Genomic DNA, 1,153,433 nt, shown 5'->3' on the forward strand with positions numbered 1-1,153,433 from the left:
GAGAGCAACACTGCCTCGGATACATCAGCAGTTACTGCCCAATGTACTGAAGTTTGTAAGGGACTCATAGAAGGGAAGTCCTGCTCAAAAATCTGCTTAGTCTGGGTTTATCCAGAGGCTAATAGAGAGAAAGCAATTAAAGTTTACGCAATCCTGGATGACCAAAGCAATAAGTCCTTAGCTAAATCAACCTTTTTTGACATGTTCAACATTGAGGGTCCTAGTTCCCCCTACTCTCTAAAGACTTGTGCAGGCACATCGAAGACGGCGGGGAGGAGAGCCACTGGTTACCTAGTTGAGTCCATGGACAATAAGACATGCTTATACTTGTCAACTTTAATTGAGTGTAACCAGATCCCTGACAACAGGTCAGAAATACCCACACCGGAAGCAGCAGTACACCAACCCCACTTGAAATGTATTGCCCACCGCATACCAAAACTTGACACCCAAGCTCAAATCATCTTGCTCCTTGGGAGAGACTTGATACAAGTACACAAATCAAGAGAACAGATTAATGGCCCTCACAATGCTCCATATGCACAGAGGCTTGACCTAGGGTGGGTCATAATAGGAGATGTCTGCATAGGAAGTGTACACAGACCCACTTCTGTGAATAGCATGCTCACTTGCATGTTACAAAATGGACGTCCTTCTTTATTCCATCCTTGCCACAATCATTTCCTGGTTAAAGAACTGCCTTACAGCACCAATCTGCCCTGTCCTGCCATTTGCTCTTCCTGCGACAACCACATAGCTGACAGTGACCAAAACCATCTAGGGTGCACTGTTTTCCAGAGAACACCACAAGACAATCAGGTGACAACATCTCATGAGGACAGATTGTTTTTTAATTTAATGGAACAGGGAATGGTTAAAGACAAATCCAATAGTTGGGTCGCACCTCTTCCCTTTAGACCACAAAGAAAACGTCTGCCTAATAACAGGGAACAAGCCTATAAACGCTTCACCTCCCTTAGACACAACTTTCAGAGAAAACCAGAGATGAGAGTTCACTTTAACTTTATGGAAGATTTTCCCTCTCAAGACCACTCAAATGATCTAAAAGACTTTGACTTAACAACTGACACTATTCCAGTACAACGTAGTCTCGGACTACTATGGGACCTAATGTCAGACACCTTTACTTTCCAAGTCAAGAATGAAGAAAAGGCCTTCACCCGTGATGGTTTACTATCTACCGTAAACAGCCTTAGCCTGTATGGTCATCTAGAATTTGCATCCCCTGTTACTATCCAAGGCAAAGCATTACTCAGAGACCTAGGCTGTAAAACTTTAGACTGGAATGTTCCACTTCCCCCCGAACAAAGAGACTCATGGGTAGAGTGGAGAAACTCCTTACCAGCTTTATGTGATCTTCATATTGCACGCCCATATGCCCCTGTACCCTCTACAGAAATCCAAATGCAAAGACTTTGTGTTTTCTCTGATGCATCTGTGAAAGTGATTGCCGCAGTAGCTTACCTTAAAATGATAGGCATAGCCCGCAGAATTCTCAACTCCATCTTCTTACAAGCAGGTACCGCCAAGCTTACGCATGAGTGCCTAACTACCTTTATGGCAGAAGTCTCAGCCATCATGAATGCCAGACCTCTAACTCCAGTCTCAAGCGACCCTCATGATCCAGTGATCCTTACTCCTTCTATGCTGCTTACCCAGAAGACTGACATTGTTGGTGTTCCTACTGGAGAATTTACTACTAAAGACCTTTACAAACGTCAGTGGAGGCAAGTACAATGCCTTGCAAATACCTTCTGGGACAAGTGGAAGAACCAATACATTTCCACTCTGCAACCAAGAAAAAAGTGGCAAACTATCAAACCTAATCTCAAGCCTGGTGATGTTGTGCTTGTGAGAGATTGCCAGACATCTAGAAATGATTGGCCTTTGGGCCTTGTTACAAAAACCTTTCAGAGTGAAGATAACAATGTCCGCAAAGTTGAAGTCAAAATACAACGACAAAAGGAAACCAGATTATTCCTCAGACCAGTAACTGAACTGATCTTACTGTTTTCTTCTGGAGACTCTAGTAATTAGTGGCATCAGTAAATGCCAGACGGGGAGTGTTCTGCCCCAAGGACAAAGTTCAGAAATTAAGAGTAAAATGTTCTGCAAAGATGTAATGTGAGTTATTGACATATATGAAAATACTATATATCCTGCATGTATGTTTAGAGTTGATGGTTATAGAGTTATAGCTCACCGAGCCCCCTAGTGGTCAGTCTTTATAATATTAGTAAACTGCAAGGGTTCTTGGGATAGAAAGTTGAATGGCATTGTGGGATTGATTCCACCATTTTAGAACCCTGTCTGTGAACTGTGAGGAAGCACTATCCACCATCTCTTCTCTTGTGGCAACATTCTTGGTGAGTGACTTATTGTTTCTCACACCTAGTTATTGCTACAGCATCTACTCATAACAGAGACACTCTGTAGTATGTTTCTGCATTGTTAGATTACTCTGTGCTGTGTTCTTATACTGTCTGTCAGGAGCCTAAATGAGCACATGTATAATGCTAAACTGCAATATTGTTTATTAATGCATTGATTGTTGTAATCATATCTACTATGAGAGCCTTATTATACATTCATCTGTTTTCTAGTTTCACCGCCTGTGATTTCAATAAATACAAGACTACTTCAATCAGTCTCACTTATTGGGAGCCAGGAAGGTTTAGCTGCATGTCTTAGCTACACATAGGTCACATGTGTGGGGACAGAGTACTGTTAACCGTACTCATAAGTTAAGTGTAGTGGAATCTTGTGGCCAAAAAGTAAAATAGACTCAAACACACACATAATCCCCCTAACACACTTAATATATAAAAATAAATATTTTTTTTTATTAAATTATAGCCCCTTACACCCTACCCTATAGTTACCAAAATAAAACGCTTGTAAAGAAAATTAAAGAAAATGACGCCATTTAAAAAAAATGTAGTTATTGTAATAAATAGCGGAACCGCCGCCAGAACGCACATGGCGGCGGTTCCGCATCACAAGCGGGAGCCTTCGCTTCTCGGCCGGCGGGCGGAGTAGGGCAGGCGGCGGAGTCCGTGAGCTCGGCGGACTCCGCCGCATGGTCACTGCCTGGGGGGTCATCCGCTCCGTCGCCGGCTCACTGTCTCCGCCTTACGCGCGCACGCGCGAGGAGACAGGAACTTTATGCATCCAGCTGACTTCAGCAGCTCCTTGGATTGGCTGGGACTCTGGGGCGGCGCTGGGCAGCTCTTTGGCAACATATAGGACTTGCTTGTCAGTAGCAAGTTGTCTGCTGTCGTGAATACTTCTGTGTTAGTGCTCAGACCTTAGGCTAGATCCCAGGTGTCGAAATCAAGGACTTCACACCTCAGATTAGGATTGTGTTGTATTGTCTACCTGTGTATGACTCTGGCTATCCCTGACTATCCTTAACTCTAATTGTTATTGTACTTCTGCCTATCTGATTCAAGTTGCCAACCCTTCCTGTTTACCGACTCTGAATCAGCCTTCTGTTTCTGTACCTTGCCAGCCCGCTCCATTACCGACTATTGGCTTGGTTTCTGACTATCCTCTCGTCTCACGTCTCTGTACCGCTGCTGCCCGTACTGTTGCCGAACCTCTGCCTGTCTGACCTTTCTCCATTCAGTGGAATGTCTCCCACTGTAGGGCTCTCTCTGAGGTTTGCCTCTCCGACACGCTTGCCCTAGCAGACCGTTACTGCTAGAGGCCGAGAATCTCCCTCTGCCTTATTGGAGGATCTCACACTCGGGGTTCCCATTCAGAGGTAACCACACCTCTGAGGAATCGCCGGGTGGTGGATATTTCCACTACGTTGTGTATTGTTACTGCATTGATTATTATCACATTTATTCGTGTGTCGATTACCCTATTTTGAACAGCCCGCATTATAAGCAATTCCGCAGATTGCTATATAATGGGATCTGTTCTTGTATTATTGGTGATTCTGCGGATCCCCAATAATCAAGGTGCTGGGTGTGACACTGATCCCGTCTGATCGTTTCAGGCGCTACATCTGTAGTGAGCCTCCTGCTTATTTACCATCAGGAAGATACTGATTACTTTGCTCCTATATCTGCAGTAGTGGTTACTGCAGATAACCACGTAATCAGATCCCCGTGCTCTAGCTGACAGATTGTCACAGAACAGCAGACCAGACATTATGGACGCATTGCGCAGCCAGGTTGAAGCTTTAACCACCTCTGTAAACAACCTCATTGAGGTGGTTAATACTCAACAGACCCAGATCACTCAACTATCTGGGTCTGTGCAGGTCCTCCAAACGGCTGTTAACGCAAAACAATCCCCTTCTGTCACAGATCTTCGTATGTCAGTACCTGAGAAATTTTCAGGGCATAGGGCGGACTTTTAGAACTTTCGCAACCGAGTGTTGTCCTATTTTGAATTGAGACCTACCTTATCAGGTTCCGAGCAACAAAGGGTGACTTTTATAAAGACCCTATTGTCAGGGGACTCACAGACCTGGGCATATAGTCTCCCACCTGAAGATGAGGCCTTATCTTCAGTTTAGGGATTTTTCAAGGCAATGGCCATAATATATGATGATCCGGATATTTCGATCACTGCTGAGAGGAAACTCAAAACTCTCAAGCAGGGTCGGAATTCAGTGGAGGTCTATGCAGCAGAATTTAGAAAGTGGGCTGTGTCGGCTAGGTGGGGGTCATACGCGTTGTTGGATTGCTTCCTTTCAGGCCTGTCAGATGCAGTCTCCAAATTGATGTTAGGACATCCGGAGCCAAAGTCAATTGATGTTGCTATTGAGCTGGCCGTGCGAGTGGACCGCCGGTTACGCTATCAGCGTCAATCACGTGGGAAGCAGAGAAGGAACGCAGAAGGGCTGAGAGGCTGTGTCTGTATTGTGCTGAGGAGGGTCACATGGTAAACAAAATTGCCCCAAGAAGTCGAGAAACGCTACCGCCTAGGTGTAGTTAGGGGTAATACCCTAGGCGAGCAGATTCTACATCTAAATAATAATCGTTTACTTCTTCCTTGTTCTATTTCCTGGGGAGATCAGACCACATGCACTGAGGCCTTCATAGACTCGGGTTCTGCGGCCAACTTTATAGACTCCGAGTTTGTGAAAGGGCTGGGAATTCCATTACACTTTTTAGATCAAATGCAGCAAGCAAGCGGGAGAGACCGGCACTGCGAAAAAGCTGTGTTTATTCTAGACTTCTTGTATAAAAAGATGCACACATAAGCGGAAAAAGCAAATCTGACTTGCACATTGAATGCATACAAGTAGATGTGGGGTACCTGGAGGTGCGGTGGGTGCTGGGTGGTCAAGCCTGACGGCCGTTTCGCGCACGTCTGCGCATCTACGGAGGCTGCAAAGCGGAGAGGATAGATTGCCGGCATTTGTAGCCGAATGCGCATGGCGGAAGTGCATCGCCCCTTTCTCTCCGCCTCTACGTGAACCTTCACACTATGACAGACGGCTGAGACGCATAGCTTGTCAGCAGCGTCTGACGTCATGGCGGATAGAGACGCTGAAACTATTGAACAGCGTAGCGTAGCTTACGCATGCACGCCTGTGACGAAAGATGGGCTGGTCTAGCGCCACCCTGTGACACAAATTGAGAAGGCATCCACAGCATAACTTCAGGTTAAAGGAAAGTGATGAAAAATAAAAAAAACATATAATAGTATTGAGTGGGAAGGAAAGAGAAAACTAAGGAAAAAAACTATTAGAGTGACATGAAAGAAGAAAATAGTGCCTGTGTTATCTGCTGTAAGATGCTGTCTCAGCAGCATGGGTGTACTTAATAATTTAATAGCACAGCTAATAGTGTTACTCTAGTAATGAGAGGTGAAAAAAAAAGTGACGTAGTTAAAATCAATATGGAATCGGTCATCCTGCAGAAAAATCCCCTTGGGGTGAGACCCCATTCGTTGGGCTAGCTGACAGGGTGATCGATCCATCCAGGGGGGCATAGAAAGTTGGGAGGAATTGAATGGACACCTAACTGCTACATAGTACTAATGGATAGAACGTTCAATTCTAGAGGGGACATGAAAAAGGTCAAAACTCTAGCATATCGTATCATATCATGTTCACAGGGATTAAGGGTCCTGAAAGCAGGAGAGGTCGGTGTAGTCATTTAGGCCTAGGGGGCCCATAGCGTTGGTCCTTAAGATTAACAGGACCTCTTCACGTTTTAGTTTCCTTTCACGATTGCCACCCCTGGTGAGGGGTGGGACCTGGAGTACACCGGCAAAGGTAAGTTTGTCTGGATCTCCTCTATGTTCATTTCTCATATGTTCCACTACTCTGGGGGATCCTTTTCCGGAGCCTATAGAATTATAGTGCTCCCTGAACCTTTCGCCCAATGTTCTAGTGGTCTCGCCGATATAAAACCTCCCACTGGGGCACCACAGGGCGTATACCACGAATTTGGTTTTACAGGTAATAAATGCACGTACGCTCCGTCGTACGGGCCCAATTTGTAAATTTGGGCCTGTGACCATTTGTCTACATGACTTACACCGACCGCATCTGTGATTGCCCTGTGGTTGGCTCCTGCGTAGCCAGTCACTTCCATCTGGAGAATAGAATTCACTCCTACTGATTAAGGACCCGATGGTTGGGGATCTTCTAAATGAAAATAGGGGACCCTCCTCTACCATTGGTTTTAAGCTCGCATCTTTCATTAGGATGTCCCAATGTCTAATTACTGAGTTCTTGATAACGTCTGACATTGTACTGAATTCAAAGGAAAAAGGAGTTCTTTTATCTCTGATTTTCCTGGTTCCTTTCCTTTGAAGGAGGGTTTGCCTACTTTGAGAACAAGCTCTATTAAAGGCCTCTCGAATTGAGTGTTCTTCATAGCCTCTGGCAGCTAGCCTACATCCCAGCTCCTCAGCCTGGCGGCGGAATTCTGTATCACTAGCATTATTTCTGCGAAGCCTGAGGAACTGGCTGTAGGGCAGCGCCCTAGTCACGTGCTCGGGGTGGAAACTTGCCCTGTGAAGTATGGAATTAGACGCTGTAGGTTTCCTGTATCCCTTTGGTATCAGCTTTTTGTTCTTAATTTCTAATTCCAGGTCTAGAAAAGCGACCTTATCATGGCTGATAGTGGCCGTAAAGGCCATATTGCAGTTATTGTGATTGATGTATTCCAGGAACATGGAAAAAGATTCACAAGTCCCGGACCAGAATACAAGGTTGTCGTCCACATACCTGGACCACATCCTAAGTTGCTGTTTGAAAGGATTGCAGGCGGAGTGAATGTACAGCTCCTCCCACCACGCCAAGAATAGATTGGCGTAGGTACAGGATACAGCTGTACCCATAGCAGTTCCAGATGTCTGCCAGTACCATTTCCTGTCAAACACAAAGGCGTTGTGAGTTAAAACGAACTGAAGACACTCACAAATGAAGGTCTTGTATGTTTCGCTTTTGTCTGTCCTGTCCAAGAAGAGTCTTACAGCCTGTACCCCCAAGTCGTGGGGTATGCGGCTGTATAAGCTTTCGACGTCGATCGTCGCCAGGAGATCACCTTCGCACCAGTCGAGGTCTTCAAGGCCCCTTAAGACATCAACTGTGTCAGAGAAGTGAGAAGGAATTCCCTCTAATAAAGGCCTCAGGATGTGGTCCAAGTACCTGGACAACCGCTCCGTCGTCGACCCAATGCCAGAGACAATGGGCCGACCCGGAGGGCTAGTCCGGGACTTGTGAATCTTTGGAATATGATACCAAATTGGCTTAATTGGATCAGTGGGCAACAGCCCACTAGCCAAAGTGGGGGTTAATACCCCCAGTTCCACTCCTTTCTTTAAAAGGGACCTTAAAGAGTTCTGATAATGAGAAGTGGGATCTCCAGTCAAGGGTTGGTAGGTGTTCTTGTCTTGCAGTTGCCTAAGAGCTTCATTCCTGTATTGCTCCGTGGACATGACCACGATCATTCCTCCCTTATCTGCCCTTTTTATTAATAGGTCAGGTCTTTTACGTAACCACTTTAGTGCACGTTGTTCTTTTTCGGATAGGTTTCTAGTGGCCTTTGGATAGATTTCTGCCTTTAGATCTCTTTCTACCATCTTTTGAAAGACATCCAGGCATGATCCTGGTTGGACTGGGAATGGGGAAATGGATTTGCACGGTCTGAAGGAAGAAATTTCACCACAACTGAGTGTTGTCATGTCTTCTGGTGGTGCCTGACTATTGTCCATTGTAGTATCTAATTCCTTCATAATCTCTACGTTAGCCAAATCTTGATCATCCCACTCTATTTTGGGGCTAAAACCTAAAGGACTCACTTTTGCATTTCCCCATATAGTACTAGCTTTCATTGGAGCTTCCTTTCTTTTAGCGAAATGCCATCTAATGTTTAGACGTCTAATATTTTTATACATTTCTATTTTAAATTTCGCAAAGTCAAAGTCTGCCGCTAGTGAAAAATGTAGGCCTTTTTGCAGTAAAGACTCCGTTCCCTCTGGTAAATTTTGGGTGGAAAGGTTTAAAATCTCCAATGGTTGTGGTATTTCTCCTTTTAATGATAATTCTTCTTCCGCTTGCGATCTTTCTTGTCCTCCCATGATAGTCGTTTGTTGTTATTTCTTGGCTTTATTTTTTCCTCTCCCCCTCCGCGTGCTCCTCCTAAAGGGCGTACAGGAGTCTTAGGGTCACTGCCACTCTGCTGTCCTCGTGTGGCTGGATTTTTTACGTCCACTTTAGCCTCATCCTCACTGGATTCGGTATCTGTGGTCCTGTAGCCTTTCCCTTTTTTCAAAGGTTTTGCTCTTCCTCCTCTTTGCCAGGAGAAGTATCTTTTGAGGAGATGATCTTCCTTATCTCTCTGGAATTTTTTCAATTTCCTTTCTTTGATGCTATCTTGTACCACTGTGAGCTTATGGTCGATCTTTTTCAAAGTTTTTGAGTATTGCTTCTTCTCCACCATACTCTGATATTGGCTCTTTACAGTCTCTATCTCTTTAAGAGTTTTCACATGTTCCTCCTTTGTTCGTTCCAGAACTATGTCTTGCAGATTAGCAGCATGTATTAGATAAGCATTTTTCCATTTTTTGACGAAAGCTTCATCATTCTGATATTCAGATGGCTCTACATAGCGTCTAAAGCCTCGTGCCACTATTTTGTCTTCTTTATATTGCTGCAAGGTAGTGACTGTCCAAAACAATTTCACCTCCTTTTCACTAAGCCTCTCTAGATTGATTTCTGTGACCCGTGCACCCACCGTTTTGTTCGATGCTGTAGATGTTGCCAAGTTTTTGAAAAAACTTATTACATCGCATCGTCCACTGGCTACTGCAGCTCCTTCTTGCTCATCTTCACGCGATGAACTGTCGTCTTCTGACTCAATTGGTACATCGTAGTGGTGACTGGATGTGGTCGACATATCCATGTGCTCTAACTTAAAATGGAACAATGTAACAGCAATGTGGGGAGGAAGGAGCGAGTTGGCACTGTGGTACGGCAAGTGTGCTTGAGTAGTCAGTTAACAGGTACCCCTTGCTAAACAGCTAAGCGTGCTCTGGTAGATGGGCAAACATGGTAGCAAATGAAGCAAGCAAGTGGGAGAGACCGGCACTGCGAAAAAGCTGTGTTTATTCTAGACTTCTTGTATAAAAAGATGCACACATAAGCGGAAAAAGCAAAGCTGACTTGCACATTGAATGCATACAAGTAGATGTGGGGTACCTGGAGGTGCGGTGGGTGCAGGTTGATCAAGCCTGACGGCCGTTTCGCGCACATCTGCGCATCTACGGAGGCTGCAAAGCGGAGAGGATAGATTGCCGGCATTTGTAGCCGAATGCGCATGGCGGAAGTGCACCGCCCCTTTCTCTCCACCTCTACGTGGACCTTCACACTATGACAGACGGCTGAGACGCATAGCGTGTCAGCAGCGTCTGACATCATGCCAGCTAGAGACGCTGAAACTATTGAACAGCGTAGCGTAGCTTACGCATGCACGCCTGTGACGAAAGATGGGCTGGTCTAGCGCCACCCTGTGACACAAATTGAGAAGGCATCCACAGCATAACATCAGGTTAAAGGAAAGTGATGAAAAATAAAAAAAAACATATAATAGTGTTGAGTGGGAAGGAAAGAGAAAAATAAGGAAAAAACTATTAGAGTGACATGAAAGAAGAAAATAGTGCCTGTGTTATCTGCTGTAAGATGCTGTCTCAGCAGCATTGGTGTACTTAATAATTTAATAGCACAGCTACTAGTGTTACTCTAGTAATGAGAGGTGAAAAAGATGTGACGTAGTTAAAATCAATATGGAATCGGTCATCCTGCAGAAAAATCCCCTTGGGGTGAGACCCCATTCGTTGGGCTAGCTGACAGGGTGATCGATCCATCCAGGGGGGCATAGAAAGTTGGGAGGAATTGAATGGACACCTAACTGCTACATAGTACTAATGGATAGAACGTTCAATTCTAGAGGGGATACCGAATCCAGTGAGGATGAGGCTAAAGTGGACGTAAAAAATCCAGCCACTCGAGGACAGCAGAGTGGCAGTGACCCTAAGACTCCAGTACGCCCTTTAGGAGGAGCACGCGGAGGGGGAGAGGAAAAAATAAAGCCAAGAAAGAACAACAAACGACTATCATGGGAGGACAAGAAAGATTGCAAGCGGAAGAAGAATTATCATTAAAAGGAGAAATACCACAACCATTGGAGATTTTAAACCTTTCCACCCAAAATTTACCAGAGGGAACGGAGTCTTTACTGCAAAAAGGCCTACATTTTTCACTAGCGGCAGACTTTGACTTTGCAAAATTTAAAATAGAAATGTATAAAAATATTAGACGTCTAAACATTAGATGGCATTTCGCTAAAAGAGAGGAAGCTCCAATGAAAGCTAGTACTATATGGGGAAATGCAAAAGTGAGTCCTTTAAGTTTTAGCCCCAAAATACAGTGGAATGATCAAGATTTGGCTAACCTAGTGATTATGAAGGAATTAGATACTACAATGGACAATAGTCAGGCACCACCAGAAGACATGACAACACTCAGTTGTGGTGAAGTTTCTTCCTTCAGACCGTGCAAATCCATTTCCCCATTCCCAGTCCAACCAGGATCATGCCTGGATGTCTTTCAAAAGATGGTAGAAAGAGATCTAAAGGCAGAAATCTATCCAAAGGCCACTAGAAACCTATCCGAAAAAGAACAACGTGCACTAAAGTGGTTACGTAAAAGACCTGACCTATTAATAAAAAGGGCAAATAAGGGAGGAATGATATGGAAGTGACTGGCTACGCAGGAGCCAACCACAGGGCAATCTCAGATGCGGTCGGTGTAAGTCATGTAGACAAATGGTCACAGGCCCAAATTTACAAATTGGGCCCGTACGACGGAGCGTACGTACATTTATTACCTGTAAAACCAAATTCGTGGTATACGCCCTGTGGTGCCCCAGTGGGAGGTTTTATATCGGCGAGACCACTAGAACATTGGGCGAAAGGTTCAGGGAGCACTATATATAATTCTATAGGCTCCGTAAAAGGATCCCCCAGAGTAGTGGAACATATGAGAAATGAACATAGAGGAGATCCAGACAAACTTACCTTTGCCGGTGTACTCCAGGTCCCACCAGGGGTGGCAATCGTGAAAGGAAACTAAAACGTGAAGAGGTCCTGTTAATCTTAAGGACCAACGCTATGGGCCCCCTAGGCCTAAATGACTACACCGACCTCTCCTGCTTTCTGGACCCTTAATCCCTTAATCCCTGTGAACATGATATGATACGATATGCTAGAGTTTTGACCTTTTCCATGTCCCCTCTAGAATTGAACGTTCTATCCATTAGTACTATGTAGTAGTTAGGTGTCCATTCAATTCCTCCCAACTTTCTATGCCCCCCTGGATGGATCGATCACCCTGTCAGCTAGCCCCACGAATGGGGTCTCACCCCAAGGGAATTTTTCTGCAGGATGACCGATTCCATATTGATTTTAACTACGTCACATCTTTTTCACCTCTCATTACTAGAGTAACACTATTAGCTGTGCTATTAAATTATTAAGTACACCCATGCTGCTGAGACAGCATCTTACAGCAGATAACACAGGCACTATTTTCTTCTTTCATGTCACTCTAATAGTTTTTTTCCTTATTTTTCTCTTTCCTTCCCACTCAACACTATTATATGTTTTTTTATTTTTCATCACTTTCCTTTAACCTGATGTTATGCTGTGGATGCCTTTTCAATTTGTGTCACAGGGTGGCGCTAGACCAGCCCATCTTTCGTCACAGGCGTGCATGCGTAAGCTACGCTACGCTGTTCAATAGTATCAGCGTCTCTAGCCGCCATGACGTCAGACGCTGCTGACACGCTATGCGTCTCAGCCGTCTGTCATAGTGTGAAGGTCCACGTAGAGGCGGAGAGAAAGGGGCGGTGCACTTCCGCCATGCGCATTCGGCTACAAATGCCGGCAATCTATCCTCTCCGCTTTGCAGCCTCCGTAGATGCGCAGACGTGCGCGAAACGGCCGTCAGGCTTGATCACCCAGCACCCACCGCACCTCCAGGTACCCCACATCTACTTGTATGCATTCAATGTGCAAGTCAGCTTTGCTTTTTCCGCTTATGTGTGCATCTTTTTATACAAGAAGTCTAGAATAAACACAGCTTTTTCGCAGTGCCGGTCTCTCCCGCTTGCTTGCTTCATTTGCTACCATGTTTGCCTATCTACCAGAGCACGCTTAGCTGTTTAGCAAGGGGTACCTGTTAACTGACTACTCAAGCACACTTGCCGTACCACAGTGCCAACTCGCTCCTTCCTCCCCACATTGCTGTTACACTTTTTAGATCGACAAGTAGTGGTCACCGCAGTTGATGAGTCCCCATTACAATACAGACAACCCCTCTCTCAGACCCCGATGTTGTCATGCACGATAGGGGTTTTACACAAAGAAAGTCTACAGTTTCTTGTACTGCGCATGGCAACCTCTACCATTATTCTTGGAATGCCCTGGTTGCAATTGCACTCCCCACAGATAGACTGGGCTTCAGGTCAGCTACAGAGTTGGTCACCTTACTGTCATCGTCATTGTTTGGGAAAAGTTGCTATTTGCGCCACTAAGGTAGAGGTTAAAGGGGTGCCGGTACAATACGCTGAATTTGCTGACGTGTTCTGTCCTAAGTCCGCTGATAAACTCCCACCTCATCGGAGTTTCGACTGTCCCATAGATTTGAGATCTGGTTGTATGCCCCCTAGAGGGCATCTCTATAATTTGTCCGGGCCTGGGCGGGGTTTTTTTTTTGTACAAAAGAAAGACGGTGGTTTTAGGCCTTGTATTCATTACCAAGGTCTAAATAAGATCACCGTAAAGAATCGCTATCAGTTGCCTCTGATAGACGATCTTTTTGCTCAGGTTACCAATGCCAGTATCTCTTCAAAATTTGACTTACGTGGGGCACACAACCTGATACGCATCAGGAACGGTGACGAATAGATGACGGCCTTCAACACGCCCGACGGGCATTACGAATATCTAGTTATGCCCTTCGGGTTGTGTAACGCCCCTGCCGTCTTCCAGGAGTTGATCAACGAGGTCTTTAGGGAGGTGCTGGGGAAATTTGTACTAGTTTATCTAGATGATATACTGATTTTTTCCCCAAACCTTACCGAACATCGTAAACATGTCAAGTTTGTGTTGAAGAAGTTAAGACAGATTTCACTGTATGCAAAATTAGAGAAGTGCCTCTTTGAAGTCACTAAGATTCCTTTTCTGGGATACATTATTTCCACTTCAGGTCTCTCTATGGACCCAGAAAAGGTCTCCGCTGTCCTGGAATGGCCTCAACCGGTTGGCTTAAAGGCACGTCAGAGATTCCTTGGCTTTGCCAACTACTACAGGAAATTCATCAAGGGGTTTTCCTCAGTAGTGGCCCCCCTTACCAGTCTTACCAAGAAAGGGGCTGATCCTTATCATTGGACGTCAGAGGCCCAGGCAGCCTTCGATACCCTGAAGAAATGATTCTGCTCCGCACCCATTCTGAGACACGTAGATGTAACTCTTCCTTTCATTCTGGAAGTAGGTGCATCAGAAGTTGGGGTGGGAGCTGTGCTGTCTCAGCGTTCAGGGCCTCAGGGTAAACTGCACCCATGTGCCTTCTTTTCCCGTAGATTCTCTCCTGCTGAGAGAAACTACGATATTGGTAATCGGGAGTTGTTGGCCATTAAGTTGGCCTTTGAGGAGTGGCACCATTGGCTGGAGGGGGCAGAGCACACTATTACAGTCTACACAGACCACAAGAACTTGGAGTAGTATATTGAAGGAGCCAAGAGGCTCAGCCCCCGACAAGCTCGTTGGTCTTTATTTTTTTCTAGGTTCAGATTTGTGATTACGTTTACACCGGGTAGTAAAAATGCCAAGGCTGATGTGCTCTCCAGGTGCTTTGAACCTGAAACAGTCCAAAGGTCGGTTCCGGAGACCATATTACCACAGAAAATAGTTTTGGCAGCTACTGACTCATGGGAGAACTGGGCTGTTACGCTGGGTGCCTATCAGCAGGACATTCCTGAGGGGAAACCTGAAGGGGTTATGTTTGTTCCACTTCCTTTCCGCCTCCAACTATTACAATTATTTCACTGTCATAAGAATGCTGGGCATCCTGAGGCAGCTCGAACTCAGGATTTACTAGCCCGATGTGTATGGTGGCCTTCTTTGGCACTGGACTGTAAGGAGTTTGTCAGGGAGTGCTCTGTCTGTGCCAAGAGCAAGCCCTCCCGCCAGGCACCTGTGGGTACGTTGCAACCCCTAACAGTACCAAACAAACCTTGGACCCACTTGTCCATGGATTTTGTGGGTGAACTTCCCAGGTCAGAAGGAAAAACGGGTGGTAGTCGATAGGTTCAGCAAGATGGCTCATTTTGTCCCACTGAAAGGACTCCCCTCGGCCCAAAAGTTAGCGGATCTCTTTATTCAAAACGTTTTCCGGCTGCATGGATGGCATTCCGGAGAATGTGGTGTCAAATCGGGGAGTCCAATTTGTTTCAAAATTTTGGAGAGCTTTTTGCCGTCAGTTGGGCATGGACCTATCGTTCTCTTCAGGCTACCACCCACAGACCAATGGCCAGACAGAAAGGGTTAACCAGTCCCTGGAACAATTCCTCAGGTGCTATGTGGCAGATGCTCAGTCAGATTGGGTCAAATTCCTGCCGTTGCGGAATTTGCACACAATAATCTGAAGAGCTCCTCCATGGGTTTTTCACCATTTCAGGTGGTATCTGGGAAATCTCCAAAGTTTGCTCCGCTCCCCGTGATATCCACTTCTTTCCCGGCCTTAGAGGATTGGCAGAAGGCCTTAAAAGAGATATGGATTCTTGTCCAGAATAACCTGGGTAAAGCATTTAGGGCAAAAAAGAAACAGGCAGACAAGAGATGATCTATAGAATGGAGCTTGGCTCCAGGGGACATGGTTTGGGTTTCTACATGACATATAGCGTTGAAACAACTGTCACCTACGTTTGGTCCCGGTTTTATTGGCCCATACCCTGTTTCAAAAAAGTTAAATGCAGTCACAAATGTAATTGACCTCCCCGCCAGTATGAGAGGGGTAAGGTCATTCCACGTTTCTTTATTGAAACCTGCGGTGCATGCAAGCTCCTCTCCCCCCCCCCCCCCCTGTGATGGTTGAAAATCAACCCGAATATGAGGTCGAGAGGATTCTGGATTCTCGTCGGATTCAGAATTCCATACAATATTTGGTCCATTGGAAGGGATATGGGCTAGAGGAGAGGTCTTGGGTACCAGAGGCTCGCATGCATGCCGAGGAGTTAAAGAGAGAGTTTCACGAGTCACACCCTGGGAGACCGGGTGGGAGATGTCCGGAGTCCACTCCTCGGGGGGGGGGGGGGTACTGTAATAAATAGCGGAACCGCCGCCAGAACGCACATGGTGGCGGGTTCCGCATCACAAGCAGGAGCCTTCGCTTCTCGGCCGGCGGGCGGAGTAGGGCAGGCGGCGGAGTCCGTGAGCTCGGTGGACTCCGCCGCACGGTCACTGCCTGGGGGGTCATCCGCTCCGTCGCCGGCTCACTGTCTCCGCCTTACGCGCGCACGCGCGAGGAGACAGGAACTTTATGCATCCAGAAGGGGAGTCAGCTGACCAGGCCGGTCAGCTGACTCCAGCAGCTTCTTGGATTGGCTGGGGCTCTGGGGCGGTGCTGGGCAGCTCTTTGGCTACATATAGGACTTGCTTGTCAGTAGCAAGTTGTCTGCTGTCGTGAATACTTCTGTGTTAGCGCTCAGACCTTAGACTAGATCCCAGGTGTCGAAATCAAGGACTTCACACCTAAGACTAGGATTGTATTGTATTGTTTCCCTGTGTATTGTTTACCTGTGGTTAACTCTAATTGTTATTGTACTTCTGCCTATCTGATTCAAGTTGCCAACCCTGCCTGTTTACCAACTCTGAATCAGCCTTCTGTTTCTGTACCTTGCCAGCCCGCTCCGTTACCGACTATTGGCTTGGTTTCTGACTATCCTCTTGTCTCACGTCTCTGTATCGCTGCTCACCGTACTGTTGCCGAACCTCTGCCTGTCTGACCTTTCTCCCTTCAGTGGAACGTCTCCCACTGTAGGGTTCTCCCTGAGGCTTGCCTCTCCGAGACGCTTGCCCTAGCAGACCGTTACTGCTAGAGGCCGAGAATCTCCCTCTGCCTTATTGGGGGATCTCACACTCGGGGTTCCCATTCAGAGGTAACCACACCTCTGAGGAATCGCCGGGTGGTGGATATTTCCACTACGTTGTGTATTGTTACTGCATTGATTATTATCACATTTATTCGTGTGTCGATTACCCTATTTTGAACGGCACGCATTATAAGCAATTCCGCAGATTGCTATATAATCGGGTCTGTCCTTGTATTATTGGTGATTCTGCGGATCCCCAATAATCAAGGTGCTGGGTGTGACACTGATCCCGTCTGATCGTTTCAGGCGCTACATCTGTAGTGAGCCTCCTGCTGATTTACCATCAGGAAGATACTGATTACTTTGCTCCTATATCTGCAGTAGTGGTTACTGCAGATAACCACGTAATCAGATCCCCGTGCTCTAGCTGACAGATTGTCACAGTTATCTTATGGAATTTTTAATATGTATGTTATGAGGGTACAGTGGGATGTGAAAGTTTGGGCAACCTTGTTAATCGTCATGATTTTCCTGTATAAATCATTGGTTGTTAGGATATAAAATGTCAGTTAAATATATCATATAGGAAACACACACAGTGATATTTGAGAAGTAAAAATAAATTTATTGGATTTACAGAAAGTGCACACTAATTGATTAAATCAAATTAGGCAGGCGCATAAATGTGTGCACTGTTGTCATTTTATTGATTCCAAAACGTTAATAAATAATTATTGGAACTCAAATTGGCTTGGTAAACTCACTGACTGCTGACCTACATATGCAGGAGAATCCAGTTATGAGAAAGAGTATTTAAGGGGGTCAATTTTAAGTTTCCTGCCTCTTTTCATTTTCTCTGAAGAGTAGCAACATGGGGGTCTCAAAACAACTCTCAAATGACCTGAAGACAAAGATTGTTCACCATCATGATTTAGGGGATGGATACAGAAAGCTGTCTCGGAGATTTCAGCTGTCTGTTTCCACCGTTAGGAACATATTGAGGAACTGGAAGACCACAGGCTCATTTCAAGTTAAGGCTCAAAGTGGCAGACCAAGAAAAATCTCGGATAAACAGAAGTGACGGATGGTGAAACCAGTCAGAGCCAACCCATAGACCAGCAACAAAGACCTTCAACATCATCTTGCTGCAGATGGAGTCACTGTGCATCGTTCAACCATTCGGCACACTTTACACAAGGAGATGCTGTATGTGAGAGTGATGCAGAGGAAGCCTTTTCTCCGTCCACAACACAAACAGAGCCGCTTGGGGTATGCTAAAGCACATTTGGACAAGCAAGCTTCATTTTGGAATAAGGTGCTGTGAACTGATGAAACTAAAATGGAGTTATTTGGGCATAACAAGGGGCATGGAGGGACAATTATGCATGGAGAAAAAACAACACAGCATTACAAGAAAAACACCTGCTACCTACAGTAAAATATGGTGGTGGTACCATCATGCTGTGGGGCTGTGTGGCCAGTGCAGGGACTGCGAATGTTGTCAAAGTTGAGTTATGCATGGATTCCACTCGGTATTAGCAGATTCTGGAGACCAATGTCCAGGAATCAGTGACAAAGCTCAAGCTAAACACTGCTCAAAATCCATTAAGGCATTCATGCAGAGGAACAAGTACAACATTCTGGAATGGCCATCTCAGTCCCCAGACCTGAATATAATTTAAAATCTGTGGTGTAAGTTAAAGAGAGTTGCCTGTCTATGCTCAGAAGCCATCAAACCTGAATGAACTAGAGATGTTTTGTAAAGACCAGAATCTAGACTCTTATTGGAACCTACAGGTTGTGTTTAGAGGCTGTAATTTCTGAAAAAGGAAGATCTACTAAAAATAGATTTCATTTCTTTTTTGTGGTGCCCAAATTAATGCACCTGTCTATTTTGTTTAAACAATTATTGCAGACTTTCTGTAAATCCTATAAACTTAATTTCACTTCTCAAATATCACTGTGTGTGTATCCTATATGATATATTTAACTGACACTTTTTATTGTAACAACTAGAGATGGCTCGAATGGTTCGCCGGGGGAACTTGTTCGCGCAAATCTCAGCAGTTCGCATTCGCCGCGAAATGCAAATTTTTATCAAAAAAGTTTGCATTCGCATTTTTCCCGTAGACCTTAATGGTGCCAACTTTAACGGTTAATAGCTAAGCCCCATTTTTTCAAAAAGACCTTATCGTTTTTGAGAAAATCTATTTTAAAATTCTCCTTCTGACCGTGGGAAAATTAAATGCCCGCCGACTTTAGTGGTTAATAGCAAAGTCCCCTTACATAGTAGAAACACCAAATTTGCAGGGTATGTAGAGGGGGGCAGTGACTACAAGAGGAAAAACAGTTTTCAAAAAGACCTTTTTCTTTTTGAGAAAAATCAATTTTAAAGATCTCGTACTGAGTGTGGGAAATGTTTCAACCGCCACCAACTTTAACAGTTAATAGCAAAGCCCACTTAAATGCCAGAAACACCAAACACCATGTTAAGAAGTACAGTGGGAACAATAGGAATTTTTTTTTTCAAAAAGACCTTATACTTTTTGAGAAAATCGATTTTAAAATTTCAAAGAAAAATAGTATACATTTAAATGTGTAAATGACAGTTCTTAGGGAAACAATTCCCGCTGACTTAAGCAGTTATTAGCAAAGCTTATGTGAAAGGTGGTTGCTGTGCTCCTCTCTGAATAACACCTAAGCTACAACCAGGTGGATCGCTATGCACTATGGGGGGTATCAATAGCTTAGTAAACAATGTGTGTGGCGTGCACTGCGCTAACACCTAAGATTGTATACATACAGAACTAAAATACAGTATACACAACAGAACCAATATCATATGCCAAAACAATGAGGCCATATTCAAAGTCTCCTTGTAGTCAGCAGTCTTCCCTAAATATAGCTCAGCAAGACACAAAAAGGGTAGACATAGCGTAATCCAGCTCAAACAGTTTGCGACCACCACCACACCTGTGAGTAGTGTGTTCCCACTACCCAAGTGCTGTCACGCAACAACTGAAACAGGTGAAAAACAGGCTCACCAGATAAGATGGCTGACCTCAGGTGGACCAGCTATAAGCGCTCATTGACAGTTTCCAGCGATGTTAAGCTTTTACATCCGGTGGCCAAATTTGCCTTAAAAACTTAAAACAAAGGTTTCCTAGGGTAATACCGTTTATTCAAGTATAAAATACATAGTAGTGCACTCACATGTCCTTAAAATTTATGCGCATATAAGTAAAAGTTGGACGTCCTCTCCGCAGTGTCTACTGCCGCTCCATACAGCTTCTCAGCGTCTCATGCATCCACCAAACCAGTTTCGTCATAGATGACTCATCAGGGGCTTGGCCTAGATGCTTAAGATGCTTTCTGTTGCTAATTACTTCCTGGTTTAGCGTTGAATCACATAGTGCGTAGTACGCGGCTGAATATCAGCATTCCCCCTATCTACCATGAATTCAGTTGACTAACATTCACATATAGTTTGCATGCGGCCAAATATTAGCATTACAACAGGACTGCGCCCAAACTGACATATTGAATCCATAAAATCATACAATCATACATGATTGGACAATAATAAAAACTATATAAAATTATAGTGATATAGTATATAGTGACTGAACATCATATAACAATATAAGGCTCATGGCCTAAAAGATTACTATGTAAATATGGTGCAAAACAAAACTAAAATATGGTGCAATGCAATGCAAAACGTGCCAACCCCATGCCACTGTAACAGTGACATGCACATATTGCACTACATGCGTCCCTACGCACGCAGTGAATGTTATCCACCAATGGGCTACCTCAAAAAAATGTTTGTGCCCTAAAATTATATATAATGGCTTAATTCTGCATAATAAACCTCAAGAAGAATTGATGATCAAATGTAACTACACTAACCCCCACCTTAAGTGATTTTAATAGAAAATGATAATAATACACATACATGGCAGATGAAATTCAATGTTGACAAATGTAAAGTCATGCATTTTGGACGTACTAATGGTCTAGCACCATACAAAATAAATGGGATACAGTTGGGGACATGAAACTTGGAGAAGGACTTAGGAGTACTCATTGACAACAAGTTAAATAATCGTACTCAATGCCAAGCAGCTGCAGCTAAAGCTAACAAAATTTTGGGATGCATTAAAAGGGAAATAAAAACTCGAGATGCTAGCATAATATTGCCCCTGTTTAAGTCTCTAGTAAGGCCACATCTGGAATATGGAATTCAGTTCTGGGCACCACATTACAAAAAAGATATTGCAGTTTTAGAGCAGGTGCAGAGACGAGCAACAAAATTGATACGTGGGATGGAAGGTCTCACTTATCAAGAAAGGTTAGATAAACTGGGTTTATTTAGTCTAGAGAAAAGACGCCTTAGAGGGGATCTAATTAACATGTATAAATACATCAGAGGGCAATATAATAGCTTGGCGGATGAGCTTTTTGTCCCTAGGCCTTCTCAAAGGAATAGAGGACATGATCTGCGCATGGAGGAAAAACATTTTAGCCATTTATTTAGAAAAGGGTTTTTTACAGTAAGAGTGATTAAGATGTGGAATGCATTGCCACAGGAAGTCGTTATGGCAAACTCTACACCTGCATTTAAAGGGGGCTTAGATGCTTTCCTTGCGTTGAAAGACATCCATGGCTACAATTACTAGGTAAGGCCTAATGATGTTGATCCAGGGATTTTATCTGATTGCCATCTGGAGTCGGGAAGGAATTTTACCCTTTAGGGGCTAATTGGACCATGCCTTGTAAGGGTTTTTTCGCCTTCCTCTGGATCAACAGGGATATGTGAGGGAGCAGGCTGGTGTTGTACTTTATACTGGTTGAACTCGATGAACGTATGTCTTTTTTCAACCAAAAATAACTATGTAACTATGTAATAAATAGTGAACACCTGGGTGTATGGACATATAGGTGAACCACATCCACTGTGACGTCAAAATGATCCAGCATAAAATATTATACTAAGCCTATTATTGACCTATAGAAACCTAATTGTGTCCTAAAGCAGTGTATAATAAACGTAATCTGCTAGAAGTAACTTAATCGTCCGCTATAAAACTAACCTGTTCATTATGATCCGGTTCTTTTTAATGCATTGAATCGAATGAGAACCGATTCATTCGATTCAAGTCATTAAAAAGAACCGGATCATGATGAACCGCTTAGTATAGCTGACGCTTAGTATAGCTGAGAATGCGTCCTCTGAGGATGCATAGCTTCCGGCTCCCGCTTTCTCTCCCTACCTGCCTTCACCTGTCACCCTCACCTAGCCTGGCACCTGGTGCACCCATGGGTAGATGAGGGTGAGAGGTGAGGAGGTGGGGAGGACAGCGGGAGCCGTTGCTATGCGTCCTATGCAGATGCATTCTTTGCTATACTAATTAGTATAGCTCGTTGGAGATCTTCAATCAACTTAATTGAAGATCGCAAGATGAGAGGATATTAGTTTGGGCCATTTCCGAGGATATTGGCGTGGGAACTTTTTTTTTAAAGTTACAGGTAAGTATTTCTGGTTAATTAACAACATTTTAGGACTTTCTTTCGTTGTTGTGTTATTTCATTTAACCCTTTGTGGAAATGGGTAAGGGGTACTTTGTACCCCTATACTAATTTCTCCTGGGAGGGGGGTGGGCATCTGGGGTCCCCTTCTGCGCGTGCATCTCCTGCTTGGGAGGCGGAGCTCCGCCCCGCCTTCAGTCTCCAAGCGGCGATTGCCACTCGGGAAACTGTTAGATGGCGAAACCGCTGCCTAATAGGGCTGTACAGCGCTGCGATTTGCAGCAGCGCTGTACTAGGAACAGCCGATCCTCATGATTGGCTGGCTGCGGGGAGGGGGGGGGGTTGAAATAAATAAATAGGCATTTTTATTTATTAATAAATAATACAAATATTTGTAATGAAAAAAAAAAATAAACACAGTGGCAACGATCAGACCCCACCAACAGGGGAGAGAAAGGGGGAGGTGGAGATCACTTGTGTGCTGTGTCATGCGGCCCTGCAGCTTGGCCTTAAATCGGAGGTTCCAGCCACCTCTAGTAACAACCAATGATTTATACAGAAAAATCATGGTGATTAACAAGGTTGCCCAAATTTTCGCATCCCACTGTATATTTCTTTTAATTTTGCAAATAAAGGATTGTAAATAGTATTATAGTATTAAAAATCACTACATGGAGAAAATGCACCTCTATTTCCAGATAAAATATTATCACCATACATTGTATTAGGGACACAATTTAAATGGTGTAATAGCTGGGACAGGTGGGCAAATAAAATACGTGGGTTTTATCCACAGCACCAAGTTTTATTTAAAACTATAATGGCTGAAAACGCAGAAATAATGATTTTTTTTCCTTATGATTCCCTTTAAATGTATATAAATGTATATAAAAAATTCGTAGCAAAAAAATACCACCCAAAGGAAGACTAATTAGTGGCAAAATGTTATATACAGTGGGTTGCAAAAGTATTCAGCCCCCTTGAAGTTTCCCACATTTTGTCATATTACTGCCACAAACATGAATCCATTTTATTGGAATTCCACATGAAAGACCAACACAAAGTGGTGTACACATGAGAAGTGGAACGAAAATCATACATGATTCCAAACATTTTTTACAAATAAATAACTGCAAAGTGGTGTGTGCATAATTGTTCGGCCCCCTTTGATCTGAGTGCCGTCAGTTGCCTATAGACATTGCCTGATGAGTGCTAATGACTAACCCAAACTCACAGGCCGAACAAGGAGAGTGCTGATCAGAAATGCAGTCAAGAGGCCCATGGTGACTCTGGACGAGCGGCAGAGATCTACAGCTCAGGCGGGAGACTGTCCATAGGACAACTATGGCTGACTGAGCGCGCCCAGACTGGTGCTGCTGCTCTCTTAGGCTTCTCCAAGCGCTTTGAGTCCTATGGGAGAAAAGCGCTATAGAAATGTTATTGTATTGTATTGTATTGTATTGCACTGTACAAAGTTGGCCTTTATGGAAGAGTGGCAAGAAGAAAGGCATTGTTATCAGAAAGCATAAGAAGTCCTGTTTGCAGTTTGCCACAAGCCATGTGGGGGACACAGCAACCATGTGGAAGAAGGTGCTCTGGTCAGATGAGACCAAAATGGAACTTTTTGGCCAAAATGCAAAACGCTATGTGTGGCAGAAAACTAACACTGCACATCACTCTGAACACACCATCCCCACTGTCAAATATGGTGGTGGCAGCATCATGCTCGGGGGCTGCAGTCTCTAGATGTGCAAAGCTGGTAGAGACATACCCTAAAAGACTGGCAGCTGTAATTGCAGCAAAAGGTGGTTCTACAAAGTATTGACTCGAATAATTACGCACACCCCACTTTGCAGTTATTTATTTGTAAAAAATGTTTGGAATAATGTATGATTTTCGATCCACTTCTCACGTGTACACCACTTTGTATTGGTCTTTCATGTGGAAAACTTCAAGGGGGCCGCATACTTTTGCAACCCACTGTATATGTATATATATATATATATATATATATATATATATATACTTATATAGTGTGCAGGACTCCAGGGATCAGTACTGGCTGGGCGATATATATTGCCAGCTTTCCACTTATGTTTTTTTTTTTAAGACAGCCCCAATGCTGGGAAGTAGGGGTCCAGGGTATTTGTTGTTCACCAGCAGGTTGCCAACATCTTTTATTTCTTTTCCCAGGGTCTGAACCCTGGAATAGATGGAAGGTTGCGTGGGTCCAGCTATTCCTCCCAGCAAGGGGGGCTGGATAATGAAGGCTGCCAGACAGCTCGTTCTGGTTGTCATGGGGTTAAAAGGTTGGTGGGAGAGGTTATGAATGCACAGGTCCCACACTGGGCGTTGGTTTTTTTTCCTGAGTCAGTTTGTGAGCTGTGAGGATATGTGAGCTAAGGCTGGGGTCTGTACTGTACTGCCCAGAGACCTGTAGATTATAAAGACCTCTTCAGACTGGTAAAGAGTACCCATGCAAGTGTGCTGGACTGTATTCTGTGTGTTGTACTGAAGAGAATCTGTTTTGTTGCCTTACTGCTGAAGATAAGCTGTTGATTTTTGTTTGCTGGCAAGAAGCCAATGTTTTGTTTGCTGGCTGGAAGCCAGTTTGTTTGATAACTAATAAATAGACTGTGTTTTTGAAACTTTACGGCTGCCTCCCTGTGGTTGCATTGATCCCCCAAACCCTGCATAACACAATATATATACAGCATTTCTGTGTAATTAGTAACAATAAGGTAATTGTCAAATAAATGGAAATTTGCTTTCCTAAAACAGAAAGAATTTGCGATAATTCAGGTTGGAGTGAGCTCGAGATGTCTCCCAGAGCACCACTGCTGAATATATGCAAATTAACCATTGTACCCTTAGAAGCTAAACACACCTCCAGAACCGCTGGAATGCAATGATGTGTCAGCTTGTTAAATTGTACAGAGCCATAATAATCCAACATGCATACAGACTGTTTCGGATTGTTTGATCCTCATCAGTGCATGGCATGGATTAATTTGGCTCTATGGAGTAGGGCTTGTAAACCGAGAGGTACAGACTAACCAGCAAGCTCATGGTGACCCAGAACTCATTGGAGTGTGTAAGGGACTACAATGGTCCTAAAAGCCCCCTTACTAAGATGTTAAGAAAAACAACAATTTGCTTTCCTAAAACAGAAAGAATTTGCGATAATTCAGGTTGGAGTGAGCTCGAGATGTCTCCCAGAGCACCACTGCTGAATATATGCAAATTAACCATTGTACCCTTAGAAGCTAAACACACCTCCAGAACCGCTGGAATGCAATGATGTGTCAGCTTGTTAAATTGTACAGAGCCATAATAATCCAACATGCATACAGACTGTTTCGGATTGTTTGATCCTCATCAGTGCATGGCATGGATTAATTTGGCTCTATGGAGTAGGGCTTGTAAACCGATCGGTTTACAAGCCCTACTCCATAGAGCCAAATTAATCCATGCCATGCACTGATGAGGATCAAACAATCCGAAACAGTCTGTATGCATGTTGGATTATTATGGCTCTGTACAATTTAACAAGCTGACACATCATTGCATTCCAGCGGTTCTGGAGGTGTGTTTAGCTTCTAAGGGTACAATGGTTAATTTGCATATATTCAGCAGTGGTGCTCTGGGAGACATCTCGAGCTCACTCCAACCTGAATTATCGCAAATTCTTTCTGTTTTAGGAAAGCAAATTTTTGTTTTTCTTAACATCTTAGTAAGGGGGCTTTTAGGACCATTGTAGTCCCTTACACACTCCAATGAGTTCTGGGTCACCATGAGCTTGCTGGTTAGTCTGTACCTCTCAAATAAATGGAAGGAGTGTGATGTGAAAATTGCTCTGGTTTTTGTGGGGCAGAAGCTGTGGTTGGGAAGTGGTTAAGTTATCAGGGACACATTACAAAAATAACTTAGAATAAATAATTTGGTAATTATTTTCGTAAAAGTTAAGTAAAAACACTTGAGGATACTCTTACCTGCACTATACGCATAATAACATTTCAGATTTACAGGAAATGATACTGGCAGCTGCACATTTCCCATTTAAATCTTTTGAGACATGCTCCTGATGTCAACATGTTAAGATGGATTAACAATCTTCTCAGAAATGATAATCGGATTAGGTAGCAAGACTTTTCCAAACGTATTTCTCTCCATTAAGATTAGATGTTGACGAACTATTACATGTTATATACAACATGATATTGATTATTCAAGAAAGGAATATATATCAATGTATGTTACAAATAATTTATTTTCTATTAATAGTAATGCTAGACTGAAGACTGGATTATTTGCCGTGTGTTTAGCATAGTTTTGAGTATTGTTTTATTTTGACTATACAGTATAATTGATGCAATTAATTCACGGAAACTGGGTACTGCATTACAGGAGGTAAGTGTAATTCACTATTGGATGTCTGCATGTCTGCAGTTGGAGTCCTTTATTTTTGGCAGAAGTGTTGCTTGCAAAATTGTAGTAGAATTAAATGTATTTATGTTATTTTGCATTCACTCTTATTCAGTTGTATAAGCACTAAAAGATTTTTTTGAGGCAACACGTTCTGAGAAAGAGAATTAGAAGCTGTGCTACTTGGCATAGTATTTTTATTGAAAAGAGAATTACACAATTTAGCTGAAAGAAAATAGACTTTTATTAATATCCATTTTGTGTATGTTCAATAAATAACACTAGATAAAACTGAATTGTAATGATCCAAAGAAAAATAAGGCCCACCTGTACACCTACTTCTGAAGAGGATAATTTTGATTGAAAGAGATGAGCACATAAAATGTCCACAAATGCACAATTTAGTTATGCATGTTATGTCTATTTGCAAAGTTGTAATTGTCATGTTAAAGTAACACAATTCCTGCTAATACTAGCAATTTTAGGTGACTTTGAAGACTAAATCTACTATGTACCCACGGCCAGATGGATGGTGGATACCCTCCGACAAACGATCATTCCCATCCATCTGGCCAAATCTGCAAGCACCGTGGTTAATAGAATGGTTAATAGAATTACTCCACTACCATCTCTATGCTTTGCACTATTGCTGTTTTGGCACAAGAATAGATTGAGTGTGGTTGGAAGATTCTTCTGTAATTCTCAGAAGCAATTTCAAGCTAGTTGTCCAAAATACACTTACAGTTACCTCCCCCAAAGACTACAATGAACTTTGCTGTAATTTTTACTTTTCAAAAATGTTTGTTTTTGCACACATTTAGCTGATTTAAAAACTATTCATTTTGCTGATCACTAGTGGATTTTTCGGACTATAAGATGCACTTTTTTTCTCCCTTAAGTTGAAGGAAAAAGCCAGTGCGTCTTATGGTCTGAATAATACATTTCAAACTGGCACCAGTAGTGCCCCCACATCGCAGACCCTGTGGCGCCAATCCCCCGCTATGGCACCTGTAACCTCTGCACCACGGAAGCCCTCACCTGATGCCATGGTCACTCACTTTGATCTTGTGTCCACCTCTGTGCTGGCACAACAGACTAATTGGTGCTGCTGTCTTGCAAAAGCATGGTGTCCTCATGTGTGGAGAAAAGATGCTGGCCGAGCATCAGCCGCTAGTGATGGCCCAAACAGTTTGTCGATGAACAGTTCCCGGTGAACAAGTGCTGTTTTGCCCATTCACTTTAATGCAAACATTTTTGTCAAAAATTTGCGTTCATGTTTAACATTAAAGTCAATGGCTGGCGACTTTAGCGGTTAATAGCAAAGCTCCCGTTCATCCTAGAAAACACCAAATTTTCAAGGCTTGTTAAGAAGAACAGGGAGAAGAAGTGATTTTTTTTTTTCAAAAAGACCTTGTAGTTTTTGAGAAAAGCGATGTTAAAGTTAGAGGAAAAAAGTCGCTATTTAAATGCAAATAATGTATCAACACGTATATAAATGTAATATATATATATATATATATATATATATATATATATATATATATATATATATATGTTCAGAGTGTGGCATCTAGTAGTTCTCTTTAAGAAGGGGGCCCCCAGATGCCAGCCCCCTCCCCAGGAGAAATGAGTTTAGGGGTGCACAGTGCCCCTTACCCATTTTCACAAAGAGTTAAAAGAAATAAAAACACAACCACAAAGAAGTCCTTTATTATTTTTAATTATCTATGATCAATGAATACTTACCTTTAACAAAATGTTTTCATGCCAATATCCTCGGAAATGTCCCATGCCAATATCCTCAGTTAGCTTGGTTGAAGATCTCTGTGCACCCGCTGCCACACATGGCGCTCGCCACAGCTGTAGTTGTAGCTATACTAAGTATAGCTAGAGCTTAATCATCTTGAAATTTCCCTCCAAAGCTCCCCATTGGTCTATTGACATGGCCAGATTTGTGCAAAGGCCACATAGGTGGTGCCTAGAGTGCCTGGAGGGCAGGGTGGCTGGCTCCCAAGCAACATCAGAGGGAGAGCTATGGCCACAGAACTATGTAGTTGCTCACTTATCCGCTGCTAGAGACTGCTGGGCAGCAAACACTGTCACTACTCCAGACAAAGCAGGGCTGCTCGGCTTTGTATATCAAACAGGAAGTACGTGGCTTTGTTGTTTGCAGCCCTGGTCAAAGTAACTCACTTCTGCACCCCCTCCTTCCTGGCCATTCCACCTATCAGCATTAAGCTCCAGCTGGAGATAGATGCAGAATACCAGTGCAGGCTGCAGCTGTTGACATGTAAGCATAGCTGACAGAGCTGCTCTCTCCCAGCACTACAGATGTAGGCTACAATGATGCTCGGATGCCTCCTGATCACAGATTTTACTGTTCGGCCGTGATTGAAAAAAAATCAACATGATTGATTTCCGCATTTCAGCCGGACTCACAAATTCGACTTTTTTTCCGTGAATGAGACAATCACGTCTAAACACGGCCGTGATCACGGAATGGCGTTTAAGCCATTCTTAAAGCCCCCATACATGCTACAAACCCCCAAATTGCATGGATTATAAAGGTGATAAGGGGCGACAACTTAAACAAAAAAACAAAAAAACAAAAAAAAGTTTTAGTTTTTGAGAAAACGGATTTTAAAGTTAAATCAACACTTTAATTGTGCCTAGAAATTGTAAGTATCCATGGACCCTGGTGTTGGGAACACAGACTTTTGAAGTTAAATACAACATCAGCAGCAGGAGGAGGACTAAGGACTCAGCAGCAGCAGCACAGAAAGGCATGGCCCCTCATTGATGGCACCACAGCATGAAAATTGTGCCCAAAAATTTTAAGTATTTGTGGACCCTGGTGTTGAGAACACAGACTTAAGTATTTTAATTGAGGAACATCAGCGGCAGCAGGAGGACAGCTAAGCAGTCAGCATAGCAGGAAAGAATGACCACGGCACCTCACTGAACACAAACCAGGACAAATACGAGTACAAGGCAGGTTGTAACTTGCTTTGGAAAGGCAGGCATTTTAAAAAAAATTGCAGCAGCCACTTCATGTCCCCCTGTGGCTGACAGCAGGGGCCAGGAACTCACCTTCCACCCAAGCCTGGTTAATCTTCAGGAAGTTGCGTTTGTCCGCAAAGGTGGTGGACAGCCGAGAGTGCTTCTCTGTGACCACACCACCGGCCGCACTTAAGCATCTCTCTGCCTGGACACTAGAAGGGGGGCAGGACATGACTTCCAGGGCGTACTGGGCAAGCTCCCTTCAGATATCCAGTCTCTTGACCCAGTACTTCATGGGGTGCATGGGGCTGTCGGTGTCAAGCCCACTGAATGACCCCATGTACTGGTCAGTCGCTGCTAGTGCTGGTTGGAGAAGGATGCTGAGTCTGGCACCTCTGCTCTCGGCAGCTGCACTGCGTACATGCTCTTGCTTAGGCTCAGCAGGTCTCCGGGGTGCCGGCTGCTGCTACTGGTGGCACTGCAGGCACCTGTTGCTGGGTTTGCAGAACAGCAACAGTGGGGGTGGAAGGCTGGAAGGCTTCCAAGAGTCTGCGCACAAGGGCCTCCTACAACTCCCTTGCGCGTTGCTCGGTGGTTAATGGCAACATAAACTCCCCCAGCTTCCCCTGCAAACGCAGGTCCAGTATCAAGGTGATCCATTCCAGATGCCCTCTCTTTCATGCATCTGGATCACCCAGGGGTCCCTGCGAAGGCAGCGCAACAAGTGCGCAGCCATGGGGAACAGGTGGGCATTGGCAACAACATCTTCATCCCCGAGGACATGCCCATTCTCCTCTTCCTGCGGAGTGTCCTCCTCCTCAGTCCGCCACCCCCATACAATGCCAGCGGCGCTCTGCAGCTCTCACCCAGCATTCAGGTTAGGGACCTTCAATTCCTCCTCCTCCACTATCTCTAAGTCCTCCTTCTCCTCCTGTTATGTGGATTGTGCTGCCTGCTCCTGATCTGGCTGCCTCAGGGCTGCTCCTCCTCTTCCATTAGATCAGACATTGCCCTGTCCAGCAGCCAAACCAAGGGCACCCACTCACAATCAAATGCCCGCTCCTGGCTCACTATCTTGGTTCCCTGCAGGAAGTGAGTCAGGACCAAGCACACTTGCTGCATCTGTGTCCACTGAGCTGCGGTGATAATCACTTTGAGTTGCTGGTTCTCTTCACTACATATGTACTTGGTAAGAGCCGTCCTGTGCTGCAACATCGCCAGAGTTCAGTTCCAGCAAGTTGGGACATCAATAATAATCTGTGGACCCTGGCAGTGGGAACACAGACCTAAGTATTGAGGCAAAGGGGAATAGGGAGCTAGGGCGGTAGTTGGAGGGTAGCAAGGGAGGATTTCTTGAGCAGGGGTAGTACAGTGGCCTGCTTGAAGTCTGAGGGGAAGGTGCCTGTGGATAGGGAGAGGTTAAACAGGGTAGTGAGGACTGGGGTCAATTCCGTGTAGTGAGGCTGGAGTAAATCAGAAGGGATGGGGTCAAGGGGGGAAGTAGTGGTATGGGAAGTCTGCAGTGGGTGGTTGACTTCCTCAGTGGTAGTAGGAGTGAAGGAGGTGAGGGCAGGATAGGGTGGAGGAGGAGCTGGTTGGGAAGGGGTGGGAGGTGAAGATTGAAGATTGGATATTTCCTGACAGATGGAGACAATTTTGTTGGTGAAGTGGGTGGCTAAATCTGTGGCAGAGAGGAAGGAAATGGAGGGTGAGGGTGTGGGTTTAAGCAGGGAGTTGAAAGTGGCCAAAAGACGCAGAGGGTTGGAAGCTTGTGCTCCGATGAGCTTGGTAAAGTATTCCTGCTTCACATGAGCAAGGGCAGTGTGGAACTGCAGCAGGTTAGTCTTGTTGTAATGATTTGCTCAGCTGCCTGTGCAGGCAGGCAGCTTTTGGACCATTGTTTAGGTTTGCATGCTGCAGGACTCTGGAAAGAAGAGCTTCTGTCAGTTTTGCAGCTTGTGCTTGCAGAGGAATTTGCATCCGTTGTCATGCAAATTGCCTGGCCACATTCATTGGAGGCGTGTACTATAAGTACTGTGTGTTTCCCACAATGCTTGGCTGGTCATAAGGATTCCTTCCTGTGAAACACTCCTGGAGGAGTGTCAGCCTTACTCTTTGTTTGAAGATCAGCTTAGAGTAATTCCTGAAACTGCGCTAGGCAGGTTTCTCTAGTGCAGTTAGGATTGCTTATATGTTTTGTTTGTTCTGTTGCGATTGTCCTGTCCCAGCGGTGGTCGACAGGAAATCGTTCTGATCTCTGTTCTTGGAGTATAGCTGGTGCAGCGGTTGCTACCAGCTTTCTCTTCTGTTCTGTCTCCTTGGATCGCGCTAGCCCCTTTTCGCTAGTGCTGTGGATCCTTCTGTTCTGCCCTCCTGGATCGCACTCACCTTGCACTAGTGCTGTGGATCCTTCTGGTCTGCTACTCTGTTCTGTCTGTCTGGATCGCACTCGCTTCGCGCTAGTGCTGTGGATCCTTCTGTTCTGTCTACCTGGATCGCACTGGCATCCTGCGCTAGTGCTGTGGATCCTTCTGTTCTGTCTTCCTGGATCGCGCTAGCCACTTTCGCTAGTGCTGTGGATCCTATCTATTGCTTGTCCCTGTTTTCGTGTGTCTGTCTTGTCTGCTACGAACGCTTGCTGGAGGCTCGGTGAGGTAACCGTTAAGCAAGCGTTTGCGTCCTCTGTTTCATGTTTGTCTGTCGATGGTTAGTTAGGCGTGCTTGTCTCTATTGTGCTTATCACGTGGAGACCGCGCATAACCGCGTGCACTGTTGCGAATGAGTGCGGTGTTTGCGGTTAGCTAGCGTTTGTTATTTTCCGTATCTCCTCATTGTATGATTTGCTGTGCCTTTGCTACTCTCGTGCTCCGCCTTGCTGTAGCCTTGTGTCACGTCTGGCGATCGCACCTCTCGCGATCGCGTTCCTACTTCTTATCTGCTGTGGTGTGTGCACCGTCGCGGGTTGACGACTGGTTTGGTGCACACACATACAACCTGTCCCTTTGCTCGTTCTCATTCGCAATCGCTTCTTTTGCGATTGCGTTCTGCGCTTCGTACAATTCCTGTCTGGCATTTGTGGAGGTGCAGAGGATTGGTTCCTCTGCACTCCACAACGCCATCTGCCGACAGGAATTTCCCTCTACGGGTGCGTAGCACCTTTTGCTGGGTTCCTGCAATTATACGCTTGTGGAGGATTTCCGCCGTGTCAGCGCACGCATTGAGCGCTGATCACGGAGGAAGTTCCACAATTGTTACACTTGTACTGTAGGAAATCCTGGTTAAGTCGAGTTTTCTTCCATTTCCGTTCCGTGACGTGTGTTTCCCTCTGGAGGTTGCGAGTATGGGTAGTGCGCCATGACTGGGGGTTAGGGGGGTGGTTGCGACGGAATATTGGTGGTGCAGCTTTCTCTAGGGCTGATGAGAGAGTTTGGTGATACTGAGCTGCAGCATGATTAGGACAGGTTAGGGTGGGGAGAGTGGAGGAGAGGGCATGGAGGGGGTCGGCAAGGAAGCTAGGGTTGAGGTTGTGTATGTCTCACTGCCATTGACCAGGTGAGTGGGTGGTTAGTTTGGAGGTGCCTTCCGTGAGGAGGTTGAAGGTGAGAAGGTGATGGTCTGAGGGTGGAAAGGGTGCGATGTCAATGTCTGCAATGGTGGGGGATTTAGTGACTATAAGGTCGAGAGTGTGATCTGCAGTGTGGGTGGGGGTGTTGGTGTGTTGTACTAGGCCAAGTGAGTTCACTATGGTTAGTAGCCGGGTCACAATGGAGTTCTGGGGAATATTGAAATATATATATATATATATATATATACTGTATATATATATATATAATATAATATATATATATATATATACTGTATATATATATATATATATATATATATATATATATATATATATATATATATATATATATACAGGTCATTGTCAAAAAATTAGCATATTGTGATAAAGTTCATTATTTTCTGTAATTTACTGATAAACATTACACTTGCATATATTTTAGATTCATTACACACAACGGAAGTAGTTCAAGCCTTTTATTGTTTTAACCACTTGAGGACCGTGGGTTTTACCCCCCTTAAGGACCAGGCACTTTTTTTCCATTCAGACCACTGCAGGTTTCACGGTTTATTGCTCGCTCATACAACCTACCACCTAAATGAATTTTGGCTCCTTTTCTTGTCACTAATAAAGCTTTCTTTTGGTGCTATTTGATTGCTGCTGCAATTTTTACTTTTTATTATATTCATCAAAAAAGACATGAATTTTGGCAAAAAAAATGATTTTTTTAACTTTCTGTGCTGACATTTTTCAAATAAAGTAAAATTTCTGTATACATGCAGCACGTAAAATGTGAACAAACATGTTTTTGATTAAAAAAAAACCCATTCAGCCTATATTTATTGGTTTGGGTAAAAGTTATAGCGTTTACAAACTATGGTGCAAAAAGTGAATTTTCCCATTTTCCAGCATCTCTGACTTTTCTGAGCACCTGACATGTTTCATGAGGGGCTAGAATTCCAGGATAGTGTAAATACCCCCCAAATGACCCCATTTTGGAAAGAAGACATCCCAAAGTATTCACTAAGAGGCATAGTGAGTTCATAGAAGATATTATTTTTTGTCACAAGTAAGCGGAAAATGACACTTTGTGACAAAAAAAAAAAAAAAAGTTTCCATTTCTTCTAACTTGCGACAAAAAAAAAATGAAATCTGCCATGGACTCACCATGCCCCTCTCTGAATACCTTGAAGTGTCTACTTTCCAAAATGGGGTCATTTGTGGGGTGTGTTTACTGTCCTGACATTTTGGGGGGTGCTAAATTGTAAGCACCCCTGTAAAGCCTAAAGGTGCTCATTGGACTTTGAGCCCCTTAGCGCAGTTAGGCTGCAAAAAAGTGCCACACATGTGGTATTGCCGTACTCAGGAGAAGTAGTATAATGTGTTTTGGGGTGTATTTTTACACATGCTGGGTTGGAGAAATATCTCTGTAAATGACAATTGCTTGATTTTTTTTTACACACAATTGTCCATTTACAGAGATATTTCTCCCACTCAGCATGGGTATGTGTAAAAATACACCCCAAAACACATTATACTACTTCTCCAGAGTACGGCGATACCACGTGTGGCACTTTTTTGCACCCTAACTGCGCTAAGGGGCCCAAAGTCCAATGAGTACCTTTAGGATTTCACAGGTCATTTTTGTTTCAAGACTACTCCTCACGGTTTAGGGCCCCTAAAATGCCAGGGCAGTATAGGAACCCCACTAATGACCCCATTTTAGAAAGAAGACACCCCAAGGTATTCCGTTAGGAGTATGGTGAGTTCATAGAAGTTTTTATTTTTTTGTCACAAGTTAGCGGAAATTGATTTTAATTGTTTTTTTTCACAAAGTGTCATTTTCCGCTAACTTGTGACAAGAAATAAAATCTTCTATAGACTCACCATACTCCTAACGGATTACCTTTGGGTGTCTTCTTTCTAGAATGGGGTCATTTGTGGGGTTCCTATACTGCCCTGGCATTTTAGGGGCCCTAAACCGTGAGGAGTAGTCTTGAAACAAAATGTCACAAAATGACCTGTGAAATCCTAAAGGTACTCATTGGACTTTGGGCCCCTTAGTGTACTTAGGGTGTAAAAAAGTGCCACACATGTGGTACCGCCGTACTCAGGAGAAGTAGTATAATGTGTTTTGTGGTGTATTTTTACACATACCCATGCTGGGTGGGAGAAATATCTCTGTAAATGACAATTGTTTGATTTTGTTTACACACAATTGTCCATTTACAGAGAGATTTCTCCCACCCAGCATGGGTATGTGTAAAAATACACCCTAAAACACATTATACTACTTTTCCTGAGTACGGCGGTACGACATGTGTGACACTTTTTTGCAGCCTAGGTGCGCTAAGGGGCCCAACGTCCTATTCACAGGTCATTTTGAGGCATTTGTTTTCTAGACTACTCCTCACGGTTTAGGGCCCCTAAAATGCCAGGGCAGTATAGGAACCCCACAAGTGACCCCATTTTAGAAAGAAGACACCCCAAGGTATTCCGTTAGGTGTATGGCGAGTTCATAGAAGATTTTATTTTTTGTCACAAGTTAGTGAAAATTGACACTTTGTGAAAAATAAAATAAAAAAAATCAATTTCCGCTAACTTTTGACAAAAAATAAAATCTTCTATGAACTCATCATACACCTAACAGAATACCTTGGGGTGTCTTCTTTCTAAAATGGGGTCACTTGTGGGGTTCCTATACTGCCCTGGCATTTTAGGGGCCCTAAACCGTGAGGAGTAGTCTTGAACCCAAATGTCTCAAAATGACCTGTGAAATCCTAAAGGTACTCATTGGACTTTGGGCTCCTTAGCACAGTTAGGCTGCAAAAAAGTGTCACACATGTGGTATCGCCATACTCAGGAGCAGTAGTATAATGTTATTTGTGGTGTATTTTTACATATATCCATGCTGGGTGGGAGAAATCTCTCTGGAAATGACACATTTTTGATTTTTTTTCACACACAATTGTCCATTTACAGAGAGATTTCTCCCACCCAGCATGGGTATGTGTAAAAATACACCCCAAAACACATTATACTACTTCTCCTGAGTACGGCAATACCACATGTGTGGCACTTTTTTGCAGCCTAGGTGTGCTAAGGGGCCCAACGTCCTATTCACAGGTCATTTTGAGGCATTTGTTTTCTAGACTACTCCTCACGGCTTAGGGCCCCTAAAATGCCAGGGCAGTATAGGAACCCCACAAGTTACCCCATTTTAGAAAGAAGACACCCCAAGGTATTCTGTTAGGTGTATGGTGAGTTCATAGAAGATTTTATTTTTTGTCACAAGTTAGAGAAAAATGACACTTTGTGAAAAAAAACAATACAAATCCAATTTCCGCTAACTTTTGACAAAAAATAAAATCTTGTATGAACTCATCAAACACCTAACAGAATACGTTGGGGTGTCTTTTTTCTAAAATGGGGTCACTTGTGGGGTTCCGATACTGCCCTGGCATTTTACGGGCCCAAAACGTGAGTAGTCTGGAAACCAAATTTCTCAAAATGACTGTTCAGGGGTATAAGCATCTGCAAATTTTGATGACAGGTGGTCTATGAGGGGGCAAATTATGTGGAACCGGTCATAAGCAGGGTGGCCTTTTAGATGACAGGTTGTATTGGGCTTGATCTGATGGATAGGAGTGCTAGGGGGTGACAGGAGGTGATTGATGGGTGTCTCAGGGGGTGGTTAGAGGGGAAAATAGATGCAATCAATGCACTGGGGAGGTGATCAGAAGGGGGTCTGAGGGGGATCTGAGGGTTTGGCCGAGTGATCAGGAGCCCACACGGGGCAAATTAGGGCCTGATCTGATGGGTAGGTGTGCTAGGGGGTGACAGGAGGTGATTGATGGGTGTCTCAAGGTGTGATTAGAGGGGGGAATAGATGCAAGCAATGCACTGGCGAGGTGATCAGGGCTGGGGTCTGAGGGCATTCTGAGGGTGTGGGCGGATAATTGAGTGCACTAGGGGCAGATAGGGGTCTAATCTGATAGGTAGCAGTGACAGGGGGTGATTGATGGGTAATTAGTGGGTGTTTAGGGTAGAGAACAGATGTAAACAATGCACTTGGGAGGTGATCTGACGTCGGATCTGCGAGCGATCTATTGGTGTGGGTGGGTGATCAGATTGCCCGCAAGGGGCAGGTTAGGGGCTGATTGATGGGTGGCAGTGCCAGGGGGTGATTGATGGGTGATTGACAGGTGATCAGTGGGTTATTACAGGGAAGAATAGATGTAACTAATGCACTGGCGAATTGATAAGGGGGGGTCTGAGGGCAATCTGAGCGTGTAGGCGGGTGATTGGGTGCCCACAAGGGGCAGATTAGGGTCTGATCTGATGGGTAACAGTGACAGGTGGTGATAGGGGGTGATTGATGGGTAATTAGTGGGTGTTTAGGGTAGAGAACAGATGTAAACACTGCACTTGGGAGGTGATCTGACGTCGGATCTGCGGGCGATCTATTGGTGTGGGTGGGTGATCAGATTGCCCGCAAGGGGCAGGTTAGGGGCTGATTGATGGGTGGCAGTGACAGGGGGTGATTGATGGGTGATTGATGGGTGATTGACAGGTGATTGACAGGTGATCAGGGGGATAGATGCATACAGTACTCAGGGGGGGGGTCTGGGGGGGTCTGGGGATATTCAGAGGGGTGGGGGGTGATCAGGAGGGAGCATCTGGGGGGGTCTGGGGATAATCTGAGGGGTGGGGGGGGGGTGATCAGGAGGGAGCAGGGGGCAGTTTAGGGCATAAAAAATTAGCGTTGACAGATAGTGACAGGGAGTGATTGATGGGTGATTAGGGGGGTGATTGGGTGCAAACAGGGGTCTGGGGGGTGGGCGGGGGGGGGGGGGTCTGAGGGGTGCTGTGGGCGATCAGGGGGCAGGGGGGAGCAAATCAGTGTGCTTGGGTGCAGACTATGGTGGCTGCAGCCTGCCCTGGTGGTCCCTCGGACACTGGGACCACCAGGGCAGGAGGCAGCCTGTATAATACACTCTGTATACATTACAAAGTGTATTATACACTTTGTATGCGGCGATCCAGGTGCTAGTAACCCGCCGGCGCTTCCGAACGGCCGGCGGGTTACAGCACGAGGTGGGCGGAGCCAGTCCCCAGCGGCCGATCGCGTCACGAATGACGCGATCGCGCCGCCCATGCCCGTAAAAGGACCGCCGCCATTTGTCAATACGGCGGTCCTTGCGGGGTCCACTTCCCGGCCGCCAATTGTATATACGGCGGTCGGGAAGTGGTTAATATTGATGATTTTGGCATACAGCTCATGAAAACCCAAAATTCCTATCTCAAAAAATTAGCATATTTCATCCGAACCAATAAAAGAAAAGTGTTTTTAAAACAAAAAAAGTCAACCTTCAAATAATTATGTTCAGTTATGCACTCAATACTTGGTCGGGAATCCTTTTGCGGAAATGACTGCTTCAATGCGGCGTGGCATGGAGGCAATCAGCCTGTGGCACTGCTCAGGTGTTATGGAGGCCCAAGGTGCTTCGATAACGGCCTTAAGCTCATCCAGAGTGTTGGGTCTTGCGTCTCTCAACTTTCTCTTCACAATATCCCACAGATTTTCTATGGGGTTCAGTTCAGGAGAGTTGGCAGGCCAATTGAGCACAGTAATACCATGGTCAGTAAACCATTTACCAATGGTTTTGGCACTGTGAGCAGGTGCCAGGTTGTGCTGAAAAATGAAATCTTCGTCTCCATAAAGCTTTTCAGCAGATAGAACCATGAAGTGCTCCAAAATCTCCTAATAGCTAGCCGCATTGACCCTGCCCTTGATAAAACACAGTGGACCAACACCAGCAGATGACATGGCACCTCAGACCATCACCGACTGTGGGTACTTGACACTGTACTTCAGGCATTTTGGCATTTCCCTCTCCCCAGTCTTCCTCCAGACTCTGGCACCTTGATTTCCGAATGACATGCAAAAGTTGCTTTCATCCGAAAAAAGTACTTTGGACCACTGAGCAACAGTCCAGTGCTGCTTCTCTGTTGCCCAGGTCAGGCGCTTCTGCCGCTGTTTCTGGTTCAAAAGTGGCTTGACCTGGGGAATGCGGCACCTGTAGCCCATTTCGTGCACACGCCTGTACACGGTGGCTCTGGATGTTTCTACTCCAGACTCAGTCCACTGCTTCCGCAGGTCCCCCAAGGTCTGGAATCAGTCCTTCTCCACAATCTTCTTCAGGGTCCGGTCACCTCTTCTCGTTGTGCAGCGTTTTCTGCCACACTTTTTCCTTCCCACAGACTTCCCACTGAGGTGCCTTGATACAGCACTCTGGGAACAGCCTATTCGTTCAGAAATTTCTTTCTGTGTCTTACCCTCTTGCTTCAGGGTGTCAATGAAGGCCTTCTGGACAGCAGTCAGGTCGGCAGTCTTACCCATGATTGCGGTTTTGAGTAATGAACCAGGCTGGGAGTTTTTAAAAGCCTCAGGAATCTTTTGCAGGTGTTTAGAGTTAATTAGTTGATTCAGATGATTAGGTTAATAGCTTGTTTAGAGAACCTTTTCGTGATATGCTAATTTTTTGAGATAGAAAATTTGGGTTTTTATGAGCTGTATGCCAAAATCATCAATATTAAAACAATAAAAGGCTTGAACGACTTCAGTCGTGTGTAATGAATCTAAAATATATGATAGTCTAATGTTTATCAGTACATTACAGAAAATAATGAACTTTATCATAATATGCTAATTTTCTGAGAAGGACCTGTGTATATATATATATATATATATATATATATATATATATATATATATATATATACAGTGGGTTGCAAAAATATTCGGCCCCCTTGAAGTTTCCCACATTTTGTAATATTACTGCCACAAATATGAATCAATTTTATTGGAATTCCACATGAAAGACCAACACAAAGTGGTGTACACATGAGAAGTGGAACGAAAATCATACATGATTCCAAAATTTTTTTACAAATAAATAACTGCAAAGTGGTGTGTGCATAATTATTCGGCCCCCTTTGATCTGAGTGCAGTCAGTTGCTTATAGACATTGCCTGATGAGTGGTAATGACTAAATAGAGTGCACCTGTGTGTAATCTAATGTCAGTACAAATACAGCTGCTCTGTGAGGGCCTCAGAGGTTGTCTAAGAGAATATTGGAAGCAACAACACGGTGAAGTCCAAAGAACACACAAGACAGGTCCAAGACAGGTCAGGGATCAAGTTATTGAGAAATTTAAAGCAGGCTTAGGCTACAAAAAGATTTCCAAAGCCTTGAACACCCCAAGGAGCACTGTACAAGCGATCATTCAGAAATGGAAGGAGTATGGCACAACTGTAAACCTACCAAGACAAGGCCATCCACCTAAACTCACAGGCCGAACAAGGAGAGCGCTGATCAGAAATGCAGTCACGAGGCCCATGGTGACTCTGGATGAGTTGCAGATATCTACAGCTCAGGCGGGAGACTCTGTCCATAGGACAACTATTAGTCATGCACTGTACAAAGTTGGCCTTTATGGAAGAGTGGCAAGAAGAAAGGCATTGTTAACAGAAAGCATAAGAAGTCCCATTTGCAGTTTGCCACAAGCCATGTGGGGGACACAGCAACCATGTGGAAGAAGGTGCTCTGGTCAGATGAGACCAAAATGGAACTTTTTGGCCAAAATGCAAAACGCTATGTGTGGCAGAAAACGAACACTGCACATCACTCTGAACACACCATCCCCACTGTCAAATATGGTGGTGGCAGCATCATGCTCGGGGGGTGCATCTCTTCAGCAGGGACAGGGAAGCCGGTCAGAGTTGATGGGAAGATGGGTGGAGCCAAATACAGGGCAAACTTGGAAGAAAACCTCTTGGAGACTGCAAAAGACTTGAGACTGGGGCTGAGGTTCACCTTCCAGCAGGACAATGACCCTAAACATAAAGCCAGGGCAACAATGGAATAGTTTAAAACAAAACATATCTATGTGTTAGAATGGCCCAGTCAAAGTCCAGATCTAAATCCAATCGAGAATCTGTGGCAAGATCTGAAAACTGCTGTTCACAAACCCTGTCCATCTAATCTGACTGAGCTGGAGCTGTTTTGCAAAGAAGAATGGGCAAGGATTTTAGTCTCTAGATGTGCAAAGCTGGTAGAGACATACCCTAAAAGACTGGCAGCTGTAATTGCAGCAAAAGGTGGTTCTACAAAGTATTGACTCAGGGGGGCCAAATAAAATACGCACACCCCACTTTGCAGTTATTTATTTGTAAAAAATGTTTGGAATGATGTATGATTTTCGATCCACTTCTCACATGTACACCACTTTGTATTGGTCTTTCTTTTTTTCACTTTTAAGCTTTATTGAGTGAAAGTAGTCAGACAGCATACAAAGCCAACAGAGCATAAATGCAGTTATATACATCCCAGTATATAGCAGACTTGTCAAAAGATATCATAAGGAGGGTATCACACGACAAAGCTTTAACAAAGTTTGTTAGAGTGTTCAAGTCCTGGGTATTATCGCATATAATGAAATGCATATGGATAAACATTAGCAAGTTTAGCTTAAAACTTTTGCATCACAGACTTATAATCAGACGAGTCACGAAAGTCATACCACAATGCCCATGTTTTAGTGTAGGTGTCTACCCTGTCTTGGGCTGTAAGAACTATCTCCTCCATATCAGCTGTACGATTGACTCTATCCCACCATTGGGCGATGGACGGGGGATTCTCCGATTTCCACAATCCAGGGATTGTAGCTTTGGCTGCATTAATTAGATGTATAAGTACACATTTTTTGTAGGATTTAAAGGAGAAGGGGATTTCGTGAAGTAGGTAAGTCTCTGGCGTAAAAGGAATATCAATGGAGGAGATTTTCTTTGCACAGAAGTGGACCTGTTGCCAGTAGTTGAGAATTTTGGGGCAGGTCCAAAAGATGTGGATAAGGTCCCCTCCCACATTCCCACATCTCCAACACTTGTCATTATCAGATAAACCCATGTTTTTGAGTTTGGCAGGGGTGATGTACCAGTGGGATATGAGTTTATAATTTAGTTCTTGGGTACTAACATTGATTGAACCTTTGTGGGAGTTTGTCAGGATATGGTCCCACTGCTCCTCTGTGAGTTTCTTCCTAGAAATTGGTCCCATTTTTCTTGGTAAGGGAGTCTTGCAGGGGTTTTTAATTATAGAAGCGCTTTGTACATCCATGACACAGAGTGACGATGAGGGAGGTTGGAAGAAGCTTTAATTTCAAAATCGGCCAGTTTCCTCGAAAGGTTGCATTTTTTTGAGGAGGAGTTGATGAAGCTTTTTAGTTGTAGGTAGGCCCATTGGGGACACGTCTTTCCCTCGTCTAAAATTGTCAGGTTTTGGATAGGGGTAGGGATGCCCCTCCTGGACACGTCTCTGAGCCTAATATCTCTTGATTTCAGTCCTTTTAAAAAGGACCTCTCGAGGCCTGGTGGGAATTCAGGATTGTCAATTATTGGCGTTAGAGGTCCTGGGATAGTAGATAGGCTACCTTTGATGGTAAACTGATGGAAAGTTTTTAGAGTGGCTAATATCAGTGGGTTTGTTTTTATAAGGTCAGGCAGGCAGGTTTGAGGGAGCCAAGGAATCTTGTTTAGTGGTATAACAGAAAAAGCCTGCTCTGCCTGGACCCATCTTTTAGGGGATTCAGAGTAGCACCAATCAAGTAGCCTGCTTAGAACAGCCGCCTGGCTATATTTGTGGATGTTTGGGACACCCAGGCCTCCTTCCGTTTTGTCAAGCGCCAGTAGGGAATGTTTAATTCTGGCTGGACGCTTGTCCCAGACAAATTTATTAATGGAAGTTTGTAGGGAAGCAAAGTATTTAGGAGAGAGATAGACAGGCACCGCCTGACTCACATATAGGATACGAGGCAATGCGTTCATCTTTATGGATGCAATGCGACCAAACCAGGACAAGCGAGGAAGAGAGCCACATTTTTGGATGTCGGCTGTTATGCTTTTAATAATTGGGAGAAAGTTCAGATCTATCAGCTGTGAAAGCTTAGCAGGTATCTGAATGCCTAGGTAGCGAAGAGATGTTTTAGCCCATTGAAAGGGGAAAACTATCTTCAAATGTTCGCATATCGAAGAGGGGAGTGAAATATTTAGGGCTGAAGATTTAGCTAGGTTGATTTTGTAGTTGGATAAAATTCCAAAATAGCTACCGGTAATTTTTTCTAAGAGAATGGGCAGGGTAGTGTTAGGAGAGGTTAGGAAAAATAGGAGGTCATCAACAAATGCAGACACCTTGTGCTCGTACCCTCCCATTTGGATGCCCTTAATATTTGTGTCCTCCCTAATCCAGTTTATGAATGGTTCTAGGACTGTAATGAAAATTAAGGGTGACAAGGGGCACCCTTGACGGGTGCCATTTGCCATTTGGAAGGAATCTGATAGAAAGCCATTCACTTTAACTTTTGCGGTGGGGTTGGCGTAAAGTAGGGAGATCCAATCGAGCATCTGGCTTCCCAGGGACATGTGTTTTAAAGAGGCTTTGAGAAAGTCCCAAGCCACTCTATCAAAAGCCTTCTCGGCATCCGTCGAGAGGAAGAATCCCCCCGTCGAATGCCGAGTCAGCCAGGCGTGGACGCCTATAGCTCGCATCGTCCCATCTCTTGCCTTCCTCCCAGGCAGGAAACCAACCTGGTCAGGGTGGATCCTGGTCTCCAGAATAGGAAGTAGTCTGGCAGCCAGGATTTTGGCAAAAAGCTTCAAATCTGTGTTTAAGAGAGAGATGGGACGGTAGCTGGCACATGACTGTGGGTCCTTTTCTGGTTTCTGGATTACCGTTATGTGTGCTTCTAAGAGTTGCTTCGATGGAGTAGTTGATTCTGATATCTTGTTGAAAGCATCTAAAAAATGGGAGCACAAGGTGTCTGCATAAAGTTTGTAGTATTGGGCCGTGAGGCCATCTGGGCGTGGGCTTTTGCTTGGTTTCAAATCCTTTACGGCCAAATGAAACTCTTCCTCGGTAATGGGATCATTAAGGTTCTCTCTTTCCTTAAGGTCGAGAGGTGACAGACCATATTTTCCCAGAAATTGGGAAATTGCTTGCTTTCTTGTGAGAGTGGAGTTTTTACCTAATGTGGGGGTCTGCAGATTGTATAGAGAATGGTAAAATTTGCGGAATTCTTCCGCTATGTCAGGAGTGGTACGTTTTTTTTCCCCTTTTATGTTGATAATGGATTTCACATGTGTGTTAGCCATTTTTTCCCTAAGGGCCTTGGCCAGTAATGTGCCGCTTTTATTAGCATGTTGATAAAAGGTGCCATTAGCAAGGAGGAACTTGCACCTAACCCCATAGGATAGGGAAGCGGATAGCTGAGATCTGAGGGTGGCTAATTCCTCTAGAGTCTTGTCCTGTAAAGATTTTTTATGCTGGTTCTCTAGGTTGCGGATACGCATATATAAATGGTCAATTGCAGCCTGTCTCTGTCTCTTGGCCTTTGCTCCCATGCGAATTAGATATCCCCTAATATAGGGTTTATGTGCTTCCCAAATGAGCAAGTCTGATTTTTGTTTAGCTGGAAAAATTCAGACAGATGCCTCTTCAGCATCTCTGCATTGTTTTTATCAGCTAGAAGAAAGGGGTTCAGTCTCCAGCAGAAAGAGGTAGGGGCTACCCAGGGGGGAATGATTGATAGAGAAACTGGGGCATGATCTGCCAGAGACTGGATCCCTATAGATGCTTGAGTAGCCAAAGAGGCATCCCTCTGTTGGAGGAAGAGGTAGTCCAATCTGGAGAACTTTTTGTGGGCAGCCGAAAAAAAGGAGTAGTCCCTGTCTTTGGGATGTAGCATCCTCCAGACGTCTACCAGAGACAGTCTGTGCAGCTGCTCTTTAATTTTATTAAGGTCTTTATATCTCATGGAAGAGGATCCATTTGACGTGTCCAGGAGGGGGTTTAGTGGCAGATTGAGGTCTCCACCTAGGATCAGCATCCCTTTGGTGAACGGGAGGAGCGCTTCTACCACTTCTTTGAAAAAACTGACCTGGTTATTGTTTGGGCTATAGATGGATACCAACGTCACATCTCTGTCATGGATCTTGCCTTGTAGGAAGAGATACCTCCCCTCTGGGTCACTTAGTTGAGATATCACCTGGAATTGAATAGATCTGTGAATAAGGATTGATACTCCTTTTGCTTTCTGTAAGGGGGAGGGCGCATGGAAATAAGCCGGGTAAAATCTGTCATAGAATTTGGGGACCGCATCCTGACGAAAATGGGTCTCTTGAAAAAAGGCGAAAGTGGCATGTTCCCGTCTTATAAAAGACAAGAATTTCGATCTTTTCTCAGGCGCATTGAGGCCATTAGCATTACATGACACAATTTTCTAAGGAGGGGGATGGGGAGATTGGGTCTGGGACATATTGCGGAATATAGAGACAGAGGACCAGATGAGTAAGATAGTGATGGAGACAAACATAATATGTAGGTTGTGCAGGTCTGGTAGGACTCGTGACACAGGTCTGCTATAATAGGTCTACCTTGAAATCTGAAAGTAAGCGACTATAAGCCTTGTTATGCTAACGAGTGCAGGAGTTAGAAATATTCACGTGGCACATCTGTCTGTAAGCGGTGTGTCACTTAACACCTGAGAGAGTGACAGAGAGGCAGAGCCCTCTGTTGGGGGGGGGGGGGGGGGTAGAAGAAAAGACCGGTGAGGATAGGGTATATTATCAACTAGAAACTAAGTAGACACAAGGCCAAATTCACTATTGACAAAATATAGAACACAATATTAACAGTAGAACTCTACAACGACCCAGACTTAGTGAGGTTGAATAGTTTTTGCTCCCGTGTGCCACTTCAGCCGGCCCGCGGGCCGGCTGTGTCGCACCAGGAACACAAGCCCCACCTCTATCAAACATAAACATTATAGAGCATATAAACATTATGTATACTAGAACGATCAGCCAGTATTGAAATGAGAAATTAATAACTTTAACTCCCACGAAAACTAGCGAAGTATTTGAATGTCAGGCTTCAGAAAGAAAGCCGGCGACATAACACAAACATGTACTGACATCAATAGCATATTTTGAAAAGATTTAAGGATACAGGAGGTTATGTCCATGTAGTTCACCTATGGTCAAGAGACAAAGAAGAAGCATAGGATTAATCACATATTGGTAGACCAGAAGATAAGTTCACTCAGCTTGAGAAGCTTGGTCAGAGTCAAATAGGTCCCTTTGAGATCCTTGCTTGCTTGAGGATTTTCGTCCTTGTTTGGATTGTTTAGCAGGGGTATAGCGGGTTTTACTCTCCTGGGATAGGGTGGTGTTTTCAGACTCTTGTGTAGGAGGTAGGAAGCCTGCATACCATAGTGGCAGTTTAGGGACCGAGATGTTCAAAGTAGCGCAGAAGTCTTCCAATTCAGAGGGCATTTTCAGTGAGTGAGTGCGCTCATCCACTGTGACTGAGAGCGCAAAAGGAAAGCACCATCTGTAGCGAATGTTCTTTTCCGTAAGAAGTTGGAGCAGAGGCTTCAGAGCCCTGCGTTGGTCTAAAGGTATTGGGGATAAGTCTTGGTAAAGAGCTATCTGGGCTTCATTAAACATCACTGCATCTTGGCCCCTTGCAGCTTTCATAATCTCCTCTTTTAAGGGGAAGGATTGCATGCAGCACATAATATCGCGGGGAGGATCGCTCTCCCCTCTCTGGGGACGTAGGGCTCTGTGGGCCCGCACCAACTCGATCTCCTGCTCCTTTGTGCGTCCCAGCGGCTCATTGAAGATGGCGGTCAGGGCTGAAGGGATCTGTTCCGCAGTCACGGATTCCGGAACACCACGAACTCTAATATTCAATCTCCTGCCTCTATTATCCAGATCTTCAAGATGGCGCTGGTGCTCAATGAATCTAGTATCGTGTGTGTGAACTGTTTTGGCAAGGGATTTAAGCTTTTTTCCCCTCTTGGCTCCTGCTGACTCTATTGTATTAAGTCGCATGGCGATGGCCGCTATGTCCTCTCTCGTTTCCGTTATTGCGGTTGTAAATGTAGCTTTTATGTCCTCAGCAAAGCATCTCATGTGTGCATATGTCACAGAGTCTCTCCGCTTAGCGGGGCGTTCGTACTCACGCTCTGAGGATCCTCTGGAGGTAGCAGAGCTAGCGGGCGAAAAAGTGCGGGCCGGCGCCATCTTGGAGGAGGAGGCCGCGGCTTTCTTCTCCGATTGCGAGCGAAATAAGTCAGGGAGACTGCGAATAAATTTATTTTGGGAGTCTCTTGGAGTATCAGCAGCTGTTTGTCCTCGTGTTCGTCTGCTCATTGCCAGGTTTAGGCTCGGGTGGGGGCTGTAGAAGCGTAATATAGCAGTGTCTGGGTCGGGAGCTCAAGACTCAGGCAGCCATTCCTCTCCGGTGTTAAGCCACACCCCCTGTACTGGTCTTTCACGTGGAATTCCAATAAAATTGATGCATGTTTGTGGCAGTAATGTGACAAAATGTGGAAAACTTCAAGGGGGCTGAATACTTTTGCAAACCACTGTGTGTATATAAATATATATATATATATATATATATATATATATATATATATATATATATATATACTGCGCTCACCAGATACAATTGCTGCTCAATTACAAACAGTATAAGCTTGTAATGATGAATATGTATATATATTGCGCTCACCAGATACAATTGCTGCTCAATTACAAACAGTATAAGCTTGTAATGATGAATTCCACGGTTGGTAAGGTCCCACTTGGTCACATCCGGTGATCCGAGGTTAATACTGTAGGTTCCACTTTTCCTCCAAGACAAATAGGAGACAGCAAATGATAGTGCAGTATCTCTAAACAGAGTGCACCATCAACTCCCTGTGGTACAGACAATACTATGTGGCACATAGTATTTTTCTAGTTAAACTTGATGAACGTCAGGGGCGTCGCTAGCCCTATTTTGGGGGGGCACGTGCCCCCAATCTGTCCTGGGGTGCCACGGATCTCCGCCCGGCCGCCCCCTCTGTCAGCGGCTCCCTCCAGCCGCCGCCGCCGCGTCCCCAGACCTCAGGATCAGGCGGCGAGCCGGGGACCAATCGTGCGGGCGCTAGGACCCAGCGCCCGCACTGATATGCGGAAGTGACATCACTTCCGCATATCGAGCAGGTGCGTCCAGCGCCCGCTGGTACTGGTCGGGTCGCCGCTGATCATGAGGTCTGACTCTGCTGCGAGGTAAGGGGGGGAGCGGCGGCGGCGGCGGCGGCTTCCTCCCACTCACTCACTCACTTCCTAGGGGGCCACCCTGTCACTCACTCCCTAAAGGGCCTCCCTGTCACTCACTCACTCCCTAAAGGGGCTCCCTGTCACTCACTCACTCCCTAAAGGGGCTCCCTGTCACTCACTCACTCCCTAAAGGGGCTCCCTGGCACTCACTCACTCCCTAAAGGGGCTCCCTGGCACTCACTCACACCCTAAAGGGCCTCCCTGTCACTCACTCACTTTCTAAAGGGGCTCCCTGGCACTCACTCCCTAAAGGGGCTCCCTGGCACTCACTCACTCCCTAAAGGGCCTCCCTGGCACTCACTCACACCCTAAAGGGCCTCCCTGTCACTCACTCACTTTCTAAAGGGGCTCCCTGGCACTCACTCCCTAAAGGGGCTCCCTGGCACTCACTCACTCCCTAAAGGGCCTCCCTGTCACTCACTCACTCCCTAAAGGGCCTCCCTGTCACTCACTCACTGCCTAAAGGGGCTCCCTGGCACTCACTCACTCCTTAAAGGGGCTCCCTGGCACTCACTCATTACCTAAAGGGCCTCCCTGTCACTCACTCACTCACTCCCTAAAGGGCCTCCCTGTCACTCACTCACTCCCTACAGGGGCTCCCTGGCACTCACTCACTCCCTAAAGGATCTTCCTGTCACTCACTCACTTCCTAAAGGGGCTCCCTGGCACTCACTCACTCCCTAAAGGCCTCCCTGTCACTCACTCACTTCCTAAAGGGGCTCCCTGGCACTCACTGACTTCCTAAAGGGGCTCCCTAGCACTCACTCACTCCCTAAAGGGGCTCCCTGGCACTCACTGCCTAAAAGGGCTCCCTGGCACTCACGCACTCCCTAAAGGGCCTCCCTGTCACTCACTCACTTCCTAAAGGGGCTCCCTGGCACTCACTCACTCCCTAAAGGGGCTCCCTGGCACTCACTCACACCCTAAAGGGCCTCCCTGTCACTCACTCACTTTCTAAAGGGGCTCCCTGGCACTCACTCCCTAAAGGGGCTCCCTGGCACTCACTCACTCCCTAAAGGGCCTCCCTGTCACTCACTCACTCCCTAAAGGGGCTCCCTGGCACTCACTCACTCCCTAAAGGGGCTCCCTGGCACTCACTCACACCCTAAAGGGCCTCCCTGTCACTCACTCACTTTCTAAAGGGGCTCCCTGGCACTCACTCCCTAAAGGGCCTCCCTGTCACTCACTCACTCCCTAAAGGGCCTCCCTGTCACTCACTCACTGCCTAAAGGGGCTCCCTGGCTCTCACTCACTCCCTAAAGGGGCTCCCTGGCACTCACTCATTACCTAAAGGATCTCCCTGTCACTCACTCACTTCCTAAAGGGGCTCCCTGGCACTCACTCACTCCCTAAAGGCCTCCCTGTCACTCACTCACTTCCTAAAGGGGCTCCCTGGCACTCACTCACTTCCTAAAGGGGCTCCCTGGCACTCACTCACTCCCTAAAGGGGCTCCCTGGCACTCACTGCCTAAAAGGGCTCCCTGGCACTCACTCACTCCCTAAAGGGCCTCCCTGTCACTCACTCACTCCCTAAAGGGCCTCCCTGTCACTCACTCACTCCCTAAAGGGGCTCCCTGGCACTCACTCACTCCCTAAAGGGGCTCCCTGGCACTCACTCACTCCCTAAAGGGGCTCCCTGGCACTCACTCACTGCCTAAAGGGCCTCCCTGTCACTCACTCACTTCCTAAAGGGGCTCCCTGTCACTCACTCACTCACTCACTCACACCCTAAAGGGCCTCCCTGTCACTCACTCACTCCCTAAAGGGGCTCCCTGTCACTCACTCACTCCCTAAAGGGGCTCCCTGGCACTCACTCATTACCTAAAGGGCCTCCCTGTCACTCACTCACTCCCTAAAGGGGCTCCCTGGCACTCACTCACTACCTAAAGGGCCTCCCTGTCACTCACTCACTCACTCACCCACTCCCTAAAGGGCCTCCCTGTCACTCACTCACTCCCTAAAGGGGCTCCCTGGCACTCACTCACTCCCTAAAGGGCCCCCCTGTCACTCACTCACTTCCTAAAGGGGCTCCCTGGCACTCACTCACTCCCTAAAGGGCCTCCCTGTCACTCACTCACTCCCTAAAGGGGCTCCCTGGCACTCACTCACTCCCTAAAGGGCCTCCCTGTCACTCACTCACTTCCTAAAGGGGCTTCCTGGCACTCACTCACTCCCTAAAGGGGCTCCCTGGCACTCACTCACTCCCTAAAGGGGCTCCCTGGCACTCACTCACTGCCTAAAGGGCCTCCCTGTCACTCACTCACTTCCTAAAGGGGCTCCCTGGCACTCACTGACTTCCTAAAGGGGCTCCCTGGCACTCACTCACTCCCTAAAGGGGCTCCCTGGCACTCACTCACTGCCCAAAGGGGCTCCCTGGCACTCACTCACTCCCTAAAGGGCCTCCCTGTCACTCACTCACTCACTCACTCCCTAAAGGGCCTCCCTGTCACTCATTCACTACCTAAAGGGCCTCCCTGTCACTCACTCACTCCCTAAAGGGCCTCCCTGGCACTCACTCACTCCCTAAAGGGCCTCCCTGTCACTCACTCACTTCCTAAAGGGGCTCCCTGGCACTCACTTCCTAAAGGGGCTCCCTGGCACTCACTCCCTAACGGGGCTCCCTGGCACTCACTCACTCTGTAAAGGGGCTCCCTGGCACTCACTCACTGCCTAAAGGGGCTCCCTGGCACTCACTCACTGCCTAAAGGGCCTCCCTGTCACTCACTCACTCACTCACTCACTCACTCACTCACTCACTCACTCATTAAAGGGCCTCCCTGTCGCTCACTCACTCACTCACTCCCTAAAGGGCCTCCCTGGCACTCACTCCCTAAAGGGGCTCCCTGCCACTCACTCACTCCCTAAAGGGGCTCCCTGGCACTCACTCACTCCCTAAAGGGGCTCCCTGGCACTCACTCACTCCCTAAAGGGGCTCCCTGGCACTCACTCACTGCCTAAAGGGGCTCCCTGGCACTCACTCACTCCCTAAAGGGGCTCCCTGGCACTCACTCACTACCTAAAGGGCCTCCCTGTCACTCACTCACTTACTGCTTAAAAGGGCTCCCTGGCACTCACTCACTGCCTAAAGGGGCTCCCTGTCACTCACTCACTCCCTAAAGGGGCTCCCTGGCACTCACTCACTCCCTAAAGGGGCTCCCTGGCACTCACTCACTCCCTAAAGGGGCTCCCTGTCACTCACTCACTGCCTAAAGGGCTCCCTGTCACTCACTCACTGCCTGAAGGGGCTCCCTGGCACTCACTCACTACCTAAAGGGCCTCCCTGTCACTCACTCACTGCCTGAAGGGCTCCCTGGCACTCACTCACTGCCTGAAGGGGCTTCCTGGCACTCACTCACTGCTTGAAGGGGCTCCCTGGCACTCACTCACTGCCTGAAGAGGCTCCCTGGCACTCACTCACTGCCTGAAGGGGCTCCCTGGCACTCACTCACTGCCTGAAGGGGCTCCCTGGCACTCACTCACTACCTAAAGGGGCTCCCTGTCACTCACTATCGGGGTCCCTGTCACTCACTACCTAACTGGAGGCGCCTGTCACTCACTAGCTAACCTGGGGGTCCCTGTCACTCACTACCTAACTTGGGGGGCTACCATATTAAGGGGGCATTCTGCCTATTTATGTGAAATGCTGTCTATTTATGTGCCTCATGACTGCTGAATTTGTCTTGTTGGGAGCCTTATGATTTGTTGGGGGCCTCAAGATTGCTGAATTTGTCTTGTTGGGGGCCTCATGATTTGTTGGGGGCCTCATGATTGCTGAATTTGTCTTGTTGGGGGTCACATGATTGCTAACTGCGAGACTATGGGAAAAGCTGAATCCTTATCATATGAGACAATAGCATTAAACCTACTTTTGTACAGTATTTAGTTTAAATTGCTGTTGCCACTTTGCGATAGATAAGTGACTTTTGGGTTGCAGTTTGGGCACTCGTCCTCCAAAAGGTTCGCCACCACTGTCATAATCTAATGTCCCACCATTGCTAGGTTCATGTAAATTTGTCTTCTCCCGTTACCACACCTATATTCTGGTCCATGGCCCACCCATTTTTCGGTGCGGCGCGATAAGCACGCCGCACAACGTGATCCTCATATTTTTGGCACGCTAGCTGCAGTGTGCTGAATTCTGCTGCCTACAGTATGTACAGTATACGCTGTTCTATAGTGCCTGCACTGTGTGCTGATTTACCTCCAGTGTGTACAGTGTAAGGTGTTACTCTGTGCCTTTACTGATTGTAAACCAACTATATTGTATGCTGATCCCTGCTACTTTCAGTATGTACAGTACACACATACAATTTTGATTAGCCAATTTTAGCTCTGTTCATAAAATTCATTGTCTGTTGGCCCACTTACTGCACTGGGGTGGTAAAATTGGGGGTCAGTGATTGACCAATCAAAATTGTATGTGCGTATACATCTTTGATCTATGCCTATACTGATTGTAAATTATCCAAATAAAGGACAGGGGGCTCCATCCAATATTTCGATGGGCAGGCCCATTATCTGTAGCTTACACCACTGCTAAGTTCATGTACATTTGGCCCCACCCATGACCACGCCCACGCACCTCATGGTCACGCCCATTTTTTGCCGCGGCGCGCGCATATACCTCCCCGCCTGGTGCCCACAGGTGCTCCCGATCTCCAAGGACCCTAGAAACGCCCCTGATGAACGTATGTCTTTTTTCAACCCAAATAACTATGTAAACTGACCTCCATCACTAACATCACATACTAAATGTGCTCACCAGAAGATATTGCTGTCCAGTCACATACAGCTTTTGCACTTGTCTGTACTCTGTACACATCTGGTGTAATATCACCAACTTCCAGAAATAGACTTTAAATGTCAGTTGAAGCTTTTGAATGAAAATGAAACAGACACTATCATAGCATAATATAACTTTAATAAAACCATAAAAGATCAAGTATCACACTGTCATATTCAATGAGATAAAATGTGCATCACAAATAAAATCCAGCATCCTAGGACCATACAGCATGCTCCCTCAGTGTGCCACCTCTTATCTCCGTCCAATGTGTTTTGTCATCATGACTCATCAGGGGCTACTGGTTGGTGGACACACTTGAGGCTTTATACTTACTCAACCCTCCCCGCATGATCTATTGCATAGTCATGAGCGCTGTAGGCAGAGCAGGATTACCACAATAAAATCTCCTCCCTCCCATCTAAGGGCAGTAACCTTCCTACAGACTCCATGCACTCCTCTTCATTAAAACGTCACCTTTAGAGATGGCCCGAATGGTTCGCATGCACACTTGTTTGCGTCGAATCGCGAACTTTTAGTGAGTTTGACCCATCCCCTATACTACATCATTGGGCTAAACTTTGACCCTCTACATCACAGTCAGCAGACACATGGCAGCCAATCAGGCTGCACTCCCCTCTGGACCCCCCCCCCCCCCTTATAAAAGGCAGCAGCGTCGGCCATTTTCTCACTCTGCTTCTGATATTCGTGAGAGAAGGGAGAGACATTAGAAAGATAGGAAAAGCGACAGTTAAGTCTGTTAGCTTGCCCCTTGCTGATATTTATTGCTGAAAAGCATCACAAAAAAGCTGTTGTGATGTTTTTTTTTTCTTTGCATATACATCCCTGTTGCAGCTGGGCCTTGCTAATTGCTATATTGTGCCAGCCACCCACCAGCAGTCACTGCATACCTTTCACTGCATCTGTGTGACTGCACACTGTTTTATATACCAGCAGTCAGAGCATATCTTTTCACTGCACCTGTGTGACTGCACATTGCATTATACCACCCACCTGCAGTCACTGCATACCTTTCACTGCATCTGTTGTTTTATATACCAGCAGTCAAAGCAAATCTTTTCACTGCACCTGTGTGACTGCACATTGCATTATACCACCCACCAGCAGTCACTGCATACCTTTCACTGCATCTGTGTGACAGCACGCTGTTTTATATACCCACAGTCAGAGCATATCTTTTCACTGCACCTGTGTGACTGCACATTACATTATACCACCCACCTGCAGTCACTGCATACCTTTCACTGTATCTGTGTGACAGCACGCTGTTTTATATACCAGCAGTGAGTGCATACCTTTTCACTGCACCTGTGTGACTGCACATTGCATTATACCACTGACCAGCAGTCACTGCATTCCTTTCACTGCATCTGTGTGACAGCATGCTGTTTTATATACCAGCAGTCAGTGCATACCTTTTCATTGTACCTGTATGACTGCACATTGCATTATACCACCCTCCCACCTGCAGTCACTGCATACCTTTCAACTGCATCTGTGTGACAGCACACTGTTTTATATACCAGCAGTCAGTGCATATCTTTTTACTGCACCTGTGTGACTGCACATTGCATTATACCACCCACCAGCAGTCACTGCATACCTTTCACTGCATCTGTGTGACAGCACGCTGTTTTATATACCAGCAATCAGAGCATATCTTTTCAGTGCACCTGTGTGACTGCACATTGCATTATACCACCCACCAGCAGTCACTGCATATCTTTCACTGCATCTGTGTGACAGCATGCTGTTTTCTATACCAGCAGTCGGTGCATACCTTTTCACTGCACCTGTGTGACTGCACATTGCATCATACCACCCACCAGCAGTCACTGCGCTGTTTTATACATCAGCAGTCAGAGCATATCTTTTCACTGAACCTGTGTGACTGCACATTGCATTATACCATCCACCAGCAGTCACTGCATACCTTTCACTGCATCTGTGTGACAGCACGCTGTTTTATATACCAGCAGTCAGAGCTTATGTTTTCACTGTACCTGTGTGACTACACGTTGTATTATACCAGCAGTCAGTGTATACCTTTCAATGCACCTGTGTGACTGCACATTGCATTAATCAAGTTAATGCATACCTTTCACTTCATCCCCCCCCCCCCCGACAAAATAACAGGTAGAGGCAGAGCCAGAGGCAGGTCTGTTCGAGGTTGTGATTTCGTGTGGCCCTGGACCAAAGTACAGTGTTCAGAAGGCATGTGCCATCAACCCCCAAGATTGTCAAGACGTAGTTGACTATTTAACACAGAACTCCTCATCTTCCTCAGCTTCCGCACGGAACCGTGACATATCTTTCTCCTCTTGCTCTGATTCTGGCGCCCCATTTAACACTCAGTCTGCAGCCACCAAAGTGCCATCATCCCATGGCTCAGAGGTGTGGAAATTTTTGTGTGTCTGCCTCAGATGAGAGCAATGCCGTCTGTACTCTCTGCCACCGAAAATTGAGCCGTGGAAAGACCAAGACCAGCGTAGGGACAACTTACATATGAAGGCACATGATGAAAAAGCACAAACTGCAATGGGATGACCACCTGAGGAAAAGCAGCACACAAAAGCATAAGCCACACACCGCAGGCCGCCATTATTTCTCAAAAAAGGCGATACCCAAACTGTACAGTGATGTTGAAAGGCAAGTGGTGTCTCTGGCACACAGCGTTGGGTCAAGGGTCTATCTGACTGCCTTCTCCACCACCACCAACAGGGTCCCGGACTCCAGGTGGATTCCTGAATTTTTAAGGCCGCTGCTAGCGGCGGCTGCTAAAAAAAAAGTATTGTAATTTTTCTGGTGCGTGTACATGCCTGCCTAATTTTTCTGGCTGCACTGCGGCTGCAACAACAAAACAAAAGGCATATACATGTGTCAATTCCCCTTCATGATTGTTACCTTGTCGTGGTGAAGGGGCTTGTGTATCACAATGAAGCAATGACCTATATGAGTGTGTTGGGGGGCATACCTGACCCAAGATAATGAGGTAATTGCTTCATTGTGGACAGACCAAATTCAATCAGCTGGACAGTCACTGTTGTTCTGTCATTGAGCTACCTCAGCCCGACCATATGGGCTTGAAAACCGCCATCGCCTGCACTCTCGCCATAGTGCGCACCAATCCAGCACGGCCATCACTACACAAACAGCTGTTTGCGGTGCGTTACACAATGATTTTGGTCTGTCAGTGTAAAGCAGTACACTAATTACACTACCTGATTGATGTACTGTATATACTGAATATTCATTGTATTTAATGTGCATTTATGCTGTTTAATCATTTTTATCACGTGAGCGCTTCGGCATAACAAACAGGCTTGCGCGGGCATGGAGGAGTATGGGTAATGAAGTGCTGAATTCAAGGAAGCGGATATGATGCTGATGTAAATCATCACCACTTGTGTTCCATGCAGGGCTACAAGCACAAGGAAGGTAAAAGGCAAATTTTGAAAAAATTATTGCTGCCGCTGCCCCCCCATAGGGGGCGCCGCCGCCGAGCTGGAGGGGTAGCGGTCAGGGCGGGGGTATTGGGCCTAGCGGCGGGGAGGGGGGTCGGACCCCCCCCCCCTCCCTCGCCTGGGTCCCCCGTCCTCCGCTTCCCTCCAGCCTTAAATACATCAGAAGCGCAACTCTCGTAAGAGGCAGTGGGCGGGGAGGACTCACCTCTTCCTCGCTCGATCCAGCGTGCGCTCCACTGACGTCCCTTCCTGCAGCGCCGTCCATTTACAATACAGTGGGCGGCGTTGCAGGAAGTGACGTCAGTGGAGCGCACGCTGGATCGAGGAAGAGGTGAGTCCTCCCCGCCCACTGCCTCTTACGAGAGTTGCGCTTCTGATGTATTTAAGGCTGGAGGGGAGCGGAGGACGTGGGACCTAGGCGAGGGAGGGGGGGTCCGACCCCCCTCCCCGCCGCTAGGCCCAATACCCCCGTCCTGCCCGCTACCCCTCCAGCTGGGCGGCCGGCTCCCCGCACCCACTGACGGGCGGATGCCGCCCCTAGAAATTTGCCGCCTGAGGCAAAGGTTTCACCCCGCCTCATGAGCGGGCCGGCCCTGATCATACCAACAGTAAAATATGGTGGTGGTAGTGTGATGGTCTGGGGTTGTTTTGCTGCTTCAGGACCTGGAAGGCTTGCTGTGATAGATGGAACCATGAATTCTACTGTCTACCAAAAAATCCTGAAGGAGAATGTCCAGCCATCTGTTCATCAACTCAAGCTGAAGCGATCTTGGGTGCTGCAGCAGGACAATGACCCAAAACACACCAGCATATCCACCTCTGAATGGCTGAAGAAATACAAAATGAAGACTTTGGAGTGGCCTAGTCAAAGTCCTGACCTGAATCCTATTGAGATGTTGTGGCATGACCTTAAAAAGGTGGTTCATGCAAGAAAACCCTCAAATAAAGCTGAATTACGACAATTCTGCAAAGATGAGTGGGCCAAAATTCCTCCAGAGCGCTGTAAAAGACTCGTTGCAAGTTATCGCAAACGCTTGATTGCAGTTATTGCTGCTAAGGGTGGCCCAACCAGTTATTAGGTTCAGGGGGCAATTTCTTTTTCACACAAGGCCATGTAGGTTTTGAGTTATTTTTCTCACTAAATAATAAAAACCATCATTTAAAACTGCATTTTGTGTTCAACTATGTTATCTTTGACTAATAGTTAATGGTTTTTAATGAGCAGAAACATTTAAGTGTGACAAACATGCAAAAGAATAAGAAATCAGGAAGGGGGCAAATAGTTATTCACACCACTGTATGTACACCAATACCATATTAAAAATACCATATTAAAAATCCCCAGGTAAATTCATAAATCTCTGGCTGAACCTTTCGCTATCCAATACACAGAAAAAGAGCAGAGTCTCCGGGCACCCCTCGTCCAATTGTTTTATTGCAGTGTATAGATCGTGCGTCTACAATACAGCCATGTGACTGTTCCTCAGGTGACGATGTGGTGGAGGTGGGGGGGGGCGCCGAGCACCAGTTGGGGCCTGCGACGGCCGTTTCGCGTCTCAGTGGACGCTTGGTCACGCTATGAACCTTTCGCTATACATAATGACTACAATTATTATTATTATTTAGTATTTATATAGCGACAACATATTACGCAGCGCTGTACAGTGTATATATATATCTTGTCACTAACTGTCCCTCAAAGGAGCTCACAATCTAATACCTACCATTACCATTTGTCTATATTATGTAGTGTAAGTACTGTAGTCTAGGGCCAATTTTAGGGGGAGCCAATTAACTTATCCGTATGTTTTTGGAATGTGGGAGGAAACCGGAGTGCCCGGAGGAAACCCACGCAGACACAGAGAGAACATACAAACTCTTTGCAGATAGTGCCCTGGCTGGGATTTGAACCGGAGACCCAGCGCTGCAAGGCGAGAGCGCTAACCACTACGCCACCGTGCTGCCCAGTTACAATGTCAGTAACTTTGAATCATACTTCTACCTAGTGCCACATATTACCTATCCCAATCTACATTACGCTGCCCTTAACCTTATCATGTAGGTCAATATCTCTTATGGGCTTATCTTGTATTATATTCTGTAATTAAAGTGACATTGTCATTTATTCTATTAAAGTGGCAGTGCCCTATAATAGAGACAAAGTGCATAGAATACATTATAAGAAGAGAAGAAACCAATTGACTGACTACTTGATTGTCTGACTACTCTCTTGACCAGAAAATCAGAAGTGTACAAGACAGTGAGTCTTGTACACTTCTGATTTTCTGGTCATTGATCCTGGTTTGTACGACAATTCTCCTGTGTTCTGATTCTGCTGATACGTGTCTATATATATTGCATTGCTATTGCTATTGTATATATAGTTTGATCCATGTTCCCGTGTATTGCTATTGTATATATTGTGTGACCCGTGTCTATGCATATTTGTTGTATATTGTAACGATCGGTGTAACACAGAGAGGATCTGATTACCGGTGATCTGCAGAATCACTGGGAATACAGATATACCCGATTATTGATGATCTGCAGTATCACCGATAATCAGATATATAGGCTAACCTCTGGACACCAGAGAAGGGTAGTAGTGTTTGGTGCAACAGTAATACTGAGAGGACTAGGCCTCAGGACAGTAAGGAGTACTGCCCAAATCCCTTCCGAAGACCTGAACTCTCCTGGGGGGAGGAGTCAGGCTGAGAGTAGGAAGGACAACCTAGAGTGACACTCAGGAGGGAGTGTCACTACCAGGACTGGGAACCGCCTCTGACAGTAAGGTCGGTTCTCGAGGTCGGACAAACCAGCTCGTAACCACACTGACAGATACAGTACAGATTCAGAAGGCAGATGCGGGGTCTAATAAACAAGCAGGGTTCGGCAACAGGGTATCAGAAATATCGAGATACAGAATCAGGAGGCAGATACAGAGTCTTAGGGCGAGCCGGGGTTCAGCAATAGAGTATCAGAAATATCGAGGTACAAAATCAGAGTTCAGGAGAATAGTCAGGCAAACAGAAGGTCATAACAGATAATACAGTATAATTTCCTAACGCTAAGGTGTGAGATCCGTGGCCGTCAACACCTTTGGAAACTATGCTAGAACACAGATACAGACAGGTCTGAGTGCTACCACGTTGTGTTCGCAACGCCAGACAACCAGCAACTGAACAGCCAGCAGTATATATACGCAGACATTCTCCAGCACCTCCCTAAGTGCTGGACCAATGGGAGGACACAGGTTTGTCTGACCAGCTGACCTTCTTCTGACTGCCATATAAGTTCTGCCTCTCTGCGTCATTCTGAATCTTGGTGGACTATCAGTCCCAGCCACACCAGTACTGTCTTGCAATGTCTCTGTGGTCCTATGCGCGGGGTTGGTCGCACCGCTCACAGCACATGCGGCGGCCTCCCCACACAGGGACGGGGTGTCAGTAATGGAGCCATGCGAGCTAACCGCCGCGTCAGACGTGGCGGTTTTTCCGCGTTCCGCCCTGCCCTTCAAAGAAGCAGCCGCCTCACGCTAAGCAGAGGCGGCTGCTTTTCCGCGTTTCATCACATATATTAGTTAGTTAGTCAGGGTGATATCGGGGCGATTCTGTCATTGTACGATTGTATGCATATTGTTTGTATGTGTATTTGCACTTCTGTAAATAAACACATTCGTTCACCTTTAAATCCAATCTGTGCAGACTTCAGTATTTCCTTACAAATGATCGCTATTTCCTGTTTTGCCTTGATAAGGATCTGCATGCGCAGATCCTTACATAATGATCTAGCCATACCCAAATATTTTGATCACATAAATACTGAGGGCTCTGGTCTGCAATTATGGGTTTGAACTTGAATTTTGAGGATGTGTACTACTATGCCTTGGTCGCTGAAGAGGCCAAAGGTTGTTCCTTCCTGTATTTTGCAGCTTACTCCAGAAAACCTCTTAAGCAGATAAATATATGCAGATACCTGCGCCTTTGGATATGTCAGCAGCTAGATGAAGTAGGCAAATCCTCCAATACCCGATAATTCTAATTTATACAATAAAAGTCCACAGCGCTAAAAGATAAATGCACCTTTAATCTGTAAATTTAATACAAAATAGTAAATTGATCTCACACTATAATTGCATAGCACCTTCTCCTTTAAAACACTATATCACCACACATACAACACTCATTCAGACTCACTGCAGTGAGTTTTGCATGTAAAAATGTAAAAAAGGGGATCCGAGTATAAGATCAATAGATCGTTCAAGAAATATATATGCACAGTCCCAAAAAGATGAGAATTCCTCAGAAGGTAATAAAGCAAATTAATGCAAAAATGATACGTCCATATCCTGGATTTGCAAATGTACACTATGCACTTGATGAAAATACACATACTCTTGTGTTTATATGCGAATACATGGGCATCGGTAGTTCCTCCAAAGCCGTTGTCTCAATCTGCCGCCCGTACTGGCCAGTTGAATGAGCGCAGAGAGACTGTCAGACAAGTTGAAATCTGCAGGGCTGGTCCATTTACTCAGCAGCTGCCGCTTTCCATTAGCACACTCGCCAGCAAAGGACCTTGTGCTCCACGCTGATTCTGGCAATCCTCCAGTGACGTCACTGTTGCGTATTGCGTCCATGTGCATTTCCATGCAGGTTCTAGGTTTTCCGTTGGAAGTAAGAAAGATTCAACTTCTAGAATCAGGAGAGGAAATAAGAAAAAGCCTATACTGATTTAGAACAACATCAGGAGACTGATATTTTTAAAACAATGGAAACAAGTGTACAAACTAGACTTACTTCATTGGAGGAGGATATTATAAAGAGAAAAACAAAGAAGTTTCAGAGGGATGGAGAAATGTTAGAACCAAAAGGAGAATCTAATGTTGTAACAGAAACAATGGATGAAGAAAATGAGGTGGAGGTGGAGGATCCCGAACTGATAGGGGCCTCCAGTCTGAGGTCTCAGACTTTGGCGGGTGTTGATTTTGTAGATAATCCGCCTGATTTAGAGACACAGGGTGGGGCTATCAGTTTTGGTGCTTCACAGTTGGATGCAGAGGTCCAGTTGAATATAGCGTGCAATGTACTGGAGCCGCAGACCGTGACGGATGTGTTTATTAAAGGGTGTCCACCTGGAACTGTGGACCATGTGCAGAACACTTCTGTGGAAACCACAGGCTCCAATAATTTGTCCAATGAGAGTGTGGGTAATACCAGTGGCAAAGGAGGCAGTGGGACTGAAGGTACAACTAAGAGGGGGAATAGAAACAATACAACAGAAATAGGAGGTATAAAGATAGCAAATACAATGGGACACTCTAGACAACAGCATCTAAAACAGTGGTCCTCAAACTAAGGCCCGCGGGCCGAATGCGGCACCCCAAGGCTTTTTCACTGGGCACCCCAAACCAAAATGTATAACTTATAGATGTGGCCCACTGCACCCTTACACATCAGCGGCCCGCATATAGAATAGCAGTGCTGGTACCACCCATCCACATGAAGCCAGTGAGCAGTCATTCGCTTCCAATCTAATTCTGCATTAGGTTACACTGCTGTCACCTAGGTATGCTTCACTGTCTGGTGCACAGATGTTTTTCGAGTGCCACATGACTGAATGGCTGCTGCTGGGAGTTCTCCTCCGGGCATGATTGGGGTGAATCAATACCTAGATTCAATGTAATGTTTTTAAACATCATCTTTTGTATGTTCTGGCCCCCCGGGCAGTCTGAAGTATGTTGACGCAGCCCTTGATCGAAAAAGTTTGGGGACCTCTGATTTAGAAGGTACAATTACAAAAACAAAAATTAAAACCAAACTCCAAAATAGATATTCTGTGTTAACGGTAGATTCTCAGCATAGAGTGGGAGACTTCTAAAGCCCAATTTTTAGATTACCGAGCAGCATTAATGCTTGTCCCAAGCATTAATGTGGACAGTAACAAGAAAAAAAAAGGAGATCCACCTACCGGTACAAATAAGCCTAAAGACAAGGAAAATCAAAATCATAATCAATCTACTCTTATTCCTTTTCTAGGGAAAGGGAAAAGAAATTGAAACATGTTAGAGGACGGAGAGAAGGTAAGCACTCCAAAAAAAATCAAAGGAGGATTCACAAATAATCCCTAACGGTATTTTTAATCTGAGGGAAAAAAAAACCCTATCAGAATCTGAGGTTTCTGTATTAAATAAAGGCTTGAAATTTGCCCCTACATCGAAAGCCAACAAGTTCAATGTGTACATAGGAATAAAAAAAGGCCTCTATGGATGAATAGAAAGGTTAAAGATAAAATGAAGAGGAAAAAGAATGCCTATAAGGTCTTAAACCAGGAGGGGACCAAGGCTGCACTAAGCAATTATAAGGAGTGCAATAAAAATTGTAAAAAAGAAATTAGGCAGGCAAAGATTGAAGCTGAAAAACAAATCGCTAGGGATATCAAATCTAACCCAAAACAGTTTTACAAGTACATTAACTCTAAAAAAATAAAGGTTGACTGTATAGTACTCCTAAAAGATGAGGGTGGGAACTCAATGGTGGATGACCAAGGTAAGGCAAAGTTATTAAATGCTTTCTTTGCTTCTGTCTTCACAAAAGAATCAGCACTGTCGAAAATTACAGAGGCAGAAGAGTCTCAATCTTCTAACTGTAATATTAAATACTTAACGCAGGAAGAAGTGAAGGCAAGACTAAATAAATTAAAAATAGACAAGGCACCTGGCCCGGATGGCATGCATCCTTGGGCCTTAAGGGAATTAAGTTCAGTTATAGATAAACCCCTTTATCTTATCTTTTGTGACTCTCTTTCAACTGGCAGAGTCCCAGTGGATTGGCGTACAGCCCATGTTTTCCCATTATTTAAGAAGGGCAAAAAATCAGATCCAGGAAATTATAGACCTGTAAGCTTAACATCAGTTGTATGCAAACTATTTGAGGGGTTACTAAGAGATACTATACATGACTTCATACTAGAAAATAATCTTATTTCTCAGCATCAACATGGGTTTACTAAAGACAGGTCCTGCTTGAAAGACAGGAAACAAAGACCGAGAGCCAAATCTGGTGTAGTATGTTTAACCAATATGGAAATTTTTTTTTTTGAATGAGAATATACTCACAAGTGTAGGTCACCACGCAGGCGACCACTGTAAGAGCAGGTGGGGAGAATTTTTACCTGACCCCACTTAGGTATAAAAAGTCGCTCTCTATAGTAAGAAGATGGGGATACACCCCTCCACCTGGGGTGGACAAAATGTGTAGAATTGGAAAAATAGAGGCGCCAAAACAGGATAAGATAAGTTAAAAACCGTTTAAAAAGAGGGGGTGGGTGGATCCACTACCCTCATAAAAATGACCAGGCTAGATTCAAGCCGTAATAATACAGAAAAAATATTTATTGGTCTCCAAATATAGTGCAACGCGTTTCACGGGCACACATCCCGCTTCATCAGGCAATTTGAGGTAGGAGAACACAGTTCTGGGTCATTTGTGAGCTAGAGCGCCTCTGTAGGAGGCGCTCTAGCTCACAAATGACCCAGAACTGAGTTCTCCTACCTCAAATTGTCTGATGAAGCGGGATGTGTGCCCGTGAAACGCGTTGCACTATATTTGGAGACCAATAAATATTTTTTCTGTATTATTACGACTTGAATCTAGCCTGGTCATTTTTATGAGGGTAGTGGAACCACCCACCCCCTCTTTTTAAACGGTTTTTAACTTATCTTATCCTGTTTTGGCGCCTCTATTTTTCCAATTCTAAAGACAGGTCCTGTTTGACTAACATGCTCAGCTTTTATGAGGTAGTGAATGCTAATATGGATATTGGGAATGCTGTAGATGTGATATACTTGGACTTTGCAAAGGCCTTTGACACTGTTCCCCACAAAAGTCTGGTGCAAAAGTTGAGGATGCAAGGACTGGGGAAGAGTCTGTGTACATGGATAGGGAACTGGCTAATGGACAGAAAACAAAGAGTTGTGGTCAATGGATTGTACTCAAAATGGGAGACTGTTAGCAGTGGGGTACCACAGGGGTCTGTTCTGGGTCCAGTGCTCTTCAATTTATTTATTAATGACCTAGTAGATGCAGTAGTGAGCAATGTTGCTATTTTTGCAGATGATACAAAATTGTGCAGAATCATCAACTCTCAGGAAGATAGTGTCATATTGCAACAGGATCTGGATAGGATGGCTATATGGGCACATACATGGCAGATGAAATGCAATGTTGAATAATGTAAAGTCATGATTTTTGGACGTACTAATGGTCTAGCACCATACAAAATAAATGGGATACAGTTGGGGACATCAAACTTGGAGAAGGACTTAGGAGTACTCATCGACAACAAGTTAAATAATCGTACTCAATGCCAAGCAGCTGCAGCTAAAGCTAACAAAATTTTGGGATGCATTAAAAGGGAAATAAAAATTTGAGATGCTAACATAATATTGCCCCTGTTTAACTCTCTAGTAAGGCCACATCTGGAATATGGAATTCAGTTCTGGGCACCACATTACAAAAAAGATATTGCAGTTTTAGAGCAGGTGCAGAGACGAGCAACAAAATTGATAAGTGGGATGGAAGGTCTCACTTACCAAGAAAGGTTAGATAAACTGGGTTTATTTAGTCTAGAGAAAAGACGCCTTAGAGGGGATCTAATTAACATGTATAAATACATCAGAGGGCAATATAATAGCTTGGCGGATGAGCTTTTTGTCCCTAGGCCTTCTCAAAGGACTAGAAGACATGATCTGCGCATAGAGGAAAAACGTTTTAGCCATTTATTTAGGAAAAGGTTCTTTACAGTAAGAGTGATTAAGATGTGGAATGCATTGCCACAGGAAGTCGTTATGGCAAACTCTATACCTGCATTTAAAGGGGGCTTAGATGCTTTACTTGCATTGAAAGACATCCGTGGCTACAATTACTAGGTAATGCCTAATGATGTTGATCCAGGGATTTTATCTGATTGCCATCTGGAGTCGGGAAGGAATTTTTCCCTTTAGGGGCTAATTGGACCATGCCTTGTAAGGGTTTTTTCGCCTTCCTCTGGATCAACAGGGATATGTGAGGGAGCAGGCCGGTGTTGTACTTTATACTGGTTGAACTTGATGGACGTATGTCTTTTTTCAACCAAAATAACTATGTAACTATGTAACTATGTACATTGATCGGAAAAGATACATGAAGAAATTATGCCTAAAAATTTTTTTGCAAGGAATTTACATAAAAAACAGGAAGAAGAAGCTGAGTCCATATACTGTCATACCAATTTAAAACCAAAGTCTCATTTCTTTCCTGCTCATGAGTACAGTAAAGCAATGACTTAGTTTGAAACAATGGTCGTGCGAGATCTTAAAAAAAACAATGTAAGTGGGAAACAGAGATAATTTGACTCAATCTGAATGGAAGGCCATGAGGGCCCTTAAGGATGATAGCTCCATAATTATCCGGCCAGCGGATAATGGGGGTGGAATGGTGCTACAGGATCTAGAGGATTATATGAGAAAGGCAATTAGACAACTGGAAGATGATAAAACTTATAAATTATTAAAAGGTGATCCAACTAATCTTTTTAAAAGAAAAGTGAAAGAACTTTTGGATGAAGGACAAACTATTGGGATATTAACCAAAAAGGAGTATGATTTTTTGCTGGTAGACAGACCTAGGCTGCCTGTTTACTATCATCTTCCTAAGGTGCACAAAAATGCAATGAACCCCCCAGGTCGCCCCATAATTTCGGGCACTGGCTCCCTTAGTGCCAATTTGTCTAAATATGTGGATGGCTTTCTGCAGAAACAAGTTGTTAAAACACCAGCCTATTTGAAAGGCCACTTCTTGAGAGAAACAGGTAGATTGGAAAATTTATTTATTTATTTAAGTATTTATATAGCGCCAACATATTACGCAGTGCTGTAGAGAGTATATTGTCTTGTCACTAACTGTCCCTCAGAGGAGCTCACAATCTAGTCCCTACCGTAGTGGGTACCAAATGGGTGATATCCTATGCACAATCAATGTAAGTTCTTTATATACGATGATTGCTCATGACAAAGGATTAGAAGCAGCGAAACATTTCTTATTGCAGGATGAGACCCAAAAAAAAGAACAGATAGGATTTATTTTAGAATCTATTAAATTTATTTTGCAACATAATTATTTTTATTTTGATGTCAATTATTATCTACAGCGTACTGGAACAGCGATGGGCACGAGGTTCGCGCCGGCATTTGCAAATGTGTACATGGCCCACTGGGAGGAAATTACCCTCGGCTGGTGGTCCATGTGCTCCAGCGTGGGCCTCATGCTCTGGTGCAGATTTATTGATGATGTGTGTCAGTATTTCTGCTCTTACCATGTCAGGTTCTGCTGCCTCCACTGGCAGCGCATCTGGGACTTCCGGTGCGGCTGGCCGCGTTGACACGGATGATGTCAGCAGCGTTCATGCGGAAATCCGGCCGCATGATGCTCAGACTTTAAATGAGGGTGGACGCGCGCGCTTTCAGCATCGCTCCTCTTATGCTCTAAGGAAGCTGACACGCATGGCTCCATCTCCAGTTCCTGATTGGCCAAGCGGCTTGGGGGTGTGTTCTCCTGCTTACCCGGGCTTCTTAAGCGCTGTTCTGGCACTTGCTCACTGTCTGCTCTAGCTAACACTTCGCAGTGAAGGCTTCAGACCCTAGTCAGTTCCGTGTGTGGCTTGAACCAGCAGGACCCCGGGGATTCCATACTAGCTTAGCTATTATTTATATATTGATTACTGTGTTTGACTTCTGCCTGTTTCTCTGACTACTCTTTGCCTACCGATTTTGTACCTCTGCCAATCTGATCTGTTGCCGACTTCTGCCTGATTACTCACTTATATTTTGCCTGCCGACTCTGTACCTTTGCCAATCTGATCTGTTGCCGACCTCTGCCTGATTAACCACACTGTATTTGCCTGACGAATTTGTACCTTATCAATCTGATCTGTTGCCGACCTTATTTGTCTGACCATTCTCTATATCTGTACTCAGTGTTAGTACTGCCTTCTACTGACACTGTCTGTAAGACATTTCCCTTTGTGGGAACATCTGTTACTTGTCTGTCTGCTAGTACTCTCACACACTAGCAGATCATTACATTAGAGCAGACCATAACGATATGGAAGAGCTTTGCAAACAAGTGCAAGCTCTCACGCTGGCAGTTGGTAACTTAAGCAGTACTGCAACCAACCAACAGCAACAGTTGGACAGTTTGTCCCAGGCTGTTCCCGGAGTGCAGCCGCAGCAGCAAGTTCAGTCTGCTCCACCAGTTCACCCGGTATTTGAGCCTAAAATGCCATTGCCTGAGAGATTTTCTGGACATAGAAGCGAGTTCCGCAATTTCAGGAATCGCTGTCAGTCATACTTTGAAGTCAGACCTATTTCTTCCGGCAATGAGCATCAGAGGGTCACCCTGGTAAAAACACTCTTGCAGGGTGATTCCCAAACTTGGGCCTACAATTTACCACCTAACCATGAGGCTTTAAATTCTGTTAATGATTCCTTTGATGCCATGGCTGTTATTTATGACGACCCAGATACAGATGCCACTGCTGTACATAAAATCTGCAACCTCCGTCAGGGACATAGTTCTGCGGAGGATTATGCTGCGGAATTTCGTAAGTGGGCTAGTGCCTCTAGGTGGGAAAATGTCGCCGTCATGGATCAATTTTTATTGGGTTGATCTAATAAAGTGTCTGAAGTCTTGATTGGTCACCCTGAGCCCCGCACTCTGGAGGAAGCCATTGCTTTGGCTATTAAAATTGACCGCAGAATCCGTTATCATCATCAGAGCAGATCTCGGTAATTTTTACGTTCCTCCGTGCTAACCTCCAGCCCTGTTACACACTCTGATGAACCCATGCAGCTGGGTCACACTAAATTGCCTGATCTTGAGAGGCAGAGTAGAAGACAGGAGGGTCTGTGTCTTTATTGTGGGGAAAAAGGGCATGTGGTACAAAATTGTGGTAAGAAGTTGGGAAACTTCTCCGCCTAGGTTCTGTCAGGGGTGTACCCCTAGGCGATCTACAATCACCCCAGTCCTTTGATAAACTACTGCTACCTATTAAGGTATCTTTGAAGGATTGTGAGTTCTCTTCTCAAGCCTTCATTAATTCTGGAGCAGCGGGGAACTTAATTGATGCCAGTTTAGTAGAGGAATGGGAAATTCCTTTAATACCCATGGCAAAAAAGCTCTACGTAACTGGTATTGATGACTCTCCTCTACAGGATCATCAACCACTTTCGCAGACAGCCTGTCTCTCATGCCAGATTGGCTTGTTTCATGTGGAGGAGATGCAATTTTATGTTTTGAAAATGACGTCATGTTCCATTGTTCTGGGTCTTCTCTGGTTACAAAAACATTCCCCTCAGTTTGACTGGAGCACAGGACAACTCACGTCTTGGTCTCCATTTTGTATTAAGAACTGTTTACAAAATTGCCATTGCATTCTTTGAGTTTGTCTGTAGAGGGGGTTCCTAAGCAGTATGTACAGTTTTGTGATGTGCTCTCTCCACAATCAGCGGACAAATTGCCTCCGCATTGTTCCTTCGATTGCCCCATCGATCTAAGGCCAGGTACTATGCCTCCTAGAGGTCATATCTACCCCCTTTCTGGTCCTGAGAAAAAAGCTATGAAAGATTACATCAAAGAAAATTTAGAGAAGAATTTCATCCGCCCTTCTAGTTCTCCGGCTGGAGCAGGGTTTTTCTTTGTTCAGAAGAAGGATGGTGGTCTTAGACCATGCATTGATTATAGGGGTCTGAATAACATCACCATAAAAAACAAATACCCCTTACCGCTTATAGAGGATTTGTTCTCACAAGTCACTGGTGCACAGATATTTTCCAAATTAGACCTCCGAGGGGCCTATAACCTAATCAGGATCAGACAGGGGGACGAATGGAAGACCGCTTTCAACACACAAGACGGTCACTATGAGTACCTGGTGATGCCTTTTGGGTTGTGTAATGCTCCTGCTGTGTTTCAGGATTTTGTGAACAAGATTTTTAGGCATGTACTTGGTAGATTTGTTATCGTTTATTTAGACGATATTCTTATTTTTTCCAAGAATATTGAGGTACATCACCAACATGTTAAGTTTGTGCTACAGAAATTGAGAGAGAACTCACTTTATGCTAAGATTGTGAAGTGTGTTTTCGAGGTCAGAGAAATTCCATTTCTGGGATATATCACCTCAGATTCAGGTTTATTTATGGAGAAGAAAAAGGTTGATGCAGTGTTGGAATGGCCTCAACCTCTCGGTCTGAAACCCTTGCAGAGGTTTATTGGTTTTGCGAATTATTATCGCAAATTCATTTGCAATTTTTTCTACCATCATAGCTCCTTTGAGCAATATGACCAAAAAAGGAGCCGATCCTTCTAATTGGTCTGTTGAGGCATCCCAGGCCTTTCAGACGCTCAAAGAGGCCTTTTGTTCTGCCCCCATCCTTATGCATGCCAATGACCTCTGACCCTTTATTGTCGAGGTTGACGGCCTCAGAGATTGGGGTAGGTGCCGTCCTATCTCAATATTCCGGTCAACCAGAAAGCTTGCACCCTTGTGCGTTCTTTTTAACGTAAATTCAGTTCGGCGGAGAGAAATTATGACATTGGTAATAGAGAATTGCTGGCGGTTAAGATGGCATTCAAGGAATGGAGGCATTGGCTGGAAGGGGCAGAACACACCATTACTGTGTACACAGATCACAAAAATCTGGAGTACATAGAAGGAGCTAAAAGACTGAATCCCAGGCAGGCTCGCTGGGCTTTATTCTTTTCCCGCTTCAGGTTTATCATAACATATAAACCTGGGAGCAAGAACGTAAAGGCTGACGCATTATCCAGATGTTTTGATCCTGTTGAGTCACTACCTGTTACTCCTTCTAACATACTTCCAGAGCATATTGTCATTTCTGCAACTGAATTGTCAGCTGATTTATTGAATCACTGGCTAAATTTCAGGCAGAGGCCCCGTCGGGGAAACCTTCTGAGCGATTGTTTGTCCCTTTGCATTTATGTCTATCTGCACTGAAGCAATGTCATTGCAGTAAGGTAGCTGGTCATCCAGGTGTCACCAGAATGTTGGATTTACTCCAGCAGCATTTCTGGTGGCCTTCTATCCGTACTGATTGTAGGGAATTTGTAGCAGCATGCACCATTTGTGCTAGAAGCAAAGCGACCAGGAGTGCTCCTGCCGGTATGCTACAACCGTTGCCAGTCCCCAGTTATTCCTGGACGCACATTTCCATGGACTTCATTGTTGATCTCCCTGCGTCCCAGGGAAAAACGGTTATCTGGGTTGTTGTGGATCGGTTCAGCAAAATGCCACATTTCATACCACTGGAGAAATTACCTTCTGCCAAAGAATTAGTCGATTTGTTTATTGAAAATATTTTCCAATTACACGGCATTCCAGAAAATATTGTAACCGACAGAGGGGTACAATTTGTGTCCCAGTTCTGGAAAAACTTTTGTACACATCTAGGTATGTCTTTATCCTTTTCTTCTGGATTCCATCCTCAGACAAATGGCCAGACGGAAAGAACTAATCAGTCTCTTGAACAGTTTCTAAGGTGTTTTGTTTCTGAGTCCCAGGAAGATTGGGTTCAGTTTTTGCCATTTGCAGAATTTTCTCATAACAATTTATTGAATGCCTCTTCCAAGTATTCTCCATTCCAAGTGGTTTTCGGGAGATCTCCCAAATTCTCCTTTACTCCCTCTTCCTCCTCATCCTTCCCAGTTCTGCAGGATTGGGTGAGCAGGATGCGAGAAATTTGGGCCTCAGTCAATCAGAATTTAAAGAAAGCTGTTGCATCTCAGAAGCAACAAGCCGATCGTAATCGCTCTCCTTACCAGCAGTTTTCTCCTGGTGATCGAGTATGGGTTTCCACTAAAAATATTGGTTTACGCCAACCCTCGGCCAAACTCGGTCCCAAATATATTGGTCCTTACCTTATTTCTGAAAAAATTAATGAAGTAACCTATAACGTGTCTCTGCCGGCTTCCATGAAGGGGAGGAAGTCTTTCCATGTGTCATTGCTGAAGTCTGCTGCCAATGCTGATATTTATTCCACTCCCCCCCCCCTCCCGTGATTATTGATGGTGAACCCGAATATGAGGTAGACTTCATGCAGATGAATTGATTTCTGAATTTCATAACTGTCACCCGGATAGAGCAGTTTTGACGTTGTCGGAGTCCACGCCTCGGGGGGGGGGGGGGGGGGTTAGATGGCGGGGGGCGGTTGGGGGTAATGTCAGTATTTCCGCTCTTACCATGTCAGGTTCTGCTGCCTCCGCTGGCAGCGCATCTGGGACTTCTGGTGCGCCTGGCCGCATTGACAGGGATGGTGTCAGCAGCGTTCATGCGGAGATCCAGCTACATGATGCTCAGACTTTAAATGAAGGTGGACGCACACGCTGTCAGCGACGCAAATCTTATGCTCTAAGGAAGCGTGTCAGCTGATTACCTGTCAGCTGACACGCATGGCCCCACCTCCGGTTCCTGATTGGCCAAGCGGCTTGGGGGTGTGTTCTCCTGCTTACCCGGGCTTCTTAAAGGGAACCTTAACTGAGAAGGATTTGGATTTTTCCTTTTAAAATAATACCAGTTGCCTGACTCTCCTGCTGATCCTGTGTCTCTAATACTTTTAGCCACAGCCCCTGAACAAGCATGCAGATCAGGTGCTCTGACTGAAGTCAGACTGGATTAGCTGCATGCTTGTTTCAGGTGTGTGACTCAGCCTCTGCTGCAACTAAAGAGATCAGCAAGGCTGACAGGCAACTGGTATTGTTTAAAAGGAAAAATCCATATCCCTCTCAGTTTAGGTTCCCTTAAAGCGCTGTTCTGGCACTTGCTCACTGTCTGCTCCCTCCTGCGTATTTCCTAATACGCAGGAGGGAGTGACGTCACATCCGCCCCATCGGACTTGGAGAGCTTGGTCCCCGGCTCGGCAGAGAGGGACAGACGCTAACCGTGGCCGTGTACGCTGTACTGGCCAAACTCTAAACAGGTGAGACCTGCCCTGGAAGCTTACTCCATACTGCAACTTGAAAGCTTAGAGCGCCCCTTCTTTTTCTTGTATTTTTTTAGTTGCACTCGGGAGCAGCCTAGCAGAAAGTGGGTGACCTGATCGCACCTGGGGTATATCCACTACCCCGCCTCTCTCCTAAAATCTAAATGGTGTCATAACCGAGACAAATGGACAAATAAAATACATAGGTTTTAATTATGGTAGCATGGATTGTTTTAAAGCTATAGTGGCCGAAAACTGAGAAATAATGATTTTTTCCATTTTTTCTTATTAATCCTGTTAAAATACATTTATAAAAAAATAATTCTTAGCAAAATGAACTACCCAAAGAAAGCCTAATTAGTGGCAGAAAAAACAAGATATAGATCAATAAATTGTGATAAGTAGTGATAAAGTTATTAGCGAATGAATGGGAGGTGAAAATTGCTCTGATGCATAAGGTGAAAAATCCCCGCGGGCTGAAATGGTTAATTGGTTGCTGAAAAGTAAATTATTAAAGGATAATTTTCTTGATCCACCATTTAGCCCTGTTGATATTGCAGTTTTGACTACTATTCTGAAAGATGACAGGGAGTCTTTCTTTGACTTTTATTCTAAAGGTGCATACACACATCAGACTATAGTCTTTTGAAAATGAAAGATCACAGACCAATCTTACCACCCTTCATGTAGTATGAGAGCCATACTCTACACAGTCTTTTCTATGGAGCTAAACTCCCCATCAGAAAAAAAATCTTTGCAAGATGCTGCACACACAGATGCTGTACAGACACAAAAGACCAGTATCTGCAAAAGATCTGTTCCTGCCAAAAATCCATTCCTGCAAATTGCAATAATAGTCTATGAGATCTGCAGATCATCATACACACATGATTTAACTGACATTCATCTGCAGATCAGATCCACCAGGATGGATTTTCAGATCTGCGGATGATTGCTTGATCTGCAGATGAATGTCAGTTAAATCATGTGTGTATGAAGATCTGCAGATCTCATAGACTATCATTGCAATTTGCAGGAATGGATTTTTGGCAGGAACAGATCTTTTGCAGATACTGATCTTTTGTGTCTGTACAGCATCTGTGTGTGCACCATCTTGCAAAGATTTTTTTCTGATGGGGAGTTCAGCTCCATAGAAAAGACTGTGTAGAGTATGGCTCTCATACTACATGAAGGGTGGTAAGATTGGTCTGTGATCTTTCATTTTCCAAAGACTATAGTCTGATGTGTGTATGAGCCTTAAGAAAGACAAAAGTATTTTGCAAGCTTGTATCAATTCCCTGCAATCATTAATTGATTCATGAGTATGCAAATTTGAAAAAGCTTCAGGCAGGGAACACACTTGACTGTTTTTGTACGCGTTTTCTGCACAGAAAAACTGAGAACTCATGTTAATCAATGGGCTAGTACACACTTCATATTTTGTTCGCGCGCAGAAAAAAAACTGACATTCTGTATCATGACTCTGCGCATTTTGTCAGTTTTTTGTATCAATTACATCAGCTGGTATGAAAAAACGCGCGCGTTTTCCTGCATAGAGACACACTTGGTGTGCAGAAAAAGCATTCAGGAAAACGCGTGCAGAAAACTGAAAGACAAGTGTGTTCCCTGCCTCAGTGTTATTAACAGACTGGAAGGGAATGTTGTACTCCAAATCTTCTCCTGTGCCAGCAAAAAATCAGCCTGTAAGGACCCACGAAGACGGCGCCGCGCGGGGCAACGCGGCGGCAGTCTCCGCTTCCCTGCCAGTGAGTTCCGCTTCACACGCGGAACTGCTGGCACGGGTTGGTGGCTGGCGACATGGCGGCGGGTCCGGTGGTGCAGCCGGCGGTATTCAGCACACGTTCGCGCGTGGACCCTGGGCCTAGCCTCTCTGCTGCACAGAGGCAGAGGGTCACGTGCGCAAGGAGGCAGGGTGTTTACTTCCTACGCAGGAGGGTCAGCTGACTCTCCAGTCAGCTGATCACAGGAGCCCTGGTGATTGGCTGGGCAGCTGGGTGGCGCTGCAGATGCGCTCCCAGCATATAAGGAGCCTTCCTTCAGTTGCTCCTTGTCTGCTGTTGTGAATACACTTCTGTGTTAGCGCTCAGACCTTAGTTCAGTGCCCTGGTGTTGATACTAAGGATTTTACCCCTTAGTTAGGATTGTATTTGATATTGTATCTGTGTTTGACTCCGGCTATCCTTGACTACTCTCTCTGTCTACGCTATTGTACCTCTGCCTATCTGATTCTTGTTGCCGACCTCTGCCTGATTACCGATTACTCTTCTGCCTTCCGCTCCTGTACCGCTGCCGCCATCTCTGTAGCTGAACCCTTGACTGTCTGACCTTTCTCCCTTCAGTGGAACGTCTCCCACTGGAGGGTTATCTCTGAGGCTTGCCTCTCCGAGACGCCTGCCCCAAGCAGACGATTACTGCTAGGGGTCGAGATTCCTCACTCTGCTTGGTTAGAGGATCTCACTCACGGGGTTCCCATTCAGAGGTAACCACACCTCTGAGGAATTGCTGTGTGGTGGATATTTCCACACTTCTGTGATATATTCCTGTCTTTATTGTGTTTCTTTTGCTGGGTGTCCAGAGGTTAGCAATATATCTGTATTATCGGTGATTCTGCAGATCATCAATAATCAGGTATATATCTGCATTCTTGGCGATACTGCAGATCGCCAATAATCAGATTCTCTCTGCGTGCTGACACCAATCGTTACACAGCCTAGTTCAATTAAGAAACAATTTAGTTCTGAGCCAGTCTTTGATGCATACCAAATTGAACATGTATTATCTAGGTATTGCTCGGCTAAAGTTAAACCATATGTGGGTGCATGCATGAGTGCTTTGAATTATTCTACTGATCAAGGAATCTGTGTGTGCCAGCCTGCCATTCCTACAGTGTGCCAGCCTGTTAGTTCTACAGTGTGCCAGCCCGCCATTCCTACAGTGTGCCAGCCTGCCGTTTCTACAGTGTGCCGGCCTGCCATTCCTACAATGTGCCAGCTTGCCATTCCTACAGTGTGCCAGCCTGCCATTTCTACAGAGTGCAATCCTGCTGTTTGTACAGTGTGCCAGCCTGACGTTTCTGTAGTGTGCCAGCCTGCCATTTCTACAGTGTGCCAGCCTGCCGTTCCCACAGTGTGCCAGCCTGCCGTTCCCACAGTGTGCCAGCCTGCCTTTCCTACAGTGTGCCAGCCCACAGAGCTTTGCATCCAACCCTCAGAGACTTGCATCCAGCCCGTAGAGCTTTGCATCCAGCCACAGAGGTGCCAAGCGTGTATTGGACCTACAGCCGTGTGATACTCCGTTTGTTTAATGCCTGATGAAGCGGGATTGTACCCGTGAAACGCGTTGGAGTTGCAGTTTGTTCGTGGAGTATGTGAATAAATTGTCTTTATCTCAAGCTACAGTTTCGTGTCCATTTTGGAGTGGTTGGTCCACCACCGCCACCCGGATATTTTAAACTTTTTAGCATATTTTTATCCTTTTGGCGCCTCTGTACATCCATTTATCCAGCCTGCAGAGTTATGCATCCAGCCTGCAGAACTATGCATCCAGCCTGCAGAACTATGCATCCAGCCCACAGAGCTATGCATCCAGCCCGCAGAGCTATGCATCCAGCCCGCAGAGCTATGCATCCAGTGTCCAGCATTGCATCCAGCCCGCAGTGCTCAGCCAACAGCACAGCCAGGTGCTCAGCCAATGGTCCAGATCCCTGATGTTCAGCCTGCTGCTTCTCTGTCTGAAGCTCATCAGCCTGCTGCCTCCCTGTCTGAAGCTCACCAGCCTGCTGCCTCCCTGTCTGAAGTTCACTAGCCTGCTGCTTCACTGTCTTAAGTTGTTCAACCTGCTGCTGTCCTGCCTGAAACTAAGCAGTATGTTTACCTGCCCGCTGGTCTCCAGGTCATTGCCCAGCCTGATGTTCTGCCAGATGCTTTCCGGCCTCCTGCCGTCCAGCTTTCCTGATACTCAGTCTTGGATCCAGCCAGTTTCATGGTCCTCTGCTGACCCCCAGTTTTTGCAAACTTTGGTTGGCATGCATTCTCTAAAGACCCTGCTCCCGCAAGCTATTGCTGGCATTCTGTTTGCAAAGACTTTTGATGATGCTCACTTACTACATGCTCGTGCTGGCATTCAGTTTCCTCCTGTTTATGCTGCTGTCCAGTTGATACAGACTTGTGTTCCTGCTGCCACATGGCCATTATGGACTTCTACTGTGGCTCAGCTATTACAGACTTTGTCTGCTGTTCCTGCTCCTGATGACTTCCAGTTTGTTGCTCCTGCTCCTGATGACTTACAGTTTGTTGTTCCTGCTCCTGATGACTTCCAGTCTGCTGCTCCTGATGACTTCCAGTTTGTTGTTCATGCTCCTGATGACTTCCAGTCTGCTGATCCTGATGACTTTCAGTCTGGTGTTCTTGCTCCTGATGGCATCCAGTCTGCTGTTCCTGCTCCTGATGGCATCCAGTCTGCTGTTCCTGCTCCTGATGGCATCCAGTTCTTCCTAATGGTGCCCAGTTCAGTATTCTTTCTGGTGGTGCTCAAGTTGCTGCCCAGCCTGTGGTGCCATCTGATGATCCCCAGCGTGTTGCCAAGTCTACAGTCTTGTCTGGTGGTTTGCAATCTGATATCAAGCCCATTATTCTGCATAACTCTTTTAAGTCACTTACTGTCCATGTTCTCCAGTGTCTCTGCCCACCCAGCATTGGCACCTGTTGCCTGCTCTGGCATGGTATGTGCTGCATACCGCTTTGCCTGATTATTGGGACCCAGGTGGGTATAAGTTGGAGGTCTGGTGGAGCGTCCAGAGGTTGCTGCCAAAGGGAGGGGGGCGGTAATGTCATTAAGCAAGAATGCTGCTTGAATTCCTGCTGGTGTCACACTATGGGCTTTACATGAACTTCCGCTGTCCACCAGCGGAGGTCTCACCTCATCTCTGGAACTCTGTGAACAGTCACCTGACCATTGTGCAGTATTTAAAGTTGATCCGAGATGAAAAACTAACTATAACGAGTAACTTGTATATATATCTTATCTAAAGTTTAGATAGTTTACACAGCAAATCTAGCTGCAAACAGCTTTAATAGAATATGATTATTTCTTCCTGTGATACAAGGACAGCAGCCATGCTGTTTGTAAACATTACACAGAGGCAGGCTTATCTGCATCTTGAGCAAAAAACCTAATCCCCCTCCTCCTCCCTCCTCCCCTCTGCCTCTGAAATCTCTGGCTAGTAATACCTCCCCCTCCTCCTGCCCAGACTGGATTCTTTAACCTGGAGGGCACAAGATCGCCCCTGCCAGAAGAAAAATTAAAGTTGAAAAAAAGAAAACCAAAACATGGACAGTGCAACACATCTGTTATGTAAGTATAGCAAGCATTTATCTACTTACATATGTTTTTTGTGGGTAGCATATGAGGGCTAACAGTTGCTCTTTAACCACTTAAGGACTGCAGTCATAAAACCCCTTAAGGACCAGAGCCTTTTTTTCCATTCGGACCACTGCAGCTTTCACGGTTTATTGCTCAGTCATACAACCTACCACCTAAATGAATTTTACCTCCTTTTCTTGTCACTAATACAGCTTTCTTTCGGTGCTATTTGATTGCTGCTGTGAGTTTTACTTTTTATTATATTCATCAAAAAAGACATGAATTTTGTCAAAAAAATGACTTTTTTAACTTTCTGTGCTGACATTTTTCAAATAAAGTAAAATTTCCTATACATTTGAGCGCGAAAGTTATTCTGCTACATGTCTTTGATAAAAAAAAAACATTCAGTGTATATTTATTGGATTGGGTAAAAGTTATAGCGTTTACAAACTATGGTGCCAAAAGTGAATTTTCCTATTTTCAAGCATCTCTGACTTTTCTGCGCACCTGTCAGGTTTCATGAGGGGCTAAAATTCCAGGATAGTACAAATCCCCCCCAAATGACCCCATTTTGGAAAGAAGACATCCCAAAGTATTCAGTGAGAGGCATGGTGAGTTCATAGAAGATTTTATTTTTTGTCACAAGTTAGCGGAAAATGACACTTTGTAACAAAAAAAAAAAAAAAAAAAAGTTTCCATTTCTTCTAACTTACGACAAAAAAAAAATGAAATCTGCCACGGACTCACTATGCTACTCTCTGAATACCTTGAAGTGTCTACTTTCCAAAATGGGGTCATTTGTGGGGTGTGTTCACTGTCCTGGCATTTTGGGGGGTGCCTAATTGTAAGCACCCCTGTAAAGCCTAAAGATGCTCATTGGACTTTGGGCCCCTTAGCGCAGTTAGGCTGCAAAAAAGTGCCACACATGTGGTATTGCCGTACTCAGGAGAAGTAGTATAATGTGTTTTGGGGTGTATTTTTACACATACCCATGCTGGGTGGGAGAAATATCTCCGTAAATGACAATTGTTTTATTTTTTTTACACACAATTGTCAATTTATAGAGATATTCCTCCCACTCAGCATGGGTATGTGGAAAAATACACCCCAAAACACATTATACTACTTCTCCTGAGTACGGCGATACCACATGTGTGGCACTTTTTTGCACCCTAACTGCGCTAAGGGGCCCAAAGTCCAATGAGTACCTTTAGGATTTCACAGGTCATTTTGAGAAATTTCGTTTCAAGACTGCTCCTCACGGTTTAGGGCCCCTAAAATGCCAGGACAGTATAGGAATCCCACAAATTACCCCATTTTAGAAAGAAGACACCCCAAGGTATTCCATTAGGAGGATGGTGAGTTCATAGAAGATTTTTTTTTTTTTGTCACAAGTTAGCGGAAATTGATTTGAATTGTTTTTTTTCACAAAGTGTCATTTTCTGCTAACTTGTGACAAAAATAAAATCTTCTATGAACTCACCATACTCCTAACGGAATACCTTGGGGTGTCTTCTTTCTAAAATGGGGTCATTTGTGGGGTTCCTATACTGCCCTGGCATTTTAGGGGCCCTAAACCGTGAGGAGTAGTCTTGAAACCAAATGTCGCAAAATGACCTGTGAAATCCTAAAGGTACTCATTGGACTTTGGGCCCCTTAGCGCACTTAGGGTGCAAAAAAGTGCCACACATGTGGTACCGCCGTACTCAGGAGAAGTAGTATAATGTGTTTTGGGGTGTATTTTTACACATACAGATGCTAGGTGGGAGAAATATCTCTGTAAATGACAATTATTTGATTTTTTTTACACACAATTGTCCATTTACAGAGAGATTTCTCCCACCCAGCATGGGTATGTATAAAAATACACCTCAAAACACATTATACTACTTCTTCTGAGTACGTCGATACCACATGTGTGACACTTTTTTGCAACCTAGGTGCGCTAAGGGGCCTAACGTCCTATTCACAGGTCATTTTGAGGCATTTGGATTCTAGACTACTCCTCACGGTTTAGGGCCCCTAAAATGCCAGGGCAGTATAGGAACCTCACAAGTGACCCCATTTTAGAAAGAAGGCACCCCAAGGTATTCCGTTAGGGGTATGGTGAGTTCATAGAAGATTTTTTTTTTGTCACAAGTTAGCGGAAAATGACACTTTGTGAAAAAAAAAACAATACATATCAATTTCCGCTAACTTGTGACAAAAAATAAAATCTTCTATGAACTCACCACACTCCTAACGGAATACCTTGGGGTGTCTTCTTTCTAGAATGGGGTCATTTGTGGGGTTCCAATACTGCCCTGGCATTTTAGGGGCCCTAAACCGTGAGGAGTAGTCTTGAACCCAAATGTCTCAAAATGACCTGTGAAATCCTAAAGGTACTCATTGGACTTTGGGCCCCTTAGCACAGTTAGGCTGCAAAAAAGTGTCACACATGTGGTATCGCCGTACTCAGAAGAAGTAGTATAATGTGTTTGGTGGTGTATTTTTACATATAACCATGCTGGGTGGGAGAAATATCTCTGTAAATGACACATTTTTGATTTTTTTTACACACAATTGTCCATTTACAGAGAGATTTCTCCCACCCAGCATGGGTATGTGTAAAAATACACCACAAAACACATTATACTACTTCTCCTGAGTATGGCGATACTACATGTGTGACACTTTTTTGCAGCCTAGGTGCGCTAAGGGGCCCAACGTCCTATTCACAGGTCATTTTGAGGCATTTGTTTTCTAGACTACTCCCTACGGTTTAGGGCCCCTAAAATGCCAGGGCAGTATAGGAACCCCACAAGTGACCCTATTTTAGAAAGACGACACCCCAAGGTATTCCGTTAGGGGTATGGTGAGTTCATAGAAGATTTTATTTTTTGTCACAAGTTAGTGAAAAATGACACTTTGTGAAAAAAACAATAAAAATCCAATTTCCGCTAACTTTTGACAAAAAATAAAATCTTCTATGAACTCATCATACACCTAACAGAATACCTTGGGGTGTCTTCTTTCTAAAATGGGGTCACTTGTGGGGTTCCTATACTGCCCTGGCATTTTACGGGCCCAAAACTGTGAGTAGTCTGGAAACCAAATTTCTCAAAATGACTGTTCAGGGGTATAAGCATCTGCAAATTTTGATGACAGGTGGTCTATGAGGGGGCAAATTTTGTGGAAACGGTCATAAGCAGGGTGGCCTCTTAGATGACAGGATGAATTGGGCCTGATCTGATGGATAGGAGTGCTAGGGGGGTGACAGGAGGTGATTGATGGGTGTCTCAGGGGGCGGTTAGAGGGGAAAATAGATGCAATCAATGCACTGGGGAGGTGATCGGAAGGGGGTCTGAGGGGGATCTGAGGGTTTGGCCGAGTGATCAGGGCCCACACGGGGCAAATTAGGGCCTGATCTGATGGGTAGGTGTGCTAGGGGGTGACAGGAGGTGATTTATGGGTGTCTCAAGGTGTGGTTAGAGGGGGGAAATAGATGCAAGCAATGCACTGGCGAGGTGATCAGGGCTGGGGTCTGAGGGCGTTCTGAGGTGTGGGCGGGTGATTGGGTGCCCGCAAGGGGCAGATTAGGGTCTAATCTGATGGGTAACAGTGACAGGTGGTGATAGGGGGTGATTGATGGGTAATTAGTGGGTGTTTAGAGGAGAGAAGAGATGTAAACACTGCACTTGGGAGGTGATCTGATGTCGGATCTGCGGGCGATCTATTGGTGTGGGTGGGTGATCAGATTGCCCGCAAGGGGCAGGTTAGGGGCTGATTGATGGGTGGCAGTGACAGGGGGTGATTGATGGGTGGCAGTGACAGGGGGTGATTGATGGGTGATTGACAGGTGATCAGTGGGTTATTACAGGGAATAACAGATGTAAATATTGCACTGGCGAATTGATAAAGGGGGGGTCTGAGGGCAATCTGAGCGTGTGGGCGGGTGATTGGGTGCCCGCAAGGGGCAGATTAGGGTCTAATCTGATGGGTAACAGTGACAGGTGGTGATAGGGGGTGATTGATGGGTAATTAGTGGGTGTTTAGAGGAGAGAATAGATGTAAACGATGGATTTGGGAGGTGATCTGATGTCGGATCTGCGGGCGATCTATTGGTGTGGGTGGGTGATCAGATTGCCCGCAAGGGGCAGGTTAGGGGCTGATTGATGGGTGGCAGTGACAGGGGGTGATTGATGGGTGGCAGTGACAGGGGGTGATTGACAGGTGATCAGTGGGTTAGTACAGGGAAGAACGGATGTAAATAATGCACTGGCGAATCGATAAGGGGGGGGTTGAGGGCAATCTGAGCGTGTGGGCGGGCGATTGGGTGCCCGCAAGGGTCTAATCTGATGGGTAACAGTGACAGGTGGTGATAGGGGGTGATTGATGGGTGATTGATGGGTAATTAGTGGGTGTTTAGAGGAGAGAATAGATGTAAACGATGGATTTGGGAGGTGATCTGATGTCGGATCTGCGGGCGATTTATTGGTGTGGGTGGGTGATCAGATTGCCCGCAAGGGGCAGGTTAGGGGCTGATTGATGGGTGGCAGTGACAGGGGGTGATTGATGGGTGGCAGTGACAGGGGGTGATTGACAGGTGATCAGTGGGTTATTACAGGGAAGAACGGATGTAAATAATGCACTGGCGAATCGATAAGGGGGGGGGGGGTTGAGGGCAATCTGAGCGTGTGGGCGGGCGATTGGGTGCCCGCAAGGGTCTAATCTGATGGGTAACAGTGACAGGTGGTGATAGGGGGTGATTGATGGGTGATTGATGGGTAATTAGTGGGTGTTTAGAGGAGAGAATAGATGTAAACGATGGATTTGGGAGGTGATCTGATGTCGGATCTGCGGGTGATCTATTGGTGTGGGTGGGTGATCAGATTGCCCGCAAGGGGCAGGTTAGGGGCTGATTGATGGGTGGCAGTGACAGGGGGTGATTGACGGGTGATTGACGGGTGATGGATGGGTGATTGACGGGTGATTGACAGGTGATCAGGGGGGATAGATGCATACAGTACACAGGGGGGGGGAGGGTCTGGGGGGGTCTGGGGAGAATCTGAGGGGTGGGGGGGTGATCAGGAGGGAGCAGGGGGCAGTTTAGGGACTAAAAAAAAAAATAGCGTTGACAGATAGTGACAGGGAGTGATTGATGGGTGATTAGGGGGGTGATTGTGTGCAAATGGTGGTCTGGGGGGTGGGCAGGGGGGGGTCTGAGGGGTACTGTGGGCGATCAGGGGGCAGGGGGGGGCAGATCAGTGTGTTTGGGTGCAGACTAGGGTGGCTGCAGCCTGCCCTGGTGGTCCCTCGGACACTGGGACCACCAGGGCAGGAGGCAGCCTGTATAATACACTTTGTAAACATTACAAAGCGTATTATACGCTTCCTATCCGGGGATCGTCGGGTTAACAACCCGCCGGCGCTTCCGATTGGCCGGCGGGTTGACGTCGCGGGTGGGCGGAGCCTATTGCCGGTGGATGCGCGCGCATCCCAGCGCGCGATCCCCGGCCAGAGAGTGCCCTAGGACCTGACGCCAATCTGCGTTACGTGGTCCTGGGGCTGCCACTTTGCCGCCGCCAATATGAAGTAGGCGGTCGGCAAGTGGTTAAAGTGACAGTACATTATCAGGATGTCAATGTATATAATTCCATAAATCAGTCCATTATCGTTACACCCTTGTAACCCTATACAAACCAATACCTAACTCCCTTGATTCCTATCTATCACATCCCTTTACCCTACTCCCCACCCAGAAAAAATAAAAAGCTATGTGACTTTCAATCACCCAACCACCTCATGAAGCATCAAGTTGACTCAATCTGTTTCCTCTATATATCAGGATGGGATGATTTATACACCAGATAATAGTCATTAGCCAGGAAGCAGTTCAAATTGTATACTATTTTCCTTTGAAACTTTAAAATCGCTTTTCTCAAATACTATAAGGTCTTTTTGAAAAAAAAAAAAAAACAGTTGTAGTATCTGTTTTGAATAGTTTCAGGGAAAGGTAGGTTATTGAAAAAAACATTTTTTTAAAGTCATTTATGGATAGATTTGTTATTTATAAGAAAGTAAGAAATACAAATTTATTTATAAAGAAAAAAAAATCAAGGTAATAAAATAATTATAATTTCAATTATAATTTTCAAAAAAAAAAAGTAAACAAAGTCAGTAGGTGTCAGGCTGGCAGTAGCAAGCCTGCCTGCCATTTGTGGTGGGGGTGGTGTCACCCAACTCCAACCCAACCCAAACAGAAATGGCCCCGCTTTGTTGGGGCCCGGGGCCGCCCATGCACGTTTTGTGGTGGTGGACCGCACTGTCACCAACAGCGCCTGGGTGGATTTCTTCCTGCTCTCCCATCTCAGGCAAGGATGTGGCATTCCCACTCACTACATATGTTTAATGAACACTGCAAATCTCAGCCCTGACCAGTGGCATAGCTAAGTAGCTGTGGGCCCCGGTGCAAGTTTTACATGGGCCCCCAAGCACTCTATGCATAACAATTGATACAACGCACCTAAACCTGCCAATGGCAACTACAGTGTCAGAGGTGCAAGAAGGGGATAGGAAGCAGTTTGTTAATGATTACCACTATTCAAAGTTTCTATAGAAGTGATTATTATGAGCACAGGACCAATAGAGAGCTAATATTGTAGTTGAGGCAATGGCTCTTCGGGGCCCCTCTGGCCCAAGGGCCCTGATGCAGTCACAACCTCGGCAACCGCTATTGCTATGCCCCTGGCCCTGACCATCTACAAAGGTTGATTGTCAAATTGTGCCACATGTTTGTTATTTATAACAAAGTAAGAAATACACACACACACACATATATATATATATATATATATATATATATATATATATATATATATATATATATATATATATATATATATATATATAAATGTAAAGGCAATAAATAATTAATTGCACCATCTGAGTGCCAGCACCCTTCAAATATGCCCACCACAAGCTGGCTTTCCTGTCCGGCCAGTTCCTTCACCATGAGCCTTCCATTCAGCTGTGTGATAAGCTCATCTTTCTTTAAAGAGAATCTGTATTGTTAAAATCGCACAAAAGTAAACATACCAGTGCGTTAGGGGACATCTCCTATTACCCTCTGTCACAATTTCGCCGCTCCTCGCCGCATTAAAAGTGGTTAAAAACAGTTTTAAAAAGTTTGTTTATAAACAAACAAAATGGCCACCAAAACAGGAAGTAGGTTATAGAAAATACATAGAAAATACATAGAAAATACATCCATACACAAGCAGGCTGTATACACCCTTCCTTTTGTATCTCAAGAGATCATTGTGTGTTTCTTTCCCCCTTCTGCTCTCATGCACTGAAGTTTCAGGCTGCTCTTTTCTTCTTGCAAACAGCTTTGCCCTTGTCTGTAATCCTCAGTACGTGAAAGCCCAGCCAGCTCAGAGGACGATTTATCCAGCTTGTAAAAGATAAGAGAGAAGAGAGAATCTGCCATAATCTAAATAACACACAGGCAGTGTGCAGAGAGGTGCCTGAAGGGGGGAGATTCATCACAGAACCACAACACTGAAGAACTTGGCAGCCTTCCAGACACAGGCCGACAAGTCTGACAGGGGAAAGATACATTGATTTATTACAGAGACTGTTATAGTAGAAAGTGCTGTAGTAAGCCAGAACACATTAGAATAGCTTTTGGAACTTGTAGGATGATAAAAAACAGGATGCAATTTTTGTTACGGAGTCTCTTTAAGTGTTGGCAACAACGGGCATCGTTGTTGCCCATCATCCACAAAATAACCTTGCTACGAATAGCCTTCTCCTTTGCTTGCCGGGGGATCATGCTCTACATCTCCTCCAAAACTTATTTTGCTCGAAATAGTCTTTTATTTTTATTTATTTATTTAATTTTTTTTTTTTTTGGGGGGGGGGGGGGGGGATAGCAAAACAAAATAAACCAAACAACAGTTAATGTGTTGAGTGGGAGTATCCTACTCAACAGGGCTTGGGCATCACAGTATGCTTACTAAGAGGGGAGCTGGGAAAAAAGGGCGCATGCCGCTAGTGGACAAAAAGGGCGCCGCCATTCACTCCCATAATAAATAGCGTTTAATGGGCGCCGAGTAGGAAAAAAGGGCGCCGGAGCTAAATAAAGTTTATAAACGGCGCCAGGAGCTAAATAAAGTTTACAAACGGCGCCCGGCGATGTTTAATGATTTATAACTGAACTTGTGGTGATTTACGTTTATAAAATGCACCCGTGCCGAATAACGTTTATGAAAATACTAAACATATTTATCTTATTTAAATAATTAAAACATTATTTAAAGTTTTATCCCTTACTGTTTGTAAAACATTATTATTCACAAAATAAAGCGATCAGTACGTAACGTAAATTGCAAAATATTTTTTGAATCCACAATTAGTAAAACATTATTATCCACATAATAAAGGGGGGTCTTAGGTTTAGGCACCAACAGGGGGGTCTTAGGTTTAGGCACCAACAGGGGGGTCTAGGGGTTAGGGGTAGGTACAGGGAGGGGTACTTAGGCAACAACAGGGGGGGTCTTAGGTTTAGGCACCAACAGGGGGGTCTTAGGTTTAGGCACCAACAGGGGGGTCTTAGGTTTAGGCATTAACAGGGGGGTCTTAGGTTTAGGCACCAACAGGGGGGTCTTAGGTTTAGGCACCAACAGGGGGGTCTTAGGTTTAGGCACCAACAGGGGGGTCTTAGGTTTAGGCACCAACAGGGGGGGTCTTAGGTTTAGGCACCAACAGGGGGGTCTTAGGTTTAGGCACCAACAGGGGGTCTTAGGTTTAGGCACCAACAGGGGGGTCTTAGGTTTAGGCACCAACAGGGGGGTCTTAGGTTTAGGCACCAACAGGGGGGTCTTAGGTTTAGGCACCAACAGGGGGGTCTTAGGTTTAGGCACCAACAGGGGGGTCTTAGGTTTAGGCACCAACAGGGGGGTCTTAGGTTTAGGCACCAACAGGGGGGTCTTAGGTTTAGGCACCAACAGGGGGGTCTTAGGTTTAGGCACCAACAGGGGGGTCTTAGGTTTAGGCACCAATAGGGGGGTCTTAGGTTTAGGCACCAACAGAGGAGTCTAGGGGTTAGGGATAGGTACAGGTAGGGTTCTGTGTAAGAGTAGGCTTAGGTATAGTTTTAGTAAAATTTTAGTAATAATTACTAATGTATTACAACACTTATTACGAACGTAGTTATATTTATATCATCTTTATAAACAATATTTTCAGATTTTATTATAAGAACAAACCATAAATGACGGTTATTCACAATAATATACAATTATAACAATTAAACATATATTATTGGTTTTTTTTATAAACGTAATTATAAGTTTAACTTTTGAAACAGGGAAGATTAACGTTTTCACAATTTCCGATTTCATAAACATTATTTAATGATTTATAATTTTGTTAAACATTATTTGTAAACGAAATATAGCACACTATATTTATAAACCCTATTAATGATTAATTATTATTTAGAGTTTACACCCCGCGCCCTTTTTGTCCAGGCGCCCTTTTTGTACGTACGCACTAAGAGGGGCATAGAAGCATCAAGAGGAGTTAAGGTTTAAAAGTGGTGAGACCTCCGCTAACAGTTCCACCACTTTGTGCTTACAGTGAGGGTCCGGTAACGTTACCACCCAGTACAGGACATTCTCCTTTAACCATTTTTATACGGGGGTCCCTCTCCCAACAGGCAGGACAGCTTGAAATACCCCATTTGAACAAGGATGGATGCAGAGATGGCCAGCTCCTCTTCTTCCTCACTGAGGTCACAAAAGGGCTTCTTCTCCTCCCCAGCCCCTCAGTGACAGTATTGTGTCTGTGGAGTGTCAGACAGACACAGAGCTATGCAATAGTGAAAACACAATACAGTGATAACAGAGGCCCTGGAGCTCCACCATAGTAACTAGTTATGCGACAATGCAGCTGCGCGATATTGGGCAGTAACTGGTCTGTTAGGCCCTTAGCTCTGCCGGTGCTACATGTACCCTCAACTGAATGGACAAGCTTGGGCATTGTTATTTATAAAGAAAAGTATTTGTATAGTAAACAGACCAGCGTAGCGTCATGCTGTCACTTGTAGTGTTGGGCGAACACCTGGATGTTCGGGTTCGCGAACGTTCGCCGAACATGGCCGCGATGTTCGGGTGTTCGCGCCGAACTCCGAACATAATGGAAGTCAATGGGGACCCGAACTTTCATGCTTTGTAAAGCCTCCTTACATGCTACATACCCCAAATTTACAGGGTATGTGCACCTTGGGAGTGGGTACAAGAGGGAAAAGAATTTAGCAAAAAGAGCTTATAGTTTTTGAGAAAATCGATTTTAAAGTTTCAAAGGGAAAACTGTCTTTAAAATGCGGGAAATGTCTGTTTTCTTTGCACAGGTAGCATGCATTTTGTCGCCATGCAGTCATAAATGTAATAAAGATAAGAGGTTCCATAAACAGGGACCGGCAACGCTAACCCAGCAGCAGCACACGTGATGGAACAGGAGGAGGCGCAGGAGGAGAAGGCCACGCTTTGAGACACAACAACCCAGGCCTTGCATGAGGACAAGAAGCGTGTGGATAGCATGCTTTTTGCCGCCATGCAGTCATAAATGTAATAAAGATAAGAGGTTCCATAAACAGGGACCGGCAACGCTAACCCAGCAGCAGCACACGTGATGGAACAGGAGGAGGCGCAGGAGGAGAAGGCCACGCTTTGAGACACAACAACCCAGGCCTTGCATGAGGACAAGAAGCATGCGGATAGCATGCTTTTTGCCGCCATGCAGTCATAAATGTAATAAAGATAAGAGGTTCCATAAACAGGGACCGGCAACGCTAACCCAGCAGCAGCACACGTGATGGAACAGGAGGAGGCGCAAGGCCACGCTTTGAGACACAACAACCCAGGCCTTGCATGAGGACAAGAAGCGTGCGGATAGCATGCATTTTGCCACCATGCAGTCATAAATGTACTAAAGATAAGAGGTTCCATAAACAGGGACCGGCAACGCTAACCCAGCAGCAGCACACGTGATGGAACAGGAGGAGGTGCAGGAGGAGAAGGCCACGCTTTCAGACACAACAACCCAGGCCTTGCATGAGGACAAGAAGCGTGCGGATAGCATGCATTTTGCCGCCATGCAGTCATAAATGTAATAAAGATAAGAGGTTCCATAAACAGGGACCGGCAACGCTAACCCAGCAGCAGCACATGTGATGGAACAGGAGGAGGCGCAGGAGGAGAAGGCCACGCTTTGAGACACAACAACCCAGGCCTTGCATGAGGACAAGAAGCGTGCGGATAGCATGCTTTTTGCCGCCATGCAGTCATAAATGTAATACAGATAAGAGGTTCTATAAACAGGGACCGGAAATGCTAACCCATCACAGATGGTCATTGTTCATGTTACTTGGTTGGGTTCCAGGAGAGTTGCATAGTCATTTCCAATCCAGGATTGATTCATTTTAATTTGAGTCAGACGGTCTGCATTTTCTGTGGAGAGGCGGATACGCTGATCTGTGACGATGCCTCCGGCAGCACTGAAACAGCGTTCCGACATAACGCTGGCTGCCGGGCAAGCCAGCACCTCTATTGCGTACATTGCCAGTTCGTGCCGGGTGTCTAGCTTCGATACCCAATAGTTGAAGGGTGCAGATGGATTGTTCAACACAGCTACGCCATCTGACATGTAGTCCTTGACCATCTTCTCCAGGCGATCGGTGTTGGAGGTGGATCTGCACACTTGCTGTTCTGTGGGCTGCTGCATGGGTGTCAGAAAATTTTCCCACTCCAAGGACACTGCCGATACCATTCACTTTTGGGCACTAGCTGCGGCTTGTGTTGTTTGCTGCCCTCCTGGTCGTCTTGGGTTTGCGGAAGTCAGTCTGTCGGCGTACAACTGGCTAGAGGAGGGGGAGGATGTCAATCTCCTCTCTAAAGTCTCCACAAGGGCCTGCTGGTATTCTTCCATTTTGACCTGTCTGACTCTTTCTTCAAGCAGTTTTGGAACATTGTGTTTGTACCGTGGATCCAGAAGGGTATAAACCCAGTAATTGGTGTTGTCCAGAATGCGCACAATGCGTGGGTCGCGTTCAATGCAGTCTAGCATGAATTGAGCCATGTGTACCAGAGTCCTGCCAGAATCCTCATCATCCTCTTGTGAGCGTTGTGATAGCTGTTGTGCTGCATCATAGTCGTCACCTTCTTCCTGGTCTGCTTCTGCTGACCATTCGCGCTGAATTGTGGAAGTCCAACGTGCACCACTCTGGCCCTCGTCAGTGGTGGCATGAAATTCCTGCTCCAACTCCAGCTGTTCCTCCTCTTCTTCTTCGTCATAGCTGCTGGGGCCAGCGTTTCCTGAGGCGGATGGCCTGATGTTGGTACCATCACGCTGATCGTTTTCTCCTTCAGATTCCCCCAGTTGCATCATGACAGCTGTTTCCTTGATTTTCAACATTGACTTCTTCAGTAAACACAGCAGTGGTATGGTAATGCTGACTGAAGAGTTGTCACTGCTCACAAGCAACGTGGATTGCTCAAAATTTTGGAGGACTTGGCAGAGGTCCAACATGTTGGCCCAATCGGATCCACAGAAGCTTGGCAACTGTCCGGATGCGCCTCGGTACTGCGCCGTCATGTACTGGACCACTGCACTCTTCTGCTCGCAAAAGCGGGCTAGCATGTGCAGCGTAGAATTCCAGCGCGTAGGGACATCACACAGCAAGCGATGGTGGAGGAGATTGAAGCGCTCCTGCATCTTGGCGAGTGCCCCCGAAGCAGTACTGGAATTTCTACAATGTTTGGCCACTCGTAGCACCTTCAACAGATGATCGGCCATGCCTGGGTATGTCCTCAGGAACCGCTGAACTACTAGGTTCATCACGTGCGCCAGGCAAGGGATGTGTGTCAGCTTAGCCAACCTTAAAGCGCGAATGAGATTACTCCCATTATCACACACAACCATGCCCGGTTTCAGGTCCAGCGGTGCCAGCCACAAATCCGTCTGTTCCTTTATTCCCCTCCAAATTTCCTCCCCTGTGTGCTGCTTATCCCCAAGGCATATCAGCTTCAGCAACGCTTGCTGACGCATGCCAACAGCTGTGCTGCACTGCTTCCACGATCCTACTGCTGCTGGGTTAGCGTTTCCGGATGAGGTACAGCTTTGAGATGCGTTGGAGGAGAAGGAGTCAGAGAGGTAGGTGCTGCTGTTGTTATCCAGTGGGAGGGACGGCGGTGCAGCTGTTTGCGGCATGGGCAACACCAGCGCCGTAGCAGGTGAGGAATCACTGCCAGGCTCCACAAGGTTCACCCAGTGCGCGGTAAGGGAGATGTATCGACCCTGACCGAACGCACTCGTCCAGGTGTCAGTGGTGAGGTGAACCTTGCAGGCAACGGCATTCTTCAAGCTTCGGGTTATTTTGCTGACCACGTGCTCATGCAACTCAGGCACTGCAGAGCGCGCAAAGTGGTAGCGGCTGGGAACCACGTAACGTGGGATGGCCACTGACATCATGCCCTTGAAGCTGTTTGTCTCCACCACTCGATATGGCAGCATTTCGCAGGCCAGAAGCTTGGCTATGCTGGCTGTTGCTGCCACGGCCCGGGGGTCATTTGCTGGCAATTTCCTCTTGCGCTCAAGCATCTCCGAGACAGACAACTGAACCGTAGGGCTGCACACTAAATGGCTGTTGGTTGTTGTGTTTGATGACTGGGAGACCTCAAGAGCACTATTCTGGAAAGTGACAGTGTCAGCGTCGTCTGATGTTTGTGAATGTTGTTGTGAACCACGCAATGGCTGGGCTACTGCTGCTGCTGAGGAGGGTCTGGTGGTGAGTCTGGTGACCCCAAGGGAGGCAGTGTTGCTGCTGGTACCCTGTCCTGGCGGCCACAGAGTGGGATGTTTGGATACCATGTGGCGGGTCATGCTGGTGGTGGAGAGGTTGTTAATATGTTTCCCCCTGCTCAAGCGGGTCTTGCACACCTTGCAAATCACCATGGTACCATCCTCACTGCAGTCTTCAAAGAAAGGCCAGACTTTGGAGCACCTGCCTTGCTGGCGATTTCTGTTTGCGCCTCTTTTGCGTCTCACTTGAACTTCCACGCTTGTGGTGCCTGAAATTTCGCGCCACCTACCTTGTGGCACAAGGCGAACTCGTGCAGCAGTGGGTTCTTCAACAGACTCATCTGCGCTGCTGCTACGACGGCGATGTTCTCCTTCACATACAAAATCTGGGTCTCTGTCAACATTGTCCATACCCTCCTCCTCTTCCATCTCCTCAAACTCGTCATATGTGATTGTGGGCCGCCGCCGTGGAGTAGAGCTCCCCACAACAACCTCTGCGCAGCACACTCCAACGTCGTCTTCAAGATCTTCTCGCCCGACCTCCTGCAATTGAAACCCCTCCTGCCCAACTTGCTCTGGGATTTGGGTTTCAAAGTCCTCCTTGGACTCGCCTTGCATTTCAGTGCGCGGTGCATTTCCCACAGTCAATGGTTGTGAATCCGGGCACAAAATTTCTGGCTGTTACATTGACCTTTGAAAGGTGGAAGTTTGTTTAGCTGTGAATAGCTCCTGCGAATACCCCATTGTGTCCTGAGGAAATTCTTCGGACTGGTTATTTGGCAGTTGTGTGCGTGGTGTCGCTGCCGGTTGTGTCAGCTTTGTGCCCACTGGCTCCTTGTAACTGGCTGAGGACTCGGACCTCGTGCGTGATGTGCTGGTGCTGCTTAACCCACTGCTGGACGCTTGAGAGGTCATCCAATTAATTGTCTGGTCCTGTTCTTTTGGATTTGTGAGGGTTGATTTCCTGGACAACATGGGCGGTATTAAGTGGGTTTTCTTCGGTGCTCCACTGTGGCCTGTACGTGAACCGTCAGGGGGAACACCTCTTCCCTTGCCCCTCCCTCTTTCACAGGATTTCTTCTTCATTTCACTTATCCTTAAAGTACACGCTGACTGGCAGCAGTACAGTGGCAGTACAGAAATGCTATACAGTGGTGGGTGAGCAGTGTACTACTATTCCCAGCAGCGACACAGAGCACAATGCTATACAGTGGTGGGTGAGCGGTGTACTACTATTCCCAGCAGCGAAACAGAGCACAATGCTATACAGTGGTGGGTGAGCGATGTACTACTGTTCCCAGCAGACACACAGAGTGGCAGTAAACACAATGCTATATAGTGTGGCTGAGCGGTGTACTACTATTCCCAGCAGCAACACAGAGCACAACGCTATACAGGGTGAGCGGTGTACTACTGTTCCCAACAGACACACAGAGTGGCAGTAAACACAATGCTATATAGTGTGGCTGAGCGGTGTACTACTATTCCCAGCAGCGACACAGAGCACAATGCTATACAGGGTGAGCGGTGTACTACTGTTCCCAGCAGACACACAGAGTGGCAGTAAACACAATGCTATATAGTGTGGCTGAGCGGTGTACTACTATTCCCAGCAGCGACACAGAGCACAATGCTATACAGGGTGAGCGGTGTACTACTGTTCCCAGCAGACACACAGAGTGGCAGTAAACACAATGCTATATAGTGTGGCTGAGCGGTGTACTACTATTCCCAGCAGCGACACAGAGCACAATGCTATACAGGGTGAGCGGTGTACTACTGTTCCCAGCAGACACACAGAGTGGCAGTAAACACAATGCTATATAGTGTGGCTGAGCGGTGTACTACTATTCCCAGCAGCGACACAGAGACAGAGCACAATGCTATACAGGGTGAGCGGTTTACTACTGTTCCCAGCAGACACACAGAGTGGCAGTAAACACAATGCTATATAGTGTGGCTGAGCGGTGTACTACTATTCCCAGCAGCAACACAGAGCACAATGCTATACAGGGTGAGCGGTGTACTACTGTTCCCAGCAGACACACAGAGTGGCAGTAAACACAATGCTATATAGTGTGGCTGAGCGGTGTACTACTATTCCCAGCAGCGACACAGAGCACAATGCTATACAGGGTGAGCGGTGTACTACTGTTCCCAGCAGAGACACAGAGTGGCAGTAAACACAATGCTATATAGTGTGGCTGAGCGGTGTACTACTATTCCCAGCAGCGACACAGAGCACAATGCTATACAGGGTGAGCGGTGTACTACTGTTCCCAGCAGACACACAGAGTGGCAGTAAACACAATGTTATATAGTGTGGCTGAGCGGTGTACTACTATTCCCAGCAGCGACACAGAGCACAATGCTATACAGAGTGAGCGGTGTACTACTGTTCCCAGCAGACACACAGAGTGGCAGTAAACACAATGCTATATAGTGTGGCTGAGCGGTGTACTACTATTCCCAGCAGCAACACAGAGCACAACGCTATACAGGGTGAGCGGTGTACTACTGTTCCCAGCAGACACACAGAGTGACAGTGAACACAATGCTATATAGTGTGGCTGAGCGGTGTACTACTATTCCCAGCAGCGACACAGAGCACAATGCTATACAGGGTGAGCGGTGTACTACTGTTCCCAGCAGACACACAGAGTGGCAGTAAACACAATGCTATATAGTGTGGCTGAGCGGTGTACTACTATTCCCAGCAGCGACACAATGACCAGGGGACCCTGGCTAGCCTGGCTGGAGAGAGAACTACCCTGCCTGCCTACCCAAAGCTAAACCCACAGACAAATGGCGGAGAAATGACGTGGATCGGGTATTTATTTACCCGAACCACGTGACCCGTTCGGCCAATCAGAGCGCGTTCGGGTCCGAACCACGTGACCCGTTCGGCCAATCACAGCGCCAGCCGAACGTTCAGGTAACGTTCGGCCATGCGCTCTTAGTTCGGCCATATGGCCGAACAGTTTGGCCGAACACCATCAGGTGTTCGGCCGAACTCGAACATCACCCGAACAGTGGTGAACACTGTTCGCCCAACACTAGTCACTTGTACCAGAGGCCTAGATGGGATGGGAAGTTAATTATAGAACTTTATGACGGTAGCAAGCAGACAGGCTCACTTACAACCTATTATTTTCTTTCTTTTTCTTAAAGAATGTTTGTCATATTTAATAAAAATTATTTCTAAAGTTTTTTATATTTGTGCTGCTTTTATTAATGTGTGCAAACCATTAGTGTTTGTGTTTTGGGATCAGGTGCCTTCGCAAAGCAGTTGTCCCTTGTTGGGTGTTGGGCTTTTCAGTACTCAGTTTTCTTCAGCAGACGTTGCAGATGGCATTGCTGGTATCAGAGGCACACAAACAAAAACAAATGCCACACTGGTGAGCTTTGGAATGTCGGTATTCGGGCGGTGGCAACAGCAGACATTGAAGGGCATGTTATCTGGATGACCCCAAGTGTATCACTAAATGCATCATACAAGCATTACCTTGTACTCATACTGTGCTGTGAGATGGTTTTCTTGTATTCCTGTATTGTCATATTGCTGTATGTCACCCCTAAATATTGTCTGTAACCTAAATTAATGTCCAGCGCTGCATAATATGTTGGCGCTTTATAAATACAATAAATAATAATAATGTGTGAATAACTCCTGTTACACATCAAGTGGAGCAGCTGTGTTGCTAGTGGTAGTATTTTTTTTTTGTGGGAAACCAGAAGCAGAGCAGGAGGAGGATGGTGCGTCACGGATGTTCTGAGCGAAAGCTGTAGAAGATGTGGTGCGCTGTTTAAGCTGGTCAACCATGTCCTCAGAATTTTGGGGGTTGAGGGTATGTGCCTTCTGAACACTGTACTTTGATCGAAATCATGCCAGCACAACCTTGAAAAAATACCTGTGGGGTGGCCTGCCTCTGCCTGTTATTTTTCCCATATTGGGGGCATGCAATACTACTAACAATATTCAATAGTGGTAGACAGTGTGTGTAATCACAAAGAGGCACACGATCCGTGTCAAATACACAGCAGCTGTGTGTGTGTATCACTGGGCTGTGTACTTTAACACACACACAGTATAGTACTTTCAATCACAAATACAGTTGCAAGCTAAGCACTGCTTATGATTTTTAGCAGTGTTTCTTGAAATGCTGTGTTGTTTTGACTTCATACATAACGCCCCTTGTTGCCCAAGTAACTTAATTTTAGTTTCAGCAGTCCACAGCACCTTATTCCAAAATAAAGCTGGCTTGTCCAACTGTGCTTTAGCCTACCTCAAATGGCTCTGTTTGTGTGGTGGGCGGAGAAAATGCTTCCTCTGCGTACAGCATCTCCTTGTGTAAAGTGCGCCGAATGGTTGAACGATGCACAGTGACTCCATGTGCAGCAAGAGGATGTTGTAGGTCTTTGTTGCTGGTCTGTGTGTTGACTCTGACTGTTCTCACCATTCGTTGCTTCTGTTTCTTGATCTGCCACTTCGAGCCTTGAACTGAGCCTGTGATCTTCCATTTCAGAGACAGCTTTCTGTATCCTTCCCCTAAACCATGATCGTGAACAGTCTCTGTCTTCAGGTCATTTGAGAGTTGTTTTGAAACCCCCATGTTGCTACTCTTCAAATAAATTTAAAAGAGGAGGGAAACTTACAATTGACCCCCTTAAATACTCTTTCTTATAATTGGATTCACCTGTGTATGTAGGTCAGGGGTCACTGAGCTTACCAAGCCAATTTGAGTTCCAGTAATTAGTTCTAAAGGTTTCGGAATCAATAAAATGACAACAGTGCCCAAATTTATGAAATGCCTAATTGAATTTAAACAATTATTGCACACTTTCTGTAAATCCAATAAACTTCATTTCACTTCTCAAATATCCCTGTGTGTGTCTCCTACATGATATATTTAACTGACATTTTTTATCTTAACAACCAACGATTTATACAGGAAAATCATGACGATTAACAACGTTGACCAAACTTTCGCATCCCACTGTATATGCAGTGTCACCCACAAAGACAGCTATGCTTTAGTAAGTTAAATCCCAAATACAGTGAAAAGATATGCAATGGTAATACAGAGTGTGCTAGGCCTGGCACAGTACAGCAACTAGGCTCAGCTGCGACAGACAGGGCTGTATCTATGCCTGTCTGTGTCACGCACACAAAAAAAAAACACATCAGAAGAATATTAGCTTTCAAAAGAGCTTTTGTGGGGTGCTTTCAGCAACAAAATTCAGTGAGGGTGAGGAGCAAGCTTAAAACAGCCTAACTAATGCTTTCCCTAGCTCCAAATGTCTTTCCCTTCCTCTCACTACAGCAGCATCAGCACAGAACATGGCCAACGCTGCAGCGTTTTTATGGGGGGGGGGGGGTCCGTGGGTGAGTGCAGCCTGACTGGCTGCCATGTGTCTGCTGACTATGATGTAGAGGGTCACAGTGATCGAATCTGGTGTATCTGAATGGGAAATTGACCTAGTGTATGGGTACCTTTTAGTTGTCGGTCTCTCAGGAAAAGGTAAATAACAGATCCTCAAGAGGTTAAAGGGGAACTGAAGAGAGAGGTATATGGAGGCTGCCATGTTTATTTCCTTTTAAGCAATACCAGTTGCCTGGCAGCCCTGCTGATCCTCTGCCTCTAATACTATTAGCCATAGCTCCTGAACAAGCATGCAACAAATCAGGTGTTTCAGACTCTAAAGTCAGACTAGCTGCATGCTTGTTTCTGGTGTTATTCAGATACTGCTGCAGAGAAATAGACCACCCGGACATTTCAAAATCCCAGGAGGACGGCCCGGACAGGTCAGAAAAAGTGGACCTGCCCAGGCAAAAGAGGACGCCTGGTCAGCCTAGCAGACACGGAGCTCACACACACATAGATAGCTGGAGCAGCCTGGGTTTGTGCAGATCCAGGTCTCCCCTCTGCACTGCAGGGAATAGGTGTCCAGCTTTGATGACGCTGATGTGCTAATGCAGGAGCATCTTGTGACTATTCCCCATTTCACTACCCATAAGGCAGTTCGGGCTAGGGCTAATTAATATACAGCCGCAGATGTAAGTTACCTAGTGGGCATGGCCTAAGCCTTAAAGTGGAAAATACAAAATAAATATAATTCTAATTCTAATAAAAAACAGGTTTTTCCCTATAATGTGGATGTGATCTATACACAGGCGGTGAGTAGGTTAGGAGCTTACAGTTCCTCTTTAAAACAAATAATCATATAAGATATAATTACATATTAAAACTTATATATATATATATATATATATATATATATATATATATATATATATATTTGTCTTTCTTATGAATAAATACATTTAATAATTTTCCCCGGCAGATGTCACTATTTAATCATTTTTAAATAATTGGGCAATCCCCTTATATTTGTTTTATAATTGATCCCAAAACAGGAAGCAGCGTGTGTATCAGCGGCTATGCAGAGAAGGAGACCGGCGGCGAGTGAGCAGCGATTGGAACCAGGGAGGTGAGTAGTTGTGTACAGCGCTTCCCTGCGCGCTCACTCTGCAGACCGAGGGGGGAGCATAGAGGGCAGCCCGGGGAGAGGAAGGGAGGGAGAGGTCGGGCTGCCCTCCCCGCAGCTGCGGCTCCCCCCTCCATTATGGGGGGGGGGGGCAGCTACCTATCTAACCTATACTGGGGGGCAGCTACCTATCTAACCTATACTGAGGGCACCTACCTAGTCTAACCTATACTGGGGGCACCTACCTAATCTAACCTGTACTGGGGGCAGCTACCTTCTGGGGGGGCAGCTACCAATCTAACCTATACTGGGGGGCAACTACCTATCTAACCTATACTGGGGGCACTTACTTATCTAACCTGTATTGGGGGCACCTACCTACCTACCTAGCTAGGCTATACAGGTGGCAACTATGCTGGCTACCTATATTGGAGGCACCTACCTAACTAACCTATACTGGGGCACCTACCTATCTAACCTATGCTGGGGGCAACTATTCTGGCAACCTATATTAGAGGCACCCACCTAGCTAACCTGTACTGGGGGGTACCTACCTATCAAACTTATACCGGGGGCGCCTGCCTATCTAACCTATACTGGGGGCAACTATACTGGCTACCTATACTGGAGGCACCTACCTGGCTAACCTATACCGGGGGCAACTATACTGGCTCACCTATGCCTGGCTATCTATACTGGGGGGGACCTATAGCTGGCTACCTATACTAGGGTACCTATTCCTGGCTACCTATACTGGGGAGACCTATACTGAGTGCAACTAGACCTGGCTAACCTATACTGCGGGCACCCATACCTTGCTCCGGGGCGGGGAGCGCAATTTTTACACCCTCGCCCTGGATGAATTTTAGTCTAGAAACTGCACTGCTCATGGTGATTGGCTGCACAGCATATCAATGAGTAACACTAAACAGGAGAGTAGAGGACCTGTCCTGCAGCCTTTTTTTTGGGGGGAGTGGGGATGGATTGGAAGCTACTGCCACATGGGTGGCGGTGAGCAGACTTTTTTTGGGGGGACGGGGGGATACAGATATGCCCAGGGTCGGCTCTAGTGTGGGGAAAGAGGGGGAATGGCCCTCTCAAATGTCCGGCCCCCTCAATCGGGCAGAGCGGGAAGGGAGGGGTGGTGGGGGACAGCGGAGCAGCGGGCAGGGGATGTGCGCACCTTCACCCGCCAGACTGTGGGACCCCCATGGTGAACTGGCCGCGGCATCTAATAGACGCCGCACCAGTTCATCCCCGCAGCTCACCGCTCCTGCCTGCATAGTCTTTCGGCAGGCAGAACAGGGCTACGAGAAGATGGCGCCCAAAGCCCTGCACTGGAGACTATTTGTGTCTCCAGTACAGGGCTACGGGCATCATCTTCCCGTAGTCTTGCTCTCTGCCTGTCAGCGCGGGACTTTCACAAGCTGGCTGCGCCGCTGCAGGAAGATCGTGGGGAAAGTTGCGCCCAGGGAGAGGAGTCTTCTGCAGGTGAGTAAATGTTTTTTATTTTTACAGGTGGTCATCCATTTTGGTGAAACGCTGCCCACATTGTGATTATTTTCTAGTGAAACATTGCTGCCGTACGATTATTTTCCGGAGAAATGCTGGCCACATTACGATTATTTTTTGGTGAAACACCGCCCACATTACAATTATTTTCTAGTAAAATATTGCTGCATTACGATTAATTTCTGGTGAAATGCTGCTGTGTTACGATTATTTTCTTGTGCAAGATTGCGGCATTACGATTATTTTATGGTGAATCATTGCTGCGTTACGATTACTTTATGGTGAAAGATTGCGGCATTATGATTATTTTATGGTGAAACACTGCTTGCGTTTCATGTGTTGACTCAGAAGTAATAGTTCTTGCATTTTATTAGAGATCGCCCGAACGGTTCGCCAGTAAACTTGTTGGCGCAAATCTCAGTGGTTCGCATTCGCGGCGAAATGCGATTTTTATTTTTCAAAAATGTGTTTGTTCGCATTTTTCCCATAGACTTTAATGGCCCTGACTTTAACGGTTCATAGCTAAGCCCTATTACATGCTATAAACACCAATTGCAACAATTTGCAGGGTATGTAAATAGGGACAGTGGGTATATAAGGACATTTTTTTTTTCAAAAAGACTTTATCGTTTTTGATAAAATCGATTTTAAATTCACCTTCTGACCATGGGAAAATTAAACGCCCGCCGACTTTAGCGGTTAGTAGCTGTATTGCTATGTTTTTGGCATTGCTAAGGCCTCACACTCGACTCACACTAGCACACAGACTAGGTAAATACATAGCTTACAACTTCACACTGTATTAGGATATTTATTCAATTATTTACATTATTTACAGGTATAGCAGTGAATCATGGATAAGTAATAGAGTAAAGAATCAATACATTACCGGATATTGCATCATCACTCCGTATCGGGGGACCAGCGATCGTCAGGAGGCAGCGCATACACATCACACAACTCGTCAGTAGTGGAGAGTCCCATCAGAGCAAGGGAAATCTCTCTTTCTTATACTCATAGCTCCACCCATTTTCCCTATTGCATCCTGGGGATGCACAGGCATGAGCTTCACTACGGTTGGATGACTACGGTTGGATGACTTCAATATTCTCATGAACAGGACTAGTTCTGGTTAAGTCCCGTGTGAACGTGCAATTCCTGAAACAGTTAATTCAGGGTTACGCGCTTATTGCAACACAATGTTATATAACCATATAACGTGCCACGCATGCTCAGTACTTGTTTGTAGAGGGTTTAGTAGACTTTTAGCCTATCCACAACTTGGAAATATGATTCATCCCTCGTGACCACTGCGTGATGGCAGCGCAAACAACAGTATGTTTTTATAACTTGCAGTAACCTTTTGCTGCTCTGCCAATGGTTTTCTTATGGAGAATGGTGCATCGCTACTAAAAGATCAAAATATGTCCTATCTGCCTACAGACTAACTTGCTAATGTGTTTTTCTCCTAACAGCCAGTCATTCACACAAGCTCTTCAGACTGGTATCACATTCGGTCCTTAGCGATGACCATTAACATATGAAACCATGACAACTTTTTCTCCTTACAACAGATCCCATATGCCACATACCAGTTCCATCTGGATAGGATAACTATAACAATCATTACAATCAAAAAATAGGATGAACTATCCACTTCATCATTGTTTCTGCTGATGGTGAATAACCCATAAATACATCCCACCAATGGTGAGAGGTGGCATCTGCTATGGCAGAGCCCACTTTAACAATTTTGTTTGCAATCACGGTAGTACTGAGCTGGTGTACGATTATACTTCTATTCAACTGTTTTATTGTCTGTTGTACCTCATGAGATTGTTCTATCATCTTTTGCAATTTGGTAAGGTTTAGATCCCAATTTGGGACATCCAAACCTTGACCTTGCCAGGAAACCTTTGTAGTTAACGCTATGTCTGGCATTAACATAAAAGTTTCATTTTCCCATTGGAATACAGTGATATTGTGTATACATCCTGCAAAAAGCACCCTCATTTTAGGGACCACCTGACGATCTGTCACTACACATACCACTTGAGGTGTTATTTCCACCATCCAGTGGTATGTTATAGGTATTAGGTCCACTCACATTTGTTTACAGTGTTCTGTAACAAAGAAGGTTCATATACAGTAGACTGTAACTTACATATTTTACTGTTTAAGGTATTATCCCAAAAAGTCAAATCATGTGTTCTGTTGCTGTCATCAATAACCTGTCCATAAAACGTAGGTACCCAGAAGTGCTGATCACCTTCTGGCCCAATTAATAATGGCAAAATAACATACTTACACATTGTACTACTTTTAGTAACATTGTAAAGTGTTAATTGTCCCATGCAAAATGTATCATTGCACATCACTTTAGGTGCTTTGATATCTATCCAGTGATCAGTTCTTATCATGGAACTGAACACGGTCCTCCAAACCTCCTCATTTCCAGTCAACAACATAGTTTGAAATAACCCTTTCTGTTGTTGCTGTTGTAAGGTTTGCATGGAACAGATAGTCCAGTTTACAATTCTAGTTATATCAACATCTGTTTCATACATAACAGAGGCACTTGCGTTAATTAAGTCAAGCAAATCATCATCTATTTTAGCTTGTAATTTTAAATGGCGCCCATATAGTTGGCATCCATTTAGCTTGTAAAGTTAAGACATCATTTATTTTACTTCCAGCGTTATGCAATCTATTTGCTAATGTTTCAATATCAAGACTATTAAGAGTTCCAGTCAATGTCCCATATCCTCCTAACAAAGTGTCATACCACTCTCTCCGTATTTGGTGTGGTTTAGAACAGTTTATGGCAGCTGGAAACGTGCATGAATCACAGTCTTTTAGGCATGTTGCCCCACCTTTGCACAAGTGGAAGGTAGTCTCTTTATATGCCCAGGGACCACTTTAGCATCCATCATATCCACAAATATCAAAGTAGGCCCCACCGAGACATGTTCCATTAAAAGTAACATTGAGAACGTCACATGCTTGCCTAGCATTACCGGTAAAGTTTCTCTGTAGACAACTCTTGGTTTTATTTCCCCACACGAAAGTCACCGTGGATTCCCCTGTATCGGTTACTCGAATACCTGAAGTCCATGCATTAATGCCACAGCTTTCCAACCACACGATACCAAGGATTCCAAGGACAATGCCATAGACATGGAGATTAATCTGCAAAAAACCCAAACAAGTGTGACTTATTCTTGCAAATAACATTTTTCCTGTGGGATATATTCCCACTTTTCCTGTTCTGGCCTCATTACCAGCAGAGTTCGGTCCTTGCCTACTGCAATCACATCTGCTGGAAAAGGCGGTTCTTGGGGATTCTGACCCACATTTTAGCTCCAACATTTACTGTATTAGTAGAACCAAAATATTCATCACCCTTTACTGATGGGCTTCCCTCTCTACAAATAAAGGAATTAGGGTCCCTTTACACTTAATCAGCTGCTATTAACTGTAATCAAAATAACAACTGATGTACAGTCCAGCGTTCGTGTCCCCCTATGGCCTCTTTCACACTATACACTGAGAAAAAAAAATTGAAGTCTTTTCACAATGCATTGCCATTGGGGAAAAAAACAACAAAAAAACAAGAAAAGAACAAAAACAAACAACAACAAAATTGTATGCGTACTAATGCATACCAGCGCATTAAGTGTAAAAGGGCCCTCAGGAGAACCTGGGCTATACAACTCTTTGGCCTGTGTATACACAGTGTCCTCCCCTAAAAACTTTAATCCATCCTCTCTCCTTTTCCAATAATTAACTCACTATTTCCCAGATTAATCCTGATCACTTTAATTTATTCTTGATAGTCGGAGTCAATAACTCCTCCTGTCCCTATAGCTCCTTTCTGAGCAAAACTGGATTGGGTAGCTATTTGCCCATAATGTTAGTCAGGTATTTTACATCCTATACCTGTGGGAATGGTTGTAACCTGTGAGGGGTTAATGATAACAACTTCTAAAGCATGCAAATCCAACCCAGCTGATACAGGTTTTCCCCTATATGGAGCTACCGCAGCCTTATGCATTTTTCAATAAGAAATCGTTTCTACTTTAACCACCCCACCAGCTAATTTCTGGTATAAACAAAAATCTGTTATCTTCACAGTTTGTTTGTATTATTTTAAACTACATAGTTACATAGTTATTTTGGCTGAAAAAAGACATACGTCCATCGAGTTCAACCAGTACAAAGTACAACTCCAGCCCGTCCCCCACATACCCCTGTTGATCCAGAGGAAGGCGAAAAAAACCCCACCAGGCATGGTCCAATTAGCCCCAAATGGGAAAAATTCCTTCCTGACTCCAGATGGCAATCAGATAAAATCCCTGGATCAACATCATTAGGCATAACCTAGTAATTGTAGCCATGGATGTCTTTCAACGCAAGGAAAGCATCTAACTAGCATATGCATACATTCTAGCATCTTTAACAGAGGTATTCTTGAACATATAATACACTCTATATCAGTAAGGTCTCAAAGCAAACTTCATACAATTCATTAGAAACAACTCAATTCACACTTCATCATCAACACATTCTGCCACTTCACGCTATTCAGCTAATCAGTACAACATTCAACCCTAGAGAAACCAGGCATTTCTTTGCAAGACAAACAAATCTCATTTAGTAACTAATGACCTTAGCCCGTTTAAAAAAAAAAACAAGCTAGGCCTTTCGCTGCGCATGCATGTGCCCGCTGTGCACATGCACCCGCCACGCGCGTGCCCTCATACACCGTTGCGCACACGCCGGCCGCCTCTGGCCCTATCCCCCCTCAACTTTTCCCCAGTGTTTCTGCGCCCCTCCCTGCACATGTGCAGTGCAAAAAACAAAACAAAACTCTGAATAGACGCAGAGACACAGGCATATTATATAAAAATGTTTTTCAGTCTAATTACGCAATATTTTCATGCTACATTGCCATAATAGACTTCACAATTCTATTTCTTTCACACAGTCTAATCTAATCTAGCTTTCAGCTCAACAGGTAAACAATTTCACTCCTGCACAATTATAGCTAGAAACCAGGGGAAAAGTTGCTGGCACAAATGTCACCGTGACACAGTGGCGGCGCCACGCTGGGGCTTACCCAGGCTTAAGCCCCAGCTGGCAGCTCATTAGCCCCCCTCAAAGCCCCCCCGCCGCCGCCGGCTGTGTCCGACCCGACCTGGCTCAGCTGCACTGCAGTGAGCGAGGGCTGCCTGAAGTCTGGGAGGAGGGCGACTGGGCAAGAGCTTGGGCTGGCACCCACCCCAGCAGCGATCCCACGGACCCACCCACCCTGGCTGGCCGGCCGGCCGACATCTGTCCTGGGCCGGGCCGGGCGCAGGCTCAGCTGAGTGAGTCATGCAGAGCGCGGCCCGCCCCAGGGGTAACGTCGTGGTGGGTGGCAACTCGCCGGCGCCGCGTAGTATAGCGGCGCCGCGTTATAAAAGTGTCTGCGTCACAGACAGACTCTCTCTGCGGGGTGGCCGGGCTAGTCACGCTGCCTGTCACTGTGTGTCACACTGACACAGACACGCCACCGACACACGGACAGGACAGCGGCAGCGGGGCTGGACTCTCTGGACCCTCTGGACCTCACCTGGCTAACACACTGACACAGCCAGGCTAGCCAGGCAGCAGCCAGCAGGAGCAGGAGGACTCGGAACTCCGCGACAACTCCAGGTGGGTGCGGTGGGCGGTGGCTCCTCTCCCAGAGTCCCAGTCAACTGCCAAATTGTCTCTTTCTGCCGCAGCCCCCCCAGGCCTCCTGAGCCTAGCACCAGCAGCACCACCACCAACAACCCCCAGGCCCCAGGCCTGACTCTGGGGCCCCAGTCCACCAGCCAGGCCTGAGCTGCCCTTGGGCCCCCCATCCCACCACCACCAGCCAGGCCTGAGGCCTTCCCACCAGGCCTGAGCTGCCCTGGTACCCCCATCCCACCACCACCAGCCAGGCCTGAGGTGCCCTGGGCCCCCCATCCCACCACCACCAACCAGGCCTGAGGCCTTCCCACCAGGCCTGAGGTGCCCTGGGCCCCCCATCCCACCACCACCAGCCAGGCCTGAGGTGCCCTGGGCCCCCCATCCCACCACCACCAGCCAGGCCTGAGGCCTTCCCACCAGGCCTGAGCTGCCCTGGGACCCCAATCCCACCACCACCAGCCAGGCCTGAGCTGCCCTGGGCCCCCCATCCCACCAGCCAGGCCTGAGGCCTTCCCGCCAGGCCTGAGCTGCCCTGGGGCCCCCAGCCCACCATCACTAGCCTGACTACATATACTGGGGACACTGGCTGTCTGTCATTATGTGCATTAACTGGTGAAACGCTGTCTCTCATTACATGCATTTACTAGGGAAACGCTGTCTGTCATTATGTGCATTAACTGGTGAAAAGCTGTCTCTTATGTGCATTTAATGGGGAAACTCTGTCTGTCATTACGTACATTAACTGGCGAAAAGCTGTCTCTTTATGTGCATTTACTGCAGAAATGCTGTCTGTCATTACGTGCATTTACTGGTGAAAAGCTCTCTTATGTGCATTTAATGGGGAAACGCTGTCTGTTATTACGTGCATTTACTGGTGAAAAGCTGTCTGTCATTACGTGCGTTAGCTGGTGTAAAGCTGTCTCTTATGTGCATTTACTGGTGAAAAGCTGTCTCTTATGGGCATTAACTGGTGAAAGGCTGTCTGTCATTATGTGCATTAACTGGTGAAAAGCTGTCTCTTATGTGCATTTACTGGGGAAATGCTGTCTGTCATTATGTGCATTAACTGGTGAAAACCTGTCCCTTATGTGCATTTACTGGGGAAACGCAGTCTATCATTATGTGCATTAACTGGTGAAAAGCTGTCCCTTATGTGCATTTACTGCGGAAACGCAGTCTATCATTATGTGAATTAACTGGTGAAAAGCTGTCTCTTATGTGCATTTAATGGGGAAACGCTGTCTGTCATTATGTGCGTTTACTTCATTTTTTTTTCCATGTAACTACGTTAGCTGGTACAACTACATTACAGTTAGCCCCGCCCACATGACATCATGACCACGCCCAATTTTTCGCCCCCCCAAGCCCGGCCTGCCAGCCCTCGTGCCCCCTTTGAGCCCCCCCAAAAATCTAAAGCTGGAGCCGCCACTGCCGTGACATTACAATCACATTTAACCCTGTAACCAAAAAAGTGAGCATTTGCAGGGATTTGGAAGTTCTAGCAAAACCCAGCACAACACACAGTGCTGCACCAAACACACAACGCACACACACACAAGAAAGTTGCTTTACTATTTCTCACCTCTTTAACCATTTATTTTATCAAACAAGATGCATGTCCCATGAAGTAAGAGTTAAAGGTCAATATTTTTTTTACAGCATGTACTCCTGAATGAAAAATAATGCTTGCCAAGCACCCCCAGCTAAGGAGAGCAGCATCTCAAACACTCACTGGCTCGCACACATTCCTTAGGAGCACTCACCGCCCGTGCACAAATGTATTTTTTTTTTTAAAACATTCCCTTATGCATTCAGTTAAACAAAACCAGACATATGAATACACGATTAATCAGGACTCGCTATAATGGATTCATCATATAAAACATTCACTAGAAACAACAAAGTTAACCCACCTGTCTTGTCCAGATTATATTACCATTTCAACTCTGCTAGTGCAGTCGGATACTGTCACTTTAAGAAATTTGCTTTACATGTTTAAACACAGCACTCCAAGTTTTATACTCCGAAATCTACACAACAAAGATAGACTGTATTAAAAACCGTAGTAGTAAGAGCTGAGATTCACTGTCAGGTTACTCTCTGTCCCTTTTTCCCATCCCTATTTTATCATCAAAAATATGGGGTTTTCCTTAAGAGGGACAAAAACAGCAGTAAAAACCTAAAGAAAGTTCCCAGCTATTCCTAATCTTTTCAAATGGAACAAAATACATTTGTGCTAAACACTTCCAATCCCAGTTCAATGCACATTGTCCTATTTCTTGTGCAATGATCAGTGGCAGAGTTTGGCTTCCTTTTATTCACAGAAGCTCCCTGCTCCACTGATAACAATCCAAAATATGTCATCACAGGAGCCTCTTCCCAATCTACTTCCTCCAGTACATTTATTTTACCAGCTGCAGATTCTGTTACATGTTGGTATTTATCTGCAGCTGCCTGTGATGACACTTGTGCAACTATCACTCTGTCATCCTACTCTAGTTCCTTTTTCTAACAGGAATACCCTTTTTCCAACAGGAATACCCTCAAGTAAAGTAACAACATTGAGGGATTCTGATTCTTTCAACTTACACAATCTTTGTTGAAGCTTTCTATAAGCTGTCAACAACATCCCACTATGCCGCCTGGGAGCGACATCATGCCCCGCCTTAACAGGCCCCCCCCCTAGAGTCTTATCTACATCTAGAGAGAGCAATAACATCACCCGCTTTCACGGGGAACCCCCCCTAGAGTCTTATCTACATCTAGAGAGAGCAACCACATCACCCGCTTTCACAGGGAACCCCCCCCCTAGAGTCTTATCTACATCTAGAGAGAGCAACAACATCACCCGCTTCAACGGGGAACCACTATATTCCAGCATCAGGCAGCGTCCTTCAACCTCAAGTTGAGCCTGTTCCGCCTTTTCTTGATCCTGGAACGCCTTCTGCAATTGCTTGTGCACACCACGATATACAGAGGCCAACACCCAGCTACTTCTAGCTGGGGTAACTGCATCACCTACCTTGGCAGGGAGTTTCTCAAGTACTTGAACTAAATCAACCGGTTCTGATTCTTTCAACTGCTTATCCCACGATTCTGCCAACCCATGGCTAGCTAATTCCACTGCTATAATATTATACGGAGACTCGGTCCAGCCGGGGATCTCCGCAGGTTCTTTTAGGCATTTGGCCTTTTTCTTAAACATATTGCCTTACTTTTGGCACACTGCCAACTGGGCATGGCTTTGACCAGAGGTGCCCCTCAACTCCTAGACACCAATGGTCAAACTTCCCACAGATAAATTTTACTTAGTTCTTAAGATATCTTGACTTGAAACTAAGTGGGAGGAGCTATCGACTCCAAACTTTGCCCACACCTGTAATCTGTCCTAATATATATATATATATATATATATATATATATATATATATATATATATATATATATATATATATATATATATATATATATATATATATCAAGTATCAAGTCAATATACCATACAGGGGCAATTTTACAAAGATTTAGATTAATTGCCCCACTAACTGGCAAAATGCCAAATTTTGCAAAATTTCACCCAGAGACCCACAGAATCATAGGCAATAGGTCAAAAGTCATCCTCGTCGCCATTTATGTATTGCTATGTTTTTGGCGTTGCAAAGGCCTCACACTCGACTCACACTAGCACACAGACTAGGTAAATACATAGCTTACAACTTCACACTGTATTAGGATATTTATTCAATTATTTACATTATTTACAGGTATAGCAGTGAATCATAGATAAGTAATAGAGTAAAGAATCAATACATTACCGGATATTGCATCATCACTCCGTATCGGGGGACCAGCGATCGTCAGGAGGCAGCGCATACACAACATCATCACACAACTCGTCAGTAGTGGAGAGTCCCATCAGAGCAAGGGAAATCTCTCTTTCTTATACTCATAGCTCCACCCATTTTCCCTATTGCATCCTGGGGATGCACAGGCATGAGCTTCACTACGGTTGGATGACTTATAGTCAATATTCTCATGAACAGAACTAGTTCTGGTTAAGTCCCGTGTGAACGTGCAATTCCTGAAACAGTTAATTCAGGGTTACGCGCTTATTGCAACACAATGTTATATAACCATATCACGTGCCACGCATGCTCAGTACTTGTTTGCAGAGGGTTTAGTCGACCATCAGCCTATCCACAACTTGGAAATATGATTCATCCCTCGTGACCACTGCGTGATGGCAGCGCAAACAACAGTATGTTTTTATAACGTGCAGTAACCTTTTGCTGCTCTGCCAATGGTTTTTTTATGGAGAATGGTGCATCGCTACTAAAAGATCAAAATATGTCCTATCTGCCTACAGACTAACTTGCTAATGTGTTTTTCTCCTAACAGCCAGTCATTCACACAAGCTCTTCAGACTGGTATCACAGTAGCAAAGCCCTCTTATATAGTAGAAACACCAAATTTGCATGAGAATGTTAAGAAGAACAGTGAGAACAGCGCTTTTGTACCCTCAAAACCTAGGCCCTAATGAAAGCCTATGGTGGATTTTAGCACCTTTGCACCCCTATCACTCTGGTTTGCAGGGTTGTAAGGACTCCACACTTGGAGTACAAGTAAGTCAATATTCCTTCTACCTTCATGCCAAATGCTGTGAGCCTCAGACGTTGCTAATGGTCATGGCTGCGATTTACGTTCGTCAACAGTACCATTGGCAAAAAAATAAGCTTTTGTGACCCTAAGCTCTTTACACTAGGAGCTCCAAACTCACCACTCCTGAGCCCCTTAAAAGTCCCTACAAAGCCACAGAATTGCCGACTGCTGAGACATTGTCCTTTGAGGATATGTGAATTTTTTGACATTGAAAAAGGAAGCCCCATGAAAGCCAATGGCAAAATTAAGCACATTTGCACCCCCATAACTCTGGTTTGCAGAGTGGTAGCAACCTCAACCTCAGAGTACACGTAGGTCAATATATCATCTACCGTTATGCCCAATAGTTTGAGCCTCAGACTTTGCTATCGACCATGGCAGCGATTTACGTTCGTCAGCGATTTACAAGTGCAAAAATAAACATGTTTTTATGACCCTAGAGTATGACTTCTTTGGGTTAGGGGCCCGAAACTCACCAGCCCTGAGCCCGCTTAAACTCCCTACAAATCCTGAAAATTTGGGACCGCTCAACCATACCGTTCGGCAGAAACCTGCGCTTTTGTACCCTCAAAACCTAGGCCCCAATGAAAGCCTATGGAGGATTTTAGCACCTTTGCACCTCTATAACTCTGGTTTGCAGAGTTGTAGGTAACCCAAAATTGGAGTGCATGTACAATAATATGCCTTCTACCTGCATGCCAAATATTGTGAGCTTCAGACTTTGCTAACGGCCATGGCGGCAATTTAAATGTGTCACTGCCAGCACCATTGCCAGAATAACAAGCTTTTGTGACCCTAGGCTTTGACCTCCTTGGCCTAGGGGCCCCAAACTCACCAGTCCTGAGCCCCTAAGAGTCCCTACAGTACTAGAAATATTGCCACTGGTGAGCCATCGTCCTTTGAAAAAATTTGAGATTTTTTAAAGTGAAACATGAAGCCCAATGAAAGCCAAAACTTGGGGCTGCTCAGGCGTACCGTTCGGCAGAAACCTGCGCTTTTGTACCCTCAAAACCTAGGCCCCAATGAAAGCCTATGGAGGATATTCACACTTTTGCACCCCCATAACTCTGGTTTGCAGAGTTGTAGGGAACCCAAAATTGGAGTGCAAGTACAACAATATGCTTTCTGCCTGCTTGCCTAATGTTGTGTGCCTCTTTTGACTTGACTTGACTTTGCTAACGGCCATGGCGGTGATTTACGTTCCTCACTGGTACCACTGCCAAAAAAACAAGCTTTTGTGACCCTATGTGGTATGCTGCTCGGATACCACTTTTCACTATCTGGAACTAATTTGGATCCGGATACCCCTCTATTTGATCCGGGTCGGATATCTGGATCAAAAATTTTCCAATCCGAATCGGATATCGGACTGCAATAAACCGGAAGTGACCTTTAAATTGCTTTAAAACATTTTTTAGGGTATATGAGGTATGTAGCATCATTATTTTGTAAAGGGAAACACTAATTGATGATGTGGGGACTTAAAATCCCCCCCCAAAAAAATGGCTGTCAATTAACATCAGGACTAGGTTCCAGGAAGCGGTCGTACTGCCGCAGTTGGTGCCTCCCCACAACTTGAACAGCACAGACACCTCCAAAAAAATTACACAGCTATTGTGTTCAGAGAATTTCTATGGCACCTAGGGATGGATCAAGACCAAGTTGCGCCTGGGGCAAGGTCAGGTTTTGGCGCTTAAAGGTCAGGTTTTGGTGCCTAAACTGCCATTCATTTTGCCGCCTTTTTAAGAATTCAACAAACTGCGCCTGGGGCAAGATTCCCGCTTGCCCCCCCCCCCCCCCTAGATCCGTCTCTGCCTAGTCTTGGTACCACGGCACAGGTAAAACATTAAAAAAGTAGAGGTTCCTGGAAGCGGTCGCACTGCCGCAGTTGGGGCCTCCACACAACTCGGACAGCACAGACACCTCCAAAAAAATTATACAGCTATTGTGTTCAGAGAATTGCTATGGCACCTGGGCACAGGTAAAACATTAAAAAAGGAGAGGTTCCAGGAAGCGGTCCTACTGCTGCAGTTGGGGCCTCCCCACAACTCGGACAGCACAAACACCTCCAAAAAATTACACAGCTATTGTTTTTACATAGTTCACCATGGCACTTAGTGTGTTGGTACCACGGCTGTAAAAAAAATTAGAACCTGGCTTAATGAAGATGGAGTCAGGAGGTTGTGGTGGTAAAGGGTGGTGAAGCAGGCATAGTGATTCTCACTCAACCACTTCATTTCCCCCTCTTGCCAACAAAAGGGGCCAGGAACTCACCAACTGCCCAAGCCTGGTTCATTTTTTAAAAAGTCAGTCTGTCCACAGACTGGGTGGACAGTCAAGAGAGCTTCTCAGTGACCACGCCACCGGCCGCACTGACATCATGCTGGAAGGCAGGCAGGATAGCACTTCCAGGGCGTACTGCGCCAGCTCGCTCCAGATATCTAGGTGCTTGACCCAGTATTCCAAGGGGTCCACAGGGGTGTCTGTGTCAAGCCTGCTGTAGGACCCCATGTAGTCGGCCACCATCCGGGTCAGGTGCTGGTTCTGGCTTTGAGAGCCGGATGCTGCTGCAGGCACCTCCTCTGTAGGCAGCGGTACTGGCGTGGCGTAGAGCGCCTTTGTCAGAGACAGCAGGTTTTTTGGGCGCCTGCTGCTGTTGGATGCAGGCACCTGCTGCTGTGCTGGCTGGACTGTGACAGCAGGGGGGGTGGGAGTCTGGGGGAAGGCTTCCTCCAAGCGCCGAACCAGAATCCGCTGCAAGTCCCTCATTCGGCGCATAGGGTCTCCTCCTACAGGCAGGAACTGAGACAGCTTCCCCTTCAGCCGTGGGTCCAGCATCAGGGTGTTCCAGATGTCCTCCTGAGCATGCATCTGCTTCACCCTTGGATCTTTGCGCAGGCACTGCAGTATGTGTGCTGCCATGGGGAAGAGGGCAGACATCTCTACTGACCCATCATCTTCTGCCTTGCTGACTGTGCTGTCCTCCTCCACTGATTCTGGAGCCTCATCCTGCTCTCTCCACCCCCGCACTGCTGCAGCTGCACTCCGCTGTGCCCCCTCCTCTTCAAGCTCAGGGACCTCCAACTTCTCCAAGTCCTCCTCCTGCCGCACAGAGGTGGACTGCAAAGGTTGCTGCTGCTGCTCCTGCTGGATCAAGGCTTCCTCTCCCACTTCCAGCAGAGCATTGAGGGCCTTTTCCAGCCTCCAGCATGTATACCATGGTCACCCAGTCACACAGCGAAGCATGGTCCTAGCTGACCATGTTGGTGGCCTCCAGGAAGGGTGCCAGCACCACGCACACTTTTCCCAAATCAGCACTGAGGATGATGTCCGGGAGGTGGGTGGTGCCGGTCCCCAACAAGTTGGCCTCCACGGTGGCTTTGGCCAGGTAGAGGTTGACAGCCCGCCTCTGTTCAACCAGACGTTCACACATTGCCAGGGTGGAATTCCAGCGTGTTGGAACGTCTATGATGAGCTGGTGCCGTGGGAAGTTCAGCTCCAGCTGCACGGCTTCCAGGGATGCTGTGGCGCCACCTGAGCAATGAAAATCACCCACCGTTTTCATTGCCACTCCCAAAAGAGTGTCCATCCCCTGGTAGGTGCACAGAAATTTCTGCACCACTAGGTTCAGGACATGGGCCAGACAGGGGATGTGGGTGAGGTTTCCCCGGTGGATGGCGGCAACCAGGTTTGCCCCATTGTTGGCCACCACCTCTCCGACTCTGAGGCCTCTGGGGGTCAGCCAACTCCTCTCCTGCTCTCGGAGCTTGGCCGGGATGTTGTCTGCCGTAAGCTTGTTCTTCCCCAGGGTGACCATCTGCAGCAGCGCTTGGCAAGTGGTGGGCCTTTATGCTGCTGCTGAGATGGGGGTGTTTGGCGGCAGGTTTGCTGGAGGATGGAACCGGATCAGAGCTGGAACTTGCTGCACTTCCCCTGACCCTGCTGCGGGGTGGCACCATCCACTGGGGTGATGATGCTGCTGTTCCCTCCTCACCCCCTTCCACCAAACTGACCCAGTGCGTGGTGAAAGAGAGGTACCGGCCTGTCCCAAACCGACTTGACCATGAGTCCATGGTCACATGGACGCGCGCACCCACCGCATGATCCAGCCCACGCTCCACGTTGGCCTTCACAAAGTGGTGCAGTGCTGGGATGGCCGTGGGTGCGAAGTAGTGCCGGCTGGGGATTGGCCAATCCGGCGCTGCGCACTGCAGGAGCGCACACATCTGGCTTCCCTCCTGCACAAACGAGTACGGGAGGAGCTGGGAGGACATGGCCCGTGTAAGCAAGCCGTTCAGCTGGCGTATGCGACGGCAGCTGGGAGGCTGAGCCCTTACCATAAAAGAGTCACTAAGCAGGGTCTGGTGGTGGTGGCGTTTTAGGCTTGCACAGGAAGCCGAGGAGGGAGCAGAGGGGACCCCTGAGGAGGACTGGCTGCCTGAACAGGCCTCAGTGTCAGCAGGAGTGGCAAAGGGGGTTATGGTGCTGTGACCTCTGCAAGGGCCAGCGCCAGCTTCCTTCAGCCTCTTGAATTCCAAATGCTCCGTTTGGTGTTTATTGACCAGATGGTTGATGAAGCTGGAGGTGCCATAAGTGGAGGGGTTAGACCATCTGCTCAGCTTCACATGGCATACATTGCAAGTTACAAACTTGCTATCAAGTGAGGGCAGATGGAAAAACTTCCATATTGGGGATTGCAGTTTGCCCTCACGTCGCTCAGAATGGGATGCTGATTTTCTCCCAGTGGTGGTTGGGGCCTGGGGTTGAGTGGTGCGGCTTGTGGTAGTAGTGCCACTGGCAGATGGAGCAGCAGGCTGTGGGTCATGCATTCCATGCCCACTGCTGCTTCTGCCAATCCCTGCAACGCTGATCCTGCGTGCCAGAACCACTGAATCATCCTCCTCAGAGTCAGAGCTGACATCCCCCTCCGGTGGATGGTAGTCCTGGTCCTTCACCTCATCATCAAGATCAAAATCCCCCTCCTCAAACAACTGCTGGGATGATGAGCCCGCCTCAAACTCCTCTACTGCTGACACATCATGGATGGACTCCCCCCAATAACCACTGTCACCATCTCAGACTCTTCCCCAAAGACGTCCACAATGTTTTCTCCAGGGCTGGTGGTGGCCTGCTCGTCATCCACCATCAGCTGCATCACAGGCACGGCGTCTTTCTCCTCTAATTTGCGCCGCTGACCCTGCTTGAAAATGGCCGCAACACTCTGCTGCGTCTCTGCAGCGTGACTCCCCTTAACAGCTGGACAGCCAGTGCGTAGCGGCGGAATGGAGACTTAACCGGCAGAACTGCTGACAGAGGCCGCAATGTTGCTCCCTCTCCTCTTGGCCTTGCTGCCCCTCCCCTGGCTGCCAGTGCCAGACATAGTACAAGACTGCTGATGACGTCACAGATGATGTGTGGGGTACTTGTACTTTATTAGCGGCGGGCTTGGACGGTGAATCAGCACGGAGTGACAGCAGCAGAGTACAACAAGACACACTGACACTGTTCAGTCAGCAGCACAGCAGCACTGCAATAATCTGTAGTAGAAGCTAACACAGTACTACTCTCACTCTCTAACAACTAATAGCACTGCACTAACTACACAATATAACACAGTAATCCTACCTACCTATACTGTGTAACTACTAAGGCTAATAGCAGGCCAGCCAGCAGCAAGAGGCTTGGACTGTGCGCACACAGCAGCACACACAGACAAAGACACAGGACCTAACTAGCAGGCAGCTACTGCAGCTGAAAGACTGACTGACAGACTGACACTAACAAACTATACACAGACTGACTAGCTAGCTACAACACAGTAAAACAATAGTGTAGTGAAGGTGTTTAAGTGTAAAAACACTGGGTTTATCACTCAGATGATGCACTTGCTTCAGCCAAACACACTGGAGTGGTCTCTCAGTAGCAGTCACTGGCAGTCTCCTTATATACAGGAGGAATTAGCCAAGGTTCCCCTCTGTGATTGGCTCTGATTGGCTGAATGATGTCAGGGACGTCATCTCCATGGTAACAGTACCCGGCTCCGGATATCCGCATGATATCTGCGGATATCCGGGCATGCGACCAAATATCCGCAGTTTGCATTCGGGATTTGGGCCCAGGTATCCGGAATCCGAATCCGGTCGGATAGCTGAAAAAGTTCAGATTATCCGGGTTACCCGGATATCCGAAATCCTGATGAGCAGCACTAGATATGACCTCTTTGGCCTAGGGGCCCCAAACTCACCAGTCCTGAGCCCCCTAAGAGTCCCTACAATGCCAGAAAATTTGCCATTGCTGAGCCATCGTCCTTTGAAGAAACTTGAGGTTTTTGACAGTGAAATAGGAAGCCCAATACAAGCCAATGGCAAAATTCAGCATTTTTGCACCCCCATAAATTGATTATCACCCACCGACTTTAGCAGTTAAAGTCAAGTTTAGTAAAGGCCCTTTACATCATAGCAACACCAAGTTTGCACGATATGTAAAAAGGTAGCAGGAAACCATATTTTAAAAAATAAAATACATTTTTTAATTTATTTTTTATGTGCTGAGTGTGGGAAATCTGAAAAAAATGACGTGGGGTCCCCCCTCCCAAGCTCTCTGTAACCCCTTGTCCCCCATGCAGGCTGGGATAGCCTGAATGCGGAGCCCCAGCCGTGTGGGGCTTCGCACCCTGAGCTATACCAGCCCGCATGGTCCATGGTATGGGGGGCTCCGGTGGGAGAGGGATGGCCAAGCCTTCCCCTCTCCCCCTGAGCCCTTGTCCAATCCATGGACAAGGGGCTCTTCCCCACCTACGGTGCCCCAGGAGGAGGTGGGGGCGACGACTCCCTGAGAGGGTTCATGGTGGCATCTGGGAATCCCCTTTAAGAAGAGGACCCCCAGATGCCCACCCCCCTCCCAGGAGAAATAAGTATAGGGGTACAAAGTACCCCTTACCCATTTCCATAAAGGGTTAAATGAAAAAAAAACCACAACTACGAGAAAAGTCCTTTAATGCTCCTAATTAACCAGAAATACTTACCTGTACCTTTAAAAAATGTTCCCACGCCAATATCCTTGGAAAAGGTCCCACGCCAATATTATCTAATGTTGCGATCTTCAATTAAGTTGGTTGAAGATTCCCCGCACCGGACGAGCTATACTAATTAGTATAACAGAGAATGCATCTGCATAGGATGCATAGCACCGGCTCCCGCTGTTCTCCCTGCCTCCTCACCTGTCACCCTCACCTAGCCTGACACCTGGTGCACCCATGGGTGCACCAGGTGCCACCAGGCTGGGTGAGGGTTATAGGTGAAGGCACAGGTGGGGAGACAACGGCTATGCGTCCTCACAGGACACATTCACAGGTATACTAATGCAGGGATGCTTGAATGTACCAAAATTCGATTCGGGTACATTCAAATTCGGGTCAGGGGAAAATTCGGATTCGGTTGCGATCGCCGAAATTTGGTTTGGATTCGAATTCGGTTCGGGGTCGGTAACAAAATTCGGTGAAAAATGTGTGTTTACGAATTTGGATACGTTTTTTTTTTTAAGGGAAATCACATTTAAATAGGTGTAATTAAAAAAAAAAAAAAAGTGACGTATGGCAGCAGGCAATGTATTCTGTGGACCCTGGCGGTGGGAACACAGACAGCAGGAGGATAAATACAGCAGCAGCAGGAGGAGAAGGAGTGACGTGTGGCAGCTGGCTATGTAACGGGGCCATGATACTTAGCGTTGATACCACGGCTGTAAATAAAGACACCAAGATCAGGAAGTTTCGGACAGCAGTCGTGGAGCCCACATTGTGTCCAATGCACAACTGGGACAGCACAGTTTTCAACCCAGACACCTCAGAATTTTTTTTTCACAACAGTATAGCTATTGTAGTGGTGTAATAGCTAGTGGCGCATGGTAGCAGCGCATAATTCTGTGGACCCTGGCGGTGGGAACACAGACAGCAGGAGGATAAATACAGCAGCAGCAGGAGAAGGAGGAGTGACGTGTGGCAGGAGGCAATGTAACGGGGCCATGGTACTTAGCGTTTGTACTACGGCTGTAAATAAATAGCAAGATCAGGAGGAGGTTCCGGACAGCAGTCGTGAAGCCCACATTGTGTCCAATGCACAACTGGGACAGCACATTTTTCAACCCAGACACCTCCGAATTTATTTTTTTTTACAACAGTATAGCTATTGTAGTGGCGTAATAGCTAGTGGCACATGGCAGCGGCACATAATTCTGTGGACCCTGGCAGCAGGAGGATAAATACATCAGGAGGAGGAGGAGTGACGTATGGCAGCAGGCAATGTATTCTGTGGACCCTGGCGGTGGGAACACAGACAGCAGGAGGATAAATACAGCAGCAGCAGGAGGAGAAGGAGTGACGTGTGGCAGCTGGCTATGTAACGGGGCCATGATACTTAGCGTTGATACCACGGCTGTAAATAAAGACACCAAGATCAGGAAGTTTCGGACAGCAGTCGTGGAGCCCACATTGTGTCCAATGCACAACTGGGACAGCACAGTTTTCAACCCAGACACCTCAGAATTTTTTTTTCACAACAGTATAGCTATTGTAGTGGTGTAATAGCTAGTGGCGCATGGTAGCAGCGCATAATTCTGTGGACCCTGGCGGTGGGAACACAGACAGCAGGAGGATAAATACAGCAGCAGCAGGAGAAGGAGGAGTGACGTGTGGCAGGAGGCAATGTAACGGGGCCATGGTACTTAGCGTTTGTACTACGGCTGTAAATAAATAGCAAGATCAGGAGGAGGTTCCGGACAGCAGTCGTGAAGCCCACATTGTGTCCAATGCACAACTGGGACAGCACATTTTTCAACCCAGACACCTCCGAATTTATTTATTTTTTACAACAGTATAGCTATTGTAGTGGCGTAATAGCTAGTGGCACATGGCAGCGGCACATAATTCTGTGGACCCTGGCAGCAGGAGGATAAATACATCAGGAGGAGGAGGAGTGACGTATGGCAGCAGGCAATGTATTCTGTGGACCCTGGCGGTGGGAACACAGACAGCAGGAGGATAAATACAGCAGCAGCAGGAGGAGGAGTGACGTGTGGCAGCAGACAATGTAACGGGCCATGGTACCTATCGTTGGTAGCATGGCTGTAAATAAAAACCAAGAGCAGGAGGTTGCGGACAGCAGTCGTGGAGCCCACATTGTGTCCAATGCACAACTGGGACAGCACAGTTTTCAACCCAGACACCTCAGAATTATTATTATTTTTTTTTACAACAGTATACAGCTATTGTAGTGGCGTAATAGCTAGTGGCGCATGGCAGCAGGCAATGTATTCTATGGTCCCCGGCAGTGGGAACTCAGACAGCAGGAGAATAAATACAGCAGCAGCAGCAGCAGGAGGAGGAGGAGTGACGTGTGGCAGCAGGCAATGTAACGGGGCCATGGTACTTAGCGTTGGTACCACGGCTGTAAATAAACAGCAAGATCAGGAGGAGGTTCTGGACAGCAGTCGTGAAGCCCACATTGTGTCCAATGTACAACTAAGACAGCACAGTTTTCAACCCAGACGCCTCAGAATTTTTTTTTTTTATACAACAGTATAGCTATTAGTGGTGTAATAGCTAGTGGCGCATGGCAGCAGCACAAAATTCTGTGGACCCTGGCGGTGGGAACACAGACAGCAGGAGGATATAAATCAGCACGGCGTAATATGTTGGCGCTTCATAAATACATAAATAAATTCATAAATAAATAAATAAATACAGCAGCAGCAGCAGGAGGAGGAGTGACGTGTGGCAGCAGCAGGCATGTCACGGGCCATGGTACCTAGCGTTAGTACCACAGCAACTAAAGAAAAACCAGGCCAAATTATCAGGACCCAGGGACTGAAGGTTAATGTTAAAGAATAATTCCCAGACCCCTCATGTCCTCCTCTCGCCGACAACAGGTGCCTGGAACGTGCCTTCAATCCAGGCCTGGTTTATCTTAAGGAATGTGAGCCTGTCCATGCCCTCTGGGGACAGACGAGAGCGCTTCTCGGTGACCACGCCACTGGCCGCACTGAAGCACCTTTCGGATAGCATGCTGGAAGGGGGGCAAGACAATACTTCCAGGGCGTACTGCGCCAGCTCACTCCAGATGTGCAAGCACTCCACCCAGTATTCCATGGGGTCCACAGGCTCCTCACTGCTGGTGTCAAGCCCACTGAAGGACCCCATGTAGTCGGCCACCATCCGGGTCATGCGCTGGCTGTGACTTTGAGAGAAGGTGGCTGCTGCACGCACCTCCTCTCTCGGCTGCTGTACCGTCAAGTAGAATGCCTGCGTCAATAACAGCAGGTCTCCTGGGCACCTGACGCTGCTGCTGGCCACAGGCACTGGCTGCTGTGCTGGCTGGACCGGGACAGAGGGGGGGAAGGCTTCCTCCAGTCGCCGAACAAATATCTCCTGCAACTCCCTTGTTCGCTGGTCACGGTCTCTAGCAGGCAGCAACTGATTCCACGTCCCCTTCAGCCGTGGGTCCAGGATCATGCTGATGCAGGCGTCCTCCCTCGCTTGCATCTGCTTGACCCTAGAGTCTGTGGGCAGGCAGCGCAGCATGTGCGCTGCCATGGGGAGCAGGGTGGTCCGTCCAACAGAGACATCAGGGTCAGCGTCCTCCTCCTCCTCCTCTGGCCCCTGAGCCTCTTCCTCCTCTCTCCACCCTCGCATCACTGCTGCTGTTCCCCCTCAGCAGCAACGTCCAGCATCTCCAACTCCTCCTCCTCATCCTCCTCCTCCAGGGACTCAAATACCTGTGCAGCAGTGGACTGCGCAGGCTGCTGCTCTTCCAGCTGCTTCAGGGCCTCCTCTCCCAAATCCACTAAATCGCCAAGTGCCCTGTCCAGCAGACAAACAAAGGGCACCCATTCTTTGCTGACCAGGTTGGCTCCCTGCAGGAAGGGAGCCAACACCAAGCAGACCTGCTGCATCTGCCCCCACTGTGCGTTGGTGAGTAGCTGGAGTTTGGTGGTGCTGCCGGCGACAATGGCATCATAGATGTAACGTTGGACAGCCCTCCTCTGCTCAACCAGCCGCTCCAACATCGCCAGGGTGGAGTTCCAGCGAGTTGGCACATGTATGACGAGGCGGTGTCGTGGCAGGCCCTCGAGCTGATGGATGTCTGCCAGTTTTGCTGCGCCAGCAGATGAGCGGCAGAAAGTGCGCACAATTTTTCGCGCTGCTTCTAACAGCTCCTCCATCCCCTGATAGGTGCGCATGAACTTTATCACCACCAGGTTGAGAACGTGGGCCAAGCAGGGGACATGGACCAAGTCTCCCCTGCTGATGGCAGCCAGCAAGTTGGCGGCATTGTCAGACACCACCAATCCGACTGTGAGGCCTCTGGGGGACAGCCATGTTCTCATAGTGTCTGTGGAGAAGAGCAAGCTCAGTGAGGGCAGGCTGGTCGATGGGGTCACCGTGACCATGGCCTCAAGCAGTGGTGGAGGCCTGCTGCAGACCAGAGTGCTGGTGGTGGTGGCACTGGTCTCACTGGTGCTGAAGGCCTGGCTGGAAACGGTGGCTTGCTGCTCCGCCATCATTTCCACCACAGCCTGCACCTGACTCTCCAGAATGGGCCGGGGGCGATGACCCGTCTCAAAGATGGGCGCAACGCGCTGCTGTTGCACCTCTGCTCTCTCCTTCACAACTCGGCGGTCAGTGGCTGGTGGCGGACCAGTCCCAGACCTGCTGCTGCTGTTGGCAGTGGCTCCTTCAATGGCGCTGCCTCTCCTGGTGGTGCCTCGCCCTCTACCTCTGCCAGTCATTGTGCAATAATATACAAATACAGTAAAAAAAAAGATGAAGGGGGCGGGAAAGGGTGTCAACTTTAATAAAGTCTGGGTTGGTGGTGACTTGGTGGTGACTGGTGGTGACTGGTGTTGAGTGACAACAAAAAATGAAAGTTTTTATTTTTAATTTTTAATTAAATAGTAGTATTAAATAGTAGTAGTACTACTAACAGCAGTAGTGTAGTCTACAGTACTAACTCGTGTGACGGACAGTGACAATTAAAGTCAGTCACATACAGTCAGACGCAATCAATAGGGTCGGGCAGATGACAGTCACAGGTCACAACGGATGCTGGCCTGTGATGTATCTATTATTTATTACACAGTACAGAAGCTAATAAAATCACAGACTAACAGTAGAAATTAACTGAACGGGTATAGTAGTACACAGGTAACTAATAAATACCTAGTGTACTACACAATAACTAAGTCGTGCGGCAGACAGTGACAATTAAAGTCGGTCACACACGGTCAGACGCAATCAATAGGGTCAGGCAGATGACTGTCTGTCACAGATCACAACAGATGCTGGCCTGTACACAGTCAGTAACTAACTATTATTGATGACAGTCACAGGTCACAACGGATGCTGGCCTGTGATGTAACTATTATTTATTACACAGTACAGAAGCTAATAAAATCACAGACTAAGGCCCGGTTCACATTAACGTTCGCTGTCTGGATTCGCCGGGCCGGATCCGGACCATATACTGTACAAACGGAATGGACGTTCGGCATAGCAATGCAAAGTCTATGCGGCCGTACACACGCGTCCGTTCCGTACGGACCGGAGCCGGACCGGATCCGGACTCCGGACACTTTTCCAACATGCTCTATTTTTTACGTCCGGATCATTCGGCTGACGCACCCGGACCGGAGCATAACTGCACCATCCGGCAATAGAAACCAATGGGAAACGGAAAGCACAGAACACACTGGCTATAAAAACAGGACGTTCTACCCCACTTCCTATGCGTTTTCTATGGTAATAGCGGCCATTTTGGATGGGGACACATGGGCCCAGCATTTCTGGAGTGGAGCAGCAGTGACTTTGTGCTGGAGCTGTTTGGCAGTATGTCGGACGTGGAGGTGAGGCCCTACACGGCGGAGGACCTGATTCTACAGGTGCAGCAGATACTTGCCCTGTGGGACAAGGAGGACAAAGACCACAGCAACGTGAGGCTATGCAGAAAGCTGTGGCAGGATATAGCCAAGTTGTACGTGGAGGGGTTTGAACACCTGAACCGCAAACAGCAAGTGGCAGAGGGTATGTTGACTACAAGTGTTGTTTTGGGGGGCTTGTGGCTTTTTATATGTGTTTTGTTTGATTGTGATGTATTCCACTTTTGCTATTGATGTGTTTCACCCACCCACGTGTTGCCCACCCACCTGTTGCCCTGCCCCCTGTATCCCACCTGTGCCGTGTCCCACCCACCTGCGCCATGTCCCACCCACCTGTGCCGTGGCCTACCCACCTGTGTCCTACCCACTTGTGTCCCATCCACCTGTGCCGTGGCCTACCCACCTGTGCCGTGACCTACCCACCTGTGTCCTACCCACTTGTGTCCCACCCACCTGTGCCGTGGCCTACCCACCTGTGTCCTACCCACTTGTGTCCTACCCACCTAGGCCGTGGCCTACCCACCTGTGCCGTGGCCTACCCACCTGTTGCCCTGCCAACTGTGGCCCTGCCACACCCTTGTAGCATGCGTGTCTGGGCCGCAAGTGCAATCCTGTGGCCTAGACACGCATGCTCTGAGCGCATACAACATCCAGATGGACCAATGAAAATTGTAAACCACATTTTTATTGCACATTTTAAAAAATGTAAAAATATTAAAGTAAAACTGTAAAAAAGTAACAAATGTTACAAAATGGTAAAAACTAACAAACTACGATAAAAACAAAACAGTATTCAGGGTCGTCCTGGCGGGGTATGAAAATAGTTTTTCAGTAGGTCCCTGTTGCGCAGGGACACTGCCCTTGGCCTGGTGGCATACCTCCTCAACGGCAGTAGTGGAAGCACATTTGGGGGTTCCGGAGTGTCCTTTTCCTCCTGGCGCACAAAGTTGTGGAGGATGCACGCTGCCTTCACCACGTCGACTGCGTTGGCCAGCTTCAACAGCATTGGCGTGTGGAACACCGTCCACTTTGACACCAGGATCCCAAATGTGCATTCCACCATTCTCCGAGCTCGGTTCAACCGAGTGTTGAAGTGGAGCTGCCTGGCATCAAGGCCCCTGTCTGGGTACGGCCGCATCACATGGCTGGACAAGGCGAAGGCCTCGTCCCCCACAAACACATAGGGGTAGGCCGGTGTCCTTGTCCCAGGCCAGGGTCTGTCACCAGGGAGATGCAGTCTGCCTTGCTCATTCCGCTGGAAGATTGCAGAGTCATTGGAACTTCCGTACGACCCCACATCCACATAGACAAAGTTATAGTCCGCATCGGCCACTGCCATTAGCACAATGTTAAAATAATGGCTGCCACTCCCCACGGGTTTCTGAATCCGGATGTGTTTGCCGTCCAGCGCGCCAACACAATTTGGAAACTTGCACTGGGTCCAGAAACGCTCGGCGATCTCCTCCCATTTCTGGGTGTCTGGCACTGGCATATATGTGGCACTCAGTCTTCGCCAAATGATCCTTGAAGTCCTCGCGACGATGCCTCCCACCGTGCTCTTCCCAGTGCGAAATGTAACATGTAGCGATGCATACGTTTGTCCAGTTGCGATGTACCTACAAGAGAAATAATTTTTCATGTCTTTGTAGGTGAAAAGTACAAGACACGCTGGCGCATTATGCGGGACGCCTACGTAAAGTTTCTGCGTCGCAAAGCTGTGACAGAAAGAAGTGGCAGTGGGGCCTCCAAACGCAAAGATTATCAATTCGCCCAACAGTTGACGTTCCTAAATTCAAGCAGGGAACCGAGAGAGTAAGTACCACTATTGTGACCATGAACTGAGAAGGCATTGTATATGACGTTGACAGACAACTACCATGACTTTGATCATGTATTGACAAAACAGGCCTCAATTCACAGGGCTTTATCAAACATTTATCGAACACTTTCTCAAACGTTTGCTAATTTACCTCATGTCGTTTGATAAAGTGTTTGATAAATGTATGATAAAGCTCTGTGAATTTAGGCCACATTGTATGTGATGTTGGTTGGCAAACCAATATATCATTTTTATCATCGACAGGACTCAAGACAATTTTGGGGAGCAAGAGGAAGCAGAGGCACCGTACACCAGCGAGGAGGACTATGATGATGAGACGAGGGATGCCACATTTGTCCCAGAGAGAAGAAGGAGGAGGCCGTCATTACCTTTTGTGGAAGATATTGACCTGATTGACCTGGAGTTGGGGGAAGACACCGAAGATGAGGTGGCAGGAGCTAGTGCCCAAGCTCCTAGTGCTGAAGCTCCTCAAGCTCCTACGACCCAAGATGAACAACAAACGGCAGAGGACATTCGGGCACAACCGCCACGCAGGGCAACCCCTACGCAAGGCAGAGGCCGGGGTGATGAAGCTACCCCCCCCCAGTGAGGCGTCGAGTGGCCCCTGTCCACCCTCCAACCAGAAGGGAGACCGAAGCTGAGATGTCTGGTGCTGTCTCAGGACTTCTCTGCATTCTACAGAGCAACGAGGCACTAATTACCACGCAGCTGCAGGATGGGGACAAGGGACATGTAATCGAACAGTATAAGAGACACATCGATTCACTTCAAAGTGATCTACAATCTGTGCACGGACACTACCGGGAAGAAATCAAATTGATGCACGGGGGCGTGGCCTGGATGGCTAAGTGAGAAGTCGCATGGCGTGAAGCTCCGCTACCCTTATTCTGATTAATCCTAAATTACCAACATACTACCATCAGCAAGTGATCCAAACCTTTCTGCTGGTCGGGGTACTACACTGGGCACATCCTGGCTGACTGGTGCGATCCCCCGAAGTTAGAATTTGAAGAAATCAGCTCCTTTCCGACTGGCGGGGAAGAAGCGCCTGGCCCGTGCAGAGAGAGCCTGTTACCTCCACGGCCTTCTCCATACAGCCTGCCGATGTCGCAACGCAATAAAACAAACAAAGATAAAGGGGAGAAGAATAAATCCCCAGAAAAGCCTCCTGCCACTCCGAGCACATCTAAAGGAGGGGAGAAAAGCAAGCCTGACAAAGGAAAAGATAATGACGATACCTTGGAGCTGGAAGCTGAGAAAGAGGGGCAAGAGGTCATCCCGCCATTCGCAGAAGCCTTAATGGAAGCAATTAAAACATGCCAAACATCCAGTGGCGGCTCCAGGAAATTTTTTTAGGGGGTGCTATGCAGGTGCTGGACCAATTTCCGGGGGAGCTGACGACCTGCGGCGCGCGAAGCGCGCCGCGCCAAAAATGGGTGTGGCCACAACCTGCGGCGCGCGAAGCGCGCCGCGGCGAAAAAATGGGCGTGGTCATGACCGGATGAGGGCGGGGCTAACTGTAATTTAAAGTGAACCCAGGGTGAGAGTGATATGGTGGCTGCCATATTTATTTCCTTTTAAACAATACTAGTTGCCTGGCAGCCCTGCTGATCTATTTGGCTGTAGTAGTGAACTGAATTACACCAGAAACAAGCCATGCAGCTAATCTTGTCAGTTCTGACAATATTGTCAGAAACCCCTGACCTGCTGCATGCTTGTTCAGGGTCTATGGTTGAAAGAATAAGAGGCAGAGGACCAGCACGGCAGCCAGGCAACTGGTATTGCTTAAAGGGAGATAAATATGGCAGCCTCAATATTATTCTCACCTCGGGTTCCCTTTAAAAGTGCAACGCAAAGACAGAGGGCCCAAGTTTTGGTGACCCTTTTCCCAGAAAATTCACATAATTGTGCAGGTTTTCTCAAGAAAATACACGTAATGTGAGCAGATTTTAACAAAAAACACGTCCAATGACCCCAATATGCACAATCGTTATCAGATATGGCCCCAATATGCACAATCGTTATCAGATATGGCCCCAATATGCACAATCGTTATCAGATATGGCCCCAATATGCACAATCGTTATCAGATATAGCCCCAATATGCACAATCGGTAGCAGATATGACCCCAATATGCACAATCGTTAGCAGATATGACCCCAATATGCACAATCGTTATCAGATATGGCCCCAATATGCACAATCGTTATCAGATATGGCCCCAATATGCACAATCGGTAGCAGATATGGTCCCAATATGCACAATCGGTAGCAGATATGGTCCCAATATGCACAATCGGTAGCAGATATGGTCCCAATATGCACAATCGGTGGCAGATATGGTCCCAATATGCACAATCGGTGGCAGATATGGTCCCAATATGCACAATCGGTGGCAGATATGGTCCCAATATGCACAATCGGTGGCAGATATGGTCCCAATATGCACAATCGGTGGCAGATATGGTCCCAATATGCACAATCGGTGGCAGATATGGTCCCAATATGCACAATCGGTGGCAGATATGGTCCCAATATGCACAATCGGTGGCAGATATGGTCCCAATATGCACAATCGGTGGCAGATATGGTCCCAATATGCACAATCGGTGGCAGATATGGTCCCAATATGCACAATCGGTGGCAGATATGGTCCCAATATGCACAATCGGTGGCAGATATGGTCCCAATATGCACAATCGGTGGCAGATATGGTCCCAATATGCACAATCGGTGGCAGATATGGTCCCAATATGCACAATCGGTGGCAGATATGGTCCCAATATGCACAATCGGTGGCAGATATGGTCCCAATATGCACAATCGGTAGCAGATATGGCCCCAATATGCACAATCGGTAGCAGATATGACCCCAATATGCACAATCGGTAGCAGATATGACCCCAATATGCACAATCGGTAGCAGATATGACCCCAATATGCACAATCGGTAGCAGATATGACCCCAATATGCACAATCGGTAGCAGATATGACCCCAATATGCACAATCGGTAGCAGATATGACCCCAATATGCACAATCGGTAGCAGATATGACCCCAATATGCACAATCGGTAGCAGATATGACCCCAATATGCACAATCGGTAGCAGAAATGACCCCAATATGCACAATCGGTAGCAGAAATGACCCCAATATGCACAATCGGTAGCAGAAATGACCCCAATATGCACAATCGGTAGCAGAAATGACCCCAACATGCACAATCGGTAGCAGATATCGCCCCAATATGCACAATCCGTAGCAGATATGACCCCAATATGCACAATCCGTAGCAGATATGACCCCAATATGCACAATCCGTGGCAGATATGACCCCAATATGCACAATCCGTGGCAGATATGACCCCAATATGCACAATCCGTGGCAGATATGACCCCAATATGCACAATCCGTGGCAGATATGACCCCAATATGCACAATCGGATCCGTAGCAGATATGACCCCAATATGCACAATCCGCATCACCTGAAAAAGAAAAGAAAAACCCATTTACTCACCTACAGCCAGAAGACCTTCTTTCCCGACCTCCCGTCCCGAGTCCCGACCTCATTGTGGCGCGCAGCGCCCGCGCGCCCACGATCCTCTTCCTTCCCGACGTCACGACGAGACTTCCTGCCTGCATGCAGAGAGCAGGGCTACGGGAAAATGGCCGCCCGAAGTCTGCAGAACAGGGCTCCGGGCGGCCATCTTACCGTAGCCCTGCCTGCTGCTCCGTGCTGCCGGTGTGTGAACTGACTTGGCGTCTTTTAGACGCCTGAAGTCAGTTCACTCCAGGGGGTGCTTTGGGGGTGCTTGGACAATTCTAGGGGGTGCTCGAGCACCCCCAAGCACCCCCCTGGCGCCGCCACTGCAAACATCCCTGACGGCTAAGATTGATCATCTAGAGGCTGGGATGAGCTTCCTCCGACAAGATATGTCTGCTATTCGGGACTGAATGGGAGCGCTGGAGAGAAGGGCATCAGACACGGAGGACAGAGTACAAGAACATCAACTAACAATCCCTGATGTGCAACGCAGAGTGAAGGCTTTGGAAGAAAGGGCAGAGGATGCCGAGAATAGGAATAGGAGGAATAACATCCGACTCCTGGGGCTACCGGAGGATCGTGAGGGAACTGAAGTGGCAGCTTTCACGGAGACACTTCTCCGCCAACTTCTCCCGGCTGATACATTTTCAAAATTCTTTTTGATAGAACGGGCACACAGAATGCCTGGCAAAAAGGGCCCGGTTGGAGCACCGCCACGTGTTTTAATTTTCCGGCTCCTCAACTACCAAGATCGGGACGCGATCCTAAAGGCTGCCCGACAAGCAGGTGAGCTGAAATTCGAGAATGCCCACATTATGCTTTTCCCGGACTATACAACACACACCCAAAAGCAGCGACAGTCCTTCATCCACATTAAAAAGAAGCTTCGGGACCGCAAAATAGAGTATTCCATGCTCTTTCCCGCAAAGTTGAGGGTCCAATACAATGACACCACACACTTCTTTGACAATCCTGGAGATGCTACGACCTGGCTAGAAGCCCTGCCTAGACCACGACAGTAACTACAAATTTCTTCTTTGGAGAACTGTGAGTACTGCCTTTTGCCCTTGCCACGTACATGTCCCCGAGACTCCCCTTTATTGATCATATGGATCTTAATCCTGTGACACTACGATCCAGTGACTCTGTCATAGTGAGAACGCTTATGCAGATGCCCTCTATATCCCCATATGTACTGGATGTTGCTGTGGTCGCTTCAAAGCACTGGATCTGCGCATTACATTGAATAAGAGGGAGAAACTGCTTTTCTTTAATCGGCCATAGTAATGTGCCATGTATAGCACCCTTTCTAACTCTCGGACAAACTTTATTTCACTGTCACCTTCAGTTTTATGCCGCATGCTTTACTACTGCTAAAATGGCGCTGGTGAAGGACAAGAGGGGAGGGTCTTGTGCCCTCAGGGCGCGCACGCCTTGAAGAGGAGACTTTATTATATGCACAGGCTATCTACATGCTCACTTTAATTCTTCCATTGCTTTATTACAGTGTACGCTGCTTAGATGGAAAAAGAACCTTATAATATCTCCCTGTAGGGGTGATAGTGATGTACAAATTCCATGTTTGCTGCTACACTAACCGTTTCTCAGATGAAGTACAGACTTCCTAGATATTTATATTATGCATGTTCATGTATTAATCTATGTCTGGAATGTTGCCGTGTCATAGATGCGCTCTGGGATTTTATGGCTGCCTGTTGCTATCTTGGCTCTATTTGTGACATACCGATACTCCTATACCGGATGAGAGTTAAGCTAACTGTGGCCGGGTAGTTACTCTTTCTTCTTCTGATTCTCGAGCAAAGACCTTGATACCAGTCCCCTACAGACGCCGCGGCTGGAGGGAGATCGTCGGGAGATAATGCTGTTTAATCCTAGAGCGCATGGGTGTGGAGATCTTGCATAGCTATAGGTGACAGCTGGAATACTGATAGTGGGGTCTGAATGAGTGAGATCGCTATACTGCTTTCCTCATTATGCTCTCCTGTTGTATGCTCCGCTTGGCCGCACGACATTGAGGATATTAGTTGGGGGACAGAGATGCTGGGGAGGAAATGGGGGGAGCTGATGGTGCTGGGCGGTAGGGTCGAGTGGGCCGACTATAATTCGCAAACTTTAGTTCCTTGTGTTGGCTCTGCTTGACCTCATCGCCCCGTTTGGTGAGTCTCTGCTTATCTGGGGGGAGGAGGGGTAAACCTCATGGTAGACATGTGTATGATGGTTGGGCGGCGGGATCCGGCTGACCCGGTTTACACCCCGGTTCTTTACGTTCCCCGTCACTGCTCCGGCTCGGCCGGATCGTGCTGCCCTGCAGGTACTCTCCTGTCTGATGGTTCCTCTGTCGCACTGCCTCGGCCTCTCCTCCTCTTATGGCTACTACTGACACTGCTGAGCCTCGTTGATTGCTTATTACATTCTTCTTGTTTAATACTCTTCTGTCTTCTGCTGTGTCCGCTCTGTGTGTGACTGAAGTCTTTCTCCCCACTTCTAATAACAGGTATAAATCTATCTAAGGCAGTATGCGGGTGAATTAGCACCAGATTGTCCTTATTGAATATTGTCATCCTGCAAGACGTGGTAATTATTACATGGTATACTATACAGCAAATTCTAATACTTTAGACACACTGGAATTACACTCTGATGCAGTTACTCTGTTAATCCCATAGACGGCGCCAAAACTCCATAAATACTGGTTGAGCTTATATTTGTTGATCATATGTGTGGGAAGCAATATTACTATTTAACTAAGTAGGCTGGCAGATATGAACTATATCCTCTCCTCAATGTAACAGTCAATCTCTGAACTATTCTGGTGACAAGGGATTCATTTAGTCTTCAATGTAATGTTTCCAAAATACAGCTAATAAGGACCATTGGGTTATAATGGATATGTGTTTTACCTTGTGGCAGGGTAGGGGGCAGTAATGACTGTGCTGTATGTTCATTTTTTCTGCTGTTAACGTTGGTAACGTTTAAGTAACTGCCTCAATCTTGATTGAGTTTTAGTGGGTGCCGGAGCTATCGCCAAGAAGCAGCCACCCCTGTAGGTGCATTCTAGTAAGGTTAAATAGTAGTGCACCTTACATAACTGTTAAGGGTATAAATATCCCTTGTTGGGATATAGGGTGGGGGTGTATGGTAGGAAGGGTTATTAAGGGGTTGGGGGGGCGGGCCTCTCTCGTGGTCTTGATCTGCATACTACGACATGTTAAAAAGCGTGGTTATTCAATATTTATAATACTCTTAGACTATGGCAAATACACCTGACTGTAAGATCCTCTCCTGGAATGTAAGAGGTCTGAACGACAAATTTAAACGGGCTTTGGTGTTTAACTACATAAAAAACTATCACCCAGACATATGTATATTACAAGAAACTCATCTTATGGGGAGTAAAGTGCTGACAATGAGGAAGCCGTGGGTGGGCAGTTGCTACCATGCTACCTACTCATCATATGCTAGAGGTGTGAGTGTTCTCGTCCGCAGGTCCCTTCCATTCCAGCTCCTTAACCTCAAGCTGGACCCTCAGGGGCGATATGTTGCAATGCACGCCTTACTGCATATGCAAGATGTATTAGTTGTAGGCATTTATCTACCTCCCCCTGCTTCAACTGATCTACTTACTGAGATAATCTCCATTACAACTGAATGGGCCCCGGGTAAAATTATCTTACTAGGAGATTTTAACTTGGTCCTTCGCCCAGAAGACCGTCAGAAGCCTAACATGCGAGAACCCAAACATCTATTACACTGGATAGAAAGTATGGGATTTACAGATGTATGGGGGTGGAAGCATCCGCAGATCCCTGGTTTTACATGTCACTCATCTACACATAAGACCCTTTCGAGGATTGACATGGTCTTGGCCTCCAACTCCTCCCTTTCAATCATACAAGCGATTGATCGCCTCCCTTGGGCCCTTTCTTACCATGCCCCACTTTTGGTATCACTGGGTCTCCGACAGTGCCAGTCCTTAAGACCCTGGCGGCTTTCGGGTTTTTGGATCAAGGATCCTGAAATCCAGGAGCCCATTTCAGACACTATTACTCAATTCTGGGAATCCAATAAAAAAAACTGCTCCGCAGAGAGTTATATGGGATGCTTTTAAAGCTTTTACAAGGGGGGAATATATGTCCCAAATTAAAAAATGCAAGCATAACAGGTTACTGGAATATCAGAAAGCGGAGGATAGGGTTCGGGAAACTGAAAGCCTGTATTTAACCAACCCTGAAAGAGCCACATATTCGACGTGGCAGCTGGCCATACAAGACTTTAAACTTATCCATGTGACATCTACTAAGAAAGGTCAGTTAAGTGTGAGGCAGAGAGTTTTTGAGTATGGTGATAAATGTGGGAAAATGTTGGCATGGCTCACAAAAGAGCATACCCCTGCGATTACTATTTCATCAATCACTTCTGTCAGTAAGGGTACATTGACTGCCCCTGGTGATATAAATGAAGAATTTGCAAATTACTATAAGACATTATACTCCTCTCAATGCATCCACACACTTGATCAAACTGCTGAATATTTAGATGATATCACTTTGCCAAAACTTTCAAATGACCGACGGTTATGTTTAGATGTGGATGTCACAGAGGATGAGATATCCAATGCTATCTCTACACTCCAATCAAACAAAACTCCGGGCATGGACGGTATACCTGCAGAATTTTATAAACAATACTCTGAACAATTAACACCACATCTCCTAGCTCTATTCCAAGACCCTTCTGACGGGCTGTTGTTGCCAGACTCCATGCAAGAGGCATTAATAGTAGTTGTTCCCAAAAAAGGGAGAGATCCCAAACTTTGTGGTTCCTATCGCCCCATATCCCTTATCAATATGGACGCTAAAATATTTGCAAAAATTTTGGCTAACCGCCTCAAACCACACCTAGAAACATTAATTCACCCAGACCAGACCGGGTTCATGCCTGGAAAAGGTACCGACATAAACCTTCGTAGACTCTATATTAACTTAGCTGCCAAACATGATAATCCTGGACGAAGAGTCGTGGCCTCTTTAGACTCTGAAAAGGCCTTTGACTCTATAGAATGGTCATATCTCTGGTCGGTCTTGGGAAAGTTTGGGTTTGGCCCTAAATTCCTACGCTGGATTCAATTGTTATACACGGCCCCCAAAGCTAGGGTTCTTACTAATGGTATTACCTCCTCATCCTTCGGTCTGCAACGGGGGACCAGGCAAGGCTGCCCTTTGTCCCCTTTCCTTTTTGCTCTTGCAATGGAACCCCTTGCGGTCAGGATTAGGGCTGAGCCTAGTATTCAGGGACTCAAGATAGGTAATCTCACAGAAAAAATTGCCCTGTATGCTGATGATTTGTTGATCTTTTTGGGAGATGCGGATGCTTCCTTAACTACCCTGCTATCTACAATTGACAGTTTCGGAGCCCACTCGGGAGTTAAAATCAACTGGGGGAAATCTTCATTGTTTCCAATAGACATAGATGCTAAGCAAAGGGCCGCCGATACCCCCCTTCGGTGGGTGTCTGAGTTCACCTACTTGGGAATCAAGATAAAATACCCATTAAAGGAGTATGTATTACTCAATATCACCCCCATTATAAAGGCAATGGAGAACCACTGTCGGACATGGAGCACGCTTCCATTGACGGTAGTGGGTAGAGCTAACCTTATCAAAATGCTATATCTGTCAAGGCTTAATTATGTATTTAGGCATACTCCTGAATGGGTTCCGGGTACCATATTTAAAGCAATCGATAAACTACTGGTTTCTTTTCTGTGGGCGGGGAAACAACCAAGGCTGTCACTTAAGTCGCTTCAAATTCCCACTTCGCTAGGTGGAATTGCTCTACCTAATTTTAAACTATATGCCTGGGCTTCAGCACTAGTCACATTACGATGGTGGTTCGCGCAAGACGTTAGAAACACAGCCTCTACTACAGAAGCAGCGGTCGTGGGATCCTATGAGGGACTTACCCTACTCCCTTTTAGAGGTCCTAAAGCATACACAGATCTTCCGACTCCCATGATCTTTACTCTCAAAGTCTGGGAAAAGGTAAGACAACAATATAAACAACCTGATGTATACTCTCCCTTTACCCCTTTGTGGTGCAATCCACATTTGTCTCATTTTCAGACAATCCCGGATCCAATTATTTGGGCAGAGACTGGTATCAAATGGCTACAGCATATAATAATGGATGGAAAGCTGGCTACCTTTGATGCTCTTAAAACAGAATTCTCCCTTTCTAATAAAATGTTTTTTAGATTCCTCCAAATACGTCATGCCGCTCGCTCCCAGTTCCCGAGAACGATTACACTTAAATCAGACCCTCTCGAAGCTCTTCTTCTTCAAAAATATCTTGAATCCCCCCTATCAACAATTTATGCGAATCTGCAGGAGAGTTCCGGCTATAAGCTGGATCGACTTTATCAAATTTGGAAAATTGATGTGCCTGGTTTGGAGGAGCTGGAGTGGAGGGACCTGCTTGAGGCCTCAGGAGAATACTTAATCTCTATAAAGGATAGACTTATACAACTTAAATTTATTCATAGAACATATTACACACCTGCTAGACTGGCTAAGATGTACTCTGGTAGAACTGCGGAATGTCCTCGTTGTAAATATCATACTGCTGATTTTATGCATATGGTGTGGGAGTGCCCCGAAATCCATATATTCTGGGAACAAATGAATGTAGTACTTCAGAAAATATTTGAACGTCATATAGATCTTGACCCTAAGACACACTTATTGGGAATCTCTGGGGAGATTACACCATCCTGAAGATTGGTTCTTCTTTGGGATATGTTGTGCTACTTTGCTAGGAAAACAATAATTCTACATTGGATTCGGGCACACCCCCCGACAGGTGCAGACTGGATTATTACAGTTAATGCATCACTGTCTCTATATAAACTTACTTACATTCAACGGAATTGTCCTCTTAAATTTGACAATATTTGGATACCTTGGTTGGAATATATTAAAAAGCAAGGAATAGACTATAACTCAACCTGAACAAGTGAGATGCTGCTACGACCTAGTTTCTCCTGAATGAGTGGTGGGGTGTGACCAGCACAGTTTGACCAGCTGCGTGCGGAACATCACCAAGCGGACTGCAGGCACACCCGGCATTCCACACAGTCATGTCTCTCCTACCATTCTTAGAAAAGGTGCCAAGCAACAACATGATGGCATGCCATTCAAGTTTGCTTGATGCTATAAAACAACACATGGAGACGCCATTGATCCTACCTCCAACATTTAGACATTCTCAACCTGCATTGGTGCCTCCCTGGCAATCTTCATCCCAGTCGTACACTGGCTACAGAGGCAGTCAATACACACTGCTGCTGTCAGGGTCCAGCACCTCCACGACCAGCACCCAAGACAGTCCCGAGTTCCAGGCAGCACCTCCCATGTTCCCAACAAGTGCTATAGACCCTTAACATTTGACCAAATTTCCTCTTGTTCCTGGACATGGTCCTCTGAATCCCTCTGAACTTTGGAGGAAGGAGACCAGCACAGGGCTTTAGCCAAACCTTTTCCCTGCCCCGTCTCATTCAACCAAGGTTCAGAGGGGTTCCGATGACCATGTCCAAGTACTTAGGTTTTTAAAGTCCTTTAAACTTAGGGCCTGGTGTCCCCGAAAGACACCTTGGGCAGCTATGCCGTGCACCTCTGCACAAGCTATGTCCTGCACCTCTGCCATTGGTGGTTCTTGTTCCTGTTGTTGTTGTTCCTCACCCTTGCAAGTGACCCTTGGAACCTTGGACGAAGGAGCCCTGGACAGGTCTTGGAAGAGCCAAGCCTTTTCCTGCCCTGTCTCCTTCATCCAAGGTTCAGAGGACCGCGTGCAAGTGGTTAGGTTTTTAAAGTACTTACATTTAGGGCCTGGTGTCCCCGAAAGACACTATACCTGGGTCACAAGAGTGCCTTTAGGGCAGCTATGCCCTGCACCTCTGCACAAGCTATGTCCTGCACCTCTGCCGTTTGTTGTTCTTGTTCCTCACTCTCTTGTTGTTGTTCCTCACCCTTGCACATGACCCTTGGAACCTTGGATGAAGGAGACCTGGACAGGGCTTGGAAGAGCCAAGCCTTTTCCTGCCCTGTCTCCTTCATCCAAGGTTCAGAGAACCATGTCCAAGTGGTTAAGTTTTGTATGTCCTTATAGGGCCTAGTGTCCCCCTCAAAGCACCACGATTATGTTGTTGGCCTAGTGGCCCATTTGCATGTCTTTTGAAAAATATTGCACATTTTACTTGTTGGCCTTGGTGGCCATATTGCACTATTAGCACTTGTAGGCCTATGGGCCAATATATCACTTTTTTTGTTCTTTTGCAGGCTCCAATGGACCAAGACCTGTCCTATGCACAACCCCACTCCCTTGGACATGACCTTCTGATTCTGTGAGGCAGGAAACATTTTACAACATGACATGGCATGGTTTAAAGTACACCTAGGCCTTGCCATGTCATGTTGACTTTCCTGTATCCCAAGATTTGAAGGCCATGCCCAAAGGAGTCTTTCTACACATGACTATTGTCCTTCAAGTGACCAGGCTATATCATAAAAATGTTATTTATATTTTGTCTTCCATGTTGGAAGAATGTTTCCATGTTGGAAATTTTTTTTTTTTTTAAATAAAAAAAAATTGTTTTTACATACCTCAGCGTGATCAGTTGTTGTTCTCGTGGTGTGATTGCTCTCCTGAACGTGGTATCCTTCTTCCGTAGGTCATCCTTCACCATCTCCAAGAGGGTATCAAACCTGACAGGAGATGGAAAGGAAGAAGCTGTAAAGTTTGCTGTGGGACAAGGTGTTGGGTGGAGGATGGGGGAGGTGTGTTTAGAGGTTTGGGTGTTTTGTGGAGGGTGGTGTGTTTAGCTAGGTATACAGGGGTGAGGGGGTGAGGGTGGGCTGTTTAGCTAGGTATACAGGGGTGAGGTGTTGTGGGGTGTTTAGGGATGGTGTGTTTAGGTCTGGATACTTACAGGGGTGTAGCATATAAATATCCTGGACGGCCCTTCATGTGTTTAGTAAACCTTTATCAGTACAAAATTAACCTGATCACACAGCAGCTGGGTTCCCCTTTAAAATCTTAAAAACAGTAGCAATGACAGAACTGGAGGGAGCGCTCCTTCCTAATAAATTCCACCTCTCACTATCAGGTTATTGCAGCCGAATGGTCGCCCAGCCTAAGCCTATGCCAACCCTGGCTGCCACCGATATAGTGAGTGTGTAGGTGGACCCACCACCGACGCACACCCTGAGGCCTCTATGACATAGCAGCTGCCCTATTTGGCATGCACTTCAAACGTCCCTGGACGACTGTCTATTGATTTTCCAAACCACTCAATATGGTACACTCATCTCACAATTGCTAGTTTCCTCTTATTCAGCATAAGCCCTTGTATGCACTATTTCTTTTCTTGCTCCAGAGATGACAATGACTATCAATTTACGTGGGAACAGTCCTCCATCAACAAGTGTCATATGCCAAACCCCGCAGGGCTGTGTGGTGTAACTCACGGCTCCCTGGGTGGAGTATTTCTGAAGAGGATCTCCGCGTCCCTTGGCCGCTGTCTTATCTGGTTGGTCACGCTGCCTGATCAGCAAGGCTCCAGCTCCTAAGAGCGAGCCTCTGTAGCTGCTGGACCGGCCGACGCGTGCATGATTCCTTTCCGCGTGCGGCGCCTGGTCATGACGCGGAAAACATCCTCCAGCGTCCGGGGTCACGTGAGCGCTCACTGCAGTTCTGGCTCCTCCCGCTGACGCGTTTCGCCCCGCCCACGGGGCTTTGTCAAAGCTATGAAGAGTTGCACCATGTGATTCCGGTAGTCCTTTTATTTAAAATCTCAGGCGGTTGGGCTTGTCAAAGAGGACATATCTTTTTGATGCGCATCTTCTAGTGGAATTAATTCTATCCCACAGTTTCAATAATATCGATATATATGCTTCAACACAGTTATGCAGCACTCACTTGACACACAACAAGCTGAATCTCCCCTTATTATTTATAATACTCCACGCAAAGGGACCGAGCTACTTAGGCAGATTCACTAGGACTGACACCTCTATGTTTAAAGGGGAACACTTCCGAATGGTGAAACACTGTTTCGTCTTGCCTTTTCAATGGTGTACCAAACTTCTATAAGCTCTTACAAGAAGTATGCTAAATTCAAGTCAGTGTTCAAACCCTGAGGAATTCGTGTCCCCAATCTGTAAATCCAAGTAGCTTCAATCTTGTAGAGATCATTCTCAATGTCTCCACCTCTATTTGGGACTTTTTGTTTAATTATTCCTTTGAAACGAAGGCCAGTGGGTCGCCCCCCATGAAAATCTTGGAAATGCTGACCTAGAGGACTTTCCTCATCTGCCTCCTCAATATTGGTTAGATGTTCACCTATACGTTTTCCAAGTTTTCTTTTTGTTTTTCCGATATACATTTTTCCAATTGGGCCTCTGGGAGCGGCAGGATGTGTACCCTATGTGCCTCTTCCAGGAGCATGTGCGGCTCTGGCTGAGGTACATAGACGACGTGGTCCTGGTCTGGCGGGGAACGGTAAAAACTCTGGAGAAGTTTGTTGACCAATTGGGTCTGAATCAGAGGAATCTGAAGTTTACCTATGTCTGTAGTGAAGAGCTAATCACATTCCTGGATTTGACTATTAAAAAGGAAGATGGGAGGCTAACTACCAGTACATTCAGAAAACCTACTGCGGGCAATACCCTGCTCCACTTCTCGAGTCACCATCTCCCCTGCCAAAAAAGGTCTATACCAGGTGGACAATTCCATAGATTGAGACGGAACTGTGCGGCAGACGGTGACTTCGAGGTGGAGGCGGAAGACCTGCAGAGGAGACTGTTAGCTAGGGGGTATCCCTTGGATCTCCTGGAAAGAGAAAAAGAGAGGATAAGGTCAAAGCCAAGGGGGGAAATCTTGGACAAAATTAGAACAGGGTCTAAGTCAGACAAGAACAATAAGGGGAGGGGGGAACCCCTAAGATTTGTGATCACTTTTGGCTCACACTGGTCCAGCCTACAAGAACTCCTGCAAAAGCATTGGCATGTGATGATGCTAGATAACAGATTACGTTCTATTATAGGAGAAAGACCATACATGACTGCAAAAAGAGCCCCTAACCTTAAGAATCAATTGGTAAGATCGGAATACAATAGTAAAAAGAAAGAAACGTGGCTCAGTGATTATCCAAGAAGCAGAGGAATGTTCAGTTGTGGTAATTGCAGAGTCTGTTGCTATGCTGAAAGAACAAAGGTCTTCAGAAATGCAAACAATACCAAAACTTATGAGATCAGGGATTTGATAACATGTTCCACTGAAAGAGTTGTTTATTGTATTGAGTGCCCCTGTGGCTTACTGTATATCGGAAAAACAAAAAGAAAACTTGGAAAACGTATAGGTGAACATCTAACCAATATTGAGGAGGCAGATGAGGAAAGTCCTCTAGGTCAGCATTTCCAAGATTTTCATGGGGGGCGACCCACTGGCCTTCGTTTCAAAGGAATAATTAAACAAAAAGTCCCAAATAGAGGTGGAGACATTGAGAATGATCTCTACAAGATTGAAGCTACTTGGATTTACAGATTGGGGACACGAATTCCTCAGGGTTTGAACACTGACTTGAATTTAGCATACTTCTTGTAAGAGCTTATAGAAGTTTGGTACACCATTGAAAAGGCAAGACGAAACAGTGTTTCACCATTCGGAAGTGTTCCCCTTTAAACATAGAGGTGTCAGTCCTAGTGAATCTGCCTAAGTAGCTCGGTCCCTTTGCGTGGAGTATTATAAATAATAAGGGGAGATTCAGCTTGTTGTGTGTCAAGTGAGTGCTGCATAACTGTGTTGAAGCATATATATCGATATTATTGAAACTGTGGGATAGAATTAATTCCACTAGAAGATGCGCATCAAAAAGATATGTCCTCTTTGACAAGCCCAACCGCCTGAGATTTTAAATAAAAGGACTACCGGAATCACATGGTGCAACTCTTCATAGCTTTGACAAAGCCCCGTGGGCGGGGCGAAACGCGTCAGCGGGAGGAGCCAGAACTGCAGTGAGCGCTCACGTGACCCCGGACGCTGGAGGATGTTTTCCGCGTCATGACCAGGCGCCGCACGCGGAAAGGAATCATGCACGCGTCGGCCGGTCCAGCAGCTACAGAGGCTCGCTCTTAGGAGCTGGAGCCTTGCTGATCAGGCAGCGTGACCAACCAGATAAGACAGCGGCCAAGGGACGCGGAGATCCTCTTCAGAAATACTCCACCCAGGGAGCCGTGAGTTACACCACACAGCCCTGCGGGGTTTGGCATATGACACTTGTTGATGGAGGACTGTTCCCACGTAAATTGATAGTCATTGTCATCTCTGGAGCAAGAAAAGAAATAGTGCATACAAGGGCTTATGCTGAATAAGAGGAAACTAGCAATTGTGAGATGAGTGTACCATATTGAGTGGTTTGGAAAATCAATAGACAGTCGTCCAGGGACGTTTGAAGTGCATGCCAAATAGGGCAGCTGCTATGTCATAGAGGCCTCAGGGTGTGCGTCGGTGGTGGGTCCACCTACACACTCACTATATCGGTGGCAGCCAGGGTTGGCATAGGCTTAGGCTGGGCGACCATTCGGCTGCAATAACCTGATAGTGAGAGGTGAAATTTATTAGGAAGGAGCGCTCCCTCCAGTTCTGTCATTGCTACTGTTTTTAAGATTTTAAGGGGGCCCCAGCCGCTGTGTGATCAGGTTAATTTTGTACTAATAAAGGTTTACTAAACACATGAAGGGCCGTCCAGGATATTTATATGCTACATATCTTATTAGGCTGGTCGTGCCCTCCTCCCTAACCGGAGTGGTGTAGTAAAACTGGTCTGCTCACAATTTTTTATATCGCCTATACTTACAGGGGTATGGACATCCGAGTATAACTGTAGAACTTCTCTGGGTGTCGTCTCAGGTCCCGGTAGAGGGTCTGGAACTCTCCCTTCCTCTGCCTCCTGGCTAGTAGAGCATGCACCCACCATCTCCTGCGAGGAGCACGCCTTCTCCCCACATAGTAATAGGTGAACACCAAAAAGGAGACTATTCCCAGGTAAAAAGTGTACAAAACCACTGGATCCATGGTCCAAACTGCAGTCTCTGTACCCAAAGATGGTCTGCACACGTCAAGCTCTCTCCAACAATGACCCCTGCGCTTCTGCTGACCTCCCAGACCCCAGGAATTTATATAGTGTGTTATCTCTTTAAAAAAAACGGATCCGGATCGCAGCCGTATTCATACCTGATGAAAAACGTATGCAAACGGACCGGATCCGGATCGGATCCGGATAGGAACCGTACGGGTCCGGTCTGATCCGGATCCGGACCGGACATCCGGTCCGTTTTTTCCAAAAACGCAAGTGTGAACGGGGCCTAACAGTAGAAAAATTAACTGAATGGGTATAATAGTACACAGGTAACTAATAAATACCTAGTGTACTACACAATAACTAAGTCGTGCGGCAGACAGTGAGTGACAATTTAAGTCGGTCACACACGGTCAGACGCAATCAATCAATAGGGTCGGGCAGATGACTGTCTGTCACAGATCACAACAGATGCTGGCCTGTACACAGGCACTAACTAACTATTAACTAACACAGTACTGATTGAAGCTAATAAACTAACAGACTACAGCAGTACAAATTAACTAAACTAGTACTAGTACACAACTAACTATAATCCCTAACCTACCTAAGCTAGTAGTAGGCTAAGGCTACCTAGGCTAGCAGGCCTAGCCTGCACACAGACTAACACTAGCCTAGCACTGCCTACCAGTAGAGTTGGGCCGAACGGTTCGCCTGCGAACGGTTCCAGGCGAACTTTGGGGGTTCGCGTTCGCCTGCATCAGGCGAACCTTTGCGGAAGTTCGATTCGCCCCATAATGCTGTATTGAGCAAAATTTTTAGCCTCCATTTCACTGTCAGCAGACATGTTATTGTCAAACACACTGCTTTCAGTGCTAGAGAACCCGCCCTTCAAGCTAGGTCCTTTATACTATTTGACTCAGTTGTCTGCCTACACTAATTAATTATGGGACAGCTGGTACACACTCTGCTAGGGAGATTTTAATTCCTCCCTCCTACCAGAGGGAGGAGGGTCTCTTCTGCCAGGGAATTATACTATTTTAAAAACCAGTATACATCATACCATAGCTGGTACTTCATACCATAGCTGGGAATACATACATGAGTATACATCATACCATAGCTGGGAATCGAACCCAGATCTCACTGTGTGGTGGACACGTCACCCTAAGCACTGTACCACTACAGAAGTAAGTGAAGCTAGCCTAAAATTTAACATTTATGCTCAATGCAATAGAACCATTAGGTTGCTTAAAGGAGAACTGTAGTGAGAGGTATATGGAGGCTGCCATATTGATTTCCTTTTAAGCTATACCAGTTGCCTGGCAGCCCTGCTGATCTATTTGGCTGCAGTAGTGTGAATCACACCAGAAACAAGCATGCAGGTTATCTTGTCAGATCTTACAAAAATGTCAAACACCAGATCTGCTGCATGCTTGTTCAGGGTCTAGGGCTAAAAGTATTGGAGGCAGAGGATCTGCAGGATAGCCAGGTAACTGGTATTGCTTAAAAGGAAATCAATATGGTAGCCTCCATATACCTTTCACTACAGTTCTCCTTTAAAGGGAACCTTAACTGAGAGTGATATGGCTGTTTCCTGTAAACAATACCAGTTGCCTGGCAGTCCAGCTGATCGTTGTGACTGCAATAGTGGCTGAATCACACCCTGAAACAAGCATGCAGCTAATCCAGTCTGACTTCAGTCAGAGCACCTGATCTGCATGCTTGTTCAGGGGCTGTGGCTAAAAGTATTAGAGACACAGGATCAGCAGGCAATTCAGGCAACTGGTATTATTTTAAAAGGAAAAATTAGCTGCATGCTTGTTTCTGGTGTGATTCACACTACTGCAGCCAAATAGATCAGCAGGGCTGCCAGGCAACTGGTATAGCTTAAAAGGAAATCAATATGGCAGCCTCCATATACCTCTCACTACAGTTCTCCTTTAAGCAACCTAATGGTTCTATTGCATTGAGCATAAATGTTAAATTTTAGGCTAGCTTCACTTACTTCTGTAGTGGTACAGTGCTTAGGGTGATGTGCCCACCACACAGTGAGATCTGGGTTCGATTCCCAGCTATGGTACGATCTGGTGTTTGACATTTTTGTAAGATCTGACAAGATTAGCTGCATACTTGTTTCTGGTGTGATTCACACTACTGCAGCCAAATAGATCAGCAGGGCTGCCAGGCAATTGGTATAGCTTAAAAGGAAATCAATATGGCAGCCTCCATATACCTCTCACTACAGTTCTCCTTTAAGCAACCTAATGGTTCTATTGCATTGAGCATAAATGTTAAATTTTAGGCTAGCTTCACTTACTTCTGTAGTGGTACAGTGCTTAGGGTGACGTGTCCACCACACAGTGAGATCTGGGTTCAATTCCCAGCTATGGTATGATCTGGTGTTTGACATTTTTGTAAGATCTGACAAGATTAGCTGCATGCTTGTTTCTGGTGTGATTCACACTACTGCAGCCAAATTGATCAGCAGGGCTGCCAGGCAACTGGTATAGCTTAAAAGGAAATCAATATGGCAGCCTCCATATACCTCTCACTACAGTTCTCCTTTAAGCAACCTAATGGTTCTATTGCATTGAGCATAAATGTTAAATTTTAGGCTAGCTTCACTTACTTCTGTAGTGGTACAGTGCTTAGGGTGACGTGTCCACCACACAGTGAGATCTGGGTTTGATTCCCAGCTATGGTATGATGTATACTCATGTATGTATTCCCAGCTATGGTATGATGTACCAGCTATGGTATGATGTACCAGCTATGGTATGATGTATACTGGTTTTTAAAATAGTATAATTCCCTGGCAGAAGAGACCCTCCTCCCTCCGGTAGGAAGAAGGATAGAAGGGGAGGGGGGAGGAATTAAAATCTCCCTAGCAGAGTGTGTAGCAGCTGTCCCATAACTAATTAGTGTAGGTAGGCAAATGGTATAAAGGACCTTGCTTGGAGGAGGGAGGGTGGGCGGGTCCTCCAGCAGTGATGTGTATTTCACTCAATTAGGTGTGGCTCCAGGTATTAGAGCTTTTGAAACATGTTTTCTATCATTTTTCCAGTTGATAGAATTTTTTAAAACTTTGAAAGTTCGCCTCCCCATTGAAGTCTATGGCGGTTCGCGAACTTTTTCGCGAACCGAACCTTTCGCGGAAGTTCGCGAACAGGGTTCGCGAACCTAAAATCGGAGGTTCGGCCCAACTCTACCTACCAGTGCTGCTGCGTGCCTGAGCAAGTGCTTCTTGTGCTAAACCTAGCGTTTTGCTTCCTAAACACCTCCTAAACACTTATATTATGCTCATTTATAGTTAGCTAGTAATTTGATTGATTGTTTTTAGTCAGCTAGTGTATATACAGGATCTTCTCAAAAAATTAACATATTGTGATAAAGTTCATTATTTTCTGTAATGTACTGATAAACATTAGACGTTCATATATTTTAGTTTCATTACACACAGCTGAAGTAGTTCAAGCCTTTTATTGTTTTAATATTGATGATTTTGGCATACAGCTCATGAAACCCCAAATTTCCTATCTCAAAAAAATTGCATATTTCATCCGACCAATAAAAGAGAAGTGTTTTTAAAGCAAAAAAAGTCAACCTTTAAATAATTATGTTCAGTTATGCACTCAATACTTGGTCGGCAATCCTTTTGCAGAAATGACTGCTTCAATGCGGCATGGCATGGAGGCAATCAGCCTGTGGCACTGCTCAGGTGTTATGGAGGCCCAGTCATAAAAAGCTTTATGGAGATGAAGATTTCATTTTTCAGCACAACCTGGCACCTGTTCACAGTGCCAAAACTGGTAAATGGTTTACTGACCATGGTATTACTGTGCTCAATTGGCCTGCCAACTCTCCTGACCTGAACCCCATAGAGAATCTGTGGGATATTGTGAAGAGAAAGTTGAGAGACGCAAGACCCAACACTCTGGTTGAGCTTAAGGCCGCTATCTAAGCATCCTGGGCATCCTGGGCCTCCAGAACACCTGAGCAGTGCCACAGGCTGATTGCCTCCATGCCACGCCACATTGAAGCAGTCATTTCTGCAAAAGGATTCCCGACCAAGTATTGAGTGCATAACTGAACATAATTATTTGAAGGTTGACTTTTTTGTTTAAAAAACACTTTTCTTTTATTGGTCGGATGAAATATGCTAATTTTTTGAGATAGGAATTTTGGGTTTTCATGAGCTGTATGCCAAAATCATCAATATTAAAACAATAAAAGGCTTGAACTACTTCAGTTGTGTGTAATAAATCTAAAATATATGAAAATCTAATGTTTAACAGTACATTACAGAAAATAATGAACTTTATGCTAACAATATGCTAATTTTTTGAGAAGATCCTGTATATACACTAGCTGACTAAAAACAATCAAATTACTAGCTAACTATAAATGAGCATAATATAAGTGTTTAGGAGGTGTTTAGGAAGCAAAACGCTAGGTTTAGCACAAGAAGCACTTGCTCAGGCACGCAGCAGCACTGGAGATACTCTCAGTACTGCGCTCAGTCACGCGCAAGGATGGGCTCCGCAACATGGCCGCCACCTTATATAGAGGAGGGGAGGGCCAGGCTCCCCTCCTCTGATTGTTTGCTAGGGTTGCCAGAGCCTCGGCTGGAGGACTTCTGATTGGCCCAATGACGTCATCCCCGAATCCCGAAGCCGAACCCACTGCGTCATCTGGGCGAATTCGAGTGCGCATATTCGGGAACCTTCGCATTCGGATTCGGCATGATGCGGAAAATTCGGGTTCGGCTCCAACTTCGGCAACCTTGAAAATCCACCCGAATTTTCGGGTAAAATCGCATTCCAGGGTCCCGGAGAGCAAGCCTGCTAACAGGTTTATGATCCGGTTCTTTTTAATGAACTGAATCGAATAAATCTGTTTGATTCAATTCATTAAAAAGAACCGGATCATGAACCGGTTAGTATAGCTCAGAATGCATCCTGCTGTGAGGACGCATAGCTGCCGGCTCCCACAGTCTCCCCACCTGTGCCTTTACCTGTCACCCTCACCTAGCCTGGCACCTGGTGCACCAATGGGTGCACCACGTGCCGGGCTAGGTGAGAGTGACATGTGAGAAGGCAGGAAGGACAGCGTGAGCCGGCGCTATGCGTCCTATGCGGACGCATTCTCTGCTATACTAATTAGTATAACTCGTCCGGTGCGGGGAATTTTCAATCAACTTAATTGAAGATCGGACCATTAGAGGATATTGGCGTGGGACCTTTTCCAAGGATATTTGCGTGGGAACATTTTTTAAAGGTACAGGTAAGTATTTCTGGTTAATTAAGAACATTAAAGGACTTTTCTCGTAGTTGTGTTTTTTTTTTTCATTTAACTCTTTTTGGAAATGGGTAAGGGGTACTTTGTACCCCTATACTCATTTTTCCTTGGAGGAGGGTAGGCATCTTGGGGTCCTCTTCTTAAAGGGGACTCCCAGATGCCACCATGAAACCCCTCAGGGAGTCTTTGCCCCTTGTCCATGGATTGGACAGCGGCTCGGGGGGAGAGGGGAAGGCTTGGCTGCCCCTCTCCCTCGGAGCCCCCCATACCATGGACCATGCGGGCTGGTATAGCTCAGGGTGTGAAGCCCCGGTCGGCCGGGGCTCCGCATTCAGGCTATCCCAGCCTCCATGGGTGACAAGAGGTCAGCTCGGAAGGGGGGACCCCACGTCATTTTTTTACAGATTTCCCACTATCTGTACATAAAAAAATATTTTTTTTAAATTGTTTTAAATATTGTTTTCCATTATTTTTTTAACATATCCTGCAAATTTGGTGTTGCTAGGATGTAAGGAGACTTTGCTATTAACTGCTAAAGTCGGCGGGAATTTTTTCTCTAAGAACTGTCATGTACCTATTTAAATGTATACTATTTTCCTTTGAAATTTTAAAATCGATTTTCTTAAAAAGTATAAGGTCTTTTTGAAAAATGTATTTCCTATTGTTCCCTCTGTTTTTCTTAACACTCCCATGCAATTTGGTGTTTCTGGCATTTAAGAGGGCTTTGCTATTAACCTTTAAAGTCGGCGGCGGTTGGAACATTTGGCACACTCAGTATGAGATCTTTAAAATTGATTTTCTCAAAAAGTATAGGGTCTTTTTGAAAAAAAAAAAATTCCTCTTGTAGTCACTGACCCCTTCCAGGTGTTAGACCCCTTGAAACAACTTTTCCATCACTTTTGTGACCAAAAGCCGTGTTTGTAAATTTTTATACTCACCTGGCCATTGAAGTCTATAGCGGTACGCACAGTTCGCGGCGAACTCGAACTTTTGCGGAAGTTCGCGTTCGAGGACCGAAAATCTGAGGTTCGAGCCATCTCTACATTTCATATGTCGTAGATAACGGTTGTTGCATTTTATGTGTTGGAGGTAATGGTTCTTGCATTTCATGTGTCGGAAGTAATGGTTCTTGCATTGCCGCCTCACTGTTACACGTTACATTACAGTTAGCCCCACCCACATAATGTCATGACCACACCCATTTTTCAGTTGCGAGCCGTACTAGCATTACTAAAAAAAATGTGCTAGAACATGATGCCCCCTTCACATTTCTGACTGCCCCCTCATATGTGCCTTTCTAGAACTGGCCCTCGGTATGCCCCTATTGGGTGAAAGGGAAGGGGGGAGGGTGGAATGATAGGAGAGAAAAAAGGTATAGAGAGTGCAAGATGGAGGGGGAAGGGAGCATAGGAAAACAGAGATGGGGAGAGAGAAGGGGGGAGAGGAAAAGCAGCAAGCTTTACATCCAGCCTACACATCTGTGCAATCTTCTTGTGTCACACAGGATGCAGTCAGTCTTCCTGTGCATCTGCCCATCTCCCCCCAGCTCAAGTCTCTCTCTCTCTCTGTCCTCCACTCCAAGACAGCTTGTTCAGGGGGGAGGCGGCAGGGGCTGCACTTCACATTCTCTCCTCTGCCAGCACAGTGTACAATATCACGGCAGGGGAGAGAGAACATGGCAGTCCCGGGCAGCAGTGTTGGAGGAGAGCTCCAGCACATCATTCTCACATGGCAAGGGGAGAGAGCAGAATAGCCAGGCAGCAGCATCAGAGGAGAGGAGAGCTCCAGCTCATACGGAGCTACACAGCATCACATGGCAGGAGAGGCGGTCCTCATTCACTGGCTGCCTGGCCTCACGTGATCCCTTCTACAGGGCCAGGTTTAGGGGCAGACCACCAAAGCCCAGGACTAGGGTGACAGAATCTGCCACATTCCGAAGGGCGGTTGACAGGTTAACTGCACCTGTCACCCGCCATAAGAGCCGCTCACCCATTCTGCAAGTCTGCAGCTGCCCCGCTCTGACTGTCCGCCTCAGCCTGTGTGAACAGCACAGCTGGCGGGGGCGTCCGCGGTTGTCAGCTACGAGCAGCGCACTGTGAGGCTGCAATGAGCCTGCAGCTTTCTGCATGCAGACTTTCTCCCAAGTCTCGCCCCAGGCAGTGTCAGCGGCGACTTCCTATATAGCGGATAACTGCTGCATCGCTCTCTGCCCGCTGTCAGCCAGCCCCAGGGCTGAAGATAGACAATCAGTCAGGGGAGTCTGGGGTGGGGCCCACAGAATTCTAGGGCCCAGCCTGGGGGGTTCCACCATGGAGCACATGAAGGCACTTATCACACACTTGGCCAGAGCTGCAAGCTCTGATGGGATGCTTGCTGGCATAATAATTTCATTCAATAGCAGCACCAGCTTCTGTTTTTCACAGAGACCTCTTGACCCCCCTCCATGTGAATGCATCTTCTCTTCATTATTCCGGATCAGTGAAAAATGGCGCCCAGGATCGTTAGATAAAAACGGCGCCCCATTCACTTACATTATCAAACGATATTTATCGTTTTTAAAAGGTTAAAAAATGGTGCCGACCTTTTGAACGAAATTTATCGTTTGAAAACTTTTTTTTTTTGTCCTGCCTGAACGATATTTATTGTTTTAACCCCTGCTTTGCTGCCGTTTGGAAAATATCTGCCCGCGGGCTTTAATGTTTAATAGCAAAGCCCCCTTAAAAGCTAAAAACACCAAATTTGCAGGGATTGTTAAGAAGAAAATTGTGAACAAGAGGAACTTTTTTTTTTTTCAAAAAGACCTTATAGTTTTTGAGAAAATCAATTTTGAATATTCTTCTTCTGACCGTGGGAAAATTAAACGCCCGCCGACTTTAGTGGTTCATAGCAAAGCCCCTTTAAATGCCAGAAACATCAAATGTGCAGGGAATGTTAAGAAGAATAGTGGGAACGAAAAATTGTTCAAAAAGACCTTATAGTTTTTGTGAAAATCGATTTGAAATCTTCAAAGAGGAAAATGTATCTATTTAAATCGCGTACTGACATTTCCGCAGAAACCATTCCTGCCGACTTTAGCAGTTAATAGCAAAGTCCCCTTAAATCCTAGCAACACCAAATTTGCAGGATATGTTAAAAAGATACTGGGAAACAATATTTTAAAAAAAATTAAAAAATGTATTTATTTATTTAATTTAAATGTTTGGGTTATGTTCTGAGTGTGGGAATTTTTTTTTGAAAAAAATGATGTGGGGTCCCCCCTCCCAAGCCTCTGTAACCCCTTGTCTCCCATGCAGGCTGGGATAGCCAGAATGCGGAGCCCCGGCCGACTGGGGCTTCGCACCCTGAGCTATACCAGCCCGCCTGGTCCATGGTATGGGAGGGCTTCGGGGGGGAGGGGAGGCCAAGCCTTCCCCTCCCCCCCCCGGAGCCCTTGTCCAATCCATGGACAAGGGGCTCTTCCCCACTTCCGGTGCCCCAGGAGGAGGTGGGGGCGATGACTCCCTGGGGGGGGGGGTTCATGGTGGCATCTGGGAGTCCCCTTTAAGAAGGGGAACTCAGATGCCTGCCCCCCTCCCAGGAGAAATGAGTATAGGGGTGCAAAGTACCCCTTACCCATTTCCATAAAGGGTTAAATGAAATAAAAACACAACAACAACGAGAAAAGTCCTTTAATGTTCTAAATTAACCAGAAATACTTACCTGTACCTTTAAGAAAAAATTGCCACGCCAATTAGGTCCCACGACAGTATCCTCCATCTTGCGATCTTCAGAAATACTTACCTGTACCTTTAAGAAAAAATTCCCACGCCATTATCCTCAGAAAAGGTCCCGCGCTATAATCTGTTATGTCCCACGACGACAGTATCCTCTGTCTTGCGATCTTCAGAAATACTTACCTGTACCTTTAAGAAAAAATCCCTCATCAATTAGGTCCCACGACAGTATCCTCTATCTTGCGACCTTCTGTTACATGTTGATTGAAGATCTCCGCCGCCCCGACGTCACACACGCCGCCCCCGCCGAACTGCTCTCAGCTATACTTAGTATAGCTAAGCGCAAAAAGCATCTTTAAATTTTAGCTCCAATGGTCCCCATTGGTTCCTTAACAGACCAATGGGGATCAGGAGGATCCCCATTGGTCGATAAGGAACCAATGGGTAGCCTTGGAGCCAAAGTTAAAAGATGCTTTTTGTTCTCAGCTATACTAAGTATAGCTGAGAGTGCGTCTATATAGACGCATTACCGCTGGCTCCTGCTGCCCTCCCTGCCTCTCTCACACCTGTCACCCTCACCCATGCTGGCACCCATGGGTGCACTGGGTGCTAGCATAGGTGAGGGTGATAGGTGGGGGGAGGCAGGGAGGGCAGCAGGAGTTAGCGGTAATGCGTCTGTATAGACGCACTCTCAGCTATACTTAGTATAGCTGAGAGCAGTGCGGCGGGGGCGGCGTGTGTGGCGTCGGGGCGGCGGAGATTTTCAATCAAGATGTAACAGAAGGTCGCAAGATGGAGGATACTGTCGTGGGACCTAATTGGCGTGGGATTTTTTTTCTTAAAGGTACAGGTAAGTATGGAGGTGGGGAAGAGCCCCTTGTCCATGGATTGGACAAGGGCTCCGGGGCGGAAAGGAAGGCTTGACCGCCCATCCCCCCCGAAGCCCCCCATACCATGGACCATGCGGGCTGGTATAGCTCAGGGTGCGAAGCCCCAGTCGGCCGGGGCTCCGCATTCTGGCTATCCCAGCCTGCATGGGAGAAAAGGGGTTACAGAGGCTCGGGAGGGGGGACCCACGTAATTTTTTTCAAAAAATTTCCCACACTCAGAACATAACCCAAAAATTTTAATTTAAAAATAAATAAATAAAATGTTTCAATTTTTTTTAAATATTGTTTCCCAGTATCTTTTTAACATATCCTGCAAATTTGGTGTTGCTAGGAGGACTTTGCTATTAACTGCTAAAGTCGGCGGGAATTGTTTCCGCGGAAATGTCAGTACGCGATTTAAATAGATACATTTTCCTCTTTGAAGATTTAAAATCGATTTTCTCAAAAACTATAAGGTCTTTTTGAACATTTTTTTCCTTCGTGTTCCCACTATTCTTCTTAACATTCCCTACACATTTGGTGTTTCTGGCATTTAAAGGGGCTTTGCTATTAACCGCTAAAGTCGGCGGGTGTTTAATTTTCCCATGGTCAGAAGAAGAATATTCAAAATCGATTTTCTCAAAAACTATAAGGTCTTTTTGAAAAAAATGTTTTTCCTCCTGTTCACAATTTTCTTCTTAACATTCCCTGCAAATTTGATGTTTTTAGCTTTTAAGGGGGCTTTGCTATTAAACATTAAAGCCCGCGGGCAGATATTTTCCAAACGGCAGCAAAGCAGGGGTTAAAACGATAAATATCGTTCAAGCAGGGTTAAAAAAAATATTTTAAAACGATAAATTTCGTTCAAAAGGTCTGCACTATTTTAACCTTTAAAACGATAAACATCGTTTTAAACATATATCGGGCAGAAGGGGGCGCCATTATTTAGCCAGCGCCATTTTCACTGGACCCCATTATTCACTTCAGTCTCCACCCTCCCCATGTGGAGACAGTGCTGATTGCAAGAGTAAGTTATCATCTTGGAACTCCTGTTCACATTTGTTCATAAATGTATCTTAGTATGGAGGTTTTTTTGGTCTCTTTCAGCCCCTTACACAATTCCTAGGAGTTCTGGTTCACCATAACCTTACTGGGCAATCTGTAACATTTGTACTTGTGATTCTAGTAGAGGCACAGACTAACCAGCAAGCTCATGGTGACCCAGAACTCATTGGGGTGTGTAAGGGACTACAATGGTCCTAAAAGCCTCCAATTCTATTGATTCTAGTAGAAAATGACAATTGAATGGAGAGTGGAGACCAAGCTATTCAGAGCAGAGGAAGCTGTAACTTTCTCTGCTGTTTAGAGACAGTGAGGATGTAGTACAGGTCCTTCTCAAAAAATTAGCATATTGTGATAAAGTTCATTATTTTCTGTAATGTACTGATAAACAATAGACTTTCATATATTTTAGATTCATTACACACAACTGAAGTAGTTCAAGCCATTTATTGTTTTAATATTGATGATTTTGGCATACAGCTCATGAAAACCCCAAATTCCTATCTCAAAAAATTAGCATATTTCATCCGACCAATAAAAGAAAAGTGTTTTTAAAACAAAAAAAAGTCAACCTTCAAATAATTATGTTCAGTTATGCACTCAATACTTGGTCGGGAATCCTTTTGCAGAAATTACTGCTTCAATGCGGTGTGGCATGGAGGCAATCAGCCTGTGGCACTGCTCAGGTGTTATGGAGGCCCAGGATGCTTCGATAGCAGCCTTAAGCTCATCCAGAGTGTTGGGTCTTGCATCTCTCAACTTTCTCTTCACAATATCCCACAGATTCTCTATGGGGTTCAGGTCAGGAGAGTTGGCAGGCCAATTGTGGTTTTGGCACTGTGAGCAGGTGCCAGGTTGTGCTGAAAAAAATGAAATATTCATCTCCATAAAGCTTTTCAGCAGATGGAAGCATGATGTGCTCCAAAATCTCCTGATAGCTAGCTGCATTGACCCTGCCCTTGATAAAACACAGTGGACCAACACCAGCAGATGACATGGCACCCCAGATCATCACTGACTGTGGGTACTTGACACTGTACTTCAGGCATTTTGGCTTTTCCCTCTCCCCAGTCTTCCTCCAGACTCTGGCACCTTGATTTCCGAATGACATGCAAAAGTTGCTTTCATCCAAAAAAAGTACTTAGGACCACTGAGCAACAGTCCAGTGCTGCTTATCTGTAGCCCAGGTCAGGCGCTTCTCCCGCTGTTTCTGGTTTAAAAGTGGCTTGACCTGGGGAATGCGGCACCTGTAGCCCATTTCCTGCACACGCCTGTACACGGTGGCTCTGAATGTTTCTACTCCAGACTCAGTCCACTGCTTCCGCAGGTCCCCCAAGGTCTGGAATCGGTCCTTCTCCACAATCTTCCTCAGGGTCCGGTCACCTCTTCTCGTTGTGCAGCATTTTCTGCCACACTTTTCCCTTCCTACAGACTTCCCACTGAGGTTCCTTGATAGAGCACTCTGAGAACAGCCTATTCGTTCAGAAATTTCTTTCTGTGTCTTACCCTCTTGCTTGAGGGTGTCAATGATGGCCTTCTGGACAGCAGTCAGGTCGGCAGTCTTACCCATGATTGCGGTTTTGAGTAATGAACCAGGCTGGGAGTTTTTAAAAGCCTCAGGAATCTTTTGCAGGTGTTTAGAGTTAATTAGTTGATTCAGATGATTAGGTTAATAGCTCGTTTAGAGAACCTTTTCATGATATGCTAATTTTTTGAGATAGTAATTTTGGGTTTTCATGAGCTGTATGCAGAGCCGGATTAAGGCTAAATGGGGCCCTAAGCAAAGTAACTGATTTGGGCCCCCCCATCATGTCGTAATAGAATCAGAAGATGCAGCTGCACAGCAATATGTCGCACACACCGGGCAGCCGAGCTACTGGTTGCTATGGGCAACAGCACGCTTTCCTCTGTGGGTGCACAATGCAGGGAATAGCAGCGGCAAAATGCAGAGTGAGAGATGAATGGCTGGGACATTTGCACTCAGGGGCTGGGGCACCCCTGTGAAGAGGGCGTCAGATATCACAGCAGCAGCACTTTCCCCCTGCATCTCCAGCCTGGCAATAGCAGAAAGCTCTGGACACCGCCAAACCGGAAGCCGTTCCCCAGACAGAATTACATAACCACTCCCACCACCGAACAACCAATTTCCTCCCAAACTAGACAGCCACCATGCAGCCTCCATCCCAGTGAATACGATAGTCCAGCAGAGAAGGCAGCCGCAGTGGGGGAGAATGACAGCACCAGATGAATCACATTCACCTATTGCGATCCAAGCAATAGAGGTCCCATCATCCGGAGCCCATCTGTCTCCTCTAGAGTGCTGCCGCTCTGTTACTACTACTATTACTACTTCCTACTTCCTGTCTGATCTGAGAATCAGGAAGTTCAGAGCAAGCGGCTGCACTGTAGAAGAGACAGATGGGTTTCAGATGACGGGATCTCTATTGCTTGGATCATGGATAGGTGAGTGAGCGTTTGCCATCTGCTGCTATCATTCTTGCTGCAGCTGTGGTTCTCTGTGGGAAGGGAGGGTGGAGTGGGCAGCGGCAGAGCGCACAGTAGCAGGAGGGGGACTTAGGAGGAGAGCCTGGCTCTGAAGACAATCAGCAGCGCACGGCATCATTTGACAAGACAAGACAAATAACATTTATATCGCGCTTTTCTCCTGGTGGACTCAAAGCGCCAGAGCTGCAGCCACTAGGACGCGCCCTATAGGCAGTAGCAGTGCTAGAGAGACTTGCCTACGGTCTCCTACTGAATAGGTGCTGGCTTACTGAACAGGCAGAGCTGAGATTCGAACCCTGGTCTCCTGTGTCAGCGGCAGAGCCCTTAAAGGGACTCCAAGCAGTGCCTGTGGATATGCCTTTAAGCATACCCACAACTAATTCATTACATCCTCACACCTACCAGGATGATGTTTGTAATTATATCCCCCTGGGTTCCTTATATTTCATTGCATTGTGCTGAATCGAGCTGCCAACTTTGGAGAAAAGTCGTCCTGTGGCCGTGATTTCGATCGTGAAAATATCAAAAACTAAAAGGCATAGAGCAGCTGTTTATATATCATTGGAAAGAAGAGAAAGAGAGCTTTAAAATGATATGCATCTTTCCATAGTTACTGCACTGCTCAGAGTCCCTTTAACCACTTGATGACCCACCCTTTACCCCCCCTTAAGGACCAGCGCTGGTTTGATTGATCTGTGCTGGGTGGGCTCTGCAGCCCCCAGCACAGATCAGGGTGCAGGCAGGGAGATCAGATTGCCCCCCTTTTTTCCCCCCTATGGGGATAATGTGCTGGGGGAGTCTGATCTCTCCTGCCTGCTGTGGGTGGCGGGGGGGCACCTCAAAGCCCCCCTCCGCGGCGAAATTCCCCCTCCCTCTCCTACCTGCTGCCTCCCCCTGGTGTTCCGGGCTGCACAGGACGCTATCCGTCCTGTGCAGCCAGTGACAGGATGTGGTCTGTCACATGGCGGCGATCCCCGGCCGCTGATTGGCCGGGGATCGCCGATCTGCCTTACGGCGCTGCTGCGCAGCAGCGCCGTACAAATGTAAACAAAGCGGATTATTTCCGCTTGTGTTTACATCTAGCCTGCGAGCCGCCATCGGCGGCCCGCAGGCTATTCACGGAGCCCCCCGCCGTGATTTGACAGGAAGCAGCCGCTCGTACGAGCGGCTGCTTCCTGATTAATTAGGCTGCAGCTGGCGACGCAGTACTGCGTCGCTGGTCCTGCAGCTGCCACTTTGCCGACGCACGTTATGAGTGTGCGGTCGGCAAGTGGTTAACCATTATACCATCCAGCCACCGCTGACTTTGGAGAAAAGTCGTCCTGTGGCCGTGATTTCGATCGCGAAAATATCGAAAACTAAAAGGCATAGAGCAGCTGTTTATATATCATTGGAAAGAGGAGAAAGAGAGCTTTAAAATTATATGAATCTTTCCATAGTTACTGCACTGCTCAGAGTCCCTTTAACCATTATACCATCCAGCCACCGCTGACTTTGGAGAAAAGTCATCCTGTGGCCGCGATTTCAATCGCAAAAATATCGAAAACTAAAAGGCATAGAGCAGCCGTTTAGATATCATTGGAAAGAGGAGAAAGAGAGATTTAAAATGATATGCATATTTCCATAGTTACTGCACTGCTCAGAGTCCCTTTAACCATTATACCATCCAGCCACCTCTGACTTTGGAGAAAAGTCGTCCTGTGGCCGCGATTTCGATCGCGAAAATATCGAAAACTAAAAGGCATAGAGCAGCTGTTTGTATATCATTGGAAAGAGGAGAAAGAGAGCTTTAAAATGATATGAATCTTTCCATAGCTACTGCACTGCTCAGAGTCCCTTTAACCATTATACCATCCAGCCACCGCTGACTTTGGAGAAAAGTCGTCCTGTGGCCGCGAATTCAATCGCGAAAATATCGAAAACTAAAAGGCATAGAGCAGCCATTTAGATATCATTGGAAAGAGGAGAAAGAGAGCTTTAAAATGATATGCATCTTTCCATAGTTACTGCACTGCTCAGAGTCCCTTTAACCATTATACCATCCAGCCACCGCTGACAGGATGGCAAGGGCTGATTTATGTGCTAATGGGGCCCCTTTGACTCTGAATGGGGCCCCAAGCGACTGCTTTTGTTGCCTGGTCAGTAATCCGGCCCTGGCTGTATGCCAAAATCATCAATATTAAAACAATAAAAGGCTTGAACTACTTCAGTTGTGTGTAATGAATCTAAAATATATGAAAGTCTAATGTTTATCAGTACATTACAGAAAATAATGAACTTTATCACAATATGCTAATTTTTTTTAGAAGGATCTGTATATATCTTTGTATTTAGTGTGCTCTAGTCTAGACAGTATGTACAGGTGGCTGTGTTGGTTTTGGAACTGAGAGCTCATGCACACTTATAATGCACACGTGAATGCATTGTTCCTCAGGTGTTTTGTCACTGTCCCAGCTCCTCAGCCCAGAAACACAAGACATTAGCATGTCATCTCTAAAAATGCATCCTGTCATGTGGTTTATATGAAAGCTTCATATATCTATACACATCACAGAGCATGTGAAGTACATGAAAGTTAGCTGGTGTGTGTGTAATATAAATACACACACACACCCTGGCACCTGCATTGCACCCTCAATAATAAAATCCTGAAGCCGTCCCTGGTGTAAGCACTTTGTAGGTGATTACGCTAACTCATATACTATGTATCTGAGCACAAATGCTCACAAAATGCTGCATGTCCTGTGATTACGATTTCCAAAATCGCAATCTCTCTAGTGGGCTCAACACCATAGCCTGGCATTAGCAAAGCTTTTTTACAAGCGCCGGCGATTCTCAAAACTCTAAAATCGTTCCAAAAAGCGCTCTAGTGTGCCCCAGACCTTACAGATGAAAGATGAAAAGCGGGCACAAGAGCACCCGTGTGTTCAGGCATTTAAAGAGTTGTTTTCTGCAGATTATGATCTGGCATGAGCAGGCACGTGCACAGGGGGGTGCTCTGGGTGCTCAAGCACCCCCCTGTGACCAATTACCCTAGGCCCCTTCTCTCTATTGGCAGTCCATATAAATTAGTAATTTTCAGGCCGCCCATTCCTGTCCCTCATTAGTACACATGCACCCTTTGAAAATGTTCACATTTGAGCTAAGTGCCAGCCCCTCTTCTTTAGCAAGCAAGGAATTATGGATCTAGATTGGTACCGCACGGAAGCCCAGCCTTCCCCTTCTCCTCGTTTACAGTCCTGGATTTGTTGCACCGCGAGCTCTCTCTGAAACTATATAGCTCCTCCCTCCACACAGGAATTTCCCTCTGCAGGTGCATAGCATCTAGCCTGGGTGTCCTCAATTATACGCTTGTGGAGGAAATCCGCCGCGTCAGCACACGTCTGGTGCGCTGACCACAGAGACGATTCCGCAATCGTTACAGAATGACCAGCCAAACCAAAATTCCCAGGGCAGAGGGAACCTTTGATTTGCTTCAGATGTCATTGCCTGAGACAAAAGCGTACGTGGATCCTATTATAGGTAGGATCGCACACTATATTAAGGCAGTTAAAAAATCTGTTCTCGTTCCTGATCCCCACCCATATGGAGATTATCTAGACACCGGGTTGTTTTAACCACCATTCGCCTCATGGGAAATCGGGGCCTTGGTGGAAGAATTTGATTTTGATTGGAAAACCTTTTGCGATTTTTATATCGCAAAAAGCGCGGATGTCCTGAACGATTGTCTTGACTCTATGTACCTTTTGATTGATTCTGATGAATGTGATGAGTGTGTTGTGGATCTGGTGATGTTTGTATGGCAGACGATTTTGAATGAATTACACACACACCAATCAATTGATCCCAATAAAGAGGTAAAAATTTCCCGTTCTGTTCCTGCTCCAGTTCCATCTGTAGACTGTGCGCACTATGATTGTTCATCCTTTGTTAAGTGTGCATGGGAACCCCCGTTTGAGAAATGGGAGATCGAGCTCCTGGTCTATGAATTGGAAGGTGATTGGAGATCGTTTTGCAATCATTACCTTTCTAAAAATGAAGCAGTTTTGTATGCGTGCATTGAGTCTGTGTGCGCTTTAATCAAGACTGGTGAATGTATCTCTGACTTTGTGACTCCGCTGTTTGACGTGTGGAGAATGATTTTGGATGAACTACATGCGCTTCAATCTGCTAATTCTTGTAAAAACACATTGTCAACGGACGATTGTTCCAATCCTCTTGATTTAAAGAAAGTGAGTTTTGAATGCATTTCCTTTCCCAAAGCAACTGAGTGTTTGAAGCCTGAGTGCAAGTCGTTCAGAGCAGTTGCTTGTGTGGAGGTTGAACCAGTGCGGTCTGATGTCGCCACCGCACGTATGGTTGCAAAAGGTCTGTGTGGTCCTTTGTCTAAGAAAGACAGATCTTTTCCCTCAGGTTCTCTGAGATCGTCCATTTATGAACCTGCTATGGGGAAAATTCCTAAGTTATGCAACTTTAAGAAAATTATGGATGTGTCTAATAAAGTTTCTTCTGTTGTTGTCGTCACTTCTTTTGCAAATGAATCTATGTCTTATTCTGTTCACACCTGTGAAGACCTGTTGCCTAATGACAGTTGCTCCAATGTTTCTGTCCTAGATGCCTTGCAGTCTGCTACGCAGATCGCGGAGGTTTGCGCTATGGAAGCATCAGTTTCGCAACCTAAAGCGATCTTGGATCTGCAAATTTTGCGTTCTGTCTCCTCGGATTCGACATCGTTAGCCGAGTCTAAGAGTGAGACAGCACTTTGGTTTTATGAATGTGACTCTGAAGCATTTTTTCTGGGTCCAGAGAAGGTTTCTCTGAGCCTGCCCTGTACCATGAATAACAATATGATGTCCAATCACACTGACATTTGGGAACCCCTTTCTTGCTTTGAAGAAAGTTCTGACTCTCCACCCTGTACTCTGGATGAGTCAATATTGCCTTGTACAATATCTCCTGCAGTGCCCCTAGAGGCTCGTCTAGGTATTGCTGCTATTTTCACCTGTTTTTCTGCACTTTTGGAATTTCAAGCTATTTTGACTGCTACGCAGAATTCTGGGTTCAGTGAGAAGGAAGTTAGGGAGTCAGTGTGTGGTCCAGTGAATATGCCTGTACATTCCCCTCATGATTATGAAATTCAATCTCAGTTTATGGTGGAACCTTCCTTGGGACATCTGCCCTGTTCACAAGATAAAGTTCCAGTTTTGCCCTGTAACATGAATAGTTCAGAATCCTTCCTAGAAAACTTGAAAAATGATGTTCCTGAGGTCTTGTTTGATGTTCTGGAGGTCTCCGAGTTCCTCCCAAAGGGTGCAGAACTTGTAGGAGATGTCTCCTGCCCCCCAAGTCCTTCTGAGGTGTTACCCTCTTCCGTAGGCATTGCTGCCTTGCTGGCTACCTTTTCAGCTCTGATGGAGCTTCACTGATATGTAGTCAATGATGATATTATTGTCACAGAAATTTCTGAATTTGTATCCGAGTCTTCTTTTGAAAGTCCAGTGCCTGTGACCTCCACTCATGATGATTCTCTGCCCGGTACTGGTTTTGGTCTTGTCGTTCCGGACTCTGAGGTTGGCAGTTCCCCAACATGTCCTGAGGTTTCTCCTGTGCTGGTGTACCCCATTGTGCTCTGTGACCCAGAAAGCCCAAGTGTGCCTCGGTTACCAGCGTACTCAGATGCTTCCTCGGTGGAGACATGCTCTGATATGGCCTGCCTGCTTGCATGCCCAGAAGTGGTCCCTGAAAGTCTTGATCTTGATGGGTGTCCTCGTAATTCTGAATCCGGAATTGTCATTGGTTCCATGGGGGTTCTTGGTAATTCTCCATGTGAGCCTGGTGATTGTTCTGCCCTCTTGGGATCTCTGTGGAGCTTCAAAAGGTTCTGGGAGATTCCGGGAGAAATTTTGCTTGGTACCCTGGATAAGATCAACGGTGGCTTTTGTGTTTTAAGGGACACTTCGAACAGGTATTGTGGCAAGTTTGGTATTTTCGGACGCTCCTTGGAAGGTGGTGGGTATTGTCTGGAGGGTGTCGATGGCTTCTTCTCTGGCGTTCACAGTCCTGATGGGTGTTATACTGAGACTGGTAGTACTGATGGGCATGTTTCGGTGGCTTCTGTTTCCGATGAGGTCGGTTTCGGGTGGACTGACTCTGGAATTGGACCTTGTCGGGCTGCCCCGACCTTCATGAGTCTTCTGTTAGAATGGTTTGGAGATATCAGTTTTGAGGGTCGTCTGGAATTCGACCCTAGAAGGGGGGGTACTGTGAGAATCTTCTCAGCTGCCTGTGCAGACAGGCAGCGTTTTGACCACTGTTCACGTCTGCATTCTGCAGGTCTCTTTAAGAGAGACCTTTTGTCAGTTCTGCAGCTTGCTGCTGAGGAATTTGCATACATTCGTTATGCAAATCCCCTACCTACCTCCTGTGATGACTGGCAGTATAAAGGTTGGGATTACCCACAGTCCTTTGCTGGTCATTCCTTCAGGGTTTGTAGTACACACTCCTAGAGAGTGTCAGCCATGCTCTTGGTTTGAAGATCAGCTTAGAGTAATTCCTGGAAACTGTGCTAGGCAGATTCCCTAAGTGCAGTTAGGATTGTTTATCTGTTTGTTTGTTCTGTTGCTGTTGTCCTGTCCCAGCGGTGTTCGACAGGAAATGGTTCTGATCTCTGTTCTTGGAGTATAGCTGGTGCAGCGGTTGCTACCAGCTATCTCTTCTGTTCTGTCTCCTAGGATCGCGCTAGCCACTTTTCGCTAGCGCTGTGGATCCTTCTGTTCTGTCTCCTGGGATCGTGCTAGCCACTTTTCGCTAGCGCTGTGGATCCTTCTGTTCTGTCTCCTGGGATCGCGCTAGCCACTTTTCGCTAGCGCTGTGGATCCTTCTGTTCTGTCTCCTGGGATCGCGCTAGCCACTTTTCGCTGGCGCTGTGGATCCTTCTGTTCTGTCTCCTGGGATCGCGCTGGCCACTTTTCGCTAGTGCTGTGGATCCTTCTGTTCTGCTACTCTGTACCTGGATCGCACTCGCTTCTCGCTAGTGCTGTGGATCCTATCTCTCGCTTGTCCCTGTTTTCGTGTGTCTGTCTTGTCTGCTACGACCGCTTGCTGGAGGCTCGGTGAGGTAACCGTTAAGCAAGCGTTCGCGTCCTCTGTTTCATGTTTGTCTGTCGATGGTTAGTTAGGCGTGCTTGTCTCTATTGTGCTTATCACGTGGAGACCGCGCATAACCGCATGCACTGTTGCGAATGAGTGCGGTGTTCGCGGTTAGCTAGCGTTTGTTGTTTTCCGTATCTCCTCATTGTATTATTTGCTGTGCCTTTGCTACTCTCGTGCTCCGCCTTGCTGTAACCTTGTGTCACGTCTGGCGATCGCACCTCTCGCGATCGTGTTCCTGCTTCTTGTCTGCTGTGGTGTGTGCACAGTCGCGGGTTGGCAACTAATTTTATGCACACACACACACACAATCTGTCTCTGTGCTCACTCTCAATCGCTTCTCTTGCGATTGCATTTCTTCCCTTCGTACAATTCCTGTCTGGCGTGTGTGGTAGGGCAGAGGAGCTGTTCCTCTGCACTCCACAGCTCCACCTGCCGACAGGAATTTCCCTCTGCAGGTGCATAACACCTAGCCTGGGTGTCCTCAATTATACGCTTGTGGAGGAAATCCGCCGCGTCAGTGCACGTCTGGTGCGCTGACCATGGAGATGATTCCGCAATCGTTACTGCTGCAGGAGATGTCATCGCTATGTAAATAATAATACTATGGGAGGACATTAGACCATGACTATGGTAGGATTAGATTGTGAGCTCCTCTGAGGACAGTCAGTGACATGACTATGTACTCTGTACAGTGCTGCAGAAGATGTCAGTGCTATATAAATACATAATAATGATATGGTAGGACATTAGACTAGTGGTCCTCAAACTAAGGCCCGCGGGCCGAATGCGGCCCCCTGCGGCTTTTTTACCGCACCCCCCCCCTCCCCTCACACACAAAATGTGTTACTTATAGATGTGATCAGCTACATCTTTAAATATTGGTGGTCCACATATAGAATAGCAGTGCTGGCACCACCCATCCACATGGAAGCCAGAGAGCAGTCATTCACTGGTTTCCAGTCAAATTCCACATCAGGTGACACTGCTGTCCAATTGGACTGCAGGTTGTCACCTGGGTATGCTTCACTGTCTGTATACTCCGGCCCCCGAGCAGTCTGAAGTATGTTGACCCGGCCCTCAACCCAAAATGTTTGGGGACACCTGCATTAGGCTATGATTACGGTAGGGATTAGAGTGTGAGCTCTTCTGGGGACAGTCAGTGACATGACTATGTGCACTGCAAAGTGCTGCAGAAGAGGTCTGTGCTATATATATATACATAATAATTGCCACATTTTAACCCCACCCATATCTTTTCTTAAAAGTGTGCTTCTGACTCCACCCCGTCCATCCAAAATGTTGTGTGTCCAGATATTTTGGGGCTTTTTGTAAAAACCTCACGTCACTGCAGGGCAAGGGGGTTCAGGGGAAAGTCCCCCACTACTTGTTGGTACTACTGTGCTTTTCAGAGGGAGGGCCCTTTTTTTGAATTTGAGCACCCCCCACTTAAGGATCCTCTGCACGGCCCTGGGCATGAGGGGGTCCCAGTAGGTTTTCCCAGTATGGGGCCCAGAAATTTCTGAAGGCGTCCCTGGCCAGCCCTGAGCCCAGCCAGGAGTGTGGAGTGGATGTTAAGGTCTGAGTTCTCGCAGTGCCGCTGGGTATGATTTATGGATGAGAATTGTGTGCAGACACCGCACAGCTTGAGACCTCCTTCCACCTCCCTCAAAAAAGTATCTCTGTGCACAGCGCACAGTGATCGCCTCACCTCCAGCGTGTGTGATGGATGCCAGAGGGTCTGACAGCAGGGGAAATAAAGGCTGCAGGCTTTAAGTGGACACCATTGAATTTACTACTGAACTGACTGAAGTTCACTGTGTGTCCTCTCGCCCGTTTAGAAAACAAAAGTCCTAATTTCCTAAGATAACTATACCAAAGGGGCTTCTTACCAGTCCTCATCCTCTGTTGTGATCCCTTCTGTTGTCACGCTGTGACTATAATGCTCTTGCTCTCTTGCTCTGTATCTGTCTACATGAACAGATGCATGGAGCCCTGTGAGCTCCTATTCAGAAGTTCACAGCAGCAACGGCCTATGAGCTTTCTCCAGCCCCCTTTAATCCATCTGCTTGATTGCTGTACTTTCGCAGTTTGGCACTGTAAATTTCCCAACTGGTTCTGTCGTGATTCACTGCGGCCAATTGCACTCCATAGATGGGAGTGTTCTGTATATGCGCAATTCTCTAAGACTGCAACATTACTTGCGCAGTAGGTGTAGGGCGATTGGAGGGTGTACACGGCCAGCCTGGAACCACACATGTGCAGTGGCGCAAGACTGGGCTGGATCACAGACTCCACTGCGGGAGAATGGAGGGGATCAGGAGGACGGTGATTAAGCACATGGATTCAAGGTGGCTGGAGGAAGCCCCAGGTAAGTATAAAGCTTATACTTTATCTCAGGTTTCCTTTAAAGTGTACCTGAGACAGGAGAAAAGTTCTATTTTACTTACCATTGGCTTCTTCCATTCCCTCGTAGCCTTAGAGGTCCCTTGGTTTCCTCCTTATCTGTTAAGTTGTGCCGCTGTCCCCATCCAAAAGCTTGTCCACTAGACCAGTTGTAGGGTACTGCGTATGTGCGGTCCTGGCCATGCACCTCCTCAGTTGTGCTCCCGCGGACAGGAGCATTCTGCGCATGAGTAGAATACTGCCAGCCATGGGAGCACGATAAAGGAAGTGTGCAGCCTTGCCCGTGCATGTACAGTACCCAGCGACTGGCGATCTTCAGAGGGAGATAGCGATAATGTTGGGGGCGGTTGGTGACAGTGGGCCTTGGGTGGAAAAAAGTACAAATCTGGCCCTGCTCTCAGCGCTGCGTAATATGTTGGCATTTTATAAATACAATAAATAAATAAAATACATCCGCAGCCACTCCCTGCACTCCGCAGTCATAGTAACAGTGAGAAGCTGTGCACTCCTGGCCTGAACAGCGCACAACCAGCAGGCACACCGGACCCCCTTATCCGGGGCACTTCTAAGAAGATACCAGGCCAGTGCCCCGGATCTAAGCTCCTAGCAGCGCAACTGCTTGCAACTGTTTGGCTGTTTATTGGTGACACTATTTACTTGTCAATTTCTGCATTCTCTGCATGCTGGGTCACTCTTTGGTTCTAATCACATAGCATTCTATGTTTACATTATGTACTATGCACTTTCTGATTTGAGGCAGCCATACACAGACGTTTGATGTATTCATGATTTAGATTAGACTGTTATTTGCATTATTATTATCACTGTGATTTATTATGACAGATCCTTTGTTACTTGTCTTCACAAGAATATATATTTGTTTTCCTATTTTTTGTCCTCTAAACCTAGGTGCATCTTATGCATCATCTTATGGGACGAAAATACAGTAATTTAGAATGGAATATTATATATTATATAATATAATATATAATATATATATTATAGCAGAAAATAAAAAGTCCTTCAGCTGAAACAACGTGTGTGTGTGTGTGTGTGTGTGTGTGTGTGTGCGTGTGCGTGTGCGTGTGCGTGTGCGTGTGCGTGTGCGTGTGCGCGTGCGTGCGTGCGTGCGTGCGTGTGTGTGTAAAATGTACCCTTTATGAACAAGATTCTTCAAAGACATAAATATTGAGTAGTGTAGAAAATGTAGAAATGTAATTACTTATATGTAAGCAAATAAAATTATTAGCCAGACAAAATAATAGCTATTATTTCTCCCTCTAGCAAAGAACAATGGTACTTATATCTGAAAATCAAAATTCAGGAGAGGAGCCAAGGACACTTAATGGGAAGCCAGAAATTCAGCTTAATGAAGCTAGCAGAGACTGCAAATGGTTGTTGAAAGAAGGCAATGAACTGGAAGTAGAAGACCATGAACAAGATAAACTGCTGTTGCAGGGAATAGGGGATCCTCTTCCACAATTGCTTGCTGTTATGCCCTCCATAAAGCATTGCATTAACTCTGACACTAATGATTTTGGCATGTTGGAAGAATGGGAAGAATATGATGACTTTACTGAACTTTCTGATACAAGAAGTATTGCATCGGATGATTCATTTTATCCACCAGACACCGAGACCAGAGGCTGGTGTCATGGTGAGGAAAATAAAAACAATGAGGAGTATGATTATACAGGGTTTGATAGTGACAGTTTTAATAGTCAGGAGGACATTTCAAGTCCTGAACCACTTTCTCTGTTCAAAGCTTGCAGTAGTAACAATGCAATTATTTTGAGGGCCCTTTTACGGCAAGGTCTAACGTTGGAAGAGGTCTCTGAAACAGACAGAAACAACAGGGTGAGTGTGAAAGAATATGTCATACGACTTTTGTATCAACTACTAAAATAACAGCTTTAAAGGTGCCCATTAAAGGTACTAATTGTAGAAAACAATTGTATTTTCAGTCACATTATTCTGATCGTATAGTATGAAAATAACAAAGCTAGTGTCCCAATCAAGCCTGAATGATCGCATTATCGATGATTTTCTTAAAGAACTTGTCAAGTAGTGAGGCTGAATTGTCATAGATACAGCATAAAGCTGGATTTATTAACCACTTGCCGACCGCCCACTACCTATGGGCGTCGGCAAAGTGGCACCCCCCAGGACTGTGTAATGCCGATCGGCGGTGGTACCTGGGGGACTGAGTAGCCGGGGATCGCATCTGCCGGCATTAGGCTCTGCCCACCCATGACATCCACCGCCGGCCAATTAGTAGAGCCGACGGGTTGTTAACCCCCAATCTGCCCCATACAAAGTGTATAATACACTTTGTTAAGCTAACAAAGTGTATTATACAGGCTGCCTTCTGCCCTGGTGGTCCCAGTGATAGAGGGACCACCAGGGCAGGAGGCAGCCCTTCTAGTAAACACCCAAGCACACCGATCCTGCCCCCTGATCGCCCACAGCACCCCTCAGACCACCCATGACCACCCCCTCAGACCACTGTTTGCACCCAATCACCCCTCTAATCACCCATCAATCACTCCCTGTCACTATCTGTCAATGCTATATTTTAGATTAGGTCCTAAACTGCCCCCTGGGGGCTCCTGATCACCCCCCACACCCTCAGATCCTCCTCAGACCGCCCCCTGTGTACTGTATATATTTATTCTCCCCTGTAATCACCCACTGATCACCTGTCAATCACCCATCAATCACCACCTGTCACTGCCACCCATCAGATCAGACCCTAACCTGCCCCTTGTAGGCACCTGATCACCCACCCACACCATCAGATCTCTCGCAGACCCGCCCTCAGATCACCTCCCAAGTGCATTGTTTACATCTGTTCTCCCCTCTAATCACCCACTGATCACCTATTAATCACCCATCAATCACCCCCTGTCACCACCTCTCACTGCTACCCATCAGAGCAGACCCTAATCTGCACCTTGCGGGCACCCAATTACCCGCCCACACCCTCAGACCCCCCTGATCACCTCACTAGTGCATTGCTTGCATCTATTCTCCCCTCTAATCACACCCTGATCACCTATCAATCACCCCGTCACCCCCTGTCACCACCTGTCACTGCTGCCCATCAGATCAGACCCTAATCTGCCCCTTGCGGGCACCCAAACACCCACCCACACCCTCAGATCGCCCTCAGACCCCCTCTGATCACCTCCCCAGTGCAATATTTACATCTGTTCTCCTCTCTAATCACCCATCAATCACCCCCTGTCACTGCTACCCATCAGATCAGACCCTAATCTGCCCTTGCGGGCACCCAAACACCCGCCCACACCCTCAGATTGCCCTCAGACCCCCCCAATCACCTCCCAAGTGCATTATTTACATCTGTTCTCCCCTCTAATCACCCACTGATCACCCATCAATCACGCCCTGTCACCACCTGTCACTGCTACCCATCAGATTAGACCCTAATCTGCCCCTTGTGGGCAAACAATTACCTGCCCACACCCTCAGATCACCCTCAGACTCCCCCTGATCACCTCGTCAGTGCATTGCTTGCATCTATTCTCCCCTCTAATCACACCCTGATCACCTATCAATCACCCCGTCACCCCCGTCACCACCTGTCACTGCTACCCATCAGATCAGACCCTAATCTGCCCCTTGCGGGCACCCAAACATTCGCCCTACACCCTCAGATCGCCCTCAGACCCCCTCTGATAACCCCCCAGTGCATTATTTACATCTGTTCTCCTCTCTAATCACCCATCAATCACCCCGTCACCAACTGTCACTGCTACCCATCAGATCAGACCCTAATCTGCCCCTTGCGAGCACCCAATTACCCGCCCAAACCCTCAGATCACCCTCAGACCCCCCTGATCACCTCCCCAGTGCATTGCTTGCATCTATTCCCCCCTCTAATCACACCCTGATACACCCATCAATCACCTCCTGTCACAAAGAGTTGTGGTCAATGGATCATACTCAAAATGGGAGACTGTTAGCAGTGGGGTCCCACAGGGGTCTGTACTGGGTCCAGTGCTCTTCAATTTATTTATTAATGACCTAGTAGATGCAGTAGTGAGCAATGTTGCTATTTTTGCAGTGTCATATTGCAACAGGATCTGGATAGGATGGCTATATGGGCACATACATGGCAGATGAAATTCAATGTTGAAAAATGTAAAGTCATGCATTTTGGTCGTACCAATGGTCTAGCACCATACAAAATAAATGGGATACAGTTGGGGACATCAAACTTGGAGAAAGACTTAGGAGTACTCATCGACAACAAGTTAAATAATCGTACTCAATGCCAAGCAGCTGCAGCTAAAGCTAACAAAATTTTGAGATGCATTGAAAGTGAAATAAAAACTCGAGATGCTAGCATAATATTGCCCCTGTTTAACTCTCTAGTAAGGCCACATCTGGAATATGGAATTCAGTTCTGGGCACCACATTACAGGAAAGATATTGCAGATTTAGAGCAGGTGCAGAGACGAGCAACAAAATTGATACGTGGGATGGAAGGTCTCACTTACCAAGAAAGGTTAGATAAACTGGGTTTATTTTAGTCTAGAGAAAAGACGCCTTAGAGGGGATCTAATTAACATGTATAAATACATCAGAGGGCTATTGCTGGCCAATAGCTTGGCGGATGAGCTTTTTGTCCCTAGGCCTTCTCAAAGGACTAGAGGACATGATCTGCATATGGAGAAAAAACGTTTTAGCCATTTATTTAGGAAAGGGTTCTTTACAGTAAGAGTGATTAAGATGTGGAATGCATTGCTACAGGAAGTCGTTATGGCAAACTCTACACCTGCATTTAAAGGGGGCTTAGATGGTTTCCTTGCGTTGAAAGACATCCATGGCTACAATTACTAGGTAATGCCTAATGATGTTGATCCAGGGATTTTATCTGATTTGCCATCTGGAGTCTGGAAGGAATTTCTTTTCCCTTTTGGAGTTAATTGCACCATGCCTTGTAAGGGTTTTTCGCCTTTCTCTAGCTCAACAGGGATATGTGAGGGAGCAGGCTGGTGTTGTATTTTTCTCTCTGGTTGAACTTGATGGACGTATGTCTTTTTTTAACCAAAATAACTATGTAACTATGTAACCACCTGTCACCCCCTAGCACACCTACCCATCAGATCAGGCCCTAATTTTCCCCGTGTGGGCTCCTGATCACTCGGCCAACCCCTCATAACCCCTTCCGATCACCTCCCCATTGCATTGATTGCATCTATTCTCCCCTCTAATCACCCCCTGAGACACCCATCAATCTTCTCCTGTCACCACCTGTCACCCCCTAGCACTCCTATCCATCAGTTCAGGCCCTAATCTGCCCCCTGCGGGCTTCTGATCACCCGGCCAAATTCTCACCCGCCCCACTGCAGTGACAGAATTTTTTTTTCTGATCATTGCTGGTCTCTATGACTTAATTGTGGCCGAGACCAACCGTTATGCCACACAATACGCAACCACCATTCCAAGAAGCTACCATGCCCAGCCTTTTCGGTGGAAACCACTCCAAGTTTCCAAACTTAACATTTTTTGGGGCCTTCTCCTTAACATGGGTCAAGTCAAAAAGAATGTATTGCGGTCTTATTGATCTACGCACCCAATACATCACATGCCGTTGTTCTCTGCTTCCATGTCCAGGTCACGATTTGAGAACATCCTGCGCTTCCTGCACTTGAAGTGCCAATACAACCTGTCATCTAAGAGGCCACCCTGCTTATGACCGGTTCCACAAAACTCGGCCCCTCATAGACCACCTGTCATCAAAATTTGCAGATGCTTATACCCCTGAACAGTCATTTTGAGGCATTTGGTTTCCAGACTACTCCTCAGCCTAGGTGCGCTAAGGGGCCCAATGTCCTATGAGTACCTTTAGGATTTTACAAGTCATTTTGAGGCATTTGGTTTCTAGATACTCCTCACGGTTTAGGGCCCCTACAATGCCAGGGCAGTATAGGAACCCCACAAGTGACCCAATTTTAGAAAGAAGCCACCCCAAGCTATTCAGTTAGGTGTATGGTGAGTTCATAGAAGATTTCTTTTGTCACAAGTTAGTGGAAAATGACACTTTGTGAAAAAAAAACCAATAAAAATCAATTTCCGCTAATTTGTGACACAAAATAAAATCTTCTATGAACTCACCATACTTCTAACGGAATACCTTGGGGTGTCTTCTTTCTAAAATGGGGTCACTTGTGGGGTTCCTATACTGCTCTGGCATTTTAGGGGCCCTAAACCGTGAAGAGTAGACTAGAAACCAAATGCCTCAAAATTAGCTTGGATACTGTTTCTAGGAATTCATTTTCAGTTATGAATGCTCCAAGCATGTTCCAGATTATCTAAAGAAGGTAAGTAGATTTTTTTCAGATAATAACTTGTATTCAGATGTCTAGGTTTATCAGAATTGTATAGCACCTAGCAAATAGGCTGGGCACAGTTGTAGATGGAATTCTGGGCAAACAGCAGGTGGGTTTTGTGAAAAACTCAAGATAACATCTATGCTGCAACCAATCTGATCCATATATGTAGGAAGAGGGGAGTCAAAGCAGTAATGTTTGCAGTTGACACAGAAAAGGCTTTTGACCGACTTTCAAGGGACTTTGTCTTTGCAACTCTGGAGAGGTTTGGCTTTGGTTTGAATTTTATTAATATAATAAAAAGATTGCATATGAATCAAAGGGCCGGAGTTGATGTTAATGGATGCATTGCCAGAGTTTTTGATATTAGGAATGGGTTTAGACAGGGATGCCCACTGTCTTCCTGGTTATTTAACTTCAGTCCAGAAGCAATTATTCAACTAATTCAGAATGACAATATGGTAAGAGGAGTTAAAACTAACAAAGATGAGTTTAAAATACTCGCATATGCTGACGACTTATTATTAACCTTAACTGATCCGGTACAATCTATTGATAGGTGTAAGGAATAGTGTTGATCGAACACCCAGATATTCAGGCTCAGGTCGGCTCGAACATGGTCCGGATGTTCGGAATATTCGGCCTAACACCGAGCCTAATTGAAGTCAATGGGGACCAGAGCATGCCTGAAAAAACTTGCAAAATGAGGGAAACTTCTGCAAAATGGGTTGGAAATGGGGGGGGGGGGGGGCATTTACACATAGATCTTAGGCTCAGAATAAAAGCAGGGACTCATGTTTGCAGAGCAGTGCGCCAATTATACTTGACTGCCAATAAAACAAATAAAACTCCCAAAAAAAGGCATACATGTATGGGGGAAAAAACGGCACACTTAAGGCCGATGCAGTTTATCGCCATGCATTTATAAATTTTATACAAATGAGATCCTGAAAAGCTGTCCTACTACCAATGGGACCGGCAACGCTAACCCAGCACACATGATGGAAGAGGAGGTACAGGAGAGCAAGGCCACGCTTTGTGACACAACCCAGGCCTTGCATGAGGACAAAATGCAGGCTTAAAGCAATGCATTTTGTCACCATGCATTGATAAATATAATAGAAATGAGATATTCCTGAAAACCAGTCCTACCAATGGGACCGGCAACGCTAACCCAGCAAACATGATGGAAGAGGAGGTACAGGAGAGCAAGGCCACGCTTTTTGACACAACCCAGGCCTTGCATGAGGACAAAATGCAGGCTTAAAGCAATGCATTTTGTCGCCATGCATTGACAAATATAATAGAAATGAGATATTCCTGAAAAGCAGTCCTACCAATGGGACCGGCAACGCTAACCCAGCACACAGGATGGAAGAGGAGGTACAGGAGAGCAAGGCCACGCTTTGTGACACAACCCAGGCCTTGCATGAGGACAAAATGCAGGCTTAAAGGGGAACTGAAGAGAGAGGTATATGGAGGCTGTCATGTTTATTTCCTTTTAGACAATACCAGTTGCCTGGCAGCCCTGCTGATCCTCTGCCTCTAATACTATTAGCCATAGCCCCTGAACAAGCATGCAGCAGATGAGGTGTTTCAGTGGTTCAGACTTATAAGTCTGATCTGACAAGACTAGCTGCATGCTTGTTTCTGGTTTTAATCAGATACTACTGCAGAGAAATAGACCAGCAGGGCTGCCAGGAAACTGGTATTGATTAAAAGGAAATAAACTTGACAGCCTCCATGTAGCTCTCTCTTCAGTTCCCCTTTAAAGCAATGCATTTTGTCGCCATGCATTGATAAATATAATAGAAATTAGATATTCCTGAAAAGCAGTCCTACCAATGGGATCGGCAACGCTAACCCGGCACACAGGATGGAAGAGGAGGTAGAGTAGAGCAAGGCCACGCTTTGTGACACAACCCAGTCCTTGCATGAGGACAAAATGCAGGCTTAAAGCAATGCATTTTGTCGCCATGCATTGATAAATATAATAGAAATGAGATATTCCTGAAAAGCAGTCCTACCAATGGGACCGGCAACGCTAACCCAGCACACAGGATGGAAGAGGAGGTACAGGAGAGCAAGGCCACACTTTTTGACTCAACCCAGTCCTTGCATGAGGACAAAATGCAGGCTTAAAGCAATGCATTTTGTCGCCATGCATTGATAAATATAATAGAAATTAGATATGCCTGAAAAGCAGTCCTACCAATGGGATCGGCAACGCTAACCCGGCACACAAGATGGAAGAGGAGGTAGAGGAGAGCAAGGCCACGCTTTGTGACACAACCCAGTCCTTGCATGAGGACAAAATGCAGGCTTAAAGCAATGCATTTTGTCGCCATGCATTGATAAATATAATAGAATCTAGATATTCCTGAAAACCAGTCCTACCAATGGGATCGGCAATGCTAATCCGGCACACAGGATGAAAGAGGAGGTAGAGGAGAGCAAGGCCACGCTTTGTGACACAACCCAGTCCTTGCATGAGGACAAAATGCAGGCTTAAAGCAATGCATTTTGTCGCCATGCATTGATAAATATAATAGAAATGAGGTAATCCTGAAAAGCAGTCCTACCAATGGGACCGGCAACGCTAACCCAGCACACAGGATGGAAGAGGAGGTAGAGGAGAACAAGGCCACGCTTTGTGACACAACCCAGGCCTTGCATGAGGACAAAATGCATGCTTAAAGTGAACCTGAGGTGAGAGTGACATGGAGGCTGCCATATTTATTTCCTTTTAAGCAACACTACAGAAGAGGGAAACCGAGAGCCCAATATAGTGTAGTAAGTACTGCAAAAATGGATATATGTAAAGAGTACAATATATATACTCACAAGACAGGGTTACCTCCAGGCAACCACTGTATAGGCAGGTGAGGAGATTATCCTGTCCCCACTCAGGAATAAGAAGTCGCTCTCTGTAGACAGGAAAAAAGGGGTACCAAGGGTGGATAATTAATATAATGTAGAAAGAACAGAGGCGCCAGCAAGATAAAATCAGGTAATAAAATGTTTAAAAGTGCTTTGGAGGCAGTGGTGGACTATAGTGTCTGTAAGCAGACACTATAAACTGTCAGTTCAAATCTAAATAAATTTTATTGGCAAACTCCAAGGGGGTCGCAATGCGTTTCACAGGTGTAAACCTGCTTCCTCAGGCAATATAACATAGGAGCATACAACTAGGGACAAAGGCAAAAGTAGGTGTACATCAGAACCAAATCACTGTATAAAGATATAGTAAATAATATAGTAAATAAACATAGGCGTACCATATTAGTGTATTGTGTAATGTAGATAGAAACATATGCATGTATGCATGGTGTGTCTGTGGGTATGGGGGGTGGTGGAAGTGTGTGGGGGAGGGGGACAAAATAAACACGGGGGGGGGGGGGTGTTTGTGGGGGTATAGTGACTAATGATTATTTGTATGTGCAAACAGTATGAAAATAGTTGCAAACGTATGCATCAAACATAATGGTATGGCCAAAAAATTTATGTGAAACAAGGGGGGGGGGGGACCTGGGAGTATGTATGTGCAAACAGTATGAAAATAGTTGCAAAAGTATGCATCAAACATAATGGTATGGCCAAAAAATGTTTGTGAAACAAGGGGGGAGGGGGGGGGGGCTGGGAGTAGAGCTTATATGGTGGTGATAGGGATGGGGGGGGGGGAAGCTGATCAATACAAAGTAATCTAAAATGGACCTGAGCATAAAACAGGTCTAGGTGGATAATGGTGGACACTTTCTATAAGAGTGATGTGAAATAGACTTGGGTCGCTGTTGTGGTGGGTGCTAAAGTGTCTAGAAACGCTGTGTAGTGGGAAGTTTTTTAGTATATTACGTTTGTGTTGGCCTATTCTACTTCGTGCCGGTTGGGTGGTACGGCCAACGTACTGGAGGTGGAAAGGACATGATATGACATAAATAACATATCTAGAAGTACATGTGATGTGTTCCTTTATCTGGTATTCAATGTTAGTGGTATTGGAAGTAAACTTAGTGGTAGTATTATATTTCCATTTCGAAAGTTTTCACTACCACCCCTGGACCACCAATACACCATACAATCAATTCAAGAGAATTCATAGAAATTGCACAGATCTACATGACTACAACACCCAATCCGAAATACTCACACAAAATATTCCTGCCCCTCCCAAATAACCCAAAAAAACTAATAAAAGATGCCAAATTCAGAGCTAAGGTCCACAAGCCCCACACCACATCACCCAAGACCAACAGCCCCACTAAAGACAGCTACCCTCGTTTCATCACACGGTTCAATGCTCAGCATCCTCAAGTTCGATCTATTCTAAATAACAGATGGGAGATACTACTACAGGATCCCTACCTTCGTCCATTACTACCACCTACACCAGCCATCACATATAGACGAGCGCCCAATCTACGTAACATCTTGGCCCCTAGTCGCCTAGGCACAATATAAAAGACTATAAATCCACAAAAACAATTAACACCAGGATGCGCTCCCTGTAATAATGCCAGATGTTTAGCATGTACTTTCATTAATACTACCACTAAGTTTACTTCCAATACCACTAACATTGAATACCAGATAAAGGAACACATCACATGTACTTCTAGATACGTTATTTATGTCATATCATGTCCTTGCCACCTCCAGTACGTTGGCCGTACCACCCAACCGGCACGAAGTAGAATAGGCCAACACAAACGTAATATACTAAAAAACTTCCCACTACACAGCGTTTCTAGACACTTTAGCACCCACCACAACAGCGACCCAAGTCTATTTCACATCACTCTTATAGAAAGTGTACACCAAAATACCTTAGATGATTTTGAACGTTTAAAAACCAGAGAAATGTTTTGGATACAAATGTTGAGAACCCTTGTCCCCGAGGGCCTCAACGAACAATTAGAGAAAATCTATTGATCCAAATCTACCGCACAAAATAACCTTTTTATGCTGGTCGCCTCTTTTATCATACCTTCTCTCTTAATTTTAATGTTAATGTTCTGTTTTATCTTTATTATTCTTTTTATTATTATTATTATTTTGTCAGCATTTATTCCATACTCCAATGTTTTATCTATGCTTGCATCCTGATTGTATGTTAATTTTCCTTACTCACATCAGCATTTATTCCTTACTTCAATGTTTTATCTATGCTTGCATTCTGATTGTATTTTAATTTGCCTTACTTACATCAGATACTGTAATTTAATTTTCTAATTCATTTATACTATACGACACAGCTCATAACAATATCATGGAGTCTCATGTTATATCTTCCTGTTATCCTTTTTTTTTTTTTTTTTTTTTCCAGCAGGGGTCAGTATACCACCTGTAATGATCAGTGTTTAGTAAGCAGAGAGAATCTGATTATTGGCGATCTGCAGTATCACCAATAATGCAGATGTCACCTGATTATTGATGATCTGCAGAATCACCAATAATGCAAGTGTAACTAACCTCTGGATACCGTAGCAGAAAGAATAACAATCAACATGTACAATATACAGGACTGTGGAAATATCCACCACACGGTGATTCCTCAGAGGTGTGGTTACCTCTGAATGGGAACCCCGTGTGTGAGATCCTCGGCCCAAGTGAAGATTGGGATCTCAGCACCTGGCAGTAATCGTCTGCTAGGGCAGGCGTCTCGGAGAGGCAAGCCTCAGAGATATTCCACTGGGGAAAAGAGAAAGGTCAGACAGGCAGAGGTTCGGCAACAGAGAGACAGTAGCAGTACAAGAACAGAAGGCTGATTCAGAGTCCGTTAAACAGGCAGGGTCGGCAACTAAGAATCAGATAGGCAAAGGTACAAAATCAAGAAGAGGAGAGAGTAGTCAGGGATAGCCAAAGTCAAGACACAGATAAATATGCAATACAATCCTAGACTGAGGTGTGATGTCCTTGATATCAACACCAGGGAACTGAGCTAAGGTCTGAGCGTTTACACCTAAGTATTCACGACAGCAGACAGTGAGCAAATGACATCTGTGGGCTTAAATGCTGAAGCCCAGTTCCACCGGCCCGCCCAGGGGGCTGGAGCCGAAGTCAGCATGTGATTGGCTGGCTAAGGTCAGCTGATCGTCGGATCAGCTGACCTGTCTCCTCAGGGAATAAAGATCCTGCCGCCTCGCACGCGTGCGCATGACCCTCCGCCTCTGAATCTCTGAGAGGCCAGGTCCCCGGTCAGCGCACGCCCGCACACGGAAGTCCGCCGGCTGAGTAGCAGGAACCGCCGCCATCCTATCAGCCGCGGCGGTGCCTGCCCTGCTCTGCGCCGGTGGCTCCGTGTGAGTTTCGGAAACCGCCGGCTGGGAAGCGGAGGCTGCCGCCATGCTGCCCTACGCGGCAGCGGCTCCGCTATTGTTCACACCACCATTGTGATACCCTACATCACACATATACACACATCCTTGCTTTTTTCCTTTTCTTTTCTATTTTGTACATTTAATGTAATTTCACCTTTGCATAACAAATCCTTCCCTTTATTTATCCTCATGGTGAAAGTATTATAGACCTGGGCTTCATTAGTAGCCCATACTTTACTCTTTACAAACAAAGGGCAAGATGCCCTGGAGCAATATGGCCACAAAGGCACTTCCTCTTTTGTCACATCCAATCAGCAACACTCCCCCATTCTGGAGGGAAACCACCACACTGCCCCACTCACTGATTGGACAGGAGGCGTGGCTATCACACTATTTAATCCACAGTTTTTGGACACCTTGGCACTGAGGCGCCAGGTGTTACCCGGACCTTTTACTGGTAAGTGCTTGACCAAATTTTGTTTAATTCATCTCTGCCTATCTTACTATTCACATCATTATCATCCTAGACCTGTTTTATGCTCAGGTCCATTTCAGATTACTTTGTATTGATCAGCTTTCCCCCCCCCCCCCATCCCTATCACCACCAAATAAGCTCTACTCCCAGGTGTCTCCCCCCCCTCCCCCCTTGTTTCACAAACATTTTTTGGCCATACCATTATGTTTGATGCATAGGTTTGCAACTATTTTCATACTGTTTGCACATACATACTCCCAGGTCCCCCCCCCCCCCCTTGTTTCACATACATTTTTTTGGCCATACCATTATGTTTGATGCATATGTTTGCAACTATTTTCATACTGCTTGCACATACAAATAATCATTAGTCACTATACCCCCCAAAACACACCCCCCCCTGTTTTCCTTTTGTCCCCCCCCCCCCCACTTCCACCACCACCCATACCCCATACCCACAGACACACCATGCATACATTCAGATACTTCATATTCTCCTACATCTTCAAAACATACTGGTACAAAAACATACAAGTCAACTGGTTTCCCCCAAACAATCCAATAGTGAAAATATTAGTATATGACTATGGCAGGGATTAGATTGTGAGCTCCTCTGAGGACAGTCAGTGACATGACATTGTTCTCTGTAATGTGCTGCAGGAGATGTCAGTGCTATATAAATACATAATAATAATATGGTAGGACATTACACTATGACTATGGTAGGATTAGATTGTGAGCTCCTCTGAGGACAGTCAGTGACATGACTATGTACTCTGTACAGTGCTGCAGAAGATGTCAGTGCTATATAAATACATAATAATAATATGGTAGGACATTAGACTATGACTATGACAGGGATTAGATTGTGAGCTCCTCTGAGGACAGTCAGTGACATGACTATGTACTCTGTACAGTGCTGCAGAAGATGTCAGTGCTATATAAATACATAATAATAATAATAATAATAATAATATGGTAAGACATTAGACTAGGACTATGGTAGGATTAGAGTGTAAGCTCCTCTGAGGACAGTTAGTGACATGACTATGTACTCTCTACAGTGCTGCAGAAGATGTCAGTGCTATATAAATACATAATAATAATATGGTAGAAGATTAGATTATGACTTTGGCAGAGAATAAAAAGTGAGCTCATCAGAGGGCAGTCAGTGACATGACTATGTACTTTGTAAAGTGGTGCGAGTGATGAATGCGACAAAAAACCTGGTGCTGTTCCCCCAAATGTATAAATGTGCCCCAATGTGTGCATTTATACATTACCTGTCCTGTGTTGTTTATCCCACACGGTGCGCATCCGTCTTCAGCTTCTTCCTGTTCCATTTGTGGCTCACATGCCACCAGCATATAGTGTGTGACGCATGTGTGATGTCACGTGTGCTAAATGCCAGCGGTGTGTGAAGCACAAATGGAGGAGCTGAAGACATAGGGGCACAGCATGGTGGGCAACACAGGACAGGTTATGTATAAATACACACTGGGGGCACATTTATACACTAGGGGGTGGCGGCGGATGCAGCAGAAGCAGGGGACTTGTCTGATTCCCAAGAGATGTCATGCTAAAATCGAAGGGGAATCGGTCTAAGGTGTATGGGCACCTGACAGATCTCTCTCTAATCAGATTGGATAAGAGAGAGATTTGTCTCTCTTGGTGAAATCTGCCCATCATCTCTAGATGTATGGCTGCCTTTACTCTAGCATGGTAACATTGGCACACTGCAGTGTCATTTCTGTAAGTCCACGTCCTTATTTGTCTTGTCTTGTCTTATCAGTACTGGGAGTGAAGGGGGTAGGGAGAAGCACAGAAGGCTGAATGGCTTTACAGCCTGTCTCCCTCACTTCCAGAGTACAGGTTCAGGATGGAGGAAGGGCGCAGGGCTTCTCTCTCACATAAATACCTTTTGCCTTCCGTGTTAGAATTCAATTCTCCATCAGCCAGCCATGCTTGACTGAGCGGCTTGCTGGGGGAGCAGCTGGATGACATCACTGACAGAAGTCAGCTAAGAAGAGTTAAAAAAACAAACAAGGAACTGTCTACCAATCTTACTGTCTAAACGAAGTATGACTCCTTATTAGGTGCACTCTTTCAGAACAACTGTGCAAAGAGCTTTTTATCTCCCCTCCCTTAGCTGTGTCTTGCAGGACAGTGGAAAAAAAAACTTTTTTTCCCTTAACTGTCTGAGGATTGGAATGTCTTTGAAAGCGCCCTATCTTGACCTGATGACCTGCCGCTCAGAGGCTCCCGCCTCTCCGGCCTCTGTGTTGTCCCGGCCCTGCAAAGGAGATATTTCTGAAAAGCAGTCCTATTCCTATCTGAGACCGGCAATGCTAACCCAGCACAGATGTTCATGGTGCTTGGTCGGGGGGTGTTGCGAAGTCGGTTCCAATCCACGATTTATTCATTTTTATTTGTGCTGTGGAGAGGCGGATACGCCTATCTTTAACGATGCCTCCGGCAGCACTGAAACAACGTTCGGACATAACGCTGGCAGCAGGGCAAGCCAGCACCTCTATTGCGTACAGTGCCAGTTCATGCCAGGTGTCTAGCTTAGAGACCCAATAATTAAAGGGGACTGATGGATCGTTGAACACGGCTACGCCATCTGACATGTAGTCCTTGACCATCCTCTGCAGGCGAGCGGTGTTGGAGGTGGAATTGCACGAATGCTGTTCTGTGGGCTGCTGCCTGGGTGTCAAAAAAACTTTGCCACACCTTGGACACTGCCAATCCCTTGTGGGCACTAGCTGCATCTTGTGTTGTTCTTTGCTCCCCTCCTAGTCCTGGCTTAGCGGAAGTCGGCGTGGCTGGAGGAGGATGCAAATCTCACCAATTTCTCCACAAGGGCCTTCAGGTAATCTTGCATTTTTACCTGTCTGACACTTTCTTCAATCAATGTTAGAAAATTTTCTTTGTACCATGGATCCAGAATGGTATAAACCCAGTACTCCACATCCACAGAATTCGGACAATGCGCGGGTCGCGTTCAATGCAGCCTAACATGAACTGAGCCATGTGGGCCAGAGTCCCAACAGGTTGCTCATCATAATCTTCATGTTCTGTGCTTGCTTGTGATGCACCATCACCAGCATCATGCCCACCTTCTTCCTCGTCTTCTCTTGCCCATTCCCGCTGAATTGTGGAAGTCAAACGTGCACAGCCATGTCCCTCGGCAATGGAGGTATCCATGTCCTGCTCCAAATCCAGCTGTTCCTCATCCTCTTCAACATACAAGGGACCAGCAGTTCCTGAGGCAGATTGCCTGATGTGGATAATATCACGCTGTGCGGTGTCCTCTCTGAATTCCTCCTCTTCCATCCTGATTGCGTCTTCCTTTATCTACAACATTGATTTCTTCAGTAAACACAGCAGTGGTATTTTAATGCTGACTAATGAGTTATCACCGCTCACAAGCAACGTGGATTGCTCAAAATTTTGGAGGACTTCGCAGAGGTCCAACATGGTGGCCCATTCTGAACCACAAAAGTTTGGCAGCTGAGTGCCTCGGTACTGCTCCATCAGGTACTGGACTACTGCACTCTTCTGCTCGCAAAGGCGTGCTATCATGTGCAGCATCAAATTCCAGCACGACATCCCACACCAAGCGAAGGTTAGGTAGACTGAATCGCTGCTGCAACTTGGTGAGTGCGGCCGAAGCGGTACTGGATTTGCGAAAATGCTTTGCCACTCGTCGCACCTTCTGCAGAAGATCCGCCACGTCTGGGTATGTCCTCAGGAACCGCTGAACCACTAAGTTCAGAACATGGGCCAGGCAAGGGATGTGTCTCAGCTTTGCCAACTGTAACACGCTAATTAGATTGCTCCCATTATCACACACAACCAGGCCTGTCCAGCGGTCCCAGCCACAACTGGGTCTGTTTCTGTATTCCCTTCCAAATTTCAGCACCTGTTTGCTGCTTATCTCCAAGGCAGATCAGCTTTAATAAGGCCTGCTGACGCATGGCAACAGCTGTGCTGCATCGCTTCCACGCACTTATTGCTGAGTTAGCGCTGCCGGATGAGGTAGAGTTTGGAGAGGCGGTGGAGGAGAAGGAGCCAGAGAGGTAGGTGCTGTCATCAACTCGTAGGGATGCAGGTCCGGCTATTTGAGGTGTTGGCAAAACCTGTGTCATAGCGGGTGAGGTGTCGCTCCCAGGCTCCACAAGGTTCACCCAGTGCACCGTAAGGGAGATGTACCGACCCTGGCCAAACGCACTCGTCCACATGTCAATGGTGAGGTGAACCTTGCAGGCAACTGCAGTTTTCAGGCTTCGGGTGATGTTTGCAACAACGTGCTCCTTTAATGCTGGCACGGCACAACATGCAAAGTAGTGGCAGCTGGGAACCACGTAATGTGGTATGGCCATCGACATCATGGATTTGAAGCTCTCTGTCTCCACCACTCTATATGGCAGCATTTTGCAGACCAGGAATTTGGCAATGCTGGCTGTTAGTGCCATGGCCTGGGGGTTGTTTGCTGGCAATTTTCTCCTGCGCTCCAACATCTCCGGGACAGACAACTGAACAGTAGGCTCTCACTCTGAAGGGCAGTTGGTTGTTGTCGTCGATGACTGGAAACAGTCAAGAGCACTACTGCTGCGACTGACATCGGGTACTGATGGTTGGCCAACACGTAATGGCTGGTCTGCTGAGGAAAGTCTGGTGTCCAAAATGGAGGCAGTGTTGCTGGGGGCTGGAAGCGAGCCGGTACCCTGGCCTTGTGTGTCTGCCCACAGATTGCGATGTTTGGCTTCCATGTGCCGGCGCATGCTGTTGGTGGTGATGTTGTTGACATTTTTTCCCCTGCTCATTGTGGTCCTGCACACCTTGCAAACCACCTTGGTTACATCCTCCCTGCTGTCATCAAAAAAAGACCAGACTTTCAAAGACCTACTGCTTTGCTGGGGAGTTTGGCGCATGCCTCTTTTGCGTCTCACTTGTGCGTTTGTTGTGTTCGATATTCCCTGTATACTTTGTGGCACAACATGAACTCTTGCAGCAGTGGGTTCTTCAGATGACTCATCTGTAGTGCTATCCCGACAGCGATGGCCTGCTTCCCATGTTGGGTCTGTGAACTCATCGTCCGTAACCTCCTCTTCCATCTCGTGTGTGCACTGGACTAGAGCTCCTCAGAACAACCTCTGTGCACCTCAATCCCATCTCTTCCTCATCTTGGCAGACCTCCTGCGATTCAAATTCCTGCACACATTGCGAGATTTGGGTGTCTTCGTCCTCGCTTTGCCATTTAGTAATTGGTGCATTTTCAGCATCCACTGCTTGTGAATCCAGGCACAACATTTGTGGCTATTCCGTTGACCTTTCACAGATGCAAGGTTGCACATCTGGGGGGGGGGGAGAATAGCTCCTGCGAATATCCCATTGTGTCATGGAACAATTGGTCGGACTCGGTATGTGACCGTTGTGTGAATGGTGACGGTGTAGCTAGCGATTGTGTCACATTTGTGCCCACTGGCTCCTTGTAGTGTTGGGCGAACATCTAGATGTTCGGGTTCGGGCCGAACAGGCCGAACATGGCCGCAATGTTCGGGTGTTCGAGCCGAACTCCAAACATAATGGAAGTCAATGGGGACCCGAACTTTCGTGCTTTGTAAAAAAAAAATTAGCAAAAAGAGCTTATAGTTTTTGAGAAAATCGATTTTAAAGTTTCAAAGGGAAAACTGTCTTTTAAATGCGGGAAATGTCTGTTTTCTTTGCACAGGTAACATGCTTTTTGTCGGCATGCAGTCATTAATGTAATACAGAGAAGAGGTTCCAGGAAAAGGGACCGGTAACGCTAACCCAGCAGCAGCACACGTGATGGAACAGGAGGAGGGTGGCGCAGGAGGAGAAGGCCACGCTTTGAGACACAACAACCCAGGCCTTGCATGAGGACAAGAAGCGTGCGGATAGCAATTTGCATTTTGTCGCCATGCAGTCATAAATGTAATACAGATGAGAGGTTCAATAAACAGGGACCAGAAACGCTAACCCATCACAGATGTTCATTGTTCATGTTACTTGGTTGGGGTCTGGGAGTGTTGCGTAGTCGTTTCCAATCCAGGATTGATTCATTTTAATTTGAGTCAGACGGTCTGCATTTTCTGTGGAGAGGCGGATACGCCGATCTGTGATGATGCCTCCGGCAGCACTAAACCAGCGTTCCGACATAACGCTGCTGCCGGGCAAGCCAGCACCTCTATTGCGTACATTGCCAGTTCGTGCCAGGTGTCTAGCTTCGATACCCAATAGTTAGTTGAAGGGTGCAGATGGATTGTTCAACACAGCTATGCCATCTGACATGTAGTCCTTGACCATCTTCTCAAGGCGATCGGTGTTGGAGGTGAATCTGCACGCTTGCTGTTCTGTGTGCTGCTGCATGGGTGTCAGAAAATGTTCCCACTCCAAGGACACTGCCGATACCATTCCCTTTTGGGCACTAGCTGCGGCTTGTGTTGTTTGCTGCCCTCCTGGTTGTCCTGGGTTCGCGGAAGTCAGTCTGTCGGCGTACAACTAGCTAGAAGAGGGGGAGGATGTCAATCTCCTCTTTAAAGTCTCCACAAGGGCCTGCTGGTATTCTTCCATTTTGACCTGTCTGACTCTTTCTTCAAGCAGTTTTGGAACATTGTGTTTGTACCGTGGATCCAGAAGGGTATAAACCCAGTAATTGGTGTTGTCCAGAATGCGCACAATGCATGGGTCGCGTTCAATGCAGTCCTAGGCCGAAGAGGTCATAGCCTAGGGTCACAAAAACCTGTTTATTTGGGCAATTTCAATGGTAGTGATGCTGACGTACATAAATCTCAGCCATGGCCGTTAGCAACGTCTGAATTGCAGGTAGAAGACATATTGTTAGACTTGGATTCCAAAGATGGGGTCTCTACATCTCTGCAAACCAGAGTTACAGGGCTCCAAAATTGGTAAAATCCCCCATAGGCTTTCATTGAGCCTACTATTTACCGTTCCAAAATCTCACACCATTTCAAAGGGCAATGGCTCAGCAGTGGCAAAACTCACCAGTCATGATCCCCCTAAGAGTCCCTACAATGCTAGAAAATTTGGTACTGCTGAGCCATTGCCCTTTGAAAAGATGTGAGATTTTGGAAAGTGAAATAGGGAGGCAATGAAAGCCTATGGGGGATTTTACCAATTTTGCACCCCTGTAACTCTGGTTTGCAGAGATGTAGGGACCCCATCTTTGGAATCCAAGTCTAACAATATGTCTTCTACCTGCATGAGACATTTCGTGAAATTCAGACGTTGCTAACGGCCATGGCTGAGATTTATGTACGTCAGCATCACTACCATTGAAATTGCCCAAATAAACAGGTTTTTGTGACCCTAGGCTATGACCTCTTCGGCCTAGGACTGCATTGAACGCGACCCACGCATTGTGCGCATTCTGGACAACACCAGTTACTGGGTTTATACCCTTCTGGATCCACGGTACAAACACAATGTTCCAAAACTGCTTGAAGAAAGAGTCAGACAGGTCAAAATGGAAGAATACCAGCAGGCCCTTGTGGAGACTTTAGAGAGGAGATTGACATCCTCCCCCTCCTCTAGCCAGTTGTACGCCGACAGACTGACTTCCGCAAACCCAGGGTGACCAGGAGGGCAGCAAACAACACAAGCCGCAGCTAGTGCCCAAAAGGGAATGGTATCGGCAGTGTCCTTGGAGTGGGAACATTTTCTGACACCCATGCAGCAGCACACAGAACAGCAAGCGTGCAGATCCACCTCCAACACCGATCGCCTGGAGAAGATGGTCAAGGACTACATGTCAGATGGCATAGCTGTGTTGAACAATCTATCTGCACCCTTCAACTATTGGGTATCGAAGCTAGACACCTGGCACGAACTGGCAATGTACGCAATAGAGGTGCTGGCTTGCCCGGCAGCCAGCGTTATGTTGGAACGCTGTTTCAGTGCTGCCGGAGGCATCATCACAGATCGGCGTATCCGCCTCTCCACAGAAAATGCAGACCGTCTGACTCAAATTAAAATGAATCAATCCTGGATTGGAAACGACTACGCAACACTCCCGGACCCCAACCAAGTAACATGAACAATGAACATCTGTGATGGGTTAGCGTTTCCGGTCCCTGTTTATTGAACCTCTCATCTGTATTACATTTATGACTGCATGGCGACAAAATGCAAATTGCAAAGAAGGGAGAAGGGTGGTATAGGGAGCACTGAGGCTAGTTACAAAATTACAAAATTTATTGAATGGATAAAGAAAGCTGCAAACAACAAACTTCATTCACACATTCCCCGTTAAAAACAGATCCTGGCCATGGATCTAATGAGGTAACCCGCAGTTCCACCAGGAGTGCACTCCTATCAAAAAAAAGGGCAAAACTGACATGTCAAAACGGTAATTCTTCGGGCCCCAAAAGCAGCTGGCCAGGTAGATAGGCAAATCCCAGAAGCAGGCAGCAAGGAAACAGGTTCTTCTGCACCAGCCTCTTGTTAATGCTCAACCCGTGTGCTGTACGTTGAAAGCAGCACGCCTCTATGCAGTTAGCATGTACACCCTCATTACAGACTCATTAATTGATGTCTAACCTCCACTCCACATATGTATAGGGCTTTTTGCTGAAGCCCCAAAGGAAAAACTCACGTGACCTAGGGTAGCTATGATGCGTGCATCTTTAGACCAGAGGAGCCAAGCCTCAATTGTGCGATGTCACTTTGTTGCTGGAGCCGGCCCTTAGATCCTGTGGCGCGGCCAAGTCCGTGTTAATGCATACGGCAGAAAAGGAGGAAGAGTGGCGGAGGCACGGGGAACGCTGGTGCGGCGTTGATGCGCTAAAGGCTTCCGGGTTACGCCTCCTCACGTGACGCGTTTCGTCACTATCCCGTGACTTCCTCTGAGGAAGTCACGGGATAGTGACGAAACGCGTCACGTGAGGAGGCGTAACCCGGAAGCCTTTAGCGCATCAACGCCGCACCAGCGTTCCCCGTGCCTCCGCCACTCTTCCTCCTTTTCTGCCGTATGCATTAACACGGACTTGGCCGCGCCACAGGATCTAAGGGCCGGCTCCAGCAACAAAGTGACATCGCACAATTGAGGCTTGGCTCCTCTGGTCTAAAGATGCACGCATCATAGCTACCCTAGGTCACGTGAGTTTTTCCTTTGGGGCTTCAGCAAAAAGCCCTATACATATGTGGAGTGGAGGTTAGACATCAATTAATGAGTCTGTAATGAGGGCGTACATGCTAACTGCATAGAGGCGTGCTGCTTTCAACGTACAGCACACGGGTTGAGCATTAACAAGAGGCTGGTGCAGAAGAACCTGTTTCCTTGCTGCCTGCTTCTGGGATTTGCCTATCTACCTGGCCAGCTGCTTTTGGGGCCCGAAGAATTACCGTTTTGACATGTCAGTTTTGCCCTTTTTTTTGATAGGAGTGCACTCCTGGTGGAACTGCGGGTTACCTCATTAGATCCATGGCCAGGATCTGTTTTTAACGGGGAATGTGTGAATGAAGTTTGTTGTTTGCAGCTTTCTTTATCCATTCAATAAATTTTGTAATTTTGTAACTAGCCTCAGTGCTCCCTATACCACCCTTCTCCCTTCTTTGCATTCATATCTTCTATAGGTGAGACAGGCTGTATATAAGGTTTGATATCCCGTACCCTTTCCTTTGCTGCAAAATGCAAATTGCTATCCGCACGCTTCTTGTCCTCATGCAAGGCCTGGGTTGTTGGGTCTCAAAGCGTGGCCTTCGCCTCCTGCGCCGCCCTCCTCCTGTTCCATCACGTGTGCTGCTGCTGGGTTAACGTTACCGGTCCCTTTTCCTGGAACCTCTCATCTGTATTACATTTATGACTGCATGCCGACAAAATGCAAATTGCTATCCGCACGCTTCTTGTCCTCATGCAAGGCCTGGGTTGTTGTGTCTCAAAGCGTGGCCTTCTCCTCCTGCGCCGTCCTCCTCCTGTTCCATCACGTGTGCTGCTGCTGGGTTAGCGTTACCGGTCCCTTTTCCTGGAACCTCTCATCAGTATTACATTTATGACTGCATGCCGACAAAATGCAAATTGCTATCCGCACGCTTCTTGTCCTCATGCAAGGCCTGGGTTGTTGTGTCTTAAAGCGTGGCCTTCTCCTCCTGCGCCGCCCTCCTCCTGTTCCATCACGTGTGCTGCTGCTGGGTTAACGTTACCGGTCCCTTTTCCTGGAACCTCTCATCTGTATTACATTAATGACTGCATGCCGACAAAATGCAAATTGCTATCCGCACGCCTCTTGTCCTCATGCAAGGCCTGGGTTGTTGTGTCTCAAAGCGTGGCCTTCTCCTCCTGCGCCACCCTCCTCCTGTTCCATCACGTGTGCTGCTGCTGGGTTAGCGTTACCGGTCCCTTTTCCTGGAACCTCTTATCTGTATTACATTTATGACTGCATGCCGACAAAAAGCATGTTACCTGTGCAAAGAAAACAGACATTTCCCGCATTTAAAAGACAGTTTTCCCTTTGAAACTTTAAAATCGATTTTCTCAAAAACTATAAGCTCTTTTTGCTAAAATTTTTTTCCTCTTGTACCCACTCCCAAGGTGCACATACCCTGTAAATTTGGGGTATGTAGCATGTAAGGAGGCTTTACAAAGCACGAAAGTTCGGGTCCCCATTGACTTCTATTATGTTCGGAGTTCGGCTCGAACACCCGAACATCGCGGCCATGTTCGTCCCGAACCCGAACATCTAGATGTTCACCCAACACTACACGTGACCCGTTCGGCCAATCACAGCGCTAGCCGAACGTTCGGGGAATATGGCCGAACGGTTTGGCCGAACACCATCAGGTGTTCGGTCGAACTCGAACATCACCCGAACAGGGTGATGTTCTGCAGAACCCGAACAGTGGCGAACACTGTTCGCCCAACACTAGCTCCTTGTTGTAACTGGCAGAGGACCTCGTGCCTGACAAGGATGGACTGGTGCTTAACCTGCTGCTGGACGCTTGAGAGGTCAACCAGTTCACTACCTGGTCCCATTCTTGTGGGTTATTGAGGGTTGTTTTTTGCCCGTACAAGATGGGCTGTATTGAGTGGGTTTTCTTTTTTGGTGCGCAAACACGTCCTCTACGTGAACCGTCAAGGGAAACACCACTTCCCCTGCCCCTCCCTCTTTCACTGGATTTCTTCATAGTAGTCGTTACTTGTCACAAAGTAAAATGAAATAAACTTTTTTTTTTTTTTTTATGGGCACAAGTTTTCCCAGCTAGCCCTGAAAGTACTGCTTTTTATGTAACACTAAGCAACAGTAAAATTCAATAAACTGTGTTTTTTTATGGGCACAACTGTTCCCAGCTGGCACTGAAAGTACTGTTTTTTTTGTAAACAATAAGCAACAGTAAAATTCAATAAAGTGTGTTTTTCTTATGGTCACAACTGTTCCCAGCTGGCACTGAAAGTACTGTTTTTTTTAAACAATAAGCAACAGTAAAATTCAATCAACTGTGTTTTTTTATGGGCACAACTGTTCCCAGCTGGCACGGAAAGTACTGTTTTTTTTTAAACAAAAAGCAACAGCAGGGTTGCTCGAATGTACCCAAATTTGATTTGAGTGCATTCGAATTCGGGTCCGGGGCAAATTCGGAATAGAATTCGATCACGATCACCGAATTCGATTTCGATTCGTGATCGGTAACTACATTCGCAGAAAAATTTGTGTTCATGAATTCCGATGGCCTTTTTTTTTTTTTTAAGGAAATCACATTTAAATAGGTGTAATTAAAAAAAAGAAATTGATAGAAAACTTTTTTTTCTGCATTTCTTGTTTATTCTTCTTCACCGTCTTCACCTTCTTCTTTTGTTCTCTCCATCTTTTTCTTCACCGTCTTCTTTTTCTGTTTTATCATCTTCTTTCTCATTATCAATCATTACTATCATCTTCATCATCATCTTCTTCACTTGCATCTGGTTCTTCAAGTTCCTCTTCTTCTTCACCTGGCTCTTCTTCTTCTGGTTCATCTGCAATTGGTTTTTCATCTTCTTCACCTGGTTCTTCTTCATCTTCTCCTTCTTCATCATCATCTGGTTCTTCTTCTTCATCATCTGGTTCTTCTACTTCTTCTTCAATCATCTGGTTCTTCTTCTTCTTCTTCTTCTTCTTTGTCATCATCTAGTTCTTCTTCACCTGGTTCTTGTTCTTCTTCACCTGGTTTTTCTTCACCTGGTTCTTCTTCTTCTTCACCTGGTTCTTCTTCTTCTTCACCTGGTTCTTCTTCTTCTTCTTCACCTTGTTCTTCTTCTTCTTATTTTTCTACTTCTTCTTCACCTGATTCTTCTTCTTCTTCACCTGATTCTTCTTCTTCTTCACCTGGTTATTCTTCTTCTTCTTTACCACCACCATCTTTTTTTTGTTTTGTGTTCATATTCTCCCTCTTGAATCCAACTTAATGTCTTTTCCCTTACAGAACTCTACTGTTGTAATTTTTTTTCTTCAACACTAGCATAGCTTTACTTCCCCTTTACTGTTCACCATATACATGCTGCCACTTGGAGAAATCATACAAAAACATGGCCTGACATATCATTGCTATGCTGATGACACCCAGCTATATTTGTCATTCAAACCTGATGTCACAGACCCTACTCCACAAATAAACGCATGCTTAGCTGAGCTTCAGGAGTGGATGAATAATAATTGGCTAAAACTTAATGCTGACAAAACTGAGGTTCTTGTTATCGAGGGCCAGGGCTCAACAGCAAAGCAGCTCCAGTCTCAACCAACACCGCTAAGGATAGGGAGCTCAGACCTGAACAACTCAGACTGTGTGCGCAGCCTGGGAGTACTGATTGATGGGAAATTAAGCTTCAGGAATCAAATCTCAGCTGTTGTGAAACATTCCTTCTTTCACCTAAGGAATATTGCAAGGATTAAACACCTAATTCCTTCAGAGGATCTTCCAACCCTAGTTCATGCCTTCGTCACATCAAGGTTAGACTACTGCAACGTCCTCTACACAGGCCTGCATAAGAAAGACTTACGCCGCCTGCAATTAATACAGAATACCGCCGCAAGGCTGTTAACGAGCCAACCCCGCCATTGCCACATAACACCAACCCTGAGCTCACTCCACTGGCTACCGATAAAATGGAGAATTCTGTTTAAGATTGGCTTACTGGCATTCAAATCCTTGCACAATCTGGGCCCTGGATACCTGAAGGACTTGTTGCAACTACATCACACCCCCCACAATCTTAGATCAAAAGAACGTAACACCTTGGTCACCCCCAGAGTCCACCTCAAAACCTTTGGAGACAGAGCCTTTTGTCATGCTGCCCCTACACTTTGGAACTCCCTGCCACACCCAATCAGGACAGCCCCATCCCTGGAAGCATTTAAGTCTAAACTGAAAACCTACCTTTTCAGTCTGGCATTCATGAACATCTGACTATCTCCTCTGTAACACAACCCAGCCTGAAACCCTGTATTAATCTGAGACACAGCTATGCGCTTTGAGTCCTATGGGAGAAAAGAGCTTTACAAATGTTATTGTATTATTGTATAGCTAAATTTGTGGCGTAATAGCTAGTGGCGCATGGCAGCAGCGCATAATTCTGTGGACCCTGGCGGTGGGAACACAGAGAGCAGGAGGATAAATACAGCGGGAGGAGGAGGAGTGACGTTTGGCACCAGGCAATGTATTCTGTGGACCCTGGCGGTGGGAATACAGACAGCAGGAGGATAAATACAGCAGCAGGAGGAGGAGTGACGTGTGGCAGCAGGCAATGTATTTTGTGGACCCTGGCGGTGGGAAAACAGACAGCAGGAGAATAAATACTGCAACAGCAGCAGGAGGAGGAGTGACATGTGGCAGCAGGCAATGTAACGGGGCCATGGTACCTAGCGTTGGTACCATGGCTGTAAATATACACCAACATCAGGAGGTTCCGGACTGCAGTTGTGAAGCCCACATTGTGTCCAATGCACAACTGGGACAGCACAGTTTTCAACCCAGACACCTCAGAATTATTTTTTTTTACAACAGTATATAGCTATTGTAGCGGCGTATTTTGTGGACCCTGGTGGTGAGAACACAGAAAGCAGGAGGTTAAATACTGCAGCAGCAGCTGGAGGAGGAGGAGGAGTGACGTTTGGCAGCAGGCAATGTAACGGGGCCAAGGTACCTAGCGTTGGTACCCCGGCTGTAAATATACACCAACATCAGGAGTTTCCGGACAGCAGTTGTGAAGCCCACATTTTGTCCAATGCACAACTGGGACAGCACAGTTTTCAACCCAGACGCCTCAGAATTTTGTTTACAACAGTATATAGCTATTGTAGTGGCATAATAGCTAGTGGCACATGGCAGCAGCGCATAATTCTGTGAACCCTAGCGGTGGGAACACAGACAGCAGGAGGATGAAAATCGGTGCTGCGTAATATGTTGGCGCTTTATGAATACAATAAATAAATAAATACATAAATAAATACATAAATAAATAAATAAATACATACAGCAGCAGCAAGAAGAGGAGTGACGTGTTGCAGCAGCAGGCATGTCACGGGCCATGGTACCTAGCGTTAGTACCACAGCAACTAAAGAAAAACCAGGCCAAATTATCAGGACCCAGGGACTGAAGGTTGATGTCAAAGAATAATTCCCAGGCACCTCATGTCCTCCTGTCATCGGCAACAGGTGCCTGGAACATGCCTTCAATCCAGGCCTGGTTGATCTTAAGGAATGTCAGTCTGTTCACGCCCTCTGTGGACAGACGAGATCGCTTCTCGGTGACCACGCCACCGGCCGCACTGAAGCACCTCTCGGACAGCACGCTGGAAGGGGGGGCAAGACAATACTTCCAGGGCGTACTGCACCAGCTCACTCCAGATGTGCAAGCGCTCCACCCAGTACTCCATGGGATCCACAGGCTCCTCACTGCTAGTGTCAAGCCCACTGAAGGACCCCATGTAGTCGGCCACCATCCGGGTCATGCGCTGGCTGTGACTTTGAGAGGAGGTGGCTACTGCACGCACCTCCTCTCTCGGCTGCTGTACCGTCATGTACAGCGCCTTCGTCAATAACAGCAGGTCTCTTGGGCACCTGACGCTGCTGCTGGCTGCAGGCACCAGCCGCTGTGCTGGCTGGACAGGGACAGAGGGGGTGGAAGGCTGGGGGAAGGCTTCCCCCAATCGCCAAACAAGGATCTTGTTTGCTGCTCATGCCCTCTAGCAGGTAGAAACTGAGCCCACACCCCCCTCAGCCGTGGGTCCAGGATCATGCTGATGCAGGCGTCCTCCCTCGCTTGCATCTGCTTGACCCTGGGGTCTGTGCGCAGGCAGCGCAGCATGTGCGCTGCCATGGGGAACAGGGTGGTCCTTCCAGCAGAGACATCAGGGTCAGCGTCCTCCTCCTCTGGCCCCTGAGTCTCTTCCTCCTCTCTCCACCCTCGCACCACTGCTGCTGTGCTCCGCTGTTCCCCCTCAGCAGCAAAGTCCAGCACCTCCGACTCCCCCTCATCCTCCTCCAGGGACTCAAATACCTGCGCAGCAGTGAACTGTGCAGGCGGCTGCTGTTCCAGCTGGACCAGGGCCTCTTCTCCCAAATCCACCAAATCGCCAAGTTCCCTGTCCAGCAGACAAACAAAGGGCACCCACTGGCAGAGGGATGCCCATTGTTCGCTCACCAGGTTGGTTCCCTGCAGGAAGGGAGCCAACACCAAGCAGACCTGCTGCATCTGTCCCCACTGTGCGTTGGTGAGGAGAGGATCTGGAGTTTGGTGGTGCTGGCGAGAGCCCCATCAACGATGTAGCGGTTGACAGCCCTCCTCTGCTCAACCAGCCGCTCCAACATCACCAGGGTGAAGTGCCAGCTAGTTGGCACATCTATGACGAGGCGATGTCGTGGCAGGCCCTCGCACTGCTGAATGTCTGCTAGTTTTGCTGCAGCAGCAGCTGAGCGGTGGAAAGTGTGCACAATTTTCCACGCCGCTTCCAACAGCTCCTCCATCCCCTGGTAGGTGTGGATGAACTTCTGCACCACCAGGTTGAGGATGTGGGCCAAGCAGGGGATGTGGGTTAAGTATCCCCTGCTGATGGCAGCCAGCAGGTTGGTGGCATTATCGGACACCACCAATCCGACTCGGAGGCCTCTGGGGGTCAGCCACGTCTTCTTCTGCTCCCTTAGGTAGCGGAGCACGTTGGCTGCCATTAAGCTGTTCTTCCCCAGGCTGACAATCTCCATCAGCACTTGGCAATGGCGGGCCTTGACGTTGCTGTTGAGGTGGGGTCACTTGGCGGCGGGAGCTGCTGCTTATCCCCTGACCCCGCGTGGTGGTGGCACCACATAGTGGGCAACTGGTGCTGCTGCTGCCGCTGATGCACCCGAGGATGAACCTGCTGCTTCCTCGCTGGGGCATTCCACCAGGCTGACCCAGTGCCCTATGAAGGACAGGTAGCGGTCTGTCCTGAAACGGCTGCTCCATGAATCCATGGTGACGTGGATCCGCGCTCTCACGGCGTGATTGAGCGCGCGGCCCACATTCGCTATGGAAAAGCGGTGCCGTGCTGGGATTGCTGTGCGGGAGAAGTAGTGCTGGGGACTTGCCACTCCGGGATCCCAAACTGCAGCAGTGCTCTTATGTCACTCCCCTCCTGCACAAAGGTATATGGCAGGAGCTGGGAGCACATGGCCCGGGCAAGCAACCCATCCAGCACTCGGATGCGCCTGTTGGTGGGAGGCAGCACCTTGGTCACACACCGGGAAAGGACTCACTGAGAAGGGTCTGGCAGCATTTGCCTGCACGGGAGGATGAGGAGGCCACTGTGGAGGGAGCTGATGAGGCCACTGAGGACTGGCTGGGGGGGGGGGGGGGGGGGCGACAGTGAGTTTCTGCTGTGCTCCTGCTGATGGATGGGCAGGAGGGTGGGATACTGCTGCTGCTGAAGTCTGTGCAGTGGCTCTCTGGCTCTGACCACTGCCTGTGCCACTGTCCTTCACCTTCGGGAACTCATTGTACTCATCAAAATGTTTGCTCTCTAAGTGGGTCTGCATGCACGAGGTACTCAACTTGTTGACATCGCGACCTCTGCTGAGACTGACACCGCAACTGTTGCAAATTGCACGGGTCTTGTCCACTTCGCACTTTCTGAAGAACCACCAGACTGGGGACTTCAACTTGCCCTTCGAGCTTGAGGGCTGGGGATTTTGTTTTCCTTTGGAGGGTTGGGGTTTTTTCGGTTTGCTTGGAAGAGGTTTGCTGCGGGTGGTGGTAGCGGCTGAAGCAGCAGGCTGTGGCTCCTGCCTTCCACGCCCTGTGCTGGTCGCCTTGCTGCTGCCGCGCCTCTGCGCCAGAGACGCCTCCACCTCCGATGACGAGCTGCCTTCAAGCAACTAGGCTGGTGGTAGTGGTGGCACATAGAGAGGATCCAGCACGTTATCATCATCCCCAAACATCTCCTGTGAGCCCCTCTCAACCAACTCCTCTACCCCAACATCCCCTGCATCCCGCCCCTTCTCCTCAGCATCAAAAACAAACTCCTCAACCTCAGACTCCTCCTCCTTGCATGCCCCCACCATCTCATCCTCAAACTGGGCAACCACGTCCCTCAAAGCGCTCGCGATCCCTGGGGTGAGGAGCGAGCTCAGTGAGGGCAGGCTGGTCACTGGGGTTGTCATGACCTCAAGCGGTGGTTGAGGCCTGCTGCAGATCGGAGTGCTGGTGGTGGTGGCACTGGTCTCGCTGGTGCTGGAGGTCTGGCTGGAAACGGTGGCTTGCTGCTCCGCCATCATTTCCACCACAGCCGGCACCTGACTCTCCGCAATGGGCCAGGGGTGACGACCCGTCTCAAAGATGGGCGCAACACGCTGCTGTTGCACCTCTGCTCCCTCCTCCACAACTCTGCGGTCAGTGGCTGGCGGCGGACCAGTCACAAACCTGCTGCTTCTGGCAGCGGGTACTGCAATGGTGCTGCCTCTCCTGGTGGTGCCTCGCCCTCTACCTCTGCCAGTCATTGTACAATTATAGAAATACAATTTAAAAAAAATATGTGTAGAAAAGGGCGGGAAAGGGTGTAAACTTTAATAAGGACTCTGAGTTGGTGGTGACAGGTAAAAAAGCAATTCCGTTCCGACCAAATGGAACAGAATGACAATTTCCAGCCAGAATTGCGGAAAATACAATTCCGCAGAAATCGGTGACCATTCCTTACTACCGTGACCCCACCGCGCGGTGGAGGACCAGGTTATGGTGTAAGTCTACAGTTGTGGCTATAGTGTGGACTTCCATTTTCTTTCCCACAGGTATGCAGTAAGGGCTGCACGTGTGGGGAATATTGGATGTTAAATTGTTATTGGTCCTTTCCTGCCACCTCCGCTTGGTGGTTGTCACGGCTGTGATCTTTTGTGGGGATTATGTCGTCTCCTGTCGGCAACTGGGTGATTAATATCATTTGGGAACTATTGTTCCTTATTGGAACAGCATTGTTCTTGTTGCACAGAGAGGAACATATGCAACTATTGGTGAATGCAGTTCTTTTGCCATTGTACTATGTTTATGCAACCCATGTCTGATTTCTTGTAACCGAATAAATTACTGGCAGTGGAACGACATATACTGGTAGTGTGTGGTGTTTTGTACTAGTATAATTGGCCAGTGTCTGTTCCTGCTAGTGGTTGCATATAATCCATGTGGAGTTTAGTTTTGGCTAGTGCTTGGAAGGCAGCTCTCCTCACCGCTATACCACCACCAACGCTACATGCTGAAGTCAGCCTAGCATGTACCATTGTGATATATCCAAGAGAAAAATGAGCTCTCTCTCTATGCCATTGAACTGAATTTTCATCTTAAAACCATCAATGGATACCGGCGGAATTTCACAGGCAAATTCGGAATTATCGCCGGATTGAAAAAGCAATTCCGTTCCGACCAAATGGAACAGAATGACCAATTTCCACCCAGAATTGCGGAAAATACAATTCCGCGGAAATTGGTGACCATCCCTACTAGAGAGAGCTACAAATCCCTAAGCAAGCTCATTTTTCTCTTGGGTATATCACAATGGTACATGCTAGGCTGGCTTCAGCATGTAGCGTTGGTGGTATAGCGGTGAGGAAAGCTGCCTTCCAAGCACTTGACCTGGCTTCGATTCCTGGCCAATGTATGTGAGTTTGCTTTTGACATCCTACAAATCCCTAAGCAAGCTCATTTTTCTCTTGGATATATCACAATGGCACATGCTAGGCTGGCTTCAGCATATAGCGGTGAGGAGAGCTGCCTTCCAAGCACTTGACCTGGGTTCGATTCCTGGCCAATGTATGTGAGTTGGCTTTTGACATCCTACACATCCCTAAGCAAGCTCATTTTTCTCTTGGATATATCACAATGGTACATGCTAGGCTGGCTTCAGCATGTAGTTTTGGTGGTATAGCGGTGAGGAGGGGAGTTTGGGTGTTTTTTGAAGTCTCTGGAGCTGAAATTCCTATTTTCCTGCAGAAATAAGTTTGTTGTAAAAAATTTTTTGAATTCCGCGAAAATTCGCATCATTCCACGGAAATTCCGCTATAGCAATTCCGTTCCGTTGTGGCGGAACGGAATCACCAAATTCCGCCTGGAATTGCGGAGAACAGAATTCCGCAGAATTTTTTGAGCATCCCTAGTAGTAGTAGTACGCAACTAACTATAAATCGCTAGTGTACTACACAATAACGAAGTTGTGTGCCCGACAGTGAGTGCAGTGAGTGACAAAGTTGGTCACACACGGTTGGACGCAATCAATCAATAGGGTCGGGCAGATGACGGTCAAAGATCACAACGGATGCCTGCCTGTGAAGTAACTATTATTTATTACACAGTACAGAAGCTATAAAACTCAGACTAACAGTAGAAATTAACTGAACGGGTATAGTAGTACACAGGTAACTAATAAATACCTAGTGTACTACACAATAACTGAACAAGTAGTAGTAGTAGTGGTAGTAGTAGTAGTAGTAGTAGTACGCAACTAACTATAAATCGCTAGTATACTACACAATAACTAAGTCGTGTGGCAGACAGTGAGTGACAATTAAAGTCGGTCACATACGGTCGGACGCAATCAATCAATAGGGTCGGGCAGATGACTGTCACAGATCACAACAGATGCTGACCTGTACACAGTCAGTAACTAACTATTAACTAACACAGTACTGAAGCTAATAAACTGACAGTCTACAGCAGTACAAATTAACTAAACTAGTACTAGTACACAACTAACTATAATCCCGAACCTACCTAAGCTAGTAGTAGGCTAAGGTTACCTAGGCAAGCAGGCCTAGCCTGCACACAGACCTAATACTAGCCTAGCACAGTATACAGTATACACTAGCTGACTAAAACAATCCAATTACTATCTAACTATTAAAGAGTACAATCAATGGGCTCGATTCACCAAGCGGTGATAACTCAGTTATCACGCCTAAAGGACTTTAGGCGTGATGACCTTTTCACCACTGAGTTATCACCGCTTTTTCCTGCTCTTCGCGCGAAGTGAGAGCGCGCGCAAAGTCCCATAGGGTTTAATGGGAGCTTCGCGCGAAGCGTCGGGTGCTGCGCGCGCACTTACGCGCGTACGCGCGAACGCGCGTACGCGCGGTAACTTCGCGCGAAGCCCTTCTTATCATGCCTAAACTGAGTTTAGGCGTGATAAGGGCCTTTTCACCACGGTGCTAACACTTTGCACCGCTTGGTGAATCGAGCCCCATGTGTTTAGGAGGTGATCAGGAAGCAAACCGCTAGGTTTAGCACAAGAAGCACTTGCTCAGAGACACACAGCAGCACTGGAGATATTCTCAGTACCGCTCAGTCACACAGCAAGGATGGACTCCGCAAGATGGCCGCTACCTTATATAGAGGAGGGGAGGGCCAGGCTCCCCTCCTCTGATTGGTTGCTAGGGTTGCCAGGGCCTCGGCTGGAGGACTTCTGATTGGCCCAATGATGTCATCCCCGAATACCGAAGCTGAAACCACTGCGTCATCCAGCCGAATTCGAGTGCGCATATTCGGGAACCTTCGCATTCGAATTCGGCATGACGCGTAACCTTCGGATTTGACTTCGGCAACCCTGAAAATCCACCAGAATGTTCCGGTAAATTCACATTTGAGAGTCCTGATGAGAACCCCTGAGCAACAGTAAAATTCAATAAACTGTGTTTTTTTTATGGGCACAACTGTTCCCAGCTGGCACTGTAAGTACAGTTTTTTTTTTCAACAATAAGCAAGAGTAAAATTCAATAAACTGTGTTTTTTATGGGCACAACTGTTCCCAGCTGGCACTGAAAGTACTGTTTTTTTTCAACAATAAGCAACAGTAAAATTCAATGAACTGTGTTTTTTATGGGCACAACTGTTCCCAGCTGGCACTGAAAGTACTGTTTTTTTCCAACAATAAGCAACAGTAAAATTCAATAAACTGTTTTTTTATGGGCACAACTGTTCCCAGCTGGCACTGAAAGTACTTTTTTTTCAACAATGAGCAACAGTAAAATTCAATAAACTGTGTTTTTTATGGGCACAACTGTTCCCAGCTGGCACTGAAAGTACTGTTTTTTTTTTCAACGATAAGCAACAGTAAAATTCAATAAACTGTGTTTTTTTATGGGCACAACTGTTCCCAGCTGGCAGCGTGGCACTGAAAGTACTGTTTTTTTTCCAACAATAAGCAACAGTAAAATGCAATAAACTGTGTTTTTTATGGGCACAACTGTTCCCAGCTGGCACTGAAAGTAATTTTTTTTCAACAATAAGCAAGAGTAAAATTCAATAAACTGTGTTTTTATGGGCACAACTGTTCCCAGCTGGCACTGAAACTGGGACCAAATATGATGAGCACGGTGGCTGCTGGCAGTGCCTGCTGGCAGTGGTGAGGCAGGTGCACTGTGGCTGGCAACAAAAAAGATGGGCACAGTGGCTGCTGGCAGTGCCTGCTGGCAGTGGGCTGGCAGTGCCTGGTGGCAGTGGTGAGGCAGGTGCACTGTGGCTGGCAACAAAAATGATGGGCACTGTGGCTGCTGCCAGTGCCTGCTGGCAGTGGTGAGGCAGGTGCACTGTGGCTGGCCTGGCAACAAACAATGGGCACAGTGGCTGCTAGCAGTGGGCTGGCAGTGCCTGCTGGCAGTGGTGAGGCAGGGGCACTGTGGCTGCTGCCAATGTCTGGCAGTGGTGAGGCAGGGGCTCTGTGGCTGCTACTGGCAGTGGGTGAGGCTGGAACTCTGTGGCTGCTGCTGCCGGCAGTGGTGAGGCTGGGGCACTGTGGCTGCTGCTGGCAGTGGTGGTGAGGCTGGGGCACTGTGGCTGGCCTGGCTGGCAGTGCTGGCACCTAACCGCTAGCTCTGTCTCCTACCTACCCCAAGTTAGTGCTGGCACCTAACCACTAGCTCTGTCTCCTACCTACCCCAAGCTAAACCCCCATGCGAATGACGGAGCCAGCGCGCGTTCAGGTATTTATAAACCCGAACCACGTGACCCGCTTGGCCAATCACAGCTATGGTCACAGCCAGCTAGACTGTGTGACCATTGCTGTTGAAAAAGTATCGTTGCCGCTTATTGGCTGCCTGCAAAAATGCCAATAAGCGAGGGGAGGAGACCGAACAGCACGGCCGAGCACCATGCAGTGCTCGGCTGTGCTCAAACCAAACCTGAACACGCCAATGTTCGGGGAATAACGAACAGTGCCGAGCACTGTTCGATCAACACTAGTAAGGAACTCCTCGATATTTTCTCCCTGTACTCTAACTTCAAACTTAATCAAACTTGATTTAGGATGCTCCCTCAATACTTTGCACAATATAAAACAAATTAATAATTTTAAATGGAACAATTGTGAGATTAAATATCTTGGAATAAAACTCACTACAAACCCTGATGATTTATTTAAGGCCAATTTTCCCCCAATTATAAATGTGTATAAGAAGAAACTCCAATTATGTCGGTACTCATATTATGTTAGTACTACCCCAACATGTTTTTTTTTTTATTGCGGAGTCCAGTGACCACCCCCAGTTCGTGGGTTCAGGCCTGGCATAAAATCTTTCAAAACTTCATCCGAAGTAAGTACAGATGTAGGATAAGTTACAAAATCATCTCTAGGGGGAAAGAGGTGGGAGGCCTAGCTGCACCTAACACTCAAAACTAGTGCACACTTGGTTAGAGCCCTAGACTGGAGAATAGAGTCTTTCACCAATGGAACAGATCTAGTCTGTGGACGATACTAGAAAAGGGGGATTGTAATTTTGATCTAATATTCACTTGGATTCTGAGTAACATTCATAAAGTGTATTTTACTACTCATCATCCTCTAATAAGGCCACCATTAAAATCTCTCTATTGGTTTGTTGCAAAATGGCACAAAGAAACAAGCCCTTCACCTCTAACCACCTTGAGGGAGAATCCGGATTTCAGTCCAGGTTTGGCAAAGTTTTGGTTCTCTAGGAATAAAATAAGTAGCGAAACACGCATTATAAACCTTAGGGGCAACTCCACTTTGGGAATTCCTAATCTAACTAAACAAGTACGGGCAGAAAGATGCTTGAGGTTTAACCCAAGCGCGGAATTTCCCGCATAAAATGAAGTCTAAATTAAAAAAAAAAAGATATATTCTTCTTAATAAGAAAATGGACAAAGCCTTGTCTAAACTAACCAGACTTATTTGTCTAGGTGAGAGCTACAAATTTACCCCCCCCCCCATTATTGTACAAAATGGGAAAAAGCCCTTGGTTGTTCGCTAGATAGCAAATGGATGCAGGACTTCAACTTGTCCAATACAAGACCATAGCTAGATGGTACATTACACCAGCCCAAATTACAACATTTTTCCAGACGAAAAGAGGTTTGTTGGAGGTGTAGGCAGGAGGGGGCGACAGAGCTGCACATGTGGTGGACCTGCCCCGTGATCAAGACCTTTTGAGAAAGAATAATCAGTTTCAGTGGTGAGCTGCTAAAAGGGGTTTTTGATCTTTCAGCTAGCGAAACAAGCAAGCCATATACGTGACTATGGCCCAGTGCACACCGAGCGGTTTTTGGAGCGATCCGCCGGCCGCATCCACCTCTAAAAATGCTTGTCTAATGTATTGCAATGGGATGGTGCACACCGGCGGTTTGCGGTTTTTGCCAAGCTGCAAACGCGCCTCCTGCTGCGCGTTTGCGGTTTTCGGAAGCGTTTCGTCCTCAATGTAAAGTATAGGAAAAACGCAAACCGCTCTGAAAAATGCTAGTTCAGAGCGGTTTGCCAGGCATTTTTGTTACAGTAGCTGTTCAGTAACAGCTTTTACTGTAACAATATGTGTAATCTGCTACACAAAAACGCACGCAAAACCGCTAGGTATGTTTAGAAAACCTCTCTAAACATACCTAGAATCGCTCTGAAATCAGCTCCCAAAACCGCTAGCGTATTGCGGATCTGCTAGCGGTTTTGGTGTGCACTGGGCCTTAGGCCCAGTGCACAGCGAGCGGATCCGCCGGCCGCATCCGCCTGTTAATCCGCTTGGCTATTGTAATTCAATGGGCTGGTGCACACCGGCAGTTTGAGGTTTTTTGCAAACCACAAATGTGCCTCCTGCTGCACATTTGCGGTTTGCAAAAAAACTCAAACCGCCGGTGTGCACCAACCCATTGAAATACAATAGCCAAGTGGATAAAGGGCTGAGACACACCAGAAAAGCTCCTCAAACGTCGGAGGTTTCAAAAGCTCTTCCCAATATAATGCTATGGGAGTTTTTTACAAAACCTCATCACTCCAGTGTGCATAGACACATAGGATAACATTAGCAGGAGGTTTCAAAAACTCTGGCTGGAAAGTGTAATGGTTAAGGGCTCTGCCTCTGACACAGGAGACCAGCACCTATTCAGTAGGAGACCTTGGGCAAGACTCCCTAACACTGCTACTGCCTATAGAGCGCGTCCTAGTGGCTGCAGCTCTGGCGCTTTGAGTCCGCCAGGAGAAAAGCGCGATATAAATGTTCTGTGTGTCTGTTTGTGTCTGTGTCAAAACGCTCTGAAAAACTCCTCTGGTGTGCACCAGGCCTAACAGGCGGATGCGGCTGGCGGATCGCATCCAAATCTGCTCGGTGTGCATTGCACCAAATATCTGCAATCCGCACCCAAAACCACTAGCGTTTTGTGGATCTGCTAGCGGTTTTGGTGTGCACTGGGCTATAGTCTGTTCCCAATGGTTAAGATTGTATACTAATACGTGGAAAATACTTATAAAAAAAATACCTGAACAAACCATACATTTTTGTATATGATAATGATATTGAGGGGGTAAGAAAGGCAATGGAATGGTTGGGGGGACGGTAACTACAGGACTGCGTAGAGGGTCGGTTTAGACTCTGTGTGTATGTACTTTAGGAGTGGAGGTTGAGAATGGACAGTGAGATGAAAGACGTCTGAAAGTTTACATGTGTTATGAAGTTAGATCTACCTTCCTCTCGTCTCCCGAGATAGGTAACGTAAAGATTCTGAGATAGAGTGGTCAGCTCGAGGAAGGGAGGAATGGGTATGGAAAGGGAAATAAGTGAACATATATAGACAAAAATAGGATGCTATAATAAAGTTTATTTACGTAACGCTCAAACCATGATAATGCCATTACCCAGCGCTGGCGGACAGCTGCTGAAGGCTGCTACGCCATTAGCTGACACACTTCCTGTACCAGGTATGCACCTGAGTTTGAAAAAAAAATTAGATCCCCTCTAAAATGCAGTAAATGACAGCACATGTATCAACCTAATAGTAGTCTAAATTTACATATATCAAAATAAAGAGCAGTGAATTTCATGGCTACCACTCTCCCATCACACCTATAGTGCCCACCTGCGCTGTCACTAGGGATGATCGGAACTAGCAAATTTCGTTCCGTCAGTGTTAAATTCTGTCGCTATGAAAATTCCGCCAGATTTTTATGAATCTCCGTGGGATTCCGTCTGAAATTTTTTTCTCTCTTTCTCCTCCTCTTCATCCATCCATCCTCTTGTATCATCCATCATCTTGTAGGGAATTGCAGTTTTTCAAAAGCCACCTTACATACCATGGCTGGGATTTGAACCCAGGTCTCAGGGTGTAGTAGGTATCTGACTTACCACCAACCATACTACATGCTAAAGCCAGCCTAGCATGTACCATTAGCATCAATCCACGAGAACAAGTAGCATGCTTAACCACTTAAGGACCACGGGGTTTTCTTCTGATTGGTGCTGCGTGGACTCTCCAGCCTGCAGCACCGATCAGGAAATAGCCAGGGCGATCAGACTTCCCCCCTTTTTTCCCCACTAGGGGGATGTCCTGCTGGGGGGTCTGATCGCCGCCGACTGCCTGCACTTTCCGGGGGAGGTTCTTCAAAGCCCCCCTCCGCATCGCTTTCCGCCCTCCCCGGCTTTCCCTCCCTCTCCCTGTACCTGTGAGTGGCGCAGGACGGAGTTCCGTCCTGCGCCGGATAGGACAGGCTTCTGCCTATCAGATGCCGGCGATCCCCGGCCAATCAGAGGCCGGGGATCGCCGATCTACGTCACGGCGCTGCTGCGCAGCAGCGCCGTGTGATGTAAACAGCGGGGATTTCTTCCCCGGATGTTTACATTATGCAGAGACAGTCTCCGTGAGCGGCCGTTTCCATGCTATACCACTAACGACCCGCCGACGCCTATGGGTGTTAGGCGGTCGTTAAGTGGTTATGGATTTGTAGCGTGTCAAAAACCAACTCACCGTGGCTGGGAATCGAACTCAGGTCTCAGTGTGTGTTAGGTATCTGACTTATCCGCTATACCACAAACGACACTACATGCTGAAGCCAGCCTAGCATGTACCATTATCATCAATACATGAGAAAAAGTAGCATGCTTAAGGATTTGTAGTGTGTCAAAAACAAACTCACAGTGGCTGGGAATAGAACTCAGGTCTCAGTGTGTGTTAGGCAACTGACTTATCCACTATACCACACTACATGCTGAAGCCAGCCTAGCATGTACCATTATCATCATTCTAAGAGAAAAAGTAGCATGCTTAAGGATTTGTAGCGTGTCAAAAACCAACTCACAGTGGCTGGGAATCAAACTCAGGTCTCAGTGTGTGTTAGGCAACTGACTTAACCGCTATACTACAATCCACACTACATACTGAAGCCAGCCTAGCATGTACCATTATCATCATTCTAAGAGAAAAAGTAGCATGCTTAAAGATTTGTAGCGTGTCAACACCCAACTCACCATGGCTGGGAATTGAACCCAGGTCTCAGTGTGTGTTAGGCAACTGACTTATCCGCTATACCACACTCCATGCTGAAGCCAGCCTAGCATGTACCATTATCATCAATCCAAGAGAAAAAATAGCATGCTTAAGAATTTGTAGCGTGTCAAAAAACAACTCACCGTGGCTGGGAATTGAACCCAGGTCTCAGTGTGTGTTAGGCAACTGATTTATCCGCTATTCCACAAACCACACTACATGCTGAGGCCAGCCTAGCATGTACCATTATCATCAATCCAAGAGAAAAATTAGCTTGCTTAAAGATTTGTAGCCAGGCATGGCCTTGCCTTTTGTGTTCAACAGTTGTCCAAGGAGAACCCCAGATAGCCAGGTATATTCATCTTTCTCTCTCTCTCTAGTAGGGAATAGGGATGGTCACCGCTTGAGAGAGAGAGAGAGAGAGAGAGAGAGAGAGAGAGAGAGAGAGAGAGAGTGGTGGATACTGGAAACCCACAGATGCCGGCCCCCTCCCCAGGTAAAATGAGTATAGAGGTACATAGTGCCTCTTACCAATTTCCACAAAGTTTTAAACATAAATAAAAACCAGAGATGGTTGTAGTCAGCCAACTTCGCTACGCTGATTTTTACGCAAATACGCTTCGCAATCTACGGCTATGTAATCAGAAACGTCACTACGTTTGCATTCCGTAGACTACGCGTTAAAATACGCAAGCTTCGCGTAGTGCGAAGCGTAGTTGATGCGACTGCTTATGCCCTTATGCGGAAACATTTTCGGAATAATCTGCTACCTATGTGCATATAGAAACTAATATAAGCGTACATTCACCCTTCCAATGCGGAATTGTATGCGTATAAAAGGGCAATAATATTTCTGCGCATGCGCAATGATCCATATAGATGCAGTTACCGCACGCGTAGTTGACTTCGCAATACTTACGTCAACTACGCGTAGCATGCGAAGCTTCGCATAGCGGGTCTATGACTACGCGGAAATGCGTACGTGTAGTTCTTAAACTTCGCCTACGAACTACGATGCATAGTTGCGTACTACGACGCGTAGATTCGCGCTGGCGTAGTTTACGAGCAACCCTGATAAAAACACAATGACGAATAAAGTCCTTTACTGTTGTTAATTAACCATGAATGCTTACCTTTAAAAAATGTTCCCACACCAATATCCTCGGAAATGTCTCAAGCCAATATCCTTAGTTAGCTTTATTATTATTTTATTATTATTTTTTATTTATATAGCGCCAACATATTCCGCAGCGCTTTACAAAGCACAATAAGACAACAAGGGGAACATAGATATACTAACAAATTGTACAACAGAGTTCCAAGCAGCACAAATATTGTGACAAAAACAGTAAACATTAGGAGGAGGACCCTGCCCTCGCGAGCTTACAATCTAGTGGGTTGTGGGGGACACATTAGGTAAGGGGGTGGAGGATGGGTGAGGCAGTGACCTTTTGCCTCTGATTACATTGTGTCAAATAAGTAAATATAGTAAGTATAATATAGTAATAATAATAATATAGTAAGTATAATATAGTAAGTATAGCCCTTAGGCTATAGAATGTTATAAGCTTGTCTGAAAAGGTGTGTTTTAAGAGTGCATTTGAAGATGTCCAGGTTTGGAGCATGACGTACAGGCTGTAGAAGAGAGTTCCAGATAAGAGATGATGCTCGTGTAAAGTCTTGGATGCGAGCATGAGAGGAGGTGATCAGCTCAGAGGCCAGGAGAATTTCTTGGGAGGAGCGGAGGTTGCGGGAGGGACAATATCTTGAGATTAGTGATGAGATGTATGGAGGGCACAACTCATGGAGGGCTTTGTATGTTAGAGTCAGGAGTTTGAACTGGATCCTCTGGGTAATAGGTAACCAATGGAGAGAACGGCACAGTGGGGCTGCATTGGAAGAGCGTGTGGAGAGGTGAATAAGGCGGGCCGCTGAATTTAGAAGGGATTGGACAGGAGAGGTGCTAGCCTTTTTGTGGTAGCCCACAGAGCAGGGTGTTGCAATAGTCTAGGCGGGAGATGATTAAGGCATGTACAAGCATTTTGGTGGCCTCTTGTGTGAGGAAGGGATGGATACGGAATATATTTTTGAGCTGGAAATAGCAGGTGGTGGTTAATGAGGCAATGTGAGGTTTAAAGGAAAGCTCTGAGTCGAGTATAACGCCCAAGCAGCGGGCCTTAGTGGTTGAGGTCATTGGGGTGTTGTCTACCGTTATGGTTGCAATTGGTGGGGGTGTAGATAGCGATGGTGGAAAAATCACAATTTCCGTTTTGAGTTGTTGAGTTTGAGGAAGTGGGAGGACATGAATGCAGAAACGGCACGTAGACAGTCGGGGACTCTAGATAGTAGTGATGACAGATCAGGAGCTGAGAGATAGATTTGGGTGTCATCCGCATAGAGGTGATACTTGAGTGTAGACTGAGAAAAGAAGTGGCCCAAGAACAGAGCCTTGAGGAACACCAACAGACAGTGGGCGTGGGGAGGAATTGGTGTTAGAAAACGACACAGTGTAAGAGCGTCCAGAGAGATAAGAGGAGATCCAGGAATGTGCTTGTCCCTTGATTCCTAAAGATGACAGTGTCTGCAGAAGCAGAGCATGATCAACCGTGTCAAAGGCAGAAGATCTTTGAGCACCCGCCGTCACACATGCTGCTCTAGAAATGCTAATACTGATATCAGGGTGCTATGGGTGCTCCAGGTTGACGGAGTGGTTGGGCGCAATAGGTGCAGTGGGCGGGAAGGAGAGCAAGAGCCATGTAGGAGGGAGGATCAGCAGAGCTCTAGCTTTAAATTTGGCTCCAAGGCTCTCCATTGGCATTGTGGCTGGATAGTGTAATGGTTAAGGGCTCTGCCTCTGACACAGGAGACCCGGGTTCAAATCTTGGCTCTGCCTGTTCAGTAAGCCAGCACCTATTTCAGTAAGGAGTTTCTTGGGCAAGTCTCCTTAACACTGCTACTGCCTACTGAGTGCGCTCTAGTGGCTGCCTCACAAGTGCTTTGAGTCCGACAGGAGAAAGGCGCTATACAAATACTGCCATTATTATTATCTTTAAATTTGGCCCCAATGCATCTTTAATCTATTAACAGACCAATGGGGATCCTTGGAGCCAAATTTAAAGGACCTCTGTCACGAAAATCTTAAAATTTAAAATACATGTAAACATTTACAAATAAGAAGTACATTTCTTCCAGAGTAAAATACGCCATAAATTACTTTTCTCCTATGTTGCTGTCACTTACAGCAAGTAGTAGAAATCTGACATTACCGACAGATTTTGGACTAGCCCATCTTCTCATGGGGGGTTCTCAGGGTTTTCTTTATTCTTAAAAGCACTTAGTGATGGCAGTTGCTCTGCCCAACTGCCAGAAAAGTGTACAGCAAGCAGAAGCAGGGAGGCTGGCCAGGATCTTTGTATAAATCCTTTTCAGAGAATGAAGAGATGGACTAACCCAAAACCTGTCGGTAATGTCAGATTTCTAATACCTACTGTAAGTGACAGCAACATAGGAGAAAAGTAATTTATGGCTCATTTTACTTTGGAAGAAACATACTTCTTATTTGTATGTGCTTTAAATATTACATTTTTTGTGACAGTTCCTCTTTAACCACTTGAGGACCGTGGGCTTTACCCCCCTTAAGGACCAGGCACTTTTTTTCCCATTCAGACCACTGCAGCTTTCATGGTTTATTGCTCGCTCATACAACCTACCACCTAAATGAATTTTGGCTCCTTTTCTTGTCACTAATACAGCTTTTTTTTTGGTGCTATTTGATTATTGCTGCGATTTTTACTTTTTATTATATTCATCAAAAAAGACATGAATTTTGGCAAAAAAATGATTTTTTTAACTTTCTGTGCTGACATTTTTCAAATAAAGTAAAATGTCTTTATACTTGCAGCGCGAAAAATGTGGACAAACATGTTTTTGATAAAAAAACAAAAACCCATTCAGTGTATATTTATTGGTTTGGGTAAAAGTTATAGCGTTTACAAACTATGGTGCAAAAAGTGAATTTTCCCATTTTCAAGCATCTATGACTTTTCTGACCCCCTGTCATGTTTCATGAGGGGCTAGAATTCCAGGATAGTATAAATACCCCCCAAGTGACCCCATTTTGGAAAGAAGACATCCCAAAGTATTCACTGAGAGGCATAGTGAGTTCATAGAAGATATTATTTTTTGTCATAAGTAAGCGGAAAATGACACTTTGTGACAAAAAAAAAAAAAAAGTTTCCATTTCTTCTAACTTGCGACAAAAAAAAATGAAATCTGCCACGGACTCACCATGCCCCTCTCTGAATACCTTGAAGTGTCTACTTTCCAAAATGGGGTCATTTGTGGGGTGTGTTTACTGTCCTCACATTTTGGGGGGGTGCTAATTTGTAAGCACCCCTGTAAAGCCTAAAGGTGCTCATTGGACTTTGGGCCCCTTAGCGCGGTTAGGCTGCAAAAAAATGCCACACATGTGGTATTGCCGTACTCAGTAGAAGTAGTATAATGTGTTTTGGGGTGTATTTTTACACATACCGATACTGGGTGGGAGAAATATCTCTGTAAATGACAATTTTTTTATTTTTTTACACACAATTGTCCATTTTTTAAAATGACACTTTGTGAAAAAAAACAATAAAAATCAATTTCCGCTAACTTGTGACAAAAAATAAAATCTTCTATGAACTCACCGTACTACTAACAGAATACCTTGGGGTGTCTTCTTTCTAAAATGGAGTCATTTGTGGGGTTCCTATACTGTCCTGGCATTTTAGGGGCCCTAAACCGTGAGGAGTAGTCTTGAAACAAAATTTCTCAAAATGACCTGTGAAATCCTAAAGGTACTCATTGGACTTTGGGCCCCTTAGCGCAGTTAGGGTGCAAAAAAGTGCCACACATGTGGTATCGCCGTACTCGGGAGAAGTATTACAATGTGTTTTGGGGTGTATTTTTACACATACCCATGCTGGGTGGGAGAAATAACTCTGTAAATGGACAATTGTGTGTAAATAAATCAAAAGATTGTCATTTACAGATGTATTTCTCCCACCCAGCATGGGTATGTGTAAAAATACACCCCAAAACACATTATACTACTTCTCCTGAGTACGGCGATACCACATGTGTGGCACTTTTTTGCACCCTAACTGCGCTAAGGGGCCCAAAGTCCAATCTGTACCTTTAGGATTTCACAGGTCATTTTTGTTTCAAGACTACTCCTCACGGTTTAGGGCCCCTAAAATGCCAGGGCCGTATAGGAACTAGTGTTGGGCGAACAGTGTTCGCCACTGTTCGGGTTCTGCAGAACATCTGTTCGAGTGCGACCGAACACCTGATGGTGTTCGGCCAAACCGTTCGACCACATGGCTGAACTAAGAGCGCATGGCCGAACGTTCCCCGAACGTTCGGCTAGCGCTGTGATTGGCCGAACGGGTCACGTGGTTCGGACCCGAACGCGCTCTGATTGGCCGAACTGTCACGTGGTTCGGGTAAATAAATACCCGAACCACGTCATATTTCCGCCATTTGTCTGTGGGTTTAGCTTTGGGTAGGCAGGCAGGGTAGTTCGCTCTCCAGCCACGCTAGCCAGGGTCCCCCCCAGTCATTGTGTGTCGCTGCTGGGAATAGTAGTACACCGCTCGCTCAGCATTCTGTTTACTGCCACTCTGTGTACCTCGCTCAGCCACACTATATAGCATTCTGTTTACTGTTCTGTGTCTGCTGGGAATAGTAGTACACCGCTCGCTCAGCCACACTATATAGCATTCTGTTTACTGCCACTCTGTGTACCTCGCTCAGCCACACTATATAGCATTCTGTTTACTGTTCTGTGTCTGCTGGGTATAGTAGTACACCGCTCGCTCAGCCACACTATATAGCATTCTGTTTACTGCCACTCTGTGTATCTCGCTCAGCCACACTATATAGCATTCTGTTTACTGTTCTGTGTCTGCTGGGAATAGTAGTACACCGCTCGCTCAGCCACACTATATAGCATTCTGTTTACTGCCACTCTGTGTACCTCGCTCAGCCACACTATATAGCATTCTGTTTACTGCCACTCTGTGTCTGCTGGGAATAGTAGTACACCGCTCACCCGCCACTGTATAGCATTGTGCTCTGTGTCGCTGCTGGGAATAGTGGTACACCGCTCACCCGCCACTGTATAGCATTGTGCTCTGTGTCGCTGCTGGGAATAGTGGTACACCGCTCACCCGCCACTGTATAGCATTGTGCTCTGTGTCGCTGCTGGGAATAGTGGTACACCGCTCACCCGCCACTGTATAGCATTGTGCTCTGTGTCGCTGCTGGGAATAGTGGTACACCGCTCACCCGCCACTGTATAGCATTGTGCTCTGTGTCGCTGCTGGGAATAGTGGTACACCGCTGAGCCACACTATATAGCATTCTGTTTACTGTTCTGTGTCTGCTGGGAATAGTAGTACACCGCTCGCTCAGCCACACTATATAGCATTCTGTTTACTGCCACTCTGTGTACCTCGCTCAGCCACACTATATAGCATTCTGTTTACTGCCACTCTGTGTCTGCTGGGAATAGTAGTACACCGCTCACCCGCCACTGTATAGCATTGTGCTCTGTGTCGCTGCTGGGAATAGTGGTACACCGCTCACCCGCCACTGTATAGCATTGTGCTCTGTGTCGCTGCTGGGAATAGTGGTACACCGCTCACCCGCCACTGTGCTCTGTGTCGCTGCTGGGAATAGTGGTACACCGCTCAGCCACACTATATAGCATTCTGTTTACTGTTCTGTGTCTGCTGGGAATAGTAGTACACCGCTCGCTCAGCCACACTATATAGCATTCTGTTTACTGCCACTCTGTGTACCTCGCTCAGCCACACTATATAGCATTCTGTTTACTGCCACTCTGTGTCTGCTGGGAATAGTAGTACACCGCTCACCCGCCACTGTATAGCATTGTGCTCTGTGTCGCTGCTGGGAATAGTGGTACACCGCTCACCCGCCACTGTATAGCATTGTGCTCTGTGTCGCTGCTGGGAATAGTGGTACACCGCTCACCCGCCACTGTATAGCATTGTGCTCTGTGTCGCTGCTGGGAATAGTGGTACAGCGCTCACCCGCCACTGTATAGCATTGTGCTCTGTGTCGCTGCTGGGAATAGTGGTACACCGCTCACCCGCCACTGTATAGCATTGTGCTCTGTGTCGCTGCTGGAAATAGTGGTACCACGCTCACCCGCCACTGTATAGCATTGTGCTCTGTGTCGCTGCTGGGAATAGTGGTACACCGCTCACCCGCCACTGTATAGCATTGTGCTCTGTGTCGCTGCTGGGAATAGTGGTACACCGCTCAGCCACACTATATAGCATTCTGTTTACTGTTCTGTGTCTACTGGGAATAGTAGTAAACCGCTCGCTCAGCCACACTATATAGCATTCTGTTTACTGCCACTCTGTGTACCTCGCTCAGCCACACTATATAGCATTCTGTTTACTGCCACTCTGTGTCTGCTGGGAATAGTAGTACACCGCTCACCCGCCACTGTATAGCATTGTGCTCTGTGTCGCTGCTGGGAATAGTGGTACACCGCTCACCCGCCACTGTATAGCATTGTGCTCTGTGTCGCTGCTGGGAATAGTGGTACACCGCTCACCCGCCACTGTATAGCATTGTGCTCTGTGTCGCTGCTGGGAATAGTGGTACACCGCTCACCCGCCACTGTATAGCATTGTGCTCTGTGTCGCTGCTGGGAATAGTGGTACACCGCTCACCCGCCACTGTATAGCATTGTGCTTTGTGTCGCTGCTGGAAATAGTGGTACACCGCTCACCCGCCACTGTATAGCATTGTGCTCTGTGTCGCTGCTGGGAATAGTGGTACACCGCTCACCCGCCACTGTATAGCATTGTGCTCTGTGTCGCTGCTGGGAATAGTGGTACACCGCTCACCCGCCACTGTATAGCATTGTGCTCTGTGTCGCTGCTGGGAATAGTGGTACACCGCTCACCCGCCACTGTATAGCATTGTGCTCTGTGTCGCTGCTGGAAATAGTGGTACACCGCTCACCCGCCACTGTATAGCATTGTGCTCTGTGTCGCTGCTGGGAATAGTGGTACACCGCTCACCCGCCACTGTATAGCATTGTGCTCTGTGTAGCTGCTGGGAATAGTGGTAAACCGCTCAGCCACACTATATAGCATTCTGTTTACTGTTCTGTGTCTGCTGGGAATAGTAGTACACCGCTCGCTCAGCCACACTATATAGCATTCTGTTTACTGCCACTCTGTGTACCTCGCTCAGCCACACTATATAGCATTCTGTTTACTGCCACTCTGTGTCTGCTGGGAATAGTAGTACACCGCTCACCCGCCACTGTATAGCATTGTGCTCTGTGTCGCTGCTGGGAATAGTGGTACACCGCTCACCCGCCACTGTATAGCATTGTGCTCTGTGTCGCTGCTGGGAATAGTGGTACACCGCTCACCCGCCACTGTATAGCATTTCTGTACTGCCACTGTACTGCTGCCAGTCAGCGTGTACTTTAAGGATAAGTGAAATGAGGAAGAAATCCGGTGAAAGAGGGAGGGGCAAGGGAAGAGGTGTTTCCCCTGACGGTTCACGTACAGGCCACAGGGGAGCACCCAAGAAAACCCACTCAATACCGCCCATGTTGTCCAGGAAATCAACCCTCACAAATCCAAAAGAACAGGACCAGATAATTAATTGGATGACCTCTCAAGCGTCCAGCAGTGGGTTAAGCAGCACCAGCACATCACGCACGAGGTCCGAGTCCTCAGCCAGTTACAAGGAACCAGTGGGCACAAAGCTGACACAACCGGCAGCGACACCACGCACACAACTGCCAGATAACCAGTCCGATGAATTACCTCAGGACACAATGGGGTATTCGCAGGAGCTATTCCCAGCCCAACAAACTTCCACCTTTCAAAGGTCAATGGAGGAACAGCCAGAAATGTTGTGCCCGGATTCACAACCATTAACTGTGGGAAATGCACCGCGCACTGAAATACAAGGCGAGTCCGAGGAGGACTCGGAAACCCAAATCCCAGAGCAAGTTGGGCAGGAGGGGTTGCAATTGCAGGAGGTCGGCCGACAAGATCTGGAAGACGACGTTGGAGTGAGCTGCGCAGAGGTTGTTCTGGGGAGCTCTACTCCACGGCGGCGGCCCCCCACAATGACATATGACGAGTTTCAGGAGATGGAAGAGGAGGGTATGGACAATGTGGACAGAGACCCAGATTTTGTTTGTGAACGAGAACATCGCCGTCGTAGCAGCAGCACAGATGAGTCTGTTGAAGAACCCACTGCTGCACGAGTTCGCCTTGTGCCACAAGGTAGGCGGCGCGCAATTTCAGGCACCACAAGCGTGGAAGTTCAAGTGAGAGGCAAAAGAGGAGCAAACAGAAATCGCCAGCAAGGCAGGTGCTCCAAAGTCTGGGCTTTCTTTGAAGACTGCACTGAGGATGTTACCATGGCGATTTGCAAGGTGTGCAAGACCCGCCTGAGCAGGGGGAAAAGTATTAACAACCTCTCCACCACCAGCATGAGCCGCCACATGCTATCCAAACATCCCACTCTGTGGGCAAATGCGGCAGGACAGGGTACCAGCAACACTGCCTCCCTTGGGTTCACCAGACTCACCACCAGACCCGCCTCAGCAGCAGCAGTAGCCCAGCCATTGCGTGGTTCACAACATTCACAAACATCAGACGACGCTGACACTGTCACTTTCCGAAGTAGTGCTCTTGAGGTCTCCCAGTGTTCATCAAACACAACAACCAACAGCCCTTCCGTGTGCAGCGCTACGGTTCAGTTGTCTGTGTCGGAGATGTTTGAGCGCAAGAGGAAATTGCCAGCAAATGACCCCCGGGCCGTGGCAGTAACAGCCAGCATAGCCAAGCTTCTGGCCTGCGAAATGCTGCCATATCGAGTGGTGGAGACAAACAGCTTCAAGGGCATGATGTCAGTGGCCATCCCACGTTACGTGGTTCCCAGCCGCTACCACTTTGCGCGCTCTGCAGTGCCTGAGTTGCATGAGCACGTGGTCAGCAAAATAACCCGAAGCTTGAAGAATGCCGTTGCCTGCAAGGTTCACCTCACCACTGACACCTGGACGAGTGCGTTCGGCCAGGGTCGATACATCTCCCTTACCGCGCACTGGGTGAACCTTGTGGAGCCTGGCAGCGATTCCTCACCTGCTACGGCGCGGGTGTTGCCCACGCCGCAAACAGCTGCACCACCGTCCCTCCCACTGGATAACAACAGCAGCACCTACCTCTCTGACTCCTTCTCCTCCAACGCATCTCAAAGCCTCATCCGGAAACGCTAACCCAACAGCAGTAGGATCGTGGAAGCAGTGCAGCACAGCTGTTGGCATGCGTCAGCAAGCGTTGCTGAAGCTGATCTGCCTTGGGGATAAGCAGCACACAGGGGAGGAAATTTGGAGGGGAATAAAGGAACAGACGGATTTGTGGCTGGCACCGCTGGACCTGAAACCGGGCATGGTTGTGTGTGATAATGGGAGTAATCTCATTCGCGCTTTAAGGTTGGCTAAGCTGACACACATCCCTTGCCTGGCGCACGTGATGAACCTAGTAGTTCAGCGGTTCCTGAGGACATACCCAGGCGTGGCCGATCTTCTGTTGAAGGTGCGACGAGTGGCCAAACATTGCAGAAATTCCAGTACTGCTTCGGGGGCACTCGCCAAGATGCAGAAGCGCTTCAATCTCCCCCACCATCGCTTGCTGTGTGATGTCCCTACGCGCTGGAATTCTACGCTGCACATGCTAGCCCGCTTTTGCGAGCAGAAGAGTGCAGTGGTCCAGTACATGACGGCGCAGTACCGAGGCGCATCCGGACAGCTGCCAAGCTTCTGTGGATCTGATTGGGCCAACATGTTGGACCTCTGCCAAGTCCTCCAAAATTTTGAGCAATCCACGTTGCTTGTGAGCAGTGACAACTCTTCAGTCAGCATTACCATACCACTGCTGTGTTTACTGAAGAGGTCGATGTTGAAAATCAAGGAAATAGCTGTCATGATGCAACTGGGGGAATCTGAGGGAGAAAACGATCAGCGTGATGGTACCAACATCAGGCCATCCACCTCAGGAAACGCTGGCCCCAGCAGCTATGACGAAGAAGAGGAGGAGGAACAGCTGGAGTTGGAGCAGGAATTTCCTGCCACCACTGACGAGGGCCAGAGCGGTGCACGTTGGACTTCTACAATTCAGCGCGAATGGTCAGCAGAAGCAGACCAGGAAGAAGGTGACGACTATGATGCATCACAACAACTATCACAACGCTCACAAGAGGATGATGAGGATTCTGGCAGGACTCTGGCACACATGGCTCAATTCATGCTAGACTGCATTGAACGCGACCCACGCATTGTGCGCATTCTGGACAACACCAATTACTGGGTTTATACCCTTCTGGATCCACGGTACAAACACAATGTTCCAAAACTGCTTGAAGAAAGAGTCAGACAGGTCAAAATGGAAGAATACCAGCAGGCCCTTGTGGAGACTTTAGAGAGGAGATTGACATCCTCCCCCTCCTCTAGCCAGTTGTACTCCGACAGACTGACTTCCGCAAACCCAGGACGACCAGGAGGGCAGCAAACAACACAAGCCGCAGCTAGTGCCCAAAAGGGAATGGTATCGGCAGTGTTCTTGGAGTGGGAAAATTTTATGACACCCATGCAGCAGCAGCCCACAGAACAGCAAGCGTGCAGATCCACCTCCAACACCGATCGCCTGGAGAAGATGGTTAAGGACTACATGTCAGATGGCATAGCTGTGTTGAACAATCCATCTGCACCCTTCAATTATTGGGTATCGAAGCTAGACACCTGGCACGAACTGGCAATGTACGCAATAGAGGTGCTGGCTTGCCCGGCAGCCAGCGTTATGTCGGAACGCTGTTTCAGTGCTGCCGGAGGCATCGTCACAGATCGGCGTATCCGCCTCTCCACAGAAAATGCAGACCGTCTGACTCAAATTAAAATGAATCAATCCTGGATTGGAAACGACTATGCAACACTCCAGGACCCCAACCAAGTAACATGAACAATGACCATCTGTGATGGGTTAGCGTTTCCGGTCCCTGTTTATTGAACCTCTCATCTTTATTACATTTATGACTGCATGGCGGCAAAAAGCATTGCTATATCCGCACGCTATTTGTCCTCATGCAAGGCCTGGGATGTTGTGTCTCAAAAAGCGTGGCCTTCTCCTCCTGCGGCTCCTCCTGTTCCCTCACGTGTGCTGCTGCTGCTGCTGCTGGGTTAGCGTTTCCGGTCCCTGTTTATTGAACCTCTCATCTTTATTACATTTATGACTGCATGGCGGCAAAAAGCATTGCTATATCCGCACGCTATTTGTCCTCATGCAAGGCCTGGGATGTTGTGTCTCAAAAAGCGTGGCCTTCTCCTCCTGCGGCTCCTCCTGTTCCCTCACGTGTGCTGCTGCTGCTGCTGCTGGGTTAGCGTTTCCGGTCCCTTTTCCTGCAACCTCTTCTCTGTATTACATTTATGACTGCATGGTGACAAAAAGCATGTTACCTGTGCAAAGAAACATGGCATTTTCCACATTTAAAAGACAGTTTTTCCTTTGAAACTTTACAATCAATTTTCTCAAAAACTATAAGCTCTTTTTCAAATATTTTTTTCCTCTTGTACCCACTCCCAAGGTGCACATACCCTGCAAATTTGGGGTATGTAGCATGTAAGGAAGCTTTACAAAGCACGAAAGTTCGGGTCCCCATTGACTTCCATTATGTTCGGCGCGAACACCCGAACATCGCGGCGATGTTCGGCGAACGTTCGCGAACCCGAACATCTAGGTGTTCGCCCAACACTAATAGGAACCCCACTAATGGCCCCATTTTAGAAAGAAGACACCCCAAGGTATTCCGTTAGGAGTATGGTGAGTTCATAGAAGTTTTTATTTTTTTGTCACAAGTTAGCGGAAATTGATTTTAATTGTTTTTTTTTCACAAAGTGTCATTTTCCGCTAACTTGTGACAAAAAATAAAATCTTCTATGAACTCACCATACTCCTAACGGAATACCTTTGGGTGTCTTCTTTCTAGAATGGGGTCATTTGTGGGGTCCCTATACTGCCCTGGCATTTTAGGGGCCCTAAACCGTGAGGAGTAGTCTTGAAACCAAATGTCGCAAAATGACCTGTGAAATCCTAAAGGTACTCATTGGACTTTGGGCCCCTTAGCGTACTTAGGGTGTAAAAAAGTGCCACACATGTGGTACCACCGTACTCAGGAGAAGTAGTATAATGTGTTTTGGGGTGTATTTTTACACATACCCATGCTGGGTGGGAGAAATATCTCTGTAAATGACAATTGTTTGATTTTTTTTACACACAATTGTCCATTTACAGAGAGATTTCTCCCACCCAGCATGGGTATGTGTAAAAATACACCCCAAAACACATTATACTACTTCTCCTGAGTACGGCGATACCACATGTGTGACACTTTTTTGCAGCCTAGGTGCGCTAAGGGGCCCAACGTCCTATTCACAGGTCATTTTGAGGCATTTGTTTTCTAGACTACTCCTCACGGTTTAGGGCCCCTAAAATGCCAGGGCAGTATAGGAACCCCACAAGTGACCCCATTTTAGAAAGAAGACACCCCGAGGTATTCCGTTAGGTGTATGGCGAGTTCATAGAAGATTTTATTTTTTGTCACAAGTTAATGAAAAATGACACTTTGTGAAAAAAAACTATAAACTATAAAAATCAATTTAAAAACTTTTGACAAAAAATAAAATCTTCTATGAACTCATCATACACCTAACAGAATACATTGGGGTGTCTTTTTTCTAAAATGGGGTCACTTGTGGGGTTCCTATACCGCCCTGGCATTTTACGGGCTCAAAACCGTGAGTAGTCTGGAAACCAAATGTCTCAAAATGACTGTTCAGGGGTATAAGCATCTGCAAATTTTGATGACAGGTAGTCCTGACGAAGCGCCCATTTGCAGGGTGCGAAACAGCTGTCGACCTCTTTCCATGCTAACCCCTCTCTCTCCTGCTGCATTGCTGCTCTGGATGTACACATTTTAACTGGATACAAATAAAGGTTGTTTTCTACTGGATGTGCCCAGCCGCTTGTATCTATACAAATACTGGCTTGGTGGTGTATGAGGGGGCGAATTTTGTGGAACCGGTCATAAGCAGGGTGGCCTTTTAGATGACAGGTTGTATTGGGCCTGATCTGATGGATAGGAGTGCTAGGGGGGTGACAGGAGGTGATTGATGGGTGTCTCAGGGGGTGGTTAGAGGGGAAAATAGATGCAATCAATGCACTGGGGAGGTGATCGGAACGGGGTCTAAGGGGGATCTGAGGGTTTGGCCGAGTGATCAGGAGCCCACACGGGGGAAATTAGGGCCTGATCTGATGGGTAGGTGTGCTAGGGGGTGACAGAAGGTGATTGATGGGTGTCTCAAGGTGTGATTAAAGGGGGGAATAGATGCAAGCAATGTACTGGCGAGGTGATCAGGGCTGGGGTCTGAGGGCGTTCTGAGGGTGTGGGCGTGTGATTGAGTGCCCTAGGGGCAGATAGGGGTCTAATTTGATGGATAGCAGTGACAGGGGGTGATTGATGGGTAATTAGTGGGTGTTTAGGGTAGAGAACAGATGTAAACACTGCACTTGGGAGGTGATCTGACGTCGGATCTGCGGGCGATCTATTGGTGTGGGTGGGTGATCAGATTGCCCGCAAGGGGCAGGTTAGGGGCTGATTGATGGGTGGCAGTGACGGGGTGATTGATGGGTGGCAGTGACAGGGGGTGATTGATGGGTGGCAGTGCCAGGGGGTGATTGATGGTTGGCAGTGACAGGGGGTGATTGATGGGTGATTGACAGGTGATTGACAGGTGATCAGTAGGTTATTACAGGGAAGAACAGATGTAACTAATGCACTGGCGAATTGATAAGGGGGGTCTGAGGACAATCTGAGCGTGTAGGCGGGTGATTGGGTGCCCGCAAGGGGCAGATTAGGGTCTGATCTGATGGGTAACAGTGACAGGTGGTGATAGGGGGTGATTGATGGGTAATTAGTGGGTGTTTAGGGTAGAGAACAGATGTAAACACTGCACTTGGGAGGTGATCTGACGTCGGATCTGCGGGCGATCTATTGGTGTGGGTGGGTGATCAGATTGCCCGCAAGGGGCAGGTTAGGGGCTGATTGATGGGTGGCAGTGCCAGGGGGTGATTGATGGGTGGCAGTGCCAGGGGGTGATTGATGGGTGATTGACAGGTGATCAGTGGGTTATTACAGGGAAGAATAGATGTAACTAATGCATTGGCGAATTGATAAAGGGGGGTCTGAGGGCAATCTGAGCATGTAGGCGGGTGATTGGGTGCCCGCAAGGGGCAGATTAGGGTCTGATCTGATGGGTAACAGTGACAGGTGGTGATAGGGGGTGATTGATGGGTGATTGATGGGTAATTAGTGGGTGTTTAGGGTAGAGAACAGATGCAAACACTGCACTTGGGAGGTGATCTGACGTCGGATCTGTGAGCGATCTATTGGTGTGGGTGGGTGATCAGATTGCCCGCAAGGGGCAGGTTAGGGGCTGATTGATGGGTGGCAGTGCCAGGGGGTGATTGATAGGTGATTGACAGGTGATCAGTGGGTTATTACAGGGAAGAATAGATGTAACTAATGCACTGGCGAATTGATAAGGGGGGGTCTGAGGGCAATCTGAGCGTGTAGGCGGGTGATTAGGTGCCCGCAAGGGGCAGATTAGGGTCCGATCTGATGGGTAACAGTGACAGGTGGTGATAGGGGGTGATTGATGGGTGATTGATGGGTAATTAGTGGGTGTTTAGGGTAGAGAAAAGATGTAAACACTGCACTTGGGAGGTGATCTGACGTCGGATCTGCGGGCGATCTATTGGTGTGGGTGGGTGATCAGATTGCCCGCAAGGGGCAGGTTAGGGGCTGATTGATGCGTGGCAGTGACAGGGGGTGATTGATGGGTGATTGATGGGTGATTGACAGGTGATTGACAGGTGATTGACAGGTGATCAGGGGGATAGAGGTATACAGTACACGGGGGGGGGGAGTGTCTGGGGGGGGGGGGTCTGGGAAGAATCTGAGGGGTGGGGGGTGATCAGGAGTCCCCAGGGGGCAGTTTAGGGTTAAAAAAAAATAGCATTGACACATAGTGACAGGGAATGATTGGTGGGTGATTAGGGGGGTGATTGGGTGTAAACAGGGGTCTGGGGGGTGGGCAGGGGGGGGGGGTCTGAGGGGTGCTGTGGGCGATGAGGGGGCAGGGGGGGGAGATCAGTGTGCTTGGGTGCAGACTAGGGTGGCTGCAGCCTGCCCTGGTGGTCCCTCGGACACTGGGACCACCAGGGCAGGAGGCAGCCTGTATAATACACTTTGTATACATTACAAAGTGTATTATACACTTTGTATGCGGCGATCGTGGGGGTAACATCCCGCCGGCGCTTCCGTATAGCCCGCGGGATGTTGTGGCAGGTGAGCGGAGTCAGGCGCCGGTTTAGGATCGCGTCAAGGATGACGCAATCGCTCCGCCCATGCCCCTAAAAGGACCGCCGCCTTTGGGCATGAGCTGGTCCTTGCGGGGTCCACTTCCCGGCCGCCTTTGTGCGTTAGGCAGTCGGGAAGTGGTTAAAGATGCTTTGGCTCTAGCTATACTTAGTATAGCTAAAGCTATGGCGAGTGTGGCGCCAGGTGTGCAGAGATCTTCAATCAAGGTCACAAGATTAGAGCATATTGGCATGAGATAATTTCCAAGGATATTGGTGTGGGAACTTTTTTTTAAAGGTAAAGGTAAGTATTAATGGTTAATTAAGGATTAATAATAATAATAAAGGAATTTGTTCATTGTTGTGTTTTTATTTCATTTAACCCTCTGTGGAAATGGGCAAGGTGTACTATGTACCTCTATACTCATTTTTCCTGGGTCCTATGTACCTCTATCCTCAGTTTTCCTTGCCAGGTAGGCATCTGGGGGTTCCCTTCTTAAAGGGGACTCCCAGGTGCCACCATGAACCCCCCCAGGGCATTGAATTGAATAGTGCAAGCTTTCTGGGATCTAGTCACATTCTTCAGGTATATTTCCAGATGTTAGCGGAAGTAAAACACTGATGTAGGTAAATAGTAAATACGAAGATGACAGTTTGTGCTGGTTACTATTTAGCAGTTAGATGTCGGATGATCAGCAGCCTGGAGCCAGTGAACTATGCAAGCTTACATGAAAGCAGGTTTCAGAAGACCATGAAGCTAAGCCAGTCATGTCAAATAAGGTGTCATGAATCCCATTCCACAATTTAAAGGGAACTCGAGGTGACAGGGATATGGAGGGATTATTTCCTTTAAACAATGCCACTTGTCTGGCAGTCCTCTTGATCCTCTGCCTCTAATACTTTTAGCCATAGACCCTGATCAAACATGCAGCAGATCAGGTACTCTGACTCAGCTGATTTAGGTTTTACTGGATTGGCCATATGCTTGTTCCAAACTTTTGATTCAGACACTTCTTATGCCAGAAGATCAGCAGGGCTGCCAGAGACAACTAGCATTGTTTACAAAGAAATACATATGGCAGCCTCCATATCCCTCTCACCTCGGGTATCTTTTGGTAGTGTCTTGAACATTTTCAGATCTTGCATGCTGTGTCCTGGTTCACAGAAGTGTTAAGCTCCTGGTGTGTCCATTTTACCTTCATTGATTTTAAAGTGGTGACTGATGGTTCATTCTTGTGTGCAGTTTTTGTCCTGTTACTTCTATATATATTACCCTTGATTGACTTTTCATGCAGTGTATCATGTATTGTATACAACAGTAGAGATGGCCCGAACCTCCAATTTTAGGTTCGCTAACCTCCGCAAAAGTTCGCGAACTTACGAACGTTCGCGAACCGCCATAGACTTCAATGGGGAGGCAAACTTTGAAAACTAGAAAAAATTATGCTGGCCACAAAAGTGATGGAAAAGATGTTTCAAGGGGTCTAACACCTGGAGGGGGGCATGGATGAGTGGGATAGACGCCGAAAGTCCCGGGGAAAAATCTGGATTTAACGCAAAGCAGCGTTTTAAGGGCAGAAATCACATTGAATGTTAAATTGCAGGCCTAAAGTGCTTTCAAACATCTTGCATGTGTATACATCAATCAGGGAGTGTAATTAGAGTACTGCTTCACACTGACACACCAAACTCACTGTGTAACGCACCGCAAACAGCTGTTTGTGTAGTGACGGGCGTGCTGGACTGGTGCGCACCATGGCGAGAGTGCAGGCCGTGGCGGTGTTCAAGCCCATATGGTCACCGGGCTGTGGTAGCTACACACCCCCAACCCCCCCCCCCGAGACACTCGTATAGCCGGCGGTCATTGCTTTATTGTGATACGCAAGCCCCTTCACCGCGGCAAGGTAATGATCACGAAGGGGAATGGGAACATGTACATGCCTTTTGTTTTGTTGTTGCAGCCACAGTGCAGCCAGAAAAATTAGGCATGTACACGCACCAGAAAAATCAGTATAGCGGCCGCTGCTAGCAGCGGCCTTAAAAATTCAGGAATCCACCTGGAGTCCTGGACCCTGTTGGTGGTGGCGGAGAAGGCAAGCGGCTTGCAGGCAGAGATGCTGTGTGTGGGGACTGACTTAGTCTTCGGGCGGGCAGTAGCCCTCCAGGATCCATGCCTCATTCATTTTGATAAAGGTGAGGTACTGAACACTTTTGTGACTTAGGCGACTTCTCTTCTCAATGACAATGCCTCCAGATGCACTGAAGATCCTTTCTGACAGGACGCTTGAGGCAGGGCAAGACAGAAGTTGGATGGCAAATTGGGACAGCTCTGGCCACAGGTCAAGCCTGCGCACTCAGTGGTCCAAGGGTTCATCATCGCTGCTCACAGTGTCTACATCCACCAGTGGCGTAGCTAAGGAGCTGTGGGCCCCGATGCAAGTTTTACAATGGGGCCCCCCATGCACTCTATACATAGCAATTGAAACGGCGCACTAAAAGCTGCCAATGGCAACTACAATGTCAGAGGTGCAAGAAGGGGATGGGGAATAGTTTGTTAATGATTACCACTATTCAAAGTATATATATAAATGATTATTATGAGCACAGGACCAATATAGAGCTAATACTGTAGTTGAGGGAGGGCCATTCGGGGCCCCTCTGGCCCAAGGGCCCTGATGCGGTCGCTACCGCTGCACCCCCTATTGCTACGCCCCTGACATCCACACTCAAGGCCAGGTAGTCGGCTACCTGCCGGTCATGCCGTTGGTGGAGGGTAGATCTGGAATGGCTAAGGTGAGGCATTACAAATACAAATACAAATACTGCCAAAATACTGCCATAATACAAAAGAATGTCCGCATGTCCGACATCACCGTGAGATCGCTGGAGCGTCCTGTCCTTGCCTGCGTGGACATGGGAGGAGGAATACCGGCAGTGGTACCTTTGCGTTGTGGTGTGACATCACCCTTAAACGCATTGTAAAGCATAGTTGCCAGCTTGTTCTGCATGTGCTGCATCCTTTCTGCCTTCTGGTGAGTTGGAAACATGTCCGCCACTTTGTGCCTATACCGAGGGTCTAGTAGCGTGGCCACCCAGTACAGCTCATTCCCCTTGAGTTTTTTTATACGGGGGTCCCTCAACAGGCTGGACAGCATGAAAGACGCTATCTGCACAAAGTTGAATCCAGATGTACTATCCATCTCCTCTTGCTCTTCCTCAGTGACGTCATGTAAGTCCTCTTCCTCCCCCAAGCCACGAACAATACCGTGGGATTTAATAGCACAAGCCCCCTGTAATGATCGGTGTCAGCACACAGAGAGAATCTGATTATTGGTGATGTGCAGTATCGCCAAGAATACAGATCTATTCCTGATTATGGATGATCTGCAGAATCACCAATAATACAGATATAGTACTAACCTCTGGACACCTCTGTATGTATATATATTGAGTGTTTGGTGTAACAGTATGACTTTGAGTAATCCACCTGATGAGCAGGTGGCTTTTGGCAGTACAGGAGGTACTGCTATAGAGAGTACAGAGACCTTCCAGTAGCCTGAGAACTCCAAGGGGCGGAGTCCCAGGGTAAAGATAGGCGGGACCTGTGAGTGAGTGACACCTGAAGGTGGTTGTCAGTAGCAGGTCTGGAGATTATCTCTTTTGTGGAGAGAGATAGCTCTCAAGGTCGGGCAAGCCAAGTCGGCAACACACAGACAGATATAAACAAATGCCTAGTCTTGGGTGTGAGGTCCGTGGTCTCTACACCCTGGAACTAGTCTGAGGTATAACAGAATGATAACAGAGTCCCTAGTCTGGGTGTGAGGTCCGTGGTCTCGACACCCTGGAACTAGTCTGAGGTATAACACAATGATAATACAAGTTCCCTAATCTTGGGTGTGAGGTCCTTGGTCTCAACACCCTGGAACTAGTCTGAAGTATAACACAATAATAATACAAGTTCCCTAATCTTGGGTGTGAGTTCCGTGGTCTCAACACCCTGGAACTAGTCTGAAGTATAACACAATAATACACAAAGGTAATCTGGCTCAGTGTGAATTCCCAGGTCCTCCTGGTTCTAACACACTGTTGGATCTGACTAAGGTCTGAGTGCTTCCACATAAGTGTTCGCAATGGCAGACAACTAGCAACTGTCAAGCAACCTGAATATATAGTTGCAGGACTCAGCCGCCCCGCCCGAGCCACTCTGCCAATAAGGAGTCCAGCAGGAATCAGCTGATCGGCCTGATCAGCTGATACATCTCCTGCTGGTATAAAAGGTCTGACTTCTGGTGCGCGTGCGTAGCTCCTCAGCCTGCGTGAACTAACAGACCCAGCCACACCAGACGCACCATGCTGCTGCGGACAAACCGCCACGCTGGACGCGGAATCAGCCGCCTTGCCGCCAGTACACGCGGCGGCTTTTCAGCGTTTTCTCACACCCCCTGCGATGCCAGCTGCGGTTGTTCTTCTGCCGCCGCCATCTCTTCCTCCTCCCCAGAAACACCTTCCTCATCATCCGAGTTTGACTCCTCTTCTTCCCCACACGACTCTTCTTCCTCCTCCTCCCCCCTCTGTGCTGCCGCAGGTGTTGAGGAAACATCTGGTTCTGATGTGAATTGATCCCACAATGTTTCCTGCTGTAACTGTTCCTTTTCACGCTCCTCCACAACTTGATCCACCACTCTACGCACGGCACGCTCCAGGAAGTAAGCGTAGGGTATCTGTAACATCTGTAGGAATGGCGGCTGGGGACACGCAGGGTGTACCCGCAGTCGCCTTTGCTTCCTCATCTCAGACCTCATCCGTTCCATCGGCGTCTAGCACTATTGTGATATTGTTATTGATTACTTGTGCATGATTCTGGCTATACTCTGACCTCGCATTTGCTTACTGATTATGTGCTTCCGCCTATCTGGTCCTTGTTGCTGAACTTCTGCCTGATTACCTACTATTCTCTTGCCTATCGCTCTGTACTGATATTACCTCTCTGTTGCCAAACCTTGCCTGTCTGACCACTCCTCTCACCAGTTGGCCCTTGCCACTGGTGAGGTATATTTATATGCCCACCAGCTCCTCTGGTGAGGTGACACTTGTTGCTGATAGTCCCTTACCAGCTCCTCTGGTAAGGTTTTGTTAAACTATACAGTTACCGTGTCTGCTAGTACTTTACCAGCTCCTCTGGTAAAGTCTTGTTAATTAATACTGTCTTATCACTGATAGTACCTTGCCAGCTCCACTGGTAAGGTGTTGCTAAACTATCTCTAAAAAAAGAAAGGTTGACTGTATAGAACTCCTAAAGGATGAGGATGGGAACTCAATGGTGGATGACCAAGGTAAGGCAGAGTTATTAAATGCTTTCTTTGCTTCTGTCTTCACAAAAGAAACAGCACTGTTGCAAACTACAGAGGCAGAAGAGTCTCAATCTTCTAACTGTAATATTAAATACTTAACGCAGGAAGAAGTGAAGGCAAGACTAAATAAATTAAAAATAGACAAGGCACCTGGCCCGGATGGCATGCATCCTCGGGTCCTAAGGGAATTAAGTTCAGTTATAGATAAACCCCTTTATCTTATCTTTTGTGACTCTCTTGCAACTGGCAGAGTCCCAGTGGATTGGCGTACAGCCCACGTTTTCCCATTATTTAAGAAGGGCAAAAAATCTGATCCAGGAAATTATAGACCTGTAAGTTTAACATCAGTTGTATGCAAACTATTTGAGGGGTTACTAAGAGATACTATACATGACTTCATAGTAGAAAATAATCTTATTTCTCAGCATCAACATGGGTTTACTAAAGACAGGTCCTGTTTGACTAACATGCTCAGCTTTTATGAGGTAGTGAATGCTAATATGGATATTGGGAATGCTGTAGATGTGATATACTTGGACTTTGCAAAGGCCTTCGACACTGTTCCCCACAAAAGTCTGGTGCAAAAGTTGAGGATGCAAGGACTGGGGAAGAGTCTGTGTTCATGGATAGGGAACTGGCTAATGGACAGAAAACAAAGAGTTGTGGTCAATGGATCGTACTCAAAATGGGAGACTGTTAGCAGTGGGGTCCCACAGGGGTCTGTTCTGGGTCCAGTGCTCTTCAATTTATTTATTAATGACCTAGTAGATGCAGTAGTGAGCAATGTTGCTATTTTTGCAGATGATACAAAATTGTGCAGAATCATCAACTCTCAGGAAGATAGTGTCATATTGCAACAGGATCTGGATAGGATGGCTATATGGGCACATACATGGCAGATGAAATTCAATGTTGACAAATGTAAGGTCATGCATTTTGGACGTACTAATGGTCTAGCACCATACAAAATAAATGGGATACAGTTGGGGACATCAAACTTGGAGAAGGACTTAGGAGTACTCATTGACAACAAGTTAAATAATCGTACTCAATGCCAAGCAGCTGCAGCTAAAGCTAACAAAATTTTGGGATGCATTAAAAGGGAAATAAAAACTCGAGATGCTAGCATAATATTGCCCCTGTTTAACTCTCTAGTAAGGCCACATCTGGAATATGGAATTCAGTTCTGGGCACCACATTACAAAAAAGATATTGCAGTTTTAGAGCAGGTGCAGAGACGAGCAACAAAATTGATGCGTGGGATGGAAGGTCTCACTTATCGAGAAAGGTTAGATAAACTGGGTTTATTTAGTCTAGAGAAAAGACGCCTTAGAGGGGATCTAATTAACATGTATAAATACATCAGAGGGCAATATAATACCTTGGCGGATGAGCTTTTTGTCCCTAGGCCTTCTCAAAGGACTAGAGGACATGATCTGCGCATGGAGGAAAAACGTTTTAACCATTTATTTAGGAAAGGGTTCTTTACAGTAAGAGTGATTAAGATGTGGAATGCATTGACACAGGAAGTCGTTATGGCAAACTCTATACCTGCATTTAAAGGGGGCTTAGATGCTTTCCTTGCGTTGAAAGACATCCATGGCTACAATTACTAGGTAATGCCTAATGATGTTGATCCAGGGATTTTATCTGATTGCCATCTGGAGTCGGGAAGGAATTTTTCCCTTTAGGGGCTAATTGGACCATGCCTTGTAAGGGTTTTTTCGCCTTCCTCTGGATCAACAGGGATATGTGAGGGAGCAGGCTGGTGTTGTACTTTATACTGGTTGAACTCGATGGACGTATGTCTTTTTTCAACCAAAATAACTATGTAACTATGTAACTATGTAACTATCTCGTTCTGTTGTAGCTAGGACCCACCAGATCCTCTGGTGAGGGCTAGCGTTGATTCCAGTTGTACCCACCAGTTACTCTGGTGAGGTTCAGAGTTAGTATATAGCTCCAGTGACTGATAGTACCTTTTCCTTAATGTACTCTTGCATTGCCAGTTTCTCAGGCCCAGATAAATTATACAGATGGCCTCTAGGGGGCATACAACCGGATCTTAATTCTATAGGACAGTCATAGCTCCGGTGAGGCGGAAGTTTATCCGCAGATTTAGGACAGAATACATCTGCAAATTCTGCGTACTGCATTGGCACCCCTTTAACCTGAATCTTGGTGGCGCAAACAGCAACTCTCTCCAAACAATGATGATGACAATGGGTAGACCAGCTCTGTAGCTGACCTGACGCCCAGTCAATCTGAGGGGAGTGGAGTTGCAACCAGGGCATGCCAAGAATGATAGTAGAGGTTGCCATACGCAAGACAAAGAACTGTAATTGTTCTTTATGTAGCACCCCTATATTGCATATCAGCAATGGGGTCTGAGACAGAGGCTGTCTACACTGTAGCGGAGAGTCAGCAACTGCCGTAACCACAATCTGCCGGTCTAACGGGAGCAAGGGCATCCCCAATATTTTCACAAAATCAAAATCTATGAAATTGGCTGCAGAGCCGGAGTCTACAAAGGCTTCTGTGGGCGTGGTCTGACCCTCCCAAGTGATGAGCAGGGGAGGAGCAAACGGTTATTGTTTAGAGGTATTGACTGCTCGCCTAGGGTATTACCTCTGACTACACCTAGGCAGCAGCGTTTCCCGACTTCGTAGGACAGTATAGACATAGTCCTTCTGACCTTCTGCGATTCTTTTCCACTTGTGTCAATCTAGAATGTCCGATTTGCATCGGCTCGTCTGGAGATGACGAGGGTGGAGGAGAGGCGTAGGAGACAGATATTACCATGGTTTTACCACGGGTCTGTTTCTGATAACGCAGGCGGCGATCTTCCCGCACTGCTAAATAGATTGCTTAGTCTATGGATTTGGGTTCGGGATGTCCCAACATCAAATCAGAGACTGCATCAGACAACCCTGACAGAAAACAATCTAGTAATGCATACGTCCCCCATCTAGCTGACACAGCCCACTTTCTAAACTCCGCAGCATAAACCTCCACCGGATTACGACCCTGCCTGAGAGTTTTTAGTTTCCTCTCAGCAGTAATCGCAATATCCGGATCATCATATATAACGGCCATGGCCTTAAAAAACTCCTGAACCGAGGATAATGCCTTATGCTCAGAATGAAGACTTTACGCCCATGTCTGCGAGTCTCCTGACAATAGAGTCTTAATAAAAACTGAGCTCCTGATCTTTCCACCGCATGCTGCTGCACCCCTCCCAGATTTCCACCTCACAATCGACAACACAACCATTCGCTCTACCTCCCAGGCCCGCTGTCTGGGTGTCACCTTGGACTCTGACCTCTCCTTCATCCCACACATCCAAAATATCACCAGAGCCTGCAATTTCCACCTCCGTAATATCTCCAAGATCCGCCCCTTCTTAACCCCAGACACGACCAAACTGCTCATCCATGCCCTAATCATCTCCCGCCTTGATTACTGTAACTCCCTCCTTTCTGGCCTCCCCCTGAAACGCACTGCCCCCCTTCAATCAGTGATGTACGCGGCTGCAAGACTCATCCATTCCTCGCACCGCTCCGCATCCTCATCTCCCCTTTGTGAATCCCTGCACTGGCTCCCTATCCATTTCAGGATAACTTTCAAGATTCTATGCCTGGCGTATAAATCTGTGCACAAAACCTGCCCTACCTACATCTCGGAGCTTGTTCACAGGTATACACCAGGTCGCCCCCTCCGATCCTCCAATGACCTTCGCCTCACCACCCCACGCATTTCACACTCCCATGCCCGCCTGCAGGATTTCTCAAGGGCTGCCCCCACCCCCTGGAATGCCCTTCCACCACCCATCAGACTTGCTCCCTCTTTCAACACATTCAAGCAAGCCCTTAAAACCTACCTCTTTAGGATGGCCTACCCACCTCCTACCGCACAGTAACTCTCTATTGAGTATTTAACAGCCCCACCTAGTGTTTCCACCCCACCCTTTAGATTGTAAGCCTCTGGCAGGGTCCTCCACTCCCTAGTGTAATCTACAGGATTGTGTGCTCCTGTCCTATGACAGCCTGTACTTGTATTACTGGGCCTACCTAACCAGCCCATATCACACGATCATGTATTTTGAACAATTTGCATGTTTAACTTTGTTCTATGTTGTATAACCTTATGTCTGTCATCCTTGTATCATTGTATATATTTATTGTCCAGCGCTGCGTAATATGTTGGCGCTTTATAAATTCAATAAATAATAATAATAATAAACGTTATCCTTTGGCTCTCTGAACCAGACAAGTTAGGCCTTAACTCAAAATAGGATAGCACACAATTCCTGAAATTCTGAAAGTCAGATCTATGCCCTGAAAACTTCCCGGGTACAGCCATGCGTAGATCTGTAACTGGAGGAGATCGCACTGTATCGACAGCCGTTTGAAGTACCCTGACTGACTTGTATTATTGGTGATACTGCAGATCACCACATAATCAGGTATAGTGTCTGTATTATTTGTGGTTCTGCAGAGCACAAATAATCAGACGTCTGAGTTGCAGCACACAATCGTTACAGAACAGCAGACCAGAAAAATATGGAGACACTGTGCAATCGGGTCGACTTGTTAGCCTCAACTCTTAATGAGCTCATCAAGACGGTTAACGCACAGCAGACTCAAATTGATTAACTGGTTGAGTCAGTTAACCAGCTAATAGATTCTAATGCACAAGTGTCATCCCCTTGTGCGTTTGAACCTAGGGTGCCCCCTCCTGAAAAGTTCTCGGGGCATCGGTCTGATTTTCGAAATTTTAAACTCTGTTGTTTATCATACTTTGAGCTACGCCCAGTCTCCTCAAGATCAGAAGGTCAGAGAGTGACATTTATTAAGACATTATTATCTGGTGATTCGCAGTCTTGAGCCTTGTAACGATTGGTGTCAGCTAACAGATTTTCTGATTATTGGTGATCTGCAGTATCACCAATAATACAGATGCTATACCTGGTTATGTGGTGATCTTCAGAATCACCAATAATGCTAGTATAGCCAGATACAAGACTACCAATGTGAGATAGTGTTTGGTGTAACAGTAATTAGGATGAGCGGGTGACCCAGACAGTACTGCAGCCGGTGCTCACTATTGGGCAGGTGAGTCAGACCGTGCTGCAGCCGAGAGTGTTGGAAGCACAAACACAAGTATAAGATAATACAACCAGAGCTGAACAACTGATCACCTGTGGAGCAGGTGATTCAGGTAGTACTGCAGCCTAGTAGTGTTTGGTGCACAGCACAAGGAGGAGTAATACAATTAGTACTGCACTAACGATCCCCTGTGGAACAGGTGATACGAACTGTATTGCAGCCTAGGCGTAGTTGATACAGAAGGTACTGCAGCCTAAGTGTAGGCAATACAGACAGTACTGCAGCCTAGGAGTAGATGATACAGACAGTACTGCAGCCTAGGAGTTGGTAATACAGACAGTACTGTAGTCTAAGTGTGGATGATACAGACAGTACTGCAGCCTAGGAGTAGCTGATACAGACAGTAATTTCCCTCACCAGTGGCTAGGCCCACTGGTGCGGGTAACGAGGTCAGACAGGCAGAGTAGGCAACGAGCGGACAGGTACAGTACAAAAACGGAAGACTGATTCAGCGTCAGTAACAAGCAGGGTCAGCAACGTGAATCAGATGGCTGAGGTACAGAATCGACAAACAGGAGGATAGTCAGAGTAAGCAGAAAGGCATAACAAATAAACAATGCAATTAGTACTTTAAGCTATCAACAGAATCTGGCTAAGTGTGGATCCCCGGCTCCGGCCGGTTCTAGCACACTTTGGGATCTGACTAGGGTCTGAGCGCTAACATGATAGCATTTGCAACAGCAGACGAGGAGCTACTGACAGGCCTGTCCTATATATACCCAACCATGCTCCACGGCGCTACCCCAGTCACTCAGCCAATCCGGACGCTGGCTGGAATCAGCTGACCGCGCGTCAGCTGACTCCCCTCCTAGCTGCATAAAGGTCCTGTCGCTCGGCTCGCGCGCGCGCGCGCGTAGCCCTTAACCTGTGACCAATAGAAGGACCAGGCAAAGTCTCAGCATGTAACCGCGCGGCAGAGGCCGCTGGCTGATACGCGGAGATAGCCGCCATGCCGCTTGTCTCTGCGGTGGTATCTCCGCTATCTATTACAGGCCTACAGTCTTCCCCAGGAGCATGAGGCCTTGGCATCATCTTTAAGGCGATGGCAATTATATACGATGATCCTGATTTAGCAGTCACGTCAGAGAGGAAATTAAAGACCCTCAGGCAGGGGCATAATCCCGTTGAAACCTACGCAGCAGAGTTTAGGAGATGGGCAGTGTCAGCCAGGTGGGGGCAGTACGCACTCTTAGGCTGTTTCCTATCGGGATTATCAGATGCGGTAGCTGATTTGATGTTGGGTCATCCTGAACCCAAATCGTTGGATGAGGCCATATCCTTGGCAATTAAAATTCATAGGCGAGTTCGCTATCAAAGACAGACTCGGGGTAAAGTCCTAGGCAGATTTGCTTCTAGTTCTTTTACAGCTCCTGTGCCATCCTCTCCACCTCATGAGGAGCCAATGCAGATAGGGCAAGCCAAGCTCACGGAGGTCGAGAAAAACAGGAGACGTAACGAGAAGTTAAGTTTGTTTTGTGCCGAGAAAGGGCACATGGTATCTACCTGTCCCAAGAAGTCGGAAAACTTTATCGCCTAGGAGTAGTTGGAGGTACTACCCTAGGCGATCCAGTCTTACCTCTAACCAATAAACGTCTTTTGATCCCATGTTCCATTTCCTGGGAGGGACAGGTTTACACCACTCAGGCCTTTATAGACTCGGGTTCGGCTGTTAATGTTATGGCTTATGATTTTGCTATTAAATTTGGTTTTCCTTTGACTCCTGTGGGACAACAGGTTCTAATTACTGCAGTGGATGATTCCCCATTGCCTCTCAAACAGTCCATTACTCAGACTTCTGAGTTGTCATGTCAATTAGGGGTCCTGCATAAGGAACTGATCCAGTTTCTGGTCCTCAAGATGTCCAACTCCACTGTCATTTTGGGTATGCCATGGCTTAAGAAACATTCTCCTCAGATTGACTGGAGTTCCATGCAATTGTTGAGCTGGTCTCCACCTTTACAGTTCAGATTAAAAATTCTTCATGTTTTCCATACCCATAAGGCTGCCGGTCACCCTGGGATTGCTCGCACTCAGGAGTTGTTAGACCGTTGTGTATGGTGGCCCTCAATAGTGTCTGATTGTAAGGAGTTTGTGGGGTATTGCTCTGTGTGTGCCAGAAGTAAGGCATCCAGATGGGCTCCTGTAGGTACTCTACAGTCACTTCCGGTGCCTGAACAACCATGGACCCATGTGTCCATGGACTTTGTGGGTGAACTGCCCAGATCTGAGGGTAAAACAGTCATATGGGTGGTAGTCGAAAGGGTTCAGTAAAATGGCCCACTTTATCCCATTGGACGGACTCCCCACTGCACAGGAATTGGCGGAGCTCTTCATCCACCACATCTTTAGACTACATGGGATCCCTGAGAATGTGGTGTCAGATAGGAGAGTCCAGTTCGTGTCCAGGTTTTGGAAGGCCTTCTGCTTCACATGGGAATGAACCTGTCATTTTCCTCCAGCTACCACCCACAGACGAACGGGAAGACCGAAAAGGGTCAATCAGTCACTAGAGCAGTTCTTAAGATGCTACGTGGCTGATGCTCAGATGGATTGGGTCAAATTCTTGCCTTTTGCAGAATTTGCCCACAATAATTTGAAAAGTGCTTCCTCAGGTTTCTCCCCTTTATTTAGGTGGTAACGGGGAGATTACCAAAATTCTCTCCATTGCCGGTGGTGTCATCACGACTCCTGGCTTTGGAGGAATGGCAGGAAAATTTAAAAGAGATGTGGGGAAAAGTAAAAAGGAATTTGAAAAAGGCCTTTACCACCCAGAAAAGACAGGCAGATAAGAGACGTTCTGCGGAGTGGAAATTTGTTCGGGGAGATTTAGTGTGGATCTCTACTAGGCATTTGAATTTAAAGCAGCCCTCTGCTAAATTGGGTCCCAAGTTTATAGGTCTATATCCTGTGTCCAAGAGGGTCAACAATGTCACTTATGTTGTTTCACTCCCACCCAGCTTCAGAGGTGTTAGAACGTTCCATGTATTCCTCTTGAAACCTGCTGTGCACGTGGATTCCTGTCAACCCCCCCCCCCCCCCCCCGTGGTAATTGATGGAGAGCCAGAGTATGAGATAGAGCAGATATTGGATTCTCAGGTGGTGCGTAACTCCATACAGTACCTGGTCCACTGGAGAGGGTATGGGGCTAGGGAGGGATCTTGGGTACCAACTTCTCGCATGCACGCGGAGGAACTAATAGAAGAGTTTCACAAGTCACATCCTGATAGGCCTGGAGGATCGTGTCCGGAGTCCACGCCTGGGGGGGGGGGGGGACTGTAACATCTGTAGGAATGGAGGCTGGGGACACGCAGGGTGTACCCGCAGCCGCCTTTGCTTCCTCGTCTCAGACCTCATCTGTTCCGTCGGTTTTGTTAAACTATACAGTTACCGTGTCTGCTAGTACTTTACCAGCTCCTCTGGTAAAGTCTTGTTAATTAATACTGTCTTATCACTGATAGTACCTTGCCAGCTCCACTGGTAAGGTGTTGCCAAACTATCTCGTTCTGTTGTAGCTAGGACCCACCAGATCCTCTGGTGAGGGCTAGCGTTGATTCCAGTTGTACCCACCAGTTACTCTGGTGAGGTTCAGAGTTAGTGACTGATAGTACCTTGCCAGCTCCTCTGGTAAGGGCTAGCTAAACTACACAATCACTTGTGCTGTTAGTACCTTACCAGCTCCTCTGGTAAGGTTTAGCCAAACTGCTTTTACTCTCTCTTTTGCTTATACTTTACCAGCTCCTCTGGTAAAGGTCTATTGTTTATATTTCTGTTATTGGACTCTCCAGCTCCACTGGAGAAGTCTATACTGTTGCACCAAACACCACACCTTACACTCCGCTAGCTATACTTGTATTATTGGTGATACTGCAGATCACCACATAATCAGGTATAGTGTCTGTATTATTTGTGGTTCTGCAGAGCACAAATAATCAGACGTCTGAGTTGCAGCACCCAATCGTTACAGGATCAAATCACTGATGGTGCCTTCACTGCGACTCACCAGGTTGGTTACCTCCTCAAATGGCTGCATGAGCCTGCATGCATTTCGCATCAGTGTCCAGTTTGGGGGCCAGAACATCCCCATCTCCTCAGATTGTGTCCTTCTACTGTAATTGTACAGGTACTGGGTGACTGCTTTCTCCTGTTCTAGCAGGCGAGAGAACATGAGCAGGGTCAAATTCCAGCAAGTCGGGCTATCAGATATCAAGCGTCTCACCGGCAAGTTATTTCTCCGCTGAATGTTCGCAACGCATGCCATGGCCATGTAAGACTGCCTGAAATGCCCACACAACTTCCTGGCCTGCTTCAGGACGTCCTCTAAGCCTGGGTACTTTGACACAAATCTTTGAATGACTAGATTGGGTACATGTGTCAGCTTTCCCAAATTCAAAGCGGAAAGGAGATTGCTGCCATTGTCACACACCACGTTGCTGATCTCCAGCTGGTGCGGGGTCAGCCACTGATCCACCTGTTTGTTAAGAGCAGCCAGGAGAGCTGGTCCAGTGTGACACTCTGCTTTGAGGCAAGACATGTCTAAGATGGCGTGACACCGTCGTACCTGGCATGCAGCATAGGCCCTGGGGAGTCGGGGCTGTGTAGCTGGAGAAGAGATTGCGGCACCAGCCAAGGAGGAGGAGGATGACGACAGTGAAGAGGATGAAGCAGGCGGAGAGGAGGTGGCAGGAGGCCTGCCTGCAAGCTGTGGAGGTGTCACAAGTACTCCCTGCTTGCCATTGGTCACCAGGTTGACCCAATGGGCTGTGTAAGTAATGTAGCGGCCCTGACAGTGCTTGGCAGACCAGGCATCCGTGGTCAGGTGGACCCTTGACCCAACGCTGTGTGCCAGAGATGACACCACTTGACTCTCCACTTCACGGTGCAGTTTGGGTATCGCCTTTTTAGAGAAATAATTGCAGCCTGGCATCTTCCACTGCAGTGTCCCAATGGCCACAAATTTACGGAAGGCCTCAGAGTCCACCAGCTTGTATGGTAACAGCTGGCGAGCTGGCGAGCCTTCCTCTGGATCAACAGGGATATGTGAGGGAGCAGGCTGGTGTTGTACTTTATACTGGTTGAGCTCGATGGACGTATGTCTTTTTTCAACCAAAATAACTATGTAACTATGTAACTATGTAACAGTTCCGCCACGCCAGCTGTCAGACGCCAGGCAAGGGGGTGACTGGCAGAAATTGGCTTCTTCCGCTCAAAAATTTCCTTCACGGACATCTGGCTGCTGTGGGCAGAGGAGCAGGAACCGCTCAAGGTCAGAGGCGGAGTGGAGGAGGGTGGCTGTGAAGGTGAAAGGGAGAAAGTGGCTGAAGATAATGCACCTGAAGGAGGAAGAGGAGAAGGAGGGTGGCTTTTCTTTTGTGTGTTGCTTTTCCTCAGGTGCTCTTCCCATTGCAGTTTGTGCCTTTTCTCCAGGTGCCTTCGTAAGGCACTTGTCCCTACGTGGGTGTTGGCCTTTCCATGGCTCAATTTTTGCTGGCAGAGAGTACAGATGGCTTTGCTCCGATCTGAGGCACACACACTAAAACATTTCCAAACCGCTGAGCCCCCCTGGGGTGATGGCACTATGGTGGCCTCAGCAGCTGATGTTGAAGGGCATGTTGGCTGGCTGTCCATAGGTGGCGATACATGGCACCGGACGCTGCTACCAGCTGTTTGACGTCGAGCTCCCCCTGCTTCTTTCAGCAACTCGTCTCCTCCTACTCCTCTCTGACTCCCCCTCTGAACTGTCCCCCTGTTCATCTCCTCTATTGGGAACATACGTGGGATCCGTATCATCGTCATCATCATAATCATCCTGCCCAGCTTTGCTTGCCTCAGACACCTCCAAAATTGCACCAACAGCAGGTACTTCATCATCCTCATCCTCACATGTTACGTCCATAGTGTCGCCTAACTCACACATATGAGGTGGTTTAACTTGCTTAGCGCCTTCATCTTGTTGTTGCAGTAGTGGCTGGGAATCAGTGATTTCACCACCAAATAACTCCTGCGAAGTGTCAAATGCAGTGGATGTGGTGCTTGTAGTTGCGCTGGTGGCTGCGGGAGATGAGGTGTTCTGTGTTAAATAGTCAACCACATCCTGACAATCTTGGTAGTTGATGGGACGTGCCTTCTTCTGAGCACTGTACTTTGGGCCAGGGCCACACAAAATCACATCAACACGACCTCGCACAGACCTGCTGGTGCCGGGTGGCCTTCCTCTGGGTCTGCCTCTACCTCTTCCTCTACCTGGTTTGTCCGTTTTGTCCATCTCGGGGGGGATGCTAGGTATATGCTGTGATGAGGTGGGTTCACTGAACACATCAGCTAGGTATATGCTGTGATGAGGTGGGTTCACTGAACACAAAAGGTATGTATATGCAGTGAGGTGGGTTCACTCAACACAACAGCTAGGTATATCTCTCCTTCCCTATGCGTCTAAACTCCTCGAACGCCTAGTCCACCAACGCATTACCCAATACATCAACACCAATACCCTACTTGACCCCCTACAGTCTGGATTCCGACCTGCACACTCAACTGAAACAGCCCTCGCCAAGGTGGTCAACGACCTTACCCTTGCCAGGGCCAAAGGCAGTTATTTCATCCTGCTCCTCCTTAACCTCTCTGCAGCATTTGACACTGTTGACCACTCCCTCCTCCTCCAATCACTACAGTCCATGAGCATCCATGGTCTTGCCTTGGCCTGGATCTCCTCCTACCTATCCAATCGCTCCTTCACCACTTCCTTCAATGGCTCCTCCTCAACCCCTGCCCCGCTCTCAGTTGGGGTCCCCCAGGGCTCTGTTCTAGGCCCCTTCTTTTCTCCATATACACTTCCTCAATTGGCAAGCTTATCTCCTCCCTGGGCTTCAATTACCACCTTTATGCAGATGACACATTCAGATTTACCTCCATACCCCCGATCTCTCATCCACCACCATAAACAAGGTCTCCTCGTGTCTCTCAGCAATTTCCTCCTGGATGTCAGCTAGGTTCCTAAAGCTTAACCTAAACAAAACTGAGCTCCTGATCTTTCCACCCCATGCTGCTGCACCCCTCCCAGATTTCCACCTCACAATCGACAACACAACCATTCTCCCTACCTTCCAGGCCCGCTGTCTGGGTGTCACCTTGGACTCTGACCTCTCCCTCATCCCACACATCCAAAACATCACCAGAGCCTGCAATTTCCACCTCCGTAATATCTCCAAGATCAGCCCCTTCTTAACCCCGGACACGACCAAACTGCTCATCCATGCCCTCATCTCCTGCCTTGATTACTGTAACTCCCTCCTTTCTGGCCTCCCCCTGAAACGCACTGCCCCCCTTCAATCAGTGATGAACGTGGCTGCAAGACTCATCCATTCTTCGCACCGCTCTGCATCTACATCTCCCCTTTGTGAATCCCTGCACTGGCTTCCTATCCGTTTCAGGATAAGTTTCAAGATTCTATGCCTGGCGTATAAATCTGTGCACAAAACCTGCCCTACCGACATCTCGGAGCTTGTTCACAGGTATACACCAGGTCGCCCCCTCCGTTTCTCCAACGACCTTCGCCTCACCACCCCACGCATTTCACACTCCCATGCCCGCCTGCAGGATTTCTCAAGAGCTGCCCCCACCCTCTGGAATGCCCTTCCACCACCCATCGGACTTTCTCCCTCTTTCAACACATTCAAGCACGCCCTCAAAACCCACCTCTTTATGATGGCCTACCCACCTCCCACCACACAGTAACTCTCTAAGGAATATTTTACAGCCCCACCTAGTGTTTCCACCCCACCCTTTAGATTGTAAGCCTCTGGCAGGGTCCTCCACTCTCTAGTGTAATCTACAGGATCATGTGCTCCTGTCCTATGACAGCCTGTACTTGTATTACTGGGCCTACCTAACCAGCCCATATTGCATGATCATGTATTTTGTACACTTTGCATGTATAACTTTGTTCTATGTTGTATAACTCTATGTCTGTCATCCTTGTATCATTGTATATATTTATTGTCCAGCGCTGCGTAATATGTTGGCGCTTTATAAATACAATAAATAATAATAATATGTAGTGAGGTGGGTTCCCTGAACACAAAAGGTAGGTATATGCAGTGAGGTGGGTTCACTGAACACAAAAGGTAGGTATATACAGTGAGGTTCAGGGATACTCATCTGGATTCCGGATACACGGGTATCCGACCATTTTTCCGCTATCCAGCCGGATCTGGATTCCGGATACCTGGGGCCAAATCCGGATAGCTCTACGCGGATATCTGGCCGCATGCCCCGGATATCCGCGGATATCCGGATCCGGGTACTGTAACTAAGGAGATGATGTCATTGAGCCAATCAGAGGGCTTCCAGCAGAAGCCCTAGCAACCAATCACAGAGGGGAACCTTGGCCAGTCCCTCCTGTATATAAGGAGGGGGCCATGATGAGAATCTCGTCCTTGCTTTGAGACTGCCACTGAGATACTTTGTCCAGTGTGTTTGGCTGAAGCAAGTGCATTACCTGAGTGTTAAACCCAGCTTTTTTACACACAAACACCTGTATATAACACTGTTGTATTGTATTGTTGTTTAGCTAGTAGTGTTTTATATTGTGATTGTAGTTAGTGTGTGTCAGTCTCTGCTGTCTGTGAGCTGTGACAGTCTCTGCTGCAGCCTGCAGCAGCTCTGCTAGTTGGGTGTCTGTGTCTGTGTGTGCTGTTTGTGCACATAGGCCAGGCCTGTGCTATTGCCTTAGCTACACAGTATAGTTTAGGGCATTAGGGAGGATTACTGTATATTGTGTAGTTATTCAGTACTGCAGTGCTGTGCTAGTTGTTAGACTAGTACTGTCTGTGTGACTACTGCATTTCTGCTGTGCTGATCACTCTGAGTGTCAGTGTGACAGACCGTCCGTTAGTGTGCACACTGTGTTCTACTGTGCTCTGTGTCACCCTGATTTGAATAAAGCGCATGTACCCCACATCCATCTGGTGACATCATCAAAACTTGCACATGTCTGCTGGCACTGGCAGCCGGGGGAAGGCCATCAAATCCAAAAAGAGAGGGAACATTGCTGGCACAGTCACCACCAGCAGTTCTGCCACACTGCCCATTCAGCCGGTAGCCACTAGCCGTGGACACACTGGGCGCCCAGCTGATAGGGGGAGTCACGCTGCAGAGGCGCAGCAGCGTGTAGCGGCAATTTTTCAGCAGGGTAGGCGGCGCAAATTGGAGGAGAAAGACGCTGAGCCTGTGATGCAGCTAATGTTGGATGAGCAGGGCACCAGCAGCTCTACAACAGAGAGCTCCACCCCCACCACCACTCCTGTGCGCAGGAGCAGCAGCAGCCACCCAGCAGCAGTGCATGGGGACTCATCGGTCATGTCGACCCCAGCAGGCAGCCTACCCGCAGCGAGCGCAATCAGGCCTGTTACCACTGAGTTTGAAGGGGATATTCTGGACAAAATTGGATATGTGGATGAGTCACGGATGCTGACGGTGATTATTGGGGAGGGGTCCTACTCCTTGCCTGATGTATCAGAAGAAGAGGAGTTGGGGTCCGCAACATCCCAGCAGTTGTTTGAGGAGGGGGAGTCTGATTATTATGATAATGAGGTGAAGGACAGACTACAAACCACAGGAGGGGCATGTTAGCTCTGAGTTTGTGAGAAAGATACGTCGGTGGGTCTGTCATGGAGGATCATGATCTCTGACATTTGCAGGAGCAGCAGTGACCCAAAGCCTGCTGCTTCATCTTCTGCCAGTACCACCAGCCGCGCCACTCAACCCCAGGCCCCAACCCCCGCAGGAAAAAAACTAACAGCAGCAGGGCGTAAGGGGAAATTTTTATCCCCCATCTGGCATTTCTTTCATCTGCCGTCAGTTGACAGCAAGTTTGTCACATGTAAGGTGTGCCAGGTGAAGCTGAGCAGAGGTTGCACACCCTGCCAACTATGGCACCTCCAGCTTCATAAAACACTGGCCAATAAACATTACATTGAACATGAGGAGTTCAAGAGGCTGAAGGAAGCTGGCGCTGGAAGTGTTCCAGCCAAAACCACCACCAGAACCCCCTTTGCCACTCCTGACACTGAGGCCTGTTCAGGCAGCCAGTGCTCAGTGGTCTTCTCTGCTCCCTCCTCAGCTTCCCGTGCAAGCCAGAAGCAACACCAGACCCTGCTGACCAAGTCGTTTGTCATCAAGGCTCAGCCTCCCAGCAGCCGTCGCATTCAGACAGCTCAACGGCCTGCTTACACAGGCCAGGTCCTCCCGTATTCCTTTGTGCAGGAGGGGAGCGACATGCGTACACTCCTGCAGTGCACAGCGCCATATTGGCCTGTACCCAGCCGGCACTATTTTTCACGAACGGCAATGCCAGCACTACACCGCTTCGCTTGGCCAACGTCAAACGCGGGCTTGATCATGCGGTGGGTGAGCGGGTCCATGTGACTATGGACTCGTGGAGCAGCCGGTTCGGGACAGGCCGCTATCTGTCCTTCACCACACACTGGGTCAGTTTGGTGGAAGAGGTGAGGAGGGGACAGCTGCATTGTCAAGCCAGTGGGTGGTGCCACCCCGCAGTAAGGTCAGGGGAAGTGCAGCAAGTTCCTCTGCTCCGGTTCCACCCTCCGGCACACCCGCCGCTGCAAAACGCCCCCGCCTCAGCAGCAGTGTGAAGGCCTGCCACTGCCAAGCGCTGCTGGAGATAGTCAGCCTGGGGAAGCAAAGCCTGACAGCAGAGCATGTCCTGGCCAAACTCCAGGAGCAGGAGAGGCGTTGGCTGACCCCCAGAGGCCTCAGAGTCAGAGAGGTGGTGTCCGACAATGGGGTTAACCTTGTTGCTGCCATCCGCTGGGGAGGCCTCACCAACATTACTTGTCTGGCCCACGTCCTGAACCTGGTGGTGCAGAAATTCCTGGGCACCTACCAGGGGATGGAGCAACTTTTGAAAGGGGCGTGGAAAATGGTGGATTATTTCCGACGCTTGGGCAGTGCCTCAGCGGCCCTGGAAGTCGTGCAGCTGGAGCTGAACCTGCCAAGGCACAGTCTGATCATCGACGTTCCAACACGGTGGAATTCCACAGTGGCCATGTTGGAATGTCTGGTTGAGCAGAGGCAGGCTGTCAACCATCCATTACTTGGCCAAAGCCACCGCCGATGCCACCGTGTACAGGACCAGCACCAGCAGCCACCTCCCGGAGATGATACGCAGTGCTGATTGGAGAAAAATTCATCTGGTGTGCTTGGTCCTGGCACCCTTCTTGGAGGCCACCGACATTGTCAGCCGAGACCGTGCGTCAGTTTGTAAGTGGATGACCATGGTGTGCATGCTGCACAAGGCCCTGGATGGTCTGATGGAAGTGGGAGAGAAAGCCTTGATCCAGCAGGAGCAGCAGCCACCTGCACAGTCCACCTCTGTGCAGCAGGAGGAGGAGGTTGAGGACTTGGAGTTGGAGATCCCTGACCTTGAGGATGAGGAGGCACTGCCGAGTGCAGCTGCGGGGGTGGAGAGAGCAGTGGGAGTATGAGGAATCAGAGGAGGAGGACAGCACTTATGAAGATCATGTGCCAGAAGATATGGCAGCCCTCTTTATCATGGCAGCGCACATGTTGCAGTGCCTGCTCAGGGACCCAAGGGTCAAAGAGATGCGTGGTTGGGAGGACATGTGGATCACCCTGATGCTGGACCCACGGCTGAAGGGGAAGCTGCACCAGTTCCTGCCTGCAGCAGGAGGAGACCCTGTGCGCCAAATGAGGGAGTTGCAGCGGTCCCTGGTTCGGCGCTTGGAGGAAGCTTTCCCCCAGACTCCCCCCCCCCCCCTGTCACAGTCCAGCCAGCACAGCAGCAGGTGCCTGCGTCCATCAGCAGCAGGCGCCCATCAAACTTGCTGTCTCTCACAAAGGAGCCGGTACAGCTGCCGAGTGAGGAGGTGCCTGCAGCAGCATTTGGCTCTCAAAGCCAGAATCAGCGCCTGACCCGGATGGTGGCATACTATATGGGGTGACAGCGGCCTTGAGAGCGACACCACTGTGGACCCCTTGGAATACTGGGTCAAGCACCTTGATATTTGGAGTGAGCTGGCGCAGTATGCCCTGGAAGTCCTTGCTTGTCCCCCTTCCAGCGTGCTGTCCGAAAGGTGCTTCAGTGCGGCCGGTGGCGTGGTAACCAAGAAGCGCTCTCGTCTCTCCACCTAGTCTGTGGACAGATTGATGTTTCTGAAAATAAACCAGGCTTGGGTGGTTGGTGAATACCTGGCCCCTGTTGTTGGCAAGAGGGGGAAATGAAGCGGCTGGAAATGACACTATGCCTGCCTTACCACCCTTTACCACCACAACCTCCAGGCTCCGCATAAGCCTGGTTCAAACATTTTTGACAGTTGTGGTACCAACACACTAGGTGCCATGGTAAACACAATTGCTATGTAATTTTTTTGGCGGGGTCTGTGCTGTCCGAGTTGTGGGGAGGCCCCAACTGCGGCAGTACAACCGCTTCCTGGAACCTCTCCTAATGTTTTAACTGTGCCGTGGTACCTACAAGTGCCATGGTGAACTATCTAAACACAATTGCTGTGTAATTTTTTGGGGATGTGTCTGTGCTGTCCGAGTTGTGGGGAGGCCCCAACTGCGGCAGTACGACTGCTTCCTGGAACCTCTCCTAATGTTTTAACTGTGCCGTGGTACCAACAAACTAAGTGCCATGGTGAACTATCTATGCTGCCTGCCAGACGTTACACTTCTTCTCCTCCTCCTGTCTCCTGCTGCCTGTGCTGCTCCCACCGCCATGGTGCATCCAGTGTTGCCAACTCATCCATTTAATTACTGACACATCTAAGTTATACAGATTCTGGGGCTACTTACACATAATCAGTGCCTTAACTGCATCTACCTAGCCACGAAACCTGTATAATTCATGTGTCAGTAATTAAAGGGATGAGTTGTCAACACTTGGTGCATCGACCTAATCATCCTGCTCCTGCTGCTCCTGTCTGTGGTACCTACCCACCAACACCAGGGTCCACACTAAACTACATCGTCTGCTGCCACCAGCTATTACGCCACTCCAATAGCTGCATCGAACTACTCATCCTGCTCCTGCTGCTCCTGTCTGTGGTACCCACCAACACCAGGGTCTACACTAAATTACATCGTCTTCTGCCACCAGCTATTACTCCACTCCAATAGCTGCATCGACCTACTCATCCTGCTCCTGCTGCTTCTGTCTGTGGTACCCACCAACTCCAGGGTCCACACTAAACTACATCATCTGCTGCCACCAGCTATTACGCCACTCCAATAGCTGCATCAACCTACTCATCCTGCTCCTGATGCTCCTGTCTGTGGTACTAGTACCCACCAACACCAGGGTCCACACTAAACTACATTGTCTGCTGCCACCAGCTATTACGCCACTCCAATAGCTGCATCGACCTACTCATCCTGCTCCTGCTGCTCCTGTCTGTGGTACCCACCAACACCAGGGTCCACACTAAACTACATTGTCTGCTGCCACCAGCTATTACGCCACTACAAATACAATAGCCTGCCACCAGCTATCATGCCACTACAATAGCTTTAATTTTTTTGAGATCTCAGAGCTGAAAACTTTGATGTCCTATTTGTGCAGTTGGACTTTGGACACAATGTGGGCTGCACGACCGTCGACCGCTGTCTGGAACCTAGTCCTCCTGACTCCTGATGTTAATTTACAGCTTTTTTTTGTTTTTGTTTGTTTGTTTGTTTTGTTTTATGTCCACCAAATAAGAAATTAGTGTTTCCATTTAAAAAAACATGATGCTGCATGCATCAATTACCCTAAAATCCCTTTTTAAAGTTATTTAAAGGGCACTTCCGTTTTTTCTATCCGGATACCCGAATAGGTTGGGCATCTGCGGATAATGCGGCCAGATATCCGCATTCACACGGATATCTGAAAGGTTGGATCCGGATATCCAAACTGGATCCAGATATCTGGGTACCCGGATCCGGATCAATTCGGGTTTTAAAAAGTACTACCCGAGCATCCCTAGTGAGGTGGGTTCCCTGAACACAACAGCTAGGTATATGCAGTGAGGTGGGTTCACTGAAACACAAAAGGTTGGTATATGCAGTGAGGTGGGTTCACTCAACACAACAGCTAGGTATATGCAGTGAGGTGTGTTCACTGAACACAAAAGGTGGGTATATGCAGTGAGGTGGGTTCACTGAACACAAAAGCTAGGTGTATGCAGTGAGGTGGGTTCACTGAACACAAAAGGTAGGTATATGCAGTGAGGTGGGTTCACTGAACACAACAGCTAGGTATATGCAGTGAGGTGGGTTCACTGAAACACAAAAGGTTGGTATATGCAGTGAGGTGGGTTCACTCAACACAACAGCTACGTATATGCAGTGAGGTGTGTTCACTGAACACAAAAGCTAGGTATATGCAGTGAGGTGGGTTCACTGAACACAAAAGCTAGGTATATGCAGTGAGGTGGGTTCACTGAACACAAAAGGTAGGTATATGCAGTGAGGTGGGTTCACTGAACACAACAGCTAGGTATATGCTGTGATGAGGTGGGTTCACTGAACACAAAAGGTAGGTATATGCAGTGAGGTGAGTTTACTGAACACAACAGCTAGGTATATGCAGTGAGGTGGGTTCACTGAACACAAAAGGTAGGTATATGCAGTGAGGTGGGTTCACTCAACACAAAAGGTAGGTATATGCAGTGAGGTGGGTTCACTGAACACAACAGCTAGGTATATACAGTGAGGTGGGTTCACTCAACACAAAAGGTAGGTATATGCAGTGATGAGGTGGGTTAACTAAACACAACAGGTACTAGGTATATGCAGTACTGGGTATTACAATGTGCACCTGTCACACAGGTAGTCACTGAATGTGCAGGGCCTGGCAGTGGCACACACACAGTATAAATTATCAAGGCTGTCTATGCAATACAAGTGTCAGTGGGACACAGAAAAAAAAAAAATCACAAGAACAAGATTAGCTGTCAAAAGAGCTGTTGTGGGGTACTATTATAGCAATAAGAATCAGCCAGGAGCAAGCTAACAAGCCAAGAGCCTAACTAATCTTTCCCTAGGAGAAACAATCTGCAGCAGCTCGCCCTACTCTCACTATAGCAGGCACACTAGTGAGTGTAATGGCCGGCGAAGCCTGCTTTATATAAGGGGGGGGGGAAGTGGCTCCAGGACTGAGTGTAGCCAGATTGGCTACAATGTGCCTGCTGACTGTGATGTAGAGGGTCAAAGTTGACCCTAATGGAGCATTATGGGGGCGAACTGAACTTCCGGGAAAGTTTGAACCACCCAAAGTTCGCCTGGAACCGTTCGCCGGCGAACCGTTCGGGCCATCTCTATACAACAGTGGATGACTTACATTAGTCTGGTATATGATGATATTTCTATGAGTTTGGTATTTGTATTTGGCTTGTGCACAAAATATAAGGGCAGGTCTCACACCTTCTCTTATTGCAGGGTAATGTGCCTGGAGTTTCTGGTGTAATGCACTTCTGATAATTATTTGTTTCAGATTGGGAGGTTGTCTGACAGCAAACAGTGGTAAATCAGGGAAAACTTCCTTCAGGCGTTTGTCATTGTGAAGTATCAATATATGTCTATAATTTCGGGTTCTAGGTGACCACTATTGGGACTGTTTTGTTTTCAGTCTTTGGAGTGTACTTCAACAGTCTTCTCTAGATTTTAACGTTGCTCTGTATATTTGATTATCAACAATTTGTGGATGATATCCCTGATCTATGAATATATTATGTAGCAACATAAGTTGTTTGTCTCTGTCCTGAATTAGAACATACACGGTTATACCTCAGAGCCTGGCTGTAAACAATAGATTTTTTTGGTGTGTTCCAGGTGGAAACTTTTCCACTTGAAGTAAATATGACGGTCAGTTGGTTTACGGTATATGGATGTCTGTAAAATTCTAACTTGTATATATAAATTCTGGTATACAGGGAACTGACATGGGAGGATGAAAAGCTGAGAGTTAACATGATGTTCTGGTGGAACTCTAAAAAGTTTTTTGTGGAATCTTATTAATTCTTATTAATTCTTCCTGTGATGCTGTCCAGATTAATAGGATATCAACTGTAAATCTAAAATAAGCACATGGTTTAATTTCACAAGTTGAAAGGAAGTTTTCCTCTAGAAATGCCTGAAGAAGGGGACTAGATCCCAGAAAGCTTGCATCATGTATCTCTAGTTAGCCATTAAAAGGTATTACTTTTATGATTATAACATCTCTCAGATCGAACGCGAATTCTTACAAGCATCAGATAGATCAGGCCTGATCTCTCGTCTATATACTATCCTATAGTATGATGCTCTCCCGCCTGTTACCCCGCCTATGGAAAAATGGGGAATCTATTTAAATTTGGGATCTCCTGAGGATTAGATTGGCATCCTTGATAATATGGCCAGAATGTTGGCTAATATAGTGGTAAAGGAGAAAGCATATAAAATATTGTATCATTGGTATTTCACTTCTCAGAAACTGGCAAAAATTAAAGTCTTTCCAGCTCCACACTGTTTTCATTGTAAAGCGATGCACTGTGCCCATAGCCCAGCGGCATCATGACCCAGGTGAAGTTCTCATGAATTCACACCAGGGTGGAAAAGGGTTAAGTGTTAGGGGAGGGTCAGCTAGTGGTAGTCAAGGCTGGGATCGGTTGAAAGTTTAGAGGAGGGACAGGAAGTCAGGGGGTTTCTGAACAGAGGTACTCAGTACCTCCTTAGCTGGCAGTGAGAGCACTCATCCTTTTTTCTGCTGCCTTTTTTTTGTGTGGGAAATTTTTCAGGATGGGTGAGCAGGATCTCATGGCACTCGCAATGCGATTTGTAGGAGACTGTGGCCCAGCGGAGGGATGGCTGGCTGCAATCCCTTTTTGCAGCCGTCACACAGCAGGATGGAGGGCCGGCGGCATCCAGCTGCCCAAAGGTCAGCAGGAGGCATACGGAGCGGCTCTCCCCATCTCCGCCACCCGCCCGGTTGCAGCACAGGGAGAAGCCTCAAGCGGGGCTGAGCAGTGCAGGCCAGATGCAGTAAGTGCAACTGGGGCCCGGCAGAAGAAGACGGGAGCAGCGGGGAAAGGAGAGTGAGCAAAATGGCGTCCGTGCCCAAAATGGCAGCCGTGATGGTGAGGACAGCATCCAATAGGGGGAGTGGATGGAGTGCAGCAGGCCCCAGCCGGGGCTGCTGCTACGATGAGTGCTGCAGTAGGTCAGGTGATGGATCAGGGAGGGAGGGTGGGGGCTGGAGGATCATTGCAGGCCAGTCCAGCTGTGGCTGTGAGTGGAGGAACCACACCTGCAATTGCAATTGCACCCGGGAGCCAAGTTATTGGAGTCTCTGTGAGCGGAATTTTTTTTAGGAGGTATGATGAGTTCAGTAGTCCTTCCATGGGGGACAGGGGCTTATCAGGGGCTGCAGGTTGGGGGGATGATGAGTCAGGCGGGAGGCATGCCAGGGTCTCCATTCGGGGGTCAATTTGTGCTGACGCAAGAGCCGGGGGGCTTTTTTCTATAGCCTGTTGGGATTTTGGGTACTGACGGTGGGGCGGCTGCCTCTGTCTTTCCGGGGATGGTGGGTTTGGGTACTTCAACATCACTTGGGTGCCCGACGGGCAGCTGCAGGTGTATTTCTCAGGGGCTTCTGGCATGGCAAGTTCCTTGGCTGGCGGTGTGAATCAGGGGGGGGCGGGCGGTGTTGTTTTACATGCTGGCTCTGTCACCTCTTCCTCTTCACAGGTGGATCACAGGGGTGCAGGACGCGGGAAGAGTGCATCACCCTCCACGACACTTACCTTCACACACTTAACAGGAAAATGGGCAGCGGGAGGAGGGACACAGGGGGAATGCAGTGCTAGGATTGTTGCACAGTGTACGCTCACTGTTGGATCAATTGGGCGACGGGGAGTCGTTAGGTCGCAGGGGGTAGCTAATTTACAGGAAGTCAGAGCGGGCCCAGTTGCTAACCCCAAACTGCCTCTTGTGGCAGTCGATTCTTGTGAGCTAGCGGCAGTAGCGGAGGTTACCTCTACCCAGGCAGAAGCAGGTGGGAAGAAGTCGGACAAGTCAGACGTGAACACATTTCTGATTTGGCGAAAGGGCACGCTTACACGTGCTATGAAGGGCCTTTGGGAGCACACTTGAAGCAGAAGGTTAGAGAAAAGGTATGGAAGCAGGAATACGTGGATATTTTCACGTTATTGCCTTTGGAGCATTTTAATATTGATAGGTGGGTCAAGGGTATGGAGCCCAGGAAAGAGGATGATGTGGATCGTATGTGGTTTTGACCTATTCCGCAAACGTTTCGGAACTGGCTGCAGGTAATGAACTCAAAAGGTGGTCTGTATTCCGGAACACAGCAGTCGTTTCCAGGGAATTCCTCCCCGGCAGCAGTCGGGGTCTCAGGGTCGGGGAGGCGCGGTATTTGCTGGGCCTTCAATGAGGGCCAATGTAGATTTGGGGCAAGTTGTTGATTCCGTCATGAGTGTTCCTTCTGCGGCAGACCTCACATGGGGACAAAATGCTTCCGAAAGTCCAAGGGATCGGGCAGTCAGAGGAGGCCAGGGGATGCGTCTGGAAAAAGGGATGACGCCAGTGAAGGTCGAGGTGATGGCTCCTTGGCTCGGGCATTACGGTAATAGGGAGGTAGCACAAGAGTTGTTGTGGGGGTTTACGGAAGGTTTCAGTATCCCTTCATCGGCTTCAGGGTCGGTTATTCACACTAAGAATTTAAAGTCAGCAAGGGAACATGCCACAGTAGTTCGGAAGAAATTGGTTAAAGAAGTACTGTTGGGCAGAATAGCGGGCCCCTTTATCAAGCCGCCTGTAGCTGGTTTCATTGTATCCCCACTAAGGATGGTGCCTAAGAAGGAGCCAGGCAAATTTCGGCTGATCCATCACCTCTCCTACCAAAAAGATGATTCAGTAAACGATGGGATACCGCCAGAGCTGTCATCTGTTCATTATGCATCTTTCGATTCGGCAGTAGAAATGGATCGGGAAGCAGGGCCAAAACTGACCGGCCAAAACCGACATTGATTCGGCCTTCCGCCTTCTTCCTGTTCATCCGGACAGCATGAGGCTCTTAGGCTGTTTTTTTGAAGGGGGGGGGGGGGGGGGGGTGGGGGGTGGGGGGTTGGATTTTATTGTATCTGGAATATTGAACACAGAGTGGTCCAGGTCATTCGCAGGTGAATAAGCAGCTTCCAATGTGCTCTGTTTCAGTTTACAAAAAAAAACAAGATCTGTAAAGGTGACCCTGTTGACCAAACTATCATCTGACAATACTGGAACGGCATTCCCCTTGGGGGTAGCATCTAGAAGCCACAGTGCTTACCAACCATAAACAAAGATTCCAGTTGAAACAATAGGTGTTAGGCTGAGGTTTGAGCAGTGAAGCCTAAACACCCCAATGGAATGTTTAACTGTCCTGTTAAGGCCTTCGGGCAAGCTCAGGTCAAAGAGGTCAATCCAAACCTGTGTGGTCACAGTGCCCCTGGTGCACAGAAGACACCTGGCAGCCAACATTCCAGGACTTCATGGGTGAGGTTATAACGCCACCTAGAGGTCAAAAGAAGACATAACTGGCAAGGACAGGGGGGGCAGAATGACACCAGAGCTGGAGGTGGTCATGTGGGTGTGTGTATGTGAATGAATGAGATTCATGGGTATTTAAGCAAGTTCCCTTAAGATCCAAAGGAGAGCTTCAATGAGACACCATGAGAAAGACTCCATAAGATTCCAGCAGCAGGAGTGCAGAGAGCAGACTTCAGCAAGCCTCCATCTTGATGAAAAGAAGTAACTATCTTGCTTAAGATTTAGTACCTGCATTTATACGCAATTAGTCAGGGTAGATAAGCCTAGAGGAGCACCGTAGTTTGTAATTTTGTTTCTGATTTGTTATACTCTCTTTAACTATGACAAACAATAATTAGCTTTACTGCAACAAAAGACTGAGATTATAATAAATAGAATAAGAAACCAAGAAGCAGATATATAATTTGGCACCCCAGATAAGTGTGTAGATAGTCAAATCTGCATATAACTCCACAATATCGTAACTGCTACAGAAAACGGATCGAGGACGGAGCATCCAGTCGTTGTAATCCAGGTTCTCTAGACGGTTGATGAAATGCACCTGACGGTTACTACAGACGCCAGGACCCCTCAAAGAAGCCAGGTCCAAGGGCATCGCCTGAGTTTCACGCTGGTCGTGAAGACAGAGAGACTCCTGAATCGGTACCTGAAGTGCGAAATATTCCATCACTGAGCGGACATTCAAAGCTGGTGAAGTATGAACACTTTCTTATCTATGATTAATATGCATATATAGTGCTGTATTGCTGTTTTTTTTGTTGTTGTTGTTGTTTGTTAGTTCTTAATTGTGTTATTAAGCCTGTATTAGCTATTTAGTGGTTGCCGGCAGAGACAGGATTGATCACCCTGTGCTAACTGAAGTACCCATAAGATCTATAGGAGAAAAACAGACGTTTTTGAGGGAAAGTGAATTAGAAAGTTTCTAGTGTTCACGCGAAGGGGAAGTAGCTTTCTGCTCAATAGGAACCCTCTCTGGCCTGGATCTTAGATCAGTAAGAAATTGGTCAGTGTATGTGGGATACGGTCAGTTAGGAGTAGGTGTAACGATTTGTAATGTATAGCTCAGAACTTAACTGATGTCAGTACTTTAATTAGAGTGTGATTACATGTGTATTTAGTGTACAGTAATATCAGGAGTACTCCTAAAATGATAGCCCTTAGGTGACTGAGGCTATCACTAGACAGATAGTGGTCGTACAAGCAAGGTTGGTAACGGGTCGGTCAGCAGCAGTACAGAATCGTTAGGCAATATCGTAGTCAAATAACAGGCCGAGGTCGGCAGCAGATCGGATTGGCAAGGTACAGAATCGTGAGGCAGAAATCAAGGTCGGTAATCAGGCAGAGAATCGGTAACAGATCAAATAGGCACAGTACAGAATCAGGAGGCAGAGAGCGGAGTCAGAGGTTCAAGCAAGAGGTCATACACAGAAATATCAAATACAATAATAATAATCCTACGCTATGTGTGAATCCCCGGGGTCCTGCCGGATCAAACACACCAGGATCTAACTAAGGTCTGAGAGCTATCACAGTGAAATATTCACAACACAACAACAGATGAAGAGCAACTGACAGGGAGATCATAAAATACTGTGGAGACCTCGAACGGCGCCGCCGTTCGAGGCAAGCACGCTTTCTCAAGGAATAAGTGCGGCGGTGATCCGCTCGCACGCGAGCCTGATGCTCGCCCACATTGAGAAGCAGACTGGACCTCCCTGATGCCGGCGGGAGGCCCGGAGATGCCACAGCGGGAGACGCCGTGATGCCAGATGTCTGAATTGAAATAGCTATAGGATAGAAGTACACGTGTAACTTGTCATTGACACTAATATAATTTGTATTGAAACTGGTGTAGTTTGTATTGAAACTAGTGTATTGTGTTTTTGAAACTTGTATAATTTGTATTGGAAATTGTGTTATTGAAACTTGTTGTCATTGTGGTGTTAAGTGGTCTCAAATTGTGTTAGTGAGACAATAGGGAAGTACTGTTTTGTTGAAGTTTTATCTAAGTTACTTGGAAATTGTAAACATGGAAGTTGTAACAGATTTTCTTAAGAAATATTCCTCTTCTTCTTATTGTTCGTGTATGGATGAGGCTTTGATTCATCAGTTTGGGGATTTAGAAAAGCAGTGTGACATACAGAATGAAAAATTACAAAGCAAAGTGTCTTCTAAAAAAAATAGAAAACAGAGAATGGCCAATCTCATTGATATGTTAAGATGAAAGAGATCGCTTTACAAAAAGAATTGCAATTTTACACTGAAAAAGCTCAGCTAAGAAAGGAGCTTGATAACATTACGCAATGTTGTTTGGCCATGGATATTAAGAATAATGCTTGTGAATGTGAGGAATTGAAAGAGGAAGTTGACAGACTTGGTGAAGAGAATTGTTATTTACAAGAGTGTTTAGATGATTGTGAATCTAGATGCAGACTCAGGGAATTACATATTGCATCTTTGGAAGCAAAAGAGTCACAGAAAGATTGTGTTATTCAAATGCTTATAGAGCAGCTGGCTCAAAAGGAATAATGTTTACAGTTGTTAAAAGCACAAGGTAACAATGCGTGCAACCATGGTAACTGCTCAGATTACAAATCCCTGGGAAAAGAGCAAAGAGGCAGAGAGGAGCATACGATTTGTACTGCAGATGAATCTGAATCTCCTCCTGAGCTTTCATTGAATCAAAATTCCACACTCTTTACTCCTATCCCAGACAGGATTGATCACCAACACAGAAATGCTCAAGGGCAAGGTCATGCAAACAGTGGTGCTCACCGCCAGGTCGTGATCACGCTTACGCGTGGATTCACGACCATTTTGACGCATTCCGCCTCGGACACGCTAAGCCGCGAATAGATTTTCAAACACGAAAATCTGCTTCGGCTACGCGTGAATGCGGACAGAAATCCGCATTCACGCTCGTGAAACCCGGCGCTGAAGTCGTGGTTTGCGGAAATGCGTCAAACTATGCGGAAGTGACACATTGCAGGCCAATCAGAGTGCCCCAGCCAGGCCCTAGCAACCAATCACAGGAGGGGAGCTATGCCCTCCCCTCCTGAATATAAAGCGGCGGCCATGATGGAAAAGCTCTGTCCTTGCTAGACTGTGGTGCTGAGAGGATTATCTCCAGGCCATTGTTGTTTGAGCAAGTGCATTTATTGTGTTAAAAACAAAGCGTTTTTTTTGATAACACTGCTCTTATACTGTACACAGTTAGCTAGTCAGTGAGTGATTGCTGTAGTTAGTTGTAGTCAGTGTAGTGTAGTGGGAGTGTGGGAGTCTAGTGATTATTTAACTGTGTGTAGTGCTGTGCAGGCAGGTTCAGTGCTGCAGTGTAGTGGGAGTGGGGATTATCTGTGTGTAGAGTGCAGGCAGGCAGGTTAGTGCAGCTGCAGTGTTCACTTGTATATTCCAGTGACAGTTATACACTTGTACTATTTGCAGGCAGCCAGTCACACCGCCGGCGCCGCCACTCTCTGCCAGCGCTGTTCATTCATTCTGTCAGTGACCTTGTGCCGTGCCCAGTGCCCACTGCTGGCATATGAGCATCTCATTACACAGTGTGACATCCTTGTGTGCCCACTGCATCCTTCAGTGACCTAGTTGTATATCCAGTGCCCACTGCTCTGCCCACTGCATCCTTCAGTGACCTTGTACTGTGCCCACTGCATCCTTCAGTGACCTTGTACTGTGCCCACTGCATCCTTCAGTGACCTAGTTGTATATCCAGTGCCCACTGCTGTGCCCAGTGCATCCTTCAGTGACCTTGTACTGTGGCCACTGCATCCTTCAGTGACCTAGTTGTATATCCAGTGGCCACTGCTGTGCCCACTGCATCCTTCAGTGACCTTGTACTGTGCCCACTGCACCCTTCAGTGACCTTGTGCTGTGCCCACTGCATCCTTCAGTGACCTAGTTGTATATCCAGTGCCCACTGCTGTGCCCACTGCATCCTTCAGTGACCTCGTACTGTGGCCACTGCATCCTTCAGTGACCTAGTTGTATATCCAGTGCCCACTGCTGTGCCCACTGCATCCTTCAGTGACCTTGTGCTGTGCCCACTGCATCCTTCAGTGACCTAGTTGTATATCCAGTGCCCACTGCTGTGCCCACTGCATCCTTCAGTGACCTTGTACTGTGGCCACTGCATCCTTCAGTGACCTAGTTGTATATCCAGTGCCCACTGCTGTGCCCACTGCATCCTTCAGTGACCTTGTACTGTGGCCACTGCATCCTTCAGTGACCTAGTTGTATATCCAGTGGCCACTGCTGTGCCCACTGCATCCTTCAGTGACCTTGTACTGTGCCCACTGCATCCTTCAGTGACCTTGTACTGCGCCCACTGCATCCTTCAGTGACGTAGTTGTATATCCAGTGCCCACTGCTGTGCCCACTGCATCCTTCAGTGACCTTGTACTGTGGCCACTGCATCCTTCAGTGACCTAGTTGTATATCCAGTGCCCACTGCTGTGCCCACTGCATCCTTCAGTGACCTTGTACTGTGCCCACTGCATCCTTCAGTGACCTTGTACTGTGGCCACTGCATCCTTCAGTGACCTAGTTGTATATCCAGTGGCCACTGCTGTGCCCACTGCATCCTTCAGTGACCTTGTACTGTGCCCACTGCATCCTTCAGTGACCTTGTACTGTGGCCACTGCATCCTTTAGTGACCTAGTTGTATATCCAGTGGCCACTGCTGTGCCCACTGCATCCTTCAGTGACCTTGTACTGTGCCCACTGCATCCTTCAGTGACCTTGTACTGTGCCCACTGCATCCTTCAGTGACCTAGTTGTATATCCAGTGCCCACTGCTGTGCCCACTGCATCCTTCAGTGACCTTGTACTGTGGCCACTGCATCCTTCAGTGACCTAGTTGTATATCCAGTGGCCACTGCTGTGCCCACTGCATCCTTCAGTGACCTTGTACTGTGCCCACTGCATCCTTCAGTGACCTTGTACTGTGCCCACTGCATCCAGTGATTCATTACTAGCAACATGTCTGGCAGGGTTTCGCGGGGTGAGAGGAAAGGGAGTTCAATTGCCTCAGCCACTTCTGGGACTGCTCCACGTCCAGGGAGAGGACGCCCAGCTGTACGTGGTCGTGATGCAGCAGAAAGGGGGGCAGCAATGCCTGGGCCGAGTCAGCGGACGCCATTGTCCAAATATTTTAAAGTTTCTGGTCCCCGTGTGGTGGTTGAGCAAATGGAACCTGATGTACTCATGGACATCATGACTTCCTCCCAGACCTCTACTGTGAGCACCACTCCAAGCAGCAGCAGCAGCCAACGTCCCACGCTTGTTGTGACACCCCAGCACCCACTGGTCAGCAGCCCTCCCAGGATGACAGCGTTCTGTCCCTCAGTCCGGCTTCTGGGAACCTGCTGATGCAAGAAGCTCAGGACTTACTGGGGACTGATGTGGCAGAGATTGAGATCGGGCCACAATCACAAGCGTTGTTGAGTTCTGATGATGAAGAAGAGGGGTCTGTGTCTGGGGATGTAGGGACAGAAGAGGAGGCAGGGGAGTCAGAGGAAGAGCTGGATTATGATGAAGATGCTGCTGTTGATGACGACGTTGTGGACCCTAACTATGTGCAGCCTGCTGAGTCCGTGGAAGAATGGTCAGAGGCAGAGCAGGATGACGAGTCACCTCGGCCTAGGCAAGGATATGGCCATATGGCAGGCAGGGGCAGGGGCATCGGCAGCAGTGGGCGTGGAGGAAGTAGACAGGACACTGCTTCAGCCGGCACCACCACCATGCAACCCCCGGCAACTACTACCACACATTGTTCCGCTTCACCCTCTGCTAGTGGGGGCCGCAGTAAATTAAAGTCACCAGTGTGGGATTGCTTTGAGGAATGTACTGATGACAAAAGGTATGCTGTGTGCAGGTTATGCAGCAAAAGATTGAGCCATGGGAAAAGTCTGAGCAAGATGGGTACCTCATCCCTCCAGGGCCACCTGAGAAGCCGCCACTGCCGCGAGTATGCGGAGTTTAAGAGGAAGCAGGCACTGCTGGCAGGGGTTCCTGAGAGCAGAAGGCCCACCAGCGCAGCAGCATCATCCCTCCCTCAGGGTCGTGAATCCTCCACAGCAGCAGCAGTAGTAGCACGCAAGCGCTCTTCCACCTCGGCTACTCAGGACACAGACATTGAGGCTGGCAGCCAGTGTTCGTCTCTCTCCTCTGTCTCCCCTGCATCCCAGCGTCGTCAGACCCTGCTGAGCGACACCTTTCAGGGTCTGACCAAGTCTCTGCCCCCAAGCCACAGGCGGATCCGCAAACTAAATGGCTTGCTGGCCCGGGCCATGGCATCACAGCTGCGGTGGAAAACGTGGCCCGTTCCCTGGACTACTCTGTGGGCAAGCGGGTCCACGTGACCATGGACTCATGGAGTAGCAGATTTGGGACAGGTCGCTACCTGTCCTTTACGGCCCACTGGGTGACACTGATGGAAGGGAGGGAGGACAAGAGCGCATCAGCCCAGCTAGTGGTGCCACCACGCGGGATCAGGGGGGATGCAGAAGGGTCCTGTCACGACACTCCCTCAGCACCCGGAAAGCAAGCCCGCCTCGGCAGCAGCAGCGCCAAGCCTCGGCACTGCCAAGCCCTTTTAAAATTGGTGACCCTGGGGAAGGAGAGGCTTACGGCCACCAACGTCCTGGCCGCCCTCAGGAAGCAGGAGCGGAGGTGGCTGACCCCCAGAGGCCTGGAAGTGGGGTATGTGGCAGCCGATAACGGGGCCAACCTGGTGGCAGCAGTGCAGCAGGGAAACCTCCAGCACATCCCCTGCTTGGCCCACGTGCTCAATCTTGTGGTGCAGCGCTTCTTGCGCACCTACCAGGGGATGAGCGAGCTGCTGCTGGATGCCCGGGCGGTGGTACGCTTTTTCCGCCTGTCAGCCACTGCCTCTGCACTCTTGTCCACCTTACAGCAGCAGTATGGAAGGCCACAACACCGGCTGATCATCGACATGCCAGTTCGCTGGAATTCGACTCTGGCCATGTTGGAGCGGCTGTGTCAGCACAGGCTGGCTCTTAGGGCCTACATGCTAGACCCAAGTGTCCCCAGCAACCAGCAAGTCCCCATGATTACTGCCACTCAGTGGACACTGATGCAGCAAGTATGCATGGTGCTGAGTCCCTTCCTGGAGGCAACCAAGATGGTCAGTGAGGAGCGGGCCTCTGTGTGCCAGTGGGTGCCCTTGGTTTGTCTACTGGAGCAGGCAATGGACAATTTAATTGAGCGTGGGGATGAAGCCCTGAGGCAGTTGGAAGAACAGGAGCAGATGGCAGCACAGTCCAGCTCAGAGGAGGGCTCACAGCAGGTAGTGGAAGAGTTGGAGGTCCCTAACCTGAATGAGGAGGAGGAGGAGGAGCAGAGTGCAGCAGGCGTTGTACGTGGATGGCGGTTTGAGGAGGACAACGACATGGCACAGGAAGAGGACAGGCATGCGTTATGGGACAATGGCGAGGACGAGGAAGATCTTGCTGGCAGGGCCCACTTGTTTCTCATGGCTGTGCACATGTTGCGCTGCCTTCGCAGGGACCCCCGGGTGATCCAGATGCGTTCAAGGGAGGACATCTGGATTACCTTGATGCTTGATCCCCATCTGAAGGGGAAGCTGGGAGACTTAATGACGCCATCCACCACCGAGCAACGCACAAGGGAGTTGAAGGAGGCCCTTGTGCGCAGACTACTGGAAGCATTCCCCCAGCCTTCCACCCCCACTGTAACTGCTCTGCCAAGCCAGCAAGAGGTGCCTGCCATTGCCACTAGCAGCACAACAACAACCACCAGCAGCAGCAGCAGCAACTGGCGCCCCGGAGACCTGAAGAGCCTAAGCAAGAGCCTGTATGCAGTGCAGCAGCCCAGAACAGAGGTGCCCGCCACAGCATCCACCACCAACCAGCACAAGCAACGACTGACCACCATGGTGTCTGACTATATGGGGTCATCCAGCGGGCTCAATGACACCGACAGCCCCGTGGACCCCTTGGAGTACTGGGTCAAGAGACTGGACATCTGGAGCGAGCTTTCCCAGTATGCCCTGGAACTCCTATCCTGCCCTCCTTCCAGTGTCCTCTCAGAGAGATGCTTTAGTGCGGCCGGTGGCGTGGTCACAGAGAAGCGCTCTCGGCTCTCCCACGCCTCTGTGGACAAACTCACCTTCCTGGCCCCTATTGTCGGACACAGGGGGACATGAAGTGGCTGCTGCATGTGCTGTTGTTAACTATGCCTGCCTTTATAAAGACATTTACTACCTGCCTAGTGCCTACCTTGGTTAATTTTTTGGTGTTATGATACTACTACCAGTAAGTTGCCATGGTCCTCCTTCTGAGCTGCTGAACTGACCGCCCGCTTTGCCCTCCTGACTCAGTCGCTACTACACTCTGCGTTCACACTGCCCGGGTCGCCGGGTGCATTTAATTTTTTGGCCAGCACTATGACGCTGTGCTACTACTACTGTGCTGCTGCTGCTGAACTGACCACCCGCTTTGTCCTCCTGACTCAGTCGCTACTACACTCTGCGTTCACACTGCCCGGGTCACCGGGTGCATTTAATTTTTTGGCCAGCACTATGACGCTGTGCTGCTACTACTACCACCAGTATGTTGCCGTGGTCCTTCTGTGCTGCTGAACTGACCGCCCGCATAGTCCTTCTCCTGACTCAGTCGCTACCACCACTGCACTCTGCGTTCACACTGCCCGTGTCCACTGACAACTCTGCAGCGATGTCATTGCTAATTGCTGCAAAAAAAACAAAAAAAAAATTTACAAAAACCTCTCTGGAGCCTTTTTGCCGTCAGCCACTCATCCTCCTCCAGCGGTACCTTCGCCGCCAAGTGCCATTGGAACTCGCCTTCACCTCTTTGACTGCTTAACGCGTATATCCCTTTTTAAAACCACTTATTACCAATTAATAGCCCCATTTAAAGTGTTGATTTCACTTTAAAATCCATTTTCTCTAGAAAAAAAAAATTTTGGGGAATTTTTTATGTTGAAGTTATGTTGCCCCTTATCACCTCGATAATCCATGCTATTTGGGGGACTGTAGCATGTATGGGTTCTTTGTTATTAACGTTAAAAGAAAATCCGCCCCTGGGCGTGAATCCACGCGTGATTACGCCATTCACGGGAAAAAATCCGCGTGGTTGCGTGGACGCGGACGAAAATCCGCATGCGGCGGGGCCGAATGCGGATTTTTTTTTGCAACCACGCGGATTGCCGAATTCGTGGATGAGGCACATCCGAGCATCCCTGCATGCAAATCATAATGTGCACTCCACAACACTCTCTATACAAGATCGCACAAACCTGTACCAGATATTGGGGAAGTTTGACACTTCAGCCTCACCTGTCAGCCTCTCCAATAAGCTGGAAGCTGTAGTCACTCAATATAATTTGGAAAACAGAGACGCCTGTGCACTACTGCGTGCATGGCTCCCTACACAACTGTTTGAGAAATTACTGCCTCCTTTGGGGACTGCCTCCTTTGGCAGAACTTAATTCCAATTGGGGAAATGCAGCAGACAGAATGGGAGAGTTACAGAGAGTGATGGGAGGGAGAGATGCTAGAGGAACCAATGCACTAGAAAATGCCACATTTAAAAAAGGTGAAGACCCTGTTTTATTTTGCAGTGAGTACTTGTCACTGTATAAATCGACATTTAATTGCCCAGAGATGTCTCCTGACGACGGTAGTTTTCTCTACTCGATGGCTAACAAGTGTACCTTTGTGGTTTATCACACAAAGATTGCACTCAGGAATGCTAACTCTTACCAGACTTTTCTGAACATAATAAAGGACTAGATTCAGGAGACAAATCAGGACAGTAAAATGCAAAGGAAAATTGCAGAGGTAACTAAGAGTGAAGGAAGAGTCAGATTCACTGGCAAATGTTATAAATGTGGACACATGGGACATTTCATGAGAGACTGTAAAATGAACAGGAGAGTAGGGGGTAACAGAAGTTTTTCTGACAGGAAAGATCAGAAGAGGCCTGGACCAGACAGGGTGCAGAGGGAAAAAGTCCAAGATCCTGATGTTACCCTATATGGTCCACTGCTAAAAGAGCTAGAGAGGGTTAAGAGTAAAATCGCTGAAATTCCAGAGGAATACAAGACCCCACCCCCATCCAATCCTTATGTGAAACCATAGGGATTACAGGCCCTACTCTTGTCCCCAGTATGTCAACTTGAGAGGGACAAGGGCAAAAGGCCACATATCCAGGGAGCGGTAGGGGGCCATCGCGCTGATATACTTCTGGATACAGGAGCTGCTGTCAGTTTGACAAATAGGACATTGACACCCGACCCTAATGGCAAGTCAATTTTTTTAAGAGGTTTCAGAGGTCAGGTAGTGCCTGCGTTGCAATCAATGCCAGTGCTAATAAACATAGGAAGCATGGACATAGAACACAGTATGTATCTGTGTCCTACACATGAGGGCACCATCATTGGATCTGATGTAATGAGAGCATATGGTTTGGTGGTCAATCTTTGTAATTGGATGTTGTGGAGAGGCTCCAGGTACAAAGGGAATGTTTGCATGATCACTGACAATTATGGGTTGGCATCAGTGAAACCAAGTGACACTATAGATCCCAGAGCATTGTTAAAAACTAATGATCAAAGGTTAGCTGAAATCTTGTGGCAGCATGACAAAGTGTGGGCGACATACAAAAATGAGTGTGGCAAGGTGACAAATATGATTGTCAAGGTAGAAGGCCCAGATCCCTTACCACAGAAACAGTACAAGATTCCCCCCGAATCAATTCCATTTGTACAGTGCACCATTGAAAATTTATTGGCACAAGAAGTGATAAGAGAATGCCAATCAACAAATAATGCACCCCTATGGCCAGTAAAAAAGGGTAATGGTTGGCGACCCTGTCTAGATTTCCGTGCACTAAACAAATGTACCCCATCTGTCACCAATGTTGTTGACAAAATGCCTGATATGATGACAGTGCTCAAATCATCTGCAGCAGTGTATTTGTCTATCGACGTCTCAAATGGCTACTTTTCGATTCTCATTCACCCAGATAGCCTATACAAATTTGCATTTTGTTTCCAAGGAAAGCAATACACTTTCTGCAGGCTGCCACAAGGGTTCAAGTCCAGTTCAACCTATTTTCATAAATGCATGACTGATGTTTTAAAATCTTTTTCAGAGCCAGAATGTATCATTCAATACGTGGATGATGTGCTTATCCAGACAGACACTAGGGAGCAGCACTATGCTCTCCTTAATGAGTTACTAACATTAATTGAAAAAGCAGGGTTAAAGCTAAACCCAATGAAGGCCCAGTTAATGAAAGATTCTGTTTCCTTTTTGGGAGTTGTAGTTTCAAAGGGGGGAGGACTCCTGAACCAAACAAATGTGAAACTATCCAGAAACTTCCAAGGCCCAATACAAAAACAGCACTGAGACAATTCTTGGGTCTTGTCGGTTTCTGCCGAGACTTCATTGAAGGATTTGCAGAAAAGGCAAAACCTCTTTATGAGTTATTGAAAAGTGACAAAAAAGCAGCAGATCTACTAGATTGGGCAGAAGAACAGGAACAGGTATTTAAACTGTTGAAAATCACTTTAATGCAAGCCCCAGCATTAAGTAATCCCACTACGGAATTGCCATTTGCTATACAAGTGTACACATCAAATGTAGCAATCACGGCTGTGTTGCTGCAAGAGAGGCAAGTAAAATGAGTACCCGTTGGAAATTTTTTTCGAGTGCTTAGTCCAGTTGAGAGGGGATTTGATGACTGTGTCAGGAACTTGGAAGCTGACTCTCCAGACACCCCATACTCCCATTAAAATGCTTCTAGAACGCACCCTCAGTGGAGTATCATCCCAAAGGGTAGCCCAATGGCTGATTGATCTAACGCCTAGAAACCTCACGGTGATGCACAAAGCCACATATGTTCTTCCTCAATGAATTCAATATGAGGGTACACAACATGATTGTGGAGAGTTCCACTGAACAAAAACACAGGAGATCTTCAGATTAGTGGAAGGAAAGGAAGATCTCAGAGTCTGGGTAGATGGATCTCGGTACTGGGAGGGAGGAAGTTTCCACACAGGATACGCCCTGTGGTGTCCACAGACACGAGAGGAAATTTTGATCAAATGTCCCAGAAATTTCTCAGCCCAAAGAGCAGAGTTAGAGGCAGTAAGAGAAGCCATTATGCATTTCAGTTCATGCCTAATTACAGTCTTCTCAGATATTGCATATGTCACCAGGTCACTGACTGAATACATGCCCTTATGGCACACTAGAGGATTCAGTGATGCTTCTGGTAAGTCCCTAATGCATACTGCAGTGTTCTAAGATATTTTGGCAAAAGCAAGCTGTGAAACACAAAGAGTGGCCATAATCAAGGTAAAAGCACACCAGAAAGGCAGTGATGAGTTAGCAGTGGAAAACAACAAGGTGGATGAGCTAGCAAAAGAGGCAGCTTTGATAGGGGTTAAGTGGGCTCCCTATGACATAGAGGGACAGCAGGCTTGGGAAGAAGAGGATTTTGAAGGCAGGAAAAATGATGCAGACATAGCTGAACTACTGCCTGTCCTTAAAACCCCTACCCCTTGTTTAGCTGTGGGGCAGGATAAAGAGGAATCCTTAAAACGTCTTAAAAATCTAGTTAGAGGCAAAGCGGCAGATGCTCCTCAGGATTTTGTAATGCGAGATAACCTTCTCCTTCAAAACACCATTGTAGGATTATGTTTTGTGGTGCCATCCCAGCATCAAAAGGACATAGCAAAGGAAAATCACCGATTGACAGGTCACATGGGTGTTCAGGGCACATTAAAATTCATTCAGACAAAGTATTGGTGGGAAGACATGAATGACACAGTTCTGAAAATTGTTCAGGAGTGTCTTATTTGTGCTCAGATGAACCCAGGGCCAAAAGGCCAGAGACCTGTGCATGCTAGAGTGCCTGTAGAGGAGGGCCCCTGGGAAAATTTACAAATTGATTTTATAGGTCCATTACAAAGTGCTCCGGGAGGGTACAGATAACTGTTGGTGGTGGTGGATGTGTTTTCAAAATGGGTAGAAGCCCTGCCTATGAGGAAAGACTCAGCTGCGGCTACTGCCAAGATCTTATGGACACAGGTCCTGTCCAGGTGGGGATTCCCAAAAACAATCGAGTCAGATAGAGGCACCCATTTCACAGGGAAAATCATGACCGGAATCTGTAATCTGCTTGGGTAGAACAGAGATTTCATGTACCATACCATCCCCAGTCCTCCAGCATGGTGGAGAGAATGAACAGAACCCTAAAAAACTTAAAAAGTTGGTCCTACAATCAGGTAAAGATTGGTTGACTCATTTACCAACCATCTTGATGGCCATAAGAGGGTCAGCAGCCAGAGGCACAGTACTGACCCCATATCAGTTGATGACAGGGAGAATCATGAATCTCAGCCACCCGGCTGATCCCATGCTCAGCACACCCCTAAAAGAGAGTGCGGAAAAGGAAAAGTTCCTGAGTCAATTACAGGAGCAAGTGCAAAAGTATCCAAAGCAAAGTGAACATAACAGACCACCAATTGCAGTAAAAGTTGGGGATAAGGTAATGGTGAAAAATTTTGTACCCAAATCCTCATGGGATGCAAATTGGGCAGGAACCTTTGAGATCACCATGACCCTAAGTGATCAAGTGGTCAAGGTTAAACGTTTATGTATTAGAAATGGCAAATGCATGAAAAAGGAGGGAAGTGGAGAAATGGGTTCATGCAAATCAGTGTAAGAGATATGACTGTTAAGAACTGATACCGCACTTGTCTTTTTCTTTTACAGAGCCCAGTGGAATTGAAAATCAACTGAAGCATCTGGATATTCTGGATATGGAGATGGAGATATGGAATTACATAACCCAGAGACAATAATGACTAGGCAGATAAAACAATGGATATATTTGCAACAAAAACATGAGGACAACAATAATAGGAGAAGAAAATCTAGACTGACAATGGATCATCGTGTGCCATTGGAAACATACCAATGGGGCAATCAGGACGGAGATCAATATAGGAAGTTTTTTTTCATTTGGCAGGTTTAATCCAAATTCCAGAGGCGATAGGATGTCATTTGTACACAGAACTCCTGAGTTTAAGCTTGAATCTCTGCAGTCGTATGTGAATGTTAAAATATATATGAACGAAACGGGTTATTGGTTGGGAGGTGAAACATTAACGCAGGTTCAAGAGCACAATGATATACACTATGGGATTATACATGAACACTTAAAGGAAGGAGAATATGTATTTATGTGTGGTGTATATTGGTATAGAAACCTGCAACCAGCAAACACACCCAAGGAGATTACACTCACATACAGGGATGAGAATCTGGGTGGATTCCAAAGAGTTCAGATGACACAAGAACAAGGTGATAATTTCATAATAGGGTCAATGTCCAGAGCCTATAAGTCATACAGAGAGGCAGTAGGCTATTGTAAATGTGAAACAGCGGACATAGAAGTGGGTGAGATACAAATTCTTGATGGGTCATCGGAGCACTTAGAAATCTGCACAGAGAGCAAGAAAAATGACTCTGAGGAGTATGGGTATTTGAAGATAGGACAACCACTCCAAGAAAATCTAAATTCTAAAATAACACTTATCACTGAGGTACAATATGCCATGTCCACCTGGCACTTTAACATATCTCAGCGGTTAATAAAGACCTACTATCCGGTATGTGCTAAATATCAAGTACGCGGTTTATACAACTGGATTACTCCCAAAAGTAATACGGGTAGACGTGCAAGCACCAGAAATGGGCGCCTACTCTTGAGGAGTAACCGAGAGAAAAGGGATGTACTTGGCACTGTACTCGGAGGGGTTGGTACAGGAATGGGAATCATAAATGAAGCCGATATTGAAATTATAAGGAATAAGTTATTTGCCATAGCATCAGACAGCAAGCATGGATTTGTAAAACAAAGAGAGCTCAATGATATCCTTGACAACATTCAGCAAAAACACATAAACACACAGGTAAATGTTGCAAGGGATTTCATTGAAAACTTCAAGACGCTGGTAGACAATGTAGTGAGAAGAGGAAGGAATACATCATGGGCATTGGTCTGCACACAAGGACAGACAGAACTGTCAACCAACCTCAAATTAATAATACAGTTTCTGCATGAATGTGAATGGCCTTTTGAGCTACTTTCCCAAGTTGGTAAACATCTCCCAAAACACATAACTTTTACTAGTCCAAAATGGTGGGCGAGTTCATGGTTGGGGTGTACTGATCCAGATTCTGAAAAATGCTATGCGACTTCACTTATAGTGTATTCAGAGTCGCGCCCAGTTATTATATACAGTGGGTTGCAAAAGTATTTGGCCCCCTTGAAGTTTTCCACATTTTGTCATATTACTGCCACAAACATGAATCAATTTTATTGGAATTCCACATGAAAGACCAACACAAAGTGGTGTACACATGAGAAGTGGAACGAAAATCATACATGATTCCAAACATTTTTTTTACAAATAAATAACTGCAAAGTGGTGTGTGCATAATTATTCGGCCCTCTTTGATCTGAGTGCAGTCAGTTGCCTATAGACATTGTCTGATGAGTGCTAATGACTAAATAGAGTGCACCTGTGTGTAATCTAATGTCAGTACAAATACAGCTGCTCTGTGACGGCCTCAGAGGATGTCTAAGAGAATATTGGGAGCAACAACACCGTGAAGTCCAAAGAAGACACAAGGCAGGTCAGGGATCAAGTTATTGAGAAATTTAAAGCAGGCTTAGGCTACAAAAAGATTTCCAAAGCCTTGAACATCCCACGGAGCACTGTTCAAGTGATCATTCAGAAATGGAAGGAGTATGGCACAACTGTAAACCTACCAAGACAAGTCCATCCACCTTAACTCACAGGCCAAACAAGGAAAGCGCTGATCAGAAATGCAGTCAAGAGGCCCAAGGTGACTCTGGACGAGCTGCAGAGCTCAGGTGGGAGACTCTGTCCATGGGACAACTATTAGTCATGCACTGTACAAAGTTGGCTCTTATGGAAGAGTGGCAAGAAGAAAGGCATTGTTAACAGAAAGCATAAGAAGTCCCATTTGCAGTTTGCCACAAGCCATGTGGGGGACACAGCAACCATGTGGAAGAAGGTGCTCTGGTCAGATGAGACGAAAATTGAACTTTTCGGCCAAAATGCAAAACGCTATGTGTGGCGGAAAACTAACATTGCACATCACTCTGAACACATCATCCCCACTGTCAAATATGGTGGTGGCAGCATCATGCTCGGGGGGTGCATCTCTTCAGCAGGGACAGGGAAGCTGGTCAGAGTTGATGGGAAGGTGGATGGAGCCAAATACAGGGCAAACTTGGAAGAAAACCTCTTGGAGACTGCAAAAGACTTGAGACTGGGGCGGAGGTTCACCTTCCAGCAGGACAATGACCCTAAACATAAAGCCAGGGCAACAATGGAATGGTTTAAAACAAAACATATCTATGTGTTACAATGGCCCAGTCAAAGTCCAGATCTAAATCCAATCGAGAATCTGTGGCAAGATCTGAAAACTGCTGTTTACAAACGCTGTCCATCTAATCTGACTGAGCTGGAGCTGTTTTGCAAAGAAGAATGGGCAAGGATTTCAGTCTCTAGATGTGCAAAGCTGGTAGCGACATACCCTAAAAGACTGGCAGCTGTAATTGCAGCAAAAGGTGGTTCTACAAAGTATTGACTCAGGGGGCCAAATAATTACGCACACCCCACTTTGCAGTTATTTATTTGTAAAAAATGTTTGGAATGATGTATGATTTTCAATCCACTTCTCACGTGTACACCACTTGGTATTGGTCTTTCACGTGGAATTCCAATAAAATTGATGCATGTTTGTGGCAGTAATGTGACAAAATGTGGAAAACTTCAAGGGGGCCGAATACTTTTGCAACCCACTGTATGATATGAAGTCCATTGGTATACTAACCGGAGAATCTGTAATAATACACCCTAGGCTGAACTTCCCACAGGTGATTAAGGAGAAGAGGAAATGGCAACAGGTTGATGTTTCCCTCTGTCTGCAGCGAAACCATGATGTATTGTGTTCTCCAGATCAGTTCAGGAGGATTCATGAAAGATGTTGGGAGGATGCTTCCATTTGTGTTTTGGCTGGAGAGAAGATTGGCAGCAGAGATGCTCATCTGGATACCCGGGTAACCCGGGTATCCAACCATTTTTCCACTATCCGGCTGTATCTGGATTCCGGATACCTGGGGCCATCTTCTGGATATTTGGCCGCATAACCTGGTTATCCGCGGATATCCGGATCCGGGTACTTGTTACTATGGAGATGATGTCCATGATGTCATTCAGCCAATCAGAGGGCTCCCAGCCTAAGCCCAAGCAACCAATCACAGAGGGGAACCTTGGCCAGTCCCTCCTGTATATAAGGAGGGGGCCATGATGAGAATCTTGTCCTTGCTTTGAGACTGCCACTGAGATACTTTGTCCAGTGTGTTTGGCTGAAGCAAGTGCACTTTGGACCTCATTTTCCATTCAGAACTCCTAATATCCAATGTGGAAATTGATCCAGTAGTTTGGTCAGACCACCACACTGTACACTTCTCCTTTACAGCACCGGCTACAAAACACCAAGTGAAAGAACTAATAAAATATCGTTCCTTGAAAGGTTTGACACCCCAACACCTTCAGAACAGCCTCAATCTAGGTGGACTGACAGATCACAACTTAGGCCTTGAATCCATGGTCCTTAAATATAACCACGATGTCTCAGCCGCTTTTGACGCCATAGCTCCCTTAAAGATTAAACGTTCCGCACCATTACATCACGCTCGCTGGTTTGACAACTCTATAAAGGAACTAAAGAAACAGGGATGCAGACTGGAACGAAGGTGGCGCAAACATCAGTCTCCTGATGACAAACTTTCCCTAATTGCTCACCTGGAAAAATATCAAACGATGATTAACAAAAAGAAGTCCTTATTCCTGTCTCACGAAATTGCAAATGCAGCCAACAGACCTGCCCAACTCTTCCGCACGGTTGACAGTCTCTGCAATCCATCTTGCAGGAAATCCAGCATCAGACCTTCACAGGAACTGTGCGAGAAATTTGCCCACTTCTTCTCAGACAAAGTCTCCTCCATACGATCTGCCATTCAATTCACAGCCCCAGAAACCCATGCAGAGCCATATAACAGGTGCAAAAATAGCCTACCACCATGGTCTGATTTTAAGGTAATCACTGAAAAAGACATCTTGGATATCCTCTCAAACCTTCGCCAGACTACCTGCGATCTGGACCCTGGCCCCACTAAGTTCATGTTGAAATGCCCTGAACTATTTACACCGGCATTCCACAAAATAGTCAACGGCTCCTTACAAGAAGGGTGGTTTCCCTCTACTCTGAAAGAAGCAATCGTCAGGCCTCTACTCAAGAAACCATCCTTAGACCCAGATGCTCTAAACAGCTACAGACCTGTCTCAAACCTCCCCTTTCTGGGAAAAGTTATTGAAAAGGCTGTCTACCTCCAACTTGAAGCCAGGCTCTCCAGAAACAACATCCTTGACCCTCTTCAATCTGGTTTCAGGAAATATCACAGCTGTGAAACAGCCCTCACCCAGATTTGCAATGATCTGCTCATTGCAAGAGACAAGGGTCAATGTTCCATCCTGATTTTGCTCGACCTCTCAGCGGCTTTTGACACAGTCGATCATGAAATCTTACTCAACAGGCTACAAGAGTACTGTGGCATAGATGGCATTGTTCTCCGGTGGTTCAACTCCTTCCTGGCTGGCAGAACACAAAGGGTAGCCTTAGGGCCCTTCCTCTCCAACCCTGTACCACTAAAATACGGTGTACCTCAGGGCGCAATATTATCCCCTTTACTGTTCACCATATACATGCTGCCACTTGGAGAAATCATACAAAAACATGGCCTGACATATCATTGCTATGCTGATGACACCCAGCTATATTTGTCATTCAAACCTGATGTCACAGACCCTACTCCACAAATAAACGCATGCTTAGCTGAGCTTCAGGAGTGGATGAATAATAATTGGCTAAAACTTAATGCTGACAAAACTGAGGTTCTTGTTATCGAGGGCCAGGGCTCAACAGCAAAGCAGCTCCAGTCTCAACCAACACCGCTAAGGATAGGGAGCTCAGACCTGAACAACTCAGACTGTGTGCGCAGCCTGGGAGTACTGATTGATGGGAAATTAAGCTTCAGGAATCAAATCTCAGCTGTTGTGAAACATTCCTTCTTTCACCTAAGGAATATCGCAAGGATTAAACACCTAATTCCTTCAGAGGATCTTCCAACCCTAGTTCATGCCTTCGTCACATCAAGGTTAGACTACTGCAACGTCCTCTACACAGGCCTGCATAAGAAAGACTTACGCCGCCTGCAATTAGTACAGAATACCGCCGCAAGGCTGTTAACGAGCCAACCCCGCCATTGCCACATAACACCAACCCTGAGCTCACTCCACTGGCTACCGATAAAATGGAGAATTCTGTTTAAGATTGGCTTACTGACATTCAAATCCTTGCACAATCTGGGCCCTGGATACCTGAAGGACTTGTTGCAACTACATCACACCCCCCACAATCTTAGATCAAAAGGACGTAACACCTTGGTCACCCCCAGAGTCCACCTCAAAACCTTTGGAGACAGAGCCTTCTGTCATGCTGCCCCTACACTTTGGAACTCCCTGCCACACCCAATCAGGACAGCCCCATCCCTGGAAGCATTTAAGTCTAAACTGAAAACCTACCTTTTCAGTCTGGCATTCATGAACATCTGACTATCTCCTCTGTAACACAACCCAGCCTGAAACCCTGTATTAATCTGAGACACAGCTATGCGCTTTGAGTCCTATGGGAGAAAAGCGCTTTACAAATGTTATTGTATTGTATTGTATTGTATTATCTGAGTGTTAAACGCAGCATTTTTTTCACACAAACACCTATATTATAACACTGTTGTATTGTTGTTTAGCTAGTAGTGTTTTATATTGTGATTGTAGTTAGTGTGTGTCAGTCTCTGCTGTCTGTGAGCTGTGACAGTCTCTGCTGCAGCCTGCAGCAGCTCTGCTAGTTGGGTGTCTGTGTCTGTGTGTGCTGTTTGTTCACATAGGCCAGGCCTGTGCTATTGCTTTAGCTACACAGTATAGTTAGGGCATAGGGAGGATTACTGTATATTGTGTAGTTATTCAGTACTGCAGTGCTGTGCTAGTTGTTAGACTAGTACTGTCTGTGTGACTACTGCATTTCTGCTGTGCTGATCACTCTGAGTGTCAGTGTGACAGACCGTCCGTTAGTGTGCACACTGTGTTCTACTGTGCTCTGTGTCACCCCGATTTAGTGCAAGTACCCCACATCCATCTGGTGACATCATCAAAACTTGCACAATGTCTGCTGGCACTGGCAGCCGGGGGAAGGCCATCAAAGCCAAGAAGAGAGGGAACATTGCTGGCACCGTCACCGCCAGCAGTTCTGCCACACTGCCCATTCAGCCGGTAGCCACTGGCCGTGGACGCACTGGGCGCCCAGCTGATAGGGGGAGTTACGCTGCAAAGGCACAGCAGCGTGTAGTGGCAATTTTTCAGCAGGGTAGGTGGCGCAAATTGGAAGAGAAAGACGCCAAGCCTGTGATGCAGCTAATGGTGGATGAGCAGGGCACCAGCATCTCTACAACAGAGAGCTCCACCCCCACCACCACTCCTGGTCGCAGAAGCAGCAGCAGCCGCCCAGCAGCAGTGCATGGGGACTCGTCGGTCATGTCGACCCCAGCGGGCAGCCTACCCTCAGTGAGTGCGTTCTTGTTTAGTCCAGACCCCGCGAGCGCAATCAGGCCTGTTACCACTGAGTTTGAGGGGGATATTCTGGACAAAATTGGATATGTGGATGAGTCACGGATGCTGGCGGTGGTTGTTGGGGAGGGGTCCTACTCCTTGCTTGATGTGTCAGCAGAAGAGGAGTTGGGGTCCGCAACATCCCAGCAGTTGTTTGAGGAGGGGGAGTCTGATTATTATGATGATGAGGTGAAGGCCCCCCTTCCAGCCAATAAACATTACATTGAACACGAGGAGTTCAAGAGGCTGACGGAAGCTGGCGCTGGCAGTGTTCCAGCCAAAACCACCACCAGAACCCCCTTTGCCACTCCTGACACTGAGGCCTGTTCAGGCAGCCAGTCCTCAGTGGTCTCCTCTGCTCCCTCCTCAGCTTCCCGTGCAAGCCAGAAGCGACACCAGACCCTGCTGACCAAGTCGTTTGACATCAAGGCTCAGTCTCCCAGCAGCCATCGCATCCGGCAGCTCAATGGCCTGCTTACATGGGCCATGTCCTCCCAGTTCCTCCTGTACTCCTTTGTGCAGGAGGGGAGCGATATGCGTACACTCCTGCAGTGCGCAGCGCCGGATTGGCCTGTCCCTAGCCGGCATTATTTTTTACGAACGGCAATGCCAGCACTACACCGCTTTGCGAAGGCCAATGTGGAACGTGTGCTTGATTATACGGTGGGTGAGCGGGTCCATGGACTCGTGGAGCAGCCGGTTCGGAACAGGCCGCCACTTGGTCAGTTTGGTGGAAAGGGGTGAGGAGGGGACAGCAGCATAGTCAAGCCAGTGGGTGGTGCCACCCCGAAGTAGGGTCAGGGGAAGTGCAGCAATTTCCTCTGCTCCGGTTCCACCCTCCGGCACACCCACCGCCGCCAAACGCCCCCGCCTCAGCAGCAGTGTGAAGGCCTGCCACTGCCAAGCGCTGCTGGAGATGGTCAGCCTGGGGAAGCAAAGCCTGACAGCAGAGCACGGCCTGGTCAAACTCCAACAGCAGGAGAGGCGTTGGCTGACCCTCAGAGGCCTCAGAGATGGAGAGGTGGTGTCCGACAATGGGGCCAACCTTGTTGCTGCCATCCGCCGGGGGAGGCCTTACCCAGATTCCTTGTCTGGCCCACGTCCTGAACCTGGTGGTGCAGAAATTCCTGGGCACCTACCAGGGGATGGAGCAACTTTTGAAAGGGGTGCGGAAAATGGTGGGTTATTTTCAACGCACGGGCGGTGCCTCAGCGGCCCTGGAAGCCGTGCACCTGGAGCTGAACCTGCCACGGCACCGTCTGATCATCGACGTTCCAACACGGTGGAATTCCACCCTGGCCATGTTGGAACGTCTGGTTGAGCAGAGGGAGGCTGTCAACCATTACTTGGCCAAAGCCACCGCCGATGCCACCGTGTACGGGACCAGCACCAGCAGCCACCTCCCGGAGATCATACGCAGTGCGGATTGGAGAAAAATTCAGCTGGTGTGCTTGGTCCTGGCACCCTTCCTGGAGACCACCGACATGGTCAGCCGGGCCCGTGCGTCAGTTTGTAAGTGGGTGACCATGGTGTGCATGCTGCACAAGGCCCTGGATGGTCTGATGGAAGTGGGAGAGAAAGACTTGATCCAGCAGGAGCAGCAGCCACCTGCACAATCCACCTCTGTGCAGCAGGAGGAGGAGGTTGAGGACTTGGAGTTGGAGGAGTTGGAGATCCCTGACCTTGAGGATGAGGAGGATGAGGAGTGCAGCTGCAGTGGTGCAGGGGTGGAGAGAGCAGGGGGAGTTTGAGGAATCAGAGGAGGAGGACAGCACTTATGAAGATCATGTGCCAGCAGATATGGCAGCCCTCTTCCCCATGGCAGCGCACATGTTGCAGTGCCTGCGCAGGGATCCAAGGGTCAAAGAGATGCGTGGTCGGGAGGACATGTGGATTACCCTGATGCTGGACCCACGGCTGAAGGGGAAGTTGCATCAGTTCCTGCCTGCAGCAGGAGGAGACCCTGTGTGCCAAATGAGGGAGTTGCAGCGGTCCCTGGTTCGGACCTTGGAGGAAGCCTTCCCCCAGACTCCCCTCCATACTATCACAGTCCAGCCAGCACAGCAGTAGGTGCCTGCATCCATCAGCAGCAGGTGCCCATCAAACCTGCTGTCTCTCACAAAGGCGCTGTACGCCACACCGGTACAGCTGCCAAGTGAGGAGGAGCCTGCAGCAGAAGCATTTGGCTCTCAAAGCCAGTACCAGAACCTGACCCGGATGGTGGCAGACTATATGGGGTCCTACAGCGGCCTTGAGAGCGACACCACTGCGGACCCCTTGGATTACTGGGTCAAGCACCTTGATATTTGGAGTGAGCTGGCGCAGTCTGCCCTGAAAGTCCTTGCTTGCCCCCCTTCCAGCGTGCTGTCTGAAAGGTGCTTCAGTGCGTCCGGTGGCATGGTAACCGAGAAGCGCTCTCGCCTCTCCACCCAGTCTGTGGACAGACTGACGTTTCTGAAGATAAACTAGGCTTGGGTGGTCGGTGAATTCCTGGCCCCTGTTGTTGGCAAGAGGAGGAAACGAAGCTGCTGGAAATCACACTATGCCTGCCTTACCACCCTTTACCACCACAACCTCCAGGCTCTGCATAAGCCTGGTTCAAAATTTTTAGATAGCCGTGGTACCAACAAGCTAGGTGCCATGGTAAACACAACTGCTGTGCTGTGTAATTTTTCTGGGATGTGTCTGTGCTGTCAGAGTTGTAGGGAGGCCCCAACTACGGCAGTACAACCGCTTCCTGGAACCTCTCCTAATTTTTTTTTTTTTTTTTAACACATTTTTATTAGACTGAAATACAAGCAGTACAATAAAATAATTATCTGTTCACATAGTGCAAATGGTCAAAACAGCAGAACAGTATGAACTTGAGACATATAGAAAAATTATTTTTTAGAACGGCTAAACTGATAGATAACACTACATGGAAACAGAGATCAGTCCACTTTTAAGTCATTTTTTTTCCTTTTAACTAGCCTGCAGATGGCAAAACCTCAACCTGAGGGAGCCATTAGCAGGAAACCACTAAACTATTTCTAGTTTGATACCGCAGGCGTCCAGAGCCCAGAACAAAGGCCTAAATAGGCCTGAATAAGACCAAGGCCCCAAATTCCAGTGAGGAAATCAATAGATAATGCTTCATCCCCCAAATAGTTTATTTGAAAATAAGTAGGAATGCTAAATTAATCCTAGTCTCCCACATCAAATATACCCAGGTTTCCGGCTATACGTCCAAGTAGATACCACCTCGTCCATTTAAAGGGTTGCATAATATTATACAGTTGCGTACTCGGAACGTATTTCTTAATGAATTGTCCCCAGAGTTTGAAAAATTTGGCAGTTGCCTTGGTCTTATGTTGCTCTGCATCAAATTTGGCAATGTACATTAAGGTATGCATTGTGTCTACCAGTTGTTTATGGGATGGGGGGAGAGAATGAACCCATTGAGTCATTATACATTTTTTTGCTGCCACAAAAATAAAGTGTTCTATAGGTTTAATATTTCTATCTGTTTCCTTAGCTAGGGGGTTGCTAGCGTGAAAGAGGGCCTCCCAAAAAGTCAGAGATCTTTTCTTTGAGGTTATTATAGAGCACATTTGTTCTACTTTTTTCCAAAACCGTTCAATCTGAGGGCACTTCCATAGTAAATGGGCCAAATCCGGAAGCTGCAAGTTACATTTCGGGCAATAAGTAAGATAGGTGGAATTCGGAGGGAGGTGCTTGAAATTAAAGGCATAATAACCTTTTGTCATAATTTTCAACTGCATCTCCCTCCAAGTTTCCCCCTTTACCAACCTTCTCATGTCTAACCAACCCATCTCCATTGCTTTGCTTAGGTCATCTAAATCACATCCCAGAGAATCCGCCCAAAACCTTAAATATGTTTTTGTTGGGAGTTTAATCTTAAAAGAGCGCAGATCAGAATATAACTCAGATATAGACCTGTGGTCTTTCAAATTACCAAGAACTTTCAGCAGCCCTCTGTGATCAGGCATAGGGGAACCTCCCAAAGTGTGGGAAACATAGGTCCTAATCTGGTGATGTAAGAAACATTGCGAATCTGTCAACTTAAATTGTGCTTTTATAGAGTGAAAATCAAGTATTCTCCCATTGGGGCCTGTTATTTGGGCCAAATGAGTTATGCCTTTGGTTCTCCACTCGGTTGCTATAGCATTCCATCTCCCCCCTGGAAAATCAGGAGACGACCAAAGAGGCGCAAGAGGGGATAAAAGGCCTGGGAGACCTAAAAATTTGCGGAATTCCCGCCAGGCTATACACGTGTCTCGGAGAATTACATTGTTCTTAATGTGCCAGGGAAGGTGTGATAGTTTAGTATGCAATACTCCAGCAAGAGACCATGGTTTGACCATTTCCTCCTCTAGCTGGGTATTGGTAACTGACTGTCTGTTTCCTAGCCAGTCTCTGACATGTCTTAGAATCGCTGCAAGGTTGTAGGCGCGAATGTTAGGGAAGTTAAGTCCCATCTTTTCTATGGGATTTTGTAGAAGTCGAAGCGGGATCCTTGCCTTCTTCCCCTGCCAAAGAAATCTTTTAAATGCCCCTATCAGACGTTGATTATCTTTGTGTTTGATCAGTAAAGGCAATGTTTGTATCGGGTACAGTAGTCTCCCAAAACTTATCATTTTTATGAGATGGCTCCGACCTAGTAGGGAAAGGGGCAGCTTTTCCCAGCCCAACAGTTCTAACACAACCCTATCTATAATGGGAGTGATGTTAAGTTTGTATAACTGTGCAGATAGTCTTGGAATTTTAATTCCCAAATACTGGAAGTGGCTCCGAGCTATGAAAATGCCCAGGGAGTTGGCTTTTTCTAGATCCTTTCCGGAGCCAGTGGGGCCTGCTAGAAACATAATGGCCGATTTGGATCTATTGATGGCCAATCCTGATATCATACGAAAGTTATCTAGAAGCTTAAAGACATTGTCTAGATCATGTTCCGGGCTGCCCAGATAAAGTAGTATGTCGTCTGCGAAGAGAGAACATTTTAGTTCCTGTATCCCAATACGTATACCCTTGAATAACCCACTTGACCTAAAGTACTCTGCCAATGGCTCTATGGCCAGATTAAATAGGAGGGGTGACAGGGGGCAGCCCTGCCTCGTCCCCCTCTTCAAAGGGAAAGTAGGCGAGGCTGTAGGCCCTATGACCAAACGAGCAATTGGGGACGTGTACATTAGGTGTACATAATTTAAGAATGATCCACTGAATCCCATCTGTTGCATCACCAGGTCTAGCCAGTTCCAATCTATACTGTCAAAGGCCTTCTCGGCGTCCAGGGACAAAATCGCCCCCGGACCCCGAGAAGGCCCCACCAGCCTATGATTTTCTAGCACTGCCAGAACCCTTCTAATATTCATGACTGCTGAACGGCCACGAATAAACCCCACCTGAGAGATGTTAATAATCCTAGGAAGGATATCTGCTAGGCGGTCAGCTAAGATTTTGGACAAGATTTTGAAGTCACAGTTTAAAAGAGAAATGGGCCGATATGAGCCAGGATCAAATAAATCTTTATCTTTTTTTGGTATCACCTTTATAAACGCTTCGTTGCTAGCTAGGGGGAACAGTCTTTTTTCTAGGATAAAGTTGTAAAGGGACGTCAGGGTTGGGACTATTTCTGATTTTAGGCTTTTATAGAACTCCATTGAGTAGCCATCAGGGCCGGGAGCCTTCCCGTTATGAGAGTTTTTCACAATTGCCTTTACTTCACCAATTGAGATAGGGGCATTTAGGATTTCTAGTTCATCAGGTGTTAATTTTGGGAGAGTTATTCCCTGTAGAAAGGCGTGGCCCTTGGAAATATCAGTAGGTCTATCTTCATAGAGCTACGAGTAGTAATGTTGGAATATTTTAGCTATCTGGTCAGGGTCTGACTGTATTGTTCCTCGACTATCTTTTAGATGAGTTATATGATAGATTTTGCGTTTACCTCTAGCTATATTAGCCAGTAACCGCCCTGCTTTATTTCCGTACTTATAGAAGGTCCATTCTGTCTTTGATCTCCAGAAGGAGGCGTATCTCTTATAGCTAAGGTCAAATGCAGCTTTGGCATCTAGCCATGTCATTCTTGTCTGTTCGTCCATACAGGCGACATAATCTAAATAGGTCATTCGTGCTAGGTTTGCTGTCTTAGTATAATCATCTAAAGCTTTTTTCTTTCGGTGTTTTATATATGAAATTATTTCCCCCCTTAAAACCGCTTTGGCCGTCTCCCAGTACAGAATTCGGTCTCTGGAATGTTTCTCATTATTTCTAGCGTAGTCTAACCACCAAAGTTTAATTTGCTCCAGAAAATCCTCATCCTGTAATAGTTGGCCCGGAAACCTCCATTGTCGAAACGTAGACCTTTGGGAGGGCACCAGGTCAAGCTGTAAAATAATTGGAGCATGATCGGATACAACCATATCTGATATCTCAATTGCTTTCACCATTTGCATAACCGAGGCCGAACCCAGAAATAAATCAATGCGAGAGAGAGACTGGTGAGGAGGGGAGTAAAATGAAAAGTCCCTATCCAAAGGATGGAGAAATCTCCAAAGATCTATTAAATTGAAGGATTGGACAAAAGAAGATAAATTCTTGTCATTTTCCAAGATTCTTACTTGCTTTTGCATACCTATAGCATGGCGTCTATCTTCTTTTGGATTTAGGACTGAGTTAAAATCACCTCCTATTACATATGGTATGGAATGATCAATTTCGGCTATCAAGGGAATGACATTATTCAAAAACCTCCTATTTGACTCATTCGGGCCATAGATGTTAAAAATTATCAGCTGTTTACCTTGGAAGTCTAAGGTCAGTTTTACCCACCTCCCACTAACATGATCCGTTTGCTGATCAATTATTTGGCATTGAAGTGATTTGTGAATTAGTATTATAGAGCCAGCCTTACCATTAACTGCCGGGGCACCAATGACATGACCTACCCAGAGCTTTTGTAAGTATTTGAATTCATCTGAGGTCAAATGAGTCTCTTGCAAGAGGGCTATATCAGCTTTAAGCTTACGCAAGTGGCGAAGGACTTGAATTCTTTTTTCTCCCGTCCTCAATCCTTTAACATTCCAAGATACTAATTGAACTTCAAGGGGGGAAAAATATGAAACAGAGAAATTTGTTAGTTCTAAATCTCACATGTGAAGCCAAATGTGTCCCAGCCGAGCACATCTGACTCCTTTCCAACGGGGGTCTGTAGATCTTAAGGACGTCTGCGGCACAAACAACAACAAAACAGTCAAAAATAAAACACAAAGAATCGACAGCTGGCATAGAAGGTATAACCTGATCTCCCAGCTGACTTCCTTTTTTCCCCATGGCCATCACAGGAGTATCCTTATCCCTTAAGATGCATAAATGATGGTATTTATATGTTTGTGGATAGAACCCATGATGTAAATAGAGGAGAATCAAAGAAAAAAGATATAGCAGAGGAATCATCTCCTCCTGGTTTGATTACGAAGAACTTAGAGCTATAGTTAGCTCCGTTTCCCCGCCAGAGTGCATAGAAAAGAGATAGAGAAAAAAAGAAAAAAAAAGAAAAAGCAGAAGGAGAAAAGACGGAAAAAGGAAAAAAAAACAGTGAACAGCTAGCTGTTGCGTCTTTTCTACATTACAATCTCTATTGTTGCCCCATCCCTCCCCCCCCTCCCTCCTCCTTCCTCCCTCCTCCTTCCTCGTGTGTTCTTCACTCTCACTTCGTAACTCTCAAAGCTGTCATTAAATTTAGAGCATAGTATGGTCACCAGATTATATCCATTAGTTGCCTGAAAAGTCATAATTAACTTAGAGACTAGAAGGTGGGTAGGCTTAGAATATAGTAAAAACAGTATCTATTTAGGAGAAGGAGGGTAGAGGCAACTGCATTATGTAGAACCGAGACCCCTAGGTCCCCCCCGCCATTCAAGACAGGTTTGGACCATAATCGATCAAAGGGAGCAATGTATTGGAATAGCTCCTGTAATTAAGATAAAAAATCATGCCCATTCATCAGCCCCTGCATCTTGGGTGTCTTTGTTTTTCCATGATTCCAGTGAGTCCTCCAATCTGGGGGCTTTCGGTGCAGGTTCCTTAGTTGGAGAACCCGGAGGAGATGGAGAGTTGTCACCTCGTTGCGGCGAGCCCTTAGGAGGGGATCCCTCTGCCTGTAATGACGCAGCCTGCGTATCTCGGGCCGAGCTTGAACGATCAGCATCTAGAGTTTTTATATAATCCAGACTGTCGGAGGGGCTTGTAAATGATTGCATTGGTTCATCTGGAATATAAATCCTTAACACTGCCGGGTAGATTAAGGCAAAGCGAATGTTTTTCCGGATGAGCAGCTGACACGAGGGAACGAACTCTTTTCTAGCCTTTGAAACTTCGGCAGAATAGTCAGAAAACACTAAAAGTTTATGGCCTTGAACTGTCAAAGCTTTCCTTGCTCGATATGCCCTCAGAATTTTTGTTTATCAGTAAAGTCCAAGTAGCGGGCAATAACTACTCGAGGACGGTTGATATTTGGTCGTATTGGGCCCAGTCTGTGCGCTCTCTCAACTTTGAACGGGCCTGCAAGGCCTAGTGCTTCTGGGATTAATAGTGTACATATTTCCATCAGGTCGTCCGGCTTGTATGATTCAGGCAAGCCTACAAATTTAAAATTGTTGCGCCGGGACCTGTTTTCCAGGTCCTCGATCCGATCCGCCAGTATATACTGCTGTTTATCGTGAAGATCAGACTTCTTTTTTAGCACAGAGAAATCGTCCTCTAGGGCACTAACCCGTTTCTGGGTGTCATCTATACGGCCAGATTGATGTTGCAATTGGGCAGTAATCGGAGCTAGGTGCGTATGTAGGGATTTGGAGATGATATCAGTCACGTCTTGTTGTAAGTGCTGTGCTACCTCTGCAGCGAGTTGTTTATAGTCTATAACATAAGGCCTACCCGACTCTTCAGCCTCCTTCACGCTCTCTGGATCAGCAGCCGCCGCCATCTTGGATCTTGTTGTGGCGCCGGTTCTCGCTTTAGATGTATCCTTGACTCGCGGGGCTTTAGCCACAAACTTGTCCATCCGGGCTCCCGGATCTGCTCCTAGTGTCTCCCTCTAAACTTTGAGGCCAATCTGAGCGGGGTCTCGGCTCAATTCAGCGCTGTGATCTCGGGCGGGGAGCGGAGCTCACTGGAACACGTCTCCTACATGAGGCGCCGGAACCGGAAGTCACCTCTCCTAATTTTTTAACTGGCACCTACAACTGGCACCTACAAGTGCCATGGTGAACTATCTAAACACAATAGCTGTGTAATTTTTTGGGGATGTGTCTGTGCTGTCCGAGTTGTTGGGAGGCCCCAACTGCGGCAGTACGACCGCTTCCTGGAACCTCTCCTAATGTTTTAACTGTGCCGTGGTACCAACAAACTGGGTGCCATGGTGAACTATCTGCTGCCTGACAGACGTTACACTTCTTCTCCTCCTCCTGTCTCCTGCTGCCTGTGCTGCTCCCACCACCAGGGTGCATCAACCTACTCATCCTGCTCCTGCTACTCCTGTCTGTGGTACCCACCAACACCAGGGTCCACATTAAACTACATCGTCTGCTGCCACCAGCTATTACGCCACTCCAACAGCTGCATCGACCTACTCATCCTGCTCCTGCTGCTCTTGTCTGTGGTACCCACCAACACCAGGGTCCACACTAAACTGCATCGTCTGCTACCACCAGCTATTACGCCACTACAAATACAATAGCCTGCCACCAGCTATCACTCCACTACAATAGCTTTAATTTTTTGGAGATGTCAGAGCTGAAAACTTCGATGTCCCACTTATGCGGTTGTACTTTGGACACTATGTGGGCTGCACGACCGTCGACCGCTGTCTGGAACCTAGTCCTTCTGACTCCTGATGTTAATTTACAGCTTTTTTTTTTGTTTTGTTTTGTTTGATGTCCACCAAATAATAAATTAGTGTTTTCCTTTAAAAAACATGATGCTACATGCATCAATTACCCTAAAAACCCCTTTTAAAGTTATTTAAAGGGCACTTCCAGTTTTTCTATCTGGATACCCGAATAGGTCGGGTATCCGCGGATAATGCGGCCGGATATCCGCGTTCATGCGGATATCTGAAAGGTCGGATCTGGATATCCGAACCGGATCCGGATATCTGGGCACCCAGATCCGGATTAATTCGGGTTTTAAAAAGTACTATCCGAGCATCCCTGATTGGCAGGGACAAGCCACCAGTGTACTATTTAGGACACAAGAGGATTTGCTTTTTTTGTCCTAGATACTACTAACACAACATTAATCCTAGACCAAGGATGCTCTGTGACAGTATCTGTGGCTACTAAATGCTACTATATAATTCCTTCTGTTGCACGGTGGGTCATTGATTTCAAGTATAATAATCCTGTAGAAATCCAGATGATGAATTTGGGAATGGGAAAAGAATTACAGGATTGGTTGGAAAAATTGGACAGACATGAGTATGTGCTGAGGGAATTGCAAGAAGAAGGGGCTAATGCAACTACAGTGGTGTGGAAAACTATTTGCCCCCTTCCTGATTTCTTATTCTTTTGCATGTTTGTCACACTTAAATGTTTCTGCTCATCAAAAACCGTTAACTATTAGTCAAAGATAACATAATTGAACACAAAATGCAGTTTTAAATGATGGTTTTTATTATTTAGTGAGAAAAAAAACCTCAAAACCTACATGGCCCTGTGTGAAAAAGAAATTGCCCCCTGAACCTAATAACTGGTTGGCCACCCTTAGCAGCAATAACTGCAATCAAGCATTTGCGATAACTTGCAACGAGTCTTTTACAGCGCTCTGGAGGAATTTTGGCCCACTCATCTTTGCAGAATTGTTGTAATTCAAGCTGAATTACAACAATTCTGCAAAGATGAGTGGGCCAAAATTCCTCCAGAGCGCTGTAAAAGACTCGTTGCAAGTTATCGCAAACGCTTGATTGCAGTTATTGCTGCTAAGGGTGGCCAACCAGTTATTAGGTTCAGGGGGCAATTTCTTTTTCACACAGGGCCATGTAGGTTTTGAGGTTTTTTTTCTCACTGAATAATAAAAACCATCATTTAAAACTGCATTTTGTGTTCAATTATGTTATCTTTGACTAATAGTTAACGGTTTTAATTTGAGGGTTCTCTAGCATGAACCGGCTTTTTAAGGTCATGCCACAACATCTCAATAGGATTCAGGTCAGGACTTTGACTAGGCCACTCTAAAGTCTTTATTTTGTTTTTCTTCAGCCATTCAGAGGTGGATTTGCTGGTGTTTTTTGGGTCATTGTCCTGCTGCAGCACCCAAGATCGCTTCAGCTTGAGTTGACGAACAGATGGCCGGACATTCTCCTTCAGAATTTTTTGGTAGACAGTCAAATTCATGGTTCCATCTATCACAGCAAGCCTTCCAGGTCCTGAAGCAGCAAAACAACCCCAGACCATCACACTACCACCACCATATTTTACTGTTGGTATGATGTTCTTTTGCTGAAATGCTGTGTTACTTCTACGCCAGATGTAACAGGACACGCACCTTCCAAAAAGTTCAACTTTTGTCTCCTCGGTCCACAAGGTATTTTACCAAAAGTCTTGGCAATCATTGAGATTTTTTTTTAAGCAAAATTGAGACGAGCCTTAATGTTCTTTTTGCTTAAAAGTGGTTTGCGCCTTGGATATCTGCCATGCAGGCCGTTTTTGCCCAGTCTCTTTCTTATGGTGGAGTCGTGAACACTGACCTTACTTGAGGCAAGTGAGGCCTGCAGTTCTTTAGATGTTGTCCTGGGGTCTTTTGTGGCCTCTCGGATGAGTTTTCTCTGCGCTCTTGGGGTAATTTTGGTCGGCCGGACACTACTGGGAAGGTTCATCACTGCTCCATGATTTTGCCATTTGTGGATAATGGCTCTCACTGTGGTTCGCTGGAGTCCCAAAGCTTTAGAAATGGCTTTATAACCTCTACCAGACTGATAGATCTCAATTACAGTACTTTTGTTCTCATTTGTTCCTGAATTTCTTTGGATCTTGGCATGATGTCTAGCTTTTGAGGTGCTTTTGGTCTACTTCTCTGTGTCAGATAGCTCCTATTTAAGTGATTTCTTGATTGAAACAGGTGTGGCAGTAATCAGGCCTGGGGGTGACTACAGAAATTGAACTCAGGTGTGATAAACCACAGTTAAGTTATTTTTTAACAAGGGGGGCAATCACTTTTTCACACAGGGCCATATAGATTTGGAGTTTTTTTCTCACTAAATAATAAAAACCATCATTTAAAACTGCATTTTGTGTTCAATTATGTTATCTTTGACTAATAGTTAACGGTTTCTGATAGAGCAGAAACATTTAAGTGTGACAAACATGCAAAAGAATAAGAAATCAGGAAGGGGGTAAATAGTTTTTCACACCACTGTATAATGGTGCACCATGATCAAAATGAACTTAAGAAGGTGGAACATATGTTAGAAATGGACTCAGAGGGCTACTGGTGGGAATATATCTTTGGTTATTCTAACAAGGCTAATACTATACTGAACTATTTGATTCACCCAGTTGTAGTATTACTCATTGTTACCATAATTCTATCAGTGGGACAGTGTAACGATCGGTGTAACACAGAGAGGGTCTGATTATTGGTGATCTGCAGTATCACCAAGAATACAGATATATACCCGATTATTGATGATCTGCAGTATCACCGATAATCAGATATATTACTAACCTCTGGACACCTGAGAGATATGAGTGTTTGGTGCAACAGTAATACTTTGAAAACAATACCAGGAGGACAGGTACAAGGCAGTAAGGAATACTGCTGGAGTAGTATCCTTCCACAGCCTGAGACTCTCCCGTGGAGAGGAGTCAGACTGGAAGAGGGAAGGACCAGAGCGTGAGTGACACCAATAGAAGGATGCCACTGACTGATCTGTGAACTATCTCTTAGCTGGGGAGATAGCTCTCAAGGTCGGACAAGCCAGGTCGGCAACATACTGACATACAAGGTACAAAGACAGGAGGCTGATTTGGCAATCCTATGGCAAGCAGGGTTTGGCAACAGAGTATCAGATATAGCGAAGTACCAAATCAGTGAACAGAAGAGTGGTCAGAAAAGCAGAAGGTCATAACAGATAATAAACAATGCCTAGTCTTGGGTGTGAGCTCCGTGATCATCAACACCCTGGAACTAGTCTGAAGTATAACAGGGTGGTAACACAAGTCCCTAATCTTTGGGTGTGAGGTCCTTGATCATCAACACCCTGGAACTAGTCTGAAGTATAACAGAATGATAACACAGATTCCTAATCTCTGGGTGTGAGGTCCTTGGTCATCAACACCCTGGGACTAGTCTGAAGTATAACAGAAAGATAACACAGATTCCTAATCTTTGGGTGTGAGGTCCTTGATCATCAACACCCTGGGACTAGTCTGAAGTATAACAGAAAGATAACACAGATTCTGACAATAAGGTCTGAGTGCTTCCACGTAGTGATTGCAACGGCAGACAACCAGAGAATGACCAGCACCCAGTATATATAGCAAAGCGCTCTCTAGCGCCTCCCCTAAGTGCTGGACCAATGGGAAGTGTTAGAATCGTCAGCTGACCGGCTTGGTCAGCTGACTCCCTTCTGGCTGTCATAAAAGTTCTGCCTCTCAGCGCGCGCGCGCGTCCTTCTGAACCTGTGTGGACTATTAGTCCCAGCCACACCAGACATGTGTTGTAAAGCACCCGCCGCGCTGGACGCGGAATCCGCCGCACCGCTTTCTCCGCGTTCGGCCATACTACTGGATGTTGGCCTACGCGTGCAAACCGCCGCGTTGGACGCGGAATGAGCCGCCTTGTTCTGAGTACACGCGGCGGCTTTTCTCAAAGTACCCCCCCCCCCCCCCTGAGGAGTGGACTCCGGACAGCTCCTACCCGGTTTCTCAGGATGTACGGTGTGGAATTCCCTTTTTAATTCATCCGCATGCATGCGGCAATCAGGTACCCATGTTCTTTCCTCAATGCCATAACCCTTCCAGTGAACCAAATACTGTACCGAGTTCTGTACAATACGTGAGTCTAAAATCTTTTCCACTTCATACTCAGGTTGTTCATCCACCATCACAGGAGGAGGAGGAGTGGAACCTACATGCACAGCTGGCTTAAGCAGGGATACATGGAATGATCTCACACCCCGCATACTAGCAGGAAGATCAATGGCATAAGTAACATTGTTGATTTTCCTGGTTACAGGGAAGGGACCCACGAATCTGGGTCCTAGCTTGGGTGAAGGCTGTTTTAGGGCCAAATGATGAGTGGACACCCAGACCAAGTCTCCTGGCTGAAACTTCCACTCTATGGAACGTTTCTTGTCAGCCTGCCCCTTCTGACTCTGGAAAGCCTTCTCTAAATTCTTTTTTACCATTCCCCAAATGATTTTAAATGACTTTTGCCAAGCCTCCAGAGCTGGAAACGGAGTAGAGGCCACTGGCAATGGGGAGAACCTAGGCAACCTTCCTGTTACCACCTGAAATAGAGAGAATCCAGAAGAAGAACTTTTCAAATTATTGTGTGCAAATTCTGCGAACGGCAAGAACTTGACCCAATCAGTCTGTGCATCCGCCACATAACATCTTAAAAACTGCTCCAGAGATTGAGTAATTCTCTCGGTCTGACCATTGGTCTGTGGGTGGTAGCCCGACGAAAATGAAAGTTCCATGCCCAACCGATGACAGAATACCCTCCAAAATTTGGAAACAAATTGGACTCCCCGATCTGACACTATATTCTCCGGAATACCGTGTAGCCGGAAAATATGCAGGACGAAAAGATCGGCCAATTCCTGGGCCGAGGGGAGTCCTTTCAGGGGCTCAAAATGGGCCATTTTACTGAATCTGTCGACTACAACCCAAATGACCGACATGCCCTCAGACTTCGGGAGTTCACCCACAAAATCTATGGACAAATGGGTCCATGGCTCACTCGGGGTGGGTAAAGGCTGCAATGTTCCCACAGGTGCTTGACGGGAGGGTTTACTTCTAGCACACACTGCACATTCTCTCACATACTCTTTGCAGTCAGTTGCCAATGAAGGCCAATGTGGGAGTGGAACATCTGCAAAATCTGGAGACGGAATGGCAACGATACAAACATGACCCCTTCAGGCTTTCCCTCAGGGACATCCTGTTGGAAAGGACTTAAGGTTTCAGTCCAATTCCTCCAGGTCTCTGTGGCTGCCAACACCACTTTCTGTGGGAGAATAGTCTCTGGGTCTGAGGGCTGTGCTGTCTCTGGCTCGAAACATCTGGATAAAGCGTCTGCTTTAACGTTTTTACTACCCGGGGTATACGTGATTATAAATCTGAATCTCGAGAAAAACAGTGACCACCGAGCTTGTCGGGGATTCGATCTCTTAGCCCCCTCGATGTATTCCAAATTTTTGTGATCAGTGTAAACTGTAATCGTATGTTCTACTCCCTCTAGCCAATGATGCCATTCTTCAAAGGCCAATTTAATGGCTAGGAGCTCCCTGTTGCCTATATCGTAGTTTTTTTCTGTGGGTGAAAATCTACGAGAGAAATAGGCACACGGGTGTAACCTTCCCTGCAACCCAGAACGCTGAGACAGCACAGCCCCTACCCCAACCTCTGAAGCATCTACCTCCACAATAAAGGAATAGGAGATGTCAACGTGTCTTAAAATGGGTGCAGTACAAAACAATTCCTTCAGGGTGGAGAAAGCAGCAAGGGCCTCGGAGGACCAGTGGTTATTATCTGCCCCTTTCTTTGTGAGACTGGTAAGGGGTGCGATGACTGTGGAGTACCCCTTTATGAACCTTCTATAGTAGTTAGCAAACCCTAGGAATCTCTGGAGAGCCTTCAGACCCACAGGCTGAGGCCACTCCAGAACAGCAGAGACCTTGGCAGGGTCCATAGAAAGGCCCGAGGTAGAAATAATGTACCCCAGAAAGGTGACAGATGTTGCCTCAAAAATGCATTTCTCCAATTTGGCGTATAACATGTTTTGTCTTAACTTGTGCAACACAAACCTGACATGATCCCTATGCTCCGAGAGGTTGGCTGAGAAGATTAGTATATCATCCAAATATACTAGGACAAATTTGCCCCAAACCTCTCTGAACACCTCATTAATGAGTTCCTGAAAGACGGCCGGGGCGTTACACAACCCGAAGGGCATCACCAGGTACTCGTATTGCCCATCGGGTGTGTTAAAGGCCGTCTTCCACTCATCGCCATCTCTGATCCGTACCAGGTTGTATGCACCCCGCAAATCCAATTTTGAGAAAATCTTAGCATTGGTGACCTGAGTAAATAAATCGTCTATCAAGGGCAATGGATAGCGATTTTTTACTGTGATTTTATTCAGGCCCCGATCATCAATGCACGGCCGAAGGCCTCCGTCTTTTTTCTTAACAAAAAAGAAACCTGCACCAGCAGGCGACTGGGAAGGGCGAATGAACCCTTTAGCTAAGTTTTCACGGATGTATTGCTGCATGGCCAACTTTTCGGGCCCAGATAAATTGTAGAGATGACCTCTAGGGGGCATACAACCAGACCGGAGATCAATTGGATAATCGAAAGGGCGGTGTGGAGGAAGTTTATCGGCCGATTTAGGACAAAACACGTCCGCAAACTCAGAATACTGATCTGGCAATCCCTCCACATGAATCTTGGTCTCACCCAAGGTTACCTTTGCTAAACAATGATGAAAACACTGGAAAGACCAGCTCGTTAGCTGACCAGTAGCCCAGTTAATCTGAGGTGAGTGAAGTTGTAACCAAGGCATGCCAAGAATGATTGTGGAGGTTGTCATACGTAACACAAAAAAAAACAAATTTTCCCTATGCAACACCCCGATAGTGACCCCCACTTCTGGAGTCTGTGACAGAGGACTTGGTGAAGGTCCATCCTTTTGGTGCTTTACTTTCCTTTCAATGTCTTGGGTAGCAAGTAATATACACCTTCTCTTCCCACTCTTTCCATGCTATTATATGATGCTTGTTGTCTATTGGAGGGGCAAGTATTGTTTGCCTTTTCTATATATTTATGCATTTGCATGATGTGAGATGGGCTTTGGGGAATTAGACTAGCTAGCCCTGTGACATGCTTCGTGGCCACCAGTGGCGTTGCGGTTCTGGGGGGTTGGATACATCAGAGATGCACAAACATGTTTTTCTTTAAGAGTTGGCATTTCAGCATGGGCGCATAGGTTTTGCTGTATGTGCTAGTTTATTACATATGCGTATTTTTGTATGCATCCATGCGTATTTTTGATGCGTCCTTTGCGTATTTATATGCGGTCCATGCGTGTTTTTGTATGCGTCATTACACATGATGTAACTTCCGCCCAGCATGCTTTGTGGCTGGATTTCTGGTGGTCTGACCCTCCCTGATCTGTTTTTCCCTTATTTGGTCATGTTTACTTTGATTTGCTCTTGAGTTCTTGAGTTCAGCCCCTATGGGTGGAGTTAGGGATATTTAAACCCCTGTGTTGTCCACCTTAGTTGCCATTCTCCTCCAGCTCCTGCCATGTGCGGTTCCTGTGTTTGAATATTGGATGAGTAAGTAGTTTGTGGTCCTTAATTTATCAATTACTTAGATAGTGATTGTATTATGATATATCTATGAGACCATATTGAGCCCGTGATTTGTATAGAGTAGTTTATCCGCAGTGGCCATTATATTCCATCTTATCTATTTAATTTTTATTTTTTGATGCCTGCTTTATCCATTTTTTCAGAGCATTTAATTAACTCCTGCTATTTTCCATAGTTATTGATTGGTCATTTTAAGTGTTTTGCTTGCTGTTTTTTTAATTAGCTTAGTGATAGAGTTTATATATACTTATAATTTTATAGGTGGTCATACCTGACTTTATATTGTCCAGATGTTTCTTAACCCTCCTGGCGGTTTGCTAAAAAATCGCCAGGGGGCAGCAAATCTTTTTAAAAAATTTTTTTTTTTTCATGTAGCGAGACAAAGTCTCGCTACATGATAGCCGCTGCTCAGCGGCATCCCCCCAGCCCCTCCGATCGCCTCCGGCGATCGGCGATCAGGAGATCCCGTTCAAAGAACGGGATCTCCTGGAGGGCTTCCCCCGTCGCCATGGCGACGGGGCGGGATGACGTCACCGACGTCATCGACGTCGTGACGTCAAAGGGGATTCCTATCCACCCCATAGAGCTGCCTGGCACTGATTGGCCAGGCAGCGCACGGGGTCTGGGGGGGGGCGGCTGCAGCGCGACGGATAGCTGCAGATCGGCGGGTAGCGGCGGCGATCGGGCACTGCACGCAGCTAGCAAAGTGCTAGCTGCGTTCAGCAAAAAAAAAAATTATGCAAATCGGCCCAGCGGGGCCTGAGCGGTGCCTTCCGGCGGCATAGCCCGAGCTCAGCTCGGGCTTACCGCCAGGAAGGTTAAAGGACTTACGAGCCCAAATAGCGAAAAAAAGATAAGTACCTTAATCAGTTTGAAATGCACGGAGGACGCCGTCCGCGCCCTCCGTGCAGTCCCGCCGGGTCCCCGCAGTCTGATCGCCCCCCGTGCCGCTCCCGACCCCACGCGGCTGCGCAGCTCTAGGGCCCTCCCCCCCGATCCACGCACAGTAGCGTGTATCGAGGGGGGAGGCCCTAGAGCTGCGCAGCCGCACTAACGCGTATGCGGACTGCGCAGCCGCGGCCGGCTCCGGCGGCCATCTTGGGAAAGGAAGGGGAGCCCGACCCCGTCTGTGGGGTCGGGAGCGGCACTGGGGGCGATCAGACTGCGGGGACCCGGCGGAACTGCACGGAGGGCGCGGACGGCGTCCTCCGTGCATTTAAAACTGATTAAGGTACTTATCTTTTTTTCGCTATTTGGACTCGTAAGTCCTTTAAGAACAAGTGTTAACTATACAGGTACCCTTTTTCTATCTTGAGTTTGCCATTTTTGTTGGTGGCATCTGTTGCTTCTTTAGGGTTCCTGGTATCTTTTTTCTTTTTTCCTTTTTTCATTTGTTTTGTTCTTTACTATAACAACCTTGTGACACTAGGGGTACTGTATATTATTATTCTCTACTTTTGCACTTTTTATTTTCTTTGCACTAGCTCATATTATGCTTCACTGCTTCACTCTTTGGTTACATCTTATCACTATATGGTCCTAATGGTTTTATATTTATTGTTTTTAGATTTATCTTTACATGTGGAGGCCTGATGAAGGGTCTATCCCGAAACAAGTCGACGTTGTCGCCTCAATGTTTGAAATTGCACTAATCTTGATGTTAATCACTGCTGTATGTTTGCCATTCTTACCTATGGAAAATGATCCTTGAAGGATACTTTTTATGAATATTTTTGCACAAGTGTTGTCTTCAATAAAGATTTATTGTATTTGTATATATACATTTTTCAAGTTTCTTCAATGTTCTTGATATACATATCCTTGTATTGGAATAAAGTGTATATGGGTGTTGTATAAGACAGTAGTAGGAAGCGCCCTTGTTGTATAATCAGCAATTAATGTAATAATTTATTGGTAACAAGCACTTAAGTGCTTGTTACCAATAAATTATTACATCCTTCCTACCGAGTGGAGTGTCCATTCATAAGGTAGGCGATCTAGGTCACACTTTTTACTGCATTTATGCCTAATTGCTGATTATACAACAAGGGCGCCTCCTACTACTGTCTTATACTGAGTTTAACATCCCACAATCGTGAGAGTGTTATTTTTGCCACAAATCTGTGGTAAAAAAAGTTTTTTCTGAAGGAGCTGCGACCATCCATCAAAAAGACCGAGTGGGGACGGGTTTTCCCCACATGCCTATCTGAGTGGTTGCCTCGTTAGCAACCTACACTTGTGAGTAAGATTATTTGTATACCTTGACCAGTTTACAAAGATAATACACTATAGGGGCTCCCGGTGTCTCTGTGGTTCTTTTTCTCTTTATCTACATAGCGTCTATATGGGTGTTGTGGCACACCTCAGAGAATATTGTTCCTTTCGATTCCCTCTATACAGAATATGAAAACACTGGGAAGACCAGCTCGTTAACTGACCAGTCGCCCAGTTAATCTGAGGTGAGTGAAGTTGTAACCAAGGCATGCCAAGAATGATTGTGGAGGTTGTCATACGTAACACAAAAAAAAAACAGACCGATCTTCCCATGAAATGGTACAGGGAAGAAGCAAAAGTTTATCATTTAGGGGTAACAATTGCTTGCCTAGGGTATTACCCCCAACTACACCTTGGCAGTAGCGTTTCCCGGCTTCTTAGGGCAATTCTGTACTCTATGACCCCCCTCTGCACAATAAAGACAGAGACGCTCTGAGATTCTGCGTTTCCGCTCCACTTGAGACAACTTTGACCGACCAATCTGCATTGGTTCTGGTGGAGGTGAAGCGGGTGGAAGTGGAGTTACTGGGGGAGCAGCGTGGGACACCATTCTTACATGATTTTTAACCCGGGTCTGTCTCTGATATCGCAACCGGCGCTCTATCCTGATGGCTGATGAAATAGCTTCATCGATGGACTTAGGTTCCAGCTGACTTAACATAAGATCGGAGACCTCGTCTGATAACCCTGATAAAAAACAATCCAAAAGGGCAAATGTGTCCCACCTGGCCGATACTGACCATCTCCTAAATTCAGCAGCATAATCTTCAACCGGACTCTTGCCTTGACGTAAAAGTCTGAGCTTCCGTTCAGAAGTCGAGGCAATGTCTGGATCGTCATAAATTATAGCCATAGCTTTAAAAAATTCCTCTACTGAGGTCAGGGCCTGATGACTGGTGGGAAGGCTATACGCCCAGGTCTGAGAATCGCTAGATAACAAGGTTTTAATAAAGGTAATCCTTTGGGCCACAGTTCCTGAAGAATTAGGTCTTAACTCAAAGTATGATAACACTCTACTTCTAAAATTTTGGAAGTCAGATCTGTGACCAGAAAAGTTTTCAGGTACAGGCATACGTATGTCTGTGCTATGAGGAGATCGCACTTCCTTCACAGCCGTCTGGAGGGTTTGTACAGTTCCAGACAAAGCGTCCATTAATGTCTGGTGGCTGCCCAGCACTAGATTGATGTTGTCCACCGAAGTGGTAAGTGTGCCCAGACGGCTGGTGAGTGCGTCCATTTGTATTTGGTCTGCCGTTCTGTAACGATCGGTGTAACACAGAGAGGGTCTGATTATTGGTGATCTGCAGTATCACCAAGAATACAGATATATACCCGATTATTGATGATCTGCAGTATCGACGATAATCAGATATATTACTAACCTCTGGACACCTGAGAGATATGAGTGTTTGGTGCAACAGTAATACTTTGAGAACAATACCAGGAGGACAGGTACAAGGCAGTAAGGAATACTGCTGGAGTAGTATCCTTCCACAGCCTGAGACTCTCCCGTGGGGAGAAGTCAGACTGGAAGAGGGAAGGACCAGAGCGTGAGTGACACCAATAGAAGGATGCCACTGACTGATCTGTGAACTATCTCTTAGCTGGGGAGATAGCTCTCAAGGTCGGACAAGCCAGGTCGGCAACATACTGACATACAAGGTACAAAGACAGGAGGCTGATTTGGCAATTCTATGGCAAGCAGGGTTTGGCAACAGAGTATCAGATATAGCGAAGTACCAAATCAGTGAACAGAAGAGTGGTCAGAAAAGCAGAAGGTCATAACAGATAATAAACAATGCCTAGTCTTGGGTGTGAGCTCCGTGATCATCAACACCCTGGAACTAGTCTGAAGTATAACAGGATGGTAACACAAGTCCCTAATCTTTGAGTGTGAGGTCCTTGATCATCAACACCCTGGAACTAGTCTGAAGTATAACAGAATGATAACACAGATTCCTAATCTCTGGGTGTGAGGTCCTTGGTCATCAACACCCTGGGACTAGTCTGAAGTATAACAGAAAGATAACACAGATTCCTAATCTTTGGGTGTGAGGTCCTTGATCATCAACACCCTGGGACTAGTCTGAAGTATAACAGAAAGATAACACAGATTCTGACAATAAGGTCTGAGTGCTTCCACGTAGTGATCGCAACGGCAGACAACCAGAGAATGACCAGCACCCAGTACATATAGCAAAGCGCTCTCCAGCGCATCCCCTAAGTGCTGGACCAATGGGAAGTGTTAGAATCGTCAGCTGACCAGCTTGGTCAGCTGACTCCCTTCTGGCTGTCATAAAAGTTCTGCCTCTCAGCGCGTGCGCGCGCGTCCTTCTAAACCTGTTTGGACTATTAGTCCCAGCCACACCAGACATGTGTTGTAAAGCACCCGCCGCGCTGGACACGGAATCCGCCGCACCGCTATCAAGGCATGCGACGGTTTCTCCGCATTCGGCCATACTACTGGATGTAGGCCTACGCGTGCAAACCGCCGCGTTGGATGCAGAATCAGCCGCCTTGTTCTGAGTACACGTGGCGGCTTTTCCGCGTTTTCTCACAGACAGATAGGCATGTGTGTTTTTATATAAAAAGATACAGTTCCCTCCTAGGATGACAGAAACGCCACCAGACAGTGCAGTCGCTTCTTTCCAGGCAGAGGCTCTGCTGTCTGGGGTAGAACAGGAACGAAAGCAGATCTGTAAGAATTGTCACAGAGAAGGGCGCAGTATAGAGAACTGCTTTATTCCTTCCCGAAAAACACAGATGCATATATGATGAGTCTAAATATGAAGGGATATAGGAAAGTGACAGATGAATGAAATGGGTATATAAAGGGTAAAGCATAGCTAATATACCGGTGGCACACTTTTGCAAGTGAGTTGCACTAGTTTAGTTGGATGAAATTGGAGAAATTGTACCAACCGGTATAATGACTTGATGTTCATAATTGTTGGATTGTAATTTTGTATTGTAATTTTTCTTGATTGTAATGTACATAATAGTGAATGTATAATTCGGTGGCTCCTCTAGGTCCAGGCTCTCATAATGGTTATAATACATTGGTGGGATCAGTGAGAATGAATTTGAATAAAAGGTGTGTAAATGGACTACCTTAAGCAAAGGATTACTTCTTGCCCCTAGGAACTGAAGAGAACCCAGTTATTACATAATCCCGGACAAGGATGAAGGACTGTGTGCCTTTCGGGCACAAAGCGGCATATGTTGGATATTATTGTATCCGGAATATTGAACACAGAGTGGACCAGGTCATTCGCAGGTGAATGAGCAAAAAAAAAAAGCAAAAAAAAACGTGCTCTGTTTCGGTTTACAAAAAAAAAAGATCTGTAAAGGTGACTCTGTTGACCAAACTATCATCTGACAATACTGGAACACAGGGCCGGATTTCTGGAAAGGCCAGAAAGGCCACGGCCTAGGGCGATAAAATTAGATAAGATAAGAAGGGCGGCATGACTTGGAGAGAGAAGAGGTCATATGTCAAAGTAAATCATCTCTTCTGGTCTCGCAGCGCAGCCATCCAGCGCCCTGCTCTGCACTAATAGCTGAATTCCAGAGTTTCCCAATCCCTGCTTCTCTCTCTCACTTCCTGATGTGTTAAAACAATCAGGATCAATCATAACAGTCATCTGATAATCCATTCCTTTCTTTGTATGATAGACTTACAGATCGATGTGAGAAATACCAGAGATTTACATTACAAAGCAGATAGAACTAAGTTCCGCTGAGTTTTAATGCAGGCATTCCCAAACATCAGTGAGCTCTGCAGTTTCTTCTCCTCTTTTTACAGCTTTGACACTGACCTCAGCAGATGTTAATTTATCTAATCCTAATTTATGACTGTTGTTAAGACTTTTTTTTTCCTAGCTAGCAGTGGTCTCTTCTGTTCCTTAGTTAACTCTTTCCTGACTCATTTTCTGTGCTCCAGCTCCTAAAATCTATGAGACTGCAGGATAAAAAATGCTGTTTTCTTCCCTTTCATTGCTAAATTGTCATTTTAAATGACACCTGAGCCGTGGTGCTCATCCAATATTTGGGTATCCGAACTACCCAGATAATCTGAACTTTTTCCACTATCCGAACTTTGAATAGCAATTCGGTTATTTTTTAAAATCTGAATAGCACTGTCCGAGCAAACTCGGATTTCCTATCTGAGAGAGAGAGAAGGATTTTAAGTCCCCACATCATTAAAAAAACATGATGTTACATGCCTCATTTACCCTAAAAAACGTTTTAAAGGCAATCTAAATAAGCCTTCTTCAGACGTTGTTCCCGTATACTGTCAATATGTTAGAGCACACCACCATATGTACATTCAGCATTCAAAAGAGATGCATAGATTTTTCAGCAAATATAAATAAATGTCATTCAGATGCTTTAAAGTGAAGCTGAACTCTTGCACAGGACAGAAGGAAAACAGAGAACTGTACCCTGTATGTATTTAGAGAGCCTGTGTAATTCCCCATCCTCTGTGTCACAAGTTGTAATTTAATCTCTACACTGTGTCACCTGACTGCCAAAACAGCTAAGCTCATTTGAAAGCACAGGATGTTAAAAATATGTCTGCTTCCATAAAAGCAGGAAGTAGACACACTGCAGATTTATTGCAGGATTTGTATCAGCTGTAACAAAGAAATGTTTTTATTTAAAGGTTATGTTGTTGCGTATCTTTTAGAGCAGAGAGGAAGTTCTGAGTTCAGGTCCACTCTAATTACAACAAAACATCCAAAGTGGGTCCTGACAGGATGTTTGCTACTTACCTGTTCTCTGTTTTGGATGGGCTTCTCTCCATCACACTGCCCTGCCACCTGTTTGTGGCTCTGACTGCAGCCAGTCGCACAGAGGACAAAGAAGCAGCGCGTGCTCTGGTCACTCGCGCTCCCTGTCACCTGTCTGTGGCTCCAACTGCAGCCAGTCACACAGAGGACAAAGAAGCAGCGCATGCTCTGGCCACTCGTGCTCCCTGTCACCTGTGTGTGGCTCTGACTGCAGCCAGTCGCACAGAGGACAAAGAAGCAGCGCATGCTCTGGCCACTCGCACTCCCTGTCACCTGTTTGTGGCTCTGACTGCAGCCAGTCGCACAGAGGACAAAGAAGCAGCGCATGCTCTGGCCACTCGCACTGCCCTGCCACCTGTTTGTGGCTCCGACTGCAGCCAGTCGCACAGAGGACAAAGAAGCAGCGCATGCTCTGGCCACTCGCACTCCCTGTAATTTCTCGCTCCTGCCCAAATGTGCACAGCAACCGAGGCAGGTACAGTGTTATGTATTCTTGACAAGTACCGGTCATACATCAGCGTCGTTTCTCAAGTATGCATGTCCTGAACACTATCGGCTGCTGTGCACATTCGGGCAGGAGCGCAAATTACAGGAATTATTTGTTGAATGGGGGGCAGAGCAGCACAACTGAAATGAGCCCATTGAAACCAATGATCGCTAGTCAGTGTTGGACAATTTTTTTTTTTGGGGGGGGGGGGGCCTTGGTGACTGCAGGCCTAGGGCACTGGAAAGTACAAATCCGGCCCTGCTGGAACAACATTCCCCTTGAGGGTAGCATCTAGAAGCCACAATGCTTACCAACCATAAACAAAGATTCCAGTTGAAACAATAGGCTGAGATTTGGGCAGTGAAGCCTAAACACCCCAATGGAATGTATAACTGTCCTGTTAAGGCCTTCGGGCAAGCTCAGGTCAAAGGGGTCAATCCAAACCTGTGTGGTCACAGTGCCCCTGGTACACAGAAAACAACTGGCAGCCAACATTCTAGGACTTCATGGGTGAGGTTATAACACCACCTAGAGTTCAAAGAAGACATAACTGGCAAGGACAGGGGGGCAGAATGACATCTGAGCTGGAGGTGGTCGTGTGGGTGTGTGTATGTGAATGAATGAGATTCATGAGTATTTAAGCAAGTTCCCTTAAGATCCAAAGGAGAGCTTCAATGAGACACCATGAGAAAGACTCCATAAGATTCCAGCAGCAGGAGTGCAGAGAGCAGACTTCAGCAAGCCTCCATCTTGATGAAAAGTAGTAACTATCTTGCATAAGATTTAGTACCTGCATTTATACGCAATTAGTCAGAGTAGATAAGCCTAGAGGAGCACCGTAGTTTGTAATTTTGTTTCTGATTTGTTATACTCTCTTTAACTATGACAAACAATAAATAGCTTTACTGTAGCAAAAGACTGAGATTATAATAAATAGAATAAGAAACCAAGAAGCAGATATATAAGGGGTTTATTTGGAAAGATGCTTACCGATAGGGTGCTCAATTTCATGCTCTTTCTTTGAACTGTTCAGCTCCTTCTTAGAATGGGTGGTAAAACAGAGAACAAGATATCACGGCTGTTACACATTATCTTGACAATTTTTTCTATGTCGAGCCTGGGGGAACTCGGATCTGCGAGCTGGTGTTAAGGGGAATGATTGCAATCTTTAAGGAATTTGTGGTCCTAGTGGCTGCAGATAAGACGGAGGGGCCGGCGGTGGTGATGAAGTTTCTGGGTATAGAAATTGATTCAGTTGAGGGGGTCTGCAGGCTGCCACAAGATAAATTGGAGGGGTTACTGATGGAGGTTGTGACAGTGATGGGGGCGAAGAAGGTAACTCTACGGCAGCTTCAATCGCTGCTGGGAAAGCTGAATTTTGCATGCAGGGTGCTGCTGATGGGAATAATCTTTTTGCAGCAGCTATCTTTGGCTACATGTGGGGTTTCAAAACCCCATTATTTTATTAGGCTGAACAAGGAACATAGAGCGGATTTAGAAATTTGGAGTGAGTTCTAGGGATGCTCCGTCGCATTGGAACAGAATTGCTATAGCGCAAAACGGTAATTCCAGAATTGCTATGCGGAATTCCGTCGGAATGCAGATTTTTTAAGCCAATCAGAAGGAAGATCCTAGACAGAAGCTTAAAAGTGAAACCAACAGGATTTCTGCATGAAAATAGGATTTTCAGCACCAATTAGAGTCTTAACAAAAACCAACCAATCCTACATTAGCAACCAGCTCCCTAGCTACCTATCATCAGCTATCCCACCCATTTTGTATATAAGAGAGGTGTGCAGTCACGAAGCTTGTGGGTTTCAGTCTGGTGTTGGAGAGAGAGGAGAGACAGACCCACATTAGTTGTTTCAACATAGAACAATATTCTTTTTAAAGACTGTATATAAACCAAAAGTATTTTTAAAGACTGTGTGAGAGAATTAGATTGCTGTAAGCTATATTAGTAGCTAGCTAGGTGTATTTGTGAGAGAGTGACAGTAGATTGTTGGTTTGAGTGATAGATTGTAGTGTAGTGCGTTAGTACTAGTTGCTGTGTGGAGAGAGGGTTAGACAGAGCCAGCCAGGCCGCAGGCTTAGTGTTTGACAGAGTTAGAGTAAGTTAGGTGATTGCTTAGTTGAGTGTAGTGCAAGTTTTTTTTTTTTTTCTAAGTTCATTTTTTTTTTGTTTTCTTCATTTTGTTTTTTTGATTTTCTTTATTTTACCCTCTTACTTTCTTATCTGTTCTGTTGCTCATACCCCTTCCCCAATAAAATTTGTGGCCCCAAAACAATGGAGCGAGAGCAGCAGCAATTTCCTGCCACTCCTAAAAGAAAATGGAGTGATGGTGGTGTTGGTGGATCATGTGAAGTACGTGATCAGGTTGAGGGTGGCAGCAGCAGCAGGAAGCATTCCCCACGGATCAGAGATCTATTCCCCGTGTTTGCACGCAGGTACATTTTAACAGAGCAGCAGGTGAAGAGAGTTGTCGATTATTTGATCAGGAACCCTCTACCCAGTCTGAGGGACTTGAAGCTAGTTGCAGCAGCACCAGTAGTGGCCGCCAGGTTCCTCATGACCAGAACCAGACCGCAGCTGCTTCTCTTGACGAGGTTAGTTCCTCCCAGTACTCTCCTCCAGAAGTAAAGCACACCTACGTCGATGAGAAAGATGTGGAGAAGGATTGGGATGAGGCATTGGAGGAGACCATGGGACCAAGCTCCCAAGAAGTGGTGGGTTCTGTGGTGACAGATATGGCCCCTGTATTTTCTTCATCCAGTGTCACCAGTCAACATCACCACTAGTCAACTACAGTGGTGTTTGGTGGCCAGGTGGAGGGTCCAGAAGAGTCACTTATGGGTTCCAGTGCTTTGGTTGAACTGGATGATATTTTGGATGATGAGGCAGCTGATCCAACGTGGTCACCATCTGGTGGGTTAGGCACTAGCAGGCGTGAGCAGCTTCTAGAAACAGAGCAGACGGTTGGCCAGCAGCCTGCAAGTGCTTTCCCGTCTGTCAGTACCAACCAGTCCAATACTGAGTATGGACGTGCTAGAACAGGTCGCACCACTGCTGGACGTGCACGCACGTCCCTTGCATGGAATTATTTTACTGTTCCGGAAAAGGGTGAATCCAGGGCAGTCTGTTCTGTGTGCCGGAAATCGGTGAGCAGAGGCAAATCGGGCAGCGGGTTCGGCACTTCAGGGCTGATAAGCCATCTGCGCAACCACCACAGATGGGAGTTCGAATATGTAAAAAATTACAATAATATGGGTGGAGGAAAAGCAGCAGCAACAGGCCCCTCCTCTTCTTTTTCTAGTCCTGTCCCTATCCAACCTGTTCAGTCCCATTATATATCAAATCCCTCTACATGCCAGGCTGGAAGAGGGCTCCAGAGTCAGACCTCGGCAAGCACCTCGTCATCACCCTTCTTGGTTTCCTCTGAATTGTCACCAGTGTTCCAGCGTCAGGCCTCTGTACCAGAAATGTTGCAGAGGAAGCAGATGCTCCCTGCAAGTGATCCGTTTCTTGTTAAAAATAATGCGCTCCTGGCAAGGCTGTTGGGCCAACAGCTGCTGCCCTACCAGTTTGTGGACTGTGCACCCTTCCGCAGACTGATGAACAGTGTTGCTCCACAATGGTGTATCCCTGCCGCCATTATTTTGCCAGGAATGCTATCCCTGCCCTTCACCAGCACATTGTGGAGTGTGTCGGCCGGTCTATGGATCACGCTGTCGGTGGCAAGGTGCACTTCACTTCACTATGGATGGCTGGAGCAGCAGGCATGGGCAGGGAAAGTATCTAACTTTTACCGCACATTGGGTCACCCTCCATGGTGCTGCTGAGGAGGGTGCAAGATTTGGGGCATCTCAGCTGGTGGTGCCGCCACGTGGGTTGAAGGGGAGGCCTGTTCTACTTCCCTCTGCTACCTGTTTTGTCCAAGGCCAGTCTGCCGTTGCTGAGCCTCCCAGCAAGTGGTCCTGCTCCTACACTGGTCTGCAGCACCATCGATGCCAAGCAGTGCTGAAACGTGGAATCCATGGACGAGAACAGGCAAACCGGATCTGGAATCCTTGCAGCCTTACAGGATCAGATTCGGCAGTGGCTGAACCCCCGAAAACTGGAGACAGGTGTAGTGGTGTCTGATAATGGTGCCAACATGCTGGCCGCCATTTCGCAAGGTGACTACACTCACTTACCTTGCTTGGCCCACGTCTTCAACCTTGTAGTGCAGAAATTTTTACGCACTTTTGATGGGTTGAAGGACGCTGTGGCCTCAGCACGAAAAGTGTCAGCCCACATCAGTCGCTCCGCCACCACGGCCTTAAAACTGTTGCAGCGCCGCCATAGCCTGCCGTAGCACAGGCTTATTTCCGATTGTCTGATGTGGTGGAACTCCACCCTCCACATGCTGGAGAGGTTGTGGGAGCAGTGAATGGCGGTCAGGCTATACCTATCTCAGACATCTTCCTCCCGAACAGGGCCAATGGACTACATTACTGGGGACCAGTGGGAGATGATTGGACAGGTGTGCAAAGTGTTGCAGCCATTTGAGCAGGCAACAAAAGTGGTCAGTGAGGAGCACTGCAGCATATCAGAAGTGCTCCCTCTTGCCTTCATGCTGGACAAGGCTCTTGACAAACTGCTCGAAAAGGGGGAGGAAGCCCTACTGAACAGTGGTCAGTCAAGTGGGGGAGTGAGTGAGCATGCTCAAGTCCTGGATGAGGAGGCAGAGCTTGTGTAAGCGGAAGAGCCCATTGTCCAGGGGTGGGAAGAAGATTCTGATGATGTGGAGCTGGAGCATGACGACAGTTCTGACAGCCAGGAAGAGGTGATTAATGGCAGACATCTCTTCCCTATGCCTTCGCATATGCTACAGTGCCTCCGTAAGGACCCCCAGATTAAAACTCTAAAATCAAAGCTCGACATGTGGGTGGCCACCATCTTAATGCAGCAGTTCATACCCCCCTCCCAAGCAGACGCCAGGATGAGCCAGATCCGGGATGCCCTTCTTTGTTGGGTAGAAGATGCGTTTCCTGCACCTGTATCCTGGGCCCAAGCTACCAAGCCTCATCATACTCAGCAAAGGTCTGATGGTCCCACTCCCAGCAGCAGCACCAATAGGCAATCTGTGAACCTGCTGAGTATGTTGAAGGAATTTTATCAGCCAATGCCAGATACTCCTTCTAGCAGCAGCACCACCAGCAGACAAAGTGGTCACCACCAGCAGCTGGCCCGTACAGTGAATGATTACTTGGGGTCGGCCAGTGCTCCAGAAAATATGGAGAGTAATGATGACCCCATGGACTATTGGACAAAACAACTGGATACCTGGCCTGAACTCGCTCAGTATGCACTGGAGGTTCTGGCATGCCCCGCCGCCAGTGTTCTTTCTGAGTGAGTATTTAGTGCTGCAGGTGGAGTGGTAACCGACCAACGGACCCATCTGTCCACAGACAATGTGGACATACTAACGTTCATAAAAATGAATGAGTCATGGATCAGTGATAATTACAAGGCCCCTCTCACTGATTCAGGATGATGATTGATTAGACTAAATTACAATGTGCTGTTTTTCAAGCCTCAAAGGCTCTCCCTCTCAAACTCTGCTGCCTATCACTACCATCGCATATTTTTGCATTTTAAGATAAAAAAAATTCTGGTTTTGCAGCAATCCTACGTAATATCACTAACCCTATGCTTTTGGCCAACGACTACTCCTGCTGCTTTAAAAAAAAAATTATAATGACTGCCATGAAACCACCTCTAGGTCCCATGGCCTACAACTGCTCCTGCTGCTCCCAAACAAAAATTGTGATGACCTCCCTGGAACCACCTCTAGGTCCCATGGACTATGACAACTCCTGCTGCTCCCAAACAAAAATTGTAATGACCGCCATGGAACCACCTCTAGGTCTCATGGCCTGCGACAACTCCTGCTGCTCCCAAACAAAAATTGTGATGACTGACGTGGAACCGCCTCTAGGTCCCATGGCCTATGACAACTCCTGCTGTTCCCAAACAAAAATTGTTATGACCGCCGTGGAACCACCTCTAGGTCCCATGGCCTACGACAACTCCTGCTGCTCCCAAACAAAAATTGTGATGACTGCCGTGGAACCACCTCTAGGTCCCATGGCCTACAACAACTCCTGCTGCTAAAAAAAAAAAAAAAAAAATGACTGGTGGAACAGCCACTACGTCCCATGGCCTACGATGTTTCAAAAACAAGGTTTCAAATGAGACTACTGAAATTGTACCGGCGGAACGCGGAATTCCATGAAATACCGCCGGAATGTAATGATTACGGAATTTCGTTCTGACGGAATTCTGAATTTCTGCAGAATCGGAAATCGCCCTTTCCGATCATCCCTAGTGAGTTCCTCCTCCAATACAATGGATTGGCTTACTGGCTGGATCCTTTTAGGGACCTAGACAGTTTGGAATTGTTCACGGATGCATCGGGGTCCACGGGTGTCGGGGCATTCTTTTCAGGTAGGTGGTGTGCGCAGCATTGGCCCTTAGACTGGAGGGGCTCGGATCTCATGAAGAATTTGGCATTTCTCAAAATGTTCCCTTAATGGGTGGCAGTTGAGTTGTGGGGAAAGGAGCTAGGTAACAAGGCTGTGTGTTTCCGGTTGGATAACACAGCAGCGGTGGCGGAAATTAATTCCCTTTCATCATCATCCGGTCCAGTGATTAAGGTGCTGCGGCGATTTGCTTGAAGTTTAATATTCATTTCAAGGCTGTGCATATCCCAGGAAAAAATGCATTATCTCATGATTTGTGCATAGCTTAGTGAAGTCAAACAGGAATAACCCCTTAAAGAGGAGCTGTTAGGTATAGGGTCTCAGAGAAAATAAACACATATATCAGTAGCTAAAGATTGGCTGTACTTACATTACATATGCATTTCACTGTCCACGTTTGGATTTCACAGAATTTGTATATAGTATATGCAGAGATTGATGCTCCTGACAGCTCATGGCAGGTTCCATGTTTGTCTGTCTCCTATGAAGCCAAATGTGTCGTCATGTCCTGCCTGCTTCCTGATCACAGAAAAGCTCGTACTGAATAACACTAGTGTGCAGTGAATATTAATTAGCCATGTGGCTAGGAACAATAGCGGACTCCTGCAGTGTACTCTGCCCAGAGATTTATCAGTGCTGTGCGCTGGACTGAGTTACAAGCTGCTGAAACTTGATCCTGTAACTTCTCATTAGCAGCCGAGGGGAGGGCCCCAGAATGCTTTGCAGTATGGTATGCGGCTTGCGTCCTCTTAAGAGCTTGGGTCTAACAGTTTTGCTGATAAGCACACATCAAATGTAAGACAGATTTTTTACTACAGTATTGCCTTATTGGCTTCCTTCTAAACTGTTTAACACAGGAGAATAGAGGTTTAAATTAGCTTCTGCAGCCTGACAGTTACTCTTTAATACTAAGTAATAGAAAACCAGGACTGCTTCTTGACATTGGAATTATTTTTATTAAGGCCAAAGCAGCCCTTCTTTCTTATTAACATAAATATTCTGTATAAAACTATAACTCTTATTGTACAACAACAACTGTGAAACAAGTTAGGGCAAGAGCTCCGGGAAATTTATTTTGACATAAGATAGAAGACCATATTGGCATGCAGCCTGCAATCTGCCGGCCCCCGCCGCGTAAACTGGCTCAGGGACAGCTGCATGCCTTATCACCATTTCTCTTAGAAGACACCCTTCGTTATCCTTCAAACCGAGATGGGAGAAAATTTAATTGCCCTCACCATCATAAATTGTAACCATCTCCGAAGCCCTACACCCTGCCACACCACACGGGCGTGAAACCTTACGCCGTGAGGCCCAAACCTGTAGGGCCCTCTGAATCCCATCACTCAACGCCAGGGTCCATAAATCAGTCCCAATGTCATTGAAGTGAACTCCGTCCCTGCTCAAAAATTACCCAGTGTCCCCCGCATGAAGAACTAAGACATCTGGTGCTTGATCCCAACTCACGAACTGGCGAAACTCAGGGAGCACTCTGGGCCACATCATTCCCGGCACACCAATCCACCTAATACGTGCCTGGGACTTGGGGAAGCCCAACTGTCGCTCTTCTGGTCGTGCTCGTGCTCTCCTGGCGCCTCGTGCCCCGTATGAATGTCCTACAATCCAAAAGAGAAGCGGGGGGCCATCTGTAAAAGAAGAATACAAAAAGGGGACACACAACAACCAACCGCCACTGACCTAACAAACATGCTTAAAGTAGGTGGGGTCGAACATATGAACGAAATCTTGCCGACTCCCACCGTCCAATCCTTTTAATAATGCCATCATCCAAGCCCCAACGAGCCGCCTCCGTTGTGGCTCCTATGCGGAAGGAGTGTGATGCATACTCTAGTGGGGGGACCCCAAATTGATATTTAGTCAAGGGGGCCCCGTCCAAGTGACAAAGAAAAGATGGGCTAGCATTTGGGCGCACCCACGCAAATGGGCCAGCGCCCTTACCGGGCAAATAGGGGGAGCCTGCTATGCATTGCAAAGAGATGACCCTCCCCTTCCCTGCATGATCCGTTTTTGACCATCGTAGAAAAATCTCCACCAGTCTTTCTAACACCACGACCTCACTCTCCAAGATCCCCGATGCTGTAACTTTGTTGGGACTGACCAGTTCACTTATACGAAACGCCCCAAAGAATGCTAGCACGAAAGCTGCTTTAAATAATGTCGCCTCAAATTCTGAGCTGCAAATCTCCGGCAATGCTAAAACCAGAGCATTGAGAAGTTCAAATATTATAGGACAGTGAGCGTCCCTTCTAACCGGGTTGGTCTTAAATCCCTGCAACGCTAGCGTGGTGGTGATTGACAGCGCCGATCCCACAGGCGCATTACAGAGCGACCTCCAGGTCGCTCTGACTTCATCGCCGAGGACCGGGTTTGAGCTCCGGCGAACGGCTGCGGGCAGAGCTGCAGCGAGGGAGGTCCTGGAATCTCTGAAATCTTTTGTGATGTCAACTTCCCCCCTTATTTTAAACAAAAACTCCAAGCTGTCATCTTCTTCCGTGCCATTTTCCACCATGAAGTGAAAAAGCTGACACAACTTATCTGGCCCTGATGGTGAACAGCCCTCCTGAGCAGACAGCTTATCCCACTGGTCCCACTTGGACGAATACGATGACCAAGTTCCATCGGTCAAAGCCTGTGACATTCACTCCTCTATCTTGCAACGAGAACCTCTCATAATTCCTGTGGGCAACGAATTCCAGATTGCTCTGCTCCAGGGATGAGACTCCTGAACTGTTGCCACTGAAATCGAGAAAGCGCATCTGCTACGTCATTCTCGGTTCCAGGCAGATGTGCCGCATATAAAAACATATTTTGCCGTAAGCATAGCAAAACCAAATGTCGCAACAGCCGAATTACCGGTGGGGAGGATGCTGACACTTGATTGATAGCCATGACAACCCCCAAATTGTCGCAATCGAATTTTATTCTCTTGTTGGATAGACGGGAACCCCAAATCGAAACAGCCACCACTATGGGAAACAATTCAAGCAGTAACAGATTTTTTGTGAAACCTGCCTGCTTCCAATCCTCAGGCCATTCCGCTGCACTCCAGTCGCCTGCAAAAAACGCCCCGTACCCGTGGGCGCCCGATGCGTCGGTAAAGAGTTCCAGATCATGATTTTGGATGCTTTCATCCAACCATACCGACCGGCCATTGAAATTGGAGAGGAAAACCTGCCACATTTGCAGGTCATCCTTGTGCTCCCTACGCAGGCGCACCCGATGGTGTGTCGAAGAAACCCCAGCGGTTGCCAAGGCTAACTTTCTGCAGAGGATTCGGCCCATTGGGATCATTCTGCAGGCAAAGTTGAGCTTCCCGAGTGACGACTGCAGCATGCGCAACGTGATTTTTTTTTTTGGAGACAAGGCTTCTGCAATAACCGCTTGTAAATCTTCAATCTTATCTGGCGGCAGCCGGCATTCCATTACTACAATATCTATTGTAATGCCTAAAAATTTGATCTCAGTCTGAGGCCCCTCCGTTTTTCCCTCTGCTAAAGAAATCCCAAAGCTTGCGCAAATCTGACGCATGGTTGCCAATAGGTACTCGCACGTTGAAGAGTCACCCTTGCTCATAAACAGGAAGTCGTCAAGATATTGTATGACTGAACTAACCCCGGACTCCTCCTTCACCACCCATTCTATAAATTAGCTTAATTTCTCAAAATAAGAGCAGGAAATGGAGCAACCCATGGGCAAACAGCAATCTATGTAGTAATTGTTATTCCAAAAACAACCCAAAAGGTGGAAACTGTCTTTATGGACTGGAAGCAAGCGGAAAGCTGCCTCTACATCTGTCTTCGCAAATAAAGCGCCTTGCCCCAAACGCCTGACCCACCTCACCGCCACGTCAAATGAAGTGTAGGCTACTGTCGAATCACCAGGGTCAATACCATCATTGACAGACCTGCCCTTGGGATGAGACAAGTGGTGGATGAGGCGAAAGGAGCCGGGCTCCTTTTTTGGCACGATACCTAGCGGGGAAACTATCAAATTATCCAGCGGAGGAGAAATGAATAGCCCAGAGTGGCAAGAAGAAAGGCATTGTTAACAGAAAGCATAAGAAGTCCCGTTTGCAGTTTGCCACAAGCCATGTGGGGGACCCAGCAACCATGTGGAAGAAGGTGCTCTGGTCAGATGAGACTAATGGAACATTTTGGCCAAAATGCAAAACGCTATGTGTGGCAGAAAACTAACACTGCACATCACTCTGAACACACCATCCCCACTGTCAAATATGGTGGTGGCAGCATCATGCTCGGGGGGTGCATCTCTTCAGCAGGGACAGGGAAGCTGGTCAGAGTTGATGGGAAGATGGATGGAGCCAAATACAGGGCAATCTTGGAAGAAAACCTCTTGGAGACTGCAAAAGACTTGTGACTGGGGCGGAGGTTCACCTTCCAGCAGGACAATGACCCTAAACATAAAGCCAGGGCAACAATGGAATGGTTTAAAACAAAACATATCTATGTGTTAGAATGGCCCAGTCAAAGTCCAGATCTAAATCCAATCGAGAATCTGTGGCAAGATCTGAAAATTGCAGTTCATAAACGCTGTCCATCTTATCTGACTGAGCTGGAGCTGTTTTGCAAAGAAGAATGGGCAAGGATTTCAGTCTCTAGATGTGCAAAGCTGGTAGAGACATACCCTAAAAGACTGGCAGCTGTAATTGCAGCAAAAGGTGGTTCTACAAAGTATTGACTCAGGGGGCCGAATAATTACGCACATCCCACTTTGCAGTTATTTATTTGTAAAAATTGTTTGGAATGATGTATGATTTTCATTCCACTTCTCACGTGTACACCACTTTGTATTGGTCTTTCATGTGGAATTCCAAATACTGTAAATTGATGCATGTTTGTGGGAGTAATGTGACAAATTGTGGAAAACTTCAAGGGGGCCGAATACTTTTGCAACCCATTGTAAAAGAGGTGAAGGTAGACTTGAGCTTGATAATGTGTGCGAGCAGGTGGAGGCACTTTTTGTTCGCATTGGCAAGTTAGGAAAGGGGGTGTGTGAGAAAACGCGGAAAAGTCGCCTCGTGCGCTCAGAGTAAGGCGGCTGTTTCCGCGTCCAACGCGGCGGTCTGCACGCGTGGTCCTACATCTGCTAGTATGGCCGAATGTGGAGAAACCGCCGCATGCCTTGATAGCGATGCTGCGGATTCCACGTCCAGTGCGGCGGGTGGTACGCAAGACATGTCTGGTGTGGCTGGGACTGATAGTCCACACAGGTTCAGAAGGATGCGCGCGCGCGTGCGTTGAGAGGCAGAACTTTTATGACAGCCAGAAGGGAGTCAACTGACCAAGCCGGTCAGCTGACGATTCTACCAGTTCCCATTGGTCCAGCACTTAGGGAAGTGCTGAGGAGCGCTGGGCTATATATACTGGGTGCTGGTCATTCACTGGTTGTCTGCCGTTGCGATCACTACGTGGAAGCACTCAGACCTTATTGTCAGAATCTGTGTTATCATTCTGTTATACTTCAGACTAGTCCCAGGGTGTTGATGATCAAGGACCTCACACCCAAAGATTAGGAATCTGTGTTATCATTCTGTTATACCTCAGACTAGTTCCAGGGTGTTGATGATCAAGGACCTCACACCCAAGATTAGGAATCTGTGTTATCATTTTGTTACGCTTCAGACTAGTTCCAGGGTGTTGATGATCACGGAGCTCACACCCAAGACTAGGCATTGTTTATTATCTGTTATGACCTTTTGCTTTCCTGACCACTCTTCTGTTCACTGATTTGGTACTTCGCTATATCTGATACTCTGTTGCCAAACCCTGCTTGCCTTAGGATTACCAAATCAGCCTCCTGTTTTTGTACCTTGTATGTCAGTGTGTTGCCGACCTGGCTTGTCCGACCTTGAGAGCTATCTCCCCAGTTAAGAGATAGTTCACAGATCAGTCAGTGGCATCCTTCTATTGGTGTCACTCACGCTCTGGTCCTTCCCTCTTCCAGTCTGACTCCTCCCCACGGGAGAGTCTCAGGCTGTTTAACCACCCTGGCGTTCTGATTAAATCGCCAGGGCGGCTGCGGGAGGGTTTTTTTTAAATTAAAAAAAAGCTATTCCATGCAGCCAACTGAAAGTTGGCTGCATGAAAGCCCACTAGAGGGCGCTCCGGAGGCGTTCTTCCGATCGCCTCCGGCGGCCAGAAGTAACACGGAAGGCCGCAATAAGCGGCCTTCCGTGTTTCGCTTACCTCGTCGCCCTGACGTCAGCCGCCTCCGATCCAGCCCTTAGCGCTGGCCGGAACTGTTTGTTCCGGCTACGCTGGGCTCGGGCGGCTGGGGGGACCCTCTTTCGCCGCTGCACGCAGCGGATCGCCGCGCTGCAGTGGCGATCAGGCAGCACACGCGGCTGGCAAAGTGCCGGCTGCGTGTGCTGCTTTTTATTTCATTGAAATCGGCCCAGCAGGGCCTGAGCGGCAGCCTCTGGCGGTGTTGGACGAGCTGAGCTCGTCCAGACCGCTCAGCAGGTTAAAGGTACTACTCCAGCAGTATTCCTTACTGCCTTGTACCTGTCCTCCTGGTAGTGTTTTCAAAGTATTACTGTTGCACCAAACACTTACCGTATTTTTCGGACTATAAGACGCACTTTTTCTCCCCCAAAAGTGGGGGGAAAAAGTCAGTGCGTCTTATAGACCGAATGTGCCCCAGATGTCCCCTAAAAGCAGGTGCAGGACGTACTGGAAGCCCTCACCTATCCAGCCGCGGGCTCCATGTCCTGCATCCTGCTTCAGTGTCTGCCATGCATCGGCCCCTCTCACCCTGATGTCGCCGGTTCTGTAGTGCCACCAGGAAGGACATCGGCGGCCGCTGTGCAGCTGGGCAGCACCCTCGGTCCCTGGGTGCATGATCAGCGGTTTCTCGCTGGTTTTTTTCCCGCTATAGGCACGTAAAGAGATCGGCGGCTGAGTCACGTGGGCCATCAGCTGCAGCTGCCCACGTGACTCCAGTCCCTTCAGTGACTCCAGCAGACGCCTTCTTGCCGCCGATGTCCCTAATCCTCTACCGCCACCCCGACGGAGAACATCGGCAGCGCTGTGCAGCTGAGCGGTTCCTTGTTCCCGGGCGCTGGATCAGGATTCCTGCTTCTTTTCACCCCACCCGGACAGAAGACTTTGCCGCTGTGTCACGTGGGCCATCAGCTGCAGCTGCCCACGTGACTGAAGTTCTTACAGCGGCTGTTATCTGCTTTTCGCCGCCGATGTCCCTTCACCTCTACCACCTCCTGGATGGAGGACATTGTCGGCAGGTGAGCGGCTCCCTTAGTCCCCGGGTGCAGGATTGGCAGTTCCAGATGGAAGACATCGGCGGCTGAGTCACATGGGCCATTAGCTGAAGATGCCCATGTGACTGCGATCCTTGCAGCAGCTGCGGCTTCGGGAGGCATTGGGTCCTTACCACAGAGGTCCCATCAGAATAACCAGGACACCACCCCCAGCAGCCCAGGATCAACAAAAGCCCAGTCCCCGGCAGCACACCTCTCCTCTAGGATCGGTAACTATAAAAAATGCATTTGTAGCTAGTGAAGGTAGTGGGGGCATTGTAGCTTAGGGTAGGTTGTGGGGTATTGTAGCTTAGTGTGCGTTGTGGGACATTGTAGCTTAGTGTAGGTTGTGGGACATTGTAGCTTAGTGTAGGTAGTGGGACATTGTAGCTTAGTGTAGGTTGTGGGACATTGTAGCTTAGTGTAGGTTGTGGGGACGTAGCTTAGTGTAGGTTGTGTGGGCATTGTAGCTTAGTGTAGGTTGTGGAGGTATTGTAGCTTAGGGTAGGTGGCGGGGGCAGCAGGGGTTAGTGTATTGTACTTAGCGGGGCAGCAGGGATTAGTGTAGCTGGGCAGTCAGTGTAGCTTAGATAGATATTTTGGGGGTAAAAGGTCTCATAAGATGCCCTTGGACCATAGGCGCACCAGGTTTAGTAATTTGTTTTTTTTTTCCAGATTTTTGTCCTCTAATCCTAGGTGCGTCTTATAGTCCGGAGCGTCTTATAGTCCGAAAAATACGGTATATCTCTCAGGTGTCCAGAGGTTAGTAATATATCTGATTATCGGTGATACTGCAGATCATCAGTAATCGGGTATATATCTGTATTCTTGGTGATACTGCAGATCACCAATAATCAGACCCTCTCTGTGTTACACCGATCTTTACAGAACGGCAGACCAAACCCAAATGGACGGACTGTATAGTCATGTTGAAGTCCTGACCGCCGCGGTAAACAATCTTTCCGGGGCAGGTTTGAACCAACAGACCCAGATCAACCAGCTATTTGGGTCTATTCAGGAACTTCAATCAGCTATAAACTCAGTGCGATCTCCTCCTAGCACAGACATACGTATGCCTGTACCTGAAAAATGTTCTGGTCACGGATCTGACTTCCGAAATTTTAGAAGTAGAGTGTTGTCATACTTTGAGTTAAGACCTAATTCTTCAGGAACTGTGGCCCAAAGGGTTACCTTTATTAAAACCTTGTTATCTGGCGATTCTCAGACCTGGCCGTATAGCCTTCCCACCAGTCACCAGGCCCTAACCTCTGTAGAGGAATTTTTTAATGCTATGGCTATAATTTACGACGATCCAGACATTGCCTCGACTTCTGAGCGGAAGCTCAAACTTTTACGTCAAGGCAAGAGTCCGGTTGAAGATTATGCTGCTGAATTTAGGAGATGGTCAGTATCGGCCAGGTGGGACACATTTGCATTGTTTTTTGTCAGGGTTGTCAGACGAGGTCTCCGATCTTATGTTAAGTCAGCCGGAACCTAAGTCCATCGATGAAGCCATTTCATCGGCCATCAGGATAGATCGCCGGCTGCGATATCAGAGACAGACCCGGGGTAAAAGCCATGTGAGAATGGTGTCCCACGCTGCACAACCAGTGACTCCACTTCCACCCGCTTCACCTCCACCGGAGCCAATGCAGATTGGTCGGTCAAAGTTGTCTCAAGTGGAGTGGAAACGCTATTGCCTAGGTGTAGTCGGGGGTAATACCCTAGGCATGCAGTTTTTCACCCCTGGATGATAAACGTTTGCTTCTTCCCTGTACTATTTCATGGGAGGATAGGTCTGAAGTCACTGAAGCATTCATTGACTCGGACTCAGCTGCTAATTTTATGGATTTTGAATTTGCAAAAAAATTGGGTATTCCGGTCACCCCGGTAAAACCACAGATACAGGTTACTGCAGTAGATGATTCCCCTCTGCAGGGTAACAGTCCTCTGTCACAGACTCCAGAAGTGGGGGTCACTATCGGGGTGTTGCATAGGGAAAATTTGTTTTTTTTTGTGTTACGTATGACAACCTCCACAATCATTCTTGGCATGCCTTGGTTACAACTTCACTCACCTCAGATTAACTGGGCTACTGGTCAGCTAACGAGCTGGTCTTCCCAGTGTTTTCATCATTGCTTAGCGAAGGTAACCTTAGGTGAGACCAAGATTCATGTGGAAGGATTGCCAGATCAGTATTCTGAGTTTGCGGACGTGTTTTGTCCTAAATCGGCCGATAAACTTCCTCCACACCGCCCTTTCGATTGTCCGATTGATCTCCAGTCTGGTTGTATGCCCCCTAGAGGTCATCTCTACAATTTATCTGGGCCCGAAAAGTTGGCCATGCAGGAATACATCCGTGAAAACTTAGCTAAAGGATTCATTCGCCCTTCCCGGTCGCCTGCTGGTGCAGGTTTCTTTTTTGTTAAGAAAAAAGACAGAGGCCTTTGGCCGTGCATTGATTATCGGGGCCTGAATAAAATCACAGTAAAAAGTCGCTATCCACTGCCTTTGATAGATGATTTATTTACTCAGGTCACCAATGCTAAGATTTTCTCAAAATTGGATTTGCGGGGTGCATACAACCTGGTACGGATCAGAGAGGGCGATGAATGGAAGACGGCCTTTAACACACCCGATGGGCACTACGAGTACCTGGTGATGCCCTTCGGGTTGTGTAACACCCCGGCCGTCTTTCAGGAACTCATTAATGAGGTGTTCAGAGAGGTTTTGGGCAAATTTGTCCTGGTATATTTGGATGATATACTAATCTTCTCAGCCAACCTCTCGGAACATAGGGATCATGTCAGGTTTGTGTTGCACAAGCTAAGACAAAACATGTTATAAGTCAAATTGGAGAAATGCATTTTTGAGGTAACATCTGTCACCTTTCTGGGGTACATTATTTCTACCTCGGGCCTTTCTATGGACCCTGCCAAGGTCTCTGCTGTTCTGGAGTGGCCTCAGCCCGTGGGTCTGAAGGCTCTCCAGAGATTCTTAGGGTTTGCTAACTACTATAGAAGGTTCATAAAGGGGTACTCCACAGTCATCGCACCCCTTACCAGTCTCACAAAGAAAGGGGCAGATAATAACCACTGGTCCTCCGAGGCCCTTGCTGCTTTCTCCACCCTGAAGGAATTGTTTTGTACTGCACCCATTTTAAGACACGTTGACATCTCCTATCCCTTTATTGTGGAGGTAGATGCCTCAGAGGTTGGGGTAGGGGCTGTGCTGTCTCAGCGTTCTGGGTTGCAGGGAAGGTTACACCCGTGTGCCTGTTTCTCTCGTAGATTTTCACCCGCAGAAAAAAACTACGATATAGGCAACAGGGAGCTCCTAGCCATTAAATTGGCCTTTGAAGAATGGCGGCATTGGCTAGAGGGAGCAGAACATACGATTACAGTCTACACTGATCACAAAAATTTGGAATACATCGAGGGGGCTAAGAGATTGAGTTCCCGACAGGCTTGGTAGTCACTGTTTTTCTCGAGATTCAGATTTATAATCACGTATACCCCGGGTAGTAAAAACGTTAAAGCAGACGCTTTATCCAGATGTTTCGAGCCAGAGACAGCACAGCCCTCAGACCCAGAGACCATTCTCCCACAGAAAGTGGTGTTGGCAGCCACAGAGACCTGGAGGAACTGGACTGAAACCTTAAGTCCTTTCCAACAGGATGTCCCTGAGGGAAAGCCTGAAGGGGTCATGTTTGTACCGTTGCCATTCCATCTCCAGATTTTGCAGATGTTCCACTCCCACAAAAATGCTGGACATCCTGGTGCCACCAGAACACAGGACCTTGTTGCTAGGTGTGCATGGTGGCCTTCATTGGCAACTGACTGCAAGGAGTATGTGAGAGAATGTGCAGTGTGTGCTAGCAGTAAACCCTCCCGTCAGGCACCTATGGGAACATTGCAGCCTTTACCCACCCCGAGGGAACCATGGACCCATTTGTCCATGGATTTTGTGGGCGAACTCCCAAAGTCTGAGGGCATGTCGGTCATTTGGGTGGTAGTCGACAGATTCAGTAAAATGGCCCATTTCATGCCCCTGAAAGGACTCCCCTCGGCCCAGGAATTGGCCGATCTTTTCATCCTGCATATTCTCCGGCTACACGGTATTCCGGAGAATATAGTGTCAGATCGGGGAGTCCAATTTGTTTCCAAATTTTGGAGGGCATTCTGTCATCAGTTGGGCATGGAACTTTCATTTTCGTCGGGCTACCACCCACAGACCAATGGTCAGTCCGAGAGAATTAATCAATCTCTGGAACAGTTTTTAAGATGTTATGTGGCGGACGCACAGACTGATTGGGTCAAGTTTTTGCCGTTCGCAGAATTTGCACACAATAATTTGAAAAGCTCTTATTCTGGATTCTCTCCATTTCAGGTGGTAACAGGAAGGTTGCCTAGGTTCTCCCCATTGCCAGTGGCCTCTATTCCGTTTCCAGCTCTGGAGGCTTGGCACAAGTCATTTAAAAACATTTGGGGAATGGTAAAAAAGAATCTAGAGAAGGCTTTCCAGAGTCAGAAAGGACAAGCTGACAAGAAACGTTCCATATAGTGGAAGTTTCAGCCAGGAGACTTGGTCTGGGTGTCCACTCGTCATTTGGCCCTAAAACAGCCTTCACCCAAGCTAGGACCCAGATTCATGGGTCCCTTCCCTGTAACCAGGAAAATCAACAATGTTACTTATGCAATTGATCTTCCTGCCAATATGCGGGGTGTCAGATCATTCCATGTATCCCTGCTTAAGCCATCAGTGCAGGTAGATTGCACTCCTCCTCCTCCTGTGATGGTGGATGACCAACCTGAGTATGAAGTGGAAAAGATTTTAGATTCACGTATTGTACAGAACTCGGTACAGTATTTGGTTCACTGGAAGGGTTATCACATTGAGGAAAGAACATGGGTACCTGAGTGCCGCATGCATGCGGATGAATTGAAGAGGGAATTCCACGCCCTATATCCTGAGAAACCGGGTAGGAGCTGTCTGGAGTCCACTCCTCAGGGGGGGGGGGTACTGTGAGAAAATGCGGAAAAGCCGCCGCGTGCGCTCAGAGTAAGGCGGCTGTTTCCGCGTCCAACGCGGCGGTCTGCACGCGTGGGCCTACATCTGCTAGTATGGCCGAACGCGGAGAAACCACTGCATGCCTTGATAGCGGTGCAGCGGATTCCACGTCCAGCGCGGCGGGTGGTACGCAAGACATGTCTGGTGTGGCTGGGACTGATAGTCCACACAGGTTCAGAAGGACGCGCACGCGCGTTGAGAGGCAGAACTTTTATGACAGCCAGAAGGGAGTCAGCTGACCAAGCCGGTCAGCTGACGATTCTACCAGTTCCCATTGGTCCAGCACTTAGGGAGGCACTGGAGAGCACTGGGCTATATATACTGGGTGCTGGTCATTCACTGGTTGTCTGCCGTTGCGATCACTACGTGGAAGCACTCAGACCTTATTGTCAGAATCTGTGTTATCATTCTGTTATACTTCAGACTAGTCCCAGGGTGTTGATGATCAAGGACCTCACACCCAAGATTAGGAATCTGTGTTATCATTTTGTTATACTTCAGACTAGTCCTAGGGTGTTGATGATCAAGGACCTCACACCCAAAGATTAGGAATCTGTGTTATCACTCTGTTATACCTCAGACTAGTTCCAGGGTGTTGATGATCAAGGACCTCACACCCAAAGATTAGGGACTTGTGTTACCATTCTGTTACGCTTCAGACTAGTTCCAGGGTGTTGATGATCACGGAGCTCACACCCAAGACTAGGCATTGTTTATTATCCTCCACTTGAAGAGCTACCAAAAGGTAATCACGGGAAAAAAATCATCCTTTCTATCACAAGAGATTGCAAATGCAGTTAACAAACCAGCCCAACTGTTCCGCACAGTGGAAAAACTCTGCAACCCGGCATGTCAAAAACTTAACATCGAGTCTTCAAAGGACCTCTGTGACCAATTTGCCCATTTCTTCACAGACAAAGTCTCCGCTATAAGGTCCGCCATCCAACTTACAGCATCTGAGCCTAATATAGCGCCGAAGACCATTAGCAGAGACAATGTAACACCTTGGTCAAACTTCAAAGAAATTGATGAAGAAGTCACATCAAGCATCCTCCTTCACGTCCGCCTAACTACCTGTGACCTAGATCCTGGCCCAACACAGTTCATGTTGAACTGCCCCGACCTGTTCGTACCGGTATTCCTAAAAATTGTTAACTGTTCCTTAAAATCAGGGATATTTCCTGCTTTACTGAAGGAAGCAATCATCAGGCCTCTCCTCAAAAAACCCTCCCTGGACCCAGATGCAATGACCAGCTACAGACCTGTCTCTAACCTTCCCTTTCTGGGCAAGCTAATTGAAAAAGCTGTTTACCTCCAGCTAGAAGCCAAAATCCTACAAAACAACAGTTATGACCCATTCCAGTCTGGCTTCAGGAAACACCACAGCACTGAAACGGCCCTCATCCAAATATGCAACCACCTGCTCATGGCAAGAGACAGAGGAGAGTGCTCCATCCTCATACTGCTAGACCTTTCTGCAGCCTTTGATACAGTTGACCATGACATCTTGATAAACAGGCTACAGGAATACTGCGGCATTGATGGCATAGTTCTTCAGTGGTTCCAATCCTTCTTGAGTGGCAGAACCCACAAAGTGTCTATGGGGCCCTTCCTGTCCACCCCTGTATCACTTAGGTATGGGGTGCCCCAGGGCTCAATCCTCTCTCCCCTGCTTTTCACGATTTACATGTTACCGCTGGGAAAACTAATCCAAAAACATGGCCTGACATACCACTGCTATGCAGACGACACTCAACTATATCTTTCCTTCAAGCCTGGTGTGACAGACCCAACTCTAACTATAAACGCCTGCTTACGTGAACTACAGCAATGGATGAATGACAACTGGCTGAAACTAAATGCAGACAAAACTGAAGTCCTTCTGATAGGAGGGCAGAGCATGATAACAAAACAACTTAACTTGCAGTCTTCACCACTGGGAATAGGAGGCACGGATCTGCGCAGCTCTGATCATGTGCGTAGCCTGGGAGTTCTAATTGATTGGGATTTAAACTTCAGAACTCAAATCTCTGCTGTGGTGAAATCATCCTATTTTCACCTGAAGAACATTGCAAAAATCAAGCACCTCATACCCCCAGAAGATCTGCCAACCTTAGTCCACGCCTTCATCACATCCCGACTGGACTACTGCAATGCTCTCTACACTGGCCTTCCAAAAAAGGTCTTGTACCGACTACAGCTGATACAGAATACTGCTGCCAGACTGCTAACCAACCAACCCCGTCACTGCCACATAATGCCAGTCCTGCACTCCCTTCACTAGCTACCTATAGAATGGAGGGTCCTATTCAAGATCGGCCTACTGACATTTAAATCCCTGAATAATTTAGGCCCTGGATACATGAAAGATATGTTGCAGCTGCGTAGCAATCCCCGCATTCTCAGATCAACAGGTTCTAATAATCTAGTCATACCCAGAGTCCACTTGGAAACTTTTGGTCCCAGAGCCTTCTGTCATGCTGCCCCTACGTTTTGGAACTCCTTACCTCAACAGATTAGGACAGCTCCATCCCTGGACGTGTTTAAATCCAGACTGAAAACCCACCTGTTCAGTTTGGCATTTGCAGAAATATAACTTTTGTTGTGTGAATACTTCATCCTACTAATTACTGAATCTGAGAGAGCCTAAGCGCTTTGAGTCCTATGGGAGAAAAGCGCTATAGAAATGTTATTGTATTGTATTGTATATTATGACCTTCTGCTTTCCTGACCACTCTTCTGTTCACTGATTTGGTACTTCGCTATATCTGATACTCTGTTGCCAAACCCTGCTTGCCTTAGGATTACCAAATCAGCCTCCTGTTTTTGTACCTCGTATGTCAGTGTGTTGCCGACCTGGCTTGTCCGACCTTGAGAGCTATCTCCCCAGTTAAGAGATAGTTCACAGATCAGTCAGTGGCATCCTTCTATTGGTGTCACTCACGCTCTGGTCCTTCCCTCTCCCAGTCTGACTCCTCCCCACGGGAGAGTCTCAGGCTGTTTAAAGGTACTACTCCAGCAGTATTCCTTACTGCCTTGTATTGTTCTCAAAGTATTACTGTTGCACCAAACACTCATATCTCTCAGGTGTCTAGAGGTTAGTAATATATCTGATTATCGGTGATACTGCAGATCATCAATAATTGGGTATATATCTGTATTCTTGGTGATACTGCAGATCACCAATAATCAGACCCTCTCTGTGTTACACCGATCGTTACAGGGTGCAGTTGGTGTTGTTATCCCTTTACGGAAAGGTTTGGAGGGAATACAAAGCAGAGCGTCCGGTGGCAGGGGAATCACCTCTTATTGCATGCGGATGGCACGGTTTTGTCACAATTTCAGTTTGTGGCAGTGATGAGGAAATGTTTGGCGAGGTTGGGGTTGAATAGTCGGGACTTTGCATCACATTCTTTTCGGATTGGGGCGGCTACGGAGGCGGCATGTTTGGGGCTGTCGGAAGAAAAAGTAATGAAAATTGGGAGATGGCAATTGGGAAGATACCGCTCTTACGTTTGCGCAAGCCGGGTGGAACAGTACTAGTTAGCTGAATAGTGGAGGGGTAGGGGAATAGTTTTGTTTATTTAGGTACATACTATGTTTTTCAGTGGGTTTTTTCAGTGTCAAGTGTTTTTTTTTTTGGGGGGGATTTTCTTTTCTTTTTTAGGTGCCAGGAGATGCGTGGTCTGGATTGTGGGCCACTCTTTCGTTTACTGGGCAGAAAAGAGGGGATAGCTATGAAGGTCCGGTCGGCAGTTAGCTTTGGATGAGGCCAATATTCGGGTTTTCTGGCATGGGGTCAGAGGCTTGCAGTGGAAGAATTTGCTGCTTCAATTTCGTGAGCAACTATTAGTTAACCCCTGGCCAGATGTTTTGGTATTGCATGCGGGGGGCAATTACATGGGTCATTAGGGCCTTGATAAAGTCCATGAAGGAGGACATTTTGACTATAAGGGAAGTGGTGCCCAAGGTGCATTTTATATGGTCGGAGATGCTCCCCAGGTTTGTGTGGCAGTTTGCTCGCAGCCACCACGCAATGGGCTCAAACAGGCCAAGTTCTTTCCTCCAGCCCATACCCCTTCCAATGGACCAGGTACTGTATAGAATTCTGCACTAATCGAGAATCCAGGATCTTCTCGAACTCATACTCAGGTTGGTCGTCGACCATCACAGGGGGGGGGGGGGGGGAGGAATCCACGTGCACAGCAGGTTTCAACAGAGACACATGGAACGATCTCACGCCTCTCATGCTGGCTGGGAGATCAACCACATATGTGACATCATTAATCTTCTTGGTGACAGGGTATGGGCCTATCAATCTGGGTCCTAACTTGGGTGATGGTTGTTTCAACGCCAAATGCCGCGTAGATATCCACACCATGTCCCCTGGGGAAAACTACCACTCTACAGACCGCCTCTTATCTGCCTGTTTCTTCTGAGTCTGGAAGGCTTTTCCCAAATTCCTCTTAACTGAACCCCAAATCTCCTTTAGAGCCCTTTGCCAATCTTCTAGAGCCGGGAAAGGAGAAGAAGCCACCGGTAAGGGAGAAAACTTGGGAGATTTTCCCGATACCACCTGAAAGGGGGAAAATCCTGAAGAGGAACTCTTCAGGTTATTATGCGCGAACTCCGCGAACGGCAGAAACTTTACCCAAGCTGCCTGCGCATCTGCCACATAACACCTGAGAAATTGTTCAAGAGACTGGTTAACTCTTTCGGTCTGACCATTGGTCTGTGGGTGGTAGCCTGATGAGAAGGAAAGATTCATACCTAACTGATGGCAAAAGGCTCTCCAGAATTTCGATACAAACTCGACTCCCCTATCTTACACCACATTCTCCGGAATCAGGGGCGTCTCTAGCCATTTTGTCACTCCAGGCAAGAAATCCTGTAGCGTCCCCCCCCCGTGATTGCCCCCCAGCCCAATACCCCCACCCCCGTGGTGAACACCACCCCTGTGGTGAACCCCATCCCCAAGACCCCTGAAAATCATAATACAGCAGCGTTTCACCAGAAAATACACTTATTGCAGCATGGGTTCACCAGAAAATAGTTGTAATGCAGCAGAGCGTTTCACCATAAAATATACTTATTGCGGCATGCACTCACACAACCACACACACACACACACACACACACACACACACACACACACACACACACACACACACACACAATATACACATGCACACAGTACACACAACACACACACAGTACACACACTATACACGGTACATACATACACACACACACACACACACACACACACACACACACACACACACACACACACACACACACACACACACACACACACACACACACAGTAGATATACACTATACACACACACTATGCTGCTACCAGGGGAGGACTGGGACCTTTTGGCCTGTGGGGAAACATAGACTTGAGCCCGTTATCATGGCAGCCTCAGCCCAAATTATCAAGTCGCATTTGCAAATTGCTAGCGATTGCTATTGCGATTTTTGTCTAGCCCAGAGAGAGGAGGAGTGGAGTGAGACTGAGAATAGCAGGAGATGGAGCAGATAGCTAATCTGTATTGCAGTCCCACATTACACAGAGACTAGTTGCCTGTAATAGGACTGCTGTCCCTGTCAGTCTCCCATACAAGTCAGAAAGCAGCCCTCCTGGAGTCTAGGGACTGTCAAAACTTTTCAACCTGTTAAAAGGCCATCTGAACATGCAGTCATTATAACAATGGGAAGAGACACAACAGATGTTTTCCCACAGACCCTCCAGGCAAGCTCTGCATCATACTATGTATATTTACCAGTTTGCCTGCCCTCTAATTGCACTTTTATCAGCTAGCCTAGTGTTTCACATTGCTGTACAACAACAAACCTGAATACACCAGACACCAACCCAGCCCTAAATCACTGAATAAAAGGCGGCCTGGGGGGCAGTCCATGCCAGGCTGCTAATCCTGCTAAGCTCAGTCTCTACATCTACGCAGTTACCAGTAGCAGAGAGAGAGGAACTGAATGAATCAGTGAATCAGAGTGAAGAGTCAGGACTTAGGAGCTGATGCTGTACTTGGAGCCTTCTCTCACTGACTCATTACTGTGGTTCTTTGAATCATTGAGCTGAAGGAACTGAATTAATCAGTCAGTGAATCAGTTATGAGTCCAGTCAGGCGCTGCTGTTAGCTGCTGCTGTGTAAACTGATATCTGAGTGGGCTGAGAGGCATTTCTTCTCTCACCTCTCAGCAGCGCTCCTGGCTCCTCCTGCCACTCTAGGCAAGAATTTATAGCTGCCTGGTGGGTGAGACGGCTGTGTCCGGAATGCCATGCAGCCGCAAGATGTGCTGAATGAAGAGATCAGCTAATTCCTGGGCCGAGGGGAGTCCCTTCAAGGGGACAAAATGAGCCATCTTACTGAATCTGTCCACTACCACCCAAATGACCGTCTTGCCCTCAGACCTAGGGAGTTCTCCTATGAAGTCCATTGACAAATGGGTCCAGGGCTCGCTTGGCACTGGTAAAGGTTGTAACGTGCCCACTGGAGCCTGGCAAGAGGGTTTACTTCTGGCACACACTGAACACTCCCTCACAAACTCCTTACAATCAGATGCCAGTGAAGGCCACCATACACATCTGGCCGAAAGATCCTGAGTTTGGGTGGCCCCTGGGTGCCCAGCATTCTTATGGGTATGGAATAATTGTAAGAGTTGTAGGCAGAAAGGGAGTGGAACGAACAGAACCCCCTCAGGCTTCCCTTCTGGAATATCCTGTTGATAAGGGCCAAGCGTAGCCATCCACTCCTCCCAGGTCTCAATAGCTGCCAACACCACCTTCTGAGGTAGAATGGTCTCAGGGGTTGAGGGCTGACCTGTCTCAGGCTCGAAACACCTGGATAGAGTGTCTGCCTTGACGTTCTTGCTACCTGGTGTATACGTTATAATGAATCTGAACCTTGAAAAGAATAAAGACCAACAGGCCTTTCGAGGACTAAGCCTCTTGGCCCCTTCAATGTACTCCAAGTTCTTATGATCTGTATAAACTGTAATTGTATGTTCTGCCCCTTCCAGCCAGTGGCGCCATTCTTTAACCTCTTGAGGACTGCAGGGCTAAACCCCCCTAGTGACCAGGCAATTTTTAGTTTAAAAGGCCACTGCAGCTTTAAGGCCAAGCTGCAGGGCCGCACAACATAGCACACGAGTGATTCCCCCCCCCTTTTCTCCCCACCAACAGAGCTCTCTGTTGGTGGGGTCTGATCGCTCCCCCCATGTTTTTTTTTTTTTTTATAAATATTTTTGTTTGTGTTTTTTTTTTAAAAACAGCTGTTCCTTTAAACCCCTTCCCTCCCTCCCTCGCTTCCTCCCCCCAGCCAGCCAATCATGGCGATCAGCTCTCATAGGCTTTACCCTATGAGAGCCGATCGCTCTCTTGTCCCCCAGGGGGACAGCCGTGTCACACGGCTGTCCCCAGTGCAGCGCTGCTGCTGATCGCAGCGCTGCACAGAGTAAATAGACGGCGATTACGCCGTCTAACAGTCTCCCGAGCGGCAATAGCCGCTCGGAGACTGAAGGCGGGGCGGAGCTCCGCCCCTCAAGCAGGAGATGCGCGCGCAGCCTGCGCGCGATCTCCTGCAAAACAGAGCCCCAGGACTTTACGCCAATTGGCGTTAGGCGGTCCTGGGGCTGCCGCCGCGGCCACGCCTACTGGCGTGACGCGGTCGGCAAGAGGTTAAAGGCTAACTTAATGGCCAATAGCTCCCAATTACCAATATCGTGGTTCCTCTCAGCTGGAGAGAATCTACGTGAAAAGAAGGCACATGGGTGTAATTTGCCTTGAAGACCAGAGCGCTGAGACAGCACAGCCCCAACCCCTATTTCAGACACATCGACTTCCACAATGAAGGGGAAGGTGACATCCACCTGTCTCAGGATGGGAGAGGAACAGAACAGCTTTTTCAAAGTGGCAAAAGCTGACTGGGCCTCTGCCGACCAGTGATACGTGTCAGCCCCCTTTTTAGTAAGACTGGTAAGGGGTGACACTACAGACGAGAAGCCCTTGATGAACTTCCTGTAGTAGTTGGCAAAACCAAGAAATCAGCAGAGACCTTTGCGGGATCCATCAAGAGATCAGAAGTGGAAATAATATACCCCAAGAATGGCACCTCCGTGATCTCGAAGAGGCACTTTTCCATTCGTCACCGTCTCTGATGCGTACCAGGGTGTATGCCCCTCGCAGGTCTAATTTGGAGAAAATACTGGCATTGGTCACCTGCGTGAACAAATCATCAATCAAAGGCAACGGGTAACGATTTTTCACTGTGATCTTATTTAGACCTCTGTAGTCAATACAGGGTCTAAGCCCTCCGTCCTTCTTCACAAAAAAGAACCCAGCCCCAGCTGGCGACCGGGAAGGACGGATGAAGCCCTTGACCAAATTTTCCTTAATGTACTCTTGCATTGCCAGTTTCTCAGGCCCAGATAAATTATACAGATGGCCTCTAGGGGGCATACAACCGTATCTTAATTCTATAGGACAGTCATAGCTCCGGTGAGGCAGAAGTTTATCCGCAGATTTAGGACAGAATACATCTGCAAATTCTGCGTACTGCATTGGCACCCCTTTAACCTGAATCTTGGTGGCACAAACAGCAACTATCTCCAAACAATGATGATGACAATGGGTACACCAGCTCTGTAGTTGAACTGACGCCCAGTCAATCTGAGGGGAGTGGAGTTGCAACCAGGGCATGCCAAGAATGATAGTAGAGGTTGCCATATGCAAGACAAAGAACTGTAATTTTTCTTTATGTAGCACCCCCAGCAATGGGGTCTGAGACAGAGGCTGTCTACACTGTAGCGGAGAGTCATCAACTGCCTTAACCACAATCTGCCGGTCTAACGGGAGCAAGGGAATCCCCAATTTTTTTCACAAAATCAAAATCTATGAAAATGGCTGCAGAACCGGAGTCTACAAAGGCTTCTGTGGGTGTGGTCTGACCGTCCCAAGTGATGGAGCAGGGGAGGAGCAAACGGTTATTGTTTAGAGGTATTGACTGCTTGCCTAGGGTATTACCTCTGACTACACCTAGGCGGCAGCGTTTCCCGACTTCTTAGGACAGTTTTGGACAACGTGACCCTGCTCCGCACAGTATAGTCCTTCTGACCTTCTGTGATTCTTTTCCACTTGTGTCAATCTAGAATGTCCGATTTGCATCGGTTCATCTGGAGATGACGAGGGTGGAGGAGAGGCGTAGGAGACAGATCTTACCGTGGTTTTACCACGGGTCTGTTTCTGATAACACAGGCGGCGATCTACCCGCTGTAACGATTGGTGTCAGCAAGCACAGATATTCTGATTATTGGTGATCTGCAGTATCACCAATAATACAGATGCTATACCTGATTATATGGTGATCTGCAGAATCGCCAATAATGCAAGTATAGCATGACACGATACAATCGTATGCAAGAGGGTGCTTGGTACAATAGAGTATCTCTGTAGGGCACAGACATACAACCTCCAGCAAGCTGGAACAGCAGACAACAATAATAATATACAGCGTAAATTCAAGTCTTACCACACCGTAATTCCTCAGAGGTGTGGTTACCTCTGAATGGGAACCCCGTGTGTGAGATCCTCCAAAGGACGGAGCTGAGGAGTCTCGGCCTCTAGCAGCAAGGGTTTGCAAGTGGCGTTCGTCTCAAAGAGGCAAGCCTCTGATAGAATCCTACAGTGGGAGACGTTCCACTGAAGGGAGAAAGGTCAGACAAAATGAGGTTCGGCAACAGATCAGGCGGCAGCAGTACAGAAACGTGAGACAAGAGAATAGTCAGAAACCAAGCCAATAGTCGATAACGGTACGGGCTGGCGAAGTACAGAATCAGGAAGCAGAAGAGTAGTCAAGACAGGCACAGAATCATACATGATAAATCAAACAGAATAATATGTGTATATATTGGCGATAAACCAATATATACAGTGGCTTGCAAAAGTATTCGGCCCCCTTGAAGTTTTCCACATTTTGTCACATTATTGCCACAATATTACTTAAAACAGCAATTGTGGACAAGCACCATCTGAGATAATAATATATTATGCTAAGAGGAATGTGCTAATTGGGTAATTGTAGCATTAGAAAGGAGAGAAAAAAACACCCAATATAAGCAGCACCAGACCACTCAATAGTATTCCAAAATATTGCAAACTTTATTGGTAAACAGTAACCAGATTAAAAATTGATAAAAATCACCAGAGGTGATAGCAGCTGTGTACATGATAATAATACAATAATACAATAATCACAGAAGTAACAAAATCTCACAGAACCTGAGTACAAAGCCAAGTAGAGACCAAACCTAAATAAACAATTAATAATGAGGTAATTCCCACTTCCAACACATATATCATATATTTAATAATGCAACCCCAAAGCTGTGAAAAATAAACTAAAAATGACAACAAAGCCTAACAAGGGGCAGAAATAAATTGCTCAAATCCCAAATATAAAGATTACACAGTAAGCACAAAGGTGCCTGAGAGGAGAGACTGCAACAAATAGTCTCACAATTAGAAAAGGTGGCAGAGTATCAGTGTGTCAAACAGTGAATGGCCACAAAACGTGTGGAAAATAGATAAGTTATAGGTAAGGTACTGGAAACTTACATGGCAGAGGTACGAGAGATGTAAAGGTAACAGCCGCTCGCCTTAATGCATTGCGCGGGCTCAACCCGCTTCAGAAGGAGGGCCTCCTTCTGAATCTTTATATTTGGGATTTGGGCAATTTATTTCTGCCCCTTGTTAGGCTTTGTTGTCATTTTTAGTTTATTTTTCACAGCTTTGGGGTTAAATTATCAAATATATGATATATGTGTTGGAAGTGGAAATTACCTCATTATTAATTGTTTATTTAGGTCTGGTCTCTACTTGGCTTTGTACTGAGGCTCTGTGAGATTTTGTTACTTCTGTGATTATTGTATTATTGTATTATTATCATGTACACAGCTGCTATCACCTCTGGTGATTTTTATCAATTTTTAATCTGGTTACTGTTTACCAATAAAGTTTGCAATATTTTGGAATACTATTGAGTGGTCTGGTGCTGCTTATATTGGGTGCTTTTTTCTCTCCTTTCTAACATTATTGCCACAAACATGAAACAATTTTATTGGAATTCCACGTGAAAGACCAATACAAAGTGGTGTACACTTGAGAAGTGGAACGAAAATCATACATGATTCCAAACATTTTTTTGCAAATCAATAACTGCAAAGTGGGGTGTGCATAAATATTCAGCCCCCTTTGGTCTCAGTGCAGTCAGTAGCCCATAGACATTGCCTGATGAGTGCTAATGACTAGAGTACACCTGTGTGTAATCTAATGTCAGTACAAATACAGCTGCCCTGTGATGGCCTCAGAGGTTGTCTAAGAGAATATTGGGAGTAACAACACCATGAAGTCCAAAGAACACACCAGACAGGTCAGGGATAAAGTTATTGAGAAATTTAAAGCAGGCTTAGACTGCAAAAAGATTTCCAAAGCCTTAACCACTTTACCCCCGCCCGTACAAATTTCTCCGTCCCTTTTTCCATCCTTTAACCCCCAGGGATGGAGAAATCCGTACTTTCTGCGCTCCCACTGCTGCCCGCGCTCCCGCTCGCTCTAGCGCGCACTCCCGTGGGTAAACACGCCGCCCGCCCGGAGATCAATGAACGGGAAAATCCATTCCCGTTCGTTGATCTAAGCCCCGCAATGATCCGCTGCTTGTCCAATAAGCAGCGCGATCATTGTGACAAAAAAAAAACTTTACCAGCCTCCTAGTACTTCCTCCAAGCCAAATAGTAAAACTACACCCTAAAGCATTTTTCACATTCAAATACATTACTTATACATAAAAAATTAACTCATTACCTCCCACACTCCCCATTTTTTTTTTGTAATTATAAAAAAATTAAAAAATGTACAATTAAAAAAAATACATAAATAGTTACCTTAGGGACTGAACTTTTTAAATATTTATGTCAGGAGGGTACAACACTGTTACTTTATAAACTATGGGCTTGTAATTAGGGATGGACGCAAAACTGAAAAAAATGCACCTTTATTTCCAAATAAAATATTGGCGCCAAACATTGTGATAGGGACATAATTTAAACGGTTTTATAACCGGGACAAATGAGCAAATACATTTCATGGGTTTTAATTACAGTAGCATGCATTATTTAAAAACTATAATGGCCGAAAACTGAAAAATAATGATTTTTTCCCCACATTTTTCCTATTTTCCCATTAAAACATTGGGTGCTTAGAATAAAATAATTCTTGGCATAATGTCCCACCTAAAGAAAGCCTAATTGGTGGCGGAAAAAAACAAGATATAGTTCAATTAATTGTGATAAGTAATGATGAAGTTATAGATGAATGAATGGAAGGAGCGCTGAAAGGTGAAAATTGCTCTGGTGCTCAAGGGGTAAAACCCCTTAGTGGTGAAGTGGTTAAACATCCCACGGAGCACTGTTCAAGCGATCATTCAGAAATGGAAGGAGTATGGCACAACTGTAAACCTACCAAGACAAGGCCGTCCACCTAAACTCACAGGCCAAACAAGGAGAGCGCTGATCAGAAATGCAGTCAAGAGGCCCATGGTGACTCTGGACGAGCTGCAGAGATCTACAGCTCAGGTGGGGGAATCTGTCGATAGGACAACTATTAGTCGTGCACTGCACAAAGTTGGCCTTTATGGAAAAGTGGCAAGAAGAAAGCCATTGTTAACAGAAAAACATAAGGACTCCAGTTTGCAGTTTGCCACAAGCCATGTGGGGGACACAGCAAACATGTGGAAGAAGGTGCTCTGGTCACATGAGACCAAAATGGAACTTTTTGGCCAAAATGCAAAGCGCTATATGTGGCGGAAAACGAACACTGCACGTCACTCTGAACACACCATCCCCACTGTCAAATATGGTGGTGGCAGCATCATGCTTTGGGGGTGCTTCTCTTCAGCAGGGACAGGGAAGCTGGTCAGAGTTGATGGGAAGATGGATAGAGCCAAATACAGGGCAATCTTGGAAGAAAACCTCTTGGAGTCTGCAAAAGACTTGAGACTGGGGCAAAGGTTCACCTTCCAGCAGGACAACGACCCTAAGCATAAAGCCAGGGAAACAATGGAATAGTTTAAAACAAAACATATCCATGTATTAGAATGTCCCAGTCAAAGTCCAGATCTAAATCCAATCGAGAATCTGTGGCAAGATCTGAAAACTGCTGTTCACAAACGCTGTCCATCTAATCTGACTGAGCTGGAGCTGTTTTGCAAAGAAGAATGGGCAAGGATTTCGGTCTGTAGATGTGCAAAGCTGGTAGAGACATACCCTAAACGACTGGCAGCTGTAATTGCAGCAAAAGGTGGTTCTACAAAGTATTAAATCAGGGGGCCGAATAATTACGCACACCCCACTTTGCAGTTATTCATTTGAAAAAAATGTTTGGAATCATGTATGATTTTCGTTCCACTTCTCACATGTACACCACTTTGTATTCGTCTTTCACAGGGAATTCCAATAAAATTGATTCATGTTTGTGGGAGTAATGTGACAAAATGTGGAACACTTCAAGGGGGCCGAATACTTTTGCAAGCCACTGTAACACAATACCAGAGACAAGGCTGACTAGGTCTGAGTGCTGACACAGGGTATCGCAAACACAGACGAAGTGTGACTGAAAAGCACTTCCTTATATACTGCCTGGGGGAGAAGTCTCCACCCCAGGCAGCAACCAATCAGAGCAGGCTAAAATGTCAGCCTGACCTGAAGGTCAGCTGACACGCTTTCTAAGAGTATAAAGGCGTGTCTGGCGTGCACGCGCACCCCCTAGAGGCAAGATGGCAGAGCCCTGGTGAGCAGCATGCTGGTGAGTTTGGAGCAGAGTGCTCGGACGGGTTTGCGCAGCGGATGAGGACGAATTTCCGCATCCCGCGGTGGAAGATCCGCTTGCCGGACTGGATGCGACCATATTTCCGCAATCCATCCGACGTTGCAGATTTTTCGTTACACTCGCACTGCCAAAGAGATTGCTTCGTCTATGGATTTGGGTTCAGGATGTCCCAACATCAAATCAGAGACTGCATCAGACAACCCTGACAGAAAACAATCTAGTAATGCAAACGTCCCCCATCTAGCTGACACAGCCCACATTCTAAACTCCGCAGCATAAACCTCCACCGGATTACGACCCTCCCTGAGAGTTTTTAGTTTCCTCTCAGCTGTAATCGCAATATCCGGATCGTCATATATAACGGCCATGGCCTTAAAAAACTCCTGAACCGAGGATAATGCCTTATGCTCAGAATGAAGACTATACGCCCATGTCTGCGAGTCTCCTGACAATAGAGTCTTAATAAACGTTATCCTCTGGCTCTCTGAACCAGACAAGTTAGGCCTTAACTCAAAATAGGATAGCACACGATTCCTGAAACTCTGAAAGTCAGATCTATGCCCTGAAAACTTCTCGGGTACAGCCTGTGAGAGAACGCGGAAAAGCCGCCGCGTCTGGTGTTGAGGAGGCGGCTGTTTCTGCGTCCAATGCAGCGGTTTGTGCGGAGCGGTGTGGGTCTGTTAGTGCACACAGGTTGAGGAACGCGCGCGCGCGCGCTGAGAGGCAGAACTCTTATGCTGGACAGGAGAAGGTCAGCTGATCGCGCTGATCAGCTGACGCCAGGGCAAGATTCTATTGGTTGATCATTCAGGGGTGGTGCTGGGAGCACTGCTCCATATATACTTGCTGCTGGCCAGTCTCAAGTTGTCTGCCGTTGCGATCACTACGTGGAAGCCCTCAGACCTAGTCAGATCCCACAGTGTGTTTGAACCCGGAGGCCCTGGGAATTCACACTGAGCCAGAAACTTTGTATTATTATTCTGTTTATGCTTAGACTAGTTCCAGGTTGTAGAGACCACGGACCTCACACCCAGATTAGGGAACTGTATTGTCATCTGTGTTATTCTCCAGACTAGTTCCAGGGTGCTGAGACCACGGACCTCGCACTCAGATTAGGGAACTGTATTGTCATCTGTGTTATACTCCAGACTAGTTCCAGGGTGCTGAGACCACGGACCTCACACCTTAGACTAGGGAACTTGTGCAAATAATTCTGTTATACTTCAGACTAGTTCCGGGGTGTAGAGACCAAGGACCTCACACCCAGACTAGGCATTGTTTGATATCTGTTATGACTTATTGCTTTTCTGACTACTCTCTTGTCATCTGATTCGGTACCTCGCATATCTGATACTCTGTTGCCAAACCCTGCTAGCCATGGATACCGAATCAGCCTTCTGTCTATGTACTTTATCTGACCGTGTGTTGCCGACCTGGCTTGCCCGACCTCGAGAGCTATCTCTCCTATTAAGAGATAGTCTCCAGATCAGATAGTGACATCCACCTTCAGGTGTCACTCACCTTCTGGTCCTTCCTACCTCCAGCCTGACTCCACCCCTTGGGGAGTCTCAGGCTGCTGGAAGGTTTCCGTGTCCTCAAGAGCAGTATTCCTTTACTGCCTTTGATCATCTGCTCAGCAGGTGCATTACTCAAAGTACTACTGTTACACCGAACACTCACATACCATAGGTGTCCAGAGGTTAGCAATATATCTGTATTATCGGTGATTCTGCAGATCATCAATAATCAGGTATATATCTGCATTCTTGGTGATACTGCAGATCACCAATAATCAGATGCTCTCTGCGTGCTGACACCAATCAATACACAGCCATGCGTAGATCTGTAATTGGAGGAGATCGCACTGTATCGACAGCCATTTGAAGTACCCTGACTGTCCCAGACAGTTGGGTGATCTGTGTCTGCTGGGTATTAATCACCCCGGTGAGATTATTCACCGCGGTAATCAGGACTTCAACTTGGCTGCGTAGTGCGTCCATATTGTTTTGGTCTGCTGTTCCGTAACGATTGGTGTCAGCTAACAGATTTTCTGATTATTGGTGATCTGCAGTATCACCAATAATACAGATGCTATACCTGATTATGTGGTGATCTGCAGAATCACCAATAATGCTAGTATAGCCAGATACAAGACTACCAATGTGAGATAGTGTTTGGTGTAACAGTAATTAGGATGAGCGGGTTCACCCGAGGAGCGGGTGAACCAGACAGTACTGCAGCCGATGCTCACTATTGGGCAGGTGAGTCAGACTGTGCTGTAGCCAAGAGTGTTGGAAGCACAAACACAAGTAGAAGATAATACAACTAGAGCTGAACAACTGATCACCTGTGGAGGAGGTGATTCAGGTAGTACTGCAGCCTAGTAGTGTTTGGTGCACAGCACTAGGAGGAGTAATACAATTAGTACTGCACTAACGATCCCCTGTGGAACAGGTGATACGAACTGTATTGCAGCCTAGGCGTAGTTGATACAGAGGGTACTGCAGCCTAAGTGTAGGCAATACAGACAGTACTGCAGCCTAAGAGTAGATGATACAGACAGTACTGCAGCCTAGGAGTTGGTAATACAGACGGTACTGTAGTCTAGGTGTGGATGATACAGACAGTACTGCAGCCTAGGAGTAGATGATACAGACAGTACTGCAGCCTAGGAGTAGCTGATACAGACAGTAATTTCCCTCACCAGTGGCTAGGCCAACTGGTGCGGGTAGCGAGGTCAGACAGGCAGAGTAGGCAACGAGCGGACAGGTACAGTACAGAAACGGAAGACTGATTCAGCGTCAATAACAAGCAGGGTCGGCAATGTGAATCAGATGGCTGAGGTACAGAATCGACAGACAGGAGGATAGTCGGAGTAAGCAGAAAGTCATAACAAATAAACAATGCAATTAGTACTTTAAGCTATCAACAGAATCTGGCTAAGTGTGGATCCCCGACACCGGCCGGTTCTAGCACACTTTGGGATCTGACTAGGGTCTGAGCGCTATCACGATAGTATTTGCAACAGCAGACGAGGAGCTACTGACAGGCCTGTCCTATATATACCCAACCATGCTCCACGGCGCCGCCCCAGTCACTCAGCCAATCCGGAAGCTGGCTGGAATCAGCTGACCGCGTGTCAGCTGACTCCCCTCCTAGATGCATAAAGGTCCTGTCGCTTGGCTCACGCACGCGTAGCCCTTAACCTGTGAGCATTAGAATGACCAGGCAACGTCTCAGCATGTAACCGCGCGGCAGAGGCCGCTGGCTGATACGCGGAGATAGCCGCCATGCTGCTTGTCTCTGCGGCGGTATCTCCGCTATCTAATACAGTCCAATTTTATGATAGAAACACATTAAAGGCTGGTCTTTTACTGAGTTTGTAATCATCCAAAAGGCAAGATGTTTGACAGTTCTGAAGGCAAAAAGGGGGTAAAACTCAGTACTAACAATGTCATACCTAATAAAGTGTCCAGTAAAATATATACATTTTCCTGTAATTATGTTTATTGTTTTGGTTCATGTACTAGAATACCATTAAGCGCACTGCATTGCCCATCAGTACTCTTACGCACAGTTTCCCCTTTCACAGTTCACATGGTGCAACATGGTGCGCCGGAAGTATCTAAATTGCTGCAATGCTGAAACAAAATCTGCATGTTACTGCATGATCTGTGCCTACCCCCTAGATTATGCAGCAATGCAATATGCAATGCAGCAAGTGTGCATGAGAGTAGTGGGGTGCAACGTGGTGCATATACATGGACCAGCGGAAATCCCAGTGACTGCCCAACTGGGGGGTGGCGCTATGCATATGATCCTGTTGCCACACTGTGGTGCAGGGTCATATGAAGGCTAGTTTCTGTGGTGCTTGCAAAATGCCAAATACTGCAACAATAACTCCAAAGTATAAAATAGATCCACTATTGGTTATCAAATAATAAATGCAACAAACATTGCAACCAACATATGCAAATGTTACCTCCAACACATGAAATGCAGCATACTTTACCTCTGCCATATGAATTGCACCAAATGTTATCTCCGATGCATGAAATGCAGCAAATATTACCTGCAAAACATTGAAACATAGCAAATATTATCTCCGCCACATGAAATGCAGCACGTTACCTCTGCCACATGAAATGCAGCAAATTTTTCACTACAGATAGTCGGTAGTGACTACTAGGGGATGGTGGATGAATGACAGGTAGGGGTAGTAGCTCATAGTAGATGGACAGGTAGAGGCACATGGTGGGTGGCAAATAGTTGGAAGTGGGTACGGAGAAGTAGTGACAGATAGTAAGTGCTGGGTAATGACAGCCAGGTAGAGGAGGGTAGCTGGATGGCAGTGCAGATAGTAGGTAGAGGGATGTGACAGGCAGAGGATGGTGGCTGGATGACTGTAGGTACTGATAGTGTAACGATCAGTGTAGCAAACAGGAGTCTGGTTATTACGTGATCTGCAGTATCACCAATAATCCAGACACTATACCTGATTATGTGGTGATCTGCAGAATCACCAATAATGCAAGTATAGCAATATACTGTGAGGTGCTTGGTGCAACAGTAGTACTTGATAGATTTAGCTATACCTCACCAGAGGAGCTGGTGGGTACTATCAGTACAGGAGTCCTCACCAGAGATCAGGGCTCTTTGGTGGGGAGGCGAGGTCAGACAAGCAAGGTCGGTAACAGACAGGTAATAACAGTACAAAATCGGAAGGCAATAGGAAGAAGGTAAACAGGCAAAGTATTTGCAACAGTAGACAAGTTGCGAGTGAAGCCGAGAGGCTTAAGAAGCGGAGAAGACCCCATAGGCACGCCCACTTCTCTCAGCCAATGAGGAGCGGCGGACGTCTCCTCTGACATCAGCCGACCAGCCGGTCAGCTGACGCGCCTCCTCCCTGCATAAAGGTCCTGTCTGCGACAATGCGACCCTATGTGCGGCTGACAAACCTGTCCTCGGCGTGCTAGATGCCGGAGGCACGGGAGATACACTGGGCAGAGGAATGGAGGCATCTGCGGCGGTGGCAAGGTTGCCCGCAGCTGCTTCCTCAATGTTTGTTACAGTACCCCCCTTTGTGGCGTGGACTCCGGACATGACCTGCACGGCTTCTCAGGATGCAACTCATGGAACTTTTTCCTAAGTTCTTCAGCATGCATACGATGACCCGGCACCCAAGACCTTTCCTCAGGCCCATACCCCTTCAAATGAACAAGGTACTGTACCGAGTTACGCACCCACCGAGAATCCAAAATCTGCTCACTCTCATATTCGGGCTCACCATCAATCACCACGGGGGGGGGGGGGGGGGGGGGGGAGAGGAATCCACATGCACAGCCGGTTTTAACAGAGACACATGGAATGACTTTGCACCTCTCATACTGGAAGGCAGTGAAATGACATAAGTGACATTATTAATCTACTTTGACACAGGGTATGGGCCTATAAATCTAGGGCCCAATTTAGCTGAGGGTTGTTTTAGTGTCAGGTGCCGTGTAGAGACCCACACCATGTCCCCTGGAGCAAATTCCCATTCTACAGACCGTCTTTTATCTGCCTGTTTCTTTTGGGTCTGAAAGGCCTTTTCCAGGTTCTTTTTGACCATCACCCAATTCTCCTCCAATGCTCCCTGCCACTCTTCCAGGGCAGGAAAAGGAGATGACACCACTGGTAATGGGGAGAATTTGGGTGCTCTCCCCGTTACTACCTGAAATGGGGAAAAACCTGAAGAGGAACTCTTCAGGTTATTGTGCGCAAATTCTGCGAAGGGTAGGAACTTTACCCAATCCAACTGGGCATCTGCCACATAACACCTCAGGAACTGTTCAAGGGACTGGTTAACCCTTTCAGTTTGTCCATTGGTCTATGGGTGGTAGCCGGAGGAAAATGACAGGTTCATACCGGCATGATGACAGAAGGCCCTCCGAAACTTGGACACAAATTGGACTCCCCTATCTGACACTATATTTGCCGGTATCCCGTGCAACCGGAAAATATGCTGGATGAAGAGTTCTGCCAGTTCCTGAGCTGAGGGGAGTCCGTCCAGTGGAATGAAGTGGGCCATTTTGCTGAACCTGTCGACTACCACCCAAATGACCGTCTTACCCTCAGATCTAGGAAGCTCACCCACAAAGTCCATGGACAGATGGTTTTTCGAAGGGGATAGGAGGCGCCCGTGTGGTGTATTCAGTGTTCCCTTTATACAAAGAGACTCCACTTGGTGAGGGGTTTGAGAAGGTTTATTTAGCACAATAGACAACGCGTTTCGCGGTCCAAGCCGCTTCCTCAGGTCAATGACAGGTGCTTTTAAAACAAATAAATGAAATCAATAAAAGCGCTCAGAATTATAAAACATAAATGCTGACATATGGTAATATAGATGCCCTTAAGATAATAAAATAGGTTACAACAACAAACCATTAGAATCCATGGGATCCAGCCCTTTGTCATAGTAGTATGCATATAAAAAACAAGTAATAATAATAACAAGACGGAGGTTAATTAATAAAAATTAATTAAAATGCTATTAGATGGTGTGGTGGATGGTAGTAGGATGGAGAGGGTATGTATATAGGTGAGATCTTAAGTTAGATATCAGTTACATAATGAGCTTGAGGTCTGGATGGACCGGAGGGGGTGGAAAGGTGGGACTAATGATGATAGGCGGAGGAAATTACAGGCTAAAAGCTATATATAGAAAAAAAGCTATATATAGAAAAAAAAGGGGGGGGGGGGTAGGGTAAGCCTATATGCCGATATAATAGTGTGGGGGATCCATTCCCAGTATTACTGGGTGGGTGGAATGGGTCTGACGTAATAATGTAGGCTGGATATCTGTAAGTATATGGGGATGCCAGGGGTAGTGGAATCCTGGTGAAAGATGTAGGGGACCCAGGGGTGGTGTTAGGTAAGTTGGGGGGGGGTTCACCCCGGACCAGAACAATATATCCTCTTCAGGTTGGTCCCTGTATGGGTCTCTATGTGGGAATCAATAAAGTTGTACGGTAGTGTATAAAGTAGTATATGAGAGCAGTTGGGCTTAAGTGGGGACCCGTGTGGGTATATAGAGGTGTCTTACCTAGTGATGGAACCTGGAGAGTCTGAGCGCCAAGCCGATGGCTCTGCAGATGAAGGTTTAAATGTACGTGAACTCCGGAAGTGGAGATGGCCGGGCAGGGGGCGTGTTTGGTGAAAGGGCCTATTGGGTAAGGGAGGGGGCGTGGTTTAGGTCCCAGCCTCACGTCGATTGGTGCGGCGGCTAGAAAATGGAGCGCTGTGCGTGCCAAGCCTCGCATACAAGCGAGGGTGGACAGAGCCGCTAGACGTGTGGCTGTACGTCAGGGCTGGAGGCGGGCGCATGCGCGCAGATCAGAAACCGCCATGTTGGTCAGGGGCAAGGCGGGCTGTAGTGACGAAGGGGCAATAAGAGATGGATAGAAACGAGAGGAAATGGGATGTAGTATGTATTCAATAAGAAAGCGCTTGTGGATGTATTTAAGATAAACATGTAAGATATTTTATTTTAAGGGAGAGTATAGACTGAAGATACGTGGGATCAGTCCTACCTAATGTGGTGCTGCCATCTTATGGCCAAATTAAGAACTATGTTAAAAAAACAGCACTGTGTCTTATTAATAGCTCGCTGGAATAATTGTGATTATAAAATAGCATGAGACATTAGCAGAATGACTCTTATCTATGATTTCATACATTCTATATATATTAGAGATATTGTTAAGATTTAAAAATATATACAAAAAGAGGAATAATCAAACCGACAGTGCAAAGGATTTTTTATCATCATACCTAGACTAATTCCTAAATCCTGAGTATTATGAGAACGTAGATGTGATAATGTTACTAATAACCTGAGCTCATGTTTACACCTATGGAGGGGTGGGGAGAGGAGGGAGGGGGAAGGTAGAGGAGGGAGGGGGGGAGGGTTTAGGGGGGGGTTTGGGACAGGGAAAGGAAGGGGTAGGGAAGGAGAGGAGGGAGTGGGGGAAGGGGGAATGTATGCAGAGAAGACATCTGGAGGTGGTGGATAAGAGAAATTATATTATAAGTTGTGTTCGAGGCAAATGTTCAGTCCCTCTGGATGTAAGGTCCTGAGTTTAACTACCCAGTACATTTCTCGTGCTTTGAGTCTTTCTTTTCTATTCTGGATATCTGGGGGTATGTATTCGATTGGACAGACTTTTATTCCTTTGTGGTCTTGATTGTGTCTTTCTTTGCAGTGCCTTGATAGTCCATGTTTGGTAAATCCCTTGTTGATGTTTCGTCGATGTTGTCCCCATCTTGCTTTCAGTTGTTGTGTAGTTCACCCTATATATTGCAGGCCGCATCCGCATGTAAGTAGGTAGATGATGTAGTCTGATGAGCAGTCCATCCTATGTGTGATGTTATAGATATCACCTGTAACTGTGGACTCGAACGTCTTTTGGTGGTTGTGTATCATCTGACAGCAAAGGCACATCTTTTGTTTACATCTTTGGACTCCTGGAGTATCTTGTTGTTTAGGGGTCACTTTTACTCTGGTGTTTTTCAGTTTGCTTGGGGCCAATTCGTTTTTCAGGGTTTTTGCCCTTCTAAAAATGCAGTGTGGTTCCTCGTTTATTTCCTTCTTCAGATATGGATCGTCTTTTAATAGTGGCCAATGTTTCTTTAGTATTTTCCTCACGGATGTGTGGTTGTTGGAAAATTTCGTGATGAAGTTGGTTTGATTCTGGATCTTTTTTGAATCTGTTGGTTTTTCTTTATCCAATAGAAGTGCTGATCTCTCTATGTTTCTCGCTCTTTTCCTGGCGGCTGTAATTAGTCTTGTAGGAAAGTTTTTTTCTTTGAATTTGTTTGTGAGTATTTTTGCTTGTGTATCAAATGATTTTATGTCTGTACAATTCTTGCGAATCCTTAGGAACTGTCCAAACGGAATATTATTTTTCCATGGTTTGTGGTGATTACTCTTATAGTTGATATATGCATTAGAATCCACAGATTTGAAGTAGTTCATGGATTTTTTTTTCTTTTTTTTTCTTCTTTATACTGACCACATGGAGAGATGTGTCCATGGTTGTTCAGGTACAGGCAATGACTGAAGCGTGCCTACAGGAGCCTGTCTGGACGGCTTATTCCTGGCACAGACTGAACAATCTCTGACAAACTCTTTACAGTCTGAGACTATGGAGGCCACCAGTCGCATCTGTCCAACAGTTCCTACATCCTAGCAACCCCTGGATGCCCTGCGTTCTTATGAGCATGGAATACATTAAGAATTTTTTCAGGCGAAAATGCAGTGGCACAAACAGAACCCCCCCTGGCTTCCCCTCGGGAACGTACTGCTGATAGGGGCTCAAAGTGAACGACCAATCCTCCCAAGTTTCTGTAGCTGCGAGGACAACTTTCTCGGGAAGAATGTCCCAGGGGTTGGAGGCTGTACTGTCTCAGGCTCAAAACATCTAGATAATGCATCTGCCTTGATGTTCTTACTACCTGGTTTGTAGGTAATAATGAATCTGAATCTCGAGAAAAATAACGACCAGCGAGCCTATCTGGGACTGAGTCGTTTGGCCCCCTCAATATACTCTAATTCTTGTGGTTAGTATAGACCGTAATAGTATGTTCTGCCCCCTCGAGCCAAAGTCGCCATTCTTCAAATGCGAGTTTGATGGCCAACAATTCTCGATTTCCGATGTCATCATTTCTCTCGGCGGGAGAAAACTTCAGAGAGAAAAATGGGCATGGGTGTAATCTGCCCTGCAGACCGGAGTGTTGAGACAGTACAGCCCCAACCCCGATTTCTGACACATCCACCTCAACAATAAAAGGATAAGAGACATCCACATGATGTAAAATGGGGGCGGAGTAAAACAATTGTTTCAGTGAGGAAAAAGCAGAGTGTGCTTCGGCTGACAAATTATAGGTATCTGCCCCCTTTTTGGTAAGCTCTGTGAGGGGTGATACCACAGAAGAAAATCTCTTAATAAACTTTCTGTAATAATTGGCAAAGCCAAGAAATCTCTGGAGTGCCTTCAGTCCCAAAGGCTGTGGCCACTCCAGAACGGCAGAAACTTTTTTTGGGCCCATAGAGAGTCCGGTGGTAAAGATAATGTATCCCAGGAAAGGAACTTCAGACACTTCAAATAGGCACTTCTCTAATTTTGCATATAAAGAATTCTGCCTGAGTTTCCCTAGAACAAATTTCACATGCTTTCTGTGTTCAGTCAAATTGGGGGAAAAAATTAGTATATTGTCCAGGTATACAAGGACGAACCGCCCTAGGACTACTCTGAAGACCTCATTCATTAGCTCCTGGAAGACGGCGGGAGCGTTATACAACCCGAAGGGCATGACAAGATACTCGTAGTGCCCATCGGGTGTGTTGAACGCCGTCTTCCATTCATCACCCTCCCTTATCCGTACCAGGTTGTATGCCCGTCTTAGATCGAGTTTAGAGAAGATACATGCATCAGTAACCTGAGAGAACAAATCGTCAATCAAAGGGAGAGGATAACGATTTTTTTAACAGTAATTTTGTTCAACTCTCTGTAATCGATAAATGGCCGAAGGCCACCGTCCTTTTTCTGTACGAAAAAGAATCCTGCTCCGGCTGGGGACTTTGAAGGATGGATGAATCCTTTGGCCAAGTTTTCCTTAATATACTCCTGCATAGCAAGCTTTTTAGGCCCAGAAAGGTTATATAAGTGACCTCTAGGGGGCATACAACCTGGTCTTAACTCAATGGGGCAGTCAAAACTTCGATGAGGAGGAAGTTTGTCTGCCGCTTTGGGACAAAATACGTCAGCAAAATCAGAGTACTGTGCAGGCAAACCTTCCATTTGAACCTTGGTAGCGCAAACCGTGACTTACTCCATACAATGATGATGGCAAAAGGGGGACCAGCTCAACAATTGTCTGGAACTCCAGTCGATCTGAGGGGAGTGCTTTTGCAGCCACGGCATACCAAGGATCACTGTGGAAGTAGCAATCTTGAGAACAAAGAACTGTATCTGTTCTTTATGCAGTGCCCCCACCTGACATAACAATACAGAGTCTGTGAAAGGGTGTGTTTCCCCTGCAGTGGTGAATCGTCCTTTGCAGTAACGAAAATTCGACGGCCCAAGGAAACAAGGGGAAAACCAAACTTAACAGCAAAATCATAGTCAATAACATTGGCTGCGGAACCCGAGTCTATAAAGGCCTGGGTTGACAAGACTTGATCTTCCCAGGTGATAGAGCATGGGAGCAGTAACCGATTTTTTTTCAGAGGTAACACAGATTCGCCTAGGGTAGTACCTCCAGCTACACCTAGGTGATAGAGTTTATGGCATCTAGAGTTTGGGGGAGAGTTTAACTGCAGGATCGAGTCTGGAGCATAGGCAAATCTTGTTTATCTTGGACCTGTTGTTCTCATTACAGCACAATTATTTTTGGTATGATGGCCAATATTATGTACAAAAACAGGGATATGCGATTGCTAACATCTATATGGGGAAGTGGGAGGCGCTTGTGTTGGAAAGGGATGAGAATGGGAAGGTGCTGTTTTGGGCGAGCTTTATCGCTGCTAGGACTGAAAGTAATCAGCACAGAACTAAACATGAACAATTCTCACATTGCTTACTGCCACTATACTTATAATGTCCTAATACTTATAATGTCACACTGTCTGTCCTTGTATTGTTTTGGTTTGTGTTTGTTAAGCAACTGCAAAGACAAATTCCTTGTAGGTGCAAACTTACTTGGCGAAAATGAATTGATTCTGATTCTGGTAACCTGATATTTGTCTGTAAGGGCCCTAAGCCAGAATTGTATGTATTCTGCAATATGATGAATACATTATGGGAAGAAATTAAGTTAACATTTAGTTACATAGCAAGGAAATGAACAGCGCTACTTAAAAACAGGCAAGTGCCTACCTGCAAAAGAGTGCAAGCCCCACTTGTGGGATATAATACACAGCGAGCATACACATGACCTGTCTACCACTGGAGGATGTTGGTTTCCTGTAACAGCTTGCATGCAACCTATTAAGTACTCGTCCCTCCCACTGCGTAGAAGTCAATCCTCCATGGGAGGGGCCTAACACTAACTAAACGCTAACCTATGTATATGCATAGCCTGGGTGCGGCTAATCAAGTAAAATCGAAAATAGAAAATTGCGCAAAAGGTGGATCAGCGCAACACCAGGCCGCCTCCGAATGGCCTCCATCAGAGATGCGCTGAGCCCCCCCAGGAACTACAAATGCACCTTGAACCCAAACAGAAGCTCTGCATATACACCAAAAGCATGGCTGTTAAGTGGGAGCAGCTGACCAAAAACGAATTAAATTAGTACATAGCAAGGAAATGAACAGCGCTACTTAAAAACAGGCAAGTGCCTACCTGCAAAAGAGTGCAAGCCCCACTTGTGGGATATAATACACACCGAGCATACACATGACCTGTCTACCACTGGAGGATGTTGGTTTCCTGTAACAGCTTGCATGCAACCTATTAAGTACTCATCACTCCCACTGCGTAGAAGTCAATCCTCCATGGGAGGGGCCTAACACTAACTAAATCCTAACCTATGTATATGCATAGCCTGGGTGCGGCTAATCAAGTAAAATCGAAAATTGAAAATTGCGCAAAAGGTGGATCAGCGCAACACCAGGCCGCCTCCGAATGGCCTCCATCAGAGATGCGCTGAGCCCCCCCAGGAACTACAAATGCACCTTGAACCCAAACAGAAGCTCTGCACATACACCAAAAGCATGGCTGTTAAGTGGGAGCAGCTGACCAAAAACGAATTAAATTAGTACATAGCAAGGAAATGAACAGCGCTACTTAAAAACAGGCAAGTGCCTACCTGCAAAAGAGTGCAAGCCCCACTTGTGGGATATAATACACAGCGAGCATACACATGACCTGTCTACCACTGGAGGATGTTGGTTTCCTGTAACAGCTTGCATGCAACCTATTAAGTACTCGTCCCTCCCACTGCATAGAAGTCATTCCTCCATGGGAGGGGCCTAACACCAACTAAATCCTAACCTATGTATATGCATAGCCTGGGTGTGGCTAATCAAGTAAAATCGAAAATTGAAAATTGCGCAAAAGGTGGATCAGCGCAACACCAGGCCGCCTCCGAATGGCCTCCATCAGAGATGCGCTGAGCCCCCCCAGGAACTACAAACGCACCTTGAACCCAAACAGAAGCTCTGCATATACAACAAAAGCATGGCTGTTAAGTGGGAGCAGCTGACCAAAAACAAATTAAATTAGTACATAGCAAGGAAATGAACAGCGCTACTTAAAAACAGGCAAGTGCCTACCTGCAAAAGAGTGCAAGCCCCACTTGTGGGATATAATACACACCGAGCATACACATGACCTGTCTACCACTGGAGGATGTTGATTTCCTGTAACAGCTTGCATGCAACCTATTAAGTACTCGTCCCTCTCACTGCGTAGAAGTCAATCCTCCATGGGAGGGGCCTAACACTAACTAAATCCTAACCTATGTATATGCATAGCCTGGGTGCGGCTAATCAAGTAAAATTGAAAATTGAAGATTGCGCAAAAGGTGGATCAGCGCAACACCAGGCCGCCTCCGAATGGCCTCCATCAGAGATGCACTGAGCCCCCCCAGGAACTACAAACGCACATTGAACCCAAACAGAAGCTCTGCATATACAACAAAAGCATGGCTGTTAAGTGGGAGCAGCTGACCAAAAACAAATTAAATTAGTACATAGCAAGGAAATGAACAGCGCTACTTAAAAACAGGCAAGTGCCTACTTGCAAAAGAGTGCAAGCCCCACTTGTGGGATATACACACCGAGCATACACATGACCTGTCTACCACTGGAGGATGTTGGTTTCCTGTAACAGCTTGCATGCAACCTATTAAGTACTCGTCCCTCTCACTGCGTAGAAGTCAATCCTCCATGGGAGGGGCCTAACACTAACTAAATCCTAACCTATGTATATGCATAGCCTGGGTGCGGCTAATCAAGTAAAATCGAAAATTGAAAATTGCGCAAAAGGTGGATCAGCGCAACACCAGGCCGCCTCCGAATGGCCTCCATCAGAGATGCGCTGAGCCCCCCCAGGAACTACAAACGCACATTGAACCCAGGCTATGCATATACATAGGTTAGGATTTAGTTAGTGTTGGGTCCCTCCCATGGAGGATTGACTTCTACGCAGTGGGAGGGACAAGTACTTAATAGGTTGCATGCAAGCTGTTACAGGAAACCAACATCCTCCAGTGGTAGACAGGTCATGTGTATGCTCGGTGTGTATTATATCCCACAAGTGGGGCTTGCACTCTTTTGCAGGTAGGCACTTGCCTGTTTTTAAGTAGCGCTGTTCATTTCCTTGCTATGTACTAATTTAATTCGTTTTTGGTCAGCTGCTCCCACTTAACAGCCATGCTTTTGGTATATATGCAGAGCTTCTGTTTGAGTTCAAGGTGCGTTTGTAGTTCCTGGGGTGGCTCAGCGCATCTCTGATGGAGGCCATTCGGAGGCGGCCTGGTGTTGCGCTGATCCACTTTTTGCGCAGCATCTAGTTACAGCCAAGAAACAATCCGTTTTTTTGGATCTGGAGATTAGTAAGACGGAAGGAAAATTGGTCATGAAACGTTATTTAAACTAACAGATCCAAATGGGTATATACTCAGATCCAGTTGCCACCACCATAGGTGGTTGAACAATATCCCTAGGGGACAGCTGATGAGAATCATGAGAAACTGCACATACAAGGAGGAATATGAAACACAGAGTAAGGTACTAGTGGATACATATGTAGAAAAAGGCTATAATCGAGAGCTTATTGAGAAGGAAGCAGAGCTAGTGGGTCAGATGGTGAGAGATGACCTTATTAGGAACAGTACCCAGATCCCCTCAAGCAACCATGAATTTGCCCTACAATTTGGATACAGTTGTCAACACAGGGAGGTGGAGCGCATTATACGCAAGCATTGGAACATTATCAAAATGGATGGAGTTCTGGGACCACATATCCCTGAAAGACCAGCGTTCATCTACAGGAAGGCCCCCAACTTACGGTCTAGGTTGGTGTCCAGTTATGTGGACCCACCTAGGACTTCAGAAGCCGACCTGTTGGGTCAAACTGTTTTGTTTTCCCCTGTAGGAATTGCAGGGAAGTGGTGGCAGTTAAAGGTAATCGTATTGTGGCTAGGAATACTGGATATTCACACAAGGTTAATCAGTGCATTACCTGTAACTCAAAGGGTGTTGTTTATGTGCTTTGGTGCCCATGTGGGCTTGAATATGTGGGCCACACAACCAGGGAGTTGCATACAAGAATTGGTGAACACATATATAACATATCAAAGGACTTTGAAGCTCAGTGTGTCTAACCAATTTAAAAAGGCACATGGCTGCAATCCAGGTCTGCTCAGATTTATGGGGGTTGAGAAATGGGTTCCGAAATGGAGGAGCTCGAGTAAATTAAGGGACATTTCCCAATCAGAAGGGAAGTTGCTCTACAAATTAGGATGTTTTGCACCAAAGGGTATGAACATTGAATTTGACTTAAACTGTTTCATTACCAATGATTAATTAAAAAAGGAAGGGGGGATGAAGGGGCTCAATGGATGTAGGTAGTAGATGGATGTATTATATTTATACTTTATTGTAACCTTTTGTGCTAATTGAATAAGTTAGGAATGTGCACACTCAGCACAGATATATAGGTGTTATGGACAGATTAATTATAGGCAGGCATTTATTGATTGATGGGTGATAAGGGGATAAATCTATGTTGTAGCAATTGGTGGGTAGAACTGGGGTGGTTCTCTTCTGTTAGATGGGTAAGATGCAGTATTATGACCATTGTTACTATTTTTATTGTCTGGTAGATGCAATAATATTAACCTCCACAAGACGGGATCGTGAGCAGTAATGTAGAAATAATAGTGCAGGACCCACTGGTAGCTGATGAACTGGCATTAGTATTTTGCGGCTGATGTATTTTATTAGTTTTATATTTTTTATATATATATTAATTTCTTTTTTTTTGAGAAGGGAAATGTGCATGTATAATCTGTATATGAGTTTGTAAAAGCAATCGCAGTGGTAAGTCATACCAGTGGCATCGCAGTGGCAGTGCCATACCACAGGAAGGACGTCACCGAGAACTGGGTTTAAAATGGTGTCAACGTACAGGCAACGCTAGCCCCTGATGAGTCTGGTCTGATGACGAAACGGGTAGGGCAGAGCCAGTACGCCTGACGCAATCACGTTCAGAGAAGTGGTGGAACACGAAAACAGTGCCCAGTCCAGCGTGGGGATCTCGTAGTGCGGGACGCCACCTGGGAGATGCTGGAGAGGGCCCTAGGAAATATCACTGTGATATACTTACCTATCTTCTGCAGTCTGTAAGTGGCTACCACCACCACACATCCAAGGAAGGCAGCAGGCACGCTGTGTGTGGGCAAAGGAGCAGGAATGGCTACCACACACATCCAAGGAAGGCAGCAGGCATGGCATGCACGTCCCGGGGTAGTGACCAAAAATAACAATACAGGAGGACTTTCAAGGCCCTGCTGTATATGTGAGATGAATCAACTTTAAATCCCGAGGGTCTAGTAGTGTGGCCACCCAGTACAGCTCATTCCTGTAATGATCGGTGGTACTCTGCTGAACAGAGTGAGCTCAACAGACAGATAGTGCTACCTCAGTAGCTGATACAAAAATAGAAATCAGTATGTATTTTAATAAAAGGTGTGATCACACGTGTTTTGTGCACATTAACTCAGGAGTACTCCTAAGTGATAGCCCCTGGCAGTGGGAACTATCACTATAACCTGAATAGAAAGGTTAGGGATAAAATGAAGAGGAAAATGAATGCCTATAAGGTCCTAAAACAGGAGGGGACCGAGGCTGCACTAAGCAATTATAAGGAGTGCAATAAAAATTGTAAAAAAAGATATTAAGCTGGCAAAGATCGAAGCTGAAAATCAAATCGCTAGGGATATCAAATCTAACCCAAAAAAGTTTTACAAGTACATCAACTCTAAAAAAAGAAAGGTTGACTGTATAGGACTCCTAAAGGATGAGGGTGGGAACTCAATGGTGGATGACCAAGGTAAGGCAGAGTTATTAAATGCTTTCTTTGCTTCTGTCTTCACAAAGGAAACAGTACTGTTGCAAATTGCAGAGGCAGAAGAGTCTCAATCTTCTAACTGTAATATTAAATACCTAATGCAGGAAGAAGTGAAGGCAAGACTAAATAAATTAAAAATAGACAAGGCACCTGGCCCGGATGACATGCTTCCTCGGGTCCTAAGGGAATTAAGTTCAGTTATAGCTAAACCCCTTTATCTTATCTTTTGTGACTCTCTTGCAACTGGCACAGTCCCAGTGGATTGGCGTACAGCCCACGTTTTCCCATTATTTAAGAAGGGCAAAAAATCAGATCCAGGAAATTATAGACCTGTAAGCTTAACATCAGTTGTATGCAAACTATTTGAGGGGTTACTAAGAGATACTATACATGACTTCATAGTAGAAAATGATCTTATTTCTCAGCATCAACATGGGTTTACTAAAGACAGGTCCTGTTTGACTAACATGCTCAGCTTTTATGAGGTAGTGCATGCTAATATGGATATTGGGAATGCTGTAGATGTGATATACTTGGACTTTGCAAAGGCCTTGACACTGTTCCCCACAAAAGTCTGGTGCAAAGGTTGAGGATGCAAGGACTGGGGAAGAGTCTGTGTGCATGGATAGAGAACTGGCTAATGGACAGAAAACAAAGAGTTGTGGTCAATGGATCGTACTCAAAATGGGAGACTGTTAGCAGTGGGGTCCCACAGGGGTCTGTACTGGGTCCAGTGCTCTACAATTTATTTATTAATGACCTAGTAGATGCAGTAGTGAGCAATGTTGCTATTTTTGCAGATGATACAAAATTGTGCAGAATCATCAACTCTCAGGAAGATAGTGTCATATTGCAACAGGATCTGGATAGGATGGCTATATGGGCACATACATGGCAGATGAAATTCAATGTTGAAAAATGTAAAGTCATGCATTTTGGTCGTACCAATGGTCTAGCACCATACAAAATAAATGGGATACAGTTGGGGACATCAAACTTGGAGAAGGACTTAGGAGTACTCATCGACAACAAGTTAAAGAATCGTACTCAATGCCAAGCCGCTGCAGCTAAAGCTAACAAAATTTTGGGCTGCATTAAAAGGGAAATAAAAACTCGAGATGCTAGCATAATATTGCCCCTGTTTAACTCTCTAGTAAGGGCCACATCTGGAATATGGAATTCAGTTCTGGGCACCACATTACAAAAAAGATATTGCAGTTTTAGAGCAGGTGCACAGACGAGCAACAAAATTGATACGTGGGATGGAAGGTCTCGCTTACCAAGAAAGGTTAGATAAACTGGGTTTATTTAGTCTAGAGAAAAGACGCCTTAGAGGAGATCTAATTAACATGAATAAATACATCAGAGGGCAATATAATAGCTTGGCGGATGAGCTTTTTGTCCCTAGGCCTTCTCAAAGGACTAGAGGACATGATCTGTGCATGGAGGAAAAACGTTTTAGCCATTTATTTAGGAAAGGGTTCTTTACAGTAAGAGTGATTAAGATGTGGAATGCATTGCCACAAGAAGTCGTTATGACAAACTCTATACCTGCATTTAAAGGGGGCTTAGATGCTTTCCATGCGTTGAAAGACATCCATGGCTACAATTACTAGGTTATGCCTAATGATGTTGATCCAGGGATTTTATCTGATTGCCATCTGGAGTCGGGAAGGAATTTTTCCCTTTTGGGGCTAATTGGACCATGCCTTGTAAGGTTTTTTTTGCCTTCCTCTGGATCAACAGGGATATGTGAGGGAGCAGGCTGTTGTTGTAATTTGTACTGGTTGAACTCGATGGAGGTATGTCTTTTTTTCAACCAAAATAACTATGTAACTATGTAACTATAGCTAGCGTGGTCATACAGGCAAGGTCGGTAACAATCGGTCGGGTCGCAGTACAAAATCGGAAGGCAATATCGTAGTCAGAGGTATAGCCGAGGTTGGTAACGATCAGATATGCGGTAGTACAGAATCAGAAGGCAAGAGCAGAGTCGAGGTCGGGCCGGGGTCAGCAGCGAGACAGATAGGCAGAGTACAGAATCGTGAGGCAAAGGATAGTCAGAAGTTCAGGCAATGTACATACACAATAGGCAACAATAATAGTTATAATTATAGCTGTCAAACAATTCCTAACTATGGGCTTGATTCACAAAGTGGTGCTAACCCAGTTAGAGACTTTAGGCATGATAACCATTGCACCACACTGGTGAAAAGCCAGTTTAGGCGTGATAAGTTTAGGCATGATAAGTTTAGGCATGCTAAGTTTAAATAAGTTTAGATCGCACGCAAAGTCCTGCACGCAAAGCAGCGCCATTAAACTCTATGCGAAGTGCACCAGACTTTTGATCAGCTGTGCACTGCAGTGCTAACCCAGTTGGTGCTTAAACTTATCACACCTAAACTTATCACACCTAAACTTATCATGCCTAAACTTATCACACCTAAACTTATCACACCTAAACTTATCATGCCTAAACTGAGTTTAGGCATGATAAAGGGCTTTTCACCAGCGTGCTAACTGTTAGCACCGCTTTGTGAATCAGGCCCTATGTGTGAAATCCCCGGGGTCCTGCCGGATCAAAGCACACCAGGAACTATCTAAGGTCTGAGAGCTTAACCGCAAAGTATCAGCAACAGCAGACAATGATATCCTGACAGCCCAGGACTTAAATGCAAGGGTAATCCCAGCGGCTCCGCCCACTTGCCTCAACCAATCAGGCAGCAGATGTTAGTCCAAAGATGTCAGCTGACCGGCCGGTCAGCTGACCTTCCTCCTCAGCGCATAAAGGTCATGTCTTTGTACGCGCGTGTGCGCCCTTCTGCTGAGATGCACCCTAGAGAGACCTGACCTGGTGGGAAGCGATGTCGAGGAAGCAGCAGCGGAACCGCCGTGACGTAAGACACGGAAGCGGCGGCCACGCCGCTCTCCACTACAGAGGTAACTTTGCTATTTCTGACAATTCCCCTTGAGTTTTTTTATACGAGGGTCCCTCAACAGGCTGGACAGCATAAAAGACGCCATCTGCACAAAGTTGGATCCAGACGTGCTATCCATCTCCTCTTGCTCTTAATCAGTGACGTCAGGTAAGTCCTCCTCCTCCCCCCAGCCCCGAACAATACCACAGGAACGTCGAGCAGCACAAGCCCCCTGCGACGCATGCTGCGGTTGTTCTTCTGCCGCCGCCTTCTCCTCCTCCAAAGAAACACTTTCCTCATCATCCGAGTCTGACTCCTCTTCCCCACACAACTCTTCCTCCTCCTCCCCCCTCTGTGCTGCCACAGGTGTTGAGGAAACATCTGATTCTGATAAAAATTGCTCCCACAACTGTTCCTGCCGTAACTGTTCCTCTTCACGCTCCTCCACAGCTTGATCCACCACTCTAAGAACGGCACACTCCAGGAAGTAAGTGTACAGGATCAAGTCGCTGATGGTGCCTTCACTGTGACTCACCAGGTTGGTCACCTCCTCAGACAGCCGCATGTAGGTAGGTGGGTGCACTGTGAATAACAGGTAGGAAGGTATATGCAGTGATGGGTATTACAATGTGCACCTGTCACACACAGACAGGTAGCGGACAGGCACAATGACACTGCATGCGCTCGCGTAGGTAGGTGGGTGCACTGTGAACAACAGGTAGGTAGTTATATGCAGTGATGGGTATTACAATGTGCACCTGTCACACACAGACAGGTAGCGGACAGGCACAATGACACTGCGTGCGCTCAGTTCACGTAGGTAGGTGGGTGCACTGTGAACAGGTAGGTAGGTATATGCAGTACTGGGTATTGCAATGTGCACCTGTCACACACAGACAGGTAGCAGACAGGCACAGTGACACTGCGTGCGCTCACATAGATAGGTGGGTGCACTGTGAACAACAGGTAGGTAGGTATATGCAGTGATGGGTATTACAATGTGCACCTGTCACACACAGACAGGTAGCGGACAGGCACAGTGACACTGCATGCACTCAACTCACGTAGGTGGGTGCACTGTGAACAACAGGTAGGTAGGTAAACGCAGTACTGGTATTACAATGTGCAGCTGTCTCTCACACACACAGGTAGTCACTGAATGTGCTGTGCCTGGCAGTGGCACACACACAGTATGAATTATCAAGGCTGTCTATGCAACACAAGTGTCAGTGGGACACACAGGAAAAAAACATAGATCACAAGAACAAGATTAACTCTCAAAAGAGTTGTTGTGGGGTGCTATTTTAGCAATAATAATCAGCAAGGATCAAGCTAACAAGCCTACAAGAACTAGGCACACGAGTGAGTATAATGGCCGGCGGTGCCTGCCTTTTATAAGGGGGGGAGTGGCTCCAAGAGGGAGTGTAGCCTGATTGGCTACAATGTGCCTGCTGACTGTGATGTAAAGGGTCAAAGTTGACCCTAATGGTGCATTATGGGGGCGAACCAAACTTCCGGAAAAGTTTGCGGTTCTCCGTGAACGCAAACCACCGGAAGTTCGCCGGGAAACGTTCGCCGGAGAACCATTCGGGCCATCTCTAGAGCTTGACAGAGAGGAGCAGCAGAGGAAGAGCGAGAGGAGAGATGAATGAGTTGAGCAGCAGAGTTCAGTACAGATTGGAGGGGTGCTAGTCGGTTACTTGGAAGTCCACCAAGCAATATATTTCAATAGTCCAAACAAGATATGATAAGAGCATGTACTAACATTTTGGTTGTGTCCTGAGAGAGAAAAGGTTGGATGAACCCCAATTTCAGTGTTATTTGCAGCACAGGTTACTATCTATATTGAAGAGGTGAAGTGCTTATGTTATTTATCATGTGTCTAAAAAGGTTCTTTCTGGTTTTTAATTGATTTTATGTGATTCTGTGATTCAATAAAGCTTACTATTTGTATAATTCATATGGTGGAGAAGTGTTTATGTACAGGTTGCTTTCTTTGCTTGTTTGCTACATGAAAGGCACTTGTGGCCTACAGCCGAGTGGCTGTACTACTTGACAAATGAGTCATTCAGCCATCCTTGAAAAAGAGGACTCAACCAAATCTGGAGGAGAGCCCTGATGCTTAAAACATAATTACTGTAACGATCGGTGTAACACAGAGAGGATATATAATATATATATACCCGATTATTGATGATCTGCAGTATCACCGATAATCAGATATATTTCTAACCTCTGGATACCTGAGAAATATGAGTGTTTGTGCAACAGTAATACTTTGAGGAGAGCACCCGTATAGAGGGTGCCAGGCAGTAAGAGATACTGCTCAGAGAACAGGTTCCTTCCAATGGTCTGATGCTCCCCAAGGGGCGGAGCCAGGCTGAGAGTGGGAAGGACCAGAGTGTGTGTGACACAAATGGTGAAGTGTCACTGACAGGTCTGTGAAGTATCTCCAAACACGGAAGATAGTTCTCGAGGTCGGACAGGCCAGGTCGGCAACAGACAAACAGATCAGATACAGAGACAGGAGACAGATTCGGAATCTAAAGACAAGCAGGGGTCAGCAACAGAGTATCAGTTATAGCGAAGTACCAAATCAGAGATCAAGAGAGTGGTCAGGAAAGCAGAAAGTCATAACAGATAATAACAATGCTTAATCTTAGGTGTGAGTTCCGTGATCATCAACACCCTGGAACTAGTCTGATATATAACAGAGTGATAATACAGTTCCCTAGTCTTGGGTGTGAGTTCCTTGATCATCAACACCCTGGAACTAGTCTTAAGTATAACAGAATGGTAATACAGTTCCCTAATCTTGGGTGTGAGTTCCTTGATCATCAACACCCTGGAACTAGTCTGAAGTATAACATAATGGTAATACAGTTCCCTAATCTTGGGTGTGAGTTCCTTGATCATCAACACCCTGGAACTAGTCTGAAGTAATAACACAGAAAATATCACAGATACTGACAAGGTCTGAGTGCTACCACGTAGTGATCGCAACGCCAGACACCAGAGAAATGACCAGCACCCAGTACATATACTATAGCGCTCTCCAGCGCCTCCCCTAAGTGCTGGACCAATCAGAAATGGTTGAATTGTCAGCTGACCGGCTTGGTCAGCTGACACCCTTCTGGCTGTCATAAAAGTTCTGCCTCTTCTTCTGAATCTGTGTGGACTATCAGTCCCAGCCACACCAGACATGTCTTGCAATGTATCCGCTGTGCAGGGCGCAGAACCAGCCGCACCGCTATTCGGGCATGCGACGGTTTCTCCGCGTTCAGCCATGCTGACAGATGTAGGCCTATGCGTGCAAACCGTCGGAATCCGCCGCATTGGACGCGGAAACAGCCGCCTTGCTCTGAGCACCCGCGGCGGCTTTTCCGCATTTTCTCACAGTACCCCCCCTGAGGAGTGGACTCCGGAGCTCCTACCTGGCTTCTCAGGATGTAGGGCGTGAAATTCCTTCTTTAACTTATCCGCATGCATGCGACAATCAGGTACCCATGTTCTTTCCTCAATGCCATAACCCTTCCAGTGAACTAAGTACTGTACTGTGTTCTGTACAATCCGTGAGTCTAAAATCTTTTCTACTTCATACTCAGGTTGGTCATCCACCATCACAGGAGGAGGAGGAGTGGAACCCACATGCACTGCTGGCTTAAAGAGAATCTGTATTGTTAAAATCGCACAAAAGTAAACATACCAGTGCATTAGGGGACATCTCCTATTACCCTCTGTCACAATTTTGCCGCTCCTCGCCGCATTAAAAGTGGTTAAAAACAGTTTTAAAAAGTTTGTTTATAAACAAACAAAATGGCCACCAAAACAGGAAGTAGGTTGATGTACAGTATGTCCACACATAGAAAATACATTCATACACAAGCAGGCTGTATACACCCTTCCTTTTGAATCTCAAGAGATCATTTGTGTGTTTCTTTCCCCCTGCAGTTATCTTCCACTGAAGTGTCAGGCTGTTTCTTCCTGCAGAGTGCAGACAGCTCTGCCTGTATGTAATTCCTCAGTGTGTGAAAGCCCAGCCAGCTCAGAGGAGGATTTATCCAGCTTGTAAAAGATAAGAGAGAAGCTGCACTAATCTAAATAATACACAGGCAGTGTGCAGAGAGGGGCCTGGAAGGGGGAGTTCATAGCAGAACCACAACACTGAAGAACTTGGCAGCCTTCCAGACACAGGCTGACAAGTCTGACAAGAGAGAGATAAGTTGATTTATTACAGAGATGGTGATAGTAGAACGTGCTGCAGTAAGCCAGAACACATTAGAAAAGCTTTTGGAACTTGTAGGATGATAAAAAACAGGATGCAATTTTTGTTACGGAGTCTCTTTAAGCAGGGATACATGGAATGACCTTACACCACGCATGCTGGCAGGAAGATCAATGGCATAAGTAACATTGTTGATCTTCTTGGTTACTGGGAAAGGGCCCACAAATCTGGGTCCTAGCTTGGGCGAAGGCTGTTTTAGAGTCAAATGATGGGTGGACACCCAAACCAAGTCTCCTGGCCAGAACTTCCACTCTATGGAACGTTTCTTGTCAGCCTGACCTTTCTGACTCTGAAAGGCCTTCTCTAGATTCCCTTTCACGATTCCCCAGATGTTCTTAAATGACTCTTGCCAAGCCTCCAAAGCTGGAAACGGAGTGGAAGCTACTGGCAGTGGGGAAAACTTAGGCAACTTTCCAGTTACCACCTGAAAAAGAGAGAATCCAGAGGAAGAGCTTTTTAAATTATTGTGCGCAAATTCTGCAAACGGCAGGAACTTGACCCAATCATTTTGCGTGTCCGCAACATAACACCTTAGAAACTGTTCCAGTGACTGATTGACTCTCTCAGTCTGACCAATGGTCTGTGGGTGGTAGCCCGACGAAAATGACAGTTCCATGCCCATTTGATGACAAAATTCCCTCCAAAATTTAGAAACAGATTGGACTCCCCGATCTGACACAATGTTTTCCGGAATGCCATGTAGCCAGAAAATGGGGATGATGAAAAGATCGGCCAACTCCTGGGCCGAGGGAAGTCCTTTCAGGGGCACAAAATGGGCCATTTTACTGAAACGGTCGACTACCACCCAAATGACCGACCTGCCCTCAGACCTCGGAAGCTCACCCACAAAATCCATGGACAAATGGGTCCATGGTTCACTCGGGGTGGGCAAAGGCTGCAACGTTCCCACAGGTGCCAGACGGGAGGGTTTGTTTTTTGCACATCCTGCACACTCTCTAAAATACTCCTTGCAGTCAGTTGCCAATGAAGGCCACCAAGCACACCTAGCAACAAGATCCTGTGTTCTGGTGGCCCCAGGATATCCAGCGTTTTTGTGGGAGTGAAACATCTGCAATATCTGGAGACGAAATGGCAGTGGTACAAACATCACCCCTTCAGGCTTTCCCTCAGGGACATCCTGCTGGAAGGGACTTAAAGTCTCCATCCAGTCTTTCCAGGTCTCTGTGGCTGCCAACACTACTCTCTGTGGGATAATAGTCTCTGGGTCTGAGGGCTGTGCTGTCTCTGGCTCAAAGCATCTGGACAAAGCGTCTGCTTTAATGTTTTTACTACCCGGGGTGTACGTAATTACAAATCTGAATCTCGAGAAAAACAGTGACCACCGAGCCTGACGGGGACTCAATCTCTTAGCCCCCTCAATGTATTCCAAATTTTTGTGATCAGTGTAAACGGTAATCGTATGTTCTGCTCCTTCTAGCCAATGATACCATTCTTCGAAGGCCAATTTAATGGCTAGGAGCTCCCTGTTGCCTATATCATAGTTTTTCTCTGCTGGTGGAAACCTACGAGAGAAATAGGCACACGGGTGTAATCTTCCCTGCAACCCAGAACGCTGAGACAGCACAGCCCCTACCCCGACCTCCGAGGCGTCCACCTCCACAATAAAGGGATGGGAGATGTCGACGTGTCTCAAAATGGGTGCAGAGCAAAACATTTTGTAACGATTGTGGAACTTTCTCCGTGTGCAGCGCACAACGCGTGCGCTGATACGGCGGAAATCCTCCACAAGCGTATAATTGCAGGCACCCAGCAAAAGGTGCCACGCACCCGTAGAGGGAAATTCCTGTCGGCAGATGGCGTTGTGGAGTGCAGAGGAACCAATCCTCTGTACCTCCACAAATGCCAGACAGGAATTGTACGAAGCGCAGAACGCAATCGCAAGAGAAGCGATTGCGAATGAGAACGAGCAAAGGGACAGGTTGTATGTGTGTGCACCAAACTAGTCGTCAACCCGCGACGGTGCACACACCACAGCAGATAAGAAGTAGGGACGCGATCGCGAGACATGACACAAGGCTACAGCAAGGCGGAGCACGAGAGTAGCAAAGGCACAGCAAATCATACAATGAGGAGATACGAAAAATAACAAACGCTAGCTAACCGCGAACACCGCACTCATTCGCAACAGTGCACGCGGTTATGCGCGGTCTCCACGTGATAAGCACAATAGAGACAAGCACGCCTAACTAACCATCGACAGACAAACATGAAACAGAGGACACGAACGCTTGCTTAACGGTTACCTCACCGTGCCTCCAGCAAGCGTCCGTAGCAGACAAGACAGACACACGAAAACAGGGACAAGCGAGAGATAGGATCCACAGCACTAGCGAAAGTGGCTAGCGCGATCCAGGAAGACAGAACAGAAGGATCCACAGCACTAGCGCAGGATGCCAGTGCGATCCAGGTAGACAGAAGAGAAGGATCCACAGCACTAGCGCGAAGCGAGTGCGATCCAGGCAGACAGAACAGAGTAGCAGACCAGAAGGATCCACAGCACTAGCGCAAGGCGAGTGCGATCCAGGAAGGCAGAACAGAAGGATCCACAGCACTAGCGCAAAGCGAGTGCGATCCAGGCAGACAGAACAGAGTAGCAGACCAGAAGGATCCACAGCACTAGCGCAAGGCGAGTGCGATCCAGGAAGGCAGATCAGAAAAGATAGCTGGTAGCAACCGCTGCACCAGCTATACTCCAAGAACAGAGATCAGAACGATTTCCTGTCGACCACCGTTGGGACAGGACAATCGCAACAGACAAACAATCCTAACTGCACTAGGGAACCTGCCTAGCACAGTTCCCAGGAATTACTCTAAGCTGATCTTCAAACAAAGAGCATGGCTGACACTCTCCAGTGTTTCACAGGAAGACTCCTTATAAACAGCCAAGCATTGTGGGAAACACATAGTACTTATAGTACACGCCTCCAATGAATGTGGCCAGGCAATTTGCATGACAACGTATGCAAATTCCTCAGCAAGCACAAGCTGCAAAACTGACAGAAGCTCTTCTTTCCAGAGTCCTGCAGCATGCAAACCAATGGTCAAAAAGCTGCCTGCCTGCACAGGCAGCCGAGCAGATCATCACACATTTCTTTTAAAGTGGAGAAAGCAGCTAGAGCTTCGGGAGACCAGTGGTTGGTATCTGCCCCTTTCTTTGTGAGACTGGTGAGGGGTGCGATGACTGTGGAGTACCCCTTTATGAACCTTCTATAGTAATTAGCGAATCCTAAAAATCTCTGGAGAGATTTTAGTCCCACTGGCTGAGGCCATTCCAGGACAGCAGAGACTTTGGCAGGATCCATAGAAAGGCCCGAGGTGGAAATTATGTACCCCAGGAAAGTGACAGATGTTACCTCAAAAATGCATTTCTCCAATTTAGCATAAAGCATGTTCTGTCTTAACTTGTGCAGCACAAATTTGACATGAGCCCTGTGCTCAGAGAGGTTATCTGAGAAGATTAGTATATCATCCAGATATACCAGGCCAAATTTACCCAACACCTCCCTGAATACTTTGTTAATGAGTTTGTGAGGATTCGTGCGGCTGCCTGCGCAGGCAGGCAGCCTTTTGACCACTGTTCAGGTCTGCATTCTGCAGGTCTCTGGAAGAGAGACCTTTTGTCAGTTGTGCAGCTTGCTGCTGAGGAATTTGCATATGTTTATCATGCAGATTGCCTAGCCACATCCTTTGTGGGCTTGCTCTATAAAGAGCTATGTTTCCCACTGTAAGTTGCTGGTCATAAGGGTTAGTTCCTGTGAAACACTCCGGAGAGTGTCAGCCTTGCTCATTGTTTGAAGATTAGCTTAGAGTAATTCCTGGGACTGCACTAGGCAGGTTTCCCTAGTGCAGTTAGGATTGCTTATCTGTTTTGTTTGTCTGTTGCGATTGTCCTGTCCCAGCGGTGGTCGACAGGAAATCGTTCTGTGTGTCTGGGTGCTAACCTGAACAGCGGTTGTTACTGGTAGCCCCTTCTGTTCTGTCTTCCTGGATCGCACTAGCCTCTTGCGCTAGTGCTGTGGATCCTTCTGTTCTGTCTGCCTGGATCGCACTCGCCTTGCGCTAGTGCTGTGGATCCTTCTGTCTCCCTGGATCGCACTAGCCTCTTTCGGTGGTGCTGTGGATCCTATCTCTCGCTTGTTCCTGTTTTCGTGTATCTGTCTTGTCTGCTATGAACACTTGCTGAAGGCTCGGTGAGGTAACCGTTAAGCAAGTGCTCGCGTCCTCTGTTTCATGTTTGTCTGTCGGTGGTTAGTTAGGCGTGCTTGTCTCTATTGTGCTTATCACGTGGAGACCGCACATAAACGCGTGCACTGTTGCGAATGAGTGCGGTGTTCGCGTTTAGCTAGCGTTTGTTATTTTCCTTATCTTCTCATTGTATGATTTGCTGTGCCTTTGCTACTCTCGTGTTCTGCCTTGCTGTAGCCTTGTGTCACCTCTGGCAATCGCCTCCCTCGTGATTGCGTTCCTACTTCATATCTGCTGTTGTGTATGCACCGTCGCGGGTTGGCGACTAGTTTGGTGCACACCCATACAATTTGTCCCTGTGCTCATTCTCTTCCGCAATCGCTTCTCTTGCGATTGCGTTCTCACTTGGTTTCTTCTGTTCTGTGTCCACCGTCGCAGGTGGCGGCTAGATTGGTGGACAAACATACATTCCTCATCTGTGCTTATTCGGTCTTATGTCGCTGTTAGCAATCGCCATCTCCGGCGATTGCCTTCTCGCTTTGTCTTCCTGGTTGTGTGTTCATCGTCGCAGGGTGGCGACTAGTTTGGTGAACACACATACCCTCTGTCACTTTGATCTCTCCCTTTCAGGGCTATCTTGCCCTGCGTTTCTTCCCTTCATACAATGGTTCCCGCAAATTATACGCTTGTGGAGGATTTCCGCAGTGTCAGCGCACGTCTTGTGCGCTGATCATGGAGAGAATTCCACAATCGTTACAGAGTTCCTGAAAGATGGCCGGGGCGTTACACAACCCGAAGGGCATTACCAGGTACTCGTAATGCCCATCAGGTGTGTTAAAGGCCGTCTTCCACTCATCGCCCTCTCTGATCCGCACCAGGTTGTATGCACCCCGCAAATCCAATTTCAAGAAAATCTTAGCATTGGTGACCTGAGTGAATAAATCGTCTATCAAAGGCAATGGATAGCGATTTTTTACTGTGATTTTATTCAGGCCCCGGTAATCAATGCATGGCCGAAGGCCTCCGTCTTTTTTCTTTACAAAAAAGAAACCTGCTCCGGCAGGCGACCGGGAAGGGCGAATGAAACCCTTAGCTAAGTTTTCACGGATGTAGTCCCGCATGGCCACCTTTTCTGGCCCAGACAAATTGTAGAGATGACCTCTGGGGGGCATACAACCAGATCGGAGATCGATGGGGCAATCGAAGGGGCGATGTGGAGGTAGTTTATCTGCAGCTTTGGGACAAAACACATCTGAAAATTCAGAATATTGTTCCGGTACTCCCTCCACATGAATCCTGGTCTGACCCAAGGTCACCTTCACTAAACAATGATGAAAGCAATGGGCTGACCAGCTTGTTAACTGACCAGTGGCCCAATTAATCTGAGGGGAGTGAAGGTGCAACCAAGGCATGCCAAGGATGATAGTGGAGGTTGTCATGTGTAACACAAAAAAATGCAACTTCTCCCTATGCAGCACCCCTATAGTGACTCCCACCTCTGGTGTCTGAGACAGAGGACGGCTACGTTGCAGGGGGGAGTCATCCACTGCCGTAACCTGGATAGGTGGTGTTACCGGGGTGAGCGGAATACCCAATTTTTTAGCAAATTCGTAATCCATAAAATTAGCCGCTGAGCCCGAATCAACGAAGGCCTCATTGACTTCAGATTTATCCTCCCATGCAATCGTACACAGAAGAAGCAATCTTTTATCCTTTAGGGGTAAAAGTTGTACGCCTAGGGTATTACCCCCAACTACTCCCAGGCAGTAGCGTTTCCCGATTTCCTAGGGCAATTCTGTACTCTATGACCCCCCTCTGCACAATAAAGACACAACTGCTCTGAAATCCTGCGTCTCCGCTCCACCTGAGACAACTTCGACCGGCCAATCTGCATCGGCTCAGGTGGAGGCGAAACGGGAGGAGGTAGAGTCACAGGAGGCGCAGCGTAGGACACCATCTTTACATGATTTCTACCCCGGGTCTGTCTCTGATAGCGTAGCCTACGGTCGATCCTGATGGCCGATGAAATGGCCTCATCAATGGTCTTAGGTTCAGGCTGACTTAACATAAGATCAGAGACCTCATCTGACAATCCTGATAGAAAACAATCTAACAGAGCAAAGGTGTCCCACCTGGTTGATACTGACCACCTTCTGAATTCAGCAGCATACTCCTCGACCGGACTCTTGCCTTGACGTAATAACTTGAGCTTCCACTCAGAAATCGAGGCAATGTCTGGATCGTCGTAAATTATTGCCACAGCTTTAAAAATTCATCTACTGAGGTTAGGGCTAAGTCTCCAACTGTATGCCCAGGTCTGAGAATCGCCTGATAACAAAGTCTTAATAAATGTGACCCTTTGGGCCATAGTTCCTGAAGATCTAGGTCTCAACTCAAAGTATGATAACACTCTACTCCTAAAATTTCGGAAATCAGATCTGTGACCAGAAAATTTTTCAGGTACAGGCATACGTATGTCTGAGCTAGGAGGAGATCGCACTTCATCCACAGCCGTCTGGAGGGTTTGTAAAGACCCGGACAAAGCGTCAGTTAACGCCCGGTGATTACCCAGCACTTGGTTGATGGTATCCACCGAAGTGGTAAGTGCGCCCAGACGGTCGGTGTGTGCGTCCATTTGCATTTTGGGTCTGACGTTCTGTAACGATCGGTGTAACACACGGAGGATCTGATTATCGGTGATCTGCAGTATCACCGAGACTACAGATATATACCCGATTATTGATGATCTGCAGTATCACCGATAATCAGATATATTTCTATGCTCTGGACACCTGAGAAATATGAGTGTTTGTGCAACAGTAATACTTTGAGGAGAGCACCCGTATAGAGGGTGCCAGGCAGTAAGAGATACTGCTCAGAGAACAGGTTCCTTCCAATGGTCTGATGCTCCCCAAGGGGCGGAGCCAGGCTGAGAGTGAGAAGGACCAGAGTGTGTGTGACACCAATGGTTAAGTGTCACTGACAGGTCTGTGAACTATCTCCAAACAGGGAAGATAGTTCTCGAGGTCGGACAGGCCTGGTCGGCAACAGACAAACAGATCAGATACAGAGACAGGAGACAGATTCGGAATCTAAAGACAAGCAGGGGTCAGCAACAGAGTATCAGTTATAGCGAAGTACCAAATCAGATATCAAGAGAGTAGTCAGGAAAGCAGAAAGTCATAACAGATAATAACAATGCCTAATCTTAGGTGTGAGTTCCGTGATCATCGACACTCTGGAACTAGTCTGAAGTATAACAGAATGGTAATACAGTTCCCTAATCTTGGGTGTGAGTTCCTTGATCATCAACACCCTGGAACTAGTCTGAAGTATAACAGATTGGTAATACAGTTCCCTAATCTTGGGTGTGAGTTCCTTAATCATCAACACCCTGGAACTAGTCTGAAGTAATAACACAGAAAATATCACAGATACTGACAAGATCTGAGTGCTACCACGTAGTGATCGCAATGCCAGGCACCAGAGAAATGACCAGCACCCAGTATATATACTATAGCGCTCTCCAGCGCCTCCCCTAAGTGCTGGACCAATCAGAAATGGTTGAATTGTCAGCTGACCGGCTTGGTCAGCTGACAACCTTCTGGCTGTCATAAAAGTTCTGCCTCTTCACGCGCGCGCGCATCCTTCTGAATCTGTGTGGACTATCAGTCCCAGCTACACCAGACATGTCTTGCAATGTATCCGCTGTGCAGGGCGCGGAACCAGCCGCACCGCTATCCGGGCATGCGGCGGTTGATCCGCGTTCAGCCATGCCGACAGATGTAGGCCTATGCGTGCAAACCGCCGCGTCAGATGCGGAATCCGCCACATTGGACGCGGAAACAGCCGCCTTGCTCTGAGCACCCGCGGCGGCTTTTCCGCGTTTTCTTACAATTACAATGAAAAAAACAAAACATTAATTTTCACAACGAAGATCAAAACAAGAAACCAGCTACACATTTCATCAAGACTTTTCTGATGTTAACCTGTATAAGGTTATCATCACTATGCTGGCTGCTGTTGTTGAGATTGTTTTTTTTTTATAATAAGTTGTCACCTGTGTGTTCCGCAGCGCAGACCAGCATTTTCACATAGTGCAAAAGATCTTATCTCGCTTTCCTTTAAAAAGTATCTTTTTGTTTCTATAACTGAAGTTTTTTCACATTATTTTACAGACTGGCCTTCTTGTGGCATGCTATCAAGGTTACGTGGATATAGTGATCACATTATCCCAGTGTCCTCATATTGATGTGAATTGGCAGGACAATGAAGGCAACACCGCTCTCATAACAGCAGCTCAAGCAGGTATGAATTATTTTTGTACAAGTCTTCATTTAAATTTAACATAACTAATGTGATCCATAGAACTGAACAAAAAATTGCAAAGCTAAAGATAAAAAGAAAGAAAACCATGCAGTCATTGTCGTACAATTTTTAAAACTTACCTTTTAAAATGACATAGTTTTAAAGTGCACCTGTGTGGAAAAGAAAGATTAAAAATAGATACTTGTCTCAGTAGAGGGAAACCTCTGGATAGTCCAGAGGCTTCCCAGATCTTCCTGATGCCCACCGTTTCAGTGTTGGGTCTCAGAACATATCCAATAAGAGCTTTGTCTAATATACTCCCCACGCTCCTATCCAAGTACAAGTTTCTTCATATTGGGCATGTGCTAGGATGGTCCACACACGCCCAGTAGAATAAAGCCACTCATGCATGACTTTTTTTTCTCTGTGCAGAAGCCAGCTTCATTCTATTAGGCATATGTAGACCATCCACATGCATGCCCAGTATGAAGAAGCTCATACTTGGATTGGAACATGGCCAAAAAGAAGAATAGTCTCTGTAGTTAGGCTCAGTTCCCACTTGCACTACAATTGAAAACACTGAAGATCATGAATAATCCTGCAAACTTTATCTGCATTTGTTAAAAATTACCCCTATAAGATGCTCTGGACTATAAGACTCACCTAGGTTTAGAGGGAAAAAAATCAGGAAGAAAAAAATACTAAACCCAGTGTGTCTATGATGCAGGGGCGTCTTATGGCGTGCATGAAAAAGGGGCCTGAGGGAAAAAGGACGTGGTGTTTCATTGATAAAAATATCCTTAATATCCATTTTGTTAATAAAAATATTGTTAATATCGATCATTATCAATATTCTTTGTTTCTAAAGTGTAGATGGTGTGTGTATATTATCGTAACAATATTGCCAAATGAAGACTGTTAATAATGATAATAAATCAGTAATGCATTTTACTTATATTTGACTACAGCTTAACCTAACCCTACTCTCGCACAGAGCCCTAAACAGCCCCCCCCCCCCCAAACGCCCTTCTTGACGCCTAACCTTAACTGTTCCCTCCTGTACAAACACCCTTACAAACGTTACATTTGTAACGTGAAATATTTGATAATGTAACATTTGTAAATACAACATATTTCAAAAACTTTATTGTTCCAATGTTGTAATCAATAATGGCCAAATTTCTGCTTGGGTGCATGTTATTGATATTTGCATTAGCGCCTATGGAGGGCCCAATTCGTCCATTTGAGGCAGGAGCTCAATTTTCCTGCTTTGTGCCGTGGGGGTAGCCTTTGCCCCTAGTATAGGTAGCCTTTGTCCCAGTGTAGGTAACCTTTTCCCCAATAAAGGTAGCATTTGTTTGCCTCTGCCCCTATTATATGTACTATTTGCCCCTAGTATAGGTAGCCTTTTCTCCTAGTATAGGTAGCCTTTTTCCCAAATATTGATAGCCTTTTCCCCACTACAGGTAACCCTTGCCCCAGTATAGATAGCCTACGTGTTTTCCCCAGTACTGGTAGCCTTTGCCTTTTCCCTGTATAGGTACACCATCTTCCCTCCACCACCACTCATTTATCATCTTCCTCAGGTGGCCACCTCTTGCACAAAAATCCAGCTCCCTCTCACTGTGCTGCTTACTTCAGACCTCAGATCAGCAGTGACCCGTAGTAAAGAGACAGCCAGCTTTACCCAGTTACAGTGGCAGTCATATACAGGAAGTAAGCAGTGATCTCACTTCCTCTCTTGCGGCCACTGTGACTGGGCAACACTCACTGTCTCTTCTTCACTGCCAGTCACCACTAATTTGAGGTCTTAAGTATGCCACCAGGCAGCGGAGTGAGAGAGAGACAGTCGTTGTGCAAGAGGGAGGCTGCCTGAAGCATATGGTAAATAAGCAGTAAGTACTTCCCATCTCACTCTGCGGCACTTTTTACTGTAACATTTGGAATATAAGACGACACCCCCCCCTCCCCCGCCATTTTGGGGAAGAAAAGGCTTGTCTTATATTTTGAGAAATATGGTAACTACTCAGGGGCAAACCCAGCATTTTTAAAGGGGGGATTCCTGAAAGTTCTCCCTTAACCACGCAAAATACAGTATAACAATATGGTTAGACATCATGCTGGGTACTAGGATGTCCGATCTGCTACCAATCGACAACGGGGTCAATCAGAAGCAGTATGGATACAGATAATAATGAGGACAGCAGATATTGCTAATGAAGGGGAAAGAGAACCATTCACACAGCAGGGCACAGGGCTGTGTTCATACCTGGCTCTGTCAAGTTCCCCAGAGGAGCTGCTCCATGCTCTGTGCATCCAAAGTCAACTGTAGCAGGGAAAGAAAGGGGGCGGTGCTGTGAGCTGCAGGATGCCTGCAGATGTTCTGGTATCTCAACTTGTGCCTGTTCCCAGAAACTGCACCAGCCCTGGTCTGAGGGGGGGAGTCTGGGCAGCTGTAATCCCCCCCTGCGTTTGCCTATGCTACTGGTTGGAGTACATTAGACATTAGTGAGATCTGCTGAAAGGGCACAGTACTATCATTTACACATGCATGCCCCAGCTCCAAGATGTTTTTGTAATTTGTTTTAACAGCTTCACACTGTTCTGAATTTTAAAAAAAAAATAGTTTTCATTGTGGGTGTGAACATGTGACATGCCATATAATTGGCTACCTTTTAACATACTTACAATTTTAATAGCCCACCTTTTATAATAAACACAGAACTGGTTTTCACATAGGTTACTGCTTCCTAGCAGATTAGATCCAGGGGTTGTTTAGTTTAATGGTGTCCAGCATCAACATTTTAAGATTTCAGAAGGATGTCATTCAGCAATGAACAGCAAGAGACGATGCTAGAGACGCTAGTGCTAGAGACGATAGACCTCATTTACTGGGCTGGAGAGCCAATGAAAATAACTTATGATACAGTAAACTAAATATATTAAGGTTTGTCATCAGATGGCAAAATTGTACCACTCTAATTTGGGTAAAATCACAGAATATTGTGGGTGGTTGAAATGGATGTCAATAGTCCTTGCATCATTACAGTTATAGGCTTGCATTGGTAGGCACGTGAATAGGGCAAGAGATTCAGGGCACTTCTCCGAATCTCCGCCTACTCTGCTTCAGTTGTCAGGGCATGGAGTACCCTAAATGTTGGTGGTGAAGCGAGCAGCACCAGAGGGTGGAGTGGGGGGAGGGGGGAGCAGGAATAGCCCGGCCAAAGTGTTTAAAAGCGGGGGGTGGGGGGTGGGAGAGGGTAGGAGTCGGGAGTAGGGCCTGACTTCTATCCTCCCTCCCTCTCTTTGGGCCCCCTCTCCTGTCACTGTGCTCCCTCCTGTAAGATACAGCTTCAGACTCACAAGGCTCCGGGATGTGAACTGCCTTGTAGAGGACACAGTGTGGACCTGAAGGCTGCTGCTCTAGCATCTGTTAGAGCCCAGAGCCTGGTGAGTGTGAAGCAGTATCTTCCATGGCACAAGGAAGCAAAGTGTTAGGAGGTGACCCCTGAAGTGAGATGACTAGCTACCAATTCAATTTCAAGGCCACAATGGCAGAGTCCCTCCATGGGTGTTGGCCACATGAAGCTAATTGCATAGATTTGTATGTGGGATGTGATAGCACAGCAAGCAAACTATGTTCAACAGTTCCAATGCAGGCTCTGTCCTGTTATTCCCTCCATGAATGTCTAAATCCATGAACAGGTGCAGAAAAGGTTGTCTTCTTCACATATATATTAGGATTATTCAAGATGGCGGAATAACGGTAATTGAACTGTTTATATGATCAAATAAAAATAAACCTAATATTTTTCCTTTCCTTAGGAACAGAAGATGATGTCCATAAGATGTATACCGTATATACTCGCATGCAAGACTAATTTTTTAGCACAAAAAATGTACTCAAAAGTACCCCCCTCGGCTTATATGTGAGTCATGTCCCCCTGAATGCCTTGCCAACTAGTTATAGTGCCCCCCGGCTTTGTCCGTGCCAGAGGCGTATCTACAGACGTGCAGGTGTGGCTAATGCCCTGGGCGCCGCCTCCTTCCAGCTACTAGGGGGGCGCAGTTCCCTCTTCCTCCTCCCTGTGCTGTGAATGCTCGCTTCTGCCCTCCGCTCACCTGTGTAAATAAAGAGGGGACAGAGCACATTACAGCCTCCCTCCCCCTTCCCTTCATCTGTATCAGTGACGGTATTAGCTCAGGTCCTGCAGCCATCAACCCTGCCTGAGCAGCACGGAAGATCAGTGATGGCTGCTCAGGGCTTCTCTGCTGGGCAATCCTGCAGCTCCGTATTGCCTGCTCGATCTCCCTCCCTCCTCAGCTGCTGGGGACAGTAACATATCAGCAGTCATTTCCCCACCACATGGATAACACAGAAAGTCCGTGAAAGGCAGATCGACATCTCTCCCCCTCCACAGCTGCTCTACAATCGCCTGGCTGGTCTTCCTGCTTCTCTGAACAGACTCAGCCGGTGGATTACAGAGTGGCTGCAGGAAGGGGAGAGATGCCGATCTGCTGGTCACTGAACTTCTGTGCTACACGTGGTGGGGCAATGAGTGCTGAAACACTGTGAGTACCCACCCCACACTAGCCAGATTCTGCCATCCATCTATCCCCCCCAGCCAGATTCTGCCATCCATCTATCCATCCACCCCAGCCAGATTCTGCCATCCATCCATCCACCCCGGCCAGATTGTGTCATCCATCCATCCATCCACCCCAGCCAGATTCTGTCATCCATCTATCCATCCATCCACCCCAGCCAGATTCTGTCATCCATCCATCCATCCACCCCAGCCAGATTCTGCCATCCATCTATCCATCTACCCCAGCCTGATTCTGTCATCCATTCATCCATCCACCCCAGTCAGATGCTGTCATCCTTCCATCCATCCACCCCAGCCAGATTCTGTCATCCATCCATCCATCCACCCCAGCCAGATTCTGCCATCCATCCATCCATCCCTCCATCCACCCCGGCCAGATTCTGCCATCCATCTATCTATCCACCCCAGCCAGATTCTGTCATCCATCCATCCATCCATCCATCCATCCACCCCAGCCAGATTCTCCCATCTATCCACCCCAGCCAGATTCTGCCATCCATCCATCCATCCATCCATCCATCCACCCCAGTCAGATGCTGCCATCCATCCACCCATCCATCCATCCACCCCAGCCAGATTCTGCCATCCATCCATCCATCCACCCCAGCCAGATTCTGCCATCCATCCATCCACCCCAGCCAGATTCTGCCATCCATCCATCCACCCCAGCCAGATGCTGCCAGCAAGCAGCCAGATGCTGCCACCCACCCCAGCAAGCAGCCAGATGCTTCCACCCACCCCGGCCAGATTCTGCCATCCATCTATCTATCCACCCCAGCCAGATTCTGATATCCATCCATCCATCCACCCCAGCCAGATTCTGCCATCCATCCACCCCAGCCAGATTCTGCCATCCATCCATCCATCCATCCATCCACCCCAGTCAGATGCTGCCATCCATCCATCCACCCCAGCCAGATTCTGCCATCCATCCACCCCAGCCAGATTCTGCCATCCATCCATCCACCCCAGCCAGATTCTGCCATCCATCCATCCACCCCAGCCAGATGCTGCCAGCAAGCAGCCAGATGTTGCCACCCACCCCAGCAAGCAGCCAGATGCTGCCACCCACCCCAGCCAGATGCTGCCAGCAAGCAGCCAGATGCTGCCACCCACCCCAGCAAGCAGCCAGATGCTGCCACCCACCCCAGCCAGATGCTGCCAGCAAGCAGCCAGATGCTGCAACCCACCCAGCCCAGCAAGCAGCCAGATGCTGTCCCCCACCCACCTCAGCATGCAGCCAGACTATTTAATTTTAAGGCACATGGCTACTTAAATCTACAATATAGGGGACCATGGCTATTCAATTTATGTTACAGGGACATAAAGCGGAATATAACCCTGCATTTCAACTTTGCTCTAAAACATTATTTACAGTATATTATATGCAACCAGCATTTTTTTTTTACTAGACCAGCATTAGAAGGGTTACACAGGGCTTTAAAGTTCCTTTAGATTTTGGCAGACGCATCAGAAGCTGAAATAGATACATTTTGTTTACATAATGTATCTAAGTGTTGAATGTGACTCATCTCTCTCACTGAGAAGGAGCTTGGACGACAGCCAAAGAGTGTGTAACTGTTTATCAATAGATACATGTAACTAAATAGAATGTATCTATCTGAACTTCTGCATATCTCTCCAAGACCTTTAAACCTCTGTGTTTAACCCTTCCAATGCTGGTCTAGTAAAAAAAAAAATGCTTTTTGCATATAATATGCTGTAAATAATATTTTAGAGCAAAGTTGAAATGCAGGGTTATATTCCGCTTTAAACTAGTAATTGGGGGGGCGCAAATTTAGTGTTTGCCATAGGCGCCATATTACTCAGATACGCCCCTGGTCCGTGCACCTCTTCGGCAACAGAGTGTGTGGCCATCACTAGGATAACTGACCTGAGGTGCAGCGGAGCAGAGAGAGCAACATCGTCTCTTCCCTTATGTGCTGGATGCACATACAGTTCCAAATGGAGGTGCCGTTTTCTCAGGGGCTTTCCACTGGCACAATTTCCGTGGTGGCTGCGGTGTAGCAGAGCGGGGGCTCCCCGATGTGACAATTTCCATAGTGGCTGCGGTGTAGCAGATCGTACAGAGCAGCGGCATCACGTGGAGCTCTGGGGATTCCCTTGCCTCTCTCACAGCTTGCCGTGTTTCATATGATGCCATCTAGTGGCGCCTTGAGACATAGCGAGACAGAGAGGCAAGGGAATCCCCAGAGCTCCATGTGACGCCACTGCTCTGTACGATCTGCCACACCGTAGCCACTATGGAAATTGTCACATCGGGGAGCCCCCGCTCTGCTACACTGTAGCCACCATGGAAATTGTGCCAGTGGAGAGCCCCTGAGAAAACGGCAAGTCCATTTGGAACTGTATGTGCATCCATCACATAAGGGAAGTGACAATGTTGCTCTCTCCGCTCCGCTGCACCTCAGGTCAGTCCTCCTAGTGATGGCCACACACTCTGTTGATGCAGGGGTGCACGAACACAGGACACAGTAGAGTGCCCTTGATAAAGCAACACTTTCATTTTGTATTGGGCACAGGGCACAGCAGTGGGGTGCGTCTGTCACAGGGACCTCAAATTGCATGCTTCATTTTACTGATAGTGCACATGGAGCAGGCAGAACAGACAAGACACAGCTATGTATACACCAGCAGACTTATTCAGATACAATTTTTGCATCCTAAGCCACCTATTTATGCAAGTTTGTCTCTGTACTGCTCCTTGTATTTTTAAGCAAAGGGGGCATTCTTGCAGGGTGACAATTCTTATGCTGTGGGGTACTTGAGGTGTGTGTTTGTGTGTGTGTGTGTGTGAGTGTTACATTGTCACACTGTCACACTATCAGTGCACTATATAGAGGCACCTGTGACTGTGGCTCTGCTTGCCTGCCTTCGCTGCGATTCCAACCCTCGGCTTATATAGTAAAATTTGGAAGGTCAGCATATATGCAAGTTGGCTTATATGCGAGTATATAAGGCAATTTAATATTATGATTATGATTATAGAAGTGTATCAATGAGAATATCATTGTAATTTAGGTATGATTTATAGGTGTTCGAATGCATTTTATAGAAATAAATCTGAGTCAACCTGGTTTCATCTGGCAGAGATGGAAAACAAGTTCTATTGCTAAAGGACCTAGATTACAGAATATCGTCTCCCTTGAATGCCCAGTCCTTGAGTACATAGTAAACACTGCCAATGTTTACAGGATTAGAAGCAACCTTGTGTAGTTGGGAATAACACTAACCAGGTCTAAAGGAGAAATAGTTGTCAAAATAAAAAAATGAACTCCTATAATCTTAACCTCCTGAGCGGTCTGGACGAGCTCAGCTCGTCCATCACCGCCGGAGGCTGCCGCTCAGGCCCTGCTGGGCCGATTTTTATCAAATAAAGTGCAGCACACGCAGCCGGCACTTTGCCAGCCACGTGTGCTGCCTGATCGCCGCCGCTCTGCGGCGATTCGCCGCGAGCAGCGGCGAAAGAGGGCCCCCCTAGCCGCCTGAGCCCTGCGCAGCCGGAACAAAAAGTTCCGGCCAGCGCTAAGGGCTGGATCGGAGGCGGCTGACGTCAGGACGTCGGCTGACGTCGATGACGTCACTCCGCTCGTCGCTATGGCGACGATATAAGCAAAACAAGGAAGGCCGCTCATTGCGGCCTTCCTTGTTTATTCTGGGCGCCGGAGGCGATCGGAAGATCGCCTCCGGAGCGCCCTCTAGTGGGCTTTCATGCAGCCAACTTTCAGTTGGCTGCATGAAATAGTTTTTTTTTTATTTAAAAAAAACCCTCCCGCAGCCACCCTGGCGATTTAATCAGAACGCCAGGGTGGTTAATATAGATCATTAGTTATTATCCCGTTTGAGCGTTCATACAAGTGAGTTCTCAATAAGCATATCATTTCAAAATATACTATTAATACTAAGTTAACCCGATGCAAGTAATTAACGATGGGTTCATATGGAGTTATTAAATTATCCCGGTCTCTAACTAAATTTAAATATGATCTATTATAATTGACACATATGAGATAGATATTAAGTGATAACAACGTCATGTCTTATATGACATTATAATTTCAAAATTGTGCTGATTTGTATGAAATATATTTATTCTAATATGTATTTGTATAACCAAGAATTATCCTTAATCCATCAAAAAAGCATGTTTTTTTTCTAAAGTAACAATTGGGCAAGGCCATTGATCTTATAAATGTGAGCCATAATGCCACCTGCTAGAAGAATACTATATGACAGCATACATTATTGATGAGCCAAGGAGGACACCTACTGGTGATGGCAAAACACTACAAGTTAAGGAACCTAATTTTTTTCCCCTCTGGATTTTTTCCCCCTCATTAACGGCTAGACACTCCCACTGCCTTGTGATTAGCTAAAGGGTAATCTTTGTTACAGCCCATAGTTTTGGGGATTAGCTAGTCACTGAGGAGGACATGGTACATAATAAGGTGAATAAAAATGGAGAGGGAACAGATCATCAAAAAAAATCATCACAGGTCATAACAAGGAATCCATACCATCTGAGTGATCATCACAGCTGCTACGCCCAAAGGAACACGCCCTAGACGCCATCTTGGAAACCGTTTTGGTGACTATACTGAATGTGATTATATATTATGTACAGCACAGCTATCTGAACATACGATTGATAAAGCAACTTTTATTAGTTGATAGTGATAACCATTGCAAAAAGGGTTGATTCAAACAGAGTGCACGCTGGGAGAATCCCCTGCATTAGCAAGAAATTTACTTACAGAGAACTTATCTTTCTATAGATTATTAGATATAATCTGTGAGAAAACGCGGAAAAGCCGCCGCGGGTGCTCAGAGCGAGGCGGCTGATTCCGCGTCCAACGCGGCAGGTTGCGCGCGTGGGCCTGCATCTGCTAGCATGACTGAACGCGGAGAAACCGCCGCATGTCCTGAGAACAAGGCGGCGGATTCCGCGTCTGACGCGGCGGTTTCCACGCATAGGCCTACATCTGTCAGTATGGCTGAACGCGGAGAAACCACCGCATGCTCTGATAGCGGTGCGGCTGGTTCCGCGTCCAGCAAAGCGGATGGTTTACAGCACATGTCTGGTGTGGCTGGGACTGATAGCCCACACAGGTTCAAAAGGACGTGCACGCGCGCTGAGAGGCAGAGCTTTTATGACAGCCAGAAGGGAGTCAGCTGACCAAGCCGGTCAGCTGACAATTCAACCAGTTCCCATTGGTCCAGCACTTAGGGGAGGCGCTGGAGAGCGCTATAGTATATATACTGGGTGCTGGTCATTTCTCTGGTGTCTGCCGTTGCGATCACTACGTGGAAGCACTCAGACCTTTTTGTCAGATTCTGTGTTATTCTCTAGACCAGTTCCTGGGTGTTGATGTTCAAGGACCTCACACCCCAGACTAGGAATTCTGTATATCATTTGTGTTATTCTCTAGACCAGTTCCAGGGTGTTGATGATCACGGACCTCACACCCCAGATTAGGAATACTGTATATTATCTGTGTTATTCTTCAGCCTAGTTCCAGGGTGTTGATGACTACGGAGCTCACACCCAAGACTAGGAATTAACTTTACCATCCTGTTATACTTCAGACTAGTTCCAGGGTGTTGATGATCAAGGAGCTCACACCTAAAGACTAGACATTGTTGATTATTTGTTATGACCTTCTGCTTTCCTGAGCTCTCTTCTGATCTCTGATTTGGTACTTCGCTATATCTGATACTCCGTTGCCAAACCTTGCTTGCCTTAGGATTCCGCATCAGTCTTTTTCCTCTGTATCTGATCTGTCTGTCTGTTGCCGACCTGGCTTGTCCGACCTCGAGAACTATCTCCTCTGTTTAGAGATAGTTCACAGATCTGTCAGTGACACTCCACCATTGGTGTCACTCACACTCTGGTCCTTCCCACTCTCAGCCTGACTCCTCCTCTTGGGGAGCCTCAGGCCATTGGAAGGAGCCTGTTCTTTGGGCAGTATCTCTTACTGCCTGGCACCCTCTATACGGGGGCTCTACTCAAAGTATTACTGTTGCACCAAACACTCATATTACTCAGGTGTCCAGACGTTAGAGATATATCTGATTATCGGTGATACTGCAGATCATCAATAATCGGGTATATATCTGTATTCTCGGTGATACTGCAGATCACCGATAATCAGATCCTCTCTGTGTTACACCGATCGTTACATAATCCAATTTTCATTGATAGCTTACTGTAACATTGTATAGTTCATTTTAAAGATAAATACTAGATCTGCCAAGTTATTTATCTCAAGCATTGGTGTTTCATATATCATATTCAGGCCACGCCTAGCGAAGATTATGCTGACTCATTGGATATTTCATTCCAAAAGTATCATCAATAATCGGGTATATATCTGTATTCTCGGTGATACTGCAGATCACTGATAATCAGATCCTCTCTGTGTTACACCGATCGTTACAGAACGGCAGACCAAATGCAAATGGACGCACTCATTGGCCATCTAGACACACTTACCACTTCGGTGGATAACATCAACCAAGTGCTGGGAAGTCACCGGGCGTTAATTGACGCTTTGTCCGGGTCTATACAAACCCTCCAGACGGCTGTGGATGAAGTGCGATCTCCTCCTAGCACGGACATACGTATGCCTGTACCTGAAAAATTTTCCGGTCACAGATCTGACTTCCGAAATTTTAGGAGTAGAGTGTTATCATACTTTGAGTTGAGACCTAATTATTCAGGAACTATGACCCAAAGGGTTACATTTATTAAAACTTTGTTATCAGGTGATTCTCAGACCTGGGCGTACAGTCTGCCCGACGGAGACTTGGCCCTAACCTCTGTAGAGGAATTTTTTAAAGCCATGGCTATAATTTACGATGATCCAGACATTGCCTCAACTTCTGAACGGAAGCTCAAACTGTTGCGTCAAGGCAAGAGTCCGGTTGAAGAGTATGCTGCTGAATTTAGGAGGTGGTCAGTATCAGCCAGGTGGGATACCTTTGCCCTTTTAGATTTTTTCTTATCAGGGTTGTCAGATGAGGTCTCCGATCTTATGTTAAGTCAGCCTGAACCTAAGTCCATCGATGAGGCCATTTCATCGGCCATCAGAATAGATCGCCGGCTGCGCTATCAGAGACAAACCCGGGGTAGGAACTATGTGAGAATGGTATCCTACGCTGCGCCCCCTGTGACTCCACCTCCTCCCGTTTCGCCTCCACCTGAACCAATGCAGATTGGTCGGTCAAAATTGTCTCAAGTGGAGCCGAAATGCAGGATAGCAGAGCAGCTTTGTCTTTATTGTGCAGAGGGGGGTCATAGAGTACATAATTGCCCTAAGAAATTGGGAAACGCTACTGCCTAGGAGTAGTTGGGGGTAATACCCTAGGCGTGCAATTTTTACCCCTAGATGATAAATGTTTGCTTCTTCCTTGTACTATTTCATGGGAAGATAAGTCTGAAGTCACTGAAGCCTTCATTGACTCAGGCTCAGCGGCTAATTTTATGGATTACGAATTTGCTAAAAAATTTGGGTATTTCGCTCACCCCGGTAAAACCTCCTATTCAAGTTACGGCAGTAGATGATTCCCCTCTGCAGAGTAACAGTCCTCTGTCGCAGACCCCAGAGGTGGGAGTCACTATCGGGGTGCTGCATAAGGAGAATTTGTTTTTTTGTGTTACACATGACAACCTCCACGATCATTCTTGGCATGCCTTGGTTACAACTTCACTCCCCTCAGATAAATTGGGCCACTGGTCAGCTAACGAGCTGGTCGTCCCATTGCTTTCATCATTGTTTAGCGAAGGTAACCTTGGGCCAGACCAAGATTCACATGGAGGGAGTACCAGATCAGTATTCTGAATTTTCAGACGTGTTTTGTCCTAGATCAGCCGATAAACTTCCTCCACATCGCCCTTTCGATTGTCCCATCGATCTCCGGTCTGGTTGTATGCCCCCTAGAGGTCACCTCTACAATTTATCTGGGCCGGAAAAGTTGGCCATGCAGGAATACATCCGCGAAAACTTAGCTAAAGGGCAGAGGCGTCTGAGCCATTAGGCAGCTATAAATTCTTGCCTAGGGCGACAGGAGGAGGGAAGGGCGACAGGAGGAGGGAAGGGCGCTTCTGCACTGAGAAGTGAGAGAAGAAATGCCTCTCAGCTCACTCAGGTATCAGGTTACACAGCAGCAGCTAACAGCAGCGCCTGACTGGACTCATAATTGATTCACTGACTGAGTCATTCATTTCCTTCAGCTCAATGATTCAAAGAACCACAGCAGTGAATGAGTCAGTGAGAGAAGGCACTCATCCTAGTCAGGGATCGGAGTACAGCATCAGCTCCTTCCTGAGTCCTGAGATTCATTCAGTCCCTCTCTCTCTGCTACTGGTAACTGTGTGGAAGTAGAGACTGTAGCAACCAGGCATTGACTGCCCCCCAGGCCGCCTTTCATTCAGTGATTTAGGGTTGGTCCTGTGTCTGCTGTATTCAGGTTTGTTGTTGTAAGGCATTTTAAAACACTAGGCTAGCTGATAAAAGTGCAATTAGAGGGCAGGCAAGCTGATAAATATACACAGCATGATGCAGAGGAGGGTCCGTGGGAAAAAAATCTGTCTGGTCTCTCCCCATTGTTAAAATGACTGCATGTGCAGATAAGGGGCCTGATTCACAAAGCGGTGATAACTCAGTTATCACGCCTAAAAGACTTTAGGCGTGATAACCTTTGCACTAGCAAAGTTATCACCGCTTTGTGCTATAATTCGCGCAAAGCTCCCACGCGCAAAGTTTTGCTTCACGTGAATTATAGCACAAAGCGAATTATAGCAAACGCGCACGCGCGTAAAGTCCCATAGGGTTTAATGGGCGCTGCGTGCGCAAAACTTTGCGCGCGGGAGTTCGCGCGAATTCCTTCAGATCACGCCTAAACTAAGTTTAGGCGTGATAAAGGACTTTTCACAGGCGTGCAAAGTGTTTGCACCACTTTGTGAATCAGGCCCAAGGTGTTAAACAGGTTGAAAAGTTTTGACAGTCCCTAGACTCCAGGAGGGCTGCTTGCTGACTTGTGTGGAAGACTGGCAGGGACAGCAGTCCTATTACCAGCAACTAGTCTCTGTGTAATGTGGAACTGAAATACAGATAAGCTCTCTGCTCCATCTCAGGCTATTCTCAGTCTCACTCCACTCCTCCTCTCTCTGGGCTAGTGCACGACAAAATCGCAATAGCAATCGCTAGCAATTCGCGAATGCGACTTTGTGAAGCGATTTGGTGAAAGAATCGCTCCAATAAATGCTACCTGCAGCATGTTTGCGATTTTAAAAAATCACAACACTGCTGTGGGAACACCCTCATAGGGTAACATTAGCCCAGCGTTTTTCAAATCGCTGTAAATTTGAAAAGCGCTCTGAAGCACTCTTGGTGTGCACCAGCCTCCTTCACTCACATTTGTTTCCCTCTTTCCCTAGTGCTGGCTGGCTGTGTCTTCTTGTCATACAGGAAAACTAAATAAAAGTGCAATCCTGGTGAAGCAAATATCTTCTTCCCTCTCTTTCAGCTTTTCTCTCCTCATTATTTCTCTGCATAAGGGCTCAGACACACTATAGGGTGGTGAAGGGGAGGACATAGGTAGGTGTATGTGGGGGGATTGGCCTTGAGGGAATTACAGTGGCCATACTTTTGTTGACTTGACAGCCGACTGACCAACCGTTTTGATATTAGCAAATCGGATAAAAAAATTTGGGTGGAAATTGGTTGAATGTATCAATCTGAGATGTTGGGAAATCTCAGGCCAATGTGGTTGTCAGGTGCAATAATCATGGAGTGCCATAACCACGAATTATAGACAAGACGGAAACCCCGGCCGTTGTCCCTTAAATTGTATTGTGCCCCCCTGATGCCTCTACTTTTCCTGTCACACTGTTCACAGAGTGTCCTTGCTGTATTTCCACATTGGCGCTCCACGTGATTACTGGCATATACGACATGGGGTGAGTGTGTGACATAATTTGGGCTGAGGCTGCCATGATAACAGGCCTCTAGTCTGTGTTTCCCCCCAGGCCAGAAGGTCCCAGTCCTCCCCTGGTAGCAGCATAGTGTGTGTGTGTGTGTGTGTGTGTGTGTGTGTGTGTGTGTGTGTGTGTGTGTGTGTGTGTGTGTGTGTGTGTGTGTGTGTGTGTGTGTGTGTGTGTGTGTGTGTGTGTGTGTGCGTGGATAGTGTATGTCTACTGTGTGCTGTGTATAGTGCTCTGTGTGTGTGTATAGTGTAGTGTGTGTGTGTGTGTATAGTGTGTGTGTGTGTGTATATAGTGTGTGTACTGTGTATAGTGTGTATGTTGTGTGCGGTGTGTGTGCGCGTGTGTGTGTGTGTACTGTGTGTGTGAGTGCATGCCGCAATAAGTATATTTTATGGTGCAACGCTCTGCTGCATTACAACTACTTTCTGGTGAACCCATGCCGCAATAAGTGTATTTTTTGGTGAAACGCTGCTGCATTATGATTTTTGGGGGTCTTGGGGGTGGGGTTCACCACAGGAGTGGTGTTCACCACGAGGGGTGGGAGGTATGGGACTGGGGGCAATCACGGGGGGGAGGGGAACAGGATTTCTCGCCCGGAGTGACAAAATGGCTAGAGACGCCCCTGCTAAAGGGTTCATTCGCCCTTCCCGGTCACCTGCTGGAGCAGGTTTCTTTTTTGTAAAGAAAAAAGACGGAGGCCTTCGGCCATGCATTGATTATCGGGGTCTGAATAAAATCACAGTAAAAAATCGCTATCCATTACCTTTGATAGATGATTTATTTACTCAGGTCACCAATGCTAAGATTTTCTCAAAATTGGATTTGCGGGGTGCATACAACCTGGTACGGATCAGAGAGGGCGATGAGTGGAAGACGGTCTTTAACACACCCGATGGGCATTACGAGTACCTGGTGATGCCCTTCGGGTTGTGTAACGCTCCGGCCGTCTTTCAGGAACTCATTAATGAGGTGTTCAGGGAAGTTTTGGGTAAATTTGTCCTGGTATATCTAGATGATATACTAATCTTCTCAGCTAACCTCTCAGAGCACAGGGCTCATGTCAGATTTGTGTTGCACAAGCTAAGACAAAACATGCTTTATGCTAAGTTGGAGAAATGCATTTTTGAGGTAACATCTGTCGCCTTTCTGGGGTATATAATTTCTACCTCGGGCCTTTCTATGGACCCTGCCAAAGTCTCTGCTGTCCTGAGGTGGCCTCAGCCAGTGGGACTGAAGGCTCTCCAGAGATTCTTAGAGTTCGCAAATTACTATAGAAGGTTCATAAAGGGGTACTCCACAGTCATTGCACCCCTCACCAGTCTCACAAAGAAAGGGGCAGATAGCAACCACTGGTCCCCCGAAGCTCTGGCTGCTTTCTCCACTCTGAAAGAATTGTTTTGTTCTGCACCCATTTTGAGACACGTCGACACCTCCTATCCCTTTATCGTAGAGGTGGATGCCTCAGAGGTCGGGGTGGGGGCTGTGCTGTCTCAGCGTTCTGGGTTGCAGGGAAGATTACACCCGTGTGCCTATTTTTCGCATAGGTTTTCACCAGCAGAGAAAAACTACGATATAGGCAACAGGAAGCTCCTAGCCATTAAATTGGCCTTTGAAGAATGGCGTCATTGGCTAGAAGGAGCAGAACATACGATTACAGTTTACACTGATCACAAAAATTTGGAATACATTAAGGGGGCTAAGAGATTGAGTCCCGGTAAGGCGCGGTGGTCACTGTTTTTCTCGAGATTCAGATTTGTAATTACGTATACTCCGGGTAGTAAAAACATTAAAGCAGATGCTTTGTCCAGATGCTTTGAGCCAGAGACAGCACAGTCCTCAGACCCAGAGACTATTATCCCACAGAAAGTGGTATTGGCTGCCACAGAGACCTGAAAGAACTGGATGGAGACTTTAAGTCCCTTCCAGCAGGATGTCCCTGAGGGAAAACCTGAAGGGGTCATCTTTGTACCATTGCCGTTTCGTCTCCAGATATTGCAGATGTTCCACTCCCACAAAACTGCTGGACATCCTGGGGCCTCCAGAACACAGGACCTGGTTGCTAGGTGTGCTTGGTGGCCTTCTTTGGCAACTGACTGCAAGGAGTATGTGAGAGAATGTGCAGTATGTGCAAAAAGTAAACCCTCCCGTCTGGCACCTGTGGGAACATTGCAGCCTTTGCCCACCCCGAGTGAACCATGGACACACTTGTCCATGGATTTTGTGGGTGAGCTCCCGAGGTCTGAGGGCATGTCGGTCATTTGGGTGGTAGTCGACAGATTCAGTAAAATGGCCAATTTCGTGCCCCTGAAAGGACTCCCCTCGGCCCAGGAGTTGGCTGATCTTTTCATCATGCACATTTTCCGGCTACATGGCATTCCGGAAAATATAGTGTCAGATCGGGGAGTCCAATTTGTTTCTAAATTTTGGAGGGCATTCTGTCATCAATTGGGCATGGAACTGTCGTTTTCGTCGGGCTACCACCCACAGACCAATGGTCAGACCGAGAGAATTAATCAGTCACTGGAACAGTTTCTAAGGTGTTATGTTGCAGATGCGCAAAATGATTGAGTCAAGTTCTTGCTGTTTGCAGAATTTGCACACAATAATTTGAAAAGCTCTTCCTCTGGATTCTCTCCATTTCAGGTGGTAACTGGAAAGTTGCCTAAGTTCTCCCCACTGCCAGTAGCTTCTACTCCGTTTCCAGCTTTAGAGGCTTGGCAAAAGTCATTTAAGAACATTTTGGGAATCGTGAAAGAGAATCTAGAGAAGGCTTTTTAGAGTCAGAAAGGTCAAGCTGACAAGAAACGTTCCATAGAGTGGAAGTTCCGGCCAGGAGACTTGGTCTGGGTGTCCACTCGTCATTTGACTTTAAAACAGCCTTCGCCCAAGTTAGGACCCAGATTTGTGGGTCCTTTCCCAGTAACCAGGAAAATCAACAATGCTACTTATGCCATTGACCTTCCTGCCAGTATGCGTGGTGTGAGATCGTTCCATGTGTCCCTGCTTAAGCCAGCAGTGCATGTAGATTCCACTCCTCCTCCCACTGTGATGGTGGATGACCAACCTGAGTATGAAGTGGAAAAGATTTTAGACTCACGTATTGTACAGAACTCAGTACAGTATTTAGTTCACTGGAAGGGTTATGGCATTGAGAAAGGAACATGGGTACCTGATTGTCGCATGCATGCGGATAAATTAAAGAAGGAGTTCCACGCCCTACATCCTGAGAAGCCGGGTAGGAGCTGTCCGGAGTCCACTCCTCGGGGGGGGGGGGGCTACAGTGAGAAAATGCGGAAAAGCCGCCGCGTGCGCTCAGAGAAAGGCGGCTGATTCCGCATCCAACGCGGCAGGTTGCGCGCTTGGGCCTGCATCTGCTAGCATGACTGAACGCGGAGAAACCGCCGCATGTCCTGAGAACAAGGCGGCAGATTCCGCGTCCGACGCGGCAGTTTGCACGCATAGGCCTACATCTGTCAGTATGGCTGAACGCGGAGAAACCGCCGCATGCTCTGATAGCGGTGCGGCTGGTTCCGCGTCCAGCAAAGCGGATGGTTTACAGCACATGTCTGGTGTGGCTGGGACTGATAGTCCACACAGGTTCAGAAGGACGCGCGCGCGTTGAGAGGCAGAGCTTTTATGACAACCAGAAGGGAGTCAGCTGACCAAGCCGGTCAGCTGACAATTCAACCAGTTCCCATTAGTCCAGCACTTAGGGGAGGCGCTGGAGAGCGCTATAGTATATATACTGGGTGCTGGTCATTTCTCTGGTGTCTGCCATTGCGATCACTACGTGGAAGCACTCAGACCTTTTTGTCAGATTCTGTTTTATTCTCTAGACCAGTTCCTGGGTGTTGATGACCAAGGACGTCACACCCCAGACTAGGAATTCTGTATATCATTTGTGTTATTCTCTAGACCAGTTCCAGGGTGTTGATGATCAGGGACCTCACACCCCAGATTAGGAATACTGTATATTATCTGTGTTATTCTTAAGACTAGTTCCAGGGTGTTGATGACTACGGAGCTCACACCCAAGACTAGGAATTAGCTTTACCATCCTGTTATACTTCAGACTAGTTCCAGGGTGTTGATGATCAAGGAGCTCACACCTAAAGACTAGACATTGTTGATTATTTGTTATGACCTTCTGCTTTCCTGAGCTCTCTTCTGATCTCTGATTTGGTACTTCGCTATATCTGATACTCCGTTGCCAAACCTTGCTTGCCTTAGGATTCCGCATTCTCTTTCCTCTGTATCTGATCTGTCTGTCTGTTGCCGACCTGGCTTGTCCGACCTCGAGAACTATCTCCTCTGTTTAGAGATAGTTCACAGATCTGTCAGTGACACTCCACCATTGGTGTCACTCACACTCTGGTCCTTCCCACTCTCAGCCTGACTCCTCCTCTTGGGGAGCCTCAGGCCATTGGAAGGAGCCTGTTCTTTGGGCAGTATCTCTTACTGCCTGGCACCCTCTATACGGGGGGTCTACTCAAAGTATTACTGTTGCACCAAACACTCATATTACTCAGGTGTCCAGAGGTTAGAGATATATCTGATTATCGGTGATACTGCAGATCATCAATAATCGGGTATATATCTGTATTCTCAGTGATACTGCAGATCACCGATAATCAGATCCTCTCTGTGTTACACCGATCGTTACATAATCCAATTTTCATTGATAGCTTACTGTAACATTGTATAGTTCATTTTAAAGATAAATACTAGATCTGCCAAGTTATTTATCTCAAGCATTGGTGTTTCATATATCATATTCAGGCCACGCCTAGCTAAGATTATGCTGACTCATTGGATATTTCATTCCAAAAGTATTATATCATTACCCTCTTGCTGTAACAATCGGTGTAACACAGAGAGGATCTGATTATTGGTGATCTGCAGTATCACCAAAAATACAGATATATACCTGATTATTGATGATCTGCAGTATCACCGATAATCAGATATATTACTAACCTCTGGACACCTGAGAGATATGAGTGTTTGGTGCAACAGTAATACTTTGAGAACAATACCAGGAGGACAGGTACAAGGCAGTAAGGAATACTGCTAGAGTAAGTACCTTCCAGCAGCCTGAGACTCTCCCACAGGGAGGAGTCAGACTGGGAGAGGGAAGGACCAGAGTGTGAGTGACACCAATAGGAGGATGTCACTGACTGATCTGTGAACTATCTCTTAACTGGGGAGATAGCTCTCAAGGTCGGACAAGCCAGGTCGGCAACACATGGACATACAAAGTACAAAGACAAAAGGCTGATTTGGTAATCCTAAGGCAAGCAGGGTTTGGCAACAGAGTATTAGGTATAGCGAAGTACCAAATCAGTGAACAGAAGAGTGGTCAGGAAAGCAGAAAGTCATAACAGATAATCAACAATGACTAGTCTTGGGTGTGAGCTTCATGATCATCAACACCCTGGAACTAATCTGAAGTATATCAGAATGGTAACACAAGTCCCTAATCTTGGGTGTGAGGTCCTTGATCATCAACACCCTGGAACTAGTCTGAGGTATAACAGAATGATAACACAAGTCCCTAATCTTGGGTGTGAGGTCCTTGATCATCAACACCCTGGAACTAGTCTGAGGTATAACAGAATGATAACACAGATTCCTAATCTTGGGTGTGAGGTCCTTGATCATCAACACCCTGGAACTAGTCTGAAGTATAACAGAATGAGAACACAGATTCCTAATCTTGGGTGTGAGGTCCTTGATCATCAACACCCTGGAACTAGTCTGAAGTATAACAGAATGATAACACAGATTCTGACAATAAGGTCTGAGTGCTTCCACGTAGTGATCGCAACGGCAGACAACCAGTGAATGACCAGTACCCAGTATATATAGCCCAGCGCTCTCCAGCGCCTCCCCTAAGTGCTGGACCAATGGGAACTGGTACAATCGTCAGCTGACCGGCTTGGTCAGCTGACTCCCTTCTGGCTGTCATAAAAGTTCTGCCTCTCAGCGCGCGCGTGCGCGTCCTTCTGAACCTGTGTGGACTATCAGTCCCAGCCACACCAGACATGTCTTGCGTACCACCCGCTGTGCTGGACGGGGAACCAGCCGCACCGCTATCAAGGCATGTGGTGGTTTCTCCGCGTTCAGCCATACTGCCAGATGTAGGCCTACGCGTGCAAACCGCCGCGTTGGACGCAGAATCAGCCGCCTTGCTCTGAGCGCACGCGGTGGCTTTTCCGCGTTTTCTCACACTTGCTCTGTGTAGTAACACAGACCAGCTTATTTTAAAGTGCTGATAGAATTGGTATTCCTGTCTGTTAATTATTTATATTGATTTCGTGTTTGTGGGCAATGCCCATCCACTCTATCCAATGAGTCACCATGAATTTGTTATAGTTAAATAGGATCTATAGTAGTCGCCATTTTGTTTTTGATAGCCGCCATTTTGTCTTTGATAGCCGCCATTTTGTTTTTGATAGCGTCATTTTGTTTTTGATAGCTGCCATCTTGTTTTTGATATCCACCATTTTGTTGTTGGGTAAATAGACTATTATTGTTTTGTCTCCACAAGTCCTGTGGTAAATTCCATGATTGACACACCCTGTTCAGTTTATGGATAGTGATGATTCATGGTATGTGCTCTGTAGTCTTTGTATTGGATTTGCTGCACAATAGTATCTGATTTAGACAGGCTTGAATGCTCCTATACCAAGCCTATTGTTTTGCCAGCATTGTTTTGAAACCTGAATTGTGAAATAACGTTTTATAAATAGCTTACTACCTGAAGCGTTGTTACCTTTATCTGAAAGACAACTTGACCACATCTTTTTATTGATTAATATATTTATGTAATCAATTATTGTTATATGTTTTATTTGCTTGTTGCATTCTTTCATATTTGTACCAGTATAATAGGAATTGTTCCGAAATATAACTCATAAAGCGGTCATATCTGTATATCAGAGATCAAACTAACTTGTGAGCCCTCCTACTTTAAAAGGGGTCTTAAATTATTTTGACAGCATAGTCAAAGCTTGTGTGACATCATCATAGCAGGTTTATAACCACGCCTTAATTTAGTAAATATCCCGACAATATATATATATATATATATATATATATATATATATATATATATATATATATATATATATATATATATATATTTATATATATATATATATATATATATATATATATATATATATATATATATATATATATATATATATATATATATGTGTGTGTATTATATATATACAGGATCTTCTCAAAAAATTAGCATATTGTGATAAAGTTCATTATTTTCTGTAATGTACTGATAAACATTAGACTTTCATATATTTTAGATTCATTACACTACAACTGAAGTAGTTCAAGCCTTTTATTGTTTTAATATTGATGATTTTGGCATACAGCTCATGAAAACTCAAAATTCATATCTCAAAAAATTAGCATATTTCATCCGACCAATAAAAGAAAAGTGTTTTTAAAACAAAAAAGTCAACCTTCAAATAATTATGTTCAGTTATGCACTCAATACTTGGTCGGGAATCCTTTTGCAGAAATGACTATTTCAATGCGGCGTGGCATGGAGGCAATCAGCCTGTGGCACTGCTCAGGTGTTATGGAGGCCCAGAATGCTTCGATAGCGGCCTTAAGGTCATCCAGAGTGTTGGGTCTTGCATCTCTCAACTTTCTCTTTACAATATCCCACAGATTCTCTATGGGGTTCAGGTCAGGAGAGTTGGCAGGCCAATTGAGCACAGTAATACCATGGTCAGTAAACCATTTACCATTGGTTTTGGCACTGTGAGCAGGTGCCAGGTCGTGCTGAAAAATGAAATCTTCATCTCCATAAAGCTTTTCAGCAGATGGAAGCATGAACTCACTTTTGAACTAGATGACGATTTCATTTTTCAGCACGACCTGGCACCTGCTCACAGTGCCAAAACCAATGGTAAATGGTTTACTGACCATGGTATTACTGTAGCAAAGAAATGAACAACGCTACTTAAAAACAGATGAGTGCTTACCTGCAAAAAAGTGCACACCCCACTCATGGGATTCAAATACACAATGAGCATACACATGACCTGTCTACCACTTGGAGGATGTTAGTTTCACTAACAATTTGCAATTTGTTAGGTACTTGTCCCTCCCACTGTCGAAGAAGTCTTTCCTCCATGGGAGGGGACCTAACACTAACTAAATTCTACCTATGCATATGCATAGCCTGGGTGCGCTACCAGTAAAATTGAGAATTGCGCAAAAAAAAAAAAGTGGGATCAGCGCATCACCAGGCCGCCTCTGAATGGCCCCAGCTCAGAGATGCGCTGAGCCCCCCCAGAAACTGCAAACGCACCTTGAACTCAAACAGAGGCTCTGCATATACACCAAAGGAAAACTATTAAGTGGGAGCAGCTGACCAGAAATAAATCAATCAAACATAGCAAAGAAATGAACAGCGCTACTTAAAAACAGATGAGTGCTTACCTGCAAAAAAGTGCACACCCCACTCATGGGATTCAAATACACAATGAGCATACACATGACCTGTCTACCACTTGGAGGATGTTAGTTTCACTAACAATTTGCAATTTGTTAGGTACTTGTCCCTCCCACTGTCGAAGAAGTCTTTCCTCCATGGGAGGGGACCTAACACTAACTAAATTCTACCTATGCATATGCATAGCCTGGGCGCGCTACCAGTAAAATTGAGAATTGCGCAAAAAAAGTGGGATCAGCGCATCACCAGGCCGCCTCTGAATGGCCCCAGCTCAGAGATGCGCTGAGCCCCCCCAGAAACTGCAAACGCACCTTGAACTCAAACAGAGGCTCTGCATATACACCAAAGGAAAACTATTAAGTGGGAGCAGCTGACCAGAAATAAATCAATCAAACATAGCAAAGAAATGAACAGCGCTACTTAAAAACAGATGAGTGCTTACCTGCAAAAAAGTGCACACCCCACTCATGGGATTCAAATACACAATGAGCATACACATGACCTGTCTACCACTTGGAGGATGTTAGTTTCACTAACAATTTGCAATTTGTTAGGTACTTGTCCCTCCCACTGTCGAAGAAGTCTTTTCTCCATGGGAGGGGACCTAACACTAACTAAATTCTACCTATGCATATGCATAGCCTGGGCGCGCTACCAGTAAAATTGAGAATTGCGCAAAAAAAGTGGGATCAGCGCATCACCAGGCCGCCTCTGAATGGCCCCAGCTCAGAGATGCGCTGAGCCCCCCCAATGCTCAATTGGCCTGCCAACTTTCCTGACCTGAACCCCATAGAGAATCTGTGGGATATTGTAAAGAGAAAGTTGAGAGACGCAAGACCCAACACTCTGGATGACCTTAAGGCCGCTATCGAAGCATTCTGGGCCTCCATAACACCTGAGCAGTGCCACAGGCTGATTGCCTCCATGCCACGCCGCATTGAAGCAGTCATTTCTGCAAAAGGATTCCCGACCAAGTATTGAGTGCATAACTGAACATAATTATTTGAAGGTTGACTTTTTTGTTTTAAAAACACTTTTCTTTTATTGGTCGGATGAAATATGCTAATTTTTTGAGATAGGAATTTTGAGTTTTCATGAGCTGTATGCCAAAATCATCAATATTAAAACAATAAAAGGCTTGAACTACTTCAGTTGTAGTGTAATGAATCTAAAATATATGAAAGTCTAATGTTTATCAGTACATTACAGAAAATAATGAACTTTATCACAATATGCTAATTTTTTGAGAAGATCCTGTATATAAATTTCAGTACATCACATAAACAGCTGAAACAAAGATCTAAAAGCAGTTTAGCAGCAAACTTTGTGAAAACTAATATTTTTGACAATCTCAAAACTTTTGGCCAGGACTGTATGTATATATACAGTCCTGGCCAAAAGTTTTGAGATTGTCAAAAATATTAGTTTTCACAAAGTTTGCTGCTAAACTGCTTTTAGATCAAATATAGATATATATATGTATGTATATATATATATATATATATATATATATATATATATATATATATATATATATATATATACAGTCCTGGCCAAAAGTTTTGAGATTGTCAAAAATATTAGTTTTCACAAAGTTTGCTGCTAAACTGCTTTTAGATCTTTGTTTTAGCTGTTTATGTGATGTACTGAAATATAATTATAAGTACTTCATATGTTTCAAAGGCAATTACAATTATAATTGACAACTACATGCGATTTATGCAGAGTCAGTATTTGCAGTGTTGACCCTTCTTTTTCAGGACCTCTGCAATTCAACTGGGCATACTCTCAATCAACTTCTGGGCCAAATCCTGACTGATAGCAACCCATTCTTTCATAATCACTTCTTTGAGTTTCTCAGAATTAGTTTGTTTTTGTTTGTCCATCTGCCTCTTGAGGAATAACCACAAGTTTTCAATGGGATTAAGATCTGGGAAGTTTCCAGGCCATGGACCCAAAATTTCAACGTTTTAATCCCAAGCCACTTAGTTATCACTTTTGCCTTATGACACGGTGCTCCATCGTGCTGGAAAATGCATTGTTCTTCACCAAACTGTTGTTGGATTGTTGGAAGGAGTTGCTGTTGGAGGGTGTTTTGTTACCATTCATATATTTATGGCTGTGTTTTTTGGCAAAATTGTGAGTGAGCCCACTCCCTTGGATGAGAAGCAACCGTACACATGAATGGTCTCAGGATGCGTTACTGTTGGCATGACACAGGACTGATGGTAGCGCTCACCTTTTATTCTCCTGACAAGCCTTTTTCCAGATGCCCCAAACAACCGGAAAGGGGTTTCATCTGAGAATATGACTATGCCCCAGTCCTCAGCAGTCTGTTCACCATACTTTCTGCAGAAGTTCAATCTGTCCCTGATGTTTTGTTTGGGAGAGAAGTGGCTTCTTTGCTGCCCTTCTTGACACCAGGCCATCTTCCAAAAGTCTTCGCCTCACTGTGCGTGCAGATGCGCTCACACCTGCCTGCTGCCATTCCTGAGCAACCTCTGCACTGGTTGCACTCCGATCCTGCAGCTGAATCCTCTTTAGGAGACTATCCTGACGCTTGCTGGACTTTCTTGGATGCCCTGAAGCCTTCTTAACAAGAATTGAACCTCTTCCCTTGAAGTTCTTGATGATCCTATAAATTGTTGATTTAGGTGCAAAGTAGCCACAATATCCTTTCCTGTGAAGCCATTTTTATGCAATGCAATGATGGCTGCATGCGTTTCTTTGCTGTTCACCATGGTTAACCACGGAAGATCAATGATTTCAAGCATCACCCTCCTTTTAACACGTCAAGTCTGCCATTCTAACCCAATCAGCTTGACATAATGATCTCCAGCCTTGTGCTCGTCAACATTCTCACCTGAGTTAACAAAAGATTACTGGAATGATCTCAGCAGGTCCTTTAATGACAGCAATGAAAGGCAGTGGAAATGTTTTTTTGGGGGGATTCAGTTAATGTTCATGACAAAGAAGAACTATGCAATTCATCTGAACACTCTTCATAACATTCTGGAGTATATGCAAATTGCTATTATAAAAACTTAAGCACCAACTTTTCTAATTTCCAATATTTTTGACAGTCTCAAAACTTTTGGCCAGGACTGTATATAACAGTCACATGTAGCTGCCTCACTGAGCCTCTCACCACTCAGTCGACTGGCACATGTAGTTATAGATCCTGCAGCTGTATGCTGGTGCAGAGCTGTGTTTCAAGGTCTCTCACCATAGACTGTGATTCAGGTATTGGCAGTAGAGGTATCTCCAGCGCTATTCCAGGCAGGAGCAGGCATGTAAAAGCGTATCCCAGTGATGCATCACATCATCCACACTACCCCTCTCAGATCGCTCCTCCAGTCGGTCAGCCGGCACCAGGCTCCATCTGTGGGCTCAACCGGGCTCGTGGACTGTAGCTGTCAGAGGGTGAACGCCATCACCACACGTAATGGCCGCTTCCAGCCTTAATCATGTGATCAGCAGGCCTAAAAAAAGTATGCGTCATCATGCGTAATTACGTATGCGGCATGACGTATGTATTAGTCTGTCACCATCTTGTGGTCATTTTGCTGACTGCAGATACAATTCCTTTTGTTCTTGCAATGTCTTTTTTCATGTATCTCCATACGTATCCATTACTTCATCTTGTGGCCCTTATGTATATTGCAGATCATAACAGAGGTTATATAGGTTAAATAGCTCCTCTTTCTTAAATCGATATTTTATATCATATTTTTTAGGTTCATACCCTGAATAATATTGCATTTATCACTTTATGCTGTCTTCCACTTCATGCTATCTGTCACAGGACCCCTAGTGGCCGGTACGCACAATGCCTTCCAATCGGTTTAAGCACACAGACCATGCAAGCTGTGGTCGCAATGGATGTGCAGAAATCGCTGGGAATTTGGCCGCAGACTGACTAGAAGGGAGCCTGTGAGTTACGGTAATTACAAATTACACACTATTTCAGGGTATAAGGCAAAAGCTAGATGTCGCTGCTTTGTACTTGTAATATGATATGGATTCTACTTCCCACCTGCTGCTTCCTCGATTGTGGTGGGTTAACCCCTACTCCCACCAATAGTACACTCCACAAAAATTCTATTTTACAGGTGCGCAGGTGATAAAGATATACAAAATAAAAATTGATCTATAATTAATAAAAGGATATTTTATTGTAAGCAAAAAACAGAAACAATCCTCACATGCTCTACCCCCAAAAACGCACTACACATGCATTCATGGGAGTTAAGTGGTGTCCTGCATAAAAAGTGAATAAAAAGATAAGCCACAAAAAAGTTGATAGGCTAAAAAATAAGCAAGAAAATATCTCTCTATAGACTTAACACTCCACGCTTATTGAAGGCAGTCTATTCCAGCTATATTATGTTCATCCGCGTTTACAGTCTTAAAAAATATGTAGAAGATATACACTATGCGTAATAAACAACACTACTCTTTTACTGATAAAAAATGGGTGTCACCTGCGCGGAGGAACTCTCTGAACAGTGTAACTGAAGTTCACTCTGGAAGAACCGGAACGGTGACGTCGCCCGGTGTTAGCACAAAGTCACTTAGGAGCCGGCCAGGGACCCCGCTTTTGAAGCTCTGCGTGATAGCAACTAGGATTATTATTATTATTATTATTATTTATTAGATTTATATAGCGCCAACATATTACGCAGCGCTGTACAATAAATAGGATTACAGACAATCATAACAGGGTTGACAGAACAATACAGGTAACAGACCATAGATACAACAATACAGGTAATAGCAACAAGATACGCAACGCAATGCAGATAATAGTACAATGCCAGATCATAAACTGGAATGGTAGTGGTAAAAATTACCAGTTCCAAATTCTGGGTTAAGTGCACACAGTCAAGTATGATACACAAGGGAAGAGGACCCTGCCAAAGGCTTACAATCTAGAGGGAGGGGCTGGTGACACAAAAGGAGGAGGTGCATCAAGAAGTTATTGGCAGAAAGGATTAGGGTAGTGTTGAGTTGATGTAGGCCTCCTTGAAGAAGTGAGTTTTGAGTGCTTTTTTGAAGGTGTTGAAGGTGGGAGCGAGCCTGATGGGCAGCGGGAGAGAGTTCCACAGGATAGGGGCAGCTCTAGTGAAGTCCTGCAGTCTGGCATGGGAGTGCGAGATGCGTGGGGTGGTTAAGAGGAGGTCGTTGGAGGAGCGAAGTGGGCGGCCAGGTGTATATCTGCTGACCAGGTCAGAGATGTAGGTTGGGCAGGACTTGTGTAAGGATTTGTATGCCAAACATAGGATCTTGAAGCTGATTCTGAAGTGAATTGGAAGCCAATGAAGGGATTTGCGTAGGGGAGTTGTGGAGACAGAGCGGTGGGAGGAGTAGATGAGTCTGGCTGCTGCGTTCATGATGGATTTTAGGGGGGCGATGCGGTTTTGAGGAAGGCCTGACAAGAGGGAGTTGCAGTAGTCCAGGCGGGAGATGATGAGGGCATGGACAAGGAGTTTGGTAGTGTCTGGGGTCAGGAAAGGCCGGATCTTGGAGATGTTGCGTAAGTGGAAATAGCAGGCTCTAGCTACGGTTTGGATGTGGGAGGTGAAGGAGAGGGCCGAGTCTAGGGTGACACCCAGGCAGCGGGCTTGTGTGGTTGGATGAATGATTGTGCCATTGACAGTGACATAGAGGTCAGTGGGGGGTGAAGCAGCACGGGGCGGGAAGATTAGGAGCTCAGTCTTATCCAGGTTTAATTTTAGGAACCTGGCCGACATCCACGATGAAATAGCTGAGAGACCAGAGGATACCTTCTCCATGGTGTTGGTGGAGAGGTCAGTGGTATGGAGGTAAATCTGGGTGTCATCTGCATATAGGTGATAGTTGAAACCCAGAGAGGAGATGAGTTTTCCGATGGAGGCAGTGTAGATGGAGAACAGCAGGGGACCAAGAACAGAGCCTTGGGGGACCCCAACTGAAAGTGGGAAGGAGGTTGAGGAGGAACCATTGAAGGAGGTCTTGAAGGAGCGATTTGAGAGGTAGGAGGAAAACCATGCTAGGGCACGGTCTTGGATACCCACAGATTGCAGGGACTGGAGTAGCAGGGAGTGATCAACAGTGTCGAATGCTGATGAGAGGTCTAGGAGGAGAAGGATAGTGTATTTTCCTTCGGCCTTGGCATGCGTGAGGTCATTGACGACCTTGGTGAGGGCAGTCTCGGTGGAGTGGCCTGGCCGAAATCCTGATTGTAGGGGATCAAACAGGGAGTTGGAGTCAAGGTAATGGGTCATGCGTTGGTGGACTAAACGCTCTAGGAGTTTAGATGCAAAAGGGAGTAAGGAGATGGGACGGTAGCTGGATGGAAGTGAGGGGTCTAGTAAGGGTTTTTTAAGTAGGGGAAGTACAGTGGCCTGTTTGAAGTCAGAGGGGAAGGTACCCGTGGAGAGGGAGAGGTTAAACAGAGTGGTGAGGACAGGAGCCAGAACAGGGAAGTGAGGACGGAGGCATTTGGATGGCACAGGGTCTAGGGGGCTGGAGGTGGCAGGAGAAGTGGCTAGGAGACGGCTGACTTGGTCCTCTGTGATAGGAGTAAAGGCAGTGAGTGGTGGGTGGGGTGGGGAATAGGTATTGGTGGGGGAGGAAGAGGTGGTGGAGTGGAGGCATGAGATTTCCCGTCGGATGCTGGCTATTTTGTCGGTAAAGTGGGTGGACAGATCAGTGGCTGAGAGGACGGAGGTGGGGGGAGGAGTGGTGGGGTTAAGGAGGGAGTTAAAGGTGGCGAAGAGGCGCCGAGGGTTGGAGGCTTGGGATCCGATCAAGGCAGCAAAGTATTTTTGTTTAGCATCAGTTAATGCGGTATAGAACAGCTGCAGGTTGGCCTTGTACGCCAAGAAGTCAGAGTTGCTGCGGGATTTCCTCCATTTGCGTTCGTAAGTGCGTGTCTGTTTTTGGAGGTTGCGAGTGTGTGCATTGTGCCAGGGCTGGGGGTTGATGGGACGGCTGGGGCGGAATGTGGGGGGTGCAGCAATGTCTAGGGCTGCTGAAAGGGCCTGGTTGTATTTGGCCACGGCTTGGTTTGGGCAGGTAACGTTTGGGAGGGTGGATGTGAGGGAGTGGAGGGGGTTGGCTAGTGCAGTTGGGTCTAGGTTATGCAAATCTCTCTGCCAACGACCTGAGGGTGGAGGAGGGTTGGGGGAGGATGATGGGGAGATGGAGAAAGTGAGAAGGTGATGGTCGGAGAGGGGGAAGGGTGTGATGTCGAGGTTGGGGAGGGTGGCGGATTTTGAGAGAATCAGGTCGAGAGTGTGGCCAGCGCGGTGGGTGGGGGAATTGGTGTGTTGGGAGAGGCCAAGGGAAGTAGTGAGGGAGAGCAGTTGAGAGGCTTCAGGGGAGTAAGGACTGTCCATGGGGATGTTGAAGTCCCCAAGTATGATTTAGGATATGCTACAGACCAGGGGACAGCAGGAGGAGAGCCGCAGGTGACACCATTTTTTATCAGTAAAAGAGTACTGTTGTTTGTTACGCATAGTGTATATCTTCTACATATTTTTTAAGACTGTAAACGTGGATGAACATAATATAGCTGGAATAGACTGCATTCAATAAGCGTGGAGTTGTAAGTCTAGAGAGATATTTTCTTGCTTATTTTTTAGCCTATCACTATTTCAGGGTATAACTGCCACCACCTCTGTTACCATGGGACAGAGGAACCCACTGACTGGCTGAGTTTAGACCTGCAAATAAAAAAGGTTTAACACACTCTATTCTGTCTAGCTAGCAACAATAGTAGCGACTCTTCAGATGCCCAGGTTCAGTTTGTGCGGCTGAATAATAGGGTAGCTGAACAAATAAAGGACGTTAGCTTTGTTTATTAAAAACGCAATATAAATAATTAATATATACAGAAAATCATTAAGATCAACAATTATAGAAACATTAATAGCCAGTATGAAAATAAAAGGATGGAGAAAATACTTAGGTTCGTGGAAATATGTCCTTTCTGGGAAAGAAATGCTAAGTCCTTTCAGAGTGGAGGACTCAGTGTCAAAGTCCAAACAAGCCAGATGCCAGCATCTCCTCAAGCTGGCAAGGATGTAATCAGGATGATGTTTCAAAGTGGAGGACATTGATTTTGGGTCCTCTTTCATTCTTATACCCTTGATCCAGTAGGAGGGAGTGAGGGCGGGAACCACACACCCCCTTAGAACATGAGATTAGTCCTCCCCTTCTGCTGGGGACCAAAAATCATATCTAACCATATATGGGCTCTATCTCACAGAACCTTACAGGTCAGGACAGATGTACTAACATTTTCAGATCTGTCTCGATGTACCCAGCACCCTGGTACCAAACACGAGGGGTAGGACCCCTGTGGTATCACCAGGGCACTTTCGAACTGCCTAACTGACAGCCCTTACCTCAGAATGTTCTGAAACTTTCTCAGTATCAGCGCCAGGCAAAGCCCGGCATGCAAAAAAGCTGTATACAGAAGTATGGGAGAGCTGGCAGGCACTCGGGTTATGCTGTATTGAGCAGACAAAGTAAAAGGACATCCAGGTAAACCATGTGCTCAAGACCAGGATACAAATTCCATGCAAAAAACAGTAGGAGAAGACAAGAAAAGTCTGGCACTATGGTTTATAGTCAGCATGTGGTAACAGTGCGAGCAGTATCAAAAAAAGCATGGATGCAACGAATCCATGCTTTTTTTGATACTGCTCGCACTGTTACCACATGCTGACAATAAACCATAGTTACATAGTTATTTACATAGTTATTTTGGTTGAAAAAAGACATACGTCCATCGAGTTCAACCAGTATAAAGTACAACACCAGCCTGCTCCCTCACATATCCCTGTTGATCCAGAGGAAGGCGAAAAAACCCTTACAAGGCATGGTCCAATTAGCCCCTAAAGGGAAAAATTCCTTCCCGACTCCAGATGGCAATCAGATAAAATCCCTGGATCAACATCATTAGGCATTACCTAGTAATTGTAGCCATGGATGTCTTTCAACGCAAGGAAAGCATCTAAGCCCCCTTTAAATGCAGGTATAGAGTTTGCCATAACGACTTCCTGTGGCAATGCATTCCACATCTTAATCACTCTTACTGTAAAGAACCCTTTCCTAAATAAATGGCTAAAACATTTTTCCTCCATGCGCAGATCATGTCCTCTAGTCCTTTGAGAAGGCCTAGGGACAAAAAGCTCATCCGCCAAGGTATTATATTGCCCTCTGATGTATTTATACATGTTAATTAGATCCCCTCTAAGGCGTCTTTTCTCTAGACTAAATAAACCCAGTTTATCTAACCTTTCTCGATAAGTGAGACCTTCCATCCCACGCATCAATTTTGTTGCTCGTCTCTGCACCTGCTCTAAAACTGCAATATCTTTTTTGTAATGTGGTGCCCAGAACTGAATTCCATATTCCAGATGTGGCCTTACTAGAGAGTTAAACAGGGGCAATATTATGCTAGCATCTCGAGTTTTTATTTCCCTTTTAATGCATCCCAAAATTTTGTTAGCTTTAGCTGCAGCTGCTTGGCATTGAGTACGATTATTTAACTTGTTGTCAATGAGTACTCCTAAGTCCTTCTCCAAGTTTGATGTCCCCAACTGTATCCCATTTATTTTGTATGGTGCTAGACCATTAGTACGTCCAAAATGCATGACCTTACATTTGTCAACATTGAATTTCATCTGCCATGTATGTGCCCATATAGCCATCCTATCCAGATCCTGTTGCAATATGACACTATCTTCCTGAGAGTTAATGATTCTGCACAATTTTGTATCATCTGCAAAAATAGCAACATTGCTCACTACTGCATCTACTAGGTCATTAATAAATAAATTGAAGAGCACTGGACCCAGAACAGACCCCTGTGGGACCCCACTGCTAACAGTCTCCCATTTTGAGTATGATCCATTGACCACAACTCTTTGTTTTCTGTCCATTAGCCAGTTCCCTATCCATGAACACAGAGCGTACGTACAAAAAGGGCGCCTGGACAAAAAGGGCGCGGGGTGTAAACTCTAAATAATAATTAATCATTAATAGGGTTTATAAAAATAGTGTGCTATATTTTGTTTACAAATAAAGTTTAACAAAATTATAAATCATTAAATAATGTTTATAAAATCGGAAATTGTGAAAACGTTAATCTTCCCTATTTGTAAAGTTAAACTTATAATTACGTTTATTAAAAAAACAATAATATATGTTTAATTGTTATAATTGCATATTATTGTGAATAATCTTCATTTATGGTTTGTTCTTATAATAAAATCTGAAAATATTCTTTATAACGATGATATAAATATAAGTACGTTCGTAATAAGTGTTGTAAAACATTAGTAATTATTACTAAAATTTTACTAAAACTATACCTAAGCCTACTCTTACACAGAACCCTCCCTGTACCTATCCCTAACCCCTAGACCCCCCTGTTGGTGCCTAAACCTAAGACCCCCCTGTTGGTGCCTAAACCTAAGACCCCCCCTGTTGGTGCCTAAGTAACCCTCCCTGTACCTACCCCTAACCCCTAGACCCCCCTGTTGGTGCCTAAACCTAAGACCCCCCTGTTGGTGCCTAAACCTAAGACCCCCCTGTTGGTGCCTAAACCTAAGACCCCCCCTGTTGGTGCCTAAGTAACCCTCCCTGTACCTACCCCTAACCCCTAGACCCCCCTGTTGGTGCCTAAACCTAAGACCCCCCAGGTGGTGCCTAAACCTAAGACCCCCCTGGTGGTGCCTAAACCTAAGACCCCCCCTGTTGGTGCCTAAACCTAAGACCCCCCTGGTGGTGCCTAAACCTAAGACCCCCCTGTTGGTGCCTAAACCTAAGACCCCCCGGTTGGTGCCTAAACCTAAGACCCCCCTGTTGGTGCCTAAACCTAAGACCCCCCTGGTGGTGCCTAAACCTAAGACCCCCCCTGTTGGTGCCTAAACCTAAGACCCCCCTGTTGGTGCCTAAACCTAAGACCCCCCGGTTGGTGCCTAAACCTAAGACCCCCCTGGTGGTGCCTAAACCAAAGACCCCCCTGTTAGTGCCTAAACCTAAGACCCCCCTGTTGGTGCCTAAACCTAAGACCCCCCTTTATTATGTGGATAATAATGTTTTACTAATTATGGATGTAAAAAATATTTTGCAATTTACGTAACGTACTGATCGCTTTATTTTGTGAATAATAATGTTTTTTATTATGTGGATAATAATGTTTTACAAATTGTGACTCCAAAAAATATATTCCAATTTACATTACGTACTGATCACTTTATTTTGTGAATAATGTTTTAAAAACAGTAAGGGATAAAACTTTAAATAAAAAAATATATTGCAATTTACATTACGTACTGATCGCTTTATTTTGTGAATAATGTTTTAAAAACAGTAAGGGATAAAACTTTAAATAATGTTTTAATTATTTAAATAAGATAAATATATTTAGTATTTTCATAAACGTTATTCGGCACGGGTGCATTTTATAAACGTAAATCAACACAAGCTCAGTTATAAATCATTAAACAGCTCCGGGCGCCGTTTGTAAACTTTATTTAGCTCCGGCGCCCTTTTTTCCTGCTCGGCGCCCATTAAACGTTATTTATTATGGGAGTGAATGGCGGCGCCCTTTTTGTCCACTAGCTGCCTGCGCCCTTTTTTCCCAGCTCTTCCCCAGTCCTTGCATCCTCAACTTTTGCACCAGACTTTTGTGGGGAACAGTGTCGAAGGCCTTTGCAAAGTCCAAGTATATCACATCTACAGCATTCCCAATATCCATATTAGCATTCACTACCTCATAAAAGCTGAGCATGTTAGTCAAACAGGACCTGTCTTTAGTAAACCCATGTTGATGCTGAGAAATAAGATTATTTTCTACTATGAAGTCATGTATAGTATCTCTTAGTAACCCCTCAAATAGTTTGCATACAACTGATGTTAAACTTACAGGTCTATAATTTCCTGGATCAGATTTTTTGCCCTTCTTAAATAATGGGAAAACGTGGGCTGTACGCCAATCCACTGGGACTCTGCCAGTTGCAAGAGAGTCACAAAAGATAAGATAAAGGGGTTTATCTATAACTGAACTTAATTCCCTTAGGACCCGAGGATGCATGCCATCCGGGCCAGGTGCCTTGTCTATTTTTAATTTATTTAGTCTTGCCTTCACTTCTTCCTGCGTTAAGTATTTAATATTACAGTTAGAAGATTGAGACTCTTCCGCCTCTGTAGTTTGCAACAGTGCTGTTTCTTTTGTGAAGACAGAAGCAAAGAAAGCATTTAATAACTCTGCCTTACCTTGGTCATCCACCATTGAGTTCCCATCCTCATCCTTTAGGAGTCCTATACAGTCAACCTTTCTTTTTTTAGAGTTAATGTACTTGTAAAACTTTTTTGGGTTAGATTTGATATCCTTAGCGATTTGTTTTTCAGCTTCAATCTTTGCCTGCCTAATTTCTTTTTTACAATTTTTATTGCACTCCTTATAATTGCTTAGTGCAGCCTCTGTCCCCTCCTGTTTTAAGACCTTATAGGCATTCTTTTTCCTCTTCATTTTATCTTTAACCTTTCTATTCATCCATAGAGGCCTTTTTTTATTCCTAGACATTTTGTTTCCATATGGGATATACATACTACAGTATTGATTGAGTATAAGTTTAAAAGCTTGCCATTTCCCTTCAGTGTCTTCCCCTTGTAGTACATTATCCCAGTTCACCAAACTTAGTGCCTGCCTAATTTGAGTGAACTTTGCTTTTCTAAAGTTCATAGTTTTAGTGGTCCCGCTGCCCCGTGGCCTATCAGTCACCAGCTCAAACGTTATCATGTTGTGATCACTATTTCCCAAATGTTCTTGAACCTGCACATTTGATACATTATCTGGTCTATTAGAAATGATCAGATCCAGTAACGCATTCCCCCTAGTTGGTTCAGTTACCATTTGAGTCAAGTAATTGTCCTGTAGTGCTGCCAGAAATCTGCTGCTTTTACCAGAATGGGTAGCCTCAATACTCCAGTCAATGTCTGGAAAGTTGAAGTCGCCCATAATTATGACCTCATTTTTACCTGCAGCTTTTTCAATCTGCTGTAGTAATCGCAGTTCTGCAGCTTCATTAATAAGAGGTGGCCTGTAGCATACCCCAATAAGCAATTGGCAACTTTTATTTCCACCATGAATATTTACCCAAACGGACTCCACATCTTTGCAATCTTCCTCCATCTCATCGTTGAGGACAGCTGTAAGAGAATTCTTAACAAAGAGACAAACCCCTCCACCTTTTTTCCCTGTTCTATCCCTCCTAAACACATTGTATCCTTTTAAATTAGCTATCCAGTCATGGCTTTCATCCATCCATGTCTCGGTTATTCCCACAATGTCATAGCCTTTGTCATTCAGAATGAACTCTAGTTCGTCTATTTTATTTGCAAGGCTCCGAGCATTGGTTACCATGCACTTTATATTTTTACCACCACATTTACCAATTTTGTTTACATGAAATTGGCTACTTGAATTTTTACCAACCTCCTTAATCTTTACACTGTCCCCACCCCCCTCTTCACCCTCCATAATGATAGGTTCCCACTGTCTTTTTACCTCATCTTGTCTACGTATTGAGACTTTATCCTCCCGCCTCCCCCCAGATCCTAGTTTAAAATCTCCTCCAACCGTTTAGCCATCTTCTCCCCCAATGCAGCTGCACCCTCCCCATTAAGGTGCAGCCCATCCCTGCTGTAGAACCTGTAGCCGACTGCAAAGTCTGCCCAGTTCTCCAGGAACCCAAACCCTTCCTTCCTACACCAATTTCTCAGCCACTTATTTAACTCCCTAAGCTCCCTCTGTCTCTCAGATGTAGCACGTGGCACTGGCAGTATTTCAGAAAACACCACCTTGGAGGTCCTTGCTTTAAGTTTATCTCCAAGTACCTGAAAATCATTTTTGAGGACCTTCCATCTCCCATTAACTTTGTCATTGGTGCCAATGTGTACCATGACAGCCGGGTCTTCCCCAGCCCCACCCAGTAATCTGTCAATTCTTTCCGCTACATGCCGAACCCGAGCACCCGGGAGGCAACAGACTGTACGGCATTCGCGGTTTCTTCGACAGATTACCCTATCTGTGCGCCTAATAATTGAATCCCCTACCACCAGTACCTGTCTAGCCTTAGCTGCACTCCTATTCCCTTTCTCGTTACAGCAGTCTGCCCCTTGGTTGCTAAGGAGCACATCCTGCTGCAGCATTGCTACTCCTGAATCATCCTCCCCAATATTACGCAAACAAGCATACTTATTAGTGAGGGACAACTCGGGACTAGCCTCCCTGCCACTTTTTCCCCTACCCCTTCTAACTGTGACCCAACTAGCGGCTGCCTCTGCTTCTTGGTCCGGCTGTACTCCACCCTCCTCATCTTCAACGGTTCCATCCAGTGTCTGGATCGTGAGATCCAAGCTCTTCTCCATGTTGTGTATGCTTCTCAGTGTTGCGAGATGCTTATTTAGCTCTGCGACTTCCGCCTCTAACTGAGCAACACGCACACACCCAGGGCAACAGTAAACACCCTCAATCCGCTGATCAAGGCATGCATACATGTTGCAGGATGTACACTGTACAGCATAGTCCAACATGATGACTTTTGTGTGGGGAAAAATTATTTAAAGTAAACTGTGGTGGTAAAAGATGAAATGGGAGAGTGAGTGTAGCTGGGGAGGAGGAAAGGGAGAGTAAGTGAAGTTGGGGAGTGAGTGAAGAGGGGGGGGGGAGGGGAGGAGGGGGAGGGGGGGAGGAGGGGGAGGAGGAGGGGCGGGAGGGGTGGAGGAGTGGAGGTGGAGTGAGTGAAGTTGGGGTGGAGTCCTCAAAATTTAAAGACTACACCACAACGTGCCTAGCACATTCTAACCAATGCAAAAAACCACAATATTGATTGAAGTTGTTTTTTTTTTTTTTTTTTTTTGTCCTTACCTACTTCCTCTCACCACTCTCTTTGTGCCTGTGTTGTAACGCCTGTTTTTAACGCCTATGCCACTTGTGTCGCAGCCACTTAGTGAGCAAGCCACAGACTGAGCAAGCTCAGTACTGAGTCCTGAAGCTGACCAAATACCTCCTGTTGCAGCTAGTCCCTCCCCCTAGCCAATTGCCTGCTGCAAAACAAACTAGAGGGAAAGGAAAAAAAAATTTGTACTTTTAAAAAATGACACTTGCTGTTTAATATCAGATGAACCATACAGACAATCCACCAGATATTGCAGCAGCAAAAAACAATATACAAACAGCAATGTAATATAATTAGTGCTCACAGTGCCAGACTTTTCTTGTCTTCTCCCACTGTTTTTTGCAAAGCCCGGCATGCTCTGGGAGTTTGGATGGCCTGCCAGCCTTGTAACACAGGAAATATGACAAATATAGCAGTTTATGGATTATTATAGACATCTAGGAATTACAGCAGGTCAGTTCTAGGTGAAGGGCTCTTTGAAGCTAGGACAGCAGGCTATGTGTTGGCTTCCCTGCTGAGATCGGGGCCGGGGAGTCTCACTCTCTCTCCTCTAAATTGGTTCTGTCAGGCTACTTATGTGACTTCATCTGATGGATGGGCCCTTAGCACAGCTGGGTGCCTGGGACAGTTCTTGCTGAAGGCTTCCTGCCATTTGGTAAAAGGAAAAAAATTGTCTTTTAAAAAAAGGAATGTCATTCTGTTCACTGCAATGACTGTGCAAATCTAACCAGGAAGCGGTCAGAAAATGGACTGCGTGAATCCTCCCGATTCGCCTGCGTTTCTCACGGCTGTTCCGTGACACTATCTTTATGCTATCTTCCACATATTCAGGTTGGGCTGTACTGAACAGTGTTCACTATCCTAGTACATCTATATTTTATACTTATGTTCAATATAGAGCTATATATATCTCAGCGATTACCCCGCTAACCTCCTACAATAGTTATTTTACTATCTATACCTGAAGCAGCACACGCACATTGCCAAGGCTTTGGACATGGAGAACATAGGAGTAATTATTTTATTCCCTGGCACTGTATAGGATAGGTGGATTTATGTGTCTCTTGTCAATAATTACAGAAAAGGAGCAAAGCTTAATTCGGTATTCAGGCCCTGTTGTGTCAGAGTACCCAACTGGTAAATCCAGCTGGTCTCTATTTGTCTGAGTAATTATGATTCCTGCCCCTTGTTGAAGGTTCCATTTCATAGATCCCCTTGAATTTCAACAAATCTGGGTTACCATTGTGAAATAGGTGGAAATGTACCCCCACTGGTGACTTATCATAATTTTCTTTACTTTTTATTACGGACACATGTTGTTGAATACGTTTCTTTAGTTCATTAGTGGTTTTCCCCTCATAGAGCAAATGGCATGGGCACTCTAGCATGTATATCACGTATTTCGTATTACAGTTGATGAACTTTTTAATTTTAATAGGGTGTATAAAGATAGGTCTTGAAATTATGGAGATGATGGTTGAGGAAGAAAAATTACAGATGGAGGAATTAGAGGAGGAAATTAGTCAAAGTGTGATAGCTATGGATGAATATAAAACTCACCCAGAATTTGAAAAGTTTAATGAACAACTTAAAAAGGAGGTTGAGAATAGTCAAAAGCGTATTAAGAATGTAAAAAGAAAAAACATTCTTAAAAGATATTGAGGACTAGAATTATGGAGAATATTTTGAATGCAAACCGAATTTTCCTCATACTAGATATAGGTCTGAATCACATAAATCAGATGACGACCAGACAATAGGTAGTGGTTCTCCTACAGGATCTGAAAAATCAGTGAATTTTTTTAGAAGAAGACCAGGACGAGGAAATAGAGGAAGACGGGTAGAAAAAAGAACAAAAAACAGGAGAAAACCCAAAAAGAAGCCATAAAAAAACACAGGGGAAAGAACATCCGGGGACAGGGGAAAGACCGACTGGAGGGGCGATCTGACAGGGGTAGTGTGGATGATGTGATGCATCACTGGGACACGCTTTTATATGAACGCTCCTGCCTGGAATATCGCTGGAGTTACCTCTACTGCCAATACCTGAATCACTGTCTATGACTATGTGGTGAGAGACCTTGGGAGACCTTGGAACACAGCACTGCACCAGTATACAGCTGCAGGATCTATAACTTCATGTGCCAGTCGACTGAGTGGTGAGAGCCTCAGTGAGGCAGGCAACTACATGTGACTGTTATATATATGCATATACCATATCTGTGAAGCAGACAACCTTTTCTGCAACTGTTTATGGATTTAGACATTCATGGGAGGAATAACAGGAGCCTGCATTGGAACTATTGAACATAGTTTGCTTGCTCTGATATCACATTTCACATACAAATCTATGCAATTAGCGGCATGTGGCCAACACCCATAGAGGGACTCTGCCATTGAGGCCTTGAAATTGAATTGGTAGCTAGTCATCTTCAGTGTATGGTTGTGGCTTTGGGATGCCTGGTGTGCATGGCATGAGTGTTAGCATGATTTGTGTGAGCCCAGCCGGCTGTGCTATGAATTATTATTATTATTATTTTTTATTTATATAGCGCCAACATCTTCCGTAGCGCTGTACATAGTACAAACAAATAATGGGGAACAAATATACATAAGAAATACAAGACACTGTACAGTCATGACATTGAATAGAATAAATACAGATACATACATAGTTGATATGTAGTTGGTATATATACATATGTTAAAATTACAGCAGTATGAGAAACACTAGGAGGAGGTCCCTGCTAGAGTTGAGCTGAAATTTTCGTAATTTCGCATTACTAAAATTACGCATGCGAAATTTGCGATTACGATGCGAAATTACAGTAGCGTAATTGCCATTAAAATCGTAATTGAAAATACCGTAAGCGTAATTTTCAACGCGTAATTTCGCATTTCGTTCATGCCGTAATTTCGCATTAAACGCTACCGTAATTTCGCGTTAAACCGTAACGCTCCGTATAATATAAAAAAGCCGCCGACTTTAAGTGTTAATAGCAAAGCCCCCTTAAATGCTAAGAGCCGCAAATTTGGAGAATATATTAAGGAGATCAGGAGGAATAAGAGGAAATTTTTTTTTTTCAAAAAGACCTTATAGTTTTTGAGAAAATCGATGTTAAAGTTTCAAAGGAAAAATGTAAACATTTAAAAACCCGCCGACTTTAACGGTTAATAGCAAAGCCTGCTTAAAGTTTAGGAACACCAAATTCCCAGGGTATATTAAGGGGATCAGTGGGAATAAGAGGAAAACAATTTTTTTCAAAAAGACCTTATAGTTTTTGAGAAAATCGATTTTTAAGGGCGAAAATGTCTTTTAAATGCAGAAAATGTCAGTTTTTTTTGCACAGGTAACAATAGTGTATTATTTTCATAGATTCCCCCAAGTGGGAAGAGTTTTACTTACTTCATTCTGAGTGTGGGAAATATTAAAAAAAACGACGTGGGGTCCCCCCTCCCAGACCTCTTTAACCCCTTGTCCCCCATGCAGGCTGGGATAGCCAGAATGCGGAGCACCGGCCGCGTGGGGCTCCGCACCCTGACTATACCAGCCCGCATGGTCCATGGATTGGGGGGTCTCGGAAGGGGAGGGGCAGCCAAGCTTTCCCCTCCCCCTCCGAGCCCTTGTCCAATCCAAGGACAAGGGGCTCTTCTCCACCTCCGATGGGCGGTGGAGGTGGAGGCCGCGATTTCCTGGGGGGGAGGTTCATGGTGGAATCTGGGAGTCCCCTTTAAAAAGGGGTCCCCCAGATGCCCACCCCCCCCTCCCAGGAGAAATGAGTATAGAGGTACTTGTACCCCTTACCCATTTCCTTTAAGAGTTAAAAGTAAATAAACACACAAACACTTAGAAAAAGTATTTTAATTGAACAAAAAACATAACCACGAAAAAAGTCCATTAATATTCTTAATTAACCATTAATACTTACCTGTCCCTTTAAATAAATGATCCCTCGAAATAGCCTCGGAAATGTTCTATCAGTTACAATGTAACAAAGTTATTACAATGTAACAACTTTGTTACATTGTAACTACGCCGCACCCGACGTCACTCGCCGCCGCTGCATACGCGTCTGCGCTGCACACATTCCCGACAGAGCTCTGAGCAATATAGCTCCTGGGAGGGGGGGTGGGCATCTGGGGGACCCCTTTTTAAAGGGGACTCCCAGATTCCACCATGAACCTCCCCCCCAGGAAATCGCGGCCTCCACCTCCACCGCCCATCGGAGGTGGAGAAGAGCCCCTTGTCCTTGGATTGGACAAGGGCTCGGAGGGGGAGGGGAAAGCTTGGCTGCCCCTCCCCTTCCGAGACCGCCCAATCCATGGACCATGCGGGCTGGTATAGTCAGGGTGCGGAGCCCCACGCGGCCGGTGCTCCGCATTCTGGCTATCCCAGCCTGCATGGGGGACAAGGGGTTAAAGAGGTCTGGGAGGGGGGACCCCACGTCGTTTTTTTTTAATATTTCCCACACTCAGAACGAAGTAAGTAAAACTCTTCCCACTTGGGGGAATCTATGAAAATAATACACTATTGTTACCTGTGCAAAAAAAACTGACATTTTCTGCATTTAAAAGACATTTTCGCCCTTGAAACTTAAAAATCGATTTTCTCAAAAACTATAAGGTCTTTTTGAAATTTTTTTTTTCCTCTTATTCCCACTGTTCCCCTTAATATACCCTGGGAATTTGGTGTTCCTAAACTTTAAGCAGGCTTTGCTATTAACCGTTAAAGTCGGCGGGTTTTTAAATGTTTACATTTTTCCTTTGAAACTTTAACATCGATTTTCTCAAAAACTATAAGGTCTTTTTGAAAAAAAATGTTTTCCTCTTATTCCTCCTGATCTCCTTAATATATTCTCCAAATTTGAGGCTCTTAGCATTTAAGGGGGCTTTGCTATTAACCCTTAAAGTCGGCGGCTACCTAACATTGATACATGCGTCAACTTTTCCGCTTCGGGAGCATGACCATACGCATTAATTTCGTAATAGCCGTTGCAATGCGAAAATTACGCGAAAATTACGCTTACGCGAATTTTTGCGAAATCCTTCTTCATTACGATTATGTACTTACGGCCATAAACGTAATTACACTAATTACGCGAAATTTCGCGAAATCGTAATTACTCCATTACGCTCATCTCTAGTCCCTGCCCTTGCGAGCTTACAATCTAGAGGGTAGTGGGGAAGAAACAAAGGGGAAGGAAACACCAGGATTAGTGGGTGAGCCAGTGTGCCTTCAGTGCTGCCTATAGCAAATTATAGGCTTGTCTGAACAGGTGTGTTTTCAGAGTACGTTTGAAGGTTTCCAGACTCGTGGCATGACGAACCGGCTGAGGGAGAGAGTTCCAAAGGAGAGGGACCGCCCGTGAGAAGTCTTGGATGCGAGAGTGAGAGGAGGTGACTAGGCTGGAGGACAAAAGGGTCTCCTGTGAGGAACGGAGGGTCCGAGCGGGGAGGTATCTGGAGATTAAAGAGGAAATGTATGGAGGCGACAGCTTGTGTAGAGCTTTGTATGCAAGTGTGAGAAGTTTTAACTGGATCCTTTGGGCAACTGGTAACCAATGGAGGGATTGGCAGAGAGGGGCTGCCTCAGAGGATCTAGAAGAGAGGTGGATGAGATGGGCCGCAGAGTTTAGTAGGGATTGGAGGGGTGCCAGTCTGCTTTTTGGTAGACCACAGAGTAGGGTGTTGCAGTAGTCAAGACGGGAGATGATTACGGCATGCACAAGCATTTTAGTTGCTTCTTGTGAAAGGAAGGGACGGATTCTGGAGATGTTTTTGAGATGGAAGTAGCAGGAGGTAGTTAAAGTGTTAATATGTGGTTTAAAGGAGAGCTCAGAGTCCAGAGTTACCCCTAGGCAACGAGCTTTGGGGGTTGATGCTATTGGGGTGTTCTCTACATTGATTGTGACAATGGGAGGTGGAACAGAGAGCGAAGGTGGAAATATCACAATCTCCGTTTTGCTCATATTGAGTTTAAGGAAGCGGGATGACATAAATGTAGATACAGCGGATAGACATTTGGGGACTTTAGATAGTAGTGTGGAGAGGTCTGGGGCAGAACAATAAATTTGGGTGTCATCAGCATAGAGGTGGTATTGAAACCCAAAAGAGCTTATTATCTGTCCCAGGCCATGGGTGTAAATGGAAAAGAGGAGGGGTCCAAGGACGGACCCTTGTGGTACTCCCACAGACAGTGGGCGTGGAGAGGAGTTGGTATTGGCATAGGAGACCATGAAAGAACGTCCAGACAGGTAAGAGTTGAGCCAGGAGTGTGCTAGGCCCTTGATTCCCAGTGTTGAGAGGGTCTGGAGAAGCAGATGAATTCCATCTTAGGGCCTGCACACACTGCTGCGCTTGCTCTGCGCTTTTAAAATCGCATGCGTTTTTTAATCGCAAGGTCTTTTTGAAAATTGTGAAGACCTGTACACACTGGTGTGATGCGTTTTTTCTATTCTCATTAAGGTTTTGCGATTTAAAAAACGCATGCAATTTTAAAAGCGCAACGCGAGCGCAGCAGTGTGTACAGTGATTTCTGTTTGTAATGGAGACACATGGGTTTTACAGTGTGAGGTCATTTTCTATACATTTTGAATAAAGCTTATGGTGTTTTGAAGCAAGTTCTGATCCTTCTTTTTGTAGGTCACATCTGTGGTAATGGTGTCTACATTTCATAACGGTTTTTGCAGTTCATATATGTCACGTAATGTTTTCTGTATTTTACATCTGTAGTAATGGTTTCTGCATTTCACATCCATGGTAACAGTTTCTACATTTCACAACCCTTATAACGGTTTCTGAATTTCACATCTGTGATAACGGTTTCTGTATAGCAGTATGTGGTGTTACAGTTTCTACATTTTACATGCGTAGTAACGGTTTCTGCATTTAACATCTGGGGTAAACATTGCTGCATTTCTCATGTGTGGTAATGGTTACGGTGTTTGACATTTGGGTAAACATTTCTGTGGGGTAACGATTTCTGCATCTGACATTTGGGGTAATCGTTTCTGAATTTCACATGTGTGGTAATGGTTTCTGCATGCAACATTTGAGGTAATAATTACTGCATTTGACATTTTGAGTAATGGTTTCTGTATTTGACATTTGGGGTAATCGTTTATGTGTTCTATATCTGGAATAGTGTTTATTTTATTAGTTATGTCTTGCTAGCACTGAGTTGGACCCTTTTTCGCTTTCAGAACTGCCTTCATTCTTCATGGCTTTCCTCGGATTTTGATCAATCTAGAGGATTTTGATCCTCTAGATTGTAAGCCTTTTGGGCAGGGTCCTCCTTCTTTTGTGTCCTACCTGATCATGCACCTCCATTATTGTGAACTCATGCTATGCATTTGAGCGAACCTAACTTCCCTAATCTCCATGCTCCCATCCAGTGACTGACTAAGCATTACCTTGTACTCATACTGTGCTGCCTGATCTGGCTCTCTTAGCTTGCTATTTCAATTGGCCTGGCACTGCTATTGGCCTGAGGAAGCGGGCTCAGACCAGTGAAACGCGTTGCCTGTGCTACCAATAAAATCTTTTGTCCCTACAAAGATTTGTCGTCCTTGAGGTAAGCAACCTCAAACCTTTCTCGGTTTTAAACTGCTTTTAAACGCTTTTATATACCACCAGGGCACCTCTTTAAACCATTTAGTTCATCTTTAAACAACTCTTACAATTCCCTCCCTAAAAATGCCCCGTGCAGTCCATTGATAAATGCCATCCAAGCAGTGGTAGAAGCTCAGGTCCATGTTCCTGTAGCTGGTCACACCACCTCCCCTGCCCAAATGTCTATACCTACGTTAACTATTAGAAAACCATCTGAGAAAGTACAGTCTTCCCCATCCTGTCCCTCTCTTTTTTTAGAGAACAGCCAAACACCAGTTCCACCGAGAATAGCCAAGAGTCGGATACAAGTGCCCATGTACCCGCCCATCACAGAATACTTAAAAAAAAACAGATTAAAAAGAACACTGTCCGAGTCAAACCTCATAGAAGGGGAAAACGGGGAGGGAACAAACGAGCCCAGCTCCAAAAGACAACAAATCCGACCCTCAGAAATGATAATGACCAATTAGTCCCAATTTTTAATCTTTCCTCATATATTCTTTCCCAGGATGAAACATCTATCCTTCAGAAAGGTTTGTTTTTTTGCCCCTCTGAGAAAATAAATACTTACCAATTGCTCACAGACCTTCATTCCTACACCCGCAAACTATCCCTACAACGGTATTTTGCTCTCAAACAACAGAAAAATTCAAATAATCCTGTAGATACTAATATCGTGGGCTGTATCGATAATCCATCCAATACACAGACCAATGTTGACAGCCTTGTAGACACTCTGCTAGAAAAACCTATATCCACTTCTCTTAAAAACAAGTCTAAATTTTATCCAACCCAATACAAGGGTGCACAAGTGGAAACCTTTTGCAATATGGTTACCTCAGCAATTCTGAAATTATCAAATAAACCTGTCAAAAAAAAACAATCTGACTAGAATGGAGAAGAGGGCCATTACATTATTAGGCAATAATGATACTATTGTAATAAGAGAGGCCGACAAGGGGGGGGGGATTATCATACAAGATAGACAGGATTATGTGGGTGAAGCAATGCGCCTCCTTAGCGATCCCACATACTATAAACAACTTACTTTTGACCCTACAGATCTTTTCCTCAACAACTACAGGGATCATATAAAATGAGGTTTTGATGACGGAATTTTGAATAATGATGAATACCGGTATCTTAATATACAAACTCAATTATAGATTATAATATTATACAAATTCATTTTTTTTACCGCCTGCCAAAAGTGCACAAATGTAGCACTAACCCACCGGGCAGACCTATCATTGCTGGTATGGAATCAATTACCAGTGGTCTGTCACATTATGTTGATGTACATCTCCAAAAATATGTGACCCAACTCCCCTCGTATCTTAAAGATACTACTCATACCCTTAACACTCTTCATCAGTAAGGGCTGGTGCACACCAAAACCCGCTAGCAGATCCGCAAAACGCTAGCAGATTTTTAAACGCTTTTTTTATTTTTATGAGGCGTTTTGCTAGCGTTTTGCGGATTGCTGCTGCAGTTTTCAGTATAGTAGATTTCATATATTGTTACAGTAAAGCTGTTACTGAACAGCTTCTGTAACAAAAACGCCTGCAAAACCGCTCTGAACAGGCGTTTTTCAGAGCGGTTTGCGTTTTTCCTATACTTAACATTGAGGCAGAAACGCACCCGCAATCCAAAATCTGCAGCAGCCCGGGAGTATGCGTTTCTGCAAAACGCCTCCCGCTCTGGTGTGCACCAGCCCATTGAAATACATTACCCTAGCGGATCCGCACCCGCAAGCAGATCGCAAACAGCAGCGGAAACGCTCCGGTGTGCACTAGGCCTTAGAGTGGAAACCGGATTCATTCACTCAACACAAACGTAGTTATATGCAGTGAGGTGAGTTCACTCAACAGAAAAGGTAGATATGCAGTGAGGTGAGTTCACTCAACCCAAAGGTAGTTATATATGCAGTGAGGTGAGTTCACTGAACACAACAGGTAGTTAGATGCAGTCAGCTAAGTTCACTCAACACAAACGTAGTTATATGTACTCAACAGAAAAGGTAGATATGCAGTGAGGTGAGTTCACTCAACCCAAAGGTAGTTCTATATGCAGTGAGGTGAGTTCACTGAACACAACAGGTAGTTAGATGCAGTCAGCTGAGTTCACTCAACACAAAGGTAGTTACTGTATATGCAGTGAGGTGAGTTCACTATACAGAAAAGGTAGATATGCAGTGAGGTGAGTTCACTCAACTTAAAAGGTAGTTATATGCAGTGACGCAAGTTCACTCAACACAAAAGGTAGTTATATGCAGCGAGGTGGGTTCACTCAACACAAACGTAGGTGTATGCAGTGATGAGGTGGGTTAACTAAACACAACAGGTACTAGTAGTAGGTAAATGCAGTACTGGGTAGGTAGTACAATGTGCAGCTCCCTGTCACACACACAGGTGTCACTGAATGTGCTGCTGAATGCTGGTGGGCTGCTGGCAGTGGGACACACACATTATGAATTAGCAATGCTGTCTAAGCAACACAAGTGTCTCACACACACAGGTAGTAGTCACTGAATGTGCTGCTGCTGCTGGCAGTGGGACACACAGTATGAATTAGTAATGCTGTCTAAAAAACACAAGTGTCAGTTTCAAACACAGAAAAAAAAAATTGATCACACGAGCAGGATGAGCTCTGAAAAGAGCTTTTCTGGGGCGCTATTATAGCAATAAGATCAGCTAAGCAAGCTATGAAGGCAAGAGCCTGACTAATCTGTCCCTAGGAGAACAAGTCTGCAGCAGCTGTCCCTATTCTGTCTCTAGCAGGCACACGAGTGAGGCTAATGGCCGCCGGAGCCTGCCTTATATAAGGGGGGGGCTCCAGGGCTTAGTATAGCCGGATTGGCTACAATGCGCCTGCTGACTGTGATGCAGAGGGTCAAAGTTGACCCTCATAGAGCATTATGGGGCGAATCGAACTTCCGGGAAAGTTCGCCTTCGCCGGCGAAGGCGAACCACCCGATGTTCGCCTGGAACCGTTCGCCGGCGAACCGTTCGGCCCATCTCTAGTGGGATTTAGGGAAGCCAAGGGGATCAAAATGTCCAAAATAAAATCTCACTCTAATGGAATAGAGAAAAAAAATTAGGCAGAACATCACGTGCAACACAAAGGGGGTGGTATACCTATTGTGGTGCACGTGTGGTATACAATATGTGGGACGAACAAAAAGAACATTACAGGCCAGAATAGGAGAGAATGTTCGCAATATAAAAAATAGAGTTAAGGGACACAGCGTGTCCTCCCACTTCAAATGGAAACATCAACATAATCCTGAGCAGCTCTCTTTTTGTGGCCTTAAAAGGGTTCAAAAGCACTGGAGGGGGGGTAACTTCATAAGGCTATTATCCCAAAAAGAAACTAAATGGATATACGAATTGGAAACACTGAGCCCTAAGGGCTTTAATATAGACATTGATCTAAAATGTTTCATTGAACAAAGTTCGATAGAGATCTGATAGGCAAGGTAGGCATCTACACGTGCGTCTGCATGGAAAGAAGCCTTCTGCCAATATACATAAAATTGATGATGGTGTGTCTTTTGGAAAAAATATTTTTTTCTGATGTTTTTGAACTTTTTGAAAGTCTCCACTGAAAATGGATGAATTAAATTACAGGATAGTCGGCCATGCAGAAATCCTAGGCTTTTATAATGATATCAATTCTCCCTAATACTCACCTAAAATACTTAATACACAATAGAAATAACTGGACCGATTCACTAGGGATATTCCAAAATATCAGGTATTATCCCCCATATACCTATGTAAGCACATTTGATACTGTTACTGTTAAAATTGGCTAAACACCTGATAGATGATATTGCATCATAATAAATTCAAGGAATGAATTGCCTTTTACTGCTGTAAATGTAGTAGCATCATTGCCCCACATTGGGGCGGTGTTGGATAAGGAAAGGGAATTCGTAGGTTATTATGATATACAAAATACTGTCAAAAAAGAAAAAAATAGACATATATAATAGCAAGTTCATTAAGTGCATTGTGAAATTGGAATATAATACTCTGTAATCTGAATATGAGTAACAATATATGTATAAATGTCATAATGTAAACTGCGGGCTTTCATGAACTTAGCGGGATGGCTATAGTTATACCAAATTTAACTCTGGGATATACACTCTTCTTTTTATAATTGCACCATAAGAATTTAATTCCATTTTTATCTTTTTTATATTGTTCTTTGAACGTGCACCCAGAGTGGTGGTTTCTAGCACACATTTCCTCAAACCACGCTGGTGTGCACGTTTGTCAATAAAGTTTTATTGTGGGGAGGGGAGATTGGCAGCCCTTACCCAATTGCAGAGCCTTAATGCAGATAATAGTAAGCTAGCGCCGGCGCAGTTCCGTGCCCCTGATGAGTCATGTGTTGATGACGAAATCGATTTGGCAGAGCTGCGAACGGCGCGTTTGAGCACACAAGCGGACAGCAGGAGGAAAGAGGGATTCCCCAGACGCAGAGATCGATGACACCATCTGGCCAAACTGGGAGGCCAAACGGGGGAGAGTCCGTGGGAAAAACTCTATGCGCTGCCTAAAACGGAGGAGCTTGTAAGTGCAAATTTGGAATAAAACTTTTAATGTATATACAGTGTTGCGCTATGAGCACTATGGGCTTGATTCACAAAGCGGTGCAAAGTGTTTGCACGCCAGTGAAAAGCCCCTTATCACGCCTAAACTCACTTTAGGCGTGATAAGAAGAAACTCGCGCGAAGTTGCCGCGCGTACGCGCGTACGCGCATACGCGCGTAAGTGCGCGCGCAACACCCGACGCTTCGCGCGAAGCTCCCATTAAGCCCTATGGGACTTTGCGGGTAACTTCGCGCGAAGAGCAGGAAAAATCGGTGATAACTCAGTGGTGAAAAGGTCATCACGCCTAAAGTCTTTTAGGCGTGATAACTGGGTTATCACCGCTTTGTGAATCGAGCCCTATGTCTTTTATTTCAGGAAATTTTTAAAGTGGAAGAAACTGAGACTTTGTTTATCAGTGGTGAGTGACTGCAGCAAGGGTGGAGCAGTTCGTATAGGCGAGGGGAGCCTTTGAATGCCCCATATGCGCATCTGACCATTGTAAATTGTGGTCCAACTGAGTCGCCCTCCATTAGGTGGTGGTGGTGGGAGTGACACACATATGTATATGCTGCGCTGGTCAAGTTTGTCATTTTGAATTCAGATGAAATTCAATGTTGAAAAATGTAAAGTCATGCATTTTGGTCGTACCAATGGTCTAGCACCATACAAAATAAATGGGATACAGTTGGGGACATCAAACTTGGAGAAGGACTTAGGAGTACTCATCGACAACAAGTTAAATAATCATACTCAATGCCAAGCCGTCGCAGCTAAAGCTAACAAAATTTTGGGATGCATTAAAAGGAAATAAAAACTTGAGATGCTAGCATAATATTGCCCCTGTTTAAAGAGAGTCTGAAGCGAGAATAAATCTCGCTTCAGACCTCATAGATAGCAGGGGCATGTGTGCCCCTGCTAAAACGCCGCTATCCGGCGGCTTAATGAGGGTCCCTTCACCTCCAAATCCCCCTCCGTGCAGCGGGGGAGCGCTTCCTGGTTGGGGCAGGGCTAACCGCCGCAGTCCTGCCCCACGCGCGTCTGTCAGCGCGTATCTCCGCCTCTCCCCCGCCCCTCTCAGTCTTCCTTTACTGAGAGGGGCGGGGGAGAGGCGGCGATGCGCCGCTGATAGACACGACTGGAGGCAGGGCTGCAGCCGTTAGCCCTGCCTCCAGGAGCGACCAAGTCTGCGACCAAGTGTTGCAGTGGGGGGTTTGGGGGTGAAGGGACCCCCATTTAGCGGCGCGATAGCGGCGGTTTAGCAGGGGCACACATGCCCCTGCTAACTATGAGCTCTGAAGCGAGATTTATTCTCGCTTCAGAGTCTCTTTAACTCTCTAGTAAGGCCACATCTGGAATATGAAATTCAGTTCTGGGCACCACATTACAGGAAAGATATTGCAGTTTTAGAGCAGGTGCAGAGACGAGCAACAAAATTGAAACGTTGGATGGAAGGTCTGAATCAGTGCTGCTCGGATACTACTTTTCACTAACTGGAACTAATTCAGATCCGGATACCCCTCTATCCAATCCGGGTCAGATATCTGGATCAAAAATTTTCCAATCCGAATCCGGGTCGGTTATCCGACCCCAGTATCCGACAGATTCGGATATCCGGATGGAAAACCGGAAGTGGCCTTTAAATTGCTTTAAAAACGTTTTTTTTAGAGTATATGAGGCATGTTGCATCATTATTTTGTAAAGGGAAACACTAATTGATGATGTGGGGACTTAAATTCCCCCTTCCCCCCCCCCGCCAAAAAAAATGGCTGTCAATTAACATCAGGACTAGGTTCCAGGAAGCAGTCGCACTGCCGCAGTTGGGGCCTCCTCACCACTCGGACAGCATGGACACCTCCCAAAAAAATTACACAGCAATTGTGTTTACAGAGTTGACCATGGCACTTAGTGTGTTGGTACCACGGCTGTGAAAAAAATTAGAACCTGGCTTAATCAAGATGGAGTCAGGAGGTTGTGGTGGTAAAGGGTGGTGAAGCAGGCATAGTGATTCCCACTCAGCCACTTCATTTCCCCCTCTTGCCAACAACAGGGGCCAGGAACTCACCAACTGCCCAAGCCTGGTTCATTTTTAAAAAAGTCAGTCTGTACACAGACTGGCTGGACAGACAAGAGCGCTTCTCTGTGACCACGCCACCGGCCGCACTGAAGTACCTTTCTGACATCACGCTGGAAGGCGGGCAGGACAGCACTTCCAGGGCATATTGCGCCAGCTCGCTCCAGATATCCAGGTGCTTGACCCAGTACTCCAAGGGGTCCACAGGGGTGTCAGTGTCAAGCCCGCTGTAGGACCCCATATAGTCGGCCACCATCCGGGTTAGGTGCTGGTTCTGGCTTTGAGAGCCGGATGCTGTTGCAGGCACCTCCTCTGTAGGCAGCGGTACTGGCGTGGCATAGAGCGCCCCTCATTTGGCGCACAGGGTCTCCTCCTACAGGCAGGAACTGAGCCAGCTTCCCCTTGAGCCATGGGTCCAGGATCAGGGTGATTCAGATGTCAGATAATTTTTTCAAAATTTGCCTCAGGCGGCAAAAAGTCTAGGGCCGGCCCTGCTGCTGACCCATCATCTTCTGCACCGCTGACAGTGCTGTCCTACTCCTCTGATTCCGGAGCCTCATCTTGCTCTCTCCACCCCCGCACTACTGCAGCTGCACTCTGCTGAGTCCCCTCCTCTTCAAGGTCAGGGACCTCCAACTCCTCCAGGTCCTCCAACTCCTCCTCCTGCTGCACAGAGGTGGACTGCAAAGGTTGCTACTGCTGCTCCTGCTGTATCAAAGCTTCCTCTCCCACTTCCAGCAGGGCATCGAGGGCCTTTTCCAGCATGCACACCATGGTCACCCACTCACACAGCGACGCATGGTCCTGGCTGACCATGTTGGTGGCCTCCAGGAAGGGTGCCAGCACCAAGCACACCAGCTGCATTTTTCCCCAATCTGCACTGAGGATGATGTCCGGGAGGTGGGTGGTGCCGGTCCCCAACAAGTTGGCATCCATGGTGGCTTTAGCCAGGTAGAGGTTGACAGCCCACCTCTGTTCAACCAGACGTTCCAACATTGCTAGGGTGGAATTCCAGCGTGTTGGAACGTCTATAATGAGCCGGTGCGGTGGGAGGTTCAGCTCCAGCTGCATGGCTTCCAGGGACGCTGTGGCACCACCCGAGCGGCGAAAATGACCCACCGTTTTTCTTGCCGCTCCCAAAAGAGTGTCCATCCCCTGTTAGGTGTGCAGAAATTTCTGCACCACCAGGTTCAGGACGTGGGCCAGACAGGGGATGTGGGTGAGGTTTCCCCACTGGATGTTGGCAACCAAGTTTGCCCCATTGTCGGCCACCACCTCTCCGACTCTGAGGCCTCTGGGGGTCAGCCAACTCCTCTCCTGCTCTAGGAGCTTGGCCAGGTGGTGGTCTGCCGTAAGCTTGTTCTTCCCCACGGTGACCATCTGCAGCAGCGCCTCATGCTGCTGCTGAGGCAGGGGGGTTTGGCGGCGGATGGAACCGGATCAGAGCTGGAACCTGCTGCACTTCCCCTGACCCTGCTGTGGGGTGGCACCACCCACTGGGGTGATGATGCTGCTGTCCCCTCCTCACCTCCTTCCACCAAACTGACCCAGTGCGTGGTGAAAGAGAGGTACCGGCCTGTCCCAAACTGACTTGACCATGAGTCCATGGTCACATGGACACACGCACCCACCGCATCATCCAGCCCACGCTCCACGTTGACCTTCACAAAACGGTGCAGTGCTGGGATGGCCTTGCGTGTGAAGTAGTGCCGGCTGGGGATTGGCCAATCCGGCGCTGCGCACAGCAGGAGCGCACGCATCTGGCTCCCCTCCTGCACAAACGAGTACGGAAGGAGCTGGGAGGACATGGCTCGTGTAAGCAAGCCATTCAGCTGGCATATGCGACGGCTGCCGGGAGGCTGAGCCCTGACCACGAACGAGTCACTCAGCAGGGTCTGGTGGTGGTGGCATTTTAGGCTTGCACTGGAAGCCGAGTAGGGAGCAGAGGAGACCACTGAGGAGGACTGGCTGCCTGAACAGGCCTCAGTGTCAGCAGGAGTGGCAAAGGGGATTATGGTGCTGACCTCTGCAAGGGCCAGCACCAGCTTCCTTCAGCCTCTTGAACTCCAAATGCTCCTTTTGGTGTTTATTGGCCAGATGGTTGATGAAGCTGGAGGTGCCATAAGTGGAGGGGTTAGACCCTCTGCTCAGCTTCACATGGCATAATTTGCAAGTTACAAACTTGCTATCAAGTGAGGGCAGATGGAAAAACTGCCATATTGGGGATTGCAGTTTGCCCTTACGTCGCTCAGAATGGGATGCTGATGCGGATTTTCTCCCAGTGGTGGTTGGGGCCTGGGGTTGAGTGGTGCAGCTGGTGGTAGTAGGGCCACTGGCAGATGGAGCAGCAGGCTGTGGGTCACGCATTCCATGCCCACTGCTGCTCCTGCCAATCCCTGCAATGTTGATCCTGCGTGCCAGACCCACTGAATCCTCCTCCTCAGAGTCAGAGCTGACATCCCTCTCCGGTCGCTGGTAGTCCGGGTCCTTCACCTCATCATCAACATATAACTCCCCCTCCTCAAACAACTGCTGGGATGATGAGCCCGCCTCAAACTCCTCTTGTGCTGACACATCATGGACAGGCTCCCCCCCAACAATTACTGTCAGCATCTCAGACTCTTCCACAAAGCCAATTTTGCTCAGAATGTTTTCTCTAGGGCTGTTGGTGGCCTCACTGGCCTGCTCGTCATCATCCACCATCAGCTGCATCACAGGCACGGCGTCTTTCTCCTCCAATTTGCGCCGCTGCTGACCCTGCTTGAAAATGGACGCAACATGCTGCTGCGTCTCTGCAACGTGACTCCCCCTAACAACTGAACGGCCAGTGGGTAGCGGCGGAATGGAGACTGATGCGGCAGAACTGCTGCCGGAGGCCGCAATGTTGCTCCCTCTCCTCTTGGCCTTGCTGCCCCTCCCCCGGCTGCCAGTGCCAGACATAGTACCAGATATGTGATGTCACAGATAATGTGTGGGGTACTTGTACTTTATTATTGGCTGCGGGCTTGGACTGTGAATCAGCACGGAGTGACAGACAGGAGTCAGAGTACAACAATAATCAGAATCAGAATCAATTTTATCTCGCCAAACATGACTGGGTCAAGCCCTGAATTGGGTTTGGCACAATGGAGCAGTACATAGAAAGAAAGGCAGGGAAACATTAGAATGACAGTAGTATCTGATACTCAAGTATAAGCATACACGAATATACAATCAACAATTAGATATACACAGGCAAAGTCTGCCGCTCCTATGCAGGTGGTAGGGTGCTGATAGAGAGTGGTAGAATGTTAAGGGAGTTCAGGAGGCTAACGGCCATCAGGAAGAAAGAGTCCTTGTGTCTGGTGGTCTTGGTGGGGATGGCCCGAAGTCTCCAACCCAGTGGAAGAGGGGTGAAAAAACAATGGCCTGGGTGAGAGAGGTCACTTGCAATCCTCATTGCCCTGGCTTGCAGTCTTGTGTTATACAGGTGGTCAAGTGGGGGCAGATGTCTCCCAATGATCCTCTCCGCCGACCTAATGATTCTCTGTAATTTGTGCCTGTCACTGGCGGTGGCTCCCACATACCAGACCAAGATGGCGAAACAGAGGATCGATTCAATGGTGGCAGTGTAAAAGGCATGTTAGAATCTCCTGAGCCATGCTGAACTTCTGCAGTTGGCGAAGGAAGAAGAGTCTCTGCTGGGCTTTCCATTGGGTTGACGTGATATTGACTCTCCAACTGAGATCGCTGGAGGTGGTGGTGCCCAGCAGGCGAGCACAGGGCATTCTGGCCACCTCGGTGCCATTGATGTAGATGGGAGGTGGGGTAGGTGCCGACTTCCTAAAGTCAATTATAAGTTCAACGGTTTTGGCCATGTTGAGCACTAGGCTGTTCTCTTTACACCAGTGGCATAGTCTTTCCACCTGCTGCTGGTATTCCCGGATGTTGTCCTTGGTGACGAGGCCAACAATGGCAAATTTTATGACTTTGACAGAGTCTGCCATGGATCTGCAATCATTTGTGTAAAGGGAGAAGAGCAGCAGTGACAGGACGCAGCCCTGGGGTGTGTCGTGAATAGATGTCCCCCAGCCTGACAACTTGGGATCTGTTAGAGAGAAAGTCGGTGATCCATAGCCGTAGGGTGGAGTGGACCCCCAGTGTGGTCAGGACATTCTGGAGGGTGCGTGGGCATACAGTGTTAAATGCCGAGCTGAAGTCTAGTAGCAGTACTCTGGCATAAGCATCCCTCCTGTCTAGATGGTTGTAGATGTATTCCAAACAGATGTTTAGAGCATCATCAGTGGACCTATTTGCCCTGTAGACGAACTGGAGTGGGTCTCGTAGGGGCAAGGTGGATAGCTTGAGGGTGGATAAGACCACTCTCTCTAGGGACTTCATGATGACGGACGTCAGGGCTACAGGCCTGTAGTTGTTGAGGTTGGAGATGCCCTGTTTTTTAGGGACTGCAATGATGGTGGACCTCTTGAAGCAGGCTGGGACTCTGCCCTCCTGAAGATGGCCAAGAAGATGGGGGAAAGTTGCTCTGAACAGGTTTTGAGGCAGGCTGGGGACACGCCGTCAGGTCCCGAGGCTTTCCTGGCATTTAGCGTGGACAGGAGGTCCCGAACGTCTGTCTCCCTCACTTCCAGAGAGAGTGAGTCCTCACTTGGGTCGCTGTGCATGGGGGCTGAGGGGGAGGAGGTGGTGGGGGCCCCCCAGGCTCGATCTGCCTTTCAAACCTGCAGTAGAATTAGCTTAGTTCTTCAGCTAATTCGGGCTGGGTGTAGCATGATGCGGGGGAGGCATGTAGTTGGTGGCAGCCTTAAGCTCTTGCAATACGGCTCGTGAGTTGTTCGAGCGCAGGTTCTACTTCATCCTCTCAGCAAACTCCTTCTTCGCGGCTCTCAGCTCCCGCTTCAGAGCATTCCTCGCCTTCCTGAATTCCTCTTGGTTTCCCGCCTTGTGAGCCGCCTCCTTCCATTTTGAAGGATTTGGTTGGGACGCAGGAGGCCTCGCAGAAGCTGATGTAAGAGGTGACGTTGTCCGCCCACTCGTCCAGGTCTGGAGCTGCCAGGGATTCCCAGTCCGTGCAATCAAAGCAGGCTTGAAGGCACGGGCGTAGGGCCCGCGGTCGCAGGGGTCGCGGTCGCGACCGGGCCCGCCTCCTGAAGAGGCGGGGGGGGCCCGTGGGTATGCCTGGCAGTGGCCGTTTTGTATGAGATGGCGGCCACCATGTTGTGGGCGGTGCTCGCCGCTCGTAACACTCAGCGTCAGCCAGCACTTTGCTGAGGCTCTGTCCCATCCGCCCCTGCCCAATTAGGAGTACCTGGCAGGGGGCGTGTCTGCGAGTGAAGTGCAAAGGCAGGGGGCTGGAGAGAGCGTGAATAGCTCCGCCCCCTGCACGTGGAGGAGATGCCTGCCTGGCACCCGCTGAGCTATTGCAAAGGCAGGAGGCTGGAGAGAGCGTGGATAGCTCCGCCCCCTGCACGTGGTGGAGATGCCTGCCTGGCGCCCGCTGACCCCCGCTGAACTATTTGCCTGTCCGGCGCCCGCTGACCCCGATGGCAACTCAGCCTGATGTGCAGCACCAGGCTCAGGAGGACCAGGTTCCACCAGCCTAGTGCAGCCAGCTGCCTCCTCCACAGTCCAGTGTCCTCCCTCAGCCTGGCCCTGGCTCCCTGCCACACCACCCACTGCCACACCACCTAAGGTGACAGCCTGGCCAGAACTAGCCACACATGCCAGCAGCAGCAAGTAAGTGTGTGTGTCAGCAGCAGCAGTGTGTGTGTGTGTGTGTGTGTGTGTATATGTGTGTGTGTCAGCAGCAGCAGTGTGTGTGTGTGTGTGTGTGTGTGTGTGTGTGTGTGTGTGTGTGTGTGTGTGTGTGTGTGTGTGTGTGTGTGTGTATATGTGGTGTGTGTGTGTGTGTTAGCAGCAGTTAAGTTAGCAGCAGTTTGTGTGTGTATATGTGTGTGTGTGTGTGTGTGTGTGTGTATATGTGGTGTGTGTGTGCCAGCAGCAGCAGTGTGTGTGTGTGTTTGTGTGTGTAGCAGCAGCAGTGTGTGTGTGTCAGCAGTAGCAGGTGTGTGTGTGTGTGTGCGTGTGTGTATATGTGTGTGTCAGCAGCAACAGTGTGTGTGTGTGTGTCAGCAGCAGCAGGAGCAGCGTGTATATGTGTGTGTGTGTATATGTGGTGTGTGTGTGTGTGTGTCAGCAGCAGCAGTGTATGTGTGTGTGTGCGCGCCAGCCAGCAGTGTGTGTGTGTGTGTGTGTGTGTGTGTGTGTATATATGTGTGTGTGTAGCAGCAGCAGCAGCAGTGTGTGTGTGTCAGCAGTAGCAGGTGTGTGTGTGTGTATATGTGTGTGTCAGCAGCAACAGTTTGTGTGTGTGTGTCAGCAGCAGCAGCGTGTGTGTGTCAGCAGCAGCAGCGTGTGTGTGTGTCGTGTCAGCAGCAGCAGTGTGTGTGTCAGCAGCAGCAGAGTGTGCGTGTGTCAGCAGCAGCAGAGTGTGCGTGTGTCAGCAGCAGCATTGTGTGTGTGTGTCAAAAGTGTGTGTGTGTGTCAGCAGCAAACGTAAGTGTGAACCGGACCTTATGCTGGGAATACACGGGTTGATTCTGGGGCTCGATTCTGCACCCAATCGTTTTTGCCGCTCGATTCTGTGGGCGGCAGATTGGACGTGTCGGAAATTATCTATCGAGCCATCTTATCAGCTCAGAATCGAGCCGTGTATTCCCAGCATTAGGTTCAGGCTGATCTCTGCTACTTTCAATGTGTACAGTATAAGCTGTTATTCTGTTCCAGTACTGCTAGTAAACTAGCGGCAGTGTGTGCTGATCTCTTCTACTTTCAATGTGTACAGTATAAGCTGTTATTCTGTTCCTGTACTGCTAGTAAACTAGTGGCAGTGTGTGCTGATCTCTGCTACCTCCAGCGTGTACAGTATAAGCTGTTACTCTGTGCCTGTACTGATGGTAAACTAACTGTAGCGTGTGGTGATCTCTGCTGTCTCCAGCGTGTACAGTATAAGCTGTTACTCTGTGCCTTTACTGATAGTAAACTAGCTGCAGTGTGTGCTGATCTGTTACCTCCAGTATGTACAGTATAAGGTGTTGCTCTGTGCCTGTACTGACAGTAAACTAGCTGCAGTGTATGCTGATCTCTGCTGCCTCCAGTATGTACAGTATAAGCTGTTACTCTGTGCCTGTACTGATAGTAAACTAGCTGTAGTGTGTGCTGATCTGTTACCTCCAGTATGTACAGTATAAGGTATTGCTCTGTGTCTGTACTGATTGTAAACCAGCTGTATTGTATGTACAGTATTAGCTGTAAAGCCTGGTACACACATACAATTTTGAATAGCCAATTTTACTACTTCTAGGTATTATGCGAGCTCAGCTCTGTTCACAGTATTCAAAGTCTCTTGGCCCTCATACTACATGTAGTGGTAAAATTGGTCTGTGATTGACCAATCAAAATTGAATGTGTGTATGCATCTTTATTCTATGCCTATACTGATAGTAATCTATCTAATTAAAGGCTAGGGGGCTCCATCCAACATTTTGCTGGGCAGGCCCATTATTATTAGGTTACACCGCTGTTAAGTTCATGTAACTTGGTCCCACCCATGGCCACGTCCACTCCCTGCATGGCCACACCCATTTTTGCCACAGCGCACTGCGCGCGCCGCAGGTCCTTCCCACCCAGTGCCCATTGGTGCCCCGGATCTTTTAGGATCCTAGCAATGCCCCTGTTTACTATAAAGGGATTTTCCTTTAATTCCTTCAGACTGGCATCTTGCTACTAATTGCCCTATTTCCTCTGGGTGCTGCGTATGTTTGCAAATTGAACGTGGCACCCATGCTGCTGCAAAGCTGAATTGATATAGCCATGCACAGCTATAGGGATTCGGATATGTGTGTGCGTCGGGTGTTGTGGGGGAAGGGGCTTTTGTTGCCGGGGGGGGGGGGGGGGGAGCCACATCCAGATTCCGCATCGGGGCCCAGAGGTTTGTAGCTACGCCACTGCTTGAAGGTGGAGCTTGGCCTCGCTGGACCACACCTTAGAGGACTTCACAACCGGTTTTGCTGATTCCAGGAGCCTTCTGTAGGTGGGGATGAGATGAACAAGGCAGTGGTCGGAGGAGCCAAGTGCCGCCCCAGGGATAGCCTTGTAGGCATTCTTCAGTGGCATGTAACAATGATCGAGGGTGTTCGGGCCTCTGGTAGGACAGGCAACATGCTGGTGGTAGTGTGGCAGCTCTTGTCGAAGGTTTGCCCTGTTGAAGTCCCCCATGACTATGAACAGCGAGTCTGGGAGGCATATTTCCCACTGCGAGATGGTGTCGCTGAGGGAATTCAAGGCAGATTTGGCGTCGGCATCAGGGGGAATATACACTCTGACAAGGACATAGGAGGAGAACTCCCGTGGTGAGTATACTGGCCTGCAGTTCACGTGAAGAAGTTCTAGGTCTGGGGAGCACTTCCTGTCGAGTACTGGTGGGGTGGGGCACCATGAGGAGCTGACGTAGAAGCAGATGCCACCGCCTCTTTCTTCCCAGAGAGGGAAGGATCACGGTCCCCCCGTATGAGGCCGAAACCTGGGAGGTGTAGGGCGCTCTCCGGGATGTTCTCATGTAGCCAAGTCTCTGTGAAGCAGAGTACTGGGGTGTTCCTCCCTGGCTCCCACCTGCCGCAGTGGAGACGCAGTTCGTCCATTTTGTTAGGGAGAGAGCGGACATTTACCAGGAGTACCGAGGGGATGGCTGACCTCAAACCCCTCTTCCTGAGTCGCACGTGGACCCCAGCTCGACAGCCCCTTCGCCGCCAGACTGCACTGGGCCAGGGAGCGGAGTCCAGGACTTGCTGTATGTAGTTCTGGACCCGGTTTGGCAGGAGATTGGCCTCAGGGAGTGGTGGGCCACAATGTTCCCACCGCAGAAGTTGCTCCCTAGAGTACGTGGTACGTGTGGTGGAGTGGGGATTGGGGCCAAAGACGGGAGTGGGGTGTCTACGGGGGGTGGAGGAGCCTGACATTGCCAAGGGTCGCCCGCCACAGGGACAGTCCAGGTCCAAGTTAAAAGCAGTCTCGTGCAGTTGAAGACAGAATAACACGTGCGCCGTGCAGTACAGTCTGTCGCATGGGCGGTTCAATACAGTCCCTCACAAGAGCGGTACGATACAGACCATCTTGTGAGCAGTGCAATACGGTTCACCACACGAGCAGTGCGATACAGTCCATCACATGAGCAGTGCGGTACAGCAGTGCAATACAATAACATGAGCAGTGCAATACAGTCCATCTTGTGATCAGTGCAATATGGTGTGATACAGTCTATCACATGAGCAGTGCGGTACAGCAGTGCAATACAGCCTATTGCATGAGCAGTGCAATACAGTCCATCTTATGAGCAGTGCAATACGGTGCGATACAGACCATCACATGAACAGTGCGGTACAGCAGTGCAATACAGCCTATCACATGACCCAAAATACAGAACATCAACACCAGTTTAGCTGCACTCATAAGAGAGAACTATTTATTGCACATAAATAGGCTTCACTGTTTGAAAAATTGAGCAAAAAGCCCCAATAAATATAAGTTATACATTGCATAAATCTAAAAATGACAAGATCCAATTGGGGCCCCAATGCATCCAACAGAGAGCAACCACTCACATCAACTACTCATTCATAAATATGCGGGGAAACGAATTCAATCAGAAGATGCAATAAATTATGCAGTAATTGATATCCACAATCCATCAAGATTGGCCAATCAAAAAAGCTTTCTTCTGAAGTAAAGTGCACTTATAGATAGAAAAAAACTGCATATGCAAAAAATAGTAGTTCCTATCCAGGAAATCCTATGTTTAATTCAAGCAATCGGTACTTATCCGTTAGCCGGGCGCATCCTCTAGGTGGCGACAAAACTCCACCAGAGTTACATCTTTCCCTACTATCCATGTCGGCCTGGAGGGGGAATAGTAATTAGCGCCACCTGCCGGATGCGCCCGGCTAACGGATAAGTACCAAGCAATCTTCTATTATGCCCATATAGTCCATGTGAGATGGTTAGCAGCATCTCTGCATCAAAAACAATGTAATGCTGAGGCAATGTCCCAATAAGGTTTACTTGTCATAATAATGGTAAAAAACAGCATACGACCTGGTAGATGAAAAGATCACTGAGGCTTCTTGCACACCAAGACGTTGCATTAGGTGGCACGTTAAGGTCGCATAACGTGCATCTAACACAACGTATGGTGCTGCAAGAGCCGACGGTAGAGTGAGCCGCGTTAGGCGGCTCGAGTCCTATAATGTCTCCCAGAGTGGCGCTGATTGGCCAGCGGGACCACGTGATGCGGAGCGAGACACTCCGCATCACGTGGTCCCGCCGGCCAATCAGCGCCCGCCAGTGCAGTGAATATTAAGTAGCCATGTGCGCGGCTACTGTAGCTGGCTCTCCCCGCCTCCTCTCCGCCCCCCACTGCGCATGTGCAAACAGTCTAACGCGGCTATAGCCGCTCCAACGCCGTAGCATGCTGCACTTTGCACAGAACGTGCAGCGTTACATGTAACGCAACGTGGGCTGTGTGAACAGCCCACTTGTGTTACATTGCTGTGCGTTGGGGGAGCGTTACAGGCGCACTAACGTGCGCCTGTAACGTCTTGGTGTGTAAGCAGCCTTAGGGGCAGCTCCACCACGTACCGATCAGCATGATTCCAAAATGTATGTGTGATCATCAGTCCTTGCCACACAAATCCTTATCCGTTTAGCTGATAGCGGTAGTACCCCTTCCAGACAGTTCACATAGAAGGTAGCTGAACTGCAACGTGAATTTCCATCAGCACTTCACAGGGGCGTCGCTAGCCCTGTTTTAGGGGGGCACGTGCCCCCAATCTTTCCTGGGGTGCCACGGATCTCCGCCCGGCCGCCCCCTCTGTCAAGACTCAGCGGCTCCCTCCAGCCGCCGCATCACTGACAGTCTCAGACCTCAGGATCAGGCGGCGAGCCGGCGACCAATCGTGCGGGCGCTAGGACCCAGCGCCCGCACTGATATGCGGAAGTGACATCACTTCCGCATATCGAGCTGGTGCGTCCAGCGCCCGCTCGTACATCTGGTCGGGTCGCCGCTGATCCTGAGATCTGCTGAGAGGTAGGGGGGAGCGGCGGCGGCTAGAGGGGGGGCCTCCCTGTCACTCACTCACTCACTCACTCACTAAAGGGGCTCCCTGGCACGCATTCACTCCCTAAAGGGGCTCCCTGTCACTCACTCACTGCCTAAAGGGGCTCCCTGTCACTCACTCACTCCCTAAAGGGGCTACCTGTCACTCACTCACTCCCTAAAGGGGCTCCCTGTCACTCACTCCCTAAAGGGGCTCCCCTGGCACTCACTCACTCCCTAAAGGGGCTCCCTGGCACTCACTCACTCCCTAAAGGGGCTCCCTGGCACGCACTCACTCCCTAAAGGGGCTCCCTGGCACTCACTCACTCCCTAAAGGGGCTCCCTGTCACTCACTCACTCCCTAAAGGGGCTCCCTGGCACGCACCCACTCCCTAAAGGGGCTCCCTGGCACGCACTCACTCCCTAAAGGGGCTCCCTGTCACTCACTCACTCCCTAAAGGGGCTCCCTGTCACTCACTCACTCCCTAAAGGGGCTCCCTGGCACTCACTCACTCCCTAAAGGGGCTCCCTGGCACGCACTCACTCCCTAAAGGGGCTCCCTGGCACGCACTCACTCCCTAAAGGGGCTCCCTGTCACTCACTCACTCCCTAAAGGGGCTCCCTGGCACGCACCCACTCCCTAAAGGGGCTCCCTGGCACGCACCCACTCCCTAAAGGGGCTCCCTGGCATGCACTCACTCCCTAAAGGGGCTCCCTGTCACTCACTCACTCCCTAAAGGGGCTCCCTGTCACTCACTCCCTAAAGGGGCTCCCTGTCACTCACTCACTCCCTAAAGGGGCTCCCTGTCACTCACTCCCTAAAGGGGCTCCCTGGCACGCACTCACTCCCTAAAGGGGCTCCCTGGCACGCACTCCACTCCCTAAAGGGGCTCCCTGGCACGCACTCACTCACTAAAGGGGCTCCCTGGCACTCACTCACTTCCTAAAGGGGCTCCCTGGCACTCACTCACTTCCTAAAGGGGCTCCCTGGCACTCACTCACTCCCTAAAGGGCCTCCCTGTCACTCACTCACTCCCTAAAGGGCCTCCCTGTCACTCACTCACTCCCTAAAGGGGCTCCCTGTCACTCACTCACTCCCTAAAGGGGCTCCCTGTCACTCACTCACTGCCTAAAGGGGCTTCCTGTCACTCACTCACTGCCTAAAGGTGCTCCCTGTCACTCACTATCGGGGTCCCTGTCACTCACTACCTAACTGGAGGCGCCTGTCACTCACTAGCTAACCTGGGGGTCCCTGTCACTCACTACCTAACTTGGGGGGGGCTACCATATTGAGGGGGCATTCTGCCTATTTATGTGAAATGCTGTCTATTTATGTGCCTCATGACTGCTGAATGTGTCTTGTTGGGAGCCTTATGATTTGTTGGGGGCCTCATGATTGCTGAATTTGTCTTGTTGGGGGCCTCATGATTTGTTGGGGGCCTCATGATTGCTGAATTTGTCTTGTTGGGGGCCTCATGATTGCTGAATTTGTCTTGTTGGGGGCCTCATGATTTGTTGGAGGCCTCATGATTGCTGAATTTGTCTTGTTGGGGGCCTCCTGATTTGTTGGGGGCCTCATGATTGCTGAATATGTCTTGTTGGGGGTCACATGATTGCTAACTGCGAGACTATGGGAAAAGCTGAATCCTTATCATATGAGACAATAGCATTAAACCTACCTTTTTAGCGTTTTAAAACAGAAAATAAAACTGGGAGGTTCTAAAAAATTGAATACATTTTTCAGGAGTAGGATGGATGAAATTGTTTATCTTCACAGTTTATTTTCAACTTGGATTTTCCATAATGTGCATGTATGAGTTAAAACGTTTTTACAGTATTTAGTTTAAATTGCTGTTGCCACTGACTTTTGGGTTGCAGTTTGGGCACTCGGCCTCCAAAAGGTTCGCCACCACTGTCCTAATCTGATGTCCCACCATTGCTAGGTTCATGTAAATTTGTCTCCACCCGTTACCACACCTATATTCTGGTCTTTGGCCCACCCATTTTTTGGTGCGGCGCGATAAGCACGCCGCACAACGTGATCATCATATTTTTGGCACGCTAGCTGCAGTGTGCTGAATTCTGCTGCCTACAGTATGTACAGTATACGCTGTTCTCTAGTGCTTGCACTGTGTGCTGATTTACCTCCAGTGTGTACAGTGTAAGGTGTTACTCTGTGCCTTTATTGATTGTAAACCAGCTGTATTGTATGCTGATCCCTGCTACTTTCAGTATGTACAGTATTAGCTGTAAAGCCTGGTACACACATACAATTTTGATTAGCCAATTTTTGCTCTGTTCATAAAATTCATTGTCTGTTGGCCCACTTACTGCACGGGGGTGGGAAATTGGGGGTCAGTGATTGACCAATCAAAATTGTATGTGCGTATACATCTTTGATCTATGCCTATACTGATTGTAAATGATCGAAATAAAGGACAGGGGGCTCCGTCCAATATTTCGATGGGCAGGCCCGTTATCCGTAGCTTACACCGCTGCTAAGTTCATGTACATTTGGCCCCACCCATGGCCACGCCCACTCACCACATGGTCACGCCCATTTTTTGCGCCGCATGTACCTCCCTGCCTGGTGCCCACAGGTGCCACTGATCTCCAAGGACCCTAGAAACGCCCCTGGCACTTCATATAAGTATGCAGGCTACTGCCTATTTCCACTTATCTGTATACTGTGCTCTGCTGCCATAAGATGTAATAAGCAGGGGATAACGGGTAAGCACCACGTGGGAACTGCCCAAACATTCAATGTATATGGTGGAGCTGCCCCTAAGTGATCTTTTCATCTACCAGGTCGTATGCTGTTTTTTACCATTATTATGACAAGTAAACCTTATTGGGACATTGCCTCAGCATTACATTGTTTTTGATGCAGAGATTCTGCTAACCATCTCACATGGACTATATGGGCATAATAGAAGAGTGCTTGAATTAAACATAGGATTTCCTGGATAGGAACTACTATTTTTTGCATATGCAGTTTTTTTTCTATCTATAAGTGCACTTTACTTCAGAAGAAAGCTTTTTTGATTGGCCAATCTTGATGGATAGTGGATATCAATTACTGCATAATTTATTGCATCTTCTGATTGAATTCGTTTCCCCGCATATTTATGAATGAGTGGTTGATGTGAGTGGTTGCTCTTTGTTGGATGCATTGGGGCCCCAATTGGATCTTGTCATTTTTAGATTTATGCAATTTATACCCTATATTTAATGGGGCTTTTTGCTCAATTTTTCAAACAGTGAAGCCTATTTATGTACAATAAATGGTTCTCTCTTATGAGTGCAGCTAAACTGGTGTTGGTGTTCTGTATTTTGGGTGGTTTATTATTACTAGTGCTAGCACCTGGGAGGTTTGATACATATTGTTGAGCATTTGTATATATATTTTAGCCTATCACATGAGCAGTGCAATACAGTCCATCTTATGGGCAGTGCAAAACGGTGCGATACAGTCCATCACATGAGCAGTGCAATACGGTACCCCGCATGAGCGGGGCAATATAGTCCATCCCGTGAGCGGTGCCCTACAGTCCATCACGTGAGCGGTGCAATACAGCAGTGCAATACAGCCAGCAAGAGAGCAGATCATGTAGCAGTCAGCAACAGTTTATGGTAAGCATAAAGAGCAGTAGTGGCAGCAGATGCAGTTCAATTCATGTGTGTGAGCAGACAGCACGCAGGACAGCAGATCTTACCAGCCAGTGTTGTACCCCTCCAGGGAGGGCAGGGTGAGCTCCGTGCTGGATCCTTGCTTCGGGTGGGCAGGGTGGTGGAGGTGGCTGGTAGGGTCAGTCAGTGTGGGGGGCACTCTTTTGTTTGTCCGCCTCACCACGTGGGGGGGACCGGCGGGGCAGAGATGGATGTGTCCTGATCTGCCGACAGCAGATCTCCTCCAGCTGCTTGTGCAGTATCCGCGGGCAGCAGCCGCCTTGGATGGGGCCTCAGTGGGCTGGATGCCGCCGGTGTCTGCCTCCGACGCCCCGGCCCGCAACCAGCCGCAGGAATCAGGGTCAGCTGTGAGCAGTGGACGGCTGGGCCTGCCTCCAATGCCTCGGCCCGCAGCCAGCCGCAGGAATCAGGGTCAGCTGTGAGCAGTGGATAGCTGGGCCTGCCTCCTCCGAGGTGCGGTGAGAGAGAGCAAAGTGGTCCGGGGCTTCTCCCCGCAGGTGGCTCTCGGTGCGCGGCAGCGGTGTGGCGCTCGGGGCCCTCTCCACCTGGTGCGCGGCAGCGGGGTAGCGCTCGGGGTCCTCTCCACCTGGTGCGCGGCAGCGGGGTAGCGCTCGGTGCCCTCTCCACGTGGGTGGCTGATGCGTCCTCCGATGCTCCTGTGGCAGCTAGCCTGTCCGGACAGAGCGTGGAGCCCACGGTGCCGGGACCAGTGTGCACTTATGTGCACCATTCTGCCTGCATGCGCAGGGAAAAATAGGGGGAAAAAGATAAGAGGGAAGAGGAGCGGAGTTCGGTGCCATGGCAGCCAGCCAGCGCCATCTTGATAAAACACACTGACACTGCTCAGTCAGCTGCACAGCAGCTGCAGCACTGCAATAATCTGTAGTAGCAGGCTAGCAACTGGCACAGTAGTAGTACTACTCTCAATCTAACAACTAATAACACAAACTATACAATATAACACAGTAATATTAACTACCTAACTACTAAGGCTAATAGCAGGCCAGCCAGCAGCAAGCAGCCTGGACTGTGTGCACACACAACAGCACACACAGACAAAGACACAGGACCTAACTAGCAGGCACAGGCAGCTGCTTCAGCTGAAAGACTGACAGACTGACACTAACAAACTATACACAGACTAGCTAACTACAACACAGTAAAACAATAGTGTAGAGAAGGTGTTTAAGTGTAAAAACCCTGGGTTTATCACTCAGATAATGCACTTGCTTCAGCCAAACACACTGGAGTGTCTCTCTCAGTGGCAATCAAGCAAGGACGATTCTCCTGCAACATGGCCGCCCCTTATATACAGGAGGGACTGGCCAAGGTTCCCCTCTGTGATTGGTTGCTTGGGCTGGGAGCCCTCTGATTGGCTGAATGACATCATGGATGTCATCTCCATGGTAACAGTACCCGGATCTGGATATCCGCATGATATCCGCGGATATCCGGACATGCGACCAACTATCCACAGATAGCTATCCGGATTTTGGCCCAGGTACCTGGAATCCAGATCCGGTTGGATAGGCCTAAAAAGTTTGGATATCCGGGTCTACCCGAATATCTGGAATCCTGATGAGCAGCACTGGTCTTAGTTACCAAGAAAGGTTAGATAAACTGGGTTTATTTAGTCTAGAGAAAAGACGCCTTACAGGGGATCTTATTAACATGTGTAAATACATCAGAGGGCAATATAAAAGCTTGGCGTGTGAACTTTTTGTCCCTAGGCCTTCTCAAAGGACTAGAGGACATGATCTGCGCATGGAGGAAAAACGGTTTAGCCATTTATTTAGGAAAGGGTTCTTTACAGTAAGAGTGATTAAGATGTGGAATGCATTGCCACAAGAAGTAGTTATGGCAAATTCTATACCTGCATTTAAAGGGGGCTTAGATGCTTTCCTTGCATTGAAAGACATCCATGACTACAATTACTAGGTAATTCCCAATGATGTTGATACAGGGATTTTATCTGATTGCCATCTGCCGTCTGGAGCACTGGACACACCTAAAAGAAACATAGAGAGATAACCATAGACATCACTGTAGAGGCATCATCAGCAGCGACATCTAGTGTCCAGAATATAAATTGCAATCAGTTCTTATTTAGACTAAGCTGCAGTTCTGTTGAATTTCTCCAACACTACTACTACCAGTTATATATAGTTAATTTGTATTGAGTTAGCTTACTTTAATTGCAGTGCTGTTACAGTATGACAGATAGACAGACAGTTAGTGTGTCAGTGTGTGCTACTCTGCTGTCACTCCATTAGTTGAAGTTCTACTACTGCTACTATCTACTAGTACTACTGATTTGAATAAAGTACAAGTACCCCACTTCATTTGGACACATATAAAGTTGTATTATGCCTGCTGGCACTGGCAGCCGGGGGAGAAGCAGCATGAAAAGCAAGGGCAAGAGGAAAGGGAGCAGCATTGCCACCACCGTCGGCAGTTCTGCCACGTCAGTGTCCATTCCGCCGCTAGCCACTGGCCGTGGATGCACTGGATGCCCAGCTGTTAGGGGGAGTCACATTGCAGAGGTACAGCAGCGTGTAGCGGCCATTTTCCAGCAGAGTCGTCAGCGCACATTGGAGGAGAAAGACGCAGAGTCTGTGATGGAGCTGATGGTGGATGAGCAGGCCACCACCAGCTCTACATCAGAGATCTCTACCCACCACACAGAACAAATCTTCTACTGCCAGTCTGCCACTGTCACTTTACGCCACTACAATAGCTGTATTTTGTTGAGAAAAAAAAATTGTTTAATTTTTTTGATATGTTTGGGCTGAAAACTGTGATGTCCCAGTCATGCACTGACACAATGTGGGCTGCACGACCGCTGTCTGGAACCTCCTGATGTTAATTTACAGCCATTTCGGTTCGTATCCAGATATCTGGATTTATCCAGATTTTTTACTATCTGGATCTGGAACAACTCAGATATCAAAAAGAGGTATCCGAGCACCACTACTCCACGGGCTTCAAACTTGCATTTGTGGTTTATTGAGCTGAGGCATACTATTTTGTTATGGGTCAACTGACCCTTCCTCCGTAATGTGTAGTGTGCCTAAGTCAATTGTTCCAACTAGATGAACATTGAACACCAGTAGCTTTCATTTCAGGAACTGATGTTCAATATTCCTAAATCTGAAGTATAAGCAAACTTAGCAATATGTTACTCAGCAGTGGTGTAGCTAAGGAGCTGTGGGCCCCGATGCAAGTTTTACAATGGGGCCCCCCATGCACTCTATACATAACAATTGACACGGCGTACCAAAACCTGCCAATGGCAACTACAGTGTCAGAGGTGCAAGAAGGGGATGGGGAACAGTTTGTTAATGATTACCACAATTTAAAGTATCTATAGAAGTGATTATTACCAGCACAGGACCAATAGAGAGCTAATACTGTATTTGAGGGAAAGCCCTTTGGGGCCCCTCTGGCCCAAGGGCCCCGATGCGGTCGCTACCTCTGCACCCCCTATTGCTACGCCCCTGTTACTCAGAATCTATGGAATGCATCAGATATAGCACAGATTACAACATTTGACAGGTTTCACTCTCCAGAGAGAGATAAACTGGCTTTTTCTGATATTCAAATGGAACTGCTTTAGTGGAAACCTCATCACTTTGACATCAGCCAATATGAAAGCCTGGAACAAGCATTTTCAAAAGCCTCAACTGCAAAAGAATATCCTGGAAGGTAGTAATGTGGTCAGGAAACTAATATCAAATCAAATGTGGAGGTAGTGTCATCTTAAATTTACCTACAGAGCAAAGTATGCCTTCAGTAGGTTACCAGTAGGTTACCAGGAAGATTGTCCTAAGTGCAAGACTCCCAAAAGCGATATGCTATATGGTGTATGGCATTGTCCAGGTATTCAGCGACATTACATACATAGTTAGTAGGGTTGAAAAAAGGCATTAGTCCATGGAGCTCAACCAGAAAGTATGGTACTAGCATAACTTTGACAGTACACTGCACTCTCACATATCCTACTTTATCCAGATTAAGGCAAAAAAGGCTTTGATTAATTATCCTAAAAGGGCTATTTGAGACAGTGTTTGTCTTTTTGTCAACCAGATATATGGTAGGAAACACAATAAGCATTATTTACTTTATCTCTTCAACTGTTGAGGATACCACGACTCAATCCAAAACTAAGGGCCCGTTTTCATTAGAAGCAGTGCGATGCGGCTTCATTGGGTGTCCTGAAACTAATGCATGGCAATGGAACAGTTTCCATTGTGTGCATTGCGTGCGGATTGGTGCGGAGCGTTCCAAGAATCTGCAGCATGCTGCAGATTCTCGCACAGCTGCATCCACCCGCCATCCCCTCCCTACATCTCTGCATCTACTGATGCGAAATTGGCGCGGCCAGCAGCAGAAGTGATGCGATGCGGCCGCATTCACATCACTTTGCAATGGAAAAGGGCCCTAAACTGCCCAAGTTAACCACCCTGGCGTTCTGATTAAATCGCCAGGGTGGCTGCGGGAGGGTTTTTTTTAAATAAAAAAAAAACTATTTCATGCAGCCAACTGAAAGTTGGCTGCATGAAAGCCCACTAGAGGGCGCTCCGGAGGCGATCTTCCGATCGCCTCCGGCGCCCAGAATAAACAAGGAAGGCCGCAATGAGCGGCCTTCCTTGTTTTGCTTATATCGTCGCCATAGCGACGAGCGGAGTGACGTCATCGACGTCAGCCGACGTCCTGACGTCAGCCGCCTCCGATCCAGCCCTTAGCGCTGGCCGGAACTTTTTGTTCCGGCTACGCTGGGCTCAGGCGGCTGGGGGGACCCTCTTTCGCCGCTGCTCGCGGCGGATCGCCGCAGAGCGGCGGCGATCAGGCAGCACACGCGGCTGGCAAAGTGCCGGCTGCGTGTGCTGCTTTTTATTTGATGAAAATCGGCCCAGCAGGGCCTGAGCGGCGACCTCCGGCGGTGTTGGACGAGCTGAGCTCGTCCAGACCGCTCAGGTGGTTAATACACATATCACTCATTGCTGCTCTGAAAGCAATTTACAACTGATGATTTGTGCGGGATCTCAAAGTGCGATTACTACACCTTCTGCACCTAGATAAACTTGAAACAAATCTACACAAAGAAAAGAAGGCAAAAACATTTTTCAGCAGATGGAAGCCCGTACCTCCCAACATTTGAAGCCAGGAAAGAGGGACACTTAGCCATGCCCCAATTTTACACGCAGCATGCACCCATCTCCTCCCCCTATACAGTTCTCTGGTGTATAGTGGCCAACCTCTGTTTATATACAGAGGTAGGTTTAGAGGTTTACCTCAAAAACTTATTTTAAATTAAAAATATTTTACTATTTGTGGCAACCCAGAGCCCAATTGATGCGGCTGCACCGCAATACGTAAAGGCACAGGGTTAACTTGGTCGCTTTTAATAATTGAACTGTCACTACTTCTCTGCATATAGCTGCTGTGTACTGAATGAAGTAATAGCTTTTAAGCCTTGTATACACACTATTATTATTATTAGATTGTCCTCCAATTCACATTTGCAGTCCTTATCTGTGTGGGGGAATGTGGATGGCTGCTATGAGTGGAGTTCTGAGCCTGTGTGCCCTGCTTCTCCTTGTGCCTTACCGTCAAGCACGGTCCCTGCAGCCAGTGTCCATCCCCTCCTCCGGTGATTGTCTAGAGTGTTTAGATGAGGAGGGAGACGGAAGGTCAGAGGGCACACAGCATCTGGAAAGTGACAGCAGGGCAGAGAACAACGTCACAGCGCTCATTCGCATGTGACAGAAGTGTGAGTGGAAGCAGACAGGGCAAGGTGAAGAGATTGTAAGCGGAGAGAATAGAGCAGTCTCTGTGGGGCTTTGTAAGTGATGTAATTTCTCTGTATAGGAAGCATATCCTTCTCTGCTCTCTGTAATCCCCCTCTCTCTCTCCATCCGGACTTCTCTTCAACCTGGTACACAGGCGGGCTGCCGCAGGAATCGGGATCAAGCTTCCCAAAACGGGACTGTCCCGCCAAATTCGGGACACTTGTGACCTTTGGGAAACCTTTTCTTATGTATGCTGGAAAAGATATGGTCGCTTTCATGACTCTGTTCCAATATACTTCATAGTTTGCTGAAGAATAATTAAAGGGTACCTTAGGTACATTTAGAAAGAGAGCAGTGGGCGCACTGGTGAAACAAAGCAGCCTAGGTCAGAAATCTCAGGGTCAAAGATTAAAATCCCGATCCGGATTTCGGCCAGCAGCCTTTCTCAGGGGCTGCTGGCCGAAATCCGGATCAGGATTTTAATCTTTGATATGTTAATAAAAAAGCATTTGTCAGTAAGTACAATCGTTGTGGGGTCTGTCCAACACTAGGCGCAGTCTGCACTATGGTGTGTCCCCTCTGTACTTCCATATACAGGAATTGAGCCAACAGCATCCTACATATCCTTTGGAAGGCAGAGCGCAGAGTGTGCGACATTACTTCCGGTGGAGAGACTCGGTGTCCTCAGTCAGATCCAGTACATCCGCGTGAGAGGTGTTTGTGCACATAGCACGGAACTTATGCCCACAGAGGACTTCATGTAACAGCAGGAGATATTTCCCTTATACCTATGCTGCTTGCAGGTACTGTTTTCACATATTTAATACAGCGGCTGGTTTCAGGGACATTGCATCCTCCAGCCGTTGAGCGCAAGGTCCTCCAAGTGTTTATATTTACCTTAGGTACATTGGAGATCAGGCAAATTGCTGTATGAGTATTGAGTCTACAGCTAGTTTTCTGCTAGCTATAGACTGATGAGATTAAAAATAGGAGGTAGAAAGGAAACAGGAATGGGGAGGCTGGGTTTGAGTGATGGTGATATTTCTTGTATGTTCATTTCATAAATTATGTCTTTCACAGATCAACCAAAGATAGTGTTTGTACATTTTCTTAAAAAATAATAATTGGGGTTAAGCAAATTTGTCAGTATTATAATAACTTTAATGTTTGAGCAGCCATTCAATTATTAGCCATAATGTATAGTTCTCGAAGGGCAGCAACTAAATGCTTTCAAACTGATTGAGAATATAGGTGAGTTATAGCAGAACTAAAATTAAGTAAAAAAAGAAAAAGTACAGCTAAGTCATAGCACACACATTATCGTAGAAGGCAAACAATTTGCATTTACCAAATAGGCCTTATTTTTGTCTTTTCCCAAAACCCAGTTTCTCCCACACAAAAAATACACAACATGCAGCGTTTCTCCCATGATGTGAGGGTCTTACATCATGGATGTGCAGAAAATACATCTGCAGAAACTGTGTGATGCTAGCATGTCAATATTTATTTATTGATGAATGATGCAAATCGGGAATGTAGACAGTTCCCTATTGGTGCGATCTGGCAATCCTCCTTAGGCAGGTCTCAGTATCCACTAGAGAAAGTAAAAACATGCAAAAGAGAGAGTGCTCTGAGTGACAAATAAATAAGAGCATCCACCCTGACAAGGACAGGTCTCACCTGTTCAGAAATGGCTGCTCGTAGGACACAGCCTCTGATAGCGTTTGTCCCTTTAGGGGCCAGGGACCAGGCTCACGATCCAGCTCCAGGCGGGGAATCCGGAGGGCCACCAGGGAGTCACGTTCTCAGTTTGGACACTTCCAGGGAGGCTGTAGGCAGGCCAAACGTTAGATCCTGGTGCACGCTCACCTTACGAGACCAAACGGGAGTGAGCGGCGTCTATGCGATGTCAGTAGTGTACTGAGTAGTATTGTGTGGCTAGCAGATATAACTGCTGACTTGCCGCAAATAAAATAGAGAGTGGTGAGGTAGTAAGGTATAAAAGGGGGGCTTATTTATTAGTAAAAACAACGCGTTTCTCAGACAAAACGTTCTCTGTTTCATCAGGCTAATATAAAACAAGATGGCGGCATCTCTTTTTATAGGAAATGCTAAACATTGGTTCTTTGGGATTGGCCAATCCACATTACATGGGCAGTACTATGCAAAATAGTGTGAGGTCATAAAGGTGGTGCTAATGATGTAACTTCCACTAGGTGGAGTATGTAAATAAGAAGGAGGAGTTAGAAAACTGCTCTTTTATCACAATACTATAAAGATCACTGAAAGAAACAATTGAAAGTTGTATATATAGCAGTAACATTTTTTAGAAAGGATCTTATTAATTTAAATTACTCGATCTTAAGAGGAAAGTAATATTGAAATTTCCCAATAATCAGTCACCATAATGGGGTACCATTAATGGATCCCTAGGGTATATATAGATAAAGAAAGGGAAGTGGTATAATGTGAATTCGCTGACAATTTCACATGGTTAGAAACAAACCAGGTGTTATACACACAGATCCACATATGTACAGTATGTATATGTGGCATGTGGGTTTGCCTACCAATGGCTGTACCCCACAGCCACACATACCTGTTGTTCACAATCAAATCTTCCATTATATACTTTGTAAATAAGGAGGGGAGGGGAGGGAAATAAAATAGGAACCAGAACAGTGAGATTGATTGCCTTCAAATATAAAATGTATGCATTAATATCCTATATCCCTATTAAAGATTATATAATGTCCCAGCTAGTCTATACCTCCTAATGTATTTCCTCTAAGCATTTATTAAGGCCATCTGGTTCTAGTGTCCCCAATTTGAGTATCCAATAGGATTCCCTCCTACATAAGGTGCGAAATCTTTCATGTTTATTGGCCATAGGAATTTGTTCTATAATTGTAGCTTTTAGAAGGTTATAATTTTTTCCATGAACCAATAAAAAGTGATTTGAAACACTATGCTTGCTCTCCCCCTTTTTTATGTTAGATCTATGTTTATTGAGCCGAGTTTGAAATTTTTGGGAAGTCCTTCCTATGTAGAACAAATTGCAAGGACAGGTTAGTAGATAGATGACGTAGGTGCTCTGACACGTTACATAAGATTTGATTGTATAGTGTGTAGATCCTGAGGTAGCGAAGGTCTTAGCTCCATCTACTATTGTCTTACAACATAGGCATCGTCGGGACCGGCATGCGTAGCATCCCACTTTATTCGGAACTGTTTTAATGCATTTATTGGTGGGTAGTTGAGATTTCAATTTGCTAGGTGCAATGTATCCTCTGATATTTTTACCACGTCTAAAGACCACATTTGGTTTCTCGGGCAGGGTAGTTTTAAGAATGGGGTCACTGAGCAAAATTGTCCAGAAACGGTTAAATATATCCCGACATTCCATTGACTGGCCAGAATAGTTAATAATAATAGGTAATTTCTTATGATTTGTATCAGTCTGTCTAGAGTCGCTGCTGCAATCATCCCCCTTAATACAATCACGTTGGGAAAATGTAGCAGCTTTTTTATATGCTGCTTCGATTAATTTTGGTGGATAGTGTTTCTTGGTAAATCGAGTTTTAAGGATCTCCGACTGTAAAACATAGTCCTCATTACGTGTACAGTTACGTCAAATGTGTTTGAATTGTCCAAAGGAGACATTTTTTAACCACGGTTTATAGTGAGCCCTATTGAAGTCTAGGTACCCGTTTCGATCAGTGGATTTGAAGTAATTGGTGGTGACAATTGCAGCAGAAACCGGATCAATTTTAATTTCTAGATCTAAAAAGTGGATCTCAGTTGGATGAGTATCCATGGTGAAAGTTAATCCGAATGTATTAGCATTCAGGTAATCGACATATTGCTGAAGTCTATCTCCTGAACCCTCCCAGACACAGATGATATCGTCGATGGAACGGCGATGTAGGACGAGGTCCGCTCCATATGGGTTGCCCTCAGACCACCCCAGTTGGTCTTCGAGCCAACCCATATACAAATTGGCGAACGCCGGTGCGAACCGCGTCCCCATCGCCGTTCCTCCTAACTGCAAGTAGAAGGCATCCAAGAAAGTAAAATAGTTAGTTTTCAGGATTATCTCGATGGAATCCAAAATAAATTGTTTCTGACTGGGTGGCATTAGTGGATCGCCTGCCAAATAGTACTCGACAGCCCTAAGGCCCAAGTCATGTGGAATATTCGTATAGAGGGCACACACGTCTAGTATGGCCCATCTATAATACAGTAATCCCTATGCCCTAAACTATACTGTGTAGCTAAGGCAATAGCACAGGCCTGGCCTGTGTGCACAAACAGCACACACAGACACAGACACCTAACTAGCAGAGCTGCTGCAGGCTGCTGCAGAGACTGTCACAGCTCACAGACAATAGAGACTGTCAAAGCTCACAGACACACACACTAACTAGAATCACAATACAACACACTACTAGCTAAACAACAATAAAACAGTGTTATAGTACAGGTGGTAAGGTGTAAAAATGCTGAGTTTAACACAGTATAATGCACTTGCTTTAGCCAAACACACTGGAGTTGTCTCCCAGTGGCAGTCACAAAGCAAGGACGAGATTCTCATCATGGCCGCCTCTTTATATACAGGAGGGACTGGCCAAGCTTCCCCTCTGTGATTGGTTGCTTGGGCTTAGGCTGGGTGCCCTCTGATTGGCTCAATGATGTCATGGACATCATCTCCATGGTAACCGTACCCGGATCTGGATATCCACATGCTATCCGCGGATATCCGGCTATGCGGCCAAATATCCGCATAGAGCTATCCGGATTTCGGCCTAGGTATCCGGAATCCGAATCCGGTCGGATGGCGTAAAAACGTCAGGATATCCGGGTTACGCGGATATCCGGAATCCGGATGAGCATCCCTGTTGGTCAGTGATATGGCTCCGATACTCCGTTATCCGCATCCAGGAGGACCGGCACAGAGCTACCTGTGCGGACCACGGAGTATCCTGTGAACCTAAGGAGGCACTCAGCGGAAGAAGATTACATCCACAGCCTGCGTCCCCAGCTGTTAGAGGGACGAAAGCCATATCACTGACCAATCCATACGGGCGAGTCAGAGGTGAGGACACTCCACGGAGAGGCTTTTTTATATGTCATATTGAAATTGAGTGCGCTCTCCCCCTTTTTGTCTTTTACCCTCCCCGTTCCCGTCTATACAGATGCTTATACAACCTCAGTAAGAAGCCCCTACAGAGCAGCACCACACATCCATCCTTGAAACACTTTTTTTATCGGATTTACAATACCAAATCCATTTCGCTCCTCCTATAATATTAGGAGTAAATATATACCCCTTGGTATATAGGATAATTTTTCCCAAAATAATCCACAATCGGACCTCAGATAGCTAAATTGGAAAGCTTCCCTGTTACTTAGCAGCACGCCACATTGAACAGAATGGAAAATCTGAGCGCTAGAACGCCACGCCTCTCCCCAACGATTCGCTCTATCCATATGCGTTCCAGCATGAACACCGAAATGCAGAGCTCCTCACACAGCGCTTACACACACCCCTCTCCAAGCATCATGCATATGCGGGTCTGTCCCAGGAGCTCCGTCATACTCGCATTATGGCCGGCTGAGTCACGCTAGATTAATTAGCCTTTCAGGCTGCATTTATTTATGTTTAGTGGGACCATCCAAGTGCTCCATTGAATGGGGTTGGAGGGGTACGAGTTAATACAACACGCGCCCCTGGGCTCCTTATTGGTCCTTATAGATTTGACGTCAGAGTTACATAGGAAGAGGCAGCGGTGCGTTAAGCTAAGTTTTTTCACTCCTCACTTTTCCCCACAATTATAGGGAATTATAATTCCCTTCTTAGAGGCTAAACTTCTCAAAAGGTTTTTATTATTATTATTTATTGTATTTATATAGCGCCAACATATTACGCAGCGCTGCACAATAGATAAAAGGGTTAACATACAAGGTAGGACATACAGGAAACTCACAACAAAACAAGATCATGCAAATGATTTGATAATAGTGTCATAGGTCAAAATAGAGACTGTTCTAGTCCACAAGAGGGGTGATTGTCAGTAAGATTGCATAATCCAGCTGGAAACACTAAGGGAGATGGCCCTGCCAGAGGCTTACAATCTAAAGGGTGGGGGTGGAGACAATAGGTGTGTCTGCGAGAGGGTTTCTAACAGAACATATTATGGTGCTGGTGTAGGGGGGTATGCGAGCATGAAAGGGTGAGTCTTGAGAGCTTGTGTGAAGGTATTAAAGGTTGGGGCGAGTCTGGTGGCTGGAGGGAGCGAGTTCCAGAGAGCAGCTTATTGAGGGTGGGTCTGGCATTCCAGAGGCCACAGGAAACACGGAGCGAATGCCTAGGGGTAGGATGGATAGGAATAAGGTTATGCCGAGGGGGTGTGTGGGTAGAGTTTGGGGGGGAGGGAAGGGAGGTGCATGGGGGTTGAGGACCAAAAGGGAGTCTAAGGACAAAAGGGGAGAGGGTGCGGGGAAACAGAAGGGGGACAAGGTGTAGAAGGAGGTGGAGGTACAGCATGGGGTGATGGGGGAGAGCGAGATGGGGAGGGAGATAGCTTAGAAATGGTGGAGGGGTAAGGGAGTGAATAGAAGGGAACATTTTGTACTGATGGGATAAGGTAGGATGGGGTGTGGAGAGTGGAAGCATAGACAGGGGGACAGCAGTTAGACCAAGATGAGATAAATGTCACCAATGATGTGGCTGAAGGGGTTCAGCAAAGTTGCATCAATAATCAATCTGGTAAGGAGCAGTCCACAGGAGATCAGCAGTGCAGTTGGCAGATTATCAATGATGGCACAAAAAAAAAAATCATATTTATCATATGTGTGTGTGTGTGTGTGTGTGTGTGTGTGTGTGTGTGTGTGTGTGTGTGTGTGTGTGTGTGTGTGTGTGTGTGTGTGTGTGTGTGTGTGTGTGTGTGTGTGTGTGTGTGTGTGTGTGTGTGTGTGTGTGTGTGTGTGTGTGTGTATATATATATGGCAACTGACATGACGTTGACATGGCAACTGAAGAGTTCCCACAATCAATTTCCTGTCGCCATTATGTATTTAAATCCATGTGTGCATAGCAGTAACTCGCTTGACAAAGACGTGGATACGCCGAAACGTGTTGTGAGGTTACTGCACACATTGACCAAAGGAGAAGCACCCATTGTCCACCACCATCCAGGGCAACCCCCACTGCTGGCCACAGGGAAGGAGCAGGTCGCCATCCAGGGTCATTGGTTTGGGTTTTACCGAAGATATGCCTGTTTTCATTACTGTCGAGTTAGTGTTTTTAATCATTGGGTGTTTTTTATTAAAAGTTTTAATACACTACAGAGTGCTCCTCCTTCTACCTTTTTTCTTGCAGATAGTGCCCTGGCCTGGTATGAATAATGTGAACCTGCAGCTGTAAACCTATTTGTAAATGACCTGTAGCGAATTGTTCGCGCAAACCCCGGGGGTTTGCATTCGTGGTGAACTGCGAACACATAGTGAGTTTGACCCGCCCCCTATACCAGGTCATTGCGCTATCATTGGACTTTGACCCTCTACATCACAGTCAGCAGACACATGGCAGCCAAAAGTCTGCACTCCCTCCTGGACTCCCGCCCCCCTATAAAAACGCTGCTGTGTCGCCCATTTTCTCACTCTGTCTGCTGCCTGCTTAGTGAGAGAAGGGAGAGGTTACTGGACAGATAGGGAAAGTGTTAGTTAGGTCTAGTTAGCTTGCTCCTTGCTGATATTTGTTGCTGAAAAGCACCACAAAAAAAGCTCTTTTGAGAGCTAAATGTTCTTGTGATTTGGTTTTTGTGTGTGTGTGTGCCACTGACACTGCATAAACAGCCCTGTCTGTCGCAGCTGGCCCTCTGTTTCAGGCCCAGCACAGTCAGTGCATACCTTTCACTGCATCTGTGTGACTGCACATTGTGTCATACCAGTCAGTGCATACCTATTAATGCATCTCTGTGACTGCACATTGTATTATACCAGTCACTGCATACCTTTTACTGCATCTGCGTGACTGCACAGTGTATTATACCAGTCACTGTATGCATACCTTTCACTGCATCTCTGTGACTGCACACTGTATTATACCAGTCACTGCATACCTTTCAATACATTTCTGTGACTGCACACTGTATTATACCAGTGCATACCTTTCACTGCATATGTGTGACTGCACATTGTATCATACCAGTCAGTGCATACCTTTTAATGCATCTCTGTGACTGCACATTGTAATATACCAGCAGTCAGTGCATACCTTTCACTGCATCTGTGTGACTGCACATTGTATTATAGCAGTCAGTGCATACCTTTCACTGAATCTGTGTGACTGCACACTGCATTATACCAGTCACTGCATACCTTTCACTGCATCTGTGTGACTGCACACTGTATTATACCAGTCACTGCATACCTTTCACTGCATCTGCGTGACTGCACACTGTATTATACTACTCACTGCTAGAGGTGTAGTGAACAGTTTGTCAGCGAACGGTTCCAGGCGAACTTTGGTGGTTCGCTTTTCCGGAAGTTCGATTCGCCCCATAATGCAGTATGAGGGTCAACTGTGACCCTCTGCATCACAGTCAGCAGGCACATTGTAGCCAATCAGGATACACTAAGCCTTGGAGCCCCCCCCCCTCTTATATAAGGCAGGCTCGCAGGCCATTACGCTCTCTTGTCTGCCTGCTATTAGACAGACTAGGGCGAGCTGCTGCAGATTGTTCTCCTAGGGAAAGATTAGTTAGGTTCTTGGCTGCTTAGCTTGCTCCTGGCTGATTATTATTGCTTTTATAGCACCCCTCAACAGCTCTTTTCAGAGCTAATCCTGCTCTTTGTATTTTTTTTTGTTGTGTGTGTGTCAAACTGACACTTTTGTTGCATACACAGCCTTGCTATAATTCATACTGTGTGTGCCACTGCCAGAAGCCCAGCACATTCAGTGACTACCTGTGTGTGTGACAGGGAGCTGCACATTGTACTACCCAGTACTGCATATACCCAGTACCTGTTCTGTTTACTTAACCCACCTCATCACTGCATATACCTAACTTTGTGTTGAGTGAACCCAGCTCACTGCATCTAACTACCTGTTGTGTTGAGTGAACCCACCTCACTGCATCTAACTACCTTTATTGTTCAGTGAACCCACCTCACTGCATCTAACTACCTTCTGTGTTGAGTGAACCCACCTCACTGCATCTAACTACCTTTATTGTTCAGTGATCCCACCTCACTGCATATAACTACCTTCTTTGTTGAGTGAACCCACCTCACTGCATCTAACTACCTTTATTGTTCAGTGATCCCACCTCACTGCATCTAACTACCTTCTGTGTTGAGTGAACCCACCTCACTGCATATAACTACCTTTATTGTTCAGTGAACCCAGCTCACTGCATCTAACTACCTTTATTGTTCAGTGAACCCAGCTCACTGCATCTAACTACCTTTATTGTTGAGTGAACCCACCTCACTGCATCTAACTACCTTCTGTGTTGAGTGAACCCACCTCACTGCATCTAACTACCTTTATTGTTCAGTGAAACCAGCTCACTGCAAATAACTACCTTTATTGTTCAGTGAACCCACCTCACTGCATTTAACTAGCTTCTGTGTTGAGTGCACCCACCTCACTGCATCTAACTACCTTTACTGTTGAGTGAACCCACCTCACTGCATCTAACTACCTTTATTGTTCAGTGAACCCAGCCCACTGCATCTAACTACCTTTATTGTTCAGTGGCTGGATAGTGTACTGGTTAAGGGCTCTGCCTTTGACATGGGAGACCAGGGTTCGAATCCTGGCTAGGTCAAGTACCTATTCAGTAAGGAGTTCAAGGCAATACTCCCTAACACTGCAGGGTGGCCTCTTGAGCGCGTCCCAGTGGCTGCAGCTCTTGAGCGCTTTGAGTCCGACAGGAGAAAAGCGCTATACAAATGTTCGGATTATTATTATTATTATTATTATTATTATATTATTATTATTATTATTGTTCAGTGAATCCAGCTCACCGCATCTAACTACCTTTATTGTTCAGTGAACCCTCCTCACTGCATCTAACTACCTTTACTGTTGAGTGAACCCACCTCACTGCATATAACTACCTTTATTGTTCAGTGAACCCACCTCACTGCATCTAACTACCTTGTGTGTTGAGTGAACCCACCTCACTGCATATAACTACCTTTACTGTTGAGTGAACCCACCTCACTGCATATAACAACCTTTATTGTTCAGTGAACCCACCTCACTGCATCTAACTACCTTGTGTGTTGAGTGAACCCACCTCACTGCATATAACTACCTTTATTGTTCAGTGCACCCACCTCACTGCATCTAACTACCTTTATTGTTCAGTGAACCCACCTCACTGCATCTAACTACCTTCTGTGTTGAGTGAACCCACCTCACTGCATATAACTACCTTTATTGTTCAGTGAACCCAGCTCACTGCATATAACTACCTTTATTGTTCAGTGAACCCACCTCACTGCATCTAACTACCTTTATTGTTCAGTGAACCCACCTCACTGCATCTAACTACCTTTATTGTTCAGTGAACCCACCTCACTGCATCTAACTACCTTGTGTGTTGAGTGAACCCACCTCACTGCATATAACTACCTTTATTGTTCAGTGCACCCACCTCACTGCATCTAACTACCTTTATTGTTCAGTGAACCCACCTCACTGCATCTAACTACCTTCTGTGTTGAGTGAACCCACCTCACTGCATATAACTACCTTTACTGTTGAGTGAACCCACCTCACTGCATATAACAACCTTTATTGTTCAGTGAACCCACCTCACTGCATCTAACTACCTTGTGTGTTGAGTGAACCCACCTCACTGCATATAACTACCTTTATTGTTCAGTGAACCCACCTCACTGCATCTAACTACCTTGTGTGTTGAGTGAACCCACCTCACTGCATATAACTACCTTTATTGTTCAGTGCACCCACCTCACTGCATCTAACTACCTTTATTGTTCAGTGAACCCACCTCACTGCATCTAACTACCTTCTGTGTTGAGTGAACCCACCTCACTGCATATAACTACCTTTATTGTTCAGTGAACCCAGCTCACTGCATATAACTACCTATATTGTTCAGTGCACCCACCTCACTGCATCTAACTACCTTTATTGTTCAGTGAACCCACCTCACTGCATCTAACTACCTTCTGTGTTGAGTGAACCCACCTCACTGCATCTAACTACCTTTACTGTTGAGTGAACCCACCTCACTGCATATAACAACCTTTATTGTTCAGTGAACCCACCTCACTGCATCTAACTACCTTGTGTGTTGAGTGAACCCACCTCACTGCATCTAACTACCTTTATTGTTCAGTGAACCCACCTCACTGCATCTAACTACCTTGTGTGTTGAGTGAACCCACCTCACTGCATATAACTACCTTTATTGTTCAGTGCACCCACCTCACTGCATCTAACTACCTTTATTGTTCAGTGAACCCACCTCACTGCATCTAACTACCTTCTGTGTTGAGTGAACCCACCTCACTGCATATAACTACCTTTATTGTTCAGTGAACCCAGCTCACTGCATATAACTACCTTTATTGTTCAGTGAACCCACCTCACTGCATCTAACTACCTTTATTGTTCAGTGAACCCACCTCACTGCATCTAACTACCTTTATTGTTCAGTGAACCCACCTCACTGCATCTAACTACCTTTATTGTCCAGTGAACCCACCTCACTGCATCTAACTACCTTCTGTGTTGAGTGAACCCACCTCACTGCATATAACTACCTTTACTGTTGAGTGAACCCATCTCACTGCATCTAACTACCTTTATTGTTCAGTGAACCCACCTCACTGCATCTAACTACCTTTGTGTTGAGTGAACTCACTTCACTGCATATACCTAGCATCCCCCGAGATGGACAAAATGGACAAACCAGGTAGGAGGAAGAGGTAGAGGAAGACCCAGAGGAAGGCCACCTGGCACTGGCAGGTCTGTGCGAGGTGGTGTTGCTGTGATTTCGTGCGGACCTGGCCCAAAGTACAGTGCTCAGAAGAAGGCATGTGCCATCACTTCCCAAGATTGTCAGGACGTGCTTGACTATTTAACACAGAACACCTCATCTCCCACAGCCGCCAGCGCTAGTACAAGCACCACATCCGCTGCATTTGACACTTCGCAGGAGTTATTTGGTGGTGGTGAAATCACTGATTCACAGCCACTACTGCAACAACAAAATGAAGGCGCAGGTACACCACCTCATACGTTTGAGTTAGGTGGCGATAGTATGGACGTAACGTGTGAGGAGGGGGATGATGAACCACCTGATGTTGGTGCAGTTGTGGAGGTGTCTGAGGAAAGCGAAGCTGGGCAGGAGGATTATGATGACGAACATACGGATGCCACGTATGTTTCCAATAGAGGAGATGACCAGGGGGACAGTTCAGAGGGGGAGTCAGAGAGGAGTAGGAGGAGAAGACTCCATGAAAGAAGCAGAGGGAGCTCGTCCTCACAAATAGCTGGGGGCAGTGTCCGGCACCATGTATCGCCAGCTATGGACAGCCAGCCAACATGCCCTTCAACGTCAGCTGGTGATGCCACCATAGCGCCATCACCCCAGGGGGGCTCAGCGGTTTGGAAATTTTTAACATGTGTCTCTGATCGGAGCAAAGCCATCTGTTGTCTCTGCCAGCAAAAATTGAGCCGTGGAAAGGCCAACTCTCACGTAGGGACAAGTGCCTTACGAAGGCACCTGGAGAAAAGGCACAAACAGCTATCGCAAGAACACCTGAGGAAAAGCAGCACCCAAAAGACAAGCCACCCTCCTTCTCCTCTTCCTCCTTCAGGTGCATCATCTTCTTCAGCCGCTTTCTCCCTTGCACCTTCACAGCCACCCTCCTCCACACCGACTCTGCCCTTGAGCGGCTCCTTCTCCTCTGCCCACAGCAGTAGCCAGCTGTCCGTGAAGGAAGTATTTGAGCGTAAGAAGCAAATGTCTGCCAGTCACCCTCTTGCCCGGCAACTGACAGCTGGCGTGGCGGAACTATTAGCTTGCCAGCTATTACCATACAAGCTGGTGGAGTCAGAGGCTTTCCATAAATTTGTGGCCATTGGGACACTGCAGTGGAAGATACCAGGCCGCAATTATTTTTCACAAAAGGCCATACCCAAACTGTACCATGCAGTTGAGAAGCAAGTGGTGTCATCTATTGCGAAGATCGTTGGGGTCAAGGTTCCACCTGACCACGGATGCCTGGTCTGCCAAGCACGGGCAGGGCCGCTACATTACGTACACAGCCCATTGGGTCAACTTGGTGACTGATGGCAGCAAGCAGGGAGTACGTGGCTGTGCAGCGGACCAACTTTTTACACCTCCACGGCTTGCAGGCAGGCCTCCTGCCACCTCCTCTCCGCCAGCTTTATCCTCTTTGCTGTCGTCATCCTCCTCCTCCTTGGCTGGTGCCGCAATCTCCTCTCCAGCTACACAGCCCCCGCACCCCAGGGCCTATGCTGCATGCCAGGTACGACAGCAGTCTTAGACATGTCTTGCCTCAAAGCGGAGAGTCACACTGGAGCAGCTCTCCTGGTTGCTCTTAACAAACAGGTGGAGCAATGGCTGGAACCGCACCAGCTGGAGATCGGCAACGTGGTGTGTGACTTACAACGGCAGCAATCTAATTTCCACGTTGAATTTGGGAAAGCTGACACATGTACCCTACATGGCACATGTGCTGAATCTAGTCGTGCACAGATTTGTGTCCAAGTACCCAGGCTTAGAGGACGTCCTGAAGCAGGCCAGAAGGTTGTGTGGGCATTTCAGGCGGTCGTACACGGCCATGACACGCTTTGCGGACATTCAGCGTGGAAACAAATTGCCGGTGAGACGCCTCATTTGCGATAGCCCGACTCGATGGAATTACACCCTGCTCATGTTCTCTCGCCTGCTAGACCAGGAGAAAGCCGTCACTCAGTACCTGTATAATTACAGTAGAAGGACACAATCTGGGAAGATGGGGATGTTGTGGCCCAAGAACTGGACACTGATGCGAAATACATGCAGGATCATGCAGCCCTTTGAGGAGGTGACCAAACTGGTGAGTTGCGCTGAGGGCACCATCAGCGACTTGATCCCCTACGCTTACTTCCTGGAGCGTGCCGTGTGTAGAGTGGTGGATAAAGCTGTGGAGGAGCGTGAACAAGAAGAGTTACAGCAGGAGGAGTCATTGGAGCAATTTTCATCCGAACCAGATGTTTCCTCAACACCTGCGGCAACACAGAGGGGGGAGGAGGAGGAAGAAGAGGAGTCGTGTGGGGAAGGAGAGGATGAGGATGAGGAAGGTGTTTCTGTGGAGGAGGAAGAGTCGGCGGATGAAGAACAACCGTAGCAGCCATCACAGGGGGCTTCTGCTGCTCAACGTTCCCGTGGTATTGTTCGTGGGGGGGGGGGGAGGAAGAGGAGTTGCATCCCGTCACTGAGGAAGAGCAAGAGGAGATGGAGAGTACGTCTGCATCCAGCTTTGTGCAGATGGCCTCTTTCATGTTGTCCAGCCTGTTGAGGGACCCCGTATCAAAAAACTCAAGGGGAATGACCTGTACTGGGTGGCCACGCTACTAGACCCTCGGTACAGGCACAAAGTGGCGGACCTCTTACCAACTCAACAGAAGGCGGAAAGGATGCAGCACTTACAGAACAAGCTGGCAATGATGCTTTACAATGCGTTTAAGGGTCATGTGACAGCACAACGCAATCAAGGTACCACTGGCAGTAATCCTCCTCCTCCCAAGTCCACGCAGGCAAGGACAGGACACTCCAGCAATCTCAGGGTGATGTCGGACATGCGGACATTCTTTAGACCAACGCCTCGCCATAGTTCTTCCGGATCCACCCTCCACCAACACCTGGACCGGCAGATAGCCGACTACCTGGCCTTGAGTGTGGATGTAGCCACTGCGAGCAGCGACGATGAACCCTTGAACAACTGGTTGCGCAGGCTTGACCTGTGGCCAGAGCTGTCCCAATTTGCCATCCAACTTCTCTCTTGCCCTGCCGCAAGCGTCCTGTCAGAAAGGACCTTCAGTGCAGCTGGAGACATTGTCACTGAGAAGAGAAGTCGCCTAAGTCACGACAGTGTTCAGTACCTCAGCTTTATCAAAATGAATGAGGCATGGATCCCGGAGGGCTAATGCATGACTGAAGAAAAAGTCAGTCCCCACACACAGCATCTCTGCCTGCAGGCTGCTTGCCTTCTCCGCCACCACTAACAGGGTCCAGGACTGTAGGCAGATTCCTGAATTTGCTATACTAATTTTTCTGGCTACACTGCGGGCGGCTGCCACAAAAAAACAAAAGGCATGTACATGTGCCCATCCCCCTTCGTGATCATTACCTTGCCGCGGTGAAGGGGCTTGCGTATCACAATGAAGCAATGACCGCCTGCTATTTGAGTGTCTCAGGTGGGGGTGGCACACAAAAGATAATAAGGTCGATGCTTCATTGTGGTCAGACCAAATTTGATCAGCTGGCCCATTACCCATGGTCAGTGGTCACAATGGCAGACTTGACCTCCATAACACATTCTCGCCGGAGAACAACCTGGTGAATCGCAGTGAAGGCACCATCAGACTTGCCCTCCATAACTTATTCTCGTTAAAGGATTTAAAGTACATTCATTACATTAGGGCCTCAAAAGTCCTCCTGAGTCCTGTATTGTTATTTTTGGTCACTACCTCGGGGCGGGCATGCCTGCTGCCCTCCTTGCCTGGATGTGTGGTGGTCATTTGTTAAGCTGCAACTCCGGACCGGAATCAGACCAGGAAGGATTCCCCGGCCATTACCCATGGTCAGTGGACACAATGGCAGACTTGCCCTCCATAACACATTCTCGTTAAAGGATTTAAAGTTGATTCGTTACAGCAGGGCCTTGAAAAAGTCCTGGTTGTCGGTTCTTTCTTTCTTTCTTTAACTTTTACAATCAGGACCAGTGTATCCCCTCCCTGCCATGCCTGCTGCCTTCTTGGTGGTAGCCGTTTCTTAGGTTCCAACTCCGGAACGGAATACAATCAAGACCAGTGTATCCCCTCCCTGCCATGCCTGCTGCCTTCTTGGTGGTAGCCGTTTCTTAGGTTCCAACTCCGGAACGGAATACAATCAGGACCAGTGTATCCCCTGCCTGCCGTGCCTGATGCCTTCTTGGTGGTAGCCGTTTCTTAGGTTCTTTCTTAGGTTCCAACTCCGGAACGGAATACAATCAGGACCATTGCATCCCCTCCCTGCCGTGCCTGCTGCCTTCTTGGTGGTAGCCATTTCTTAGGTTCCAACTCCGGAACAGAATACAATCAAGACCAGTGTATCCCCTCCCTGCCATGCCTGCTGCCTTCTTGGTGGTAGCCGTTTCTTAGGTTCCAACTCCGGAACGGAATACAATCAGGACCAGTGTATCCCCTCCCTGCCGTGCCTGCTGCCTTCTTGGTGGTAGCCGTTTCTTAGGTTCCAACTCCGGAACGGAATCCAATCAGGACCAGTGCATCCCCTCCCTGCCGTGCCTGCTGCCTTCTTGGTGGTAGCCATTTCTTAGGTTCCAACTCCGGAACGGAATACAGTCAGGCACAGTGTATCCCCTCCCTGCCGTGCCTTCTGCCTTCTTGGTGGTAGCCGTTTCTTAGGTTCCAACTCCGGAACGGAATACAGTCAGGCACAGTGTATCCCCTCCCTGCCGTGCCTTCTGCCTTCTTGGTGGTAGCCGTTTCTTAGGTTCCAACTCCGGAACGGAATCGAAGCAGGATTCCTCGGCCTGTTGGTTACCCACCCTGGACACCATGGTACTGTGAAAGTACCAAAGAAAATTTCACACACTTGAATAAATGGCAGACTTGCCGTCCATAAAACATTCTTGGCAAATGCTTTCGACTTGGTTTGTCTTACACTGGGTCAAGGGTCCATGTGACCACAGATGCCTGGTCTGCAAAGCGTGGTCAGGGCAGGTACAGGACTTATACAGCATGGGTCTCAGGCTCCCACTTCGGACCGGAATCGAACCCTGATTCCACGGCCATTACCCTTGGTCACAAATGGCAGACTTGCCATTCATAATAGATTCTCGTTGAAGGTACTGTAGAACCAGCAGAAAAACTAAATTAAAAAAATAGATGTAAGCTTTAACAATGGTAGAGAAAGAACCATCGAAAGTTGATAAGGCAGACAGACATTACCTAACCAGACATCACTGAGTGAGGAAGAGCAATCTCGCCATGGTGCACAGTGCGCAGTAGTCCAGCATGGCCGTCACTACACAAACAGCTGTTTGCGGTGCGTTACACAGTGAGTTTGGTGTGTCAGTATGAAGCAGTACTCATTACACTCCCTGATTGATGTATACACATGCAAGGAGTTTTAAAGCACTTTAGGCCTGCAATTTAGCATTCAATGTGATTTCTGCCCTTAAAACGCTGCTTTGCATCAAATCCAGATTTTTCCCCGGGACTTTTGGCATGTATTCCAAGGGGTCCAGGTGTTAGACCCCTTGAAACATGTTTTCCATCACTTTTGTGGCCAGCATAAGTGTTTCTAGTTTTCCAAGTTCGCCTCCCCATTGAAGTCTATTGCGGTTCGCGAACTTTTTCGCGAACCGATCCTTCCGCGGAGGTTGGCGACATCACTACTCACTGCATACCTTTCACTGCATTTTCATGACTGCACAGTGTATTATACCAGTCAGTGCATACCTTTCACTGCATCTCTGTGACTGCACACTGTATTATAACAGTGCATACCTTTCACTGCATCTGTGTAACTGCACACTGTATTATACCAGTCACTAGAGATGGCCCGAACCTCCGATTTTCGGTTCGTGAACCGGGTTTGCAAAAGTTCGGTTTGTGCGAACTTTCGCGAACCGCAATAGACTTCAATGGGGAGGCGAACTTTGAAAACTAGAAAAATTTATGCTGGCCACAAACGTCCCGAGGAAAAATCTGGATTGGATGCAAAGCAGCGTTTTAAGGGCAGAAATCACATTGAATGCTAGATTGCAGGCCTAAAGTGCTTCACATCATGTGTACACATCAATCAGGGAGTGTAATTAGAGTACTGATTCATAATGACACACCAAACTCACTGTGTAACGCACCGCAAACAGCTGTTTGCTATGGTCGCCGGGCTGTGGTAGCTGAATGACAGAACAGTGACTGTCCAGCTGATCAAATTTGGTCTGTCCACAATGAAGCAATGACCTTATTATCTTGGGTGTGCCCCCCCCCGAGACACTCATATAGCCGGTGGTCATTGCTTCATTGTGATAAGCAAGCCTCTTCACCACGGCAAGGTAATGATGACGAAGGGGAATTGGCACATGACATGCCTTTTGTTTTGTTGTTGCAGCTGCAGTGCAGTCAGAAAAATTAGGCAGGCATGTACACGCACCAGAAAAATTAGTATAGCGGCCTTAAAAATTCAGGAATCCACCTGGAGTTCTGGACCCTGTTGGTGGTGGCGGAGAAGGCAGTCGAGCGGCCTGCGGGCAGAGGCGATGTGTGGGGAGCAACTTAGTCTTGGGGCAGGCAGTGACACGGCGTGCAGGCAGAGATGCCGTGTGTGGGGACTGACTTAGTCTTCGGGTGGGGATCTATGCCTCATTCATTTTGATAAAGGTCAGGTACTGAACACTTTTGTGACTTAGGCGACTTCTCTTCAGCTGCGCTGAAGGTCCTTTCTGATAGGACGGACGCTTGAGGCAGGGCAAGACAGAAGTTACATAGAAAATTGGGACAGCTCTGGCCACAGGTCAAGCCTACGCACCCAGTAGTCCAAGGGTTCATTGCTGCTCACAGTGTCTACATCCACATTTAAGGCCAGGTAGTCGGCTACCTGCCGGTCCAGGTGTTGGTGGAGTGGGGATCCGGAAGGGCTAAGGCGAGGCGTTGGACTAAAGAATGTCCGCATGACCGACATCACCATGAGATTGCTAGAGCGTCCTGTCCTTGACTGCGTGGAAATGGGAGGAGGATTATTGGCGGTGGTACCTTTATTGCGTTGTGTTGTGACATCCCCCTTAAACGCATTGTAAAGCATAGTTGCCAGCTTGTTCTGCAGGTGCTGCATCCTTTCTGCCTTCACGTGAGTTGGTAACATGTCCGCCACTTTGTGCCTATACCGAGGATCTAGTAGCATGGCCACCCAATACAGCTCATTCTCCTTGAGTTTTTTTATACGGGGACCCTCAACAGGCTGGACAGCATGAAAGAGGCCATCTGCACAAAGTTGGATCCAGGCGTACTATCCATCTCCTCTTGCTCTTCCTCAGTGCTGTCAGGTAAGTTCTCCTCCTCCCCCCAGCCATGAACAATACCACAGGAACGTTGAGCAGCACAAGCCCCCTGTGACGCCTGCTGCGGTTGTTCTTCTACCGCCGCCTCCTCCTCCTCCTTCTCCAAAGAAACACCTTCCTCATCATCCGAGTCTGACTCCTCTCACCGACATGACTCTTCCTCCTCCTTCCCCTTTGTGCTGCTGCAGGTGTTGAGGAAACATCTGGTTCTGATGAGAATTGTTCCCACAACGTTTCCTCCTGTAACTGTTCCTCTTCATGCTCATCCACAGCTTGATCCGCCACTCTACACACGGCACGCTCCAGGAAGTAAGCGTACGGGATCAAGTCGCTGATGGTGCCTTCACTGCGACTCACCAGGTTGGTCACCTCCTCAAATGGCCTCATGAGCCTACATGCATTTTGCATGAGTGTCCAGTTGTTGGGCCAGAATATCCCCATCTCCCCAGATTGTGTCCTGCTCCTGTTTTAGCAGGCAAGAGAACATATGGTGAATCGAATTCCAGCGAGTCAGGCTATCGCAAATGAGGTGTCTCACCGGCAACTTGTTTCTCTGCTGTATATCGGCAAAGTGTGCCATGGCCATGTAAGACCGCCTGAAATGCCCACACAACTTCCTGGCCTGCTTCAGCCTGGGTACTTTGACACAAATCTTTGAATGACAAGATTCAGCACATGTGCCATGCAGGGTACATGTGTCAGCTTTCACAAATTCAAAGCGGAAATAAGATTGCTGCCGTTGTCACACACCACGTTGACGATCTCCAGCTGGTGTGGGGTCAGCCACTGATCCACCTGTTTGTTAAGAGCAGCCAGGAGAGCTGCTCCAGTGTGACTCTCGGCTGTATAAGTAATGTACCTGCCCTGACGATGCTTGGCAGACTAGGCATCCGTGGTCAGGTGGACCCTTGACCCAACGCTGTGTGCCAGAGATGACACCACTTGCCTCTCAACTTCACGGTACAGTTTGGGTATCGCCTTTTTAGAGAAAAAATTGCAGCCTGGCATCTTCCACTGCGGTGTCCCAATTGCCACAAATTTACAGAAGGCCTCAGATGGCGAGCTAACAGTTCCGCCAAGCCAGCCAACTGTCAGACGCCGGGCAAGGGGGTGACTGGCAGAAATTGGCTTCTTCCGCTCAAAGATTTCCTTCACAGACACCTGGCTTCTGTGGGCAGAGGAGCAGGAATCGCTCAAGGTCAGAGGCGGAGTGAAGGAGGGTGGCTGTGAAGGTGCAAGGGAGAAAGCGGCTGAAGATGATGCACCTGAAGGAGAAAGAGTAGAAGGAGGGTGGCTTTTCTTTTGTGTGCTGCTTTTGCTCAGGTGCTCTTCCCATTTCAGTTTGTGCCTTTTCTCCATGTGCCTTCATAAGGCACTTGTCCCTACGTGGGTGTTGGCCTTTCCATGGCTCAATTTTTGGAGGCAGAGAGAACAGATGGCATTGCTTCGATCTGAGGCAGACACATTAAAAAATTTCCAAAGTGCTGAAACATGAATCAATTTTATTGAAATTCCACATGAAAGACCAATACAAAGTGGTGTACACATGAGAAGTGGAACGAAAATCATACATGATTCCAAACATTTTTTACAAATAAATAACTGCAAAGTGGGGTGTGCGTAATTATTCGGCCCCCTTTGATGTGAGTGCAGTCAGTTGCCCATAGACATTGCCTGGTGAGTGCTAATGACTAAATAGAGTGCACCTGTGTGTAATCTAATGTCAGTACAAATACAGCTGCTCTGTGAGGGCCTCAGAGGTTGTCTAAGAGAATATTGGGAGCAACAACACCATGAAGTCCAAAGAACACACAAGACAGGTCAGGGATAAAGTTATTGAGAAATTTAAAGCAGGCTTAGGCTCCAAAAAGATTTCCAAAGCCTTGAACATCCCACGGAGCACTGTTCAAGCGATCATTCGGAAATGGAAGGAGTATGGTACAACAGTACACCTACCAAGACAAGGCTGTCCACCTAAACTCACAGGCTGAACAAGAAGAGCGCTGATCAGAAAATCAGTCAAGAAGCCCATGGTGACTCTGGACGAGCTGCAGAGATCTACAGCTCAGGTGGGGGAATCTGTCCATAGGACAACTGTTAGTCATGCACTGCACAAAGTTGGCCTTTATGGAAGAGTGGCAAGGAGAAAGCAACACGTCACCTGCCCCTCCAGAAACGAACGCACCCTTGACCACTGTTACACAGCCCACAAGAACGCGTACAAGGCTGCACAAGGAGCTGCCCTGGGGAACTCCGATCACAGTCTAATTCATCTGATCCCCACCTACAGAAGGCATCTTGACACCACCAAGCCTGTCGTCAGGTCAACCAAAAGGTGGACAGAGGAGGCAAAGCTGGAGCTCCAGGCATGCTTCGATTGCACGGACTGGTCAACCCTGGCAGCTCCCTCCCTGGAGGAATGGGCAGAGAATGTCACCTCCTACATCAGCTTCTGTGAGGACACCTGCATACCAACCAAAACCTTCAAGGTGTACCCCAACAACAAGCCTTGGTTCAACAGCAAGTTGCGACGGCTCAGGAAAATGAAGGAGGAGGCGCACAAGTCTGGTTCCTTGGAGGAGTTCAGAGCTGCCAGAAATGCCTTAAATCGGGAGCTAAAAATCGCAAAGAGGGCCTTCTCGGACAAATTGAGCCTGAGCCTCCAGTCCAATAATCCACGAGAGGTATGGAAAGGCCTGAGGGCAGCGACAAACCTCAAGCCTCCACCCCAGCAAGCAACCCCCAGCACTAAACTGGCTGATGAACTCAACGAGTTTTATTGCAGGTTCGAAAAACTACCCACGCAGCCGGGCACGACAACGGCCAGGGACAACGGGGCGTACTCCCCTCTACCCGTCCCGGGAGACGGCGGCGACACATCGATCGCAGTTTGCGAGGAGGAAGTACTAAGACACCTACGCAAGCTCAACCCGAGGAAAGCCTCGGGCCCGGATGGTGTGTCGTCGATCTGTCTGAAGGTGTGTGCAGACTAGCTGGCCCCTGTCCTCTCCTCCATTTACAACAGATCTCTTAAGGAGGGCAAGGTCCCCTCCTGCTTCAAAAGGTCCACGATTATTCCAATCCCCAAAAAGACGGGTAGCACTGACCTCAACAATTACAGACCAGTGGCCCTAACCCCCACCATCATGAAGATCTTTGAACGGCTGGTCCTTGCCTCCCTGAAGCACTCCACCAACGCCCTCTTGGACTCACATCAATTCGCATACAGGGCAAACCGGTCGGTGGAGGACGCCATAAATATCAGCCTGGCGTACATCACGGAACACCTAGACAGGCCCAACTCATACGCCAGGCTCCTGTTCTTGGACTTCAGTTCCGCCTTCAACACCATCTGCCCTGATATCCTGCTTACCAACCTCGCTCAGCTGGGAGTAGCCCCCACCCTCTGCAGGTGGGTCGGCGACTTCCTTTCCAATAGAACGCAGAGAGTCAAGCTAGGCAGCTGCTACTCCAAGGTGAGAACTACCAACATAGGTGCTCCGCAAGGATGTGTCCTGTCCCCGCTCCTGTTCTCCCTGTACACCAACAGCTGTACCTCAACTGATGACTCTGTCAAGGTCATCAAGTTTGCGGACGACACCACAATCATTGGACTCATCAGTGGCAACAAGGAGGATGCCTACCGCAGCGAGATAGACAGGATCTGCAACTGGTGCACAGATAACAATTTAGTCCTCAATGCAGCAAAGACAGTGGAACTAGTTGTGGACTATAGGAGACGCCCACCCCCTCTCCACCCAATCCTCATAAGAGATAACGAAGTCTCCAGGGTCCCAAGTGTTCGGTTCCTCGGCACTACTATCACGAAGGACCTAAAATGGGGGCAGAACACCACCATAACCCAGAAAAAGGCACAGCAGAGGTTATTCTTAATGCGCCAACTGAAAAAATTTGGCATCCCTCGCGAGTTGCTCAGGAGCTTTTACACTGCCACTGTGGAGTCCATCCTCTGCTCATCCCTCACCGTCTGGTACGCAGCGGCTTCTGCTAGCGAGAAGTACAAACTCCACAGAGTAATCAGCACGGCTGAAAAGATCATCGGTCAGCCACTGCCACCCCTCGATCTCCTCTACATGGCCAGAATGAGGACGCGGGCCACCAAGATCTCGACCGACCCCTCCCACCCGGGCAGTCGGTTCTTTAATCTCCTCCCACTGGGCCGCCGCTACAGGGCTGTCCCCACCAGAACCACCAGACGCTGGAGCACCTTCTTCCCCCAAGCGGTACTCCAACTGAACAACTGAACTGACAGCTTGTGTTCCTTCATGCTTTTTTACTCGATTGACTGCCCTCTTACTATGTCATGTCATGAACTCCTCTTACTATGTCATGTTTATGTTGCCCACCTACGCCGTATGTATGTAGGCCTTATGTATGTATGTATAAACGCCATGCCATGTGCTCCAAAAACAATTCCGGGTATGTCTCTGGCATACTTGGCGAATAAAGCTGATTCTGATTCTGATTCTGATTCTGATTCTGATTCTGAGAAAGCCATTGTTAACAGAAAAGCATAAGAAGTCCCGTTTGCATTTTGCCACAAGCCATGTGGGGGACACCGCAACCATGTCGAAGAAGGTGCTCTGCTCAGATGAGACCAAAATGGAACTTTTTGGCCAAAATGCAAAACGCTATGTGTGGCAGAAAACTAACACTGCACATCACTCTGAACACACCATCTCCACTTTCAAATATGGTGGTGGCAGCCTCATGCTCTGGGGGTGCTTCTCTTCAGCAGGGACAGGGAAGCTGGTCAGAGTTGATGGGAAGATGGATGGAGCCAAATACAGGGCAAACTTGGAAGAAAACCTCTTGGAGACTGCAAAAGTCTTGAGACTGGGGCGGAGGTTCACCTTCCAGCAGGACAATGACCCTAAATATAAAGCCAGGGCGACAATGGAATGGTTTAAAACAAAACATATCCATGTGTTAGAATGGCCCAATCAAATTCCAAATCTAAATCCAATCGTAAATCTGTGGCAAGATCTGAAAACTGCTGTTCACAAACGCTGTCCATCTAATCTGACTAAGCTGGAGCTGTTTTGCAAAGAAGAATGGGCAAGAGTTTCAGTCTCTAGATGTGCAAAGCTAAAAGACTGGCAGCTGTAATTGCAGCAAAAGGTGGTCCTACAATGTATTGACTCAGGGGGCCAAATAATTACGCACACCCCACTTTGCAGTTATTTATTTGTAAAAAATGTTTGGAATCATGTATGATTTTCGATCCACTTTGTATTTGTCTTTCACGTGGAATTCCAATAAAATTGATTCATGTTTGTGGCAGTAATGTGACAAAATCTGGAAAACTTCAAGGGGGCCGAATACTTTTGCAAGCCACTGTAGGTGGCGATACATGGCGCTGGACACTGCCACCAGCTGTTTCTGATGACGAGCTCCCCCTGCTTCTTTCAGGAACTCGTCTCCTCCTACTATTTTCTGACTCCCCCTCTGAACTGTACCCCTATTCATCTCCTCTATTGGGAACATACGTGGGATTCATATCATCGTCATCATAATCATCCTGCCCAGCTTCGCTTGCCTCAGACACCTCCAAAACTGCACCAACATCATCCACCTCCTCACACGTTACGTCCATAGTGTCGCCTAACTCAGACATATGAGTTGGTGTAACTTGCTTAGCGCCTTCATCTGGTTGTAACAATAATGGCTGTGCATCAGTGATTTCCCATCCAAATAACTCCTGCGAACTGTCAAATGCAACGGATGTGGTGCTAGTAGTAACGCTGGTGGCTGCGGAAGATGAGGTGTTTTGTGTTAAATAGTCAACCACGTCCTGACAATCTTGGGAGTTGATGGGACATGCCTTCTTCTGAGCACTTCACTTTGGTCCAAAATCACATCAGCACGACCTCACATAGTCCTGCCGGGTGGCCTTCCTCTGGGTCTGCCTCTAGTTCTGCCTCTAGTTGTTTTGTCCGTTTTGCACATATTGGGGGGATGAAGTGAAAGGTATGCACTGACTTGAGTAATACAATGTGCAGTCACACAGGTGCAGTTAACAGGTATGCACGGAGTGGTATATCACACTGCGTGCACTCAGGTAGGTAGGTGGGTGCACTGAACACAACAGGTAGTGATGGGTATTACAAATGTGCACCTGTCACACACACACAGGTACCAAGTAGGTACAGTGACACTGCGTGCGCTTACGTAGGTAGGTGGGTGCACTTAAGTGAACAACAGGTAGGTATATGCAGTGATGGGTATTAGAATGTGCACCTGTCACACACAGACAGGTACGGGGCAGGCACAGTGACACTGTGTGCACTCACGTAGGTAGGTGGGTGCACTGAAGTGAACAACAGGTAGTAGGTATATGCAGTGATGGGTATTTCAATGCGTACCTGTCACACACAGACAGGTCCCGGACCGCCACAGTGACACTGCGTGCGCTCACATAGGTAGGTGGGTGCACTGACTAAAGTGAACAACAGGTAGGTATATGCAGTGATGGGTATTACAATGTGCACCTGGAACACACAGACAGGCACTGGACAGGCACAGTGATACTGATTGCGCTCACGTAGGTAGGTGGGTGCACAGTGAACAACAGGTAGGTATATGCAGTGATGGGTATCACAATGTGTACCTGGCACACACACAGGTAGTCACTGAATGTGCTATACCAGTCACTGCATAAATTTCAGTGCCTCTGCATTACTGCACACTGTATTATACCAGTCAGTGCATACCTTTCACTGCATCTGTGTGACTGCACATTGTATTATACCAGTCAGTGCATACCTTTCACTGCATCTCTGTGACTGCACATTGTATTATACCAGCAGTGAGTGCATACCTTTCACTGCATCTGTGTGACTGCACATTGTATTATACCAGTCAGTGCATACCTTTCCCTGCATCTCTGTGACTGCACGTTGTAATATACCAGCAGTCAATCCATACCCTTCACTGCATCTGTGTGACTGCACACTGTATTATACCAGTCACTGCATACCTTTCACTGCATCTGTGTGACTGCACAGTGTATTATACCAGTCACTGCATACCTTTAACTGCATCTCTGTGACTGCACATTGTATTATACTAGCAGTCAGTGCATACCTTTCACTGCATCTGTGTGACTGCACATTTTATTATACCAGTCAGTGCATACCTTTCACTGCATCTCTGTGACTGCACGTTGTATTATACCAGCAGTCACTCCATACCCTTCACTGCATCTGTGTGACTGCACACTGTATTATTATTATTATTAGTATTATTTATTGTATTTATAAAGCGCCAACATATTACGCAGCGCTGGACAATAAATATATACAATGATACAAGGATGACATACATAGGGTTATACACATAGAACAAAGTTATACATGCAAATTGTACAAAATACATGATCATGCAATATGGGCTGGTTAGGTAGGCCCAGTAATACAAGTACAGGCTGTCATAGGACAGGAGCACATGATCCTGTAGATTACACTAGGGAGTGGAGGACCCTGCCAGAGGCTTACAATCTAAAGGGAGGGGTGGAAACACTAGGTGGGGCTGTTAAATATTCCTTAGAGAGTTACTGTGTGGTAGGAGGTGAGGAGGGTTTTGAGGGCTTGCTTGAATGTGTTGAAAGAGGGAGCAAGTCTGATGGGTGGTGGTACCAGTCACCGCATACCTTTCACTGCATCTGTGTGACTGCACAGTGTATTATACCAGTCAGTGCATACATTTCACTGCATCTGTGTGACTGCACAGTGTATTCTACCAGTCACTGCATACCTTTCACTGCATCTCTGTGATTGCACACTGAATTATACCGGTACATATCTTTCACTGCATCTCTGTGACTGTACATTGTATTATACCGGTCAGTGCATACCGTTCACTGCATCTGCGTGACTGCACACTTTATTATACCAGTACATACCATTCACTGCATCTGTGTGACTGCACATTGTATTATACCAGTCAGTGCATACCTTTCACTGCATCTCTGTGACTGCACATTGTATTATACCAGCAGTCACTCCATACCCTTCACTGCATCTGTGTGACTGCACACTGTATTATACCAGTCACTGCATACCTTTCACTGCATCTCTGTGACCGCACACTGTATTATACTAGTCACTGCATACCTTTCACTGCATCTGTGTGACTGCATAGTGTATTTTACCAGTCACTGCATACCTTTCACTGCATATCTGTGACTGCACACTGTATTATATTAGTCAGTGCATACCTTTCACTGCATCTGTGAGACTGCACACTGTATTATACCAGTGCATACCTTTCACTGCATCTCTGTGACTGCACATTGTAGTATACCAGTCAGTGCATACCGTTCACTGCATCTGTGTGCCTGCACACTTTATTATACCAGTGCATACCATTCACTGCATCTGTGTGACTGCACATTGTATTATACCAGTCAGTGCATACCGTTCACTGCATCTGCATAACTGCACACTGTATTATACCAGCAGTTAGTGCATTTCTTTCACTGCATCTCTGTGACTGCACACTGTATTAGTCCAGTCAGTGCATACCTTTCACTACATCTCTGTGACTGCACACTGTATTAGTCCAGTCAGTGTATACCTTTCACTTCATCCTTCCCAATATGGACAAAAGAAGAGGCAGAGCCAGAGGCAGGCCACCTGGCAGGTCTTTTTGAGGTTGTGCTGGCGTGATTTTGTGCGTCCCTCGACCTAAGTACAGTATTCAGAAGGCACCTGCCATCAACCCCAAAGAGTGGCAGAATGTAGTTGACTATTTAACAGAGAACACCTCATCTTCCTCAGCTTCCACACGGAACCGTGATCTTCCTCCTCCTGCTCTGATTCTGTCACCTCACTTAACACTCAGCTGGCATTTGAGAGTTTGCAGGAGTTATTTGGTGGGGAATTAACTGATTCACAGCTATTATTGTTAGAAGATGAAGGCGCTAAGCATGTTACACCACCTCACATGTCTGAGAGTTAGGCGTCAGTATGGACGTAAGGTGTGAGGATGATGAAGTACCTGTTGTTGGGGCAGTTTTGGAGGTGTCTGATACAAACGAAGATATGGAGGATGATAATGATGATGATGATCCTGCCATGGATGTCCCGTGGGTTCCCAGTACACAAGATGAACAGGGAACAGTTCAGAGGGGGAGTCAGAGAGGAGTAGGAGGAGATGAGTTGCTTAAAGAAGCAGGGGGAGCTTGTCATCTGAAACAGCTTGTGACAGTGTCCGGCGGCATGTATTGCCACCTATGGACAGCCAGCCAACATACCCTTCGAGATCAGCTGCTGCCGCCACCACCAAAATGCCATCATCCCAGGGCGATCAGCGGTGTGGAAATGTTTTTGTGTGTCTGCCTCAGATGGGAGCAATGCCATCTGTACTCTCTGCCACCAAAAATTGAGTTGTGGAAAGACCAAGACCCACGTGGGGACAACTGCCTTACGAAGGCACATAATGAAAAAGCACAAACAGCAATGGGATGACCACCTGGCAAAAAGCAGCACACAAAACGCAAAGCCACCCTCCGCCTCCTCTTCCTTTTGCAGGTGCAGCATCTTCATCTGCTTTATCCTTTGTACCTTCACAGCCACCCTCCTCCACTCCACCTCTCACCTTGAGCGGTTCCTGCTCCTCTGCCTACAGGAGTCAGGTGGCTGTTAAGGAAATCTTTGAGCGGAAGAAGCCAATGTCTGCCAGTCACTCCCTTTCCCAGCGTCTGACAACTGGCTTGGCGGAACTGTTAGCTTGTCAGCTGTTACCATACCAGCTGGTGGACTCTGAGGCCTTCCAAAAATATGTGGCGATTGGGACACCACAGTGGAAGATACCAGGCCGCAATTATTTTTCTAAAAAGGCGATACCCAAACTGTACCGTGATGTTGAAAGGCAAGTGGTGTCATCTCTGGCACACAGCGTTGGGTCAAGGGTCCATCTGACCACGGATGCCTAGTCTGCAAAGCACGGTCAGCGCAGGAACATTACTTATACAGCACATTGGGTCAACCTGGTGACCACTGGCAAGCATGGAGTACATGGCTGTGCAGCGGACCTAGTTGTGACACCTCCACAGCTTGCAGACAGGCCTGCTGCAACCTCCTCTCCTTCTCCTCCTACTCTTCCTGCTACATCCTCTTCACTGTCATCCTCCTTCTTGGCTGAGTGGCAGTGCTACTCTACTGTTGCTGCGATCTCCTCTCCAACTACACACCCCCAGCTCCTCAGGGCCTATGCTGCATGCCAGGTACGAAAGTGTCACGCCATCTTAGACATGTCTTGCCTCAAAGCCGAGAGTCACATTGGAGCAGCTCTCCTGACTGCTCTGAACAAACAGATGGATCAGTGGCTGACCCGCACCAACTGGAGATCGGAAACGTGGTGTGTGACAACGGCAGCAATCTCTTGTCGGCTTTGAGTTTGGGAAAGTTGACACATGTACTCTGCATGGAACATGTGCTTAAACTTATAATCCAAAGATTTGTGTGTAAGTACCCAGGCTTACAGGAGTTCCTGAAGCAGTCCAGAAAGGTGTGTGGGCATTTCAGGTGTTCCTACATGGCCATGGCACGCTTGGCAAATATTCAGCAGAGAAACAACTTGACAGTGAGGCGCTTGATTTGGGATAGCCCGACTCGCTGGAATTCAACGCTCCTCATGTTTGACCGCCTGCTACAACAAGAGAAAGCTGTCAATGACGGATCAGTGAATAATGGCGCACAGCGCCTATGCATAAAAATGGCGCCACATTAAAAAAATACGCTTATCGCTATTTATTGTTAGCACTGCATAATAATAGTGCGCAGGGAAAAAAGAAGAAAAACGGCACACACTAACGTTATTTATCAATAGTGGCACACGCTAACGTTATTTATCAGTAGTGCCGTTCATTTGCCAAACAGCAGACGTTATTGCCCACAGTAACGTAATTTATCAATAGTGCCCTGCATAAGCCAAACTGCAGATGTTATGTAACTGCAAAACGGTGGATAAATTTAATGCAACACTGTCAAGGTTAGGGTTAGGGTTAGGCACTGTCTTAGGGTTAGGCACCATCAGGGGGGTGGTTAGGGCTAGGCACTACCAGGGGGTGGTTAGGATTAGGCACCACCAGGGGGGTCTTATGGTTAGGCACCAACCGGGGGGACTTAGGGTTAGGCACCACCAGGGGGGGTCTTAGGATTAGGCACCACCAGGAGGGTCTTAGGGTTAGGCACCACCAGGGGGGTCTTAGGGTTAGGCACCACCAGGGGGGTCTTAAGGTTAGGCACCACCAGGGGTTTAGGGGTTAGGGATAGGTACAGAGAGGGTTCTGTGTGTTAATGCTAAATAAAAATAAGGCTTTAACGTTAAAGAGACTCCGTAACAAAAATTTCATCCGGTTTTCTTCCATCCTACAAGTTCCAAAATCTATTCTAATGTGCTCTGGCAGCACGTTCTACTATCACCATCTCTGTAATAAAGCAACTTATCTCTCTCCTGTCAGACTTGTCGGCCTGTGTCTGGAAGGCTGCCAAGTTCTTCAGTGTTGTGGTTCTGTGATGCATCTCCCCCCTCCAGGCCCCTCTCTGCACACTGCCTGTGTGTTATTTAGATTAGTGCAGGTTCTCTCTGCTCTATTATCTTTTACAAGCTGGATAAATCCTCCTCTGAGCTGGCTGGGCTTTCACATACTGAGGAATTACATACAGGCAGAGCTCTCTGCACTCTGCAGGAAGAAAAACCTGAGACTTCAGTGGAAGATAGCTGCAGGGGGAAAGAAACACACAAATGATCTCTTGAGATTCAAAAGGAAGGCTGTATACAGCCTGCTTGTGTATGGATGTATTTTCTATGTGTGGACATACTGTACATCAACCTACTTCCTGTTTTGGTGGCCATTTTGTTTGTTTATAAACAAACTTTTTAAAACTGTTTTTAACCACTTTTAATGCGGCGGGGAGCAGCGAAATTGTGACAGAGGGTAATAGGAGATGTCCCCTAACGCACTGGTATGTTTACTTTTGTGCGATTTTAACAATACAGATTCTCTTTAAATAACAGACTAACCAGCAAGCTCATGGTGACCCAGAACTCATTGGAGTGTGTAAGGGACTACAATGGTCCTAAAAGCCCCCTTACTAAGATGTTAAGAAAAACAAAAGTTTGCTTTCTTAAAACAGAAAGAATTTGCGATAATTCAGGTTGGAGTGAGCTTGAGATGTCTCCCAAGCATCACTGCTGAATATATGCAAATTAACCATTGTACCCTTAGAAGCTAAACACACCTACAGAACCGCTGGAATGCAATGATGTGTCAGCTTGTTAATTTGTACAGAGCCATAATAATCCAACATGCATACAGACTGTTTCGGATTGTTTGATCCTCATCAGTGCATGGCATGGATTAATTGGGCTCTATGCAGTAGGGCTTGTAACACCGAGAGGTACAGACTAACCAGCAAGCTTATGGTGACCCAGAACTCATTGGAGTGTGTAAGGGACTACAATGGTCCTAAAAGCCCCCTTACTAAGATGTTAAGAAAAACAAAAGTTTGCTTTCTTAAAACAGAAAGAATTTGCGATAATTCAGGTTGGAGTGAGCTTGAGATGTCTCCCACGTTAAACAACGATAAGGCTTTAACGTTAAATAGCGATAAGCGGCAAACGGATTAGCGGCAACATCGTGCGCCATTATTCGCAGGCACCATTTTCAGATGGATCCGTCAATGAGTATCTGTACAGCTACAGTGAAAGGTCAGGCTCTGGGGAGCTGGGCATTTTCTGGCCGAAGTACTGGACACCCATGCGTAATACCTGCAGGCTCATGCATCCGTTTGAGGAGGTGACAAACCTGGTGTCCAAGCCCCCTGCAACGCCTGAGCAGTTGTTCTTCCCCAGACGACTCCTCCTCCTCCCCCTCCTCCCTCCTCCTCTGTGCTGCTGCAGGTGTTGACGAAACATCTGGTTTTGCTGATAATTGTTCCCACTTTTCCTCCTCTTCCTGTTCACGCTCCTCCACAGCTTGATCCACCACTCTACGCACGGCACGTTCCAGGAAGTAAGCATGTGGGATCAAGTCGCTGATGGTGCCTTCACTGCGACTCACCAGGTTGGTCACCTCCTCAAACGGCCGCATGAGTCTGCATACATTTCGCATAAGTGTCCAGTTGTTGGGCCAGAACATCCCCATCTCCCCAGATTGTGTCCTTCTACTGAAATTGTAGAGGTACTGGGTGATTGCTTTCTCCTGTTCTAGCAGGCGAGAGAACATGACCAGGGTCGAATTCTAGTGAGTCGGGCTATCACATATCAAGCGTCTCACCAGCAAGTTGTTTCTCCGCTGAATGTCCGCAAAGCGTGCCATGGCCGTGTAAGACCGCCTGAAATGCCCACACAACTTCCTGGCCTGCTTCAGGACATCCTGTAAGCCTGGGTACGTTGACACAAATCTTTGACCGGCTAGATTCAGCACATGTGCCATGCAGGGTACATGTGTCAGCTTTTCCAAATTCAAAGCAGAAAGGAGATTGCTGCCGTTGTCACACACCACGTTGACGATCTCCAGCTGGTGCAGGGTCAGCCACTGATTTACCTGTTTGTTAAGAGCAGCCAAGAGAGATGCTCCAGTGTGACTCTTCGCTTTGAGGCAAGACATGTCTAAGATGGCGTGACACCGTCGTACCTGGCATGCAGCATAGGCCCTGGAGAGCTGGGTCTGTATAGCTGGAGAGAAGATCGCAGCACCAGTAGAGTTGAACTGTCACTCAGCCAAGGTGGAGGACAACAGCGAAGAGGATGTAGCAGGAGGAGAGGAGGTGGCAGGAGGCCTGCCTGCAAGCCGTGGAGGTGTCACAAGTTGGTCTGCTGCACAGCCACGTACCAGGTTGACCCAATGGGCTGTGTAAGTAATGTAGCGGCCCTGACGATGCTTGGCAGACCAGGCATCCATGGTCAAGTGGACCCTTGACCCAACGCTGCGTGCCAGTGTACAGTTTGGGTATCACCTTTTTAGAGAAAAAATTGCGGCCTTAGAGTCCACCAGCTTGTATGTTAACAGCTGGCAAGCTAACAGTTCCGCCAGCTGTCAGACAAGGGGGTGACTGGCAGAAATTTGCTTCTTCCGCTCAAAGATTTCCCTCACGGACACCTGGCTGCTGTGGGCAGAGGAGCAGGAACCGCTCAAAGGCCGAGGCGGAGTGGAGGAGGGTGGTTGTGAAGGTGCACAACCAGGAACCGCTCAAGCGCCGAGGCGGAGTGGAGGGTAGTTGTGAAGGTGCAAGGGAGAAAGCGGCTGAAGATGCTGCACCTGAAGGAGGAAGAGGAGAAGGAGCATGGCTTTTCTTTTGTGTGCTGCTTTTGCTCAGGTGCTCTTCCCATTGCAGTTTGTGCCTTTTCTCCATTTGCCTGCGTAAGGCACTTGTCCCTACGTGGGTGTTGGTCTTTCCAGGGCTCAATTTTTGGAGGCAAAGACAACCGATGGCATTGCTCTGATCTGAGGCAGACACATTAAAAAGTTTCCAAACCGCCAAGCCCCCCTGGGATGATGGCACTATGCTGGCATCGGCAGTTGACATTGAAGGGCATGTTGGCTGGCTGTACATAGGTGGCGATACATGGCGCTGGACACTGCCACCAGTTGTTTCTGACGACGAGCTCCCCCTGCTTGTTTCAACAACTCGTCTCCTCCTACTCCTCTCTGGCTTCCCCTCTGAACTGTCCCCCTGTTCATCTCCTCTATTGGGAACATACGTGGGATCTGTATCATCGTCATCATCATAATCATCCTGCCCAGCTTCGCTTGCCTCAGACACCTCATAAACTGCACCAACAGCAGGTACTTCATCATCTTCACATAGTGTTGCCGCCTAACTCAGACATATGAGTTGGTGTAACTTGCTTTGCACCTTCATCTGGTTGTAACAATAATGGCTGTGAATTAGTTAATTCCCCACCAATTAAATCCTGCGAAGTGTCAAATGCAACGGATGTAGTAGCGCTGGTGGCTGCGGAAGATGAGGTGTTCTGTGTTAAATCTTGGGAGTTGATGGGAGGTGCCTTCTTCTGAGCACTGTACTTTGGTTGAGGGCCACACGAAATCACATCGACACGACCTCGCACAGACCTGCCGGGTGGCCTTCCTCTGGGTCTGCCTCTACCTCTGCCTGTTTTGTCCATTGTGTCCATATTGGGGGGGGATGAAGTGAAAGGTATGCACTGACTTGACTAATACAATGTGCAGTCACACAGGTGCAGTTAACAGGTATGCACGGAGTGGTATATCTACTGCGTGCACTCAGGTAGGTAGGTGGGTGCACTGAACACAACAGTTAGGTATATGCAGTGATGAGGTGGGTGCACTAAACACAACAAGTAGTTAAATGCAGTGATGGGTTTTACAATGTGCACCTGTCACACACAGACAGGTAGCGGACAGGCACAGTGACACTGCGTGCGCTCACGTAGGTAGGTGGGTGCACTGTGAACAACAGGTAGGTAGGAATATGCAGTGATGGGTATTACAATGTGCACCAGTCACACACAGACAGGTAGCCGACAGGCACAGAGACACTGCGTGCGATCAACTCACGTGGGTAGGTGGGTGCACTGTGAACAACAGGTAGGTAGGTATATGCAGTGATGGGTATTACAATGTGCACCAGTCACACACAGACAGGTAGCGGACAGGCACAGAGACACTGCGTGCGATCAACTCACGTGGGTAGGTGGGTGCACTGTGAACAACAGGTAGGTAGGTATATGCAGTGATGGGTATTACAATGCGCACCTGTCACACACAGAAAAGTAGTGGACAGGCACAGTGACACTGTGTGCGCTCAGCTCACGTAGGTAGGTGGGTGCACTGTGAACAACAGGTAGGTAGTATATGCAGTAATGGGTATTACAATGTGCACCTGTCACACACACAGGTAGTCACTGAATGTGCTGGGCCTGGCAGTGGCACACACACAGTATAAATTATCAAGGGTGTCTATGCAACACCAGTGTCAGTGGGACACACAGAAAAAAAATAGATCACAAGAACAAGATTAGCTCTCAAAAGAGCTGTTGAGGGGTGCTATTTTAGCAATACGAATCAGCAAGGAGCAAGCTAAGAAGCCTACAAGAGCCTAACTAATCTTTCTCGATGAGAGAGTCTGCAGCAGCTGTCCCTTCTCTATTTACTGCAGGCACACGAGTGAGTATAATGGCCGGCAGTGCCTGCCTTTTATAAGGGGGGGGGGAGTGGCACCAGGAGGGAGTGTAGCCTGATTTGCTACAATGTGCCTGCTGACTGTGATGTAGAGGGTCAAAGTTGACTCTAATGGTGCATTATGGGGACGAACTGAAAAACCGGAAAAGTTTGCGGTTCTCTGTGATCGCGAACCACCGGAAGTTTGCCGGGAAACATTCGCCGGCGAACCGTTCGGGCCATCTCTATTTCAGGGTGATGTCACAGCACAACAGAATAAAGGTGCCACTGCCCATGTCCACGCAGGCAAGGACAGGATGCTCTAGCGATCTTATGATGATGTCGGAGATGCGGACATTCTTTAGTCCAACGCCTCACCTTAGCCCTTCTGGATCCACCCTCCACCAACGCCTCGACCGGCAGGTAGCCGACTACCTGGCCCTTAGTGAGTATATAAGACTAGTAGAGATAAAAAACACAGGGACACCGGGAGCCCAATATCGTGTATTATCGTTGTGTAAATGGTCTTTTCGCAGAAAAAATATATATACTCACAATTCTGGGTTGCTATTTAGGCAACCACCATCAGAACATGTGGAGAAGTACCGTCTCCACTCGGCCTTTTCGGTCGCCGCTCCTGGAAAAAGATACTACTATAAAGGACTTACAGTAAGTATAACCCCACTTAGTGGGGTACTAGTTAGTAACAAACACTGTGGGAGGCGCCCTTACATCTAATTATATCTTATATCTATTACTTTCAAATAAGCAAAGTGTGCCTTACCTGTTATGAAGGCTCGTACACACAGATCAGGTAAAATGAATTTATTTCAAGCACAAATGGACTGGACAACGCGTTTCGCGACCGCAAGTCGCTTCTTCAGGTCAAATAAAATGCTGTTAGCCAGGGATGTGTAGCGTGGGCGCCCACGCTACACATCCCTGGCTAACAGCATTTTATTTGACCTGAAGAAGCGACTTGCGGTCGCGAAACGCGTTGTCCAGTCCATTTGTGCTTGAAATAAATTCATTTAGTGAGTATATAGACACTTTGAGCAGCGATGAACCCCTGGACTACTGGGTGTGCAGGCTTGACCTGTAGCTAGAGCTGTCACAATTTGCCATCCAACTTCTGGCTTGCCCTGCCTCAAGCGTCCTGTTAGACAGGACCTTCAGAGCAGCTTGTGGCATTGTCAGTGAGAAGAGAAGTCGACTAGGTCAAAAAAGTGTTCAGTACCTGACCTTTATCAAAATGAATGAGGCATGGAGTGCTACTGCCTGCCCGAAGACTAAGTCAGTCCCCACAAACAGCATGTCTGCCTACACGCCGTGTGACTGCCTTCCTGAAGACTAAGCTGAGCGCGCTCAAGATGGCAGCCTCTCCTTTTACCTGCTCCACACCTTGTCTCGGCTCTGGGAAGCATTAATCACATATATGTACAGAAGGAACAAAAATACTTACAGATTCTGCACCATGAACTCTCTGGCTACAACTGGAACCTTCTGGGAAACGTGGAAGTTTATGGATGGCTAAGTTACAAGCTGGATTGTACTCACCATGAAAGTCATGTGTAGCTGACCTTGGTTTTGGAGTCCTGCATGGGATTGGGAAGCTGATAATCCACACAAACAAAAAAAAAACCTTTTCTACTCCTACAAGGACACACAATGGAATAGGATTTCTCCACCTGGATACTCATGAGGTCCACAGCTTCAAACAAGCAAACACATCAAAAAGCATGTCCATGCAACACAGCAAGCAGATTTCCTACCTTCCCAAGTCCTCTTCCCAAGGTAAGGGAATTCATCCTCCTTCCTCAAACAGCAGTAATATCCTTCAGCTGGCAATCCGTTTTTGCAGACTGTACAAATACTTGAAATGCATTCAGAGGCTGAAATTATATTGACTCCATTGCCTTTCTAAGTAAACCTTAGTAGGCCCCATGCTTCTGCATATCAATGGACTTTTCACACCTCTTGTAGCAGATTCTGAAGGCCAGCATTTGCTTTTGTATACCCCCCACTGATAAACAACAACAATCAAAGGAAGAGCTTACTTAACCCATTCCTTCACAAAGAGCAATGTTAATCTATACAGCCAGCTTCTTACTATCTCTCAGGCCATTGAGAGCTGCATCTCACATTGGAAAAAAACAAGCTAATTTGCTGGAATCTCTAGGGATTTTAAATAAAACGCACAGAGGTAAAAAAGGCGGCCAGGCCCATAAAAAGTGCCACACTCAGTCTCAGTCCAACTTCAGGGACCCAGGCCCATTCAAAGAAAAGAACTTTCCAGCGATCTCCAGTGATGTTTACTGGAAATCAGAGGCTGAAAGTAGCAGAAGTTACCATGTCCCTAGTCAGAGATGCAGTAACACCCCAGCAGTGAACCCAGTCGCCATTGCTAAGCCCCATGCAGTCACCGCATTGCTCTGCAATGCCCGCTCTATAAACAATAAGACAGCCATTATTGCGGACCTTATTCAGACATGCGATTTTTCATGCATCACTGAAACCTGGATTGATGCCAATGCGGGCCCCACACTGGAAGCAACCATCCCATACAATTACTCAGTCCTAAGTGAGGGAAGACGAGACCGCAGAGGAGGGGGTGTAGCAATTTGTGGCAAAACAACTCTGCAGCTCAGAGCCCTGAATGTTGGCTCAACAAAGTCCTTTGAATGTATAGGTGCCCAGATCTCAGCTGGTAAAGGCTTCAAAATTTTAGTGGTTTATCGTCCCCCCGGAGATGCTGACCCTTTCCTACAGGAATTCCCAGAACTTCTGGCCATGCTAACTCTGTCTTATCCGAGATGGATCATCCTTGGTGACTTCAACGTCCGGGCTGATAACACTCAATCACAAGATGCAAATGAACTAATAAATCTCATGGGTGGACTAGGCTTCACACAAGTTGTAAAATCTGCTACCCACAGAGGAGGGCATACGCTAGACTTACTGTTCCACCTCGGAATGGACATTAGTAACATAACAGTAACCCCAGTGGTGTGGTCAGACCATCACATAATACAGTTTACTATTGAACATCACCCTATCAAGCAGCTCCCTAAAGAAACAATCAAAACCCGTCCCCTGAGTAAATTAACACCGGAGAGGATAACTGCCAACCTGGATTTTACAAATCTGCTCCACAGCCAAATGGACCCACTCTAGTAACCCAGTACAACACCACGATATATGAAACACTTGACAGTATTGCCCCATGGCGCACCAAATCAGCAACCAAAAAGCAGAAAGCTAATTGGTTTGACAAAACCATCATGGATCTAAAAAAGAAAGGGCGCAGACTAGAAAGACAGTGGCGTAAATCAGGGACTGAGGAGCACAAATCTAGCCTAGTTCAACACCTCAGACAATACCAACAAGCAATAACCAAGGAAAAATCAGACTTTATCTCGCACAAAATATCTACAGCCAACAACAGAGCTGCTCAACTCTTCCACACAGTGGAATCACTCTGCAATCCTTCCTGCCTAAAAGCCCCAACCACATACTCCAGGGAAAGGTGTGAAGAATTCTCTGCCTTCTTCACAAACAAGGTGTCTACCATCCGTGCCAGCATTACACCAACTACATCAATTGACCACTGGACGTTGCATATGCCTACTACCGTACCACCATGGCAAGTCTTTGACACTCTGAGTGTAGAAGATTTTGGAATTCTCATTCAAAGTCTCCGCCCCACTACCTGCGACCTGAATCCTGGCCCAACTGGATCCTTAATGCAGTGCCCATAGCTGATCAGGCCAGCACTTCACAAAATCACTCAGTGCTCCTTGCAAAGTGGTCTTTTCCCAGAAGAACTAAAGAAAGCAATCATAAAACCCCTCCTGAAGAAACCATCACTAGATCCTGATTCTGTAACCAACTACAAACCTGTGGCGAACTTACCATTCCTATCAAAAGTTATCGAGAAAGCAGTCGCCAACCAGCTAGAAGCCAGGCTTACAGATAACAACATCTTTGATACTTTTCAGTCAGGATTCAGGAAAAGGCACAGCACTGAAACAGCATTAGTCCGAGTAATGAATGATCTACTTACTGCAAGGGACAAGGGTGATTGCTCAATTCTGATTCTTCTTGACTTGTCAGCAGCATTTGATACTGTGGATCATGAAATTCTTATCCAGCGACTGAAGAATTACTGTGGCCTAAGGGGTACTGTTCTTAGATGGTTTCAGACCTTCCTATCTGGCAGGACACAGCAAGTATGTCTGGGCACACACTACTCTAATCCAGTGCCACTTGCCTATGGAGTTCCACAGGGTTCTGTACTATCACCATTACTCTTTGCAGCCTATATGCTCCCACTGGGCAAAATAATCCAGAACTATGGCCTAGGATACCATTGTTATGCAGATGACACACAACTGTATCTGTCCTTCAAGCCTGGCACCCAAGACCCATCAGCATCCATAAATGCGTGTCTAGTGGATTTACAAAATTGGATGAAACCCAGCTGGCTGAGGCTGAACTCTGACAAAACAGAGGTGTTGGTGGTAGGTGGTCCACACATTATGGATAAAGTTCAAAACGCTCACCACCTCAAACTAGCAATTGGGGGAGATACTATACAGTATAAAGACTCTGTGCGAAACCTTGGGGTGATCCTGGATGGAAATCTAAAACTCAGACAGCAGGTATCAGCTGTCGTCAAGTCTTCCTTCTTCCATCTAAGAAATATAGCGAAAATCAAACACCTTATCCCAGCTGAAGACCTACCTGCCCTGGTTCACGCATTTGTATCCTCCCGCCTAGACTACTGCAACGCCCTGTTCATCGGATCTACAGATAAGGCTCTGCGCCCCTTACAGCTAGTACAGAATGCTGCAGCCAGACTCCTAGCCAATGCCCCCCGCAGCTCACACATCACCCCAGTACTGCAAACTCTTCACTGGTTGCCAGTAAAATGGAGAATCAATTTTAAGATCTGCCTGCTGACATTCAAGGCTCTACACCACATGGGACCCAAATACATAGCGGATCTATTGGAACTTTATGCCCCTTCACGCACCCTCCGCTCTGCCAACAAGATGAAGCTGGTTATTCCCAGGATACACTTAACATTTGGTGCTCGGGCCTTTTCCTACGCAGCCCCTACTCTATGGAACTCACTTCCACAATCAGTACGAGAGGCTCCTTCTCTGGACAGCTTTAAAAAAAAGGCTAAAAACTCACCTCTTTTCCTGAGCCTTTGAGACTGCATAATGCAGGGTCACAGCGCTTTGAGTCCCCAGGGAGAAAAGCGCTATATAAATATTATTGTTATTGTTATTGTTAAGTCAATCCCCACACAGCATCTCTGCCTGGCGGCCGCTTGCCTGCCCCAAGACTAAATCAGTCCCCACACACAGCATCTCTGCCTGCAGGCTGCTTGACTGCCTTCTCCGCCACCACCAACAGGGTCATGGACTCCAGGTGGATTCCTGAATTTTTAAGGCTGCTGCTAGCTAACAAAAAGAATAATAATATTTCTGGTGTATTACATAGTTACATAGTTATTTGGGTTAAAAAAAGACATAAGTCCATCGAGTTCAACCAGAGAACAAAGTACACCAGCCTGCTCCCTCACATATCCCTGTTGATCCAGAGCTCTCGAAAAACCCTTACAAGGCATGTTCCAATTAGCCCCAAAAAGGAAACAATTCCTTCCCGACTCCAGATGGCAATCAGATAAAATCCCTGAATCAACATCATTGGGCATTACCAAGTAATTGTAGCCATGGATGTCTTTCAACGCAAGGAAAGCATCTAAGCCCTATTTGCCTATTTGCCATAACTACTTCCTGTGGCAATACATTCCACAACTTAACCACTTGAGGACCGCGGGCTTTACCCCCCTTAAGGACCAGGCACTTTTTTTCCATTCAGACCACTGCAGCTTTCACGGTTTATTGCTCGCTCATACACCTACCACCTAAATGAATTTTGGCTCCTTTTCTTCTCACTAATAAAGCTTTCTTTTGGTGCTATTTGATTGCTGCTGTGATTTTTACTTTTTATTATATTCATCAAAAAAGACATGCATTTTGTCAAAAAAATGATTTTTTTAACTTTCTGTGCTGACATTTTTCAAATAAAGTAAAATTTCTGTATACATGCAGCACGAAAAATGTGGACAAACACAGGGTTGCTCGTAAACTACGCCAGCGCGAATCTACGCATCGTAGTACGCAACTACGCATCGTAGTTCGTAGGCGAAGTTTAAGAACTACACTTACGCATTTCCGCGTAGTCGTAGTCCTGCTATGCGTAGCTTCGCCCGCTACGCGTAGTTGACGTATGTATTGCGAAGTCAACTACGCGTGCGGTAACTGCATTGATATGGGTCATTGCGCATGCGCAGAAATTTTATTGCCCTTTGTACGCATACAATATCGCATCGGATGTTGGAATGTATGCTTAAATTAGTTTGTGTATGCGCATAGTTAGCAGATTATTGCGGAAATTTTTCCGCATAAGGGCATAAGCGGTCGCATCAACTACGCTACGCAATACGTTAAGCTCGCGTATTTTAATGCGTAGTCTACGGTATGCTAACGTAGCGAAGTGGCTGATTTCGGAGCCGTAGATTGCGAAGCGTATTTGCGTAAAAATACGCGTAGTTCCAGTGTAGTGAAGTTGGCTGCCTACGACCATCCCTGAACAAACATGTTTTTGATAAAAAAAAAAAACAATTCAGCCTATATTTATTGGTTTGGGTAAAAGTTATAACGTTTACAAACTATGGTGCAAAAAGTGAATTTTACCATTTTCCAGCATCTCTGATTTTTCTGACCCCCTGTCATGTTTCAATATGAGGGGCTAGAATTCCAGGATAATATAAATACCCCCCAAATGACTCCATTTTGGAAAGAAGACATCCCAAAGTATTCACTGAGAGGCATAGTGAGTTCATAGAAGATATTATTTTTTGTCACAAGTAAGCGGAAAATGACACTGTGACAGAAAAAAAAAAAGGTTTCCATTTCTTCTAACTTGCGACAAAAAAATGAGATCTGCCACAGACTCACCATGCCCCTCTCTGAATACCTTGAAGTGTCTACTTTCCAAAATAGGGTCATTTGTGGGGTGTGTTTACTGTCCTCGCATTTTGCTAATTTGTAAGCACCCCTGTAAAGCCTAAAGGTGCTCATTGGACTTTGGGCCCCTTAGCGCAGTTAGGCTGCAAAAAAGTGCCACAGATGTGGTATTGCCGTACTCAGGAGAAGTAGTATAATGTGTTTTGGGGTGTATTTTTACACATACCCATGCTGGGTGGGAGAAATATCTCTGTAAATGACAATTGTTTTTTTTTTTTACACACAATTGTCCATTTACAGAGAAATTTCTCCCACTCAGCAAGGGTATGTGTAAAAATACACCCCAAAACACATTATACTACTTCTCCTGAGTACGGTGATACCACATGTGTGGCACTTTTTTGCACCCTAACTGCGCTGAGGGGCCCAAAGTCCAATGAGTACCTTTAGGATTTCACAGGTCATTTTTGTTTCAAGACTACTCTTCACGGTTTAGGGCCCTTAAAATGCCAGGGCAGTATAGGAACCCCACTAATGACCCCAATTTATAAAGAAGACACCCCAAGGTATTCCGTTAGGAGTATGGTGAGTTCATAGAAGATTTTATTTTTTGTCACAAGTTAGCGGAAATTGATTTCAATAGTTTTTTTTCACAAAGTGTCATTTTCCGCTAACTTGTGACAAAAAATAAAATCTTCTATGAACTCAACATACTCCTAACGGAATACCTTTGGGTGTCTTCTTTCTAGAATGCGGTCATTTGTGGGGTTCCTATACTGCCCTGGCATTTTAGGGGCCCCAAACCGCGAGGAGTAGTCTTGAAACCAAATGTCGCAAAATGACCTGTGAAATCCTAAAGGTACTCATTGGACTTTGGGCCCCTTAGCGCACTTAGGGTGTAAAAAAGTGCCACACATGTGGTACCGCCGTACTCAGGAGAATTAGTATAATGTGTTTTGGGGTGTATTTTTACACATACCCATGCTGGGTGGGAGAAATATCTCTGTAAATGACAATTGTTTGATTTTTTTTACACACAATTGTCCATTTACAGAGATATTTCTCCCAACCAGCATGGGTATGTGTAAAAATACACCCCAAAACACATTATACTACTTCTCCTGAGTACGGCAATACCACATGTGTGACACTTTTTTTGCAGCCTAGGTGCGCTAAGGGGCCCAACGTCCTATTCACAGGTCATTTTGAGGCATTTGTTTTTTAGACTACTCCTCACGGTTTAGGGCCCCTAAAATGCCAGGGCAGTATAGGAACCCCACAAGTGACCCCATTTTAGAAAGAAGACACCCAAAGGTATTCCGTTAGGTGTATGGCGAGTTCATAGAAGATTTTATTTTTTTGTCACAAGTTAGTGAAAAATGACACTTTGTGGAAAAAAAAAACAATAAAAATAAATTTCCGCTAACTTTTGACAAGAAATAAAATCTTCTATGAACTCGTCATACACCTAACAGAATACATTGGGGTGTCTTTTTTCTAAAATGGGGTCACTTGTGGGGTTCCTATCCCGCCCTGGCATTTTATGGGCCCAAAACCGTGAGTAGTCTAGAAACCAAATGTCTCAAAATGACTGTTCAGGGGTATAAGCATCTGCAAATTTTGATGACAGGTGGTGTATGAGGGGGCGAATTTTGTGGAACCGGTCATAAGCAGGGTGGCCTTTTAGATGACAGGTTGTATTGGGCCTGATCTGATGGATAGGAGTGCTAGGGGGGTGACAGGAGGTGATTGATGGGTGTCTCAGGGGGTGGTTAGAGGGGAAAATAGATGCAATCAATGCACTGAGGAGGTGATCGGAAGGGGGTGTGAGGGGGATCTGAGGGTTTGGCCAAGTGATCAGGAGCCCACACTGGGCAAATTAGGGCTTGATCTGATGGGTAGGTGTGCTAGGGGGTGACAGGAGGTGATTGATGGGTGTCTCAAGGTGTGATTAGAGGGGGGAATAGATGCAAGCAATGCACTGGCGAGGTGATCAGGGCTGGGGTCTGAGGGCGTTCTGAAGGTGTGGGCGGGTGATTGAGTGCCCTAGGGGCAGATAGGGGTCTAATCTGATGGATAGCAGTGACAGGGGGTGATTGATGGGTAATTAGTGGGTGTTTGGAGGAGAGAACAGATGTAAACACTGCACTTGGGAGGTGATCTGACGTCGGATCTGCGGGTGATCTATTGGTGTGGGTGGGTGATCAGATTGCCCGCAAGGGGCAGGTTAGGGGCTGATTGATGGGTGGCAGTGCCAGGGGTGATTGATGGGTGGCAGTGACAGGGGGTGATTGATGGGTGATTGACAGGTGATTGACAGGTGATCAGTGGGTTATTACAGGGAAAAACAGATGTAAATATTGCACTGGCGAATTGTCTGAGGGCAATCTGAGCATGTAGGCGGGTGATTGGGTGCCCGCAAGGGGCAGATTAGGGTCTGATCTGATGGGTAACAGTGACAGGTGGTGATAGGGGGTGATTGATGGGTAATTAGTGGGTGTTTAGGGTAGAAAACAGATGTAAACACTGCACTTGGGAGGTGATCTGACGTTGGATCTGTGGGCGATCTATTGGTGTGGGTGGGTGATCAGATTGCCCGCAAGGGGCAGTTTAGGGGCTGATTGATGGGTGGCAGTGCCAGGGGGTGATTGATGGGTGGCAGTGACAGGGGGTGATTGATGAGTGATTGACAGGTGATCAGTGGGTTATTACAGGGAAGAACAGATGTAAATATTGCACTGGCGAATTGATAAGGGGGGGGTCTGAGGGCAATCTGAGCGTGTAGGCGGGTGATTGGGTGCCCGCAAGGGGCAGATTAGGGTCTGATCTGATGGGTAACAGTGACAGGTGGTGATAGGGGGTGATTGATGGGTGATTGATGGGTAATTAGTGGGTGTTTAGGGTAGAGAACAGATGTAAACACTGCACTTGGGAGGTGATCTGACGTCGGATCTGCGGGCGATCTATTGGTGTGGGTGGGTGATCAGATTGCCCGCAAGGGGCAGGTTAGGGGCTGATTGATGGGTGGCAGTGCCAGGGGGTGATTGATGGGTGATGGACAGGTGATTGACAGGTGATTGACAGGTGATCAGGGGGGTAGAGGTATACAATACACAGGGGGGGGGGTCTGGGAAGAATCTGAGGGGTGGGGGGGTGATCAGGAGTCCCCAGGGGGTAGTTAGGACCTAAACAAAAAAAATTGCGGTGACAGATAGTGACAGGGAGTGATTGATGGGTGATTAGGGGGGTGACTGGGTGCAAACAGGGGTCTGGGGGGTGGGCAGGGAGGGGGTCTGAGGGGTGCTGTGGGAGATCAGGGGGCGGGGGGGGGGGGGATCAGTGTGCTTGGGTGCAGACTAGGGTGGCTGCAGCCTGCCCTGGTGGTCCCTCGGACACTGGGACCACCAGGGCAGGAGGCAGCCTGTATAATACACTTTGTAAACATTACAAAGTGTATTATACACTTTGTATGCGGCGATCCGGGTGCTAGTAGCCCGCTGGCGCTTCTGAACGGCCGGCGGGTTACAGCGCAATGGGGAGGAGTCAGGCGCCGGCGGCCGATCGCGTCACGAATGACGCGATCGCGCCGCCCATGCCCCTACAAGGACCGCCGCCTTTGGGCATGAGCTGGTCCTTGCGGGGTCCACTTTCCGGCCGGCTCTGTGCGTTAGGCGGTCGGGAGTGGTTAATCACTCTTACTGTAAAGAACCCTTTCCCAAGTAAATGGCTAAACCGTTTTTCCTCCATGCGCAGATTATGACCTCTAGTCCTTTGAGAAGGCCTAGGGACAAAAAGCTCATCCGCCAAGCTGTTATATTGCCCTCTGATGTATTTATACAGGATCTTCTAAAAAAAATAGCATATTGTGATAAAGTTCATTATTTTCTGTAATGTACTGATAAACATTAGACTTTCATATATTTCAGATTCAAATACACACAACTGAAGTAGTTCAAGCCTTTTATTGTTTTAATATTGATGATTTTGGCATACAGCTCATGAAAACCCCAAATTCCTATCTCAAAAAATTAGCATATTTCATCCGACCAATAAAAGAAAATTGTTTTTAAAACAAAAAAAGTCAACCTTCAAATAATTATGTTCAGTTATGCACTCAATACTTGGTCGGGAATCCTTTTGCAGAAATGACTGCTTCAATGCGGCGTGGCATGGAGGCAATCAGCCTGTGGCACTGCTCAGGTGTTATGGAGGCTGTGACGCCGGGCGACGCCCAGTCGTCCGAGGATTCGCGGCCGATTGTCCGATCGCAACCGTGATCGGAAAACTGACATTCTTTATTTTTAAAATAGAAGTTTTTCCTTCCTGCCTTCCCCCCCCTTTTTGCCATGAGGGCTGAATGGGCCTGCGTTAGCATATGGCTAAAGCAACCTGGTTTAGCAAGAAATCCTGTTAAGGCTCCCGGAAAAGCTCTGGTGACACTAATGTGCTAATTGGGCAGAGCTGAAATACCAACAGAGTCTATTCAACAGGGGAAGCTAGCACAGCATGAGGTCTATTGACACCTACATTCCTCCCAGTCTTGACGGCACCGACTAGACTGAGTATGGAATGCATGGTGTTGATAACTTTGTCACATTTTGCAAATACCATCCATGGGAGGAATATGAAAATTACATAATTTTGTTTCCCTAATTCTGTAGAATATGGTGATACTAGACATAGCCAGGTAACCCGAGCAGGGGCTGAGATATGAATAATGGGGTCCCCGTGCGCCCCAAATATTGCAAGTTTGATGTCCTATGAACGTGTATTCTCAGCCCAATCTGAATATGAAATCGGTTTGCATGTGCGACAAAACCCCGGCGGGGTATGAAATTGGACATATTCTGTGGATGGCTGGAAGTTCCTCCCCTGAGAACTCACTGCCTGACACGCCCCTGGGCTGAGCTTGAGACTCCGCCCAGAAATGTCAGTGCTCAAAACTGATTGCATGAGGACCCCCAGCCAATTCCCCCACTTTCCATCATACCGAAAAGACTGCCACTGCTTGGGGAAATAGCAGTGGCCATCTTGCAGGCGGAGCAACGGCCATGTGGTTCGGCCATATTGCGAACTAACTGCAACAAAGGAACTTTGTCTTTTCCCGAACGGACTTTCCACAGAATCATAAGTATTCGTTCTTTTTATCCCTTTTTCTTTTATGTACTGTGTTATCACTGTCTCTCATCGTTTAATTGTTCACGATTGTCTGTATATATTAATTATTTATATTGTAACAAATAAAGGCTTTTTAAAAGGTCTTTACCTCTCAGTAAAACCTTCTATTCAGTATACACAGACGAGACCTAAACTTCCGAAGGGACGCTACTGTTTTGATAGATAGATAGGAATTGCACAGTTTTAACCGGTTGTTTGTTTCACAGGTCTATAGCCAGTTAGCAGTTATCTCTGGGCTGATAGAAAACAGAGATGGTGGCAAATCTACCCCTGGGTTGGAGTAAAAGTGTATTTTCGTAACCTCACAGGCTCCCTACTGCGTCGTGACGCTCAAACTCCGCCAATTCTACGCAGATTGCGTCCATAGCTCTCAATCTGTGTGCTAGAATCGGATCGGACGGTTTTGCGTGTTCACGGCCAGTGGGGCTCTTGTGACAGTGGTCGGCAGCGTTTGGGATCTGTGTGTGCTGATAGTATCTCAGGTAGGGCTATCGAATTAGCCCTATCGAGAAACGAACTAATTCGTTGGTAGTGACTGAGTGCAATATATTTTTCATATATACAGAGAGACTGTGTAACCAGTACCCCTCCCCTAAGTTTTCTTTTATTTGGCATGGAAATGTCCGGGAATTACAAGGTCATGGTCCTATCCGACCTGCAGAGTCTGTGCGAGGCGAGAGGCATGGACATCCGCGGCAAGAAACAGCAGGACCTGATAACGGACTTGTACCGATGGGATAGCCAGAATCTGCGGACGCTGGAGGTGTCCACTGTGGAGGACACCGGCTCATCTAACGCAAGTCGAGGGGAACCAGAGACTGAAGATCCTGTGCGTACCGAGGTTGAGCAACCCGCGGGCAATGCGGCAACAGATACGCAGGAGGCTGTCAGTGTGATCCCCGACCCCAGAACCCCTGAAAGTACTCGCCTGGAACCGGCCAGTACTGGACTGTCCAGTTATGTTGATCCAGTAATGCAGCAGGCATTGCAAAAGCTGATGGAAACTGATGTGGACAAGTACCTGCAGTACATGGCGGAGCAAAAGCGAGAGGAACGCCAATCTGCAGAGGCGCGGGAGAGACGACAGCATGAGCTGAACATGGCGAAAGTGCAGCAAGCCAGCCGGAGTTCAACGCCCAGCCTCCCTGCTGAAGGGACTGCCGCTCCAGTAAGTGCAAAATTTAAATTTGCTATTATCGAAAAAGACACTGACATTGACTTGTTTTTGAGGTCTTTTGAAAAGGCCTGCCGTCAGTATCGTCTGTCCCAAGACCAGTGGGCCAGACATCTGACACCCTTGCTGCGCTACAAAGCGCTTGATGCTTTCTCAGAGCTGCCTGTGGAAAAGGACAATGATTATGCCGCTATAAAGGAGGCTATAATCACTAAGTACCAGCTGACGCCAGAAGCCTACCGGAAAAGGTTCAGGTCCTGGCAGAAAAAATCTACTGATTCTTATCAAGATGTGGTCAGCAGTCTGCTCACCACACTCCGCCAGTGGACGCTAGGCCTCACTAAAGGGTCTTACGGTGTCCTGGAGGACTTAATCGTCCTGGAGCAGTTTCTGAACATTTGCCCGGCTGATGTACGCCAGTTTGTGCTGGAGCGCCGACCGGCGTCAGCGACGGTCGCTGCAGACCTCGCTGAGACCTTTGCAACGACCAGGGTGCCGGAGACCCGCAGGACTGCCCCATCTAGCTGGAGAGGAGGTCAGTCCCACAATTTTGCAGACTCTCCTACCTCTGTGAGCCGTGCGCCCCAGAGGCCCTCCAGCGCAGCTGCTGCGTCCAGGCCTGCAGTAACAGAGGGCATCACCTGTCACTTTTGCCGCAAGCCCGGACACATGAAGTTTAACTGCCCGGAGCGGAGGCAGACCGCGCCAGCTCCTGCACCACCTACACCTCGCCCACGGCAACTGCCGCCAGCCAGCGCACCCCAGCCGGGAGCACCCAACAACGTCATGTTCGCAGGTGGGAGAGGGATCCACTCCGCTACGAGCAACCACCAGCTGGTTACAGTGAACGACCAGCTTGTTACCGGTTTCCGCGACACTGGAGCGGATGTCACCCTGGTGCGTGCGCACCTGGTCCCGACGGAAAATATCCTCCCTGACAAATACCTTACCCTCACTGGAGTGGGGGGCACTCTTTCTCGCATTCCCCAGGCTCGGGTGTCCATCGATTGGGGGGTGGGGGTTCAAGAGAAGGTTGTTGGGGTCCTGGACCAACTGCCGGTCCCAGTTTTGTTGGGGACCGACCTGGGCAAGCTTGTGTCCTATTATGAACCTGCCCCAAGCCCCTCAGACTGCCAGGAGGGAGACGGACTCTCCGCCCACACTAAGGTACTTTGCACCAAGGGGCAAGAACAGGGGGGAGGTGGGTTGAATGTGCCCAGTCCAGGGGTACCGAGTCCAATAGTACCTGTGTCACAGGTACCTGTGTTTGATATACCGATTGTTTGTGATGAAAATGTTGTTGTACCTGTCACTGTAATTCATGCATGCAGCCAGGATGTGAGTAATGCCAGTATGTGCCAGTCTGAAGGTGTACCTGTACTGGCAGTAACACGCAGCCGCGCTGCTCAGAACCTGGGCTCAGAGCAGGTGGAAGAGGTTCCGGCCTCCTCCCCCTCCTCTGACCACAGGGATGGTAGCCTTCAGCCACTAACTGCATATGCCACGGGCCAGCTGGCTGAGAGCGAGAGTGCTGCATTTGTGCAAGCACTCCAGACTGACCCTAGCCTCGAGGCACTCAGAAGGCAGGCTTCGGAGCCCCTCACGAATGAAGATACCTTCAAGGTATATTGGGAAGGTGGTAAGCTGTACAGCGAGCCTGTACAGCCCACCGAAGGTGAAACAAGTGTGGGTACCAAGTTGCTTGTGGTACCCAGTGCCTTCCGGGGGCATGTGCTGAAGTCCGCACATGACATTCCCCTGGCAGGGCACTTGGGAATCCACAAGACACTTGACCGTATCCAGGGTCATTTCTACTGGCCCAGGATGCGGATCGATGTGACCAACTATTGCCGCTCATGTACTGTTTGCCAAAAGGTAAAACGGGCTGGGAACCCCCGCAAGGCTCCCTTGTGTCCACTGCCAATCATAGGTGAGCCCTTTCACAGAGTGGCAGTCGACATAATTGGACCATTGCCCACTCCCAGCAGCAGTGGCAAAAGGTACATCCTGACGGTGGTGGATTACGCCACCCGCTATCCTGAGGCCATGGCGCTTTCCTCCCTGAGGGCGGACAAGGTAGCAGACGCGCTACTTAACATTTTCTCCCGAGTCGGGTTCCCTGCGGAGATGCTCTCCGATCAGGGATCCCAGTTTATGTCCGAACTCATGGAGGCCCTGTGCAAAAAGATACACATGACGCACATTGTCTCCAGTCCCTACCACCCGCAGACCAATGGACTGTGTGAACGGTTCAACGGGACGCTGAAGCAAATGCTGACCACGTTTGTTGAGTCGCAAGGTGGGGACTGGGAACGATACCTGCCTCATCTGTTGTTTGCGTACAGGGAGGTGCCGCAGGAGTCAACCGGGTTTTCCCCGTTTGAACTCCTGTATGGGAGGAATGTCCGAGGACCCTTACAATTGATGCGGGAGACATGGGAGGGCAAGGGCGACCCCACTGATGTCTCCGTGGTCGATTACGTCCTCAAGTTCAGGGACAAAATGGAGTCCCTGTCCGCAGTAGTGACCAACAACCTGGCCCAGGCTCAGGCCAAACAAAAAGCATGGTACGACCGCACTGCTGGAGAGCGGTCATTTGATGTGGGTGACAAGGTATATGCCCTTCTTCCCGTGAGGCAGAACAAGCTGCAAGCAGCCTGGGAGGGGCCTTTTACTGTAGTGCAGCGGTTAAACCCTCTGACGTATCTAGTGAACATGGGGGGCAGGAAGCAGAAGAGCTTTCATGTAAACATGCTGAAGGCCCACCATGACAGGACCCAGTATGCGCTGCCAGTGTGCAGCCGGTTAGAGCAGGGAGAGGCAGACCCCCTGTTAGACCTGCTGGCTGACGTACGAGATGTGGACGGCGACCTAAACGTCAATCCACAGCTCGCCTCAGCCCAGCAAGAGCAGTTACAGAAGGTGCTGGGCCAGTACCAGCACACCTTCTCCGGTATCCCGGGGCGGACCAGTATGGCGGTGCATGGGGTAGATACAGGTACCCATCCCCCCATCAGGCAATCCGCTTACCGTGTGTAACGATCCGCTCGGCTGCCTGCGCAGGCAGGCAGCCTTTTGATCATTATTCAGGTCTGCATGCTGCAGGACTCTGGAAAGAAGGCCTTCTGTCAGTTTTGCAGCTTGTGCTTGCTGAGGAATTTGCATACGTTGTCATGCAAATTGCCTGGCCACATTCATTGGAGGCGTGTACTACAAGTACTATGTGTGTCCCACAATGCTTCGCTGCTCATAGAGGTTTGTTCCTGCTGGACTCACCTGGAGTGTCAGCCACTGCTATCTTAGTATAGTTAATTCTTGGGAAGTGCTCCTTGCATTCCTAGTTAGTGCAGTCAGTTTGTGTATAATTTGTACTGCCTATTCTGTCTTGTCTTGTCTGTCGCGATTGCGCTGTCACCAGCGGCGGTTGATAGCGAATCGCTCTGTCTTGTTTGGATCTCACTAGCCTCTAGCGGTAGCGGCTGTGGATCCTTCTGATCTGAGTTCCTGGAGTGTAAGCTGGAGCAGCGGTTGCTACCGGCTACCTCATCTGATCTGTCTTGTTTAGATCGCACTAGCCGCTAGCGTTAGCGGCTGTGGATCTTTCTGATCTGTGTTCCTGCTTGGATCACACTTGCTCTGGCGGAAGAGCGGTGGATCCTTTCTGCCTAGTTCCTGTTTCTCGTTTGTCTGTCTTGTCTGATACGGGCGCTTGCTGTAGGCTCGGTGAGGTAACCGTTAATCAAGCGTTCACGTTCTTTGTTTCGTGTTTGTCTCTTGATGGTTAGTTAGGCGTGCTTGTCTCTATTGTGCTTATCACGTGGAGACCGCGCATAACCGCGTGCACTGTTGCGAATGAGTGCGGTGTTCGCGGTTAGCTAGCGTTTATTATTTTCCGTATATTCTCATTGTATTATTTGCTGTGCCTTTGCTAACCTTGTATTCTGTTCTGATCTGCCTTGTGTCACGTCTGGCGATCGCACCTCTCGCGATCGCGTTCCTATTTCATATCTGCTGTTGTGTATGCGCGGTCGCGGGGTGGCGACTAGATTGGCGCACACACATACAATCTGTCCCTTTGCTCGTTCTCATTCGCAATCGCCTCTCTTGCGATTGCGTTCTGCGCTTCGTACAAATTCCTGTCTGGCATTTGTGGAGGTACAGAGGATTGGTTCCTCTGCACTCCCCAGCGCCATCTGCCGACAGGAATTTTCCCTCTACTGGTGCTTGCACCAAAAGCTGGGTTCTAGTATCTTGACACGCTTGTGGAGGACCTCCGCACTGTCAGCGCACATCTTTGTGCGCTGAACACGGAGATATCCCACAATCGTTACATTATGAGCAGCCCAACCCAAAACCCCAGTGTAGAGGGAATTTCTGATTTGTACGATTTTGCTGAGTATGGTTCCTGTGTCTTTAAGAGTTTCAAAATATTAAATTCAGAGACGAAAGAGGATTTTCTCTCTGAATGCGTAAAATTTTGTCTGAATCCTACTTTTCAAATTACTGATCCGTCCACGTCTGCTCTCCAATTAGCTTACGTGCTTTTGAAAGACGATCTGTTTGTATGGGCTCATGAAATCTTGCAAGACAATTCTTGGAATGATAATCTATATCAGTTTCTTACATTTACATTCTCCTACTGGTTTGAGTTGCCTTGCTTGCCACCTGCCCTGTATGAGTGTGTAGTTGCTAATGAGTCAGCTGCTCTACCTACTTCATGCAAAACCATTCAGTTTGAAAATGAATGCAGTAACTATTCCCCTGTGTCTAAACAGCAGCCACCTAAAGCAGCAAGGACTAAAAGCAGGAAAAAAAGGAAGACTTCTCAGCTGAAAAATCCGTTGCCCATAGCAACTACAAATAAAAAAATTGTTTCTGTAAAGTCTGAAATTTCTCAGTCTCAGGTTTCATTACCCCAAGAAAGGGCATTTGTGGATCCTTTGATAGGCAGAATTATTTTCTATATTAAAGGAGTAAGAAAGTCTTTGCATGTTCCTGACCCCAACCCTTATGAGGGTTTCTTGGAAACCGAGTTGTTTGAACCCCCATTTGCTCCATGGGATATTGGAGCATTAATTGAGGAGTTCGAGATTGATTGGAAGGCGTTTTGCGATTTTTACATCGCAAAAAGCGCAGAGATTCTTTATGCTTGTCTTGATTCGGTGTACGCTTTGATTGACTCTGATGAGTGTGACGAATGTTTTGTGAATCCGGTGACTTATGTGTGGCAGACGATTTTGGATGAATTGCACACACACCAATCAATTGACTTCAATAAAGAGACATCGTTATCGGATGATTGTTCCTGCCTTTCTGGGGTAAAGCATGTGAGTCTAGATATTGTGCGACCTGACATGAATGGGTGCACTACTGTGGTTGATTCCTGTGCGAATCTTGAAAGATTCTCTCCTGATTGCGTGAAGTTTGAATCTATGCGATGTAATGCCTGTTTCTCAGATGTTCCTGCAGATTGTGATCAACATGAATGTGCCAGTTTTCTCAAAGAGATGTGGGATCCCTTGTCATCTAAGAACAGATCTTTAAGATCTTCCATCTATGATCCTGCTATGGGAAAAATTCCTAAACTATGCAGCATCAAAAGTGAAATTAATATGCCTAATAAAGTTTATTCTGTTGATGTCGCTATTTCTTCTGCAGATGAGTCTCTGTCTCACCCTGTTCACACCTGTAAGGGCCCGTTGCCTGGGGACAATTGCTCCAGTGTTTCGACCCTAGATGCCTTGCAGTCTGCTCCGCAGATCGCGGAGATTTGCGCTATGGAAGCGTCAGTTTCACAACCTAAAGCGATCTTGGATTCGCAGGTTTTGCGTTCTGGCTCCTCGGATTTGACATTGTTAGCCGAATCTAAGAGTGAGACAGCGCTTCGGTTTTGCGAATCTGACTCTGAAACATCTTTGCTGGGTCCAGAGAAAGTTTCTCTGAGCCTGCCCTGTACCATGAATAACAATATGATGTCCAATCACACTGACATTTGTGAGTCCCTTTCTTGTTCTGAGGAAAGTGCTGATTCTGCACCCTGTACTCTGGATGAGTTAAGATGGCCTTGTTTAGAGTCTCCTGCAGTGTCCCTAGAGGCTCGTCTAGGTATTGCCACTATACTCACCTGTTTTTCTGCAGTTTTGGAGTTACAAGCTAGTTTGACTGCCACACAGAATTCTGGGTACAGTGAGAATGAAGTTAGGGAGTCAGTGTGTGTTCCAGTAAATATACCTGTACATTCCCCTCATGAGGATGAGATCCAGTCTCAGGTTATGGTGGAACCATTCCTGGGACATCTGCCCTGTCCACAAAATAAAGTTCCAGTTTTGCCCTGTAACATGGATAATTCAGAATCCTTCCGAGAAAACTTGAAAAATGATGTTCCTGAGGTCTTGTTTGATGTTCTGGAGGTCTCCGAGTTCCTCCCAAAGGGTGCAGAACTTGTAGGAGATGTCTTCTGCCCCCCAAGTCCTTCTGAGGTGTTACCCTCTTCCGTAGGCATTGCTGCCTTGCTGGCTACCTTTCCAGCTCTGATGGAGCTTCACTCATATGTAGTCAATGATGATATTATTGTCACAGAAATTTCTGAATTTGTATCCGAGTCTTCTTGTGAAAGTCCAGTGCCTGTGACCTCCACTCATGATGATTCTCTGTCCGGTACTGGTTTTGGTCTTGTCGTGCCGGACTCTGAGGTTGGCAGTTCCCCGACATGTACTGAGGTGTCTCCTGTGCTGGTGTACCCCAGTGTGCTCTGTGACCCAGAAAGCCCAAGTGTGCCTCGGTTACCAGCGTACTCAGATGCTTCCTCGGTGGAGACATGCTCTGATTTAGCCTGCCTGCTTGCATGCCCAGAAGTGGTCCCTGAAAGTCTTGATCTTGATGGGTGTCCTCGTAATTCTGAATCCGGAATTGTCATTGGTTCCATGGGGGTTCTTGGTAATTCTCCATGTGAGCCTGGTGATTGTTCTGCCCTCTTGGGATCTCTGTGGAGCTTCAAAAGGTTCTGGGAGATTCCGGTAGAGATTTTTTTGCTTGGTCCCCTGGATAAGATCAACGGTGGCTTTTGTGTTGTAAGGGACACTTCGAACAGGTATTGTGGCAGGTTTGGTATTTTCGGACGCTCCTTGGAAGGTGGTGGGTATTGTCTGGAGGGTGTCGATGGCTTTTTCTCTGGTATCCACAGTCCTGATGGGTGTTACGCTAAGACTGGTAGTACTGATGGGCATGTTTCGGTGGCTTCTGTTTCCGATGAGGTCGGTTTCGGGTGGACTGACTCTGGAATTGGACCTTGTCGGGCTGCCCCGACCTTCATGAGTCTTCAGTTGGAGTTTTTTGGTAACGCCAGTTTTGAAAGACGTCTGGAATTCGTCCCTAGAGGGGGGGGTACTGTAACGATCCGCTCGGCTGCCTGCGCAGGCAGGCAGCCTTTTGATCATTATTCAGGTCTGCATGCTGCAGGACTCTGGAAAGAAGGCCTTCTGTCAGTTTTGCAGCTTGTGCTTGCTGAGGAATTTGCATACGTTGTCATGCAAATTGCCTGGCCACATTCATTGGAGGCGTGTACTACAAGTACTATGTGTGTCCCACAATGCTTCGCTGCTCATAGAGGTTTGTTCCTGCTGGACTCACCTGGAGTGTCAGCCACTGCTATCTTAGTATAGTTAATTCTTGGGAAGTGCTCCTTGCATTCCTAGTTAGTGCAGTCAGTTTGTGTATAATTTGTACTGCCTATTCTGTCTTGTCTTGTCTGTCGCGATTGCGCTGTCACCAGCGGCGGTTGATAGCGAATCGCTCTGTCTTGTTTGGATCTCACTAGCCTCTAGCGGTAGCGGCTGTGGATCCTTCTGATCTGAGTTCCTGGAGTGTAAGCTGGAGCAGCGGTTGCTACCGGCTACCTCATCTGATCTGTCTTGTTTAGATCGCACTAGCCGCTAGCGTTAGCGGCTGTGGATCTTTCTGATCTGTGTTCCTGCTTGGATCACACTTGCTCTGGCGGAAGAGCGGTGGATCCTTTCTGCCTAGTTCCTGTTTCTCGTTTGTCTGTCTTGTCTGATACGGGCGCTTGCTGTAGGCTCGGTGAGGTAACCGTTAATCAAGCGTTCACGTTCTTTGTTTCGTGTTTGTCTCTTGATGGTTAGTTAGGCGTGCTTGTCTCTATTGTGCTTATCACGTGGAGACCGCGCATAACCGCGTGCACTGTTGCGAATGAGTGCGGTGTTCGCGGTTAGCTAGCGTTTATTATTTTCCGTATATTCTCATTGTATTATTTGCTGTGCCTTTGCTAACCTTGTATTCTGTTCTGATCTGCCTTGTGTCACGTCTGGCGATCGCACCTCTCGCGATCGCGTTCCTATTTCATATCTGCTGTTGTGTATGCGCGGTCGCGGGGTGGCGACTAGATTGGCGCACACACATACAATCTGTCCCTTTGCTCGTTCTCATTCGCAATCGCCTCTCTTGCGATTGCGTTCTGCGCTTCGTACAAATTCCTGTCTGGCATTTGTGGAGGTACAGAGGATTGGTTCCTCTGCACTCCCCAGCGCCATCTGCCGACAGGAATTTTCCCTCTACTGGTGCTTGCACCAAAAGCTGGGTTCTAGTATCTTGACACGCTTGTGGAGGACCTCCGCACTGTCAGCGCACATCTTTGTGCGCTGAACACGGAGATATCCCACAATCGTTACACCGTGTCTCTCCCGAGGTACAGGCGGACATGCAGAAGGAGGTGAGGGAGATGCTGGAGTTAGGGGTGGTTCAAAAGTCCAGTAGTGCCTGGGCAGCCCCTGTTGTCCTGGTCCCCAAGAAGGACCAGACAACTCGGTTCTGCGTAGACTACAGGAAACTGAACGCCATCACCACTACAGACGCCTACCCCATGCCTCGCATTGATGAGCTGCTAGATACACTGGCATCAGCCAGGTACCTATCAATCATGGATCTGAGCCGGGGGTATTGGCAGATACCACTTGCACCTGACGTGAGGCAAAAGTCGGCCTTCATCACCCCTTTCGGCCTCTTCGAGTTCACGATGATGCCCTTTGGGATGAAGAACGCCCCCGCCACGTTTCAGCGGGCCGTGAACGACCTGCTAGAGGGAATGCAAGGGTTCGCTGTAGCGTATCTGGATGACATTGCGGTGTTCAGCCCCACCTGGGAAGAACACCTCAAACACCTGTCCCAGGTACTAGAGAGGCTGGCCATGGCCAATCTGACGGTTAAACCGAGTAAGTGTCAGATTGGCATGACCGAGGTGCAGTACTTAGGTCACCGGGTGGGGGGTAACACCCTGAAACCTGACACGGGAAAGGTGGACGCCATCCTGGCATGGCCTCGACCTATCACGAAAAAGCAGGTCCAGGCGTTCCTGGGGACCGCCGGCTACTATAGGAAATTTGTTCCCGCCTATAGTACACTGGCGAAGCCCCTGACCGATGCCACTAGCAAGAAGCACCCCAAGGTTGTTAGCTGGACCCCCGCTTGCGAGACTGCCTTCCAGGCCTTGAAGCAGGCCCTCGCAAGCGCCCCTGTGCTTCAGGCCCCAGACTTCAGTCGTCGGTTTGTGGTGCAAACCGATGCCTCTGACTACGGTCTCGGCGCAGTCCTCAGCCAGGTGGATGGAAAGGGGGATGAACACCCTATCCTCTACCTGAGCCGGAAGCTCCTGCCCCGAGAGGTAGCCTACTCCACAACTGAAAAGGAGTGCCTGGCGATCGTGTGGGCCCTACAGAAACTGCAGTCGTATCTGTACGGCCGCTCCTTCACGATCGTCACTGATCACAATCCCCTGAGTTGGCTAAACCGTACTGCTGGAACCAACGGCAAGCTCCTACGGTGGAGCCTGTCATTGCAGCAGTACGACTTTACGATCCAACACAAAGCAGGCAGCCGACACCAAAACGCTGATGGGCTGTCGCGGTGTCAGGGGGAACCCGACCCAACAGCGCCAATAGCTGCTACGGAAGGCGTCCTGTTGACACCTCCCTGAGCAGAGCTCGGGAAGGGGGAGGTGTGACGCCGGGCGACGCCCAGTCGTCCGAGGATTCGCGGCCGATTGTCCGATCGCAACCGTGATCGGAAAACTGACATTCTTTATTTTTAAAATAGAAGTTTTTCCTTCCTGCCTTCCCCCCCCTTTTTGCCATGAGGGCTGAATGGGCCTGCGTTAGCATATGGCTAAAGCAACCTGGTTTAGCAAGAAATCCTGTTAAGGCTCCCGGAAAAGCTCTGGTGACACTAATGTGCTAATTGGGCAGAGCTGAAATACCAACAGAGTCTATTCAACAGGGGAAGCTAGCACAGCATGAGGTCTATTGACACCTACATTCCTCCCAGTCTTGACGGCACCGACTAGACTGAGTATGGAATGCATGGTGTTGATAACTTTGTCACATTTTGCAAATACCATCCATGGGAGGAATATGAAAATTACATAATTTTGTTTCCCTAATTCTGTAGAATATGGTGATACTAGACATAGCCAGGTAACCCGAGCAGGGGCTGAGATATGAATAATGGGGTCCCCGTGCGCCCCAAATATTGCAAGTTTGATGTCCTATGAACGTGTATTCTCAGCCCAATCTGAATATGAAATCGGTTTGCATGTGCGACAAAACCCCGGCGGGGTATGAAATTGGACATATTCTGTGGATGGCTGGAAGTTCCTCCCCTGAGAACTCACTGCCTGACACGCCCCTGGGCTGAGCTTGAGACTCCGCCCAGAAATGTCAGTGCTCAAAACTGATTGCATGAGGACCCCCAGCCAATTCCCCCACTTTCCATCATACCGAAAAGACTGCCACTGCTTGGGGAAATAGCAGTGGCCATCTTGCAGGCGGAGCAACGGCCATGTGGTTCGGCCATATTGCGAACTAACTGCAACAAAGGAACTTTGTCTTTTCCCGAACGGACTTTCCACAGAATCATAAGTATTCGTTCTTTTTATCCCTTTTTCTTTTATGTACTGTGTTATCACTGTCTCTCATCGTTTAATTGTTCACGATTGTCTGTATATATTAATTATTTATATTGTAACAAATAAAGGCTTTTTAAAAGGTCTTTACCTCTCAGTAAAACCTTCTATTCAGTATACACAGACGAGACCTAAACTTCCGAAGGGACGCTACTGTTTTGATAGATAGATAGGAATTGCACAGTTTTAACCGGTTGTTTGTTTCACAGGTCTATAGCCAGTTAGCAGTTATCTCTGGGCTGATAGAAAACAGAGATGGTGGCAAATCTACCCCTGGGTTGGAGTAAAAGTGTATTTTCGTAACCTCACAGGCTCCCTACTGCGTCGTGACGCTCAAACTCCGCCAATTCTACGCAGATTGCGTCCATAGCTCTCAATCTGTGTGCTAGAATCGGATCGGACGGTTTTGCGTGTTCACGGCCAGTGGGGCTCTTGTGACAGAGGCCCAGGATGCTTCGATAGCGGCCTTAAAGGGAAGGTTCAAGCAAAAAAAAAAAAATGAGATTCACTTACCTGGGGCTTTTACCAGCCCCATGTAGCCATCCTGTGCCCTCGTAGTCACTCACTGCTGCTCCAGTTCCCCGCTGGCAGCTTTCTGACCTCGGAGGTCAGGGCCACATTACATACATTTTTACGCATTCCAGCTAGTGCAGGAACAAAAATTTACGCGTTTCACCACTAACGCGTAAAAATGTATGTGTTAATGTTCCTGCACTAGCGGGAATGTGTAAAAATGTACGCAATTTGGCCCTGACCTCCGAGGTCAGAAAGCTGCCAGCGGGGGACTGGAGCAGCAGTGAGTGACTACGAGGGCACAGGATGGCTGCATGGGGCTGGTAGAAGCCCCAGGTAAGTGAATCTCATTTTTTTTTTTTGCTTGGACCTTCCCTTTAAGCTCATCCAGAGTGTTGGGTCTTGCATCTCTCAACTTTCTCTTCACAATATCCCACAGATTCTCTATGGGGTTCAGGTCAGGAGAGATGACAGGCCAATTGAGCACAGTAATACCATGGTCAGTAAACCATTTACCAGTGGTTTTGGCACTGTGAGCAGGTGCCAGGTCGTGCTGAAAAATGAAATCTTCATCTCCATAAAGCTTTTCAGCAGGTGGAAGCATGAACCCACTTTTGAACCAGAAACAGCGGCAGAAGTGCCTGACCTGGGCTACAGAGAAGCAGCACTGGACTGTTGCTCAGTGGTCCAAAGTACTTTTTTCGGATGAAAGCAACTTTTACATGTCATTCGGAAATCAATGTGCCAGAGTCTGGAGGAAGACTGGGGAGAGGGAAATGCCAAAATGCCTGAAGTCCAGTGTCAAGTACCCACAGTCAGTGATGGTCTGGGGTGCCATGTCAGCTGCTAGTGTTGGTCCAATGTGTTTTATCAAGGGCACGGTCAATGCAGCTAGCTATCAGGAGATTTTGGAGCACTTCATGCTTCCATCTGCTGAAAAGCTTTATGGAGATGAAGATTTCATTTTTCAGCACGACCTGGCATCTGCTCACAGTGCCAAAACCACTGGTAAATGGTTTACTGACCATGGTATTACTGTGCTCAATTGGCCTGCCAACTCTCCTGACCTGAACCCCATAGAGAATCTGTGGGATATTGTGAAGAGAAAGTTGAGAGACGCAAGACCCAACACTCTGGATGAGCTTAAGGCCGCTATCGAAGCATCCTGGGCCTCCATAATACCTGAGCAGTGCCACAGGCTGATTGCCTCCATGCCACGCGCATTGAAGCAGTCATTTCTGCAAAAGGATTCCCGACCAAGTATTGAGTGCATAACTGAACATAATTATTTGAAGGTTGACTTTTTTTGTTTTAAAAACAATTTTCTTTTATTGGTCAGATGAAATGTGCTAATTTTTTGAGATCGGAAATTTGGGTTTTCATGAGCTGTATGCCAAAATCATCAATATTAAAACAATAAAAGGCTTGAACTACTTCAGTTGTGTGTATTTGAATCTAAAATATATGAAAGTCTAATGTTTATCAGTACATTACAGAAAATAATGAACTTTATCACAATATGCTAATTTTTTGAGAAGATCCTGTACATGTTAATTAGATCCTCTCTAATGCTGGAGCGTTCGCGCACTCGATTTACTGCTCGATTCCCGTCAATTCGTTTATTTCCAACATGTCCGATTTGAATTTCGATGGATTGCTAGGTCGATTTGGCATACTTTGCATGCGAATTGACCTAACGATCCATCAAAATCCAAATCGGACATGTTGGAAATAAACGAATCGACGGGAATCTAGCGGGAAATCGAGTGCGCGAACGCACCGTGTGGATCCAGCATTAGGCGTCTTTTCTCTAGACTAAATAAACCCAGTTTATCTAACCTTTCTTGGTAAGTGAGACCTTCCATCCCATGCAGGGTTGCTCTCCAAATTCGCGAATTCGAATACTACCCATGATAAAGGGTAGACTTTCATGCTTGCCGAATTCGAATAGCTATCCTGCTCCCGAATTCGAAGTCGAATTTTCCCGAATAGTGCTCTCGAATTCGGACATGATCACGGGTTTTAACCCATGATCACGAATTCGGCTTCGGTATCCAGCTGATAACGTCATTGGGCCAATCAGAAGGCCCCCAGCCGGGGCACTAGCAACCAATCAGAGGAGGAAAGCCTAATCCTCCCCTCCTCTATATAAGGTGGCAGCCATGTTGCATAGACCGTCCTTGCTGTATGACTGAGTGGTACTGAGAGCATCTCCAGTGCTGCTGCGTGTCTGAGCAAGTGCTTTTCACCTGTTAAACATAGCGATTTACATCCTGACTACATTCTAAACCCATATATTATATTGCTGTATAGTTAGACAGTGATTTGAGTTTTATTGTTCAGTCAGCTAGTGTAGTGTATATACTGTATACTGTGCTAGGCTAGTATTAGGTCTGTGTGCAGGCTAGGCCTGCTAGCCCAGGTAGCCTTAGCCTACTACTAGCTTAGGTAGGTTAGGGATTTTACTTAATTTCTACTGTTAGTCTGTGAGTTTATTAGCTTCAGTACTGTGTTAGTTACTTTACAGAGGGCAGCATGAGTTGTGATCTGTGACTGCCTGCCACATCTCTGTCTGACCCTATTGTTTGTGTCCATGTGTGACAGACTTTGATTGCCACTGTCGGTCACAGGCGTTAGTTATCGACTACTAGTCTACTACACTACTACTACTAGGGATTATAGTTAGTTGTTATTTACCTACATACTACTTTACTTAATTTCTACTGGTGTTAGTCGTTGAGTTTATTCGCTTCAGTACTGTGTTAGTTACTGTACAGGCCAGCATCTGTTGTGATCTGTGACTGCCTGTCACATCTCTGCCTGGGTGCTAGTAAAAAAGGGTGCACAGGGATAGTGGACAAAAAGGGCGCCGCCATAGACTGCAATGCAAAATATCGGCTATTCGGCGCCCGACAGGAAAAAAGGGCGCCCGAGAAATAGCGGTTACAGGGATCGTGTTAACAAAAGTTTTCGTTTACAGAATAAGGTTTATAACAAATATCGTTTACAAGTTCGTTTTGAGTTTGTGTTATACTTATTTTTTCGTTTTTAAGTTTCGCTTATATCAGTTTTTACCTAATTTTTCGTTTAAAAATTTCACTTACAAAAGTATAACAACTACATTTCGTTTACACTTCTTTGATCATTTTAAAAATTTGTTTTCATATGTATAATGCTTAAATACCGTTTTCAACCTTATTGTATTAGAAATACATCTCTTTTGGTATTAACTTTGTTTTTACACTTATAATGCGTTGATTATAGTTACTAAAATATCGCTTTTAATGTTACTGTTATTTTAATATTTCTAATGCCTGTAAGGCTATCTATTGTATTGTATATATTTATATATACTTTTATCTATTTATAATATTAATGTATACGTGATTTTAAGGCTATTTTAAAGCTATTTATTCTATTACAAATATATAAATTATTTTATTCATGTTATTTGTAGAGAAGTATTTTAAGGATTAAATATATTATTGTTTATATGTGTTTAGGGTGTTTGTGCGATGGGGATGGTTAGGTTTAGGCATTACCAGGGGGGTCTAGGGGTTAGGGATAGGTACAGGGAGGGTTAGGTATAGTTACAGTATAATATACGCAATCAGGGGGTGGTTAGGTTTAGGCACCACCAGGGGGTCTTAGGTTTAGGCACCACCAGGGGGGTCTTAGGGTTAGGCACCAACCGGGGGGGGGTCTTAGGGTTAGGCACCAACCGGGGGGGTCTTAGGGTTAGGCACCAACCGGGGGGGTTTTAGGGTTAGGCACCACCAGGGGGGTCTTAGGGTTAGGCACCACCAGGGGGGTCTTAGGTTTAGGCACCACCAGGGGGGTCTTAGGGTTAGGCACCAACCGGGGGGGTTTTAGGGTTAGGCACCACCAGGGGGGTCTTAGGGTTAGGCACCAACCGGGGGGGGGGTCTTAGGGTTAGGCACCAACCGGGGGGGTCTTAGGGTTAGGCACCACCAGGGGGGTCTTAGGGTTAGGCACCACTAGGGGGGTCTTAGGTTTAGGCACCACCAGGGGGGTCTTAGGGTTAGGCACCACCAGGGGGGTCTAGGGGTTAGGGATAGGTACAGGGAGGGCTCTGTGTGAGAGTAAGGTTAGGTATAGTTACAGCACAATATATGTAATATATACAATTTATTAAATTATATATATTTAAACAAAGAGGGGTCTAGGGGTTAGGGATAGGGAGAGATCTGTGTGAGCCTACTGTTAGGTATAATTACAGTAAAATATCTGTAAAACATACCATTACATTGCTATGCTTAATACAAGTGTAAATATCGTTTTTCTTATAGACGATATTTGACGTTTCTTTTCAGAATTCGTTTGTTGTTATAGACGGTATTTTGCCATTTCATTTCCGTTTATTTAACCTATTTAGCACTAAATTTTCGTTTACAACGCCTTAAAAGAAAAATATGGTTTTGCATTAAAACTTAAAATTTCGGCTATACCCCGCGCCCTTTTTTCCAGGCGCCCTTTTTTGATACACGCCTCTGCCTGACCCTATTAATTGCGTCCGTGTGTGACAGACTTTGATTGTCACTTTCAGTCACATGCGTTAGTTATCAACTACTAGTCTACTACACTACTACTACTACTAGGTATTATAGTTAGTTGTTATTTACCTATGTACTATTTTACTTAATTTCTACTGTTGTTAGTCATTGAGTTTATTAGCTTCAGTACTGTGTTAGTTACTTTACAGAGGGCAGCATCTGTTGTGATCTGTGGCTGCCTGTCATCGCTGCCTGACCCTATTGATTGCATCCGTGTATGACAGACTTTGATTGCTACTGTTGGTCACACGAGTTAGTTATCGACTACTGTAGACTACATTACTAGTACTGCCTGACTACTAGTATTTAAAAAAAAAAAAAAAAAAAAAACCTTTCTTTTTTTTTTTTTTTGGTCACTCACCCACCAACCCAGACGCTTTATTAAAGTTTACACCCTTTCCCGCCCTTTCTACATATATATTTTTTTGTGTTTCTTACGTATTTGTATAATTGTATGATGACTGGCAGAGGTAGAGGCACCAGCAGGAGAGGCAGCGCCATTGCTAAAGCCACTGCCAGCAGGTCTGTGACTAGTCTGCCGCCAGCCACTGACCGCAGAGTTGTGGAGGAGGGAGCAGAGGCGCAGCAGCTGCGTGTTGCACCCATCTTTGCCTTGGGTCATCGTTCCCGGCCCATTGCGGAGAGTCAGGCACAGGCTGTGGGGGGAATGATGGTGGAGCAGCAAGCCACCGTTTCCAGCCAGACCTCCAGCGCCAGTGAGACCAGTGCCACCACCAGCACTCCGGTCCTACACCACCCACGAGTCATGACTAATAGTTGTCCTATGGACAGATTCCCCCACCTAAGCTGTAGATCTCTGCAGCTCGTCCTATACAGCAGGGCCTCCAAAAAGTCCTGTTCTGGTATTCCATGTACTCTCACAGTCAGGACTTGTGTCACGTGCCGTGCCTGCTGCCTTACTTGTGGTGGTAGCTGTTTCTTAGGCTCCCACTCCGGACCAGAATCGAACCAGGATTCCCTGGCCTGTTACCCGCCGTGGACACCATGGTACTGAGAAAGTGCCAAAGAAAGTTTATCACACAGTTGAATGGATGCCAGACTTGCCCTCCCTAACATTTTCGTTAAAGGTACTGTAGAGCCAGCAGAAAAAGTAATTTAAAAAAATAGATGTAAGCTTTAACTATGGTAGAGAAAGAACCATGAAAAGTTGATAAGGCAGTCAGACATTACCTGACATCACTGAGTGAGGAAGAGCAATCTCGCCATGGTGCGCACCAGTCCAGCACGGCCGTCACTACACAATACAGCTGTTTGTGGTGCGTTACACAGTGAGTTTGGTCTGTCAGTGTGAAGCAGTATGCTAATTACAGTACCTGATTGATGTATACACATGCAAGATGTTTTAAAGCACTTTAGGCATGCAATTTAGCATTCAATGTGATTCCTGCCTTGCTTTGCGTCAAATCCAGATTTTTCCCCGGGTCTTTTGGCGTGTATCCCACTCCGCCATGCCTCCCTCCAGGTGTTAGACCCCTTGAAACATCTTTTCCATCACCTTTATGGCCAGCATAAATGTTTCTAGTTTTTAAAGTTCACCTCCCCATTGAAGTCTATTGTGGTTCGCGAAAGTTCGCAAGTTCCTGAACGTTTGCGGAGGTTTGCGAACCTAAAACCAGAGGTTCGGGCCATTTCTACTGCTGTCCGGAACCTCCTGCTGTTGGAATTTATTATTACAGCCGTGGTACCAACGCTAGGGACCATGACCCGTTACATTGCCTGCTGCCACACGTCACTGCTTCTCCTGCTGCCACATTTCACCTCCTGCTGTCTGTGTTCCTGCTGCCAGGGTCTGCAGAATTATGCGCTGCTGCCATGCTCCACTAGCTATTATTAGGCTACAAATTTAGCTATGCTGTTGAAGAACAAATTTTACAACAGTTGAGTTCTGTAAGGGAAAAAACATTAAGTTGGGTACAAGAGGAAGAATATGAAAAAAAAAAATGATGGCGAAGAAGAACAATAAGAAGAATAAACAAGAAATGCAGAAAAAAGTTTACCATCAATTTTTTTACACCTATTTAATTGTGATTTCCCTTTAAAAAAAAATAGCCGGGCTGCAATGCTCTTAAGCTGCTCCAGACCTTGTCTCAGATTTCTACACCTTTAAACCAATTTGTGCTGAAACTGGACCCAAAATACAGAGGAATCCCACCCAACACGACTAAGACTACAACTACAACCAACCAGAACAATCGGATTACTTTGGATGGCAGAGATTTAAACTGGATTGAAATCCTCCATGAAGCCTACCATTCCTGAACACACCAAGCCTTCTAACAGCTGACCTAAAACAAGACCTTCAGCCTCTCTGTGATTGCCCTCGCTCCACCCTGTGAGCAATCCTTTATCCATTATCCAAGGCATATGCAACAAGTGACTATTTTCCACATTTATTTTATCATTTATCATCTAACTCTAAAACAAGGAACTTTACTTAAAATAAATCTATGACCCAACTCTGTGTAGGAAGAAAGCCTTTTGCACAGATCCCCTTTGATCTCAGCATGATTCCAGAAGTAAAAGCTAGCTAAACAAGTCTATTGTCTCTAATGTCAACATACAAATACTCATCAAAGGATCTTCTCTCTGCCTGCCCTCCCAAGAAACAATTACAAATTAACACCTATAGTAAAGTAAAAGCTATCTAAACAAGTCTATTGTCTCTAATGTCAACATACAAATACTCATCAAAGGATCTTCTCTCTGCCTGCCCTCCCAAGAAACAATTACAAATTAACACCTCACTAGCTCTCCTCTTAAAATCCTTTGGGATACTCAGGAAAAGCAGAAGAGGGCGGAGAGGCAGTGGATCCAAAAACAAACACCAGGGAAGCAACACCAGGCAAAGGGTAACAAGTTTGACAGTGAAGTCAAAAAAACATAGCTTTCCCCAGGAAAGCTCAATCACAGCCACACTCTGCAATGCCAGATCAATAAATAATAAGACTGCAACTATACATGACCTAATAGAGCTCTCTGATTTGATCTTTTTGACAGAGACCTGGCTTAGGAAACATGCAGGCCCAACTCTTGAAGCAACCGTGCCGACCAATTATTCAGTCTTGCACTGTGAGAGACAAGACTGCAAGGGTGGGGGGTTGCCATATGCTTCAGATCCTCTTTGAACATAAGGTCCCTGCCAATAGGCCCCACTGAAACCTTTGAATGCCTGGCAGCCCAACTCTCATCAGAGATAAACATCAACATATTGCTCATATACCGCCCCCCAGAAAATGGCTCAGCCTTTCTTAAAGAAATCTCTGAACTCTTATCCTGCCTTACAGTGGAACACCATAGATGGATCATCCTGGGAGATTTTAATGCATGGGTGGATGATCAGGACTCACACCTAGGAAGTCAACTACTTCTCATAATGAGCGAACTGGGTTTCTCTCAGGTTGTCAACCTCCCCACCCACAAGAAAGGGCACACCCTGGATCTTATATTTCATTCCGGACTTTTAATATCACGCATGGATATAAATGCAGTGGTATGGTCACACCACACCATCCACTTCTCTCTGACAGCACCAGCGATAAAACACATAGGGAAAGAACTCATAAAATACCGCTCTTTGAAAGATGACTCACCCCAGCACGTTCAGAACATCCTCAACTTCGACGCATTAACCAATCATTGCGCAGACCCAGACTCCATGGTCCTGATGTACAACCATGCAGTGTCATCTGCCTATGACGCCCTTGCTCCAGTTCGCATTAAACGGTCTACACCACTTCACCATGCACGGTGGTTTGACAGCTCACTAAAGGACCTAAAGAAAGAAGTGCGCAGACTAGAAAAGAAGTGGCGAAAATCTCAGAATTCAAAAGATAAGCACATCCTTGTCTCTCACCTGGAAAGCTACCAAAATGCGATCACCAAGAAAAAAATCCTCCTACCTATCACAGGAGATCGCAAAGGCCACCAACAGGCCAGCCCAACTATTCCGCACAGTTGATAGACTTTGTAACCCATCCTGTCTAAACCCTACTATAACTCCCTCAAAGGAGCTATGTGAGAAATTTGCTTGCTACTTTGCTGACAAAGTATCCTCTATTCGGTCTCTCATTCAGTCCACAGTACCTAAGACTTATTCAACTCCTGTAAATATTTGAAAGAACAACCTAACACCCTGGACTGACTTCAAAAGTATCAGTGAGGAAGAGATCTCAGACATCCTCCGTCGCCTCCGCCAGACAACCTGCGACCTGGATCCTGGACCAACTAAACATATGCTGAAATTCACTGACCTGCTTGGTCCAGCATTTCACAAAATAGTAAATTGCTCTCTGCAAGCAAGGAGGTTTCCTACCTCTCTAAAAGAAGGAATCATCAAGCCCCTTGTTAAAAAACCTTCCATGGATCCAGATGCAATGAGCAGCTACAGACCTGTCTCCAACCTCCCCTTCTTAGGTAAAGTTATTGAAAAGGCTGTCTATCTGCAACTTGAAACCAGGCTGTCAGTAAACAACATCCTGGACCCTCTACATTCTGGCTTTAAGAAACACCACAGCTGTGAAACAGCCCTCATCCAAGTCTGCAACGATCTGCTCATGGCAAGGGACAGAGGGGAATGCTCCATCCTAATCTTGTTGGATCTCTCAGCGGCTTTTGATACAGTTGACCATGAACTCCTGCTTAACAGACTGCAGGAGTACTGTGGCATCAGGGGATCAGTCCTCCAGTGGTTCACTTCATTCCTGACTGACAGAACACAGAGAGTATCCCTAGGACCTATAATGTCCAACCCTGCACCTCTACAATTCGGAGTGCCACAAGGATCAATCCTATCCCCTCTGCTGTTTGCAATCTACATGTTGCCACTCGGTACACTTATCCAACGACATGGCCTGACGTACCACTGCTACGCTGATGACACACAGCTTTACCTGTCCTTCAAACCTGGTGGAACAGACCCTACTCCAAAAAAAAAACTTTTGCTTAGCTGAGCTACAGGCATGGATGAATGATAACTGGTTGAAACTGAATGCTAATTGAATCACTCCCCCACTAGATGAGATTAATATTCCCATGCACATGGAACAAATATCCAAGTATGCAATTGTGAGAAAACGCGGAAAAGCCGGCACGTGTGCTGAAAGCAAGGCGGCTGATTCCGCGTCCAACGCGGCGGTTTGCACGCGTCTGGTAGTGTGGCAGAACGCGGAAAAGCCGCCGCATGTTCCAACAGCAAAGCGGCTGTTTCCGCGTTCAAAATGGCGGTTTGTACGCAGCAGCGTGCCTTTGGAGTGGCTGGGTCTGTTAGTCCACATAGATGGATGAAGAGCTACGCGCGCGGGCCAGAAGTCAGGACCTTTATACCAGCAGGGGAAGTGTCAGCTGATCAGGACGATCAGCAGATTCCTGCTGAACTCATGATTGGCTGAGTGGCTCGGGCGGGGCAGCAGAGTTCAGCTACTATATATTCTGCTTGCTTGTCAGTTGCTGGTTGTCTGCCATTGCAAACACTTTGTGGAAGCATTCAGACCATAGTCAGATCCTTACAGTGTGTTTGAACCAGGTGGACCTGGGAATTCACACTGAGCAAGATTACCTTGTACTGTTTACTTGTTAGACCAGTTCCAGGGTGTTGAGATCAAGGCCCTCACACCCCAGACTAGGAATACTGTGTATCTTCTGTGTATTCTCTAGCATAGTTCCAGGGTGTTGAGATCAAGGCCCTCACACCCAAGACTAGGGAACTGTATTGTCTTTGTGTTATATTCCAGACTAATTCCAGGGTGTTGACGATCACGGACCTCACACCCAAGACTAGGGAATTGTATTATCATTTATGTTATACTCCAGACTAGTTCCAGGGTGTTGATGATCACGGACCTCACACCCAAGACTAGGGAATTGTGTTATCATTTATGTTATACTCCAGACTAGTTCCAGGGTGTTGATGATCACGGACCTCACACCCAAGACTAGGGAATTGTATTATCATTTATGTTATGCTCCAGACTAGTTCCAGGGTGTTGTGACTACGGACCTCACACCCCAGACTAGGATTGTGCTATTACTGTATTACATTAGCCCAGTCCAGGGCAATACCTTTCATATTAGCTGCAGGGCTTCCTGCAACCCAGTCTCGGTCCCTCGCCCAGGGGTCCACAGGCTACAGGAATATCACCCACAGTCAGGGGTGAATTCCTCAGGAGTCTTAGGCCGCCAGCTCCTCTGGTTTTCTCCACTCAGAGTTGTTACTGTTTCACCAAACACTCTCACTATTCTGGTGTCCAGAGGTTAGCTATACATCTGTATTATCGCTGATTCTGCAGATCATCGATAATCAGGCGTATATCTGCATTCTTGGTGGTACTGCAGATCGCCAATAATCAGATTCTCTCTGCGTGCTGACACCAATCGTTACAAAAATTATGTACAATCAATTTCATCACCAGAAATGAGAAAGGAGTGCCAAGGGAGCGGGCGTGTGCATGCACACCAATGTGCAAAATGTGCAAAAAACAATCAATGACTAATAATAAGATATAATATTAGTCTTTGATTGTTTTTGATTGTTTTTTGCACATTAATTGCACTTAATTCCCTTAGGACCCGAGGATGCATGCCATCTGGGTCAGGTGCCTTGTCTATTTTTAATTTATTTAGTCCTGCCTTCACTTCTTCCTGCGTTAAGTATTTAATATTACAGTTGGAAGAATGAGACTCTTCTGCATCTGTAATTTGCAACAGTGATGTTTCCCTTGTGAAGACAGAAGCAAATAAAGCATTTAATAACTCTGCCTTACTTTGGTCATCCACCATTGAGTTCCCACCCTCATCCTTTAAGAGTCCAATACAGTCAACCTTTCTTTTTTTAGAGTTGATGTACTTGTAAAACTTCTTTGGGTTAGATTTGATATCCCTAGCGATTTGATTTTCAGCTTCAATCTTTGCCAGCCTAATTTCTTTTTTACAACTTTTATTGCACTCCTTATAATTGCTTAATGCAGCCTCGGCCCCCTCCTGTTTTAGGACCTTATAGGCATTCTTTTTCCCCTTCATTTTATCTCTAACCTTTCTATTCATCAATAGAGGCCTTTTTTTATTCCTAGACATTTTGTTTCCATATGGGATATACATACTACAATATTGATTGAGAATAAGTTTAAAAGCTTGCCATTTCCCTTTAGTGTCCTCCCCTTGTAGTACTTTATCCCAGTTCACCAAACTTAGTGCCTGGCTGAGTTGATTGAACTTTGCTTTTCTAAAATTCATAGTTTTAGTGGTCCCGCTGCCCCGTGGCCTATCAGTCACCAAATCAAACATTATCATGTTGTGATCACTATTTCCCAAATGTTCTTGAACCTGCACATTTGATACATTATCTGGTCTATTAGAAATGATGAAATCCAGTAACGCATTCCCCCTAGTTGGTTCCGTTACCATTTGAGTCAAGTAATTGTCCTGTAGTGATATCAGAAATCTGCTGCTTTTACCAGAATGGGTACATGCCTAATTTTTCTGGCTGCACTGCAGCTGCAACAACAAAACAAAAGGCATGTAGATGTGTCAATTCCCCTTCATGATCGTTACCTTGCCGCGGTGAAGGGGTTGTGTATCAAAATGAAGCAATGACCTATATGAGTGTGTTGGGGGGGGGCACACCCAAGATAATAAGGTTGTTGCTTCATTGTGGACAGACCAAAATCGATCAGCTGGACAGTCACTGTTGTTCTGTCATTGAGTTACCTCAGCCCGACCATATGGGCTTGAAAACCGCCATCGCCTGCACTCTCGTCATGGTGTGCACCAGTCCAGCACGGCCATCACTGCACAAACAGCTGTTTGCGGTGCGTTACACAGTGAGTTTGGTCTGTCAGTGTGAAGCAGTGCACTACTTACACTACCTGCTGATCCATGTATAGACACGCAAGATGTTTTCAAGCACTTTATGCCTCCAATTTAGGAATGCAATGTGATTTCTGCCCTTTAGGGATTATAACCCTGCTCTGCATCAAATCCATAATTTTCCCCGGGGTTTTTGGCGTTTATCCCACTCTGCCATGCCCCCCTCCAGGTGTTAAAGCGGACCCAAACCAAACATTTTTTTTAATTCAAAATATTTAGTTGCACCACTCTGACACATACAAATATAAATAAACACTACTTCAAGCCTATGAGCATTTCAGTGCATGCTTTTCACCCTTCTCTTTTTATAACTAGGGTTATACAGGTGGCAGCCATTAGCAATTCCTCCTTTGCTGGACACCATCTACTCCACCAGTTTGCCGGATTTTTTGCCGGCAATATGAAAGGAAGGGAGGGGTTCCTCCAATAAATGTAAAATATTTTATATTTGTCATCATGCAGCTGAAAAAAGGCTGCTATTTATTATTATAATTTATAAAATAGATTTTATTTCTGAAATCTTGTATTTTTAGTTTGGGTCCACTTTAAACCCTTTGAAACATCTTTTGCATCACTTTTGTGGCCAGAAACATTGTAGTTTTTAAAGTTCGCCTGCCCATTGAAGTCAATTGCGGTTCGCCGAGTTCGCCAGTTCACAAACTTTTGCAGAAGTTTGCATTCGCGGTTTGCGAACCCAAAATCTGAGGTTTAAGCCATCTCTAATGACCTGTGCCAAATGCAAATCATTTGCATGCCTAGCAGCCAGGGGTGTAACAACTCATCATGTGGCTACCCAGCAACAGTTTGATGGGGCCCACATAGATAGACAGATTTGTAAAGTTTACAACAAATACACATGAGCGGATAAAACATTCCCAAAGTATTTGATTTCTCAAGAGCATTGAGAGGGATGAATGATATTTACTTTTTACTATTTGCAACGTCTGTTTACCCAATGACTATGTCTTTTGAACTGTAACAATATAGCATATTAACTTGTTTTAAAAAGAAGATATTGAAAATTTCTTGTATTCTAATTTGCACAGTATTAAGAATAATAATCATGAGCTGATAAAGAGCTTCAGGCTAGAGAGATATGAGCAACAATAAAAAAATACAATATGTATGCCAGAACAATCTGTTTCTCACAAATCTTTTTCTATAGCAATGGGAATAAAACACCATTTTGTGATTTTGATTAAATATTTAGTTTTTTTTTTTTTTTAATGCAGGACACATAATGATTACAAATTATTTGCTGAACTACTATCCTGGATTGGATCTTGAAATAAGAAATATCCATGGATTTACTGCATTAATGAAAGCATCAATTCAAGGCAGAACAGACTGTGTTCGAGCATTGATGTTAGCAGGTAAGTCCAGCAAAAATAAATGCAATATTTTGTTAAATGTGCTGGGCCAGATTTATACTTTTCTCTTCAGGTAGCCATTACACATGAAATGCAGACAATAACCCTATATATCAAATACGACCAGGACCCGCACTTAAGAAGTATAGCCATCACTCCCACATATGAAATGCAACCCTTTACCTAACATATGAAATGCAGCTGATGACCCAAAAAATGTAATACAGCCAAGACCAATATAAGAAGTGCAGCCATGCAGGGCTGCCGTTTGTGTGGTATAACTAGTAGTGCTGTATGCGACTCAAGCAAACTGCAGCCCCGTTTTCACAATCTTTGTTTACAATGGAATCCTCCCTGTGATTCTCACTGACGGTAACAGGAAAAAAGGGCGCCAGCAGCTAGTGGACAAAGGGCGCCGCCATTCACTCCCATAATAAATATCATTTAATGGGCGCCGAACATGAAAAAAGGGCGCCTGAGATTATTAACGTTTTACAAACGCCAGGGGGGTGGTTAGGGTTAGGCACCACCAGGGGGGTGGTTAGGGTTAGGCACCACCAGGGGGGTGGTTAGGGTTAGGCCCAACCAGGGGGGTCTTAGGGTTAGGCACCACCAGGGGGGTTCTTAGGGTTAGGCACCACCAGGGGGGTCTAGGGGTTAGGGATAGGTACAGGGAGGGTTCTGTGTGAGAGTAGGGTTAGGATTAGTTTTAGTAAAATGTTAGTAATACTTACTAATGTTTTACAACACTTATTACGAACGTAGTTATATTTATATCATCATTATAAACAATATTTTCAGATATTATAAAAAGAAACGATACATGAAGGTTATTAACAATAATTTACAATTATAACGATTAAACATATATTATCTTTTTTTAACAAACGTAATTATAAGTTTCACTTTTGAAACAGGGAAGATTAACGTTTTCACAATTGCCGATTTCATACACATTATTTAATGATTTATAAATTTGTAAAACATTATTTGTAAACGAAATACAACACAATATTTTTATAAACGGTATTACTGCTTATCGTTTACACCCCTCTTCCTTTTTTCCCGACGCCCTTTTTTGATGTACGCCTCACTGACAGCCTGCTAATACCATTGCAGGCAGATGGCACTACAAGGGGAGAGAAAGTGAGAAGCTGGACTAATTTGTGAACCTCAGACACACTGAGGGTAAATAATATTATACCCGTTGCCTAAAGTTTACAACGTGTGCATACAAGAATCAAATTAAAGGGAGCTCAGTTCCTGCAGAAATACTGAGAATTATCATTGCATTGCAAGATGTGTTGCCTGTCTTGTGGAAGGCTCCTTATAGCAGCCAATATTATGTGCTTGAGGACAGTGACCTTCCATGCTAATAAACACTGATCTCTTCTAGTCTTTAATCCTTACAGCCTCTCTTAATAGTGTATAATTAAAGGTAACTAAGCTCCACATTTACAATATCTATAAAAAAAAAAAAAAACCTCCCCCAAGGGAGGTTCACAAAGGGATCTGAGTCACCTGACTAGATCCCTTTAAAGGCTGCTCCAGTTCACATTGTCTTTAACTGTCTAAGAAGTTGTATATGTGGTAACTGAAATGCACCATTCAGTGTTGCATCAAATGTCAGGAAAAGGAATATTGAGCTTACCACTGTGTCCTTTGTACTGCTAGATGCAGTACAAAACTATACAAGCGTCAATCATAAACAGATCCTGCCCATACATGTCAATCTGATGAAATAGTGACCTCTTCAAATCAATGAGAAAAAAAATTCAATGATGGCAATTTCCAGTCAGTCTTCCTCTGCCATGCACTTCCCTATGCTGCCAAGAGTGTGCAGAGAGAGGCAGAGAGGATAAGAGGCTGGACAGGTTGTGCTGCTTTTTGTGACGCTGTGAGAAGGGTAGAGATGGGATGAGGCAGAGAGGAAGCAGAGAGGCCAAGAGGCAGATGCATATCTTTAAGGGTGCACATATGGCACGTGCCCTAGTCGCCTCCCACTTCAAACAACAGGGGGGCGCAGTGCTGCTGGCAGAATTCCTGAGTCTAAGGGAGTAACAATCACCATGCACTCTGGCCGTCTCAGTCTTTGTCATATATCTACATCAGAAGCTATTGAGATTTGAGCTCCGAACTTTTCCCTCTTTCCCAACCACAGATCATGTCTCAGTCCCCTGAGATAGTGGTAGATTCTCCTGGTCTGGAGGTTACAGGATCTCCCATTCATTCCCCTCTCTGTCATTCACACATTCCTCAGCCTTATCTCAGTGTGCTGTGTTTACTCACTTTTATTTATGACATTCTCTGTGCTTTAACCATTACCCTGCTGGCATCTCTGTGGCAATCTCTCCTCTCTTGTATACAGTCTACCTCAATTGTCAAAATTATGCACTTTATTTCTAGCTCAGTATTTACCTACCAATATGTAATAGGTTGTCAAGCTTTTATTATGTTACAGTTGTCACTGCAAATGTTTTCTTTCTTTCATATTACAGTGGTGGCTGCCATATTCACAGGTCCTTCTAAAAAAATTAGCATATTGTGATAAGGTTCATTATTTTTTGTAATGTACTGATAAACATTAGACTTTCATATATTTTAGATTCATTACACACAACTGAAGTAGTTCAAGCCTTTTATTGTTTTAATATTGATGATTTTGGCATACAGCTCAAGAAAACCCAAAATTCCTATCTCAAAAAATTAGCATATTTAATCAAACAAACAAACACAGAACATTTATATCGCGCTTTTCTCCTGGCGGACTCAAAGCGCCAGAGCTGCAGCCACTGGGACGCGCTCTATAGGCAGTCGTAGTGTTAGGGAGACTTGCCCAAAGTCTCCTACTGAATAGGTGCTGGCTTACTGAACAGGCAGAGCCGAGATTCGAACCCAGGTTGCCTGTATCAGAGGCAGAGCCCTTAACCATTACACTATCCAGCCACCCCGACCAATAAAAGAAAAGGGTTTTTAAAACAATAAAAGTCAACCTTCAAATAATTATGTTCAATTATGCACTCAATACTTGGTCGGGAATCCTTTTGCAGAAATGACTGCTTCAATGCGGCGTGGCATGGAGGCAATCAGCCTGTGGCACTGCTAAGGTGTTATGGAGGCCCAGGATGCTTTGATAGCGGCCTTAAGCTCATCCAGAGTGTTGGGTCTTGCATCTCTCAACTTTCTCTTCACAATATCCCACAGATTCTCTATGGGGTTCAGGTCAGGAGAGTTGGCAGGCCAATTGAGCACAGTAATACCATGGTCAGTAAACCATTTACCAGTGGTTTTGGCACTGTGAGCACGTGCCAGGTCGTGCTGAAAAATGAAATCTTCATCTCCATAAAGCTTTTCAGCAGATGGAAGCATGAAGTGCTTCTGATAGCTAGCTGCATTGACCATGCCCTTGATAAAACACAGTGGACCAACACCAGCAGTTTGCCATTTTCCTCTCCCCAGTCTTCCTCCAGACTCTGGCACCTTGATTTCCGAATGGCATGCAAAAGTTGTTTTTATCCAAATAAAGTACTTTGGACCACTGAGCAACAGTCCAGTGCTGCTTCTCTGTAGCCCAGGTCAGGCGCTTCAGCCGCTGTTTCTGGTTCAAAAGTGGTTTGACCTGGGGAATGCGGCACCTGTAGCCCATTTCCTGCACACGCCTGTACACGGTGGCTCTGGATGTTTCTACTCCAGACTTAGTCCACTGCTTCCGCAGGTCCCCCAAGGTCTGGAATCGGTCCTTCTCCACAATCTTCCTCAGGGTCCGGTCACCTCTTCTCATTGTGCAGCGTTTTCTCCCACACTTTTTCCTTCCCACAGACTTCCCACTGAGGTGCCTTGATACAGCACTCTGGGAACAGCCTATCCATTCAGAAATTTATTTCTGTGTCTTACCCTCTTGCTTGAGGGTGCCAATGATGGCCTTCTGGACAGCAGTCAGGTTGGCAGTCTTACACATGATTGCGGTTTTGAGTAATGAACCAGGCTGGGAGTTTTTAAAAGCCTCAGGAATCTTTTGCAGGTGTTTAGAGTTCATTAGTTGATTCAGATGATTAGATTAATAGCTCGTTTAGAGAACCTTTTCATGATATGCTAATTTTTTGAGATAGGAATTTTGGGTTTTCATGAGCTGTATGCCAAAATCACCAATGTTAAAACAATAACCGGCTTTAACTACTTCAGTTGTGTGTAATGAATCTAAAATATATGAAAGTCTAATGTTTATCAGTACATTACAGAAAATAATGAACTTTATCACAATATGCTAATTTTTTTGAGAAGGACCTGTATTTCCTTGTAAACAATACCAGTCACCAGGAAGTCCTGCTGATCTGTTCAGGTCAGTAGAGTCTAAATCCCACACCTGAAACAAGCATGCAGCTAATGTTGTCAGATGTTTTATAGACCTTTGATCTGCATACTTGTTCAGGGTCTATGGCTAAGGCAGGGAACACACTTGTCTTTCAGTTTTTAGCTTGTGTTTTTCTGTGTACGTTTTCTGCACACCAAGGGCTTGATTCAATAAACCGTGATAACTCATATCACGGACTCGATAGCATTTTTGCATTTCCACACGCAATTGTGAATTTCCACGTGCAATCGTGAAAATGCGCACGGTTTAGTGAATCAAGCCCCAAGTGTGTATCTATGTAGAAAAACTTGCACGTTTTTTCACAGCAGCTAAAGATAAGGCCTGGAAGTGTAGCGCAGGGGAATCTGGAAGGCCGCACATGATAGTGCAGCCTGCCAGAAGGCAAGGGGTTAAGTTAGAGGGGAAGGGGTTGGAAGAAGGTGTGGGTGGAGCGGAAGGCTAGTTTGAATGGGCGAGGGGCGGAGCGGGCACAGTCAGGCGCTAGGCGAGAAGCTGCACGGACCTACCTTGCCTGCTGCAGCATGTCGGATGTGGAGGCCTTGGTGGAGTGGATACGGACAGAGGCGGCGTCCAGGGGACCGGAGTGGGTCCAGATCCAGATGGCGGCCATGGCGGCGGGTCCCAGTGGACAGCAGCAGGAGACCGGACGGAGGACTTCCAGGCCACCAGAGCGGCTCAGCCCGGAGCCGACCTCGCGGTCGGGGCGGAGGAGCGGGAGCACAGCCACTGACGCTCAGGCGCCCCCTGCTAAAAAACAACCGGCGGCAGGTGGGTCCGCCGGGAGGAGCACCAGCAGCAAGAGCGGTGCATCAGGAGGAGGGAAGCGCGGATCCGCAGCGGATAAGAGGGGGGCGGCGGCCTCTTCCCGGGCCGCTCGCATCCCCAAGCCAAAGAAGGGAGGAAGCAAATCTGGCAGCACGGGCACCGCCTCTTCCCAGAGCGCGGCGGGAGCCCAGGGGTCTTCTCAGGACGGCAGGACGGCCAGCACGGAGAGGAGAGGAGGCCGGGGCATCCAGGAGTGGGAGGCAGGACGACAGAGCCCAGCAGAGCAGCAGCCAGGCAGGGCCTGCCATCAGAGCTCGGCTCCCGGGGGCTCCGGGGACACAGCCCCGCGGCAAGATGATGGAGCAGCGAGCGCATCTGGATCCGGATCAGCGGTCGGGCAGGTCCGTGCCCCTGCGCCACCAGGTGAGGCCATTACCAATGCCAATATCACCAGTATGTCTAGTGGGGTGGGTGTAGGGACACCAGGGGTTCCAGCTCAGCTTGGGGGGGGGCTGGGGGGTTGATCCTCAGGCAGTTTTTATCCCAGCATTGGAATCCTTTATGGCGGGCATGAGAAATTTGCTTGGGGGCCCCCCTGCAGTTGTTGGGTCACCAGTCGGGGCATGGGTTGGTCAGATGCAGGCGCCTGTCAATGCTTGGGGGGTTCCTCAGCAGCCACTACAGATTTCAGGTGGGAACGTTTTAGCAGGGCAGCAGCTGGGGGGGGCTTCCCCCGCAGGGATGGTTACAACACAGATGGCGGCACAGCCGGCGCCAACCCCGGCTGTGTCGTCAGCAGTGGCACCAGGCAGTTCAGAGGCAGCTGTTCAGACCACCGAGGGGTCCGGGGAGGGGTCTAGAGCTGATGAGACGGAGGTGGCTAGGTTAGCTGACGCGGCAAAAGCAGAGATGTACCTTTGCCTTACGGGGCCGCTGGGAATTCATTTAAAAACCGAGGTTCGCGAACGCATCTGGAAAGGTGAGTTCGTCGAAATTTTTTCACTGTTACCGCTAGCCAAGTTTAATCTGGATAAGGTAAAGTCTACCGAATCCAAAAAGGAGGAGGAGGAACGGCGCAGATACCGGTTGATTCCGCGCACGTTTCCAAACTGGCTGCAGGCTTTTGAAATTCTGGCATGCGTAATCGGTGAAAAGAATCCCGAGTGCTACCAGAATGCGATCAGAATGCGATCGGAGAGGCCTACAGGAGGTACGGTGGCGACGCGTGGCTCAAGTATGACGAGCTTTTCAGGCAGAGAAAGGCGGTTCGGCCGTCAGTGTGCTGGAACCACAAAGATATAGAACTGTGGATGAGTCTGATGATCCCAGCAACAGGGCAGCAGTCCTTTCGAGGACAGGAGGGCACAGGCGTCACAGGAAAAACAGGCAACAAAACAAAGGGGTTGTGCTGGCAATTTAATGACGGCACATGTAGATTCGGCCCCTCGTGCCGTTTTAAGCACGAGTGCTCGGGATGCGGTGGATCTCATCCCGCGTCCAGATGTTACAAGCAGCGTAAGGGGAGGGCGCCGGATGCTGGAAGCAAGAGGGAGGACTCCGGTGAAAGTTCAAAGGATGGAGCCGTTCCTTTGTAAGTATCCGCGTGTGGACAATGCGGCGTTTTTACGGCAGGGTTTTTCGTCAGGTTTTATCATTCCCAGTCAATGCGCAGCAAGGGGCGGAGCCCCTCATAGGAACCTTAGATCAGCAAGGGAATTCCCTGAGGTGGTGTCATCCAAATTGGATAAGGAAATGGCAGCGGGTCGAGTAGCGGGCCCATTTGATAGTTGCCCAATTGATGACCTAATTGTTTCACCACTGGGGGTTGTCCCAAAAAAGGAACCAGGCGCATTCCGCCTGATACATCATCTGTCATTTCCAAAAGGGTTGTCAGTCAATGACGGCCTGTCAGTTGAAGATACATCTGTAGCTTATACGTCATTTGATGTAGCACTCAGGTGGGTTAGGAGGTTGGGCCAAGGTTCCTTGTTAGCTAAAACAGATATAGAATCGGCCTTTCGGCTGCTCCCGGTCCATCCATCCAGTTTCAGGCTATTGGGGATCTTATGGGAAGATAAGTACTTTGTGGATCTTTGCCTCCCTATGGGCTGCTCGGTTTCTTGTTTGTTCTTTAAGTAGGTTTAGTTGTTTCATTGAGTGGGTGGTAAGGGAAGTTTCGGGGGTTCGGTCCGTGTTGCATTATTTGGATGATTTTCTTTTTATGGGCGCGGCAGGCTCGCAGGATTGCACGACAGCCTTGGCTGCTATGTACCGGATATGCGACATGTTTGGTATTCCCCTAGCATTAGCTAAGTCCGAAGGTCCCACCACATCCCTGAAGTTTTTGGGGGTTTGCATTGATACGGTAGCCATGGAATGTAGCCTCCCGGGTGATAAGGTCAGGGATCTCCAGACTACTATACAGTCGGTAGTGGTGAGACAAAAAATCACTTTAAGGGACCTCCAATCTTTACTGGGTAAACTGAACTTTGCCTGCAGAATAATGCCGATGGGGCGCATTTTCTGCAGGCGGTTGTCAAACGCGACGGCTGGGGTTTCGTTACCTCATCATCGGATTCGGATTACGGCGGACATGAGGGAGGATCTGAGGGTCTGGTTGACCTTTTTACAGGATTTCAATGGCAGATCCCTTTGGATGGAGGAGGAGGTGAGTAACTTTGACATTGAGCTATTCACGGACGCATCGGGAGCCCACGGATTTGGTATCTTTATGGCAGGTGAGTGGTGCGCAGCCCCCTGGGACGTCTCGTGGGTTGAGGCTGGTCTCACAACCAACATGGTGTTGCTGGAGCTGTTTCCAATAGTCGTGGCTGTACAATTGTGGGGTCAGCGCCTGGCCAACAGGCGTATCCGCTTCAATTGTGACAATTTGGGGGTAGTACTAGCAGTGAACAGATTTTCAGCTTCTTCGCCCCCGGTTGTGAGGGTAATGAGAAATTTAGTCCTGATTTGTTTGCAGTTGAATATTTGCATCTTTGCGGTGCATTTGCCCGGGGTGGACAACACCATTGCTGATGCCCTATCTCGCTTCCAGTGGGACAGGTTCCGGGCAGCGGCACCCTCAGCGGAAGAGATTGGGGTTCCCTGTCCAGAGGCGATGTGGACAATGCCTTTCGGGTGATCGACCAGCTGACTAGAAGGTCCCTATCAGAGTCATCATGGGCAGCGTACGCGCCTGTTTGGACAGCGTGGGACGCTTTGATGGCTCAGGTTGGGGGCTGCTCGACAGAGGAGGATCTAGAGTGCTTGCTCCTGTTTTTTGTAGGGAATAACTTTGCGGAGGGCAATTCAGCGGCGGCCATGTCCAAAAAATTGGCGGCATTGGCCTTTTTGTTTAAGTCCAGGGGTCAAAAGGATGTCACCAAGGATTTTAGGGTGGGGCAGGCGATGAGAGGATTTAGAGCGGGATTCTCCACAAGGGATTCGAGGCGCCCTGTCACATATGAGGTCCTGAGTAAGGTAGTTTCGGCCCTGCAGGGAATATGTTCTTGCCAAAGTGAGGTGATGCTTTTCTGCACCGCTTTTGTGTTGGCCTTCTTTGGGGCGTTCCGGGTGGGGGAATTGGTGAGTAGGTCAAAATCCACGGTGGGAGGCATCCTCGCCGGAGATGTTTCATTGCAGGAGGAAGCGGTATCCATTACTTTGCGCAAGTCAAAAACAGACCGTGCGGGTAAGGGTAAGGTTATCACACTTTTCCAGACAGGGGGATTATTGTGCCCCAGGAATACGGTTGTCAGGTTTTTGCAGTCAAGGCCGCAATCGGCCCCTGTTTTCTTAGCGCATGCGGACGGTTCTCCACTCTCGCGCTTCCAGTTTTCCGCAATTTTTCGCAAGTGCCTTGCAAAAGTTGGCCTTCCTCCGGGCGAGTTCGCCTCCCACTCGTTTCGAATAGGGGCGGCAACTGAGGCTGCACGCTGGGGGCTTGGTGAGGAGGTGGTCAAGAAGATAGGTAAATGGGACTCATTGAGATATAGGTCCTATGTCAGGCCACATTTGATGTAAGATGTAGTTGTTACTAAGCATTGGGTGTTAGTGTTGTTCCCCTTTGTCTTGCTTTATCGTTTTTGCAGGACGACCAACCTTAGTCTGGATCTTCGGACACTCCTATGTCTCTAGGGGCGCGAGAAGAGCTGCTGTCCGCCCAGAAGGGCGTCAACTGGGATTTCCAAGACAGGAAGTCCTTATCAGATGGTTAGGTTTCCCGGGTATGGTGTGGTCACGGGTTTTGCCTGAGATTCGCAGGTATGCTGAATGGGATAGGGCCCCAGATGTGCTGGTTTTGCACGTCGGGGGCAATGACATTGCCTCAAAATCCACGAGGGTGATCATTAGGGATATCAAATTTGATTTCCTAAGACTGAAGAGGGAGTTCCCAGCTACGGTGCTGGTGTGGTCAGACGTGGTGCCAGATCTGAGTGGAGATTGGCGAGGTCTGTGAGTAAAATTAATAGGGCCAGGGTAAAAATGAATAAGGAGGTGGCGAGATTCTTTGTGCACAATGGGGGCGTGGCCATTAGGCACGTCGAGCTGGAGAGTGACCTCCACCTGCTTCTCAGCAGGGATGGAGTTCACTTGAATGACGTCGGAACCGATTTGTGGGCGCTCGGGATCGAGGAGGGGATTCAGAGAGCATTGAGGGTGTGGGCCTCTCTGCCGTGAGGCAGTGGCGCACGCAGGGGGGGGGGGGGGGGGGTTACCAATGCCCAGAACCCCCCCCTGCTGCAGGGCTGATCCTGGCTGCTATAGTCTTTTTTTTACTTTAAATTTTCCCCTTAGACCTCCTCTACCCCATCAGCCTTCACCCTAATCCCCCCTCAGTTCCACAAGGCAGAGGCAGGCAGGTGAATGGGAACTATTTTTCCACAGCGTAAGGACACACTCTCCTCTCCAGCCGACAATAAATCTTTAGTTCCGGCTGGAGAGAGAGCGGAAGCACTCAGCAGAGGGAGGATGTCAGCACTGCAGGGGGCTGCCTGTGACAGCACACAAAGGTGAGAGAATGGAGGATTCAGCTCCAGCCTTCAGGTCTCTGGAAAAAACAGCCCAAGCTTGTGTGCAGGACGCTATTCAATTTCCCCAGCACTCAGTCTGTGTATACGGCTTCCATTTAGGATGCAGGCACCGCCCCGCCCTCTATCCTTCCCCCGCTGCAGAGACCAGTTTGAAAGTGAGCTCTTAGCTCTGGCTGCAGTGACATGCTGTGTAACTCGACCTGCCCAGCAGCAGAGTGAGGCGCAGAGGAGAGACAGATGCCAGGGTTCAGATGTGCGGGCTCCAGTTCTCACCTGGCATCAGAGAGAAGGTGTGGGGTACAGATACTTCTGTGTTGTTCATTGCTGTACTTCTGAAAGTTTCACAAGGACCTTGCAAAGTGTCACTATCCCTTGATGGTGAGGTGTCACTATCCCTTGCAATACTGATCACAATGATTATAGTGTACAGGGCAGTCTGCTATTGCAGAGATCAGTTGTACTGAGCATTGTAATGAAGGCTGTTATTTGTACTGTGTGAGGTCCTGACTTATCGTAAGCTCACTTGTCTGTGGCTGCCAAGAGGATTCTAAGTAGTCGTCTCTCCTGCCCCCCAATCCTGGTATGTCTCCCTGTCTCCCTCTCTTTCCCCTGTGTCACCTCTACAGGATCTGACTATATATGCTGGCTAGCTACAGGGGGATTTGATGATATACACTGGCTAGGTACAGGTGGGAATCTGGCTATATACACATGGATCTGACTATATACACTGGCTATATAAAAAGGGGTTCTGGCTATATACAGGGGGAATATGACTATATACACTGGCTATATACCCTGGCTATATACAGGGGGAATATGACTATATACACTGGCTATATACAGGGCAATCTGGCTATATACACTGGCTATATACAGGGAGGATCTGGCTATATACAGGGAGGATCTGGCTATATACAGGGAGGATCTGGCTATATACACGGGGATCTGACTATATACACTGGCTATATACAAAGGGGATCTGGCTATATACAGGGGGAATATGACTATATACACTGGCTATATACAGGGGATCTGGCTATATACCCTGGCTATATACAGGGAGGATCTGGCTATATACAGGGAGGATCTGGCTATATACAGGGAGGATCTGGCTATATACAGGGAGGATCTGGCTATATACAGGGATGATCTGGCTATATACAGGGAGGATCTGGCTATATACAGGGAGGATCTGGCTATATACAAAGGGGATCTGGCTATATACTGGGGGAATATGACTATATACACTGGCTATATACAGGGGGATCTGGCTATATACCCTGGCTATATACAAGGAAGATCTGACTGTATACACTAGCTATATACAAGGGGGATCTGCGTATATACACTGGCTATATTTTTTTTTTTACTATATACACTGGCTATATACAAGGGGAATCTGGCGAAATACAAGGGGGAATGTACTGAACGGGGAGTCATCTGGCTATATACTATGAATAGGAATCAGGTGGTTACCTATCCTACCTGGGGATCATCTGGCTACCTATACTGTAAATGGGGGGGGGGGAGGCTCTTCTCGCTACCTGTGAGATAAATGGGGGGTCATCTGGTCACTTATACTAAAGGGGGGGTTATTTGGTTATCCATAATAAAGGGGGGTTATCTGGCTACCAATCACTTCCACATTATATACATTTTGCAGAAACACTATTGCATCCTGTGTATTTTGTAGGGAAACACAGCGCATTGTGTGTATTTAGTGGGCAAACGCATGCGCAGTAGTGTGCGGCTTGCCGAAAGAGACCTTTCAGGAATCCCCCCCTTGAAAATCCTGGATTTGCCCCTGTGAGGGGTCACGTCGGTTCGTGGTGGAGGGGTAAGGGCTCCGAAGGTCGTTGGGTTTCGGGGGGATTTGCCTCAGGTGCAAAACCGCCCGGGTAGGATCTCAGCAAGTGAGAGTGATTCGGTGGGCATGCAGCTGTCCCTGAGCCGGTGACCGTGGCGGGGGCCGGTTCCAGGCTGCTTGCCAGTATCCTTTAAGTGCAACATGTTACAGAACCTCGGATCCCTTACCTCACTCTCTGAAGTTTTATGTTATGAGTTTTTATATTCTGGTTAATAAACGGGCTGCTTTGGCCTATAAAATCCATTATGGTGGTTGTCTGTGTTATTTGAATATATAAGGGGTGTTTGGGAACTGAAAGGCTAGGCTATTGCTAATATCAAGATAAGGCCTGGAAGTGTAGCGCAGGGGAATCTGGAAGGCCGCACATGATAGTGCAGCCTGTAGAAGGCAAGGGGTTAAGTTAGAGGGGAAGGGGTTGGAAGAAGGTGTGGGTGGAGCGGAAGGCTAGTTTGAATGGGCGAGGGGCGGAGCGGGCACAGTCAGGCGCTAGGCGAGAAGCTCCCTCCCTCCCTCCCTTGTTTCTTTGTGTGTGAAGGTGTTTTCTCTCGACAGGTTCGTCAATCATCGTCATGGCAGCAGGAGGGGTAAGGGCTGCGAAGGTCGTTGGGTTTCGGGGGGATTTGCCTCAGGTGCAAAACCGCCCGGGTAGGATCTCAGCAAGTGAGAGTGATTCGGTGGGCATGCAGCTGTCCCTGAGCCGGTGACCGCGGCGGGGGCCGGTTCCAGGCTGCTTGCCAGTATCCTTTAAGTGCAACATGTTACAGAACCTCGGATCCCTTACCTCAGCTCTCTGAAGTTTTATGTTATGAGTTTTTATATTCTGGTTAATAAACGGGCTGCTTTGGCCTATAAAATCCATTATGGTGGTTGTCTGTGTTATTTGAATATATAAGGGGTGTTTGGGAACTGAAAGGCTAGGCTATTGCTAATATCATGTAATTGATACAGAAAACTGACAAAATGTGCAGAATTATCATGCAGAATGTTTATTTCTGTGCTTGAAAAACACATTAAGTGTGAACTAGCCCATTGATAAACATGAGTTCTCAGTTTTTCTGTGCAGAAAACGTGTACGAAAACAGTAAAGTATGTTGCCTGCTTTAATGTAGGCAGAGGTATGATCAGCAGGATAGCCTAATTTATTTCATAGTGACTGTTACATTCTGGTATTTGTGTGTGCGTGTGTGTTCTGATTGCGTGAAGGGGTTACCCTGTCCAGAAAGGCTAGACAGGATGCTGCTGTGTGTGTGTGTCTGTGGGGGAGGAAGGGGGGCACAATTTTAATATTTGCCATGGGCGCTGTCTTGCCTAGATACGCCACTGCAAAGAGGAAGCAGGAATCATGGCATTGTGAGCTGCTGATGCAGGTCGGAGGCAGCTGTGAAGCTGAGAAGAGGGCTAGGTTTGTGACAGTATGCTCAGGCTATGAATCCCGCTGATGTGCCACTCCCGGACTCTTTGGGAGACTTGGTTCTCTGAGTGCAGCAACAACATATTCAGCAGAACCTGGTTATGCAATGTTTGCAAAGACTGTGACCATTTCGATTAGCTGCAACTTGTTCAAGTGTCAGTTCCTGCTGCTGATCCTATACCTGCAAATCTGCCTGCTTCCAGGTTGCAGATTCTTATAGCTAATGTAACCCCGTATTTATAAAAAAAAAGGCAGATACTCACCTAAGGAGAGGGAAGGCTCAGTCCTAATGAGCCATCCCTATCCTCTCCCGGTGCCCCCGGTGCTGCGCTGGCTCCTCCATTCACATACCCTGCCGAGGGGACTTCGGAAATCTTCGGTAGCTGAGTCCTCCCGAAGACAGGTGGCGGACACGCAAGTGCGTCATAGAGGGCGCGCGCGCGCATGTGCTGTATGTTTTAGAACTCTAGCCCTGGTAGCATGGAACAATGATGCACTTGTAGCTGTCTTCTGGCAAGGACTTTCTGGTCACATTAAAGATGAACTTGCAGCCCGGGAGATTCCTGCCTCCCTGGAAGACCTGATCTCTCTCTGCATTAAAATCAACCTTTGCCTCCAAGACAGAGTGCAGGAGCGACATTGAATACAGTGTTCCATCCAACTGGCTCCCAACTTTCAGCATCCCATTGTCTCTGCAGTGGAACCTATGCTGATTGACCGCACAAAGCTCTCTCAGGAGAAAAGATCATAAGATCCCTGCCCATAGGCCCCACTGAAACCTTTGAATGCCTGGCAGCCCAACTCTCAGCAGAGATAAACATTAACATATTGCTCATATACCGCCCCCCAGAAAATGGCTCAGCCTTTCTTAAAGAAAGCTCTGAACTCTTATCCTGCCTTACAGTGGAACACCATAGATGGATCATCTTGGGAGATTTTAATGCATGGGTGGATTGTAACGGTTGGGTGTCGCAACTCAGATGTCTGATTATTTGGTGATCTTCAGAATCACCAATAATGCAGACGCTATACCTGATTATGTGTGATCTGCAGAATCACCAATAATACCAGTATAGCAACACAAAGAGCTGAGTGTGTAGTGTTTAGTGCAACCGTAACTTTAATAGTTTTATAAGACCTCACCAGAGGGGCTGGTGAGGTACTATCAGTACATTGACCGTGTAATAGGGTTCAAGCTCCAGCAAGCTGGAGATACAATACTGAAGAGACCGAATCTCCCGAGGAGCGGGTGACTCAGACTGCACTGCAGCCTAGGAGCAGGGGATACAAACAGTACTGCACTAATGATCGCCTGAGAAGCAGGTGATTCAGACTGTACTGCAGCCTAGGAGCAGAAAATGAGAAACAGTACTGCACTTAAGAATAACTTCACCAGAGGAGCTGGTGAAGCTAGCACCTCACCAGTGGCGAGGGCCCACTGGTGAGTAGAATGGTCTGACAGGCAAGGTTCGGCAACAGAGAGGTAAGTATCGGTACAGAATCGTGAGGCAGGAGAGTAATCGTAATCAGGCAGAGGTTCAGCAACAGAGAGGTAAGTATCGGTACAGAATCATGAGGCAAGAGATTAATCGGTAATCAGGCAGAGGTTCAGCAACTAATAAGGCAGATGGGCGGAAGTACAGAATCAGAAAGCGAGGTCAGAGTTTAGCCAAGAGTCATACACAGGTAAACAGTACAATATAACAATATCCTATTCTAGGTGTGAAGTCCTTGATATCAACACCTGGGATCTAGTCTAAGGTCTGAGCGCTAACATGCGAGGTGTTCACGACAACAGACAACCTCTTAATGAAGCCCGGAGGCTTAAGAAGCAGAGGAGACCTCACTGGCACGCCCCCCTGCGCACAGCCAATCCTGGGCGCCGTGGGTCTCCTCTGCGATCAGCATAAAGGTCCCGTCTGTGCACGCGCCTGCACGAGACGGTGACCCCCCCTACAAAATGTACGTTCCGTCCTCGGCATCCTAGACGCCGGGAGGATGGATGGCAGCGTGGAGGCAGCTGTGGCGGCGCTGTTCACCGCAGCTGCCCCATTCGTGACATGGATGTTCACGACTCACACCTAGGAACTGAACTACTTCTCATAATGAGCGAACTGGGTTTCTCTCAGGCTGTCAACCTCCCCACCCACAAGAAAGGGCACACCCTGGATCTTATATTTCATTCTGGACTTTTAATATCACACATGGATATAAACCCAGGGGTATGGTCAGACCGTCAGACCACCACACCATCCACTTCTCTTTGACAGCACCAGCGATAAAACACAGAGGGAAAGAACTCATAAAATACCATTCTTTGAAAGATGTCTCACCCCAGCATGTTCAGAACATCGTCAACTTTGACGCATTAACCAATCATTGCGCAGACCCAGACTCCATGGTCCTGATGTACAACCATGCAGTGTCATCTGCCTATGACGCCCTTGCTCCAGTTCGCATTAAACGGTCTACACCACTTCACCATGCACGGTGGTTTGACAGCTCACTAAAGGACCTAAAGAAAGAAGTGCGCAGACTAGAAAGGAAGTGGCGAAAATCTCAGAATTCAAAAGATAAGCACATCCTTGTCTCTCAGTAGAAACACGATTAGGGGAGCTCTAAGCTGGTGAAAAAAACATATAATTTATTGCGGTATCAACTATCAATAGGCACATAACATACACTGACATACAAAACATATACCCTCCCAATAAAAACACTGAAGGAGATGGCTGGCATCTGGGGTAATGGCATGTGAATTGGAGTGCACTCCTATATAGTCACTGCGCATGCATGCATGATTGTTTCTTCAGGCCCAAGCAAAGCAACCAACTCCAGACAAACAGCGGAATAAATCAACTGGAAGATGTCAGCCCGTGTGTGTAAACAGCATTTTACACGCCTCTGCAATAAGCGTACGCTCTCATTCAGGTGGTAGGTGGTGGCTCTTGGCAGATGTCGCCGGCTCTAAGTAGGGCCTACTTAGAGCCGGCGACATCTGCCAAGAGCCACCACCTACCACCTGAATAGGTCACGTGAGTCCCAATGCCAATTGGAAAGTAGGGTGCCTGGGGTCGAGGTTAGACACAATCTGTGTCTGTAATGAGAGCGTACGCTTATTGCAGAGGCGTGTAAAATGCTGTTTACACACACGGGCTGACATCTTCCAGTTGATTTCTTCCGCTGTTTGTCTGGAGTTGGTTGCTTTGCTTGGGCCTGAAGAAACAATCATGCATGCATGCGCAGTGACTATATAGGAGTGCACTCCAATTCACATGCCATTACCCCAGATGCCAGCCATCTCCTTCAGTGTTTTTATTGGGAGGGTATATGTTTTGTATGTCAGTGTATGTTATGTGCCTATTGATATTTGATACCGCAATAAATTATATGTTTTTTTCACCAGCTTAGAGCTCCTCTAATCGTGTTTCTACTATTTGCATATATTTATGGGTGAGACTAGCCTACTAGGGTGATATCCCGTACCTTCTTTTGTTTGTACATCCTTGTCTCTCACCTGGAAAGCTACCAAAATTCGATCACCAAGAAAAAATCCTCCTACCTATCACAGGAGATCGCAAAGGCCGCCAACAGGCCAGCCCAACTATTCCGCACAGTTGATAGACTCTGTAACCCATCCTGTCTAAACCCTACTATAACTCCCTCAAAGGAGCTATGTGAGAAATTTGCTTGCTACTTTGCTGACAAAGTATCCTCTATTCGGTCTCTCATTCAGTCCACAGCACCTAAGACTTATTCAACTCCTGTAAATAGTTGCAAGAACAACCTAACACCCTGGACTGACTTCAGAAGTATTAGTGAGGAAGAGATCTCAGACATCCTCTGTCGCCTCCGCCAGACAATCTGCGACCTGGACCCTGGACCAACTAAACATATGCTGAAATGCCCTGACCTGCTTGGTCCAGCATTTCACAAAATAGTAAATTGCTCTCTGCAAGCAGAGAGGTTTCCTACCTCTCTAAAAGAAGGAATCATCAAGCCCCTTCTTAAAAAACCTTCCATGGATCCAGATGCAATGAGCAGCCACAGACCTGTCTCCAACCTCCCCTTCTTGGGTAAAGTTATTGAAAAGGCTGTCTATCTGCAACTTGAAACCAGGCTGTCAGTAAACAACATCCTGGTCCCTCTACAATCTGGCTTTTAGAAACACCACAGCTGTGAAACAGCCCTCATCCAAGTCTGCAACGATCTGCTCATGGCAAGGGACAGAGGGGAATGCTCCATCCTAATCCTGTTGGATCTCTTAGCGGCTTTTGATACAGTTGACCATGAAACCCTGCTTAACAGACTGCAGGAGTACTGTGGCATCAGTGGATCAGTCCTCCAGTGGTTCAGCTCATTCCTGACTGACAGAACACAGAGAGTATCCCTAGGACCTATAATGTCCAAACCTGCACCTCTACAATTCGGAGTGCCACAAGGATCAATCCTATCCCCTCTGCTGTTTGCAATCTACATGTTGCCACTCGGTACACTTATGCAACGACATGGCCTGATGTATCACTGCTACGCTGATGACACACAGCTATACCTGTCCTTCAAACCTGGTGGAACAGACCCTACTCCAAAAATAAATTCTTGCTTAGCCAAGCTACAGGTGTGAATGAATGATAAATGGTTGCAGGGCAGTTTCTAGGCTAATTTGCACTAAGAGTGGGTCCACACTAGACCCAGTTGCAGGACGGACACTGCAGTCCGGATCAGGGGAAGTACCCACCGTACTGCAAACTGATGAAAGTGCATCAGTTTTGCATCAGTTTCCGTTCAGGTTTTTCCCTGACAGAAAATGCCTCCATCATTAGGAAGGAGTGGGAGGATTTTTTTGGGCCAATCATAAAGCTCAGGCTATCCGTTTTAACATCCGTTTTTTGCCTGTGGAGCTGGAGATGCGTTTTCTCATTACTTTCACTACCCCTGCATGTATCCGTGGTCCTGATCCGTTGCGTGAAAATGCAGCAGATCCGGACCTTCCGTTCAGGTTTTGAAAATGGATCCCCGCAAACGCAGACGGATCCGTTTTTTACTTGGGTGAGGCTGGCTGCTATTTTAAACATTAGTATCCGGGACTCCGTTTTTCATCAGGTTTGAACAACGCAGCCACGTATACGTTTCCGGACCTAGTGTGGACCAGCTCTAAGGGCGAGGGTGTAAAAATTCTGCCTACTTACTAGTAAACAGCCGCTCATCCAGGAGGAAGCAGGGACCAGGAAAACACACAGGCAAAGAGAACCCGGAAAGCCAACTCCTCCATGGCTGCTGCACACTCACAGCCTGCAGTGCCACTACAAGACATCAGGTGTCATCACACGGTGGTGACCAGATAATGACTTGACGTCTGACACAGGAAGCCCAGGAGGAGTCAAGGAAGGTGATAGCGTTGGTAATCTTCTTTCTTCTTCCATATGGCTGCACTGCGCATCACCAGTTTCCTAGTGGTTATGTGCCTGCACCCCCGTTTTTCTACTTGCCGGTCTGCACCCAGGGCGGTCGCCCTGCCCGCACTGCCCAAGAAACGGCCTTGTATATGTATGTGTGTGTATAAATGTGTATATGTGTGTGTGTGTGTGTGTGTGTGTGTGTGTATATATATATGTGTGTGTATGTGTGTATATATGTGTGTGTGTGTGTGTGTATATATATATGTGTGTGTGTGTGTATGTGTGTATATGTGTGTGTGTGTGTGTGTGTGTGTGTGTGTGTGTATATATATACATACATGTGTGTATATATGTGTGTGTGTGTGTGTGTGTGTGTGTGTGTGTGTGTGTGTGTGTGTATGTATGTATGTATGTATGTATGTATGTATGTATGTATATATATATATATATATATATATATATAAATAAATATGTATGTGTGTCAAGTAATACCTCCACTCTGTACAGTAACAGCTTCACCTCTACCTCGTCTCCCAGAGCCATATTCAGACTTTTCAGATGTTTTCAGCAAGAGGCAGTCTATCCCCCCATAGACCATATGACTGCCCCATTGATTTGAAGCTTGGATATGATCCTCCTCGAGGTCGTGTATATCCTCTGTCGTTACCTGAGACCCAAGCAATGTCTCACTACATCAGGGAAAACCTAGAAAGAGACTTTATATGCCCATCCATCTCCCCGGCAGGAGCTTTTTTTTCTTTGTTACCAAGAAAGATGGATCTTTGAGACTGCATTGACTATCACGATCTAAATAAAATTACTGGCAAGACTAAATACCCCCTGCCTTTGATATCTGAACTGTATGACCATCTTCAAGGGGCTAAAATCTTCACTAACTTGGATCTGCGTGGGGCCTATAACCTCATTCATATCAGATAAGGGGATGAATGGAAAACTGCTTTCAACACCAGGGCTGACCATTACGATTACTTGGTCATGCCCTTTGGACTTTTCAATGCCCCTGCAGTATTCCAAAACTCTGTAAATGATATCTTCCGGGACCGGGACTTGTTTTACAAAGGAGTTGTCATTTACCTTGATGATATTCTTATTTAATCTGTGGATCTTCAGTCACATCAACAACTTGTTAGGTTAGGTCTGTTCTCCAGCTACTCAGGGAGAATGGTCTATACGCTAAACTGGAAAAATGTACTTTTGAACAATCAGAGATTCTTTTTCTGGTTTATATTGTTACAGCAGCTAAGGGTCAGTCTATGGATCCTGCCAAGGTGTCTGCTGTTCTCAATTGGCCTCAGCCCCTTCAGAATTTTCTGGGATTTTGCCATCTATTATCGCCAATTTATTAAGGACTACTTCCCTATTGTGGGCTCCACTTACAGCTCTCACCAAAAAGAGCAGCAACTGCAAGTCTTGGTCACCTGAAGCTATATGGGCCTTTACTTGTTTAATGGAAGCTTTTTCAGCTGCACCTATTAAACAGTGTCCAGACACAACTCAACCCTTCTTCCTTGAAGTTGATACATAAGCTAACAGATTTGGAGCTGTGCTTTCCCAGCAAAGTGCTTCTGATAACATACCTCCCAACTTTTTGAGATGAGAAAAAGGGACACTTAAGCCACGCCCCTGTCACACCCCTGGCCACGCCCACCACGTCCCTAGTCATGCATACCATAAAGATTTCATAAGAAAAATATGTTGTTTTATCATTAAAACCACACTGGTTCTTTCTGTCCTGGTTCATTTTCTTCATAGTAACATTTTAAAATTAGTAATATATCAATTTAAAGGATGTGAATAAAGTTTAGAGTCAAACACATTTTTAGTATAGAAATATGTATATTTATATAGAAAGAGGGACAAAGTCCTGAAAGAGGGACAAATGAGAGGGAAAAAGGGACAGAGGGACAGGGCTTCCAAAAAGGGACTGTCCCTCTGAAAAAGGGACAGTTGGGAGCTATGCTGATAAGTTTCACCCTTGTGACCATTTACACTGACCATAAATATCTGCAATACCTCCAGTCTGCACAGAAACTTAATCCTCGCCAAGTCAGGTTTAACTTCACTCTCCACCTGCAATCCTGGTTCCAAGAACAACAAAGCTGATTCTCTGTCCCGGTCTTTTGACACTGATGATCTTGAATCAGCTCCTGCACACATTATCGATTTGTCTAAACTTGTGCCTGCTGCCCCTGTCCATGTCAAGTAACCATGGTTAAGACCTTTGTTCCTAAGTCCTTACATCAAAGTATCTTGTCCTGGGGAAATAATTCCAAACTGGTCACCAAGGCATCTGCAGGACTTTTGAGTTTATATCCCGCAGTTACTGATGGCCTTCTCTAACACAAGATGTTAATAATTATGTTTCTGCTTGCTCTCTGTGTGCCCAGAATATGACTCCTAGGAGGGCACCTTCTGGTCCTTTGCTTCCTCTACCCAGTCCAGAAATACCTTGGACACCTATATCAATGGACTTTATCACTGATTTGCCACCTTCCAATGGTCACACTGTAGTCTGGGTGGTTGTAGATCAATTTTCTAAAATAGCTCATTTTGTTCCTTTGAAACAGTTACCTTCTGCTACAAAAAATGGCTGAAATATTTTTTCATGAGATTTTTGGACTTTATGACCTTCCAGCATATATTGTGTCCGACAGAGGAGTGCAATTTACATCTCGCCTCTGGAAGGCTCTTTATCTTCTCCTGGGCGTTAATCCACTGATCTCAGCCCTTTTTTCATTACTTATGGATTTCATACCAGGATACCTCTTCCAGTTCCTTTAAAGTCTGATGTCCCAGCTGCATCGTCTGTCAGAGCTGATCTGCAGCAAGTCTGGGAACTTGCCAAAAAATCTCTTACCAAAGCATCTGCTTGCTGTAAGAATTGGACTGACAAAAAAAGGTCCTCTGCCCCACAGTTTGCTTGTGGGGAAAAAGTTTGGCGTTCAACTAAACATATTCGTCTCCGGGTTCCCACTGCCAAACTCGCTCCTTGTTTCATAGCTCCTTTCTTTGTTCTGGCTCGCATTATAGGTATAAGCTTAAGTTGCCTCCTTCCTTCAGGATCCACAATTCCTTCCAAGTTTCCCTTTTCAAGCCGGTTGTCTTTAACCATTAAAAAAATCCTCTCCCCCTGGTCCAGTCTCCGCAGAGGAGGAAGATGAGTATGACGAAGAGCAGATCCTGGACTCTAGATTTCACACAGGTAAGTTACAGTACCTTATTCACTGGAAGGGCTATGGTCCTGAAAAACACTCTTGGGTTCCTGAAAAGGATTTGCATGCTCCCCAGTTTCTAAAAAGACTTCCACATTACTTTCCCCAATAAATCTGGAAGGGAACTTCAGGAGGGGTGATTACCCTCCATAAGAGGGAGGGTACTGTCATGACTCAGCAAGTGGCTGCCAATGTCAACCCACCAGATCAGGATTCTGTCTACAGAACTGTTTTCCCTTCTAGGACCTTCAGACTTTCTTACACCATCTAGTGGCTGGATTGTGCCATGCATCCCTGTTTGCATGTGAGCTCACTTCCTGGACTATGTTTTAAAAAGACTTCCTGGTCTCAGGCTGGTTGCCTGAGCATCAGGTTTCCCTGTGTTTCTGTGTGTAAGACTTATACCTTTATCAACTGACATCCTGGCTTTGATTCTTGGCAATACCTTGACTTCCCATTTGTCCTATGTTGCTGTACGTGAGGTTTCAGACTGATTCCCTGTTAACGAACTCTTGGCTTATCCCTGACTACGTGTACTGTCGGTTGTACCTATACCTCACATCAGATTATCCAATTGCACTCAACAGTCGCCTTCGGGCGCACTCACCTGGACTCCAGGGCTGCGCCTATCCGGCCACACAGTGGATTCACACTCCCCAGGTACATGACATTGTGACCCAGTCTGTGACCCCAACTACGCCTGGCCTGTCTCTGATCTTTAGCTTGTTACCCCGACTATGCTTGCTTGCTTCCCACCGTGACTCTTTGGCCTGTGACCTTGACTTTGCTCATCTGCCACCTGCCTTGAACTTCAGTCTGACCTCATAATGCTGAATGACTCTGCATTGCAGTTCCCCCTGTTCTCTTTTGTTACTGGTGGGGCAATCCTGGGAGTCATTACCTGGTGGCCACCAGACAGCAGAGTAGTCTGGTGCCCACTGGTGAAGACCTTTGGCCCCTTAGACTCACGCCATAGGAGAGCTCAGCCCACGTCAAACACCTGTGATTAGGTCAACAGGCCCTGCTTAGGAAAACCATAACTGTAACAAACAGCAATTATGGAAGCTACTGGAGGTCAATCAAAAATTGAACTTTAACCTTTGCTAATTTGTCACACAAGTTAGGCTATATGTTGACAAACATAAGGGGTATGCACAGATTCAGGGGCAATTTCACATGTGCATTGACGTTCACATACCTAGAACATACATTCGAGGGTGTGTACTGTCATTTTTGATGTGTGCAAGATGTTACAATACAATACAATACAATAACATTTGTAAAGCACTTTTCTCCCATAGGACTCAAAGCGCATAGTTGTGTCTCAGATTAATACAGGGTTGCAGGCTGGGTTGTGTTACAGAGGAGATAGTCAGATGTTCATGAATGCACAGTGGGAGACATGGCAGCGCTTTCAAACAACCTCATACCTGAATGATTTAACTGCAATGGTGAGCAGAGCTCCAGAAACTGGACTAAATTACACACCCAGCATACACTGCAGGCAAAGAGAGGGAGGGGGAATTAGTGATTAAGCTGCATCAGTGGGCAGAGCTCCAGAAACTGGACTATATTACACACCCTGCATCACTATAGACCAAGGGGGGGTGTTAGCTTCAGTGATAATTAGTGCACAAATTATGACCTAATAGACTTCCCCACGGCGGTGACGTACCCCCTTGGGGAAGACCTACCTCTAACCTAGCAATAAAAACATAATTCCTCGTGCTGCTATTCATAAATGGTATACACATTTCATAAGACAAACAAAACAGACAAATGATAAGCGCTCAAGGATGCACCTGAATTGTGAGCCATCAGCGGCAATGCAGAGCCCCCTAGGGCTGAATACATGCCTCTAATGCAAAACAGATGCAAAATTATGTGCTAACTCTAATCTAAAAATTTGAGAGTGAATTTAAAACAGTGAAGGCAGCTAGCCAATAGTATACTTACATTTAAGTTTGCACAGTGGGAGACATGGCAGCGCTTTCAAACAACCTCATACCTGAATGATTTAACTGCAATGGTGAGCAGAGCTCCAGAAACTGGACTAAATTACACACCCAGCATACACTGCAGGCAAAGAGAGGGAGGGGGAATTAGTGATTAAGCTGCATCAGTGGGCAGAGCTCCAGAAACTGGACTATATTACACACCCTGCATCACTATAGACCAAGGGGGGGTGTTAGCTTCAGTGATAATTAGTGCACAAATTATGACCTAATAGACTTCCCCACGGCGGTGACGTACCCCCTTGGGGAAGACCTACCTCTAACCTAGCAATAAAAACATAATTCCTCGTGCTGCTATTCATAAATGGTATACACATTTCATAAGACAAACAAAACAGACAAATGATAAGCGCTCAAGGATGCACCTGAATTGTGAGCCATCAGCGGCAATGCAGAGCCCCCTAGGGCTGAATACATGCCTCTAATGCAAAACAGATGCAAAATTATGTGCTAACTCTAATCTAAAAATTTGAGAGTGAATTTAAAACAGTGAAGGCAGCTAGCCAATAGTATACTTACATTTAAGTTTGCACAGTGGGAGACATGGCAGCGCTTTCAAACAACCTCATACCTGAATGATTTAACTGCAATGGTGAGCAGAGCTCCAGAAACTGGACTAAATTACACACCCAGCATACACTGCAGGCAAAGAGAGGGAGGGGGAATTAGTGATTAAGCTGCATCAGTGGGCAGAGCTCCAGAAACTGGACTATATTACACACCCTGCATCACTATAGACCAAGGGGGGGTGTTAGCTTCAGTGATAATTAGTGCACAAATTATGACCTAATAGACTTCCCCACGGCGGTGACGTACCCCCTTGGGGAAGACCTACCTCTAACCTAGCAATAAAAACATAATTCCTCGTGCTGCTATTCATAAATGGTATACACATTTCATAAGACAAACAAAACAGACAAATGATAAGCGCTCAAGGATGCACCTGAATTGTGAGCCATCAGCGGCAATGCAGAGCCCCCTAGGGCTGAATACATGCCTCTAATGCAAAACAGATGCAAAATTATGTGCTAACTCTAATCTAAAAATTTGAGAGTGAATTTAAAACAGTGAAGGCAGCTAGCCAATAGTATACTTACATTTAAGTTTGCACAGTGGGAGACATGGCAGCGCTTTCAAACAACCTCATACCTGAATGATTTAACTGCAATGGTGAGCAGAGCTCCAGAAACTGGACTAAATTACACACCCAGCATACACTGCAGGCAAAGAGAGGGAGGGGGAATTAGTGATTAAGCTGCATCAGTGGGCAGAGCTCCAGAAACTGGACTATATTACACACCCTGCATCACTATAGACCAAGGGGGGGTGTTAGCTTCAGTGATAATTAGTGCACAAATTATGACCTAATAGACTTCCCCACGGCGGTGACGTACCCCCTTGGGGAAGACCTACCTCTAACCTAGCAATAAAAACATAATTCCTCGTGCTGCTATTCATAAATGGTATACACATTTCATAAGACAAACAAAACAGACAAATGATAAGCGCTCAAGGATGCACCTGAATTGTGAGCCATCAGCGGCAATGCAGAGCCCCCTAGGGCTGAATACATGCCTCTAATGCAAAACAGATGCAAAATTATGTGCTAACTCTAATCTAAAAATTTGAGAGTGAATTTAAAACAGTGAAGGCAGCTAGCCAATAGTATACTTACATTTAAGTTTGCACAGTGGGAGACATGGCAGCGCTTTCAAACAACCTCATACCTGAATGATTTAACTGCAATGGTGAGCAGAGCTCCAGAAACTGGACTAAATTACACACCCAGCATACACTGCAGGCAAAGAGAGGGAGGGGGAATTAGTGATTAAGCTGCATCAGTGGGCAGAGCTCCAGAAACTGGACTATATTACACACCCTGCATCACTATAGACCAAGGGGGGGTGTTAGCTTCAGTGATAATTAGTGCACAAATTATGACCTAATAGACTTCCCCACGGCGGTGACGTACCCCCTTGGGGAAGACCTACCTCTAACCTAGCAATAAAAACATAATTCCTCGTGCTGCTATTCATAAATGGTATACACATTTCATAAGACAAACAAAACAGACAAATGATAAGCGCTCAAGGATGCACCTGAATTGTGAGCCATCAGCGGCAATGCAGAGCCCCCTAGGGCTGAATACATGCCTCTAATGCAAAACAGATGCAAAATTATGTGCTAACTCTAATCTAAAAATTTGAGAGTGAATTTAAAACAGTGAAGGCAGCTAGCCAATAGTATACTTACATTTAAGTTTGCACAGTGGGAGACATGGCAGCGCTTTCAAACAACCTCATACCTGAATGATTTAACTGCAATGGTGAGCAGAGCTCCAGAAACTGGACTAAATTACACACCCAGCATACACTGCAGGCAAAGAGAGGGAGGGGGAATTAGTGATTAAGCTGCATCAGTGGGCAGAGCTCCAGAAACTGGACTATATTACACACCCTGCATCACTATAGACCAAGGGGGGGTGTTAGCTTCAGTGATAATTAGTGCACAAATTATGACCTAATAGACTTCCCCACGGCGGTGACGTACCCCCTTGGGGAAGACCTACCTCTAACCTAGCAATAAAAACATAATTCCTCGTGCTGCTATTCATAAATGGTATACACATTTCATAAGACAAACAAAACAGACAAATGATAAGCGCTCAAGGATGCACCTGAATTGTGAGCCATCAGCGGCAATGCAGAGCCCCCTAGGGCTGAATACATGCCTCTAATGCAAAACAGATGCAAAATTATGTGCTAACTCTAATCTAAAAATTTGAGAGTGAATTTAAAACAGTGAAGGCAGCTAGCCAATAGTATACTTACATTTAAGTTTGCACAGTGGGAGACATGGCAGCGCTTTCAAACAACCTCATACCTGAATGATTTAACTGCAATGGTGAGCAGAGCTCCAGAAACTGGACTAAATTACACACCCAGCATACACTGCAGGCAAAGAGAGGGAGGGGGAATTAGTGATTAAGCTGCATCAGTGGGCAGAGCTCCAGAAACTGGACTATATTACACACCCTGCATCACTATAGACCAAGGGGGGGTGTTAGCTTCAGTGATAATTAGTGCACAAATTATGACCTAATAGACTTCCCCACGGCGGTGACGTACCCCCTTGGGGAAGACCTACCTCTAACCTAGCAATAAAAACATAATTCCTCGTGCTGCTATTCATAAATGGTATACACATTTCATAAGACAAACAAAACAGACAAATGATAAGCGCTCAAGGATGCACCTGAATTGTGAGCCATCAGCGGCAATGCAGAGCCCCCTAGGGCTGAATACATGCCTCTAATGCAAAACAGATGCAAAATTATGTGCTAACTCTAATCTAAAAATTTGAGAGTGAATTTAAAACAGTGAAGGCAGCTAGCCAATAGTATACTTACATTTAAGTTTGCACAGTGGGAGACATGGCAGCGCTTTCAAACAACCTCATACCTGAATGATTTAACTGCAATGGTGAGCAGAGCTCCAGAAACTGGACTAAATTACACACCCAGCATACACTGCAGGCAAAGAGAGGGAGGGGGAATTAGTGATTAAGCTGCATCAGTGGGCAGAGCTCCAGAAACTGGACTATATTACACACCCTGCATCACTATAGACCAAGGGGGGGTGTTAGCTTCAGTGATAATTAGTGCACAAATTATGACCTAATAGACTTCCCCACGGCGGTGACGTACCCCCTTGGGGAAGACCTACCTCTAACCTAGCAATAAAAACATAATTCCTCGTGCTGCTATTCATAAATGGTATACACATTTCATAAGACAAACAAAACAGACAAATGATAAGCGCTCAAGGATGCACCTGAATTGTGAGCCATCAGCGGCAATGCAGAGCCCCCTAGGGCTGAATACATGCCTCTAATGCAAAACAGATGCAAAATTATGTGCTAACTCTAATCTAAAAATTTGAGAGTGAATTTAAAACAGTGAAGGCAGCTAGCCAATAGTATACTTACATTTAAGTTTGCACAGTGGGAGACATGGCAGCGCTTTCAAACAACCTCATACCTGAATGATTTAACTGCAATGGTGAGCAGAGCTCCAGAAACTGGACTAAATTACACACCCAGCATACACTGCAGGCAAAGAGAGGGAGGGGGAATTAGTGATTAAGCTGCATCAGTGGGCAGAGCTCCAGAAACTGGACTATATTACACACCCTGCATCACTATAGACCAAGGGGGGGTGTTAGCTTCAGTGATAATTAGTGCACAAATTATGACCTAATAGACTTCCCCACGGCGGTGACGTACCCCCTTGGGGAAGACCTACCTCTAACCTAGCAATAAAAACATAATTCCTCGTGCTGCTATTCATAAATGGTATACACATTTATGAATAGCAGCACGAGGAATTATGTTTTTATTGCTAGGTTAGAGGTAGGTCTTCCCCAAGGGGGTACGTCACCGCCGTGGGGAAGTCTATTAGGTCATAATTTGTGCACTAATTATCACTGAAGCTAACACCCCCCCTTGGTCTATAGTGATGCAGGGTGTGTAATATAGTCCAGTTTCTGGAGCTCTGCCCACTGATGCAGCTTAATCACTAATTCCCCCTCCCTCTCTTTGCCTGCAGTGTATGCTGGGTGTGTAATTTAGTCCAGTTTCTGGAGCTCTGCTCACCATTGCAGTTAAATCATTCAGGTATGAGGTTGTTTGAAAGCGCTGCCATGTCTCCCACTGTGCAAACTTAAATGTAAGTATACTATTGGCTAGCTGCCTTCACTGTTTTAAATTCACTCTCAAATTTTTAGATTAGAGTTAGCACATAATTTTGCATCTGTTTTGCATTAGAGGCATGTATTCAGCCCTAGGGGGCTCTGCATTGCCGCTGATGGCTCACAATTCAGGTGCATCCTTGAGCGCTTATCATTTGTCTGTTTTGTTTGTCTTATGAAATGTGTATACCATTTATGAATAGCAGCACGAGGAATTATGTTTTTATTGCTAGGTTAGAGGTAGGTCTTCCCCAAGGGGGTACGTCACCGCCGTGGGGAAGTCTATTAGGTCATAATTTGTGCACTAATTATCACTGAAGCTAACACCCCCCCTTGGTCTATAGTGATGCAGGGTGTGTAATATAGTCCAGTTTCTGGAGCTCTGCCCACTGATGCAGCTTAATCACTAATTCCCCCTCCCTCTCTTTGCCTGCAGTGTATGCTGGGTGTGTAATTTAGTCCAGTTTCTGGAGCTCTGCTCACCATTGCAGTTAAATCATTCAGGTATGAGGTTGTTTGAAAGCGCTGCCATGTCTCCCACTGTGCAAACTTAAATGTAAGTATACTATTGGCTAGCTGCCTTCACTGTTTTAAATTCACTCTCAAATTTTTAGATTAGAGTTAGCACATAATTTTGCATCTGTTTTGCATTAGAGGCATGTATTCAGCCCTAGGGGGCTCTGCATTGCCGCTGATGGCTCACAATTCAGGTGCATCCTTGAGCGCTTATCATTTGTCTGTTTTGTTTGTCTTATGAAATGTGTATACCATTTATGAATAGCAGCACGAGGAATTATGTTTTTATTGCTAGGTTAGAGGTAGGTCTTCCCCAAGGGGGTACGTCACCGCCGTGGGGAAGTCTATTAGGTCATAATTTGTGCACTAATTATCACTGAAGCTAACACCCCCCCTTGGTCTATAGTGATGCAGGGTGTGTAATATAGTCCAGTTTCTGGAGCTCTGCCCACTGATGCAGCTTAATCACTAATTCCCCCTCCCTCTCTTTGCCTGCAGTGTATGCTGGGTGTGTAATTTAGTCCAGTTTCTGGAGCTCTGCTCACCATTGCAGTTAAATCATTCAGGTATGAGGTTGTTTGAAAGCGCTGCCATGTCTCCCACTGTGCAAACTTAAATGTAAGTATACTATTGGCTAGCTGCCTTCACTGTTTTAAATTCACTCTCAAATTTTTAGATTAGAGTTAGCACATAATTTTGCATCTGTTTTGCATTAGAGGCATGTATTCAGCCCTAGGGGGCTCTGCATTGCCGCTGATGGCTCACAATTCAGGTGCATCCTTGAGCGCTTATCATTTGTCTGTTTTGTTTGTCTTATGAAATGTGTATACCATTTATGAATAGCAGCACGAGGAATTATGTTTTTATTGCTAGGTTAGAGGTAGGTCTTCCCCAAGGGGGTACGTCACCGCCGTGGGGAAGTCTATTAGGTCATAATTTGTGCACTAATTATCACTGAAGCTAACACCCCCCCTTGGTCTATAGTGATGCAGGGTGTGTAATATAGTCCAGTTTCTGGAGCTCTGCCCACTGATGCAGCTTAATCACTAATTCCCCCTCCCTCTCTTTGCCTGCAGTGTATGCTGGGTGTGTAATTTAGTCCAGTTTCTGGAGCTCTGCTCACCATTGCAGTTAAATCATTCAGGTATGAGGTTGTTTGAAAGCGCTGCCATGTCTCCCACTGTGCAAACTTAAATGTAAGTATACTATTGGCTAGCTGCCTTCACTGTTTTAAATTCACTCTCAAATTTTTAGATTAGAGTTAGCACATAATTTTGCATCTGTTTTGCATTAGAGGCATGTATTCAGCCCTAGGGGGCTCTGCATTGCCGCTGATGGCTCACAATTCAGGTGCATCCTTGAGCGCTTATCATTTGTCTGTTTTGTTTGTCTTATGAAATGTGTATACCATTTATGAATAGCAGCACGAGGAATTATGTTTTTATTGCTAGGTTAGAGGTAGGTCTTCCCCAAGGGGGTACGTCACCGCCGTGGGGAAGTCTATTAGGTCATAATTTGTGCACTAATTATCACTGAAGCTAACACCCCCCCTTGGTCTATAGTGATGCAGGGTGTGTAATATAGTCCAGTTTCTGGAGCTCTGCCCACTGATGCAGCTTAATCACTAATTCCCCCTCCCTCTCTTTGCCTGCAGTGTATGCTGGGTGTGTAATTTAGTCCAGTTTCTGGAGCTCTGCTCACCATTGCAGTTAAATCATTCAGGTATGAGGTTGTTTGAAAGCGCTGCCATGTCTCCCACTGTGCAAACTTAAATGTAAGTATACTATTGGCTAGCTGCCTTCACTGTTTTAAATTCACTCTCAAATTTTTAGATTAGAGTTAGCACATAATTTTGCATCTGTTTTGCATTAGAGGCATGTATTCAGCCCTAGGGGGCTCTGCATTGCCGCTGATGGCTCACAATTCAGGTGCATCCTTGAGCGCTTATCATTTGTCTGTTTTGTTTGTCTTATGAAATGTGTATACCATTTATGAATAGCAGCACGAGGAATTATGTTTTTATTGCTAGGTTAGAGGTAGGTCTTCCCCAAGGGGGTACGTCACCGCCGTGGGGAAGTCTATTAGGTCATAATTTGTGCACTAATTATCACTGAAGCTAACACCCCCCCTTGGTCTATAGTGATGCAGGGTGTGTAATATAGTCCAGTTTCTGGAGCTCTGCCCACTGATGCAGCTTAATCACTAATTCCCCCTCCCTCTCTTTGCCTGCAGTGTATGCTGGGTGTGTAATTTAGTCCAGTTTCTGGAGCTCTGCTCACCATTGCAGTTAAATCATTCAGGTATGAGGTTGTTTGAAAGCGCTGCCATGTCTCCCACTGTGCAAACTTAAATGTAAGTATACTATTGGCTAGCTGCCTTCACTGTTTTAAATTCACTCTCAAATTTTTAGATTAGAGTTAGCACATAATTTTGCATCTGTTTTGCATTAGAGGCATGTATTCAGCCCTAGGGGGCTCTGCATTGCCGCTGATGGCTCACAATTCAGGTGCATCCTTGAGCGCTTATCATTTGTCTGTTTTGTTTGTCTTATGAAATGTGTATACCATTTATGAATAGCAGCACGAGGAATTATGTTTTTATTGCTAGGTTAGAGGTAGGTCTTCCCCAAGGGGGTACGTCACCGCCGTGGGGAAGTCTATTAGGTCATAATTTGTGCACTAATTATCACTGAAGCTAACACCCCCCCTTGGTCTATAGTGATGCAGGGTGTGTAATATAGTCCAGTTTCTGGAGCTCTGCCCACTGATGCAGCTTAATCACTAATTCCCCCTCCCTCTCTTTGCCTGCAGTGTATGCTGGGTGTGTAATTTAGTCCAGTTTCTGGAGCTCTGCTCACCATTGCAGTTAAATCATTCAGGTATGAGGTTGTTTGAAAGCGCTGCCATGTCTCCCACTGTGCAAACTTAAATGTAAGTATACTATTGGCTAGCTGCCTTCACTGTTTTAAATTCACTCTCAAATTTTTAGATTAGAGTTAGCACATAATTTTGCATCTGTTTTGCATTAGAGGCATGTATTCAGCCCTAGGGGGCTCTGCATTGCCGCTGATGGCTCACAATTCAGGTGCATCCTTGAGCGCTTATCATTTGTCTGTTTTGTTTGTCTTATGAAATGTGTATACCATTTATGAATAGCAGCACGAGGAATTATGTTTTTATTGCTAGGTTAGAGGTAGGTCTTCCCCAAGGGGGTACGTCACCGCCGTGGGGAAGTCTATTAGGTCATAATTTGTGCACTAATTATCACTGAAGCTAACACCCCCCCTTGGTCTATAGTGATGCAGGGTGTGTAATATAGTCCAGTTTCTGGAGCTCTGCCCACTGATGCAGCTTAATCACTAATTCCCCCTCCCTCTCTTTGCCTGCAGTGTATGCTGGGTGTGTAATTTAGTCCAGTTTCTGGAGCTCTGCTCACCATTGCAGTTAAATCATTCAGGTATGAGGTTGTTTGAAAGCGCTGCCATGTCTCCCACTGTGCAAACTTAAATGTAAGTATACTATTGGCTAGCTGCCTTCACTGTTTTAAATTCACTCTCAAATTTTTAGATTAGAGTTAGCACATAATTTTGCATCTGTTTTGCATTAGAGGCATGTATTCAGCCCTAGGGGGCTCTGCATTGCCGCTGATGGCTCACAATTCAGGTGCATCCTTGAGCGCTTATCATTTGTCTGTTTTTTTTTAGATGTTCATGAATGCCAGACTGAAGAGGTAGGTTTTCAGTTTAGACTTAAATGCTTCCAGGGATGGAGCTGTCCTGATTGGGTGTGGTAGGGAGTTCCAAAGTGTAGGGGCAGCATGACAAAAGGCTCTGTCTCCAAAGGTTTTGAGGTGGACTCTGGGGGTGACCAAGGTGTTACGTCCTTTTGATCTAAGATTGTGGGGGGTGTGATGCAGTTGCAACAAGTCCTTCAGGTATCCAGGGCCCAGATTGTGCAAGGATTTGAATGTCAGTAAGCCAATCTTAAACAGAATTCTCCATTTTATCGGTAGCCAGTGGAGTGAGCACAGGGTTGGTGTTATGTGGCAATGGCGGGGTTGGCTCGTTAACAGCCTTGCGGCGGCATTCTGTACTAATTGCAGGCGGCGTAAGTCTTTCTTATGCAGGCTTGTGTAGAGGACGTTGCAGTTGTCTAACCTTGATGTGACGAAGGCATGAAGGTTGGAAGATCCTCTGAAGGAATTAGGTGTCTAATCCTTGCAATATTCCTTAGGTGAAAGAAGGAATGTTTCACAACAGCTGAGATTTGATTCCTGAAGCTTAATTTCCCATCAATCAGTACTCCAAGACTGCGCACACAGTCTGAGTTGTTCAGGTCTGAGCTTCCTATCCTTAGCGGTGTTGGTTGAGACTGGGGCTGCTTTGCTGTTGAGCCCTGGCCCTCGATAACAAGAACCTCAGTTTTGTCAGCATTACGTTTTAGCCAATTATTATTCATCCACTCCTGAAGCTCAGCTAAGCATGCGTTCATTTGTGGAGTAGGGTCTGTGACACCAGGTTTGAATGACAAATATAGCTGGGTGTCATCAGCATAGCAATGATATGTCAGGCCATGTTTTTGTATGATTTCTCCAAGTGGCAGCATGTATATGGTGAAGAGTAAAGGGGATAATATTGCGCCCTGAGGTACACCATATTTTAGTGGTACAGGGTTGGAGAGGAAGGGCCCTAAGGCTACCCATTGTGTTCTGCCAGCCAGGAAGGAGTTGAACCACCAGAGAACAATGCCATCTATGCCACAGTACTCTTGTAGCCTGTTGAGCAAGATTTCATGATCGACTGTGTCAAAAGCCGCTGAGAGGTCGAGCAAAATCAGGATGGAACATTGACCCTTGTCTCTTGCAATGAGCAGATCATTGCAAATCTGGGTGAGGGCTGTTTCACAGCTGTAATATTTTCTGAAGCCAGATTGAAGAGGGTCAAGGATGTTGTTTCTGGAGAGCCTGGCTTCAAGTTGGAGGTAGACAGCCTTTTCAATAACTTTTCCCAGAAAGGGGAGGTTTGAGACAGGTCTGTAGCTGGTTTCTTGAGTAGTGGCCTGACGATTGCTTCTTTCAGAGTAGAGGGAAACAACCCTTCTTGTAAGGAGCCATTGACTATTTTGTGGAATGCCGGTGTAAATAGTTCAGGGCATTTCAACATGAACTTAGTGGGGCCAGGGGCCAGATCGCAGGTAGTCTGGCGAAGGTTTGAGAGGATATCTGTAATGATTGGTGTCAGCACACAGAAACTCTGATTATTGGTGATCTGTAGTATCACCAATAATACAGATGCTATACCTGATTACATGCCCCCCAACCGTCCCAGATTGGTCGGGATTCTCCCGATTTGGGGGGCTCTCCCGCTATCCCGGGAAGCCCCCTTTAAGTCCCGGCCGGCTGGGGAGAGAAGAGATGACAGAAATGATCGAGGCACCAGCCACGCCAATAAGGGATGCGGGAGCCGGCTTTATTCCTCCCTCCCTTCCTCTGAATGCCCCCACCTGCTGTGAATGTATCCCCTCCTGTAGGCAGTGTGTGCAGAGCGGAGCGGTAGGTCCTCTGTCTTACCGCAGATCCATGACGTCTCTACTTCCTGTGACGTCACGGTAAACAGGAAGCAGGAGACTCCAGTTGCCGGTGCGCATGGATTGCGGTAAGAGGACCTACCGCTCCGCTCCGCACACACTGCCTACAGGGGGGGGGGGGACATTCACAGCAGGTGGGGGCATTCAGAGGAAGGGAGTGAGGAATAAAGCCGGCTCCCGCATCCCTTATTGGCGCGGCTGGCGCCTCGATCATTTCTGTCATCTCTTCTCTCCCCAGGGCAATCTCCTCCCTACACAGGGGCACCTTCTTCCCCACCCATGGGCATTCTCCCCCCTCCACTGACGACCTTCCTCCCCACTAGCACCCTCCTCCCCACCCACTGGCACCCTCCTCCCCACCCACTGGCACCCTCTTTGCTGACTGCCACCCTCCTCCCCACCCACTGGCACCCTCCTCCCCACCCACTGGCACCCTCTTTGCTGACTGGCACCCTCCTCCTACCCACTGACACCCTCCTCCCCACCCACTAGCACCCTCCTCCCCACCCACTGGCACCCTCTTCTTTGCTGACTGGCACCCTCCTACCCACCCAGTGTCACCCTCCTCCTACCCACTGGCACCTTTCTCCCTCACCCAGTGGCACCCTCCTTTCCACCCACAGGTACCCTCCTCCCCACCCATTGTCATCCTCCTCCTACCCACTGGCACCTTTCTCCCCACCCAGTGGCACTCTCCTTTCCACCCACAGGTACCCTCCTCCCCACCCAGTGTCACCATCCTCCTACCCACTGGCACCTTTCTCCCCCACTCAGTGGCACCCTCCTTTCCACCCACAGGTACTCTCCTCCCCACCCAGTGTCACCCTTCTCCTACCCACTGACACCCTCCTCCTACCCACTGGCACCCTCCTCCCCACCCAGTGTCACCCTCCTTTACCACCCACAGGTACCCTCCTCCTACCCACTGGCACCCTCCTCCCCACCCAGGTTCACCCTCCTCCCTCCTCACTGGCACCCTCCTCTCTGCCCACTGACACCCTCCACTTTCCACTAACACCCTCCTCCTACCCACTGGCACCTTCCTCCCCCACCCACTGGCACCCCCCTTTCCACCCAGTGTCACCCTCTCCCACCCACTGGCACCCTCCTCCGCAAACTCATTCCTCCCATTGTCACCCTCCTGCAAAAGCAGGGGTGTGGCTTAAGGCCACATAGGGGGCGTGGCTTAAGTGTCCCTCTTCCACATCTTCAAATGTTGGGAGGTATGTGATTATGTGGTGATCTGCAGAATCACCAATAATACTAGTATAGCCTGACACTGGACAACAGAAGTGGAATAGTGTTTGGTGTATGTAAGGCTTGGTGGTGTATTCTCCACAGTCAGCATGCAACGCATGAGCTGACGTGAAGGAGGTACACACACTAGCACAAGGAAACAGGCTATCCCTAGTATAGTGGAGGGGAGGACTGACTCCAATAGGAGATTGTGGCGCACAGAGCCGGTGCAGATCCGACAGCCACAAACAATACTTTCGCTATAACGTCTCAGCGCAAAGTAGCGCTGAGCGCATAAACCAGAACTGAGGAGATCAGGACAGGTAGACAGAATGAACGCTTGCTAGCTAGCAAGCGTCCACAACAAGACAGACTGGAATGAGGCAGCCAATGCGTTTGCAGCGATGGCGTGCCTCACAAAGACAAGACAGGATAGTCAGGAAATAGCAGGATCAAGATAGATGAACGTAACACAGACAAATATACAATAAGTATGTTTTCCTAGCGTATTACAATTACAGCTATCAATGAAACTATTTGTAACGTCTGACTAACATATGTATATATCGGCAATGAACCGATATATGACATAAGCAGGAACACTGACTAGGACTGGAGCAATACAGGGAACAGGACTCAGAAGGATTCGCTATCTCTTCGCAGAGATGAACGCAATCCACAAACAGAACCAGGAGCGGAATAACTAACTCAGCACGGGTGATCATGATACGCGCAAACTACCAAAACGTGCTGGAAAGCTGACTAACTGAACACAGGATATAAACAGTTCGTGTACGTATACATCAGTGACACTGATGTATCAACGTACCACGAATACAAGGAAAATAATAAACGTGCTGGTATGCATATATATTGGCAATGAACCAATATATGATGCAAGACCAGCAAAGTATCTTTAGAACAAGAAACACGATCGGGGCTGAAGCAACAGCAAGACAGGCTTAAACTGAAGCTATGAAAACCCGAGGAGTCCTGCAGGAAGCAGATCTTTATACTGAGGTCATCCAATGGGAGCAGACATGCAGATTCCCACACAGGTGAATGATAATCAGTCACAAGCTGACAGCAGGGAAAGGCCGACAAAGCTATGCAGCTTGCATGGAAAGAGATCAGAACTGCCTGAGCTGCAGCACTACTACTTCCAGCAATACCTGCTGCAGCAGCGATCATGACAGTGTAACAGTAATACGGATGAGAGAGATCACCCGAGAAGGGGGTGATTCAGACTGTACTGCAGCCGGTGCTCACCTTATGAGTGGATGAGACAGACCTTGCTACAGCCAAAGGCACATGAATACCACAGCAATGAGAAGGAACACAATAATGCTGTACAGCTGACCACCTGGGGAGCAAGTGATTCAGACTGTACTGCAACCAGGTAGTGTTTGGTGCACAGTATAAGGGGGAGCAATCCTAGTGATGCTTGACTAAGGATCCCCTAAAGAACAGGTGGTACAGACTGTATTGCAGCCTAGGAGTAGTTGATACAGTTGGTAATGCAAACTAAGTGACAGATGCAGTACTGCCGCCTAAGAGCGAATGATACAGACAGAACTACAGCCTATGAATACCTATAGGACAAGTATCACAGCTAAGCAGTAGTATCCTACACCTGAGAGGTTGGTGTAAGCAACTAGTTTCCCACACCAGTGGCAGGGCCCATTGATGCGGGTAGCGAGGTCAGACAGACAGAGTTTGGCAACAAGCGGACAGGTACAGTACAGAAACTGAAGACTGATTCAACGTCAAGGACAGGCAGGGTTGGCAACGTGAATCAGATAGGCTGATGTACAGAATCGACAAACGGAAGAATAGTCAGAGCAAGCGAAAGGTCATAACAGATAAACAATGCAATAGTACTTTAAAGCTATCAACAGAATCTGACTAAGTGTGGATCCCCAGCTCCGGCCGGTTCTAGCACACTTTGGGATCTAACTAGGGTCTGAGCGCTAACACACTATAGCATTCGCAACAGCAGACGCGGAACTACTGACAGACCTGCTCTATATATAGTCAACATGCACCATAGCGCCGCCCCAGTCACTCAGCCAATCCGGATGCTAGCTGGAATCAGCTGACCGCATGATCAGCTGACTCCCCTCTTAGCTGCATAAAGGTCCTGTCGCTCTGCTCGCGCGCGCGTAGCCCTTAACCTGTGAGCAATGGAAGGACCCTGAGCATATACCCGCGCGGCAGAGACTGCCGGTTGACACGAGGAGATAGCCGCCATGCCGCTTGACTCAGCGGCGGCATCTCCGCTATTCCTAACAGTACCCCCCCCCCCCCTGAGGAGTGGACTCCGGACACTTCCTACCCGTTTTTTCCGGGTGCAACTCATGGAATTCTTTCCTTAATTCCTCAGCATGCATGCGACAACTCGGCACCCAAGTTCTCTCCTCCAGCCCATATCCCTTCCAATGAACCAGGTACTGTACAAAATTCTGCACTAATCGAGAATCCAGAATTTTCGCGATCTCATACTCCGGTTGATCATCAATCATCACATGGGGAGAGGAATCCACATGCACAGCAGGCTTTAATAGCGACACATGGAACGATCTCACGCCTCTCATGCTGGCTGGGAGATCAATTGCATAAGTGACATCATTAATCTTTTTTGTGACAGGATATGGGCCTATAAATCTGGGTCCTAACTTGGGTGATGGTTGTTTCAAAGCTAAATGCCGAGTAGAAATCCACACCATGTCCCCTGGAGAAAACTTCCACTCAACAGACCACCTCTTATCCACCTGTTTTTTCTGAGACTGGAACGCTTTTCCCAAATTTCTCTTAACTGATCCCCAAATCTCCTTTAGCGCCCTTTGCCAATCCTCTAGAGCCGGGAAAGGGGAAGATGCCACTGGTAAAGGAGAAAATTTGGGGGATTTCCCCGACACCACCTGAAAAGGGGAAAATCCTGAAGAGGAACTTCTCAGGTTATTATGTGCGAACTCTGCGAATGGCAGAAATTTTACCCAATCTGATTGTGCATCTGTCACATAACACCTGAGGAATTGTTCAAGGGACTGATTAATTCTTTCAGTCTTGCCATTGGTCTGTGGGTGGTAGCCTGATGAAAAAGAAAGATCCATACCCAATTGATGGCAAAAGGCTCTCCAAAATCTTGACACAAACTGGACTCCCCTGTCTGACACCACATTTTCCGGAATGCCATGCAGCCGAAAGATGTGTTGAATGAAGAGATCAGCTAACTCCTGAGCCGAGGGGAGTCCTTTAAGGGGAACGAAATGAGCCATCTTACTGAATCTATCAACTACCACCCAAATGACCGTTTTGCCCTCAGACCTAGGGAGTTCTCCAACAAAGTCCATTGACAAATGTGTCCAAGGCTCATTTGGCACTGTTAGAGGTTGTAACGTGCCCCCTGGAGCCTGGCGGGAGGGTTTGCTTCTAGCACACACTGAACATTCCCTCACAAACTCCTTACAATCAGATGCCAGTGAAGGCCACCATACACATCTAGCTAAAAGATCCTGAGTTCGGGTAGCCCCTGGATGCCCAGCATTCTTATGGGTATGGAATAATTGTAGGAGTTGGAGGCGGAAGGGGAGTGGCACAAACATAACCCCCACAGGCTTCCCTTCTGGAATATCCTGTTGATAAGGAGCCAATGTAGCTGCCCAGTCCTCCCAGGTCTCGGTAGCTGCCAAGACCACCTTCTGAGGTAGAATGGTCTCAGGGATTGAAGACTGGACTGTCTCAGGCTCAAAACACCTAGATAGAGCGTCTGCCTTAACATGCTTGCTACCTGGTGTATACGTTATAATGAATCAGAACCTTGAGAAGAATAAAGACCAACGAGCCTGCCGAAGGCTAAGCCTCTTGGCCCCCTCGATGTACTCCAAGTTCTTATGATCTGTGTAAACTGTAATTGTATGTTCTGCCCCTTCCAGCCAATGGCGCCATTCTTCAAAGGCTAATTTGATGGCTAAAAGCTCCCGATTACCAATATCGTAGTTCCTCTCGGCAGGAGAGAACCTCCGTGAAAAGAAGGCACACGGGTGCAGTTTGCCTTGAAGACCAGAGCGCTGAGACAGCACAGCCCCAACCCCTGTTTCAGACGCATCAACCTCCACAATAAAGGGGAAGGTGACATCCACGTGTCTCAGGATGGAAGCGGAACAAAACAGCTTTTTCAAAGTAGCAAAGGCTGATTGGGCCTCTTCCGACCAGTGATATGTGTCAGCCCCTTTTTTAGTTAGACTAGTGAGAGGTGACACTACAGAGGAGAAGCCCTTTATGAACTTTCTGTAGTAATTGGCAAACCCAAGGAATCTTTGGAGTGCCTTCAATCCCACAGGTTGAGGCCACTCCAAAACAGCAGAGACCTTCTTGCGATCCATCAAATGTCCAGACGTGGAGATGATGTATCCCAGGAATGGTACTTCTGTGACCTCGAAGAGGCACTTCTCCAACTTCGCATAAAGTGAATTCTGTCTTAGTTTCTGAAGAACAAATTTAACATGCTTACGATGCTCAGTCAGGTTAGCTGAGAAAATTAGTGTATCATCAAGATATACAAGAACAAATTTTCCCAAGACCTCCCCGAACACCTCATTAATTAACTCCTGGAAGACGGCAGGGGCATTACACAACCCGAATGGCATAACCAGATATTCGTAATGCCCGTCGGGCGTGTTGAACGCCGTCTTCCATTCATCACCGTCCCTAATGCGTACCAGGTTGTATGCCCCTCGCAGGTCTAATTTGGAGAAAACACTGGCATTGGTCACCTGTGTGAACAAATCGTCTATCAAAGGCAACGGATACCGATTTTTCACTGTGATCTTATTTAGACCTCTGTAGTCAATACAGGGCCTAAGCCCTCCGTCCTTCTGTACAAAAAAGAACCTAGCCCCAGCGGGTGACCGGGAAGGACGGATAAAGCCTTTAGCCAAGTTTTCTTTAATGTATTCTTGCATTGCCAGTTTCTCAGGCCCAGACAGATTATAAAGATGGCTTCTTGGGGGCATACAACCAGCCCTTAGCTCTATGGGACAATCATAACTCCGGTAAGGCGGAAGTTTATCCGCAGACTTAGGACAGAACACATCTGCAAACTCTGCGTACTGTACTGGCACCCCTTTAACCTGAATCTGGGTGGCGCAAACCGTAACTCTCTCTAAACAATGATGACGACAATGGGTAGACCAGCTTTGTAGCTGACCTGATGCCCAGTCGATCTGAGGGGAGTGGAGTTGCAACCAGGGCATACCCAATATGATGGTAGAAGTAGCCATGTGCAGGACAAAGAACTGTAATTCCTCTTTATGTAGTACCCCTCCCTATATCACATGTCAGCAAGGGAGTCTGGGATAGAGGTTGTCTACACTGTAGCGGAAAGTCATCTACTGCTGTGACCACAATCTGTCGGTCTAAAGGGAGTAACGGAATCCCCAATCTTTTAACGAAATCAAAATCTATAAAATTGGCTGCAGAGCCGGAGTCTACAAAGGCCTCTGTAGGCACGGTCTGTCCTTCCCAAGTGATGAAGCAGGGAAGGAGTAAACGATTATTGTTTAGAGGTATTGACTGCTCGCCTAGGGTATTACCTCTGACTACACCTAGGAGGCAGCATTTCCCGACTTCTTAGGACAGTTCTGGACAATGTGACCCTGCTCCGCACAGTATAGACATAACCCTTCTGTTCTTCTGCGATTCTTTTCCACTTGCGTCAATCTAGAATGTCCGATTTGCATCGGCTCGTCTGGAGATGACGGGGGTGGAAAGGAGGTGTAGGAGACGGATCTTAAAGTAACTTTTCCACGAGTTTGTTTCTGATAATGCAGGCGACGGTCTACTCGCACTGCCAAAGAGATTGCCTCATCAATAGATTTGGGTTCGGGATGTCCCAACATTAAATCAGAGACTGCATCGGATTCTGACAGGAAACAGTCTAGTAAGGCAGGGGTGAGCCTGGGGTGCCTGGCACCTGGGTGCAAGATTTTCTCTGGCGCCTATGGGAGTGGTTAAATTAACCACGCCCAACCACATAACCACACCCATGTCCTTCCTAATCACACCCACACCTTCCACCTTTTTACGCATGCATGTGATACCCCATTCCTACCCCTCTTCCATGGGCTTGCTCCTGGCTGGCTTTGGCTTCCTGCGAGTGACAGTCTGCTAGTCTCTGAACTGACTCAGGCTGAGAGGCTCTGCGAGTGCGACGCAGTCACACACTGCGTATTTATGGCTGCCTGCGGCCACCCTACTCTCGCTCGCTGACGTCGGCTCCTCCCCCCTGCCAAGCCCAAGGTGGGCTGCCTGTATCTTTCCCGTTGCGCCACACAGCCTGCCAGTGTTGCCAACCTTTCATGTTATTTTTTACTGACAAATACCTAAAAATTTACTGACAAAAGATTATTTTTACTGACAAAAATTCCCCACTAAATGCACATAAGAGACAGCTTTTCCCCATGTAAATGCACATAACGAGAGACAGCTTTTCCCCATGTAAATGCACATAACAAGAGACTGCTTTTCACCAGCAAATGCACATAACAAGAGACTGCTTTTCACCAGCAAATGCACATAACAAGAGACTGCTTTTCACCAGCAAATGCACATAACAAGAGACTGCTTTTCACCAGCAAATGCACATAACAAGAGACTGCTTTTCACCAGCAAATGCACATAACAAGAGACTGCTTTTCACCAGCAAATGCACATAACAAGAGACTGCTTTTCACCAGCAAATGCACATAACAAGAAACTGCTTTTCACCAGCAAATTCACATAACAAGAGACTGCTTTTCACCAGCAAATGCACATAACAAGAGACTGCTTTTCACCAGCAAATTCACATAACAAGAGACTGCTTTTCACCAGCAAATGCACATAATGACAAACAGCCAGTGTCCCCAGGATATGTAGCCAGGGGGTATATGTGCCCAGGATAGGTAGCCAGGGGGTATATGTGCCCGGGATAGGTAGCCAGGGGGTATATGTGCCCGGGATAGGTAGCCAGGGGGTATATGTGCCCGGGATAGGTAGCCAGGGGGTATATGTGCCCGGGATAGGTAGCCAGGGGGTATATGTGCCCGGGATAGGTAGCCAGGGGGTATATGTGCCCGGGATAGGTAGCCAGGGGGTATATGTGCCCGGGATAGGTAGCCAGGGGGTATATGTGCCCAGGATAGGTAGCCAGGGGGTATTATGTGCCCAGGATAGGTAGCCAGGGGGTATTATGTGCCCAGGATAGGTAGCCAGGGGGTATTATGTGCCCAGGATAGGTAGCCAGGGGGTATTATGTGCCCAGGATAGGTAGCCAGGGGGTAATATGTGCCCAGGATAGGTAGCCAGGGGGTAATATGTGCCCAGGATAGGTAGCCAGAGGGTAATATGTGCCCAGGATAGGTAGCCAGGGGGTAATATGTGCCCAGGATAGGTAGCCAGGGGGTAATATGTGCCCAGGATAGGTAGCCAGGGGGTATATGTGCCCAGGATAGGTAGCCAGGGGGTATATGTGCCCAGGATAGGTAGCCAGGGGGTATATGTGCCCAGGATAGGTAGCCAGGAGGTATATGTGCCCAGGATAGGTAGCCAGGGGGTATATGTACCCAGGATAGGTAGCCAGGGGGTATATGTGCCCAGGATAGGTAGCCAGGGGGTATATGTGCCCAGGATAGGTAGCCAGGGGGTATATGTGCCCAGGATAGGTAGCCAGGGGGTATATGTGCCCAGGATAGGTAGCCAGGGGGTATATGTGCCCAGGATAGGTAGCCAGGGGGTATTATGTGCCCAGGATAGGTAGCCAGGGGGTTTTATGTGCCCAGGATAGGTAGCCAGGGGGTAATATGTGCCCAGGATAGGTAGCCAGGGGGTAATATGTGCCCAGGATAGGTAGCCAGAGGGTAATATGTGCCCAGGATAGGTAGCCAGGGGGTAATATGTGCCCAGGATAGGTAGCCAGGGGGTAATATGTGCCCAGGATAGGTAGCCAGGGGGTAATATGTGCCCAGGATAGGTAGCCAGGGGGTAATATGTGCCCAGGATAGGTAGCCAGAGCGTAATAAGTGCCCAGGATAGGTAGCCAGGGGGTAATATGTGCCCAGGATAGGTAGCCAGGGGGTAATATGTGCCCAGGATAGGTAGCCAGGGGGTATAGGGTCCCCGTTTAGGTAGTGACAGGAGCGCACCCAACCCTCCCCTCCCGCCGCTGCTGCCTCTGCCGCTGCCGCTCCCTCCTCACCTTGCAGCAGCTTCAGACCTCAATCAGCGGGCGACCCAACCAGTAAGAAGGCGCCAGGCGCACCCGCTCTATATGCGGAAGTGATGTCACTTCCGCATATCAGTGCGGCGTGCTAGGTCCTAGCGCCCGCCCACCTGAGCGAGGTCTGACGCGGCGCCGGCGGCTAGAGGGAGGGAGGGAGCGAGCGAGCGGCGGCCACAGGGGGAGAGCGGCGGCCGGGCGGCGCCTCTCAGAGGCAGGCGCCTGGGTGCCTTGCACCCGCAGCACCCGCCCAGGCTCGGCCCTGTAGTAAGGCATACGTTCCCCATCTAGCTGACACAGCCCACTTCCTAAATTCCGCAGCATAAACCTCCACCGGATTACGACCCTGTCTGAGAGTTTTTAGCTTCCTCTCAGCAGAGATCGCGACGTCCGGATCGTCATATATAACGGCCATGGCCTCAAAAAATGTATGAACCGAGGTTAATGCCTTGTGTTCTGCAGGGAGACCATATGCCCATGTCTGAGAGTCTCCTGACAACAGAGTCTTAATAAACGTTATCCTCTGGTTTTCTGATCCAGATAGGTTAGGCCTCAACTCAAAATAGGACATCACCCGATTCCTGAAATTCTGAAAGTCTGATCTATGCCCTGAGAACTTCTCAGGCACAGCCATACGTAAATCTGTGACTGGAGGGGATCGCACAGTATCGACAGCTGTTTGAAGTGTCCTGACTGTCCCAGACAGTTGAGTGATCTGAGTCTGTTGGGTATTAATCACCCCGGTGAGATTGTTCACCGCGGTGATCAGGACTTCAACCTGACTGCGCAGTGCGTCCATAATGTTTGGTCTGCTGTTCTGTAACGATTGGTGTCAGCACACAGAGAACTCTGATTATTGGTGATCTGCAGTATCACCAATAATACAGATGCTATACCTGATTATGTGGTGATCTGCAGAATCACCAATAATACTAGTATAGCCTGACACTGGACAACAGGAGAGGAGTAGTGTTTGGTGTAACAGTAATATGGATGAGAGAGTTCACCCGAGGAGCGGGTGATTCAGACTGTACTGCAGCCGGTGCTCACCTTATGAGTGGATGAGACAGATCGTGCTACAGCCAAAGGCATATGAATACCACAGCAATGAGAAGGAACACAATAATGCTGTGCAGCTGACCACATGTGGAGCAAGTGATTCAAACTGTACTGCAACCAGGTAGTGTTTGGTGCACTGTATAAGAGGGAGCAATCCTAGTGATGCTTGACTAAGGATCCCCTAAAGAACAGGTGGTACAGACTGTATTGCAGCCTAGGAGTAGATGATACCGTTGGTGCTGCAACCTAAGTGACAGATGCAGTACTGCTGCTTAAGAGCGAGTGATACAGACAGTACTTCAGCCTATGAATACCTGCAGGACAAGTATCACAGCTAAGCAGTAGTATCCTACACCTGAGAGGTTGGTGTAAGCAACTAGTTTCCCACACCAGTGGCAGGGCCCACTGATGTGGGTAGCGAGGTCAGACAGACAGAGTTTGGCAACGAGCGGACAGATACAGTACAGAAACGGAAGACTGATTCAACGTCAAGGACAGGCAGGGTTGGCAACGTGAATCAGATAGGCTGAGGTACAGAATCGACAAACAGAAGAATAGTCAGAGCAAGCGAAAGGTCATAACAGATAAACAATGCAATAGTACTTTAGTGTGGCTCTGGCCGGTTCCAGCACACTTTGGGATCTAACTAGGGTCTGAGCGCTAACACACTATAGCATTCGCAACAGCAGACGCGGAACTACTGACAGAACTGCTCTATATATAGTCAACATGCTCCATAGTGCCGCCCCAGTCACTCAGCCAATCCGGATGCTAGCTGAAATCAGCTGACCGCATGATCAGCTGACTCCCCTCTTAGCTGCATAAAGGTCCTGTCGCTCTGCTCGCGTGCGTGTAGCCCTTAACCTGTGAGCAATGGAAGGACCCGGAGCATATACCCGCGCGGCAGAGGCCGCCGGTTGACACGCGGTGATAGCCGCCATGCCTCTTGACTAGTGTTGGGCGAACAGTGTTCGCCACTGTTCGGGTTCTGCAGAACATCACCCTGTTCGGGTGATGTTCGAGTTCGACCGAACACCTGATGGTGTTCGGCCAAACCGTTCGGCCATATGGCCGAACTAAGAGCGCATGGCCGAACGTTCGGCAAGCGCTGTGATTGGCCGAACGTGTCACGTGGTTCGGACCCAAACGCGCTCTGATTGGCCGAACGGGTCACGTGGTTCGGGTAAATAAATACCCGATCCACACCATTTCTCCGCCATTTTTCTGTGGGTTTAGCTTTGGGTAGGCAGGCAGGGTAGTTCTCTCTCCAGCCAGGCTAGCCAGGGTCCCCCCAGTCATTGTATTGCTGCTGGGAACAGTAGTACACCGCTCACCCACACTATATAGCATTGTGTTTACTGCCACTCTGTGTACACCGCTCACCCACCACTGTATAGCATTGTGTTTACTGCCACTCTGTGTCTCTGCTGGGAACAGTAGTACACCGCTCACCCGCCACTGTATAGCATTGTGCTCTGTGTCGCTGCTGGGAAGAGTAGTACACCGCTCACCCACCACTGTATAGCATTGTGCTCTGTGTCGCTGCTGGGAACAGTAGTACACCGCTCACCCACCACTGTATAGCATTGTGCTCTGTGTCGCTGCTGGGAATAGTAGTACACTGCTCACCCACCACTGTATAGCATTGTGCTCTGTGTTGCTGCTGGGAATAGTAGTACACCGCTCACCCACCACTGTATAGCATTGTGCTCTGTGTCCTTTAAAACTTTACAATCAATTTTCTCAAAAACTATAAGCTCTTTTTCAAATATTTTTTTCCTCTTGTACCCACTCCCAAGGTGCACATACCCTGCAAATTTGGGGTATGTAGCATGTAAGGAAGCTTTACAAAGCATGAAAGTTCGGGCCCCCATTGACTTCCATTATGTTCGGAGTTTGGCGCGAACACCCGAACATCGCGGCCATGTTCGGCGAACGTTCGCGAACCCGAACATCCAGGTGTTCGCCCAACACTACTCTTGACTCAGCAGCGGCATCTCCGCTATTCCTTACAGGCATGTTCTTGGAATTATTTAAATCTTAATCCTGTTCTGAAAAGGATCTCCTTATGGTTACTATGGATGTGGGGAGTTTGTATACCTCCATTCCTCATCAGGAGGGGATGGAGGTAATACAACATGTCCTTGACACCCGTTCAGATTTTGATGGTTATCAAATTTTTGATGTCTCTTTTACATATTGTACTAACGATGAACTATTTTCTTTTTGGTGATGTCTTTTTCGAGCAGGTCTGGGGGACGGCGATGGGCTCAAACGTGGCCCCATGCTATGCGAACCTCTTCATGGAGGCATACGAGGAGGCTTTTGTCTATACACATCCGTTGTTTCGTGCCTACGCAAGGATGTGGGTAAGATATATTGATGATATTTTTTTGTTGTGGGTGGGGCTACGTTCGAGCCTCGATGCCTTTATCCTGGACCTGCATGATAAGTATCCTTTTATAAAACTGACATCACACGTTTGTGATACTTGCATTGATTTTTTGGACGTTAGAGTGAAATATGGAGAAGGAGGCTTTAAAGGGAACCAGAGATGAACGATTCACACAAAATATACATATCAGTCGATAGTTTGTAAAGAATAAATGCTCTACCTGATAATTTCACCACTCTGGTGTGCCTTTTTGAGTGTTTTTTATCCATTACTGCTCCAGGAAATCCAATCCAATATGGCCGCCGGCTCATACCCCTTCTGCTTCCGGGTTATGAGCTGTTCTGGATGAGCTCTATGAGACTATAGACAAGCAGGGTTGCTGCTGCAGCCTTTTATCTGTGTGCTTTCAACTTTATTATTCTGGTATGCTGTGTGGCTGCCTGTAGGAAGTGTCTCTCATAGAAATGAAACTGCATACAGTAGATAATAATGATGACTGCAGTGCACACAGATCACACAGCCACACTTGTCTGTTTCAGACCTTCTTTCTGCAGGAGCAGCCCCTCCCATGTCATCAGCTCTGAGTATGCAAAGCAGGAAAGCTGAGCCAGGAGGGGGCAGGCTTGGTCTTGAAAAGACTTCACAGAAGACTAACTCAGCTATAATGATTCCAGGTCAAACCTATACTAAATGCTCAGTCGGGGATTCTTAACACAGCTGATAACAGAAAGATTAAGCAGAAAAGAATGAAACTAAAAGCTGGGTAGATGTTTACTGTCATGTTCCCACTGATAAATGTAATAAAATACATGAGGGTGCTTTGTCTCTGGTTCTCTTTAACACTGATTTATTTAGGAAACCTACGGACAGGAACTCCACATTACATTTTGATTCTTTTCACCCAATTTCTTTGAAAAGTGCAATTCCTAAGTCTCAAATACTCAGACTGGAGAGGATAGTACCCGATTCAGCTGTATGTGATTTACGTGTGGAGGAGCTAAGGGACAGATTTAGGGAGAGGGGCTACCCAGAGAGTGTTCTAAAGGCGTGAGAAAATGGTCAGAGGGCTGGTAGGAGAAAGAGGGAGATCAGTGGGAGAGTTCCTTTTGTCTCTAGATTCAGTAAGGTTTCCAACCAAGTCAAGAAAATTATACAATAAAGATGTGGAGATATAAGGGTAGAAGACCGAGAGCCCAATATGGTGTAGTATGTATCGGAAGGGAAGGAAAGTAATATGAGAGGTAAGTAATATACTCACAAACCAGGGTTACCTCCAAGGCAACCACTGTAAAGGCAGGTGGGGAGAACAAGCCTGTCCCCACTCAGGATTAAGACGTCGCTCTCTGTAGATAGGAGGAAATAGCAGGGTATGTCACCCTTCCACCAAGGGTGGACTTCCAGATGCGTGGAGGTGTACAGAGGCGCCGGTAGGATAAAAGTCAATAAAAAGTTTAAAATTGCTTCGGTTGAGGTGGTGGACTAGCCAACCAAAGATAGGCACATGTACTGGTAATAATATCATCAATAATATACAATTTATTCATTTGCTCCCAATAGTAGTCGCAACGCGTTTCACGGGCGAGAACCCGCTTCCTCAGGCAATAAAAGACAGGAGCAATACACTGAAAAAACGACAGAGACAATTGACAACCATCAGAATACTAGGTGTGTTGTAGTTGTATCACATAATGTGCTTAAAGAGAATTAACATGTGGATATCCCATATCGAAAATAAGGGTATTCTATTGTACAATGTAGTAGACAGTACCAATTTAAAATAGACCTAGTGTCACTATGAGAATCAGTACCTGTGGAGGTTACTCTATATCAACAATATAATAGTCTGATTACACATAAGGGTATGAAAAGGAGTGATATAAAGATAATAATAATAAGAGGCAGGGTGGTATGGATAGTGCCTAGGACTGATCAATAGAGGAGCAGGTGAAAAGGAAGCAAAGAAAATGAACCAGGGGCGCAAAATGCGGGGAAGTCACTTACCAACATGTACTCGATGAGTTGCTTGGCACCTCTGTGCCGGCTGTATTGGAGTGCAGAGTATAAGAAGGAACGAAGGAAGGAGGTGAGTGACGTCAGCGGGGGGCGGTGATAGGGCAGCTGGAGGTCTGTGGCCAATGGGAATAAAGTGGGCGGGAGCGGGTGGACGAGGCTGGTGTTGCGTGAATGTGCATGGTGAAGGAAGAGGCAGGGGTGACGTGGCATGTATTATGTGCGCAGCTGCGAACCAAGGAGGTGGATAGAGCATGCGGGAAGGGGCGGTGCTGTGTGTATTTCCGTATCTAGGGCGGACATTACGGTTAGGGGAAGGAATGGTTGAGTGCTAAGGGGGATTGCCCATACTAGTAATGTGTGGAGAAATAAGTGTAAATAGTAGGGAAAGTTTGAAGGAACATGGAGGAAATACATGTAAACTCTATCTGGAGACTTCTTGTACAGTTTCTGAGAAATTCAACATACATGAAATATACTAGTTACATGAAAAACAATGCTGCCCTCTGCTGGAATAAAACTAGAATTGTGTACACATAAAGGAAGAAAGTTTCTTTGACATACATCTGTTACAGCTGTTGCGTGCAAATTTCAATCAGGATTATATATAGCCTGTTACTGTTTAGAGCACGTTGTGTATCCTTGAGGGTACACTAATAGTACCCATCCATATATCATACAGATATAAACATTACGTAGATAGGATAAGAACAGTGTTCAGACTGTCTGCTTGTGGTAAGAGTATTCAGGTAATAAAATAAATGTGATATAAAATCACCTTAAAATCAGGGGATAAGAATAATATATAAAAAATATAAAAATTATAAAAATAAATGAATAAATAAATGGATACAAAAATACAAAAATTCAAAGTTTTTTTCTGTAGGTAGGAACTTTTGGAGCTTTCCCCAAATGGGATTGGAGCTTGTCTTTGTTCATGAGCGCTTGATAATAACGCGTTCATACTATATTTTAAAATGAGAGAGAGAGGACGATTTTAAAATGATAGGTTATGTCTGTGGAGATAATTGTTTAATGGATTTTCTCAAGCTGCTCGTTAAGACCATCTGGAGTTAGGGATTTCAAAATTTGGATCCAATACATCTCACGTGATTTTAGAAGCTCAAACGAGTTGGACCGGTTCTGTGGGATGGTGTCGATGAGTGTGATATGGAAGAATTCCGGATTGCTGTCGTGGTGGGAAGCGAAGTGACGTGATACACTGTGGAGGGGGTATTTGTTAAGTATGTTTCTTTTGTGTTGTCCTATTCTGGACCTCGCGGGTTGGGTTGTTCTGCCCACATACTGGAGCCGGCACGGGCATGAGATGATGTATATTAAATATTTTGATTCGCAGTCGATGTGGTGTTTGATCTGGTAATGTATTTTGGTGACTTGGGACTGGAACGTGGTCGTCTGGTGGATGAATTGGCAAGCTAGACATTTCTTATGGTTGCATGAATAAGAACCTGGATGTGAGTCTATGGGGGTAGGGGTGGGATCCGGTTGGGGTGTGCGCAGCTTGCTGGGAGCTAGTATGCCTCGCAGGTTGGGGGCACGTCTGTAGGTAACAGCCGGTGTGGGGGTGAGTATTGATCGGAGGTGGGGATCCTGTAACAGGACTTCCCACCTTTTTTGTAGGATGTTGCGAATAGATGAATGTTGAGCACTGTATTTTGTAATGAATCGGGGTGTATCGTTGGTCTGTGGTTTAGGGGTCGGGCATGGAGTGTTATGTGTTTTAGCTTTCTGTTGTGCATCTTTAAGTAGTTTTTTCGGATATTTTCGGTCTGTGAATTTTTTTGTCAAGATTTTGGACTGGGTGTTGTATACTTGTATCTCTGTGCAGTTACGATATATTCTCTTGTACTGGCTATATGGGGTGTTTCTTGTCCAAGGGCGGTGATGGAAACTGTGATAGTGAATGTAATTGTTGGCGTCTACTGGTTTAAAAAAGGTCCTAGTTAGAATGCGGGATGAGTCTGTGTATAAAATGAGGTCTAGAAATTCTATGGAACTGGGGTCATGGTGGGAGGTAAACTGTAAGCCTGCTGGGTTGGTGTTTAGATATTCGACAAAAGGCGGAATTAGGTTAGTGGGACCTTTCCATATGAAGATGAGGTCGTCGATATAACGTTTATAGAAAATGATATTGTTAATGAACGGGTTGTTGTTGTGTATTTTGATCTGTTCCAAGTAGCCCATTGCCAAATTTGCATACGATGGGGAGAAAGAACTTCCCATTGAAACTCCGCTTACCTGTTGATATACATTATCACAGAACGTAAAGATGTTATTCTGGAGAATAAATTCGGTACAGTGTAACAGGAAGGATTGTTGTGTTCTGGGCATGTCCGTATTGGATTGTAGGTAATATTGTAAGGCGGTGAGTCCGAAAGCATGTGGTATATTTGTGTAAAGGGAAGTCACGTCACAAGTTAACCAGATGTAATCGTCTAGCCAGGGTGTGGAATGTAAGAAATTGATAAGATGTTGTGAATCTTTGATGTATGAGGGGAGTGATTGGACGTGAGACTGTAAGTGTGTGTCTATGAATTTGGATAAGTTGCTGGTGATTGAGTCTATCCCTGAAATGATGGGCCTACCTGGGGGTTTTTGGATATTTTTGTGAATCTTGGGCAGGTAATAAAAAAAGGGGGTTTTAGGGTGATGGTTGATGATAAAATTTCTTTCGTTTTTGGTGATGATGTTATTGAGTAGGGCCTGGTTGATGAGGTTTTTTAGGGTTTTATTGAGTTCTGCTGTCGGGTCAGTGTCAAGTTGGGTATAGTGTCTACGGTCACTTAATAATCTTGTGGATTCTTCTAAATAATCAGTTTTATTGAGGATGACAATCCCCCCCCCTTTATCGGCCGGTTTGATTATGATGTTGGCATTGTTACGTAGGGTTTTGAGAGCAGTTTTTTCTGGAGGTGTGAGGTTAGAATGGGGAAGGGCATCAGGGGTGAGTGATTCTTGTAGGTCATTGAGGACTAGGGAGTAAAATGTGTCAATGAAGTTGCCCTTTGACGCTGTAGGGTAGAATCTTGATCGACCTTTGAGGTTAGCGCTAATATATTTTTCGGTTTCTATTTCTGCGGGTGATATGGTGACTATAGGAAGGGAATCATTGTTTGTAATGACCATATTGAGGGGGTCTCTGTGAGGGGTGGTATGGAGTTTTTTTATGGCGAAGTGACGTTTCAAGGTAAGTTTCCGAATAAAAGTGTTTAGATCACCAAACAATTCGAACAGGTCTGAGTTGTTGGTGGGACAGAAGGATAAGCCTTTTTCTAGAAGGTTGGATTTTCTATAAACGTTATATCGACGACCTCATCTTCATATGGAAAGGTCCCACTAACCTAATTCCGCCTTTTGTCGAATATCTAAACACCAACCCAGCAGGCTTACAGTTTACCTCCCACCATGACCCCAGTTCCATAGAATTTCTAGACCTCATTTTATACACAGACTCATCCCGCATTCTAACTAGGACCTTTTTTAAACCAGTAGACGCCAACAATTACATTCACTATCACAGTTTCCATCACCGCCCTTGGACAAGAAACACCCCATATAGCCAGTACAAGAGAATATATCGTAACTGCACAGAGATACAAGTATACAACACCCAGTCCAAAATCTTGACAAAAAAATTCACAGACCGAAAATATCCGAAAAAACTACTTAAAGATGCACAACAGAAAGCTAAAACACATAACACTCCATGCCCGACCCCTAAACCACAGACCAACGATACACCCCGATTCATTACAAAATACAGTGCTCAACATTCATCTATTCGCAACATCCTACAAAAAAGGTGGGAAGTCCTGTTACAGGATCCCCACCTCCGATCAATACTCACCCCCACACCGGCTGTTACCTACAGACGTGCCCCCAACCTGCGAGGCATACTAGCTCCCAGCAAGCTGCGCACACCCCAACCGGATCCCACCCCTACCCCCATAGACTCACATCCAGGTTCTTATTCATGCAACCATAAGAAATGTCTAGCTTGCCAATTCATCCACCAGACGACCACGTTCCAGTCCCAAGTCACCAAAATACATTACCAGATCAAACACCACATCGACTGCGAATCAAAATATTTAATATACATCATCTCATGCCCGTGCCGGCTCCAGTATGTGGGCAGAACAACCCAACCCGCGAGGTCCAGAATAGGACAACACAAAAGAAACATACTTAACAAATACCCCCTCCACAGTGTATCACGTCACTTCGCTTCCCACCACGACAGCAATCCGGAATTCTTCCATATCACACTCATCGACACCATCCCACAGAACCGGTCCAACTCGTTTGAGCTTCTAAAATCACGTGAGATGTATTGGATCCAAATTTTGAAATCCCTAACTCCAGATGGTCTTAACGAGCAGCTTGAGAAAATCCATTAAACAATTATCTCCACAGACATAACCTATCATTTTAAAATCGTCCTCTCTCTCTCATTTTAAAATATAGTATGAACGCGTTATTATCAAGCGCTCATGAACAAAGACAAGCTCCAATCCCATTTGGGGAAAGCTCCAAAAGTTCCTACCTACAGAAAAAAACTTTGAATTTTTGTATTTTTGTATCCATTTATTTATTCATTTATTTTTATAATTTTTATATTTTTTATATATTATTCTTATCCCCTGATTTTAAGGTGATTTTATATCACATTTATTTTATTACCTGAATACTCTTACCACAAGCAGACAGTCTGAACACTGTTCTTATCCTATCTACGTAATGTTTATATCTGTATGATATATGGATGGGTACTATTAGTGTACCCTCAAGGATACACAACGTGCTCTAAACAGTAACAGGCTATATATAATCCTGATTGAAATTTGCACGCAACAGCTGTAACAGATGTATGTCAAAGAAACTTTCTTCCTTTATGTGTACACAATTCTAGTTTTATTCCAGCAGAGGGCAGCATTGTTTTTCATGTAACTAGTATATTTCATGTATGTTGAATTTCTCAGAAACTGTACAAGAAGTCTCCAGATAGAGTTTACATGTATTTCCTCCATGTTCCTTCAAACTTTCCCTACTATTTACACTTATTTCTCCACACATTACTAGTATGGGCAATCCCCCTTAGCACTCAACCATTCCTTCCCCTAACCGTAATGTCCGCCCTAGATACGGAAATACACACAGCACCGCCCCTTCCCGCATGCTCTATCCACCTCCTTGGTTCGCAGCTGCGCACATAATACATGCCACGTCACCCCTGCCTCTTCCTTCACCATGCACATTCACGCAACACCAGCCTCGTCCACCCGCTCCCGCCCACTTTATTCCCATTGGCCACAGACCTCCAGCTGCCCTATCACCGCCCCCCGCTGACGTCACTCACCTCCTTCCTTCGTTCCTTCTTATACTCTGCACTCCAATACAGCCGGCACAGAGGTGCCAAGCAACTCATCGAGTACATGTTGGTAAGTGACTTCCCCGCATTTTGCGCCCCTGGTTCATTTTCTTTGCTTCCTTTTCACCTGCTCCTCTATTGATCAGTCCTAGGCACTATCCATACCACCCTGCCTCTTATTATTATTATCTTTATATCACTCCTTTTCATACCCTTATGTGTAATCAGACTATTATATTGTTGATATAGAGTAACCTCCACAGGTACTGATTCTCATAGTGACACTAGGTCTATTTTAAATTGGTACTGTCTACTACATTGTACAATAGAATACCCTTATTTTCGATATGGGATATCCACATGTTAATTCTCTTTAAGCACATTATGTGATACAACTACAACACACCTAGTATTCTGATGGTTGTCAATTGTCTCTGTTGTTTTTTCAGTGTATTGCTCCTGTCTTTTATTGCCTGAGGAAGCGGGTTCTCGCCCGTGAAACGCGTTGCGACTACTATTGGGAGCAAACGAATAAATTGTATATTATTGATGATATTATTACGAGTACATGTGCCTATCTTTGGTTGGCTAGTCCACCACCTCAACCGAAGCAATTTTAAACTTTTTATTGACTTTTATCCTACCGGCGCCTCTGTACACCTCCACGCATACAATAAAGATGGGCTGTTTTAAGAGAGGGCCTTCCGAGGGTTCCTGAGTTTAGGGATCATCGTTTGTTCTCCTTCAGACGGGCATCTTCTATTAGGGAGAGGCTGGTAACGTCAGATTTAGAGTCACTCAGAGACACCACAGGGACAAGGAGGAGAGGAGCATTCCCATGTAGGGATTGTACCCAATGTGGGAGTGTATTTAATAGGAGATTTGGTCCGACACTGTAACGATTGTGGAATTCTTTCCGTGGTCAGCGCACAGGATGCGCGCTGACACTGCGGAAATCCTCCACAAGCGTATAATCTGAGAGAACCCAGCAAAAGGTGCAATGCACCTGTAGAGGGGAATTCCTGCCGGCAGATGGAGCCGTGGAGTGCAGAGGAACAGATCCTCTGCACAGCCACAGATGCCAGTTAGGAATTGTACGAGGGGAAGCAATGCAGGGCAAGATAGCCCTTAAAGAGAGAGAGCACAGCAACAGGGGGTATGTGTGTCCACCAATCTAGTCGCCACCCAGCGACGATGAACACACAACCGTGAAGATCAGGTGGGAAAGCAATCGCAAGAGATGGCGATTGCTAACAGCGACACAAGACTGAATAAGCACAGAGAAGGAATGTATGTATGTCCACCAATCTCGTCGCCAACCTGCGACGGTGAACACACAACAGTGGAAAAGAAGTTAGAATGCAATCGCAAGAGATGCGATTGCCAATGAGAATGAGCACAGGGACAGAATGTATGTGTGTGCACCAATCTAGTCGCCAACCCGCGACGGTGAACACACAACAGCAGAAACAAAGTGGGAACGCAATCGCGAGAGAGGCGATTGACAGAAGTGACACAAGAGTGAGCAAGACAGAGCACGAGAGTAGCAAAGGCACAGCAAACAATGAGCAGATAAGGAAAATAACAAGCGCTAGCTAAACGCGAACACCACACTCATTCGCAATAGCGAACGCGTTTACGGCGCGGTCTCCGCACGATAAGCGCAACAGAGACAAGCACGCCACCCTAACTAACCAACGCCACACAAACACGAAATAGAGAACGCGAGCGCTTGCTTAACGGTTACCCCACCGAGCCTACAGCAAGCGTTCGTATCAGACAAGACAGAGAGAAGGAGCAGCCAGCAGCAACCGCAGCTCTGGCCTACACGCCCAGACAGAGTTCAAAAGGAACCACCGCTGCTACCGCTAGAGCGAGTGCGATTCAGACAGACAAACGAACAGAAACAAGATTAGGTCAGATAAGGTCCACCGCTCTTCCGCCAGAGCGAGTGCGATCTAGGTTCAGGGACAGGACAGGAAGGATCCACTGCTCTTTCTGCCAGAGCGAGTGTGAACCAAGTAGGGAAACAGAGTTAGCAGGATCCACTGCTCTTTCTGCCAGAGCAAGTGTGATCCAAGTACAGAAACAGAGCTTAGTAGGATCCACTGCTCTTTCCACCAGAGCAAGTGGGATCCAAGTACAGAAACAGGCTAGCAGGATCCACTGCTCTTTCCGCCAGAGCAAGTGTGATCCAAGTACAGAAACAGAGCTTAGCAGGATCCACTGCTCTTTCCGCCAGTGTGATCCAGGTTCTGGAGCAAACGATTCACCATCGCCAACCGCTGGCGACAGTGCAATCGCAAGGACAAACAGAAGACAGAACAGGCAATACAAATAATACAACCTGACTGTACTAGAGGGATGCCTAATGCAATCCCCAGGAATACTCTAAGATAATCTTTAGCAAACAATAGCAAGGCTGACACTCCAGGAGCGTTTCAACAGTAACAAACCATGATGACCAGCAAAGGATTGTGGGATCACATGGTATTTATGCTGCAAGCCTTCAAGGCAGGCGACTAGGCAATTTGCATAATCAGTATATGCAAATTCCTCAGCAGAGCAGGTCTGAAGCTTGCAAACAAAGACAGGTCTCTTATCCAGAGACCTGCATCCCACAGACTTAAGGAATGGTCAAACAGCTGTCTGCCTGTGCAGCCAGCTAAGCGGATCATTACAGACACCCTCTAAGTGGTAAGGAGTTCCCGTTGAAAGGTTATTTTGACTGCAACTCTAAATTTGTGTTCTGTTGTATAAAGTGCCCATGTAGGCTTCTTTACGTGGGACAGACCACTCAGAAGGTGAAGGATAGAATCTCTGCCCACAAATCGGCGATTAGAAAAAAATGAGCAGGCAGTGTCCGCTCATTTTTTGGAAAGATCACATGGGGTGGCATCATTGCGATTTCAGATACTGCAGCAGATCCATAGACCTAGGAGGGGTGATGACCGATTAAAATTACTCTTAAAAGCAGAAGCCTGGTGGATCAGACAGTTGGGGACTTTACATCTTCGGGGATTGAATAGAGAGTATGATTTATTGCCTGTATTATGAATGTATGATCTAATTTATACTATGGTTATACACTGTGGAGGTTATCGCCACATTGCAGCCCTCTCTGCATTTAATATTTCACTATTTTTGTCAACTAGCTGTTTTTATTGTTCTCCCTTCCCTATTTTTTTATGAATTGTTTATAAAAAAAAAATATATATATATATTTTTCTTGTAGGAGGACATATGGGAAGGATTCCACATCCATTATATAATACCTGTGAGTTGGGCCTTTGTTTTTGCTTTCCCTCTTATACAGCTCAATTTTTGGTAAAAGTTATGTTTGTCCAGTATTTCTGGACTTATGAGTCTAAGTGGAGCTCTATGGGGCTAAGCCACACAATTTTTGTATGGTCATTATCCTCTTTGACTACTAGGTGGCACCAAGTATAGTGGTCATTCTAGAGGGAATGTTCAGCCATTCACTATTGTATGCGCATGCGTATATGCAGGCACGTGCACAGGGAGGTGCTCTGGGTGCTCAAGCACCCCCCTGTGACCAATTACCCTAGGCCCCTTCTCTCTATTGGCAGTCCATATAAATTAGTAATTTTCAGGCCGCCCATTCCTGTCCCTCATTAGTACACATGCACCCTTTGAAAATGTTCACATTTGAGCTAAGTGCCAGCCCCTCTTCTTTAGCCAGCAAGGAATTCTGGATCTAGATTGGTACCGCACGGAAGCCCAGCCTTCCCCTTCTACTCGTTTACAGCCCTGGATTTGTTGCACCGCGAGCTCTCTCTGAAACTATATAGCTCCTCCCTCTACATGTGGCAGCCTAGAGATTCTGTTCTCTGTTGGAGTCAAGTGATCTGAAGTGCAGGAAGAGGCTCAGTATAGCAGGTATAGGAATTCACACAGCAGCCTATGTCATCCTGAACCATGCATGCTGTGCCCCGAACCCCCTCTTTCTCTCTCCCCTCATTGGAGTCTGCGTGCTTGTTTTGTAAGAAGTTACTTACAGCGTGAAGCAAGCACGTGAGTTGAGAACTTGTTGCAGTGCAGAAGGTGGGGGGGGGGGGGGGGGGCTCCTGGCTGCGGGGAAACGCTACTGGGTCAGATCACACAGGATTCATGCAGGGAACAGAGCCTGCAAATGTGAGCCTGATGTCCCTCTGACTAGCCTTGACCTGGGGTCAGTCAGCTCTCCAGCCAGTTGTCTTAGCATTCTTAACCCTTAAGAGGCAAATACTAACTATGCCTCTGAAAACATGGACCAGCAAGTCCTGTCAAAGCATGCTGACACTTGCAATTCCTGAGAGTACAGTTAATATTTAGAACTGAATGAGCTGCAACTCCTCAGGATAATCTGACAGGGCATGCTGAGGCTCGTGGTTCCACAGAGGCTCCATTTGTCATAGGTTTGAGGGCAACAACCAATGCTACTTGTAGCAGAAAACAAGACAAACTTCCCATCCAACACTAGCTAGGTGTCTAAAGGCTGATAAACACAATGCAATTATCAGAAGCAGTTTGGAAATGATCAAACAATCAGTCTTTCTGACATGAAAAGTGCTGTAGGAGATGTCATCGCTATGTAAATAATAATACTATGGGAGGACATTAGACCATGACTATGGTAGGATTAGATTGTGAGCTCCTCTGTGGACAGTCAGTGACATGACTTTGTACTCTGTACAGTGCTGCAGAAGATGTCAGTGCTATATAAATACATAATAATGATATGGTAGGACATTAGACCAGTGGTCCTCAAACTAAGGCCCGCGGGCCGAATGCGGCCCCCTGCGGCTTTTTTTTACCACCCCCCCCCCCCCCCCCCACACACACACACACAAAATGTGTTACTTATAGATGTGATCAGCTACATCTTTAAATATTGGTGGTCCACATATAGAATAGCAGTGCTGGCACCACCCATCCACATGGAAACCAGAGAGCAGTCATTCACTGGTTTCCAATCAAATTCCGCATCAGGTGACGCTGCTGTCCAATTGGACTGCAGGTTGTCACCTGGGTATGCTTCACTGTCTGTATACTCCAGCCCCCCAGCAGTCTGAAGTATATTAACCCGGCCCTCAACCCAAAATGTTTGGGGACCCCTGCATTAGGCTATGATTACGGTAGGGATTAGAGTGTGAGCTCTTCTGGGGACAGTCAGTGACATGACTGTGTGCACTGCAAAGTGCTGCAGAAGAGGTCTGTGCTATATATACATAATAATTGCCACATTTTAGCCCCACCCATATCTTTTCTTAAAAGTGTGCTTCTGATTCCACCCCGTCCATCCAAAATTTTGTGTGTCCAGATATTTTGGGGCTTTTTGTAAAAACCTCACGTCACTGCAGGGCAAGGGGGTTCAGGGGAATGTCCCCCACCACTTGTTGGTACTACTGTGCTTTTCAGAGGGAGGGCCCTTTTTTTGAATTTAAGCACCCCCCACTTAAGGATCCTCTGCACGGCCCTGCATATAACACATGGACACATAACTATGCAATGTTTTGGACGCATAACGATGCAACATTTTCGGCGCAACGATGTGACTTTTCTGGCGCATTGACACAACATTTCGGACGATGATGATTACACAACGTTTTTGATGCATGCGGATTGGCTAATGCGACGTTTTTTTTCCGCACTTTTTTGAATTTATCTATACAGGTTTATGGTTGGATGTTTGGGAGTTGTCTCCAGTTCTCCATCAGGTCCACCTTTACGATGATTAGTTGCAGGTAAGGGAGGGAGGTATATAAATAGGGTATAGGCAGGTTATGGTCATATGCTACCACTTGACAAAGAATGGTTTACCCGTTCAAAACAGCGACTGTCCATTATGGGCAGACTGGCCTGCAATGAAGGTGTAACCTATGTCTGAGGAGTCTTCCATCCACTTGTATGCAGCAAAGAGCTATTGCTACTACTGAGCTATAGTTACATTCCAGATGCTTCTGGGTGTCATGGCGATGTTTTGTTCACATTTTTTGTGAATAAACAAACCTGCTTTTTAAGAAACGGCCAGTTTCTATTACCAACGGCTGGTAATTTTTTCTGGTGTAATTAAAACTCCTAGAAACATAAATTCATCCACTTTACTCAAACTTCCGATTGACGCCTTAACTCTTTCAACCCAATATTTAGACCTGAATAGTTGGAAGCTTGTTGGCATATCCTCAATCTCCTACCTATTATTCTTAGTTCTGTTGCCTTTTTCTGACTTGAGAGAAAAATTCTCTATTCAAGCTAAAGAAGTGTTTAAATATTTAAGAATCAAACGTTTACAAACAACTCACAAATGACAGCTCCTTAAAGTATCTTCTCCACTAAGCCTTTACCTTCACTCTCCCACTGATCGCAAAGGTGGTATTTCATTTTGGTATCAAGAGCTATTGAGCGGTCGTCACAGTCAGCTGGATAAGTATATTAATTCCTGGTCAGAAGAATTGCAATGCCAAATTGATCTAAAATCTATTATATCCTCTACTAAAACCATCAATCAACTCTCCTCCTGTGTGAACCACAGAGAAACTTTCCAAAAAATCCTACTTAAAGTGGTAACTCACTCCCAGACACTTATGCAATTTTCACACAATATGGCTCTCCACTTTGTTGGCGCAACTGTAGCAACACTGCTTGCCTATTACAGATCCTCTGGGAATGCCCTTAGATCCAACCTTTTTGGATAGCCATTGCGGATGAAATAAGCAATATTATGCAGCTACATTTTGTGATTAGCCCTCAACTTGCCCTGCTTCACGTAGGTATCATATCCACCCCTCTGAAATATTGTTTGGTAATATCACAAATATTATGTGTGGCAAGAGATTCAATTACTGCTAAGTGGAGAACTCCAGACATTCCGACTCTGTACAAACTTCAAAGACAAGTTGACCTTAATCTACAAATGGAAAAGGCTGTTAGATTTTGCTCTCACTCCTCAACAGCCCCCTATATCATGCAGGTTTCGTGGCCCTCCAATTCTTCCAGTTCTTCCAGTCCTTCCTATTCTCCCTAATATCTCTCAATAACGGTCTCAATCAAACCAAATCTTCTATTAATCTTATCTAACTATTGAAAACTGTGGCTGTTTTAGTTGGAAACCTCAGGTAAATATAACCTTATACTCAGGTAAAATTATATATATACTCAGACTATTATAATTAATGCTCTGATTTGCCGAGTGACAAAACGTTGTTGTTGTGTAATGAATAGCGGAGATGCCGCCGCGTGGTCTGGCAACGGGGCTGCTGTCTCCGCGTTCAGACCGGCGGTTTCCGCACAGCAGCATGCGTCTGGTTTGCCTGGGCCTTCTAGTGCACACAGATGGAGAGCTACGCGTGCGCGCGCTAGAAGGCAGGCCCTTTATGCCAGCAGGAGAGGTATCAGTTGATCAGGACGATCAGCTGATTCCAGCTGAGTGGCTGGGGGCGGCGCTGAGGAGCGGTGGAGTATATATAGATCTTGCTGGTCAGTTGCTGGTTGTCTGCCGTTGCGAATACTTACGTGTGAGCACTCAGACCTCAGTCAGATCCCACAGTGTGTTAGAACCAGGTGGACCTGGGAATTCACACTTAGCCAGATTACGCTCTTGTTATTGCTGTGTTATACTTTAGACCAGTGCCAGGGTGTTGAGACCAAGGACCTCACACCCAAGCATAGGATTACTGTGTCATTGCTGTGTTATACTTTAGACCAGTTCCGGGGTGTTGAGACCAAGGACCTCACACCCAAGTTTAGGATTACTGTGTCATTGCTGAGTTATTCTCTAGACTAGTTCCTGGGTGTCGAGACCAAGGACCTCACACCCCAGACTAGGATTGTGCCTTATTTCTGTTATGACCATGTTCTCTGTCGACCGCTCTCTTGCTTTCTGATTCGGTACCTCTGCCTATCTGCCTACCAGTTGCCAAACCTTGCCTGCACCCGGTTACCGAATCAGCCTTCTGTCTTTGTACCTTATCTGCTCGTGTGTTGCCGACCTGGCCTGCCCAACCCTCCTGGCTGTCACTTATCCTCCGAGTGTTCAGTCTGTCTGTACTACCCGTGACACTATTCCACCAAGTGTCAGTTAGCTGCAAGGACTCCTGCTCCTCAGAGAGTCCTGCCTGCCGTGCAACCAGTTGCCTCTACTCCATAGGAGTCCCCTGGCTGCAGTACAGTCTGATTACCAGTTTACCAGGGAATCACTGGCTGCCAGATTATCTCTATCTCCTCTCTTAGGAGGTAGTCCCTGTACAGCCGAGGGCCACATGCCCCTCAGGTGGTCTCTGGCCGAGTTATCTGTGTCTCCCGCCTCACGGGAGATAGCCTACAGTCGCACCAAACACTTACACTTCATTAAGTGTCCAGAGGTTAGTCATACTTGTATTATTGGTGATTCTGCAGATCATCCATAATCAGGTATACATCTGTATTGTTGATGATTCTGCAGATCATCAATAATCAGATTCTCTCTGTGTGCTGACACCAATCGTTACAGAACGTCAGACTTGAAAAACAAAATGGACGCACTCAACAGCCGTTTTGATGGACTTGGTGGAGAATTTCATCAGGGTGTTGGACGGCCAACAGACCCAGATTACTGCTTTGTCTGTGTCCATACAAGTCCTCCAAACGGCTGTGAATGCAGTGCGATCTCCTCCAGTTACAGACTTGCGTATGTCTGTACCCGAAAGGTTGGTCATAGATCTGACTTTCAGAACTTTAGAAATCGAGTATTGTCTTATTTTGAGTTGAGACCCAATTTATCAGGAACTGAGGCACAGAGAATTACGTTTATTAAGACCCTTTTGTCAGGGGACTCTCAAACATGGGCATATAGCCTCCAGCAGGGCATGAGGCTTTGTCATCAGTTGAGGAATTTTTTAAGGCTATGGCCATAATTTTCGATGATCCGGACATTGCTTCTACCGCTGAGTGGAAGCTTAAGACTTTACGTCAGGGTAAGGATCCGGTAGAGGTCTACGCAGCTGAGTTCAGGAAGTGGGCTGTGTCAGCTAGGTGGGGGACATTTGCTTTGTTAGACTGTTTCTTATCAGGGCTATCAGACGCAGTTTCTGATTTGATGTTGAGACACCCTGAACCAAAATATATTGATGAGGCAATCTCTTTAGCAGTACGGATTGATCGCCGTTTGCGCTATCAGGAGCAAACCTGGGGAAGGAATACTGTAAGATATGTCTCCTACGCCTCTCCTCCACCCGTTTCACCTCCGCCAGAGCCAATGCAAATTGGACAATCAAAATTGACACGGGTGGAAAAGCATCGCAGGAAAACAGAACAACTCTGTTTGTACTGTGCAGAGGAGGATCATAAGGTACAAAATTGTCCTAAAAAGTCAGGAAACGCTGCCGCCTAGGTGTAGTCAGAGGTAATACCCTAGGCACGCAGTCTTTAACTCTAAACAATAATCGTCTGCTCCTTCCCTGTTCGGTCACATGGGAGGGTCAGACTGTTCCCACTGAAGCTTTTCTGGACTCTGGTTCAGCGGCTAACTTTATAGATTACGAGTTTGCAAAAAATTTGGGGATTCCCCTACTCCCGTTAGACCAACAGGTTTTGGTCACTGCGGTAGATGACTCTCCTCTGCAAAGTAGACATCCCCTTTCTCGGACCCCTGAGTTGATGTTCAGTGTTGGGGTGCTACATAAAGAGAGTCTACAGTTTCTGGTCCTGCGTATGGCAACCTCCACCATTATTCTTGGCACGCCATGGTTACAACTTCACTCTCCTCAGATAGACTGGGCTTCAGGTCAGCTAATGAGCTGGTCTACCCATTGTCATCATCACTGTTTAGCGAAAGTAACCATAGGAAACACCAAGATTCAGGTTAAAGGTGTGCCAACTCAGTACGCAGAGTTTGCTGACGTATTCTGTCCCAAATCAGCAGATAAACTTCCCCCTCACCGTCCCTTCGACTGTCCCATTGATTTAAGATCTGGTTGTATGCCTCCTAGGGGACACCTCTATAATCTATCTGGGCCCGAGAAACTGGCAATGCAGGAATACATCAAAGAGAAATTGGCCAAGGGTTTCATCCGTCCCTCTCGTTCACCAGCAGGGGCAGGATTCTTTTTTGTAAAAAAGAAGGATGGAGGCCTTTGTCCCTGCATTGATTATCGAGGCTTGAACAAAATTACAGTGAAAAATCGTTACCCATTACCCTTGATTGATGGTTTATTCACTCAGGTTACCAACGCCAAGATTTTCTCTAAACTAGATTTGAGGGGCGCATACAACCTAGTTCGTATTAGGGATGGTGACGAATGGAAGACGGCCTTCAACACACCCGACGGGCACTACGAGTATCTGGTGATGCCCTTCGGGTTGTGTAACGCCCCGGCCGTCTTCCAGGAGTTGATTAATGAGGTATTCAGAGAGGTGTTGGGGAAGTTCGTCTTAGTATATCTGGACGATATACTGATCTTCTCGTCCAATCTCTTGGAACATCGAAAACATGTTAAGTTTGTCTTGGGGAAGTTAAGACAGAATCTGCTTTACGCTAAATTAGAGAAATGTCTCTTCGAAGTAACCTCCGTTGCCTTCTTGGGGTACATTATCTCTACGTATGGCCTCTCCATGGATCCTGGAAAAGTCTCTGCTGTTTTGGAGTGGCCTCAACCTGTGGGATTGAAGGCGCTCCAAAGATTTTTGGGCTTTGCCAACTACTACAGGAGATTTATAAAGGGATACTCCTCAGTGGTCTCGCCTCTCACCAGTCTCACCAAGAAGGGTGCTGATACTTACCACTGGTCAGCAGAGGCACATTCTGCTTTCTCTACGCTGAAAAAACTGTTCTGTTCTGCACCCATATTAAGACATGTGGATGTCACCTACCCCTTTATCGTGGAGGTTGATGCCTCAGAGGTTGGGGTTGGGGCTGTGTTGTCTCAGCGCTCGGGTTTGCAGGGCAAACTCCACCCATGCGCCTACTTCTCTCGTAGGTTTTCACCAGCAGAGAAAACAACGATATAGGCAAACGGGAGCTTTTAGCTATTAAATTAGCTTTTGAAGAGTGGTGACATTGGCTAGAAGGTGCAGAACATACTATCACAGTTTATACAGATCATAAAAATCTGGAGTACATAGAGGGCGCCAAGAGGCTTAGCCCTCGTCAGGCCCGGTGGTCTTTGTTCTTTTCAAGATTTAGATTTGTAATAACGTATACCCCTGGTAGTAAGAACATCAAGGCCGACGCCTTGTCCAGGTGTTTCGAGCCCGAGACAGTACAGCCCTCAGCCGCTGAGACCATTCTACCTCAGAGGGTAGTCCTGGCAGCCACTGAGACCTGGAAGGATTAGACAGTCACTCTGAGTCCCTACCAACAGGATGTTCTAGAGGGGAAGCCCGAGGGGTTGATGTTTGTACCACTACCTTTTCGTCTGCAACTCCAACATCTGTTCCATTCCCACAAGAATGCTGGTCATCCCGGGGCCACCAGAACTCAGGATTTACTGGCCAGATGTGCTTGGTGGCCTACATTAGCAACAGATTGTAAGGAGTTTGTGAGGGAATGTGCAGTGTGTGCTAGGAGTAAACCTTCTCGCTAGGCACCTGTGGGTACTTTACAATCCTTACCAGTGCCAAGTGAACCATGGACTCATCTGTCCATGGATTTTGTAGGAGAACTCCCCAGGTCTGGGGGCAAGACAGTAATTTGGGTGGTAGTAGACAGATTCAGTAAGATGGCTCATTTTGTTTCATTAAAAGGACTCCCCTCGGCCCAGGAATTGGCTGATCTCTTCATCTAGCACGTTTTCCGGCTACATGGCATTCCGGAAAATGTAGTGTCAGATCGAGGAGTCCAACTTGTATCAAAATTTTGGAAAGCTTTTTGCCATCAGCTGGATATGGACCTTGCATTCTCATCAGGCTACCACCCACAGACCAATGGCCAGACCGAGAGAGTTAACCAGTCCCTGAAGCAATTTCTCAGATGTTATGTCGCAGATGCTCAGTCCAATTGGGTAAAATTTTTGTCATTTGTGGAATTTGCACACAACAACCTGAAAAGTTCCTCTTCAGGATTTTCCCCATTCCAGGTAGTGTCGGGAAGATCACCCAAGTTTGCCCCATTACCTGTGGCGTCTACACCATGCCCAGCCTTGGAGGATTGGCAGAGAGCTTTGAGGGAGATTTGGGGAATGGTTAAGAGGAACTTGGGGAAAGCTTTCCAGACCCAGAAAAAACAGGCAGACAAAAGGCGGTCTGTAGAGTGGAAGTTTTCTCCGGGAGACATGGTATGGGTATCCACTCGGCATTTGGCCCTGAAGCAACTGTCACCCAAACTGGGTCCTAGATTCATAGGACCATTCCCAGTGACCAGAAAGATTAATAATATCACTTATGCGATTGATCTCCCAGTCAGCATGAGAGGTGTGAGATCATTCCATGTGTCTCTATTGAAGCCGGCAGTGCATGTGGATTCCTCTCCCCCCCCCCCCCTCCTGTGATGGTTGATGACCAACCTGAATATGAGATTGAAAAGATTCTGGACTCTCGCTTAGTGCAAAATTCTGTGCAGTATCTGGTCCACTGGAAAGGATATGGTGTGGAGGAAAGAACTTGGGTGCCAGATTGTCGCATGCATGCGGAAGAATTAAAGAAAGAATTTCATGACTCACATCCTGGGAAGCCGGGTGGGAAGTGTCCGGAGTCCACTCCTCGGGGGGGGGGGGGCTACTGTAATGAATAGCAGAGATGCCGCAGCGCGGTCTGGCGGCGGGGCGGCTGTCTCCGCATTCAGACCGGCGGTTTCCGCACAGCAGCATGCGTCTGGTTTGCCTGGGCCTTCTAGTGCACACAGATGGAGAGCTACGCGCGCGTGCGCGCTAGAAGGCAGGCCCTTTATGCCAGCAGGAGAGGTATCAGCTGATTAGGATGATCAGCTGATTCCAGCGGAGCTACCGATTGGCTGAGTGGCTGGGGGCGGCGCTGAGGAGCGCTGGAGTATATATAGATCTTGCTGGTCAGTTGCCGGTTGTCTGCCATTGCGAATACTTACGTGTGAGCACTCAGACCTCAGTCAGATCCCACAGTGTGTTAGAACCAGGTGGACCTGGGAATTCACACTTAGCCAGATTACGCTCTTGTTATTGCTGTGTTATACTTTAGACCAGTTCCAGGGTGTTGAGACCAAGGACCTCACACCCAAGCTTAGGATTACTGTGTCATTGCTGTGTTATACTTTAGACCAGTTCCAGGGTGTTGAGACCAAGGACCTCACACCCAAGCTTAGGATTAATGTGTCATTGCTAAGTTATTCTCTAGACTAGTTCCTGGGTGTCGAGACCAAGGACCTCACACCCCAGACTAGGATTGTGCCTTATTTCTGTTATGACCATTTGCTCTGTCGACCTCTCTCTTGCTTTCTGATTTGGTACCTCTGCCTATCTGCCTACCAGTTGCCAAACCTTGCCTGCACCCGATTACCGATTCAGCCTTCTGTCTTTGTACCTTATCTGCTCGTGTGTTGCCGACCTGGCCTGCCCAACCCTCCTGGCTGTCACTTATCCTCCGAGTGTTCAGTCTGTCTGTACTACCCGTGACACTATTCCACCAAGTGTCAGTTAGCTGCAAGGACTCCTGCTCCTCAGAGAGTCCTGCCTGCCGTGCAACCAGTTGCCTCTACTCCATAGGAGTCCCCTGGCTGCAGTATAGTCTGATTACCAGTTTACCAGGGAATCACTGGCTGCCAGATTATCTCTATCTCCTCTCTTAGGAGATAGTCCCTGCACAGCCGAGGGCCACCTGCCCTTTAGGTGGTCTCTGGCCGAGTTATCTGTGTCTCCCGCCTCACGCCTACAGTCGCACCAAACACTTACACTTCATTAGGTGTCCAGAGGTTAGTCATACTTGTATTATTGGTGATTCTGCAGCTCATCCATAATCAGGTATACATCTGTATTGTTGATGATTCTGCAGATCATCAATAATCAGATTCTCTCTGTGTACTGACACCAATCGTTACATGTTGTTGTTTTGTTCATCCACGCGCCATAAGGATTGAATTAGCCTAACAAATTTTTATTCTATGAAGATCTAGGCTCTAATATTATTCAATTTATGTTTGTTTTCCATTTTATGAATGCTCTTGTATTTTCTTGACAAACTGTTGCGTGTAAATTGGATTACAGTATACTTTAGTATAACAATTTTGTTGAAAAAGAAAAAACTTCAATAAAAAATTACAGAGAGGGAAAAAAAAAAAAAGTACTACATAGGGATATTTCAGCACCCCAACACTGCGCTCATGTACAAAAACGTGGATTATAAACGATTTGGTATAAGTTTCAGTGCAGGCAAAACCACACAAACATTAAACATTCAACTAGATTCTATAGTCAATGTCAGTGGGAGCGCTCCTCCTGGATGTGTGCACCATCAATACAGTTCAAATTGAGATTGGATAAGCGCTCTATGATGCTTGCATTTTTCAAACAGGTATCAATTTCTGAAGTAAAGGCCCCCCCTTCGGGGAAAGACTCACCAGACTTCGCGGCCTACTGAGCCCGCTTTCACCTCCGAGGTATTGGCCACCCCAATCTGCATAAGCAAGAAGGCAATCCTCATAGCGTAAAAGCGTACTTCTTTATTGGTCAATAAAAGTTTTTAAAAGTGTCCAAAAATGTAAAAGTTCCTCACAGCCTCCCCTTTACAGTGGCTTGCCGCTATGTAGCGGTCTAGGGGATATAAGGATCGTGCTGCACTTAGCCTGCGCTATGGCACATATCACCTGTCACCCAGCGCACCCTCCTGCTGCTGACCCTGGCTATGAATAGGCATAAAAAACTCCCGAGCCTCCGCACACTCAAACCAGCCGCGTCCGGCAAGGCGCTGTGCGTATTGACGTCACTCCGTGGCTCCGCCCAACGTTTCGTTGCCTCGGCAACTCATCAGGGGCTGGAGAGCCACGGAGAGCGACGTATTTTATCAGCTGGCATTAGCGCATTGCGCCTGCGTGCCCCACATCTCATAGGCTGGCGCATCATCAGATGTTCCAGCGCAGGAACTATTTCACATACTAGCATACTACGTATTGCCAGTACGCCTGCAGCCCACTTCCTCCATTACTCACAGTAACTGCGCTTGCGCAAATGGATGGCTGACACCTTTTCAGCCTAATGTAGGCAAACTAAGTTGGATGGAAGTAACTGAAAAGCCAGTGGCTAAGAATACACCAATAGTTTAAAAAATACACTAATAATTTTAAAAATATAAGAAAATATATAAAAATCAAATGTATGTATACACTCCTCCCACTGCTATATTTCACTATTTGCTTCATGCAGTGATCCATATATATACCCTGTACAGAACGGGCATTGAATCGAGTTAGTGGCAGGTACACAACACCGATCTCTAGCCAATCATAAAAGGTAACAGTGGTCAGTGCTAAATAGTACAGTAGCAATAACAGTAGATACAGTAACCCACTTTTCCTAATTCATATCAAGGCCCCTGTAACTCTTCATATTCCCCTCTAATCACCCACATTCCAGTGTAAGACCCCCCCCCCCCCTTTTTTGCTTTCCCCAGATAATTTCCACTATCCATTAAAGATGAAACAGTTCAAATCTATATCGACATTATGCCCATTTGGGACCACCGTGTGCATTTTATATATCCATTCCGTCTCTTTCTGTGAGACATTCCTCTCTCTGTTACAACCCCTCCAATTAGGGGCTAACCTCTCAACCCCACAGAATCTGAGGGTTTTTATGTTACAATTATGTTTCTCACCCACATGTTTAGACAGATTATGTTTATTAAATCCCTTAGCAGAATTACATATGTGCTCCCCCCACCTTTTGTGCAGGGCCCTGGTGGTGCGCCCTATGTACTGCTGACCACAACCACATGAGACCAAGTACACTGCAAACTTTGTTCGGCATGTGATGAACCCCCTAATCTTGTACGTTCTACCCGTGACAAAAGACTCCACCTCTTTGCATTTGTATGTCAGACCTTCCTCATGATTCTAAATAGAGACCAATACACTGCGGAACCTAACAGATTGGTTGGTGATGAGCAAACCTATTTGAAGCTTAGGGGGGATCCCACCAGAAAATTTTATGAGGAACTCCGAGATATCCTGAAAAAAGGACTTCAGGAAGGCCTACTTAAGGATAAGGAATACGAATATCTGTTGCCATCAGCACCCAGAATCCCAGTCATTTATTACACCCCCAAAGTGCACAAGAATCCCACAAACCCATCGGGGCGCCCTATAATCAGTGGGATGGGGTCCATTACGCACCGGCTTGGACAGTATCCCGATGATATGCTACAGGTGGCAGTGAGATTAATACCCAATCTGTTGAAGGAGACCAAGCACACCCTGCAGGTGCTTGAGGGTTTGCGGGTGACACTGCTGGGGACGGCGGATGTCTCCTCATTGTACACCTGCATACCCCATGGACCTGGTGTGATGGCAGTGAGAAGATATCTGGCAAAAACAAGTATGAAAATGGAACAATGTGACTTTATAGTGACCCTGTTAGAATACGCTCTTAAGCAAAACTATTTCTGGCATGAGGGGGATTATTATTTGCAGAGGCGGGGGGGTGCCATGGGGGCGGGGTATGCCCCAAGCTTTGCGAACTTGTTCATGGCAGTATGGGAGGAAGATGTACTACAAAGAACAGAGTCAAATAGAGTTGTAAATTGGTCAAGGTACATAGATGACCTGCTGATTTTTTGGGAAGGAACGGAGCCCGAGTTCATGCAATACATACAGATGCTAAATCAGAATGACCTTAACATTGAGCTCAATGCGGTATGTAGCCAGGATATGGTGGTGTTCTTGGATCTAGAGGTCACAAAAAGTGGCAGGGAACTCTGGACCAGAACTCATTTTAAAGGCACCGATAGGAATGGCTACATACCGGTTGGAAGCTGTCACCACCCTCAGTGGTTGAGGGCAATCCCAAAAGGTCAATTCCTTAGTGTACGAAGGAATTGTTCCTCACTGCATGAATATCACCAGCAATCTACCATGTTGGCACAACGCTTCTGTGACAAAGGATATAATAAAATAGAAATAGAGAGAACGAGAAGGGAAGTGGCACTGATAGACAGAGCTAGTACCTTTAGCACTAAACTGAAAGAAGTGGGCAGCATGGACTTTGGTTTCCTCACTGATTTCAGCAGGCAGCATAGGAAGCTGGAATCGGTGATGACTAAACACTGGGGCCTATTGCAGCAGGACCCTGTCCTTAAAAGAGTGATACCGGACAAGCCCAAATTTCTCTACCGGAAAGCCCCTAACCTTAAAAACTATTTGGCTCCAAGTTGTGTGAACCCACCCAAGAAGATAACTAACCTCTGGCAGGAGGACGGTTTTTACCCTTGTAGAAGTTGTAGAGCCTGTGAGGAAGGTCTGACATACAAATGCAAAGAGGTGGAGTCTTTTGTCACGGGTAGAACGTACAAGATTAGGGGGTTCATCACATGCCAAACAAAGTTTGCAGTGTACTTGGTCTCATGTGGTTGTGGTCAGCAGTACATAGGGCGCACTACCAGGGCCCTGCACAAAAGGTGGGGGGAGCACATATGTAATTCTGCTAAGGGATTTAATAAACATAATCTGTCTACACATGTGGGTGAGAAACATAATTGTAACATAAAAACCCTCAGATTCTGTGGGGTTGAGAGGTTAGCCCCTAATTGGAGGGGTTGTAACAGAGAGAGGAATGTCTCACAGAAAGAGACGGAATGGATATATAAAATGCACACTGTGGTCCCAAATGGGCATAATGTCGATATAGATTTGAACTGTTTCATCTTTAATGGATAGTGGAAATTATCTGGGGAAAGCAAAAAAAGGGGGGGGGGAGGGGTCTTACACTGGAATGTGGGTGATTAGAGGGGAATATGAAGAGTTACAGGGGCCTTGATATGAATTAGGAAAAGTGGGTTACTGTATCTACTGTTATTGCTACCGTACTATTTAGCACTGACCACTGTTACCTTTTATGATTGGCTAGAGATCGGTGTTGTGTACCTGCCACTAACTCGATTCAATGCCCGTTCTGTACAGGGTATATATATGGATCACTGCATGAAGCAAATAGTGAAATATAGCAGTGGGAGGAGTGTATACATACATTTGATTTTTATATATTTTCTTATATTTTTAAAATTATTAGTGTATTTTTTAAACTATTGGTGTATTCTTAGCCACTGGCTTTTCAGTTACTTTCATTCAACTTAGTTTGCCTACATTAGGCTGAAAAGGTGTCAGCCATCCATTTGCGCAAGCGCAGTTACTGTGAGTAATGGAGGAAGTGGGACGCAGGCGTACTGGCAATACGTAGTATGCTAGTATGTGAAATAGTTCCTGCGCTGGAACATCTGAGGATGCGCCAGCCTATGAGATGTGGGGCACGCAGGCGCAATGCGCTAATGCCAGCTGATAAAATACGTCGCTCTCCGTGGCTCTCCAGCCCCTGATGAGTTGCCGAGGCAACGAAACGTTGGAAACCGCCGCATTGGACGCGGAATCAGCCGCCCCGTTCTGAGTATACGCGGCGGCTTTTCCGCGTTTTCTCACAGAGTTATGCCCGATCTGAGCCCTATGTTCTTTGCACTAGAAAGATTTTTAAAAAATGAATTTTTTAACCTAGCCGATATTGAAATGCAGTCAGTGTACATAGATGAAAAAATCTCCCCGGGGGGACTACAGGTACCAATAGAGTCCCCCTTCCCTGACGACCCCATTTTCACGGCCGAGTGGTATGACTACTTAGAAACATGCTCGGGAGGGATGATGGAACGTATTAGTAATAAACGAAAGACTATTGTTGAGAGGCTTAAACCGCAAATCGAAAAACAGAGAGGGGCTTACAGAATTTGCAGACACCAACCAATTCAAGGCTTTCTCCCACATCCTCAATAGCAAGTTGAATAGATTTGAATTGGAGGTCTCAGAAAACAAACTCAAAAAGATCAATAGAGATAGGAATTAGAGATGGGCCGAACGGTTCGCCGGCGAACGGTTCCAGGCGAACTTTGATGGTTTGCGTTCCAGGCGAACTTTTGCGGAAGTTCGATTCGCCCCATAATGCACTATGAGGGTCAACTTTGACCCTCTGCATCACAGTCAGCAGGCACATTGTAGCCATTCAGGCTACACTAAGCCTTGGAGCCCCCCCCCCTTATATAAGGCAGGCTCGCCGGCCATTACACTCACTCGTGTGCCTGCTAGAGACAGACTAGGGACAGCTGCTGCAGACTTGTTCTCCTAGGGACAGATTAGTTAGGTTCTTGGCTGCTTAGCTTGCTCCTGGCTGATTATTATTGCTTTTATAGCACCCCTCAAAAGCTCTTTTCAGAGCTTATCCTGTACTTTTTTTTTCTGTGTCAAACTGACACTTTTGTTGCATGCACAGCCTTGCTAATTCATAGTGTGTGTGCCACTGCCATCAGCCCAGCACATTCAGTGACTACCTGTGTGTGTGTGACAGGGAGCTGCACATTGTACTACCCAGTACTGCATATACCCAGTACCTGTTGTGTTTACTTAACCCACCTCATCACTGCATATACCTAGCTTTGTGTTGAGTAAAGCCAGCTCACTGCATCTAAATACCTGTTGTGTTGAGTGAACCCACCTCACTGCATATACCTAGCTGTTGTGTTGAGTGAACCCACCTCACTGCATATAACTACCTTTACTGTTGAGTGAACCCACCTCACTGCATCTAACTACCTGTTGTGTTGAGTGAACCCAGCTCACTGCATCTAACTACCTGTTGTGTTGAGTGAACCCAGCTCACTGCATCTAATTACCTGTTGTGTTGAGTGAACCCAGCTCACTGCATCTAACTACCTGTTGTGCTGAGTGAACCCACCTCACTGCATATAACTACCTTTACTGTTGAGTGAACCCACCTCACTGCATCTAACTCCGTGTTGTGTTCAGTGAACCTAGCTCACTGCATCTAACTACCTGTTGTGTTCAGTGAATCCACCTCACTGCATATACCTAGCTGTTGTGTTGAGTGAACCCACCTCACTGCATATACCTAGCTGTTCTGTTGAGTGAACCCACCTCACTGCATATAACTACCTTTACTGTTAAGAGAACCCAGCTCACTGCATCTAATTACCTGTTGTGTTGAGTGAACCCAGCTCACTGCATCTAACTACCTGTTGTGCTGAGTGAACCCACCTCACTGCATATAACTACGTTTACTGTTGAGTAAACCCACCTCACTGCATCTAACTCCGTGTTGTGTTCAGTGAACCTAGCTCACTGCATCTAACTACCTGTTGTGTTCAGTGAATCCACCTCACTGCATATACCTAGCTGTTGTGTTGAGTGAACCCACCTCACTGCATATACCTAGCTGTTGTGTTGAGTGAACCCACCTCACTGCATATACCTAGCTGTTCTGTTGAGTGAACCCACCTCACTGCATATAACTACCTTTACTGTTGAGTGAACCCACCTCACTGCATCTAACTACCTGTTGTGTTCAGTGAACCCAGCTCACTGCATCTAACTACCTTTATTGTTCAGTGAACCCACCTCACTGCATCTAACTACCTTTACAGTGAACTCACCTCACTGCATATAACTACCTTTGTGTTGAGTGAACTCACCTGACTGCATCTAACTATCTTTTGAGTTTAGTGAACCCACCTCACTGCATATAACTACCTTTGTGTTCAGTGAACCCACCTCACTGCATCTAACTACCTGTTGTGTTGAGTGAACCCACCTCACTGCATATAACTACCTTTACTGTTCAGTGAACCCACCTCACTGCATCTAACTACCTGTTGTGTTCAGTGAACCCAGCTTACTGCATCTACGTACCTTTACTGTTCAGTGAACCCACCTCACTGCATCTAACTACCTTTACTGTTCAGTGAACCCACCTCACTGCATCTAACTACCTGTTGTGTTGAGTGAACCTACCTCACTGCATATAACTACCTTTACTGTTCAGTGAACCCACCTCACTGCATATAACTACCTGTTGTGTTGAGTGAACTCACCTCACTGCATATAACTACCTTTGTGTTGAGTGAACTCACTTGACTGCATCTAACTATCTTTTGTGTTCAGTGAACCCACCTCACTGCATATAACTACCTTTGTGTTCAGTGAACCCACCTGACTGCATATAACTACCAGTTGTGTTGAGTGAACCCAGCTCACTGCATATACCTAGCATCCCCCCGAGATGGACAAAATGGACAAACCAGGTAGAGGAAGAGGTAGAGGCAGACCCAGAAGAAGGCCACCAGACACCGGCAGGTCTGTGCGAGGTGGTGTTGCTGTGATGTCGTGCGGACCTGGCCCAAAATACAGTGCTCAGAAGAAGGCACGTGCCATCACTTCCCAAAATTGTGAGGACGTGGTTGAGTATTTAACACAGAACACCTCATCTCCCGCAGCCACCAGCGCTACAACAAGCACCACATCCGCTGCATTTGACACTTCGCAGGAGTTATTTGCTGGTGGTGAAATCACTGATTCCCAGCCACTACTGCAACAACAAGAAGAAGGCGCAGGTACACCACCTCATACGTCTGAGTTAGGTGGCGATAGTATGGACGTAACGTGTGAAGAGGGGGATGATGAACCACCTGAAGTTGGTGCAGTTGAGGAGGTGTCTGAGGAAAGCGAAGCTGGGCAGGAGGATTATGATGACGATTATACGGATGCCACATATGTTCCCAGTAGAGGAGATGACCAGGGGGACAGTTCAGAGGGGGAGTCAGAGAGGAGTCGGAGGAGACGACTCCATGATAGAAGCAGAGGGAGCTTGTCCTCAGAAACAGCTGGGGGCAGTGTCCAGCACCATGTATCGCCAGCTATGGCCAGCCAGCCAACTTGCCCTTCAACGTCAGCTGCTGATGCCACCGTAGCGCCATCACCCCAGGGGGGCTCAGCGGTTCGGAAATGTTTTAACATGTGTGTCTCAGATCGGAGAAAAGCCATCTGTTCTCTCTGCCAGCAAAAATTGAGCCGTGGAAAGGCCAACTCTCACGTAGGGACAAGTGCCTTACGAAGGCACCTGGAGAAAAGGCACAAACAGCTATGGCAAGAACACCTGAGTAAATGCAGCACCCCTCAAAAGACAAGCCACCCTCCTTCTCCTCTTACTCCTTCAGGTGCATCGTCTTCATCCGCTTTCTCCCTTGCACCTTCACAACCACCCTCCTCCACACCGCCTCTTCCCTTGAGCAGTTCCTTCTCCTCTGCCCACAGCAGTACCCAGCTGTCTGTAAAGGAAGTATTTGAGCGTAAGAAGCAAATGTCTGCCAGTCACCCTCTTGCCCAGGCGTCTGGCAGCTGGCGTGGTGGAACTGTTAGCTCTCCAGCTATTACCATACAAGCTGGTGGAGTCAGAGGCTTTCCGTAAATTTGCAGCCATTGGGACACCACAGTGGAAGATACCAGGCCGCACTTATTTTTCACGAAAGGCCATACCCAAACTGCACCGTGCAGTTGAGAGGCAAGTGGTGTCATCTATTGCAAAGAGCGTTGGGTCAAGGGTCCACCTGACCACGGATGCCTGGTCTGCCAAGCATGGGCAGGGCCGCTACATTACGTACACAGCCCATTGGGTCAACCTGGTGACCGATGGCAGCAAGCAGGGAGTACGTGGCTGCGCAGCGGACCGACTTGTCACACCTCCACGGCTTGCAGGCAGGCCTCCAGCCACCTCCTCTCCGCCTGCTACCACCTCTTCGCTGTCGTCATCCTCCTCCTCCTCCTTCGCTGGTGCTGTGATCTCCTCTCCAGCTACACAGCCCCCGCACCCCAGGGCCTATGCTGCATGCCAGGTACGACGGTGTCACGCAGTGTTAGACATGTCTTGCCTCAAAGCGGAGAGTCACACTGGAGCAGCTCTTCTGGCTGCTCTTAACAAACAGGTGGAGTAATGGCTGACCCCGCACAAGCTTGAGATCGGCAACGTGGTGTGTGACAACGGCAGCAATCTCATTTCCGCGTTGAATTTGGGAAAGCTGACACACGTACCCTGCATGGCACATGTGCTGAATCTGGTCGTGCAAAGATTTGTGTCCAAGTACCCAGGCTTTGAGGACGTCCTGAAGCAGGCCAGGAAGTTGTGTGGGCATTTCAGGCGCTCTTAAACGGCCATGGCACGCTTTGCGGACATTCAGTGTAGAAACAACTTGCCAGTGAGACTCCTGATTTGCGATAGCCCGACTCGCTGGAATTCCACCCTGCTGATGTTCTTTCGCCTGCTAGACCAGGAGAAAGCCATCACCCAGTACCTGTACCTGTATCATTACAGTACAAGGACACAATCTGGGAGGATGGGGATGTTGTAGCCCAACAACTGGACACTGATGCGAAATGCATGCAGGGTCATGGAGCCCTTTGAGGAGGTGACCAAACTGAGTCGCGCTGAGGGCACCATCAGCGACTTGATCCCCTACACCTACATCCTGGAGTGTGCCGTGCGTGAGTGGTGGATACAGCTGTGGAGGAGCGTGAATGAGAATAGTTACAGCAGCAGGAGTCATGGGAGCGATTTACATCCAAACCCGATGTTTCCACAACACCTGCGGCAGCACAGAGGGGAGAGGAGGAGGAGGAGGAAGAAGAGGAGTCGTGTGGGGAAGGAGAGGAGTCAGACCCTGATGATGATGATAAGGAAGGTGTTTCTGTGGAGGAGCAAGAAGTGGCGGAAGAAGAACAACCGCGACAGCCGTTACAGGGGGCTTCTGCTGCTTCACGTTCCCGTGGTATTGTTCGTGGCTGGGGGAAGGAAGAGGAGTTGCATCCCGTCACTGAGGAAGAGCAAGAGGAGATGGAGTGTACGTCTGCATCCAGCTTTGTGCAGATGGTCTCTTTCATGTTGTCCAGCCTGTTGAGGGACTCCCGTATCAAAAAACTCAAGGCGAATGACCTGTACTGGGTGGCCACGCTACTAGTCCCTCGGTACAGGCACAAAGTGGCGGACCTGTTACCAACTCAACAGAAGGCGGAAAGGATGCAGCACTTGCAGAACAAGATATCGATGATGCTTTACAATGCGTTTAAGGTTGATGTGGCTGCACAACGCAATCAAGGTACCACTGGCAGTAACCCTCCTCCTCCCAAGTCCACGCAGGCAAGGACAGGATGCTCCAGCGGTCTCAGGGTGATGTCGGGCATGCGGACATTCTCTAGTCCAACTCCTCGCTATAGTCCTTCCGGATCCACCCTCCACCAACGCCTGGACCGGCAGGTAGCTGACTACCTGGCCTTGAGTGTGGATGTAGACACTGCGAGCAGCGACGATGAACCCTTGGACTACTGGTTGCGCAGGCTTGACCTGTGGCCAGAGCTGTCCCAATTTGCCATCCAACTTCTCTCTTGCCCTGCCGCAAGCGTCCTGTCAGAAAGGACCTTCAGTGCAGCTGGAGGCATTGTCACTGAGAAGAGAAGTCGCCTAAGTCACGACAGTGTTCAGTACCTGACCTTTATCAAAATGAATGAGGAATGCATCACGAAGGGCTACTGCATGACCGAAGACTAAGTCAGTCCTCACACACAGCATCTCTGCCTGCAGGCCACTTGCCTTCTCCACCACCACCAACAGGGTCCAGGACTCTAGGTGGATTCCTGAATTTTTAAGGCCGCTGCTAGCTGCGGCCGCTATACTAATTTTTCTGGTGCGTGTACATGCCTGCCTAATTTTTCTGGCTGCACTGCGGGCGGCTGCAACAAAAAAAACAAAAGGCATGTACATGTGCCCATCCCCCTTCGTGATCATTACCTTGCCGCGGTGAAGGGGCTTGCGTATCACAATGAAGCAATGACCTCCGGCTATTTGAGTGTCTCGGGTGGGGGTGGGACACCAAAGATAATAAGGTCATTGCCTCATTGTGGTCAGACCAAATTTGATCAGCTGGACAGTCACTGTTGTTCTATCATTGAGCTACCACAGCCCGGCGACCATATGGGCTTGAAAACCGCCATGGCCTACACTCTCTCCATGGTGCGCACCAGTCCAGCACGGCCGTCACTACACAAACAGCTGTTTGCGGTGCGTTACACAGTGAGTTTGGTGTGTCAGTGTGAAGCAGAACTCGAATTACACTCCCTGATTGATGTATACACATGCAAGATGTTTGAAAACACTTTAGGCCTGCAATTTAGCATTTAATGTGATTTCTGCCCTTAAAACGCTGCTTTGCGTCACATCCAGATTTTTCCCCGGGACTTTGGGCATGTATCCCACTCCGCCATGCCCCCCTCCAGGTGTTAGACCCCTTGAAACAACTTTTCCATCACTTTTGTGGCCAGCATAATTTTCGCATCCCCATTGAAGTCTATTGCGGTTCGTTAACTTTTCCGCGAACCGAACCTTCCGCGAAGGTTCGTGAACGGGGTTTGCGAACCTAAAATCGGAGGTTCGGCCCATCTCTAATAGGAATCTGCTTGTTATCTCAATAACAAGCAGAGAACGTTCAGAACTAGACATCACCCTCCCCAGGACTCAAAGAACCCACAAGGGGAAAATGTTGAGGGAGCACCACTACCCCAGCCTATCGGACCAACAAGGGAGAAGTCACCCCTCAGGGGCTCACAACATGCCTCTCAAGACGAACCAATCACTACTCCACGTACACCACGTCCCAGATACCCCTCCTCTAGGTCGAACTGCCACACACCAAAAAGGAGAAGACCCATTCAGGAACATAAACCATATCCACATATTGATCAACATGAATCTAAATGACCAAGACATCACTGAGATTACCCACCATTGATCAACCCCAAAAACCCAGGTCAGAGGGTCAAGAACACGGAATCCAAACAGGACACTAGGAGCTTTTCCTCCACCAACAAGAAGAATGGTCAACAGCTGGAAGAAGGGGGCCTACAATCGAAGGAAGAGGAGACTTTCAGCACTCCTCAAGCTCTAGGACCTGACAAAGAGCATAATCAGCATTTGACATCTATGGAGACTCTACCACAACCATTCGAGGACCTCCTAGATCTCAGCACGTATAGTGAAACATTGGATGAGTCCACCTCAGAAACCACAACAAGCAATTAACCGAAGAATAACCAAGAAAGAACAGGTAACATGTTTATGTCCCACCCATCAACCTCTCACAAAGAGATGAAATCCTCAGGAACGAAAATACCAAGACTTAATAGACGACCAGAAGGGGGCCCTAAACCACAACCAAAACAAATTACAGATTACTATCCCTCAATATGGGAACCAGAAAGCAGCTCTGGATCCAACATCACGGGCTGAACCTCCTCATCTTCTTTTTCAGAATTACTCACAGTAATGGGGGAAACTACGCCATTCCGACTGAGGATATCCAACTCCATCAACTTCCTGTCACCTCTCACAATATCGTCACCAATAAGGGCCGCAAAAAGACCAGCCCCAAGCCCAGAAAGAGAGGGAAAAGAGGTGGCAAAAAAAAACAAACCGAAAACTGTCAATCTAATTGAGCCAGGAAATTCGGAGGCAAACACCAACAGGAAATCCAGTTTAAACCTATCAGCATATAAGCTCAATCATGCTGGGGAGAATGTATTTAGCAGAGGACTTTCCTTCTGCCTGACGAAATCAGCTAATCTATACAAACTATTCGTAGATTTAAATGCTTTCACCAGAAAGCTCACTCTAAAAAGATACTTTGCCATGAAGAACATACAAGGAAAGTTACCAATTAGAAATAGAGCCGTGCCCCCAGTCATTCTAAATACCGATAATGAAGAACAAACCATACTCATAGATTATGCAGATATGGCTCTAGAGAAATACATACACACCAACCTCAAAAACAAATCCACTTTTTACCCAACCAACCATAGAGGACCCCATACTGAAAGCTTCGATACACTGGTACTAGATGACTTCAAGACAATGGGGAGAAAGAACACCCATCACAATCCAACAAAAGCAGAGAGTACAGCCATTAAATGACTGGGAAAGAACCAGGACATTGTGATCAAGCTAGCAGACAAAGGAGGAGGAATAGTGGTAATGAATAAAACCGACTACCTCAAGGAAGCGAATGGAATCCTAGAGGACAAGGAATATTACAAAGTGCTGGACAAGGACCCGTCCAGAGAGTACTCAAACTCCTTAAACAAACTCATCTCATGGGCATCTGAAGAAGGCATCATCAGCAAGAAGGAAAAAGAATACATCACGATTCAACATCCCAATACGGCATACTTCTATAATTTACTGAAGATCCATAAAACGCTATCTAACCCGCCAGGACGTCCCATTATAGTAGGCATTGGTTTCTTTACTTCACACTTATCAGAGTTAGTTGACCTACATTTACAACCTTTACGTACAAAAGATACTGTCTTATTTAAAAGATTCCACACATCTCCTGAGAGACCTGGAGGACATCCAGACGTGTCAGCATTATATTCCAATATACACTCGGATACATATATCATACATATCGGATTGGCCTAGCCGCGGTCTGGCACTACCTCACACGAGATGAAAACATGCCCACTAACCAAAAATATTTCCTCATACAAACCATATCCTTCATACTTAATCATAATTTCTTTAAGTTCATGGGGACCATATACTTACAGAAGAGGAAGACTGCTATGGGGGTGAGCTTCGCTCCGAGCTACGCGAATTTGACTATGGGCCTCCTGAAACAACTACTGCTAGGACCCTCCAATCCATTTTTAAAGAGAACGTAATTTATTATAAAAGATACATTGACGACTTGATCCTCATATGGGATGGAGATACCTCATCTATTTATGCTCTAAAGGATTATTTCAACAACAACGATTGGGGAATATCGTTCACCTTGAACCATAGTGAACAACAGATAGAACACTTAGATGTAGTGCTCTATCATGAAAATCATATCATTAAGTCGAAAAACTTCTTCAAACCTGTTGATTCCAACTCCTATGTAGATTATACAAGTTGTCATTATAAGCCATGGAAAACAAATATACCTTATGGCCAACTCTTACGAATCCGGAAAAACTGTATGGACATAAGGACATACAACAAACAAGCAAAAGTCCTATCTAGAAAATTTATAGAGAAGAACTTTCCGAGCAGATTGATTAAAGAAGCAAGGAAGAAAGCGAGAGGAATTGACAGAAGGAACCTTTTAAAAATAACCACTAAACAGGAAAGCCAAAACAAAGCGAACCCAACTTCATCACAAAATTCTCCAACCAACACAATTCGATTAAAACAGTACTCAAGAAACATTGGCATTTACTATTGAAAGACCCCTATTTAAGAAGAGAACTGGGAGCAAAACCAAAATGTGTCTTCAGGAGTTCCAAAAACCCAGGTAGCACCCAGCAAAACAAGAAACACCATGGCACCCACCCACGCCCACCCACTCGAAGATAATCAAGGGGGCATCTCACGATGCAACTCACCCAGGTGCCTCTGCTGTTACAAGATATAAGAAGGAACACAAGAATTTCTATCCAAAATTACAGGGGAAAAGTTTCCAATAAACCAGAAGATGAACTGCACCTCAGACTTCATCATCTACCTCATAACGTGCCTCTGCAGGTTACAATATGTAGGCCACTCGACTCAACAGTTGAGAACACGATGGGGTCAACATAGGCGGAATATTGAGAAGGGATTTAAGAAACATGGATTATCCAGACACTACAAAACTCAACACAGCCAGAGCACAGATATGACCAGCATCTGCCCCATTGAACAGATCCCTGAAGAAACTCAAGACAGACAAGTAAAACTGAAAAGAAGAGAAATGTATTGGGTGTTTAGATTAAACACGCTCCAACCTGAAGGCCTAAAGTAAACATTTGCTTGGAGCACAACCTGTGACCCAACCTGTCATACTGCCACACTATGCTTATCTCCGTCCCCCCTGCTCTCCCCCCCTTTTTGCCTTCCTCCTGACTCCCCCAAGCTTCCCCGCCCTTTTTTCCCCCTCCTCCCTCACCTCCCTCCCCCCCCGCCCTCCTCACGACTGCGCCCCTTACCTCATGCCCACCAGGGTCCACCACTTCATCCCCGTGTAATTAGCTCATAGGACCAGGTCCTTTACTACCTGGACTGCCTCAACTTTTCCCCCATACACCTTGGGGGTGTATGACTCCAAGATTAGGTACTCCGAGACAGACAAATGCATATGCCAAACATTCTACTTTAATAGGTTATGGGTCAGGGTCAGGTACCCAGCCCATTCACCATAAGACTGCCTCTCCAGGAATCCAGTGTTTATGAAAAATGCATCCTATTCTTTACCTGTATTTGTCGTGAGTGGGCAGCCCACAACCATTCTGAAACATTACCCACCAAGATAGACGTTTGTATGATGCAGCTTATTATGTACTTAGTATGATGCAGCTTATTATGTACTTAGTCTATATTGACACTTGCTAGGAGCAGTTTTATACTTTGTAACTATATACTTTAGAAACTGGATTTTCACATCATGGTTCATTCATCATTATCATGTAATATGTGTATATCAAAGTTTTTATTTATGCTTTACCTAGTTCGCTCAGTATTATCATGTAACACAACATTGCCGCCCCCACGGGGCCTCTCCATCATGGCCGTGGAGATAACCAGCCAGCTCTATTGGATGCTAGGTCCTTCACAAAATGGCCGCCCCATGGGGCTTCTTAAACATGGCCGCCAAGGCTCTGAACTTGCTCTTGGGAGCGACGCCACACTTGCCTCCCCATCTCCTAGAAACCTTAACAGCCGCTCCAGATACCCGCCCTCTCCCCTCCCACCATGCCACTCAGTGCTAACACAGGAGCTGACTCGCCGAACACTTGTACACGCCCCCTTGCATCACCAGGAGATGGTACCATGCCCCCTCTCCCAGCGCGCCCTACCGACTATTTACAGCATCCCTCCTGACACAGCACGTTTTGGCGCTCAGGAGAAAGACGTGACATATCAGGTGAGCCCTACCTACCTCTGTACATATGCCATCCATATTTCTAACAGCCAATAGGCATAGTTCCCTGTCCTATACCGAAACCTTCCTATACCTAGACCCACACCTGGTCAATCATTTACCATTAACCCCACACCTCTGTCGGGACTTTTTACCACACACCTCTGTCGGAGGCTGGATTCCCCACCACTGCCCCACATATACCACCCACAATACCAAGACATTGTGTCCGCTACACAATGCCCCATGACCCGCCTCCTGTGTCCGCTACATATTCCCCCATGACCCCCCCCTCCTGTATATATGTGCTGGCACATAAGTGCATGCTGACTATGTCATACTTACTCCCATGCTGTTTACGACGCTTGAATTGGACTTTCCCCACTCACGTCCCGGGCCATATGTTACAGGAGGGATCTCCACATTAAGCCTATATGTACTTATATGCTACATGTCCAACCCTTCGGGGGTCTCCAGACTACCCGAGCCTTATTATCTGTAGTGGGTTGCAAAAGTATTCGGCCCCCTTGAAGTTTTCCACATTTTGTCATATTACTGCCACAAACATGAATCAATTTTATTGGAATTCCACATGAAAGACCAATACAAAGTGGTGTACACATGAGAAGTGGAACGAAAATCATACATGATTCCAAACATTTTTTACAAATAAATAACTGCAAAGTGGTGTGTGCATAATTATTCAGCCCCCTTTGATCTGAGTGCAGTCAGTTAACTATAGACATTGCCTGATGAGTGCTAATGACTAAATAGAGTGCACCTGTGTGTAATCAAATGTCAGTACAAATACAGCTGCTCTGTGAGGGCCTCAAAGGTTGTCTAAGAGAATATTGGGAGCAACAACACCGTGAAGTCCAAAGAACACACAAGACAGGTCAGGGATCAAGTTATTGAGAAATTTAAAACAGGCTTAGGCTACAAAAAGATTTCCAAAGCCTTGAACATCCCATGGTGCACTGTTCAAGCGATCATTCAGAAATGGAAGGAGTATGGCACAACTGTACACCTACCAAGACAAGGCCATCCACCTAAACTCACAGGCCGAACAAGGAGAGCGCCGATCAGAAATGCAGTCAAGAGGCCCATGGTGACTCTGGACGAGCTGCAGAGAGCTACAGCTCAGGTGGGAGACTCTGTCCATAGGACAACTATTAGTCATGCACTGTACAAAGTTGGCCTTTATGGAAGAGTGGCAAGAAGAAAGGCATTGTTAACAGAAAGCATAAGAAGTCCCGTTTGCAGTTTGCCACAAGCCATGTGGGGGACACAGCAACCATGTGGAAGAAGGTGCTCTGGTCAGATGAGACCAAAACTGAACTTTTTGGCCAAAATGCAAAACGCTATGTGTGGCGGAAAACTAACACTGCACATCACTCTGAACACACCATCCCGACTGTCAAATATGGTGGTGGCAGCATCATGCTCGGGGGGTGCATCACTTCAGCAGGGACAGAGAAGCTGGTCAGAGTTGATGGGAAGATGGATGGAGCCAAATACAGGGCAAACTTGGAAGAAAACCTCTTGGAGACTGCAAAAGACTTGAGACTGGGGCGGAGGCTCACCTTCCAGCAGGAGAATGACCCTGAACTTAAATCCAGGGCAACAATGGAATGGTTTAAAACAAAACATATCTATGTGTTAGAATGGCCCAGTCAAAGTCCAGATCTAAATCCAATCGAGAATCTGTGGCAAGATCTGAAAACTGCTGTTCACAAATGCTGTCCATCTAATCTGACTGAGCAGGAGCTGTTTTGCAAAGAAGAATGGGCAAGGATTTCAGTCTCTAGATGTGCAAAGCTGGTAGAGACATACCCTAAAAAGACTGGCAGCTGTAATTGCAGCAAAAGGTGGTTCTACAAAGTATTGACTCAGGGGGCCAAATCATTACGCACACCCCACTTTGCAGTTATTTCTTTGTAAAAAATGTTTGGAATGATGTATGATTTTCGATCCACTTCTCACATGTACACCACTTTGTATTGGTATTTCACGTGGAATTCCAATTCCAATAAAATTGATGCATGTTTGTGGCAGTAATGTGACAAAATGTGGAAAACTTCAAGGGGGCCGAATACTTTTGCTACCCACTGTATATGCCAAATACCCTACCCCTTGGGGCACCACGGACTATGTCCTTTATCAACAACTTTTTGTAATTTTTTTGTAATTTTAAGTCTTTCTTAAATCAATTTTAATTATTATTTATAGATATTCGTGTCTAATTTTATCTACAGCTACGTATATTTTATACCCATGCTTATAGGTAGGCTCCCGTGTCCCATGTTTATAGGCAGGCTCCAGTGTTATTTACAGTGCTGCTCATCAGGATTCTGGATATCCGGGTAGACCCAGATATCCAAACTTTTTAGGCCTATCCGACCAGATCCGGATTCCGGATAGCTGTTCCAGTATCCGGATAGCTATCTGCAGATAGTTGGTCACATGCCCGGATAGCCGCGGATATCCGGATCTGGGTACTGTTACCATGGAGATGACGTCCATGACGTCATTCAGCCAATCAGAGCGCTCCCAACCTAAGCCCAAGCAACCAATCACAGAGGGGAACCTTGGCCAGTCCCTCCTGTATATAAGGAGGGGGCCATGATGAGAATCTAGTCCTTGCTTTGTGACTGCCACTGAGATACACTGTCCAGTGTGTTTGGCTGAAGCAAGTGCATCATCTGAGTGATAAACCCAGCGTTTTAACACTTAAACACCTTCTCTACATTATTGTTTTACTGTGTTGTAGTTAGCTAGTCTGTGTAATATGTTAGTGTCAGTCAGTCTGTCAGTCAGTCTTTCAGCTGCAGCAGCTGCCTGTGCCTGCTAGTTAGGTCCTATGTCTGTGTCTGTGTGTGCTGTGTGTGCACACAGTCCAGGCTCCTTGCTGCTGGCTGGCCTGCTATTAGCCTTAGTAGTTAGGTAGTTAGTATTACTGTGTTATATTGTGTAGTTGCAGTGCTATTAGTTGTTAGAGAGTGAGAGTAGTACTACTACTACTGTGTTAGCTGCTAGCCTGCTACTACAGATTATTGCAGTGCTGCAGCTGCTGTGCTGCTCACTGAGCAGTGTCAGTGTGTCTTGTTGTTGTACTCTGCTCCTGTCTGTCACTCTGTGGCCTTGCTGATTCACAGTCCAAGCCCACCGCCAATAATAAAATACAAGTACCCCACACATCATCTGTGACATCACATATTTGGTACTATGTCTGGCACTGGCAGCCGGGGGAGGGGCTGCAAGGCCAAGAGGAGAGGGAGCAACATTGCAGCCTCCGGCAGCAGTTCTGCCGCATCAGTCTCCATTCTGCCGCTACCCACTGGCCATCCAGCTGTTAGGGGGAGTCACGCTGCAGAGACGCAGCAGCGTTTTGCGTCCATTTCCAAGTAGGGTCAGCAGCGGCGCAAATTGGAGGAGAAAGATGCCACATTTGTGATGCAGCTGATGGTGGATGACAACGAGCAGGCCAGTGAGGCCACCACCAGCCCTAGAGAAAACATTCTGAGCAAAATTGGCTTTGCGGAAGAGTCTGAGATGCTGACAGTAATTGTTGGGGGGGGGGAACACGTCCATGATGTGTCAGCAGAAGAGGAGTTTGAGGTGGGCTCATCATCCCAGCAGTTGTTTGATGAGGGGGAGTTTGATGATTAGGTGAAGGACCCGGACTACCAGAGGGGGATGTCAGCTCTGACTCTGAGGAGGAAGATTCAGTGGGTCTGGCACGCAGGATCAGCATTGCAGGGATTGGCAGGAGCAGCAGTGGGCATGGAATGCATGACCCAGAGCCTGCTGCTCCATCTGCCAGTGGCACTACTACCACCACCCGGGAAGTGGGGGAAATGCAGCAGGTTCCAGCTCCGATCTGGTTCCATCCGCCACCAAACACCCCCGCTTCAGCAGCAGCGTGAAGGCCCACCACTGTCAAGCGCTGCTGCAGATGGTCACCGTGGGGAAGAACAAGCTTACGGCAGACCACGTCCTGGCCAAGCTCCGAGAGCAAGAGCCCAGAGGCCTCACAGTCGGAGAGGTGGTGGCCGACAATGGGGCAAACTTGGTTGCCGCCATCCAGCGGGGAAACCTCACCCACATCCCCTGTCTGGCCCACGTCCTGGTGCAGAAATTCCTGCATACCTACCAGGGGATGGACACTCTTTTGGGAGCGACAAGGAAAACGGTGGGTCATTTTCGCCGCTCGGGTGGTGCCACAGCGTCCCTGGAAGCCGTGCAGCTGGAGCTAAACTTCCCATGGCACCGGCTCATTATAGACGTTCCAACGCGCTGGAATTCCACACTGGCAATGTTGGAATGTCTGGTTGAACAGAGGCGGGTTGTCAACCTCTACCTGGCCAAAGCCACCATGGATGCCAACTTGTTGGGGGCCGGCATCACCCACCTCCCGGACATCATCCTCAGTGCTGATTGGGGAAAAATGCAGCTGGTGTGCTTGGTGCTGGCACCCTTCCTGGAGGCCACAACATGGTCAGCCGGGACCATGCATCGCTGTGTGAGTGGGTGACCATGGTGTGCATGCTGGAAAAGGCCCTCGATGCTCTGCTGGAAGTGGGAGTGGAAGCCTTGATCCAGCAGGAGCAGCAGCAGCAACCTTCGCAGTCCACCTCTGTGCAGCAGGAGGAGGAGTTGGAGGAGTTGGAGATCCCTGACCTTGAAGAGGGGGCACAGTGGAGTGCAGCTGCAGTGGTGCGGGGGTGGAGAGAACAAGATGAGGCTCCGGAATCAGAGGAGGAGGACAACACTGTCAGCGGTGCAGAAGATGTGTCAGCAGAGATGGCAGCCCTCTTCCCCATGGCAGCGCACATGCTGCAGTGCCTGCGCAAAGACCCAAGGGTGAAGCAGATGCGTGCTCGGGAGGACATCTGGATCACCCTGATGCTGGACCCACGGCTAAAGGGGAAGCTGGCTCAGTTCCTGCCTGTAGGAGGAGACCCTGTGCGCCGAATCAGGGACTTGCAACGGATTCTGGTTCGGCGCTTGGAGGAAGCCTTCCCCCAGACTCCCACCCCCTTCTGCTGTCACAGTCCAGCCAGCACAGCAGCAGGTGCCTGCATACAGCAGCAGCAGGTGCCCAACAAACCTGCTGTCTCTGACAAAGGCGCTCTACGCCACACCAGTACCACGGCCTACAGATGTGGTGCCTGCAGCAGCTCTCAAAGCCAGAACCAGCACTTGACCCGGATGGTGGCCGACTATATGGGGTCCTACAGCGGGCTTGACACCAACACCCCTGTGGACCCCTTGGAGTACTGGGTCAAGCACCTGGATATCTGGAGCTAGCTGGTGCAATACACCCTGGAAGTGCTGTCCTGTCCGCCTTCCAGCGTGATGTCAGAAAGGTGCTTCAGGTGGCGTGGTCACTGAGAAGCGCTCTTGTCTGTCCAGCCAGTCTGTGGACAGACTGACTTTTTAAAAAATGAACCAGGCTTGGGCGGTTGGTGAGTTCCTGGCCCCTGTTGTTGGCAAGAGGGGGAAATGAAGTGGCTGAGTGGGAATCACTATGCCTGCTTCACCACCCTTTACCACCACAACCTCCTGACTCCATCTTGATTAAGCCAGGTTCTAATTTTTTTCACAGCCGTGGTACCAACACACTAAGTGCCATGGTCAACTATGTAAACACAATAGCTGTGTAATTTTTTTGGGAGGTGTCTGTGCTGTCCGAGTTGTGGGGAGGCCCCAACTGTGGCAGTACGACCACTTCCTGGAACCTCTCCTAATGTTTTTACTGAGCCGTGGTACCTACAAGTGCCATGGTGAACTATGTAAACACAATAGCTGTGTAATTTTTTGGGAGGTGTCTGTGCTGTCCGAGTTGTGGGGAGGCCTCAACTGCGGCAGTACGACCACTTCCTGGAACCTCTCCTAATGTTTTACTGAGCCGTGGTACCTACAAGTGCCATGGTGAACTATCTACATTTTTTTGGAGGTGCCTGTGCTGTCCGAGTTGTGGGGAGGCCCCAACTGCGGCAGTACGACCGCTTCCTGGAACCTAGTCCTGATGTTAATTGGCAGCCATTTTTTTAATCTTTTTTTTGGGGGGGGGGGGATTTTAAGTCCCCACATCATCAATTAGTGTTTCCCTTTACAAAATAATGATGCTACATGCCTCATATACCCTAAAAAACATTTTTAAAGCAATTTAAAGGCCACTTCCGGTTTTCCATCTGGATATCCAAATCCGGCCGGATACTGGGGTTGGATATCCGACCCCGGATTCGGATTGGAAAATTTTTGATCCAGATATCCGACTCGGATCGGACAGAAGAGTATCCGGAATCGAATTAGTTCCAGATAGTGAAAAGTGGTATCCGAACAGCACTGGTTATTTATATACTGTATATTCATGTCCAATTTTATCTATAGCTACCTATATTTTATCCCCATGTTTAGAGGTAGGCTCCCGTGTCCCCATGTTTAACTGTATTTACAGCTATTTTTATTATATCTTAGCCATCATATTGTTAGTTATCATTGCTCAGTGTCTTGTATCTTGTGTCTTTCCTGAATACCGCCATTTATGTTTAAAGGCACTATTATAGACCTGAGGAAGCGGCTGGAGCCGTGAAACGCATTGTCATATGTGCCCTAATAAAATTTAAGACGTTACACTTACTACCTTACGTGTGAGTCTTACTACTAAAAAGTAGGAACTAAAACTGCCGCAATTTCTATCTGAACCACTGATACCACGCCTTTTTTGTTTTCCCAATGATGAAGTACCTGTGGTTGATGCCGTTTTGGAGGTGTCTGATACAAGCGAAGCTGTGGTGGAGGAGGGTGATGATGATGATCCTGCCATGGATGGCGCGTGGGTTCCCAATACACAAGATGAAAAGGGGGACAGTTCAGAGGGGGAGTCAGAGAGGAGTAGAAGGAGACAAGTTGCTGTAAAAAGCAGGAGGAGCTCGTGGCAGTGTCCGGCGGCATGTATCTCCACCTAGGGACAGCCAGCCAACAAGCCCTTCAATGTCAGCTGCTGTCGCCACCACCCAAATGCCATCATCCCAGAGATCACCAGTATGGCAATATTTTTGTATCTCTACCTCAGATTACAGCAATGCCATCTGTACACTCTACCACAAAAAATTAAGTCGTGGAAAAAGCAACACCCACCTAGGGACATCAGCCTTACGAAGGCACATGATCAATAAGCATAAACACCAATGGGATGATAAAGAAAAGGGTTCTGAGAGCCCAATATAGTGTAGTATACAAAACAATGAAGTGGAAATGAAAAGTATATAATGTATATACTCACAAGTGTGGGTTACCACGTAGGTAACCACTGTACAGGCAGGTGAGGAGATTAGACCTGTCCTCACTCAGGATTAAAAGTCGCTCTCTGTAGATGAGGAAAAAGATGGGGATCTACATCTCCACCAGGGGTGGAGATTGATATTGTAAGAGTGAACAGAGGCGCCAACCGGATAAAAAGTACTAAAAAACGTAACATTTCTCAGGAGGTGGTGGTGGACTCGCCTCCCCAAAGTAAATTTTTATACAACAACAGGTTTATTAATATACTCCAAACAAACAGTGCAACGCATTTCACGGGTATATTCCCGCTTCCTCAGGCAATAAACAGATGGGAGTACACTGAAAAAGACAGAGACAGATATAGTGTTCTTAGACATAAGCATAAGGGTTGGTAAAGGGTGGGGAGGAATACACTAGTATCTTAAGGGAAAAAACAGACAATATGCAGTATTTGGACTTACCACTATAGTCTCTGGGTCATGATAAGCGCCTCTGTGCTGGTATGTCAGCGAATGGCTGTTTAAATACCTTTGTAGGTGTGTATTGTCCAATCACATGTTTAGAGGGGGAGCGGGGAGCTGGGTGATAGGCAGGTAGTTGTCTCATATGGGTAAGGAGGATCCAGAGTGAGGGGGTGTGTCTGTGGACCAATGAGATCCTGGGGAAGGATTATGTAAGAAAACATGGGCTAATTGAATGAGGGGATTAGTTTGCATAATCTTGGATGGGCGGTGCGCTTAGATCGTCGCATCGTCTTCTTAATCTATGGGCAGTGCAACCATAACGTCACACTGGCTGTGTGTCAGAGTGTGGGCAGTGCGACGATAGCATCGCGCCGCCTACGCGTCATAGTGTGGGCAAAGGCATCAATAGTGATGCTTAAACTATTATCCTGCGCATGCGCAAACTTGTATATTGCGTCTCGCGTGGATGGGGAAAGAAAAGGAGGGGGGAGCATGCGCCATCTGTGTAGATGTTCTAGTGCGGCCCTACATGCTGAGCTTGTTGTAAATAGAATAAATGCCTGTATATGAATATATGAATAAATGCCTGTATGCCTGTTTTAGCACATTCTTCATACAAACAATAAAATATAAATACATCCATATATGAAAAACATTAAGAAAAATAAAATAATCTAATAATCACAATAAAATGAAATAAAAAAAGCATATATATATATATATATATATATATATTATATATATATATATATAATGTAATATGTTAGTGTTGAATTCTAGGCACATGTCTACTTTATAGATTGCTGGAAGAAACATTTGTATTGTCACTTGATTTGCAAGCTTTGTGTGTACCTCTAAATTATACAATATTATTAGGTAGACCACACATTGTTCATAGACACAGACAAAATCAAAACTGAAACCTATTTTAAACCTGTTGATGCCAACAACTACATCCATTTCCACAGTTTCCACCACCACCCCTGGACCAAAAACACACCATATAGTCAATATAGGAGAATTTATAAAAACTACACTGACACCATAATTACAAAAGCCAATCCAATATCCTAACCCAAAAATTTCTCGACAGAAAATACCCGAAAAAACTGCTCAAAGATGCCAATTACAAAGCAAATACAATACAAAATCCCCCAACCACCATTAAGCCCAAGAACACAGAAACCCTACCCAGATTCATTACTAAATACAGTTCACACAGGGGAGCCTCTAGGCATAGGCAGTACTGGCCATTGCCTGGAGTGCCATTGGTCCTGGGGGGCGCCATGTTGCTGGATTAAGCCCCTCCCCAAATTAAGCCCCACCCAGACTAAGCCCCGCCCCATGGGCGTTCTATTACTTGCTTCTGCTGCATCTACTTAGCGTAAGTTGCAGGCAGCTGCCACCTCTGTGCCTTGTGCATCCCCCTGTCCCCCTTTGTGTCTCCTTCTGTCTTCTTGTGCCTCCTTCAGTCCCTTGTGCCATGTCTGACCCCCTGTTTATCCTTCTGTCTCCCTTTGTACCTCCTTCTGTCTCCATGTGCCTCCTTCAGTCCTCCTTGTGCCACCTCTGCCTCATTCTGTGCCCCTTTGTGCCTCCTTGTGTCCCCTGTGCCTCCTTAAGTCCCCTTTGCCTTTATTTGTCCCCTTGTGCCACCTCTGCCCCCCTGTTCCTCCTTCAGTCCCACTCTGTGTCCTTCTGTCTTCCCTTGCCTTCTTCTGTCTCCCTCTGTGCCTCCTTCATGCCTCTTCAGTTCCCATGTGCCACCTCTGTCCCTTACGCCTTCCTCTGTCCCTGTGTCTCCTTCTGTGCCCCTTTGTACCTTCTTCTGTCTCTCTGTGGCTCTTTCTGTCCTCCTCTTCCTCCTTTTGTCCCCATCTGCCTCCTTCTGTCTCCCTTTGTGCCTCCTTCTGTCTCCATGTGCCACCTCTGTCCCCTGCGCCTCATTCTGTGCCCCTTTGTGCCTTCTTCTGTCTCCCTGTGGCTCTTTATGCCCCCCTCTGCCTCCTTCCATCCCCCTCTGCCATCGTCTGTTCCCCTTTTGTGCTTCCTTCTGTCCCCCTTTGTGCATACTTCTGTACCCCTTTGTGTCTCCTACTGTCTCTCTGTGCTTCCTTCTGACCCCTTTGTGCTTTTTTTCTGTCCCCCATTGTGCCTCCTTCTGTCCTATTTGTGCCTCCTTCAGTTCACCTGTGGCTCCTTCTGTCCTCCTTTGTGACTCCTTGTGCCCCCCTTTGTGCCTCCTTCTGAGCTTCTTGCAGAGGCGCCTGGCGCCAGGCCAACCAGGGGGGGGGGGGGGTTCACAGCTCACGATTGCTGTGCGGGGGGGGGCATGGGGGGCCACCGCCTCCCCCCAGCCATATGTTGTGTAACCAGGTGGTGAACATGCTTGCAGCATCTAATAGACGCCGCGCCAGTTCACTGACTGCAGCCCATAAGCCCACTTCTGCAGCCTGCGGAGTCTGTGGGCTCCGGCAGGCAGAGCAGGGTTACGGTAAAATGGCATCCGAAGCCCTGCACTGGAGACTATTTGTGTCTCCATTGCAGGTCTTGGGGTGCAATTTTCCCATATCCCTGCTCTGCCTGCAGTTTTGCAGCCGGAGTTGCTGCACGAAGATCATCAGGAAAGCTGCCGCATGCCAGAGGGTGGTCGGGAGAGGAGTCTTCTGCAGGTGAGTCAACCCAGACCTATTCCAGATCACCCTCATTGAAACTATACCACAAAACTGTTCAAATTCCTTTGACCTGCTAAAAAAAGCGAGAAATGTTCTGGATACAGATGTTAAAAACTTTAGTTCCAGAGGGTCTTAATGAACAGCTGGAAAAAATCCATTAATATCCAACGATTATCAGCTTCTTTTAATTGTCCTCTCTTTTAATCAGGTCTCAATATATACTTTTACAACTTTTCTATAATTTTTACATTATTTATGTTTATTTATATGCTATGCGTAGTTTTATGTCTACTTTTAAGTTTTGGGTTTTTTTTTACAAAAAATTGTTCCATCTATGTGGCCCAAAAATGTACCATTATATCTTTTTAAACAAAGGTGAATAATGCATTGTATAATTTAGAGGTACACAGAAAGCTTGCATATCATTGTAAATGACAATACAAATGTCTCTTCCAGCAATCTATAAAGTAGACACTAGGTGGCCGCAACATGCGCCTAGAATTCAACACCAATATATTACACACACACATACACACACACACACACACACACACACACACACACACACACACACACACACACACACACACACACACACACACACACACACACACACACACACACACACACACACACACACACACACACACACTTCAACCAGAGAACAAAGTACAACACCAACACCAGCCTACTCCCTCACATATCCCTGTTGATCCAGAGGAAGGCGAAAAACCCTTACAAGGCATGGTCCAATTAGCCCCTAAAGGGAAAAAAAAATCCTTCCCAACTCCAGATGGCAATCAGGTAAAATTCCTGGATCAACATCACTAGGCATTACCTAGTAATTGTAGCCATGAATGTCTTTCAACGCAAGAAAAGCATCTAAGCCCCCTTTAAATGCAGGTATAGAGTTTGTCATAACTACTTCCTGTGGCAATGCATTCCACATCTTAATCACTCTTACTTATTAGATTATTTTATTTGTATTAATGTTTTCCATATATGGATGTATCTATATTTTATTGTTTGTATGAAGAATGTGCTAAAACGTAACATACAGGCATTTATTCTATTTACAACAAGCCCAGCATCACAGACGACGCATGCACCCGCCGCACTGCCCCCTCCTTTTCTTTCCCCATCCACGCGAGACGCAATATACAAGTTTGCGCATGCGCAGGATAATAGTTTATGCATCACTATTGACGCCTTTGCCCACACTATAATGCGAAGGCGGTGCGACGTTATCGTCGCACTGCCCACACTCTGACACACAGCCAGTGCAATGTTATGGTCGCACTGCCTATAGATTAAGAAGGCGGTGCGATGATCTAAGCGCACCGCCCATCCAAGATTATGCAACCTAATCCCCTCATTCGATTGGCCGTGTTTTCTTACATAATCCTTCCCCAGGCTCCCATTGGTCCACAGACATACCCCCTCACTCTGGATCCTCCTTACCCATATGAGACAACTACCTGCCTATCACCCAACCATGTGATTGGACAATACACACCTACAAAGGTATTTCAACAGCCATTCCCTGACATACCAGCACAGAAGTGCTTATCATGACCCAGAGACTATACTGGTAAGTCCAAATACTGCATATTGTCTGTTTTTTCCCTTAAGATACTAGTGTATTCCTCCCCACCCTTTACCAACCCTTATGCTACTAAAACCTACCCACCTTACCACCACCCCTGGTCCTCCATACAACCCCTTCACTACACTCCATATTATCCCCATTGCTATTACTTTTTGAATCTTATTGTCACTTAAATCATTTATACACAAAACATTATACATTATTCAATATATTTATTGGTATAAGGACACTATATCTGTCTCTGTCTTTTTAAGTGTACTCCTATCTGTTTATTGCCTGAGGAAGCGGGAATATACCCATGAAACATGTTGCACTGTTTGTTTGGAGTATATTAATAAACCTGTTGTTGTATAAAAACTGACAGTATCCTGTCTACTTTGGGGAGGCGAGTCCACCCCCACCTCCTGAGAAATGTTAAGTTTTTTTAGTACTTTTTATCCTGTTGGCGCCTCTGTTCACTCTTACAATACCAATGGGATGAGCTCATGAGGAAGAGCAGAACGCTAACGTAAAGCCACCCTCCGCCTCTTCCTCCTCCAGGTGCAGAATTTTCAGCCGCTTTATCCACAGCCACCCTCCTCCACTCCGCTTCTCATCTTGAGCGGTTCCTGCTCCTCTACCCACAGCAGCCAGGTGTTCATTAAGGAAATCTTTGAGCGGAAGAAGCCAATGTCTGCCAGTCACCCCCTTGCCCGGCATCTGACATCTAGCTTGGTGTAACTGTTAGTCCGCCAGCTGTTACCATACAAGCTGGTGGACTCTGCGATTTTCCGAAAATTTGTGGTGATTGGGACACCGCAATGGAAGATACCAGGCCGCAATTATTTCTCCAAAAAGGTTATACCCAAACTGTACCGTGATGTTAAAAGGCAAGTGGTGTCATCTCTGGCACAAAGAGTTTGGTCAAGGGTCCATCTGACCACTGATGCCTGGTCTGCAAAGCACGGTAAGGGCAGGTACATTACTTATACGGCACATTGGGTCAACCTGGTGACCGCTGGCAAGCATGGAGTACCTGGCTGAGCAACAGACTCACTGGTGACACCTCCACGGCTTGCAGGCAGGCCTGCTGCCACCTCCTCTCCTTCTCCTCCTACTCCTCCTGCTACACACTCTTCACTGTCATCCTCCTCCTCGGCTAAGTGCTACTCTATTGCTGTGTTCTCCTTTCAAGCTGCACACCCCCAGCTCCCCAGGGCCTATGCCTCATGACAGGTACGACGGTTTCACACCATCTTGGACATGTCTTGCTTCAAATCTGAGAGTCACAACGGAGCAGCACTCCTGGCTGCTCTGAACAAACAGGTGGATCAGTGACTGACCCCGCACAAACTGGAGATCGGCAACGTGGTGTGTGACAACGGCAGCAATCTCGTTTTGGCTTTGAGTTTGGGCAGGTTGACACATGTGCCCTGCATGGCACTTGTGCTGAATCTTATAATCCAAAATTTGTGTGTAAGTTCCCAGGCTTACAGGAGGTCCTGAAGCAGTCCAGGAAGGTGTGTGGGCATTTCAGGCATCCCTACATGGCCATGGTGCACTTGTCCAGTATTCAGTGGAGAAACAACTTGCCAGTGAGGCACTTGATTTGCGATGGCCCGACTTGCTGGAATTCAACGCTCCTCATGTTTGACCTCCTGCTACAACAGGAGAAAGGACAAAAAGTAGGGATAATAAAAATTGCACCCTGCAGGAAGAAAACACAGAGACAACAGGAGCCCAAATGGTGCAGTATGTCACAGTACTAGAAGCATGTAAAATATGCGAATGTATTATACTCACAAAGGTGGGTTGCAGAAGGGCAACCGACCACTAGAAGCAAGTGGAGATGTATAACCCCGACTCCACTCGGGTGACCAGACAGAGCTGGTGACTGTCGCACTCTTGATAAAAAGCAAACCTCAAATGACCTAAACTGGTCAAAGAGGGTTGATCCCCCTCCAAAAGGAGGGTGAAGGCACAAGGTAAAGGGGTGAAGAGGCACCCAGAGCAAATAAAATAAGTTACAAACAAATAAAATGAAAAAAGTGAGGTGGCTTACCTCCAATGAAGACAAATTCACGTATTAATAGAATTTTATTGCACTGGCAACGCGTTTCGTGGGTGCATACCCACTTCCTCAGGCCAAATAGCAGTGCCTACAATCATCAGACAAGGCGCTTAATGCCACAGCACTAACAGCATATCAAAAACATAACTCTACCTTTAACAAAAATAGTACAGACAACATTGTATAATGAGAATCAAAAAATAAATAAATAACAGCATTCAAACAAATTTATGCATATAGAATTTGATTTCAACTATCAGAGGCAACTATCAGTGCCAGAGCAGTTACATGCAATTTAAGTAAGGTTATAATATGCACACAAAATACATGACTGTAGTGCATTCAACGCTCAAATGCTTTGCATAAATTTGCATGCACGTGTAGCGGATATGGTTCCATTTAAAACAAAAGTTATTTTAGTACATGAGGTCATGCTAAAATATGTGCATAATACACAAGTAAAAAAGCTACTGCTATAGGATCGCATAAAAAATATATATTAAAGATTAAACATTAAATCTCATAGACTAGGCATACTACACATTAAACAAATGCAGCTGCACTGGAGTATGTCCCTAGTGTAATACTGCTTATAAAAATAGTATGTCATTAATAAATAAGAACAAAAACATGTGCCTAAAGATAAATATGCTATATGGTCCTGTAGTGTATGGTTCCAGGGAGGGCTGCATGAATGGAACACTCCAAAAGGGTAAAAGGGGGCAGAGCGGTGTGCATCATATCAACAGGATAAGTAAATGCACCATATAAACAGCATTCTGTGGTATGTGCTGCACTGTATAAATGACACTCTGCGTGACGTAAATGCTTACATAGAATGTTTAGCATAGGGAAAAGGGCATATGTTGTGCTGTATAAACAGCACTGTGTATAAAAAGTGATTAGCATGGCAGTGGAAGGGGATAAACACTGTGGTAATAGTACTCTATGCCCATAGGACAATATAAATGTAGTAGGAGCATAACACCATAAGAGAGAGCAAGTTGATTAATTAAGCAAGTACATTTCTTACCTAATAGTGCTTGTAGCCACAAATAAGGCGCCTCTATTTTTCCAGGTAGTGGTGCCTCTCCTAAATAGCTTTAGATTTAATCAGCAGCTGTCTCAGACCAGAGGCAGACTGCTGTGATTGGATAGTGTCATGGTGTCATCACACATGACATCAGATGCTCTAATAGTCATTTCAGGTAATGGCAATTCACCCATAGTATAAAGACTGGAATTTTCCGGCCACCAAAGGGAGCAAGAGTCTAGGGAAAGATTCAGAAAATAGTAGTGACTTGTGTGAGGAAAAGTCACCAGAGGGAGCTCTAAGTGATAGGAATAATATATATATAAATTATAAATAATAATTAATAAATATAAAATAATAATAATAATAATAATTAAAATAAATAAATAAGTAAATAAATAATAATATATATGTATATATATATATATATATATATATATATATATATATATATATATATATATATATATATATATATATATTTAAATAAAAAGTAAATACATCATAATAATAATAATAATAATTAAAAAAAAAAAAAAGGGGGAAAGGAGACGGTATTGTTAGTACTAATATAAATAAATACAACTTGTATATAGGAGACAGATAGGGTAAGAATTATATTGAGAAATTGCATATATTATTATGTAAGGTAAGTATCTCCAAATATGGATATCTAATTAATAGTTGTGTTCTAGGCATTCATTTAAACCTTCTGGTTTTAAAGTTCTAAGCGTGTATATCCAGAACATTTCCCTGGTTCTCAGTTGGGTGATACAATTGGATAAGGGGGACAAAGGAAATATTCGCTCCACAGGTATAAAGGACATGAGTGATGGATCAGAATTATGAAATTCAGAAAAGTGTCGCGAAAGGCTATGTTTGGGAAAGGATTTTGTTATATTTCTTCTGTGTTGGCCCATGCGGCTGCGTATCTGTTGTGTCGTCCTACCGACATACTGCAGCCCGCATGGACAAGTAATGAGATAAATTACATAAGTGGTGCTGCAGTCAAAAATATGCTTGAGGGGAAAAGATTCCTGTGTCACTGTACATGTGAAATTAAGAATACTCTGGTTCATAAACGGGCAACATAGACATTTGACGGAGTTGCATCTAGCTATCCCTGGTGTGTTAATTTTCTTCTTATTTTTAGTGTTGCTATTCAGAGCTCTAGGTCAGGGCTGGGCCTGCGAAACGCGCTGCACTGTTTTGGGGTACTAATTAATAAATGTTACTACTATTCAGACAGTCTTTCGTGTCTGCTTTATGGAGGTAAGTCCACCGCTTCCTCCCAGCAAATTTTAAAGTTTTTATCCACTTTTATCCTGCTGGCGCCTCTGTTCTCCTACTACTATTAGGTAAAAAATGTACTTGCTTAATTAATCAATTTGCTCCCTCTTATGGTGTTATGCTCCTACTACATTTATATTGTCCTATGGGCATAGAGTACTATTACCACAGTGTTTATCCCTTTCCACTGCCATGCTAATCACTTTTTATACAGAGTGCTGTTTATACAGCACAACATATGCCCTTTTCCCTATGCTAAACATTCTATGTAAGCATTTACGTCACGCAGAGTGTCATTTATACAGTGCAGCACATACCACAGAATGCTGTTTATATGGTGCATTTACTTATCCTGTTGATATGATGCACACCGCTCTGTCCCCTTTTACCCTTTTGGAGTGTTCCATTCATGCAGCCCTCCCTGGAACCATACACTACAGGACCATATAGCATATTTATCTTTAGGCACATGTTTTTGTTCTTATTTATTAATGACATGCTATTTTTATAAGCAGTATTACACTGGGGACATACTCCAGTGCAGCTGCATTTGTTTAATGTGTAGTATGCCTAGTCTATGAGATTTAATGTTTAATCTTTAATATATATTTTTTATGCGATCCTGTAGCATTAGCTTTTTTACTTGTGTATTATGCACATATTTTAGCATGACCTCATGTACTAAAATAACCTTTGTTTTAAATGGAACCATATCCGCTACACGTGCATGCAAATTTATGCAAAGCATTTGAGCGTTGAATGCACTACAGTCATGTATTTTGTGTGCATATTATAACCTTACTTAAATTGCATGTAACTGCTCTGGCACTGATAGTTGCCTCTGATAGTTGAAATCAAATTCTATATGCATAAATTTGTTTGAATGCTGTTATTTATTTATTTTTTGATTCTCATTATACAATGTTGTCTGTACTATTTGTTAAAGGTAGAGTTATGTTTTTGATATGCTGTTAGTGCTGTGGCATTAAGCGCCTTGTCTGATGATTGTAGGCACTGCTATTTGGCCTGAGGAAGTGGGTATGCACCCACGAAACGCGTTGCCAGTGCAATAAAATTCTATTAATACATTGAGGTAAGCCACCTCACTTTTTTCATTTTATTTGTTTTTAACGTATTTTATTTGCTCTGGGCGCCTCTTCCCCCTTTACCTTGTAACAACAGGAGAAAGCTGTCAATGATTTTCTGTACAACTATGGTGAAAGGTCAGGCTCTGGGGAGCTGGGCATTTTCTGGCTGAAGTACTGGACACTCATGCGTAATGTCTGCAGGCTCATGCGTTCGTTTGAGGAGGTGACAAACCTCGTGAGTCATAGTGAAGGTGCCATCAGCGACCTGATCCCATACACTTTCTTCATTGAGCGTGCCATGCATAGAGTGTTGAATAAAGCTGTAGAGGAGCGTGAACAGGAACTCCTCGTGTACAGTAAAGATTGTACTCCCCATTCTGCAGCATAGATCTGCTTGACAAGAGCAGTGGTGCTCGGATAATTTCTGTGATCACGGAATAGCCATGATTTATGAGCATTTTTTCACTATTCGACTTCTAAATCTGTGATCGATTCTGGATCATGGAAATCGGCCACGGATATTCCATGATTGCAAATATTTGGAATGCGGTTACAGCCATGATCATGGTGGAAATCCGTGATTAGGTCGTGATTAGGCAGAAATGGGCAGAATTTACATCCCTGGGCCAATCAGAGGCCCCCAGCCAGGCCCTAGCAACCAATCATAGGAGGGGAGGCTCTGCCTTCCCATCCTGTATATCAAGTGGGGGCCATTTCCAGAGCTTCATCCTTGCTATACTCTGTGGCACTGAAAGGATCATCTCCAGGCCATATTGTACATCAGCAAGAGCATTTTCAGTCCTTACATTGTCGTTATACTGTATCTGATACTTGTATTCAGCTAGCTAGCCAGTGAGTGATTACTTAATGCTGTCCACTGATTTTCATGTTCTATTTTACTGTATTTAGTATTCTGTTTGTTTGTTTTTTTCTTTTCTGAAAAATCAATAAAATCCCCCTGTTATATACCATGTAAAACTAGAGCACCTGGTGCTCAATATCAGATCAATGTGATCCAAAACTATATAAAAGTCACTAATAATGCAACAACGTCTCATATACCAATTCAAGTATAGTTCCTCTGAGCGTGGCTGTACCTCTTCCCAAACAATGGTATGTCCGTTCACTGGTAAAGATATATAACAGAGTACCTGTTACGATTCATATTGTATCATCTCCTGCCTGCTGGTGGTGGTATTGAGTTGGACTGCCCTGGACTTCCACTATCCACCAGCAGGTGGTTTATCATCACATTTAAGGACTTGCAGTTCTTTGTATGGCCTGCAGAGGCCTCTAATGTGTCTCTGAGCAATTACCACCAGATGCTTCCTATTACATGGACTATATAAGTCTGCCTCTTCCTGCAAGTCATTGCCAGAACTTCCTTTCTACAGGTCTGAGTCTCTGGTCACCTCTGTTGTTTGATACCTGGTTTCCTGTACCTGCTCTGTGATCTGATTACCTGCTGCTGAACCTCTGCTAGTCCTGACTCTGCTTCTGTCTATTCTTTTGTACCTTGCTTGTATCTGATTACCCGTTGCTGACTCTGTTATTCTGTTTTGACCTGTCTTTGCCTGCTCCCTTTGATACCGCGTTATTGTATATATATTTGCTTGTACATATATATCTCCTGCATGCCGTTTGTAGTTAGATAGATAGTCAGGGTTTTGGTTTATGTGTGCACACTGTTTTGTTTGGTTTGCGGGAGATTCACTGTATATATTGTTTGCATATGGTTGTATGTTATTTGCATGATTTGGTTCTTAATAAATCATTATTTTTGCACCTTAATTCCTGGTTCCAGTGTCTGTATGCTGCAAACTGTGGTCAAACCCTGTTTCTCCGTTCAGGCCCCTGACAGTAAGTTCTGGCCATATATACACTGACCACTGCAGCTATACTGCAGTGGACTGGGAGTGAGTGGCATTCAGAGGGTTAACAGGAGGTGTGCATAATGACAAGATTTCTGAATATGCATTGATCAAAGCATGGGCTGACTCAGGCTTACATTTTCTGTCAGACAACAGATTCTCGACTGCACATTTACACCCCCTTACAAACTCAAAGCTTTGTCTTTTATAGAATTCAAAAAAGGCATTTTTGTCTCTCTTTAAATAATTGGAATACATGTTCACTTGTTCTGAGGTAAAATCAACCTGAACTGGATTCACAACAGGTGAGGTAAGGGTTGTGGAACCTGCAGAAATAATCTTCTGCCAAGCATTTAACAGAAGGGAGGCTTTCCCATACTTGCATATTCCCTGAGTGATCAGGGACTGGAGGGAATCTATGCAAGCCTGCACGCTCTGTTTACCTTTGTTTGAGTAATGATCAAGAAAATATTCCCTGTCATCCTCAAACAAGTTAATCAGAGCTTCTATGGCATAATTGTCAAACGGTGGATCATAGATATTGAAAATTTAGCCAGGATCTGGAATGATTACTGTCAGGGGCCTGAACGGAGAAACAGGGTTTGACCACAGTTTGCAGCATACAGACACTGGAACCAGGAATTAAGGTGCAAAAATAATGATTTATTAAGAACCAAATCATGCAAATAACATACAACCATATGCAAACAATATATACAGTGAATCTCCCGCAAACCAAACAAAACAGTGTGCACACATAAACCAAAACCCTGACTATCTATCTAACTACAAACGGCATGCAGGAGATATATATGTACAAGCAAATATATATACAATAACGCGGTATCAAAGGGAGCAGGCAAAGACAGGTCAAAACAGAATAACAGAGTCAGCAACGGGTAATCAGATACAAGCAAGGTACAAAAGAATAGACAGAAGCAGAGTCAGGACTAGCAGAGGTTCAGCAGCAGGTAATCAGATCACAGAGCAGGTACAGGAAACCAGGTATCAAACAACAGAGGTGACCAGAGACTCAGACCTGTAGAAAGGAAGTTCTGGCAATGACTTGCAGGAAGAGGCAGACTTATATAGTCCATGTAATAGGAAGCATCTGGTGGTAATTGCTCAGAGACACATTAGAGGCCTCTGCAGGCCATACAAAGAACTGCAAGTCCTTAAATGTGATGATAAACCACCTGCTGGTGGATAGTGGAAGTCCAGGGCAGTCCAACTCAATACCACCACCAGCAGGCAGGAGATGATACAATATGAATCGTAACAGTACCTCTCTTGAATATAGATGGCCAATACCCTCATGCAGGGAAAACACTGATCATCCAGTCTGTTTCGGCGTGTGTGGAGAAGTTCCTATTCCGCGCGTCTAAGATCCAGGCCCGCGCGAGGACGCTGAAACAAACTCCGTCAACTTCCGCCGGTAGTGACATCAACCCTTGCGTTCCAATGCTATCCCAGCTGGTGTCGGCTCACTTCCTGGGTAGGGATACGCAAGAGGGACAAACAATAGTGCAGACTGCGCCCTGTGTTGGTGACGCTGCGCTATAAAAACACACTTACGGATGGATTCTTGAATTTATTGCATCAATAAAATTATATCCCGATCCGGATTTCGGCCTCACCCCTTCATCAGGGGAGCATCTTTACAAAAAGCATTTTAAACTGAACATGTCATTTGATCCCTTAGGAGTAACTGAATCCAGCCTCCTCATCCATCTTGCCTCCTTTTGCAACAGCAATCTGTCCCTAAATGTCCTCCTCTAGTAAGGGGGGGGTACATGGTCTAACACCATCCATATGAGCTGCGACACACCATGCCCATGGGCATAAAAATGTCTACCCACTGGTGTATGGCTACTCGTCTTGGATGGGTCAAACCCTCAGATGGAGATTTTGTGTTCCTGTATCCTCGTCTTAACATCTCTTGTGATCTTTCCCACATATTGCTGTGGCTGGATGGTGTACTGGTTAAGGGCTCTGCCTCTGACGCGGGAGACCAGGGTTCGAATCTTGGCTCTGCCTGATCAGTAATTCAGTAAGGAGTTCATTGGGCAAGACTCCCTAACACTGCTACTGCCTACTGAGTGCGCTCTAGTGGCTGCCTCGCAAGCGCTTTGAGTCCGACAGGAGAAAGGCGCTATACAAATACTGCCATTATTATATTATTATTTTTTAATTTATGTAGCGCCAGCATCTTCCGTAGCGATGTACATAGTACAAACAAATAATGGGGAACAAATATACACGAGAAGTAAAAGACACTGTACAGTCATGGCATTGAATAGAATAAATAGAAATACATACATAGTTGATGTGTAGTTGGTACATGTGCATATATTAAAATTACGGCGGTATGAGCGGTATGAGAAACACTAGGAGGAGGTCCCTGCCCTTGCGAGCTTACAATCTAGAGGGTAGTGGGGAGGAAACAACAGGGAAGGAAACACAGGCGTTAGTGGGTGAGCGAGTGTGCTTTCAGAGCTGCCTATAGCAGATTATAGGCTTGTCTGAAAAGGTGTGTTTTAAGAGTATTTGAAGGTTTCCAGACTCGTGGCATGACAAACCAGCTGAGGCAGAGCATTCCAAAGGAAAGGGACAGCCCGTAAGAAGTCTTGGATGCGAGAGTGAGAGGAGGTGACTAGGCTGGAGGATAAAAGGGTCTCCTGTGAGGAACGGAGGGTCCGGCCGGGGAGGTATCTGGAGATTAAAGAGATAATGTATGGAGATGATAGCTTGTGTAGAGCTTTGTATGCAAATGTGAGAAGTTTAAACTGGATCCTTTGGGCAACTGGTAACCAATGGAGGGATTGGCAGAGAGGGGCTGCGTCAGAGGATCTAGAAGAGAGGTGGATGAGACAGGCAGCGGAGTTTAGTAGGGATTGGAGTGGTGCCAGTCTGCTTTTTGGTAGACCACAGTAGTGTTACAGTAGTCAAGACAGGAGATGATTACGGCATGCACCAGCATTTTAGTTGCTTCTTGTGACAGGAAGGGATGGATTCTGGAAATGTTTTTGAGATGGAAGTAGCAGGAGGTAGTTAATGTGTTGATATGCGGTATAAAGGAGAGCTCAGAGTCCAGAGTTACCCCCAGGCAACAAGCTTTAGGGGTTGATGCAATTGGGGTGTTATCTACATTGATTGTGACAATGGGTGGTGGAACAGAGAGTGAAGGTGGAAATATCACAATCTTCGTTTTGCTCATATTGAGTTTAAGGAAGCAGGATGACATAAATGTAGATACAGTGGATAGACATTCAGGGACTTTTGATAGTAGTGTGGAGAGGTTTGGGGCAGAGCATTACATTTGGGTGTCATCAGCATAGAGGTGATATTGAAACCCAAAAGAGCTTATTATTTGTCCCAGGCCAAGGGTGTAAATGGAAAAAAGGAGGGGTCCTAGGACGGACCCTTGTGGTACTCCCACAGAAAGTGGGCACGGAGCGGAGTTGGTGTTGGCATAGGAAACCATGAAGGAATGTCCAGACAGGTAAGAGTTGATCCAGGAGTGTGCTAGGCCCTTGATTCCCAGTGTTGAGAGGGTCTGGAGAAGTAGGGTATGATCAACAGTGTCGAACGCGGAGGACAGATCTAGGAGTATTAGTACCGAAAATCTGCCTTTGGCTTTAGCAACTAGAAGGTCATTGGCAACCTTAGTGAGAACTGTTTCTGTAGAGTTTTGAGGGCGGAAGCCGGACTGGAAGGGGTCTAACAGGGAATTAGCAGAGAGAAAGTTAGCCAACTCTAAGTAAATTTGGCGTTCTAGCAGTTTGGAGGCAAAGAGACTGGGCGGTAATTAGAAAGGGCAGTAGGGTTTAAAGAGGGTTTTTTGATTAGTGGTGCCAGTGATACTATATTATTATTTATTATTTATTAGATTTATATAGCGCCAACATATTACGCAGCGCTGTACAATAAATAGGCTTACAGACAATGATAACAGGGTTGACAGAACAATACAGGTAACGGAGCATAGATACAACAATACAGGTAATAGCAATAAGATACACAACACAATGCAGATAATAGTACAATGCCAGATCATAAACTGGAATGGTAGTGGTAAAAAATTACCAGTTCCAAATTCTGGGTAAAGTGCACACAGTCAAGTATGATACACAAGGGAAGAGGGCCCTGCCAAAGGCTTACAATCTAGAGGGAGGGGCTGGTGACACACTATATGTATCGTACCAGACGCACCATAGCCTCACAGTAGGCGCTTGGCCCATAGATTGATACAGCATTGGTAAGTAATGATGCATTTGCTGTGTTTTTTCCAGAATAATTTATTAATGGTAAATAACTTCTTATTGGCATGTTTTGTAAAGGCTGGCTTGGTTTGATCAATACACCTCCAGTAGTAGCTTTTAGATGTGTTTAGTGTTTGCTATGTACATTTTTTTATTGGTACCTGCATCTCCTCCCCTGTTTTTGATACAATTACATTGCATTATACGGCATTACCAACATGTATTTTTATTAATTCATGAACAGCTTCATGAGTGATAAGGTAGCCCTCATGCTCATTATTGGTTAGTTTGCATTTTATATAAACACATTTTTGACATACTGTTGCATTTAATTTTGCTGAACTATGTACCTAGCGTCCACTGGTATATTGTGCATATTTTTTTGTTTGTCTTAACAGTGCACCTCCAGATTTTGATTGCCTGATGAAGCGGGTGGTTGACCTGTGAAACGTGTTGCGCATATTTGGAGAGCTTGTAATAAATTTGATTGTCTATTTACAAAGACTCATTGGCTGGTCATTGTATAGTTGAGGGTGGTGTCCACCTACCTCCCTCCTTTTAAACGGTTTTTAACCTTTTTATTCTAATTTGGCGCCTCTGGTACTATCTATCATTCATTAATCTAGTCCACCCTGGGTGGAGGGGTGTATCCCCAACTATTCCGATCTACAGAGAGCGACTTCTTATACCTGAGTGGGGTCAGGTCATAATTCTCCCCACCTGTATTTCCAGTGGTTGCCTTTGTCGTAACCCAGACTTGTGAGTATAACATTCTCATACTCCATGTTACGTTCCTTTTCTCTTGACATACTACACTATATTGGGCTCTCGGTTTCTCACTTTTTGTATCTTCCCAAGCCTAGGGTTAGGTTTAGCTGTAGTAAAATATTGGTAATGTTACAGCGCTACGTAATATGTTAGTGCTATATAAATGCAATAAATAATAATAATAATGCTAGCGACCACCTTAGCTGAGCAGGGCTGTATTTAGGGTTTGGGCTCCCCTAGGCACCCCAAACCTACGGCGCCCCCCAGGAGAACGCCGCGGCGAAAAATGGGCGTGGCCATATAATGCAGTGGGTGTGCCCATAACACAGTGGGTGTGGCTAATTAAAATATCCTAGTAAGAGTGCAGCCCAAAGTCAGTGGGGCCATGGTTTCTCCCTGGGTATGAGTAAAGTGACCTTAAAAAAGCAAGTAGGAAATGTTCCCCCCCCCCCCCAAAAAAAAAAAAAAACCCCACACATTAGCCAGTGTTCTCTCGCACAAAATAGTGGTAGGTATTAGAGTGTGAGCTCCCCTGAGAAAAGTCAGTAACATGACTGTTCTCTGCAAAGTGCTGCAGAATATGCCAGTGCTATATAAATACATAATAATATGGTAGGACATTAGACTATGGGAGAATTAGATTGTAAGCTCCTCAGAGGATAGTCAGTGACATGACTACGTACTCCGTGAAGTACTGCTGAAGATGTAAGTACTATATAGTACAGTGGTATGGCAGCACAGTGGCGTAGTGGTTAGCACTCTCGCCTTGCAGCGCTGGGTTCCTGGTTCGAATCCTAGCCAGGTCAACATTTGCAAGGAGTTTGTATGTTCTCCCTTTGTCTGTGTGGGTTTCCTTAAGACACTCTGGTTCCCTCCCACATCCCAACAACATACGATACAGATAAGTATAATGTTAATTGGCTTCCCCTAAAAATTGGCCCTAGACTACGATACATACATAGACATATGACTATGGTAGGGATTAGATTGTGAGCCCCTCTGTGGGACAGTTATGTGACAAAACAATACATACTCTGTACAGTGCTGCGTAATATGTTGGCGCTATATAAATAATTAGTATAAGTACAGTAGCCAGGTCTATAGGTGTCCAAATGTAGACATACTATAGGTGTCCCCAGTATAGATATCCAGGTCTATAGGTATCCCCAGTTTAGGTAGTAGTCAGGGGCGTAACTAGAAATCACTGGGCCCCCTTGCGAGAATTTGGATGCCCCCCCCGAGTGCTACATTTCTGCAAAGAATAATCGCAATGTGGGCAACATTTCACCAGAAAATAATCGCAATGTGGGCAGCATTTCACCAGAAAATAATCGCAATGAGTGCAACATTTCAGCAAAGAATAATCGCAATGTGGGCAACATTTCACCAGAAAATAATCGCAATGAGTGCAACATTTCAGCAGAGAATAATTGCAATGTGGGCAACATTTCACCAGAAAATAATCACAATGTGGGCAGCATTTCAGCAGTAAATCACACAGTGGGCAGCTGTGTACCTGGCTGGGTGAGCGGGTAGTGGGCTGGCTAGGTAAGCAGTGGGCTGGCTGAGTAATTAATTGCAGTATTTGTATAGCGCCTTTCTCCTGTCGGACTCAAAGCACTTGCGAGGCAGCCACTAGAGCGCACTCAGTAGGCAGTAGCAGTGTTAAGGAGACTTGCCCAAGAAACTCCTTACTGAATAGGTGCTGGCTTACTGAACAGGCAGAGCCGAGATTTGAACCCAGGTCTCCTGTGTCAGAGGCAGAGCCCTTAACCATTACACTATCCAGCCACTGCCTGGCTAAACGAGCGGGCAGTGGGCTGGGTACCAGGCTGGGCGAGCGGGCAGGCTGGGCGAGCAGGCAGTGGGTTGGCTGGGTACCTGGCTGGGCGAGCGGGCAGTGGACTGGCTTGGTACCTGGCTGGGCGAGCGGGCAGTGGGCTGGCTGGGCAAGCGGGCAGTGGGCTGGCTGGGCAAGCGGGCAGTGGGCTGGCTGGGCAAGCAGGCAGTGGGCTGGCTGGGTACCTGGCTGGGCATGCGGGCTGGCTATCTGGCTGGGCATGCGGGCTGGCTGGGTACCTGGCTGGGCATGCAGGCAGTGGGCTTGCTGGGTACCTGGCTGGGCATGCAGGCAGTGGGCTGGCTGGGTACCTGGCTGGGCATGCAGGCAATGGGCTGGCTAGGTACCTGGCTGGGCATGCGAGCTGGCTGGGCATGCGGGCTGGCTGGGTACCTGGCTGGGCATGCGGGCTGGCTGGGTACCTGGCTGGGCATGCGGGCTGGCTGGGTACCTGGCTGGGCATGCGGGCTGGCTGGGTACCTGGCTGGGCATGCGGGCTGGCTGGGTACCTGGCTGGGCATGCGGGCTGGCTGGGTACCTGGCTGGGCATGCGGGCTGGCTGGGTACCTGGCTGGGCATGCGGGCTGGCTGGGTACCTGGCTGGGCAGCGGGCTGGCTGGGTACCTGGCTGGGCATGCGGGCTGGCTGGGTACCTGGCTGGGCGTGCGGGCTGGCTGGGTACCTGGCTGGGCGTGCGGGCTGGCTGGGTACCTGGCTGGGCGTGCGGGCTGGCTGGGTACCTGGCTGGGCTTGCGGGCTGGCTGGGTACCTGGCTGGGCTTGCGGGCTGGCTGGGTACCTGGCTGGGCATGCGGGCTGGCTGGGTACCTGGCTGGGCATGCGGGCTGGCTGGGTACCTGGCTGGGCATGCGGGCTGGCTGGGTACCTGGCTGAGCATGCGGGCTGGCTGGGTACCTGGCTGGGCATGTGGGCTGGCTGGGTACCTGGCTGGGCATGCAGGCTGGCTGGGAATAGATCTGCTTGACAAGAGCAGTGGTGCTCGGATAATTTCTGTGATCACGGAATAGCCATGATTTATGAGCACTTTTTCACTATTCGACTTCTAAATCTGTGATCGATTCTGGATCATGGAAATCGGCCACGGATATTCCATGATTGCAAATATTTGGAATGCGGTTACAGCCATGATCATGGTGGAAATCCGTGATTAGGTCGTGATTAGGCAGAAATGAGCAGAATTTACATCCCTGGGCCAATCAGAGGCCCCCAGCCAGGCCCTAGCAACCAATCATTGGTAATGTTACAGCGCTGCGTAATATGTTGGTGCTATATAAATTCAATAAATAATAATAATAATGCTAGCGACCACCTTAGCCGAGCAGGGCTGTATTTAGGGTTTGGGCTCCCCTAGGCACCCCAAACCTACGGCGCCCCCCGCGGTGAAAAATGGGCGTGGCCATATAATGCAGTGGGCGTGCCCATAACACAGTGGGTGTGGCTAATTAAAATATCCTAGTAAGAGTGCAGCCCAAAGTCAGTGGGGCCATGGTCTCTCCCTGGGTATGAGTAAAGTGACCTTAAAAAAGCAAGTAGGAAATGTTCCCCCCCCCCCAAAAAAAAAAAAACACACATTAGCCAGTGTTCTCTCGCACAAAATAGTGGTAGGTATTAGAGTGTGAGCTCCCCTGAGAAAAGTCAGTAACATGACTGTTCTCTGCAAAGTGCTGCAGAATATGCCAGTGCTATATAAATACATAATAATATGGTAGGACATTAGACTATGGGAGAATTAGATTGTAAGCTCCTCAGAGGATAGTCAGTGACATGACTACGTACTCCGTGAAGTACTGCTGAAGATGTAAGTACTATATAGTACAGTGGTATGGCAGCACAGTGGCGTAGTGGTTAGCACTCTCGCCTTGCAGCGCTGGGTTCCTGGTTCGAATCCTAGCCAGGTCAACATTTGCAAGGAGTTTGTATGTTCTCCCTTTGTCTGTGTGGGTTTCCTTAAGACACTCTGGTTCCCTCCCACATCCCAACAACATACGATACAGATAAGTATAATGTTAATTGGCTTCCCCTAAAAATTGGCCCTAGACTACGATACATACATAGACATATGACTATGGTAGGGATTAGATTGTGAGCCCCTCTGTGGGACAGTTATGTGACAAAACAATACATACTCTGTACAGTGCTGCGTAATATGTTGGCGCTATATAAATAATTAGTATAAGTACAGTAGCCAGGTCTATAGGTGTCCAAATGTAGACATACTATAGGTGTCCCCAGTATAGATATCCAGGTCTATAGGTATCCCCAGTTTAGGTAGTAGTCAGGGGCGTAACTAGAAATCACTGGGCCCCCTTGCGAGAATTTGGATGCCCCCCCCCCCCCCCCCCCAGGTACCAAATAATCATAATGGGGCAGTGTTTCACCATAAAATAATCGCAATGTGTGCAGAATTTCAGCAGAGAATAATCACGAGTGCAACATTTCAGCAAAGAATAATCGCAATGTGGGCAACATTTCACCAGAAAATAATCGCAATGTGGGCAGCATTTCACCAGAAAATAATCGCAATGAGTGCAACATTTCAGCAGAGAATAATTGCAATGTGGGCAACATTTCACCAGAAAATAATCACAATGTGGGCAGCATTTCAGCAGTAAATCACACAGTGGGCAGCTGTGTACCTGGCTGGGTGAGCGGGTAGTGGGCTGGCTAGGTAAGCAGTGGGCTGGCTGAGTAATTAATTGCAGTATTTGTATAGCGCCTTTCTCCTGTCGGACTCAAAGCACTTGCGAGGCAGCCACTAGAGCGCACTCAGTAGGCAGTAGCAGTGTTAAGGAGACTTGCCCAAGAAACTCCTTACTGAATAGGTGCTGGCTTACTGAACAGGCAGAGCCGAGATTTGAACCCAGGTCTCCTGTGTCAGAGGCAGAGCCCTTAACCATTACACTATCCAGCCACTGCCTGGCTAAACGAGCGGGCAGTGGGCTGGGTACCAGGCTGGGCGAGCGGGCAGGCTGGGCGAGCGGGCAGTGGGTTGGCTGGGTACCTGGCTGGGCGAGCGGGCAGTGGACTGGCTTGGTACCTGGCTGGGCGAGCGGGCAGTGGGCTGGCTGGGCAAGCGGGCAGTGGGCTGGCTGGGCAAGCAGGCAGTGGGCTGGCTGGGTACCTGGCTGGGCATGCGGGCTGGCTACCTGGCTGGGCATGCGGGCTGGCTGGATACCTGGCTGGGCATGCAGGCAGTGGGCTGGCTGGGTACCTGGCTGGGCATGCAGGCAGTGGGCTTGCTGGGTACCTGGCTGGGCATGCAGGCAGTGGGCTGGCTGGGTACCTGGCTGGGCATGCAGGCAATGGGCTGGCTAGGTACCTGGCTGGGCATGCGAGCTGGCTGGGCATGCGGGCTGGCTGGGTACCTGGCTGGGCATGCGGGCTGGCTGGGTACCTGGCTGGGCATGCGGGCTGGCTGGGTACCTGGCTGGGCATGCGGGCTGGCTGGGTACCTGGCTGGGCATGCGGGCTGGCTGGGTACCTGGCTGGGCATGCGGGCTGGCTGGGTACCTGGCTGGGCAGCGGGCTGGCTGGGTACCTGGCTGGGCATGCGGGCTGGCTGGGTACCTGGCTGGGCGTGCGGGCTGGCTGGGTACCTGGCTGGGCGTGCGGGCTGGCTGGGTACCTGGCTGGGCTTGCGGGCTGGCTGGGTACCTGGCTGGGCATGCGGGCTGGCTAGGTACCTGGCTGGGCATGCGGGCTGGCTGGGTACCTGGCTAGGCATGCGGGCTGGCTGGGTACCTGGCTGAGCATGCGGGCTGGCTGGGTACCTGGCTGGGCATGTGGGCTGGCTGGGTACCTGTCTGGGCAGCGGGCTGGCTGGGTACCTGACTGGGCATGCGGGCTGGCTGGGTACCGGGCTGGCTGGGCACCTGGCTGGGCGTGCGGGCTAGCTGGGTACTTGGCTTGGCAGGCGGGCTGGCTGGGTACCTGGCTGGGCGTGCGGGCAGGCTGGGTACCTGGCTGGGCGTGCGGGCTGGCTGGGTACCTGGCTGGACGTGCGGGCTGGCTGGGTACCTGGCTGGGCGTGCGGGCTGGCTGGGTACCTGGCTGGGCGTGTGGGCTGGCTGGGCAGCGGGCTGGCTGGGTACCTGGCTGGGCATGCAGGCTGGCTGGGTACCTGACTGGGCATGCGGGCTGGCTGGGTACCTGGCTGGGCATGCGGGCTGGCTGGGTACCTGGCTGGGCATGCGGGTTGGCTGGGTACCTGGCTGAGCATGCGGGCTGGCTGGGTACCTGGCTGGGCATGTGGGCTGGCTGGGTACCTGGCTGGGCATGCGGGCTGGCTGGGTACCTGACTGGGCATGCGGGCTGGCTGGGTACCGGGCTGGCTGGGCACCTGGCTGGGCGTGCGGGCTAGCTGGGTACCTGGCTTGGCGTGCGGGCTGGCTGGGTACCTGGCTGGGCGTGCGGGCAGGCTGGGTACCTGGCTGGGCGTGCGGGCTGGCTGGGTACCTGGCTGGACGTGCGGGCTGGCTGGGTACCTGGCTGGGCGTGTGGGCTGGCTGGGTACCTGGCTGGGCGTGTGGGCTGGCTGGGCAGCGGGCTGGCTGGGTACCTGGCTGGGCATGCGGGCTGGCTGGGTACCTGACTGGGCATGCGGGCTGGCTGGGTACCTGGCTGGGCGTGCGGGCTGGCTGGGTACCTGGCTGGGCGTGCGGGCTGGCTGGGTACCTGGCTGGGCGTGCGGGCTGGCTGGGTACCTGGCTGGGCGTGCGGGCTGGCTGGGTACCTGGCTGGGCATGCAGGCTGGCTGGGTACCTGGCTGGGCAGCGGGCTGGCTGGGTACCTGACTGGGCATGCGGGCTGGTTGGGTACCGGGCTGGCTGGGTACCTGGCTGGGCAGGCGGGCTAGCTGGGTACCTGGCTGGGCGTGCGGGCTGGCTGGGTACCTGGCTGGGCGTGCGGGCTGGCTGGGTACCTGGCTGGGCGTGCGGGCTGGCTGGGTACCTGGCTGGGCGTGCGGGCTGGCTGGGTACCTGGCTGGGCATGCGGGCTGGCTGGGTACCTGGCTGGGCGTGCGGGCTGGCTGGGTACCTGGCTGGGCATGCGGGCTGGCTGGGTACCTGGCTGGCTGGGTACCTGGCTGGGCTGCGGGTTGGCTGGGTACCTGGCTGGGCGTGCGGGCTGGCTGGGTACCTGACTGGGCATGCGGGCTGGCTGGGTACCGTGCTGGCTGGGTACCTGGCTGGGCGTGCGGGCTGGCTGGGTACCTAGCTGGGCAGCGGGCTGGCTGGGTACCTGGCTGGGCAGCGGGCTGGCTGTGTTCCTGGCTGGGCATGCGTGCTGGCTGGGTACCTGGCTGGGCATGCGGGCTGGCTGGGTACCTGGCTGGGCATGCGGGCTGGCTGGGTACCTGGCTGGGCATGCGGGCTGGCTGGGTACCTGGCTGGGCAGCGGGCTGGCTGGGTATCGGGCTGGCTGGGTACCTACCTGGCTGGGCGAGCTGGCTTCTGGCTGGGTAGCTGGGCTGCAGTTGCCAGCGGCTCCTTCGCGCTTCTCCCGACTCGCTCCCGCCCTCCAGCAGAGTGGCAGACATGATCCTGAACTCTGCATGCCGCCGCCTGGTCTAGTGACGTCACTAGACCAGGCGGCGGCATGCAGAGTTCAGGATTATGTCCTTGCCGGCCGCTGCCACTCTGCTGGAGGGCGGGGGTGAGCGAGCTCCCCTCATCTGTTGGTGCGCTCTCTGCCGCTCCCCCCGCACCAAAAAAAAAGAATAAAAAATAATAATAAAAAAAAATAAAATTGAACTTTAGGTGGCCGCCCCCCCCTCCCCCCCGAGGACCCGCCCATGGCACCGGCCCACGGGTGCCTCTTAATAGATACGGCCCTGTAGCTGAGTTTCCTCCAGTGTGAGTACAGGGCTAAAGACAGCCACATGATGGAGGGGCGGGAAGGATGGATTGACAGAGGTGGGGTAGTTAGTGATACAGAGAGGGATAGAAAGCCACATGGGGAAGAGGAGGTAACAAAGAGGGAGAGACAGTGACATTGTGGGTGGCGAGTAAGGATAAGGATTTAAATTTGGAACAGCATTCCAAATGCTTTGGATCAAAATCTGAATTATTACATATTCGGACTGCAGCATGGGGTGTCAACTCGCGTACGTTAAAAAAGGGCACCGGGAAAAAAGGGCGCACGGTTTTAAACAATAAGCATGAATAACGTTTAAAAAAAAATTGTGCTATATTTTGTTTAAAAATAATGTTTTATAAAGTTATAAATCATTAAATAATGTGTATGAAATCGGCAATTGTAAAAACGTTAATCTTCCCTGTTTAAAAAGTGAAATTTATAATAACGTTTTATAAAACATTAATAAGAATGTTACTAAAGCTATACCTAACCCTACTCTCACACAGAACCCTCCCTGTACCTATGCATAACCCCTAGACCCCCTGGTGGTGCCTAAACCTAAGACCCCCCTGGTGGTGCCTAAACCTAAGACCCCCCTGGTGGTGCCTAAACCTAAGACCCCCCTGGTGGTGCCTAAACCTAAGACCCCTCTGCTGGTGCCTAAACCTAAGACACCCCTGGTGGTGCCTAAACCTAAGACCCTCCTGGTGGTGCCTAAACCTAAGACCCCCTGTGATAAGCATTAATAACGTTTTAAAAAATATTGTGCGGTTTTTCGTTTAAAAATAATGTTTTAAAAAAGAAAGATTTTAAAATTTTTCGTTTAAAAATGTTTTAAAAATATTGTAGTGCTTTTCGTTTAAAAATAATGTGTAAAAAATTATAAATCATTAAATAATGTGTAATCATGAGAAGCAGTTATAAAACATTAAAAGTCTCCGGGCGCCGCTTTTAAAACGTTATTTTCTCCGGCGCCCTATTTTCCTGTTGGGCGCCGATTAAACGATATTTATTATGGGAGTGAATGGCGGCGCCCTTTTTGTCCACCTGCCTTATGCGCCCAAATTTCCTGCACTGTGTCAACTCACCCTTATTGCAGCCTCTGCCTGCTGCGCTCCACATTGCGTTCCAGATCCCTGACACTTCCTCCTTTTGGCTATGATGGAGGAAGTATCCTAGAGCTACCTGGAACACAATATGGAGGACAGAGGCAGGAAAAAGCGTAAGTTAAATCCCTGCCGCTGTCCAAATGTGTAAAGATTTAGATTGTAAGCATTCGGAATGCTGTTCCAAATTCGAAACACTCATCCCTAGTAGTAAAAGTGACAGAAAGGGGGTGACAGTTATGGGGATGGACCAAACTGACAGAGATAAATTAATTATAGATTATATATAATAAACACATGGAGAGGTAGAAAGGCACACAGAGGCATGTAAAGGAAGTGAGAGATACACAAAGAACATGAGTCAAACATGCAAAATCACCTATGTGAAAGGGGAAACAGAAATCACAGGCAAGTTGCAGGAAGCCATCAAAACAGCATAACTGCATGGAGAGATAACTTTCCTCAAAGATTCCCTTACTGCTGGTGGGGAAGGAGAGAGGGTACCCACTCTGACTGGCTTTATTATCTGCTAACTCGGAGAGAATTACAGAGCATACAGCGGCAGAATAGGAAAATATATCATCAAGAGAAAGGTCAGAGGTGAGCTGATCACTCATTTAAATACTCACTGCACGCAGCTCTCCCGCGGCTCCTTTCACTCTCTCTGCCATCTGCCTAAGCCCACAGGCAGTATGTGCAGCTGATGAGTCCAGAGGCCTGCCGAGATCTTAACCTTCCTGCACTCACCGTAGATACTGAGCAGCAGCAGGAATTCCCACATGTCGGCACCTCATCACTGCAGCCATGGTCCTCGCCACCCACACTTTCCGGCATGCACTGCCAGTCCACCTGCACCGCTGCCAGCAGCCAGGCACTAGTCCTACTAGACTAGCAGGCAGCCAGCATAGACAGGCCCCTTATGGGCTCCAGGCCCCACTGCAGTCGCAGGTGCAGCAGGGGCTATAGTTACGCTATAGTTATGCCCCAGACTACGGTTGCTGGAGGAGGCAGGGAGGGACTGATTGTAAAAGTTATGAGATTGTGATCGGAAAGGGGGAATAAAGAGTTATTAAATGTGGAAACTGGGCAGAGTAGGGTAAAACTAGGTCCAAAGTGTGATCATCTTTGTGGGTGGGTGTTGAGGACCACTGGAAGAGGTTATAGGGTGAGGTGAGGTGAGAGGATGTTAAAGTCTCCAATGATGATGGAAGGAATGTCAGTGGATAGAAAGTGGAGAAGCCATGTGGAAAAGTGGTCAATGAAGGTGGAGGCTGGTCCAGGAGGATGGTATATGACAGCAACCTGGAAGTGGTGAGGGTAGTAGAGGCGGACAGCATGAGCCTCAAAAGAAAAGAAAGCCAGAGAAGGTGCAGGTGCAAGCGGTTTAAAGGAGCAGTGTGCGGAAAGAAGAATTCCCACCCCACCCCTATGTTTGTCATCCGATCTAGGCGTGTGGCTAAACTTGAGGCCACCGTATGAGAGGGCTGCTGAAGACACAGTATCAGATGGGGTTATCCATGTCTCAGTGAGCCCCAAGAAGTTGAAAGCATTAGTGATGAACAGATCATGGATGTGGGCTAGTTTGTTGACTACAGAGCGGGCATTCTAGAGAGCCCCAGATATGGGAGGGGAAGAACTGGGAAGGCAAGGGATGGTGATCAGGTTACTTCGGTTAATGTGTGTGGGGGAGTGAGGATGATCAGTGTGGGATGTGGTGTTTACCAGAGTGCAGTGAGGTCTGGGAGAGGGTCCTGGATTGGGTGATATGTCCCCAGCAGCAAGAAAGAGTAGTAGGCAGAGATGAGAAAGGTGAGGATATGATTTGTATGTGGCAGAGGGCTGTTTAAGAGACGTGGAGGAAGGTACAGTGGTGTGAAAAACTATTTGCCCCCTTCCTGATTTCTTATTCTTTTGCATGTTTGTCACACTTAAATGTTTCTGCTCATCAAAAACCGTTAACTATTAGTCAAAGATAACATAATTAAACACAAAATGCAGTTTTAAATGATGGTTTTTATTATTTAGTCAGAAAAAAAAATCAAAACCTACATGGTCCTGTGTGAAAAAGTGATTGCCCCCCTTGTTAAAAAATAACTTAACTGTGGTTTATCACACCTGAGTTCAATTTCTGTAGTCACTCCCAGGCCTGATTACTGCCACACCTGTTTCAATCAAGAAATCACTTAAATAGGAGCTATCTGACACAGAGAAGTAGACCAAAAGCACCTCAAAAGCTAGACATCATGCCAAGATCCAAAGAAATTCAGGAACAAATGAGAACAAAAGTACTGTAATTGAGATCTATCAGTCTAGTAAAGGGTATAAAGCCATTTCTAAAGCTTTGGGACTCCAGCGAACCACAGTGAGAGCCATTATCCACAAATGGCAGAAACATGGAACAGTGATGAACCTTCCCAGGAGTGGCTGGCCGACCAAAATGACCCCAAAAGCACAGAGAAAACTCATCCGAGAGGCCACAAAAGACCTCAGGACAACATCTAAAGAACTGCAGGCCTCATTTGCCTCAATTAAGGTCAGTGTTCACGACTCCACCATAAGAAAGAGACTGGGCAAAAACGGCCTGCATGGCAGATATCCAAGGCGCAAAACACTTTTAAGCAAAAAGAACATTAAGGCTCATCTCAATTTTGCTAAAAAAAATCTCAATGATTGCCAAGACTTTTGGGAAAATACCTTGTGGACCGACGAGACAAAAGTTTAACTTTTTGGAAGGTGCGTGTCCCGTTACATCTGGCGTAGAAGTAACACAGCATTTCAGCAAAAGAACATCATACCAACAGTAAAATATGGTGGTGGTAGTGTGATGGTCTGGGGTTGTTTTGCTGCTTCAGGACCTCCAAGGCTTGCTGTGATAGATGGAACCATGAATGCTACTGTCTACCAAAAAATCCTGAAGGAGAATGTCCAGCCATCTGTTCGTCAACTCAACTGAAGCGATCTTGGGTGCTGCAGCAGGACAATGACCCAAAACACACCAGCAAATCCACCTCTGAATGGCTGAAGAAAAACAAAATGAAGACTTTGGAGTGGCCTAGTCAAAGTCCTGGCCTGAATCCTATTGAGATGTTGTGGCATGACCTTAAAAAGGCGGTTCATGCTAGAAAACCCTCAAATAAAGCTGAATTACAACAATTCTGCAAAGATGAGTGGGCAAAAATTCCTCCAGAGCGCTGTAAAAGACTTGTTGCAAGTTATCGCAAACGCTTGATTGCAGTTATTGCTGCTAAGGGTGGCCCAACCAGTTATTAGGTTCAGGGGGCAATTTCTTTTTCACGCAGGGCCATGTAGGTTTTGAGTTTTTTTTTCTCACTAAATAATAAAAACCATCATTTAAAACTGCATTTTGTGTTCAATTATGTTATCTTTGACTAATAGTTAACGGTTTTTGATGAGCAGAAACATTTAAGTGTGACAAACATGCAAAAGAATAAGAAATCAGGAAGGGGGCAAATAGTTTTTCACACCACTGTATGTGTGACTTCAGAAATAAGAATAGTTCATGAGTAGAGAGAAGAGAGGATGGTAGGAGAGAAGGAGCAATGTAAATGTTATTGCTGGCAGCAGGAGGGATGAGTGATGTAGGTATTTTAAGTAGTGAGGCTGACAGGATAATGGCTGTAAAAAGGATATTAACCATTTTGCAAGTTGGTGTGTGTATAATTAGGGAAAGATAAGAGTTAAAGAGTGCAGAGTAGTTTGTGTAAATTTATTGGGTGTATGTGGATGGTTGCAATGAGGGTATCTCATTTCTAATAGACTAGATAATGTATCAAATGTACAGGTTCAAGAACATTTGGGAAATAGTGATCACAACATGATAACGTTTGATCTGGTGACTGATAGGCCAGGGGGCAGCGGGTCCACTAAAACTATGAATTTTAGAAAAGCAAAGTTCAATCAACTTAGGCAGGTACTAAGTTTGGTGAACTGGGATAATGTACTACAAGGGGAGGACACTGAAGGGAAATGGCAAGCTTTTAAACTTATTCTCAATCAATATTGTAGTATGTATATCCCATATGGAAACAAAATGTCTAGGAATAAAAAAAGACCTCTATGGATGAATAGAAAGGTTAGAGATAAAATGAAGAGGAAAAAGAATGCCTATAAGGTCCTAAAACAGGAGGGGGCCGAGGCTGCACTAAGCAATTATAAGGAGTGCAATAAAAATTGTAAAAAAGAAATTAGGCTGGCAAAGATCGAAGCTGAAAATCAAATCGCTAGGGATATCAAATCTAACCCAAAAAAGTTTTACAAGTACATCAACTCTAAAAAAAGAAAGGTTGACTGTATAGGACTCCTAAAGGATGAGGGTGGGAACTCAATGGTGGATGACCAAAGTAAGGCAGAGTTATTAAATGCTGCTTTCTTTGCTTCTGTCTTCACAAAGGAAACAGCACTGTTGCAAATTACAGAGGCAGAAGAGTCTCAATCTTCCAACTGTAATATTAAATATAGCAAATAAATGAACAGCGCTACTTAAAAACAGATGAATGCTTACCTGCAAAAAAGTGCAGACCCCACTCATGGGATACAAATACACAATGAGCACACATACAACCTGTCTACCACTTGGAGGATGTTAGTTTCCACTAACAAGCTTGCATGCAATTTGTTAGGTACTCGTCCCTCCCACTGTCGAAGAAGTCTTTCCTCCATGGGGGGGACCTAACACTAACTAAATCCTGCCTATGCATATCCATAGCCTGGGCGCGCTACCAGTAAAATTAAGAATTGCGCAGAAAAAGTGGGATCAGCGCATCACCAGGCCGCCTCCGAATGGCCTCAGCTCAGAGATGCGCTGAGCCCCCCCAGAGACTACAAACGCACCTTGAACCGAAACAGAGGCTCTGCATACACACCAAAGAAAAACTAACAAGTGGGAGCAGCTGACCAGAATTAAATCAAACATAGCAAAGAAATGAGCAGCGCTACTTAAGAACAAATGAATGCTTACCTGCAAAAAAGTGCAGACCCCACTCATGGGATACAAATACACAATGAGCACACATACAACCTGTCTACCACTTGGAGGATGTTAGTTTCCACTAACAAGCTTGCATGCAATTTGTTAGGTACTCGTCCCTCCCACTGTCGAAGAAGTCTTTCCTCCATAGGAGGGGACCTAACACTAACTAAATCCTACCTATGCATATGCATAGCCTGGGCGCGCTACCAGTAAAATTAAGAATTGCACAGAAAAAGTGGGATCAGCGCATCACCAGGCCGCCTCCGAATGGCCTCAGCTCAGAGATGCGCTGAGCCCCCCCAGAGACTACAAACGCACCTTGAACCCAAACAGAGGCTCTGCATACACACCAAAGAAAAACTAACAAGTGGGAGCAGCTGACTAGAATTAAATCAAACATAGCAAAGAAATGAACAGCGCTACTTAAAAACAGATGAATGCTTACCTGCAAAAAAGTGCAGACCCCACTCATGGGATACAAATACACAATGAGCACACATACAACCTGTCTACCACTTGGAGGATGTTAGTTTCCACTAACAAGCTTGCATGCAATTTGTTAGGTACTCGTCCCTCCCACTGTCGAAGAAGTCTTTCCTCCATGGGAGGGGACCTAACACTAACTAAATCCTACCTATGTATATGCATAAGCATAGCCTCTTTGCTATGTTTGATTTAATTCTGGTCAGCTGCTCCCACTTGTTAGTTTTTCTTTGGTGTGTATGCAGAGCCTCTGTTTGGGTTCAAGGTGCGTTTGTAGTCTCTGGGGGGGCTCAGCGCATCTCTGAGCTGAGGCCATTCGGAGGCGGCCTGGTGATGCGCTGATCCCACTTTTTCTGCGCAATTCTTAATTTTACTGGTAGCGCGCCCAGGCTATGCATATGCATAGGTAGGATTTAGTTAGTGTTAGGTCCCCTCCCATGGAGGAAAGACTTCTTCGACAGTGGGAGGGACGAGTACCTAACAAATTGCATGCAAGCTTGTTAGTGGAAACTAACATCCTCCAAGTGGTAGACAGGTTGTATGTGTGCTCATTGTGTATTTGTATCCCATGAGTGGGGTCTGCACTTTTTTGCAGGTAAGCATTCATCTGTTTTTAAGTAGCGCTGTTCATTTCTTTGCTATGTTTGATTTAATTCTGGTCAGCTGCTCCCACTTGTTAGTTTTTCTTTGGTGTGTATGCAGAGCCTCTGTTTGGGTTCAAGGTGCGTTTGTAGTCTCTGGGGGGGCTCAGCGCATCTCTGAGCTGAGGCCATTCGGAGGCGGCCTGGTGATGCGCTGATCCCACTTTTTCTGCGCAATTCTTAATTTTACTGGTAGCGTGCCCAGGCTATGCATATGCATAGGTAGGATTTAGTTAGTGTTAGGTCCCCTCCCATGGAGGAAAGACTTCTTCGACAGTGGGAGGGACGAGTACCTAACAAATTGCATGCAAGCTTGTTAGTGGAAACTAACATCCTCCAAGTGGTAGACAGGTTGTATGTGTGCTCATTGTGTATTTGTATCCCATGAGTGGGGTCTGCACTTTTTTGTAGGTAAGCATTCATCTGTTTTTAAGTAGCGCTGTTCATTTCTTTGCTATGTTTGATTTAATTCTGGTCAGCTGCTCCCACTTGTTAGTTTTTCTTTGGTGTGTATGCAGAGCCTCTGTTTGGGTTCAAGGTGCGTTTGTAGTCTCTGGGGGGGCTCAGCGCATCTCTGAGCTGAGGCCATTCGGAGGCGGCCTGGTGATGCGCTGATCCCACTTTTTCTGTGTAATATTAAATACTTAATGCAGGAAGAAGTGAAGGCAAGACTAAATAAATTAAAAATAGACAAGGCACCTGGCCCGGATGGCATGCATCCTCAGGTCCTAAGGGAATTAAGTTCAGTTATAGATAAACCCCTTTATCTCATCTTTTGTGACTCTCTTTCAACTGTCAGAGTCTGAGTGGATTGGCGTACAGCCCACGTTTTCCCATTATTTAAGAAGGGCAAAAAAAAATCAGATCCAGGAAATTATAGACCTGTAAGCTTAACATCAGTTGTATGCAAACTATTTGAGAGGTTACTAAGAGATACTATACATGACTTCATAGTAGAAAATAATCTTATTTCTCAGCATCAACATGGGTCTACTAAAGACAGGTCCTGTTTGACTAACATGTTCAGCTTTTATGAGGTAGTGAATGCTAATGTGGATATTGGGAATGCTGTAGATGTGATATACTTGGACTTTGCAAAGGCCTTCGACACTGTTCCCCACAAAAGTCTGGTGCAAAAGTTGAGGATGCAAGGACTGGGGAAGAGTCTGTGTGCATGGATAGGGAACTGGCTAATGGACAGAAAACAAAGAGTTGTGGTCAATGGATCATACTCAAAATGGGAGACTGTTAGCAGTGGGGTCCCACAGGGCTCTGTACTGGGTCCAGTGCTCTTCAATTTATTTATTAATGACCTAGTAGATGCAGTAGTGAGCAATGTTGCTATTTTTGCAGATGATACAAAATTGTGCAGAATCATCAACTCTCAGGAAGATAGTGTCATATTGCAACAGGATCTGGATAGGATGGCTATGTGGGCACATACATGGCAGATGAAATTCAATGTTGAAAAATGTAAAGTCCTGCATTTTGGTCGTACCAATGGTCTAGCACCATACAAAATAAATGAGATACAGTTGGGGACATCAAACTTGGAGTACTCATCGACATCAAGTTAAATAATCATACTCCATGCCAAGCCGCTGCAGCTAAAGCTAACAAAATTTTGGGATGCATTAAAAGGAAAATAAAAACTCGAGATGCTAGCATAATATTGCCCCTGTTTAACTCTCTAGTAAGACCACATCTGGAATATGCAATTCAGTTCTGGGCACCACATTACAAAAAAGATATTGCAGTTTTAGAGCAGGTGCAGAGACAAGCAACAAAATTGATACGTGAGATGGAAGGGTTCACTTACCAAGAAAGGTTAGATAAACTGGGTTTATTTAGTCTAGAGAAAAGACGCCTTAGAGGGGATCTAATTAATATGTATAAATACATCAGAGGGCAATATAATAGCTTGGCAGATGAGCTTTTTGTCCCTAGGCCTTCTCAAAGGACTAGAGGACATGATCTGCGCATGTAGGAAAAACGTTTTAGCCATTTATTTAGGAAAGGGTTCTTTACAGTAAGAGTGATTAAGATGTGGAATGCATTGCCACAGGAAGTCGTTATGGCAAACTCTATACCTGCATTTAAAGGGGGCTTAGATGCTTTCCTTGCGTTGAAAGACATCCATGGCTACAATTACTAGGTAATGCCAAATGATGTAGATCCAAGGATTTTATCTGATTGCCATCTGGAGTCGGGAAGGAATTTTTTTTCCCTTTTGAGGCTAATTGGACCATGCCCTGTAAGGGTTTTTCGCCTTCCTCTGGATCAACAGGGATATGTGAGGGAGCAGGCAGGTGTTGTACTTTGTTCTCTGGTTGAACTTGATGGACGTATGTCTTTTTTCAACCAAAATAACTATGTAACTGTGTAATTGTCAAACATGAGCTGATGGTGGAAGTCAGGGAAACCAAAGAGAAGAGATCATACCAGTGTTAGATCAAATATTATCACAAAAGCACATGGAAACTATCTTGATTGTTTTGTGAACTTATAATGAACACCATTATTTTAGATGACAAAAGGGTGCAAAATTATTCAAAGTTGTTCATGTGTAATGTGAAATTTTCCCAACAGCTGTTCACAGCTGGTGAGAAATGTACACAGGGGTATGAGTAAATTTCATCACGGCGCAAAGGGCCAGTCCCGGTGTGACGATCTTCTCCCCGCCCCTAATGGGCTCTGTAATAGTATTTAGCATGCGCTGAATCACGCAACGGACAGTACGCTGCCTCTCTACCTCTGTGTTACATGTGAGCTGTCTGCCTATCGCCAACTTGCTTATCCCATTGAAAAAGGATTTCATCCGAAACGCCAACGTCTGGGTAATATTAGAGGGTGACAGCACCTCCGCTTGCTTTGCTATCTTCACTTTAAAGGGATACTGTAGGGGGGTCGGGAGAAAATGAGTTGAACTTACCCGGGGCTTCTAATGGTCCCCCGCAGATATCCTGTGCCCGCGCAGCCACTCAACGATGCTCCGGCCCCGCCTCCGGTTCACTTCTGGAATTTCAGACTTTAACCATTTCAGCCCGCGGGTATTTTTCACCTTATGGACGAGAGGAATTTTCACTTGTCAGCGCTTCTCCCTTTCGTTCCCCAATAACTTTATCACTACTATCACAACAAAATGATCTCTACCTTGTTTTTTCCGTCAAGCAATTAGGCTTTCCTTGGGTGGTAAATTATGCTAAGAATTATTTTAATCTAACTGTACTATAATGGGAATAATAAGAAAAAAATTAAAAAAATGCATTATTTTTCAGTTTTGAGCCATTACAGTTTTAAAATAATTAATGCTACCATAACTAAAATCCACACATTTTATTTGGCCATTTGCCTTCGTTAGTTAAACGTTCAAATTATACCCCTAGTGTAATGTATGGTGACAATATTTTATTTGGAAATAAAGGTGCACTTTTTCAGTTTTACATGCATCACAAATTTTTAGCCCAATATTTATTAATCTAATGTCCTCTTGACATAAATAACCATTTATTTTTATTCCCCACACTCGGTAGGTGTGTTATACTATTTGGCCACAAGATGTCCCTACTGAGCAAAAATCCCATTAGCGTACAAAGTACGCTAATGGGGATACAATGTATCACTACATTGTAACCAGGGAAGTGACGTAGGCTTCCATCGGAAGCCTCCGATCACAGCGGCGGCGGGGAAATTATGAATGGAAACATTGTTTCCATTCATAAATTTAATGATCGGGCGGCGGAAACCGGCGGAAATCGCGGCGGGAGATAGCGCAGCGGCTCCATTTACAGAATAAACACTGTTTTTCAACAAAAACAGTGTTTATTCTCGGCGGACATGCTCGGATTGGCACAGGGGACTTTTGTCCCCTGCAGCCAATCCCCTCTGCTAGCAGCAGCAGCGCGATCGCGGACATCTGCCCGCACGATCGCCTGCAGACCACCCAAACTGCAGGGACGTGACAGTGACGCGTCCCTGCGGCTCTAGCACTTGCCACTGCGGACGTGAAGCTCACGTCCGCGCGGCTGAAAAGGTTAAAGTCTGAAAACCACTGTGCCTGCGTTGCCGTGTCCTCGATCCTGCTGATGTCACCAGGAGCGTATTGCATATGCCCAGTATGGTCTGTGCCTGCGCAGTAAGCTCCTGGTGACATCAGCGGGATCGAGGACACGGCAATGCAGGCGCAGTGGTTTTCAGACTTTAAAGTCTGAAATTCCAGAAGTGAACCGGAGGCGGGGCCAGAGCATCGGTGAGTGGCTGCGTGGGCACAAGAGGTCTGCGGGGAACTATTAGAAGCCCCGGGTAAGTTCAACTCATTTTCCCCCGACCCCCCTACAGTATCCCTTTAAGCAACTGCTTTTATAAGGAGACAATTGCATCTCTATGAACTTTTTACTTGGCCCACACTGAGTGCATTTAAACTCATATGGACTGTTACTGGCTAAAAGGCCTGGATGTAATGTGAACTCTAGTTATTCTAATTGACAGTGTGTTTCCAAGTCTAATTAAAGGGGAACTTCAGCCTAAACAAACATATTGTCATCAAGTTACATTAGTTATGTTAATTAGAATAGATAGGTAATATAATCTCTTACCCACCCTGTTTTAAAAGAACAGGCAAATGTTTGTGATTCATGGGAGCTGCCATCTTTGTCATGGGGGCAGCCATCTTTTTGGATGAAAGGAGGTGACAAGGAGCAGGAGACACAGTTCCAACTGTCCTGTGTCCTGATCACCCCTCCCAGCTGCACACGCTAGGCTTCAAATGTCAAATTCAAAATGTAAGAAAAAAAAATTGCTTCAAAACAGCAGAACGAGAACAACAAAATCAGAAATCCCATCATGCTTTGCACAGCATCAGGGGAAAAAAGCCCGGGCAGTTTTCTTCTGTGCAGCTAAAAACAAGGCTTGTATAAGAGAAACAAAGTTCTGATGCTGTGAAACTGTTAAAGAAACACCAAGCCTTTTCAGTGCTGCTGAGTCGATTTTTAGTACGGAGGTTCACTTTAACTGGATACTTTGTTTATGGTTGATTACTGTATCTTTGTGCTACTTATGTCTACACGATGTATTTCTGATTGGTTTCATCCATTGTCTATTGTCTATGTATATGTATATATTCTGACATACTTTTTTGAATACAAATTTATGTGCATTTGAATCGCATGGTGTGCGTGTCCTTATGTTATTTTAAGGTTTAATTATATATTTGATACTGCACCCAGTCCTGGTCTAAATTAGGAGTTATCTGCTGTGTTTTTTTCATTTTTATAGGAGTGCAATACCTAAAAATCTTGTTTTCTATGTAATGAGTAAATATGCCAATTTGTACCACCAGGCCAGAAAAGATGCTGGTAGCGTGTCTGCGACCTCCGGGTCGGCTGGCTGCGCCAGCGTGGATGACGTCAGCGGCACTCCAGCTGGTGTCCGTGCGCGTGACGCGAAGGTGGCAAATGAGGGTGGACGCACACGCTGTCAGCGTCGCACTCTTTATGCTCTAAGGAAGCATGTCAGCTGATCGGCAGTCAGCTGACACGCATGGCTCCACCTCCGGATTGTGATTGCTGGGCTCGTTGGGGGCGTGGTTATCCTTCCATCCCGGGCTTCTTAAGCTCCTTCTGATCACTCTCGCATTGTCTGCTCTAGCTAACACATCTGTGAGGCTTCAGACCATAGTCAGTTCCGTGTGTGTTTTGATCTGGCAGGACCCCGGGAAATGCACACTAGCCCAGGTTATACTATTATTATTATTGTGATTGTATTATATTGACCCTTGCCTGTTCTCGACTTCTCTTCTGCCTGCCGATTTTGTACATTTGCCAATCTGATCTGTTGCCGACCTCTGCCTGTTTACTTACCTTGATCCTGCCTGCCTATTTTGTACCTTTTGCCAATCTGGTCTGTTGCCAACCTCTGCCTGTTTACTCACTTTGATCTTGCCTGCTGATTTTGTACCTCTGCCGTCTGATCTGTTGCCGACTCGATCTGTCGTATCCCCTCCTGGGAGCATCAGCTGGTTGTCTGTCTGCTAGGGTATCCCTACAATAGCAGATCGTTACAAATAAGCTCTGCTCGTCCTAATCCAAAAACTCAAGCCATCGGATGGTCATCTTAAAGCCAAAAGCTGGGCTGAACACCAGAAACAGAACACAAATGATTAAATCAAGAGTTGTTCAAAAAAACAATTTAGGTCTATTTCATGTGTTTATTATAGTTTATGTTCATTATAGGCTAACAAAACAATTGGGGTGGCTTCCATGTGTTTTGTGATAATATTTGATAAAATTATGCTGTTGAATGACAGAGTGAGGGTATCAATATATGTCATAGAATGACAACTGGTACCATGGTAGACTGATATCACGTAGACTATAGTTTTAAGAACTTACTGAGCTAATTGGGAACTGATATATACTTATAAACAAAGCAAGGAACATGTATTATGGACTTGATTGAAATAGATCTAAATCACTCATAACGATATTTCAGTTATATGAACAATATGATCACAATATGTCCATTCTATTATACATATCCTTTTTCTATTGTATGAATGAAGTTCATGTAAAGGAGGAGTCAACTCCCAGCTGGCAGCTCTAGCGCATATGGAGGAGTTAAATACGGGCACACACATCACTCTGTGTAGCACCTGATGAGTTGCTGGGCAACGAAATGCGTAGGGCGGAGCCACAGTGTGACGTCAGACGCAGGACGCAGGCTGGTGGATCGGCTTAGCAGCTTAGTACCAGCGGTGTTTTTTTAACTTTATACACGGCGGTGACAGATGAGGCAAATACTTTCAAATGTAGGAATAAAGGGCCTCACTCTTATATGGTTATCTTCCTACCTCTCTGGAAGATCCTTCAAAGTCTCCTACTCAGATTAGATCTCGTCTCCTCATGCTTTGTCTGACGGGGTTCCTCAAGGGTCTGTCCTTGGTCCCCTCCTCTTTTCCATCTACATGCACGGTCTTGGTGACTTAAAGACTACCTACAGCTAAAAAAAGTTTGAACAGCAATACATATATGCAATCTATGCACTGTGCACAGTTAGATAAACATAAAAAGTTTACATCTGGTATATTGCAGTGCATAGAATAGACTCACATTTATATCTGCTGTAGCACCGCCATCTTGCTTCTCATGCTGAAGCCAGGGACAGTACACCCTCAGCTTTGTGCCTCCCCTCCAGCATTTGTGCTCCCCTCCAGTCTTCTGCCCTCCCCTTTGTGTAACTATGTGTGGGAAATCCTGTGCAGATAGGAAGGACTGATGACATCGCAGATAACCTCCTGCAGCCGTCTCTAAATCATCTCTCTCCCCGCTGTGCAGCCACCAGCCTCTCTCTGCCTTTTCCCTGTGTAATTAAGCCTGTCGCTCCCCGCTGTGCAGCTGCTTCAGCCTGTGTTCCTGGTCTCTCACTCGTGAGATGATGCAGGAGTTTACCATGCATCATCTCTCGAGATTTTGCAAATTGAGCCATTCGTGGGTCAGGCTCTGTAAGTGGGATTGCCAGTGATGTCAGCAATCCCACAATGCTGTGCGAGCTGGCCAGGCAAAAGAAGAAAAATCGCCAGGGGCAAAATTGACAGGGGGAGTGGCTTATGAATGAATTGATTGATTGCAGTAGCATGTGGTAAGAATTAGATATTATTTTTATCACAAATCTATATATTTTACTGAGTGAGGTTATTTCATGATAAGTTATATTTTAGCTTTTGAGTCTCTTTAATAAACTTATTTGGGTTTCAATAAAGCCTGTATGCAGATGATACACAGGGGCAAATCCAGGATTTCCAAAGGGGGGATTCCTGAAAGCGACGTGTAAGCGTGGCCAAAACATGGTGTGGGTGGAGCCAAATACTAGCAGTTTCTAGGCTAAATTGCACCCAGGGTGAGGGCGTAAAATGCGCCCCCAACGTGGAGACAGGTATAGGTGCCCGCAGTATAGGTAGCCAGCTATAGGCCCCCCCCCCCAGTATAGGTAGCCCATATAGTTGCCCCCAGTATAGGTTAGATAGTTATATGCCCCCAGTATAGATTAGATAGGTATATGTCCGCAGTATAGATTAGATAGGTATATGCCCCCCAATATAGATTAGATAGGTATATGCCCCCCAGTATAGATTAGATATGTATATGCCCCCCAGTATAGATTAGATGGTTATATGCCCAATATAAATTAGATAGGTATATGCTCCCCAGTATAGATTAGACAAGTATATGTCCCCAATATAGATTAGATAAGTATATGCCCAGTATAGATTAGATAGGTATATGTCTCCCAGTATAGATTAGGTATATGCCTCCACTATAGATTAGATAGGTATATGCCCCCAGTATAGATTAGATAGGTATATGCCCCATTATAGATTAGATAGGTATATGCCCCCCAGTATAGATTAGATAGGTATATGCCCCCCAGTATAGATTAGATAGGTATATGCCCCCCCAGTATAGATTAGATAGGTATATGCCCCCCCAGTATAGATTAGATAGGTATATGCCCCCCCAGTATAGATTAGATAGGGATATTCCCCCCAGTATAGATTAGATAGGTATATGCCCCTCAGTATAGATTAGATAGGTATATGTCCCCCAGTATAGATTAGATAGGTATATGCCCCCCAGTATAGATTAGATAGGTATATGCCCCCCAGTATAGATTAGATAGGTATATGCCCCCCAGTATAGATTAGATAGGTAGGCGGGGGGAGCGGCGAGAGAGGAGTTTCCACTTACCTGTCTTCATCCTGCACGCAGCTTCTATCTTTATCCTCTACTGGCGCGCGTCACATCGGTAAGAGCTCCCCCTGTGATGACATGCGGTTACGTCATCACTGGGGGCGCTGTTACCATAACGACAGACGCCGGCCGGGACAGGATGTAGATAGAAGCTGGCAGGATCGAGGAAGGTAAGTGGAAAGTCTTCTCCCCGCAGCTCTGGTGCCCGTACGCCCGCTGCCCACCGCCAGCAGCAAGCGAGGCCCCCCGCAGCGTGAAGCCTCGGGTGCACCTGCTCATGCTGGCAGTCAGACCCTCGGACCCTCCGCCGCACACACACATACGGCAGCCCCACTTCCGGTCTCGGTGCAGGGAGGGTGTTCCAGACACCCGGAACACCCCCTTCCGTGCGCCAGTGATACACAACTGTAACTCTCGGCCCCAGACCGTAACTCCCTCCTCAAACATGTTCCAGACTGCTTGTCTGCTATATCCTCCTTCATGTCCTCTCACTTCTTAAAACTTAATATGAGTAAAAAGAACTAATCATTTTTCCGCCGTCTCTGTCCACCTCTCTGCCTGAAGTTACAATAAATGTTAATAACACTCCCATAACTTCAGTTCCCAAAGCACAGTGCTTGGGGGTAATATTTGACTCATCTCTCTCTTTTATGTCTCATGTTCACTCCATAACCAGCTCCTGCCATCTCCAAATTAAAAAACATATCTCGCATCTGACCTTTTTTCACTCAAGACACAACTAAAATGTTAATACATGCTCTTATAATATCTCGTCTGAACTACTACAACATACTACTTTGTGGACTGGCCCCGTTCCAGTCGGTACTGAACTCAGCTGCTCGTCTCATTCATCTTCCTTTTCGATTTTCGTCTGCTACCCCTCTCTGGCAAGCTCTTCACTGGCTGCCAATTAACCATAGGATCCAGTTCAGACTCCTAATCCTAACCTCCAAAGCTCTCCACAGTCTCTCTCCCCGGTACATACCCTCGCTAATTTCCAGATACAAACCCAATCACAATCTCAGATCTGCACATGATCTTCTGTTGTCCTCCTCTGGAATAACCACCTCACATTCACTTTTACAAGATTTTGACGTGCTTCACCCCTCCTCTGGAATGCCCTCCCACAACACATCCGTCACTCGCCAACCTTTGTTACCTTTAAACGCTATCTACAAACTAATTTGTTCCGACAAGTATATGCGCTACCTTAGTCCTTTTCCCTTTGTCCTAATTCCCTTTGTCCTAAGACCAAATTGCACTCCTACTAGGTATCCTAAAACACACTGCCTCTATATATTTGGTGTATACTACCCCTCCTCTTGTTTACCCCCCCATTCCCTATAGATTGTAAGCTCGCAAGGGCAGGGCTCTCTCCCCCTTTTGTGTCTTGGAAATCATTATACATTTTATTTATCATGTTACTTTTATCACTGTCATTACCAATTCTATATTTTATATTCTGTATTTTGTATCATTTTTGTAGCATCCTGCGGTGGGAAACTGCTCTTCCAGAAGCCCTCTTCATCATCCTGGGGGATTTCAACAGAGCCAACCTTCGCCAGGGACTGCCCTGGTAAAAGCAGCACATCACCTGCCCCACCAGGAACCACTACACCCTGGACCACTGCTACACAGTGCAAAAGAATGCTTACAAGGCCACTCAGGGAGCTGCCCTGGGGAACTCGGATCACTGCCTAATTCATCTGATCCCTACCTACCGAAGGCTCCTGGAATCCACTAAGCCTGTCATCAGGACTGTCAAAAAGTGGACAGATGATGCAAAGCTGGAGCTGCAGGCATGCTTAGATTGCACGGACTGGTCGGCCCTGGAGGCACCCACCTTGGCTGAATGGACAGAAAACGTCACCTCCTATATAAGCTTCTGTGAGGAGTCGTGCATCCCTACTAAGACCTTCAAGGTCTTCCCCAACAACAAGCCCTGGTTCACCAGCAAGCTGCGTCGGCTTCGGAAACTCAAGGAGGAGGTGCACAAGTCCGGCACCCCAGCTGAGTTCAGGGAGGCCAGGAAAACCCTGAACCGGGAACTAAAAGCTGCAAAGAGGGCCTACTCCGAGAAGCTGAAGCTCAGTCTCCAGTCAAACAACTCCCGGGAGGTCTGGAAAGGTCTCAGGGCAGTTACCAACTTCAAACCCGCTCACCATCAGGCGATCCCTAGTATCCAACTAGCTGAGGAACTCAACGAGTTTTATTGCAGGTTTGAGCACCTCTCCACACAGAAGGTCATTCCATCCTCTCTACCCTCCCCATGGGGGCAGGATGCTTCGGCGTCAATCAAAGAACAGGAGGAGGATGTACTGTGTCAACTCCACAAACTAAACCACAGGAAAGCTGCAGGCCCGGATGGCGTGTCATCAATGTGTCTGAAAACCTGTGCAGTACAGCTAGCTCCCATCCTTACCTCCATTTATAACAGATCCCTAGCGGAAGGCAGGGTCCCCCTTTGCTTCAAAAGGTCCACAATTATCCCAGTCCCCAAGAAACCAGGGAACACCGATCACAACAACTTCAGACCTGTAGCCCTCACTCCCATCATCATGAAGGTCCTTGAACGACTAGTCCTTGCTGTCCTGAAGAGCTCCACCGATGCCCTCCTCGATCCTCATCAGTTTGCGTATAGGGCGAACAGGTCAGTTGAGGATGCAATCAATGTCAGCCTGGCGTATATCACTGAGCACCTGGACAGACCTGGCTCCTATGCCAGAATCCTGTTCTTGGACTTTAGCTCGGCCTTCAACACCATTTGCCCGGACATCCTGCTCAACAATCTTGCACAACTTGGAGTCGACCCATCCCTTAGCAGATGGGTCGGGGACTTTCTCACGAACAGAACACAGCAAGTCAAGCTCGGTAATTGCTCCTCCAGTGTGAAAACCACCAACATAGGGGCACCGCAGGGGTGCGTACTGTCCCCACTCCTGTTTTCCCTCTACACCAACAATTGCACCTCAACTGCTGACTCTGTCAAGATCATGAAATTTGCGGATGACACAACTATCATCGGTCTCATCAGAAGCAACGAGGAGCAAGCTTACCACAGCAAGATCGAGAGGATCTGTAACTGGCGCAAGCAAAATAATCTCGTCCTCAATGCATGCAAGACTGTCGAACTAATTGTAGACTTCAGGAAACACCCTCCTGCCCTTCCACCAGTCCTCATTGAAGAGACTGAAGTCTCCAGGGCACCAAATGTTCGGTTTCTGGGCACCACCATAACCAGTGACCTAAGATGGGGGCTAAATACCACCAGAATCCAGAAAAATGCTCAGATGAGGCTTTTTTTCTGCGCCAGCATCCCGCGTGATCTGCTCACCAGCTTCTACTCCGCCACAGTTGAGTCCATCCTCTGCTCCTCCATCATTGTCTGGTATTCGGGAGCCAACGCTAGCGACAAGCATAAACGTCAGAGAGTAATTAGCGCTGCAGAGAAGATCATTGGCACACCTCTGCCCCCTCTCGACCTCCTCCACACAGCCAGAATGATGAAAAGAGCCAGCAGGATCTCCCAAGACCCCTCCCACCCAGGAAGCAACTTCTTTGAGCCCCTTCAATCGGGCCGCCGCTTCAGACTAGTCCGCTCCAGAACCACGAGGAGCAGAAACACCTTTTTTCCCCAGGCAGTCCTCCTACTGAACACTCCTCCCACCTGGGCCTCTACAGTTTAGGCCATGTACAGCTCAGTTCTCCAGTCGCCAACATTGACTCTTTGCCTCGCCGCCTCGCTTGTAACAATGCACTCTGCACCAACGTTATGCATATTTAACTGTAATGCCTGTATGTATGTATGTATGTATGTATGTCTTACGTCTTTTCTCTGCGCCATTGCCATGTGTACCACAACCAATTCGGGGGCGTCAACAGCGCACTCGGCGAATAAAAGTGATTCTGATTCTGACTCTTGCTCATAAGCTGGCAGCGTGATGGTTAGTTAGATCCTCTCATGCGCTGTGGTCAGCACATATCAGGGTGGCCCCAGGTCAGAGGTGGGACAAGAACGAGAGTGTGAAAGTGAGACAGTGAAAGAAAGTGAGGAAAAAAAAGGGGGAGGGGGTGGGAAAAAGGGTGGGGGGGAATGGGAAAGAGGGCAGTGAGCGGGACACGGGTCCTAGGAATAGAGACCCTTAGAGAGTAGAGTTAGGGAGAAAAGTGGAACAGTAGGACCACTCCAAGGATGAAAAAACCCTGGGGGGTACACCCACCCATGCAAGACTGTATGACCGTAATAATAAAAAACAAACAATTGCAAAGATTGAAAAATGGGAAATCCATTAATTCTATGAAGATACATAATTTACATAAAAAGTAAAAAATACAAAAACCAGTTCTCAAAACGGTCATACATACACAGGGGAGAAATAAGAATAATGGCGGTAAAGAGGAGAGAAAGAGCCATCAGGGATCGAGATAGCAGGCCAAATCGACGTGATCGTTTAGGCCTAAGGGGCCCATAGCGTCAGTCCTGAAAATCCACTTTGATTCAAGTTGAAGGAGCAATTTCTTCCTATTGCCCCCTCTGCGTGGAAGTTTGCAATGATCCACGCAGGCGAATGATAAAAGGTTAGGGTCAGAGCCGTGGGCAGTAGTCAAGTGCTCCACTACTCTGGGACAGCCCTTATCCTTTGGTAATAATCGGACATGTTCCAAAATCCTGTCTTTGACCATTCTGGTCGTCTTGCCAATGTAAAAACGTTGGCAAGGCCACCATAAGGCATAGACAACATAGCTAGTCCTACAGGTAGCAAAAAAAGGAACTTTGAATTGAATAGGACCTAACTGGTAATATTTGCCAGTCTTCATGTGCTGGCATGCCTTGCATGCCCCACACCGATGGTTACCTGTGATAGCCATGTCGTCTAGCCATGTGCGACGTGGATTCTCACGAAAGTCGCTATGGACAAGAAAATCACCAATAGTGGGTGCTCTTTTAAAGGCGACCATAGGTTTAGGTGGTAGGCAGTCTCTAAGTACTGGATCTTGAAGCAAGATGGGCCAGTTCCTGGTTACCACTTTCTTAATTTCTCTCTCCATTGGTGAGAAATTGAAAGTGAAAACCCCTGAGCCTTTATTCGACCGTTTGGGGTTATACCCCCTCCTTTTAATTAAGTCAGATCTGTCTTTCTTTAAAGCCTCATTCATAGCAAGTTCGAGGTCTTCAGCATTATAACCTCTCAAGAGCAATCGGGATTTCAACTCCATGGCCTGTTCTATGAAGTCGTCCAAACTGGCATTGTTCCTGCGTAAACGCAGGAACTGGCCATATGGGAGGGATTTCGTGACATGCCGGGGGTGATAACTGTCTGAGTGTAAAATTGTATTGGAGGCCGTCGGTTTACGATAGCCTTTTGTTACAACAGTACCTGCTTTGATAATTATTTCCAAATCTAGGAAGTGTATACTTTCTGCAGAATGCTCCATAGTAAACAACATATTAACATTGTTTATGTTGATGAATTCCAAGAATTTGGACAAAGATGCAGTATCTCCCGACCAAAAGGCCAAGACATCATCCACATATCTGGACCACATCCTCAGGTTCGACCTGAAAGGATTGTCCAAGGCGTGGATGTATCTCTTTCCCAGGCCCCAAGAAAAAGGTTCGCATAAGTACAAGCGACAGGAGTCCCTATTGCGGTGCCGGAGACCTGCTGGTACCAAGCGTCGCCAAACATAAAGGCATGGTGAGTTACAATAAAAGCCAAGCAGTCGCATATGTATTCATTGAAAAGGGGGTCTTTATCACCTCTATCAAGATACATTCTGACAGCTTTGAGACCCTCTAAATGTGGTATTCTGCTATAAAGGCTCATGACATCAATGGTGACCAGCAGGTCTCCATTGCACCACAATGTGGACTCCAAGCCCTCCAAAACATCGAGGGTGTCGCTGAGGTGGGATGGGACATGGGATAAGAGAGGTCTGAGGATGTGGTCCAGGTACCTGGAAAGTCTCTCCGTAACCGACCCCAGGCCCGACACAATGGGTCGGCCCGGGGGGTCGGTTAGGGACTTGTGGATTTTTGGTAAGTAGTACCAGACTGGTTTAACTGGAAACTCTAGTAAAAGGTCTTTAGCTAGTCTGGGAGTGAGAACGCCCAATTCTACCCCATGTCTAAGAAGAGATCTTAGGGCGGACTGGTATCCCACAGTGGGGTTTCCTTTAAGTGGCTTATAAGTAGAGGTATCTGACAACTGGCGTAATGCCTCTTTTTTATAATTTATGGTGGATAGTATAACAACTGAGCCCCCTTTGTCCGCTTTTCTTATAGTAAGGTCTGGACGATTGTTTAACCATTTGAGAGCTTTTGATTCAGCATCAGTAAGGTTAGGTCGTGACTGAGGGTATACCAGGGCTTTAACTTCTCTATCAACTTGTTGTTCAAAGATATCAATGGCAGAGCCAGCTTGCGTGGGAAAGGGCATGGTGGATTTACAGGGTTGGAATTTCCTATGGTCATGTAGCGACACATCAGTCGGAACTGACTCCATTAGTAGTTCATTCAAGGCCGAGATAGTCTCTAGGTCCTTGTCGTTCCAGCTTTTTGAAACGCTGAAACCAAGGGCTCCTACTGTTGGCTTTCCTGCCGATTGTACATTACTATCTGCAATTTGTTCTTCTAATTTCTTTTTTTCAAAATGATGCCTGATATTTAGCTTTCTAACCCCCTTGTATAAGTCCACCTTAAAGCTGGGATAATCAAATTGTGTAGATAGAGAATAGTTCAGGCCCTTATTCAAAAGGTTTTTTACTCCTTCTGGTAAAATTTCAGAAGTGAGATTCACAAGATTGATCTTATTATTGGAAGGCATTGCTAATGTCTTGTTTTCCTCTTCTTGCTCCCTCTCTTTTTGTCCTCCCAAGAGACTTGCTTTTCTCCTGTTTTTTCCTCTTCCTCGACGGATTCGTTTTCTAAAGGGGCCTGTTGTCCTTCGGTCTCGAAGTACCACAATTGTTTGACCTCCTGTTTGCACCCGTCGCGTGTTCCCACAGGTAGGATGATGGTTCATAGAAACTCGTTTGTCAGGAGACATTGCTGTGAGGTTCCCAGTATTCGGCTTAAAGGGGAACTGAAGAGAGAGGTATATGGAGGCTGCCATGTTTATTTCCTTTTAAGCAATACCAGTTGCCTGGCAGCCTTGCTGATCCTCTGCCTCTAATACTTTTAGCCATAGCCCCTGAACAAGCATGCAGCAGATCAGGTGTTTCAGACTTTAAAGTCAGATCTGACAAGACTAGCTGCATGCTTGTTTCTGGTGTTATTCAGATACTACTGCAGAGAAATAGACCAGCAGGGCTGCCAGGTAACCGGTATTGCTTAAAAGGAAATAAACATGGCATCCTCCATATACCTCTCTCTTCAGTTCCCCTTTAAGGCTACGTTTGCAGTGGTGTGTTGCGATGCAGCATAACAGCTGCTCTGTAACGCAGCTCACCACACTGCAATCCACTACCTATGCAACATTCACAGGGCAGTGAGTGTGTTGCGGTACAATGGAGTGCATGCTGGTAACAGGTATGGAGAAAAATACTTTTCATTGACTCTAAGCTTCACTTTATGTAACACGACACAACATGCGAATATCTTGTAGAATTGTTTTCCAGATCTATTGCGTTGAATTTCTGCTGCTACATGGAATGCAACCCAACTCCTATTGTGAACATAGCCTGAGCTGGAACACTGGAATCATCTAGCAAACTTAAAGTGTACCAGAGCTGGAAATACAAACCTTTTTTATACATACCTGGTGCTTCCTCCAGCCCCATAAGCTCCGATCTCTCCCACACCGCCGTCCTCCGATATCTGCAGCGCCGGTACCGGGTCCTCGCACTTCCGTCAGTGGAAGCCAGTCTACGCAGGAGAAGTGCGCCCTCTACGTATTTCTCCAGCGGCTGCTGGAGAGATACGCAAAGAGCGCACTTCTCTTACGTCAGACTGGCTCCGACTGACAGAAGTGCGGGGACCCGGTACCGGCGCTGCAAATATCGGAGGACGGCGGCGTGGGAGCGATCGGAGCTTATAAGGCTGGAGGAAGCACCAGGTATGTATAAAAAAGTTTTGTATTTCCAGCTCTGAGTCCCTTTAAGTCTTCATGTCAGGCAGACAAGTTCAGCTCTCACTTCCCTTCCCCCATGGCTTTCATAGTGTGTTCTCAGATACACACAGAAAAACGGAATGCAGGAGGACAGTGAAGAACAGACCCCTGTTGTAAATGAGCTGCCCAGCAAGAAGAGGAGGAGGGATGGAGCAGGACTTTAGAGACAATATTACTGGTGGGGGAGAAGACTGGCAGACACTGTGCAGAAAGGCAGCATTCCATCGACTAAAACAATAAAGGCAGGCTTGCTCACAGAACCTGGTAGCAAAACAGCTTTTTTGTTTACCTGTCTGTGCGGTGACATCAATTTTCTCCTTCTCCTTATCTTCAAGTCTCCCGCTCTGTTATGCTCTCTGACTCCACCCAGTGTTATAGGGGAGGGGCGGGATGGGTTAGAGCACACAGCGTGTGTGTATGAGAGACATCCAAGCAGCAGCAAGACGTCCCTGCGCAGACAGGTTAGAACAGTTCATCTCCTGTCAGCTGCAATCCCGCCCCAGCTCAGGCACCGCCCTAGTCCCGGGCCTATTCGGCCTGCCCACAAATCCGGCCCTGGGTATAGGTTGCCATGGCAACACTCCCCTGCTCCACTAGAGTATGTGTCCTCTATGTACGCAGTGACGCTTAGCGCCGCCCGTGATGACGCACTCCTTGTTTTATCCTATGGCCTGGCCCCACGTCATACAGGACGGATGGGCGGGACTTCTTACGGAAGAAGGCTACTTTAATGGCCTCCTCCATCCAGCACACTGTGCACGATTGGCCTCCGAAGAAGCAAGGCTCACCCCATTGTGAAACGGTCGCAAGGCCGTGCACCTACTGGGGCCCACAGTGCCTCCCCACTCCAACCAGAAGCACGATAAGTACCACCAGTTTTGGACACGTTTATATGTACCATTCACTGATATGTATGTACACCTGCTGCTTTTGCATTAAACTACAGTGCCAGACATTTTTGCTTTTTTTCCTCTTTGTGACTGATGCAACGTTTTGACTTTTGTCGTGAGCACGTAGTGTTTGATTGGAGTTGCTTATCACAGCCATAACCATCACATCTGCGGTCTACTGAGTGCCTGCCTACTTCTCTTCAAGTTTGCTACATTGTAGCCAATCCAGCTACACTCAGCCCTGGAGCACCACCCCCCCCTTATATAAGGCAGGCTTTGGCGGCCATTACACTCAATCGTGTGCCTGCTGCTAGTCAGAATAGGGCGAGCTGCTGCTGACTTGTTCTCCTAGGGACAGATTAGTCAGGCTCTTGGCTTGTTAACTTGCTCCTGGCTGAATCTTATTGCTTTAATAGCACCCCTCATTCAACAGCTCTTTTCAGAGCTAATCCTGGTGTTGTGATTTTTTTTCTGTGTGTCAAACTGACACTTGTGTTGTTGCATAGACAGCATTGCTAATTCATACTGTGTGTGTGCCACTGCCAGCACAGCAGACCAGCAGAACATTCAGTGACTACCTGTGTGTGTGACAGGGAGCTGCACATTGTACTACACAGTACTGCATATACCTACTACTAGTACCTGTTGTGTTTAGTTAACCCACCTCATCACTGCATATACCTACCTTTGTGTTGAGTGAACTCACCTCACTGCCTATAACTACCTTTGTGTTGAGTGAACTCAAGTCACTGCAGATAACTACCTTTGTGTTGAGTGAACTCACCTCACTGCAGATAACTACCCTTTGTGTTCAGTGAACTCACCTCACTACATATAACTACCTTGTGTGTTCAGTGAACTCACCTCAGTGCATATACAGGTCCTTCTCAAAAAATTAGCATATTGTGATAAAGTTTATTATTTTCTGTAATGTACTGATAAACATTAGACTTTCATATATTTTAGATGCATTACACACAACTGAAGTCGTTCAAGCCTTTTATTGTTTTAACCCTCCTGGCGGTCTATTAAAAACCGCCAGGGGGCAGCTCTGCCGTTTTTGTTTTTTTTAAATCATGTAGCGAACCTAGGGCTCGCTACATGATAGCCGCTCAGCATAGATATTATGGAAGATGAGGTTATAGATGCAATTACATCATTTCCATCACAGAAATCACCAGGTCCCGATGGGATTCCTATTGAATTCTATAAGCGCTACATCAGATTGCTGGCCCCTCACCTAACGAAGCTTTATAACTATAGCCTGTCTGGAAATGGCCTACCTGAAACCTTTTTCCAAGCGCATGTAGTCCTTATTCCTAAACCAGACAAAGACCCGCTAGATTGCGGCTTATATCGCCCGATCTCCCTCCTAAATAACGATTAAAAGATACTTACCAAAATATTATCCATTAGAGTAAATAAGATTATAACCGATGTCATTAACCCAGATCAAACTGGTTTCATGTCCCAAAAGACAACAGACATAAACCTAAGGCGCATTTATTCCCACATCCAAATGTCCTCTGATATAACTAGTCCTAGAGCATTAGCCTTCCTAGATATACAAAAGGCTTTTGATTCGGTAGAGTGGAGATATCTTTGGATTACCCTAGCTAAATTTGGCTTCGGCCCCAAATTTATCTCCTGGCTCAAACTATTATATAATAATCCCACCTCTAATATCCGAATTGGGCAATCAGTATCTGAGAACATACGCCTTCAGAGGGGCACAAGACAGGGGTGCCCCCTCTCCCCAGCCCTCTTTGCATTAGCAATAGAACATATAGCTGCAGCAATACGCCAGAACCCACAAATCATTGGTTTTTGTGCGGGGGGGGGCTGGAAGAGAGGGTATCCCTGTATGCCGATGACATGGTACTTTATCTGCGCGACCCTAATAACTCTATTAAGGGTGCACTGGATATATTTAATGAATACTCTCCTCTGACGGGTTTATATGTCAACTGGTCCAAATCCAAACTACTACCCATAAATCAACCTAACACAATCCAAACTCCACTGGAACCAGTCAGTAAGGTCAAATACTTAGGTATTTGGATCTCACACGACTCCAGGGACTTTTACCATGATAACCTCATTCCCTTAATTCAACATACCAAACATAAATTGGCAGGTTGGAAATACCTTCCATTATCATTAATAGGCAGGATAAATCTTGTTAAAATGAAGCTTCTACCTAAATATACCTACATTTTCAGGAATTCTCCCATCTGGATTCAAAAACACTTCTTTGCGCAAATAAACTCCTTATTAACCAGCTATATATGGAATAACAAAACGCCACGTATTAGCCTTAGGAAGCTCCAGAGGCCATGGAGGGAGGGCGGACTGGCCTTCCCCAATTTCTATAAATACTTCATAGCAAGCCAACTGGTCACTGTCCATTGGTGGCTAGTTCAAGATCAGTCCAATCCCTCCATGGTCTTAGAGGCTGCACACCTAGGTTCATTCGAAGCCCTGACACAGATCTTATATAAAGGGCTCAAAGCACCATACCCGCTCCTTACAAATATGAAGGTCACAATTAAGGCATGGAACATTGTACACACCTGGTATAACACCCCGCATCACCGATTATCACCTAATGCACCTATATGGAACAACCCAATCTTAAACCAATTTTACACTATCCCAGACCCTGTAATATGGATCAGAAGAGGTATCTCTAAACTCTCACACATCATTTCTAATGGCACCCTTATGGAATTTAATGTCCTAAAAGACAATTTCTCCTTACCAAATACCTTCTTTTTTAGATATATCCAAATAAGACACACATTCCAGGCTCAATTCCCCGGAGGAGCAATAAGTTTACAAACTTCAGAATTAGAGGATATTACTTGAAAAGAAAATTTACAAAAAGCTCTCTCCACTCTCTATCAACACATAATTCTCCTTACAGAACCTCATTCATCTGTATATATGCAACCGTGGTCTACCTTAATCCCTACAATGGATGATGAAGACTGGGAGAATGCCCTTATAAAGCCTTTTGAATATTTAATCGCTACCAAAGATAAACTTATCCAATTTAAAATTATACACAGAGCATATATGACTCCAAAAAAATTGGCAAAGTCCAATCCTGCTGACTCCAGTAAATGTTGGAGATGCGGAGAAGTACTGGCAAACTTTGATCATATTTTTTGGTTATGCCCCAAGATAAGCAGGCAATGGGAAGAGGTATGTAATTACATTACTCAAATTGTTAAAATTAGAATCCCCCCGGTACCTCTTCACTGCTTACTTGGTGAAGTGACGGATTTGGGCCCCACTAGAGCACACAGATCTCTAATAGGTTTACTATTATTCTATTACAGGAAATGTATATTATTGCACTGGAACCAAACAGACCCCCCAACAATTGCCTTCTGGAAAACGATTATTAACTCCTCCCTGCACCTTTATAAGACAGCATACCTAGCCAGAGGTTGTCCAACCAAGTTCCAAAAGATTTGGGGTGCATGGACAATAAACCGAGACACGGTATCCACGATATAACACACGATTACATTAATTCTGAATCCTAAGATAAAATATAGGAAAAGAGGATTTCTTTAGCGAAGGATGCGCTAATGTGTAACCATATCACTGTATTATGAATTCTTATGCTAATTATTAAAGTACATAATATCGGAAAATTGCTAATACTAAGAGAATACATGTTTTGGTTACAAGAGGAATATGACTATACTATATATGCGAATGTATTTTAATATTGCTTATAATGCAAGGAGGATAGGAGGCATGTCAATCCTGTAATATAATTCCTAAGTAGCTTGGATGTGATGGATATACTTTCTGATATATTATCTTAAGAGTACAGTCAGATATTGTGAGCCTTTTCTTCAGTGTTATTAACTGTTATAACCCCCAAATGTTCATGGGAGTTAAATATATGTACTGTTTGTTTCTTTAAAACTTAAATAAAAAGAAACTTAAAAAAAAAAATGATAGCCGCTCAGCGGCATCCCCCCAGCCCCTCCGATCGCCTCCGGCGATAGGCGATCAAGAAATCCCGTTCAAAGAACGGGATTTCCTGGAGGGCTTCACCCGTAGCCATGGCGATGGGGCGGGATGACGTCACCGACGTCGTGACGTCTAAGGGAGACCCGATCCACCCCTTAGCGCTGCCTGGCGCTGATAGGCCAGGCAGCGCAGGGGTCTAGGGGGGGGGGCTCTGCTGTGGCGTGGATATCGGCGTATCGGCGTGGGGCGACGGCGATCAGTGTGCTGCAAAGTGCTAGCTGCGTTCAGCAAAAAAAAAAAATTATGCAGATTGGCCCAGCAGGGCCTGAGAAAACCTGCGCGGCTTACCCCGAACTACGTTCGGGGTTACCGCCAGGAAGGTTAATATTGATGATTTTGGCATACAGCTCATGAAAATCCAAAATTCCTATCTCAAAAAATTAGCATATTTCATCCGACCAATAAAAGTGTTTTTAAAACAAAAACAGTCAACCTTCAAATAATTATGTTCAGTTATGCACTCAATACTTGGTCGGGAATCCTTTTGCAGAAATGACTGCTTCAATGCGGCGTGGCATGGAGCCAATCAGCCTGTGGCACTGCTGAGGTGTTATGGAGGCCCAGGATGCTTCGATAACGGCCTTAAGCTCATCCAGAGTGTTGGGTCTTGCGTCTCAACTTTCTCTTCACAATATCCCACAGATTCTCTATGGGGTTCAGGTCAGGAGAGTTGGCAGGCCAATTGAGCACAGTAATACCATGGTCAGTAAACTGTTTACATGTGGTTTTGGCACTGTGAGCAGGTGGCAGGTCGTGCTGAAAAATGAAATCTTCAGCACCATAAAGCTTTTCAGCAGATGGAAGCATGAAGTGCTTCAAAATCTCCTGATAGCTAGCTGCATTGACCCTGCCCTTGATAAAACACAGTGGACCAACACCAGCAGCTGACATGGCACCCCAGACCATCACTGACTGTGGGTACTTGACACTGGACTTCAGGCATTTTGGCATTTCCCTCTCCCCAGTCTTGCTCTAGACTCTGGCACCTTGATTTCCGAATGACATACAAAAGTTGCTTTCATCCGAAAAAAGTACTTTGGACCACTGAGCAACAGTCCAGTGCTGCTTCTCTGTAGCCCAGGTCAGGCACTTCTGCTGCTGTTTCTGATTCAAAAGTGGCTTGACTTGGGGAATGCGGCACCTGTAGCCAATTTCCTGCACACGCCTGTGGCTCTGGATGTTTCTACTCCAGACTCAGTCCACTGCTTCCGCAGGTCCCCCAAGGTCTGGAATCGGTCCTTCTCCACAATCTTCCTTAGGGTCCGGTCACCTCTTCTCATTGTGCAGCGTTTTCTGCCACACTTTTTCCCTCCCACAGACCTCCCACTGAGGTGCCTTGATACAGCACTCTGGGAACAGCCTATTCATTCAGAAATTTATTTGTGTCTTACCCTCTTGCTTGAGGGTGTCAATGATGGCCTTCTGGACAGCAGTCAGGTCAGCAGTCTTACCCATGATTGAGGTTTTGAGTAATTAACCAGTCTGGGAGTTTTTGAAAGCCTCAGGAATCTTTTGCAGGTGTTTAGAGTTAATTAGTTGATTCAGATGATTAGGTTAACAGCTCGTTTAGAGAACCTTTTCATGATATGCTAATTTTTTGAGATAGGAATTTGGGGTTTTCATGAGCTGTATTCCAAAATCATCAATATTAAAACAATAAAAGGCTTGAACTACTTCAGTTGTGTGTAATGAATCTAAAATATATGAAAGTCAAAAAAATTAAATATATGAAAGTTTATCAGTACATTACAGAAAATAATGAACGTTATCACAATATGCTAATTTTTTAGAAGGACCTGTCACTACCTTTGTGTTGAGTGAACTCACCTCAGTGCATATAACTTTGTGTTCAGTGAACCCACCTCACTGCAGATAACTACCTTTGTGTTGAGTGAACTCACCTCACTGCATATAACTACCTTTGTGTTGAGTGAACTCACCTCAGTGCATATAACTACATTTGTGTTGAGGGAACTCACCTCAGTGCATATAACTACCTTTGGGTTGAGTGAACTCCCCTCTCTGCATATAACTAACTTTGTGTTCAGTGAACCCACCTCACTGGCTGCATATAACTACCTTTTGTGTTCAGTGAACCCACCTCACTGCATATAACTACCTTTTGTGTTCAGTGAACCAACCTCACTGCAGATAACTACCTTTGTGTTGAGTGAACTCACCTCACTGCATATAACTACCTTTGTGCTGAGTGAACTCACCTCACTGCAGATAACTACCTTTGGGTTGAGTGAACTCACCTCAGTGCATATAACTACCTTTGTGTTGAGTGAACTCACCTCACTGCATATAACTACCTTTGTGCTGAGTGAACTCACCTCACTGCAGATAACTACCTTTGGGTTGAGTGAACTCACCTCAGTGCATATAACTACCTTTGTGTTGAGTGAACTCACCTCACTGCAGATAAGTACCTTTGGGTTGAGTGAACTCACCTCTCTGCATAAAACTACCTTTGTGTTCAGTGAACCCACCTCACTGCTTATACCTAGCATCCCCCCGAGATGGACAAAATGGACAAACCAGGTAGAGGAAGAGGTAGAGGCAGACCCAGAGGAAGGCCACCTGGCATCGGCAGGTCTGTGCGAGGTGGTGTTGCTGTGATTTCGTGCGGACCTGGCCCAAAGTACAGTGCTCAGAAGAAGGCACGTGCCATCACTTCCCTAAATTGTGGGGACGTGGTTGAGTATTTAACACAGAACACCTCATCTCCCGCAGCCACCAGCGCTACAACAAGCACCACATCCGCTGCATTTGACACTTCGCAGGAGTTATTTGGTGTGGAAATCACTGATTCACAGCCAATACTGCTACAACAAGATGAAGGTGCTAAGCAAGTTACACCACTTCATACTTCTGAGTTAGGTGGCGATAGTATGGACGTAACGTGTGAGGAGGGGGATGATGAAGCACCTGAAGTTGGTGCAGTTGTGGAGGTGTCTGAGGAAAGAAAAGCTGGGCAGGAGGATTATGATAATGATTATACGGATGTCACGTATGTTCCCAATAGAGGAGATGACCAGGGGGACAGTTCAGAGGGGGAGCCAGAGAGGAGTAGGAGGAGAAGAGTCCATGAAAGAAGCAGAGGGAGCTCGTCCTCAGAAACAGCTGGGACAGTGTCTGGCGCCATGTATCGCCAGCTATGGACAGGCAGCCAACATGCCCTTCAAGGTCAGCTGCTGATGCCACCCTAGTGCCATCACCCCAGAGGGGCTCAGCGGTTTGGACATTTTTTAACATGTGTACCTCAGATCGGAGCAAAGCCATCTGTTCTCTCTGCCTCCAAAAATTGAGCCGTGGAAAGGCCAACACTCACGTAGGGACAAGTGCCTTATGAAGGCACCTGGAGAAAAGGCACAAACAACTATGAGAAGAACACCTGAGGAAAAGCAGCACCCAGAAGACAAGCCACCCTCCTTCTCCTCTTCCTCCTTCATAGTTACATAGTTACATAGTTATTTTGGTTGAAAAAAGACATACGTCCATCGAGTTCAACCAGTACAAAGTACAACTCCAGCTGTCCCCCACATACCCCTGTTGATCCAGAGGAAGGTGAAAAAAACCCCACAAGGCATGGTCCAATTAGCCCCAAAAGGGAAAAATTCCTTCTTGACTCCAGATGGCAATTAGATAAAATCCCTGGATCAACATCATTCAGGTGCATCATCTTTTTCAGCCGCTTTCTCCCTTGCATCTTCACAGCCACCCTCCTCCACACTGACTCTGCCCTTGAGCGGTTCCTGCTCCTCTGCCCACAGCAGTAGCCAGGTGTCTGTGAAGGAAGTATTTGAGCGTAAGAAGCAAATTTCTGCCAGTCACCCTCTTGCTCGGCGTCTGACAGCTGGCGTGGCGGAACTATTAGCTCGCCAGCTATTACCATACAAGCTGGTGGAGTCAGAGGCTTTCCGTAAATTTGTGGTTATTGGGACACCGCAGTGGAAGATACCAGGCCGCAATTATTTTTCACAAAAGGCCATACCCAAACTGTATCGTGCAGAAAGTTGTGTCATCTCTTGCGAAGAGCGTTGGGTCAAGGGTCCACCTGACCATGGATGCCTGGTCTGCCAAGTACGGGCAGGGCCGCTACATTACGTACACAGCTCATTGGGTCAACCTGGTGACCGATGGCAGCAAGCAGGGAGTACGTGGCTGCGTAGCGGACCAACTTTTGACACCTCCACGGCTTGCACGCAGGCCTCCTGCCACCTCCTCTCCTTCTCCTCCTGCTACATCCTCTTCGCTGTCAACCTCCTCCTCCTCCTTGGCTGAGTGGCAGTTGAACTCTAGCGGTGCTGCCATCTCCTCCTCTCCAGCTACACAGCCCCATCTCCCAAGAGCCTATGCTGCATGCCAGGTATGACGGTGTCACACTATTTTAGACATGTCTTGCCTCAAAGCGGAGAGTCACACAGGACCAGCTCTCCTGGCTGCTCTTAACAAAGAGGTGGAGCAATGGCTGACCCCGCACCAGCTGGAGATCGGCAATGTGGTGTGTGACAACGGCAGCAATCTCCTTTCCGCGTTAAATTTGGGAAAGCTGACACATGTACCCTGCATGGCACATGTGCTGAATCTGGTAGTGCAAAGATTTGTCTCAAAGTACCCAGGCTTAGAGGACGTCCTGAAGCAGGCCAGGAAGTTGTGTGGGCATTTCAGGCGGTCTTACACGGCCATGGCACGCTTTGCGGACATTCAGCGGAGAAACAACTTGCCGGTGAGACGCCTCATTTGTGATAGCCCGACTCGCTGGAATTCCACCCTGCTCATGTTCTCTCGCCTGCTAGACCAGGAGAAAGCTGTCACCCGGTACCTGTATAATTACAGTAGAAGGACACAATCTGGGAAGATGGGGATGTTTTGGCCACCGAACTGGACACTGATGCGAAATGCATGCAGGATCATGCAGCCGTTTGAGGAGGTGACCAAGCTGGCGAGTCGCGCTGAAGGCACCATACGCTTACTTCCTGGAGTGTGCCGTGCATCGAGTGGTGGATGAAGCTATGGAGGAGCGTGAACAGGAACAGTTATGGCAGGAGGAGTCGTGGGAGCGATTTTCATCCGAACCAGATGTTTCCTTGACACCTGCGGCAGCACAGAGGGGGGAGGAGGAGGAAGAGGAGGAGTCATGTGGGGAAGGAGAGGAATCAGACTCGGATGAGGAAGGTGTTTCTGTGGAGGAGGAAGAGGCGGCGGCAGAAAAACAACCGCAGCAGCCATCACAGGGGGCTTGTGCTGCTCCACATTCCCGTGGTATTGTTCGTGGCTGGGGGAGGAAGAGGACTTGCGTGATGTCACTGAGGAAGAGCAAGAGGAGGTGGAGAGTACGTCTGGATCCAACTTTGTGCAGATGGCCTCTTTCATGTTGTCCAGCCTGTTGAGGGACCCTCGTATCAAAAAACTCAAGGGGAATGACTTGTACTGGGTGGCCACGCTACTAGACCCTCGGTACAGGTACAAAGTGGCAGACCTGTTACCAACTCAACACAAGGCGGAAAGGATGCAGCACTTGCAGAACAAGCTGGCAATGATGCTTTACAATGCGTGTAAGGGTGATGTGACAGTACAACGCAATAAAGGTACCACTGGCAGTAATCCTCCTCCTCCAAAGTCCACGCAGGCAAGGACAAGACGCTCCAGCGATCTCGGAGTGATGTCGGACATGCGGACATTATTTAGTCCAACATCTCGCCGTAGCCCTTCGGGATCCACCCTCCACCAACGCCTGGACCGGCAGGCAGCCGACTACCTGGCCTCAAGTGTGGATGTAGACACTGCGAGCAGCGACGATGAACTCTTGGTCTACTGGTTGCGCAGGCTTGACCTGTGGCCAGAGCTGTCCCAATTTGGCATCCAACTTCTCTCTTGCCCTGCGGCAAGCGTCCTGTCAGAAAGGACCTTCAGTGCAGCTGGAGGCATTGTCACTGAGAAGAGAAGTCGCCTAAGTCACGACAGTGTTCAGTACCTGACCTTTATCAAAATGAATGAGGCATGGATCCCGGAGGGCTACTGCACGACCGAAGACTAAGTCAGTCCCCACACACAGCATCTCTGCCTGCAGGCCACTTGACTGCCTTCTCCGCCACCACCAACAAGGTCCAGGACTCTAGGCGGATTCCTGAATTTTTAAGGCCGCTGCTAGCAGCGGCCGCTATACTAATTTTTCTGGTGTGTGTACATGCCTACCTAATTTTACTTGCTGCACTGCGGGCGGCTGCAACACAAAACAAAAGGCTTGTACATGTGCCCATCCCCCTTCGTGATCATTACCTTGCCACGGTGAAGGGGCTTGCGGATCCCAATGAAGCAATGACCGCCGGCTATATGAGTGTCTCGGGTGGGGGTGGCACACCAAAGATAATAAGGTCGTTGCTTCATTGTTATCAGACCAAATTTGATCAGCTGGCTCATTACCCATGGTCAGTGGTCACAATGGCAGACTTGACCTCCATAACACGTTCTCGCCGGAGAACAACCTGGTGAATCGCAGTGAAGGCACCATCAGACTTGCCCTCCATAACTTATTCTCGTTAAAGGATTTAAAGTACAATCATTACATTAGGGCCTGAAAAGTCCTCCTGAGTCCTGTATTGTTATTTTTGGTCACTTCCTCGGGGCGGGCATGCCTGTTGCCCTCCTCGCCTGGATGTGTGGTGGTAGCCATTTGTTAAGCTACAACTCCGGACCGGAATCAGACCAGGAAGCATTCCCCGGCCATTACCCATGGTCAGTGGTCACTATGGCAGACTTGACCTCCATAACACATTCTCATTAAAGGATTTAAAGTTGATTCATTACAGCAGGGCCTCGAAAAATTCCTGGTCGTCAGTTCTTTCTTAAACTTTTACAGTCAGGACCAGTGTATCCCCTGCCGTGCCTGCTGCCTTCTTTGTGGTAGCCGTTTCTTAGGTTCCAACTCCGAAACGGAATCGAAGCAGGATTCCTTGGCCTGTTGGTTACCCGCCGTGGACACCATGGTACTGTGAAAGTACCAAAGAAAGTTTCACACAGTTGAATAAATGGCAGACTTGCCCTCCATAAAACATTCTTGGCAAATGCTTTCGACTTGGTTTGTCTTACGCTGGGTCAAGGGTCCATCTGCCCACAGATGCCTGGTCTGCAAAGCGTGGTCAGGGCAGGTATAGGACTTATACAGCATGGGTCTCAGGCTCCCACTTCAGACTGGAATCGAACCCTGATTCCACGGCCATTACCCTTGGTCACAATGGCAGACTTGCCCTCCATAATAGATTCTCGTTGCAGGTACTGAACAGCAAGTAAAAAATGTAATGTAAAAAAATAGATGAAAGCTTTAACAATGGTAGAGAAAGAACCATTAAAAGTTGATAAGGCAGACAGACATTACCTAACAAGACATCACTGAGTGAGGAAGAGCAATCTCGCCATGGTGCGCGCTGCGCAGTAGTCCAGCACGTCCGTCACTACACAAACAGCTGTTTGCGGTGCGTTACACAGTGAGTGTGGTGTGTCAGTGTGAAGCAGTAATCTAATTACACTCTCTGATTGATATATACACATGCAAGAAGTTTTAAAGCATTTTAGGCCTGTAATTTAGCATTCAAAGTGATTTCTGCCCTTAAAACGCTGGTTTGCGTCAAATCCAGATTTTTCCCAAGGACTTTTGGCATGTATCCCACTCCGCCACCTGGGGGTCCAGGTGTTAGACCCCTTGAAGCATGTTTTCCATCACTTTTGTGGCCAGCATAAGTGTTTCTAGTTTTCAAAGTTTGCCTCCCCATTGAAGTCTATTGTGGTTCGCAAACTTTTTCGCGAACCGAACCTTCCGCGGAGGTTCGCGAACAGGGTTCGCAAACCGAAAATCGGAGGTTCGCGACATCACTAGTTATTCTTTCATGAGTTATTTACAAGTTTCTCTTTGTTTACAGCCATTGACATGTCACCAAGATTAACACGTGAGGAGCGGATAGAAATTGTGTTGATGTCTGGTGAACGCAGTAACCGGGTCATTGCAGCAGATTTCCAATGCAAGACACCCTACAAGCCCACCCATCTCCAATGCTACAGTTAGCAAACTGCTTGCTAAACTTCGTGAAACTGGTTCAGTGCTGGATTTGCCAAAATGTGGATGCATGAAATCTGTCACTAATGAAGAAGCATCAGTGGCTCTCCTAGCTTCGTTCAGCAAGAGCCCACAGCGTAGCACTCGCCACAAGTCACTGGAGAGTGGCATTAGTCGAACATCCCTTTGGCGAATATTAGCTACTCACAAAGGGCACCCTTACAAACTCCAGCTACTGCCGCATCTCAGTGGGGGTGGAAGGCTGGGGGAATGCTTCCAGTAGTCTCCGCACAAGGGCCTCCTGCAACTTCCTTGTGAGTTGCTCGGTGGTGGTTGGCATCATGAACTCTCTCAGCTTCCCCTTCAGAACTCTCCCAGCTTCCCCTTCCAGCATCAAGGTGATCCAGATGTCCTCCCTTGAACGCATCTGGATCACCCGGGGGTCCCTGTGAAGGCAGCGCAACATGTGCACACCCATGGGAAACAAGTGGGCCTTGGAAGAAAGATCTTCATCGTCCTCGTCGTCCCATATCACATGACTGTCCTCTTCCTGTGCTGTGTCGTCATCCCCAAGCCACCATCCAAGCCGCTCTGCTCCTCCTCCTCACCATTCAGGTTAGGGACCTCCAACTTCTCCACCTCCTCCACTACCCGTGAGCCCTACTGTGCTGCCATCTGGTCCTTTTCCAGCTGCCTCAGGATTTCCTCCCCATGATCAATTAAATTGCACATTGCCTGCTCCAGCAGGCAAACCATGGCCACCCACTGACACACGGAGGCCTGCTGCCCGCTGACCATCTTGCTTGCTTCTAGGAAGGGACTCAGCACCAGGCTGAATCAGTGTCCACTGACTTGCATGATGGGGACTTGCTGTTTGCTGGGGACACTTGGGTCTAAGGGTGGCCACTAATGATCCAATCTTTTTCATCCAATCTTACAAAATCTATGTAGTAGAAGAGTAAACTGATGGAATATATTTATATCAGATAGAAATGGTAAGATTGGATTAAAAAGATACAATACAATACAATAACATTTCTATAGCGCTTTTCTCCCATAGGACTCAAAGCGCTTAGGCTCTCTCAGATTCAGTAATTAGTAGGATGAAGTATTCACACAACAAAAGTTATATTTCTGCAAATGCCAAACTGAACAGGTGGGTTTTCAGTCTGGATTTAAACACGTCCAGGGATGGAGCTGTCCTGATCTGTTGAGGTAAGGAGTTCCAAAACGTAGGGGCAGCATGACAGAAGGCTCTGGGACCAAAAGTTTCCAAGTGGACTCTGGGTATGACTAGATTATTAGAAGATCGGATCATTAGTGGCCACCTACAGGTGGCCACACACGATACAATAAAATGATACGATTTTAGAGTAATTTGATAAATAATATCGGATTTCCAGAGAAATCTAAAGCTTTTTTTTCATTCGAGCAAGAAATCCGATTGGATTACACGGTTTTATTCGATAAAAGTTGATCACGAGTGCTGGATTTTTCTGAACAATTTTTATGAAAATTGAATGTTGTGTGGTAGATTGTCAGTTTATTAATATATACACCCAAGCTACTTTCTCAGAGTTTCCAATCATTTTTATCATAATTGAGGAAAAATTAAACATACATGTGTGGTACATTGGTCAGATTTTTGAAATGTTACAATCAGTCAGAGAAATTGATTACATTCCTTGAATTGAACTGATATTTAAAACATTGTATGGTGTGTGGCCACCTTAAGAGCCAGCCTGTGCTGACACAGCCGCTCCAACATGGCCCGAATTGAATTCCAGCGAGTTGGCATATGCATTATTAGGTGGTGTGGCTTGCCATATTGGACATATAGTGGACAGGAGTGCAGAGGCAGTCTCTGAGCGGCAGAAAAACTGTAACACCTCCCGGGCATCTTGCAGCTGGTCGTTCATCCCCTGGTCGGTGCGCAGGAAGCGCTGCACCACAAGATTCAGCATGTGGGCCAAGCAGGGGATTTGCTGGAGGTTTCCCTGCTGCACTGCGGCCACCAGGATGAGTAGCTGATGCTAAATAATAGATAATGTATATATTTATTTATTTATTTTTTGCAGCGATTGCAATGACCCGGGCAGTGTGAAGGCAGACTTTAGCAGATACTGAGTCAGGAGGACAAAGCGGACGGTTAGTGCGGCAGCACAGAAGGACCATGGCAACTCACTGATTGTACCACAGTTTGATAGTGCTGCCCAAAAAATTATATGCACCCGTGGACCCGGGCAGTGTGAAGGCAGACTTTAGTACCTAAACGCAAGATACAACATGTTTTCCGGGGTCTGAGGCACATACAGATGGTCCCCATCATCATCATCATCATCATAGAACTCTTCTACTGACCCCCCCCCACCACCACCACCACCTCTGCCACCCCAACATTCCCAGACACAGACTCCTCATCATCCTCTACATAAACTTGGGATGCTGGCCCGAGCCCAACCTCGTCCTCCACATCAGGCCCCATCATCTCCTCAACGACAGCCCTCAAATGCCCAGATGCCGGACAGAGGGACACAACGCTCTCGTCCAGGGAGGGCTGCTGACCACTGGCTGCTGGGGTGGATGACATAACTTGCGTGGGGCGTTGCTGCTGTTGGGAGTGCTGCTCACAGCGGAGGTCTGTGAGAAACTCATGATGGGCTCACGAAACGTGGTGAACGAACTGCACTGGCACTCTGACTGTCTGTAAATAGTAACTGAAGCGAATCACTGGCTAACGAGCTGAATAATACCAGTGAGCAGTGAACACAGTAGTACAACCTAAGTGAAGGGTATCACTGGGTAATGAGATGATTAATACCAGTGAGCAGGGAACACAGTAGTACATCATAAGTGAAGGGTATCACTGGGTAATGAGATGATTAATACCAGTGAGCAGTGAACACAGTAGTACAACCTAAGTGAAGGATATCACTGGGTAATGAGATGATTAATACCAGTGAGCAGTGAACACAGTAGTACAACCTACGTGAAGGGTATCACTGGGTAATGAGATGATTAATACCAGTGAGCAGTGAACACAGTAGTACAACCTACGTGAAGGGTATCACTGGGTAATGAGATGATTAATACCAGTGAGCAGTGAAAACAGTAGTACAACCTAAGTAAAGGGTATCACTGGGTAATGAGATGATTAATACCAGTGAGCAGTGAACACAGTAGTACAACCTACGTGAAGGGTATCACTGGGTAATGAGATGATTAATACCAGTGAGCAGTGAACACAGTACAACGTAAGTGAAGGGTATCACTGGGTAATGAGATGATTAATACCAGTGAGCAGTGAACACAGTAGTACTACCTACGTGAAGGGTATCACTGGGTAATGAGATGATTAATACCAGTGAGCAGTGAACACAGTAGTACAACGTAAGTGAAGGGTATCACTGGGTAATGAGATGATTAATATCAGTGAGCAGTAAACACAGTAGTACAACCTAAGTGAAGGGTATCACTGGGTAATGAGATGATTAATACCAGTGAGCAGTGAACACAGTAGTACAACCTACGTGAAGGGTATCACTGGGTAATGAGATGATTAATACCAGTGAGCAGTGAACACAGTAGTACAACCTACGTGAAGGGTATCACTGGGAAATGAGATGATTAATACCAGTGAGCAGTGAACACAGGAGTACATCATAAGTGAAGGGTATCACTGGATAATGAGATGATTAATACCAGTGAGCAGTGAACACAGTAGTACATCGTAAGTGAAGGGTATCACTGGGTAATGAGATGATTAATACCAGTGAGCAGTGAACACAGTAGTACATCGTAAGTGAAGGGTATCACTGGGTAATGAGATGATTAATACCAGTGAGCAGTGAACACAGTAGTACAACGTAAGTGAAGGGTATCACTGGGTAATGAGATGATTAATACCGGTGAGCAGTGAACACTGTAGGCCAACCTACGTGAAGGGTATCACTGGGTAATGAGATGATTAATACCAGTGAGCAGTGAACATAGTAGTACAACCTACGTGAAGGGTATCACTGGGTAATGAGATGATTAATACCAGTGAGCAGTGAACACAGTAGTACAACCTACGTGAAGGGTATCACTGGGTAATGAGATGGTTAATACCAGTGAGCAGTGAACACAGTAGTACAACCTACATGAAGGGTATCACTGGGTAATGAGATGATTAATACCAGTGAGCAGTGAACACAGTAGTACATCGTAAGTGAAGGGTATCATTGGGTAATGAGATTAATAATACCAGTGAGTAGTGAACACAGTAGTACAACCTACGTGAAGGGTATCACTGGGTAATGAGATGATTTATACCAGTGAGCAGTGAACACAGTAGTACAACGTAAGTGAAGGGTATCACTGGGTAATGAGATGATTAATACCAGTGAGCAGTGAACACAGTACAACCTAAGTGAAGGCTATCATTGGGTAATGAGATGATTAATACCAGTGAGCAGTGAACACAGTACAACGTAAGTGAAGGGTATCACTGGGTAATGAGATGATTAATACCAGTGAGCAGTGCAGTGCTGGGCCGAAATTACGCATTAGCGTAATTACGCATCGTAATTCACTACAAATGCACCGTAAGCGTTACATGTAAGGTTACGGTATTACGCGTAATTAATTATGCGTAGACCGTGGGGTTACGTTTTACGCGTAACAAATTACGCGTAAGACAGTAAACTCCCATTGAAATTAATGAAAAAACAGAGGCGCCAATAGGATAAAAATGATGCCAATTAAAACCAAATAAAACGTGGGTGGCACTGGTGGATTTGCCTTGCCCACAAAAATGACCACCACAATATATGGTAATTAATATAAATTTTAATCAATTTCAAACTCCCAACAAAAATTAATCTGCAACGCGTTTCACGGGACACAAGCCCGCTTCCTCAGGCAAAACACATAAAAGCAGGAGCAACCCAGCAGTGGTCAATACTAGCGTGGTGCCACGCTAGTATTGACCACTGCTGGGTTGCTCCTGCTTTTATGTGTTTTGCCTGAGGAAGCGGGCTTGTGTCCCGTGAAACGCGTTGCAGATTAATTTTTGTTGGGAGTTTGAAATTGATTAAAATTTATATTAATTACCATATATTGTGGTGGTCATTTTTGTGGGCAAGGCAAATCCACCAGTGCCACCCACGTTTTATTTGGTTTTAATTGGCATCATTTTTATCCTATTGGCGCCTCTGTTTTTTCATTACATGAGACATCCACCTGGTGGATAGGTGTGGACACCTTTTTTTCTTCTACACAGAGAGCGACTTTTTAGCCTGAACGGGGACAGGCCTAATCTCCCCGTCTGTGCTATAAGTGGTTGCCTGAACGTGGCAACCCACACTTGTGAGTATAATTCTTCTACTTCAACCATTTGACGTCTATTGTGTTACAATATCACACTATCGGGGGCTCTCGATTGTTCTTTTCTTCTCTTCCCATTGAAATTACACAGTCTGCCGTAATCGCGTAATATTACGCTCCCGTATAATATAAAAAAGCCGCCGACTTTAAGGGTTAATAGCAAAGCCCCCTTAAGTGCTAAGAGTCTCAAATTTGGAGAATATATTAAGGAGATCAGAAGGAATAAGAGGAAAAATTTTTTTTTCAAAAAGACCTTATAGTTTTTGAGAAAATCGATGTTAAACTTTCAAAGGAAAAATATATACATTTAAAAACCCGCCGACTTTAACGGTTAATAGCAAAGCCTGCTTAAAATTTAGGAACACCAAATTCACAGGGTATATTAAGAGGATCAGTGGGAATAAGAGGAAAAAATTTTTTTTCAAAAAGACCTTATAGTTTTTGAGAAAATCGATTTTTAAGTTTCAAGGGCGAAAATGTCTTTTAAATGCGGAAAATGTCAGTTTTTTTTGCACAGGTAACAATAGTGTTTTATTTTCATAGATTCCCCCAAGTGGGAAGAGTTTTACTTACTTCGTTCTGAGTGTGGGAAATATTAAAAAAAACGACGTGGGGTCCCCCCTCCCAGACCTCTTTAACCCCTTGTCCCCCATGCAGACTGGGATAGCCAGAATGCGGAGCACCGGCCCCTATAAGGTCTTTTTGAAAAAAAAAATGTTCCTCTTATTTCTTCTCATCTCCTTAATATATTCTCCAATTTTGAGGCCCTTAGCACTTAAGGGGGCTTTGCTATTAACCCTTAAACTCGGCGGCTACCTAACATTGATCCATGCGTCAACTTTTCCGCTTGGCAGCATGACCTTACGCATTAATTGCTAGTAGGATTTTACGCGTAAGCCTATAACGTAATAACCTGAATTACGGTATACTTACGCGTAATTGCGTAAGTGCTATGCGTAATTACAGACATGTACCGAAATTGAATGTCTATGCCGTAAGCGTAATTTCGTAACGTGTAATAGCGTAAAATTACACGTAATGATCCGTAAGCGTAGCTTTCTCCATTACGACCAGCACTGGAGCAGTGAACACAGTAGTACAACCTACATGAAGGGTATCACTGGGTAATGAAATGATTAATACCAGTGAGCAGTGAACACAGTATAACCTAAGTGAAGGCTATCATTGAGTAATGAGATGATTAATACCAGTGAGCAGTGAACACAGTAGTGCAACGTAAGTGAAGGGTATCACTGTTTAATGAGATGATTAATACCAGTGAGCAGTGAACACTGTAGTACAACCTAAGTGAAGGGTATCACTGGGTAATGAGATGATTAATACCAGTGAGCAGTGAACACAGTAGTACAACCTAAGTGAAGGGTATCACTGGGTAATGAGATGAATAATACCAGTGAGCAGTGAACACAGTAGTACAACCTACGTGTGGGTATCACTGGGTAATGAGATGATTAATACCAGTGAGCAGTGAACACAGTAGTGCAGGACATAGAGTTACTAATCCTAGAGATATAGTGAATGTTTTTCAACAATTTTATCATGAACTTTATAATCTGAAGCATGATATCAAAACACAGAATCCCTCTCATTCACAAATTAACACCTTTTTAAATTCCTTAAAACTTCCCATCTTATCAGAGAGCCAATCATCTTTATTGAATGCTCCAATCACAGAACAGGAAATTTTGGGAGCAATAAAAACGCTCAAAGGCACCTGGGCCGGATGGTTTTGTGAATGAGTATTTTAAATGTTTAGTAACTGTCTTAGTTTCCCATCTGACTCAGGTGTTTAATGGTTTTATGATCGAAGGCCAAATCCCTAAAGAATACCTGGAGGCTACAATTATCGTTTTACCTAAACCAGGCAAAGACACGAGTGGTCCTGCTAGTACCGACCTATATCCTTGCTAAACTCTTCCTTGCCATTGGCTGCTCCGGATTGCCTGCCAAACGTTCGTCCAATCAGTCATTTCCAACTGCTACAATCTCCCTAGATACTGGGAGAGAGAGGAACGTACCTGAAATATAAAAAACAGCCAGTACCTGATCCCAGCCAGGTAAATATTTAACCCCTAAATGGTCGGCATTCCCATGTTAGGCCTTCCTTTATTAATGTGGCTCTTTCATAAACATTGGGTTTCTTTTTTAATCCTGTCTCTCAGTGGGAACGCACCTACAATTTGAATTTCAGACCCCTTCATGATGAAACGGGAGAACTTGCAAAATCGCAGTGTTCAAATACTTATGTTTCTCACTGTATATCCCATTTATTACAAAGCTATTTTGAACGTTTACTGTATGTTTGTATACAGTTTTAAAGGAACAGTCTAAACATTATTTCTCACCTGAGTGAGGAAAATTTATAATTTTGTATTTAATTAATGGAAGTAAAACATATACTTTATCTTGCAAAATCTTATATTATAATATTGTAATCACACAATGTCTTTTTATAGGAGCCGACATTCATGCAATTGATCCAAATCGGAAACTCACAGCTATACAATGGGCAAGGTTTACAGGTAGATATGACACAGCCTATCTTATGCAGAGACTGCTGGAGAGACCCTCACCAGAACAGTTCAATGATAACTTCAGCATGGAATGGCCCAAAATGAAAGAACTTCTCCTAAAGGCCACAGAATCCAAATCATGCACCCAAAGAATTTCAGAATGTATAAAATCGGCATTCATTTTCAATTACTTCAATGAACCTGAGCAACATGGTGTTCTCGATTACATGGTCAAAATAACCACAAGCATAAACAGCCCATTCATTAGCCTTGGTTGTAGAACAGTATGCCCAGACAGCCCTCCATGTATTGGCAAACGAAGATATTCTGTTCAGGAAATACTCAGAAGACAAAGAGCAGAGGAAATAAATTCAGAAACAAAAATAGCTAAAGCATATGAAAAACGTTTCCAGAACGCCCAAGTAATTGTAATCCCTAAACAAACAAAAAGGAGAGCAAGTCTCCAGATGAGTGTACCTCAAAAGGCAGAAGGAATCAGTAATAGAAAAACAAGTCTTCTACCCCTCCATTTATTAAGAAGGAGCAGCGTGAGACCAGGTTGTGTAATTCCAAAGGTACGCATCACTAAAGCTCCCACACCATCATACTACCCTGAAAAAAAGAGACACAGCAGTATTAAGGACAACTATTTACAGATTCCAAAATGGCGCTATAAAGAATTAAAGGAAGAAAGAAAAAAAACAGAAGAGAATGCATTACGCAAACTTGAAGAGGCAGAGCGGCTTAGAAAAAAACATTAAGAGCAGGACTAAAAAGTGAATATATGCAAATAAAAAAAGAATGTAGTACTATGGAAAATGTATTACACTAATAAGATCAGACACTTTTATGTGTTTCTTTAAAAAAAAAGTGGTACAACAGTGTGCAAAGGTAAAACATCATAAAATGTCTTGATAGTTTGAAAAATATGTAACAATGGGCTCAATTCACTAAGATTGTTTGTATGTATGCTTTATATCCTCACTGTTTATATTTGACAGACAGCACATTTTTTATGTCAATTCACAAAAGTTTTCACCTCATGCTTTATCTTAAAGTAGAATTTCTTATTTTAAGAATACATGTGGTATTTAATGTGTTATTTGTGAATTCATGTGGTATTTTATTCTTTATTTTAAATATTCATGTGGTATTACTCCCTTATTGTAGTACATGGAAAACGGAAGCCAGCTGCAATAAAATTAACATTTGTTATAAACTGCATGATAAGAAGTGTGTCTTAAAAGCCTGAAAAATCTTTTTTGGTTACTATCAACACCCCCCCCCCCCCCCCCACCGTCCTCACTAGGGATGGTCAATGAGATGCAAATAATCCAGAGTTGTTACGGGATTATGTACATTTATACTGATTGAAAATGGATCAATCAAATCATACCATGATGAAATTTGATAGGTCCATTTTCATACTACAAACATTTTTAAAGCATCAGTCATTAGACCTGTCATCACACTCAGAGCCATGTTGTTAAAGTTTGAACAGCAATGCAGCACAGTGATCAGGCCCTTCAATATGTACACCTGTTGCTCTCATGGATCTGGGTAATCAACATTTAGTAACTATTTCAACATCACTAAAATCTTCCAGAGCTGTCCTCCGTCAAAATATACCTGGAGAAATTACACCTTCTCCGAATCCTTTAATAAATATCAGAATCAGAATCATTTATTTTGCCAAGCACGACAGGTCGTGTACAGGGCTAGGTGTGGAATAAGATATACAATACAATACAGTACAAAACAATGCAGTGAACAGTACAGATACAGTGATTTAACCATAACCATAACTATAAACGTTGACACAAGTTTTAGCTCAAGTATGTAAAGTGTAGGATGTGCGGCAGTGCAGTCACGTGCTACCAAATGCTACTTGAATGGGGCAGGTTAGAGAGTTCATAGAGTTCAAAGAGTTTACAGCTGAGGGAAAGAAGCTATTCCTGTGTCTTGCAGTCTTGGTGTCTTGGAATCTCCGGCCCAAGGGGAGCCGCTGGAAGAAGCGGAAGCCTAGGTGAGATGGGCCATTTACGATCCTCAGAGCTCTGGAGCAAAGTCTGGAGTTGTAGAGTTGGTCTAGTGAGGGGAGTGATTTCCCGATGATTTTCTCTGCTGATCTTATGACCCTCTGTAGTTTGTGCCTGTCGCTGGTGGAGGAGCCAGCGTACCAGACGAGGATGGAGGAGCAGAGGACAGATTCAATTGTGGCTGTGTAGAAGCTTGTTGGCGTAGGAAGAATAGCCTCTGCTGGGCTTTCCTCTGAGTGGAGGACGTGTTGGCTTTACAAGTTAGGTCCTTGGAGATTGTAGTGCCTAGAAGGTGTGTGCAGGGAACCCTTTCCACTTCTGTACCATCGATGCGGATTGGAGGTGGGGTGACAGCATATTTTCTAAAGTCAACAATCATTTGTACTGTTTTTGCAGTATTGAGGACTAGACCATTCTCCCTGCACCAGAGGCAGATTATGTCAACCTGCTTGCGGTATTGTTGCTCATCATTTCCGGAGATGAGGCCAACTATTGTTGTATCATCAGCAAATTTGATGACTTTGACAGAGTTCTCTGTGGACCTGCAATTGTTGGTGTATAGGGAGAATAAGAATGGGGACAGAACACATCCTTGAGGGGCACCTGTATTGGTGGTCCTTGGTTGCGAGATGATAGTGTCCAGCTTGACGACCTGGGATTTGTTGCTCAAGAAGTCTGTGATCCAATGGCGTAGGGTGGGGTGGACACCGAGGCCAGCCAGGTTCTCCTGGAGTATTTGGGGGCTAATGGTATTAAACGCCAAGCTGAAGTCGAGTAGGAGGATCCTGGCGTAGGAGTTCGGTTTGTCAAGGTGTTCGTTGACAAGCTCCAGGCAGATGTTTATGGCATCATCAGTGGACCTGTTCGCTCTGTATACAAACTGAAATGGGTCCAGCTGTGCCTCAGTGGAATGTTTTAGGAGGGACAGAACCATGCTTTCAAAGGTTTTCATGATAACAGATGTGAGAGCCACCGGCCTGAAGTTGTTTAGGTCAGAGACACCCTGCTTTTTGGGGCGAGGGATGATGGTGGACCTCTTGAAGCACGCTGGAACTTTGCCTTCCTGGATGGATTTGTTGAAGATGGAGGAGAGAATAGGGGCTAGCTGCCGTGCACAAGTTTTCACACAGGCTGGTGACACTCCATCTGGGCCTGAGGCTTTCCTCACATTCATCTTTGACAGGTGCTTTAGGATGTCATCCTCATTTACAGCCAGGGGAGGTAGACTTGGGAGCAAGACGTCTAGTTCGGGGGAGATGATAGGAGGCCCAGTGGGTGCCGCCTGGTTCTCAAATCTGCAATAAAATTCACTGAGGCTCTCAGCAAGCTCGGTGCTGGAAGTTGTGTGCTGATGGGGGGGTTTATAGTTTGTAGCAGCTTTAAGCCCCTTCCAGACAGCTTGTGAGTCTCTCGAGGAGAGGTCCTGTTCTAGTTTTGCTGCGTAGTTCTTTTTTGCAGCTCTCAGTTCTCTGTTTAGGTTGTTTTTTGCCCTCCTATAGTCTTCCTGGTTGCCAGACTTGTACGCCATTTCCTTGCTCCTCCTCAGGTGCTGTAATTTGTTAGAGAACCATGGTTTGTCGTTCGGGAAGTGCTTGCGAGTCTTCGTTGGTATACAGTGGTCCTCACAGAAGCTGATGTACGAGGATATGTTGTCCGCCCACTTATCTAAATCAGGCACTTCCAGGGCCTTCCAGTCCATACAGTCAAAGCAAGCTTGGAGTTGTAGTTTAGCATCATCTGACCATACTTTGCTGGATTTTAGGACCGGTTTTGCAGTTTCCAGGCGCCTCCTATATTATTAGGTGGATGAGGCAGTGATCGGATGAGCCTAGTGCTGCCCAAGGGACAGCCTTGCATGCGACCCTCATGACCGTGTAGCAGTGATCTAGTGTGTTGGCGTTCCTAGTGGGGCAGGTTAATGTGTTGGTGGAAGCATGGGAGCTCTTGGCGGAGGTTGGCTTTGTTAAAATCACCCAAGATGATGAACAGAGAGTCTGGGAGGGCTGTCTTCCACTGCGTGATAGTGTCACTGAGGACACTCAGGGCAGATCTGACGTTGGCATCAGGTGGGATATACACGCCAACGAGAACATAGGAAGAGATCTCTCTGGGGGAGTAGGTCGGCCTGCAGTTTACAATAAGTAGTTCAAGTCTATAAAATAGACTCAAAATACTCAATTTCGACTTGAAAATTCTTCTTCACAGAGAACAGTCTGAGAGTGGTGATAAATAAGAACAGGCTTAGACTTTATTGCCACTTATCATACTGTAGCATTAGTTAATTGACCACATGCTTTAAAATAAAACTTACATGCTTTTAATTCATGATTTTTGCCTGTAATTTATGAATTTTATCTGTATTTTAAGAACTGTCTTTAACACAGATATCTGTAAAATAAGAACAAACAGCTTAGTGAATACACCTCGGTGAAAAAAAAAAAACATATGCGAATTGGCAAATACCTCTTGAAATGATATCACCTCTAAAATGCTTAGTGAATTGAGCCCATTATTTGCATTCAATTGTTTCACAAACTTATACTTGCAGTTCGCCACTGCTATATGAGGTTTGATTATTAGAAAGTGTTATGTAAGAAAATATATCTGCAGAGGAACATAAACTTTGCTGTGGGAGAAAACATTTTCACCTTCCTCATCTTCTGTGTGATAATCCTGGAAGTTACAGGGAGCTGCTAATAATCCTGGAGTTACAGTCTACCACTGCTGTTTTATCCCTTAGAGATCTTTTTCTAGTAATGCACGGAGCGAGTATCACCTAGAAATATAGATGTGTTTTGTTCCATAAAAATAAAAGCATTAAATCCCCCAATATTATATTTAAAGAACTTAATGGTTTTTGAAAGGAGTAGTATCTATTTAAGTTCATGTCAGATATCAGATGCTTTAGACTACTTCATTTCCTGGCGCCAGGACATAAAATGGTTAACAGAACACACAGACACAGGAGATGTGAGCACAAATTATGCTAATTCTTTACTACCGTTGCTTTCCTTATATCCTACTCAATACAGGATTTTGCTCATGCGCAGTATATCATCATATGTCACCATAATTACAGAAAGTCATGTGATTTACGAGAATAAACACAGTTCAATGATCACGGGGAAAACATGTTATTTATGACCTTCCAGGTGTCCCCATTTGGGGCACTTATGGGTTTTGCCCAGCAAGAAGAATTTGGCTATTCTCTATTCCATGCAGCCAGCTCTTCCTGCACAGATGTGTGTGGGTGGCTGATTCTTCTATAGACACATTAATATCACATTGATCAGATACATGTATGCTTGTATATGAAATTGATCTATATACTATACTATATATTAATATATATATATATACATATATACCTACATATCCTTTCAGTCCCCCCTTTGGTCATTTCTTCCAAAGGAAGAAGATGCCCATACTAAAGCCAATACCTAAAGCAGGCAGAGCTAGCATCATAGTGGGCAAAATTTTGGTCGAAGCCTCCTAATTGTCAAAACACGAATAGCTATTTGGTAAAGTACTCCTACCAAATAAAATGATTAACCAACCTGTAACCTTAAACAACCAATTAAATAATGTTGACCAATCTAATGGTCAAACACATCAGAAAAATCAGAAAAGAACCAAATCAGAAATTATTCAGGAAAAAACCCAATAATTATTTTTCCTGATGCAGATCAGAAGCAAGAACATTTCTCTTTCCTGATGTGATCTAGTAAAGATCTTATGCAGACTACATGTGAGGGTACACTCATGTGTTTAACTTAGCCTGCGCCAGGGATATTTCTCTTAGATCAATATAAGAAGCTTTCTTATCTCAGCACTTACTCCAAGAGAAACTTCCATCTGCTCTATTTTAGACAAGACAAGACAAGACAAATAACATTTATATTGCGCTTTTCTCCTGGCGGACTCAAAGCGCCAGAGCAGCAGCCACTAGGGCGCGCTCTATAGGCAGTAGCAGTGTTAGGGAGACTTGCCAAAGGTCTCCTACTGAATTAGGTGCTGGCTTACTGAACAGGCAGAGCTGAGATTCGAACCCTGGTCTCCCGCGTCAGAGGCAGAGCCCTTAACCATTACACCATCCAGCCACCACTTTAGAAAAGGCTTTTCTAAATACTAGGCCTTAGGTAGGCCAAGGTCAGAAACCCATATGGTAGCAACTAACTCATGCATAAGGTGGCTATATTTGGGAGAGGGTGGCCTTGACTCTACAATTTAGTTCACAAACCGTTTGTGAGGCATGGCAGACTTCCCACCTTCCATCAGCCACTGTACTCCAAGCTATCTCTGTATCCTTTACTCAAAGTCACACACTCCTGTTAACCCAGGGGGTGGACACCAACCCAACTACAATCATACTCAGGCCTTAATGCCCAGAGTACAGAGGCTGAGATCAGAAATACAGGAGTACTGCCAGAACTCACTAAGCAAGTCAAAACGTAGCTACAGGCCTCAGGTACAGGACACATTTGTGAAAGGGAATACAGATCACAGCAAGAGACTAGGTAACAAGGCTGCATGAGACCATCAACATCTCTGGCCTTCCAATTATCCCATATTAAATATACCAATCCGGTTGCTCAAGGCAACTGTGTTGCTGTGAAATTGTAGTCCATCACACCAATCATACTGACCAAAGCCTGTTATGCTTGCTTCAGACAAACAGATACAGCTCTGATTTAACAAGGGAAGGGAATGTTAACTAATTGACTTTTTACCACAGTAGTGGTAAATATCTATACAGACATACTACAAATCAAAGCAGAAAAAGATGTAACTAATAGCAACCGCTGCCAAAGATACTCTTTCTAGGTCAGGACTAACAGGACAACTGTAATGATGGCTACCTTCAGATTTAACCATATTAGAAGGACTCTGCTAATCACACATATGGACACTCACCAACTATATCCACAATCAGGATAGAACAAAATATAATACTCTAGCAAAACTTAGCAAGACAACTATGGCCAACTTGAATCTACTAAAGACCAAGGTACCAAAAAGTAGGAGACTTGTTCCCTGAAAATCGTCCACTGAGATCAAGCCTGCTGAATTATATGTCTAGTAACACATATGCGTATGTATGTATATATATATATATTTTACTGTCTGATAAATATACAATTTTATAGTTATCTGGGTTGAAGAAAGATGTGTGTACATAAAGTTTAACCAAAACAAAGCACCACACCGGCCCATTTCTCTGCTGGTCCAGAGGAAGGCAAAAACCCTTATAGGGCATAGTGTAATTAGCCCCAGAAAGGGAAAAATTCCTTCCCGACTCCAAAATGGCAATCAGAAAAAATCCCTGGATAATCAGCACTTGGCCTTATTTAGTAATTGAGATAAAAAAATATCAGCTCATTACATATCAACCCATTATCTAACTTACAAAAACCCTAATCCTAATCTTTACTTAAAGAATGATATAGCAAAAATAAAGGCTTTTTACTATTCAGAAAGCATTAACCCATAATGTGACTTCCAACTAACTCTCCATCTAGAATATCCTTAGAATATCCTTATTATCGTAGCCCACCCCTCTAGTACTGAACCAATAGAACTTATTTTTAGATAAACCAAGGTTTTCCCCATAGCTACTATTAATAGCTTTCCTACAGGCCCAATACACATAAGAATGTCCCACAATCCATACAATCTTCCTGGGTCTGAGATCCAGATCTTGTTCCATTCTTCAACAGATGACACAAGCAACCTTGAAACTTTTATCAGAGCACGCGTCACTGTCCACCTGATGAATAGTCTCTTTTTTTCTTGGGATTCAGGACTTAGTCGAACTATTTCACCCGATACAGTGGATCCAGTAGGAAATCCTTCTGTAAAGATAGCCTCAGGATAGCCTCTGGTCAGACTCCCACTGGATGGATTACCTCCGGATGGCTCTTATCCTCCTCAGGATAGATGTCTGGCAAGTTGTTTCTGAAAGAATAAAGAAAAATGTGCGAGCATCATGTTTTTCCCAAAAATCCAATAAATTCTTTATTTTTCCTAGTACTTGTAATACTAATATTATTCATACTCTCCACCATGAACTTCAAAACATACTTAGCGGATCTTTCTATGATCCCAACGGATCTCTCGCAATACCCCGTTCGCATGACGTCGTGTCGCTGTACCCGTGCGAGTATGTGACTCCATACATGGCAGAGAGGATGAACTCCCAATGAATTTTTACACCATAATGAATTCCCATTTTTCATTCTTCCATTACAAGTCACATTCTCATTCCATCATACCTTCCACAACCATACCACAAACCATATTCAAAGAACTTAGGTGGCCCTAGTGCAATATCTACCTCGATACCCCTTCCTAATGGAATGACATTACACAGACCAGTAGGCCCATATTCCTCTTTCCCCCCTTTTTGACCATACATTAAAGTTATTTTAATGTCTGGTCAGAGTTAGTAAGCTATAAGGAGAAGGGTCCCAGTACAGGGTTGGATCCCCTTCCAGGTTTAAAACTACAGACATACAAAGAACATCTATAGTGTCCTTTTCCCCATAGTGCGCTTAAGGTACTACAGCTATGGTTGTCCCCGAGACACACAGAAACAGCACTAGAGAGACTAGACTAAGGTCTCCTTACTAAACAGAGATAAAGTTTCTAATCAGTACACTATAAAATTAAACAGTGTATTTTTTCTCTCTGGAGTCTTCAGAACAGTGAAAAATCCATAAAATAATTGTCATACTAACATCAAATGATTCTGCAGTTCGTCAAAAAGTTCAAGCAAACTAAAATAAACTATTTTCTTAAGGATGAAAAAATGTACTTATTTTCCTATGCTGAGTGCAAGGATTTTGGGCTTACAAAAAACCATATATTCTTACTAAAACCACGAGTGACTTAGAGTCAGAGCCTTAAACAACTCTCTGCTAATATATGTCATTATTTACATACACACAAAGATGTTGTGACACCCGGAGAGGAGATATTAACTTAAAGGAGATGGATTTATTAACAGGAAGAGGGGTTATTAAGGTCAAAAACCCCACTATTGGGAAAGAATTCCCATAATCTAAAGGGTGATATGAAATAAACAGCAAGTGTGACCCAGAACTACACATGCGATCTTAATTGACCTAGGATATGTGTGTAACTGTATACCTGTCCTGACTATTTAATATGTCCTCAATGTTTTCCATAAATTTTCCCAAATGAATATGGCTTTCACAGTTTCACAATATCCACTAAAATATAAGTACAAACAGTATACAATGCATTATTTTTTTTCCAATAATTGCATGACATTTAGAAATATTGAAGTTACGATAACTGTGCTTTATCAGTGTGGCTTGGAGGAGGAGCAGTTTTCTTATCAACCTCTAGATGGCGAAGAGGCTGAGAAAATTTCTTCAACTGGTTGACCAGGCCAGTGAAGAATTAAATCAGACACAACTTAGTTACAAGAGCTAGTAACATTTCAAATGAGTTGCAAACAACATTAAATGCCTTCTCTGCTGCGATTTATATAAAAAATACAGCCTACCAACTATGATACAATATTCAAGAAGGAACTTATCCATGGAGAACTATTGAGTAAATCATTTGAATCTATATGCTTCAAAGTTACAAGCTATATAAATTCTGTTCAAATATGAACATTATTCTAACAAACTTATGGCAAACTACCATGACATGGGGAAATGATTTAACTCTACTCACTTGTATAAGTCTGGGTGACAAATGCCATTACTTAATTAATCCACTTTAGACTAAGGGAATTAGGTTGTACTAAAACTCAATTCACTTTACAAGGTAACATGGTGACGTAGCAGCCAATGCTCTCGCCTTGCAATGTTATTCAAATCTCTGCCTGGTCAACATCTGCAGGGAGTCCGCATGGCCTCCCCGTGTCTGCATGGGTTTCCCCCGGGCACTCCAGTTTCCTCACCCAAAAAAAAACACAGACAAATCAACCGGCTCCCTTCCAAATTGACCCCAAACTATGATATATGATCTCACTATACTACCTATGAAAAAATATCAGAACCTCATTTGGACACGATATAAAAATTCCTAAAATCTATTCTGCAATATGGGAAACTTCGTTCATATACATATAGACCTGGGTGACAGTTGGTATCAGTGAATTAATCTATTTTAATTTAAGGATACTACGTTTCAGGAGAAAAATCATTCGTATTAAAAACTTCCTATACTAGACTTTTGGACTTATTTAAAGACTGCCACGTGTGTAGTGAACACAGAAGCAGGTATATTAAGGAAAGATATTATGTCCCTATTTATTTATTTACTAATCTCTAACATCTAACTAAGAGAAAAACCTAAGATGTCGTTTAGATAAATATTTCACTATTCCAAATAGTCTAATAATATAACTCATAAATTTCCTTTCTACTCCTATATACGTATATATACATATATACATATGTATGTATACATGTATACAGATATACTGTATATTCAGAAAGGCTTTTAAATGCATTTTTTTTCCTTCTGCAAGAAAGAAACGTCAAAGTAATTAGTTCCTCATTTCTCTTGCTGGCAGAAGAAAAAACCCACAAGCAGGTGTTTCGCGCAGCCACCCGGAAACACCAATAAAAAATGAATCCCTTGTCAAAGAACCGGACATATCTCGATACTTTTATTTCTAACTATTTCAAAATTACATCTGCATTTATCTAAAAATCATTACCCATAGGAGTGTGTATCTGTCTAATTAACTACTTGAGAATAAATAAGTAATTTAAAGAAGTAATCTCCTAATAAGAAAGAAGAAAACCTATTTTATGAGGCAGATATACCCAAAGTTTCAACACATACTTTCACAGGTGCCCAGTGACGTAACTAAGGAGCTGCGGGCCCTGGTGTAGGTTTTACATTAGGGCCCCCCAAGAACTCTATACATAGCAATTGATACATAGTTACATAGTTACATAGTTACATAGTTATTTTGGCTGAAAAAAGACATACGTCCATCGAGTTCAACCAGTACAAAGTACAACTCCAGCCCGTCCCCCACATACCCCTGTTGATCCAGAGGAAGGCAAAAAAAACCCACCAGGCATGGTCCAATTAGCCCCAAATGGGAAAAATTCCTTCCCGACTCCAGATGGCAATCAGATAAAATCCCTAGATCAACATCATTAGGCATAACCTAGTAATTGTAGCCATGGATGTCTTTCAACGCAAGGAAAGCATCTAAGCCCCCTTTAAATGCAGGTATAGAGTTTGCCATAACGACTTCCTGTGGCAATGCATTCCACATCTTAACCACTCTTACTGTAAAGAACCCTTTCCTAAATAAATGGCTAAAACGTTTTTCCTCCATGCGCAGCTCATGTCCTCTAGTCCTTTGAGAAGGCCTAGGGACAAAAAGCTCATCCGCCAAGCTATTATATTGCCCTCTAATGTATTTATACATGTTAATTAGATCTCCTCTAAGGCGTCTTTTCTCTAGACTAAATAAACCCAGTTTATCTAACCTTTCTTGGTAAGCGAGACCTTCCATCCCACGTATCAATTTTGTAGCTCGTCTCTGCACCTGCTCTAAAACTGCAATATCTTTTTTGTAATGTGGTGCCCAGAACTGAATTCCATATTCCAGATGTGGCCTTACTAGAGAGTTAAACAGGGGCAATATTATGCTAGCATCTCGAGTTTTTATTTCCCTTTTAATGCATCCCAAAATTTTGTTCGCTTTAGCTGCAGCGGCTTGGCATTGAGTACGATTATTTAACTTGTTGTCGATGAGTACTCCTAAGTCCTTCTCCAAGTTTGATGTTCCCAACTGTATCCCATTTATTTTGTATGGTGCTAGACCATTGGTACGACCAAAATGCATGACTTTACATTTGTCAACATTGAATTTCATCTGCCATGTATGTGCCCATATAGCCATCCTATCCAGATCCTGTTGCAATATGACACTATCTTCCTGAGAGTTGATGATTCTGCACAATTTTGTATCATCTGCAAAAATAGCAACATTGCTCACTACTGCATCTACTAGGTCATTAATAAATAAATTGAAGAGCACTGGACCCAGTACAGACCCCTGTGGGACCCCACTGCTAACAGTCTCCCATTTTGAGTACGATCCATTGACCACAACTCTTTGTTTTCTGTCCATTAGCCAGTTCCCTATCCATGCACACAAACTCTTCCCCAGTCCTTGCATCCTCAACTTTTGCACCAGACTTCTGTGGGGAACAGTGTCGAAGGCCTTTGCAAAGTCCAAGTATATCACATCTACAGCATTCCCAATATCCATATTAGCATTTACTACCTCATAAAAGCTGAGCATGTTAGTCAAACAGGACCTGTCTTTAGTAAACCCATGTTGATGCTGAGAAATAAGATTATTTTCTACTATGAAGTCATGTATAGTATCTCTTAGTAACCCCTCAAATAGTTTGCATACAACTGATGTTAAGCTTACAGGTCTATAATTTCCTGGATCAGATTTTTTGCCCTTCTTAAATAATGGGAAAACGTGGGCTGTACGCCAATCCACTGGGACTCTGCTAGTTGCAAGAGAGTCACAAAAGATAAGATAAAGGGGCTTAGCTATAACTGAACTTAATTCTCTTAGGACCCGAGGATGCATGCCATCCGGGCCAGGTGCCTTGTCTATTTTTAATTTATTTAGTCTTGCCTTTACTTCTTCCTGCGTTAAGTATTTAATATTACAGTTAGAAGATTGAGACTCTTCTGCCTCTGTAATTTGCAACAGTGCTGTTTCCTTTGTGAAGACTGAAGCAAAGAAAGCATTTAATAACTCTGCCTTACCTTGGTCGTCCACCATCGAGTTCCCACCCTCATCCTTTAGGATTCCTATACAGTCAACCTTTCTTTTTTTAGAGTTGATGTACTTGTAAAACTTTTTTGGGTTAGATTTGATATCCCTAGCGATTTGATTTTCAGCTTCGATCTTTGCCAGCCTAATTTCTTTTTTACAATTTTTATTGCACTCCTTATAATTGCTTAGTGCAGCCTCAGTCCCCTCCTGTTTTAGGACCTTATAGGCATTCTTTTTCCTCTTCATTTTATCCCTAACCTTTCTATTCATCCATAGAGGCCTTTTTTTATTCCTAGACATTTTGTTTCCATATGGGATATACATACTACAATATTGATTGAGAATACGTTTAAAAACTTGCCATTTCCCTTCAGTGTCGTCCCCTTGTAGTACATTATCCCAGTTCACCAAACTTAGTGCCTGCCTAATTTGATTGAACTTTGCTTTTCTAAAATTCATAGTTTTAGTGGTCCCGCTGCCCCGTGGCCTATCAGTCACCAGATCAAACGTTATCATGTTGTGATCACTATTTCCCAAATGTTCTTGAACCTGCACATTTGATACATTATCTGGTCTATTAGAAATGATCAGATCCAGTAACGCATTCCCCCTAGTTGGTTCCGTTACCATTTGAGTCAAGTAATTGTCCTGTAGTGCTGCCAGAAATCTGCTGCTTTTACCAGAATGGGTAGCCTCAATACCCCAGTCAATGTCTGGAAAGTTGAAGTCGCCCATAATTATGACCTCGTTTTTACTTGCAGCTTTTTCAATCTGCTGTAGTAATCGCAGTTCTGCAGCTTCATTAATAAGAGGTGGTCTGTAGCATACCCCAATAAGCAATTGGCAACTTTTATTTCCACCATGAATATTTACCCAAACGGACTCCACATCTTCGCAATCTTCCTCCATCTCATCGTTGAGGACAGCTGTAAAAGAATTCTTAACAAAGAGACAAACCCCTCCACCTTTTTTCCCTGTTCTATCCCTCCTAAACACATTGTATCCTTTTAAATTAGCTATCCAGTCATGGCTTTCATCCATCCATGTCTCGGTTATTCCCACAATGTCATAGCCTTTGTCATTCAGAATGAACTCTAGTTCGTCTATTTTATTTGCAAGGCTCCGAGCATTGGTTACCATGCACTTTATATTTTTACCAACACATTTACCAATTTTGTTTACACGAAATAGGCTACTTGAAGTTTTACCAACCTCCTTAATCTTTACACTGTCTCCACCCCCCTCTCCACCCCCCATAATGTTAGGCTCCCACTGTCTTTTTACCTTATCTTGTCTACATATTGAGACTTTATCCTCCCGCCTCCCCCCAGATCCTAGTTTAAAATCTCCTCCAACCGTTTAGCCATCTTCTCCCCCAATGCAGCTGCACCCTCCCCATTAAGGTGCAGCCCATCCCTGCTGTAGAACCTGTAGCCGACTGCAAAGTCTGCCCAGTTCTCCAGGAACCCAAACCCTTCCTTCCTACACCAATTTCTCAGCCACTTATTTAACTCCCTAAGCTCCCTCTGTCTCTCAGATGTAGCGCGTGGCACTGGCAGTATTTCAGAGAACACCACCTTGGAGGTCCTTGCTTTAAGTTTATCTCCAAGTACCTGAAAATCATTTTTGAGGACCTTCCATCTCCCACTAACTTTGTCATTGGTGCCAATGTGTACCATGACAGCTGGGTCTTCCCCAGCCCCACCCAATAATCTGTCAATTCTTTCCGCTACATGCCGAACCCGAGCACCCGGGAGGCAACAGACTGTACGGCATTCACGGTTTCTTCGACAGATTACCCTATCTGTGCGCCGAATAATTGAATCCCCTACCACCAGTACCTGTCTAGCCTTAGCTGCACTCCTATTCCCTTTCTCGTTACAGCAGTCTGCCCCTTGGTTGCTAAGGAGCACATCCTGCTGCAGCATTGCTACTCCAGAATCATCCTCCCCAATATTACGCAAACAAGCATACTTATTAGTGAGGGACAACTCGGGACTAGCCTCCCTGTCACTTTTTCCCCTACCCCTTCTAACTGTGACCCAACTAGCGGCTACCTCTGCTTCTTGCTCCGGCTTTACTCCACCCACCTCATCTTCACCGATTCCATCCAGTGTCTGGATCGTGAGATCCAAGCTCATCTCCATGTTGTGTATGCGTCTCAGTGTTGCGAGATGCTTATTTAGCTCTGCGACTTCCGCCTCTAACTGAGCAACACGCACACACCCAGGGCAACAGTAAACACCCTCAATCCGCTGATCAAGGCATGCATACATGTCACAGGATGTACACTGTACAGCATAGTCCAACATGATGACTATTGTGTGGGGGAATTTTATTTAAAGTAAACTATGGCGGTAAAAGTTGAAACGGGAGAGGGAGTGAAGTTCGGGAGTGAGTGCAGCTGGGGTGGAAGAGGGGGAGGGGTGGAGGGGGAGTGAGTAAAGTTGGAGTGGAGGAGGGGGAGTGAGTAAGGTTGGGGTGGAGGAGGGGGAGTGGAGGAGGGGGAGTGAGTGAAGCTGGGGCGGAGTCCTCAAAACTTAAAGACTACACCACAACGTGTTAGCACATCCTAACCAATGCAAAGAACCGCAGTATTGTTTAAATTTTTTTTTTTTTTACCTGCTTCCTCTCACCTCTCTGTTTGTGCCTGTGTTGTAACGCCTGTTTTTAACGCCTATGCCACTTGTGTCGAAGCCACTTAGTGAGCAAGCCACAGACTGAGCAAGCTCAGTACTGAGTCCTGAAGCTGACCAAATGCCTCCTGTTACAGCTAATCCCTCCCCCTAGCTAATTACCTGCCTGTTGCAAGCACACTAGAGGAAAAAAAATGTACTTTTAAAAACTTTTAAAACTAACACTTGCGGCACATTAAAACTTGCAAAGGACAAACACAGTGTCAGGGGTGCAAGAAGGGGATTGGGAACAGTGTGTTAAGGATTGTTACTGTTCAAAACATCTATAGAAGTGATTATTACCACTACAGGACCAATAGAGAGTTAATACTGTGATAGAGGGTGGACCCCTCGGGGCCCCTCTGAACCAAGGGCCTCGGTGTGGCCACTACCTCTGTACCCCCTATTGATACGTCCCTGCGGATATTACCTCTCTACCATACATATCACAAGCATGTATTCAATACAACCTCTCAATTTACACACATATATGTCAGTTTGTACACAATATATATGAATACATTATGATACATGTTATTGTATAACTATACCCTAATTTACAGGAATTAATTACATTACTATATTTCTGAAATGTTTCTCTTACAGAAAAGGCTTATATTAAATGACACATACATAATTCAGATAATTTTAATGGTCGGTCATCTACAAAAACTCAGCATAACAGATTTTTTCAAAGATGGTATCTGAAACCAGTTTGTACGTACATAGAATTTATACTGGCGATTTTTTGCAAGTGACCGCTCTCATCTGAATTCCATGAGTGTCCCCAATATTAATTTTACTAATCATCAGAAATACAGTAAGGATCTTATAACATCGCTGGCGCAAGTTATAGACGGAGAACATACATAAAACACACATTACTAGTCAAGATTTACACACAAACAAGACAGACTTGGACATATATAATTCTAATCACCGTTAGACATAGTTCTTTAACCAATTGTATATGGATTGAACTATTATTCCTTTCTCCCCCCCAAGGGAATGACAGCCCAAGACTAATATAATATATTATATTCTACCCAAAGATGAACAAAATATTTTTCTTCCAGATATTCTGGCAACACAAAGGTTCATAAATTTCATCTATATTAGGGATTGGGATAGGAAACATTTTGACAATATTTTGACCCATTGATCTAATTTCAGTTTTATACTGTAATTTATTGGCCCTCTATTAAATCTATGTGTCAAATAAGATATTGCCGTACCAATAGACAATTCTTATCTAGATAAATTATAATTTATATATTTTTCAAATTTATCAACACTATTTTTATCAATAACTAATATTTATCAATAATTCTATCTATAATTCTCATCTCATGAGAACAAAATAAACTTTGTCTAGGGATTTTATCGTTCTACAACCTCACTAAACCCAAACTGTTTCTTAGAATTGAATAACTTTTTTCTTTTTTAACCTTACTAATAAAACAGATTATTATTTACAAAACAAACACAGAAAAAATAATCTAAAACATCTGAATCTTATCTGACATTATAAAAACCTTACAAAAATAAACTATAATAAACCCATTCAAATACTAAGAAGAACTACAAGTATCCAGAAATCCATACCATATGGTGCCCTGTTCATTTCCTAAATGAACCCTATTTTCTTGCCAAAATAAAATTTATTGAAGTTGATCAGACTTCAAATTTGTTCGATTTTTCCCAAAAAATCTATATTTCCCTTAGACCTACTAAGAGAAGTGTAATAGACTTACCAAAAGTCTTCTCCCTAATAATTTTTTTTTTTTATTAAACTAAGGCCTTCTAAAAACCTTATAATCTATATAATTAAAATTATACTATCAAAAAACACAAACTCCAAAACCGGATTCGTTTTGGTATCAACAGAAATTTCACATAAATAATATAGACACCTCTCTCTTTAAAAAAAAATAAAAAGAGAAGTATAGTCATATTACTTACGTGAACTCTGAAGAAGACCATCCGCGGCGAGCCCTCAGCTGAAAGGAGTAGTATCTATTTAATTTCATGTCAGATATCAGATGCTTTAGACTACTTCATTTCCTGGCGCCCGGACATAAAATGGTTAACAGAACACACAGACACAGGAGATGTGAGCACAAATTATGCTAATTCTTTACTACCGTTGCTTTCCTTATATCCTACTCAATACAGGATTTTGCTCATGCGCAGTATATCATCATATGTCACCATAATTACAGAAAGTCATGTGATTTACGAGAATTAACACAGTTCAATGATCACGGGGAAAACATGTTATTTATGACCTTCCAGGTGTCCCCATTTGGGGCACTTATGGGTTTTGCCCAGCAAGAAGAATTTGGCTATTCTCTATTCCATGCAGCCAGCTCTTCCTGCACAGATGTGTGTGGGTGGCTGATTCTTCTATAGACACATTAATATCACATTGATCAGATACATGTATGCTTGTATATGAAATTGATCTATATACTATACTATATATTAATATATATATACATATATACCTACATATCCTTTCAGTTTTCACATTTTGTATTGTTAGTGAAACGACAGAGATAGGATGCTTCTTGCATTTCAATGGGGATCTTCCTGAGTTTATTGGAGCACACAGTGTGCATCACCTACAACAAACTAATTGTCACACTGAAATTATGAAATTTTTGCTGATCTTTTGCCTGGCTGCAGAAGATACAAGTCACTTAGAAGCAGGTGAAAGCTGTATGTATATTGCACACTTGTTTATCATTATTATTGACTAGCTGGTCGCGTGGCGTTGCCCGGGTATGTATTTGGCTAGTGTTGTCTCTGCCCAATTTTTCTAATTCTAACACACAATTACTCAATTAACTCAATGGCCTAGTTTGTGAGCTTTGTGGTCTTTGGCATCAATGATTTGCATTGAAATGAAATAAATCTAATTGGCTGTGGCTCCACCTCTTTTTCTGAATTTGAACCCCAGACACCAAAAGGCCAACTGTACCAGGTTTGAGGCGTGTGCCATTAACAGTGTAAGAATTGCAGCAATGAAATATTTCCACTTGAAAATCAATAGGTGAATTTTGATTAGCTTTTGTAGGCTCCACCCACTTTTCTGAATATTAATCTCAGTCACCCAGTGACCAACTGTGCAAAGATTGAGAACTCTACCACTGACAGTGTAAGAATGACTGCAATTTACATTCTGCCAGTGAAATTTGTATTTCTCTCTGCCCACTGATGACCTGGCATTTCTTTGGAATGTACTTGGCTGGTGTTGGCTGTGCCCACTTTTTCTAACCCTAACACACAATTACACAATGACCAAATTTGTGAGATTTGTGGTCTTTGGCATGAATAATTTGCATTGAAATAAAGCAAATCTGATTGGCTGTTTGTGGCTCCACCCACTTTTCTGAATTTAAACCCCAGTCACCCAATGACCAACTGTACCAGGTTTGAGGCTTGTGCCAGTAACAGTGCAAGAATGGCAGCAATTACATATTCCCATTGAAAATCATTAGGTGAATTGTGATTGGCTTTTGTAGGCTCCACCTACTTTTCTGAATATTAATCCCAGTCACCCAGTGACCAACTGTGCAAAGTTTGAGAACCCTACAATTAATAGTGTAAGAATGGCTGTAGTTTACATTTTCCCAGTGAAATTTGTAGTTGTCTCTGCCCACTGATGGCCCGGTGTTGCCTGGTTATGTATTTGGCTGGTGTTGGCTACGGCCCCTTTTTCTAACCCTAACACACAATTACTTAATGAACAAATTTGTAAACTTTGAAGTCTTTGTCATCAATAATTTTCATTGAAATGAAACAAATCTGATTGGCTGTTTGTGACTACACCCATTTTTCTGAATTTGAACCCTGGTCACCCAAAGACCAACTTTACCAGGTTTGAAGCTTGTGCCATTAACAGTGCAAGAATGACAGCAATTCAATATTTTCCTTGAAAATCAGTAGGTGAATTTTGATTGGCTTATGAAGGATCCACCCACTTTTCAGAATATTAATCCCAGTCACCCGGTGACCAACTGTGCAAAGTTTGAGAACCCTACCATTAACAGTGTAAGAATGGCTGCTGTTTACATTTCCCCAGTGAAATTTGTATTTGTCTCCGCCCATTTTTTGGTTATGGGAGTAAAAACTACCCTATATGTTATTCCAGTTAATGTACGATATGTGTGCCAAATTTCATTCAAATCCGTTCAGCCATTTTTGCGTGATCGAGTAACAAACATCCAAACATCCAAACTTTACCATTTATAATATTTGTAGGATTTATAAAGCACCAACATATTCTGTGGCGCTGTACAGAGTAAGTAACAAACATGGGGTACATAATATAGACAATGATGTACACCAATATACAAAATACATAATTAGAGACAAAATACAAAAATGATACAAAATACAGAATATAAAATACAGAATTGGTAATGACAGTGATAAAAGTATCATGATGAATAAAATGTATAATTATTTCCAAGACACAAGAGGGGGAGAGAGTCCTGCCCTTGCGAGCTTACAATCTAAAGGAAATGGGGAAGGCTTCAGATCTGAGTTAATCTGAACTGCTAATCTGAATTCTTAACACAAATAGTTAATAAGTGGCAAAGAACACAATAAACATAATTTTCAATATTATCTAGTAGAGAAGGCCTGAACGTCAGATTTTGTGTTCGCAAATGGCGAACGCGAACTTTTACAAAAGTTTGAGTTCACGCAAACCGGATGAACTGCCATAGACTTCAATGGGCAGGCGAAATTTTAAAACATACAGTGACTATTTCTGGCCACAAAAGTGATGGAAGAGTTGTTTCAAGGGGTCTAAGACCTGGAGGGGGTCATGCAGGAGTTGGATACATGACAGAAGTCCCTTGGAAAATTACGTATTTGACACAGAGTAGGGTTATAATCCCTAAAGGGCAGAAATCACACTGCATTCATAAATTGGAGGCATAACGTGCTTCAAAACATCTTGCATGTTTATACATGGATCAGGTAGTGTAAGTAGTGTAATGCTTCACACTGACAGACCAAACTCACTGTTTAACACATCGCAAACAGCTGTTTGTGCAGTGATGGCCGTGCTGGTGTGCACATTGGTGAGACTGCAGGCGATGGCGTTTTTTCAGCTGAGGTAGCTCAATGACAGAACAACAGAGACTGTCCAGCTGACCAAATTTGGTCTGTCCACAGGGAAGCAACAACCTTATTATCTTGGGTGTGCCGCCAACACACTCATATAGCTCATTGTTTCATTGTGATACGCAGGCCCCTTCACCGCGGCAAGGTAACGATCACAAAGGGGAATTGACACATGTACATGCCTTTTGTTTTGTTGTTGTTGCAGCCACAGTGCAGCCAGAAAAATTAGGCATGTACACACACCAGAAAAATTATTATTTTTGGTAGCAGGTTCTGCTAACAGTGGCCTTAAACATTCAGGAAACCACCTGGAGTCCTGGACTCTGTTGGTGGTGGCGGAGAAGGCAGTCAAGCGGGCCTACAGGCAGAGATGCTGTGTGGGGACTGACTTAGTCTTCAGGCAGGCAGTCACACGGCGTGCAGGCAGAGATGTCGTTTGGAGACTGACTTAGTCTTTGGGCAGGCAGTAGCCCTCCGGGATCCATGCCTCATTCATTTTAATAAAGGTGAGGTACTGAACACTTTTTTGACCTAGGCGACTTCTCTTGTCAGTGACAATGCCTCCTGTTGCGCCGAACGTCCTTTTTGGCAGGACGCTTGAGGCGGCTCGAGCCAGAAGTTGGATGGCAAATTGTGACAGCTCTGGCCACAGGTCAAGCCTGCGCACCCAGAAGTCCAGGGATTCATTGCTGCTCATTGTGTCTATATCCGCACTTAAGGCCAGGTCATCGGAGACCTGCCTGTCGAGGCATTGACGGAAGGTGAATCCCAAAGGGCTGAGGTGAGGCATTGGACTAAAGAAATTCTGCATGTCCATCACCATCAGATCGCTAGAGCGTCCTGTCCTTGCCTACGTGGACATGGGAGGAGGAGGAGAATTACTGGCACCTTTTTTTCCCATTGTGCTGTGACATCACTCTTAAATGCAGAGTAAAGCATACTAGCCAGATTGTTATACAAGTGCTGCATCCTTCCAGCTTTCTAGTATTGTGGTAACATCACCGGCACTTTGTGCTTATACCGAGGGTCTAGTAACGTTGCCACCCAGTGCAGGTCTTTCTCCTTGATTTTTTTTTTTTATACGGGGATCCCTCAACAGGCTGTACAGCATGAAAGACCCCATCTGCACAAAGTTGGATGCCGACCTACTAGTCATCTCCTCTTCCTCTTCCTCACTGATGTCAGATGAGTTCTCCTCCTCCCCCAGCCACGCACAATACTATGGGTACCCGAAAGGTGAGAAGCACAAGCCCCCTGCAGTTGTTCTTCCACCACTTCCTCAAAGCCACCTTCCTCCTCTGACTCCTCTTCCCCAGACGACTCCTCCTCCTCCTCCCCCCTCCTCTGTGTTCTGCCGTAGATGTTGACGACAAATCTGGTTCTGGTGCCCACAATTTTCCTCTTCCTGTTCATGCTCCTCTACAGCTTGATCCACCACTATACGCAAGGCACGCTCCAGGAAGAAAGTATATGGGATCAGGTCGCTGATGGTGCCTTCACTATGACTCACCAGGTTTGTCACCTCCTCAAACGGACGCATGAGCCTGCAGGCATTACACATGTGTGTCCAGTACCTTGGCAAGAAAATCCCCAGCTAGCACCGTAGCTGTACATATACTCATTGACAGCTTTCTCCTGTAGCAGGTGGTCAAACATGAGGAGCGTTTAATTCCAGCGAGTCTGGCTATCGCAAATCTAGCGCCTCACTGGCAAGTTCTTTTTCCACTGAATATCGGACAAGCACACCATAGCCATGTAGGAACGCCTGAAATGGGCACCTTCCTGGACTGCTTCAAGACCTCCTATAAGCCTGGGAACTTACACACAATCGTTGGAGTATAAGATTCATCACATGTGCCATGCACATGTCAACCTGCCCAAAATCAAAGCCGACATGAGATTGCATCCATTGTCACACACTACTTTGCCAATCTCCAGTTGGTGTGGGGTCGGCCAGGAGTGATGGTCTGGTGTGACTCTCGGCTTTGTGGCAAGTCATGTCCAAGATGGCGTGACACCATCATACCTGGCATGCGGGTATACCTCGGGAGCTGGGGGTGTGAAGTTGGAAAGGAGAGCACAGCAGTAGAGTAGCACTCAGTCGAGGAGGATGAAAGCAAAGAGGATGTAGGAGGAGGAGTAGGAGGAGAAGAAAAGGAGGTGGCAGCAGGCCTGCCTGCAAGCCGTGGAGGTGTCACCACCAAGTCCGCTGCACAGCCACGTACTCCGTGCTTGCTAGTGGTCAGCAGGTTTACCCATTGTGCCGTATAAGTAATATACCTGCCCTGACCGTGCTTTGCAGACCAGGCATCCGTAGTCAGATGGACCATTGACCATACGCTGTGTACCAGAGATGACACCACTTGCCTTTCAACATCACAGTACAGTTTGGGTATCACCTTTCGGGAAAAATAATTGCAACCTGGTATCTTCCACTGCGGTGTCCCAATCGCCACAATTTTTTGGAAGGCCTCAGAGTCCACCAGCTTGTATGGTAAAAGCTGGCGGGCTAACAGTTCCGCCAAGCCAGCTGTCAGATGCCGGTCAAGGGGGTGACTGGCAGACATTGGCTTCCACTCAAATATTTCCTTTACGGACACCTGGCTGCTGTGGGCAGAGAAGCAGAAACTGCTCAAGGGGAGAGGTAGAGTGGAGGAGGGTGGCTGTGAAGGTGCAAAGGCAGCAGAGGATAAAGCGGCTGAAGATGCTGCACCTGGAGGAGTAAGAGGAGGCAGAGGGGGGCTTTGCATTTGTGTGCTGCTTTTCCTCATGTGCTCATCCCATTGGTGTTTGTGCTTGGTGATCAAGTGCCTGCGTAAGACAGTTGTCCCTAGGTGGGTGTTGCACTTTCCACGACTTGAGTTTTCGGTGGCAGATATTACAGATGGCATTTCTGTAATCTGAGGCAGAGACACAAAAAAATTCCACACTGGTGAGCTCTCTATTATCTAGTACTGCAGCAAACCTAGAAAGAACTAAAAACCTAACAAAGCCAACAAACAAGCAAAATATATACAGAACTAGGAATGGTATAGGACATACAAGGTTTATACAAATTGTATATGCAAAAGAATGCAGCATGAACATGGACAAATTGAATTTCATGTTGAAGGTGTTTGACTAGTCCATTTTCAAGCATAATCCTGCATCAATTCAGAAATATTTGCATCTTATTGACTTTACAAGATTTATAGCACACAATCAGTAAGCACTGGCAAGTAAAAAGGTAGAATGCAAGGGTATCCAAAACAAAGGTGCATGCACATCAGGATCACAGCTGGCCACACACAATTGATGTTACTCTGGTCTGCTCCCAAAGCCATTAATGACCTCTGGACAATACCCACGGGTGGCACCTGGAATATGGTGAGGTCATACATGTTTGTTTGCTGACTGGCCAATTGCTGCTGCTGAAGCCACACTACAGCTTTGCTTGCATGCTTATTGCTATTGGTGCTACTTTGCACGGAATGGGCTTTGCATGCCTTGTATGGTGATACAGGAGCTGCCAGCTTTGCAGCCTCTGAACAGCTTGAACTGTGACATCACCCTATGATACATTGAGCTTTAATTGACTATTTTTGCTTCTTCCATTTCCATTTTTCAACTGAAGGGACACTGGTCTTATCTTTAGTGGCTATTGTGGTGGTGCACTTGAGTGTGTTGTAAGTGTGCTGGGTGTATGGTGGGGTGGCCATCCCATGCGCTTTTAATTTTTGTAGTTCTGTATTATTTATACTTTTAACTGTAATCTGCATACTCTTAGTCACAATTCTTTTTGTATTGTCACATAGAGATGGCCCGAACGGTAGCTGATGAACTTGTTCGCGCGAACAACGGGGGTTCGCATTCTCAGCGAACCATGAACACATAGCGAGTTCGACCCGCCCCCTATACTACATCATTGGGCTAAACTTTGACCCTCTACATCACAGTCAGCAGACACATGGCAGCCAATCAGGCTGCACTCCCTCCTAGACCCTCCCCACCTTATAAGGCAGCAGCGTTGGCCATTTTCTCACTCTGTCTGCTGCTGTAATTAGGGAGAGAAGGGAGAGACATTGGAGAGATAGGGAAAGCGTTAGTTAGGAGGTCTGTTAACTTGCTCCTTGCTGATACTTGTTGTTGAAAAGCACCACAAAAAAAGTTCTTTTGAGAGCTAATGTTCTTGTGATGTGTTTTTTTTGTTTGGCCCACTTACACTGTATATACAGCACTGCCTGTTGCAGCTGGCCCTTGCTACTGTGCTAGGCCCAGCACATTCTGTGCAAACCTTTTCACTGCACTTGTGTGACTGCACATTGCATTATACCACCCACCAGCAGTCACTGCATACTTTTCACTGCATCTGTGTGACAGCACGCTGTTTTATATACCAGTCAGTGCATACCTTTTTACTGCACCTGAATGACTGCTCATTGCATTAAACCATCAGCAGTCACTGCATACCTTTCACTGCATCTGTGTGACAGCACACTGTTTTATATACCAGTCAGTGCATACCTTTTCACTGCACCTGTGTGACTGCACATTGTATTATACCACCAGTCACTGCATACCTTTCACTGCATCTGTGTGACTGCACATTGTATTATACCAGCAGTCAGTGTATACCTTTCACTGCATCTGTGTGACTGCACATTGTATTATACTGGCAGTCAGTACCTTTAACTGCACATTGTATTATACCAGTCAGTGCATACCTTTCACTTGAATGGATGGCAGACTTGCCCTCCATAACAGATTCTTGTTATAGGATTTCAAGTGTATTTGTCTCATCATTATACAGCAGTCAGTGAATACCTTTCACTGCATCTGTGTGACTGCACATTGTATTATACCAGCAGTCAGTGTATACCTTTCACTACATCTCTGTGACTGCACATTGTATTATTCAAGTCAGTGCATACCTTTCACTTCATCCCCCCAATATGGACAAAACAACAGGCAGAGCCAGAGGCAGGCCACCCGGCAGGACTGTTCGAGGTCATGCTGCTGTGATTTCGTGCGGCCCGCGACCAAAGTACAGTGTTCAAAAGGCACATGTAGAGATGGCCTGAACGGTTCGCCGGAGAACTTGTTCGAGTTTGCGGTGAACCACGAACACTTAGCGAGTTCGCCCTGCCCCCTATACTACATCAGTGGGCTAAACTTTGACCCTCTACATCACAGTCAGCAGACACATGGCAGCCAATCAGACTGCACTCCCTCCTGGAGCCCCCCTCCCCCCCCCCCCCGGTAAAAGTCAGCAGCGTCGGCCATGTTTTCACTCTGTGTGCTGCTCTATTAGTGAGAGAAGGGAGAGACATTGGAGAGATAGGGAAAGCGATAGTTAGGAGGTCTGTTACCTTGCTCCTTGCTAATATTTGTTGATGAAAAGCACCCCAAAACAAATCTTTTGAGAGCTTATGTTCTTCTGATGTGTTTTGTGTGTGTGTGTGCCACTGACACTGCATATACAGCTCTGTCTGTCGCAGCTGGCCCTTGCTAATTGCTGTACTGTGCCAGACCTAGCACATTCAGTGAAAACCTTCACTGCCTCTGTGTGACTGCACTTTGTATTATACAATACCACCACCAGTCAGAGCAAACCTTTTCCCAGCACCTGTATGACTGCACAATTGTATTATAGCAGCAGTCAGTGCATACCTTTTCCCTGCACCTGTGTGACTGCACAATTGTATTATATCAGCAGTGAGTGCATACCTTTTCACTGCACCTGTGTAACTGCACATTGTATTATACCACCAGCAGTCAGTGCATACCTTTTCACTGCACCTGTGTGACTGCACAATTGTATTATAGTGGCAGTCAGTGCATACCTTTTCACTGCACCTGTGTAACTGCACATTGTATTATACCGGGTCTATTTGAAAAGGGCTCCTGTAAAAAAGGGCTCCTGGTGTAGCCCATATATACCAAATTCGTCTACAAAAAGGGCACCTGGTGTAGCCCATATGCCAACTTCGGCTACAAAGGGCAGTCTGGTGTAGCCCATATGCCAACTTCGGCTACAAAGGGTGCCTGGTGTAGCCCATATATGCCTAATTCGGCTACAAAGGGCACCTGGTGTAGCCGAAAAAGCTATATTTAGTTTATTAGGCAAAATTTGTTGGGTTATAAAAGGGCTCTAGATATAGCTAAGAAAAGTGATTATTATGACCCAACTGCTTCCTACTCTCACACAGAACCCTCCCCCGATGGTGCCTAACCCTAATCCCCTAGGAGGTGCCTAACCCTAAGACCCCCCCCCCCCCCGCCCCCTTGTGATGGCTAATCCTAACCTCCCCTGCACCCTCGAATCAAAAATCTCGGCTATAAAAGGGTGCCCTTTTGTAGCAGAATCAAAAACCTTGTAGCTGAATAAAAAATATGGGCTACAAAGGGGTGCCTTTTTGTAGCCAAAAACCTTGTAGCTGAATAAAAATATGGGCTACAAAGGGGTGCCCTTTTGTAGCCGAAAACCTTGTAGCTGAATAAAAAATATGGGCTACAAAGTGGTGCCCTACAGTAGCCTTAAAAAAAAATATGGGCTACAAAAGGGCGCCCGCTTGTAGCCTATATCAAAACTCCGGAGCCCTTTTCACCACCTTGTAGCCCATATTTGCAGAAATAACATTTATGTCTATGGAGGAGCCCTTTTTATACAGGCAGCTCAGGAGCCCTTTTCAACGGATCCCATTATACCACCAGCAGTCAGGTCAAAAAAGTGGATTAGAAAGCAGAAAAACCGAGAGCCCAATATAGTGTAGTATGTTTTGGAAAAGGAGAGATGCAATGAAACGTAAGTATTATACTTACAAACCAGGGTTACCACGCAGGCAACCACTGTTACAGAGTTACACAGTTACATAGTTATTACATAGTTATTTTGGTTGAAAAAAGACATACGTCCATCGAGCTTGAAAGAAAGGGGGAGAATTGAGAGCCCAATATGGTGTAGTATGTTAATGAGGTGATGTCTGATGCAAACACACACAATGGTTATATTCACAAGGACGGGTCGCCTCCAAGGCAACCACTGGATAAGCAGGCGGGGAGAATTGTAACCTGACCCCGCTCAGGGTTAAGAAGTCGCTCTCTGCAGATAGAAGGAAATGGGGATACACCCCTCCACCAAGGGTGGACTAAACAGTTATGTGGTATAACAACAGAGGCGCCAAGTAGAGTAAAATTAGTTAAAATTGTTAAAAAGGGGGAAGTGGGTGGACTCACCTCCCTTCTGAAAAAATGGCCAGACAACGGGCAGGTTACTTCAAGTTTAAAGTAACATTTATTATGAGCTCCAAAAGTGCAACGCGTTTCACAGGTAACAGTCCCGCTTTTTCAGGCAAACAATTTTTGGAGGGAGCAAAGTCGGGTCAAGAGCCAGATATAGCGCCTCTGTCTTTGAGAAGGCCTAGGGACAAAAAGCTCATCCGCCAAGCTATTATATTGCCCTCTGATGTATTTATACATGTTAATTAGATCCCCTCTAAGGCGTCTTTTCTCTAGACTAAATAAACCCAGTTTATCTAACCTTTCTTGGTAAGTGAGACCTTCCATCCCACGTATCAATTTTGTTGCTCGTCTCTGCACCTGCTCTAAAACTGCAATATCTTTTTTGTAATGTGGTGTCCAGAACTGAATTCCATATTCCAGATGTGGCCTTACTAGAGAGTTAAACAGGGGCAATATTATGCTAGCATCTCGAGTTTTTATTTCCCTTTTAATGCATCCCAAAATTTTGTTAGCTTTAGCTGCAGCTGCTTGGTATTGAGTATGATTATTTAACTTGATGTCGATGAGTACTTCTAAGTCCTTCTCCAAGATTGATGTCCCCAACTGTATCCCATTTATTTTGTATGGTGCTAGACCATTAGTACGTCCAAAATGCATGACTTTATATTTGTCAACATTGAATTTCATCTGCCATGTATGTGCCCATATAGCCATCCTATCCAGATCCTGTTGCAATATGACACTATCTTCCTGAGAGTTGATGATTCTGCACAATTTTGTATCATCTGCAAAAATAGCAACATTGCTCACTACTGCATCTACTAGGTCATTAATAAATAAATTGAAGAGCACTGGACCCAGAACAGACCCCTGTGGGACCCCACTGCTAACAGTCTACCATTTTGAGTATGATCCATTGACCACAACTCTTTGTTTTCTGTCCATTAGCCAGTTCCCTATCCATGCACACATACTCTTCCCCAGCCCTTGCATCCTCAACTTTTGCACCAGACTTTTGTGGGGAACAGTGTCAAAGGCTTTTGCAAAGTCCAAGTATATCACATCTACAGCATTCCCAATATCCATATTAGCATTCACTACCTCATAAAAGCTGAGCATGTTAGTCAAGCTGAGCATGTCTTTAGCAAACCCATGTTGATGCTGAGAAATGCAGGTGGTGAGATTAGACCTGTCCCCACTCAGGAATAAGATGTTGCTCTCTGTGGATAGAAGAAAAGAGGGTGTATCACCCTTCCACCAAGGGTGGATCACTTACTTTGTGGAGGTGTACAGAGGCGCCAAAAGAGTAAAATATACTAAAATCATCTAAAAATGTTCAGGAGGCGGTGGTGGACCTGCCACTCCAAACAGACACGATGCTGTTGATTCAGTTAATGCAATTTATTCACATACTCCTAGTGAACACTGGCAATGCGTTTCACGGGCACTATCCCACTTCATCAGGCAAGAAGACAACAGGAGTAACACACAGCTAGGGGTCCAGTCAATGCTTGGCACCCATAGCTGTGTGTTACTCCTGTTGTCTTATTGCCTGATGAAGCGGGATAGTGCCCGTGAAACGCGTTGCCAGTGTTCACTAGGAGTATGTGAATACATTGTATTAACTGAATCAACAGCATCGTGTCTGTTTGGAGTGGCAGGTCCACCACCGCCTCCTGAACATTTTTAGATTATTTTAGTATATTTTACTCTTTTGGCGCCTCTGTACACCTCCACAAAGGTCAAAAGAGTGGTCAGTACCTCACTTTTATCAAAATGAATGAGGCATGGATCCCGGAGGGCTACTGCCTGCCCGAAGACTAGGTCAGTCCCCACACACAGCATCTCTGTCTGCACGCTGTGTGACTGCCTGCCCCAAGACTAAGTCAGTCCCCACACAGCATCTCTGCCTGCAAGCCGCTTGACTACCTTCTCGGCCACCACCAACAGGGTCCAGGATTCCATGTGGATCCCTGAATTTTTATGGCCGCTGCTGCCAAAATAATAATAATTTTTCTGGTGCGTGTACATGCCTAATTTTTCTGGCTGCACTGCGGCTGCAACAACAAAACAAAAGCATGTACATGTGTCAATTCCCCTTCGTGATTGTTACCTTGTCGCGGTGAAGGGGCTTGTGTGTCACAATGAAGCAATAGTCCAAAAGCGAGTCAGCACCGTCTTCAGTAGAAAAATAGCTCTTTTATTGATAAAAACAGCATGATGTCAAGCATCTGTCAGCCACAGCTCCGATGTTTCGGGCGTATCAAATCATCATTTTGCTTCTTGGCTTGAGAAAGGGCTATACGCCCGAAACAGCGGAGCTGTCGCTGACAGATGCTTGACATCATGCTGTTTTTATCAATAAAAGAGCTATTTTTCTACTGAAGACGGTGCTGACTCACTTTTGGACTTTTTCTATGTGTATGGTCTGATGTGCACAGACCATAGGGGTCAAAGCACGTCAGAATCTAATTCCCCCATTGGTGCTTGCCACACACCGTGGACTCACAGTGAAGCAATGACCTATATGAGTGTGTTGGGGGAGGCACACCCAAGATAATAAGGTAATTGCTTCATTGTGGACAGACCAAATTCGATCATCTGGACAGTCACTGTTGTTCTGTCATTGAGCTACCTCAGCCTGACCATATGGGCTTGAAAACTGCCATCACCTGCACTCTCGCCATCGTGCGCACCAGTCCAGCACGGCCATCACTACACAAACAGCGGTTTGTGGTGTGTTACACAGTGAGTTTGGTCTTTCAGTGTGAAGCAGTACACTACTTACACTAACTGCTGATCCATGTATACACACGCAAGATGTTTTCAAGCAATTTAGGCCTCCAATTTAGCAATGCAATGTGATTTCTGCCTTTTGAGGAATTATAACCCTGCTGTGCGTCAAATCCGTAATTTTCCCCGGGACTTTTGGCATGTATCCCCCTCCAGGTGTTAGAACCCTTGAAACATCTTTTCCATTACTTTTGTGGCCAGAAACAGTGTTTGTAGTTTTTCAAGTTCGCCTGCCCATTGAAGTCTATTGCGGTTCGCAAAGTTTGCAGGTTCGCAAACTTTTTCGGAAGTTTAAGTTTGAGGTTCGCAAACTGAAAATTGGAGGTTCGAGCCATCTGTAGGCACATGCCATCAACCCCCAAGATTGTCAGGACGTAGTTGACTATTTAACACAGAACACCTCATCTTCCTCAGCTTCCGCACGAAACCGTGACATATCTTCCTCCTCCTGCTCTTATTCTGGCACCCAACTTAACACTCAGTCGGCAGCCACCATCAAACGGCCATCATCCCGGGGCTCAGTGGTGTGGAAATGTTTTTGTGTGTCTGCCTCAGATGAGAGCGATGCCATCTGTACTCTCTGCCACCAAAAATTAAACCGTGGAAAGACCAAGACCTGTGTAGGGACAACTGCCTTACGAAGGCACATGATGAAAAAGCACAAACTGCAATCGGAAGACCACCTGAGGAAAAGCAGCACACAAAAGCAAAGCCATACACCGCAGTGAAAGATACCAGGCCGCAATTATTTCTCAAAAAAGGTGATATCCAAACTGTACCGTGATGTTGAAAGGCAAGTGGTGTCATCTCTGACAGAGATGGCCAAACGGTTCACCGGCGAACGGGAACCGGCAAACTTCCATGGTTCGCGATCACGGAGAACTGCAAACTTTTTCGGAAGTTCGGTCCGCTTCTATACTACATCATTAGGGTCAACTTTGACCCTCTACATCACAGTCAGCAGGCACATTGTAGCCAATCAGGCTACCTACACTCCCTCCTGGAGCCCCCCCCCCTTATGAAAGGCAGGCAGCACCAGGCATTTCACTCACTCGTGTGCCTGCAGTAATTAGAGAAGGGAGACCTGCTGCTGCTGCAGAGAGAGCTATAGGGAAAGCTTAGTTGAAGGCTTGTTAGCTTGCTCCTTGCTGATTCCTATTGCTAGAAAAGTACCCCTCAACAGCTCTTTTGAGAGCTAATCTTGTTCTTGTGATCTATTTCTTGTGCACATTTGTAAGTCCCAATCGCTGCACCTGTCCACTGTTTAGTGCACCTACCTACCTACTGTTATAATGTAAGTATTATATGTAGGCCTCAGTTATTTGAACTGAGTTAGTTAAAAGGCTTGATTTGCACAGGGTCTCTTTAAGCATAATTTCTCGGAGAGGAATTATAAAGACTTTTACCAGAAGCAGATTGTCCTCGTCCGATGGACAGGGACACTATCTGTTCAAATGTATAGACTTTCAGACTGCAAAGGGGAAAACAGAGGCCAATATTTAATAAACAGAGAACATTCCTGTATGTAAGGGAAAGGGATCATAGAATATTAATCGAGTAGGTGGGTATTATGACACCACGAGGGGTCTGAGCCAATAGTCGGTTTTGGGGGATGGCTCAGATGAGGTCACAGTTAACTCTTTCCTGGTCAGTATTTAGGTTCATGACGAGCCAACGGAGCTCTTACTCTTACCTTCACGCTCTCTATCTACTGGCTGGAACCCTTTACTTATATATATATTTATTTATGTCTCGTTAGTTATCTTGTATGCTGTATATACTTAGTTTAGATGTAACGTAGTATAGAAAGAAGGTAACTGACTAACATTCAGGAGAAATGTTAGACAAGAGCTTGTAACGCAAGTAGACTTAATGAACTATTGCTTCGCTAAGATGTAACGACATGTAGAGATGAGTATCTGTATATCTGTTGACTTAATAAACTCCATCAAACTTTGAAGACGCCTAAGAAAGTCTATCTCTTGCTTGCTGTGATGAGTCGTGTTTGCAACTCTTGCTGATGAGTTTGCTGGTGCCAGAGCAAAAGGTGATTAAAAACAGTGGTGCCGTGAACCCAGCGCTGTCTAGCAGAAAAGGCAGGCAAGGAACGGGCCAGATGTCAGTCTGTTATCTAGTTTTTCCAGGACTTTCACAGTAACAAGCGGAGGAGACGTTGAGACGCTCGCTGGAAACTTATCGAGATGAGATAAGTGGTGCTGCCAGGCTGCAAGGAAACCAGGCGCACAGAATGACGTTCAAGTAATTACAACGGCGAAGGCTCGTGGACTGAATAATATAGGTGTGATGTACACACACCTAACGCCAAAATACAGATCGTGGGCTGTCCCAGCGGTGGCTTGGCAAGTGCCGTAGTGGAATCGATCTGCTGAACAGAGGAATCAGTAGCCCGAGGGAGTCCAGAGCTTCGTGAGCAAAACTTGACCACTGCTGTAATGAACGGTCATTCGTGGAGAACGTCTCAAGGAACTGGCAAGGATAAAAGTTTGTTTATTTGGAGTTGATAATGTATTTTGTGGGTTGTGTGCAGCTGCGGATTTTTTTCTCCCTCCCGTGGGTTTTTAGGGAGGGGGGGCTGACAGGGCTGACAGTAGCTGTTCAGCGCCAGCGTGGGCAGCGTACATGTGATTTAACATAGTGATTTGGTCATAGTATCTATGCTTTAACCTCCTTGCCGGTTATCCCGATTATGCAAATCTGCCCAGCGGGGCCTCCTTGCCGGTTATCCCGATTATGCAAATCTGCCCAGCGGGGCCTGAGAAATCCTCCTGGAGGAAATTTGACCCAGTCATTCTGCGCCTCTGCAACGTAACACCTCAAAAACTGCTCCAATGACTGATTGACTCTCTCAGTCTGCCCATTGGTCTGTGGGTGGTAGCCTAACGAAAATGACAGCTTCATGCCCATTTGGTGGCAAAATGCCCTCCAGAATCTAGAAATAAATTGGACTCCCCGATCTGACACTATGTTTTCCGGAATGCCGCCGGAAAACGTGGATGATGAACAAATCGTCCAGTTCCTGGGCCGAGGGGAGTCCTTTCAAGGGCACAAAATGGGCCATCTTACTGAAGCGGTCGACTACCACCCAAATGACCAACATGCCTTCAGACCTGGGGAGCTCACCCACAAAATCCATGGACAAGTGGGTCCACGGTTCACTCGGGGTGGGCAAAGGCTGCATCGTACCTACAGGTGCCAGCCGGGAGGGCTTGCTTTTTGCACATACCGTACACTCGCTAACAAACTCTTTGCAATCTGCTGCCAGAGAAGGCCACCAAGCATACCTGGCCACAAGATCCTGCGTCCTAGACGCCCCAGGATGTCCCGCATTCTTGTGTGAATGGAACATCTCCAAGACCTGGAGACGAAATGGTAGAGGAATAAACATGACCCCCTCCGGTTTCCCTTCCGGGATGTCCTGCTGGAAGGGAGTTAAAGTCTCCTTCCAGTCCTCCCAAGTTTCAGTTATAGCTAGCACCAATTTCTGTGGGACAATGGTCTCAGGAACAGAGGGCTGTGCTGTCTCTGGTTCAAAGCACCTGGAGAGGGCATCTGCCTTAATATTCTTGCTACCCGGCGTGTACGTAATAATAAATCTGAACCTTGAGAAAAACAGTGACCATCGAGCCTGACGAGGGCTTAACCTTTTAGCCCCCTCGATGTATTACAGATTTTTGTGATCAGTGTAAACCATGATCGTATGTTCTGCTCCTTCTAACCAATGACTCCATTCTTCAAAGGCCAGTTTAATGGCTAGGAGCTCTCTGTTGCCTATATCATAGTTTATCTCTGCTGGGGAGAACCTACGAGAGAAATAAGCACACAGGTGTTATCTTCCCTGCAACCCAGACCGCTGAGACAGCACAGCCCCCACTCCAATTTCCGAGGCGTCCACCTCGACGATGAAGGGATAGGAAGTGTCCACATGTCTTAGGATGGGTGCAGAGCAGAACAAATCTTTTAAGGTAGAAAATGCCTGCAGAGCTTCTGGAGACCAGTGGGTGGTATCTGCCCCTTTTTTAGTGTAACTGGTGAGGGGTGCAATGACAGTGGAGGACCCACTGTCGTCATCCCGTGACGTCATCCCGCCCCGTCGCCATGGACGAAGCGATCGGAGTGGCTGCAGAGCTGCTGCTACTCAGCGGCTATCATGTAGCGAGCCCTGGGATCGCTAGTCGCTACATGATTAAAAAAAAAATCAAAAAAAAATGTGCTGCGCTGCCCCCTTGCCAGGGGAATTAGACCGGCAAGGAGGTAAATGTGCAGGTGAGGATTCTTTCCCCCGAAAGGGGGGAGGGGAATATTTCTTGTGCTTTAATGTTCCTGTGTTGCATGTTACGGCTTAAAGGAATACTATAGATTCACATATTTTTTTCAATTGACACAGGAATTGTTTGGCAAGTGCTGCTAAGTACTGGTGTATACATTTTAGTAGCAACTTCTTTGTTTACTGTTAGCAAAATACTTTCAAGCTTTACTGACGCCAAAACTGACGGCTGACTGAGCCATGAGGAGAGGGGAAATTCCCCTCACACTTGATCAGTTAACTCTATGTGTAACTCTGCATGTGACAGAGAACAGCTGCAGCTTCTGTGTCCTGTGTTTCTGACTGACATGTCTGAAGAGAGCAGAGGAAATGTAACTAATTGTCACAGCTTTTCATACTGTTTTTGCTTTTAGAGTTTGATATGTTTGATATTTTCTTTCTGTAGTCTGATATGCAACTCTGGCTGTGCATTGAAGCAGACACCCCTTCTGCAATTGATTTGTCCCAATATAGCTAATTCCTACACTCAATAAATTACAGCTTTTGCCTCTGATATTTAACATGAAAAGTAAGAAAATGTTTACACAGCTACTTAGACATAATTTTCACACTGTCATTTTAGAACACTTGGGTATCGATAGTATTCCTTTAAATAGGGGGTATATACATGTTTGTCTATACACTGGCATGTTTTCTTTCGCTGGTCAGATGTTAACTGGGTTATCCGCTACGTTTTTTTTTCCTTTTTCTTTCTCTCCCTCTCGCTTCACAGGAAAGGTCTGCTACTGTCTACACAGTGTGTTAGGAGAGCTTGGAGTGATGCCAGCGGTGTTTCAGTCTAGTGTAGAGCACACACAGCAAAGGGGGGTGGCAGTCTACAAGTAGTGGATGGGGGAGTGAGAGTGAGAGAAGCCAGAGAGAAAGGCTAGATGTTGAGTGAGGGACATTCAACTTTCCAGTCAGAGTGTCTACGCTGTCTGGTAGCAGTTGGAAGTATTTTTTTTTCTCTTTCTCTCTGTTTTTTTTGCGTGAGCTGGATATACAGGATTGCACACAGCCCACTTCACTGGGTCGCTTTGAAGGTATGAAGCAATTTAAAGTCACAGCTGGGGTAGTGGGAGAAGCACTGTGTGTGGCTCTTGCTGTATTTGGCTTGTGCGTGTTTTTTTCGGTGATTTGCATTGTTCAGTGTCATGTGGTTTTTTCATGGATCGCAGTGTAGGTGTAGTTGGGGGGGCCAATACAGCGGCCCCACCCCCTCTCTACGAATTGGGGGGGGGAGTATATGCTAACAGCTGGAAGATGTGTTCGTTTTTTTTGTCGTTCAACATTCCAGGCATAGTTTATGCTACAAGTAAAGTAAAGTGAAGTATTTATAGTGGCGAAGGTTATACAGTGAAGGCTAGTGCCTACCTCGTAGGTTATAGAATGAAGGGATGATTTGATTCTGCTTTTTGAGGTTTCTGTGTAATTGCAGGATGTTTTTTTTTCAGCCGTCAGGAGATAAGAAACTTCACAAACTGCTGTGCTATTTGTTTTGTATGTGTTTTTTTTGCAGGCATCCGAGAGTGTATGCTAAGTTTCTAAGAAGAGATCCATATGCTGAAATGTCTAGATATGCTGAAATGTATAGTGTGCATGTATTTTTCCTTTCTATAAGTGTAAGGAAACGCGGAAAATCAGCCGCCTCTACTCAGCGGGAGGCGGCTGTTTCCATGGAGAGCATGGCGGAACGCGGAAAAACCGCCGCGTCTGACGCGGCGGTTAGCACGCATGGCCCTGTTGCTGACACTCTGGCCCAGCGCGGGGAGGCAGCCGCTGGTGCAGATGGCGGTGCGACCAACCCCGCGCATGGGTCAGCAGAGACATTGCAAAGCAGTACTGGTGTGGCTGGGACTGATAGTCCACCTAGGTTCAGAATGACGCACGTGCGCGCGGTGAGGCAGAACTTTTATGGCAGTCAGAGAAAGGTCAGCTGACCAGGCCTGTCAGCTGACATTTTCAGCAGTTATCATTGGTCCAGCACTTAGGGAGAGCACTGGTGTATATATACTGGGTGCTGGTCATTCTCTGGTTGTCTGTCGTTGCGATCACATCGTGGTAGCACTCAGGCCTTGTCTGTATCTATGTTCTAGCACAGTTTCCAAAGGTGTTGACGATAACGGACCTCACACCTTAGCGTTAGGAATATTGAACTGTATTATTTGTTATGACTTTCTGCCTGCCTGACTATTCCTCTGTACTCTGATTCTGTACCTTGCTATCTCTGATATCCTGTTGCCAAACTCTGCTCGTTCCTAGACTCTGTATTTGCCTCCTGATTCTGTACCCCGCTATTCTGATACCCTGTTGCCGAACTCTGCCTGTTTATTGGATTCCGTATCTGTCTCCTGAATCTGTACCTTATCTGTCTGTGTGTTTACGACCTGGATTGCCCGACCTCGAGAACTGGCCTTACTGTTAGAGGCAGTTCCCAGACCTGTTAGTGACACCCTCTCTCTGGTGTCACTCACACTCTGTCCTTCCTACTTTCAGCCTAGCTCCTCCCCCGGGAGAGTCTAGGCATACGGAAGGAACATACTTCTGTGCAGTACTCCTTACTGCTTCTGTACCTTCTCCTAAGGTGCAATACTCAAAGTATTACTGTCACACCAAAACACTCTTATCTCTCAGGTGTCCAGAGGTTAGAATATATATCTGATTACCGGTGATACTGCAGATCATCAATAATCGGGTATATTCTGCATTCTCAGTGATACTGCAGATCACCGGTAATCAGACCCTCTCTGTGTTACACCGATCGTTACAGTATAGGATTGAGAGGTTGCTATGGGGGATTACATAGCAGCCATCTTGGCTGGCATGCCATGACTCAAAATGGAGTCGGAGTTTTGAGAAAGCCACTCCCACCTTCATGATGTATTAGGAGGGGAGGGGGCAGGAAGCGCCCACTGATAGGCATGCCCCAATGGCAGGGGGGAGGATGTGCTGGGGGGATCCCACGTCCCATGTCACAGCTGTGCACACGGCGCCGTGCATGGAAGCAGCTGGTGGGGGGGGTCCAGAGTGGGGACAGAGAGATTCCACCTAGTATCTTGGCTTCCAGATAATTTCCTCAAAAGAAATCTGGGCACAGAGAGTGTCCGCAAGTTGCATGGTCACGGATGGGAAGTGTTTTCCAGCCAGGGGCATGGCGACACGTAGTCAGATATTTCCCAGGGAGTGATTTGCAAGAGCGGATCGGGGGGGGGGGGGAAGGTATCTGGACAGGGGTACTTATGGGATTATTCCTTTAAGTGAGGCACCTTAAAGTGCGGTGCAGCATGTGTTCCCAATAGAGATAGGGAGGACAGTGGGAGAGGGGGAAAGGAAAAGAGAGAAAGAAAGGAGTTGACCAATCCAGGTGTACGTCACTGCGACTGCAGAACGTTTTTTTCAGGGATTTTTTGTGTCAGGGACAGGACCAGAGATTGACAAAGAGGTCATTGCTGGGCTGTTAGTGTGTTTTTCCTCGCCCACCGATTGATCAAATATATATATTTTTTCTTTCTCTTCTTTTCTCCAGCTCTGATTCAGTTTAGCACAGAACGGAACTGAAAGCAGTTCATGGGGCAATTACAAAGAAACATAGAATTGCCATTTATAGAGTGACAGTGTCTCAGTACGGTATTTGCCATAGGACTACCTACTGAGTGGGCATTCAGTGATTCGCATGCAGGCATGCGCAGCTCTGAACCCTGTGTGGTTACCTGGCAAACATTGGTCAGAGGGTACACTAAACAGGACATCGAGCAGAGAGGGCTGCGATCGATGAAGTTCTAGGTAAGTCAATGCGAAAATGAGAAAGAGCATTGCAACCGCACCTGCAAAGCAGCAACAGGTGTGTGGCATCCGTAATCTGTACATACTACGGCCGCGTATGTACAGAAGGGGGGATGTGGGGAGAGTTTGCAATGAGGTGAGAGTTTCCAAAGGTGAAGTCCGCGGGAGCAAATTTTAAACAGGTAAGTACTTTGGATAGTACTTAGGTAGGGGAGAGGAGTTTAGCTCCAGTCTACCAAAAAGAGCAAACAGAGTTCATGAGAACCAAAAAGCAACGAGATCAATTACGGTATATATATTGATCAATTTAAAGTGTACAGAGTACAAGCCGCTGGGCAAAACCCAAATCATTAATAAGATTAATAACTGATTTGTTTGTATTTCGATTTCAGGAGTTTGGCAATATGGAATCGAGACAGGTGCAGTGCTGGCAGCAAAGATGGAGATGTCAGTCGGATAAGCAAAAGGTTCCAGATGCCAATCCGAGTTTAGAGAACAGCGAGATTTCTGAGATCGGAAAGAGACTGAGAAACGAGATTTCTGAGATCGGAAAGAGACTGAGAAACAAGATTTCTGAGACTGGAAAGAGACTAAAAAAACTGACTGAGCAAAGCATAATGCAAATTGCTAATGTTTTTCTTTCCCAAGGAGGTGCTTTTATAATGAAGAGTATGCTGATGGTGATCCTAGGCTGCCATTCTGTCCTAGGAGAACGAAGAGAGGACATTCTCATGAACAATAAGAAGTTAATGAGAACACAAGGCCCAAGCATGTTAATGTTTGGAGAAAAAGAGGCTGATCCTCTTTCACTTCCCTCTGATTGGCACGTGGGGTACAAGCAGAGAACAAGGAATAGATCACAAGTGCCAGGTGCAAACAAATTTCATGGCACAATGTTGGTGAAAGGTCTGAAGGGTCAGGTGTGCTGGAAGTTTGAATTGAACTGCAGTGTAAATCTGCTCTTGAATGTCACCCTCCCAGAATCGATGCACCGATCCAAAGTTTTGTTAAAAGGTACATTGCAGTACATGCAAAAGGTGGAGTGTGTGATTCAGAGGTACCTTGTCTTGGTTATCCAGAGTGAGATGCTTCCAGATTGGAGAGGAACGAGCAGAAAGAGTCACTTCTCCTACAAGAGAGACGCAGGGGACAACATCACACTCTGGAGTTACCAACAGAGTAACTGTGTCTCTGGAACAACTCTACACACGTAAAGGCTTGAAAGCCGAGGGTTTGTGGTTCTCGAAACAAGAAGTAAAAATCGAGATCAAGCCACATTTCCAGGTGACAAAGAGGGTGGGGAGAGCGATCCCGAGGGAGGGAAAGCCAACACAGGGAACCCCATTCTCACTACACTGGTCACAACAGGGGACAATATTACACAGTCCATATGCAGCCACTTATCCTCACGCTAGTTGGGTAAGTGAAGAGGTACTCTTAATTAAAAGATTGCAGAGAGTACAGGCTTCCCGACCTCAGGTACACATTTTGCCTCAGGACATAAGGGGGGAAGAGGTCCAATCAAGACAGTTGGGGACATATTTTGTCAGGGAGATGCTAAGAGATCCTGTACAACTGAGATTGGACAAGGAGAGGTTTATCGATTTTTCTGGTAAAGCATCTTTTGCATGGAAGCATCGAGATGTTTGGGTGAACAAATGGAAAGGATGCAACGCTTCTTTAAGCACCGCTACTTCCGTAGTTCCCACCTCAACACATGTCATACCCCATGACCTGAGAGGTCAACATTTTTTGGTGCTAGACGGGGAGGTGAACCAAGTAGAGATTTACCAATTTAGTGAAGAAGCCTGCGGGCTCAATAACACAGAATGCGATGCTACCATTCAAAAGATCCGCTCTGAAGCCAAACCAATAGTTCCGGTGGCTGAAGGAAAGGTTTGTTTTTTTAAACATAATTTCTAATGGCACATTCAAGGTACATTTTCATAATTGTTCCGATCAGGTAGATTTTTCGAGGGGAGCTTATTGTATGAGCGGAGATCCCATATGGATCAAGTCATCCAAGTTTGATGACGTCATTAATCAAATTGTTAAGAGAACTCTAAAGTTCAAAGCTTCAGGGGGAGTTCCCATCCTGAAGGATAATCCGCCATGGGACAAATTGGTACAGGTTTGGACACAAGACGACCACACTTTGTTACAACGGTTAAACAAACAGAACACTAAGTTAGAGGTAAGATTTTACCATGATCCAGGTGATCTTAACGAGGTAGAACACAAATATAAGCAGGTGAGTTCCAGTCTGACCTGGTGGAAAAGGTTTCCGGCGATGTTCCAGGGACACTCGGACTGGGCCTCTGCAGTTCAAAATTTCTTCCTACACCCACTGGTCGTCGGGATGGGGATGACAACTTTGGGCATCATTATCCAGGTGAGGTTGTGTTAAATTACGCAAAACAAATTAACCTGGTCAAGAAATTGGTGCCTCATATCTCATGAACCTATATTTCCAAATTAAGGGATATACAGGGTTACAGGTATGAGTTGTAGCAGTACCTATGATGGAGCTGATTGTATAAAGGCGTTCTTTTAGAAGACACCTGGCACTGCTACAATGCTTAACAGACAAACAAGTTTCACTTTTCTGTGATCATGCAAGTTTGTAAGTGATACACAAGTGACGCAAATACTGAGAATGTGGTATAGAGGGATTTAGAAGTAGGGCATTCCCAGGGAGCCTGGTTATAGGAAGGCCAAGAGGTCTTGCCCTCTCTCCCAGGAAGAACCACCTAGAGCAGAGAAGGTGTGTGAGCATAAGCATCGAAAAGTGAAACATAAAGCAAAGAAACCAGGTACTGCTGGGTTCAGAGGCAGGAATCTGCAGATCAAGCCTTTTAGGGGGGATTGTTATAATTTAAGTATTATATGTAGGCCTCAGTTATTTGAACTGAGTTAGTTGAAAGGCTTGATTTGCACAGGGTCTCTTTAAGCATACTTTCTCGGAGAGAAATTATCAAGACTTTTACCAGAAGCAGATTGTCCTCGTCCGAAGGACAGGGACACTATCTGTTCAAATGTATAGACTTTCAGACTGCAAAGGGGAAAACAGAGGCCAATATTTAAAAAAACAGAGAACATTCCTGTATGTAAGGGAAAGGGATCATAGAATATTAATCGAGTAGGTGGGTATTATGACACCACGAGGGGTCTGAGCCAATAGTCGGTTTTGGGGGATGGCTCAGATGAGGTCACAGTTAACTCTTTCCTGGTCAGTATTTAGGTTCATGATGAGCCAACTGAGCTCTTACTCTTACCTTCAAGCTCTCTATCTACTGGCTGGAACCCTTTACTTATATATATTTATTTATGTCTCGTTAGATATCTTGTATGCTGTATATACTTAGTTTAGATGTAACGTAGTATAGAAAGAAGGAGGAATGTTAGTCAAGAGCTTGTAACGCAAATGGACTTAAAGAATGATTGCTTCGCTAAGATGTAACGACATGTAGAGATGAGTATCTGTATGTCTGTTGACTTAATAAACTCCATCAAACTTTGAAGACGCCTAAGAAAGTCTATCTCCTGCTTGCTGTGATGAGTCGTGTTTGCAACTCTTGCTGATGAGTTTGCTGGTGCCAGAGCAAAAGGTGATTTATAACACCTACCTACCTACGTGAGCGCATGCATTGTTAATACCACCAGTCATTGCAGCTGTTCACGGTACCTGTGTGTGTGTGTGAAAGCTGCACATTTGTAATCCCAATCACTGCACCTTTTCACTGTTCAGTGCACCTACCTACCTACATGAGCGCATGCATTGTTAATACCACCAGTCATTGCAGTTGTCACAGTACCAGTATGTGTGTGTGACAGCAGTACATTTGTAATACCAATCACTGCAGTGCATACCTGTAACCTGTTCAGTGCACCTACGTGACCGCAAGCAGTGTAATATACCACCAGTCACTGCACCTGTTCATGGTACCTGTGTGTGACAGCTGCACATTTGTAATACCAATCCCTGCATACCTGTTCACTGCACCTGTGTGACAGCTGCCCATTGTATTGTAATACCAGTCACTGCATACCTTTCACTGCATCTGTTCGAGATCGTGCTGATGTGATTTTGTGTGGCCCTAGACCAAAGTACAGTGCTCAGAAGAAGGCACGTCCCATCAACTTCCAAGATTGTCAGGACGTGGTTGACTATTTAACACAGAACACCTCATCCTCCACAGCCACCAGCGCTACTCCAAGCACCACATCTGCTACATTTGACACTTCGCAGGAATAATTTGGTGGGAAATTCACTGATTCACAGCCATTATTGTTACAAGATGAAGGCGCTAAGTAAGTTACACCACCTCATATGTCTGAGTTAGGCAACACTATGGACGTAACGTGTGAGGAGAAGGATGATGAAGTACCTGCTGTTGGTGCAGTTTTGGAGGTGTTTGATACAAGCGAAGCTGGGGAGGATGATTATGATGATTATGATGATACGGATGCCATCTGGGTTCCCAATAGAGGAGATGAACAGGGGAAAAGTTCAGAGGGGGAGTCAGAGAGGAGTAGGAGGAGACGAGTTGCTGAAAGAAGCAGGGGGATCCCGTCATCAGAAACAGCTGGTGGCAGACAGTGTCCAGCACCATGTATCGCCACCTATGGACAGCCAGCCAACATGTCCTTCAACGTCAGCTGCTAATGCCACCATAGTGCCCACACCCCAGGGTGGCTCAGCGGTGTGAACATTTTTTAGTCTGTATGCCAAAGCTCAGAGCAATGCCATCTGTACTCTCTGCCACCAAAAATTGAGCCGAGGAAAGGCCAACACCCATGTAGGGACAACTGTCTTACAAAGGCGCATGCAGAAAAGGCTCAAATGGAAGACCACCTGAGAAAATGCAGCACACAAAAGCAAAGCCACCCTCCTTCTCCTCTTCCTCCTTCAGGTGCATCATCTTCAGCCGCTTTCTCCCATGCACCTTCACAATCACAGCCAACCTCCTCCACTCCGCCTCTCACCTTGAGTGGCTCCTGCTCCTCTGCCCACAGCAGCAGCTAGGTGTCCGTGAGGGAAATCTTTGAGTGTAAGAAGCCAATTTCTACCAGTCACCCCCTTGCCCGGCGTCTGACAGCTGGCTTGGCGGAACTGTTATCCCGCCAGCTGTTACCATACCTGCTAGTGGACTCTGAGGCCTTCCGAAAATTTGTGGCCATTGGGACACTGCAGTGAGAGATTATTTCTCCAAAAAGGCAATACCCAAACTGTACCGTGAAGTAGAAAGGCAAGTGGTGTCATCTCAGGCACACAGAGTTGGGTCAAGGGTCCATATGACCACAGATGCCTGGTCTGCCAAGCACGGTCAGGGCAGGTACATTACTTACACAGCCCATTGGGTCAACCTGGTGACCGCTGGCAAGCAGGGAGTACATGGCTGTGCAGGGGACCAACTTGTGACACCTCCACGGCTTGCAGGCAGGCCTGCTGCCACCTCCTCTCCTTCTCCTCCTAGTCCTCCTGCTACATCCTCTTCGCTGTCATCCTCCTTCTTGGCTGAGTGGCAGTGCAACCCTACTGGTGCTGCAATCTCCTCTCCAGCTACACAGCTCCAGCTCCCCAGGGCTTATTCTGCATGCCAGGTACGATGGTGTCATGCCATCTTAGACATGTCTTGCCTCAAAGCGGAGAGTCACACTGGAGCAGCTCTCCTGGCTGCCCTGAACAAACAGGTGGATCAGTGGCTGACCCCGCACCAACTGGAGATCGGCAACGTGGTGTGTGACAACGGCAGCAATCTCATTTCGGCTTTGAATTTGGGAAAGTTGACACATGTACCCTGCATGGCACATGTGCTCAATCTCGTAATCCACAGATTTGTGTATAAGTACCCAGGCTTGCAGGACGTCCTGAAGCAGGCCAGGAAGTTGTGTGGGCATTTCAGGTGGTCTTAAACGGCCATGGCATGCTTGGCCGATATTCAGCGGAGAAACAACTTGCTGGTGAGGCGCTTGATTTGCGATAGCCCAACTCGCTGGAATTCGACCCTCCTGATGTTCGACCGCCTGCTACAACAAGAGAAAGCCCAGTATCTCTACAATTACAGTAGAAGGACATGCTCAGGGAAGATGGGGATGTTCTGGCCTAAGAACTGGACACTCATGCGAAATGCCTGCAGGCTCATGCAGCCTTTTGAGGAGGTGACAAACATGGTGAGTCGCAGTGAAGGCGCCATCAGCGACTTGATCCCGTATGCCTTCTTCCTGGAGCGTGCCGTGCGTAGAGTGGTGGATCAAGCTGTGGATGAGCGTGAACAGGAACAGTTACAGGAGGAAGAGTTGTGGGATCAATTCTCATCAGAACCATATGTTTCCTCAACACCTGCGGCAGCACAGAGGGGGGAGGAAGAGGAGGAGGAAGAGTCGTGTGGTGATTGGGAAGAGGAGTCAGATGATGAGGAAGGTGGGGTTTTTTTTTGAGGAGGAGGCAGCAGAAGAAAAACCGCAGCAGGTGTCGCAGGGGGCTTGTGCTACTCAACGCTCCCGTGGTATTGTTTGTGGCTGAGGGGAGGAGGAGAACTTACCTGACATCACTGAGGTAGAGCAAGAGGAATTGGATATTACGTCTGGATCCAACTTTGTGCAGATGGCGTCTTTCATGCTCTCCAGCCTATTGAGGGACCACCGTATAAAAAAAAAAAAAAAACTCAAGGGGAATGAGCTGTACTGGGTGGCCACGCTACTAGACCCTCGGTATAGGCACAAAGTGGCAGACATGTTACCAACTCACCTGAAGGCAGAAAGGATGCTGCACATGCAGAACAAGCTGACAACTATGCTTTACAGTGCATTTTAGGGTGATGTCACAGCACAACGGAATAAAGGTACCACTGCCAGTAAACCTTCTCCCATGTTCACGCAGGCAAGAACAGGACGCTCTAGCAATCTTATAGTGATGTCGGACATGCGGACATTCTTTAGTCCAATGCCTCGCCCTTAGCGCTTCTGGATCTACCCTCTACCAACTCCTTGACCGGCAGGTAGCCGACTACCTGGCCTTAAGTGTGGATGTAGACACTGTGAGCAGCGATGAACCCTTGGACTACTGGGTGCGCTGGCTTGACCTGTGGCCAGAGCTGTCACAATTTGCCATCCAACTTCTGTCTTGCCCTGCCTCAAGTGTCCTGTCAGAAAGGACCTTCAGCACAGCTCAAAGAGAAGAGAAGTCGCCTAGGTCACAAAAGTGTTCAGTACCTCACCTTTATCAAAATTAATGAGGCATGGATCCCGGAGGGTTACTGCTCGCCCAAAGACTAAGTCAGTCCCCACACACAGCATCTCTGCCTGCACGCCGTGTGACTGGCTGCCTGCCCCAAGACTAAGTCGGTCCCCACACAGTATTTCTGCCTGCAGGCCGCTTGACTGCCACTACCAACAGGGTCCACCAGGACTCCAGGCGGATTTCTGAATTTTTAAGGCTGCTGCTAGCTATATTTAATTTTTCTGGTGCGTGTACATGCCTGCCTAATTTTTGTGGCTGCACTGCAGCTGCAACAACAAAACAAAAGGCATGTACATGTGTCAATTCCCCTTCGTGATCGTTAGTTTTCCGCGGTGAAGGGGCTTGCATATCACAATGAAGCAATGACCGCCGGCTATATGAGTGTGTTGGGGTTGGAGGGCAAACCTGACCCGTGAAGATAAATAATAAGGTCATTGCTTCATTGTGGACAGACCAAATTCGATCAGTTAGACACTCAGTCACTGTTGTTCTGTCATTCAGCTACCTCAGCCTGACCATATGGGCTTGAAAACCGCTATCGCCTGCACTCTGGACATGGTGCGCACCAGTCCAGCACGGCTGTCACTACACAAACAGCTGTTTGCGGTGCATTACACAGTGAGTTTGGTCTGTCAGTGTGAAGCAGTACACTAATTACACTTCCTGATTGATGTATACACATGCAAGATGTTTTAAAGCACTTTAGGCCTCCAATTTAGCAATACAATTTGATTTCTGCCCTTAAAACCATGCTGGACATCAAATCCTGATTTTTCCCGAGGAGTTTTGCCATGTATCCCACTCCGCCATGCCCCCCTCCAGGTGTTAGACCCCTTGAAACATCTTTTCCATCACTTTTGTGGCCAGCATAAATGTTTCTAGTTTTCAACGTTCACCTCCCCATTGAAGTCTATTGCGGTTCGCGGAAGTTCGCGTTTCGCGGTACGCAAACCAAAAATCGGAGGTTCGGGCCATCTCTAATCTCTGGAACACAGCATTGGGTCAAGGGTCCATCTGACCACGGATGCCTGGTCTGCAAAGCACGGTCAGGCCTGCCCAAAGACTAAGTCAGTCGCCACACACAGCATCTTGACTGCCTTCTCTGCCACCACCAGCGGCCGCTAACAAAAAGAATAATAATTTTTCTGGTGCGTGTACATGTCTGCCGAATTTTTCTGGCTGCACTGCGGCTGCAACAACAAAACAAAAGGCATGTATGATCCCCTTCGTGATCGTTACCTTGCCGCGGTGAAGGGTCTTATGTATCACAATGAAGCAATGACTGGTTATATGAGTGTGTTGGGGGCACACCCAAGATAATAAGGTCGTTGCTTCATTGTGGACAGACCACATTCGATCAGCTGGCCAGTCACTGTGGCTCTGTCATTGAGCTACCTCACCCCTTCCATATGGGCCTGAAAACCTCCATCGCCTGCACTATCGCTAGTGTTGGGCGAACAGTGTTCGCCACTGTTCGGGTTCTGCAGAACATCACCCTGTTCGGGTGATGTTCGAGTTCGGCCGAACACCTGATGGTGTTCGGCCAAACCGTTCGGCCACATGGCCGAACTAAGAGCGCATGGCCGAACGTTCCCCGAACGTTCGGCTAGCGCTGTGATTGGCCGAACGGGTCACGTGGTTCGGACCCGAACGCGCTCTGATTGGCCGAACTGTCACGTGGTTCGGGTAAATAAATACCCGAACCACGTCATATCTCCGCCATTTGTCTGTGGGTTTAGCTTTGGGTAGGCAGGCAGGGTAGTTCGCGCTCCAGCCACGCTAGCCAGGGTCCCCCCAGTCATTGTGTCGCTGCTGGGAATAGTAGTACACCGCTCGCTCAGCCACACTATATAGCATTGTGTTTACTGCCACTCTGTGTACCTCGCTCAGCCACACTATATAGCATTCTGTTTACTGCCACTCTGTGTCTGCTGGGAATAGTAGTACACCGCTCGCTCAGCCACACTATATAGCATTGTGTTTACTGCCACTCTGTGTACCTCGCTCAGCCACACTATATAGCATTCTGTTTACTGCCACTCTGTGTCTGCTGGGAATAGTAGTACACCGCTCGCTCACCCACACTATATAGCATTGTGTTTACTGCCACTCTGTGTACCTCGCTCAGCCACACTATATAGCATTGTGTTTACTGCCACTCTGTGTCTGCTGGGAACAGTACTACACCGCTCGCTCAGCCACACTATATAGCATTCTGTTTACTGCCACTCTGTGTCTGCTGGGAACAGTACTACAGTACAGTACAGTACTCGCTCAGCCACACTATATAGCATTGTGTTTACTGCCACTCTGTGTACCTTGCTCAGCCACACTATATAGCATTGTGTTTACTGCCACTCTGTGTCTGCTGGGAACAGTAGTACACCGCTCACTCAGCCACACTATATAGCATTGTGTTTACTGCCACTCTGTGTCTGCTGGGAACAGTAGTACACCGCTCGCTCAGCCACACTATATAGCATTGTGTTTACTGCCACTCTGTGTCTGCTGGGAACAGTAGTACACTGCCGCTCACTCAGTCACCCCATTACTATATAGCATTGCTGGGATCTGTAGTACTCTGCTCACCCACCCATACCATTGTACTGCCAGTCACTGTGTATATTGCTGGGATCTGTAGTACTTCACTCACCGTCAACCACTATTTAGCATTGCGTACTCTGCCAGTCAGTGTGTATATTGCTGGGATCAGTAATACTCCACTCAATGTCAACCACTATATGAGCTCACCATGAGTTCCTCAGAGACCTCTGCTGTGAGCAGCACTCCCAACAACAGCAACAGCCAACGCCCCACGCAAGCTATAACATCCACCCCAGCAGCCAGTGGTCAGCAGCAGCCCTCCCCGGAGGAGAACATTGTGTCCATCGGTCCGGCGCCAGAGCGATTATTGAGGGCTGCCATTGAGGAGATGATGGGGCCTGATGTGGAGGAGGAGGTCGGGCTCAGGCCAGCATCCCAAGTTAATGTTGAGGACGATGAGGGGTCTGTGTCTGGGGATGTTGGGGTGGCAGAGGTGGTGGGTGGGTCAGACTCAGGAGAAGAGTTGTATGATGAGGATGATGATTGGGACCATCTGTATGTGCCTCAGAGTCCGACCCCGGAAAACATGTTGTATCGTGTGTTTAGGTACTAAAATCTGCGTTCCCACTTCCCAGTACTGCCCGGGTCCACGGATCCATATAATTTTTTGGGCAGCACTATCAAACTGTGGTACTATGAGTGAGTTAAAAAACAAAAATAAAAAAAAAAATAAAAAAAAATAAAATAAAAAATAAAAAACAAGTGTCAGCGCCAAGGCAGAAGGCGACCGCAGCCGAGAAGGACAATGTCCAAAAGTCCACACAAGCAATGAATATATAAAGTCAGCGCAGGTCTATAGTAATACAGCTTTCATCATTTTTTGGTATACAGGATCTTCGAACAAAAGGGTAAAGAAGCAAGGCTTACCAGATTCCAACAACCCACATTATAAGGTTGTAAACGAGTTTGATAGGTGGTCCGCAGAACTTTCAAATGGTGTCGTTTCACCAGCGATGTTGCACACTACAGATTCCTCCGGAATATAGTAGATATCCTGAGATCGCAGAGACTCACCAAAGGGGAGTCCAGTAGGATAGTGACATGAAAAAGATATACGGTACATCTAAGTGTAAACCGTCTTTATTACATAACAAGTAAAACAATTAAAAACAAGGATAAAGGAAAACTCACATACGGGGCCCGTGCACTGGGAACCCCGAAAAAGTAGCGCGCATAAAATGGTCAATAGAAGACCTCAAATAAAATGGTGCCGCCTGTCGCCTTCCCGACCGGTTTCGAAGTCCAACGTGCACCGCTCTGTCCCTCGGCAGTGGGGGCATCCAATTCCTGCTCCAACTCCAGCTGTTCCTCATCCTGTTCTTTGTCATAGCTGGGACCAGCGTTTCCTGAGGCAGGTTGCCTGATGTTGGTATCATCACGCTGATCGTTTTCATCTTCAGATTCCCCCACTTGCATCATGCCAGCGGTTTCCATCTTCAACATTGATTACTTCAGTAAACACAGCAGTGGTATTGTAATGCTGACTGTAGAGTTGTCACTGCTCAGTCACAAGCAACGTGGATTGCTCAAAATTTTGGAGGACTTGGCAGAGATCCAACATGGTGGCCCAATCAGATCCACAGAAGCTTGGTAGCTAGCTGCTGGAATGCGCCTCGGCACTGCGCAAAAGCGTGCTAGCATGTGCAGCGTAGAATTCCAGCGCGTAGGGAGGGACATCACCCAGCGAGCGATGGTGCGCTAGATTGAAGCGCTCCTGCATCTCTTGGTGAGTCCTTCAGAAGCGGTACTGGACTTTAAAAAATTTTTGTTTTTTTTTCCCTTCAACAGAAGATCTGCCACGTTGGAGTGAGGAGGACGCCGCCGACCCCGACACCAAGCTGAACCCCGGCGAACTCCAAGCAGAGGATCTTCAGGAACCCTCAAGGCTTTGAGCAAGCTGAGGAGGATCAGCAGTCCCGACGAGACCTCTCCTCATATGTGACTGTGTGCAGTGGAGTAGAGCTCCCCAGAACAACCTCTCACTTGTCACTTTGTCACTTTGTCACTTTGTCACTTTGTCACTTTGTCATTTTGTCACTTTGTCACTTTGTCACTTGTCACTTTGTCACTTGTCACTTTGTCATTTTGTCACTTTGTCATTATGTCACTTTGTCACTTTGTCACTGGTCACTTTGTCACTTTTCACTTGGTCACTTGTCACTTGGTCACTTGGTCACTTGTCCAGATGATCTCGGTACACCTCCTGCGATTCAAATTCCTGCACACATTGCTCTGGGATTTGGGTGTGATGAATGATGCATCTAACTGGCCACCGGAGGCAATTAAGGCCTTCAAAACATTGAAAGCAGCTTTCTGTTCCGCCCCCATTTTGCGTCATGTTGAGTTGTTGACGTCATGTTCATCCTCGGCCTCGCCTTGCATTTCAGTGCGAGGTGCATTTTCCACAGAAAAAGGTTGTGAATCCGGGCACAACATTTGTGGCTGTTCCATTGACCTTTCACAGGTAGAAGATTGTGGGGGTGGGAATAGCTCCTCCGAATAGCCCATTGTGTCCTGAAAACTACTCATTGCATTGCTTTGCGCTCGCATTTTTTTGTCCTCATGCAAGGCCTGAGTTGCGCCTGAAAGCGTGGCCTTCTCCTCCTGCGCCTCCTCCTGTTCCATCACGTCTGCTGCTGCTGGGTTAGCGTTGCCGCCCGGTCCCTGTTTATTGAACCTCTTATCTTTATTACATTTATGACTGCATGGCGGTACAAAGCATGCTATCCGCACGCTTCTTGTCCTCATGCAAGGCCTGGGTTGTTGTGTCTCAAAGCGTGGCCTTCTCCTCCTGCGCCTCCTCCTGTTCCATCACGTGTGCTGCTGCTGCTGCTGGGTTAGCGTTGCCGGTCCCTGTTTATGGAACCTCTCATCTTTATTACATTTATGACTGCATGGCGGTAAAAAGCATGCTATCCGCACGCTTCTTGTCCTCCTGCAAGGCCTGCGTTGTTGTGTCTCAAAGCGTGGCCTTCTCCTCCTGCGCCTCCTCCTGTTCCATCACGTGTGCTGCTGCTGCTGCTGGGTTAGCGTTGCCGGTCCCTGTTTATGGAACCTCTCATCTTTATTACATTTATGACTGCATGGCGGTAAAAAGCATGCTATCCGCACGCTTCTTGTCCTCATGCAAGGCCTGGGTTGTTGTGTCTCAAAAAGCGTGGCCTTCTCCTCCTGCGCCTCCTCCTCCTGTTCCATCACGTGTGCTGCTGCTGGTGCTGGGTTAGCGTTACCGGTCCCTTTTCCTGGAACCTCTTCTCTGTATTACATTTATGACTGCATGGCGAAAAAAAGCATGTTACCTGTGCAAAGAAACATGACATTTTCCACATTTAAAAGACAGTTTTTCCTTTAAAACTTTACAATCAATTTTCTCAAAAACTATAAGCTCTTTTTCAAATATTTTTTTCCTCTTGTACCCACTCCCAAGGTGCGCATACCCTGCAAATTTGGGGTATGTAGCATGTAAGGAAGCTTTACAAAGCACGAAAGTTCGGGTCCCCATTGACTTCCATTATGTTCGGAGTTCGGCGCGAACACCCGAACATCGCGGCGATGTTCGGCGAACGTTCGCGAACCCGAACATCTAGGTGTTCGCCCAACACTAACTATCGCCATGCTGCACACCAGTCTAGCACAGCCATCACTACACAAACAGCTGTTCGCAGTGCATTACAGAGTGAGTTTGGTCTGTCAGTGTGAAGCAGTATACAACTTACACTACCTGCTGATCCATGTCTACACACGGAAGATGTTTTCAAGCACTTTATGCCTCCAATTTAGGAATGCAATGTGATTTCTGCCCTTTAGGGATAATAATCCTGCTCTGCGTCAAACCTGTAATTTTCCTTGGGTGTTTTGGCATGTATCCCACTCCGCCATGCCCCCCTCCAGGTTTTAGACCCCTTGAAACATCTTTTCCATCACTTTTGTGGCTAGAAACAGTGTTTGTAGTTTTGAAAGTTTGCCTGCCCATTGAAGTCCATTGCGGTTCGCATGGTTCGTGCGAACGCAAACTTTTGCGGAAGTTTGCGTTCAAGGTTCGCGAACCTAAAATCGGAGGTTTGAGCCATCTCTATTGTCACACTAGTCAATCCCTTTCTTTGTCACTACTTAACTATCTGTGTTAATTGGCAGTTCAGAGTAACTCAGATCTGAAGTCTTCCATGCAGTTGGTCACCCAACTTGCCCAAAAGATAGATCCCTTTCTGATCGACATCTGGTCAGGGAGGGATCTATTACTGCTATACATTGTACATTGATTATTAATATATTTCAGCATAAAATCTATATATGCTACTGCTACTCTCTCAGGTGCATTGCTAGGGTAGTAAATGTAGTGGGTGTGGCCTAGCAGTGGGCAAGTGGGCATGGACATGGTTGGAGCTAAATGTACATGAACCTAGCAGAGGGGAGGGAATGAGTGATGAGGAGAAGAAAGAGGGCTAGGGAGACAATGAGGGATAAGGAAGAAAGAGCAGACTGTCGGGAGGGAATGAGGGATAAGCAGGAGAGAGCGGCCTGTGGGGAGGGAATGAGGGATAAGCAGGAGAGACAGGGCTGTAGGGAGGAAATGAGAGATAAGCAGGAGAGAGAGGGCTGGGGCAGGGGCGCCTGGAGGCACAGGCACTACAAGAAGTCGCCTGAGGCGGCATGGCTATCATAAGGCGCCACCTGCTGGCTGCTACAATAACACATTTTTAATTGGCCTTCTCCTTGCACAGAACGGAGCAGAGAGCTGAGCTTGAAGGCTCCTGTTTCCTTGCTGCAGGCCGGCTCCGCCCCCCAGCTAATAGAAAAGCAGCACGCATGCTCTGTCCCGCCCCTAGCTCTTCCTAAGCAGCCACAGACACAGTACATAGAATGTACTGCTTGTGGCTCTGTAACTCCGCCCCCCCCACCGGACATTTGAGTCATCGCATCAGCGTGGGACACAGAGATACACTATGTAGTCTCTGCTTCCCTCTGCCATCCCCACAATTCACTGTACAACGGGCAGCTGGGGGAAAGCCAAGAGGATTCTTGTATGACTGGCCGAATCATAAGCCCCACCCACAGATGTATTTAGCTCCGCCCCTCTGCCTTCAGCCATAATGGTGCACATTGGGCAGTTGGGGGAGAGGATCCATGCTGTCAGCTACATTGAGCTCAGCTCCGCCTCCCACATGTCATAGAAGAGTGCAGAGCAGGACAATCCAGAAGTGAGTAGCACCTCAGTCACTACCTCTCCATCCCCTCTGCATCACCCCTATGTCTCACATCTTTCCACCCTGCCCAATCTGCAGGATTCCAGCAGTCCCTCTATGCACCATAATAAGTGTCAGACAATTCTCACACTTTTTGCCAACCCTGAATAAACTACCCCATCTGCACCCCTAATCAAATCTGCTTTTAAATAATCCCCCTCCCCCAGCACACTTACCCCTCATTCTCTCACCAACACCCTTATATAATAATAAAAAAAAACAACCCTGAGGGGAAAGGGGAGTTAAAAGATATTCTGTACCTGGATTGGAGGATGTATAGGCTATCCTTACATATACAGGCTCCGAGTTTTTCCTCCATCTTGCTGCTGCCAGGGGCGTAGCAATAGGGGATGCAGAGGTTGCGACCGCATCGGGGCCCTTGGGTCAGAGGGGCCCCCAAGGGCCCTCCCACAACTACAGTTTTAGCTCTCTATTGGTCCTGTGCTCATAATAATCACTTCTATTGATACTTTGAATAGTGGTAATCATTAATAAACTGTTCCCCATCCCCTTCTTGCACCTCTGACACTGTAGTTGCCATTGGCAGGTTTTGGTGCGTCATATCAATTGTTATGTATGGAGTACTTGGGGGCCCCATTGTAAAACTTGCATCGGGGCCCACAGCTCCTTAGCTACGCCACTGGCTGCTGCTATTTCAACTCTGGATGTCCAGGCCACAGTCCATCCATGCAGCAGCGCAGCCTCTCTGTGCGCACTCCCACACGGAAGCATGTAGCAGCCATCACCAGGATCTTCCTGTACAAACACAGTTCCGATTGTTTCAAAATTGGGTTTGTTTAGGATGCTCTCGCCCACAGCTGTTGTGCATAGCCATTCGGGAGTGTGTACAGAGAGGGCAAATGGAGAGGACTGTGCATGTTCCAGGCTCCGACTGGACCAGCCAGAGCTACAAATGCTACGTGGCAAGGTGGGGGGGGGGGGGGGAACAGTAAAGACCTTGGAGGTGTCAGGAGAGCTTAAACATCATCTAGATAAGAATATTGTCTTTTATAATTTTTTGAAGAATATTGTCTTTTTTTCAATTTTTGAATTTGATGTATAAACTGTTAGGGCCCGTTTCCACTAGAGCGAATCTGCATGCGTTTTCTGCATGCAGATTCGCATAACCAATACAAGTGAATGGGGCTGTTTCCCCTTGTGCGGGATTCTGTGCGGTCTGCTGTGCAGAAAAAAATCTGCACGGCAGAGCCATCAGAATTCGCATGCCGCACACACTCACGTGAATCGCCGCTAATGTAATTTAATAGGAAAACCGCAATTGTATTAGTCTTGCGGTTTTCCTGGCGTTTCCGCATGCGATTCCGCTGAAAAACCCATGTCAATTCTTGCCGGCATTGACATGGTTAAAATCGCATAGCACAAACCGCGAGCGATTCCGCGTGAAAATCCACATGGAAACGCGAACAAATCCGCACTCACATGCGGATTCGTTGACGCATTTTCCGCGACGGAATTGCAACGCACAAGTGGAAACGGGCCCTTACTCTATTCCTGTACTGATAGTAAACTAGCTGCAGTGTGTACTGATCTCTGCTACCTCCAGTATATACAGTATAAGCTGTTACTCTGTGCCTGTACTGATAGTAAACTAGCTGCAGCGTGTGCTGATCTCTACTGCCTCTAGTATGTACAGTATGTGCATCTACTGATAGTAAACTAGCTACAGCGTGTGCTTATCTCTACTACCTCCAGTATGTACAGTATAAGCTGTTACTCTGTGCCTGTACTGATAGTAAACCAGCTGCAGTGTGTGCTGATCTCTGTTACCTCCCGTTTGTACAGTATATGCTATTACAGTGCTTGTACTGATAGTATAGTAGCTGCAGTGTCTTCTGATCTCTGCTGCCCCCAGTATGTACAGTTTAAGCTGTTACTCTGTGCCTGTACTGATAGTAAACTAGCTGCAGCTTGTGCTGATCTCTGCTGCATCCAATATGTACAGTACAAGCTGTTACTGTGTACATGTGCTGATAGTAAACTAGCTGCAGTGTGTGCTGATCCCTGTTACCTCCAGTTTGTACAGTATATGCTGTTACTCTGTCCCTTTACTGATAGTAAACTAGCTGAAGTGTGTGCTGATTTCTGTGTACAGTATTAGCTATTACTCTGTGCCTGTACAGTTAATAAACTAGCAGGTGTATGCTGATCACTGCTACCTCCAGTATGTACAGTATACGCTGCTACTTTAACTATACTGATAGTAAACTAGCTGCAACATGTGCTGATTTCTGCTACCTCCAGTATGTACAGCATTAGTTGTTACTCTGTGCCTGCACTGATAGTAAACTAGCTGCAGTGTGTGCCGTTCATTTCTACCCTCAGTATGTACATTATAAGCAGTCACTCTCTGCTTTATACTGATAGTAAACCAGCGGCATTGTGTGATGATCCAGTACTACCTCCAGTATGTACAGTATAAGCTGTAAAGCCTGTTACACACATCAAATTTGTATTTACCAATGTAACCACATTCATGTATTGTAAGAGCTCTGTTCATAGTATGCCAAATCTGTTGGCTCTCATACTACAAGAAGATGGGAGCCGTCGAGATCCTGAACGGGAGACATACAAACCGATAGTGTTGTTCTGCCACTGCGAATCTCAGATATTTTTGTAGATCCTGTTGTATCGGGATGTGAAGATACACGTCCTCGAGGTCGACTGACAACATCCAGTCGTTCTGGACTACTGCCTGCATGATGGACTGCAGTGACTTCATCTTGAAGCTCTTGAGGTCGATATGCTTGTTTAGCTTCCTCAAGTCGAGAACTGGACGCCATTTCCCTGATTTCTTTTGTACGAAGAAAAGTGGGGAATACCCTTCCTCTTTCTCGTGCAGGAACCTCTAAGATGGCCTGTTTCTGGATCAATTCCTTCAAATAAGAATGTAAGATGTCCTGCTTCACGGGACACTGAGGAATCCTCATGGGAGTAAAGTTGTCTCTCGGTCTTGTCTTGAAAGTCCAGAAATGTCCCGTCGATATTGTTCTGTTCACCCAGGGAGATGGAATTCCTTGTTGCCAGACTTCTGAAAACTTTGATAGTCTTGCTCCCACCGGGACTTCCTGGACTAGCGCACCGCTGGGTACTTGTCGCAGTCTTCTGCTTTGTGGCCTTATGCAAAGTCGACTGAGAACTCTGCCAGTTCCTGCGGACTGATCTTCCCGGCCAATATGACCTCGCATTTCTGAACCTATTCTGTTGAGAGTTCTGGGGAGTGTTAGGCTTCTTAACCCGACGTTCCTGGGGCAACAACCCCGATTTCCCTCCCGTCACTCTACTGATTGCGGTGTCCATCTTCTCTCCAAAGACCGCTCTGCCATTATAAGGAATTTTGCACCACAGCTAACGGGAGTTGGAATCCGCCGACCATGACCTGAGCCATAGTGCTCTCTTTGCAGTTACGGAATAGACCATTGACCGGGCTGAGCATCTTATGACATCAAAGGCCGCCTCGCCGATAAAGTCCCCTGCTATCCTCAAGTCTTCTAATGCCGTGATGATCGACTCCTTGTCCATGTCTGCGTTAACTGCGTCTTCCACATTGTCAGTCCATGTTTTTATCGCCTTTCCCTATCGCTTTTTGAGAGCTATCGCGGGTTTGCATGCCCCCCCTGAGGACACATAAATCGTCTTAAGATCTAGATCTGCTTTCCTGTGTAACGGGTCTATGAACGAAACAGAGTCCTCCAGCAGCAGCGTCATATGTCTTGCCAAACGGATTACCGACGCATCCATAACTGGTGCATTGTCAAACGGTCTTGCATCTTCCTCTGACAGAGGATATAGCTTTGTTAAACGGTTAGCTATGGAAGGCTTCTTCTCTAGCTTCTCCCACTCTTCCTTAACGATCTCATCGACCTCCACCATTAGAGGGAATGTGTTCTTTGACTTATCCAGATGACCATAGTATCTGCGCTTCTCAGGAGTCTCATCCGTCTCTTCCTCCTGAGTCCAATCGATAGCGTCTCTTACTGCCTTTACAAAGGGTTGAACAAGTGCGAAGTCGAATCCTACACTGATATCATCGAGCTCCTGGCCGGCAGCCGTCGAAGTAGAGGGTATTGTTCCCAAGGCCTGTGCTGGAGTAGAAGGGAGATTCGCCACATAGGACTCCATAGACTCCTGTACCGCTCTTTTTATCATGGCTGACACGTCCACTGTCGCCTGTCCGGATCCTCCGGCCATCTCATCAAAACAAGAGGAGCATACCCTCTTGCCCAGCATTACCACGTCTCCGCAGGCCCAACATCCTAAAATAGGTTGGGCAGGTAACGAGGAGGAGTGGCCCTGGGAAGAAGTCTCATCTCTCTTACGATCTGAAGCGCGTCTTCTAGGAGAGCGTGATCTATCCCGTGACCTTGATCTCCTTTTCGATGATTGTTTCTTCGACTTTTTATGTCGAGATCTTCTGGGGCTGGAAAGACAGTGAATTTATGACTATTAGTCATTTAATAAAAAACTCCCATTGTAAGCACACACCTACCTGAACCCGCTTACCTATCAATGTGTCGCTGGTCTGTTTTGGGCGCACGGGTGTCCATAGTAAACAGCAGAAAAATCCACTGCAAAGAAGGAAAGATAAGGATGTAGAGGCCACGTAACTAACATACTAAGAGCTACTCAGACAGATACAATACAAGGTATCCATTAAGTTGCCATTATTTCACCTACCAGTACCGTAGTCGAGCGCTTTAGACGGTGTCAGAAGGTGCACAGCTACAGAGTAGGCCGAAGGCAGGACTGCACAGAGCTATCCGTAGCAGCGCCCACCAGACGCCCATCTGAATTAAATCATGTGTTCCCCGAGTTCTCCTCCGCCTCCGACCCGCCCCCTCCAGCCAATTGGTCTGCGGGACTCAACTTCCGGTCCCTGGAACGCATGCGACTAGAGAGGCGCATGGAGAGAGAAAGAAAGAGGAAATACGTCACCCGAGGTCCCGGCTAGCTCCAAGCAGGGGAACGCAGAATGCGGAAGACGCCATGAAAGCGCCAAAGGAGGAGGACACTGGCCATCAGACTTCATTGAAGTCTTCTATGTGAGCATGGGTAAAGCAGCATTTAGGCTCCCAAAGCAGCTGTATACCGCTCACCCCCCCAAGACCAGCAGAACAGGGGGTGTCTCCATTGCCCAGATTTACAGGGCGCACAGGAGACCTTCACACAGGGGGAGGGAAACTGTGTGGACGCCACATGATGCGGCAGGTAAGGGTAAAAGAAAAATTTTTGGCAGAAAACTGCCCACTTCGTCCATGAGGTGAGGACCAGAGAAAAAAGCGAAGTACTCTGCGGGCGAGAGCCTTTTAAATATTTACTCGTCCAATGGGGTTAGGGGGGCGGAGCCACCACCCAATGTGCTGCCATGGAGGCATAAGGAAAGCTGAACAGTGTGTGTCTCTGCCTTTCACTGTGCACACAGAGCTGCAGTTACATGGCAGTGAGGGAGACAGGCAGCAGTACTCACTCTGTGTCCTGGTTTCTTGCACTTGAATCTCCCAAGCTATGCATAAGCTCTGGTCGGCTGCCTGCCCACAACACACGTGATACTGGGAGGAATGCACTGTCCCAGAGGTTGCTGCATCCTACTCCCTCTGTCATGCAGAGAAAAGAACTGCTCCCCCTAATGGCTGAAAGGAGGTAGTGTCCAGTGCAGTAGCCATGCCTGTCTGCCTGCCATTTGGGGCTGCCGTTCACTGCCGTGATCAGCCCGAATAAACATGTTTGGGGCACCATGGCAACAGATCCAGGGCAGTGCATCGGATCTAACCCCCTAGCAAAGCCCATGCAGAACCAGAGATGGCCCAGCTATAATGCTACCAGAGCCCCTGCAGAGTAGTGGCAGCAGAGGGTACACACACTCACCTGTCCAGCCAGTGCATTTTCTCCTGGCAGTTTTATGTGAGTTGCTACTAGTGATGCTCGGATGTCTCGATCCACGAATTCGGCAACCACTGCCGTTGTTAAAACAAAAAATCCGCCTCTGGCGTGATTGGTTCCGAATTATGAAATGCGTCCACGCCACGACGCCGATTTTCGGTCGTGAATGAGGCAATCACGGCCGGATCCACGGCCGGATCCGGATTTTCTTTTAACGTTAATAGCAAAGCCCCCATACATGCTACAATCCCCCAAATTGCATGGATTATCAAGGTGATAAGGGGCTACAACTTAAACAAAAAAATTTCCCAAAATAATTTTTAGTTTTTGAGAAAATGAATTTTAAAGTGAAATCAACACTTTAAGTGGGGCTATTACTTGGTAATAAGTGGTTTTAAACAGGGAAATACACGTTAAGCAATCACAGAGGTGAATGTGAGTCTCAATGGCACTTGGCGGTGATGGTATCATTGGAAGAGGATGAGTGGCTGACGCCAAAAAGACCCAGAGAGGTGTTTGTAATTTTTTGGCGTTTCTTTTTGCAGCGATTAGCAATGACATAACAGCAGAGTTGTCAGTGGACCTGGGCTGTGTGAACGCAGACTTTAGTAGTGACTGAGTCAGTAGGTCAAAGCGGCCGGTCAGTGCGGCAGCACAGAAGGACCATGGCAACTCACTGGTAGTAGCACAGTGTAATAGTGCTGCACAAAAAATTAGATGCGTCAGTGGACCCGGGCAGTGTGAACGCAGAGTGTAGTAGTGACTGAGTCAGGAGGACAAAGCGAACGGTCAGTTCGGCAGCACAGAAGGACCATGGCAATGCACTGGTAGTAGCACAGTGTAATAGTGCTGCCCAAAAAATTAAATGCCTCCGGTGACCCGGGCAGTGTAAATGCAGAGTGTAGTAGCTACTGAGTTAGGAGGACAAAGCGGACGGTCAGTTCGGCAGCACAGAAAGAACGTGGAAACTCACTGGTAGTACCACAGCCGAAAAATGAACCAAGGTAGCCAGGTTACATAGTTACATAGTTACATAGTTATTTTGGTTGAAAAAAGACATACGTCCATCGAGTTCAACCAGTATAAAGTACAACACCAGCCTGTTCCCTCACATACCCCTGTTGATCCAGAGGAAGGGGAAAAAACCCTTACAAGGCATGGTCCAATTCGCCCCTAAAGGGAAAAAATCCTTCCCTACTCCAGATGGCAATCAGATAAAATCCCTGGATCAACATCATTAGGCATTACCTAGTAATTGTAGCCATGGATCTCTTTCAACACAAGGAAAGCATCTAAGCCCGCTTTAAATGCAGGTATAGAGTTTGCCTTAATGACTTCCTGTGGCAATGCATTCCACATCTTAATCACTCTTACTGTAAAGAACCCTTTCCTAAATAAATGGCTAAAACGTTTTTCCTCCATGCGCAGATCATGTCCTCTAGTCCTTTGAGAAGGCCTAGGGACAAAAAGCTCATCTGCCAAGCTATTATATTGCTCTCTGATGTATTTATACATGTTAATTAGATCCCCTCTAAGGCGTCTTTTCTCTAGACTTAATAAATCCAGTTTATGTAACCTTTCTTGGTAAGAGAGACCTTCCATCCCACGTATCAATTTTGTTGCTCATCTCTGCACCTGCTCTAAAACTGCAATATCTTTTTTGTAATGTGGTGCCCAGAACTGAATTCCATATTCCAGATGTGGCCTTACTAGAGAGTTAAACAGGGGCAATATTATGCTAGCATCTTGAGTTTTTATTTCCCTTTTAATGCATCCCAAAATTTTGTTAGCTGCAGCTGCAGCTGCTTGGCATTGAGTACGATTATTTAACTTGATGTCGATGAGTACTCCTAAGTCCTTCTCCAAGTTTGATGTCCCCAACTGTATCCCATTTATTTTGTATGGCGCTAGACCATTAGTACGTCCAAAATGCATGACTTTACATTTTTCAACATTGAATTTCATCTGCCATGTATGTGCCCATATAGCCATCCTATCCAGATCCTGTTGCAATATGACACTATCTTCCTGAGAGTTGATGATTCTGCACAATTTTGTATCATCTGAAAAAATAGCAATATTGCTCACTACTGCATCTACTAGGTCATTAATAAATAAATTGAAGAGCACTGGACCCAGAACAGACCCCTGTGGTACACCACTGCTAACATTCTCCCATTTTGAGTACGATCCATTGGCCACAACTCTTTGTTTTCTGTCCATTAGCCAGTTCCCTATCCATGCACACATACTCTTCCCCAGTCCTTGCATCCTCAACTTTTGCACCAGACTTTTGTGGGGAACAGTGTCAAAGGCCTTTGCAAAGTCCAAGTATATCACATCTACAGCATTCCCAATATCCATATTAGCATTCACTACCTCATAAAAGCTGAGCATGGTAGTCAAACAAACAGGTAGTAACTTTCTTTAGAAAGGCAGGCATAGTTAACACATTGCAACAGCCACTTCATGTCCCCCTGTGTCCGACAATAGGGGCCAGGAACTCACCTTCCACCCAAGCCTGGTTGATTTTCAGGAAGGTGAGTTTGTCCACAGAGGCATGGGAGAGCCGAAAGAGCTTCTCGGTGACCACACCACCGGCCGCAATGAAGCATTATTATTATTATTATTTATTTATATAGCGCCAACATATTCCGCAGCGCTTTACAAAGCACAATAAGACGACAAGGGGAACATAGATACAACTAACAAATGTACAGCAGAGTTCCAAGCAGCACTAATATTGTTACAAGAACAGTAAACATTAGGAGGAGGACCCTGCCCTTGCGAGCTTACAATCTAATGGGTTGTGGGGGACACACTAGGTAAGGGGGTGGAGGATGGATGAGGCAGTGATTCTTTGCCTCTGATTACATTGTGACAGAGAAGTAAATAAGGGCTATAGAATGTTATAAGCTTGTCTGAAAAGGTGTGTTTTAAGAGTGCGTTTGAAGATGTCCAGGTTTGGAGCATGACGTACAGGCTGTGGAAGATAAGGGGTGATGCTCGTGTAAAGTCCTGGATGCGAGCATGAGAGGAGGTGATCAGCTTAGAGGCCAGGAGAATTTCTTGGGAGGAGCGAAGGTTGCGGGAGGGACAATATCTTGAGATTAGTGAGGAGATGTATGGAGGAGACAACTCGTGGAGGGCTTTGTATGTTAGAGTCAGGAGTTTGAACTGGGTCCTCTGGGTAATGGGTAACCAGTGGAGAGAATGGCACAGTGGGTCTGCATCGGAAGAGCGTGTGGAAAGGTGAATGAGGCGGGCCGCTGAATTTAGAAGGGATTGGAGAGGTGCTAGCCTGTTTTTTGGTAGGCCACAGAGCAGGGTGTTGCAGTAGTCTAGGCGGGAGATGATTAAGGCATGAACAAGCATTTTGGTGGCTTCTTGTGTGAGGAAGGGACGGATACGGAATATATTTTTGAGCTGGAAATAGCAGATGGTGGTTAATGAGGCAATGTGAGGTTTAAAGGAGAGCTCTGAGTCAAGCATCACCCCCAAGCAGCGGGCCTTAGTGGTTGAGGTTATTGGGGTGTTGTCTACCGTTATGGTTGCAATTGGTGGGGATGAAGATAGCGATGGTGGAAAAATCACAATTTCCGTTTTAGTCATGTTGAGTTTGAGGAAACGGGAGGACATGAATGCAGAAACGGCACGTAGACAGTCGGGGACTCTGGATAGTAGTGAGGACAGGTCAGGAGCTGAGAGATAGATTTGGGTGTCATCCGCATAGAGGTGATACTAGAAGCCAAAAGAGTTAATTAGTTGTCCCAGGCCACAGGTGTAGATTGAGAAAAGAAGTGGCCCAAGAACAGAGCCTTGAGGTACACCAACAGACAGTGGGTGTGGAGAGGAATTGGTGTTAGAGAAGGAGACAGTGTAAGAGCGTCCAAAGAGATAAGAGGAGATCCAGGAATGTGCTTGTCCCTTGATTCCTAAAGATGCCAGTGTCTGCAGAAGCAGAGCATGATCAACCGTGTCAAAGGCAGAGGAAAGGTCAAGGAGTATTAGAATGGAGAAATGGCCTTTGGATTTAGCTACCAGTAGGTCATTAGCAACTTTCGTGAGGACAGTTTCAGTGGAATGGTGTGTGCGGAATCCAGATTAAAAAGGGGACAAGTAAGGAGTTGGTAGAGAGAAAGGCAGACAATTCTGAGTGGATGTGACGTTCCAGCAGTTTAGAAGCAAAGGGGAGGAGAGAGACAGGACGGTAGTTGGATAGAGAAGTTGGATCAAGAGAGGGTTTTTTGATTAGCGGTGTGATTATAGCTTTTTTGAATAAGGAAGGAAAAGTGCCAGTGGAGATAGAAAGGTTGAATAGAGTTGTTAGAGCGGGATTAAAGGAGGAGAAAAGCTGGGGGATTAGATGAGAGGGAATAGGGTCCAGGGCACAGGTAGTGAGATGCGCTTTGGAGATTAGTGAGGAAAGACACTGTTCAGTTAGTGTGGTGAAAGATGTTAGAGTGGGAGAGTGATCTTGTGGAGCGGGGGGAAGGCAGTTAGTGGTGGGCGAGGGTGCAGGCGGACAGAAGGAATTTATAGGTGACGGTTGAGCTGGTAAAAGTGGTTGCGTGTTGAAGCTATTACGTATTGCATCAATCTTGCTTGTAAAGTATGATGCGAAGTCGTCGGCTGACAGACATGTGGTAGGGGGAGGAGGTAGGGGACGAAGTAGGGAGTTAAAGGTGTTGAACAATTGTTTTGGGTTGTGGGACTGTGAGGAAATGAGTGAGGAGAAATAAGACTGCTTAGTAGAGGTGAGGGCATCCCTGAGCTCCTGCATAGTTTGTTTATAGTGATTGAAGTCCTCTACAGCAGTGCTTTTTCTCCAGCACCTTTCTGCCACCCTGGAGCGCCTTTTCAGCTGTTTGATTTGTTCAGTGAGCCAGGGCTGCCGGTTAGTTTGGCGGGGGCAGGTGGTGGTGAGTGGAACGGCTGAATTCATGGCAGAGGAGACTACGCTAAATAAGTAATTGGATGCTGCCTCAGGGTCAGTGTAGGAAGACAGAGTACTTAGAGGTTGCAAGGCCTCAGTCAGGGAATTCACATTCAGGTTGCGGTAATTCCTGCGCATGACTGTATGGTGTAGTGTTGGAGGAGGTGACGGTAGAGAAGAATTGATTGAGAAGGTAAGAAGGTTGTGGTCTGAGAGGGGAAGCGGAGTGGTTTGAAAGCTTGAAATAGAACAGAGGCGGGTAAAGACAAGGTCAAGAGTGTGGCCGTCTTTGTGGGTGGAAGTGGAGGACCATTGTGCGAGGTCAAACGAGGAGGTGAGAGAGAGCAGTTTGGTGGCAGTAGGGCAGTTAGTATCAATGGGTATATTAAAATCTCCAATGATGATAGAGGGTATATCAGTGGAGAGGAACTGGAGAAGCCATGCTGAAAAGTGATCAATGAAAGTAGAGGCTGGACCAGGCAGGCGGTAGATAGCAGCAATCTGGATGTGGTATGGAGAATAGAGACAGACAGCATGAACTTCAAAGCATCTCTTGGAGAGGACACTGGAAGGGGGGCAGGACAGGAGTTCCAGGTCGTACTGGGCAAGCTCCCTCCAGACGTCCAGTCTCGTGACCCAGTACTCCAAGGGGTTCACGGGGCTGTCGGTGTCATTGAGCCCGCTGAATGACCCCATGTAGTCAGCCACCATGCTGGTTAGTCGCTGCTGGTGCTGGGTGGAGGTGGATGCTATGGCTGGTACCTCTGCTTTTGGCTGCTGCACTGCATACAGGCTCTTGTTTGGGCTCTTCAGATCTCCGGGGCGCCAGTTGCTGCTGCTGGTGGTAGTTGTTGTGCTGCTGGTGGCAATGTCAGGCACCTGTTGCTGGGTTCGCAGCAGAGCAGTTACAGTGGAGGTGGAAGGCTGGGGGAATGCTTCCAGTAGTCTGTGCACAAGGGCTCCCTGCAACTCCCTTGTGCATTGCTCGGTGGTGGATGGTGTCATGAACTCTTCCAGCTTCCCCTTCAGATGTGGGTCCAGCATCAAGGTGATCCAGATGTCCTCCCTTGAACACATCTGGATCACCCGGGGGTCCCTGCGAAGGCAGCGCAACATGTGCACACCCATGGGAAACAAGTGGGCATTGGCAAAACCTCTTCATCAGCCTCGTTGTCCCATAGCACATGCCTGTCCTCTTCCTGTGCCATGTCGTCCTCCCCAAGCCGCCATCCCCGTACAATGCCTGCGGTGCTCTGCTCCTCCTCCTCAGCATTCAGGTTAGGGACCTCCAACTCTTCCATCTCCTCCACTACCTTTGAGCCCTCTTGTGCATCCTCCCCATGATCAATTAAATTGCACATTGCCTGCTCCAGCAGGCAAACCATGGGCACCCACTGACACATGGAGGCCCACTCCTCGCTGACCATCTTTGTTGCCTCCAGGAAGGGACTTAGCACCAGGCATACTTGCTGCATCTGTGTCAACTGACTTGATGGGGACTTGCTGGTTGCTGGGGACAGTTTATTCTAACATGTAGGCCCTAACAGCCAGCCTGTGCTGACACAGCCGTTCCAACATGGCCAGAGTTGAATTCCAGCGAGTTGGCATATCTATTATCAGGCGGTGTGGCTTGCCATATTGCTGCTGTAAGGTGGACAGGGGTGCAGAGACTGAGCGGCGGAAAAAATGTGCCACCTCCTGGACATCTTGCAGCAGGTCGTTAATCCCCTGGTAGGTGCGCAGGAGGCGCTGCACCACAAGATTCAGCACGTGGGCCAAGCAGGAAATGTGCTGGAGGTTTCCCTGCTGCACTGTGGCCACCAGGTTGGCCCCGTTATCGGCTGCCATATACCCCACTTCCAGGCCTCTGGGGGACAGCCACCTCCGCTTCTGATTCCTGAGGGCGGCCAGGACGTTGGCAGCCGTAAATTTCTCCTTCCCCAGGGTCACTAATTTTAGTAGTGCTTGGCAGTGGCGAGGCTTGGTGCTGCTGCTGCTGAGGCGGGCTTGCTTTGCCGGTGCGGAGTGAGTGGGATGAGAGGAGCCTGCTGCATCCCCCCTGATCCCGTGTGGTGGCACCACTAACTGGTCTGCTGCGCTGTTGTCTTCCCTCCCTTCCAACAGTGTCACCCAGTGGGCCGTAAAGGACAGGTAGTGACCTGTCCCAAATCGGCTACTCCACGAGTCCATGGTCACGTGGACCCGCTTGCCAGCAGAGTAGTCGAGCGAATGGGCCACGTTGCCACCACAAACTTGTGGAGTGCTGGGATGGCGTCCCTGGAAAAATAGTGGCGACTGGGGATGTTCCACTCGGGGATGCCAAATTGGAGCAGTGCCCGCATATCACTCCCCTCCTGCACCAGGGAGTAGGGAAGGAGCTGTGATGCCATGGCCCAGGTCAGCAAGCCATTTAGTTTGTGGATGCGCCTGTGGCTTGGAGGCTGAGGCTTGGTCAGACCCTGAAAGGTGTCGCTCAGCAGGGTCTGACAACGATGTGATGCAGGGGAGACAGAAGGAGAGAGACGACAGGCTGCCAGCCTCAATGTTTGTGTCCTGAGTAGCCGAGGTGGAATAGTGCTTGCGTGCTAGTACTGCTGCTGCGGCAGGGGATTCATGACCCTGAGAGAGGGATGATGCTGCTGCGGTGGTGGGCTTTGTGCTCTCAGCACCCCATGCTTGCAGTGCCTGCCTCCTCTTGAACTCCTCCTACTGAGGGCAGTGGCAGCTCTTCAGGGGGCCCTGGAGGGATGAGGTACCCATCTTGGACATATTTTTCCCACGGCTCAATTTTTTTTTGTTCTGGCTTGACACCTCAAAAAAGTTCCATACTGGTGACTTAAATTTACTGTGGCCCTGTACGCTACCCCAGCAGAGGGTGCAGCGGAAAAATCTGTGCTTAGGGGTTGCATGGTGGTGGTGCCGGCTGAAGCAGTGTTCTGTCTATTTTCTCCACGCCCACTGCTGCACCTGCCCCTGCCTGACATATGGCAATATCCTTGACTAGGCGACTCGTCATCCTGCTCTGACCATTCTTCCCCAGACTCAGACTGCACATACGGACGGTCCACAACATAATCATCATCATCGTCATCATAATCGAGCTCTTCCTCTGACTGGACCCCCACCTCCTCTTCTGCCCCTACATCCCCAGACACAGACCCCTCCTCATCAACCCCCTCCTCATCAACATCGTCCAATAACAGTTGTGATTCTGTCCCGAACTGAATCTCCTCCATATCAGTCCCCAGTAGGTCCTGAGCTTCAGCCATCAATATGTTCCCAGATGCCGGACTGAGGGACAGAGCGCTGTCATCCCGGGAGGGCTGCTGACCACTGGCTGCTGGGGTGGATGTCACAGCAAGCGTGGGACGTTGGCTGTTGCAGCTGCTGCTGCTTGGAGTGCTGCTCACAGTAGAGGTCTGGGATGCAGTCATGATGTCCATCAATATGTCAGGTTCCATTTGCTCAACCACCAAACGGGGACCAGAAGCTTTAAAATATTGTGATAACGGCGTCCGCTGACTCGGTCCAGGATGTGCTGCCCTTTCTGCTGCACCACGACCCCGTACAGCTGGGTGTCCTCTCCCTGGCCATGGAGCAGTCCCTGAAGTGGCTGATGCAATGGAACTCCCTTTCCTGACACCCCCACGAACCCTGCCAGACATGTTGCTAATGAATCACTGCAAATTAGACGATTAATACCAGTGAGCAGAGTACAACATAACTGAAGGGTATCACTGGGTAATGAGATGATAAATACCAGTGTGCTCAATGTAAGTGAAGGGTATCACTGGGTAATGAGATGATTAACACCAGTGAGCAGTGAGCACAGTACAACCTAAGTGAAGGGTATCACTGGGTAATGAGATGATTAATACCAGTGAGCAGTGAGCACAGTACAATCTAAGTGAAGGGTATCACTAGTTATGAGATGATTAATACCACTGAGCAGTGAGCACAGTACAACCTAACTGAAGGGTATCACTGGGTGATAAGATGATTAATACCAGTGAGCAATGAGCACAGTACAACCTAAGTGAAGGGTATCACTGGGTAATGAGATGATTAATACCAGTGAGCAGTAAGCACAGGACATCCAAACTGAAGGGTATCACTGGGTGATGAGATGATTAATACCAGTGAGTAGAGTACAATGTAAGTGAAGGGTATCACTGGGTAATGAGATGATTAATACCAGTGAGCAGTGAGCACAGTACAACCTAAGTGAAGAGTATCCCTGGGTAATGAGATGATAAATACCAGTGAGCAGTAAGCACAGGACAACCTAAGTGAAGGGTATCACTGGTTAATGAGATGATTAATACCAGTGAGCAGTGAGCACAGTACAACCTAGGGATAAAGTATAAAAAGTAAACTGACTCTTGGGTGCATGCAAAAAATGTTTTCATATATATTTTCTATGAAACACACACAAGTACATACATGAAACACAATAGTATAAAAAATGTGTTAACCCCATAACTGACGGTGTCAGTACCAGTGATAAAAAATGGACATTAAAAACCCAGGGAGTTTAATAAAGAGGCTGCAGTCCTCTAGACCAAAAACACGCTTCAATTAAGTTATTGCACTAATAGGAGCAAATTGATCATGCTGCCAAGATGATCTGCAAATGTCCTAGTTGCTGGGACCTAAATTGAATACTGAGGATATTGCACAAAGCAACCTATAGCATGCCTTCACTCAAGGTAGAGAAGTTCAATGTTAAGACGTTGGAACCCTGGACCCACTTGCAGTCCAGACACAAGTAATGTACTTCCAAAACACGGCTTGCATATACTGTAGATAAGATTACTCCCACAGACCTTGGATATCAAACCAACCACAATGGGATAGTCATGCATGAATCAAACTTCCAGCCACTGTATTGCAATTCATAAGTAGCATATTTATAGGTAGCAAAGCATAGCACGAAGGATCTTTTGCTAGTGCTTGCAGTTAATTGATGGCAAAGCTTAGTGTAAAAGATCTTTTGTTAGTGCTTGGTAAAGGTCCATGCAGTAAGCATTCAGTATTTCATGAGCAGTAATGCATTGCAGGCACATTGGAGTTGTATAGTTACCATCCCCTCCACAGAGGTCAGCATGAAAAAATATCTCTATTGGTCTCAGCAAGCCCCTGGGATAAAGTCCATATATTTATATATACCACTCACCTCAGGCCCTGCCGCTCGCGCGGCTAGCGAGGTGAATGGTGGGTGAGGAGATGGGAGGCAGGTGTTGGGCGAGCGGGCTGGTCACCATATTTTCTTTATAATGTCCCCGTTCATAAGATGCGGACAAATACTCTGCATGGACGCTATCTATGAAGAGGCCGTCATTGGAAACGGCAAAACATGTCGATTAAAGGCGTCTAATATATGGACTTTATCCCAGGGGCTTGCTGAGACCAATAGAGATATTTTTTCACGCTGACCTCTGTGGGGGGATGGTAACTATACAACTCCAATGTGCCTGCAATGCATTACTGCTCATGAAATACTGAATGCTTACTGCATGGACCTTTACTAACACAAGATCTTTCACGCTAAGCTTTGCCAGCAATGAACTGCAAGCACTAACAAAAGATCCTTCAAGCTATGCTTTGCTACCTATAAATATGCTACTTATGAATTGCAATACAGTGGCTGGAAGTTTGATTCATGCATGACTATCCCATTGTGGTTGGTTTGATATCCAAGGTCTGCGGGAGTCAAAGCCGTGTTTTGGAAGTACATTACTTGTGTCTGGACTGCGAGTGGGTCCAGGGTTCCAACGTCTTAACATTGAACTTCTCTACCTTGAGTGAAGGCATGCTATAGGTTGCTTTGTGCAATAGCCTCAGTATTCAATTTAGGTCCCAGCAACTAGAACATTTGCAGATCATCTTGGCAGCATGATCAATTTGCTCTTATTAGTGCAATAACTTAATTGAAGCGTGTTTTTGGTCTAGAGCACTGCAGCCTCTTTATTAAACTCCCTGGGTTTTTAATGTCCATTTTTTATCACTGGTACTGACACCGTCAGTTATGGGGTTAACACATACAGTGGTGTGAAAAACTATTTGCCCCCTTCCTGATTTCTTATTCTTTTGCATGTTTGCCACACTTAAATGTTTCTGCTCATCAAAAACCGTTAACTATTAGTCAAAGATAACGTAATTGAACACAAAATGCAGTTTTAAATGATGGTTTTTATTATTTAGTGAGAAAAAAACTCAAAACCTACATGGAGCTGTGTGAAAAAGAAATTGCCCCCTGAACCTAATAACTGGTTGGGCCACCCTTAGCAGCAATAACTGCAATCAAGCGTTTGCGATAACTTGCAACGAGTCTTTTACAGCGCTCTGGAGGAAGTTTAGCTCACTCATCTTTGCAGAATTGTTGTAATTCAGCTTTATTTGAGGGTTTGATAGCATGAACCGCCTTTTTAAGGTCATGCCACAACATCTCAATAGGATTCAGGTCAGGATTTTGACTAGGCCACTTCAAAGTCTTCATTTTGTTTTTCTTCAGTCATTCAGAGGTGGATTTGCTGGTGTGTTTTGGGTCATTGTCCTGCTGCAGCATCCAAGATCGCTTCAGCTTGAGTTGACGAACAGATGGCAGGATATTCTCCTTCAGGATTTTTTTGGTAGACAGTAGAATTCATGGTTCCCTCTATCACAGCAAGCCTTCCAGGTCCTGAAGCAGCAAAACAACCCCAGACCATCACAGTACCACCACCATATTTTACTGTTGGTATGATGTTCTTTTGCTGAAATGCTGTGTTACTTCTACGCCAGATGTAACGGGACACGCACCTTCCAAAAAGTTAAACTTTTGTCTCGTCGGTCCACAAGGTATTTTCCCAAAAGTCTTGCCAATCATTGAGATTTTTTTTAGCAAAATTGAGACGAGCCTTAATGTTCTTTTTTGCTTAAAAGTGGTTTACGCCTTGGATATCTGCCATGCTGACCGTTTTTGCCCAGTCTCTTTCTTATGGTGGAGTCGTAAACAATGACCTTAATTGAGGCGCCAGGTGTTACCCGGACCTAAAGTTGTTGTGTACTCCGTCCACTATTGCCTGAGGAAGCGGGCTTTTGGCCTGCGAAACGCGTTGCGACTGCCCCCCGGAGTGTACCAATAAATTTTATTTGTTTGAAATACACAGCTTGTTGTGTCTGCTTGCTGGAGGTAAGTCCACCACTGCCTCCTCAGCAATTTTTAAACTTTTTAAGCATTGATTTGATCCTTTTGGCGCCTCTGTCTTTGTCAATCTGAATATCCACCCTTGGTGGAGGGGGATACCCCATCTTTTTTCCTATCTACAGAGAGCGACTTCTTAATCCTGAGTGAGGACAGGCTAATCTCCTCACCTGCTTATATAGTGGTTACCTGGAGGTAACCCATGTTTGTGAGTATATTGTTGTACTCTACTTTATTCTTCCATTTATCATAATCTACTACACTATATTTTGGCTCTCGGTTCTTCTCTTCACATATAGTGAGGCCTGCAGTTCTTTAGATGTTGTCCTGGGGTCTTTTGTGGCCTCTCGGATGAGTTTTCTCTGCGCTCTTGGGGTAATTTTGGTCGGCCAGCCACTCCTGGGAAGGTTTATCACTGTTCCATGTTTTTGCCATTTGTGGATAATGGCTCTCACTGTGGTTCGCTGGAGTCCCAAAGCTTTAGAAATGGCTTTATAACCTTTACCAGACTGATAGATCTCAATTACAGTACTTTGTTCTCATTTGTTCCTGAATTTCTTTGGATCTTGGCATGATGTCTAGATTTTGAGGTGCTTTTGGTCTACTTCTCTGTGTCAGATAGCTCCTATTTAAGTGATTTCTTGATTGAAACAAATGTGGCAGTAATCAGGCCTGGGAGTGACTACAGAAATTGAACTCAGGTGTGATAAACCACAGTTAAGTTATTTTTTAACAAGGGGGCAATCACTTTTTCACACAGGGCCATGTAGATTTGGAGGTTTTTTTTCTCACTAAATAATAAAAACCATCATTTAAAACTGCATTTTGTGTTCAATTATGTTATCTTTGACTAATAGTTAACGGTTTTTGATGAGCAGAAACATTTAAGTGTGACAAACATGCAAAAGAATAAGAAACCAGGAAGGGGGCAAATAGTTTTTCACACCACTGTATTTGATACTATTGTCTTTCATGTATGTACTTGTGTGTGTTTCATAGAAAATATATATAAAAACATTTTTTGCATGCACCCAAGAGTCAGTTTACTTTTTATACTTTATCCATATTCTATGCTGACATGGTGCATGTGAAGATTGATCATGAGTTAATATTTCATTGATTTATTTTATGGGCTGTTTGCCCATTGAATTTTTTCTATTTAGTTCCTGCCTCGATTCCCTTTGTAAAATACATTTTTCCCACAGTACAACCTAAGTGAAGGGTATCACTCGGTAATGAGATGATTAATACCAGTGAGCAGTGAGCTCAGTACAACCTAAGTGAAGGGTATCACTGCCAAATTAGATGAATAATACCAGTGAGCAGTGAGCAGAGTACAACCTGAGTGAAGGGTATCACTGCCAAATAAGATGAATACCAGTGAGCGGAGTACAACATAAGTGAAGGGTATCATTGGCAAATTAGATGAATAACACCAGTGAGAAGTGAGCACGGTACAACCTAACTGAAGGGTGATGAGATGATTAATACCAGTGAGCAGTGAGCACAGTACAACCTATGTGAAGGGTATCACTGGGTAATGATATGATTAATACCAGTGAGCAGAGTACAATGTAAGTGAAGGGTATCACTGGGTAATGAGATGATTAATACCAGTGAGCAATGAGCACAGTACAACCTAAGTGACGGGTATCACTGCCAAATGAGATGAATAATACCAGTGAGCAGTGAGCAGAGTACAACCTAACTGAAGGGTATCACTGCCAAATGAGATAAATAATACCAGTGAGCAGAGTACAACCTAAGTGAAGGGTATCACTGCCAAATGAGATGAATAATACCAGTGAGCAGTGAGCAGAGTACAACCTAAGTGAAGGGTATCACTGCCAAATGAGATGAATAATACCAGTGAGCAGAGTACAACCTAAGTGAAGGGTATCACTGCCAAATGAGATGAATAATACCAGTGAGCAGTGAGCAGAGTACAACCTAACTGAAGGGTATCACTGCCAAATGAGATACATAATACCAGTGAGCAGAGTACAACCTAAGTGAAGGGTATCACTGCCAAATGAGATGAATAATACCAGTGAGCAGTGAGCAGAGTACAACCTAAGTGAAGGGTATCACTGCCAAATGAGATGAATAATACCAGTGAGCAGAGTACAACCTAAGTGAAGGGTATCACTGCCAAATGAGATGAATAATACCAGTGAGCAGTGAGCAGAGTACAACCTAAGTGAAGGGTATCACTGCCAAATGAGATGAATAATACCAGTGAGCAGTGAGCACAGTACAAAGCAGTGCTAACTGTTAGCACACTTTGAAAAGCCCATTATAAAACTCAGTTTAGGCATGATAAAATAACCCCGCACGCAAAGTTTTGCCCGCGCTCAACGCGATGCGCACGCAAAGACGCATCGCGGTGCGACTTTAATGGCGCACCCAATGCGCCTATAAGGTCGCATGGGATGCGACCTTAATGGTGCACTATGCGCACAGGGATTATTTTAGAAAACGGTGCTAACCCAGTTAGCATCCAATTATCACGGGAGCAGGAAAAAATGGCGCAGGGGAAAAAATGGCGCACCGATAAATGTATCATAAAACGCTATTTACCGTTTTAATGTTAATAAATAGCGTTTTAAGATACATTTATCAGCGGATCGGTGCGGCGTTAGAAAAAGCAGAGGGGCTTCACTACAGCTACAGTCTCACGTTTCCGGGAATCCTTCTGGCTAGTGTCCAAATCCATGGCAACAGAGAGGAATCCGAGGCAGCCTCTACTAGATGTTTCGCCAGTCCGCCCGGCCAATAAGGAGCATAAAGGAGGAGGGCAGAGACGTTCCACAGACACTCAGTAGCACGGACACCAGTACTTAATTATTCTTTCCTGACAAGTTCCTGCAGCTCATATAGCGCAGCGCTAAGAGTACAGACTAAATAAGAAAAAAGTTTTGCAGGTTCGAATCTGCTCTTCACTGCTTTTTTTTTTTTTTTTCTAAAGAAAACGGCACTATTGTAATATTATTGTAACGTTTTTAAAATAAAAGTGTGACTGCAGAATAAGGATAAGAGACAAAGAATTGGTGGCTGCAAACTGACCAACAATAGCGGTGATTAGTCAGAGAAGTGACTTTTCTCTGACTAATCACCGCTATTGTTGGTCAGTTTGCAGCCACCAATTCTTTGACTCTTATCCTTATTCTGCAGTCACACTTTTATTTTAAAAACGTTACAATAATGTTACAATAGCAAGCAGTGAAGAGCAGATTCGAACCTGCAAAACTTTTTTCTTAGTCTGTACCCTTAGCGCTGCACTATATGAGCTGCAGGAACTTGTCAGAAAAGAATAATTAAGTACTGGTGTCCGTGCTACTGAGTGCCTGTGCAACGTCTCTGCCCTCCTCCTTTGTGCTCCTTATTGGCCGGGCGGACTGGCGAAACATCTAGTAGAGGCTGCCTCGGATTCCTCTCTGTTGCCATGGATTTGGACGCTAGCCAGAAGGATTCCCGGAAACGTGAGACTGTAGCTGTAGTGAAGCTCCTCTGCTTTTTCCAACGGCGCACCGATCCGCCGATAAATGTATCTTAAAACGCTATTTACTGTTTTAATGTATTAACATTAAAACGGTAAATAGCGTTTTATGAGACATTTATCGGTGCGCCATTTTTTCCCCTGCGCCATTTCTTACTGCATGCGTTATCACGCCTAAAGTCTTTTAGGCGTGCTAACTGGGTTAGCATCGCTTTGTGAATCAAGCCCAATGTCACTCATGAAACTTAATTAATGACCAGCACTGGCAGTGTGACTGTCTGTAACTAGTAGCTGAAGTGTATGACTGGCTAGCTGAATACAAGTGAGCACTCTGAACCTGCCTGCCTGCACTAAACACACTAATCAACAGTACACTCTGACTACACTGACTACACTACAGCAATGACTCACTGACTAGCTAACTAATACAACGGGGTCAGTGAAAAATGGTACCCAGCACCGTTTGATAAAAATGGTGCCCCATTCACTTACATTATCAAACGATATTTATCGTTTTAAAAGGTTAAAAAATGGCGCCGACCTTTTGAACGAAATTTATCGTTTTAAAACTTTTTTTTTTGGTCCTGCCTGAACGATATTTATTGTTTTAAGCCCTGCTTTGCTGCCCTTTGGAAAATGTCTGCCGGTGACTTTAACATTTAATAGCACAGCCCCCTTAAAAGCTAAAAACACCAAATTTGCAGGGAATGTTAAGAAGAAAAGTGTGAACAAGAGGAAACAAATTTTTTCAAAAAGACCTTACAGTTTTTGAGAAAATCAATTTTGGATATTCTTCTTCTGACCGTGGGAAAATTAAACGCCCGCCGACTTTAGCGGTTAATAGCAAAGCCCCTTTAAATGCCAGAAACACCAAATGTGTAGGGAATGTTAAGAAGAACAGTGGGAACACGAAGAAAAAACAATTGTTCAAAACGACCTTATAGTTTTTGAGAAAATCGATTTTAAATGTTCAAAGACTAAAATGTATCTATTTAAATCGCTAATGACATTATTGCGGAAACAATTCCCGCCGACTTTAGCAGTTAATAGCAAAGTCCCCTTAAATCCTAGCAATACCAAATGTGCAGGATATGTTAAAAAGATACTGGGAAACAATATTTAAAAAAAATTGAAAAATTGTATTTTTTTTTTAAATTAAAATTTTTGTGTCATGTGGGAAATTTTTGGAAAAAGACGATGTGGGATCCCCCCTCCCAAGCCTCTGTAACCCCTTGTCCCCCATGCAGGCTGGGATTGCCAGAATGCGGAGCCCCGGCCGACTGGGGCTTCGCACCTTGAGCTATACCAGCCCGCATGGTCCATGGTATGGGGGGCTTCGGGGGGGAGGGGCGGCCAAGCCTTCCCCTCCACCCCGGAGCCCTTGTCCAATCCATGGACAAGGGGCTCTTCCCCACCTCCGGTGCTCCAGGAGGAGGTGGGGGTGACGACTCCCTTTAAGAAGGGGAACCCAGATGCCTGCCCCCCTCCCAGGAGAAATGAGTATAGGGGTGCAAAGTATCCCTTGCCCATTTCCACAAAAGGTTAAATGAAATAAAAACGCAACAACGAGAAAAGTCCTTTGATGTTCTAAATTACCCAGAAATACTTACCTGTACCTTTAAGAAAAAATTCCCACACCAATTAGGTCCCACGACAGTATCCTCCATCTTGCGATCTTCAGAAATACTTACCTGTACCTTTAAGAAAAAATTCCCACGCCATTATCCTTGGAAAAGGTCCCGCGCTATAATCTGTTATGTCCCACGACGACAGTATCCTCTGTCTTGCGATCTTCAGAAATACTTACCTGTACCTTTAAGAAAAAAATCCCGCGTCAATTAGGTCCCACGACAGTATCCTCCATCTTGCGACCTTCTGTTACATGTTGATTGAAGATTTCCGCCGCCCCGACGCCACACACGCCGCCCCCGCCGCACTGCAGGGAGGGCAGCGGCAGCCAGCGCTAATGCATCTGTATAGACGCACTCTCAGCTATACTAAGTATAGCTAAGAGCAAAAAAGCATCTTTAAATTTTAGCTCCAATGGCCCCCATTGGTTCCTTATCCGACCAATGGGGATCAGGAGGATCCCCGTTGGTCGATGAGGAACCAATGGGGAGCCTTGGAGCCAAATTTTAAAGATGCTTTTTGCTCTTAGCTATACTTAGTATAGCTGAGAGTGCGTCTATACAGATGCATTAGCGCTGGCTGCCGCTGCCCTCCCTGCTTCCCCCCACCCTTCACCCTCACCCATGCTGGTACCCAATGCACCCATGGGTGCCAGCATGGGTGAGGGTGACAGGTGTGAAAGGCAGGGAGGGCAGCGGGAGTTAGCGGTAATGTGTCTGTATAGATGCACTCTCAGCTATACTAAGTATAGCTAAGCAAAAAGCATCTTTAAAATTTGGCTCCAAGGCTCCCCATTGGTTCCTCATCGACCAATGGGGATCCTCCTGATCCCCATTGGCCTGATAAGGAACCAATGGGGGCCATTGGAGCCACATTTTAAAGATGCTTTTTTGCTCTAAGCTATACTAAGTATAGCTAAGAGCAGTCCGGCGAGGGCAGCGTGTGTGGCGTCGGGGCGGCGGAGATCTTCAATCAAGATGTATCAGAAGGTCGCAAGATAGAGGATAACGTCGTAGGACCTAATTGACGTGGGATTTTTTTTCTTAAAGATACAGGTAAGTATTTCTGGTTAATTTAGAACATTAAAGGACTTTTCACGTTGTTGCGTTTTTATTTCATTTAACCCTGGAAATGGGTAAGGGGTACTTTGTACCTCTATACTCATTTCTCCTGGGAGGGGGGTGGGCATCTGGGGGTCCCTTTCTTAAAGGGGACTCCCAGATGCCACCATGAACCCCCCCCAGGGAGTCGTCGCCCCCGCCTCCACCTGGGGCAAGGCAGGCGGGGAAAAGCCCCTTGTCCATGGATTGGACAAGGGCCCAGGGGGTGAGGGGAGGCTTGGCCGCCCCTCCCCCCCCCCCGGAGCCCCCCCATACCATGGACCATGCGGGCTGGTATAGCTCAGGGTGCGAAGCCCCAGTCGGCCGGGGCTCCGCATTCTGGCTATCCCAGCCTGCATGGGGGACAAGGGGTTACAGAGGCTCGGGAGGGGGGACCCCACGTCGTTTTTTTTTTATAAATTTGCTATCAACGTGGGGTCCCCCCTCTTGAGCATCTGTAACCCCTTGTCCCCCATGCAGGCTGGGATAGCCAGAATGCGGAGCCCCGGCCGACTGGGGCTTCGCACCCTGAACTATACCAGCCTGCATGGTCCATGGTATGGGGGGCTCTGGAGGGGAAGCCTCCCCCTCCCCCCCAGAGCCCTTGTCCAATCCATGGACAAGGGGCTCTTCCCCACCTCCGGTGCCCCAGGAGGAGGTGGGGGCGACGACTCCCTGGGGGGGGGGGGTTCATGGTGGCATCTGGGAGTCCCCCAGATGCCCACCCCCCTCCCAGGAGAAATGAGTATAGGGGTACAAAGTACCCCTTACCCATTTCCACAAAGGGTTAAATGAGATAAAAACGCAACCACGAGAAAAGTCCTTTAATGTTCTAAATTAACCACAAATACTTACCTGCACCTTTACAAAAATGTTCCCACGCCATATCCTTGGTAAACGATCCATCGTATAAAGTATTCTCTTTCTTGCGATCTTCAATTACCTTGATTGAAGATCTCCCACGCCAATTAGCAATACTATACCTTACAATGCGTCCTGCGTAGGGACGCATAGCATCGGCTCCCGCTGTCATCCCCACCTCCTCACCTGTCACCCTCACCTAGCCTGGCACCTGGTGCACCCATAGGTGCACCAGGTGCCACCCTAGGTGAGGGTGACGGGTGCAGGCAGGTGGGGAGAGATCGCGGGAGCTGATGCTATGCGTCCGCAGAGGACGCATCCTAAGGTATAGTAACCGGCTCATCAATGAGCCGGTTCTTTTTGTATTGAATCGAATGAGCCGGCTTACCTTACGCATTGTAAGGTATAGTATTGCTAATTGGCATGGGAGATCTTCAATCAAGGTAATTGAAGATCGCAAGAAAGAGGATACTTTATACGATGGATCATTTACCGAGGATATGGCGTGGGAACATTTTTTTAAAGGTACAGGTAAGTATTCGTGGTTAATGTAGAACATTAAAGGACTTTTCTCGTGGTTGCGTTTTTATTTCATTTAACCCTTTGTGGAGATGGGTAAGGGGTACTTTGTACCCCTATACTCATTTCTCCTGGGAGGGGGGTGGGCATCTGGGGTCCCCTTCTTAAAGGGGACTCCCAGATGCCACCATGAACCCCCCCCCAGGGAGTCGTCGCCCTCACCTCCTCCTGGGGCACCGGAGGTGGGGAAGAGCCCCTTGTCCATGGATTGGACAAGGGCTCTGGGGGGGAGGGGGAGGCTTGGCCGCCCCTCCCCTCCAGAGCCCCCCATACCATGGACCATGCGGGCTGGTATAGCTCAAGGTGCGAAGCCCCAGTCAGCCGGGGCTCCGCATTCTGGCTATCCCAGCCTGCATGGGGAACAAGGGGTTACAGAGGCTCGGGAGGGGGGATCCCACGTTGTTGTTTTTTAAATTTATTTCCCACACTCAGAACATATTAAAAAAAAGTTGATAGCAAATTCATAAAAAAAAAAAAAACGACGTGGGGTCCCCCCTCCCGAGCCTCTGTAACCCCTTGTCCCCCATGCAGGCTGGGATAGCCAGAATGCGGAGCCCCGGCCGACTGGGGCTTCGCACCCTGAGCTATACCAGCCCGCATGGTCCATGGTATGGGGGGGCTCCGGGGGGGAGGGGCGGCCAAGCCTCTCCCTCCCCCCCGGAGCCCTTGTATAGCTGAGAGTGCGTCTATACAGACGCATTACCGCTAACTCCTGCTGCCCTCCCTGCCTCTCACACCTGTCACCCTCACCCATGCTGGCACCAATGGGTGCATTGGGTGCCAGCATGGGTGAGGGTGAAGGGTGTGGGGAGGCAGGGAGGGCAGCGGCAGCCAGCGCTAATGCATCTGTATAGACGCACTCTCAGCTATACTAAGTATAGCTAAGAGCAAAAAGCATCTTTAAAATTTGGCTCCAAGGCTCCCCATTGGTTCCTCATACACCAATGGGAATCCTCCTTATCCCCATTGGTCTGATAAGGAACCAATGGAGGCCATTGGAGCTAATATTTAAAGATGCTTTTTTGCTCTTAGCTATACTAAGTATAGCTGAGAGCAGTGCGGCGGGGGCGGCGTGTGTGGCATCGGGGCGGCGGAGATCTTTACTCAACATGTAACAGAAGGTCGCAAGATGGAGGATACTGTCATGGGACCTAATTGACGTGGGATTTTTTCTTAAAGGTACAGGTAAGTATTTCTGAAGATCGCAAAACAGAGGATACTGTCGTCGTGGGACATAACAGATTATAGCGCGGGACCTTTTCCGAGGATAATGGCGTGGGAATTTTTTCTTAAAGGTACAGGTAAGTATTTCTGAAGATCGCAAGATGGAGGATACTGTGGTGGGACCTAATTGGTGTGGGAATTTTTTCTTAAAGGTACAGGTATTTCTGGTTAATTTAGAACATTAAAGGACTTTTCTCATTGTTGCGTTTTTATTTCATTTAACCCTTTGTGGAAATGGGTAAGGGATACTTTGCACCCCTATACTCATTTCTCCTGGGAAGGGGGCAGGCATCTGGGTTCCCCTTCTTAAAGGGGACTCCCAGATGCCACCATGAACCCCCCCCCCCCCCCGGGAGTCATCGCCCCCACCTCCGCCTGGGGCACCGGAGGTGGGGAAGAGCCCCTTGTCGATGGATTGATTGGACAAGAGCTCTGTGGGGGAGGCTTGGCCGCCCCTTCCCTCCAGAGCCCCCCATACCATGGACCATGCGGGCTGGTATAGCTCAGGGTGCGAAGCCCCAGTCGGCCGGGGCTCCGCATTCTGGCTATCCCAGCCTGCATGGGGGACAAGGGGTTACAGAGGCTTGGGAGGGGGGACCCCACGTCGTTTTTTTTCCAAAAATTTCCCACACTCAGAACATGACACAAAAATTTTGATTTAAAAAATAAATAAATACAATTTTCCAATTTTTTTTAAATATTGTTTCCCAGTATCTTTTTAACATATCCTGCACATTTGGTATTGCTAGGATTTAAGGGGACTTTGCTATTAACTGCTAAAGTCGGCGGGAATTGTTTCCGCAATAATGTCATTAGCGATTTAAATAGATACATTTTTCCCTCTTTGAACATTTAAAATCGATTTTCTCAAAAACTATAAGGTCTTTTTGAACAATTTTTTTTCTTCATGTTCCCACTGTTCTTCTTAACATTCTCTACACATTTGGTGTTTCTGGCATTTAAAGGGGCTTTGCTATTAACCGCTAAAGTCGGCGTTTAATTTTCCCACGGTCAGAAGAAGAATATTCAAAATCGATTTTCTCAAAAACTATAAGGTCTTTTTGAAAAGATTTTTTTCCTCTTGTTCACACTTTTCTTCTTAACATTTCCTGCAAATTTGGTGTTTTTAGCTTTTAAGGGGGCTGTGCTATTAAACGTTAAAGTCGGCGGGCAGACATTTTCCAAAGGGCAGCAAAGCAGGGCTTAAAATAATAAATATCGTTCAGGCAGGACCAAAAAAAAAAAGTTTTAAAACGATAAATTTAGTTCAAAAGGTCTGCACTATTTTAACCTTTAAAACGATAAATATCGTTTTAAACTAATATCAGGCAGAAGGGGGCGCCATTATTTAACCGGCGCCATTTTTCACTAGACGCAATACAACTGACAAGTACAATATAAGAGCACTGTTAGCAGTAAAAATGCTGGGTTTTGACACAGAAAACACGCTTGCTGAAGGAACAATGGCCTGGAGATGATCCTCTCAGTACCAGAGTCTAGCAAGGACGGAGCTTTTCCATCATGGCCGGTGCTTTATATGCAGAAGAGGAGGGCATAGCCTCCCCTCCTGTGATTGGTTGCTAGGGCCTGGCTGGGGGCTTCTGATTGGGCCAGGGAAGTCACTTCTGCCTACTTCCGCTATTCACAAACTAACCACGAGTTATGCGCTGTTTTCACGAGCGTAACTGCGTTCATTCACGGTCTGTGGATGAAAATTGATCCACGGCAACGTATACCCGTGGCGGATAGCTGAAAAATGGTCGTGGAATCACGGCAAGTCGTGATCAAGACCTCCATCCGAGCATCACTGGTTGCTACAGGTCACGAATGGTCATTGGAAGATAATGGATGCTCACAGGATGGATTTACACCAGCTTACCAGTGCGAATGAGCTGTGTTGTGCTGTGCTTCTGTTACTTTTCATTTGGAAGACCTAGGGGAGGTCATCGACTGTAGGCCCCCTGGGCATAGATACCATTATGCCCCTACCATGCTCTTTCCTCTCTTTTAAACTTGTCGTCATCCAATCTGTAATTTCAATGATTTTTTTTAATCAATCATCTTTTTATTGAAAACAAAAAAGATAGTATACATAATAAAACAGTATATGAAATTATAGCTCCATTGAAAAAGCAGACTGGTTGACTATCCTCACATAGAAAGCAAAATATACAGGGGACACGTATCCCACTAAGTAATTTTGATGAATTTTGACCAGAAATCAATAGGAATTAACCACTTAAGGACCGCGGTGTTAAACACCCCTCCCCCACCCCCAGTGACCAGGCCATTTTTTACTAAATAGGCCACTGCAGCTTGAAGGCCTTGCTGCAGGGCCGCACAACGCAGCACACAAGTGATCCCGCCCTCTCCCTTTCTCCCCACCAACAGAGCTTTTTGTTGGTGGGGTCTGATCGCTCCCCAGATGTTTGTTTGTTTATTGATAAATATTTATTTGTTTGGTGTTTTTTTTATAAATTTCGCTATGTTTTATTTATTTTCTATTTCCCACCCCCTCCCTCCCCCGCCAGCCAATCACAGTGATTGTGTCCCTATGAGAGCCGGTCACTGTGATTGGCTGACGGGGGGAGGAAGGGGGAAATAGAAAACACACACAGGAGATCTCTCCCTTGTGGCAGTGTGACCCGTGGACAGAGAGACAGCCGGCCTAGTGGAAGGGAGAAAGACTGGGAGTGTACTAGTATGCATCCCCGGGCGCCACTGGGCGGAGAGGCTGGCGTCAGTGATGCTCATCCGAGCTAGGATATCCGAGATACTCGGATATCCTAGCTCTTTTTTCACTATTCGAGCTCGAATAACGAGCTCGAATAGTATTAGCTATCCGGGCTGTGCTATCCGAGCTCGGATAGCGTCATCAGCTCGGATAGCGTCACGTCAGATGTCACCTCGAGTCCTCACAAGCGAATCAGAGGGCTCCCAGCCCTCTGACTGCAGCCAATCACAGAGCGGGAGCCTGGCCAAGCCCCCATCTATAAATAGCAGGCGCCATGTTGCCTCACTCGTCCTGCTTGAGACTTACTGACTGATTGTACTGAGAGACTGCTCCAGTGCTTTTTGTGCAAATAGTGCATCTATTGCTCAAAACACCAAGCGTTTTTACACTCCAACACTTGATATTCACCTGTATTGCTTTGTATTGTAGATAGATTGTATTTTAGGCAGTTTAGTTTGTGTGATTAGGGACTAGGGAGGGAGACTGTCACTGGTGCTGCTGCAGCAGCTAGGCCCTGTGCCTAGGCAAGGCAGCCTGCCCTGCTCTGTGCTCTAGTCTCTAGTTACCTGTGCTCTCACCTGTCCTACTCTACTGTACTACTTCTGTGTTAGATAGATTATTGTACTATTTTGTAGTTAGCAAGGCCCAGCTTTACTGCTATACCTGTCCTGTATCTGCTCTCTGTAATCTAGTCACACCTGTTCTATTGTGTAGCTAGATTCTTCTATTGTTTAGTTAGTACTGTGTAGTGTACTCTAGTCTGTGTATAGGGACCGTCCGTCACCGCGTTACCTAGGGTCTTTGTGTGCGCAGTGCACGTCTGCGCTGTCCGCACCCTCTCGTTAGTGCTACACCCGTCCTATTGTTTATATTACTTGTATTGTGTATTCGCTGAATTGTACTGTACTGTAGTCTGTGTATAGGGACACCGTCAGTCAGCATCAGCTAGGGTCTTTGTGTGCGCACTGCGCACTCTCTCATTAGCGCTACACCGATCTCTGCTGTAGAGTACACCTGTCCGTCACCTCACACACCCACCACCACCAGTCCCAACCCATTAAAGTACCCCACTTGTCCCACCTGCCTTTACATACATAACTTTTTTTTTTCATTTGTAAAATATTAAAAATATACGATGTCTGGCACTGGCAGCCGCGGTTTGAGCAGGGGCAGCAAGGGTATCGGCAAGAGAGGAGGTCGTGGCAGCCGCGCCACCACCACCACCACCATGCGCAGTTCTGCGTCTGCACCAGTGGTTATTCCGCCATCAGCCACTGGCCATGGACGCCTTGGCCGCCCAACAGCAGAGACACAGCAGCAGCGTGTGGCGCAGATGTTCCTCCCACCGCCAGGTCGTAGCCGTCCTATTGAGGAGAAGGACGCAGACTCTGTGGTGGAACTGATGGTGAATGAGCAGGCCACCATTAGCTCTGGAACCGAGCCCTCCACCCCCGCCACCACTCCTGTTCGCAAGAGCAGCAGCAGCCGCCCAGCACTGCCTGGGGAGGAGGAGGAGTGCAGTTCTCCAGCCCCAGCGGGCAATACCAGCACCCTGTCACTCAGCACCTTCTTATGGACCCCAAACACAGAGAGGGTATGGAGTGCTGTTGCGGCAGAATTGGAGGGGGAAGAAATGCTGATGGGCACTTTGGGGGATGATGCTTTGGACAGTCAGACAGTGGTGAGTGTCCACAGAGCCGTCTCACCCACCAGGCAGCTATAAATTCCTGCCTGGAGCGGCAGGAGGAGCCAGGAGCGCTGTTGAGAGTTGAGAGAATAAATGCCTCTCAGCCCACTTAGGTTTCAGTTTACACAGCAGCAGCTAACAGCAGCGCCTGACTGGACTCATAACTGGATTCACTGACTGATTAATTCAGTTCCTTCAGCTCAATGATTCAAAGAACCACAGTACTGAGTCAGTGAGAGAAGGCTCGGAGTACAGCATCAGCTTCTGAGTCCTGACTCTTCACTCTGATTCACTGATTCATTCAGTTTCTCTCTCTCTGCTACTAGTAACTGAGTGGATGTAGAGACTGAGCGTAGCAGGATTAGCAGCCAGGCATGGACTGCTCCCCAGGCTTTTATTCAGTGATTTAGGGATGGTCTGGTGTATTCAGGTTTGTTGTTGTACAGTGATGTGAAATACTAGGCTAGCTGATAAAAGTGCAATTAGAGGACAGGCAAGCTGGTAAATATACACAGCATGATGCAGAACTTGCCTGGAGGGTCCCTGGGAAAACATCTGTCTTGTCTCTCCCCATTGTTATAATGACTGCATGTGCAGATATAGGGGTTGATTCACAAAAGGGTGCTAACTGTTAGCACGGCCGTTTTCGCGCGAATTTTCACGCGAAACGATAACGTTTTCGCGCGCAAACGCGAATTTTACCGCAAAATCGATATCGTTTTTGCACAAAAATTCGCGCGAAAACGGCCGTGCTAACAGTTACCACTCTTTTGTGAATCAAGCCCTAGGTGTTAAACAGGTTGAAAAGTTTTGACAGTCCCTAGACTCCAGGAGGACTCCTTTTTGACTTGTATGAGAGACTGGCAGTGACAGGAATCCTATTACCGGCAACTAGTCTCTGTGTAATTTGGGACTGCAATACAGATTAGCTCTCTGCTCCATCTCCTGCTATTCTCCTTTAGACTGTAAGCTTGCAAGGGCAGGGCTCTCTCCCCCTTTTGTGTCTTGGAAATCATTATACATTTTATTCATCATGTTATTTTTATCACTGTCATAACCACTTCTGTATTTTGTATTCTGTATGCTGTATCATTTTTTTGTATATTGTCACTAATTATGTATCTTGTATATTAGTGTACACCATTGTCTGTATTATGTACCCCATGTTTGTTTCTCACTTTGTACAGCGCCACAGAATATGTTGGCGCTTTATAAATCAATAATAATAATAATTCTCAGTCTCACTCCACTCCTCCTCTCTCTGGGCTAGTGCACGACAAAATCGCAATAGCAATCGCTAGCAATTTGCAAATGCGACTTGACAATTTGGGCTGAGGCTGCCATGATAATGGGCCTCAAGTCTATGTTTCCCCACAGGCCAAAAGGTCCCAGTCCTCCCCTGGTAGCAGCATAGTGTGTGTGTATAGTGTGTATCTACTGTGTGCTGTGTGTGTATGGTGTGTGTGTGTGTGTTTGTATACTGTGTGTGTGTGTGTATAGTGTATATCTACTGTGTGCTGTGTGTGTATAGTGTGTGTGTGTGTGTGTGTGTGTGTGTGTGTACTGTGTGTGTGTACTGTGTGCGTGTGTGTGTGTATAGTGTGTGTGTGTGTACTGTGTGTGTGTACTGTGTATAGTGTGTGTGTGTATGTGTGTGTGTGTGTGTGTGTGTGTGTGTGTACTGTGTGTGTGTACTGTGTATAATGTGTGTGTGTACTGTGTATAGTGTGTGTGTTGTGTGTACTGTGTGCATGTGTATATTGTGTGTGTGTATGCCGCAATAAGTATATTTTATGGTGAAACGCTCTTCTGCATTACAACTATTTTGTGGTGAACCCATGCCGCAATAAGTGTAATTTCTGGTGAAACGCAGCTGTATTATGATTTTCGGGGGTCTTGGGGGGTGGGGTTCACCACAGGGGTGGGGGGTATGGGGCTGGGGGGCAATCACGGGGGGCGCACCACAGGATTTCTCGCCTGGAGTGACAAAATGGCTAGAGACGCCCCTGAGTGTCCATCAGCCCATGCATGCAGAAGGGGAGTTTGTGGGGTCATCCCAGCAGGACATGTTTGCGGAGGGGGAGGATGACAGGGTGAAGGACAGAGACTGGGTGGCAGATCCTGGGGATGTCATTAGCTCTGAGGAGGAAGAGGAAGAGGAGGATGCGGCTGCGGGCCTTGCTAGAAGGATCAGCATCGCAGACATGGGCAGGATCAGAAGTGGGCGTGGTATGCAGGCCACACAGCATGCTGATCCGGAGAGTTCTGCCAGTGCCACCAGCTGCACCAACAACCCCCCCCCCCCCAACCACCACAGGGAGACCAGCGGCAGCAACACCTTCGAGCCGAAGGGGAAAATTCACCTCCCCAATTTGGAATTTTTTCACCCTGCCATATGTGGATTGCAAGTATGCCACCTGCAACCAGTGCCGCCAGCAGCTCAGCAGAGGGAAGGAGCCCTCTGCGTACGGCACCACCTCTATGGTGAACCATCTGGCAGGGAAACACTTTCATGAGCATGAGGAGTTCATGAAGTTGAAGGAAGCTGGCAGTGGCAGTGGCAGACCTGCAACCACTGCGAAGCCGTCGGCAGCAGCCACCCGCCCTCCTCCACCTCCTCCATCAGCACCAGCAGGAGTGCATCAGAAACGCACTGCTCCTCCTCCCTCTGCAACTCCTGCCGCCGACACTGAGGCCTGTTCTGACAGCCAGTCCTCAGTGGCCTCCTCTGCTCCCTCCAGTGATTCCCGTGCCAGCAAAAGGCGTCGCCAGACCCTGCTCAGCAACACCTTCCAGGGGGTGGTCAGGGTTCTGCCTCCCAGCAGCCATCGCGTGCGTGAACGGCTTGCTGGCACGGACCATGTGCTCCCAACTCCTGCCTTATTCCCTTGTGCAGGAGGGGAGCGACATGCGTGCGCTCCTGATGTGGCCAATCCCCAGCCGACATTTTTTTGCACGCACGGCCATCCCTGCACTTCACCGCTCTGTGATGGCCAATGTCGAGAGAGGGCTGGATCACGCGGTGGGTCAACGGGTCCACGTCACCATGGACTCGTGGAGCAGCTGGTTTGGGACAGGCCGCTATCTGTCCTTCACCGCGCATTGGGTCAGCTTGGTGGAAGGGGGTGAGGAGGGGGGAGCAGCATCGGGCACTGTCAGAGCAGCAGCAGCAGCAACAACGCAGTGGGTGGTGCCACCATGCAGGGTCAGCGGAATTGCAGCAGGTTCCTCTGATCCGCTTCCATCCTCCGGCACACCAGCCCAACCCCCCCGCCTTAGCAGCAGCGTGAAGCCCCGCCACTGCCAAGCGCTGCTGGAATTGGTCAACCTGGGGAAGACCAAACTGACGGTTAACCATGTCCTGGCCAAACTCCGAGAGCAGGAGAGGAATTGGCTGACCCCCAGAGGCCTCAGAGTCGGAGAGGTGGTGTCCGACAATGGGGCAAACCTGGTTGCTGCAATTAGCAGGGGAGACCTGACCCGCATCCCCTGCCTGGTGCACGTCCTGAACCTGGTAGTCCAAAAGTTCCTGTGGACCTACCAGGGGATGGACCGACTCCTTGGCCGACTCCTTGGCTACTGTACATGTTCCAGGCTCTACCTATACCAGTTCCAAGGCCGGGCCGAGGCAGAGGCGAGAGAGGCTCCAGCCTCAGGGCGCGGTGTAGGAGGGGGCGCACACCTTACTCAGCTATCATTCCCCTATTGTGTTTGCAGCAGAGATAAATAAGAAGGAGGGATGAATGGCAGTGATTGCAAGCCAGATAACTAGAGATTAAATGACACCCGAGGTGAAAAAAAAATGAATGAAACAAACTATTGTATCTATCTTCCTTCTCCTAAAAATGACTGTTTAAGATATTCCAAAGTTTTATTTTATATTTAAATGCACTTTTTAAGTTTTAGCTGTTTTATTGTTTTTGCTCAATGACACATTCATTGAAGTATGCAAGAGCTAAAATCTATGAACTATTGGACCTTTTTATCTCTTTCCTGCTCTCAGAAGCCATTTTCTGCTATGAAAGTGTTTTATAGTTGGAATTTCTTATCAGTGAGGGTCACACTGTAGTCACTTCCTGTCTGAGTCAGGACTAAGTCAGCCACTTACTGTACATACCTGATATTTAACTCTTTCAGGAAGAGAAAGAAAAAAAGTAACACAGCATAGATATTTGCACTGTACATACCCATGTCTATCTCATCATGTCACATGTCTCCTCGTGTATCCTCTAAGGTGTTTGGGGGGGGGATTGGGTGCCCTGGGGTGCCTCTTAGTCTAATAGCGATCAGTGTGTGATGGCTGGGGTGGGGGGATGGAGGGGCGCACTTTGGTGTCTCAGCCTTGGGTGCTGGAGGACCTTGTCCCAGCTCTGACCAGTTCCATCTTTTTTCTTTAGAGAACTTCAAGCTCCATAAATAAATTTGAGGGGAAGGGTCAAAAGACGAGAATAAGCAGTAGACTACAATCATCAGAGAGGGAAAACGGAGGTCTGGCGGTTCCCAATACGAAACGTTACTATGAAGCGGCCATCTTGACTAAAATAGTAGACTGGCACAGGCATAAGGAGGAGAAGAGGTGGTGGCCCTAGAGGAAAATATAGCTGGACACTTTTTAAGGAATTTACCCTGGATTACAGAAAACAACAAAAAGAATATACTAAGTAATAAAGCAGAAATGATAAAACATACAATAAAGATCTTTGATAAGAATAGAGAAAAAGCAGAGATGTCCCCCTGGCTAACACCGCTTTTACCAATACTACGAAATATAAATTTCCCCCTGGACGTGAACCCACTAAGCTATTCTAATTGGAGGGGGGGAAAAGAATTTAGGGCCTGTGACTTGGTGAGAGATGGGAAGTGGGTGCCTATGCAAGAGCTAGAGATAGAGGAGGGGAGGGGGAAATGGATAAATGGAGCCACGTGCAATTTAAGTTTTTTTATGAAGAGCTGTGGTATTAAGGAGGCACTGAGCTCACTCCATTTGAAGAGCTATGCATGGGAAGGGGCCAACATAGAGGGACACTTTCAAAAATATATGCATTATTAAATGGAATAGAAGACCTTACCACATCAATCCGTGTCAAATGGAAGAGAGACTTAGGAAGAACATTTTCAGTAGCCCAATGGAAGAATGTAATGAAAATGGCGAGTGAATCATCTCTCTCCACTATGAGACAAAAGGCGGGGTACAAGATTTTTACCAGATAGTATTACACGCCTGATAGGTTGAGTAGGATGTACCCAGGTACCTTGGCGTTGTGTTGGAGGTGTGGGAAGGAGAGGGGAGATCTATTGCATTTTTTCTTTTTGGGAGGGAGGTTTATAGCAAAACATTGGAAGACAGTTCAGAGTCCATTGGTATAGAAATGGTTTGAGGAAATAGAGTAGGTTTGGAAAATAGAAGACTTAATCAGCTATGTGCATGGAAATAGGGAAACACATGAGGAGAGTTGGAGGAAATGGCTGGAATTCAAATCCTCAAGGGAATATATGAAAGAAAGAAAGAAAGAAAGAAAGAAAGAAAGAAAGAAAGAAAGAAAGAAAGAAAGAAAGAAAGAAAGAAAGAAAGAGGACAGGACAACCAGGGCCCCTGATTCAGTGATATAATGAATCAGTAAAAGACAAGTGAATAGAGACTATACAATAATATACAATACAATAACATTTCTACAGCGCTTTTCTCCAATAGGACTCAAAGCGCTTAGGCTCTCTCAGATTCAGTAATTCGTTGTAGTATGAAGTATTCACACAACAAAAGTTATATTTCTGCAAATGCCAAACTGAACAGGTGGGTTTTCAGTCTAGATTTAAACACCTCTAGCGATGGAGCTGTCCTGATCTGTTGAGGTAAGGAGTTCCAAAACGTAGGGGCAGCATGACAGAAGGCTCTGGGACCAACAGTTTCCAAGTGGACTCTGGGTAGAACCTGTGGATCTGAGAATGCGGGGATTGCTGCGCAGCTGCAACATTTCTTTCATGTATCCAGGGCCCAGATTATTCAGTGATTTAAATGTCAGTAGGCCGATCTTGAATAGGACCCTCCATTCTATAGGTAGCCAGTGAAAGGAGTGCAGGACTGGTGTTATGTGGCAGTGACGGGGTTGGTTGGTTAGCAGTCTGGCAGCAGTGTTCTGTATCAGCTGTAGGCGGTACAAGTCCTTTTTTGGAAGGCCAGTGTAGAGCGCATTGCAGTAGTCCAGTCGGGAGGTAATGAAGGCATGAACTAAAGTTGGTAGATCTTCTGGGGGGATGAGGTGCTTGATTTTTGCGATGTTCTTAAGGTGAAAATAGGTGAAAATAGGATGATTTCACCACAGCAGAGATGTGAGTTCTGAAGTTTAAATCCCCATCAATTAGAACTCCCAGGCTACGCACATGATTAGAGCTGCGTAGATCCGTGCCTCCTATTCCCAGAGGTGAAGACTGCAAGTTAAGTTGTTTTGTTGTCATGCACTGCCCTCCGATCAGAAGGACAGACAGTTTTGTCTGCATTTAGTTTCAGCCAGTTGTCATTCATCCATTGCTGTAGTTCACGGAAGCAGACGTTTATAGTTGGAGTTGGGTCTGTCACACCAGGCTTGAAGGAAAGATATAGTTGGGTGTCGTCCGCATAGCAGTGGTATGTCAGGCCATGTTTTTGGATTAGTTTTCCAAGTGGTAACATGTAAATCGTGAAAAGCAGGGGGGGGAGAGGATTGAGCCCTGGGGCACCCCATACTTAAGTGGTATACGGGTGGACAGGAAGGGCCCCATAGACACTTTGTGGGTTCTGCCACTCAAGAAGGATTGGAACCACTGAAGAACTATGCCATCAATGCCGCAGTATTCCTGTAGCCTGTTTATCAAGATGTCATGGTCAACTGTGTCAAAGGCTGCAGAAAGGTCTAGCAGTATGAGGATGGAACACTCTCCTCTGTCTCTTGCCATGAGCAGGTGGTTGCATTTGGATGAGGGCAGTTTCAGTGCTGTGGTGTTTCCTGAAGCCAGACTGGAATGGGTCATAGCTGTTGTTTTGTAGGATTTTGGATTCTAGCTGGAGGTATACAGCTTTTTCTATTAGCTTACCCAGAAAGGGAAGGTTAGAGACAGGTCTGTAGCTGGTCATTGCATCAGGGTCCAGGGAGGGTTTTTTGAGGAGAGGCCTGATGAATGCTTCCTTCAGTAAAGCAGGAAATTGTAAGGAACAGTTAACAATTTTGAGGAATACCAGTACAAACAGGTCGGGGCAGTTCAACATGAACTGTGTTGAGCCAGGATCCAGGTCACAGGTAGTTAGGCGGAGGTGAAGGAGGATGCTTGATGTGACTTCTTCATCAATTTCTTTGAAGTTTGACCAAGGTGTTACGTTGTCTCTGCTAATGGTCTTCGGCGCTATATTAGGCTCAGATGCTGTAAGTTGGATGACGGACCTTATAGCGTAGCTTTGTGAAGAAATGGGCAAATTGGTCACAGAGGTCCTTTGAAGACTCAATATTAAGTTTTTGACATGCCGGGTTGCAGAGTTTTTCCACTGTGCGGAACAGTTGGGCTGGTTTGTTAACTGCATTTGGGCAGCACGGTGGCGTAGTGGTTAGCTCTCTCGCCTTGCAGCGCTGGGTCCCTGGTTCGAATCCCAGCCAGGGCACTATCTGCAAAGAGTTTGTATGTTCTCTCCGTGTCTGCGTGGGTTTCCTCCGGGCACTCCGGTTTCCTCCCACATTCCAAAAACATACGGAGTTAATTGGCTCCCCCTAAAAATTGGCCCTAGACTACAGTACTTACACTACATAATATAGACAATATGGCAATGGTAGGGATTAGATTGTGAGCTCCTTTGAGGGACAGTTAGTGACAAGATATATATATATATACACTGTACAGCGCTGCGTAATATGTCGGCGCTATATAAATACTAAATAATAATAATAATAATAATCTCTTGTGATTGAAAGGATGATTTTTTTTCCCGTGATTACCTTTTGGTAATTCTTCAAGTGGAGGATTAAGGCATGTTTTTCTTCTGGGGACTGAGATTTGCGCCACAGTCTTTCAAGTTTTCGACCTTGTCTTTTCAGCTCTTTAATAGAGTTATCAAAGCACTGTGCATGATGGTGTGGAGTAAGATATTTGGTGCACAGAGGAGCAATGGTCTCAAAGGTGGAGGACATACATTTGTTGTATTTAAATACCAGAGTATCAGGGCCCAAGCTAAGGTTATCTCGGATATGTTGTGGTGTTAGCTAGAGAGTTAGCTAGAGATGTCGCGAACCGCCGATTTTCGGTTCGCGAACCGGGTTTGTGAACTTCCGCGGAAGGATCGGTTCGCGGAAAAGTTCGCGAACCGCAATAGACTTCAATGGGGAGGCGAACCAAAAGTCCCGGGGAAAAATCTGGATGTGATGCAAAGCAGCGTTTTAAGGGCAGAAATCACATTGAATGCTAAATTGCAGGCCTAACGTGCTTTAAAACATCTTGCATGTGTATACATCAATCAGGGAGTGTAATTAGAGTACTGCTTTACACTGACACACCAAACTCACTGTGTAACGCACCGCAAACAGCTGTTTGTGTAGTGACGGCCATGCTGGACTACTGCGCAACATGGCGAGATTGCTCTTCCTCACTCAGTGATGTCAGGTAATGTGTGACTTCCTTCTCAACTTTCCATTGCATTGTTAAAAAGCTTACGTTTTGTTTTTAAATTACATTTTCTACTTGCTGTGTACTTGTTCAGTACCGCTACAATGAGAATCCTGTGGAGGCGGGCAAGTCTGCCATTGTGACCCCGGGTAATGGCCGGGGAATGAGGGGTTTGAATCCGGTGTGGAGCCTGAGCAACGGCTACCACTGCACATCCAGGCAAGGAGGGCAGCAGGCAGGCAGGCATGCACGCCCACCCTGAGGTAGTGACCAAAAATAACAATACAGGACTCAGGAGGACCTTTTGCGGCCCTAATTGTCATGAATCAACTTTAAATCCTTTAACGGGAATCAGTTATGGCGGGCAAAGATGACACCACTTTCCTTTCACGAGAATCATATGGAGGCGGGCAAGTCTGCCATTTGTGAGTGACCCCGGGTAATGGCCGGGGAATGAGGGGTTTGAATCCGGTGTGGAGCCTGAGCAACGGCTACCACTGCACATCCAGGCAAGGAGGGCAGCAGGCAGGCAGGCATGCACGCCCGCCCTGAGGTAGTGACCAAAAATAACAATACAGGACTCAGGAGGACCTTTTGCGGCCCTAATTGTCATGAATCAACTTTAAATCCTTTAACGGGAATCCATTATGGCGGGCAAAGATGACACCATATTCCTTTCACGAGAATCATATGGAGGCTGGCAAGTCTGCCATTTGTGAGTGACCCCGGGTAATGGCCGGGGAATGAGGGATGGAATCCGGTGTGGAGTCTGAGCAACGGCTACCACTGCACATCCAAGGAGGGCAGCAGGCAGGCATGCAATACAGGACTTTGAGGCCCTAATTGTAATGAATCAACTTTAAATCCTTTTAACGGGAATCCGTTATGGAGGGCAAGTCTGCCATTGTCACCACAGGGAATGAAGGTTAGATTCCGGCCCGAAGTGGGAGCCTGCTGAGACCCATGCGGTAGCTGCCCTGACCGTGCTTTGCAGACCAGGCATCTGTGGTCAGATGGACCCTTGACCCAGCGGAAGACAAACCAAGTCGAAAGCATTTGCCTAGAATGTTTTACGGAGGGCAAGTTTTTTGCCCTTTTTTTAAATTGTTTGAAAATGATAGATGGTTGTATTTTTAAATTGTTTGAAAGTTTAGATGGTTGTATTTTTAAATTGTTTGAAAGTTTATATGGTTGTATTTTTAAATTGTTTAAAAGTGTATCCATTCAAGTGCAAGTTATGCACTGACTGCAAGGTATAATGTGCAGTCACAGATGCAGTGAAAGGTATGCAGTGACTGCAAACAGCCGTTTGTGTAGTGACGGCCGTGCTGGACTGGTGCGCACCATGACGAGAGTGCAGGTGATGGTGGCTTTTCAGCCCATATGCTTGCCCGGCTGATGTAGCTGAATGACAGAACAGTGACTGTCCAGCTGATCAAATTTGGTCTGACCACAATGAAGCAACGACCTTATTATCTTTTGTGTGCCACCATCACCCGAGACACTCAAATAGCCGGCGGTCATTGCTTCATTGTGATGCGCAAGCCCCTTCACTGCGGCAAGGTAATGATCACGAAAGAGGATGGGCACATGTACACACACCAGAAAAATTAGTGTAGAGGCCGCTGCTAGCAGCGGCCTTAAAAATTCATGTTGGTGGTGGCGGAGAAGGCAGTCAAGCGGCCTGCAGACAGAGATGCTGTGTGTGGGGACTGACTTAGTCTTCGGTCGTGCAGTAGCCCTCCGTGATCCATTCCTCATTCATTTTGATAAAGGTCAGGTACTGAACACTGTCGTGACTTAGGCGACTTCTCTTCTCAGTAACTATGACTCCAGCTGCACTGAAGGTCCTTTCTGACAGGACGCTTGCAGCAGGGCAAGAGAGAAGTTGTATGGCAAATTGGGACAGCTCTGGCCACAGGTCAAGCCTGCGCAACCAGTAGTCCAAGGGTTTATCGTCGCTTTTCGCAGAGTCTACATCCACACTCAAGGCCAGGTAGTCGGCTACCTGCCGGTCCAGGCGTTGGTGGAGGGTGGATCCGGAAGGATTATGGCGAGGAGTTGGACTAAAGAACGTCTGCATGTCCGACATCACCCTGAGATCGCTGGAGCGTCCTGTCCTTGCCTGCGTGGGAGGAGGAGGGTTACTGCCAGTGGTACCTTGATTGCGTTGTGCAGCCACATCACCCTTAAATGCATTGTAAAGCATCATCGACAGCTTGTTCTGCAAGTGCTGCATCCTTTCCGCCTTTTGTTGAGTTGTTAAGAGGTCCGCCACTTTGTGCCTGTACTGAGGGTCTAGTAGCGTGGCCACCCAGTACAGGTCATTCGTCTTGAGTATGTGTGTCAGCTTTCCCAAATTCAACGCAGCAATGAGATTGCTGCCGTTGTCACACACCATGTTGCCGATCTCAAGCTTGTGCGGGGTCAGCCATTGCTCCACCTGTTTTTTAAGAGCAGCCAGGAGAGCTGCTCCAGTGTGACTCTCCGCTTTCAGGCAAGACATGTCTAACACTGCGTGATACCGTCGTACCTGGCATGCAGCATAGGCCCTGGGGTGCTGGGGCTGTGTAGCTGGAGAGGAGATGGCGGCGCGAGCCAAGGAGGAGGAGGAGGAGGATGACGACAGCGAAGCGGTTATAGGAAGTGGAGAGGAGGTGGCTGGAGGCCTGCCTGCAACCCGTGGAGGTGTGACAAGTCGGTCCCTCTGCGCAGCCACGTACTCCCTGCTTGCTGCCATCGGTCACCAGGTTGACCCAATGGGCTGTGTATGTAATGTAGTGGCCCTGCCCGTGCTTGGCAGACCAGGCATCCGTGGTCAGGTGGACCCTTGACCCAACGCTGTGTGCCAGAGATGACACCACTTGCCTCTCAACTGCACGGTAGAGTTTGGATATGGCCTTTTGTGAAAAATAATTGCAGCCTGGTATCTTCCACTGCGGTGTACCAATGGCCACAAACTTACGGAAAGCCTCCGACTCCACCAGCTTGTATGGTAATAGCTGGCGAGCTAATAGTTCCGCCACGCCAGCTGTCAGACGCCGGGCAAGAGGGTGACTGGCAGACATTTGCTTCTTCCGCTCAAATACTTCCTTCACGGACAGCTGGGTACTGCTGTGGGCAGAGGAGAAGGAACCGCTGAAGGGAAGAGGCGATGTGGAGGAGGGTGGCTGTGAAGGTGCAAGGGAGAAAGTGGATGAAGACGATGCACCTGAAGGAGGAAGAGGAGTAGGAGGGTGGCTTGTCTTTTGAGGGGTGCTGCTTTTCCTCAGGCGTTCTTGCCATAGCTGTTTGTGCCTTCTCTCCAGGTGCCTTCATAAGACACTTGTCCCTACGTGAGAGTTGGCCTTTCCACTGCTCAATTTTTGCTGGCAGAGACAACAGATGGCTTTGCTCCGATCTGAGACACACACGTGAAAAAATTTCCAAACTGCTGAGCCCCCCTGGGCTGATGGCGCTACGGTGGCATCAGCAGCTGACATTGAAGGGCATGTTGGCTGTCTGGCCATAGCTGGCGATACATGGCGCTGGACACTGCCCCCAGCTGTTTCTGAGGACGAGCTCCCTCTGCTTCTATCATGGAGTCGTCTCCTCCTAGTCCTCTCTGACTCCTCCTCTGAACTATCCCCCTGGTCATCTCCTCTACCAGGAACATATGTGGTATCCGTATAATCGTCATCATAATCCTCCTGGCCAGCTGCACTTTCCTCAGACACCTCCTCAACTGCACCAACTTCAGGTGTTTCATCAGCCCCCTCCTCACACGTTACGTCCATACTATCGCCACCTAACTCAGACGAGTTAGGTGGCGATAGTATGGACGTAACGTGTGAGGAGGGGGCTGATGAAACACCTGAAGTTGGTGCAGTTGAGGAGGTGTCTGAGGAAAGTGCAGCTGGCCAGGAGGATTATGATGACGATTATACAGATACCACATATGGTGGTGTACCTGCGCCTTCTTCTTGTTGTTGCAGTAGTGGCTGTGAATCGGTGATTTCACCACCACCACCACCAAATAACTTCTGCGAAGTGTCATATGCAGCGGATTTGGTGCTTGTTGTAGCGCTGGTGGCTGCGGGAGATGAGGTGTTCTGTGTTAAATACTCAATCACCTCCTCACGATTTTGGGAAGTGATGGCACGTGCCTTCTTCTGAGCACTGTATTTTGGGCCAGGTCTGCACGAAATCACAGCAACATCACCTCGCACAGACCTGCCGGTGCCTGGTGGTCTTCCTCTGGGTCTGCCTCTACCTCTTCCTCTAGTATTAATCAAGAATATCTTGGGGTACAGTCCTTTTTATTGTGAAGGATCAAAACACAGTCCTTTTACAGGGTAATCCACCTTACCCACCAACGCTTATTTGTAACTTTAGAAAAAGGACTATATATCAACTGATGCAATCTCAGAGAGGCAAAAGAACTATGAAAAAATATTTATTGACACGTATAGAAAAATATCAAAAAAGTACATAATTCTTCAATATCACAGTAATCGGTCTTGGACATATATAGAATTGATTTGAATCAACAAGCGGTTGTAGCTTTTACGGGTATTAAACTTCAAGGCTACGACACATGTTCGTTTCGGGCTTTTTTGTATAATTGTATATGCCCTTCATCAGGCCGTGATACCCAATTCTAAAGATAAAAACAATACATAACAAAACGTTAAAATCACAACACAATTCATCAAGTGCAACAAAAGAATTGTCGCACAAAAGAGAAACCGCCACCAAATAGGATTCATAGCATGTACACCAGGTTCAATTCAACAACCTACATGCCAAAATAGCTTAGATCAGACCAGGAATTGTGAGAAATCTACAGAAGAATGTGTCAAGATGAGGATAAAGTGAAAGGAGAAGAGAGTAACAACCCAAGAGGAATTTAGCAGGTGTTTGGTGTTTCCAACGTATACTTACTTCCTCCTGCGCTCCAGCGTGGTTACGAGGAACATTCCTATTGGTGCTTGCGGAGTTTGATGCCGTTTCCGGCGGGAGGGGGCAGTGTCCTCTCCATTGCTCCTTACGAGCTGCCCTGTCTGTACGGGCTTTACATCCGGGTTAGGAATGCGTCCTGGGCTGATTCTGCCCTTGCGTGCTCCGGATAGGCCGATCGTCATTGGATGACAGCGCATAGTGGGATATTTAAACGGCGTGGGACGCCATTCTTAGCTGGGTTCCCATCTTGCAGCTCCTATCCACAGCCGTTGGGTAGGTAAAATTGCTTATTTCTATGTTAGGGCTTTACCCCATTCATTTCATTGTGTGAATTAGTAGGTTCCCTCTTTCTGTATGTAGATATTTATGGTTCGCTATGTACAAATATATGGTCTACAGTAGCTGGGCACAGCTTTGTATACACGATCTGGCCTGTTTTTAATGTGGTGATATCTTGTGTATGTAAACTTATTCCCCACGGTTAGGACCACCTGATCCTGATATATACAGTTTTGGTATGCTGTCCCTGGCAGTGTTGTGTATACATATATAGGATATAGAATGGGGCAATTTATTTACAACCTGGAGGCATTGCTGGTATACATGTACGCATGGCTGCTTGGACCTAAGCCGTGTGTGAACTCATATGTATGCTCATATATTGAGCACTACATTGAGACTGCTCTATTCGAATATGCACGTTATAGGGTTCCTTTCACTACGAGTGTGTATGAGATTTATCCTTGTGTCACATGCTTGGGCGCCTCATTATACCGGAATGGACCTTTGCTTAGTCTTTATATGTTTTATTTTAGGTTTTGTGCGTCTGGTGAGTTCAGACGCCCCCAGTAATTGGCCTTTTTGCCTGATTGGTCTTCTCCCCCTTGGTTGAGCTACACAGGTTTGTTGACTATTTTTCATCAAATCCTTGGTCCAGTTATAATCTTTTGCACTATATAAATTCTGCACCTCTTTTTGTGACCAACTTATGAGCAGGGGGACTGATATTCACTAGTCCTCATGGGGTTGGATCACTTTGGTCTATCCTGCTAAATTCCTCTTGGGTTGTTACTCTCTTCTCCTTTCACTTTATCCTCATCTTGACACATTCTTCTGTAGATTTCTCACAATTCCTGGTCTGATCTAAGCTATTTTGGCATGTAGGTTGTTGAATTGAACCTGGTGTACATGCTATGAATCCTATTTGGTGGCGGTTTCTCTTTTGTGCGACAATTCTTTTGTTGCACTTGATGAATTGTGTTGTGATTTTAACGTTTTGTTATGTATTGTTTTTATCTTTAGAATTGGGTATGACGGCCTGGTGAAGGGCATATACAATTATACAAAAAAGCCCGAAACGAACATGTGTCGTAGCCTTGAAGTTTAATACCCGTAAAAGCTACAACCGCTTGTTAATTCAAATCAATTCTATATATGTCCAAGACCGATTACTGTGATATTGAAGAATTATGTACTTTTTTGATATTTTTCTATACGTGTCAATAAATATTTTTTCATAGTTCTTTTGCCTCTCTGAGATTGCATCAGTTGATATATAGTCCTTTTTCTAAAGTTACAAATCTACCTCTTCCTCTACCTGGTTTGTCCATTTTGTCCATCTCGGGGGGATGCTAGGTATATGCAGTGAGCTGGGTTCACTGAACAGTAAAGGTACTTGGATGCAGTGAGGTGGGTTCACTCAACACAACAGGTAGTATGATGCAGTGAGCTGGGTTCACTCAACACAACAGGTAGTAGGATGCAGTGAGCTGGGTTCACTGAACAGTAAAGGTACTAGGATGCAGTGAGGTGGGTTCACTCAACACAACAGGTAGTAGGATGCAGTGAGCTGGGATCACTAAACAGTAAAGGTACTAGGATGCAGTGAGCTGGGTTCACTGAACAGTAAAGGTACTAGGATGCAGTGAGCTGAGTTCACTGAACAGTAAAGGTACTAGGATGCAGTGTTGTGGGTTCACTCAATACGACAGGTAGTAGGATGCAGTGAGCTGGGTTCACTGAACAATAAAGGTACTAGGATGCAGTGAGGTGGGTTCACTCAACACAACAGGTAGTAGGATGCAGTGAGCTGGGTTCGCTCAACACAACAGGTAGTAGGATGCAGTGAGCTGGGTTCACTCAACACAAAGCTAGGTATATGCAGTGATGACGAGGTGGGTTAAGTCAACACAACAGGTAGTAGGTATATGCAGTGAGCTGGGTTCACTCAACACAACAGGTAGTAGGTATATGCAGTGAGCTGGGTTCACTCAACACAACAGGTAGTTATGTGCAGTGATGAGGTGGATTAAGTAAACACAACAGGTAGTAGGTATATGCAGTGAGCTGGGTTCACTCAACACAACAGGTAGTAGGTATATGCAGTGAGCCGGGTTCACTCAACACAACAGGTAGTAGGTATATGCAGTGAGCTGGGTTCACTCAACACAACAGGTAGTTATGTGCAGTGATGAGGTGGGTTAAGTAAACACAACAGGTAGTAGGTATATGCAGTGAGCTGGGTTTACTCAACACAACAGGTAGTTATGTGCAGTGATGAGGTGGGTTAAGTAAACACAACAGGTAGTAGCTATATGCAGTGAGCTGGGTTCACTCAACACAACATGAAATAGGTATATGCAGTGAGCTGGGTTTACTCAACACAACAGGTAGTTATGTGCAGTGATGAGGTGGGTTAAGTAAAAACAACAGGTAGTAGGTATATGCAGTGAGCTGGGTTCACTCAACACAACAGGTAGTTATGTGCAGTGATGAGGTGGGTTAAGTAAAAACAACAGGTAGTAGGTATATGCAGTGAGCTGGGTTCACTCAACACAACAGGTGGTAGGTATATGCAGTGAGCTGGGTTCACTCAACACAACAGGTAGTAGGTATATGCAGTGAGCTGGGTTCACTCAACACAACAGGTAGTTATGTGCAGTGATGAGGTGGGTTAAGTAAACACAACAGGTAGTAGGTGTATGCAGTGAGCTCGGTTCACTCAACACAACAGGTAGTAGGTATATGCAGTGAGCTGGGTTCACTCAACACAAGAGGTAGTAAGTATATGCAGTGAGCTGGGTTCACTCAACACAACAGGTAGTTATGTGCAGTGATGAGGTGGGTTAAGTAAACACAACAGGTAGTAGGTATATGCAGTGAGCTGGGTTCACTCAACACAACAGGTAGTATGTATATGCAGTGAGCTGGGTTTACTCAACACAACAGGTAATTATGTGCAGTGATGAGGTGGGTTAAGTAAACACAACAGGTAGTAGGTATATGCAGTGAGCTGGGTTCACTCAACACAACAGGTAGTAGGTATATGCAGTGAGCTGGGTTCACTCAACACAACATGTAGTTATGTGCAGAGATGAGGTGGGTTCACTCAACACAACAGGTAGTAGGTATATGCAGTGAGCTGGGTTCACTCAACACAACAGGTAGTAGGTATATGCAGTGAGCTGGGTTCACTCAACACAACAGGTAGTTATGTGCAGTGATGAGGTGGGTTAAGTAAACACAACAGGTAGTAGGTATATGCAGTGAGCTGGGTTTACTCAACACAACAGGTAGTTATGTGCAGTGATGAGGTGGGTTAAGTAAACACAACAGGTAGTAGCTATATGCAGTGAGCTGGGTTCACTCAACACAACAGGAAGTAGGTATATGCAGTGAGCTGGGTTCACTCAACACAACAGGTAGTAAGTATATGCAGTGAGCTGGGTTCACTCAACACAACAGGTAGTTATGTGCAGTGATGAGGTGGGTTAAGTAAACACAACAGGTAGTAGGTATATGCAGTGAGCTGGGTTCACTCAACACAACAGGTAGTAGGTATATGCAGTGAGCTGGGTTTACTCAACACAACAGGTAATTATGTGCAGTGATGAGGTGGGTTAAGTAAACACAACAGGTAGTAGGTATATGCAGTGAGCTGGGTTCACTCAACACAACAGGTAGTAGGTATATGCAGTGAGCTGGGTTCACTCAACACAACAGGTAGTTATGTGCAGAGATGAGGTGGGTTCACTCAACACAACAGGTAGTAGGTATATGCAGTGAGCTGGGTTCACTCAACACAACAGGTAATTATGTGCAGTGATGAGGTGGGTTAAGTAAACACAACAGGTAGTAGGTATATGCAGTGAGCTGGGTTCACTCAACACAACAGGTAGTAGGTATATGCAGTGATCTGGGTTCACTCAACACAACAGGTAGTTATGTGCAGTGATGAGGTGGGTTAAGTAAACACAACAGGTAGTAGGTATATGCAGTGAGCTGGGTTTACTCAACTCAACAGGTAGTTATGTGCAGAGATGAGGTGGGTTCACTCAACACAACAGGTAGTAGGTATATGCAGTGAGCTGGGTTCACTCAACACAACAGGTAATTATGTGCAGTGATGAGGTGGGTTAAGTAAACACAACAGGTAGTAGGTATATGCAGTGAGCTGGGTTCACTCAACACAACAGGTAATTATGTGCAGTGATGAGGTGGGTTAAGTAAACACAACAGGTAGTAGGTATATGCAGTGAGCTGGGTTCACTCAACACAACAGGTAGTAGGTATATGCAGTGATCTGGGTTCACTCAACACAACAGGTAGTTATGTGCAGTGATGAGGTGGGTTAAGTAAACACAACAGGTAGTAGGTATATGCAGTGAGCTGGGTTTACTCAACTCAACAGGTAGTTATGTGCAGAGATGAGGTGGGTTCACTCAACACAACAGGTAGTAGGTATATGCAGTGAGCTGGGTTCACTCAACACAACAGGTAATTATGTGCAGTGATGAGGTGGGTTAAGTAAACACAACAGGTAGTAGGTATATGCAGTGAGCTGGGTTCACTCAACACAACAGGTAGTAGGTATATGCAGTGATCTGGGTTCACTCAACACAACAGGTAGTTATGTGCAGTGATGAGGTGGGTTAAATAAACACAACAGGTAGTAGGTATATGCAGTGAGCTGGGTTCACTCAACACAACAGGTAGTAGGTATATGCAGTGAGCTGGGTTTACTCAACACAACAGGTAGTTATGTGCAGTGATGAAGTGGGTTAAGTAAAAACAACAGGTAGTAGGTATATGCAGTGAGCTGGGTTAACTCAACACAACAGGTAGTAGGTATATGCAGTGAGCTGGGTTCACTCAACACAACAGGTAGTAGGTATATGCAGTGAGCTGGGTTCACTCAACACAACAGGTAGTTATGTGCAGTGATGAGGTGGGTTAAGTAAACACAACAGGTAGTAGGTATATGCAGTGAGCTGGGTTCACTCAACACAACAGGTAGTAGGTATATGCAGTGAGCTGGGTTTACTCAACACAGGTAGTTATGTGCAGTGATGAGGTGGGTTAAGTAAACACAACAGGTAGTAGGTATATGCAGTGAGCTGGGTTCACTCAACACAACAGGTAGTAGGTATATGCAGTGAGCTGGGTTCACTCAACACAACAGGTAGTAGGTATATGCAGTGAGCTGGGTTTACTCAACACAACAGGTAGTTATGTGCAGTGATGAAGTGGGTTAAGTAAAAACAACAGGTAGTAGGTATATGCAGTGAGCTGGGTTAACTCAACACAACAGGTAGTAGGTATATGCAGTGAGCTGGGTTCACTCAACACAACAGGTAGTAGGTATATGCAGTGAGCTGGGTTCACTCAACACAACAGGTAGTTATGTGCAGTGATGAGGTGGGTTAAGTAAACACAACAGGTAGTAGGTATATGCAGTGAGCTGGGTTCACTCAACACAACAGGTAGTAGGTATATGCAGTGAGCTGGGTTTACTCAACACAGGTAGTTATGTGCAGTGATGAGGTGGGTTAAGTAAACACAACAGGTAGTAGGTATATTCAGTGAGCTGGGTTCACTCAACACAACAGGTAGTAGGTATATGCAGTGAGCTGGGTTCACTCAACACAACAGGTAGTAGGTATATGCAGTGAGCTGGGTTCACTCAACACAACAGATAATTATGTGCAGTGATGAGGTGGGTTTAGTAAACACAACAGGTAGTAGGTATATGCAGTGAGCTGGGTTCACTCAACACAACAGGTAGTAGGTATATGCAGTGAGCTAGGTTCACTCAACACAACAGGTAGTTATGTGCAGTGATGAGGTGGGTTAAGTAAACACAACAGGTAGTAGGTATATGCAGTGAGCTGGGTTCACTCAACACAACAGGTAGTAGGTATATGCAGTGATGAGGTGGGTTAAGTAAACACAACAGGTAGTAGGTATATGCAGTGAGCTGGGTTCACTCAACACAACAGGTAGTAGGTATATGCAGTGAGCTGGGCTCACTCAACACAACAGGTAGTAGGTATATGCAGTGAGCTGGGTTCACTCAACACAACAGGTAGTTATGTGCAGTGATTAGGTGGGTTAAGTAAACACAACAGGTACTGGGGTATATGCAGTACTGGGTAGTACAATGTACAGCTCCCTGTCACACACACAGGTAGTCAGTCACTGAATGTGCTGGGCTGCTGGCAGTGGCACACACACACTATCAATTAGCAAGGCTGTGCATGCAACAAAAGTTTCAGTTTGACACACAGTAAAAAAAATAAAGTACAGGATGAGCTCTGAAAAGAGCTAGGGTGCTATAAAAGCAATAACAATCAGCCAGGAGCAAACTAAGCAGCCAAGAACCTAACTAATCTGTCCCTAGAAGAACAAGTCTGCAGCAGCTCGCCCTAGTCTGTCTAATAGCAGGCACACGAGTGAGTGTAATGGCCGCCGGACCCTGCCTTATATAAGGGTGGGGCTCCAGGGCTTACTGTAGCCTGAATGGCTACAATGTGCCTGCTGACTGTGATGCAGAGGGTCAAAGTTGACCCTCATAGTGCATTATGGGGCGAATTGAACTTCCGCAAAGGTTCGCCTGGCGCAGGCGAACGCGAACCCCCAATGTTCGCCTGGAACCGTTCGCCGGCGAACCGTTCACTACATCTCTAGTGTTAGCCCTTTTAAGTGGCGATATTTTATTTGATTCTTGAATTGGTGTTTGACAGCTGGTATTGAGAGGGAGAAGTTGATAGTTTGATGGTCTGACCAGGCAACAGGATTAATTTCCACACTGGCTATTGACAGTCCAGTATGGAATATAAGGTCCAAAGTGTGACCTTTCCTGTGAGTAGCAGAGCTGATTGATTGGAGGAAGCCCAGTTCATGTAAGGCACGAGTTAGCTATATTCCAAATTTTGAAGAGGAGCCATCCACCCATGTATTGAAATCTCCGAGAACAATCCATCTGGGGTGTTCCAGTGTTAGGTTGCATAGGAGATCTACAAGTTCCTTAAGGAAGTCCAAGTCCTTATCTGGTGGGCGGTAGATCAGCAATATGTTAATGTTTTTCTCAGCTGAAAGTTGCACTCCCAAGCATTCAAATGAGTTGGTAGTTCCTACAGTACGTGGTCTGATTTTCAAAGCTGATCTAAAGCAGAGTGCAACCCCTCCACCCCTGCGTTCTTTCCTGTTGCAGTATATCACGGAATAGTTTGTTGGCAAAGTGGCCTCCAGGGTGGGTCCGACTGGTTCAGAAAGCCAGGTTTCAGTCAGGCAGGCCAGATCAGAAGACTCTATTAGATCATGTATGATTGCTGTTTTGTTGTTTATCGATCTGACGTTACAGAGGACAGCCTTGATGGGACTACCCTGGGAGCTGAGGTCTGAGATTGAGGACTCCAGGACAGAACAGTCTCCAGATGTGTGGCTGTCATCTCTGCTGGATTGTGCTGGAGCTATTAGGGTTGTTGCCTGGGTGTACTCTGTAGAATTTGTCACAGAGTTATTTTGGTTCTGCAGTGAAGAACGTCTTTTCCCATGTCCCCTGGACCCTCTTCGAGTCTTTCTGAGGATTCCAACAGACTTAAGTAGAATTATTGTTGATTTGTCAATTGGATAAATATCTCTTGGTTGGTATACAGCGAGAAGTGTCTCTGCTGAATATTGATGTTTACGCATTAGAATTGACAAAAGAGACAGCTCAGGGCTCCTGCTGAGAAAGGCCCTATTTAGAGTCAAGGTGTGAACTTTCTCAGCTCCAGCTTAAATCTTTGCCAATACCAAGTAATCCAGGTGTTCTGAAAGGTATCCTGCAGAGATCAAAGGGTTTGTGTAGACTGAATTGTCCTTACACAGATGTATGGATGGACAGCATGGATTTGAAAATACAGTCCTTTGTTTAGGAGTTTGAAGATATTATATATAACATATGTAGCAAAATATAGTCTGTTGAGCATAGATGCTGTAGATAATCGATGAAAGTTACTGACAGGATGGAGAGAGGGCAGGCACAAAGAGGCTGAAAGTCTTTAAAGTCTCAGGTCAATTCCAAGGAAGATACAAGATACAAGATACAAGAAGGATTTATTCGCCAAGTGCGGGGGTACCGTACTCGGAATTGCTTGTGGTACACATGGCTTAGGCAAAGTACACGATAACAGTTGTCCATATTACATATGTGACTACGGTTATACAAAACAACAACATTAACAATACATATTACGACTGCAATTACTACCATTTTACATTCTAGCAGCATTTACAAGATACCCTGGACGGAGTCCGAGCATCAATAACAGTGTGATGACATCACTGTGATGGCGTGAGTTAGATGCAGATGATAAGGCAGAATGCAGACGATAAGGCAAAAGGCCAGCGTGCTGATTGTAGACTAGGAGGGATAGTCAGGAGTCTGTGTTGTTGAGCAGTAGAACTGCCTGGGGGAAAAAAGAGTTCCTGCACCTGGTGGTCTTGGATGGGATGGTTCGGAAGCGCCGGCCGGATGGGAGACGCTCAAAGAAGCGGCTGCCGGGGTGGGAGGGATCGCAGGAGATCCTGGTGGCCCTCTTCCTCATCCTAGCCGCGTGGAGGAGATCGAGAGGTGGTAGGGGCGATCCGATGATCTTTTCTGCCTCCCTAATGATTCTTTGCAGTTTGCGTCTGTCGCTGGCCATTGCGCTGGCATACCAGACGATGACTGAGGAGCAAAGTATGGACTCCGTGGTAGCGGTGTAGAAGCTGGTCAGCAGCTCCCGAGGCATGCCACATTTTTTAAGTTGGCGCAGGAAAAATAGCCTCTGTTGTGCCTTCTTCTGAATTTTGATGGTGTTCTGCCCCCATCTTAGATCAGTGAATAAGGTTGTGCCAAGGAACCGGACCGATGATACTCTGGAGACTTCGGTATCGCCTATGTGGACTGGTGGGAGAGTGGGAGGGTTCCTCCTAAAATCAACAATCAGCTCAACAGTTTTTGCTGCATTGAGGACAAGGTTGTTATTCTTGCACCAATTACAGATTCTTTCTATCTCACTGCGGTAGTCTTTCTCTCCGTAGCTGCCAATGAGACCGATGATTGTTGTGTCATCTGCAAATTTGATTACCTTGACGGAGTCCGAGGAGGAGGTGCAGTTGTTGGTGTAAATGGAGAATAGAAGCGGGGACAGTACACACCCTTGAGGTGCTCCTGTGTTGGTAGTTCTCTCGCCGGAGGAGCAGTTACCGAGCTTGACCTGTTGTGGCCTGTCTGTGAGGAAGCTCCTGATCCATGCACGAAGTGTGGGGTCGACACCGAGCTGCGCCAGATTGTCAACCAGGATGTCTGGGCAGATCGTGTTGAAGGCCGAGCTGAAGTCCAGGAATAGGATTCTGGCGTAGGAGGCGGGCCTGTCGAGGTGCTCCATGATGTATGCAAGGCTGACATTTATGGCATCCTCTATGGACCTGTTGGCCCTGTATGCGAATTGGAGTGGGTCAAGCAGTGCATCGGTGGTGCGTTTGAGGTGAGCAAGGACTAGCCGTTCTAGAACTTTCATGATGGTAGGTGTTAGAGCCACGGGTCTGAAGTTGTTGAGGTCTGTGCTGCCTGGCTTTTTGGGGACAGGTACGATTGTGGACCTCTTGAGACAGGAGGGGACTGTGCCTTCCGCAAGCGACTTCCTGAACAGAGTAGTGAGCACCGGGGCCAACTGATCCGCACAGGTCCTTAGGCAGTTTGATGAAACACCATCCGGGCCTGAAGCCTTCCTGGGGTTGATCTTGCGAAGCAGCCTGAGAACTTCTGCCTCCTGGACTGCGACTGGTGCAGCGATGTCTCGGTCACTCAGTGTGGAGGGTGCCGTTCTCCTCATCGACCCTAGTGCCCCGAGCTGCTGGGGCTGTTGCTCAAACCTGCAGTAGAACTCGTTGAGTTCCTCGGCCAGTTGAGTGCTCGGTGTCACCTGTTGAGGAGGGGGTTTGAAGTTAGTGACCGTCCTGAGGCCTTGCCACACCTCCCTCGAGTTGTTGGACTGGAGGCGAAGTCCCAGCTTGTTGGAGTAAACTCTCTTTGCGGCTCGCAGTTCACGTTTCAGATCGTACCTGGCTTCCTTGAACTCTTCTGGGGAGCCGGACTTGTGCGCCTGCTCCTTGCGCTTCTGAAGCTGACGCAGTTTGTTATTGAACCAAGGCTTGTTATTGGGGAAAGCCTTGAAGGTCTTGGAAGGGATGCACATTTCTTCACAAAAGCTGATGTAAGAGATGACATTCTCTGACCATTTGTCGAGGGTGGGTGCCTCAAGTGATGACCAGTCGGTGCAGTCAAAACATGCCTGCAGCTCCAGCTTGGCTTCTTCTGTCCACTTTTTGACAGACTTTACAGTGGGCTTGGCAGTCTCAAGGAGCCTCCTGTAGGTGGGGATCAGGTGGATTACGTTGTGATCAGAGCTCCCCAAGGGGGCACCCTGGCTGGCCTTGTATGCGTCCTTGTGGACTGTGTAACAGTGGTCCAGGGTGTTGCTGTGCCTGGTGGGGCAGGTGATGTGCTGCTTATAGCGGGGCATCTCCTGACGCAGGTTTGCATTGTTGAAGTCGCCCAGGATGATGAAGAGGGACTCTGGATGGGTGGTCTCCCACCGTGAGATGCTTCCGCTGAGTATTCGCAGAGCATCCTTGGTTCTGGCATCAGGTGGGATGTAGACTCCAACAAGAACGATGGATGAGAACTCCCTGGGGGAGTACTGTGGTCTGCAGTTGATGGCTAGGAACTCAACTTCTGGGGTACAGACCCTGCTGAGGATGGTGGTGTTGGTGCACCAGGTAGTGTTTATGTAAAAGCAGATGCCCCCTCCTTTCTTTTTCCCAGAGAGCGCAGGGTCGCGGTCAGCGCGGAGGAGGTCATAGCCTGGTACCTGCAGGGGGTGATCAGGGACACACTCGCTCAGCCAGGTCTCCGTGAAGCAGAAAACCGGGGTGTTCCTGCCGATCGAGGATTTGCTGCCGAGTAGTAGGAGCAGCTCGTCCACTTTATTGGGGAGAGAGCAAACATTCGCTAGCAGTATGGCAGGGATGGAGGAGCGAAGGCCTTTCCTCTTGAGCCTCACAAGTGCACCAGCTCTTCTCCCTCTGTACCGTTTGTTTGTGGCATCGTGAGTCCTGTTTGTGAGGTGGTTTATGTGTTCAGTGACCGCGTCCCAAAGGATCGCACTCCTTGGTGGGTTGTCACTGGCGAGGGGTTCCCATCTCAGGAGCTCCTCTCTGGTGAAGGTGGTGGGATGCTGTGAAGCTGGCTCCACTCCCATAGCACTGAGTGCAGTGGGCTGGGGTGGTGGTACCGGACATTTGGCGGAGTCCTGGCAGGGATGGAGCAGGGAGCTCTGGCGAGCAGTGGGAATGGCGCGGTTGGGATCCTAGTGGCCGACAGGTAGGGCAGCAGAGCACGGTTCTGTGACTAATTGGCAGGGCTGAGGGCAGCAGTGAAGGGGAGTGGCACAAGAAAGGGCGGCAATAGAACGGGGCACACTTAGCGATTATGCAGGCAGTGGTACAGAGTTCATAACAGTAATCCGGCATAGATCAAGTAGAAGAACTGTGAAGATGTGCAGTGTGCAGCAATGGGTGATTCTAAGGAAGAACCAATCCAGCATAAATCTTTGCAATCCCAAGTAATCCAGGTGTTCTGAAAGGTTATAGGTGTTTCTAGAGGAGTGGTGCATTAGATTCCACTGAAATTTCGGTCCAGTCTTTCCATTTAGAAGTTTAAAGTAGCAGAAATGTAATGTCTGGAGAAGCCTTAGAGAGCAGCAGCACCAGTCTGGGCACGCTTAGTAGTATTAGATTGACCCAAGAGTTAATGGGTGTATGAGAGATTGGCGGATGGTAAGGATAGAAAGGTTCTATATATGTAAGAGGGGAAGGGCTCTTTTTCTATGGTGCATTGTGAATTATTTAAGGAAGAGTCTAATATGCACTAGAAGATTATGTATGTAATATACACCCCCATACAGACCAAGGTATGAACCTCCTCCCCCAAGATACTATGAAAACCCTCGTCCACCTCGTGATAGAAGCCCCCCTAGACCTTACAGACCTCCGGTTCGCCCCAATCAGGATAGGGACTACCAAAGGCCCATACATCCATTAGAAGATGGTGGCCGTCCGGTGGAATATTACCCACGGGATTTTGTACCCAACAATCCATCTCCCTATTATAAACCTAGGAGACCAAAACCTCTCAAACAATAGATCCCTAAACCCTTTAAAAACTATCCCCCTCCACCTGAGCTTAAACCTATTCCTGTTCAAAATCGGTTTGAGATTTTTTCGGATCTTTCTGAATCAGACTTGGAGTTGTCTGAAGAGGAACCAACTACCCCTTTTATAGATCCAAAGACAGCCACCAGGGAAAAAAAGGGGGAAAGCCCACTGCTAGAAGGGGGGTTAGAGGAGGACGAAGGGTACAACTTAAGAAAAAAGAAAGGGAAGGAAAAGTAGGGGAAGGTATCTTTAATTTGAGCTCACACACCCTTACGGAATCTGAAATGAAACTTCTAGACAAGGGTCTTAAGTTTGCACCACCAAAACCATTGAATAAATTTGACTTGTTTATTGATGCCCACAAATTTATACGCAAGCTTAATGTTAAAAAGTTCTTTCTTAGTAAAACTGCTCCTACAAGTAATCAGAATCAGAATCAGAATCATTTTATTTATCGCCAAGCACGACTTGGTCGTGCCCGGAATTGGGCTTGGCACAAGCAGGTACAGAAAAAAAGGACAGGCAACAGAGATAACAGAAAGCATACATCAAGCATAATGTAGTACAGTGGTGGTACACAACAGAGAAAAAACCTTGTAGTACAGTGGTGATACACAACAGAGTAGTACAGTGGTGATACACAACAGCGAAAAGCCTTGTTCGCAGTAAATATGTAGATCTGCTGTGCAGACATGCTTAAGGGACGGTTCTGGTTAGTTGAGGGAGAACGGTTCTGGCTAGTTGAAGACTAGGCTGATGGGAGGATGGTGCGGTGGTGGAGGGGGGTGGGAGTGAGTCTTTCGACCTGGTGACGGTAAGCCTCCTCATCGTTGTTGGAGATGAGTCCAACAATGGTGGTGTCATCCGCAAATTTGATAACTTTGACGGAGCTTTCAGTGGATTCGCAGTTGTTTGTATACAGAGAGAACAGGATCGGTGACAGGACGCAGCCTTGTGGGGCCCCTGTGTTGGTGGTTCTTGGTTGAGAGAGGATGGCACCCAGCTTGACGACCTGGGATCTGTTTGTGAGGAAGTCAGTGATCCACAGGCGCAGGGAGGGGTGGACATTGAGCGCAGCAAGGTTCTCCTGAAGTATTTTAGGGCTGATGGTGTTAAACGCCGAACTAAAGTCAAGGAGGAGGATCCTGGCGTATGAGTTCGCTCTGTCCAGGTGCTCGTAGACTGACTCCAGGCAGATGTTGATGGCGTCGTCGGTGGACCTGTTCGCTCTGTATGCAAACTGGTGTGGGTCTAGCAGGGGCTCTGTTGAGACTTTTAGCAGGGGCATGACCATGCTCTCAAAAGTTTTCATAATGACGGATGTGAGAGCCACAGGTCTGAAGTTGTTGAGGTCGGTGACTCCCTGCTTCTTGGGTACAGGGATGATGGTCGACCTCTTGAAGCAAGCAGGAACTTTACCTTCCTGGAGGGATCTGGTAAAGATGGCAGACAGAATGGGAGCTAGCTGTTGTGCACCGGTTTTCAGGCATGCTGGTGACACACCATCTGGGCCTGAGGCTTTCCTAGTGTTTAGCCTTGACAGGTGCCTCAGGATGTCATCCTCGTTCACGGTCAGAGACGGTGAGTTTGGGCATGGAGCAGGCGGGGTGGAGGAAGGAGCAGGTGGCTTCGGGAGTCCTGCACATGCTGCTTGGTTCTCGAATCTGCAGTAGAATTCGCTGAGGTTCTCAACAAGCTCAGTGCTGGGATTTGCATGTTGAGGGGGGGGCTTATAGTTGGTGGCAGCCCTGAGGCCTTTCCATACAGCTCGGGAGTCGTTTGAGGAGAGTTTCTGTTTCAGCTTTTCCCCATAGCTCTTTTTGGCATCTCTCAGTTCCTTGTTCAGGTTGTTTTTTGCCTCCCTGTAGTGCTCCTGGTTACCAGTCTTGTGTGCAGCTTCCTTGCAATACCGCAGGTGACGTAGTTTTTTGGTGAACCATGGTTTGTCATTTGGATAAAGTTTAAAAGTTTTTGTTGGTATACACTGGTCCTCACAGAAGCTAATATATGATGATACGTTGTCCGCCCACTCATCTAGGTTTGGTGATACCAGGGCCTCCCAGTCCGTGCAGTCGAAGCAGGCTTGAAGTTGTAGCTTAGCCTCACTTGACCATACTTTGGTGGACTTCAGGACTGGTTTTGCAGTTTCCAGGCGCCTCTTGTAGGTTGGTATCAGGTGGATGAGGCAGTGATCGGATGAGCCTAGTGCTGCCCACGGAACGGCCTTATATGCACCTTTCAGGACCGTGTAGCAGTGATCAAGGGTGTTAGTGTTTCTGGTGGGGCAGGTAATATGCTGGTGGAAGCGTGGTAGCTCTTGTTGGAGCTTGGCCCTATTGAAATCCCCCATTATAATGAACAGAGAGTCTGGGAGGGACGTCTCCCACTGCGTGACTGTGTCGCTGAGAATGCGCAGGGCAGATTTGACGTCAGCATCCGGGGGGATGTATGCGCCAACAAGGACATAAGAAGAGAACTCCCTGGGCGAGTATTGTGGTCTGCAGTTTATGAGGAGAAGCTCAAGTTCCGGGGAGCATATTTTGGCGAGTATGGAGGTGTTGGAGCACCAGGTGGGGCTGATGTAAAAACAAATACCTCCACCTTTCCTTTTCCCAGAGAGGGTGCTGTCGCGGTCTGCTCGGATGAGGCTAAATCCTGGGAGATGAAGGGCGCTATCGGGGATGTCGTTGTGGAGCCACGTTTCTGTGAAGCAAAAAACTGGTGTGTTGTTGCCGAGTTCTCTCTTATCAATGAGGAGCTGCAGTTCGTCCAGCTTGTTGGGGAGGGAACGGACGTTTGCTAGAAGGATTGCGGGGATGGCTGACCGCAGACCTTTCCTCTGCAGTCTCACCCTGGCGCCAGCCCGACATCCTCTTCTCCGCTGGCCCTTGCTGGGCCCACGCGCAGAGGGAGTGATTTCCTGGATATGGTTCCAGACAGACTCATACAGGAGCCTGCCCACTGGGGACAGGTCTGCATTTTCCCATTTAAGGAGCTGCGACCTGGTGAAGGAGGTGCGAGGGGGAAGGAGTGATGCTGGGGGCATGGATGTAAGTGCTGCCTCACCGCCACCAAGGGCATGGTGCAGTGATGTCGCTGCAGGCAACATGGGAGTCAAGGGCAGTGCAATGCGGACCATTACCTTGCAGTGCAAAGACAGTTCGAACTGGGGCAGTGCAAAAACAGACCATCACATGCGCAGCGTCAACACGGTCCGCCACATGAGCAAAACAGTCTATCACATGGGCAGTGCAATACAGTTCATCATATGAGCAGTGCAATACAGTCCCTTACATGAGCAGTGCAATAACAGTCCATCAACATGAGCAGTGCAATACAGTCCCACACATGAGTGGTGCAAAACAGTCCCTCACATGAGCGGTGCACTACAGTCCATCGCATGAGCGGTGCAATACAGATCATCACATGAGGGTGCAATACAGTCCATCCCATGAGCAACGCAATACAGTCCATCCCATGAGCAACGCAATACAGTCCATCCCATGAGCAACGCAATACAGTCCATCACATGAGCAACGCAATACAGTCCATCACATGAGCAGCGCAATACAGTCCATCACATGAGCGTGCAAAAGAAAAATGGCCCTCATATGAGCAGTGCAGTGCAGTACAGTCCCTCACATGAGCAGCGCAATCCAGACCGTCTCGAGCAGTGCATTACAGACCATCACATGATTAGTGCAAAAAACAGAAGCAGTTCGTTCTATCCGTGCAGAAGCAGACCATCGCATGCGTTCTGCAAATACAGTCCTTCACATGGGTAGCGTAGTACAGACCCAGGAGCCCCAAGCACTGCAGCCCCCCAGGACAGGGTAGTAGGCAGGCCGGAGCCCCAACAAGGAGACAGTGGCAGTGTGTATGGTGCCCAGCAATAGGGCTCTCACCTGGAGTGGCTTGAGTGTGTTCCAGGGTAGACCAGGCGGCACTGTGGGTGGCTGATAGCTGGCTGCTTGCTCCGGGCCAGCAGAGATCCAGAGTGCTGGTCTGTGTGCCTTCCCTCCAACTGTGGCGCCGGTGTGGGGGCAAGATCTCTTTGATGGGGAGGGCTGTGAAGGGCTCAGCGGCAGAAGGAGCACGTGCAGTGCACGTGAGCCCGGCAACGGGCCCCGGCCTCACTGATCGGGGCGTGCATCAGCTGGGGAAACCGATGAGCGTAGCGGGCAGTGGCCTCCTCAGGCAGGGAGGACTCTCATGCCTCCGGGATCAGCGACGATCCAGCATCCAAGGGAGCACAGCAGTCGGGGCACGCGGCCCATGCAGCGTGGGCGTCCCCGCAGGCCTGAGGCGGCGGCCGCATGTAGATCCAGGCCCCTCTGGAGAAGTCTGCCCGCAGGTATATGGCTGGCCTGGAGCGGGCGTCGGCTATTGCAGGACCCTCGCAGGGGTTCGGAGGTGGATGCCTGGAGCTTGGCTGCCGATGTGAGCCTGGGGCATAGGATGCTGCAGCGGCGGAGGGCAGGTCGGTGTGACTGCACTCCCAACTCGGATGCTAGCGATCAGACTGCTAGCTACTACCTAACCTAGCTACTACTAAACTACGTACTAAACTACCTAAACTAAACTACTACAAACTGACAGCGGACGGAGGAGAAGCAGAAGAGGAGGAAAAGAAAAAAGGTTGGGAGCTGTGTGCCGTGGCTGCTAGTCAGCGCCATCTTTGATAATACTGTGGATCTTAGTCTAGAGAGAAATCTATTTAATAGTGGACTGAGGAATACATCCACTTTAACCCTATAATTTCGAATAATCATGCTATAGAAACTTTTAAGAAATCACTGTTGAATGACATTCAAGCTTTGGAGGTAAAAAAACCCAGAGGTAACATTGAAGTCCAGAATGCCCTTCTAGAGGAAAAAGATATGGTTATTGAGCCTGCGGATAAGGGGGGGGGGGGATTGTTCTTTTAGATAGAACAGATTATAAGGAAGAAATGACTAGATTGTTAAGTGACCAGGCCACTTACCAATTATTAAGGGGTAATCCCGGTAATCGTTTTTATGACGAATTGGGAGAACTAGTTTTGAGAGGTGAATCTGAAGGATTTTTGAATAAATTGGAGGCAGATTATCTTATCGCCTCTTTTATTAGGACCCCGGTCATATACTATCTTCCTAAAGTGCACAAAGATCCCCTCCACCCTCCGGGTAGACCCATAGTGAGTGGGATTAATTCCATTACCTCACTTTTAGGGGAATTTGTAGATAAATTTTTACAACCTCTCGTTCCCCTTATTCCTTCTTATCTAAGAGATTCTGGACATCTGATTGAGTTATTGGATTCCTTGATTTGTACAGATCCCTGTGTCTTGATGGCCGCAGACATCTCCTCCCTGTATACAGTTATCCAGCAGGAAGCGGGAGCGCATGCGGTTCGCCGTTGTTTGGAAAATAGCCAGATGCTCAATCGTGCACAAATCGATTTTTTGATCGAGTGCCTTAATTTCTCTATGACCAGGAATTATTTCTGGTTTGATGGCCAGTACTATCTAGAGAAAGTCGGCGTTGCGATGGGCGCGAAGTACGCCCCCAGCCTTGCGAATCTTTTTCTTGCCTGCTGGGAGGAGATCTTCATTAAAACTGATCTTTTTCCTCAATTACTGTTATACAAGAGATACATAGATGATGTGGTGGTCATCTGGAAGGGGGATTTAAATTCTTTACAACCCTTTATTCAACATATTAATAATAACACGGATAATTTGGTCTTTAACTGTGTCTGTAGCTCCTCAGAGATTAATTTTTTGGATTTAGTGATTTCTCTTGACAACAATCAATTTACTACAAAAACTTTCTTTAAAGAGACTGACAGAAATAGCTTTATTCCTACTACTAGCTGTCACTATCGTCCATGGCTTAAGGGGGTACCTAGGAGTCAATTCCACCGTGTGCGTAGGAATTGCTCCTCCCAAACTGATTATTTTATCCAAAGTGACCTTCTTATTTCTAGATTTGAAGATAAAGGCTACCCGGCCTCAGACCTTGTACCTGTGAGGGATGAGATTGGTCAGGAGGCCCGGTCTTTCACCAAGAGGAATAGAACAGTGGATACTACTAAACAGAATGGCATTAACTTTCTCACTCAATATAATATCCAACACAAAGACATAAAAAAAGTTTTGTACAAGAATTGGCATCTCCTGAGGAGTGATCCAGTGATTGGTCCTATGCTTGCGGACAATCCAGGAATTATCTTAAGGAGAGCGCCTAATCTTAGAGATCGTCTTGTACATAGCCATATAGATCCACCTAAAACTGCCTCTGCCCATTTATTACCCCTAAAAGCTTTTTTTCGATGCAAGAAATGCAAAGGTTGTAAGGCTTGCATCAATATGCCCAGAAAAATTCCTTCCTTTGCTAGGAATGATCACCAAAGTCCCACACTGCAGTTACAGCTTCAGTGAAATCCGTTTGCAAATCGGAGTGATAGATTAGAATCTAGAGCCAACGGTAAGTTTTCTATGTTAAACCATTACACCATTGAAAAACTGGTTACGTTTGCAATCGAAAGAAAAATGACTATAGTTGAAGAGGTAATGGCCCCTAAACTATGTTCTGGGATGAAAGTTACAGCTTCAGTGAAATCCGTTTGCAAATCGGAGTGATAGATTAGAATCTAGAGCCAACGGTATGTTTTCTATGTTAAACCATTACACCATTGAAAAACTGGTTACGTTTGCAATCGAAAGAAAAATGACTATAGTTGAAGAGGTAATGGCCCCTAAACTATGTTCTGGGTTGAAAGTTACAGCTTCAGTGAAATCCGTTTGCAAATCGGAGTGATAGATTAGAATCTAGAGCCAACGGTACGTTTTCTATGTTAAACCATTACACCATTGAAAAACTGGTTACGTTTGCAATCGAAAGAAAAATGACTATAGTTGAAGAGGTAATGGCCCCTAAACTATGTTCTGGGATGAAAGTTACAGCTTCAGTGAAATCCGTTTGCAAATCGGAGTGATAGATTAGAATCTAGAGCCAACGGTACGTTTTCTATGTTAAACCATTACACCATTGAAAAACTGGTTACGTTTGCAATCGAAAGAAAAATGACTATAGTTGAAGAGGTAATGGCCCCTAAACTATGTTCTGGGATGAAAAATACAGCTTCAGTAAAATCCGTTTGCAAATCGGAGTGATAGATTAGAATCTAGAGCCAACGGTACGTTTTCTATGTTAAACCATTACACCATTGAAAAACTGGTTACGTTTGCAATCGAAAGAAAAATGACTATAGTTGAAGAGGTAATGGCCCCTAAACTATGTTCTGGGATGAAAGTTACAGCTTCAGTGAAATCCGTTTGCAAATCGGAGTGATAGATTAGAATCTAGAGCCAACGGTACGTTTTCTATGTTAAACCATTACACCATTGAAAAACTGGTTACGTTTGCAATCGAAAGAAAAATGACTATAGTTGAAGAGGTAATGGCCCCTAAACTATGTTCTGGGATGAAAGTTACAGCTTCAGTGAAATCCGTTTGCAAATCGGAGTGATAGATTAGAATCTAGAGCCAACGGTACGTTTTCTATGTTAAACCATTACACCATTGAAAAACTGGTTACGTTTGCAATCGAAAGAAAAATGACTATAGTTGAAGAGGTAATGGCCCCTAAACTATGTTCTGGGATGAAAGTTACAGCTTCAGTGAAATCCGTTTGCAAATCGGAGTGATAGATTAGAATCTAGAGCCAACGGTACGTTTTCTATGTTAAACCATTACACCATTGAAAAACTGGTTACGTTTGCAATCGAAAGAAAAATGACTATAGTTGAAGAGGTAATGGCCCCTAAACTATGTTCTGGGATGAAAAATACAGCTTTAGTGAAATCCGTTTGCAAATCGGAGTGATAGATTAGAATCTAGAGCCAACGGTACTTTTCTATGTTAAACCATTACACCATTGAAAAACTGGTTACGTTTGCAATCGAAAGAAAAATTACTATAGTTGAAGAGGTAATGGCCCCTAAACTATGTTCTGGGATGAAAAATACAGCTTCAGTGAAATCCGTTTGCAAATCGGAGTGATAGATTAGAATCTAGAGCCAACGGTACGTTTTCTATGTTAAACCATTACACCATTGAAAAACTGGTTACGTTTGCAATCGAAAGAAAAATGACTATAGTTGAAGAGGTAATGGCCCCTAAACTATGTTCTGGGATGAAAGTTACAGCTTCAGTGAAATCCGTTTGCAAATCGGAGTGATAGATTAGAATCTAGAGCCAACGGTACGTTTTCTATGTTAAACCATTGAAAAACTGGTTACGTTTGCAATCGAAAGAAAAATGACTATAGTTGAAGAAGTAATGGCCCCTAAACTATGTTCTGGGATGAAAGTTACAGCTTCAGTGAAATCCGTTTGCAAATCGGAGTGATAGATTAGAATCTAGAGCCAACGGTAAGTTTTCTATGTTAAACCATTACACCATTGAAAAACTGGTTACGTTTGCAATTGAAAGAAAAATGACTATAGTTGAAGAAGTAATGGCCCCTAAACTATGTTCTGGGATGAAAGTTACAGCTTCAGTGAAATCCGTTTGCAAATCGGAGTGATAGATTAGAATCTAGAGCCAACGGTAAGGTTTCTATGTTAAACCATTACACCATTGAAAAACTGGTTACGTTTGCAATTGAAAGAAAAATGACTATAGTTGAAGAGGTAATGGCCCCTAAACTATGTTCTGGGATGAAAGTTACAGCTTCAGTGAAATCCGTTTGCAAATCGGAGTGATAGATTAGAATCTAGAGCCAACGGTAAGTTTTCTATGTTAAACCATTACACCATTGAAAAACTGGTTACGTTTGCAATTGAAAGAAAAATGACTATAGTTGAAGAAGTAATGGCCCCTAAACTATGTTCTGGGATGAAAGTTACAGCTTCAGTGAAATCCGTTTGCAAATCGGAGTGATAGATTAGAATCTAGAGCCAACGGTAAGTTGTCTATGTTAAACCATTACACCATTGAAAAACTGGTTACGTTTGCAATTGAAAGAAAAATGACTATAGTTGAAGAAGTAATGGCCCCTAAACTATGTTCTGGGATGAAAGTTACAGCTTCAGTGAAATCCGTTTCCAAATCGGAGTGATAGATTAGAATTTAGAGCCAACGGTAAGTTTTCTATGTTAAACCATTACACCATTGAAAAACTGGTTACGTTTGCAATTGAAAGAAAAATGACTATAGTTGAAGAAGTAATGGCCCCTAAACTATGTTCTGGGATGAAAGTTACAGCTTCAGTGAAATCCGTTTGCAAATCGGAGTGATAGATTAGAATCTAGAGCCAACGGTAAGTTTTCTATGTTAAACTATTACACCATTGAAAAACTGGTTACGTTTGCAATTAAAAGAAAAATGACTATAGTTGAAGAAGTAATGGCCTCTAAACTATGTTCTGGGATGAAAGTTACAGCTTCAGTGAAATCCGTTTGCAAATCGGAGTGATAGATTAGAATCTAGAGCCAATGGTAAGTTTTCTATGTTAAACCATTACACCATTGAAAAACTGGTTACGTTTGCAATCGAAAGAAAAATGACTATAGTTGAAGAGGTAATGGCCCCTAAACTATGTTCTGGGATGAAAAATACAGCTTTAGTGAAATCCGTTTGCAAATCGGAGTGATAGATTAGAATCTAGAGCCAACGGTACTTTTCTATGTTAAACCATTACACCATTGAAAAACTGGTTACGTTTGCAATCGAAAGAAAAATTACTATAGTTGAAGAGGTAATGGCCCCTAAACTATGTTCTGGGATGAAAAATACAGCTTCAGTGAAATCCGTTTGCAAATCGGAGTGATAGATTAGAATCTAGAGCCAACGGTACGTTTTCTATGTTAAACCATTACACCATTGAAAAACTGGTTACGTTTGCAATCGAAAGAAAAATGACTATAGTTGAAGAGGTAATGGCCCCTAAACTATGTTCTGGGATGAAAGTTACAGCTTCAGTGAAATCCGTTTGCAAATCGGAGTGATAGATTAGAATCTAGAGCCAACGGTACGTTTTCTATGTTAAACCATTGAAAAACTGGTTACGTTTGCAATCGAAAGAAAAATGACTATAGTTGAAGAAGTAATGGCCCCTAAACTATGTTCTGGGATGAAAGTTACAGCTTCAGTGAAATCCGTTTGCAAATCGGAGTGATAGATTAGAATCTAGAGCCAACGGTAAGTTTTCTATGTTAAACCATTACACCATTGAAAAACTGGTTACGTTTGCAATTGAAAGAAAAATGACTATAGTTGAAGAAGTAATGGCCCCTAAACTATGTTCTGGGATGAAAGTTACAGCTTCAGTGAAATCCGTTTGCAAATCGGAGTGATAGATTAGAATCTAGAGCCAACGGTAAGGTTTCTATGTTAAACCATTACACCATTGAAAAACTGGTTACGTTTGCAATTGAAAGAAAAATGACTATAGTTGAAGAGGTAATGGCCCCTAAACTATGTTCTGGGATGAAAGTTACAGCTTCAGTGAAATCCGTTTGCAAATCGGAGTGATAGATTAGAATCTAGAGCCAACGGTAAGTTTTCTATGTTAAACCATTACACCATTGAAAAACTGGTTACGTTTGCAATTGAAAGAAAAATGACTATAGTTGAAGAAGTAATGGCCCCTAAACTATGTTCTGGGATGAAAGTTACAGCTTCAGTGAAATCCGTTTGCAAATCGGAGTGATAGATTAGAATCTAGAGCCAACGGTAAGTTGTCTATGTTAAACCATTACACCATTGAAAAACTGGTTACGTTTGCAATTGAAAGAAAAATGACTATAGTTGAAGAAGTAATGGCCCCTAAACTATGTTCTGGGATGAAAGTTACAGCTTCAGTGAAATCCGTTTCCAAATCGGAGTGATAGATTAGAATTTAGAGCCAACGGTAAGTTTTCTATGTTAAACCATTACACCATTGAAAAACTGGTTACGTTTGCAATTGAAAGAAAAATGACTATAGTTGAAGAAGTAATGGCCCCTAAACTATGTTCTGGGATGAAAGTTACAGCTTCAGTGAAATCCGTTTGCAAATCGGAGTGATAGATTAGAATCTAGAGCCAACGGTAAGTTTTCTATGTTAAACTATTACACCATTGAAAAACTGGTTACGTTTGCAATTAAAAGAAAAATGACTATAGTTGAAGAAGTAATGGCCTCTAAACTATGTTCTGGGATGAAAGTTACAGCTTCAGTGAAATCCGTTTGCAAATCGGAGTGATAGATTAGAATCTAGAGCCAACGGTAAGTTTTCTATGTTAAACCATTACACCATTGAAAAACTGGTTACGTTTGCAATTGAAAGAAAAATGACTATAGTTGAAGAAGTAATGGCCCCTAAACTATGTTCTGGGATGAAAGTTACAGCTTCAGTGAAATCCGTTTGCAAAAAGGAGTAATAGATTAGAATCTAGAGCCAACGGTAAGTTTTCTATGTTAAACCATTACACCATTGAAAAACTGGTTACGTTTGCAATTGAAAGAAAAATGACTATAGTTGAAGAAGTAATGGCCCCTAAACTATGTTCTGGGATGAAAGTTATAGCTTCAGTGAAATCCGTTTGGAAATCGGAGTGATAGATTAGAATCTAGAGCCAACGGTAAGTTTTCTATGTTAAACCATTACACCATTGAAAAACTGGTTACGTTTGCAATTGAAAGAAAAATGACTATAGTTGAAGAAGTAATGGCCCCTAAACTATGTTCTGGGATGAAAGTTACAGCTTCAGTGAAATCCGTTTGCAAATCGGAGTGATAGATTAGAATCTAGAGCCAACGGTAAGTTTTCTATGTTAAACCATTACACCATTGAAAAACTGGTTACGTTTGCAATTGAAAGAAAAATGACTATAGTTGAAGAAGTAATGGCCCCTAAACTATGTTCTGGGATGAAAGTTACAGCTTCAGTGAAATCCGTTTGCAAATCGGAGTGATAGATTAGAATCTAGAGCCAACGGTAAGTTTTCTATGTTAAACCATTACACCATTGAAAAACTGGTTACGTTTGCAATTGAAAGAAAAATGACTATAGTTGAAGAAGTAATGGCCCCTAAACTATGTTCTGGGATGAAAGTTATAGCTTCAGTGAAATCCGTTTGGAAATCGGAGTGATAGATTAGAATCTAGAGCCAACGGTAAGTTTTCTATGTTAAACCATTACACCATTGAAAAACTGGTTACGTTTGCAATTGAAAGAAAAATGACTATAGTTGAAGAAGTAATGACCCCTAAACTATGTTCTGGGATGAAAGTTACAGCTTCAGTGAAATCCGTTTGCAAATCGGAGTGATAGATTAGAATCTAGAGCCAACGGTAAGTTTTCTATGTTAAACCATTACACCATTGAAAAACTGGTTACGTTTGCAATTGAAATAAAAATGACTATAGTTGAAGAAGTAATGGCCCCTAAACTATGTTCTGGGATGAAAGTTACAGCTTCAGTGAAATCCGTTAGCAAATCGGAGTGATAGATTAGAATCTAGAGCCAACGGTAAGTTTTCTATGTTAAACCATTACACCATTGAAAAACTGGTTACGTTTGCAATTGAAAGAAAAATGACTATAGTTGAAGAAGTAATGGCCCCTAAACTATGTTCTGGGATGAAAGTTACAGCTTCAGTGAAATCCGTTTGCAAATCGGAGTGATAGATTAGAATCTAGAGCCAACGGTAAGTTTTCTATGTTAAACCATTACACCATTGAAAAACTGGTTACGTTTGCAATCGAAAGAAAAATTACTATAGTTGAAGAGATAATGGGATGAAAGTTACAGCTTCAGTGAAATCCGTTTGCAAATCGGAGTGATAGATTAGAATCGAGAGCCAACGGTAAGTTTTCTATGTTAAACCATTACACCATTGAAAAACTGGTTACGTTTGCAATCGAAAGAAAAATGACTATAGTTGAAGAAGTAATGGCCCCTAAACTATGTTCTGGGATGAAAGTTATAGCTTCAGTGAAATCCGTTTGGAAATCGGAGTGATAGATTAGAATCGAGAGCCAACGGTAAGTTTTCTATGTTAAACCATTACACCATTGAAAAACTGGTTACGTTTGCAATCGAAAGAAAAATGACTATAGTTGAAGAAGTAATGGCCCCTAAACTATGTTCTGGGATGAAAGTTACAGCTTCAGTGAAATCCGTTTGCAAATCGGAGTGATAGATTAGAATCGAGAGCCAACGGTAAGTTTTCTATGTTAAACCATTACACCATTGAAAAACTGGTTACGTTTGCAATCGAAAGAAAAATTACTATAGTTGAAGAGGTAATGGCCCCTAAACTATGTTCTGGGATGAAAAATACAGCTTCAGTGAAATCCGTTTGCAAATCGGAGTGATAGATTAGAATCTAGAGCCAACGGTACGTTTTCTATGTTAAACCATTACACCATTGAAAAACTGGTTACGTTTGCAATCGAAAGAAAAATGACTATAGTTGAAGAGGTAATGGCCCCTAAACTATGTTCTGGGATGAAAGTTACAGCTTCAGTGAAATCCGTTTGCAAATCGGAGTGATAGATTAGAATCTAGAGCCAACGGTACGTTTTCTATGTTAAACCATTGAAAAACTGGTTACGTTTGCAATCGAAAGAAAAATGACTATAGTTGAAGAAGTAATGGCCCCTAAACTATGTTCTGGGATGAAAGTTACAGCTTCAGTGAAATCCGTTTGCAAATCGGAGTGATAGATTAGAATCTAGAGCCAACGGTAAGTTTTCTATGTTAAACCATTACACCATTGAAAAACTGGTTACGTTTGCAATTGAAAGAAAAATGACTATAGTTGAAGAAGTAATGGCCCCTAAACTATGTTCTGGGATGAAAGTTACAGCTTCAGTGAAATCCGTTTGCAAATCGGAGTGATAGATTAGAATCTAGAGCCAACGGTAAGGTTTCTATGTTAAACCATTACACCATTGAAAAACTGGTTACGTTTGCAATTGAAAGAAAAATGACTATAGTTGAAGAGGTAATGGCCCCTAAACTATGTTCTGGGATGAAAGTTACAGCTTCAGTGAAATCCGTTTGCAAATCGGAGTGATAGATTAGAATCTAGAGCCAACGGTAAGTTTTCTATGTTAAACCATTACACCATTGAAAAACTGGTTACGTTTGCAATTGAAAGAAAAATGACTATAGTTGAAGAAGTAATGGCCCCTAAACTATGTTCTGGGATGAAAGTTACAGCTTCAGTGAAATCCGTTTGCAAAACGGAGTGATAGATTAGAATCTAGAGCCAACGGTAAGTTGTCTATGTTAAACCATTACACCATTGAAAAACTGGTTACGTTTGCAATTGAAAGAAAAATGACTATAGTTGAAGAAGTAATGGCCCCTAAACTATGTTCTGGGATGAAAGTTACAGCTTCAGTGAAATCCGTTTCCAAATCGGAGTGATAGATTAGAATTTAGAGCCAACGGTAAGTTTTCTATGTTAAACCATTACACCATTGAAAAACTGGTTACGTTTGCAATTGAAAGAAAAATGACTATAGTTGAAGAAGTAATGGCCCCTAAACTATGTTCTGGGATGAAAGTTACAGCTTCAGTGAAATCCGTTTGCAAATCGGAGTGATAGATTAGAATCTAGAGCCAACGGTAAGTTTTCTATGTTAAACTATTACACCATTGAAAAACTGGTTACGTTTGCAATTAAAAGAAAAATGACTATAGTTGAAGAAGTAATGGCCTCTAAACTATGTTCTGGGATGAAAGTTACAGCTTCAGTGAAATCCGTTTGCAAATCGGAGTGATAGATTAGAATCTAGAGCCAACGGTAAGTTTTCTATGTTAAACCATTACACCATTGAAAAACTGGTTACGTTTGCAATTGAAAGAAAAATGACTATAGTTGAAGAAGTAATGGCCCCTAAACTATGTTCTGGGATGAAAGTTACAGCTTCAGTGAAATCCGTTTGCAAAAAGGAGTAATAGATTAGAATCTAGAGCCAACGGTAAGTTTTCTATGTTAAACCATTACACCATTGAAAAACTGGTTACGTTTGCAATTGAAATAAAAATGACTATAGTTGAAGAAGTAATGGCCCCTAAACTATGTTCTGGGATGAAAGTTATAGCTTCAGTGAAATCCGTTTGGAAATCGGAGTGATAGATTAGAATCTAGAGCCAACGGTAAGTTTTCTATGTTAAACCATTACACCATTGAAAAACTGGTTACGTTTGCAATTGAAAGAAAAATGACTATAGTTGAAGAAGTAATGGCCCCTAAACTATGTTCTGGGATGAAAGTTACAGCTTCAGTGAAATCCGTTTGCAAATCGGAGTGATAGATTAGAATCTAGAGCCAACGGTAAGTTTTCTATGTTAAACCATTACACCATTGAAAAACTGGTTACGTTTGCAATTGAAAGAAAAATGACTATAGTTGAAGAAGTAATGGCCCCTAAACTATGTTCTGGGATGAAAGTTACAGCTTCAGTGAAATCCGTTTGCAAATCGGAGTGATAGATTAGAATCTAGAGCCAACGGTAAGTTTTCTATGTTAAACCATTACACCATTGAAAAACTGGTTACGTTTGCAATTGAAAGAAAAATGACTATAGTTGAAGAAGTAATGGCCCCTAAACTATGTTCTGGGATGAAAGTTATAGCTTCAGTGAAATCCGTTTGGAAATCGGAGTGATAGATTAGAATCTAGAGCCAACGGTAAGTTTTCTATGTTAAACCATTACACCATTGAAAAACTGGTTACGTTTGCAATTGAAAGAAAAATGACTATAGTTGAAGAAGTAATGACCCCTAAACTATGTTCTGGGATGAAAGTTACAGCTTCAGTGAAATCCGTTTGCAAATCGGAGTGATAGATTAGAATCTAGAGCCAACGGTAAGTTTTCTATGTTAAACCATTACACCATTGAAAAACTGGTTACGTTTGCAATTGAAATAAAAATGACTATAGTTGAAGAAGTAATGGCCCCTAAACTATGTTCTGGGATGAAAGTTACAGCTTCAGTGAAATCCGTTAGCAAATCGGAGTGATAGATTAGAATCTAGAGCCAACGGTAAGTTTTCTATGTTAAACCATTACACCATTGAAAAACTGGTTACGTTTGCAATTGAAAGAAAAATGACTATAGTTGAAGAAGTAATGGCCCCTAAACTATGTTCTGGGATGAAAGTTACAGCTTCAGTGAAATCCGTTTGCAAATCGGAGTGATAGATTAGAATCTAGAGCCAACGGTAAGTTTTCTATGTTAAACCATTACACCATTGAAAAACTGGTTACGTTTGCAATCGAAAGAAAAATTACTATAGTTGAAGAGATAATGGGATGAAAGTTACAGCTTCAGTGAAATCCGTTTGCAAATCGGAGTGATAGATTAGAATCGAGAGCCAACGGTAAGTTTTCTATGTTAAACCATTACACCATTGAAAAACTGGTTACGTTTGCAATCGAAAGAAAAATGACTATAGTTGAAGAAGTAATGGCCCCTAAACTATGTTCTGGGATGAAAGTTATAGCTTCAGTGAAATCCGTTTGGAAATCGGAGTGATAGATTAGAATCGAGAGCCAACGGTAAGTTTTCTATGTTAAACCATTACACCATTGAAAAACTGGTTACGTTTGCAATCGAAAGAAAAATGACTATAGTTGAAGAAGTAATGGCCCCTAAACTATGTTCTGGGATGAAAGTTACAGCTTCAGTGAAATCCGTTTGCAAATCGGAGTGATAGATTAGAATCGAGAGCCAACGGTAAGTTTTCTATGTTAAACCATTACACCATTGAAAAACTGGTTACGTTTGCAATCGAAAGAAAAATTACTATAGTTGAAGAGGTAATGGCCCCTAAACTATGTTCTGGGATGAAAAATACAGCTTCAGTGAAATCCGTTTGCAAATCGGAGTGATAGATTAGAATCTAGAGCCAACGGTACGTTTTCTATGTTAAACCATTACACCATTGAAAAACTGGTTACGTTTGCAATCGAAAGAAAAATGACTATAGTTGAAGAGGTAATGGCCCCTAAACTATGTTCTGGGATGAAAGTTACAGCTTCAGTGAAATCCGTTTGCAAATCGGAGTGATAGATTAGAATCTAGAGCCAACGGTACGTTTTCTATGTTAAACCATTGAAAAACTGGTTACGTTTGCAATCGAAAGAAAAATGACTATAGTTGAAGAAGTAATGGCCCCTAAACTATGTTCTGGGATGAAAGTTACAGCTTCAGTGAAATCCGTTTGCAAATCGGAGTGATAGATTAGAATCTAGAGCCAACGGTAAGTTTTCTATGTTAAACCATTACACCATTGAAAAACTGGTTACGTTTGCAATTGAAAGAAAAATGACTATAGTTGAAGAAGTAATGGCCCCTAAACTATGTTCTGGGATGAAAGTTACAGCTTCAGTGAAATCCGTTTGCAAATCGGAGTGATAGATTAGAATCTAGAGCCAACGGTAAGGTTTCTATGTTAAACCATTACACCATTGAAAAACTGGTTACGTTTGCAATTGAAAGAAAAATGACTATAGTTGAAGAGGTAATGGCCCCTAAACTATGTTCTGGGATGAAAGTTACAGCTTCAGTGAAATCCGTTTGCAAATCGGAGTGATAGATTAGAATCTAGAGCCAACGGTAAGTTTTCTATGTTAAACCATTACACCATTGAAAAACTGGTTACGTTTGCAATTGAAAGAAAAATGACTATAGTTGAAGAAGTAATGGCCCCTAAACTATGTTCTGGGATGAAAGTTACAGCTTCAGTGAAATCCGTTTGCAAATCGGAGTGATAGATTAGAATCTAGAGCCAACGGTAAGTTGTCTATGTTAAACCATTACACCATTGAAAAACTGGTTACGTTTGCAATTGAAAGAAAAATGACTATAGTTGAAGAAGTAATGGCCCCTAAACTATGTTCTGGGATGAAAGTTACAGCTTCAGTGAAATCCGTTTCCAAATCGGAGTGATAGATTAGAATTTAGAGCCAACGGTAAGTTTTCTATGTTAAACCATTACACCATTGAAAAACTGGTTACGTTTGCAATTGAAAGAAAAATGACTATAGTTGAAGAAGTAATGGCCCCTAAACTATGTTCTGGGATGAAAGTTACAGCTTCAGTGAAATCCGTTTGCAAATCGGAGTGATAGATTAGAATCTAGAGCCAACGGTAAGTTTTCTATGTTAAACTATTACACCATTGAAAAACTGGTTACGTTTGCAATTAAAAGAAAAATGACTATAGTTGAAGAAGTAATGGCCTCTAAACTATGTTCTGGGATGAAAGTTACAGCTTCAGTGAAATCCGTTTGCAAATCGGAGTGATAGATTAGAATCTAGAGCCAACGGTAAGTTTTCTATGTTAAACCATTACACCATTGAAAAACTGGTTACGTTTGCAATTGAAAGAAAAATGACTATAGTTGAAGAAGTAATGGCCCCTAAACTATGTTCTGGGATGAAAGTTACAGCTTCAGTGAAATCCGTTTGCAAAAAGGAGTAATAGATTAGAATCTAGAGCCAACGGTAAGTTTTCTATGTTAAACCATTACACCATTGAAAAACTGGTTACGTTTGCAATTGAAATAAAAATGACTATAGTTGAAGAAGTAATGGCCCCTAAACTATGTTCTGGGATGAAAGTTATAGCTTCAGTGAAATCCGTTTGGAAATCGGAGTGATAGATTAGAATCTAGAGCCAACGGTAAGTTTTCTATGTTAAACCATTACACCATTGAAAAACTGGTTACGTTTGCAATTGAAAGAAAAATGACTATAGTTGAAGAAGTAATGGCCCCTAAACTATGTTCTGGGATGAAAGTTACAGCTTCAGTGAAATCCGTTTGCAAATCGGAGTGATAGATTAGAATCTAGAGCCAACGGTAAGTTTTCTATGTTAAACCATTACACCATTGAAAAACTGGTTACGTTTGCAATTGAAAGAAAAATGACTATAGTTGAAGAAGTAATGGCCCCTAAACTATGTTCTGGGATGAAAGTTACAGCTTCAGTGAAATCCGTTTGCAAATCGGAGTGATAGATTAGAATCTAGAGCCAACGGTAAGTTTTCTATGTTAAACCATTACACCATTGAAAAACTGGTTACGTTTGCAATTGAAAGAAAAATGACTATAGTTGAAGAAGTAATGGCCCCTAAACTATGTTCTGGGATGAAAGTTATAGCTTCAGTGAAATCCGTTTGGAAATCGGAGTGATAGATTAGAATCTAGAGCCAACGGTAAGTTTTCTATGTTAAACCATTACACCATTGAAAAACTGGTTACGTTTGCAATTGAAAGAAAAATGACTATAGTTGAAGAAGTAATGACCCCTAAACTATGTTCTGGGATGAAAGTTACAGCTTCAGTGAAATCCGTTTGCAAATCGGAGTGATAGATTAGAATCTAGAGCCAACGGTAAGTTTTCTATGTTAAACCATTACACCATTGAAAAACTGGTTACGTTTGCAATTGAAATAAAAATGACTATAGTTGAAGAAGTAATGGCCCCTAAACTATGTTCTGGGATGAAAGTTACAGCTTCAGTGAAATCCGTTAGCAAATCGGAGTGATAGATTAGAATCTAGAGCCAACGGTAAGTTTTCTATGTTAAACCATTACACCATTGAAAAACTGGTTACGTTTGCAATTGAAAGAAAAATGACTATAGTTGAAGAAGTAATGGCCCCTAAACTATGTTCTGGGATGAAAGTTACAGCTTCAGTGAAATCCGTTTGCAAATCGGAGTGATAGATTAGAATCTAGAGCCAACGGTAAGTTTTCTATGTTAAACCATTACACCATTGAAAAACTGGTTACGTTTGCAATCGAAAGAAAAATTACTATAGTTGAAGAGATAATGGGATGAAAGTTACAGCTTCAGTGAAATCCGTTTGCAAATCGGAGTGATAGATTAGAATCGAGAGCCAACGGTAAGTTTTCTATGTTAAACCATTACACCATTGAAAAACTGGTTACGTTTGCAATCGAAAGAAAAATGACTATAGTTGAAGAAGTAATGGCCCCTAAACTATGTTCTGGGATGAAAGTTATAGCTTCAGTGAAATCCGTTTGGAAATCGGAGTGATAGATTAGAATCGAGAGCCAACGGTAAGTTTTCTATGTTAAACCATTACACCATTGAAAAACTGGTTACGTTTGCAATCGAAAGAAAAATGACTATAGTTGAAGAAGTAATGGCCCCTAAACTATGTTCTGGGATGAAAGTTACAGCTTCAGTGAAATCCGTTTGCAAATCGGAGTGATAGATTAGAATCGAGAGCCAACGGTAAGTTTTCTATGTTAAACCATTACACCATTGAAAAACTGGTTACGTTTGCAATTGAAAGAAAAATGACTATAGTTGAAGAAGTAATGGCCCCTAAACTATGTTCTGGGATGAAAGTTACAGCTTCAGTGAAATCCGTTTGCAAATCGGAGTGATAGATTAGAATCTAGAGCCAACGGTAAGTTTTCTATGTTAAACCATTACACCATTGAAAAACTGGTTACGTTTGCAATTGAAAGAAAAATGACTATAGTTGAAGAAGTAATGGCCCCTAAACTATGTTCTGGGATGAAAGTTATAGCTGCAGTGAAATCCGTTTGGAAATCGGAGTGATAGATTAGAATCTAGAGCCAACGGTAAGTTTTCTATGTTAAACCATTACACCATTGAAAAACTGGTTACGTTTGCAATTGAAAGAAAAATGACTATAGTTGAAGAAGTAATGGCCCCTAAACTATGTTCTGGGATGAAAGTTACAGCTTCAGTGAAATCCGTTTGCAAATCGGAGTGATAGATTAGAATCTAGAGCCAACGGTAAGTTTTCTATGTTAAACCATTACACCATTGAAAAACTGGTTACGTTTGCAATTGAAAGAAAAATGACTATAGTTGAAGAAGTAATGGCCCCTAAACTATGTTCTGGGATGAAAGTTACAGCTTCAGTGAAATCCGTTTGCAAATCGGAGTGATAGATTAGAATCTAGAGCCAACGGTAAGTTTTCTATGTTAAACCATTACACCATTGAAAAACTGGTTACGTTTGCAATTGAAAGAAAAATGACTATAGTTGAAGAAGTAATGGCCCCTAAACTATGTTCTGGGATGAAAGTTACAGCTTCAGTGAAATCCGTTTGCAAATCGGAGTGATAGATTAGAATCTAGAGCCAACGGTAAGTTTTCTATGTTAAACCATTACACCATTGAAAAACTGGTTACGTTTGCAATCGAAAGAAAAATTACTATAGTTGAAGAGATAATGGCCCCTAAACTATGTTCTGGGATGAAAGTTACAGCTTCAGTGAAATCCGTTTGCAAATCGGAGTGATAGATTAGAATCGAGAGCCAACGGTAAGTTTTCTATGTTAGAATCTAGAGCCAACGGTAAGTTTTCTATGTTAAACCATTACACCATTGAAAAACTGGTTACGTTTGCAATTGAAAGAAAAATGACTATAGTTGAAGAAGTAATGGCCCCTAAACTATGTTCTGGGATGAAAGTTACAGCTTCAGTGAAATCCGTTTGCAAATCGGAGTGATAGATTAGAATCGAGAGCCAACGGTAAGTTTTCTATGTTAAACCATTACACCATTGAAAAACTGGTTACGTTTGCAATCGAAAGAAAAATGACTATAGTTGAAGAGGTAATGGCCCCTAAACTATGTTCTGGGATGAAAGTTACAGCTTCAGTGAAATCCGTTTGCAAATCGGAGTGATAGATGAGAATCTAGAGCCAACGGTAAGTTTTTATGTTAAACCATTACACCATTGAAAAACTGGTTACGTTTGCAATCGAAAGAAAAATGACTATAGTTGAAGAAGTAATGGCCCCTAAACTATGTTCTGGGATGAAAGTTACAGCTTCAGTGAAATCCGTTTGCAAATCGGAGTAATAGATTAGAATCTAGAGCCAACGGTAAGTTTTTTATGTTAAACCATTACACCATTGATAAAGTGGTTACGTTTGCAATCGAAAGAAAAATGACTATAGTTGAAGAAGTAATGGCCCCTAAACTATGTTCTGGGATGAAAGTTACAGCTTCAGTGAAATCCGTTTGCAAATCGGAGTGATAGATTAGAATCGAGAGCCAACGGCAAGTTTTCTATGTTAAACCATTACACCATTGAAAAACTGGTTACGTTTGCAATTGAAAGAAAAATGACTATAGTTGAAGAAGTAATGGCCCCTAAACTATGTTCTGGGATGAAAGTTACAGCTTCAGTGAAATCCGTTTGCAAATCGGAGTGATTGATTAGAATCGAGAGCCAACGGTAAGTTTTCTATGTTAAACCATTACACCATTGAAAAACTGGTTACGTTTGCAATCGAAAGAAAAATGACTATAGTTGAAGAGGTAATGGCCCCTAAACTATGTTCTGGGATGAAAGTTACAGCTTCAGTGAAATCCGTTTGCAAATCGGAGTGATAGATTCAGTGAAATCCGTTTGCAAATCGGAGTGATAGATTAGAATCTAGAGCCAACGGTACGTTTTCTATGTTAAACCATTACACCATTGAAAAACTGGTTACGTTTGCAATCGAAAGAAAAATGACTATAGTTGAAGAGGTAATGGCCCCTAAACTATGTTCTGGGATGAAAGTTACAGCTTCAGTGAAAACCGTTTGCAAATCGGAGTGATAGATTAGAATCTAGAGCCAACGGTACTTTTCTATGTTAAACCATTACACCATTGAAAAACTGGTTACGTTTGCAATCGAAAGAAAAATGACTATAGTTGAAGAGGTAATGGCCCCTAAACTATGTTCTGGGATGAAAGTTACAGCTTCAGTGAAATCCGTTTGCAAATCGGAGTGATAGATTAGAATCTAGAGCCAACGGTACATTTTCTATGTTAAACCATTACACCATTGAAAAACTGGTTACGTTTGCAATCGAAAGAAAAATGACTATAGTTGAAGAGGTAATGGCCCCTAAACTATGTTCTGGGATGAAAGTTACAGCTTCAGTGAAATCCGTTTGCAAATCGGAGTGATAGATTAGAATCTAGAGCCAACGGTACGTTTTCTATGTTAAACCATTACACCATTGAAAAACTGGTTACGTTTGCAATCGAAAGAAAAATGACTATAGTTGAAGAGGTAATGGCCCCTAAACTATGTTCTGGGATGAAAAATACAGCTTCAGTGAAATCCGTTTGCAAATCGGAGTGATAGATTAGAATCTAGAGCCAACGGTACGTTTTCTATGTTAAACCATTACACCATTGTAAAACTGGTTACGTTTGCAATCGAAAGAAAAATGACTATAGTTGAAGAGGTAATGGCCCCTAAACTATGTTCTGGGATGAAAGTTACAGCTTCAGTGAAATCCGTTTGCAAATCGGAGTGATAGATTAGAATCTAGAGCCAACGGTACGTTTTCTATGTTAAACCATTACACCATTGAAAAACTGGTTACGTTTGCAATCGAAAGAAAAATGACTATAGTTGAAGAGGTAATGGCCCCTAGACTATGTTCTGGGATGAAAAATACAGCTTCAGTGAAATCCGTTTGCAAATCGGAGTGATGGATTAGAATCTAGAGCCAACGGTACTTTTCTATGTTAAACCATTACACCATTGAAAAACTGCTTACGTTTGCAATCGAAAGAAAAATGACTATAGTTGAAGAGGTAATGGCCCCTAAACTATGTTCTGGGATGAAAAATACAGCTTCAGTGAAATCCGTTTGCAAATCGGAGTGATAGATTAGAATCTAGAGCTAACGGTACGTTTTCTATGTTAAACCATTACACCATTGAAAAACTGGTTACGTTTGCAATCGAAAGAAAAATGACTATAGTTGAAGAGGTAATGGTCCCTAAACTATGTTCTGGGATGAAAGTTACAGCTTCAGTGAAATCCGTTTGCAAATCGGAGTGATAGATTAGAATCTAGAGCCAACGGTACGTTTTCTATGTTAAACCATTACACCATTGAAAAACTGGTTACGTTTCCAATCGAAAGAAAAATGACTATAGTTGAAGAGGTAATGGCCCCTAAACTATGTTCTGGGATGAAAGTTACAGCTTCAGTGAAATCCGTTTGCAAATCGGAGTGATAGATTAGAATCGAGAGCCAACGGTAAGTTTTCTATGTTAAACCATTACACCATTGAAAAACTGGTTACGTTTGCAATTGAAAGAAAAATGACTATAGTTGAAGAAGTAATGGCCCCTAAACTATGTTCTGGGATGAAAGTTACAGCTTCAGTGAAATCCGTTTGCAAATCGGAGTGATTGATTAGAATCGAGAGCCAACGGTAAGTTTTCTATGTTAAACCATTACACCATTGAAAAACTGGTTACGTTTGCAATCGAAAGAAAAATGACTATAGTTGAAGAGGTAATGGCCCCTAAACTATGTTCTGGGATGAAAAATACAGCTTCAGTGAAATCCGTTTGCAAATCGGAGTGATAGATTAGAATCTAGAGCCAACGGTACGTTTTCTATGTTAAACCATTACACCATTGAAAAGCTGGTTACATTTGCAATCGAAAGAAAAATGACTATAGTTGAAGAGGTAATGGCCCCTAAACTATGTTCTGGGATGAAAAATACAGCTTCAGTGAAATCCGTTTGCAAATCGGAGTGATAGATTAGAATCTAGAGCCAACGGTACGTTTTCTATGTTAAACCATTACACCATTGAAAAACTGGTTACGTTTCCAATCGAAAGAAAAATGACTATAGTTGAAGAGGTAATGGCCCCTAAACTATGTTCTGGGATGAAAGTTACAGCTTCAGTGAAATCCGTTTGCAAATCGGAGTGATAGATTAGAATCGAGAGCCAACGGTAAGTTTTCTATGTTAAACCATTACACCATTGAAAAACTGGTTACGTTTGCAATTGAAAGAAAAATGACTATAGTTGAAGAAGTAATGGCCCCTAAACTATGTTCTGGGATGAAAGTTACAGCTTCAGTGAAATCCGTTTGCAAATCGGAGTGATTGATTAGAATCGAGAGCCAACGGTAAGTTTTCTATGTTAAACCATTACACCATTGAAAAACTGGTTACGTTTGCAATCGAAAGAAAAATGACTATAGTTGAAGAGGTAATGGCCCCTAAACTATGTTCTGGGATGAAAAATACAGCTTCAGTGAAATCCGTTTGCAAATCGGAGTGATAGATTAGAATCTAGAGCCAACGGTACGTTTTCTATGTTAAACCATTACACCATTGAAAAGCTGGTTACATTTGCAATCGAAAGAAAAATGACTATAGTTGAAGAGGTAATGGCCCCTAAACTATGTTCTGGGATGAAAAATACAGCTTCAGTGAAATCCGTTTGCAAATCGGAGTGATAGATTAGAATCTAGAGCCAACGGTACGTTTTCTATGTTAAACCATTACACCATTGAAAAACTGGTTACGTTTGCAATTGAAAGAAAAATGACTATAGTTGAAGAAGTAATGGCCCCTAAACTATGTTCTGGGATGAAAGTTACAGCTTCAGTGAAATCCGTTTGCAAATCGGAGTGATAGATTCAGTGAAATCCGTTTGCAAATCGGAGTGATAGATTAGAATCTAGAGCCAACGGTACGTTTTCTATGTTAAACCATTACACCATTGAAAAACTGGTTACGTTTGCAATCGAAAGAAAAATGACTATAGTTGAAGAGGTAATGGCCCCTAAACTATGTTCTGGGATGAAAGGTACAGCTTCAGTGAAATCCGTTTGCAAATCAGAGTGATAGATTAGAATCTAGAGCCAACGGTACTTTTCTATGTTAAACCATTACACCATTGAAAAACTGGTTACGTTTGCAATCGAAAGAAAAATGACTATAGTTGAAGAGGTAATGGCCCCTAAACTATGTTCTGGGATGAAAGTTACAGCTTCAGTGAAATCCGTTTGCAAATCGGAGTGATAGATTAGAATCTAGAGCCAACGGTACATTTTCTATGTTAAACCATTACACCATTGAAAAACTGGTTACGTTTGCAATCGAAAGAAAAATGACTATAGTTGAAGAGGTAATGGCCCCTAAACTATGTTCTGGGATGAAAGTTACAGCTTCAGTGAAATCCGTTTGCAAATCGGAGTGATAGATTAGAATCTAGAGCCAACGGTACGTTTTCTATGTTAAACCATTACACCATTGAAAAACTGGTTACGTTTGCAATCGAAAGAAAAATGACTATAGTTGAAGAGGTAATGGCCCCTAAACTATGTTCTGGGATGAAAAATACAGCTTCAGTGAAATCCGTTTGCAAATCGGAGTGATAGATTAGAATCTAGAGCCAACGGTACGTTTTCTATGTTAAACCATTACACCATTGTAAAACTGGTTACGTTTGCAATCGAAAGAAAAATGACTATAGTTGAAGAGGTAATGGCCCCTAAACTATGTTCTGGGATGAAAGTTACAGCTTCAGTGAAATCCGTTTGCAAATCGGAGTGATAGATTAGAATCTAGAGCCAACGGTACGTTTTCTATGTTAAACCATTACACCATTGAAAAACTGGTTACGTTTGCAATCGAAAGAAAAATGACTATAGTTGAAGAGGTAATGGCCCCTAGACTATGTTCTGGGATGAAAAATACAGCTTTAGTGAAATCCGTTTGCAAATCGGAGTGATGGATTAGAATCTAGAGCCAACGGTACTTTTCTATGTTAAACCATTACACCATTGAAAAACTGCTTACGTTTGCAATCGAAAGAAAAATGACTATAGTTGAAGAGGTAATGGCCCCTAAACTATGTTTTGGGATGAAAAATACAGCTTCAGTGAAATCCGTTTGCAAATCGGAGTGATAGATTAGAATCTAGAGCTAACGGTACGTTTTCTATGTTAAACCATTACACCATTGAAAAACTGGTTACGTTTGCAATCGAAAGAAAAATGACTATAGTTGAAGAGGTAATGGCCCCTAAACTATGTTCTGGGATGAAAGTTACAGCTTCAGTGAAATCCGTTTGCAAATCGGAGTGATAGATTAGAATCGAGAGCCAACGGTAAGTTTTCTATGTTAAACCATTACACCATTGAAAAACTGGTTACGTTTGCAATTGAAAGAAAAATGACTATAGTTGAAGAAGTAATGGCCCCTAAACTATGTTCTGGGATGAAAGTTACAGCTTCAGTGAAATCCGTTTGCAAATCGGAGTGATTGATTAGAATCGAGAGCCAACGGTAAGTTTTCTATGTTAAACCATTACACCATTGAAAAACTGGTTACGTTTGCAATTGAAAGAAAAATGACTATAGTTGAAGAAGTAATGGCCCCTAAACTATGTTCTGGGATGAAAGTTACAGCTTCAGTGAAATCCGTTTGCAAATCGGAGTGATTGATTAGAATCGAGAGCCAACGGTAAGTTTTCTATGTTAAACCATTACACCATTGAAAAACTGGTTACGTTTGCAATCGAAAGAAAAATGACTATAGTTGAAGAGGTAATGGCCCCTAAACTATGTTCTGGGATGAAAGTTACAGCTTCAGTGAAATCCGTTTGCAAATCGGAGTGATAGATTCAGTGAAATCCGTTTGCAAATCGGAGTGATAGATTAGAATCTAGAGCCAACGGTACGTTTTCTATGTTAAACCATTACACCATTGAAAAACTGGTTACGTTTGCAATCGAAAGAAAAATGACTATAGTTGAAGAGGTAATGGCCCCTAAACTATGTTCTGGGATGAAAAATACAGCTTCAGTGAAATCCGTTTGCAAATCGGAGTGATAGATTAGAATCTAGAGCCAACGGTACTTTTCTATGTTAAACCATTACACCATTGAAAAACTGGTTACGTTTGCAATCGAAAGAAAAATGACTATAGTTGAAGAGGTAATGGCCCCTAAACTATGTTCTGGGATGAAAGTTACAGCTTCAGTGAAATCCGTTTGCAAATCGGAGTGATAGATTAGAATCGAGAGCCAACGGTAAGTTTTCTATGTTAAACCATTACACCATTGAAAAACTGGTTACGTTTGCAATCGAAAGAAAAATGACTATAGTTGAAGAGGTAATGGCCCCTAAACTATGTTCTGGGATGAAAGTTACAGCTTCAGTGAAATCCGTTTGCAAATCGGAGTGATAGATTCAGTGAAATCCGTTTGCAAATCGGAGTGATAGATTAGAATCTAGAGCCAACGGTACGTTTACTATGTTAAACCATTACACCATTGAAAAACTGGTTACGTTTGCAATCGAAAGAAAAATGACTATAGTTGAAGAGGTAATGGCCCCTAAACTATGTTCTGGGATGAAAAATACAGCTTCAGTGAAATCCGTTTGCAAATCGGAGTGATAGATTAGAATCTAGAGCCAACGGTACTTTTCTATGTTAAACCATTACACCATTGAAAAACTGGTTACGTTTGCAATCGAAAGAAAAATGACTATAGTTGAAGAGGTAATGTCCCCTAGACTATGTTCTGGGATGAAAAATACAGCTTTAGTGAAATCCGTTTGCAAATCGGAGTGATGGATTAGAATCTAGAGCCAACGGTACTTTTCTATGTTAAACCATTACACCATTGAAAAACTGCTTACGTTTGCAATCGAAAGAAAAATGACTATAGTTGAAGAGGTAATGGCCCCTAAACTATGTTCTGGGATGAAAAATACAGCTTCAGTGAAATCCGTTTGCAAATCGGAGTGATAGATTAGAATCTAGAGCTAACGGTACGTTTTCTATGTTAAACCATTACACCATTGAAAAACTGGTTACGTTTGCAATCGAAAGAAAAATGACTATAGTTGAAGAGGTAATGGTCCCTAAACTATGTTCTGGGATGAAAGTTACAGCTTAAGTGAAATCCGTTTGCAAATCGGAGTGATAGATTAGAATCTAGAGCCAACGGTACGTTTTCTATGTTAAACCATTACACCATTGAAAAACTGGTTACGTTTGCAATCGAAAGAAAAATGACTATAGTTGAAGAGGTAATGGCCCCTAAACTATGTTCTGGGATGAAAGTTACAGCTTCAGTGAAATCCGTTTGCAAATCGGAGTGATAGATTAGAATCGAGAGCCAACGGTAAGTTTTCTATGTTAAACCATTACACCATTGAAAAACTGGTTACGTTTGCAATTGAAAGAAAAATGACTATAGTTGAAGAAGTAATGGCCCCTAAACTATGTTCTGGGATGAAAGTTACAGCTTCAGTGAAATCCGTTTGCAAATCGGAGTGATTGATTAGAATCGAGAGCCAACGGTAAGTTTTCTATGTTAAACCATTACACCATTGAAAAACTGGTTACGTTTGCAATTGAAAGAAAAATGACTATAGTTGAAGAAGTAATGGCCCCTAAACTATGTTCTGGGATGAAAGTTACAGCTTCAGTGAAATCCGTTTGCAAATCGGAGTGATTGATTAGAATCGAGAGCCAACGGTAAGTTTTCTATGTTAAACCATTACACCATTGAAAAACTGGTTACGTTTGCAATCGAAAGAAAAATGACTATAGTTGAAGAGGTAATGGCCCCTAAACTATGTTCTGGGATGAAAGTTACAGCTTCAGTGAAATCCATTTGCAAATCGGAGTGATAGATTCAGTGAAATCCGTTTGCAAATCGGAGTGATAGATTAGAATCTAGAGCCAACGGTACGTTTTCTATGTTAAACCATTACACCATTGAAAAACTGGTTACGTTTGCAATCGAAAGAAAAATGACTATAGTTGAAGAGGTAATGGCCCCTAAACTATGTTCTGGGATGAAAAATACAGCTTCAGTGAAATCCGTTTGCAAATCGGAGTGATAGATTAGAATCTAGAGCCAACGGTACTTTTCTATGTTAAACCATTACACCATTGAAAAACTGGTTACGTTTGCAATCGAAAGAAAAATGACTATAGTTGAAGAGGTAATGGCCCCTAAACTATGTTCTGGGATGAAAGTTACAGCTTCAGTGAAATCCGTTTGCAAATCGGAGTGATAGATTAGAATCTAGAGCCAACGGTACGTTTTCTATGTTAAACCATTACACCATTGAAAAACTGGTTACGTTTGCAATCGAAAGAAAAATGACTATAGTTGAAGAGGTAATGGCCCCTAAACTGTGTTCTGGGATGAAAAATACAGCTTCAGTGAAATCCGTTTGCAAATCGGAGTGATAGATTAGAATCTAGAGCCAACGGTACGTTTTCTATGTTAAACCATTACACCATTGAAAAACTGGTTACGTTTGCAATCGAAAGAAAAATGACTATAGTTGAAGAGGTAATGGCCCCTAAACTATGTTCTGGGATGAAAAATACAGCTTCAGTGAAATCCGTTTGCAAATCGGAGTGATAGATTAGAATCTAGAGCCAACGGTACTTTTCTATGTTAAACCATTACACCATTGAAAAACTGGTTACGTTTGCAATCGAAAGAAAAATGACTATAGTTGAAGAGGTAATGGCCCCTAAACTATGTTCTGGGATGAAAGTTACAGCTTCAGTGAAATCCGTTTGCAAATCGGAGTGATAGATTAGAATCTAGAGCCAACGGTACATTTTCTATGTTAAACCATTACACCATTGAAAAACTGGTTACGTTTGCAATCGAAAGAAAAATGACTATAGTTGAAGAGGTAATGGCCCCTAAACTGTGTTCTGGGATGAAAAATACAGCTTCAGTGAAATCCGTTTGCAAATCGGAGTGATAGATTAGAATCTAGAGCCAACGGTAAGTTTTCTATGTTAAACCATTACACCATTGAAAAACGGGTTTCGTTTGCAATCGAAAGAAAAATGACTATAGTTGAAGAGGTAATGGCCCCTAAACTATGTTCTGGGATGAAAAATACAGCTTCAGTGAAATCCGTTTGCAAATCGGAGTGATAGATTAGAATCTAGAGCCAACGGTACGTTTTCTATGTTAAACCATTACACCATTGAAAAACTGGTTACGTTTGCAATCGAAAGAAAAATGACTATAGTTGAAGAGGTAATGGCCCCTAAACTATGTTCTGGGATGAAAGTTACAGCTTCAGTGAAATCCGTTTGCAAATCGGAGTGATAGATTAGAATCTAGAGCCAACGGTACGTTTTCTATGTTAAACCATTACACCATTGAAAAACTGGTTACGTTTGCAATCGAAAGAAAAATGACTATAGTTGAAGAGGTAATGGCCCCTAAACTATGTTCTGGGATGAAAGTTACAGCTTCAGTGAAATCCGTTTGCAAATCGGATAGATAGATTAGAATCTAGAGCCAACGGTACGTTTTCTATGTTAAACCATTACACCATTGAAAAACTGGTTACGTTTGCAATCGAAAGAAAAATGACTATAGTTGAAGAGGTAATGGCCCCTAAACTATGTTCTGGGATGAAAGTTACAGCTTCAGTGAAATCCGTTTGCAAATCGGAGTGATAGATTAGAATCTAGAGCCAACGGTACGTTTTCTATGTTAAACCATTACACCATTGAAAAACTGGTTACGTTTGCAATCGAAAGAAACATGACTATAGTTGAAGAGGTAATGGCCCCTAAACTATGTTCTGGGATGAAAGTTACAGCTTCAGTGAAATCCGTTTGCAAATCGGAGTGATAGATTAGAATCTAGAGCCAACAGTACGTTTTCTATGTTAAACCATTACACCATTGAAAAACTGGTTTCGTTTTTAATCGAAAGAAAAATGACTATAGTTGAAGAGGTAATGGCCCCTAAACTATGTTCTGGGATGAAAAATACAGCTTCAGTGAAATCCGTTTGCAAATCGGAGTGATAGATTAGAATCTAGAGCCAACGGTACGTTTTCTATGTTAAACCATTACACCATTGAAAAACTGGTTACGTTTGCAATCGAAAGAAAAATGACTATAGTTGAAGAGGTAATGGCCCCTAAACTATGTTCTGGGATGAAAGTTACAGCTTCAGTGAAATCCGTTTGCAAATCGGAGTGATAGATTAGAATCTAGAGCCAACGGTACGTTTTCTATGTTAAACCATTACACCATTGAAAAACTGGTTACGTTTGCAATCGAAAGAAAAATGACTATAGTTGAAGAGGTAATGGCCCCTAAACTATGTTCTGGGATGAAAAATACAGCTTCAGTGAAATCCGTTTGCAAATCGGAGTGATAGATTAGAATCTAGAGCCAACGGTACTTTTCTATGTTAAACCATTACACCATTGAAAAACTGGTTACGTTTGCAATCGAAAGAAAAATGACTATAGTTGAAGAGGTAATGGCCCCTAAACTATGTTCTGGGATGAAAGTTACAGCTTCAGTGAAATCCGTTTGCAAATCGGAGTGATAGATTAGAATCTAGAGCCAACGGTACGTTTTCTATGTTAAACCATTACACCATTGAAAAACTGGTTACGTTTGCAATCGAAAGAAAAATGACTATAGTTGAAGAGGTAATGGCCCCTAAACTATGTTCTGGGATGAAAGTTACAGCTTCAGTGAAATCCGTTTGCAAATCGGAGTGATAGATTAGAATCTAGAGCCAACGGTACGTTTTCTATGTTAAACCATTACACCATTGAAAAACTGGTTACGTTTGCAATCGAAAGAAAAATGACTATAGTTGAAGAGGTAATGGCCCCTAAACTATGTTCTGGGATGAAAGTTACAGCTTCAGTGAAATCCGTTTGCAAATCGGAGTGATAGATTAGAATCTAGAGCCAACGGTACGTTTTCTATGTTAAACCATTACACCATTGAAAAACTGGTTACGTTTGCAATCGAAAGAAAAATGACTATAGTTGAAGAGGTAATGGCCCCTAAACTATGTTCTGGGATGAAAGTTACAGCTTCAGTGAAATCCGTTTGCAAATCGGAGTGATAGATTAGAATCTAGAGCCAACAGTACGTTTTCTATGTTAAACCATTACACCATTGAAAAACTGGTTTCGTTTGCAATCGAAAGAAAAATGACTATAGTTGAAGAGGTAATGGCCCCTAAATTATGTTCTGGGATGAAAAATACAGCTTTAGTGAAATCCGTTTGCAAATCGGAGTGATGGATTAGAATCTAGAGCCAACGGTACTTTTCTATGTTAAACCATTACACCATTGAAAAACTGGTTACGTTTGCAATCGAAAGAAAAATGACTATAGTTGAAGAGGTAATGGTCCCTAAACTATGTTCTGGGATGAAAGTTACAGCTTCAGTGAAATCCGTTTGCAAATCGGAGTGATAGATTAGAATCTAGAGCCAACGGTACGTTTTCTATGTTAAACCATTACACCATTGAAAAACTGGTTACGTTTCCAATCGAAAGAAAAATGACTATAGTTGAAGAGGTAATGGCCCCTAAACTATGTTCTGGGATGAAAGTTACAGCTTCAGTGAAATCCGTTTGCAAATCGGAGTGATAGATTAGAATCGAGAGCCAACGGTAAGTTTTCTATGTTAAACCATTACACCATTGAAAAACTGGTTACGTTTGCAATTGAAAGAAAAATGACTATAGTTGAAGAAGTAATGGCCCCTAAACTATGTTCTGGGATGAAAGTTACAGCTTCAGTGAAATCCGTTTGCAAATCGGAGTGATTGATTAGAATCGAGAGCCAACGGTAAGTTTTCTATGTTAAACCATTACACCATTGAAAAACTGGTTACGTTTGCAATCGAAAGAAAAATGACTATAGTTGAAGAGGTAATGGCCCCTAAACTATGTTCTGGGATGAAAAATACAGCTTCAGTGAAATCCGTTTGCAAATCGGAGTGATAGATTAGAATCTAGAGCCAACGGTACGTTTTCTATGTTAAACCATTACACCATTGAAAAGCTGGTTACATTTGCAATCGAAAGAAAAATGACTACAGTTGAAGAGGTAATGGCCCCTAAACTATGTTCTGGGATGAAAAATACAGCTTCAGTGAAATCCGTTTGCAAATCGGAGTGATAGATTAGAATCTAGAGCCAACGGTACGTTTTCTATGTTAAACCATTACACCATTGAAAAACTGGTTACGTTTGCAATTGAAAGAAAAATGACTATAGTTGAAGAAGTAATGGCCCCTAAACTATGTTCTGGGATGAAAGTTACAGCTTCAGTGAAATCCGTTTGCAAATCGGAGTGATAGATTCAGTGAAATCCGTTTGCAAATCGGAGTGATAGATTAGAATCTAGAGCCAACGGTACGTTTTCTATGTTAAACCATTACACCATTGAAAAACTGGTTACGTTTGCAATCGAAAGAAAAATGACTATAGTTGAAGAGGTAATGGCCCCTAAACTATGTTCTGGGATGAAAGTTACAGCTTCAGTGAAATCCGTTTGCAAATCAGAGTGATAGATTAGAATCTAGAGCCAACGGTACTTTTCTATGTTAAACCATTACACCATTGAAAAACTGGTTACGTTTGCAATCGAAAGAAAAATGACTATAGTTGAAGAGGTAATGGCCCCTAAACTATGTTCTGGGATGAAAGTTACAGCTTCAGTGAAATCCGTTTGCAAATCGGAGTGATAGATTAGAATCTAGAGCCAACGGTACATTTTCTATGTTAAACCATTACACCATTGAAAAACTGGTTACGTTTGCAATCGAAAGAAAAATGACTATAGTTGAAGAGGTAATGGCCCCTAAACTATGTTCTGGGATGAAAGTTACAGCTTCAGTGAAATCCGTTTGCAAATCGGAGTGATAGATTAGAATCTAGAGCCAACGGTACGTTTTCTATGTTAAACCATTACACCATTGAAAAACTGGTTACGTTTGCAATCGAAAGAAAAATGACTATAGTTGAAGAGGTAATGGCCCCTAAACTATGTTCTGGGATGAAAAATACAGCTTCAGTGAAATCCGTTTGCAAATCGGAGTGATAGATTAGAATCTAGAGCCAACGGTACGTTTTCTATGTTAAACCATTACACCATTGTAAAACTGGTTACGTTTGCAATCGAAAGAAAAATGACTATAGTTGAAGAGGTAATGGCCCCTAAACTATGTTCTGGGATGAAAGTTACAGCTTCAGTGAAATCCGTTTGCAAATCGGAGTGATAGATTAGAATCTAGAGCCAACGGTACGTTTTCTATGTTAAACCATTACACCATTGAAAAACTGGTTACGTTTGCAATCGAAAGAAAAATGACTATAGTTGAAGAGGTAATGGCCCCTAGACTATGTTCTGGGATGAAAAATACAGCTTTAGTGAAATCCGTTTGCAAATCGGAGTGATGGATTAGAATCTAGAGCCAACGGTACTTTTCTATGCTAAACCATTACACCATTGAAAAACTGCTTACGTTTGCAATCGAAAGAAAAATGACTATAGTTGAAGAGGTAATGGCCCCTAAACTATGTTCTGGGATGAAAAATACAGCTTCAGTGAAATCCGTTTGCAAATCGGAGTGATAGATTAGAATCTAGAGCTAACGGTACGTTTTCTATGTTAAACCATTACACCATTGAAAAACTGGTTACGTTTGCAATCGAAAGAAAAATGACTATAGTTGAAGAGGTAATGGCCCCTAAACTATGTTCTGGGATGAAAGTTACAGCTTCAGTGAAATCCGTTTGCAAATCGGAGTGATAGATTAGAATCGAGAGCCAACGGTAAGTTTTCTATGTTAAACCATTACACCATTGAAAAACTGGTTACGTTTGCAATTGAAAGAAAAATGACTATAGTTGAAGAAGTAATGGCCCCTAAACTATGTTCTGGGATGAAAGTTACAGCTTCAGTGAAATCCGTTTGCAAATCGGAGTGATTGATTAGAATCGAGAGCCAACGGTAAGTTTTCTATGTTAAACCATTACACCATTGAAAAACTGGTTACGTTTGCAATTGAAAGAAAAATGACTATAGTTGAAGAAGTAATGGCCCCTAAACTATGTTCTGGGATGAAAGTTACAGCTTCAGTGAAATCCGTTTGCAAATCGGAGTGATTGATTAGAATCGAGAGCCAACGGTAAGTTTTCTATGTTAAACCATTACACCATTGAAAAACTGGTTACGTTTGCAATCGAAAGAAAAATGACTATAGTTGAAGAGGTAATGGCCCCTAAACTATGTTCTGGGATGAAAGTTACAGCTTCAGTGAAATCCGTTTGCAAATCGGAGTGATAGATTCAGTGAAATCCGTTTGCAAATCGGAGTGATAGATTAGAATCTAGAGCCAACGGTACGTTTTCTATGTTAAACCATTACACCATTGAAAAACTGGTTACGTTTGCAATCGAAAGAAAAATGACTATAGTTGAAGAGGTAATGGCCCCTAAACTATGTTCTGGGATGAAAAATACAGCTTCAGTGAAATCCGTTTGCAAATCGGAGTGATAGATTAGAATCTAGAGCCAACGGTACTTTTCTATGTTAAACCATTACACCATTGAAAAACTGGTTACGTTTGCAATCGAAAGAAAAATGACTATAGTTGAAGAGGTAATGGCCCCTAAACTATGTTCTGGGATGAAAGTTACAGCTTCAGTGAAATCCGTTTGCAAATCGGAGTGATAGATTAGAATCGAGAGCCAACGGTAAGTTTTCTATGTTAAACCATTACACCATTGAAAAACTGGTTACGTTTGCAATCGAAAGAAAAATGACTATAGTTGAAGAGGTAATGGCCCCTAAACTATGTTCTGGGATGAAAGTTACAGCTTCAGTGAAATCCGTTTGCAAATCGGAGTGATAGATTCAGTGAAATCCGTTTGCAAATCGGAGTGATAGATTAGAATCTAGAGCCAACGGTACGTTTACTATGTTAAACCATTACACCATTGAAAAACTGGTTACGTTTGCAATCGAAAGAAAAATGACTATAGTTGAAGAGGTAATGGCCCCTAAACTATGTTCTGGGATGAAAAATACAGCTTCAGTGAAATCCGTTTGCAAATCGGAGTGATAGATTAGAATCTAGAGCCAACGGTACTTTTCTATGTTAAACCATTACACCATTGAAAAACTGGTTACGTTTGCAATCGAAAGAAAAATGACTATAGTTGAAGAGGTAATGTCCCCTAGACTATGTTCTGGGATGAAAAATACAGCTTTAGTGAAATCCGTTTGCAAATCGGAGTGATGGATTAGAATCTAGAGCCAACGGTACTTTTCTATGTTAAACCATTACACCATTGAAAAACTGCTTACGTTTGCAATCGAAAGAAAAATGACTATAGTTGAAGAGGTAATGGCCCCTAAACTATGTTCTGGGATGAAAAATACAGCTTCAGTGAAATCCGTTTGCAAATCGGAGTGATAGATTAGAATCTAGAGCTAACGGTACGTTTTCTATGTTAAACCATTACACCATTGAAAAACTGGTTACGTTTGCAATCGAAAGAAAAATGACTATAGTTGAAGAGGTAATGGTCCCTAAACTATGTTCTGGGATGAAAGTTACAGCTTCAGTGAAATCCGTTTGCAAATCGGAGTGATAGATTAGAATCTAGAGCCAACGGTACGTTTTCTATGTTAAACCATTACACCATTGAAAAACTGGTTACGTTTGCAATCGAAAGAAAAATGACTATAGTTGAAGAGGTAATGGCCCCTAAACTATGTTCTGGGATGAAAGTTACAGCTTCAGTGAAATCCGTTTGCAAATCGGAGTGATAGATTAGAATCGAGAGCCAACGGTAAGTTTTCTATGTTAAACCATTACACCATTGAAAAACTGGTTACGTTTGCAATTGAAAGAAAAATGACTATAGTTGAAGAAGTAATGGCCCCTAAACTATGTTCTGGGATGAAAGTTACAGCTTCAGTGAAATCCGTTTGCAAATCGGAGTGATTGATTAGAATCGAGAGCCAACGGTAAGTTTTCTATGTTAAACCATTACACCATTGAAAAACTGGTTACGTTTGCAATTGAAAGAAAAATGACTATAGTTGAAGAAGTAATGGCCCCTAAACTATGTTCTGGGATGAAAGTTACAGCTTCAGTGAAATCCGTTTGCAAATCGGAGTGATTGATTAGAATCGAGAGCCAACGGTAAGTTTTCTATGTTAAACCATTACACCATTGAAAAACTGGTTACGTTTGCAATCGAAAGAAAAATGACTATAGTTGAAGAGGTAATGGCCCCTAAACTATGTTCTGGGATGAAAGTTACAGCTTCAGTGAAATCCGTTTGCAAATCGGAGTGATAGATTCAGTGAAATCCGTTTGCAAATCGGAGTGATAGATTAGAATCTAGAGCCAACGGTACGTTTTCTATGTTAAACCATTACACCATTGAAAAACTGGTTACGTTTGCAATCGAAAGAAAAATGACTATAGTTGAAGAGGTAATGGCCCCTAAACTATGTTCTGGGATGAAAAATACAGCTTCAGTGAAATCCGTTTGCAAATCGGAGTGATAGATTAGAATCTAGAGCCAACGGTACTTTTCTATGTTAAACCATTACACCATTGAAAAACTGGTTACGTTTGCAATCGAAAGAAAAATGACTATAGTTGAAGAGGTAATGGCCCCTAAACTATGTTCTGGGATGAAAGTTACAGCTTCAGTGAAATCCGTTTGCAAATCGGAGTGATAGATTAGAATCGAGAGCCAACGGTAAGTTTTCTATGTTAAACCATTACACCATTGAAAAACTGGTTACGTTTGCAATCGAAAGAAAAATGACTATAGTTGAAGAGGTAATGGCCCCTAAACTATGTTCTGGGATGAAAGTTACAGCTTCAGTGAAATCCGTTTGCAAATCGGAGTGATAGATTCAGTGAAATCCGTTTGCAAATCGGAGTGATAGATTAGAATCTAGAGCCAACGGTACGTTTACTATGTTAAACCATTACACCATTGAAAAACTGGTTACGTTTGCAATCGAAAGAAAAATGACTATAGTTGAAGAGGTAATGGCCCCTAAACTATGTTCTGGGATGAAAAATACAGCTTCAGTGAAATCCGTTTGCAAATCGGAGTGATAGATTAGAATCTAGAGCCAACGGTACTTTTCTATGTTAAACCATTACACCATTGAAAAACTGGTTACGTTTGCAATCGAAAGAAAAATGACTATAGTTGAAGAGGTAATGTCCCCTAGACTATGTTCTGGGATGAAAAATACAGCTTTAGTGAAATCCGTTTGCAAATCGGAGTGATGGATTAGAATCTAGAGCCAACGGTACTTTTCTATGTTAAACCATTACACCATTGAAAAACTGCTTACGTTTGCAATCGAAAGAAAAATGACTATAGTTGAAGAGGTAATGGCCCCTAAACTATGTTCTGGGATGAAAAATACAGCTTCAGTGAAATCCGTTTGCAAATCGGAGTGATAGATTAGAATCTAGAGCTAACGGTACGTTTTCTATGTTAAACCATTACACCATTGAAAAACTGGTTACGTTTGCAATCGAAAGAAAAATGACTATAGTTGAAGAGGTAATGGTCCCTAAACTATGTTCTGGGATGAAAGTTACAGCTTCAGTGAAATCCGTTTGCAAATCGGAGTGATAGATTAGAATCTAGAGCCAACGGTACGTTTTCTATGTTAAACCATTACACCATTGAAAAACTGGTTACGTTTGCAATCGAAAGAAAAATGACTATAGTTGAAGAGGTAATGGCCCCTAAACTATGTTCTGGGATGAAAGTTACAGCTTCAGTGAAATCCGTTTGCAAATCGGAGTGATAGATTAGAATCGAGAGCCAACGGTAAGTTTTCTATGTTAAACCATTACACCATTGAAAAACTGGTTACGTTTGCAATTGAAAGAAAAATGACTATAGTTGAAGAAGTAATGGCCCCTAAACTATGTTCTGGGATGAAAGTTACAGCTTCAGTGAAATCCGTTTGCAAATCGGAGTGATTGATTAGAATCGAGAGCCAACGGTAAGTTTTCTATGTTAAACCATTACACCATTGAAAAACTGGTTACGTTTGCAATTGAAAGAAAAATGACTATAGTTGAAGAAGTAATGGCCCCTAAACTATGTTCTGGGATGAAAGTTACAGCTTCAGTGAAATCCGTTTGCAAATCGGAGTGATTGATTAGAATCGAGAGCCAACGGTAAGTTTTCTATGTTAAACCATTACACCATTGAAAAACTGGTTACGTTTGCAATCGAAAGAAAAATGACTATAGTTGAAGAGGTAATGGCCCCTAAACTATGTTCTGGGATGAAAGTTACAGCTTCAGTGAAATCCATTTGCAAATCGGAGTGATAGATTCAGTGAAATCCGTTTGCAAATCGGAGTGATAGATTAGAATCTAGAGCCAACGGTACGTTTTCTATGTTAAACCATTACACCATTGAAAAACTGGTTACGTTTGCAATCGAAAGAAAAATGACTATAGTTGAAGAGGTAATGGCCCCTAAACTATGTTCTGGGATGAAAAATACAGCTTCAGTGAAATCCGTTTGCAAATCGGAGTGATAGATTAGAATCTAGAGCCAACGGTACTTTTCTATGTTAAACCATTACACCATTGAAAAACTGGTTACGTTTGCAATCGAAAGAAAAATGACTATAGTTGAAGAGGTAATGGCCCCTAAACTATGTTCTGGGATGAAAGTTACAGCTTCAGTGAAATCCGTTTGCAAATCGGAGTGATAGATTAGAATCTAGAGCCAACGGTACATTTTCTATGTTAAACCATTACACCATTGAAAAACTGGTTACGTTTGCAATCGAAAGAAAAATGACTATAGTTGAAGAGGTAATGGCCCCTAAACTGTGTTCTGGGATGAAAAATACAGCTTCAGTGAAATCCGTTTGCAAATCGGAGTGATAGATTAGAATCTAGAGCCAACGGTACGTTTTCTATGTTAAACCATTACACCATTGAAAAACTGGTTACGTTTGCAATCGAAAGAAAAATGACTATAGTTGAAGAGGTAATGGCCCCTAAACTATGTTCTGGGATGAAAAATACAGCTTCAGTGAAATCCGTTTGCAAATCGGAGTGATAGATTAGAATCTAGAGCCAACGGTACTTTTCTATGTTAAACCATTACACCATTGAAAAACTGGTTACGTTTGCAATCGAAAGAAAAATGACTATAGTTGAAGAGGTAATGGCCCCTAAACTATGTTCTGGGATGAAAGTTACAGCTTCAGTGAAATCCGTTTGCAAATCGGAGTGATAGATTAGAATCTAGAGCCAACGGTACATTTTCTATGTTAAACCATTACACCATTGAAAAACTGGTTACGTTTGCAATCGAAAGAAAAATGACTATAGTTGAAGAGGTAATGGCCCCTAAACTGTGTTCTGGGATGAAAAATACAGCTTCAGTGAAATCCGTTTGCAAATCGGAGTGATAGATTAGAATCTAGAGCCAACGGTAAGTTTTCTATGTGAAACCATTACACCATTGAAAAACTGGTTACGTTTGCAATCGAAAGAAAAATGACTATAGTTGAAGAGGTAATGGCCCCTAAACTGTGTTCTGGGATGAAAAATACAGCTTCAGTGAAATCCGTTTGCAAATCGGAGTGATAGATTAGAATCTAGAGCCAACGGTACGTTTTCTATGTTAAACCATTACACCATTGAAAAACTGGTTACGTTTGCAATCGAAAGAAAAATGACTATAGTTGAAGAGGTAATGGCCCCTAAACTATGTTCTGGGATGAAAGTTACAGCTTCAGTGAAATCCGTTTGCAAATCGGAGTGATAGATTAGAATCTAGAGCCAACAGTACGTTTTCTATGTTAAACCATTACACCATTGAAAAACGGGTTTCGTTTGCAATCGAAAGAAAAATGACTATAGTTGAAGAGGTAATGGCCCCTAAACTATGTTCTGGGATGAAAAATACAGCTTCAGTGAAATCCGTTTGCAAATCGGAGTGATAGATTAGAATCTAGAGCCAACGGTACGTTTTCTATGTTAAACCATTACACCATTGAAAAACTGGTTACGTTTGCAATCGAAAGAAAAATGACTATAGTTGAAGAGGTAATGGCCCCTAAACTATGTTCTGGGATGAAAGTTACAGCTTCAGTGAAATCCGTTTGCAAATCGGAGTGATAGATTAGAATCTAGAGCCAACGGTACGTTTTCTATGTTAAACCATTACACCATTGAAAAACTGGTTACGTTTGCAATCGAAAGAAAAATGACTATAGTTGAAGAGGTAATGGCCCCTAAACTATGTTCTGGGATGAAAGTTACAGCTTCAGTGAAATCCGTTTGCAAATCGGATAGATAGATTAGAATCTAGAGCCAACGGTACGTTTTCTATGTTAAACCATTACACCATTGAAAAACTGGTTACGTTTGCAATCGAAAGAAAAATGACTATAGTTGAAGAGGTAATGGCCCCTAAACTATGTTCTGGGATGAAAGTTACAGCTTCAGTGAAATCCGTTTGCAAATCGGAGTGATAGATTAGAATCTAGAGCCAACGGTACGTTTTCTATGTTAAACCATTACACCATTGAAAAACTGGTTACGTTTGCAATCGAAAGAAACATGACTATAGTTGAAGAGGTAATGGCCCCTAAACTATGTTCTGGGATGAAAGTTACAGCTTCAGTGAAATCCGTTTGCAAATCGGAGTGATAGATTAGAATCTAGAGCCAACAGTACGTTTTCTATGTTAAACCATTACACCATTGAAAAACTGGTTTCGTTTTCAATCGAAAGAAAAATGACTATAGTTGAAGAGGTAATGGCCCCTAAACTATGTTCTGGGATGAAAAATACAGCTTCAGTGAAATCCGTTTGCAAATCGGAGTGATAGATTAGAATCTAGAGCCAACGGTACGTTTTCTATGTTAAACCATTACACCATTGAAAAACTGGTTACGTTTGCAATCGAAAGAAAAATGACTATAGTTGAAGAGGTAATGGCCCCTAAACTATGTTCTGGGATGAAAGTTACAGCTTCAGTGAAATCCGTTTGCAAATCGGAGTGATAGATTAGAATCTAGAGCCAACGGTACGTTTTCTATGTTAAACCATTACACCATTGAAAAACTGGTTACGTTTGCAATCGAAAGAAAAATGACTATAGTTGAAGAGGTAATGGCCCCTAAACTATGTTCTGGGATGAAAAATACAGCTTCAGTGAAATCCGTTTGCAAATCGGAGTGATAGATTAGAATCTAGAGCCAACGGTACTTTTCTATGTTAAACCATTACACCATTGAAAAACTGGTTACGTTTGCAATCGAAAGAAAAATGACTATAGTTGAAGAGGTAATGGCCCCTAAACTATGTTCTGGGATGAAAGTTACAGCTTCAGTGAAATCCGTTTGCAAATCGGAGTGATAGATTAGAATCTAGAGCCAACGGTACGTTTTCTATGTTAAACCATTACACCATTGAAAAACTGGTTACGTTTGCAATCGAAAGAAAAATGACTATAGTTGAAGAGGTAATGGCCCCTAAACTATGTTCTGGGATGAAAGTTACAGCTTCAGTGAAATCCGTTTGCAAATCGGAGTGATAGATTAGAATCTAGAGCCAACGGTACGTTTTCTATGTTAAACCATTACACCATTGAAAAACTGGTTACGTTTGCAATCGAAAGAAAAATGACTATAGTTGAAGAGGTAATGGCCCCTAAACTATGTTCTGGGATGAAAGTTACAGCTTCAGTGAAATCCGTTTGCAAATCGGAGTGATAGATTAGAATCTAGAGCCAACGGTACGTTTTCTATGTTAAACCATTACACCATTGAAAAACTGGTTACGTTTGCAATCGAAAGAAAAATGACTATAGTTGAAGAGGTAATGGCCCCTAAACTATGTTCTGGGATGAAAGTTACAGCTTCAGTGAAATCCGTTTGCAAATCGGAGTGATAGATTAGAATCTAGAGCCAACAGTACGTTTTCTATGTTAAACCATTACACCATTGAAAAACTGGTTTCGTTTGCAATCGAAAGAAAAATGACTATAGTTGAAGAGGTAATGGCCCCTAAATTATGTTCTGGGATGAAAAATACAGCTTCAGTGAAATCCGTTTGCAAATCGGAGTGATAGATTAGAATCTAGAGCCAACGGTACGTTTTCTATGTTAAACCATTACACCATTGAAAAACTGGTTACGTTTGCAATCGAAAGAAAAATGACTATAGTTGAAGAGGTAATGGCCCCTAAACTATGTTCTGGGATGAAAGTTACAGCTTCAGTGAAATCCGTTTGCAAATCGGAGTGATAGATTAGAATCTAGAGCCAACAGTACGTTTTCTATGTTAAACCATTACACCATTGAAAAACTGGTTTCGTTTGCAATCGAAAGAAAAATGACTATAGTTGAAGAGGTAATGGCCCCTAAACTATGTTCTGGGATGAAAAATACAGCTTCAGTGAAATCCGTTTGCAAATCGGAGTGATAGATTAGAATCTAGAGCCAACGGTACGTTTTCTATGTTAAACCATTACACCATTGCAATCGAAAGAAAAATGACTATAGTTGAAGAGGTAATGGCCCCTAAACTATGTTCTGGGATGAAAGTTACAGCTTCAGTGAAATCCGTTTGCAAATCGGAGTGATAGATTAGAATCTAGAGCCAACGGTACGTTTTCTATGTTAAACCATTACACCATTGAAAAACTGGTTACGTTTGCAATCGAAAGAAAAATGACTATAGTTGAAGAGGTAATGGCCCCTAAACTATGTTCTGGGATGAAAGTTACAGCTTCAGTGAAATCCGTTTGCAAATCGGAGTGATAGATTAGAATCTAGAGCCAACGGTACGTTTTCTATGTTAAACCATTACACCATTGAAAAACTGGTTACGTTTGCAATCGAAGGAAAAAAAAAAAGAAAAATGACGGGGGCGCTAGTGAGGCGCTTACTGAAGTGGATGCACCTTCACTGAGCTCCTGCTTCCCAGCTTGACTGCCGCTGAAATACTGCACCGATCGGGGCAAGACATACATCCCCGGATTGCTTTGGACCCCAGGAATGCTTGGGTCCCCACGACATTACCCCATCCGAAGCCGTTCATCCAGCAGACCCCTTCTTTCGCCACTCAGCTTCAAAAGGAGATTCTCCAAGATGGCCGACAGGGCCCAGCCAGAGGAAAAGCCTGCAAGCCCAGCACTAGAAGGTGGGTCTCACCCCGACAATCTAAGCACCCCAGCCCCTTCCCAGAGGTCTGCACAGGCCCCCGCACGCTCGGAGACCCAAAAACGAGGACCCCAAACCTCTCTAAAGACCCTAGCAAGCCAGGCCGCTCGGGCCGCCTCGCAGACGAAAAATTCGCATAACGCTACCAAAAGTTCGCATGCCAATACTAAAAGTTCGCATCCTCCACAGACAACTTCGCATACAGCGCTGAAAAGTTCGCATGAAGAGCATAAAAGTTCGCATGCCGCTCGCGCGGAAAATTCGCGTCAAGGGCAAGAAAGTTCGCATCAAAGTTCGCATGAAGAGCATAAAAGTTCGCATGCCGGTCGCGCGGAAAATTCGCGTCAAGGGCAAGAAAGTTCGCATCAAAGTTCGCATGGAGAGCAAGCTGAAAATTCGCATCAACTTCATGAACATGCGCACTCTAGCCCTGAAAGTACGCGTTCACAGCCTGAATACTCCAGCCCACCACGAGTTGAGGCATTGCCAATAGGAATGTCATCCGACCAATTGATGGCGATGATGAGGTCTGTATTTAAGCAAGAGCTTCGTGGGGCGGTCAACGAGCTATCCCAACAGATTGCTGATGTGGGACAAAGGGTTGACTTACTTGAACACCAGTCGGACGAGATGGTCAAAGTCATCAATGAAGATAGGCTCAAGATAGACGAGCATGATGACCGACTAGAGGAAGCTGAAGCAAAATTAGAGGACCTGGAGAACAGGAGCAGAAGGTCAAATGTCCGCTTACGAGGCCTGCCGGAATCATTTACTGATTTGGAGGCGGTCGCAGCTAACCTGTTTGGAGCCCTTCTACCACAAATTGATTCCTCATTGCTTCGAGTGGTGCGTATACATCGCTCCCTAGTCAAAATGCGCAACCCAGAGCTACCAAGGGATGTCATCGCAAAATTCTACTCGGAAGACATCCGGGACAAGATCCTTTTAGCAGCCCGAGGCCTGACATCCCTCCCAGATGTCCCATCATCCGTCCAGATTTTCGCAGATCTGTCACCCATGACCATCCAAAAGAGGCGAGAAATGCGGCCCTACACCTTGGCCTTGCAACAAAAAGACATTCGCTACAGGTGGGGTTTCCCATTCATGATTACTTTCAAGATTGACAACAAGGTCTTCACCTGCAAGAAACCGGATGAAGTCAAGGCGATCCTCATAGAGGCTGACATACCATTCACTTTACCCTCTCCACCGACTCAACAGCCCAAGCCCAGACGTACGGGACGTCTGACCCAATCATGGAACACAGCACGAGGCTCTTCATCTTATCGCCCAAGAGCCCTTGACATGGATGCAGCTTGATATTCTTCTTGCAAGACTCAAGAGGACTCACCTCTCCTAGATCGCCGCTGGGAGACTCGAGGACTAACCCCTTTATGATGTGGGTCATGGTCTACCATTAACATTACTGGTTGTCAGAATATGATGGCCCACACGGGACTATATTGTTTCCTCAGATCTCTCCCTGCGGGACTACAGGCCCCTTTATGATGTTGGGCCTGCCTCCTTCATGTTCGCCCTGTTATGGGTCATACCGTGAGGCTAAGGATGAACGAATATCCTGAAAATCATCGGGACATTGTCTTTACGGGTGATGCTTTTTTTTTTTTTTTTTTTCTTTTCTTTTGTTTATATTAGTTGATTCATCATGAGCTATAGTAAGTTACTGTTGACTTATGTGCCCCGATGCCTGGTGTTTAGGTTGTATTATATGCTTTTTCTTATAGGTTTTAAGGCAGTTCAAGTTGGGACCACAGTTGTTGTCCCCCAATACCAGGATGGTGTCTGGATTATGGACCACACTGTTAGCGTGGACCCTTTTCCGGTCATTATCTCTGCACACTTGTGCTACTCCCCTTCCCCCAGACTGTGATTTCGTGTTCATAGATACCCCTTTAACCCCCAGAGTTGAGCGATGTGTTGCTTTATGCTTTTGCAGCCGATACTTGTCCACCCCGGTGACACGCACCCCCGATGTCCTGACCCTCCCTGGGTTTAGGGCTCATCAATCTACCACCTGGATATACCACTACCCATGATGAGCACTAGATCCTTTAATTTAATCTCACATAATGTCAGAGGCCTTAACTCCCCCCAAAAACGGAAGAAGGCAATTATGGAACTGGTGAGGTCCTCTCCTGATGTGATTTGTATTCAGGAGACGCACTTCACTGATAAGTCCCACCCGAAATTTTTCCACCTCCAATACCAGAGAACGTTCCTCTCAAATCACCATAAAAAACAAAGAGGAGTCCTGACTATGCTGGCTAATTCTTTTCCTTTTGAATTATTATCACACCTTCATGATGAGGAGGGAACATACAGCATTCTATTAGGCCAACATCAGGACAAGACTCTATGCATAGTTAACATGTATGCTCCCCCAGACAGAGCACTCAATATACCCTCTAAGGTCTCTGACATTCTGTCGACACTTACATATGATTCTCTTATTTGGGCGGGCGATTTTAATATGGCCCCCAATAATTTGATAGACAGAACACACCCAGCCAGACCCTCAGATGCCAAAAGAATCACACAATTTTTTGATAATCTGTTAAAATTGCATTCCCTCATTGATCTATGGAGGGAATATAATGGCAATAAGAAAGGATACACCCATATGTCGGCACCACACAATTCTTATGCCAGGATTGACCTGATTTTGGCCTCCTCGAACTTGGTCTCCTCGTTAATTTACTCCAGGATACTCCTGTGCCCGTGGTCAGATCACGACCCGGTGCTGGCCTCATTTCATTCTCTGACCCCAAAAACGCAGAAATCACCCTGGAGGCTGAATGAGTCGCTTCTTTACAACTCAGAGATCTATGAGAAAGTCGAATCCTCCCTAGACGATTATTTCCATCACAATGCATCGGAGGACATATCTCCAGCCATGGTATGGCTAGCCCATAAGGCTGTGATTAGAGGCACCCTTATACAGATAGCATCTAAATTTAAGAGGGAACGGAAGGAAGTTTTATCTAATCTGGAACATAAACTACATAAATTACATCTAGCTAATCAACTCCACCCGACTAAATACCTCCTTAAACAAATACAAGATCTCCAACTTCAAATGGAGGTCATACTGAATTCTGAGGTGGAAAAGGCTTTGCGATGGTCTGCGGCAACCGCATATGATCAAATCAATAAGCCCAAAAGATGGCTGGCGTCCAAGCTTAGGGCTCAGCAGGCAGTTAATCGGGTGGTGAAGATTAGAGATAAAAGTGGAAAGATCACTTCCAGTCCAGATAAAATATATGAGACCTTCTCCAACTATTATAAGAACTTATATTCGGATACCTCCCCTGACTCTTCCCCTCGACTGAGACAGAACTACCTGGCAGACACCATTAGGAAAACAGTTACTGAAACTACCCTTACCATGCTCAATGCTGACGTTTCCCAGGAAGAATTACACGACGCAATTAAGAAATCGAAGTGTTCAAAAGCCCCTGGACCGGACGGACTGACTGCCCTATATTATAAAAAATACGAGACCACTCTCTCACCCCATCTTATCAAATTTTATAATCATATCTTGAGGGGAAATGCCCCCCCTCCCGAATTCTTGTCATCGACCATCGTTGTGATCCCTAAACCCCAAAGAGACCCACTTTTACCCAAGAACTATCGCCCAATCTCCCTTCTTGGGGTAGATTACAAGCTCCTAACCTCTATTTTAGCGGAAAGGGTAAATAAAATCTTACCGGCCTTGGTCAATAAGGACCAAGTCGGTTTTATCCCCATGAGACAAGCCCCGGACAATATAAGGAAGATTGTCAACTTGCAACAGCACTGCAAGCGGACAGCCGTATGCATGGCCACCCTATCGCTAGATATGGAGAAGGCCTTTGACCTTATAAAGTGGCCATACATGCTGGCTGTCCTACAACAATACGGAATTAAGGGTAACTTCTTAAACGCGATAACAGCACTTTACTCGGCCCCTTCTGCCGCATTAAAAATGCCTGCCTCTTTGAGGACTACATTTCCAATACAGAGAGGTACGAGACAAGGCTGCCATCTCTCACCGGCCATCTTTGCGTTGGTGATGGAGCCCTTGGCAGAGAGGATACGGAGAACGCCCGAAATTACAGGAGCCATGATCAAATCCAAAGAGTACAAACTTTCGCTATTCGCGGATGATATTCTTCTGACTCTAACTACACCGCACACTTCCATCCCAAAACTTCTTGAAGAGATTGACCATTTCTCGATGTTCTCCGGATTTAAATTAAATTTGGATAAATCGGAAGTAATGATAGCGGACATGCCCCAAAATCAGGCCACAGCACTAGCAGATTCCCTGGGCCTGATATATCAGCCCAAATACATAAATTACTTAGGCATCAAATTAACTGTTGACCCACAGAAATTATATCCTACTAATTACCCGCCAATGTATGCCAAATTAGCAAAAGACCTGGAGACTTGGACTGACTATCCCCTCTCTATGCTGGGTAGAGTGGCGGCGGTCAGGATGACTTTGCTCCCGCGGCTATTATACCTCTTTAGGACCATACCGATTCCCGTCGCCAAAGGCCCGATACAACACTTACAAACCCTGATACAGCGTTTTATCTGGAGGAACCGGAAGGCTAGGATCAAATATCTGACATTAGCCAGACCCAGGGAGCTCGGAGGCCTTAACGCCCCATTGCTATTTAACTATTACAAGGCTGCCAGACTCACCCAACTAGCTAGTGTTAACGCCCCTATTGAGACGGCCCCCCTGTGGGTAGAAATTGAATCATTGCTGGTAGCCCCCTTTTCCATGGTAGGACTCATGTGGGCCTGTAATATACCCATCCAGAAGATAGCAAAAGTCTCACCCATCTCAGCATATGCTCTAAGCTTATGGTCTAGAACTAGACACCTATACTCTCTGCAATCTCCCACCTCGCTTATGACCTCCATACTTGGCAACCCGGATTTCCCGTCAGGGTTAAAGGTAGCGCAATATAAATGGTGGACTTATAATGGATTAACTAGAGTGGGTAAATTCTTGCTGGCCTTCAAAATTTGTACCCCGAAACACTTCTGCGAGAAATACAGAGTACCTCGGGAGGAGTGGGGCAGACTAGAAGACATATTCAGATATGTGGATACTATAGATCCGCATGGGACGATCCTCACTTACTCTCCGTTCGAGATTAGATGTAAGAGTCGGCCGATTGATAGGGGGTTTATATCGGACACGTACGCCATACTCTCTCAACCAGTTCTAGATGGGAAGATCAAGGCCCAGCTGGACTGGGAGAGGGATTGTGGGTTTGAACTATCAGAAACTAGATGGGCTCACTGCTCCACAACTTTAACACGTGGATCCCTGTTCTACTCATCCATAGAAACTTCCCTGAAGCTGCTTCACAGAACTTACCTCACCCCATATAAATTAAATCTCTTCAACCCTTCATCTACAGATCTTTGCTTCCGTAAGTGCAACCAAATTGGAAATGTATGGCACACATGGTGGGCCTGCCCCAAAGCACAAATATTTTGGAAGGCTATCTGGGCAAAGATCAAATTGATCACTAACATCCAGACGGATTTAGACCCATCTGTGATACTCCTTGGGAATAGACCAGCCCCAATCAAATACGCTCTGCACAAATTTATTCAATTTGTAATGGCACAAGCCAAGAGACATCTAGCACGCAATTGGAGAGGGAGATCTTTGTCTGTTGAGGCAGTCTTCAGGGAACTAAATAACACCATGGCATCGGAACACATAAGGGCCAAAATTTTTGATACCATGGAAAGCTTTTATAAAGTGTGGGATCTGTGGATAGACTGGCAAGAGAACCTGGGCCTTTCACATGTTCTCCATGTCTTTTGATCCTTGACCCGTTCAGGGAGCCCTATGATTCTACGCCTCTACATGTATTTGCTTTTCCTCTGACACCAAGAAGATATCGCGCGGGATTGCGTGATGGGGGGTGGTACCACGGCTGTGTTACCCTGAGTGTGAAGTTACGTTAGCTCAACTCGTATCTTTCCCTTTTCCCTTTCTTTCCCTCTCTTCCCCCCGGACGTTACCTATGGCATGCCGTGGTCTATCCACTCTAGGTGCGTCCCTGGATCCCATCCCTTTTCCCCTTGTCCTTCCTCTTCTTTCCCTACCCCTCTACCCCAAACAGTTGATAAAATTAGGGTTAAACAATCTGGGTTATAGTTATGTTATATGTTTAGATTGCAGGGATGAAATCTCGGATTGGCAATGATTTGCTCACATGGTAAGCTATTATTTGCTACTCCCCGCATGTGGGGAATATTTGAACGTATTTGTTTTGTTCATGTGATATTACTTCAATAAACACCCTTGAAACGAAAGAAAAATGACTATAGTTGAAGAGGTAATGGCCCCTAAACTATGTTCTGGGATGAAAAATACAGCTTCAGTGAAATCCGTTTGCAAATCGGAGTGATAGATTAGAATCTAGAGCCAACGGTAAGTTTTCTATGTTAAACCATTACACCATTGAAAAACTGGTTACGTTTGCAATCGAAAGAAAAATGACTATAGTTGAAGAGGTAATGGCCCCTAAACTATGTTCTGGGATGAAAGTTACAGCTTCAGTGAAATCCGTTTGCAAATCGGAGTGATAGATTAGAATCTAGAGCCAACGGTACGTTTTCTATGTTAAACCATTACACCATTGAAAAACTGGTTACGTTTGCAATCGAAAGAAAAATGACTATAGTTGAAGAGGTAATGGCCCCTAAACTATGTTCTGGGATGAAAGTTACAGCTTCAGTGAAATCCGTTTGCAAATCGGAGTGATAGATTAGAATCTAGAGCCAACGGTACGTTTTCTATGTTAAACCATTACACCATTGAAAAACTGGTTACGTTTGCAATCGAAAGAAAAATGACTATAGTTGAAGAGGTAATGGCCCCTAAACTATGTTCTGGGATGAAAGTTACAGCTTCAGTGAAATCCGTTTGCAAATCGGAGTGATAGATTAGAATCTAGAGCCAACGGTACGTTTTCTATGTTAAACCATTACACCATTGAAAAACTGGTTACGTTTGCAATCGAAAGAAAAATGACTATAGTTGAAGAGGTAATGGCCCCTAAACTATGTTCTGGGATGAAAGTTACAGCTTCAGTGAAATCCGTTTGCAAATCGGAGTGATAGATTAGAATCTAGAGCCAACAGTACGTTTTCTATGTTAAACCATTACACCATTGAAAAACTAGTTTCGTTTGCAATCGAAAGAAAAATGACTATAGTTGAAGAGGTAATGGCCCCTAAATTATGTTCTGGGATGAAAAATACAGCTTCAGTGAAATCCGTTTGCAAATCGGAGTGATAGATTAGAATCTAGAGCCAACGGTACGTTTTCTATGTTAAACCATTACACCATTGAAAAACTGGTTACGTTTGCAATCGAAAGAAAAATGACTATAGTTGAAGAGGTAATGGCCCCTAAACTATGTTCTGGGATGAAAGTTACAGCTTCAGTGAAATCCGTTTGCAAATCGGAGTGATAGATTAGAATCTAGAGCCAACGGTACGTTTTCTATGTTAAACCATTACACCATTGAAAAACTGGTTTCGTTTGCAATCGAAAGAAAAATGACTATAGTTGAAGAGGTAATGGCCCCTAAACTATGTTCTGGGATGAAAAATACAGCTTCAGTGAAATCCGTTTGCAAATCGGAGTGATAGATTAGAATCTAGAGCCAACGGTACGTTTTCTATGTTAAACCATTACACCATTGCAATCGAAAGAAAAATGACTATAGAGGTAATGGCCCCTAAACTATGTTCTGGGATGAAAGTTACAGCTTCAGTGAAATCCGTTTGCAAATCGGAGTGATAGATTAGAATCTAGAGCCAACGGTACGTTTTCTATGTTAAACCATTACACCATTGAAAAACTGGTTACGTTTGCAATCGAAAGAAAAATGACTATAGTTGAAGAGGTAATGGCCCCTAAACTATGTTCTGGGATGAAAGTTACAGCTTCAGTGAAATCCGTTTGCAAATCGGAGTGATAGATTAGAATCTAGAGCCAACAGTACGTTTTCTATGTTAAACCATTACACCATTGAAAAACTGGTTTCGTTTGCAATCGAAAGAAAAATGACTATAGTTGAAGAGGTAATGGCCCCTAAATTATGTTCTGGGATGAAAAATACAGCTTCAGTGAAATCCGTTTGCAAATCGGAGTGATAGATTAGAATCTAGAGCCAACGGTACGTTTTCTATGTTAAACCATTACACCATTGAAAAACTGGTTACGTTTGCAATCGAAAGAAAAATGACTATAGTTGAAGAGGTAATGGCCCCTAAACTATGTTCTGGGATGAAAGTTACAGCTTCAGTGAAATCCGTTTGCAAATCGGAGTGATAGATTAGAATCTAGAGCCAACAGTACGTTTTCTATGTTAAACCATTACACCATTGAAAAACTGGTTTCGTTTGCAATCGAAAGAAAAATGACTATAGTTGAAGAGGTAATGGCCCCTAAACTATGTTCTGGGATGAAAAATACAGCTTCAGTGAAATCCGTTTGCAAATCGGAGTGATAGATTAGAATCTAGAGCCAACGGTACGTTTTCTATGTTAAACCATTACACCATTGCAATCGAAAGAAAAATGACTATAGTTGAAGAGGTAATGGCCCCTAAACTATGTTCTGGGATGAAAAATACAGCTTCAGTGAAATCCGTTTGCAAATCGGAGTGATAGATTAGAATCTAGAGCCAACGGTACGTTTTCTATGTTAAACCATTACACCATTGAAAAACTGGTTACGTTTGCAATCGAAAGAAAAATGACTATAGTTGAAGAGGTAATGGCCCCTAAACTATGTTCTGGGATGAAAGTTACAGCTTCAGTGAAATCCGTTTGCAAATCGGAGTGATAGATTAGAATCTAGAGCCAACAGTACGTTTTCTATGTTAAACCATTACACCATTGAAAAACTGGTTTCGTTTGCAATCGAAAGAAAAATGACTATAGTTGAAGAGGTAATGGCCCCTAAATTATGTTCTGGGATGAAAAATACAGCTTCAGTGAAATCCGTTTGCAAATCGGAGTGATAGATTAGAATCTAGAGCCAACGGTACGTTTTCTATGTTAAACCATTACACCATTGAAAAACTGGTTACGTTTGCAATCGAAAGAAAAATGACTATAGTTGAAGAGGTAATGGCCCCTAAACTATGTTCTGGGATGAAAGTTACAGCTTCAGTGAAATCCGTTTGCAAATCGGAGTGATAGATTAGAATCTAGAGCCAACAGTACGTTTTCTATGTTAAACCATTACACCATTGAAAAACTGGTTTCGTTTGCAATCGAAAGAAAAATGACTATAGTTGAAGAGGTAATGGCCCCTAAACTATGTTCTGGGATGAAAAATACAGCTTCAGTGAAATCCGTTTGCAAATCGGAGTGATAGATTAGAATCTAGAGCCAACGGTACGTTTTCTATGTTAAACCATTACACCATTGCAATCGAAAGAAAAATGACTATAGAGGTAATGGCCCCTAAACTATGTTCTGGGATGAAAGTTACAGCTTCAGTGAAATCCGTTTGCAAATCGGAGTGATAGATTAGAATCTAGAGCCAACGGTACGTTTTCTATGTTAAACCATTACACCATTGAAAAACTGGTTACGTTTGCAATCGAAAGAAAAATGACTATAGTTGAAGAGGTAATGGCCCCTAAACTATGTTCTGGGATGAAAGTTACAGCTTCAGTGAAATCCGTTTGCAAATCGGAGTGATAGATTAGAATCTAGAGCCAACAGTACGTTTTCTATGTTAAACCATTACACCATTGAAAAACTGGTTTCGTTTGCAATCGAAAGAAAAATGACTATAGTTGAAGAGGTAATGGCCCCTAAATTATGTTCTGGGATGAAAAATACAGCTTCAGTGAAATCCGTTTGCAAATCGGAGTGATAGATTAGAATCTAGAGCCAACGGTACGTTTTCTATGTTAAACCATTACACCATTGAAAAACTGGTTACGTTTGCAATCGAAAGAAAAATGACTATAGTTGAAGAGGTAATGGCCCCTAAACTATGTTCTGGGATGAAAGTTACAGCTTCAGTGAAATCCGTTTGCAAATCGGAGTGATAGATTAGAATCTAGAGCCAACAGTACGTTTTCTATGTTAAACCATTACACCATTGAAAAACTGGTTTCGTTTGCAATCGAAAGAAAAATGACTATAGTTGAAGAGGTAATGGCCCCTAAACTATGTTCTGGGATGAAAAATACAGCTTCAGTGAAATCTGTTTGCAAATCGGAGTGATAGATTAGAATCTAGAGCCAACGGTACGTTTTCTATGTTAAACCATTACACCATTGCAATCGAAAGAAAAATGACTATAGTTGAAGAGGTAATGGCCCCTAAACTATGTTCTGGGATGAAAGTTACAGCTTCAGTGAAATCCGTTTGCAAATCGGAGTGATAGATTAGAATCTAGAGCCAACGGTACGTTTTCTATGTTAAACCATTACACCATTGAAAAACTGGTTACGTTTGCAATCGAAAGAAAAATGACTATAGTTGAAGAGGTAATGGCCCCTAAACTATGTTCTGGGATGAAAGTTACAGCTTCAGTGACATCCGTTTGCAAATCGGAGTGATAGATTAGAATCTAGAGCCAACGGTACGTTTTCTATGTTAAACCATTACACCATTGAATAACTGGTTACGTTTGCAATCGAAAGAAAAATGACTATAGTTGAAGAGGTAATGGCCCCTAAACTATGTTCTGGGATGAAAGTTACAGCTTCAGTGAAATCCGTTTGCAAATCGGAGTGATTGATTAGAATCGAGAGCCAACGGTAAGTTTTCTATGTTAAACCATTACACCATTGAAAAACTGGTTACGTTTGCAATTGAAAGAAAAATGACTATAGTTGAAGAAGTAATGGCCCCTAAACTATGTTCTGGGATGAAAGTTACAGCTTCAGTGAAATCCGTTTGCAAATCGGAGTGATTGATTAGAATCGAGAGCCAACGGTAAGTTTTCTATGTTAAACCATTACACCATTGAAAAACTGGTTACGTTTGCAATCGAAAGAAAAATGACTATAGTTGAAGAGGTAATGGCCCCTAAACTATGTTCTGGGATGAAAGTTACAGCTTCAGTGACATCCGTTTGCAAATCGGAGTGATAGATTAGAATCTAGAGCCAACGGTACGTTTTCTATGTTAAACCATTACACCATTGAATAACTGGTTACGTTTGCAATCGAAAGAAAAATGACTATAGTTGAAGAGGTAATGGCCCCTAAACTATGTTCTGGGATGAAAGTTACAGCTTCAGTGAAATCCGTTTGCAAATCGGAGTGATTGATTAGAATCGAGAGCCAACGGTAAGTTTTCTATGTTAAACCATTACACCATTGAAAAACTGGTTACGTTTGCAATTGAAAGAAAAATGACTATAGTTGAAGAAGTAATGGCCCCTAAACTATGTTCTGGGATGAAAGTTACAGCTTCAGTGAAATCCGTTTGCAAATCGGAGTGATTGATTAGAATCGAGAGCCAACGGTAAGTTTTCTATGTTAAACCATTACACCATTGAAAAACTGGTTACGTTTGCAATCGAAAGAAAAATGACTATAGTTGAAGAGGTAATGGCCCCTAAACTGTGTTCTGGGATGAAAAATACAGCTTCAGTGAAATCCGTTTGCAAATCGGAGTGATAGATTAGAATCTAGAGCCAACGGTAAGTTTTCTATGTTAAACCATTACACCATTGAAAAACTGGTTACGTTTGCAATCGAAAGAAAAATGACTATAGTTGAAGAGGTAATGGCCCCTAAACTGTGTTCTGGGATGAAAAATACAGCTTCAGTGAAATCCGTTTGCAAATCGGAGTGATAGATTAGAATCTAGAGCCAACAGTACGTTTTCTATGTTAAACCATTACACCATTGAAAAACGGGTTTCGTTTGCAATCGAAAGAAAAATGACTATAGTTGAAGAGGTAATGGCCCCTAAACTATGTTCTGGGATGAAAAATACAGCTTCAGTGAAATCCGTTTGCAAATCGGAGTGATAGATTAGAATCTAGAGCCAACGGTACGTTTTCTATGTTAAACCATTACACCATTGAAAAACTGGTTACGTTTGCAATCGAAAGAAAAATGACTATAGTTGAAGAGGTAATGGCCCCTAAACTATGTTCTGGGATGAAAGTTACAGCTTCAGTGAAATCCGTTTGCAAATCGGAGTGATAGATTAGAATCTAGAGCCAACAGTACGTTTTCTATGTTAAACCATTACACCATTGAAAAACGGGTTTCGTTTGCAATCGAAAGAAAAATGACTATAGTTGAAGAGGTAATGGCCCCTAAACTATGTTCTGGGATGAAAAATACAGCTTCAGTGAAATCCGTTTGCAAATCGGAGTGATAGATTAGAATCTAGAGCCAACGGTACGTTTTCTATGTTAAACCATTACACCATTGAAAAACTGGTTACGTTTGCAATCGAAAGAAAAATGACTATAGTTGAAGAGGTAATGGCCCCTAAACTATGTTCTGGGATGAAAGTTACAGCTTCAGTGAAATCCGTTTGCAAATCGGAGTGATAGATTAGAATCTAGAGCCAACGGTACGTTTTCTATGTTAAACCATTACACCATTGAAAAACTGGTTACGTTTGCAATCGAAAGAAAAATGACTATAGTTGAAGAGGTAATGGCCCCTAAACTATGTTCTGGGATGAAAGTTACAGCTTCAGTGAAATCCGTTTGCAAATCGGAGTGATAGATTAGAATCTAGAGCCAACGGTACGTTTTCTATGTTAAACCATTACACCATTGAAAAACTGGTTACGTTTGCAATCGAAAGAAAAATGACTATAGTTGAAGAGGTAATGGCCCCTAAACTATGTTCTGGGATGAAAGTTACAGCTTCAGTGAAATCCGTTTGCAAATCGGATAGATAGATTAGAATCTAGAGCCAACGGTACGTTTTCTATGTTAAACCATTACACCATTGAAAAACTGGTTACGTTTGCAATCGAAAGAAAAATGACTATAATTGAAGAGGTAATGGCCCCTAAACTATGTTCTGGGATGAAAGTTACAGCTTCAGTGAAATCCGTTTGCAAATCGGAGTGATAGATTAGAATCTAGAGCCAACGGTACGTTTTCTATGTTAAACCATTACACCATTGAAAAACTGGTTACGTTTGCAATCGAAAGAAAAATGACTATAGTTGAAGAGGTAATGGCCCCTAAACTATGTTCTGGGATGAAAGTTACAGCTTCAGTGAAATCCGTTTGCAAATCGGAGTGATAGATTAGAATCTAGAGCCAACAGTACGTTTTCTATGTTAAACCATTACACCATTGAAAAACTGGTTTCGTTTTCGATCGAAAGAAAAATGACTATAGTTGAAGAGGTAATGGCCCCTAAACTATGTTCTGGGATGAAAAATACAGCTTCAGTGAAATCCGTTTGCAAATCGGAGTGATAGATTAGAATCTAGAGCCAACGGTACGTTTTCTATGTTAAACCATTACACCATTGAAAAACTGGTTACGTTTGCAATCGAAAGAAAAATGACTATAGTTGAAGAGGTAATGGCCCCTAAACTATGTTCTGGGATGAAAGTTACAGCTTCAGTGAAATCCGTTTGCAAATCGGAGTGATAGATTAGAATCTAGAGCCAACAGTACGTTTTCTATGTTAAACCATTACACCATTGAAAAACTGGTTTCGTTTGCAATCGAAAGAAAAATGACTATAGTTGAAGAGGTAATGGCCCCTAAACTATGTTCTGGGATGAAAAATACAGCTTCAGTGAAATCCGTTTGCAAATCGGAGTGATAGATTAGAATCTAGAGCCAACGGTACGTTTTCTATGTTAAACCATTACACCATTGCAATCGAAAGAAAAATGACTATAGAGGTAATGGCCCCTAAACTATGTTCTGGGATGAAAGTTACAGCTTCAGTGAAATCCGTTTGCAAATCGGAGTGATAGATTAGAATCTAGAGCCAACGGTACGTTTTCTATGTTAAACCATTACACCATTGAAAAACTGGTTACGTTTGCAATCGAAAGAAAAATGACTATAGTTGAAGAGGTAATGGCCCCTAAACTATGTTCTGGGATGAAAGTTACAGCTTCAGTGAAATCCGTTTGCAAAGCGGAGTGATAGATTAGAATCTAGAGCCAACAGTACGTTTTCTATGTTAAACCATTACACCATTGAAAAACTGGTTTCGTTTGCAATCGAAAGAAAAATGACTATAGTTGAAGAGGTAATGGCCCCTAAATTATGTTCTGGGATGAAAAATACAGCTTCAGTGAAATCCGTTTGCAAATCGGAGTGATAGATTAGAATCTAGAGCCAACGGTACGTTTTCTATGTTAAACCATTACACCATTGAAAAACTGGTTACGTTTGCAATCGAAAGAAAAATGACTATAGTTGAAGAGGTAATGGCCCCTAAACTATGTTCTGGGATGAAAGTTACAGCTTCAGTGAAATCCGTTTGCAAATCGGAGTGATAGATTAGAATCTAGAGCCAACAGTACGTTTTCTATGTTAAACCATTACACCATTGAAAAACTGGTTTCGTTTGCAATCGAAAGAAAAATGACTATAGTTGAAGAGGTAATGGCCCCTAAACTATGTTCTGGGATGAAAAATACAGCTTCAGTGAAATCCGTTTGCAAATCGGAGTGATAGATTAGAATCTAGAGCCAACGGTACGTTTTCTATGTTAAACCATTACACCATTGCAATCGAAAGAAAAATGACTATAGTTGAAGAGGTAATGGCCCCTAAACTATGTTCTGGGATGAAAGTTACAGCTTCAGTGAAATCCGTTTGCAAATCGGAGTGATAGATTAGAATCTAGAGCCAACGGTACGTTTTCTATGTTAAACCATTACACCATTGAAAAACTGGTTACGTTTGCAATCGAAAGAAAAATGACTATAGTTGAAGAGGTAATGGCCCCTAAACTATGTTCTGGGATGAAAGTTACAGCTTCAGTGAAATCCGTTTGCAAGTCGGAGTGATAGATTAGAATCTAGAGCCAACGGTACGTTTTCTATGTTAAACCATTACACCATTGAAAAACTGGTTACGTTTGCAATCGAAAGAAAAATGACTATAGTTGAAGAGGTAATGGCCCCTAAACTATGTTCTGGGATGAAAAATACAGCTTCAGTGAAATCCGTTTGCAAATCGGAGTGATAGATTAGAATCTAGAGCCAACGGTACGTTTTCTATGTTAAACCATTACACCATTGAATAACTGGTTACGTTTGCAATCGAAAGAAAAATGACTATAGTTGAAGAGGTAATGGCCCCTAAACTATGTTCTGGGATGAAAGTTACAGCTTCAGTGAAATCCGTTTGCAAATCGGAGTGATAGATTAGAATCGAGAGCCAACGGTAAGTTTTCTATGTTAAACCATTACACCATTGAAAAACTGGTTACGTTTGCAATTGAAAGAAAAATGACTATAGTTGAAGAAGTAATGGCCCCTAAACTATGTTCTGGGATGAAAGTTACAGCTTCAGTGAAATCCGTTTGCAAATCGGAGTGATTGATTAGAATCGAGAGCCAACGGTAAGTTTTCTATGTTAAACCATTACACCATTGAAAAACTGGTTACGTTTGCAATCGAAAGAAAAATGACTATAGTTGAAGAGGTAATGGCCCCTAAACTATGTTCTGGGATGAAAGTTACAGCTTCAGTGAAATCCGTTTGCAAATCGGAGTGATAGATTCAGTGAAATCCGTTTGCAAATCGGAGTGATAGATTAGAATCTAGAGCCAACGGTACGTTTTCTATGTTAAACGATTACACCATTGAAAAACTGGTTACGTTTGCAATCGAAAGAAAAATGACTATAGTTGAAGAGGTAATGGCCCCTAAACTATGTTCTGGGATGAAAAATACAGCTTCAGTGAAATCCGTTTGCAAATCGGAGTGATAGATTAGAATCTAGAGCCAACGGTACTTTTCTATGTTAAACCATTACACCATTGAAAAACTGGTTACGTTTGCAATCGAAAGAAAAATGACTATAGTTGAAGAGGTAATGGCCCCTAAACTATGTTCTGGGATGAAAGTTACAGCTTCAGTGAAATCCGTTTGCAAATCGGAGTGATAGATTAGAATCTAGAGCCAACGGTAAGTTTTCTATGTTAAACCATTACACCATTGAAAAACTGGTTACGTTTGCAATCGAAAGAAAAATGACTATAGTTGAAGAGGTAATGGCCCCTAAACTGTGTTCTGGGATGAAAAATACAGCTTCAGTGAAATCCGTTTGCAAATCGGAGTGATAGATTAGAATCTAGAGCCAACGGTACGTTTTCTATGTTAAACCATTACACCATTGAAAAACTGGTTACGTTTGCAATCGAAAGAAAAATGACTATAGTTGAAGAGGTAATGGCCCCTAAACTATGTTCTGGGATGAAAGTTACAGCTTCAGTGAAATCCGTTTGCAAATCGGAGTGATAGATTAGAATCTAGAGCCAACAGTACGTTTTCTATGTTAAACCATTACACCATTGAAAAACGGGTTTCGTTTGCAATCGAAAGAAAAATGACTATAGTTGAAGAGGTAATGGCCCCTAAACTATGTTCTGGGATGAAAAATACAGCTTCAGTGAAATCCGTTTGCAAATCGGAGTGATAGATTAGAATCTAGAGCCAACGGTACGTTTTCTATGTTAAACCATTACACCATTGAAAAACTGGTTACGTTTGCAATCGAAAGAAAAATGACTATAGTTGAAGAGGTAATGGCCCCTAAACTATGTTCTGGGATGAAAGTTACAGCTTCAGTGAAATCCGTTTGCAAATCGGAGTGATAGATTAGAATCTAGAGCCAACGGTACGTTTTCTATGTTAAACCATTACACCATTGAAAAACTGGTTACGTTTGCAATCGAAAGAAAAATGACTATAGTTGAAGAGGTAATGGCCCCTAAACTATGTTCTGGGATGAAAGTTACAGCTTCAGTGAAATCCGTTTGCAAATCGGAGTGATAGATTAGAATCTAGAGCCAACGGTACGTTTTCTATGTTAAACCATTACACCATTGAAAAACTGGTTACGTTTGCAATCGAAAGAAAAATGACTATAGTTGAAGAGGTAATGGCCCCTAAACTATGTTCTGGGATGAAAGTTACAGCTTCAGTGAAATCCGTTTGCAAATCAGATAGATAGATTAGAATCTAGAGCCAACGGTACGTTTTCTATGTTAAACCATTACACCATTGAAAAACTGGTTACGTTTGCAATCGAAAGAAAAATGACTATAATTGAAGAGGTAATGGCCCCTAAACTATGTTCTGGGATGAAAGTTACAGCTTCAGTGAAATCCGTTTGCAAATCGGAGTGATAGATTAGAATCTAGAGCCAACGGTACGTTTTCTATGTTAAACCATTACACCATTGAAAAACTGGTTACGTTTGCAATCGAAAGAAAAATGACTATAGTTGAAGAGGTAATGGCCCCTAAACTATGTTCTGGGATGAAAGTTACAGCTTCAGTGAAATCCGTTTGCAAATCGGAGTGATAGATTAGAATCTAGAGCCAACAGTACGTTTTCTATGTTAAACCATTACACCATTGAAAAACTGGTTTCGTTTTCGATCGAAAGAAAAATGACTATAGTTGAAGAGGTAATGGCCCCTAAACTATGTTCTGGGATGAAAAATACAGCTTCAGTGAAATCCGTTTGCAAATCGGAGTGATAGATTAGAATCTAGAGCCAACGGTACGTTTTCTATGTTAAACCATTACACCATTGAAAAACTGGTTACGTTTGCAATCGAAAGAAAAATGACTATAGTTGAAGAGGTAATGGCCCCTAAACTATGTTCTGGGATGAAAGTTACAGCTTCAGTGAAATCCGTTTGCAAATCGGAGTGATAGATTAGAATCTAGAGCCAACGGTACGTTTTCTATGTTAAACCATTACACCATTGAAAAACTGGTTACGTTTGCAATCGAAAGAAAAATGACTATAGTTGAAGAGGTAATGGCCCCTAAACTATGTTCTGGGATGAAAAATACAGCTTCAGTGAAATCCGTTTGCAAATCGGAGTGATAGATTAGAATCTAGAGCCAACGGTACTTTTCTATGTTAAACCATTACACCATTGAAAAACTGGTTACGTTTGCAATCGAAAGAAAAATGACTATAGTTGAAGAGGTAATGGCCCCTAAACTATGTTCTGGGATGAAAGTTACAGCTTCAGTGAAATCCGTTTGCAAATCGGAGTGATAGATTAGAATCTAGAGCCAACGGTACGTTTTCTATGTTAAACCATTACACCATTGAAAAACTGGTTACGTTTGCAATCGAAAGAAAAATGACTATAGTTGAAGAGGTAATGGCCCCTAAACTATGTTCTGGGATGAAAGTTACAGCTTCAGTGAAATCCGTTTGCAAATCGGAGTGATAGATTAGAATCTAGAGCCAACGGTACGTTTTCTATGTTAAACCATTACACCATTGAAAAACTGGTTACGTTTGCAATCGAAAGAAAAATGACTATAGTTGAAGAGGTAATGGCCCCTAAACTATGTTCTGGGATGAAAGTTACAGCTTCAGTGAAATCCGTTTGCAAATCGGAGTGATAGATTAGAATCTAGAGCCAACGGTACGTTTTCTATGTTAAACCATTACACCATTGAAAAACTGGTTACGTTTGCAATCGAAAGAAAAATGAATATAGTTGAAGAGGTAATGGCCCCTAAACTATGTTCTGGGATGAAAGTTACAGCTTCAGTGAAATCCGTTTGCAAATCGGAGTGATAGATTAGAATCTAGAGCCAACAGTACGTTTTCTATGTTAAACCATTACACCATTGAAAAACTGGTTTCGTTTGCAATCGAAAGAAAAATGACTATAGTTGAAGAGGTAATGGCCCCTAAATTATGTTCTGGGATGAAAAATACAGCTTCAGTGAAATCCGTTTGCAAATCGGAGTGATAGATTAGAATCTAGAGCCAACGGTACGTTTTCTATGTTAAACCATTACACCATTGAAAAACTGGTTACGTTTGCAATCGAAAGAAAAATGACTATAGTTGAAGAGGTAATGGCCCCTAAACTATGTTCTGGGATGAAAGTTACAGCTTCAGTGCAATCCGTTTGCAAATCGGAGTGATAGATTAGAATCTAGAGCCAACAGTACGTTTTCTATGTTAAACCATTACACCATTGAAAAACTGGTTTCGTTTGCAATCGAAAGAAAAATGACTATAGTTGAAGAGGTAATGGCCCCTAAACTATGTTCTGGGATGAAAAATACAGCTTCAGTGAAATCCGTTTGCAAATCGGAGTGATAGATTAGAATCTAGAGCCAACGGTACGTTTTCTATGTTAAACCATTACACCATTGCAATCGAAAGAAAAATGACTATAGTTGAAGAGGTAATGGCCCCTAAACTATGTTCTGGGATGAAAGTTACAGCTTCAGTGAAATCCGTTTGCAAATCGGAGTGATAGATTAGAATCTAGAGCCAACGGTACGTTTTCTATGTTAAACCATTACACCATTGAAAAACTGGTTACGTTTGCAATCGAAAGAAAAATGACTATAGTTGAAGAGGTAATGGCCCCTAAACTATGTTCTGGGATGAAAGTTACAGCTTCAGTGAAATCCGTTTGCAAATCGGAGTGATAGATTAGAATCTAGAGCCAACGGTACGTTTTCTATGTTAAACCATTACACCATTGAAAAACTGGTTACGTTTGCAATCGAAAGAAAAATGACTATAGTTGAAGAGGTAATGGCCCCTAAACTATGTTCTGGGATGAAAGTTACAGCTTCAGTGAAATCCGTTTGCAAATCGGATAGATAGATTAGAATCTAGAGCCAACGGTACGTTTTCTATGTTAAACCATTACACCATTGAAAAACTGGTTACGTTTGCAATCGAAAGAAAAATGACTATAATTGAAGAGGTAATGGCCCCTAAACTATGTTCTGGGATGAAAGTTACAGCTTCAGTGAAATCCGTTTGCAAATCGGAGTGATAGATTAGAATCTAGAGCCAACGGTACGTTTTCTATGTTAAACCATTACACCATTGAAAAACTGGTTACGTTTGCAATCGAAAGAAAAATGACTATAGTTGAAGAGGTAATGGCCCCTAAACTATGTTCTGGGATGAAAGTTACAGCTTCAGTGAAATCCGTTTGCAAATCGGAGTGATAGATTAGAATCTAGAGCCAACAGTACGTTTTCTATGTTAAACCATTACACCATTGAAAAACTGGTTTCGTTTTCGATCGAAAGAAAAATGACTATAGTTGAAGAGGTAATGGCCCCTAAACTATGTTCTGGGATGAAAAATACAGCTTCAGTGAAATCCGTTTGCAAATCGGAGTGATAGATTAGAATCTAGAGCCAACGGTACGTTTTCTATGTTAAACCATTACACCATTGAAAAACTGGTTACGTTTGCAATCGAAAGAAAAATGACTATAGTTGAAGAGGTAATGGCCCCTAAACTATGTTCTGGGATGAAAGTTACAGCTTCAGTGAAATCCGTTTGCAAATCGGAGTGATAGATTAGAATCTAGAGCCAACAGTACGTTTTCTATGTTAAACCATTACACCATTGAAAAACTGGTTTCGTTTGCAATCGAAAGAAAAATGACTATAGTTGAAGAGGTAATGGCCCCTAAACTATGTTCTGGGATGAAAAATACAGCTTCAGTGAAATCCGTTTGCAAATCGGAGTGATAGATTAGAATCTAGAGCCAACGGTACGTTTTCTATGTTAAACCATTACACCATTGCAATCGAAAGAAAAATGACTATAGAGGTAATGGCCCCTAAACTATGTTCTGGGATGAAAGTTACAGCTTCAGTGAAATCCGTTTGCAAATCGGAGTGATAGATTAGAATCTAGAGCCAACGGTACGTTTTCTATGTTAAACCATTACACCATTGAAAAACTGGTTACGTTTGCAATCGAAAGAAAAATGACTATAGTTGAAGAGGTAATGGCCCCTAAACTATGTTCTGGGATGAAAGTTACAGCTTCAGTGAAATCCGTTTGCAAAGCGGAGTGATAGATTAGAATCTAGAGCCAACTGTACGTTTTCTATGTTAAACCATTACACCATTGAAAAACTGGTTTCGTTTGCAATCGAAAGAAAAATGACTATAGTTGAAGAGGTAATGGCCCCTAAATTATGTTCTGGGATGAAAAATACAGCTTCAGTGAAATCCGTTTGCAAATCGGAGTGATAGATTAGAATCTAGAGCCAACGGTACGTTTTCTATGTTAAACCATTACACCATTGAAAAACTGGTTACGTTTGCAATCGAAAGAAAAATGACTATAGTTGAAGAGGTAATGGCCCCTAAACTATGTTCTGGGATGAAAGTTACAGCTTCAGTGAAATCCGTTTGCAAATCGGAGTGATAGATTAGAATCTAGAGCCAACAGTACGTTTTCTATGTTAAACCATTACACCATTGAAAAACTGGTTTCGTTTGCAATCGAAAGAAAAATGACTATAGTTGAAGAGGTAATGGCCCCTAAACTATGTTCTGGGATGAAAAATACAGCTTCAGTGAAATCCGTTTGCAAATCGGAGTGATAGATTAGAATCTAGAGCCAACGGTACGTTTTCTATGTTAAACCATTACACCATTGCAATCGAAAGAAAAATGACTATAGTTGAAGAGGTAATGGCCCCTAAACTATGTTCTGGGATGAAAGTTACAGCTTCAGTGAAATCCGTTTGCAAATCGGATAGATAGATTAGAATCTAGAGCCAACGGTACGTTTTCTATGTTAAACCATTACACCATTGAAAAACTGGTTACGTTTGCAATCGAAAGAAAAATGACTATAATTGAAGAGGTAATGGCCCCTAAACTATGTTCTGGGATGAAAGTTACAGCTTCAGTGAAATCCGTTTGCAAATCGGAGTGATAGATTAGAATCTAGAGCCAACGGTACGTTTTCTATGTTAAACCATTACACCATTGAAAAACTGGTTACGTTTGCAATCGAAAGAAAAATGACTATAGTTGAAGAGGTAATGGCCCCTAAACTATGTTCTGGGATGAAAGTTACAGCTTCAGTGAAATCCGTTTGCAAATCGGAGTGATAGATTAGAATCTAGAGCCAACAGTACGTTTTCTATGTTAAACCATTACACCATTGAAAAACTGGTTTCGTTTTCGATCGAAAGAAAAGAGGTAATGGCCCCTAAACTATGTTCTGGGATGAAAAATACAGCTTCAGTGAAATCCGTTTGCAAATCGGAGTGATAGATTAGAATCTAGAGCCAACGGTACGTTTTCTATGTTAAACCATTACACCATTGAAAAACTGGTTACGTTTGCAATCGAAAGAAAAATGACTATAGTTGAAGAGGTAATGGCCCCTAAACTATGTTCTGGGATGAAAGTTACAGCTTCAGTGAAATCCGTTTGCAAATCGGAGTGATAGATTAGAATCTAGAGCCAACAGTACGTTTTCTATGTTAAACCATTACACCATTGAAAAACTGGTTTCGTTTGCAATCGAAAGAAAAATGACTATAGTTGAAGAGGTAATGGCCCCTAAACTATGTTCTGGGATGAAAAATACAGCTTCAGTGAAATCCGTTTGCAAATCGGAGTGATAGATTAGAATCTAGAGCCAACGGTACGTTTTCTATGTTAAACCATTACACCATTGCAATCGAAAGAAAAATGACTATAGAGGTAATGGCCCCTAAACTATGTTCTGGGATGAAAGTTACAGCTTCAGTGAAATCCGTTTGCAAATCGGAGTGATAGATTAGAATCTAGAGCCAACGGTACGTTTTCTATGTTAAACCATTACACCATTGAAAAACTGGTTACGTTTGCAATCGAAAGAAAAATGACTATAGTTGAAGAGGTAATGGCCCCTAAACTATGTTCTGGGATGAAAGTTACAGCTTCAGTGAAATCCGTTTGCAAAGCGGAGTGATAGATTAGAATCTAGAGCCAACTGTACGTTTTCTATGTTAAACCATTACACCATTGAAAAACTGGTTTCGTTTGCAATCGAAAGAAAAATGACTATAGTTGAAGAGGTAATGGCCCCTAAATTATGTTCTGGGATGAAAAATACAGCTTCAGTGAAATCCGTTTGCAAATCGGAGTGATAGATTAGAATCTAGAGCCAACGGTACGTTTTCTATGTTAAACCATTACACCATTGAAAAACTGGTTACGTTTGCAATCGAAAGAAAAATGACTATAGTTGAAGAGGTAATGGCCCCTAAACTATGTTCTGGGATGAAAGTTACAGCTTCAGTGAAATCCGTTTGCAAATCGGAGTGATAGATTAGAATCTAGAGCCAACAGTACGTTTTCTATGTTAAACCATTACACCATTGAAAAACTGGTTTCGTTTGCAATCGAAAGAAAAATGACTATAGTTGAAGAGGTAATGGCCCCTAAACTATGTTCTGGGATGAAAAATACAGCTTCAGTGAAATCCGTTTGCAAATCGGAGTGATAGATTAGAATCTAGAGCCAACGGTACGTTTTCTATGTTAAACCATTACACCATTGCAATCGAAAGAAAAATGACTATAGTTGAAGAGGTAATGGCCCCTAAACTATGTTCTGGGATGAAAGTTACAGCTTCAGTGAAATCCGTTTGCAAATCGGAGTGATAGATTAGAATCTAGAGCCAACGGTACGTTTTCTATGTTAAACCATTACACCATTGAAAAACTGGTTACGTTTGCAATCGAAAGAAAAATGACTATAGTTGAAGAGGTAATGGCCCCTAAACTATGTTCTGGGATGAAAGTTACAGCTTCAGTGAAATCCGTTTGCAAATCGGAGTGATAGATTAGAATCTAGAGCCAACGGTACGTTTTCTATGTTAAACCATTACACCATTGAAAAACTGGTTACGTTTGCAATCGAAAGAAAAATGACTATAGTTGAAGAGGTAATGGCCCCTAAACTATGTTCTGGGATGAAAAATACAGCTTCAGTGAAATCCGTTTGCAAATCGGAGTGATAGATTAGAATCTAGAGCCAACGGTACGTTTTCTATGTTAAACCATTACACCATTGAATAACTGGTTACGTTTGCAATCGAAAGAAAAATGACTATAGTTGAAGAGGTAATGGCCCCTAAACTATGTTCTGGGATGAAAGTTACAGCTTCAGTGAAATCCGTTTGCAAATCGGAGTGATAGATTAGAATCGAGAGCCAACGGTAAGTTTTCTATGTTAAACCATTACACCATTGAAAAACTGGTTACGTTTGCAATTGAAAGAAAAATGACTATAGTTGAAGAAGTAATGGCCCCTAAACTATGTTCTGGGATGAAAGTTACAGCTTCAGTGAAATCCGTTTGCAAATCGGAGTGATTGATTAGAATCGAGAGCCAACGGTAAGTTTTCTATGTTAAACCATTACACCATTGAAAAACTGGTTACGTTTGCAATCGAAAGAAAAATGACTATAGTTGAAGAGGTAATGGCCCCTAAACTATGTTCTGGGATGAAAGTTACAGCTTCAGTGAAATCCGTTTGCAAATCGGAGTGATAGATTCAGTGAAATCCGTTTGCAAATCGGAGTGATAGATTAGAATCTAGAGCCAACGGTACGTTTTCTATGTTAAACGATTACACCATTGAAAAACTGGTTACGTTTGCAATCGAAAGAAAAATGACTATAGTTGAAGAGGTAATGGCCCCTAAACTATGTTCTGGGATGAAAGTTACAGCTTTAGTGAAATCCGTTTGCAAATCGGAGTGATAGATTAGAATCTAGAGCCAACGGTACGTTTTCTATGTTAAACCATTACACCATTGAAAAACTGGTTACGTTTGCAATCGAAAGAAAAATGACTATAGTTGAAGAGGTAATGGCCCCTAAACTATGTTCTGGGATGAAAGTTACAGCTTCAGTGAAATCCGTTTGCAAATCGGAGTGATAGATTAGAATCTAGAGCCAACAGTACGTTTTCTATGTTAAACCATTACACCATTGAAAAACTGGTTTCGTTTTCGATCGAAAGAAAAATGACTATAGTTGAAGAGGTAATGGCCCCTAAACTATGTTCTGGGATGAAAAATACAGCTTCAGTGAAATCCGTTTGCAAATCGGAGTGATAGATTAGAATCTAGAGCCAACGGTACGTTTTCTATGTTAAACCATTACACCATTGAAAAACTGGTTACGTTTGCAATCGAAAGAAAAATGACTATAGTTGAAGAGGTAATGGCCCCTAAACTATGTTCTGGGATGAAAGTTACAGCTTCAGTGAAATCCGTTTGCAAATCGGAGTGATAGATTAGAATCTAGAGCCAACAGTACGTTTTCTATGTTAAACCATTACACCATTGAAAAACTGGTTTCGTTTGCAATCGAAAGAAAAATGACTATAGTTGAAGAGGTAATGGCCCCTAAACTATGTTCTGGGATGAAAAATACAGCTTCAGTGAAATCCGTTTGCAAATCGGAGTGATAGATTAGAATCTAGAGCCAACGGTACGTTTTCTATGTTAAACCATTACACCATTGCAATCGAAAGAAAAATGACTATAGAGGTAATGGCCCCTAAACTATGTTCTGGGATGAAAGTTACAGCTTCAGTGAAATCCGTTTGCAAATCGGAGTGATAGATTAGAATCTAGAGCCAACGGTACGTTTTCTATGTTAAACCATTACACCATTGAAAAACTGGTTACGTTTGCAATCGAAAGAAAAATGACTATAGTTGAAGAGGTAATGGCCCCTAAACTATGTTCTGGGATGAAAGTTACAGCTTCAGTGAAATCCGTTTGCAAAGCGGAGTGATAGATTAGAATCTAGAGCCAACAGTACGTTTTCTATGTTAAACCATTACACCATTGAAAAACTGGTTTCGTTTGCAATCGAAAGAAAAATGACTATAGTTGAAGAGGTAATGGCCCCTAAATTATGTTCTGGGATGAAAAATACAGCTTCAGTGAAATCCGTTTGCAAATCGGAGTGATAGATTAGAATCTAGAGCCAACGGTACGTTTTCTATGTTAAACCATTACACCATTGAAAAACTGGTTACGTTTGCAATTGAAAGAAAAATGACTATAGTTGAAGAGGTAATGGCCCCTAAACTATGTTCTGGGATGAAAGTTACAGCTTCAGTGAAATCCGTTTGCAAATCGGAGTGATAGATTAGAATCTAGAGCCAACAGTACGTTTTCTATGTTAAACCATTACACCATTGAAAAACTGGTTTCGTTTGCAATCGAAAGAAAAATGACTATAGTTGAAGAGGTAATGGCCCCTAAACTATGTTCTGGGATGAAAAATACAGCTTCAGTGAAATCCGTTTGCAAATCGGAGTGATAGATTAGAATCTAGAGCCAACGGTACGTTTTCTATGTTAAACCATTACACCATTGCAATCGAAAGAAAAATGACTATAGTTGAAGAGGTAATGGCCCCTAAACTATGTTCTGGGATGAAAGTTACAGCTTCAGTGAAATCCGTTTGCAAATCGGAGTGATAGATTAGAATCTAGAGCCAACGGTACGTTTTCTATGTTAAACCATTACACCATTGAAAAACTGGTTACGTTTGCAATCGAAAGAAAAATGACTATAGTTGAAGAGGTAATGGCCCCTAAACTATGTTCTGGGATGAAAGTTACAGCTTCAGTGAAATCCGTTTGCAAATCGGAGTGATAGATTAGAATCTAGAGCCAACGGTACGTTTTCTATGTTAAACCATTACACCATTGAAAAACTGGTTACGTTTGCAATCGAAAGAAAAATGACTATAGTTGAAGAGGTAATGGCCCCTAAACTATGTTCTGGGATGAAAAATACAGCTTCAGTGAAATCCGTTTGCAAATCGGAGTGATAGATTAGAATCTAGAGCCAACGGTACGTTTTCTATGTTAAACCATTACACCATTGAATAACTGGTTACGTTTGCAATCGAAAGAAAAATGACTATAGTTGAAGAGGTAATGGCCCCTAAACTATGTTCTGGGATGAAAGTTACAGCTTCAGTGAAATCCGTTTGCAAATCGGAGTGATAGATTAGAATCGAGAGCCAACGGTAAGTTTTCTATGTTAAACCATTACACCATTGAAAAACTGGTTACGTTTGCAATTGAAAGAAAAATGACTATAGTTGAAGAAGTAATGGCCCCTAAACTATGTTCTGGGATGAAAGTTACAGCTTCAGTGAAATCCGTTTGCAAATCGGAGTGATTGATTAGAATCGAGAGCCAACGGTAAGTTTTCTATGTTAAACCATTACACCATTGAAAAACTGGTTACGTTTGCAATCGAAAGAAAAATGACTATAGTTGAAGAGGTAATGGCCCCTAAACTATGTTCTGGGATGAAAGTTACAGCTTCAGTGAAATCCGTTTGCAAATCGGAGTGATAGATTCAGTGAAATCCGTTTGCAAATCGGAGTGATAGATTAGAATCTAGAGCCAACGGTACGTTTTCTATGTTAAACGATTACACCATTGAAAAACTGGTTACGTTTGCAATCGAAAGAAAAATGACTATAGTTGAAGAGGTAATGGCCCCTAAACTATGTTCTGGGATGAAAAATACAGCTTCAGTGAAATCCGTTTGCAAATCGGAGTGATAGATTAGAATCTAGAGCCAACGGTACTTTTCTATGTTAAACCATTACACCATTGAAAAACTGGTTACGTTTGCAATCGAAAGAAAAATGACTATAGTTGAAGAGGTAATGGCCCCTAAACTATGTTCTGGGATGAAAGTTACAGCTTCAGTGAAATCCGTTTGCAAATCGGAGTGATAGATTAGAATCTAGAGCCAACGGTACATTTTCTATGTTAAACCATTACACCATTGAAAAACTGGTTACGTTTGCAATCGAAAGAAAAATGACTATAGTTGAAGAGGTAATGGCCCCTAAACTGTGTTCTGGGATGAAAAATACAGCTTCAGTGAAATCCGTTTGCAAATCGGAGTGATAGATTAGAATCTAGAGCCAACGGTAAGTTTTCTATGTTAAACCATTACACCATTGAAAAACTGGTTACGTTTGCAATCGAAAGAAAAATGACTATAGTTGAAGAGGTAATGGCCCCTAAACTGTGTTCTGGGATGAAAAATACAGCTTCAGTGAAATCCGTTTGCAAATCGGAGTGATAGATTAGAATCTAGAGCCAACGGTACGTTTTCTATGTTAAACCATTACACCATTGAAAAACTGGTTACGTTTGCAATCGAAAGAAAAATGACTATAGTTGAAGAGGTAATGGCCCCTAAACTATGTTCTGGGATGAAAGTTACAGCTTCAGTGAAATCCGTTTGCAAATCGGAGTGATAGATTAGAATCTAGAGCCAACAGTACGTTTTCTATGTTAAACCATTACACCATTGAAAAACGGGTTTCGTTTGCAATCGAAAGAAAAATGACTATAGTTGAAGAGGTAATGGCCCCTAAACTATGTTCTGGGATGAAAAATACAGCTTCAGTGAAATCCGTTTGCAAATCAGAGTGATAGATTAGAATCTAGAGCCAACGGTACGTTTTCTATGTTAAACCATTACACCATTGAAAAACTGGTTACGTTTGCAATCGAAAGAAAAATGACTATAGTTGAAGAGGTAATGGCCCCTAAACTATGTTCTGGGATGAAAGTTACAGCTTCAGTGAAATCCGTTTGCAAATCGGAGTGATAGATTAGAATCTAGAGCCAACGGTACGTTTTCTATGTTAAACCATTACACCATTGAAAAACTGGTTACGTTTGCAATCGAAAGAAAAATGACTATAGTTGAAGAGGTAATGGCCCCTAAACTATGTTCTGGGATGAAAGTTACAGCTTCAGTGAAATCCGTTTGCAAATCGGAGTGATAGATTAGAATCTAGAGCCAACGGTACGTTTTCTATGTTAAACCATTACACCATTGAAAAACTGGTTACGTTTGCAATCGAAAGAAAAATGACTATAGTTGAAGAGGTAATGGCCCCTAAACTATGTTCTGGGATGAAAGTTACAGCTTCAGTGAAATCCGTTTGCAAATCAGATAGATAGATTAGAATCTAGAGCCAACGGTACGTTTTCTATGTTAAACCATTACACCATTGAAAAACTGGTTACGTTTGCAATCGAAAGAAAAATGACTATAATTGAAGAGGTAATGGCCCCTAAACTATGTTCTGGGATGAAAGTTACAGCTTCAGTGAAATCCGTTTGCAAATCGGAGTGATAGATTAGAATCTAGAGCCAACGGTACGTTTTCTATGTTAAACCATTACACCATTGAAAAACTGGTTACGTTTGCAATCGAAAGAAAAATGACTATAGTTGAAGAGGTAATGGCCCCTAAACTATGTTCTGGGATGAAAGTTACAGCTTCAGTGAAATCCGTTTGCAAATCGGAGGGATAGATTAGAATCTAGAGCCAACAGTACGTTTTCTATGTTAAACCATTACACCATTGAAAAACTGGTTTCGTTTTCGATCGAAAGAAAAATGACTATAGTTGAAGAGGTAATGGCCCCTAAACTATGTTCTGGGATGAAAAATACAGCTTCAGTGAAATCCGTTTGCAAATCGGAGTGATAGATTAGAATCTAGAGCCAACGGTACGTTTTCTATGTTAAACCATTACACCATTGAAAAACTGGTTACGTTTGCAATCGAAAGAAAAATGACTATAGTTGAAGAGGTAATGGCCCCTAAACTATGTTCTGGGATGAAAGTTACAGCTTCAGTGAAATCCGTTTGCAAATCGGAGTGATAGATTAGAATCTAGAGCCAACGGTACGTTTTCTATGTTAAACCATTACACCATTGAAAAACTGGTTACGTTTGCAATCGAAAGAAAAATGACTATAGTTGAAGAGGTAATGGCCCCTAAACTATGTTCTGGGATGAAAAATACAGCTTCAGTGAAATCCGTTTGCAAATCGGAGTGATAGATTAGAATCTAGAGCCAACGGTACTTTTCTATGTTAAACCATTACACCATTGAAAAACTGGTTACGTTTGCAATCGAAAGAAAAATGACTATAGTTGAAGAGGTAATGGCCCCTAAACTATGTTCTGGGATGAAAGTTACAGCTTCAGTGAAATCCGTTTGCAAATCGGAGTGATAGATTAGAATCTAGAGCCAACGGTACGTTTTCTATGTTAAACCATTACACCATTGAAAAACTGGTTACGTTTGCAATCGAAAGAAAAATGACTATAGTTGAAGAGGTAATGGCCCCTAAACTATGTTCTGGGATGAAAGTTACAGCTTCAGTGAAATCCGTTTGCAAATCGGAGTGATAGATTAGAATCTAGAGCCAACGGTACGTTTTCTATGTTAAACCATTACACCATTGAAAAACTGGTTACGTTTGCAATCGAAAGAAAAATGACTATAGTTGAAGAGGTAATGGCCCCTAAACTATGTTCTGGGATGAAAGTTACAGCTTCAGTGAAATCCGTTTGCAAATCGGAGTGATAGATTAGAATCTAGAGCCAACGGTACGTTTTCTATGTTAAACCATTACACCATTGAAAAACTGGTTACGTTTGCAATCGAAAGAAAAATGAATATAGTTGAAGAGGTAATGGCCCCTAAACTATGTTCTGGGATGAAAGTTACAGCTTCAGTGAAATCCGTTTGCAAATCGGAGTGATAGATTAGAATCTAGAGCCAACAGTACGTTTTCTATGTTAAACCATTACACCATTGAAAAACTGGTTTCGTTTGCAATCGAAAGAAAAATGACTATAGTTGAAGAGGTAATGGCCCCTAAATTATGTTCTGGGATGAAAAATACAGCTTCAGTGAAATCCGTTTGCAAATCGGAGTGATAGATTAGAATCTAGAGCCAACGGTACGTTTTCTATGTTAAACCATTACACCATTGAAAAACTGGTTACGTTTGCAATCGAAAGAAAAATGACTATAGTTGAAGAGGTAATGGCCCCTAAACTATGTTCTGGGATGAAAGTTACAGCTTCAGTGCAATCCGTTTGCAAATCGGAGTGATAGATTAGAATCTAGAGCCAACAGTACGTTTTCTATGTTAAACCATTACACCATTGAAAAACTGGTTTCGTTTGCAATCGAAAGAAAAATGACTATAGTTGAAGAGGTAATGGCCCCTAAACTATGTTCTGGGATGAAAAATACAGCTTCAGTGAAATCCGTTTGCAAATCGGAGTGATAGATTAGAATCTAGAGCCAACGGTACGTTTTCTATGTTAAACCATTACACCATTGCAATCGAAAGAAAAATGACTATAGTTGAAGAGGTAATGGCCCCTAAACTATGTTCTGGGATGAAAGTTACAGCTTCAGTGAAATCCGTTTGCAAATCGGAGTGATAGATTAGAATCTAGAGCCAACGGTACGTTTTCTATTTTAAACCATTACACCATTGAAAAACTGGTTACGTTTGCAATCAAAAGAAAAATGACTATAGTTGAAGAGGTAATGGCCCCTAAACTATGTTCTGGGATAAAAAATACAGCTTCAGTGAAATCCGTTTGCAAATCGGAGTGATAGATTAGAATCTAGAGCCAACGGTAAGTTTTCTATGTTAAACCATTACACCATTGAAAAACTGGTTACGTTTGCAATCGAAAGAAAAATGACTATAGTTGAAGAGGTAATGGCCCCTAAACTATGTTCTGGGATGAAAGTTACAGCTTCAGTGAAATCCGTTTGCAAATCGGAGTGATAGATTAGAATCTAGAGCCAACGGTACGTTTTCTATGTTAAACCATTACACCATTGAAAAACTGGTTACGTTTGCAATCGAAAGAAAAATGACTATAGTTGAAGAGGTAATGGCCCCTAAACTATGTTCTGGGATGAAAGTTACAGCTTCAGTGAAATCCGTTTGCAAATCGGAGTGATAGATTAGAATCTAGAGCCAACGGTACGTTTTCTATGTTAAACCATTACACCATTGAAAAACTGGTTACGTTTGCAATCGAAAGAAAAATGACTATAGTTGAAGAGGTAATGGCCCCTAAACTATGTTCTGGGATGAAAGTTACAGCTTCAGTGAAATCCGTTTGCAAATCGGAGTGATAGATTAGAATCTAGAGCCAACGGTACGTTTTCTATGTTAAACCATTACACCATTGAAAAACTGGTTACGTTTGCAATCGAAAGAAAAATGACTATAGTTGAAGAGGTAATGGCCCCTAAACTATGTTCTGGGATGAAAGTTACAGCTTCAGTGAAATCCGTTTGCAAATCGGAGTGATAGATTAGAATCTAGAGCCAACAGTACGTTTTCTATGTTAAACCATTACACCATTGAAAAACTGGTTTCGTTTGCAATCGAAAGAAAAATGACTATAGTTGAAGAGGTAATGGCCCCTAAATTATGTTCTGGGATGAAAAATACAGCTTCAGTGAAATCCGTTTGCAAATCGGAGTGATAGATTAGAATCTAGAGCCAACGGTACGTTTTCTATGTTAAACCATTACACCATTGAAAAACTGGTTACGTTTGCAATCGAAAGAAAAATGACTATAGTTGAAGAGGTAATGGCCCCTAAACTATGTTCTGGGATGAAAGTTACAGCTTCAGTGAAATCTGTTTGCAAATCGGAGTGATAGATTAGAATCTAGAGCCAACAGTACGTTTTCTATGTTAAACCATTACACCATTGAAAAACTGGTTTCGTTTGCAATCGAAAGAAAAATGACTATAGTTGAAGAGGTAATGGCCCCTAAACTATGTTCTGGGATGAAAAATACAGCTTCAGTGAAATCCGTTTGCAAATCGGAGTGATAGATTAGAATCTAGAGCCAACGGTACGTTTTCTATGTTAAACCATTACACCATTGCAATCGAAAGAAAAATGACTATAGTTGAAGAGGTAATGGCCCCTAAACTATGTTCTGGGATGAAAGTTACAGCTTCAGTGAAATCCGTTTGCAAATCGGAGTGATAGATTAGAATCTAGAGCCAACGGTACGTTTTCTATGTTAAACCATTACACCATTGAAAAACTGGTTACGTTTGCAATCGAAAGAAAAATGAATATAGTTGAAGAGGTAATGGCCCCTAAACTATGTTCTGGGATGAAAGTTACAGCTTCAGTGAAATCCGTTTGCAAATCGGAGTGATAGATTAGAATCTAGAGCCAACAGTACGTTTTCTATGTTAAACCATTACACCATTGAAAAACTGGTTTCGTTTGCAATCGAAAGAAAAATGACTATAGTTGAAGAGGTAATGGCCCCTAAATTATGTTCTGGGATGAAAAATACAGCTTCAGTGAAATCCGTTTGCAAATCGGAGTGATAGATTAGAATCTAGAGCCAACGGTACGTTTTCTATGTTAAACCATTACACCATTGAAAAACTGGTTACGTTTGCAATCGAAAGAAAAATGACTATAGTTGAAGAGGTAATGGCCCCTAAACTATGCTCTGGGATGAAAGTTACAGCTTCAGTGAAATCCGTTTGCAAATCGGAGTGATAGATTAGAATCTAGAGCCAACAGTACGTTTTCTATGTTAAACCATTACACCATTGAAAAACTGGTTTTGTTTGCAATCGAAAGAAAAATGACTATAGTTGAAGAGGTAATGGCCCCTAAACTATGTTCTGGGATGAAAAATACAGCTTCAGTGAAATCCGTTTGCAAATCGGAGTGATAGATTAGAATCTAGAGCCAACGGTACGTTTTCTATGTTAAACCATTACACCATTGCAATCGAAAGAAAAATGACTATAGTTGAAGAGGTAATGGCCCCTAAACTATGTTCTGGGATGAAAGTTACAGCTTCAGTGAAATCCGTTAGCAAATTGGAGTGATAGATTAGAATCTAGAGCCAACGGTACGTTTTCTATGTTAAACCATTACACCATTGAAAAACTGGTTACGTTTGCAATCGAAAGAAAAATGACTAGAGTTGAAGAGGTAATGGCCCCTAAACTATGTTCTGGGATGAAAAATACAGCTTCAGTGAAATCCGTTTGCAAATCGGAGTGATAGATTAGAATCTAGAGCCAACGGTACGTTTTCTATGTTAAACCATTACACCATTGAATAACTGGTTACGTTTGCAATCGAAAGAAAAATGACTATAGTTGAAGAGGTAATGGCCCCTAAACTATGTTCTGGGATGAAAAATACAGCTTCAGTGAAATCCGTTTGCAAATCGGATTGATAGATTAGAATCTAGAGCCAACGGTACGTTTTCTATGTTAAACCATTACACCATTGAAAAACTGGTTACGTTTGCAATCGAAAGAAAAATGACTATAGTTGAAGAGGTAATGGCCCCTAAACTATGTTCTGGGATGAAAGTTACAGCTTCAGTGAAATCCGTTTGCAAATCGGAGTGATAGATTAGAATCTAGAGCCAACGGTACGTTTTCTATGTTAAACCATTACACCATTGAATAACTGGTTACGTTTGCAATCGAAAGAAAAATGACTATAGTTGAAGAGGTAATGGCCCCTAAACTATGTTCTGGGATAAAAAATACAGCTTCAGTGAAATCCGTTTGCAAATCGGATTGATAGATTAGAATCTAGAGCCAACGGTACGTTTTCTATGTTAAACCATTACACCATTGAAAAACTGGTTACGTTTGCAATCGAAAGAAAAATGACTATAGTTGAAGAGGTAATGGCCCCTAAACTATGTTCTGGGATGAAAGTTACAGCTTCAGTGAAATCAGTTTGCAAATCGGAGTGATAGATTAGAATTTAGAGCCAACGGTACGTTTTCTATGTTAAACCATTACACCATTGAAAAACTGGTTACGTTTGCAATCGAAAGAAAAATGACTAGAGTTGAAGAGGTAATGGCCCCTAAACTATGTTCTGGGATGAAAGTTACAGCTTCAGTGAAATCCGTTTGCAAATCGGAGTGATAGATTAGAATCTAGAGCCAACGGTACGTTTTCTATGTTAAACCATTACACCATTGAAAAACTGGTTACGTTTGCAATCGAAAGAAAAATGACTATAGTTGAAGAGGTAATGACCCCTAAACTATGTTCTGGGATGAAATTTACAGCTTCAGTGAAATCCGTTTGCAAATCGGAGTGATAGATTAGAATCTAGTGCCAACGGTACGTTTTCTATGTTAAACCATTACACCATTGAAAAACTGGTTACGTTTGCAATCGAAAGAAAAATGACTATAGTTGAAGAGGTAATGGCCCCTAAACTATGTTCTGGGATGAAAAATACAGCTTCAGTGAAATCCGTTTGCAAATCGGAGTGATAGATTAGAATCTAGAGCCAACGATACGTTTTCTATGTTAAACCATTACACCATTGAATAACTGGTTACGTTTGCAATCGAAAGAAAAATGACTATAGTTGAAGAGGTAATGGCCCCTAAACTATGTTCTGGGATGAAAAATACAGCTTCAGTGAAATCCGTTTGCAAATCGGAGTGATAGATTAGAATCTAGAGCCAACGGTACGTTTTCTATGTTAAACCATTACACCATTGAAAAACTGGTTACGTTTGCAATCGAAAGAAAAATGACTATAGTTGAAGAGGTAATGGCCCCTAAACTATGTTCTGGGATGAAAGTTACAGCTTCAGTGAAATCCGTTTGCAAATCGGAGTGATAGATTAGAATCTAGAGCCAACTGTACGTTTTCTATGTTAAACCATTACACCATTGAAAAACTGGTTACGTTTGCAATCGAAAGAAAAATGACTATAGTTGAAGAGGTAATGGCCCCTAAACTATGTTCTGGGATGAAAGTTACAGCTTCAATGAAATCCGTTTGCAAATCGGTGTGATAGATTAGAATCTAGAGCCAACGGTAAGTTTTCTATGTTAAACCATTACACCATTGAAAAACTGGTTACGTTTGCAATCGAAAGAAAAATGACTATAGTTGAAGAGGTAATGGCCCCTAAACTTTGTTCTGGGATGAAAGTTACAGCTTCAGTGAAATCCGTTTGCAAATCGGAGTGATAGATTAGAATCTAGAGCCAACGGTACGTTTTCTATGTTAAACCATTACACCATTGAAAAACTGGTTACGTTTGCAATCGAAAGAAAAATGACTATAGTTGAAGAGGTAATGGCCCCTAAACTATGTTCTGGGATGAAAGTTACAGCTTCAGTGAAATCCGTTTGCAAATCGTAAGTGATAGATTAGAATCTAGAGCCAACGGTACGTTTTCTATGTTAAACCATTACACCATTGAAAAACTGGTTACGTTTGCAATCGAAAGAAAAATGACTATAGTTGAAGAGGTAATGGCCCCTAAACTATGTTCTGGGATGAAAAATACAGCTTCAGTGAAATCCGTTTGCAAATCGGAGTGATAGATTAGAATCTAGAGCCAACGGTACGTTTTCTATGTTAAACCATTACATAATGGTTTAACATAGAAACATAGAAAACGTACCGTTGGCTCTAGATTCTAATCTATCACTCCGATTTGCAAACGGATTTCACTGAAGCTGTATTTTTCATCCCAGAACATAGTTTAGGGGCCATTACCTCTTCAACTATAGTCATTTTTCTTTCGATTGCAAACGTAACCAGTTTTTCAATGGTGTAATGGTTTAACATAGAAAACGTACCGTTGGCTCTAGATTCTAATCTATCACTTACGATTTGCAAACGGATTTCACTGAAGCTGTAACTTTCATCCCAGAACATTGAAAAACTGGTTACGTTTGCAATCGAAAGAAAAATGACTATAGTTGAAGAGGTAATGGCCCCTAAACTATGTTCTGGGATGAAAGTTACAGCTTCAGTGAAATCAGTTTGCAAATCGGAGTGATAGATTAGAATCTAGAGCCAACGGTACGTTTTCTATGTTAAACCATTACACCATTGAAAAACTGGTTACGTTTGCAATCGAAAGAAAAATGACTATAGTTGAAGAGGTAATGGACCCTAAACTATGTTCTGGGATGAAAGTTACAGCTTCAGTGAAATCCGTTTGCAAATCGGAGTGATAGATTAGAATCTAGAGCCAACGGTACGTTTTCTATGTTAAACCATTACACCATTGAAAAACTGGTTACGTTTGCAATCGAAAGAAAAATGACTATAGTTGAAGAGGTAATGGCCCCTAAACTATGTTCTGGGATGAAAGTTACAGCTTCAGTGAAATCCGTTTGCAAATCGGAGTGATAGATTAGAATCTAGAGCCAACGGTACGTTTTCTATGTTAAACCATTACACCATTGAAAAACTGGTTACGTTTGCAATCGAAAGAAAAATGACTATAGTTGAAGAGGTAATGGCCCCTAAACTTTGTTCTGGGATGAAAGTTACAGCTTCAGTGAAATCCGTTTGCAAATCGGAGTGATAGATTAGAATCTAGAGCCAACGGTACGTTTTCTATGTTAAACCATTACACCATTGAAAAACTGGTTACGTTTGCAATCGAAAGAAAAATGACTATAGTTGAAGAGGTAATGGCCCCTAAACTATGTTCTGGGATGAAAGTTACAGCTTCAGTGAAATCCGTTTGCAAATCGTAAGTGATAGATTAGAATCTAGAGCCAACGGTACGTTTTCTATGTTAAACCATTACACCATTGAAAAACTGGTTACGTTTGCAATCGAAAGAAAAATGACTATAGTTGAAGAGGTAATGGCCCCTAAACTATGTTCTGGGATGAAAAATACAGCTTCAGTGAAATCCGTTTGCAAATCGGAGTGATAGATTAGAATCTAGAGCCAACGGTACGTTTTCTATGTTAAACCATTACACCATTGAAAAACTGGTTACGTTTGCAATCGAAAGAAAAATGACTATAGTTGAAGAGGTAATGGCCCCTAAACTATGTTCTGGGATGAAAGTTACAGCTTCAGTGAAATCCGTTTGCAAATCGGAGTGATAGATTAGAATCTAGAGCCAACGGTACGTTTTCTATGTTAAACCATTACACCATTGAAAAACTGGTTACGTTTGCAATCGAAAGAAAAATGACTATAGTTGAAGAGGTAATGGACCCTAAACTATGTTCTGGGATGAAAGTTACAGCTTCAGTGAAATCCGTTTGCAAATCGGAGTGATAGATTAGAATCTAGAGCCAACGGTACGTTTTCTATGTTAAACCATTACACCATTGAAAAACTGGTTACGTTTGCAATCGAAAGAAAAATGACTATAGTTGAAGAGGTAATGGCCCCTAAACTATGTTCTGGGATGAAAGTTACAGCTTCAGTGAAATCCGTTTGCAAATCGGAGTGATAGATTAGAATCTAGAGCCAACGGTACGTTTTCTATGTTAAACCATTACACCATTGAAAAACTGGTTACGTTTGCAATCGAAAGAAAAATGACTATAGTTGAAGAGGTAATGGCCCCTAAACTATGTTCTGGGATGAAAGTTACAGCTTCAGTGAAATCCGTTTGCAAATCGGAGTGATAGATTAGAATCTAGAGCCAACAGTACGTTTTCTATGTTAAACCATTACACCATTGAAAAACTGGTTTCGGTTGCAATCGAAAGAAAAATGACTATAGTTGAAGAGGTAATGGCCCCTAAATTATGTTCTGGGATGAAAAATACAGCTTCAGTGAAATCCGTTTGCAAATCGGAGTGATAGATTAGAATCTAGAGCCAACGGTACGTTTTCTATGTTAAACCATTACACCATTGAAAAACTGGTTACGTTTGCAATCGAAAGAAAAATGACTATAGTTGAAGAGGTAATGGCCCCTAAACTATGTTCTGGGATGAAAGTTACAGCTTCAGTGAAATCCGTTTGCAAATCGGAGTGATAGATTAGAATCTAGAGCCAACAGTACGTTTTCTATGTTAAACCATTACACCATTGAAAAACTGGTTTCGTTTGCAATCGAAAGAAAAATGACTATAGTTGAAGAGGTAATGGCCCCTAAACTATGTTCTGGGATGAAAAATACAGCTTCAGTGAAATCCGTTTGCAAATCGGAGTGATAGATTAGAATCTAGAGCCAACGGTACGTTTTCTATGTTAAACCATTACACCATTGCAATCGAAAGAAAAATGACTATAGTTGAAGAGGTAATGGCCCCTAAACTATGTTCTGGGATGAAAGTTACAGCTTCAGTGAAATCCGTTTGCAAATCGGAGTGATAGATTAGAATCTAGAGCCAACGGTACGTTTTCTATGTTAAACCATTACACCATTGAAAAACTGGTTACGTTTGCAATCGAAAGAAAAATGACTATAGTTGAAGAGGTAATGGCCCCTAAACTATGTTCTGGGATGAAAGTTACAGCTTCAGTGAAATCCGTTTGCAAATCGGAGTGATAGATTAGAATCTAGAGCCAACGGTACGTTTTCTATGTTAAACCATTACACCATTGAAAAACTGGTTACGTTTGCAATCGAAAGAAAAATGACTATAGTTGAAGAGGTAATGGCCCCTAAACTATGTTCTGGGATGAAAAATACAGCTTCAGTGAAATCCGTTTGCAAATCGGAGTGATAGATTAGAATCTAGAGCCAACGGTACGTTTTCTATGTTAAACCATTACACCATTGAATAACTGGTTACGTTTGTAATCGAAAGAAAAATGACTATAGTTGAAGAGGTAATGGCCCCTAAACTATGTTCTGGGATGAAAAATACAGCTTCAGTGAAATCCGTTTGCAAATCGGAGTGATAGATTAGAATCTAGAGCCAACGGTACGTTTTCTATGTTAAACCATTACACCATTGAAAAACTGGTTACGTTTGCAATCGAAAGAAAAATGACTATAGTTGAAGAGGTAATGGCCCCTAAACTATGTTCTGGGATGAAAGTTACAGCTTCAGTGAAATCCGTTTGCAAATCGGAGTGATAGATTAGAATCTAGAGCCAACGGTACGTTTTCTATGTTAAACCATTACACCATTGAAAAACTGGTTACGTTTGCAATCGAAAGAAAAATGACTATAGTTGAAGAGGTAATGGCCCCTAAACTATGTTCTGGGATGAAAGTTACAGCTTCAGTGAAATCCGTTTGCAAATCGGAGTGATAGATTAGAATCTAGAGCCAACGGTACGTTTTCTATGTTAAACCATTACACCATTGAAAAACTGGTTACGTTTGCAATCGAAAGAAAAATGACTAGAGTTGAAGAGGTAATGGCCCCTAAACTATGTTCTGGGATGAAAGTTACAGCTTCAGTGAAATCCGTTTGCAAATCGGAGTGATAGATTAGAATCTAGAGCCAACGGTACGTTTTCTATGTTAAACCATTACACCATTGAAAAACTGGTTACGTTTGCAATCGAAAGAAAAATGACTATAGTTGAAGAGGTAATGGCCCCTAAACTATGTTCTGGGATGAAAGTTACAGCTTCAGTGAAATCCGTTTGCAAATCGTAAGTGATAGATTAGAATCTAGAGCCAACGGTACGTTTTCTATGTTAAACCATTACACCATTGAAAAACTGGTTACGTTTGCAATCGAAAGAAAAATGACTATAGTTGAAGAGGTAATGGCCCCTAAACTATGTTCTGGGATGAAAAATACAGCTTCAGTGAAATCCGTTTGCAAATCGGAGTGATAGATTAGAATCTAGAGCCAACGGTACGTTTTCTATGTTAAACCATTACATAATGGTTTAACATAGAAACATAGAAAACGTACCGTTGGCTCTAGATTCTAATCTATCACTCCGATTTGCAAACGGATTTCACTGAAGCTGTATTTTTCATCCCAGAACATAGTTTAGGGGCCATTACCTCTTCAACTATAGTCATTTTTCTTTCGATTGCAAACGTAACCAGTTTTTCAATGGTGTAATGGTTTAACATAGAAAACGTACTGTTGGCTCTAGATTCTAATCTATCACTTACGATTTGCAAACGGATTTCACTGAAGCTGTAACTTTCATCCCAGAACATTGAAAAACTGGTTACGTTTGCAATCGAAAGAAAAATGACTATAGTTGAAGAGGTAATGGCCCCTAAACTATGTTCTGGGATGAAAGTTACAGCTTCAGTGAAATCCGTTTGCAAATCGGAGTGATAGATTAGAATCTAGAGCCAACGGTACGTTTTCTATGTTAAACCATTACACCATTGAAAAACTGGTTACGTTTGCAATCGAAAGAAAAATGACTATAGTTGAAGAGGTAATGGACCCTAAACTATGTTCTGGGATGAAAGTTACAGCTTCAGTGAAATCCGTTTGCAAATCGGAGTGATAGATTAGAATCTAGAGCCAACGGTACGTTTTCTATGTTAAACCATTACACCATTGAAAAACTGGTTACGTTTGCAATCGAAAGAAAAATGACTATAGTTGAAGAGGTAATGGCCCCTAAACTATGTTCTGGGATGAAAGTTACAGCTTCAGTGAAATCCGTTTGCAAATCGGAGTGATAGATTAGAATCTAGAGCCAACGGTACGTTTTCTATGTTAAACCATTACACCATTGAAAAACTGGTTACGTTTGCAATCGAAAGAAAAATGACTATAGTTGAAGAGGTAATGGCCCCTAAACTTTGTTCTGGGATGAAAGTTACAGCTTCAGTGAAATCCGTTTGCAAATCGGAGTGATAGATTAGAATCTAGAGCCAACGGTACGTTTTCTATGTTAAACCATTACACCATTGAAAAACTGGTTACGTTTGCAATCGAAAGAAAAATGACTATAGTTGAAGAGGTAATGGCCCCTAAACTATGTTCTGGGATGAAAGTTACAGCTTCAGTGAAATCCGTTTGCAAATCGGAGTGATAGATTAGAATCTAGAGCCAACGGTACGTTTTCTATGTTAAACCATTACACCATTGAAAAACTGGTTACGTTTGCAATCGAAAGAAAAATGACTATAGTTGAAGAGGTAATGGCCCCTAAACTATGTTCTGGGATGAAAGTTACAGCTTCAGTGAAATCCGTTTGCAAATTGGAGTGATAGATTAGAATCTAGAGCCAACGGTACGTTTTCTATGTTAAACCATTACACCATTGAAAAACTGGTTACGTTTGCAATCGAAAGAAAAATGACTATAGTTGAAGAGGTAATGGCCCCTAAACTTTGTTCTGGGATGAAAGTTACAGCTTCAGTGAAATCCGTTTGCAAATCGGAGTGATAGATTAGAATCTAGAGCCAACGGTACGTTTTCTATGTTAAACCATTACACCATTGAAAAACTGGTTACGTTTGCAATCGAAAGAAAAATGACTATAGTTGAAGAGGTAATGGCCCCTAAACTATGTTCTGGGATGAAAGTTACAGCTTCAGTGAAATCCGTTTGCAAATCGTAAGTGATAGATTAGAATCTAGAGCCAACGGTACGTTTTCTATGTTAAACCATTACACCATTGAAAAACTGGTTACGTTTGCAATCGAAAGAAAAATGACTATAGTTGAAGAGGTAATGGCCCCTAAACTATGTTCTGGGATGAAAAATACAGCTTCAGTGAAATCCGTTTGCAAATCGGAGTGATAGATTAGAATCTAGAGCCAACGGTACGTTTTCTATGTTAAACCATTACACCATTGAAAAACTGGTTACGTTTGCAATCGAAAGAAAAATGACTATAGTTGAAGAGGTAATGGCCCCTAAACTATGTTCTGGGATGAAAGTTACAGCTTCAGTGAAATCCGTTTGCAAATCGGAGTGATAGATTAGAATCTAGAGCCAACGGTACGTTTTCTATGTTAAACCATTACACCATTGAAAAACTGGTTACGTTTGCAATCGAAAGAAAAATGACTATAGTTGAAGAGGTAATGGACCCTAAACTATGTTCTGGGATGAAAGTTACAGCTTCAGTGAAATCCGTTTGCAAATCGGAGTGATAGATTAGAATCTAGAGCCAACGGTACGTTTTCTATGTTAAACCATTACACCATTGAAAAACTGGTTACGTTTGCAATCGAAAGAAAAATGACTATAGTTGAAGAGGTAATGGCCCCTAAACTATGTTCTGGGATGAAAGTTACAGCTTCAGTGAAATCCGTTTGCAAATCGGAGTGATAGATTAGAATCTAGAGCCAACGGTACGTTTTCTATGTTAAACCATTACACCATTGAAAAACTGGTTACGTTTGCAATCGAAAGAAAAATGACTATAGTTGAAGAGGTAATGGACCCTAAACTATGTTCTGGGATGAAAGTTACAGCTTCAGTGAAATCCGTTTGCAAATCGGAGTGATAGATTAGAATCTAGAGCCAACAGTACGTTTTCTATGTTAAACCATTACACCATTGAAAAACTGGTTTCGTTTGCAATCGAAAGAAAAATGACTATAGTTGAAGAGGTAATGGCCCCTAAACTATGTTCTGGGATGAAAAATACAGCTTCAGTGAAATCCGTTTGCAAATCGGAGTGATAGATTAGAATCTAGAGCCAACGGTACGTTTTCTATGTTAAACCATTACACCATTGAAAAACTGGTTACGTTTGCAATCGAAAGAAAAATGACTATAGTTGAAGAGGTAATGGCCCCTAAACTATGTTCTGGGATGAAAGTTACAGCTTCAGTGAAATCCGTTTGCAAATCGGAGTGATAGATTAGAATCTAGAGCCAACAGTACGTTTTCTATGTTAAACCATTACACCATTGAAAAACTGGTTTCGTTTGCAATCGAAAGAAAAATGACTATAGTTGAAGAGGTAATGGCCCCTAAACTATGTTCTGGGATGAAAAATACAGCTTCAGTGAAATCCGTTTGCAAATCGGAGTGATAGATTAGAATCTAGAGCCAACGGTACGTTTTCTATGTTAAACCATTACACCATTGCAATCGAAAGAAAAATGACTATAGTTGAAGAGGTAATGGCCCCTAAACTATGTTCTGGGATGAAAGTTACAGCTTCAGTGAAATCCGTTTGCAAATCGGAGTGATAGATTAGAATCTAGAGCCAACGGTACGTTTTCTATGTTAAACCATTACACCATTGAAAAACTGGTTACGTTTGCAATCGAAAGAAAAATGACTATAGTTGAAGAGGTAATGGCCCCTAAACTATGTTCTGGGATGAAAGTTACAGCTTCAGTGAAATCCGTTTGCAAATCGGAGTGATAGATTAGAATCTAGAGCCAACGGTACGTTTTCTATGTTAAACCATTACACCATTGAAAAACTGGTTACGTTTGCAATCGAAAGAAAAATGACTATAGTTGAAGAGGTAATGGCCCCTAAACTATGTTCTGGGATGAAAAATACAGCTTCAGTGAAATCCGTTTGCAAATCGGAGTGATAGATTAGAATCTAGAGCCAACGGTACGTTTTCTATGTTAAACCATTACACCATTGAATAACTGGTTACGTTTGCAATCGAAAGAAAAATGACTATAGTTGAAGAGGTAATGGCCCCTAAACTATGTTCTGGGATGAAAAATACAGCTTCAGTGAAATCCGTTTGCAAATCGGAGTGATAGATTAGAATCTAGAGCCAACGGTACGTTTTCTATGTTAAACCATTACACCATTGAAAAACTGGTTACGTTTGCAATCGAAAGAAAAATGACTATAGTTGAAGAGGTAATGGCCCCTAAACTATGTTCTGGGATGAAAGTTACAGCTTCAGTGAAATCCGTTTGCAAATCGGAGTGATAGATTAGAATCTAGAGCCAACGGTACGTTTTCTATGTTAAACCATTACACCATTGAAAAACTGGTTACGTTTGCAATCGAAAGAAAAATGACTATAGTTGAAGAGGTAATGGCCCCTAAACTATGTTCTGGGATGAAAGTTACAGCTTCAGTGAAATCCGTTTGCAAATCGGAGTGATAGATTAGAATCTAGAGCCAACGGTACGTTTTCTATGTTAAACCATTACACCATTGAAAAACTGGTTACGTTTGCAATCGAAAGAAAAATGACTAGAGTTGAAGAGGTAATGGCCCCTAAACTATGTTCTGGGATGAAAGTTACAGCTTCAGTGAAATCCGTTTGCAAATCGGAGTGATAGATTAGAATCTAGAGCCAACGGTACGTTTTCTATGTTAAACCATTACACCATTGAAAAACTGGTTACGTTTGCAATCGAAAGAAAAAGGACTATAGTTGAAGAGGTAATGGCCCCTAAACTATGTTCTGGGATGAAAGTTACAGCTTCAGTGAAATCCGTTTGCAAATCGGAGTGATAGATTAGAATCTAGAGCCAACGGTACGTTTTCTATGTTAAACCATTACACCATTGAAAAACTGGTTACGTTTGCAATCGAAAGAAAAATGACTATAGTTGAAGAGGTAATTGCCCCTAAACTATGTTCTGGGATGAAAGTTACAGCTTCAGTGAAATCCGTTTGCAAATCGGAGTGATAGATTAGAATCTAGAGTCAACGGTACGTTTTCTATGTTAAACCATTACACCATTGAAAAACTGGTTACGTTTGCAATCGAAAGAAAAATGACTATAGTTGAAGAGGTAATGGCCCCTAAACTATGTTCTGGGATGAAAGTTACAGCTTCAGTGAAATCCGTTTGCAAATCGGAGTGATAGATTAGAATCTAGAGCCAACGGTACGTTTTCTATGTTAAACCATTACACCATTGAAAAACTGGTTACGTTTGCAATCGAAAGAAAAATGACTATAGTTGAAGAGGTAATGGCCCCTAAACTGTGTTCTGGGATGAAAGTTACAGCTTTAGTGAAATCCGTTTGCAAATCGGAGTGATAGATTAGAATCTAGAGCCAACGGTACGTTTTCTATGTTAAACCATTACACCATTGAAAAACTGGTTACGTTTGCAATCGAAAGAAAAATGACTATAGTTGAAGAGGTAATGGCCCCTAAACTATGTTCTGGGATGAAAGTTACAGCTTCAGTGAAATCCGTTTGCAAATCGGAGTGATAGATTAGAATCTAGAGCCAACGGTACGTTTTCTATGTTAAACCATTACACCATTGAAAAACTGGTTACGTTTGCAATCGAAAGAAAAATGACTATAGTTGAAGAGGTAATGGCCCCTAAACTATGTTCTGGGATGAAAGTTACAGCTTCAGTGAAATCCGTTTGCAAATCGGAGTGATAGATTAGAATCTAGAGCCAACGGTACGTTTTCTATGTTAAACCATTACACCATTGAAAAACTGGTTACGTTTGCAATCGAAAGAAAAATGACTATAGTTGAAGAGGTAATGGCCCCTAAACTATGTTCTGGGATGAAAGTTACAGCTTCAGTGAAATCCGTTTGCAAATCGGAGTGATAGATTAGAATCTAGAGCCAACGGTACGTTTTCTATGTTAAACCATTACACCATTGAAAAACTGGTTACGTTTGCAATCGAAAGAAAAATGACTATAGTTGAAGAGGTAATGGCCCCTAAACTATGTTCTGGGATGAAAGTTACAGCTTCAGTGAAATCCGTTTGCAAATCGGAGTGATAGATTAGAATCTAGAGCCAACGGTACGTTTTCTATGTTAAACCATTACACCATTGAAAAACTGGTTACGTTTGCAATCGAAAGAAAAATGACTATAGTTGAAGAGGTAATGGCCCCTAAACTATGTTCTGGGATGAAAGTTACAGCTTCAGTGAAATCCGTTTGCAAATCGGAGTGATAGATTAGAATCTAGAGCCAACGGTACGTTTTCTATGTTAAACCATTACACCATTGAAAAACTGGTTACGTTTGAAATCGAAAGAAAAATGACTATAGTTGAAGAGGTAATGGCCCCTAAACTATGTTCTGGGATGAAAGTTACAGCTTCAGTGATATCCGTTTGCAAATCGGAGTGATAGATTAGAATCTAGAGCCAACGGTACGTTTTCTATGTTAAACCATTACACCATTGAAAAACTGATTACGTTTGCAATCGAAAGAAAAATGACTATAGTTGAAGAGGTAATGGCCCCTAAACTATGTTCTGGGATGAAAAATACAGCTTCAGTGAAATCCGTTTGCAAATCGGAGTGATAGATTAGAATCTAGAGCCAACGGTACGTTTTCTATGTTAAACCATTACACCATTGAAAAACTGGTCACGTTTGCAATCGAAAGAAAAATGACTATAGTTGAAGAGGTAATGGCCCCTAAACTATGTTCTGGGATGAAAAATACAGCTTCAGTGAAATCCGTTTGCAAATCGGAGTGATAGATTAGAATCAAGAGCCAACGATACGTTTTCTATGTTAAACCATTACACCATTGAATAACTGGTTACGTTTGCAATCGAAAGAAAAATGACTATAGTTGAAGAGGTAATGGCCCCTAAACTATGTTCTGGGATGAAAAATACAGCTTCAGTGAAATCCGTTTGCAAATCGGAGTGATAGATTAGAATCTAGAGCCAACGGTACGTTTTCTATGTTAAACCATTACACCATTGAAAAACTGGTTACGTTTGCAATCGAAAGAAAAATGACTATAGTTGAAGAGGTAATGGCCCCTAAACTATGTTCTGGGATGAAAGTTACAGCTTCAGTGAAATCCGTTTGCAAATCGGAGTGATAGATTAGAATCTAGAGCCAACTGTACGTTTTCTATGTTAAACCATTACACCATTGAAAAACTGGTTACGTTTGCAATCGAAAGAAAAATGACTATAGTTGAAGAGGTAATGGCCCCTAAACTATGTTCTGGGATGAAAGTTACAGCTTCAATGAAATCCGTTTGCAAATCGGTGTGATAGATTAGAATCTAGAGCCAACGGTAAGTTTTCTATGTTAAACCATTACACCATTGAAAAACTGGTTACGTTTGCAATCGAAAGAAAAATGACTATAGTTGAAGAGGTAATGGCCCCTAAACTTTGTTCTGGGATGAAAGTTACAGCTTCAGTGAAATCCGTTTGCAAATCGGAGTGATAGATTAGAATCTAGAGCCAACGGTACGTTTTCTATGTTAAACCATTACACCATTGAAAAACTGGTTACGTTTGCAATCGAAAGAAAAATGACTATAGTTGAAGAGGTAATGGCCCCTAAACTATGTTCTGGGATGAAAGTTACAGCTTCAGTGAAATCCGTTTGCAAATCGTAAGTGATAGATTAGAATCTAGAGCCAACGGTACGTTTTCTATGTTAAACCATTACACCATTGAAAAACTGGTTACGTTTGCAATCGAAAGAAAAATGACTATAGTTGAAGAGGTAATGGCCCCTAAACTATGTTCTGGGATGAAAAATACAGCTTCAGTGAAATCCGTTTGCAAATCGGAGTGATAGATTAGAATCTAGAGCCAACGGTACGTTTTCTATGTTAAACCATTACATAATGGTTTAACATAGAAACATAGAAAACGTACCGTTGGCTCTAGATTCTAATCTATCACTCCGATTTGCAAACGGATTTCACTGAAGCTGTATTTTTCATTCCAGAACATAGTTTAGGGGCCATTACCTCTTCAACTATAGTCATTTTTCTTTCGATTGCAAACGTAACCAGTTTTTCAATGGTGTAATGGTTTAACATAGAAAACGTACCGTTGGCTCTAGATTCTAATCTATCACTTACGATTTGCAAACGGATTTCACTGAAGCTGTAACTTTCATCCCAGAACATTGAAAAACTGGTTACGTTTGCAATCGAAAGAAAAATGACTATAGTTGAAGAGGTAATGGCCCCTAAACTATGTTCTGGGATGAAAGTTACAGCTTCAGTGAAATCCGTTTGCAAATCGGAGTGATAGATTAGAATCTAGAGCCAACGGTACGTTTTCTATGTTAAACCATTACACCATTGAAAAACTGGTTACGTTTGCAATCGAAAGAAAAATGACTATAGTTGAAGAGGTAATGGACCCTAAACTATGTTCTGGGATGAAAGTTACAGCTTCAGTGAAATCCGTTTGCAAATCGGAGTGATAGATTAGAATCTAGAGCCAACGGTACGTTTTCTATGTTAAACCATTACACCATTGAAAAACTGGTTACGTTTGCAATCGAAAGAAAAATGACTATAGTTGAAGAGGTAATGGCCCCTAAACTATGTTCTGGGATGAAAGTTACAGCTTCAGTGAAATCCGTTTGCAAATCGGAGTGATAGATTAGAATCTAGAGCCAACGGTACGTTTTCTATGTTAAACCATTACACCATTGAAAAACTGGTTACGTTTGCAATCGAAAGAAAAATGACTATAGTTGAAGAGGTAATGGCCCCTAAACTTTGTTCTGGGATGAAAGTTACAGCTTCAGTGAAATCCGTTTGCAAATCGGAGTGATAGATTAGAATCTAGAGCCAACGGTACGTTTTCTATGTTAAACCATTACACCATTGAAAAACTGGTTACGTTTGCAATCGAAAGAAAAATGACTATAGTTGAAGAGGTAATGGCCCCTAAACTATGTTCTGGGATGAAAGTTACAGCTTCAGTGAAATCCGTTTGCAAATCGTAAGTGATAGATTAGAATCTAGAGCCAACGGTACGTTTTCTATGTTAAACCATTACACCATTGAAAAACTGGTTACGTTTGCAATCGAAAGAAAAATGACTATAGTTGAAGAGGTAATGGCCCCTAAACTATGTTCTGGGATGAAAAATACAGCTTCAGTGAAATCCGTTTGCAAATCGGAGTGATAGATTAGAATCTAGAGCCAACGGTACGTTTTCTATGTTAAACCATTACACCATTGAAAAACTGGTTACGTTTGCAATCGAAAGAAAAATGACTATAGTTGAAGAGGTAATGGCCCCTAAACTATGTTCTGGGATGAAAGTTACAGCTTCAGTGAAATCCGTTTGCAAATCGGAGTGATAGATTAGAATCTAGAGCCAACGGTACGTTTTCTATGTTAAACCATTACACCATTGAAAAACTGGTAATGTTTGCAATCGAAAGAAAAATGACTATAGTTGAAGAGGTAATGGACCCTAAACTATGTTCTGGGATGAAAGTTACAGCTTCAGTGAAATCCGTTTGCAAATCGGAGTGATAGATTAGAATCTAGAGCCAACGGTACGTTTTCTATGTTAAACCATTACACCATTGAAAAACTGGTTACGTTTGCAATCGAAAGAAAAATGACTATAGTTGAAGAGGTAATGGCCCCTAAACTATGTTCTGGGATGAAAGTTACAGCTTCAGTGAAATCCGTTTGCAAATCGGAGTGATAGATTAGAATCTAGAGCCAACGGTACGTTTTCTATGTTAAACCATTACACCATTGAAAAACTGGTTACGTTTGCAATCGAAAGAAAAATGACTATAGTTGAAGAGGTAATGGCCCCTAAACTATGTTCTGGGATGAAAGTTACAGCTTCAGTGAAATCCGTTTGCAAATCGGAGTGATAGATTAGAATCTAGAGCCAACAGTACGTTTTCTATGTTAAACCATTACACCATTGAAAAACTGGTTTCGGTTGCAATCGAAAGAAAAATGACTATAGTTGAAGAGGTAATGGCCCCTAAATTATGTTCTGGGATGAAAAATACAGCTTCAGTGAAATCCGTTTGCAAATCGGAGTGATAGATTAGAATCTAGAGCCAACGGTACGTTTTCTATGTTAAACCATTACACCATTGAAAAACTGGTTACGTTTGCAATCGAAAGAAAAATGACTATAGTTGAAGAGGTAATGGCCCCTAAACTATGTTCTGGGATGAAAGTTACAGCTTCAGTGAAATCCGTTTGCAAATCGGAGTGATAGATTAGAATCTAGAGCCAACAGTACGTTTTCTATGTTAAACCATTACACCATTGAAAAACTGGTTTCGTTTGCAATCGAAAGAAAAATGACTATAGTTGAAGAGGTAATGGCCCCTAAACTATGTTCTGGGATGAAAAATACAGCTTCAGTGAAATCCGTTTGCAAATCGGAGTGATAGATTAGAATCTAGAGCCAACGGTACGTTTTCTATGTTAAACCATTACACCATTGCAATCGAAAGAAAAATGACTATAGTTGAAGAGGTAATGGCCCCTAAACTATGTTCTGGGATGAAAGTTACAGCTTCAGTGAAATCCGTTTGCAAATCGGAGTGATAGATTAGAATCTAGAGCCAACGGTACGTTTTCTATGTTAAACCATTACACCATTGAAAAACTGGTTACGTTTGCAATCGAAAGAAAAATGACTATAGTTGAAGAGGTAATGGCCCCTAAACTATGTTCTGGGATGAAAGTTACAGCTTCAGTGAAATCCGTTTGCAAATCGGAGTGATAGATTAGAATCTAGAGCCAACGGTACGTTTTCTATGTTAAACCATTACACCATTGAAAAACTGGTTACGTTTGCAATCGAAAGAAAAATGACTATAGTTGAAGAGGTAATGGCCCCTAAACTATGTTCTGGGATGAAAGTTACAGCTTCAGTGAAATCCGTTTGCAAATCGGAGTGATAGATTAGAATCTAGAGCCAACGGTACGTTTTCTATGTTAAACCATTACACCATTGAAAAACTGGTTACGTTTGCAATCGAAAGAAAAATGACTATAGTTGAAGAGGTAATGGCCCCTAAACTATGTTCTGGGATGAAAGTTACAGCTTCAGTGAAATCCGTTTGCAAATCGGAGTGATAGATTAGAATCTAGAGCCAACGGTACGTTTTCTATGTTAAACCATTACACCATTGAAAAACTGGTTACGTTTGCAATCGGAAGAAAAATGACTATAGTTGAAGAGGTAATGGCCCCTAAACTATGTTCTGGGATGAAAGTTACAGCTTCAGTGAAATCCGTTTGCAAATCGGAGTGATAGATTAGAATCTAGAGCCAACGGTATGTTTTCTATGTTAAACCATTACACCATTGAAAAACTGGTTACGTTTGCAATCGAAAGAAAAATGACTATAGTTGAAGAGGTAATGACCCCTAAACTATGTTCTGGGATGAAATTTACAGCTTCAGTGAAATCCGTTTGCAAATCGGAGTGATAGATTAGAATCTAGAGCCAACGGTACGTTTTCTATGTTAAACCATTACACCATTGAAAAACTAGTTACGTTTGCAATCGAAAGAAAAATGACTATAGTTGAAGAGGTAATGGCCCCTAAACTATGTTCTGGGATGAAAGTTACAGCTTCAGTGAAATCCGTTTGCAAATCGGAGTGATAGATTAGAATCTAGAGCCAACGGTACGTTTTCTATGTTAAACCATTACACCATTGAAAAACTGGTTACGTTTGCAATCGAAAGAAAAATGACTATAGTTGAAGAGGTAATGGCCCCTAAACTATGTTCTGGGATGAAAGTTACAGCTTCAGTGATATCCGTTTGCAAATCGGAGTGATAGATTAGAATCTAGAGCCAACGGTACGTTTTCTATGTTAAACCATTACACCATTGAAAAACTGATTACGTTTGCAATCGAAAGAAAAATGACTATAGTTGAAGAGGTAATGGCCCCTAAACTATGTTCTGGGATGAAAAATACAGCTTCAGTGAAATCCGTTTGCAAATCGGAGTGATAGATTAGAATCTAGAGCCAACGGTACGTTTTCTATGTTAAACCATTACACCATTGAAAAACTGGTCACGTTTGCAATCGAAAGAAAAATGACTATAGTTGAAGAGGTAATGGCCCCTAAACTATGTTCTGGGATGAAAAATACAGCTTCAGTGAAATCCGTTTGCAAATCGGAGTGATAGATTAGAATCTAGAGCCAACGATACGTTTTCTATGTTAAACCATTACACCATTGAATAACTGGTTACGTTTGCAATCGAAAGAAAAATGACTATAGTTGAAGAGGTAATGGCCCCTAAACTATGTTCTGGGATGAAAAATACAGCTTCAGTGAAATCCGTTTGCAAATCGGAGTGATAGATTAGAATCTAGAGCCAACGGTACGTTTTCTATGTTAAACCATTACACCATTGAAAAACTGGTTACGTTTGCAATCGAAAGAAAAATGACTATAGTTGAAGAGGTAATGGCCCCTAAACTATGTTCTGGGATGAAAGTTACAGCTTCAGTGAAATCCGTTTGCAAATCGGAGTGATAGATTAGAATCTAGAGCCAACTGTACGTTTTCTATGTTAAACCATTACACCATTGAAAAACTGGTTACGTTTGCAATCGAAAGAAAAATAACTATAGTTGAAGAGGTAATGGCCCCTAAACTATGTTCTGGGATGAAAGTTACAGCTTCAATGAAATCCGTTTGCAAATCGGTGTGATAGATTAGAATCTAGAGCCAACGGTAAGTTTTCTATGTTAAACCATTACACCATTGAAAAACTGGTTACGTTTGCAATCGAAAGAAAAATGACTATAGTTGAAGAGGTAATGGCCCCTAAACTTTGTTCTGGGATGAAAGTTACAGCTTCAGTGAAATCCGTTTGCAAATCGGAGTGATAGATTAGAATCTAGAGCCAACGGTACGTTTTCTATGTTAAACCATTACACCATTGAAAAACTGGTTACGTTTGCAATCGAAAGAAAAATGACTATAGTTGAAGAGGTAATGGCCCCTAAACTATGTTCTGGGATGAAAGTTACAGCTTCAGTGAAATCCGTTTGCAAATCGTAAGTGATAGATTAGAATCTAGAGCCAACGGTACGTTTTCTATGTTAAACCATTACACCATTGAAAAACTGGTTACGTTTGCAATCGAAAGAAAAATGACTATAGTTGAAGAGGTAATGGCCCCTAAACTATGTTCTGGGATGAAAAATACAGCTTCAGTGAAATCCGTTTGCAAATCGGAGTGATAGATTAGAATCTAGAGCCAACGGTACGTTTTCTATGTTAAACCATTACATAATGGTTTAACATAGAAACATAGAAAACGTACCGTTGGCTCTAGATTCTAATCTATCACTCCGATTTGCAAACGGATTTCACTGAAGCTGTATTTTTCATCCCAGAACATAGTTTAGGGGCCATTACCTCTTCAACTATAGTCATTTTTCTTTCGATTGCAAACGTAACCAGTTTTTCAATGGTGTAATGGTTTAACATAGAAAACGTACCGTTGGCTCTAGATTCTAATCTATCACTTACGATTTGCAAACGGATTTCACTGAAGCTGTAACTTTCATCCCAGAACATTGAAAAACTGGTTACGTTTGCAATCGAAAGAAAAATGACTATAGTTGAAGAGGTAATGGCCCCTAAACTATGTTCTGGGATGAAAGTTACAGCTTCAGTGAAATCCGTTTGCAAATCGGAGTGATAGATTAGAATCTAGAGCCAACGGTACGTTTTCTATGTTAAACCATTACACCATTGAAAAACTGGTTATGTTTGCAATCGAAAGAAAAATGACTATAGTTGAAGAGGTAATGGACCCTAAACTATGTTCTGGGATGAAAGTTACAGCTTCAGTGAAATCCGTTTGCAAATCGGAGTGATAGATTAGAATCTAGAGCCAACGGTACGTTTTCTATGTTAAACCATTACACCATTGAAAAACTGGTTACGTTTGCAATCGAAAGAAAAATGACTATAGTTGAAGAGGTAATGGCCCCTAAACTATGTTCTGGGATGAAAGTTACAGCTTCAGTGAAATCCGTTTGCAAATCGGAGTGATAGATTAGAATCTAGAGCCAACGGTACGTTTTCTATGTTAAACCATTACACCATTGAAAAACTGGTTACGTTTGCAATCGAAAGAAAAATGACTATAGTTGAAGAGGTAATGGCCCCTAAACTTTGTTCTGGGATGAAAGTTACAGCTTCAGTGAAATCCGTTTGCAAATCGGAGTGATAGATTAGAATCTAGAGCCAACGGTACGTTTTCTATGTTAAACCATTACACCATTGAAAAACTGGTTACGTTTGCAATCGAAAGAAAAATGATTATAGTTGAAGAGGTAATGGCCCCTAAACTATGTTCTGGGATGAAAGTTACAGCTTCAGTGAAATCCGTTTGCAAATCGTAAGTGATAGATTAGAATCTAGAGCCAACGGTACGTTTTCTATGTTAAACCATTACACCATTGAAAAACTGGTTACGTTTGCAATCGAAAGAAAAATGACTATAGTTGAAGAGGTAATGGCCCCTAAACTATGTTCTGGGATGAAAAATACAGCTTCAGTGAAATCCGTTTGCAAATCGGAGTGATAGATTAGAATCTAGAGCCAACGGTACGTTTTCTATGTTAAACCATTACACCATTGAAAAACTGGTTACGTTTGCAATCGAAAGAAAAATGACTATAGTTGAAGAGGTAATGGCCCCTAAACTATGTTCTGGGATGAAAGTTACAGCTTCAGTGAAATCCGTTTGCAAATCGGAGTGATAGATTAGAATCTAGAGCCAACGGTACGTTTTCTATGTTAAACCATTACACCATTGAAAAACTGGTAGCGTTTGCAATCGAAAGAAAAATGACTATAGTTGAAGAGGTAATGGACCCTAAACTATGTTCTGGGATGAAAGTTACAGCTTCAGTGAAATCCGTTTGCAAATCGGAGTGATAGATTAGAATCTAGAGCCAACGGTACGTTTTCTATGTTAAACCATTACACCATTGAAAAACTGGTTACGTTTGCAATCGAAAGAAAAATGACTATAGTTGAAGAGGTAATGGCCCCTAAACTATGTTCTGGGATGAAAGTTACAGCTTCAGTGAAATCCGTTTGCAAATCGGAGTGATAGATTAGAATCTAGAGCCAACGGTACGTTTTCTATGTTAAACCATTACACCATTGAAAAACTGGTTACGTTTGCAATCGAAAGAAAAATGACTATAGTTGAAGAGGTAATGGCCCCTAAACTATGTTCTGGGATGAAAGTTACAGCTTCAGTGAAATCCGTTTGCAAATCGGAGTGATAGATTAGAATCTAGAGCCAACAGTACGTTTTCTATGTTAAACCATTACACCATTGAAAAACTGGTTTCGGTTGCAATCGAAAGAAAAATGACTATAGTTGAAGAGGTAATGGCCCCTAAATTATGTTCTGGGATGAAAAATACAGCTTCAGTGAAATCCGTTTGCAAATCGGAGTGATAGATTAGAATCTAGAGCCAACGGTACGTTTTCTATGTTAAACCATTACACCATTGAAAAACTGGTTACGTTTGCAATCGAAAGAAAAATGACTATAGTTGAAGAGGTAATGGCCCCTAAACTATGTTCTGGGATGAAAGTTACAGCTTCAGTGAAATCCGTTTGCAAATCGGAGTGATAGATTAGAATCTAGAGCCAACAGTACGTTTTCTATGTTAAACCATTACACCATTGAAAAACTGGTTTCGTTTGCAATCGAAAGAAAAATGACTATAGTTGAAGAGGTAATGGCCCCTAAACTATGTTCTGGGATGAAAAATACAGCTTCAGTGAAATCCGTTTGCAAATCGGAGTGATAGATTAGAATCTAGAGCCAACGGTACGTTTTCTATGTTAAACCATTACACCATTGCAATCGAAAGAAAAATGACTATAGTTGAAGAGGTAATGGCCCCTAAACTATGTTCTGGGATGAAAGTTACAGCTTCAGTGAAATCCGTTTGCAAATCGGAGTGATAGATTAGAATCTACAGCCAACGGTACGTTTTCTATGTTAAACCATTACACCATTGAAAAACTGGTTACGTTTGCAATCGAAAGAAAAATGACTATAGTTGAAGAGGTAATGGCCCCTAAACTATGTTCTGGGATGAAAGTTACAGCTTCAGTGAAATCCGTTTGCAAATCGGAGTGATAGATTAGAATCTAGAGCCAACGGTACGTTTTCTATGTTAAACCATTACACCATTGAAAAACTGGTTACGTTTGCAATCGAAAGAAAAATGACTATAGTTGAAGAGGTAATGGCCCCTAAACTATGTTCTGGGATGAAAAATACAGCTTCAGTGAAATCCGTTTGCAAATCGGAGTGATAGATTAGAATCTAGAGCCAACGGTACGTTTTCTATGTTAAACCATTACACCATTGAATAACTGGTTACGTTTGCAATCGAAAGAAAAATGACTATAGTTGAAGAGGTAATGGCCCCTAAACTATGTTCTGGGATGAAAAATACAGCTTCAGTGAAATCCGTTTGCAAATCGGAGTGATAGATTAGAATCTAGAGCCAACGGTACGTTTTCTATGTTAAACCATTACACCATTGAAAAACTGGTTACGTTTGCAATCGAAAGAAAAATGACTATAGTTGAAGAGGTAATGGCCCCTAAACTATGTTCTGGGATGAAAGTTACAGCTTCAGTGAAATCCGTTTGCAAATCGGAGTGATAGATTAGAATCTAGAGCCAACGGTACGTTTTCTATGTTAAACCATTACACCATTGAAAAACTGGTTACGTTTGCAATCGAAAGAAAAATGACTATAGTTGAAGAGGTAATGGCCCCTAAACTATGTTCTGGGATGAAAGTTACAGCTTCAGTGAAATCCGTTTGCAAATCGGAGTGATAGATTAGAATCTAGAGCCAACGGTACGTTTTCTATGTTAAACCATTACACCATTGAAAAACTGGTTACGTTTGCAATCGAAAGAAAAATGACTAGAGTTGAAGAGGTAATGGCCCCTAAACTATGTTCTGGGATGAAAGTTACAGCTTCAGTGAAATCCGTTTGCAAATCGGAGTGATAGATTAGAATCTAGAGCCAACGGTACGTTTTCTATGTTAAACCATTACACCATTGAAAAACTGGTTACGTTTGCAATCGAAAGAAAAAGGACTATAGTTGAAGAGGTAATGGCCCCTAAACTATGTTCTGGGATGAAAGTTACAGCTTCAGTGAAATCCGTTTGCAAATCGGAGTGATAGATTAGAATCTAGAGCCAACGGTACGTTTTCTATGTTAAACCATTACACCATTGAAAAACTGGTTACGTTTGCAATCGAAAGAAAAATGACTATAGTTGAAGAGGTAATTGCCCCTAAACTATGTTCTGGGATGAAAGTTACAGCTTCAGTGAAATCCGTTTGCAAATCGGAGTGATAGATTAGAATCTAGAGTCAACGGTACGTTTTCAATGTTAAACCATTACACCATTGAAAAACTGGTTACGTTTGCAATCGAAAGAAAAATGACTATAGTTGAAGAGGTAATGGACCCTAAACTATGTTCTGGGATGAAAGTTACAGCTTCAGTGAAATCCGTTTGCAAATCGGAGTGATAGATTAGAATCTAGAGCCAACGGTACGTTTTCTATGTTAAACCATTACACCATTGAAAAACTGGTTACGTTTGCAATCGAAAGAAAAATGACTATAGTTGAAGAGGTAATGGCCCCTAAACTGTGTTCTGGGATGAAAGTTACAGCTTCAGTGAAATCCGTTTGCAAATCGGAGTGATAGATTAGAATCTAGAGCCAACGGTACGTTTTCTATGTTAAACCATTACACCATTGAAAAACTGGTTACGTTTGCAATCGAAAGAAAAATGACTATAGTTGAAGAGGTAATGGCCCCTAAACTATGTTCTGGGATGAAAGTTACAGCTTCAGTGAAATCCGTTTGCAAATCGGAGTGATAGATTAGAATCTAGAGCCAACGGTACGTTTTCTATGTTAAACCATTACACCATTGAAAAACTGGTTACGTTTGCAATCGAAAGAAAAATGACTATAGTTGAAGAGGTAATGGCCCCTAAACTATGTTCTGGGATGAAAGTTACAGCTTCAGTGAAATCCGTTTGCAAATCGGAGTGATAGATTAGAATCTAGAGCCAACGGTACGTTTTCTATGTTAAACCATTACACCATTGAAAAACTGGTTACGTTTGCAATCGAAAGAAAAATGACTATAGTTGAAGAGGTAATGGCCCCTAAACTATGTTCTGGGATGAAAGTTACAGCTTCAGTGAAATCCGTTTGCAAATCGGAGTGATAGATTAGAATCTAGAGCCAACGGTACGTTTTCTATGTTAAACCATTACACCATTGAAAAACTGGTTACGTTTGCAATCGAAAGAAAAATGACTATAGTTGAAGAGGTAATGGCCCCTAAACTATGTTCTGGGATGAAAGTTACAGCTTCAGTGAAATCCGTTTGCAAATCGGAGTGATAGATTAGAATCTAGAGCCAACGGTACGTTTTCTATGTTAAACCATTACACCATTGAAAAACTGGTTACGTTTGCAATCGGAAGAAAAATGACTATAGTTGAAGAGGTAATGGCCCCTAAACTATGTTCTGGGATGAAAGTTACAGCTTCAGTGAAATCCGTTTGCAAATCGGAGTGATAGATTAGAATCTAGAGCCAACGGTACGTTTTCTATGTTAAACCATTACACCATTGAAAAACTGGTTACGTTTGCAATCGAAAGAAAAATGACTATAGTTGAAGAGGTAATGGCCCCTACACTATGTTCTGGGATGAAAGTTACAGCTTCAGTGAAATCCGTTTGCAAATCGGAGTGATAGATTAGAATCTAGAGCCAACAGTACGTTTTCTATGTTAAACCATTACACCATTGAAAAACTGGTTTCGGTTGCAATCGAAAGAAAAATGACTATAGTTGAAGAGGTAATGGCCCCTAAATTATGTTCTGGGATGAAAAATACAGCTTCAGTGAAATCCGTTTGCAAATCGGAGTGATAGATTAGAATCTAGAGCCAACGGTACGTTTTCTATGTTAAACCATTACACCATTGAAAAACTGGTTACGTTTGCAATCGAAAGAAAAATGACTATAGTTGAAGAGGTAATGGCCCCTAAACTATGTTCTGGGATGAAAGTTACAGCTTCAGTGAAATCTGTTTGCAAATCGGAGTGATAGATTAGAATCTAGAGCCAACGGTACGTTTTCTATGTTAAACCATTACACCATTGAAAAACTGGTTTCGTTTGCAATCGAAAGAAAAATGACTATAGTTGAAGAGGTAATGGCCCATAAACTATGTTCTGGGATGAAAAATACAGCTTCAGTGAAATCCGTTTTCAAATCGGAGTGATAGATTAGAATCTAGAGCCAACGGTACGTTTTCTATGTTAAACCATTACACCATTGCAATCGAAAGAAAAATGACTATAGTTGAAGAGGTAATGGCCCCTAAACTATGTTCTGGGATGAAAGTTACAGCTTCAGTGAAATCCGTTTGCAAATCGGAGTGATAGATTAGAATCTAGAGCCAACGGTACGTTTTCTATGTTAAACCATTACACCATTGAAAAACTGGTTACGTTTGCAATCGAAAGAAAAATGACTATAGTTGAAGAGGTAATGGCCCCTAAACTATGTTCTGGGATGAAAGTTACAGCTTCAGTGAAAGCCGTTTGCAAATCGGAGTGATAGATTAGAATCTAGAGCCAACGGTACGTTTTCTATGTTAAACCATTACACCATTGAAAAACTGGTTACGTTTGCAATCGAAAGAAAAATGACTATAGTTGAAGAGGTAATGGCCCCTAAACTATGTTCTGGGATGAAAAATACAGCTTCAGTGAAATCCGTTTGCAAATCGGAGTGATAGATTAGAATCTAGAGCCAACGGTACGTTTTCTATGTTAAACCATTACACCATTGAAAAACTGGTTACGTTTGCAATCGAAAGAAAAATGACTATAGTTGAAGAGGTAATGGCCCCTAAACTATGTTCTGGGATGAAAAATACAGCTTCAGTGAAATCCGTTTGCAAATCGGAGTGATAGATTAGAATCTAGAGCCAACGGTACGTTTTCTATGTTAAACCATTACACCATTGAAAAACTGGTTACGTTTGCAATCGAAAGAAAAATGACTATAGTTGAAGAGGTAATGGCCCCTAAACTATGTTCTGGGATGAAAGTTACAGCTTCAGTGAAATCCGTTTGCAAATCGGAGTGATAGATTAGAATCTAGAGCCAACGGTACGTTTTCTATGTTAAACCATTACACCATTGAAAAACTGGTTACGTTTGCAATCGAAAGAAAAATGACTAGAGTTGAAGAGGTAATGGCCCCTAAACTATGTTCTGGGATGAAAGTTACAGCTTCAGTGAAATCCGTTTGCAAATCGGAGTGATAGATTAGAATCTAGAGCCAACGGTACGTTTTCTATGTTAAACCATTACACCATTGAAAAACTGGTTATGTTTGCAATCGAAAGAAAAAGGACTATAGTTGAAGAGGTAATGGCCCCTAAACTATGTTCTGGGATGAAAGTTACAGCTTCAGTGAAATCCGTTTGCAAATCGGAGTGATAGATTAGAATCTAGAGCCAACGGTACGTTTTCTATGTTAAACCATTACACCATTGAAAAACTGGTTACGTTTGCAATCGAAAGAAAAATGACTATAGTTGAAGAGGTAATTGCCCCTAAGCTATGTTCTGGGATGAAAGTTACAGCTTCAGTGAAATCCGTTTGCAAATCGGAGTGATAGATTAGAATCTAGAGTCAACGGTACGTTTTCTATGTTAAACCATTACACCATTGAAAAACTGGTTACGTTTGCAATCGAAAGAAAAATGACTATAGTTGAAGAGGTAATGGCCCCTAAACTATGTTCTGGGATGAAATTTACAGCTTCAGTGAAATCCGTTTGCAAATCGGAGTGATAGATTAGAATCTAGAGCCAACGGTACGTTTTCTATGTTAAACCATTACACCATTGAAAAACTGGTTACGTTTGCAATCGAAAGAAAAATGACTATAGTTGAAGAGGTAATGGCCCCTAAACTATGTTCTGGGATGAAAGTTACAGCTTCAGTGAAATCCGTTTGCAAATCGGAGTGATGGATTAGAATCTAGAGCCAACGGTACGTTTTCTATGTTAAACCATTACACCATTGAAAAACTGGTTTCGTTTGCAATCGAAAGAAAAATGACAATAGTTGAAGAGGTAATGGCCCCTAAACTATGTTCTGGGATGAAAGTTACAGCTTCAGTGAAATCCGTTTGCAAATCGGAGTGATGGATTAGAATCTAGAGCCAACGGTACGTTTTCTATGTTAAACCATTACACCATTGAAAAACTGGTTACGTTTGCAATCGAAAGAAAAATGACTATAGTTGAAGAGGTAATGGCCCCTAAACTATGTTCTGGGATGAAAAATACAGCTTCAGTGAAATCCGTTTGCAAATCGGAGTGATAGATTAGAATCTAGAGCCAACGGTACGTTTTCTATGTTAAACCATTACACCATTGAAAAACTGGTTACGTTTGCAATCGAAAGAAAAATGACTATAGTTGAAGAGGTAATGGCCCCTAAGCTATGTTCTGGGATGAAAGTTACAGCTTCAGTGAAATCCGTTTGCAAATCGGAGTGATAGATTAGAATCTAGAGTCAACGGTACGTTTTCTATGTTAAACCATTACACCATTGAAAAACTGGTTACGTTTGCAATCGAAAGAAAAATGACTATAGTTGAAGAGGTAATGGCCCCTAAACTATGTTCTGGGATGAAATTTACAGCTTCAGTGAAATCCGTTTGCAAATCGGAGTGATAGATTAGAATCTAGAGCCAACGGTACGTTTTCTATGTTAAACCATTACACCATTGAAAAACTGGTTACGTTTGCAATCGAAAGAAAAATGACTATAGTTGAAGAGGTAATGGCCCCTAAACTATGTTCTGGGATGAAAGTTACAGCTTCAGTGAAATCCGTTTGCAAATCGGAGTGATGGATTAGAATCTAGAGCCAACGGTACGTTTTCTATGTTAAACCATTACACCATTGAAAAACTGGTTTCGTTTGCAATCGAAAGAAAAATGACTATAGTTGAAGAGGTAATGGCCCCTAAACTATGTTCTGGGATGAAAGTTACAGCTTCAGTGAAATCCGTTTGCAAATCGGAGTGATAGATTAGAATCTAGAGCCAACGGTACGTTTTCTATGTTAAACCATTACACCATTGAAAAACTGGTTACGTTTGCAATCGAAAGAAAAATGACTATAGTTGAAGAGGTAATGGCCCCTAAACTATGTTCTGGGATGAAAGTTACAGCTTCAGTGAAATCCGTTTGCAAATCGGAGTGATAGATTAGAATCTAGAGCCAACAGTACGTTTTCTATGTTAAACCATTACACCATTGAAAAACTGGTTTCGTTTGCAATCGAAAGAAAAATGACTATAGTTGAAGAGGTAATGGCCCCTAAACTATGTTCTGGGATGAAAAATACAGCTTCAGTGAAATCCGTTTGCAAATCGGAGTGATAGATTAGAATCTAGAGCCAACGGTACGTTTTCTATGTTAAACCATTACACCATTGCAATCGAAAGAAAAATGACTATAGTTGAAGAGGTAATGGCCCCTAAACTATGTTCTGGGATGAAAGTTACAGCTTCAGTGAAATCCGTTTGCAAATCGGAGTGATAGATTAGAATCTAGAGCCAACGGTACGTTTTCTATGTTAAACCATTACACCATTGAAAAACTGGTTACGTTTGCAATCGAAAGAAAAATGACTATAGTTGAAGAGGTAATGGCCCCTAAACTATGTTCTGGGATGAAAGTTACAGCTTTAGTGAAATCCGTTTGCAAATCGGAGTGATAGATTAGAATCTAGAGCCAACAGTACGTTTTCTATGTTAAACCATTACACCATTGAAAAACTGGTTTCGTTTGCAATCGAAAGAAAAATGACTATAGCTGAAGAGGTAATGGCCCCTAAACTATGTTCTGGGATGAAAAATACAGCTTCAGTGAAATCCGTTTGCAAATCGGAGTGATAGATTAGAATCTAGAGCCAACGGTACGTTTTCTATGTTAAACCATTACACCATTGCAATCGAAAGAAAAATGACTATAGTTGAAGAGGTAATGGCCCCTAAACTATGTTCTGGGATGAAAGTTACAGCTTCAGTGAAATCCGTTTGCAAATCGGAGTGATAGATTAGAATCTAGAGCCAACGGTACGTTTTCTATGTTAAACCATTACACCATTGAAAAACTGGTTACGTTTGCAATCGAAAGAAAAATGACTATAGTTGAAGAGGTAATGGCCCCTAAACTATGTTCTGGGATGAAAGTTACAGCTTCAGTGAAATCCGTTTGCAAATCGGAGTGATAGATTAGAATCTAGAGCCAACAGTACGTTTTCTATGTTAAACCATTACACCATTGAAAAACTGGTTACGTTTGCAATCGAAAGAAAAATGACTATAGTTGAAGAGGTAATGGCCCCTAAACTATGTTCTGGGATGAAAAATACAGCTTCAGTGAAATCCGTTTGCAAATCGGAGTGATAGATTAGAATCTAGAGCCAACGGTACGTTTTCTATGTTAAACCATTACACCATTGAATAACTGGTTACGTTTGCAATTGAAAGAAAAATGACTATAGTTGAAGAGGTAATGGCCCCTAAACTATGTTCTGGGATGAAAAATACAGCTTCAGTGAAATCCGTTTGCAAATCGGAGTGATAGATTAGAATCTAGAGCCAACGGTACGTTTTCTATGTTAAACCATTACACCATTGAAAAACTGGTTACGTTTGCAATCGAAAGAAAAATGACTATAGTTGAAGAGGTAATGGCCCCTAAACTATGTTCTGGGATGAAAGTTACAGCTTCAGTGAAATCCGTTTGCAAATCGGAGTGATAGATTAGAATCTAGAGCCAACGGTACGTTTTCTATGTTAAACCATTACACCATTGAAAAACTGGTTACGTTTGCAATCGAAAGAAAAATGACTATAGTTGAAGAGGTAATGGCCCCTAAACTATGTTCTGGGATGAAAGTTACAGCTTCAGTGAAATCCGTTTGCAAATCGGAGTGATAGATTAGAATCTAGAGCCAACGGTACGTTTTCTATGTTAAACCATTACACCATTGAAAAACTGGTTACGTTTGCAATCGAAAGAAAAATGACTATAGTTGAAGAGGTAATGGCCCCTAAACTATGTTCTGGGATGAAAGTTACAGCTTCAGTGAAATCCGTTTGCAAATCGGAGTGATAGATTAGAATCTAGAGCCAACGGTACGTTTTCTATGTTAAACCATTACACCATTGAAAAACTGGTTACGTTTGCAATCGAAAGAAAAATGACTATAGTTGAAGAGGTAATTGCCCCTAAACTATGTTCTGGGATGAAAGTTACAGCTTCAGTGAACTCCGTTTGCAAATCGGAGTGATAGATTAGAATCTAGAGTCAACGGTACGTTTTCTATGTTAAACCATTACACCATTGAAAAACTGGTTACGTTTGCAATCGAAAGAAAAATGACTATAGTTGAAGAGGTAATGGCCCCTAAACTATGTTCTGGGATGAAAGTTACAGCTTCAGTGAAATCCGTTTGCAAATCGGAGTGATAGATTAGAATCTAGAGCCAACGGTACGTTTTCTATGTTAAACCATTACACCATTGAATAACTGGTTACGTTTGCAATCGAAAGTAAAATGACTATAGTTGAAGAGGTAATGGCCCCTAAACTATGTTCTGGGATGAAAAATACAGCTTCAGTGAAATCCGTTTGCAAATCGGAGTGATAGATTAGAATCTAGAGCCAACGGTAAGTTTTCTATGTTAAACCATTACACCATTGAAAAACTGGTTACGTTTCAATCGAAAGAAAAATGACTATAGTTGAAGAGGTAATGGCCCCTAAACTATGTTCTGGGATGAAATTTACAGCTTCAGTGAAATCCGTTTGCAAATCGGAGTGATAGATTAGAATCTAGAGCCAACGGTACGTTTTCTATGTTAAACCATTACACCATTGAAAAACTGGTTACGTTTGCAATCGAAAGAAAAATGACTATAGTTGAAGAGGTAATGGCCCCTAAACTATGTTCTGGGATGAAAAATACAGCTTCAGTGAAATCCGTTTGCAAATCGGAGTGATAGATTAGAATCTAGAGCCAACGGTACGTTTTCTATGTTAAACCATTACACCATTGAAAAACTGGTTACGTTTGCAATCGAAAGAAAAATGACTATAGTTGAAGAGGTAATGGCCCCTAAACTATGTTCTGGGATGAAAGTTACAGCTTCAGTGAAATCCGTTTGCAAATCGGAGTGATAGATTAGAATCTAGAGCCAACGGTACGTTTTCTATGTTAAACCATTACACCATTGAAAAACTGGTTACGTTTGCAATCGAAAGAAAAATGACTATAGTTGAAGAGGTAATGGCCCCTAAACTATGTTCTGGGATGAAAGTTACAGCTTCAGTGAAATCCGTTTGCAAATCGGAGTGATAGATTAGAATCTAGAGCCAACGGTACGTTTTCTATGTTAAACCATTACACCATTGAAAAACTGGTTACGTTTGCAATCGAAAGAAAAATGACTAGAGTTGAAGAGGTAATGGCCCCTAAACTATGTTCTGGGATGAAAGTTACAGCTTCAGTGAAATCCGTTTGCAAATCGGAGTGATAGATTAGAATCTAGAGCCAACGGTACGTTTTCTATGTTAAACCATTACACCATTGAAAAACTGGTTACGTTTGCAATCGAAAGAAAAATGACTATAGTTGAAGAGGTAATGGCCCCTAAACTATGTTCTGGGATGAGAAATACAGCTTCAGTGAAATCCGTTTGCAAATCGGAGTGATAGATTAGAATCTAGAGCCAACGGTACGTTTTCTATGTTAAACCATTACACCATTGAAAAACTGGTTACGTTTGCAATCGAAAGAAAAATTACTATAGTTGAAGAGGTAATGGCCCCTAAACTATGTTCTGGGATGAAAGTTACAGCTTCAGTGAAATCCGTTTGCAAATCGGAGTGATAGATTAGAATCTAGAGCCAACGGTACGTTTTCTATGTTAAACCAATAACAGTATTTTTTATTGGAAAATTTTTCAAATTAAACATACAGTAGTCAAATGAATGACACATTAAGTAATCAACAGATATTACATAGTATATAGAACATTATACATATCAGAGCATCTTATTGTTACACACATCCCATGGTATATTGTCGTAGTCTTTATTCATTACAACAGTTATAGCATTGTTACATCATATCATATAGACAAATAAACTGTTGTTGTGATAAGGTTTTTGTTAGGATGATTTTTTACCTTGGTTGTATGAACTGAGCATTGAAGAGTGTTTATTAACGATTTTAAGTATTTCACCTTTGTCCATTATAGTTTAAAATGAGATGTCTGGTGGAGCTGTACCTTAGGGAAATGGGGGTCCTACCCGCCTTCTGAGATCCCCAAGGACGCACCTACATATTGTATTATTAAATTATAGGTTCTTAAGTCTGGTGAAATATAATGAGGTATAGGGAATGGTATTTCCAACAGCTTCCTGTTGTGTCGTTATGTCATTCCTCCTGAGGTATGACTATTTCCCATCTGATGTAACTCATAATTAGGTTTGACAGTTTGCAGCTAGTAACTAAAACAAACTAGACTAAAACTAAACTAAACTAAGCTAAGCTGAGTTAAACTAAGCTGAGCTAAACGAATCTAAGGTGAGTACCTTAGATTAGTCTATTGTATGCAGCTTTATGAGCTGGTCTTGTTCACTAAATATAGGTCTCTTTATAGGTTAATACTTTCAGCTATGGGGAAGTAAGTTTGAATTATAAGTTTCCTTCTGACAGTGTCGACCTTTGAATTTATAAATGTGAGAGGAAGGTTGGAATATTTTACTGGTTGAAGAGTTTAGTGTCAGGATAAATAATTGACCACTGACTTGCCTTGTCCAGAAAGGTCTGTACATCTCCACATCTTATAGCCCAGGCTCTTTCCGCTAATAGATTTGATTCCACTCTTTTTATAATTTCTATAACTGTTGGAATTACTGGGGATTTCCAGTTCTCTGCGATGCAGATATTGGTAGTAATCATGATGTGGTTGAAAATTAGCCTTTCTCTAGAAGGCAGGTCCGTGGTTTTTAAATGCAACAAAGCCATTCCTAGTGGAATGTTTGAGATTTCTATGTTAAACCATTACACCATTGAAAAACTGGTTACGTTTGCAATCGAAAGAAAAATGACTATAGTTGAAGAGGTAATGGCCCCTAAACTATGTTCTGGGATGAAAAATACAGCTTCAGTGAAATCCGTTTGCAAATCGGAGTGATAGATTAGAATCTAGAGCCAACGGTACGTTTTCTATGTTAAACCATTACACCATTGAAAAACTGGTTACGTTTGCAATCGAAAGAAAAATTACTATAGTTGAAGAGGTAATGGCCCCTAAACTATGTTCTGGGATGAAAGTTACAGCTTCAGTGAAATCCGTTTTCAAATCGGAGTGATAGATTAGAATCTAGAGCCAACGGTACGTTTTCTATGTTAAACCATTACACCATTGAAAAACTGGTTACGTTTGCAATCGAAAGAAAAATGACTATAGTTGAAGAGGTAATGGCCCCTAAACTATGTTCTGGGATGAAAAATACAGCTTCAGTGAAATCCGTTTGCAAATCGGAGTGATAGATTAGAATCTAGAGCCAACGGTACATTTTCTATGTTAAACCATTACACCATTGAAAAACTGGTTACGTTTGCAATCAAAAGAAAAATGACTATAGTTGAAGAGGTAATGGCCCCTAAACTATGTTCTGGGATGAAAGTTACAGCTTCAGTGAAATCCGTTTGCAAATCGGAGTGATAGATTAGAATCTAGAGCCAACGGTACGTTTTCTATGTTAAACCATTGAAAAACTGGTTACGTTTGCAATCGAAAGAAAAATGACTATAGTTGAAGAGGTAATGGCCCCTAAACTATGTTCTGGGATGAAAAATACAGCTTCAGTGAAATCCGTTTGCAAATCGGAGTGATAGATTAGAATCTAGAGCCAACGGTACGTTTTCTATGTTAAACCATTACACCATTGAAAAACTGGTTACGTTTGCAATCGAAAGAAAAATGACTATAGTTGAAGAGGTAATGGCCCCTAAACTATGTTCTGGGATGAAAGTTACAGCTTCAGTGAAATCCGTTTGCAAATCGGAGTGATAGATTAGAATCTAGAGCCAACGGTACGTTTTCTATGTTAAACCATTACACCATTGAAAAACTGGTTACGTTTGCAATCGAAAGAAAAATGACTATAGTTGAAGAGGTAATGGCCCCTAAACTATGTTCTGGGATGAAAGTTACAGCTTCAGTGAAATCCGTTTGCAAATCGGAGTGATAGATTAGAATCTAGAGCCAACGGTACGTTTTCTATGTTAAACCATTACACCATTGAAAAACTGGTTACGTTTGCAATCGAAAGAAAAATGACTATAGTTGAAGAGGTAATGGCCCCTAAACTATGTTCTGGGATGAAAGTTACAGCTTCAGTGAAATCCGTTTGCAAATCGGAGTGATAGATTAGAATCTAGAGCCAACGGTACGTTTTCTATGTTAAACCATTACACCATTGAAAAACTGGTTACGTTTGCAATCGAAAGAAAAATGACTATAGTTGAAGAGGTAATGGCCCCTAAACTATGTTCTGGGATGAAAAATACAGCTTCAGTGAAATCCGTTTGCAAATCGGAGTGATAGATTAGAATCTAGAGCCAACGGTACGTTTTCTATGTTAAACCATTACACCATTGAAAAACTGGTTACGTTTGCAATCAAAAGAAAAATGACTATAGTTGAAGAGGTAATGGCCCCTAAACTATGTTCTGGGATGAAAGTTACAGCTTCAGTGAAATCCGTTTGCAAATCGGAGTGATAGATTAGAATCTAGAGCCAACGGTACGTTTTCTATGTTAAACCATTGAAAAACTGGTTACGTTTGCAATCGAAAGAAAAATGACTATAGTTGAAGAGGTAATGGCCCCTAAACTATGTTCTGGGATGAAAAATACAGCTTCAGTGAAATCCGTTTGCAAATCGGAGTGATAGATTAGAATCTAGAGCCAACGGTACGTTTTCTATGTTAAACCATTACACCATTGAAAAACTGGTTACGTTTGCAATCGAAAGAAAAATGACTATAGTTGAAGAGGTAATGGCCCCTAAACTATGTTCTGGGATGAAAAATACAGCTTCAGTGAAATCCGTTTGCAAATCGGAGTGATAGATTAGAATCTAGAGCCAACGGTACGTTTTCTATGTTAAACCATTACACCATTGAAAAACTGGTTACGTTTGCAATCGAAAGAAAAATGACTATAGTTGAAGAGGTAATGGCCCCTAAACTATGTTCTGGGATGAAAGTTACAGCTTCAGTGAAATCCGTTTGCAAATCGGAGTGATAGATTAGAATCTAGAGCCAACGGTACGTTTTCGATGTTAAACCATTACACCATAGAAAAACTGGTTACGTTTGCAATCGAAAGAAAAATGACTATAGTTGAAGAGGTAATGGCCCCTAAACTATGTTCTGGGATGAAAGTTACAGCTTCAGTGAAATCCGTTTGCAAATCGGAGTGATAGATTAAAATCTAGAGCCAACGGTACGTTTTCTATGTTAAACCATTGAAAAACTGGTTACGTTTGCAATCGAAAGAAAAATGACTATAGTTGAAGAGGTAATGGCCCCTAAACTATGTTCTGGGATGAAAGTTACAGCTTCAGTGAAATCCGTTTGCAAATCGGAGTGATAGATTAGAATCTAGAGCCAACGGTACGTTTTCTATGTTAAACCATTACACCATTGAAAAACTGGTTACGTTTGCAATCGAAAGAAAAATGACTATAGTTGAAGAGGTAATGGCCCCTAAACTATGTTCTGGGATGAAAGTTACAGCTTCAGTGAAATCCGTTTGCAAATCGGAGTGATAGATTAGAATCTAGAGCCAACGGTACGTTTTCTATGTTAAACCATTACACCATTGAAAAACTGGTTACGTTTGCAATCGAAAGAAAAATGACTATAGTTGAAGAGGTAATGGCCCCTAAACTATGTTCTGGGATGAAAGTTACAGCTTCAGTGAAATCCGTTTGCAAATCGGAGTGATAGATTAGAATCTAGAGCCAACGGTACGTTTTCAATGTTAAACCATTACACCATTGAAAAACTGGTTACGTTTGCAATCGAAAGAAAAATGACTATAGTTGAAGAGGTAATGGCCCCTAAACTATGTTCTGGGATGAAAGTTACAGCTTCAGTGAAATCTGTTTGCAAATCGGAGTGATAGATTAGAATCTAGAGCCAACGGTACGTTTTCTATGTTAAACCATTACACCATTGAAAAACTGGTTACGTTTGCAATCGAAAGAAAAATGACTATAGTTGAAGAGGTAATGGCCCCTAAACTATGTTCTGGGATGAAAGTTACAGCTTCAGTGAAATCCGTTTGCAAATCGGAGTGATAGATTAGAATCTAGAGCCAACGGTACGTTTTCTATGTTAAACCATTACACCATTGAAAAACTGGTTACGTTTGCAATCGAAAGAAAAATGACTATAGTTGAAGAGGTAATGGCCCCTAAACTATGTTCTGGGATGAAAGTTACAGCTTCAGTGAAATCCGTTTGCAAATCGGAGTGATAGATTAAAATCTAGAGCCAACGGTACGTTTTCTATGTTAAACCATTGAAAAACTGGTTACGTTTGCAATCGAAAGAAAAATGACTATAGTTGAAGAGGTAATGGCCCCTAAACTATGTTCTGGGATGAAAGTTACAGCTTCAGTGAAATCCGTTTGCAAATCGGAGTGATAGATTAGAATCTAGAGCCAACGGTACGTTTTCTATGTTAAACCATTACACCATTGAAAAACTGGTTACGTTTGCAATCGAAAGAAAAATGACTATAGTTGAAGAGGTAATGGCCCCTAAACTATGTTCTGGGATGAAAGTTACAGCTTCAGTGAAATCCGTTTGCAAATCGGAGTGATAGATTAGAATCTAGAGCCAACGGTACGTTTTCTATGTTAAACCATTACACCATTGAAAAACTGGTTACGTTTGCAATCGAAAGAAAAATGACTATAGTTGAAGAGGTAATGGCCCCTAAACTATGTTCTGGGATGAAAGTTACAGCTTCAGTGAAATCCGTTTGCAAATCGGAGTGATAGATTAGAATCTAGAGCCAACGGTACGTTTTCTATGTTAAACCATTACACCATTGAAAAACTGGTTACGTTTGCAATCGAAAGAAAAATGACTATAGTTGAAGAGGTAATGGCCCCTAAACTATGTTCTGGGATGAAAGTTACAGCTTCAGTGAAATCTGTTTGCAAATCGGAGTGATAGATTAGAATCTAGAGCCAACGGTACGTTTTCTATGTTAAACCATTACACCATTGAAAAACTGGTTACGTTTGCAATCGAAAGAAAAATGACTATAGTTGAAGAGGTAATGGCCCCTAAACTATGTTCTGGGATGAAAGTTACAGCTTCAGTGAAATCCGTTTGCAAATCGGAGTGATAGATTAGAATCTAGAGCCAACGGTACGTTTTCTATGTTAAACCATTACACCATTGAAAAACTGGTTACGTTTGCAATCGAAAGAAAAATGACTATAGTTGAAGAGGTAATGGCCCCTAAACTATGTTCTGGGATGAAAAATACAGCTTCAGTGAAATCCGTTTGCAAATCGGAGTGATAGATTAGAATCTAGAGCCAACGGTAAGTTTTCTATGTTAAACCAGTAACAATAGTTTTTTATTAGAATTTTCAAAATTTTTAACAATGAGTTCAAAAAAACAAGTATTTAAGGCATATCAGAGATCAAATTGCAGATCTATTGCAGTAAAATTGAAGTTAATTATTGATAAAAATTACTTACATTTGTTTTCTTTAATTGTTTAGGAGACTTATCTTTATTAGTACAGAAATAAAGTGTGAAACTATGTATATAAATCTTTATAACCTTCATAAGAAAAAGAAGAGATAAGTTGAGAAGGAGTGATAAATTGTTGAGTTGTTAAAGTTCTAACTTAAGAAGGATAGTGGAGGTGTCTAATTGTTGGGAAAATACGCGTAAAACCGGTTTAGAACGCGTATTTGATATGTAGTTACTGTGGTCGTTTTTTAAAACGCTAATTTACTGCTATATGCGGTGTTTATACATTTTACGCTGTAAACATTGTCGAAGAATGCGTGAACGCGTATTATGTGTTCTAAACATTTTTCCGTATTCTTATGTTAAACTATGTTTAATTCTTCCAGCTATCATTGATTACTGTCATTGTGTATTATTTTAATGTTAATTTATATAAGGTTATTTTAAATTACTGCTAATTGTGTTGGAGTTGGTAATGTTTGGTTATAATGACTGACACACCTAACTACTTGAATTGGGGTCAATTAGTTAGTCTAAATGCCAAATATCTATTTGGCATGTAGGAATCAGAGAAATGATTATGAAGAGGAAGTAGCTCCTACTCGAGGTGTGCATGGCAAGATGGTGGAAGTAGATTGTGTGATTAGTAGGTCTCTCTCAACCTGGGAAATGAGGGACTGGCCCTCCACATAGATCCCAGGGAGTAAGACCTATATATAGGTTTACCATATTGCCTCAGGTTGCACACCAGGAATAGGCAATGCATGAGGATGACTTCCTATGTCGTATGATTGGTTGGCTGGGATTCCAAATATTATGTTGATGTAGAATACTGATTACTAACTACCTAAACCTAAACCTAACCTATTCTATTCAACTACTCTACTATGCACACTGTCATGTCCGGGTAATTCAGAGCTTTTTAAAGGAAAATAGAGATATAGGATGAACCAAATGGGATGGAGGGGTGCTGGTAAGATCATATAGGTAACATACACACTTGTCCTGATGTCACATGAAGGAAGAGAAGTGAGATTGTTTAAAAGTCTAATAGTTTGGAACCTAAGTAAACTGTGGGCCAGAGAGCGGCTTTTTTAAGAAAGGAATTTACATTTCCACACCTGATGGACCAGGCCTTTTCGGCCAAGAGATTGGACTCTACTCTTCTGAGGATTTCCTCCAAAGTTGGTATATAGGGGGATTTCCAGTATAGAGCTAACAATCCTCTCACCACTATAAATACATGAGTGATGATCATTCTTTCCTGAGGGGGAAGAGAATGAGCACCCAAATTTAATACCGCCAAGCCTGGGGGGATTGTTTGTAGGGACATTGGGAGTTGTTGGAGGAAGGTCCCAATATCTTTCCACATGTTCTGGAGCTTGGGGCACTCCCAAAGGATATGTTCCATGGTACCCGCCAGGTTGCAGCCTCTCCAACACAGGGGGGATGTATGGGTATCAAATTTACTTATTTTTTCGGGGGTTAGATACCACCGCCAAATGCTTTTAAGTAAACTCTCGTGGTGTCCCACACAGTGAGAGACCTTTTTGAGTGCTTTGACGGCCATCTCCCATTCCTCCACACCCACTTCAGCTTCATCTCCCAGCCAGTCCTGCCACCTGGTTAATTGCCATTTTGGGAAAGTTTCTTTTAGGTCTAGTAAGGTTCTGTAAATTATTGAGGTTCCTTTTAAGTGAGTATTTTCTAATTGAATTAGTTTTATAATTTTGGGTTCTAAGGTGATGGGGATATAGGGATGTTTATTAAAAAATCTAGCTACTCTATCATAGGTGGGTTTTTCTGTTGATGGGATTCCATATGTTTCTGTTAAGTCATCAAAGGATCTTATTCCGGAATCTCCCAACAGGTCCTCTATGGATTTTAATCCATGGTCAGTCCAGGTCTCCAAGTTCAAGTTCTTTATAGCCGCATGCAGAGTGTTTAGGGAAGTTGGTACTGTCACTGCCAACGCCTCATTTTTGCTCAAGTTAGTTAGTTCTTTCCATAGTCTAAGAGAGTTGGCAGTGACAGGGTTCTGGATATGTTGTTGGATTTTCCAGGTCAATCTGGATTCTAGAAACTCTCTAAAGGATTTTAGTGGTAGTTGCTCTTCCTCAATGACAACCCATTGTTTTGTGGAGTCTTTTGTCCAGATTGACCTGGATTGGTCCAGAACTGTGGCCTTGTAATAAAGTTCCACATTTGGTGCGCCTAGACCCATATTGGAGATGTGTGATGTTAATATTTTATTGGAGAACCTGGCCTTTCTGTTTCTTAGAAAATATCGATTTAATTGTTTTTGTAATTCTGTGAAGAATTTTTGGGGAACTCTTATTGGGAGATTCCGGAACAGGTAGAGGAGTTGGGGAAGGATCATCATTTTAAATGCTGCAATTCTACCTAGCCATGAAAATTCTACTTTGGAAAGGGATTCTAACTTATCTTTAATTTTGGATAACCAAGGGCCGTAGTTTTCTCTGTAGATCTGTGCAATGGTTGGGGTGAGTTGGATACCAAGATATTTAATGGATTTCTCGTTCCAGGTGTACTGGCAGGACTGCTTAAGAGTTTCTTTCATCTTAGCAGGTATGAAGCAAGGGAGAATGACCGTCTTTTGCTCATTGAGCTTGTAGTATGATACTGTTGAGAACTCATCAAGTTCCTCTGTTGCATTTGGCAGTGATATCAAGGGTTTTTGGAGAAATAGTATCACATCGTCTGCATAGAGGCTTAATTTAGTGGAATAGTTACCAATCTTAATACCGTGGATATTGGGATTATTTCTAATTTTTTGTGCAAGGGGTTCCAATGTCAAATTAAAAATTAAGGGGGAGAGAGGACAACCCTGGCGGGTACCATTGGTGATGTTAAAAGGTGAGGAGACAGAGCCGGAAGAGGCAACACAAGCAGATGGGCAGGTATATAACGCTAGGATGGCACCATGGAGGAAGTCCGGTATTCCAAATTTGGAAAGAACTCTGGACATATATAGCCAGTTAACTCTGTCGAACGCCTTCTCCGCGTCCAAGGAGACGAGGAGGGTAGGCGTCCGACAGAGTTTGATCTGATGGAGTATGGCGAGGGCCTTTCTTGTGCCGTCGTTTGTTGACCTACCTCTAATAAAACCTACCTGGTCTGAATTAATAAGCTGGGGCATTAGGGGGGATAATCTGTTAGCAATAATTTTGGCATATATCTTTACATCAGTGTTGAGGAGTGAAATAGGTCTATAGCTACTGGGGTCTGCAGGGTTTTTGTCTTCTTTAGGGATAGTGGATATGAAGGCGGTTAAAGATTCTTTGGGGAAACTACGTTGGGTGGCTATTTCGTTAAACATATTAGTGAGGGGCTTGGATAGGATACTGACAATTTTTTTATAATAATCGTTTATATAACCATCTGGGCCTGGGGCTTTATCTCTTTTTAAGGTGTTAATGACATTTTCTACTTCAGCTTGGGAGAAAGGGGTAGAAAGATATTTCTTTTCAAAATCAGATAATGAGGGGAGGTCTACTTTATCTAAATATTTATCAATTTTTTGTGGGGTTGGGGAGGGGATGTTGGGGTCTAATTCTAAATTATATAGGCCTTCATAATACTTGGCTAACGCTTCTACTATATCTTTAGGGTGATGCACTTCTGTTTTTGTTAGGGGATGTTTCATCTTCAAAATTCTTTGGGAAATTCTTTGGCCTTTGATCTTCCGGGCCATTGCTTTACCAGCTTTGTTTCCTCCATGGTACCAATCCTCTCTTAGTCTGGTCTGCCATTTATCATATTCATAGTACATACACTCTGCCAGCTCCTGTCTCCTCTCCTCCAGTTCCTTGGTCAGTCCTTTTTTATTTTTGCTGAATATCTCCACTTCCAATGATCTGATTTTGTTTAATAAAAGATCTGTTTTTTCTCTTACTTTCTTTTTGTGTATAGCTCCTTGTTTCATGAGAACTGCTCTCATGAATGCCTTATGGACATTCCATAGGGAGACCCTGGAGGTTACACTGGCATCATTAAAGTGGAAATATTCCAGCAATTCGTTTTTTATAAGGGGAAAAATGTGTTCTGAGTTAATTAAGAATTTGTTTAGTTTCCAGTTGGTCTGTTTGGGGGAAGCATCTTTTAAGTAAAATTTGACTGTGAGAGGGGAGTGATCGGACCAAATTCTTGAACCAATAGTAATGTCTGAGACCAGCGGTAGAGAGAATCTGTCGGTTAAACAATGGTCTATCCTAGTGAAGGACTGGTAGATTGGCGAATAAAAGCTGTAACCCTTTTCCTTGGGGTGAATACACCTCCAAGTGTCAAATAATTCATTCTTGATTAGTGAGGGCAGGAGTATGGATTGGGCTCTTCTTGTTTGTGATGTTGAGTCTAATAGGGGGTCGACTACTGCATTCATGTCTCCTACTATAAATAAGTTACCTTTTTGGAATTTTTGTATTTTTTGGAATGTTTTATTAAGAAATTTTACTTGGTGGTGATTGGGGGCATAAATATTGGCAAACGTAAAATTTTGGGAGTTAATAGTCCCAGCAATCATCACCAATCTACCGTCCTCACTACAATGTGACCTCTCCACCACCAGTCCCAGAGTATCCCTAATTGCGATACAAACTCCCGCTTTCCTTTTGTCTCTGAATGTTGAGTGGAAAACCGTAGAATAGTTGTGGATTTTTAATCTAGATGCAGATATTTTTGATAAATGAGTTTCTTGTAGACAAATAATGTCTGGTTTTTGTTCTTTGGTTAGCTTATTTAGTAAATATCTTTTCCTATAAGAGTTTAACCCTCTAACATTCAGAGACAGAAGTTGGCAATCACTCATGATACCTCATATTTTGCTGTAAAATACCTATGAAGCAAACTTCCCCTTGATCAAACAGATAAAACAGAAAAAGCAGAAAACATGAGTTGTTATCATAAAACCTTATCTTACCAGAACGTCCATATATCTCGGCTCTGAGGAAAAAGAGTTTAGTTAGTGGACATGACAGTGTGCAAACCTTAATACTAATAAAAAATAATAGAGGAAACAGAAGAGAAGTCAGGGTAAGACCGAGGTGGGCGCGCAGAGGCATCCGGTTCTACCCGTGCGCACCCCCCTTAAAATTGACCCAACCCTGTGTCTCTACTCCTTAAAGAGGGGTAGAGAAAGGATAAGAAATAACTATAACGGTAAACTTAATAGGAAGTACAGAAAAAGAACAGGAAGTCTGAACTTCCAAAAAACAGTCAATGACCTTACGGTCAGTGTCCACCGGTGTTGACGTCCAGTGTGACTGACCACCTACAGGAAAGGAATTCCTAAGGGGGTAAGTCTAGTTGGGGGAAAAAGTTCCGTGGGGGATCACCCAGAGTTCAGGTGGTACCCGTGGCTTCCCCAGCTTTAAGTTGTTCCTCTACGTTCAAAGGTGGGGTGGTGTCCATCGATGTTTGGAGTTGTCTCGGCTTGGGAGAGATGGGAGGGCGGAATGATCTATCTCTGACTGGATCTCTTGGGATGAAGACAGGGATCTCCCACTTGGCCAGCAAATCAAGGCCTTCATCAGGGGTTTTAACAATGTGTGTGGTACCATGGTCAAAAATTATCAGTTTGGGGGGGAACCCCCAATTATAGGGAATCTTTCTGTACCTCAGTGTAGTTGTCACCTGTGAAAAGTCTCTTCTGGTCTTCAATGTAGCCTGAGATAGATCCTGGAACAGGGAAAGGTCTTTGTACTCTCCTGGAAGTTTCTTTCCCTCTCTTGTTGCCGCCAGTAACTTCTCCTTGACGTGAAAGAAATGGATCCTAGTTATAACGTCTCTTGGTAGGTTCTTTCCTAGATGGGCCGGTTTGGGGAGTCCACTGTGAGCTCACTTTGGTTGAGATCAGGGAATGTGGTGTGTAGGATGTCTGCTACATAAGCATTCAGCTGGTCATTGGCGACAGTTTCAGGGACCCCTCTGATTTTTATGTTATTCCTCCTGTTTCTGTCTTCCCCATCCGCTATCTTTTCCTTCATCCACTTGTTCTCATCCGCTAGTTGTTTATGTGCATCCACCAGGACATTATAATTTTTGGACATTTCAATCACCTTATTTTCCAGCAGGCAGATCCTCTGGTCTGTGTCAGCAGCGAATACCTCAACATTGCCTGCGAGTGTGTTTAGGTCTGCTCTGGTGCCTGTAATATTGTCACTTAGCATCTGGCTGAAGGAAAGCATAAAGTTTTTGAAGAATTGCTGTGACATAGGTTCTTCAGATGCAGGGAATGCGGCCAGTGTGCTAAATATGTTTTCTGGTGGGTGACGTTGTGCAGTTGGGGATGGATGGATGGGTGGATGAGATTGTTGCTCAGCGAGCGTCTGCTGTGCGGGTAGAGATGGATAGGTGGTTGGGTGGGACTGCTGTTCGGATGGGCTAGGAGTAGAGTGCAGTGTGAGTCCTACCTTGGGGTCTCCAGATTCGGATTTCTGTATGCGGTCGGATTCGAATTTCCGTATATAGTCGGATTTCCGTACGGAATCGCGCTGTAATCCGGAAGTTTGTGGCGTCTTCAGCGGGCTTCGCTCTCTGTTGTCCTCTGCCGATCTCCGCATACCATATTCCTCCTCACTTTCCTCCTCCAGTATGTCCGCTCTGTCTCTCCTTCCCTGGGGAGTGAATAAAAGGCTGTACCTGTTCCTCTGGTCTAGCGGTGGAGGGGTCCTGTAGTTAGCCTCCTGATGCAGGCTGGGCCTGTAATGGCCGGCGCCATCTTGGTTTTCCTCAGTAAAGAACGTGGAGAGCTTCCTGGGGACTGAATTGCTCTGTTTCTGCTGTCTTTGAGACACTCTCCGGTAGCCTGAAGCCATCCTGGGATGTTCACCCACCTTTTAGTGCTGTTTTGGAGCTTTCTGGGTTGCTTTAGGTCGCTCTAAAGGGTGATCACAGCAGGAGCTCAGGGATCAAGCCTCCATTCAGCTCTGCTGCGTAGCCACGCCCCTTTCTATGTTAAACCATTACACCATTGAAAAACTGGTTACGTTTGCAATCAAAAGAAAAATGACTATAGTTGAAGAGGTAATGGCCCCTAAACTATGTTCTGGGATGAAAGTTACAGCTTCAGTGAAATCCGTTTGCAAATCGGAGTGATGGATTAGAATCTAGAGCCAACGGTACGTTTTCTATGTTAAACCATGACACCATTGAAAAACGGGTTACGTTTGCAATCGAAAGAAAAATGACTATAGTTGAAGAGGTAATGGCCCCTAAACTATGTTCTGGGATGAAAGTTACAGCTTCAGTGAAATCCGTTTGCAAATCGGAGTGATAGATTAGAATCTAGAGCCAACGGTACGTTTTCTATGTTAAACCATTACACCATTGAAAAACTGGTTACGTTTGCAATCGAAAGAAAATGACTATAGTTGAAGAGGTAATGGCCCCTAAACTATGTTCTGGGATGAAAGTTACAGCTTCAGTGAAATCCGTTTGCAAATCGGAGTGATAGATTAGAATCTAGAGCCAACGGTACGTTTTCTATGTTAAACCATTACACCATTGAAAAACTGGTTACGTTTGCAATCGAAAGAAAAATGACTATAGTTGAAGAGGTAATGGCCCCTAAACTATGTTCTGGGATGAAAGTTACAGCTTCAGTGAAATCCGTTTGCAAATCGGAGTGATAGATTAGAATCTAGAGCCAACAGTACGTTTTCTATGTTAAACCATTACACCATTGAAAAACTGGTTTCGTTTGCAATCGAAAGAAAAATGACTATAGTTGAAGAGGTAATGGCCCCTAAACTATGTTCTGGGATGAAAGTTACAGCTTCAGTGAAATCCGTTTTCAAATCGGAGTGATAGATTAGAATCTAGAGCCAACGGTACGTTTTCTATGTTAAACCATTACACCATTGAAAAACTGGTTACGTTTGCAATCGAAAGAAAAATGACTATAGTTGAAGAGGTAATGGCCCCTAAACTATGTTCTGGGATGAAAGTTACAGCTTCAGTGAAATCCGTTTGCAAATCGGAGTGATAGATTAGAATCTAGAGCCAACGGTACGTTTTCTATGTTAAACCATTACACCATTGAAAAACTGGTTACGTTTGCAATCGAAAGAAAAATGACTATAGTTGAAGAGGTAATGGCCCCTAAACTATGTTCTGGGATGAAAAATACAGCTTCAGTGAAATCCGTTTGCAAATCGGAGTGATAGATTAGAATCTAGAGCCAACGGTACGTTTTCTATGTTAAACCATTACACCATTGAAAAACTGGTTACGTTTGCAATCGAAAGAAAAATGACTATAGTTGAAGAGGTAATGGCCCCTAAACTATGTTCTGGGATGAAAGTTACAGCTTCAGTGAAATCCGTTTTCAAATCGGAGTGATAGATTAGAATCTAGAGCCAACGGTACGTTTTCTATGTTAAACCATTACACCATTGAAAAACTGGTTACGTTTGCAATCGAAAGAAAAATGACTATAGTTGAAGAGGTAATGGCCCCTAAACTATGTTCTGGGATGAAAGTTACAGCTTCAGTGAAATCCGTTTTCAAATCGGAGTGATAGATTAGAATCTAGAGCCAACGGTACGTTTTCTATGTTAAACCATTACACCATTGAAAAACTGGTTACGTTTGCAATCAAAAGAAAAATGACTATAGTTGAAGAGGTAATGGCCCCTAAACTATGTTCTGGGATGAAAGTTACAGCTTCAGTGAAATCCGTTTGCAAATCGGAGTGATAGATTAGAATCTAGAGCCAACGGTACGTTTTCTATGTTAAACCATTGAAAAACTGGTTACGTTTGCAATCGAAAGAAAAATGACTATAGTTGAAGAGGTAATGGCCCCTAAACTATGTTCTGGGATGAAAAATACAGCTTCAGTGAAATCCGTTTGCAAATCGGAGTGATAGATTAGAATCTAGAGCCAACGGTACGTTTTCTATGTTGAAAAACTGGTTACGTTTGCAATCGAAAGAAAAATGACTATAGTTGAAGAGGTAATGGCCCCTAAACTATGTTCTGGGATGAAAAATACAGCTTCAGTGAAATCCGTTTGCAAATCGGAGTGATAGATTAGAATCTAGAGCCAACAGTACGTTTTCTATGTTAAACCATTACACCATTGAAAAACTGGTTTTGTTTGCAATCGAAAGAAAAATGACTATAGTTGAAGAGGTAATGGCCCCTAAATTATGTTCTGGGATGAAAAATACAGCTTCAGTGAAATCCGTTTGCAAATCGGAGTGATAGATTAGAATCTAGAGCCAACGGTACGTTTTCTATGTTAAACCATTACACCATTGAAAAACTGGTTACGTTTGCAATCGAAAGAAAAATGACTATAGTTGAAGAGGTAATGGCCCCTAAACTATGTTCTGGGATGAAAGTTACAGCTTCAGTGAAATCCGTTTTCAAATCGGAGTGATAGATTAGAATCTAGAGCCAACGGTACGTTTTCTATGTTAAACCATTACACCATTGAAAAACTGGTTACGTTTGCAATCGAAAGAAAAATGACTATAGTTGAAGAGGTAATGGCCCCTAAACTATGTTCTGGGATGAAAGTTACAGCTTCAGTGAAATCCGTTTGCAAATCGGAGTGATAGATTAGACTCTAGAGCCAACGGTACGTTTTCTATGTTAAACCAGTAACAATAGTATTTTTATTGGAATTTTCAAATTTTAACAGTGAGTGCAAAAACAAGTAGATAGGCATATCATAAATCAAATGCAGATCAATTGCAGTAAAATTGAAATTAAGCATTGATGTAGATTACTTACATTTGTTTTTTTGAGCAGGTGTTTCTAGTTGTTTTTAAGAGGACTTATCTTTATTGATACAAAATATAATATGAAAATATGAACATAAATCTTTATAACCTTCATAAGAAAAAAGAAGAGAATAGTTAAGGAGGAGTAATAAAGTATTGAGTTATTAAAGTTTTACTTTGAAGAGGATAGTGGAGGTATCTAATTGTTGGGAAAATACGCGTAAAACCGGTTTAGAACGCGTATTTGATGTGTAGCTGCTTGTAGTGATTGTACATTATACGTAATGAGCATTGTCAAAGAGCGCGTGTATGCGTATAATGCGTTCTGAACAATTCTTCATATTCTTATGTTGAGTTATGTTTAATTTTTCCAACTATCATTGAGTACTATCATTGTGTGTTATTTTAGTATTAATTTATGCAAAGTTATTTTAGTTATTTTAAATTGTATACTATGGGTTTCTGATTCTCTGTGGGGTCTTGTTAATCAAAAAATTGTTAAATTATTGTTAAATGTGGTATACTGCAATTGTGTTGGAGTTAGTAATGTTTGGTTGTAATGACTGACATATCTGACTACTTGGGTTGGGGTCAATTGGTTAGTCTAAATGCCAAATATCCATTTGACATGTAGAAATCAGGGAAATGATTATGAGGGGGAAGTAGCTCCTACTCAAGGTGTGCATGGCAAGATGGTGGAAGTAGATTTTGTGATTAGTAGGTCTCTCTCAACCTGGGAAATGAGGGACTAACCCTCCACATAGATCCCAGGGAGTAAGACCCGTGTATAGGTTTACCATATTGCCTCAGGTTGCACACCAGGAATAGGCAATGCATGGGGGTGACTTCCTATGTCGTATGGTTGGTTGGTTGGGATTCCAAATATTGTGTTGATGTACAATACTGATTACTAACTACATAAACCTAAACCTAAACCTAACCTATTCTATTCAACTACTCTACTATGCACACTGTCATGACCAGACAACTTAGAGCTTTAGAAGGAAAATAGAGATATAGGATGAACCAAATGGGATGGATGTGCTGGTAAGATCATACGAGTAACATACACACTTATCCTGATGCCACATAAGGAAGAGAAGTGAGATTGTTTAAAAATCTGATAGTTTGGAACTCAAATAAACTGTTGGCCAGAGAGCGGCTTTCTTAAGAAAGGAATTTACATTTCCACACCTGATGGACCAGGCCTTTTCGGCCAAAAGATTGGACTCTACTCTTCTGAGGATTTCCTCCAAAGTTGGTATGTAGGGGGATTTCCAGTATAGAGCTAACAATCCTCTCACCACTATAAATACATGAGTGATGATCATTCTTTCCTGAGGGGGAAGAGAATGAGCACCCAAATTTAACACCGCTAAGCCTGGGGGGATAGTTTGTAAAGACATTGGGAGTTGTTGGAGAAAGGTCCCAATATCTTTCCACATGTTCTGGAGCTTGGGGCACTCCCAAAGGATATGTTCCATGGTACCCGCCAGGTTGCAGCCCCTCCAACATAGGGGGGATGTATGGGTATCAAATTTGCTTATCTTTTCGGGGGTTAGATACCACCGCCAAATGCTTTTAAGTAAACTCTCATGGTGTCCCACACAGTGAGAAACCTTTTTGAGTGCTTTGACGGCCATCTCCCATTCCTCCACACCCACTTCAGCTTCATCTCCCAGCCAGTCCTGCCACCTGGTTAGTTGCCATTTGGGGAAAGTTTCTTTTAGGTCTAGTAAAGTTCTATAAAATATTGAGGTTCCTTTTAAATGAGTGTTTTCTAATTGAATGAGTTTTATAATTTTGGGTTCTAAGGTGATGGGGGTATAAGGATGTTTATTAAAAAATCTAGCTACTCTATCATAGGTGGGTTTCTCTGTTGATGGGATTCCATATGTTTCTGTTAAGTCTTCAAGGGATCTTATTCCGGAATCTCCCAACAGATCTTCTATGGATTTTAATCCATGGTCAGTCCAGGTCTCCAAATTCAAGTTCTTTATAGCTGCATGCAAAGTGTCTAGGGAAGTTGGTACTGTCACTGCCATCGTCTCGTTTTTGCTCAAGTTAGTTAGTTCTTTCCATAGTCTAAGAGAGTTGGCAGTGACAGGGTTCTGGATATGTTGTTGGATTTTCCAGGTCAATCTGGATTCTAGAAACTCTCTAAATGATTTTAGTGGTAGTTGCTCTTCCTCAATAACAACCCATTGTTTTGTGGAATCTTTTGTCCAGATTGACCTGGATTGGTCCAGAACTGTGGCCTTGTAATAAAGTTCCACATTTGGTGCACCTAGACCCATATTGGAGATGTGTGATGTTAATATTTTATTGGAGAACCTGGCCTTTCTGTTTCTTAGAAAATATCGATTTAATTGTTTTTGTAATTCTGTGAAGAATTTTTGGGGAACTCTTATTGGGAGATTCCGGAACAGGTAGAGGAGTTGGGGAAGGATCATCATTTTAAATGCTGCAATTCTACCTAGCCATGAAAATTCTACTTTGGAAAGGGATTCTAACTTATCTTTAATTTTGGATAACCAAGGGCCGTAGTTTTCTCTATAAATCTGTGCAATGGTTGGGGTGAGCTGGATACCAAGATATTTAATGGATTTCTCGTTCCAGGTGTACTGGCAGGACTGCTTAAGAGTTTCTTTCATCTTAGCAGGTATGAAGCAAGGGAGAATGACCGTCTTTTGCTCATTGAGCTTGTAATATGATACTGTTGAGAACTCATCAAGTTCCTCTGTTGCATTTGGCAGTGATATCGAGGGTTTTTGGATAAATAGTATCACATCGTCTGCGTAGAGGCCTAATTTAGTGGAATAGTTACCAATCTTAATACCGTGGATATTGGGATTATTTCTAATTTTTTGTGCAAGGGGTTCCAATGTCAAATTAAAAATTAAGGGGGAGAGAGGACAACCCTGGCGGGTACCATTGGTGATGTTAAAAGGTGAGGAGACAGAACCAGAAGAGGCAACACAAGCGGATGGGCAGGTATATAACGTTAGGATGGCACCATGGAGGAAGTCTGGTATTCCAAATTTGGAAAGAACTCTGGACATATATAGCCAGTTAACTCTGTCGAACGCCTTCTCCGCGTCTAAAGAGACGAGGAGGGTAGGCGTCCGACAGAGCTTGATCTGATGGAGTATGGCGAGGGCCTTTCTTGTGCCGTCGTTTGTTGACCTACCTCTAATAAAACCTACCTGGTCTGAATTAATAAGCTGGGGCATTAGGGGGGATAATCTGTTAGCAATAATTTTGGCATATATCTTTACGTCAGTGTTGAGGAGTGAAATAGGTCTATAGCTACTGGGGTCTGCAGGGTTTTTGTCTTCTTTAGGGATAGTGGATATGAAGGCGGTTAAAGATTCTTTGGGGAAACTACGTTGGGTGGCTATTTCGTTAAACATATTAGTTAGGGGCTTGGATAAGATACTGACAAATTTTTTATAATAATCGTTTATGTAACCATCTGGGCCTGGGGCTTTATCTCTTTTTAAGGTGTTAATGACATTTTCTACTTCAGCTTGGGAAAAGGGGGTAGAAAGATATTTCTTTTCAAAATCAGATAGTGAGGGGAGGTTTACTTTATCTAAATATTTATCAATTTTTTGTGGGGTTGGGGAGGGGATGTTGGGGTCTAATTCTAAATTATATAGGCCTTCATAATACTTGGCTAACGCTTCTACTATATCTTTAGGGTGATGCACTTCTGTTTTTGTTAGGGGATGTTTCATCTTCAAAATTCTTTGGGAAATTCTTTGGCCTTTGATCTTCCGGGCCATTGCTTTACCAGCTTTGTTTCCTCCATGGTACCAATCCTCTCTTAGTCTAGTCTGCCATTTATCATACTCATAGTACATACACTCTGCCAGCTCCTGTCTCCTCTCCTCCAGTTCCTTGGTCAGTCCTTTTTTATTTTTGCTGAATATCTCCACTTCCAATGATCTGATTTTGTTTAATAAAAGGTCTGTTTTTTCTCTTACTTTCTTTTTGTGTATAGCTCCTTGTTTCATGAGAACTCCTCTCATGAATGCCTTGTGTGCATTCCATAAGGAGACCCTGGAGGTTACACTAGCATCATTAAAGTGGAAATATTCCAGCAATTCGTTTTTTATAAGGGGAAAAATGTGTTCTGAGTTAATTAGAAATTTGTTTAGTTTCCAGTTGGTCTGTTTGGGGGAAGCGTCTTTTAAGTAGAATTTGACTGTGAGAGGGGAGTGATCGGACCAAATTCTTGAACCAATAGTAATGTCTGAGACCAGTGGTAGAGAGAATCTGTCGGTTAAACAATGGTCTATCCTAGTGAAGGACTGGTAGATTGGCGAATAAAAACTGTAACCCTTTTCCTTGGGGTGAATACACCTCCAAGTGTCAAATAATTCATTCTTGATTAGTGAGGGCAGGAGTATGGATTGGGCTCTTCTTGTTTGTGATGTTGAGTCTAATAGGGGGTCGACTACTGCATTCATGTCTCCTACTATAAATAAATTACCTTTTTGGAATTTTTGTATTTTTTGGAATGTTTTATTAAGAAATTTAACTTGATGGTGATTGGGGGCATAAATATTGGCAAACGTAAAATTTTGGGAGTTAATAGTCCCAGCAATCATCACCAATCTACCGTCCTCACTACAATGTGACCTCTCCACCACCAGTCCCAGAGTATCCCTGATTGCGATACAAACTCCCGCTTTCCTTTTGTCTCTGAATGTTGAGTGGAAAACCGTAGAATAGTTGTGGATTTTTAATCTAGATGCAGATATTTTTGATAAATGAGTTTCTTGTAGACAAATAATGTCTGGTTTTTGTTCTTTGGTTAGTTTATTTAGTAAATATCTTTTCCTATAAGAGTTTAACCCTCTGACATTCAGAGACAAAAGTTGGCAATCACTCATGATACCTCGTATTATGCTGTAAAATACCTATGAAGCAAACGTCCCCTTTATCAAACAGATAAAATAGAAAAAGCAGAAAACATGAGTTGTTATCATAAAACCTTATCTTACCAGAACGTCCGTATATCTCGGCTCTGAGGAAAAAGAGTTTAGTTAGTGGACATGACAGTGTGCAAACCTTAATACTAATAAAAAATAATAAAGGAAACAGAAGAGAAGTCAGGGTAAGGCCGAGGTGGGCACGCAGAGGCATCCGGTTCTACCCGTGCGTACCCCCCTTAAATTGACCCAACCCTGTGTCTCTACTCCTTAAAGAGGGGTAGAGAAAGGATGAGAAATAACTATAACAATAAACTTAATAGGAAGTACAGAAAAAGAACAGGAAGTCTAAACTTCCAAAAAACAGTCAATGACCTTACGGTCAGTGTCCACCGGTGTGGACGTCCAGTGTGACTGACCACCTACAGGAAAGGAATTCCTAAGGGGGTAAGTCTAGTTGGGGGAAAGTTCCGTGGGGGATCACCCATAGTTCAGGTGGTACCCGTGGCTTCCCCAGCTTTGAGTTGTTCTTCTACATTCAAAGGTGGGGTGGTGTCCATCGATGTTGGGAGTTGTCTCGGCTTGGGAGAGATAGGAGGGCGGAATGATCTGTCTCTGACTGGATCTCTTGGGATGAAAACAGGGATCTCCCACTTGGCCAGCAAATCAAGGCCTTCATCAGGGGTTTTAACAATGTGTGTGGTACCATGGTCAAAAATTATCAGTTTGGGGGGGAACCCCCAATTGTAAGGAATCTTTCTGTACCTCAGTGTAGTTGTCACCTGTGAGAAGTCTCTTCTGGTTTTCAATGTAGCCTGAGATAGATCCTGGAACAGGGAAAGGTCTTTGTACTCTCCTGGAAGTTTCTTTCCCTCTCTTGTTGCCGCCAGTAACTTCTCCTTGACATGAAAGAAATGGATCCTTGTTATGACGTCTCTTGGTAGGTTCTTTCCTAGATGGGCCGGTTTGGGAAGTCTGTGGGCCCTATCCACTGTGAGCTCACTTTGATTGAGGTCAGGAAGTGTGGCGTGTAGGATGTCTGCTACATAAGCATTCAGCTGGTCATTGGCGACAGTTTCAGGGACCCCTCTTATTTTTATGTTATTCCTCCTGTTTCTGTCTTCCCCATCTGCTATCTTTTCCTTCATCCACTTGTTCTCATCCGCTAGTTGTTTATGTGCATCCACCAGGACATTATAATTTTTGGACATTTCAATCACCTTATTTTCCAGTAGGCAGATCCTCTGGTCTGTGTCAGCAGCGAATACCTCAACATTGCCTGCGAGTGCGTTTAGGTCTGCTCTGGTGCCTGTAATATTGTCACTTAGCATCTGGCTGAAGGAGAGCATAAAGTTTTTGAAGAATTGCTGTGACATAGGTTCTTCAGATGCAGGGAATGCGGCCAGTGTGCTAAATATGTTTTCTGGTGGGTGACGTTGTGCAGTTGGGGATGGATGGATGGGTGGATGAGGTTGTTGCTCAGCGAGCGTCTGCTGTTCGGGATAGGTGGTTGGGTGGGACTGCTGTTCAGATGGGCTAGGAGTAGAGTGCGGTGTGAGTCCTACCTTGGGGTCTCCAGATTCGGATTTCCGTATGCGGTCGGATTCGAATTTTCGTATATAGTCGGATTTCCGTACGGAATCGCGTTGTAATCCGGAAGTTTGTGGCGTCTTCAGCGGGCTTCGCTCTCTGTTGTCCTCTGCCGATCTCCGCATGCCATATTCCTCCTCACTTTCCTCCTCCAGTATGTCCGCTCTGTCTCTCCTTCCCTGGGGAGTGAATAAAAGGCTGTACCTGTTCCTCTGGTCTAGCGGTGGAGGGGTCCTGTAGTTAGCCTCCTGATGCAGGCTGGGCCTGTAATGGCCGGCGCCATCTTGGTTTTCCTCAGTAAAGAACGTGGAGAGCTTCCTGGGGACTGAATTGCTCTGTTTCTGCTGTCTTTGAGACACTCTCCGGTAGCCTGAAGCCATCCTGGGATGTTCACCCACCTTTTTGTGCTGTTTTGGGGCTTTCTGGGTTGCTTTAGGTCGCTCTAAAGGGTGATCACAGCAGGAGCTCAGGGATCAAGCCTCCATTCAGCTCTGCTGCGTAGCCACGCCCCTTTCTATGTTAAACCATTACACCATAGAAAAACTGGTTACGTTTGCAATCGAAAGAAAAATGACTATAGTTGAAGAGGTAATGGCCCCTAAACTATGTTCTGGGATGAAAGTTACAGCTTCAGTGAAATCCATTTGCAAATCGGAGTGATAGATTAGAATCTAGAGCCAACGGTACGTTTTCTATGTTAAACCATTACACCATTGAAAAACTGGTTACGTTTGCAATCGAAAGAAAAATGACTATAGTTGAAGAGGTAATGGCCCCTAAACTATGTTCTGGGATGAAAGTTACAGCTTCAGTGAAATCCGTTTGCAAATCGGAGTGATAGATTAGAATCTAGAGCCAACGGTACGTTTTCTATGTTAAACCATTACACCATTGAAAAACTGGTTACGTTTGCAATCGAAAGAAAAATGACTATAGTTGAAGAGGTAATGGCCCCTAAACTATGTTCTGGGATGAAAGTTACAGCTTCAGTGAAATCCGTTTGCAAATCGGAGTGATAGATTAGAATCTAGAGCCAACGGTACGTTTTCTATGTTAAACCATTACACCATTGAAAAACTGGTTACGTTTGCAATCGAAAGAAAAATGACTATAGTTGAAGAGGTAATGGCCCCTAAACTATGTTCTGGGATGAAAGTTACAGCTTCAGTGAAATCCGTTTGCAAATCGGAGTGATAGATTAGAATCTAGAGCCAACAGTACGTTTTCTATGTTAAACCATTACACCATTGAAAAACTGGTTTCGTTTGCAATCGAAAGAAAAATGACTATAGTTGAAGAGGTAATGGCCCCTAAATTATGTTCTGGGATGAAAAATACAGCTTCAGTGAAATCCGTTTGCAAATCGGAGTGATAGATTAGAATCTAGAGCCAACGGTACGTTTTCTATGTTAAACCATTACACCATTGAAAAACTGGTTACGTTTGCAATCGAAAGAAAAATGACTATAGTTGAAGAGGTAATGGCCCCTAAACTATGTTCTGGGATGAAAGTTACAGCTTCAGTGAAATCCGTTTGCAAATCGGAGTGATAGATTAGAATCTAGAGCCAACAGTACGTTTTCTATGTTAAACCATTACACCATTGAAAAACTGGTTTCGTTTGCAATCGAAAGAAAAATGACTATAGTTGAAGAGGTAATGGCCCCTAAACTATGTTCTGGGATGAAAAATACAGCTTCAGTGAAATCCGTTTGCAAATCGGAGTGATAGATTAGAATCTAGAGCCAACGGTACGTTTTCTATGTTAAACCATTACACCATTGCAATCGAAAGAAAAATGACTATAGTTGAAGAGGTAATGGCCCCTAAACTATGTTCTGGGATGAAAGTTACAGCTTCAGTGAAATCCGTTTGCAAATCGGAGTGATAGATTAGAATCGAGAGCCAACGGTACGTTTTCTATGTTAAACCATTACACCATTGAAAAACTGGTTACGTTTGCAATCGAAAGAAAAATGACTATAGTTGAAGAGGTAATGGCCCCTAAACTATGTTCTGGGATGAAAGTTACAGCTTCAGTGAAATCCGTTTGCAAATCGGAGTGATAGATTAGAATCTAGAGCCAACGGTACGTTTTCTATGTTAAACCATTACACCATTGAAAAACTGGTTACGTTTGCAATCGAAAGAAAAATGACTATAGTTGAAGAGGTAATGGCCCCTAAACTATGTTCTGGGATGAAAAATACAGCTTCAGTGAAATCCGTTTGCAAATCGGAGTGATAGATTAGAATCTAGAGCCAACGGTACGTTTTCTATGTTAAACCATTACACCATTGAATAACTGGTTACGTTTGCAATCGAAAGAAAAATGACTATAGTTGAAGAGGTAATGGCCCCTAAACTATGTTCTGGGATGAAAGTTACAGCTTCAGTGAAATCCGTTTGCAAATCGGAGTGATAGATTAGAATCTAGAGCCAACGGTACGTTTTCTATGTTAAACCATTACACCATTGAAAAACTGGTTACGTTTGCAATCGAAAGAAAAATGACTATAGTTGAAGAGGTAATGGCCCCTAAACTATGTTCTGGGATGAAAGTTACAGCTTCAGTGAAATCCGTTTGCAAATCGGAGTGATAGATTAGAATCTAGAGCCAACAGTACGTTTTCTATGTTAAACCATTACACCATTGAAAAACTGGTTTCGTTTGCAATCGAAAGAAAAATGACTATAGTTGAAGAGGTAATGGCCCCTAAACTATGTTCTGGGATGAAAGTTACAGCTTCAGTGAAATCCGTTTGCAAATCGGAGTGATAGATTAGAATCTAGAGCCAACGGTACGTTTTCTATGTTAAACCATTACACCATTGAAAAACTGGTTACGTTTGCAATCGAAAGAAAAATGACTATAGTTGAAGAGGTAATGGCCCCTAAACTATGTTCTGGGATGAAAGTTACAGCTTCAGTGAAATCCGTTTGCAAATCGGAGTGATAGATTAGAATCTAGAGCCAACGGTACGTTTTCTATGTTAAACCATTACACCATTGAAAAACTGGTTACGTTTGCAATCGAAAGAAAAATGACTATAGTTGAAGAGGTAATGGCCCCTAAACTATGTTCTGGGATGAAAGTTACAGCTTCAGTGAAATCCGTTTGCAAATCGGAGTGATAGATTAGAATCTAGAGCCAACGGTACGTTTTCTATGTTAAACCATTACACCATTGAAAAACTGGATACGTTTGCAATCGAAAGAAAAATGACTATAGTTGAAGAGGTAATGGCCCCTAAACTATGTTCTGGGATGAAAGTTACAGCTTCAGTGAAATCCGTTTGCAAATCGGAGTGATAGATTAGAATCTAGAGCCAACAGTACGTTTTCTATGTTAAACCATTACACCATTGAAAAACTGGTTTCGTTTGCAATCGAAAGAAAAATGACTATAGTTAAAGAGGTAATGGCCCCTAAACTATGTTCTGGGATGAAAGTTACAGCTTCAGTGAAATCCGTTTGCAAATCGGAGTGATAGATTAGAATCTAGAGCCAACGGTACGTTTTCTATGTTAAACCATTACACCATTGAAAAACTGGTTACGTTTGCAATCGAAAGAAAAATGACTATAGTTGAAGAGGTAATGGCCCCTAAACTATGTTCTGGGATGAAAGTTACAGCTTCAGTGAAATCCGTTTGCAAATCGGAGTGATAGATTAGAATCTAGAGCCAACGGTACGTTTTCTATGTTAAACCATTACACCATTGAAAAACTGGTTACGTTTGCAATCGAAAGAAAAATGACTATAGTTGAAGAGGTAATGGCCCCTAAACTATGTTCTGGGATGAAAGTTACAGCTTCAGTGAAATCCGTTTGCAAATCGGAGTGATAGATTAGAATCTAGAGCCAACAGTACGTTTTCTATGTTAAACCATTACACCATTGAAAAACTGGTTTTGTTTGCAATCGAAAGAAAAATGACTATAGTTGAAGAGGTAATGGCCCCTAAATTATGTTCTGGGATGAAAAATACAGCTTCAGTGAAATCCGTTTGCAAATCGGAGTGATAGATTAGAATCTAGAGCCAACGGTACGTTTTCTATGTTAAACCATTACACCATTGAAAAACTGGTTACGTTTGCAATCAAAAGAAAAATGACTATAGTTGAAGAGGTAATGGCCCCTAAACTATGTTCTGGGATGAAAGTTACAGCTTCAGTGAAATCCGTTTGCAAATCGGAGTGATAGATTAGAATCTAGAGCCAACGGTACGTTTTCTATGTTAAACCATTGAAAAACTGGTTACGTTTGCAATCGAAAGAAAAATGACTATAGTTAAAGAGGTAATGGCCCCTAAACTATGTTCTGGGATGAAAAATACAGCTTCAGTGAAATCCGTTTGCAAATCGGAGTGATAGATTAGAATCTAGAGCCAACGGTACGTTTTCTATGTTGAAAAACTGGTTACGTTTGCAATCGAAAGAAAAATGACTATAGTTGAAGAGGTAATGGCCCCTAAACTATGTTCTGGGATGAAAGTTACAGCTTCAGTGAAATCCGTTTGCAAATCGGAGTGATAGATTAGACTCTAGAGCCAACGGTACGTTTTCTATGTTAAACCATTACACCATAGAAAAACTGGTTACGTTTGCAATCGAAAGAAAAATGACTATAGTTGAAGAGGTAATGGCCCCTAAACTATGTTCTGGGATGAAAGTTACAGCTTCAGTGAAATCCATTTGCAAATCGGAGTGATAGATTAGAATCTAGAGCCAACGGTACGTTTTCTATGTTAAACCATTACACCATTGAAAAACTGGTTACGTTTGCAATCGAAAGAAAAATGACTATAGTTGAAGAGGTAATGGCCCCTAAACTATGTTCTGGGATGAAAGTTACAGCTTCAGTGAAATCCGTTTGCAAATCGGAGTGATAGATTAGAATCTAGAGCCAACGGTACGTTTTCTATGTTAAACAATTACACCATTGAAAAACTGGTTACGTTTGCAATCGAAAGAAAAATGACTATAGTTGAAGAGGTAATGGCCCCTAAACTATGTTCTGGGATGAAAGTTACAGCTTCAGTGAAATCCGTTTGCAAATCGGAGTGATAGATTAGAATCTAGAGCCAACGGTACGTTTTCTATGTTAAACCATTACACCATTGAAAAACTGGTTACGTTTGCAATCGAAAGAAAAATGACTATAGTTGAAGAGGTAATGGCCCCTAAACTATGTTCTGGGATGAAAGTTACAGCTTCAGTGAAATCCGTTTGCAAATCGGAGTGATAGATTAGAATCTAGAGCCAACAGTACGTTTTCTATGTTAAACCATTACACCATTGAAAAACTGGTTTCGTTTGCAATCGAAAGAAAAATGACTATAGTTGAAGAGGTAATGGCCCCTAAATTATGTTCTGGGATGAAAAATACAGCTTCAGTGAAATCCGTTTGCAAATCGGAGTGATAGATTAGACTCTAGAGCCAACGGTACGTTTTCTATGTTAAACCATTACACCATAGAAAAACTGGTTACGTTTGCAATCGAAAGAAAAATGACTATAGTTGAAGAGGTAATGGCCCCTAAACTATGTTCTGGGATGAAAGTTACAGCTTCAGTGAAATCCATTTGCAAATCGGAGTGATAGATTAGAATCTAGAGCCAACGGTACGTTTTCTATGTTAAACCATTACACCATTGAAAAACTGGTTACGTTTGCAATCGAAAGAAAAATGACTATAGTTGAAGAGGTAATGGCCCCTAAACTATGTTCTGGGATGAAAGTTACAGCTTCAGTGAAATCCGTTTGCAAATCGGAGTGATAGATTAGAATCTAGAGCCAACGGTACGTTTTCTATGTTAAACCATTACACCATTGAAAAACTGGTTACGTTTGCAATCGAAAGAAAAATGACTATAGTTGAAGAGGTAATGGCCCCTAAACTATGTTCTGGGATGAAAGTTACAGCTTCAGTGAAATCCGTTTGCAAATCGGAGTGATAGATTAGAATCTAGAGCCAACGGTACGTTTTCTATGTTAAACCATTACACCATTGAAAAACTGGTTACGTTTGCAATCGAAAGAAAAATGACTATAGTTGAAGAGGTAATGGCCCCTAAACTATGTTCTGGGATGAAAGTTACAGCTTCAGTGAAATCCGTTTGCAAATCGGAGTGATAGATTAGAATCTAGAGCCAACAGTACGTTTTCTATGTTAAACCATTACACCATTGAAAAACTGGTTTCGTTTGCAATCGAAAGAAAAATGACTATAGTTGAAGAGGTAATGGCCCCTAAATTATGTTCTGGGATGAAAAATACAGCTTCAGTGAAATCCGTTTGCAAATCGGAGTGATAGATTAGAATCTAGAGCCAACGGTACGTTTTCTATGTTAAACCATTACACCATTGAAAAACTGGTTACGTTTGCAATCGAAAGAAAAATGACTATAGTTGAAGAGGTAATGGCCCCTAAACTATGTTCTGGGATGAAAGTTACAGCTTCAGTGAAATCCGTTTGCAAATCGGAGTGATAGATTAGAATCTAGAGCCAACAGTACGTTTTCTATGTTAAACCATTACACCATTGAAAAACTGGTTTCATTTGCAATCGAAAGAAAAATGACTATAGTTGAAGAGGTAATGGCCCCTAAACTATGTTCTGGGATGAAAAATACAGCTTCAGTGAAATCCGTTTGCAAATCGGAGTGATAGATTAGAATCTAGAGCCAACGGTACGTTTTCTATGTTAAACCATTACACCATTGCAATCGAAAGAAAAATGACTATAGTTGAAGAGGTAATGGCCCCTAAACTATGTTCTGGGATGAAAGTTACAGCTTCAGTGAAATCCGTTTGCAAATCGGAGTGATAGATTAGAATCTAGAGCCAACGGTACGTTTTCTATGTTAAACCATTACACCATTGAAAAACTGGTTACGTTTGCAATCGAAAGAAAAATGACTATAGTTGAAGAGGTAATGGCCCCTAAACTATGTTCTGGGATGAAAGTTACAGCTTCAGTGAAATCCGTTTGCAAATCGGAGTGATAGATTAGAATCTAGAGCCAACGGTACGTTTTCTATGTTAAACCATTACACCATTGAAAAACTGGTTACGTTTGCAATCGAAAGAAAAATGACTATAGTTGAAGAGGTAATGGCCCCTAAACTATGTTCTGGGATGAAAAATACAGCTTCAGTGAAATCCGTTTGCAAATCGGAGTGATAGATTAGAATCTAGAGCCAACGGTACGTTTTCTATGTTAAACCATTACACCATTGAATAACTGGTTACGTTTGCAATCGAAAGAAAAATGACTATAGTTGAAGAGGTAATGGCCCCTAAACTATGTTCTGGGATGAAAGTTACAGCTTCAGTGAAATCCGTTTGCAAATCGGAGTGATAGATTAGAATCTAGAGCCAACGGTACGTTTTCTATGTTAAACCATTACACCATTGAAAAACTGGTTACGTTTGCAATCGAAAGAAAAATGACTATAGTTGAAGAGGTAATGGCCCCTAAACTATGTTCTGGGATGAAAGTTACAGCTTCAGTGAAATCCGTTTGCAAATCGGAGTGATGGATTAGAATCTAGAGCCAACAGTACGTTTTCTATGTTAAACCATTACACCATTGAAAAACTGGTTTCGTTTGCAATCGAAAGAAAAATGACTATAGTTGAAGAGGTAATGGCCCCTAAACTATGTTCTGGGATGAAAAATACAGCTTCAGTGAAATCCGTTTGCAAATCGGAGTGATAGATTAGAATCTAGAGCCAACGGTACGTTTTCTATGTTAAACCATTACACCATTGAATAACTGGTTACGTTTGCAATCGAAAGAAAAATGACTATAGTTGAAGAGGTAATGGCCCCTAAACTATGTTCTGGGATGAAAGTTACAGCTTTAGTGAAATCCGTTTGCAAATCGGAGTGATAGATTAGAATCTAGAGCCAACGGTACGTTTTCTATGTTAAACCATTACACCATTGAAAAACTGGTTACGTTTGCAATCGAAAGAAAAATGACTATAGTTGAAGAGGTAATGGCCCCTAAACTATGTTCTGGGATGAAAGTTACAGCTTCAGTGAAATCCGTTTGCAAATCGGAGTGATAGATTAGAATCTAGAGCCAACAGTACGTTTTCTATGTTAAACCATTACACCATTGAAAAACTGGTTTCGTTTGCAATCGAAAGAAAAATGACTATAGTTGAAGAGGTAATGGCCCCTAAACTATGTTCTGGGATGAAAGTTACAGCTTCAGTGAAATCCGTTTGCAAATCGGAGTGATAGATTAGAATCTAGAGCCAACGGTACGTTTTCTATGTTAAACCATTACACCATTGAAAAACTGGTTACGTTTGCAATCGAAAGAAAAATGACTATAGTTGAAGAGGTAATGGCCCCTAAACTATGTTCTGGGATGAAAGTTACAGCTTCAGTGAAATCCGTTTGCAAATCGGAGTGATAGATTAGAATCTAGAGCCAACGGTACGTTTTCTATGTTAAACCATTACACCATTGAAAAACTGGTTACGTTTGCAATCGAAAGAAAAATGACTATAGTTGAAGAGGTAATGGCCCCTAAACTATGTTCTGGGATGAAAGTTACAGCTTCAGTGAAATCCGTTTGCAAATCGGAGTGATAGATTAGAATCTAGAGCCAACAGTACGTTTTCTATGTTAAACCATTACACCATTGAAAAACTGGTTTCGTTTGCAATCGAAAGAAAAATGACTATAGTTGAAGAGGTAATGGCCCCTAAACTATGTTCTGGGATGAAAGTTACAGCTTCAGTGAAATCCGTTTGCAAATCGGAGTGATAGATTAGAATCTAGAGCCAACGGTACGTTTTCTATGTTAAACCATTACACCATTGAAAAACTGGTTACGTTTGCAATCGAAAGAAAAATGACTATAGTTGAAGAGGTAATGGCCCCTAAACTATGTTCTGGGATGAAAGTTACAGCTTCAGTGAAATCCGTTTGCAAATCGGAGTGATAGATTAGAATCTAGAGCCAACGGTACGTTTTCTATGTTAAACCATTACACCATTGAAAAACTGGTTACGTTTGCAATCGAAAGAAAAATGACTATAGTTGAAGAGGTAATGGCCCCTAAACTATGTTCTGGGATGAAAGTTACAGCTTCAGTGAAATCCGTTTGCAAATCGGAGTGATAGATTAGAATCTAGAGCCAACAGTACGTTTTCTATGTTAAACCATTACACCATTGAAAAACTGGTTTCGTTTGCAATCGAAAGAAAAATGACTATAGTTGAAGAGGTAATGGCCCCTAAATTATGTTCTGGGATGAAAAATACAGCTTCAGTGAAATCCGTTTGCAAATCGGAGTGATAGATTAGACTCTAGAGCCAACGGTACGTTTTCTATGTTAAACCATTACACCATAGAAAAACTGGTTACGTTTGCAATCGAAAGAAAAATGACTATAGTTGAAGAGGTAATGGCCCCTAAACTATGTTCTGGGATGAAAGTTACAGCTTCAGTGAAATCCATTTGCAAATCGGAGTGATAGATTAGAATCTAGAGCCAACGGTACGTTTTCTATGTTAAACCATTACACCATTGAAAAACTGGTTACGTTTGCAATCGAAAGAAAAATGACTATAGTTGAAGAGGTAATGGCCCCTAAACTATGTTCTGGGATGAAAGTTACAGCTTCAGTGAAATCCGTTTGCAAATCGGAGTGATAGATTAGAATCTAGAGCCAACGGTACGTTTTCTATGTTAAACCATTACACCATTGAAAAACTGGTTACGTTTGCAATCGAAAGAAAAATGACTATAGTTGAAGAGGTAATGGCCCCTAAACTATGTTCTGGGATGAAAGTTACAGCTTCAGTGAAATCCGTTTGCAAATCGGAGTGATAGATTAGAATCTAGAGCCAACGGTACGTTTTCTATGTTAAACCATTACACCATTGAAAAACTGCTTACGTTTGCAATCGAAAGAAAAATGACTATAGTTGAAGAGGTAATGGCCCCTAAACTATGTTCTGGGATGAAAGTTACAGCTTCAGTGAAATCCGTTTGCAAATCGGAGTGATAGATTAGAATCTAGAGCCAACAGTACGTTTTCTATGTTAAACCATTACACCATTGAAAAACTGGTTTCGTTTGCAATCGAAAGAAAAATGACTATAGTTGAAGAGGTAATGGCCCCTAAATTATGTTCTGGGATGAAAAATACAGCTTCAGTGAAATCCGTTTGCAAATCGGAGTGATAGATTAGAATCTAGAGCCAACGGTACGTTTTCTATGTTAAACCATTACACCATTGAAAAACTGGTTACGTTTGCAATCGAAAGAAAAATGACTATAGTTGAAGAGGTAATGGCCCCTAAACTATGTTCTGGGATGAAAGTTACAGCTTCAGTGAAATCCGTTTGCAAATCGGAGTGATAGATTAGAATCTAGAGCCAACAGTACGTTTTCTATGTTAAACCATTACACCATTGAAAAACTGGTTTCATTTGCAATCGAAAGAAAAATGACTATAGTTGAAGAGGTAATGGCCCCTAAACTATGTTCTGGGATGAAAAATACAGCTTCAGTGAAATCCGTTTGCAAATCGGAGTGATAGATTAGAATCTAGAGCCAACGGTACGTCTTCTATGTTAAACCATTACACCATTGCAATCGAAAGAAAAATGACTATAGTTGAAGAGGTAATGGCCCCTAAACTATGTTCTGGGATGAAAGTTACAGCTTCAGTGAAATCCGTTTGCAAATCGGAGTGATAGATTAGAATCTAGAGCCAACGGTACGTTTTCTATGTTAAACCATTACACCATTGAAAAACTGGTTCCGTTTGCAATCGAAAGAAAAATGACTATAGTTGAAGAGGTAATGGCCCCTAAACTATGTTCTGGGATGAAAGTTACAGCTTCAGTGAAATCCGTTTGCAAATCGGAGTGATAGATTAGAATCTAGAGCCAACGGTACGTTTTCTATGTTAAACCATTACACCATTGAAAAACTGGTTACGTTTGCAATCGAAAGAAAAATGACTATAGTTGAAGAGGTAATGGCCCCTAAACTATGTTCTGGGATGAAAAATACAGCTTCAGTGAAATCCGTTTGCAAATCGGAGTGATAGATTAGAATCTAGAGCCAACGGTACGTTTTCTATGTTAAACCATTACACCATTGAATAACTGGTTACGTTTGCAATCGAAAGAAAAATGACTATAGTTGAAGAGGTAATGGCCCCTAAACTATGTTCTGGGATGAAAGTTACAGCTTCAGTGAAATCCGTTTGCAAATCGGAGTGATAGATTAGAATCTAGAGCCAACGGTACGTTTTCTATGTTAAACCATTACACCATTGAAAAACTGCTTACGTTTGCAATCGAAAGAAAAATGACTATAGTTGAAGAGGTAATGGCCCCTAAACTATGTTCTGGGATGAAAGTTACAGCTTCAGTGAAATCCGTTTGCAAATCGGAGTGATAGATTAGAATCTAGAGCCAACAGTACGTTTTCTATGTTAAACCATTACACCATTGAAAAACTGGTTTCGTTTGCAATCGAAAGAAAAATGACTATAGTTGAAGAGGTAATGGCCCCTAAATTATGTTCTGGGATGAAAAATACAGCTTCAGTGAAATCCGTTTGCAAATCGGAGTGATAGATTAGAATCTAGAGCCAACGGTACGTTTTCTATGTTAAACCATTACACCATTGAAAAACTGGTTACGTTTGCAATCGAAAGAAAAATGACTATAGTTGAAGAGGTAATGGCCCCTAAACTATGTTCTGGGATGAAAGTTACAGCTTCAGTGAAATCCGTTTGCAAATCGGAGTGATAGATTAGAATCTAGAGCCAACAGTACGTTTTCTATGTTAAACCATTACACCATTGAAAAACTGGTTTCATTTGCAATCGAAAGAAAAATGACTATAGTTGAAGAGGTAATGGCCCCTAAACTATGTTCTGGGATGAAAAATACAGCTTCAGTGAAATCCGTTTGCAAATCGGAGTGATAGATTAGAATCTAGAGCCAACGGTACGTTTTCTATGTTAAACCATTACACCATTGCAATCGAAAGAAAAATGACTATAGTTGAAGAGGTAATGGCCCCTAAACTATGTTCTGGGATGAAAGTTACAGCTTCAGTGAAATCCGTTTGCAAATCGGAGTGATAGATTAGAATCTAGAGCCAACGGTACGTTTTCTATGTTAAACCATTACACCATTGAAAAACTGGTTCCGTTTGCAATCGAAAGAAAAATGACTATAGTTGAAGAGGTAATGGCCCCTAAACTATGTTCTGGGATGAAAGTTACAGCTTCAGTGAAATCCGTTTGCAAATCGGAGTGATAGATTAGAATCTAGAGCCAACGGTACGTTTTCTATGTTAAACCATTACACCATTGAAAAACTGGTTACGTTTGCAATCGAAAGAAAAATGACTATAGTTGAAGAGGTAATGGCCCCTAAACTATGTTCTGGGATGAAAAATACAGCTTCAGTGAAATCCGTTTGCAAATCGGAGTGATAGATTAGAATCTAGAGCCAACGGTACGTTTTCTATGTTAAACCATTACACCATTGAATAACTGGTTACGTTTGCAATCGAAAGAAAAATGACTATAGTTGAAGAGGTAATGGCCCCTAAACTATGTTCTGGGATGAAAGTTACAGCTTCAGTGAAATCCGTTTGCAAATCGGAGTGATAGATTAGAATCTAGAGCCAACGGTACGTTTTCTATGTTAAACCATTACACCATTGAAAAACTGGTTACGTTTGCAATCGAAAGAAAAATGACTATAGTTGAAGAGGTAATGGCCCCTAAACTATGTTCTGGGATGAAAGTTACAGCTTCAGTGAAATCCGTTTGCAAATCGGAGTGATAGATTAGAATCTAGAGCCAACAGTACGTTTTCTATGTTAAACCATTACACCATTGAAAAACTGGTTTCGTTTGCAATCGAAAGAAAAATGACTATAGTTGAAGAGGTAATGGCCCCTAAACTATGTTCTGGGATGAAAGTTACAGCTTCAGTGAAATCCGTTTGCAAATCGGAGTGATAGATTAGAATCTAGAGCCAACGGTACGTTTTCTATGTTAAACCATTACACCATTGAAAAACTGGTTACGTTTGCAATCGAAAGAAAAATGACTATAGTTGAAGAGGTAATGGCCCCTAAACTATGTTCTGGGATGAAAGTTACAGCTTCAGTGAAATCCGTTTGCAAATCGGAGTGATAGATTAGAATCTAGAGCCAACGGTACGTTTTCTATGTTAAACCATTACACCATTGAAAAACTGGTTACGTTTGCAATCGAAAGAAAAATGACTATAGTTGAAGAGGTAATGGCCCCTAAACTATGTTCTGGGATGAAAAATACAGCTTCAGTGAAATCCGTTTGCAAATCGGAGTGATAGATTAGAATCTAGAGCCAACGGTACGTTTTCTATGTTAAACCATTACACCATTGAAAAACTGGTTACGTTTGCAATCGAAAGAAAAATGACTATAGTTGAAGAGGTAATGGCCCCTAAACTATGTTCTGGGATGAAAGTTACAGCTTCAGTGAAATCCGTTTGCAAATCGGAGTGATAGATTAGAATCTAGAGCCAACGGTACGTTTTCTATGTTAAACCATTACACCATTGAAAAACTGGTTACGTTTGCAATCGAAAGAAAAATGACTATAGTTGAAGAGGTAATGGCCCCTAAACTATGTTCTGGGATGAAAGTTACAGCTTCAGTGAAATCCGTTTTCAAATCGGAGTGATAGATTAGAATCTAGAGCCAACGGTACGTTTTCTATGTTAAACCATTACACCATTGAAAAACTGGTTACGTTTGCAATCGAAAGAAAAATGACTATAGTTGAAGAGGTAATGGCCCCTAAACTATGTTCTGGGATGAAAAATACAGCTTCAGTGAAATCCGTTTGCAAATCGGAGTGATAGATTAGAATCTAGAGCCAACGGTACGTTTTCTATGTTAAACCATTACACCATTGAAAAACTGGTTACGTTTGCAATCAAAAGAAAAATGACTATAGTTGAAGAGGTAATGGCCCCTAAACTATGTTCTGGGATGAAAGTTACAGCTTCAGTGAAATCCGTTTGCAAATCGGAGTGATAGATTAGAATCTAGAGCCAACGGTACGTTTTCTATGTTAAACCATTGAAAAACTGGTTACGTTTGCAATCGAAAGAAAAATGACTATAGTTGAAGAGGTAATGGCCCCTAAACTATGTTCTGGGATGAAAAATACAGCTTCAGTGAAATCCGTTTGCAAATCGGAGTGATAGATTAGAATCTAGAGCCAACGGTACGTTTTCTATGTTGAAAAACTGGTTACGTTTGCAATCGAAAGAAAAATGACTATAGTTGAAGAGGTAATGGCCCCTAAACTATGTTCTGGGATGAAAGTTACAGCTTCAGTGAAATCCGTTTGCAAATCGGAGTGATAGATTAGACTCTAGAGCCAACGGTACGTTTTCTATGTTAAACCATTACACCATAGAAAAACTGGTTACGTTTGCAATCGAAAGAAAAATGACTATAGTTGAAGAGGTAATGGCCCCTAAACTATGTTCTGGGATGAAAGTTACAGCTTCAGTGAAATCCATTTGCAAATCGGAGTGATAGATTAGAATCTAGAGCCAACGGTACGTTTTCTATGTTAAACCATTACACCATTGAAAAACTGGTTACGTTTGCAATCGAAAGAAAAATGACTATAGTTGAAGAGGTAATGGCCCCTAAACTATGTTCTGGGATGAAAGTTACAGCTTCAGTGAAATCCGTTTGCAAATCGGAGTGATAGATTAGAATCTAGAGCCAACGGTACGTTTTCTATGTTAAACCATTACACCATTGAAAAACTGGTTACGTTTGCAATCGAAAGAATAATGACTATAGTTGAAGAGGTAATGGCCCCTAAACTATTTTCTGGGATGAAAGTTACAGCTTCAGTGAAATCCGTTTGCAAATCGGAGTGATAGATTAGAATCTAGAGCCAACGGTACGTTTTCTATGTTAAACCATTACACCATTGAAAAACTGGTTACGTTTGCAATCGAAAGAAAAATGACTATAGTTGAAGAGGTAATGGCCCCTTAAACTATGTTCTGGGATGAAAGTTACAGCTTCAGTGAAATCCGTTTGCAAATCGGAGTGATAGATTTGAATCTAGAGCCAACAGTACGTTTTCTATGTTAAACCATTACACCATTGAAAAACTGGTTTCGTTTGCAATCGAAAGAAAAATGACTATAATTGAAGAGGTAATGGCCCCTAAATTATGTTCTGGGATGAAAAATACAGCTTCAGTGAAATCCGTTTGCAAATCGGAGTGATAGATTAGAATCTAGAGCCAACGGTACGTTTTCTATGTTAAACCATTACACCATTGAAAAACTGGTTACGTTTGCAATCGAAAGAAAAATGACTATAGTTGAAGAGGTAATGGCCCCTAAACTATGTTCTGGGATGAAAGTTACAGCTTCAGTGAAATCCGTTTGCAAATCGGAGTGATAGATTAGAATCTAGAGCCAACAGTACGTTTTCTATGTTAAACCATTACACCATTGAAAAACTGGTTTCGTTTGCAATCGAAAGAAAAATGACTATAGTTGAAGAGGTAATGGCCCCTAAACTATGTTCTGGGATGAAAAATACAGCTTCAGTGAAATCCGTTTGCAAATCGGAGTGATAGATTAGAATCTAGAGCCAACGGTACGTTTTCTATGTTAAACCATTACACCATTGCAATCGAAAGAAAAATGACTATAGTTGAAGAGGTAATGGCCCCTAAACTATGTTATGGGATGAAAGTTACAGCTTCAGTGAAATCCGTTTGCAAATCGGAGTGATAGATTAGAATCTAGAGCCAACGGTACGTTTTCTATGTTAAACCATTACACCATTGAAAAACTGGTTACGTTTGCAATCGAAAGAAAAATGACTATAGTTGAAGAGGTAATGGCCCCTAAACGATGTTCTGGGATGAAAGTTACAGCTTCAGTGAAATCCGTTTGCAAATCGGAGTGATAGATTAGAATCTAGAGCCAACGGTACGTTTTCTATGTTAAACCATTACACCATTGAAAAACTGGTTACGTTTGCAATCGAAAGAAAAATGACTATAGTTGAAGAGGTAATGGCCCCTAAACTATGTTCTGGGATGAAAGTTACAGCTTCAGTGAAATCCGTTTGCAAATCGGAGTGATAGATTAGAATCTAGAGCCAACGGTACGTTTTCTATGTTAAACCATTACACCATTGAAAAACTGGTTACGTTTGCAATCGAAAGAAAAATGACTATAGTTGAAGAGGTAATGGCCCCTAAACTATGTTCTGGGATGAAAGTTACAGCTTCAGTGAAATCCATTTGCAAATCGGAGTGATAGATTAGAATCTAGAGCCAACGGTACGTTTTCTATGTTAAACCATTACACCATTGAAAAACTGGTTACGTTTGCAATCGAAAGAAAAATGACTATAGTTGAAGAGGTAATGGCCCCTAAACTATGTTCTGGGATGAAAGTTACAGCTTCAGTGAAATCCGTTTGCAAATCGGAGTGATAGATTAGAATCTAGAGCCAACGGTACGTTTTCTATGTTAAACCATTACACCATTGAAAAACTGGTTACGTTTGCAATCGAAAGAATAATGACTATAGTTGAAGAGGTAATGGCCCCTAAACTATGTTCTGGGATGAAAGTTACAGCTTCAGTGAAATCCGTTTGCAAATCGGAGTGATAGATTAGAATCTAGAGCCAACGGTACGTTTTCTATGTTAAACCATTACACCATTGAAAAACTGGTTACGTTTGCAATCGAAAGAAAAATGACTATAGTTGAAGAGGTAATGGCCCCTTAAACTATGTTCTGGGATGAAAGTTACAGCTTCAGTGAAATCCGTTTGCAAATCGGAGTGATAGATTTGAATCTAGAGCCAACAGTACGTTTTCTATGTTAAACCATTACACCATTGAAAAACTGGTTTCGTTTGCAATCGAAAGAAAAATGACTATAATTGAAGAGGTAATGGCCCCTAAATTATGTTCTGGGATGAAAAATACAGCTTCAGTGAAATCCGTTTGCAAATCGGAGTGATAGATTAGAATCTAGAGCCAACGGTACGTTTTCTATGTTAAACCATTACACCATTGAAAAACTGGTTACGTTTGCAATCGAAAGAAAAATGACTATAGTTGAAGAGGTAATGGCCCCTAAACTATGTTCTGGGATGAAAGTTACAGCTTCAGTGAAATCCGTTTGCAAATCGGAGTGATAGATTAGAATCTAGAGCCAACAGTACGTTTTCTATGTTAAACCATTACACCATTGAAAAACTGGTTTCGTTTGCAATCGAAAGAAAAATGACTATAGTTGAAGAGGTAATGGCCCCTAAACTATGTTCTGGGATGAAAAATACAGCTTCAGTGAAATCCGTTTGCAAATCGGAGTGATAGATTAGAATCTAGAGCCAACGGTACGTTTTCTATGTTAAACCATTACACCATTGCAATCGAAAGAAAAATGACTATAGTTGAAGAGGTAATGGCCCCTAAACTATGTTCTGGGATGAAAGTTACAGCTTCAGTGAAATCCGTTTGCAAATCGGAGTGATAGATTAGAATCTAGAGCCAACGGTACGTTTTCTATGTTAAACCATTACACCATTGAAAAACTGGTTACGTTTGCAATCGAAAGAAAAATGACTATAGTTGAAGAGGTAATGGCCCCTAAACTATGTTCTGGGATGAAAGTTACAGCTTCAGTGAAATCCGTTTGCAAATCGGAGTGATAGATTAGAATCTAGAGCCAACGGTACGTTTTCTATGTTAAACCATTACACCATTGAAAAACTGGTTACGTTTGCAATCGAAAGAAAAATGACTATAGTTGAAGAGGTAATGGCCCCTAAACTATGTTCTGGGATGAAAGTTACAGCTTCAGTGAAATCCGTTTGCAAATCGGAGTGATAGATTAGAATCTAGAGCCAACGGTACGTTTTCTATGTTAAACCATTACACCATTGAAAAACTGGTTACGTTTGCAATCGAAAGAAAAATGACTATAGTTGAAGAGGTAATGGCCCCTAAACTATGTTCTGGGATGAAAGTTACAGCTTCAGTGAAATCCGTTTGCAAATCGGAGTGATAGATTAGAATCTAGAGCCAACAGTACGTTTTCTATGTTAAACCATTACACCATTGAAAAACTGGTTTTGTTTGCAATCGAAAGAAAAATGACTATAGTTGAAGAGGTAATGGCCCCTAAATTATGTTCTGGGATGAAAAATACAGCTTCAGTGAAATCCGTTTGCAAATCGGAGTGATAGATTAGAATCTAGAGCCAACGGTACGTTTTCTATGTTAAACCATTACACCATTGAAAAACTGGTTACGTTTGCAATCGAAAGAAAAATGACTATAGTTGAAGAGGTAATGGCCCCTAAACTATGTTCTGGGATGAAAGTTACAGCTTCAGTGAAATCCGTTTTCAAATCGGAGTGATAGATTAGAATCTAGAGCCAACGGTACGTTTTCTATGTTAAACCATTACACCATTGAAAAACTGGTTACGTTTGCAATCGAAAGAAAAATGACTATAGTTGAAGAGGTAATGGCCCCTAAACTATGTTCTGGGATGAAAAATACAGCTTCAGTGAAATCCGTTTGCAAATCGGAGTGATAGATTAGAATCTAGAGCCAACGGTACGTTTTCTATGTTAAACCATTACACCATTGAAAAACTGGTTACGTTTGCAATCAAAAGAAAAATGACTATAGTTGAAGAGGTAATGGCCCCTAAACTATGTTCTGGGATGAAAGTTACAGCTTCAGTGAAATCCGTTTGCAAATCGGAGTGATAGATTAGAATCTAGAGCCAACGGTACGTTTTCTATGTTAAACCATTGAAAAACTGGTTACGTTTGCAATCGAAAGAAAAATGACTATAGTTGAAGAGGTAATGGCCCCTAAACTATGTTCTGGGATGAAAAATACAGCTTCAGTGAAATCCGTTTGCAAATCGGAGTGATAGATTAGAATCTAGAGCCAACGGTACGTTTTCTATGTTGAAAAACTGGTTACGTTTGCAATCGAAAGAAAAATGACTATAGTTGAAGAGGTAATGGCCCCTAAACTATGTTCTGGGATGAAAGTTACAGCTTCAGTGAAATCCGTTTGCAAATCGGAGTGATAGATTAGACTCTAGAGCCAACGGTACGTTTTCTATGTTAAACCATTACACCATAGAAAAACTGGTTACGTTTGCAATCGAAAGAAAAATGACTATAGTTGAAGAGGTAATGGCCCCTAAACTATGTTCTGGGATGAAAGTTACAGCTTCAGTGAAATCCATTTGCAAATCGGAGTAATAGATTAGAATCTAGAGCCAACGGTACGTTTTCTATGTTAAACCATTACACCATTGAAAAACTGGTTACGTTTGCAATCGAAAGAAAAATGACTATAGTTGAAGAGGTAATGGCCCCTAAACTATGTTCTGGGATGAAAGTTACAGCTTCAGTGAAATCCGTTTGCAAATCGGAGTGATAGATTAGAATCTAGAGCCAACGGTACGGTTTCTATGTTAAACCATTACACCATTGAAAAACTGGTTACGTTTGCAATCGAAAGAAAAATGACTATAGTTGAAGAGGTAATGGCCCCTAAACTATGTTCTGGGATGAAAGTTACAGCTTCAGTGAAATCCGTTTGCAAATCGGAGTGATAGATTAGAATCTAGAGCCAACAGTACGTTTTCTATGTTAAACCATTACACCATTGAAAAACTGGTTTCGTTTGCAATCGAAAGAAAAATGACTATAGTTGAAGAGGTAATGGCCCCTAAATTATGTTCTGGGATGAAAAATACAGCTTCAGTGAAATCCGTTTGCAAATCGGAGTGATAGATTAGAATCTAGAGCCAACGGTACGTTTCTATGTTAAACCATTACACCATTGAAAAACTGGTTACTTTTGCAATCGAAAGAAAAATGACTATAGTTGAAGAGGTAATGGCCCCTAAACTATGTTCTGGGATGAAAGTTACAGCTTCAGTGAAATCCGTTTGCAAATCGGAGTGATAGATTAGAATCTAGAGCCAACAGTACGTTTTCTATGTTAAACCATTACACCATTGAAAAACTGGTTACGTTTGCAATCGAAAGAAAAATGACTATAGTTGAAGAGGTAATGGCCTCTAAACTATGTTCTGGGATGAAAGTTACAGCTTCAGTGAAATCCGTTTGCAAATCGGAGTGATAGATTAGAATCTAGAGCCAACGGTACGTTTTCTATGTTAAACCATTACACCATTGAAAAACTGGTTACGTTTGCAATCGAAAGAAAAATGACTAGAGTTGAAGAAGTAATGGCCCCTAAACTATGTTCTGGGATGAAAGTTACAGCTTCAGTGAAATCCGTTTGCAAATCGGAGTGATAGATTAGAATCTAGAGCCAACGGTACGTTTTCTATGTTAAACCATTACACCATTGAAAAACTGGTTACGTTTGCAATCGAAAGAAAAATGACTATAGTTGAAGAGGTAATGACCCCTAAACTATGTTCTGGGATGAAAGTTACAGCTTCAGTGAAATCCGTTTGCAAATCGGAGTGATAGATTAGAATCTAGAGCCAACGGTACGTTTTCTATGTTAAACCATTACACCATTGAAAAACTGGTTACGTTTGCAATCGAAAGAAAAATGACTATAGTTGAAGAGGTAATGACCCCTAAACTATGTTCTGGGATGAAAGTTACAGCTTCAGTGAAATCCGTTTGCAAATCGGAGTGATAGATTAGAATCTAGAGCCAACGGTACGTTTTCTATGTTAAACCATTACACCATTGAAAAACTGGTTACGTTTGCAATCGAAAGAAAAATGACTATAGTTGAAGAGGTAATGGCCCCTAAACTATGTTCTGGGATGAAAGTTACAGCTTCAGTGAAATCCGTTTGCAAATCGGAGTGATAGATTAGAATCTAGAGCCAACGGTACGTTTTCTATGTTAAACCATTACACCATTGAAAAACTGGTTACGTTTGCAATCGAAAGAAAAATGACTATAGTTGAAGAGGTAATGGCCCCTAAACTATGTTCTGGGATGAAAGTTACAGCTTCAGTGAAATCCGTTTGCAAATCGGAGTGATAGATTAGAATCTAGAGCCAACGGTACGTTTTCTATGTTAAACCATTACACCATTGAAAAACTGGTTACGTTTGCAATCGAAAGAAAAATGACTATAGTTGAAGAGGTAATGGCCCCTAAACTATGTTCTGGGATGAAAAATACAGCTTCAGTGAAATCCGTTTGCAAATCGGAGTGATAGATTAGAATCTAGAGCCAACGGTACGTTTTCTATGTTGAAAAACTGGTTACGTTTGCAATCGAAAGAAAAATGACTATAGTTGAAGAGGTAATGGCCCCTAAACTATGTTCTGGGATGAAAGTTACAGCTTCAGTGAAATCCGTTTGCAAATCGGAGTGATAGATTAGACTCTAGAGCCAACGGTACGTTTTCTATGTTAAACCATTACACCATAGAAAAACTGGTTACGTTTGCAATCGAAAGAAAAATGACTATAGTTGAAGAGGTAATGGCCCCTAAACTATGTTCTGGGATGAAAGTTACAGCTTCAGTGAAATCCATTTGCAAATCGGAGTGATAGATTAGAATCTAGAGCCAACGGTACGTTTTCTATGTTAAACCATTACACCATTGAAAAACTGGTTACGTTTGCAATCGAAAGAAAAATGACTATAGTTGAAGAGGTAATGGCCCCTAAACTATGTTCTGGGATGAAAGTTACAGCTTCAGTGAAATCCGTTTGCAAATCGGAGTGATAGATTAGAATCTAGAGCCAACGGTACGTTTTCTATGTTAAACCATTACACCATTGAAAAACTGGTTACGTTTGCAATCGAAAGAAAAATGACTATAGTTGAAGAGGTAATGGCCCCTAAACTATGTTCTGGGATGAAAGTTACAGCTTCAGTGAAATCCGTTTGCAAATCGGAGTGATAGATTAGAATCTAGAGCCAACGGTACGTTTTCTATGTTAAACCATTACACCATTGAAAAACTGGTTACGTTTGCAATCGAAAGAAAAATGACTATAGTTGAAGAGGTAATGGCCCCTAAACTATGTTCTGGGATGAAAGTTACAGCTTCAGTGAAATCCGTTTGCAAATCGGAGTGATAGATTAGAATCTAGAGCCAACAGTACGTTTTCTATGTTAAACCATTACACCATTGAAAAACTGGTTTCGTTTGCAATCGAAAGAAAAATGACTATAGTTGAAGAGGTAATGGCCCCTAAATTATGTTCTGGGATGAAAAATACAGCTTCAGTGAAATCCGTTTGCAAATCGGAGTGATAGATTAGAATCTAGAGCCAACGGTACGTTTTCTATGTTAAACCATTACACCATTGAAAAACTGGTTACGTTTGCAATCGAAAGAAAAATGACTATAGTTGAAGAGGTAATGGCCCCTAAACTATGTTCTGGGATGAAAGTTACAGCTTCAGTGAAATCCGTTTGCAAATCGGAGTGATAGATTAGAATCTAGAGCCAACAGTACGTTTTCTATGTTAAACCATTACACCATTGAAAAACTGGTTTCGTTTGCAATCGAAAGAAAAATGACTATAGTTGAAGAGGTAATGGCCCCTAAACTATGTTCTGGGATGAAAAATACAGCTTCAGTGAAATCCGTTTGCAAATCGGAGTGATAGATTAGAATCTAGAGCCAACGGTACGTTTTCTATGTTAAACCATTACACCATTGCAATCGAAAGAAAAATGACTATAGTTGAAGAGGTAATGGCCCCTAAACTATGTTCTGGGATGAAAGTTACAGCTTCAGTGAAATCCGTTTGCAAATCGGAGTGATAGATTAGAATCTAGAGCCAACGGTACGTTTTCTATGTTAAACCATTACACCATTGAAAAACTGGTTACGTTTGCAATCGAAAGAAAAATGACTATAGTTGAAGAGGTAATGGCCCCTAAACTATGTTCTGGGATGAAAGTTACAGCTTCAGTGAAATCCGTTTGCAAATCGGAGTGATAGATTAGAATCTAGAGCCAACGGTACGTTTTCTATGTTAAACCATTACACCATTGAAAAACTGGTTACGTTTGCAATCGAAAGAAAAATGACTATAGTTGAAGAGGTAATGGCCCCTAAACTATGTTCTGGGATGAAAAATACAGCTTCAGTGAAATCCGTTTGCAAATCGGAGTGATAGATTAGAATCTAGAGCCAACGGTACGTTTTCTATGTTAAACCATTACACCATTGAATAACTGGTTACGTTTGCAATCGAAAGAAAAATGACTATAGTTGAAGAGGTAATGGCCCCTAAACTATGTTCTGGGATGAAAGTTACAGCTTCAGTGAAATCCGTTTGCAAATCGGAGTGATAGATTAGAATCTAGAGCCAACGGTACATTTTATATGTTAAACCATTACACCATTGAAAAACTGGTTACGTTTGCAATCGAAAGAAAAATGACTATAGTTGAAGAGGTAATGGCCCCTAAACTATGTTCTGGGATGAAAGTTACAGCTTCAGTGAAATCCGTTTGCAAATCGGAGTGATAGATTAGAATCTAGAGCCAACAGTACGTTTTCTATGTTAAACCATTACACCATTGAAAAACTGGTTTCGTTTGCAATCGAAAGAAAAATGACTATAGTTGAAGAGGTAATGGCCCCTAAACTATGTTCTGGGATGAAAGTTACAGCTTCAGTGAAATCCGTTTGCAAATCGGAGTGATAGATTAGAATCTAGAGCCAACGGTACGTTTTCTATGTTAAACCATTACACCATTGAAAAACTGGTTACGTTTGCAATCGAAAGAAAAATGACTAGAGTTGAAGAAGTAATGGCCCCTAAACTATGTTCTGGGATGAAAGTTACAGCTTCAGTGAAATCCGTTTGCAAATCGGAGTGATAGATTAGAATCTAGAGCCAATGGTACGTTTTCTATGTTAAACCATTACACCATTGAAAAACTGGTTACGTTTGCAATCGAAAGAAAAATGACTATAGTTGAAGAGGTAATGACCCCTAAACTATGTTCTGGGATGAAAGTTACAGCTTCAGTGAAATCCGTTTGCAAATCGGAGTGATAGATTAGAATCTAGAGCCAACGGTACGTTTTCTATGTTAAACCATTACACCATTGAAAAACTGGTTACGTTTGCAATCGAAAGAAAAATGACTATAGTTGAAGAGGTAATGGCCCCTAAACTATGTTCTGGGATGAAAGTTACAGCTTCAGTGAAATCCATTTGCAAATCGGAGTAATAGATTAGAATCTAGAGCCAACGGTACGTTTTCTATGTTAAACCATTACACCATTGAAAAACTGGTTACGTTTGCAATCGAAAGAAAAATGACTATAGTTGAAGAGGTAATGGCCCCTAAACTATGTTCTGGGATGAAAGTTACAGCTTCAGTGAAATCCGTTTGCAAATCGGAGTGATAGATTAGAATCTAGAGCCAACGGTACGGTTTCTATGTTAAACCATTACACCATTGAAAAACTGGTTACGTTTGCAATCGAAAGAAAAATGACTATAGTTGAAGAGGTAATGGCCCCTAAACTATGTTCTGGGATGAAAGTTACAGCTTCAGTGAAATCCGTTTGCAAATCGGAGTGATAGATTAGAATCTAGAGCCAACAGTACGTTTTCTATGTTAAACCATTACACCATTGAAAAACTGGTTTCGTTTGCAATCGAAAGAAAAATGACTATAGTTGAAGAGGTAATGGCCCCTAAATTATGTTCTGGGATGAAAAATACAGCTTCAGTGAAATCCGTTTGCAAATCGGAGTGATAGATTAGAATCTAGAGCCAACGGTACGTTTCTATGTTAAACCATTACACCATTGAAAAACTGGTTACTTTTGCAATCGAAAGAAAAATGACTATAGTTGAAGAGGTAATGGCCCCTAAACTATGTTCTGGGATGAAAGTTACAGCTTCAGTGAAATCCGTTTGCAAATCGGAGTGATAGATTAGAATCTAGAGCCAACAGTACGTTTTCTATGTTAAACCATTACACCATTGAAAAACTGGTTACGTTTGCAATCGAAAGAAAAATGACTATAGTTGAAGAGGTAATGGCCTCTAAACTATGTTCTGGGATGAAAGTTACAGCTTCAGTGAAATCCGTTTGCAAATCGGAGTGATAGATTAGAATCTAGAGCCAACGGTACGTTTTCTATGTTAAACCATTACACCATTGAAAAACTGGTTACGTTTGCAATCGAAAGAAAAATGACTAGAGTTGAAGAAGTAATGGCCCCTAAACTATGTTCTGGGATGAAAGTTACAGCTTCAGTGAAATCCGTTTGCAAATCGGAGTGATAGATTAGAATCTAGAGCCAACGGTACGTTTTCTATGTTAAACCATTACACCATTGAAAAACTGGTTACGTTTGCAATCGAAAGAAAAATGACTATAGTTGAAGAGGTAATGACCCCTAAACTATGTTCTGGGATGAAAGTTACAGCTTCAGTGAAATCCGTTTGCAAATCGGAGTGATAGATTAGAATCTAGAGCCAACGGTACGTTTTCTATGTTAAACCATTACACCATTGAAAAACTGGTTACGTTTGCAATCGAAAGAAAAATGACTATAGTTGAAGAGGTAATGACCCCTAAACTATGTTCTGGGATGAAAGTTACAGCTTCAGTGAAATCCGTTTGCAAATCGGAGTGATAGATTAGAATCTAGAGCCAACGGTACGTTTTCTATGTTAAACCATTACACCATTGAAAAACTGGTTACGTTTGCAATCGAAAGAAAAATGACTATAGTTGAAGAGGTAATGGCCCCTAAACTATGTTCTGGGATGAAAGTTACAGCTTCAGTGAAATCCGTTTGCAAATCGGAGTGATAGATTAGAATCTAGAGCCAACGGTACGTTTTCTATGTTAAACCATTACACCATTGAAAAACTGGTTACGTTTGCAATCGAAAGAAAAATGACTATAGTTGAAGAGGTAATGGCCCCTAAACTATGTTCTGGGATGAAAGTTACAGCTTCAGTGAAATCCGTTTGCAAATCGGAGTGATAGATTAGAATCTAGAGCCAACGGTACGTTTTCTATGTTAAACCATTACACCATTGAAAAACTGGTTACGTTTGCAATCGAAAGAAAAATGACTATAGTTGAAGAGGTAATGGCCCCTAAACTATGTTCTGGGATGAAAAATACAGCTTCAGTGAAATCCGTTTGCAAATCGGAGTGATAGATTAGAATCTAGAGCCAACGGTACGTTTTCTATGTTGAAAAACTGGTTACGTTTGCAATCGAAAGAAAAATGACTATAGTTGAAGAGGTAATGGCCCCTAAACTATGTTCTGGGATGAAAGTTACAGCTTCAGTGAAATCCGTTTGCAAATCGGAGTGATAGATTAGACTCTAGAGCCAACGGTACGTTTTCTATGTTAAACCATTACACCATAGAAAAACTGGTTACGTTTGCAATCGAAAGAAAAATGACTATAGTTGAAGAGGTAATGGCCCCTAAACTATGTTCTGGGATGAAAGTTACAGCTTCAGTGAAATCCATTTGCAAATCGGAGTGATAGATTAGAATCTAGAGCCAACGGTACGTTTTCTATGTTAAACCATTACACCATTGAAAAACTGGTTACGTTTGCAATCGAAAGAAAAATGACTATAGTTGAAGAGGTAATGGCCCCTAAACTATGTTCTGGGATGAAAGTTACAGCTTCAGTGAAATCCGTTTGCAAATCGGAGTGATAGATTAGAATCTAGAGCCAACGGTACGTTTTCTATGTTAAACCATTACACCATTGAAAAACTGGTTACGTTTGCAATCGAAAGAAAAATGACTATAGTTGAAGAGGTAATGGCCCCTAAACTATGTTCTGGGATGAAAGTTACAGCTTCAGTGAAATCCGTTTGCAAATCGGAGTGATAGATTAGAATCTAGAGCCAACGGTACGTTTTCTATGTTAAACCATTACACCATTGAAAAACTGGTTACGTTTGCAATCGAAAGAAAAATGACTATAGTTGAAGAGGTAATGGCCCCTAAACTATGTTCTGGGATGAAAGTTACAGCTTCAGTGAAATCCGTTTGCAAATCGGAGTGATAGATTAGAATCTAGAGCCAACAGTACGTTTTCTATGTTAAACCATTACACCATTGAAAAACTGGTTTCGTTTGCAATCGAAAGAAAAATGACTATAGTTGAAGAGGTAATGGCCCCTAAATTATGTTCTGGGATGAAAAATACAGCTTCAGTGAAATCCGTTTGCAAATCGGAGTGATAGATTAGAATCTAGAGCCAACGGTACGTTTTCTATGTTAAACCATTACACCATTGAAAAACTGGTTACGTTTGCAATCGAAAGAAAAATGACTATAGTTGAAGAGGTAATGGCCCCTAAACTATGTTCTGGGATGAAAGTTACAGCTTCAGTGAAATCCGTTTGCAAATCGGAGTGATAGATTAGAATCTAGAGCCAACAGTACGTTTTCTATGTTAAACCATTACACCATTGAAAAACTGGTTTCGTTTGCAATCGAAAGAAAAATGACTATAGTTGAAGAGGTAATGGCCCCTAAACTATGTTCTGGGATGAAAAATACAGCTTCAGTGAAATCCGTTTGCAAATCGGAGTGATAGATTAGAATCTAGAGCCAACGGTACGTTTTCTATGTTAAACCATTACACCATTGCAATCGAAAGAAAAATGACTATAGTTGAAGAGGTAATGGCCCCTAAACTATGTTCTGGGATGAAAGTTACAGCTTCAGTGAAATCCGTTTGCAAATCGGAGTGATAGATTAGAATCTAGAGCCAACGGTACGTTTTCTATGTTAAACCATTACACCATTGAAAAACTGGTTACGTTTGCAATCGAAAGAAAAATGACTATAGTTGAAGAGGTAATGGCCCCTAAACTATGTTCTGGGATGAAAGTTACAGCTTCAGTGAAATCCGTTTGCAAATCGGAGTGATAGATTAGAATCTAGAGCCAACGGTACGTTTTCTATGTTAAACCATTACACCATTGAAAAACTGGTTACGTTTGCAATCGAAAGAAAAATGACTATAGTTGAAGAGGTAATGGCCCCTAAACTATGTTCTGGGATGAAAAATACAGCTTCAGTGAAATCCGTTTGCAAATCGGAGTGATAGATTAGAATCTAGAGCCAACGGTACGTTTTCTATGTTAAACCATTACACCATTGAATAACTGGTTACGTTTGCAATCGAAAGAAAAATGACTATAGTTGAAGAGGTAATGGCCCCTAAACTATGTTCTGGGATGAAAGTTACAGCTTCAGTGAAATCCGTTTGCAAATCGGAGTGATAGATTAGAATCTAGAGCCAACGGTACATTTTATATGTTAAACCATTACACCATTGAAAAACTGGTTACGTTTGCAATCGAAAGAAAAATGACTATAGTTGAAGAGGTAATGGCCCCTAAACTATGTTCTGGGATGAAAGTTACAGCTTCAGTGAAATCCGTTTGCAAATCGGAGTGATAGATTAGAATCTAGAGCCAACAGTACGTTTTCTATGTTAAACCATTACACCATTGAAAAACTGGTTTCGTTTGCAATCGAAAGAAAAATGACTATAGTTGAAGAGGTAATGGCCCCTAAACTATGTTCTGGGATGAAAGTTACAGCTTCAGTGAAATCCGTTTGCAAATCGGAGTGATAGATTAGAATCTAGAGCCAACGGTACGTTTTCTATGTTAAACCATTACACCATTGAAAAACTGGTTACGTTTGCAATCGAAAGAAAAATGACTAGAGTTGAAGAAGTAATGGCCCCTAAACTATGTTCTGGGATGAAAGTTACAGCTTCAGTGAAATCCGTTTGCAAATCGGAGTGATAGATTAGAATCTAGAGCCAATGGTACGTTTTCTATGTTAAACCATTACACCATTGAAAAACTGGTTACGTTTGCAATCGAAAGAAAAATGACTATAGTTGAAGAGGTAATGACCCCTAAACTATGTTCTGGGATGAAAGTTACAGCTTCAGTGAAATCCGTTTGCAAATCGGAGTGATAGATTAGAATCTAGAGCCAACGGTACGTTTTCTATGTTAAACCATTACACCATTGAAAAACTGGTTACGTTTGCAATCGAAAGAAAAATGACTATAGTTGAAGAGGTAATGGCCCCTAAACTATGTTCTGGGATGAAAGTTACAGCTTCAGTGAAATCCGTTTGCAAATCGGAGTGATAGATTAGAATCTAGAGCCAACGGTACGTTTTCTATGTTAAACCATTACACCATTGAAAAACTGGTTACGTTTGCAATCGAAAGAAAAATGACTATAGTTGAAGAGGTAATGGCCCCTAAACTATGTTCTGGGATGAAAGTTACAGCTTCAGTGAAATCCGTTTGCAAATCGGAGTGATAGATTAGAATCTAGAGCCAACGGTACGTTTTCTATGTTAAACCATTACACCATTGAAAAACTGGTTACGTTTGCAATCGAAAGAAAAATGACTATAGTTGAAGAGGTAATGGCCCCTAAACTATGTTCTGGGATGAAAGTTACAGCTTCAGTGAAATCCGTTTGCAAATCGGAGTGATAGATTAGAATCTAGAGCCAACGGTACGTTTTCTATGTTAAACCATTACACCATTGAAAAACTGGTTACGTTTGCAATCGAAAGAAAAATGACTATAGTTGAAGAGGTAATGGCCCCTAAACTATGTTCTGGGATGAAAGTTACAGCTTCAGTGAAATCCGTTTGCAAATCGGAGTGATAGATTAGAATCTAGAGCCAACGGTACGTTTTCTATGTTAAACCATTACACCATTGAAAAACTGGTTACGTTTGCAATCGAAAGAAAAATGACTATAGTTGAAGAGGTAATGGCCCCTAAACTATGTTCTGGGATGAAAAATACAGCTTCAGTGAAATCCGTTTGCAAATCGGAGTGATAGATTAGAATCTAGAGCCAACGGTACGTTTTCTATGTTAAACCATTACACCATTGAAAAACTGGTTACGTTTGCAATCAAAAGAAAAATGACTATAGTTGAAGAGGTAATGGCCCCTAAACTATGTTCTGGGATGAAAGTTACAGCTTCAGTGAAATCCGTTTGCAAATCGGAGTGATAGATTAGAATCTAGAGCCAACGGTACGTTTTCTATGTTGAAAAACTGGTTACGTTTGCAATCGAAAGAAAAATGACTATAGTTGAAGAGGTAATGGCCCCTAAACTATGTTCTGGGATGAAAGTTACAGCTTCAGTGAAATCCGTTTGCAAATCGGAGTGATAGATTAGACTCTAGAGCCAACGGTACGTTTTCTATGTTAAACCATTACACCATTGAAAAACTGGTTACGTTTGCAATCGAAAGAAAAATGACTATAGTTGAAGAGGTAATGGCCCCTAAACTATGTTCTGGGATGAAAGTTACAGCTTCAGTGAAATCCGTTTGCAAATCGGAGTGATAGATTAGAATCTAGAGCCAACGGTACGTTTTCTATGTTAAACCATTACACCATTGAAAAACTGGTTACGTTTGCAATCGAAAGAAAAATGACTATAGTTGAAGAGGTAATGGCCCCTAAACTATGTTCTGGGATGAAAGTTACAGCTTCAGTGAAATCCGTTTGCAAATCGGAGTGATAGATTAGAATCTAGAGCCAACGGTACGTTTTCTATGTTAAACCATTACACCATTGAAAAACTGGTTACGTTTGCAATCGAAAGAAAAATGACTATAGTTGAAGAGGTAATGGCCCCTAAACTATGTTCTGGGATGAAAGTTACAGCTTCAGTGAAATCCGTTTGCAAATCGGAGTGATAGATTAGAATCTAGAGCCAACGGTACGTTTTCTATGTTAAACCATTACACCATTGAAAAACTGGTTACGTTTGCAATCGAAAGAAAAATGACTATAGTTGAAGAGGTAATGGCCCCTAAACTATGTTCTGGGATGAAAGATACAGCTTCAGTGAAATCCGTTTGCAAATCGGAGTGATAGATTAGAATCTAGAGCCAACGGTACGTTTTCTATGTTAAACCATTACACCATTGAAAAACTGGTTACGTTTGCAATCAAAAGAAAAATGACTATAGTTGAAGAGGTAATGGCCCCTAAACTATGTTCTGGGATGAAAGTTACAGCTTCAGTGAAATCCGTTTGCAAATCGGAGTGATAGATTAGAATCTAGAGCCAACGGTACGTTTTCTATGTTGAAAAACTGGTTACGTTTGCAATCGAAAGAAAAATGACTATAGTTGAAGAGGTAATGGCCCCTAAACTATGTTCTGGGATGAAAGTTACAGCTTCAGTGAAATCCGTTTGCAAATCGGAGTGATAGATTAGACTCTAGAGCCAACGGTACGTTTTCTATGTTAAACCATTACACCATTGAAAAACTGGTTACGTTTGCAATCGAAAGAAAAATGACTATAGTTGAAGAGGTAATGGCCCCTAAACTATGTTCTGGGATGAAAGTTACAGCTTCAGTGAAATCCGTTTGCAAATCGGAGTGATAGATTAGAATCTAGAGCCAACGGTACGTTTTCTATGTTAAACCATTACACCATTGAAAAACTGGTTACGTTTGCAATCGAAAGAAAAATGACTATAGTTGAAGAGGTAATGGCCCCTAAACTATGTTCTGGGATGAAAGTTACAGCTTCAGTGAAATCCGTTTGCAAATCGGAGTGATAGATTAGAATCTAGAGCCAACGGTACGTTTTCTATGTTAAACCATTACACCATTGAAAAACTGGTTACGTTTGCAATCGAAAGAAAAATGACTATAGTTGAAGAGGTAATGGCCCCTTAAACTATGTTCTGGGATGAAAGTTACAGCTTCAGTGAAATCCGTTTGCAAATCGGAGTGATAGATTAGAATCTAGAGCCAACAGTACGTTTTCTATGTTAAACCATTACACCATTGAAAAACTGGTTTCGTTTGCAATCGAAAGAAAAATGACTATAATTGAAGAGGTAATGGCCCCTAAATTATGTTCTGGGATGAAAAATACAGCTTCAGTGAAATCCGTTTGCAAATCGGAGTGATAGATTAGAATCTAGAGCCAACGGTACGTTTTCTATGTTAAACCATTACACCATTGAAAAACTGGTTATGTTTGCAATCGAAAGAAAAATGACTATAGTTGAAGAGGTAATGGCCCCTAAACTATGTTCTGGGATGAAAGTTACAGCTTCAGTGAAATCCGTTTGCAAATCGGAGTGATAGATTAGAATCTAGAGCCAACAGTACGTTTTCTATGTTAAACCATTACACCATTGAAAAACTGGTTTCGTTTGCAATCGAAAGAAAAATGACTATAGTTGAAGAGGTAATGGCCCCTAAACTATGTTCTGGGATGAAAAATACAGCTTCAGTGAAATCCGTTTGCAAATCGGAGTGATAGATTAGAATCTAGAGCCAACGGTACGTTTTCTATGTTAAACCATTACACCATTGCAATCGAAAGAAAAATGACTATAGTTGAAGAGGTAATGGCCCCTAAACTATGTTCTGGGATGAAAGTTACAGCTTCAGTGAAATCCGTTTGCAAATCGGAGTGATAGATTAGAATCTAGAGCCAACGGTACGTTTTCTATGTTAAACCATTACACCATTGAAAAACTGGTTACGTTTGCAATCGAAAGAAAAATGACTATAGTTGAAGAGGTAATGGCCCCTAAACTATGTTCTGGGATGAAAGTTACAGCTTCAGTGAAATCCGTTTGCAAATCGGAGTGATAGATTAGAATCTAGAGCCAACGGTACGTTTTCTATGTTAAACCATTACACCATTGAAAAACTGGTTACGTTTGCAATCGAAAGAAAAATGACTATAGTTGAAGAGGTAATGGCCCCTAAACTATGTTCTGGGATGAAAAATACAGCTTCAGTGAAATCCGTTTGCAAATCGGAGTGATAGATTAGAATCTAGAGCCAACGGTACGTTTTCTATGTTAAACCATTACACCATTGAAAAACTGGTTACGTTTGCAATCGAAAGAAAAATGACTATAGTTGAAGAGGTAATGGCCCCTAAACTATGTTCTGGGATGAAAGTTACAGCTTCAGTGAAATCCGTTTGCAAATCGGAGTGATAGATTAGAATCTAGAGCCAACGGTACGTTTTCTATGTTAAACCATTACACCATTGAAAAACTGGTTACGTTTGCAATCGAAAGAAAAATGACTATAGTTGAAGAGGTAATGGCCCCTAAACTATGTTCTGGGATGAAAGTTACAGCTTCAGTGAAATCCGTTTTCAAATCGGAGTGATAGATTAGAATCTAGAGCCAACGGTACGTTTTCTATGTTAAACCATTACACCATTGAAAAACTGGTTACGTTTGCAATCGAAAGAAAAATGACTATAGTTGAAGAGGTAATGGCCCCTAAACTATGTTCTGGGATGAAAAATACAGCTTCAGTGAAATCCGTTTGCAAATCGGAGTGATAGATTAGAATCTAGAGCCAACGGTACGTTTTCTATGTTAAACCATTACACCATTGAAAAACTGGTTACGTTTGCAATCAAAAGAAAAATGACTATAGTTGAAGAGGTAATGGCCCCTAAACTATGTTCTGGGATGAAAGTTACAGCTTCAGTGAAATCCGTTTGCAAATCGGAGTGATAGATTAGAATCTAGAGCCAACGGTACGTTTTCTATGTTAAACCATTGAAAAACTGGTTACGTTTGCAATCGAAAGAAAAATGACTATAGTTGAAGAGGTAATGGCCCCTAAACTATGTTCTGGGATGAAAAATACAGCTTCAGTGAAATCCGTTTGCAAATCGGAGTGATAGATTAGAATCTAGAGCCAACGGTACGTTTTCTATGTTAAACCATTACACCATTGCAATCGAAAGAAAAATGACTATAGTTGAAGAGGTAATGGCCCCTAAACTATGTTCTGGGATGAAAGTTACAGCTTCAGTGAAATCCGTTTGCAAATCGGAGTGATAGATTAGAATCTAGAGCCAACGGTACGTTTTCTATGTTAAACCATTACACCATTGAAAAACTGGTTACGTTTGCAATCGAAAGAAAAATGACTATAGTTGAAGAGGTAATGGCCCCTAAACTATGTTCTGGGATGAAAGTTACAGCTTCAGTGAAATCCGTTTGCAAATCGGAGTGATAGATTAGAATCTAGAGCCAACGGTACGTTTTCTATGTTAAACCATTACACCATTGAAAAACTGGTTACGTTTGCAATCGAAAGAAAAATGACTATAGTTGAAGAGGTAATGGCCCCTAAACTATGTTCTGGGATGAAAAATACAGCTTCAGTGAAATCCGTTTGCAAATCGGAGTGATAGATTAGAATCTAGAGCCAACGGTACGTTTTCTATGTTAAACCATTACACCATTGAATAACTGGTTACGTTTGCAATCGAAAGAAAAATGACTATAGTTGAAGAGGTAATGGCCCCTAAACTATGTTCTGGGATGAAAGTTACAGCTTCAGTGAAATCCGTTTGCAAATCGGAGTGATAGATTAGAATCTAGAGCCAACGGTACGTTTTCTATGTTAAACCATTACACCATTGAAAAACTGGTTACGTTTGCAATCGAAAGAAAAATGACTATAGTTGAAGAGGTAATGACCCCTAAACTATGTTCTGGGATGAAAGTTACAGCTTCAGTGAAATCCGTTTTCAAATCGGAGTGATAGATTAGAATCTAGAGCCAACGGTACGTTTTCTATGTTAAACCATTACACCATTGAAAAACTGGTTACGTTTGCAATCGAAAGAAAAATGACTATAGTTGAAGAGGTAATGGCCCCTAAACTATGTTCTGGGATGAAAAATACAGCTTCAGTGAAATCCGTTTGCAAATCGGAGTGATAGATTAGAATCTAGAGCCAACGGTACGTTTTCTATGTTAAACCATTACACCATTGAAAAACTGGTTACGTTTGCAATCAAAAGAAAAATGACTATAGTTGAAGAGGTAATGGCCCCTAAACTATGTTCTGGGATGAAAGTTACAGCTTCAGTGAAATCCGTTTGCAAATCGGAGTGATAGATTAGAATCTAGAGCCAACGGTACGTTTTCTATGTTAAACCATTACACCATTGAAAAACTGGTTACGTTTGCAATCGAAAGAAAAATGACTATAGTTGAAGAGGTAATGGCCCCTAAATTATGTTCTGGGATGAAAAATACAGCTTCAGTGAAATCCGTTTGCAAATCGGAGTGATAGATTAGAATCTAGAGCCAACGGTACGTTTTCTATGTTAAACCATTACACCATTGAAAAACTGGTTACGTTTGCAATCGAAAGAAAAATGACTATAGTTGAAGAGGTAATGGCCCCTAAATTATGTTCTGGGATGAAAAATACAGCTTCAGTGAAATCCGTTTGCAAATCGGAGTGATAGATTAGAATCTAGAGCCAACGGTACGTTTTCTATGTTAAACCATTACACCATTGAAAAACTGGTTACGTTTGCAATCGAAAGAAAAATGACTATAGTTAAAGAGGTAATGGCCCCTAAACTATGTTCTGGGATGAAAGTTACAGCTTCAGTGAAATCCGTTTGCAAATCGGAGTGATAGATTAGAATCTAGAGCCAACGGTACGTTTTCTATGTTAAACCATTACACCATTGAAAAACTGGTTACGTTTGCAATCGAAAGAAAAATGACTATAGTTAAAGAGGTAATGGCCCCTAAACTATGTTCTGGGATGAAAGTTACAGCTTCAGTGAAATCCGTTTGCAAATCGGAGTGATAGATTAGAATCTAGAGCCAACAGTACGTTTTCTATGTTAAACCATTACACCATTGAAAAACTGGTTTCGTTTGCAATCGAAAGAAAAATGACTATAGTTGAAGAGGTAATGGCCCCTAAACTATGTTCTGGGATGAAAAATACAGCTTCAGTGAAATCCGTTTGCAAATCGGAGTGATAGATTAGAATCTAGAGCCAACGGTACGTTTTCTATGTTAAACCATTACACCATTGCAATCGAAAGAAAAATGACTATAGTTGAAGAGGTAATGGCCCCTAAACTATGTTCTGGGATGAAAGTTACAGCTTCAGTGAAATCCGTTTGCAAATCGGAGTGATAGATTAGAATCTAGAGCCAACGGTACGTTTTCTATGTTAAACCATTACACCATTGAAAAACTGGTTACGTTTGCAATCGAAAGAAAAATGACTATAGTTGAAGAGGTAATGGCCCCTAAACTATGTTCTGGGATGAAAGTTACAGCTTCAGTGAAATCCGTTTGCAAATCGGAGTGATAGATTAGAATCTAGAGCCAACGGTACGTTTTCTATGTTAAACCATTACACCATTGAAAAACTGGTTACGTTTGCAATCGAAAGAAAAATGACTATAGTTGAAGAGGTAATGGCCCCTAAACTATGTTCTGGGATGAAAAATACAGCTTCAGTGAAATCCGTTTGCAAATCGGAGTGATAGATTAGAATCTAGAGCCAACGGTACGTTTTCTATGTTAAACCATTACACCATTGAATAACTGGTTACGTTTGCAATCGAAAGAAAAATGACTATAGTTGAAGAGGTAATGGCCCCTAAACTATGTTCTGGGATGAAAGTTACAGCTTCAGTGAAATCCGTTTGCAAATCGGAGTGATAGATTAGAATCTAGAGCCAACGGTACGTTTTCTATGTTAAACCATTACACCATTGAAAAACTGGTTACGTTTGCAATCGAAAGAAAAATGACTATAGTTGAAGAGGTAATGGCCCCTAAACTATGTTCTGGGATGAAAGTTACAGCTTCAGTGAAATCCGTTTGCAAATCGGAGTGATGGATTAGAATCTAGAGCCAACAGTACGTTTTCTATGTTAAACCATTACACCATTGAAAAACTGGTTTCGTTTGCAATCGAAAGAAAAATGACTATAGTTGAAGAGGTAATGGCCCCTAAACTATGTTCTGGGATGAAAAATACAGCTTCAGTGAAATCCGTTTGCAAATCGGAGTGATAGATTAGAATCTAGAGCCAACGGTACGTTTTCTATGTTAAACCATTACACCATTGAATAACTGGTTACGTTTGCAATCGAAAGAAAAATGACTATAGTTGAAGAGGTAATGGCCCCTAAACTATGTTCTGGGATGAAAGTTACAGCTTTAGTGAAATCCGTTTGCAAATCGGAGTGATAGATTAGAATCTAGAGCCAACGGTACGTTTTCTATGTTAAACCATTACACCATTGAAAAACTGGTTACGTTTGCAATCGAAAGAAAAATGACTATAGTTGAAGAGGTAATGGCCCCTAAACTATGTTCTGGGATGAAAGTTACAGCTTCAGTGAAATCCGTTTGCAAATCGGAGTGATAGATTAGAATCTAGAGCCAACAGTACGTTTTCTATGTTAAACCATTACACCATTGAAAAACTGGTTTCGTTTGCAATCGAAAGAAAAATGACTATAGTTGAAGAGGTAATGGCCCCTAAACTATGTTCTGGGATGAAAGTTACAGCTTCAGTGAAATCCGTTTGCAAATCGGAGTGATAGATTAGAATCTAGAGCCAACGGTACGTTTTCTATGTTAAACCATTACACCATTGAAAAACTGGTTACGTTTGCAATCGAAAGAAAAATGACTATAGTTGAAGAGGTAATGGCCCCTAAACTATGTTCTGGGATGAAAGTTACAGCTTCAGTGAAATCCGTTTGCAAATCGGAGTGATAGATTAGAATCTAGAGCCAACGGTACGTTTTCTATGTTAAACCATTACACCATTGAAAAACTGGTTACGTTTGCAATCGAAAGAAAAATGACTATAGTTGAAGAGGTAATGGCCCCTAAACTATGTTCTGGGATGAAAGTTACAGCTTCAGTGAAATCCGTTTGCAAATCGGAGTGATAGATTAGAATCTAGAGCCAACAGTACGTTTTCTATGTTAAACCATTACACCATTGAAAAACTGGTTTCGTTTGCAATCGAAAGAAAAATGACTATAGTTGAAGAGGTAATGGCCCCTAAACTATGTTCTGGGATGAAAGTTACAGCTTCAGTGAAATCCGTTTGCAAATCGGAGTGATAGATTAGAATCTAGAGCCAACGGTACGTTTTCTATGTTAAACCATTACACCATTGAAAAACTGGTTACGTTTGCAATCGAAAGAAAAATGACTATAGTTGAAGAGGTAATGGCCCCTAAACTATGTTCTGGGATGAAAGTTACAGCTTCAGTGAAATCCGTTTGCAAATCGGAGTGATAGATTAGAATCTAGAGCCAACGGTACGTTTTCTATGTTAAACCATTACACCATTGAAAAACTGGTTACGTTTGCAATCGAAAGAAAAATGACTATAGTTGAAGAGGTAATGGCCCCTAAACTATGTTCTGGGATGAAAGTTACAGCTTCAGTGAAATCCGTTTGCAAATCGGAGTGATAGATTAGAATCTAGAGCCAACAGTACGTTTTCTATGTTAAACCATTACACCATTGAAAAACTGGTTTCGTTTGCAATCGAAAGAAAAATGACTATAGTTGAAGAGGTAATGGCCCCTAAATTATGTTCTGGGATGAAAAATACAGCTTCAGTGAAATCCGTTTGCAAATCGGAGTGATAGATTAGACTCTAGAGCCAACGGTACGTTTTCTATGTTAAACCATTACACCATAGAAAAACTGGTTACGTTTGCAATCGAAAGAAAAATGACTATAGTTGAAGAGGTAATGGCCCCTAAACTATGTTCTGGGATGAAAGTTACAGCTTCAGTGAAATCCATTTGCAAATCGGAGTGATAGATTAGAATCTAGAGCCAACGGTACGTTTTCTATGTTAAACCATTACACCATTGAAAAACTGGTTACGTTTGCAATCGAAAGAAAAATGACTATAGTTGAAGAGGTAATGGCCCCTAAACTATGTTCTGGGATGAAAGTTACAGCTTCAGTGAAATCCGTTTGCAAATCGGAGTGATAGATTAGAATCTAGAGCCAACGGTACGTTTTCTATGTTAAACCATTACACCATTGAAAAACTGGTTACGTTTGCAATCGAAAGAAAAATGACTATAGTTGAAGAGGTAATGGCCCCTAAACTATGTTCTGGGATGAAAGTTACAGCTTCAGTGAAATCCGTTTGCAAATCGGAGTGATAGATTAGAATCTAGAGCCAACGGTACGTTTTCTATGTTAAACCATTACACCATTGAAAAACTGCTTACGTTTGCAATCGAAAGAAAAATGACTATAGTTGAAGAGGTAATGGCCCCTAAACTATGTTCTGGGATGAAAGTTACAGCTTCAGTGAAATCCGTTTGCAAATCGGAGTGATAGATTAGAATCTAGAGCCAACAGTACGTTTTCTATGTTAAACCATTACACCATTGAAAAACTGGTTTCGTTTGCAATCGAAAGAAAAATGACTATAGTTGAAGAGGTAATGGCCCCTAAATTATGTTCTGGGATGAAAAATACAGCTTCAGTGAAATCCGTTTGCAAATCGGAGTGATAGATTAGAATCTAGAGCCAACGGTACGTTTTCTATGTTAAACCATTACACCATTGAAAAACTGGTTACGTTTGCAATCGAAAGAAAAATGACTATAGTTGAAGAGGTAATGGCCCCTAAACTATGTTCTGGGATGAAAGTTACAGCTTCAGTGAAATCCGTTTGCAAATCGGAGTGATAGATTAGAATCTAGAGCCAACAGTACGTTTTCTATGTTAAACCATTACACCATTGAAAAACTGGTTTCATTTGCAATCGAAAGAAAAATGACTATAGTTGAAGAGGTAATGGCCCCTAAACTATGTTCTGGGATGAAAAATACAGCTTCAGTGAAATCCGTTTGCAAATCGGAGTGATAGATTAGAATCTAGAGCCAACGGTACGTTTTCTATGTTAAACCATTACACCATTGCAATCGAAAGAAAAATGACTATAGTTGAAGAGGTAATGGCCCCTAAACTATGTTCTGGGATGAAAGTTACAGCTTCAGTGAAATCCGTTTGCAAATCGGAGTGATAGATTAGAATCTAGAGCCAACGGTACGTTTTCTATGTTAAACCATTACACCATTGAAAAACTGGTTCCGTTTGCAATCGAAAGAAAAATGACTATAGTTGAAGAGGTAATGGCCCCTAAACTATGTTCTGGGATGAAAGTTACAGCTTCAGTGAAATCCGTTTGCAAATCGGAGTGATAGATTAGAATCTAGAGCCAACGGTACGTTTTCTATGTTAAACCATTACACCATTGAAAAACTGGTTACGTTTGCAATCGAAAGAAAAATGACTATAGTTGAAGAGGTAATGGCCCCTAAACTATGTTCTGGGATGAAAAATACAGCTTCAGTGAAATCCGTTTGCAAATCGGAGTGATAGATTAGAATCTAGAGCCAACGGTACGTTTTCTATGTTAAACCATTACACCATTGAATAACTGGTTACGTTTGCAATCGAAAGAAAAATGACTATAGTTGAAGAGGTAATGGCCCCTAAACTATGTTCTGGGATGAAAGTTACAGCTTCAGTGAAATCCGTTTGCAAATCGGAGTGATAGATTAGAATCTAGAGCCAACGGTACGTTTTCTATGTTAAACCATTACACCATTGAAAAACTGGTTACGTTTGCAATCGAAAGAAAAATGACTATAGTTGAAGAGGTAATGGCCCCTAAACTATGTTCTGGGATGAAAGTTACAGCTTCAGTGAAATCCGTTTGCAAATCGGAGTGATAGATTAGAATCTAGAGCCAACAGTACGTTTTCTATGTTAAACCATTACACCATTGAAAAACTGGTTTCGTTTGCAATCGAAAGAAAAATGACTATAGTTGAAGAGGTAATGGCCCCTAAACTATGTTCTGGGATGAAAGTTACAGCTTCAGTGAAATCCGTTTGCAAATCGGAGTGATAGATTAGAATCTAGAGCCAACGGTACGTTTTCTATGTTAAACCATTACACCATTGAAAAACTGGTTACGTTTGCAATCGAAAGAAAAATGACTATAGTTGAAGAGGTAATGGCCCCTAAACTATGTTCTGGGATGAAAGTTACAGCTTCAGTGAAATCCGTTTGCAAATCGGAGTGATAGATTAGAATCTAGAGCCAACGGTACGTTTTCTATGTTAAACCATTACACCATTGAAAAACTGGTTACGTTTGCAATCGAAAGAAAAATGACTATAGTTGAAGAGGTAATGGCCCCTAAACTATGTTCTGGGATGAAAAATACAGCTTCAGTGAAATCCGTTTGCAAATCGGAGTGATAGATTAGAATCTAGAGCCAACGGTACGTTTTCTATGTTAAACCATTACACCATTGAAAAACTGGTTACGTTTGCAATCGAAAGAAAAATGACTATAGTTGAAGAGGTAATGGCCCCTAAACTATGTTCTGGGATGAAAGTTACAGCTTCAGTGAAATCCGTTTGCAAATCGGAGTGATAGATTAGAATCTAGAGCCAACGGTACGTTTTCTATGTTAAACCATTACACCATTGAAAAACTGGTTACGTTTGCAATCGAAAGAAAAATGACTATAGTTGAAGAGGTAATGGCCCCTAAACTATGTTCTGGGATGAAAGTTACAGCTTCAGTGAAATCCGTTTTCAAATCGGAGTGATAGATTAGAATCTAGAGCCAACGGTACGTTTTCTATGTTAAACCATTACACCATTGAAAAACTGGTTACGTTTGCAATCGAAAGAAAAATGACTATAGTTGAAGAGGTAATGGCCCCTAAACTATGTTCTGGGATGAAAAATACAGCTTCAGTGAAATCCGTTTGCAAATCGGAGTGATAGATTAGAATCTAGAGCCAACGGTACGTTTTCTATGTTAAACCATTACACCATTGAAAAACTGGTTACGTTTGCAATCAAAAGAAAAATGACTATAGTTGAAGAGGTAATGGCCCCTAAACTATGTTCTGGGATGAAAGTTACAGCTTCAGTGAAATCCGTTTGCAAATCGGAGTGATAGATTAGAATCTAGAGCCAACGGTACGTTTTCTATGTTAAACCATTGAAAAACTGGTTACGTTTGCAATCGAAAGAAAAATGACTATAGTTGAAGAGGTAATGGCCCCTAAACTATGTTCTGGGATGAAAAATACAGCTTCAGTGAAATCCGTTTGCAAATCGGAGTGATAGATTAGAATCTAGAGCCAACGGTACGTTTTCTATGTTGAAAAACTGGTTACGTTTGCAATCGAAAGAAAAATGACTATAGTTGAAGAGGTAATGGCCCCTAAACTATGTTCTGGGATGAAAGTTACAGCTTCAGTGAAATCCGTTTGCAAATCGGAGTGATAGATTAGACTCTAGAGCCAACGGTACGTTTTCTATGTTAAACCATTACACCATAGAAAAACTGGTTACGTTTGCAATCGAAAGAAAAATGACTATAGTTGAAGAGGTAATGGCCCCTAAACTATGTTCTGGGATGAAAGTTACAGCTTCAGTGAAATCCATTTGCAAATCGGAGTGATAGATTAGAATCTAGAGCCAACGGTACGTTTTCTATGTTAAACCATTACACCATTGAAAAACTGGTTACGTTTGCAATCGAAAGAAAAATGACTATAGTTGAAGAGGTAATGGCCCCTAAACTATGTTCTGGGATGAAAGTTACAGCTTCAGTGAAATCCGTTTGCAAATCGGAGTGATAGATTAGAATCTAGAGCCAACGGTACGTTTTCTATGTTAAACCATTACACCATTGAAAAACTGGTTACGTTTGCAATCGAAAGAATAATGACTATAGTTGAAGAGGTAATGGCCCCTAAACTATTTTCTGGGATGAAAGTTACAGCTTCAGTGAAATCCGTTTGCAAATCGGAGTGATAGATTAGAATCTAGAGCCAACGGTACGTTTTCTATGTTAAACCATTACACCATTGAAAAACTGGTTACGTTTGCAATCGAAAGAAAAATGACTATAGTTGAAGAGGTAATGGCCCCTTAAACTATGTTCTGGGATGAAAGTTACAGCTTCAGTGAAATCCGTTTGCAAATCGGAGTGATAGATTTGAATCTAGAGCCAACAGTACGTTTTCTATGTTAAACCATTACACCATTGAAAAACTGGTTTCGTTTGCAATCGAAAGAAAAATGACTATAATTGAAGAGGTAATGGCCCCTAAATTATGTTCTGGGATGAAAAATACAGCTTCAGTGAAATCCGTTTGCAAATCGGAGTGATAGATTAGAATCTAGAGCCAACGGTACGTTTTCTATGTTAAACCATTACACCATTGAAAAACTGGTTACGTTTGCAATCGAAAGAAAAATGACTATAGTTGAAGAGGTAATGGCCCCTAAACTATGTTCTGGGATGAAAGTTACAGCTTCAGTGAAATCCGTTTGCAAATCGGAGTGATAGATTAGAATCTAGAGCCAACAGTACGTTTTCTATGTTAAACCATTACACCATTGAAAAACTGGTTTCGTTTGCAATCGAAAGAAAAATGACTATAGTTGAAGAGGTAATGGCCCCTAAACTATGTTCTGGGATGAAAAATACAGCTTCAGTGAAATCCGTTTGCAAATCGGAGTGATAGATTAGAATCTAGAGCCAACGGTACGTTTTCTATGTTAAACCATTACACCATTGCAATCGAAAGAAAAATGACTATAGTTGAAGAGGTAATGGCCCCTAAACTATGTTATGGGATGAAAGTTACAGCTTCAGTGAAATCCGTTTGCAAATCGGAGTGATAGATTAGAATCTAGAGCCAACGGTACGTTTTCTATGTTAAACCATTACACCATTGAAAAACTGGTTACGTTTGCAATCGAAAGAAAAATGACTATAGTTGAAGAGGTAATGGCCCCTAAACGATGTTCTGGGATGAAAGTTACAGCTTCAGTGAAATCCGTTTGCAAATCGGAGTGATAGATTAGAATCTAGAGCCAACGGTACGTTTTCTATGTTAAACCATTACACCATTGAAAAACTGGTTACGTTTGCAATCAAAAGAAAAATGACTATAGTTGAAGAGGTAATGGCCCCTAAACTATGTTCTGGGATGAAAGTTACAGCTTCAGTGAAATCCGTTTGCAAATCGGAGTGATAGATTAGAATCTAGAGCCAACGGTACGTTTTCTATGTTAAACCATTACACCATTGAAAAACTGGTTACGTTTGCAATCGAAAGAAAAATGACTATAGTTGAAGAGGTAATGGCCCCTAAACTATGTTCTGGGATGAAAGTTACAGCTTCAGTGAAATCCATTTGCAAATCGGAGTGATAGATTAGAATCTAGAGCCAACGGTACGTTTTCTATGTTAAACCATTACACCATTGAAAAACTGGTTACGTTTGCAATCGAAAGAAAAATGACTATAGTTGAAGAGGTAATGGCCCCTAAACTATGTTCTGGGATGAAAGTTACAGCTTCAGTGAAATCCGTTTGCAAATCGGAGTGATAGATTAGAATCTAGAGCCAACGGTACGTTTTCTATGTTAAACCATTACACCATTGAAAAACTGGTTACGTTTGCAATCGAAAGAATAATGACTATAGTTGAAGAGGTAATGGCCCCTAAACTATGTTCTGGGATGAAAGTTACAGCTTCAGTGAAATCCGTTTGCAAATCGGAGTGATAGATTAGAATCTAGAGCCAACGGTACGTTTTCTATGTTAAACCATTACACCATTGAAAAACTGGTTACGTTTGCAATCGAAAGAAAAATGACTATAGTTGAAGAGGTAATGGCCCCTTAAACTATGTTCTGGGATGAAAGTTACAGCTTCAGTGAAATCCGTTTGCAAATCGGAGTGATAGATTTGAATCTAGAGCCAACAGTACGTTTTCTATGTTAAACCATTACACCATTGAAAAACTGGTTTCGTTTGCAATCGAAAGAAAAATGACTATAATTGAAGAGGTAATGGCCCCTAAATTATGTTCTGGGATGAAAAATACAGCTTCAGTGAAATCCGTTTGCAAATCGGAGTGATAGATTAGAATCTAGAGCCAACGGTACGTTTTCTATGTTAAACCATTACACCATTGAAAAACTGGTTACGTTTGCAATCGAAAGAAAAATGACTATAGTTGAAGAGGTAATGGCCCCTAAACTATGTTCTGGGATGAAAGTTACAGCTTCAGTGAAATCCGTTTGCAAATCGGAGTGATAGATTAGAATCTAGAGCCAACAGTACGTTTTCTATGTTAAACCATTACACCATTGAAAAACTGGTTTCGTTTGCAATCGAAAGAAAAATGACTATAGTTGAAGAGGTAATGGCCCCTAAACTATGTTCTGGGATGAAAAATACAGCTTCAGTGAAATCCGTTTGCAAATCGGAGTGATAGATTAGAATCTAGAGCCAACGGTACGTTTTCTATGTTAAACCATTACACCATTGCAATCGAAAGAAAAATGACTATAGTTGAAGAGGTAATGGCCCCTAAACTATGTTCTGGGATGAAAGTTACAGCTTCAGTGAAATCCGTTTGCAAATCGGAGTGATAGATTAGAATCTAGAGCCAACGGTACGTTTTCTATGTTAAACCATTACACCATTGAAAAACTGGTTACGTTTGCAATCGAAAGAAAAATGACTATAGTTGAAGAGGTAATGGCCCCTAAACTATGTTCTGGGATGAAAGTTACAGCTTCAGTGAAATCCGTTTGCAAATCGGAGTGATAGATTAGAATCTAGAGCCAACGGTACGTTTTCTATGTTAAACCATTACACCATTGAAAAACTGGTTACGTTTGCAATCGAAAGAAAAATGACTATAGTTGAAGAGGTAATGGCCCCTAAACTATGTTCTGGGATGAAAGTTACAGCTTCAGTGAAATCCGTTTGCAAATCGGAGTGATAGATTAGAATCTAGAGCCAACGGTACGTTTTCTATGTTAAACCATTACACCATTGAAAAACTGGTTACGTTTGCAATCGAAAGAAAAATGACTATAGTTGAAGAGGTAATGGCCCCTAAACTATGTTCTGGGATGAAAGTTACAGCTTCAGTGAAATCCGTTTGCAAATCGGAGTGATAGATTAGAATCTAGAGCCAACAGTACGTTTTCTATGTTAAACCATTACACCATTGAAAAACTGGTTTTGTTTGCAATCGAAAGAAAAATGACTATAGTTGAAGAGGTAATGGCCCCTAAATTATGTTCTGGGATGAAAAATACAGCTTCAGTGAAATCCGTTTGCAAATCGGAGTGATAGATTAGAATCTAGAGCCAACGGTACGTTTTCTATGTTAAACCATTACACCATTGAAAAACTGGTTACGTTTGCAATCGAAAGAAAAATGACTATAGTTGAAGAGGTAATGGCCCCTAAACTATGTTCTGGGATGAAAGTTACAGCTTCAGTGAAATCCGTTTTCAAATCGGAGTGATAGATTAGAATCTAGAGCCAACGGTACGTTTTCTATGTTAAACCATTACACCATTGAAAAACTGGTTACGTTTGCAATCGAAAGAAAAATGACTATAGTTGAAGAGGTAATGGCCCCTAAACTATGTTCTGGGATGAAAAATACAGCTTCAGTGAAATCCGTTTGCAAATCGGAGTGATAGATTAGAATCTAGAGCCAACGGTACGTTTTCTATGTTAAACCATTACACCATTGAAAAACTGGTTACGTTTGCAATCAAAAGAAAAATGACTATAGTTGAAGAGGTAATGGCCCCTAAACTATGTTCTGGGATGAAAGTTACAGCTTCAGTGAAATCCGTTTGCAAATCGGAGTGATAGATTAGAATCTAGAGCCAACGGTACGTTTTCTATGTTAAACCATTGAAAAACTGGTTACGTTTGCAATCGAAAGAAAAATGACTATAGTTGAAGAGGTAATGGCCCCTAAACTATGTTCTGGGATGAAAAATACAGCTTCAGTGAAATCCGTTTGCAAATCGGAGTGATAGATTAGAATCTAGAGCCAACGGTACGTTTTCTATGTTGAAAAACTGGTTACGTTTGCAATCGAAAGAAAAATGACTATAGTTGAAGAGGTAATGGCCCCTAAACTATGTTCTGGGATGAAAGTTACAGCTTCAGTGAAATCCGTTTGCAAATCGGAGTGATAGATTAGACTCTAGAGCCAACGGTACGTTTTCTATGTTAAACCATTACACCATAGAAAAACTGGTTACGTTTGCAATCGAAAGAAAAATGACTATAGTTGAAGAGGTAATGGCCCCTAAACTATGTTCTGGGATGAAAGTTACAGCTTCAGTGAAATCCATTTGCAAATCGGAGTAATAGATTAGAATCTAGAGCCAACGGTACGTTTTCTATGTTAAACCATTACACCATTGAAAAACTGGTTACGTTTGCAATCGAAAGAAAAATGACTATAGTTGAAGAGGTAATGGCCCCTAAACTATGTTCTGGGATGAAAGTTACAGCTTCAGTGAAATCCGTTTGCAAATCGGAGTGATAGATTAGAATCTAGAGCCAACGGTACGGTTTCTATGTTAAACCATTACACCATTGAAAAACTGGTTACGTTTGCAATCGAAAGAAAAATGACTATAGTTGAAGAGGTAATGGCCCCTAAACTATGTTCTGGGATGAAAGTTACAGCTTCAGTGAAATCCGTTTGCAAATCGGAGTGATAGATTAGAATCTAGAGCCAACAGTACGTTTTCTATGTTAAACCATTACACCATTGAAAAACTGGTTTCGTTTGCAATCGAAAGAAAAATGACTATAGTTGAAGAGGTAATGGCCCCTAAATTATGTTCTGGGATGAAAAATACAGCTTCAGTGAAATCCGTTTGCAAATCGGAGTGATAGATTAGAATCTAGAGCCAACGGTACGTTTTCTATGTTAAACCATTACACCATTGAAAAACTGGTTACTTTTGCAATCGAAAGAAAAATGACTATAGTTGAAGAGGTAATGGCCCCTAAACTATGTTCTGGGATGAAAGTTACAGCTTCAGTGAAATCCGTTTGCAAATCGGAGTGATAGATTAGAATCTAGAGCCAACAGTACGTTTTCTATGTTAAACCATTACACCATTGAAAAACTGGTTACGTTTGCAATCGAAAGAAAAATGACTATAGTTGAAGAGGTAATGGCCCCTAAACTATGTTCTGGGATGAAAGTTACAGCTTCAGTGAAATCCGTTTGCAAATCGGAGTGATAGATTAGAATCTAGAGCCAACGGTACGTTTTCTATGTTAAACCATTACACCATTGAAAAACTGGTTACGTTTGCAATCGAAAGAAAAATGACTAGAGTTGAAGAAGTAATGGCCCCTAAACTATGTTCTGGGATGAAAGTTACAGCTTCAGTGAAATCCGTTTGCAAATCGGAGTGATAGATTAGAATCTAGAGCCAACGGTACGTTTTCTATGTTAAACCATTACACCATTGAAAAACTGGTTACGTTTGCAATCGAAAGAAAAATGACTATAGTTGAAGAGGTAATGACCCCTAAACTATGTTCTGGGATGAAAGTTACAGCTTCAGTGAAATCCGTTTGCAAATCGGAGTGATAGATTAGAATCTAGAGCCAACGGTACGTTTTCTATGTTAAACCATTACACCATTGAAAAACTGGTTACGTTTGCAATCGAAAGAAAAATGACTATAGTTGAAGAGGTAATGACCCCTAAACTATGTTCTGGGATGAAAGTTACAGCTTCAGTGAAATCCGTTTGCAAATCGGAGTGATAGATTAGAATCTAGAGCCAACGGTACGTTTTCTATGTTAAACCATTACACCATTGAAAAACTGGTTACGTTTGCAATCGAAAGAAAAATGACTATAGTTGAAGAGGTAATGGCCCCTAAACTATGTTCTGGGATGAAAGTTACAGCTTCAGTGAAATCCGTTTGCAAATCGGAGTGATAGATTAGAATCTAGAGCCAACGGTACGTTTTCTATGTTAAACCATTACACCATTGAAAAACTGGTTACGTTTGCAATCGAAAGAAAAATGACTATAGTTGAAGAGGTAATGGCCCCTAAACTATGTTCTGGGATGAAAGTTACAGCTTCAGTGAAATCCGTTTGCAAATCGGAGTGATAGATTAGAATCTAGAGCCAACGGTACGTTTTCTATGTTAAACCATTACACCATTGAAAAACTGGTTACGTTTGCAATCGAAAGAAAAATGACTATAGTTGAAGAGGTAATGGCCCCTAAACTATGTTCTGGGATGAAAAATACAGCTTCAGTGAAATCCGTTTGCAAATCGGAGTGATAGATTAGAATCTAGAGCCAACGGTACGTTTTCTATGTTGAAAAACTGGTTACGTTTGCAATCGAAAGAAAAATGACTATAGTTGAAGAGGTAATGGCCCCTAAACTATGTTCTAAGATGAAAGTTACAGCTTCAGTGAAATCCGTTTGCAAATCGGAGTGATAGATTAGACTCTAGAGCCAACGGTACGTTTTCTATGTTAAACCATTACACCATAGAAAAACTGGTTACGTTTGCAATCGAAAGAAAAATGACTATAGTTGAAGAGGTAATGGCCCCTAAACTATGTTCTGGGATGAAAGTTACAGCTTCAGTGAAATCCATTTGCAAATCGGAGTGATAGATTAGAATCTAGAGCCAACGGTACGTTTTCTATGTTAAACCATTACACCATTGAAAAACTGGTTACGTTTGCAATCGAAAGAAAAATGACTATAGTTGAAGAGGTAATGGCCCCTAAACTATGTTCTGGGATGAAAGTTACAGCTTCAGTGAAATCCGTTTGCAAATCGGAGTGATAGATTAGAATCTAGAGCCAACGGTACGTTTTCTATGTTAAACCATTACACCATTGAAAAACTGGTTACGTTTGCAATCGAAAGAAAAATGACTATAGTTGAAGAGGTAATGGCCCCTAAACTATGTTCTGGGATGAAAGTTACAGCTTCAGTGAAATCCGTTTGCAAATCGGAGTGATAGATTAGAATCTAGAGCCAACGGTACGTTTTCTATGTTAAACCATTACACCATTGAAAAACTGGTTACGTTTGCAATCGAAAGAAAAATGACTATAGTTGAAGAGGTAATGGCCCCTAAACTATGTTCTGGGATGAAAGTTACAGCTTCAGTGAAATCCGTTTGCAAATCGGAGTGATAGATTAGAATCTAGAGCCAACAGTACGTTTTCTATGTTAAACCATTACACCATTGAAAAACTGGTTTCGTTTGCAATCGAAAGAAAAATGACTATAGTTGAAGAGGTAATGGCCCCTAAATTATGTTCTGGGATGAAAAATACAGCTTCAGTGAAATCCGTTTGCAAATCGGAGTGATAGATTAGAATCTAGAGCCAACGGTACGTTTTCTATGTTAAACCATTACACCATTGAAAAACTGGTTACGTTTGCAATCGAAAGAAAAATGACTATAGTTGAAGAGGTAATGGCCCCTAAACTATGTTCTGGGATGAAAGTTACAGCTTCAGTGAAATCCGTTTGCAAATCGGAGTGATAGATTAGAATCTAGAGCCAACAGTACGTTTTCTATGTTAAACCATTACACCATTGAAAAACTGGTTTCGTTTGCAATCGAAAGAAAAATGACTATAGTTGAAGAGGTAATGGCCCCTAAACTATGTTCTGGGATGAAAAATACAGCTTCAGTGAAATCCGTTTGCAAATCGGAGTGATAGATTAGAATCTAGAGCCAACGGTACGTTTTCTATGTTAAACCATTACACCATTGCAATCGAAAGAAAAATGACTATAGTTGAAGAGGTAATGGCCCCTAAACTATGTTCTGGGATGAAAGTTACAGCTTCAGTGAAATCCGTTTGCAAATCGGAGTGATAGATTAGAATCTAGAGCCAACGGTACGTTTTCTATGTTAAACCATTACACCATTGAAAAACTGGTTACGTTTGCAATCGAAAGAAAAATGACTATAGTTGAAGAGGTAATGGCCCCTAAACTATGTTCTGGGATGAAAGTTACAGCTTCAGTGAAATCCGTTTGCAAATCGGAGTGATAGATTAGAATCTAGAGCCAACGGTACGTTTTCTATGTTAAACCATTACACCATTGAAAAACTGGTTACGTTTGCAATCGAAAGAAAAATGACTATAGTTGAAGAGGTAATGGCCCCTAAACTATGTTCTGGGATGAAAAATACAGCTTCAGTGAAATCCGTTTGCAAATCGGAGTGATAGATTAGAATCTAGAGCCAACGGTACGTTTTCTATGTTAAACCATTACACCATTGAATAACTGGTTACGTTTGCAATCGAAAGAAAAATGACTATAGTTGAAGAGGTAATGGCCCCTAAACTATGTTCTGGGATGAAAGTTACAGCTTCAGTGAAATCCGTTTGCAAATCGGAGTGATAGATTAGAATCTAGAGCCAACGGTACGTTTTCTATGTTAAACCATTACACCATTGAAAAACTGGTTACGTTTGCAATCGAAAGAAAAATGACTATAGTTGAAGAGGTAATGGCCCCTAAACTATGTTCTGGGATGAAAGTTACAGCTTCAGTGAAATCCGTTTGCAAATCGGAGTGATAGATTAGAATCTAGAGCCAACAGTACGTTTTCTATGTTAAACCATTACACCATTGAAAAACTGGTTTCGTTTGCAATCGAAAGAAAAATGACTATAGTTGAAGAGGTAATGGCCCCTAAATTATGTTCTGGGATGAAAAATACAGCTTCAGTGAAATCCGTTTGCAAATCGGAGTGATAGATTAGAATCTAGAGCCAACGGTACGTTTTCTATGTTAAACCATTACACCATTGAAAAACTGGTTACGTTTGCAATCGAAAGAAAAATGACTATAGTTGAAGAGGTAATGGCCCCTAAACTATGTTCTGGGATGAAAGTTACAGCTTCAGTGAAATCCGTTTGCAAATCGGAGTGATAGATTAGAATCTAGAGCCAACAGTACGTTTTCTATGTTAAACCATTACACCATTGAAAAACTGGTTTCGTTTGCAATCGAAAGAAAAATGACTATAGTTGAAGAGGTAATGGCCCCTAAACTATGTTCTGGGATGAAAAATACAGCTTCAGTGAAATCCGTTTGCAAATCGGAGTGATAGATTAGAATCTAGAGCCAACGGTACGTTTTCTATGTTAAACCATTACACCATTGCAATCGAAAGAAAAATGACTATAGTTGAAGAGGTAATGGCCCCTAAACTATGTTCTGGGATGAAAGTTACAGCTTCAGTGAAATCCGTTTGCAAATCGGAGTGATAGATTAGAATCTAGAGCCAACGGTACGTTTTCTATGTTAAACCATTACACCATTGAAAAACTGGTTACGTTTGCAATCGAAAGAAAAATGACTATAGTTGAAGAGGTAATGGCCCCTAAACTATGTTCTGGGATGAAAGTTACAGCTTCAGTGAAATCCGTTTGCAAATCGGAGTGATAGATTAGAATCTAGAGCCAACGGTACGTTTTCTATGTTAAACCATTACACCATTGAAAAACTGGTTACGTTTGCAATCGAAAGAAAAATGACTATAGTTGAAGAGGTAATGGCCCCTAAACTATGTTCTGGGATGAAAAATACAGCTTCAGTGAAATCCGTTTGCAAATCGGAGTGATAGATTAGAATCTAGAGCCAACGGTACGTTTTCTATGTTAAACCATTACACCATTGAATAACTGGTTACGTTTGCAATCGAAAGAAAAATGACTATAGTTGAAGAGGTAATGGCCCCTAAACTATGTTCTGGGATGAAAGTTACAGCTTCAGTGAAATCCGTTTGCAAATCGGAGTGATAGATTAGAATCTAGAGCCAACGGTACATTTTCTATGTTAAACCATTACACCATTGAAAAACTGGTTACGTTTGCAATCGAAAGAAAAATGACTATAGTTGAAGAGGTAATGGCCCCTAAACTATGTTCTGGGATGAAAGTTACAGCTTCAGTGAAATCCGTTTGCAAATCGGAGTGATAGATTAGAATCTAGAGCCAACAGTACGTTTTCTATGTTAAACCATTACACCATTGAAAAACTGGTTTCGTTTGCAATCGAAAGAAAAATGACTATAGTTGAAGAGGTAATGGCCCCTAAACTATGTTCTGGGATGAAAGTTACAGCTTCAGTGAAATCCGTTTGCAAATCGGAGTGATAGATTAGAATCTAGAGCCAACGGTACGTTTTCTATGTTAAACCATTACACCATTGAAAAACTGGTTACGTTTGCAATCGAAAGAAAAATGACTAGAGTTGAAGAAGTAATGGCCCCTAAACTATGTTCTGGGATGAAAGTTACAGCTTCAGTGAAATCCGTTTGCAAATCGGAGTGATAGATTAGAATCTAGAGCCAATGGTACGTTTTCTATGTTAAACCATTACACCATTGAAAAACTGGTTACGTTTGCAATCGAAAGAAAAATGACTATAGTTGAAGAGGTAATGACCCCTAAACTATGTTCTGGGATGAAAGTTACAGCTTCAGTGAAATCCGTTTGCAAATCGGAGTGATAGATTAGAATCTAGAGCCAACGGTACGTTTTCTATGTTAAACCATTACACCATTGAAAAACTGGTTACGTTTGCAATCGAAAGAAAAATGACTATAGTTGAAGAGGTAATGGCCCCTAAACTATGTTCTGGGATGAAAGTTACAGCTTCAGTGAAATCCGTTTGCAAATCGGAGTGATAGATTAGAATCTAGAGCCAACGGTACGTTTTCTATGTTAAACCATTACACCATTGAAAAACTGGTTACGTTTGCAATCGAAAGAAAAATGACTATAGTTGAAGAGGTAATGGCCCCTAAACTATGTTCTGGGATGAAAGTTACAGCTTCAGTGAAATCCGTTTGCAAATCGGAGTTATAGATTAGAATCTAGAGCCAACGGTACGTTTTCTATGTTAAACCATTACACCATTGAAAAACTGGTTACGTTTGCAATCGAAAGAAAAATGACTATAGTTGAAGAGGTAATGGCCCCTAAACTATGTTCTGGGATGAAAGTTACAGCTTCAGTGAAATCCGTTTGCAAATCGGAGTGATAGATTAGAATCTAGAGCCAACGGTACGTTTTCTATGTTAAACCATTACACCATTGAAAAACTGGTTACGTTTGCAATCGAAAGAAAAATGACTATAGTTGAAGAGGTAATGGCCCCTAAACTATGTTCTGGGATGAAAGTTACAGCTTCAGTGAAATCCGTTTGCAAATCGGAGTGATAGATTAGAATCTAGAGCCAACGGTACGTTTTCTATGTTAAACCATTACACCATTGAAAAACTGGTTACGTTTGCAATCGAAAGAAAAATGACTATAGTTGAAGAGGTAATGGCCCCTAAACTATGTTCTGGGATGAAAAATACAGCTTCAGTGAAATCCGTTTGCAAATCGGAGTGATAGATTAGAATCTAGAGCCAACGGTACGTTTTCTATGTTAAACCATTACACCATTGAAAAACTGGTTACGTTTGCAATCAAAAGAAAAATGACTATAGTTGAAGAGGTAATGGCCCCTAAACTATGTTCTGGGATGAAAGTTACAGCTTCAGTGAAATCCGTTTGCAAATCGGAGTGATAGATTAGAATCTAGAGCCAACGGTACGTTTTCTATGTTGAAAAACTGGTTACGTTTGCAATCGAAAGAAAAATGACTATAGTTGAAGAGGTAATGGCCCCTAAACTATGTTCTGGGATGAAAGTTACAGCTTCAGTGAAATCCGTTTGCAAATCGGAGTGATAGATTAGACTCTAGAGCCAACGGTACGTTTTCTATGTTAAACCATTACACCATTGAAAAACTGGTTACGTTTGCAATCGAAAGAAAAATGACTATAGTTGAAGAGGTAATGGCCCCTAAACTATGTTCTGGGATGAAAGTTACAGCTTCAGTGAAATCCGTTTGCAAATCGGAGTGATAGATTAGAATCTAGAGCCAACGGTACGTTTTCTATGTTAAACCATTACACCATTGAAAAACTGGTTACGTTTGCAATCGAAAGAAAAATGACTATAGTTGAAGAGGTAATGGCCCCTAAACTATGTTCTGGGATGAAAGTTACAGCTTCAGTGAAATCCGTTTGCAAATCGGAGTGATAGATTAGAATCTAGAGCCAACGGTACGTTTTCTATGTTAAACCATTACACCATTGAAAAACTGGTTACGTTTGCAATCGAAAGAAAAATGACTATAGTTGAAGAGGTAATGGCCCCTAAACTATGTTCTGGGATGAAAGTTACAGCTTCAGTGAAATCCGTTTGCAAATCGGAGTGATAGATTAGAATCTAGAGCCAACGGTACGTTTTCTATGTTAAACCATTACACCATTGAAAAACTGGTTACGTTTGCAATCGAAAGAAAAATGACTATAGTTGAAGAGGTAATGGCCCCTAAACTATGTTCTGGGATGAAAGATACAGCTTCAGTGAAATCCGTTTGCAAATCGGAGTGATAGATTAGAATCTAGAGCCAACGGTACGTTTTCTATGTTAAACCATTACACCATTGAAAAACTGGTTACGTTTGCAATCAAAAGAAAAATGACTATAGTTGAAGAGGTAATGGCCCCTAAACTATGTTCTGGGATGAAAGTTACAGCTTCAGTGAAATCCGTTTGCAAATCGGAGTGATAGATTAGAATCTAGAGCCAACGGTACGTTTTCTATGTTGAAAAACTGGTTACGTTTGCAATCGAAAGAAAAATGACTATAGTTGAAGAGGTAATGGCCCCTAAACTATGTTCTGGGATGAAAGTTACAGCTTCAGTGAAATCCGTTTGCAAATCGGAGTGATAGATTAGACTCTAGAGCCAACGGTACGTTTTCTATGTTAAACCATTACACCATTGAAAAACTGGTTACGTTTGCAATCGAAAGAAAAATGACTATAGTTGAAGAGGTAATGGCCCCTAAACTATGTTCTGGGATGAAAGTTACAGCTTCAGTGAAATCCGTTTGCAAATCGGAGTGATAGATTAGAATCTAGAGCCAACGGTACGTTTTCTATGTTAAACCATTACACCATTGAAAAACTGGTTACGTTTGCAATCGAAAGAAAAATGACTATAGTTGAAGAGGTAATGGCCCCTAAACTATGTTCTGGGATGAAAGTTACAGCTTCAGTGAAATCCGTTTGCAAATCGGAGTGATAGATTAGAATCTAGAGCCAACGGTACGTTTTCTATGTTAAACCATTACACCATTGAAAAACTGGTTACGTTTGCAATCGAAAGAAAAATGACTATAGTTGAAGAGGTAATGGCCCCTTAAACTATGTTCTGGGATGAAAGTTACAGCTTCAGTGAAATCCGTTTGCAAATCGGAGTGATAGATTAGAATCTAGAGCCAACAGTACGTTTTCTATGTTAAACCATTACACCATTGAAAAACTGGTTTCGTTTGCAATCGAAAGAAAAATGACTATAATTGAAGAGGTAATGGCCCCTAAATTATGTTCTGGGATGAAAAATACAGCTTCAGTGAAATCCGTTTGCAAATCGGAGTGATAGATTAGAATCTAGAGCCAACGGTACGTTTTCTATGTTAAACCATTACACCATTGAAAAACTGGTTATGTTTGCAATCGAAAGAAAAATGACTATAGTTGAAGAGGTAATGGCCCCTAAACTATGTTCTGGGATGAAAGTTACAGCTTCAGTGAAATCCGTTTGCAAATCGGAGTGATAGATTAGAATCTAGAGCCAACAGTACGTTTTCTATGTTAAACCATTACACCATTGAAAAACTGGTTTCGTTTGCAATCGAAAGAAAAATGACTATAGTTGAAGAGGTAATGGCCCCTAAACTATGTTCTGGGATGAAAAATACAGCTTCAGTGAAATCCGTTTGCAAATCGGAGTGATAGATTAGAATCTAGAGCCAACGGTACGTTTTCTATGTTAAACCATTACACCATTGCAATCGAAAGAAAAATGACTATAGTTGAAGAGGTAATGGCCCCTAAACTATGTTCTGGGATGAAAGTTACAGCTTCAGTGAAATCCGTTTGCAAATCGGAGTGATAGATTAGAATCTAGAGCCAACGGTACGTTTTCTATGTTAAACCATTACACCATTGAAAAACTGGTTACGTTTGCAATCGAAAGAAAAATGACTATAGTTGAAGAGGTAATGGCCCCTAAACTATGTTCTGGGATGAAAGTTACAGCTTCAGTGAAATCCGTTTGCAAATCGGAGTGATAGATTAGAATCTAGAGCCAACGGTACGTTTTCTATGTTAAACCATTACACCATTGAAAAACTGGTTACGTTTGCAATCGAAAGAAAAATGACTATAGTTGAAGAGGTAATGGCCCCTAAACTATGTTCTGGGATGAAAAATACAGCTTCAGTGAAATCCGTTTGCAAATCGGAGTGATAGATTAGAATCTAGAGCCAACGGTACGTTTTCTATGTTAAACCATTACACCATTGAAAAACTGGTTACGTTTGCAATCGAAAGAAAAATGACTATAGTTGAAGAGGTACTTTGACAACTTACTAAAACAACACTCGTTAGTGGATTCCTGGCGGGAGTATAATGGTGGTAGGAGGGGTTACTCATACTATTCTGCCCCTCACAACTCTTATTCCAGAATCGACTTGATCCTGATATCCTCCAGCTGCGTCCCTAATATGGCCTACTCAAGGCACCTGATGTGCTCCTGGTCTGATCATGATCCAATAATGACCTCTATGACCTCCCTAATTCCAAAGACCCAAAGGGCCCCGTGGAGGCTTAATGAAACTCTCTTATATAACCCTGAGGTGTGTGGCAAGATTGATGAAGCCTTGGATGCCTATTTCGCGATAAATGATATCCCAGAGACCACTCCTGCAATTTGTTGGATGGCACATAAGGCAGTAATACGAGGGCATTTTATCAAAATTGCCGCCAAACATAAAAGAGAAAGAGGGATTGTGATTTCAAATTTAGAGTACAAAATTGCTACGCTACACAATCTTAACCAAAACAACCCCTCGAGGTATCTTAGCAAACAAATTTTCGACCTGAATACGCAGCTGGAGGCGATTTTGAATCGGGAGAGTGAAAAGGCCCTTAGCTGGACCAATGCTAGAGCCTATGATCAGATTAACAAGCCTAACAGATGGTTAGCCCAGAAATTAAGAGCCCAACAGACAGTCAACAGAATAACAAAAATTAGGGACCCCAACAACAAAATAACCTCTAACCCTGATAAAATCTACGAGACCTTTTTGAAATACTACCAACAGCTATACAAAGATAACGACCCAGATAGTGCCCCTGAGGAGAAAGTGAAATTCTTAGACCATACAATCCATAAAACAATATCCCCACTAACACTTACACAACTTAATCAGAACATTACAGCAGAGGAACTGAGACAGGCCATTAAAAAAACTAAAAACGCTAAATCCCCGGGCCCAGATGGTCTAACAGCATTATATTACAAAAAGTTTGAGCACACCTTAACTCCGTATATGCTTAAATTTTTCAATACTATACTGAAGGGCCATGCCCCTCCTCAAGAATTTCTGGCCTCTTCAATCGTCACGATTCCAAAACCCCAACGAGATCCCCTTCTGGCGAAAAATTACCGACCTATCTCACTATTAGGGGTAGATTACAAATTGTTCACGGCTATCCTAGCCTCCAGACTTAACAATATCCTACCTGCCCTGGTACACCGCGACCAGGTGGGGTTTATTCCCTTCAGGCAGGCCTCGGACAACATACGTAAAATTGTAAATATACAGCACTTCTCCAGTAGGTCTTCTTCATGTCTGGCTGTTTTGGCCTTGGACATGGAGAAGGCCTTTGATCTCATCAAATGGCCCTACATGATTTCGGTCCTCCAGAAGTTTGGCTTTAGTGGCAATTATCTTAATGCGATCAGAGCACTCTATTCATCTCCTATTGCTTCTCTCAAAATGCCGGCGGTCAGCAGGGTGTCGTTCCCAATCCAGAGGGGCACGAGACAGGGGTGCCCTCTATCACCTGCAATTTTTGCTCTAATGATAGAACCCCTTGCCGAGATGATCCGTAGAACTCCTGATACTCAGGGAGTTACCATAGGTAAACGAGAGTACAAATTATCTTTGTTTGCAGACGACATCCTGCTGACTTTATATTCACCTAAGACCTCTGTTCCGGCCTTGTTGAAAGTTATTGATGAATTTTCCCTTTTCTCAGGTTTTAAATTAAATCTGGACAAATCGGAATTGATGTTGTCCAACACCTCTACTAAAGTTGGACAAAATTTGGCCCAATCTTTTGGCCTACAATATCAACCTAGATATTTAAAGTACCTAGGTATAAATTTAACCATTGATCCGTCCAAATTATACGATCAGAATTACCCCTCAATGATCAGGAAATTGACCAATGATCTAGATATATGGAACAATTACCCCATTTCTCTTCTTGGAAGGGTTACCTCAGTTAGGATGACACTGTTGCCACGTATCCTTTATTTATTTAGAGTTTTGCCTATCTCAGTTAAAAAGGGCACACTGGGTCGTCTCCAGAGACAAATACAACAATTTATCTGGCGAAAGCGCAAGGCACGTATAAAATATGCAACCCTGGCGAGACCTAGAGACATGGGAGGCCTGAATGCTCCGATCATTCTAAATTACTATTATGCAGCTCAGATAGCGCAATTGGCAATGGCAAATTCAAAATTTAATGTTCCCTTATGGGTAGAGATGGAGTCGGAGCTCCTCGGTCCTTCCTCTCTCACAGGCTTGATGTGGTCTAGATCAATTCATACTAATGCTATAAGAAAAAAAGCACCAGTTGCTGCTCACTCTTTAGGGCTATGGTCACGCCTGAGATTTCTACATTCCCTACAGTCCCCAACCTCATGTCTGACAAATATATTCAAAAACCCGGAATTTCCAAAGGGTCTCCAAACTCAAAACTTCAAATGGTGGATTAAGAAAGGATATCTCACCTTAGGTAAATTTATGTCTCACTTTAAATTGGCTTCACCGGCACAATTTGGCAAAGATAACAATGTCCCGTCTGAAGAATTAAATAATATGTCTCTAATATTTAAATTTTTGCAAACCTTGGACAGAGGCAATGAGATCCTAATCTATACCTCCTTTGAGGCGAAGTGCAAAAATGGTGCCCTGGATAAGGGCCTCATTTCTGACCTATATACGACTATTTGCCATACCAATCTTATTCCTAAACTGAAGGTACATGAGATGTGGGAGCGAGAGTGCAATATTTCCCTCTCGGAGGAAAGATGGGCACATTGTTGTTCTATTCTTACGAGAGGATCACTATTCTTCTCATCAATTGAAACCTCCCTAAAACTATTCCATAGAACCTACTTAACCCCTTCTAAATTGCACCAATTTTTCCCTGATACATCTAACCTTTGTTTCAGGCACTGCCACCAGAAAGGAGATCTATGGCACGTTTGGTGGGATTGCCCAATAGTACAGCACTACTGGAAGGCAATCTGGAATAAATTGTGTCTAATGCTAGGCAAACAGATCCCCCTAGACCCGTCTGTTGCCCTCTTAGGAAACAGGCCCAAGTCTGTGTTACACCCTACCCATAAACTAATACAGTTTGTGATGGCGCAAGCCAAGAGACACATTGCCTCTCATTGGAAACAACCCCTCTTGTCTGTAGATGATATGTTTAGAGACCTCAACAAGACGATGCTATCTGAACATATCAGAGCCAAGGTTTTTGATAGGTTAGAAAATTTCTTTAAAATCTGGGACCCATGGATACTGCATCAAGACAACGTTGGGCTGAGCTATACCTTACATACATTTTAGTTCCCCTGACTCTATTTGTCTCTTAGATATTATGAGTAGATTTTGGTGGCCTGGGGTGGGAGCGGTTCCCCTCCCCTACGTAATTGAATATGGAGGTAAATTCTGAATAAAAGCATTTTCTCACCATTCTGCCCCCTATTCCCTGGCTCCCAGCTCTTCCCTTCCTATCCGTGGGCTTGATCCATCGGCATGCTGTGGCTTTGTCCACTCATGGATCATCCCCTATACCCTCCCATTCCCTTTTCCATCCTTTTTCTCCCTTCCCTTCTTTCCTTGCCTTTCCCGTTACCCCCCATATCCCCTACTCTGAGCAATTAGAATGCTACGGTTACTTTATTTCATATTATATCAGAGTTTACGATATAATTACCTTGGTGTTTTATAGTATCTATTTGAATGTTTTAATTTGCATTACCCCCTGTGTGGGGATATCTTGTTATTCTTGTATGTATATGTTTTATTCTCAATAAAAACCCTTGAAACGAAAGAAAAATGACTATAGTTGAAGAGGTAATGGCCCCTAAACTATGTTCTGGGATGAAAGTTACAGCTTCAGTGAAATCCGTTTGCAAATCGGAGTGATAGATTAGAATCTAGAGCCAACGGTACGTTTTCTATGTTAAACCATTACACCATTGAAAAACTGGTTACGTTTGCAATCGAAAGAAAAATGACTATAGTTGAAGAGGTAATGGCCCCTAAACTATGTTCTGGGATGAAAGTTACAGCTTCAGTGAAATCCGTTTTCAAATCGGAGTGATAGATTAGAATCTAGAGCCAACGGTACGTTTTCTATGTTAAACCATTACACCATTGAAAAACTGGTTACGTTTGCAATCGAAAGAAAAATGACTATAGTTGAAGAGGTAATGGCCCCTAAACTATGTTCTGGGATGAAAAATACAGCTTCAGTGAAATCCGTTTGCAAATCGGAGTGATAGATTAGAATCTAGAGCCAACGGTACGTTTTCTATGTTAAACCATTACACCATTGAAAAACTGGTTACGTTTGCAATCAAAAGAAAAATGACTATAGTTGAAGAGGTAATGGCCCCTAAACTATGTTCTGGGATGAAAGTTACAGCTTCAGTGAAATCCGTTTGCAAATCGGAGTGATAGATTAGAATCTAGAGCCAACGGTACGTTTTCTATGTTAAACCATTGAAAAACTGGTTACGTTTGCAATCGAAAGAAAAATGACTATAGTTGAAGAGGTAATGGCCCCTAAACTATGTTCTGGGATGAAAAATACAGCTTCAGTGAAATCCGTTTGCAAATCGGAGTGATAGATTAGAATCTAGAGCCAACGGTACGTTTTCTATGTTAAACCATTACACCATTGCAATCGAAAGAAAAATGACTATAGTTGAAGAGGTAATGGCCCCTAAACTATGTTCTGGGATGAAAGTTACAGCTTCAGTGAAATCCGTTTGCAAATCGGAGTGATAGATTAGAATCTAGAGCCAACGGTACGTTTTCTATGTTAAACCATTACACCATTGAAAAACTGGTTACGTTTGCAATCGAAAGAAAAATGACTATAGTTGAAGAGGTAATGGCCCCTAAACTATGTTCTGGGATGAAAGTTACAGCTTCAGTGAAATCCGTTTGCAAATCGGAGTGATAGATTAGAATCTAGAGCCAACGGTACGTTTTCTATGTTAAACCATTACACCATTGAAAAACTGGTTACGTTTGCAATCGAAAGAAAAATGACTATAGTTGAAGAGGTAATGGCCCCTAAACTATGTTCTGGGATGAAAAATACAGCTTCAGTGAAATCCGTTTGCAAATCGGAGTGATAGATTAGAATCTAGAGCCAACGGTACGTTTTCTATGTTAAACCATTACACCATTGAATAACTGGTTACGTTTGCAATCGAAAGAAAAATGACTATAGTTGAAGAGGTAATGGCCCCTAAACTATGTTCTGGGATGAAAGTTACAGCTTCAGTGAAATCCGTTTGCAAATCGGAGTGATAGATTAGAATCTAGAGCCAACGGTACGTTTTCTATGTTAAACCATTACACCATTGAAAAACTGGTTACGTTTGCAATCGAAAGAAAAATGACTATAGTTGAAGAGGTAATGACCCCTAAACTATGTTCTGGGATGAAAGTTACAGCTTCAGTGAAATCCGTTTTCAAATCGGAGTGATAGATTAGAATCTAGAGCCAACGGTACGTTTTCTATGTTAAACCATTACACCATTGAAAAACTGGTTACGTTTGCAATCGAAAGAAAAATGACTATAGTTGAAGAGGTAATGGCCCCTAAACTATGTTCTGGGATGAAAAATACAGCTTCAGTGAAATCCGTTTGCAAATCGGAGTGATAGATTAGAATCTAGAGCCAACGGTACGTTTTCTATGTTAAACCATTACACCATTGAAAAACTGGTTACGTTTGCAATCAAAAGAAAAATGACTATAGTTGAAGAGGTAATGGCCCCTAAACTATGTTCTGGGATGAAAGTTACAGCTTCAGTGAAATCCGTTTGCAAATCGGAGTGATAGATTAGAATCTAGAGCCAACGGTACGTTTTCTATGTTAAACCATTACACCATTGAAAAACTGGTTACGTTTGCAATCGAAAGAAAAATGACTATAGTTGAAGAGGTAATGGCCCCTAAATTATGTTCTGGGATGAAAAATACAGCTTCAGTGAAATCCGTTTGCAAATCGGAGTGATAGATTAGAATCTAGAGCCAACGGTACGTTTTCTATGTTAAACCATTACACCATTGAAAAACTGGTTACGTTTGCAATCGAAAGAAAAATGACTATAGTTGAAGAGGTAATGGCCCCTAAATTATGTTCTGGGATGAAAAATACAGCTTCAGTGAAATCCGTTTGCAAATCGGAGTGATAGATTAGAATCTAGAGCCAACGGTACGTTTTCTATGTTAAACCATTACACCATTGAAAAACTGGTTACGTTTGCAATCGAAAGAAAAATGACTATAGTTAAAGAGGTAATGGCCCCTAAACTATGTTCTGGGATGAAAGTTACAGCTTCAGTGAAATCCGTTTGCAAATCGGAGTGATAGATTAGAATCTAGAGCCAACAGTACGTTTTCTATGTTAAACCATTACACCATTGAAAAACTGGTTTCGTTTGCAATCGAAAGAAAAATGACTATAGTTGAAGAGGTAATGGCCCCTAAACTATGTTCTGGGATGAAAAATACAGCTTCAGTGAAATCCGTTTGCAAATCGGAGTGATAGATTAGAATCTAGAGCCAACGGTACGTTTTCTATGTTAAACCATTACACCATTGCAATCGAAAGAAAAATGACTATAGTTGAAGAGGTAATGGCCCCTAAACTATGTTCTGGGATGAAAGTTACAGCTTCAGTGAAATCCGTTTGCAAATCGGAGTGATAGATTAGAATCTAGAGCCAACGGTACGTTTTCTATGTTAAACCATTACACCATTGAAAAACTGGTTACGTTTGCAATCGAAAGAAAAATGACTATAGTTGAAGAGGTAATGGCCCCTAAACTATGTTCTGGGATGAAAGTTACAGCTTCAGTGAAATCCGTTTGCAAATCGGAGTGATAGATTAGAATCTAGAGCCAACGGTACGTTTTCTATGTTAAACCATTACACCATTGAAAAACTGGTTACGTTTGCAATCGAAAGAAAAATGACTATAGTTGAAGAGGTAATGGCCCCTAAACTATGTTCTGGGATGAAAAATACAGCTTCAGTGAAATCCGTCTGCAAATCGGAGTGATAGATTAGAATCTAGAGCCAACGGTACGTTTTCTATGTTAAACCATTACACCATTGAATAACTGGTTACGTTTGCAATCGAAAGAAAAATGACTATAGTTGAAGAGGTAATGGCCCCTAAACTATGTTCTGGGATGAAAGTTACAGCTTCAGTGAAATCCGTTTGCAAATCGGAGTGATAGATTAGAATCTAGAGCCAACGGTACGTTTTCTATGTTAAACCATTACACCATTGAAAAACTGGTTACGTTTGCAATCGAAAGAAAAATGACTATAGTTGAAGAGGTAATGGCCCCTAAACTATGTTCTGGGATGAAAGTTACAGCTTCAGTGAAATCCGTTTGCAAATCGGAGTGATAGATTAGAATCTAGAGCCAACAGTACGTTTTCTATGTTAAACCATTACACCATTGAAAAACTGGTTTCGTTTGCAATCGAAAGAAAAATGACTATAGTTGAAGAGGTAATGGCCCCTAAACTATGTTCTGGGATGAAAAATACAGCTTCAGTGAAATCCGTTTGCAAATCGGAGTGATAGATTAGAATCTAGAGCCAACGGTACGTTTTCTATGTTAAACCATTACACCATTGCAATCGAAAGAAAAATGACTATAGTTGAAGAGGTAATGGCCCCTAAACTATGTTCTGGGATGAAAGTTACAGCTTCAGTGAAATCCGTTTGCAAATCGGAGTGATAGATTAGAATCTAGAGCCAACGGTACGTTTTCTATGTTAAACCATTACACCATTGAAAAACTGGTTACGTTTGCAATCGAAAGAAAAATGACTATAGTTGAAGAGGTAATGGCCCCTAAACTATGTTCTGGGATGAAAGTTACAGCTTCAGTGAAATCCGTTTGCAAATCGGAGTGATAGATTAGAATCTAGAGCCAACGGTACGTTTTCTATGTTAAACCATTACACCATTGAAAAACTGGTTACGTTTGCAATCGAAAGAAAAATGACTATAGTTGAAGAGGTAATGGCCCCTAAACTATGTTCTGGGATGAAAAATACAGCTTCAGTGAAATCCGTCTGCAAATCGGAGTGATAGATTAGAATCTAGAGCCAACGGTACGTTTTCTATGTTAAACCATTACACCATTGAAAAACTGGTTACGTTTGCAATCGAAAGAAAAATGACTATAGTTGAAGAGGTAATGGCCCCTAAACTATGTTCTGGGATGAAAGTTACAGCTTCAGTGAAATCCGTTTGCAAATCAGAGTGATAGATTAGAATCTAGAGCCAACGGTACGTTTTCTATGTTAAACCATTACACCATTGAAAAACTGGTTACGTTTGCAATCGAAAGAAAAATGACTAGAGTTGAAGAAGTAATGGCCCCTAAACTATGTTCTGGGATGAAAGTTACAGCTTCAGTGAAATCCGTTTGCAAATCGGAGTGATAGATTAGAATCTAGAGCCAACGGTACGTTTTCTATGTTAAACCATTACACCATTGAAAAACTGGTTACGTTTGCAATCGAAAGAAAAATGACTATAGTTGAAGAGGTAATGACCCCTAAACTATGTTCTGGGATGAAAGTTACAGCTTCAGTGAAATCCGTTTGCAAATCGGAGTGATAGATTAGAATCTAGAGCCAACGGTACGTTTTCTATGTTAAACCATTACACCATTGAAAAACTGGTTACGTTTGCAATCGAAAGAAAAATGACTATAGTTGAAGAGGTAATGACCCCTAAACTATGTTCTGGGATGAAAGTTACAGCTTCAGTGAAATCCGTTTGCAAATCGGAGTGATAGATTAGAATCTAGAGCCAACGGTACGTTTTCTATGTTAAACCATTACACCATTGAAAAACTGGTTACGTTTGCAATCGAAAGAAAAATGACTATAGTTGAAGAGGTAATGGCCCCTAAACTATGTTCTGGGATGAAAGTTACAGCTTCAGTGAAATCCGTTTGCAAATCGGAGTGATAGATTAGAATCTAGAGCCAACGGTACGTTTTCTATGTTAAACCATTACACCATTGAAAAACTGGTTACGTTTGCAATCGAAAGAAAAATGACTATAGTTGAAGAGGTAATGGCCCCTAAACTATGTTCTGGGATGAAAGTTACAGCTTCAGTGAAATCCGTTTGCAAATCGGAGTGATAGATTAGAATCTAGAGCCAACGGTACGTTTTCTATGTTAAACCATTACACCATTGAAAAACTGGTTACGTTTGCAATCGAAAGAAAAATGACTATAGTTGAAGAGGTAATGGCCCCTAAACTATGTTCTGGGATGAAAAATACAGCTTCAGTGAAATCCGTTTGCAAATCGGAGTGATAGATTAGAATCTAGAGCCAACGGTACGTTTTCTATGTTAAACCATTACACCATTGAAAAACTGGTTACGTTTGCAATCGAAAGAAAAATGACTATAGTTGAAGAGGTAATGGCCCCTAAACTATGTTCTGGGATGAAAAATACAGCTTCAGTGAAATCCGTTTGCAAATCGGAGTGATAGATTAGAATCTAGAGCCAACGGTACGTTTTCTATGTTAAACCATTACACCATTGAATAACTGGTTACGTTTGCAATCGAAAGAAAAATGACTATAGTTGAAGAGGTAATGGCCCCTAAACTATGTTCTGGGATGAAAAATACAGCTTCAGTGAAATCCGTTTGCAAATCGGAGTGATAGATTAGAATCTAGAGCCAACGGTACGTTTTCTATGTTAAACCATTACACCATTGAAAAACTGGTTACGTTTGCAATCGAAAGAAAAATGACTATAGTTGAAGAGGTAATGGCCCCTAAACTATGTTCTGGGATGAAAGTTACAGCTTCAGTGAAATCCGTTTGCAAATCGGAGTGATAGATTAGAATCTAGAGCCAACGGTACGTTTTCTATGTTAAACCATTACACCATTGAAAAACTGGTTACGTTTGCAATCGAAAGAAAAATGACTATAGTTGAAGAGGTAATGGCCCCTAAACTATGTTCTGGGATGAAAGTTACAGCTTCAGTGAAATCCGTTTGCAAATCAGAGTGATAGATTAGAATCTAGAGCCAACGGTACGTTTTCTATGTTAAACCATTACACTATTGAAAAACTGGTTACGTTTGCAATCGAAAGAAAAATGACTAGAGTTGAAGAGGTAATGGCCCCTAAACTATGTTCTGGGATGAAAGTTACAGCTTCAGTGAAATCCGTTTGCAAATCGGAGTGATAGATTAGAATCTAGAGCCAACGGTACGTTTTCTATGTTAAACCATTACACCATTGAAAAACTGGTTACGTTTGCAATCGAAAGAAAAATGACTATAGTTGAAGAGGTAATGGCCCCTAAACTATGTTCTGGGATGAAAAATACAGCTTCAGTGAAATCCGTTTGCAAATCGGAGTGATAGATTAGAATCTAGAGCCAACGGTACGTTTTATATGTTAAACCATTACACCATTGAAAAACTGGTTACGTTTGCAATCGAAAGAAAAATGACTATAGTTGAAGAGGTAATGGCCCCTAAACTATGTTCTGGGATGAAAAATACAGCTTCAGTGAAATCCGTTTGCAAATCGGAGTGATAGATTAGAATCTAGAGCCAACGGTACGTTTTCTATGTTAAACCATTACACCATTGAAAAACTGGTTACGTTTGCAATCGAAAGAAAAATGACTATAGTTGAAGAGGTAATGGCCCCTAAACTATGTTCTGGGATGAAAAATACAGCTTCAGTGAAATCCGTTTGCAAATCGGAGTGATAGATTAGAATCTAGAGCCAACGGTACGTTTTCTATGTTAAACCATTACACTATTGAATAACTGGTTACGTTTGCAATCGAAAGAAAAATGACTATAGTTGAAGAGGTAATGGCCCCTAAACTATGTTCTGGGATGAAAAATACAGCTTCAGTGAAATCCGTTTGCAAATCGGAGTGATAGATTAGAATCTAGAGCCAACGGTACGTTTTCTATGTTAAACCATTACACCATTGAAAAACTGGTTACGTTTGCAATCGAAAGAAAAATGACTATAGTTGAAGAGGTAATGGCCCCTAAACTATGTTCTGGGATGAAAGTTACAGCTTCAGTGAAATCCGTTTGCAAATCGGAGTGATAGATTAGAATCTAGAGCCAACGGTACGTTTTCTATGTTAAACCATTACACCATTGAAAAACTGGTTACGTTTGCAATCGAAAGAAAAATGACTATAGTTGAAGAGGTAATGGCCCCTAAACTATGTTCTGGGATGAAAAATACAGCTTCAGTGAAATCCGTTTGCAAATCGGAGTGATAGATTAGAATCTAGAGCCAACGGTACGTTTTATATGTTAAACCATTACACCATTGAAAAACTGGTTACGTTTGCAATCGAAAGAAAAATGACTATAGTTGAAGAGGTAATGGCCCCTAAACTATGTTCTGGGATGAAAAATACAGCTTCAGTGAAATCCGTTTGCAAATCGGAGTGATAGATTAGAATCTAGAGCCAACGGTACGTTTTCTATGTTAAACCATTACACCATTGAAAAACTGGTTACGTTTGCAATCGAAAGAAAAATGACTATAGTTGAAGAGGTAATGGCCCCTAAACTATGTTCTGGGATGAAAAATACAGCTTCAGTGAAATCCGTTTGCAAATCGGAGTGATAGATTAGAATCTAGAGCCAACGGTACGTTTTCTATGTTAAACCATTACACTATTGAATAACTGGTTACGTTTGCAATCGAAAGAAAAATGACTATAGTTGAAGAGGTAATGGCCCCTAAACTATGTTCTGGGATGAAAAATACAGCTTCAGTGAAATCCGTTTGCAAATCGGAGTGATAGATTAGAATCTAGAGCCAACGGTACGTTTTCTATGTTAAACCATTACACCATTGAAAAACTGGTTACGTTTGCAATCGAAAGAAAAATGACTATAGTTGAAGAGGTAATGGCCCCTAAACTATGTTCTGGGATGAAAGTTACAGCTTCAGTGAAATCCGTTTGCAAATCGGAGTGATAGATTAGAATCTAGAGCCAACGGTACGTTTTCTATGTTAAACCATTACACCATTGAAAAACTGGTTACGTTTGCAATCGAAAGAAAAATGACTATAGTTGAAGAGGTAATGGCCCCTAAACTATGTTCTGGGATGAAAGTTACAGCTTCAGTGAAATCCGTTTGCAAATCGGAGTGATAGATTAGAATCTAGAGCCAACGGTACGTTTTCTATGTTAAACCATTACACCATTGAAAAACTGGTTACGTTTGCAATCGAAAGAAAAATGACTAGAGTTGAAGAGGTAATGGCCCCTAAACTATGTTCTGGGATGAAAGTTACAGCTTCAGTGAAATCCGTTTGCAAATCGGAGTGATAGATTAGAATCTAGAGCCAACGGTACGTTTTCTATGTTAAACCATTACACCATTGAAAAACTGGTTACGTTTGCAATCGAAAGAAAAATGACTATAGTTGAAGAGGTAATGGCCCCTAAACTATGTTCTGGGATGAAAAATACAGCTTCAGTGAAATCCGTTTGCAAATCGGAGTGATAGATTAGAATCTAGAGCCAACGGTACGTTTTCTATGTTAAACCATTACACCATTGAAAAACTGGTTACGTTTGCAATCGAAAGAAAAATGACTATAGTTGAAGAGGTAATGGCCCCTAAACTATGTTCTGGATTGAAAAATACAGCTTCAGTGAAATCCGTTTGCAAATCGGAGTGATAGATTAGAATCTAGAGCCAACGGTACGTTTTCTATGTTAAACCAATAACAGTATTTTTTATTGGAAAATTTTTCAAATTAAACATACAGTAGTCAAATGAATGACACATTAAGTAATCAACAGATATTACATAGTATATAGAACATTATACATATCAGAGCATCTTATTGTTACACACATCCCATGGTATATTGTCGTAGTCTTTATTCATTACAACAGTTATAGCATTGTTACATCATATCATATAGACAAATAAACTGTTGTTGTGATAAGGTTTTTGTTAGGATGATTTTTTACCTTGGTTGTATGAACTGAGCATTGAAGAGTGTTTATTAACGATTTTAAGTATTTCACCTTTGTCCATTATAGTTTAAAATGAGATGTCTGGTGGAGCTGTACCTTAGGGAAATGGGGGTCCTACCCGCCTTCTGAGATCCCCAAGGACGCATCCACATATTGTATTATTAAATTATAGGTTCTTAAGTCTGGTGAAATATAATGAGGTATAGGGAATGGTATTTCCAACAGCTTCCTGTTGTGTCGTTATGTCATTCCTCCTGAGGTATGACTATTTCCCATCTGATGTAACTCATAATTAGGTTTGACAGTTTGCAGCTAGTAACTAAAACAAACTAGACTAAAACTAAACTAAACTAAGCTAAGCTGAGTTAAACTAAGCTGAGCTAAACGAATCTAAGGTGAGTACCTTAGATTAGTCTATTGTATGCAGCTTTATGAGCTGGTCTTGTTCACTAAATATAGGTCTCTTTATAGGTTAATACTTTCAGCTATGGGGAAGTAAGTTTGAATTATAAGTTTCCTTCTGACAGTGTCGACCTTTGAATTTATAAATGTGAGAGGAAGGTTGGAATATTTTACTGGTTGAAGAGTTTAGTTTCAGGATAAATAATTGACCACTGACTTGCCTTGTCCAGAAAGGTCTGTACATCTCCACATCTTATAGCCCAGGCTCTTTCCGCTAATAGATTTGATTCCACTCTTTTTATAATTTCTATAACTGTTGGAATTACTGGGGATTTCCAGTTCTCTGCGATGCAGATATTGGTAGTAATCATGATGTGGTTGAAAATTAGCCTTTCTCTAGAAGGCAGGTCCGTGGTTTTTAAATGCAACAAAGCCATTCCTAGTGGAATGTTTGAGATTTCTATGTTAAACCATTACACCATTGAAAAACTGGTTACGTTTGCAATCGAAAGAAAAATGACTATAGTTGAAGAGGTAATGGCCCCTAAACTATGTTCTGGGATGAAAAATACAGCTTCAGTGAAATCCGTTTGCAAATCGGAGTGATAGATTAGAATCTAGAGCCAACGGTACGTTTTCTATGTTAAACCATTACACCATTGAAAAACTGGTTACGTTTGCAATCGAAAGAAAAATGACTATAGTTGAAGAGGTAATGGCCCCTAAACTATGTTCTGGATTGAAAGTTACAGCTTCAGTGAAATCCGTTTGCAAATCGGAGTGATAGATTAGAATCTAGAGCCAACGGTACGTTTTCTATGTTAAACCATTACACCATAGAAAAACTGGTTACGTTTGCAATCGAAAGAAAAATGACTATAGTTGAAGAGGTAATGGCCCCTAAACTATGTTCTGGGATGAAAGTTACAGCTTCAGTGAAATCCGTTTGCAAATCGGAGTGATAGATTAGAATCTAGAGCCAACGGTACGTTTTCTATGTTAAACCATTACACCATTGAAAAACTGGTTACGTTTGCAATCGAAAGAAAAATGACTATAGTTGAAGAGGTAATGGCCCCTAAACTATGTTCTGGGATGAAAGTTACAGCTTCAGTGAAATCCGTTTTCAAATCGGAGTGATAGATTAGAATCTAGAGCCAACGGTACGTTTTCTATGTTAAACCATTACACCATTGAAAAACTGGTTACGTTTGCAATCGAAAGAAAAATGACTATAGTTGAAGAGGTAATGGCCCCTAAACTATGTTCTGGGATGAAAAATACAGCTTCAGTGAAATCCGTTTGCAAATCGGAGTGATAGATTAGAATCTAGAGCCAACGGTACGTTTTCTATGTTAAACCATTACACCATTGAAAAACTGGTTACGTTTGCAATCAAAAGAAAAATGACTATAGTTGAAGAGGTAATGGCCCCTAAACTATGTTCTGGGATGAAAGTTACAGCTTCAGTGAAATCCGTTTGCAAATCGGAGTGATAGATTAGAATCTAGAGCCAACGGTACGTTTTCTATGTTAAACCATTGAAAAACTGGTTACGTTTGCAATCGAGAAAAAAATGACTATAGTTGAAGAGGTAATGGCCCCTAAACTATGTTCTGGGATGAAAAATACAGCTTCAGTGAAATCCGTTTGCAAATCGGAGTGATAGATTAGAATCTAGAGCCAACGGTACGTTTTCTATGTTAAACCATTACACCATTGAAAAACTGGTTACGTTTGCAATCGAAAGAAAAATGACTATAGTTGAAGAGGTAATGGCCCCTAAACTATGTTCTGGGATGAAAGTTACAGCTTCAGTGAAATCCGTTTGCAAATCGGAGTGATAGATTAGAATCTAGAGCCAACGGTACGTTTTCTATGTTAAACCATTACACCATTGAAAAACTGGTTACGTTTGCAATCGAAAGAAAAATGACTATAGTTGAAGAGGTAATGGCCCCTAAACTATGTTCTGGGATGAAAGTTACAGCTTCAGTGAAATCCGTTTGCAAATCGGAGTGATAGATTAGAATCTAGAGCCAACGGTACATTTTCTATGTTAAACCATTACACCATTGAAAAACTGGTTACGTTTGCAATCGAAAGAAAAATGACTATAGTTGAAGAGGTAATGGCCCCTAAACTATGTTCTGGGATGAAAGTTACGGCTTCAGTGAAATCCGTTTGCAAATCGGAGTGATAGATTAGAATCTAGAGCCAACGGTACGTTTTCTATGTTAAACCATTACACCATTGAAAAACTGGTTACGTTTGCAATCGAAAGAAAAATGACTATAGTTGAAGAGGTAATGGCCCCTAAACTATGTTCTGGGATGAAAAATACAGCTTCAGTGAAATCCGTTTGCAAATCGGAGTGATAGATTAGAATCTAGAGCCAACGGTACGTTTTCTATGTTAAACCATTACACCATTGAAAAACTGGTTACGTTTGCAATCGAAAGAAAAATGACTATAGTTGAAGAGGTAATGGCCCCTAAACTATGTTCTGGGATGAAAGTTACAGCTTCAGTGAAATCCGTTTTCAAATCGGAGTGATAGATTAGAATCTAGAGCCAACGGTACGTTTTCTATGTTAAACCATTACACCATTGAAAAACTGGTTACGTTTGCAATCGAAAGAAAAATGACTATAGTTGAAGAGGTAATGGCCCCTAAACTATGTTCTGGGATGAAAAATACAGCTTCAGTGAAATCCGTTTGCAAATCGGAGTGATAGATTAGAATCTAGAGCCAACGGTACGTTTTCTATGTTAAACCATTACACCATTGAAAAACTGGTTACGTTTGCAATCAAAAGAAAAATGACTATAGTTGAAGAGGTAATGGCCCCTAAACTATGTTCTGGGATGAAAGTTACAGCTTCAGTGAAATCCGTTTGCAAATCGGAGTGATAGATTAGAATCTAGAGCCAACGGTACGTTTTCTATGTTAAACCATTGAAAAACTGGTTACGTTTGCAATCGAGAAAAAAATGACTATAGTTGAAGAGGTAATGGCCCCTAAACTATGTTCTGGGATGAAAAATACAGCTTCAGTGAAATCCGTTTGCAAATCGGAGTGATAGATTAGAATCTAGAGCCAACGGTACGTTTTCTATGTTAAACCATTACACCATTGAAAAACTGGTTACGTTTGCAATCGAAAGAAAAATGACTATAGTTGAAGAGGTAATGGCCCCTAAACTATGTTCTGGGATGAAAGTTACAGCTTCAGTGAAATCCGTTTGCAAATCGGAGTGATAGATTAGAATCTAGAGCCAACGGTACGTTTTCTATGTTAAACCATTACACCATTGAAAAACTGGTTACGTTTGCAATCGAAAGAAAAATGACTATAGTTGAAGAGGTAATGGCCCCTAAACTATGTTCTGGGATGAAAGTTACAGCTTCAGTGAAATCCGTTTGCAAATCGGAGTGATAGATTAGAATCTAGAGCCAACGGTACATTTTCTATGTTAAACCATTACACCATTGAAAAACTGGTTACGTTTGCAATCGAAAGAAAAATGACTATAGTTGAAGAGGTAATGGCCCCTAAACTATGTTCTGGGATGAAAGTTACGGCTTCAGTGAAATCCGTTTGCAAATCGGAGTGATAGATTAGAATCTAGAGCCAACGGTACGTTTTCTATGTTAAACCATTACACCATTGAAAAACTGGTTACGTTTGCAATCGAAAGAAAAATGACTATAGTTGAAGAGGTAATGGCCCCTAAACTATGTTCTGGGATGAAAAATACAGCTTCAGTGAAATCCGTTTGCAAATCGGAGTGATAGATTAGAATCTAGAGCCAACGGTACGTTTTCTATGTTAAACCATTACACCATTAAAAAACTGGTTACGTTTGCAATCGAAAGAAAAATGACTATAGTTGAAGAGGTAATGGCCCCTAAACTATGTTCTGGGATGAAAGTTACAGCTTCAGTGAAATCCGTTTGCAAATCGGAGTGATAGATTAGAATCTAGAGCCAACTGTACGTTTTCTATGTTAAACCATTACACCATTGAAAAACTGGTTACGTTTGCAATCAAAAGAAAAATGACTATAGTTGAAGAGGTAATGGCCCCTAAACTATGTTCTGGGATGAAAGTTACAGCTTCAGTGAAATCCGTTTGCAAATCGGAGTGATAGATTAGAATCTAGAGCCAACGGTACGTTTTCTATGTTAAACCATTGAAAAACTGGTTACGTTTGCAATCGAAAGAAAAATGACTATAGTTGAAGAGGTAATGGCCCCTAAACTATGTTCTGGGATGAAAAATACAGCTTCAGTGAAATCCGTTTGCAAATCGGAGTGATAGATTAGAATCTAGAGCCAAAGGTACGTTTTCTATGTTAAACCATTACACCATTGAAAAACTGGTTACGTTTGCAATCGAAAGAAAAATGACTATAGTTGAAGAGGTAATGGCCCCTAAACTATGTTCTGGGATGAAAGTTACAGCTTCAGTGAAATCCGTTTGCAAATCGGAGTGATAGATTAGAATCTAGAGCCAACGGTACGTTTTCTATGTTAAACCATTACACCATTGAAAAGCTGGTTACATTTGCAATCGAAAGAAAAATGACAATTAGAGGACCTGGAGAACAGGAGCAGAAGGTCAAATGTCCGCTTACGAGGCCTGCCGGAATCATTTACTGATTTGGAGGCGGTCGCAGCTAACCTGTTTGGAGCCCTTCTACCACAAATTGATTCCTCATTGCTTCGAGTGGTGCGTATACATCGCTCCCTAGTCAAAATGCGCAACCCAGAGCTACCAAGGGATGTCATCGCAAAATTCTACTCGGAAGACATCCGGGACAAGATCCTTTTAGCAGCCCGAGGCCTGACATCCCTCCCAGATGTCCCATCATCCGTCCAGATTTTCGCAGATCTGTCACCCATGACCATCCAAAAGAGGCGAGAAATGCGGCCCTACACCTTGGCCTTGCAACAAAAAGACATTCGCTACAGGTGGGGTTTCCCATTCATGATTACTTTCAAGATTGACAACAAGGTCTTCACCTGCAAGAAACCGGATAAAGTCAAGGCGATCCTCATAGAGGCTGACATACCATTCACTTTACCCTCTCCACCGACTCAACAGCCCAAGCCCAGATGTACGGGACGTCTGACCCAATCATGGAACACAGCACGAGGCTCTTCATCTTATCGCCCAAGAGCCCTTGACATGGATGCAGCTTGATATTCTTCTTGCAAGACTCAAGAGGACTCACCTCTCCTAGATCGCCGCTGGGAGACTCGAGGACTAACCCCTTTATGATGTGGGTCATGGTCTACCATTAACATTACTGGTTGTCAGAATATGATGGCCCACACGGGACTATATTGTTTCCTCAGATCTCTCCCTGCGGGACTACAGGCCCCTTTATGATGTTGGGCCTGTCTCCTTCATGTTCGCCCTGTTATGGGTCATACCGTGAGGCTAAGGATGAACGAATATCCTGAAAATCATCGGGACATTGTCTTTACGGGTGATGCTTTTTTTTTTTTTTTCTTTTGTTTATATTAGTTGATTCATCATGAGCTATAGTAAGTTACTGTTGACTTATGTGCCCCGATGCCTGGTGTTTAGGTTGTATTATATGCTTTTTCTTATAGGTTTTAAGGCAGTTCAAGTTGGGACCACAGTTGTTGTCCCCCAATACCAGGATGGTGTCTGGATTATGGACCACACTGTTAGCGTGGACCCTTTTCCGGTCATTATCTCTGCACACTTGTGCTACTCCCCTTCCCCCAGACTGTGATTTCGTGTTCATAGATACCCCTTTAACCCCCAGAGTTGAGCGATGTGTTGCTTTATGCTTTTGCAGCCGATACTTGTCCACCCCGGTGACACGCACCCCCGATGTCCTGACCCTCCCTGGGTTTAGGGCTCATCAATCTACCACCTGGATATACCACTACCCATGATGAGCACTAGATCCTTTAATTTAATCTCACATAATGTCAGAGGCCTTAACTCCCCCCAAAAATGGAAGAAGGCAATTATGGAACTGGTGAGGTCCTCTCCTGATGTGATTTGTATTCAGGAGACGCACTTCACTGACAAGTCCCACCCGAAATTTTTCCACCTCCAATACCAGAGAACGTTCCTCTCAAATCACCATAAAAAACAAAGAGGAGTCCTGACTATGCTGGCTAATTCTTTTCCTTTTGAATTATCATCACACCTTCATGATGAGGAGGGAACATACAGCATTCTATTAGGCCAACATCAGGACAAGACTCTATGCATAGTTAACATGTATGCTCCCCCAGACAGAGCACTCAATATACCCTCTAAGGTCTCTGACATTCTGTCGACACTTACATATGATTCTCTTATTTGGGCGGGCGATTTTAATATGGCCCCCAATAATTTGATAGACAGAACACACCCAGCCAGACCCTCAGATGCCAAAAGAATCACACAATTTTTTGATAATCTGTTAAAATTGCATTCCCTCATTGATCTATGGAGGGAATATAATGGCAATAAGAAAGGATACACCCATATGTCGGCACCACACAATTCTTATGCCAGGATTGACCTGATTTTGGCCTCCTCGAACTTGGTCTCCTCGTTAATTTACTCCAGGATACTCCTGTGCCCGTGGTCAGATCACGACCCGGTGCTGGCCTCATTTCATTCTCTGACCCCAAAAACGCAGAAATCACCCTGGAGGCTGAATGAGTCGCTTCTTTACAACTCAGAGATCTATGAGAAAGTCGAATCCTCCCTAGACGATTATTTCCATCACAATGCATCGGAGGACATATCTCCAGCCATGGTATGGCTAGCCCATAAGGCTGTGATTAGAGGCACCCTTATACAGATAGCATCTAAATTTAAGAGGGAACGGAAGGAAGTTTTATCTAATCTGGAACATAAACTACATAAATTACATCTAGCTAATCAACTCCACCCGACTAAATACCTCCTTAAACAAATACAAGATCTCCAACTTCAAATGGAGGTCATACTGAATTCTGAGGTGGAAAAGGCTTTGCGATGGTCTGCGGCAACCGCATATGATCAAATCAATAAGCCCAAAAGATGGCTGGCGTCCAAGCTTAGGGCTCAGCAGGCAGTTAATCGGGTGGTGAAGATTAGAGATAAAAGTGGAAAGATCACTTCCAGTCCAGATAAAATATATGAGACCTTCTCCAACTATTATAAGAACTTATATTCGGATACCTCCCCTGACTCTTCCCCTCGACTGAGACAGAACTACCTGGCAGACACCATTAGGAAAACAGTTACTGAAACTACCCTTACCATGCTCAATGCTGACGTTTCCCAGGAAGAATTACACGACGCAATTAAGAAATCGAAGCGTTTAAAAGCCCCTGGACCGGACGGACTGACTGCCCTATATTATAAAAAATACGAGACCACTCTCTCACCCCATCTTATCAAATTTTATAATCATATCTTGAGGGGAAATGCCCCCCCTCCCGAATTCTTGTCATCGGCCATCGTTGTGATCCCTAAACCCCAAAGAGACCCACTTTTACCCAAGAACTATCGCCCAATCTCCCTTCTTGGGGTAGATTACAAGCTCCTAACCTCTATTTTAGCGGAAAGGGTAAATAAAATCTTGCCGGCCTTGGTCAATAAGGACCAAGTCGGTTTTATCCCCATGAGACAAGCCCCGGACAATATAAGGAAGATTGTCAACTTGCAACAGCACTGCAAGCGGACAGCCGTATGCATGACCACCCTATCGCTAGATATGGAGAAGGCCTTTGACCTTATAAAGTGGCCATACATGCTGGCTGTCCTACGACAATACGGAATTAAGGGTAACTTCTTAAACGCGATAACAGCACTTTACTCGGCCCCTTCTGCCGCATTAAAAATGCCTGCCTCTTTGAGGACTACATTTCCAATACAGAGAGGTACGAGACAAGGCTGCCCTCTCTCACCGGCCATCTTTGCGTTGGTGATGGAGCCCTTGGCAGAGAGGATACGGAGAACGCCCGAAATTACAGGAGCCATGATCAAATCCAAAGAGTACAAACTTTCGCTATTCGCGGATGATATTCTTCTGACTCTAACTACACCGCACACTTCCATCCCAAAACTTCTTGAAGAGATTGACCATTTCTCGATGTTCTCCGGATTTAAATTAAATTTGGATAAATCGGAAGTAATGATAGCGGACATGCCCCAAAATCAGGCCACAGCACTAGCAGATTCCCTGGGCCTGATATATCAGCCCAAATACATAAATTACTTAGGTATCAAATTAACTGTTGACCCACAGAAATTATATCCTACTAATTACCCGCCAATGTATGCCAAATTAGCAAAAGACCTGGAGACTTGGACTGACTATCCCCTCTCTATGCTGGGTAGAGTGGCGGCGGTCAGGATGACTTTGCTCCCGCGGCTATTATACCTCTTTAGGACCATACCGATTCCCGTCACCAAAGGCCCGATACAACACTTACAAACCCTGATACAGCATTTTATCTGGAGGAACCGGAAGGCTAGGATCAAATATCTGACATTAGCCAGACCCAGGGAGCTCGGAGGCCTTAACGCCCCATTGCTATTTAACTATTACAAGGCTGCCAGACTCACCCAACTAGCTAGTGTTAACGCCCCTATTGAGACGGCCCCCCTGTGGGTAGAAATTGAATCATTGCTGGTAGCCCCCTTTTCCATGGTAGGACTCATGTGGGCCTGTAATATACCCATGCAGAAGATAGCAAAAGTCTCACCCATCTCAGCATATGCTCTAAGCTTATGGTCTAGAACTAGACACCTATACTCTCTGCAATCTCCCACCTCGCTTATGACCTCCATACTTGGCAACCCGGATTTCCCGTCAGGGTTAAAGGTAGCGCAATATAAATGGTGGACTTATAATGGATTAACTAGAGTGGGTAAATTCTTGCTGGCCTTCAAAATTTGTACCCCGAAACACTTCTGCGAGAAATACAGAGTACCTCGGGAGGAGTGGGGCAGACTAGAAGACATATTCAGATATCTGGATACTATAGATCCGCATGGGACGATCCTCACTTACTCTCCATTCGAGATTAGATGTAAGAGTCGGCCGACTGATAGGGGGTTTATATCGGACACGTACGCCATACTCTCTCAACCAGTTCTAGATGGGAAGATCAAGGCCCAGCTGGACTGGGAGAGGGATTGTGGGTTTGAACTATCAGAAACTAGATGGGCTCACTGCTCCACAACTTTAACACATGGATCCCTGTTCTACTCATCCATAGAAACTTCCCTGAAGCTGCTTCACAAAACTTACCTCACCCCATATAAATTAAATCTCTTCAACCCTTCATCTACAGATCTTTGCTTCCGTAAGTGCAACCAAATTGGAAATGTATGGCACACATGGTGGGCCTGCCCCAAAGCACAAATATTTTGGAAGGCTATCTGGGCAAAGATCAAATTGATCACTAACATCCAGACGGATTTAGACCCATCTGTGATACTCCTTGGGAATAGACCAGCCCCAATCAAATACGCTCTGCACAAATTTATTCAATTTGTAATGGCACAAGCCAAGAGACATCTAGCACGCAATTGGAGAGGGAGATCTTTGTCTGTTGAGGCAGTCTTCAGGGAACTAAATAACACCATGGCATCGGAACACATAAGGGCCAAAATTTTTGATACCATGGAAAGCTTTTATAAAGTGTGGGATCTGTGGATAGACTGGCAAGAGAACCTGGGCCTTTCACATGTTCTCCATGTCTTTTGATCCTTGACCCGTTCAGGGAGCCCTATGATTCTACGCCTCTACATGTATTTGCTTTTCCTCTGACACCAAGAAGATATCGCGCGGGATTGCGTGATGGGGGGTGGTACCACGGCTGTGTTACCCTGAGTGTGAAGTTGCGTTAGCTCAACTCGTATCTTTCCCTTTTCCCTTCCTTTCCCTCTCTTCCCCCCGGACGTTGCCTATGGCATGCCGTGGTCTATCTACTCTAGGTGCGTCCCTGGATCCCATCCCTTTTCCCCTTGTCCTTCCTCTTCTTTCCCTACCCCTCTACCCCAAACAGTTGATAAAATTAGGGTTAAACAATCTGGGTTATAGTTATGTTATATGTTTAGATTGCAGGGTTGAAATCTCGGATTGGCAATGATTTGCTCACATGGTAAGCTATTATTTGCTACTCCCCGCATGTGGGGAATATTTGAGCGTATTTGTTTTGTTCATGTGATATTACTTCAATAAACACCCTTGAAACGAAAGAAAAATGACTATAGTTGAAGAGGTAATGGCCCCTAAACTATGTTCTGGGATGAAAGTTACAGCTTCAGTGAAATCCGTTTGCAAATCGGAGTGATAGATTAGAATCTAGAGCCAACGGTACGTTTTCTATGTTAAACCATTACACCATTGAAAAACTGGTTACGTTTGCAATCGAAAGAAAAATGACTATAGTTGAAGAGGTAATGGCCCCTAAACTATGTTCTGGGATGAAAGTTACAGCTTCAGTGAAATCCGTTTGCAAATCGGAGTGATAGATTAGAATCTAGAGCCAACGGTACGTTTTCTATGTTAAACCATTACACCATTGAAAAACTGGTTACGTTTGCAATCGAAAGAAAAATGACTATAGTTGAAGAGGTAATGGCCCCTAAACTATGTTCTGGGATGAAAAATACAGCTTCAGTGAAATCCGTTTGAAAATCGGAGTGATAGATTAGAATCTAGAGCCAACGGTACGTTTTCTATGTTGAAAAACTGGTTACGTTTGCAATCGAAAGAAAAATGACTATAGTTGAAGAGGTAATGGCCCCTAAACTATGTTCTGGGATGAAAGTTACAGCTTCAGTGAAATCCGTTTGCAAATCGGAGTGATAGATTAGAATCTAGAGCTAACGGTACGTTTTCTATGTTAAACCATTACACCATTGAAAAACTGGTTACGTTTACAATCGAAAGAAAAATGACTATAGTTGAAGAGGTAATGGCCCCTAAACTATGTTCTGGGATGAAAGTTACAGCTTCAGTGAAATCCATTTGCAAATCGGAGTGATAGATTAGAATCTAGAGCCAACGGTACGTTTTCTATGTTAAACCATTACACCATTGAAAAACTGGTTACGTTTGCAATCGAAAGAAAAATGACTATAGTTGAAGAGGTAATGGCCCCTAAACTATGTTCTGGGATGAAAGTTACAGCTTCAGTGAAATCCGTTTTCAAATCGGAGTGATAGATTAGAATCTAGAGCCAACGGTACGTTTTCTATGTTAAACCATTACACCATTGAAAAACTGGTTACGTTTGCAATTTATTCTGCACCATTGTGCAGCGTATTCTGTTCAGTATTCATCTAATTTAGATAAAAGAGTTTTGGACCCACTTGGTGAGAAGGGTCCGCCACACGTTTTCTTACCTCCATATAAACCACTTTGTAATAACACACAGGGGGGTCCTGTTCCCCCAGGCACCGAGATCATTCACCCTAATTATCAACTATTAGTCATATGGCTACCAGACCACTTAACGTAGTATCGTATAATGTCAGGGGACTTAATTCCCCACAAAAGAGACAAAAGGCTTTCACCTTTTACACAAAATCCTCTCCTGATATACTGGCAATACAGGAAACTCATTTCTCTAATAAATCGTCTCCAAAAATTTTTCACAAAAACTATACTCGGGTATTCATGTCTAGCTACCATAAAAAACAAAGAGGAGTGGCTACGTTTTTGGCTAACTCCTTTCCTTTGGAAGTCTCTACTCATCTTTCTGATGACCAAGGGACTTACAATATTATACTAGGTAAATTCCAGACCGGAGTTCTCTGCATAGTCAACGTTTATGCCCCCCCAAACATGGTCAGGGAAACCTTAAATAAGATCTCTGAGATTCTATTAGAATTGAAATTTGATTCCCTGATCTGGTTGGGAGACTTTAACTTAGCCCCTAACGATAGCTTGGATAAGACCATTCCTGCTCGCCCCTCTGACGCCAAGAAAAATAGAGACTACTTTGACAATTTACTAAAACAACACTCGTTAGTGGATTCCTGGCGGGAGTATAATGGTGGTAGGAGGGGTTACTCATACTATTCTGCTCCTCACAACTCTTATTCCAGAATCGACTTGATCCTGATATCCTCCAGCTGTGTCTCTAATATGGCCTACTCAAGGCACCTGTTGTGCTCCTGGTCCGACCATGATCCAATAATGACCTCTATGACCTCCCTAATTCCAAAGACCCAAAGGGTCCCGTGGAGGCTTAATGAAACTCTCTTATATAATCCTGAGGTGTGTGGCAAGATTGATGAAGCCTTGGATGGCTATTTTGCGATAAATGATATCCCCGAGACCACTCCTGCAATTTGTTGGATGGCACACAAGGCAGTAATACGAGGGCATTTTATCAAAATTGCCGCCAAACATAAAAGAGAAAGAGGGATTGTGATTTCAAATCTAGAGCACAAAATTGCTACGTTACATAATCTTAACCAAAACAACCCCTCGAGGTATCTTAGCAAACAAATTTACGACCTGAATACGCAGCTGGAGGCGATCTTGAATCGGGAGAGTGAAAAGGCCCTTAGCTGGACCAATGCTAAAGCCTACGACCAGATTAACAAGCCTAACAGATGGTTAGCCCAGAAATTAAGAGCCCAACAGACAGTCAACAGAATAACAAAAATTAGGGACCCCAACAATAAAATAACCTCTAACCCCGATAAAATCTACGAGACCTTTTTGAAATATTACCAACAGCTATACAAAGATAACGACCCAGACAGCGCCCCTGAGGAGAAAGTGAAATTCTTAGACCATACAATCCATAAAACAATATCTCCACTAACTCTTACACAACTTAATCAGAACATTACAGCAGAGGAACTGAGACAGGCCATTAAAAAAAATAAAAACGCTAAATCCCCGGGTCCAGATGGTCTATCAGCATTATATTACAAAAAATTTGAACACACCCTAACTCCGTATATACTTAAATTTTTCAATACTATACTGAAGGGCCATGCCCCCCCTCAAGAATTTCTGGCCTCTTCAATCGTCATGATTCCAAAACCCCAACGAGACCCCCTTCTGGTGAAAAATTATCGACCTATCTCATTATTAGGGGTAGATTACAAATTGTTCACGGCTATCCTAGCCTCCAGGCTTAACAATATCCTACCTGCCCTGGTACACCGCGACCAGGTGGGTTTTATTCCCTTCAGGCAGGCATCGGACAACATACGTAAAATTGTAAATATACAGCACTTCTCCAGTAGGTCTTCTTCATGTCTGGCTGTTTTGGCCTTGGACATGGAGAAGGCCTTTGATCTCATCAAATGGCCCTACATGATTTCGGTCCTTCAGAAGTATGGCTTTAGTGGCAATTATCTTAATGCGATCAGAGTACTCTATTCATATCCTACTGCTTCTCTCAAAATGCCGGCGGTCGGCAGGGTGTCGTTCCCAATTCAGAGGGGCACGAGGCAGGGGTGCCCTCTATCACCTGCAATTTTTGCTCTAATGATAGAACCCCTGGCCGAGATGATTCGCAGAATTCCTGATATTCAGGGAGTCACCATAGGTAAACGAGAGTACAAATTATCTTTGTTTGCGGACGACATCTTGCTGACTTTATATTCACCTAAGACCTCTGTTCCGGCCTTGTTGAAAGTTATAGATGAATTTTCCCTTTTCTCAGGTTTTAAATTAAATCTGGACAAATCGGAACTGATGTTGTCCAACACCTCTACTAAAGCTGGACAAAATTTGGCCCAATCTTTTGGCCTACAATATCAACCTAGATATTTAAAGTACCTAGGTATAAATTTAACCATTGATCCGTCTAAATTATACGACCAGAATTACCCCTCAATGATCAGGAAATTGACCAATGACCTAGATATATGGAACAATTACCCGATTTCTCTTCTTGGAAGGGTTACCTCAGTTAGGATGACACTGTTACCACGTATCCTTTATTTATTTAGAGTTTTGCCTATCTCAGTCAAAAAGGGCACACTGGGTCGTCTCCAGAGACAAATACAACAATTTATCTGGCGAAAGCGTAAGGCACGTATAAAATATGCAACTCTGGCGAGACCTAGAGACATGGGAGGCCTGAATGCTCCGATCATTCTAAATTACTATTATGCAGCTCAGATAGCGCAATTGGCAATGGCAAATTCAAAATTTAATGTTCCCATATGGGTAGAGATAGAGTCGGAGCTCCTCGGTCCTTCCTCTCTCACAGGTTTGATGTGGTCTAGATCAATTCATACTAATGCTATAAGAAAAAAAGCACCAGTTGCTGCTCACTCTTTAGGGCTATGGTCACGCCTGAGATTTCTACATTCCCTACAGTCCCCAACCTCATGTCTGACAAATATATTCAAAAACCCGGAATTTCCAAAGGGACTCCAAACTCAAAACTTCAAATGGTGGATTAAGAAAGGATATCTCACCTTAGGTAAATTTATGTCCCACTTTAAATTGGCCTCACCGGCACAATTTGGCAAAGATAACAATGTCCCGTTTGAAGAATTAAATAATATGTCTCTAATATTTAAATTTCTGCAAACCTTGGACAGAGGCAGTGAGATCCTAATCTATACCTCCTTTGAGGCGAAGTGCAAAAATGGTGCCTTGGATAAGGGCCTCATTTCTGACCTATATACGACTATTTGCCATACCAATCTTATTCCTAAACTGAAGGTACATGAGATGTGGGAGCGAGAGTGCAATATTTCCCTCTCGGAGGAAAGATGGGCCCATTGTTGTTCTATTCTTACGAGAGGATCACTATTCTTCTCATCAATTGAAACCTCCCTAAAACTATTCCATAGAACCTACTTTACTCCTTTTAAATTGCACCAATTTTTCCCTGATACATCTAACCTTTGTTTCAGGCATTGCCACCAGAAAGGAGATCTATGGCACGTTTGGTGGGATTGCCCAATAGTACAGCATTACTGGAAGGCAATTTGGAATAAATTGTGTCTAATGCTAGGCAAACAGATCCCCCTAGACCCGTCTGTTGCCCTCTTAGGAAACAGGCCCAAGTCTGTGTTACACCCTACCCATAAACTAATACAATTTGTGATGGCGCAAGCCAAGAGACACATTGCCTCTCATTGGAAACAACCCCTCTTGTCTGTGGATGATATGTTTAGAGACCTCAATAAGACGATGCTATCTGAACATATCAGAGCCAAGATTTTTGATAGGTTAGAAAATTTCTTTAAAATCTGGGACCCATGGATATTGCATCAAGACAACGTTGGGCTGAGCTATACCTTACATACATTTTAGTTCCCCTGACTCTATTTGTCTCTTAGATATTACGAGTAGATTTTGGTGGCCTGGGGTGGAAGTGGTTCCCCCCCCCCTACGTAATTGAATATGGAGGTAAATTTTGAATAAAAGCATTTTTCTCACCATTCTGCCCCTTATTCCCTTGCTCCCACCTGTTCCCTTCCTATCCGTGGGCTTGATCCATTGGCATGCTGTGGCTCTGTCCACTCATGGATCATCCCCTATACCCTCCCATTCCCTTCTCCATCCTTTTTTTTCCCTTTCCTTCTTTCCTTGCCTTTCCCGTTACCCCCCATATCCCCTACTCTGAGCAATTAGAATGTTACGGTTACTTTATTTCATATTTTATCAGAGTTTACGATATAATAACCTTGATGTCTTATAGTACCTATTTGAATGTTTTAATTTGCATTACACCTTGCGTGGGGATATCTTGTTATTCTTGTATGTATACGTTTTATTCTTAATAAAAACCCTTGAAACGAAAGAAAAATGACTATAGTTGAAGAGGTAATGGCCCCTAAACTATGTTCTGGGATGAAAAATACAGCTTCAGTGAAATCCGTTTGCAAATTGGAGTGATAGATTAGAATCTAGAGCCAACGGTACGTTTTCTATGTTAAACCATTACACCATTGAAAAACTGGTTACGTTTGCAATCAAAAGAAAAATGACTATAGTTGAAGAGGTAATGGCCCCTAAACTATGTTCTGGGATGAAAGTTACAGCTTCAGTGAAATCCGTTTGCAAATCGGAGTGATAGATTAGAATCTAGAGCCAACGGTACGTTTTCTATGTTAAACCATTGAAAAACTGGTTACGTTTGCAATCGAAAGAAAAATGACTATAGTTGAAGAGGTAATGGCCCCTAAACTATGTTCTGGGATGAAAAATACAGCTTCAGTGAAATCCGTTTGCAAATCGGAGTGATAGATTAGAATCTAGAGCCAACGGTACGTTTTCTATGTTAAACCATTACACCATTGAAAAACTGGTTACGTTTGCAATCGAAAGAAAAATGACTATAGTTGAAGAGGTAATGGCCCCTAAACTATGTTCTGGGATGAAAGTTACAGCTTCAGTGAAATCCGTTTGCAAATCGGAGTGATAGATTAGAATCTAGAGCCAACGGTACGTTTTCTATGTTAAACCATTACACCATTGAAAAACTGGTTACGTTTGCAATCGAAAGAAAAATGACTATAGTTGAAGAGGTAATGGCCCCTAAACTATGTTCTGGGATGAAAGTTACAGCTTCAGTGAAATCCGTTTGCAAATCGGAGTGATAGATTAGAATCTAGAGCCAACGGTACGTTTTCTATGTTAAACCATTACACCATTGAAAAACTGGTTACGTTTGCAATCAAAAGAAAAATGACTATAGTTGAAGAGGTAATGGCCCCTAAACTATGTTCTGGGATGAAAGTTACAGCTTCAGTGAAATCCGTTTGCAAATCGGAGTGATAGATTAGAATCTAGAGCCAACGGTACGTTTTCTATGTTAAACCATTGAAAAACTGGTTACGTTTGCAATCGAGAAAAAAATGACTATAGTTGAAGAGGTAATGGCCCCTAAACTATGTTCTGGGATGAAAAATACAGCTTCAGTGAAATCCGTTTGCAAATCGGAGTGATAGATTAGAATCTAGAGCCAACGGTACGTTTTCTATGTTAAACCATTACACCATTGAAAAACTGGTTACGTTTGCAATCGAAAGAAAAATGACTATAGTTGAAGAGGTAATGGCCCCTAAACTATGTTCTGGGATGAAAGTTACAGCTTCAGTGAAATCCGTTTGCAAATCGGAGTGATAGATTAGAATCTAGAGCCAACGGTACGTTTTCTATGTTAAACCATTACACCATTGAAAAACTGGTTACGTTTGCAATCGAAAGAAAAATGACTATAGTTGAAGAGGTAATGGCCCCTAAACTATGTTCTGGGATGAAAGTTACAGCTTCAGTGAAATCCGTTTGCAAATCGGAGTGATAGATTAGAATCTAGAGCCAACGGTACATTTTCTATGTTAAACCATTACACCATTGAAAAACTGGTTACGTTTGCAATCGAAAGAAAAATGACTATAGTTGAAGAGGTAATGGCCCCTAAACTATGTTCTGGGATGAAAGTTACGGCTTCAGTGAAATCCGTTTGCAAATCGGAGTGATAGATTAGAATCTAGAGCCAACGGTACGTTTTCTATGTTAAACCATTACACCATTGAAAAACTGGTTACGTTTGCAATCGAAAGAAAAATGACTATAGTTGAAGAGGTAATGGCCCCTAAACTATGTTCTGGGATGAAAAATACAGCTTCAGTGAAATCCGTTTGCAAATCGGAGTGATAGATTAGAATCTAGAGCCAACGGTACGTTTTCTATGTTAAACCATTACACCATTAAAAAACTGGTTACGTTTGCAATCGAAAGAAAAATGACTATAGTTGAAGAGGTAATGGCCCCTAAACTATGTTCTGGGATGAAAGTTACAGCTTCAGTGAAATCCGTTTGCAAATCGGAGTGATAGATTAGAATCTAGAGCCAACTGTACGTTTTCTATGTTAAACCATTACACCATTGAAAAACTGGTTACGTTTGCAATCAAAAGAAAAATGACTATAGTTGAAGAGGTAATGGCCCCTAAACTATGTTCTGGGATGAAAGTTACAGCTTCAGTGAAATCCGTTTGCAAATCGGAGTGATAGATTAGAATCTAGAGCCAACGGTACGTTTTCTATGTTAAACCATTGAAAAACTGGTTACGTTTGCAATCGAAAGAAAAATGACTATAGTTGAAGAGGTAATGGCCCCTAAACTATGTTCTGGGATGAAAAATACAGCTTCAGTGAAATCCGTTTGCAAATCGGAGTGATAGATTAGAATCTAGAGCCAAAGGTACGTTTTCTATGTTAAACCATTACACCATTGAAAAACTGGTTACGTTTGCAATCGAAAGAAAAATGACTATAGTTGAAGAGGTAATGGCCCCTAAACTATGTTCTGGGATGAAAGTTACAGCTTCAGTGAAATCCGTTTGCAAATCGGAGTGATAGATTAGAATCTAGAGCCAACGGTACGTTTTCTATGTTAAACCATTACACCATTGAAAAGCTGGTTACATTTGCAATCGAAAGAAAAATGACAATTAGAGGACCTGGAGAACAGGAGCAGAAGGTCAAATGTCCGCTTACGAGGCCTGCCGGAATCATTTACTGATTTGGAGGCGGTCGCAGCTAACCTGTTTGGAGCCCTTCTACCACAAATTGATTCCTCATTGCTTCGAGTGGTGCGTATACATCGCTCCCTAGTCAAAATGCGCAACCCAGAGCTACCAAGGGATGTCATCGCAAAATTCTACTCGGAAGACATCCGGGACAAGATCCTTTTAGCAGCCCGAGGCCTGACATCCCTCCCAGATGTCCCATCATCCGTCCAGATTTTCGCAGATCTGTCACCCATGACCATCCAAAAGAGGCGAGAAATGCGGCCCTACACCTTGGCCTTGCAACAAAAAGACATTCGCTACAGGTGGGGTTTCCCATTCATGATTACTTTCAAGATTGACAACAAGGTCTTCACCTGCAAGAAACCGGATAAAGTCAAGGCGATCCTCATAGAGGCTGACATACCATTCACTTTACCCTCTCCACCGACTCAACAGCCCAAGCCCAGATGTACGGGACGTCTGACCCAATCATGGAACACAGCACGAGGCTCTTCATCTTATCGCCCAAGAGCCCTTGACATGGATGCAGCTTGATATTCTTCTTGCAAGACTCAAGAGGACTCACCTCTCCTAGATCGCCGCTGGGAGACTCGAGGACTAACCCCTTTATGATGTGGGTCATGGTCTACCATTAACATTACTGGTTGTCAGAATATGATGGCCCACACGGGACTATATTGTTTCCTCAGATCTCTCCCTGCGGGACTACAGGCCCCTTTATGATGTTGGGCCTGTCTCCTTCATGTTCGCCCTGTTATGGGTCATACCGTGAGGCTAAGGATGAACGAATATCCTGAAAATCATCGGGACATTGTCTTTACGGGTGATGCTTTTTTTTTTTTTTTCTTTTGTTTATATTAGTTGATTCATCATGAGCTATAGTAAGTTACTGTTGACTTATGTGCCCCGATGCCTGGTGTTTAGGTTGTATTATATGCTTTTTCTTATAGGTTTTAAGGCAGTTCAAGTTGGGACCACAGTTGTTGTCCCCCAATACCAGGATGGTGTCTGGATTATGGACCACACTGTTAGCGTGGACCCTTTTCCGGTCATTATCTCTGCACACTTGTGCTACTCCCCTTCCCCCAGACTGTGATTTCGTGTTCATAGATACCCCTTTAACCCCCAGAGTTGAGCGATGTGTTGCTTTATGCTTTTGCAGCCGATACTTGTCCACCCCGGTGACACGCACCCCCGATGTCCTGACCCTCCCTGGGTTTAGGGCTCATCAATCTACCACCTGGATATACCACTACCCATGATGAGCACTAGATCCTTTAATTTAATCTCACATAATGTCAGAGGCCTTAACTCCCCCCAAAAACGGAAGAAGGCAATTATGGAACTGGTGAGGTCCTCTCCTGATGTGATTTGTATTCAGGAGACGCACTTCACTGACAAGTCCCACCCGAAATTTTTCCACCTCCAATACCAGAGAACGTTCCTCTCAAATCACCATAAAAAACAAAGAGGAGTCCTGACTATGCTGGCTAATTCTTTTCCTTTTGAATTATCATCACACCTTCATGATGAGGAGGGAACATACAGCATTCTATTAGGCCAACATCAGGACAAGACTCTATGCATAGTTAACATGTATGCTCCCCCAGACAGAGCACTCAATATACCCTCTAAGGTCTCTGACATTCTGTCGACACTTACATATGATTCTCTTATTTGGGCGGGCGATTTTAATATGGCCCCCAATAATTTGATAGACAGAACACACCCAGCCAGACCCTCAGATGCCAAAAGAATCACACAATTTTTTGATAATCTGTTAAAATTGCATTCCCTCATTGATCTATGGAGGGAATATAATGGCAATAAGAAAGGATACACCCATATGTCGGCACCACACAATTCTTATGCCAGGATTGACCTGATTTTGGCCTCCTCGAACTTGGTCTCCTCGTTAATTTACTCCAGGATACTCCTGTGCCCGTGGTCAGATCACGACCCGGTGCTGGCCTCATTTCATTCTCTGACCCCAAAAACGCAGAAATCACCCTGGAGGCTGAATGAGTCGCTTCTTTACAACTCAGAGATCTATGAGAAAGTCGAATCCTCCCTAGACGATTATTTCCATCACAATGCATCGGAGGACATATCTCCAGCCATGGTATGGCTAGCCCATAAGGCTGTGATTAGAGGCACCCTTATACAGATAGCATCTAAATTTAAGAGGGAACGGAAGGAAGTTTTATCTAATCTGGAACATAAACTACATAAATTACATCTAGCTAATCAACTCCACCCGACTAAATACCTCCTTAAACAAATACAAGATCTCCAACTTCAAATGGAGGTCATACTGAATTCTGAGGTGGAAAAGGCTTTGCGATGGTCTGCGGCAACCGCATATGATCAAATCAATAAGCCCAAAAGATGGCTGGCGTCCAAGCTTAGGGCTCAGCAGGCAGTTAATCGGGTGGTGAAGATTAGAGATAAAAGTGGAAAGATCACTTCCAGTCCAGATAAAATATATGAGACCTTCTCCAACTATTATAAGAACTTATATTCGGATACCTCCCCTGACTCTTCCCCTCGACTGAGACAGAACTACCTGGCAGACACCATTAGGAAAACAGTTACTGAAACTACCCTTACCATGCTCAATGCTGACGTTTCCCAGGAAGAATTACACGACGCAATTAAGAAATCGAAGCGTTTAAAAGCCCCTGGACCGGACGGACTGACTGCCCTATATTATAAAAAATACGAGACCACTCTCTCACCCCATCTTATCAAATTTTATAATCATATCTTGAGGGGAAATGCCCCCCCTCCCGAATTCTTGTCATCGGCCATCGTTGTGATCCCTAAACCCCAAAGAGACCCACTTTTACCCAAGAACTATCGCCCAATCTCCCTTCTTGGGGTAGATTACAAGCTCCTAACCTCTATTTTAGCGGAAAGGGTAAATAAAATCTTGCCGGCCTTGGTCAATAAGGACCAAGTCGGTTTTATCCCCATGAGACAAGCCCCGGACAATATAAGGAAGATTGTCAACTTGCAACAGCACTGCAAGCGGACAGCCGTATGCATGACCACCCTATCGCTAGATATGGAGAAGGCCTTTGACCTTATAAAGTGGCCATACATGCTGGCTGTCCTACGACAATACGGAATTAAGGGTAACTTCTTAAACGCGATAACAGCACTTTACTCGGCCCCTTCTGCCGCATTAAAAATGCCTGCCTCTTTGAGGACTACATTTCCAATACAGAGAGGTACGAGACAAGGCTGCCCTCTCTCACCGGCCATCTTTGCGTTGGTGATGGAGCCCTTGGCAGAGAGGATACGGAGAACGCCCGAAATTACAGGAGCCATGATCAAATCCAAAGAGTACAAACTTTCGCTATTCGCGGATGATATTCTTCTGACTCTAACTACACCGCACACTTCCATCCCAAAACTTCTTGAAGAGATTGACCATTTCTCGATGTTCTCCGGATTTAAATTAAATTTGGATAAATCGGAAGTAATGATAGCGGACATGCCCCAAAATCAGGCCACAGCACTAGCAGATTCCCTGGGCCTGATATATCAGCCCAAATACATAAATTACTTAGGTATCAAATTAACTGTTGACCCACAGAAATTATATCCTACTAATTACCCGCCAATGTATGCCAAATTAGCAAAAGACCTGGAGACTTGGACTGACTATCCCCTCTCTATGCTGGGTAGAGTGGCGGCGGTCAGGATGACTTTGCTCCCGCGGCTATTATACCTCTTTAGGACCATACCGATTCCCGTCACCAAAGGCCCGATACAACACTTACAAACCCTGATACAGCATTTTATCTGGAGGAACCGGAAGGCTAGGATCAAATATCTGACATTAGCCAGACCCAGGGAGCTCGGAGGCCTTAACGCCCCATTGCTATTTAACTATTACAAGGCTGCCAGACTCACCCAACTAGCTAGTGTTAACGCCCCTATTGAGACGGCCCCCCTGTGGGTAGAAATTGAATCATTGCTGGTAGCCCCCTTTTCCATGGTAGGACTCATGTGGGCCTGTAATATACCCATGCAGAAGATAGCAAAAGTCTCACCCATCTCAGCATATGCTCTAAGCTTATGGTCTAGAACTAGACACCTATACTCTCTGCAATCTCCCACCTCGCTTATGACCTCCATACTTGGCAACCCGGATTTCCCGTCAGGGTTAAAGGTAGCGCAATATAAATGGTGGACTTATAATGGATTAACTAGAGTGGGTAAATTCTTGCTGGCCTTCAAAATTTGTACCCCGAAACACTTCTGCGAGAAATACAGAGTACCTCGGGAGGAGTGGGGCAGACTAGAAGACATATTCAGATATCTGGATACTATAGATCCGCATGGGACGATCCTCACTTACTCTCCATTCGAGATTAGATGTAAGAGTCGGCCGATTGATAGGGGGTTTATATCGGACACGTACGCCATACTCTCTCAACCAGTTCTAGATGGGAAGATCAAGGCCCAGCTGGACTGGGAGAGGGATTGTGGGTTTGAACTATCAGAAACTAGATGGGCTCACTGCTCCACAACTTTAACACATGGATCCCTGTTCTACTCATCCATAGAAACTTCCCTGAAGCTGCTTCACAAAACTTACCTCACCCCATATAAATTAAATCTCTTCAACCCTTCATCTACAGATCTTTGCTTCCGTAAGTGCAACCAAATTGGAAATGTATGGCACACATGGTGGGCCTGCCCCAAAGCACAAATATTTTGGAAGGCTATCTGGGCAAAGATCAAATTGATCACTAACATCCAGACGGATTTAGACCCATCTGTGATACTCCTTGGGAATAGACCAGCCCCAATCAAATACGCTCTGCACAAATTTATTCAATTTGTAATGGCACAAGCCAAGAGACATCTAGCACGCAATTGGAGAGGGAGATCTTTGTCTGTTGAGGCAGTCTTCAGGGAACTAAATAACACCATGGCATCGGAACACATAAGGGCCAAAATTTTTGATACCATGGAAAGCTTTTATAAAGTGTGGGATCTGTGGATAGACTGGCAAGAGAACCTGGGCCTTTCACATGTTCTCCATGTCTTTTGATCCTTGACCCGTTCAGGGAGCCCTATGATTCTACGCCTCTACATGTATTTGCTTTTCCTCTGACACCAAGAAGATATCGCGCGGGATTGCGTGATGGGGGGTGGTACCACGGCTGTGTTACCCTGAGTGTGAAGTTGCGTTAGCTCAACTCGTATCTTTCCCTTTTCCCTTCCTTTCCCTCTCTTCCCCCCGGACGTTGCCTATGGCATGCCATGGTCTATCTACTCTAGGTGCGTCCCTGGATCCCATCCCTTTTCCCCTTGTCCTTCCTCTTCTTTCCCTACCCCTCTACCCCAAACAGTTGATAAAATTAGGGTTAAACAATCTGGGTTATAGTTATGTTATATGTTTAGATTGCAGGGTTGAAATCTCGGATTGGCAATGATTTGCTCACATGGTAAGCTATTATTTGCTACTCCCCGCATGTGGGGAATATTTGAGCGTATTTGTTTTGTTCATGTGATATTACTTCAATAAACACCCTTGAAACGAAAGAAAAATGACTATAGTTGAAGAGGTAATGGCCCCTAAACTATGTTCTGGGATGAAAGTTACAGCTTCAGTGAAATCCGTTTGCAAATCGGAGTGATAGATTAGAATCTAGAGCCAACGGTACGTTTTCTATGTTAAACCATTACACCATTGAAAAACTGGTTACGTTTGCAATCGAAAGAAAAATGACTATAGTTGAAGAGGTAATGGCCCCTAAACTATGTTCTGGGATGAAAGTTACAGCTTCAGTGAAATCCGTTTGCAAATCGGAGTGATAGATTAGAATCTAGAGCCAACGGTACGTTTTCTATGTTAAACCATTACACCATTGAAAAACTGGTTACGTTTGCAATCGAAAGAAAAATGACTATAGTTGAAGAGGTAATGGCCCCTAAACTATGTTCTGGGATGAAAAATACAGCTTCAGTGAAATCCGTTTGAAAATCGGAGTGATAGATTAGAATCTAGAGCCAACGGTACGTTTTCTATGTTGAAAAACTGGTTACGTTTGCAATCGAAAGAAAAATGACTATAGTTGAAGAGGTAATGGCCCCTAAACTATGTTCTGGGATGAAAGTTACAGCTTCAGTGAAATCCGTTTGCAAATCGGAGTGATAGATTAGAATCTAGAGCTAACGGTACGTTTTCTATGTTAAACCATTACACCATTGAAAAACTGGTTACGTTTACAATCGAAAGAAAAATGACTATAGTTGAAGAGGTAATGGCCCCTAAACTATGTTCTGGGATGAAAGTTACAGCTTCAGTGAAATCCATTTGCAAATCGGAGTGATAGATTAGAATCTAGAGCCAACGGTACGTTTTCTATGTTAAACCATTACACCATTGAAAAGCTGGTTACATTTGCAATCGAAAGAAAAATGACAATTAGAGGACCTGGAGAACAGGAGCAGAAGGTCAAATGTCCGCTTACGAGGCCTGCCGGAATCATTTACTGATTTGGAGGCGGTCGCAGCTAACCTGTTTGGAGCCCTTCTACCACAAATTGATTCCTCATTGCTTCGAGTGGTGCGTATACATCGCTCCCTAGTCAAAATGCGCAACCCAGAGCTACCAAGGGATGTCATCGCAAAATTCTACTCGGAAGACATCCGGGACAAGATCCTTTTAGCAGCCCGAGGCCTGACATCCCTCCCAGATGTCCCATCATCCGTCCAGATTTTCGCAGATCTGTCACCCATGACCATCCAAAAGAGGCGAGAAATGCGGCCCTACACCTTGGCCTTGCAACAAAAAGACATTCGCTACAGGTGGGGTTTCCCATTCATGATTACTTTCAAGATTGACAACAAGGTCTTCACCTGCAAGAAACCGGATAAAGTCAAGGCGATCCTCATAGAGGCTGACATACCATTCACTTTACCCTCTCCACCGACTCAACAGCCCAAGCCCAGATGTACGGGACGTCTGACCCAATCATGGAACACAGCACGAGGCTCTTCATCTTATCGCCCAAGAGCCCTTGACATGGATGCAGCTTGATATTCTTCTTGCAAGACTCAAGAGGACTCACCTCTCCTAGATCGCCGCTGGGAGACTCGAGGACTAACCCCTTTATGATGTGGGTCATGGTCTACCATTAACATTACTGGTTGTCAGAATATGATGGCCCACACGGGACTATATTGTTTCCTCAGATCTCTCCCTGCGGGACTACAGGCCCCTTTATGATGTTGGGCCTGTCTCCTTCATGTTCGCCCTGTTATGGGTCATACCGTGAGGCTAAGGATGAACGAATATCCTGAAAATCATCGGGACATTGTCTTTACGGGTGATGCTTTTTTTTTTTTTTTCTTTTGTTTATATTAGTTGATTCATCATGAGCTATAGTAAGTTACTGTTGACTTATGTGCCCCGATGCCTGGTGTTTAGGTTGTATTATATGCTTTTTCTTATAGGTTTTAAGGCAGTTCAAGTTGGGACCACAGTTGTTGTCCCCCAATACCAGGATGGTGTCTGGATTATGGACCACACTGTTAGCGTGGACCCTTTTCCGGTCATTATCTCTGCACACTTGTGCTACTCCCCTTCCCCCAGACTGTGATTTCGTGTTCATAGATACCCCTTTAACCCCCAGAGTTGAGCGATGTGTTGCTTTATGCTTTTGCAGCCGATACTTGTCCACCCCGGTGACACGCACCCCCGATGTCCTGACCCTCCCTGGGTTTAGGGCTCATCAATCTACCACCTGGATATACCACTACCCATGATGAGCACTAGATCCTTTAATTTAATTTAATCTCACATAATGTCAGAGGCCTTAACTCCCCCCAAAAACGGAAGAAGGCAATTATGGAACTGGTGAGGTCCTCTCCTGATGTGATTTGTATTCAGGAGACGCACTTCACTGACAAGTCCCACCCGAAATTTTTCCACCTCCAATACCAGAGAACGTTCCTCTCAAATCACCATAAAAAACAAAGAGGAGTCCTGACTATGCTGGCTAATTCTTTTCCTTTTGAATTATCATCACACCTTCATGATGAGGAGGGAACATACAGCATTCTATTAGGCCAACATCAGGACAAGACTCTATGCATAGTTAACATGTATGCTCCCCCAGACAGAGCACTCAATATACCCTCTAAGGTCTCTGACATTCTGTCGACACTTACATATGATTATCTTATTTGGGCGGGCGATTTTAATATGGCCCCCAATAATTTGATAGACAGAACACACCCAGCCAGACCCTCAGATGCCAAAAGAATCACACAATTTTTTGATAATCTGTTAAAATTGCATTCCCTCATTGATCTATGGAGGGAATATAATGGCAATAAGAAAGGATACACCCATATGTCGGCACCACACAATTCTTATGCCAGGATTGACCTGATTTTGGCCTCCTCGAACTTGGTCTCCTCGTTAATTTACTCCAGGATACTCCTGTGCCCGTGGTCAGATCACGACCCGGTGCTGGCCTCATTTCATTCTCTGACCCCAAAAACGCAGAAATCACCCTGGAGGCTGAATGAGTCGCTTCTTTACAACTCAGAGATCTATGAGAAAGTCGAATCCTCCCTAGACGATTATTTCCATCACAATGCATCGGAGGACATATCTCCAGCCATGGTATGGCTAGCCCATAAGGCTGTGATTAGAGGCACCCTTATACAGATAGCATCTAAATTTAAGAGGGAACGGAAGGAAGTTTTATCTAATCTGGAACATAAACTACATAAATTACATCTAGCTAATCAACTCCACCCGACTAAATACCTCCTTAAACAAATACAAGATCTCCAACTTCAAATGGAGGTCATACTGAATTCTGAGGTGGAAAAGGCTTTGCGATGGTCTGCGGCAACCGCATATGATCAAATCAATAAGCCCAAAAGATGGCTGGCGTCCAAGCTTAGGGCTCAGCAGGCAGTTAATCGGGTGGTGAAGATTAGAGATAAAAGTGGAAAGATCACTTCCAGTCCAGATAAAATATATGAGACCTTCTCCAACTATTATAAGAACTTATATTCGGATACCTCCCCTGACTCTTCCCCTCGACTGAGACAGAACTACCTGGCAGACACCATTAGGAAAACAGTTACTGAAACTACCCTTACCATGCTCAATGCTGACGTTTCCCAGGAAGAATTACACGACGCAATTAAGAAATCGAAGCGTTTAAAAGCCCCTGGACCGGACGGACTGACTGCCCTATATTATAAAAAATACGAGACCACTCTCTCACCCCATCTTATCAAATTTTATAATCATATCTTGAGGGGAAATGCCCCCCCTCCCGAATTCTTGTCATCGGCCATCGTTGTGATCCCTAAACCCCAAAGAGACCCACTTTTACCCAAGAACTATCGCCCAATCTCCCTTCTTGGGGTAGATTACAAGCTCCTAACCTCTATTTTAGCGGAAAGGGTAAATAAAATCTTGCCGGCCTTGGTCAATAAGGACCAAGTCGGTTTTATCCCCATGAGACAAGCCCCGGACAATATAAGGAAGATTGTCAACTTGCAACAGCACTGCAAGCGGACAGCCGTATGCATGACCACCCTATCGCTAGATATGGAGAAGGCCTTTGACCTTATAAAGTGGCCATACATGCTGGCTGTCCTACGACAATACGGAATTAAGGGTAACTTCTTAAACGCGATAACAGCACTTTACTCGGCCCCTTCTGCCGCATTAAAAATGCCTGCCTCTTTGAGGACTACATTTCCAATACAGAGAGGTACGAGACAAGGCTGCCCTCTCTCACCGGCCATCTTTGCGTTGGTGATGGAGCCCTTGGCAGAGAGGATACGGAGAACGCCCGAAATTACAGGAGCCATGATCAAATCCAAAGAGTACAAACTTTCGCTATTCGCGGATGATATTCTTCTGACTCTAACTACACCGCACACTTCCATCCCAAAACTTCTTGAAGAGATTGACCATTTCTCGATGTTCTCCGGATTTAAATTAAATTTGGATAAATCGGAAGTAATGATAGCGGACATGCCCCAAAATCAGGCCACAGCACTAGCAGATTCCCTGGGCCTGATATATCAGCCCAAATACATAAATTACTTAGGTATCAAATTAACTGTTGACCCACAGAAATTATATCCTACTAATTACCCGCCAATGTATGCCAAATTAGCAAAAGACCTGGAGACTTGGACTGACTATCCCCTCTCTATGCTGGGTAGAGTGGCGGCGGTCAGGATGACTTTGCTCCCGCGGCTATTATACCTCTTTAGGACCATACCGATTCCCGTCACCAAAGGCCCGATACAACACTTACAAACCCTGATACAGCATTTTATCTGGAGGAACCGGAAGGCTAGGATCAAATATCTGACATTAGCCAGACCCAGGGAGCTCGGAGGCCTTAACGCCCCATTGCTATTTAACTATTACAAGGCTGCCAGACTCACCCAACTAGCTAGTGTTAACGCCCCTATTGAGACGGCCCCCCTGTGGGTAGAAATTGAATCATTGCTGGTAGCCCCCTTTTCCATGGTAGGACTCATGTGGGCCTGTAATATACCCATGCAGAAGATAGCAAAAGTCTCACCCATCTCAGCATATGCTCTAAGCTTATGGTCTAGAACTAGACACCTATACTCTCTGCAATCTCCCACCTCGCTTATGACCTCCATACTTGGCAACCCGGATTTCCCGTCAGGGTTAAAGGTAGCGCAATATAAATGGTGGACTTATAATGGATTAACTAGAGTGGGTAAATTCTTGCTGGCCTTCAAAATTTGTACCCCGAAACACTTCTGCGAGAAATACAGAGTACCTCGGGAGGAGTGGGGCAGACTAGAAGACATATTCAGATATCTGGATACTATAGATCCGCATGGGACGATCCTCACTTACTCTCCATTCGAGATTAGATGTAAGAGTCGGCCGATTGATAGGGGGTTTATATCGGACACGTACGCCATACTCTCTCAACCAGTTCTAGATGGGAAGATCAAGGCCCAGCTGGACTGGGAGAGGGATTGTGGGTTTGAACTATCAGAAACTAGATGGGCTCACTGCTCCACAACTTTAACACATGGATCCCTGTTCTACTCATCCATAGAAACTTCCCTGAAGCTGCTTCACAAAACTTACCTCACCCCATATAAATTAAATCTCTTCAACCCTTCATCTACAGATCTTTGCTTCCGTAAGTGCAACCAAATTGGAAATGTATGGCACACATGGTGGGCCTGCCCCAAAGCACAAATATTTTGGAAGGCTATCTGGGCAAAGATCAAATTGATCACTAACATCCAGACGGATTTAGACCCATCTGTGATACTCCTTGGGAATAGACCAGCCCCAATCAAATACGCTCTGCACAAATTTATTCAATTTGTAATGGCACAAGCCAAGAGACATCTAGCACGCAATTGGAGAGGGAGATCTTTGTCTGTTGAGGCAGTCTTCAGGGAACTAAATAACACCATGGCATCGGAACACATAAGGGCCAAAATTTTTGATACCATGGAAAGCTTTTATAAAGTGTGGGATCTGTGGATAGACTGGCAAGAGAACCTGGGCCTTTCACATGTTCTCCATGTCTTTTGATCCTTGACCCGTTCAGGGAGCCCTATGATTCTACGCCTCTACATGTATTTGCTTTTCCTCTGACACCAAGAAGATATCGCGCGGGATTGCGTGATGGGGGGTGGTACCACGGCTGTGTTACCCTGAGTGTGAAGTTGCGTTAGCTCAACTCGTATCTTTCCCTTTTCCCTTCCTTTCCCTCTCTTCCCCCCGGACGTTGCCTATGGCATGCCGTGGTCTATCTACTCTAGGTGCGTCCCTGGATCCCATCCCTTTTCCCCTTGTCCTTCCTCTTCTTTCCCTACCCCTCTACCCCAAACAGTTGATAAAATTAGGGTTAAACAATCTGGGTTATAGTTATGTTATATGTTTAGATTGCAGGGTTGAAATCTCGGATTGGCAATGATTTGCTCACATGGTAAGCTATTATTTGCTACTCCCCGCATGTGGGGAATATTTGAGCGTATTTGTTTTGTTCATGTGATATTACTTCAATAAACACCCTTGAAACGAAAGAAAAATGACTATAGTTGAAGAGGTAATGGCCCCTAAACTATGTTCTGGGATGAAAGTTACAGCTTCAGTGAAATCCGTTTGCAAATCGGAGTGATAGATTAGAATCTAGAGCCAACGGTACGTTTTCTATGTTAAACCATTACACCATTGAAAAACTGGTTACGTTTGCAATCGAAAGAAAAATGACTATAGTTGAAGAGGTAATGGCCCCTAAACTATGTTCTGGGATGAAAGTTACAGCTTCAGTGAAATCCGTTTGCAAATCGGAGTGATAGATTAGAATCTAGAGCCAACGGTACGTTTTCTATGTTAAACCATTACACCATTGAAAAACTGGTTACGTTTGCAATCGAAAGAAAAATGACTATAGTTGAAGAGGTAATGGCCCCTAAACTATGTTCTGGGATGAAAAATACAGCTTCAGTGAAATCCGTTTGAAAATCGGAGTGATAGATTAGAATCTAGAGCCAACGGTACGTTTTCTATGTTGAAAAACTGGTTACGTTTGCAATCGAAAGAAAAATGACTATAGTTGAAGAGGTAATGGCCCCTAAACTATGTTCTGGGATGAAAGTTACAGCTTCAGTGAAATCCGTTTGCAAATCGGAGTGATAGATTAGAATCTAGAGCTAACGGTACGTTTTCTATGTTAAACCATTACACCATTGAAAAACTGGTTACGTTTACAATCGAAAGAAAAATGACTATAGTTGAAGAGGTAATGGCCCCTAAACTATGTTCTGGGATGAAAGTTACAGCTTCAGTGAAATCCATTTGCAAATCGGAGTGATAGATTAGAATCTAGAGCCAACGGTACGTTTTCTATGTTAAACCATTACACCATTGAAAAACTGGTTACGTTTGCAATCGAAAGAAAAATGACTATAGTTGAAGAGGTAATGGCCCCTAAACTATGTTCTGGGATGAAAGTTACAGCTTCAGTGAAATCCGTTTTCAAATCGGAGTGATAGATTAGAATCTAGAGCCAACGGTACGTTTTCTATGTTAAACCATTACACCATTGAAAAACTGGTTACGTTTGCAATTCATTCTGCACCATTGTGCAGCGTATTCTGTTCAGTATTCATCTAATTTAGATAAAAGAGTTTTGGACCCACTTGGTGAGAAGGGTCCGCCACACGTTTTCTTACCTCCATATAAACCACTTTGTAATAACACACAGGGGGGTACTGTTCCCCCAGGCACCGAGATCATTCACCCTAATTATCAACTATTAGTCATATGGCTACCAGACCACTTAACGTAGTATCGCATAATGTCAGGGGACTTAATTCCCCACAAAAGAGACAAAAGGCTTTCACCTTTTACACAAAATCCTCTCCTGATATACTGGCAATACAGGAAACTCATTTCTCTAATAAATCGTCTCCAAAAATTTTTCACAAAAACTATACTCGGGTATTCATGTCTAGCTACCATAAAAAACAAAGAGGAGTGGCTACGTTTTTGGCTAACTCCTTTCCTTTGGAAGTCTCTACTCATCTTTCTGATGACCAAGGGACTTACAATATTATACTAGGTAAATTCCAGACCGGAGTTCTCTGCATAGTCAACGTTTATGCCCCCCCAAACATGGTCAGGGAAACCTTAAATAAGATCTCTGAGATTCTATTAGAATTGAAATTTGATTCCCTGATCTGGTTGGGAGACTTTAACTTAGCCCCTAACGATAGCTTGGATAAGACCATTCCTGCTCGCCCCTCTGACGCCAAGAAAAATAGAGACTACTTTGACAATTTACTAAAACAACACTCGTTAGTGGATTCCTGGCGGGAGTATAATGGTGGTAGGAGGGGTTACTCATACTATTCTGCTCCTCACAACTCTTATTCCAGAATCGACTTGATCCTGATATCCTCCAGCTGTGTCTCTAATATGGCCTACTCAAGGCACCTGTTGTGCTCCTGGTCCGACCATGATCCAATAATGACCTCTATGACCTCCCTAATTCCAAAGACCCAAAGGGCCCCGTGGAGGCTTAATGAAACTCTCTTATATAATCCTGAGGTGTGTGGCAAGATTGATGAAGCCTTGGATGGCTATTTTGCGATAAATGATATCCCCGAGACCACTCCTGCAATTTGTTGGATGGCACACAAGGCAGTAATACGAGGGCATTTTATCAAAATTGCCGCCAAACATAAAAGAGAAAGAGGGATTGTGATTTCAAATCTAGAGCACAAAATTGCTACGTTACATAATCTTAACCAAAACAACCCCTCGAGGTATCTTAGCAAACAAATTTACGACCTGAATACGCAGCTGGAGGCGATCTTGAATCGGGAGAGTGAAAAGGCCCTTAGCTGGACCAATGCTAAAGCCTACGACCAGATTAACAAGCCTAACAGATGGTTAGCCCAGAAATTAAGAGCCCAACAGACAGTCAACAGAATAACAAAAATTAGGGACCCCAACAATAAAATAACCTCTAACCCCGATAAAATCTACGAGACCTTTTTGAAATATTACCAACAGCTATACAAAGATAACGACCCAGACAGCGCCCCTGAGGAGAAAGTGAAATTCTTAGACCATACAATCCATAAAACAATATCTCCACTAACTCTTACACAACTTAATCAGAACATTACAGCAGAGGAACTGAGACAGGCCATTAAAAAAACTAAAAACGCTAAATCCCCGGGTCCAGATGGTCTATCAGCATTATATTACAAAAAATTTGAACACACCCTAACTCCGTATATACTTAAATTTTTCAATACTATACTGAAGGGCCATGCCCCCCCTCAAGAATTTCTGGCCTCTTCAATCGTCATGATTCCAAAACCCCAACGAGACCCCCTTCTGGTGAAAAATTATCGACCTATCTCATTATTAGGGGTAGATTACAAATTGTTCACGGCTATCCTAGCCTCCAGGCTTAACAATATCCTACCTGCCCTGGTACACCGCGACCAGGTGGGTTTTATTCCCTTCAGGCAGGCATCGGACAACATACGTAAAATTGTAAATATACAGCACTTCTCCAGTAGGTCTTCTTCATGTCTGGCTGTTTTGGCCTTGGACATGGAGAAGGCCTTTGATCTCATCAAATGGCCCTACATGATTTCGGTCCTTCAGAAGTATGGCTTTAGTGGCAATTATCTTAATGCGATCAGAGTACTCTATTCATATCCTACTGCTTCTCTCAAAATGCCGGCGGTCGGCAGGGTGTCGTTCCCAATTCAGAGGGGCACGAGGCAGGGGTGCCCTCTATCACCTGCAATTTTTGCTCTAATGATAGAACCCCTGGCCGAGATGATTCGCAGAATTCCTGATATTCAGGGAGTCACCATAGGTAAACGAGAGTACAAATTATCTTTGTTTGCGGACGACATCTTGCTGACTTTATATTCACCTAAGACCTCTGTTCCGGCCTTGTTGAAAGTTATAGATGAATTTTCCCTTTTCTCAGGTTTTAAATTAAATCTGGACAAATCGGAACTGATGTTGTCCAACACCTCTACTAAAGCTGGACAAAATTTGGCCCAATCTTTTGGCCTACAATATCAACCTAGATATTTAAAGTACCTAGGTATAAATTTAACCATTGATCCGTCTAAATTATACGACCAGAATTACCCCTCAATGATCAGGAAATTGACCAATGACCTAGATATATGGAACAATTACCCGATTTCTCTTCTTGGAAGGGTTACCTCAGTTAGGATGACACTGTTACCACGTATCCTTTATTTATTTAGAGTTTTGCCTATCTCAGTCAAAAAGGGCACACTGGGTCGTCTCCAGAGACAAATACAACAATTTATCTGGCGAAAGCGTAAGGCACGTATAAAATATGCAACTCTGGCGAGACCTAGAGACATGGGAGGCCTGAATGCTCCGATCATTCTAAATTACTATTATGCAGCTCAGATAGCGCAATTGGCAATGGCAAATTCAAAATGTAATGTTCCCATATGGGTAGAGATAGAGTCGGAGCTCCTCGGTCCTTCCTCTCTCACAGGTTTGATGTGGTCTAGATCAATTCATACTAATGCTATAAGAAAAAAAGCACCAGTTGCTGCTCACTCTTTAGGGCTATGGTCACGCCTGAGATTTCTACATTCCCTACAGTCCCCAACCTCATGTCTGACAAATATATTCAAAAACCCGGAATTTCCAAAGGGACTCCAAACTCAAAACTTCAAATGGTGGATTAAGAAAGGATATCTCACCTTAGGTAAATTTATGTCCCACTTTAAATTGGCCTCACCGGCACAATTTGGCAAAGATAACAATGTCCCGTTTGAAGAATTAAATAATATGTCTCTAATATTTAAATTTCTGCAAACCTTGGACAGAGGCAGTGAGATCCTAATCTATACCTCCTTTGAGGCGAAGTGCAAAAATGGTGCCTTGGATAAGGGCCTCATTTCTGACCTATATACGACTATTTGCCATACCAATCTTATTCCTAAACTGAAGGTACATGAGATGTGGGAGCGAGAGTGCAATATTTCCCTCTCGGAGGAAAGATGGGCCCATTGTTGTTCTATTCTTACGAGAGGATCACTATTCTTCTCATCAATTGAAACCTCCCTAAAACTATTCCATAGTACCTACTTTACTCCTTTTAAATTGCACCAATTTTTCCCTGATACATCTAACCTTTGTTTCAGGCATTGCCACCAGAAAGGAGATCTATGGCACGTTTGGTGGGATTGCCCAATAGTACAGCATTACTGGAAGGCAATTTGGAATAAATTGTGTCTAATGCTAGGCAAACAGATCCCCCTAGACCCGTCTGTTGCCCTCTTAGGAAACAGGCCCAAGTCTGTGTTACACCCTACCCATAAACTAATACAATTTGTGATGGCGCAAGCCAAGAGACACATTGCCTCTCATTGGAAACAACCCCTCTTGTCTGTGGATGATATGTTTAGAGACCTCAATAAGACGATGCTATCTGAACATATCAGAGCCAAGATTTTTGATAGGTTAGAAAATTTCTTTAAAATCTGGGACCCATGGATATTGCATCAAGACAACGTTGGGCTGAGCTATACCTTACATACATTTTAGTTCCCCTGACTCTATTTGTCTCTTAGATATTACGAGTAGATTTTGGTGGCCTGGGGTGGGAGTGGTTCCCCCCCCCTACGTAATTGAATATGGAGGTAAATTTTGAATAAAAGCATTTTTCTCACCATTCTGCCCCTTATTCCCTTGCTCCCACCTGTTCCCTTCCTATCCGTGGGCTTGATCCATTGGCATGCTGTGGCTCTGTCCACTCATGGATCATCCCCTATACCCTCCCATTCCCTTCTCCATCCTTTTTTTTCCCTTTCCTTCTTTCCTTGCCTTTCCCGTTACCCCCCATATCCCCTACTCTGAGCAATTAGAATGTTACGGTTACTTTATTTCATATTTTATCAGAGTTTACGATATAATAACCTTGATGTCTTATAGTACCTATTTGAATGTTTTAATTTGCATTACACCTTGCGTGGGGATATCTTGTTATTCTTGTATGTATACGTTTTATTCTTAATAAAAACCCTTGAAACGAAAGAAAAATGACTATAGTTGAAGAGGTAATGGCCCCTAAACTATGTTCTGGGATGAAAAATACAGCTTCAGTGAAATCCGTTTGCAAATTGGAGTGATAGATTAGAATCTAGAGCCAACGGTACGTTTTCTATGTTAAACCATTACACCATTGAAAAACTGGTTACGTTTGCAATCAAAAGAAAAATGACTATAGTTGAAGAGGTAATGGCCCCTAAACTATGTTCTGGGATGAAAGTTACAGCTTCAGTGAAATCCGTTTGCAAATCGGAGTGATAGATTAGAATCTAGAGCCAACGGTACGTTTTCTATGTTAAACCATTGAAAAACTGGTTACGTTTGCAATCGAAAGAAAAATGACTATAGTTGAAGAGGTAATGGCCCCTAAACTATGTTCTGGGATGAAAAATACAGCTTCAGTGAAATCCGTTTGCAAATCGGAGTGATAGATTAGAATCTAGAGCCAACGGTACGTTTTCTATGTTAAACCATTACACCATTGAAAAACTGGTTACGTTTGCAATCGAAAGAAAAATGACTATAGTTGAAGAGGTAATGGCCCCTAAACTATGTTCTGGGATGAAAGTTACAGCTTCAGTGAAATCCGTTTGCAAATCGGAGTGATAGATTAGAATCTAGAGCCAACGGTACGTTTTCTATGTTAAACCATTACACCATTGAAAAACTGGTTACGTTTGCAATCGAAAGAAAAATGACTATAGTTGAAGAGGTAATGGCCCCTAAACTATGTTCTGGGATGAAAGTTACAGCTTCAGTGAAATCCGTTTGCAAATCGGAGTGATAGATTAGAATCTAGAGCCAACGGTACGTTTTCTATGTTAAACCATTACACCATTGAAAAACTGGTTACGTTAGTTGAAGAGGTAATGGCCCCTAAACTATGTTCTGGGATGAAAGTTACAGCTTCAGTGAAATCCGTTTGCAAATCGGAGTGATAGATTAGAATCTAGAGCCAACTGTACGTTTTCTATGTTAAACCATTACACCATTGAAAAACTGGTTACGTTTGCAATCGAAAGAAAAATGACTATAGTTGAAGAGGTAATGGCCCCTAAACTATGTTCTGGGATGAAAGTTACAGCTTCAATGAAATCCGTTTGCAAATCGGAGTGATAGATTAGAATCTAGAGCCAACGGTAAGTTTTCTATGTTAAACCATTACACCATTGAAAAACTGGTTACGTTTGCAATCGAAAGAAAAATGACTATAGTTGAAGAGGTAATGGCCCCTAAACTGTGTTCTGGGATGAAAAAAACAGCTTCAGTGAAATCCGTTTGCAAATCGGAGTGATAGATTAGAATGTAGAGCCAACGGTACGTTTTCTATGTTAAACCATTACACCATTGAAAAACTGGTTACGTTTGCAATCGAAAGAAAAATGACTATAGTTGAAGAGGTAATGGCCCCTAAACTATGTTCTGGGATGAAAAATACAGCTTCAGTGAAATCCGTTTGCAAATCGGAGTGATAGATTAGAATCTAGAGCCAACGGTACGTTTTCTATGTTAAACCATTACACCATTGAAAAACTGGTTACGTTTGCAATCGAAAGAAAAATGACTATAGTTGAAGAGGTAATGGCCCCTAAACTATGTTCTGGGATGAAAGTTACAGCTTCAGTGAAATCCGTTTGCAAATCGGAGTGATAGATTAGAATCTAGAGCCAACGGTACGTTTTCTATGTTAAACCATTACACCATTGAAAAACTGGTTACGTTTCCAATCGAAAGAAAAATGACTATAGTTGAAGAGGTAATGGCCCCTAAACTATGTTCTGGAATGAAAGTTACAGCTTCAGTGAAATCCGTTTGCAAATCGGAGTGATAGATTAGAATCTAGAGCCAACGGTACGTTTTCTATGTTAAACCATTACACCATTGAAAAACTGGTTACGTTTGCAATCGAAAGAAAAATGACTATAGTTGAAGAGGTAATGGCCCCTAAACTATGTTCTGGGATGAAAGTTACAGCTTCAGTGAAATCCGTTTGCAAATCGGAGTTATAGATTAGAATCTAGAGCCAACAGTACGTTTTCTATGTTAAACCATTACACCATTGAAAAACTGCTTTCGTTTGCAATCGAAAGAATAATGACTATAGTTGAAGAGGTAATGGCCCCTAAACTATGTTCTGGGATGAAAGTTACAGCTTCAGTGAAATCCGTTTGCAAATCGGAGTGATAGATTAGAATCTCGAGCCAACAGTACGTTTTCTATGTTAAACCATTACACCATTGAAAAACTGGTTTCGTTTGCAATCGAAAGAAAAATGACTATAGTTGAAGAGGTAATGGCCCCTAAACTATGTTCTGGGATGAAAAATACAGCTTCAGTGAAATCCGTTTGCAAATCGGAGTGATAGATTAGAATCTAGAGCCAACGGTACGTTTTCTATGTTAAACCATTACACCATTGCAATCGAAAGAAAAATGACTATAGTTGAAGAGGTAATGGCCCCTAAACTATGTTCTGGGATGAAAGTTACAGCTTCAGTGAAATCCGTTTGCAAATCGGAGTGATAGATTAGAATCTAGAGCCAACGGTACGTTTTCTATGTTAAACCATTACACCATTGAAAAACTGGTTACGTTTGCAATCGAAAGAAAAATGACTATAGTTGAAGAGGTAATGGCCCCTAAACTATGTTCTGGGATGAAAGTTACAGCTTCAGTGAAATCCGTTTGCAAATCGGAGTGATAGATTAGAATCTAGAGCCAACGGTACGTTTTCTATGTTAAACCATTACACCATTGAAAAACTGGTTACGTTTGCAATCGAAAGAAAAATGACTATAGTTGAAGAGGTAATGGCCCCTAAACTATGTTCTGGGATGAAAAATACAGCTTCAGTGAAATCCGTTTGCAAATCGGAGTGATAGATTAGAATCTAGAGCCAACGGTACGTTTTCTATGTTAAACCATTACACCATTGAATAACTGGTTACGTTTGCAATCGAAAGAAAAATGACTATAGTTGAAGAGGTAATGGCCCCTAAACTATGTTCTGGGATGAAAAATACAGCTTCAGTGAAATCCGTTTGCAAATCGGAGTGATAGATTAGAATCTAGAGCCAACGGTACGTTTTCTATGTTAAACCATTACACCATTGAAAAACTGGTTACGTTTGCAATCGAAAGAAAAATGACTATAGTTGAAGAGGTAATGGCCCCTAAACTATGTTCTGGGATGAAAGTTACAGCTTCAGTGAAATCCGTTTGCAAATCGGAGTGATAGATTAGAATCTAGAGCCAACGGTACGTTTTCTATGTTAAACCATTACACCATTGAAAAACTGGTTACGTTTGCAATCGAAAGAAAAATGACTATAGTTGAAGAGGTAATGGCCCCTAAACTATGTTCTGGGATGAAAGTTACAGCTTCAGTGAAATCCGTTTGCAAATCGGAGTGATAGATTAGAATCTAGAGCCAACGGTACGTTTTCTATGTTAAACCATTACACCATTGAAAAACTGGTTACGTTTGCAATCGAAAGAAAAATGACTACAGTTGAAGAGGTAATGGCCCCTAAACTATGTTCTGGGATGAAAGTTACAGCTTCAGTGAAATCCGTTTGCAAATCGGAGTGATAGATTAGAATCTAGAGCCAACGGTACGTTTTCTATGTTAAACCATTACACCATTGAAAAACTGGTTACGTTTGCAATCGAAAGAAAAATGACTATAGTTGAAGAGGTAATGGCCCCTAAACTATGTTCTGGGATGAAAGTTACAGCTTCAGTGAAATCCGTTTGCAAATCGGAGTGATAGATTAGAATCTAGAGCCAACGGTACGTTTTCTATGATAAACCATTACACCATTGAAAAACTGGTTACGTTTGCAATCGAAAGAAAAATGACTATAGTTGAAGAGGTAATTGCCCCTAAACTATGTTCTGGGATGAAAGTTACAGCTTCAGTGAAATCCGTTTGCAAATCGGAGTGATAGATTAGAATCTAGAGCCAACGGTACGTTTTCTATGTTAAACCATTACACCATTGAAAAACTGGTTACGTTTGCAATCGAAAGAAAAATGACTATAGTTGAAGAGGTAATGGCCCCTAAACTATGTTCTGGGATGAAAAATACAGCTTCAGTGAAATCCGTTTGCAAATCGGAGTGATAGATTAGAATCTAGAGCCAACGGTACGTTTTCTATGTTAAACCATTACACCATTGAAAAACTGGTTACGTTTGCAATCGAAAGAAAAATGACTATAGTTGAAGAGGTAATGGCCCCTAAACTATGTTCTGGGATGAAATTTACAGCTTCAGTGAAATCCGTTTGCAAATCGGAGTGATAGATTAGAATCTAGAGCCAACGGTACGTTTTCTATGTTAAACCATTACACCATTGAAAAACTGGTTACGTTTGCAATCGAAAGAAAAATGACTATAGTTGAAGAGGTAATGGCCCCTAAACTATGTTCTGGGATGAAAGTTACAGCTTCAGTGAAATCCGTTTGCAAATCGGAGTGATAGATTAGAATCTAGAGCCAACAGTACGTTTTCTATGTTAAACCATTACACCATTGAAAAACTGGTTTCGTTTGCAATCGAAAGAAAAATGACTATAGTTGAAGAGGTAATGGCCCCTAAACTATGTTCTGGGATGAAAAATACAGCTTCAGTGAAATCCGTTTGCAAATCGGAGTGATAGATTAGAATCTAGAGCCAACGGTACGTTTTCTATGTTAAACCATTACACCATTGGTGCAAATCGGAGTGATAGATTAGAATCTAGAGCCAACGGTACGTTTTCTATGTTAAACCATTACACCATTGAAAAACTGGTTACGTTTGCAATCAAAAGAAAAATGACTATAGTTGAAGAGGTAATGGCCCCTAAACTATGTTCTGGGATGAAAAATACAGCTTCAGTGAAATCCGTTTGCAAATCGGAGTGATAGATTAGAATCTAGAGCCAACGGTACGTTTTCTATGTTAAACCATTACACCATTGAAAAACTGGTTACGTTTGCAATCGAAAGAAAAATGACTCAAGAGACCATTGTCATTAAATTGAACCAAGAAACTGTGAAATCCCTTAACGCCCCGATTAACGAAGAAGAGTTACATGAGGCCATTAAAAAGCTAAAAAGATCAAAAGCCCCGGGCCCGGACGGCTTCTCGTCCTCATACTACAAAAAATTTGAAAATACACTAACCCCTCATCTCTTACGTTTTTTTAACTTCCTAATGAAGGGAAAGCCCCCCCCCGCAAGAATTTTTAGCCTCCGCAATATGTGTAATACACAAATCACCAAGAGACCCACTCCTGACTAAAAATTATAGGCCCATCTCCCTGCTCGGAGTGGATTATAAACTTTTCACTTCAATATTAGCTACTAGGCTAAATAGGGTCCTGCCAGCACTAGTCCACAAAGATCAGGTGGGGTTCATCCCACAGAGACAGGCACCTGACAACATACGAAAAGTACTAGATTTACAACACTACTGTATGAGAACCTCTCAGAGCCTAGCCTTACTATCCCTGGATATGGAAAAGGCTTTTGATAGGATAAAATGGCCATACCTATTTTCAGTATTAACTAAATTTGGATTTTCGGGAGACTTTTTAAGTGCTGTCGGGACCTTGTACTCATCCCCCTCAGCCTATATTAAACTCCCATCTTATTCCCAAACCAGGTTCCCTATATGTAGAGGTACGAGACAGGGTTGCCCATTATCCCCTGGCATTTTTGCCCTAATCATTGAACCGCTTGCCATAAAGATACGCAGATCCAAGGAGGTCCTGGGAGTTTCGCTTGGAGGCAAACAATACAAATTAAATCTTTTTGCGGACGATATACTCCTAACACTATCTTCTCCCCATACGTCCATTCCCAATTTATTCAAAATCATTGATGATTTCTCGATATTTTCAGGATTTAAACTAAATGTCGATAAATCCGAGTTGATGATTTCCAAAATGCCCCCTAAACACGCTAAATCTTTGGCTGACTCACTAGGCCTCCAATATCAATCTAACTATATCAAATATCTGGGAATAAACCTCCCCCTAGACCCAAATAAATTGTACGATGTAAATTTTCCCGCAATGTATAGGAAGCTCTCATCCGACTTAGACCAATGGTCAAAATTCCCTCTGTCCTTATTAGGCAAAATTCATTCAGTCAAAATGACCCTTTTCCCCCGAATACTATACCTTTTTAGAGTTCTCCCAATTCCGATTAAGATCTCACACCTGATGCTACTTCAAAAACAAATCCACACCTTCATCTGGTCTAAAAAAAGAGCAAGGCTAAAATATACGACGTTGGCTAAGCCCAAGGATAGAGGAGGCCTCAAAATTCCTATCCTCCTGTCTTACTACCGGGCGGCTAGACTCTCCCAACTGGTAGCTGTAAATTCGGGTAATTCTGCCCCCCTGTGGGTGGAGATTGAGTCCAAATTAATATATCCTCAAACTCCGGTAGGACTCATGTGGGCCTCTAAAATCCCTGTGAAGAAGACCATGACCTTGGCCCCAATATTAGCCTTCTCCTTAAAATTATGGATTAGATGTAGGTTCATATATAAATTACAATCTAAGATAAGTTTAATGTCTTCTCTGATTGGGAACCCTGACTTTCCTCCCGGCCTAGCAACTCAATCTTTTCATTGGTGGAAGACTAGGGATCTAATACGACTAGGCAGGTTTACCTCGGCCTTTAGACTAATGAAATTAGGAGAATTTTATACTAAGCAAGACGTGCCCCCCTCTGAATACTCCAGGGCCCTACAAATATTTAAATTTCTGGACAAAATTGATAAAAATAAAGATATTCTCGTTTACACAACTTTTGAGACAAGATGCAGACAAGGCCCGCTCGAAAAGGGTCTTATTTCTGATATCTATGGTTTATTAACAAGGGAGACTGAGGATGAAAAATATAAATTCCAGTTGGATTGGGAAGCAGAGTGCGGGATTTCAATGTCAACTGCAAAATGGGCACACTGCTGCTCCACTCTACTAAAAAACAGTCTCTTCTATTCATCGATAGAAACTTCACTCAAATTGCTGCATAGAGTCTATTTCACCCCAGCCAGAGTTCATGCATTCTGCCCATCACAATCGGAACTGTGTCCGAGGGAATGTGGCCAAAAAGGGACCCTTTGGCATATGTGGTGGCAATGTCCAGTTGTTCAAGTCTTCTGGAAGGCGGTTTGGAGACGCACCTCTCTTGTACTTACTATCAATTCTCCTATAAATTCTACAATAGCCCTATTAGGCAACAGACCTAGTAAACTATCCTCACCCGGCAATAAACTATTGCATCACATAATGGCATTGGCCAGAAGACACATAGCGTTTAACTGGAAGTCCAGAACCCTTAATGTTGAGCAAGTCTTTCAGAAACTAAATGAGGCCCTACTTTCAGAGCACATCCTAGCCAAGGTCCATGACAAAATGGAGGCTTTCTTAAAGGTCTGGTCCCCATGGATAGATACACAGGCTAATGAAGGCTTAGACTATACTCTACGCTCCTATTAACTCTCTCTCCGGAATATCTCCTGGCGTTGTGTGTTAAGATAATTTCAGATCACATAGAGTCTCAAATGGTCTGAGGACGTGGAACCCAGTGGACCATTTACAAGCATATATAAAGCTTTTCTATCTATATGTATTGTTTATCAGTGGTTATGCCTGTCTGGCACTGAACGTTGTTTACCCCATTCCTCCCTACCCTCCTCTCCTTACCCTCCACTCCCTTTTCCCCAACTGGAAGAGTCCCAGTGGCATGTTGTGGCATCCCCACTCCTGGGCCTTCCTTGTATCCTCACCCTAAAACCCTCCCTCTCCCCCCCTTCCCACCCCTCCTTGACCCTTCCTCATCCCCATCCACATTAAATATCGAAAATTTGGGTTGATATATATTTATGTACTGTTAGTATAAAATAGTGTAGGAATATAAGTTCCTCTGTTTATCTTTTGATGTTCAAAGATTCTTTGTAAGTTTCTTGTATTACTTTACTTATTCCGACTCCCCCAAGGGGGATATTATTTTTGATTCTCTGTATTGTGAACTTGATTTCTGCACAATAAACACCCTTGAAACGAAAGAAAAATGACTATAGTTGAAGAGGTAATGGCCCCTAAACTATGTTCTGGGATGAAATTTACAGCTTCAGTGAAATCCGTTTGCAAATCGGAGTGATAGATTAGAATCTAGAGCCAACGGTACGTTTTCTATGTTAAACCATTACACCATTGAAAAACTGGTTACGTTTGCAATCGAAAGAAAAATGACTATAGTTGAAGAGGTAATGGCCCCTAAACTATGTTCTGGGATGAAAGTTACAGCTTCAGTGAAATCCGTTTGCAAATCGGAGTGATAGATTAGAATCTAGAGCCAACAGTACGTTTTCTATGCTAAACCATTACACCATTGAAAAACTGGTTTCGTTTGCAATCGAAAGAAAAATGACTATAGTTGAAGAGGTAATGGCCCCTAAACTATGTTCTGGGATGAAAAATACAGCTTCAGTGAAATCCGTTTGCAAATCGGAGTGATAGATTAGAATCTAGAGCCAACGGTACGTTTTCTATGTTAAACCATTACACCATTGCAATCGAAAGAAAAATGACTATAGTTAAAGAGGTAATGGCCCCTAAACTATGTTCTGGGATGAAAGTTACAGCTTCAGTGAAATCCGTTTGCAAATCGGAGTGATAGATTAGAATCTAGAGCCAACGGTACGTTTTCTATGTTAAACCATTACACCATTGAAAAACTGGTTACGTTTGCAATCGAAAGAAAAATGACTATAGTTGAAGAGGTAATGGCCCCTAAACTATGTTCTGGGATGAAAGTTACAGCTTCAGTGAAATCCGTTTGCAAATTGGAGTGATAGATTAGAATCTAGAGCCAACGGTACGTTTTCTATGTTAAACCATTACACCATTGAAAAACTGGTTACGTTTGCAATCGAAAGAAAAATGACTATAGTTGAAGAGGTAATGGCCCCTAAACTATGTTCTGGGATGAAAAATACAGCTTCAGTGAAATCCGTTTGCAAATCGGAGTGATAGATTAGAATCTAGAGCCAACGGTACGTTTTCTATGTTAAACCATTACACCATTGAATAACTGGTTACGTTTGCAATCGAAAGAAAAATGACTATAGTTGAAGAGGTAATGGCCCCTAAACTATGTTCTGGGATGAAAGTTACAGCTTCAGTGAAATCCGTTTGCAAATCGGAGTGATAGATTAGAATCTAGAGCCAACGGTACGTTTTCTATGTTAAACCATTACACCATTGAAAAACTGGTTACGTTTGCAATCGAAAGAAAAATGACTATAGTTGAAGAGGTAATGGCCCCTAAACTATGTTCTGGGATGAAAAATACAGCTTCAGTGAAATCCGTTTGCAAATCGGAGTGATAGATTAGAATCTAGAGCCAACGGTACGTTTTCTATGTTAAACCATTACACCATTGAAAAACTGGTTACGTTTGCAATCGAAAGAAAAATGACTCAAGAGACCATTGGAATTAAATTGAACCAAGAAACTGTGAAATCCCTTAACGCCCCGATTAACGAAGAAGAGTTACATGAGGCCATTAAAAAGCTAAAAAGATCAAAAGCCCCGGGCCCGGACGGCTTCTCGTCCTCATACTACAAAAAATTTGAAAATACACTAACCCCTCATCTCTTACGTTTTTTTAACTTCCTAATGAAGGGAAAGCCCCCCCCGCAAGAATTTTTAGCCTCCGCAATATGTGTAATACACAAATCACCAAGAGACCCACTCCTGACTAAAAATTATAGGCCCATCTCCCTGCTCGGAGTGGATTATAAACTTTTCACTTCAATATTAGCTACTAGGCTAAATAGGGTCCTGCCAGCACTAGTCCACAAAGATCAGGTGGGGTTCATCCCACAGAGACAGGCACCTGACAACATACGAAAAGTACTAGATTTACAACACTACTGTATGAGAACCTCTCAGAGCCTAGCCTTACTATCCCTGGATATGGAAAAGGCTTTTGATAGGATAAAATGGCCATACCTATTTTCAGTATTAACTAAATTTGGATTTTCGGGAGACTTTTTAAGTGCTGTCGGGACCTTGTACTCATCCCCCTCAGCCTATATTAAACTCCCATCTTATTCCCAAACCACGTTCCCTATATGTAGAGGTACGAGACAGGGTTGCCCATTATCCCCTGGCATTTTTGCCCTAATCATTGAACCGCTTGCCATAAAGATACGCAGATCCAAGGAGGTCCTGGGAGTTTCGCTTGGAGGCAAACAATACAAATTAAATCTTTTTGCGGACGATATACTCCTAACACTATCTTCTCCCCATACGTCCATTCCCAATTTATTCAAAATCATTGATGATTTCTCGATATTTTCAGGATTTAAACTAAATGTCGATAAATCCGAGTTGATGATTTCCAAAATGCCCCCTAAACACGCTAAATCTTTGGCTGACTCACTAGGCCTCCAATATCAATCTAACTATATCAAATATCTGGGAATAAACCTCCCCCTAGACCCAAATAAATTGTACGATGTAAATTTTCCCGCAATGTATAGGAAGCTCTCATCCGACTTAGACCAATGGTCAAAATTCCCTCTGTCCTTATTAGGCAAAATTCATTCAGTCAAAATGACCCTTTTCCCCCGAATACTATACCTTTTTAGAGTTCTCCCAATTCCGATTAAGATCTCACACCTGATGCTACTTCAAAAACAAATCCACACCTTCATCTGGTCTAAAAAAAGAGCAAGGCTAAAATATACGACGTTGGCTAAGCCCAAGGATAGAGGAGGCCTCAAAATTCCTATCCTCCTGTCTTACTACCGGGCGGCTAGACTCTCCCAACTGGTAGCTGTAAATTCGGGTAATTCTGCCCCCCTGTGGGTGGAGATTGAGTCCAAATTAATATATCCTCAAACTCCGGTAGGACTCATGTGGGCCTCTAAAATCCCTGTGAAGAAGACCATGACCTTGGCCCCAATATTAGCCTTCTCCTTAAAATTATGGATTAGATGTAGGTTCATATATAAATTACAATCTAAGATAAGTTTAATGTCTTCTCTGATTGGGAACCCTGACTTTCCTCCCGGCCTAGCAACTCAATCTTTTCATTGGTGGAAGACTAGGGATCTAATACGACTAGGCAGGTTTACCTCGGCCTTTAGACTAATGAAATTAGGAGAATTTTATACTAAGCAAGACGTGCCCCCCTCTGAATACTCCAGGGCCCTACAAATATTTAAATTTCTGGACAAAATTGATAAAAATAAAGATATTCTCGTTTACACAACTTTTGAGACAAGATGCAGACAAGGCCCGCTCGAAAAGGGTCTTATTTCTGATATCTATGGTTTATTAACAAGGGAGACTGAGGATGAAAAATATAAATTCCAGTTGGATTGGGAAGCAGAGTGCGGGATTTCAATGTCAACTGCAAAATGGGCACACTGCTGCTCCACTCTACTAAAAAACAGTCTCTTCTATTCATCGATAGAAACTTCACTCAAATTGCTGCATAGAGTCTATTTCACCCCAGCCAGAGTTCATGCATTCTGCCCATCACAATCGGAACTGTGTCCGAGGGAATGTGGCCAAAAAGGGACCCTTTGGCATATGTGGTGGCAATGTCCAGTTGTTCAAGTCTTCTGGAAGGCGGTTTGGAGACGCACCTCTCTTGTACTTACTATCAATTCTCCTATAAATTCTACAATAGCCCTATTAGGCAACAGACCTAGTAAACTATCCTCACCCGGCAATAAACTATTGCATCACATAATGGCATTGGCCAGAAGACACATAGCGTTTAACTGGAAGTCCAGAACCCTTAATGTTGAGCAAGTCTTTCAGAAACTAAATGAGGCCCTACTTTCAGAGCACATCCTAGCCAAGGTCCATGACAAAATGGAGGCTTTCTTAAAGGTCTGGTCCCCATGGATAGATACACAGGCTAATGAAGGCTTAGACTATACTCTACGCTCCTATTAACTCTCTCTCCGGAATATCTCCTGGCGTTGTGTGTTAAGATAATTTCAGATCACATAGAGTCTCAAATGGTCTGAGGACGTGGAACCCAGTGGACCATTTACAAGCATATATAAAGCTTTTCTATCTATATGTATTGTTTATCAGTGGTTATGCCTGTCTGGCACTGAACTTTGTTTACCCCATTCCTCCCTACCCTCCTCTCCTTACCCTCCACTCCCTTTTCCCCAACTGGAAGAGTCCCAGTGGCATGTTGTGGCATCCCCACTCCTGGGCCTTCCTTGTATCCTCACCCTAAAACCCTCCCTCTCCCCCCCTTCCCACCCCTCCTTGACCCTTCCTCATCCCCATCCACATTAAATATCGAAAATTTGGGTTGATATATATTTATGTACTGTTAGTATAAAATAGTGTAGGAATATAAGTTCCTCTGTTTATCTTTTGATGTTCAAAGATTCTTTGTAAGTTTCTTGTATTACTTTACTTATTCCGACTCCCCCAAGGGGGATATTATTTTTGATTCTCTGTATTGTGAACTTGATTTCTGCACAATAAACACCCTTGAAACGAAAGAAAAATGACTATAGTTGAAGAGGTAATGGCCCCTAAACTATGTTCTGGGATGAAATTTACAGCTTCAGTGAAATCCGTTTGCAAATCGGAGTGATAGATTAGAATCTAGAGCCAACGGTACGTTTTCTATGTTAAACCATTACACCATTGAAAAACTGGTTACGTTTGCAATCGAAAGAAAAATGACTATAGTTGAAGAGGTAATGGCCCCTAAACTATGTTCTGGGATGAAAGTTACAGCTTCAGTGAAATCCGTTTGCAAATCGGAGTGATAGATTAGAATCTAGAGCCAACAGTACGTTTTCTATGCTAAACCATTACACCATTGAAAAACTGGTTTCGTTTGCAATCGAAAGAAAAATGACTATAGTTGAAGAGGTAATGGCCCCTAAACTATGTTCTGGGATGAAAAATACAGCTTCAGTGAAATCCGTTTGCAAATCGGAGTGATAGATTAGAATCTAGAGCCAACGGTACGTTTTCTATGTTAAACCATTACACCATTGCAATCGAAAGAAAAATGACTATAGTTGAAGAGGTAATGGCCCCTAAACTATGTTCTGGGATGAAAGTTACAGCTTCAGTGAAATCCGTTTGCAAATCGGAGTGATAGATTAGAATCTAGAGCCAACGGTACGTTTTCTATGTTAAACCATTACACCATTGAAAAACTGGTTACGTTTGCAATCGAAAGAAAAATGACTATAGTTGAAGAGGTAATGGCCCCTAAACTATGTTCTGGGATGAAAGTTACAGCTTCAGTGAAATCCGTTTGCAAATCGGAGTGATAGATTAGAATCTAGAGCCAACGGTACGTTTTCTATGTTAAACCATTACACCATTGAAAAACTGGTTACGTTTGCAATCGAAAGAAAAATGACTATAGTTGAAGAGGTAATGGCCCCTAAACTATGTTCTGGGATGAAAAATACAGCTTCAGTGAAATCCGTTTGCAAATCGGAGTGATAGATTAGAATCTAGAGCCAACGGTACGTTTTCTATGTTAAACCATTACACCATTGAAAAACTGGTTACGTTTGCAATCGAAAGAAAAATGACTATAGTTGAAGAGGTAATGGCCCCTAAACTATGTTCTGGGATGAAAGTTACAGCTTCAGTGAAATCCGTTTTCAAATCGGAGTGATAGATTAGAATCTAGAGCCAACGGTACGTTTTCTATGTTAAACCATTACACCATTGAAAAACTGGTTACGTTTGCAATCGAAAGAAAAATGACTATAGTTGAAGAGGTAATGGCCCCTAAACTATGTTCTGGGATGAAAAATACAGCTTCAGTGAAATCCGTTTGCAAATCGGAGTGATAGATTAGAATCTAGAGCCAACGGTACGTTTTCTATGTTAAACCATTACACCATTGAAAAACTGGTTACGTTTGCAATCAAAAGAAAAATGACTATAGTTGAAGAGGTAATGGCCCCTAAACTATGTTCTGGGATGAAAGTTACAGCTTCAGTGAAATCCGTTTGCAAATCAGAGTGATAGATTAGAATCTAGAGCCAACGGTACGTTTTCTATGTTAAACCATTGAAAAACTGGTTACGTTTGCAATCGAAAGAAAAATGACTATAGTTGAAGAGGTAATGGCCCCTAAACTATGTTCTGGGATGAAAGTTACAGCTTCAGTGAAATCCGTTTGCAAATCGGAGTGATAGATTAGAATCTAGAGCCAACGGTACGTTTTCTATGTTAAACCATTACACCATTGAAAAACTGGTTACGTTTGCAATCGAAAGAAAAATGACTATAGTTGAAGAGGTAATGGCCCCTAAACTATGTTCTGGGATGAAAGTTACAGCTTCAGTGAAATCCGTTTGCAAATCGGAGTGATAGATTAGAATCTAGAGCCAACGGTACGTTTTCTATGTTAAACCATTACACCATTGAAAAACTGGTTACGTTTGCAATCGAAAGAAAAATGACTATAGTTGAAGAGGTAATGGCCCCTAAACTATGTTCTGGGATGAAAGTTACAGCTTCAGTTAAATCCGTTTGCAAATCGGAGTGATAGATTAGAATCTAGAGCCAACGGTACGTTTTCTATGTTAAACCATTACACCATTGAAAAACTGGTTACGTTTGGAATCGAAAGAAAAATGACTATAGTTGAAGAGGTAATGGCCCCTAAACTATGTTCTGGGATGAAAGTTACAGCTTCAGTGAAATCCGTTTGCAAATCGGAGTGATAGATTAGAATCTAGAGCCAACGGTACGTTTTCTATGTTAAACCATTACACCATTGAAAAACTGGTTACGTTTGCAATCGAAAGAAAAATGACTATAGTTGAAGAGGTAATGGCCCCTAAACTATGTTCTGGGATGAAAAATACAGCTTCAGTGAAATCCGTTTGCAAATCGGAGTGATAGATTAGAATCTAGAGCCAACGGTACGTTTTCTATGTAAAACTGGTTACGTTTGCAATCGAAAGAAAAATGACTATAGTTGAAGAGGTAATGGCCCCTAAACTATGTTCTGGGATGAAAGTTACAGCTTCAGTGAAATCCGTTTGCAAATCGGAGTGATAGATTAGAATCTAGAGCCAACGGTACGTTTTCTATGTTAAACCATTACACCATTGAAAAACTGGTTACGTTTGCAATCGAAAGAAAAATGACTATAGTTGAAGAGGTAATGGCCCCTAAACTATGTTCTGGGATGAAAGTTACAGCTTCAGTGAAATCCGTTTGCAAATCGGAGTGATAGATTAGAATCTAGAGCCAACGGTACATTTTCTATGTTAAACCATTACACCATTGAAAAACTGGTTACGTTTGCAATCGAAAGAAAAATGACTATAGTTGAAGAGGTAATGGCCCCTAAACTATGTTCTGGGATGAAAGTTACGGCTTCAGTGAAATCCGTTTGCAAATCGGAGTGATAGATTAGAATCTAGAGCCAACGGTACGTTTTCTATGTTAAACCATTACACCATTGAAAAACTGGTTACGTTTGCAATCGAAAGAAAAATGACTATAGTTGAAGAGGTAATGGCCCCTAAACTATGTTCTGGGATGAAAAATACAGCTTTAGTGAAATCCGTTTGCAAATCGGAGTGATAGATTAGAATCTAGAGCCAACGGTACGTTTTCTATGTTAAACCATTACACCATTGAAAAACTGGTTACGTTTGCAATCGAAAGAAAAATGACTATAGTTGAAGAGGTAATGGCCCCTAAACTATGTTCTGGGATGAAAGTTACAGCTTCAGTGAAATCCGTTTGCAAATCGGAGTGATAGATTAGAATCTAGAGCCAACTGTACGTTTTCTATGTTAAACCATTACACCATTGAAAAACTGGTTACGTTTGCAATCAAAAGAAAAATGACTATAGTTGAAGAGGTAATGGCCCCTAAACTATGTTCTGGGATGAAAGTTACAGCTTCAGTGAAATCCGTTTGCAAATCGGAGTGATAGATTAGAATCTAGAGCCAACGGTACGTTTTCTATGTTAAACCATTGAAAAACTGGTTACGTTTGCAATCGAAAGAAAAATGACTATAGTTGAAGAGGTAATGGCCCCTAAACTATGTTCTGGGATGAAAAATACAGCTTCAGTGAAATCCGTTTGCAAATCGGAGTGATAGATTAGAATCTAGAGCCAAAGGTACGTTTTCTATGTTAAACCATTACACCATTGAAAAACTGGTTACGTTTGCAATCGAAAGAAAAATGACTATAGTTGAAGAGGTAATGGCCCCTAAACTATGTTCTGGGATGAAAGTTACAGCTTCAGTGAAATCCGTTTGCAAATCGGAGTGATAGATTAGAATCTAGAGCCAACGGTACGTTTTCTATGTTAAACCATTACACCATTGAAAAGCTGGTTACATTTGCAATCGAAAGAAAAATGACAATTAGAGGACCTGGAGAACAGGAGCAGAAGGTCAAATGTCCGCTTACGAGGCCTGCCGGAATCATTTACTGATTTGGAGGCGGTCGCAGCTAACCTGTTTGGAGCCCTTCTACCACAAATTGATTCCTCATTGCTTCGAGTGGTGCGTATACATCGCTCCCTAGTCAAAATGCGCAACCCAGAGCTACCAAGGGATGTCATCGCAAAATTCTACTCGGAAGACATCCGGGACAAGATCCTTTTAGCAGCCCGAGGCCTGACATCCCTCCCAGATGTCCCATCATCCGTCCAGATTTTCGCAGATCTGTCACCCATGACCATCCAAAAGAGGCGAGAAATGCGGCCCTACACCTTGGCCTTGCAACAAAAAGACATTCGCTACAGGTGGGGTTTCCCATTCATGATTACTTTCAAGATTGACAACAAGGTCTTCACCTGCAAGAAACCGGATAAAGTCAAGGCGATCCTCATAGAGGCTGACATACCATTCACTTTACCCTCTCCACCGACTCAACAGCCCAAGCCCAGATGTACGGGACGTCTGACCCAATCATGGAACACAGCACGAGGCTCTTCATCTTATCGCCCAAGAGCCCTTGACATGGATGCAGCTTGATATTCTTCTTGCAAGACTCAAGAGGACTCACCTCTCCTAGATCGCCGCTGGGAGACTCGAGGACTAACCCCTTTATGATGTGGGTCATGGTCTACCATTAACATTACTGGTTGTCAGAATATGATGGCCCACACGGGACTATATTGTTTCCTCAGATCTCTCCCTGCGGGACTACAGGCCCCTTTATGATGTTGGGCCTGTCTCCTTCATGTTCGCCCTGTTATGGGTCATACCGTGAGGCTAAGGATGAACGAATATCCTGAAAATCATCGGGACATTGTCTTTACGGGTGATGCTTTTTTTTTTTTTTTCTTTTGTTTATATTAGTTGATTCATCATGAGCTATAGTAAGTTACTGTTGACTTATGTGCCCCGATGCCTGGTGTTTAGGTTGTATTATATGCTTTTTCTTATAGGTTTTAAGGCAGTTCAAGTTGGGACCACAGTTGTTGTCCCCCAATACCAGGATGGTGTCTGGATTATGGACCACACTGTTAGCGTGGACCCTTTTCCGGTCATTATCTCTGCACACTTGTGCTACTCCCCTTCCCCCAGACTGTGATTTCGTGTTCATAGATACCCCTTTAACCCCCAGAGTTGAGCGATGTGTTGCTTTATGCTTTTGCAGCCGATACTTGTCCACCCCGGTGACACGCACCCCCGATGTCCTGACCCTCCCTGGGTTTAGGGCTCATCAATCTACCACCTGGATATACCACTACCCATGATGAGCACTAGATCCTTTAATTTAATCTCACATAATGTCAGAGGCCTTAACTCCCCCCAAAAACGGAAGAAGGCAATTATGGAACTGGTGAGGTCCTCTCCTGATGTGATTTGTATTCAGGAGACGCACTTCACTGACAAGTCCCACCCGAAATTTTTCCACCTCCAATACCAGAGAACGTTCCTCTCAAATCACCATAAAAAACAAAGAGGAGTCCTGACTATGCTGGCTAATTCTTTTCCTTTTGAATTATCATCACACCTTCATGATGAGGAGGGAACATACAGCATTCTATTAGGCCAACATCAGGACAAGACTCTATGCATAGTTAACATGTATGCTCCCCCAGACAGAGCACTCAATATACCCTCTAAGGTCTCTGACATTCTGTCGACACTTACATATGATTCTCTTATTTGGGCGGGCGATTTTAATATGGCCCCCAATAATTTGATAGACAGAACACACCCAGCCAGACCCTCAGATGCCAAAAGAATCACACAATTTTTTGATAATCTGTTAAAATTGCATTCCCTCATTGATCTATGGAGGGAATATAATGGCAATAAGAAAGGATACACCCATATGTCGGCACCACACAATTCTTATGCCAGGATTGACCTGATTTTGGCCTCCTCGAACTTGGTCTCCTCGTTAATTTACTCCAGGATACTCCTGTGCCCGTGGTCAGATCACGACCCGGTGCTGGCCTCATTTCATTCTCTGACCCCAAAAACGCAGAAATCACCCTGGAGGCTGAATGAGTCGCTTCTTTACAACTCAGAGATCTATGAGAAAGTCGAATCCTCCCTAGACGATTATTTCCATCACAATGCATCGGAGGACATATCTCCAGCCATGGTATGGCTAGCCCATAAGGCTGTGATTAGAGGCACCCTTATACAGATAGCATCTAAATTTAAGAGGGAACGGAAGGAAGTTTTATCTAATCTGGAACATAAACTACATAAATTACATCTAGCTAATCAACTCCACCCGACTAAATACCTCCTTAAACAAATACAAGATCTCCAACTTCAAATGGAGGTCATACTGAATTCTGAGGTGGAAAAGGCTTTGCGATGGTCTGCGGCAACCGCATATGATCAAATCAATAAGCCCAAAAGATGGCTGGCGTCCAAGCTTAGGGCTCAGCAGGCAGTTAATCGGGTGGTGAAGATTAGAGATAAAAGTGGAAAGATCACTTCCAGTCCAGATAAAATATATGAGACCTTCTCCAACTATTATAAGAACTTATATTCGGATACCTCCCCTGACTCTTCCCCTCGACTGAGACAGAACTACCTGGCAGACACCATTAGGAAAACAGTTACTGAAACTACCCTTACCATGCTCAATGCTGACGTTTCCCAGGAAGAATTACACGACGCAATTAAGAAATCGAAGCGTTTAAAAGCCCCTGGACCGGACGGACTGACTGCCCTATATTATAAAAAATACGAGACCACTCTCTCACCCCATCTTATCAAATTTTATAATCATATCTTGAGGGGAAATGCCCCCCCTCCCGAATTCTTGTCATCGGCCATCGTTGTGATCCCTAAACCCCAAAGAGACCCACTTTTACCCAAGAACTATCGCCCAATCTCCCTTCTTGGGGTAGATTACAAGCTCCTAACCTCTATTTTAGCGGAAAGGGTAAATAAAATCTTGCCGGCCTTGGTCAATAAGGACCAAGTCGGTTTTATCCCCATGAGACAAGCCCCGGACAATATAAGGAAGATTGTCAACTTGCAACAGCACTGCAAGCGGACAGCCGTATGCATGACCACCCTATCGCTAGATATGGAGAAGGCCTTTGACCTTATAAAGTGGCCATACATGCTGGCTGTCCTACGACAATACGGAATTAAGGGTAACTTCTTAAACGCGATAACAGCACTTTACTCGGCCCCTTCTGCCGCATTAAAAATGCCTGCCTCTTTGAGGACTACATTTCCAATACAGAGAGGTACGAGACAAGGCTGCCCTCTCTCACCGGCCATCTTTGCGTTGGTGATGGAGCCCTTGGCAGAGAGGATACGGAGAACGCCCGAAATTACAGGAGCCATGATCAAATCCAAAGAGTACAAACTTTCGCTATTCGCGGATGATATTCTTCTGACTCTAACTACACCGCACACTTCCATCCCAAAACTTCTTGAAGAGATTGACCATTTCTCGATGTTCTCCGGATTTAAATTAAATTTGGATAAATCGGAAGTAATGATAGCGGACATGCCCCAAAATCAGGCCACAGCACTAGCAGATTCCCTGGGCCTGATATATCAGCCCAAATACATAAATTACTTAGGTATCAAATTAACTGTTGACCCACAGAAATTATATCCTACTAATTACCCGCCAATGTATGCCAAATTAGCAAAAGACCTGGAGACTTGGACTGACTATCCCCTCTCTATGCTGGGTAGAGTGGCGGCGGTCAGGATGACTTTGCTCCCGCGGCTATTATACCTCTTTAGGACCATACCGATTCCCGTCACCAAAGGCCCGATACAACACTTACAAACCCTGATACAGCATTTTATCTGGAGGAACCGGAAGGCTAGGATCAAATATCTGACATTAGCCAGACCCAGGGAGCTCGGAGGCCTTAACGCCCCATTGCTATTTAACTATTACAAGGCTGCCAGACTCACCCAACTAGCTAGTGTTAACGCCCCTATTGAGACGGCCCCCCTGTGGGTAGAAATTGAATCATTGCTGGTAGCCCCCTTTTCCATGGTAGGACTCATGTGGGCCTGTAATATACCCATGCAGAAGATAGCAAAAGTCTCACCCATCTCAGCATATGCTCTAAGCTTATGGTCTAGAACTAGACACCTATACTCTCTGCAATCTCCCACCTCGCTTATGACCTCCATACTTGGCAACCCGGATTTCCCGTCAGGGTTAAAGGTAGCGCAATATAAATGGTGGACTTATAATGGATTAACTAGAGTGGGTAAATTCTTGCTGGCCTTCAAAATTTGTACCCCGAAACACTTCTGCGAGAAATACAGAGTACCTCGGGAGGAGTGGGGCAGACTAGAAGACATATTCAGATATCTGGATACTATAGATCCGCATAGGACGATCCTCACTTACTCTCCATTCGAGATTAGATGTAAGAGTCGGCCGATTGATAGGGGGTTTATATCGGACACGTACGCCATACTCTCTCAACCAGTTCTAGATGGGAAGATCAAGGCCCAGCTGGACTGGGAGAGGGATTGTGGGTTTGAACTATCAGAAACTAGATGGGCTCACTGCTCCACAACTTTAACACATGGATCCCTGTTCTACTCATCCATAGAAACTTCCCTGAAGCTGCTTCACAAAACTTACCTCACCCCATATAAATTAAATCTCTTCAACCCTTCATCTACAGATCTTTGCTTCCGTAAGTGCAACCAAATTGGAAATGTATGGCACACATGGTGGGCCTGCCCCAAAGCACAAATATTTTGGAAGGCTATCTGGGCAAAGATCAAATTGATCACTAACATCCAGACGGATTTAGACCCATCTGTGATACTCCTTGGGAATAGACCAGCCCCAATCAAATACGCTCTGCACAAATTTATTCAATTTGTAATGGCACAAGCCAAGAGACATCTAGCACGCAATTGGAGAGGGAGATCTTTGTCTGTTGAGGCAGTCTTCAGGGAACTAAATAACACCATGGCATCGGAACACATAAGGGCCAAAATTTTTGATACCATGGAAAGCTTTTATAAAGTGTGGGATCTGTGGATAGACTGGCAAGAGAACCTGGGCCTTTCACATGTTCTCCATGTCTTTTGATCCTTGACCCGTTCAGGGAGCCCTATGATTCTACGCCTCTACATGTATTTGCTTTTCCTCTGACACCAAGAAGATATCGCGCGGGATTGCGTGATGGGGGGTGGTACCACGGCTGTGTTACCCTGAGTGTGAAGTTGCGTTAGCTCAACTCGTATCTTTCCCTTTTCCCTTCCTTTCCCTCTCTTCCCCCCGGACGTTGCCTATGGCATGCCGTGGTCTATCTACTCTAGGTGCGTCCCTGGATCCCATCCCTTTTCCCCTTGTCCTTCCTCTTATTTCCCTACCCCTCTACCCCAAACAGTTGATAAAATTAGGGTTAAACAATCTGGGTTATAGTTATGTTATATGTTTAGATTGCAGGGTTGAAATCTCGGATTGGCAATGATTTGCTCACATGGTAAGCTATTATTTGCTACTCCCCGCATGTGGGGAATATTTGAGCGTATTTGTTTTGTTCATGTGATATTACTTCAATAAACACCCTTGAAACGAAAGAAAAATGACTATAGTTGAAGAGGTAATGGCCCCTAAACTATGTTCTGGGATGAAAGTTACAGCTTCAGTGAAATCCGTTTGCAAATCGGAGTGATAGATTAGAATCTAGAGCCAACGGTACGTTTTCTATGTTAAACCATTACACCATTGAAAAACTGGTTACGTTTGCAATCGAAAGAAAAATGACTATAGTTGAAGAGGTAATGGCCCCTAAACTATGTTCTGGGATGAAAGTTACAGCTTCAGTGAAATCAGTTTGCAAATCGGAGTGATAGATTAGAATCTAGAGCCAACGGTACGTTTTCTATGTTAAACCATTACACCATTGAAAAACTGGTTACGTTTGCAATCGAAAGAAAAATGACTATAGTTGAAGAGGTAATGGCCCCTAAACTATGTTCTGGGATGAAAAATACAGCTTCAGTGAAATCCGTTTGAAAATCGGAGTGATAGATTAGAATCTAGAGCCAACGGTACGTTTTCTATGTTGAAAAACTGGTTACGTTTGCAATCGAAAGAAAAATGACTATAGTTGAAGAGGTAATGGCCCCTAAACTATGTTCTGGGATGAAAGTTACAGCTTCAGTGAAATCCGTTTGCAAATCGGAGTGATAGATTAGAATCTAGAGCTAACGGTACGTTTTCTATGTTAAACCATTACACCATTGAAAAACTGGTTACGTTTACAATCGAAAGAAAAATGACTATAGTTGAAGAGGTAATGGCCCCTAAACTATGTTCTGGGATGAAAGTTACAGCTTCAGTGAAATCCATTTGCAAATCGGAGTGATAGATTAGAATCTAGAGCCAACGGTACGTTTTCTATGTTAAACCATTACACCATTGAAAAACTGGTTACGTTTGCAATCGAAAGAAAAATGACTATAGTTGAAGAGGTAATGGCCCCTAAACTATGTTCTGGGATGAAAGTTACAGCTTCAGTGAAATCCGTTTTCAAATCGGAGTGATAGATTAGAATCTAGAGCCAACGGTACGTTTTCTATGTTAAACCATTACACCATTGAAAAACTGGTTACGTTTGCAATTCATTCTGCACCATTGTGCAGCGTATTCTGTTCAGTATTCATCTAATTTAGATAAAAGAGTTTTGGACCCACTTGGTGAGAAGGGTCCGCCACACGTTTTCTTACCTCCATATAAACCACTTTGTAATAACACACAGGGGGGTCCTGTTCCCCCAGGCACCGAGATCATTCACCCTAATTATCAACTATTAGTCATATGGCTACCAGACCACTTAACGTAGTATCGCATAATGTCAGGGGACTTAATTCCCCACAAAAGAGACAAAAGGCTTTCACCTTTTACACAAAATCCTCTCCTGATATACTGGCAATACAGGAAACTCATTTCTCTAATAAATCGTCTCCAAAAATTTTTCACAAAAACTATACTCGGGTATTCATGTCTAGCTACCATAAAAAACAAAGAGGAGTGGCTACGTTTTTGGCTAACTCCTTTCCTTTGGAAGTCTCTACTCATCTTTCTGATGACCAAGGGACTTACAATATTATACTAGGTAAATTCCAGACCGGAGTTCTCTGCATAGTCAACGTTTATGCCCCCCCAAACATGGTCAGGGAAACCTTAAATAAGATCTCTGAGATTCTATTAGAATTGAAATTTGATTCCCTGATCTGGTTGGGAGACTTTAACTTAGCCCCTAACGATAGCTTGGATAAGACCATTCCTGCTCGCCCCTCTGACGCCAAGAAAAATAGAGACTACTTTGACAATTTACTAAAACAACACTCGTTAGTGGATTCCTGGCGGGAGTATAATGGTGGTAGGAGGGGTTACTCATACTATTCTGCTCCTCACAACTCTTATTCCAGAATCGACTTGATCCTGATATCCTCCAGCTGTGTCTCTAATATGGCCTACTCAAGGCACCTGTTGTGCTCCTGGTCCGACCATGATCCAATAATGACCTCTATGACCTCCCTAATTCCAAAGACCCAAAGGGCCCCGTGGAGGCTTAATGAAACTCTCTTATATAATCCTGAGGTGTGTGGCAAGATTGATGAAGCCTTGGATGGCTATTTTGCGATAAATGATATCCCCGAGACCACTCCTGCAATTTGTTGGATGGCACACAAGGCAGTAATACGAGGGCATTTTATCAAAATTGCCGCCAAACATAAAAGAGAAAGAGGGATTGTGATTTCAAATCTAGAGCACAAAATTGCTACGTTACATAATCTTAACCAAAACAACCCCTCGAGGTATCTTAGCAAACAAATTTACGACCTGAATACGCAGCTGGAGGCGATCTTGAATCGGGAGAGTGAAAAGGCCCTTAGCTGGACCAATGCTAAAGCCTACGACCAGATTAACAAGCCTAACAGATGGTTAGCCCAGAAATTAAGAGCCCAACAGACAGTCAACAGAATAACAAAAATTAGGGACCCCAACAATAAAATAACCTCTAACCCCGATAAAATCTACGAGACCTTTTTGAAATATTACCAACAGCTATACAAAGATAACGACCCAGACAGCGCCCCTGAGGAGAAAGTGAAATTCTTAGACCATACAATCCATAAAACAATATCTCCACTAACTCTTACACAACTTAATCAGAACATTACAGCAGAGGAACTGAGACAGGCCATTAAAAAAACTAAAAACGCTAAATCCCCGGGTCCAGATGGTCTATCAGCATTATATTACAAAAAATTTGAACACACCTTAACTCCGTATATACTTAAATTTTTCAATACTATACTGAAGGGCCATGCCCCCCCTCAAGAATTTCTGGCCTCTTCAATCGTCATGATTCCAAAACCCCAACGAGACCCCCTTCTGGTGAAAAATTATCGACCTATCTCATTATTAGGGGTAGATTACAAATTGTTCACGGCTATCCTAGCCTCCAGGCTTAACAATATCCTACCTGCCCTGGTACACCGCGACCAGGTGGGTTTTATTCCCTTCAGGCAGGCATCGGACAACATACGTAAAATTGTAAATATACAGCACTTCTCCAGTAGGTCTTCTTCATGTCTGGCTGTTTTGGCCTTGGACATGGAGAAGGCCTTTGATCTCATCAAATGGCCCTACATGATTTCGGTCCTTCAGAAGTATGGCTTTAGTGGCAATTATCTTAATGCGATCAGAGTACTCTATTCATATCCTACTGCTTCTCTCAAAATGCCGGCGGTCGGCAGGGTGTCGTTCCCAATTCAGAGGGGCACGAGGCAGGGGTGCCCTCTATCACCTGCAATTTTTGCTCTAATGATAGAACCCCTGGCCGAGATGATTCGCAGAATTCCTGATATTCAGGGAGTCACCATAGGTAAACGAGAGTACAAATTATCTTTGTTTGCGGACGACATCTTGCTGACTTTATATTCACCTAAGACCTCTGTTCCGGCCTTGTTGAAAGTTATAGATGAATTTTCCCTTTTCTCAGGTTTTAAATTAAATCTGGACAAATCGGAACTGATGTTGTCCAACACCTCTACTAAAGCTGGACAAAATTTGGCCCAATCTTTTGGCCTACAATATCAACCTAGATATTTAAAGTACCTAGGTATAAATTTAACCATTGATCCGTCTAAATTATACGACCAGAATTACCCCTCAATGATCAGGAAATTGACCAATGACCTAGATATATGGAACAATTACCCGATTTCTCTTCTTGGAAGGGTTACCTCAGTTAGGATGACACTGTTACCACGTATCCTTTATTTATTTAGAGTTTTGCCTATCTCAGTCAAAAAGGGCACACTGGGTCGTCTCCAGAGACAAATACAACAATTTATCTGGCGAAAGCGTAAGGCACGTATAAAATATGCAACTCTGGCGAGACCTAGAGACATGGGAGGCCTGAATGCTCCGATCATTCTAAATTACTATTATGCAGCTCAGATAGCGCAATTGGCAATGGCAAATTCAAAATTTAATGTTCCCATATGGGTAGAGATAGAGTCGGAGCTCCTCGGTCCTTCCTCTCTCACAGGTTTGATGTGGTCTAGATCAATTCATACTAATGCTATAAGAAAAAAAGCACCAGTTGCTGCTCACTCTTTAGGGCTATGGTCACGCCTGAGATTTCTACATTCCCTACAGTCCCCAACCTCATGTCTGACAAATATATTCAAAAACCCGGAATTTCCAAAGGGACTCCAAACTCAAAACTTCAAATGGTGGATTAAGAAAGGATATCTCACCTTAGGTAAATTTATGTCCCACTTTAAATTGGCCTCACCGGCACAATTTGGCAAAGATAACAATGTCCCGTTTGAAGAATTAAATAATATGTCTCTAATATTTAAATTTCTGCAAACCTTGGACAGAGGCAGTGAGATCCTAATCTATACCTCCTTTGAGGCGAAGTGCAAAAATGGTGCCTTGGATAAGGGCCTCATTTCTGACCTATATACGACTATTTGCCATACCAATCTTATTCCTAAACTGAAGGTACATGAGATGTGGGAGCGAGAGTGCAATATTTCCCTCTCGGAGGAAAGATGGGCCCATTGTTGTTCTATTCTTACGAGAGGATCACTATTCTTCTCATCAATTGAAACCTCCCTAAAACTATTCCATAGAACCTACTTTACTCCTTTTAAATTGCACCAATTTTTCCCTGATACATCTAACCTTTGTTTCAGGCATTGCCACCAGAAAGGAGATCTATGGCACGTTTGGTGGGATTGGCATTACTGGAAGGCAATTTGGAATAAATTGTGTCTAATGCTAGGCAAACAGATCCCCCTAGACCCGTCTGTTGCCCTCTTAGGAAACAGGCCCAAGTCTGTGTTACACCCTACCCATAAACTAATACAATTTGTGATGGCGCAAGCCAAGAGACACATTGCCTCTCATTGGAAACAACCCCTCTTGTCTGTGGATGATATGTTTAGAGACCTCAATAAGACGATGCTATCTGAACATATCAGAGCCAAGATTTTTGATAGGTTAGAAAATTTCTTTAAAATCTGGGACCCATGGATATTGCATCAAGACAACGTTGGGCTGAGCTATACCTTACATACATTTTAGTTCCCCTGACTCTATTTGTCTCTTAGATATTACGAGTAGATTTTGGTGGCCTGGGGTGGAAGTGGTTCCCCCCCCCCTACGTAATTGAATATGGAGGTAAATTTTGAATAAAAGCATTTTTCTCACCATTCTGCCCCTTATTCCCTTGCTCCCACCTGTTCCCTTCCTATCCGTGGGCTTGATCCATTGGCATGCTGTGGCTCTGTCCACTCATGGATCATCCCCTATACCCTCCCATTCCCTTCTCCATCCTTTTTTTTCCCTTTCCTTCTTTCCTTGCCTTTCCCGTTACCCCCCATATCCCCTACTCTGAGCAATTAGAATGTTACGGTTACTTTATTTCATATTTTATCAGAGTTTACGATATAATAACCTTGATGTCTTATAGTACCTATTTGAATGTTTTAATTTGCATTACACCTTGCGTGGGGATATCTTGTTATTCTTGTATGTATACGTTTTATTCTTAATAAAAACCCTTGAAACGAAAGAAAAATGACTATAGTTGAAGAGGTAATGGCCCCTAAACTATGTTCTGGGATGAAAAATACAGCTTCAGTGAAATCCGTTTGCAAATTGGAGTGATAGATTAGAATCTAGAGCCAACGGTACGTTTTCTATGTTAAACCATTACACCATTGAAAAACTGGTTACGTTTGCAATCAAAAGAAAAATGACTATAGTTGAAGAGGTAATGGCCCCTAAACTATGTTCTGGGATGAAAGTTACAGCTTCAGTGAAATCCGTTTGCAAATCGGAGTGATAGATTAGAATCTAGAGCCAACGGTACGTTTTCTATGTTAAACCATTGAAAAACTGGTTACGTTTGCAATCGAAAGAAAAATGACTATAGTTGAAGAGGTAATGGCCCCTAAACTATGTTCTGGGATGAAAAATACAGCTTCAGTGAAATCCGTTTGCAAATCGGAGTGATAGATTAGAATCTAGAGCCAACGGTACGTTTTCTATGTTAAACCATTACACCATTGAAAAACTGGTTACGTTTGCAATCGAAAGAAAAATGACTATAGTTGAAGAGGTAATGGCCCCTAAACTATGTTCTGGGATGAAAGTTACAGCTTCAGTGAAATCCGTTTGCAAATCGGAGTGATAGATTAGAATCTAGAGCCAACGGTACGTTTTCTATGTTAAACCATTACACCATTGAAAAACTGGTTACGTTTGCAATCGAAAGAAAAATGACTATAGTTGAAGAGGTAATGGCCCCTAAACTATGTTCTGGGATGAAAGTTACAGCTTCAGTGAAATCCGTTTGCAAATCGGAGTGATAGATTAGAATCTAGAGCCAACGGTACGTTTTCTATGTTAAACCATTACACCATTGAAAAACTGGTTACGTTAGTTGAAGAGGTAATGGCCCCTAAACTATGTTCTGGGATGAAAGTTACAGCTTCAGTGAAATCCGTTTGCAAATCGGAGTGATAGATTAGAATCTAGAGCCAACTGTACGTTTTCTATGTTAAACCATTACACCATTGAAAAACTGGTTACGTTTGCAATCGAAAGAAAAATGACTATAGTTGAAGAGGTAATGGCCCCTAAACTATGTTCTGGGATGAAAGTTACAGCTTCAATGAAATCCGTTTGCAAATCGGAGTGATAGATTAGAATCTAGAGCCAACGGTAAGTTTTCTATGTTAAACCATTACACCATTGAAAAACTGGTTACGTTTGCAATCGAAAGAAAAATGACTATAGTTGAAGAGGTAATGGCCCCTAAACTGTGTTCTGGGATGAAAAAAACAGCTTCAGTGAAATCCGTTTGCAAATCGGAGTGATAGATTAGAATGTAGAGCCAACGGTACGTTTTCTATGTTAAACCATTACACCATTGAAAAACTGGTTACGTTTGCAATCGAAAGAAAAATGACTATAGTTGAAGAGGTAATGGCCCCTAAACTATGTTCTGGGATGAAAGTTACAGCTTCAGTGAAATCCGTTTGCAAATCGGAGTGATAGATTAGAATCTAGAGCTAACGGTACGTTTTCTATGTTAAACCATTACACCATTGAAAAACTGGTTACGTTTACAATCGAAAGAAAAATGACTATAGTTGAAGAGGTAATGGCCCCTAAACTATGTTCTGGGATGAAAGTTACAGCTTCAGTGAAATCCATTTGCAAATCGGAGTGATAGATTAGAATCTAGAGCCAACGGTACGTTTTCTATGTTAAACCATTACACCATTGAAAAACTGGTTACGTTTGCAATCGAAAGAAAAATGACTATAGTTGAAGAGGTAATGGCCCCTAAACTATGTTCTGGGATGAAAGTTACAGCTTCAGTGAAATCCGTTTTCAAATCGGAGTGATAGATTAGAATCTAGAGCCAACGGTACGTTTTCTATGTTGAAAAACTGGTTACGTTTGCAATCGAAAGAAAAATGACTATAGTTGAAGAGGTAATGGCCCCTAAACTATGTTCTGGGATGAAAGTTACAGCTTCAGTGAAATCCGTTTGCAAATCGGAGTGATAGATTAGAATCTAGAGCTAACGGTACGTTTTCTATGTTAAACCATTACACCATTGAAAAACTGGTTACGTTTACAATCGAAAGAAAAATGACTATAGTTGAAGAGGTAATGGCCCCTAAACTATGTTCTGGGATGAAAGTTACAGCTTCAGTGAAATCCATTTGCAAATCGGAGTGATAGATTAGAATCTAGAGCCAACGGTACGTTTTCTATGTTAAACCATTACACCATTGAAAAACTGGTTACGTTTGCAATCGAAAGAAAAATGACTATAGTTGAAGAGGTAATGGCCCCTAAACTATGTTCTGGGATGAAAGTTACAGCTTCAGTGAAATCCGTTTTCAAATCGGAGTGATAGATTAGAATCTAGAGCCAACGGTACGTTTTCTATGTTAAACCATTACACCATTGAAAAACTGGTTACGTTTGCAATTCATTCTGCACCATTGTGCAGCGTATTCTGTTCAGTATTCATCTAATTTAGATAAAAGAGTTTTGGACCCACTTGGTGAGAAGGGTCCGCCACACGTTTTCTTACCTCCATATAAACCACTTTGTAATAACACACAGGGGGGTCCTGTTCCCCCAGGCACCGAGATCATTCACCCTAATTATCAACTATTAGTCATATGGCTACCAGACCACTTAACGTAGTATCGCATAATGTCAGGGGACTTAATTCCCCACAAAAGAGACAAAAGGCTTTCACCTTTTACACAAAATCCTCTCCTGATATACTGGCAATACAGGAAACTCATTTCTCTAATAAATCGTCTCCAAAAATTTTTCACAAAAACTATACTCGGGTATTCATGTCTAGCTACCATAAAAAACAAAGAGGAGTGGCTACGTTTTTGGCTAACTCCTTTCCTTTGGAAGTCTCTACTCATCTTTCTGATGACCAAGGGACTTACAATATTATACTAGGTAAATTCCAGACCGGAGTTCTCTGCATAGTCAACGTTTATGCCCCCCCAAACATGGTCAGGGAAACCTTAAATAAGATCTCTGAGATTCTATTAGAATTGAAATTTGATTCCCTGATCTGGTTGGGAGACTTTAACTTAGCCCCTAACGATAGCTTGGATAAGACCATTCCTGCTCGCCCCTCTGACGCCAAGAAAAATAGAGACTACTTTGACAATTTACTAAAACAACACTCGTTAGTGGATTCCTGGCGGGAGTATAATGGTGGTAGGAGGGGTTACTCATACTATTCTGCTCCTCACAACTCTTATTCCAGAATCGACTTGATCCTGATATCCTCCAGCTGTGTCTCTAATATGGCCTACTCAAGGCACCTGTTGTGCTCCTGGTCCGACCATGATCCAATAATGACCTCTATGACCTCCCTAATTCCAAAGACCCAAAGGGCCCCGTGGAGGCTTAATGAAACTCTCTTATATAATCCTGAGGTGTGTGGCAAGATTGATGAAGCCTTGGATGGCTATTTTGCGATAAATGATATCCCCGAGACCACTCCTGCAATTTGTTGGATGGCACACAAGGCAGTAATACGAGGGCATTTTATCAAAATTGCCGCCAAACATAAAAGAGAAAGAGGGATTGTGATTTCAAATCTAGAGCACAAAATTGCTACGTTACATAATCTTAACCAAAACAACCCCTCGAGGTATCTTAGCAAACAAATTTACGACCTGAATACGCAGCTGGAGGCGATCTTGAATCGGGAGAGTGAAAAGGCCCTTAGCTGGACCAATGCTAAAGCCTACGACCAGATTAACAAGCCTAACAGATGGTTAGCCCAGAAATTAAGAGCCCAACAGACAGTCAACAGAATAACAAAAATTAGGGACCCCAACAATAAAATAACCTCTAACCCCGATAAAATCTACGAGACCTTTTTGAAATATTACCAACAGCTATACAAAGATAACGACCCAGACAGCGCCCCTGAGGAGAAAGTGAAATTCTTAGACCATACAATCCATAAAACAATATCTCCACTAACTCTTACACAACTTAATCAGAACATTACAGCAGAGGAACTGAGACAGGCCATTAAAAAAAATAAAAACGCTAAATCCCCGGGTCCAGATGGTCTATCAGCATTATATTACAAAAAATTTGAACACACCCTAACTCCGTATATACTTAAATTTTTCAATACTATACTGAAGGGCCATGCCCCCCCTCAAGAATTTCTGGCCTCTTCAATCGTCATGATTCCAAAACCCCAACGAGACCCCCTTCTGGTGAAAAATTATCGACCTATCTCATTATTAGGGGTAGATTACAAATTGTTCACGGCTATCCTAGCCTCCAGGCTTAACAATATCCTACCTGCCCTGGTACACCGCGACCAGGTGGGTTTTATTCCCTTCAGGCAGGCATCGGACAACATACGTAAAATTGTAAATATACAGCACTTCTCCAGTAGGTCTTCTTCATGTCTGGCTGTTTTGGCCCTGGACATGGAGAAGGCCTTTGATCTCATCAAATGGCCCTACATGATTTCGGTCCTTCAGAAGTATGGCTTTAGTGGCAATTATCTTAATGCGATCAGAGTACTCTATTCATATCCTACTGCTTCTCTCAAAATGCCGGCGGTCGGCAGGGTGTCGTTCCCAATTCAGAGGGGCACGAGGCAGGGGTGCCCTCTATCACCTGCAATTTTTGCTCTAATGATAGAACCCCTGGCCGAGATGATTCGCAGAATTCCTGATATTCAGGGAGTCACCATAGGTAAACGAGAGTACAAATTATCTTTGTTTGCGGACGACATCTTGCTGACTTTATATTCACCTAAGACCTCTGTTCCGGCCTTGTTGAAAGTTATAGATGAATTTTCCCTTTTCTCAGGTTTTAAATTAAATCTGGACAAATCGGAACTGATGTTGTCCAACACCTCTACTAAAGCTGGACAAAATTTGGCCCAATCTTTTGGCCTACAATATCAACCTAGATATTTAAAGTACCTAGGTATAAATTTAACCATTGATCCGTCTAAATTATACGACCAGAATTACCCCTCAATGATCAGGAAATTGACCAATGACCTAGATATATGGAACAATTACCCGATTTCTCTTCTTGGAAGGGTTACCTCAGTTAGGATGACACTGTTACCACGTATCCTTTATTTATTTAGAGTTTTGCCTATCTCAGTCAAAAAGGGCACACTGGGTCGTCTCCAGAGACAAATACAACAATTTATCTGGCGAAAGCGTAAGGCACGTATAAAATATGCAACTCTGGCGAGACCTAGAGACATGGGAGGCCTGAATGCTCCGATCATTCTAAATTACTATTATGCAGCTCAGATAGCGCAATTGGCAATGGCAAATTCAAAATTTAATGTTCCCATATGGGTAGAGATAGAGTCGGAGCTCCTCGGTCCTTCCTCTCTCACAGGTTTGATGTGGTCTAGATCAATTCATACTAATGCTATAAGAAAAGCATTAGAGGTGAGCAGTTGCTGCTCACTCTTTAGGGCTATGGTCACGCCTGAGATTTCTACATTCCCTACAGTCCCCAACCTCATGTCTGACAAATATATTCAAAAACCCGGAATTTCCAAAGGGACTCCAAACTCAAAACTTCAAATGGTGGATTAAGAAAGGATATCTCACCTTAGGTAAATTTATGTCCCACTTTAAATTGGCCTCACCGGCACAATTTGGCAAAGATAACAATGTCCCGTTTGAAGAATTAAATAATATGTCTCTAATATTTAAATTTCTGCAAACCTTGGACAGAGGCAGTGAGATCCTAATCTATACCTCCTTTGAGGCGAAGTGCAAAAATGGTGCCTTGGATAAGGGCCTCATTTCTGACCTATATACGACTATTTGCCATACCAATCTTATTCCTAAACTGAAGGTACATGAGATGTGGGAGCGAGAGAGCAATATTTCCCTCTCGGAGGAAAGATGGGCCCATTGTTGTTCTATTCTTACGAGAGGATCACTATTCTTCTCATCAATTGAAACCTCCCTAAAACTATTCCATAGAACCTACTTTACTCCTTTTAAATTGCACCAATTTTTCCCTGATACATCTAACCTTTGTTTCAGGCATTGCCACCAGAAAGGAGATCTATGGCACGTTTGGTGGGATTGCCCAATAGTACAGCATTACTGGAAGGCAATTTGGAATAAATTGTGTCTAATGCTAGGCAAACAGATCCCCCTAGACCCGTCTGTTGCCCTCTTAGGAAACAGGCCCAAGTCTGTGTTACACCCTACCCATAAACTAATACAATTTGTGATGGCGCAAGCCAAGAGACACATTGCCTCTCATTGGAAACAACCCCTCTTGTCTGTGGATGATATGTTTAGAGACCTCAATAAGACGATGCTATCTGAACATATCAGAGCCAAGATTTTTGATAGGTTAGAAAATTTCTTTAAAATCTGGGACCCATGGATATTGCATCAAGACAACGTTGGGCTGAGCTATACCTTACATACATTTTAGTTCCCCTGACTCTATTTGTCTCTTAGATATTACGAGTAGATTTTGGTGGCCTGGGGTGGAAGTGGTTCCCCCCCCCCTACGTAATTGAATATGGAGGTAAATTTTGAATAAAAGCATTTTTCTCACCATTCTGCCCCTTATTCCCTTGCTCCCACCTGTTCCCTTCCTATCCGTGGGCTTGATCCATTGGCATGCTGTGGCTCTGTCCACTCATGGATCATCCCCTATACCCTCCCATTCCCTTCTCCATCCTTTTTTTTCCCTTTCCTTCTTTCCTTGCCTTTCCCGTTACCCCCCATATCCCCTACTCTGAGCAATTAGAATGTTACGGTTACTTTATTTCATATTTTATCAGAGTTTACGATATAATAACCTTGATGTCTTATAGTACCTATTTGAATGTTTTAATTTGCATTACACCTTGCGTGGGGATATCTTGTTATTCTTGTATGTATACGTTTTATTCTTAATAAAAACCCTTGAAACGAAAGAAAAATGACTATAGTTGAAGAGGTAATGGCCCCTAAACTATGTTCTGGGATGAAAAATACAGCTTCAGTGAAATCCGTTTGCAAATTGGAGTGATAGATTAGAATCTAGAGCCAACGGTACGTTTTCTATGTTAAACCATTACACCATTGAAAAACTGGTTATGTTTGCAATCAAAAGAAAAATGACTATAGTTGAAGAGGTAATGGCCCCTAAACTATGTTCTGGGATGAAAGTTACAGCTTCAGTGAAATCCGTTTGCAAATCGGAGTGATAGATTAGAATCTAGAGCCAACGGTACGTTTTCTATGTTAAACCATTGAAAAACTGGTTACGTTTGCAATCGAAAGAAAAATGACTATAGTTGAAGAGGTAATGGCCCCTAAACTATGTTCTGGGATGAAAAATACAGCTTCAGTGAAATCCGTTTGCAAATCGGAGTGATAGATTAGAATCTAGAGCCAACGGTACGTTTTCTATGTTAAACCATTACACCGATGAAAAACTGGTTACGTTTGCAATCGAAAGAAAAATGACTATAGTTGAAGAGGTAATGGCCCCTAAACTATGTTCTGGGATGAAAGTTACAGCTTCAGTGAAATCAGTTTGCAAATCGGAGTGATAGATTAGAATCTAGAGCCAACGGTACGTTTTCTATGTTAAACCATTACACCATTGAAAAACTGGTTACGTTTGCAATCGAAAGAAAAATGACTATAGTTGAAGAGGTAATGGCCCCTAAACTATGTTCTGGGATGAAAGTTACAGCTTCAGTGAAATCCGTTTGCAAATCGGAGTGATAGATTAGAATCTAGAGCCAACGGTACGTTTTCTATGTTAAACCATTACACCATTGAAAAACTGGTTACGTTAGTTGAAGAGGTAATGGCCCCTAAACTATGTTCTGGGATGAAAGTTACAGCTTCAGTGAAATCCGTTTGCAAATCGGAGTGATAGATTAGAATCTAGAGCCAACTGTACGTTTTCTATGTTAAACCATTACACCATTGAAAAACTGGTTACGTTTGCAATCGAAAGAAAAATGACTATAGTTGAAGAGGTAATGGCCCCTAAACTATGTTCTGGGATGAAAGTTACAGCTTCAATGAAATCCGTTTGCAAATCGGAGTGATAGATTAGAATCTAGAGCCAACGGTAAGTTTTCTATGTTAAACCATTACACCATTGAAAAACTGGTTACGTTTGCAATCGAAAGAAAAATGACTATAGTTGAAGAGGTAATGGCCCCTAAACTGTGTTCTGGGATGAAAAAAACAGCTTCAGTGAAATCCGTTTGCAAATCGGAGTGATAGATTAGAATGTAGAGCCAACGGTACGTTTTCTATGTTAAACCATTACACCATTGAAAAACTGGTTACGTTTGCAATCGAAAGAAAAATGACTATAGTTGAAGAGGTAATGGCCCCTAAACTATGTTCTGGGATGAAAAATACAGCTTCAGTGAAATCCGTTTGCAAATCGGAGTGATAGATTAGAATCTAGAGCCAACGGTACGTTTTCTATGTTAAACCATTACACCATTGAAAAACTGGTTACGTTTGCAATCGAAAGAAAAATGACTATAGTTGAAGAGGTAATGGCCCCTAAACTATGTTCTGGGATGAAAGTTACAGCTTCAGTGAAATCCGTTTGCAAATCGGAGTGATAGATTAGAATCTAGAGCCAACGGTACGTTTTCTATGTTAAACCATTACACCATTGAAAAACTGGTTACGTTTCCAATCGAAAGAAAAATGACTATAGTTGAAGAGGTAATGGCCCCTAAACTATGTTCTGGAATGAAAGTTACAGCTTCAGTGAAATCCGTTTGCAAATCGGAGTGATAGATTAGAATCTAGAGCCAACGGTACGTTTTCTATGTTAAACCATTACACCATTGAAAAACTGGTTACGTTTGCAATCGAAAGAAAAATGACTATAGTTGAAGAGGTAATGGCCCCTAAACTATGTTCTGGGATGAAAGTTACAGCTTCAGTGAAATCCGTTTGCAAATCGGAGTTATAGATTAGAATCTAGAGCCAACAGTACGTTTTCTATGTTAAACCATTACACCATTGAAAAACTGCTTTCGTTTGCAATCGAAAGAAAAATGACTATAGTTGAAGAGGTAATGGCCCCTAAACTATGTTCTGGGATGAAAGTTACAGCTTCAGTGAAATCCGTTTGCAAATCGGAGTGATAGATTAGAATCTCGAGCCAACAGTACGTTTTCTATGTTAAACCATTACACCATTGAAAAACTGGTTTCGTTTGCAATCGAAAGAAAAATGACTATAGTTGAAGAGGTAATGGCCCCTAAACTATGTTCTGGGATGAAAAATACAGCTTCAGTGAAATCCGTTTGCAAATCGGAGTGATAGATTAGAATCTAGAGCCAACGGTACGTTTTCTATGTTAAACCATTACACCATTGCAATCGAAAGAAAAATGACTATAGTTGAAGAGGTAATGGCCCCTAAACTATGTTCTGGGATGAAAGTTACAGCTTCAGTGAAATCCGTTTGCAAATCGGAGTGATAGATTAGAATCTAGAGCCAACGGTACGTTTTCTATGTTAAACCATTACACCATTGAAAAACTGGTTACGTTTGCAATCGAAAGAAAAATGACTATAGTTGAAGAGGTAATGGCCCCTAAACTATGTTCTGGGATGAAAGTTACAGCTTCAGTGAAATCCGTTTGCAAATCGGAGTGATAGATTAGAATCTAGAGCCAACGGTACGTTTTCTATGTTAAACCATTACACCATTGAAAAACTGGTTACGTTTGCAATCGAAAGAAAAATGACTATAGTTGAAGAGGTAATGGCCCCTAAACTATGTTCTGGGATTAAAAATACAGCTTCAGTGAAATCCGTTTGCAAATCGGAGTGATAGATTAGAATCTAGAGCCAACGGTACGTTTTCTATGTTAAACCATTACACCATTGAATAACTGGTTACGTTTGCAATCGAAAGAAAAATGACTATAGTTGAAGAGGTAATGGCCCCTAAACTATGTTCTGGGATGAAAAATACAGCTTCAGTGAAATCCGTTTGCAAATCGGAGTGATAGATTAGAATCTAGAGCCAACGGTACGTTTTCTATGTTAAACCATTACACCATTGAAAAACTGGTTACGTTTGCAATCGAAAGAAAAATGACTATAGTTGAAGAGGTAATGGCCCCTAAACTATGTTGTGGGATGAAAGTTACAGCTTCAGTGAAATCCGTTTGCAAATCGGAGTGATAGATTAGAATCTAGAGCCAACGGTACGTTTTCTATGTTAAACCATTACACCATTGAAAAACTGGTTACGTTTGCAATCGAAAGAAAAATGACTATAGTTGAAGAGGTAATGGCCCCTAAACTATGTTCTGGGATGAAAGTTACAGCTTCAGTGAAATCCGTTTGCAAATCGGAGTGATAGATTAGAATCTAGAGCCAACGGTACGTTTTCTATGTTAAACCATTACACCATTGAAAAACTGGTTACGTTTGCAATCGAAAGAAAAATGACTACAGTTGAAGAGGTAATGGCCCCTAAACTATGTTCTGGGATGAAAGTTACAGCTTCAGTGAAATCCGTTTGCAAATCGGAGTGATAGATTAGAATCTAGAGCCAACGGTACGTTTTCTATGTTAAACCATTACACCATTGAAAAACTGGTTACGTTTGCAATCGAAAGAAAAATGACTATAGTTGAAGAGGTAATGGCCCCTAAACTATGTTCTGGGATGAAAGTTACAGCTTCAGTGAAATCCGTTTGCAAATCGGAGTGATAGATTAGAATCTAGAGCCAACGGTACGTTTTCTATGATAAACCATTACACCATTGAAAAACTGGTTACGTTTGCAATCGAAAGAAAAATGACTATAGTTGAAGAGGTAATTGCCCCTAAACTATGTTCTGGGATGAAAGTTACAGCTTCAGTGAAATCCGTTTGCAAATCGGAGTGATAGATTAGAATCTAGAGCCAACGGTACGTTTTCTATGTTAAACCATTACACCATTGAAAAACTGGTTACGTTTGCAATCGAAAGAAAAATGACTATAGTTGAAGAGGTAATGGCCCCTAAACTATGTTCTGGGATGAAAAATACAGCTTCAGTGAAATCCGTTTGCAAATCGGAGTGATAGATTAGAATCTAGAGCCAACGGTACGTTTTCTATGTTAAACCATTACACCATTGAAAAACTGGTTACGTTTGCAATCGAAAGAAAAATGACTATAGTTGAAGAGGTAATGGCCCCTAAACTATGTTCTGGGATGAAATTTACAGCTTCAGTGAAATCCGTTTGCAAATCGGAGTGATAGATTAGAATCTAGAGCCAACGGTACGTTTTCTATGTTAAACCATTACACCATTGAAAAACTGGTTACGTTTGCAATCGAAAGAAAAATGACTATAGTTGAAGAGGTAATGGCCCCTAAACTATGTTCTGGGATGAAAGTTACAGCTTCAGTGAAATCCGTTTGCAAATCGGAGTGATAGATTAGAATCTAGAGCCAACAGTACGTTTTCTATGTTAAACCATTACACCATTGAAAAACTGGTTTCGTTTGCAATCGAAAGAAAAATGACTATAGTTGAAGAGGTAATGGCCCCTAAACTATGTTCTGGGATGAAAAATACAGCTTCAGTGAAATCCGTTTGCAAATCGGAGTGATAGATTAGAATCTAGAGCCAACGGTACGTTTTCTATGTTAAACCATTACACCATTGCAATCGAAAGAAAAATGACTATAGTTGAAGAGGTAATGGCCCCTAAACTATGTTCTGGGATGAAAGTTACAGCTTCAGTGAAATCCGTTTGCAAATCGGAGTGATAGATTAGAATCTAGAGCCAACGGTACGTTTTCTATGTTAAACCATTACACCATTGAAAAACTGGTTACGTTTGCAATCGAAAGAAAAATGACTATAGTTGAAGAGGTAATGGCCCCTAAACTATGTTCTGGGATGAAAGTTACAGCTTCAGTGAAATCCGTTTGCAAATTGTAGTGATAGATTAGAATCTAGAGCCAACGGTACGTTTTCTATGTTAAACCATTACACCATTGAAAAACTGGTTACGTTTGCAATCGAAAGAAAAATGACTATAGTTGAAGAGGTAATGGCCCCTAAACTATGTTCTGGGATGAAAAATACAGCTTCAGTGAAATCCGTTTGCAAATCGGAGTGATAGATTAGAATCTAGAGCCAACGGTACGTTTTCTATGTTAAACCATTACACCATTGAATAACTGGTTACGTTTGCAATCGAAAGAAAAATGACTATAGTTGAAGAGGTAATGGCCCCTAAACTATGTTCTGGGATGAAAGTTACAGCTTCAGTGAAATCCGTTTGCAAATCGGAGTGATAGATTAGAATCTAGAGCCAACGGTACGTTTTCTATGTTAAACCATTACACCATTGAAAAACTGGTTACGTTTGCAATCGAAAGAAAAATGACTATAGTTGAAGAGGTAATGGCCCCTAAACTATGTTCTGGGATGAAAAATACAGCTTCAGTGAAATCCGTTTGCAAATCGGAGTGATAGATTAGAATCTAGAGCCAACGGTACGTTTTCTATGTTAAACCATTACACCATTGAAAAACTGGTTACGTTTGCAATCGAAAGAAAAATGACTCAAGAGACCATTGGAATTAAATTGAACCAAGAAACTGTGAAATCCCTTAACGCCCCGATTAACGAAGAAGAGTTACATGAGGCCATTAAAAAGCTAAAAAGATCAAAAGCCCCGGGCCCGGACGGCTTCTCGTCCTCATACTACAAAAAATTTGAAAATACACTAACCCCTCATCTCTTACGTTTTTTTAACTTCCTAATGAAGGGAAAGCCCCCCCCGCAAGAATTTTTAGCCTCCGCAATATGTGTAATACACAAATCACCAAGAGACCCACTCCTGACTAAAAATTATAGGCCCATCTCCCTGCTCGGAGTGGATTATAAACTTTTCACTTCAATATTAGCTACTAGGCTAAATAGGGTCCTGCCAGCACTAGTCCACAAAGATCAGGTGGGGTTCATCCCACAGAGACAGGCACCTGACAACATACGAAAAGTACTAGATTTACAACACTACTGTATGAGAACCTCTCAGAGCCTAGCCTTACTATCCCTGGATATGGAAAAGGCTTTTGATAGGATAAAATGGCCATACCTATTTTCAGTATTAACTAAATTTGGATTTTCGGGAGACTTTTTAAGTGCTGTCGGGACCTTGTACTCATCCCCCTCAGCCTATATTAAACTCCCATCTTATTCCCAAACCAGGTTCCCTATATGTAGAGGTACGAGACAGGGTTGCCCATTATCCCCTGGCATTTTTGCCCTAATCATTGAACCGCTTGCCATAAAGATACGCAGATCCAAGGAGGTCCTGGGAGTTTCGCTTGGAGGCAAACAATACAAATTAAATCTTTTTGCGGACGATATACTCCTAACACTATCTTCTCCCCATACGTCCATTCCCAATTTATTCAAAATCATTGATGATTTCTCGATATTTTCAGGATTTAAACTAAATGTCGATAAATCCGAGTTGATGATTTCCAAAATGCCCCCTAAACACGCTAAATCTTTGGCTGACTCACTAGGCCTCCAATATCAATCTAACTATATCAAATATCTGGGAATAAACCTCCCCCTAGACCCAAATAAATTGTACGATGTAAATTTTCCCGCAATGTATAGGAAGCTCTCATCCGACTTAGACCAATGGTCAAAATTCCCTCTGTCCTTATTAGGCAAAATTCATTCAGTCAAAATGACCCTTTTCCCCCGAATACTATACCTTTTTAGAGTTCTCCCAATTCCGATTAAGATCTCACACCTGATGCTACTTCAAAAACAAATCCACACCTTCATCTGGTCTAAAAAAAGAGCAAGGCTAAAATATACGACGTTGGCTAAGCCCAAGGATAGAGGAGGCCTCAACCTTCCTATCCTCCTGTCTTACTACCGGGCGGCTAGACTCTCCCAACTGGTAGCTGTAAATTCGGGTAATTCTGCCCCCCTGTGGGTGGAGATTGAGTCCAAATTAATATATCCTCAAACTCCGGTAGGACTCATGTGGGCCTCTAAAATCCCTGTGAAGAAGACCATGACCTTGGCCCCAATATTAGCCTTCTCCTTAAAATTATGGATTAGATGTAGGTTCATATATAAATTACAATCTAAGATAAGTTTAATGTCTTCTCTGATTGGGAACCCTGACTTTCCTCCCGGCCTAGCAACTCAATCTTTTCATTGGTGGAAGACTAGGGATCTAATACGACTAGGCAGGTTTACCTCGGCCTTTAGACTAATGAAATTAGGAGAATTTTATACTAAGCAAGACGTGCCCCCCTCTGAATACTCCAGGGCCCTACAAATATTTAAATTTCTGGACAAAATTGATAAAAATAAAGATATTCTCGTTTACACAACTTTTGAGACAAGATGCAGACAAGGCCCGCTCGAAAAGGGTCTTATTTCTGATATCTATGGTTTATTAACAAGGGAGACTGAGGATGAAAAATATAAATTCCAGTTGGATTGGGAAGCAGAGTGCGGGATTTCAATGTCAACTGCAAAATGGGCACACTGCTGCTCCACTCTACTAAAAAACAGTCTCTTCTATTCATCGATAGAAACTTCACTCAAATTGCTGCATAGAGTCTATTTCACCCCAGCCAGAGTTCATGCATTCTGCCCATCACAATCGGAACTGTGTCCGAGGGAATGTGGCCAAAAAGGGACCCTTTGGCATATGTGGTGGCAATGTCCAGTTGTTCAAGTCTTCTGGAAGGCGGTTTGGAGACGCACCTCTCTTGTACTTACTATCAATTCTCCTATAAATTCTACAATAGCCCTATTAGGCAACAGACCTAGTAAACTATCCTCACCCGGCAATAAACTATTGCATCACATAATGGCATTGGCCAGAAGACACATAGCGTTTAACTGGAAGTCCAGAACCCTTAATGTTGAGCAAGTCTTTCAGAAACTAAATGAGGCCCTACTTTCAGAGCACATCCTAGCCAAGGTCCATGACAAAATGGAGGCTTTCTTAAAGGTCTGGTCCCCATGGATAGATACACAGGCTAATGAAGGCTTAGACTATACTCTACGCTCCTATTAACTCTCTCTCCGGAATATCTCCTGGCGTTGTGTGTTAAGATAATTTCAGATCACATAGAGTCTCAAATGGTCTGAGGACGTGGAACCCAGTGGACCATTTACAAGCATATATAAAGCTTTTCTATCTATATGTATTGTTTATCAGTGGTTATGCCTGTCTGGCACTGAACTTTGTTTACCCCATTCCTCCCTACCCTCCTCTCCTTACCCTCCACTCCCTTTTCCCCAACTGGAAGAGTCCCAGTGGCATGTTGTGGCATCCCCACTCCTGGGCCTTCCTTGTATCCTCACCCTAAAACCCTCCCTCTCCCCCCCTTCCCACCCCTCCTTGACCCTTCCTCATCCCCATCCACATTAAATATCGAAAATTTGGGTTGATATATATTTATGTACTGTTAGTATAAAATAGTGTAGGAATATAAGTTCCTCTGTTTATCTTTTGATGTTCAAAGATTCTTTGTAAGTTTCTTGTATTACTTTACTTATTCCGACTCCCCCAAGGGGGATATTATTTTTGATTCTCTGTATTGTGAACTTGATTTCTGCACAATAAACACCCTTGAAACGAAAGAAAAATGACTATAGTTGAAGAGGTAATGGCCCCTAAACTATGTTCTGGGATGAAATTTACAGCTTCAGTGAAATCCGTTTGCAAATCGGAGTGATAGATTAGAATCTAGAGCCAACGGTACGTTTTCTATGTTAAACCATTACACCATTGAAAAACGGGTTACGTTTGCAATCGAAAGAAAAATGACTATAGTTGAAGAGGTAATGGCCCCTAAACTATGTTCTGGGATGAAAGTTACAGCTTCAGTGAAATCCGTTTGCAAATCGGAGTGATAGATTAGAATCTAGAGCCAACAGTACGTTTTCTATGCTAAACCATTACACCATTGAAAAACTGGTTTCGTTTGCAATCGAAAGAAAAATGACTATAGTTGAAGAGGTAATGGCCCCTAAACTATGTTCTGGGATGAAAAATACAGCTTCAGTGAAATCCGTTTGCAAATCGGAGTGATAGATTAGAATCTAGAGCCAACGGTACGTTTTCTATGTTAAACCATTACACCATTGCAATCGAAAGAAAAATGACTATAGTTGAAGAGGTAATGGCCCCTAAACTATGTTCTGGGATGAAAGTTACAGCTTCAGTGAAATCCGTTTGCAAATCGGAGTGATAGATTAGAATCTAGAGCCAACGGTACGTTTTCTATGTTAAACCATTACACCATTGAAAAACTGGTTACGTTTGCAATCGAAAGAAAAATGACTATAGTTGAAGAGGTAATGGCCCCTAAACTATGTTCTGGGATGAAAGTTACAGCTTCAGTGAAATCCGTTTGCAAATCGGAGTGATAGATTAGAATCTAGAGCCAACGGTACGTTTTCTATGTTAAACCATTACACCATTGAAAAACTGGTTACGTTTGCAATCGAAAGAAAAATGACTATAGTTGAAGAGGTAATGGCCCCTAAACTATGTTATGGGATGAAAAATACAGCTTCAGTGAAATCCGTTTGCAAATCGGAGTGATAGATTAGAATCTAGAGCCAACGGTACGTTTTCTATGTTAAACCATTACACCATTGAAAAACTGGTTACGTTTGCAATCGAAAGAAAAATGACTATAGTTGAAGAGGTAATGGCCCCTAAACTATGTTCTGGGATGAAAGTTACAGCTTCAGTGAAATCCGTTTGCAAATCGGAGTGATAGATTAGAATCTAGAGCCAACGGTACGTTTTCTATGTTAAACCATTACACCATTGAAAAACTGGTTACGTTTGCAATCGAAAGAAAAATGACTATAGTTGAAGAGGTAATGGCCCCTAAACTATGTTCTGGGATGAAAGTTACAGCTTCAGTGAAATCCGTTTGCAAATCGGAGTGATAGATTAGAATCTAGAGCCAACGGTACGTTTTCTATGTTAAACCATTACACCATTGAAAAACTGGTTACGTTTGCAATCGAAAGAAAAATGACTAGAGTTGAAGAGGTAATGGCCCCTAAACTATGTTCTGGGATGAAAGTTACAGCTTCAGTGAAATCCGTTTGCAAATCGGAGTGATAGATTAGAATCTAGAGCCAACGGTACGTTTTCTATGTTAAACCATTACACCATTGAAAAACTGGTTACGTTTGCAATCGAAAGAAAAATGACTATAGTTGAAGAGGTAATGGCCCCTAAACTATGTTCTGGGATGAAAAATACAGCTTCAGTGAAATCCGTTTGCAAATCGGAGTGATAGATTAGAATCTAGAGCCAACGGTACGTTTTCTATGTTAAACCAATAACAGTATTTTTTATTGGAAAATTTTTCAAATTAAACATACAGTAGTCAAATGAATGACACATTAAGTAATCAACAGATATTACATAGTATATAGAACATTATACATATCAGAGCATCTTATTGTTACACACATCCCATGGTATATTGTCGTAGTCTTTATTCATTACAACAGTTATAGCATTGTTACATCATATCATATAGACAAATAAACTGTTGTTGTGATAAGGTTTTTGTTAGGATGATTTTTTACCTTGGTTGTATGAACTGAGCATTGAAGAGTGTTTATTAACGATTTTAAGTATTTCACCTTTGTCCATTATAGTTTAAAATGAGATGTCTGGTGGAGCTGTACCTTAGGGAAATGGGGGTCCTACCCACCTTCTGAGATCCCCAAGGACGCGTCCACATATTGTATTATTAAATTATAGGTTCTTAAGTCTGGTGAAATATAATGAGGTATAGGGAATGGTATTTCCAACAGCTTCCTGTTGTGTCGTTATGTCATTCCTCCTGAGGTATGACTATTTCCCATCTGATGTAACTCATAATTAGGTTTGACAGTTTGCAGCTAGTAACTAAAACAAACTAGACTAAAACTAAACTAAACTAAGCTAAGCTGAGTTAAACTAAGCTGAGCTAAACGAATCTAAGGTGAGTACCTTAGATTAGTCTATTGTATGCAGCTTTATGAGCTGGTCTTGTTCACTAAATATAGGTCTCTTTATAGGTTAATACTTTCAGCTATGGGGAAGTAAGTTTGAATTATAAGTTTCCTTCTGACAGTGTCGACCTTTGAATTTATAAATGTGAGAGGAAGGTTGGAATATTTTACTGGTTGAAGAGTTTAGTTTCAGGATAAATAATTGACCACTGACTTGCCTTGTCCAGAAAGGTCTGTACATCTCCACATCTTATAGCCCAGGCTCTTTCCGCTAATAGATTTGATTCCACTCTTTTTATAATTTCTATAACTGTTGGAATTACTGGGGATTTCCAGTTCTCTGCGATGCAGATATTGGTAGTAATCATGATGTGGTTGAAAATTAGCCTTTCTCTAGAAGGCAGGTCCGTGGTTTTTAAATGCAACAAAGCCATTCCTAGTGGAATGTTTGAGATTTCTATGTTAAACCATTACACCATTGAAAAACTGGTTACGTTTGCAATCGAAAGAAAAATGACTATAGTTGAAGAGGTAATGGCCCCTAAACTATGTTCTGGGATGAAAAATACAGCTTCAGTGAAATCCGTTTGCAAATCGGAGTGATAGATTAGAATCTAGAGCCAACGGTACGTTTTCTATGTTAAACCATTACACCATTGAAAAACTGGTTACGTTTGCAATCGAAAGAAAAATGACTATAGTTGAAGAGGTAATGGCCCCTAAACTATGTTCTGGGATGAAAGTTACAGCTTCAGTGAAATCCGTTTTCAAATCGGAGTGATAGATTAGAATCTAGAGCCAACGGTACGTTTTCTATGTTAAACCATTACACCATTGAAAAACTGGTTACGTTTGCAATCGAAAGAAAAATGACTATAGTTGAAGAGGTAATGGCCCCTAAACTATGTTCTGGGATGAAAAATACAGCTTCAGTGAAATCCGTTTGCAAATCGGAGTGATAGATTAGAATCTAGAGCCAACGGTACGTTTTCTATGTTAAACCATTACACCATTGAAAAACTGGTTACGTTTGCAATCAAAAGAAAAATGACTATAGTTGAAGAGGTAATGGCCCCTAAACTATGTTCTGGGATGAAAGTTACAGCTTCAGTGAAATCCGTTTGCAAATCAGAGTGATAGATTAGAATCTAGAGCCAACGGTACGTTTTCTATGTTAAACCATTGAAAAACTGGTTACGTTTGCAATCGAAAGAAAAATGACTATAGTTGAAGAGGTAATGGCCCCTAAACTATGTTCTGGGATGAAAGTTACAGCTTCAGTGAAATCCGTTTGCAAATCGGAGTGATAGATTAGAATCTAGAGCCAACGGTACGTTTTCTATGTTAAACCATTACACCATTGAAAAACTGGTTACGTTTGCAATCGAAAGAAAAATGACTATAGTTGAAGAGGTAATGGCCCCTAAACTATGTTCTGGGATGAAAGTTACAGCTTCAGTGAAATCCGTTTGCAAATCGGAGTGATAGATTAGAATCTAGAGCCAACGGTACGTTTTCTATGTTAAACCATTACACCATTGAAAAACTGGTTACGTTTGCAATCGAAAGAAAAATGACTATAGTTGAAGAGGTAATGGCCCCTAAACTATGTTCTGGGATGAAAGTTACAGCTTCAGTTAAATCCGTTTGCAAATCGGAGTGATAGATTAGAATCTAGAGCCAACGGTACGTTTTCTATGTTAAACCATTACACCATTGAAAAACTGGTTACGTTTGGAATCGAAAGAAAAATGACTATAGTTGAAGAGGTAATGGCCCCTAAACTATGTTCTGGGATGAAAGTTACAGCTTCAGTGAAATCCGTTTGCAAATCGGAGTGATAGATTAGAATCTAGAGCCAACGGTACGTTTTCTATGTTAAACCATTACACCATTGAAAAACTGGTTACGTTTGCAATCGAAAGAAAAATGACTATAGTTGAAGAGGTAATGGCCCCTAAACTATGTTCTGGGATGAAAAATACAGCTTCAGTGAAATCCGTTTGCAAATCGGAGTGATAGATTAGAATCTAGAGCCAACGGTACGTTTTCTATGTTAAACCATTACACCATTGAAAAACTGGTTACGTTTGCAATCAAAAGAAAAATGACTATAGTTGAAGAGGTAATGGCCCCTAAACTATGTTCTGGGATGAAAGTTACAGCTTATGTGAAATCCGTTTGCAAATCGGAGTGATAGATTAGAATCTAGAGCCAACGGTACGTTTTCTATGTTAAACCATTGAAAAACTGGTTACGTTTGCAATCGAAAGAAAAATGACTATAGTTGAAGAGGTAATGGCCCCTAAACTATGTTCTGGGATGAAAAATACAGCTTCAGTGAAATCCGTTTGCAAATCGGAGTGATAGATTAGAATCTAGAGCCAACGGTACGTTTTCTATGTTAAACCATTACACCATTGAAAAACTGGTTACGTTTGCAATCGAAAGAAAAATGACTATAGTTGAAGAGGTAATGGCCCCTAAACTATGTTCTGGGATGAAAGTTACAGCTTCAGTGAAATCCGTTTGCAAATCGGAGTGATAGATTAGAATCTAGAGCCAACGGTACGTTTTCTATGTTAAACCATTACACCATTGAAAAACTGGTTACGTTTGCAATCGAAAGAAAAATAACTATAGTTGAAGAGGTAATGGCCCCTAAACTATGTTCTGGGATGAAAGTTACAGCTTCAGTTAAATCCGTTTGCAAATCGGAGTGATAGATTAGAATCTAGAGCCAACGGTACGTTTTCTATGTTAAACCATTACACCATTGAAAAACTGGTTACGTTTGCAATCGAAAGAAAAATGACTATAGTTGAAGAGGTAATGGCCCCTAAACTATGTTCTGGGATGAAAGTTACAGCTTCAGTTAAATCCGTTTGCAAATCGGAGTGATAGATTAGAATCTAGAGCCAACGGTACGTTTTCTATGTTAAACCATTACACCATTGAAAAACTGGTTACGTTTGGAATCGAAAGAAAAATGACTATAGTTGAAGAGGTAATGGCCCCTAAACTATGTTCTGGGATGAAAGTTACAGCTTCAGTGAAATCCGTTTGCAAATCGGAGTGATAGATTAGAATCTAGAGCCAACGGTACGTTTTCTATGTTAAACCATTACACCATTGAAAAACTGGTTACGTTTGCAATCGAAAGAAAAATGACTATAGTTGAAGAGGTAATGGCCCCTAAACTATGTTCTGGGATGAAAAATACAGCTTCAGTGAAATCCGTTTGCAAATCGGAGTGATAGATTAGAATCTAGAGCCAACGGTACGTTTTCTATGTTAAACCATTACACCATTGAAAAACTGGTTACGTTTGCAATCAAAAGAAAAATGACTATAGTTGAAGAGGTAATGGCCCCTAAACTATGTTCTGGGATGAAAGTTACAGCTTATGTGAAATCCGTTTGCAAATCGGAGTGATAGATTAGAATCTAGAGCCAACGGTACGTTTTCTATGTTAAACCATTGAAAAACTGGTTACGTTTGCAATCGAAAGAAAAATGACTATAGTTGAAGAGGTAATGGCCCCTAAACTATGTTCTGGGATGAAAAATACAGCTTCAGTGAAATCCGTTTGCAAATCGGAGTGATAGATTAGAATCTAGAGCCAACGGTACGTTTTCTATGTTAAACCATTACACCATTGAAAAACTGGTTACGTTTGCAATCGAAAGAAAAATGACTATAGTTGAAGAGGTAATGGCCCCTAAACTATGTTCTGGGATGAAAGTTACAGCTTCAGTGAAATCCGTTTGCAAATCGGAGTGATAGATTAGAATCTAGAGCCAACGGTACGTTTTCTATGTTAAACCATTACACCATTGAAAAACTGGTTACGTTTGCAATCGAAAGAAAAATAACTATAGTTGAAGAGGTAATGGCCCCTAAACTATGTTCTGGGATGAAAGTTACAGCTTCAGTTAAATCCGTTTGCAAATCGGAGTGATAGATTAGAATCTAGAGCCAACGGTACGTTTTCTATGTTAAACCATTACACCATTGAAAAACTGGTTACGTTTGCAATCGAAAGAAAAATGACTATAGTTGAAGAGGTAATGGCCCCTAAACTATGTTCTGGGATGAAAGTTACAGCTTCAGTTAAATCCGTTTGCAAATCGGAGTGATAGATTAGAATCTAGAGCCAACGGTACGTTTTCTATGTTAAACCATTACACCATTGAAAAACTGGTTACGTTTGGAATCGAAAGAAAAATGACTATAGTTGAAGAGGTAATGGCCCCTAAACTATGTTCTGGGATGAAAGTTACAGCTTCAGTGAAATCCGTTTGCAAATCGGAGTGATAGATTAGAATCTAGAGCCAACGGTACGTTTTCTATGTTAAACCATTACACCATTGAAAAACTGGTTACGTTTGCAATCGAAAGAAAAATGACTATAGTTGAAGAGGTAATGGCCCCTAAACTATGTTCTGGGATGAAAAATACAGCTTCAGTGAAATCCGTTTGCAAATCGGAGTGATAGATTAGAATCTAGAGCCAACGGTACGTTTTCTATGTTAAACCATTACACCATTGAAAAACTGGTTACGTTTGCAATCAAAAGAAAAATGACTATAGTTGAAGAGGTAATGGCCCCTAAACTATGTTCTGGGATGAAAGTTACAGCTTATGTGAAATCCGTTTGCAAATCGGAGTGATAGATTAGAATCTAGAGCCAACGGTACGTTTTCTATGTTAAACCATTGAAAAACTGGTTACGTTTGCAATCGAAAGAAAAATGACTATAGTTGAAGAGGTAATGGCCCCTAAACTATGTTCTGGGATGAAAAATACAGCTTCAGTGAAATCCGTTTGCAAATCGGAGTGATAGATTAGAATCTAGAGCCAACGGTACGTTTTCTATGTTAAACCATTACACCATTGAAAAACTGGTTACGTTTGCAATCGAAAGAAAAATGACTATAGTTGAAGAGGTAATGGCCCCTAAACTATGTTCTGGGATGAAAGTTACAGCTTCAGTGAAATCCGTTTGCAAATCGGAGTGATAGATTAGAATCTAGAGCCAACGGTACGTTTTCTATGTTAAACCATTACACCATTGAAAAACTGGTTACGTTTGCAATCGAAAGAAAAATAACTATAGTTGAAGAGGTAATGGCCCCTAAACTATGTTCTGGGATGAAAGTTACAGCTTCAGTTAAATCCGTTTGCAAATCGGAGTGATAGATTAGAATCTAGAGCCAACGGTACGTTTTCTATGTTAAACCATTACACCATTGAAAAACTGGTTACGTTTGGAATCGAAAGAAAAATGACTATAGTTGAAGAGGTAATGGCTCCTAAACTATGTTCTGGGATGAAAGTTACAGCTTCAGTGAAATCCGTTTGCAAATCGGAGTGATAGATTAGAATCTAGAGCCAACGGTACGTTTTCTATGTTAAACCATTACACCATTGAAAAACTGGTTACGTTTGCAATCGAAAGAAAAATGACTATAGTTGAAGAGGTAATGGCCCCTAAACTATGTTCTGGGATGAAAAATACAGCTTCAGTGAAATCCGTTTGCAAATCGGAGTGATAGATTAGAATCTAGAGCCAACGGTACGTTTTCTATGTTAAACCATTACACCATTGAAAAACTGGTTACGTTTGCAATCAAAAGAAAAATGACTATAGTTGAAGAGGTAATGGCCCCTAAACTATGTTCTGGGATGAAAGTTACAGCTTCAGTGAAATCCGTTTGCAAATCGGAGTGATAGATTAGAATCTAGAGCCAACGGTACGTTTTCTATGTTAAACCATTGAAAAACTGGTTACGTTTGCAATCGAAAGAAAAATGACTATAGTTGAAGAGGTAATGGCCCCTAAACTTTGCAAACGGATTTTACTGAAGCTGTAACTTTCATCCCAGAACATAGTTTAGGGGCCATTACCTCTTCAACTATAGTCATTTTTCTTTCGATTGCAAACGTAACCAGTTTTTCAATGGTGTAATGGTTTAACATAGAAAACTTACCGTTGGCTCTCGATTCTAATCTATCACTCCGATTTGCAAACGGATTTCACTGAAGCTGTAACTTTCTTACCAGAACATAGTTCAGGGGCCATTACCTCTTCAACTATAGTCATTTTTCTTTCGATTGCAAACGTAACCAGTTTTTCAATGGTGTAATGGTATGACTATAGTTGAAGAGGTAATGGCCCCTAAACTATGTTCTGGGATGAAAGTTACAGCTTCAGTGAAATCCGTTTTCAAATCGGAGTGATAGATTAGAATCTAGAGCCAACGGTACGTTTTCTATGTTAAACCATTACACCATTGAAAAACTGGTTACGTTTGCAATCGAAAGAAAAATGACTATAGTTGAAGAGGTAATGGCCCCTAAACTATGTTCTGGGATGAAAAATACAGCTTCAGTGAAATCCGTTTGCAAATCGGAGTGATAGATTAGAATCTAGAGCCAACGGTACGTTTTCTATGTTAAACCATTACACCATTGAAAAACTGGTTACGTTTGCAATCAAAAGAAAAATGTCTATAGTTGAAGAGGTAATGGCCCCTAAACTATGTTCTGGGATGAAAGTTACAGCTTCAGTGAAATCCGTTTGCAAATCGGAGTGATAGATTAGAATCTAGAGCCAACGGTACGTTTTCTATGTTAAACCATTGAAAAACTGGTTACGTTTGCAATCGAAAGAAAAATGACTATAGTTGAAGAGGTAATGGCCCCTAAACTATGTTCTGGGATGAAAAATACAGCTTCAGTGAAATCCGTTTGCAAATCGGAGTGATAGATTAGAATCTAGAGCCAACGGTACGTTTTCTATGTTAAACCATTACACCATTGAAAAACTGGTTACGTTTGCAATCGAAAGAAAAATGACTATAGTTGAAGAGGTAATGGCCCCTAAACACCATTGAAAAACTGGTTACGTTTGCAATCGAAAGAAAAATGACTATAGTTGAAGAGGTAATGGCCCCTAAACTATGTTCTGGGATGAAAGTTACAGCTTCAGTGAAATCCGTTTGCAAATCGGAGTGATAGATTAGAATCTAGAGCCAACGGTACGTTTTCTATGTTAAACCATTACACCATTGAAAAACTGGTTACGTTTGCAATCGAAAGAAAAATGACTATAGTTGAAGAGGTAATGGCCCCTAAACTATGTTCTGGGATGAAAGTTACAGCTTCAGTGAAATCCGTTTGCAAATCGGAGTGATAGGTTAGAATCTAGAGCCAACGGTACGTTTTCTATGTGAAACCATTACACCATTGAAAAACTGGTTACGTTTGCAATCGAAAGAAAAATGACTATAGTTGAAGAGGTAATGGCCCCTAAACTATGTTCTGGGATGAAAGTTACAGCTTCAGTGAAATCCGTTTGCAAATCGGAGTGATAGATTAAAATCTAGAGCCAACGGTACGTTTTCTATGTTAAACCATTACACCATTGAAAAACTGGTTACGTTTGCAATCGAAAGAAAAATGACTATAGTTGAAGAGGTAATGGCCCCTAAACTATGTTCAGGGATGAAAAATACAGCTTCAGTGAAATCCGTTTGCAAATCGGAGTGATAGATTAGAATCTAGAGCCAACGGTACGTTTTCTATGTTAAACCATTACACCATTAAATAACTGGTTACGTTTGCAATCGAAAGAAAAATGACTATAGTTGAAGAGGTAATGGCCCCTAAACTATGTTCTGGGATGAAAAATACAGCTTCAGTGAAATCCGTTTGCAAATCGGAGTGATAGATTAGAATCTAGAGCCAACGGTACGTTTTCTATGTTAAACCATTACACCATTGAAAAACTGGTTACGTTTGCAATCGAAAGAAAAATGACTATAGTTGAAGAGGTAATGGCCCCTAAACTATGTTCTGGGATGAAAGTTACAGCTTCAGTGAAATCCGTTTGCAAATCGGAGTGATAGATTAGAATCTAGAGCCAACGGTACGTTTTCTATGTTAAACCATTACACCATTGAAAAACTGGTTACGTTTGCAATCGAAAGAAAAATGACTATAGTTGAAGAGGTAATGGCCCCTAAACTATGTTCTGGGATGAAAGTTACAGCTTCAGTGAAATCCGTTTGCAAATCGGAGTGATAGGTTAGAATCTAGAGCCAACGGTACGTTTTCTATGTTAAACCATTACACCATTGAAAAACTGGTTACGTTTGCAATCGAAAGAAAAATGACTATAGTTGAAGAGGTAATGGCCCCTAAACTATGTTCTGGGATGAAAAATACAGCTTCAGTGAAATCCGTTTGCAAATCGGAGTGATAGATTAGAATCTAGAGCCAACGGTACGTTTTCTATGTTAAACCATTACACCATTGAAAAACTGGTTACGTTTGCAATCGAAAGAAAAATGACTATAGTTGAAGAGGTAATGGCCCCTAAACTATGTTCTGGGATGAAAGTTACAGCTTCAGTGAAATCCGTTTGCAAATCGGAGTGATAGATTAGAATCTAGAGCCAACGGTACGTTTTCTATGTTAAACCATTACACCATTGAAAAACTGGTTACGTTTGCAATCGAAAGAAAAATGACTATAGTTGAAGAGGTAATGGCCCCTAAACTATGTTCTGGGATGAAAGTTACAGCTTCAGTGAAATCCGTTTGCAAATCGGAGTGATAGATTAGAATCTAGAGCCAACGGTACGTTTTCTATGTTAAACCATTACACCATTGAAAAACTGGTTACGTTTGCAATCGAAAGAAAAATGACTATAGTTGAAGAGGTAATGGCCCCTAAACTATGTTCTGGGATGAAAGTTACAGCTTCAGTGAAATCCGTTTGCAAATCGGAGTGATAGATTAGAATCTAGAGCCAACGGTACGTTTTCTATGTTAAACCATTACACCATTGAAAAACTGGTTACGTTTGCAATCGAAAGAAAAATAACTATAGTTGAAGAGGTAATGGCCCCTAAACTATGTTCTGGGATGAAAAATACAGCTTCAGTGAAATCCGTTTGCAAATCGGAGTGATAGATTAGAATCTAGAGCCAACGGTACGTTTTCTATGTTAAACCATTACACCATTGAAAAACTGGTTACGTTTGCAATCAAAAGAAAAATGACTATAGTTGAAGAGGTAATGGCCCCTAAACTATGTTCTGGGATGAAAGTTACAGCTTCAGTGAAATCCGTTTGCAAATCGGAGTGATAGATTAGAATCTAGAGCCAACGGTACGTTTTCTATGTTAAACCATTGAAAAACTGGTTACGTTTGCAATCGAAAGAAAAATGACTATAGTTGAAGAGGTAATGGCCCCTAAACTTTGCAAACGGATTTTACTGAAGCTGTAACTTTCATCCCAGAACATAGTTTAGGGGCCATTACCTCTTCAACTATAGTCATTTTTCTTTCGATTGCAAACGTAACCAGTTTTTCAATGGTGTAATGGTTTAACATAGAAAACTTACCGTTGGCTCTAGATTCTAATCTATCACTCCGATTTGCAAACGGATTTCACTGAAGCTGTAACTTTCATCCCAGAACATAGTTTAGGGGCCAATACCTCTTCAACTATAGTCATTTTTCTTTCGATTGCAAACGTAACCAGTTTTTCAATGGTGTAATGGTATGACTATAGTTGAAGAGGTAATGGCCCCTAAACTATGTTCTGGGATGAAAGTTACAGCTTCAGTAAAATCCGTTTGCAAATCGGAGTGATAGATTAGAATCTAGAGCCAACGGTACGTTTTCTATGTTAAACCATTACACCATTGAAAAACTGGTTACGTTTGCAATCGAAAGAAAAATGACTATAGTGGAAGAGGTAATGGCCCCTAAACTATGTTCTGGGATGAAAGTTACAGCTTCAGTGAAATCCGTTTGCAAATCGGAGTGATAGATTAGAATCTAGAGCCAACGGTACGTTTTCTATGTTAAACCATTACACCATTGAAAAACTGGTTACGTTTGCAATCGAAAGAAAAATGACTATAGTTGAAGAGGTAATGGCCCCTAAACTATGTTCTGGGATGAAAGTTACAGCTTCAGTGAAATCCGTTTGCAAATCGGAGTGATAGATTAGAATCTAGAGCCAACGGTACGTTTTCTATGTTAAACCATTACACCATTGAAAAACTGGTTACGTTTGCAATCGAAAGAAAAATGACTATAGTTGAAGAGGTAATGGCCCCTAAACTATGTTCTGGGATGAAAAATACAGCTTCAGTGAAATCCGTTTGCAAATCGGAGTGATAGATTAGAATCTAGAGCCAACGGTACGTTTTCTATGTTAAACCATTACACCATTGAAAAACTGGTTACGTTTGCAATCAAAAGAAAAATGACTATAGTTGAAGAGGTAATGGCCCCTAAACTATGTTCTGGGATGAAAGTTACAGCTTCAGTGAAATCCGTTTGCAAATCGGAGTGATAGATTAGAATCTAGAGCCAACGGTACGTTTTCTATGTTAAACCATTGAAAAACTGGTTACGTTTGCAATCGAAAGAAAAATGACTATAGTTGAAGAGGTAATGGCCCCTAAACTTTGCAAACGGATTTTACTGAAGCTGTAACGTTCATCCCAGAACATAGTTTAGGGGCCATTACCTCTTCAACTATAGTCATTTTTCTTTCGATTGCAAACGTAACCAGTTTTTCAATGGTGTAATGGTTTAACATAGAAAACTTACCGTTGGCTCTCGATTCCAATCTATCACTCCGATTTGCAAACGGATTTCACTGAAGCTGTAACTTTCATCCCAGAACATAGTTTAGGGGCCATTACCTCTTCAACTATAGTCATTTTTCTTTCGATTGCAAACGTAACCAGTTTTTCAATGGTGTAATGGTATGACTATAGTTGAAGAGGTAATGGCCCCTAAACTATGTTCTGGGATGATAGTTACAGCTTCAGTGAAATCCGTTTGCAAATCGGAGTGATAGATTAGAATCTAGAGCCAACGGTACGTTTTCTATCTTAAACCATTACACCATTGAAAAACTGGTTACGTTTGCAATCGAAAGAAAAATGACTATAGTTGAAGAGGTAATGGCCCCTAAACTATGTTCTGGGATGAAAGTTACAGCTTCAGTGAAATCCGTTTGCAAATCGGAGTGATAGATTAGAATCTAGAGCCAACGGTACGTTTTCTATGTTAAACCATTACACCATTGAAAAACTGGTTACGTTTGCAATCGAAAGAAAAATGACTATAGTTGAAGAGGTAATGGCCCCTAAACTATGTTCTGGGATGAAAAATACAGCTTCAGTGAAATCCGTTTGCAAATCGGAGTGATAGATTAGAATCTAGAGCCAACGGTACGTTTTCTATGTTAAACCATTACACCATTGAAAAACTGGTTACGTTTGCAATCGAAAGAAAAATGACTATAGTTGAAGAGGTAATGTCCCCTAAACTTTGCAAACGGATTTTACTGAAGCTGTAACTTTCATCCCAGAACATAGTTTAGGGGCCATTACCTCTTCAACTATAGTCATTTTTCTTTCGATTGCAAACGTAACCAGTTTTTCAATGGTGTAATGGTTTAACATAGAAAACTTACCGTTGGCTCTCGATTCTAATCTATCACTCCGATTTGCAAACGGATTTCACTGAAGCTGTAACTTTCATCCCAGAACATAGTTTAGGGGCCATTACCTCTTCAACTATAGTCATTTTTCTTTTGATTGCAAACGTAACCAGTTTTTCAATGGTGTAATGGTATGACTATAGTTGAAGAGGTAATGGCCCCTAAACTATGTTCTGGGATGAAAGTTACAGCTTCAGTGAAATCCGTTTGCAAATCGGAGTGATAGATTAGAATCTAGAGCCAACGGTACGTTTTCTATGTTAAACCATTACACCATTGAAAAACTGGTTACGTTTGCAATCGAAAGAAAAATGACTATAGTTGAAGAGGTAATGGCCCCTAAACTATGTTCTGGGATGAAAGTTACAGCTTCAGTGAAATCCGTTTGAAAATCGGAGTGATAGATTAGAATCTAGAGCCAACGGTACGTTTTCTATGTTAAACCATTGAAAAACTGGTTACGTTTGCAATCGAAAGAAAAATGACTATAGTTGAAGAGGTAATGGCCCCTAAACTATGTTCTGGGATGAAAAATACAGCTTCAGTGAAATCCGTTTGCAAATCGGAGTGATAGATTAGAATCTAGAGCCAACGGTTCGTTTTCTATGTTAAACCATTACACCATTGAAAAACTGGTTACGTTTGCAATCGAAAGAAAAATGACTATAGTTGAAGAGGTAATGGCCCCTAAACACCATTGAAAAACTGGTTACGTTTGCAATCGAAAGAAAAATGACTATAGTTGAAGAGGTAATGGCCCCTAAACTATGTTCTGGGATGAAAGTTACAGCTTCAGTGAAATCCGTTTGCAAATCGGAGTGATAGATTAGAATCTAGAGCCAACGGTACGTTTTCTATGTTAAACCATTACACCATTGAAAAACTGGTTACGTTTGCAATCGAAAGAAAAATGACTATAGTTGAAGAGGTAATGGCCCCTAAACTATGTTCTGGGATGAAAGTTACAGCTTCAGTGAAATCCGTTTGCAAATCGGAGTGATAGGTTAGAATCTAGAGCCAACGGTACGTTTTCTATGTTAAACCATTACACCATTGAAAAACTGGTTACGTTTGCAATCGAAAGAAAAATGACTATAGTTGAAGAGGTAATGGCCCCTAAACTATGTTCTGGGATGAAAAATACAGCTTCAGTGAAATCCGTTTGCAAATCGGAGTGATAGATTAGAATCTAGAGCAAACGGTACGTTTTCTATGTTAAACCATTACACCATTGAATAACTGGTTACGTTTGCAATCGAAAGAAAAATGACTATAGTTGAAGAGGTAATGGCCCCTAAACTATGTTCTGGGATGAAAAATACAGCTTCAGTGAAATCCGTTTGCAAATCGGAGTGATAGATTAGAATCTAGAGCCAACGGTACGTTTTCTATGTTAAACCATTACACCATTGAAAAACTGGTTACGTTTGCAATCGAAAGAAAAATGACTATAGTTGAAGAGGTAATGGCCCCTAAACTATGTTCTGGGATGAAAGTTACAGCTTCAGTGAAATCCGTTTGCAAATCGGAGTGATAGATTAGAATCTAGAGCCAACGGTACGTTTTCTATGTTAAACCATTACACCATTGAAAAACTGGTTACGTTTGCAATCGAAAGAAAAATAACTATAGTTGAAGAGGTAATGGCCCCTAAACTATGTTCTGGGATGAAAGTTACAGCTTCAGTTAAATCCGTTTGCAAATCGGAGTGATAGATTAGAATCTAGAGCCAACGGTACGTTTTCTATGTTAAACCATTACACCATTGAAAAACTGGTTACGTTTGGAATCGAAAGAAAAATGACTATAGTTGAAGAGGTAATGGCTCCTAAACTATGTTCTGGGATGAAAGTTACAGCTTCAGTGAAATCCGTTTGCAAATCGGAGTGATAGATTAGAATCTAGAGCCAACGGTACGTTTTCTATGTTAAACCATTACACCATTGAAAAACTGGTTACGTTTGCAATCGAAAGAAAAATGACTATAGTTGAAGAGGTAATGGCCCCTAAACTATGTTCTGGGATGAAAAATACAGCTTCAGTGAAATCCGTTTGCAAATCGGAGTGATAGATTAGAATCTAGAGCCAACGGTACGTTTTCTATGTTAAACCATTACACCATTGAAAAACTGGTTACGTTTGCAATCAAAAGAAAAATGACTATAGTTGAAGAGGTAATGGCCCCTAAACTATGTTCTGGGATGAAAGTTACAGCTTCAGTGAAATCCGTTTGCAAATCGGAGTGATAGATTAGAATCTAGAGCCAACGGTACGTTTTCTATGTTAAACCATTGAAAAACTGGTTACGTTTGCAATCGAAAGAAAAATGACTATAGTTGAAGAGGTAATGGCCCCTAAACTTTGCAAACGGATTTTACTGAAGCTGTAACTTTCATCCCAGAACATAGTTTAGGGGCCATTACCTCTTCAACTATAGTCATTTTTCTTTCGATTGCAAACGTAACCAGTTTTTCAATGGTGTAATGGTTTAACATAGAAAACTTACCGTTGGCTCTCGATTCTAATCTATCACTCCGATTTGCAAACGGATTTCACTGAAGCTGTAACTTTCTTACCAGAACATAGTTCAGGGGCCATTACCTCTTCAACTATAGTCATTTTTCTTTCGATTGCAAACGTAACCAGTTTTTCAATGGTGTAATGGTATGACTATAGTTGAAGAGGTAATGGCCCCTAAACTATGTTCTGGGATGAAAGTTACAGCTTCAGTGAAATCCGTTTTCAAATCGGAGTGATAGATTAGAATCTAGAGCCAACGGTACGTTTTCTATGTTAAACCATTACACCATTGAAAAACTGGTTACGTTTGCAATCGAAAGAAAAATGACTATAGTTGAAGAGGTAATGGCCCCTAAACTATGTTCTGGGATGAAAAATACAGCTTCAGTGAAATCCGTTTGCAAATCGGAGTGATAGATTAGAATCTAGAGCCAACGGTACGTTTTCTATGTTAAACCATTACACCATTGAAAAACTGGTTACGTTTGCAATCAAAAGAAAAATGTCTATAGTTGAAGAGGTAATGGCCCCTAAACTATGTTCTGGGATGAAAGTTACAGCTTCAGTGAAATCCGTTTGCAAATCGGAGTGATAGATTAGAATCTAGAGCCAACGGTACGTTTTCTATGTTAAACCATTGAAAAACTGGTTACGTTTGCAATCGAAAGAAAAATGACTATAGTTGAAGAGGTAATGGCCCCTAAACTATGTTCTGGGATGAAAAATACAGCTTCAGTGAAATCCGTTTGCAAATCGGAGTGATAGATTAGAATCTAGAGCCAACGGTACGTTTTCTATGTTAAACCATTACACCATTGAAAAACTGGTTACGTTTGCAATCGAAAGAAAAATGACTATAGTTGAAGAGGTAATGGCCCCTAAACACCATTGAAAAACTGGTTACGTTTGCAATCGAAAGAAAAATGACTATAGTTGAAGAGGTAATGGCCCCTAAACTATGTTCTGGGATGAAAGTTACAGCTTCAGTGAAATCCGTTTGCAAATCGGAGTGATAGATTAGAATCTAGAGCCAACGGTACGTTTTCTATGTTAAACCATTACACCATTGAAAAACTGGTTACGTTTGCAATCGAAAGAAAAATGACTATAGTTGAAGAGGTAATGGCCCCTAAACTATGTTCTGGGATGAAAGTTACAGCTTCAGTGAAATCCGTTTGCAAATCGGAGTGATAGGTTAGAATCTAGAGCCAACGGTACGTTTTCTATGTGAAACCATTACACCATTGAAAAACTGGTTACGTTTGCAATCGAAAGAAAAATGACTATAGTTGAAGAGGTAATGGCCCCTAAACTATGTTCTGGGATGAAAGTTACAGCTTCAGTGAAATCCGTTTGCAAATCGGAGTGATAGATTAAAATCTAGAGCCAACGGTACGTTTTCTATGTTAAACCATTACACCATTGAAAAACTGGTTACGTTTGCAATCGAAAGAAAAATGACTATAGTTGAAGAGGTAATGGCCCCTAAACTATGTTCAGGGATGAAAAATACAGCTTCAGTGAAATCCGTTTGCAAATCGGAGTGATAGATTAGAATCTAGAGCCAACGGTACGTTTTCTATGTTAAACCATTACACCATTAAATAACTGGTTACGTTTGCAATCGAAAGAAAAATGACTATAGTTGAAGAGGTAATGGCCCCTAAACTATGTTCTGGGATGAAAAATACAGCTTCAGTGAAATCCGTTTGCAAATCGGAGTGATAGATTAGAATCTAGAGCCAACGGTACGTTTTCTATGTTAAACCATTACACCATTGAAAAACTGGTTACGTTTGCAATCGAAAGAAAAATGACTATAGTTGAAGAGGTAATGGCCCCTAAACTATGTTCTGGGATGAAAGTTACAGCTTCAGTGAAATCCGTTTGCAAATCGGAGTGATAGATTAGAATCTAGAGCCAACGGTACGTTTTCTATGTTAAACCATTACACCATTGAAAAACTGGTTACGTTTGCAATCGAAAGAAAAATGACTATAGTTGAAGAGGTAATGGCCCCTAAACTATGTTCTGGGATGAAAGTTACAGCTTCAGTGAAATCCGTTTGCAAATCGGAGTGATAGGTTAGAATCTAGAGCCAACGGTACGTTTTCTATGTTAAACCATTACACCATTGAAAAACTGGTTACGTTTGCAATCGAAAGAAAAATGACTATAGTTGAAGAGGTAATGGCCCCTAAACTATGTTCTGGGATGAAAAATACAGCTTCAGTGAAATCCGTTTGCAAATCGGAGTGATAGATTAGAATCTAGAGCCAACGGTACGTTTTCTATGTTAAACCATTACACCATTGAAAAACTGGTTACGTTTGCAATCGAAAGAAAAATGACTATAGTTGAAGAGGTAATGGCCCCTAAACTATGTTCTGGGATGAAAGTTACAGCTTCAGTGAAATCCGTTTGCAAATCGGAGTGATAGATTAGAATCTAGAGCCAACGGTACGTTTTCTATGTTAAACCATTACACCATTGAAAAACTGGTTACGTTTGCAATCGAAAGAAAAATGACTATAGTTGAAGAGGTAATGGCCCCTAAACTATGTTCTGGGATGAAAGTTACAGCTTCAGTGAAATCCGTTTGCAAATCGGAGTGATAGATTAGAATCTAGAGCCAACGGTACGTTTTCTATGTTAAACCATTACACCATTGAAAAACTGGTTACGTTTGCAATCGAAAGAAAAATGACTATAGTTGAAGAGGTAATGGCCCCTAAACTATGTTCTGGGATGAAAGTTACAGCTTCAGTGAAATCCGTTTGCAAATCGGAGTGATAGATTAGAATCTAGAGCCAACGGTACGTTTTCTATGTTAAACCATTACACCATTGAAAAACTGGTTACGTTTGCAATCGAAAGAAAAATAACTATAGTTGAAGAGGTAATGGCCCCTAAACTATGTTCTGGGATGAAAAATACAGCTTCAGTGAAATCCGTTTGCAAATCGGAGTGATAGATTAGAATCTAGAGCCAACGGTACGTTTTCTATGTTAAACCATTACACCATTGAAAAACTGGTTACGTTTGCAATCAAAAGAAAAATGACTATAGTTGAAGAGGTAATGGCCCCTAAACTATGTTCTGGGATGAAAGTTACAGCTTCAGTGAAATCCGTTTGCAAATCGGAGTGATAGATTAGAATCTAGAGCCAACGGTACGTTTTCTATGTTAAACCATTGAAAAACTGGTTACGTTTGCAATCGAAAGAAAAATGACTATAGTTGAAGAGGTAATGGCCCCTAAACTTTGCAAACGGATTTTACTGAAGCTGTAACTTTCATCCCAGAACATAGTTTAGGGGCCATTACCTCTTCAACTATAGTCATTTTTCTTTCGATTGCAAACGTAACCAGTTTTTCAATGGTGTAATGGTTTAACATAGAAAACTTACCGTTGGCTCTAGATTCTAATCTATCACTCCGATTTGCAAACGGATTTCACTGAAGCTGTAACTTTCATCCCAGAACATAGTTTAGGGGCCAATACCTCTTCAACTATAGTCATTTTTCTTTCGATTGCAAACGTAACCAGTTTTTCAATGGTGTAATGGTATGACTATAGTTGAAGAGGTAATGGCCCCTAAACTATGTTCTGGGATGAAAGTTACAGCTTCAGTAAAATCCGTTTGCAAATCGGAGTGATAGATTAGAATCTAGAGCCAACGGTACGTTTTCTATGTTAAACCATTACACCATTGAAAAACTGGTTACGTTTGCAATCGAAAGAAAAATGACTATAGTGGAAGAGGTAATGGCCCCTAAACTATGTTCTGGGATGAAAGTTACAGCTTCAGTGAAATCCGTTTGCAAATCGGAGTGATAGATTAGAATCTAGAGCCAACGGTACGTTTTCTATGTTAAACCATTACACCATTGAAAAACTGGTTACGTTTGCAATCGAAAGAAAAATGACTATAGTTGAAGAGGTAATGGCCCCTAAACTATGTTCTGGGATGAAAGTTACAGCTTCAGTGAAATCCGTTTGCAAATCGGAGTGATAGATTAGAATCTAGAGCCAACGGTACGTTTTCTATGTTAAACCATTACACCATTGAAAAACTGGTTACGTTTGCAATCGAAAGAAAAATGACTATAGTTGAAGAGGTAATGGCCCCTAAACTATGTTCTGGGATGAAAAATACAGCTTCAGTGAAATCCGTTTGCAAATCGGAGTGATAGATTAGAATCTAGAGCCAACGGTACGTTTTCTATGTTAAACCATTACACCATTGAAAAACTGGTTACGTTTGCAATCAAAAGAAAAATGACTATAGTTGAAGAGGTAATGGCCCCTAAACTATGTTCTGGGATGAAAGTTACAGCTTCAGTGAAATCCGTTTGCAAATCGGAGTGATAGATTAGAATCTAGAGCCAACGGTACGTTTTCTATGTTAAACCATTGAAAAACTGGTTACGTTTGCAATCGAAAGAAAAATGACTATAGTTGAAGAGGTAATGGCCCCTAAACTTTGCAAACGGATTTTACTGAAGCTGTAACGTTCATCCCAGAACATAGTTTAGGGGCCATTACCTCTTCAACTATAGTCATTTTTCTTTCGATTGCAAACGTAACCAGTTTTTCAATGGTGTAATGGTTTAACATAGAAAACTTACCGTTGGCTCTCGATTCCAATCTATCACTCCGATTTGCAAACGGATTTCACTGAAGCTGTAACTTTCATCCCAGAACATAGTTTAGGGGCCATTACCTCTTCAACTATAGTCATTTTTCTTTCGATTGCAAACGTAACCAGTTTTTCAATGGTGTAATGGTATGACTATAGTTGAAGAGGTAATGGCCCCTAAACTATGTTCTGGGATGATAGTTACAGCTTCAGTGAAATCCGTTTGCAAATCGGAGTGATAGATTAGAATCTAGAGCCAACGGTACGTTTTCTATCTTAAACCATTACACCATTGAAAAACTGGTTACGTTTGCAATCGAAAGAAAAATGACTATAGTTGAAGAGGTAATGGCCCCTAAACTATGTTCTGGGATGAAAGTTACAGCTTCAGTGAAATCCGTTTGCAAATCGGAGTGATAGATTAGAATCTAGAGCCAACGGTACGTTTTCTATGTTAAACCATTACACCATTGAAAAACTGGTTACGTTTGCAATCGAAAGAAAAATGACTATAGTTGAAGAGGTAATGGCCCCTAAACTATGTTCTGGGATGAAAAATACAGCTTCAGTGAAATCCGTTTGCAAATCGGAGTGATAGATTAGAATCTAGAGCCAACGGTACGTTTTCTATGTTAAACCATTACACCATTGAAAAACTGGTTACGTTTGCAATCGAAAGAAAAATGACTATAGTTGAAGAGGTAATGTCCCCTAAACTTTGCAAACGGATTTTACTGAAGCTGTAACTTTCATCCCAGAACATAGTTTAGGGGCCATTACCTCTTCAACTATAGTCATTTTTCTTTCGATTGCAAACGTAACCAGTTTTTCAATGGTGTAATGGTTTAACATAGAAAACTTACCGTTGGCTCTCGATTCTAATCTATCACTCCGATTTGCAAACGGATTTCACTGAAGCTGTAACTTTCATCCCAGAACATAGTTTAGGGGCCATTACCTCTTCAACTATAGTCATTTTTCTTTTGATTGCAAACGTAACCAGTTTTTCAATGGTGTAATGGTATGACTATAGTTGAAGAGGTAATGGCCCCTAAACTATGTTCTGGGATGAAAGTTACAGCTTCAGTGAAATCCGTTTGCAAATCGGAGTGATAGATTAGAATCTAGAGCCAACGGTACGTTTTCTATGTTAAACCATTACACCATTGAAAAACTGGTTACGTTTGCAATCGAAAGAAAAATGACTATAGTTGAAGAGGTAATGGCCCCTAAACTATGTTCTGGGATGAAAGTTACAGCTTCAGTGAAATCCGTTTGAAAATCGGAGTGATAGATTAGAATCTAGAGCCAACGGTACGTTTTCTATGTTAAACCATTGAAAAACTGGTTACGTTTGCAATCGAAAGAAAAATGACTATAGTTGAAGAGGTAATGGCCCCTAAACTATGTTCTGGGATGAAAAATACAGCTTCAGTGAAATCCGTTTGCAAATCGGAGTGATAGATTAGAATCTAGAGCCAACGGTTCGTTTTCTATGTTAAACCATTACACCATTGAAAAACTGGTTACGTTTGCAATCGAAAGAAAAATGACTATAGTTGAAGAGGTAATGGCCCCTAAACACCATTGAAAAACTGGTTACGTTTGCAATCGAAAGAAAAATGACTATAGTTGAAGAGGTAATGGCCCCTAAACTATGTTCTGGGATGAAAGTTACAGCTTCAGTGAAATCCGTTTGCAAATCGGAGTGATAGATTAGAATCTAGAGCCAACGGTACGTTTTCTATGTTAAACCATTACACCATTGAAAAACTGGTTACGTTTGCAATCGAAAGAAAAATGACTATAGTTGAAGAGGTAATGGCCCCTAAACTATGTTCTGGGATGAAAGTTACAGCTTCAGTGAAATCCGTTTGCAAATCGGAGTGATAGGTTAGAATCTAGAGCCAACGGTACGTTTTCTATGTTAAACCATTACACCATTGAAAAACTGGTTACGTTTGCAATCGAAAGAAAAATGACTATAGTTGAAGAGGTAATGGCCCCTAAACTATGTTCTGGGATGAAAAATACAGCTTCAGTGAAATCCGTTTGCAAATCGGAGTGATAGATTAGAATCTAGAGCAAACGGTACGTTTTCTATGTTAAACCATTACACCATTGAATAACTGGTTACGTTTGCAATCGAAAGAAAAATGACTATAGTTGAAGAGGTAATGGCCCCTAAACTATGTTCTGGGATGAAAAATACAGCTTCAGTGAAATCCGTTTGCAAATCGGAGTGATAGATTAGAATCTAGAGCCAACGGTACGTTTTCTATGTTAAACCATTACACCATTGAAAAACTGGTTACGTTTGCAATCGAAAGAAAAATGACTATAGTTGAAGAGGTAATGGCCCCTAAACTATGTTCTGGGATGAAAGTTACAGCTTCAGTGAAATCCGTTTGCAAATCGGAGTGATAGGTTAGAATCTAGAGCCAACGGTACGTTTTCTATGTTAAACCATTACACCATTGAAAAACTGGTTACGTTTGCAATCGAAAGAAAAATGACTATAGTTGAAGAGGTAATGGTTCCTAAACTATGTTCTGGGATGAAAGTTACAGCTTCAGTGAAATCCGTTTGCAAATCGGAGTGATAGATTAGAATCTAGAGCCAACGGTACGTTTTCTATGTTAAACCATTACACGATTGAAAAACTGGTTACGTTTGCAATCGAAAGAAAAATGACTATAGTTGAAGAGGTAATGGCCCCTAAACTATGTTCTGGGATGAAAAATACAGCTTCAGTGAAATCCGTTTGCAAATCGGAGTGATAGATTAGAATCTAGAGCCAACGGTACGTTTTCTATGTTAAACCATTACACCATTGAATAACTGGTTACGTTTGCAATCGAAAGAAAAATGACTATAGTTGAAGAGGTAATGGCCCCTAAACTATGTTCTGGGATGAAAAATACAGCTTCAGTGAAATCCGTTTGCAAATCGGAGTGATAGATTAGAATCTAGAGCCAACGGTACGTTTTCTATGTTAAACCATTACACCATTGAAAAACTGGTTACGTTTGCAATCGAAAGAAAAATGACTATAGTTGAAGAGGTAATGGCCCCTAAACTATGTTCTGGGATGAAAGTTACAGCTTCAGTGAAATCCGTTTGCAAATCGGAGTGATAGATTAGAATCTAGAGCCAACGGTACGTTTTCTATGTTAAACCATTACACCATTGAAAAACTGGTTACGTTTGCAATCGAAAGAAAAATGACTATAGTTGAAGAGGTAATGGCCCCTAAACTATGTTCTGGGATGAAAAATACAGCTTCAGTGAAATCCGTTTGCAAATCGGAGTGATAGATTAGAATCTAGAGCCAACGGTACGTTTTCTATGTTAAACCATTACACCATTGAAAAACTGGTTACGTTTGCAATCGAAAGAAAAATGACTATAGTTGAAGAGGTAATGGCCCCTAAACTATGTTCTGGGATGAAAGTTACAGCTTCAGTGAAATCCGTTTGCAAATCGGAGTGATAGAGTAGAATCTAGAGCCAACAGTACGTTTTCTATGTTAAACCATAACTATGTTAAACCATTTTCTATGTTAAACCATAACTATGTTAAACCATTGAAAAACTGGTTTTGTTTGCAATCGAAAGAAAAATGACTATAGTTGAAGAGGTAATGGCCCCTAAACTATGTTCTGGGATGAAAAATACAGCTTCAGTGAAATCCGTTTGCAAATCGGAGTGATAGATTAGAATCTAGAGCCAACGGTACGTTTTCTATGTTAAACCATTACACCATTGAAAAACTGGTTACGTTTGCAATCAAAAGAAAAATGACTATAGTTGAAGAGGTAATGGCCCCTAAACTATGTTCTGGGATGAAAGTTACAGCTTCAGTGAAATCCGTTTGCAAATCAGAGTGATAGATTAGAATCTAGAGCCAACGGTACGTTTTCTATGTTAAACCATTGAAAAACTGGTTACGTTTGCAATCGAAAGAAAAATGACTATAGTTGAAGAGGTAATGGCCCCTAAACTATGTTCTGGGATGAAAAATACAGCTTCAGTGAAATCCGTTTGCAAATCGGAGTGATAGATTAGAATCTAGAGCCAACGGTACGTTTTCTATGTTAAACCATTACACCATTGAAAAACTGGTTACGTTTGCAATCGAAAGAAAAATGACTATAGTTGAAGAGGTAATGGCCCCTAAACTATGTTCTGGGATGAAAGTTACAGCTTCAGTGAAATCCGTTTGCAAATCGGAGTGATAGATTAGAATCTAGAGCCAACGGTACGTTTTCTATGTTAAACCATTACACCATTGAAAAACTGGTTACGTTTGCAATCGAAAGAAAAATGACTATAGTTGAAGAGGTAATGGCCCCTAAACTATGTTCTGGGATGAAAGTTACAGCTTCAGTGAAATCCGTTTGCAAATCGGAGTGATAGATTAGAATCTAGAGCCAACGGTACGTTTTCTATGTTAAACCATTACACCATTGAAAAACTGGTTACGTTTGCAATCGAAAGAAAAATGACTATAGATGAAGAGGTAATGGCCCCTAAACTATGTTCTGGGATGAAAGTTACAGCTTCAGTGAAATCCGTTTGCAAATCGGAGTGATAGATTAGAATCTAGAGCCAACGGTACGTTTTCTATGTTAAACCATTACACCATTGAAAAACTGGTTACGTTTGCAATCGAAAGAAAAATGACTATAGTTGAAGAGGTAATGGCCCCTAAACTATGTTCTGGGATGAAAAATACAGCTTCAGTGAAATCCGTTTGCAAATCGGAGTGATAGATTAGAATCTAGAGCCAACGGTACGTTTTCTATGTTAAACCATTACACCATTGAAAAACTGGTTACGTTTGCAATCAAAAGAAAAATGACTATAGTTGAAGAGGTAATGGCCCCTAAACTATGTTCTGGGATGAAAGTTACAGCTTCAGTGAAATCCGTTTGCAAATCGGAGTGATAGATTAGAATCTAGAGCCAACGGTACGTTTTCTATGTTAAACCATTGAAAAACTGGTTACGTTTGCAATCGAAAGAAAAATGACTATAGTTGAAGAGGTAATGGCCCCTAAACTTTGCAAACGGATTTTACTGAAGCTGTAACTTTCATCCCAGAACATAGTTTAGGGGTCATTACCTCTTCAACTATAGTCATTTTTCTTTCGATTGCAAACGTAACCAGTTTTTCAATGGTGTAATGGTTTAACATAGAAAACTTACCGTTGGCTCTCGATTCTAATCTATCACTCCGATTTGCAAACGGATTTCACTGAAGCTGTAACTTTCATCCCAGAACATAGTTTAGGGGCCATTACCTCTTCAACTATAGTCATTTTTCTTTCGATTGCAAACGTAACCAGTTTTTCAATGGTGTAATGGTATGACTATAGTTGAAGAGGTAATGGCCCCTAAACTATGTTCTGGGATGAAAGTTACAGCTTCAGTGAAATCCGTTTTCAAATCGGAGTGATAGATTAGAATCTAGAGCCAACGGTACGTTTTCTATGTTAAACCATTACACCATTGAAAAACTGGTTACGTTTGCAATCAAAAGAAAAATGACTATAGTTGAAGAGGTAATGGCCCCTAAACTTTGCAAACGGATTTTACTGAAGCTGTAACTTTCATCCCAGAACATAGTTTAGGGGCCATTACCTCTTCAACTATAGTCATTTTTCTTTCGATTGCAAACGTAACCAGTTTTTCAATGGTGTAATGGTTTAACATAGAAAACTTACCGTTGGCTCTCGATTCTAATCTATCACTCCGATTTGCAAACGGATTTCACTGAAGCTGTAACTTTCATCCCAGAACATAGTTTAGGGGCCATTACCTCTTCAACTATAGTCATTTTTCTTTCGATTGCAAACGTAACCAGTTTTTCAATGGTGTAATGGTATGACTATAGTTGAAGAGGTAATGGCCCCTAAACTATGTTCTGGGATGAAAGTTACAGCTTCAGTGAAATCCGTTTTCAAATCGGAGTGATAGATTAGAATCTAGAGCCAACGGTACGTTTTCTATGTTAAACCATTACACCATTGAAAAACTGGTTACGTTTGCAATCGAAAGAAAAATGACTATAGTTGAAGAGGTAATGGCCCCTAAACTATGTTCTGGGATGAAAAATACAGCTTCAGTGAAATCCGTTTGCAAATCGGAGTGATAGATTAGAATCTAGAGCCAACGGTACGTTTTCTATGTTAAACCATTACACCATTGAAAAACTGGTTACGTTTGCAATCGAAAGAAAAATGACTATAGTTGAAGAGGTAATGGCCCCTAAACTATGTTCTGGGATGAAAGTTACAGCTTCAGTGAAATCCGTTTGCAAATCGGAGTAATAGATTAGAATCTAGAGCCAACGGTACATTTTCTATGTTAAACCATTACACCATTGAAAAACTGGTTACGTTTGCAATCAAAAGAAAAATGACTATAGTTGAAGAGGTAATGGCCCCTAAACTATGTTCTGGGATGAAAGTTACAGCTTCAGTGAAATCCGTTTGCAAATCGGAGTGATAGATTAGAATCTAGAGCCAACGGTACGTTTTCTATGTTAAACCATTGAAAAACTGGTTACGTTTGCAATCGAAAGAAAAATGACTATAGTTGAAGAGGTAATGGCCCCTAAACTATGTTCTGGGATGAAAGTTACAGCTTCAGTGAAATCCGTTTGCAAATCGGAGTGATAGATTAGAATCTAGAGCCAACGGTACGTTTTCTATGTTAAACCATTACACCATTGAAAAACTGGTTACGTTTGCAATCGAAAGAAAAATGACTATAGTTGAAGAGGTAATGGCCCCTAAACACCATTGAAAAACTGGTTACGTTTGCAATCGAAAGAAAAATGACTATAGTTGAAGAGGTAATGGCCCCTAAACTATGTTCTGGGATGAAAGTTACAGCTTCAGTGAAATCTGTTTGCAAATCGGAGTGATAGATTAGAATCTAGAGCCAACGGTACGTTTTCTATGTTAAACCATTACACCATTGAAAAACTGGTTACGTTTGCAATCGAAAGAAAAATGACTATAGTTGAAGAGGTAATGGCCCCTAAACTATGTTCTGGGATGAAAGTTACAGCTTCAGTGAAATCCGTTTGCAAATCGGAGTGATAGGTTAGAATCTAGAGCCAACGGTACGTTTTCTATGTTAAACCATTACACCATTGAAAAACTGGTTACGTTTGCAATCGAAAGAAAAATGACTATAGTTGAAGAGGTAATGGCCCCTAAACTATGTTCTGGGATGAAAAATACAGCTTCAGTGAAATCCGTTTGCAAATCGGAGTGATAGATTAGAATCTAGAGCCAACGGTACGTTTTCTATGTTAAACCATTACACCATTGAGTAACCGGTTACGTTTGCAATCGAAAGAAAAATGACTATAGTTGAAGAGGTAATGGCCCCTAAACTATGTTCTGGGATGAAAAATACAGCTTCAGTGAAATCCGTTTGCAAATCGGAGTGATAGATTAGAATCTAGAGCCAACAGTACGTTTTCTATGTTAAACCATTACACCATTGAAAAACTGGTTTCGTTTGCAATCGAAAGAAAAATGACTATAGCTGAAGAGGTAATGGCCCCTAAACTATGTTCTGGGATGAAAAATACAGCTTCAGTGAAATCCGTTTGCAAATCGGAGTGATAGATTAGAATCTAGAGCCAACGGTACGTTTTCTATGTTAAACCATTACACCATTGAAAAACTGGTTACGTTTGCAATCGAAAGAAAAATGACTATAGTTGAAGAGGTAATGGCCCCTAAACTATGTTCTGGGATGAAAGATACAGCTTCAGTGAAATCCGTTTGCAAATCAGAGTGATAGATTAGAATCTAGAGCCAACGGTACGTTTTCTATGTTAAACCATTGAAAAACTGGTTACGTTTGCAATCGAAAGAAAAATGACTATAGTTGAAGAGGTAATGGCCCCTAAACTATGTTCTGGGATGAAAAATACAGCTTCAGTGAAATCCGTTTGCAAATCGGAGTGATAGATTAGAATCTAGAGCCAACGGTACGTTTTCTATGTTAAACCATTACACCATTGAAAAACTGGTTACGTTTGCAATCGAAAGAAAAATGACTATAGTTGAAGAGGTAATGGCCCCTAAACTATGTTCTGGGATGAAAAATACAGCTTCAGTGAAATCCGTTTGCAAATCGGAGTGATAGATTAGAATCTAGAGCCAACGGTACGTTTTCTATGTTAAACCATTACACCATTGAAAAACTGGTTACGTTTGCAATCGAAAGAAAAATGACTATAGTTGAAGAGGTAATGGCCCCTAAACTATGTTCTGGGATGAAAGTTACAGCTTCAGTGAAAACCGTTTGCAAATCGGAGTGATAGATTAGAATCTAGAGCCAACGGTACGTTTTCTATGTTAAACCATTACACCATTGAAAAACTGGTTACGTTTGCAATCGAAAGAAAAATGACTATAGTTGAAGAGGTAATGGCCCCTAAACTATGTTCTGGGATGAAAGTTACAGCTTCAGTGAAATCCGTTTGCAAATCGGAGTGATAGATTAGAATCTAGAGCCAACGGTACGTTTTCTATGTTAAACCATTGAAAAACTGGTTACGTTTGCAATCGAAAGAAAAATGACTAAAGTTGAAGAGGTAATGGCCCCTAAACTTTGCAAACGGATTTTACTGAAGCTGTAACTTTCATCCCAGAACATAGTTTAGGTGCCATTACCTCTTCAACTATAGTCATTTTTCTTTCGATTGCAAACGTAACCAGTTTTTCAATGGTGTAATGGTTTAACATAGAAAACTTACCGTTGGCTCTCGATTCTAATCTATCACTCCGATTTGCAAACGGATTTCACTGAAGCTGTAACTTTCATCCCAGAACATAGTTTAGGGGCCATTACCTCTTCAACTATAGTCATTTTTCTTTCGATTGCAAACGTAACCAGTTTTTCAATGGTGTAATGGTATGACTATAGTTGAAGAGGTAATGGCCCCTAAACTATGTTCTGGGATGAAAGTTACAGCTTCAGTGAAATCCGTTTTCAAATCGGAGTGATAGATTAGAATCTAGAGCCAACGGTACGTTTTCTATGTTAAACCATTACACCATTGAAAAACTGGTTACGTTTGCAATCGAAAGAAAAATGACTATAGTTGAAGAGGTAATGGCCCCTAAACTATGTTCTGGGATGAAAAATACAGCTTCAGTGAAATCCGTTTGCAAATCGGAGTGATAGATTAGAATCTAGAGCCAACGATACGTTTTCTATGTTAAACCATTACACCATTGAAAAACTGGTTACGTTTGCAATCGAAAGAAAAATGACTATAGTTGAAGAGGTAATGGCCCCTAAACTATGTTCTGGGATGAAAGTTACAGCTTCAGTGAAATCCGTTTGCAAATCGGAGTGATAGATTAGAATCTAGAGCCAACGGTACGTTTTCTATGTTAAACCATTACACCATTGAAAAACTGGTTACGTTTGCAATCAAAAGAAAAATGACTATAGTTGAAGAGGTAATGGCCCCTAAACTATGTTCTGGGATGAAAGCTACAGCTTCAGTGAAATCCGTTTGCAAATCAGAGTGATAGATTAGAATCTAGAGCCAACGGTACGTTTTCTATGTTAAACCATTGAAAAACTGGTTACGTTTGCAATCGAAAGAAAAATGACTATAGTTGAAGAGGTAATGGCCCCTAAACTATGTTCTGGGATGAAAAATACAGCTTCAGTGAAATCCGTTTGCAAATCGGAGTGATAGATTAGAATCTAGAGCCAACGGTACGTTTTCTATGTTAAACCATTACACCATTGAAAAACTGGTTACGTTTGCAATCGAAAGAAAAATGACTATAGTTGAAGAGGTAATGGCCCCTAAACACCATTGAAAAACTGATTACGTTTGCAATCAAAAGAAAAATGACTATAGTTGAAGAGGTAATGGCCCCTAAACTATGTTCTGGGATGAAAGTTACAGCTTCAGTGAAATCCGTTTGCAAATCGGAGTAATAGATTAGAATCTAGAGCCAACGGTACGTTTTCTATGTTAAACCATTACACCATTGAAAAACTGGTTACGTTTGCAATCGAAAGAAAAATGACTATAGTTGAAGAGGTAATGGCCCCTAAACTATGTTCTGGGATGAAAGTTACAGCTTCAGTGAAATCCGTTTGCAAATCGGAGTGATAGGTTAGAATCTAGAGCCAACGGTACGTTTTCTATGTTAAACCATTACACCATTGAAAAACTGGTTACGTTTGCAATCGAAAGAAAAATGACTATAGTTGAAGAGGTAATGGCCCCTAAACTATGTTCTGGGATGAAAGTTACAGCTTCAGTGAAATCCGTTTGCAAATCGGAGTGATAGATTAGAATCTAGAGCCAACGGTACGTTTTCTATGTTAAACCATTACACCATTGAAAAACTGGTTACGTTTGTAATCGAAAGAAAAATGACTATAGTTGAAGAGGTAATGGCCCCTAAACTATGTTCTGGGATGAAAAATACAGCTTCAGTGAAATCCGTTTGCAAATCGGAGTGATAGATTAGAATCTAGAGCCAACGGTACGTTTTCTATGTTAAACCATTACACCATTGAATAACTGGTTACGTTTGCAATCGAAAGAAAAATGACTATAGTTGAAGAGGTAATGGCCCCTAAACTATGTTCTGGGATGAAAAATACAGCTTCAGTGAAATCCGTTTGCAAATCGGAGTGATAGATTAGAATCTAGAGCCAACGGTACGTTTTCTATGTTAAACCATTACACCATTGAAAAACTGGTTACGTTTGCAATCGAAAGAAAAATGACTATAGTTGAAGAGGTAATGGCCCCTAAACTATGTTCTGGGATGAAAGTTACAGCTTCAGTGAAATCCGTTTGCAAATCGGAGTGATAGATTAGAATCTAGAGCCAACGGTACGTTTTCTATGTTAAACCATTACACCATTGAAAAACTGGTTACGTTTCCAATCGAAAGAAAAATGACTATAGTTGAAGAGGTAATGGCCCCTAAACTATGTTCTGGGATGAAAAATACAGCTTCAGTGAAATCCGTTTGCAAATCGGAGTGATAGATTAGAATCTAGAGCCAACGGTACGTTTTCTATGTTAAACCATTACACCATTGAAAAACTGGTTACGTTTGCAATCGAAAGAAAAATGACTATAGTTGAAGAGGTAATGGCCCCTAAACTATGTTCTGGGATGAAAGTTACAGCTTCAGTGAAATCCGTTTGCAAATCGGAGTGATAGATTAGAATCTAGAGCCAACAGTACGTTTTCTATGTTAAACCATTACACCATTGAAAAACTGGTTTCGTTTGCAATCGAAAGAAAAATGACTATAGTTGAAGAGGTAATGGCCCCTAAACTATGTTCTGGGATGAAAAATACAGCTTCAGTGAAATCCGTTTGCAAATCGGAGTGATAGATTAGAATCTAGAGCCAACGGTACGTTTTCTATGTTAAACCATTACACCATTGAAAAACTGGTTACGTTTGCAATCAAAAGAAAAATGACTATAGTTGAAGAGGTAATGGCCCCTAAACTATGTTCTGGGATGAAAGTTACAGCTTCAGTGAAATCCGTTTGCAAATCAGAGTGATAGATTAGAATCTAGAGCCAACGGTACGTTTTCTATGTTAAACCATTGAAAAACTGGTTACGTTTGCAATCGAAAGAAAAATGACTATAGTTGAAGAGGTAATGGCCCCTAAACTATGTTCTGGGATGAAAAATACAGCTTCAGTGAAATCCGTTTGCAAATCGGAGTGATAGATTAGAATCTAGAGCCAACGGTACGTTTTCTATGTTAAACCATTACACCATTGAAAAACTGGTTACGTTTGCAATCGAAAGAAAAATGACTATAGTTGAAGAGGTAATGGCCCCTAAACTATGTTCTGGGATGAAAGTTACAGCTTCAGTGAAATCCGTTTGCAAATCGGAGTGATAGATTAGAATCTAGAGCCAACGGTACGTTTTCTATGTTAAACCATTACACCATTGAAAAACTGGTTACGTTTGCAATCGAAAGAAAAATGACTATAGTTGAAGAGGTAATGGCCCCTAAACTATGTTCTGGGATGAAAAATACAGCTTCAGTGAAATCCGTTTGCAAATCGGAGTGATAGATTAGAATCTAGAGCCAACGGTACGTTTTCTATGTTAAACCATTACACCATTGAAAAACTGGTTACGTTTGCAATCGAAAGAAAAATGACTATAGTTGAAGAGGTAATGGCCCCTAAACACCATTGAAAAACTGGTTACGTTTGCAATCGAAAGAAAAATGACTATAGTTGAAGAGGTAATGGCCCCTAAACTATGTTCTGGGATGAAAGTTACAGCTTCAGTGAAATCCGTTTGCAAATCGGAGTGATAGATTAGAATCTAGAGCCAACGGTACGTTTTCTATGTTAAACCATTACACCATTGAAAAACTGGTTACGTTTGCAATCGAAAGAAAAATGACTATAGTTGAAGAGGTAATGGCCCCTAAACTATGTTCTGGGATGAAAGTTACAGCTTCAGTGAAATCCGTTTGCAAATCGGAGTGATAGATTAGAATCTAGAGGCAACAGTACGTTTTCTATGTTAAACCATTACACCATTGAAAAACTGGTTACGTTTGCAATCGAAAGAAAAATGACTATAGTTGAAGAGGTAATGGCCCCTAAACTATGTTCTGGGATGAAAGTTACAGCTTCAGTGAAATCCGTTTGCAAATCGGAGTGATAGATTAGAATCTAGAGCCAACGGTACGTTTTCTATGTTAAACCATTACACCATTGAAAAACTGGTTACGTTTGCAATCGAAAGAAAAATGACTATAGTTGAAGAGGTAATGGCCCCTAAACTATGTTCTGGGATGAAAGTTACAGCTTCAGTGAAATCCGTTTGCAAATCGGAGTGATAGATTAGAATCTAGAGCCAACAGTACGTTTTCTATGTTAAACCATTACACCATTGAAAAACTGGTTTCGTTTGCAATCGAAAGAAAAATGACTATAGTTGAAGAGGTAATGGCCCCTGAACTATGTTCTGGGATGAAAAATACAGCTTCAGTGAAATCTGTTTGTAAATCGGAATGATAGATTAGAATCTAGAGCCAACGGTACGTTTTCTATGTTAAACCATTACACCATTGAAAAACTGGTTACGTTTGCAATCGAAAGAAAAATGACTATAGTTGAAGAGGTAATGGCCCCTAAACTATGTTCTGGGATGAAAGTTACAGCTTCAGTGAAATCCGTTTGCAAATCGGAGTAATAGATTAGAATCTAGAGCCAAAGGTAAGTTTTCTATGTTAAACCATTACACCATTGAAAAACTGGTTACGTTTGCAATTGAAAGAAAAATGACTATAGTTGAAGAAGTAATGGCCCCTAAACTATGTTCTGGGATGAAAGTTACAGCTTCAGTGAAATCCGTTTGCAAATCGGAGTAATAGATTAGAATCTAGAGCCAACGGTAAGTTTTTTATGTTAAACCATTACACCATTGATAAACTGGTTACGTTTGCAATTGAAAGAAAAATGACTATAGTTGAAGAAGTAATGGCCCCTAAAGTATGTTCTGGGATGAAAGTTACAGCTTCAGTGAAATCCGTTTGCAAATCGGAGTGATTGATTAGAATCAAGAGCCAACGGTAAGTTTTCTATGTTAAACCATTACACCATTGAAAAACTGGTTACGTTTGCAATCGAAAGAAAAATGACTATAGTTGAAGAGGTAATGGCCCCTAAACTATGTTCTGGGATGAAAGTTACAGCTTCAGTTAAATCCGTTTGCAAATCGGAGTGATAGATTAGAATCAAGAGCCAACGGTAAGTTTTCTATGTTAAACCATTACACCATTGAAAAACTGGTTACGTTTGCAATCGAAAGAAAAATGACTATAGTTGAAGAGGTAATGGCCCCTAAACTATGTTCCGGGATGAAAGTTACAGCTTCAGTGAAATCCGTTTGCAAATCGGAGTGATAGATTAGAATCGAGAGCCAACGGTAAGTTTTCTATGTTAAACCATTACACCATTGAAAAACTGGTTACGTTTGCAATCGAAAGAAAAATGACTATAGTTGAAGAGGTAATGGCCCCTAAACTATGTTCTGTGATGAAAGTTACAGCTTCAGTGAAATCCGTTTGCAAATCGGAGTGATAGATTAGAATCGAGAGCCAACGGTAAGTTTTCTATGTTAAACCATTACACCATTGAAAAACTGGTTACGTTTGCAATCGAAAGAAAAATGACTATAGTTGAAGAGGTAATGGCCCCTAAACTATGTTCTGGGATGAAAGTTACAGCTTCAGTAAAATCCGTTTGCAAATCGGAGTGATAGATTAGAATCTAGAGCCAACGGTACGTTTTCTATGTTAAACCATTACACCATTGAAAAACTGGTTACGTTTGCAATCGAAAGAAAAATGACTATAGTTGAAGAGGTAATGGCCCCTAAACTATGTTCTGGGATGAAAAATACAGCTTCAGTGAAATCCGTTTGCAAATCGGAGTGATAGATTAGAATCTAGAGCCAACGGTAAGTTTTCTATGTTAAACCATTACACCATTGAAAAACTGGTTACGTTTGCAATCGAAAGAAAAATGACTATAGTTGAAGAGGTAATGGCCCCTAAACTATGTTCTGGGATGAAAGTTACAGCTTCAGTGAAATCCGTTTGCAAATCGGAGTGATAGATTAGAATCTAGAGCCAACGGTATGTTTTCTATGTTAAACCATTACACCATTGAAAAACTGGTTACGTTTGCAATCGAAAGAAAAATGACTATAGTTGAAGAGGTAATGGCCCCTAAACTATGTTCTGGGATGAAAGTTACAGCTTCAGTGAAATCCGTTTGCAAATCGGAGTGATAGATTAGAATCTAGAGCCAACGGTACGTTTTCTATGTTAAACCATTACACCATTGAAAAACTGGTTACGTTTGCAATCGAAAGAAAAATGACTTTGGAAATAGGTTGAGACGGCTTGTACTACATATGATTACAACTTAATGATATACCATTTTGGACAACGTGAAGACTGTGATTATGTTTCATTAGAACTTTCTGCCCTACCTTTCCCTTCCTTCCTCCCACCCCCTTTCCTTATCCTTTCCTCCCCTTGAAACCCTCTTGGGTCCATCTCACTGGCATGATGTGGTATTCCCACCCGTGAGATCCCCGAGACTTGCCCCCTTTCCCCTCCCCTCCCCCCCCCCTACTCACCCTCCCCTGTGACCCTTATAGCTTTCCTTCCCCCTCCCACTGAATAAAGTTAAAAATACTTGGGTTTAATAAAATCTCTCAGTATACACTGATATACCTAAAAGAGTTTAAGAATTAATACTGTTGAAATAACAACGCTATTTTAAGCAATTACTGGTATGTTCACACATGGTATGTGATATTAGTTTATTTTCTTTCCCCCAAGGGGGATTTAATGTTTGTGCAAGAAATGTTATCATTGTAATATTATTTTGTGATTAATAAACACCCTTGAAATGAAAGAAAAATGACTATAGTTGAAGAGGTAATGGCCCCTAAACTATGTTCTGGGATGAAAAATACAGCTTCAGTGAAATCCGTTTGCAAATCGGAGTGATAGATTAGAATCTAGAGCCAACGGTACGTTTTCTATGTTAAACCATTACACCATTGAAAAACTGGTTACGTTTGCAATCAAAAGAAAAATGACTATAGTTGAAGAGGTAATGGCCCCTAAACTATGTTCTGGGATGAAAGTTACAGCTTCAGTGAAATCCGTTTGCAAATCAGAGTGATAGATTAGAATCTAGAGCCAACGGTACGTTTTCTATGTTAAACCATTGAAAAACTGGTTACGTTTGCAATCGAAAGAAAAATGACTATAGTTGAAGAGGTAATGGCCCCTAAACTATGTTCTGGGATGAAAAATACAGCTTCAGTGAAATCCGTTTGCAAATCGGAGTGATAGATTAGAATCTAGAGCCAACGGTACGTTTTCTATGTTAAACCATTACACCATTGAAAAACTGGTTACGTTTGCAATCGAAAGAAAAATGACTATAGTTGAAGAGGTAATGGCCCCTAAACTATGTTCTGGGATGAAAGTTACAGCTTCAGTGAAATCCGTTTGCAAATCGGAGTGATAGATTAGAATCTAGAGCCAACGGTACGTTTTCTATGTTAAACCATTACACCATTGAAAAACTGGTTACGTTTGCAATCGAAAGAAAAATGACTATAGTTGAAGAGGTAATGGCCCCTAAACTATGTTCTGGGATGAAAAATACAGCTTCAGTGAAATCCGTTTGCAAATCGGAGTGATAGATTAGAATCTAGAGCCAACGGTACGTTTTCTATGTTAAACCATTACACCATTGAAAAACTGGTTACGTTTGCAATCGAAAGAAAAATGACTATAGTTGAAGAGGTAATGGCCCCTAAACACCATTGAAAAACTGGTTACGTTTGCAATCGAAAGAAAAATGACTATAGTTGAAGAGGTAATGGCCCCTAAACTATGTTCTGGGATGAAAGTTACAGCTTCAGTGAAATCCGTTTGCAAATCGGAGTGATAGATTAGAATCTAGAGCCAACGGTACGTTTTCTATGTTAAACCATTACACCATTGAAAAACTGGTTACGTTTGCAATCGAAAGAAAAATGACTATAGTTGAAGAGGTAATGGCCCCTAAACTATGTTCTGGGATGAAAGTTACAGCTTCAGTGAAATCCGTTTGCAAATCGGAGTGATAGATTAGAATCTAGAGGCAACAGTACGTTTTCTATGTTAAACCATTACACCATTGAAAAACTGGTTACGTTTGCAATCGAAAGAAAAATGACTATAGTTGAAGAGGTAATGGCCCCTAAACTATGTTCTGGGATGAAAGTTACAGCTTCAGTGAAATCCGTTTGCAAATCGGAGTGATAGATTAGAATCTAGAGCCAACGGTACGTTTTCTATGTTAAACCATTACACCATTGAAAAACTGGTTACGTTTGCAATCGAAAGAAAAATGACTATAGTTGAAGAGGTAATGGCCCCTAAACTATGTTCTGGGATGAAAGTTACAGCTTCAGTGAAATCCGTTTGCAAATCGGAGTGATAGATTAGAATCTAGAGCCAACAGTACGTTTTCTATGTTAAACCATTACACCATTGAAAAACTGGTTTCGTTTGCAATCGAAAGAAAAATGACTATAGTTGAAGAGGTAATGGCCCCTGAACTATGTTCTGGGATGAAAACTACAGCTTCAGTGAAATCTGTTTGTAAATCGGAATGATAGATTAGAATCTAGAGCCAACGGTACGTTTTCTATGTTAAACCATTACACCATTGAAAAACTGGTTACGTTTGCAATCGAAAGAAAAATGACTATAGTTGAAGAGGTAATGGCCCCTAAACTATGTTCTGGGATGAAAGTTACAGCTTCAGTGAAATCCGTTTGCAAATCGGAGTAATAGATTAGAATCTAGAGCCAAAGGTAAGTTTTCTATGTTAAACCATTACACCATTGAAAAACTGGTTACGTTTGCAATTGAAAGAAAAATGACTATAGTTGAAGAAGTAATGGCCCCTAAACTATGTTCTGGGATGAAAGTTACAGCTTCAGTGAAATCCGTTTGCAAATCGGAGTAATAGATTAGAATCTAGAGCCAACGGTAAGTTTTTTATGTTAAACCATTACACCATTGATAAACTGGTTACGTTTGCAATTGAAAGAAAAATGACTATAGTTGAAGAAGTAATGGCCCCTAAAGTATGTTCTGGGATGAAAGTTACAGCTTCAGTGAAATCCGTTTGCAAATCGGAGTGATTGATTAGAATCAAGAGCCAACGGTAAGTTTTCTATGTTAAACCATTACACCATTGAAAAACTGGTTACGTTTGCAATCGAAAGAAAAATGACTATAGTTGAAGAGGTAATGGCCCCTAAACTATGTTCTGGGATGAAAGTTACAGCTTCAGTTAAATCCGTTTGCAAATCGGAGTGATAGATTAGAATCAAGAGCCAACGGTAAGTTTTCTATGTTAAACCATTACACCATTGAAAAACTGGTTACGTTTGCAATCGAAAGAAAAATGACTATAGTTGAAGAGGTAATGGCCCCTAAACTATGTTCCGGGATGAAAGTTACAGCTTCAGTGAAATCCGTTTGCAAATCGGAGTGATAGATTAGAATCGAGAGCCAACGGTAAGTTTTCTATGTTAAACCATTACACCATTGAAAAACTGGTTACGTTTGCAATCGAAAGAAAAATGACTATAGTTGAAGAGGTAATGGCCCCTAAACTATGTTCTGTGATGAAAGTTACAGCTTCAGTGAAATCCGTTTGCAAATCGGAGTGATAGATTAGAATCGAGAGCCAACGGTAAGTTTTCTATGTTAAACCATTACACCATTGAAAAACTGGTTACGTTTGCAATCGAAAGAAAAATGACTATAGTTGAAGAGGTAATGGCCCCTAAACTATGTTCTGGGATGAAAGTTACAGCTTCAGTAAAATCCGTTTGCAAATCGGAGTGATAGATTAGAATCTAGAGCCAACGGTACGTTTTCTATGTTAAACCATTACACCATTGAAAAACTGGTTACGTTTGCAATCGAAAGAAAAATGACTATAGTTGAAGAGGTAATGGCCCCTAAACTATGTTCTGGGATGAAAAATACAGCTTCAGTGAAATCCGTTTGCAAATCGGAGTGATAGATTAGAATCTAGAGCCAACGGTAAGTTTTCTATGTTAAACCATTACACCATTGAAAAACTGGTTACGTTTGCAATCGAAAGAAAAATGACTATAGTTGAAGAGGTAATGGCCCCTAAACTATGTTCTGGGATGAAAGTTACAGCTTCAGTGAAATCCGTTTGCAAATCGGAGTGATAGATTAGAATCTAGAGCCAACGGTATGTTTTCTATGTTAAACCATTACACCATTGAAAAACTGGTTACGTTTGCAATCGAAAGAAAAATGACTATAGTTGAAGAGGTAATGGCCCCTAAACTATGTTCTGGGATGAAAGTTACAGCTTCAGTGAAATCCGTTTGCAAATCGGAGTGATAGATTAGAATCTAGAGCCAACGGTACGTTTTCTATGTTAAACCATTACACCATTGAAAAACTGGTTACGTTTGCAATCGAAAGAAAAATGACTTTGGAAATAGGTTGAGACGGCTTGTACTACATATGATTACAACTTAATGATATACCATTTTGGACAACGTGAAGACTGTGATTATGTTTCATTAGAACTTTCTGCCCTACCTTTCCCTTCCTTCCTCCCACCCCCTTTCCTTATCCTTTCCTCCCCTTGAAACCCTCTTGGGTCCATCTCACTGGCATGATGTGGTATTCCCACCCGTGAGATCCCCGAGACTTGCCCCCTTTCCCCTCCCCTCCCCCCCCCCCCTACTCACCCTCCCCTGTGACCCTTATAGCTTTCCTTCCCCCTCCCACTGAATAAAGTTAAAAATACTTGGGTTTAATAAAATCTCTCAGTATACACTGATATACCTAAAAGAGTTTAAGAATTAATACTGTTGAAATAACAACGCTATTTTAAGCAATTACTGGTATGTTCACACATGGTATGTGATATTAGTTTATTTTCTTTCCCCCAAGGGGGATTTAATGTTTGTGCAAGAAATGTTATCATTGTAATATTATTTTGTGATTAATAAACACCCTTGAAATGAAAGAAAAATGACTATAGTTGAAGAGGTAATGGCCCCTAAACTATGTTCTGGGATGAAAAATACAGCTTCAGTGAAATCCGTTTGCAAATCGGAGTGATAGATTAGAATCTAGAGCCAACGGTACGTTTTCTATGTTAAACCATTACACCATTGAAAAACTGGTTACGTTTGCAATCAAAAGAAAAATGACTATAGTTGAAGAGGTAATGGCCCCTAAACTATGTTCTGGGATGAAAGTTACAGCTTCAGTGAAATCCGTTTGCAAATCAGAGTGATAGATTAGAATCTAGAGCCAACGGTACGTTTTCTATGTTAAACCATTGAAAAACTGGTTACGTTTGCAATCGAAAGAAAAATGACTATAGTTGAAGAGGTAATGGCCCCTAAACTATGTTCTGGGATGAAAAATACAGCTTCAGTGAAATCCGTTTGCAAATCGGAGTGATAGATTAGAATCTAGAGCCAACGGTACGTTTTCTATGTTAAACCATTACACCATTGAAAAACTGGTTACGTTTGCAATCGAAAGAAAAATGACTATAGTTGAAGAGGTAATGGCCCCTAAACTATGTTCTGGGATGAAAGTTACAGCTTCAGTGAAATCCGTTTGCAAATCGGAGTGATAGATTAGAATCTAGAGCCAACGGTACGTTTTCTATGTTAAACCATTACACCATTGAAAAACTGGTTACGTTTGCAATCGAAAGAAAAATGACTATAGTTGAAGAGGTAATGGCCCCTAAACTATGTTCTGGGATGAAAAATACAGCTTCAGTGAAATCCGTTTGCAAATCGGAGTGATAGATTAGAATCTAGAGCCAACGGTACGTTTTCTATGTTAAACCATTACACCATTGAAAAACTGGTTACGTTTGCAATCGAAAGAAAAATGACTATAGTTGAAGAGGTAATGGCCCCTAAACACCATTGAAAAACTGGTTACGTTTGCAATCGAAAGAAAAATGACTATAGTTGAAGAGGTAATGGCCCCTAAACTATGTTCTGGGATGAAAGTTACAGCTTCAGTGAAATCCGTTTGCAAATCGGAGTGATAGATTAGAATCTAGAGCCAACGGTACGTTTTCTATGTTAAACCATTACACCATTGAAAAACTGGTTACGTTTGCAATCGAAAGAAAAATGACTATAGTTGAAGAGGTAATGGCCCCTAAACTATGTTCTGGGATGAAAGTTACAGCTTCAGTGAAATCCGTTTGCAAATCGGAGTGATAGATTAGAATCTAGAGGCAACGGTACGTTTTCTATGTTAAACCATTACACCATTGAAAAACTGGTTACGTTTGCAATCGAAAGAAAAATGACTATAGTTGAAGAGGTAATGGCCCCTAAACTATGTTCTGGGATGAAAGTTACAGCTTCAGTGAAATCCGTTTGCAAATCGGAGTGATAGATTAGAATCTAGAGCCAACGGTACGTTTTCTATGTTAAACCATTACACCATTGAAAAACTGGTTACGTTTGCAATCGAAAGAAAAATGACTATAGTTGAAGAGGTAATGGCCCCTAAACTATGTTCTGGGATGAAAGTTACAGCTTCAGCGAAATCCGTTTGCAAATCGGAGTGATAGATTAGAATCTAGAGCCAACGGTACGTTTTCTATGTTAAACCATTACACCATTGAAAAACTGGTTTCGTTTGCAATCGAAAGAAAAATGACTATAGTTGAAGAGGTAATGGCCCCTGAACTTTGTTCTGGGATGAAAAATACAGCTTCAGTGAAATCTGTTTGTAAATCGGAATGATAGATTAGAATCTAGAGCCAACGGTACGTTTTCTATGTTAAACCATTACACCATTGAAAAACTGGTTACGTTTGCAATCGAAAGAAAAATGACTATAGTTGAAGAGGTAATGGCCCCTAAACTATGTTCTGGGATGAAAATTACAGCTTCAGTGAAATCCGTTTGCAAATCGGAGTAATAGATTATAATCTAGAGCCAAAGGTAAGTTTTCTATGTTAAACCATTACACCATTGAAAAACTGGTTACGTTTGCAATTGAAAGAAAAATGACGGGGGGCGCTGTTGAGCAGCTGAAGAGAGTGGATGTGTGCTCTCTGAGGCTCCTCACGAAGAGCAGAACCACCGCAACTCCAGAGCACCGATCGGGGAACAACTGACATATTCTTGAAGGGGAAACCCCCAGCAATGCAACAGGAGCCCCGGGAGAACATAAAAAGGACCCGCTCAAGTAAGATTCCCCTTCTCTCTCCGCTTCGCTCCAGACGGAGATTCTCTAAGATGGCCGCCAGCACCAGCTCCGTCCCACGTGATTCCGCTGACGTCATGCGTAAAAATGAGGGTCCCATGCGTACAACCAAGGAATCCATGCGTATTTCCGCTGAAGATGCCATGCGTACTGGTAAGGAATTCATGCGTACTTCTGTAGATCTCATGCGTACAAATACGGATTCCATCCAAACATCCCAAGCGAACCAGGGAGAAGATCCGCATGCAAACAGGCGTAATTCCAACGCGGATATCACGCACACAGGCATAGACCCCACTCATTGCCCTGCACCAATACTCACAGGAGGCATGTCAGCAGCGGATTTTATAGTCATCATGAAAAACATTTTCAGACAAGAGCTACGAGAGGCTGTTTGTGACTTATCCAGGCAAATGTCCGATATGGGCGAGAGGGTGAACACTCTTGAGACGCAGATGGACGAGCTGGCGACATCGGTGGCAACAAATACAGGCGCCATCAAAAAACATGACTCCAGAATTGACACAGTGGAGGACAAACTAGAGGATCTCGAAAATCGTAGTAGAAGGGCGAATGTTAGAATCCGAGGTCTCCCGGAAAGCATTGAAAATCTAGAAGCTACGGCGGCTAACCTCTTTAGCACATTGCTACCGCAAGTGGACTCAGCATTACTTCGAGTGGTTAGGATTCACAGAGCTCTAGTGAGACCGAGAAACCCTGACCTTCCGCGAGATGTAATAGCAAAGATCTGCACAGAAGATACCCGTGACAAAATTCTCCTTGCCGCAAGAGACCTGACCACCCTCCCCGGTCTGCCGCAATCAGTTCAGATATTCGCGGATCTGGCACCTTCAACGATCCAGAAGAGAAGAATGATGAGACCATTCACATTGGCTCTACAAAAGGAAGCGATACGATACCGGTGGAACTTTCCCTTCTCTTTGTCATTTCGAACCGGTGGTAAGCAATATACATGTAGAACAACAGACGATGCTGCCGACGCCTTGACTGAACTAAAGATTCCCTACACCCTACCGGAACCACGCACTGGGTCACTTGGGCAAACAAGAGCAACACGGGCCCTCACTTCGTGGACCCGAGTCCGAGATTCTCCAGCCAGAAATAGGAACCGGAGAGACCCTGTGACTCCTCCACAGAGGGGATCTCCTCCCCACTCTAGCGTCTCTGCTGAAGAAGAAGAGTCAGCCCCCTCTCGTGCAGACTCACCACCCCCGCTGGAAGATGTCTAGGTGACTCTTTGTATGATTCTCCAACTGGATCTTACCACAGATCTACCTTAGGTCAATTGACCTGATCATCATCTCGGCAGTGATTCTCCTAATCTACCCCAAATGATGCCCATTCCAAGATGACTGTTCGAAACTCAAGCCCTGCTCTCACCGGAGTGGACTTACTCTCGATAAGAAGAGAATAAAAGGTTCACTTTATGATGCTGAACTGAAATCTTGGTTTAATTCATCTACTATAGACTATATTGTTTCCATGTTACGGTTATTTTACACCTATAACTTGCCAGACTATAGCCTACACTCCATCCTTATGGAATAGGAAACTATGGCAACTGGAAGCGGAGAAAGAGCTCACTTTATGATGTTGAACTGAAGACACCGCTTACTCATCACAACATACTCCTTTCCTTCTCCAGGCAAAGGTGTTATTGGAAGGTTATACACCCGATTTAGTTATAATAGCCTTAAGCTATACCTCTTCGTTTTTCTGAGGTTCTTATTACAATGGTAGTTCTATGTTTACCTTATGACTGCTGTTTCAGGTTTTTGAAGTATTGTTTCCCAATTGATGCTACAATGCTATAATGTTCAAGGTGGTGAAGCTCTTTGTGGACAGCTGCCTCCCAAAAGGTAGGGTTAGTGCGGGGTTACTATTTAATTTATTGACCCCCACACCTTCCTGACGATTGCACTGTTTGTGCTCTTTTCCCCCCTCCTCGGTTCCGGGTACCTTGGAGGGGAGACTTTAGACTCCACGCTACAATGCCGGCCTTTACCATCCACGCTAGATAATTCATCCCCATGTTCTAGGAAGAACATGTGCCATGGCCACCCAGTATTCCATGTCTTTTAGACCTATTACCATAGTATCCCAAAATGCCAGAGGCCTTTGCTCCCCCCACAAACGCGCCATGGCACTGAAGGACCTCACCAAAAATCGGCCTGATATCCTGTGTATTCAGGAAACCCACTTCTCTCCCAACGCAATCCCGAAATTTTTCCACAATAAATATAGAAGATCCTACACCTCATCCTATAAAAGGAGAAGTAGAGGTGTCCTCACCCTGTTCTCAAACACATTCCCAATAGAAATTACCTCACATCTCACTGATGACTCCGGTACATATTCAATTCTTTTAGGTAACTTTGACAACAAGGTATTGTGTATTGTGAACTTATATGCTCCCCCAAGTACTAGTTCTCAGACCACAACAAAAGTTTCGGACATCCTTCTCACTCTAAAATTTGACAGCCTCATATGGTCAGGTGATTTTAATGACACCCCAAATGCCAATCTTGATAGGTCATCCCCACCTGCACCTTCGATTGTAAACAAAAGTAAAAAAAGGTTTGAGGAGCTCTTCAGAACCCATTCAATTTCTGATACCTGGAGAGAATACAATGGCCTTAAGAAGGGTTACTCCTTTCACTCAAAGCCTCACAATACCTACTCCAGAATTGATCTGGTCCTGGTGACCTCCTCCTGCCTTGATGCACTAATATACTCGAGACACCTTCTAACAACATGGTCCGATCATGACGCAGTTATGGTGGTCTTGCGCTCACCAATTCCGAAAACAACTAGGGCCCCATGGAGGATTAACGAGTCTCTGTTGATTAATCCCGAGGTTAAGGATCAGATTGACTTGTGTCTACAAAACTATTTTCGGGAGAACGATACACCAGATATAAATCAGGGAGTCTGCTGGTCCGCCCACAAGGCAGTGATCAGAGGGGAATTAATTAGGATCTCAGCCAAACTTAAAAGAGACAAAGGAGTAATTCTGTCCAATTTAGAATATAAAATACAAAAACTCCATGAGATAAATCAAACCAACCCATCCCGGTTCTTAGCAAAACAAATTTCTGACCTTCAGCTTCAAATCAACACCATTTTGGGCTCCGATACAGAAAAAGCCTTAAGATGGTTAGGAGCAAAAGCGTATACTCACTTGAACAAACCAAATACCTGGTTAGCCAAAAAACTCCGATCCCAACAAACAATAAATAGTATAAATAGAATTCGTGATCTGAAAGGAAATATAACATCTAATCCAGAAAACATTTACAGTACTTTCCTGCAATACTATAAGAAGCTTTACAGTAATGAGACTCACACTAATGAGGCAAAAGACATTGACTCCTTTTTAAAAGAAACCATAAAACTTACTTTGTCCCAAACCTCTATTACCTCCTTAAACGCACCCATTTCATCCGAGGAACTTCATGATGCCATAAAAAAATTGAAACGTTCTAAAGCCCCAGGCCCGGATGGTTTGTCATCAATATACTATAAGAAATTCGAAGATACACTCTCTCCATACCTATTAAGATTTTTTAATTTCTTAATGAAGGGAGGTATTCCCCCTTCTGACTTCTTAACATCTGCCATTTGTGTAATACCAAAACCTCCTAGGGATCCCCTGTCCACTAAAAATTATAGGCCAATATCGCTACTTGGCGTTGATTACAAATTATTTACCTCTATCTTAGCCCTTAGAATAAATAGCGTCCTGCCTGCTCTTGTTCATAAGGATCAGGTAGGCTTCATCCCACACCGACAGGCCCCGGACAATATCAGAAAAATCCTAAACCTCCAACAACACTGCCTTCGTACCTCACAACGACTAGCCACCTTGTCCCTAGACATGGAAAAGGCATTTGATTGTATTAAATGGCAATACATGTTTGCCACGCTTCGTAAGTTTGGCTTTAAAGGTGAGTTCATGAACGCAGTAAAAACCCTTTATTCTAAACCCTCTGCATATCTTAAACTCCCAGCTCAATCAATAACACACTTTCCCATACAACGTGGCACGAGACAGGGATGCCCCTTATCCCCGGCAATATTTGCCATCGCCATGGAACCGTTGGCCATAAAAATACGGACTTCCCCGGATGTAATGGGTGTCAAAATCGGCAAATCTGAACATAAACTAAGTTTGTTCGCCGACGATATATTCTTGACTCTCACTTCACCACACACCTCTATTCCCAACCTTCTTGATATTGTACAACGCTTTTCAGGCTTTTCCGGTTTTAAATTAAACCGAGACAAGTCAGAAAAGATGATATCTGGTGTCTCTCAAACAGAAGCACAAAACTTAGCTCAATCCTTCGGTTTTATACATCAACCTAAATATCTAAAGTACCTGGGAATTAACCTACCTTTAGATCCGTCCAAATTATACGATGTAAATTACCCCTCAATGTACAGAAAATTAACCGCAGACCTTGCCACCTGGTCCACATACCCGCTCTCCTTACTAGGAAGATGCAACGCGGTAAAAATGACACTCCTCCCGAGACTCCTATACTTATTCAGAGTTCTTCCCATACCTATTAAAATGGGGGCGTTAGCCTCATTTCAAAAGGCGATTCACCAGTTTATCTGGAAAAACCGTAGAGCTAGGTTGAGTTATGCGACCCTCTCTCGCCCTAAAACATTAGGAGGTCTGAATGTACCCGTTCTAAAGCATTACTATACAGCCGCCAGACTATCGCAGTTGGCAGTAGCCAATTATAATTTCATACAACCACTTTGGGTGGACATTGAGTCAAACATAGTGCATCCTCTGTCACTGAAAGGCTTAATGTGGTCCAATAGACCCCCATATCACAAACTTAAGCAGACAGCTCCGTATACCGCATACTCTCTCGCCTTATGGCTCAAGCATAGGTACAAATATAGACTCCAAGCCATTCCGAGCTGTATGACCAGACTTACAGGTAATCCAGACTTCCCCCCTGGTTTACTTCCTAATTCCTTTCGTTGGTGGACCAGCAGATCCCTAGACACGGTAGGGAAATTTCTATCAGCTTTTAAAATCCCGACCAAGCGAATCTTCTGTATTGAAAACTCGGTCCCCCCTTTGGAACTATATCGTGCATCACAAATTTTTGAATATTTGGACTCCATTGACCCTCGAAAGGAGGTGTTGGTATACACACCTTTTGAAACTAGATGCAAAAATGGAAATTTGGATAAAGGTCTGATTTCAGACATTTACAATACCTTACTACAGGACTCAATGGACCCCAAAACCAGCTCCATGTTAGCCTGGGAGACGGACCTCCAGACTAATATAACTGAGAATCGTTGGCCTCACTGTTGTTCGACCCTCCTGAAAGGTAGTTTATATTATACATCCATTGAAACCTCGTTGAGACTTTTGCATAGAACTTATTTCACCCCTATTAGGCTACATGCCTTTGATCCGGCCCAGTCCGACTTGTGCTACAGAGGCTGTAAAATGAAAGGTGACTTAATCCACGTATGGTGGACTTGCCCTAAAGCTGCCCGTTACTGGTCCAACATCTGGTCTAAATCCTGCCTAATCCTGCAAAAGTCAGCGCAAATCGATCCAACAGTGGCGCTGCTAGGGAATAAACCTTCCGGTTTCTCGAATAGCGAAAACAAACTCCTTCATCACATCTTGGCCTTGGCCAAGCGTAACCTAGCATTTCACTGGAAATCACTTAACATACCAGAAGATTTAGTGTTTAAACAGCTAAATGTAGTGATGCTGTCCGAACATATAACAGCTAAACTCTATGATACGCTGGACGTGTTTATGAAAACATGGGGCCCCTGGATCGACTGGCAGGATAACGCAGGGCTATCATACACCTTGCACTCCTTTTAGGCCTCTCTAGCAATGGGATCTTTTTCTGGTGGTTTTTATTAACTTGATCACTTGTACTACTCTTGGTTCATGGTTGGTTATAAATATTTTCTAGATGAATAGGTGGATGGTCGGACAGATACTTAAGCTTACCCGGCTCTCTCTACTTTTCTTTCCTTTCTTTCCTCACTTTTTCTTACTCTCAACTTCTCTCTTCATGGAAGTGCCCAATGGCATGATGTGGAATCCCCACCCTTGGGCCTTTCATCTTTCTCTAATTTCTCTATGTCCCTACACCTTTCTATCTCTCACCTCCTCATCTTCCTTGTTTCCCGGAGATGAGATTAATATAAAAAAAATACTCAGGTTGTTTTAGTTTACTTATATAAGCACTACCTAGCAATCTTATATATTGTTCATGCTCATTTAATTGTTTAAATTTGTGCTATATTTTGCATAAAGCTTCAATGTATAAGACATTTGCTCTCCCCTAAGGGGGCTGTATGAGCATTGAATGCATAATTTGTTCATGTGACTTTATACAACTAATAAACACCCTTGAAACGAAAGAAAAATGACTATAGTTGAAGAAGTAATGGCCCCTAAACTATGTTCTGGGATGAAAGTTACAGCTTCAGTGAAATCCGTTTGCAAATCGGAGTAATAGATTAGAATCTAGAGCCAACGGTAAGTTTTTTATGTTAAACCATTACACCATTGATAAACTGGTTACGTTTGCAATTGAAAGAAAAATGACTATAGTTGAAGAAGTAATGGCCCCTAAAGTATGTTCTGGGATGAAAGTTACAGCTTCAGTGAAATCCGTTTGCAAATCGGAGTGATTGATTAGAATCAAGAGCCAACGGTAAGTTTTCTATGTTAAACCATTACACCATTGAAAAACTGGTTACGTTTGCAATCGAAAGAAAAATGACTATAGTTGAAGAGGTAATGGCCCCTAAACTATGTTCTGGGATGAAAGTTACAGCTTCAGTTAAATCCGTTTGCAAATCGGAGTGATAGATTAGAATCAAGAGCCAACGGTAAGTTTTCTATGTTAAACCATTACACCATTGAAAAACTGGTTACGTTTGCAATCGAAAGAAAAATGACTATAGTTGAAGAGGTAATGGCCCCTAAACTATGTTCCGGGATGAAAGTTACAGCTTCAGTGAAATCCGTTTGCAAATCGGAGTGATAGATTAGAATCGAGAGCCAACGGTAAGTTTTCTATGTTAAACCATTACACCATTGAAAAACTGGTTACGTTTGCAATCGAAAGAAAAATGACTATAGTTGAAGAGGTAATGGCCCCTAAACTATGTTCTGTGATGAAAGTTACAGCTTCAGTGAAATCCGTTTGCAAATCGGAGTGATAGATTAGAATCGAGAGCCAACGGTAAGTTTTCTATGTTAAACCATTACACCATTGAAAAACTGGTTACGTTTGCAATCGAAAGAAAAATGACTATAGTTGAAGAGGTAATGGCCCCTAAACTATGTTCTGGGATGAAAGTTACAGCTTCAGTAAAATCCGTTTGCAAATCGGAGTGATAGATTAGAATCTAGAGCCAACGGTACGTTTTCTATGTTAAACCATTACACCATTGAAAAACTGGTTACGTTTGCAATCGAAAGAAAAATGACTATAGTTGAAGAGGTAATGGCCCCTAAACTATGTTCTGGGATGAAAAATACAGCTTCAGTGAAATCCGTTTGCAAATCGGAGTGATAGATTAGAATCTAGAGCCAACGGTAAGTTTTCTATGTTAAACCATTACACCATTGAAAAACTGGTTACGTTTGCAATCGAAAGAAAAATGACTATAGTTGAAGAGGTAATGGCCCCTAAACTATGTTCTGGGATGAAAGTTACAGCTTCAGTGAAATCCGTTTGCAAATCGGAGTGATAGATTAGAATCTAGAGCCAACGGTATGTTTTCTATGTTAAACCATTACACCATTGAAAAACTGGTTACGTTTGCAATCGAAAGAAAAATGACTATAGTTGAAGAGGTAATGGCCCCTAAACTATGTTCTGGGATGAAAGTTACAGCTTCAGTGAAATCCGTTTGCAAATCGGAGTGATAGATTAGAATCTAGAGCCAACGGTACGTTTTCTATGTTAAACCATTACACCATTGAAAAACTGGTTACGTTTGCAATCGAAAGAAAAATGACTGGGGAAATAGGTTGAGACGGCTTGTACTACATATGATTACAACTTAATGATATACCATTTTGGACAACGTGAAGACTGTGATTATGTTTCATTAGAACTTTCTGCCCTACCTTTCCCTTCCTTCCTCCCACCCCCTTTCCTTATCCTTTCCTCCCCTTGAAACCCTCTTGGGTCCATCTCACTGGCATGATGTGGTATTCCCACCCGTGAGATCCCCGAGACTTGCCCCCTTTCCCCTCCCCTCCCCCCCCCTACTCACCCTCCCCTGTGACCCTTATAGCTTTCCTTCCCCCTCCCACTGAATAAAGTTAAAAATACTTGGGTTTAATAAAATCTCTCAGTATACACTGATATACCTAAAAGAGTTTAAGAATTAATACTGTTGAAATAACAACGCTATTTTAAGCAATTACTGGTATGTTCACACATGGTATGTGATATTAGTTTATTTTCTTTCCCCCAAGGGGGATTTAATGTTTGTGCAACAAATGTTATCATTGTAATATTATTTTGTGATTAATAAACACCCTTGAAATGAAAGAAAAATGACTATAGTTGAAGAGGTAATGGCCCCTAAACTATGTTCTGGGATGAAAGTTACAGCTTCAGTGAAATCCGTTTGCAAATCGGAGTGATAGATTAGAATCTAGAGCCAACGGTACGTTTTCTATGTTAAACCATTACACCATTGAAAAACTGGTTACGTTTGCAATCGAAAGAAAAATGACTATAGTTGAAGAGGTAATGGCCCCTAAACTATGTTCTGGGATGAAAGTTACAGCTTCAGTGAAATCCGTTTGCAAATCGGAGTGATAGATTAGAATCTAGAGCCAACGGTACGTTTTCTATGTTAAACCATTACACCATTGAAAAACTGGTTACGTTTGCAATCGAAAGAAAAATGACTATAGTTGAAGAGGTAATGGCCCCTAAACTATGTTCTGGGATGAAAGTTACAGCTTCAGTGAAATCTGTTTGCAAATCGGAGTGATAGATTAGAATCTAGAGCCAACGGTAAGTTTTCTATGTTAAACCATTACACCATTGAAAAACTGGTTACGTTTGCAATCGAAAGAAAAATGACTATAGTTGAAGAGGTAATGGCCCCTAAACTATGTTCTGGGATGAAAGTTACAGCTTCAGTGAAATCCGTTTGCAAATCGGAGTGATAGATTAGAATCTAGAACCAACGGTACGTTTTCTATGTTAAACTATTGAAAAACTGGTTACGTTTGCAATCGAAAGAAAAATGACTATAGTTGAAGAAGTAATGGCCCCTAAACTATGTTCTGGGATGAAAGTTACAGGTTCAGTGAAATCCGTTTGCAAATCGGAGTGATAGATTAGAATCTAGAGCCAACGGTAAGTTTTCTATGTTAAACCATTACACCATTGAAAAACTGGTTACGTTTGCAATTGAAAGAAAAATGACTATAGTTGAAGAGGTAATGGCCCCTAAACTATGTTCTGGGATGAAAGTTACAGCTTCAGTGAAATCCGTTTGCAAATCGGAGTGATAGATTAGAATCTAGAGCCAACGGTAAGTTTTCTATGTTAAACCATTACACCATTGAAAAACTGGTTACGTTTGTAATTGAAAGAAAAATGACCATAGTTGAAGAAGTAATGGCCCCTAAACTATGTTCTGGGATGAAAGTTACAGCTTCAGTGAAATCCGTTTGCAAATCGGAGTGATAGATTAGAATCTAGAGCCAACGGTAAGGTTTCTATGTTAAACCATTACACCATTGAAAAACTGGTTACGTTTGCAATTGAAAGAAAAATGACTATAGTTGAAGAAGTAATGGCCCCTAAACTATGTTCTGGGATGAAAGTTACAGCTTCAGTGAAATCCGTTTGCAAATCGGAGTGATAGATTAGAATCTAGAGCCAACGGTAAGTTTTCTATGTTAAACCATTACACCATTGAAAAACTGGTTACGTTTGCAATTGAAAGAAAAATGACTATAGTTGAAGAAGTAATGGCCCCTAAACTATGTTCTGGGATGAAAGTTACAGCTTCAGTGAAATCCGTTTGCAAATCGGAGTGATAGATTAGAATCTAGAGCCAACGGTAAGTTGTCTATGTTAAACCATTACACCATTGAAAAACTGGTTATGTTTGCAATTGAAAGAAAAATGACTATAGTTGAAGAAGTAATGGCCCCTAAACTATGTTCTGGGATGAAAGTTACAGCTTCAGTGAAATCCGTTTCCAAATCGGAGTGATAGATTAGAATTTAGAGCCAACGGTAAGTTTTCTATGTTAAACCATTACACCATTGAAAAACTGGTTACGTTTGCAATCGAAAGAAAAATGACTATAGTTGAAGAGGTAATGGCCCCTAAACTATGTTCTGGGATGAAAGTTACAGCTTCAGTGAAATCCGTTTGCAAATCGGAGTGATAGATTAGAATCTAGAGCCAACGGTACGTTTTCTATGTTAAACCATTACACCATTGAAAAACTGGTTACGTTTGCAATCGAAAGAAAAATGACTATAGTTGAAGAGGTAATGGCCCCTAAACTATGTTCTGGGATGAAAGTTACAGCTTCAGTGAAATCTGTTTGCAAATCGGAGTGATAGATTAGAATCTAGAGCCAACGGTAAGTTTTCTATGTTAAACCATTACACCATTGAAAAACTGGTTACGTTTGCAATCGAAAGAAAAATGACTATAGTTGAAGAGGTAATGGCCCCTAAACTATGTTCTGGGATGAAAGTTACAGCTTCAGTGAAATCCGTTTGCAAATCGGAGTGATAGATTAGAATCTAGAACCAACGGTACGTTTTCTATGTTAAACTATTGAAAAACTGGTTACGTTTGCAATCGAAAGAAAAATGACTATAGTTGAAGAAGTAATGGCCCCTAAACTATGTTCTGGGATGAAAGTTACAGGTTCAGTGAAATCCGTTTGCAAATCGGAGTGATAGATTAGAATCTAGAGCCAACGGTAAGTTTTCTATGTTAAACCATTACACCATTGAAAAACTGGTTACGTTTGCAATTGAAAGAAAAATGACTATAGCTGAAGAGGTAATGGCCCCTAAACTATGTTCTGGGATGAAAGTTACAGCTTCAGTGAAATCCGTTTGCAAATCGGAGTGATAGATTAGAATCTAGAGCCAACGGTAAGTTTTCTATGTTAAACCATTACACCATTGAAAACTGGTTACGTTTGTAATTGAAAGAAAAATGACCATAGTTGAAGAAGTAATGGCCCCTAAACTATGTTCTGGGATGAAAGTTACAGCTTCAGTGAAATCCGTTTGCAAATCGGAGTGATAGATTAGAATCTAGAGCCAACGGTAAGGTTTCTATGTTAAACCATTACACCATTGAAAAACTGGTTACGTTTGCAATTGAAAGAAAAATGACTATAGTTGAAGAAGTAATGGCCCCTAAACTATGTTCTGGGATGAAAGTTACAGCTTCAGTGAAATCCGTTTGCAAATCGGAGTGATAGATTAGAATCTAGAGCCAACGGTAAGTTTTCTATGTTAAACCATTACACCATTGAAAAACTTGTTACGTTTGCAATTGAAAGAAAAATGACTATAGTTGAAGAAGTAATGGCCCCTAAACTATGTTCTGGGATGAAAGTTACAGCTTCAGTGAAATCCGTTTGCAAATCGGAGTGATAGATTAGAATCTAGAGCCAACGGTAAGTTGTCTATGTTAAACCATTACACCATTGAAAAACTGGTTACGTTTGCAATTGAAAGAAAAATGACTATAGTTGAAGAAGTAATGGCCCCTAAACTATGTTCTGGGATGAAAGTTACAGCTTCAGTGAAATCCGTTTCCAAATCGGAGTGATAGATTAGAATTTAGAGCCAACGGTAAGTTTTCTATGTTAAACCATTACACCATTGAAAAACTGGTTACGTTTGCAATTGAAAGAAAAATGACTATAGTTGAAGAAGTAATGGCCCCTAAACTATGTTCTGGGATGAAAGTTACAGCTTCAGTGAAATCCGTTTGCAAATCGGAGTGATAGATTAGAATCTAGAGCCAACGGTAAGTTTTCTATGTTAAACCATTACACCATTGAAAAACTGGTTACGTTTGCAATTGAAAGAAAAATGACTATAGTTGAAGAAGTAATGGCCTCTAAACTATGTTCTGGGATGAAAGTTACAGCTTCAGTGAAATCCGTTTGCAAATCGGAGTGATAGATTAGAATCTAGAGCCAACGGTAAGTTTTCTATGTTAAACCATTACACCATTGAAAAACTGGTTACGTTTGCAATTGATAGAAAAATGACTATAGTTGAAGAAGTAATGGCCCCTAAACTATGTTCTGGGATGAAAGTTACAGCTTCAGTGAAATCCGTTTGCAAATCGGAGTGATAGATTAGAATATAGAGCCAACGGTAAGGTTTCTATGTTAAACCATTACACCATTGAAAAACTGGTTACGTTTGCAATTGAAAGAAAAATGACTATAGTTGAAGAAGTAATGGCCCCTAAACTATGTTCTGGGATGAAAGTTACAGCTTCAGTGAAATCCGTTTGCAAATCGGAGTGATAGATTAGAATCTAGAGCCAACGGTAAGTTTTCTATGTTAAACCATTACACCATTGAAAAACTGGTTACGTTTGCAATTGAAAGAAAAATGACTATAGTTGAAGAAGTAATGGCCCCTAAACTATGTTCTGGGATGAAAGTTACAGCTTCAGTGAAATCCGTTTGCAAATCGGAGTGATAGATTAGAATCTAGAGCCAACGGTAAGTTGTCTATGTTAAACCATTACACCATTGAAAAACTGGTTACGTTTGCAATTGAAAGAAAAATGACTATAGTTGAAGAAGTAATGGCCCCTAAACTATGTTCTGGGATGAAAGTTACAGCTTCAGTGAAATCCGTTTCCAAATCGGAGTGATAGATTAGAATTTAGAGCCAACGGTAAGTTTTCTATGTTAAACCATTACACCATTGAAAAACTGGTTACGTTTGCAATTGAAAGAAAAATGACTATAGTTGAAGAAGTAATGGCCCCTAAACTATGTTCTGGGATGAAAGTTACAGCTTCAGTGAAATCCGTTTGCAAATCGGAGTGATAGATTAGAATCTAGAGCCAACGGTAAGTTTTCTATGTTAAACCATTACACCATTGAAAAACTGGTTACGTTTGCAATTGAAAGAAAAATGACTATAGTTGAAGAAGTAATGGCCTCTAAACTATGTTCTGGGATGAAAGTTACAGCTTCAGTGAAATCCGTTTGCAAATCGGAGTGATAGATTAGAATCTAGAGCCAACGGTAAGTTTTCTATGTTAAACCATTACACCATTGAAAAACTGGTTACGTTTGCAATTGAAAGAAAAATGACTATAGTTGAAGAAGTAATGGCCCCTAAACTATGTTCTGGGATGAAAGTTACAGCTTCAGTGAAATCCGTTTGCAAATCGGAGTGATAGATTAGAATCTAGAGCCAACGGTAAGTTTTCTATGTTAAACCATTACACCATTGAAAAACTGGTTACGTTTGCAATTGAAAGAAAAATGACTATAGTTGAAGAAGTAATGGCCCCTAAACTATGTTCTGGGATGAAAGTTACAGCTTCAGTGAAATCCGTTTGCAAATCGGAGTGATAGATTAGAATCTAGAGCCAACGGTAAGTTTTCTATGTTAAACCATTACACCATTGAAAAACTGGTTACGTTTGCAATTGAAAGAAAAATGACTATAGTTGAAGAAGTAATGGCCCCTAAACTATGTTCTGGGATGAAAGTTACAGCTTCAGTGAAATCCGTTTGCAAATCGGAGTGATAGATTAGAATCTAGAGCCAACAGTAAGTTTTCTATGTTAAACCATTACACCATTGAAAAACTGGTTACGTTTGCAATTGAAAGAAAAATGACTATAGTTGAAGAAGTAATGGCCCCTAAACTATGTTCTGGGATGAAAGTTACAGCTTCAGTGAAATCCGTTTGCAAATCGGAGTGATAGATTAGCATTTCAAAGTATTTTATTAGCAGTAAACATTAATACAGCCAAAAAGTATGCTAAGAATAGCAACATTTTTATACAAAACATAATATTTGATTGTCATAACAATGGACAATCAATAAAACAATGACCGACATACCAAAACAACAATATTTTCACGAGGATAGAGCATACATTCAATATAATTCAAGCAAAAAATTATCAAAATATTAAGATTTACAAGTTTGTCAATGTATAATGAAGACCCACAGCTTCCAAATCTTTAATCCACACTGACCAAATGCTATTAAATTTTGCCATATTATCATTTAACAATGCATTAATCTTCTCACTTATCATAATACTAGAAATTTGAGAAAAAGTCTCAGAAACATGGACCTGGGGAGACCTCCATCTTCTAGCAATAGTAATCCTAGCTGCTGAAAATATATGCTGAACTAATTTTTGTTCGTTATTTAAAATATTTGGAATCTGAAATCCTAAGAGAAATATCCAAGGATCCTTCTTAACATGAATTTTTAATAGCTTATTAATGTTTTTAGTTATTAGATTCCAAAACTTCGCAACTCTCGGACATAACCACCAAATATGTAGGAGGTCTCCCCTTGCTCCACAGTTCCTGAAACATAGATCAGAATTACTGTCATTAAAATGCTTCAATATATGTGGCGTTAAGTAAGCTCTATGGAGCAATTTGAGAGAGGTTTCCAGAAGGGAATAGTATAAACTATTACTAGATAATAACTCGCATGCACCAAACCACTCCATAGATGTTTTTTCTGAACCTAAATCTTTTTCCCAACTAGTCATAAATGAATGTTTATAATCAGGCTTTGGATCAATCATAGTAGAGTATAACAATGAAATTCTACCTTTCCTCAACGGTTGAACCGTACAGATTCTTTCAAACTGAGTGGGATCTTTTATACATCTAGATTTTAAATAACGATTAAAAAAATTGTAGAAGGGGGAAAATTCTAAAATCCTATCAAAAGATAATGACCAGGTTTTCTGTATTTGCCTCAAAGTGAAGAATTTATTAGATTTATATAAATGACAAATTTTTGAAAGAGGTAATTGAAGATCTAATCTCCAAATAAGACTATTAGGCCATAGTTTTTTTGGTAAATCTGGGCAACTTGTTAGTTCGAGTAGTGGAGATATTTTATTTTGCAGATTGTATTTAAATCTATTAGCCCTCCAAAGAATCAATGAATGAAGTGTGCTAGGCAAAATATTAATTGGAATTTTGGAACTATTGGCCCATAGAATACCCTGCCAAGTAAAAGGCGATAATAGAGATGATTCTATCTCCACCCATTTTGGAGAATCATCTTTAGCTTCTATAGAGGATAACTGTGAGAGTTGACATGCCAAATAATATTTTTTCAAGTTGGGAACTGATAATCCTCCATAATTTTTATGGTAATATGTTACATTCGCACTAATCCTCGGTTTTTTACCTTTCCAGATAAATTTACTTAAATTCTTTTGGAGATCGTCAAGTTCTGAATAATTAATAGGGATTGGGAGAGATCGAAACAAATACAGTATTTGAGGCAAAGACATCATTTTAAACGCATTTATCCTTCCGGTCCAGGATAAATCCATTTCTGCCCATGTTTTCATATTTTCTTTAATTTTTCTAAATAAATTTGGGTAATTATATTTATATAACGTACTTCTGTTATCAGTGAGATTTACACCTAAATATTTTAAGCAGTGTTTTTGTAGTGTAAATTAAAATTCTTCAGCTAAAAATTGTTGAATATTATGTGGAATATTGCAAAATATGGTTTCTGATTTTTCAATATTTATTTTAAGTCCAGACAATTCTTGAAATTCTTTCAAAATTTTTATCAAATTAGGGAGAGAAGTATGTGGGGAGGTTAGTGTCAGGAGAATATCGTCCGCAAATAAATTTATTTTATGTGTATGTTTATTAATAGTAATACCTAAAATTTCTGCTAATTTTCTAATATTTTCTGCCAAAGGCTCCATTACTATAGCAAATAAGGCAGGGGATAGAGGACAGCCCTGCCTAGTACCTCTATGTATTTTTAAATGTGTATTTTTTGGTGCAGGGATTTTCAAAAAGGCTGAGGAGGTGGCATATATTGATTGCAAAACAGTAACGAAATTTCCCTTAATGCCTCTAGACTCCAATGACTGGAAAATATATTCCCAGCCAATGGAGTCAAATGCTTTTTCCATATCTAAACTTAATATTTGTAAAGGAATTGCATTTTTGTTTGCAAAATCAATAATATTATTAATTTTTCTAATATTATCTCCAGCCTGTCTACCTGCTACAAAGCCCACCTGATCTTTATCAATCATTTGTGGTAGAATATTATGTAATCTGTTTGCTAAAGTACCCGTTAAAATTTTAAAATCCAAATTCAAAAGCGAAATAGGTCTGTAATTCTTAGGTTGATTGGGATCCCTATCACTTTTAGGTATTACTGTTATTTGTGCCACTGTAAAATCCGAATGTGCCTGTTTACCCGAGGACATGTAGTAATTATATAAAGAAGTTAAATATGGAGTGAGGATATTAATAAATTTTTTATAATATATTCCTGTAAGCCCATCAGGACCTGGTGCTTTTTTAATTTTTAGTTTTAAAATGGTTTGTTTTATTTCTTCTTCTGTTAATGGCTTGTTTAAATTTCCAATTATATCCTCATTTATTTTTGGAAGATTTGCATTTTCTAAGAATAGTTTTAATTTAGATTGATCAGGGGGTGTGTTTTTAGAGTAAAGATGTTCATAAAATTGTAAAAAACTATCATATATCTTTTGTGGGTTTGACGTTAATGTACCCGATGATGTCATTATTTTATGAATCTGATTGAAACGCTGTGTTCCTTTTAGCTTATTTGCTAATAGAGTATCAGGTTTGTTTAATGACCTATAAAATTTAGCCTTGACCCATCTTAACTGTTTTTCCGTATAATTACTGAGAAGGGAGTCAATTTCTAATTTAACGTCTCTAATAGACTTTCTTAAAAAAAAAGATGGATTTATAGCATTAGCATAGCACAATTTATCAAGTTTATTTTGAAGATTAAACAATGCCATAGACCTTTCCCTCTTAATTTTTGAACTTTTTTTGATAAAGAAGCCTCTAATATATGTTTTGTGTGCTAACCATAACATTTCAGGGGTGACCTGAGCGACATTGTTTGTTTCAAAATAAAATTTCAAATTATCCTCTGCTTCTTTTACTATTTGAGAATTGGATAAAATTGAATCATTCAACCTCCATGTATAATGTGACTTTGGTTGATTTGTAATATCCAAAACAGTATATAGCATATCGTGGTCAGACCACGACGACGGTATATATCTAGAATAAAAAGTATTTGGAATAAGATTATTACTTAGTAAGGTAATGTCAATCCTTGAATAAATACCATGTGTTTGGGAGAAAAAAGAATATGCTCTTGTTAAAGGATTAAGTTCCCTCCATATATCTGTAATAAAAAGTTGTTTTAATGAGTTGTTGACCCAATTTCTTTGTTTTTTAGATAGTTTGTCTGGAGTCTTGGAGGTTCTATCTAAATTGGGTGTCATAGTGAAGTTGAAATCTCCACACCAAATTAGATTGTCATAATTTAAACTATTCAATTTCTCAATTATGACTTTAAAAATTTTAAATGGATTTACTGGAGGCAAATAAGAATTTACCAAGCAAACATCTTTCTCTCCCATTTTCCCTAAAAGTATAACAAAGGTACCTTCATTATCTTTAAATTCTTGTATTTCTGTAAAGGGTACACTATTTTTAAGCAATATAGTCACCCCTCTATGTTTTTTACTTGCACAAGAAGAGTAAACTCTCGAATATTGCTTATTAAAAAATTTTGGATGTGAAGTAACAATAAAATGGGTTTCCTGTAGGGCAATAATATCAGGGTTGTATATTTTATAATCAATGAAAGCCTTAGATCTTTTGTTAGGAGAATTAAATCCCCTAACATTGTGGGATAATATCTTAGTCATTTTTGGACAAAAGCCATTTATTTAATACAGCTATCCTCGTGAAAAATAGAATGTCAACATTTTTAAAATTTCGGTCAACAAATACAAAGAACAAAAAAACAATAACATAAAACATAACTTTGAATACTGCAGTGGAACAAATGTTCCTCATTTGGAATAGTTGTGATCAGGATATTAAACTGACCACAAGTATATCCCTTTTGGAGGACATGTATACCAGCAGCTTAAAAATCTATTATGTAAATTAAATATTAATAATGTATTTTGTTAAACTAGAATGGTGATATTATTATTTTTGCTAAAATTTAATATCTAAAAATTGACATTTGTCAACTCTTCTTTCAAATATAAAGAACTATCAAACATAAAACACAATATATCTTTGTATAATACAAAGTAAATTTGACACGTATTCAATATACATTTTTTAATAATATTTCTCCTATATAATTAAAATACTGTAAAAGTCATAACTCTTTGGAGTGTATAGTGTAAAGTTCGGATAAAATCCAAAGTGCACTCCAGAAATAGAAGATATCCATCTTCGCAGGATATGAGATCACTAAAAGTTCCAAGTTCCTTGAATATCTTTATATTTAATATTCCAAAGTTATTGAAGATATATCTTATCTTACAAATAATATAGATATTAAGCCTTTATAGTCTTGACTTAGAGTTTTTCTTTATCTATCTACCTAAATTAATTGAAAAGGTGTCAGAGTAAACCTCACTAAAATATTTATCCATGGATAAATATAACGGTTCATTTCAGTAAATGACCCAAATTATATGAAAAGGTGTCAGTTTCATCTATAAAAATCTAAAAATTCGAAACAATGTGAAGGTGTCAGTGTAATTACCTAACCTCTAAAGTTTGACTTTTTATGAACGTGAAGATACAAATATAATAAGAGTAGAAGTTTCTACCCCAAACTTCATATATAACAAAATCTTCTTCACTACTTTCAAAGAACTAGTGGACTAGAATAAAACCATTGTGTTGAAAGCTAAGGAGATTCGTTTCTCTCTCTTCCGAATAAAACAACTAAATTACTAATCTCTCACTTTTGTGAAAAGGTGTTAGAATAAACTATAATAATCTAAATCTAATCTATCTATACTTATTGACAAGGTGTCAGAATATATACTAAACTAATTACACTTACAACTTATTGCTTTTGAAAAGGTGTCAGAGTAAAAAATACTAATCTAGGTCTAAAAAGGTAAAATGTGTAGGTGTCAGTGTGATCCAGGATTTTTGAGAATGTTACCAATCTCAATCTTGAATATCCATAGATGTTGAAGGAGTAGCTTGACTATTCTCAGACAAAATTTCAGAATCTTCAGTTATAACAGAAGATGATGCTTGACCTTGTAAATTCGACAACGTGGTAGTAGAGACAGGAATGGACTGCACCAATTTTCTGGAAGTGAATCTATTTTTCCATATTCTTTGTGATCTAGGAGGTAATGCTGGATTGGGAATAGGTGTTTCCATTTTCATTTGTAGAGATTCTAAAATTCTTTTCCCTTCATTCAGAGACCTAGCTGTGTAGATCGAACCCAGGTATTGAAATGAGAGGGCAAATGGGAAATTCCACCTATATTTAATATTATTTTTAATCAGAGTCTGTGTAACTGGTTTTAACTCCCTTCTTCTTGCTAACGTGAGAGGTGAAATGTCAGCATAAAGTTGAACAGAAGCTGGAAAACCAGGAATAGATGACAGTCCTCTTGTTGCTTGTAATATTACATCCCTCATCTCCGGATAGAACAAACACATCACTACATCCTTTGGTATTTCAGGGTTCCTTTGTCTTGCCATGGCTCTATGAATCCTGACAATTCTAAATTGAGATACTTCTACATGTGGGAGCAGAGTGGTGAACATTTTCAACGCTGTTTCTTTTAGATCAATCACAGAGTCTGATAGGCCTTTAATTCTCAAATTAGCCCTACGAGATCTGTTCTCAAGATCTTCTAATTTAAAGTCAATGAGCTCTAGTTTAGAGGTATGTTCATCTACTACTGTCTTGTCACTTTCTACAATATCAGACAATTCATCAGTGCGGGTCTCAAGGTCATTAACTCTTTTGCCCAACTCATTAATTTGACCTGTAAAATCAGCTACTGCCACCGCCAATTCTGCTTTAAAGATGTGTTGGATTTTATTAAGAAGTTCTTCATCACGAGTAGTTTGTGAGATAGAAGGAGAAGGAGATTTATCCATTGTTTGGCAACCTTTGTCCTTGTTCGTTTTTTTGTTTGTCTGCTGAGAACCTTTTGATTTTATTTGTAATGTAGTATCAGACGCCATATTCTCTGCAATATTTTTATTTTCTGAGATAGCGTCACTAATTGATGTTTTGGATCTTGAATAAATAGTTCCAGAAAGTTTCTCTACTTCAGAACGTCTAATCTTAGTTGGCATAACTTACAAATGTTGTCAAAAATTTTATTTGTACACTATAAAATAAAAATCCTCCTACTTAAAATTCCTTTTGTTTTATTTCATATCAATGTCCATATAGAGTAAATACAGATTAGCAAAAATTGCTGTACTGTCCCTTTAAAAATATATGCTCATGTAATACAGCAGAAATGTTCATTCAATATGAGAAAAAAGAATGAATCATGTGTTAAAAATAGAGGACAGATGTTGGACTATTGAAAAATGCTATGAAAAATCAGCTATTTCTTATTTAACAGAGATCGTCACCATAGCAACCCACAATAACATTCTGATATACTTGTGCACAAAAATGGAAAAGAAAATGAAATATAGATCATATAAATGTAATCCTCATTATAGTTCTTCTAATTATGCTTTAAATTGCTGTTCTCAGGTGTCAATGTCACATATAAATGCTGTTTAAAAATCAGAATCAGCTGCCATCTTGCTTACTGTATATACATCATAGGGAGCCCAATCTGACAAACAGCATGACAAAAAGTGAATCAATATGAATAAAAAATCTTATGATAGTGTTTCCTATTAATGTCCCTTCAATCTGAGACCAAAATCGCCGCTCTCAGATGTTTATTTTATAAACTATCACTGTTTTAAAAACGAGAGCTGACGCCATCTTGTCTGTCCTATTGTAATGAATAGGGTAGCAAAATCAGACAGACAGCACAACAAAAGTCAAAACAAAATCAATTTCTGGCCATATAGCATTACTCCTCATAGAATCCCCTTCAGTTTGAGACCAAAACCGCCGTCCTCAGTGCTTTAATTAATTTATTATTGCTATTTTAAAAACGAAAACCGGCGCCATCTTGTCAGCCTTACTAAGCTAATAGGGAAGCTGTATCTGACATACAGCGCAGACAAAGTGCACACAAAACTGTTTTTAAACTATACAAGATTAATCCTTATGGTTGCCCCTTCTAAATGATACCAAAACCGCCGCTCCTAGTTACTTATAATTGCTATAAACAGTAACTAAAGGAGAGGAGCCGGCGCCATCTTGTCAGTCTCATATAAACATAAGGGGAAGCAGAATCTGACACACTTCTCGTCAGAAATGAAAACAAAATAGATTTTAACCTAAATAAAAGTAATCTTCACAGTTGTCTCTTCAATTTGATTGCAAAACCGCCGTTTTTTGAGAGCTATATTGCTCATATACACTGAAAAAAGGATGCATTCAGGTGCCATCTTGGAAATCCTGGTATCAGTCAATAACATCAAAATCTGACATCCAGAATTGATGGAATGTAAATAAAAGTATATAAATAAGATCCTTATATGCCAGCCTTCTTTTATCTATCTGGATTCCTTTATCTCTGATCAATTTCCAGTGAGAATATGCTTAACAAGAACTGTCAATCAGCATTATTATATCTGATAAGGACTCAGATTGACAGTTGTAAAAAAAAACAATATTTCACAGCTTTTTAGTTCAAAATTGCTGCTAGAAGAACAATATAACATCCTCACTCAATTAGGCATAAAATCACCAATTATTTCTAAATTATAGCTAAATACCATAGCTGCTAGCACAGAGCTCCTACCAAACAGGTCTGTTCAGCATGGCTCCGCCCATGCTCCCCGGAGTGATAGATTAGAATCTAGAGCCAACGGTAAGTTTTCTATGTTAAACCATTACACCATTGAAAAACTGGTTACGTTTGCAATTGAAAGAAAAATGACTATAGTTGAAGAAGTAATGGCCCCTAAACTATGTTCTGGGATGAAAGTTACAGCTTCAGTGAAATCCGTTTGCAAATCGGAGTGATAGATTAGAATCTAGAGCCAACGGTAAGTTTTCTATGTTAAACCATTACACCATTGAAAAACTGGTTACGTTTGCAATCGAAAGAAAAATGACTATAGTTGAAGAAGTAATGGCCCCTAAACTATGTTCTGGGATGAAAGTTACAGCTTCAGTAAAATCCGTTTGCAAATCGGAGTGATAGATTAGAATCTAGAGCCAACGGTAAGTTTTCTATGTTAAACCATTACACCATTGAAAAACTGGTTACGTTTGCAATTGAAAGAAAAATGACTATAGTTGAAGAAGTAATGGCCCCTAAACTATGTTCTGGGATGAAAGTTACAGCTTCAGTGAAATCCGTTTGCAAATCGGAGTGATAGATTAGAATCTAGAGCCAACGGTAAGTTTTCTATGTTAAAACATTACACCATTGAAAAACTGGTTACGTTTGCAATCGAAAGAAAAATGACTATAGTTGAATAAGTAATGGCCCCTAAACTATGTTCTGGGATGAAAGTTACAGCTTCAGTGAAATCCGTTTGCAAATCGGAGTGATAGATTAGAATCGAGAGCCAACGGTAAGTTTTCTATGTTAAACCATTACACCATTGAAAAACTGGTTACGTTTGCAATCGAAAGAAAAATGACTATAGTTGAAGAGGTAATGGCCCCTAAACTATGTTCTGGGATGAAAGTTACAGCTTCAGTGAAATCCGTTTGCAAATCGGAGTGATAGATTAGAATCGAGAGCCAACGGTAAGTTTTCTATGTTAAACCATTACACCATTGAAAAACTGGTTACGTTTGCAATCAAAAGAAAAATGACTGTAGTTGAAGAGGTAATGGCCCCTAAACTATGTTCTGGGATGAAAGTTACAGCTTCAGTGAAATCCGTTTGCAAATCGGAGTGATAGATTAGAATCGAGAGCCAACGGTAAGTTTTCTATGTTAAACAATTACACCATTGAAAAACTGGTTATGTTTCCAATTGAAAGAAAAATGACTATAGTTGAAGAAGTAATGGCCCCTAAACTATGTTCTGGGATGAAAGTTACAGCTTCAGTGAAATCCGTTTGCAAATCGGAGTGATAGATTAGAATCGAGAGCCAACGGTAAGTTTTCTATGTTAAACCATTACACCATTGAAAAACTGGTTACGTTTGCAATCAAAAGAAAAATGACTGTAGTTGAAGAGGTAATGGCCCCTAAACTATGTTCTGGGATGAAAGTTACAGCTTCAGTGAAATCCGTTTGCAAATCGGAGTGATAGATTAGAATCTAGAGCCAACGGTAAGTTTTCTATGTTAAACAATTACACCATTGAAAAACTGGTTATGTTTCCAATTGAAAGAAAAATGACTATAGTTGAAGAAGTAATGGCCCCTAAACTATGTTCTGGGATGAAAGTTACAGCTTCAGTGAAATCCGTTTGCAAATCGGAGTGATAGATTAGAATCTAGAGCCAACGGTAAGTTTTCTATGTTAAACCATTACACCATTGAAAAACTGGTTACGTTTGCAATTGAAAGAAAAATGACTATAGTTGAAAAAGTAATGGCCCTTAAACTATGTTCTGGGATGAAAGTTACAGCTTCAGTGAAATCCGTTTGCAAATCGGAGTGATAGATTAGCATTTCAAAGTATTTTTATTAGCAGTAAACATTAATACAGCCAAAAAATTATGCTAAGAATAGCAACATTTTTATACAAAACATAACATTTGATTGTCATAACAATGGACAATCAATAAAACAATGATCAACATATCAAAACAACAATATTTTCACGAGGATAGAGCATACATTCAATGTAAGTCAAGAAAAAAAAAAAATTATCAAAATATTAAAATTTACAAGTTTGTCAATGTATAATGAAGACCCACAGCTTCCAAATCTTTAATCCACACTGACCAAATGTTATTAAATTTTGCCATATTATCATTTAACAATGCATTAATCTTCTCACTTATCATAATACTAGAAACTTGAGAAAAAGTCTCAGAAACATGGACCTGGGGAGACCTCCATCTTCTAGCAATAGTAATCCTAGCTGCTGAAAATATATGCTGAACTAATTTTTGTTCGTTATTTAAAATATTTGGAATCTGAAATCCTAAAAGAAATATCCAAGGATCCTTCTTAACATGAATTTTTAAAAGCTTATTAATTTTTTTAGTTATTAGATTCCAAAACTTCGCAACTCTCGGACATAACCACCAAATATGTAGGAGGTCTCCCCTTGCTCCACAGTTCCTGAAACATAGATCAGAATTACTGTCATTAAAATGCTTCATTATATGTGGCGTTAAGTAAGCTCTATGGAGCAATTTGAGAGAGGTTTCTAGAATGGAATAGTATAAACTATTACTAGATAATAACTCGCATGCACCAAACCACTCCATAGATGTTTTTTCTGAACCTAAATCTTTTTCCCAACTAGTCATAAATGAATGTTTATAATCAGGCTTTGGATCAGTCATAGTAGAGTATAACAACGAAATTCTACCTTTCCTCAACGGTTGAACCATACAGACTCTTTCACACTGAGTGGGATCTTTTATACATCTAGATTTCAAATAACGATTAAAAAAATTGTAGAAGGGGGAAAATTCTAAAATCCTATTAAAAGATAATGACCAGGTTTTCTGTATTTGCCTCAAAGTGAAGAATTTATCAGATTTATATAAGTGACAAATTTTAGAAAGAGGTAATTGAAGATCTGATCTCCAAATAAGATTATTAGGCCATAGTTTTTTTGGTAAATCTGGGCAACTTGTTAGTTCAAGTAGTGGAGATATTTTATTTTGCAGATTGTATTTAAATCTATTAGCCCTCCAAAGAATCAATGAATGAAGTGTGTTAGGCAAAATATTAATTGGATTTTTGGAACTATTGGCCCATAGAATACCTTGCCAAGTAAAAGGCGATAATAGAGATGATTCTATTTCCACCCATTTTGGAGAATCATCTTTAGCTTCTATAGAGGATAACTGTGAAAGTTGACATGCCAAATAATATTTTTTTTAAGTTGGGAACTGATAATCCTCCATAATTTTTATGATAATATGTAACATTCGCATTAATCCTTGGTTTTTTACCTTTCCATATAAATTTACTTAAATTCTTTTGGAGATCGTCAAGTTCTGAATAATTAATTGGGATTGGGAGAGATCGAAACAAATATAGTATTTGAGGCAAAGACATCATTTTAAACGCATTTATCCTTCCGGTCCAGGAGAAATCCATTTCTGCCCATGTTTTCACATTTTCTTTAATTTTCTTAAATAAATTTGGGTAATTATATTTATATAACGTACTTCTATTATCAGTGAGATTTACCCCTAAATATTTTAAGCAGTGTTTTTGTAGTGTAAATTTGAATTCTTCAGCTAAAAATTGTTGAATATTGTGTGGAATATTGCAAAATATGGTTTCTGATTTTCCAATATTTATTTTAAGGCCAGATAATTCTTGAAATTCTTTCAAAATTTTAATCAAATTAGGGAGAGAAGTATGTGGGGAAGTTAGTGTCAGGAGAATATCGTCTGCAAATAAATTTATTTTATGTGTATGGTTATTAATAGTAATACCTAAAATTTCTGCTGATTTTCTAATATTTTCTGCCAAAGGCTCCATTACTATAGCAAATAAGGCAGGGGATATAGGACAGCCCTGCCTAGTACCTCTATGTATTTTTAAATGTGTATTTTTTGGTGCAGGGATTTTCAAAAAGGCTGAGGAGGTGGCATATATTGATTGCAAAGCAGTAACGAAATTTCCCTTAATGCCTCTAGACTCCAATGACTGGAAAAGATATTCCCAGCCAATGGAGTCAAATGCTTTTTCCATATCTAAACTTAATATTTGTAAAGGAATTGAATTTTTGTTTGCAAAATCAATAATATTATTAATTTTTCTAATATTATCTCCAGCCTGTCTACCTGCCACAAAGCCCACCTGATCTTTATCAATCATTTGTGGTAGAATATTATGCAATCTGTTTGCTAAAGTACCTGTTAAAATTTTAAAATCCAAATTCAAAAGTGAAATAGGTCTGTAATTCTTAGGTTGATTGGGATCCCTATCACTTTTAGGTATTACTGTTATTTGTGCTACTGTAAAATCCGAATGTGCTTGTTTACCCGAGGACATGTAGTAATTATATAAAGAAGTTAAATATGGAGTGAGGATATTAATAAATTTTTTATAATATATTCCTGTAAGCCCATCAGAACCTGGTGCTTTTTTAATTTTTAGTTTTAAAATAGTTTGTTTTATTTCTTCTTCAGTTAATGGCTTGTTTAAATTTCCAATTATATCCTCATTTATTTTTGGAAGATTTGCATTTTCTAAGAATAGTTTTAATTTAGATTGATCAGGAGGTGTGTTTTTAGAGTAAAGATGTTCATAAAATTGTAAAAAACTATCATATATCTTTTGTGGGTTTGATGTTAATGTACCCGATGATGTCATTATTTTATGAATCTGATTGAAACGCTGTGTTCCTTTTAGTTTATTTGCTAATAGAGTATCAGGTTTGTTTAGTAACCTATAAAATTTAGCCTTAACCCATCTTAACTGTTTTTCTGTATAATTACTGAGAAGGGAATCAATTTCTAATTTAATGTCTCTAATTGACTTTCTTAAAAAAAAGATGGATTTATAGCATTAGCATAGCACAATTTATCAAGTTTATTTTGAAGATTAAACAATGCCATAGACCTTTCCCTCTTAATTTTTGAACTTTTTTTGATAAAGAAACCTCTAATATATGTTTTGTGTGCTAACCATAACATTTCAGGGGTGACCTGAGCGATATTGTTTGTTTCAAAATAAAATTTCAAATTATCCTCTGCTTCTTTTACTATTTGAGAATTGGATAAAATTGATTCATTCAACCTCCATGTATAATGTGACTTTGGTTGATTTGTAATATCCAAAACAGTATATAGCATATCGTGATCAGACCACGACGACGGTATATATCTAGAATAAAAAGTACTTGGAATAAGATTATTACTTAGTAAAGTAATGTCAATCCTTGAATAAATACCATGTGTTTGGGAGAAAAAAGAATATACTCTTGTTAAAGGGTTAAGTTCCCTCCATATGTCAGTAATAAAAAGTTGCTTTAATGAGTTGTTGACCCAATTTCTTTGTTTTTTAGATAGTTTGTCCGGAGTTTTGGAGGTTCTATCTAAATTTGGTGTCATAGTGAAGTTGAAATCTCCACACCAAATTAGATTGTCATAATTTAAACTATTCAATTTCTCAATTATGACTTTAAAAATTTTAAATGGATTTACTGGAGGCAAATAAGAATTTATCAAGCAAACATCTTTCTCTCCCATTTTTCCTAAAAGTATAACAAAGGTACCTTCATTATCTGTAAATTCTTGTATTTCTCTAAAGGATACACTATTTTTAAGCAATATAGTCACCCCTCTATGTTTTTTACTTGCACAAGAAGAGTAAACTCTCGAATATTGCTTATTAAAAATTTTTGGATGTGAAGTAACGGTAAAATGGGTTTCCTGTAGGGCAATAATATCAGGGTTGTATTTTTTATAATCAATGAAAGCCTTAGATCTTTTGTTAGGAGAATTAAATCCCCTAACATTATGGGATAACATTTTAGTCATATTTAGACAAAAGCCATTTATTTAATACAGCTATCCTTAGAATGTCAACATTTTTAAAATTTCGGTCAACAAATACAAAAAACAAAAAAACAATAACATAAAACATAACTTTTAATACTGCAGTGGAACAAAATGTTCCTCAATTGGAATAGTTGTGATCAGGATATTAAACTGACCACAAGTATATCCCTTTTGGAGGACATGTATACCAGCAGCTTTAAAATCTATTATGTAAAATAAATATTAATAATGTATTTTATTAAACTAGAATGGTGAAATTATTATTTTTGCTAAAATTTAATATCTAAAAATTGATATTTGTCAACTCTTTTTTCAAATATAAAGAACTATCAAACATAGGCAGGCACTAAGTTTGGTGAACTGGGATAATGTACTACAAGGGGAGGACACTGAAGGGAAATGGCAAGCTTTTAAACGTATTCTCAATCAATATTGTAGTATGTATATCCCATATGGAAACAAAATGTCTAGGAATAAAAAAAGGCCTCTATGGATGAATAGAAAGGTTAGAGATAAAATGAAGAGGAAAAAGAATGCCTATAAGGTCCTAAAACAGGAGGGGTCCGAGGCTGCACTCAGCAATTACAAGGAGTGCAATAAAAATTGTAAAAAAGAAATTAGGCTAGCAAAGATCGAAGCTGAAAATCAAATCGCTAGGGATATCAAATCTAACCCAAAAAAGTTTTACAAGTACATCAACTCTAAAAAAAGAAAGGTTGACTGTATAGGACTCCTAAAGGATGAAGGTGGAAACTCAATGGTGGATGACCAAGGTAAGGCAGAGTTATTAAATGCTTTCTTTGCTTCTGTCTTTACAAAGGAAACAGCACTGTTGCAAATTACAGAGGCGGAAGAGTCTCAATCTTCTAACTGTAATATTAAATACTTAACGCAGGAAGAAGTAAAGGCAAGACTAAATAAATTAAAAATAGACAAGGCACCTGGCCCGGATGGCATGCATCCTCGGGTCCTAAGGGAATTAAGTTCAGTTATAGATAAACCCCTTTATCTTATCTTTTGTGACTCTCTTGCAACTGGCAGAGTCCCAGTGGATTGGCGTACAGCCCACGTTTTCCCATTATTTAAGAAGGGCAAAAAATCAGATCCAGGAAATTATAGACCTGTAAGCTTAACATCAGTTGTATGCAAACTATTTGAGGGGTTACTAAGAGATACTATACATGACTTCATAGTAGAAAATAATCTTATTTCTCAGCATCAACATGGGTTTACTAAAGACAGGTCCTGTTTGACTAACATGCTCAGCTTTTATGAGGTAGTGAATGCTAATATGGATATTGGGAATGCTGTAGATGTGATATACTTAGACTTTGCTAAGGCCTTCGACACTGTTCCCCACAAAAGTCTGGTGCAAAAGATGAGGATGCAAGGACTGGGGAAGAGTCTGTGTGCTTGGATAGGGAACTGGCTAATGGACAGAAAACAAAGAGTTGTGGTCAATGGATCACACTCAAAATGGGAGACTGTTAGCAGTGGGGTCCCACAGGGGTCTGTACTGGGTCCAGTGCTCTTCAATTTATTTATTAATGACCTAGTGGATACAGTAGTGAGCAATGTTGCTATTTTTGCAGATGATACAAAATTGTGCAGAATCATCAACTCTAAGGAAGATAGTGTTATATTGCAACAGGATCTGGATAGGATGGCTATATGGGCACATACATGGCAGATGAAATTCAATGTTGACAAATGTAAAGTCATGCATTTTGGTCGTACCAATGGTCTAACACCATACAAAATAAATGGGATACAGTTGGGGACATCAAACTTGGAGAAGGACTTAGGAGTACTCATCGACAACAAGTTAAATAATCGTACTCAATGCCAAGCCGCTGCAGCTAAAGCTAACAAAATTTTGGGATGCATTAAAAGGGAAATAAAAACTCGAGATGCTAGCATAATATTGCCCCTGTTTAACTCTCTAGTAAGGCCACATCTGGAATATGGAATTCAGTTCTGGGCACCACATTACAAAAAAGATATTGCAGTTCTAGAGCAGGTGCAGAGACGAGCAACAAAATTGATACGTGGGATGGATGGTCTCACTTACCAAGAAAGGTTAGATAAACTGGGTTTATTTAGTCTAGAGAAAAGACGCCTTAGAGGAGATCTAATTAACATGTATAAATACATCAGAGGGCAATATAATAGCTTGGCGGATGAGCTTTTTGTCCCTAGGCCTTCTCAAAGGACTAGAGGACATGATCTGCGCATGGAGGAAAAACGTTTTAGCCATTTATTTAGGAAAGGGTTCTTTACAGTAAGAGTGATTAAGATGTGGAATGCATTGCCACAGGAAGTCGTTATGGCAAACTCTATACCTGCATTTAAAGGGGGCTTAGATGCTTTCCTTGCGTTGAATGACATCCATGGCTACAATTACTAGGTAATGCCAATGATGTTGATCCAGGGATTTTATCTGATTGCCATCTGGAGTCGGGAAGGAATTTTTACCTTGTAAGGGTTTTTTCGCCTTCCTCTGGATCAACAGGGATATGTGAGGGAGCAGGCTGGTGTTGTACTTTGTACTGGTTGAACTCGATGGACGTATGTCTTTTTTCAACCAAAGTAACTATGTAACTATAAAACACATATTTCTTTGAATAATACAAAGTAAATTTGACACGTATTCAATATACGTTTTTTAATAATATTCCTCCTATATAATTAAAATACTGCAAAAGTCATAACTCATTGGAATATATAGTGTAACGTTCGGATAAGATCCAAATTGCACTCCAGAAATAGAAGATATCCATCTTCGCAGGATATGAGATCACTAAAAGTTTCAAGTTCCTTGAATATCTTCATATTTAATATTCCAAAGTTATTGAAGATATAGCTTATCTTACAAACAATATAGATATCAAGCCTTTATAGTCTTGACTTAGAGTTTTTCTTTATCTATCTACCTAAATTAATTGAAAAGGTGTCAGAGTAAACCTCACTAAAATATTTATCCATGGATAAATATAACGGTTCATTTCAGTAAATGAACCAAATTATATGAAAGGGTGCCAGTTTCATCTATAAAAATCAAAAAATTCGAAACAATGTAAAGGTGTCAGTGTAAATACCTAACCTCTAAAATTTGACTTTTTATGAACGTGAAGATACAAATATAATAAGAGTAGAAATTTCTATTCCAATCTACAGATACAACAAAATCTTCTTCACCACTTTCAAAGAACTAGTGGACTAGAATAAAACCATTGTGTTGAGAGCTAAGGAGTTTCATTTCTCTCTTTTCCGAATAAGACAACTAAATTACTAATCTCTCACTTTTGTGAAAAGGTGTTAGAATAAACTATAATAATCTAAATCTAATCTATCTATACTTATTGACAAGGTGTCAGAATATATACTAAACTAATTACACTTACAACCTATTGCTTTTGAAAAGGTGTCAGAGTAGGAGTGATAGATTAGAATCTAGAGCCAACGGTAAGTTTTCTATGTTAAACCATTACACCATTGAAAAACTGGTTACGTTTGCAATTGAAAGAAAAATGACTATAGTTGAAGAAGTAATGGCCCCTAAACTATGTTCTGGGATGAAAGTTACAGCTTCAGTGAAATCCGTTTGCAAATCGGAGTGATAGATTAGAATCTAGAGCCGACAGTAAGTTTTCTATGTTAAAGCATTACACCATTGAAAAACTGGTTACGTTTGCAATTGAAAGAAAAATGACTATAGTTGAAGAAGTAATGGCCCCTAAACTATGTTCTGGGATGAAAGTTACAGCTTCAGTGAAATCCGTTTGCAAATCGGAGTGATAGATTAGAATCTAGAGCCAACGGTAAGTTTTCTATGTTAAACCATTACACCATTGAAAAACTGGTTACGTTTGCAATCGAAAGAAAAATGACTATAGTTGAAGAGGTAATGGCCCCTAAACTATGTTCTGGGATGAAAAATACAGCTTCAGTGAAATCCGTTTGCAAATCGGAGTGATAGATTAGAATCTAGAGCCAACGGTACATTTTCTATGTTAAACCATTACACCATTGAAAAACTGGTTACGTTTGCAATCGAAAGAAAAATGACTATAGTTGAAGAGGAAATGGCCCCTAAACTATGTTCTGGGATTAAAGTTACAGCTTCAGTGAAATCCGTTTGCAAATCGGAGTGATAGATTAGAATCTAGAGCCAACGGTACGTTATCTATGTTAAACCATTACACCATTGAAAAACTGGTTACGTTTGCAATCGAAAGAAAAATGACTATAGTTGAAGAGGTAATGGCCCCTAAACTATGTTCTGGGATGAAAGTTACAGCTTCAGTGAAATCCGTTTGCAAATCGGAGTGATAGATTAGAATCTAGAGCCAACGGTACGTTATCTATGTTAAACCATTACACCATTGAAAAACTGGTTACGTTTGCAATCGAAAGAAAAATGACTATAGTTGAAGAGGTAATGGCCCCTAAACTATGTTCTGGGATGAAAGTTACAGCTACAGTTAAATCCGTTTGCAAATCGGAGTGATAGATTAGAATCTAGAGCCAACGGTACGTTTTCTATGTTAAACCATTACACCATTGAAAAACTGGTTACATTTGCAATCGAAAGAAAAATGACTATAGTTGAAGAGGTAATGGCCCCTAAACTATGTTCTGGGATGAAAAATACAGCTTCAGTGAAATCCGTTTGCAAATCGGAGTGATAGGTTAGAATCTAGAGCCAACGGTACGTTTTCTATGTTAAACCATTACACCATTGAAAAACTGGTTACGTTTGCAATCGAAAGAAAAATGACTATAGTTGAAGAGGTAATGGCCCCTAAACTATGTTCTGGGATGAAAAATACAGCTTCAGTGAAATCCGTTTGCAAATCGGAGTGATAGATTAGAATCTAGAGCCAACGGTACGTTTTCTATGTTAAACCATTACACCATTGAAAAACTGGTTACGTTTGCAATCGAAAGAAAAATGACTATAGTTGAAGAGGTAATGGCCCCTAAACTATGTTCTGGGATGAAAAATACAGCTTCAGTGAAATCCGTTTGCAAATCGGAGTGATAGATTAGAATCTAGAGCCAACGGTACATTTTCTATGTTAAACCATTACACCATTGAAAAACTGGTTACGTTTGCAATCGAAAGAAAAATGACTATAGTTGAAGAGGAAATGGCCCCTAAACTATGTTCTGGGATGAAAGTTACAGCTTCAGTGAAATCCGTTTGCAAATCGGAGTGATAGATTAGAATCTAGAGCCAACGGTACGTTTTCTATGTTAAACCATTACACCATTGAAAAACTGGTTACGTTTGCAATCGAAAGAAAAATGACTATAGTTGAAGAGGTAATGGCCCCTAAACTATGTTCTGGGATGAAAGTTACAGCTTCAGTGAAATCCGTTTGCAAATCGGAGTGATAGATTAGAATCTAGAGCCAACGGTACGTTTTCTATGTTAAACCATTGAAAAACTGGTTACGTTTGCAATCGAAAGAAAAATGACTATAGTTGAAGAGGTAATGGCCCCTAAACTATGTTCTGGGATGAAAGTTACAGCTTCAGTGAAATCCGTTTGCAAATCGGAGTGATAGATTAGAATCTAGAGCCAACGGTACGTTTTCTATGTTAAACCATTACACCATTGAAAAACTGGTTACGTTTGCAATCGAAAGAAAAATGACTATAGTTGAAGAGGTAATGGCCCCTAAACTATGTTCTGGGATGAAAGTTACAGCTTCGGTGAAATCCGTTTGCAAATCGGAGTGATAGATTAGAATCTAGAGCCAACGGTAAGTTTTCTATGTTAAACCATTACACCATTGAAAAACTGGTTACGTTTGCAATCGAAAGAAAAATGACTATAGTTGAAGAGGTAATGGCCCCTAAACTATGTTCTGGGATGAAAGTTACAGCTTCAGTGAAATCCGTTTGCAAATCGGAGTGATAGATTAGAATCTAGAGCCAACAATACGTTTTCTATGTTAAACCATTACACCATTGAAAAACTGGTTACGTTTGCAATCGAAAGAAAAATGACTATAGTTGAAGAGGAAATGGCCCCTAAACTATGTTCTGGGATGAAAGTTACAGCTTCAGTGAAATCCGTTTGCAAATCGGAGTGATAGATTAGAATCTAGAGCCAACGGTAAGTTTTCTATGTTAAACCATTACACCATTGAAAAACTGGTTACGTTTGCAATCGAAAGAAAAATGACTATAGTTGAAGAGGTAATGGCCCCTAAACTATGTTCTGGGATGAAAGTTACAGCTTAAGTGAAATCCATTTGCAAATCGGAGTGATAGATTAGAATCTAGAGCCAACGGTACGTTTTCTATGTTAAATGATTACACCATTGAAAAACTGGTTACGTTTGCAATCGAAAGAAAAATGACTATAGTTGAAGAGGTAATGGCCCCTAAACTATGTTCTGGGATGAAAGTTACAGCTTCAGTGAAATCCGTTTGCAAATCGGAGCGATAGATTAGAATCTAGAGCCAACGGTACGTTTTCTATGTTAAACCATTACACCATTGAAAAACTGGTTACGTTTGCAATCGAAAGAAAAATGACTATAGTTGAAGAGGTAATGGCCCCTAAACTATGTTCTGGGATGAAAGTTACAGCTTCAGTGAAATCCGTTTGCAAATCAGAGTGATAGATTAGAATCTAGAGCCAACGGTACGTTTTCTATGTTAAACCATTACACCATTGAAAAACTGGTTACGTTTGCAATCGAAAGAAAAATGACTATAGTTGAAGAGGTAATGGCCCCTAAACTATGTTCTGGGATGAAAAATACAGCTTCAGTGAAATCCGTTTGCAAATCGGAGTGATAGATTAGAATCTAGAGCCAACAGTACGTTTTCTATGTTAAACCATTACACCATTAAAAAACTGGTTACGTTTGCAATCGAAAGAAAAATGACTATAGTTGAAGAGGTAATGGCCCCTAAACTATGTTCTGGGATGAAAAATACAGCTTCAGTGAAATCCGTTTGCAAATCGGAGTGATAGATTAGAATCTAGAGCCAACGGTACATTTTCTATGTTAAACCATTACACCATTGAAAAACTGGTTATGTTTGCAATCGAAAGAAAAATGACTATAGTTGAAGAGGAAATGGCCCCTAAACTATGTTCTGGGATGAAAGTTACAGCTTCAGTGAAATCCGTTTGCAAATCGGAGTGATAGATTAGAATCTAGAGCCAACGGTACGTTTTCTATGTTAAACCATTACACCATTGAAAAACTGGTTACGTTTGCAATCGAAAGAAAAATGACTATAGTTGAAGAGGTAATGGCCCCTAAACTATGTTCTGGGATGAAAGTTACAGCTTCAGTGAAATCCGTTTGCAAATCGGAGTGATAGATTAGAATCTAGAGCCAACGGTACGTTTTCTATGTTAAACCATTGAAAAACTGGTTACGTTTGCAATCGAAAGAAAAATGACTATAGTTGAAGAGGTAATGGCCCCTAAACTATGTTCTGGGATGAAAGTTACAGCTTCAGTGAAATCCGTTTGCAAATCGGAGTGATAGATTAGAATCTAGAGCCAACGGTACGTTTTCTATGTTAAACCATTACACCATTGAAAAACTGGTTACGTTTGCAATCGAAAGAAAAATGACTATAGTTGAAGAGGTAATGGCCCCTAAACTATGTTCTGGGATGAAAGTTACAGCTTCAGTGAAATCCGTTTGCAAATCGGAGTGATAGATTAGAATCTAGAGCCAACGGTACGTTTTCTATGTTAAACCATTACACCATTGAAAAACTGGTTACGTTTGCAATCGAAAGAAAAATGGCTATAGTTGAAGAGGTAATGGCCCCTAAACTATGTTCTGGGATGAAAGTTACAGCTTCAGTGAAATCCGTTTGCAAATCGGAGTGATAGATTAGAATCTAGAGCCAACGCTACGTTATCTATGTTAAACCATTACACCATTGAAAAACTGGTTACGTTTGCAATCGAAAGAAAAATGACTATAGTTGAAGAGGTAATGGCCCCTAAACTATGTTCTGGGATGAAAGTTACAGCTACAGTTAAATCCGTTTGCAAATCGGAGTGATAGATTAGAATCTAGAGCCAACGGTACGTTTTCTATGTTAAACCATTACACCATTGAAAAACTGGTTACGTTTGCAATCGAAAGAAAAATGACTATAGTTGAAGAGGTAATGGCCCCTAAACTATGTTCTGGGATGAAAAATACAGCTTCAGTGAAATCCGTTTGCAAATCGGAGTGATAGATTAGAATCTAGAGCCAACGGTACGTTTTCTATGTTAAACCATTACACCATTGAAAAACTGGTTACGTTTGCAATCGAAAGAAAAATGACTATAGTTGAAGAGGTAATGGCCCCTAAACTATGTTCTGGGATGAAAAATACAGCTTCAGTGAAATCCGTTTGCAAATCGGAGTGATAGATTAGAATCTAGAGCCAACGGTACGTTTTCTATGTTAAACCATTACACCATTGAAAAACTGGTTACGTTTGCAATCGAAAGAAAAATGACTATAGTTGAAGAGGTAATGGCCCCTAAACTATGTTCTGGGATGAAAAATACAGCTTCAGTGAAATCCGTTTGCAAATCGGAGTGATAGATTAGAATCTAGAGCCAACGGTACATTTTCTATGTTAAACCATTACACCATTGAAAAACTGGTTACGTTTGCAATCGAAAGAAAAATGACTATAGTTGAAGAGGAAATGGCCCCTAAACTATGTTCTGGGATGAAAGTTACAGCTTCAGTGAAATCCGTTTGCAAATCGGAGTGATAGATTAGAATCTAGAGCCAACGGTACGTTTTCTATGTTAAACCATTACACCATTGAAAAACTGGTTACGTTTGCAATCGAAAGAAAAATGACTATAGTTGAAGAGGTAATGGCCCCTAAACTATGTTCTGGGATGAAAGTTACAGCTTCAGTGAAATCCGTTTGCAAATCGGAGTGATAGATTAGAATCTAGAGCCAACGGTACGTTTTCTATGTTAAACCATTACACCATTGAAAAACTGGTTACGTTTGCAATCGAAAGAAAAATGACTATAGTTGAAGAGGTAATGGCCCCTAAACTATGTTCTGGGATGAAAGTTACAGCTTCAGTGAAATCCGTTTGCAAATCGGAGTGATAGATTAGAATCTAGAGCCAACGGTGCGTTTTCTATGTTAAACCATTGAAAAACTGGTTACGTTTGCAATCGAAAGAAAAATGACTATAGTTGAAGAGGTAATGGCCCCTAAACTATGTTCTGGGATGAAAGTTACAGCTTCAGTGAAATCCGTTTGCAAATCGGAGTGATAGATTAGAATCTAGAGCCAACGGTACGTTTTCTATGTTAAACCATTACACCATTGAAAAACTGGTTACGTTTGCAATCGAAAGAAAAATGACTATAGTTGAAGAGGTAATGGCCCCTAAACTATGTTCTGGGATGAAAGTTACAGCTTCGGTGAAATCCGTTTGCAAATCGGAGTGATAGATTAGAATCTAGAGCCAACGGTAAGTTTTCTATGTTAAACCATTACACCATTGAAAAACTGGTTACGTTTGCAATCGAAAGAAAAATGACTATAGTTGAAGAGGTAATGGCCCCTAAACTATGTTCTGGGATGAAAGTTACAGCTTCAGTGAAATCCGTTTGCAAATCGGAGTGATAGATTAGAATCTAGAGCCAACAATACGTTTTCTATGTTAAACCATTACACCATTGAAAAACTGGTTACGTTTGCAATCGAAAGAAAAATGACTATAGTTGAAGAGGTAATGGCCCCTAAACTATGTTCTGGGATGAAAGTTACAGCTTCAGTGAAATCCGTTTGCAAATCGGAGTGATAGATTAGAATCTAGAGCCAACGGTACGTTTTCTATGTTAAACCATTACACCATTGAAAAACTGGTTACGTTTGCAATCGAAAGAAAAATGACTATAGTTGAAGAGGTAATGGCCCCTAAACTATGTTCTGGGATGAAAGTTACAGCTTCAGTGAAATCCGTTTGCAAATTGGAGTGATAGATTAGAATCTAGAGCCAACGGTACGTTTTCTATGTTAAACCATTACACCATTGAAAAACTGGTTACGTTTGCAATCGAAAGAAAAATGACTATAGTTGAAGAGGTAATGGCCCCTAAACTATGTTCTGGGATGAAAGTTACAGCTTCAGTGAAATCCGTTTGCAAATCGGAGTGATAGATTAGAATCTAGAGCCAACGGTACGTTTTCTATGTTAAACTATTACACCATTGAAAAAACTGGTTACGTTTGCAATCGAAAGAAAAATGACTATAGTTGAAGAGGTAATGGCCCCTAAACTATGTTCTGGGATGAAAAATACAGCTTCAGTGAAATCCGTTTGCAAATCGGAGTGATAGATTAGAATCTAGAGCCAACGGTACGTTTTCTATGTTAAACCATTACACCATTGAAAAACTGGTTACATTTGCAATCGAAAGAAAAATGACTATAGTTGAAGAGGTAATGGCCCCTAAACTATGTTCTGGGATAAAAAATACAGCTTCAGTGAAATCCGTTTGCAAATCGGAGTGATAGATTAGAATCTAGAGCCAACAGTACGTTTTCTATGTTAAACCATTACACCATTGAAAAACTGGTTAAGTTTGCAATCGAAAGAAAAATGACTATAGTTGAAGAGGTAATGGCCCCTAAACTATGTTCTGGGATGAAAAATACAGCTTCAGTGAAATCCGTTTGCAAATCGGAGTGATAGATTAGAATCTAGAGCCAACGGTACATTTTTTATGTTAAACCATTACACCATTGAAAAACTGGTTACGTTTGCAATCGAAAGAAAAATGACTATAGTTGAAGAGGAAATGGCCCCTAAACTATGTTCTGGGATGAAAGTTACAGCTTCAGTGAAATCCGTTTGCAAATCGGAGTGATAGATTAGAATCTAGAGCCAACGGTACGTTTTCTATGTTAAACCATTACACCATTGAAAAACTGGTTACGTTTGCAATCGAAAGAAAAATGACTATAGTTGAAGAGGTAATGGCCCCTAAACTATGTTCTGGGATGAAAGTTACAGCTTCAGTGAAATCCGTTTGCAAATCGGAGTGATAGATTAGAATCTAGAGCCAACGGTACGTTTTCTATGTTAAACCATTACACCATTGAAAAACTGGTTACGTTTGCAATCGAAAGAAAAATGACTATAGTTGAAGAGGTAATGGCCCCTAAACTATGTTCTGGGATGAAAGTTACAGCTTCGGTGAAATCCGTTTGCAAATCGGAGTGATAGATTAGAATCTAGAGCCAACGGTACGTTTTCTATGTTAAACCATTACACCATTGAAAAACTGGTTACGTTTGCAATCGAAAGAAAAATGACTATAGTTGAAGAGGTAATGGCCCCTAAACTATGTTCTGGGATGAAAGTTACAGCTTCAGTGAAATCCGTTTGCAAATCGGAGTGATAGATTAGAATCTAGAGCCAACGGTACGTTTTCTATGTTAAACCATTGAAAAACTGGTTACGTTTGCAATCGAAAGAAAAATGACTATAGTTGAAGAGGTAATGGCCCCTAAACTATGTTCTGGGATGAAAGTTACAGCTTCAGTGAAATCCGTTTGCAAATCGGAGTGATAGATTAGAATCTAGAGCCAACGGTACGTTTTCTATGTTAAACCATTACACCATTGAAAAACTGGTTACGTTTGCAATCGAAAGAAAAATGACTATAGTTGAAGAGGTAATGGCCCCTAAACTATGTTCTGGGATGAAAGTTACAGCTTCGGTGAAATCCGTTTGCAAATCGGAGTGATAGATTAGAATCTAGAGCCAACGGTAAGTTTTCTATGTTAAACCATTACACCATTGAAAAACTGGTTACGTTTGCAATCGAAAGAAAAATGACTATAGTTGAAGAGGTAATGGCCCCTAAACTATGTTCTGGGATGAAAGTTACAGCTTCAGTGAAATCCGTTTGCAAATCGGAGTGATAGATTAGAATCTAGAGCCAACAATACGTTTTCTATGTTAAACCATTACACCATTGAAAAACTGGTTACGTTTGCAATCGAAAGAAAAATGACTATAGTTGAAGAGGAAATGGCCCCTAAACTATGTTCTGGGATGAAAGTTACAGCTTCAGTGAAATCCGTTTGCAAATCGGAGTGATAGATTAGAATCTAGAGCCAACGGTAAGTTTTCTATGTTAAACCATTACACCATTGAAAAACTGGTTACGTTTGCAATCGAAAGAAAAATGACTATAGTTGAAGAGGTAATGGCCCCTAAACTATGTTCTGGGATGAAAGTTACAGCTTAAGTGAAATCCATTTGCAAATCGGAGTGATAGATTAGAATCTAGAGCCAACGGTACGTTTTCTATGTTAAATGATTACACCATTGAAAAACTGGTTACGTTTGCAATCGAAAGAAAAATGACTATAGTTGAAGAGGTAATGGCCCCTAAACTATGTTCTGGGATGAAAGTTACAGCTTCAGTGAAATCCGTTTGCAAATCGGAGCGATAGATTAGAATCTAGAGCCAACGGTACGTTTTCTATGTTAAACCATTACACCATTGAAAAACTGGTTACGTTTGCAATCGAAAGAAAAATGACTATAGTTGAAGAGGTAATGGCCCCTAAACTATGTTCTGGGATGAAAGTTACAGCTTCAGTGAAATCTGTTTGCAAATCAGAGTGATAGATTAGAATCTAGAGCCAACGGTACGTTTTCTATGTTAAACCATTACACCATTGAAAACTGGTTACGTTTGCAATCGAAAGAAAAATGACTATAGTTGAAGAGGTAATGGCCCCTAAACTATGTTCTGGGATGAAAAATACAGCTTCAGTGAAATCCGTTTGCAAATCGGAGTGATAGATTAGAATCTAGAGCCAACAGTACGTTTTCTATGTTAAACCATTACACCATTAAAAAACTGGTTACGTTTGCAATCGAAAGAAAAATGACTATAGTTGAAGAGGTAATGGCCCCTAAACTATGTTCTGGGATGAAAAATACAGCTTCAGTGAAATCCGTTTGCAAATCGGAGTGATAGATTAGAATCTAGAGCCAACGGTACATTTTCTATGTTAAACCATTACACCATTGAAAAACTGGTTATGTTTGCAATCGAAAGAAAAATGACTATAGTTGAAGAGGAAATGGCCCCTAAACTATGTTCTGGGATGAAAGTTACAGCTTCAGTGAAATCCGTTTGCAAATCGGAGTGATAGATTAGAATCTAGAGCCAACGGTACGTTTTCTATGTTAAACCATTACACCATTGAAAAACTGGTTACGTTTGCAATCGAAAGAAAAATGACTATAGTTGAAGAGGTAATGGCCCCTAAACTATGTTCTGGGATGAAAGTTACAGCTTCAGTGAAATCCGTTTGCAAATCGGAGTGATAGATTAGAATCTAGAGCCAACGGTACGTTTTCTATGTTAAACCATTGAAAAACTGGTTACGTTTGCAATCGAAAGAAAAATGACTATAGTTGAAGAGGTAATGGCCCCTAAACTATGTTCTGGGATGAAAGTTACAGCTTCAGTGAAATCCGTTTGCAAATCGGAGTGATAGATTAGAATCTAGAGCCAACGGTACGTTTTCTATGTTAAACCATTACACCATTGAAAAACTGGTTACGTTTGCAATCGAAAGAAAAATGACTATAGTTGAAGAGGTAATGGCCCCTAAACTATGTTCTGGGATGAAAGTTACAGCTTCAGTGAAATCCGTTTGCAAATCGGAGTGATAGATTAGAATCTAGAGCCAACGGTACGTTTTCTATGTTAAACCATTACACCATTGAAAAACTGGTTACGTTTGCAATCGAAAGAAAAATGGCTATAGTTGAAGAGGTAATGGCCCCTAAACTATGTTCTGGGATGAAAGTTACAGCTTCAGTGAAATCCGTTTGCAAATCGGAGTGATAGATTAGAATCTAGAGCCAACGCTACGTTATCTATGTTAAACCATTACACCATTGAAAAACTGGTTACGTTTGCAATCGAAAGAAAAATGACTATAGTTGAAGAGGTAATGGCCCCTAAACTATGTTCTGGGATGAAAGTTACAGCTACAGTTAAATCCGTTTGCAAATCGGAGTGATAGATTAGAATCTAGAGCCAACGGTACGTTTTCTATGTTAAACCATTACACCATTGAAAAACTGGTTACGTTTGCAATCGAAAGAAAAATGACTATAGTTGAAGAGGTAATGGCCCCTAAACTATGTTCTGGGATGAAAAATACAGCTTCAGTGAAATCCGTTTGCAAATCGGAGTGATAGATTAGAATCTAGAGCCAACGGTACGTTTTCTATGTTAAACCATTACACCATTGAAAAACTGGTTACGTTTGCAATCGAAAGAAAAATGACTATAGTTGAAGAGGTAATGGCCCCTAAACTATGTTCTGGGATGAAAAATACAGCTTCAGTGAAATCCGTTTGCAAATCGGAGTGATAGATTAGAATCTAGAGCCAACGGTACGTTTTCTATGTTAAACCATTACACCATTGAAAAACTGGTTACGTTTGCAATCGAAAGAAAAATGACTATAGTTGAAGAGGTAATGGCCCCTAAACTATGTTCTGGGATGAAAAATACAGCTTCAGTGAAATCCGTTTGCAAATCGGAGTGATAGATTAGAATCTAGAGCCAACGGTACATTTTCTATGTTAAACCATTACACCATTGAAAAACTGGTTACGTTTGCAATCGAAAGAAAAATGACTATAGTTG

General features: G+C 44.0%; 1 protein-coding gene across 5 annotated transcripts; it reads left to right on the plus strand.

Annotated features, from left to right (window-relative positions):
• The first annotated feature begins 26,367 nt into the window (after positions 1 to 26,367).
• ANKRD33B (ankyrin repeat domain 33B) lies at positions 26,368 to 715,225 on the plus strand. Of its 5 annotated transcripts, none has more exons than XM_068236425.1 (6): positions 26,368 to 26,432; positions 166,071 to 166,643; positions 363,309 to 363,438; positions 510,508 to 510,648; positions 558,394 to 558,513; positions 672,892 to 674,167. In XM_068236425.1, the coding sequence occupies exons 2-6, from the start codon at positions 166,080 to 166,082 to the stop codon at positions 673,707 to 673,709; spliced, it is 1,773 nt and encodes a 590-aa protein (XP_068092526.1). In that variant the 5' UTR covers positions 26,368 to 26,432; positions 166,071 to 166,079; the 3' UTR covers positions 673,710 to 674,167. The 5 variants fall into 5 exon arrangements, with proteins under 5 accessions (XP_068092526.1, XP_068092525.1, XP_068092529.1 ...); XM_068236424.1 differs by lacking the exon at positions 26,368 to 26,432 and adding an exon at positions 26,443 to 26,591; XM_068236428.1 differs by lacking the exons at positions 26,368 to 26,432; positions 558,394 to 558,513; positions 672,892 to 674,167 and adding exons at positions 26,443 to 26,591; positions 712,122 to 715,225.
• Positions 715,226 to 1,153,433: the final 438,208 nt, after the last annotated feature.

Source organism: Hyperolius riggenbachi, chromosome 5, assembly GCF_040937935.1.
Source record: "Hyperolius riggenbachi isolate aHypRig1 chromosome 5, aHypRig1.pri, whole genome shotgun sequence".
NCBI lineage: Eukaryota > Metazoa > Chordata > Amphibia > Anura > Hyperoliidae > Hyperolius > Hyperolius riggenbachi.

What these genes read in the sequence shown, in the direction of transcription:
- ANKRD33B (XM_068236425.1), top strand. Translation starts at nt 166,080, where the DNA reads ATGGTACTTATATCTGAAAATCAAAATTCAGGAGAGGAGCCAAGGACA. An exon ending in AAACAGACAGAAACAACAGG is followed by an intron (nt 166,644 to 363,308) that starts GTGAGTGTGAAA and finishes ATTATTTTACAG; the next exon opens with ACTGGCCTTCTTGTGGCATG. An exon ending in CATAACAGCAGCTCAAGCAG is followed by an intron (nt 363,439 to 510,507) that starts GTATGAATTATT and finishes TTTTTAATGCAG; the next exon opens with GACACATAATGATTACAAAT.